This window comes from Bufo bufo, chromosome 2 (genome assembly GCF_905171765.1).
Source record: "Bufo bufo chromosome 2, aBufBuf1.1, whole genome shotgun sequence".
Classification (NCBI taxonomy): Eukaryota; Metazoa; Chordata; class Amphibia; order Anura; family Bufonidae; genus Bufo; species Bufo bufo.
Window position 1 is genome coordinate 474,450,287 of NC_053390.1, and position 1,153,433 is coordinate 475,603,719.

At 44.5% G+C, this 1,153,433-nt stretch overlaps 5 protein-coding genes across 8 annotated transcripts; 4 read left to right on the forward strand and 1 right to left on the reverse strand.

Moving 5' to 3' along the window:
• The first annotated feature begins 1,185 nt into the window (after positions 1-1,185).
• LOC120989557 (chromatin assembly factor 1 subunit A-B-like) lies at positions 1,186-149,881 on the forward strand. The gene is made up of 10 exons (XM_040417744.1): positions 1,186-1,233; positions 5,091-5,159; positions 7,607-7,827; positions 13,616-13,823; positions 14,403-14,483; positions 54,043-54,144; positions 73,627-73,876; positions 93,300-93,772; positions 131,716-131,803; positions 149,641-149,881. Exons 1-10 carry the CDS (start codon positions 1,222-1,224, stop codon positions 149,709-149,711), a joined length of 1,575 nt encoding a protein of 524 aa, XP_040273678.1. The 5' UTR covers positions 1,186-1,221; the 3' UTR covers positions 149,712-149,881.
• Positions 149,882-325,727: 175,846 nt separating this feature from the next.
• HDGFL2 (HDGF like 2) lies at positions 325,728-596,166 on the reverse strand. Of its 4 annotated transcripts, XM_040417747.1 has the most exons (16): positions 596,045-596,166; positions 595,788-595,864; positions 548,693-548,834; positions 531,439-531,570; positions 530,597-530,674; positions 520,465-520,533; positions 519,756-519,867; positions 519,608-519,677; positions 469,852-470,203; positions 468,141-468,226; positions 467,983-468,050; positions 467,824-467,894; positions 466,442-466,543; positions 446,060-446,222; positions 417,555-417,653; positions 325,728-326,111 (listed from the first exon to the last, which is right to left on the reverse strand). In XM_040417747.1, exons 1-16 carry the CDS (start codon positions 596,114-596,116, stop codon positions 326,107-326,109), a joined length of 1,698 nt encoding a protein of 565 aa, XP_040273681.1. In that variant the 5' UTR covers positions 596,117-596,166; the 3' UTR covers positions 325,728-326,106. The 4 variants fall into 4 exon arrangements, with proteins under 4 accessions (XP_040273681.1, XP_040273683.1, XP_040273680.1 ...); XM_040417749.1 differs by lacking the exon at positions 417,555-417,653; XM_040417746.1 differs by lacking the exon at positions 325,728-326,111 and having other exon boundaries at positions 417,195-417,653.
• LOC120989560 (60S ribosomal protein L36-like) lies at positions 414,586-414,938 on the forward strand. The gene has a single exon (XM_040417751.1). It carries the CDS (start codon positions 414,617-414,619, stop codon positions 414,926-414,928), a length of 312 nt encoding a protein of 103 aa, XP_040273685.1. The 5' UTR covers positions 414,586-414,616; the 3' UTR covers positions 414,929-414,938.
• A 117-nt stretch (positions 596,167-596,283) lies between the features above and the next one.
• UBXN6 (UBX domain protein 6) lies at positions 596,284-875,280 on the forward strand. Its single transcript, XM_040417750.1, has 11 exons — positions 596,284-596,388; positions 662,904-663,058; positions 684,476-684,525; positions 704,662-704,775; positions 715,362-715,459; positions 716,702-716,777; positions 716,981-717,065; positions 790,525-790,744; positions 800,393-800,523; positions 835,967-836,112; positions 874,842-875,280. Exons 1-11 carry the CDS (start codon positions 596,306-596,308, stop codon positions 874,968-874,970), a joined length of 1,287 nt encoding a protein of 428 aa, XP_040273684.1. The 5' UTR covers positions 596,284-596,305; the 3' UTR covers positions 874,971-875,280.
• An 87,716-nt stretch (positions 875,281-962,996) lies between these two features.
• On the forward strand, positions 962,997-1,010,666 carry DOHH (deoxyhypusine hydroxylase). Its single transcript, XM_040417752.1, has 4 exons — positions 962,997-963,296; positions 982,157-982,233; positions 988,078-988,315; positions 1,010,033-1,010,666. Exons 1-4 carry the CDS (start codon positions 963,017-963,019, stop codon positions 1,010,350-1,010,352), a joined length of 915 nt encoding a protein of 304 aa, XP_040273686.1. The 5' UTR covers positions 962,997-963,016; the 3' UTR covers positions 1,010,353-1,010,666.
• The last annotated feature ends 142,767 nt before the right edge of the window (positions 1,010,667-1,153,433 follow it).

Genomic DNA, 1,153,433 nt, shown 5'->3' on the forward strand with positions numbered 1-1,153,433 from the left:
TTCCGTCTTCAAATGCTTTCAGTACACTTGCGTTTTTCTGGATCCGGCGTGTAATTCCGGCAAGTGGAGTACACGCCGGATCCGGACAACGCAAGTGTGAAAGAGGCCTAACTTGGAGTTTTCCCATCATTGTCGGTTAGGCATTTGCCTATGATAAGGACTGTGATGTCACTATCACCCAGAATGCATTTAGACTGCGCAATGTTACCTATTCATACCTAAGTGGCACTATTGCATAAGCTACTAGCATCATCACTAGTAAGGGTTAAATGTCCAGGAATGAATTGTCTTACATTCCATACCCATGACATCTGGAATCCTAAATCAAAGCTAAGGGATTATCTTTGACACATATACCAATTAAAGCATAGACATTTGGGTACCATTTGAGACGTTTCCCAAGCTATCAAATTTATGGTATTGATAAGAATATAATGGACCTTGTACTATCCCAGACATGTGTCTCCTCTGTCACTTCAACGGGTGATTGATTGTTAGTTAAAATAACCCTGTCTCGCTAACAAAGCCTACTTTTAAAATTCTAATCATCATGCTTTCGGAGTGTATTCGTTCTTAGTGACAAATATATAAGATGCATTGACATCCTTCAGAATATCCAATAATATAGTACAATTCAGGTGTCCTATTGATTATCTTATACTAAAAACAAAACTAAGGTTCATTATACTTGTATACAGATGTCACAGATTTTCTGCTTCATCAATAGATCTTAAACTGTAGGGATAATTAGCACCAGATGTGTCTAGAGAATATTCTTATCTCAGTCATAAACCTATAAGTAGACAAGAATGACTTCTCAGACTGGTACATCTACAGAGATGAAATTATATGAACTGTCCTCTCCATGAACCTATTTCGGCCTAATTTAAAATACATACAAAATGATGAATCTCACAATATGGCCTCTTATATATAATCAAATCCACTATGATTTAGCATTTTAGATATAAATGTTATATACCTATGAAAAAGCACAACACTCCTAACACAGGTTTCTGCTTTGATTGTGAAGGCACAGTTTCCATGCACATGTAGTCTCTATGATAAACCTCTTTGTTATGGAGCTTTCATGTAAGACTAACCATTATGTATTGGTGTTACAGGCTTAAACTTTTTTTTTTTACACATTTTTTGTCTATTTTGTCTCAAAGAGCCAAACAAGAAGAAAAACGTAAAAAAGAAGAAGAAAAGCGAATTAAAATGGAAGAAAAGGTAAAACACTTAAGTATTTGATTTGGAAGCATGCAATATTCATAGCAGAGATATGCGTATTTCCTTTTTTTTAATACAATTTTTTTTTAATACTATTAAGACAGTTTAGAATGAGCAAATGCAGTAAGTTACAAGTTTTCCAAATTTTTTTCAAATAATGGAAAGGCTAACAGCCTAGTACTTACTCCACTTGGAGGAGGGTCGATCAGCTTATGTACTTGTTCCTCTTGCACGAAGTCCGCCTGTCAGTTGACTTTCCGGCAGTCACCCAGGATGGAGAAAAAGATGCCACTTCCTGGAGAATTATTTATTAAGACTCAACACATTTCAGTGACACATTTTCCCTTCATCAGAACTGGAAAAACATAACATAAAAGTGCATCTTATACAAACTGGTTTAAATACGTATTCCTGAAATATCTGTAATCCACAGACTTCCATACCAGAAGTGATATCATTTCCTGAGTTGTATTCATAAAAAATTGGTAAAACTACCAAAAATTTTATTTATTTATTTTTTTGAGTATGTGTGCTATTTTTGCAATGCATGACAGATTCCGGGGGATCTATACTAACACATGGGTAGAGATCTACAATAAAATCTCTTATGTAGTATCAATAGCAAATTGATGCAGAGTCGAAGTGACGCATGCGTACCAAACTAGAATGCATTAACACTTGTGTAATGGCCACATAGGAGTCAGAGCGGAAGTGACCTGTGCGTTCCATAATGGAGCGCATAACAAAAAGAGGTTGAAAGAAATCCAGCTCCACTTGGATAAAGGAATGTGCGTTTATTCAGCTTGCGGTTAAAAACTCATCCATGAATTACAAAAATTGCAGTCTTGTCTGCGCGTTTCGGGCTACCAGAGACAATTCCAGCCCTTCATGACACAGAAAGACATTAAAAGTGAGACCTTTTAAAGGGGACGGTGCACCTGTGTTCACTGATTGTCTCCACAGGCCTGTAACCGCCCCCAAGAAAAGGTGCCACACCTAAGTTAACTCTTCTCATGAAAATTAAATAAAAAGAAAAAACAAAAATATAACCATACACATGCATAGAAAAAAAAAAAAATTTTTTATATATATATAATATATATATTTTTTTTTTTCTATGCATGTGTATGGTTATATTTTTGTTTTTTCTTTTTATTTAATTTTCATGAGAAGAGTTAACTTAGGTGTGGCACCTTTTGTTGGGGGCGGTTACAGGCCTGTGGAGACAATCGGTGAACACAGGTGCACCCTCCTCTTTAAAAGGTCTCACTTTTAATGTATTTCTGTGTCATGAAGAAGGGCTGGAATTGTCTCTGGTAGCCCGAAACGCGTAGACAAGACTGCAATTTTTGTAATTCATGGATGAGTTTTTAACCGCAAGCTGAATAAACGCACATTCCTTTATCCAAGTGGAGCTGGATTTCTTTCAACCTCTTTTTGTATTGCTGCCCGTACCTGACACGGGTTATCCGTGCTCACAACCAAAGGAAGGGCAGGTGAGAGCTGCTAAACTTCTCTTTTCTTCATAATGGAGCGCATGCACGAGTGCATAGCTTACGTAGCTAGGATAACGAGAACTGCCTAGGAAATGTGTGTTCACAAAATATGATATATCGGTAATAAATTAAAAGGTACATTAAGAAGCCTCAGAAGGTATTCATCAAAAATACAAAAATTTGTATATTCTTTCAAAACCGAACATTGACCTACATAGTTATTATAATAGAAGTGGGAAGGATGTCCATTACATATTTTGCGTTCAAAGCTGGAGTGTATGAAGTATGGAATATACAGTCAGGTCCATAAATATTGGGACATCAACACAATTCTAACATTTTTGGCTCTAGACCCCACCACAATGGATTTGAAATGAAACGAACAAGATGTGCTTTAACTGCAGACTGTCAGCTTTAATTTGAGGGTATTTACATCCAAATCAGGTGAATGGTGTAGGAATTACAACAGTTTGCATATGTGCCTCCCACTTGTTAAGGAACCAAAAGTAATGGGACAAATGGCTTCTCAGCTGTTCCATGGCCAGGTGTGTGTTATTCCCTTATTATCCCAATTACAATGAGCAGATAAAAAGGTCCAGAGTTCATTTCAAGTGTGCTATTTGCATTTGGAATCTGTTGCTGTCAACTCTCAAGATAAGACCCAAAGAGCTATCACTATCAGTGAAGCAAGCCATCATTAGGCTGAAAAAAACCCAAAACTAAACAAACCATTAGAGAGATAGCAAAAACATTAGGCGTGGCCAAAACAACTGTTTGGAACATTCTTAAAAAGAAGGAACGAAACGGTGAGCTCGGCAACACCAAAAGACCCGGAAGACCACGGAAAACAACTGTGGTGGATGAGCAAATAATTCTTTCCCTGGTGAAGAAAACACCCTTCACAACAGTTGGCCAGATCAAGAACACTCTCCAGGAGGTAAGTGTATGTGTGTTAAAGTCAACAATCAAGAGAATACTTCACCAGAGTCAATACAGAGGGTTCACCACAAGATGTAAACCATTGGTGAGCCTCAAAAACAGGAATGCCAGATTAGAGTTTGCCAAACGACATCTAAAAAAAGCCTTCACAATTCTGGAACAACATCCTATGGACAGATGAGACCAAGATCAACTTGTACCACAGTGATGGGAAGAGTAGAGTATGGAGAAGGAAAGGAACTGCTCATGATCCTAAGCATACCACCTCATCAGTGAAGCATGGTGGTGGTGGTAGTGTCATGGCGTGGGCATGTATGTCTGCCAATGAAATTGGTTCTCTTGTATTTATTGATGTCACTGCTGACAAAAGCAGCAGGATGAATTCTGAAGTATTTCGGGCAATATTATCTGCTCTTATTCAACCAAATGCTTCAGAACTCATTGGACGGCGCTTCACAGTGCAGATGGACAATGACCCAAAACATACTGCAAAAGCAACCAAAGAGTTTTTAAGAGAAAGAAGTGGAATGTTATGCAATGGCGAAGTCAATCACCTGACCTGAATCTGATTGAGCATGCATTTCACTTGCTGAAGACAAAACTGAAGGGAAAATGCCCCAAGAACAAGCAGAAACTGAAGACAGTTGCAGTAGAGGCCTGGCAGAGCATCACCACGGATGAAAAATTGCATCTGGTGATGTCTATGCGTTCCAGAGTTCAGGCTGTAATTGACTGCAAAGGATTTGCAACCAAGTATTAAAAAGGTGAAAGTTTGATTTATAATTATTATTCTGTCCCATTACTTTTGGTCCCTTAACAAGTGGGAGGCACATATGCAAACTGTTGTAATTCCTACACCGTTCACCTGATTTGGATGTAAATACCCTCAAATTAAAGCTGACAGTCTGCAGTTAAAGCACATCTTGTTAGTTTTATTTCAAATCCATTGTGGTGGTGTATAGAGCCAAAAATGTTAGAATTGTGTCGATGTCCCAATATTTATGGACCTGGCTGTATAGTGTAATAAAAATGCCTGAACAATCCTAAGAAACATTAGGGTATATTTGTATCATGTTGTTCTGGCATGGTGTTATAATAAAAATTACATGTGGCATAGTGATGTAACTCAAGATTTTTCGTGCTGTGATCTTGGTTTTGGTGCTCTTGGTGCTGTCATCCGTCCGTCAATGAAACTGCAATTATCTGGTTGGCAGCTTTCAGGAAATATATAGGATTGGGGGTGCGCTACCATAGGTACAAAAATCTCCAAATACCTCTGGCAGTGAAAGGGATTAATGCTATATGGTGATGTGAGGGTCCTTCTATGCTAAACATCACCAGCCTTTAAATCCTCAAAGGAATAGGTGCTATACTATGGTGTTAATCAAACTAAGTCCTAAAAACCTCAATTTCTATTTCTAGCGCATGAAAGCTGAGAAAGCAGAGATTACAAGATTTTTACAGAAACAAAAAACATCTCAAACTCCTAAGGTAAGATATTGGATCTTTTTTACCACTATTTTTAGGCTAGGCCAATCCCTCAGTGCTCCTTCCTAATTTGTGTAAAATAAAAGTAATTATGCTGCAATGGTACATTCATTTGCAGCAATTAGAGGGCTCATTCTATTAACTGATCAACCCTAACAGGCTGTATGCCTGGTTTAATAGGGTTGATCATAGCCAATAGATCTGTGTGTGGGCAGTACATGATTCACTGATGTGTAAATAAGCCCTTAGCTACCTTATGAATAAAGGGGGTTCAATAAAATTACACTTGTCCTTGCAGCAGCTCACAGGAATAGGCATGCAGTGGCTTTGATAACCAGCTGTAGGCATTGTAGGAGGATTTTAACAGTTGGCATTAGATGAGCTTACACTTGGCGTTCGGATTTATGTTTTGTAAATCCAGTAGTCTGTTCTGGCAGAGGAACAGATTACTGGATATACCATATCAGGCATAGCCAGGCACCACCAGATGCCTATTCACTGTAATAGGATCTGGAGAGTTTCTGTCATAAATGCCACCTTTCTGCCGGAGAAATACTGCTGCATGCAGTGAAAAGGAAGCCAGGGTCTGGCTACTCCAGATCCGGTAACTTCAGCAATTTATTCCTTTGCCAGAACAGACTACCGGTTTTACAAAATGTAGATGTGAACCTACCTAATCGTGGAACTCCATTTTTAGGCTACATATTAACTATTCCTAATAATCTAATACAGCATTTTTTTATATAACCTATTAAAAGATGATCTCAAGCCAGCAATTCTGCTTTCTATTCTCACTGCTTGCAGTGCTGCCGTCTGATCCTCTTATCAAGCCTTGTTTGGCTGCAGTGTTGACATGCCACATTTTCTTATTTTAGTTTATGCCTTAAAGCACTGACGCATTAGATTAATGTCTACTGAATCAACTAAATTCAGCAAGGTTAATCAACCTAATGCTTATGGTGGTATCCTGATTCCCCTAACAGCAGATGTCTTGCTCGACAGGGCGACAGGCTTTCATTATACTTTTGTACTTATTGGAGATGAGCCACGAGAATTAGTTTTTGGCCATAAATTTCACATTTAGAGTTTCAGGATTATTAATAGAGAAGGCTGTGTCCGGCCTTTTGATCAGGATTGTTTTTTTCTAAGGCAAACCTGATTTGCTTACTGAATTAGGGTACTTTCATACTAGCGTTTTTCTTTTCTGGCACGGAGTTCCGTTATAGGGGCTCAATACCGGAAAATAACTGATTAGTTTCATCCCCATGCATTCTGAATGGAGAGAAATCCGTTCAGGATGCATCAGGATGTCTTCAGTTCAGTCACTGAACGGCGTTTTGGACAGAGGAAATACTGCAGCTTGCTGCGGTATTATCTCCGTCCAAAATTACCGATCAGTTGCCGGATCCGGCATTAATTTATATTGAAATGTCTTAGTGCCGGATCCGCATGCCGCATCCGTCCTTCTGGTCTGCGCATGCGCAAAACAAGTAAAAATGTGAAAAAAATATGACGGATCCGTTCTTGCAATGCATTTTGTAAGGGCTCTTTCACACTTGCGTTATTGTCTTCCGGCATAGAGTTCCGTCGTCGGGACTCTATGCCGGAAGAATACTGATCAGGATTATCCTAATGCATTCTGAATGGAGAGTAATCCGTTCAGGATGCATCAGGATGTCTTCAGTTCCGGTACGGAACGTTTTTTGGCCGGAGAAAATACCGCAGCATGCTGCGCTTTTTGCTCCGGCCAAAAATCCTGAAGACTTGCCGCAAGGCCGGATCCGGGATCAATGCCCATTGAAAGGCATTGATCCGGATCCGGCCTTAAGCTAAACGTCGTTTCGGCGCATTGCCGGACCCGACGTTTAGCTTTTTCTGAATAGTTACCATGGCTGCCGGGACGCTAAAGTCCTGACAGCCATGGTAAGTGTAGCGGGGAGCAGGGGAGCAGCATACTTACCGTCCGTGCGGCTCCCCGGGCGCTCCAGAGTGACGTCAGGGCGCCCCAAGCGCATGGATCACGTGATCACATGGATCACGTCATCCATGCGCATGGGGCGCTCTGACGTCATTCTGGAGCGCCCGGGGAGCCGCACGGACTGTAAGTATACCGCTCCCCCGCTCCCCGCTCCTACTATGGCAACCAGGACTTTAATAGCGTCCTGGGTGCCATAGTAACACTGAAAGCATTTGGAAGACGGTTCCGTCTTCAAATGCTTTCAGTACACTTGCGTTGTTACGGATCCGGCAGGCACCTCCGGCAACGGAAGTGCATGCCGGATCCCAACAACGCAAGTGTGAAAGAGGCCTAAGACTGATCCAGGTCCATTTGCATGCAGGTTGCCGGATCCGGCAGGCAGTTCCAGCGACAGTAAGTGTGAAAGTAGCCTTACTGTATGATGTCTGTCCATTTCCCTTTCATTGTAATTATTTTTTCCCCTGATTTTTAGACCTTTGCCCAGTCATGTGGGAAATTTGCACCATTTGAAATAAAGAAGAACATGGCCGTTGCACCTTTGTGTCGTATTGAAATTGAACAGGAAAGTTTGGAGCGATTGGATACGCTTTTAGTAGAGCAAAACACAGAATCTTTATTTTTGTTAGAAATAAAAATCAGGAAACCACGAAGTATGGGACGGACTATGATGCCTCAACTGCCAATTGTAACCAGGTGATTTGTTATATAGATGTACCAGGACATCATGACGTACCGGTACGTCATGTGTCCCCAACAGGTTAATTCCTGTGGAACACCTTAAGTTTTAATGTTTCTAAAAATCTGTTTTGAATCGTTTGAGGGTTTCTAAAATTTATGGGTAGTTTCTATTAAGTAAGCCCCCTCAAAATGACTTTAGAAGTAAACTAGTTCCTAGTTGGTTTGTGAATTTTCTTGAAAATTTTTCAAATGGCTTAATATAAAATATATTTACAAAATGATGGCAGCAAATTAGCCATATGGGAAATGCCAACATAAAGTAGACATGGGAAATGTTAGAGGACCTTTCACCTCTCCTGACTTGCCTATTTTAGTAGCTACATGCATTCCCCATGTTATAACAGCCCTTGAGCATCTATTCTTATGGCTCTGTTTACCATTCTTTTGTTATTTCCTTCAGTAAGGGTACAAAGGGGTGGTAACAAGTTGGGAGGTGTCCCTGTACATTCTGAAAATAGCAGCACTGGTTGGATAGAGTAAGTCTGTGCAGGTTCACGCCACCAACTTGTTACCACCCCTCTGGACCCTTACTGCAGACTGGTAGCAATTAATTTGTAAATTCTAGTACAAATAATAAAGGAATGGAAAAAAAACATACAGACATAAGAATAGATTCTCCAGAATTATTACGTGGGGAATGCATGAAGCTATTACAGCAGACATGTCAGGAGTGGTGACAGGTCCTCTTTAAGGAATTATTTTGAGGTACTGCAATCAGTGCAAAGAAAGTTAGTAGATGTAAAATTTTCCATACATTTTTTATTTTTTTTATAAAGGTAAAACGTCGACTCAAATTGATCACTAACATGTAGTACAATGAGGGTAATTTACTAAGGGTATTATGCCTCTTTTGTGCTGTAAAAGTCACACATTATGACGCACACCTTGCGCCTTAATTTGTGACTTTAAAGAGGACCTTTCACTAGAATAAAACATCTAAACTAACTATACAGACACGGAGAGCGGCGCCCAGGGATCCCCCTGCACTTACTGTTATCCCCGGGCGCCGCTCCGTTCTCCCGTTATAGCCTCCGGTATCTTCATAGTTAGGCTCCACCCAGGGGAACCTGCCGGCGTGTCATTCTCCCATGCTGTAGCGCTGGCCAATCGCAGCGCTCAGTTCAAAGTGCCAAGGATGGGGAGGTGTTTCACCCTGCCTGCTGGATTTACTAGAACTTTCACCAGGAAGTAGCGCAAGTTATAGCTGAAGTCTATGCCAGCCGGTCCCGAGTTTTACTTTTTCTTAATATGGAATTTTTTTTTGATCAAATCTTTTTATTTGAAGACAAAAATCTCCATATTTTTATGTTTTACAACACAAACAATAAGAACATCACAGAAAACCCCCCCCTCCCCGAAGTCCAGGTGCAGTTCATCTTGGAATCATCTTGCAGCAAAGTTCAGTATCAAACCCGCTCTCACACTTCATGCCATCCTGCTCATATACGCTCCATTCATTTACCCGACTAGACCCAAATTATGTGCGATCTATCGCCTTCTCCTCTCACTCTACCTTCACACTACACCCCTAAATAACCAAATGAAAATGGTCGATCCATGCATACCAAATTTTGTTAAACTTTTTGTTATCTTAATATGGAAATTAGGTTTTCTCGCCCATTCCATTGGGGGACACAGACCATGGGTATAGCTTAAGCCACCACTAGGAGGAGACACTATGCAAATAAGAAAAAACAGCTCCTCCTCCACTGGCTATACCCCCATGATCCAACAGGAGGACCTCGGAGGACCTCAGTTTTAACTTGGTGTTGGATAAGGAGGTGACACTCCTGCTCCTGCAGGGTTGTCCCTGTAGTTTTTTTCTTCTCCTGTTTGTTTTCTTCTAAACAGAGGACGCAGGGTCGTATGGCGCGTCCCTGGTCTCTCAGCGGAGCGAGCATCGGGGTCGAATGACCATCCCCGGCTACCTCCTTTTCCCCCCAGAAGATAAGTCGAACCGGGCTCGAACTGCAGCTCCGGTGGCCTACCAGATCCGGGGTCACCTAGTCCTGCCCTCTATCCAGTGCACTGCCATTCCTTGTGCCAGATAACTGAAGAGGTGACCCCATGCTGGTCCGGTACAGAGGGTGAAGACTGCAGGACTCAGATAAGTACACCGGCTCTCCTGCAGCTTCCCCCCCCCCCGTGTTCACACTGTGACACGGTTCTTCAGGGCTTACCTGTGGATCTGAGAGAGCCTGCTGGCTGAGGGGGAGGAGGGATTCCTTCTTGGGGCAGTGGCTATTCGCAGCGCCATGCTGCTGCGCCTTTTCCCGTTTTGTTCGGAGGACTCGTTATACAAGGCAAGCTGGTAGCTCTGTTGTAATGCTGTTGCCCCATGTCCAGGCTTTCAGTGTTCAAAGCCCCTTTCAGCCTCTAAAATATTTTCCCCCTGCATCCTGACGGCGGGCGCTATTTTCGGACCCGGGGTCTACCTTTTTTCATTCTGCGTGATTTTTTACCGTGAATTTTTCGGGCGATCTGTGACGCGACTTGGTCTCTTCCGCTTTGCCTCAGCGCTTCTCCACGCTTGGATGCTACTCCAGCTCCTCACAGGTCACAGTAGGACAGATAGTGTTCCGCAAAACTGTAGGAGACCCTGACTCCGGGATTGCCGCCGTCACTCCAAGTCCGGGGGCCCCCCAAAAATCTAAAGCGACACCTCAGGTCCCACTGGGATCCTGTAAGTTATGCTGCTTGCCACTATCGTTTACAGGCTCCTGTGACTCTTGCCCTGCCTCGGGACAGGATCATCCACCTCCTCCTCCCCCTCCATCAAACCAGCTTAGTCCTTCCTCCGACCCTTTAAAGCCCTCCTGGGCCTCTGCCGTAGCTAGGGCGGCCGCGGACTTGTCCCAAGTCTCGCGCGCGGCCATGGCCTTTATGGAACGCATGGCGGCCTTTGTGGTTAGCACCGCTCCACCTACCGGTGCCCCCCACAGAGGACGCTCGACCGTTAAGAGGCAGCGTGCGTAGCGGCATCCCTCCTCGGATGACTCTGCTTCTCCCCCTCGCCTGGAGGCATGTTCAGCCTCTCCCCTTCGCAGGGACTGCAGGTCTGAAGGGGAAAGGTCCACGGAACCGGAACCCTCTCCTAAGCTCTCCACCATGGGGGCAGACTTGGTCACGGCGGTCCGTGACACCTTTGACATACAGGGGGAACCTCCTTCTAGTAGCCAGGAATTCCCCCTTTTCCACTCCAGAAGGGGTGACGCACCAGAGGCAGTGACATTCCCCATTCATGGGAGTCGCCAAGGTCCTTTCTGAGGCTTGGGAGCGCCCTAATCAGTTTTTTTCAGCCACAAGGCGCTTGGATACTCTGTATCCTTTCCCGGCAGATAATGCGCAGAAGTGGTCTTCTCCTCCTATGGTCGACCCGCTCGTGGCCAGATTGGCTAAGAATTCGGCAATACCAGTCCTGGACGGGTTCTCCCTACAGGACTCCGTTGATAGGCGTTTGTACTTTCCAAAGCCATCTTCACTCTGGCAGGCACTGGTCTGCGGCCTGCTTTCGGTGTGGTTGCAGCGCCCTCATCAGGGCCTTGCAGTACAGGATACCTCTGCGGACACCCTGAGCTTTGCCCTCCAGATGTCCCAAGCGACAACATTCCTCTGTGAGGCCTCATTGGACTTCAGCACTCTCTTTGCGCGGATTTCGGCCCTCTCGGTCACGCAGCGTAGGGAGGTCTGGTTGAAGGTCTGGGGCGCCGACGCTTCCTCCAAGCGCTCCCTCACGAACCTCCCCTTTGCGGGCTCCAGGCCCTTCGGTGCTACGCTGGAAAAGATTATCTCTGACGCTACGGGGGGCAAGAGCACACACCTGCCCCAATCTAGATCCAAGCGCGCCTTCAGAGCTCGCCCCTTTGGCTCTAGAAACCAGTCCTTTCGAGACAGCCCCCTCCTCCGGTGGCTCTCAGGACTCACGCAAGAAGCCTTCCTTTACACCTCAGCCTCCCTGGCGTCCGCGGGCACAATTCCAGGGGAGTTCTGCCCGCCCCGCGGCTCCCTTTCAGCAGGTCTGGAGAGCTCACGTTCGAGACGCCTGGACCCTGAAAATTGTAACTTCTGGTTACAAGATAGAATTCGCTTCCAGGCCTCCGGAACGTTTCTTCCCTTCTCGGGTTCCGGGTGATCCAGCCCGAGCCTCAGCCCTTTTACAAGTGGTCTCTTCCCTTCTGGTCTGGGGAGTAGTTGCTCCAGTTCTACATCACAACTTTGTAAGGCGGCCGCCTGGTCGTCCTTACATACATTTACAAAGTTCTACCAGCTGCACTCTCTGGCGTCGGCTGATGCTGCCCTAGGGCGCAAGGTATTGCAGGCTGTGGTTCCTGGACGTTCCGTTGGACGTTTCCCTCTGGAGGTGTTGGTCTTCCCACTCCATGGACTGCTGTAGGACGTCCCATGGTCTGTGTCCCCCAATGGAATGGGCGAGAAAAGGAGATTTTTTGTGACACATCTGTAAAATATTTTTCTAGTCTTTTCCATTGGGGGACACAGCCCCCACCCATTCTTGTCTGTTACAGGAGGGGTTGGTTCTATTCTATTGGGACCTTACGGTTTACGGCCTGATGGCGGTATTCCTCGGTTCTGTTTTCTTTATTAATATTTGGTTTTTGTCTCCTTCTCCTACTGCTTTTGCACGCACTGAGGTCCTCCTGTTGGAGCATGGGGGTATAGTGGAGGAGGAGCTGTTTTTTCTTATTTGCATAGTGTCTCCTCCTAGTGGTGGCTTAAGCTATACCCATGGTCTGTGTCCCCCAATGGAAAAGACGAGAAAAAGATTTTACAGGTGAGTTTCACAAAAAATCTCCTTTTTGGTGCAAGAGGGCATCCCCAAATTACCCTAGTTAAACCCAAAATCCACTCTTTTCTGTATCCAGACCCTCAATGGCTGCTTTGATTGACAGGGCCAGCCAGTGGCAAAGCAGCCACAAGGCTCCAGATGACAACCAAAATGGTTGCAATGCGACTTAGAATTTGTAGATGGCAACAAGACTGCCACCGTGCTGCAGCTGAATACTGCGGTGGGGCACGGGAGGAATCAAAATGCCAGATTAATTTTATTTGTCACTCACTTCACATTCCAAAGAAATTGAATAAAAAGTGATCAAAATGTCTTACACACTTCAAAATGGTGTCAATAAAAACTAGATTGTCCTGCAAAAATTGAGCCCTCACATAGATCAGTAGATGTAAATTTTAAAAAAGTTGTGGGATTCAAAATGTCGTTGAAAATATTATATATTTTTTTCAAATATTTTTTCCCCCGTATCAAAACTATAAATGTGGTATCGTTATCATACTGACCCAGCGAAGCACACAATTTTACTGCATAAGGGAACACTGTAAAAACAATTAATAAAATCCAGATTTTTTTTATTTTTTTCAATTCCACCTCATTTGGAATTTTTTTCCCCAGCTTTCAGCGTCATCTTATGACATTTTATATGGTGCCATAGCAAAAAAAAAAACAACTCGTATGGCTATGTGAATGGAAAAATGAGTTATGGCTCTAAAGTGGGGAGTAAAAAAAAGGAAAAACGGAAAGTTGCAGGGTCCTGAAGGGGTTAAGTAATGTTTAGGCTGTTATTTATAATAGACTTTGCACATAGTGTTTAGCATATATTGTTCCCAAATACACTACATGTCGCCAGGGCAAGACTACAAAATTTTTCTTTTTCTTTGTGTTTTGATACAAATTAAGAAAATGTGACGGTGTTTACTTTTCTTTGTGATTTAACAGTGAAAATGAAGATGTGCAGATTCTAGAGAATACAGATGAATCCTTACAGGAAAATGTCATTGTTGAGAAACACAATGTGATGGAGCATAGAAATCTTAAAAAAATGAAATTGTTGCAGTTCTGTGAGAATTATCGTCCTGCTTACTGGGGCACATGGAACAGATCAAGCACAATAATTAATCCACGGAAGCCATGGGCACAAGACACTGTAAGTACTGATGCTCATTTGTTTGCCCAACATCATTTTTAACCAAGATGTATAGTGACGAAACTGGCCTTGTCCTAGGTTTGCTTACATTCCTGGGGAAACAAAATCTGCACTGTGGTTGTTATGGACAGTAATGCCGTTTTGGTAATGACTGTTTTGCACAAATGAAGACTAATCCATTTCTGGCATACAATGTATGCATTGTATCCTACATAAATGATGACTGGTGGTCAAATACTACTGGCCAAATTCTGATGGAAAGACTCTAGATTCCAATTATAGTTTGAGAATTTGGTGATGTATGGCGGTATCTATGTGGGATAAGGTAACTCCGGAAGTCTGTTCCTCTGCTGGAACATACTTCCAAATTATCTTTAGCATATCTGATTTAATTTGAAGTTTAAAATATTTCTGTTGCTTAAAGAGAGTCTGTCACCTCAATTTTGGCACCCAAACCACTCACAGGTAGGTGCGTTAAAATTTGTAAATGTTGGGCCACTGTTTAGGAGGTTAAATGTTGTCTGGTTCCCTTAATTAAAAAGTGTTTTGATCTATAAATTATATTGACATCATTTACAGAAACTGTTGGACTATGAAGTAGACAGTGATGAGGAATGGGAAGAGGAGGAGCCTGGAGAATCACTGTCACATAGTGAGGGGGTAAGTTGAAGCAAATAATTTTCAATCAAATTATAATATTTTTAGATCATTTTAGGACATTCTTTATATGTGGTTATTACTAAATATTGAAAGTGCTTGAAAAAATAAAAATGGTGTGTGACAAGAATTGCATAGTACCGTGCCAACCACAAAAAAACGATGTTACCTTTACATTAATAAATACAAAAGTAAGATTGATCCTCCTTCAGAAAGGAGCCTTTTCTCTGAAAGCTAGCAATGTTTTTTTTTCTGGTTAACCGATAAAGATATATATTTATATTCTCCCTTATACTTTTGTATTTATTAACGCAAAAGTCTTCATTACATGGAAAAGTATAAAAAATAAAAAAAGACATGACCTCGTAGGTATAAATGTATAAAATGTGATGGGGAAAACAAACAGTGCAGATGTATTTACTGTATTTTTTGCCCGACACACCTAGGTTTTAGAGGAAAAAAATTTAAATATTTTTCATCAGACCTCAGCTCAGACCCCCCAGTGTTCATCAATCCTCAGCTCAGACCTCAGAACAGATCCAATGTTAACATTGGCCCCTAATCAGACCTCTAAGTTCAGCCCCCCCCCCCCCCCCCAAAAAAAAAAAAAAAGTTTGATACCCCCTATCAGACATCAGATCTCCATGTTAATAAGTCTCCCATGTGAATCAGACCAGAGCAGAGAAAAATAAATTAACTTGCCTCTCCTGCGCTCCTAAGACGCATCTCTCTTCCTGCCGTGCTGCCAGAGTCTGCCGATGTCCTCAAGCTGTGCGCAGGACACAAAACAGAGACCACGAAGTAATAAATTCAGAGCCCGCACCGGGAGCGCTGCAATCACCCAACCCCAGTCCTCCTGTACTAAGGAGCGCTTCCATAATAGGCGCAAAAATATTTGTGGCTGTTTAAAGCAGCACAGCTTCCTTTTAAGCACCTTACTGCTGCCAACAATCCATCCAGGGACCAAGCGAAAGGTCCAGGTAAGTATGTGTTGAAAAAGGGTGACTGCAAATGGATGTTTTTCGTTAGAAATAACCTTTGTAGCAGCTTTTAACACGGAAGTGTAGATAAAATAAATGATATACAGACTACACAGGGTTGAATGGGAGAGGAGGTTTGATTCTTAGTAATATAACCAAAAACATTGCTATTCTACCTGTATACAAAAATCACATATTACTTAGGCTTCTTTCACACTGGCATTTTGCTTGTCGGTTCTCCCCCCCCCCCCCCCCCCCCCCCCCGCCGGATCTGTACTAACGTTTGCAGTTGTACTTTCTAATGGCACCATTTACTATTGTATACAATGGCCCTTATTTATCATGCCTTCTGTTAAAGTAATTCTGGCTTTAAAAAGTTGTAAAACCAGGCTATTGCGATGTCTTGCACACGTACAAAAATCTTGAAACTTTTAGCATTTTTACATGACTCCAGTTTTGAAATGTGGCTGGGAAAGTGGGTGTGGTTATCTATGTTAATGAGCTTCACTCAAGATTTATCATTGATCGCTGCCGCAAACCGCAGGTAAAAGCTGCAAACCGCAGGTCTATATTTAGCCAAGGTGCCTGCTCAATCGGAAATACACATGACGTACCGGTATGTCATGTGTCCTGAAGAGGTTAAAGGAAATCTGTCACCAGGATAATCGCTATTGGAGAAAAGCCATGGCCTGATAGCACTTAGTACCTTATTTCAATATGTGCCTTTGTTCCAGCAATAGATGTTTTTATCCTCTGAAATTTCAGTTTATTTAATATGCAAATGAGCCGGTAAGGTGCCCAGAGGGGCATCACTCTTGCAGGAAGGGGCCCAAACACGCCCCCTGCCACAATGTGTTAATATCTTTTAACGACACACAAACATTAAATTAATTATATTAAATATACCCGAGCGAAGCCGGGTCCTTCAGCTAGTCTAATATATAAAGCTGAGTTTGTGTGTGTGTGTGTGTCCGTCAGCTAAAGGAATACACACCGTCACATCTACAATCACGAAATTTGGCACACAGGTAAATCGGGTGTCCGGGAAGGTTTTAGAACAGGTCTCAGCTCTCTAGGACGTACCGTTCCTGAGATATTCCCAAAAAAATGCATTAGCCAATAGAAGCTTAGTCATATGACCCTTATCAGCCAATTGAAGCTCACAGGTCCTCCAGCCTCCACATACAGTATTACTCCAGGTTTCCATAACAACCCAGCCATTTATTTTTACTGCTGAGGAAATCAGTCACAAGGATAATCGCTATTGAAGTAAAGCCTTAGCCTAATAGCACTTAGTACCTTATTTCAAGACGTACCTTTGTTCCAGCAATAGATGGTTTTATCCTCTGAAAATCCAGTTTATCTGGTATGCAAATAACCCAGTAAGAAGGAGCCCAGACACTCCCCCTGCCACAATGTGTCCACCCTCAAAAGACTAACTTAAAACACCACCCCCCAGGTCCGCTAAGCCACGCCCCCCAGTTTAGTTAGGTTATGCCCCCTCTTATTAGCCGATAGGGATTGAAAAAATGACGTTAAAAATTAACTTCTGTAAGTTGCAGAGGTGGGAGGGAGGGTGACTTTCTTCCTGCAGCCCACACTCAGACAGCACAGTGCTGCTGTCTTAGACTGAGCTGTTCAAAAGGACACGCCCCTGATCCAGTTAGGCCATGCCCCCTCCCACTCAGCTGACAGGGATTGAAAAAATGAAGGTAAAAATCAACTTCTAGGTCCCGCTAAGCCACACCCTGATCTGGTTAGGCTACGCCCATCCCACTCAGCTGACAGGGATTGAGAAAATTAGGTTAAAAATCAACTTCTGTCAGCTGCAGGAGTGGGAGGGACGGTGACTTTCTTCCCGCAGCTCACACTCAGACAGCACAGTGCTCCTTTATGAGAGTGAGCTGTTCAAAAGGACATCCTTGTGTCCATCCAGGCCCTACGCCAGATGGAGGACAGGGAGTCTGAAAGTCGGACTGTCTGGCCTAAAACTGGACCTATAGCCACCCTAGGGGCAGACTGCTGTGGAGGTCACAGTTAAGGGGATGGTCTGCTATGGGGGTCAGTGTTAAGGGGCAGATCGCTCTAGAGGCTCTAGAAATACATCCAGGCCCCTCTTGAACTCTTTTATCGAACTCACCATCACCACCTCCTCAGGCAGAGAGTTCCATACTCTCACTGCTCTTACTGTAAAGAATCCTCTTCTATCGTTGTGTACAAACCTTCTTTCCTCCAGATGCAGAGTATGTCCCCTCGTCACAGTCCTGGGGATAAATACTGTAGATGATGGGAGCGATCTCTGTACTGACCCCTTATTATATTTATTCGTAGTTATTAGATCTCCCCTGAGTCATTTCTTTTCTAACATCTAATAACCCTAATTTTGATCATCTCAGAGTACTGTAGTCCACCCATTCCAGTTATTACTTTAGTTGCCCTCCTCTGAACCCTCTCCAGCTCTGTCTGCCTTGTTCACAGGAGCCCAGAACTGTACACAGTACTCCACGTATGGTCTGACTAGTGATTTGTAAAGTGGCAGGACTATGTTCTCATCACGGGCATCTATTCCTCTTTTGATGCAACCCATTATCTTTTTGGCCTTGGCAGCAGCTGCCTGGCACTGGTTTTTCCGCTTAGTTTACTATTCACTTCCTAGGTCTTTTTCCATGTCAGTGTTACCCAGTGTTTTACCATTTAGTATGTACGGGTGACTTGCATTATTCCTTGCCATGTGCATAATCTTACATTTGTCAGTGTTAAACCTCATCTGCCACTTCTCTGCCCAAGCCTCCAATCTATCCAGATCCATCTGTAGCAGTATTTCTCGTACTACGCTACGTTTTTTCTCCTGCTTCCTGAGAAGCTTCTGAGCTGCTCTCTGCTCCTCCGGTGGATGTCGCTGCTATTGCATGAATGGTAGGACCTGTTAGCTCTTGAAGCTTCTAGGGACATTGTTTTTGTGGTCATCATGCCTAAGCCTGGGCCCCCACTTAAATCCGCAAGTCCTCTTCTCAATCGGCCAAGACCTCTTCTCAGATCCAGTGGGGTCCTGTATGAGGTGTCTTCTGCGCCTTCTGTCTCTGGTATTTGTGCCGCCCACCCTGCTCCTGCCCTGCCCCATGTGGACAGGTTCATCCTTCTCCTCCTTCTCTCGGCAGCCCCCCCCCCGTCTCTGCAGAGCCTGCGGTTCCCGCTTGGGCATCTGCCATGTCCAGCGTGGCCGCTGATTTGGTCTTAGTCGCAAAGGCAGCCATGTCCTTTAATCTGTGGCTCCAACCACTCCATATCCTCTCAGTGGTTCCCACAGTGGACGCCTGACCACGAAGAGGCAGTGTGAGCTGCAGCATCCCACCTCAGATGACTCGGTCTCCTCCCACTCGCCTAGAGGCGTGTTCTGACGACTCTCCCCCCTCCCTAGGGAGCGCAAGTCTGAAGGGGAATTAACCGGCTCGGACGAGCCATGTTCCTTTTGGAATATAGGGCATTTTCAAATCCTGTGGTGCCAACCACCTCAGTGGTTTTCCACAGAGGACGCCCGACTACTAAGAGGAACAAGATGCGTCTTCTGACACACTGGATTTGGTTCTCCAGCTGTCTCAGGCTTCTAAGTTTCTTTGCGAAGCTTCTAGGGACATTGCTTCCCTCTTTGCCCGCATGTTGGCCATCTCGGTCATTCAGCGCAGAGGTCTGGTTAAAAGTGTGGGACGCCGACGCCTTATCCAAACGTTCCCTCGCTAATCTCCCCTTTGGGGGTTCCAGACTTTCTGGGGCTCAGCTAGGCGAGTTCATCTCTGCCGCCACTGGGGGCAAGGGCACTTATCTTCCCCAACCAAGGTCCAAGCGCACTTTTCGGATCGGGTCATCCGGCTCCGGTACTAGTCCTTTCGTCGCTTTTCATCTGGTCGGACGTCGCCTGCTTCCTCCACTGGGAGTTTCAGGACGCCCGCAAAAGGCCCTCCTTCAAACACCAGCCTTCCTGGCGCTAGGGGGCCCAGTCAGCCCGCCCTGCTACTCCTAAGCAGTCCTCCGCATGAAGGGGACTTCTTGATGACCGTTTATTCCCTTCTGGACTGGGGGGTTATTACCCCAGTTTCCCCAGAGGAACAGGGCACAGGTTCCGGTCTAACCTGTTTGTGGTCCCAAAGAGGAAAGGGTCGGTGCGTCCGATCCTGGATCTAAAACTGTTCAACACAGGACGCCTATCTGCATGTCCCGATCGCAGAATCTCAACAGTGATCAGTCGTCGCCCTTCCTTTCGTGTTAACAACCGCCCTTCGGGTCTTTACAAGATCCTAGAGTCGATCATGGCGCTTCTTCATACCAGGGGCTTTCCTTGCTGCCATACCTGGATGACATTCTGATCCAGTCTCCAAGTCGTTCCAGTTCCAGAACGCAGTGTCACATCTACTGCCCTCCCCGTGTCTCTCCATCCGGGAGTAAATGCGGGTCCTGGGTCTTATGGTAGCCTCCTTCGAGGCCATTCCATATGCCCAGTTTTCACACTCGTTTGCTGCAACAGGAGATCCTCTCCCTCTGGGACAAGACCTCTCGGGGTCTGGACGATCTCATCCGCCTGTCTCAGCGGGTTCAGACAGCTCTCTCTTGGTGGCTGTTTCCGTTGAACCTGAGGTCGGGAAGGTCCTTCCTCCCGTTCTCCTGGACGGTCGTCTCCACCGATGCCAGCCTTCTGAGTTGGGGCGGCGTTCTCCAAGCACGCACGGGTCAGGGGGGTTTGGTCGACGGCTGAATCCGCCTCCCGATCAACATTCTGGAGCTGAGGGCGATTTTCCACTCCCTCCCCCAATGGACCCGCAGCCGGATGGTGATGCAGGAGGTGACGAGAATTCTGCTGTAGGCAGAGTCGCACGTTCAGATATTGTCGGCAGTGTTCATTCCAGGGATAGACAACTGGACAGTGGACTTTTTAAGCCGTAACTGGGTGGATTCAGGCGAGTGGTCTCGGCATCTGGATGTCTTCTAAGACGTCTGCCACAGATGGGGCGGTCCGGACGCGGACTGGATGACGTCCAGGCTCAACAGCAAGCTCCTGGTGTTCCTGACTCGCGCACGAGATCCGAAGCCGTCTACGCAAGGTCGCGGCAGAAGGGATTCCGACCGCTCTCATCGTCCCAGATTGGCCTCGCCACGCATGGTTCTCGAACGTGGCTCGGATGCTGGCGGTCGCCCCATGGCCTCTTCCCGACAGAAAGGACCTACTGTCGCAGAGCCCGCTCTTTCACCGGAATTTACGGTCTCTTCGTTTAACGGCGTGGCTGTTGAAACCGCCATCCTGGAGAAGAGGGGGTTCTCGAATTCAGTTATTAGAACCATGATCAGTGCGAGCAAGCCGGCTTCCTCCCGGATTTACTATCGTACCTGGAAGGCCTTCCTGTTTTTTTATGAGAACTCAGGGTTCCTCCCCTTCGCTTTTCTATCCCGATGGTGCTGTCGTTTCTTCAGTCCGGGCTTGAGATGGGACTGTTGCAGAGTTCCCTGAAAGGTCAGGTTTCGGCGCTGGCCGTCTTTTTCCAGAGGTCCCTTGCTCTTATAGGTCCTGTGCAGACTTTTCTTCAGCGGGTGGTACATTCGGCTTTCCCGTATGTTCCTCTTTTGCCTCCTTGGGATCTCAATTTGGTCCTGCGCGCACCGCAGATGGCCCCCTTCGAACCTCTGAGAGGTCTCCTGCCTTTTCTCACCTGGAAAGTGGTCTTCCTTGTGGCCATATCTTCCATCAACGGGTGTCTGAGCTGGCCGCTCTTTCCTGCCAGGAGCCTTTTCTGTTTTTTTTTTCACCAGGATAAGGTTGTGCTCAGTCCTGTTTCCACCTTTTAACAAGGATCTTGTCCTGCGCTCCTTTTACCCTTCTCCGGCAATCCCCAAGGAACGCGCTATGCATTCCCTGGATGTCGTCCGGGCCTTGAAGGTGTATCTCACGGCTACCGCTTCCGTTCGTATTCCCTCTTTGTATTTCCTGAGGGACCTCGTAGGGGTCTGGCGGCCTCCGAGGTCTCTGTGGCGCGATGGATCTGTTCGGCTATTCCCGTGGCTGATCGCGCTCGTGGTAGGGTTTCCACGGCTCGGATACCGCTCACTCCACTAGAGCGGTGGGGGCTTCCTGAGCAAGGCGCAATTGTGCCTCCGCGTCTCAGCTGTGTAAGGCGGCCACCTGGCCGTCCTTACATTCCTTTACGAAGTTTTATCAGCAAAATTCCGTGGCTTTGGCTGATGCGGTCTTTGGCCGCAGGGTTTTACAGGCGGTGGTTCCCGTTTATCCGTTGGACGTTCCTCCTGGCGGTGCTGATATTGTTCCCACCCCATGGACTGCTTTAGGACGTCCCATGGTCTGTGTCCCCCAATGGAAAAAAGTGCGAGAAAAGGAGATTTTTTTTGTGAAACACCTGTAAAATCTTTTTCTCGACTTTTCCATTGGGGGACACAGCTTCCACCCATTCTGCCTGTTGCAGGAGGGGTTTTCAGTTTCGGTTGGGGAAGGGGCGGGGGTATAGCCCGAGGAGGAGGAGCTCTTTTGTATTTGCATAGTGTCCCTCCTACTAATACCTCTAAGCTATACCCATGGTCTGTGTCCCCCAATGGAAGTCGAAAAAAAGATTTTACAGGTGAGTTTCACAAAAAAGCTCCTTATTGTCCTCTTCTGTGTTAATTACTTTACACAGTTTAGTGTCATCTGCAAAAATAGATATTTTACTGTGCAAGCCTTCTACAAGATCATTAATAAATATATTGAAGCGAATAGGGCTCAATACTGACCCCTTTGGTACCCCAGTAGTGACAGTGACCCAGTCTGAGTGTGTACCATTAACAACCACCCTCTGTTTTCGATCATTGAGCCCGTTACTTACCCACATACAGACATTTTCCCCCGGTCCAAGCATTCTCATTTTATATATTAACCTTTTATGTGATAGTGTCAAATGCTTTGGAGAAGTCCAGATATACGACATCCATTCATTCGCCGTGGTAAAGACTAGAACTTACCTTTTTAATAGAAATTGATTAAATTAGTTTGACATGACCGATCCCTCATTAAGCCATGCAGATTTTTCATTGATGCAGTAATTCATGCAAACAGAGCCTCGACCAAGTATTGAGTGAGTGTACTATACATACTTCACAGTAGGCCAAAGTTTCAACATAACAGGTTCACATTAAGGCTACTTTCACACTGGCGTTTTGGCTTTTCGTTTGTGAGATCTGTTCAGGGTTTTCACAAGCGGTCCAAAACAGATCAGTTTTGCCCTAATGCATTCTGAATAGAAAAGGACCCGCTCTGAATGCATCAGTTTGCCTCTGTTCAGTCTCCATTCGCTTTGGAGGCGGACACCAAAACGCTGCTTGCAGCGTTTTGGTGTCCGTCTGATGAAACTGAGCCTAACTGATCCGTTCTGACATGCAATGTAAGTCTATGGGGACGGATCTGTTTTCTATGACACAATCTGGCACAATAGAGAGCGGATGTGTCCTCCATTGACTTTCAATGGTGTTCAAGACTGATCAGTCATGGCTATAGAAGACATAATACAGCCAGATCCGTCTTGGCGATGTTAGAGATAATACAAACTGATCCGTTCAGAACGGATGCAGACGGTTGTATTATCTGAACGGATTAGTCTGTGCCGATCCATGACGGATCCGCACCAAACGCGAGTGTGAAGGTAGCCTAAGCCGTAATCATCAACGTTAAAAAAAAAAAAAAAAAACTCTTGAAATAGTTTGCTCTGTGTAATAAATCTGAGTTTCACTTTTTCTCAATTTTTTCCCCCTCTAATTTGAGGTGTGTATGTGTGTATAAAATATAAATAGATAGATAGAGATATATCTATCTATCTATCTCTATATATCTATCTCTATATATCTATCCATAGAAAGAAAAAAAAAAAAACGGTGGCAGCACTCTCTTTAAAGCTGTATGAGATGTAGGGTGCCCGCGGTAGTCCCTCGATTCAGGACGGAAGACAGCAAAGAAAGTTCGCAGCACTCCTTGAAAGATAAAATGTACTCTTTTATTCACACATCAAGTGACAACGTTTCGGTTCTCTTACAGAACCTTTCTCAACCTTTCTGAGTCACCTGACTTGAGAGAGGTTTTGTGAGAGAACCGAAACGTTGTCACTTGATATGTGTGAATAAAAGAGCACATTTTATCTTTCAAGGAGTGCTGCGAACTTTCTTTGCTATATATATATATATATATATATATATATATATATATATATATATATATATATATATATGTATATATGTATATATGTGTGTGTGTGTGTGTAAAATATACACTCACCTAAAGAATTATTAGGAACACCTGTTCTATTTCTCATTAATGCAATTATCTAGTCAACCAATCACATGGCAGTTGCTTCAATGCATTTAGGGGTGTGGTCCTGGTCAAGACAATCTCCTGAACTCCAAACTGAATGTCAGAATGGGAAAGAAAGGTGATTTAAGCAATTTTGAGCGTGGCATGGTTGTTGGTGCCAGACGGGCCGGTCTGAGTATTTCACAATCTGCTCAGTTACTGGGATTTTCACGCACAACCATTTCTAGGGTTTACAAAGAATGGTGTGAAAAGGGAAAAACATCCAGTATGCGGCAGTCCTGTGGGCAAAAATGCCTTGTGGATGCTAGAGGTCAGAGGAGAATGGGCCGACTGATTCAAGCTGATAGAAGAGCAACGTTGACTGAAATAACCACTTGTTACAACCGAGGTATGCAGCAAAGCATTTGTGAAGCCACAACATGCACAACCTTGAGGCGGATGGGCTACAACAGCAGAAGACCCCACCGGGTACCACTCATCTCCACTACAAATAGGAAAAAGAGGCTACAATTTGCACGAGCTCACCAAAATTGGACTGTTGAAGACTGGAAAAAAGTTGCCTGGTCTGATGAGTCTCGATTTCTGTTGAGACATTCAAATGGTAGAGTCCGAATTTGGCGTCAACAGAATGAGAACATGTATCCATCCTCTGAGCATCCCTCAAATCTCCAACTGCAAGATGCTATCCTATCAATATGGGCCAACATTTCTAAAGAATGCTATCAGCACCTTGTTGAATCAATGCCACCTAGAATTAAGGCAGTTCTGAAGGCAAAAGGGGGTCCAACACCGTATTAGTATGGTGTTCCTAATAATTCTTTAGGTGAGTGTATATATTTGTTAGGGATGTCCCGATACCATTTTTTTAAGACTGAGTACGAGTACCGATACTTTTATTTAAGTACTCACCGATACCAATTACCGATACTAATTTTAACAATAAAATACACACACATGTATTTTCTGACCACTGACCAACCAAAAGGCCCAAAAACAGAACTATAACATTCCAAGGAGACATTATACTGTATGGGGGCAGCCACAAAGACATTATACTGTATGGGGGCAGCCACAAGGAGACGTTATACTGTATGGGGGCAGCCACAAGGAGACGTTATATACTGTATGGGGGCAGCCACAAGGAGACGTTACACTGTGTGGGGGCAGCCACAAGGAGACGTTACACTGTATGGGGCGGCCACAAGGAGACGTTATACTGTATGGGGGCAGCCACAAGGAGACGTTATACTGTATGGGGCGGCCACAAGGAGACGTTACACTGTGTGGGGGCAGCCACAAGGAGACGTTACACTGTATGGGGCGGCCACAAGGAGACGTTATACTGTATGGGGGCAGCCACAAGGAGACGTTATACTGTATGGGGCGGCCACAAGGAGACGTTACACTGTATGGGGCGGCCACAAGGAGACGTTACACTGTATGGGGCGGCCACAAGGAGACATTATACTGTATGGGGGCAGCCACAAGGAGACATTATACTGTATGGGGGCAGCCACAAGGAGACGTTATACTGTATGGGGCGGCCACAAGGAGAGGTTATACTGTATGGGGGCGGCCACAAGGAGACGTTACACTGTATGGGGCGGCCACAAGGAGACGTTACACTGTATGGGGCGGCCACAAGGAGACGTTACACTGTATGGGGCGGCCACAAAGAGACGTTATACTGTATGGGGCGGCCACAAGGAGATGTTATACTGTATGGGGGCGGCCACAAGGAGACGTTATACTGTATGGGGCGGCCACAAAGACGTTATACTGTATGGGGCGGCCACAAGGAGATGTTATACTGTATGGGGCAGCCACAAGGAGACGTTATACTGTATGGGGCGGCCACAAAGACGTTATACTGTATGGGGGCCACAAGGAGACGCTACTGTAAGGAGTCAGGAAAACAATTTTTGAAGCCCCCCTCCTCAGTATAATAGTCTTGTGGCCATCATACAGTAATGTATATTTCTTCTTGCCCTAATGCCTGCTTTTAGAGATCAATGTGCAGCTTGCAGGCAGGAAGGGAAGGACCAGGGCCATAGAAGACAGACACTATCACCTTTGGAGGGACTCGCTCCTGGCAAACACAGCTCTGCTGCAGTGAATGCAGTGGAGCAGACTGATGTAATTACAATGTATAGTTATTGCAGGGACTCAGAGAATCGTCTGAGAGTTTATTAGTTAAAAGAATCTAATGAGTCAGAGACTGTGTCACCGAGTCCCTGCCAGACTTCCTGCTCTGCTACATGCACCCTGTACACACCCAGCTCCACTACATGCTATGCTAATAATGCCCCCCCCCCTTCCCCCGGACGGACTTACAGGGAGCCGCAGAGCAGGAGGCCTGGCAGGGACTCGGTGACACAGTCTGTGACTCATTAGATTCTTTTAACTAATAAACTGTCAGACGATTCTCCGAGTCCCTGCACTACGCTCCCTGTGCTGTGAGTCTCTGATTGGTTGGAGGGCGGGGAGGGGGGGGCGGAGCTAGCTTCCACTGTCGGCTCCTATTACACAGTGCCTGCTGCTGCCCTCTGAAGCTGTTAGCTGTGCGAGGTGCAGGGGCAGGCTGCGGACGGACACAGACACACAGAAGCGCCGCACAGGTATTGGCAGTGGTATCGGGGACATTTGCACGAGTACATGTACTCGTGCAAATGCCCGGTATCGGTCCCGGTACCGATACTGGTATCGGTATCGGGACATCCCTAATATTTATAAATTTTTCACACTACTCAAAAAAAGTTAGGGATGGGGGGCATGGCTTGCTGCGGACAGGGAAGGACGTGTTGAGCGAGCTCTGGCTGCTTACATTAAATCAAACGCCATCCTTCCTAAAATCCGCCTTATAGATCCCCAAACCTCTCATATTTGAAGGCTGTGACTCACCAGCTTCAGATGGAACCCTCTTGAAGCTCCCTAGGTGCCGGCAGACCGGAGATCCGACTGCGGCCTAGTCGACCAGACAGCCTCCGGCTACGTTTCAACCAGCGGGAAACCGATCTACCGGACCTTCCATCTGATGTCCGTAGAGAGACACAGTGACCGGAGACTACCCGAGATGTGGACCGCTATAGGAGAGGAGGCTGAGGAACCTGCTGAGTGAGGCCCGCTTCGTCCGTTACTCCAGACGCGCTAGCGAATCCCCTGAAGTGAGGGCGCCTTCTTGAGAAATTTCACCTCGCACTGCAGACTCCAGAAGCTGCATCCGGAGGCCACCGTACAGCTATCGGAACCCTGTATCTTCTGGACTGGACTGTAGTGCAGTTTCCCTGCTGCATACGGAGTCCTGCCACTCCACAACCCCGCTCTTCAAGTTGAGGTACTGTTAACCTTCATCCCCTCTTAAAGAACTGGCGTCAATACAGGGTGCTCTGCGCCCCCCAGCTTAATTCTCAAATCAGAAGGAAGAAGTATTAACATTATACATCACAGATGGGCATAATACATGTCTCTGACCTATTGTCCTTTTGAGGACTAAGTCCTAATGTTTTAAACGTTCCTCATTTTTACCTCTAAAAGGGGGTCCATCTACTACACTTATTAGAGCCACAGGCTCAATGTTTCCAGATCTTTAAATAAGATCTAACCTGACTGGGCACCTTAATAACCTCTCTGAGGATATTCTGCTCACAAGGGCATAGCACTCTTGAATCGTGATATACTCTTCAATTGGGGAACATAAACCACCTACCTTGCAATGGTTAAATACGGTCAGCCTGCAGCGAAAGATCCTAATAATCCTCATGTCACAGGCAATATGGAGAAATTTGTCACAAAAACGCCTGCATGTGCAGACCCCTCCATCCATGTGAATATGCCTCTAACTTTGAATGATACAACGCAAGACTAAACACAAGCTGCAGCACTGACGGATCTTCCTTTATCAAGGGACTTTTTTCAACAAACCCTTACCACCCCTAGCACAGAACTTGCAGGAAATTAAACAAGATCTACGCCATATTAGGCATCGTGTTGATGGCTTAGAGGATACCACAGCAGAACTACACTCGCCTAACGAATTATTAGGAACACCATACTAATACGGTGTTGGACCTCCTTTTGCCTTCAGAACTGCCTTAATTCTACGTGGCATTGATTCAACAAGGTGCTGATCGCATTCTTTTGAAATGTTGGTCCATATTAATAGGATAGCATCTTGCAGTTGATGGAGATTTGAGGGATGCACATCCAGGGCACGAAGCTCCTGTTCTACCACATCCCAAAGATGCTCTATTGGGTTGAGATCTGGTGACTGTGGGGGCCATTTTAGTACAGTGAACTCATTGTCATGTTCAAGAAACCAATTTGAAATGATTCGAGCTTTGTGACATGGTGCATTATCCTGCTGGAACCATGCCACGCTCAAAATTGCTTAAATCACCTTTCTTTCCCATTCTGACATTCAGTTTGGAGTTCAGGAGATTCTTGACCAGGAGCACACCCCTAAATGCATTGAAGCAACTGCCATGTGATTGGTTGACTAGATAATTGCATTAATGAGAAATAGAACAGGTGTTCCTAATAATTCTTTAGGTGAGTGTATGTATGTGTGTGTGTGTGTGTGTGTGTGTGTGTGAGACACATAAAGACACTAAAGACTATGAAGGAGATAAAAAAAAACCTGTGTAATTTGGCGCACAGTAGGAAAAAATCTCCTGCATAGTGAAAAAAAAAGTAAGAAAAAACAACACAGGCATGCAAGCTCTACACATAGATAGGATGTTCGGGTTAGACCTTTTACTGGGCTAACCCCGCCCTCCATGGCACATGGCTGCCCAGTAATATTACAGATAGACAGGTACAATCCACCTCATGCCTTGACCAATAGAAATACTTTTTAGAACTGGAAGGTACACATTCGCACATTTCCTGAGTGCCGGTGGGTGGAGCTCAAACATGCTCACCATCCACTACCACACCCAGAACATGCACAAATGCTGCCAAATGAATCGGCCCCTTTTTTTTTTTTTTAAACAAATGTGGCCCTAATCGGACAACATCCATTTAATCTGGTACAAATATGCTACTGACCCACAGTGAACCTCTGTTAGACATGGTTCCGAAAGGGGGGATCAGTCCCTGAGGAAGGTCTTTTAAAACAGGGTCGACCAAGAAAGGTGATATAGCATTCACTTGGACACTAGTCCCACCAACCAATGTTTCATGTTGGGGCGCCCATGGTTCAGTGAGACCGGCATCAGTGTGCCATACCCCACCATTGCTGATGAGGTCCCGCTGGTAGCTTTCACTAAGAACATTGCTCTGAGCCAGCAGCCATTAGATCCCCCTCAAACCAATGGTGGCAGCTTTCACATGGGAAATAGGGACCAGAGTGCTGATCTATAGAATTTCCCTTGCAACGACCTGACCCGATCACGCTCTCATAACCGTAATCAGGTCAGATCTTACACAGGGAGGCATATACAAAATAAAACCTACATAGCATTCCTAAGCTAAAAAGAAAGTCCACTATAGTCATCCTATGTTTAATAAAACTTTCGACGACAGTTCCCTCCTCTCTGTAATATGTCCCCTGTGTTCGAAGATTCAGCAAGAGATTCAAAGGTTTCCTCAGCTTGCCCTCGTCGATTGTGGTGCTCCTTGGGTGTCATTGCCTCCATGATGATGCTCCATCCTTCGGGGAGTTGACTCTGAGGGAGGTCCTGATGTGGTAAGGTGTGGCGTGGCGATGAACGTTTAGTTGGACATCCTTTCCATCAAAGACATGGGTTGATCCGTGGTATATCTGGGAGCTGCGATTAGGATGTGATTATCTGCACGTGACTGGGCGATCCAATCGATCACACAGCAGGAGCATCTCACCAGGATATATATGATAAAGAGAAAAACAACAACATGAGGATATATTCTCCTATTTTCTTCAACCAGTTACCTATGGAAAACAGGGAATCTCCAAAAAAAACACCCAAAGCTGTGAAAGGATTCTATCCCTCATTAGTAATAGCCCTAGCTCAGCCCTGATTTACAATGACCTTATCCATATGGGCCTGGACATTGTCACTGGTATCTGCGATTGAAGTACAGCAGTCCTCTCCTATAAACTCACAGAACCCCCCCCCCCCCCCAGAAGCTAAAAGATAATCCAGCGCCATCTTTTCCTGTAAGACAATTGTTGGGTTGGTGCACCTGTTGGCAAGGGAAACGAGAGCGAAATATCATCATAATCAATGTTTAATTTCTCAATCAGTTTTGCCACATATTCCTCTTGTATCTGCTGCAAGACTCTAGGCATCAGAATTAATGGACTCATTCTCCATGGGGATGGGAAGGGTCTCCCCATCCAAATACTACTCCTCCCTTTGACCATAGATCGTTAGCGTCTTTGGTCAACACTTGAATCTTTGCTGCCCTTGCATATATTGTTCTACTGGGCTGTGCAGACTGTACAATAGGCTGATTAGCATGCTCAGACAAAACCTGTTCCTCAGGTTCTGTAAAGCCAGGAACCTGTGGTAGTCAAGTGTGCGCATACCTCATCATCTGATTCTGTTGTTAATTTAGTTACTACAGGGTACAATGGCACATATGGGGTTGGGACAGGAGTTGGAGTCCAAGTTTTCATAAACACTTTTTTTTCCAGTTGACTGTCTCCTTTGTACCATGAAAAAGTGTCTGTCATTCAGACATAGGCCCTTGATCATGGCCATATGAAAGTCTCTGAAAAAGACCCTTATTTTGGGAACGGGTCAGTACATTTCATTCCTTCTGTCCACTTACACATATCAACCCCAAGGATCAGTATAAAATGGACCTAAACACCTCTGGACAAACATTTTTGGACTTTCTCCCAAATTTTTTTTTTTTTTTTTTTTTTTTTATAGAGTTTTACCATAGTGATTTGCTGCAGATTTAGGGTACATAATTTTCAGTTCTAAATTTAAAATTCAGTTTCTTTTTGGGATTCTTCCTACCATAAGAATTGCCCATCTTAATTGGCTAAAATATACAGTGAGATCAGCTGAATTTTAAGGTTTATCAAAGGATGATTGTGTTTAGTGCAAAAATACGTACTGACATTATCCAGGTTCATAACTACTCCTGAATTTATGGCAGATTTTAAACTATTCTGGATGGTATTACTTCTAATTCAGGCTCATATTACTCCTGAATTTATGGCAGATTTTAAACTATTGATGGCCAATTTTATACCTTCAATTTCAGCATGAACTCACATTCAATCTAGACATAATCTATACACAGTCTATACAGTAAAATTCAAATATATATATATATATACACATAGATATATATATATATATATATATATATATATATATCTATCTATCTATCTATCTATCTCTATCTCGACTAAAAATGCTTAAGCAATTTACAGGTTTAGCAAAGATATTCGTTGCACACAATACTGTTTTTCAGATTAGGGGACTCCAGACCCCATTTTTTCTTCAGGAATATCTGATTCCTGCGGGACTTCAGATCCCTCTATTTCTTTAGGAATATCAGATTCCTCGGGGAGACGCTTATCAGAAGCGCTTACCGGGTTCAAATAATCCACTCTTACAGTATAGGGCAGTAATAATATATAAAAAATATAGAATCACTTACCCGATACTGTTTTTTTTGGTGGATCCCACCTTCTGACACCAAACCGGTTTTTCTCAGGCAGGTTTATGATGGTATATGATGAGGCATCAGACCTCCAACCCGTGAATATTTCCCTGTGCAACGAATATCCCATTTGCTCTGATCAGGAGATAAATATCAGCCCAGACTTAACATAGGTTGCTAAATATCTGAAATCTTTATTTCCCAGAACATACTTATAGGGCTTTTCGGGGGTGGGCGCATATCGTCTCAAGATCCAATTGGAACAATCCTGGTATTTCTTAGGAGGCTTTGGGAAACATGTTTGTCAAGATACAGTCTAAACTTTGTTAAACAATACTGGTATCTGCTATATACAATACATGAAAAGGGTTATTTTACATTGAACAGGTTTTTCTCTACATGCTAAAAGGTTAAATAGGTTATCATAGTTTTCTGTCATTGTATGTGAGGTGAGATGTTAAATAGCCTTTCTCGTACTTTTTTCCATTGGGGGACACAGACCATGGGTATAGCTTAGAGGTATTAGTAGGAGGGACACTATGCAAATACAAAAGAGCTCCTCCTCCTCCTCAGGCTATACCCCCCGACTCCACCAGGAGGAACTCAGTCTTTGCTTATTGTCTGGTGAAGGAGGTTGACACTTTTTCATTCGTCCCCCATGGAGTGCCGCCGCCGTTTGTTGGACGTTGCCAGGCTGCCTCCATTATCCCTCCCAAGAAGACAAGTGGATCCGGGCTCGACCTGTCAGCTCCGGCATCCCACCAGCTCCTGGGTCACCTGCTGCCACCCTCCTCCAGAGCACTGCACTCCTGGGCAAGGAGTCGGATGTCTGAAGAGGTGCATCCCTGCTGGTCCTGGAGTCGAAGGAGAAGATCTGCAGGAGCAGATAAGTATGAAGCTGCACCTCTGTGTGTCCCCCCCCTCCCTCCCTACCTCTCTGCTGAGACCTATGGGCCTCCTGGGTGAATGGGGATCTAGGTGGCATTGTTGTTCTGTCTGGGGCGCAAGGGTCATGGAGGCACTTAACTGGGCAGGCGTCTCTGGACGTCCCTGCTCCTTCTCTGGCTGCATATCATTTCTCTGAGCGGCGCCGCTTTATCTCACAAGCGGAGCACTTCCCCCTACGGTCTCCGCTTCTCTGGGCTTGCCATCCCCCTTGCTGGGGACGCCTTACTTTAGTTTTTTCCACGCTGAGCGCCGCTGGGGGCCATTTTATTTCCCTTCTTTAAACAGAGAGCTCTTTTTGCGCTCCTATGACACGGCCGGGGGGCGGAGCCTAATCGCGGCCGGGGGGCGGAGCCTAATCGGAACTCCGGCTCCTTCCTGCTGCCGCTGAGAAGCTTCTCACACTGAACGGCTGCTCCTCCGCTCCTCTCTGGATTGGTGCTCTTGCCTGAGCGGTAGGATTTTTTTTCTCTCTGTACTGATTCCAGTCACTTTTGTGAAGAGACCATCATGCCTAAGACTAAGTCCGGTAAGACCTCTTCTCAGACCCCAATCGGGTCCTGTTGGAGTGTCTGCTCCCACTTTCGGTCACTGGTGCCTTTGCCTCCTGCCCTGCCTCTGGACAGAATCACCTTTCTCACCCTTCTCTTGCCCAGTCCGGACGCTGTGGACAGGCACCTAGATTCTAAGGCAAAATCCATATTCTCACTGGCGGGCACGTCCCTGCGACCTGCCTTTGCCTCGGCATGGGTGGCCAGAGCTCTCTCAATGTGGCTGCAGCGCCATCACCAGGACCTGGCGGACACGCTGGATTTGGTTCTCCAGATGTCTCAGGCCTCCAAATTCCTCTGTGAGGCTTCCATGGACATCGGTCCCCTTTTTGCCTGCATTTCGGCCCTCTCGGTCATTCAACGCAGGGAAGTCTGGTTGAAAGTATGGGATGCTGACGCTTCCTCCAAGCGTTCCCTTGCGTACCTCCCCTTTGAGGGGTTCCAGACTTTTTGGGGCTTAACAGGATGAGTTCATCTCTGCTGCTACTGGGGGCAAGAGCACTCGCCTTCCCCAGGCTAGGGCTAAGCGCCCCTTTCGGGCGAGGACTTCCGGTTCTCGGTACCAGTCCTTTCGCCGCTTCTCTGCGAACAAGTCGTCGCCTGCTTCCTCTGCAGGAGGGTCACAGGACTCCCGCAAGCAGCCCTCTTTCAAACCCCAGCCTACCTGGCGCCTGAGGACACAGTCGACCCGTCCTGCCGCTCCCAAGCAATCTTCTGCATGAAGGGGCGCCCACACCCCTCGTGGTGGGGGGGCCGCCTGCTTTCTTATAAGCAGGTTTGGACTCGTGTTCAGAACGCATGGGCTCTAGAGATTGTAACGTCTGGTTACAAGATAGAGTTCGCGTCCAGACCACCGGAACGTTTTTTCTCCTCTCTCGTTCCGGGGGATCCGATCAGAGCCTCAGACCTCTTACGGGCAGTTTCTACCCTTCTGGACCGGGGGGTTATTACCCCCGTTCCTCCAGAGGAACAGGGCACAGGTTTTTATTCAAACCTGTTCGTGGTCCCAACGAAAGAGGGGTCAGTGCGTCCGATCCTGGACCTAAAACTGCTCAACAAATCTCTACGGGTGCAGAGATTTCGAATGGAATCCCTCCGCTCCGTTATTGTTTATTTTCTTCCAGGGGAGTTTCTCACGTCCGTGGACATCCAGGACGCTTACCTGCATGTTCCGATCGCAGAATCTCACCAACGATTCCTGCGCTTCGCCATTGGGGCTCGGCACTATCGGTTTGTCGCCCTTCCTTTCGGGTTGGCAACCGCCCCTCGGGTCTTTACCAAGATCCTGGCACCGATCATGGTGCTTCTTCGTACCAGGGGCATTCCTTTGCTGCCCTATCTGGACGATATCCTGATAAAAGCCCCCTCGCTTCCGCAGGCCGAGGACCGCGTCCGGATCACGGTTCAGACTCTAGAACAGTTCGGCTGGATAATCAATTTTCCAAAGTCCTCTCTGCTCCCATCCCAGAAGCTCCCCTTCCTGGGAATGATTTTGGACACCTTGTCCGCCAGAGTGTTCCTGCCACCCTCCAAGTCCTCCCAGATCCAGGGGGCAGTGTCGAATCTACTGCGATCCCAGTTTCTCTCCATACGGGAATGCATGCGGGTCCTGGGTCTTATGGTGGCCTCTTTCGAAGCCGTTCCATATGCCCAGTTTCACACTCGCTTGTTACAACAGGAGATCCTTTCCCTCTGGGACAAAACCTCTCTGGGTCTAGACGATCGCATCCGCTTGTCTCAGCGGGTTCGGGCAGCTCTCCGTTGGTGGCTATCCCCTTTGAACCTGAGGTCGGGGAGATCCTTTCTCCTGGACGGTCGTCACCACCGATGCCAGCCTCCTGGGTTTGGGCGGCGTTCTCCAGTCTCGCACGGTTCAAGGGATTTGGTCGGCGGCAGAGTCTCGCCTTCCAATCAACATTCTGGAACTGAGGGCGATTCTCCGCTCTCTCTCTTCCATTGGACCCCTCTCCTTGCGGCCCTCCCAGTGAGGATTCAATCGGACAATGCCACGGCCGTGGCCTACATCAACCATCAGGGCGGGACCCGCAGCCGGATGGTGATGCAGGAGGTGACTATAATTCTGACGTGGGCGGAGACGCATGTTTCGGTGTTGTCAGCAGCTTACATTCCAGGAGTGGACAACTGGACAGCGGACTTTCTAAGCCGCAACAAGGTGGATCCAGGCGAGTGGTCTCTGCATCCAGAAGTGTTCGAAGAAATCTGCCACAGATGGGGCCGTCCGGATGTGGACTTAATGGCGTCCAGGTTCAACAACAAGCTCCCGGTGTTCCTGGCTCGCGCCCGAGAGCTGAAGGTGTACGGATGGACGCGCTGGTGTCTCCGTGGCAGGACTTCAGCCTCCTCTGTGTTTTCCTCTCCTACAAAGGTTCTACGCAAGATCGAGGCGAAACCGATCCCGACCGTTCTCATCGCCCAAGAGTGGCTTCGCCGTGGTTTTCGGACGTGGCTCGGATGCTGGCGGACGCCCCATGGCCTCTTCCCGACAGACTGGACCTACTGTCTCAGGGCCTGCTCTTCCACCAGAATTTACGGTCTCTTTGTTTAACGGCGTGGCTGTTGAAACCGCCATCCTGAAGAAGAGGGGGTTCTCGGATTCAGGTATTAGGACCATGATCAGAGCGAGGAAGTCTTCTTCCTCCCGGATTTACTATCGTACCTGGAAGGCCTTCCTGTCCTTTTGTGAGAGTTCGGGGTTCCCTCCCCTTCGCTTTTCCATCCCGATGGTACTGTCTTTTCTTCAGTCCGGGCTTGAGAAGAGACTGTCGCTTAGTTCCCTGAAAGGTCAGGTTTCGGCGCCAGCTGTCTTTTTTTCAGAGGTCCCTTGCTCTTATGGGTCCTGTGAAGACCTTTTTTCAGGGTGTGGCATATTCTGTTTCCCCGTATGTTCCCTCTTTGTCTCCTTGGGATCTCAATTTGGTCCTGCGCGCTCTGCAGTCGGCCCCCTTCGAGCCTTTGAGGGAGGTCTCTCTGACTGTTCTCACCTGGAAAGTGGTCTTCCTTGTGGCCATAACTTCTAATACAGCTACATAGCGTAGTGATTAAAGTTCTGGGCTATTATGCAGAAGCTGTGAGTTCAAATCCCATCACAAGCTTTTAACTGGTGTCGGAGCTGGCCGCTCTTTCCTGTCAGGAGCCTATTCTGGTTTTCCACCAGGATAAGGTTGTGCTCCGTCCGGTCCCCTCCTTTTTGCCCAAGGTGGTCTCTCCCTTCCACCTTAATGAGGATCTTGTCCTGCCTTCCTTTTGCCCTTCTCCGGCTAACCCCAAGGAACGCACTCTGCATTCCCTGGATGTCGTACAGGCCGTGTATCTCGCGGCTACTGCTTCCGTCCGCCGTTCATGGCGAGCTGGATCCGCTCTGCTATTTCCGCGGCTTATCGCGCTTGTGGTAGAGTTCCCCCGGCTAGGATTACCGCTCACTCCACTAGGGCGGTGGGGGCTTCCTGGGCAAGGCGCAATCGTGCCTCTGCGTCTCAGCTGTGTAAGGCGGCCACCTGGTCGTCCTTACATACCTTTTACAAAGTTTTATCAGTTGCATTCACTGGCTTCGGCTGATGCGGTCTTTGGCCGCAGGGTTTTGCAGGCTGTGGTTCCTGTTTGACCGTTGGACGTTCCTCCTGGCGGTGCTGATATTTTTTCCCGCCCCATGGACTGCTTTAGGACGTCCCATGGTCTGTGTCCCCCAATTGAAAAAAGTACGAGAAAAGGAGATTTTTTTGTGAAACTCACCTGTAAAATCTTTTTCTCGTCTTTTCTATTGGGGGACACAGCTCCCACCCATTCTGCCTGTTGCAGGAGGGGTCTTCAATTCAGTTTCTGTTTATGGTTGGACCTTATGGCTTGGTCCGATGGTTTCCATAATTTTTTTTCTTGCTCCTTCTCCTACTGCTTGTGCAACGCCTGAGTTCCTCCTGGTGGAGTCGGGGGGGTATAGCCCGAGGAGGAGGAGCTCTTTTGTATTTGCATAGTGTCCCTCCTACTAATACCTCTAAGCTATACCCATGGTCTGTGTCCCCCAATGGAAAAGACGAGAAAGATTTTACAGGTGAGTTTCACAAAAAATCTCCTTTTTGTTAAGGGAGGCTGCTATTGTGTCCAGCAACTGGCAAAGTTGTGAGATGTGCTAATTCGGGGTACTGCATTCCACAAGAGATGAAGCTTCTATAATCTATGTCTAATCTGTGATGTATCAAAAGTAAGATTATGAAAAATCCCTTTCAGGCGGACTTCAGGTCATTTTTGTTTCTGGGGTACAGAGTTACAAGCCTCTACACGGCAACTCATCTGATCCCATAGGTTTTCAATGGGATTCAGGTCTGGAGAAAATGCAGGCCACTCCATTTGAAGTACCCCAGTCTTCATCAGCCGTTCCCTAACGATGCGACCTCAATGAGCTGCCGCATTGTCGTCCATGAAGATGAAATAAGGCCTGTGTTCATGCAGAGTTACAATGACGAGATTAATGTTAAAGTAGTATGGGCTTGTCACTGTACCATTCACAAAGTGTAGGGCACTTCTGTATCAACTAGACACACCTGCCCGCCCTCTTACACCACCACCAAAGCCTCGTCTGGTGACATCAGTGGCTAATGCATAGCGCTATACCTGACTTCTCCAACTACATTGGCGGCCATCATTCCTGCTCAGCTTGAATCAACTTTCATCAGTGAGCAGCAGCGTAGATGCTCCCTGGCCCATGCAAGACGATGACGCCTGTGCCTGGGGGTGAGGTCAAGTCCCCTTGCAGGTAGTCTAGCACGCAGACCACACTGATGTAAACAGCTTCTAGTGGTTTGACTTGACACTTGGGTGCCTTTCACCTCCATTGAATGTGCCTGAAGTTGTGTGGCATTCATCATCGGGTTTTTCAGGGCATTGTTCACAATGAAGCGGTTATCAGTGTGGGATGTGGCCAAAGGACGTCCACTTTTATGCCTTTCTGTGACTCTTCCAGTCTCTCTGTATCGCTTTTGTAGCCTGCTGATGACACACTATGACACTCTAAGCTCAGTGACCGCTTCGGTCTGAGAAAATCCTGCTTGAAGCTTCGCAATTGCGAGGTTCTGTTCAATTATTGTTAAAAGGTGTCGTCTTGGTCTCATGATGTCAAAATGTAAACGGCATGATGACTGCTTAAATACCAATTCTAATTGAACCAAGATATTTATTTGTTTCATGGATCAAACCTGTTGTGAATTTTTTGTCGCTAAGCTGCTTATTATCCTTATCACTTCGCAATGGTGCAGTTTGTTCATTGTACACTTTCACCACAGCAGCACACGAACAGTTCACAAACTGTGCAGTTTCAGAAATACCGCCACCATTGGCCCGAAAGCCAAGAATCATCCCTTTTTGCAACTCTGTTAAATAACACTTTTTACCCATGACCGCAGTGAAGGATATTTGTGCAGATAACCCAGGGCTCAACAAATCCCAGGTCGCCATGGTGACTAGGAATTTTGTCCTGGCGCCTGGGTATTTGCCCCTGCTTGAAAATAGGCCCAGCACACCAGCAGTCGGGCGCAGCCACTGGAGGGTTAGGACTGCAAGCAAAATAAAACTTTTTATTTTATTTTTTTATAATCACTTGCGCCCATGCTCGGACTGCCACCCTGCCCGGACCCCTCAGCTCTCGGCTCCATCGTGGTTTGGCCACTCTCTCTCGCCGGCTTATCGGTCGCAGCGTGCTGATGTCGCCGTGCGTCATCTACAGGGCAGTTAAAAATGGCGAAGCCTTTACCGGAGCCCGGCCGATACTTATGTGATAACTGTCCGGCAGACATCAGAGCCCGTGTCTCGGTGAGTGAGGCTCGGTGGGGGAAGAGGAGTTAGTGCAGGGGAGGCAGAGCGGGAGCACAGGTAGCGGCGCTGCACTTGTTGACAAGTGGAGGGAAGACAATCAGCCCATCATCATTCCTCCTGCTGTATACAGCAGGGGACATGATCGGGCAGCGCAACATCCCGGGGCACCAAGTGCTGCCAGGTCCCTGCACGGCCGGCTCTGCGGCGGTAAATTATGCGCTCTGCACTTATCCGCCAGGCTCAAAGTTTGTAATGGCTGCCTGCTACAGCCAAGTTGGCCTCGAGCACGGCCATGAACCCAGCGGGGAGCTGCATACCTGCTGCCGTCATTAGGCCGGAGCTCCTGCTAGCCACAACTGGTGGCCATTCCTGCACCGTGCTCGATCCCTGCAGTTACCATTCGGCCATTTCTTAGTTCTTTCCCTTTCTAGGAAAGCTGGGTGACAGCCTGTATACCACACAGAAAGCCGGGTGGCAGCTCCTAGGAGAGCTGTGTGGTATACAGGCTGTCTGTCACCCAGCTTTCATGGTCTGCTGAGGAGAATATATCTCAGTATAGGAACATTTAGATACGTTATCATATGATTTACCCATTCAGGAGTCTTGGAAAGCCGGGTTGCAGCTCCTATGAGAACTAAGACTACTGAATGGGCAAATCATCTGATGACTTCTCTATATGTTCCCATACTGAGATATATTCTCCTCAGGAAAGCTGGGTGACAGGCTGTATACCACACAGTTCTCCTAGGAGCTGCCATAAGACTCCTGAATGGGTAAATCATCTGATAACTTCTCTATATGTTCCCGTACTGAGATATGTTCTCCTCAGGACTAGAAGACCATCTATGAGAGAGCTGGTTGACCATCTATGAGAGAGCTGGAAGGCCCCCTCAGTATTCCTAGGGTAATTCCAATGGAAATATTTTCCACAGAGGATTACCTGTTGTGGATTTTTATCAAACTCTACATGTAGCGTGTGGATTTGCTGTGAAATTCAGCCACGATCAGTTACACATGGTGAAATCATATATTACCACGGTGCGGATTTGAAATGTGCACAGTAGGTTCATTTCCGTGTGGATTTTATAAAGTGTGAGGATTTTTGGTAAAATCTTATCCATTTTGCTGGTATTTGCTGCAATACGCTGTGGATTTCATAGCTGCAGTTCTATGAGATGAATGAGCCCGGACAAAACATCCTGGGGGAAGGGATCTCAGTTCTGTCAGCTGCAGCGCAGGGATTATACACACAGTGACGTCACAGCGCAGGGATTATACACCCAGTGATGTCACAGCGCAGGGATTATACACCCAGTGATGTCACAGCGCAGGGATTATACACACAGTGATGTCACAGCGCAGGGATTATACACACAGTGACGTCACAGCGCATGGATTATAGACTTATTTATATGTTAATTTAAGAGGTGTTCTTTTTGTCGCTGAAAATAAGGCTTTATAAGATAAAAAAAAAAAAAAAGGCTCCTAACCTTTTTAGCTGGCTCCTAGATTCCAAGGAAATTTGTCAAGCCCTGAGAACCTATCATACATCATGCCAGCTCATGATCATGTTAAGGATATGCAAATGATGGAAGAAAAACTGAAAAAAAAAATATAAGCATCTTTTATTCAGTATAATATTCATTTATCTTATGACAACGAGGGATATGTGCGGACAGCCAATTGCACACTTTGTATATCCACCAAGCCAGCTTAAGACGTGACTTCCTTCATGAGCTGTGCACTACCGACGTTGAAAGTAGGAAGTGGTCATCATAATGTGACTCAACTTTGTAAATCTACTTAAATCTTTGTTTCTTCACATTATCCCATACAGACTCGATGAAGAGATCAGGACTCTGTGGGTCCATGTTATTACTTTCCAGGACTCCTTGTTCTTCTTAATGCTGAACATGATTCTTTGGCATTGGTTTTATTTTCGGTATCTTGCCTGCTGCAGAATAAATTTGGAGCCAATCAGGTGACTCCCTAATGGTGTTGCATGATGGATAAGCATCTTCCAGAGGCACCTTCTCCCACGGAGTTAAAGCTGCTCCCACGGAGTAGGGATTAAATTAATATCACAATTTTCATGTGAATAGTTGATTATTTTATTGCCCAGTCCTACCTCCCCCCCCCCCCTTTCTCTTAAACTATACATACCTAAACCTGATGTAACATGTTAGAGTAACTTACTAAACAAAACTTTTGAATAATGTTCCTAATGCTGTAGTAAAACTTTTTCTAATATACTTTTTTGCATTTTTATTCCACTTTTGCCCCCTCCCCCCTAAAGTGCACCATTCCCTGTGCTCTTAAAATTCACTTCTCTGTACACCACTGAATGCTCAGTGGTGTATTGACATGACATGTTATGAATGGGGCCACAGGAACATTGAGTACAGGCAGAATCATATATTGCTGCTCCTGCTCGTGCCCCCCGGAGACTTACTAACTGCTGGCATAGCACATGGGTACAGGGGGGGTAAAAGTGTAATACAAATAGAAAATGCATTAATAAAGTATATTGGAAAAAGTTTTACTATGGCAGTAGGAACGTCTTATTAAAAGTTTATTGAAAAGTTTACTCTAAAGTGTAACTGCAGTTTCATTTTTTTGTATACCCTTTTGTACACCCTGCTGTATAAATGCTTTTGTGCTTTATAGTTTTAATCTTTTTCAGTTTACCCTCATAATAACACCCAGAAATGCGTGTCACTTTCACATTGAGCAGGCTTCTTCTCAAAGCATTGTCATGTGCAGGCCGTCTCCTTTCTGTTATAAAGAAGAGACTGGGAGAGCACTGAGAGGAGGAGCACAGCCCTGAGTGCCTTAGAGCTGGGTTCGGGCAGAAAGTGGAGGGGGGAGGGCTGCTTTAGAAGCTGCTTTCTCCTGAATGGTAGCAGCTAGAAACATGTAATTTGGTCTTGTTTGAAAGCTGACATTTTAGGCCATACAAGACCAGAATGACCGCTGAAGTCCAAGCAGCAGAGGAGAAATCACTGCGAGTCGGGAATAATTGCAGGTAAAACCTGCTTTTACTTTAACTTTCAGCTGCATTCACTGCATCCCAATTTCGATCAGTGATATTTTCCCCTGTACTGAACCTATTCTGTTATTGTCTGAAAGCTTGGGATGTCAGCTTTCAAACAGTGCATAGCCCATATAGCTAGCTGGTACCAAACCAGAGATATGAGCAGCTAAAGCAGCCCCTCCCTGTCAGTGTGGAGGAGAGAGAGCAGCTGGAGAGCTGACATGAAGGAGAGAAAAATAGTAAAACAAATATATAGAAATGTGACATTATGGGGGCATGGCCTGACTAGCAATGGAGTAGAATTCAGTGCCTGGAGCGCCTGCATATGATCCTGAACTTATCCTGATGTGCTGCACGCACGCACCTGTAACAATCGCAGAAAAGAGAGCCCAAACAGGTACTACAACCCGGCAGTACCTCAGTGACTGCAGACGCTCTGTCCACATGCTGAAAAAAGGAAGACCTCTCTTCGGCCTGAAAGGGAGGCCAACCTCCTAAGATGGAACCGGTGAAAAGGGAGCTATGGAAAGCGCATTGCGCTACATCACAGTGTGGCTGGAGAAGGCTGGCAGGAAGGCCGAGGAACCAAGCGCCATTTACACTGAGGAGGACCGCGATCAGGGAGGCGGCAGTGTGGACCCTAACAGGGACTCATCTGAGGAGGAGGCTATACCCTCCCAAAACAGATCCTCGCCACGGTGTTCTCGGCGCTATGTTTCTGTTGAAAGATCTGGTAAGGAGCCCACGCTTAAAGGGAACCTATCACCGGGATTTTGGGTATAGAGTTGAGGACATGGGTTGCTAGATGGCCGCTAGCACATCTGCAATACCCAGTCCCAATAGCTCTGTGTGCTTTTATTGTGTATAAAAACCGATTTGATACATATGCAAATTAACCTGAGATGAGTCAGAGCTTGAAAATATGACTCTTCTCTGGTCACACAAGATATGACTCTTATGTTAATTTGCATATGTATCAAATCTGTTTTTATACACAATAAAAGCACACAGAGCTATGGGGACTGGGTATTGCAGATGTGCTAATGGCCATCTAGCAACCCATGTCCTCAGCTCTATACCCAAAATCCCGGTGACAGGTTCCCTTTAAAGATGTAATTGTGGCGCTGACAACTTGTAATTCCTCCTTGTCACTACTCACTACACAGATGGGGGTGGGGGGCACTGCTAAATGCGGACTTGTCTCTTATCCGACAGGATCTGCACAAGGTGGCAGAGCGCACCAAGGAGGTGGAGAAAAGGGTCTCTGACATGGACGATGCCATTGCCCCCCTAACTAATACAACAAAGAGAGTAGAGCAGGATGTAGAGGCCTTATTCCTTAAAGTAGATGATTTGGAGAACCTATCCCGCCGCAACAATGTGCATCTGGTGGGGTTACCAAAACAGACAGAGGGTAATAATCCCACAGAGTTTGTGGTAAAGTGGATGGCGCAAAAGTTTGACTGCGGCCTATCTGTCTTGTATGCAGTAGAAAGAGCCAATCGCGTGCCTATGTGCCCCCTAACACAGAGGTGCGCCTGGAAGGCCACCACGGCCTATACTGGCCAAGATTATACTTTAAGGGATGGGGACACTATCCTGCAGAAAGCCTGTGATGACCTTGATCTCACGATCAATGGCAGTAAAATATCTGTGTATCGTGACTACTCCACGGAGGTGCAAAAGCGACGGGCGAAATTTCTTGACATCAAGAAGCGGTTGTTGGTCTTACAGATACAGTATGCCATGCTTTTTCCCACCAAGCTGAAGATGGTGGCGTTGAGAAGAGCACATTTTCTTAGAGGATCCAGTGTCAGCGCTGCAATGGTTGGATCAGCATGAGATGCAGATTAGACACAGAGTGGACTCTACCTGAAAGGACAGAGCATATCTTTTTGTTACTTTTGATGTTTTGCACTACTGCTGGGGAGGTGTGCAGCACTACAACACCTATCGTGCTAGCCCTTTTTAGTTTTGGTAGTGGATAGCATGGAAAGGAGCGGGGGTGTGACAGTGCCTTTTATATAGTTAATTCTGCTGCCTCTTTTTTACTTTATAGGTTCCAGTTTATGGACTTTTGTTTTGCTAAGAGTTGGGTATTTAGCACTTGTCCTTTGGTGAATGGCGCATACCTAATTTTGTATGTTTTGTGGGCTGTTGGGGTGAGGGGGAGTGGGTGGGATTCTCATTCTGGTCTCAGGTTGTTGCGATGGCTATGGGGAGGTGAAGGGTTAGGGCGGAACACTACATGGTACTGTTACTATACTTTAGGACACTCTTGTGCCACCAGTGTCTATTGTTAGTTGGAATGTCCAAGGGATGGCTGACCCAAATCAGCGGATGGGGATTTTTCAATTCCTGCTGCGCTGTGCTCCTGCGAGATGTTGTCTTCAGGAAACTCGTATGGCAACAGATGGGATACATTTCATGCTCAAACTGGCAGCTCTTCTCCCTTCATGCTATGCACACTAGTCATTCTAGAGTAGTCAGCATGCTGGTACAGAATATATTGTTTAAATGCTTGAGGGCAGAGGTGGTTACAGATAGTGAGTTTATATGTATATAATGTACTGCACAAGGCGTGCAGATACTAGCTAACGTGTATATTCCCCTACCGTATACTAGTGTGCCTCTCAATAAGGTGCTGGTATTCATTACTTAATATTCGGAGGTACCCTGTCTGATTGTGGGAAACTTTAATAATGTGTTAGTACCACTTTGGACAGAAATGGGGTAGCAGCAGTGGGGTTGGCTCCAGGGATCACCTCATTTGGACGCTTGGTAGCTGAAATAGGTTTAATAGATGTCTGGAGGGCTATGCATGGTGACAAACGCCAGTACTCCTGTTGTTCCTCTACATATTCTTCCTTGCCTTGTCCCTGTCAGATCACACTCCTATGAGCTTGAGATTGTCGGTGGGAGAGCAGGGCCCCCTTGGTCTGTCAGTATGGCAGCTACATTCTCTTTGTATAGGGGTGGTGCGGTGCGAGGATCCAATTAGGTAGGGCCTGGTGGAATTTTTCCAAACCAACAAGGGAACTGCCTCACCCCATATAGTGTGGGATTTCATGAAGGCATATCTGAGGGCTGTATATAGGTGCCATACATAAGGTAAGGTCCAGAGAGCGAGACGGGGCACTACAGTAGTCATTGTGTGAGGCAGAAGAGGCTTTTGTTCAGCTCCCCGACGTCTGATAATGGCGGTAGGTTAAAGGTGGCTCAAGTTGACTGGAATGCTCACTTACTTGAAATGGCAAATGGGTTCTATAGGCACTAACACTTTGAAGAGGGAGAACGGGTGGGACATATGCTTGCTATGGTGGTAAGGGCGCAGCAGGAATCAAGCTATAAAGCCTCACTCCGGACAATCCGGAATGGTGGTATATAATCAGGAGGGTGTCTTGACAGTACTGGCAGATATTTACTCCTCTCTATATACCTCTAAAGTTTTCCCCTCTGATGTAGAAAGAACAGTTTTTTTTTTTTTTTGTTTTGTTTTTGGCTAAGGTGCAACTCCCCACTCTATCAATGGAAAGCAGAGATGTGCTGGATGCCCCTATTACTATTGAAGAGGTAGAACTGGCAATACAAGGGATGCTAATGATAAGGTTCCTGGGTTAGATGGGTTGCCCATAGAGATCTACAAAACATATTGGGATTCTCTATCCACACATCCCCTGGATGTGTTTAACTATTCTCTGGAGGTGAACTCTGCAGGAGGCGCTGATAGTGGTCCTCTCTAAGCCAGGGAAAGACCCTCAGTTAGCAGACTCTTATAGGCCTATCTCTCTTCTAACAACTGATAAAGGTCCTGGCCAAAATACTTGCCAATAGATTGGCTAGAGTGATCCTGTCCATTATCCATCAAGACCAAACGGGCTTCATGCCTGGCAAATCTACCTTCATAAATGTTAGGCGGGTATTTGAGTTTGCAAGTACAGTCGGACAATGTGGGGAACGGGGCAATCCTATCACTAGACACCGCCAAGCCGTTTGATTGTGGGGCGTGTAAGTACTTGTGGCATGTGATGGGGTCCTTTGACTTTGGAGACCGCTTTGTATCTTGGGTTAAAGTTCTTTATTCTAGACCCTCGGCCTGAGTGAGAGCCAATGGGGGGATTTCAAGTTTTTTTTTATGGAAAGGGAACGAGACAAAGATGCCCCCGGTCTCCCCTGTTTGTCATAGCCATAGAGCCTTTGGGTGCGTATATCAGGTGCTCTAAGTGTACAGGGGTTTAAATATGGATGGCTGGAGAATAAAACCGCGCTGTATGCAGATTATATCTTTGTTGTTTTTGGGGGTTACGCTGACTTCCTTGAGAGCGGCAATGGATATAATGGAATTTTGTAACCTGTCTGGCCTTACCGTTAACTGGAGTAAGTCTGCCTTGATGCTGATACATGGGCAGTCCACTGTCTCCACTCCTCGGGAAGTGTTCGTTCCCCAATTAATGTTAGTCTTTGTCCGACGGGGAATGTTGAAAGTAACCCCATCTGGGGTAAACGAAAAGGCGTCATGGTCCAATGCGTGAACATCCGAGACTCTCTTTTGCAAGAAATTAAGCAAAACAATGTTACTAACTTTGCCGACAGTTGGCGAAGTGAAAACTCCGAATTTGTCGGCCTGGCGGTTAGAAAATTGAGGACAGACAATAAATCCCATGACGTGGAAAACCGAGACCTTGGCGTTCGGGAAAGCCGAACGCCCCTGTGTAAGCGACACACGAGAAGATGTCGGGCAGCCGTCAAATCCACAATGCCTGGAAGATATTGCCGATCTGTATAGATTTATAGTGCGATAAACCTTGCCCTCCTCGAACAGGGATTCAAGGAATTGCAACACGGAGGTCACAGGTGCCTCAACGGGATCCAGATTCTGAACGAAGCACCAACGAGACAAAGTCTCCCAGGCTGCCCGATAGACCTGTCTGGTACCGGGGGCCCATGCACTCTCCAAAAGGAATCTAGTCGTCTCCCGCGATGTCCCAGGGACCCCTGACACCCTACATGCCAGGAGTCGCAAGGATCCCTGACACCCTGCATGCCAGGAGTCGCAAGGATCCGTCCTGAAGCAAAGGATGATGGTCGGTCGGACCTATCAGGAGTTCCGGATAAGTGGGCAGAAGGAAGGGCTCTTCTACGAGCAATTCTAACAATTGGGGAAACCAGGACTGAGTTCCCCAAAAGGGCAGCATCAGAACAAGTTCAGATAGTTGACGGCAAATTTGGGCTAAGACCCGAGGAATTAACGCGAAAGGTGGAAACGCATACATGAGGGACCCTGTCCACTGTTGGAGGAAAGCGTCCACCGCTTCCGGATCTGGCCGCCAACTGAAGAATCTGGGTAGTTGAGCGTTCAACCGTGAGGCGAATAGGTCGATGGAGAACGGCCCCCAAAGAGACGAGATGGTAGAGAACATCGTCACGTCTAACTTCCAATCGCTGGAATCCGAGATATATCGTGAATTCCAGTCGGCGAGGGTATTGTGCAGACCTGGTATGTATTCTGCCACCACCGTGATGTCCCTGTCCAAGCAAAAGGCCCAGAAGTCTTTTGACAGATGTGTCAATACGGCGGAATGAGTGCCGCCCATGGAATTGACATCCCGGACCGCTGATACGTTGTCCATACGGAGTCTGATGCAAGCCCTGGCTGTGCTGTTGACAAAACTCTGAATCGTCAAGGACCCTGCCAGAGGTTCCAAGGCGTTGATATAGAGGTGCGATTCGTCTGCCGACCATGGACCTCCAGTGGAGATCCCATTGCAATGAGCACCCCAGCCGTGGAGGCTGGCGTCCGACTCCACGATCAAGTCCGGTTGAGGGCCAAAGATCGCTTTGCCGTTCCACACTGAAAGATTGTGGGTCCACCATGTCAATTCGTGTCGGTCTCTAGGTCCAAGGTGATCAAATCTGCATAAGACGCCCCGCCTGGAGATGAGCAATCTTGAGGCGTTGCAAAGCTTGGTAATGCAGAGCTGTCTGGAAAATCGCCTGAATAGAAGAAGCTAACAGACCTATTACTCGCGCCAGGTGCCGCAGGGATATCTGAGGAAGGGCAAGGGTGTGGCGTATCTCCTTGCGAATAGCACGAACTTTCGTCTGAGGAAGACTGAGTCTGCATGGTTGAATCTATGGTAAACCCCAGGAACTCTATGGATGTGTAAGGACTTGGACAGGATTTCTCTCGGATTATGAACCCGAGGCTGGAAAGGAGCGTCATGGACATTTCTAAATGCTCCTGAAGGTCGGAAGGATTTTGGGCCATGAAGAAGATGTCATCCAGGTAAATGATTAATCTCACTCCCCGGCTGCGAAACAACGCCACTACTGGGCGCATCAGCTTGGTGAAACACCACTGGGCGGAAGAGAGACCGAAAGGCAGGCATGTGAAGCGCCAGACATGACCACCGGAATCTGAGTAAATCTCTGGAGGCGGGTGCTCCGGGACCGTCAGGTACGCATCCTTGAGATCCAGCTTTACCATCCAGTCTCCTGGGAGAAGCAGGTCTCTGAGGAGATGGATACCTTACATTTTGATAATAATGATAATAAAAGAAAAGACCAGTCAAATGGATGAAAAAGGCTATACAGTATATATGTAATAGGTACTTGGCTGAGGTGGCAGCAGCAAAGAAAGAGGAAGGTCCCAGTTGGAAGGGTCCATATATACAGAGACTGTGGGGAGGAGTTATTGCCATGGTTACGGTTTGTACTTCATTTTTTCATTGCTGCTATGGTGGTTCAGTAAAGAAAGGGTTAAGCAATAGGAGCCTCCGTGTCTTGAGATAAAGTCATAGTTTTGTTCTGCTGACATTAGCACATAGCTAATGTCAGTCAGCTACATAATGTTATTTCTTTTGACAGAAACCCTTTAACCCCTTAGGGTCCCATGACGTACCACTACGGCATGGTTCCCGAGTCCTTAAGGACCCATGACGTACCGGTACGTCATGTATAGTTCCGATCGCCGCCGCCCAGTGGGCTGTGATCGGAACCTGGTGCCTGCTCAAATCATTGGGCAGGTACCTTGGCTAAATGCGTGGGGGGGGGGGGGGGGGGGCGGTGGTGCCATTGGGTCCCCATGGGGCTGTAGGGGGGACCAAATGGCATGGAAGGCAGCGCAATGCCTTCCTTAGGCATCAGCGCTGCCTTCCGGTGACGAGCCTGTGAGATCCAGCCCCCTGGATCTCACAGGCCAGAAGCTGTATGAGTAATACACACTGTATTACTCATGCAGCCAATGCATTCCAATACAGAAGTATTGGAATGCATTGTAAAGTATTAGACCCCCAAAGTGGGACAAAAAATAGTTAAAAAATAGTTCGTTCCCCCCCCCCCCCCCCAAAAAAAAATTCAAGTAAAAAATAAACAAAAATGTAATTTTCCCCAAATAAAGTAAAAAAAATAAATAAATAGGGGGGGGGGGGGGGAGAAAGTATACATATTGGGTATCGCCGCGTCCGTATCGACCGGCTCTATAAACATATCATATGACCTAACCCCTCAGATGAACACCGTAAAAAATAAAAACTGTGCTAAATAAACCTTTTTTTTTTGTCACCTTTCATCACAAAAAGTACAACAGCAAGCGATCAAAAAGGCGTTTGCCCACCAAAATAGTACCAATCTAACAGTCACCTCATCCCGCAAAAAATGAGCCCCTACCTGAGACAGTTGCCCAAAAAATAACAAAAACTATGGCTCAGCATATGGAGACACTAAAACTTTTTTTGTTTAAAAAAAGCTGTTATTGTGTAAGACTTGCATAAATAAAAAAAAAGTATACATATTTGGTATCGCCGCGTTTGTATCGACCGGCTCTATAAAAATATCACATGACCTAACCCCTCAGATGAACACCGTAAAAAATAAAAACTGTGCTAAATAAACCATTTTTTGTCACCTTACATCACAAAAAGTGTAATAGCAAGCGATCAAAGTCATATGCACCCCAAAATAGTGCCAATCAAACAGTTATCTCATCCTGCAAAAAATTAGACCCTACCTAAGATAATCGCCGAAAAACTGAGAAAATTATCGTTCTATGGAAACACTAAAACATGATTTTTATTTTATTTTTTTACTTCAAAAAAGATCATTGTGTAAAACTTACATAAATAAAATACATATTAAGTATCGCCGCATCCGTGACAACCTGGTCTATAAAAATATCACATGATCTAACCTGTCAAATGAATGTTGTAAATAACAAAAAATTTAAACGGTGCCAAAAAAGCTATTTCTTGTTATCTTGCCTCACAAAAAGTGTAATATAGAGCAACCAAAAATCATATGTACCCTAAACTAGTACCAACAATACTTCCACCCTATCCCGTAGTTTCTAAAATGGGGTCACTTTTTTTGGAGTTTCTACTCTAGGGGTGCATCAAATGGGACATGGTGTCAAAAAAACCAGTCCAGCAAAATCTGCCTTCCAAAAACCGTATTTCATTCCTTTCCTTCTGCGCCCTGCCGTGTGCCCGTATAGCTGTTTACGACCACATATGGGGTGTTTCTGTAAACTACAGGATCAGGGCCATAAATATTGAGTTTTGTTTGGCTGTTAACCCTTGCTTTGTAAAAGTAAAAAAAAATATTAAAATGGAAAATCGGCCAAAAAAGTGAAATTAATTTAATTGTATATCTATTTTCCATTAATTCTTGTGGAACACCTAAAGGTTAACAAAGTTTGTAAAATCAGTTTTGAATACATTGAGGGGTGTAGTTTCTAGAATGGGGTCATTTTTGGGTGGTTTCTATTATGTAAGCCTCGCAAAGTGACTTAAGACCTGAACTGGTCCCTAAAAATTGGGTTTTTGAAAATTTCTGAAAAATTTCAAAATTTGCTTCTAAACTTCTAAGCCTTGTAACGTCCCCAAAAAATTTAAATATCATTCCCAAAATGATCCAAACATGAAGTAGACATATGGGGAATGTAAAGTAATAACTATTTTTGGAGGTATTACTATGTATTATAGAAGTAGAGGAATTGAAACTTGAAAATTTGTAATTTTTTACAAATTTTTGGCAAATTTGCTATTTTTTTTTTATAAATAAAAATGATTTTTTTTTTACTTCATTTTACCAGCGTCATGAAGTACAATATGTGCCGAAAAAACAATCTCAGAATGGCCTGGATAAGTAAAAGCGTTTTAAAGTTATCAGCACTTAAAGTGACACTGGTCAGATTTGCAAAAAATGGCCAAGTCCTTAAGGTGAAATAGGGCCAAGTCCTTAAGGGGTTAAGAGGCTAAAACAAATGCTTACTGATTTCATGTAATTGCAGGCCTTGTCTGTGGTTAGCTGTGTGTGAGAGGATACACACTGCTCTGGGGTAGTGGTGGAGGTTTATCTGCATTCTGATTGGTTCTGCTAGTTCATGTGAGAGCAAGGGCTTATGGGAAGTGAGGAAATAGAGGATGGCCTCAAGTACATGGCAAAGATTACAGGAAGTGCAGCAGAGGCCATCTTAGGAAGATGCTGAAATAGAGGCACAGAGAAATGGGGTAGCTAAGGCCTGAATACAGACATCAGAAAAATCTAATTAAGTGAAAGATAAAGTTTCTTAAATAGCTTCCCTTCAGCATCACATATGTTAGGAATTTCATTTTTGGCAGTGAAATGGCAGTTACACTTTAACCACCTCAGCCCCCAGTGCTTAAACACCCTGAAAGACCAGGCCACTTTTTAAACTTCTGACCTACATTACTTTCACCGTTTATTGCTCGGTCATGCAACTTACCACCCAAATGAATTTTACCTCCTTTTCTTCTCACTAATAGAGCTTTCATTTGGTGGTATTTCATTGCTGCTGACATTTTTACTTTTTTTGTTATTAATCGAAATTTAACGATTTTTTTGCAAAAAAATGACATTTTTCACTTTCAGTTGTAAAATTTTGCAAAAAAAAACGAGATCCATATATAAATTTTGCTATAAATTTATTGTTCTACATGTCTTTGATAAAAAAAAGTTTGGGTAAAAAAAAAATGGTTTGGGTAAAAGTTATAGCGTTTACAAACTATGGTACAAAAATGTGAATTTCCGCTTTTTGAAGCAGCTCTGACTTTCTGAGCACCTGTCATGTTTCCTGAGGTTCTACAATGGCCAGACAGTACAAACACCCCACAAATGACCCCATTTCGGAAAGTACACACCCTAAGGTATTCGCTGATGGGCATAGTGAGTTCATAGAACTTTTTATTTTTTGTCACAAGTTAGCGGAAAATGATTATTTATATTTTTTTTTTTACTTACAAAGTCTCATATTCCACTAACTTGTGACAAAAAATAAAAAGTTCTATGAACTCACTATGCCCATCACGAAATACCTTGGGGTCTCTTCTTTCCAAAATGGGGTCACTTGTGGGGTAGTTATACTGCCCTGGCATTCTAGGGGCCCAAATGTGTGGTAAGGAGTTTGAAATCAAATTCTGTAAAAAATGACCAGTGAAATCCGAAAGGTGCTCTTTGGAATATGGGCCCCTTTGCCCACCTAGGCTGCAAAAAAGTGTCACACATCTGGTATCTCTGTATTCAGGAGAAGTTGAGGAATGTGTTTTGGGGTGTCTTTTTACATATACCCATGCTGGATGAGAGAAATATCTTGGTCAAATGCCAACTTTGTATAAAAAAATGGGAAAAGTTTTCTTTTGCCAAGATATTTCTCTCACCCAACATGGGTATATGTAAAATGACACCCCAAAACACATTCCCCAACTTCTCCTGAGTACGGAGATACCAGATGTGTGACACTTTTTTGCAGCCTAGGTGTGCAAAGGGGCCCATATTCCAAAGAGCACCTTTCGGATTTCACAGGTCATTTACCTACTTACCACACATTAGGGCCCCTGGAATGCCAGGGCAGTATAACTACCCCACAAGTGACCCCATTTTGGAAAGAAGACACCCCAAGGTATTCCGTGAGGGGCATGGCGAGTTCCTAGAATTTTTTATTTTTTGTCACAAGTTAGTGGAAAATGATGATTTTTTTTTTATTTTTTTTTTTTTCATACAAAGTCTCATATTCCACTAACTTGTGACAAAAAATAAAAACTTCCATGAACTCACTATGCCCATCAGCGAATACCTTGGGGTCTCTTCTTTCCAAAATGGGGTCACTTGTGGGGTAGTTATACTGCCCTGGCATTCTAGGGGCCCAAATGTGTGGTAAGGAGTTTGAAATCAAATTCTGTAAAAAATGACCAGTGAAATCCGAAAGGTGCTCTTTGGAATATGGGCCCCTTTGCCCACCTAGGCTGCAAAAAAGTGTCACATGTGGTATTTCCGTATTCAGGAGAAGTTGAGGAATGTGTTTTGGGTTGTCTTTTTACATATACCCATGCTGGGTGAGATAAATATCTTGGTCAAATGCCAACTTTGTATAAAAAAATGGGAAAAGTTGTCTTTTGCCAAGATATTTCTCTCACCCAGCATGGGTATATGTAAAATGACACCCCAAAACACATTCCCCAACTTCTCCCGATTACGGAGATACCAGATGTGTGACACTTTTTTGCAGCCTAGGTGGGCAAAGGGGTCCATATTCCAAAGAGCAGGATGAATCTAAATCTACCAACATTACTACATACCCATTGACTGTGTGATACCACAGATGCATGACCCATTTGTCTGTTATTACGGATCCCTAACGCCCATTATATTCTATGGCTCCTTGAAAAGCACAGCTACAACTCTGATACCATACGTTTGCATGCTTTTCACAGATTGTTGTAAGTACATGCTTTGGAAATTAATATGAATGACACTGTGAAAAACATTAAGGTACACATGGACCATCGTCTTATGGTTGACATCATGAACACGGAAGTGTTTTTAAGCTAAGAATCTAATCAGATAGAACGGATATATGCAGCTTCCACTTAACCTTAGTCTATTTACTGCTAGTTCGCGGCTAGAACAGTGATCACCAGGGATGAGCGAACTTCATATTCTGAAGTTGGAGTATATGCTGAATTGCGTTATGGATTCTGTTGCCACGGACCATAATGCAATTTCATGACGTAAATGTTAATGTGTATTACTGGATTAGCTCTAGAAGTGTACCTCAGGTAAGGAGGCTGAACTTGATAGTCCACAATTAGCAATCAGTGGGGTCGGTCAGGCACAAACTTGGTCCATACGGAGACTGATCGCCAGTTTTGTCTTAGTTCATGAATAGCGTGTATGTGATTAGCTTTTAGTGTGTAATGTTTGTTTAGTGTCAAAAAAACTGTGTAACTGTTTTGTAAAGGGTCAACATTTATTCATTGTGTGTTTTTTTTTTTAGGATGATGATGATGATGATACTAAGGAAGATGAAGAAGATGATGATGGATTCTTTGTACCTCATGGTTATTTATCAGAGGATGAAGTTGGAGTTTCTGACGAGGTGAGTTTTTCTTTTATTTTTTTATTTTGCTATTGGTTTGTCTGTATTTGTATGTGTTATTTGGGAACAAGTAGAGGTGGGCACGAAGGAGGCTATCCTAGGGTTACAGCGACATACAGACTTTACACCTCCAGCAAACACTATAAAAGGCTAGAGCCTTAAATAAAAATTTGTCTCTTTCCACCTCCCAAAAAATTTAATAAAAGATCAAAAATGAATATGTATCCCAATATGATACCAATAAAACCTGCAGCCCTCAGTTACATTGGTGAAAAAATAAAATTTTTATCAATGTTCGTATATGGCGAGGCAAAATAGAATACATTTTTTAGTACAAGTGATTTTATGCTGAAAAAGTAGTAAAACATATAAGACTATGTACATTTGGTATCTCCATAACAATATTAACCCACAGAATACAATTATCATACAGTCCTGCTCATCGTTATTGGCGGCCATGAAGTACATAATGTGGAATATCTCCTGAAAAAATTGAATCAAGTCAAACAGCTTTTTTTGTATAGAGCACTCATGTTAACCCATAGAGGATCAGCGGGGTATGCCGCGGTCAAAGCTGACTGCAGCATGCAGAGGGTTTGCGGAGGTTATGGGTTCCCTCCGCTTCCCCATCGGGTCCCTGTCACTTGGGCTTCTATGGAAGCCTGTGAGATCCAGCCCCTTAGGGTGAGTTTCACAGGCAGGCTTCCCAGTGCTTCTGGGAAAATGTTCTGTGGGCAGATGAAACAAAAATCAAGCTTTTTGGCAATGCAAAGCAACAGTTTGTTTACAGAGGGTGCAAAGAATCTTATTAGGAAAAGAACACCCTACCTACGGTTAACACCTTAAAGGGGTTGTCCGAGTTATTTTTTTGTTCTTTCTATGTTCCTAACTAAGCAAATGTAACAGCTTTCCAATTCACTCACTTTATCTGCAGTGGCTGGTTTCTCAGATTTTACTGAGGGTCACATGACCTGTGATGTCAGCTTCTCTCCCTGCTCTGATAAAGGTCGTTTACAAGCCTGTAAACAAGACGTCACTGTGCTGGCCCCCCCCCCCCCCCCCCCGCCCCCTTCACTGCAGTCTACTCTCTGCTAGGATTCTTAACCCCTTCCGCTGCACAGCTCTGCAGGCAGTGAGGAGACTATTCTGGGCACTGGAGTTGACCTACTAGAGAGAGCATTGCACAAGAAGGTAGGGGGAAGATCCTGTGTGTATTAGCAGTGTCATTATACAGGTGGGACATGTAGTTCTAAACTTACAAGTTGCTGTTTTCTCCCAGCACTCAGGGCAGCTCTTGTATGCACTCCCTTAGCAGTGTCATTATACAGCTTGGACTTGTAGTCCTACACATACAACATGCTGCAGAGTCTCCCAGCAGGCAGACATGTCACTCAGGGCAGCTCTTGTATTCACTCCCTCAGCAGTGCAGGGGGAGGCGCAGAGATTTTTTTTATTGCATGTAAACAAAGGGCCAGAAAAGAACCAAGGAAATGAGGAAATATATATATATATTTTTTTGCATAAAACTTGCTTAGCTCAGTTATATATCAGATTTTCAGTGCTATATTATTTTTTTTCATAACTCGGACAACCCCTTTAAGGACCAGGCCATTTTTAGCAAATCTGACATGTTATGTGGTGATAACTAGGGGTGCACTGAAATTCCGGCAGCCGAAAATATCGGCCGAAAATGTACCTAATCCATTTCGGCCGATATTGTTACATATCGGCCGAAAATATGGGGTGTGGGATTTGTCACCCACCATCTGCGGGCGGGCGCCGGGCGGGCGGTTTACTGCATCTTTATTTTACCTTACAATCGTGACGCTCCAGTAAGAACTCTGCAGGCAGAGCGGAGGGCGGCGTAACGTCACTTACTCACGTGACGCGCCTGCTCCGCCTCCTTCATTCATAAAGTGGGCGGAGCAGGTGCGTCACGTGAGTAAGTGACGTTACGCCGCCCTCCGCTCTGCCTGCAGAGTTCTTACTGGAGCGTCACGATTGTAAGGTAAAATAAAGATGCAGTGAGTGATGCTGTGAGCAGCAGGGCCGGGGCTGTTATGGGTAGGGGGATCGGTCTATGGCACTGCTATGGGGAGGGGGGATCTGTGCACTGTTATGGGGAAAGGGATCTGTGCACTGTTATAGGGAAAGGGATCTGTGCACTGTTATGCCCATAACAGTGCACATATCCCCTTTCCATAACAGTGCACATATCCCCCCCCCTCCATAACAGCGCCACCCACAGATCCCCCTCTCCATAACAGCGCCACTCACAGATCCCCCTCTCCATAACAGCGCCACCCACAGATCCCCCTCTCCATAACAGCGCCACCCACAGATCCCCCTCTCCATAACAGCGCCACCCACAGATCCCCCTCTCCATAACAGAGCCACCCACAGATCCCCCTCTCCATAACAGCGCCACCCACAGATCCCACTCTCCATAACAGCGCCACCCACAGATCCCACTCTCCATAACAGCGCCACCCACAGATCCCCCTCTCCATAACAGCGCCACCCACAGATCCCCCTCTCCATAACAGCGCCACCCACAGATCCCCCTCTCCATAACAGCGCCACCCACAGATCCACCTCTCCATAACAGCGCCATCCACAGATCCCCCTCTCCATTACAGTGCCAATCATTAAAAAAAAGTATTTTAAAAGTATTTGGGCAAAAAGGCGGTTTTGGTTTTCGGTCAAGGGCATCCTAAATTTTCGGTTTCGGACCAGAATTTTCATTTCGGTGCACCCCTAGTGATAACTTTAAAATGCTTTTACTTATCCAGGCCATTCTGAGATTTTCTCGTCACATACAGGGAGTGCAGAATTATTAGGCAAGTTGTATTTTTGAGGATTAATTTTATTATTGAACAACAACCATGTTCTCAATGAACCCAAAAAACTCATTAATATCAAAGCTGAATATTTTTGGAAGTAGTTTTTAGTTTGTTTTTAGTTTTAGCTATTTTAGGGGGATATCTGTGTGTGCAGGTGACTTACTGTGCATAATTATTAGGCAACTTAACAAATATATACCCATTTCAATTATTTATTTTTACCAGTGAAACCAATATAACATCTCAACATTCACAAATATACATTTCTGACATTCAAAAATAAAACAAAAACAAATCAGTGACCAATATAGCCACCTTTCTTTGCAAGGACACTCAAAAGCCTGCCATCCATGGATTCTGTCAGTGTTTTGATCTGTTCACCATCAACATTGCGTGCAGCAGCAACCACAGCCTCCCAGACACTGTTCAGAGAGGTGTACTGTTTTCCCTCCTTGTAAATCTCACATTTGATGATGGACCACAGGTTCTCAATGGGGTTCAGATCAGGTGAACAAGGAGGCCATGTCATTAGATTTTCTTATTTTATACCCTTTCTTGCCAGCCACGCTGTGGAGTACTTGGACGCGTGTGATGGAGCATTGTCCTGCATGAAAATCATGTTTTTCTTGAAGGATGCAGACTTCTTCCTGTACCACTGCTTGAAGAAGGTGTCTTCCAGAAACTGGCAGTAGGACTGGGAGTTGAGCTTGACTCCATCCTCAACCCGAAAAGGCCCCACAAGCTCATCTTTGATGATACCAGCCCAAACCAGTACTCCACCTCCACCTTGCTGGCGTCTGAGTCGGACTGGAGCTCTCTGCCCTTTACCAATCCAGCCACGGGCCCATCCATCTGGCCCATCAAGACTCACTCTCATTTCATCAGTCCATAAAACCTTAGAAAAATCAGTCTTGAGATATTTCTTGGCCCAGTCTTGACGTTTCAGCTTGTGTGTCTTGTTCAGTGGTGGTCGTCTTTCAGCCTTTCTTACCTTGGCCATGTCTCTGAGTATTGCACACCTTGTGCTTTTGGGCACTCCAGTGATGTTGCAGCTCTGAAATATGGCCAAACTGGTGGCAAGTGGCATCTTGGCAGCTGCACGCTTGACTTTTCTCAGTTCATGGGCAGTTATTTTGCGCCTTGGTTTTTCCACGCGCTTCTTGCGACCCTGTTGACTATTTTGAATAAAACGCTTGATCGTTCGATGATCACGCTTCAGAAGCTTTGCAATTTTAAGAGTGCTGCATCCCTCTGCAAGATATCTCACTGTTTTTGACTTTTCTGAGCCTGTCAAGTCCTTCTTTTGACCCATTTTGCCAAAGGAAAGGAAGTTGCCTAATAATTATGCACACCTAATATAGGGTGTTGATGTCATTAGACCACACCCCTTCTCATTACAGAGATGCACATCACCTAATATGCTTAATTGGTAGTAGGCTTTCGAGCCTATACAGCTTGGAGTAAGACAACATGCATAAAGAGGATGATGTGGTCAAAATACTCATTTGCCTAATAATTCTGCACGCAGTGTATTGTACTTCATGACAGTGGTAAAATGGAGTCAAAAAATTTTATTTAAATTTTTTTTTCTTTAAATACCAAATTTGCCCAGAATTTAGAATTTCCAAATTTTAATTTCTCTACTTATATAATAGTGATAACTCCAAAAATAGTCATTACTTTACATTTCCCATATGTCTACTTCATGTTTGGATAATTTTGTGAATGTCATTTTATTTTTTGGGGACGTTAGAAGTTTAGAAGCAAATCTTGAAATTTTTCAAATAATTCCACCCACTTTTTAAGGACCAGTTCAGATCTGAAGTCACTTTGTGAGGCTTACAGAATAGAAACGACGCAAAATGACCCTATTTTGGAAACTACACCCTCAAGGTTTTCAAAACTGATTTTACAAACTTTAACAGTTTAGGTGTTCTTTAAGAATGGAAAATGGAGATGAAATTTCAGAATTTCAATTTTTTGGCAGATTTTCCATTTTAATAAAAAAATGTTTCTTCTAACAAAGCAAGGGTTAGTGGAAACAAAACTCAATATTTATTGCCCTGATTCTGTAGTTTACAGAAACGCCCCATATGTGGTCGTAAACTGCTGTACGGGCACACGGCATTGCGCAGAAGGAAAGGAACTCCATATGGTTTTTGGAAAGCAGATTTCACTGGGATAATTTTAAGCTGCCATGTCACATTTGAAGACCCCCTGAAGCACCCCTAGAGTAGAAACTCAAAAAAAAAAATGACCCCCATTTTGGAAACTACGGGATAAGGTGGCAGGGTACATATGATTTTTGGTTGCTCTAGATTTACTCTTTTTGTGAGGCAAGGTAACAAAAAATAGCTTTTTGGCACTGTTTTTTTATTTTGTTATTTACAATGTTCATCTGACAGGTTAAATAATGTGCTATTTTTATAGAGCAGGTTGTTACAGATGCGATCAAATATTAAACAAATAATTTTATTAGTGTCTCCATAGTCTGAAAGCCTTTTTTTTTATTTTTTCCTCTCTCTCTCTTTGGTATGAGATGACTGGTACTATTTTAAGGTGCATATGACTTTTTGATCGCTTGGTGTTACACTTTTTGTAATGTAAGGTTTTTTGTTTGTTTTTTACACTGTTCACCAGAGGGGTTAGTTTATGTGATATTTTTATACAGCAGGTTCTTACGGACACAGCGATACCTAATATGTATATTTTATTTGTTTTACACAATAACAGCTTTTTTTTAAATAAAAAATCATGTTTCAGTGTCTTCATATTTTGAGAGCCCTAGTTTTATTTTTTGGGCGATTGTCTTAAGTAGGGTCATTTTTTTTGTGTGCTCAGATGACTGGTACTATTTTGGGATGCGTATGACTTTTTGATCGCTTGGTATTACACATTTTGTGATGTAAGTTGACAAAAAAAATTGCTGCTTTTTTTTTTTTTTTTTACAGTGTTTATCTGAGGGGTTAGGTCATGTGATATTATTATAGAGCAGGTTGTTACAGACATGGCAATACCTAATATGTATGATTTATTTTATTTAAAGGGCTTCTGTCACCCCACTAAACTCTTTTTTTTTTTTTTTTTGTGTACTTATAATCCCTATCCTGCGATATATCTATACATTGTTATTAATCATTTTTGTTCAGTAGACATGTAAAAAAACGTACTTTTATAATATGCTAATTACCTGTCTACCAGCAAGTAGGGCGTCTACTTGCTGGTAGCAGCCGCAAACCCCCCCCCCCCCCCCTGTTGATTGACAAAGCCAGCCGCGATCTCCTCCTTCGACTGGCCCTGTCAGCATTTCAAAAATAGCGCACCTGTGTTGATTCGGCGCAGGCGCTCTGAGATAAGGAGGCTCGCCTCCTCAGCACTCCCTCAGTGCGCCTGCGCCGATGAAGTCACCGAAAGAGAAGACGTCATCGGTGCAGGCGCACTGAGGGAGTGCTGAGGAGGCGAGCCTCCTTCTCTCAGAGCGCCTGCGCCGAATCAACACAGGCGCGCGATTTTTTTAAATGGTTAAAGGGCCATTCGGAGGAGGAGATCGCGGCTGGCCCTGTCAATCAACAGGAGGAGGGGGCGGTTTTTTGCGGCTGCTACCAGCAAGTAGACTCCCTACTTGCTGGTAGACAGGTAATTAGCATATTATAAAAGTGTGTTTTTTGACATATCTACTGAACGAAAATGATTAATAACATAATGTATAGATATATCGCAGTATAGGGATTATAAGTACACAAAAAAAAAGTTTAGTGGGGTGACAGAAGCCCTTTAAGTTTTACACAATAATATATTTGAAACAAAATATGTTTTAGTGTCTCCATAGTCTGAGAGCCATAGTTTTATTTTTTGGGCGATTGTCTTAGGGTAGGGTATCATTTTTGCGGGATGAGATGAGTTTGATATTTTGGGGTGCATATAACTTTTTGATTGCTATTACACTTTTTGTGATGTAAGGTGACAAAAAATAGCTTTTTGACACACAATTTTTTATAGTATTCACCGGAGGGGTTATATAATGTGGTATTTTTATAGAGCAGGTTGTTATCGACGCAGCGATACCTAATATGTCTATACTTTTTTTAAAAAAAAATTAACATTTAACAGAATAAAAGCATTTTTTGGCCGATTCTTAGGTAGGGGCTAATTTTTTGCGGGATGAGATGACTGTTAGATTGGTACTATTTTGGGGGGCATACGCCTTTTTGATCGTTTAGTGGTGTAAGGTGACAACATTTTTTTTTATTTTTAGCACAGTTTTTCTTTTATTTTTTTGACTGTTCATCTGAGGGGTTAGGTCATGTGATCTTTTTATAGAGCTGGTCGATAAGGACGCGGCGATACTTAATATGACTACTTTTATTTTCCCTATTTTTAATTTATTTATTTTTATATATTTTTTTTTACTTTATTTTGGGAAAAGGACGCTTTTTTTGTTACTTGAAACTTAATTTTTTTTTTTATTATTATAAACAATTTTTTGCACTTATTTTTTTTCCCCCTTTTTATATTTGTCCCACTGTGGGACCTCACCTTTTCAGGGTTTGATCCCTGTTTCAATTCAGTACAATACATTCTGTATTGTACTGAATTGAACTGTCAGCGTCTTACACAGTAACACGCTGACAGTTGCCTAGGAGACCCAGCCCTCAGGCTGGATCTCCTGGACTTCCGTAGCTGGCAACCATCGGGTCCCTGCCACCGTGGGGACCCGATGGCAAGGGAGAGGGTGCTCAAACCTCCCATATGCCGCCTTCATATGAGGGGTTAACCACCTCAGCCCCCAGTGCTTAAACACCCTGAAAGACCAGGCCACTTTTTACACTTCTGACCTACACTACTTTCACCGTTTATTGCTCGGTCATGCAACTTACCACCCAAATGAATTTTACCTCCTTTTCTTCTCACTAATAGAGCTTTCATTTGGTGGTATTTCATTGCTGCTGACATTTTTACTTTTTTTGTTATTAATCGAAATTTAACGTTTTTTTTGCAAAAAAATGACATTTTTCACTTTCAGTTGTAAAATTTTGCAAAAAAAACGACATCCATATAGAAATTTTGCTCTAAATTTATAGTTCTACATGTCTTTGATAAAAAAAAAATGTTTGGGTAAAAAAAAAATGGTTTGGGTAAAAGTTATAGCGTTTACAAACTATGGTACAAAAATGTGAATTTCCGCTTTTTGAAGCAGCTCTGACTTTCTGAGCACCTGTCATGTTTCCTGAGGTTCTACAATGCCCAGACAGTACAAACACCCCACAAATGACCCCATTTCTGAAAGTACACACCCTAAGGTATTCGCTGATGGGCATAGTGAGTTCATAGAACTTTTTATTTTTTGTCACAAGTTAGCGGAAAATGATGATTTTTTTTTTTTTTTTTTTTTTCCTTACAAAGTCTCATATTCCACTAACTTGTGACAAAAAATAAAAACTTCTATGAACTCACTATGCCCATCAGCGAATACCTTGGGGTCTCTTCTTTCCAAAATGGGGTCACTTGTGGGGTAGTTATACTGCCCTGGCATTCTAGGGGCCCAAATGTGTGGTAAGGAGTTTGAAATCAAATTCTGTAAAAAATGACCTGTGAAATCCGAAAGGTGCTCTTTGGAATATGGGCCCCTTTGCCCACCTAGGCTGCAAAAAAGTGTCACACATCTGGTATCTCCGTACTCAGGAGAAGGTGGGGAATGTGTTTTGGGGTGTCATTTTATATATACCCATGCTGGGTGAGAGAAATATCTTGGCAAAAGACAACTTTTCCCATTTTTTTATACAAAGTTGTCATTTGACCAAGATATTTATCTCACCCAGCATGGGTATATGTAAAAAGACACCCCAAAACACATTCCTCAACTTCTCCTGAGTACGGGGATACCAGATGTGTGACACTTTTTTGCAGCCTAGGTGGGCAAAGGGGCCCATATTCCAAAGAGCACCTTTCGGATTTCACTCCTCATTTTTTCCTGAATTTGATTTCAAACTCCTTACCACACATTTGGGCCCCTAGAATACCAGGGCAGTATAACTACCCCACAAGTGACCCCATTTTGGAAAGAAGACACCCCAAGGTATTCCGTGAGGGGCATGGCGAGTTCCTAGAATTTTTTATTTTTTGTCACAAGTTAGTGGAAAATGATGATTTTTTTTTTTTTTTTTTTTTTTCATACAAAGTCTCATATTCCACAAACTTGTGACAAAAAATAAAAACTTCCATGAACTCACTATGCCCATCAGCGAATACCTTGGGGTCTCTTCTTTCCAAAATGGGGTCACTTGTGGGGTAGTTATACTGCCCTGGCATTCTAGGGGCCCAAATGTGTGGTAAGTAGGTAAATGACCTGTGAAATCCGAAAGGTGCTCTTTGGAATGTGGGCCCCTTTGCCCACCTAGGCTGCAAAAAAGTGTCACACATCTGGTATCTCTGTATTCAGGAGAAGTTGAGGAATGTGTTTTGGGGTGTCTTTTTACATATACCCATGCTGGGTGAGATAAATATCTTGGTCAAATGCCAACTTTGTATAAAAAAATGGGAAAAGTTGTCTTTTGCCAAGATATTTCTCTTACCCAGCATGGGTATATGTAAAATGACACCCCAAAACACATTCCCCAACTTCTCCCGATTACGGAGATACCAGATGTGTGACACTTTTTTGCAGCCGAGGTGGGCAAAGGGGCCCATATTCAAAAGAGCACCTTTCGGATTTCACAGGTCATTTTTTACAGAATTTGATTTCAAACTCCTTACCACACATTTGGGCCCCTAGAATGCCAGGGCAGTATAACTACCCCACAAGTGACCCCATTTTGGAAAGAAGAGACCCCAAGGTATTCGCTGATGGGCAAAGTGAGTTCATGGAAGTTTTTATTTTTTGTCACAAGTTAGTGGAATATGAGACTTTGTATGAAAAAAAAAAAAAAAAAAAAAATAAGCATTTTCCACTAACTTGTGACAAAAAATAAAAAATTCTAGGAACTCGCCATGCCCCTCACGGAATACCTTGGGGTGTCTTCTTTCCAAAATGGGGTCACTTGTGGGGTAGTTATACTGCCCTGGCATTTTCCAGGGGCCCTAATGTGTGGTAAGTAGGTAAATGACCTGTGAAATCCTAAAGGTGCTCTTTGGAATATGGGCCCCTTTGCCCACCTAGGCTGCAAAAAAGTGTCACACATGTGGTATCGCCGTATTCAGGAGAAGTTGGGGAATGTGTTTTGGGGTGTCATTTTACATATACCCATGCTGGGTGAGAGAAATATCTTGGCAAAAGACAACTTTTCCCATTTTTTTATACAAAGTTGGCATTTGACCAAGATATTTCTCTCACCCAGCATGGGTATATGTAAAATGACACCCCAAAACACATTCCCCAACTTCTCCTGAGTACGGCGATACCAGATGTGTGACACTTTTTTGCAGCCTAGATGCGCAAAGGTGCCCAAATTCCTTTTAGGAGGGCATTTTTAGACATTTGGATACCAGACTTCTTCTCACGCTTTGGGGCCCCTAGAATGCCAGGGCAGTATAAATACCCCACATGTGACCCCATTTTGGAAAGAAGACACCCCAAGGTATTCAATGAGGGGCATGGCGAGTTCATAGAAATTTTTTTTTTTTGGCACAAGTTAGCGGAAATTGATATTTTTAATTTTTTTCTCACAAAGTCTCCCGTTCCGCTAACTTGGGACAAAAATTTCAATCTTTCATGGACTCAATATGCCCCTCACGGAATACCTGGGGGTGTCTTCTTTCCGAAATGGGGTCACATGTGGGGTATTTATACTGCCCTGGCATTCTAGGGGCCCTAAAGCGTGAGAAGAAGTCTGGAATATAAATGTCTAAAAAATTTTACGCATTTGGATTCCGTGAGGGGTATGGTGAGTTCATGTGAGATTTTATTTTTTGACACAAGTTAGTGGAATATGAGACTTTGTAAGAAAAAAAAAAAAAAAATTCTGCTAACTTGGGCCAAAAAAATATCTGAATGGAGCCTTACAGAGGGGTGATCAATGACAGGGGGGGTGATCAATGACAGGGGGGGTGATCAATGACAGGGGGGTGATCAATGACAGGGGGGTGATCAGGGAGTCTATATGGGGTGATAACCACAGTCATTGATCACGCCCGTGTAAGGCTTCATTCAGACGTCCGGATGCGTTTTGCGGATCCGATCCATCTATCAGTGCATCCGTAAAAATCATGCGGACATCTGAATGGAGCTTTACAGGGGGGTAATCAATGACAGGGGGGTGATCAATGACAGGGGGGTGATCAGGGAGTCTATATGGGGTGATCACCACAGTCATTGATCATGCCCCTGTAAGGCTTCATTCAGACGTCCGGATGCGTTTTGCGGATCGGATCCATCTATCAGTGCATCCGTAAAAATCATGCGGACATCTGAATGGAGCTTTACAGGGGGGTAATCAATGACAGGGGGGTGATCAATGACAGGGGGGTGATCAGGGAGTCTATATGGGGTGATCACCACAGTCATTGATCATGCCCCTGTAAGGCTTCATTCAGACGTCCGGATGCGTTTTGCGGATCGGATCCATCTATCAGTGCATCCGTAAAAATCATGCGGACATCTGAATGGAGCTTTACAGGGGGGTAATCAATGACAGGGGGGTGATCACCACAGTCATTGATCATGCCCCTGTAAGGCTTCATTCAGACGACCGGATGCGTTTTGCGGATCCGATCCATGTATCAGTGCATCCGTAAAAATCATGCGGACATCTGAATGGAGCTTTACAGGGGGGTGATCAGGGAGTCTATATGGGGTGATAACCACAGTCATTGATCATGCCCCTGTAAGGCTTCATTCAGACGTCCGGATGCGTTTTGCGGATCCGATCCATCTATCAGTGCATCCGTAAAAATCATGCGGACATCTGAATGGAGCTTTACAGGGGGGTAATCAATGACAGGGGGGTAATCAATGACAGGGGGGTGATCAGGGAGTCTATATGGGGTGATCACCACAGTCATTGATCATGCCCCTGTAAGGCTTCATTCAGACGTCCGGATGCGTTTTGCGGATCCGATCCATCTATCAGTGCATCCGTAAAAATCATGCGGACATCTGAATGGAGCTTTACAGGGGGGTGATCAATGACAGGGGGGTGATCACCACAGTCATTGATCATGCCCCTGTAAGGCTTCATTCAGACGACCGGATGCGTTTTGCGGATCCGATCCATGTATCAGTGCATCCGTAAAAATCATGCGGACATCTGAATGGAGCTTTACAGGGGGGTAATCAATGACAGGGGGGTAATCAATGACAGGGGGGTGATCAGGGAGTCTATATGGGGTGATCACCACAGTCATTGATCATGCCCCTGTAAGGCTTCATTCAGACGTCCGGATGCGTTTTGCGGATCCGATCCATCTATCAGTGGATCCGTAAAAATCATGCGGACGTCTGAATGGAGCTTTACAGGGGGTTGATCAATGACAGGGGGGTAATCAATGACAGGGGGGTGATCAGGGAGTCTATATGGGGTGATCAGGGGTGATTAGGGGTGATCAGGGGCTAATAAGGGGTTAATAAGTGATGGGGGGGGGGGTGTAGTGTAGTGTAGTGGTGCTTGGTGCTACTTTACTGAGCTACCTGTGTCCTCTGGTGGTCGATCCAAACAAATGGGACCACCAGAGGACCAGGTAGCAGGTATATTAGACGCTGTTATCAAAACAGCGTCTAATATACCTGTTAGGGGTTAAAAAAAACACATCTCCAGCCTGCCAGCGAACGATCGCCGCTGGCAGGCTGGAGATCAACTCTCTTACCTTCCGTTCCTGTGAGCGCGCGCGCCTGTGTGCGCGCGTTCACAGGAAATCTCGCGTCTCGCGAGATGACGCGTATATGCGTGACTGTGCGCAGCGCTGCCACCTCCGGAACGCGATCCTGCGTTAGGCGGTCCGGAGGTGGTTAATGTATCAGCGTTATCACCGATGCTGGTAGATGCAGCGCGCATCCGGCTGTCAGAAACAGCCGGATCCGTGCTGCTGATCGCAGCAGCGCACTTGGCGGGGAGGAAGGAGAGCAGGACAAAAATGCTTGTTCTGGGGCGCAAAGTACTGGCCATTTAGGACGAGCATTCTCGTCCTGGGTCGTTAAGGAGTTGAGCATGGTGGAGAATCCATAATGCTGTGGGATTGCTTTACTGCGTCTGGTACTGGAGACCATGACCGTATCACAGGAATCATGAAATCAGAGAATTATCAAGAGATTTTAGCGTGAAATGTCCTACCCAGTGTAAGAAAACTTTGAGTCGAAGATCATGGGTCCTCTAGGCAAGACAAGGACCCAAAGCACACATCCAAAAGTTACACAGGAATGGTTAAAAAAAGAGAAAATGACTGTTTTTAAAATGGCTAGCAATGAGTCCTGACCTCAATCCCATTGAAAATATTTGGGGTGAGCTGAAATCTGCCATTGGGAAAAAGAACCTTGCACACATTCATGAGCTTGAACAAACCAACAGAAGAGTGGGAGAAAATCCCAGATGAGAAATGCAAGAAGCTTATAGATGGCTATAAGAAACAATATTTTATTGTTGCATTACTTTGGACCAATAACAGGGCTCCAGACTAAAAAAATATCAAGGAGCCATTGGCTCCTAACCTGAAAAATTTAGTCGCCAAATTTAAAATGCATATAATTACGGTATAATAATAAATTTTTTTAAAAAAACAGGTCTTACCTAGGGTTGTCACGATACCAAAATTTTGACTCTATTTTGATACCATAAAAAAGTATCGCGATACTTGATACCACGTTAAAAAAAAAATAAACACCAAAAAAAGCTGCATGCATTCCAGATTTTATGGAATGTCTGGACCATAATAGAACAGTCCTAACCTAATTTTTGTCGGGACAAGGTAACAAAAAAAAGGCAAATTGCAATTTTTTTTCTTATTTTTTTTTCCTGTTACGGTGTTCACCGCATAGGAGATATTTTTAAATATTTTAATAGTTCGCCCTTTTTTCGGGCGTGGCGATATGTAATTTTTGTGATTTAAACTTAATATTTTTTTTTTTTTTTAGTTTTTTTTTTTTAACCTTTTCATTTAATAACCATTTCCCCCCTTAGGGGCTAGAACCTGGGATCTTTCATCCCTTGTCCTATTCACCCTAATTGAGCTCTAGAAGGGTGAATAGGACTTTACACTCTCCCTGCTGCTCTGTGCATAGTACACACGGCACAGTAGGGGCCATCCCTTGCGGCTCTTCAGCGTACGGGGCCCACGTGAACACTGAACAGATGCGTCCACTCTGGGGTTCACCTGAACCCCTACTTCTTTGGTGTAAGAGTGGCTCAGTCAGCCCCAACTCCGGCCCCAGCTGGCTGAGCAAGGCCTACAGCTGAGCCCAACGGTAGTTATCCAGGCAGTCAAAGGGAAGGGCAGACTTCATGGGCCCTGGGGCCCCCTTGTAGGGAGGCTTCCAGTAGGGCCCCTTGGGTTTGTAGTAGGTGGGCTGTAGCCGGTAAGTGGGCCCATAGTTTGGGAAGGGCGGATAGGCAGGGTGCATGATCAGAGTCCTGCAAGGAGTAGGTGGGCTGCGCGGCTGCTCCTTATATCAGCCTGTTATACCAGGCTTGTTACTTTAACTACTGGCAGCCCTGCGGCCTTAACACCTTCACTGCCAGCCACACTTGAGCCTCCCCAGCGTGGTGGCCGCATCGTAGGCTGTACAAATGGCAGAGTGCTCCCTCATACCGCCGCACTTGCGCCAACCGATGGAACTGGTCACAATCGCACTTATCGGGCTCACACCAGAAAAGCCCCCCCACACACACACTTCAGCATAAAATAGGAAACGCGCAGAGAGAGTTAGGTAGGCGGGGGATACTGGGCAGCAGCAGCCATTAGCAAGTGGTGAGGTGATCATCAGTTTTCTCGCCACTTGCTAATGTTAAGTATGTAAAGGGTTAAGATGAGCCCCGCGCTGGTCAAGACACTAAAAAGCCAGTGAACCATATATCTCTTTCAATAGTCCGTGCTTCGTAGGAGGGGAGGTTATTGAAAGAGATATGGTTCACTGTCTTTTTAGTGTCTTGACCAGCGCAGGGCTCCTATTAACCCTTTTCTTCCCTTATTAAGAATGTTTGTGAGCCCAGGCAGGGAGCTCACACGGAGCACCAGCAGCGGCCCCCTGAGTGTTATCAGGGTCGTAAAGACATAAGGATTAGCCTTTTAGCAGCGCAGGGGTGACTGTTTGTGGAATGTTAAGTATGCGCTGAAAAACTTCTCAAGCTAACCTGTTCTATGGAGCAGCTCCCTGTCTTCATGACTGAAGAGCAAGCTGCTACTGTGTTAAGCGCGGGAGAATGGGGGTGTGAGAGGAGCAGCCAATGGCAGGGCAGCCCGGCGATACTATGACCAATCAGCAGCCTCCTCACTAATAACAGAGCTCTGTACTGTGCGGACCTCTGTTATTGGATTGCCGTCTGCCTGCTGTATGAAATCCCGTTCTTAAAGCGGCAGAGCAGCGGAGGGTCTAGGCGCAGATTGCGACAAAACTACAAAGTCTTGTCGCCATTTTGCAATTCTAGGTCGCATTTGTGACCATTTTGGTCGCCATCTGGAGACCTGAATAGTGAAAAAATGCTGAGGATATAACTTTGGTACATTTCCATTTATTTCTGAAGATATTGTAGAGTCTATAAAAAAAAATGAATGCTGCTGTGCCCCCAAACAGCAGTTTACGATGACATATTGGGTGTTGTAAAATTAGGTCTTCGGAATTTGGTCCAAAATGGCTTTTGCAGAAAGGGGTTTAAAAAAGACAGTTTTACAGGAATTAAGACTATAGGTCAGAAGGGGTTTAAAGTAGAAAAGAATCCTTGCCTCCACCTATCTGTTTCGGCTATTTTGCCCCTAGATTTTCAAGCATCTTTTGGTGCATGCAGTTTTGAACGGGATTCATTGAGCACTATGGATACAGTGCACAGAAGGCAGGGACCGTATTAAACAGTCTCTTCCTTCTGTTTTGGAAGTCCAGCTGTGGTACAACCAGAGGTCGCAATAACGCCTGTACAAGCGTCATAGACGCCTGTTCAGGCCATTTTACTCCCTGGAAAAAGTCTGAGGCGTACCGATACGCCTTAGACTTTTCCCTGCCATTCATAAGTGTAGTGAATGCTGTGAACGGCGCAGGCAGCGATGCTGCTGCCTGAGACAACCAATAACAAGGCTCCTTATAGTAAGGAGCTTTGTTATTGGTCAGTTTGAGCGAGCTGCCGGAGCTTAGGACACACCGCTCTGAAGAGGGAGGCGCGCGATCCTTACTGGCAGGGTAAGTGGTGGTCTGAGCGCCTTGTTTTTACCCTATAGTGATGAGTCTGAAGCGCTCTGCCGAGCGCTCCTCCCTGCTGAGCGCGGTAGTGAAGACTGCCTCAATAGAAGGGGGGACCGTCTTCACTACCGCAGTCAGCAGTGAGGAAAAGTGGCTGAGCGCTTCAGACTCCTGCTTATAGAAGTCAGCGGGGGTCCCAGCGCTGGACACGCCAACAGGAGACCTCCATAACGACAGACCTGTCACCCGTAGACCTCTGTCACCTGTCGGCTTTCTTATGAATCCATCAAGGATTCATTGCAGCATGTTCCATCAGATGCTTATAAGGATTTCTTCTGTAATGCGGTGCCGCATGTGGCCATTTACAGCCTCCAGGACATAGTCCCTCTGCCAAGCACATGAAGTACTTCACTGTAAAACTGTATAATCCAATAACCACAGCGGTGGTGGCTTTTTTGTGGAATGAGATGGGGCAATGGGTCATGGAAGACAAACTCCCCTTTATAGCAAGATCAAGCGTAACACAAAATGACAGCCTCTAGATCAGGGATAAGCAACCTCCGGCACTCCAGCTGTGCTGAAACTACAACTCCCAGTATCCTCCTTTCACTTCTTTGGGAGTTACAAGAACAGATGAGCAAGTGTGCATGCTGGGAGTTGTAGTTTCACAGCAGCGCTGGAGTGCCGAAGGTTGCTGCTCCCTAGATCAGTGGTTATCACTGCGTGATGTCATCATCCAGATCCACAACATGTGACTGTGGCCCTGCAAGGTATGTGCCCGGGGATTTCGCTTGTGCCCTTGGCACCAGCATGCACCACCATCCATTGTACCTGTGTCCTGCTCCGCCAGTGCCTCAGGTCTCTTCAGAGTCTACCAACAGCCCCGGTGGCACGACATACTCACCTGAGAGCTCATTTACAAGGACGTAACTTTGGTGGGCAGCAATGGCCACGTGATGGATGGCAAACCCCAGTGACTAGCAGCACAGAAACAGCAGCAAAAATTAAAGGGATTGTCCCAAGATCAACACTATTTACCTATCCATACTTCACCCAGAGAACACTAGAACATGGTAACCAAGGTGGGACCCCCAGCGATCATGTACTTGAAGGGGACATGTCTGTTTTAGTAACGACTTGCATTTCCCATGCAATAACAATTCTGGGGAGTCAATTCTTGTGACTCTATATTGTACCATTACTCTATTATTCCTACTAGAACTTATGAACTAATTGCTAGTAGTCTGCAATAAAGGTCCAGCTGGATGTTACCAGTTGACAGCACTGATTGAATAATATCAGGCTGTGCGGTGACACCCCCATCTGGACCTTCACTGCAAACTACCAGCAAGTCATTCATAACTAATAACAGGAATAACAGAGGAATAGTGCAACATAAAGTCATAAGAATAGATCCTCCAGGATTGTTATTACATGTGGGGGTGCAAGTAGTTACCAAAACAGACAAATCAGGAGAGGTGAGGGGTCCTTTTTTAACGACAGGTGATTAATATCGATCTTAGGAAAAACCCTTTAAACCTCATAAAATCACTGCAACAGTGACCTCAGCGGTGCCGACCCCCTCAGAGCAACAGGGACCTCAGCTACATGTATAATGGTCTAAATTTTCCATTTATGCATGGAAGACAGTTCTAGAGTACTAGTAATGGTTTTCATGCATAAATAGCAACCCCTTAATGTTATGTAGGCCTTCGTATTAACCATTTGAATTACTGTAACTTTCGTACTCCTCATCGGCTGAAAATACTCCTCAAAAATGGTAAGAGGAGTGTTTTTACTCTTCCAGAAAAAATGTAGCGCGACCTCTGGGTACAACCCACTCTTGCAGCTGAACAATCTACATGCCTTGCTCAGTCATCATGATGGAAGGTAGCACACAGCTGTGAAGTCTGGGTTGAAGCAGTTTAGAAATGTTAATCATAAATATATTTTATATTCTATCGATCTAAGGCCCTTATTTATCAAAACCAGTGATAAACAGGGTGTTCTAGACAGGGCATTAGTTCTCGCGTCTCCGGTCTTACTCCCCTGTCATTTGGGCCTCATGCACACAACATATTTTGTGTGTCCAATATGCATTTTTTGTGGCTTGTGCATGGACCAATACATTTCTATTCTGCAATAAAATAACAAACACAGCACACTGGTTTCATCCATGTGTCCATTCCACAAATTATGAAACATGCCCTTTTCTTGTCCATGTTGCCTACAAGAATAGTCATATCTAGTGATGGTAATGGGAGTGAGTAAAATGCATATTGCACAAGGAAAGTATGCATATTTTGCAGATCCATGGTTTGCGGACCGTAGTACGGACATAACGTGCATGAGACCTTTATACTAGGTATCATCAGGCTGCTTCAACGCACATGCTCAGTTGTAAGTTCCTCCTCTGAAGACCAGAGGTGGAAGTTCTCTACTGGGCATGTCTGCAGTCATCTCAGAACTTCTAGACAGAAGAGTAAGACAATGAAAAAAGTGATTAAGGATGCCACAGTAGGAAGCACGGACTGCGGCTGGAAATTCAGCTCCAATAACAATTGAGGGTCCAGCGTCTCCAAAAAGTGACAGTCTTTATTTTCTTAGTGCAGGTTTATGAATAAGGACCTAACCACAGAGGTCTGAAACGGGTAGACAGTTAACCCATTAGTGACGACCCATATGCCTTTCTGTTTTTGTGTGTTTTTTTTTCCCGCTTTGACAGCGGTCACCAAGTTCCCTTAGGCTGGACCACCACCTTTTTTTTACGGTGGCCCAGACCAAGTGCTGCACAGGGGTTTGGCTCTCACATGAGGTGTCTCTGTTGCAGCCTGCATTAAAATGCATCGCACTAGAAGAATATTCCAACGTATTTTATAAGAGCTCAAAATTTCATCTCTTATAAATAAAACAAAGTATAAAAGTAAAAAAAAACAAAAAACTATTAAATATGCTTTTTCCCATTTAAAAAAACCTCTTCAATGGAAAAAATCTCCACATATTTGGTATCGTCACATCCATAACAACCCACACTATGCAAATATGTAAATTTTCTGGTGCAGTGAATGCCGTTAAAAAAATATAAATTTTTTGCTTAGTCGCCACAAAATAAACCTGAATAAAAGCGATCAAAATGTGTTATGTACTCCAAAATGATACCGATAAACTACGTCGCCCTACAAAAAACAAGCCCTCAGCTCCACAGCTTAGTAAACTGAAAAGTAAAAACGTTATGGTTCTTGTGATGTGGAGATTTGTTTCTTTATGTGCTGTGAAGAAGAGGTTGATATTCTTTCTCTCACTTCCTGCTGCTTTCCTATTTTGTAGGAGTGCAAAAACCCAGAAAATCAGAAGGTCCGACAAAGACTGAAAGCAAAGGAGTGGGACGAGCTACAGTCTAAAGGAAAGAAAATTCATATTTTAAAGCCATTAGTGATTGGATGTGTTTGGTTTGGCAGTGGTTCAACAGAGATTCATTTCCTTCAGAAATTTGCTGCATGTATAATAGATCCTGCTGGTGGTGAGGACAACATGGTCCAGGAACTTAATTCCAGTAAGAGTTTACAAGACAGAGAAAGTAAGGAGTAGCTTTTTTTTTATTACCTTAAATAATTTTGATAAATGTAAGTCTTTATATTTGCAGTGATCCATTAAATTTATGTAATTGGACATAAAAAAAAAAGTTGAGGTAAACTAAAGAAAAAAAAGTGCATTGTAAAGGGGGAATGCACACATGCCATACAAGTCATTAAAGGAGTTGTATGGTCCAATAAAAATTAAAATAAAATGGCTGGTAGGACTTTGTTTAAAAAAGTGACCTTTCAAGGAGCCCTCCGTTCCCCCACTGCAGCTTCCAATAGGATCATTTTATACATGTCAATGCAAGTCTATGGAAAGGGGAGGGGGAAGAATGACAGTGAGCGATCAGACAAGCAAAATGCTGGGGCTACATGAGCTGAGATATAAATTTCCTAATAACTATATTTACAACCATACAGGTCAGTACCTCTCAATAATGTCCTCCATGATCTGGTGCCTGCTTCGGAGTGCATAAGAGAAGGTTCCGAAGCAGATTTTTCTCTACTTTCTGTGAGCAGTGGAGGGCAGCTAATCTCAACCCATCATGTCTGACTGAACTGCAAACTAGATATTTACTATGCACAGAGGAAAACTGCTAAAATGACAGATAATGGCCATAAACTGATAAAATAGCCATAAAGTGTTATTCCTAGTTTACACACACTGTACTATTGATTAATGCAAAGTTTGTTGAAAGGTTCATGACTTTCAAACAACCTACTGGTTCAAGAAAATAACAAGTTGTCATATATCTTCTATATAAAATGAATCTTCATATAAAAGAGGATAAAAAACATACACGCCTCTAAGTTCTTTTTATCAAGTATCTTAATTTGATTTGTGCAAGCAGTGAAACAAAGGGACAATTGTATATGCAAAAATATATAATCGTTTATTATAAAACAAAATATAAAAATCAATACAATTGCAAAACAAATGATGACGTTACAAAATAATACGCAAAATGTACCACACGGTGGTGTTAACACACCCCTATCTGATCAGCACAGTATGAGTTAGTGATTTATGACAATCAGTGTCATACTTTTAACACACTCATATACTAAGAGAAACTTAGGATCTTCTGTTTATCAAACAGGCTATAGCAATAAAACACGGATTAATACAGGAAAATAACTGTTATCCCTTGACTGTTTTCCTATGACCAATCAAAAATATGATATTAATATGATAAAATATTCAGCTCGGCAATCAGACTATGGAAAATAACTTCCCAAGGGTTTTAGTCCTCTTTTCAAATAATGTCAGATCTTCCATTAACAATATGCATTTTTGCTAAGAGAATAATCAGCATTATGGAGGCGCCTAACACTATATATTCACTCAGTATGGGAACTCTTGGCTATATACCGAGAGAAATATCTTATTAATATCACGAGTAGTAAACAAAATATACGTTACCGGGTCAAAGGTAGACAGAGTTCAGATGGGACCAGTTCTGAAGAACTTTCCTAGTAATCCAAAAAAAATTCAAGTTTCTTCTGGTCAAGTTTTCTTTTTGATTGGATGGATGGATCTATGGCTTAATATAGATCTCTATAGATTCCCTTGCTGCTCCGCACACAAGTAATTATTCCCCCCCTTTAGATTAGGGATTCCCAATCAGGTAAGGTGGGTGTATTCGCATGCTAATAACACCATGATGTCATATTAACTCCTAATATGGTATAGAACAAAATAATGAAATAATATAATATTGTCCATCTGCCTCCAGATAGCACTGTGGTACTGCAGATGCACATCACAACTTTAAACTAAATACCTAATAATATGTTCACATGACCTCCTTGACCTTCTCAATAGACATCATTGAGGAAGGTCTTTTACTGACACTTTTAATTACCTATATCCTGGACTTGTTGGAGTTGGCTGTCTTCTCATATCTTTTTGAAATATAGGTTGACTTGATGAAAATTTTATATAACTGCTTTGATGCTTGGCATCGGAACTTGTACATTTCACTTATCTACATCCATGAATAACTATTGTTTTGAAATAACATTTACTTTTCTCAGAAATCCAATTAACATAAACTTCAATGTTTCTGTAACTTTTACAATACCTTCTAAATGATAAATACATGGTAGAATATCTATATAAATCAATACATTGTTACACATAGATAACACATTATATGAATTATTGATTAACATATGTTGTAAACTAAATATACCATACAGATATATATATGTGTATATATATATATATATATATATATATGAAAAATGGCGGCACTGGCACAAAAGAGAGAATGCGGGTGCACGTCTCAAGGGGATTAGACTTAAAGCCCCAATTAATGGATCCAGAAAAAAGAGCGGCACTCCGGTAGATAAAAGCAAAGTGAACCCTTTATTCACACAGGTGGTGCAACGTTTCGGCTCCAGGCTTGAAGAAGGCTCATGCTTGGAGCCGAAACGTTGCACCACCTGTGTGAATAAAGGGTTCACTTTGCTTTTATCTACCGGAGTGCCGCTCTTTTTTCTGGATCTATATATATAAATATATAAATTGAACCTCTTACAGCAGGTGTGCCTCAAGGATATGAACCCTTATCACGTCATGGCTTATCCATGAAACAACCTTGTTCCCTCCAGACAGACATGTCTTAGGAAGTTGGTATACTCCCCGTAGATAAACCCATATCCTTAGCAATAACTTTTAAATACAATGTCCGTTTATGTTCACAATTATTTTTATATAAACTGAACTTGCCATGAACTCATCTTGGCTTCCTCAGCCACATAATAGAACTATGGTTCAATCTGATTTTATTCTTAAAGGCAATGAGATGAGCATTCGTTTTGATTATAATGTCATTAGATAATATTGTATACGTATGCAAATGCACAACAAACTAACCGGAGAACATGTAACTGGTGACCTCTTTCATTTATTTTAGCTGCAGGTCCACTAATTCCTGGGCTCCACTTCTGCCATCCAAGATTCTCAGACTACCTTATGCGCACTGGCCATTTAGCAGTCTACAACCATATCTACTGCACTCAAATTGCAGTAGATAGTCCAGGAGACGGTCAAGCTGGAAGTGTCTTGATTACCAAATGCACAGTGCTCATCAGGTATTCTGAGAATTGGTGTGGCAATTTTGAATGACAGCCCTGCCTGGCGCGCTTCTCCACACATGCTTGAAGTCCTTGCTTCAAGTCACAGTAACCACGCCCCCTTCGCTGTGACTGACAGCTGGCGGTTCGGCTGGCTTTGCCAAACACTCTGCATAAGCGCTGTCAGTCACAGCGAAGGGGGCGTGGTTACCGTGACTTGAAGCAAAAAGTCCGCTGCCTTCTTGACTTCAAGCATGTGTGGAGATGCGTGCCGGGCAGGGGATAAAACATTTTCAGTACTTTTTCTGCATCTGCTTTCAGTAAGAAAGGCATCATCAGAAACACACTGGCGGCTTGGAATGGTTTTAGGAGGTGACCGGTTCCCTTTAATGGGACAAAATGTCTTACAGAATCCAAACGACCCTTACTGATATTTCCCCGAGAGATTAGGGCAGTCAACAAACCATGTAATGAGTTTGCGAGCAGGTGCCTTTCTTCCGCCTTGTTTAGTGCTGGGACAGAAGGGGTTTTAATTTTATTATGCTTGGAAATTTTCTTTCCTTTTTTTAATAGTGCACTGGATTATATTAGGTGATGGGAACAGGGAGCCCCTGCATCCTAGGTGGTTTTACACCGTCGTCAGCTGATTCCACATAGAGGTCTACAGAACCTGTTCTATGAAATGCTTATACAAGTAGAGCCCCCCTGAGTGTTGACGTCACTCATTATTTTGCCCTTCCTCTGATCCGTTAAAACAATAATCGCCCAAAAAACAGATCCTGTCTGTTGAGCATCTGCCTTTACTCAGTCAGCATTTGGTCAGTAATCCATCAGTATTGCTAAAGCTGAAAAAAAGTGTATCTAAATCAGAGATGACACTTGAATGGAATATTTGCATGTCTTTTGTGTTTTGTACCCACTCCTGCTTTTGGCTACCAAATCATAAGCCAATTCTGATGGGACCATACAGGCCTTACAGCTGCTACACAGACAGGATCCGTTGTGCGTCTTATTTTTCCTTCCTTCTGACACATCAGATGACGGGTCAAATAAATATTTTGCCAAAAAGGCAAAATAGTGGCCCAGTCATGGAGTGGGGACGGTGGGAAAACAGCTTGAGAAGTCCACAGAGTGCCCAATGACAGTGTCGAGGTAGCTGCAGCATGAGGAGACTACAGAGTGGCCCAGAGACATAGTGGGGAGGTGGCGGCAGCAGCATGAGAAGACCACAGAGTGGCAAGGTTACATAGTGTGGAGGTAGGGGCAGCATGAGGAGGCTACAGACTGGCAAGGTGACAGTGTGGAGGTAGCAGCAGCATCAGGAGACCACAGAGTGACCCAGTGACAGTGGGTAGGTGGGTGACAATAACAGTACCCGCTGACGATGGTGGGTGTAAAAAGGAGCACTCTGCATCAGATGTGTGGCATCAGGCGGGTGACAGCATAAGAATAGTAGCTGAGGCAGGTAGCCTGAAGAGACCGGTCTCTTTATCAAGGTTTGGGTGAGGTAGCATGGATGATCTAATCTGATCCATCAGGCATTGGTGGGTGAAAATCCTGGCTGATCCATGCTTGATTCATTTTGACAAAGGTCAGTCTCTCCACATTTTGGGTGGACAGGTGAGTTCTCCTTGAGGTAACTATGGCCCCCACCGCACTAAACACCTGCTCTGATGCCACACTACTGGCCGGGCAGGACAGCTTTTCCAGGGCAAACTCGGCCAGTTGTGGCCACAAATCCAGTTTTGCTGCCCAGTAGTCCAGCGGATCTTCAATGTGGGGTGGCAGGGTGCTGTCCAAGTATGCCACCACCTGCTGGTTCAGGTTCTGCTCCAGGTCTAGCTGCTGGTGAGTAGTTTCTTCACTAGGCGTGTTAAGAAAGCTGCTCATAATCGACTCTAGACTCAAGCTGCTGCTGATGGAGCTGGTACTGCTCCTACCGCCACAGCAGCCATGGCAGTGGAGCAAGAGCGCAGAGGGCGGCCCCAGTCAGACCTGTGAGAGGATGGACAATGGCGCAGATAGGCAGCGGCCAGCTGACTACATAGGATGTCTCTATAGTAGTTCAGTTTGTTCTCCCTCTCAGCGGGTGCTAAAACTAAAAAATAATTTTTTTAATATTTTGTTTTGATTATTGTTTTTTTAACCGCCTCCGCAGGATTGCGTTCCAGAGGCGGTCGATTCATTCCTCCTGGACGCGTCATCTCGCGAGACGCGAGATAACACTCACAGCTGGCCCGCACATGCGCATCGCGGGCCGGCAAAAGTTAGAGTACTACATCACCAGCCTGCCAGCCAATGATCGTCGCTGGCAGGCTGGTGATTTTCAGAAAATCTAATCACAAGCCAGTTAACACATTATATTTATAAATATAATGTGTTAAATGGCTTCTGTGCTCCTCTGCTGGTCCTTTTCGTCGGTTGGTCCCAGCAGAGGAGCACACATCACTGTGAGTACACACCAACACTACACTTAGCCCCAGATCACCCCAATTAACCCCTTGATCACCCCTGTCAATCACCTAGTGAAAGGGAAAAAAGTGATCAGTGTAAACGGTCACTTTTTTTCCCTCTAGTATTGACTGTTAGGTTTAGGATAGTTTAGGCCCCTTTGTTAGGTAGTTAGCGTCGGTTAGCGCCCAGCCCACCGCACCGCAGTCACTGATTCGCTGATTAGCGTATCGCTAATCAGCATTGGTACTTTTATAGTAAGTGATCAGAACTGATCACAGTCAGATCTATAATAGTATTAGTGTCACCTTAGTTCGCCCCCCACCCAAAACGCAGTGTTTGCCCGATCAGGCCTGATCGGTTGCCCACACGTGCGTTCACCCATGTTCGTCCCGCCGCAGTTGAAGCTGGTACGGTGGCACGTGCATTAGTTCCCCCGTCGCAGCCACCGCACAGACAGGCCCGTAGAGTCCCTGAGGGGCTGGCAAACCCTGATTGGCAGCCCCCAACTTCAGCCGCACCTGTAGTTCCCCCTTTCACCGCCCAGTCTGGAGTTCGGGTTGAGACAGCTCAGATCGGATCGGCACTGTTTTTTTTTTTTTTTTTTTTTTTTTTTAGCTGTTCTTGACTGCGGAGCTCTTGGACTTAGTCGTGGCAGAAACAAATCGGTATGCCACTCAATTTATAGCCGCCAACTCGCGGAAGCTTTTATGCCCAGTCTTTCCGGTGGAAACCCGTCCAAGTTTCCGAATTTAAAACTTTTCTGGGCCTTCTCCTCAACATGGGCCTGACAAAAAACATGAATTGTAGTCATATTGGTCCACGAACCCAATTCATCACATGCCCATGTTCTCTGCTGCCATGTCCAGGACACGATTTGAGACCATCCTGCGTTTCCTGCCCTTTAGCGACAACAGCACCTCTCGTCCCAGAGGCCACCCAGCTTTTGACCGGCTCCACAAAATTTGGCCCCTCATAGACCACCTTAACACCAAATTGCAGATTTGTATACCCCTGAGCAAAACATCTGCATAGACGAGTCCCTTATACATTTTACCGGGCGCCTTGGCTTCAAACAATACATCCCAAGCAAGCGCGCCTGGTATGGGGTCAAATTGTATAAGCTCTGTGAAAGGGCCACAGGCTATACGCACAAATGTCTGAGGGTAAAGATCAGACCCTGGAGCCGGTCCGTTGCCCTGACTACCTGGGGAGCAGTGGGAAGACAGTCTGGGACTTGGTGTCGCCCTTATTTGGCAAGGGGTACCATCTTTATGTGGACAATTTTTACACAAGTGTGCCCCTCTTCAGGCATTTGTTCCTAGAACAGATTGGCTGCTGTGGCGCCGCCCGACCTAGTCGCCGGGGCTTCCCCCAACGGCTCGTTATCACCCGTCTTGCAAGGGGGGAGAGGGCTGCCTTGTGTAACGAAGAACTGCTCGCGGTGAAATGGAGAGACAAGCGTGACGTTTACATGCTCTCCTCCATTCACTTAGACACGACAATACAAATAGAACGGGCAACCAGTGTCATTGAAAAGCCCCTCTCAGTCCACGACTATAATTTGCTCATGGGAGGGGTGGATTTCAATGACCAGATGTTGGCTCCTTATTTAGTTTCCCGACGCACCAGACGCTGGTATAAGAAGGTGTCTGTATATTTGATTCAATTGGCTGCATATAATAGTTTTGTTCTCTACAGTAAGGCTGGGAGAACAGGATCCTTCCTCAAATTTCAGGAAGAGATCATCGAGAACCTCCTGTATCCAGGAGGTTCCGTGGCCCCAACCACCAGTGTAGTGAGCCGTCTACACGAGCGACATTTCCCCAGTGTCGTTTCTGGTACCTCAACCCAAGCGCCACCCCGAAAAAGATGTCGTGTCTGTAGCAGGAGTGGAATAAGGCGTGACACCCGCTATTTCTGTTCTGACTGCCCTGACCACCCTGCCCTATGCTTAAAGGAGTGTTTCCGGAAGTACCACACACAGGTACACTTAGCATAGGGATTTTGTTACACAGGACAGGCACACAGGGCTGTTAGGGCCCTTTCACTCACAGCTGCTGCAAACTTCTTTCACCTGGGACAAAGTGCATAATGTACTTCGCCACATCTCTGGGCGATTTGCGCTTTGCACATTGTCCCATGGGGAAGGAGAGGTTTGTCCTATAAAGGTAAAAAAATCAAATAAAAAAATCACCGGTAAGCAAAAAAGTTCATGTTCTGTTCCAAAAGTGCAATAAAGTTTATAATTTGTTCTGTTCAAATGTTATATAAAGCTAATGTTAATAAATTTATTGCGTTGCGGCCTTTTTTTTTTTACCTTCTAGGTGGACCAACCAATGAACGAGCTGCAGCACTGATGTGCATTCTGACAGAAGCATTGCGCTGCTGTCAGATTACACAAAAGTCGGTGTATGCGGTGCTGCAAGACGAGATTTCTCCTCTGCAGTAAAAAAGATACGTTTGCCGAGGCATATGAGCTGAGTGGCGGTGTTCATATGCTTTGGCAAACACTTTGTATATAAAAAATAATAATAATAATAATAATCTCGGCAATGATTTAATTCATCCATATCGATTGATGTGAATGGAGAAATCGGGTTTGCCAGGGCATACGAGCTAAGTGGGTTTCGATGTTGGGCGGAGCTCCTATGTCCTGGCAGACGCCTTTCCCCTCCTATTTTTTTTTGGCAGCGATTTTTTTATCCTCATTGATCGATGCGAATGAAGAAATCTGTGCCGTTCATTTTTTCTTTCAGCCCAGAGGCTGAACGGAAAAAAAATATCTCATTACCCGTATGCTCAATATAAGGAGAATAGCAGAAACCCCTGATGCTGGCCATACATGTAATGATTGTGGAGACCCTCAAATGCCAGGGCAGTACAAACACCCCACAAATGACCCCATTTTGGAAAGAAGACACCCCAAGGTATTCGCTGAGGGGCATATTGAGTCCATGAAAGATTGAAAATTTTGTCCCAAGTTAGCGGAAAGGGAGACTTTGTGAGAAAAAAAACCAAAAAAAAATAATTTCCGCTAACTTGTGCCAAAAAAAAAAAAAATCTTCTATGAACTCGCCATGCCCCTCATGGAATACCTTGGGGGTGTCTTCTTTCCAAAATGGGGTCACATGTGGGGTATTTATTCTGCCCTGGCATTTTAGGGGCCCTAAAGCATGAGAAGTCGTCTAGAATCCAAATGTCTAAAAATGCCCTCCTAAAAGGAATTTGGGCCCCTTTGCCCTCCTAGGCTGCAAAAAAGTGTCACACATGCGGTATCGCTGTACTCAGGAGAAGTTGGGCAATGTGTTTTGGGGTGTCTTTTTACATATACCCATGCTCGGTGAGAGAAATATCTCTCTAAAAGACATATCTCACCCAGCATGGGTATATGTAAAAAGACACCCCAAAACACATTGCCCTACTTCTCCTGAGTACGGCAATACCACATGTGTGACTCTTTTTTGCAGCCTAGGTGCGCAAAGGGGCCCAAATTCTAAAGAGCACCTTTAGGATTTCACAGGGCATTTTTTGACACGTATGGATTTCAAAATACTTCTCACGCATTAGGGCCCCTAAAATGCCAGGGCAGTATAACTACCCTACAAGTGACCCCATTTTGGAAAGAAGACACCCCAAGGTATTTCGTGATGGGCATAGTGAGTTCATGGAAGTTTTTATTTTTTGAAACAAGTTAGTGGAATATGAGACTTTGTAAGAAAAAAAAAAAAAAACATCATTTTCCGCTAACTTGTGACAAAAAATAAGTTCTATGAACTCACTATGCCCATCAGCGAATACCTTAGGGTGTCTACTTTCCGAAATGGGGTCATTTGTGGGGTGTTTTTACTGTCTGGCCATTGTAGAACCTCAGGAAACATGACAGGTGCTCAGAAAGTCAGAGCTGCTTCAAAATTTGGAAATTCACATTTTTGTACCATAGTTTGTAAACGCTATAACTTTTGCGCAAACCATAAATATACACTTATTGCATTTTTTTTTTATAAAAGACATGTAAAACAATAAATTGAGAAAAATTTATATAGAAATGTAGTTTTATTAGAAAAATTTTACAACTGAAAGTCAATTTCGATTAATAACAAAAAAAGTAAAAATGTCAGCAGCAATGAAATACCACCAAATGAAAGCTCTATTAGTGAGAAGAAAAGGAGGTAAAATTCATTTGGGTGGTAAGTTGTATGACTGAGCAATAAACCGTGAAAGTAGTGTAGTGCAGAATTGTAAAAAGTGGTCTGGTCATTAACCACTTCCCATCTGGGCCCTTTGCCCCCTTCCTGACCAGGCCAAATTTTGCAAAACGGACATATCTCACTTTATGTGGTAATAACTTTGGAACGCCTTTATTTATCCAAGTCATTCAGAGATTGTTTTCTCGTGACACATTGTACTTCATGATAGTCATAAATTTGAGTCAAAATATTTCACCTTTATTTATGAAAAAATCCCAAATTTACCCAAAAATTTAAAAAAAAATCGCAATTTTCTAAATTTCAATTTCTCTGCTTTTAAAACAGAAAGTGATACCTCATAAAATATTTATTATTTAACATTCCCCATATGTCTACTTTATGTTGGCATCATTTTGGAAATGTCATTTTATTTTTTTAGGACGTTAGAAGGCTTAGAAGTTTAGAAGCAATTCTTCAAATTTTTAAGAAAATTGCCAAAACCCACTTTATAAGGACCAGTTCAGGTCTGAAGTCACTTTGTGGGGCCTACATAGTGGATACCCCCATAAATGACCCCATTGTAGAAACTACACCCCTCAAGGTATTCAAAACCGATTTTACAAACTTTGTTAAACCTTTAGGCGTTCCACAAGAATTAAAGGAAAATGGAGATCAAATTTTTAAATTTCACTTTTTTGGCAGATTTTCCATTTTAATCAATTTTTTTCTCTAACACATCGATGGTTAACAGCCAAACAAAACTCAATATTTATTACCCAGATTCTGCGGTTTACAGAAACACCCCACATGTGGTCGTAAACTGCTGTATGGGCACACGGCAGGGCGCAGAAGGAAAGGAACTCCACATGGTTTTTAGATGCCATGTCCCATTTGAAGCCCCCTGATGCACCCTTACAGTAGAAACTCCCAAGAAGTGACCCCATTTTGGAAACTAGGGGATAAGGTGCCAGTTTTATTAGTACTATTTTTGGGTACATATGATTTTTTGATCATTCAATATAACACTTTATGGGGCAAGGTGACCAAAAAATTGGTTGTTTTAGCACAGTTTCTATTTATTTATTTTTACAGCGTTCACCTTAGGGGTTCAGTCAAGTGACATTTTTATAGAGCAGATTGTTACGGACGTGGCGATACCTAATATGTATACTTTTTCTCATTTATTAAAGTTTTACACAATAATAGCATTTTTGAAACCAAAAAATTATGTTTTAATGTGTCCATGTTCTGAGAGCTATAGTTTTTTTATTTTTTGAGAGATTTTCTTATGTAGGGGCTCATTTTTTGCGGGATGAGGTGACTGTTTTATTGGTACCATTTTGTGGGACATACGCGTTTTTGATCACTTGGTGTTGCACCTTTTGTGATGCAACGTGACAAAAATTGCTTGTTTTGACAGTTTTTTTTTTTTTTTTTTTTTTTTTACGGTGTTCACCCGAGGGGTTAGGTCATGTGATATTTTTATAGAGCTGGTTTTTACGGACGCGGCAATACCTAATATGTATACTTTTTTTTATTTGTTTCACTTTAACACAATAATAGCGTTTTTGAAACCAAAAAAATTATGTTTTAGTGTCTCCATGTTCTAAGAGCTATAGTTTTTTTATTTTTTGAGAGATTTTCTTATGTAGGCGCTCATTTTTTGCGGGATGAGGTGACGGTTTTATTGGTACCATTTTGTGGGACATACGCGTTTTTGATCACTTGGTGTTGCACCTTTTGTGATGCAAGGTGACAAAAATTGCTTGTTTTGACACCGTTTTTTTTTTTTTTTTTTTACGGTGTTCACCCGAGGGGTTAGGTCATGTGATATTTTTATAGAGCTGGTTTTTACGGACGCGGCAATACTAAATATGTCTATTTTACTTTATTTTTTCTATTTTAATTTTTTTTTTTTTATTCCTAACTTGGGAACTTTTTTTTTTTTTACATGTGAAACTTTATTTTATTTTATTTTTTCAACCCTTTATTTTTTTTATTTTTTTTTACACTTTTCGTCCCCCATAAGGTCATACAAGACCTCTGGGGGACATTTGCTTCACTTTTTCTTTTTTTTTTCACAGTTGATTTCTCCTGTAACTGGGGCTGAGATAGTAGCCCCAGTTACAGGACAAATGCACCCCTATAGAGGCTGTACAGCAGCAATCCTGCGCTGTACAGCCTCACAGCAGGGCTGATCGAGGTCTCTGAGAGACCTCACACAGCCCCTGCACTCTCCGGTCACGGCGGTCACATGACCGCCGGGCCGGAACAGGAAGCGCACAGCGCTTCCTTCTCTGCAGACACAGCGCTCGGTGAGCGCTGTGTCTGCAGCGATCGTGAAGGCAGGGACACCTGGGAACTGTCCCTGCCTTGTCTTAGGGTTGCCCTGCTGTCACTGACAGCGGGCAACCCGATCAGCAGCTGCACGATTAGCGTGCAGCTGCTATTTCTGACAGGACGTTTTAAAACGTGCTGTCAGAAATAGACGTCCACCCATAGGACGTTTATATCCTATGGGCGGACGTGAGGCGGTTAAGGGTGTTTAAGCTAGGGGAGCGGAGGTGGTTAAAAAAGCCCCCTATTTTGGACATTTAGCGAGGGTCCAACAAGATGGAGAGCCAGAAGTCCTCCTTCTGCCGAATGGTGACAATTCAGCTGTCGCTACCCAAGCAAGTGAGCATGCAGCGGGCCATTTACGCAAGTGACTCAGAGGGACTCACTGCCTCCCATCTCCAATGCATACTGCCACGGTGTCTGGGTCCTCTGTCTAGTCTTCCTCCTCGCCCTGTAGCTCCTCTGGTTGCTCCTCCTCTCCTGTCACCTGTGTAGAAAAAACACCCATTTCGCTACACATGGCTTGTGCTCCAATGTCGTTGTCCTCCAGTTCAGCCCCCAAAGGGCTCATGTGGCCGTGAGATGTAGGTGCCACTACTCCAGTCCCCTGACCAGCCAGATGTGCCAGCATCTGTTCCAGGATATGAAGCAGTGGAATGACGTTGTTCATCTCGTCGTGGCAACTGACAAATAACGTGGCATCCTCAAAGGGCCTGAGCAAATAGCAGGTGTCGCGCATGAGCTGCCACTGGCGGACATCGAAGTTACACATGGGAGTACTCCTTTCTGCTTGGATCATCAAGAAATAGTTTATGTCCTTTATCTGTTCATATATATAGTCGGTCCAACATATGGAGGGTGGAAATGTCGCATATCGGCCTATGTTGGATATCCTGTTCTGCCGCTGCAGCTCAAGGAGTGTGCTTGGCAGTGTACGAGTAGATGAAGTGCATGCAAAGTTTCCTGGCCGTTTTTAGGATATCTTGCAGATGGGTGGGAGACTTCAGGGAACCACTTGAGAGCTAGATTGAACACGTGCACCATGCAGGGTGCATGGCTCAGTCCTCCTTGATGCAGCGGCGACACAATGTTCTTCCCGTTGTCGGCCACCATGGCTCAGATTATGAGTTGTCACAGAGAAAGCCATTCGATTTCTTGATGGACATTAAGCAGTTACTCCCCTGTGTGACAACGTTCGCCCAGGCAAACGAGGTGTAGAACAGCTTGACACTTCCGTGCCCTGCATATGTGGTTTGCTGGAGTAGCACTGTGAATTGTCCCTGCAATGGAGGCTGAGGACACGGAGGCAAAGGCGGACATTGTTGCAGGACCAAAGGCGTGAGAATGTAGAGGCAGAAGCGGAGTCACCTGGCCAAGTTGCTGGTTTGGCTGGGCAGGAACCACATTCACCCAGTGAGCCGTAAAGGACATATATTGTCCTTGACCGTAGTTGCAGCTGAATCCGTCGGCGCTGCCGTGCACTTTGGCAGACACAGACAGGCTCAAGGACTGGCCCACCTTCTGTTCTACATATTTGTGTAGGGCTGGTACTGCCTTTTTGGCAAAGAAATGACGACTTGGGACTCCACCATGGCACAAGCCATCAGTTCTCTGAAAGGTGTAGAGTCCACCACTTGGAAAGGGAGGGACTGCAGCACCAGCAACTTGGCCAGGAGCATGTTCAGCTTTTGCGCCGTTGGATGAGTGCACACATTCTTTTGTCTCTTGTCAATCGCTTCGGTGATCGATTGCTGCCGGAATTACTGACGAGGAGCAGGAGCATCCTGATCGATAGATGATGGGAAGGACAGACAGCTACATTCGGCTGAGGTGGCGGAGCCTTGACTGCCTGAAATTGGGTGCGTGCCACTGTGTGATGCAGCGGTTGCTGTGGCATTCTGGACTACCACATTGGAGCCACGGTTCTCCCAGGCCACTTTATGGTGACGCTGCATATGTTGATGCAGGGCCATGGTCACCTTCTGCCCACAGATTCGGCAAATTGTCAAATTCACTTCCGGCGGCTTAACAAAAAATGCCACACAACAGAGTAGGTGATTTTACCGGACCCCCCCAACACTCCGCACTGACTGCTACGGCCGCTGCCTCCGTGAACCCCTGCACCACTACTTTCTGGGCAGGTAGGCTCCTGCGAAGCGGGTGGTCTACCCCAGCACACCATTTGGCTGCTGACTCCCGGCCACGCTACTGACTTGCTTGCTCTGCCGCTGCCTCACGCACAAGCTGCCACCTTCTTTTCCCGATGATTATTAAGCACCTTCGTCACCTGGCTCCCAATTGCAATCAGCTACATCATCATAGAGTACTGTCTGCACGTCTCTGATATCCTCAACGGTCTGAGTCAGAAGCATGACCGCTCGCAACACCAGCTCCTACACCACTCTCCTAATCACTACTTGCCCGCCTACCGGAGGAAGCGGCGGATGTCTCCTCCAATTCTAGGTTGGGTAGTAGCTGCTGTCTGTCCTCTAGTAGCTGGTCCTCGCTGTATAGTGGAGCTGAGCCCACAGCATATAATACTTATATGGTTGAGGGAACAGAAAAGGACAGGCAGTTTGAGGACAGATGAAGGCACAGGGCCTTCTCTCGGGCCATGCCAACTAAAGGTTGTCTGACAAACCCACCGACTCTTGGCTGGGGGTGTCTGATGTCAGTTGGGACAAAGTGGATGGCAGAGCCAACCATTCAAGAACCGCTGGCTTGCTGGTCAAGACACAAAAGCTAGCTGACACTGGGAGCTCAGGCCTCTGGAAGTGACCCCTGCTGCCACACCCCCTTACACTGCTACCTGTGCCAGAAACATTTAGGACTCTGCCCCTCCCCTGTGCAGGGCCTTTCACTTCTGTTTGACATACTGTTAGATCAAATAAGTAAATAAATAAAAAATGTATGCACCCCAAAAAAGGCTGAAATTTTGTCACTTTACCACACAACGGCAAATACTTTTTTTTTTTTGTTGCCATTAATACACGCCAAAAAAAGGCTTTAGAACATATAACTGCACCGCTGACCGGCAAATATTTGTTTTTTGCCTCTAATACAAGCCAAAAAAGGCCGTAATTTTCTCACTTCATCACACAATGGCTAATAAGCCCTTTTTCCCCCACTTCTAAATCCTTTTTGGCATGTATTAGTGGCAAAAATCACTGCATAAAACTGCACCGCACAAGGGCTAATAAGACTTAGAAATATTTCCTAGTAATACTCCCTGTTAATGGATTTATCACACAGCACTTGTACCCCAATAAAAGGAACGGTTTGCTAGAATTAGAGGTATCCTCTATTGCAAACCTGAAAGCAGTAGTATAATGGCAATTTGGATCCCCAGTCAGTGCAGCAAGGTGTATTAGGATTGTTCCTATTACCCAGGCTGTAAACTCTTCTATTGAACCCTGTTCTGCTTCAATACTACGGAATAATTCCTCCCTATCCTTTCCCTACACTTCTAATGCTCTTTCCCTGAACCATCTATTCAGCAAAATAAGTTTTCAAGTCTTAGCACTTTCCCTAGCTCCTGCTGACGTCTCTCCCTGCACTAAGTACAATGGAAAATGGCTGAGGCTATTTAAAGGGCTGTGACATCACAGGGATTGGCTGCATCCAAGGCATTGTGGGTAATCCCTTGTTCCCAAAGTTCTTTGCTCCATGTCCTAACATGTGCACCAGCCATTTTAGGAAAAAATGTGATTCGTTATCACAAAGCGTGAGGAAATTTGGATTTAGTGCAAATCCAATTTTTCCTGAAATTCAAATCTAATTTCACTTCTTAGACTTCGATTCGCTCATCTCTAGTGACAAACACAAACTGATAATGTGGGCTTAGATACCAATCGTATATCCCAGTTCTGGGACGCCACCTTTTTTCCAACTAGGAAGAGATATATAGATAGACTGAGAGATAGGCTGAAGAAATTCCACGGCTCATCCAAGGCGTAAAAATAAATCTAAAGGCTTTATTCACCAGACACGCAACGTTTCGATCCGCTTCCTGGGATCTTTCTCAAGCAGTGACTGAAAGATCCCAGGAAGCGGATCGAAACGTTGCGTGTCTGGTTAATAAAGCCTTTATTTTTATGCCTTGGATGTGCAGTGGAATTTCTTCAGCCTATTTGTTTGGAGGGGAATCGCCTCCTCAGCCGCTGGCACTCCGCCTATACCTAAGAGATTGCTGTGCTGTCAAACTTTTTTTTTTTTTTTTTTCTTGTCTAGACTGAGAGATATATCTATCTAACGCTCTTACAGGTACTGTAGTCAGGCATCGGCTGGACTATTGTCCCTATATGTCCCTAAGTACAAGGGAGGGCAGCTAGGATTGCCCTACCTATCTATACATAGCACTCGCCCCGAAAGACGCACCTATTTTTGAGGAGAATATGAAAAAAAAAAAAATTGTATTAAAATGTGTGCTTTTGGTGGGATTTGGACTAATGGTGGTCTGTGGATGACAGACTGTTATGAGGAGATCTATGGATGACCTTTATGGGGGGGATCTGTTGATGACACACATGGCACCGTAGAGTGGGTTCACAATAGCGTTATGGAGTCTGTTATGACTTTCCGTTATAACAGGATTATAACGGAATCCATAAGACGGAAGGGCGGATCCGTTTTGATGCTAATAGACTTGCATTATGACGGAATGCAAAACGGACGCCTTTAAAATGCATTCTGTATGCTCTCCATCCTAATAGAAGTCTATGGGACTCAAAACGGATCCGTCTGGTTCCCGTTAGGCAAGACTGAAAACAAAGTCCTGTCGATAGGACTTTGTTTTCAGTCTTGCATAATGGGAACCAGACAGATCCGCTATGTATTCCCATAGACTTCTATTAGGACGGATCAAAACGGAATGACTCTTAAAGGCTTCCGTTTTGCATTCCATCCTATGGATTCTGTTTATGTTCCTTTATAATAACCCTGTGATAACAGAAAGCCATAACGGACTACATAACGCTAGTGTGAACCCACCCTTATGCTGGTCCCCTCATGGCCATGTGTTAGTGAATAGTGACCCCATTACACCGGGCCCCAGTCATAGCAGTCTTCACATGTGACGTCCATTGATTTAGATCCTGAAGTGGTTCTGCTAGGGTTGCCACGATACAAAAATTTTGTTTCGATACCATTAAAAGGTATTGCGATTTTGGAACGCTCAGACCATAATAGAACTGTCCTATCCTATTTTGTGGGGAACAAGGTGACAAAAAAATTGCTAATTATTTTCCGTTAGTGTTCACCTGTAGAGATGAGCAAATTTCATATTTTTAAATTCGTTCACACTTTTTTTGGTGGTAAAAGGTGAATTGCGTTGGTGAAAGGTGAATGGATTCCATTACCACGGACCATAACTCAATTCTATGACCGAATGCATAACAGAATACCTTTTAGAGTCATTCCGTTATTCATTCCGTCATAATAGAAGTCTATGGGCTGCAAAACAGATCCGTTCCGTTATGCAGGGGAGTCTATCCAATTTCATATAGACAATCGTAAAAAAAATAAAAAATCTCAACATACAAAATAAATTTTTTAAACAAAATGGTGGTTTCCTGTCAAATCTAGTGTTGGTTGATAGCATCTAGTGTTGGTTGAGAGGACAGGGACCCACAACATCAGATGAACATCCTATTAAGGTAGTTAAGCTTTTTACAATCCTGTTGACCGGCCAACATATGTACCAAAAAGTCGCACACAAAAAAATGCTTTGTTTTCCCGTTCTCCACAGTGTGAATAGCAGCTGATATAGGGAGTCCATTACATCAAATATCCGTGTTGGTATCAAATCCAGAAAATATAGTGTAATATTTTATATTCAGAAAAATATGATCAATATTATAAAACAGTGTAAAATGTATACTTCATAGTCCCTTTTGTACCTGTAATCCCTAAACGCGATAGTCCCAATAATTCATATCTCTATATACATGATTATTAATGTGAGAATCAATGTCCATGATTACAGATGTAGCATAGCTAGCGATCAGTTTTCACATAGCATTACTAACCAATCACAACTTCTCCGCCTTCACTCCGAAATGTAACAGCAATACACAACAAAGCCAATAGATGGCAGTGTTAACCTAAAGTACCTATTTACACTACACTAAACTCGATCTTCCTTTGTTCCATGACTAGTATACACAAATAAAAATTAAAACATAACTTTATTCTGTAACAAATAAAATATTTATCTGGAACATTTTAAACTTTTTTCTTAACATTATTGTACTATCTATCATCCATAATATTTTTTTAACCTTTATTATGCAATCTACCATCCATAATTTCTTTTATAAATAATTTATCTATAATTGAATTTCTATTATGAATTTTTTTTTACCTATCATTTTTTTTATGGATACTATATTATTTTTAAAGTAAATAATTATCTATTATCTACAATAGACGACATATAATCTCACAAAAGGATATATGCCAAAAGCCAGGTATGTGCAAGCCAACAACCTATCCAGGAGACGGGTACAGTCAGCATACCTTACAATGGCAGTCTTATGTGCAATGAGACATTCAAGCCAATCTCTCATCTGAGCTGGTAAGCCTCAAAGTTGCTTGAATCCTGCTGGATGGCTTGGGGGACCTGCGCACCTAGATCATTATCATTAGGGTGACAAAAATGGTAACAAAAAAAAAATTGTATGCCAGCTAACTCTTCTCTCACTCTGGACCCAATCTAACGACGTGTGAATGGACCTTTATGTTCAGGATATATTGCTGCATGTTCTATAGTGTGTATTTTTCCACGCATCTATGGTTCCATAGAAGTGAAAGGAGCTTGCGTGAAAAACAGAAGGCATCTGGTGAAATGTGTTTTTCACTGATGGTTGCTAGATGTTCTTCAGTTTTTCTACACGTGCTTTAAAAACACATGCAATCTGGATGAACAAAAAACTTGAAACATTGTATACAATCGCAGACAAAACTGTGAAATTTCCATCAGTTTTTGCCTGAACAGGTCCTGCCTCATTCCATATCACTTGTGTGAAAGACTCTTTACTTCTCAGATGCTGCAGTTATTATTGAGGCCGACATCTGAAGCTGTTAAACAGTGAGGATCTGAGTTTTCTCTCCACCCTGGTAACTGCAGGCAGGTTTCAGCTTTGTAATGCAGCTGACACATGCGGTTTATGGAGCGCGTATATGGTGCGCGCATGTGTATGTGTCTGTGTATCTAGATGGATAGATGTGTATTTAAATAGGTGTGTGTGTATGTATATATGTATTTGTGTGTGTGTATGTATATATATATATATATATATATATATATATATATATATTCGTATATAAAAGTTGAGCAAATGCTAAATCTCTTTTTCCTCTGCAGTACTTATGCATCTCCTTCCATTGCTACACGGAAATGTTCATGGAAGCAAAACCATAATTAAGGAGTTTCAAGAGTGCTGTCAACGTGCCATGTTCTCATTCAGTGATGCAGGCAACCCATCAGTTTGTGACTCTGTAAGCCCAAACTCTCGAAATCAAACCAACATTAATATACCATCAAAAGCTCGATTGAAACGCATCATCTCTGAGAATTCTGTGTATGAGAAGCGTCCAGATCATCGTCTGTGTTGGTATGTGCACTCTGATGTGTTGAAAAGCTTCCAGCAGGAAAGCCTACCTGTGCCGTGTCAGTGGACTTATATCACGCAGGTGAATTTGTATAGCAAAGATGAAATTGGAAACGGTGGCTGCCAAATGCAGACAACGTACACATCCAACAAGAGAAAAGCTGCTGGTAGTATGCCGATCACAAAATTTATGAAGAAGGCTAAGGCTTTAGTAACAGTCAGTGATGTAAGTATTTTTTAAGAACATGTTAACAGTTTTCATTTAAGAACCTCTAAACACTTGGCTAAATGTACTATTGGCCATATTGCCTCCTTTGCTGTCTTGATTCATTTTTGCATTATACACTGCTTGTTTCCATGGTTACGACCTCCTGCAATCCAGCAGCGGTGGCCGTGCGTGCACATTAGGAAAAAAGCACTAACCTCTGGTGGGCAGGATCTCGGAAGTGTACATAGGCTGATGCTTTTTACTATAGTGTGCAAACATGACCAATGCTACTGGATTGCAGTGGTCATAACCATGGAAATGAGAAAAATATAATGCGATGAAAAAATGAATCAAGAAGCAATATGAATAATTAAAATATATTAAGTGCCTTGTATTAAAGGGGTTCTCCAGATATTAAGAAAATTAAAATATGTAAATATTACTTTATTTTAAATATATTCCCAAATACCTTTCATTAGTTATAATGGCTTGTTTTGTCTAGGCAGCAATCATTAGGAGAAATTAAATGGCCAACGTCCTATTGGTGCATGCAAAGCCTGTCCTAATCACGTAGAAGGACAAGTTACTTCACAACACTGAGGTAATGAGCTGCCTTATCCTCTCTGCTCTACTTGTCAGAAATTATGATCCTGAATACAGTTTAATATGATCTTCAGCTGAATCTCTGTAGGATTGAAGTTCATGCGGAGACCTGAAGTACAGAGAGGATGTGGGGATGTGGCCGTGTGATATAAGAAAGGTTTTGTGTACTAGAACGGCTGCCATTTTATTTCTCCTAATGATTGCTCCCCAGACTAAACGAGGCATTATGACTAATGAAAGATATTCGGGAATGTGTTTATAGTAAAGTAATATTTAGGTATTTTCATTTTCTTAATTCCCAGAGAACCCTTTTAACTTTGTGTACATGATAACCCCTTTAATAATTCTTGTTAACAAAATAAGGCTCTTCTTACTCTGCTGTCAGAGACTCTGTTAAGAACCTGTCTGCAGCTTAATTAGAATTGACTGAAAGAATAGCACAGTATGCAGTGTTAATCTTGTCAAAATGAGACAACTCTTTTGGATCCTTGATGAATGGCTATTATTTTTTAGATTGTACTCTGTGCTACCACACATACAGGAGAATACAGCACTACATACCTATTAAATTTAGGGATTTCTAATATAATGTAGACATAATTTCCTCTTCTTGATTCAGCCCACGAGACTTCCATGACAACTTGTTCCAGCTACATCTGGTCTCTGCAGTGTTTGCCACACAGGCATCTTGGGTTCCTTTGTCATCATCTTCCCCACTATTTCAGTGTAAACTCCCCATCCTTGTTCCCCCACAGTATCATCCACCACCAATGATGTGCTCGCTGTACCCACCAAAACCACCACAGACTATACTTCAGAAACAATCAGCGTTAATAATAAAAATAAAGTTACACACATAGCGGTTCCTTCAGTACTTGTCACTATGCCCAGAAAATAGTGTCCCTCACAGGGTGTTTTCAAACGTTGCATATTTTGTGGCAGAATTTTATTGCAACTGAAAATTAGTTCAATTGATTTGGATGGGACAGCAAGCACATGATTTCTGCAAGCCGCATTCATGTAAGGCTACATGCGCACAAACGTTGTTTGTTTCCATGTCCGTTCTGTTTTTTTGTTTTAAAAAATGTGGACCCAGCAAAAAATGCGGACAGCACACCGTGGGCTGTTGGCATCTGTATGTCCGTTCCGTAGCCCCGCAAAAAAATAGAACATGTCCTGTCCTTGTCCAATCTAGGCATTGTTAAAATGGATCCGCAAAAAATAAAAATAAATGATTTCATCCGTTTTATTTATTTTTTGTGGACAGCAAAACACTGTCCCGTACATGTAGCCTAAATGGAACTGATTTTCATTACCGTAAAATTCTGCCACTAAATCTGCAGTGTAAGAAGACACTCTTATAGTGCAACAGTGTTCCCCAAAAATAGTGCTAAGCTGCCAGTGCCCCCTCCACACACACACACACACACACACACACACACACACACACACACAGTGCTCTCAAAAGTGCCAGCAATAGTAATTCGCTCCCAATGTGCCCTCACTAGTAAGTGCACCCTTCAGTATTTTTCCCAATGGTAATAATGCTCCCATAGTGCATCCATTAGCATTGTGCCCTATATAGTGTGCCCAAAAATGATGCCTGTGTCTCAGTTGTAATAATGCCCATCGTAGTAAAAACATTTCCCATAATTCTCAGTATTCAAGCTATTATACCCTCAGTATAAAAAAGCCAATCATTTTGCTCCCAGTGTTAATTATTCCTCCATAGTATGTAAAGTAGCAAAATCCGCCTATAATGCCTTTCTACAGTGTCCCCAATAGTAGTAAAGCCCATCATAGTGCACGCCAGTAGTAATTCCTAACTGTATTGCTCCCAGTAGCAATAATGCCCCCTATCCCAAGTATTAGTAATGCCTTCCTGTAGTTCCCCCATTAGTAGTAGTTTTGTTGCCTCTTCTTAGGAAAGCCCACCACAGTTTGGCCAGTAATAAAGTCCCTATAGTGGATAGTGGACCTTATGTTGTCATAGATTTTACAGCTATTAAAAGGCTTATAGCTTTATAAGCTAACAAAGCTAACATACATAGAGACACACACAGGATACAAAAAGTCTGCACACCCCTGTTAAAATGTCAGGTTTCTGTAAATCGTTTCAGAACTTTCTCCACCTTTTTAATGTGACCTATAAACTGTACAACTCAATTGAAAAACAAACTGAAATCTTTTGGGCAGAGGGAAGAAAAAATATAAATAAAATAATATAATATGGTTGCATAAGTGTGCACACCCTTAACCCCTTAGGGACCGGGCTCATTTTCACCTTGAGAACCATGCCATTTTTTGCAAATCTGACCAGTGTCACTTTATGTGGTGATAACTTTAAAACGTCCCAGGGGCCAACCGGTACTTCATGTGTCCCCAACAGGTTAAACTAATACTTTGTTGAAGCACTTTTTGATTTTATTACAGCACTCAGTCTTTTTTAGTATGAGTCTATCAGCATGGCGCATTTTAACTTGGCAAGATTTGCCCACTCTTCCTTGCAAAAACACTCCATATCTGTCAGATTGCAACGGCATCTCCTGTGCACAGCCCTCTTCAGATCACCCCACAGATTTTCAATCTGATTCAGGTCTGGGCTCTGGCTGGGCCATTCCAAAACTTTAATCTTCTTGTGAAGCCATTCCTTTGTTGATTTGGATGTATGCTTTGGGCCGTTGTCATGCTGAAAGATTAAATTCCTCTTCATATTAAGCTTTCTAGCAGAAGCCTGAAGGTTTTGTGCCAATATTGACTGGTATTTGGAACTGTTCATAATTCCATCTAGCTTCACTAAGGCCCCAATTCCAACTGAAGAAAAACAGCCCCAAAGCATGATGCCACTACCACCATGCTTCACTGGGGGTATGGTGTACTTTTGGTGATGTGCAGTGTTTTTGCGCCAAACATATCTTTTGGAATTATGGCCAAGAAGTTCAACCTTGGTTTCATCAGACCATAACACCTTTTCCCACATGCTTTTGGGAGACTTCTGATGTGTTTTTGCAAAATGTAGCCTGGCTTAGATGTTTTTCTTCGTAAGAAAAGGCTTTAGTCTTGCATCTCTACCCCATAGCCCAGACATATGAAGAATACGGGAGATTGTTGTCACATGTACCACACAGCCAGTACTTGCCAGATGTTCCTGCAGCTCCTTTAATGTTGTTGTAGGCCTTTTGGTAGCCTCCCAGACCAGTTTTATTCTAGTCTTTTCATCAATTTTTGGAGGGATGTCCAGTTCTTGGTAATGTCACTGTTGTGCCATATTTTCTCCACTTGATGATGACTGTCTTCACTGTCTTCCATGGTATATCTAATGCCTTGGAAATTCTTTTGTACCCTTCTCCTGACTGATACCTTTTAACACTGAGATCCCTCTGATGCTTTGGAAGCTCTCTGTTGACCATGGCTTTTGCTGTGGGATGCGACTAAGAGGTACTTTAGCCTGTTGGGGACACATGACGTACCGGTACGTCATGTGCATTTCCGAACACCGCTGCGCGGAGGGTGTTGATCGGAACTGGGTGCCTGCTGAAATCAATCAGCAGGCACCCCCCCGTATCTGTGATCGCGGCAAACCGCAGGTCAATTCAGACCTGCGTTTCCGGGTTATTCGGGTCTCTGGTGACCCGATAACCCGGAACAGGATGGTGATCGGTGGGGTGATAATACACCACCAATCACCATCCTGAGAGGTGATGGTGACATCACCTCTCAGGATCGCTTCTGATTGGCTGCAGGGTGGGTGGGAGTTTTAAGTTACTACAGCTCTCCTCCTCCTCCTTTTCTGTGAGCGAGGAGAGAGGAGCCTGCATTGGATCTCCTGACCCAGCACCCCCCTTCTGACCCTCCACAAAAGGTACATAGAGATAGTTTTTTTTAGTTATTCCCTGTGAGACCCTAGACCCCCCAGAGGCGCAGTAACTTCACGTCCGCTTGTGGGACCGTGCAGAAAAATCAACTCAGATTCCCGTATTCAACCCTCCAGAATGTCCCCCCACTATGGGTGTTAGCGGGAAACTTGTGTGGGACCGTGCGGAAAAATCAACGTGGCCGCCCTACCCACCTCCTCCAGGTACCTATCCCCAGGGGTGAGACCCGTGCCCTTACCAGGGGAAACCTGTTGCTGATCAGATATAAGGACAAGAGGGATGTCCTTGTACTGTCCATAATTCACGGTAACTGCATCACCCCTGTCCCTGTGCGAGGTACCGCGGCAACAGTCCTCAAGCCCGATTGTATCGTCAACTACAATCTGTATATGGGAGGAGTTGATCTCTCTGATCAAGTCCTCAAGCCATATAACGCCATGCGCAGAACCCGGGCATGGTACAAAAAGTTGCGGTCTACTTGGTACAGGTTGCCTTGTACAACTCTTTTGTGCTGTCCTGGAGCTCTGGCAACACAGGGACATTCCTCCAGTTCTATGAGGCAGTTCTCTCAAGGACCTGCAGGAAAGAGCAGGCCGGAGTACCTCGGGAACTGGAGGCACCCGGATCGTCCCTGGCCAACACTTTCCAGGTGTGGTCCCCCATACTGCAAAGAAGGGATGGACCCAAAAAAGGTGCAGAGTGTGTCACAGGAGGGGGATACGGAAGGACACCACCACTCTGTGTGACACGTGCCCCGATCATCCGGGCCTCTGCATTATTGGTTGCTTCAGGGAGTACCACACTTCCATGGAGTACTAAATTTATAATCCCCTTCCCCAATTTTAATTCCATTTAGCCACTAATGATCGGAAAAAAAACTATGGTTCTCAGACTTGAGACACTAAAACAAAAACATTTTTTTTTAAAATATTTTGTAAAACAAAAAAAAGTAGACATATTAGGTATCGACGCGTCCGTAAGAATCTGCTCTATAAAAATACCCCATGACCTAACCCCTCAGATAAACACGGTCAAAAAAATATAATAAAACTGTGCCAAAACAGCTATTTTTTTGGGCAAATTTTCCATTTTAATCCGTTTTTTTCCAGTAACAAAGCAAGAGTTAACAGCCAAACAAAACTTAATATTTATTACCCTGATTCAGCAGTTTACAGAAACACCCCATATGTGATCGCAAACAGCAGGGCGCAGAAGGAAAGGAACGCCATATGGTTTCTGGAAGGCAGATTTTGATGGCCTTCTTTTTTTTGTCACAATGTCCCATTTGAAGAACCCCTGATGCACCCCTAAAGTAGAAACTCCATAAAAGAAACTACACCCCCTAAGGTATTCAAAATAGATTTTACAAACTTTATTAACCCTTTAGGTGTTCCTCAACATTTTATGGCAAATGAAGATGACCTTTCAGAATTTCTATTTTTGTTAACCTTGCCTCACAAAAATGTAATATAGAGCAACCAAAAATCATATGTACCCTAAAAATAGTCCCAACAAAACTGCCACCTTATCCTTTAGTTTCCAAAATGGGGGGCTACATCCCACACTTATGCAACCACATTATTATTATTTTTTTTCTTCCCTCCACCTAAAAGATTTGTTTTTCAATTGAGTGGTACAGTTTATAGGTCACATTAAAGGTGTAAAAAGTTCTGAAATGATTTCTTTCTCTTTTTTTTTTTTCACATCACAGAAACCTGACATTTTAACAGGGGTGTGTAGACTTTTTATATCCACTATATATGTATATGTGTATGTATGTGTGTGTGTGTGTGTATATATATATATATATATATATATATATATGAAGACGCAGCACACTTGTCAATTGGGTGCAAAATCAGGCCAATATGAACCAGCACCAAGGTCCCATTCAATAAAAAGGAAGAAGCCAGCAGCACACCATTAAGATCAAAAAAACACCTGAGGTTTATTTACCCAGTGTCATGTAGCGACGTTTCAACCGCTTGTTGCCATCTTTCTCAAGCTAAGAAAGACCGCAACAAGCGGTTGAAACGTCGCTACATGACACTGGGTGAATAAACCACAGGTGTTTTTCTGATCTTAATGGTGTGCTGCTGGCTACTTCCTTCATATATATTATATTAGAAAAAAAGGCAGCACTCCGGCAGAACATGAAAAAAGTGGATGGGTTAATAACCCATCTAGCAGCAACGTTTCAGCTCTACTCAATGGAGCCTTTGTCAAGCTGTGTTAACATGTGCCATACATGATATATAAATACTAGTGCCAATCAGGTGTAACATAATTACATAGTTATCAATAAAAAAATCAAAATGTGATCAGTTTGAAATTCCTCCAAAAAAATACATGATTATACAGTGCTTATTCAATTTGTGACATGATTACATAGAACCATACTTTTCTAAAAATCATCTAGTGCATACAGTCCATAACGTGACATGATCCCTGTTGATAAATTGATCAGGTGTATAGAATAAATCAATTGTGCATAATAAAATCAATTAAGTCTCTTTTTAGTCCATAGTCCAAATGTGACCATGGCATCTGATCAGTCCGGAAGCGGAAGCTGCGGGCTTCTGCTCCGATAACAGCGTTCCCCGGCTGAGTTCGGGGAACCTGTTACATTGATCTAATAGACCAAAGCCTCATACAGGCCACTAGGTGGCAACACTGTATTGTTATATTGGAAATTAAGTGTTCAATGATGGCTATATAGCCATCAATGAACACAATGGGCAATCTAACGATTGCCAGTTATGGTCACCCAGGATGACTTAGTTACGTTTTTTAGAAATATAAAAAAAATAAAACAGAAATTCAAATCGCCCCACTTTCCTTAAAATAAAAATACTTAACTAATAAAAAAATAATGCGCGTCGCCGCGTGTGAAAATGCCCATACAATTAAAATATAACAATATTAATGGCATATGGCGTAACGGGAAAAAAAATAAAAACTGCCAATTTGCCATTTTTTGGTCACTTCAACTCCCCAAAAAGTGATTAAAGTCGCACACACACACTGCAAATTGGTATCACTAAAGCGTACCGATCGCCCTGCAAAAAATGAGCCCTCACACATCCCCGTACACATAACTACAATAAAGTTATAAGGAGTCAGAATATGGTGATAAAAAAATATATAATAATTCTCCATGGATTTATTTTTTTCAGTATTAAAACGCAAGAAAAATTATAGAAGTGTGGTATTGTAACAGTACTGTACTGGAGAATGAAAATAACAGGTCAATTTTACCACATAAGGTACATTGTAAAAAAATAAAAATAAAACCTTTTGTCAGAATTGTGTTTTTTTCCCCCCAATTCTACCTAGTTTTGGAAAAAAAATCGGCTTCCCACTACATGGTATGCAACCGTAAATGGCGCCATTAGAAAGTACAACTTTGCCCTCAAAAAATAAGCCCCCATAAGGCTATGTGAACAGAAAAATAAAAAAAAATAGGACTATGGGAAGGCTGGGAGTGAAAAACAAAAATGGAAAATCTCAGGGTCCTCTAAGGGTTGTTGTCTCGAGCATTGGTGGTATATCTCTGTCTCTAGAATGGAGCCCACAAAGTGAAGTAAAGTGGAGCACGCGTGTGTGCCCGCCCTCCATTCATTTCTGTAGGACTGAATGATTTCCGCCGTGGTGGCCGTGCTTGTGCAGTACGCTTCCCATTCATTTCTGAGAATTCTGAAAATAGCCTAACCAATTTTCCAGCCCCCCCATAGAAATGAATGGAGGGCGACCGTGCATGCCTGTGCCTGCTATGTTAACCCCTTCCCGACTGCAATCCGTCTATATACGTGCTATTTACACGTGTATAGACGCCAGGCAGCTCTTCAGAGTGGTCCCTTGCCGGTAATCGATCCGATTGGTTAGTCTGCACAGACTAACCAAATCTGATTGCGGCAGTGAAAAAAATGCCTGTTCCAGGCTCCGATCTGCGCTCTGCAGATCAGAGCCTGAAATCAGGTAGTGTATGCTCGTGCCCATTTGTGCCCCCTCAATGCTTGCCGTACCTTCCCCCTTTCCAGCGCTGCCCCCGATGCAGTCCCACTGCTGTGTTTGATGGCGGCGGCTCCATTCCTGAGCCGCCGCCATCAGCAGTGAGTGTCAGCTGTATGCTGACACTCTGCTGTAACCCCTTAGATGCCGCGCATCCACGGGTGTAATAGAGGGAGGGGGCTCTTTCTCTAATCCATCGGGGCTGCTGCGATTGTAGCGGCCGATGGTTGCCATGGCAACCGGGAAGCTTTGCAAAGGTGTCCGGTGTTGCCACCTACAGGAAATATGATAGTACTATACTTTGAAATGCAATAGCATTGCAAAGTATAGTACAGCCATCAGCCCCACTGGATCTTCAAGATCCAAGAGGGACTTGACAAAAAAAGTGAAAATAATAAAAGTAAATATAAATAAATTAAAATGTAAATTAAAAAAATAAATGGCCTTTTCCTATAAAAAATGAAAAAAAAAAAATACACATATTAGGTATCACCGCGTCCGTAACGACCGTCTCTATAAATATATCACTTGATAGTCCCCGTCCGATAAACACCATAAAAAAATAATTATAAAAACTGTGTAAAAAAGCCATTATTCACCTTACATCACAAAAACTCCAAGCGATCAAAAAGGTGTAGATCAAACAAAATGGTACCAATAAGTCACCTCATCCCGCCAAAAAAGAGCCCCTACATAAGAAAATCGCTCAAAAAATAAAAAAATATATAGTTCTTAGAACATTGAGACACTAAAACATTATTTTTTTATTTCAAATATGCTATTGTGTTAAAGTGAAATAAAAAAGTGTACATATTAGGTATCGCCGCATCCGTAACAACCTGCTCAATAAAAATATCAATGAACACCGTAAAAAAAAAAATATAAAAACAGTGCCAAAAAAGCCAGTTTTGTCACCTTACATCACAAAGTGCAACACCAAGCGATCAAAAAGGTTTATGACCACCCAAAATAGTACCAATCAAACAGTCACCTCATCCCGCAAAAAATTATACCCTATTTAAGACAATAGCCCAAAAAATTAAAAAGCTATGGCTCTCTGACTATGGAGACACTAAAACATAATTTTTTTTTGTTTCAGAAATTCTATTATTGTGTAAAACTTAAATAAGAAAAAGTATACGTATTAGGTATTGCCACGTCCGTAATGATCTGGTCTATAAAACTGTCACATGACCTAACCCCTCAGATGAACGCTGTAAAAATAAATAAAAACTGTTCCAAAACAGCCAATTTTTTGGTCACCTTGCCCCATAAAGTGTAATAATGAATGATCAAAAAATCCTATGTACCCAAAAATGGTACCAATAAAAACCAACTCTTCCTGCAAAAAAATGAGCCCCTGCACAAGACGATAGGCAGAAAAATAAAAAAACATATGGCGTTCAGAAAATGGAGACACAAAATCATAATTTCTTTTTCAAAAATGCTTTATTATGTAAAACTGAAACAAAGTAGACATATTTGATATTATTGCGTCCGTAACAACCTTCTCTATAAAAAATAGCACATGATCTACCCTGTCAGATGAATCTTCTAAAAAAAAAAAGTGCCAAAGCAGCCATTTTTTGGTTACCTTGCCTCACAAAAAATGTAATATAGAGCAATTTAAAATCGTATATACCCCAAAATAGTACCAATAAAACTGGCACCTTATCCCCTAGTTTCCAAAATAGGGTCACTTTTTGGGAGTTTCTACTGTAAGGGTGCATGAGGAGGGCTTTAAATGGGACATGGCATCTAAAACCAATCCAGCAAAATCTGCCTTTCAAAAACCATATGGCGTTCCTTTCCTTCTGCTCCCTGCCGTGCGCCCTTACATCAGTTTACGACCACATGTGGGGTGTTTCTGTAAACCGCAGAATCGGGGTAATAAATATTGTTTTGTTTTGGCTGTTAACCCTCAATGTGTTAAAGAAAAAAATGTAATAAAATGAAAAATCTGCCAAAAAAGTGAAATTTTGAAATGTCATCTCCATTTTCCTTTAATTCTTGTGGAACACCTAAAGGGTTAACAAAGTTTGTAAAATCAGTTTTGAGTAACTTGAGGGGTGTAGTTTCTACAATGGGGTCATTTATGGGGGTATCCACTATGTAAGCCCCACAAAGTGACTACAGACCTGAACTGGTCCTTAAAAAGTGGGTTTTGGAAATTCTCTTAAAAATGTTAATTGCTTCTAAACTTCTAAGCTTTCTAACGTCCTAAAAAAATAAAATGACATTTCCAAAATGATGCCAACATGAAGTATACATTTGGGGAATGTTAAGTAATAAATATTTTATTAGGTATGACTTTTTGTTTTAGAAGCAGAAAAATCTAAATTTGGAAAATTGTGAATTTTTAAAAATTTGGGGTAAATTTGGGATTTTTTCATAAATAAAGGTGAAATATGTTGACTAAAATTTATGACTATCATGAAGTACAATGTCACGAGAAAACAATCTCAGAATGGCTTGGATAAATAAGTGTTCCAAAGCTATTACCACATAAAGTGACTCGTGTCAGATTTATAAATTTTGACCTGGACACTGGGGCATCAAAGACCCTTGGTCATGAAAGGGTTAAAGCCTATCATAGATATGCTATGTAAGGTTGTAGCAGAGCAGCGCTTTTACAGGGCTCTGTGGCACACTGCCCGATCCCCTGAAAGCGCCAGGTTGGCTGGCGAAACATGTCGGGGGGCAGTGCATGAGGTGATTTTAATAATGAGGTGCAACCTAACATAGTGCTGTACAATAAAACAATAGATACATCCGCTAAGGGAAAAATCTGGAACCAGCGCGCGGCTACCAGTCTAAGGTGTCCTATCCAATATAAGCACTACAATTAGGAAATCGCCTAATAGTTTTTAACCCTTTATGGTCAGCTAGGAATATTTAAATTAATAATAATAAAAGCTAAGTTTTAATTAGTAAGATAAACACATGGCAAGATGAGGCAACTAGTAGTCAGACTAAATGTAAATATATAAATTAAAGCCTTTACGTGTGTAGGGTTCATATGTAAAAGAACTGCATAAAAAGACACACTTGTGACACAGCTTGTGACTTTTTAAAGCCACTTTTATAGCGTGAGGGAGATGATAAATCTCCCCCTGTATCATATTTTTTGGGATGTGAGATGAACAAAACGCTACTCTGACACTTTTTATTTTTTATTTTTATTATATATAAGGTGTTCACTGTGCGGCATAAGTAATGTGATCCTTTAATAGATTAGGTTGTTATGGATGTGGCAATATCACTTAAGTTTACATATTCCAGTTTTTACCAATAATAAAGAATTGAATAAGGGGAAAACAGCAATTTCCCCACTAGTGGGCTTAAACTTAAAATGGTTTAATTGCTGGTATAACACAGTGCAATAACTTTCTATTGCATTTTTATATGCCTGACCATGGGACTCCTTGTTCTAGAAAGTGTGATGGATGTTTTTTTATTTTTATTAATAGGCTTTATTTTCAAAGTTTTAAAGACAAAAGAAAAACAAAAGTAACAAAGTAATTGACAATCAAATGTAGGGTTACATATCCATTGCATATCAATTCGAACCAATATATCTCAAATTTTTGTCCATAACCCTAACGTTTCTGATTATGAAGACATTGGTCTGCGATTGTCTAACATTCACACACGGTACACATACCGGCAGCGACCCACAGAAGTCTGAGTCAGTATCATTAATTACCCAGACATTGAGTTGGCACTCAACCAGAGCCCCCAAATCATGTCAAAGCGATCTGGTGTACCCCTGGCAGCAAAGGTTAGCTTGTACATAGGCAATGCCACATTAATAAGCTGAATCCAGGGGGATAGGGAAGGACTCTTCAGCTGTTTCCAATTTAGAAGACTGGATTTTCTGGTGTAAACTCTCCCCGACCCAGAACTCCACCCCATGCCCTTCTATAGAGAGAGATCTATCTGGACTCAAAGGCAGGGGATTCTTTTTGGCCAACCATGGATAAGGAACTACCGTCCCCAAATCATGGAGACGAAGAATACCAGAAAACCTACCGATCTGGAGTGCGTTTCTGTGAATTATTAGAAGAATGGGCTAGGACTAGACTGGCAGATCAGGCAATTCAGGACATGAAGCAGGACAAGGGAGAGTCAGTGAAGAAATTTGCAAACCGAATGGAGCAAATGTTTAAGGACCTAGGGTTCCCTAAGCAAGACCCAGTACAGACCAGAATGCTGTCTAGTGCTTTTTCTAAAGACTGAAATCCCATATTCAGAAAGCATAAAAAAAACTGCCTGGCCAGAGTATCATTCTGTCCCTATTGAGACGATAACTTTGGTGGCTAAAGGCATAGAGGCAGCTCCCAGAACTAACATAATGCTCGTGACAGAGGAGAACTCCTCCCACCCTAGGGGATATGGACCTGCTTGTCTCTGCTATGGGTGTGGCCAGCGCGTGCATTTCAAAAGGGAGTGCACACATCGCCCCCGCAGCAATAATTCAAATACCTGTATTCTGTAATATTTACCCAGAATACCCATGTACCCCTTGAGGTGTCTGAGGCCCAGTATGAGCATTGGGCCCTATGTGCTCCCACAAGACCCACACACCCTCCCAACAGAAAGACCAAAAAGGTTATCATTTTTAACAGGTCTCCGTTTGGAGGGCTGGAACCTTCTTGCAATGTGAAGCGTGTGTCCAGGTCGTCTTGCCCTCGAGTTTCACTGACGTGGGAGTGCTTAGCAGGACCTGGAATGGGCCATCAAATCTGGGCTCTAGAGTCTTTTTGACGTGCCTCTTCACTAGAACCCAATCTCCTGGTTGAAGGGTATGGCTTCCAGGGATCTGGAAGTGAAGAAAATACTCAGAAATGTAGGTCAGTCAGATTTTTACACAGAGCAGATACATAGGCAGACAAGCAATCATATTGCAGAGCAAGTTCTTGGCGATAATACCATCCTAACTTGGGGGCACTACCAAACAAAATCTCAAAAAGGGGACAGCTTCTCCTTCCCCCTGGGGGTTTATATCTGACACTGAATAGGGCAATAGGAAGAGTCTCTGGCCATGGCCTTCCAGTCTCCTGGGCCACTTTCAACATTTGTAGTTTGTGTGCCGTTCATTCTTTCCACTTTACCGCTGCTTTGTGGTCTGTATGGGGTATGAAAAGCAAGATGAATCCCCACTATGGCCCATATGTCCTGAGCAACGTCTGCTGTGAAGGCAGTTCTTTGGTCACTCTCTAATCACTTCAGGTACCCCAAATCTATACACAATTTCATTTAGCAGCTTTTTCACTGTTGTCTTCGCTGTCTGATTATTCACGGGGTAGGCTTCAGGCCATCCAGAGAACATCTCTATGACCACCAGAGCATACTGAAATCTCTGTGCAGGGGGCATCTGTATGTGGTCAATCTGGATCCTTTGAAATGGGTAAAGAGGTTTTGGTAGGCACTTGACAAACTTTTTCAATTTTTCCTGGATTGCATTTGGTACAGACCATGCAGCTATTAACATGTCGGGCGGTGAACGTAGAGATGGCCGGGGCAAGCCATATAGAAGAGATGAGGTTATTCATTGCAGATTTTCTTAAGTGTGTAGGCCCAGGAGACTACCACAGAAACTTTGAGGCAAACAGAGGAGATACTCTTTCCTCCAAATCCTCTCCATCAGGGCCTCCTCCTTTTTCGATCCACACTACTTTCTCCTCTTCTGATGCTGCTTCCTGTATATCTTCCAGTGTTTTCTTGGTCAGGAGGAGTCCACGTGGTATACCTGCCTCGTTCCTTGTGACCTTAGATAGCATCTGGGCTATCATCTTTACCTCCTCCTCTTTTTCTCATTGCAGCCTCCTTTGCCGCTCTGTCGGCTTTGGGATTTCTTTGGGTCTCTGGAGTATCCGCTTTTGAATGTGCCTTGACTTTGAGTATAGCTACCCGCTTGGGGAGTGTCAGGGCCTCCATTAACGCTTGCACAGCTTCAGCATTTTTTTTACAGGAGTTCTATTTGCCGCAATGAAATTGCGGCTCTTCCAGATGGGGTCGAAGTCATGAGCTACTCCAAAGACGTATCTAGAGTCTGTGTATATATTAGCAGTCTTCCCTTCAGCCATCCTGCAGGCTTCGGTGAGGGGTATCAGTTCAGCCTCTTGGGCAGACTTGTCAGGAGAAAGAGCGTGGGCTTTGTAGCACATCATGTGAGGAGGTGACCACATATCCAGGATATCTGCCTTGATCATCTCCGTATCGAGATCCATCTGCAGTAATAACCTATAGAGAATTCTCTTGTACTTCGTAGGAATCATTACATTAACGAGGCCCAGCAGACTAACTTCTGGGGATACAACTGCCAGGAGACCCAGTCTAGAATTTAGATAGTTATGGACTTCCGTCCAGAAGTCTGCAATAACCGGACATTCCCAAATCGTGTGTATCAAAGTCCCCCTTCCCCTGCCACATCTGGTAAATTTGTTTAACAGCTTACGTATGCGTGCCAGAAGCACAGGGGTTAAATACACTGTGTATACACTTAGCCTTAACCAGTTGATCTCATGCACAAATCACCGTGGACCTCCAAGAGGAAGCCAGTTCTTTTTCATGGTCCCTTGATATCACATTTCCACTTATTAAAAGCCTTGGCTACGGGCGAAGGTTGGTAGGATAATAACGTCCCATAGAAGGAGACCTTTCTACTAGGTTCGGTAATTTATTTATTTATTTTTCTTCTTTTTCCCCCCACTTCCCCAAATTGCAGAGGACCTGCCCCAAATTGTTACACATGTATGCCTCAATTGGAAAAACCTCGAGAGGGATGAGCGTGGTAGTTTATATTCAGTTTGCAGCGTGGAGAAGGTCTTAAAAGTCCCCTCCTTATACAATTGGGTGAGCTATTTAAAGGGGTTGTCTCATCATAGATAATGAGGGCATATTGCTAGGATATGCCCCCATTGTCTTATTGGTGCGGGTCCCACCGCTGGCACCTGCACCTATATAGAGAACGGAGCCCCGAAAGTGGAGGGCGCACTGTGATGGCTCGGCTATTTCCGTCGAGCCCATAGAAGTGGATATGAGCGGTGGCCGGTCATTCGCGGTGCACTCTTATTCACTTCTATGGAGAGCCGGCTTGGTAGTGGCCCGACCGGAGTCCTCCAGCCACCACCTTGCGGGGCTCGTTCCCGATATAGGTGTGGGTCCTAGCGATATGCCCCCATTGTCTATTGTTTCAAGAAGGGTAAAATCTTTGATTATAGTATCAAACACTCTGATGCCCTTGAGCTAGACACAGAGGTTTCGTCTTCAGAGGGTGAACTAGAGTCGGAGACTGCTGGTGTGAAGCGAACAGGGCCCCAGTCCACTAGAAGACCGTATGGTGGCAGAAATAGGGGTCAGGGGAGAAGGGGATGAGGGGGTAGAGGTTATAGTAGCGGGGGGGGGGGGGGGGGGTTTAGACAATACTCCTCCGGTATCTCAATACCTGCTACGGAACAAGCAATGATATCCCCCAAACTTTCCCGAATGACATCTAACATCTCAGCCATTGCTAAGAAGGATGAGTTACAAATTATTAACTTATCCTCCTGTGTTCTCACCACTATGGAAACCCAAGTTTTACAGAAGGGCCTTTCGTTTGTCCCCATGCGAAGGTTTCGGGTGGGTGAAAAGATCTAAATTTGTTTGCGCACAAACTAAAATGGTGCAAGTTTTTTGTCACCCATGACCGTAGGAAATGTGAAGAACTAGGAATTGAGATATCGGACTTGCCGGATGTCCAAATTTTGGCTGATCTGTTTGCTGAGGGACAACGGGTTCCAGGGGATGGTCCCTTTACAAACCTTAGATTACCAACTACCAAAATGCCTCCCATTAGTGATTGTACCCCCATTGAGACATTTGTGTCTGTGGTTTCCAGCAAGCTAAATCCGATTGATTCCCATGTATTCAGCATGGGCAACCTGAATGAACAGGAGAGAGGTGCTCTCTGGACGCTCCAACAGGACAAGGAGCTGGTGATCAAACCCTCAGACAAGGGCGGGAATATTGTGATCCTGGGGCATGAGCAATACCGCAATATGTGTATGAGAGTGCTCAAGGATAAGCTTACATATGAACAACTCCCGTCTGATCCTACACCAGCTTATAGGATGGAACTGTCCTGTATCCTGAATAGAGCTCTAGAGCAGAAACTTATTGACAGAACTGAATTGGCTTTCCTCCTACCTGTGCACCCAGTCACAGCCGCCTTTTATTGCCTCCCCAAAGTCCACAAGGGGTATGAGCCTCTAAAGGGTAGGCCTATAGTGTCTGGGACTAACTGTTTGACGGCCAATATCAGTACATATGTGGACACTGTTTTACGCCCATTTGTCAACAGTTTACCCTCACATGTCAGGGACACCATGGAGGTACTGGGACGTTTAAATGGTGTCCATTGTGACAAGGATACTTGTTTGGCTAGTCTGGATGTGGAGGCGCTCTACAGCTCAATTCCCCATGATTTGGGTTGTGGAGCGGTCCTCACGTTCCTCCAACAAAGAGGTGAGCAGTGCAGGAACCACCACACCTTCGTTATGGAACTCTTGAGTTTCATTCTCAAGCATAATGTGTTTGTGTTTGATGGGCGGATTTTCCACCAGCTCAGGGGGGTCGCAATGGGCAGTCCCTGTGCCCCGACTTTTGCGAACTTCTACCTGGGCGTAGAGCTTTGACCACCAAGGAAAGTTCAAACACATACTCAAAGAATTTGCAAAGCCTTAGACTAACGTCTTCCAACTAAAGTGTACCACTCGACCAGAAAGCCATCTGGGCCAGGGGTCTTCCCCTTCGCCATTGATCGAATGGCAGTTTGGATTTCAAGTGGAGTAATGGAGGCATTCAACACCCGACCCTCTGAGTGAGTTAGAGGGAAGGGAAATATTCTCGAAGAAGTTCCGTAGTTCCCCTGACGGTCGTGATACCTTAGAGGAGTAGTGAAGGCCGCTTCCGCAATTACCAGCCTCTCTTCCAGATTTTGACTTGTGGAAAGTAGTTCAGCCCTATGTGTAGCTAATGCTATTAGAACTCCCCTTACAACTGCCTTGCACGTGTCTCATTCTATCAACGGATTAGAAGAGCCTGTGTTCATTTCCCAAAATTCCGACAACCCATCTTTGCATTTCTGCTCCACTGGAAGTACCATTAACTAAATAGGGTTTAGATGCCAGTTAGTAAGTGGACGGCCTGGTGGTTGCGTAAGAATAATCTGTAGTGGGGCATGGTCAGAGGTAAGTATTCTGCAGCCTTCACTAATGCTAGTCCAGCCTTGTTAACAAATGCTAGATCTATACGAGATAATGAATGAACAGAGGATGAGTGACACGAGAATTGTTGACTATCCGGGTGTAGCCTTCTCCATATTACCGTGAGTTGATGGGCCTGGGCCTAGTGAAGTAATGCTAAATTATGTCTAGGTGACAGGTGTAACCGGTTTAGTTGTTTGTCCAGTATAGCATTGAAGTCCCCCAGCAGAAGGAGTGTAGAAGGCTGGAGTAGTGCTACCCGGGCCATAATCTGGTCTAAAACCTCCCTATCAAATGGTGGGGGCACATATATCCCTGCGACCAGTATAGAGCAACCTCTAATACCGTGTTTCCCCGAAAATAAGACATCCCCCGAAAATAAGACCTACCTCTAGTTTTGCCTATCGCTGTAATATAAGGCCTCCCTGATAATAAAACATCCCCCAAAAATAAGGCCTCCCCGATTTATAAAGCATCGGCCGAACATACTGTAATGCCTCCCCGATTATAAAGCATCCGCCGAACATAATGACTCCCCGATTATAAAGCAAGCCACCCCAGAATGTAAGGAGCTCACTGATTGGCCGCAGCCGCCGCCAGGACAAGCTGCCGCCTTCTTCCGCCCGCTGCTCGCTCTGCCCTGATGGAGTCTCACAACTTGGCTGGCACGGACACACAGGGGACGGGGTGACAGGTAGGGGGGGCAAATATCTGATGGGAGGTGGGGGATGTCTGGTGAAGATGGGGGGGGGGGGAGACTAAAAACAGTAATTAAAATGACACAGGGTGATCAGAGGGGGGGAATCAAAATGACACAGGGTGGGGAGGGGGATCATTTAAATGACACAGGGGGATCAGAGGGGGGAATCAAAATGACACAGGAGGATCAGAAGGGGGTACTAAAATGCTATAGTAACCCCCCCCCCCCTCTGATACTCCTGTACCATTTTGATTCCCCCTTCTGATCCCCCTGTGTCATTTTAAGTGATCCCCCTCACCACCCTGATACCCCTGTCATTTTGCTTCCCTTCTCTGATCACCCTGTGCCATTTTAAGTGATCCCCCCTCCCCACCCCGATTTCCTTTTTTTTTTTTTTTTTTTTTTTTTTTTTTTTTTTTTTTTTTTTTTTACAATAAATGTGTACCGTATTTTTCTTCATGGAAAAATAAGACATCCCCTGAAAATAAGACCTAGCACATCTTTTGGAGCAAAAATTAATATAAGACACTGTCTTATTTTCGGGGAAACAGGGTAGTAGCCTGCAGCAGTACTTATTTTTTTAAACGGGTCAATATGCACAGAGATGAACTGAAACGGCAACGACTTACTGACCAGTACAGACACCCCTCTGGCATAGTTGGAATAGATTGTGTGGTACACGTATCCTATCCATGGTTTAAGTGCTAATACCTTTTGACCGCGAAGGTGGGTTTTCTGGAAAATAAGAACATCTGGGTTATATTTCTTTATATAATTGAAGACTAGGGACCTCTTTTCCTTATCATTTAGCCCCCTGACATTCCAAGAGATTAGCTTACACGTCGCCATGGGTACCTGAGGAGGGTGCCACCACACCCAGCGTCCGTCAGAATCCACGCCCCATTCTCACACACACATGCACACCAAAGTAGGAGAGCACTACAAACCCCTAACCCAATCCCATCCCGCCCAAACATCCCCAACTCGTCTGAGCCTAGTTATCCCTAACCTAAGTAGTAAGAACTATTGAGAGCTAAGGTGCTCTCTGCCTAACTAGGTGATTGAAACATACAGGCAGGTCAAAGGGGTTATCCAATTTCTCAAACAGCCCCCTCCTGTGCCGGGACTCTCACAGGTAATATACTTGCCCCACTCCCAGCGCCGCTCCTGGTCCCCGCACCGCTGCTGCTCCTGCTCCCTTTAAACACTACCCTCAGGGATAATTTAACTAGTGACTGAATAAGGTTGGAGCTCTACCCCTAACGGTGACTATAATGCAAAATGGTTAGAGGTTATCCTACATCCAACAGGAGGGTGCCACAACTGCCTAATGAAAACATAAAAAATAAAAAAAGAGAAACCTTAAGGGGCAGTGGCATTCCCTCAGACCCAGAGAAAAATGAGTAGAGTAAGTTCACTTTAAACAGGACCATAGCTTGCCCCTCATCTCGGATGCTATCAATCTCCAGTCCGATAGCTTCTTCCGGGCTCTGGATAAATCTCTCTCGATCACCATCTTGGATCCACAATTTAGACTGGTATAGCATTGGATACCCAACTCGCGCAGGCGAGCTCGGACCTTCCTAAATTGCCTGCATTGTTTCTGAACTTCGGATGTGAAATCTGGATAGGAGATTTTTGCGTTCTCATACTGAATGTATTTTTCCTGGCTGCTGTAAGGATGGTGTCCTGGTCTCTAATTCAAAATCTTGATGAAGGGTCTTAGTCCAGAGTCTGGGGGGCAAAGGTCTAGTAGGGACCCTGTTGGCTCTCTCCACAACAAAACTGGGGGATAGCTCTATAGGGCCAAGGAGAGTCCGGATCAGCTGTTCTGCAAAGGTCTCTGGGGCGGAACCCTCCACCCTTTCAGGTAGACCCAGAATTCTAACATTACGGGTTAATATAGTATATGTGGTGGCTCACCTGTCTTGATGTCTAGATTTAAGGTGCTATGTTATATAAAAGCTTTGATTGTATATATTTGTAATTAGTTGGTTAACATGCACTCAGAGCCGCATTAAAAAACTTAATATTTTAATCAAGTATAAATAATAAAAACTTGGATACAATTAAAAATAAACTATAAAATGAATACCAACAATAGATCACTCCCAATTCATAATAATAGCATCACTGTCAATACATACATGATTTCATATAAAACTTGTATGCTGAGGTATTCTCTCCGTCCAAAATTCCGGATCAGTTGCTGGAATGACGAATCCGGCATTACTTTACATTGAAATGTATTGGAGCCGGATCCGCATTAAAAATACCGGAATGCCAGATCGGTCCTTCCGGTCTGCGCATGTGCAAACCGGTAATAGTGTGAAAAAAAATTAGACACTGATCCGTTTGTCCATATGACAAACGGAGAGACTGATCCGTTCTTGCAATGCATTTGTGAGATGCATCTGGATCAGTCTACAAATGCTGTCAGTTTGCATGCAGATTGCCTGACCCGGCAGGCAGTTCCGGCGACGGAACTGCTTGCCGGATCACTCTGCCGCAAGTGTGAAAGTAGCCTTAGTAGGCAAGATACTATGTTTATGTATTCACATAATCAGACATGAAAATAATGATCCACCTCAGATTTTTCTTTTTTTTTTTCTGACGCTCAAGTGATTCTATATATGAATATGCATTATTGGATTGAGACGTATATTGATATGTTGGACAAGTTATAAGAGGAAATTTATTATGTGATACTTATCGTTTGTATCCATTTTATTTATTTTTTACACATTTTTATTGCCTAAAGTGAGAACAGATTATAAACAAAATGAGGTTGTGGATTGATATATGCAAAAACAAAAGGAACAGTCCTGTTCAGGTTTTCTAATCATTCCTCTGTCATGGAACAAAGGTTTAAAAGGATTCCACAGATTGCATTTCTTCATACCACTGATGGAGTGCGCAAGTTTCGAAACGTGTTTGGGAACGAATGAGATACAATCGAGGAAGATCTTCTATTAAAATATATTGAGACACAAACAGTTGCAAGAAAAAGTATGTGAACCCTTTGGAATGATATGGATTTCTGCACAAATTGGTCATAAAATGTGATCTGATCTTTATCCAAGTCACAACAATAGACAATCACAGTCTGCTTAAACTAATAACACACAAAGAATTAAATGTTACCATGTTTTTATTGAACACACCATGTAAACAATCACAGTGCAGGTGGAAGAAGGATGTGAACCCTTGGATTTAATAACTGGTTGAACCACCTTTGGCAGCAATCACTTCAACCAAACGTTTCCTATAGTTGCAGATCAGACGTGCACAACGGTCAGGACGAGTAAGGGTCCATTCACACATCCGCAATTCTGCTCCACATTTTGCGGAACGAAATTGCAGACCCATTCATTTCTATGGGGCCGCACGATTTGCGGCCTGGATCCTCACTTCCGGTCTGCAATTAGGATCCTGAAAAAAATAGAACATGTCCTATTCTTGTCCGCAATAGCGGACAAGAATAGGCATATTCTATTAGTGCCAGCAAAATGCGGAACGTTTACATTTTTTCCGGATCCGCAAAACACGCTGATGTGTGAATGGACTCTAATTCTTGACCATTCTTCTTTACAGAACGGTTTCAATTCAGCAATAGTCTTGGGATGTCTGGTGTGAATCGCTTTCTTGAGGTCATGCCACAGCATCTTAATCGGGTTGAGGTCTGGACTCGTACTGGGCAACTCCAGAAGGTGTATTTTGTTCTGTTTAAGCCATTCTGTTAATTTACTTCTATGCTTTGGGTCGTTGTCCTCTTGCAACACCCATCTTCTGTTGAGCTTCAGCTGGTGGACAGATGGCCTTAAGTTCTCCTGCAAAATGTCTTGATAAACTTTGGAATTCATTTTTCCTTCAATGATTGCAATCCGTCCAGGCCCTGACACAGAAAAACAGCCCCAAACCATGATGCCCCCACCACCATACTTCACAGTTGGGATAAGGTTTTGATGTTGGTGTGCTGTGCCTCTTTCTCCACACAGTGTTCTGTGTTTTTTCCAAACAACTCAACTTTGGTTTCATCTGTCCACAGAATTTTTTGCCAGTACTGCTGTGGAACATCCAGGTGCTCTTGTGCAAATTGTAAAAGTGCAGCAATGTTTTTTTTGGACAGCATTGGCTTCCTCTGTGGTATCCTCCCATGAAATACATTCTTGTTTAGTGTTTTACGTATCGTAGATTCGTTAACAGGGATGTTAGCATATGCCAGAGACTTTTGTAAGTCTTTAGCTGACACTCTAGGATTCTTCTTCACCTCATTGAGCAGTCTGCGCTGTGCTCTTGCAGTCATCTTTACAGGACGGCCACTCCCAGGGAGAGTAGCAGCAGTGCTGAACTTTCTCCATTTATAGACCATTTGTCTTACTGTGGACTGATGAACAGCAAGGCTTTTGGAGATACTTTTATAACCCTTTCCAGCTTTATGCAAGTCAACAATTCTTAATCGTAGGTCTTCTGAGAGCTCTTTTGTGCGAGGCATCGTTCACATCAGGCAATGCTCTTGTGAAAAGCAAACCCAGAACTGGTGTGTTTTTTTTATAGGGCAAGACAGCTGTAACCAACACCTCAAATCTCTTCTCATTGATTGGACTCCAGTTGGCTGACACCTCACTCCAATTAGCTCTTGTAGATGTCATTAGTCTAGGGGTTCACATACTTTTTCCACCTGCATTGTGAATGTTTACATGGTGTGTTCAATAAAAACATGGTAACATTTAATTCTTTGTGTGTTATTAGTTTAAGCACACTGTGACTGTCTATTGCCGTGACTTAGATGAAGATCCGATCACATTTTATGACCAATTTGTGCAGAAATCCATATCATTCCAAAGGGTTCACATACTTTTTCTTGCAACTGTAGCTGTAAAAGAGGAGACTGCAAAACTAAAGTGAAACCTAAAATAGCGATAGCATTCGCTTGGAATGAAAGATCAGAAACTGAAGAAATAGCAGTGACCCGGCAGCCGAGGAGAAAAGCGAAATCCAGCAACACGTGGGATGCCAAGTCTGGGAATAACCTCAGCAGCTACAGCGCTCAGATACAGAGAAGCGGCTCTGATTGTTAAAGCAGCCCTAAATTAGGGCATTTTAGATACTCTGGTGTTCCAGATCAATGTACCCCCCCCCCCCCGGGTTAATATCCACGCGTGGCTGAGAGACTAGACGCTGACACATAGATGGTCAATGCAATCTCTAACTTTTATTACATGGGGTATGGCGTATATACATCTTCAGAAGAGGGCAGTCCTCACTGAGGCTAAAACATTGTTTCATTGGTCAAAAAGGAAGAAGAGATGAGAGAGAGGAGATAATACACCTGCATCTGCGCACTGGGCCCTACTTTAGAATGTGAACTAATGTAAACATCTGGTTACCATCGCCATTTTGTAATGGCTTCTATTCTAACAATAATACTGCATACGTCATATGCGACACTTCAAAGAGGTGCTTCTCTATAGGCAGTGGATAATATATACATATCATCAAGTTATATGATTGGTTTACGCATCTCCACCACACTCTATGGGACACCTGTAGAAAGATGAGAAATCGGACACCTCTCACAGCACAGCTCTTTGCCCCCCTCTCTTCTACAGTCTTGAAACAAAGAGAGGGGTGGGAGAAAGGCACTCGGAAAAGAAAGTTAACTCATTACAGTCCTAGAGATACAAAATATAGAATAAAATTCACACATCTTTAACAGTCCCCCCTTGAATTTCATTCTCTCCCTAAACCTAAACATCTGTCCCAATGCTCCGCCTCCTCTTCACCAGCTTCCACGACAAGCCATTCCTAGCGAACAGCCTCCAGTGACACTGGATTTGAGCACAGGGAAGTCAGATGATCTTTCCTTAACTGGCGTTGACATTATATGGGGGGACTGGAGGTCATCAGTGCTCCTGATTTTCTGGATCGAAGTTTTCATACAATTTTCCATATTCTTTTGAGTCATGATCAACAGTCACACAAGGGAAAACCAGTCTCAACACTTCCTTGAAATCAATCCAATTATGCTTTCCTTTGAGCTTCACTGTGCATGTGGTCAACAACACTCGGAATGGACCATCAAACCAGGGTTTTAGGACTTTTCTAACGTGTCTTTTCCTACCACCCAATCTCCAGACACAAGTGGGTGGGTTCCTGGTACTTTATCAAAACCTGGAAGTGAAGCAAAAACTCGAAAATGTACTTTAGTCAAATGCTTGTACAAACTGATCACATAATCTGCCAGACAACCATGTTGCATCTGAAGCTGCTGTGGGAAATAAAATCCTATCCTAGGGCCTGACCCAAAAAGGACCTTTATAGGGACAAAGGCCTGTCTCACGGTTAGGCGTATACCTTACTAAAAGAGGGCTACCAGCAGGCACTCTAAGGCTTTTTGAATCTTTAACTTAGTGTCCCGTTCAGTTCCTTTTCCCTACTCTACTGCTGCTTTGTGGATGGTACGAAGCATGTAAGGCCTGCCCTACACCCAAAACCTTAATCATCTCCTGCATCACTTCACCTGTGAAGTAAACACCTGTGTCACTTTCAATGATCTAAGGTACCCCATACCTGCACACAACTTCGGCCATAATCTTCTTTACTTCTTTGGGTACGGTTTTGGCCATCCTGAAAACAAGTCACATATCAATACATACTCATACATGCCCACCTTGGGTAGTTGAAGGTAGTCTGTAAATGTTGAAACAGATACAAAAAGCAAGACGTGTTTCTTGGGTACCTTAACCACCTTGCCCACGTTGTTCTGGACACGAACCATTTATCCTTAAGTATGTCTGACTGTTACAGTGCTGAACCCTGGGGCGTACCATATGCTACGTCCTAAATCACACATAGCAGTTTCTGTCTGGTGCATCACTACATGGGTTGCCTGTGCCATCGTGGAGTAGAGGGACCTGGGAAGGTAAAGTTTTCCCTTCTTATTTGTAGTCCCCCCTTTCCTCCTTCCCCATCTGGTTCTGTAAGGTCTTAAGAACTTTCGGGAGACAGGAGGAGTTATTTCAGGGACCTGAACTGTGGCCACTTAAGACAGGGGTCTGCTTAGGTAATTTGGCAGCCATTTTTGCCACCTGATCTGCTGTGGCTTTCCCCTTTGCCTCCTCTGCATCTGTTTACAGTGGCCTTTCGTTGCTATTATCACCTCTCATGTTAGTGACAAGAGGGCTTCCATCAGAGACCTCACTGCTTCCCCATTTTCAATGGGTTTACCTGAAGCGATCAAGGAGTCTCTGGCTTTCCATATGGGCCCATAGTCATGGGCTATCCCAAAAGCACACCTGGAATCAGTGTAAATGTACTACTTTCCCATCCACTTCTACCCAAAGACTGGTGTCCTTGGAGAGTAAATCAGGGGAGGCCATGTTTGCTGTGCACAACTGTCTTGGCTGCTCCAGTATCAATCAAAAACGGGACTACTTCTTTATCACCCAGAGTGAAGGATATCATTGCGCCAGACTGAATCTGCTGAAAATGTTTAAAAGTAGAGCCGATACTGGAGTTCCTGTTTCCTAATCTTGATCTAACTCCCCTCACCTGTCTTTGTGTTCTCCTTATGACAAAAAAACATGGGTGTCTGTGGGGACAGACAGTGATCCGGGCATGGTCAACATAGAATACAATCCTCTCGTGTGGTGTGGACGAGGAATACCACACACAGCACAACACTCTCTTCTGGGATCTGGGTCCCACAGACTCTGCAGGCCCATCATAGGGTGGCAGACTTACTTTTTCCTCACTTCAACGAGGCGTTTGACATCAGGGCTGAAGCAATGCCAAAGGAACACTACCTATGGTTGGCACCACTGAACCACCCAATGCTGCTTGATGTTACTTTACATTTTGGCTTACAGAAGTATCCAACTTTTCCTATCGCGGAATTAGTAGACTGGAAAACAAAACAGGACTTCTCATCTTCCATGGGAGTGTATTTTAACTAGGGGATGGTCACAAGGGCTGTCGTTGTCTGTAACGTCCACCCCTATCCTCCTCCCTCCGCTCTGAGTCAGCTAACTCCACCCCCTTCAGTCGGACGCTGTGGTCCTCCTTTTGTCTGTCAGTATGCCAGCTGTCCATTAGAACAGAGCTCTGATGTGAAGCACAACACTTAACATGTGACATGTAGCTTCAAACATTGAAACAAACAGATCTGACAATAGACATGAACACACAAAGGGCCCATAAAAACTTTTCATTGACTTCGATATAAAAAAATGTAGTAATAGAGTAATGAGCGAGCACTCATACACTTGGCAACCAAATTGACATGTGCAGAAAATATTTATTATATCCCCATAAAATACAAGTAATAAAATTTATAAGAACAATGTAGCAATAATATACAACATTAGTCACATATATTGTGGTAGATATGATCAACACTATATTCATATGACTCAATAGTGTCGATAAATTCAATAATATATATCACACCAAGAAACTTCAAGTATATGCTGTTATTTGGGAAAGAGGGGGTATTATCTTCTAGCGCTCTATCCCAATTTGGGAAACTGAATGTCACTGAAAATGCTGTAGGTGTATTCACTGGGAGTGCAATATGTTCATAAAGTGTCCACAGGAATCCTGATAATGTGAAAAGTCTCTTATAGCATATCCTTTTATGGTCGATATGAGCTTTGGATTGAAGAAAACTTTAAATCGATATTTGGCTTACCGTCTAGCGTCTGCTTTCTCCCTATTGCTTCAATGGAGCTTTAAATATTTGCCGGCTTATTCAGTCGCTCCATACAGCAAGCTGGTTTAAATTTCGCGGGAGTTCCAAAGATCGCGGGAGTTGCCACTCTGTTCCGCAATTTCCTTTGGTGCAGCTTTCGACGATAAAAATAGTTAATCCTTTACTGTAGAGATTTTCTTCTGTATGGCCATACAGTATTATCGGAGGCTTTTCAATGCAGGTACATCACTTGTTTCACCATACGCGTTACGGGTAGATTCACTCTCCCTTCCTCAGTGGTCAAGTGTCTGCCTGCTCTGCCTCCATTTTCATCCATTCCTTTGATTGCTTCCCAAATCTCGGACACCTGTTGTTCATGCTACTCCCAGTTTGCAAGGGAATCCTCCCACATAATCAAGGGATAATTCTATACAGCCTTGATTTAACCTCCTCAGGACCGCCGTACGCAGGATTGCGTCTTTGCGGCGGTCCTGTTGTTCTGGGTGGACGCGCCGGTGCGTCCTCTCGCGAGACGCGAGATTTCCTGTGAACGCGCGCACACAGGCGCGCGCGTTCACAGGATCGGAAGGTAAGCGAGTGGATCTCCAGCCTGCCAGCGGCGATCGTTCGCTGGCAGGCTGGAGATGTGATTTTTTTAACCCCTAACAGGTATATTAGACGCTGTTTTGATAACAGCGTCTAATATACCTGCTACCTGGTCCTCTGGTGGTCCCCTTTGTTTGGATCGACCACCAGAGGACACAGGCAGCTCAGTAATATGTTGCACCAAGCACCACTACACTACACCCCCCCCCCCCCCCCCCCCCGTCACTTATTAACCCCTTATTAGCCCTTGATCACCCCTGATCACCCCATATAGACTCCCTGATCACCCCCCTGTCATTGATTACCCCCCTGTCATTGATCACCCCCCTGTAAAGCTCCATTCAGATGTCCGCATGATTTTTACGGATCCACTGATAGACTGATCGGATCCGTAAAAATCATACGGACGTCTGAATGCAGCCTTACAGGGGAGTGATCAATGACGGAGGTGATCACCCCATATAGACTCCCTGATCACCCCCCTGTCATTGATCACCCCCCTGTAAAGCTCCATTCAGATGTCCGCATGATTTTTACGGATCCACTGATAGACTGATCGGATCCGTAAAAATCATACGGACGTCTGAATGCAGCCTTACAGGGGAGTGATCAATGACGGAGGTGATCACCCCATATAGACTCCCTGATCACCCCCCTGTCATTGATTACCCCCCTGTCATTGATCACCCCCCTGTAAAGCTCCATTCAGATGTCCGCATGATTTTTACGGATCCACTGATAGACTGATCGGATCCGTAAAAATCATACGGACGTCTGAATGCAGCCTTACAGGGGAGTGATCAATGACGGAGGTGATCACCCCATATAGACTCCCTGATCACCCCCCTGTCATTGATCACCCCCCTGTAAAGCTCCATTCAGATGTCCGCATGATTTTTACGGATCCACTGATAGACTGATCGGATCCGTAAAAATCATACGGACGTCTGAATGCAGCCTTACAGGGGAGTGATCAATGACGGAGGTGATCACCCCATATAGACTCCCTGATCACCCCCCTGTCATTGATTACCCCCCTGTCATTGATCACCCCCCTGTAAAGCTCCATTCAGATGTCCGCATGATTTTTACGGATCCACTGATAGACTGATCGGATCCGTAAAAATCATACGGACGTCTGAATGCAGCCTTGCAGGGGCGTGATCAATGACTGTGGTGATCACCCCATATAGACTCCCTGATCACCCCCCTGTCATTGATTACCCCTCTGTCATTGATCACCCCCCTGTAAAGCTCCATTCAGATGTCCGCATGATTTTTACGGATCCACTGATAGACTGATCGGATCCGTAAAAATCATACGGACGTCTGAATGCAGCCTTACAGGGGAGTGATCAATGACTGTGGTGATCACCCCATATAGACTCCCTGATCACCCCCCTGTCATTGATTACCCCTCTGTCATTGATCACCCCCCTGTAAAGCTCCATTCAGATGTCCGCATGATTTTTACGGATCCACTGATAGACTGATCGGATCCGTAAAAATCATACGGACGTCTGAATGCAGCCTTACAGGGGGGTGATCAATGACAGTTGGGTGATCACCCCATATAGACTCCCTGATCACCCCCCTGTCATTGATCCATCCCCCCCCCCCCCCCCCCCTGTAAGGCTGCATTCAGTCTTTTTTTTGGCCCAAGTTAGCGGAATTTTTTTTTTTTTCTTACAAAGTCACATATTCCACTAACTTGTGACAAAAAATAAAATCTCACATGAACTCACCATACCCCTCACGGAATCCAAATGCGTAAAATTTTTTAGACATTTATATTCCAGACTTCTTCTCACGCTTTAGGGCCCCTAGAATGCCAGGGCAGTATAAATACCCCACATGTGACCCCATTTCGGAAAGAAGACACCCCCAGGTATTCCGTGAGGGGCATATTGAGTCCATGAAAGATTGAAATTTTTGTCCCAAGTTAGCGGAACGGGAGACTTTGTGAGAAAAAAATTAAAAATATCAATTTCCGCTAACTTGTGCCAAAAAAAAAAAATTTCTATGAACTCGCCATGCCCCTCATTGAATACCTTGGGGTGTCTTCTTTCCAAAATGGGGTCACATGTGGGGTATTTATACTGCCCTGGCATTCTAGGGCCCCAAAGCGTGAGAAGAAGTCTGGTATCCAAATGTCTAAAAATGCCCTCCTAAAAGGAATTTGGGCCCCTTTGCGCATCTAGGCTGCAAAAAAGTGTCACACATCTGGTATCGCCGTACTCAGGAGAAGTTGGGCAATGTGTTTTGGGGTGTCATTTTACATATACTCATGCTGGGTGAGATAAATATCTTGGACAAATGCCAACTTTGTATAAAAAAATGGAAAAAGTTGTCTTTTGCCAAGATATTTCTCTCACCCAGCATGGGTATATGTAAAAAGACACCCCAAAACACATTCCCCAACGTCTCCTGAATACGGCGATACCAGATGTGTGACACTTTTTTGCAGCCTAGGTGGGCAAAGGGGCCCACATTCGAAAGAGCACCTTTCGGATTTCACTGGTCATTTACCTACTTACCACACATTAGGGCCCCTGGAAAATGCCAGGGCAGTATAACTACCCCACAAGTGACCCCATTTTGGAAAGAAGACACCCCAAGGTATTCCGTGAGGGGCATGGCGAGTTCCTAGAATTTTTTATTTTTTGTCACAAGTTAGTGGAAAATTATGATTTTTTTTTATTTTTATTTTTTTCATACAAAGTCTCATATTCCACTAACTTGTGACAAAAAATAAAAACTTCCATGAACTCACTATGCCCATCAGCGAATACCTTGGGGTCTCTTCTTTCCAAAATGGGGTCACTTGTGGGGTAGTTATACTGCCCTGGCATTCTAGGGGCCCAAATGTGTGGTAAGGAGTTTGAAATCAAATTCTGTAAAAAATGACGAGTGAAATCCGAAAGGTGCTCTTTGGAATATGGGCCCCTTTGCCCACCTAGGCTGCAAAAAAGTGTCACACATCTGGTATCTCCGTACTCAGGAGAAGGTGGGGAATGTGTTTTGGGGTGTCATTTTACATATACCCATGCTGGGTGAGAGAAATATCTTGGCAAAAGACAACTTTTCCCATTTTTTTATACAAAGTTGGCATTTGACCAAGATATTTATCTCACCCAGCATGGGTATATGTAAAAAGACACCCCAAAACACATTCCCCAACTTCTACTGAATACGGAGATACCAGATGTGTGACACTTTTTTGCAGCCTAGGTGGGCAAAGGGGCCCACATTCCAAAGAGCACCTTTCGGATTTCATTCGTCATTTTTTACAGAATTTGATTTCAAACTCCTTACCACACATTTGGGCCCCTAGAATGCCAGGGCAGTATAACTACCCCACAAGTGACCCCATTTTGGAAAGAAGAGACCCCAAGGTATTCGCTGATGGGCATAGTGAGTTCATGGAAGTTTTTATTTTTTGTCATAAGTTAGTGGAATATGAGACTTTGTATGAAAAAAAAAAAAAAATCAGCATTTTCCACTAACTTGCGACAAAAAATAAAAAATTCTAGGAACTCGCCATGCCCCTCACGAAATACCTTGGGGTGTCTTCTTTCCAAAATGGGGTCACTTGTGGGGTAGTTATACTGCCCTGGCATTCTAGGGGCCCAAATGTGTGGTAAGGAGTTTGAAATCAAATTCTGTAAAAAATGACCTGTGAAATCCGAAAGGTGCTGTTTGGAATATGGGCCCCTTTGCCCACCTAGGCTGCAAAAAAGTGTCACACATCTGGTATCTCTGTATTCAGGAGAAGTTGAGGAATGTGTTTTGGGGTGTCTTTTTACATATACCCATGCTGGGTGAGATAAATATCTTGGTCAAATGCCAACTTTGTATAAAAAAATGGGAAAAGTTGTATTTTGCCAAGATATTTCTCTCACCCAGCATGGGTATATGTAAAATGACACCCCAAAACACATTCCCCACCTTCTCCTGAGTACAGAGATACCAGATGTGTGACACTTTTTTGCAGCCTAGGTGGGCAAAGGGGCCCATATTCCAAAGAGCACCTTTCGGATTTCACAGGTCATTTTTTACAGAATTTGATTTCAAACTCCTTACCACACATTTGGGCCCCTAGAATGCCAGGGCAGTATAACTACCCCACAAGTGACCCCATTTTGGAAAGAAGAGACCCCAAGGTATTTCGTGATGGGCATAGTGAGTTCATGGAAGTTTTTATTTTTTGTCACAAGTTAGTGGAATATGAGACTTTGTAAGAAAAAAAAAAAAAAAATCATCATTTTCCGCTAACTTGTGACAAAAAATAAAAAGTTCTATGAACTCACTATGCCCATCAGCGAATACCTTAGGGTGTGTACTTTCCGAAATGGGGTCATTTGTGGGGTGTTTGTACTGTCTGGCCATTGTAGAACCTCAGGAAACATGACAGGTGCTCAGAAAGTCAGAGCTGCTTCAAAAAGCGGAAATTCACATTTTTGTACCATAGTTTGTAAACGCTATAACTTTTACCCAAACCATTTTTTTTTTACCCAAACATTTTTTTTTTATCAAAGACATGTAGAACAATAAATTTAGAGCAAAATTTATATATGGATGTCTTTTTTTTGCAAAATTTTACAACTGAAAGTGAAAAATGTCATTTTTTTGCAAAAAAATCGTTAAATTTCGATTAATAACAAAAAAACTAAAAATGTCAGCAGCAATGAAATACCACCAAATGAAAGCTCTATTAGTGAGAAGAAAAGGAGGTAAAATTCATTTGGGTGGTAAGTTGCATGACCGAGCAATAAACGGTGAAAGTAGTGTAGGTCAGAAGTGTAAAAAGTGGCCTGGTCTTTCAGGGTGTTTAAGCACTGGGGGCTGAGGTGGTTAAAAAAAAAAATAATAATTTTTTTTTTTTTTTTTTTTTTCCTCTTGCAGTTTCCATGCGTTTTTTTGGGGACACATGCGTTTTTTGGCCCAGATGTCCCAATTGGTGTGATATATCATTATGTGAAATATAAACTTGATATCTGATTGCCAACACTTATAAAATGACTTTTTATAATAAAATATTATTAAACAAATTTTCAAGATTAAAATATCAATATAAGAATATAAAACAATAAATGTGAGGAATCTTGAAAGTTTCATAGGAATCCTAGAGTTTGATACAATTATTCGGATTTGATATAAAAAAAATGTACAGCTTGATCAATGCTGTTGGCACCAATAAAAACCAAAAAACTTCCAAGAAAAAGAAAATAAAATCCTCAATGCGCATATTATTTAAAAAACAAATACCGTACTCCATACGCATTCATATACATTTTCATGTACTCATTTTCATTAACAGCTCATAACCACCCCCTTACACATAAAATATGAATTGCATTCACAGCTCTGCTAAAAACATCCATCAGTCACAAAGCCACACCCATTCACATTCCACTGAATCATTTATGTCTTCCAACCTAGCCACACTGTTTTCATCCCAAAAACTTGTAGCACAGACAAACACAGCTTTCCTGGAAACAGCCACACCACACCCAGAATTGCTGATGGTCTGTCGCTGTAAGACAATATACATGTTATAATCATACAGTCATTTTGTTAAAAGCTGGATTCCCACAGTACACTGCTTGGGAAAGAAGAAAGAAGATTATTGAACAATTCTTTGTCTTCTATAATATTACACATATAACATCACTTACTCTGCATGATTCCCTGCCCCCATGATTCCCTCCCCCCTTTCCCTGCTCCTCTTATCTCAGGAATGTTTCTGTGTGAAGGTGGGGGGGGGGAATGAATTTCTCTATTTCACAGTTCCTGACCATCTTTTTTTGGATCTTCCCTATTTAACCAGTTCATTTCTGAACATTTAACACAAGCGCATTTCTGATTGCAGACACTGGGGCACTTTCTTTCTTGCTAATGCCATCAATTATCATCCTGACACTGCTCTGTTTTCTCACTCGTTAAAACTCCCCTTTCAACATCACCGGAGTTCTGATGCCCTCAGTCTGTAAGCTCTAACTTCACAGTTTCTTACAGGTTTTCATCCCTGTTGCCAGCTGGGCGACCTTCTGTCCGGGGCCACACTTTTTCTCTAACATTCTTTGTCACATTTTAACTTTCAATTCTCCATATCATATAATCTCCCTCTTTCCTCGCTACTAGCTAGGGCCTGTATTTTCTCCTTCTTTATAATACTGGGACTGACCCATCTTAACAGTATTTCAAACTGACACACACACACACAAAACAGGAGTGATCAGCACCTTTAGCCCTTTCTTCCGCAGACAAAGGATTCACCCTCCCCATTGGTTTGCTCAAGTCTGACTATCACGTCTGACTAGTCAGCTGGGACTCCCCGCACGTCTTCCCCAAAACCAGGGGTCAGGCGGGCTCCGTCGCGTCTTCCTGGGGTTAGGTAGAGAATATCACCGCAGTCTTCCCCTAGATCAAAAGGTCATGAGGTTCTACCGTCTTCCTAGGGTCAGGTCAGGTAGTCTCCGCAGTCTTCCCTTAGATCAAAAGGTCATACGGCTCTACGCGTCTCCCTGGTCAGGTCAGCCGGAGTTTCTTTGTCCCACACCTCGGCGCTACAGCGCCTCCTTCCAAACCAGGAGGTTACTGTCCCCTCCCTTTGTGGTTTTACCGTCTGTGCTCAACTCACTCCTCACATAAATCGCAGACACACACAAAACATATACACGCCAGAGTGATCTATAATTTCAGACTATGGTTCTATGGACCCCAGGCTTTCAGCATTACAGCCGACTACTATACTTACATGGGTACCACCTCACAGCAGACTAAGCCAACATGAAGTGACGAACTAAATGGCAGAAAGGCAGGTAAGAGTATTCTTACCGTTCTATGAAAGCCGGCCATCTCCTCTCTGCCGTTCGTCAAGTCCTGGGGCCTCTTGTGTGTCGGCTGTTGATGCTCCCTTCGCCTTGGGGCCCCACGTTGGGGGGCGCCATTTGTTAAAGCAGCCCTAAATTAGGGCATTTTATATACACTCTGGTGTTCCAGATCAATGTACCCCCCCCCCCCCCCCCCCCCCCCCCAAGGGGTTAATATCCACGCGTGGCTGAGAGACTAGACGCTGACACATAGATGGTCAATGCAATCTCTAACTTTTATTACATGGGGTATGGCGTATATACATCTTCAGAAGAGGGCAGTCCTCACTGAGGCTAAAACATTGTTTCATTGGTCAAAAAGGAAGAAGAGATGAGAGAGATGAGATAATACACCTGCATCTGCGCACTGGGCCCTACTTTAGAATGTGAACTAATGTAAACATCTGGTTACCATCGCCATTTTGTAATGGCTTCTATTCTAACAATAATACTGCATACGTCATATGTGACACTTCAAAGAGGTGCTTCTCTATAGGCAGTGGATAATATATACATATCATCAAGTTATATGATTGGTTTACGCATCTCCACCACACTCTATGGGACACCTGTAGAAAGATGAGAAATCGGACACCTCTCACAGCACAGCTCTTTGCCCCCCTCTCTTCTACAGTCTTGAAACAAAGAGAGGGGTGGGAGGAAGGCACTCGGAAAAGAAAAAGTTAACTCATTACAGTCCTAGAGTTACAAAATATAGAATAAAATTCACACATCTTTAACAATACAAACTGCTCCCACTTCAATCAACAGGGCGGTAATGTAGCCAAATAGTAGCAATACAAACCTTTTTAATTCTGAAGCTAAAGTGATTATTTGATAAATAAGAGGTGAAAGCACTAAACCCAAGACACTTTATTAGTTTAAAGGCACGTTTTACTAATAGAAATCACACAGTCAAGGACACTATATGAAAGATACAACTGCACAAATTATGAATTACCAAGGATGAATTGTAATCACTATTAAAGGGTTTCTGTCACCCTGCAAAACTAATTTTTTTGTTTTTGGATAGTTAGATTGCTCATAGTGCGATATAGCAGAATATAATGCTCTTACTTACTTTCATGCGGCCGATTCTTTATAAAACGAACTTTTATAATATGTAAATGAGGGCTCTACCAGCAAGTAGGGCGTCTACTTGCTGGTAGCTGCTGCAGAAATCCGCCCCCTCGCCGTGTTGATTGACAGGGCCAGCCGTGATCTCCTCCTCCGGCTGGCCCTGTCAGTAATTCAAAAATCGCGCGCCTCGCGTCATTCGGCGCAGGCGCTCTGAGATGAGGAGGCTCGTATCCTCAGCACTCCCTCAGTGCGCCTGCGCCGATGACATCACCGAAAGAGAAAACGTCATCGGCGCAGGCGCACTGAGGGAGTGCTGAGGAGACGAGCCTCCTCATCTCAGAGCGCCTGCGCCGAATGACGCGAGGCGCGCGATTTTTGAATTACTGACAGGGCCGGCCGGAGGAGGAGATCACGGCTGGCCCTGTCAATCAACACTGCGAGGGGGCGGATTTCTGCAGCAGCTACCAGCAAGTAGACGCCCTACTTGCTGGTAGAGCCCTCATTTACATATTATAAAAGTTCGTTTTATAAAGAATCGGCCGCATGAAAGTAAGTAAGAGCATTATATTCTGCTATATCGCACTATGAGCAATCTAACTATCCAAAAACAAAAAAATTAGTTTTGCAGGGTGACAGAAACCCTTTAAGTCACATTTTAGAATTTATCATTTTTTTCAACCTCATATATTCTTATAATTTTTTTCTGAACCAATTTGGGACATAATAAATATATATATATATATATATATATATATATATATATATATATATATATATAATTTTTTTTATTCTTCTGGATCACTTATATTTTTTTTCTGGACTATTTTGGGACTTCTTTTTGGGTTTTTGATAAATATTGACTAGTCATGTGATATATGAACTTTAGCTTCAGATAAAATCATGGGACAATAGAAACAAACCTCAATCAGAATCTAATTGCTATACTTTAATGTTTATTTTCATTAGTTTTTATACAAGTTTTATATGAAATCATGTATGTATTGACAGTGATGCCATTTTCATGAATTATTGGGAGTGATCTATTGTTGGTATAAATTTTCTTGTTTAGTTTAATTTTAATTGAAAGTTTTTATATTTATACTTGATTAAAATATTTAGTTTTTTAATGCGGCTCTGAATTCTTGGAGGGCATGTTAACCGACTAATTACAAGGATTCTAACATTATTTATTCTATTGTGGTTTTCCGCGTTTTCCACTCTGGCCTGTAAGGTTTTCAGTAGTAGCAGATGCTGAATCCTCCACCACCAACAACAGTAGATGTGCCGGCAGCCCAGGGTGGGAGGGCAATTACTGCTGGGAGTGGAGGATACCAACAGCAGAGAGGGAAGACCACCAGGGCTGCCCAACCAAGCACTGACCCCACTCCAGCTTCTTAGAGGCCCTAGAAGATGGATTACAGGCCTCCTTCACAATCCTGGTCAGAGCTCGTCTCCTAAGGTCCTGCATGCAGGCGCGCCAGACCTCCAGCCAGGGTCCCACTGCAGCACTGTCCCGGGCCAGTCCCACAATCGGTGGGGGTGGGGGGGCTACAGTCGTCTAAACGCCCGACCGGGAGCGTATCACCCCGACTACTCGCAGATAAGATAGCCGCCCACCATGGAGAAAAACATAGGGCGGCTCACCAGGGCTGCAAACGGAAGAGATGCGCCGATGGCAGCGTCCCACAGGTCTGAGGGTAGAGCAAGGGTCCTCTGCCTTGCAGTGTGGAGTTTAGTGGCGCTGGGTCCTCATTTAATAGCTGAATATTGGGAGAGCTCCAATGTGCAGCATCTATACTGCATGCCTGGCAAACCCCCAATACACTTGGATTTCTCACTAAGAGGAGGACGTAATCAGAAGAACCTAGGGTGGGCCAGAGGGGTGAGAGGGGAGGGGTTTCTTATGAAAAGCACCGAGGGGCCTGGGTACCATCTGAAGCTAACATATTAAGTGTTTTTCTGAGAAAATCGGCGATGGTCAGCAATATGGAAGATAGCATTCTAATATGGGGAATGTAATGGAGATCCTGATGTTAGTGTTCTATAATGGTGATTTTAGGTGAAGGACTCCCTTTAATTCCTTTGGCTGCAGTGCTGTGCACTACCTGTGGACAGGTGTGGTGTTTCTGAAATACAGCATACAAAGATAAGTTAAAATGCTAGTTTATATGTAAGCTCTTATGTGGGCTAATCAGTGGGGGAAAGTTTAAAAACTTGCTCTAGTGTAAATGGTTATAAATTATTTAAACTATTGTCTGTATGGTACAGGTGATAACAGAGTCGGATGGCTTTCAGGCAGACACTGAAGAGGATGAAGATGACGATGACTGTTTAGTTGTGGAACAAATTGGAAAAGGTATGTTTTTAGGAATTTAAAGAATCAGTAAATATTGTGCAAAAGACATTAGAAACACAGTAATGGAAAGTTTCTAGTATGGCTCATGGCTGCAAAAGTATTTGCCAGAGCGGTCTACAGTATTTTCAGGCACAGTAGACCCGAAGTCTCCTGTATTTTGCTTTTTTCTTTTATATTTGCATATTTTGGGTGCTGAAAAGAACTACTCAGTTTATTGGAGGTTTCTTCACTCAAAATATAAATTGTAGCCATCCTTGATGTCCTAGTTCTGGTATTTACTGTACGTTGTACTGTACAAAGCTATTGTAGGTTTACACATTTTGACTTCTCAACACCAAAAGTTTAATTCTGAACTAAGTAAATTCCCCCAAAACATGATGCTTTGGAAGCGCTCTGTGGACCATGGCTTTTGCTGTGGGTTGCGACTAAGAAAATTTCAGGAAAGACCAACGTGAGCAGCTAAACTTTATTTGGGGTTAATTAGAGGCACTTTAAATGATGGCATGTGTATGCTGACTCCTATTTAACATGATTTTGAATGTGATTGCTTAATTCTGAACACAGCTACATCCCCAGTTATAAGAGGGTGTGCACACTTATGCAACCACATTATAGTGGTACAGTTTATAGGTCACATTAAAGGTGGAAAAAGTTCTGAAATGATTCTGAAAATATTTTTTTTACAGCACAGACACCTGACATTTTAACAGGGGTGTGTAGACTTTTTATATCCACTGTAGAGGGGGATGGGGATGGATCCACTTAAAAGAACAGCAAATCCTACAAACCATCCCCTACACCTGAATGAGCAGGAAATAAAAAAAAAACAAAGGGTGTCTGCATAATCTGCATGAAATCCATACACAACACACACACACGCACACACATCTGCGCTATTTATCGTGTCTTTGGTGCGTGTTTATCTGGTTTTTGTGTGGATTTCCTGTTTACTGAAATCTATGGGGGAATCCACTCTACAGAAGGTGCCAAATCACACAATCAACATTCTGTCGGTTCACATAACATTTTTGTCTTGCATATACCAAATCGTATCCATTAAATGGATGCCTTACAGCAGTGGCATGTTGCCATAGCATTTTATTGTAATATATAATTTTTATATATTTTTTTTAATGGACTTGAGGGTAGACAGAGTTTTTGATGAGAGCCTGACTTACCCCTACAGTGGAAACCCTCAAAAAGTTACCCCATTTTGGAAACTACACCCCTCAAATAATATATTGGGGATTGTAACTGAGCACATTGACCCCAAAAGCGTTTTATGGAATTTGGAATTACTTGGCTGTGAAAATGAAAAGTTTCATTTCTTCCAATAAATGTTGCTTTAGCCCCAAATTTTTCCTTTTTTACAAGGGTTAACAGGAGAAAAAGTACCACCTAATTTGTTACCCATTTTCTCTTGAATACAGAGAGTGAGTGATTGTCTTTATGTGGGGTTTCATTTTTTTGCAGGATGAGATGATGTTTTCATTGTTACCATTTTGGGGTACATTTTTGATCACCTGGTATTACACTTTTTGTGAGGCAAGGTGACCAAGGCTTTTTGGCACTGTTAATTTTTCTTTTTAACCTTCTTCACCTGACAGAGTGGATCATCTGATATTTTTATAGAGCCAGTTGATATGGACATGGCAATACCTCATGTCTACTTTTTGCTTTTTTCCCCCCTAGTTTTTACATTTTTATATATCTTAAATTTGGCCCACTGTGGGACTTCAACTTTTTGGAGTCTAATTCCCTCGGAAATACATTACAATACATGTGTATTGTAATGCATTGGCTTTCCTTCCCTGCACAATGACCGTATCAAGGCAAGGGTTAATGCGTCAGTGACTGTTGGACCCCTTCTGCTTATTGAGCGGGCACAGCTCCTACAGCCGCCCAGTCAACCCGCCATACCTGTGCTGCGTTGTGGTTTGTCGATGCTTTTTGGAAGCCACGCCCCCTTCCGTCCTTCTCACAACAGCCTCTCTCATCCATTACTGCACGTGCCATGGAGGAGCTACAGCGTCCATGCCTGAAGGAGTGTGCATGTGCTGCTGTCTGGGTCTTACAAGCATATTGTGCTTGTATCAGAGGTCCCTTCCTTCTCTAACTGGCACTCCTGGTTGTGCAGGACTGGCAGGGTCTTAGTGGGAACGCTTGTTAAAAGCAGGAGGAAAGAAGATTGTAAGGAGAAGCTCTGATGACCTGCCCCCTCTGTCTCTCCTGTACAGAGAGCATCCTGCTGGCATGTAAGGACACAGCAAAGCTAGGTAATTGCTGAGGACCACAAACTGTGAGCAATCCAAGTGTCTGTCCTGTTTATGGCCCGTCTGCACAGTGACCTTATCACAGACATTCCAGCCATACCAAAGGGTCAGGAGTGGAGATGAGCGAATCGAAGTTGATTTGCATAAAAAGTTTTCAATACTGTACGGAGCTAGCTCTCCGTACAGTATTAGAATGTATGGGCTTCGATGAGCCGAAGTTATTACTTAAAGTCTCGCGAGACTTCGCATAATAACTTCTGAAGTTCATTTATACTGTAAAAAAAACAATTCCCGAACCCTGGTTCGATTCCAAGGTACCACTTGAAACCGAACCCGTGTGAAAACAGAAATTGAAGTAAGGAATAAAAAACAAGAAATTTGCAAAGGTTAGTGAGGACTATGATGGCAATAAGGTTTATAAATGGAGGAATAAAACAGGAAGAAATGTCCAGTCCGAAGGAATGTCAAGTAATAACTATACAGGTCCTTCTCAAAAAATTAGCATATTGTGATAAAGTTCATTATTTTCTGTAATGTACTGATAAACATTAGACTTTCATATATTTTAGATTCATTACACACAACTGAAGTAGTTCAAGCCTTTTCTTGTTTTAATATTGATGATTTTGGCATACAGCTCATGAAAACCCAAAATTCCTATCTCCAAAAATTAGCATATTTCATCCGACCAATAAAAGAAAAGTGTTTTTAATACAATAAAAGTCAACCTTCAAATAATTAAGTTCAGTTATGCACTCAATACTTGGTCGGGAATCCTTTTGCAGAAATGACTGCTTCAATGCGGCGTGGCATGGAGGCAATCAGCCTGTGGCACTGCTGAGGTGTTATGGAGGCCCAGGATGCTTCGATAGCGGCCTTAAGCTCATCCAGAGTGTTGGGTCTTACGTCTCTCAACTTTCTCTTCCCAATATCCCACAGATTCTCTATGGGGTTCAGGTCAGAAGAGTTGACAGGCCAATTGAGCACAGTAATACCATGGTCAGTAAACCATTTACCAGTGGTTTTGGCACTGTGAGCAGGTGCCAGGTCGTGCTGAAAAATGAAATCTTCATCTCCATAAAGCTTTTCAGCAGATGGAAGCATGAAGTGCTCCAAAATCTCCTGATAGCTAGCTGCATTGACCCTGCCCTTGATAAAACACAGTGGACCAACACCAGCAGCTGACATGGCACCCCAGACCATCACTGACTGTGGGTACTTGACACTGGACTTCAGGCATTTTGGCAGTTCCCTCTCCACAGTCTTCCTCCAGACTCTAGCACCTTGATTTCCGAATGACATGCAAAATTTGCTTTCATCCGAAAAAAGCTTCTCTGTAGCCCAGGTCAGGCGCTTCTGCCGCTGTTTCTGGTTCAAAAGTGGCTTGACCTGGGGAATGCGGCACCTGTAGCCCATTTCCTGCACACGCCTGTACACGTGGCTCTGGATGTTTCTACCCTAGACTCAGTCCACTGCTTCCGCAGGTCCCCCAAGGTCTGGAATCGGTCCTTCTCCACAATCTTCCTCAGGGTCCGGTCACCTCTTCTCGTTGTGCAGCGTTTTCTGCCACACTTTTTCCTTCCCACAGACTTCCCACTGAGGTGCCTTGATACAGCACTCTGGGAACAGCCTATTCGTTCAGAAATTTCTTTCTGTGTCTTACCCTCTTGCTTGAGGGTGTCAATGATGGCCTTCTGGACAGCAGTCAGGTCGGCAGTCTTACCCATGATTGCGGTTTTGAGTAATGAACCAGGCTGGGAGTTTTTAAAAGCCTCAGGAATCTTTTGCAGGTGTTTAGAGTTAATTAATTGATTCAGATGATTAGGTTAATAGCTCGTTTAGAGAACCTTTTCATGATATGCTAATTTTTTGAGATAGGAATTTTGGGTTTTTCATGAGCTGTATGCCAAAATCATCAATATTAAAACAAGAAAACTACTTTAACTACTTCAGTTGTGTGTAATGAATCTAAAATATATGAAAGTCTAATGTTTATCAGTACATTACAGAAAATAATGAACTTTATCACAATATGCAAATTTTTTGAGAAGGACCTGTATAAGCTTACCCACGCAAGGTATTTACATAGAGAACAGAGGTTATACGCAAAACTATACCACTAATCAGAGAGTTAATGAAAACTTTAAAGGTTTTCTACCATCAAAATTTCTGTTATGTAGCTGACTGACATTAGCGATGTGCTAATGTCAGCACTACATAAGTGTGTTTTTTACATTTGTCCCTGCAGCCGTTCTGCTGAAACGTTTACAATATGCTAAGGAGCATAGCTAGATGCTATGTGGGAGTAGATTCAGCACCTAGAGGCTCGAAAAAATTAACTATGTATACCGCCCAGGTCCTCAGTTCCCTGCCCCGCTCCTCTTGATTGATGTCCAAGTTCCATGCATCGTTGAGGAATTCCTGCGCCGTTCACTTCTGTATTCGGCACAGTGAGTGAAGGGCGCGCTCCTGGTGCCGGCTTCCTCACTGCGCCGACTACGTCACAGTGAGAAAGCCGGCAACAGGAGCGCGGCCTTCACTCGCTGCGCCTGCGCTGAATACAGAAGGGGATTTCATCAAAGATGCATGGAACATTGACATCAATCAAGAGGAGCTGGGCGGGCAGAACGGAGGACCTGGGTGGGATACATGGTTAGTTTTTCGAGCCTCTAGGTGCTGAATCTACGCCCACATAGCACCTAGAGGCTCATTAGCATATTGCAAAGGTGTGTATTTTAGCAGAACGGCTGCAGAGACGAATGTAAAAAACACACTCTTATGTACTGCTGACATTAGCACATCGCTAATGTCAGTCAGCTACATAACAGAAATTCTGGTGGTAGAAACCCTTTAATAATAGTAGAGATGAATATAGGTATCCACATAGAAACTAGAAGTACTTCAGGGTAAGAAAGAAAAAGGAAAAAACGCATTACACCAAACAGGGCTTAAGATCAAATTTTATAAGTCCTTGTGGCTGCAGGTTTTCAAGCCTATAGATCCATATAGATCCTATAGACCTCACAGCAGTTTATTTCCATTAGTGGATCCCCTCCCCACCACTTCTGGTTAACCTTTTCGATTCCAGTGAACAATAGTCCACTGTGATCTTTACCATGAGCTTTTTTTAAATGTATGGCAACACTATGTTTCTCTAAACCTTTGTTAATGTTCCTAATGTGCTCCTGTATTCTCATTTTAAGTTTTCTCATAGTACGTCCAACATATTGGAGGCCACCAGGACACTCCAATAGATAGACAAACCCCTGTGTGTTCGCATGTAATTTCACCCTTGATTTTGAAACCAGAATCTTTCTTTATGGATCGGTCTGTCTGAACACTTATTTTTCTATTTTATTTTCTTCCGGTTTTTGCATGGATGTTAAAAACCACACCATGTAAATTTGCTCCTCTTTGCGCTGCCATTATTTGTAGCGCTATAGCTATGGACTAAACGGTTTGTAGATTGGGGGCCTTCTTATATGTAATGTCTGGTTGTTTTGGGATCGCGGTCCCCAATATGTGATTTTTTAATACTGCCCAATTTTTCTTCACAGCATTTTTTTTTTTTTTATAAGACCCGCATGTACATTATATTGGGTAAAAAATGTGAACCTAAAATCTTTTAACTTTTGCTGTTCCTCGGTCTTTACTGTACTACATTCTTCTATATTTTTACTTTTTACTAGCTATTGCTAGTTGTTCCTTTTGAATATCCTTACTCAATAAAGCGATCCTTAATTACCTTCCTTTGTCTTCAATAGTCTACGTCAGTACAATTACAATGGATCCTTTTTAGTTGTCCTTTAGGGATATTTTCCAACCATGGACTATAGTGGCAGCTTTTCATATCAATATATGCATTGACATCTGTCTCTTTAAAGAAAGTTCTGGTCTTGAAAGAATAAAAAGTCAAATGTAAAAAATTTATAGAAGTGGAAGTTATAGTGCTTGTGAAAGTTAAATTCCAGTCGTTCCTGTTGATGTCAGTAGTCAAATCTTCTAGACCATGACTCTCTTCTACCCATATCAGCAAGCAGTCGTCTATACAGCGTTTCCACAACATTAGTGTGCCTTTTGGTTGTTTTTAACCACCTCAGCCCCCATAGCTTAAACACCCTTAATGACCAGGCCACTTTTTACACTTCTGACCTACAGTACTTTCACCGTTTATTGCTCGGTCATGCAACTTACCACCCAAATGAATTTTGCCTCCTTTTCTTCTCACTAATAGAGCTTTCATTTGGTGGTATTTCATTGCTGCTGACATTTTTACTTTTTTTGTTATTAATCGAAATTTAACGATTTTTTTGCAAAAAAATGACATTTTTCACTTTCAGTTGTAAAATTTTGCCAAAAAAACGACATCCATATATAAATTTTTCTCTAAATTTATTGTTCTACATGTCTTTGATAAAAAAAAAATGTTTGGGTAAAATAAATGGTTTGGGTAAAAGTTATAGCGTTTACAAACTATGGTACAAAAATTTGAATTTCCGCTTTTTGAAGCAGCTCTGACTTTCTGAGCACCTGTCATGTTTCCTGAGGTTCTACAATGGCCAGACAGTACAAACACCCCACAAATGACCTCATTTCGGAAAGTAGACACCCTAAGGTATTCGCTGATGGGCATAGTGAGTTCATAGAACTTTTTATTTTTTGTCACAAGTTAGCGGAAAATGATGATTTTTTTCTTTTTATTTTTTTTCTTACAAAGTCTCATATTCCACTAACTTGTGACAAAAAATAAAAACTTCCATGAACTCACTATGCCCATCATGACAACCTTGGGGTGTCTTCTTTCCAAAATGGGGTCACTTGTGGGGTAGTTATACTGCCCTGGCATTCTAGGGGCCCAAATGTGTGCTAAGTAGTTTGAAATCAAAATCTGTAAAAAATTGCTGGTGAAATTCGAAAGGTGCTCTTTGGAATGTGGGCCCCTTTGCCCACCTATGCTGCAAAAAAGTGTCACAAATGTGGTATCTCCGTACTCAGAAGAAGTTGGGCAATGTGTTTTGGGGTGTCATTTTACATATACCCATGCTGGGTGAGATAAATATCTTGGTCAAATGCCAACTTTGTATAAAAAAATGGGAAAAGTTGTCTTTTGCCAAGATATTTCTCTCACCTTTATAGAACAAACCTCTCCTTCCCCATGGGACAATGTGCAAAGCGCAAATCGCCCAAAGATGTGGCGAAGTACATTATGCACTTTATCCTAGGTGAAAGGAGAGGTTTGCAGCAGCTGTGAGAGAAAGGGCCCTAATAGCCCTGTGTGCCTGTCCTGTGAGATGCAGTCCCTATGCTAAGTGTACCTGTGGTACTTCCGGAAACACTCCCCTAAGCATAGGTCAGGGCAGTCAGGACAGAAATAGCGGGTGTCACGCCTTATTCCACTCCTGCTACAGACACAACATTTTTTTCAGGGTGACGGTTGGGTTGAGGTACCAGGAACGACACTGGGGAAATGTCGCTCGTGTAGACTGCTCACTACACTGGTGGTTGGGGCCACGGAACCTCCTGGATACAGAAGGTTCTCGATGATCTCTTCCTGAAATTTGAGGAAGGATCGTGTTCTCCCAGCCTTACTGTAGAGAACAAAACTATTATAGGCAGCCAATCGAATTAAATATACAGACACCTTCTTATACCAGCGTCTGGTGCGTCGGGAAACTAAATAGGGAGCCAACATCTGGTCATTGAAGTCCACCCCTCCCATGAGCAAATTATAGTCGTGGACACAGAGGGGCTTTTCAATGACACGGGTTGCCCTTTCAATTTGGATTGTCGTGTCTGCGTGAATGGAGGAGAGCATGTAAACGTCACGCTTGTCTCTCCATTTCACCGCAAGCAGTTCTTCGTTACACAAGGCAGCCCTCTCCCCCCTTGCAAGACGGGTGGTAACGAGCCGTTGGGGGAAGCCCACGCGACTAGGTCGCACGGTGCCACAGCAGCCAATCTGTTCTAGGAACAAATGCCTGAAGAGGGGCACACTTGTGTAAAAATTGTCCACATAAAGATGGTACCCCTTGCCAAATAAGGGTGACACCAAGTCCCAGACTGTCTTCCCACTGCTCCCCAGGTAGTCAGGGCAACCGACCGGCTCCAGGGTCTGATCTTTTCCCTCATAGATCCGAAATTTGTGGGTATAGCCTGTGGCCCTTTCACAGAGCTTATACAATTTGACCCCATACCGGGCGCGCTTGCTTGGGATGTATTGTTTGAAGCCAAGGCGCCCGGTAAAATGTATTAGGGACTCGTCTATGCAGATGTTTTGCTCGGGGGTATGCAAATCTGCAAATTTCTGGTTGAAGTGGTCTATGAGGGGCCGAATTTTGTGGAGCTGGTCAAAAGCTGGGTGGCCTCTGGGACGAGAGGTGCTGTTGTCGCTAAAGTGCAGGAAACGCAGTATGGTCTCAAAACGTGTCCTGGACATAGCAGCAGAGAACATGGGCATGTGATGATTTGTGAAAAGTATGTGGATAGCTCACCACCCTCCTCAATAAGGTAGGGGTGCTCTAACCGAAAGACTGTACACTCAATCAGTCCAGGGAAGATATGTAAAAAAATAGAAAAAAACGGCTGGCACTCACTATGTGGTTTCACATCAAACAACAATTTATTAACCGCTAATTCAACAATGGAATAATAGCAGCAATGCATACAATATTACAGTAAAAACATAGATATTAAAAAAAAAAACTAAAAAATAAATAATATAAAATACAATGTACTGATGGTAGCAATGTTTGCAAAAAAACGCACTAGAGTGTAATCTCCTGAAGATGTATTGAACAACAGTGATCCTTTGCCTGATGGCAGTGTGTATCCAAATTAATTGTATCAGGGATACTGTCTCTTTAAATAGAGAATATAGCCAAATCCACAGGCTGTATTGGCTGCTGCTGGGGGATATCGTCTCTCTCAATAAGTTTATCTTCAGCAGTTCCTTTGTTAGTTAATATTATAGCCTTCAATAGTTAGGTATGTTGTGGGTTGTTGGGAAGTATTGCTTACCCACATTGGACGAGTCTCCGGCAGTCTGGTTCCACCGCTCGTTGTACCGTTCACTCTCGGCGTCCCCGCACTCTGGTGTTGGTCACGTGGTATGCCAGAGATATCGCGGGACTTGAAGACTCCAGTCCGATGTTCCTATGCAGGGTGCAGGTCAGATGAAAGAATGGAGCGCTCCACTTGTGCAAGATGGTTTAGATTTCATCGATCATATCCAAGAACTTGATATCAGCAGGGATATAACGCTAAACGTGTTTCGAGGACTTCAATCCTCTTCCTCAGTAGCTATATCCCTGTTGCTAAATCCCCTCCTTTTATATCTTCATAAACAATCCACAAAATCTGGGCTGGAATCACTTATTCCTATAGTGCGATTTTTGGTGCGTTTCTGGTGCGGTTTTAAAATCGCATATGCGTTTTTTATGGCATTAGAACCGCAACCTCTTAATCAGTATTAGTCTGTCCAAACGCAATAATAATCCAATATAAAATACAGAAATATTGTACAATATATAAAATTGTATAAAAAACATTATAAAATCATGCCTTAGGAGATCTGTGTTCATTTATAAATAGATAAGAACTGAATGATAATTTTATAAAAAACAGTAATTCATACAAAAACTATCGGGCATCAAAGGGCCTCATCCTATACCTCTATATTCTCATATTTCTTCTAATACTGATATTTGCAGTAGAGGATGATGTAAGGGGAGGCGTGCCCATCAGCAAGAGGGGATCACAGCACCGGTAAACGGCCAAGCATGTGATCCCCAATTGAATGAGGGGCACACCGCCTGATCTACAAGAAGCCGAAAATTTCCAGTTCGGCATTTAAGCCAACTGGCATCAGGCTTCCAAAGTTATAGATTTGCTTGGATTCCGCCCTAGACATCCGCTCGATATGGTTTCCACCCCTCCAATGTCTATCAATTTTTTCTAGGGCCACAAAGGACAAACCTGTAGGGTCTTGTCCGTGGGCTTCTTTAAAGTGCCTTGAGAGTGAGTGTTTGTCATATCCCATGTGATGATTTGGGTTCGTGGACCAATATGACCGCAATTCATGCTTTTTTGTCAGGCCCATGTTGAGGAGAAGGCCCAGAAAAATTTTAATTTCGGAAACTTGGACTGGTTTCCACTGGAAAGGCTGGGCATAAAAGCTTCCCGGGTTGGCGGATATAAATTGAGTGGCATACCGATTTGTTTCTGCCACGACTAAGTCCAAGAGCTCCGCAGTCAAGAACAGCTCAAAAAATCCCAGGGCCGAATCGATCTGAGCTGTCTCAACCCGAACTCCAGACTGGGCGGTGAAAGGGGGAACTAATGGTGCGGCTGAAGTTGGTGACTGCCAATCAGGGTTTGCCAGCACCTCAGGGACTCTAGGGGCTCTACGGGCCTGTCTTTGCGGTGGCTGTGACGGAGTAACTATTGCACGTGCCACCTTACCAGCTTCAACTGCCCTTCTGGTGCTCACCACTTCACCATGTTGTACGGCAGTGCTGGTACTAGGTCCAGGATCGGCTGCGCTGCTGGTGTATGCCTCACCACGTAATCCGACAGCGCCAGCCCCACTCTGCTGCTCTTGAAACGGATCCTGCACAACCTGTGGTCTAGCGACACGGGGCCTGGTGGTATCGGGGACCTCAACCTCCTCGTCCGAACTTTGGGTCAGACTGCCACTGCTTTCTACAGGTTCATATTCTGACCCGCTAGATTCGTCAGATGAGGGTTCCCATTCCTCATCCGACTGGGTCAGAATCCTGTAGGCCTCTTCAGAAGAATACCCCCTGTTTGACATTTGGACTACTAAATTTAGGGGTATTCCCTGAGACTACCCAAGAAAAAAAGCAAGCCTGTCTTACAAATGGGAGGCTAGCTAAGTACCGGAGGCCGCTGCGGTTGATAAAAAATATCAAAACTGATTTTTTTTTTTATCGCCGCAGTGCTTGTAAAGTGATTGTGCAGTGATCAAAAAAAAAAAACGCACGTGTGGGCGACCGATCAGGCCTGATCGGGCAAACACTGCGTTTTGGGTGGAGGGCGAGCTAAGGTGACACTAATACAATTATAGATCTGACTGTGATCAGTTTTGATCACTTACAGATACTATAAAAGTACAAATGCTGATTAGCGATACGCTAATCAGCGAATAAGTGACTGCGGTGGGCTGGGCGCTAACTGACGCTAACTACCTAACCAAGGGACCTAAACTATCCTAAAACTGTAAGTCAATACCAGTGGAAAAAAAAGTGACAGTTTACACTGATCACTAGGTGATTGACAGGGGGCGATCAAGGGGTTAATTTGAATGATGGGGGTGATGGAGGGTGATCTGGGGCTAAGTGTAGTGTTTGGTGGGTACTCAGTTTTGTCTGCTGCTCTGCTGGAACCAACCGACGAAAAGGACCAGCAGAGGAGCAGACAAGCCATTTAACACCTTATATTTATAAATATAAGGTGTTAGATGGCTTCTGATTTGATTTTTTTAAAAATCAGCAACCTGCCAGCAACTATCATTGGCTGGCAGGTTGCTGATGAAATACTACTCTAACTTTTGCCGGCCCGCGATGCGCATGCGCGGGCCGGCTGTGACCGAAATCTCGCGAGAGGACGCGTATATGCGTCCAGGAGGAATCAATCAACTACCTCCAGGACGTGTCGCTGCGTTCGGCGGTCCGGAGGTGGTTAAACAGTTCACTAACAACTGGAGAAATCTGAGTGATTAGTGCCTTATAATACTCCCCGGTAAATCCGTCTGGCCCTGGTGCTTTAGAGTTACCTAACTGTTTAATAGCCCCCTGCAATTCCTGTAAGGATATTTCTGAGTTTAATTTCTGGAGTTGTTCGTCTGTGAGTCTAGGAAGTTTAGCTTTGGTAAGGAGAGATCCCGACATATCGCAATGGGTCTCGTCTTGATATAATGCTTCGTAGTACCTTCCCAGCATAGAGTTAATTTTTGCCGGGTCACAGGTTATACCACCCCTAGGATCCCTCAAACTCGCTATATGTTGGGAAGGTCTCATCCCTTTCGCTAAATTAGCCAGAAGCTTCCCTGACTTATTTCCGTATTTGTACATTTTGGTTTCCATTTCAGTAAGCCGCAGAGCCTCTCTGTCCTTCAAGGGTCATTGATGCCCCAGTGTCCAGGTCAAAATTAAAAAATCTGACATGCGTCACTTTGTGGTAATAACTTTGGAACACTTTTACTTATCCAAGCCATTCTGAGATTGTTTTCTCGTGACACATTGTACTTCATGATAGTCATAAATTTGAGTCAATATATTTCACCTTTATTTATGAAAAAATCCCAAATTTACCCAAAATTTTGAAAAATTCACAATTTTCCAAATTTCTATTTCTCTGCTTCTAAAACAAAGTAATACCTAATAAAATATTTATTACTTAACATTCCCCATATGTCTACTTTATGTTGGCATCATTTTGGAAATGTCATTTTATTTTTTTAGGACGTTAGAAGGCTTAGAAGTTTAGAAGCAATTCTTAAAATCTTTAAGAAAATTTCCAAAACCCACTTTTTAAGGACCAGTTCAGGTCTGAAGTCACTTTGTGGGGCCTACATATTTGATACCCCAATAAATGACCCCATTGTAGAAACTACACTCCAAGTTACTCAAAACTGATTTTACAAACTGTTAACCCTTTAGGTGTTCCACAAGAATTAAAGGAAAATGGAGATGAAATTTAAAAATTTCACTTTTTTGGCGGATTTTCCATTTTATAAAAAGAATTTCTTTAACACATTGAGGGTTAACAGCCAAACAATACTCAATATTTATTACCCTGATTCCGCGGTTTACAGAAACACCCCACATGTGGTCGTAAACTGATGTAAGGGCACACGGCAGGACGCAGAAGAAAAGGAATGCCATACGGTTTTTGGGAGGCAGATTATGCTGGACTGGTTTTAGATGCTATGTCCCATTTAAAGCCCCCCTGATGCACCCATCCTGTAGAAACTCCCAAAAAGTGACCCTATTTTGGAAACTAGGGGATAAGGTGCCAGTTTTATTGGTACTATTTTGGGGTACATATGATTTTTATTTGCTCTATTACGTTTTTTGTTAGGCAAGGTAACCAAAAAATGGCTGTTTTGGCACCGTTTAGTTTTTTTACAAGATTTATCTGACAGGGTAAATCATGTGCTATTTTTATAGAGCAGGTTGTTCCGAACGTAATGATATCAAATATGTCTACTTTCTTTGTTTTCACTTAGACATAATAAAGCATTTTTGAAAAATAAAATAAATTTGTTTCTGTGTACATTTTCTGAACGCCATGTTTTTTATTTTTCTGCCGATCGTCTTGTGCAGGGGCTCGTTTTTTGCAGAAAGTGTTGAGGTTTTTATTGGTACCATTTTTGGGTACATAGGATTTTTTGGATCATTTATTACACTTTATGGGGCAAGGTGACCAAAATATTGGCTGTTTTGGAACAGTTTTCATTTATTTATTATTACAGCGTTCATCTGAGGAGTTAGGTCATGTGACCGTTTTATAGAGCAGATCGTTACGGACATGGCAATACCTAATATGTATACTTTTTCTTATTTAAGTTTTACACAATAATAGCATTTCTGAAACCAAAAAAATAATGTTTTAGTGTCTCCATAGACTGAGAGCCATAGCTTTTTCTATTTTTTGGGCGATTGTCTTAAAAAGGGTATAATTTTTTTGTGGGATGAGGTGACGGTTTGGTACTATTTTGGGGGTCATAAGCCTTTTTGATCGCTTGCTGTTGCACTTTGTGATGTAAGGTGACAAAAATGGCTTTTTTTTTTTTTTTTACGGTGTTCACCTGAGGGGTTAGGTCATGTGATATTTTTATCGAGTAGGTTATTACTGATGCGGCGATACCTAATATGTATACTTTTTTTTTTTTATTTCACTTTAACAAAATAGCATATTTGAAATAAAAAAAATTGATTGTGTCTCAATGTTCTAAGAACTATAGTTTTTTTTTGGTTTTTTGTTTTTGAACGATTTTCTTATGTAGGGTCTCATTTTTTGCGGGATAAGGTGACTGTTTAATTGGTACCATTTTGTTTGATATACACCTTCAGGGCTCCAGATGGCGACCAAAATGGTCGCCAATGCGACTTAGGATTTACAAATGGCGACAAGACTTTTTAGTCTTGTCGCCATTTGCGACTAGATCCGCAGCTCTGCAGTTGAATACAGAGGCGGGGCACAGGAGCTGATAGTTCTCTGCCCCACCGCCGATGTTCTTCTCAGCAGCACAGAGCGCAGTGGAGAAGGAGTCTCTCCCTCCCCCCTGTGCTGCTGCCGCCGCCAATAAGAAGGAAGGAGGAGGAGGGGCTGTGGCCACTGCGCCACCAATGAAGATAACTGGCCTGTTAATACAAATACAGGAGGTGGGTGCCGGAATCAAATAGCCGGCACCCGACCTCTATGACAGGGAGCTGTGATCAGCGGCAGTTAACCCTTAAGGTACCGCACCCCTGTCATAGAGGTCGGGTGCCGGCTATTTGATTCCGGCACCCGCCTCCTGTATTTGTATTAACAGGCCAGTTATCTTTATTGGTGGCGCAGTGCGCCCCCCCAACACCCCAGTATAATAAACATTGGTGACGCAGTGGGAAGTGCCAATGAGGGTTAAAAAAAAAATAACTCACCTCCTCCAATTGATCGCGTATCTGCCGGTCTCCTGTTCTTTCTTCAGGACCTGTGGTGACGTCACTGAGCTAATCACATGGTCCATTACCATGGGGATGTACCATGTGATGAGCACAGTGATGTCACCACAGGTCCTTTGACAGGTCCTGAAGAAAGAACAGGAGACCGGCTGCTACGCGATCAATTGGAGGTGGTGAGTTTTATTTTTTTGCGCCACCAATGTTTATTATACTGGGGGGGGGGCACTGTGCCACCAATGTTTATTCTGGGGGTGGGGGGGGGGCGCACCGTAGTATACGGTAATCATATCTAACTTGTGGGTATTGTTAAAGTATTCCAATCATCTTAAATCTAGCGCTGTACTACTAACTTCTTTGCAGTCAGGAGGCCGGGTGGGCGCTCGTAGCGTAGCTCACTTCGTCACGCGCCTGCTCCGCCCACTTTATGAATGAAGCAGGCATCGGGCCCCGCTGCCATTACAGAAACAGATGCAGGCCCCTATTCACTATACAGGGACACTATCATGTGATATATTTATAGAGACGGTCGTTACGGACGCGGTGACACCTAATAGTGTATTTTATTTTTTCATTTTTTATAGGAAAAGGCAATTTATTTTTTTAATTTACATTTTTATTTATTTTTTTATTTTAACTTTTATTATTTTCACTTTCTTTTTTTATCAAGTCCCTCTTGGATCTTGAAGATCCAGTGGGGCTGATGGCTGTACTATACTTTGCAATGCTCTTGCATTGCAAAGTATAATACTATCAGATGTCCTGTAGGTGGCAACAGCAGACGCTTTTGCAAAGCGTCCGGTTGCCATGACAACTATTGGGCGCTGCCATCACAGCGCGGCAGCCCCGATTGGTTGAGAGAGGGAGCCCCCTCCCTCTATTAATCCCATGGATGCTGCTGCTGCGGCATCTTGGGGGTTACAGCAGAGTGTCAGCATAGAGCTGACACTCTCTGCTGATGGCGGTGGCTCAGGAATGGAGCTGCCGCCATCAAACACAGCAGGGGGACCGGACCGCATCGGGGGCAGCGCTTGAAAGGGGGAGGGGGAAGGTATAGCCAGCATTGAGGGAGGCAGCACAAATGGGGGCAGGAGAAATGTATGGGGCGGACCGCATCAGGGCAGGCTGCATGAATGTGGATGGGAGTGGGGGGAAATGCATAAGGGGACAAGGGGGGGCTTGGAGGCGCACAGATCGGGGGGCATGAGGACACTACCTGATTTCAGGCTCTGATCTGCAGAGCGTAGATCAGAGCCTGGAACAGGCATTTTTTCACTGCCGCAATCCGATTGGTTAGTCTGCACAGACTAACCAATCGGATCGATTGTCGGCAAGGGACCACTCTGATTGGTCCCTTGCCGACATTACTGCACTGTAAGCTGTCCGTGACAGCAGCAGTGCCTGGGGCAGAAGCTTTAATCCAAGCGTTTTGCAGCGCTTGGATTAAAGAGCTGGCTTGACGTTTATACACGTGGTAGCTGCACGGGGCATGTGCAAATATCACGTATATAAACGTATTGCAGTTGTGAAGGGGTTAACATACATAAATGGCAAACAATTGTAAAATAAAAAGGAGAAAACATTGAAAGTTCTGATACTTAGCAGTTACGTGGTAAAAGTCCTTTCCTCCCAGGAGATTCTGGCAGAGTAATGGTGCACAAACCAATTCGATTGGATCTCCCACTTTGTGACGCCAAATATCCCAGGGATTAAATTTTTTGTTTTTCCTCAAAGGGCAGGCCTGAGGGGGATTCTCCCTCACACCCCTGACTCAGCCCCTGAGCTGAGCTTAATTACACATGCAGCTTGCCCCCCTGGCCATCTAGGGAACATGTGTGAAAATATCCAAAATATATTTTCCCAGTTGCCCTGGTGAAGATATAGGCCCCTGCCCTTCTTCATAATTCATCTCTCACCGTTCCAAGTCCTAGCATATCAAACGATACAAGTAAGTCAAGACCTGAGGATCCTCTGGTGGGCCACTCCAAAACTGCTAATCTCAGGTGGTGGTATGGTGTGGGTGCTTGATAAATGTCATGCTATACCTTTACAGCATGGTAAGAGAAGGAGTTAAATATGTGAGTTATCTCATATATCACATTATTCCACAAACCTTTCTTTGCTGCTGAATTTCGAAAAATTACATCCAAGAAACTTTATTTTCCATTGAAGAAGTGCCTCTAAATCCAACGGAGAACAGGCATCTTGCACAAGGCTTTGCCTAGTTCGTGAGCCCTAAGAAGAGTTTGTTTTATTGTCGGAGATGAGCGAATTTCCGCTTATGAAATTCATTTGGTGGTAAAAGGTGAATTGCGTTATGGATTCCGTTACGACGGACCATAACGCAATTCTATGACTGAATGAATGCCTCTAAAGGCATTCCGTCCTAAAATTGCATTATGGGCCGTGGTAACAGAATCCATAACGCAATTCACCTTTTAACACCAAGCGAAGTGTGAATTTCAAATTATGAAATTCGCTCATCTCTAGTTATTCCATTGCTTCCCAGCAATGAAGCATGTTATTGGGAGATGCCCTATATACACAAACAACTGTTTTCTGTTGAACTAAGAATTTCTCTAGTTCTGAGTGTCTTTTTGTTATAAACTCCAGAACAGTACACCGATAAGGAGAAGAGAGCAGTGTAATAAGGTTTTTATAACATTTTAATGCTATGTAAAAATTGAAACTAAACAATTTACTTGTGTAACCTAATTATCTCTAAGACCTTTACAGCCATTTGCTCTGGCTGCAAATTAACTATTGTCTGAATTATGTTAAAATGTGTCTGAGTCAATTTTGAGTTTTTCACCTGACACTAATATTCTGTTTCCATTTAATGAATGTTTTAACTTTCTTATTAATGTTTTCCAAACAGAGAAAAGCTCTCCAGGATCCCCATGCAGAATGCAGATAACTCTGAAAGAAACAGCGACTCATGCTACGTAACAAGATTGAATATGTAATGTAAATATCTTGCCATATATATAGGGATTAACATCTATAAACAAGTTTTAAAACTTTTTGTTAAAGATTCATACAGATCTGATTAAAATAGAAAAACTTCAGCGCATTTTTAATGTTTTTTTTGTCTCTAATAAAGCAGAATTTAAAATACATTGGTTTTCTTTGTATTGTTAAATATAAAGACAATTTCATATTTGCATTGTCATTGGTTCTTTTTAAGGATTTCTTTTGCAATAATTATCTTTATGGTAAACGTTTAATATTCTAAGCCTTAACTCCACACATGAATGTAACTGATGTGATTGGCTGCTGTGGGCAGCAAAGACATTGATTATCTAAGGCTACTTTCACACTAGCGTTCGGGGCTCCGCTTGTGAGTTCCGTTTGAAGGCTCTCACAAGCGGCCCCGAACGGATCCGTCCAGCCCTAATGCATTCTGAGTGGATGCGGATCTGCTCAGAATGCATCAGTTTGGCACCGTTTGTCCTCCGTTCCGCTCAGCAGGCGGACCCCTGAACGCAGCTTGCAGCATTCGGCTGTCCGCCTGGCCGTGCGGAGGCAAACGGATCCGTCCAGACTTACAATGTAGTCAATGGGGACGGATCCGTTTGAAGTTGACACAATATGGCTCAATTTTCAAACTGATTCGTCCCCCATTGACTTTCAATGTAAAGTCAAAACGGATCCGTTTGCATTATCATGAACAATGGTAATGCAAACGGATCCGTTCTGAACGGATCTAAGCGTTTGCATTATAGGTGCAGATCCGTCTGTGCAGATACCAGACGGATCCGCACCAAACGCAGGTCTGAAAGTAGCCTTAGTTTTTGTATAATGTTTCTTCCTCTGTAGAGCAGTGTGCAAAAAAACAATGGATGTCCATGGGACAAAAATGCCAGTCAATGAGGGGTAAAAAAACACATCCAGAGGATGCTGTGATCCCAAGAAAAATCTAAAAAGACCCAAAAAACTTGTTAAAGCCACTTCAGAAAAAAACTGCGGTGAACTGATGCAAATCTTAGGCTACTTTCACACTAGCGTTCAGAGCGGATCCGTCTGGGGTCTGCCCAGACGGATCCGCTCATATAATGCAGACTTTGTATCCGTTCAGAACTGATCCGTCTGCATTATATTGTAGAAAAAATTCTAAGTGTGAAAGTAGCTTCAGACTTTACATTGAAAGTCAATGGGGGACGGATCTGTTTGAAAATTGAGCCATATGGTGTCATCTTCAAACGGATCCGTCCCCATTGACTTACATTGTAAGTCTGGACGGATCCGTTTGCCTCCGCACGGCCAGGCGGACACCCGAACGCTGCAAGCAGTGTTCAGGTGTCCGCGAGCGGAGGCTGAACGCTGCCAGACTGATGCATTCTGAGCGGATCTGCATCCACTCAGAATGCATTAGGGCAGTACGGATGCGTTCGGGGCCGCTTGTGAGCCCCTTCAAACGGAGCTCACAAGCGGAGCCCCGAACGCTAGTGTGAAAATAGCCTTAGTCGTGTTTCATGTGGCCACCTACCAAGTTTTAAAACCTCATGTGATTTTACCTTGAATTGTGAAATCTTTTGCCTTTTATCACCTTTTTGAAGCTGTGCAACAAAACCCTCATTGAACAGACTGGTTAAAACTAGGTATTTGGCATAAAATATGGTGCCATTCTGCAAGTGTGATTGCACCGTAATCCTGAAAAACACCATTTATTTTAAATCGCCAACCCTAATAAAATCTGATCAACATGGTAATATTTGTGCCATAAGCCACCCATTATTTGACTGAAACATTATATAGTAGAAGAAACCAACTGATCGCAAAACCTCACTGCCAATCCAGGGCATATCTTCCCCTGGCATCACCGCTATTCCACAGCCAAAACTGTCTGCCCACCTTTGTAGCTAGCTGTATCTCTCTGCAACCAGCTAACCCTGCAGATAGTTGGCAATAATACTGACCAAGTTTTGTGACTGCTTTGTTTGATCCAAATGGGGACGTACCGCACATGTCATGTTTGCGGACAAGCCATTCTGCTGATAAGTTAGTGATGAGCTCTCTGTGGCCCAGGATCCATACTTAACTATACTTATACTAATCAAAGGGAGCACCAGTTAGGACCATTTAACCCCTCAGGTTCTGCAGTCAATAGTGACTGCAGCATCGGAGAAGTTAGAGAGGGAGTAGTATCTGTTCAGTCCTGTAGTGAACATCCCCAGACTTGCCCCTGGTCTCTTCACCTTTCCAAAAATATTGATCAAAACTTGTCAGAAATCTGTATGTGACCCCCAAAATCATACCATTAAAAACTACTGCTCATCCCGCAAAGAAAAACAAGCCCACACACAGCTCAGATGACAGAAAAACATGTCACTTTCAAAGCAGACTTCTGCAGCTAAGAGGTTTACCTATGGAGGGGTCTCCCTTTCACCCAATTGGCTCCCTGCAATCAGCCTGAGGCCTTACACAGGGCTCAGAGCCTTTCAGCTAGCAAAGCCTATAAGGTTCCCATCATCTATTTATCCACAGGACTGTGACAAGGGGACATCCTCTGCGTCTGGATGAAAGATTTGTACACAAACATAGAAGAGGATTCTTTACGTTAAGAGCAGTGAGACTATGGAACTCTGCCTGAGTAGGTGGTGATGGTGAATTCACTAAAGGAGTTCTAGAGGGGCCTGGATGTATTTTCAGCTTTTTTTTTTTGCCTTCCTCTGGATCAACTTGCAGGATAACAGGCCGAACTGAATGGACAGATGTCTTTTTTTTTTGGCCTTATAAACTGTTAACTGGTCCTTAAAGTTTGTTTTGGAAATCTTCATTTACATTACATCTTCAGAGGAAATTAGAATTTTACTCATTTTTGGCTAACAATCATATTTTTAATTGGCCTTTATTAAAAATATTGAGCTATTCTGGCAAAAAAGGTAAACTTTTGTTCTCGTACTTTTTTCCATTGGGGGAGACAGACCATGGGTATAGCTTAGAGGTATTAGTAGGAGGGACACTATGCAAATACAAAAGAGCTCCTCCTCCTCGGGCTATACCCCCCGACTCCACCAGGAGGAACTCAGTCTTTGCTTAGTGTCTGATGAAGGAGGATGACACTTAGTTTTTTCTACTCCCTTTTGTTATTTTCTTCTAGATGGGGACACAGGTCGGCATAGCGCCTTCCTGGTCCCACATGGAGTGCCCGCCGCTGTCTTTGGGACATTGCCCGGCTGCCTCTATTTTCCCCCAAGAAGGCAAGTGGATCCGGGCTCGACCTGTTAGCTCTGGCATCCCACCAGCCCCTGGGTCACCTGCTGCTGCCCTCCATCCAGAGCACTGAACTCAGGTGAGTCAGATGTCTGAAGAGTTGAGCCCTGCTGGTACAGGACAGAGGGAGAAGACTTCAGGAGCAGATAAGTATAAGGCTGCATCCTTTGTGTCTCCCCCTCCCTCTGCACTAAGACCTATGGGCCGCCTGGGTGAATGGGGAATTGGGTGTAATTCCTTCTGTCTGGGGCGCAGGGATTTATGGAGGCAATTATTAGGGCAGGCGTCACCACTGCGGACGCTCCATGCTCTTTCTGGCGGCATGACTGATCTTAGAGCGGCGCCGCTTTTTTCTGCAATCGCAGCGCACAGCCCCCCTCCGGTCTCCGCTTTATTGAGGCCCTCCGGCACCCCTGCTAGGGGTGCCATGCCTTTCATTAACCCGAGCGGCGCCGGGGGCCATTTTTCTTTAAACCTGCGAGTGGAGCGCACGCTCTTTTCGCGCTTCTATGACGAGTCTTGGGGGCAGAGTCTAGCACTTCACTCTGGCTCCTTCCTCCGTCGGCTGAGAAACTCCTCACGCGTGTGGCTGCTCCCCTGCTCCTCTCGTGTTTGTCTCCTGTGCTGTTGCCTGGGTGGTAGGATTTTTTCATCTCCCAACTGCATCTAGACCTTTTTTTGTGGGGCCATCATGCCTAAGTCTGTTAAGACCTCTTCTCAGACCCCAATAGGGTCCTGTATGGAGTGTCTTCTTCCACTTTCGGTCACTTGTACCTGTGCCTCCAGCCCTGCCCCTGGACAGAACACCCTTCTCCCCCTTCTCTTGCCCAGCCCCCCTACGGTCACTGTGGAGTCTGCGGCTCCCGCTTGGGCATCCGCCATGTCCAGTGCGGCCGCTGATTTGGCCTTATTCGCCAAGGCAGCCATGTCCTTTATGGAACGTATGGCAGTTTCCAATCCTGTGGCGCCAACCACTCCGTCTCCTCGCAGTGGTTCCCGCAGAGGACGCCTGACTACTAAGAGGGAGGAGTGTTCGGACGACTCTTCCCCCCCCCCCCCCCCCCTCCTAAGCTCTCCACCATGGTGGCTGACTTGGTAGCGGCTGTCCGCAAGACCTTTAATCTCCAGGGGGATTCTCCTCCTTGCACTAGGAGGGAGTTCGCCCTTTTTCCTCCCAAAAAAACGGAGGCTGCCGCCTTTCCGGTACATGAGAAATTTTCCGCGGTCATATCTAGGGCCTGGGACCGTCCTAACCAAAAGTTTTCTGCCACCAAACGCATGTATATTCTTTATCCTTTTCCGGCGGACAGTGTGAAGTGGTTTTCTCCCCCTAGGGTGGATCCCCCGGTGGCCAGGTTAGCCAAAAACACGGCCCTCCCTGTCCTGGACGGCTCCTCTTTGCAGGATGCTGTGGACAGGCGCCTAGATTCTCTGTCCAAATCCATTTTCTCAATGGCGGGCATGTCCCTGCGACCTGCCTTCGCCTCGGCATGGGTGGCCAGAGCTCTCTCGGTGTGGTTGCAGCGCCATCACCAAGACCTGGCGGAACAAGATGCCTCTGCTGACACACTGGATTTGGTTCTCCAGATGTCGCAAGCTTCCAAGTTCCTCTGTGAGGCTTCCATGGACATTGGTTCCCTCTTTGCCCGCATTTCAGCCCTCTCGGTCATTCAGCGCAGGGAGGTCTGGTTGAAGGTATGGGACGCTGATGCTTCCTTCAAGCGTTCCCTGGCTAACCTCCCCTTTGAGGGTTCCAGACTTTTTGGGGCTCAACTGGTTGAGTTCATCTATGCCGCTACTGGGGGCAAGAGCACTCATCTTCCCCAGCCTAGGTCTTAGCGCCCCTTTCGGACTAGGTCTTCTGGTTCCCGGTACCAGTCCTTTCGCCGCTTCTCTTCTAACAGGACATCGCCTGCCTCCTCCGCTGGGGGGTCACAGGACTCCCGCAAGAAGCCCTCCTTCAAGCCCCAGCCTTCCTGGCACCCGAGGGCACAGTCAGCCCGCCCCGCTGCTCCCAAGCAGTCTTCCGCATGAAGGGGCGCCCCCACCCCTCGTGGTGGGGGGCCACCTGCTCTCTTATCAGCGGGTTTGGAGGGCTCATGTTCAGGACGCATGGGCTCTAGAGATTGTAACGTCAGGTTGCAAGATAGAATTCACGGCCAGACCGCCGGAACGTTTTTTCCCTTCTCGAGTTCCGGGGGATCCGGCCTGAGCCTCGGATCTCTTGATGGCAGTTTCTTCCCTTCTGGACCGGGGGGTTATTACCCCAGTTCCCCCAGAGGAACAGAGCACAGCTTTCTATTCAAATCTGTTTGTGGTCCCAAAGAAGGAGGGGTCAGTGCGTCCGATCCTGGATCTGAAGCTGCTCAAAAGTTTCTGCGGGTTCGGAGGTTTCGTATGGAATCCCTCCGTTATTGTTTCTCTTCTTCCAGGGGAGTTCCTCGTGTCCGTGGACATCCAGGACGCCTATCTGCATGTCCCAATCGCAGAATCTCACCAGCGATTCCTGCGCTTCACCATTGGTGGTCGACACTATCAGTTTGTCGCCCTTCCTTTCGGGTTGGCGACCGCCCCTAGCGTCTTTACCAAGATTCTGGCACCGCTCATGGCTCTTCTTCGTACCAGGGGCATTCCTTTGCTGCCCTACCTGGACGATATCCTGATAAAGGCCCCCTCGCTTCCGCAGGCCGAGGACAGCGTCCAGATCACTGTTTAGACTCTGGAACAGTTCGGTTGGCTGATCGATTTCCCAAAATCCCCTCTCCTCCCATCCCAGAAGCTCTCCTTCCTGGGGATGATTTTGGACACTTCGACCGCCAGAGTATTCCTGCCAGTCTCCAAGTCCTCCCAGATCCAGGGGGCAGTGTCACATCTACTGCGCTCCCCGAGCCTCTCCATACGGAAATGCATGCGGGTTCTGGGTCTTATGGTAGCCTCTTTCGAGGCCATTCCATATTCCCAGTTTCACACTCGCTTGTTGCAACAGGAGATCCTTTCCCTCTGGGACAAGACCTCTCGGGGTCTGGACTATCGCGTCCGCTTGTCTCAGCGGGTTCGGGCAGCTCTCCCTTGGTGGCTGTCCCCGATGAACCTGAGGTCGGGCAAGTCCTTCCTCCCGTTCTCCTGGACGATCGTCGCCACTGATGCCAGCCTCCTGGGTTGGGGCGGCGTTCTCCAGTCTCGCACGGTTCAAGGGGTTTGGTCGGCGGCGGAATCTTGCCTTCCGATCAATATTCTGGAGCTGAGGGCGATTTTTCTCTCCCTCTCCCATTTGACTCCTCTCCTTGCGGGCCTCCCGGTGAGGATTCAATCGGACAATGCCACGGCCGTGGCCTACATCAACCATCAGGGCGGGACCCGCAGCCGGATGGTGATGCAGGAGGTGACGAGAATTCTGACGTGGGCGGAGTCACATGTTCCGGTGTTGTCAGCAGTTTACAATCCAGGAGTGGACAACTGGACAGCGGATTTTCTAAGCTGCAACAAGTTGGATCCAGGCGAGTGGTCTCTGCATCCAGATTTATTCGAAGAAATCTGCCACAGATGGGGCCGTCCGGATGTGGACCTGATGGCGTCCAGGCTCAACAACAAGCTCCCGGTGTTCCTGGCTCACGTCCGGGATCTGAAGGCGTACGGGGTGGACGCGCTGGTGTCTCCATGGTAGGATTTCAGCCTCCTCTGTCTTCCCTTCGCTTCCTCTACTATCGAAGGTTCTACGCAAGATCGAGGCGGAAGGGATTCCGACCGTTCTCATCGCCCCATAGTGGCCTTCGCTGCGCGTGGTTCTCAGACGTGGCTCGGATGCTGGCGGACGCCCCATGGCCTCTTCCCGACATAAAGGATTTACTGTCTCAGGGCCCGCTCTTCCACCGGAATTTACGGTCTCTTCGCTTAACAGCGTGGCTGTTGAAACCGCCATCCTGAAGAAGAGGGGGTTCTCTGATTCAGTGATTAGAACCATGATCCGTGCGAGGAAGCCGGCTTCTTCCCGGATTTACTATCGTACCTGGAAGGCCTTCCTGGCTTTTTGTGAGAACTCGGGGTTCCCTCCCCTTCGTTTTTCCATCCCGAGGGTGCTGTCGTTTCTTCAGTCCGGGCTTAAGATGGGACTGTCGCTGAGTTCCCTGAAAGGTCAGGTTTCGGCGCTGACCGTCTTTTTTTCAGAAGTCCCTTGCTCTTATGTGTCCTGTGAAGACTTTTCTTCAGGGGGTGGCACATTCGGTTCCCCCGTATGTTCCCCCGTATGTTCCCCCTTTGCCTCCTTGGGGTCTCAATTTGGTCCTGCGTGCTCTGCAGACGGCCCCCTTCGAGCCTCAGAGAGGTCTCCCTGACTTTTCTCACCTGGAAAGTGGTCTTCCTCGTGGCCATAACTTCCATCAGACAGGTGTCGGAGCTGGCCGCTCTTTCCTGCCAGAGCCTTTTCTGGTTTTTCACCAGGATAAGGTTGTGCTCCGTCCGGTTCCCTCCTTTTTGCCCAAGGTAGTCTCTCCCTTCCACCTTAACGAGGATCTTGTCCTGCCCTCCTTTTGCCCTTCTCCGTCAAACCCCAAGGAACGCGCTCTACATTCCCTGGATGTCGTCCGGGCCCTGAAGGTGTATCTCACGGCTACAGTTTCTGTCCGCTGTTCAGACTCCCTCTTTGTAATTCCTGAGGGACCTCGTAAGGGTCTGGCGGCCTCCAAGGTCACTGTTGCGCGATGGATCCGCTCGGCAATTTCCGTGGCTTATCGCGCTCGTGGTAGGGTTCCCCCGGCTCAGATTACCGCTCACTCCACTAGGGCGGTGGGGGCTTCCTGGGCAAGGCGCAATCGTGCCTCTGCGTCTCAGCTGTGTAAGGCGGCCACCTGGTCGTCCTTACATACCTTTACAAAGTTTTATCAGTTGCATTCTCTGGCTTCGGCTGATGCGGTCTTTGGCCGCAGGGTTTTGCAGGCTGTGATTCCTGTTTGACTGTTGGACGTTCCTCCTGGCGGTGCTGATATTTTTTCCCACCCCATGGACTGCTTTAGGATGTCCCATGGTCTGTGTCCCCCAATGGAAAAAAGTACGAGAAAAGGAGATTTTTTGTGAAACTCACCTGTAAAATCTTTTTCTCGTCTTTTCCATTGGGGGACACAGCTCCCACCCATTCTGCCTGTTGCAGGAGGCATTTTCAGTTCAGTTTGTTTGTGGTTGGACCTTATGGACTTGGTCCGATGGCTTCCATTATTTTTTCTTGTCTCCTTCTCCTACTTCTTTTGCAACGCCTGAGTTCCTCCTGGTGGAGTCGGGGGGTATAGCCCGAGGAGGAGGCGCTCTTTTGTATTTGCATAGTGTCCCTCCTACTAATACCTCTAAGCTATACCCATGGTCTGTCTCCCCCAATGGAAAAGACGAGAAAAAGATTTTACAGGTGAGTTTCACAAAAAAATCTCCCTTTTTTTTTATAGCGGTGACTAGTACTTTCACTTTGTGCTGGTCATTTCATTTAATAAACCTTATCTCTAAGCTACTAAGAGGTCATAAACACTTACAGGACCTTTAATGGGTTTGTTAGAAACTAGTATGCTAACCAGACAGATGCAAGCACTTTTTTTTTTGTTTCTAAAATACCCCTCTGTTCCGGCACTGTGTTCCCTGCTGTTTTTGGTGCCTGATATGTTAATTTAGACCATCAGTCCAGGGAGGAGGAGATTGCCAGGCTGTAGCGTTGTCCAATCACAGCGGAGCGCGTCACAGCAAGGGAGAAAAAACAGCTCCCCACTGTCAGGGAGAAGGAGACACACATTGAGAAACCCAGCCGTCTCCTCCCTGTACCAATAGTCTAAATTAACATATCGGGTGCCAAAAACGGCGAGGGACACAGCGCCGGAATGGAGGGGTATTTTTGGGGGGAAAAAGTGCAAGCATACCAGTTTCAAACACATGAAAGGTCATCTTTAACCCCTTAAGGACTCAGGGCGTACCGGTACGTCCTAAGTTACAATTGCGGCGCGGCGGGGGTTAATCGCAACAGGATGTCTGCTGAAATCATTCAGCGGGCATCCTGTCACAACGCCCGGGGTGGACCCGTGATCCCCACCCCACCCTGTGTCAGCGATCGCCGCAAACCACAGGTCAATTCAGACCTGCGGTTTGCGGCTTTTACCTTATCTGGCGGTTGCGGGTGGCGGTGCCATTGGGTCCCCATGCGGCTGTAGGGGGGGACCCGATGGCATAGAAGGCAGCGCGATGTCTAAGGAAGGCATCGCGCTGCCTTCCGGTGACGAGCCTGTGAGATCCAGCCCCCTGGATCTCACAGGCCGGAAGCTGTATGAGTAATACACACAGTATTACTCATACAGCGAATGCATTCCAATACAGAAGTATTGGAATGCATTGTAAAAGGGATTAGACCCCCAAAAGTTGAAGTCCTAAAGTGGGACAAAAAATAAAGTTTTCCCCCAAAAAAAAATTAAGTTTCAAGTAAAAATAAACAAAAACTTCATTTTCCCCAAATAAAGTTAAATAAAATTGGTACAAAATAGGGGTGGGGGGATTTTACATATTGGGTATCGCCGCGTCCGTATCGACCGGCTCTATAAACATATCACATGACCTAACCCCTCAGATGAACACTGTAAAAAATAAAAACTGCTAAATAAACAATTTTTTTGTCACCTTACATCACAAAAAGTACAACAGCAAGCGATCAAAAAGGCGTTTGCCCACCAAAATAGTACCAATCTAACAGTCACCTCATCCCGCAAAAAATTTGCCCCTACCTGAGACAATCGCCCAAAAAATAAACTATGGTTCAGAATATGGAGACACTATAACATCTTTTTTTTTTTGTTTCAAAAATATTATTGTGTAAAACTTACATAAATAAAAAAAAGTATACATATTAGGTATTGCAGCGCCCGTAATAACTTGCTCTATAAAAATATCATGTGACCTAACCCTTCAGGTAAATACCGTAAAAAAATAAAAACTGTGTAAAAAAAGCCATTTTTTGTCACCTTACATCACAAAAAGTGTAATAGAAAGCGATCAAAAAGTCACACGCACCCCAAAATAGTGCCAATAAAACCGTCATCTCATCCCGCAAAAATCATACCCTACCCAAGGTAATCGCCCAAAAACTGAAAAAATTATGGCTCTCAGACTATGGAAACACTAAAACATGATTTTTTTTTTTTTTGTTCAAAAAAAAAGAAATCATTGTGTAAAACTTACATAAATAAATAAAAAGTATACATATTTGGTATCGCCGCATCCGTGACAACCTGGTCTATAAAAAATATCACATGATCTAACCTGTCAGATGAATGTTGTAAATAACAAAAAATAAAAACTGTGCCAAAACAGCTATTTCTTGTTATCTTGCCTCACAAAAAGGGTAATATAGAGCAACCAAAAATCCTATGTACCCTAAACTAGTACCAACAAAAGTCCACCCTATCCCGTAGTTTCTAAAATGGGGTCACTTTTTTGGAGTTTCTACTCTAGGGGTGCATCAGGGAGGCTTCAAATGGGACATGGTGTCAAAAAACCAGTCCAGCAAAATCTGCCTTCCAAAAACCGTATGGCATTCCTTTCCTTCTGCGCCCTGCCGTGTGCCCGTACAGCTGTTTACAGAAACACCCCATATGTGGTCGTAAACTACAGAATCAGGGCTATAAATATTGAGTTTGTTTTGGCTGTTAACCCTTGCTTTGTTACTGGGAAAAATGGATTAAAATGGAAAATTTGCCAAAATATTTAAATTCTGAAATTTCATCTCGATTTGCCAATAACTCTTGTGGAACACCTAAAGGGTTAATGACGTTTGTAAAAATCTGTTTTGAATACCTTGAGGGGTGTAGTTTCTTAGATGGGGTCACTTTTTTGGAGTTTCCACTCTAGGGGTCCATCAGGGGGTCTTCAAATGGGACATGGTGTAAAAAAAAAAGTCCAGCAAAACCTGCCTTCCAAAAACCGTATGGCATTCCTTTCCTTCTGCGCCCTGCCGTGTGCCTGTTCAGCGGTTTACGACCACATATGGGGTGTTTCTGTAAACTACAGAATCGGGGCCATAAATATTGTTTGGTTTGGCTGTTAACCCTTGCTTTGTAACTTGAAAAAAATTATTAAAATGGAAAATCTGCCAAAAAAGTGAAATTTTGAAATTGTCTCTTTTCCATTAATTCTTGTGGAACACCTAAAGGGTTAACAACGTTTGTAAAATCAGTTTTTTGAATACCTTGAGGGGTGTAGTTTCTAGAATGGGGTCATTTCTGGGTGGTTTCGATTATGTAAGCCTCGCAAAGTGACTTCAGACCTGAACTGGTCCCTAAAAATTGGGTTTTTGAAAATTTCTGAAAAATTTCAAGATTTGCTTCTAAACTTCTAAGCCTTGTAACATCCCCAAAAAATAAAATATCATTCCCAATATGATCCAAACATGAAGTAGACATATGGGGAATGTAAAGTAATAATTTTTGGAGGTATTACTATGTATTATAAAAGTAGAGAAATTGAAACTTGGAAATTTGCAATTTTATACAAATTTTTGGCAAATTTGGTATTTTTTTTTATAAATAAAAATGAATTTTTTTTTACTTCATTTTACCAGTGTGATGAAGTACAATATGTGACGAAAAAACAATCTCAGAATGGCCTGGATAAGTCAAAGCGTTTTAAAGTTATCAGCAATTAAAGCGACACTGGTCACATTTGCAAAAAATGGCCAAGTCCTTAAGGTGAAATAGGGCTGAGTCCTTAAGGGGTTAAAAGATTTCTACCATCAGAATTACTGTTATGTAGCTGACTGACATTAGTGATGTGCTAATGTCAGCACTACATAAGTGTTTTTTACATTTCTCCCTGCTGCAGTTTTGCTAAAATACACACTTGTATAATATGCTAATGAGCCTCTAGGTGCTATGTGGGTGTAGATTCGGCGCCTAGAAGCTCAGTCTACTCACCCTTTACCCCCGCCCAGGTCCTCCGTTCTGCCCACCCCGCTCCTCTTGATTGATGTCCAAGTTCCATACATCGTTTAGGAAATCCAGCGCCTGCGCCGTTAACTTCTGTATTCGGCTCAGTGAGTGAAGGCTGCGCTCCTGGTGCCGGCTTCCTCACTGCGTCTGCGCCGACTACATCACAGTGAGGAAGCCGGCACCAGGAGCGCAGCCTTCACTCACTGCGCCAAGTACAGAAGTGAACGGCGCAGGTGTGGGATTTCCTAAACGATGCATGGAACTTGGACATCAATCAAGAGGACCTGGGCAGGCAGAACGGAGAACCTGAGCGGTATAAAGGGCGAGTAGACGGAGCCTCTAGGTGCTGAATCTACGCCCACATAGCACCTAGAGGCTCATTAGCATATTATAAAAGTGTATTTTTGCAAAACTGCTGCAGGGAGAAATGTAAAAAAACATACTGTTATGTAGTGCTGACATTAGCACATCGCTAATGTCAGTCAGCTACATAACAGTAATTCTGATGGTAGAAACCCTTTAAGCAACATTGTTATCAGTAATATAAGAACTGAGCTATAATGAGTTTTATGTCAGAGAGCAGAGCTAAGGAGCCCATCAGCTCCCCAACTGACAGAAAATAAAGAGAAAATGCCCAGGCTGCTACTACAGCATCTCACCTATTATCCAAAAAAGGATTCCATATTTTTTTTAATAAAGACCAATTGAAACAAATTTTTAGCTCAAACTAAGTACAATGCAATAATTTGACATTTTCCCTAAAGGTGTACATAGCCTTTAAAGTAGACATATGGAAAATGTAAATAACTATTTGAGATATCACTGTCTTAAAAACAGAAATTCAAATTTAGAAAGTTGCAAATTTTTTCAAACTTTGTTTTACCTTTTATTAATATAAAAAAAATCAACTCAAATTTACCACTGAAACGAAGTACGATGTTTCACAAGAAAACTCATTCCAAACTTACCACATAAAGGGACACATCAGATTTGCAAAAACAAGCCTGGTCAGGAAGGTAAAAACTGGCTCGGTCTTGAAGGGGTTAAAACTTGGCTATTTTGAAAACAGAAGGAGCATCATACCATCAGTACTGTTCACGTGTGCCATAAGGGGAGTAGAACCTTAGACATGGCTTGCAGGACTTGTCCCAGCATCCACAGAATGAGAAGTATCTAATTAGTGGGTGTCTGACAACTGGGACCCCACAGATCACAAGAATGAAGATCCAGAGTGAATTGGTGGTAACTCATGCACACCACATTGGCTCCATTTAGCTCTGTTAGACTGCCAAAAGAGAAGCTAAGTGCAGCACTTGGCTTTCTGCTGCAGTCTTGGGGCTATTTCACATAAGCGTGTCCCTGGCAGGAATCGCGCTGCATGTGAGAGCTCATGCGGTCTGGACTTCAGAAGTGAACTGAGTTATTATGATTGATAGCTGTCTGTATGATTCCGTTACAGAAAGGTCATGCAGAGACGCACAGAATAATCATAATGTGTGCTTCTGTATTCCAGACCGCACAATCTCTCTCACATGGAGTGTGATTCCTGCAAGCGACACACTCGTGTGAAAGAGCCCTCATTGAGTTGAATGGAGTGTCAGCGCACATGTTACCACCCCACTGTTCAATTCAGGGACTCTTGGCAGCTCATCCTTTGCCTGGGGTCCTATCAGTCAGACACACACCAATCTGCTGCTCATCTCCTATCCTGTAGATAAGGGGATGAGGTTTTTATAGTGGGACCACATCTTTAACCCTTTTCCAGATGGGCTGTGTCAGGAAGATAAAAACTAAGGGCTCATGCACACTACTGTTTTGCGGTCCGTTTTTCAATGATCTGTTCCGTATCTGAGTTTTTTTTTCTCTGATTTATGTCCTCTTCTGTTCCGTTATTGCACAAAACATATCCGTATGGTCTCCGTATTTGATCCGTTTTTTTGCGGATCGTATACAGTAACTTATTAATCACCAAACACATGAGCAATATGGGCTGGGCATAGCATTTCTACAGTATGGATCCGCAAAATACGGATGACATACGGATGTGTTCCGTGTGCATTCCGTATTTTTTGCGGACCCATTGACCTGAATGGGGCCTAGGACCGTGATTTGTGGACAATAGGACATGCACTACTCTTTTGCGGAACAGCCATACAGGGAAACGAAATGCACACAAAGTAACTTCTGTATTTTCTACAGCATACGGTCCACAAAAAGAACGGAAGCGGAAAGAGAATACGTTTGTGTGCATGAGCCCTAATTTTGTAAATCTATTGTGTTCATTTTATGTGGTAACTGGAATTCCTTTACATATCCAAGCCATTATGAGAATGTGTTTTGTGACGCATTGTACTTAATGTAAGTGATACATTTGGGTTGTTATATTTTACGTTTGTTCCAAAAATCCTAAATTTATAAAAAGGTATCCCTAGGTGGGTAATAGAGGAGGAAGCCCATGCAAAATTGGTACTGGACTTCCGTCTGGATAGCAGCGGTTGGGGGACTGATATGTTCAGTATTTCTGACTTAGTAGAATTGACCTTGAAGTTTGACATGACACAGAATTCCTGCAATAATTGGGAGATAGAAGGAAGACTGACCATTGGGTTTGTTAGGAAGAGTAAGTCATCCGCAAAAGCTAGGAACTTCAGCTGCCCTTCTCCCAGTGTCAATCCTTGAATGTGCTCCTGTTCTCCGACTGCCTGAAGCAAGGTTTCCATTACTAGTACAAAGAGGGTAGGAGATAATGGGCATCCCTGTCTCGTTCCATTTGTTATTTCAAAGCAGGGTGGATAAAAATCAATGATTTTTTTTTTAAAAATCAGATTTATTTTTTTATTTAACCACCTCCGGACCGCTGTACGCACAGACGCGTCCTGGAGGTGGTTGATTCATTCCTCCTGGACGCGCCGGCGCGTCCTCTCGCGAGACGCGAGATTTCCTGTGAACGCGCGCACACAGGCGCGCGCGCTCACAGGAACGGAAGGTAAGAGAGTTGATCTCCAGCCTGCCAGCGGCGATCGTTCGCTGGCAGGCTGGAGATGTGTTTTTTTTTAACCCCTAACAGGTATATTAGACGCTGTTTGATAACAGCGTCTAATATACCTGCTACCTGGTCCTCTGGTGGTCCCATTTGTTTGGATCGACCACCAGAGGACACAGGTAGCTCAGTAAAGTCCCACCAAGCACCACTACACTACACTACACCCCCCCCCCCCCCCGTCACTTATTAACCCCTTATTAGCCCCTGATCACCCCTAATCACCCCTGATCACCCCATATAGACTCCCTGATCACCCCCCTGTCATTGATTACCCCCCTGTCATTGATCAACCCCCTGTAAAGCTCCATTCAGATGTCCGCATGATTTTTACGGATCCACTGATAGATGGATCGGATCCGCAAAACGCATCCGGACGTCTAAATGAAGCCTTACAGGGGCATGATCAATGACTGTGGTTATCACCCCATATAGACTCCCTGATCACCCCCCTGTCATTGATTACCCCCCTGTAAAGCTCCATTCAGACGTCCGCATGATTTTTACGGATCCACTGATAGATGGATCGGATCCGCAAAACGCATCCGGACGTCTGAATGAAGCCTTACAGGGGCATGATCAATGACTGTGGTGATCACCCCATATAGACTCCCTGATCACCCCCCTGTAAAGCTCCATTCAGATGTCCGCATGATTTTTACGGATCCACTGATAGATGGATCGGATCCGCAAAACGCATCCGGACGTCTGAATGAAGCCTTACAGGGGCATGATCAATGACTGTGGTTATCACCCCATATAGACTCCCTGATCACCCCCCTGTCATTGATCACCCCCCTGTCATTGATTACCCCCCTGTAAAGCTCCATTCAGACGTCCGCATGATTTTTACGGATCCACTGATAGATGGATCGGATCCGCAAAACGCATCCGGACGTCTGAATGAAGCCTTACAGGGGCATGATCAATGACTGTGGTTATCACCCCATATAGACTCCCTGATCACCCCCCTGTCATTGATTACCCCCCTGTAAAGCTCCATTCAGACGTCCGCATGATTTTTACGGATCCACTGATAGATGGATCGGATCCGCAAAACGCATCCGGACGTCTGAATGAAGCCTTACAGGGGCATGATCAATGACTGTGGTGATCACCCCATATAGACTCCCTGATCACCCCCCTGTCATTGATCACCCCCCTGTAAAGCTCCATTCAGACGTCCGCATGATTTTTACGGATCCACTGATAGATGGATCGGATCCGCAAAACGCATCCGGACGTCTGAATGAAGCCTTACAGGGCATGATCAATGACTGTGGTTATCACCCCATATAGACTCCCTGATCACCCCCCTGTCATTGATTACCCCCCTGTAAAGCTCCATTCAGACGTCCGCATGATTTTTACGGATCCACTGATAGATGGATCGGATCCGCAAAACGCATCCGGACGTCTGAATGAAGCCTTACAGGGGCATGATCAATGACTGTGGTGATCACCCCATATAGACTCCCTGATCACCCCCCTGTCATTGATTACCCCCCCTGTCATTGATTACCCCCCTGTCATTGATTACCCCCCTGTCATTGATCACCCCCCTGTAAAGCTCCATTCAGACGTCCGCATGATTTTTACGGATCCACTGATAGATGGATCGGATCCGCAAAACGCATCCGGACGTCTGAATGAAGCCTTACACGGGCGTGATAAATGACTGTGGTTATCACCCCATATAGACTCCCTGATCACCCCCCTGTCATTGATCACCACCCCTGTCATTGATCACCCCCCCTGTCATTGATCACCCCCCTGTCATTGATCACCCCCCTGTCATTGATCAACCCCCCCTGTCATTGATCACCCCCCTGTCATTGATCACCCCCTGTAAGGCTCCATTCAGACATTTTTTTGGCCCAAGTTAGCGGAATTATTATTTTTTTTTCTTACAAAGTCTCATATTCCACTAACTTGTGACAAAAAATTAAATCTCACATGAACTCACCATACCCCTCACGGAATCCAAATGCGTAAAATTTTTTAGACATTTATATTCCAGACTTCTTCTCACGCTTTAGGGCCCCTAGAATGCCAGGGCAGTATAAATACCCCACATGTGACCCCATTTCGGAAAGAAGACACCCCCAGGTATTCCGTGAGGGGCATATTGAGTCCATGAAAGATTGAAATTTTTGTCCCAAGTTAGCGGAACGGGAGACTTTGTGAGAAAAAAATAAAAAATATCAATTTCCGCTAACTTGTGCCAAAAAAAAAAAATTTCTATGAACTCGCCATGCCCCTCATTGAATACCTTGGGGTGTCTTCTTTCCAAAATGGGGTCACATGTGGGGTATTTATACTGCCCCTGGCATTCTAGGGGCCCCAAAGCGTGAGAAGAAGTCTGGTATCCAAATGTCTAAAAATGCCCTCCTAAAAGGAATTTGGGCCCTTTGCGCATCTAGGCTGCAAAAAAGTGTCACACATCTGGTATCGCCGTACTCAGGAGAAGTTGGGGAATGTGTTTTGGGGTGTCATTTTACATATACCCATGCTGGGTGAGATAAATATCTTGGTCAAATGCCAACTTTGTATAAAAAAATGGGAAAAGTTGTCTTTTGCCAAGATATTTCTCTCACCCAGCATGGGTATATGTAAAAAGACACCCCAAAACACATTCCCCAACTTCTCCCGAGTACGGAGATACCAGATGTGTGACACTTTTTTGCAGCATAGGTGGGCAAAGGGGCCCATATTCCAAAGAGCACCTTTCGGATTTCACTGGTCATTTACCTACTTACCACACATTAGGGCCCCTGGAAAATGCCAGGGCAGTATAACTACCCCACAAGTGACCCCATTTTGGAAAGAAGACACCCCAAGGTATTCCGTGAGGGGCATGGCGAGTTCCTAGAATTTTTTATTTTTTGTCACAAGTTAGTGGAAAATGATGATTTTTTTTTTTTTTTTCATACAAAGTCTCATATTCCACTAACTTGTGACAAAAAATAAAAACTTCCATGAACTCACTATGCCCATCAGCGAATACCTTGGGGTCTATTCTTTCCAAAATGGGGTCACTTGTGGGGTAGGTATAATGCCCTGGTATTTTAGGGGCCCAAATGTGTGGTAAGGAGTTTGAAATCAAATTCTGTAAAAAATGACGAGTGAAATCCGAAAGGTGCTCTTTGGAATATGGGCCCCTTTGCCCACCTAGGCTGCAAAAAAGTGTCACACATCTGGTATCTCGTACTCAGGAGAAGGTGGGGAATGTGTTTTGGGGTGTCATTTTACATATACCCATGCTGGGTGAGATAAATATCTTGGTCAAATGCCAACTTTGTATAAAAAAATGGGAAAAGTTGTCTTTTGCCAAGATATTTCTCTCACCCAGCATGGGTATATGTAAAAAGACACCCCAAAACACATTCCCCAACTTCTCCTGAGTACGGAGATACCACATGTGTGGCACTTTTTTGCAGCCTAGGTGGGCAAAGGGGGCCCATATTCCAAAGAGCACCTTTTGGATTTCACTGGTCATTTACCTACTTACCACACATTAGGGCCCCTGGAAAATGCCAGGGCAGTATAACTACCCCACAAGTGACCCCATTTTGGAAAGAAGACACCCCAAGGTATTCCGTGAGGGGCATGGCGAGTTCCTAGAATTTTTTATTTTTTGTCACAAGTTAGTGGAAAATGATGATTTTTTTTATATTTTTTTTTTTTTTCATACAAAGTCTCATATTCCACTAACTTGTGACAAAAAATAAAAACTTCCATGAACTCACTATGCCCATCAGCGAATACCTTGGGGTCTCTTCTTTCCAAAATGGGGTCACTTGTGGGGTAGTTATACTGCCCTGGCATTCTAGGGGCCCAAATGTGTGGTAAGGAGTTTGAAATCAAATTCTGTAAAAATGACGAGTGAAAATCCGAAAGGTGCTCTTTGGAATATGGGCCCCTTTGCCCACCTAGGCTGCAAAAAAGTGTCACACATCTGGTATCTCCGTATTCAGGAGAAGTTGGGGAATGTGTTTTGGGGTGTCTTTTTACATATACCCATGCTGGGTGAGAGAAATATCTTGGCAAAAGACAACTTTTCCCATTTTTTTATACAAAGTTGGCATTTGACCAAGATATTTATCTCACCCAGCATGGGTATATGTAAAATGACACCCCAAAACACATTCCCCAACTTCTACTGAATACGGAGATACCAGATGTGTGACACTTTTTTGCAGCCTAGGTGGGCAAAGGGGCCCACATTCCAAAGAGCACCTCTCGGATTTCACTGGTCAGTTTTTACAGAATTTGATTTCAAACTCCTTACCACACATTTGGGCCCCTAGAATGCCAGGGCAGTATAACTACCCCACAAGTGACCCCATTTTGGAAAGAAGAGACCCCAAGGTATTTCGTGATGGGCATAGTGAGTTCATGGAAGTTTTATTTTTTGTCACAAGTTAGTGGAATATGAGACTTTGTAAGAAAAAAAAAAAAAAAAAAAATCATCATTTTCCGCTAACTTGTGACAAAAAATAAAAAGTTCTATGAACTCACTATGCCCATCAGCGAATACCTTAGGGTGTGTACTTTCCGAAATGGGGTCATTTGTGGGGTGTTTGTACTGTCTGGGCATTGTAGAACCTCAGGAAACATGACAGGTGCTCAGAAAGTCAGAGCTGCTTCAAAAAGCGGAAATTCACATTTTTGTACCATAGTTTGTAAACGCTATAACTTTTACCCAAACCATTTTTTTTTTACCCAAACATTTTTTTTTTATCAAAGACATGTAGAACAATAAATTTAGAGCAAAATTTATATATGGATGTCATTTTTTTTGCAAAATTTTACAACTGAAAGTGAAAATGTCATTTTTTTGCAAAAAAATCGTTAAATTTCGATTAATAACAAAAAAAGTAAAAATGTCAGCAGCAATGAAATACACCAAATGAAAGCTCTATTAGTGAGAAGAAAAGGAGGTAAAATTCATTTGGGTGGTAAGTTGCATGACCGAGCAATAAACTGTGAAAGTAGTGTAGGTCAGAAGTGTAAAAAGTGGCCTGGTCCTTTCAGGGTGTTTAAGCACTGGGGGCTGAGGTGGTTAAATCAGATTTTTTTTAATATAAAATGCTTTTGAGGAAAATATATTACCATCCAAAGGTTATTCCATCATGAAATAAAGATTAGTTTTTTTTAATTATGTAGAATAAGGCTGTACGTAGACTCCCATATTGTTGAATGGATTAGGCAGTGGCTGAGGGACAGACAACAGAGGGTTGTAGTCAATGGAGTATATTCAGACCAAGGTCTTGTTACCAGTGGGGTACCTCGGGGATCTGTTCTGGGACCCATATTGTTTAATATATATTGCAGAAGGCCTCGATGGTAAGGTGTCTTTTTGCTGATGACAAAAAGATTTGTAACAGGGTTGATGTTCCTGGAGGGATACACCAAATGGAAAAGGATTTAGGAAAACTAGAGGAATGGTCAAAAATCTGGCAACTAAAATTTAATGTTGATAAGTGCAAGATAATGCACCTGGGGCATAAAAACCCAAGAACAGAATATACAATCAGTGATACAGTCCTAACCTCAGTATCTGAGGAAAAGGATTTAGGGCTCATTATTTCAGAAGACTTAAAGGTAGGCAGACAATGTCATAGAGCAGCAGGATATGCTAGCAGAATGCTTGGGTGTATAGGGAGAGGCATTACCAGTAGAAAGAGGGAGGTGCTCATGCCGCTCTACAGAGCACTAGTGAGACCTCATTTGGAGTATTGTGCTCAGTACTGAGACCATATCTCCAGAAGGATATTGATACTTTGGAGAGAGTTCAGAGAAGAGCTCCTAAACTAGTACATGGATTGCAGGACAAAACTTACCAGGACCTTAACATGTATAGCTTGGAAGAAAGACGAGACAGAGGGGATATGATAGAAACTTTTAAATACATAAAGGGAATCAACAAGGTAAAAGAGGAGAGACTATTTAAAAGAAGAAAAACTGCTACAAGAGGACATAGTTTTAAATTAGAGGGGCAAAGGTTTAAAACTAATATCAGGAAGTATTACTTTACTGAGAGAGTAGTGGATGCATGGAATAGCCTTCCTGCAGAAGTGGTAGCTGCAAATATAGTGAAGGAGTTTAAGCATGCATGGGATAGGCATAAGGCCATCCTTCATATAAGATAGGGCCATAGTATTCAGTATATTGGGCAGACTAGATGGGCCGAATGGTTCTTATCTGCCGACACATTCTATGTTTCTATATGTGTAATTTTTTTGGTAAATAAATTCCATTAATCTATTCACAATGTCATGCTCTTCCAGAGGTTTTTGTAAGATTATTGGGCAGTTTCTCTGCCTACAAGATATTATCACAGATGCTTGGTTTACTTTTGCAGTTCTCAAAACTGAATTTGACTCAGCAGAGATCACATGCCTCTTCTTCACAGCAAAAATTTTATAACATGAACAGAGTTGAGAAAAATACCTTAATCCTAACTTCTACAAACCTATGAATGCAGAATCAACCTAATCAAACTAATATGAAAAGTTGTTTAAATCTTCATCTACTTGCATATTATAAGTTATACCAGCAAGAATTAGTCTTTATGTAGAAAACTATGATTTAAATCAAACCTTACTGACTAGTGATTTAAATCGTGATTTAAATCATTTTGATTTAAATCAAATCCACCCTGTTTCAAAGGTAGGCGACAACGTGCCGTTGATGTTAAGATGAGCATGGGGAGTCTGGTATAGTGAAAAAATTGCGTGCATCAGTGGTTGCGGGAGAGCAAATTTACAGAGGACAGCTTCCAAATAAGCCCATTTGACCCTATCAAAAGCCTTCTCGGCATCAATGCTGAGAAGAACTAGGAAAATTTTAGAATGCTGAGCCGTGTGAATGGCGTGAAACAATCAGGTTGCGTTTGTCTTTTCCCTCCCTTCCCTGGATACATCCAACTTGTTCCGGACCTACCAAAGAGGGGATAATAGGTCTGAGTCTGTTAGCTGTTTGGCCCATATTTTCAAATCTTGATTTAACAGAGAAATTGACCTGTAACTACCGCAATCTGAGGGGTCTTTTCCTTCTTTGGGAATTAAGGTGATAAAAGCCTTCTTGAGCTTGCCTGGGGAAGGGAGCTCCAGTAGAAGGGCATTACAGACCCTTGTGAGATGGGGGGGTACTAGGATATCCTGGAAAGTCTTGAAGTAATGGAGGGGAAACCATCTGGGCCGGGACTCTTTTTGGGACAGAAACTACAGGAGAACAGCTTTAGGCTACATGCGCACGAACATTGTTTGTGTGCTGTCCGCATCAGTATGTCCGTTCCGTAGCCCCGCAAAAAAAAATTAACATGTCCTTTTCTTGTCCGTTTTAGGCATTGTTGCAATGGATCTGCAAAAAAAAAAAAAAACGGATGGCATACAGATGTTCATCCGTTTTTTTTTTGTTCGTTTTTTTTGCTGATCCACAATTTGCAAACTGCAAAACACATATGGTCGTGTGCATGTAGCTTTAAGTTCTTCTTCGGAGATTGGCCGGACAAGGTTCGAAGCCATTGAGGGGGTTATGGTGGAAGCTTTAGAGAATGTGAAAACTTCCAGGTTTCTTCCGTAGAGGTCAGCTCAGAATCTGTCATCTAGTCCCTTAAGGTTATAGAGGCTACAGTAAAGAGGTGGAAAGCCCTAGCGATTTCATCTGTCGAGGAGACTAGTTTGCCGGATTCTGTTTTGATGGTGTGTATAAAGGACCTTAGCTCTAGCTTTCTTGAGGAGGAAGGACATTAGTCGTGCATATAGGAGATGTTTAAAATTATAGGTATTATTTTGCCAGTTGAGTCGAGAGAGAGGTTTTGAGTTTAGCCCTCAAGACCACTAGCTCCTCTTGAAGAGGGATAGCTTTGGACCTCTTCTGAATTCTCTTGACAGCTGCAATCTGCTGAAGGATGCTATCCACCTCCTTTTGCTTGGCCCTTTTTAGTTTGGAGTCAAGAGCTATGAAGATTCCTCTATTATAGGCTTTATGTGCCTCCCAGACAATATGTGCTTCTTCATTACCTACTGCATTTAGTGTGAAATAATCTTATAGGTCTTTGCTTACTTCCTGGTGCATGTTATCATTATTAAGAAGGGACTTATTTAATCTCCCCGATTATTCTCCCTTAGGCAACTGTCTCATAGATAATGTGAGGGTAACATGGCGCCATGGTCAGAGATGGTGATATTCCCAATGGAGGCTGTGTAGGTGGCCAGCTAACGCCTGTTCTAGGTTGCTAGTATAGCCCCTATATGTGTATACAGCTAAACCTGCTAATAACCTTAATACAGTTCCTACACTGTATGTTTATTTGTAAAGACGAAAGCAGAGTTATTTACTGTGACCTCATGTTTTGGATGTCATATAAACCATTATATTTTGTGTTCACAGAAGCAGAAAAAGAGACTATGCCTTTTAAGATTGATTTTGTTATGTAAGGTAAGATCAGTGACAGCAGAAAACAGTTAGGCCAAATGCACGTGGTAACAGAGCGGTCCGTGGTAACACGGTCTGGATTCCTGCTGAGAGCAGGAGCGCACGGCGTCATTGGTTGCTATGACGCCGTGCGCTTCATGCCGCCGCTGCACTACAGTAATACACTTGTGTATTATTGTAGTGCAGCGGCGGCATAAAGAGCACGGCGTCATAGCAACCAATGACGCCGTGCGCTCCAGCTCTCAGCAGGAATCCAGACAGTGTTACCACGGACCGCTCACGGCCGTGTGCATTTGGCCTAACTGTTTCTGATGTCACTGATCTTACCTTGCATAACAAAATGAATCTTAAAGGCATAGTCTCTTTTTCTGCTTCTGTGAACACAAAATATAACCGTTATATGACATCTAAACATGATGTCACAGTAAATAACTACAGTAATACACTCGTATGATCTATAAGAGATTATTACTGTACAGCAGCGGCGGCATGAAGCGCACGGCGTCATAGCAACCAATGACGCCGTGCGCTCCTGCTCTGAACAGTAATCCAGCCCGGCATACCACGGACCGCTCTCAGCCGCGGAACGCAGCCGCGTGCATTCGACCTTAGTCTGTTGTTGCTGGGCAGAAGTCTAGACCAATCACAGCAGCTTCTCACACAGCAAGAGTTTTCACCAATTATAGCTAGCCTCACACAGCCTGTCTGGGAATTCCCCCAGCTCCTGCTGCTAGAATCATTCACCAGAGACAGGAGCTGAAGAGACATTCACTCCACTGAGAGCTGTGTTTTTATGGGAACAAGAGGCCAAAATAGTTATTTAGAACAGTTATATAATGTTCTATTGTTAGTATTGTGTTTAGAGCTGTATACGAACTAGATATGTGTTTACTTAGTTTCACACCAAATTCAATAGCAATCCATACAATTGCAAATACAAATTGCAAGCATTCAGATTCCAAATTGCATACAACCATACCAGATCATACTCAACCAATCTGCAAATAGTCACTGCTAACTGCATACTGCAAGTAGAACTATTAGTTAGACCTCGGATATACTTCTCAGAGAGATCATAAAGTGCTTAAATAACTTAGTGACAGTACAGATACTGAATAGAGAAATATATCCACCATTTTATGTTGAATGACAAGATTGTACAGTTGAACCACCATCTTATTCATACCGCCTTTTTGTGATATATTTTCAATACGTGTTTTGTACATGGACTATCTGCTGCTGAGGCTGGCAGTGTTATATGAGAAAAGTTGAAGTTATTTCAAGCTATTTTGGGTGTGCTCTTTAAACCTACTGTTTCCATAGAACAGCGCTAGAGGAATTACAGAGTAATTGACAGTCTGGTTAGACTAAAAGTCAGAGATAACAAAATTCTTCTAATGCCACAGCGCAAAAGTCACTTCATAGAGCTGCGCCCTGTCTTAGGGTTCATTCACGAGCTGTCCGATTTTTTTTTCAGGCCCCATTGAAAATGAATGGTCCAGATCTGGTCCGCAAAAAAAGCGAACAGATCAGGAAAGAAACAACGGACGGTGTGAATGGACCCTTAGGCTGCACATACTTGTAGCAGTACTGACTTGGACACTAATGTCTGGTCTAATCTCTGGAAAGAACCATGTTGTGTAGCTGACTTAACCTCTTTAGGACACAGGGCGTACCAGTACGACCTGATGTCCTGGCAAGTGATCGGAACCCGGTGCCTGTTCAAATCATTGAGCAGGCACCTTGGCTAATGCGCGGGGGTGGGTACTGTGACCCCTTCCGTGTCGACTATCGCCGCAAACCGCAGGTCAATTCAGATTTAATTCGATTTTACCTGTGGTTTGCGGCGGCGATCGGCGGGACCATCGGGTCCCCGTGCGGCTGTAGGGGGGACCCGATGGCATGGAAAGCAGCGCGATGCCTTCCGGTGATGAGCCTGTGAGATCCAGCCCCCTGGATCTCACAGGCCGGAAACTGTATGAGTAATACTCACTGTATTACTCATACAGCCAATGCATTCCAATACAGAAGTATTGGAATGCATTGTAAAGGATTAGACCCCCAAAGTGGGACAAAAATAAAGTGAAAAAATATAGTTTTCCCCCCAAAAAATTAAGTTTCAAGTAACAAATAAACAAAAACTTAATTTTCCCCAAATAAAGTTAAAAAAATAGGGGGGGGGGGGGAAGTATACATATTGGGTATCGCCTCATCCGTATCGACGGCTCTATAAACCTATCACATGACCTAACCCCTCAGATGAACACCGTAAAAAAAAAAAAAATGCAAAATAAAAATTTTTTTGTCACTTTTACATCACAAAAAGTACAACAGCAAGCAATTAAAAAGGCGTTTGCCCTCCAAAATAGTTACCAATAAACCATTTCATCCTGCAAAAATCATACCCTACCAAGGTAAACGCCCCCAATAAACTGAAAAATGATGGCTCTCAGACTATGGAACTACTCATCCCGCAAAAAAATGAGCCCCTACCTGAGGACAATCGTCCAAAAAAATATGGAGACACTAAAACATCATTTTTTTTGTTTTTAAAAAAGCTGTTATTGTGTAAACTTACATAAATAAAACAAAAGTATACATTCGTATCGACCTGCTCCATAAAAATATCACATGACCTAACCCCTCAGATGAACACGTAAAAATTTTTAAATAAAAAACTGCTAAATAAACTATTTTTTTGTCACCTTAAATCACAAAAAGTGTAATAGCAAAGCGATCAAAAAGTCATACGCACCCCAAATAGTGCCAATAAAACCGTCATCTCTCATCCGCAAAAATCATATCCTACCCAAGGTAATCGCCCCCATAAAACTGAAAAAATTATGGCTTTCAGACTATGGAAACACTAAAACATCTGTGTAAAACTTACCATAATATGTATACTTTTTTTTATTTATGTATCGCCGCATTCGTGCCAACCTGGTCTATAAAAATATTACATGATCTAACCTGTCAGATGAATGTTGTAAATAACTACAACTGTGCCAAAACAGCTAATTTCTTTTACCTTGCCCCACAAACAAGTGTAATATAGAGGCAACCAAAAATCATATGTACCCTAAAACTAGTACCAACAATACTGCCATCCTATTCTGTAGTTCTAAAATGGGGTCACTTTTTTGGATTTTCTACTCTAGGGGTGCATCAGGGGGGCTTCAAATGGTACATAGTGTCAAAAAACATAGTCCAGCAAAATCTGCCTTCCAAAAACCGTATGGCATTCCTTTCCTTCTGCGCCCTGCCGAGTGCCCGTACCAGCAGTTTACGACCACATATGGGTTGTTTCTGTAAACTACAGAATCAGGGCCATAAATATTGAGTTTTGTTTGGCTGTTAACCCCTTGCCTTTGTTACTGGGAAAAAACTGATTAAAATGGAAAATCTGCCAAAAAAGTGAAATTTTGAAATTGTATCCTCTATTTTCCATTCATTCTTGTGGAACACCCTAAAGGGTTAACGACGTTTGTAAAAATCAGTTTTAAATACCTTGAGGGGTGTAGTTTCTAGAATGGGGTAATTTTTGGGTGGTTTCTATTATGTAAGGCTTATTGCACACGACAGTATATTTTCACGGTCCGCCCAAACGGAGGTCCAGTTTTTCCGTGATCCGTGACCGTTTTTTCGTCCATGGGTCTTCCTTGATTTTTGGAGGATCCTCAGACATGAAAAAAAAAGTCGTTTTGGTGTCCCGCCGCCTGGCCGTGCGGAGCCAAACGGATCCGTCCTGAATTACAATGCAAGTCAATGGGGACGGATCCGTTTGACGTTGACACAATATGGTGCCATTTCAAACGGATCCGTCCCCATTGACTTTCAATGTAAAGTCTGGAGTCCCTTTTATACCATCGGAGTTTTCTCCAATCCGATGGTATATTTTAACTTGAAGCGTCCCCATCACCATGGGAACGCCTCTATGTTAGAATATACTGTCGGATATGAGTTAGATCGTGAAACCTCATTTCCGACAGTATATTCTAACACAGAGGCGTTCCCATGGTGATGGGGACGCTTCTAGTTAGAATATACTACAAACTGTGTACATGACTGCCCCTGCTGCCTAGCAGTATCCGATCTCTTACAGGGGGCCGTGATCAGCACAATTAACCCCTCAGGTGCCGCACCTGAAGGGGTTAATTGTACTATCATATCCCCCTGTAAGAGATCAGGGCTGCCAGGCAGCAGGGGGCAGACCCCCCCCCCCTCCCCAGTTTGAATATCATTGGTGGCCAGTGCGGCCCCCCCTTCCTCCCTCTATTGTAATAATTTGTTGGTGGCACAGTGTGCGCCCCCCCTTCCTCCCTCTATTGTAATAAATCGTTGGTGGCACAGTGTGCGCCCCCCCCCTTCCTCCCTCTCTTGTAATAAATCGTTGGTGGCACAGTGTGCGCCCCCCCCCTTCCTCCCTCTATTGTAATAAATCGTTGGTGGCACAGTGTGCGCCCCCCATCGGCCCCCCCTCCCTCTATAGCATTAACAACATTGGTGGCCAGTGTGCGGCCTCCCATCTCCCCCCCCCCCCCCCTCCGATCATTGGTGGCAGCGGGTTACTAGCAATAGTACAATAGTAAAAGATTCATACTTACCTGGGAGCTGCGATGTTCGTGTCCGGCCGGGAGCTCCTCCTACTGGTAAGTGACAGTTCATTTAGCAATGCGCCGCACAGACCCTGTCACTTACCAGTAGGTGGAGCTCCCGGCCGGACACGAACATCGCAGCAGCCACCAGCAGGTAAGTATGAATCTTCTACTATTGTACTATTGCTAAGTAACCATGGCAACCAGGACTGTAGTAGCGTCCTGGTTGCCATGGTTACCGATCGGAGCCCCAGCGATTAAACTGGGACTCCGATCGGAACTCCGCTGCCACCAATGATGGGGGGGGGGGAGATGGGAGGCCGCACACTGGCCACCAATGTTGTTAATGCTATAGAGGGAGGGGGGGCCGATGGGGGGCGCACACTGTGCCACCAACAAATTATTACAATAGAGGGAGGGAGGGGAGGGGCGCACACTGTGCCACCAACAAATAATTACAATAGAGGGAGGGGGGGGGGAGCGCACTGGCCACCAACCTATTATTACAATAGAGGGGGGGGGGGGACCGCACTGGCCACCAATGATATTCAAACTGGGGCGGGGGGGAGGGTCTGCCCCCTGCTGCCTGGCAGCCCTGATCTCTTACAGGGGGATATGATAGTACAAATAACCCATTCAGGTGCCGCACCTGAAGGGGTTAATTGTGCTGATCACGGCCCCCTGTAAGAGATCGGGTGCTGCCAGGCAGCAGGGGGCAGTCTTGTACACAGTTTGTAGTGTATTCTAACTAAAAGCGTCCCCATCACCATGGGAACGCTTCTGTGTTAGAATATACTGTCGGTTCTGAGTTTTCACAAAGTGAAAACTCAGCTATGAAAAAGCTTTTATGCAGACTGATCTTCGGATCCGTCTGTATAAAAAGTAACCTACGGATCACGGACACGGATGCCAATCTTGTGTGCATCCGTGTTCTTTCACGGACCCATTGACTTGAATGGGTCCGTGAACCGTTGGCCGTGAAAAAAATAGGACAGGTCTTATTTTTTTCACGGCCAGGAAACACGGATCTCGGATGCGGCTGCAAAACGGTGCATTTTCCGTTTTTTCCACGGACCCATTGAAAGTCATGGGGTCCGCGAAAAAAAACTGAAAACGGCACAACGGCCACGGGTGCACACAACGGTCGTGTGAAAGAGGCCTTAAGCCTCACAAAGTGACTTCAGACCTGAATGTCCTTAAAAAGTTGGTTTTTGAAAATTTTTGAGGAAATGTCAATATTTACTTCTAAACTTCTAAGCCTTGTCAACGTCCCCCAAAAAAAATTGTCATGTCCAAAATGATCCTAACATGAAGTCGACATATGGGAAATGTAAAGTAATAACTATTTTTGTAGGTATTACTATGTATTATAGAAGTAGACTATTGAAACTTGGAAATTCTGCCAATTTTTGGCAAATTGGTATTTTTTTTTAAAGTGAATTTTTTTTACTCCATTTTACCAGTGTCATGAAGTACAATATGTGACAAAAAAACATCTCAGAATGGCCTGGCTACGTAAAAAGCGTTTTAAAGTTATCACCACTTATAAGTGACATGGTCAGATTATGCAAAAATGGCCCTGGTCCTTAAGGTGAAATACAGGCTGTGTCCTGAAGGGGTTAAATGTATAATACCACTTGTCTAGGGGTGTAGCTGTCTCCAGATGTCTACTAGCCCTAGCTCTTATAAAAACCTTTAGAAGAGATTGGCACTCTACCTCCAGAATCACTATGAGAAATAATTTATTAACATATATGTAAACTACAAATAAAATACCATAAAAATAAAATAGAAGGTAAAAATAGTGGAGTTAAGAATACAAATATGTCCCTTGTGGTAGGGATTCTGGTCCGGAAATCTAATCGCATATAGTGAACCAATTATAACAGGTTAAGAAGTGCCTACCCAATTCACTCAATTTGTCGCTGAATGCTATATCAATATTGTCTCTACAGTTGTACTGTCTCAATAGTTGTATCAATGATAACTCTGCAGCTATATTTTTGCACATGCAGGCTGTTGCATCACAATACAATGTTAGTCTACATCCGTTCGTTGTACAGGCTCATTCTAACCCACCATTAGGGCATTTGGTGAGTATATAGGGATAATGTCCAATATGCATTTATAAGAATAAGAGTCCGTATATCAAGTGTTGAGAGATATACCACTTATGTCTATTAGGTGCTTTAGTAATGCGATCGCTATCTGTTTATATTCAAGTCCCCCATGAAGGTCCATGCAAGGGTTAAGATGTCAATATTCAATGTTCTCCAATAGTGTGCACACGGACTAGAGCAGTATTGTTACTCACAGTTCTCATAGGAGCCGGGGTCTAATGCCTGCCGTGGCGCCCCACGTGGTATTGGGCACAGAGAGATCTTACCTCCGGGTGTTTCCTCCTATTAGTGAGTCCAAATGCGATATGCTTGTCTCGTGTACTGGAGAGGGCCGCAGTCTGCGTGCCACGTGGTAAGTGCAAACAAGCCAGTCCGCCTCTTAACTTCCAAAGGAGATAATTCTGGAGCTGTCCATATATTATTCATAGACGGGGATACATGTCAGGACATCTGTACATAGGGGTTATCCAGAAACCAAACGAGTTTCGGAACATTTAACTTGTTCCTTCTTCAGTGGTAAAGCCCCTATGTGGTCCGTCACTCTTAAATACTCTATAACCCCATATGTAATAGGGATGACTCCAAAAAATGAAGTAGAATCCAGTGTATTAGTTGTCTTTGCTTATGTAGTTTTACTGGCCATTATATGACCTAATACATTGTGCCCATACTTGATATCATTCATAATCATTACATACACTAATCCTTGAAAACTACTAAATATTCAAATATAATGTGGTTTTTATACAGATATGCACTCGATCCCAAGTTACTTTGTAGTCCACATAGGGATTCTTATCTGTCCCAACATTAGTGGAACAATAAATGTTTTTCATTAATACGTGGTACAGAATACTTTGTCGCTTACTGTTTAACATGTGCTGTGAATAGTGTTCCCTGCCCCGTATCGATTAATATTGTAAATCACAGCCAATAGAGTGTAGTTGAATGCAAATCTCGTTTATTCAAATGCAAGTAAAGTGCGACTTTTAGAGCGAACGTCTTCGGCTGATATGATCAGCCTTCAGGCACTAAAGTGTAAAACAAGGGGTGATCATTAATTTATACATAGTTATAGGTGGTTATATAGCTGAAGTCATCAGTATACAATAGTGGTAAGACCGACACCTCAGTACTTCAAAATTGGTGTCCAGAACAAAAATAATAAATTAAAAAATCTCAAAATACATTGACCTATATCTGATATCACATCGTTAAGGTAACATATAGGTCTTCACAATCCAGGTACTATTTCTTATAATCATTGTTGTTATCTGATTGAATATTCAATATGCATGACATTCTTATTACTGCATTTCACCACTAGTCAGCAAGTTTCTCTGGTTCCATGACATTGGTACAAATCTATGCAAGTCAAATTTGGTAATAGTCACATTAGTGTGGTTTGTGGCTTACCTGTGCCGCTTGTGGGTAAAGAGTCCAAAGTTGATACACCATGAGAGGAGAGAGTGGGGCGCTACTGGCCGCCTACAAGAAATGAGGTGTGAGGAGTTGTGAAAAGAGCACTCTGATGAGTAGAAGAACCGGAGGAGTGTTTCTGGTGGCGTGCGTTCAAAAAGACAGTAAGGAGAGTTCCGATGGTGGAACACAGAATCTGGCGGAAGTGCATTCCAAACACCGGAAGTGACATTCCGTGGTTGCCGGGCGTCAAGAATAGAAACAGAATAGGAGAATGAAATAAAGAGCAATTGATGCTGTAGTTGATTATCTAAAGACAGGGAAGGGATTGGCTAGATAAAAGGATACCCCATGCGGCACCAGATTCTAACTACAACGTCATGGAGCCTGTAAGAGATAAAGAATGTATAAAGTTATATGTTTAGTTAGACATTATTAGTTAGTATACTCATATGTATATAGTTACGGGAAAAAAATTGTTCAAACAATGTTGTATTTCATGACCCCATGGTTATGTACCTTTATATCTAGGATCTCGATCTAAGTGAAATTATGTATTTCATATTCCCTGTTTAGTGCTGTTAGCATACAAGGTTTGTATTGTATAAGCAACAACCACTGTATGTCATTGCTATATGCCTAGTATATTGTATGGTCACTAGATGGCAGTGTTGCATTTGTGTAACTTCCTGTTTTTCTATCCTTCAGAGGTCAGTTAAACATGAAAGACTATCTGCCTGTTCTTTGTTTAGCCTCAGAAAGTATTTCTAACAGGTTATGGGCCCAGGACATGCTACAGAAGCCCTGTGTATAACACAGATTACCTCTGGATAAAACCAGATACAGTGAGCTAAAGCAATTGAGTGCAGTAGACATCAACAGAAAGGCAAACAGCAGAAATGGCTGCCACCATCCCCTCAGCAAAGTTTTCCATCGCAAATCTGACAAATCAGAACTACCAATCCTGGAAATTTAAGATGAAAATGCTGCTTATAAGAGAAGGTATGTGGAAATGTATAAATGAACCCAGACCTGTACAGCCCACAGAAGAGTGGTTAGACAGAGATCAGAAAGCCCAGAACACAATCTCTCTGTGCATAGATGATCAAATCATACATATATGTAACTGTCAAACTGCCAAACCAAGGTGGCGGGAATGATTACAAAAAGTGCATGAAAGAGTTAATCTCAGCAATAAACTGTATTTAATCAGAAAGCTGTATCAGACTAAGCTACAGAAAGACCTGGACATGCAGGACTATATAAGACAGACCTTAGAAATGGTGGAGAGACTGAGAGGGATTGGAGAAGATATAAAAGATTTACATATTGCAGCGTTATTGTTAAGTGGACTTCCTGAAAGTTATGAGACACTTGTCACAGCACTAGATGCACGCCCAGATGATGAACTGACACTGGAATATGTTAAAGGCAAGCTTGTGGATGAATACAAGCTCAAGACAGAAAGCATGAGTAATGCAAGTGTGTGTTCAGAGACTGCTTTAACCCCTTAAGGACGCAGGGCGTACCGGTATGCCCTATTTCCCGAGTCCTTAAGGACTCAGGGTGTACCGGTATGTCCTAACTTTAAATCGGGATTCCGGCGCCGCGGGGGTTAATCGCAACGGGATGCCGGCTGAAATCATTCAGCCGGCATCCTGTAACAACGCAGGGGGGGTCATTTGACCCCCCCGTATCGGCGATCGCAGAAAACCGCAGGTCAATTCAGACCTGCGGTTTTCTGCGTTTCCGGTCCATTCGGGTGTCCTGTGACCCGATGAACCGAAAAAAGACTGCGATCGGTGGCGTAATTATACACCACCAATCGCAGTCCGAATATTTGGAGAGGCGGTGCTGAACACTGCTGTCCAGGGTGCTGATTGGTGCAGGGGAGAGAGGCGCTAGATTCAAACTTCCTGCGCTCCTCTCTACCCTCCTCTTCCTGTTCTGCACGAGCACCCGGCAGCATCGTCCAGCACCAGCTCCTGAGTCCCCCCTAATCGCCATCCATCACCCTCCTGCACCCATCGCCACCCAGGTAGGTTAGGACCAGTGAGGGAGAGGCACCGTTAGGCAGGGAAAGAAGGGAAAAGTTAGGGAAAAAAAAAAAAGCACTTTTATTCAAAACTTTCTTTGATCCATCTATCAGACCCCCTTACCGCCACTTTTTTTTTTCTGCGTGTGCTGACTGGCCGGCACTTTTTAGCGCCCGTCCACTGTTAGTGCATCGCCCACCCCACCGCTGATCAGCAAGTTTGAACTTTTTTTTTTCCTAACACTTGCCCTTTTTTTTTTTGCCTTTTTTAGTACGCGAACACCCGTTGCCCCCACACACACGTACATATAATAAAGTTTTCCATACACGCACATGGCCTGCCGGGTGTTCTCGGCCGAGGAGGCATACGCCTAGATTGCCTCCGACTCTGAGAGCCCCAGTGAGGATGACCCCACGTTCCTTTTATCATCTGATGACGATGAGCCACCAAGGTGGCGGAGCCAGGAGCCCCACATGCTAGGGATCCTGTGGCCCACCCTAGTATGAGCGGCCCTGGTGCTCGTACTGGTTTCCCGGCCCACCAAATAAGCCCACCGGAGCCCCCTGCTGATGAACTTAGTTGGTGTCCCCCAGTGGACTTTGAGCCTGAGATTCCGGATTTTGCTGGCAATCCTGGAATCCAGATTCCCACAGTGGGGTTTACTGAAATTGACTATTTTAGTTTTTTTTTCAGTAACCCACTGGTGAATCTGATGGTGGAGCAGATGTATCTGTACGCCCAACAGTTCGTCGCTCAAAACCCAGGCTCATTTTCGGCTAGACCCGGTGGCTGGACGCCGGTCAGTGCAGCCGAGATGAGGACATTTTGGGGCCTCGTACTGCATATGGGTCTAGTCCAAAAACCCAGTGTCAGGCAATACTGGAGTGGGGACGTCCTATACCAGACCCCACTGTACAGTATGGTCATGACACGTCCCCGATTTGAGGCCATCCGGAAATGTCTGCATTATTCTGATAATGCAGCATGTCCACCCCGAGGTGATCCTGCCTATGACCGGCTGTATAAGATACGGCCGGTCATCGATCACTTTGGGGCCACATTTCAGCAGGCCTACGTACCTAGAAGGGAGGTCGCGGTTGATGAGTCTCTCGTTGCGTTCAAGGGGAGACTCAGTTTCCGCCAATATATTCCCACAAAGCGGGCGAGGTATGGCGTGAAGCTATACAAAATTTGTGAGAGTATCTCAGGGTACACTTACAAATTTCGTGTGTACGAGGGGCGAGATTCCCGGATTCAACCCCCAGAATGTCCCCCCACTGCTGGATAACAGTTACCACTTGTACGTGGATAACTTTTATACCAGCATTCCCTTGTTCAGGTCCCTTGCCGCCAGATCCACGTTCGCTTGTGGGACCGTGCGGAAAAATCAACGCGGCCTCCCTGCCTACCCCCTCCAGGTACCTATCCACAGGGGTGAGACCCGTGCACTTACCCGTGGAAACCTGTTGCTGGTCAGGTATAAGGACAAGAGGGATGTCCTTATGCTGTCCACAAGCCACGGTAACAGCACCACCCCCGTCTCTGTGCGAGATACCACGGCAACGGTCCTCAAGCCCGATTGTATCGTCGACTACAATCGGTATCTGGGAGGAGTTGATCTCTCTGATCAAGTCCTCAAGCCATATAACGCCATGCGCAAAACCCGGGCATGGTACAAAAAAGTTGCGGTCTACTTGGTGCAGGTTGCCATGTACAACTCTTTTGTACTATCCCGAAGCGCTGGCAGCACAGGGACATTCCTCCAGTTCTATGAGGCAGTCCTCAAGGCCCTGATCTTTTCGGACCGGGAAAGAGCAGGCCGGAGTACTTTGGGAATTGGAGGCGCCCGGATCGTCCCTGGCCAACACTTTCCAGGTGTGGTCCCCCATACTGGAAAGAAGGGACGAACCCAAAAAAAGTGCAGAGTGTGTCGCAGGAGGGGGATACGGAAGGACACCACCACTCAGTGCGACACGTGCCCCGATCATCCGGGCCTCTGCGTTATCGATTGCTTCAGGGAGTATCACACTTCCATGGAGTACTAAATTTTTATAATCCCCAACAGTCCACTAGAGAACATAAAAGACTATGGCTCTCAGACTTTGGAGACACAGAAACAATTTTTTTTTCCCAAAAAAATATTAGTTTTAGTGCAGGCATCCTCAAACTGCGGCCCTCCAGATGTTGTAACTCCCAGCATGCGCAGACAACCTACAGCCATCAGCAGGGCATGGTGGGAATTGTAGTTTTACAACATCTGGAGGGCCGCAGTTTTAGGATGCCTGCTTAGTGTCTCCAAAGTCTGAGAGCCATACATATTGGGCATCGTCGCGTGCGTAAAAGTCGTCGCTATAAAAATAACTTTTGACCAAATGCCTCGGATGAACGGTGTTAAAAATATAAAATAAAAACGATGCCAAAACAACCATTTTTGGGCAAAATTTCCATTTGAATCCTTTTTGCCGGTAATAAAGCAAGGGTTAACAGCCAAACAAAACTATTTATTGCCCCGATTCTGTAGTTTGCAGAAACACCCCATATGTGGTCGTAAATGGCTATATAGCCGCACGGCAGGGCATAGAACGAAGGGAACGCCATATGGTTTCTGGAAGGCAGATTTTGATGGACAGTTTTTTTTTTGACACCATGTCCCATTAGAAGCCCCCCCTGATGTAGCCTAGACTAGAAACTCAAAAAAAGTGACCCCATCTAAGAAACTACACCCCTCAAGGTATTCAAAAGTTACTTTACAAACTATGTTAACCCTTTAGGTGTTCCACAAAACTAAATAGCGAATGTAGAAACAATTTTAGAATTTTATTTTTTTGTTACATTGCCTCAAAGAAGAGTAATATAGAGCAACCAAAAATCATATTTACCCCTAAAATAGTCCCAAAACAACCACCTTATCACGTAGTTTCCTAGATGGGGTCACTTTTATGGAGTTTCTACTCTAGGGGTGCATCAGGGGGCTTGAAAGGGTACATGGTGTAAATAAACCAGTCCAGCAAAATCTGCCTTCCAAAAACCATATGACGTTCCCCTTCTTCTATATCCTGCCGTTTAGCCAAATAGTAGTTTACGACCACATATGGGGTGTTTCTGCAAACTACAGAATCAGGGCAACCATTTTGAGTTTTGTTTGGTTGTTAACCCATTTTTTCCAGTAATAAAGTAAGGGTTAAAATGGGAAATTTTCCAAAAAATTGAAATTTCTAAATTGTTTCTCCCTCTGCCATTAACTCTTGTGGAACACCTAAAGGGTTAACAAAGTTTGTAAACCCAGTTTTGAATACCTTAAGGGGTGTACTTTCTTAGATGGAGTCACTTTTTTGAAATTTCTATTCTAGGGGTGCAACAGGGGGCTTCAAATGGGACATGGTATAATCAAAACCAGTCCAGCAAAATCTGCCTTCCAAAACCCATATGGTGTTCCCCTCCTTCTATGTGCTCCCGTTCGGCCAAACAGTAGTTTACGACCACATATGGGGTGTTTCTGCAAACTACAGAATCAGGGCAACCCATTTTGAGTTTTGTTTGGCAGTTAACCCTTGTTTTACTCCTGAAAAAAATTGATTATATTGGAAAATTTTCCAAAAAATAGAAATTTCGAAATTGTTTCTAATCTGCCATTAACTCTTGTGGAAGACCTAAAGGGTTAATGAAGTTTGAAAAAACTGTTTTGAATACCTTGAGTGGTGTAGTTTCTAGAATGGGGTCATTTATTGGGAGTTTTCTATTATCTAAGGCCTCTTTCACACTTGCGTTGTCCAGATCCGGCGTGTACTCCACTTGCCGAAATTACACGCCGGATCTGGAAAAACGCAAGTGTACTGAAAGCATTTGAAGACGGAGCCGTCTTCAAAATGCGTTCAGTGTTACTATGGCAGCCAGGACGCTATTAAAGTCCTGGCTGCCATAGTAGGAGCGGGGAGCGGTATACTTACAGTCCGTGCGGCTCCCGGGGCGCTCCAGAATAACATCAGAGCGCCCCATGCGCATGGATGACGTGATCCATGCGCTTGGGGCGCCCTGACGTCACTCTGGAGCGCCCCGGGAGCCGCACGGACGGTAAGTATGCTGCTCCCCGCTACACTTTACCATGGCTGCCAGGACTTTAGCGTCCCGGCAGCCATGGTAACCATCCAGAAAAAGCTAAACGTCGGGTCCGGCAATGCGCCGAAACGACGTTTAGCTTAAGGCAGGATCCGGATCAATGCCTTTCAATGGGCATTAATTCTGGATCCGGCCTTGCGGCAAGTCTTCAGGATTTTTGGCCGGAGCAAAAAGCGCAGCATTCTGCGGTATTTTCTCCGGCCAAAAAACTTTCCGTTCCGGAACTGAAGACATCCTGATGCATCCTGAACGGATTTCTCTCCATTCAGAATGCATTAGGATAAAACTGATCAGGATTCTTCCGGCATAGAGCCCCGACGACGGAACTCTATGCCGGAAGAAAAGAACGCAAGTGTGAAAGAGCCCTAAGCCTCACAATATGACTTCAAACCTGAACTGGTCCATAAAAAGTGGGATTTTGAAGATTTCTGAAAAATTTCAAAATTTGCTTCTAAGCCTTGTAACATCCCCAAAAAATAAAATATCATTCCCAAAATGCTACAAACATGAAGTAGACATATGGGGAATGTAAAGTCATCACAATTTTTGGGGGTATTACTATGTATTACAGAAGTAAAGAAACTGAAACTTAGAAATTTGCTAATTTTTCTAAATTTTTGGTAAAAATTTTATTTTTTTATGCAAAAAAATTTACTTTTTTTACCCAATTTTAGCAGTGTCATGAAGTACAATATGTGACGAAAAAACTATCTCAGAACGGCCTGGGTAAGTCAAAGCGTTTTAAAGTTATAAGCACTTAAAGTGACACTGGTCAGATTTGCAAAAAATGGGCAAGTCCTTAAGGTGAAATAGGGCTGAGTCCTTAAGGGGTTAAAGATGAAATACAAAAATAAAAGCAGTAATGTGCAGCTAGAAAAGCGGGAATGCTTTGTGTGCAAAAAACCAGGACACCTAAAGGCAGATTGTAGAATCTGGAAAGCTAGAATGCAAAAACAAAGTGGATTGCAACAAGCTAAGAATGTCATAGAAACAAAGGAGTATGCATTCGGATCCAAAAATGGTGTCACCTCTGTGCAAGTGTGGTGTGTGGACTCAGGTGCTACAAGCCACATGACAAATGACCGACATTTCTTCACTCAGCTTGATGAAAGCAGAACAGAAAGGATAACTACAGCTAATGGACAACTCATGAAATCAGTGGGAATAGGAGATGGTTTTCTATACTGTCCTATCTCTCCAGATATCACTAGAAAGATCCATATGAGAATGTTCTGTATGTGCCAGATCTTGACAGCAACCTTTTGTCAGTAAAGAAACTCACTAACCAAGGCAATGTAGTCACATTTCAGGGTGACAGTTGTATCATCACAAAGGGGATTGCTTGCTTGCAAAGGCTAAAATCAGAGATGAACTATATCAGCTGAACTGCAGTGAAATGGTTAAAACAGCCAAAGAGGATAAACATTCAAACTGCATCCACACTTGGCACAGACGGTTCGGGCACAGAAATTCTAATACAATAAAGAAAATAGTTGAGAATAACTATGCAAATGGTATTAAGATTAATCCATGTGATCAAATAATGATCTGCACCAGCTGTATTAAAGGAAAAATGACTAGGACATCTTTTCCCAAGCAGACCAGCAGCAAAACTCAAAAACCTCTGGACTTAATACATTCAGATCTTTGTGGTCCAATGAAAACTATAACTCGAGGAAAGAAAAAGTACTTCCTGACCTTTATTGATGATTACTCCAGATATACCACAGTATTTCTACTTCACAATAAGGATGAAGTGCCAGAGAAATTAGAAGAGTATCTCGCCCAAGTAAGTAATACATTTGGCAGGATGCCCAGAGTACTACGAACAGATAATGGCTCAGAATATACAAGTGGTAAAACACAAGTCATCCTCAGGAAACATGGAATAATGTTCCAAACAACTGTTCCATATAACCCAGAGCAAAATGGAGTTGCAGAGAGAATGAACCGCACACTGTGTGAAGTGGGGAGCATGCTATTTGATGCTGATATGCCAACTACATACTGGGGAGAAGCTATCATGACTGCATGTTATCTTCAAAATCGTTTGCCAGGAAAAACAACAACAAAAACTCCATATGAACTGTGGAACAAAAAGAAACCACATTTAAGACACATCAGAATTTTTGGAAGTAAAGCCTATGTACACATTCCAAAAGAAAAACGTACAAAATGGGATGCATGTGCAAAAGAAGGAGTACTTGTGGGTTACAGTGAATCTCAAAAAGGATACAGGATTTTACATCGAGACACAAACAAGGTAACAGTCAGCAAAAGTGTGATTATTGATGAAAGTTCTGTGTGTTTAAAGTTTGAACAACTGACACAAACTATTCAAACTGAAAAAGAATCAACATCAGTCACTCAAGAGGATAAGGAAAGTGACACAGAAATAGAAATTACTGAAGAAAAATCAAAAGCTGAAACTGAACCAGAGATACCTTCAGTCAGAAGATCAACCAGAACCAATAAAGGTGTTCCAGCTGAACGTTTATCTTACATAGCTCGCAGAGCCATTCAAACTGAACCAGGTTCATGGAAAGAGATGCAGAAACTGCCAATGCATAAGAAACAAATGTGGAATAAAGCCGCTGATGAAGAAATGACATCACTAATGATCTCCAGACATGGACACTTTTAGAGCTCCCTCACGGTAAACATGCCATAGGATGTAAATGGTTTTTAAAACCAAATGTAACTCTGAAGGGAAAGTCTGTCGGTACAAGGCAAGGCTGGTTGCTAAAGGTTACTCACAGAAGTTCGGTGAGGACTATGATGCTACTTTTGCTCCAGTTGCTAAACAAAGTACTTTCAGAACACTTATGACAGTGGCTGCCATGCGTACAATGATTGTGAAACATCACGATATTGAGACAGCTTTTCTTAATGGTGATATTGAAGAAGAAATTTACATGTCTCAGCCAGAAGGATATGTGAAAAAGGGACAAGAGCACCTTGTCTGCAAGTGGAAAAATCCCTTTACGGCCTTAAACAATCAGCTCGAGCATGGAACTTGAAAATAATCAAGTTTTACTAAATGAAGGATTTACAAGAAGCAAAGCTGATCCGTGCCTATACACTAAACAAGTAGACGCTGAATGGATGTACCTGCTAATTTATGTGGATGACCTGATCATTGCTCACAAAAACAGCGATGAAATTGCAAAGTTAACAGGAATACTCAATAAGCACTTTGAAACTAAAGACCTAGGTGAAGTGACATATTATCTTGGAATTGACATCCAGCGTGAGAAAGATGGAAGTTTCCTGTTCAACCAGAGTGCAAAAATTTAATCTATTCTTCAGCAATTTAACATGACAGAGGCCAAGGGAACAAGCACACCTATGGATACAGCCTATCCAAAGTTAGAAGGAGAAGATGATCTTCTCACATCTAATGAACAGTACAGACAAGCAGTGGAGGCACTTCTTTACATTGCAACCACTACACGTCCAGATATTGCAGCTGCCATGTCTCTTCTATGCAGGCGAGTTGATAAACCACGTCAAAGAGATTGGAATGCAATTAAGAGTTATGAGATATCTGAAACAGACAAAAGACTTAAGTTTGAAACTGTCAGCAAGTGGTGACTTAAACCTCATGGGATATGTGGACTCCGATTGGGCAGGTGACCACAGCACACGCAAATCCACAAGTGGTTACTTATTAAAATTAGGAAACAGTCCTATATCTTGGTCCAGCAAGAAACAGATGTCAGTGGCATTGTCTTCTACAGAAGCAGAATACATATCTGCAGCTTATGCCAGTCAAGAAATTGTGTGGTTACAGCAATTACTCAAGGATCTTGGGGAAGCAACATCAGAACCTACCGTCTTATTTGAGGAAAATCAGGCTTGCATTAAGCTTACAACAAGTGAAAAGATTAGTGCAAGAACTAAGCACATCGACGTCAGACATCATTACATTCATGACTTCGTTGATCAGAAAGTGATTGTACTTGTGTATTGTGAGTCTGAAAAAATGATTGCTGATGCTCTGACAAAGCCACTCGCTAGAAACAGATTTGAGGATCTTAGATCAGAAATGGGATTGACATAGATAGTAGTTGTTGAGTGGGGGTGTTAGCATACAAGGTTTGTATTGTATAAGCAACAACCAATGTATGTCATTGCTATATGCCTAGTATATTGTATGGTCACTAGATGGCAGTGTTGCATTTGTGTAACTTCCTGTTTTTCTATCCTTCAATAAAACTGTTAAGTGCTCGTGCAGTTACCGGGCAGAGGTCAGTTAAACATGAGACTGTCTGCCTGTTCTTTGTTTAGCCTCAGAAAGTATTTCTAACAAGTCCTCTAGGAGTAAGTGTCTGTAGGGTATGGATCCAGAATGCTTCCCTGTATTTAAGTATCTTGGATCGATCTCCGCATCTTCGGGGGAGTTTTATCTGTTCGATGAGATGTTATGTTGGGCTTCTTAAAAATTGTGAGGAAGTGGTAATAGTAGATTCTGTCGTCGGATTGTCGATTTTATGTTGACAGATTCTGTCCCTTATTGTCTGTGTTGTTTCCCCTACGTACATGAGGCCACATGGACATTTGATGGCATATATTACATAGTCTGAATCACATGTATATAAACCCCGAATGTTAATGGGTGTGAAATTGTGGGTCCTTTTTTCCTTGTTTTATGCTTTACAGCCTGAAGAAGACTGATCATATCAGCCGAAAATGTTCGCACAAAAAAACGCACATTACTTGCATTTGAATAAACGAGATTTGCATTCAACTACACTCTATTGGCTGTGATTTACAATATTCATCGATACGGGGCTGGGAACCCTATTCACATCACATCTTAAGCAGGAAGCGACAAAGTATTTCATACCACGTGTTAATCCCGAATTTGGATCTGCTCCTGCGAAATACAATGACAGATAACATCCTGTCGTACACGGACGAAGATGTCTCCACAATACTATCTCAAGTGACATTATCCAGTGAATTTCTCCAGACTCCTGTAGCCGATCTAAAAGGGAGGGACCTGGAAAGAGGAGCAAGACGACTTCAAAGCTATGAATTACAAAGCGTGACATTCGCAGAATGTGTCAAAACTATACGCATTCCAAGAGGTCTAAGAATGCAAATTAAAGGATAACTGTCACATTTAGACCCTAATTTCAATTTTCATATATGTAGTTACTAATAACATGATATTCCAGAATCAGTTACTATTAGACTGACTTACCCCATATTTAATAAGATTCAGCCCTTAGCAACCAGTCTGCATAAAACTGCAATTTCACTATTCAGTTAAGATGGCCGCCACTGCCCTCACCCTGAGGCTAATCCCGCCTGCCCTCACTACCCACAATGCATTGAGCTCCTCACATGCACTAGCCAGTAACAATAGCCCCCCAAATGTGTCAGTAACCAGAGCCCTCCCTCCTAAGGGGTTAATCTCCTGCAGCAACTGCTCCAACTCTGCATTCTCCAGTGTATTAACTTTGGACTCTTTACCCACAAGCGGCACAGGTAAGCCACAAACCACACTAATGTGACTATTACCAGATTTGACTTGCATAGATAACGATTTGTACCAATGTCATGAAACCAGAGAAACTTGCTGACTAGTGGTGAAATGCAGTAATAAGAATGTCATGCATATTGAATACTCAATCAAAGAACAACAATGATTATAAGAAATAGTACCTGGATTGTGAAGACCTATGTTACCTTAACGATGTGATATCAGATATAGGTCATTGTATTTTGAGATTTTTTTCATTTATTATTTTTGTTCTGGACACTCATTTTGAAGTACTGAGGTGTCGGTCGTATCACTATTGTATACTGATGACTTCAGCTATATAACCACCTATAACTATGTATAAATTAATGATCACCCCTTGTTTTACGCTTTAGTGCCTGAAGAAGGCTGATCATATCAGCCGAAAAACGTTTGCACAAAAAGCAGCACTTTACTTGCATTCGAATAAACGAGATTTGCATTCAACTACACTCTATTGGCTGTGATTTACAATATTCATATTCATCAGTATAATTTTTCTTTTTCTCTTTATTTTAAATTTTTTACTTTTAGATTCGGAGATCTATATCGATCAATACGTGTGTCTAAAGGGGGCTTTATCCAGCCCAAGTGCGGTACCGGTGCGGTTCTCATGCGGTATTTGTGTATATATATGTATTCAGATCTGAAATTGCTGTATACTCATATGGATGATATACCCTTATATTAGTAATAATCCAGTAGATGCCACGATGGATTTCACATTTTATTTTACCTTTTATTTTTCTGTTGTGATTATTTTTGCTAATTCTTTCCTTCCCGTCTAGATATATACATCGACAGACAAGCTGGAACCTCCTGTCAAGGGGAGACCAAGGTTCAGGTGGAATTCTCATGCGATTGTGTGAACCGGAGATTGATATACATTCAAAAGATGTTATACCCTTATATATGTTCAAATAAATGCTAAGGTAAATTCCACGTTTTATTTATGTTTTTGTTACTTTCCGTCTAGATGTATATGTCGGGTTGAGTCACAGAGATTAGTGCACCTTTTCCTTGCAGTGTGCAGGAGAGCCAACTGATCTCTATATAATTTATTTGATTCTCTTCACCCACTTAGGCCTCTTTCACATGAGTGTGGCGGATTGGCTCCAGATGCGTTCAGTTTTGTCTGCGATTGCGTTCAGTTGTTCAGTTTTTTTCTGTGCGAGTGCAATGTGTTTTGATGTGTTTTTCACGTGATAAAAAACTGAAGGTTTACAAACAACATCTCCTAGCAACCATCAGTGAAAAATACATTGCATCCGCACCTGCTGGCAGATGCAATACGTTTTTCACTGAAGTTCCATTCAATTCTATGGGGCCAGGGCTACATGAAAAATGCAGAATATAGAACATGCTGCGTTTTTCACGCAACGCAGAACTAATGCGTGAAAAAAACGCTCATGTACACAGACCCATTGAAATTAATAGGTCAGGATTCAGTGCGGGTGCTATGCGTTCACATCACGTATTGCACGCGTGTGGAAAACTCGCTCATGTGAAAGGGGCCTTAAGGTACAGCTCCCTGCCCACTGAGAATGGACATCTGGAATCACATTGAGAATAAACGCCTTAAGGTAGAAACGTTTATATTTGATGCAGATATGCACGATGACCAGTTAGAAGAGAGATCTATGTCAGATATATTCAGAGGACTGGAATCCCTCCTGATCGAACAATTGACACAGCGATGGGAGATACAATCACAACAGTATATAGAATGTGGAAAAATACCGGCACAGGATTTGTGCAACATTGAATTTAACAAAGAATGGGATGCCCTTCTACAAACACAATCTATAGCATTTAATACAATTATTCATAAAAAGAAGGTCTCAAATATTAGAAAAAGTGACTATTTAAATAAACCATATGAAGGATACGTTAGAAAAACTACCTAAAAATGAGGACTATGACGTCTGGCAACAAAGAATTTGCAAAAGCCCAGTTAAAGTTGAACAGGAGATTATTAATAAGAAAATGAAGAAATTTAAAAATAATTCAAAAGAAAATGAAAGAGATGAGGAACAGACAAATCAGCAATCAATTCAACATAAAAAAGAAAGAACAGGAGTCAAATACACAGAATAAATATTCAGTACCAGTCACTAATAGATTTGAAATTTTAGCTGACCAGCATTTTTTAGAGAACCACACCACAAAACACTTAATTTGTCAGAGATCACCCCAATTACCAGCACGGATACACCGACTAGGTTCACCAACAACTCATAACTACAATTTGAGACCCAGACATATTACTCAGGAGCAAGAACCCAGAACACAAACGACACGAGACATCACACTCACGGGGAACACCTTATCAAACAGTGAACAACTATACACAGAGACACCAGCACATATAACACGCATACGAAAGGGGAAGAAGAAATTACGGAGGGGAGGGAGAAAGTATAAGGTACAACAGACCATGATTGAGAAATATGGAGATAATTCAATAGTTAATCTAAGCTCCATTACACTCACTGAGACACAAACCAGTTTGCTCAATAAGGGTCTAAAATTTGCACCAACAAATAAATTAAACAAATTTGATATGTATATAGGTGTGGAAAAATTTGTAAGGAAGCTCTGTCTCAAAAAATATTTTATAAAAAAATCCAATAACAGGAGAACAAATGACGAGGCCAGATACGTTTCAGCACACATAATTAAAAATTAAATCGAAAAAATATCAAAGACAGGAAATTAGCCAGGAATTAGCTACTTTCCGTCAGTGCTAAATACAACATTCGAAAAATGAGTGATAAATCTAAAAACAACCTCACAAAGGCAGAAATAGAAGCAATTATACAACTTCAGACACAGGAAGGAATAACCATTTGTCCGGCCGACAAAGTAGGAGCTATCTGTAACGGGGTGCCGAAGGCACACTCTGTCTCCCATCAGCCGCAGACCTGCTGCTTAGCTTCGGGAGCGAGGATCTGTGTTTGACCTCGTTCCCAGGGCTGCTTTGCTAGCTGGGAGGCTCCCTGCTCCTAGGTCTGCCTTGAGCGCCAAGCTGATCACTCGGTGCTCGACTGGTCGGTCTGTCGGTCATGTGACGCTGGCCACATCACATGACCCTCACTCCCCACTATAAATACAGGCAGCCTGCTGGCCACAGGTTGCCTGTTAATTTAGGTTCCTGGCAGTTGTTGGATACCTGTGTACTTACCTGATCCTGTTCCCTGACGATCCTTTGCCTGCTCCTCCTGTACTGCGCATCCTTCCTGGTTTATTGACCTCGGCTTCCACCTGACTATTCTTCGCGGACTCCTTTGGTACTTCTCGACTATCCTGGAATTTATGACCCCGGCTTCTCCTGACCTTTCTTTGCTTATCCCTCTGTACTGCGTTGTCCTCTTGTTTTTGACCCGGTCCGTTCACTATCCGTTATTTGTCTTGTCTGTCCTTCCTGCACGTATACTAAGTTAGGGACTGCCGTCCAGTTGTCCCCTGTCATCAGGACTCGTGAGGCAAGTAGGCAGGGCCAGGGGTGGGGGTGGAGCGCAGTGGTCACTATCCTCCCCCCTGTGTGTGTGTGTGTGTACGTGACCGTTACAGATTAACAGGCCCAATAACCACTGTATAATGAATCCTCTGGTGACCCTGACTGACCATGTCTCTAATCTGACGCAGATGGTGCAGGAGCTAGGGGGAAAACTCTGTTCTTTTGAGTTAGGGCAAGGTTCGTCCACTCCTCAGGCCTCCAGTCCGCATTTTGAGCCCCAGATTAAGCTCCCAGAACCCTTTTCTGGAGACCGGAAGAAGTTTCTCTCTTTTAAAGAGAGTTGCAGACTTTACTTCCGTTTGCGCCCCGTGTCCTCTGGCCCCGAGAGTCAACGCGTGGGCATTATCATTTCCCGACTACAGGGTGATCCCCAGGACTGGGCGTTCTCTTTACCTGCTGGCTCCAGTTGTTTAACTTCTGTGGATGGGTTCTTTCAGGCCCTGGGTACCCTCTATGATGAACCAGACAGGGCTCTAGTAGCAGAGACGGCTCTAAAGGCACTGGTTCAGGGCAATCTACCTGCGGAGGATTATTGCACCCAATTCAGAAGGTTGTGTGTCCCCTCAGGATGGAACGAACCAGCCCTGAAGAGTCAGTTCAGGTCAGGTCTGTCTGATAATTTAAAGGATCTTCTGGTCAGTTATCAACTTCCAGAGACCTCAGAGGAGATGATGACCCTTGTTGTCCGACTTTACCGACGGGTTAGAGAGAGACGACAGGAACAACAGTTCTCTTCCCAGATGGTGGTCCAGCCAGAGGCCTATCCCAGAGACAATGCTGAGGTCTCCACCGAGGAACCCATGCAGGTTGCCATGACCCGAGGGAATCTTCGCCGCAGACGTGGAGAATGCTTTTACTGTGGAGATCCTGACCATTGGATCAACCAGTGTCCTAAGAAGGTCCTCTCTGTGAAGTCTTCTAAGGCAAGGCAACCTAAAGACCAGGTACACCCTGATTTTTCTAAATGTAAGCTTTTGGTACCCATTACGATTTCTCTGGGGATAAATAAATGGCCGGGTAAGGCCTTTATTGATTCTGGCTCAGCGGCCAGCTTTATTGACTCTGAGTACGCTGTAAGATCGGGTATTCCAATGTTTGCTTTACAAACTCCTATCCATGTCATGGCTATTGATGCTACTCCTCTTATTGGTGGTACGGTGAGCTCATGTACCTCAGAGATTTCTCTAACCGTGAGTGTGTGCCACTCAGAGAGATGTTCCCTTTTAGTCCTGGAGAACCTACCGGCTGAGGTGGTACTAGGGTTGCCTTGGCTCCGACTACATAACCCCACTATAGATTGGTCCAAGGGGGAGTTGGTGAGATGGGGACCTAAGTGTGACTCGTGCTTGTCCGTGGTACAGGCTGGGGTCTCAGTAAAGTCTGATACTTTACCCACTGTTGTTAGGGAATATTCTGATGTATTCTCATCACCAACCCCGGAGGTTCTACCCCCCCATAGACCTTATGATTGTACTATAGAGCTAGTAGAGGGGGCCAAGTTTCCTAAGGGGCGAATATATAATCTTTCTAAGCCCGAACGCAAGGCTATGGAAGATTATATTAAGGAGAGCCTTGGTAAAGGGCATATTAGACCTTCTGTCTATCCTATGGGGGCAGGGTTTTTCTTCGTTAAGAAAATAGATGGTGGTCTTAGGTCATGTATCGATTACCAGAGATTTAAAAAAATCACTGTCCAGAATAGATACTCTCTCCCATTGATTACGGATTTATTTAACCAGGTTCTGGGGGCAACCTGGTTTTCCAAGATTGACCTGAAAGGGGCATACATTCTAATCCGAATCAAGGAGGGAGACAAATGGAAGACGGCGTTCAATACTCCGGCAGGACACTTTGAATATCAGGTGATGCCTTTTGGACTCAGCAATGCCCCAGCTGTGTTCCAAAACTTCATGAATGATATTCTTAGGGAGTTCTTAGGTAAATTTGTTATTGTCTATCTTGACAACATTTTGATATTCTCTCCTGACTTCGAATCCCTGTGTCTCATGTTAAACAAGTATTAGAGGTGATGAGGGAGAATCAGCTATCCGCTAAGCAAGAGAAATGTGTCTTTGGTGTACAGGAGATTCTGTTTCTAGGGCATGTTCTGACTTCTCATGCCTTCAAGATGGATCCTGGTAATTTACTAGCAATTAAGAAATGGGCAAGACCTTCATCCTTAAAGGCCTTACAACGGTTCTTAGGTTTCGCCAATTACTATCGTAAATTTATAATGAATTTTTCCGTAATTGCTAAACCGTTGACCGACCTTACTAAGAAAGGGGCGGATTTTGAGAATTGGTCTACTGAGGCCATTTCTTCATTTGAAAAATTAAAAAAGGCATTCAGTAGCGCTCCCATTCTGATCCAGCCTGATCAGGAGAGACCTTTTATTGTGGAGGTGGATGCGTCCGAGGACGGCGCAGGAGCAGTCATTTCACAAGGTCCTGCTAGCCTCACTAACCTGAGACCATGTGCCTTCTTCTCCAGGAAATTATCTCCCACGGAGAGAAACTACGACATAGGGAATAGGGAGCTGCTGGCCATTAAATGGGCATTTGAGGAGTGGAGGCATTTTCTGGAGGGGGCAAGGCATTGTGTAACTGTTGACACTGACCATAAAAACCTTATGTTTCTCGAGTCTACTAAGAGGATGAATCCCCGTCAAGCCAGATGGGCTCTGTTTTTTACTCGTTTTGATTTTTCCATTACGTTCAGGCCGTGAAGTAAAAATGTGAAGGCGGACGCATTATCTTGGAGCTTCCATGCTTTTCAACCTACTGAGGTACCACCTGAATCCATCCTACCAGCAAAAATCTTCATAGCAGCTCTAACCCAGGATATTTTGGCTCGCATTAGGTCTGAACAACATCTGGCACCGGTATCCACCCCAACAGATAAGTTGTTTGTTCCCGTACAATTTCGTCTCCAGCTGCTGGGTGAATGTCACGATTCTGCCTTTTGTGGATATCCGGGTGTTGAGGGCACTAAGGATCTGGTTTCTAGATCTTATTGGTGTCATGCCCCACTCTGACTATGTGCGGAGGTCAGCCAGGATTGCAGCACAAGTCTAGTATTTGTTTTGATGCTGTGCTGGATCCGCCTCGCATCAGGTGCACTGGGTGGAGTCATTAGTTTAAATAGTCTCCAGATAAGGTGCTCTGAGCGGATAATACTCTTCATTGTGGTCTTGGAAGCTAGAAAGGAAGGTTGGCTGTTTGTTCCTGCTCTCAGCAGATAAGTGTCTTTGGTTGTTTATGTCATCTATCCCATCCAGGTTCTGTGCGAGCTGGCAGCTCCTTTCTCCCCACTTCACCATCTCAGGGAGTTCAGGGTTCTGTTAGCATAGGCTGGTGGACACGGCAAATCTACCATCAAGATTTGATCTGTGGGCTGAGCATTGTAGGGAAAGAGGTCAGGGATTAATTAGGAGGTGACCCTTTCCCCGTCTCTCGTCCAGAGCCTGGTTGGTGTGTTATCTGTTTAACTGTGCACGTCCGCCGTGACAATTGGTGGCCCACTCTAACTAGGGATGTCAAGTCCTACGTGTCAGCCTGTGAGGTTTGTGCCAGGTCCAAGACACCTAGGACTCGCCCTGCTGGTAACCTACGACCCCTACCCATTCCCAGTAGACCCTGGTCCCATATCTTGATGGACTTTATAACTGACCTACCGCCGGCGGAGTGTAAGACAGTAGTTAGGGTAGTGGTCGATAGGTTTAGCAAGATGGTCCATTTCATTCCGCTGTCTAAACTCCCGAATGCCAAAACCCTGGCGTTTTGTGAAAGAAATTGTTCGATTGCATGGTATCCCGGAAAATATTGCTTCTTACAGGGGTGTGCAGTTTGTGTCCAAATTCTGGAGGCCCTTCTGTCAAAAATTTCAAATTTCATTGTCTTTTTCCTCTGCCTACCACCCTGAGAGTAATGGGCAGACTGAACGCCTTAATCAGTCTGTGGAACAATTCTTGAGGTTGTATGTTGCTGATGACCAGCAATTATGGGTGAAATTTCTTCCATTGGCTGAATTTGCTTTGAATAACCGTGTCAATTCTTCTGCTGGGGTTTAACCTTTCTTTTGTAACCATGGTTTCCATCCCCGTTTTCATTCTGGGTCATCCGTCTCCTCCTCTAACCCTGAGGCGGATAGGCTCTCCTCTGAACTGTGCACAGTTTGGGCCCGGGTTCAATCGAACTTAGAAAAGGCTCAAAGTTCTCAGAAACTCAAAGTCGATAGGAGACGTTCAAGGGGGGTGAATTTTCAGGTTGGGGATAAGGTATGTGCTGTTCCTTTCATATTGAATTTCTGCACTGTATTATTTCTTGTTTTACCTATGTTGTTTAAGTCTATTGTTCTCTGCTGCCATCTGCTGGCCGGAATTCATATGCTGCACGCCTTCGTTCTTGTTAAATAAAGTTTTTTCTCTGGGCGTGGTTTTAGCAGCCTTGGGCCTGGTCACTTCCTGTAGCCTTTTTCAGTGCTGCATCCTTTGTGACTGGAGACACACACCTCGGCTTGTGAAGGCATCAGTTTTTGACCAGCAGTTGCCTCAGCAGTTAGCCTCAGAAAAGACATCCACATGACAGCATCTACTGCATTCCTGTATTGCATCACTGTATGTCACTGCTCTGGATCAAATAAACCCACGTTTGATTGCATCCTCATGTCTACGTCTGGATCCATCTAACCTGAGCATCTGCCGGTCCGGTCTGCTCCACTGCTTGGATACGAAGGTAGGCCAGTCACAAAGCCATTATCAGTTACACCTTCATTCGCCTTCATGTGGGGACAGAACAGTCAAAAACTGCCTTAAAGCCTTATACCCAGTCAATATCCGTCTGAATGTCCAATGCCCGGCTACAGGTTCCCTCAGAGCCCAGTGCCACACTCAGGAACCTCCCCTGCAACAGGCCCACTCCCAGCAAATCTGCCCGGCAACAGTGCACGTCCCATAAGCCTAAGGGGAAGCACGGCGTGTCTGCAGTAGATATACTCTCGCCTGGAAGTCCTCCACTACTCGCCAAGCCACTTTCTACATCCTATATTAACCCTTGCTCGCATGATATAAGAACTGTTCACGCACGCGGGGCCTCCCTTGAACCAAAACCCCGCAATTCACTAAAAGGACTTTGGGAAACTCATCGGGGTGCCTCATCTGAGCCGCACTGCAATTTTCAGCCCCCAATTCAAAAGTTCGATTTCTTAAAGAGACAGCGCACCTTAAATCAAAATGGCCGAAAAGGACCTCGTACAGTTCCCCAGTGATGAAACAAAGCAAATGCTACCTGATACCGATCATTATGAAGAGCTGGAGGTAGAACCCACACTTCCAGCAGACCAAGTCACGCGACCAAGGCGCTCTCTCAAACCAACAATAAAGATAACAGAAAATTATCACACCAGGAAAGATGAGCTATGTGATAACCTGGAAGAGCTATGGGAACGAGTTTCCTCCCTCATATCAGGACTTAAGTCCTCCTCAGGCGATACCACCAGTTTACAAGTTGCCGTCGGGCGGCTGAACGCAGCCCATGAAAGATACAAGAGACTGTCCACAAGGTATATAACCTTTCTAAAAGACTCTAATATTGAAGAAGCCCCATCAGAATTGTGCAAGGCAGAATCAATAGACAGACAAAGAGACGCCATGGTGCTGGATGCTAAAGATAAAGTGGAACTCCGTATCTCTCATTTGCAAGAAACTAGATCACACAGATCGCATTCATCCAAACATTCCTCGCGGTCCTACAGATCATCATGCTCTAGAAGCTCCACCCTGAGCAACAGATTACTAGAGGCCCGCATAAATGCAGAGCAATCCAAAGTGAGGCGTTCCTTCACCGAAAAAGAAGTCCTTGCGAGGGCTGAAGCAGAAGCCAAAAGATCAGAAGCGGAGGCAGAAGCCAAGAGGGCAGAAGCGGAGGTAGAAGCCAAGAGGGCAGAAGCGGAGGCAGAAGCCAAGAGGGCAGAAGCGGAGGCAAAAGCCAAGAGGGCAGAAGCAGAAGCAGAGGCTCGAATAAAGATCCTTGAATCAGAGAGGGAAGAGGAAATCGCATTCGCAAGAGTAAGACTACTTGAGCAAGCATTGAGCCAAGGCCCTGATTCAGTCTGCTTACCACCAGAGGAGATAGACGATCCAGCTGATCGCAACAGCGACTACGTACTGAAACAGTTATCTGCACCACCCCAAGTGTGCAGTACTGTCCAAGCCAACAACACTGAAACCTCCAAGTCAGCTCTACCTGCAGTGGCAGCGATACCCACAGCACCTGAGCAATCCAATAACAGTCGCCCAGACGCACCCTCTCAAGGACAGTTATTACAGCAAGATGGCTACCAGGTGTTTCCTGGCCTACCTCCACAGCTCAAGCAGCAGTCATCAGAATCTACAGAGGCTAGACCACAGCTCAACCCTGCAGCAACATCATTCTACCCGGAAGCATCTCACCCTTTCACGCCACGCAACCTATACGCCCCAGGGGCATCACAAGTTGTCATGGCAACAAGCAGTGAGAAATCAGATATGTCTGAGTTTGCCAGGTTTATGGTGAGCAGAGAGCTAATTAACACCAGTCTCTCAAAATTTGATGACCGTGCGGAGAGCTACAGAGCCTGGAAGGCAACCTTCAAAGCTGCCATCGCCAACCTCAACCTAACCGCAGAGCAGGAGCTCGACCTCTTGATCAACTGGCTGGGCCCAGGCTCCACAAATCGGATCAAGAGCCTTAGAACTGTCTATGTGGGACAAGCAGAAGCAGGTCTCGCTGCAGCCTGGCAGAGACTCGAACGCACCTTTGGCAGTGCAGAAGCAATAGAGAAGGCACTATTCAGGAGACTGCAGAACGTCCACAAGATCAGTCTCAAGGATGTCCATAAGCTTCAGGATTTAAGTGATTTGCTCATGGAACTGGAGCTTGCCAAAAGAGACCCTCGTCTGTCCGGGTTGTGCTACCTGGATACAGCCCATGGGGTGAACCCAATCGTCGTGAAGTTACCATACAGCCTGCAAGAGAAGTGGGCGGCATCAGTCTCAAGGTACAAAAGAGTGCATGACGTCACTTTTCCCCCATTTATTCATTTCTGCAGATTCATCGATGAACAGTCCCAGATGAGGAATGACCCCAGCCTCGACTTCCTGGAGTTCAATACTACAGCCTCAGTGACACCATCATCAAGGTATGAAAGTATTGTACATAAACACAGAGACTTTAAGAGCAGCGTGAATGTTAGAAAGACTAACCTACCATCATCCGCAGTACCCACTGGTAGACAGTACACTACCTCATCAGGAGACAAGGCCTTCAATCGTGAATGTCCCATTCATAAAAAACCACACTCGCTGAACAAATGCAGAGGGTTTAGATCCAAAACCATACAGGAGCGCAAGAAAGTCCTCACCGAGCTTGGGGTATGCTTCAGGTGCTGCGCTTCATTGGAGCACATGGCTAAGGACTGTAAATCCATTATCAAGTGTGAGGAGTGTCATAGTGAAAGACATGCCTCAGCTATGCACCCAACTCCACTCACAAGGGATTCACCGGCTGCTGTCACCACCAGTCCTGCTCCGAGTCATGGCGGGGAGCCCCAGAACTACGCTAACGCAGCCACTGCTGTTTCCTGCTCATGCTTGGACGTATGTGGGGAGGGCCAGAGTGAGAAATGTTGTGCCCGCATATGCCTAATTAAGGTCTACCCGGAGGGGCTACCAGAAAAGGCAGTAAAAATGTATGCCATCATTGATGACCAAAGCAACCGCTCCCTAGCAGGACCTAAATTCTTTGAAGCCTTTGGAATAAAGGGACCATCAGAACCCTACATCTTAAACACCTGCTCAGGTCGCATAGAGTCTAGCGGCAGGAGGGCACAAGGATTCATCGCTTGTTCAGTCAGTGGAAATACGGAGATACCTCTACTGACGCTGATCGAATGCGATCAAATACCCAACCATAGGGATGAAATTCCTACCCCGGAAGCTGCATTTCACCATCCACACCTAAGGCACCTGGCCAACGTTATCCCACCTATGGACAACAACGCCGAGATTCTACTCCTGCTTGGCAGAGACAATCTAAGGGTACACAAGGTGTGTCAACAGTGTAATGGTCCCGACTATGCACCATACGCCCAGAGACTGGACTTGGGATGGGTGGTCATAGGAAATGTATGCTTGGATCAACCAAGAATCCGCTCTTTCAAAACGTACGTGCGTGGAGATGGACGCACAACTTGCATTAAGCCTTGCCCTCATCACTATGAGGTGAAAGAGAAGCCTCCAGACCTCATACAACCACCTGACGACATTCCCTACTTTGCTGACAACTTGGGAAGATTAGTCTTTCACACAAGCAAGGACGATGATAAAGTAGCTTTGTCAGTAGAGGACAGAGAATTTATCAAGATAATGGACAATGAGTTCCTTAAAGACGAAACCAATCACTGGGTTTCTCCATTACCCTTCCGAGCTACCAGGGTGAGACTCCCGAACAATAGGGAACAAGCTCTGTCTAGATTTAACTCTCTTCAGCGTACCATGAACAGTAAGCCTGAGATGAGAGAACACATCGTTGCCTTTATCGACAAAATATTCCGCAACAACCATGCAGAACCAGCTCCATCCTTAGGGAAGAACGACGAGTGCTGGTACTTGCCTTCATTTGGAGTGTATCACCCACGGAAACCTAATCAAATTAGGGTTGTTTTCGACTCAAGTGCCAAACATCAAGGTGTATCTCTTAATGATGTCCTTCTCACAGGTCCTAATCTGACGAATAACCTAGTTGGAGTGCTGATGAGGTTCAGAAAGGAGCTCGTTGCCATCACCGCCGACATTGAACAGATGTTCCACTGTTTCGTAGTCAGAGAGGACCACCAGAATTTCCTCAGGTTTCTGTGGTACAAGAATAACGACACCAACGCAGAGATGGCAGAATATCGAATGAGGGTACACGTATTTGGAAACAGCCCTTCACCTGCCGTGGCAACTTACGGCCTTCGGCGAACTGCATTACAGGGAGAATCCAAGTACGGTAAAGACGCCAGAGACTTTGTAGAAAAGGACTTCTACGTAGACGATGGACTCAAATCACTACCGACTGAAGAAGCGGCTATCGATCTGCTTAAAAGGACTCAAAGTATGTTGTACCAAGCTAAACTTAGACTACACAAAATTGCTTCAAACAGCCTGGCCGTTATGAGGGCCTTCGAATCAGGCGATCACGCACCAGGATTCAAGGACATTAACTTGGGACTGGACAGTCCACCTGTGCAGAGGAGCTTGGGCCTCAGATGGGATCTCTCGGCTGACTCCTTCGGTTTTCAGATAAGTTGTGCAGACAAGCCATTCACAAAACGAGGCATCCTATCAGTGGTAAACAGCCTATTTGATCCGCTGGGATTTGTAGCGCCCATCACCATACAAGGTAAATCTCTACTGAGACAGTTTTCTGAAACAGTCAAGGATTGGGATACCCCACTTCCCTCCGAGAAAGAGCAAAAATGGGAAGCCTGGAAGCGATCCTTGTGTGCCTTGGATGAGATCCACATCCCGAGATCCACATCCCGAGATGCTATATTAAAACTTCACTTTCCTCTAGCATAAGGAAAGAACTCCACGTGTTCTCGGACGCCTCCACGGAGGCCATCGCAGCGGTTGCCTATCTGAAGGTGACAGAACCCAACAACCAAAATCACGTTGGATTCGTCTTTGGTAAGGCTAAGTTAGCCCCCAAGCCCGATCATACTATTCCCAGACTGGAACTTTGTGGGACTGTGTTGGCAGTGGAGATTGCGGATTTCATACAACAAGAACTGGGTGTCGACATAGCTGAAGTCCAGTATTACACCGACAGTAAGGTCGTTTTAGGTTACATCCACAATCGGACCAAGCGATTTTATGTGTACGTTAGTAACCGCATAGAGAGAATCAGGAGGTCCTCCAAACCTGAACAATGGCACTACGTACCATCCGAACTTAATCCGGCAGATCATGCCACTAGGCCTATGTCTATAGGTTCCTTTATTAACTCTACTTGGCTTACAGGTCCAGAGTTTCTGCTTGAAGAGGCGGACGAATGTGTACAGGAAGTTTTCAGCATCCAGGATCCGGATAATGATCCAGAAATCCGCGCTGAAGTTAGTGCATTAGTCACTGGAACAAAGCAAACCGCCAGCTTCGGTTGTCAGCGCTTTGAACGTTTCTCCAGCTGGATGAGACTCGTCAGAACTATTGCAAGGTTAGTGCACATTGCAAGATGTTATCATAATACTCACCAAGATAAAGATTGTCATGGTTGGCATGCCTGTCATAAACCCTTCTCTGCTGAAAACATCTCTCATAGTGAGTACCTCATAATACGTCACGTCCAGCAGGAAAATTTCAACATAGAATGGAAGTGCTTGCACAACAAACAGCAGATTCCTTTAAAAAGTCCTCTTGCCAACTTAAATCCAGTTATCGACAGTTTTGGCCTGCTGAGAGTTGGTGGTCGTTTGAATCAAGCCCACCTGGGAATTGCAGAACAAAATCCTCTCATCATTCCCAGCAAACATCATATCACCGTCTTGCTAATCCGACACTACCACGAAAGGGCCGAACACCAAGGCAGGCAAATTACTGAGGGCAAATTACGGTCTGCAGGCCTTTGGATTATAGGTATGAAAAAACGTGTGGCCCAAGTACTGCATGAATGTGTGCACTGTCGTAAAGCAAGAGGAAAACAACTACACCAACAAATGGCCGACTTGCCTGCGGATAGACTATGTACAGAGCCGCCTTTCACCTATGTTGGCCTAGATGTCTTTGGGCCATGGATGGTGTCCACACGCAGGACCCGCGGCGGTCACGCAAACAGTAAGCGTTGGGCTGTACTATTTACTTGCATGAGCGTGCGAGCAGTTCACATAGAGGTGATAGAATCTATGGACACATCCAGCCTTATCAATGCCTTAAGACGGTTCTTCGCAATCAGAGGACCAGTTAAACAATTGAGGTCTGACCAGGGAAGCAACTTCATCGGAGCTTGTAGAGAACTTAACATCGACACCAAGTCCATTCAAGATCAGTTGGCGGAAAAAGGTTGCACCTGGATTTTCAATCCTCCTCATAGTTCCCACATGGGAGGCTCCTGGGAGAGAATGATCGGCATCTCATGCAACATCTTAAATTCTATGCTGATGGATGTAAACTCGTCAAGACTCACACATGAGACTCTAGTCACCCTTCTTGCCGAAGTTTCGGCCATTATCAATTCAAGACCCCTTGTGCCAGTGTCTATGGATCCTGAAACACCAGTCATACTGACTCCGGCTATTCTACTTACCCAAAAAACTGAGAGTACGCTAATACCTAGTGGAGAATTTACTCATGCCAACATCTATCAAAAACACTGGAAACGTGTACAATACCTAGCAGATTACTTCTGGAACAGGTGGCGAAAGGAGTACCTCAGTATTCTTCAAGGAAGAAGAAAATGGCAACACAACAAACCAAACTTGAAGGAAGGAGACCTTGTATTGATGAAAGAGCAACAAACCGAAAGGATTGACTGGCCTATCGGACTAATTTCAAAGGTTTTCCCTAGCAAGGATGGCAAGGTCCGGAAGGTGGAGTTGAAGATCTTCAGAAAAGGCGAGCTTAAAACGTTCTCAAGACCAATCAACGAACTCATTTTAATATTGCCCATCGAGAACGTCCCTGCAGGGTGAACAGGACTGTATCTAGCTTCGCAGATCTTCTCCATTCCAAGTTGGAACACAGGACTAATCTATGTTTGCATTCTAACATGTTTTTCTTTTATAGGTTGTTTATATTTTATGGACATTCGTCATAGTGAAATCCCCAAAGTGAATTTCAGACGGGGAGTGTGCTGTTCCTTTCATATTGAATTTCTGCACTGTATTATTTCTTGTTTTACCTATGTTGTTTAAGTCTATTGTTCTCTGCTGCCATCTGCTGGCCGGAATTCATATGCTTCACGCCTTCGTTCTTGTTAAATAAAGTTTTTTCTCTGGGCGTGGTTTTAGCAGCCTTGGGCCTGGTCACTTCCTGTAGCCTTTTTCAGTGCTGCATCCTTTGTGACTGGAGACACACACCTCGGCTTGTGAAGGCATCAGTTTTTGACCAGCAGTTGCCTCAGCAGTTAGCCTCAGAAAAGACATCCACATGACAGCATCTACTGCATTCCTGTATTGCATCACTGTATGTCACTGCTCTGGATCAAATAAACCCACGTTTGATTGCATCCTCATGTCTACGTCTGGATCCATCTAACCTGAGCATCTGCCGGTCCGGTCTGCTCCACTGCTTGGATACGAAGGTAGGCCAGTCACAAAGCCATTATCAGTTACACCTTCATTCGCCTTCATGTGGGGACAGAACAAGGTATGGTTGTCCTCCAAGTATCTCTCTCTTAAGGTAGATTCTAAAAAGTTTGCTCCTCGTTTTATTGGACCATATAAGATCACAGAGGTGATTAACCCGGTATCATTTAGGTTGGAGCTGCCCAAGTCATTCCACATTCATGATGTGTTCCATAAATCTCTACTTAAAAAATATTTTGAACCGGTAGTACCATCGAAAGCCTCGCCTCTGCCGGTTCTTGTTATTGATGCTGTCGAGTATGTGGTGTCTAAAATAGTGGATGTCAGGAAGGTGCATAATTCCTTGCAGTACCTGATTCACTGGAAGGGGTATGGACCTGAAGAGAGATCTTGGGTACCTGCCAGGGAGGTTCATACTCCTAGACTTGTTCGAAAATTTCATTTAGAACACCCTGAAAGGCCATCGCCTGAAGTCTTGGGTCCGTTGGCCCCTCGTAAAAGGGGGGGTACCGTAACGGGGTGCCGAAGGCACACTCGGTCTCCCATCAGCCGCAGACTTGCTGCTTAGCTTCGGGAGCGAGGATCTGTGTTTGACCTCATTCCTAGGGCGGCTTTGTGCTCGACTGGTCGGTCATGTGACACTGGCCACGTCACATGACCCTCACTCCCCACTATAAATACAGGCAGCCTGCTGGCCACAGGTTGCCTGTTAATTTAGGTTCCTGGCAGTTGTTGGATACCTGTGTACTTACCTGATCCTGTTCCCTGACGATCCTTTGCCTGCTCCTCCTGTACTGCGCATCCTTCATGGTATATTGACCTCGGCTTCCACCTGACTATTCTTCGCGGACTCCTTTGGTACTTCTCGACTATCCTGGAATTTATGACCCCGGCTTCTCCTGACCTTTCTTTGCTTATCCCCTCTGTACTGCGTTGTCCTCTTGGTTTTGACCCGGTCCGTTCACTATCCGTTATTTGTCTTGTCTGTCCTTCCTCCACGTATAGTAAGTTAGGACTGCCGTCCAGTTGTCCCCTGTCATCAGGACTCGTGAGGCAAGTAGGCAGGGCCAGGGGTGAGGGTGGAGCGCAGTGGTCACTATCCTCCCCGCTGTGTGTGTGTGTACGTGACCATTACACTATCGTTCTTGAAACTGAGAAGTACAATATGGAATGTAAAAGACAGTTAATGAACACAACCACTTATACAAAATTACTAAATGACCCTAACAAAAAATATTATTCATAATTGGTTTAATATTGTAATAAAGGTTTGGAGAAGGGAATTCTATCAGAGCAAGAACTCAAATTTATACTTGATACACAACAAAGACTACCTGTATTTTACTGTCTGCCTAAATTACATAAAAATCCACTAAATCCACCGGGACGCCCAATTATCTCTGGAATCAGTTCCCTCACTTCAAATTTGTCCCTATATATTGACAAACTACTACAACCTACAGTAAAAGACAATGTCCTATATCAAAGATACTACACAGATAATTCAAACAGTTGAAAACCTAAAAGTTGAACCACACTGGATAATAGGAACATTGGCTGTTCATTCATTTATATACTATAATTGGACTATCAAAATGGAGTGGAAGCTATGAGGAAACAACTATTAAAAGACAATCAGAACAAATAGAATACTTAGTGGAAGTTGTCCAGTTCATTCTAACTCATAATTATTTTTATTTTGAGGCTGACTTTTACATACAAATCAAGGTCTGCCATGGGCACCAGGTTTGCCCCTAGCTACGCCAACTTATTTATGGCGGAATGGAACACGAGACCTTAATTCCAAGCTGGGACAGACCTGGTGCTCTGGCAGAGATACATTGACGATATAATTTTCATATGGCAGAAAAGTGAAAAAACGGCAAACCTTCTTAAAAGATATTAATATGAATATATACAACCTACAATTCACGTCAAATATAATCAATTCATCTATAGAATTACACTTCATTTGGTAATACATATCAGAAATCTGTTAGTAAAAAACAACTATATTTTATACACCAGCTGCCACCTGCCAAGATTGCTTTTAATAACTTCCATCAGGACAATTTTGGCGTATTAACCACCTCCCGTCCACCCATAGACTAAAAACATCCAGGAGGTGGTTCTATATCGCTGAATGGTTGTTACTGAACGTCCATTCAGAGACTGCAGCTGCACGCTAATCGTGCAGCTGCAGATCAGGTTGCCCGCTGTCAGTGACAGCAGAGCAACCCTTAGAGAAGGCAGGGACAGTGCCCAGGTGTCCCTGCCTTCTAGATCGCTGTATACACAGCGCTCACCGAATGCTGTGTATACAGAGCAGGAAGCACTATGCGCTTCCTGTTCCGGCCCGGCGGTCATGTGATCGCCGGTGTCGGGAGAGTGCAGGAGCTGTGAGGTCTTTCAGAAACCTCTATCGGCCCTGCACTGAGGCTGAACAGCGCTGTATTCTGCTGTACAGCCTCTCTGGGGGGTGTATTTCTCCTGTTACTGGGGCACGTAAAATTCTTTCCCCCCCAGAGGTCTTGTATGACCTTATGGGGGACGAAAAGTGTAAATAAAAAATAAATAGTGTTGAAAAAAAAGTTTTCACATGTAAAAAATAAAATTCCCCAAGTAAGGAATTAAAAAAAAATGTTAATAGAAAAAAATTCATAAAATAGACATATTTGGTATTGCCCGCGTCCGTGATGGTCGGCTCTATAAATATATCACCTAATCGACCCGTCGGATAAACACCATAAAAAAAATATAAAAACTATCAAAAAAAGAATTTTTTGTCACCTTACATCACAAAAAGTGCAACACCAAGTGATCAAAAAGGCGTATGTCCCACAAAATGGTACCAATAAAACCGTCACCTCATCCCGTAAAAAATTAGCCCCTACATAAGAAAATCGCAAAAAAAATTAAAATATAGCTCTCAGAACATGGACACATTAAAACATAATTTTTTTGTTTTAAAAATGCTATTATTGCGTAAAACTTAAATAAATAAGAAAAATTATACATATTAGGTATCGCACGTCCGTGACGATCTGCTCTATAAAAATGTCACTTGACCGAACCCCTCAGGTGAACGCTGTAAAAATAAATAAATAAAAACTGCTAAAACAACCAGTTTTTTGGTCACCTTGCCCCATAAAGTGTTATAATGAATGATCAAAAAATCATATGTACCCAAAAATAGTACCAATAAAACTGGCACCTTATCCCCTAGTTTCCAAAATGGGGTCACTTCTTGTGAGTTTCTACTGTAAGGGTGCATCAGGGGGGCTTCAAATGGGATATGGCATCTAAAAACCATGTGGCGCTCCTTTTCTTCTGCGTCCTGCCGTGTGCACATACAGCAGTTTATGACCACATGTGGGGTGCTTCTGTAAACCACAGAATCTGGGTAATAAATATTGAGTTTTGTTTGGCTGTTAACCTTCGATGTGTTAAAGTAAAAATTGGATTAAAATGGAAAATCTGCCAAAAAAATTAAAGATTTGATCTCTATTTTCCTTTAATTCTTGTGTAACGCCTAAAGGTTAACAAGTTTATAAATCGGTTTTAAGTAACTTGAGGAGAGTAGTTTCTACAATGGGTCATTTTATGGGGGTATCCACTATGTTGGCCCACAAAGTCACTTCAGACCTTGAACTGGTCCTTAAATAGTAGTATTTATATATATAAGGTGTTAAATGGCTCTGTGCTCCTCTGCTGTCCTTTTCGTCGGTTGGTCCCAGCAGAGGAGCACACATCACAGTGAGTAGCCACCAAACACTTCACTTAGCCCCAGATCACCCGCCCATCACCCCAATTAACCCCTTGATCGCCCCTGTCATCACCTAGTGAAAGGGAAAAAAGTGATCAGTGTAAACTGTCACTTTTTTTCCCCACTGGTATTGACTGATAGTTTTAGGATAGTTTAGGCCCCTTGGTTAGGTAGTTAGCGATCGTTTAGCGCCCAGCCCACCGCACCGCAGTCACTGATTCGCTGATTAGCGAATCGCTAATCAGCTTTTGTACTTTTATAGTATCTGTAAGTGATCAGAACTGATCACAGTCAGATCTATAATAGTATAGTGTCACCTTAGTTCGCCTCCACCCAAAACGCAGTGTTTGCCCGATCAGGCCTGATCGGTCGCCCACACGTGCGTTCACACCACGCCCGCCCCCCCCGCAGTGACAAAAAATTATTATTTTTTAATCACTGCACAATCACTTTACAAGCGCTGCGGCGATAAAAAAAAAAATCAGTTTTGAGATTTTTTATCAATCGCAGCGGCCTCCGGTACTTCGCTAGCCTCCCATTTGTAAGACAGGCTTGCTTTTTTTTCTTGGGTATCTGATGGAATACCCCTATATTTAGTTGACCAAATGGCAAACAAGGGGTATTCTTCTGAAGAGGCCTACAAGATTCTGACCCAGTCGGATGAGGAATGGAACCCTCATCTGACGAATCTAGCGGGTCAGAATATGAACCTGTAGAAAGCAGTGGCAGTCTGACCCAAAGTTCGGACGAGGAGGTTGAGGTCCCTGATAGCACCAGGTGTACCCGGCCCCGTGTTGCTAGACCACAGGTAGCGCAGGATCCGCTTCAAGGGCAGCAGAGTGGGGCTGGCGCTGTCGGATTACGTGGTGAGGCATACACCAGCAGCGCAGCCCATCCTGGACCTAGTACCAGCACTGCCGTACAACATGGTGAAGTGGCGAGCACCAGAAGGGCAGTTGAAAGCTGGTACGGTTGGCACGTGCATTAGTTCCCCCCCGCGCAGCCACCGCACAGACAGGCCCGTAGAGTCCCTGAGGTGCTGGCAAACCCTGATTGGCAGCCCCAACTTCAGCCGCACCAGTAGTTCCCCCCTTTCACTGCCCAGTCTGGAGTTAAGGGCCTGAGACAGCTAAGATCGGTTCGGCACTAGGATTTTTTGAGCTGGTTCTTGAATGCGGAGCTCTTGGACTTAGTCGTGGCAAAAAACAAATCGGTAGCCACTCAATTTATAGCCGCCAACCCGGGAAGCTTTTATGCCCAGTCTTTCCGGTGGAAACCCGTCCAAGTTTCCGAAATTAAAAATTTTCTGGGCTTTCTCCTCAACATGGGTCTAACCAAAAAGCATGAATTGCGGTCGTATTGGTCCACGAACCCAATTCATCACATGCCATGTTCTCTGCTGCTATGTCCAGGACACGATTTGAGACCATCCTGCGTTTCCTGCAATTTAGCGACAACAGCACCTCTCGTCCCAGAGGCCACCCAACTTTTGACCGGCTCCACAAAATTCGGCCCCTCATAGACCACTTCAACACCAAATTTGCAGATTTGTATACCCCTGAGCAAAACATCTGCGTAGACGAGTCCCTTATACATTTTACCGGGCGCCTTGGCTTCAAAACAATAATCCCAAGCAAGCGCGGCCCGGTATGAGTCAAATTGTATAAGCTCTGTGAAAGGGCCACAGGCTATACCCACAAATTTCGGATCTATGAGGGTAAAGATCAGACCTGTGAGCCGGTCGGTTGCCCTGACTACCTGGGGAGCAGTGGGAAGACAGTCTGGGACTTGGTGTCACCCTTATTTGGCAAGGGGTACCATCTTTATGTGGACAATTTCTACACAAGTGTGCCCCTCTTCAGGCATTTGTTCCTAGAACAGATTGGCTGCTGTGGCACCGCGCGACCTAGTCGCCGGGGCTTCCCCCAATGGCTCGTTATCACCCGTCTTGCAAGGGGGGAGAGGGCTGCCTTGTGTAACGAAGAACTGCTCGCGGTGAAATGGAGAGACAAGCGTGACGTTTACATGCTCTCCTCCATTCCCGCAGACACGACAATACAAATAGAACGGGCAACCAGTTTCATTGAAAAGCACCTCTCAGTCCACGACTATAACCTTCACATGGGAGGGGTGGACTTCAATGACCAGATGTTGGCTCATTTAGTTTCCCGACGCACCAGACGCTGGTATAAGAAGGTGTCTGTATATTTGATTCAATTGGCTGCATATAATAGTTTTGTTCTCTACAGTAAGGCTGGGAGAACAGGATCCTTCCTCAAATTTCAGGAAGAGATCATCGAGAACCTCCTGTATCCAGGAGGTTCCATGGCCTCATCCACCAGTGTAGTGAGCCGTCTACATTTCCCAGTGTCGTTGCTGGTACCTCAACCAACCTCACCACCGAAAAAGATGTTGTGTCTGTAGCAGGAGTGGAATAAGGCGTGACACCCGCTATTTCTTTCCTGACTGCCCTGACCACCCTGCCCTATGCTTAGGGGAGTGTTTCTGGAAGTACCACACACAGGTACACTTAGCATTGGGATTGCATCTCACAGGACAGGCACACAGGGCTATTAGGGCCCTTTCACTCACAGCTGCTGCAAACCTCTCCTTTCACCTGGGACAAAGTGCATAATGTACTTCGCCACATCTTTGGGCGATTTGCGCTTTGCACATTGTCCCATGGGGAAGGAGAGGTTTGTCCTATAAAGGTAAAAAAAAAAAATCACCGGTAAGCAAAAAAGTTAACGTTCTGTTCAAAAGGTTTAATAAAGTTTATATGTTCCGTTCAAATGTTATTATAAAGTTAATAAATTTATTGCGTTGCGGCCTGGTTTTTTCTTTTTTGTTTTGTTTTTTTTACCTTCCAGGTGGACCAACCGATCGACTAGCTGCAGCACTGATGTGCATTCTGACAGAAGCATTGCGCTGCTGTCAGATTACACAAAAGTCGGTGTATGCGGCGCTGCAAGACTAGATTTCTCCTCTGCAGTAAAAGATACGTTTGCCGAGGCATATGAGCTGAGGGGGCGGCGGTATTCATATGCTTTGGCAAACACTTTTGTATATAAAAAATAATAATAAAATCCCGGCAATGATTTATTCATCCACATCGATTGATGTGAATGGAGAAATCGGGTTTGCCAGGGCATACGGGCTAAGTGGGTTTGGATGTTGGGCGGAGCTCCTATGTCCTGGCAGACGCCTTTCCCCTCTTTTTTTTTTTTTTTTGGCAGAGATTTTTTCATCCACATTGATCAATGCAAATGAAGAAATCTGTGCTGCTCATTTTTTCTTTCAGCCCAGAGGCTGAACGGAAAAAAAAATATACACTGCTCAAAAAAATAAAGGGAACACAAAAATAACACATCCTAGATCTGAATTAATTAAATATTCTTCTGAAATACTTTGTTCTTTACATAGTTGAATGTGCTGACAACAAAATCACACAAAAATTAAAAATGGAAATCAAATTTTTCAACCCATGGAGGTCTGGATTTGGAGTCACACTCAAAATTAAAGTGGAAAAAGACACGACAGGCTGATCCAACTATGATGTAATGTCCTTAAAACAAGTCAAAATGAGGCTCAGTAGTGTGTGTGGCCTCCACTTGCCTGTATGACCTCCCTACAACGCCTGTGCATGCTCCTGATGAGGTGGCGGACGGTCTCCTGAGGGATCTCCTCCCAGACCTGGACTAAAGCATCTGCCAACTCCTGGACAGTCTGTGGTGCAACGTGACGTTGGTGGATAGAGAGAGACATGATGTCCCAGATGTGCTCAATTGGATTCAGGTCTGGGGAACGGGCAGGCCAGTCCATAGCATCAATGCCTTCGTCTTGCAGGAACTGCTGACACACTTCAGCCACATGAGGTCTAGCATTGTCTTGCATTAGGAGGAACCCAGGGCCAACCGCACCAGCATATGGTCTCACAAGGGGTCTGAGGATCTCATCTCAGTACCTAATGGCAGTCAGGCTACCTCTGGCGAGCACATGGAGGGCTGTGCGGCCCTCCAAAGAAATGCCACCCCACACCATTACTGACCCAATGCCAAACCGGTCATGCTGGAGGATGTTGCAGGCAGCAGAACGTTCTCCACGGCGTCTCCAGACTCTGTCACGTGCTCAGTGTGAACCTGCTTTCATCTGTGAAGAGCACAGGGCGCCAGTGGCGAATTTGCGAATCTTGGTGTTCTCTAGCAAATGCCAAACGTCCTGCACGGTGTTGGGCTGTAAGCACAACCCCCACCTGTGGACGTCGGGCCCTCATATCACCCTCATGGAGTCTGTTTCTGACCGTTTGAGCAGATACATGCACATTTGTGGCCTGCTGGAGGTCATTTTTCAGGGCTCTGGCAGTGCTCCTCCTGTTCCTCCTTGCACAAAGGCAGAGGTAGCGGTCCTGCTGCTGGGTTGTTGCCCTCCTACGGCCTCCTTCACGTCTCCTGATGTACTGGCCTGTCTCCTGGTAGCGCCTCCATGCTCTGGACACTACGCTGACAGACACAGCAAACCTTCTTGCCACAGCTCGCATTGATGTGCCATCCTGGATAAGCTGCACTACCTGAGCCACTTGTGTGGGTTGTAGACTCCGTCTTATGCTACCACTAGAGTGAAAGCACCGCCAGCATTCAAAAGTGACCAAAACATCAGCCAGGAAGCATAGGAACTGAGAGGTGGTCTGTGATCACCACCTGCAGAACCACTTCTTTATTGGGGGTGTCTTGCTAATTGCCTATAATTTCCACCTGTTGTCTATCCCATTTTCACAACAGCATGTGAAATTGATTGTCACTCAGTGTTGCTTCCTAAGTGGACAGTTTGATTTCACAGAAGTGTGATTGACTTGGAGTTACATTGTGTTGTTTAAGTGTTCCCTTTATTTTTTTGAGCAGTGTATCATTACCCGTATGCTCAATATAAGGAGAATAGCAGAAACTCCTAATGCTGGCCATACATGTAATGATTGCGGAGACCCTCAAATGCCAGGGCAGTACAAACACCCCACAAATGACCACATTTTGGAAAGAAGACACCCCAAGGTATTCGCTGAGGGGCATATTGAGTCCATGAAAGATTGAATTTTTTGTCCCAAGTTAGCGGAATGGGAGACTTTGTGAGAAAAAACTAAAAAAAATCAATTTCCGCTAACTTGTGCCAAATATTTTTTTTTTCTATGAACTCGCCATGCCCCTCATTGAATACCTTGGGGTGTCTTCTTTCCAAAATGGGGTCACATGTGGGGTATTTATACTGCCCTGGCATTTTAGGGGCCCTAAAGCGTGAGAAGTCTGGAATCCAAATGTCTAAAAATGCCCTCCTAAAAGGAATTTGGGCCCTTTTGCGCATCTAGGCTGCAAAAAAGTGTCACACATGTGGTATCGCCGTACTCAGGAGAAGTTGGGGAATGTGTTTTGGGGTGTAATTTTACATATACCCATGCTGGGTGAGATAAATATCTTGGTCAAATGCCAACGTTGTATAAAGAAAATGGGAAAAGTTGTCTTTTGCCGAGATATTTTTTACACATTTTGATTTCAAACTACTTCTCACACATTAGGGCCCCTAAAATGCCAGGGCAGTATAACTACCCCACAAGTGACCCCATTTTGGAAAGTAGACACCCCAAGGTATTCAGTGATGGGCATAGTGAGTTCATGGAAGTTTTAATTTTTTGTCACAAGTTAGTGGAATAGGAGACTTTGTAAGGAAAAAAATAATAATGATCATTTTCCACTAACTTGTGACAAAAAATAAAAAGTTCTATGAACTCACTATCCCCATCAGCGAATACCTTAGGGTGTCTACTTTCCGAAATGGGGTTATTTGTGGGGTTTTTCTACTGTCTGGCCATTGTAGAACCTCAGGAAACATGACAGGTGCTCAGAAAGTCAGAGCTGCTTCAAAAAGCGGAAATTCACATTTTTGTACCATAGTTTGTAAACGCTATAACTTTTACCCAAACCATTTTTTTTTACCAAAGACATGTAGAACAATACATTTAGAGAAAAATTTATATATAGATGTCGTTTTTTTTTAAAAAAAAAATTACAACTGAAAGTGAAAAATTTCATTTTTTTGCAAAAATTTCGTTTAATAACAAATAAAGTAAAAATGTCAGCAGCAATGAAATACCACCAAATGAAAGCTCTATTAGTGAGAAGAAAAGGAGGTAAAATTAATTTGGGTGGTAAGTTGCATGACCGAGCAATAAACGGTGAAAGTAGTGTAGTGCAGAATTGTAAAAAGTGGTCTGGTCATTAAGGGTGTTTAAGCTAGGGGAGCTGAGGTGGTTAAAGAAGCCCACAATAAAGATCCAACAGGTATAAGATATGCAGCTTTAGAAATGGTGGAAAGACATTGGAAGGGTGGTGATCATGTTAGCAGAATGTCAAGATTACAGATGATCATCATCTTGTCAGCCGACATGTACATCTAGACGGGAAGAAAGAAAAACATAAATAAAAATAAAATGTGGAATTTACCTTAGCATTTATTTAAACATATATATAACATAAGGGTATAACATCTTTTGAATGTATATCAATCTCCGGTTCACTCAAACAATCGCATGAAAATCACACCTGAACCTTGGTCTCCCCTTGACAAGAGGTTCCAGCCCGTCTGTCGATGTATATATCTAGACGGGAAGGAACGAATTAGCAAAAATAATCACAACACAAAAATAAAGGTAAAAACAATAACTAAAATAAAAATTAAAATCCATCTGGGCATCTATTGGATTATTATTAATATAAGGGTATATCATCCATTTGGGTATACACCAATTTCAGATCTGAATACATATATATACACAAATACCGATGAGAACCGCACCGGTACCGCACTTGGGCTGGATAAAGTCCCCTTTAGACGCATGTGTTGACGATGTACCGTATTTTCTGGCGTATAAGACGACTTTTTAACACATGAAAATCTTCTCAAATGTTGGGGGTCGTCTTATATGCCAGGTGTCGCCTTATAAGCCTGTATACCGCGTGCTGAAACTTGCTTCCGAGCCGGACTGGAGAAGCTGTCCTTCTCCAGCTTCAGGGACAGGCGCCCTCTAGCTGAGTCACCGTGCGCTGCATCCCGGCCAGCCGCTCCTGAAGCAGCCCCCTTTCCCTGCTCTCAGTGGTTTTCTCATGCCGGCAGTATCACATTGCGTACTTCCGCTCGAATCGTCTTGGAGACAGGGAGGGCTGGGCAGGCAGGGAGAGCTGACCCACCCAATCCAAGCAGTCTTTGTATGCAGAAAATACTGGTCCATCACTTGCTGTGATTGGCTGGTTGTTGTATACTGGGTTGGATTGGCGATTCTGAGGGAAGGCAGGGGGAAGGAGGAGCATCTTCACTTCAGCCATTCTTCAGACACTTTAGACATTTTTCTGGCATTTGCTGCCCTCTAGCCCTTTCTATAACATTTTTAGAGCCATTTTAGTGCTCAAAAGTTCGGGTCCCCATTGACTTCAATGGGGTTCGGGGTCTAGTTTGGGTCCCGAACTCGAACTTTTTTGTGAAGTTCGGCCAAACACGTCGAACCCGAACATCCAGTTGTCCGCTTAACTCTAGACATAAGTGGTATATCTCTCAACACTTGATATGGACTCCTATTCTTATAAATGCATATTGGACATTATCTCTATATACTCACCAAATGCCCTAATGGTGGGTTAGAATGAGCTTGTACAACGAACGGATGTAGAATAACATTGTATTGTAATGTCTTGTATTGTAATGTAACAGGCTGCTTTTGCAGCAATATACAGTCAGGTCCATAAATATTGGGACATTGACACAATTCTAAAATTTTTGGCTCTATACACCACCACAATGGATATAAAATGAAACGAACAAGATGTGCTTTAACTGCAGACTGTCAGCTTTAATTTGAGGCTATTTACATCCAAATCAGGTGAATGGTGTAGGAATTTCAACAGTTTGCATATGTGCCTCACACTTGTTAAGGGACCAAAAGTAATGGGACAGAATAATAATCATAAATCAAACTTTCACTTTTTAATACTTGGTTGCAAATCCTTTGCAGTCAATTACAGCCTGAAGTCTGGAACGCATGGACATCACCAGACGCTGGGTTTCATCCCTGGTAGTGCTCTGCCAGGCCTCTACTGCAACTGTCTTCAGTTTCTGCTTGTTCTTGGGGCATTTTCCCTATAGTTTTGTCTTTAGCAAGTGAAATGCATGCTCAATCAGATTCAGGTCAGGAGATTGACTTGGCCATTGCATAACATTCCACTTCTTTCTCTTAAAAAACTCTTTGGTTGCTTTTGCAGTATGCTTTGGGTCATTGTCCATCTGCACTGTGAAGCGCCATCTAATGAGTTCTGAAGCATTTGGCTAAATATGAGCAGATAATATTGCCAGAAACACTTCAGAATTCATCCTGCTGCTTTTGTCAGCACTCACATCATCAATAAATACAAGAGAACCAGTTCCATTGGCAGACATACATGCCCACGCCATGACACTACCACCACCATGCTTCACTGAGGAGGTGGCATGCTTAGGATCATGAGCAGTTCCTTTCCTTCTCCATACTCTTCTCTTCCCATCACTCTGCTACAAGTTGATCTTGGTCTCACCTGTCCATAGGATGTTGTTCCAGAACTGTGAAGGCTTTTTTAGATGTCGTTTGACAAACTTTAATCTGGCCTTTCTGTTTTTGAGGCTCACCAATGGTTTACATCTTGTGGTGAACCCTCTGTATTCGCTCTGGTGAAGTCTTCTCTTGATTGTTGACTTTGACACACATACACCTACCTCCTGGAGAGTGTTCTTGACCTAGCCAACTGTTGTGAAGGGTGTTTTCTTCACCAGGGAAAGAATTCTTTGGTCATCCACCACAGCTGTTTTCTGTGGTCTTCCAGGTCTTTTGGTGTTGCTGAGCTCACCGGTGCGTTCCTTCTTTTTAAGAATGTTCCAAACAGTTGTTTTGGCCACGCCTAATGTTTTTGCTATCTCTCTGATGGGTTTGTTTTTGTTTTTTTATCCTAATGATGGCTTGCTTCACTGATAGTGACAGCTCTTTGGATCTCATCTTGAGAGTTGACAGCAACAGATTCCAAATGCAAATAGCACACTTGAAATGAACTCTGGACCTTTTTATCTGCTCATTGTAATTGGGATAATGAGGGAATAAAACACACCTGGCCATGGAACAGCTGAGAAGCCAATTGTCCCATTACTTTTACTTCCTTAACAAGTGGGAGGCACATATGCAAACTGTTGTAATTCCTACACCGTTCACCTGATTTGGATGTAAATACCCTAAAATTAAAGCTGACAGTCTGCAGTTAAAGCACATCATCTTCGTTTCATTTCAAATCCATTGTGGTGGTGTATAGAGCCAAAAATGTTAAAATTGTGTTGATGTCCCAATATTTATGGACCTGACTGTAGCTGCAGTGTTATCGTTGATACAGCTATTGCGACAGAACTGTAGAGACAATATTGATATAGCATTCAGTGACAAATTGAGAATTGGTAAAAAACTTTCAAGAATACAGCAGCTCACCCCCTCACCGTATGGATAAGGTGCTCACCCTCAGGTCCCACCCTCAGGACCTTAAAGAACAAGAGGAGGTGTAAGCAATATGAAGGGGCACACTCAGAAGGGAAACACACTGGTAGTAAAGAATACTGGACTTTATTAGTCTAAAAACATACCCCTAAAAAATATATATATAAAAACATACATATAAGCACACATATACAGATGAATACCAATATTGTAAGACTGTAATGAAATCTAAATCGCTGTGGGCGTATTACTGTCCCATAAAAATATATGGCAGCGTGCCGGCAATATCCCGATATGCCCTATTGGTATAGATGCTGTTGGTATGGCCGAAACCACACTGCACAATGATTATGCTGCACTAGATTCAGTAACGTGCAGGAGACACAACTGCTGCCGAATATCAACTGAATCCAAAATGTTCACTTCACAGTGCAAATAATAGTATAGCTTATACTTGCTTCGTATGTCCTATAATGCTCATAAATGAGCCCGGTCTTACCCCTCTTCACTGCTGTCCGCAGCGTTGTATCCAGGCGGCCGTGCACTCACAGCGTCCCATGTGATGTGCTGGCCGTACGTGGCGTCCCACGTGACCTGGTTGTCCAGGGGACCGGGTAGACGCTTTGATGACGTCACTGTTTGGCGACTGCTCTTCCAGCTCTTGGATTCAAGCAGGTTTTCTTGCTTAATTTTTTGTATCCTTTGGTTCCAGGCTTCCTTTTTCTTTGTTTGTAATAATCCCACGCTCACTCTGTAATGCCAGACGCGTTTCAGGGTCTAACGCCCCTTCCTCAGTGGCCAACTGAGTGAGCGGATCCTCACTCCTTATAACTGGGATGTCATTACCCACAATCCCACATTGTTTTGTGCATTAAGTAATCTCTGGATTGGATTCCAATAATCATGCATGTATCTTCATAGGATAAAACAATAAATAATCCCATACATTTAAATACACATGTTAAAAACACTTAAAAATGATTAGAAATAAATATAAGAGAAGACTGCAAGGTCCAGCGATCTTTTTCAGTAAAAACGCATCAGAACCGCATCAAAAACGCATAAGTGTGAATTAGGTCAAATATGCGTTTTTGGCCTAAAAGTGTGCAATTTATCCTCAGGAGTTGAAACCTACCCCACATCTTTTAATATTGTATTGTTTAGCTATATTATTCTTCTTCAAAGAGTAGGTAAAGTGTAGTGTTGTAGCGTTGGGGAGCCGTCCGTCAGGGAGGGGAGATCACAGTGCCGATATGTCCCATCCCCGATGGACAGCACCCCCTCACAGAAACCCAAAGACCTCCATCTCGGCGTTCAGGCCTCTGGGGATAATTGTCATATTCAAAAATTCTACGAGATTCCTGCCTCGACATATGTGCGATATGGTTTCCCCCTCTCCACACTTTTTTTACCCTCTCAATGCCTGTAAATTTCAGACCAGTTGGGTCACAATTGTGTTTGATTTTAAAATGTTTGGATAATGAATGGATCTCTAAACCTTTCTTAATATTTGCCACATGTTCCGCTACTCTCTTTTTAAGCGTTCTTTTTGTTAAAAAGAGAGTAGCGGAACATGTGGCAAATATTAAGAAAGGTTTAGAGACCCATTCATTATCCAAACATTTTAAAATCAAACACAATTGTGACCCAACTGGTCTGAAATTTACAGCCATTGAGAGGGTAAAAAAAGTGTGGAGAGGGGGAAACCATATCGCACATATGTCGAGGCAGGAATCTCGTAGAATTTTTGAATATGACACAATTATCCCCAGAGGCCTGAACGCGGGGATGGAGGTCTTTGGGTTTCTGTGAGGGGGTGCTGTCCATCGGGGATGGGACATCGCGGTTTGGCCGACTATCGGCACCGTGATCTCCCCTCCCTGACGGACGGCTCCCCAATGCTACAACACTACACTTTACCTGCTCTTTGAAGAAGAAGAATATAGCTAAACAATACAATATTAAAAGATGTGGGGTAGGTTTCGACTCCTGAGGATAAATTGCACACTTTTAGGCCAAAAACACATATTTGACCTAATTCACACTTATGCGTTTTTGATGCAGTTCTGATGCGTTTTTTTCTGAAAAAGATCGCTGGACCTTGCAGTCTTCTCTTATATTTATTTCTAATCATTTTTAAGTGTTTTTAACATGTGTATTTAAATGTATGGGATTATTTATTGTTTTATCCTATGAAGATTACATGCATGATTATTGGAATCCAATCCAGAGATTACTTAATGCACAAAACAATGTGGGATTGTGGGTAATGACATCCCAGTTATAAGGAGTGAGGATCCGCTCACTCAGTTGGCCACTGAGGAAGGGGCGTTAGACCCTGAAACGCGTCTGGCATTACAGAGTGAGCGTGGGATTATTACAAAGAAAAAGGAAGCCTGGAACCAAAGGATACAAGAAATTAAGCAAGAAAACCTGCTTGAATCCAAGAGCTGGAAGAGCAGTCGCCAAACAGTGACGTCATCAAAGCGTCTACCCGGTCCCCTGGACAACCAGGTCACGTGGGACGCCACGTACGGCCAGCACATCACGTGGGACGCTGTGAGTGCACGGCCGCCTGGATACAACGCTGCGGACAGCAGTGAAGAGGGAAAAGACTGGGCTTATTTATGAGCATTATAGGACATACGAAGCAAGTATAAGCTATACTATTAATTGCACTGTGAAGTGAACATTTTGGATTCAGTTGATATTCGGCAGCAGTTGTGTCTCCTGCACGTTACTGAATCTAGTGCAGCATAATCATTGTGCAGTGTGGTTTCGGCCATACCAACAGCATCTATACCAATAGGACATATCGGGATATTGCCGGCACGCTGCCATATATTTTTATGGGACAGTAATACGCCTACAGCGATTTCCTCCTCATTACAGTCTTACAATATTGGTATTCATCTGTATATGTGTGCTTATATGTATGTTTTTATATATATTTTTTTTAGGGGTATGTTTTTAGACTAATAAAGTCCAGTATTCTTTACTACCAGTGTGTTTCCCTTCTGAGTGTGCCCCTTCATATTGCTTACACCTCCTCAAATTGAGAATTGGGTAGGCACTTCTGAAGCTGGTATAATCGGCACACTATATGTGATTAGATTAGCAGACCAGAATCCCTACAACAAGGGACGTATTTGTATTCTTAACTGCACTATGTTTACCTTCTATTTTATTTTGTTTTTATGGTATTTTATTTGTAGTTTACATATATGTGAATAATTATTTCTCAGTGATTCTGAAGGTAGAGTGCCAATCTCTTCTAACAGTTTTTATTTGAATTATTTTATCAGTGACGCGGTGAGTCTCAGAGATTAGTGCACCTTTTCCTTGCAGTGTGCAGGGGAGCCACCTGATCTCTATATAATTTATTAGCCCTAGCTCTTGCAGTTTAGCATGAAGCTTTCCAAGTGCCCTTTTCGTTATATGGGAACGTTGTGAGGCTGAATCTAACTATGGATTTAGTACTAGGTTTAGGTCCGCTCCCAAGATAATTTGACCCTTGGCGAACAGTTTCAGGTTCTCTAAAACTTGCAGTAACTAGGGTACCTGTTTTGTATTTGGGACAAAAACATCTGCTAAGGTGTATCTGGAGGCAATAGAGCCTTTGAGAAAAAGAACCCTACCTTCAGCGTCAGAGTATTGTTGTGTGACCTGGAATGGTATGGATTTATGAATGCAATTGTCACGCCCTTCATACTTGAGGTCTCCTGGCAGCTGTGGAACCACTGATTTTAGTAATGGTTAGGAAGTTTCCGAATTTTATCTTTTCCGAAGTGGGTTTCTTGTGGGAAGGCAATACTGGTCTTGAGCTTGCATAATAGAAAAATGGTATGGTGCCTCTTATCAGGTGAATTAAAACCCTTTATGTTAAAAGTGGTGGCAACTATGTCTGCCATAACACACTATGTCAAGCTGGTGCCAATAACTAGTTACTCTAGAGAGAAAAAAAAAAGAGAGAGGGCTTACTGATTCAAATACGTAATAAGCAAGAGTGAGATGGAAATGGGGGGGGGGGTGGGGGCGGAAGACAGACAGACCTGGGGTGAGACGTTGGACAAGACAGACAAGAGGCTGTCGAAAAAAGCTTTCAACAGAAGCACAATTACTACGATGCACCATACACCTCAAAATGATGGAATAAGGCCTACTACCGTAAACTGTGTGCCATGCCTGCTGTGACACACCAAACTAAATAAACTAACTCTACCTCCCGACTCCAAAAGAAGTGGGTGAGGTGGGGGGGGAGGGGTTAAGTACACCTAGACATGTTGTGCACCCCAACACCACCTGATAATGTATAATTGGTTATACTCAATCCAACTGTGTTCAGTCCACAGCAATTGAAAATAAGAATAAATGTATGTATAGCTTGATGTTGTTCAATATCCAATAGGTAACTCTGCTATATCTGGCAAATAAATAACTGTTATGTCCAGCAAACAGTTTGTATTTGCATCTTTCCACGTGCAGTGAGCAATATAGGTGTCTTGCTGTGTATATTCCACTTACTTGATTTCAAGTGGTTGACTCTCAGCACAGAGTTGTATGGGGTTGTGCATTCCTTCTTCTGCTCAGTCACAAAGTGGTCTTCTCTTCAGAGGCGATTACTGCACCGGACTTAGCTTTCTCCCCTCCTCCTCCTGTTACTTCCCAGGTGGGTTTGTTTCTCTGCCACAGTGCTCCGCTCCCTCCTTCAATCTGTGGAATCAATTGTACCCTTAAACCAAGGTTTGAAGAAGAAGCTGAACAGATGACTAGGAAATTTATAATCAAGGATTATCCACAAGGATTATCCACAGAACATAATACAATCCTCTTTGGAAAAGGTGAGGAAAATGGATAGAAGTGATTTTTTAATCAAAAAAAGGGTACTGAGAAACAGACAGAGGATGTAGTAAGAATGATTCTTCTGTTTAATTCCCAATATAAATTGATAGAAAAAATAGTAAAAAAAAAACACTTGCAACATTTAATCAGAAACAAAGTAATTGGTTCCTCACTGCCAACACCAAAAATCACATATACCATAGTATTTTCACAAGGTTTAAAAGTAGCTCCAACAACCAGATATTCAGCAAAAATCAACTTAGTATCAGAATGGGTAGACCTGAAAGGTTTCTATAGATGTGGCAGGTGTGGGAATTGTACTACGGTCACTATGGTTACTAAGAAAGTGGATTTGGTATGTTCTACACAAAATACATATAAGTCTGAAATCAATTTTTTTTTCACATACTTTATAATACAACTAAAGTTATCTATATAATTCAATGTCATTGTAACAAACAGGACATAGGAAGAACAAAACGTACAATGAAAAAAAGGATATCAGAACATATAACCAACATTCAGAATAGTTTTGAAAAACATACAATATCGAAACATCTTAAAGAATGCCACAATAAGGACCCCAAAGTATTAACATTTGTTGCAATAGATAGAATTAAACAACATTGGAGAGGTGGCAATCATGTTGCAAACATGTCCCATGCCGAATCAAGAATAATTTTTGACTTTAATACACTGACACCACAGGGTCTGATTGCAGACATGGAACTGTTTGGTTTTCTTTGATGAGGAGAGAGGGCCCAGGGTTGACAGGACATCAAGGTCCGGCAGTTTTTTTTTTTTACCAGCACCTCGATCGCCTCTCGGCGTTAGGCCACTCTCCTATACACCTTCAAGGAATACTCAAACTGACAATGCATAAAGGAAGGAAATAAGTGAATAATTAGTGAAGAGAGAGAGGTGGTGAATCTCTTCCACCGCGCCCTGACGCTCGTTTCGCCAACTGCTTTTTCCAGCATTTTTGTAGGTCCATCTGGGCAGCAATCGGTTTTTGGGGTGTTTTTTTTTTTTAAACTCGTTTTATTAAAAGAGAATAACACAAGTATGGCATACATGTAGCAATGTGATGGCCCACGCAGGGGCGCCTCAAAAATACCAGGAAAACAGTGATACATAAAGACATTGGCATTTATCAGGACTCTAGCATGTAAAAGGACATGATCCTAACCCTGACGGCATACGTTATTCCCAGACTAGACTAATCACACACATAAATGCTCCAACATTAACATCAGTGATAACAGTGCTGTAAAGTATCTAAATATTGGTTCAAAGATCAATGTGACCCGTCAGCCGTCGAGTGCAGATGCGGTGAGTGTAGGGTGAGAGGAGAGGCACACCAATCGCCCCAGACTTTATCAAATTTTTGTGGCCAGCCCCTATGCTTATACACGATGTTCTCCATGGAGACTGCATGATTCACAAGAGTGAGCCATTGTCCCTTCGAGGGGGGGGGAATCTCCCATCCATCTTATGGCAATTGCCTTTCTAGCCAGAAATAGTGTTTCCGCTAAGAAGATTCTGTGGTAATGTGACCACGACTCTTCATCAATGACTCCCAGAATGCACATCTTGGGGCATAGCGGCAATGTCACAGGAACCATAGTTGCGAGGACCTCCAGAACTGAAATCCAGAACTCACGGATGTACTCACAATCCTACATCATGTGCCAAAAATTGGCTCCAACGGCATCGCATCTATGGCACCTGGAGTGGTTAATACTGCCCATCTTTTGAAGTCTGGTGGGCGTGAGATAACTACAATGAAGGATAAAAAGCTGGATCATCCTATTGTTTATAGAGGGTGATACCTTAGTCGGAGCCATTAATGCCTCCTCCCAATCCTCAGAAGACAAAGAGGGTATTAGCAACTTCCATCTGTCCTCGACAGCCAACGGGGCCACGAGCAAGCGACTGTCCAACAAATGTGTGTATAGCGCTGAGACTATGCCTCTCGGGCCTTGCGATTTTAAAACTCCTATAATAGGGTATTTAGAAATACTCCTGTTGTCACCCCTGAACTGGGCCTGCAGTGCATGTCTCAATTGGAGGTACCTGAAGAAAAGAGTGCGGGACACCTGGAATTTATCCTGAATCTGGGAGAATGATCTAAGCTGCCCACTCTCATATAGATCGCCCAAAGTGAATATACCATGCCTCTTCCAGTCAGATACACCTTCCAGCTTTGCCAGATGTGGGAACATACAGTTATCCCATACGGGAACTTCACTTGGCAAATCCTTGTAGGAATTTAACTTAGATGCCTGCCATATCTGATGGGCTAGCTTATGTACTGGGAGAAGACCCTTTTGAATATGGCGAGAACCCTCCAGAACAGGCCAAAGTGTGGGAACTTGCAAATATTCGTGCAGGTAGCATTCTGCGTTTGGTCTTGAGACATCGGTGACCCAATATCTCAGAAATCTAAGTTGACTTGCTATATAATAAAGAAAGAAGTCTGGAAGGGAAGCTCCTCCCTGTAACCTTGGCCTCTGTAAAACTGACAATGAGAGTTTCCTCCTAGATTTACCCCATACAAAGGAAGCTATAATAGCATGTATACGTTTGAAAAATCCCCTGGGAACTGGCGTACAGGCGTGGGACAGCAAATATAGACCTTTGGGCAAGAATACCATCTTTACCAGGTTCAGTCTGCCCATAACCGACAGAGGGAGGGTCTCCCATGTTTTAACCTTTTAGGGTCTCTAAGGGTTCAATATTCAGGACATGGGAGAGTTGGGGCTCTTTAGTGATTATTACCCCTAAGTATTTAAACCTATCAACTACAGGCAGGTTGTTCTAGCAACTAGGCCAATCGTGGTTCCAGAGTGGCATGATGGCAGACTTGCCCCAGTTTATGTGCAGCCCGGAGTATTGCCCAAAGCGCTCTATGATTTCAATAGCTCTTAGTAGAGACACTTCCGGTTCCGACATAAAGAGGATCAAGTCGTCTGCATACAGTCCAATCCTGTCTTCCCTATCTCCCTCACAGACACCTACATAAACCTGGTCCTGTCTAAATCTAATGGCTAGATGCTCTATGGCAATTGCAAACAGCAAAGGCGAGAGCGGGCATCCCTGCCTCGTACCCCTGAGTAAGGGGAACCTATCAGAGTGGGAACCGTTCAGTTGGATGCTAGCAGTGGGTTTTTTATATAATATTTCTATCCATTTAATGAATTTAGGACTGAAGCCAAAGCTACCCAGTACTGCTGTCAAAAAGGGCCATTCCAACGAATCGAAAGCCTTGGCCGTGTCCAATGAGGCCAGAGCCCATCTCTCCTTCTTAGCTACCCCCAACTGCGCTATTACCTGAGCCCTCCTAATGTTGTCTGATGTGGACCTTCCAGGCATGAAGCCCGACTGATCAGAGTGAATTATTGACGTGATAACCTTATTCAATCTATTGGTTATAATTCTGGTGAGGATTTTATAGTCCAAGTTTAAAAGTGAAATTGGACGATAAGATCCACATTCCAATGGGTCCTTGCCAGGCTTCAAGATCACAACAATGGAAGCATCATACATGGAATCTGACAAGGAGCCACGGGAGTGCGCCGCTCGATACAGGTTCAGTAGCTGAGGGTTTAGGTTTTCCCCATACTTAGAATATACCTCAACCGGGATGCCATCTGGGCCGGGGGCTTTCCCTGTCGGTAGTTCCTTAATGGCCCTCTCCACTTCCTCTAGTGTGATATCCTCCTCCATAAGACCCTTATCTAGGTCCCCTAGCCGAGGATGAGACACTTCAGCGAGGTAGGGCTCTAAATCTTGCCCTGAATAAGTGGCTGCTGATTTGTATAGGTCTCTGTAAAAATTATGAAAACCTTTCAATATGTCTTGTACTGATTCCATTATGCGGCCATCAGCCTCCTGTATCCTGAGTACCGGGGGAGATATATTGTTAGTACGTGCTATATGCGCAAGTAACTTCCCTGTCTGATTGCCTGTTTCAAACGCCTGTTGCTTAAGGAAGAAGAGCTTCCTTTTGCTCTTTTCCTCCAAATGCAGCATGTACATTCTCCCTCTGGATAACCACTCTAATCTGCGCTCTTCAGAGGGGGACTCAGTGAATGCCCTCTCGGCTTCCTTACAGCTGGCGTGTAAATCATTTTCCTTACGTTGCGAATCTCTTTTAACGTATGAGATGGAGGATTTGATGCATCCTCTAAGGTACGCTTTCATTGTCTCCAAAGGAATAGAGCGTCTGTGGACTCGCCCTGTACCTCAAAAAACATCCTTAATTGGTCTGGGATTCTGTCATTTAAACCAAACAAGGACAGCCAGAAGGGGTGTATACGCATCTTACTGCCGGCGCCGGCCTGATCAGTCATGGCTAACTCCGCCAACAATGGGGCATGATCGGATGGACCCTGTGGTCCGTGTTTAATATTCACCAGGCCAGTGTATACTATGGCATTGCCAAACAAGTAGTCAATTCTGGACAGGGCTCCCCTGGCAGGGGTAAAGCAAGAGTATTCCTTTGTTAGTGGATTCCTGGCTCTCCATCCTCCATGTCTACCCATCCCATCTCCTGCGATATTCTGGCAAGAACCGTACTGTTCCCTCCCGTCCCTCCTCTATCTGCCCTACAGCTGAATCTGTCTAAATCCTCGCTAACTACTTGATTAAAGTCTCCCATACATATGAAACGGGCATTGGGATAGTTAGCCACAAAACCCGTGACTGCTTGTAGAAGGGATAAAGATGCAGGAGGGGAATTATACAGATTAACAATCACATATGGGACACGGTTAATATGAGCATGTATGAAGATGTACTGCCCTCCCTGATCTACAGCTGAGTAGTGAATCTCGCATCTGAGGCTTCTATGGAACAGAAGGGCCACACCTCTGGAGTGAGAACTCCCATATGAGTTAAATAAGTGTTGCGCCCAGGGCTTCCTCAATCTGTTCCCTGTTTCCGGGGTGAGGTGGGTTTCCTGAAGGCCCAGAATATGAGGATTAAAGGTGCGGATTTGAAAAAAAAAATCGCAATCCTCTTATTAGGGTCTCCCAGTCCCCTCACATTCCAGGACATCACTCTTATGGAGGCCATGGAGCCACTAGATTTGAATCAAGGACAAATATCCACATTGCATACACTGACAGATAAGGAATTTGATCAACATAAGGCAGAGACTCCCCTGTTGCTATCATGAAGAGAGATGGCCATACTTGAGACATATAAGCTTGAGCATACAAAAACATAGTACAGAACAATAACATTATAAACATGAAGGTGTCGAATCCTGATCCGACTAACTTGGTGGCCCTTAACTCGGGGACCTGTATAGTGCAAATAGGTGTTATAACCATACAGGTATTGCTCCTACCCCCCATTCAGCAGATAAATGCAAAACTGCAAGCCTTAAAACATGACAATAGAACATGTTGACAAAGTGTCTGGTGCTGTGTACAGGGAGACGCCCTGTATTTAAGTGAGATCTCACATAAGACTATCAAATGCAGTCCAGAACATGAAAAAGTGACCAATATCAGCTGTGCTGCATCTTAAATAATATCATGCTCAGGGGAAACAAGAACAAGTCTCCCTAGAATCAGACAAATGGGGATGTTTTAATACTTGCTGTGAACAGACAGCGAAGAGTTCAGCGCGGTCCGTGACGCGCAGCCTTTCTTGAGGCCCAGTCCTCTGCTTCACGAGGATCGTTGAAAAACACGGTTTTATGGCCGTCTATGACTCTAAGGCGGGCCGGATAAGCCTTCGAATATTGAAGATTTAGATCCCGAAGGCGACGTTTAACTGCGACAAATGTGTCTCTCCTCTTCTGGAGATCTGCAGAGAAATCCGGAAAAAGGGAGATCCTTGCATTTTCATGCCCAATATCTTGCTTGCTTCTGGCCTGGCTGAGGATAAGATCCCGGTCTCTCCAGTTCAGCAGACGTGCCAAAAGGGGTCTAGGAGGAGCCCCTGGTGGGGGGTATCTGGCTGGGACACGGTGTGTCCTCTCTACGGTATATGCAGGAGAGAAGGGTGCCTCAGGGAACTGCTCTTTAAACCAGGCCTCTAGGAAGGCCGCAGGGTCTCTGCCTTCAGCTTTCTCTGGTAGGCCCAAGATCCTCACATTGTTGCGCCGCGATCTATTTTCCAGGTAGTCACATTTCTGGTGCCACTGACCTATGGATCGCTCCAGGTCTTGCATCTTCCCTGCCATGGGTCTGGTCAGGTCTTCCAGCGCAGACACGCGATCTTCTGTGTTTTTGACCCAATCTCTGAGCTGCTGCATGTCATGGCGGAGCAAGCCCACATCCACTCTCACCTCCTCCAGCTTCCCGGTGAGTGAGGTTTGGCATGATGATATTGCCACTAGTAACTGCTCATAAGCTGCCTTGAGGGAAAACTCCTGCTCAGCGCCTTTCTCTGCATCCGCCTGTTGGGCAGCCTGCCCGCGGGTAACAGCCGCACGTGTAGGAGTCGCGGTCGCGGCTCCGCTTTGGGCCTCAGACCTGGCGAACTCTTTAAGCTTCTCCGCAGCCATTTGCGCTTTGCTGGGCCCCATAGTCGGTGTGCGGGGTCTCCTCCGTCTCCTAGACACCGTCCACTCTGTGCCAGGAGTCGGCAGTTTGTCAGGATGGTGAAGGATTATCGAGGGTAAGTGGAGCTACTCACAGAAGCGTGCTGACATGCCGGCTGCTGGCCACGCCCCGGTTTTTGGGGTGTTTGGTGGCTCCCCAGGATGCTCCCTGTTCATCTTCACCATTTTGAAAAGCTTTCGGCGTGCTATTAAGGCTGGTCTGAGATGCACTCGTGAGGGAGCTGCAGGCTCACGCGTCCATCACATACAGCGGCTAGGCTCCACCCTCCTGACATGAATGTTTAAACAACTACTTGCTTTCCGCATGTAACAATTCTGGAGCATCTATTCTTGTGACTGTGGTGCCATTCCTCTATTATTTCTATTAGAAGCTTACAAATTTAATTTCCAGCAGTCTGCAGTAAGGGTACAGACGGGTGTTAGCGGTGTGTCCCCAACTGGTGATAGCCATCTTACATGTACTGCAGAAATCCATAAATATCTAGTAGAAATAACAGAGGAATGGCACAACATAGTCATAAGAATAGATGCTCCAGAATTATTACATGGGGAAAGCAAGTAGTTACTAAAACAGACATGTCTGTTTTAGTGACAGGTCCACTTTAAGGCAGATAGTGATACTTCACAAAATACACTCCTCAACATTGAAATTGCAACACAAAGAAAGACAAACCATAAGGTTATGCAAATTGAGGAAGTAGCAAGTGTCCCTAATATCTGCAAATGAATTAAAAGACGGATTGAAAGCAAATGGTGTCCACACAAACTATCAGAAGGTGTTTGCATGACGTTTGGCAGTCAACAGAAGGCCCCAATGAAAAGGAGCCTCTCTAGCATCGCAGGCTCGTTCCCGTCACGGCCTGCTATGAGATGCAGCTGCGGATGTGCCCGCATCAGAAGCGGGTGTCGGGGAGCGAGGGAAGTACAATCTGTGTGAGGGGCCCGGGCATTTTTGGGATTGGATAACCCCTTTAATGCAAAATGAAGGTGAAATTTAACATTAAATTTTTATAGATTTAGCATTTTAATCCATCTCCCCTGTAACACAGCAAGGGTTAACAGCAAAATAAACATTAAAATGTATTAACATCTTAAGGACCTTGCTATTTTTCACCTTCAGGACCAGGCCGTTTTTTTGGAAATTTGACATGTCACTTTATGTGGTAATAGCTTTGAAATACTTTCACTTATCCAAACCATTCTGAGATTTTCTCGCGATACACTGTACTTCATGATAGTAGAACATTTTAGTTGATATAATTAGTGATGCATCATAAAAGAGTAATTAATTTACATTTCCCAAGTGTTTGCATCATTTTGAGCAAGGGGGGAACTAACTCTCCTTAGGGAGAGAGCACCTTAACCACTTCAGCCCCCAGTGCTTAAACACCCTGAAAGACCAGGCCACTTTTTACACTTCTGACCTACACTACTTTCACCGTTTATTGCTCGGTCATGCAACTTACCACCCAAATGAATTTTACCTCCTTTTCTTCTCACTAATAGAGCTTTCATTTGGTGGTATTTCATTGCTGCTGACATTTTTACTTTTTTTGAAATTTTGCTCTAAATTTATAGTTCTACATGTCTTTGATAAAAAAAAAATGTTTGGGTAAAAAAAAATGGTTTGGGTAAAAGTTATAGCGTTTACAAACTATGGTACAAAAATGTGAATTTCCGCTTTTTGAAGCAGCTCTGACTTTCTGAGCACCTGTCATGTTTCCTGAGGTTCTACAATGCCCAGACAGTACAAACACCCCACAAATGACCCCATTTCTGAAAGTACACACCCTAAGGTATTCGCTGATGGGCATAGTGAGTTCATAGAACTTTTTATTTTTTGTCACAAGTTAGCGGAAAATTATGATTTTATTTTTTTTTTTTTTTCTTACAAAGTCTCATATTCCACTAACTTGTGACAAAAAATAAAAAGTTCTATGAACTCACTATGCCCATCAGCGAGTACCTTGGGGTCTCTTCTTTCCAAAATGGGGTCACTTGTGGGGTAGTTATACTGCCCTGGCATTCTAGGGGCCCAAATGTGTGGTAAGGAGTTTGAAATCAAATTCTGTAAAAAATGACCAGTGAAATCCGAAAGGTGCTCTTTGGAATATGGGCCCCTGTGCCCACCTAGGCTGCAAAAAAGTGTCACACATCTGGTATCTCCGTACTCAGGAGAAGGTGGGGAATGTGTTTTGGGGTGTCATTTTATATATACCCATGCTGGGTGAGAGAAATATCTTGGCAAAAGACAACTTTTCCCATTTTTTTATACAAAGTTGTCATTTGACCAAGATATTTATCTCACCCAGCATGGGTATATGTAAAAAGACACCCCAAAACACATTCCTCAACTTCTCCTGAGTACGGGGATACCAGATGTGTGACACTTTTTTGCAGCCTAGGTGGGCAAAGGGGCCCATATTCCAAAGAGCACCTTTCGGATTTCACTCCTCATTTTTTCCTGAATTTGATTTCAAACTCCTTACCACACATTTGGGCCCCTAGAATACCAGGGCAGTATAACTACCCCACAAGTGACCCCATTTTGGAAAGAAGACACCCCAAGGTATTCCGTGAGGGGCATGGCGAGTTCCTAGAATTTTTTATTTTTTCACAAGTTAGTGGAAAATTATGATTTTTTTTTTTTTTTTTTTTTCATACAAAGTCTCATATTCCACAAACTTGTGACAAAAAATAAAAACTTCCATGAACTCACTATGCCCATCAGCGAATACCTTGGGGTCTCTTCTTTCCAAAATGGGGTCACTTGTGGGGTAGTTATACTGCCCTGGCAATCTAGGGGCCCAAATGTGTGGTAAGTAGGTAAATGACCTGTGAAATCCGAAAGGTGCTCTTTGGAATGTGGGCCCCTTTGCCCACCTAGGCTGCAAAAAAGTGTCACACATCTGGTATCTCTGTATTCAGGAGAAGTTGAGGAATGTGTTTTGGGGTGTCTTTTTACATATACCCATGCTGGGTGAGATAAATATCTTGGTCAAATGCCAACTTTGTATAAAAAAATGGGAAAAGTTGTCTTTTGCCAAGATATTTCTCTCACCCAGCATGGGTATATGTAAAATGACACCCCAAAACACATTCCCCAACTTCTCCCGATTACGGAGATACCAGATGTGTGACACTTTTTTGCAGCCTAGGTGGGCAAAGGGGCCCATATTCAAAAGAGCACCTTTCGGATTTCACAGGTCATTTTTTACAGAATTTGATTTCAAACTCCTTACCACACATTTGGGCCCCTAGAATGCCAGGGCAGTATAACTACCCCACAAGTGACCCCATTTTGGAAAGAAGAGACCCCAAGGTATTCGCTGATGGGCATAGTGAGTTCATGGAACTTTTTATTTTTTGTCACAAGTTAGTGGAATATGAGACTTTGTATGAAAAAAAAAATCAAAAAAAAAATCATCATTTTCCACTAACTTGTGACAAAAAATAAAAAATTCTAGGAACTCGCCATGCCCCTCACGGAATACCTTGGGGTGTCTTCTTTCCAAAATGGGGTCACTTGTGGGGTAGTTATACTGCCCTGGCATTTTCCAGGGGCCCTAATGTGTGGTAAGTAGGTAAATGACCTGTGAAATCCTAAAGGTGCTCTTTGGAATATGGGCCCCTTTGCCCACCTAGGCTGCAAAAAAGTGTCACACATGTGGTATCGCCGTATTCAGGAGAAGTTGGGGAATGTGTTTTGGGGTGTCATTTTACATATACCCATGCTGGGTGAGAGAAATATCTTGGCAAAAGACAACTTTTCCCATTTTTTTATACAAAGTTGGCATTTGACCAAGATATTTCTCTCACCCAGCATGGGTATATGTAAAATGACACCCCAAAACACATTCCCCAACTTCTCCTGAGTACGGCGATACCAGATGTGTGACACTTTTTTGCAGCCTAGATGCGCAAAGGTGCCCAAATTCCTTTTAGGAGGGCATTTTTAGACATTTGGATACCAGACTTCTTCTCACGCTTTGGGGCCCCTAGAATGCCAGAGCAGTATAAATACCCCACATGTGACCCCATTTTGGAAAGAAGACACCCCAAGGTATTCAATGAGGGGCATGGCGAGTTCATAGAAATTTTTTTTTTTTGGCACAAGTTAGCGGAAATTGATATTTTTAATTTTTTTCTCACAAAGTCTCCCGTTCCGCTAACTTGGGACAAAAATTTCAATCTTTCATGGACTCAATATGCCCCTCACGGAATACCTGGGGGTGTCTTCTTTCCGAAATGGGGTCACATGTGGGGTATTTATACTGCCCTGGCATTCTAGGGGCCCTAAAGCGTGAGAAGAAGTCTGGAATATAAATGACTAAAAAATTTTACGCATTTGGATTCCGTGAGGGGTAGGGTGAGTTCATGTGAGATTTTATTTTTTGACACAAGTTAGTGGAATATGAGACTTTGTAAGAAAAAAAAAAAATAATTCTGCTAACTTGGGCCAAAAAAATATCTGAATGGAGCCTTACAGAGGGGTGATCAATGACAGGGGGCTGATCAATGACAGGGGGGTGATCAATGACAGGGGGGTTGATCAATGACAGGGGGGTTGATCAATGACAGGGGGGTTGATCAATGACAGGGGGGTTGATCAATGACAGGGGGGTTGATCAGGGAGTCTATATGGGGTGATCACCACAGTCATTGATCACGCCCCTGTAAGGCTTCATTCAGACGTCCGGATGCGTTTTGCGGATCCGATCCATCTATCAGTGCATCCGTAAAAATCATGCGGACATCTGAATGGAGCTTTACAGGGGGGTAATCAATGACAGGGGGGTAATCAATGACAGGGGGGTGATCAGGGAGTCTATATGGGGTAATCACCACAGTCATTGATCACTCCCCTGTAAGGCTTCATTCAGACGTCCGGATGCGTTTTGCGGATCCGATCCATCTATCAGTGGATCCGTAAAAATCATGCGGACATCTGAATGGAGCTTTACAGGGGGGTGATCAATGACAGGGGGGTGATCAGGGAGTCTATATGGGGTGATCACCACAGTCATTGATCATGCCCCTGTAAGGCTTCATTCAGACGTCCGGATGCGTTTTGCGGATCCGATCCATCTATCAGTGCATCCGTAAAAATCATGCGGACATCTGAATGGAGCTTTACAGGGGGGTAATCAATGACAGGGGGGTGATCAGGGAGTCTATATGGGGTGATCACCACAGTCATTGATCACTCCCCTGTAAGGCTTCATTCAGACGTCCGGATGCGTTTTGCGGATCCGATCCATCTATCAGTGGATCCGTAAAAATCATGCGGACATCTGAATGGAGCTTTACAGGGGGGTGATCAATGACAGGGGGGTGATCAGGGAGTCTATATGGGGTGATCACCACAGTCATTGATCATGCCCCTGTAAGGCTTCATTCAGACGTCCGGATGCGTTTTGCGGATCGGATCCATCTATCAGTGCATCCGTAAAAATCATGCGGACATCTGAATGGAACTTTACAGGGGGGTGATCAGGGAGTCTATATGGGGTGATCACCACAGTCATTGATCACGCCCCTGTAAGGCTTCATTCAGACGTCCGGATGCGTTTTGCGGATCCGATCTATCTATCAGTGGATCCGTAAAAATCATGCGGACGTCTGAATGGAGCTTTACAGGGGGTTGATCAATGACAGGGGTGTAATCAATGACAGGGGGGGTGATCAGGGAGTCTATATGGGGTGATAACCACAGTCATTGATCACGCCCCTGTAAGGCTTCATTCAGACGTCCGGATGCGTTTTGCGGATCCGATCCATCTATCAGTGGATCCGTAAAAATCATGCGGACATCTGAATGGAGCTTTACAGGGGGGTAATCAATGACAGGGGGGTGATCAATGACAGGGGGGTGATCAGGGAGTCTATATGGGGTGATCAGGGGCTAATAAGGGGTTAATAAGTGACGGGGGGGGGGGGTGTAGTGTAGTGTAGTGGTGCTTGGTGGGACTTTACTGAGCTACCTGTGTCCTCTGGTGGTCGATCCAAACAAATGGGACCACCAGAGGACCAGGTAGCAGGTATATTAGACGCTGTTATCAAAACAGCGTCTAATATACCTGTTAGGGGTTAAAAAAAACACATCTCCAGCCTGCCAGCGAACGATCGCCGCTGGCAGGCTGGAGATCAACTCTCTTACCTTCCGTTCCTGTGAGCGCGCGCGCCTGTGTGCGCGCGTTCACAGGAAATCTCGCCCATCGCGAGATGACGCATATATGCGTGACTCTGCGCAGGGCTGCCACCTCCGGAACGCGATCCTGCGTTAGGCGGTCCGGAGGTGGTTAATCAGAGTGAGGAGACTTATAGGCCATACATGCTCCGCTGGAATTCTGGGAGGGAAGAAATGCAAATGAGCTCTTAACAAGCTTTGCCTCTAATGCCACCAGATGTAAGGCAGCTATCCTATAAGTCAATATTCAGCTCTTAAAATAAGCCTTGAGATATGACTTGGATATTAAATAAGCCAGCACCTCATCTGCAGACAGCTGTTTCGGGGTGATTGCCCCTCATCAGTGCAGAGCAGAGAGTACTGGCTTAACTGGGTAGGAGGCCTGTGTCCGAGCAAGGGGGGAACTAACTCTCCTTAGGGAGAGAGCACCTTAATCAGTGTGAGGAGACTTATAGGCCATACATGCTCCTCTGGAATTCTGCCTGCCTTACATCTGGTGGCATTAGAGGCAAAGCTTGTTAAGAGCTCATTTGCATTTCTTCCCTCCCAGAATTCCAGAGGAGCATGTATGGCCTCTGTAAGTCTCCTCACACTGATTAAGGTGCTCTCTCCCTAAGGAGGCCTCCTACCCAGTACTCTCTGCTCTGCACTGATGAGGGGCAATCACCCCGAAACAGCTGTCTGCAGATGAGGTGCTGGCTTATTTAATATCCAAGTCATATCTCAAGGCTTATTTTAAGAGCTGAATATTGATTTATAGGATAGCTGCCTTACATCTGGTGGCATTAGCTGCATCATTTTGTAAATGTAATTTTATTTTTTAAGATCTTTATAAGGGTTAGAATTTTAGAAGCAAATTTTTAAGAAACTTTTTTAAGGACCAATTCAATTCTGAAGTCTCTTTGTAGGGTTTAGGGTACTTTCACACTGGCGTTATTCTTTTCCGGCATTGAGTTCCGTCCTTGGGGCTCAATACCTGAAAAGAACTGATCAGTTTTATCCTAATGCATTCTGAATGGAGAGGATGCATCAGTATGTCTTCAGTTCAGTCTTTTAGACTTTTCAGAATGGAGATAATACCACAGCATGCTGCGGTATTATCTCCGTCCAAAATTTCGGAACACTTGCTGGAATGCCGGATCCCGAGTGTTCTGGCAAAACTAATCCGGCATTGCAGTCTGTGCATGCTCAGACCGCAAAAAATGAGAAAAAAATAAATGCCACCAGAGAGACGGATGTGGCATTTAAATGCATTTGTCATACGGATCATACATCTGATAAAAGCCATCGGTTTGCATGCGTTTTGACGGATCCGGCACAGAACTGCCTGCCTGGAATCCTCTGCCGCAAGTGTGAAAGTACCCTTACATAGTGGAAACCGCCCATAAATAACCTCATTGTAGAAACCACACCCCTCAAGTTATTCGAAACTGAGTTTACAAACTTTGTTAACCCTTTCGGTGTTCCACAAGAATTAAAGAAAAAATAGAATACATTTTACATTTTTTCCGTTTTCACCTGACAAGTTAAATGATGTGATATTTGTAAAGAGCAGGTTGTTACGGATGCGACGATTATTTTGGTTTTACACTAAAAGCATTTTTGAAAGAAAAATAATCAATGAATCATGTTTTTATGTCTTCTTTCTGAAAGCCATATATTTTTTATATTTTGAGCGATTGTCTTAGTTAGGGTCTCATTTTTTTGTGGGATGAGATCACTGTTTGATTCGTACTATTTTGGAGCATATATGACTTTTTGATCGCTTGGTATTACACGTTTTGGGATGTAAGGTGAGAAAAAATTGCTTTTTTGGCACAGTTTTTATTTGTATTTTTTTCTCAGCGTTCACCAGACGGATTGGATCATGTGATATTATTATAGAGCAGGTTGTGACGGACTTGGCGATACCTAATATGTCTGTTTTTTCTTTTTAATAAATTATGGTTTTACATATTTACATTTTTATGTCTCCGCTTTCTGAAAGCCATATCTTTTTTATTTTTTGGGGGCGATTTTCTTATGTAGGGTCTCATTTTTTTGCGGGATGACTATTTTGGGGTACTTTTTTTACGGTGTTGATCAGACGGGGTGGATCATGTGATAATTTTATAAATCTTATCGTTACGTATGCGGTGATATCTAATATGTCTGTTTTTTCGGGCGGGGGGTTCTATTTTTTACAACTTTGTCTTTTTTTATGGGAAAAAGGTTGTTTTTTTTTATCATTAATTGCTAGTGTAAGAAACCAAGGATCTAGGTTGTAGTACATCCCCAGGTTCAATCATGTCACCAGGAATGGACTCTAGTGTCTGACCTTTAAATCTATTCCAAACTGACAAAGGGCTCCGGACCTCTGGGCGCAAAAGAGCTGGCATGAGAGGAGAGAGTACACCAAGGAGACCATGGTCACCAATAATGGTCCGAATCACGGACACAGTTCCCCAGAGAAAAGGATTACTTATGGAGGCAGGCCTTCCTAAATTCCAAAGACCCGCAAATTGTTCTAGTGGTATACATGCCAATTCAACTTGTTACCCAATATGTGATAGTTTGGAACATTTAATTGGAGCCAACGCTTTAGATGCACAGCTCTATAATAAGGGGGTCGGGGAGTCCGAAACCTCCCTGTTCCTTCCGCAGCGCAAGTCTATAATATGTCGAAGCCTTATCTGTCGGAAGAAGTAGGAAGGAACGTGTATCCTGAGCATCTGCAATAGGCCTCATGCACATGACCGTTGTGTGCATCCGCGGCCGTTGTTCCGTCTTCCGTGTTTTTCTGCGGACCCATTGACTTTCAATGGGTCCGTGGAAAAATCGGAAAATGCACCGTTTTCATCCGCGTCCGTGATCCGTGTTTCCTGTCCGTGAAAAAAATATGACCTGTCCTATTTTTTTCACGGACAACGGTTCGCGGACCCATTCAAGTCAATGGGTCCGTGAAAAACCACGGATGCACACAAGATTGTCATCCGCGTCCGTGATCCGTGTCCGTTTTTTTCCAATCATTTTAAAGGCAAACTTGACTTAGAATTTTTTTTCACTTTTCATGTCCGTGGATCCTCCAAAAATCAAGGAAGACCCACGGAAGAAAAAACGGATCACGGAACTACGGAACCCGTTTTTGCGGACCGCAAAAAAAACGGTCGTGTGCATGAGGCCATACATAAAGCAATTTTGGCATTATAAAAGTCTTGAGCAAGTTCTTGCGGCCTATCCAAGAAACATATGAAATTTTAAGGGACTGCTGATACATCCGGATCTCTCATCAAAGGGAGATAATTAATATAAAAAATGTGTGATAAATTAGCTGTAATCTTAACGCCCAGGTAGGTGAGGTGTGATGTTTGCAACCTAAAGGGGGTAGAGGATTTAAGCTTAGCAACGACTGATACGATTTAGTCTACTTTCACACTCGCGTTTTGACTTTCCGTTTGTGAGATCCATTCAGGGCTCTCACGAGCGGTCCAAAAAGGATCAATTTGCATTCTAATGCATTCTGAATGGAAAAGGATCCGCTCAGAATGCATCAGTTCAGTCTCCATTCCGCTTTGGAGACGGAGTTTTGGTGTCGGTCTGATGAAACTGAGCCAAACGGATCCGTCCTGGCACACAATGTAAGTCAATGGGGATGGATCTGTTTTCACTGACACAATCTGGCACAATAGAAAACGGATCCGTCCTCCATTGACTTTCAATGGTGTTCAAGACGGATCCATCTTGGCTATGTTAAAAGATAATACAAACTGATCCGTTCTGAACAGATGCAGACGGTTGTATTATCTGAACAGATCCGTCCATGACGGATCCGCACAAAACGCGAGTGTGAAAGTAGCCTTAGTGTGATTTATTTATTTTCATAAATCTCTTTTTATTGAAAATAACACAATAAGTGCACAAAGAGCCGCACGCAGGCGACTGTAGACTTTCAAGTTGTAAATCACCCTCAGTCCCAGCAGTGTAAAATAGTCTCTTCAGACGACACCTTGTCCAATTGATCGTAATATCACATGTTGATGACTAGGACATTCTAATCTAAGAGGAGATCTCTACACATTGCGGGTATAAGGGCAATCAGGTAGAACTAATTAGCGTGTTATGCTCGCTGCATTATAAACCAGAACATCGGCCAGTGTGATTTTATTTATTTATTTTAAAATGTTTACATTTTTCAAAGGGGTCTAACAGAGGAGGGAAAGTTTGAGAAGGGTTGATAATAAAGATAAGCAAATCATCTGCAATGACATTCCGTTAGGTAAAAGGAGTCCTTGTATTTGTGGATATTCTCTAATGGTCTGTAACTGTGTCTCCATTACTAAAACGAAGAGGGAGCGGGGGCAACGGGCATCCCTGCATGGTGCCATTGCTGATAGAAAATGGGGAAAATAAATTGCCATTTACCCTGACCTGTGCACTAGGAGTCCTATATAACGTCATGATAGCATTGACAAAGGCAGCAGGAATGCCAAATCTCAAGAGAGCTCTCTGCATAAAGGCCCAGCTGACTCAGCCACTGGTCCTTCTAGATGTAAATACTGAGAAGGCCTTTGAAAGTTTTGAAGCTTTTGCATAGGAAATGGCATTGAGAATCCTGCAGAAGTTGTGGTTCCCTTCCCTTCTGGTCTAATAATTTTGGAGAAATGAGAGCTCAACCTAGAAGCCAAAAGCTTCGCCAAGATTTTGACATTTACATTCAAAAGCGATATGGGTCAATAACTCCCACACTGCTCCAGGTCTTTCCCGTCTTTAGGGAATATGGTAACCACAGCCCCCAAGGCCTGAGGATGTAGAGCGGTGCCCGACATAAAAGACCTGCATCAGCTTGTGAGTTGAGGGAGAAAGGTGGACTGAAACTTTCTGTAATAGCCTACCAGGATGCCAACAGGACTTCTTACCCAATGGCATTGATTTAATAACCTTTGCCACCTCATCCTCCGTGAGCGGTTGGAGGAGTGTGCAATCGTCTGGGGATATCGTTGAGAGATGCAGGGTGTCTCGTGGAGGTCTTTCTCTGGCATCAATAGTCTTGTGGAAGACTTTCTCCCCTCTCAGGCCATAGAGCTGAGCATAACATCGCTGAAAGGCAGCAGCAATGTCTGTTTTTCGTTAAGCCCTAATGCCCTGGGCTTCTTCAGTGGATTGTATGAAGGTGGCATCCCTATGCTGTTTCAGAAGACGACACATAAGTTTTGTGCCCTTATCCCCGTGTGCATAGAATTGGAACTTAGAGTATTCATAGGAACTGGCAGATTGAACATTAAGAAGGTCTGTCGCAACTGAACTAGCTCGATTACAGCTATTTGAGAGAGCAGTGAATGTAGTAGCTTCTGCCGCTCCTTTTTCAGTTTACTACCCAGGGAAATCAGTTCCCCTCTCATAACACCCTTATGCGCCTTAAGTGCCATGTCCAAAATTTGGGGACAAGTTTTTGAGGCATAGAGAAATTGTCTCTGGTGCATTATCCATAATTGGCTCAATACTGTGTAATAAGTCAATATGTTGCTCCGAAACAAAGACCTAGTCTAGTCTCTGGAAAGTGGTATAGACTGTAGAGAAAAATTTATAATCCTGTGTGGAAGGATATAATAGTTGTCATGAGTCAATTAGGCACCCTTTAGCAACCTGTGTATATGTCCTAAAGATGCCTGAGAGTGTGAGGAGTCACCTGTGGAAGTATCTAGAGTAGGAGAGAAAGCAACATAAGTGTCTCCACCCACTATGCGGGCACCTTCAGCAAACTGATGCAGTTTGACCAATGGGAGTTTGAACCAAAGCCTCTATTAGGTGCATATAAACTTGCAAGCGTGACAACATTAACGCCTATTTTTTCCTTTAAAAAAAAATATAAAACCCTTCAGGGTCGGTCTGTGTAAGGATATAAGTGAAAGGCACATATTTAAAGATAGCAAAACTCAGCCCTCTGGAGGCACTGACATGAGAGCTATGAAAACACATCTTAAGGTATGATGTTGACAAGGAGAAAAGGAGTAAGCAGCAAAACAAAAATGAAAACACAAATACATTAAACAAAACATGTAAACATACAATACTGTAAGCATCATGTACAATACAGATTTCAATGAAACAGGAGCCACTATTAAGCGCATAATACCGTATAGCGACAAGAGTACCCATCTGGTGTGTGTGTGTGTGTGTGTAGAGACAACAATAGGTGACTATAAACACGATCAAATGTAAGTTCTGACATGTGAACATAGTACCTGTGTAACTATGACATAACTAAAAACAAAATAGTGGATCAACCTGGTATAAAAAAATCTAGTGCACAAAACAAGCAACCAGAAACTGATAGCTAGCTAAAAAAAAAACATAACCTGAGTAGTGTCATTGAATGAAACCTTAGGAGGACCAAATGTAATTAGAGAGGCATGACATGCACACCATCTTACAAAGGATAGAGCATCTGAGTTCAAGTACTGTATATCAAAGAGCCAAGATGGCGGCGTACATTACCCACTATATGAGAGCTAGTGTAGGCTAGCTAGTGTCCACTTCAAGCAGTCAAGTGCCATGTTTCTTCAGGACTAGATTACTTCATTTTTTTTTGTCCAACTGTCATGACCGGCGTCACGCAAAGGGAGGGAAATGGGAAGGCCCTGTCCAAGGGAGAAGGAAAGGTGGTGACCCCTGACTCACCTTGAGGCTGGCACCTGACTGCCCTGACGTCCCTAGATGGGTTCCTCACCCGTACGCCGATCACGTGCCTAAACCCTGGCTTTCCCTAAGATGAGCCCTACGTAGTGAACAGGGCGGTGGGATCACTAGTCCGCACCACTGACACTAAAGTAAAACACCAAGGAGAGGACAGACAATACAGACAAAACATATAATCCCAGGTGGGTGACAACAGCAGACAACAACAGCCCAACAGGGATCCTGAGGGTAACGCTCTGGAACAACAACCAGGGATCACAGCTACTCAGCTCCAGTGGGTCAGTATAGAAGTCCAGGCAGGAAGCTCTATATCTGGCAACCAGAGAAGTGGGAGAGGGGAATATAAGGAGGTTGGGAGTGCTAGACAAGAAACAGCTGAGGAGAAGAAGCTACGGATCCCTGAGTGAGCCAAAAAGGGTTGCAAGGCAAACCCAGAAAGCTACCATTAAGAAACAGCACTATCTTTATACATAGAGCGCCAGCCACCCGCGATCTCCTTTGAGTCATGCACACCTGACCAGTCAATCTGTCCTGGAGGCTGGTTTTAAAGTCAGTATAAAACTGAGTCTGCTTATATAGAACCTACCAGTAGCCATTTGGCTCCAGGAGAAGTATATGGTGGGCTCAGCATGCATGTTGGTACTTGCATCCCTGGAACAGATGAAAGCTGTAATGGCACCGGACGGGGTTAAAAGCAGAGTGTGCTTGGCTTGCATGCTGACCTGCATTCCCTGGACTTTGTGTGGCTGTCATGGCCCATAAACAGGTAGGAACTAGCGTTAGGGACCACTCAAATGGAGGCAACCTTGACGCGGTGAGTGGCTTATTACGCTTTGGCCAAAATGTACACCAATGTCTCATCCAGCATGGAGGCAGGGCAGAATGCTGGATGTAGTGTGCGATCACATTTGCATTTTCCGTTTGTATATGTATTTCGCCATAGTGATTTACACCTACAGACAGGTTGTGCGGACTCAACCCCCCACATTTTTTATTTATGCATTTATATTTACGGCAACAAAAAATGTCTAATAGGACAGCACCACTTACTTGAAAACATTCAAGAGACTCTGCGGCGGTGCTCGTGGCGTCAGGTCTCGGCCTCAGAGACCCCCAATATACCAGCAAAGATGAAGAAGGTCACGGCACTCCAAAAGCAAATTCAATGTGTTTTAATCCACCAAATGTACAGCAGCAACGTTTCGACAACAGTCTTTTTCAAGCTACATACAAGTTTATAAGTGACTCATATTACATATATATAAGGGTACTAATTCATACCAATTAATCAGTGGGTGTGCTACCACCAATAGATCCGCCTCCTCTCAGGTACAAATAATGATACAATTAATTCAATATAACCACCACAGTGTAAATTAATATAAGGCTTACCAGGAGTTCATACTTGGGCCATTGATCCATGGTGTGTCCATGATGAGCGGCGTCTTCCGCATATGACTGCGGCTGCGCAAGCGTTAGTACGAAATTCTCATACATCACATGTCCAACTATACGATCATGTGTTCAATGACGCTACTTCCGGTCACCTGACAAATGACGCGCCTAAGCGTCTAATCATTGTCATGGTAACCCCATGACCTCCATAATGAATATGTCTTTTCCTGCAATTCTCTTTATCCAGCACTATGTCCAGTCTATATAACTATATGGCTAGATGCCGGTCACCACGGGCACACCAAACAAAGGATCATTTTGTTTAAGGAAAATATAATTTCGTTCCACAGTGACGCTACTCCCGGTCACCTGACAGATGACGCGCCTAAGCGTCTAATCACTGTCATGGTAACCCCAGGTCCTGCAGAAAGAGTATGTCTATTCCCGCAATTCTCCATATCCAGCATTATCTCCAGTCTGTGTAACTGCTTGCTTAGATGCCAATCACCATAGGCACACAAACCGAAGAATGCCATTGTTTAAGGAAGATATAATTTCGTTCCACAATGACACAGGAGCCAATCCTGAGCAGGATGTATGACAGCTCGATCATATCAACAACACGGTTCAGTATTTAACTGGATATGTGAAAGACGAACTGATATAATGTCACATGTAGACATAAAGGGAGGCCCTTCCATGAATATTCGGAGCTGATCCGTAGATAAGTCCACAGATGAGCTCAAAGGATGGCATATGGGGGAAATCCCGTGTATCACACGGTATAGAGTAAACAAACCCCTACATCCCATGGAGTGAATTTCCAGGATCTATTGGTGTGTTATACTCTAGAGACTCCTATAAATTTTTGCATTCTATGTAGACATCACCCCACGCCTCCAAGGCTCCACTTAGTCCACATATACAGATCAACCCCCCAGCTAAAAAACCACCCATCATGCATGTTAGTCACTAACGTCCCGCATATCCAGTAAATTGAATCAGAACCTGCCACACAATTCGTGTGATGGTAAAGCTGAACCTGCTAGGACGGCTCCCAGGTCACTGCTCCCAAAACACCTTAGTCCATCCCTCGCCCGTTTCCCGCATGGCAGCCTTATCTAAAAGTGATAAACAAAGAGAAAAGGAAAAAAAGAAGGAAGAATGCAATCTGTTAATAATCTCGATGTAATATCGGGTACTAGTACTTAATATATAAAAAGACCCTTATTATCACATCCTGAATAATGATTCAAAAGAGGGAGCCCACCTTGAACTCCCGATTGAGTCCCTTGGGCTCAATGGTGTCCAATTCAAAGATCCATCTGAGTTCCAGGCGTTTTAATACTCGTTCCCGATCACCACCTCTCCGTGGTGCGGGAACGCCATCGATGATCCTAAACCTCAATTGTGCAACGCTATGTTTACATCTATAGAAATGTTCCGGGACCGGAAGTTCACCTTCCAAATTTTCAGATGCATTCTCCATCCTCGTGAACAATTTTCGGATGGAGTATCTATGCTGGTTGATCCTCAATTTACAGGCCTGTGTGGTCTCACCCACATAGATGAGACCACACGGGCACTGCAATGTATAGATCACAAACTCAGAGGAACATGTGAAAAAACCTTTTATGTCATACTTCTTCCCACTATGTGGATGGAAAAAGGTTTGTCCCTTCAGTATATTATTGCAGTTGCAACAATTGAGGCAAGGATAGCATCCCTTTCTGGAGATGCATGACTTGACAGGCCTCTGCAGAAAAGAATGTACTAACTGATCGCCCAGATTCTTGGATCTCCTATAGGACATGAGCGGTGGTGTCTGGAACTCCACAATGTCTGGGAAAGAGCGTGTCAGGATTTGCCAATTTCGTCTGAGTGTTCCCGTTATTTGCTTACTCAGAACCGAATGTGTGGACACAAAAGGTAATCTCTTGTTCTCCACTTTCGTTCTGGTCATAGTCAACAAATCAGTCCGTGTGTGCTGCCTGACTTTGTCTAGATGTCTTCTGACCAGTTTTTTGGGATATTTTCTGGCTATGAACTTAGAGCTCATTGCCTGCAATCTGTCATCTACATTTTTATCATCTGAGATGATACGCCTAACCCTAAGAAGTTGGCTATATGGCAGAGAACTCAGCATGTTTTTTGGATGGGCACTATCAAAGCGCAACATATTATTTCTGTCCGTTGGTTTAACAAAAATATCTGTTTGGAGACCCCTCTCAGTCACATACACTAATGTGTCTAGAAATTGCATAGAGTGTGGCGAGTCCACTCTAGTAAACTTCAGTTGCGTATGGACGCTATTGATATAATCATGAAACTCCCCTAATTGCCTGTCCGTCCCCGTCCATATGAGGAAGATGTCGTCTATATACCTCATCCACCCGGACACAAATTGGAACAGGGTGGATGGGTAAATAGACGACTCCTCCACATATGTCATATAGATATTGGCATATGTCGGGGCCATGTTAGACCCCATAGCGGTCCCACGATTTTGAATGTAGAACCTGTCGTCAAAACTGAAATAGTTGTTACTCAGCAGGATCTCCAACAGTGAGCTAACAAATTCACATAATTCTGCGGGGTAGTCAGTGTGTCGCAAGGCCCACTGGACAGCCTCCAGGCCCTTTTCATGTTCAATGCAAGTGTATAGACTGGTGACGTCAAAAGACACCAGTCTATCACCCGCACCGAATTCTAACTGTTGGACCCTGCTGAGAAATTCAGTCGTATCCCTGACATATGACTTTGCCCCTGTGGCTGAAGTCCTCAACAATTTGTCGATGAACACAGCCGCAGGGGCAAAGACCGAATCTATGCCCGCCACTATGGGACGTCCAGGCGGGTTACAAAGATCCTTGTGGATCTTTGGTAAGATATATAGGGTTGGTGTAACTGGATGTTTCTCTATCAAATAATTGTGCAATTTTGCATCAATGATGTTATTGGCATAGGCATTATCTACCAGTATTTTTATTTTCTTCATTATTCCGAATTTCGGATCACCATTGACCTGTCTATACACCTCTGTGTCTTGCAGTTGTTTCTCTATTTCAGCAACGTACTTAGTAGTATTCATCCAAGAATCTGGGCGATCAGTTAGTACATTCTTTTCTGCAGAGGCCTGTCAAGTCATGCATCTCCAGAAAGGGATGCTATCCTTGCCTCAATTGTTGCAACTGCAATAATATACTGAAGGGACAAACCTTTTTCCATCCACATAGTGGGAAGAAGTATGACATAAAAGGTTTTTTCACATGTTCCTCTGAGTTTGTGATCTATACATTGCAGTGCCCGTGTGGTCTCATCTATGTGGGTGAGACCACACAGGCCTGTAAATTGAGGATCAACCAGCATAGATACTCCATCCGAAAATTGTTCACGAGGATGGAGAATGCATCTGAAAATTTGGAAGGTGAACTTCCGGTCCCGGAACATTTCTATAGATGTAAACATAGCGTTGCACAATTGAGGTTTAGGATCATCGATGGCGTTCCCGCACCACGGAGAGGTGGTGATCGGGAACGAGTATTAAAACGCCTGGAACTCAGATGGATCTTTGAATTGGACACCATTGAGCCCAAGGGACTCAATCGGGAGTTCAAGGTGGGCTCCCTCTTATGAATCATTATTCAGGATGTGATAATAAGGGTCTTTTTATATATTAAGTACTAGTACCCGATATTACATCGAGATTATTAACAGATTGCATTCTTCCTTCTTTTTTTCCTTTCCTCTTTGTTTATCACTTTTAGATAAGGCTGCCATGCGGGAAACGGGCGAGGGATGGACTAAGGTGTTTTGGGAGCAGTGACCTGGGAGCCGTCCTAGCAGGTTCAGCTTTACCATCACACGAATTGTGTGGCAGGTTCTGATTCAATTTACTGGATATGCGGGACGTTAGTGACTAACATGCATGATGGGTGGTTTTTTAGCTGGGGGGTTGATCTGTATATGTGGACTAAGTGGAGCCTTGGAGGCGTGGGGTGATGTCTACATAGAATGCAAAAATTTATAGGAGTCTCTAGAGTATAACACACCAATAGATCCTGGAAATTCACTCCATGGGATGTAGGGGTTTGTTTACTCTATACCGTGTGATACACGGGATTTCCCCCATATGCCATCCTTTGAGCTCATCTGTGGACTTATCTACGGATCAGCTCCGAATATTCATGGAAGGGCCTCCCTTTATGTCTACATGTGACATTATATCAGTTCGTCTTTCACATATCCAGTTAAATACTGAACCGTGTTGTTGATATGATCGAGCTGTCATACATCCTGCTCAGGATTGGCTCCTGTGTCATTGTGGAACGAAATTATATCTTCCTTAAACAATGGCATTCTTCGGTTTGTGTGCCTATGGTGATTGGCATCTAAGCAAGCAGTTACACAGACTGGAGATAATGCTGGATATGGAGAATTGCGGGAATAGACATACTCTTTCTGCAGGACCTGGGGTTACCATGACAGTGATTAGACGCTTAGGCGCGTCATCTGTCAGGTGACCGGGAGTAGCGTCACTGTGGAACGAAATTATATTTTCCTTAAACAAAATGATCCTTTGTTTGGTGTGCCCGTGGTGACCGGCATCTAGCCATATAGTTATATAGACTGGACATAGTGCTGGATAAAGAGAATTGCAGGAAAAGACATATTCATTATGGAGGTCATGGGGTTACCATGACAATGATTAGACGCTTAGGCGCGTCATTTGTCAGGTGACCGGAAGTAGCGTCATTGAACACATGATCGTATAGTTGGACATGTGATGTATGAGAATTTCGTACTAACGCTTGCGCAGCCGCAGTCATATGCGGAAGACGCCGCTCATCATGGACACACCATGGATCAATGGCCCAAGTATGAACTCCTGGTAAGCCTTATATTAATTTACACTGTGGTGGTTATATTGAATTAATTGTATCATTATTTGTACCTGAGAGGAGGCGGATCTATTGGTGGTAGCACACCCACTGATTAATTGGTATGAATTAGTACCCTTATATATATGTAATATGAGTCACTTATAAACTTGTATGTAGCTTGAAAAAGACTGTTGTCGAAACGTTGCTGCTGTACATTTGGTGGATTAAAACACATTGAATTTGCTTTTGGAGTGCCGTGACCTTCTTCATCTTTGCCTGCATTTATATTTACCTCACATATTTTTCAAATTAGCTTGCACTTTCTGTCATACAGATGAAAGATGACGAAAAACGTTCCTCATCGGGAACCCCAGAAGACCCCCCCTCTTTGAAAGTACAGAATTGGGGATGAAAACCATATGCACCAAGAAATGGTGACTTGCCAGTGGATTCCTGACGGCGATTATTTATGGCAAACTCGGCTAACGGTAAATATGATGACCAGACCTCTTGGTTTTCAGACACAAAACACCTTAGATATGTCTCAAGGTTTTGGTTGGTACGTTCAGTCTGTCCATTCGACTGAGGGTGGAAAGCTGAGGAAAAGGACAAGTGTACCCCCAAACGGGAACAAAAAGCTTTCCAAAACTTAGAAATAAACTGGGTTCCCTGATCCGAAACAACATCGGAAGGGACCCCGTGAAGCTTCACGATTTCACTGATGAATACCTGAGCAAGAGTCTTAGCATTAGGTAGTGCGGGTAACGCAATGAAGTGTACCATCTTGCTAAACCTGTCTACTACTACCAAGATAACTGTTTTACCCGCAGACAAAGGTAAGTCAGTAATAAAATCCATTGACAGATGTGTCCATGGCCTATTGGGAATGACAAGTGGCAATAAAGACCCTGCAGGACGTGTATGAGAGACTTTCGCGCGCGAACAAGTAGACACAAAATCCATTACATCCTGATGCAACCTTGGCCACCAAAAACGACGAGACAATAGTTCCAAGGTTGCTTTACTACCCGGGTGCCCAGCAAGTGCCGAATTATGATGTTCCTTTAATAATTCGAGACGCAGGTTTAACGGTACAAACAATTTCTCTGAGGGGCAAGAGACCGGGGCGTCCCCCTGGGCCTCTAACACCTTCCCCTCCAGAACAGAGTGTACCGCAGAGACAACCACTCCTCTTTGTAGAATGGGTACCGGATCACTCACATTACCCCCTCCAGGGAAACAACGAGATAAGGCATCTGCCTTGGTATTTTTTGCCCCAGGACGATAGGTAATAAAAAAGTTAAACCTGGTAAAAAATAGCAACCACCTAGCTTGTCTAGGGATGAGACGCTTAGCTGATTCGAGGTACAGAAGGTTTTTGTCGTCTGTAATCACCGTAACGGGGTGGATTGCCCCCTCTAAAAAGTGACGCCATTCTTCAAACGCTAGTTTAATAGCTAATAGTTCCCTATTGCCAATATCATAGTTCTTCTCCGCTGCAGATAGTTTTTTAGAAAAGAAAGCACAAGGACGCCATTTGCCAGAAGACGGACTCTGAGACAGTACAGCCCCCACTCCCACCTCTGACGCATCTACTTCAACAATAAAAGGCTGGGAGACATCAGGTTGGATTAGTACAGGTGCCGAGGTAAACCTCTCTTTTAGAGAGGAAAAAGCAATTTTAGCGGCGTCAGACCATTTAGAAAAATCAGTCCCCTTCCTAGTCATGTCAGTAAGGGGTTTGACAATCACCGAATAATTTTTTATGAACTTTCTGTAGAAATTTGCGAAGCCCAAGAACCGTTGCAGTGCTTTGAGGTTCTCAAGAAGATCCCAATCTAAAATTGCCTGGACCTTCCTAGGATCCATACGGAAACCTGAAGCAGATAATAAATAACCTAGGAACTGTATTTCCTGAACGGCGAAGACACACTTTTCAATTTTCGCATATAATTTATTCGTACGTAGGACCTGCAGTACCTGTCTGACATGCACCTCATGTGTTTTCAGATCAGACGAATAAATTAAAATATCATCTAGGTATATCACCACAAACCTGCCGATAAGATGACTAAAAATGTAATTACCGAAATGTTGGAAGACAGCAGGAGCATTGGTCAGACCGAAAGGCATGACTAGATTTTCATAATGCCCCTCAGGGGTGTTAAAAGCTGTCTTCCACTCATCCCCTTCCTTGATACGAATCAGATTGTAGGCCCCCTAAGATCAAGTTTGGAGAACCACCTAGCACCCGCAATCTGATTAAACAGGTCAGGAATGAGAGGAAGAGGGTAAGGGTCTCGGATGGTTATCCAGTTTAGTTCGTGGAAATCTAGGCAAGGACGCAGGCCCCCATCTTTCTTTTTAACAAAGAAGAACCCTGCAGCCACGGGTGAAGAAGAGGGTCTTAGCCAAGCTCTCGGAGATACACTGCTCAAAAAAATAAAGGGAACACTTAAACAACACAATGTAACTCCAAGTCAATCACACTTCTGTGAAATCAAACTGTCCACTTAGGAAGCAACACTGAGTGACAATCAATTTCACATGCTGTTGTGCAAATGGGATAGACAACAGGTGGAAATTATAGGCAATTAGCAAGACACCCCCAATAAAGGAGTGGTTCTGCAGGTGGTGACCACAGACTACTTCTCAGTTCCTATGCTTCCTGGCTGATGTTTTGGTCACTTTTGAATGCTGGCGGTGCTTTCACTCTAGTGGTAGTATGAGACGGAGTCTACAACCCACACAAGTGGCTCAGGTAGTGCAGCTTATCCAGGATGGCACATCAATGCGAGCTGTGGCAAGAAGATTTGCTGTGTCTGTCAGCGTAGTGTCCAGAGCATGGAGGCGCTACCAGGAGACAGGCCAGTACATCAGGAGACATGGAGGAGGCCGTAGGAGGGCAACAACCCAGCAGCAGGACCGCTACCTCCGCCTTTGTGCAAGGAGGAACAGGAGGAGCACTGCCAGAGCCCTGCAAAATTACCTCCAGCAAGCCACAAATGTGCATGTGTCTGCTCAAACGGTCAGAAACAGACTCCATGAGGGTGATATGAGGGACGGCCGTCCACAGGTGGGGGTTGTGCTTACAGCCCAACATCGTGCAGGACGTTTGGCATTTTCCAGAGAACACCAATATTGGCAAATTCGCCACTGGCGCCCTGTGCTCTTCACAGATGAAAGCAGGTTCACACTGAGCACATGTGACAGACATGACAGAGTCTTGAGACGCAGTGGAGAACTTTCTGCTGCCTGCAACATCCTCCAGCATGACCGGTTTGGCATTGGGTCAGTAATGGTGTGGGGTGGCATTTCTTTGGAGGGCCGCACAGCCCTCCATGTGCTCGCCAGAGGTAGCCTGACATCTGGGACATCATGTCTCGCTCTATCCACCAACGTCACGTTGTACCACAGACTGTCCAGGAGTTGGCAGATGCTTTAGTCCAGGTCTGGGAGGAGATCCCTCAGGAGACCGTCCGCCACCTCATCAGGAGCATGCACAGGCATTGTAGGGAGGTCATACAGGTACGTGGAGGCCACACACACTACTGAGCCTCATTTTGACTTGTTTTAAGGACATTACATCAAAGTTGGATCAGCCTGTAGTGTGTTTTTCCACTTTAATTTTGAGGGTGACTCCAAATCCAGACCTCCATGGGTTGAAAAATTTGATTTCCATTTTTTTTAATTTTTGTGTGATTTTGTTGTCAGCACATTCAACTATGTAAAGAACAAAGTATTTCAGAAGAATATTTAATTAATTCAGATCTAGGATGTGTTATTTTTGTGTTCCCTTTATTTTTTTGAGCAGTGTATAATCTTTCATGGCTTGGCTCTCCGGACCCGAAAGATTATATAACCTGGTCTTGGGTAATTTTGCACCGGGAATCAGATTAACCGGGCAATCATAAGGACGGTGAGGTGGTAACTTCTGGCAACCCTTTTCAGAAAAAACGTCCTCAAAGTCCGAAACAAATTTAGGTAGAGTAGCTATGGAGGCGGCTAAGCAATTGCTATTTAAGCAATTTTCTCTGCAATGCTCACTCCACTCCAATATCTCCCTGGCCTGCCAATCCACCACTGGGTTGTGCGCTACCAACCAGGGAAGACCCAATACCACAGGAGTGGGAAGCCCCTCCAGAACATAACATGAAAGACACTCGTTATGGTGGTCCCCTACCCGAAGGTGTAAGTTATGGACAATGTGAGTGAGGTTTCTCTGAGACAGAGGAGCAGAATCAATAGCGAATATGGGAATAGGTCTCTGTAGCGTACAGAGAGACAAACCCATAGTGTGGGCAAAATGGGCATCTATCAAATTTACTCCTGCTCCACTGTCTAGAAAGAAAGAAATAGTCTCCGTCTTAACACCAAAAACAACAACCGCTGGCAACACAAATTGAGATGTTCGTATGGAGGAAACGTATACCCCCCGGCTGACATCCTCCACACAGCCTGGGGTTAGTAGTTTTCCGACGGTCTCTTGTTTTTGAGAAAGGAAGGACAGACATTAATGAAATGACCCCTACCCCCACAGAAAAAACAAACCCCACGCCTACGGCGAGCCTCAGGAGGACGGACCTGACGAGTAGTTCCTCCTAGCTGCATAGGCTCGTCTAAGTCCGTACAGACTAACTGCTGCTTGGGAGGGGTTACCAATTGCTCAGGATTTTTCAATCTGTCCCTCAGACGTCTATCTATTCTGATAGAAAGGGACATAACAGCATCAAGGGAAAAGGGAGTCTCATACAGCGCAAGCGCATCCTTAATCCTTTCGGATAACCATGCTTGCAATGGGAGGAGAGAGGAGTCTGCGAGTCCCACTCAAGACTGGCTGGTATGGCCCAGGCCTCACAGGTGCACCTAAATGTAGCCTGTAGATGGAAAACAGGCACATTTAAATTGGAGTTTATACACCTCCAGGCATCTCTATAAATATAAACTGAAAGAATGGCGTGGCATTAACCAAGCAGGAAATGCTCAAACCCACATGCGGTTGTGCATATATATAGGGGAGCAAATCCTGCACTTGTGGCCCGTTGCTAATGACGATCCCCAGCAAAAATGCATACAGTGGAGGATGCCCGCAGCGAACCACAAGTACCACAATAGACATCCTACACAAGATAGCAATTATGTAGATGTAGTAATATAGCAATATAACAAAATAGCAAAGACAGGTGCACTCTGCGGTCTTACTAAACCCTCAAACTGATGTGGGTTTGAGCATTTCCTGTTTGGTTAATGCCACGCCATTCTTTTCAGTTTATATTTATAGAGATGCCTGGAGGTGTATAAACTCTAATTTAAATGTGCCTGTTTTCCATCTACAGGCTACATTTAGGTGCACCTGTGAGGCCTGGGCCATACCAGCCAGTCTTGAGTGGGACTCGCAAACTCCTCCCTCCTCCCATTGCAAGCATGGCTACATGCTGGAGGTAACTGGTGAGTTGTTTGTGAGTCGGCCTCATGCTCCTGTAATTTGCCCACTGGCTCCTGTTAGTGCCCATACGGCGCAGGTAGCTGAGTGTTAGGTTCCCGAGCTACTTGAGAAACCTTGGCGCGGTGCTCGGGCTCAGACATATCCTACACCGTAGGATATGTTGGCTAATCTCTCAATTTTAACATCAGTTTGAGGGTTTAGTAAGACCGCAGAGTGCACCTGTCTTTGCTATTTTGTTATATTGCTATAATGAGATATATATCAGCAAGTTTTCAGTTGATTCAACTCGAGATCTGCCTCTTTTCCCTTGGAAACGAATAAAACTTTCTCAGCCCCTTATCTTGTAAAGCAGATCACATGACCGCAGTTGTAGTCACGTGACTGCTCAAAGACATTAGAAGCTTTGGTCCTGCTAGAAAACATTAGAAAGATCGGTCCTACAGCGAGGAGCATTGCTGGTGTAGAAGTCACAGGATCGGACCTCAAACACATGACTCGGGCTGAAAACATCAGGAAACAGGTGTGTACCAATGGGATGGGAAACACATGAAAGTAACCCCAATCATGTGATCAAGAAAATCACACACATAGACCACATGTTTAGAGTCAATTGAAAGTAATTACCACAGGGACAATACTCTGGCACTGACCAACTGCAGCATAAATAATAAATTAATAAGAAATAATTAAAATGAAATAAAAATGTGTGCATATAAATATAGACTGGGAAATTTAAACCTGTACATCTCATAAAGGAAACAAATTCTTGGCAATAAGCAAAGACAATTAACTTTCCCAACTGGTTCAGGAAACGACTAGAGGGACGGCCACACTGGACATAGTATTAACCAATAGACCTGACAGAACAACAGATGTGCAGGTTGGGGGACACCTAGGAAATAGTGACCATAAAGTAATAACCTTCCAATTGTCATTCAAAAGGGTGTTTCTTCCTTATGAAATGTAGGTGCCAACATGTCTGGGAGGTATAATTGATCTTGGACAAGAGCTGAGACCCCCTGGTGTGGGTTTTCCTACAGATTTGGTTGCCTCTAAACTGGCCGGTTGAGGTGTGACATTATCCACCTGGGGCCTCCTTGAAGCCTGGACCCCTGGGGCTTTCTCCCTTGCTAGCTGACAATCAGATGGCTGGGGGTGGGAACATATTTTGCATGTACACTGACTGTGTACAAGCCAAAAGGTGAATCAACTGACAATCAGGGCTGCCAGTAAATAATAATCCATATTCCTCACACCCCCCATAACAGTGTCCCTGTGTAAATAGTGAATGATTCCCAATACAGGGGGCGGGGGACGGCAACTGATATTGGAATGGCAGCGGGGCCCGATGCAGTCAGTGTATTCTATTACACTGGGCCCCGCTACACGCTACATCACGCGCCTGCTCCTCCCACTTTATTAATGAAGCAGGCGGAGCAGGCGCGTGATGTAGTGAGTGACGTTACGCTGCCGCCTGATACTGGAGTTTCGAGTGAGTACTATGTGGATTGTGATACTGCTTCAGAGGATTTCTATAGTTATAACAAAGCTCCCATGCCTACAGGTTACATATGAATACTACAGTGAGGGGGGCCCAGTGTAATAGAATACAGTGACTGCACCGGGCCCCGCTGCCATTCGAATATCCATTGCCGACCCCGCCCCCTGTATTGGGAGTCATCCACTATTTACACAGGGACACTGTTATGGGGGGTGTGAGGAATATAGATTATTATTTACTGGCAGCCCTGATTGTCAGTTGATTCACCTTTTGGCTTGTACACAGTCAGTGTACATGCAAAATATGTTCCCAGCCATCTGATTGTCAGCTAGCAAGGGAGAAAGCACCAGGGGTCCAGGCTTCAAGGAGGCCCCAGGTGGATAATGTCACACCTCAACCGGCCAGTTTGGAGGCAACCAAATCTGCAGGAAAACCCACAGCAGGGGGTCTCAGCTCTTGCCCAAGATCAATGATACTTTCCAGACATGTTGGCACCTACATTTCATAAGGAATAATGAATCGCCCGGCCATCACAGGCGCAAATCGGATACATATTTGTGTCCTGGTGGCCACGAGGAACGTGCCCATGTTTTTGGTTTGATAGCGGGATGCCAGGGAAGGGAGATATACATATCACCCCACGGAAACCAACTAATGGTACCATGTTTGGACTCTAGTTGTAGCCGGAACAGAGGCGGATCCGTTGGTCCCAGAACCATCTCCCTGTGACCTTCTGGACTGGAGCTATGAACCCTAAAGTGTTTTGTGGGTCATTTGCAGCCAGTCCAGCAGGGGGGGGGAGTGGACCCCTCCCAAAGCCGGGAGGGGAGGGGCCGGCTACAGGTAAAAGGCTTGTGCCAGCAAGGGGGCATGTCTTTCACTGAAGAAGGGTCACATCGTGTAATGTGTTTAGGAGGACCCAGGAACTAGCTGAGATCACTGCCTTTCATGTGATTACAGCAAAGAACACACCACAACCGAAAGGAACTTTCATCTTACCTGGTAACTGACTTTTGCTCTGCTTAACGCTGTTGTACCCATATAAACTGTATCTGTAACCTCAGACCACTGTATATATTCTCTGTGTGTATTGTGTTATATCTAGTGTGCCCTAACGGCGATTAAATATACAGTCAGGTCCATAAATATTGGCACATCGACACAATTGTAACATTGTTGGCTCTATACACCACCACAATGGATTTACATAGAAACATAGAATGTGTCGGCAGATAAGAACCATTTGGCCCATCTAGTCTGCCCAATATACTGAATACTATGGATAGCCCCCGGCCCTATCTTATATGAAGGATGGCCTTATGCCTATCCCATGCATGCTTAAACCCCTTCACTGTATTTGCAGCTACCACTTCTGCAGGAAGGCTATTCCATGCATCCACTACTCTCTCAGTAAAGTAATACTTCCTTATATTACTTTTAAACCTTTGCCCCTCTAATTTAAAACTGTGTCCTCTTGTGGTAGTTTTTCTTCTTTTAAATATGCTCTCTTCCTTTACCGAGTTGATTCCCTTTATGTATTTAAAAGTTTCTATCATATCCCCTCTGTCTCTTCTTTCTTCCAAGCTATACATATTAAGGTCCTTTAACCTTTCCTGGTAAGTTTTATCCTGCAATCCATGTACTAGTTTAGTAGCTCTTCTCTGAACTCTCTCTAGAGTATCTATATCCTTCTGGAGATATGGCCTCCAGTACTGCGCACAATACTCCAAGTGAGGTCTCACCAGTGTTCTGTACAGCGGCATAAGCACTTCACTCTTTCTACTGCTTATACCTCTCCCTATACATCCAAGCATTCTGCTGGCATTTCGTGCTGCTCTATTACATTGTCTTCCCACCTTTAAGTCTTCTGAAATAATTACTCCTAAATCCCTTTCCTCAGATACTGAGGTCAGGACTGTGTCAAATATTCTATATTCTGCCCTTGGGTTTTTACGCCCCAGGTGCATTATCTTGCACTTATCCACATTAAATTTCAGTTTCCAGAGTTCTGACCATTCTTCTAGTTTTCCTAAATCCTTTTCCATTTGGCGTTTCCCTCCAGGAACATCAACCCTGTTACATATCTTTGTGTCATCAGCAAAAAGACAAACCTTACCAGCGAGGCCTTTTGCAATATCACTTATGAAGATATTAAACAAAATCGGTCCCAGTACAGATCCCTGTGGAACCCCACTGGTAACATTACCTTGTTTTGAATGTTCTCCATTGACTACAACCCTCTGTTGTCTGTCACTCAGCCACTGCCTAATCCACTCAACAATATGGGAGTCCATGCTCAATGACTGCAGTTTATTGATAAGTCTTCTATGTGGGACAGTGTCAAAAGCCTTACTAAAATCTAGATATGCGATGTCTACTGCACCTCCACCGTCTATTATTTTATTCACCCAGTCAAAAAAATCTATAAGATTTGTTTGACATGATCTCCCTGAAGTAAACCCATGTTGTTTTTCATCTTGCAATCCATGGGATTTTAGATGTTCCACAATCCTATCCTTTAATAGGGTTTCCATTAATTTGCCTACTATTGATGTCAGACTCACTGGTCTATAGTGGCTCGATTCCTCCCTACTACCTTTCTTGTGAATGGGCACGACATTTGCCAATTTCCAATCTTCCGGGACGACTCCTGTTACTAATGATTGGTTAAATAAATCTGTTAACGGTTTTGCCAGCTCACCACTAAGCTCTTTTAATAATTTTGGGTGTATCTCATCAGGCCCCTGTGACTTATCTGTCTTCACCTTAGACAGCAAACTTAGAACATCTTCCTCTGTAAAGATACATGCATCAAACGATTTAATAGGCATTCTTTCTAGTGGAGGTCCTTCTCCTTTTTCTTTTGTAAAAACTGAACAGAAGTATTCATTAAGGCAGTCGGCTAGCCCTTTATTCTCTTCTACATACCTTCCGTCCTTTGTTTTTAATTTAGTTATTCCTTGTTTTAATTTCCTTTTTTCATTTATATATCTAAAGAATGTCTTATCCCCTTTTTTCATAGACTGAGCTAGTTTTTCTTCTGCCTGCGCTTTAGAAGTTCTTATAACTTGCTTGGCCTCTCTCTGCCTAATCTTGTAGATTTCCTTATCTTCATTGCTCTGGTTTTTTTTATAATTACAAAATGCTAGCTTTTTATTTTTAATGATTTGGGCCACTTCTGCTGAGTACCACATTGGTCTCCTCCTTTTTTTGCTTTTACTGACAAGTCTAATGCAATTTTCTGTTGCCTTCAATAATGCACCTTTTAAGTAGTCCCATTTCTCCTGGACTCCATGTAATCCGTTCCAGTCTGATAAGGACTCATTTATGACTAATTTCATTTTTGAAAAGTCTGTTTTTCTAAAATCTAAAACTTTTGTTTTTGTGTGGTGGGACTCTTTCACAGTTCTTATATTAAACCACACTGACTGGTGATCACTAGATCCCAAGGTTTCGCCTACAATGACATCATATACCGAATCCCCGTTTGTGAATACCAAATCCAAAATGGCCTCCCTCCGGGTTGGCTCCTCAACCACTTGTTGTAGAGATAACCCCAGTAGGGAATTTAGAATATCTGTACTCCTGGTAGAACTTGCTATTTTGGTTTTCCAGTTTATATCTGGAAGATTGAAATCTCCCATAATGATAACTTCTCCTTTCATTGTCATTTTAGCTATTTCTTCAACTAGTAGATCATCTAGTTCTTTAACTTGACCAGGTGGTCTATATATCACACCTACACAAGTTACTGCATGGTTAGCAAACTGCAACGTAACCCAAACTGACTCTATGTTGGCCTCACCAACTTGTATTAGGTTAGATTTAATGCTATCTTTCACATACAGGGCCACTCCTCCTCCTTTCTTGCCTTCTCTGTCTCTTCTGTATAAAGAGTATCCTGGTATGGTTATGTCCCAGTCATTTCTTTCATTAAACCATGTCTCCGAACCATGAAACGAACAAGATGTGCTTTGACTGCAGACTGTCAGCTTTAATTTGAGGGGATTTACATCCAAATCAGGTGAACGGTGTAGGAATTACAACAGTTTGCATATGTGTCTCACACTTGTTAAGGGACCAAAAGTAATGGAACAATTGGGTTCTCAGCTGTTCCATGGCCAGGTGTGTGTTATTCCCTCATTATCCCAATTACAATGAGCAGATAAAAGGTCCAGAGTTTATTTCAAATGTGCTATTTGCATTTGGAATCTGTTGCTGTCAACTCTCAAGATGAGATCCAAAGAGCTGTCACTATCAGTGAAGCAAGCCATCATTAGGCTGAAAAAACAAAACAAACCCATCATAGAGATAGCAAAAACATTAGGCGTGGCCAAAACAACTGTTTGGAACATTCTTAAAAAGAAGGAACGCATCGGTGAGCTCAGCAACACCAAAAGAGCTGGAAGACCACGGATGGTGGATGGTGGATGACCGAAGAATTCTTTCCCTGGTGAAGAAAACAGCCTTAACAACAGTTGGCCAGATCAAGAACACTCTCCAGGAGGTAGGTGTATGTGTGTAAAAGTCAACAATCAAGAGAAGACTTCACCAGAGTGAATACAGAGGGTTCACCACAAGATGTAAACCATTGGTGAGCTTCAAAAACAGTAGGCCATATTATAGTTTGCCAAACGACATCTAAAAAAGCCTTCACAGTTCTGGAACAACATCCTATGGACAGATGAGACCAAGATCAACTTGTACCAGAGGGATGGGAAGAGAAGAGTATGGAGAAGGAAAGGAACTGCTCATGATCCTAAGCATACCACCTCCTCAGTGAAGCATGGTGGTGGTAGTGTCATGGTGTGGGCATGTATGGCTACCAATGGAACTGGTTCTCTTGTATTTATTGATGATGTGACTGCTGACAAAAGCAGCAGGATGAGATCTGAAGTGTTTCGGGCAATATCTGCTCATATAACACACTGGTGGGCTAGCACTCAAAACATCATGGCGCTAACAATGTGGATGAAGCTATCAATATTTAATGCTGCAACAATGGATAAAATTATACACACAATAAAATACAATGCAATACCAAAAATCGCGATTAACATGGCACAATAGCAATAAAATCGTATTAAAATAATCGTTAAAAAAAATCGTAGAAATAATCGCATTGAGGTTTCGGAAGCAAGAAAATCGAGGTATTGTCCTTATTTGTGCATTTGATGGTTCCACTGATTTTGTAGCAACCTATATGTAGCAGCTGATTCGATAACAGCCTATATGTTACGATTTTTGTTTGAATTATCTCAGAACCGTAGGCTAGAAGAATTCATAGCCGCCATAAAGTGTCAACGTGCGGGTAATAAAATCTTGCTCACTGAGCACTCACTCCACCTAACATGCGGTCTTCACGCTGGCTGGTGTGCGTTCGATGTGCACAAACTTGGAGCAGGTCAATGACCTGTGATAAGATCCGGCTGGCGTGTAGTTGTTCAAACCGCTCTGTGTGTGGCTCCGTATGGAATTCCCGCGGGAACTTAAATGTGAAATCACGGGCCGAATTTCTTCTCACGTAATATTCGAGTATAGCTGAAAGATCGTTTCATAAATCGTTGCACTCATTCAAACAGTTTCTCAATTGCATGGCCATGCTTAATGGAGTCTTTCAAAGCATCAGTATATCGCCAGACGCGTTTCGAGGTCTTGCTGACCTCTTCCTCCTTTATTTATACCCTGTTCAGTAACAAATCCTGGATAAACAGATCTCAAAGCAAAACGATGGTGGAAGATAAATCCTGAAGAAGCGGATTTCAAAGGGATAAAATCGACCCAATACAATTTTAATGCGATTTTTTTGGATGCGGTTTTCTATGCGATTTTTTTCACAGATGCGTTTTTATGGTTAAAACTGCCAGATTAAAAAACAATTTCAATGTTCTAAAAGTTCATTCTCATTCCTTGATCATTCCAAAATCGATAAACATTACGATTTTAAATGAACGACACAGTGTAAAAAATATCTGAATGAATAAATTAAAACATGTGGACATAAATGTGGGGATATAAGATCTCTGTAGCACCGACAACAAATAGACAAAATACACTTCTTTCTAAGATGTCTTCCAGGTGTATTAGGATTTCTTGCAGGTGTATTAGGATGGAGGCCCGCCTCCAAAAGGTGGGTTTTTAGCACCTATCCAGAGGCACAGGGGGTGAGCCACTCTATTAGTCTAATTTATTATCAATATATGCTCATATTCAGCCAAATGCTTCAGAACTCATTGGAAGGCGCTTCACAGTGCAGATGGACAATGACCCAAAGCATACTGCAAAAGCAACCAAAGAGTTTTTTAAGAGAAAGAAGTGGAATGTTATGCAATGGCCAAGTGTAAAGGGGGAATATTAATCACCAATATTTATGCAAATATCGATAATTAATATTCATAAATGGGAGGAGCCATCTAGTGATAACTCCGCCCATTTATGCCTTTATAAAATAATAACAATACCTTCGCTATGCTTCACACTGATCACTATGCTAGCTGCATGCGCCTTACTAAACTAACTATCGCCACACAGATAGTTATAAACCAAACACAGTATTTATTACTAACAATACACTACGCACGCAATACTAACAATACAGCACTAAATATACAATCCTAAACTACACTACACATTCCCAATTCCACCCATCAACTAACTACACAGTTCACACATACAAGTAATATGAACCCACCCCACCTGACTATTCACTGTCCCTACGGGGTATGACGAAGGGTTAAAAGGATTTGTTTGCAGAGCAGAAGCATGCTCTACAGGACCAGGGTAACCAAGGCAGGGAACCAGGGCCACCAGGGTACAGGGGTCTATGGGGGGGGGGGTGTACCAGGGGAGAGCAGGCACACAGGGAACCAGGGGTTAATCAGGGTTAACCAGGGGTGTGGAGTTCCAGGGGTCAATAGGGGATCAGGGGATTTAGGGTTAGGTTTACAGGGAACAAGGGGTGTATAGGGTCAAGGGTATCAGGGACCAGGACTCACAGGGACCATGGTCCATAATAGGATAGAGATGGGGATCAATGTAAGGGTAATAGGTAGGGTTGCACAGTGGGGTATGGAAGGGTTAGGGATCAGGGTGTCAGGAAATAAGGGGGTGATACTTATGTCCAGGGAGGGGTCCCGATCCTCACTGCGGCCTCGAGCGCCGATCGCGCTCTCCTAGATGAAGGGGGGGTCCGGTCGGGCGCTCTGCTCTGAGCGCAGGGCGCGCTCTCCTCCACGTGGGGGGCGGCAGGGGGGGGGTCCCGCACCGCTTCGTCCGGAGCGCAGGACGCACTCCTCTTCAATGGTGGGGGCCCAGAACCTAACTGCCCGAGTGCCGGGGCCGCCGGATATTTATCACCCGGCAGCCCGCACTCCCGCGCCACCAGGGGGCGCGCGCGCGCACGCACTACACAGTGCAGGACACGTGGGCCGGCGCGGTGAGATGACATCACCGCGCCTGCCCGCGCATCCCTGCACGCGCGCCGCAGGGCCGCGTGCACTTGCTGACAGGCGGGAGATCCTTTGATCTCCCGACTGTAGCTCCGAGCATTCCGGACATCGCAATGGTAATTGCGATGCCAGAATGCACATAATAGAGTGAGCGGAGGTATCTCCTCTCTCTCTATTATGCTTAATTATCTCCAGCAGGACTGCAGATAATTAGAACAAAAGGATTCAAATTCTATTGAATTTGAATCCTTTTGAGGTCACCAGAATGACCGGACCTTGTCCGGTCATCCTGGCGCCTTCACCCAGATTACATCAATGTAAATGCTTGGGGCACATTTACATTGATGCATCTGTGTCCATGTAAGGGGGGGGGGGGGATTTATATGGTATGGGGATATGACAAGGGGGCATAATATGAATATACATGTGTATCGATGCTTGGGGCACATCCATACACATGTATACATTAATCATACTTCTAAGGGGGATTATATAAGGGGCCACATATTATCAGGGGCACATCACAAGCCCCTACATTATCAGGGGCACATCACAAGCCCCTACATTATCAGGGGCACAAGCCCCTACATTATCAGGGGGGCACAAGCCCCTACATTATCAGGGGGGCACAAGCCCCTACATTATCAGGGGACACATATTTCCCACAGGGGCCAGCATGAGCCCCTGGGGATCACCATGGGCAGACGTGCGCAGATGCTGGGCACATCTGCGCACATCGTCCCATGCTGCTATGTCTAATATATGCACATATATATACCATACATGCCCGCACGTGTTTGCAGGCATGCATGGATATATATGCATATGTCTCAACCGTTCCTCAACAATCCCCCTGTTGTCGGAATATAATACGACAATATAATGGGGGAACGGGTTGAGATATATTTGCCCCCTTCAACCCCATCTTTGGTGGAAGTTCAGGAAGAACTGTAGTGCACACTGATCTTTAGGTACTTAGACATCCCCCATCCAGCCTCTGACCTGCCCTTCACCGTAACCTCCTCCTCCGTCCACAGGATACACCGTCTTCTTCTTGACCACACACCCACAGTCTCTCGGTTATTCTGCCGATCTTCAGGTATCTTCGTCCCCCCCCCAATTCTGGAGCGGGTTCACCCTTACAGTCTTTACCTTTCTATAACAGTCTCTTGGTGTTGGCCACCCCCACTTTGGAGTGGCCACACCCCCACAGTCTCTCGGTAATTCTGCCGATCTTCAGGTATCTTCGCCCCCCCCAATTCTGGAGCGGGTTCACCCTTACAGTCTTTGTCCCAACTTTCTTCTATCCAACGTCTGTTTCCATCTTGATGGGTGCGGTTCTCCCGTGGACAGATTAATAGGTCTTTACAAGGCAGGTCAGACTCTTAAGCGGTGATGTCATAGTACCTAAATTCTACTGCGGAGAACACCTCCGCCACACTACACCTCCAGCCCTTCCCTTAAGAACCTCACCGTTCCAGGGTTCAAGGTGGCAAATGAATGATGCCTGTCCCTATCGTGACCTAACCTTATCCCCATTCACACAAAACACATGTCACATCCCTCCCAACACCACCAAAATCATTAAATGTATGTGTACCCATAGAGACTCATGCAACCTGGCATATCTCTACACCTCCAAAGACACAGGTAGGTCGCAGACCCCTGTGTCAATGGGAAACGACTATAGGATGCAAATGTGTACAGCCGAATATAGGCTGTCACACATTTGTACCTAGAGTGTCTATGGGTACACCATCGAACAACAAACACAATCAATAAATACAATGTGCTATGGGGTTTCGGGGTAGTACAAGTTATACGTCCCGAACCCTCATAGGAAACAAAGTGTGTCCATACAATATTTGGCTACAGGAACAATGTTTGAGTTATGTCCTGAGCCTCCTCCTCCGGATAGTTCTGTAAAGTTCTGTCTGGTTCTGGTGTATTTGGTCAGTAAGTCCCTTGACCCTCCGATATGACCAGAACCAGAAGAAGTTTCACTGGGTGAAACAATTGAATAAGTTCTTCCACCCGAACATCTCCCAAGTCTTCCTCCAGAGCCTTAAATAATGCTCCCGCTGGATTGTGGCACAGTCTTCTCTAGAACACCTCTAGGCAGAGGTCGCTTAGTTGCCAAAATCCAGTGGGATCCTCTGGAGCTTCACAACAGTGTCAGGGGGAATAGCTGGCCTCTTCTGTGGCATCTCCTAGGTTTTTCTTCCGCTCCATATAAAATCACACCTATGGCAGAAGAAAACACCAGGCGCTCCCAGGGGAATTTCTCCCCTAACAGTGCAATTAATGTGAAAATTCTCAGCCCCAATACCTTTGACCCATGGGTAGAGAAAGGTATTGGGCTGCCCTTTATCTCACAGGACCCCTCGTTATCCCAACACTGGTGTCTGAACACCCTACCTTCAGAGGATTGAGTCCTCTGCTGCACATCCCTCTGCACCAACAGATAAGGATGGCCACCCTACTAGGTTAGGATAACTGGAGTTCTGTGGACAAAGCACCATCTTGTTATTGATGGCACCGCATCCCTGTCCACTTATGTGTACCCAGGCTGATTTCCCCCTGTGATCCCGTCTTGTGGAGGCCCGCAGAACCAATGGCATAGTCATGCCCTGGTTCCCCAGGACCCCACAACACAAGAACACGGTCCACACTCTGCTGCCAAACACTCTGCGTCCAATCCCTATCAGAGCTGTGCTGCCTGACCGGACTAGAATTAAGTGCGCAGCACAACATTACACCAATGTTGTCTGTCCGCCCCAGTCCCCAGCGCAACACAGCCCTACCGAAAACCTGGAGCACAACAGCGCCATCTGTATCGATCTGAGACCCTGGTTGCCCAGAATAATATCACATCATCCTTTGTGTGCTGCATGGAGAAGGTCCTTATGCCTTCTCCCGACCAGCAGGATTTCCCGTGTGATATTATCTGCTCGCAAACCTATACGTTCTCGATCCACAGTATAACACTGTTCCACTCCAAGGGGACACAGAATGAAACAAAGACAGCAGACGGGACTTACAACACTACATAAATCAGCATGGTGGAACACATCCGTAGACAAGGACTACCACCATCAACATCAAGAAGAACATACAAACAGATAACAAAAACACACAACATGGACATACACAGGGAACAAACTGTGTAACAAATAGTACAGGGGTGTCAAATGTTGCCAAGCCTAGCTTGGCCACTCTGACCTCTCAGCAGCTGGTGATGCTGCCGAGAGGTAACCCCGTTATGGCCAGGCTGACTAGACCCCACTGCACAATTTGTTACCTGGCTGATACTGTTGGACACATTGCAATTACTTGCACAAGGGCAATTCCTTGCAATGTGTCCTTTGTTCCCACACCTGAAACACGTGCCTGTCCTGTGTGTTTTGCAGTGTCTCGCTATGTGACCTAGGCCACCACATGCAAAACATCTGATGTTTGCTCTGCATGGCCCAGGTCCATCTACACTGCAGCCGTGCTCCCTTCTCCTGAATTGTACCATCCTCAGGGACGCACTCTTCAACACAGTTCTTTTTCCCAAAGTCAGGGACAAATCTCTGTTAGTCTGGACCGGCTTGACCTGATGATCAGACCGGTCACAGACTACTCTCCCCCCTTGTGGCCCTGCACAGGGCAACGTTTTGGGAGATTCCGACCCTGGCTTTACGGAAAAAGAAAGGGCCGGCACCAACTTGGTGATAACCTGTTGCATGCCAGACATTAGCTGGGACCTTACAGCAACCTGAGCCTTCAATTTGGCTACCGTCACGTCAGTAGAGGCAGTCCGCTCCTTGAAGGCATTGACTTCAGTATAAGACTGAGTCAACTTAGCCTCAATTTCCTCCTTCTGCCTCTGCAGCTCTACCAACTGTGACTCTATCCTAGCCACCTGCGCATCTCGGTCAACAGTAGACTGCACATTCTCTGCCAGCTGCGCCTGCAATGTCGAAACCTGGTCCGAATTACTGGCACAGCACTGGCAGTGAATGGCCGGAGGAATTGTCTCCGTTGACCGAGACACCAGCGCAACTTCCTTTGGCTTACAGATGCTAGCCTCAAACGTATGAACGAGTTTGGCCAGCATCCGAAGCCGTTTGGTGGCCTTGTTCAAAACCGTCCGTTTGTTAACACAAAGCTTGTCGTAACTACAAGCCTGTGCTAACAAATCGGACCACAGCATTTCTGCTGACTTGTATGTAGTGGGGAGGATGGGGTTAAATGTGCTGTGTCTGCTCAAGTGTTGCAGTGTGGGGAAGTCCATACTCACCGTTTGATGAGTGTCCATCTTCTCCTTGGTGCCGTACCTCGCAGCTGCTTGGAAGAAGTCCATTTTCCCGGATCGCCTCTTCCCGACCAGCCTGACTTGTACGCCGCTCCCACGAAGATGGATCTCCTCCAGTGACGTGTGCTCTTCTCCCTTGCAATCACTTGAGCGATTCTTGTTGGTGCTGTACTTTTCCGTGTCTTCTTCTCTTACCCCAGCGACGGTGACCGTGTAAAGCAAAAAAATATTAGTACACAGAACAATTATAGATTCTCTGCAAAAGATTTTGTTTTATTTCTGGTGCTCTAAGGGAAGTATCGCTTCTCCTGTACGAATTATCGGGTCCTAGACGCACAGACACTCCGCTGACCGCGTCTCTCCTGCCCGCTAATTCACAGTACTAGCGACCTTCAGCCTTAAGACCAAAAACAAACGCAAAATCCACGCAGTGGGACTGGCTCGCCAATGTAAAGGGGGAATATTAATCACCAATATTTATGCAAATATCGATAATTAATATTCATAAATGGGAGGAGCCATCTAGTGATAACTCCGCCCATTTATGCCTTTATAAAATAATAACAATACCTTCGCTATGCTTCACACTGATCACTATGCTAGCTGCATGCGCCTTACTAAACTAACTATCGCCAATAACCACACGCCACACAGATAGTTATAAACCAAACACAGTATTTATTACTAACAATACACTACGCACGCAATACTAACAATACAGCACTAAATATACAATCCTAAACTACACTACACATTCCCAATTCCACCCATCAACTAACTACACAGTTCACACATACAAGTAATATGAACCCACCCCACCTGACTATTCACTGTCCCTACGGGGTATGACGAAGGGTTAAAAGGATTTGTTTGCAGAGCAGAAGCATGCTCTACAGGACCAGGGTAACCAAGGCAGGGAACCAGGGCCACCAGGGTACAGGGGTCTATGGGGGGGGGTGTACCAGGGGAGAGCAGGCACACAGGGAACCAGGGGTTAATCAGGGGTAACCAGGGGTGTGGAGTTCCAGGGGTCAATAGGGGATCAGGGGATTTAGGGTTAGGTTTACAGGGAACAAGGGGTGTATAGGGTCAAGGGTATCAGGGACCATGGTCCATAATAGGATAGAGATGGGGATCAATGTAGGGGTAATAGGTAGGGTTGCACAGTGGGGTATGGAAGGGTTAGGGATCAGGGTGTCAAGAAATAAGGGGGTGATACTTATGTCCAGGGAGGGGTCCCGATCCTCACTGCGGCCTCGAGCGCCGATCGCGCTCTCCTAGATGAAGGGGGGGTCCGGTCGGGCGCTCTGCTCTGAGCGCAGGGCGCGCTCTCCTCCACGTGGGGGGCGGCAGGGGGGGGGGGTCCCGCACCGCTTCGTCCGGAACGCAGGACGCACTCCTCTTCAATGGTGGGGGCCCAGAACCTAACTGCCCGAGTGCCGGGGCCGCCGGATATTTATCCCCCGGCGGCCCGCACTCCCGCGCCACCAGGGGGCGCGCGCGCACGCACTACACAGTGCAGGACACGTGGGCCGGCGCGGTGAGATGACGTCACCGCGCCTGCCCGCGCATCCCTGCACGCGCGCCGCAGGGCCGCGTGCACTTGCTGACAGGCGGGAGATCCTTTGATCTCCCGACTGTAGCTCCGAGCATTCCGGACATCGCAATGGTAATTGCGATGCCAGAATGCACATAATAGAGTGAGCGGAGGTATCTCCTCTCTCTCTATTATGCTTAATTATCTCCAGCAGGACTGCAGATAATTAGAACAAAAGGATTCAAATTCTATTGAATTTGAATCCTTTTGAGGTCACCAGAATGACCGGACCTTGTCCGGTCATCCTGGCGCCTTCACCCAGATTACATCAATGTAAATGCTTGGGGCACATTTACATTGATGCATCTGTGTCCATGTAAGGGGGGGGGGGATTTATATGGTATGGGGATATGACAAGGGGGCATAATATGAATATACATGTGTATCGATGCTTGGGGCACATCCATACACATGTATACATTAATCATACTTCTAAGGGGGATTATATAAGGGGCCACATATTATCAGGGGCACATCACAAGCCCCTACATTATCAGGGGCACATCACAAGCCCCTACATTATCAGGGGCACATCACAAGCCCCTACATTATCAGGGGCACATCACAAGCCCCTACATTATCAGGGGGGCACAAGCCCCTACATTATCAGGGGGGCACAAGCCCCTACATTATCAGGGGGGCACAAGCCCCTACATTATCAGGGGACACATATTTCCCACAGGGGCCAGCATGAGCCCCTGGGGATCACCATGGGCAGACGTGCGCAGATGCTGGGCACATCTGCGCACATCGTCCCATGCTGCTATGTCTAATATATGCACATATATACCATACATGCCCGCACGTGTTTGCAGGCATGCATGGATATATATGCATATGTCTCAACCGTTCCTCAACACCAAGTCAATCACCTGACCTGAATCCGATTGAGCATGTATTTCACTTGCTGAAGACAAAACTGAAGGGAAAATGCCCCAAGAACAAGCAGGAACTGAAGACAGTTGCAGTAGAGGCCTGGCAGAGCATCACCAGGGATGAAACCCAGCGTCTGGTGATGTCTATGTGTTCCAGACTTCAGGCTGTAATTGACTGCAAAGGATTTGCAACCAAGTATTAAAAAGTGAAAGTTTGATTTATGATTATTATTCTGTCCCATTACTTTTGGTCCCTTAACAAGTGGGAGGCACATATGCAAACTGTTGTAATTCCTACACCGTTCACCTGATTTGGATGTAAATCCCCTCAAATTAAAGCTGACAGTCTGCAGTCAAAGCACATCTTTTTCGATTCATTTCAAATCCAAAATGTTAGAATTGTGTCAATGTCCCACTATTTATGGACCTGACTGTACACTTTAATCTTGTTCTATCTTGTATCTCGATCACGAATCCCCACGTCCGTGTTTTGGCCTAGTTATAAGCTACCGTGGGTTGGTTTCTCACCCTATATAATCCTGTTAGCGGACCGGGCTTATATCAATCGAGAAGCTGGTGGCAGATACCCGGGCTGAGACAGCGCTGTTTTCACTGCGGCAGTGAAAAGGCTCTCTCAGCTTGTTGCCTCTCTGTGCCCGTGTGGACAGGAGGTGTCTGTGTAAACTGTTACCAAGCTGACCTTACCTGCTCCTCTGGAGGGCGCAATGTCACGTTTTTGATAACCTGTGACCATACCGCGTCTCGTGAGCTCGATGTAGGCGACGAGGTGTGGTATTCGTCACAGGGGGGATCTATGGATGACACATATATAGCATAAGATGCTATATATGTGTCATTCACAGCCCCCCCCCCCCCCATAGCAGTGTCATCCACAGATCCCCCCCATAACAGTCATCCACAGATCCCCACCCCATAAGTGTCATCCACAGATTCCCATAACAGTGCCATCCACAGATCCCCCATAACCGTGCGTATCCACAGATCTCCCATAACAGTGCCATCCACAGATGCCCACATAACAGTGTCATCCACAGATCCCCATAACCGTGTCATCCACAGATCCCCTCCATAACCGTGTCATCCACAGATCCCCATAACAGTGCCATCCACAGATCCCCCATAACCGTGCGTATCCACAGATCTCCCATAATAGTGCCATCCACAGATGCCCGCATAAGTGTCATCCACAGATCCCCATAACAGTGTCATCCACAGATCCCCTCCATAGCAGTGTCATCCACAGATCCCCTCCATAGCAGTGTGATCCACAGATCCCCCATAATAGTGTCTACCACAGACCACCATTAGTTCAAAACCCACCAAAAGCACACCTTTTGGTGCAAAATATATATTTTTTTATTTTCCTCCCCAAAAACTTGCGTCTCAAGGGCGAAAAATATGGTACCTTATGGGAATAAAAGGTTAAGGAACAAGAAAAAAAACTATGTGGATAAATATAAATGTAAAGTATGCAATAAATGACAAAAAGAAAGCATTTAAATCACTAAAACAGAAGGGTAGCGAGGAAGTATTGAAAATCTCTAAGGAAAAAAATAGAATATGTAAAAGACAAATAAAAGCAGCCAAACTAGTGACAGAGATTAATTGCCAAAGAGAGTAATACTAACCCTAAAATGTTCTTCAATTATATAAATGGTAAAAGTATAAATATGAAGGTGTCGGCTGTTTACAGAGTAATGAGGGGGGAGTTGCAGAGAGCGATGAGGAGAAAGCAAAGCTATTAAATATATTTTTTTCCACTGTATTCACTGAGAAAAAAAAACTGTCCGATAAAATGCAGAATGTAAAAGTAAATTCCCAATTTAAAGTTCCCTGTCTGACCCGGGAAGAAGTGGAGCTGCATCTTAAAAAAATAAAAATAGACAAATCGGGGGCGTGGCCTGAGCATGCAGCCGTGAAGACGCACATTTCAGAGCTCCCGGATCCCAGGCCCTTCTATACGCTATTAAAAACAGCAATTTGAATGACACCGACCTGAACAGGATGGTCAGACGTTCGGGCCACCGAGGGTCCACTTTTATGGCCTCAGAACCCCACATCGCAAGGTATTTCTCAGCCACGCCGGCTCCGGTTCTGGAACCCCTTAAAAATGGCGCCGATGGAGGATGTCGCGGCGCTGCAGGCTGCTTCTGCAGACCAAGTGAGTGACTGAAACCATTCAGTCAAGAGTGGTCTCCACTGGCAAGAATCAGAGCTAATGGGGGGCTGTCTGATAGCTTTTCTTTGGCCAGAGATACCAGACAGGGGTGCCCATTGTCACCCTTGTTGTTTGCTCTAGCTATTGAACCACTTGCGGCCCTTATCCGCCTGTCACCTCATATTGTGGGGTTTAGATATGGTGAGATGCAAAATAAAGTGGCGATGTATGCTGATGACACTGTTATTTCTGGGTGACACTAGGGGCTCTTTGGATGCAGCCATGGCTTTAATAGATAGATTCGGTGGCTTCTCTGGGCTCCGGATAAATTGGCAGAAATCTGCCTTGATGCCGGTAGACGGACAAGCACTCTCTGGAGCGCAGGCAGATAGTTTGGTAACTTGGGTGGGTAAGTTTAAATACTTGGGGCTATATATAACACCTAGATTACTGGACTTTGAAGAACTTAATTTAACTCCCTTGCTAAATGCTTTTAGGCTGAAGGTAAGGACATGGTGTAGACTTTTTGTCGGTGGTGGGTAGAGTGAATCTCTTAAAAATGGTAATGATGCCCCAGTTATTATACATATTGAATAATGCCCCTGTATGGATCCCTTTAGAGAGATTTAGGAAAATACATTCGATATTCAGAGATCTTATCTGGAAATACGGTCAAGCTAGGATTAAGCTGGAGACGCTGCAATATCCCAAGTCGGAAGGTGGTTTGGCAGTCCCTAATGCCTGGATTTATTTTTTAGCCTCCCAGTGTCAACATTTTAAGGGTTGGATGGAATTTCAGCTACCAGATGTGACGGGGAAGATACTACAACACTGGTTGGGAAGTAGGGACCTTATGGGTATTCTGGAGGGTGCAGGGATGCATGGAGGGAGAGAGAAAGCTACGCTTATAGAACTTATGAAAAAAGTGTGGGCAAAGGTGAAATTGATCAGGGGTGTTGGCGGGGTTAGTGAGCTTTCCCCAATATGGAATAATAACTTGATGCCAGAATTCGTTTCTCTATCAGGAGTCCGAAATTGGGAATCTTATGGAGTAATGAGGATAGGTCAATTGATCGAGACTAACGTATTCAAAACATTTCAAGGCCTACAGCAGGAATTTAACATTCCTAAAGTTTGGTTCTATCAATATTTGCAACTGAGACACGCCTATGATGTCACGATGAGGAAGGGTTGCATTATAGCAAAAATGGATGTGGTCCACAAACTGGTTTTACCTGCTGGAGGGAAGAGAGGTTTGATATCACAGGTGTATACAGGGCCGGCCTTAGGTGTCCAGGCGCCCTGTGCGAGCTAACCTTGTGGCGCGCCCCCCCCCCCCCCCAAAAAAAACCCCCAAAAAAAACACTGCTTGTTGCTGGCATCATGGCATAGGCTGGCTGACTATCCAACCAAGTAGTTACCAGCCCACACACCCCAAAGGCCGGTGTAATGTCATACTTCCCTACTTTGTGAGATTTCCCTACCTTCGTCACTTCCGGTCGCACCGGACATGACGTGAGGAGGTGTGCAGCGCCGCGCAGGCGCACAACGTCAGGTTAGGGAAGTTTCACAGCAGAGTGCGCATGCGCCAGGAGTCTCGCCGGCGGTTAGGGTAGGGAAAAACTATGGGCCAGTGCGCAGGCGCAGTGATCGGATGGATGTTCTCAGCTGAACACCGGCCGACACTGCGCATGCACCGGGAGCCTCACCAGCGGTTAGGGAAGGGAAAAATTACGTACGGGCCAGTGCTTTTTCCCTAACCGCTGGTGAGGCTCCCAGCGCATGCGCAGTGTTAGCCGGTGTCCTGCTGAGAACATCCATCCGATCACCGCACCTGTGCACTGGCCCATAATTTTTCCCTACCCTAACCGCCGGCGAGGCTCCCAGCGCATGCGCACTCTGCTGTGAAATTTCCCTAACCCATCGTTGTGCACAGTGCGCCCCCCCAATTTAATAAACATTGGTGGCACAGTGCGCCCCCCCAACACCCCAGTATAATAAACATTGGTGGCGCAGTGCGCCCCCCCAACACCCCAGTATAATAAACATTGGTGGCGCAGTGCGCCCCCCCAACATACCAGTATAATAAACATTGGTGGCGCAGTGCGCCCCCCCCCAACACCCCAGTATAATATACATTGGTGGCGCAGTGCGCCCCCCCAACACCCCAGCATAATAAACATTTGCGCAGTGCGCCCCCCCAATATAATAAACATTGGTGGCGCAGTGCGCCCCCCCAACACCCCAGTATAATAAACATTGGCGCAGTGCGCCCCCCCCCTCAATATAATAAACATTGGTGGCGCAGTGCGCCCCCCCTCAATATAATAAACATTGGTGGCGCAGTGCGCCCCCCCTCAATATAATAAACATTGGTGGCGCAGTGCGCCCCCCCTCAATATAATAAACATTGGTGCGCAGTGCGCCCCCCCTCAGTATAATAAACATTGGTGGCGCAGTGCGCCCCCCTCAATATAATAAACATTGGTGGCGCAGTGGGCAGTGCCAATGAGGGTTAAAAAATAATTAACTCACCTCCTCCAATTGATCGTCTTCTGTTCTTTCTTCATGACCTGTCAAAGGACCTGTGGTGACATCACTGTGCTCATCACATGATACATCACATGATCCATCACCATGGTAATGGGTCATGTGATGAGCTCAGTGACGTCACCACAGGTCCTGAAGAAAGAACAGGAGACCGGCAGCTACGCGATCAACTGGAGGAGGTGAGTTAATTTTTTTAAATTATTTTTTAACCCTCATTGGCACTTCCCACTGAGCCACCAATGTTTCTTATACTGGGAGGGGGGGCGCACTGTGCCACCAACGTTTCTTATACTAGGGGGGGGCGCACTGAGCCACCAATTATGTTTCTTATACTGGGGTGTTTGGGGGGGGGGGGCGCACTGTGCCACCAACGTTTCTTATACTAGGGGGGGGCGCACTGAGCCACCAATTATGTTTCTTATACTGGGGTGTTTGGGGGGGGGGGGGGCGCACTGTGCCACCAACGTTTCTTATACAAATACAGGAGGCGGGTGCCGGAATCAAATAGCCGGCACCCGACCTCTGTGACAGGGAGCTGCGATCAGCGGCAGTTAACCCCTCAGGTACCGCACCTGAAGGGTTAACTCAACTGCAGCTGATCGCAGCTCCCTGTCACAGAGGTCGGGTGCTGGCTATTTGATTCCGGCACCCGCCTCCTGTATTTGTATTTCAGGTCAGTTTTCTTCATTGGTGTCGCAGTGGCCACAGCCCCTCCCCTCCTCCTCCTGTCTCTCTTCTTATTGGCAGCGGCGGGGCAGCAGGCAGGTCAGACAGGGGAGGGGAGATGGAGGGGGCGCCCCGAGGGAGAACACAAGTACAGCCTCGCCTGCCGCAGAATACATTGCGAGCTGTCGGCCGCCCAGCGCCCCTGTTACTATGGCGCCCTGTGCGGCCGCACAGCCCGCACACCCCAAAGGCCGGCCCTGGGTGTATACTCTGCTTCTAGACAAATTTTTGACAGGATTCCCTCTTACAAGGATGAGAAAATGGGATAAGGATCTGGGGGACATCTCTAAGGATCAGTGGGAAGATATATTGGAGGCAGTCCCTAAAGTGTCTGTAAGTGAACAGGGCAAGCTGTCACAACTATTTATCATCCACAGAGTCTACAAAACTCCTGTATTTCTACGGAAAATCGGTGTTAGAACTGATGACAATTGTCCAAAGTGCATGGAGGAGGGTGCCGATTTGCTACATATGCTTTGGTCATGTCCAGTGCTAAGTAGTTTTTGGGATGAGGTGTTGACATTGATTAATTGTAACTTGGAGTTGAGGGTGCAGAAGGACCCAAAGATCTGTGTGCTGGGGTATGTGAAGGAGATTGGTGGGGGAAGAGTTTGTTAAAGTGGCAGTTGGGAGATTATTATATGTGGCCAGGAAGTTGATTGCTTTCAGGTGGATCCAGGGGAGCCCGCCAACGATGGAGGAATTTGTGAGAAAGGTGAATGATATGCTGACTTTAGAGAGAGGAGTGTTTGTTAGGAGAGGATGTCCTCAGAAGTTTGAGAAGTTGTGGAGTGAATGGTTGTCTCACACTCATGTCGTAATATGAATAGGTCTTGAGAATTCATGCTCTGATTTGTGGGGGGGTGGGGGGGAAGGGTAGTTGGTGGGGGGGAGGGGGTCGTTGGGTCTAAATAGTCAAATAATTCTGAAGTTGTCTTCCTATTTTCATTCTCTTTGGTATATATATTGTGTACAATAATTGTTGGAGATGTACCAGGCACTTGGATATGTGATAATGTTTTATATAATTTTTGTATATGGGAAGTGGAGGTGTGAAAAAGGAAAATGATGTCACAAAATGTCTTGTATTTTATATTCTTTATTTGAATAATAAAAACGATTTGATTGAAAAAAAAGAGTGGTCTCCACATCACCGATCTCCTTATCTTCGGACTGGCCCGAAGTATCGGCAGCCAACACGGGTCTCACATACTTATCGGGCAAGAAGTCCTATGTCCAGGCGGCCTCAGGGTCTAAGATAGCGGCTGAGGGTCCGCAAGGGATGGTTGCTACCCTCACTCCTGCCGTACCGGATGGTTCACGAGACTTTTCTAAGCAGGCCTCACAGCAGCCGGCCCCGATGCCTCTCAATCCTGCCTGCGGCGACCCGCTCCTGCAATCTCTTGCATCCGCTCCCGGGCCCATGAACTCCGGCGAGACTCCCAAGTTTACTCCGGTGAGTGAGACGGATGGTGACACTACGCCTATGCCAGTCGCCGACGGCCTGCCGGCTTTGTCTTAGCTGCCTTGCCGCTCTGAACCCTTTGCCACACAGCACGGGGGACGCAAATCCATACTGGAGTCCCAACCACACGCACCTAATCAGTGGGCCTAAAATGGATGTAATGAGGGATGTACAGCCATTACAAGCTCCGTCTATGGATCTCCCCTCCACTCTTGCTATTTTCCACCCCTCGGCCGCCTCAGATTTTTCTGAAGCATCATCATCTGCCTCCTCCTCTCATGGTAGAAGAGCTAAACGTCCTAAACTGAAGGACATTTGGTCTCTCCTCAGTATGATCCCAACTAAGTCAGACCTGGAGGTGATTATACAGAGGGTCGAAGCCAAACATGACCAGGCCATAGCTGAAGTCAAAGCTGACCTAACGGCTATTTCTACCAAAGTGACCTCGCAGAATCAAATCTCGGCCGAGCTAGACGCCCGCCTTACTACTGTAGAATCGACTGTCGCCTCCCAACAGGCATTAAACAGGCACCTACTGTTGCAGTTAGATGATCAGGAGAACAGGGGCCGACAAAATAATATCAAGATCCGCGGGATCCCTGAGGATATCAAAGCCACGGATTTAAGGAAAGCAGTGACCGCTATCTTCAACTCTCTCTTTGACAAGCCTGAGGAGTCTGAAATAGAGCTGGACAGAGTGCACAGGGTCCTGGGCCCCAGACGTTCGAAAATTCTGCTCCACGTGATGTTCTATGCAGGGTTCACTTCTTCAGGGAAAAGGAGGAACTTATACAAAGAGCCTGGAGACAGGGTCCAGTTTCCTTCTGCGGCTCACAGATTCAAATCTTACCTGACATGTCCAGGAGGACTCTGTTCATGAGGCTCACTTTGAAACCTCTTCTGCAAATTGTTACCAACTCTGGAGCCACTTACCGTTAGGGTCACCCGTTTTACCTGATAATCCGTAAAAATGGTTCCACTTTTGCTCTACACTACCCAGACCAGGCGGGTGAGCTTAGCCAGTTTCTGGACAGTCCGCCCATCTCTCTACCGGAATGGCTTGATGTTCCGGTTTTCTCAACCCCAACAACTGGCCCCCTGCCACGCCTGAATAGTGGTTCCCAAAGAGTCCGACCTCAGGTCCCGCACTCTCCAGGATAGGGGACTGTTTTTCTCGACGAATCGTTCCTGTTGTTAGGGGTGGAGTCATACCCTTATTATATGTCCCACAGTACTTGAAATTGTCCTAGACGGGGAGCAGACACAGAGGACAGAGTGTAGTTTTAGCCCACTCAACAAATGGGCTAGATCACTGGTAGCAATTTATTGCTGTTTTTTACTGTCCTTTTGTGTCTCCTTCCGATTCCATTATATTGCTGTTTTAAAAAAAAGGAAGAAAATGGAAGAAGAATTCTGGGCCTGGGGAAAGGGTAGCCTCATAGTCTGCTCTGCTTAACCCCTACTAGGTCCGTGAGTCTTGGCTCGCTCATTTTTGGGCTTGCCAAGAGTCGCATAGTGGATGCCACCTTCCACTGTTTTGTTCATATTAGTTTTGTCTGAACTGGACTAGCCAGTTCTGATTCTTAACCTTTCTTTTTCTGGCATATTTGTATCTGTTGATCTAATTCATTAGTGTTGTCTGTCCACCCTTTTGTTTCTCATTCCGTCCATTTCTCCCCCCCATCCCCCCCCCCCCCCCCGATTGTCTTCTCCTTTATTTCTTGTTTTCTACAGATCCTGAATATGTCTGAAATCACCTTTGCGTCCATCAATGCCAATGGACTGAATACTCCTGAGAAACATTCCTTCATTCTCCGGCTCCTATGGTGTAGGAAGGTACAGATTGCCCTCATTCAGGAGACCCACTTTCGCAAAGACACTATACCGAAATTTAGTTCTCCCAGATGCCTACCACAGCTGTTACGACTTATCCAAATCTAGGGGTGTGAGTATCCTTATTGCTAGATCTACCCCATGGGAATTCCTGGATTCAAGTTCGGATGATACCGGCAGGTTTATGTTTGTCAAAGGTAGATTAGGTGGCCAGGTGTATACTTTGGCTAACATATACCTTCCTAACACAAAGCAATTGAGAGCCTTGACAGGAATTCTATCCAAATTAGATGATTTTGCGGAAGGCACTCTATTGGTCGGAGGAGATCTGAATATCGCACTGGATCCACTTGTAGATGTTTCTAAAGTTTCCTCTCACCTAGCCTACTCCTATATCCGCCGCATCAGAAGTCTTCTCCATACTCATCAGTTGGTGGATGTATGGCGAACAGTTAATCCTGAAACTAGGGATTATACGTTTTACTCGGCCCCTAGAGATGTATACTCTAGATTGGATTATTTTCTGCTCAGACACTCGGCTGTTCCACTAATAGCTTCTTCCTCAATTGACCCTATCACTTTCTCTGACCACGCCATGCTGCATGTCTCCTTGAAATCCCCTCTTCCCATGGCTAGATCGTGGCAGTGGCGCCTTAATGAGTCGTTATTGCAGGATTTGGTAGTCTCACAAGACATTGGCCTGGCTCTCTCCCGCTATTTTGAGGAAAACCAGGTTAACGACACCTCACCTCTGACGGTGTGGGCCGCCCACAAGTGTGTGATAAGAGGGGAGTTCATTAGACATGGAGCCCGGCGTAAGAAGGAAAGGTCAATGGAAATTTCTCAAATCCTAAAGGAAATTTCGGAGCTGGAGCAGTTGCATAAACGCTCTCATGCGCAATCGGCTCGTTCAGCTATTTTACTAGCCAGATGTAAACTCAAGGATAAGTTGGACACCCGTACGAACTTTCTTCTATCCAAGGGTAGAAGACATTTCTTTGAGTATGGTAATAAATGTGGTAGATTACTAGCCAGATCATTGCGGGAACAGAGAGCTAGGAATTACGTTCCCCGCATCACTCCTCCACGAGGCCACGCCCTGAGTAATCCTAACTCCATAACGGAGGCTTTTGCCCACTTTTATCAGAATCTTTATAATCTCCCACAGTCTACCCAAGCTAGTTCGTCCCTGGATTCAGCCATGAGTACATACCTGTCTGCTTCAGGTTTACCTAAACTGCCGAGTGAGGCCCTTGAGGGTTTGAGTAGCCCGATTACTACTGAGGAGATAGGTGTAGCCCTAAAGTCAATGCAGCCTAGTAAGGCTCCGGGCCCTGATGGCCTTCCGGCCTCATATTATAAGAGATATCTTCCCCTTCTCCAAACGCCTCTTACTAATGCCCTGAACAAGGTGAGCTCTGGTACTCCCCTCCCCAGGGATATGTCGCACGCTCACATTACAGTGATCCACAAGGAAGGTAAGGACCCGACCGCCTGCGCTAGTTACCGCCGTATATCTCTGCTTAATGTGGACATCAAGCTATTTGCAAAAGTGTTGGCTACACGTTTGTCCCCTTACCTATCAGATCTCATACATACAGATCAGGTTGGATTTATCCCTTCAAGGGAGGCGAGAGACAATACCACGAAAGTGCTGAACTTGATCCATCATGCCAAGATACAACGCTCCCCCCTATGTCTCCTATCTACTGATGCCGAAAAGGCATTTGACAGGGTGGGATGGCCTTGGTTATATGCAGTACTTAACCATGTGGGAATCGAGGGTCCTCTGTTATCATGGATACGCTCTCTCTACTCCTCCCCCTCAGCGTCCACAAAGGTTAATGGAGTGCTCTCGCCTCCCTTTGAAATTAGGAATGGCACCCGCCAAGGTTGCCCCCTATCAACCTTAATTTTCATCCTTACCTTAGAACCCCTTCTGAGATCAATTAGGAAAAACCCTGACATCTCTGGTCTGGTAGTGGGGAGCCAGGAAATTAAAATAGCAGCTTATGCAGATGATCTGATGTTTATGATTACAAATCCCCGGATCACCTTCCCTAACCTTATTGCTGAATTTCAGGAGTTTCACAACTTGTCCAATTTCAAAATTAACTTACAAAAATCTGAGGCTCTTAATATATCCATACCAAACTCCCTAGAGGCGGAACTGGCGGGCTCCTTACTTTTCAGGTGGACGAAAGATGCCATTAAATACCTGGGCACGATGATCCCCAAGGATCTGAAGGAAGTGTTCTCTAGAAACTAGATTCCCCTATTGAGTCGGATCAGGGTGGATCTCAAGAGATGGTCCAAGGGCCTATATACTTGGTTTGGCAGGTGCGCTATATTTAAAATGAATGTCCTCCCGCGTCTGTTATACTTATTCCAAACCCTCCCTATCCACATACCAGCTAGTTTCTTCAATTCTGCTCACCGTGACCTCTTCAAATTTATATGGGCGGGAAGACATCCAAGAATATCTAGATCCTTGCTACATGTCCCGAGGGATAGGGGGGGTCTGGGGATACCTGACTTAAGGAAATATAATGCTGTCTCCATGTTTCAGCGTGTGTTAGACTGGTGCCGACACGTCCCATTTAAACAATGGATTTCTATTGAACAACTCTCTTCCCGCACCCCGTTGGCTTTACTACCGTGGGTTGATAGGAAGACTCCGACTGCAATCTCCTCACACCCTATCATAGGCCCTACTTTACTTCAATTTTGCAAATACCAACATATTCCCACAGTCTCACCTACACCATCCCCGATGTTCCCAATTTTGGGACACCCGGACTTCCCGGCGAGTAATTCGGGAGGCCCATTTGTGCAGTGGAGACGGAGTGGGAGGTGTCGTGCGCCTTTCTTTAGAACAGCGGGACGCTGGCTTACTCACGCTGAACTCCTGGGGCAGTCTGAGCCCTGTACTTTCGGCCCATGGAGAACTAGGCAACTGCACCACTTCCTTTCCTCTATTCCCTCTTCCCCGGACTTTGATAGAGCCCTCACTCCCTTTGAAAAAACATGCATAGGTTCAGGTGTATATCGCCACTCTCTCTCGGAGCTGTATAAAACATTGGTAACACCTGACAAAGATTTCTACCCTTCTTACGTAAACAAGTGGACTCAGGATCTGCAACTTGATATCTCCTCTGACCAATGATTCTAATTAGCTCATAAATCTTCCATTGCCAGTAAGTATCAAGAGGCTAGTTACAAAATATTGTCAAGGTGGTACTATGTTTCGACCCGTCTCCAGAGAATGTTTCCGACAGCGTCCCCTTTGTGCTGGCGCTGTGAATCGTCTCAGGGTTCGCTTCTCCATATTTTCTGGCAATGTGACAAAATCAGGCATTTTTGGGACTTAATTTATAGGGCTTTGTCGTCCATTTTCTCTTTCACCATTCCAAATTCGCCAGGTTTTTTCTTATTGTTTCACTCGGATTTGCCCATGAGCTTATTCCGACGCTCCTGTTTGCGCCATCTGGTCATTGCGGCTAGGTCTTGCATCCCGGTGAAGTGGAAATCCTCTGCTCCACCATCCACTGAATTGTGGATTCAAAAAGTGGAAGAGATCCGGAGAATGGAGGAACTAACGGCGTCCTTGAAGTGTAACAACAAAACTTTTGTTACGACTTGGACCCCTTGGATTACCTTCCAAGATTCAGCCGAGTATCAATCCTTGCTTACCTGATGATGTCCTTTACGCCTAACCCTCCTCTTAAGTCTTCTCCAACTGGATGTGTCCCCCCCCCCCCCTTCTGTAGGGTGTCTTGTCCCAGTTTTATTGATGCTATTGGTATTATGCTAAGAATACCTTGTGATGTGCCACTTTCAGAGAGTGGCTTTTCTTATTGTTTGTCATGGTCTCTTTTATTTTTATCATATATATATATATATTTTTTTTTTATATTATGTTGCTCAGTCACTATCATGGATATCATATGCTATATATATTCAGATTCTATTGTCAGAATATCAATATGTTACTCATGTCTGTTTGCCGGACTGGTTTCGGCTGTGCCATTTTGTTATATGTGATTTAACATATTACAAGCCTTGTCATATTCTTGAAACTTATAAATAAAGAATTAAAAAAAAAAATTGACAAATCGCTAGGACCAGATGGCATACACGCCCCATATCCTAAGAGAATTAAGTAATGTCATAGCCAGACCCTTATTTCTGATATTTAAGGACTCTATACTGACAGGGAGTGTTCCACAGGATAGGCGCATAGCAAATGTGGTGCAAATATTCAAAAAGGGTCTAAAAACTAAACAGTTTGAAGGTTTTCTAAGAGATGCTATCTTGGAGTACCTAAATGAAAATAAGCAAATAACGCCATATGAGATCGGTCATGTTAAACTAATTTAATCAGTTTCTATAAGGAGGTAAGTTCTAGACTTGACCGCGGCGAATCAATGAATGTCGTATATCTGGACATCTCCAAAGCATTTGACACTGTACCACATAAAAGGTTGGTATATAAAATTAGAATGCTTGGACTGGGGGAAAATGTCTGTATGTGGGTAAGTAACTGGCTCAGTGATAGAAAACAGAGGGTGATTATTAATGGTACACACTCAGATTGGGTCACTGTCACTAGTGCGGTACCACAGGGGTCAGTATTGGGCCCTATTCTCTTCAATATATTTATTAATGATCTTGTAGAAGGTTTGCTCAGTAAAATCAAAATTTTTGCAGATGACACTAAGGCCCCTTTCACACGGGCGAGGATTCCGCGCGGATGCGATGCGTGAGTTGAACGCATTGCACCCGCACTGAATCTTGACCCATTCATTTCTATGGGGCTGTGCACACGAGCGGTGATTTTCACGCATCACTTGCGCGTTGTGTGAAAATCGCAGCATGCTCCTCTTTGTACGTTTTTCACGTAACGCATGCCCTATAGAAATGAATGGTGTTGCGTGAAAATCGCAAGCAAGTGCGGATGCGGTGCGATTTTCACGCACGGTTGCTAGGTGACGATCGGGATGGGGACCCGATCATTATTATTTCCCCTTATAACATGGTTATAAGGGAAAATAATAGCATTCTGAATACAGAATGCATAGTACAATAGGACTGGAGGGGTTAAAAATAAATAAATAATAATTAAACTCACCTTAATCCACTTGCTCGCACAGCCCGGCTTCTCTTCTGTCTTTTTTGCTGTGTGCAGGAAAAGGACCTGTGGTGACGTCACTCCGGTCATCACATGGTCCGTCACATGATCTTTTACCATGGTGATGGTTCATGTGATGGATCATGTGATGGAACATGTGATGACCGGAGTGACGTCACCTCAGGTCCTTTTCCTGCACACAGCAAAAAAGAAGACAGAAGAGAAGCCGGGCTGTGCGAGCAAGTGGACTAAGGTGAGTTTAATTATTATTATTTTTTTTTTAACCCCGCAAGTGCTATTGTACTATACATTCTGAATTAAGAATGCTATTATTTTCACTTATAACCATGTTATAAGGGAAAATAATGGAATCTACCCAGCACCTAACCCAAACCCGAACTTCTGTGAAGAAGTTCGGGTTTGGGTACCAAACATGCCGATTTTTCTCACACGAGTGCAAAACGCATTACAATGTTTTGCACTCGCGCGGAAAAATCGCACATGTTCCCGCAACGCACCCGCACCTTTTCCCGCAACGCCCGTGTGAAAGAGGCCTAAGCTATGTAAAGTAATTAACATGGAAGAGGACAGTATACTGCTACAGATGGATCTGGATAGATTGAAGGCTTGGGCAGATAAGGTTTAACACTGACAAATGTAAGGTTATGCACATGGGGAGGAATAATTTAAGTCACCAGTGCATACTAAACGACATGGAAAAGGACCTAGGAATTTTTGTGAACAGCAAACTAAGCTGTAGAAACCAGTGTTAGGCAGCTGCCAAGGCCAATAAGATAATGGGTTGCATCAAAAGGGGCATAGATGCCTGAGATGAAAACATAGTCCCGACACTTTATAAATCACTAGTCAAACCACAAATGGAGTACTGTGTACAGTTCTGGGCTCCTGTGAACAAGGCAGAGATTGAGAGGGTTCAGAGAAAGGCAACTAAAGTAATAATTGGAATGGGTAGACCTACAGTACCCATAAAGAATATCAAAATTATTCACTAGAAAAGACGACTGAGGGGCGATCTAATAACTATAAATATATCAGTACAGTGATCTCTCCCATCATCTATTTATCCCCAGGACTGTGACGAGGGGACATACTCTGCGTCTGGAGGAAAGAAAGTTCGTACACAAACAGAGAAGAGGATTCTTTATGGTAAGAGCAGTGAGACTATGGAACTCTCTGCCTGATGAGGAGGTGATGGTGAATTCACAGGAGATCAAGAAGGACCTGGATGCATTTCTGGAGTGTAATATTGCATGTTAGAGTTACTAGAGAAGGGTTGTTGATCCACGGAATTAGGCCTCATGCACACGACAGTTTTTTTTTGCGGTCCGCAAAAACGGGTTCCGTAGTAACGTGATCCGTGTCCGTTTTTTCTTCCGTGGGTCTTCCTTGATTTTTGGAGGATCCACGGACATGAAGGAAAGTAAAAAAAAAAGTCGTTTTGGTGTCCGCCTGGCCGTGCGGAGCCAAACGGATCCGTCCTGACTTACAATGCAAGTCAATGGGGATGGATCCGGTTGACGTTGACACAATATGGTGCAATTGCAAACGGATCCGTCCCCCATTGACTTTCAATGTAAAGTCAGGAGTCCCTATTATACCATCTGATCGGAGTTTTCTCCAATTCGATTGTATATTTTAACTTGAAGCGTCCCCATCACCATGGGAACGCCTCTATGTTAAAATATACCATCGGATTTGAGTTATATCATGAAAACTCAGATCCGACAGTATATTCTAACACAGAGGCGTTCCCATAGTGATGGGGACGCTTCAAGTTAGAATATACTAAGAACTGTGTACATGACTGCCCCCTGCTGCCTGGCAGCACCTGATCTCTTACAGGGGGCTGTGATCCGCACAATTAACCCCTCAGGTGCCGCACCTGAGGGGTTAATTGTGCGGATCATAGCCCCCTGTAAGAGATCAGCAGACCCCCCTCCCTCCCCAGTTTTAAATTCATTGGTGGCCAGTGCGGCCCCCCTCCCTCCCCTGTATTACATTCATTGGTGGCCAGTGCGGCCCCCCCTCCCTCCCCAGTATTTAATTAATTGGTGGCCAGTGCGGCCTCCCCTCTCCCCCCTCCTAATTAAAATCCCCCCCCCCCCATCATTGGTGGCAGCGGAGAGTTCCGATCGGAGTCCCAGTTTAATCGCTGGGACTCTGATCGGTAACCATGGCAACCAGGACGCTACTGCAGTCCTGGCTGCCATGGTTACTTAGCAATTTTAGAAGCATTATACTTACTTGCGCTGTCTGTGACCGGCCGGGCGCTCCTCCTACTGGTAAGTGAAAGGTCTGTGCGGCGCATTGCTTATAGCACAGACCTGTCACTTACCAGTAGGAGGAGCGCCCGGCCGGTCACAGACAGCGCAGGTAAGTATAATGCTTCTAAAATTGCTAAGTAACCATGGCAGCCAGGACTGCAGTAGCGTCCTGGTTGCCATGGTTACTGATTGGAGTCCCAGCGATTAAACTGGGACTCCGATCGGAACTCTCCGCTGCCACCAATGATGGGGGGGGACTTTAATTAGGAGGGGGGAGAGGGGAGGCCGCACTGGCCACCAATGAATTAAATACTGGGGAGGGATGGAGGGGGGGCCGCACTGGACACCAATGAATGTAATACTGGGGAGGGACGGGGGGGCCGCACTGGCCACCTATGAATGTAATACAGGGGAGGGGGGGGCCGCACTGGCCACCAATGAATGTAATACAGGGGAGGGGGGGGCCGCACTGGCCACCAATGAATGTAATACAGGGGAGGGAGGGGGGGGGGCCGCACTGGCCACCAATGAATGTAATACAGGGGAGGGAGGGGGGGCCCGCACTGGCCACCAATGAATGTAATAAAGGGGAGGGAGGGCCACACTGGCCACCAATGAATTTAAAACTGGGGAGGGAGGGGGGTCTGCCCCCTCCTGCCTGGCAGCACCTGATCTCTTACAGGGGGCTATGATATGCACAATTAACCCCTCAGGTGCGGCACCTGAGGGGTTAATTGTGCTGATCACAGCCCCCTGTAAGAGATCAGGTGCTGTCAGGCAGCAGGGGGCAGTCATGTACACAGTTCTTAGTATTTTCTAACTTGAAGCGTCCCCATCACTATGGGGACGCCTCTGTGTTAGAATATACTGTCGGATCTGAGTTTTCACGAAGTGAAAACTCAGATCTGAAAAAGCTTTTATGCAGACGGATCTGCAGATCCGTCTGTGTGAAAGTAGCCTACGGATCACGGACGCAGATGACAATCTTGTGTGCATCCGTGTTTTTTCACGGACCCATTGACTTGAATGGGTCCGTGAACCGTTGTCCATGAAAATAATAGGACAAGTCATATTTTTTTGATGGACAGGAAACACGGACACAGATGAACAATGGTGCATTTTCCGAGTTTTCAACGGACCCATTGAAAGTCAATGGGTCCGCAGAAAATCATGGAAAACGGAACAACGGACACGGATGCACACAACGGTCGTGTGCATGAGGCCTTATACTGATTCCCTGATTGGAGTCGGGAAGGAATTTTTGTTCCCCTAATATGAGGAAAATTGGCTTCTACCTCACAGGATTTTTTTGGTTGCTTTCCTCTGGATCAATTTGCAGGATAACAGGCTGAACTGGATGGACAAATGTCTTTTTTCCGCCTTATAAACTACTAGCAGAGGGACCCGGCTTTGCACGGGTATATTTCATCTATTTGATTTAATGTTTGTATGTGTCGTTAAAAGATATTGACAGTATCTACTATAACAGTAACATCCACAGCGCCCTCCCCTTTATAAGTGACCTCCACAGTACCCCATCTAGTTAACAGTGATTTCCACAATAACCCACCCCCTTAACAGTGACCTCTACAGAGCTGTTCCCTTAAAATGTGGCCTTCACAACACCCTACCCCCTTAACAGTGACCTCTACGGCACCCCGCCCCTTAACACTGACCTCCATAGCGGATCGTCCACTTAACTGTGACCTCCACAGTTCCCTGTCCCCTAAGGATAGGTCTACACGACGACATTTGTCGCGCAACTTATTGTTGCACCAATGTCGCGCGACAATTTTTTTAATGGTAGTCTATGGTGTCGCACTGCGACATGCGACATGCTGCGACTGCGACGCAACAGTCGCAGAAAAATCCATCTCGAATGGATTTTCTGCGACTGTTGCGTCGCAGTTGCAGCATGTCGCAGTGTGACACCATAGACTGCCATTATAAAAATTGTCGCGCGACATTGGTGCGACAAATGTTGTTGTGTAGACCTAGCCTTAACAGAAACCTCCACAGAGCCCACCCCTTTATCAATGACCTCAACAGCATCTCGCCCCCTTAACCTGTTGAGGACACATGACGTACCGGTACGACATGATGCCCTAGTACTTAAGGACACATGATGTGCCGATACGTCATGTGTAACATAGTACATAAGGCCGAAAAAAGACATTTGTCCATCCAGTTCGGCCTGTTATCCTGCAAGTTGATCCAGAGGAAGGCAAAAAAAAACCCTGTGGGGTAGAAGCCAATTTTCCCCACTTTAGCCGAATAAGGACCTAGACAACTCAATGAATATTATTGTTAATATGAGCAACACGAGCCTAAATGAGACACAACAGAAACTACTCAGTAAGGGACTGAAATTTTCACCTACAGCCAAAATGGATAAGTTCAACGCCTATATAGGAATAGAGAAATTTGTAAGGAAACTCTGCCTGAAAAAATACTTTATTAAGAACCCAATATCCAGAGATAATCCCCGACCTTCCATATACAATCATACTGATCTGAAAATCAAATCGACAAAATACCCAAAACAAGAAATGGGAGACAATATATCTACATTCCGCAAATGTATAGAGTCCGACATCAGGAGAATGAATCTAAATAAAACACACTACAACCTAACCAAAAGAGAGATACATGGAATCAAACAGATACAATCGACCTTAAATTTAACCATAAGACCAGCTGATAAAGGTGGAGCAATCGTCCTACAAAACACAGAAGACTACATGTCAGAATGTAAAAGACAATTATCAGACTCGCACACATACACCACCCTTAAAAAAGATCCCACTGAAGACTTCTATAGAGAACTAGTGACTCTGACACAAACTGGTAGAGAAAAAGGTATCCAAAATGAACAGGAATTCACATTCATCACAAGTCCACAAAATAGAATTCCGGTATTTTACTGTCTACCAAAGATTCACAAAAATCTAACTAATCCACCAGGCAGAACAATTATTTCAGGAATCAGATCCCTCACCTCCAACCTCTCCCAGTACATAGATAGACTATTACAGCCCACTGTCAAACTAATACCATCATACGTGAAAGACACCACAGACATTGTAAGGACAATTGAGCAGATAGAATACGAAAACCATTGGCTACTATGTACGATGGATGTCAACTCACTTTACACTATTATCAATCACAACCACGGCACTGCCGCTTTAAGGGAACAACTGAACCACTACCAGACCCTACATATAGACCAAATAGATTTTTTAATAGAGGGAGTCACTTTTATTCTGACCCACAACTATTTCATATTCGATTCAACATTTTATCTACAACAACGCGGGACCGCCATGGGTACCAGGTTCGCCCCCAGTTATGCCAACATCTTCATGGCCCAGTGGGAACATGATTTTATCACCCCACTACTGGGGACGAGCCTGGTACTATGGCGGAGATACATAGATGATATTGTTTTTATCTGGAGCGACATGAGGGAGAATTTAGACATATTTTTAGAGAACATCAATACAAACGATAGAAACATAACACTCACAGCCAACATAAGCCAAACACAAGTGGAATTCCTAGACCTATTAATCAAAACAACAGAAAACAAACTACAATGCAGCACGTACAAAAGCCAGTGATGAAAAACTATTTTATTCTACAATCGAGCTGCCACCTACCTAGCTGGCTACTAAACATCCCGACTAGCCAGTTTAGACGTTTAAAAAGAAATTGCACACTGGACAGTCAGTTTAAAATAGAAGCGGAGAACCTGAAGAAACAATTTCTAGCCAAAGACTATCCGATGACAGTAATAGATAGATCTCTAGAGAAAGTAAGATCAATGGACAGAACAAAGTTCTTTGACAATAGTAACGAAACTACCACAACTACGATCAAAAAAGAAGCCCCCCGAATAATCCTACCTTACAACGTTCACTATAAAAAACTAGAGACGAGCATTCATAAACACTGGCATCACATCTTAAGTGACAAAATCATAGGCCAACTATTACCAGATAAACCTCAGATTACCTACACCAGAGCCCCCAATCTTGGCTTACGTTTAGCACCAACAACTAAAAGAAATATAACCAAACCAAACCAAAGTTGGCTATCATTACAGGGTTTCTTCAGGTGCGGTAAATGCAACAACTGCAAAGTCACTAACTTTCCAAAAAAGACGACAGACAATTCAACTAATAGTACATACAAGCATGAGATCCGAGAACATCTCTCTTGCCACTCCAATAATGTCATCTACATTCTACAATGCCCATGTCTTAAACAATACGTAGGACGTACAAAGAGATCACTCAAAACAAGAATATCTAAACACATCTCAAATATCAAAAAGGGCTACGAACTACATTCAGTCTCCAGACACCATAAAGAACACCACAACTGCGATCCATCATCACTCACCTATGTAGCTATAGAGAAAGTCACACGTCAATGGAGAGGCGGCAATCATATAGCCGCCATGTCTAGGTCCGAATCCAGGAAAATATTTTAATTTAACACAATGATTCCGAGAGGTCTCAATGCAGAGATGGAAATCTTTGGCTTTCTATAAAGAACGGAGAATATGCACCATATAGACCATCCCGTTGGGGTGCCCCCCTCGGTAATTGGGGTCGTAGTCAGGCTGTCTAAAAGCACTCCGACCCCTCCTCCCAGGTGGGCCCTTCTCCCTATTCACTATCAACAATTCTATCTCCATACCACCATCGTATTTGTAAGTTAGTAGGACGCAATCAGACAGACACACTATTTTTTGGCATCTAATCGATAACTACAGAGAGGATAGTATTATAGTATGAGTTATACACTCTATCCCCATTTATTTATTGTTCTTAGACCATTCTTTGCTCTACACTGCGTGCAGAATTATTAGGCAAATGAGTATTTTGACCACATCATCCTCTTTATGCATGTTGTCTTACTCCAAGCTGTATAGGCTCGAAAGCCTACTACCAATTAAGCATATTAGGTGATGTGCATCTCTGTAATGAGAAGGAGTGTGGTCTAATGACATCAACACCCTATATTAGGTGTGCATAATTATTAGGCAACTTCCTTTCCTTTGGCAAAATGGGTCAAAAGAAGGACTTGACAGGCTCAGAAAAGTCAAAAATAGTGAGATATCTTGCAGAGGGATGCAGCACTCTTAAAATTGCAAAGCTTCTGAAGCGTGATCATCGAACAATCAAGCGTTTCATTCAAAATAGTCAACAGGGTCGCAAGAAGCGTGTGGAAAAACCAAGGCGCAAAATAACTGCCCATGAACTGAGAAAAGTCAAGCGTGCAGCTGCCAAGATGCCACTTGCCACCAGTTTGGCCATATTTCAGAGCTGCAACATCACTGGAGTGCCCAAAAGCACAAGGTGTGCAATACTCAGAGACATGGCCAAGGTAAGAGGCTGAAAGACGACCACCACTGAACAAGACACACAAGCTGAAACGCCAAGACAGGGCCAAGAAATATCTCAAGACTGATTTTTCTAAGGTTTTATGGACTGACGAAATGAGAGTGAGTCTTGATGGGCCAGATGGATGGGCCCGTGGCTGGATTGGTAAAGGGCAGAGAGCTCCAGTCCGACTCAGACGCCAGCAAGGTGGAGGTGGAGTACTGGTTTGGGCTGGTATCATCAAAGATGAGCTTGTGGGGCCTTTTCGGGTTGAGGATGGAGTCAAGCTCAACTCCCAGTCCTACTGCCAGTTTCTGGAAGACACCTTCTTCAAGCAGTGGTACAGGAAGAAGTCTGCATCCTTCAAGAAAAACATGATTTTCATGCAGGACAATGCTCCAACACACGCGTCCAAGTACTCCACAGCGTGGCTGGCAAGAAAGGGTATAAAAGAAGAAAATCTAATGACATGGCCTCCTTGTTCACCTGATCTGAACCCCATTGAGAACCTGTGGTCCATCATCAAATGTAAGATTTACAAGGAGGGAAAACAGTACACCTCTCTGAACAGTGTCTGGGAGGCTGTGGTTGCTGCTGCACGCAATGTTGATGGTGAACAGATCAAAACACTGACAGAATCCATGGATGGCAGGCTTTTGAGTGTCCTTACAAAGAAAGGTGGCTATATTGGTCACTGATTTGTTTTTGTTTTGTTTTTGAATGTCAGAAATGTATATTTGTGAATGTTGAGATGTTATATTGGTTTCACTGGTAAAAATAAATAATTGAAATGGGTATATATTTGTTTTTTGTTAAGTTGCCTAATAATTATGCACAGTAATAGTCACCTGCACACACAGATATCCCCCTAAAATAGCTAAAACTAAAAACAAACTAAAAACTACTTCCAAAAATATTCAGCTTTGATATTAATGAGTTTTTTGGGTTCATTGAGAACATGGTTGTTGTTCAATAATAAAATTAATCCTCAAAAATACAACTTGCCTAATAATTCTGCACTCCCTGTATGATTGGGTATACATTCATCCATTCATACATTTTATTTTATAACCAGCCATTCCACTATACATCCATTTTACATATTTTTAATGTTCATGAATCTACATTGTTACTATTATTGACATATGTATTGTTATTTTATTTGTACTTCCATTTTAATTGTATCCTATGCAAAATGGGACAAGACATACTACTATATTATCCATCCATTGTGATATTTTATCCATCCCATTCCTGCTTCTGAAGGTCCAGTACACAATTTATCCAACTCCAAAGAAAAAAAAACTTGACCACTCCCATAATTACTAATTGGATCCAATTAGGCCCATATATATTCTCAAAAAGAAATAGGCTACTCATTCCCACTGATGAAGGAGCAGCACGCTCCGAAACGCGTATGGGTTTTGAAATATCACTTTGGGTTTTGAAATATCACTCCTTACAGAAAGTCATTAACTTTTGAGCTTATATCAGGACACTCCATTTTATCACCGGATACCATGGTATGAGCAGGGCCGATCCTACACGGGGTGCAGTGGGTGCCCCGCACCCCAGCGCTGTCACCCGAAAGGCGCCGAGCGCAGGGCCGGACTGGCCTGCCGGGATAGCGGGAAATTTCCCGGTGGGCCGGCAAGCCTGAGTGCCGCAAGGCCGCGGCCCTGGTGACCAGTGGGGGCGGCCGCGGCCGGCGGCAGGGCAGAGCAGGAGATGAGCGCCTCCATTGCGGAAGCGCTCATCTCCATAGTCATCTGTATTGCCGTCCTCAGGACGGCAATACAGATGCCTGTGCTGCGGCAGAGGAGGGAGAGGTGTGTCCCCTCCTGTTCCTCTGATAGGCTGCCGGCTTAGTGCTGGCAGCCTATCAGAGGCCGGTGCAGGCGGCGCGATGACGTCATCGCGTCGCCTGAGCCGTATAGCGAGGGACACAGACGGAAGAGGCGGCCTGCATCGCATTGCTGGAGGTAAGTATAAGTGTATTATTTTTTTTTATTTTTTTATATAGGTACAATACTGGGCTGGCACATGATAAGGGGGGCTACTGGGCTGGCACATAAGGGGGGCTACTGGGCTGGCACATAAGGGGGGACTACTGGGCTGGGCTGGCACATGATAAGGGGGACTACTGGGCTGGCACATGATAAGGGGGGCTACTGGGCTGGCACATGATAAGGGGGGACTACTGGGCTGGCACATGATAAGGGGGGCTACTGGGCTGGCACATAAGGGGGGCTACTGGGCTGGCACATAAGGGGGGACTACTGGGCTGGGCTGGCACATGATAAGGGGGGCTACTGGGCTGGCACATGATAAGGGGGGACTACTGGGCTGGCACATGATAAGGGGGGCTACTGGGCTGGCACATAAGGGGGGCTACTGGGCTGGCACATAAGGGGGGACTACTGGGCTGGGCTGGCACATAAGGGGGGCTACTGGGCTGGCACATGATAAGGGGGGACTACTGGGCTGGCACATGATAAGGGGGGACTACTGGGCTGGCACATGATAAGGGGGGCTACTGGGCTGGCACATAAGGGGGGCTACTGGGCTGGCACATAAGGGGGGACTACTGGGCTGGGCTGGCACATGATAAGGGGGGCTACTGGGCTGGCACATGATAAGGGGGGACTACTGGGCTGGCACATGATAAGGGGGGCTACTGGGCTGGCACATGATAAGGGGGGACTACTGGGCTGGCACATGATAAGGGGGGACTACTGGGCTGGCACATGATAAGGGGGGCTACTGGGCTGGCACATAAGGGGGGCTACTGGGCTGGCACATAAGGGGGGACTACTGGGCTGGGCTGGCACATGATAAGGGGGGCTACTGGGCTGGCACATGATAAGGGGGGACTACTGGGCTGGCACATGATAAGGGGGGACTACTGGGCTGGCACATGATAAGGGGGGACTACTGGGCTGGCACATGATAAGGGGGGCTACTGGCACATGATATGGGGGGCTACTGGCACATGATATGGGGGCACTCTGGCTACTGGCACATGATATGGGGGCACTCTGGCTACTGGCACATGATAATGGGGGGGATCTGGCTACTGGCACATGATATGGGGGGGGCTCTGGCTACTGGCACATGATAAGGGGGGGGGGCTCTGGCTACTGGCACATGATATGGGGGGCTACTGGCACATGATAAGGGGGGCTACTGGCACATGATAAGGGGGCTACTGGCACATGATAAGGGGGTCTACTGGCACATGATAAGGGGGGCTACTGGCACATAGGGGGGCTACTGGCACATAAGGGGGGCTACTGGCACATGATATGGGGGGCTCTGGCTACTGGCACATGATATGGGGGGGCTCTGGCTACTGGCACATGACATTTATTTTGACTTGTCAAAGCCGTTGACTAAGTTATTGTCAAAGCAAATTGGTGGCGCTGAAGTTGGGGGCTGAAGTTGTTGCCATAGAAACATTGTAAAGGGGAGGAGTTAGTAAGATAACCACGCCCATGTGGGGGCGCCAGAAATATTTCTGCACCCAGGCGCCTGTGACCCTAGGATCGGCCCTGGGTATGAGACTGGATTTTTTGTCAACAGGTTTACAAGACTTGCTTTCTTTTCTCCAGCAGGATTTTATACAACTGACTTTTATCAGGATACTTCATTTTATCACCGGATATCATAACATGAGACCGGACCTTTTTCCAATAGGTTTATAATACTTGCTCTCTTTTTCCAGCAGGATTTTACGAAATTGACATTTATTACAGCATCTTACCGTCATAGTATTTTATTATGTCTTTTTTATATTGATACTATTATGTCCTTTTACATCTGATATTTTTACTTATGTACTTTGATTATATACCATTTTTCTATACCATTTTTCTATACCTTTTAATATTTAACATAATATTTTAGACGAATAGGCCTACCAAGCCACCCCTTAATAAATATTTTTCCATACACCACAAACGATTTGAGTGCCATCCCTCTACTTTTATACATATAGTGTTAGACACAAGCTGAGTACACAAAGATATTTGATATGAGCTGAGTACAATAAGGTGCTAAATGCAGACTGAGTACATGAAAGTGCTATGTGCAAGCTGGGTAGACAGTCTTATATATTGGGGAGGCTGTCGTATAGACTTGGTTTAAAGTGCTATATGCAGACTGAATACAGGAAATTGCTAAGTACAAGCTGCGTATATATAGTGTTGCATGCAAGCTGAGTACACAAAGATACTTGGTATGAGCTGAGTACAATAAAGTGCTATATGCAGACTGAATACATGAAAGTGCTATGTGTGAGCTGAATACATGGAAGTGTTAAGTACAAGCTGGGTACACAAAGATAATTGATATGAACCAGGGGCGTCGTTAGGTCGAAACATTGTGTTTTGTACAGTGCCCCGAATGTTTATGCTGGCAGCTGGTGGTGGGCGGATGTTCTGTCAGGGCCGGGAAGAGCTATACTCACTGTGAAGGCTGCGCACAGTGTGAGGCCGCGCTGTGACCTCACACTGTGCGCGCCCACAAAGCAGACTATACAAGAGGATTAAAGAGTGGTGAAGAGCGGCAGCATCCCAAGCAGGAACTGTAAGTCTTTTTTTATTTTTATTTGGGGGCTGATATGAGGCACTGGGGGCTGAAAAGAGGCTGCTGTGAGGCTATGAGGCACTGGGGGGGGGCTGATATGGGGCATTGGGGGGCTGATATGGGGCACTGAGGGGCTGAAGAGAGGCTGCTGGGGGGCTGATATGGGGCACTGAGGGGCTGAAGAGAGGCTGCTGGGGGGCTGATATGGGGCACTGAGGGGCTGAAGAGAGGCTGCTGGGGGGCTGATATGGGGCACTGAGGGGCTGAAGAGAGGCTGCTGGGGGGCTGATATGGGGCACTGAGGGCTGAAGAGAGGCTGCTGGGGGGCTGATATGGGGCACTGAGGGGCTGATATGAGGCACTGGGGGGGATGAAGTGGGGCATTGGGGGGCTGAAGAGAGGCTGCTGGGGGGCTGATATGAGGCGCTGGGGGCTCAAGAGGGACACTGGGGGGCTGATATGAGGTACTGGGGCTCTTATCTGAGGTCTGATTGGGGGTCTGTTAAGGGAAATATGGCTTTCAGCCAGAACCTCATCCTGATGACCACACAAATATGCCTAATAATTGGACCCTGTGGTATTCACCCATTCAGTATGGCCAGTAGCATTGTGTCCCTTGTTAGCATATCCTAGGCAGTTGAACAACATCCTCTTGACCAAGAGATGGGGGGAGATATTTGGGTGGTCACAGGGTGGAGTCTATGGTGGGGGGCTGGGACATAACAAGATATAGGTGTAAGTTGGGAGTGAGGCGGGGGCTTCTCTTCCTGGACACCGATGGATGCAGGAGCAAGCTAAGTTATATGTGTGCGTATGTGGGTATGTATATAAGTATAATATCCCAGTAGACTTTATATGTGTACATATAGATATTAGCAGTCTGCAATTGTATTACCAGTTTGATTATATGCTGTTTATGCATGAGTCTCTATATGTACATGTACTAATGGTCAGGTACTGGAGGTGAGTTGGTTAGAAGAGACTGTATATTGGTGGACTCTGGATATACTGTATATACATACACATTATTAGCCACATTTGCTTAGCATCCAGGGTGGACAGGAACGGAGGTGGCTGTGTGTGGTGGTGTCCTCTATGTATTGTGTTATCTGTATCTCTATGTATAATGTCTATTGCTTTGTTATCTCCATGTTATCAGTAAACTATTTTTATATATAAGTATCTGCGAGGGTTGTGTGTTGTTCCTGAGATATATGAAGGACTGGAAGAGGTGTAATTATACACAGGATAATCGGGTTGTATGGGAAACAGGGCAATATACTAGGAATAGAATAGAAGGGATGGAAAACGGAGATATACATAAATCTCCATTTTCCAAGAGACAAAAATCCCCTCTTCAGGGTCATTCACATTGGGGTCTGATCTGAGGTCTTATTGGGGTCTTATTAACATTGGGGGTCTTATTGGGGCTGCATAAAAGGTATTATAAAAACAAATTCAATGTATGGGAACTGTTGGTTGCGATACACATAGATGTTCAGTGCAAGTGCACAAAAATGGAGTCCAGAGAATAAATGAAAAATGATGAGGAACGTAAATGTCACATAGATTGAACGTTTGCTGTCGATACCAGAATAGTTATGGTATATCAATTGAAAGGATTTCCAATCCTGAAAATTCTCACTTTGTAAGGAGGGAACAATTACTTGTGCTCTGCTGGTTCTGTTGTATGCAACATTTACATACCTATGTTATACGGTTTAATTGCTGGTAGGTAATTCAATATTTAGTTGCAGATATGCAGGGCTGTATCTGTTTCAAAACAATGGTCTGCAAAAAACAGATAGAGAAAAATTGGGTACGTTACCGCTCCACGCCGATTTGTGCTTTACCTTGTCCTGCAAGGATGTTACGCGGCGTCCCACGTGGTCTCTCGCTTTATCACGTGGCGTCCCACGTGACTCTGGCGGGGCGGTGAGTCATTCAATCCGGGATTCCTGATAGGTCTTCTTATAACTTCGAGGTTTAGAAGAAATGCGGTTGTTATTTTTTCGCTTGATGTAGTTGGTTGGGCGAATAACAGCGATGTTTTGTAGTTGTCCCGGCCTTTATAATCATCACTGTTTCTCTGTACCAAATGCGTTTCGGGGTGAATTCCTGCCCCTTCCTCAGTGGTTAATAGTTGTATACAGGGAAGTGAGGGTTTATAAATAGTTTTCTTCAAAAGGGGTGTTGCCCAAATTGTATTAGGTCATTTCTAAGTCCGACTTTTGGACATATGGGGGCCGATGATAATATTGTGGTTTTGGTCGTGGTTACCATCACTAAATAAATCATATAATATAGTATTGATACATAGTCGCAAATATTCGATTTGATACACAATTTAAGACAATCTGAAAAAAGTATTCAATTTAATAAACAATTTAAGAGTGTAAAAAAGGATAAAGGGGAAAATGTATATATGCATATTTGTAAATACGGTATATAAAAAATTGGACTTAAAAAAAGATAAAACAAAGTTTGTTCTGACCTGTAGATATGTTGTGTTAGAGAATTGTCTTACTCCAGAAAGTTGTTATATACTATGGACTGGAACCATAATCATTTATGATTTAAAACCGTAAAAAATTTCAAAGCGGTTGGTATGTGGTTTTTATGCGATTTAATTTTTTTAAATTAAGTTTGATTGTTGCATCACCCTGATCGGGTGTCTGGGGTCCACAGCACAGCTCTGTGACTCTAGACCCCCCCAGGGGTGTTGCAACTTGCCCCCCTGCACCCCCCACATGGATTTTTTTTGCATACGCTGACTGTGGCCAGGACTGTTAGCGAATCGCCCACCCCACCGCTGTTCAGCTTCGGACGGCTGATCAGCGAGTTTGAATCTTTTTTGCCTTTTTTTGGGTTTTCACTTTTCTATTTAGTTTTTTTTTTCTGTTAGGTTTAGGGCAAAGTCTGCGAACACCCGTGCCCCCACACACATGCACACTAAATAAAGTTTTCCACGCACACACACACACTCCCCTATGGCCCGCCGGATGTTCTCGGCCGAGGAGGCATAAGCCCAGCTAGCCTCCGACTCCGAGAGCCCCAGTGAGGACGAGGATGACCCCACTTTCCTCTTGTCATCCGCGTGCTCATCATCTAGCCATGATGAGCCCCCAAGGCGGCGGAGATACCGCCAGGCGGAGCAAGGGGACCGCCATGCCAGGGACCCTATGGCTTGTACTAGTTTTCCAGCCCACCAGATAAGTCCACCTGAGCCCCCTACCGGTGAACTTGCATGGTGTACCCCAGAGGATTTTGAGCCTGTGATTCCTGATTTTGTTGGCCAACCAGGAATCCAGATTCCCACAGTGGGCTTCACTGAATGACTATTTTAGTCTTTTTTTCAGTGACCGCTTTGTGAATCTGATGGTGGAGCAAACAAACTTATATGCCCAACAGTTCAATGCTCAACACCCGGGCTCCTTTTTGGCTAGGGCCGGTGGCTGGACTCCGGTCAGTGCAGCCGAGATGAGGACGTTTTGGGGCCTTGTGCTGCACATGGGCCTAGTCCAAAAAAAATGTGTCAGGCATTACTGGAGTGGGGACGTCCTCTACCAGACCCCACTTTACAGTACGGCCATGACACGCTCCCGTTTTGAGGCCATTCGGAAATGCCTGCATTATGCAGATAATGCAGCATGTCCCTCCCAAGGTGATCCTGCCTATGACCGCCTGTACAAAATCAGGCCGGTCATCGATCACTTCGGGGCCAAGTTTTTGGAGGCCTATGTACCTGGAAGAGAGGTCGCGGTTGAGTCTCTCATTGCTTTCAAGGGGAGACTCATTTTCCGCCAGTATGTTCCCTCTAAGCGGGCGAGGTATAGCGTGAAGCTGTACAAACTTTGTGAGAGTACCTCAGGGTACACTTACAAGTTTCGTGTGTACAAGGGGCGAGATTCCCGTATTCAACCCCCAGAATGTCCCCCCACTCTGGGTGTTAGCGGGAAACTTGTGTGGGACCTTATGCACCCACTGCTAGATAAGGGTTACCACCTGTACGTGGATAACTTTTATACTAGTATCCCCTTGTTCCAGTCCCTCGCCGCCAGATACACGTCCGCTTGTAGTCAGACCCGTGCCCTTACCAGTGAAAACCTGTTGCTGATCAGATATAAGGACAAGAGGGATACTGAATTGTGGACAGTCCTTGTACTGTCCACAATTCACGGTAACGGCATCACCCCTGACCCTGTGCGAGGTACCGCGGCAACGGTCCTAAAGCCCGATTGTATCGTCGACTACAATCGGTATATGGGAGGAGTTAATCTCTCTAATCAAGTCCTCAAGCCATATAACGCCATGCGCAAAACCCGGGCAAGGTGCAAAAAAGTAGCAGTCTACTTGGTACAGGTTGCCTTGTACAACTCTTGTGCTGTCCCAGAGCGCTGGCAACACAGGGAAATTCCTTCAGTTCTATAAGGCAGTCCTCAAGGACCTGATCTTTTCTGACCGGGAAAGAGCAGGCCGGAGTACCTCAGGCACTGGAGGCGCCCCGATGGTCCCATGCCAACACTTTCCAGGTGTGGTCCCCCATACTGGAAAGAAGGGACGGTACCAAAAAAAAGGTGCAGAGTGTGTCACAGGAGGGGAATAAGGAAGGACACCACCACTCAGTGGGACACGTGCCCCGATCATCTGGGCCTCTGCATTATTGGTTGCTTCAGGGAGTACCACACTTCCATGGAGTACTAAATTTATAATCCCCTTCCCCAATTTTAATTCCATTTAGCCACTGACAATCGAAAAAAAAACTATGGCTCTCAGACTTGAGATACCAATAAAAACTAAAATAAATAAAAAAGTAGACATATTAGGTATCGCCGTGTCCGTAAGAATCTGCTCTAAAAAATACCCCATGACCTAACCCCTCAGCTGAACACGGTCAAAACAATTAAATAAAAACGGTGCAAAAAGAGGTATTTTTTTGTCACCTTACATCACAAAAAGTGTAATAGCAAGCGATAAAAAAGTCATATGCCCCCCAAAATAGTGCCAATAAAACCGTCCTCTCATCCCGGAAAAAATGAGCCCCTACCTAAGACAATCAGCTAAAAAAAAAAAAAACTGACAGGCTATGGAGATACTAAAATGTTTTTTTTTGTTTTAAAAAGGATAATATAGTGTAAAACCTAAATAAATTTTAAAAAAAGTAGACATATTAGGTATCGTTGCGTCTGTAAGAATCTGCTCTATAAAAATACCTCATGACCTAACCCCTCAGATGAACACGGTAAAAAAAAAAAAGGTGCAAAAACAGCTATTTTTGGGCAAATTTTCAATTTTAATCCATTTTTTTCCAGTAACAAAGCAAGGATTAACAGGCAAACAAAACTTAATATTTATTACCCTGATTCTGCAGCTTACAGAAACACCCCATATGTGGTCGTAAACTGCTGTATGACCAAACGGCAGGGAGCAGAAGGAAAGGAACGCCATATGGATTCTGGAAGGCAGATTTTGATGGCCTTTTTTTTGGCACCATGTTCCATTTGAAGAACCCCTGATGCACCCCTAGAGTAGAAACTCCATAAAAGTGACGCAATCTAAGAAACCACACCCCTCAAGGTATTCAAAACTGATTTTACTAACTTTATTAACCCTTTAGGTGTTCCTCAACAGTTTATGGCAAATGGAGATGAAATTTCAGAATTTCTATTTTTGGTAACCTTGCCTCACAAAAATGTAATATAGAGCAACCAAAAATCATATGTAAAAAAAAAAAAAAAAAAAAAAACTCACTGAAAAAAGTGGCCTAAATGGGTGGAAATGCTCCAAATCCAGACACTGTAGCGTGTCTATCACCGGGGGAGCAATTTCTCTGCATGCGGTCCGCAGATTACAGCAATCCCCAGCAAAATATGCGTACAATTGAGGATGCCGGGGCGGACCGCATGCACCACAAGGACATCTTACACAAAATGATACATTGTGCAGATGAAAAAATATATATATACACAAATCACTGCAAAAAATGCACCAAAATGATACGCAACTGACAATACTAGCTAATTCCTCATGCCGATGTTAATAGCTCAGTACTTTGCCAATATCTTCCAGTCAGGAACATATCGGAGCCCCTCATGCACCACATCACTGTGTCTCAGCATGCATGGGGTCCTACCACTCAACTGCCTGTGGTGTGTGAACAGGGTCTGAACAGTGCTAGAAACCAACTCACAGCCAGGCTCTCACATGCCTCCATAGTGGTATCACCAATGCACTGTGAGTTAGAATAAAGCTGTGAGCCGCACCCACAACAGACCATGTGACACAGAAGCTACCAGGTGAAAAAGAACGTTACCAGCAAAATAAAGTGGCACATTCCATATACATAAAGACAAAAAACTCACTGAAAAAACGGGTGGAAATGCTCCAAACCCAGACACTGTAGCCTATAACCGGGGGAGCAATTCCTCTGCATGCTAATGTTCTTTTGCACTTGGTAGCTTCTGTGTCGCATGGTCTGTTGTCCCTAGAGTAGAAACTCCATAAAAATGACCCCATTTTGGAAACTACAGGATAAGGTGGCAGTTTGGGACTATTTTTAGGGTACATATGATTTTTACACCGTGTGCCCGTACAGTAGTTTACGACCACATATGCGGTGTTTATAAAAATTACATAATCAGGGCAATAAAATATTGAGTTTTATTTGGCTGTTAACCCTTGCTTTGTTACTGTAAAAAATTTATCAAAATGGAAAATTTGCCCAAAAATAATAAAAATCTAAATTCTGAAATTTTATCTCCATTTGCCATTAACTCTTGTGGAACACCTAAAGGGTAAGCGACGTTTGTAAAATCAGTTTTGAATACCTTGAGGGGTGTAGTTTCTAGAATGGGGTAATTTTTGGGTGGTTTCTATTATGTAAGCCTCACAAAGTGACTTCAGACCTGAACTGGTCCTTAAAAAGTGGGTTTTTGAAAATTTATGAAAAGTTTCAAAATTTGCTTCTAAGCCTTGTAACATCCCCAAAAAATAAAATGGCATTCCTAAAATGATCCGAACATGAAGTAGACATATGGGGAATGTAAAGTAATAACAATTTTAGGAGGTATTACTATGTATTATAGAAGTAGAGAAATTGAAACTTGGAAATTTACAAATTTTTCCAAATTTTGGGTAAATTTTGTATTTATTTAATAAATAAAAAAGATTTTTTGTTACTCCATTTTACCGGTGTCATGAAGTACAATATGTAAAAAAAAAAAACTGTCTCAGAATGACCTGGATAAGTAAAAGCGTTTTAGGCTACATTCACACGTCAGTATTTTTCTATAATCCGATTTTCTGTCCGTTTTTTGCGGATCCGTTGTTCCTGAAAATGTTTCCGTATGTCATCCGTTTTTTGCGGATCTGCAAAAAACGGAAAGATGTATAAATTTAAAGAAGCAGATAAAGTTGTTTGGATTTCTTGAAAAAATGTGAAAAAAAATAAGTGAATAAAAGACAAGATACTGTATGTGTTACCTCAGGTGCCATTTTCTTTGGTTCATCGTGAGGTAAAGAGCTCTGTGTGGAAATTTTGCTGTATAGCCATTTTTCCGTGCATACTCTACTGCGATAACATGCCGAAGGATATTTGTGGAGTTCTGTTCCATTGGGTCTTATTTCGCTTATTTGGACAACAAGCAGCAATGTTGGAAGAAGAACCGGAGAGGAGGAGGAGGAGACAGTGGATTCATCCCATTGTTGCGCAGAGACTTCAGAAGGGACAATTTCATACACTTTATAATGATCTGCGTCAAGACCCCTTCAAGTTTCAAAATTTTTGCCGTATGTCCATGGAGTCATTTGATCACCTTTTGTCGTCTCTCCACCCAGACCTTAACTTCATGGACACTAGCATGCGGCGCAGCATCTCTGCCGAACAAAGGCTTATTGTCACGTTGAGGTAAGTTTTTATCGGTAATGTGAATATTTTGTGTTTTTTAATTGAACTAAACTAAAAAAAATTTTTTCCCACAGATTCCTTGCAACTGGAAATTCGTTTGCATCGTTGCACTTTGAATTTTTGCTAGGGATCTCAACTATCTCTGGGATTGTCTGCCATACGTGTAAAGTCATATGGCAGCGACTCAGAGATGCGGTGATGCCCACCCCCAAGGCGGAAGATTGGCTTCGTATCGCCGAGGGATTTTACCAATCCGCGCAGTTTCCAAACTGCATTGGGGCACTGGACGGAAAGCACATCCGTTCGAAGAAACCGCCTCACTCAGGGTCCCGGTTCTTCAATTACAAGCAATATTTTTCTGTAGTGCTGATGGCCTTGGTTGACAGTAACTACAAGTTTGTAATTGTGGATATTGGGGCCTATGGGAGCACTTCAGACAGCCGCATCTTTAGTGTTTCCAGAATGGGTGAACGGCTTCGTGAAAACAAGCTTGCCCTGCCAGAGCCATAAAGACTACCCGGATCTGCAGGTCCGCCGGCTCCATTTGTGATCGTGGCAGACGAAGGATTCGCATTGTCACATCACCTGATGCGGCCCTTCCCTAGACGCGATCTGGATGACAGGAAGCGCATCTTCAATTATCGATTGACTCGCGCCCGTCGGTATGTGGAGTGCGCTTTTGGAATACTGTCCAGTAAGTGGAGAGTATTCATGTCATCCATACAAATGAATCCGGACAATGCCACCCTGGTGATACAGGCTTGTGTACTGCTGCACAACTTCACCAGGATACATGATGCCTCCGCTGATGCTGATATTGGTCAAAATGTGCCATCTTCTGTCAATTTTGATCTCAGTCGGACTGGACGACCGGGAACGGCTGGGCTAGCTGTTCGGGAATTCTATGCCGACTTTTTCAGCAGTCCAGAGGGCATTACCGTGACAATTGGAAGCCATCCGTGGAAGTCGTTGATTTCAGCTTGAATCTGGTTTCCAAATTACTATCTAAATTTTCAATTTATTAGTTTAGTTAGATCCCCTGTTGTTAGTTTAGTTTAGAGACTCGCAAGATAAAGAGGACCCTTGACGTGGGCTTGCGAGCTGAGGTATTTAATATTTGACAAATGACTATCATTCTCTCAAAATTTGGTGATAGTGTTTTAAACTTTTTTTTTTTTGGCTATTAAATACCTTCAAATACCTCTAAATAACATTAATCAAAAAATGTTCGAAATGTGTTTTTGAATTGTGCTTTTGTAACCCCAAAAGTTTTTTTTTTTAAACAAATCAAATTTTTAAAAATTTGTGTTTGCCGTAAATTTTATTACCTATATGTTATTAACGTTAATTCTATAAATAAAAATTAATAGACATATTTAAATGAAAAATGACATTTATTTCAGAAAACAATTTTTTAGTAAAGGATAAAATTATAGCTCAAAAAGATCCCTTGTAAAAGGGCCAGGGTTGGAACTGGGGAGACGAGTTCCCTGTGAAGACCTGGGGTGTCCAGCCTCGAATTGAAAACTCCCCTGGGTAGAGATTTCTCCATGATGGAAACGAGATGGGGGTGGATTATGGGAATACGTTGGAGCATATGGCCTCCAATTCAGCATAGCATCTCGGTCGCGCTCCAAATTGTGAACAGTTTCAATGGGCTCTTGTGGACCTGCAAATAGGTCCATTAAAAGTGCCACAGCAGATAGACACCGAGCTTTTCGTTCCTCTGGTATTTTTTTAAGTAAGGGCACCAAACTTTTAACCATGGTTTCGTCCGCACTCTCACCACGATTCTGGTTTAGATACTCCATAACCCTTGCTTCAACAATGGCTCGAGTATCTAAACCAGAATCGTGGGGAGGGGGACCCCTACGTCTACCAGAGGAACGAGGCTGGGTGCTTATCTGCTGTGGCACTGTGAGATTTTCAGGGACATCCTCCATGACCGCTTCTAATGGCGGAGTTTCATCCGTGGATGGAGGGGCCGATGGATTTTCTAGGGAAGATGGCCCAGATGGTGCTTGGACATCCTCCGGAGCGTTGCTGAGATTATCAACGGTCCTGTAAAATATTTTCATAAGTATTATTAAAGTTAATTATTCTAGAAAATCAAAAAAGTAAAAATGTAAAAAATTATTTGACAGACATGCAGATCTGGAAAACGTCAAGCAGTTTCAGAACTACATTTCCCATCATTTCCGAACGGCATACAGAAATCCTCTTAATAGGACCATTGTGGGAGTTGCTAGTTGACAACAGTTTTATGAATGACGCAGGGTCACTATCCAAGCTATTGGATATGAAAATACCATAGGCCCACTGCAGACGAGAATAACTGATTCTGTCTGGATAGATTGACTATCTAGTTCAACTAAACCCACAGGATTCCTCACTCAATGAGTGTTGTCCAACTAAAACTCCCACGTTGGCCTGCTGTAAGCTGATAGCTGTATGCTGTTCGGGCATGCTGGTAGTTGTAGTTTGGCAACAGCTGGAGGGCCGCAGGTTGAGCATGCCTGGTATTTTATAACATAGAGGCTTTCTCATGGTGATGGGGACGTTTCAAGATAAAAAATACCATTGGATAGGAGAAAAATCTGATCCAATGGAATATTAATAGGGACTCCTGACTTTACAATGAAAGGCGATGGGAAATGGATCCGTTTACAATTGCACCATATTGTGTAACTGCAAAAGGATCCGTTCACATTTACTTACATTGTACCTCAGGACGGATCCCTTTGGTTCGCCATTTCCTGGAGCACACCTAAATTCGTCATACATCATTTAGATGCCCGCCTCCTGAGTGTAAAAGAGGCATGATGCCGGTCAAATTTATGCATTCTAAATGGATCCATATCCAATCAGAATGCATTGGTCCATAACTGTTCATTTTTGGGCCGCTTGCGAGAGCCTGAAAACTGATTTTACAGGTCGACCGAGAAACGCCAGTCTGAAAGGAACCAAACTATACTCATCAAGATGACATTGAAATATAATATTAATAAAACATTACTTACGGTCTAGTTTCCATTATTGGCCTTAGAAATTGTAAATTCTCGGTATATAGGTATGGCTTTTTGGCCAACGATCCATCGCCACTTTTATGCCGCAGGTTCATTTCCCGCTTGAACTGGTCACGACATGAGTACCAGCGGTTTTTAATTTTGCTGACTAGGATAAAAAAAAAAAAAAGAATAAACAGACATATATTTTAACCACCTCCGGACCGCCTAACGCAGGATCGCGTTCCGGAGGTGGCAGCGCTGCGCACAGTCACGCATATATGCGTCATCTCGCGAGACGCGAGACTTCCTGTGAATGCGCGCACACAGGAACGGAAGGTAAGAGAGTTGATCTCCAGCCTGCCAGCGGCGATTGTTCGCTGGCAGGCTGGAGATGTGTTTTTTTTAACCCCTAACAGGTATATTAGACGCTGTTTTGATAACAGCGTCTAATATACCTGCTACCTGGTCCTCTGGTGGTCCCCTTTGTTTGGATCGACCACCAGAGGACACAGGTAGCTCAGTAAAGTAGCACCAAGCACAACTACACTACACTACACCCCCCCCGTCACTTATTAACCCCTTATTAGCCCCTGATCACCCCATATAGACTCCCTGATCACCCCCCTGTCATTGATTACCCCCCCTGTCATTGATCACCCCCCTGTAAAGCTCCATTCAGATGTCCGCATGATTTTTACGGATGCACTGATAGATGGATCGGATCCGCAAAACGCATCCGGACGTCTGAATGAAGCCTTACAGGGGCGTGATCAATGACTGTGGTTATCACCCCATATAGACTCCCTGATCACCCCCCTGTCATTAATTACCCCCCTGTAAAGCTCCATTCAGATGTCCGCATGATTTTTACGGATGCACTGATAGATGGATCGGATCCGCAAAACGCATCCGGACGTCTGAATTAAGCCTTACAGGGGCATGATCAATGACTGTGGTTATCACCCCATATAGACTCCCTGATCACCCCCCTGTCATTGATTACCCCCCCTGTCATTGATCACCCCCCTGTAAAGCTCCATTCAGATGTCCGCATGATTTTTACGGATGCACTGATAGATGGATCGGATCCGCAAAACGCATCCGGACGTCTGAATGAAGCCTTACAGGGGCGTGATCAATGACTGTGGTTATCACCCCATATAGACTCCCTGATCACCCCCCTGTCATTAATTACCCCCCTGTAAAGCTCCATTCAGATGTCCGCATGATTTTTACGGATGCACTGATAGATGGATCGGATCCGCAAAATGCATCCGGACGTCTGAATTAAGCCTTACAGGGGCATGATCAATGACTGTGGTTATCACCCCATATAGACTCCCTGATCACCCCCCTGTCATTGATTACACCCCTGTCATTGATCAACCCCCTGTAAAGCTCCATTCAGATGTCCGCATGATTTTTACGGATCCACTGATAGATGGATCGGATCCGCAAAACGCATCCGGACGTCTGAATGAAGCCTTACAGGGGTGTGATCAATGACTGTGGTGATCACCCCATATAGACTCCCTGATCACCCCCCTGTCATTGATTACCCCCCTGTCATTGATTACCCCCCTGTCATTGATCACCCCCCTGTAAAGCTCCATTCAGATGTTTGCATGATTTTTACGGATCCACTGATAGATGGATCGGATCCGCAAAACGCATACGGACGTCTGAATGAAGCCTTACAGGGGCGTGATACATGACTGTGGTTATCACCCCATATAGACTCCCTGATCACCCCCCTGTCATTGATTACCCCCCCTGTCATTGATCAACCCCCTGTAAAGCTCCATTCAGATGTCCGCATGATTTTTACGGATCCACTGATAGATGGATCGGATCCGCAAAATGCATACGGACGTCTGAATGAAGCCTTCCAGGGGGGGTGATCAATGACTGTGGTGATCACCCCATATAGACTCCCTGATCACCCCCCTGTCATTGATCACCCCCCTGTCATTGATCACCCTCTGTAAGGCTCCATTCAGACATTTTTTTGGCCCAAGTTAGCGGAATTATTATTATTTTTTCTTACAAAGTCTCATATTCCACTAACTTGTGTCAAAAAATAAAATCTCACATGAACTCACCATACCCCTCACGGAATCCAAATGCGTAAAATTTTTTAGACATTTATATTCTAGACTTCTTCTCACGCTTTAGGGCCCCTAGAATGCCAGGGCAGTATAAATACCCCACATGTGACCCCATTTCGGAAAGAAGACACCCCCAGGTATTCCGTGAGGGGCATATTGAGTCCATGAAAGATTGAAATTTTTGTCCCAAGTTAGCGGAACGGGAGACTTTATGAGAAAAAAATTAAAAATATCAATTTCCGCTAACTTGTGCCAAAAAAAAAAATTTTCTATGAACTCGCCATGCCCCTCATTGAATACCTTGGGGTGTCTTCTTTCCAAAATGGGGTCACATGTGGGGTATTTATACTGCCCTGGCATTCTAGGGGCCCCAAAGCGTGAGAAGAAGTCTGGTATCCAAATGTCTAAAAATGCCCTCCTAAAAGGAATTTGGGCACCTTTGCGCATCTAGGCTGCAAAAAAGTGTCACACATCTGGTATCGCCGTACTCAGGAGAAGTTGGGGGATGTGTTTTGGGGTGTCATTTTACATATACCCATGCTGGGTGAGAGAAATATCTTGGTCAAATGCCAACTTTGTATAAAAAAATGGGAAAAGTTGTCTTTTGCCAAGATATTTCTCTCACCCAGCAAGGGTATATGTAAAATCACACCCCAAAACACATTCCCCAACTTCTCCTGAATACGGCGATACCACATGTGTGACACTTTTTTGCAGCCTAGGTGGGCAAAGGGGCCCATATTCCAAAGAGCACCTTTAGGATTTTACAGGTCATTTACCTACTTACCACACATTAGGGCCCCTGGAAAATGCCAGGGCAGTATAACTACCCCACAAGTGACCCCATTTTGGAAAGAAGATACCCCAAGGTATTCCGTGGGGGGCATGGCGAGTTCCTAGAATTTTTTATTTTTTGTCACAAGTTAGTGGAAAATGCTGATTTATTTTTTTTTTTTTCATACAAAGTCTCATATTCCACTAACTTGTGACAAAAAATAAAAACTTCCATGAACTCACTATGCCCATCAGCGAATACCTTGGGGTCTCTTCTTTCCAAAATGGGGTCACTTGTGGGGTAGTTATACTGCCCTGGCATTCTAGGGGCCCAAATGTGTGGTAAGGAGTTTGAAATCAAATTCTGTAAAAAATGACCAGTGAAATCCGAAAGGTGCTCTTTGGAATATGGGCCCCTTTGCCCACCTAGGCTGCAAAAAAGTGTCACACATCTGTTATCTCCGTACTCAGGAGAAGTTGGGGAATGTGTTTTGGGGTGTCATTTTATATATACCCATGCTGGGTGAGAGAAATATCTTGGCAAAAGACAACTTTTCCAATTTTTTTATACAAAGTTGGCATTTGACCAAGATATTTCTCTCACCCAGCATGGGTATATGTAAAAAGACACCCCAAAACACATTCCTCAACTTCTCCTGAATACAGAGATACCAGATGTGTGACACTTTTTTGCAGCCTAGGTGGGCAAAGGGGCCCATATTCCAAAGAGCACCTTTCGGATTTCACTGGTCATTTTTTACAGAATTTGATTTCAAACTCCTTACCACACATTTGGGCCCCTAGAATGCCAGGGCAGTATAACTACCCCACAAGTGACCCCATTTTGGAAAGAAGAGACCCCAAGGTATTCGCTGATGGGCATAGTGAGTTCATGGAAGTTTTTATTTTTTGTCACAAGTTAGTGGAATATGAGACTTTGTATGAAAAAAATAAATAAAAAAAATCATCATTTTCCACTAACTTGTGACAAAAAATAAAAAATTCTAGGAACTTGCCATGCCCCTCACGGAATACCTTGGGGTGTCTTCTTTCCAAAATGGGGTCACTTGTGGGGTAGTTATACTGCCCTGGCATTCTAGGGGCCCAAATGTGTGGTAAGGAGTTTGAAATCAAATTCTGTAAAAAATGACCTGTGAAATCCGAAAGGTGCTCTTTGGAATGTGGGCCCCTTTGCCCACCTAGGCTGCAAAAAAGTGTCACACATCTGGTATCTCCGTACTCAGGAGAAGTTGGGGAATGTGTTTTGGGGTGTCATTTTACAGATACCCATGCTGGGTGAGAGAAATATCTTGGCAAAAGACAACTTTTCCCATTTTTTTATACAAAGTTGGCATTTGACCAAGATATTTATCTCACCCAGCATGGGTATATGTAAAATGACACCCCAAAACACATTCCTCAACTTCTCCTGAATACAGAGATACCAGATGTGTGACACTTTTTTGCAGCCTAGGTGGGCAAAGGGGCCCATATTCCAAAGAGCACCTTTCGGATTTCACAGGTCATTTTTTACAGAATTTGATTTCAAACTCCTTACCACACATTTAGGCCCCTAGAATGCCAGGGCAGTATAACTACCCCACAAGTGACCCCATTTTGGAAAGAAGAGACCCCAAGGTATTTCGTGATGGGCATAGTGAGTTCATAGAAGTTTTTATTTTTTGTCACAAGTTAGTGGAATATGAGACTTTGTAAGAAATTTTTTTTTTTTAAAAAAATCATCATTTTCCGCTAACTTGTGACAAAAAATAAAAAGTTCTATGAACTCACTATGCCCATCAGCGAATACCTTAGGGTGTGTACTTTCCGAAATGGGGTCATTTGTGGGGTGTTTGTACTGTCTGGCCATTGTAGAACCTCAGGAAACATGACAGGTGCTCAGAAAGTCAGAGCTGCTTCAAAAAGCGGAAATTCACATTTTTGTACCATAGTTTGTAAACGCTATAACTTTTACCCAAAGCATTTTTTTTTTACCCAAACATTTTTTTTTTATCAAAGACATGTAGAACAATAAATTTAGAGCAAAATTTATATATGGATCTCGTTTTTTTTGCAAAATTTTACATTTTTGCAAAAAAATCGTTAAATTTCGATTAATAACAAAAAAAGTAAAAATGTCAGCAGCAATGAAATACCACCAAATGAAAGCTCTATTAGTGAGAAGAAAAGGAGGCAAAATTAATTTGGGTGGTAAGTTGCATGACCGAGCAATAAACGGTGAAAGTAGTGTAGGTCAGAAGTGTAAAAAGTGGCCTGGTCTTTCAGGGTGTTTAAGCACTGGGGGCTGAGGTGGTTAAATTTGCAATCATTAAAAAAAAAAAAAACATATCTGAGATTTACACACTATCCAAACACTCTAATCTACTCAATTTAAAGTATTAGCTGTAAGGCTGGCATGCAGTACCTCAGGCCCTCATGCTTCCAAACTACAACTCCCATCATTTCTGCACAGGCTACAGCTATTAGCCTATAGCATGGCATGTTAGGTGTTGTAGATTGTCCAAAGTTGGATGGCCACAGCTTGAGCAGCCATGCTATAAGGAGTTAACATGTTTGCAAGGCCTAAAAAAAAAAGTAGCCATATGCAGCTGTATTAATAATGCCTTGCTATGCACAGGTTTGCAAAGAGAAAATCTGGGACTGGGGGGTTCAAATGTTTGCAAATCAGTTCCAAAAGCATGCATATGCAGATGTATATGAATGCCTTGCTATGCACAGGTTTGCAAAGTAAAAATCTTATACGTATGGATTTTAAAAGTTTGCAAAGCAAAAAAAAGCATGAATATGCAACTGGATCTTTATTCTATATGGAATGCATGGTCAGCCTGCTGCTCTCCAAATGCTGAAAAACTACTACTCTAGACAGCACGTCATAGGAGGAGTTGTAGTTAGGAGAGCCATAGTTTACACATTCCTGAATACATGCATTTCATACAAGAAATATGACCAGACATATATACATATATAAATTACTCACTGATGATCTGACGCTTCTTGGAGTCTGCTTTCGCAAAATCTGCCCCATCAATTTCCTTGGCAATCTCCTCCCAGGACCTTTCCTTCTGCACTCGGTCATGGTATGACTCCAGTCGTGTATCCCATAGATTGGGACGCTCTTCAATTAATGTAATCAATCGTTCCACATCATACAGTGGCATCCTGACAACTTATTCCAGTCTGATTACCAAAAAACAGGATCCAGCTCTGCCAAGCCCTTCCCCTTTGGTTTCTGTGGGCAGGATTTAATTTCCAGGAACGGATTCCGTATAAAACGGATGACATACGGAATGACATCCGTATGTCATCCGTTTTTTGCGGATCCATTGACTTTGTATTGTACCAGGATCCGATTTTTCAGGAAAAGAATAGGACATGTTTTATATTTAAACGGACATGCGGAACGGAACAACAGAAACGGACAGCACACATTGTGCTGTCCGATTTTTTCCAGGACCCATTGAAAATGAATGGGTCCAGATCTGGTCCTGATCTGTTCCGCAAAAAACGGAACAGATCAGGAAAGAAAAAACGGACGTGTGAATGGACCCTAAAAGCTATTCACACATTAAGTGACACTGGTCAGTTTTGCAAAAAATTACCTGGTCCTTAAGGTGAAATATGGCCGTGCCCTTAAGGAAAAAAACAAAAACCTGCTACCGGAAATTGACTTTTCCAGGATGATCTGGGTGTGATTCTACAAAAAGCAGTTGACATGGGAATAATCAATACAAAATAACAGACGTTTTATATGTTGCCTAAGATTCATAAAAATGCTAAAACTCCACAAGGACGCCCGATAGTCTCAGGTAACAACAACATGTGTGAAGCTGCCAGTAAGTTGATCGACCATATCCTTAGACCACTGGTTGAAAGCCTCTCTTCATATCTTAAGGATACAGGTGATCTTTTATGGAAAGAGGATGGATTACAACTAGATGAGGATATGCTTTTGGTCACGTGTGACGTTAAAGCACTTTATATATCCATCCGTCATGAGGATGGCATCTTGGCTGCAACACATTTCTTGATGACTTCTAACATACGAAGTGAGTATGCCTCGTTTATTCTTGATTTGCTTGAGTTTACGTTGCGGCATAATTTTTTCACCTTTAAGGGGTCGTTCTACCTACAGCTCCAGGGAACCGCAATGGGGGCGTCTTCTACGCCCTCTTATGCAAATATTTTCCTGGGGCTGTGGGAGAGGAACATATTTCTAACTGACCCGATTAAGCACATCGAGAAGGTCCACATGTGGTGTCGTTATATTGACGACGTGCTTATGATTTGGCAGGGCAGCGCTGAGGATCTGAAGGAGTTCATGTCATCTCTTAATGAGAATAACATAAATATCCATCTTACGTATAAGATGGGGAGAACCAAGATGGATTTTCTGGATGTGACTCTACATGTTGATAATGATGGCTTTATACACACAGACCTGTTTCGGAAGCCCACCGCTGTGAACAGCCTCCTCTGTGCCGACTCCTATCACTCCAAGAAACTGCTGAATGGTGTACCTATCGTACAGTTTTTAAGATAGAGAAGAATATGTTCCAGAGAGGATGATTTTGAGAAACGGGCTGATGATCTAACCAAGAGATTTAAAGACCGTGGATATAGTGATTGCTCGGTAAGGAAAGCATATATGCGTGCTAAACATTCTAAAAGAGAGAAACCGTTGGAAGATCAAGGTAGACACAAGGATGGGGGAAAAATATTGAGATTCATCACATCATATAACTCTGGTCATGAGGAGGTTGTTTCAATACTTGAGAAACATTGGAATATATTACGGATGGACCATACCCTGCGGGGCTATATACCTCAGCATCCCTCTCTCACCTTCAGACGGGAAAGGAACTTGAAAGATATGCTAGTTCATAGTCATTATGAAGGCAAAACTACAGAGAATTTGTTTGGCTTTAAGGGTCCGAAATGGGGCTGTCGCCCCTGTGGAAAATGTGTTGCATGTCCCAACATCTTACGAACAAACACCTTCACAGATTGCACTGGGCAGAAAATCTACAAAATCACGCACAACAATGGGGGTGATTTATGTAGCTACCTGCCCCTGTAATCTCCCTTATGTAGGGATGACTTCAAGACAACTGAGACAACGGACAAGAGAACATGTCCTCGGAAGTACGGGGGCAAAGGATGAAGAGGACCCCCAGAACCTGAAAACTATTCCCCGGCATTTCAAGATCCATCATAACAGTGACGCCTCTCTTCTTAAGGTAAGGGGGATTGATAGGGTTCTGATAGGGGGGGAGAGGAGGTAATTGGAAGAAGGTTCTGGCTCAGAAAGAAGTGAAGTGGATCTTCAAATTAAATACTGTTATGCCATCTGGTTAAATACTGTTATGCCATCTGGTTTTTCACCATACTTGGGGTAGTTCTCTAATCACATTTTTTTCTTGTGTTAATTATGTCCTCTGTTGGTCCAAGTGGTGTTGATCTTCTTGACCTTTTTAATGTATGATTTTATATTGTGATTTTAACATCATTTTCTGTATTATTAGGTTATTTCGGTTGCTAAATATGTATGGAGATATATATATATTTTGTACCATCCTAAAATATCTGGATCGATAAAAAGTTGGAGACGAAAGGGATGAAACCATATAGGACGGAGAATACAAGCAAGGAGGGGGTTAAATGGAGAATACATATATATTTTTACGGAAGTAACAAAAAAAAAAAAAGGCAGCATCTCTATTCGATGTTACACTGAATATACAGTACAGACCAAAAGTTTGGACACACCTCATTCAAAGAGTTTTCTTTATTTTCATGACTATGAAGGCATCAAAACTATGAATCTGGAATTATATACATAACAAACAAGTGTGAAACAACAGAAAATATGTCATATTCTAGGTTCTTCAAAGTAGCCACCTTGCTTGGATTACTGCTTTGCACACTCTTGGCATTCTCTTGATGAGCTTCAAGAGGTAGTCCCCTGAAATGGTCTTCCAACTGTCTTGAAGGAGTTCCCAGAGATGCTTAGCACTTGTTGGCCCTTTTACCTTCACTCTGCGGTCCAGCTCACCCTAAACCATCTCGATTGGGTTCAGGTCCGGTGACTGTGGAGGCCAGGTCATCTGGCGCAGCACCCCATCACTCTCCTTCATGGTCAAATAGCCCTTACTTTCAAAGTTTTCCCAATTTTTCGGCTGACTGACTGACCTTCATTTCTTAAAGTAATGATGGCAACTCGTTTTTCTTTACTTAGCTGCTTTTTTCTTGCCATAATACAAATTTTAACAGTCTATTCAGTAGGACTATCAACTGTGTATCCACCTGACTTCTCCTCAATGCAACTGATGGTCCCAACCCCATTTATAAGGCAAGAAATCCCACTGACAGGGCACACCTGTGAAGTGAAAACCATTTCAGGGGACTACCTCTTGAAGCTCATCAAGAGAATGCCAAGAGTGTGCAAAGCAGTAATCCAAGCAAAAGGCTTTTATCGACAATTACATGACATTTATGCAAAGAGTCAGTATTTGCAGTGTTTGCCCTTCTTTTCTGGACCTCTGCAATTCGACTGGGCATGCTCTCAATCAGCTTCTGGGCCAATTCCTGACTGATAGCAACCCATTCTTTCATAATCACTTCTTGGAGTTTGTCAGAATTAGTGGGTTTTTGTTTGTCCACCCACCTCTTGAGAATTGACCACAAGTTCTCAATGGGATTAAGATCTGGGGAGTTTCCAGGCCATGGACCCAAAATTTCAACGTTTCGGTCCCCAAGCCACTTAGTTATCACTTTTGCCTTATGGCACGGTGCTCCATCGTGCTGGAAAATGCATTGTTCTTCACCAAACTGTTGTTGGATTGTTGGAAGAAGTTGCTGTTGGAGGGTGTTTTGGTACAATTCTTTATTCATGGCTGTGCTTTTGGGCAAAATTGTGAGTGAGCCCACTCCCTTGGATGAGAAGCAACCTCACACATGAATGGTCTCAGGATGCTTTAGTGTTGGCATGACACAGGACTGATGGTAGCGCTCACCTTTTCTTCTCCGGACAAGCCTTTTTCCAGATGCCCCAAACAATCGGAAAGAGGCTTCATCGGAGAATATGACTTCGCCCCAGTCCTCAGCAGTCCATTCACCATACTTTCTGCAGAAGATCAATCTGTCCCTGATGTTTTTTTTTGGAGAGAAGTGGCTTCTTTGCTGCCTTCTTGACACCAGGCCATCTTCCAAAAGTCTTCGCCTCACTGTGCGTGCAGATGCGCTCACACCTGCCTGCTGCCATTTCTGAGCAAGCTCTGCACTGGTGGCACTCCGATCCCGCAGCTGAATCCTCTTTAGGAGACGATCATGGCGCTTGCTGGACTTTCTTAAACGCCCTGAAGCCTTCTTAACAAGAATTGAACCTCTTTCCTTGAAGTTCTTGATGATGCTATAAATTGTTGATTGAGGTGCAATCTTAGTAGCCACAATATCCTTGCCTGTGAAGCTATTTTTATGGAACGCAATGATGGCTGCACGCGTTTCTTTGCAGGTCACCATGGTTAACAATGGAAGAACAATGATTTCAAGCATCACCCTCCTTTTAACATGTCAAGTCTGCCATTTTAACCCAATCAGCCTGACATAATGATCTCCAGCCTTGTGCTCGTCAACATTCTCACCTGAGTTAACAAGACGATTACTGAAATGATCTCAGCAGGTCTTTTAATGACAGCAATGAAATGCAGTGGAAAGGTTTTTTTGGGATTAAGTTAATTTTCATGGCAAAGAAGGACTATGCAATTCATCTGATCACTCTTCATAACATTCTGGAGTATATGCAAATTGCTATTATAAAAACTTAAGCAGCAACTTTTCCAATTTCCAATATTTATGTAATTCTCAAAACTTTTGGCCATGACTCTACACACACCACTATTATCCCTTGAGAAAGCGACCGCGAAACACGTGTCTGGATCCAGGACTGTCTTGGTCTGTATATATTTTTACTGCACTTCTCTCCTATATGTGATTTGTACTTTGTTGCACTATGCACTTTATATACTGATTGAGGGCTGTGATTTATTTTTACCCATAGCCTGGGAGATGAACTGCTAGTTATATGTATTATAATGTGACAGATCTGTGGATATCAATCCTGTGTGACTAATGCTGCTAATATATATGGATTGCTATGTTTTAAACAAGTGTATGTCCAATAAAAATTTGTGATTCTATATTACATGCTGTTCTGAGTCTAGTTTCGGGTATTTAATTGTAGTTAGTAAGGACAGCTCCATACCGGGCGGTTTTTCGCTCTGTGATTTGGGTGCGTGTCCTTAAGGGGTTAACAGTGTCATGCACAGCGCCCTGCCCCTTTAAAGCGGACCTACAGCAGTGAATAAAAATGGCTTAGTTGTTATGGAAACCTGGTGTAAAACTGCGTGTATGTGGAGACTAAGGGTCTGTGAGCTTCTATTGGCTGATAAGGGCTAATGCATTTTTTGGGAATATCTCACGCAGGGATGTGCTTTTGAACACTGAGCTGTCTGAGCGTGAGCTGTAGGGAGAAAGTCACCGTCCCTCCCACCCCTGCAGCTGACAGAAGTTGATTTAAACCTTCATTTTTTCAATACCTGTTGGCTACGGAGTGGGAGGGACTGTGGCCTAACTGGATCAGAACGTGGCTTAGCGGGACCTGGGGGGCGGGGGTTTTAAGTTCATTCTTTGAGCGTGGCCTGAATAGCCACCCTACCTGCCCCCTGAACTGTGACCACAGCACTCCGCTCCCATACAGTGTCATCCACAGTGCCCTGCCCCTTTAAAGCTGACCTGCAGCAGTGAAGAAAAATGGCTGGGTTGTTATGGAAACCTGGTGTAAAACTGTATGTGGAGACTAAGGACCTGCGAGCTTCTATTGGCTGATAAGGGACAGGTGACCATGTGTATGGCAGTTGGGATATGAAGAGAAAGACCTGCAGGCTTCTATTAGCTAATGTAGGTCATGTGATGTGCTATATTTGCATTTTTTTTTTTATATATCTCAGGAACTGTACGTGCTAGAGAGCCGAGACCCGATCTAAAACCTTCCAGGACACCCGATTTACCTGTGTGCCAAATTTTATGATTGTAAATGTGACCTCATCTATGTTTTCCCTCCATTCTTTCTGATCCCAAGAACTCTAATGAAGATAAGGTTAGAGGGGGCACAAGTAATAATGAATGCCCCTTACTGGCCAAAAAGGTCTTGGTTTTGCCTACTCCAGAAGCTGTCAGCAGGGGAATACTGGATTTTGCCTTCAATTATGGACCTTCTCCATCAGGGTCCAGCCTTCCATCAGAACATCCCACAGCTTAATCTAATTGCCTGGAGGTTGAACGGCTCTTATTGAATCAAGGAGGTGTTTCTGAGGCTGTCATATAGACTTTACTTCACAGTAGAAAATAGATCACCTCCAAAATTTATGTGCTGTTTACAGCTAGGAGAGTGGGAGAAAGTCAAGCTCTCTCCTGTAAATCACCCTACCTTACTGTGTTAGACGATAGAGTGATTTTAAAACATTCACCAGCTTTCCTTCCCAAAGTCTTCTCCAGATTTAATTGTCAACAAGAGATACCACTATCATCATTCTGTGCCTCCCCAGCTTTGGATTAGGAGAGAGTATTCCATCATCTGGATGTAAGGAGATGTCTTCTGGGGTATCTTTAAGCAATTAAGGATATTAGGAAATTTGACCACCTTTTAATCCAGTTTCAAGGGAATCACAAAGGACTAGGAGTTTCTAAAGCTTCAATAGCTCATTGGATAAAATTGGCTATCATTCTATGCTACAAAGAAAAAAGATTTCCCCTCAGACTAGTTTAAAAGCCCATTTAACACAAGCCACGTCCACTTCTTAGGCTGAAAGAGATGCTGCTTCGGTGGATCAGATCTGAAAAGCTGCCACATGGTCTAATCCAATTAAATTTTTTAGGCACTACAAACTTGATGTCATGGCTAACCAAGATCTGGCATCTGGACAAAAGGTCAGTTTGGCCGTAGAACAGTGCTGGTTTGGAGGCATTAGAGTTGATAATTACTCTTACTGGTAATTTGATTTCCCCTTAGCCTACACAGCCTTCTTTCTGTTTGCAAAAAAAAAAAGTATGTATATATATATATTTATTTTTAGATAGTTTGGAAATGATATAATTTGTGAAGCATTTTCGGTTCCCTGTAATTAACTGAAGGGGAGGAGGTGTCTTTATGGGGCTTCCACTGTTTCCTGTCCTTGGGAGGCGGGATAATTCTCCTACTAGCAGCACCTTTGTGGAGGCTACAAGAAATCAATTTACCAATAAGAGTACGGTAATTATCTTTTTAACCCCTTAAGGACCTTGTAATTGTCTGTTTTCGTTTTTCACCGCTTGCCCCAGAGCCATAACTTTTTTATTTTTCCATTCACATAGCCATATGAGGGTTTGATATTTTGTAGTACAATTTATATATATATTTTATAGTGGGAAACTGGAAAAAAAAATTGAAATGGGAAAAATACTGAAAAACACTTTGGACATTTTTTTTTTCATTACCATATTCTGTTATGGTTATGTTTACGGAGCTGTGTGAGGGCGCATTTTTTTGCAGGACAATCTGTAATTTTTATTGATACAATTTTGGAGTGTGTACGACTTTTTGATCACTTCTCATTCAAATTTTTTGGGGAGGTAGTGACAATTCTCGTGAAAAGGGGGTTTACTTATATATTTTTTTCTCCCCCCCCCCCCCCTTTTTTTTGTCACCCTAGGTGACTATGACATGCAATTATTGAACTGCATCTTGTATTCTGTAATGCATGTCTATGCAATACTAAATTTAATATATTTCAATGCAGTGTTGCCACCTACAGGCCTGCATTGGAATATACTAGTAATTGGCCTGTAAGCCTTGAACAGACTTACGGTAGGTTCCATTCACATGGACCACAAAAATATGGATGATGTTCATGTTGCATTCGTTTTTTTTGTTTTGAGGAACCATTGTAAAAATGCCCATTGTTGTCCACAAAACGGACATGTTCTTTCTTTTTTGCTGAGATGCGGAACGGACATATAGATGCTGTCTGCATTTTTTGTGGACCCATTGAAATGAATGGGTTCACAAAAAAATGCGGATCAGATGCGGAGCAAAAATACGGTTGTGTGAATAGGGCCTTAGGTCTATTACTAGTACTGGATGAGATCAGGGAAGGCGGCCTGGGAAGCACACGGATCCTGGTTTTAGCGCTCCTAGTGGTCACATTTGATCACAGCATCTGAGGGGTTCAAAGTCTGCGATCTGCATTACTGTAGATCACAGACATTACTACCGAGCCTCTGCTGTGTAAAACAGCAAAAATCCTGTGGTTATGACACCGCCGAACGCCATCTTAAAAGGCCATACTTCTGCAGTACATGTACAGCGGAGGTCTGGAAAGGGTTAAATGCCATTTGGTCCTACATATCTTTTTGTTGGTGTTATGCATTTTGTATTTTTTTAATTTATACAGTATAGGCTCCCAAATTGGTGTTGGATAACTAAGCAAAGCAGACATGTAGAAGATGATGAGAAACAGAGTGTATTTAAAAAAATTGTTTAGCTTTTTAATAAACAATTAAGCTTTATTTATACAAACACCAGAACACCCTTTAAGAAAAGGTGAAAAATGGTATACCCTATATTATCAGCTTTTTAATATCTATAAAACTCATAATAACAAAACTTCCAGACAGGAGTATGTTTTACAGACAAGTGACCATACATCAATAATGTATGTAGGAATATATAGAAATGTTATTTGATTCAGCATATTTATAACCAACAAAATAGATTACAATAACACCTAAAAAATACTCATATACAGTATGTTATTAATAAAAAACATTTATGTTCATGTCAATTCACAGAAGCGCAAAAATATCTAAGCAAAACAAAAAAATAATCCAAATACAAGCTCCAAGGTACAATATCTTCATTTCAAAGGCAGTTTACAACAACAAGTAATTCATAGTGTTTGGCTCCTCAGCTTCTTAGGAACTCTGATTATTCAAAATGAAATGGACTCAGTCTTCAAACATGAAAAAAAAGAAAGAAATAGGAGTTACAAATAATAGCAACAATATACGTATATTACGGTACATAATTACACAAAATTATATTTTACATTTAGAGATTACAGGTATTTGTACAGTAAGCAACTTTAGTCATAAATTTAAAAAAGGATTCATTCAGATGCATATAATGAAGCCACATATGAAAGAGGTCTAAAAGAGGATATCCCACAAATTTAAAACTTTTTTTTTACTCACTTATTTGAAACTGTCTTTTTTGAGGGCGAGCAGCAGCTCACATGAGACAACTTAAGGCTGGGTTCACACTTGAGCGTTTTACAGCGCGTTCAAACGCGCTGTAAAACGCTCAACACATGAAAACCAATGCTTCCCTATGGCCCTGGTTCTCACTTGAGCGTTTTACAGCGCGTTTGAACGCGCTGAAAAACGCCCTACGCTCAAACAAGTTCTTGAGCTTCTTTGGGGCGTTTTGACGCGCGTTTGTGGCCATAGGACACTACAGTCAATCACACAAACGCGCGTCAAACGCGCGTTTACTATTGCTAAAAACGCGCGACAAAAACGCGCATATCAAATACGCTCAGGTCTGAACCCAGCCTAAAGGTGCTATCCAGCTTTGATGGACTACCAGACACCCAGCTGATGAGCTGTTCAGGTGTAGCTCTGTCATTGGAAGTCGGCGCTAAAACTAGACAGGACCATTATGGGCTCATTCACACGAACGTTTGTGCCTCCAGACCCACAATGCATAGGCACTGTTCATATACACAGCGTTTGCAGATGCGGACCCATTCACTTGAATGGGAAGCAATCTGCCAGAGATGGTCCACACTGCAAAAAAAATAAAAAATACAACATGTTCTATTTTTTTGTGGTGCGGAGGTACAGACTGAAATCCCACTGAAGCGTTTTGTAGTGCTTCAGTGGGTATCCGATTTGTGCCTCTTCTACACACAGCATCTTGCAGATCGATACAGAGTGCAAAGGGCCGTGCCAATATATTAAGGACATATCTACTTAAGGAGGGAGTGGTCGGTAACAAGTTTAAATGTTCTCCCTATGAAGATATACCCAAGCCCTTCTAGTGCCAATATGGCACTCTCTCAAGCTCATCAAGTTTCTTACTTGCGTAAGGCTGAATTCACATCACTATTTAGCTTTCCGTTCTTCTGACCAATCAGAAAAATATAAAAAAACACAAAAAAACATCCATGATTTTGAGCATCAGTTAGTGTCACTTCCATCAGAGATCAGTTATTTTTGATGGGAGAAAACATCCTGCATGTTAAAATAACTGATCTCTGACGGAAGTGACACAAACTTATCATAACTGATGTTCAAAATAACGCATTAACTTTTTTTTTTATCTGACAGATCAGAGGAACAGAAAGCTAAATAGTGATGTAAACTCTAAAGCATGTGATGTTTTTCTCCACCTATTTGCGACAATACAGCTCCTACGCCAACATCAGAGGTACCTGTTCGAAAAATAAACACAACGCTGGCAACATTTTCAGTAAAGCACCTATAGTAACCAGTTAAGTCTAGGAATGCATTTGCTTTTTGTTTACAGACCTGGGCCATTCCTGAAAGGCCTTAGCCCCTTCAGGACCAAGCCATTTTTTTTAAATTTAAATAGCTTATAAAATAGTTTTTAAATTAACATTCACCATATGTCTACTTTATGTTGGCATCATTTTGTAAATGTCATTTATTTATTTTTTAGGAGGCTTAGAGTTTCAAAAGCAATTTTTAAAATTTTCTATAAAATTTTCAAAACAGACTTTTTTTTTTAAAGGACTAATTTAGTTCTGAAGTCACTTTGAGAGCATTACATAATAGAAACCACTATAAATAACCATTTTAGAACTACACCCCTCAAATGATTCAAAACGGATTATACAAACTCTGCTTACCCTTTAGGCGTTCCACAAAAATTAAAGGAAAATGGGGGAGATACTTAAAATTTTCATTTTTTTTGCACAGAATTTTCATTTTAATCCATTTTTCATATAACACGGCAAGGGATAACAGCAAAAGGAAATTAATATTTATTACCCTGCTTATTCCGTTTACAGAAACACCCCATATGTTATTGTAATCATCTACATGTGCACATAGCAGGGTTTAGGGAAGGAGCACACTATACTCTTATAAGTTTCTTTCTTCGTTCTATGCGTTAAACCATGTCTTCTTCCATATTTTCACACACATCTCTTTTCCTTAGCTACATTTTGCTACTCTCATTGGGACACCTGGGGTGGGAAAGCGCCTCTCGCTTACCGTGGTGATACAGGTGTCACGGCAAGTGGGGATAAGGGAAACACCAAGTAAACAAACAGCAACAGGTAAACAGACTAGGCCCCGAAGCTAGGGAGAAGGGAATGGTAACCTCCTAACAATCCCTGAGCCTCTCCCTGACTGCTAACAGTATGAGCAAGTCCTGATGGTGAACGAACTCATACGCTGGAAACTAAGCCCTGCTGACACTGTAGCAAACCCTAACTTAGGGAGACGCTGGTCCCTTCAGGGTGGAAGGTACCGGCAGCCTCATTCCCCGCTCCCTGAGACCTAGAAGAAACACACCCACAAAGGAGAAAACAGGAGGACTTTGCTTGAGACGAACGGGAAGTAGAGAATCCACAAACAACCAGTATAGAACTCCAGAAGGAAAATATCAACCGCAAAATCAGCAGAACCTGTGGAGAGGTGGGATCCTGCCCACAACAACAAACAGAAAGGAAACACAGAAAGACTTGTCAGATAGACTCACGTGCTGCAAGTTTATCCGATCTTCTCAGATCTTTTACAGGGCAAGCAGTGACAGTATGGGTGACCTCCGGGCACCCAGGACCGACCTTATCCGGGTGCGCCCTGCGAAAAGCTTTCAGAAGGAGACTAGCACTGACATCAATGTACGAGGTACTGAAGGGAACCACGAAGAATACGCGAGTTAATTATTCTGGAGATCTGAAACTCCATATTACCATCTGCCAAAACAGGAGGAGGTGGCAAGGGAGATGGTTCAGCAGGTTCCACATAGTTTTTCAAGAAAGACCTGTGAAACACATTATGGATCTTCCAAGCGCCATTTTCTAACGCCTACGCTGTTGAGAGAGCACATCAAGTTCCCGACAGGCCTCTCCCTCAAGACCCCTGTTGGTGCGGATGCTTAATTGGAAGGATAGAGATCTTATCCTGAGTCAAGCAAGAAACAAGCGTGACATCAAACATGACAGTGTGAATATATCGCTTTTTCCAGATTTTTCAGCTGAGCTACAAAAGAAGAGGGCCACCTTCATATCAGTCAAGCGACTATTACGTGATTTAAACCTACAATACTCCATGGCTTATCCGGCGCGACTTCGGATGATTGATGGAGAAAAAATGTTTTTTTTTCGTTGATCCAAAGGATGCAGAGGAATGGATCTCCAAGAGACCAAGCCGCCCAAGACCTCACTGACGTTACTACCTTCGCAGAAGCCGCAAGTATCTTGTTCACACTGATACACCTATCCGCTAGATGTGTTCCGCTGACTTTTAACATCATTGTCCGGGACTAGGGAGAAATCCCCTTCATTCTGCACTAGTGAAGGGTCATGAGTCCATGATACTTCACTCTGGCATGGCGGCAGGTTGCTGCCTTCTCCCTTCCCTTCTCCTCCTTGCTTTGTTCCCCTCTTTTTCATTTCTCCTTCTTTAACTCTCTATATGTGCACGTATTATGCAATATTATTTTCTTGCCTGATACGGGGCCGAGCAGACACTATGCAGGTCTCCGGTAACTCAGCCACATCACAAGATGGCAGCGATGTCATCAGTTGCAGGTTCACTCAATTATCTGTTACACTACAGTTAAGTTATACACTGTTAATTCTGTTAAAGGCATGGTACACTATTCATACTAAGCTAGCGCAGAGGGCACATGAAGACAGATCCAAAGAAGAGGGTCCTGATCTCTCTGGTGTTGGGGTATTGTTCTATTTGAAGAATATGATGTCTGATTATAGATGGCAGATCTGAATGTTGTATCCTGGAATGTGAGAGGACTGGGCAGCCCTACAAAAAGGATTGCTGTATTCTCCCAGCTACGCCAGTACAGTCCCCATATACTGGGATTGCAGGTGTAACGGATCTCCTGGCACCCCGACCGGGTACCTCCGTTGATGGATGCTCCTAGCGCTTCCCGAGGACTCCAAGCACTCCACTTGACACCATAACCGCCACAGACCCCACGAACCGCCGAAGCTTGGTTGAGGTCTCGCCGTCTCCTACCCACCCTGGACCTACGACAAGGCTCCAGGCTGTGAACCTCTCCTAAATCCAGAGAGGGGGAACAGCTCTTACAAGAGCTAGTAGTTATGCCAGGGGAGTATAGCAAATCTTCAGCGTATAGCAATTGACTTATATACACATGACATACTGAGGACATGACATAGCAGCCAATCCTGTACAGTTTAAACACAAAACTAACCCTATTCAACAAACACAATGGCATTGTCCATGACGCAATTTACAAACACACTGGCATTGTCTTTGACGCAATCAACATGCAAACAGATATCTTCACCCCCTCCATAATGAATGAATGGGAAGAGGAGACACATGCGATGGGATTATCTCCTGAGTGTATCATAGGAGTCGGCTGCTATTATAATCAACCATCTTAATCCCATCACTAACACAATCAGTGGGAGTCTCAGTGCAGAGTTAACCCTGCCTTTTTAATGGGCAATAGGAAATATGTGGCATATAAATTACACACATAAATCAGGGTTCATAGTTCCTTGTAACCCCAAAAGATCTGAGGGGGTCTCCATAGTTCTCGGTCCATAGTCCGTAGGAAGGAGGCTGGCCCTCAGGCTCCTCCAGCAGCCCCAGTGATGGTTCAGTCCGTCACAGCAGGAGACTCACTTGACACCAGAAACAGGGAATAGAATCAAGAAGCCATGGGTTCAGTGGTCACTAAATGCGTTCGGGTCGACGCATTCCAGAGGAGTGGCTGTACTTCTTCATAAGAGCATTAGATGGGAGTTTCAGCAATCTGTGGTGGATCCAGAAGGGCAATATATCCTTGTATATGCATTCATTAATTGTGCTCCATATGTCGTATATACAACATATACAATCCCCCCCCTGCTACTATAACCATATTCTAGGTGGCGATGAGCTTTGCTGCGCAGTATCTCAATGCTAAACTACTCTGTGTGGGTGATTTTAATTTAGTGATGCATGAAGATATGGATAGATTCCACCTGAGAAGGGGATTGCACTCAACATGTCACCATCCTTTCTAAAATGATTAAGGAACTGGGATGGTTAGATATGTGGAGACTGAAACACCCGCTTCAGAGAGAGTATTCCTGTTTTACTCCTGCCAGGGGTGCCTTGTCCAGAATTAATCATCCTCTAGGCAATGCAACAATATACACAGATCTTGTGGATGTTGGATATGGACCACAGGGACCCTTGGATCATGCACCGGTCTTAATGCGCATTCATCCATTCTGGTTGTCCTTTATAACCGCGACTGATAGAATTCCTGACCAGCTGCAGTTATTTCTGGAAGTGCAGGATGAGATGACTGATGATTTGTTACTCTGGGAGACGATGAAAGCCTACTTGAGGGGATGCATCAAGTCGTCCATATCCTATATCAAAAGAGATTCTGCGCGCAAGGAACTGGAATTACATACTAATTGCATGGAGGCAGAGAACTTATTTAGGGCTAATCCTTCTGAAGTGAATAGACAAGAATGGATGCTTAAAGGTAGGCTTTATATGATGCACCTCAGGGAAAAGAGTGAGCGCAAGTTATTCTTTTTAAAGCAGGGTAATCAGGCAGGCAAACTACTTGCTCAAATTGTACGTAGTAACAGCATGTCCCCCCCGGTTATTAGAATAAAGAATCCTGAGGGCTTGGTGGTAGAATCAGTCGGGGATATACTGGAATGCTTCAAGGGGTTCTATAGAGACCTTTACAGGTCTGCAACACAAGAGTTGGGGAATTACTTAATGGAGGTAGCACATCCCCAGCTTAGCGAAGAGGACAGGAGTCTATTAGAAGCTGACATCTCGCTAGAAGAAATCCAAATATCAATAAAGGAGCTGGCGGCTGGCAAAGCGCCTGGCCCGGACGGAATCCTGGTAGAAGTGTACTCTAAATATGCGGATGTTTTAGGACCCCAACTTCTTAAATTGTCCCTGGCTGCTCGGCAACAGCTATCAGAGTCCATGTATGATGCTACTATAGTGGTGATCCTGAAACCAGACAAAGACCCTCTGGAGTGTGGGTCATATAGACCAATCTCGCTCCTAAACCTAGATTATAAAATACTTACTAGGCTTCTAGACTGAACGAGGTAATCGCCACTATAGTACATAAAGATCAGTCAGGTTTCATACCGGGCAGATCGACATCTGATAACATTAGGAGAGCGCAGGCCCTCGCGCAGATAGGAGCGGCAGGAGATAAGCACTGGGCCCTGGCATCGCTAGATACGGCTAAGGCCTTTGACTCAGTGGAGTGGTTGTACTTAATAGAAGTGTTACAGAGCTTTGGCCCTAAGTTTATCAAGTGGGTGGAGATACTATACCAACTTCCCAAAGCAAGCATATTAGTAAATGGGTCGCATTCAGAGTATTTTAAGCTCTATAGAGGCACTAGGCAAGGATGTCCCCTATCACCGCTACTGTTCGCCATAGCGATAGAACATCTCGCCCTCAGAATCAGGCAAGATCAGGTCTTCAGAGGTGTGAGCATGGGAGACAGGATTGATAAAGTGGGATTATATGCGGATGATCTCCTTTTTATGGACGAACCTGAGACTATGCTTCCTAGAGCGATTGAAATAATAGAAAAATTCGGGGTGTACTCGGGTTTGCACATAAATTGGATGAAATCCGCAGTTATGCCCCTATGGACACACACGTGGCCCTCACAATACTGTAATCTACTGGTGGTGGACCATTTCAAGTACCTGGGGATTGTGATCACCAGAGACCCCCAACTGTCATACACTTTAAATATAGCGCCCCTGGAACCTCTGTTTACTGATAAATTCAGAACGTGGAAGTCCCTACCGTTATCAATCATGGGGAGATTAAACTTGGTTAAGATGATTCTTTTGCCCAAGGGCCTGTATCTCCTGGCACATGCATGCACAATGGTACCGAAGGGATTCTTTGGTCGTATTCATTCACTGGTAGCTAATTTTATCTGGGGTGAGTCCAGACGGAAGCTATCCCTTAATGTTCTGCAGAGATCTAGGTTGGAGGGGTTAGCTTCCCTACCTGACTTTTTCCTATATTACCTGGCTGGTCAGTTGAAATTCTTAACTCCTTGGATCTCAGCTTCAGAATTACCAAACGCGGAATACTATCTTAAAGAATATTTACACAGGTCTTCCCTATGGCCTGTACTAGAAGAGCCACGTTCCGTCCCCACACGCCTGCTCCCTATACATAGATTGGCTCATCAAGTATGGAGCGCTGCTAAGATGCAGTCATTCAAAGACCTCCCAGAGGATATTCCAATATGGGATAACCCCATGTTTACTCATTTGAGAGAGTTAGAAGGGGTGAATCTGTGGAAATCCCATGGGGTCTTCATCCTGCGAGACTTATATGCTGAGGGCACTTTGCGCTCCTCCTTACAGATGCAGGAAAAATTTGAGTTGCCCCGGAATTTTTTCTTTAGATATCTGCAGCTGAGACACGCGCTAATGGCTCAATTTGGGGGAAAAGAACGAAACATTTCAAAATACCCTCTAATAGGAGTTCTAAGATCACAGGGTCCGAGGGGTATCCTTTCTGTGCTTTATACGCATCTGCTCAATAACCGAATGCTACTGAACTCCCTCGCTATAGAGGGGGAAGTGGAAAATCTCAATACCTTCTCTGACGGCTGATGACTGGAATGAAGCCTTGATGGCTCTGGTGAAGGTCTCCCCATCAATCAATAACAGGTTGATCCAGCTGTTTATTCTGCACAAAAGTTACCTCACGCCCACTAGACTGCACAAAATGGGCAGACTACCACACAATAGATGCCATAGATGCTTACAGGATGGTGCCGACTTCTGGCACCTCATGTGGGATTGTATGTACTTAAAAAGCTTTTGGAGAGCAGTGAGAGAGGTACTGACAACTATGGTCCCCTCTGCACTACCGCTTTGCCCTAAGATTTGTGTTCTGGGTATATTAGATGAGGAGATTTGGGGACACTACCACATAATATTCTTGATTGAGGCTCTGTTCTTCGCCAGAAAAGCTATAGCCTTGAGATGGATGGCTGATAGGGCACCCACACTTGGCCAATGGAAATCACTGGTCAACCACGCTGTGAGTATGGAAAAAATTGTATTTATTCACAGGAAATGCCCACAAAAGTTCAATAAGGTATGGGGAGAGTGGTGTTCATCTCCTTTAACTTTACACAATGCATGTATGTACTCAGTGGTTGATATGGTTCGCGCTCCTGCTGTATAATAATATGCGGATCTCGTGCTCTGGAATGCCGCTTCATTATATCTGCTGTTTACTTCTTCATGACCGAAACTGGATCTCTCTTCATGTTGGATGCAAAGTTGTAGAGATATTTCATGATGTCGATGTATGCCCTGCGTGGGATTTAAATCTTGGGCCCAACTTCCAAGAGGGTACCTTCAACTTAAGGTTCTTAGTGGACAACCCAGCCAAATCACCCACACACAAGTCCGACCCAGTCATACAGTCGTGGCCAAAAGTTTTGAGAATGACACAAATATTTAGTTTTCACAAAGTTTGCTGCCAAACTGCTTTTAGATCTTTGTTTCAGTTGTTTCTGTGATGTAGTGAAATATAATTACACGCACTTCATACGTTTCAAAGGCTTTTATCAACAATTACATGACATTTATGCAAAGAGTCAGTATTTGCAGTGTTGGCCCTTCTTTTTCAGGACCTCTGCAATTCGACTGGGCATGCTCTCAATCAACTTCTAGGCCAATTCCTGACTGATAGCAACCCATTCTTTCATAATCACTTCTTGGAGTTTGTCAGAATTAGTGGGTTTTTGTTTGTCCACCCGCCTCTTGAGGATTGACCACAAGTTCTCAATGGGATTAAGATCTGGGGAGTTTCCAGGCCATGGACCCAAAATGTCAACGTTTTGGTCCCCGAGCCACTTAGTTATCACTTTTGCCTTATGGCACAGTGCTCCATCGTGCTGGAAAATGCATTGTTCTTCACCAAACTGTTGTTGGAAGAAGTTGCTGTTGGAGGGTGTTTTGGTACCATTCTTTATTCATGGCTGTGTTTTTGGGCAAAATTGTGAGTGAGCCCACTCCCTTGGATGAGCCTTTTTCCAGATGCCCCAAACAATCGGAAAGAGGCTTCATCGGAGAATATGACTTTGCCCCAGTCCTCGGCAGTCCATTCACCATACTTTCTGCAGAAGATCAATCTGTCCCTGATGTTTTTTTTGGAGAGAAGTGGCTTCTTTGCTGCCCTTCTTGACACCAGGCTATCTTCCAAAAGTCTTCGCCTCACTGTGCGTGCAGATGCGCTCACACCTGCCTGCTGCCATTCCTGAGCAAGCTCTGCACTGGTGGCACTCCGATCTCCCAGCTGCATCCTCTTTAGGAGACGATCTTGGCGCTTGCTGGACTTTCTTGGACGCCCTGAAGCCTTCTTAACAAGAATTGAACCTCTTTCCTTGAAGTTCTTGATGATCCTATAAATTGTTGATTGAGGTGCAATCTTAGTAGCCACAATATCCTTGCCTGTGAAGCCATTTTTATGCAACGCAATGATGGCTGCACGCGTTTCTTTGCAGGTCACCATGGTTAACAATGGAAGAACAATGATTTCAAGCATCACCCTCCTTTTAACATGTCAAGTCTGCCATTTTAACCCAATCAGCCTGACATAATGATCTCCAGCCTTGTGCTCGTCAACATTCTCACCTGAGTTAACAAGACTATTACTGAAATGATCTCAGCAGGTCTTTTAATGACAGCAATGAAATGCAGTGGAAAGGTTTTTTGGGGATTAAGTTAATTTTCATGGCAAAGAAGGACTATGCAATTCATCTGATCACTCTTCATAACATTCTGGAGTATATGCAAATTGCTATTATAAAAACTTAAGCAGCAACTTTTCCAATATTTATGTCATTCTCAAAACTTTTGGCCATGACTGTACATCTCGTCAACCATACGTTTATATCTTTCGCCCATTTTTTTCAAATTGTTTTGAATCTTCCGCCAGATAGATGACAATGGGGGAAGAGAATCTTTCCTCTTCAGGTATACCAGAGCACTCAGTCCCAGAAAAGGTAAAACCCATGTGCATAAAAAACTGGTGACTTATCAGTGGACTCCTGTCTACGGTTATTTAAGGCAAAAATGAAGACCACTCTTCCTGATTCTCGGGGACAAAACACCTCAAATAAGTTTCCAGATTCTGGTTAGTGCGCTCAGTTTGTCCGTTCGACTGAGGGTGGAAAGCCGAAGAGAAGAACAACTGAACTCCCAGACGAGTACAGAATGCCCTCCAGAACCTGGAAACAAATTGCGTCCCCATATCAGACACCACATCAGAGGGAAGGCCGTGTAATTTCACGATGTTATCAATAAACACTTGAGTGAGAGTTTTGGCATTGGGCAAACCTGATAATGGTATACAGTGCGCTATCTTACTTAAGCTGTCCACCACCACCAAAACCACAGTCTTCCCAGAGGAACTAGGCAAATCAGTGATGAAGTCCATGGACATGGCGTTCAGAAACGGGATGGGATGGACAAAGGAAGAAGAGATCCTGAAGGCCGAGTATGAGTCACCTTGGCATGTGTACAGGTCTCACAGGCCACACCTTTACGTAAACCTGGCCACCAGAAACTCTGGGAAATAAGATCCACCGAGGATCTTCTTCCAGGGTGTCCCGCAAGGACAATATCATGATGTTCCTTGAAAACCTTGTGTCGAAGCCCAGAAGGAACAAACAACCTCCCTGGAGGACAGGAATCAGGTGCCTCACCTTGAGCTTCCAACACCTCCGCCTCAAGTTTGGGATAAAGGGCAGAAACCACCAAAAAGCTACGCGACAAAGCATCGGCCTTGACGTTTTTGACCGCAGGGCGATAAGTGACCACAAAATTAAATTTGGTAAAAAACAATGACCATCTGGCTGCCTTTGTTTCAGACACTTCGCCGATTGCAGGTAACCCAGATTCTTATGATCAGTAATTACAGTAATGGGATGAATCGCTCCTTCTAACCAATTACGCCATTCTTCAAAGGCCAATTTAATGGCCAGCAACTCTATTACCAACATCATAATTTATTTCGGCAGAAGAGAGTTTTTTGGAAAAACAAAAAGCACATGGGCGCCATTTGCCTGGAGAAGGACCCTGCGACAAACTGCTCTGACTCCCACTTCAGACGCATCAACCGCCACAATGAAAGGCTGAGAACACATCAGATTGCACCAGAATGGGAGCAGAAAAAGCATGTAATGCCTCTTCAGACCAGACTGAGAAATCCAAACCTTTCTTGGTCATATCGGTCAATGGCTTGACAACAGAAGAATAATTCAGGATAAATTTTCTGTAGTAATTAGTAAACCCCAAAAACCGCATCAGCGCTTTCTGATTCTCAGGTCGATCCCAGTCCAATACTGCAGAGACCTTTTCGGGATCCATACAAAAACCTGAGGAAGAAAGCATGTAACCCAGGAACTACAGCTCCTGAAGAGCAAACACACATTTTTCTAACTTGGCATATAACTTATTCTCCCGGAGGATCAGTAATACTTGTCTTAAATGATCCTGATGAGTTTCCATATCGGGCGAGTAAATTAGTATGTCATCGAGGTAAATAACAACAAACCGCCCCACCAAATGATGTCATTAAAAAAAGTGCTGAAAGACCGCTGGGGTATTAGTCAACCCAAAGGGCATGACAAAGTTCTCAAAGTGGCCCTCATGGGTATTAAAGGCCGTTTTCCATTCGTCCTCTTCCCTGATTTTTTTAAAATTATAAGCCGCTCCTAAATCCAACTTGGGAAAACACCTTGGCTCTGACAATCTGATCGATGTGATTAAGCTCCTGGAAGTCTAAACACGGTCTAATGGTCCTATTCTTTTTTTTTTTTTTTTAACAAAAAAGAAGTCGTCAGCCACTGGTGATGGTCTAATATGTCAGATTGCCAAGCTCTCAGTAATATACTCCCGCATAGCTACTCTTTCGGGTTGGGAAAGATTATATAACCGAGACTTTGGCAATTTAGCTCCGGGAATAAGGTTGACCGGACAGTTATACTCTCGGTGAGGGGGTAACTCCTGATCTCCACCCTCAGAGAATACGTCTGAAAAATCAGAAAGAAACGGGGGTAACACCTTAGTGGATACCACAGAAAGTGACGCGCCGAGACAGTTGTCTATACAGAAATCACGCCAATAACTGATCTGTCATGCTTGCCAATCTAAGTAGGATTATGTCTGGTCAACCATGGTAAACCTAGCACTAGAGAAGGCAAACCCTTCAGTATGAAACAAGAAATGGACACAACAAGGAAATCACCCACCCGCAAATGAATATCATGCAGCATATGGGTCAGACACTTTTGCGAGAGAGGGGCGGAATCAATAGCAAACACAGATATCCCCTTGTTTAATGCGCTTGTTTTAAAACCAGTACTCTGAAAGAACTTATACAGTCAGGTCCATAAATATTGGGACACCGACACAATTGTAAAAAGTTTGGCTCTATACACCACCACAATGGATTTAAAATGAAAAGAACAAGAAGTGCTTTAACTGCAGACTGTCAGCTTTAATTTGAGGGTATTTACATCCAAATCAGGTGAACGGTGTAGGAATTACAACAGTTTGCATATGTGCCTCCCACTTGTTAAGGGACCTAAAGTAATGGGACAATTGGCTTCTCAGCTGTTCCATGGCCAGGTGTGTGTTATTCCCTCATTATCCCAATTACAAAGGACAGATAAAAGGTCCAGAGTTAATTTCAAGTGTGCTATTTGCATTTGGAATCTGTTGCTGTCAACTCAAGATGAGATCCAAACAGCTGTCACTATCAGTGAAGCAAGCCATTATTAGGCTGAAAAAACACAACAAACCCATCAGAGAGATAGCAAAAACATTAGGCGAGGCCAAAACAACTGTTTGGAACATTCTTAAAAAGGAACGCACCGGTGAGCTCAGCAACACCAAAAGACATGGAAGACCACGGAAAACAACTGTGGTGGATGACCAAAGAATTCTTTCCCTGGTGAAGAAAACACCCTTCACAACAGTTGGCCATATCAAGAACACTCTCCAGGAGGTAGGTGTATGTGTGTCAAAGTCAACAATCAAGAGAAGACTTCACCAGAGTGAATACAGAGGGTTCACCACAAGATGTAAACCATTGGTGAGCCTCAAAAACAGGAAGGCCAGATTAGAGTTTGTCAAACGACATCTAAAAAAGCCTTCACAGTTCTGGAACAGCATCATATGGACAGACGAGACCAAGATCAACTTGTACCAGAGGGATGGGAAGAGAAGAGTATGGAGAAGGAAAGGAACTGCTCATGATCCTAAGCATACCACCTCATCAGTGAAGCATGGTGGTGGTAGTGTCATAGCGTGGGCATGTATAGCTGCCAATGGAACTGGTTCTCTTGTATTTATTGATGATGTGACCGCTGACAAAAGCAGCAGGATGAATTCTGAAGTGTTTCGGGCAATATTATCTGCTCCTATTCAGCCAAATGCTTCAGAACTCATTTAACGGCGCTTCACAGTGCAGATGGACAATGACCCAAAGCATACTGCAAAAGCAACCAAAGAGTTTTTTAAGGGAAAGAAGTGGAATGTTATGCAGTGGCCAAGTCAATCACCTGACCTGAATCCGATTGAGCATGCATTTCACTTGCTGAAGACAAAACTGAAGGGAAAATGCCCCAAGAACAAGCAGGAACTGTAGACAGTTGCAGTAGAGGCCTGGCAGAGCATCACCAGGGATGCAACCCAGCGTCTGGTGAGGTCTATGCGTTCCAGACTTCAGGCTGTAATTGACTGCAAAGGATTTGCAACCAAGTATTAAAAAGTGAAAGTTTGATTTATGATTATTATTCTGTCCCATTACTTTTGGTCCCTTAACAAGTGGGAGGCACATATGCAAACTGTTGTAATTCCTACACCGTTCACCTGATTTGGATGTAAATACCCTCAAATTAAAGCTGACAGTCTGCAGTTAAAGCACATCTTGTTATTTTCATTTCAAATGCATTGTGGTGGTGTATAGAGCCAAAAATTTTAGAATTGTGTCGATGTCCCAATATTTATGGACCTGACTGTAGTCCACAAGGTTAACCCTGCCCCACTGTCAACAATTACTTCCAATTCAATATTTTCGGAGTCTAGCGCCACCATGGCAGGCAGGAGAAATCGGGTACTACCGGTAAAAGACAAAAATACCTTCTCCGACTCCCCACCCACACTGCATAAAGTAAGAGGACCAGACCCATTTTTTTTCTTCACTTTTTCACCTTGAGGTTTAATATAAGGACATACGTTAATAAAATGTTCTTCTTTGCCACAGAAGAAACAAAGTCTTCTCTAAAGCCTGAAGTTCCTATTACCAGGGAATGAAGAGACCTGTCCCAATTGCATAGGCTCATCACCAGACACTAGCTCGACTGTCCCTGTACCCTGCGGGACAGAAGAGGCTGTTTCCCCATATGGTAGTGCATCCCGAGTGAGGGGAACCTTGCACCTCTCTCTCAGGCGTCTATCAATCCGTGCGGCCAGGGACATAGCCTACTCCAACGAATCAGGATTTTCGTGGAATGCTGGGAAGTCTTTTAGTCTCTCAGACAGCCCTTGACAGAATTTACTACGGAGTGCTGGGTCATTCCACTCCGAATCAGTTGCCCATCTCCTAAATTCAGAGCAATATGACTCTGCAGAACGTTCTCCCTGACTCAAACTACACAGCTTAGATTCGGCCAGAGAAACCCGGTCAGGGTCATCATAAATAAGGCCCAGGGCTCTGAAAAATTCATCCACCGATCGGAGGGATTGGGAACCGATCGGTAGAGAAAAAGCTCAGGACTGAGCATCAGCTTTCAGCAGAGAAATAATAATCCCCAATCTTTGATTTTCGTCCCCAGAGGAGAGCGGACGCAGTCAAAAATACAGTTTACAAGATTCTCTGAACCGAACATAATTATCACTCCCCCCAGAAAACCTATCTGGGAGGACGACTTTAGTCACTAACGGACAAAGTTAGCCGGCGCATGCGCATTAATTACTGTGATGCCGTACCAGGAATGGACGGACTCAGCGTGCAGGCGCGGGATCTCGGCAAGAGAAGTAAGAAGATGGGCGGGCAGAGGGAAAGGATGGGCGGGCAGAGGGAAAGACTGGGCAGGCAGAGGGAAAGACTGGGCGGGGGGAAGCGACGATAGGGCAGAGCTGCCTGGGCACCTAGGAGGTTGATGCCGCCCCTGGGCACTTGTGAGCCCTCATTTGCATATCCTACTAAGATGATTTTTTCCAGTTTTATAAGTCCACGATTGCTTATAAAAGGTAACGTTTTTATCAACTGTAATGCTGCTAGAAAGCTATGGTAAGGGTTAAAAAGGTGAAATTGTGATGACAGACTCCCTTTAAGGAGCGGGGAATGAGGCTGCCAGTACCTTCCACCGTGAAAGGACCAGCGTCTCTCTGAGACCTAGAAGCAACACACGCACAAAAGGAGAACACAGGAGGACTTCGCTTGAGACGAGCGGGAAGTAGAGGATCCACAAACAACCAGTATAGGTCAGGTCCATAAATATTGGGACATCAACACAATTCTAACATTTTTGGCTCTATACACCACCACAATGGATTTGAAATGAAACTAACAAGATGTGCTTTAGGCCTCATGCACACGACCGTATTTTTTTGCGGTCCGCAAAACGGGGTTCCGTTTTACCGTGATCCGTGACCGTTTTTTCGTCCGTGGGTCTTCCTTGATTTTTGGAGGATCCACGGACATGAAAAAAAAAAGTTGTTTTGGTGTCCGCCTGGCCGTGCGGAGCCAAACGGATCCGTCCTGAATTACAATGCAAGTCAATGGGGACGGATCCGTTTGACGTTGACACAATATGGTGCCATTTCAAACGGATCCATCCCCATTGACTTTCAATGTAAAGTCTGGAGTCCCTTTTATACCATCGGATCGGAGTTTTCTCCAATCCGATGGTATATTTTAACTTGAAGCGTCCCCATCACCATGGGAACGCCTCTATGTTAGAATATACTGTCGGATATGAGTTAGATCGTAAACCTCATTTCCGACAGTATATTCTAACACAGAGGCGTTCCCATGGTGATGGGGACGCTTCTAGTTAGAATATACTACAAACTGTGTATATGACTGCTCCCTGCTGCCTAGCAGCATCCGATCTCTTACAGGGGGCCGTGATCAGCACAATTAACCCCTCAGGTGCCGCACCTGAAGGGGTTAATTGTACTATCATATCCCCCTGTAAGAGATCAGGGCTGCCAGGCAGCAGGGGGCAGACCCTCCCCCCCCCCTTCCTCCCTCTATTGTAATAATTCATTGGTGGCACAGTGTGCCCCCCCCCCCGCACCCCCCCTTCCTCCCTCTATTGTAATAATTCGTTGGTGGCACAGTGTGCGCCCCCCCCCCCCCTTCCTCCCTCTATTGTAATAATTCATTGGTGGCACAGTGTGCCCCCCCCCCCGCACCCCCCCTTCCTCCCTCTATTGTAATAATTCGTTGGTGGCACAGTGTGCGCCCCCCCCCCTTCCTCCCTCTATTGTAATAAATCGTTGGTGGCACAGTGTGCGCCCCCCATTGGCCCCCCCTCCCTCTATAGCATTAACAACATTGGTGGCCAGTGTGCGGCCTCCCATCTCCCCCCCCCCCCCGATCATTGGTGGCAGCGGGTTACTAGCAATAGTACGATAGTAAAAGATTCATACTTACCTGGGAGCTGCGATGTTCGTGTCCGGGCGGGAGCTCCTCCTACTAGTAAGTGACAGTTCATTTAGCAATGCGCCGCACAGACCTGTCACTTACCAGTAGGTGGAGCTCCCGCCGGACACGAACATCGCAGCAGCAGCAGGTAAGTATGAATCTTCTACTATTGTACTATTGCTAAGTAACCATGGCAACCAGGACTGTAGTAGAGTCCCGGTTGCCATGGTTACCGATCGGAGCCCCAGCGATTAAACTGGGACTCCGATCGGAACTCCTCTGCCACCAATGATGGGGGGGGAAAGATGGGAGGCCGCACACTGGCCACCAATGTTGTTAATGCTATAGAGGGAGGGGGGGGCCGATGGGGGGCGCACACTGTGCCACCAACTAATTATTACAATAGAGGGAGGGAGGGGGGGGGGGGGGGGGGCGCACACTGTGCCACCAACGAATTATTACAATAGAGGGAGGGAGGGGGGGGGCGCACACTGTGCCACCAATGAATTATTACAATAGAGGGAGGGGGGGGGGGCCGCACTGGCCACCAATGATATTCAAACTGGGGAGGGGGGGAGGGTCTGCCCCCTGCTGCCTGGCAGCCCTGATCTCTTACAGGGGGCCGTGATCAGCACAATTAACCCCTTCAGGTGCCGCACCTGAAGGGGTTAATTGTGCTGATCACGGCCCCCTGTAAGAGATCGGATGCTGCCAGGCAGCAGGGGGCAGTCTTGTACACAGTTTGTAGTGTATTCTAACTAGAAGCGTCCCCATCACCATGGGAACGCTTCTGTGTTAGAATATACTGTCGGTTCTGAGTTTTCACGAAGTGAAAACTCAGCTTTGAAAAAGCTTTTATGCAGAAGGATCTTCGGATCCGTCTGTATAAAAACTAACCTACGGCCACGGATCACGGACACGGATGCCAATCTTGTGTGCATCCGTGTTCTTTCACGGACCCATTGACTTGAATGGGTCCGTGAACCGTTGGCCGTGAAAAAAATAGGACAGGTCATATTTTTTTCACGGCCAGGAAACACGGCTCACGGATGCGGCTGCCAAACGGTGCATTTTCCGTTTTTTCCACGGACCCATTGAAAGTCAATGGGTCCGCGAAAAAAAACGGAAAACGGCACAACGGCCACGGATGCACACAACGGTCGTGTGCATGAGGCCTTAACTGCAGACTGTCAGCTTTAATTTAAGGGTATTTACATCCAAATCAGGTGAACGGTGTAGGAATTACATCAGTTTGCATATGTGCCTCCCACTTGTTAAGGGACCAAAAGTAATGGGACAATTGGCTTCTCAGCTGTTCCATTGCCAGGTGTGTGTTATTCCCTCATTATCCCAATTACAATGAGCAGATAAAAGGTCCAGAGTTCATTTCAAGTGTGCTATTTGCATTTGGAATCTGTTGCTGTCAACTGTCAAGATGAGATCCAAAGAGCTGTCACTATCAGTGAAGCAAGCCATCATTAGGCTGAAAAAACAAAACAAACCCATCAGAGAGTTAGCAAAAACATTAGGCATGGCCAAAACAACTGTTTGGATCATTCGTAAAAAGAAGGAACGCACCGTTGAGCTCAGCAACACCAATCCACTTGTTCGCGCAGCCCGTCTTCTCTTCTGTCTTCTTCTGTTCACAGGAAAAGGACCTGTGGTGACATTACTATGCTCATCACATAATCCGTTACACGATCCATCGCCATGGTAAAAGATCATGTGATGGACCATGTGATGAGCACAGTGACATCATCAAAGGTCCTATTCCTCAAAGAAGACGACAGAAGAGAAGCCGGGCTTTGCGAACAAGTGGATTAAGGTGAGTTAAATTATTTTTTATTAATTTTTAACCCTTCCAGCCCTATTTTTAACCCCTCCAGCCCCTCCTCGCCCGTGTGAAAGGGGCCTTAGATCCTTTTGTAGCCATACTGAGAGTGGGGGGTAGGGTGTAAAGTAACACCATATACAGTAAATGTATACCACGGTCAATAGACCAAACCAAATCCCTTTAGGGGTCTCTATCTAATATTAAAATATATATCTTTATGTCATCATTCTTAAAACATAAGTGTAATAGAAAAAAATATGTTTAACCCCTTAAGGACCCATGACGTATCGGTACGGCATGGGTCCCGAGTCCGGTACGTCATGAGTTTAAAATAAGATTGCGGCGCCCCGGGGGTTAATCCGAACGGGATGCTGGCTGAAATCATTCAGCCGGCATCCTGTCACACAACGCCGGGGGGGGGGGGGGGGGGGGGGCGATCGCAGGTCAATTCAGACCTGCGGTTTGCTGCGCTTTTAGCCGATTCTGACCGCGGTGATCAAACTTTAAAATGTCCGAAATAAAGTTTTATTAACCCCTCCTGCACCCCTGAATGATATTATGTGGGCGGGTGGTGCGGCAGGCGGGATCGCGATCCCCCGCCCGCCTCCCCTTGAATAATCGTTGGTGTGCAGTGGTATACCAGGGTGTCAGCACATTGCTGACACCCTTGTATAAACGGCTGACATCGGTGATGCGATGTCAGCCGTTTAACCCTTTCCATACAGCGGTCCGTACGGACCGCTGTATGGAAAAGGTTAACAGCGCAGGGAGCTCCCTCCCTCTCCCATCGGGGGGCTGCTGTGCCTTTGCAGCCCCCCGATGGGAGAGGGAGAGAGCCCCCAGACAGCCCCGTCCTTACCCTTCCCAGTCTTCGCAGTTGTGGCTACAACGGGGAAGGTTCCCATGGCAACAGGACGCCTTCTCAGGCATCCTGCTGTCCATGGTGCTGAACAGATCTATGCTAAAGGCATAGATCTGTTCAGACAAAGTGTAAGTAAAATACAGTACAGTACCCTCTATAGTGTACTGTACTGTATTATACAGACATCAGACCCACTGGATCTTCAAGAACCAAGTGGGTCTGGGTCAAAAAAATGTAAAAAAAAGAGAAAAAAGTAAAAAAAAAACAAAAAAAAAAAAAACACATTTATCACTGAATAAAAATAAAAAAAACCACACTACACATATTAGGTATCGCCGCGTCCGTAACGACCTGATCTATAAAACGGTCATGTTACTTTCCCCGCACGGTGAACGCCATAAAAATAAAACAATTAAAACTATGAGAAAATTGAAATTTTGCCCACCTTACTTCCCAAAAAAGGTAATAAAAGTGATCAAAAAAGTCGCATGTACGCCAAAATAGTACCAATCAAACAGTCATCTCATCCCGCAAAAATCATACCCTACCCAAGATAATCGCCCAAAAACTGAAAAAACTATGGCTCTTAGACTATGGAAACACTAAAACATGATTTTTTTTGTTTCAAAAATGAAATCATTGTGTAAAACTTAAATAAATAAAAAAAAAAGTATACATATTAGGTATCGACACGTCCGTATCGTCCGGCTCTATAAAAATATCACATGACCTAACCCCTCAGGTGACCACCGTAAAAAAAAAAAAAACGGTGTAAAAAAAGCCATTTTTTGTCATCTTACGTCACAAAAAGTGTAATAGCAAGCGATCAAAAAGTCATATGCACCCCAAAATAGTGCCAATCAAACCATCATCTCATCCTGCAAAAACTGAGACCCTACTTAAGATAATCGCCCAAAAACTGAAGAAACTATGGCTCTTAGACTATGGAGACACTAAAACATTTTTTTTGAATAAAATCAGTGTAAAACTTACATAAATAAAAAAAATTGTATACATATTAGGTATCGCCACGTCCGTGACAACCTGCTCTATAAAATTACCACATGATCTAACCTGTCAGATGAATGTTGTAAATGACAAAAAATAAAAACGTGACAAAAAATCAATTTCTTGTTACCTTACCGCACAAAAAAGTGTAATATAGAGCAACCAAAAATCATATGTACCCTAAACTAGTACCAACAAAACTGCCACCCGATCCCGTAGTTTCTAAAATGGGGTCACTTTTTTGGAGTTTCTACTCTAGGGGTGCATCAGGGGGGCTTCAAATGGGACATGGTGTCAAAAAAAACAGTCCAGCAAAATCTGCCTTCCAAAAACCGTATGGCATTCCTTTCCTTCTGCGCCCTGCCGTGTGCCCGTACAGCGGTTTACGACCACATATGGGGTGTTTCTGTAAACTACAGAATCAGGGCCATAAATAATGAGTTTTGTTTGGCTGTTAACCCTTGCTTTGTAACTGGAAAAAAAATATTAAAATGGAAAATCTGCCAAAAAAGTGAGATTTTGAAATTGTATCTCTATTTTCCATTAAATCTTGTGCAACACCTAAAGGGTTAACAAAGTTTGTAAAATCAGTTTTGAATACCTTGAGGGGTGTAGTTTCTTAGATGGGGTCACTTTTATGGAGTTTCTACTCTAGGGGTGCATCAGGGGGGCTTCAAATGGGACATGGTGTCAAAAAACCAGTCCAGCAAAATCTGGCTTCCAAAAACCATACGGCGCACCTTTCCCTCTACGCCCTACTGTGTGCCCGTACAGTAGTTTACGGCCACATATGGGGTGTTTCTGTAAACGGCAGAGTCAGGGCAATAAAGATACAGTCTTGTTTGGCTGTTAACCCTTGCTTTGTTAGTGGAAAAAATGGGTTAAAATGGAAAATTAGGCAAAAAAATGAAATTCTCAAATTTCATCCCCATTTGCCAATAACTCTTGTGCAACACCTAAAGGGTTAACGAAGTTTGTTAAATCAGTTTTGAATACCTTGAGGGGTGTAGTTTATAGAATGGGGTCATTTTTGGGCGGTTTCTATTATGTAAGCCTCGCAAAGTGACTTCAGACCTGTAGTGGTCCCTAAAAATTGGGTTTTTGTAAATTTCTGAAAAATTTCAAGATTTTCTTCTAAACTTCTAAGCCTTGTAACATCCCCAAAAAATAAAATATCATTCCCAAAATGCTACAAACATGAAGTAGACATATGGGGAATGTAAAGTCATCACAATTTTTGGGGGCATTACTATGTGTTACAGAAGTAGAGAAACTGAAACTTTGAAATTTGCTAATTTTTCCAAATTTTTGAAATTATGCAAAAAAAAAAAAAGTACTTTTTTGACCCAATTTTAGCAGTGTCATGAAGTACAATATGTGACAAAAAACAATCTCAGAACGGCCTGGATAAGTCAAAGCGTTTTAAAGTCATCAGCACTTAAAGTGACCAAGTCCTTAAGGTGAAATAGGGCTGAGTCCTTAAGGGGTTAAAATTGTCAGTGTGCAGCGGGGTTTTATATCTACTGAATTTTTCAAAAACCCAGGTCTGAAGTCACTTTGCGAGGCTTACATAATAGAAACCACCCAAAAATGACCCCATTCTATAAGCTACACCCCTCAAGGTATTCAAAACAGATTTTACAAACTTTGTTAACCCTTTAGGTGTTCCACAAGAATTAATGGAAAATAGAGATACAATTTCAAAATTTCACTTTTTTGGCAGATTTTCTATTTTAATAATTTTTTTTCCAGTTACAAAGCAAGGGTTAACAGCCAAACCAAACTCAATATTTATGGCCCCGATTCTGTAGTTTACAGAAACACCCCATATGTGGTCGTAAACAGCTGTACGGGCACACGGCAGGGCGCAGAAGGAAAGGAATGCCATACGGTTTTTGGAAGGCAGGTTTTGCTGGACTGGTTTTTTGACACCATGTCCCATTTGAAGCCCCCTGATGCACCCCTAGAGTAGAAACTCTGTAAAATTGACCCCATTTAAGAAACTACACCCCTCAAGGTATTCAAAACTGATTTTACAAACGTCGTTAACCCTTTAGGTGTTCCACAAGAATTAATGGAAAATAGAGATACAATTTAAAAATTTCACTTTTTTGGCAAATTTTACATTCTTCCCAGTAACAAAGCAAGGGTTAACAGCCAAACCAAACTCGATATTTATGGCCCTGATTCTGTAGTTTACAGAAACACCCCATATGTGGTCGTAAACAGCTGTACGGGCACACGGCTGGGCGCAGAAGGAAAGGAATGCCATACGGTTTTTGGAAGGCAGATTTTGCTGGACAGTTTTTTTTTGACACCATGTCCCATTTGAAGCCCCCCTGATGCACCCCTAGAGTAGAAACTCCAAAAAAGTGGCCCCATTTTAGAAACTACGGGATAGGGTGGCAGCATTGTTGGTACTAGTTTAGGGTACATATGATTTTATTATACACTGCTCAAAAAAATAAAGGGAACACAAAAATAACACATCCTAGAACTGAATTAATTAAATATTCTTCTGAAATACTTTGTTCTTTACATAGTTGAATGTGCTGACAACAAATTCACACAAAAAGAAAAAAATGGAAATCAAATTTTTTAACCCATGGAGGTCTGGATTTGGAGTCACCCTCAAAATTAAAGTGGAAAAACACACTACAGGCTGATCCAACTTTGATGTAATGTCCTTAAAACAAGTCAAAATGAGGCTCAGTAGTGTGTGTGGCCTCCACGTGCCTGTATGACCTCCCTACAATGCCTGTGCATGCTCCTGATGAGGTGGCGGACTGTCTCCTGAGGGATCTCCTCCCAGACCTGGACTAAAGCATCTTCCAACTCCTGGACAGTCTGTGGTGCAACGTGACGTTGGTGGATAGAGCGAGACGTGATGTCCCAGATGTGCTCAATTGGATTCAGGTCTTGGGAACGGGCGGGCTAGTCCATAGCATCAATGCCTTCGTCTTGCAGGAACTGCTGACACACTCCAGCCACGTGAGGTCTAGCATTGTCTTGCATTAGGAGGAACCCAGGGCCAACCGCACCAGCATATGGTCTCACAAGGGGTCTGAGGATCTCATCTCGGTACCTAATGGCAGTCAGGCTACCTCTGGCGAGCACATCGAGGGCTGTGCGGCCCTCCAAAGAAATGCCACCCCACACCATTACTGACCCAATGCCAAACCGGTCATGCTGGAGGATGTTGCAGGCAGCAGAACGTTCTCCACGGCGTCTCCAGACTGTCACGTCTGTCACATGTGCTCAGTGTGAACCTGCTTTCATCTGTGAAGAGCACAGGGCGCCAGTGGCGAATTTGCCAATCTTAGTGTTTTCTGGCAAATGCCAAACGTCCTGCACGGTGTTGGGCTGTAAGCACAACCCCCACCTGTGGACGTCGGGCCCTCATATCACCCTCATGGAGTCTGTTTCTGACCGTTTGAGCAGACACATGCACATTTGTGGCCTGCTGGAGGTCATTTTGAAGGGCTCTGGCAGTGCTCCTCCTGTTCCTCTTTGCACAAAGGCGGAGGTAGCGGTCCTGCTGCTGGGTTGTTGCTCTCCTACGGCCTCCTCCACGTCTCCTGATGTACTGGCCTGTCTTCTGGTAGCGCCTCCATGCTCTGGACACTACGCTAACAGACACAGCAAACCTTCTTGCCACAGCTCGCATTGATGTGCCATCCTGGATAAGCTGCACTACCTGAGCCACTTGTGTGGGTTGTAGACTCCGTCTCATGCTACCACTAGAGTGAAAGCACCGGCAGCATTCAAAAGTGACCAAAACATCAGCCAGGAAGCATAGGAACTGAGAAGTGGTCAGGTCAACACCTGCAGAACCACTCCTTTATTGGGGGTGTCTTGCTAATTGCCTATAATTTCCACCTGTTGTCTATCCCATTTGCACAACAGCATGTGAAATTGATTGTCACTCAGTGTTGCTTCCTAAGTGGACAGTTTGATTTTACAGAAGTGTGATTGACTTGGAGTTACATTGTGTTGTTTAAGTGTTCCCTTTATTTTTTTGAGCAGTGTATTACACTTTTTGTGAGACAAGGTAACAAGAAATAGCTGTTTTGGCACAGTTTTTATTGGGTAGGGGCTCATTTTTTGCGGGATGAGGTGACTGTTAGAAAGGTACTATTTTGGTGGGCAAACGCCTTTTTGATCGCTTGCTGTTGTACTTTTTGTGATGTAAGGTGACAAAAATGGTTTATTTAGCACAGTTTTTATTTTTTTACGGTGTTCATCTGAGGGATTAGGTCATGTGATATGTTTATAGAGCCGGTCGATACGGACGCGGCGATACCCAATATGTATCCCCCCCCGCCCCCCTATTTTTAACCAATTTTTTTTAACTATTTGAGGAAAATGAAGTTTTGGTTTATTTTTACTTGAAACTAAGTGTTTTTTTCCACTTTTTTTTTTGTCCCACTTTGGGACTTGAACTTTGGGGGGTATATTCCTTTACAATGCATTCCAATACTTCTGTATTGGAATGCATTGGCTGTATGAGTAATACAGCTTCTGGGGCCTGCGAGATCCAGGGGGCTGGATCTCACAGGCTCTTCACCGGAAGGCAGCGCGATGCCTTCCTTAGACATCGCGCTGCCTTCATGCCATCGGGTCCCCCCTACAGCCGCATGGGGACCCGATGGCACCGCCCGATCGCCGCCGCAAACCGCAGGTCTGAATTGACCTAGGCCGATACAGCGTTGTGACAGGATGCCCGCTGAATGATTTCAGCGGGCATCCTGTTCCGATTAACCTCCGCCGCAATCGCGGTTTAAACCCATGACGTACCGGTACGTCATGGGTCCTTAAGGACTCGGAAACCATGCCGTACCGATACGTCATGGGTCCCTAAGGGGTTAATGTATCGCACTGACCACTGCGTGCTTCCACTCCATTAGCTGAGATTAGCTTATACTGTTATATCAACCCTATCTTCTGCCAGTAATTCCAGTCGCGGCTGTTTACTAATTCCCTATATACCTATCCACTATTCACACACCGATTCTAACTTGCCCTAAGCTGCTTCGTTAGCTATAATGAAACTCCTTGCTGCAAAACTGTCTAAAAGTTAAGCGCTACACTGTAACACCCCTCCCGACATGTTTCGCCACTGTGTGGCTTTGTCAGGGGAAGTGAGGTACTAGTAGGAGTGGAAGCACGCAGTGGTCAGTGCGATACATTAAGGTTGCAAGGACATACAAAAGGATCGACTAATGGTGTACATTGCAGTATTATACCTCAGTATCACTGACTACACTGCCTGCGCCTGACTCTGGTGAACAGCTGATATGTGTGTAGGGCTCGCTAAGCTGGCCACGCACAGATAGACTACTGGGTTGATCGAATATAGTAAAATACCCATATCCCTGCCAGACTCAATTTTGGCACAGTACGATAATGCAATATATCTATTCTCACTAACTATTGACATCAACCTGTCTGCCACAGAAATATAAATATAACACCTGAATAGGTGTCTATAATTACTGAATAAGGGGACAGGATCCCTTGGTTGCCGCTGGTAATTACTAGCAGCTACTCGTTCAGTAGATATAAAACCCGGCTGCACACTGACAATTTTAAACATATTTTTTTCTATTACACTTATGTTTTAAGAAAGAGATCCAACATTAAGAATAGCAAGAATAGGTGTGGGAATTGTCCCGGCAGAGGCGGGGGGTGGGGGTCGGTGCGGGTTGCAGTCAAGGAGGAAATGATCAAAAGGCTTTGCTAAATACAAATGTATCCATACTATACATGATGTTTTTCGATACTGTATTAACATTCAGCCACTATAGGAACATAGCTAATAAATACACTCTGTATCCACTACATTATATATCTGTATACTGTACACTGCTCCATTACATATCTGTATACAACACTTCATTATATATCTGTACACACCACTCTATTATATATCTGTATGCAGTAGACCGCAAAAAATCTGGTACAATGTATCACCAGGTGTTATCCAAATCTAATCCACTTGTATCACAGATCTAAAGACATAATGGAGCGGTGTATACAGATATATTATAGAGCTGCATATGGGGCCTTAGATCCTAATGTAGCCATATTGAGAGTGGGGGGTAGGGTGTAAAGTAACACCATATACTGTAATATATATTTGTACTGTAAGTATTTTTTTTTATTTAATTAGGCGATTAGGCTATCTTTCTATGCTTATTTTTTAATCATTAGGAGTATGTTATCTCACAGTGCTATTTGTTAAATAAACTTAGATGCAAGACCAGCAGAAGGTGTGCACACCAAAAAGTTTTACTTTTAGATCAATAAATAGATAGATAGCTTAGTAATATCATACTTGGTTTGGATTGCACCAGTATGAAATTAATAAGCGCTATAGCTGGGTTATATTACTGCCTGTGTAATTTTAACATATTCCTATATGTATTGATACATACAGTACAAATGTTTTCTATACCATAGATATCAATATCCTCTGTAGTAGCATGCCCTTTGTACAGGAGTCTCCTTGGTGAACAATGAATAGGAAATTTGGGGGATGGGTGCGCGCATTGTATGGCAACTGGGTTAATGGAAATTCAATGCCACAGTCTTTGTACTCCTTCCTCCTCTTTTCTACCTACCTATCCATCTATGTACATTATACTGTACAAAACATCTAATTCACACTTTTATTAGTCTTGTAATCTCCAGTGTACTGTATATACTATCTGATAAATAATGTTGATTTATTGATATCTATGGTATAGAAAACATTTGTACTGTATGTATTTTTTTTTATTTAAAAAATATGTTCAGTACATATAAGAATATGTTAAAATTACACAGGCAGTAATATAACCCAGCTATAGCGCTTATTAATATCATAATGGTGCAATCCAAACCAAGTATGATATTATTAAGCTATCTATTTATCGATCTAAAAGTAAAACTTTTTGGTGTGCACACCCTCTGCTGGTCTTGCATCTAAGTTTATTTAACAAATAGCACTGTGAGATAACATACTACTAATGATTAAAATTTTTAAAATAAAATAAAAAAATAAAAGCATAAAAAGATAGCCTAATCGCCTAATTAAATAAAAAAAATACACACAGTACAAATATGTTTTCTATACCATAGATATCAATAAATCAACATTATTTATCGCTATAATGGCAAATACATAAATGCAGTTCAGTACCTATCTCCCCACATCCTTGTTATTTATAAGTACATGTATTGCATGAGGATCACACGTAAAATAAGTGCTGTGAGTTCAGCAAGGATCCAAAGTCTCTATTAAGTTGAAATAAAGTGTATTCACAGTGTCCCACACTAACAAGCAGGTAGGCATCAGAAAACTGTGGGCTGGATCTGGTCATATCTCATGTCCATAGCAAAACCCATATATACGGGTCAATAAAAAACAAAAAGGACAGTATTTCGGCTTTAAACATAAAGGGGACTGCCATTTTCTTTTCTGGCTGGTCCTTATATACCCCGGAGGGGTGTTTTCATTGGCTGAAGGAGTCACATGCCCTCCTCTGGCCATTCACATTACTAAAAATAGGTTTCATTCATAGAATACTGAATAGGCAGCCAATAGGATACATTTTGAAACCAGTGTTTTGACAACCTGTCATCAGCAATTAACCTTAATTACCTGGGGACTGTCCCTGATTGGCTCTCGTGACCGTGGGAAAATGTATCCCATTGGCTGCAGTATTCTATGAATGAAACCTAGTGTTACTAATGTGAATGGCCATTAGGACTCCGCCTGGCATAGCATTACCACGGCAAAACTAAAATTAGCAAAATGTCAGAAATGAAGTGATTGATTCACCCAGACGCAATTATCATTTAAAAATGATTGATTGAGGTGCTGCAGTTGAGTGATTTATTTTGCATCCCATATACATAATTAAAGTAGTGGAGTGGAGTAATTTATCAATCTAGTTGAGGCTGGAGGTGAGGCGCTGAATAGGTTTGTTTTAATAAAAAGGCTCAGGCGGCTCCACTTCCAGGGACCTCCCCGGACTACGTGTCTATATCGCATAAGGCTTTTTTATTTTACGCTCACGCATTTCGTAGAAAAGTTTAACATGGGGGGGGGGGGGGGGGGGGGGGGGTGTTGCACTTTTGAACGCTTTGGGCTGCCGTTCTGCTTTTGAAAGTACCAAAGCTGGCAGAGATCACCGAGCTGAGTTTGCCCTTTACACTTTTACATAGTCACTCGATTCGCTGCAGCTCTGCTGCATCTGTGAGCAAGTATTACCCTCCTTCTTAATCTTAAAACACTGCCGATACTATATAATACATCATGATGATAGCGAAACGGGTAAGGGTTACAGTATATCCAGATTCAAATACTACTGCTTAATTTTGTACTTTGGCTCAACACTGCCATCTACTGGCCATGTTATGTATTGCTATTGTGAAGAAGCGAAAATTTCGTTTGTAACTATATGCAAAAAAGAGGAGCGCTAACGATGTTGCATCTGTACGTGTTCTAATGCAGTCCAGTGCGCATCTTGTCAAATGCATGCAGTCCTGGAACTGCCATTTCAGGGTGCATATCTTTTTTCAAAATGTGAGCAAATTGCTTGTTTGGAATCATGCATCTAAAAATGCGTTTCGACACTCAGAAGCGTTGGCAGTTTGGAAAAGAGTTTGCTGCTCACTGAGCAGGCACTCTATGGGGTAGATGTGGGGGAGGGTGGTAGCATGGGGGCTCAGGGAAGTGAGGTAGGTAGCTAGATAACATTCAGAAAGCAGGGTAGAGGGAAGAGTGCCAGGAAGTCTAGCCCTGATCTGACACCACAACAAGTTTTCAAGGTTGGCAGTTAAGGGAATCACTGCTGCAGCCAGCCACTTCCTCTGCCAGTCAGGGGAATGTCAGCTCCAGTAAGCAGGGGACTAGAAGAGCAGGGCAGGCCAGACAGGTGCTAGTAGTGGGAGACTATAAGGGGTACAGATAGGGCGATCTGCCTCAAAGACCGGGATCATTAAACGAGTTGATAGATTACTGGGAGGGGCTGGCAAAGATACAGCAGTCATGTTCCACATTGGAACCAATGACAAAGTTAGAGGTAGGTGCAACAGCCTTAAAAATGATTTTAGGGATTTAGGTTGCAACTTGCAAGCTCAGGACAAGCACCTCAAAAGTAATACTTTGGTCTTTCTGGTATGGCTCATTGTGCAGGTAGTATTTCACAATGGGAGATTAGGGAGATTAACAAGTAGCTCAAGAGCTGGTGTAGGAAGGAGGGGTTTGGGTTCCTGGAGAATTGGGCTGATTTCTCTGTCAGCTACAGGCTCTATCGTAGGGATGGGCTGCACCTCAATGAGGAAAGTAGAGCTGTTTTGGATGAGAAGATGGCTAGAAGCTTGGAGGCGTGTTTAAACTAGGGGCGGGGGGGGGGGTAATTACATTATAGGAGGGTTAGATAGTGCAGATAGAGACCTGGTGCAAGGTAATGAAACTAAGGGAGGAATGGAGAGAGGGACTAGAACAGTTCATAAGGAAAGGTGTAGGGTAAGGAATATACAAAAACCTCTAAATTGTATGTACACTAATGCCAGAAGCCTGACTAATAAAACTGGTGAACTGAAATTAGTAATGTGTGAGGAGGACTATGACATAGTGGGAATAACTGAGACATGGCTGGATGATAGCTATGACTGGGCAGTTAACATACAGGGTTACAATCTATTTAGAAAGGGTCATCAAAACCAGAGAGGGGGACGGGTTTGCCTTTATGTAAAGTCCTGTCTAAAGCCCATACTCCAGGAAGATATAAGTGAAGGACATGTCACTGTGGGTAGAAATACATGGTGGCAAAAATAATAATAAAATGCTGATAGGAGTTTATTATAAGTCACCTAATATAGTCACAGAATTCACAGAAAATCGACTACTAAACAAGATAGATAAGGCGGCAAATCATAATGAGGTCGTTATTATAGGGGACTTCAACTACCCAGATATAGACTGGAAAACTGAAACCTGTACATCTCATAAAGGAAACAGGTTCTTGGCAATAAAAGACAATTACCTTTACCAACTGGTTCAGGACCCGTCTAGAGGGAAGGCCATACTAGACTTAGTACTAACCAATAGACCTGACAGAACAATAGATGTGCAGGTTGGGGGACACCCGAGAAATAGTGACCTTAAAATAACCTTCCAATTGAAAAGTGTTTCTTCAGGGAGGCACAAAAATACCAAACTTCAAAAAAGCTAAATTTAGCCAAGAAGCCATTGGCCTAACTAACTGGGACAAAAACCTCAAAAATAAAAATACAGCCACAAAATGGGATATTTTTAAAAGCATTGTAAACTGTAAGTGTGAGAGGTACACACCTTATGGGAATAAAAGGGTAAGAAAAAACAAAAAAACAATGTGGATAAATATAATTGTAAAGAAAGCAATAAATGAGAAAAAGAAAGCATTTAAAATCACTAAAACAGGAGGGTAGCAAGAAAGCATTGAAAAACTAGAAGGAAAAAAATAGAATATGTAAAAGACAAATAAAAGCAGCCAAACTGGAGACAGAGAGATACATTGCCAAAGCGTAAAACTAACTACATTGCTAAAACGTACTAAACTCTGATAAGGTTCGGGAAAGAGGTTAGGGGCCTAAGTGATTGTAAACATTAGGTCATCCGCATATGCAGCAATCTTAAAATTCATGCGCAACCGCGGAGAGGCCTGTAATATTAGGATTCATCCGCACTGCACGGAGCAGGCGCTTTAAGGCAAGAACAAAAGTGGACGATAATACACCATTAACCTTTGTCAAGGCAGTAGGGGAGGTATAGAGGGAACGGATCCAGGCCATGGAGTCACATATGCCCACATGCTTCAAGACTGCGAAGAGCCACGGCCAACTCACTCTGTCAAATGCCTTTTCAGCATCCGTGGACAAGAGACAGAAAGAAGAGCGCTGTAGTTTAGCATGGTGAATCAGGTTCAGCACTTTAATAGTATTATAGCGACACTCTCTAGATGGAATGAAGCCCACTAGGTCTGTTTGGATAAGACTTGGTAAAAGAGGAACAAGGTGCGTGGCTAGAATTTTTGCAAACAACTTGCACAGGCACCTGGATCCTTTCCCTGTTTATGTATAACTGTGATATGTGCATGTCATGTCTCTAGGAAGTGAACTCCCTGTTGCTACCATGTTCAACGCCTTATTGAGTGGGGCCTTTAGAAGGGGTAGGAATTTCTTGTCCATCCGGACCAAGGGCTTTACTGGGTTGCATACATTTTAGTGCTTCAGTTAGTTCCTACTCCGATATAGGTCCATCTAAGTACGGGAGAGCCTCCCGCGGGATTTTCGGGATACCCGAGTCAGATAGGTATTTGCGCATGGCTAATGCTAGGGATGGGCTATTGGGGTTTGAGCAGGGTAGATTATATAAAGCCTGATAGTTTTGAACAAAGGCCTCTGCTATCCTCCTATTTGGGTCCTTTAGGTTGGGGACCTGGGGAGTGGCAATCAGTGGTACATAATTTCTCGCTCTCTATTCTCGTAAGGACCGAGCTAGTGTCCTGCTTCATTTGTTACCAAATTCAAAGAAGTGGTGTCTACCCCTGGTTAGCAGGGTTTTGGTGCGTATAGTTTCTCTTTTTTACGAGCCATTAGCAAGGCAGAACGAGAGACGACAGCATGAGAGTGTTTATACGAATGCTCCAGGCTGTAAACCTCAGCAAGGAGCTGTGAGATTTCTGCTACTTGCTCTTTCTAGAGTCTGGCTCCATGTTTAATGAGTGCCCCCCCTAACCACACACTTGTGAGCAGCCCAAACTGTAAGGGTAGAGGTATCCTCCACCTGGTTTTCTTAAAAATAATGTGAGAGAACCATATGGACATCTTGATCCTGTATCAGTGACTCATTCAGTCGCCACTGCCAGGACTTAAGAGTAGGAAGGGGGGATTTCAGAGGAACATGGAGCATTAGCATGATCTGAAAAAGTCATAGAATAGATAGTGGGGGAGGCGAGGAGGGGTACTGCCGAGTGCCGTATTAGGAAATAATCTAGTCAAGAGTACACATCTCTTTCTGGAGAATAATATGTATAATCTCCTTGGAACGAACCAGAGTTCGGGAAATGTTTTTTTTACAGTACAAATTAATTTATTAAGTTATTGCGCGAAGTCTCGCGAGACTTCACGAAGCAATAACTTTGGCTCGTCGAAGCAAATACATTCTAATACCGTACGGAGCTCCTACTCCGTACAGTATTAGAATAAAGTTTTATGCGAATCGAAATAATCCCAGCTGCCATACACACGGTCACATGTCCCTTATCAGCCAATAGAAGCACACAGGCCCTTAGTCTCCACATACACACAGTTTTACTCCAGGTTTCCATAACAACCCAGCCATTTTTCTTCACTGCTATAGGTCAGCTTTAGGCTAGGGCTACACGATGACAATAAATGGCACGACAACTACACTGCTACATGCATCCATGGATGGATGGATTTTTTGCGACTGTCGTGTCGTAGTCGCAGCATGTCGCAGTGCGACACCATAGCCCATCATTATAAAAATTGTTATGACAAAATGTTGCGTGACACGTCATGTAGTCCTAGCCTTAAATGGGCAGGGTGCTGTGGAGGTCACTGTTAAAGGGGAGGGCACTGTACAGGTCACTGTTAAGGGGACAGGGGACACTATTAAAGAGGTAGCTGCTGTGGAGGTCATAAAGTGGGGAGGGTGGGAACACCATGAGAAGTTCACAGAGTGACCCTATGACATAGTGATGAGGTGGAAGCAGCATGAGAAGACCACAGAGTGGCCCAATGACCGAGTCTGGAGGTGGCGGCAGCATGAGGAGGCCACAGAGTGGCAAGGTGACATATTGTGGAGGTAACAGCAGCATCAGGAGACCACAGAGTGGCAAGGTGATGTTGTGGAGGCAGCAGCAGAATTAGGAGACTACAGAGTGACCCAGTGACAGACTGTGGAGGTGGGTGGCAATAACAGTACCCGCTGACGATGGTGGGTGTAAAAAGGAGCACTTGGCATCAGATGTGTGGCAGCATCAGAACAGTAGCGGAGGCAGGTAGCCAGAAGAAATCGGTCTCTTTTGTCAAAGTGTTGGTTTGGTACCATGGATGATCTAGTCGGATGCATCAGGCATTGGTGGGTGGAAATCCTGGCTGATCCACGCCTGATTCATCTCAACAAAAAGGTCAGTCTTTCCACATTTAGGGTGGACATGCGAGTTCTCCTTGGGATAACTATGGCCCCCGCCGCACTAAACACCCGCTCTGATGCCACACTACTGGCTGGGCAGGACAGCTTTTCCAAGGCAAACTCAGCCAATTGCGGCCACAAATCCAGTTTGGCTGTCCAGTAATCCAGCGGATCTTCAATGACGGCTGGCAGGGTGCACTGCAGGTATGCCACCACCTGCTGGTTTAGGTTCTGCTCTATGTCTAGCTGCTGGTGAGTAGTTTCTTCAGTAGGCGGGTGAAGAAAGCTGCTCATCAGCTACTCTAGACTCAGGCTGCTGCTGACGGAGCTGGTACTGCTGGTCCTGCCACCCCACCAACCATGGTAGTGTAACCTGAGCGCAGAGGGCTCCCCCGGTCAGACCTGCGAGAGGATGGACGATGGCGCAGATAGGCAGCGTCCAACTCACTACATAGGTTGTCTCTATAGTAGTTCAGATTGTCCTTCTCAGCAGGTGTAAAAAAGGCCCCCATTTTGGACCAGTAGAGAGGCTCCAACAAGGTGGAGAGCCGGTAGTCAATCCTCTGCCGAATTGTGACAATTCAGCTGTCACTACGCAAGCAAGTGAGCATGCAGCGGGCCATTTGCGGAAGTGACTTGGAGGGACCCCCTGCCTCCATCTCCACTGCATACTGCTACGGCATGTCTGGGTCCTCTGCCTCGTCTTCCTCATCGTCCTGTAGCTCCTCCGGCTGCACGTGCTCCTCCTCTACTGTCACCTGTGTAGAAAAACCACCCATTTCACTACACATTGCTTGTGCTCCAATGTCCTCCTTCTCCTCCAGTTCAGCCCCCACAGGGCTCATGTGGCCGTGAGATGTAGGCGCTCCTGACCAGCCAGATTTACCATCATATGTTCCAGGACATGAAGCAGTGGAATGACGTTCATCCTGTAGTCCTGGCGACTGATAAATAACGTGGCCTCCTCAAAGGGCCTGAGCAAACGGCAGGTGTCACGCATGAGCTGCCACTGGCTGACATCAAAGTTACACGGGGAGTAGTCTTGTCCGCTTGGATCATCAAGAAATCGTTGATGGCCTTTCTCTGTTCGTATAGTCGGTCCAACATATGGAGGGTGGAAACGTCGCATATCAGCCTATGTTGGGGGATTCCGTTCTGCCGCTGAAGCTCAAGGAGGGTGTGCTTTGCGGTCTACGAGTGGCTGAAGTGCATGCAAAGTTTCCTGGCCATTTTTAGGATGTCTTGCAGATGGATGGAAGACTTCAGGAACCGCTTGACAACCAGATTTAACACATGTGCCATGCAGGGCGCATGGCTCAGCCCTCCTTGACGCAGCGCCGACACCATGTTCTTCCCGTTGTCGGTCACCATGGTTCCAATTTTGAGTTGTCGCGGAGAAAGACAGGATTTGATTTTTTGCTGCAGGACATGGACCACTTCCTCCCCTGTGTGAGGCAAACCAGGTGCAGAACAGCGTGAGAGTGATGAGAGGGGTCGCACATGGCTTGCATACACTACATGCCTCCAACATAATTCTTGGATCTCTACATGAAAATAATGTATTTGCTGTAAATCGCGATAGGGGCATAGTTAGAGACATTGACTTCACAAGAGATACAGAGCAGGGGAGTTCAGCCACCTATATTTGCTTCCAGCTGTTTACTGCGCCCGAATTAAAAATTGGGGCAACTAGCTTCAGCTTCCTCTGATGTGTATGCCTACGGAGTCCTTTTGTTATGGCTTTGCACAGGGAGCAATAATGTTACGCACAATTGTGATGGAACTCCTGATCTTAAGAAACTACTTGGACTCCAAAGCAGAAGCTCTCTTGTCATGTCTTGTGTGCTGTGGAGATCGAATGTAGACGGAGCAGATAAAAACACATTAATATTTTTTAACTTACTGAAGCTGCATGATTTAATTGTGAATAGATGGTAAAGGCAAAGTCTGCTGATGTGTTGTCATCAGCGTCTTCATTATGTTTACTGCAGGACCCACGACGACGTAATTCGGTCCAAACAGCAAAAGGAGGTCTACAATCACCCATCAATTTTCCCGAAAAAAAAAAACGTTTTAAATAAAAAATTTCACCAATGAAAAGGATAATGGAATTCAGTTCATACAGAAGAGTCTACAATCACCCATCAATTCCCCCCCCCCCCAAAAAAAGCCTGTGTCACATAAATTTTTTTTCACCACTACGTAATTCAGTTCATACCGCAAAAAGGGCTTTACCACATATAACTGCACCGCTGAACGGCAAATAGGCCCTTATTTTTTCCCCACTTTTACACTACACAAAAGGCTTTTCAACAGATAAATGCAACGCAGAACAGCGAATATACAAACCGGATTCCAAAAAAGTTGGGACACTAAACAAATTGTGAATAAAAATTGAATGCAATGATGTGGAGATGGCAAATGTCAATATTTTATTTGTAATAGAACGTAGATGACAGATCAAACGTTTAATCCGAGTAAATGTATCATTTTAAAGGAAAAATAAGTTGATTCAAAATTTCACGGTGTCAACAAATCCTAAAAAAGTTGGGACAAGTAGCAATAAGAGGCTGGAAAAAGTAAATTTGAGCATAACGAAGAGCTGGAAGACCAATTAACACTAATTAGGTCAATTGGCAACATGATTGGGTATAAAAAGAGCTTCTCAGAGTGGCAGTGTCTCTCAGAAGCCAAGATGGGTAGAAGATCACCAATTCCCACAATGTTGCGCAGAAAGATAGTGGAGCAATATCAGAAAGGTGTTACCCAGTGAAAAATTGCAAAGACTTTGCATCTATCATCAACTGTGCATAACATCATCCGAAGATTCAGAGAATCTGGAACAATCTCTGTGCGTAAGGGTCAAGGCCCTAAAACCATAATGGATGCCCGTGATCTCCGGGCCCTTAAACGACACTGCACCACAAACAGGAATGCTACTGTAAAGGAAATCACAGAATGGGCTCAGGAATACTTCCAGAAACCATTGTCAGTGAACACAATCCACAGTGCCATCCGCCGTTGCCAGCTGAAACTCTACAGTGCAAAGAAGAAGCCATTTCTAAGCAAGATCCACAACCTCAGGCCTTTTTTACTGGGCCAGGGATTTTTTAAAATGGAGTGTGGCAAAATGGAAGACTGTTCTGTGGTCAGACGAGTCACGATTCGAAGTTCTTTTTGGAAAACTAGGAAGCCATGTCATCCGGACCAAAGAGGACAAGGACAACCCAAGTTGTTATCAACGCTCAGTTCAGAAGCCTGCATCTCTGATGGTATGGGGTTGCATGAGTGCGTGTGGCATGGGCAGCTTGCATGTCTGGAAAGGCACAATTAATGCAGAAAAATATATTCAGGTTCTAGAACAACATATGCTCCCATCCATTTTTTTTCCACTACACAAAAGGCTTTTCAACAGAGAAGTGCAACGCAGAACGGCGAATATATTTTTATTTTGCCACTAATACTCGGCAAACAGGTCTTTAGAATATACACTCACCTAAAGAATTATTAGGAACACCTGTTCTATTTCTCATTAATGCAATTATCTAGTCAACCAATCACATGGCAGTTGCTTCAATGCATTTAGGGGTGTGCTCCTGGTCAAGACAATCTCCTGAACTCCAAACTGAATGTCAGAATGGGAAAGAAAGGTGATTTAAGCAATTTTGAGCGTGGCATGGTTGTGGGTGCCAGACGGGCCGGTCTGAATATTTCACAATCTGCTCAGTTACTGGGATTTTCACGCACAACCATTTCTAGGGTTTACAAAGAATGGTGTGAAAAGGGAAAAACCATCCAGTATGCGGCAGTCCTGTGGGCAAAAATGCCTTGTGGATGCTAGAGGTCAGAGGAGAATGGGCCGACTGATTCAAGCTGATAGTAGAGCAACGTTGACTGAAATAACCACTTGTTACAACCGAGGTATGCAGCAAAGCATTTGTGAAGCCACAACACGCACAACCTTGAGGTGGATGGGCTACAACAGCAGAAGACCCCACCGGGTACCACTCATCTCCACTACAAATAGGAAAAAGAGGCTACAATTTGCACGAGCTCACCAAAATTGGACTGTTGAAGACTGGAAAAATGTTGCCTGGTCTGATGAGTCTCGATTTCTGTTGAGACATTTAAATGGTAGAGTCCGAATTTGGCATAAACAGAATGAGAACATGTATCCATCATGCCTTGTTACCACTGTGCAGGCTGGTGGTGGTGGTGTAATGGTGTGGGGGATGTTTTCTGGGCACACTTTAGGCCCCTTAGTGCCAATTGGGCATCGTTTAAATGCTACGGGCTACCTGAGCATTGTTTCTGACCATGTCCATGCCTTCATGACCACCATGTACCCATCCTCTGATGGCTACTTCCAGCAGGATAATGCACCATGTCACAAAGCTCGAATCATTTCAAATTGGTTTCTTGAACATGACAATGAGTTCACTGTACTAAAATGTCCCCCACAGTCACCAGATCTCAACCCAATAAAGCATATTTGGGATGTGGTGGAATGGGAGCTTCGTGCCCTGGATGTGCATCCCTCAAATCTCCATCAACTGCAAGATGCTATCCTATCAATATGGGTCAACATTTCTAAAGAATGCTATCAGCACCTTGTTGAATCAATGCCACGTAGAATTAAGGCTACTTTCACACTTGCGTTCGGGTGTCCGCTCGTGAGCTCCGTTTGAAGGGGCTCACAAGCGGCCCCGAACGCATCCGCCTGGCCCTAATGCATTCTCAGTGGAGGCGGATCCACTGAGAATGCATCAGTCTGCCAGCGTTCAGCCTCCGCTCCGCTCAGTGAGCGGACACCTGAACGCTGCTTGCAGCGTTCGGGTGTCCGCCTGGCCGTGCGGATCCGTCCAGACTTACAATGGAAGTCAATGGGGACGGATCCGCTTGAAGATGACACCATATAGCTCAATCTTCAAGCGGATCCGTCCCCCATTGACTTTCAATGTAAAGTCTGGACGGATCCGTTCAGGCTACTTTCAGACTTAGTTTTTTTTTCAAACTATAATGCAGACGGATCCGTTCTGAACGGATGCGAACGTCTGCATTATAGGAGCGGATCCGTCTCATGAAACATCAGACGGACCCGCTCTGAACGCTAGTGTGAAAGTAGCCTAAGACAGTTCTGAAGGCAAAAGGGGGTCCAACATCGTATTAGTATGGTGTTCCTAATAATTCTTTAGGTGAGTGTATAACTGCACCGCACAAGGGAAAAATATATTTTTCTTTTGCCACTAATACACGGCATAAAGTACTTTACAAAATATAACTGCACCGCACAAGGGCAAATAAGACGTAATGTAGAAATATTTCCTTGTAATAAATCCTGTTAATGGCTGTATCAAACAGCACTTGCACCCCAATAACAAGAACGGTTTGCTGGAATGACAGAGCTGTATAATGGCAATTAGGAACATCAGTCAGTGCAGCAAGGAGTAATAGGATTGTTCCAATTATCCAGTCTGTAACCTCCCTTACTGGCCCCTGCCTATATAAATGCTGTGGAATGATTTCTCCCTATCCTTTTGCATTCAAGACTTTTGTCCAGGGTGGATTTGATTTAAAATCACGATTTAAATCACTAGTCAGTAAGGCTTGATTTAAATCATAGTTTTCTACATAAAGACTAATTCTTGCTGGTATAACTTATATTATGCAAGTAGATGAAGATTTTTAGAATAACAACTTTTCATATTAGTTTGATTAGGTTGATTCTGTATTTATAGGTTTGTGGAAGTTAGGATTAAAGGGGTATTATCATCACGCTGTTTCATACTTACCTGCTCCCGGCGCGCTGTCCACTTCCTGGTTTCGGCACTCGGCAGGGGGAGGGTTCCATCTTGATTGAGGTCTTCTCCCGGCCGGGTCGTACGTTGGACTGAACGCGCACGCCGAGGCTGCATATGCGCCCTGGTGACTTCTTCCTGGCAATTATACTATACTGGCCAGGAAGAAATTACCATAGCGCATGCGCGGCCTCGGCGTGCGCTTTCGGGACTGCGCGCGGCCGGGAGAAGAGAATTAGTCGACTGCGCAAGCGTGGCCACCGCTATTCCTGAGAAGAGCGGTGGCCGTACCCAGGGGAGATGGAAGATAACAGTCAGGTAAGTATGTGTTTATTTTCTTCTAAGGGGTGGGAATTAGTTAAATATATTTAGAAAAATTATCACTGTTAAATCATTAGCAGATTTAACAGTGATCATTAAGATGATAATACCCCTTTAAGGTATTTTTCTCAACTCTGTTCATGTTATAACATTGTTGCTGTGAAGAGGCATGTGATCTCTGCTGAGTCAAATTCAGTTTTGAGAACTGCAAAAGTAAACCAAGCATCTGTGATAATATCTTGTAGGCAGAGAAACTGCCCAATAATCTTAGGCTACTTTCACACTGGCGTTTCTGGGTCCGCTTGTGAGATCCGTTTCAGGGCTCTCACAAGCGGCCCAAAACGAATCAGTTTAGCCCCAATGCATTCTGAATGGATAAGGATCCGTTCAGAATGCATCAGTTTGCTTCTGTTCAGCCTCCATTCTGCCCTGGAGGTGGACACCAGACGGATCCGCACCTAACGCAGGTGTGAAAGTAGCCTTACAAAAACCTCTGGAAGAGCATGACATTGTGAATGGATTAATGGAATTTATTTGCCAAAAAAATTAAACGTATACAGCCTTATTCTACATAATTAAAAAACTAATCTTTATTTCATGATGGAATAACCTTGGGATGGTAATATATTTTCCTCAAAAAGCATTTTATATAAAAAAACGATTTAAATAAAAAAAAAATCTGATTTAAAAAATAAATAAAATCATTGATTTTTATCAAACCTGCTTTTGTTTCAGCTTCAAAAATCTTCCTCTGAGCGGAAACCTAACGGACCCCATCATAGTCTATGGGGCCCGTAGACTTCGTTTGGCTCAGTTATGGGTCAGATCCGTCCTTTCCGTTCTCCTGCTCCTATAACAGAGCAGAGTGGAAAGGCTGAACGCTGATGTGAACTCAGCCTTAAGTAACTGGCTCAGTGATGCAAAACAAAGGGTGGTTATTAATGGTACATACTCAGATTGGGTCACCATCACTAGTAGGGTACATCAGGGGGTCAGTAGTGGGCCCTATTCTCTTCAATATATTTATTAATGATCTTTTAGAAGCCTTGTACAGTAAAATATCAATTTTTGCAGATGACACTAAACTGTGTAAAGTAATTAACATAGAAGAGGACAGTATACTACTACAGAGGGATCTGGATGGATTGGAGGCTTGAGCAGATAAGTGGCAGATGAGGTTTAACACTGACAAATGTAAGGTTATGCACATGGGAAGTAGTAATGCTTACTAAAAATTGTAAAAAAAAAAAAAATGGGTAACACTGACATGGAAAAGGACTTCAGAATTTTAGTGAACAGCAAACTAAGCTGTAGAAACCAGTGTGAGGCAGCTGCTATCAAGGCCAATAAGATAATGGGTTGCATCAAAAGGGGCATAGATCTAATAACTATGTATAAATAGATGATGGGAAAGATCTCTGTACTGACTCCTGATATATTTATTCCCAGTAACGTCACAATGATGAGGGGACATCCTCTGCGTCTAGAGAAAAGAAGGTTTCTACACAAAACAGTCTTACTGCTCTTACAGTAAAGAATCGTCTTTTATGGAACTCGCTGCCTGAGATTGTAGTGATTGTTAATGGTGAGTTCAATAGGGGTCTGGATGTATTTCTGGAGTATAATAATATTACAGGTTATATTACTAGAGATTGGTTGTTGATCTAGGGAGTTATTCCGATTACCTGATTGGATTTGGGAAGGAATTTTTTCCCCCTAAATTGAGGAAATGTGGCTTTTACCTCACAGGTTTTTTTGCCTTCCCTTGGATCAACTTGCAGGCTAACAGGCTGAACTGGATGGACAGATGTCTTTTTTAAGCCTTATAAACGACGTTAATTACTGCAGCCTTATGTTAAGATATTGCCAAGTTACATCAAGGATACCACACTTTCATTTGGTAGAAAGACTAAAATGGCAACAACAATGGTTCCTTGTATCACTGGATGTAAGTTCTCTTAATACTTGCACTCAACATGAATTGGGTCTACAAGGTGTAAAACATTTTTTTTAGCCAAAGATGAAGGTCTTGAGGCAGGTCAAATACAGTCCATTCTAGATTGTATTCAATAATAATCTTACACAATTATTTTATGTTTGATTACCTCCAAACGAATGGGACTGCAATGAGATTTAGATGCCTGTTTGTGTTTCTTTATTTTTTGCACTTTCCAAGAAGTCTTGTAGGCGTTCCTTATGAGTTCCTTAGGGTATCCTTTATCTACAAACCTTTTCTGCATGACCTTGGCCTGTTGTCTAAAGTCCTCGTCATGAGTACAGTTACGGTGACCCATTTGTACTGGCTGTAAGGGATATTCTGAAGCCACTTTTTGTGATGGAATAATTTATATAATGTATGTAACTATTGGTATCAACTGGTTTAAAGTATATTTTTGTTGAGAGGAGATTGTTCTTACTAGTGATTGAGATGTCCAGAAATTCTATACCAGTTTTATTATAGTTTGGAGTGAAAGATTCCCCAATCTGTATTATTTAGTTCATTGCAGAATTCAAGTGCTGATCTCTTGTCTCCGTCCCAGATAATAAAGATTTCGTCTATATATATCTTTTGTAATAAATAATCTGTGTTTTTTTGGCAGGAGTGTGCTGGTAATGTATTTACTTTCAAATTGCCCCATGAATAGATTGGCGAAGGCCGGTGCTACTTTCGTACCCATGGCGGTCCCTCTGCACTGATGGTATGTAGTATTGTTGTATATGAAAAAAATATTTTCCAGGATAAAACGTAAACTTTCTAAGAGAAATTGAACTTGTAGTGGTTTCAGTGTAGTGTCGTTCAACAGGATGATCTTTACACATTGTATCCCTAGGTCATGTTGTATATTAGAGTATAGGGCTGTTACATCCATGGTGAGTAGAGCATATGTATCCTTACATGGAGGTAGCTCGGTAAATTACGGACATATGGTTGTAAGAAGAGATCAAGGTAATGTGACACGTTACTTGTTGCAGATTTTGTATTTGATACGATGGGCCTCCCTGGTGGGTTCTCAGTGTTTTTATGTATTTTTGGGAGATGGTAGAAATAAGGATTGCAGGGGGATTTTGGTAATAAGTTTGTTTCTTTTTTGTTTATGTATTTTTTTTCATATGCATTTTTTATGAAGCTAGTCTTTAATTCATATCTGGAAACGGGTTTTCCGAAACCTTACGGTAGTACATTGTGTCATTGAGAATGTTCAGAGCCTCTATTTTATAATCTTCAAAATTTTGTACAACTATCCCTCCTCCTTTGTCTGCTGGGTGTATTATCAGATCTTTGTTGTTTTTGAGTCTTTTCAGGGCGTTTATTTCTTGGTAGGTTAGATTTTCTTTATAGTAAGGGGTTGTAGGTTTTGGTTTAGATGTAATCTTTTTTAAATCTGCAGAAACAAGGTCAAAGAATGTTGGTATGAGATGGCCCTGGCTTTGGAGGGGAGAAAAAGGGGGGATATCCTGATGTTTGTATATAGGTATTTCATTTTTGTAGGTGTTTTTGGTATTTTAGTATTCGAAGTGCCTTTTGATAGTAAAATTTTTTTCTAAATTTATGCATGTCTAGATATAATTCAAATGGATTGATAATGTTGTATGGGCAGAAGGAAAGCCCTTTCTGTAATAGTTTGTTTTCGGATTTTGTTAGGTTGTGGGTGAAGAGGTTGAATATCTTTACTGTAGGTGTGGGATCTTGTTTTTTTTCTCTCGGGTGGGTGGTGGTTCTTCTTGTTGTCTAAATCGGTTTTCCTTTTTTTCCTGCCCTCCTCTGCACCCTCGTATTCTAGTTTTCTTTTTCCCGGGGTGGGTTTGAAAAATTGGTTTGTCCGTCAGATCCCTTTTTATCTGTGGTGATTTCCTGGCATGATCTAAAAAAGGAACCAGTGCTGTTGTCCCTGAGGCTGTGTTGTCAATAAAAACTACAGATCATATACTTTCTTTTTTACACAAATCAAGTGACCACTTAACCCTTTCACCCCCAAGGGTTTTTAATTTTTGCGTTTTGATTTTTTACTCTCTGCCTTTCTAGGCCATAACACTTTTTTATTTTTCAATGAAAATAAAAAATGAAAACGCAAAAATTAAAAACCCTTGGGGGTGAAAGGGTTAAGTGGTCACTTGGCTTGTGTAAAAAAGAAAGTATATGATCTGTAGTTTTAGCCACATGAGGTCTTGTTTTTTGTAGGACATGTTGTACTCTCTAATGGCACTATTTAATATTGCATACGATGTATTGGGGAGCTGGGAAAAAATTCAAAAAGGCGCGAAATTGAAAAAAAATAAATAAATAAAAAACGCAATTCTGGCAGTTTTATGGGTGTTTTTTATGGTATTGCCTATGCAATAAAACTGACCTGATGCTTTCATTATCTTTGTCAGTACAATTACGGTGAAACCTGAAACCAAAATTTATTTAGTTTTTCTTGCACTTTAATACTGAAAAAAACAAAACATTTTAAAAAAAAAGTCTCGTTTCATTGCCATAATGTTTTTCTTTATTTACAATTTTTTTTTTAAAAAGGGTTATCCCATGAATAATGTAAAAAATAGTACATGACAATACCTTTCTAACAAAGCTAGAACCAGCCTGGTATCGCACATGGGTTCAAAGATATCCCCATACATTGTTCTGCTAGATTTATATCAAGCCGACAGCTCGAGGGGAGTGTCTTTTCTGCTGCAGATCAAGTGGTGTGTCCATTCCACTGGAGCTCTCTCCCTATCACAGCTCAGGAGGCAGTTGAAAGATGAAATTGAGCACGTGTGGCCTTCTTAATGAGCCGGTCAAAGAAATAAGAAATTAAGTGGCACTATACAGATACATTTTATTGTAGTTGTGCAACTCAGTAGCTATACAACATTTTTTATTACATACAATTACAAAAGTATTCAGATTTAGGTATTGGTTTGAAAACTGTACAATATTTTTCGTGGGACAACCCATTTAACAACTTTTATAGTTCTCCTAGGGAACTTGAATGCTTAGGGCTCTTTCACATGAGAGTGTCCCTTGAGGAAATCACGCTTCGTGTGAGAGAGAGATCGTGCGATCTAAACTACAGAAGAGCACAGCATTATCATGAATGATAATGCTGTGTGCCTCTGTGTGACCTTTCTGTAACAGAATCATACTAACAAAGCTTTCAGTATGATCCCAGACTGCACAATCTCTCTCTCTCACACGCAGCGTGATTTCCCCAAGGGACACGCTCATGTGAAAGTGCCCTTAATCAGATTGCTTCTCTGAGACTCCAATGCATTAGCATTGGAGTCTGAGACTTACACTATGTTCCTATGGAGCCCTGCCACAGGCAGGATCTCCAAGTCGATCTATGTGCGGCAGCCTTAGATGCACACACCATCCAGCTCCCCTGATCCCTGCTAGATCATTTTTCTCCCCCATCTTCCTTGAGCAATCACTTTATTTTTTCCGTTCACATGAGGGCTTATTTTTTGAAGGACAAGTTGTACTTTCTAATGCCACCATTTAATACAATGTATTGGGAAGCAGGAAACAAATTCCAAATGAAGTGGAATTGGAAAAAAAAACAATTCCTCTACCGTTTTACAGGTTTTGTTCCCAAAGCGTTTCCATTTGCTGCAAAACTGACCCGTGTCAGTACGATTACAACAAAACCACATATACAGTATATAGGTTTTTTATGTCTAAATAGTGTCACCATAGAAACATAGTTTATAAGGCTGAAAAAATACATCTGTCCATCCAGTTCAGCCTGTTATCCTGCAAGTTGATCCAGAGGAAGGCAAAAAAAAAAAAACTGAGGTAGAAGGCAAATTTCCTCACTTTAGGGAAAAAAATTCCTTCCCGACGCCAATCAGAATAACTCACTAGATCAACAACCCATCTCTAGTAGCTATAGCCTGTAATATTATTACACTCCAGAAATACATCCAGGCCCCTCTTGAATTCCTTTATTGTACTCACCATCACCACCTCCTCAGGCAGAGAGTTCCATAGTCTCACTGCTCTTACCGTAAAGAATCCTCTTCAATGTTTGTGTACAAACCTTCTTTCCTTCAGACGCAGAGGATGTCCCCACGTCAGAGTCACGGGGATAAATAGATGATGGGAGCGATCTCTTTACTGACACCTGATATATTTATACAGTTATTAGATCTCTCAGTCGTCTTTTTTCTAAAGTGAATAACCCTAATTTTGATAATCTTTCAGGGTACTGTAGTCCACCCATTCCAGTTATTACTTTGGTTGCCCTCCTCTGAACCCTCTCCAGCTCTGCTGTGTCTGCCTTGTTCACAGGAACCCAGAACTGTACATAGTACTCCATGTGTGGTCTGACTAGTCATTTTTAAAGTGGCAGGACTATGTTGCAACGATTGCAAAATCGCAGGGTGTTCAAATACTTCTGTTCCTCACTGTATATATGATCAACTGCAGGTGTGGTAGATTTTATATAGGGAAGACAATTAGGAGTCTCTGTGATAGATTTAGGGAGCATTTCAATTCTATTAGTACAAAGAAAGGGTGTCCCTGTCTTATAGAACATTTGAGGTCTGAACATGCTGGTAACCCAAAAGTACTGAGTTTTTGTTGGATTAGAGACAGTCAGCCAGGCAACCACAAGGTTGTGAGACACTGAACCCTACTAAGGAGAGAGGCTAAGTGGGTTATGCACTTAAATGCTCTAGGTCCGTTGAGCCTAAATGATAAAAATGATCTGTGTGTGTTTTTTTTATAGAATATTGTTTGGTTTAGATATTTTTTTGATTAATGTTTATTTCTCTGTATGTTTTTATACCAGATTCACTTTTGAAGCCGGTTTGGGCTCTTTAAAAGGGGTTGTCCAGGTTCAGAGCGGAAACCGGACATACCCTTATTTTCACCCAGGCAGCACCCCTGAGGCTAGCATCGGAGCATCTCATGCTGCAATGCGCTCCCTTGCCCTGTGCTAGATTTTGTTTATCATAACACACTGCGGGGGCGGAGGCTTCCGCCCGGCAGTGTGTTCAGTGATGTCACCGACTGATTGGCGGGCTTTAGCGCTGCCCTAGCCGTTTTACTGGCTAGGGCAGCGCTAAAGCCCGCCCATCAGTGCCGGTGACGTCACCGGGCTTCCTGGCAGCCCCAATGGAGAGCCCGATTCGTCACTGGAACTCCTAAAAATGCCTTTGCCCTGCGCAATTTAGCGAAGGGCAAAGGAGAGCATCGGAGCATGAACTGCTCCATTGTTCAAGTCAGGGGGACTGCCTGGGTGAAAATGGGGATATGTCCGCGTTCAGCTCTGAACCGTGACCGCAGGGATCAGAAACCTCAAAGTGCCTGTATTTCAAAGTTAACCCCCCCTGCAGCCTTCTGTGGTTTTTGTGCCTGCGGGCGCAGCGGGGGGAGAGAGAGTATTGCGGGAGGCAGTGTGGGGGGTGGGCCCCTGTTTATTCTTTCGCCAGGCCCTTGTTTATTCTCAGGATGACAGAGCTCATTGCTGACACTCTGATTCAAAAAGCTGACATCTGTGCAGATGTCAGCCGTTTTAACCCCTTCCATGCCGCGGTCCGTAGGGACCGGTGTATGGAAGAGGTTAACAGGGAGGGAGCTCCCTCTCCCATCGGGGGGCTGCTGTGCCTTTGCAGCCCCAGGAGAGGATGGGGTTACAGAGGGAGGGAGCCCCCCTCTCTCCCCTTCCCAGTCTGCTCAGTTGTGGCAGACGGCGAAGGTTCCCATGGCAACAGGCATCCTGCTGTCCATGGTGCTGAATAGATCTGTGCTAAAGGCAGAGATCTGTTCAGACAAAGTGTGTGACATACAGTACAGTACACTATATAGTGTACTGTACTGTATTATATTATACAGACATCAGACCCACTGGATCTTCAAGAACCAAGTGGGTTTGGGTAAAATATAAAATTAAAAAAAGGTGAAAAAATGTAAAAATAAAAAAACACATTTATCACTGATAATTCCCTACACATGTTATATATCACCACGTCCATAACGACCTGATCTACACCACATCATGTTACATTCCCCGCACGGTGAACGCCATAAAAAAATAAATAAAAAACTATGATGAAATTTACATTTTGCCCACCTTACTTCACAAAAAAGGTCATAAAAGTGATCAAAAAAGTCGTATGTACGCCAAAATAATACCAATCAGTCGCCTCATCCCGCAAAAAATGAGCCCCTACATGAGACAATGGCCCAAAAAATAAAAAAAATTTGGCTCTCAGACTATGGAGACACTAAAACAAGTTTTTTTGGTTTCAAAAATGATAGTGTAAAACCTTAATAAATAAAAAAAAGGTATACATATTAGGTATTGCCGTGTCCGTAAGAACCTGCCCTATAAAAATATCACATAATCTAACCCCTCAGGTGAACAACGTAAAAATAAAAATGGTGTAAAAAAAATACATAATTTTGTCACCTTACACCACAAAAAGTGCAATAGCAAGACCCCAAAATCATACCATTAAAACAGTCATCTCATCCTGCAAAAAATTAGACCCTAACTAAGACAATCACCAAAAAAATAAAAAAACTATGGTTCTCAGACTATGGAGACACAAAAATTATTATTTTTTGTTTCAAAAATGATATTATTGTGTAAAACGTAAATATTTTTAAAAAAGTAAACATATTAGGTATCCCTGCGTCCGTAACAACCTGCTCTATAAAAATAGCACATGATCTAATCTGTCAGATGAACGTTGTAAATAAAAAATAAAAACTGTGCCAAAACAGGTATTTTTTGGCAAATTTTCCATTTTAATCCATTTTTTCCCATAACAAAGCAAGGGTTAACAGCCAAACAAAACTCAATATTTATTGCCCTGATTCTGTAGTTTACAGAAACACCCCATATGTGGTCGTAAACTGCTGTATGGCCACACGGCAGGGCGCAGAAGGAAAGGAATGCCATATGGATTTTGGAAGGCAGATTTTGCTGGACTTGTTTTTTGACACCATGTCCCATTTGAAGCCCCCCCCTGATGCACCCCTAGAGTAGAAACTCCAAAAAGTGACCCCATTTAAGAAACTACACCCCTCAAGGTATTCAAAACTGATTTTACTAACTTTTTTTTACCCTTTAAGTGTTCTACAAGAGTCAATGACAAATGGAGATGAATTTTCAGAATTTCTGTTTTTTGTTTGGACTTTGCTTCACAAAAAGTGTAATATAGAGCAACCAAAAATCATATGTACGCTAAAATAGTACAAAAAAAACTGCCACCTTATCCCGTAGTTTCCAAAATGGGGTAACTTTTTTGGAGTTTCTACTCTAGGTGTGCATCAGGGGGGCTTCAAAAGGGACATGGTGTAAATAAACCAGTCCAGCAAAATCTGCCTTCCAAAAACCACACGGCGCTCCTTTCCCTCTACGCCCTGACGTGGGGCCGTACAGTGGTGTACGACCACATATCGGGTGTTTCTGTAAAACGCTGAGGCAGGGCAATAAATATAGAGTTTTGTTTGGCTGTTAAACCTTGCTTTCTTACTGGAAAAAATGTATAAAAATGGAAAATTTGGCAAACAATTTTAATTCTGAAATTTCATCTCCATTTGCCATCAACTCTTGGGCAACACCTAGAGGGTTAATAATGTTTGTAAAATCAGTTTTGAATACCTTGAGGGGTGTATTTTCTAGAATGGGGTCAATTTTGGGTGGTTTCTATTAAGCCTCACAAAGTGACTTCAGACCTGAACTGGTCCCTGAAAAGTGGGTTTTTGAAAATTTCTGAAAATTTTCAAGATTTGCATCTAAACTTATAAGCCTTGTAATGTCCCCAAAAAATAAAATGGCATTCCCAAAATGATCCAAACATGAAGTAGACATATGGGGAATGTAAACTAATAACTATTTTTGGAGGTATTACTATGTATTATAGATGTAGAGAAATTGAAACTTGGAAATTTGCAAATTTTTCCAAAATTTGGTCTTTTTTTTATAAATAAAAATTAATTTTTTTAACTCCATTTTACCAGTGTTATGAAGTACAATATGTGACGAAAAAACAATCTTAGAATGGCCTGGATAAATAAAAGCGTTTTAAAGTTATCACCACATAAAGTGACACTGGTCAGATTTGCAAAAAATGGCCTGGTCCTTAAGGTGAAATAAGGCTGTGTCCTTAAGGGGTTAAGTGGACTGGTGGTATAAAGGGCAGGACGCATGTACGTCCTGACGTCAGTGGCCTGAGGAAGTGCAATCCTGCACGAAACGGCCGTCGCCACGAGTTCACTGTGGTGAGGTCCGCTAGTCCGCCCTTTCTGCTACATTTATATATGTTACCTATCTGGATGAATAAAAGAAGAGTCCACGAATGTGGTGAGTGCCATATCTGTCTGTCTTCTTGGTCGATTTGCTTATGGGAGTTCGTTCTAATTTCTGGCTGAGCACTGGCACTGTGGATTGTATGGACCTGGTCCTGTTGGCCAGGGCTATAGAGTCGGAGTCGGAGGCAATTTTGGGTACCTGGAGTCGGAGTTGGCAAAAATGAACCGACTCCTGCAAAATTTTAATTGGAATAAATAAAAAAATAAAAAAAATAAAAAAAGTTTAAATGTCCCAATTCACAAAAAGTTATAATTAATTACTTCTCTACTGTAAGAATAAAGGCCAATGCATGCAGTGAGTCACGTTACCACAAACCGAACACGTTACGTGACCGTGAAGAAGCATGCTTTTCATATGCTTCACTATATGGCACGCAACGCACAGTTAAGGAGCGGCAATACTTATACTTTCCATTGTGTTGTGTTCCGCTGTTACAGGGAACACAACGCCCATGGTTAACCTAGCCTCTCACTGATAACTGATTAAGTAAATATGTTTTTTAAAGTACGAAAAGAAGTTGAAAAGTATGATCGCTCATCAAAACTTACTATAGAAGAAGCCATCCTTGTTTATCCAGAGATCTTTAGTGATGTGGCCAGAATTGTTACTGCAATGCCACCCACCCAAGTCAGTGTTGAAAGATTATTTTCAGCTCTAAAAATAATAGTCTGATTTAAGAGCCTCTATGAAAGAGGATCTGGCAGAGGCAATTCTCTTCCTTAGAACTCTACATTGAATTGATTTTAAATTGCATTTGCTATAACTACATACCAAGATTGATATAAACCATTTCTAGGTTTTACAGATTTTGTTTTTGGTTCATATAGATAAGCTTTGTTTTTGTTCTAAAACAACCAAATAATGTGGTTTGCATTTTTGAACTGGTAAAGTTCCTGTTCCTGATGTTTATGCCTGCTGCTACGATCCAGCCACTTGATTAAAAAAATAAAATAAAAATAAAATGTTGTTTTCATTGTGTTTGTCTTTTGCTTAAACTGTTAAATACAGTAGACTGTTGGCTTCCTAGCCAGTAGTTCTATGGTAATGACATGTATGTTGCCTTTCTTTCCTTCAAGGAATGTATAAAATACATTTGCATATTAAATACAGAGGAGTCGGAAGTACCAAAAACTGAGGAGTCGGAGCATTTATCTACCGACTCCACAGCCCTGCTGTTGACGCACGAGTTCCTGAAAAGGAGTATGTAGTAGCCATCCTTTCTATCGCTATATGTTTGCATTGATCAGAAGCGTCTTACCTGGGCTTCCACAGTCAGTGAGGTCATCTGCTGGTGTTGGTCCACTGTGTTCTATCTAAAGTCAGCACAGCCGTCTACTAGGAAATTTTAGAGCACTTCATGCTTCCCTCTGCTGACAAGCTTTATGGAGATGCAGATTTTATTTTCCAGTAGGACTTAGCACCTACCGTCACTGCTAAAAGTACTAATACCTGGTTTAATAACCATGGTATCACTGTGCTTGACTGGCCAGCAAACTCGCCTGACTAATTATATTGGTTATATTGGGTATTGTCAAGAGGAAGATTAGAGAGACCAGACCCAACAAAGCAGACGAGCTGAAGGCCGCTTAAAGCAACCTGGGCTTCCTTAACCACCTCAGCAGTGCCACAGGCGGATGGTCTCCATGCCATGCCTCATTCATGAAATAATTCATGCAAAAGGAGCCCTGACCAAGTAATGAGTGCATATACTGTATATACTTTTCAGTAGGTCAGCATTTCTGCATTACGATTAATTTTTTATTGGTCTTATATAATATTCGAATTCTCTGAGATACTAACTTTTGGGTTTTCATTAGCTGTAAGCCATAATAAAATCAACATTAAAATAAATAAACTTCTGAAATCGATCAGTGTTGAATTGAATTACTGAAATAGATTAACTTTTCAATATTCTAATTTATTGAGATGCACCTGTATTCTTTACTACTTTGACTTCATGGGTTACTTTTCCACATGGACTTTCAAAAGACAATACAGTGATGGGTAATCTTTTTGTTTCCCTGTGTATGCAGACGGCTCTCATTAGATTATTTTGAAATTTTCTGTGGTCCATTAACCTGGCATGGACAACACTCAGCAGACTACCAGAGTCCAGAGCATTATCATCATCCCTCTACAAACAAATTGCAGGCAGCAGTTATTAACCCCTTAGTGACCAGCCTATTTTGGGCCTTACTGACTAAGCGTTTTTCTTCCTTTTTTCCTCGTTGCCTTCCAAGATCTATAACTTATTTTTTTTCCCCCCATCTATATAGAGGTCTTGTTTTTTTGCGGAACAATTGTAGTTTGTAATGGTGCCATTTTGGGGTATACATAACTTTCTGATTAACTTTTATTAACTTTCTAGGAGGCAGATGGGAAAACTAGGATTTAGTCTTACCGGTAAATGGTTTTCCAGGAGTCCGACATGACAGCACCCACTGGAGCATGTCCTATTGGATCTCTGTAGGGACAGGAAGAGTGAGAGGTTATTTTCTTTCTTCTCCCCTCTCTCCCTCCTATCCCTCATGCTGTTTCCTACCCTCCCGTCTTCTCTGTTTGAAAATTCCCCCCCTGCGTTGACCTTCTCTAGCTGGCACGCATCACACTTACGGACCGTCTTGGGTGCCGAACTAAACAGTGGTCTGCTCGCTGGGTCAGTCAACATTCAAAATCAGACAGGTTTGTTGGCAAGTAAGAGTCATCAGTCCCAAGTAGGGCTCGAAGCTTGGCACGGGCTCCGTCGTGGGGTGCGGGACAATGGACTCGGAGGGTTAGACCTCGCCAGGCCTTGATGATGGTTGCCTCTCTGGGATGATCTGCGATCCACTCTGCTGTCTCCCAACGCTTCCCTTGCGTCCGACGGCGTGAGGTAGGTGTCGATGGTTCCATCTTGTCTGAAGATTCTTAAAGTCGCCGGATATAACAGAGCAAACTTGATCTTCTCTTGGGCTAAATGGGAGCATATCTCAGAGAAGGCCCTTCTTTTTTTTGCTACGTCAGCAGAATAGTCACTGAACAGGAGGATTTTATGTCCCCGGATCTTTGTAGCATGTCCCATTTTTCTGTATTTAGCTATGAGGGATTCCTTTTCTGCATAATTTAAGAATCTAGCAATCGTAGCCCTCGGCTTCTGTTTGGGATCTGTCCCTGATGACTCTCTTGGCGGTCCAATACGGTGAGCTCTTTCCACCGTCATGGGGCCCGGCAGTCCAAGGGCTTGAGGGAGATCTACAGCACATATCTGTTTAAGTTGGCCCGGAGGGATCTCTTCAGGGAGGCCCACTATCCTGAGGTTGTTCCTTCTGGAACGGTTTTCCAAGTCATCCAACTTGTTCCTCAGGGATTGATTTGACTGGAGGGATTCTTTCAGCAAAGATTGTGCTCGTTCCAGCTCATCCTCTATTAATCCCACTCGCTGTTCGACCTCTTGTATTTGGAGGGTATGCTGGGCCACCTCGCCTTGGATCTGCTTCAGGCAAGATGCGACTGTGGCTTCTAAGGAGGCCTTTATATCTGGCGCCAAAAGTGTCGCTATCTCTATGGCTAATGCCTTGCAGGATATTTCTGCGCTCTGCGAGTGAGGAAGGGTCTGATGGAGGGGGATTGTGGATACCTCATTAACTGGCAAAGCATGAGGTTGCGATGAGGAGCGAGTGGGTCGCCTTTTCACGTCCGCCATATTTGGCTCCAGCCGTGCTGTATCTCTGTCACGCTGTGGGAGCGATGTATTAAGTGCTGGGGAACCGTTTCGCAACAGAAACTTCTCCATCCGTGATCTCCCGATCACGGGTTATTAGTCTAGAGCTTTGTTGTTCTGATTAAGCGGCGAAACCCCCTAGGGATTACAACAAGGGCACGGAGCTTCAGCTACCTCCGTCTTCACATCGGCGCGCCGGAACCGGAAGTTCTCGTGAGAGGTTAAAGGGACCCTCCCCACCCCTCCTACCAGTGTTTTTCCAAATTACTACACCAGATAGGATCCAAGACATTTATTTGAACTTCCATGTTATCATCACATTGGAAATTAGATATGGATCCAATCTTTTAAAGAAGAAATAACAGCCAAAGAAAATAAGGGGGGGTATTAACGGGTGCGGTCATGTCGGACTCCTGGAAAACCATTTACCGGTAAGACTAAATCCTAGTTTCCAGGACGTCCCTCCATGACAGCACCCACTGGAGAACTACCAGCTTAAGTACTTAGGGGGGGACCACTGCTTGGAGGACCTTACGACCAAACCCTAGGTCCTGGTTGGCAAGAGAATCTAGTCTGTAATGTCTAACAAAGGTAGAAAAACTGGACCATGTAGCGGCCCTGCATATTTGTTCAATTGAGGCCTCCGCTTTTTCTGCCCATGAAGTCGCCATGGCCCTGGTGGAATGGGCTTTTATGGATAAAGTTCCTTCAGCATATAAGACTGCTGAACAGTGTCCTTGATCCATCGAGCTAAAGTCTGTTTTGAGGCCTTGTAGCCTCTGTTCTTTCCTCCAAACAAAATAAAGAGGTTTGATGATCTTCTCCAAGAAGCTGTTCTTTGTAAGTAGGCTAAAACTGATCTTCTTACATCCAAACAGTGAAATTTTTCTTCCTGTACATTTTTGGGGGAGGCACAAAAAGGATGAAGAATTATTTCTTGATTTTTATGGAATGGAGAGAATACTTTAGGTAAAAAGGATGGATCCAACTTTAATACAACACGATCGTCCAAAATTTTCAGATATGGTTCCCTGATGGAAAGGGCCTGAATTTCTCCTATTCTGCATGCTGTGGTTATCGCTAGAAGAAAAATTGTCTTCAGAGAAAGCATCTTATCTGATAACTGTTCAACCGGTTCAAACGGGGGATTACATAGACCCTCTAGAACTATATTTAGGTCCCAAGGTGGTACTGTTTGTCTGATAGTGGGTCTCATTCTGGATACTCGATCTGTGGTCTGCTAAGGAAGTGTCCAAAAAGCAACTCAAGGCCAAAATTTGGACTTTAAGGGTACTGAGTTTTAGACCCAAATCGAACCCCATCTGTAAAAAATCCAGAATGCAGCCTATAGATGGGTCTAAGACCCCTGGATGTGAGTGTGACAGCCATGAAGTAAATCTTTTCCATATTTTCAAGTATATGGCCGAGGTTATAGGCTTGCGGCTTTGTTGTAAGGTTGATATTACCTTATCTGACAGACCCTTTCTTTTTAGGGTCTGCCTTTCAGGATCCAAGCTGTTAATCTCAACTTCTCGAGGTTCGGATGTTCTATGGGTCCCTGTAGGAGAAGGTCCTTCCTTCCCGGAAGGGTTATTGGATCCCTTATAGTCATTTCCGTCAACAGAGGAAACCAGGCTCTCTTCGGCCAGGCAGGAGCTATGAGAATTAGGGTCATTGTGCACGTTCTCAGCTTCTTGAAGACCGATGGGATCAGGGAAAATGGAGGAAAGGCATATCCCAGTTCCATGTCCCAATCCTGGGCCAAGGCGTCCACTCCTAGAGGGTTGTCTCTCGGATTTAGAGAGTAGAAACAGTCCAACTGGGTGTTTTCTCTTGACGCGAATAGGTCTATTTGTGGGCACCCCCAATGGCGGCAGATCTGCAGAAAGACTTCCCTGTTTAGAGTCCATTCGCCTGAGTTGAGACTGTGTCTGCTCAGGAAGTCTGCAGTGGAGTGGTCTACTCCTTTTAGGTGGACTGCTGATACTGAGAGGACTTTCTTCCCTGCCCAACAAAATATTTGGTCTGTCAATCTTTGTAGATAAGGGGTTTCTGGTTCCACCTTGACGTTTTAGGTAACAGATCGTAGTCACGTTGTCCGATAGAACCTTGATATGGTGGTTGGAGAGTATATGCTCTATCTTCCTCAGTGTCTCCCATACTGCCTTCAGTTCTCTGAAGTTGGAGGACCTGCGACTGTCCAGACTGGACCATCTCCCCTGAAAGTAGTGATCTCTCAGATGGGCTCCCCAACCCCTCTGGCTTGCGTCCGTGGTGATCACTATGGACGGTAATATATTCCAGGCGACTCCTTTCCTCAGGTTTTCTGGGTTGGTCCACCAGGATAGAGAATCTAAGACTTGTTTCGATAGAATTATCTTTGAGTTCAAGGATTGATTATCTCTGTCCCATGCTGACAGGACTGAGTTCTGTAGGATCCTGGAGTGGTACTGTGCCCAAGGTATGACTGAGATACAGGACGTCATTAGGCCTAGAACCTGCATAGCTTCTCTTAGTTTATGATTTCTTCTCTTTTGAAAGGTTTTTATCCTCTTTCTTATTCTTTCTTGTTTTATCTGTGGAAGAAAGGAATGTTGTTTTTCTGAATCTAAGAGGACTCCCAGGAATTGTTTCCTGGTACTTGGTTCTAGGTTTGATTTGGCGTAGTTTATGATCCAGCCCAAATCCTTTAAAAAGGGCGAGAGTTTGTTGGATATGGCTCTCTAGAGTCTGTTTGGTCTCTGCAATAAGAAGGAAATCGTCGAGGTATGGAATAATTTTTATCTGTTGTGGTCTTAGGTATGCCACCACTTCCGTGATTACCTTTGTGAAAATGTGAGGTGCCGAGGATATTCCAAAGGGCAGACACTGGAACTGGTAGTGAAGAATCGTCCCGCCTTGGTTGATCGCACACCTGAGATACTGTTGGTATTGTGGATGCATTGGGATGTGATAATAGGCATCTTTTAAGTCCATGGTACATAAGAGATCCCCTACTGATATTAGTGGGATTGAGGATTTTATGGATTCCATCTTGAATTTGTGGTATACTAACGATCTGTTTAGGGATTTCAAGTTGATAATCGTCCTGAAGGTTCCATCTGTTTTTTTTTTTTTAGCAGGAATAGCCTTGAATAATGGCCCAAGCCTTTCTGATCGTGTGGGACCTGGACTATTGCGTCTAGCTTTATCAGCTTCTGTAAATCCAAACTCAGTTGATTCTGTTGACCTGTTGAATGAAACTCTGTAACCAGGAATCTTTGTGGGGGGGGGACTGCGAAATTCTATTTTTACTCCTTCCACTGATTCCGAGTGACCCGGGTCCAAGATTCCCAGAATAAATTGAGTCTGCCCCTGACCGGCCTGATGTCATTGCTTGTTTGTGCTGGTGTTTGGGTTGAAGAGGAAGCCTCTTCCTCTTCCTCCTTTGGGGTAGCTCCATCTTCCCGTCTTACCCTTACCCCTCTGCGTTGAGCCTGAGAACTGTTTTGAGGTTTTACGAAAGGGTAAACTAGGTCTCTCAGGTTAGAATTGACGGGAAAGAGTCTCTTCTTTCTAGCTCTTAGACCGCCGAACATCTCGTCTTGTATGGTGCGAGTCTGTTCTTCTTCCACCGCCATTGTTTGCCTAACCGCTGTTAGAAGCGGACCCAGATTTTCTGCTGAGAACAAATATCTTCTTGGTTCCTCAGCTGAAGAGGGGGAACGGTCTTCCTCCAACTCGTCTGAATAGTACGCTGGCTCTTCCTCAGAATTCGAGTCAAACTGCACTCTGGGCCGTTTGGAAGGAGGGGAAGAAGGGACCGGGAGGGTAGGGGCCTGACTCATTCCTGCCGCCTGTACTTCTTCTCTCACTATAGCTCTGAGATCCGCCAGAAAGGAAGGTTTCTCCTCTTTTAGGATTTTTGCTAGACAATCCGTGCAAAGAGGTTTCTTGTATGACTCCATAAGTTTTCTAGTGCAGGTTCTGCACTTTTTAGTTTTTTTCCTGGAGTCTCCATGTGGCTTGTGTCCAGCTTCCTTCTCTACCTTAAGGAAAAGAAGGGGGAGAGGGACATATAGAGACAAGACACGCAGGTGCTAAACCTAACTGTATAGGGACATTACTTACATTACCCTGGACGAGGGGGTCTGTAGTAGCATCTTGCTTTACAGACATCTGGGCCTCCATGATGTACCACTGCCTGCAGTTAACATCACACTTTTAAATGGACTTACCGTCCTGGTCCTGCCCTCGTCCGGTTCCGCCTTCTCTTCCTGGGGGACTCATTCATTCAGAGAAGAGTCAACCCCTCATGCGAGGCCTTAGGATCCTGAGGCCTCCAGTATGCGATGCGCGCCGCCATTAACTTCAGCCTTCTCCACGTCACATGGGAAGTCACGAGGTCCACATCATCAGAGGAGCGCCGGAGCCGCCGCTGCGCCCAGAGCTCCATGCGCAGGAGAAGCAGCGTCAGCATCCCGATACCGCAGCTCCACTGGATACAGGTACCGGGGGGTGCTAGGGGACCCCTTCGCAGAGAGGTGCTAGCTTTAGGCCGCACTTGAGACTGAAGAGGAGAGGCATAACCCCCCGACCAGCCTCGGCCCCAGTGTTCCTTCCCACTTGTCAGAGCAGGGATACCTCTTGGCTCCCATCTCAGTAGGGACAGGAAGAACACTGGTAGGAGGGGTGGGGAGGGCCCTTTAACCTCTGACGCTTCCTGTCCCCACAGAGATCCAATAGGACATCCTCCAGTGGGTGCTGTCATGGAGGGACGTCCTGGAAAACAGCAATGCTGCCACTGAGTTTTCACGTTATAAATTTTACGGTGCTAATTTTTCGGTATAAATAACAATATCTTTCTTTTCTGGGTCAGTATGATTACAGCGATGCCAAATACATATAGTTTTTTCTGTTTTACTAGTTTTGTTCAATAAAATTAAATCTTTTTTGCATCGCCACTTCCCAAGACCCATAACTTTTTAAAATGTTTCTTTCTATTGAGTTGTGTGAGGGCTTGTAGTTTTCATTGGTATCCTTTTGGAGTAAATGATGCTTTCTGATCGCTTGTTATTAAGTTTTCAGCAATGGAAACTAAGTATAAATTAGCAATTCTGTCTTTTTTAAAATTATTTTTTACAGTGTTCACCGTAGGGGATAATTTACATGATACTTATGTAGTGCAGGTCATTATGGATGCAGCGATACCAAACATATGGGGGAGATTTTCAGTTAGCAATCCATCTTGCAATATTTTTTTTAACCACATGCAATTAATTGAACACTGGCCCTTTAGATCTTCATCTGATTGATACTAGTTCAGAGACCTTGGGGGTATCCTTATGTTGGCTGACAGCAACACATTCCTAGTGGTAGGATATAGACCTGTTTGAGCAGGGCTGGACTGGGGACAAAAACCAGCCCTGGAAAAAGTTGCATACCAGCCCCACAGCATTGCATCATTATTCACTTGTTTATAAAAGGGGAAAGCATTAATTTTAAAACAAGTGTGTAAACACGAATATGAACTTTGCCCCACAATAGCCCTTTTATAGAACCCCCATTGTTCATATTATCACAGTAGACCAGCTTTTCCCAACCAGGATGCCTCCAGCAGTTGAAAAAACTACAACTCTCAGCATGCCCAGACAGCGTTTGGCTGTCAGGGCATGCTGGGAGATGTAGTTTTGCAACAGCTGGAAGCATCTTGGTAGGGAAACACTACAGTAGACCATTATCCCATCCAATTGGGTCAGAACTAAGAATAATCAAAGAACTTTACTTTGAAGAATGGAAGACACAGTTTCAAACTCTTACTTTATATTAGTTACTCAACACACACAAAACCAGTAGTTGATGAACCTAGTGCAAAAAAAAAAAAAACCTTAAAAGGGGGGAAAAAAAAAAAGTGCAAATAAACCTTCTGGAGGTAAAAAAAAAAGTGCAAAATGTTATACTAAACCATGTGACCATGCTGGTATAACCTGGGCATCTCCTGTATATAATTATATATGTACAGCTGGTATAAGTTATACATCTTGTATACAGTGTATAACTTATACCGGCTCTACATATATAATTATATACAGGAGATACCCAGGTTATACCAACTGTACATATATCATTATATACAGGAGGTACCCAGGTTATACCAGCATGGTCTATTAAAGATTTATAATTTATAATGATATCCAGATGATGCCTAGGTTATTCCAACTTAGCACATATTTAATTTATACTCAGATATATAGTCCTCCTGTAAGTACCTGGGGCAGTGGGATCTGTGGTAACCTTGTGCCTAGTGGGCTGAGTGCTGATTCTGCTGGCTCTTCAAGCACTGGACGGCATGGACCAGGAGCGTGGAATCGTGGATAGCAGGCAGTGCTAGTGAGCATTGAACAATGGCACCCGAGCTCTGCAGCCGCTCCCGTCTGAACTAAAGGTACACGCCGTCGGATGTGCCACTCACGCAGCAGCACTGATGACGTGTGACGTCACATCATACAGCACACTGTGCGGTCCTGTGCTGATTATGGGTATGTCTGGATTCAGCTCTGAGCCCAGACAACCCCTTTAAGGAGTCACTGACCCTAAAATTACCCAGCTTATATATGTACAAGCAGCTAGATGTAGGTGCAAGGATCTCAGCACTGAACTAAAGTAAAGATGGAGGCATCCCAGATCAGTCGCTCCACAGCCTTCATATGGCCAGCAACACAAGAAATGCGACATTTAGATTTACTACCCCTTTAAGAAATTGGGCATTGCAAAATCATGTGTTTTTATGGATTCTTTGGTTTAGGCACTTTGGTAAACAGGACGATGCCTGGCAACCATGCCGGCTCAAGCTGCCAAGTTTTCCCTTCACAGAATTGTTTATACCCAGTATAAAAACTGTGCCAAGACAAAGAGTTAGGGCTGTATTACACCAACAGAATGATTTTCTCACCAATCATTGGTCAGATGGCTGTGTACACACATAGATCTTTTGTTATACTCACCAGCTATTGGTCTGATTGGACAGAAATCTACTGGTGTAATACAGCCGTTAGAAAACAGCCGCCAACATGATCTTAGGATTCACGTAAGGTCGGGCAGGTAACTAAAAACCCTGGTATCCATAAGACTGCTGCTGATTCATATGGAAACAAACTGTCATTCAGCAGCAGGTGGGCGGGCAGAGTCAGGAGCTCATGAATATTCATGACTCGTCATTATCAGCTGGAGCTTTTCAATACAAGATGTTGGCAGATTGACTGGGTCAATTAAAGAAAGTGACCCAGCATTGTGCTAAGAGAATCAGTCACTTATTTATGTTGCCCTTAGTTAGGACACCATAAACTGGTGACAGGTTCCCTTTAAGCAGTTCTGTGCCCCACTAAAGGTCACATGACAAGGCCAGCCTATACCCAGGCTATACAGAAGAGGCCGACCTGTGACACCGAGCCACAAGATAGGCTATAAGGAAAGATCTGCTCCTGGTCACCAGAAGTCCTCATGCATGGCACAGAGGAGGGGGCGGGGGATGCAGGAACCCAGCAGAGGGACTGATCTCCAAAATCTCAGAACATATGTAATGAACCCCCCCAAAGTGCAGCTACATGCCATTGTCATTCATTCATTCATGCCCAAGCAGCTAATCTGTGGAACTACAAGCAACAGCATGCTGCAGATGTCACATGCAGTATGACATGATGGTACTTGTAGTGCAGCAGCGGCTGCAGACCAGGATCTAGTGACACTCACCCAATCCCTCGTAGCCTTGACACAGTAAGAGGGGAACGTGCAGATACATAGCACACAGGCTGCACGGAGAGCCACCTCGTCGCTCTCCCGTTAAGTACATTAACCCCCTCCATCCCTGCTCTCGTTCTCATCTCCCTAGCCTCTGTCTCCACGCCGCCGGCGCACACTCGCTCCCAAGCCGCCGGGAAAGCGCATTAAACCTCTCGTGACATCATCAGGACACAAGCTGCGGCACACCAGACAGGCCATCCACTAACACTACGGCGTTTCAGATGTAGCTTGTACGAGGAACTAATCACGTGAATAGATGTGGGCAAGTCCTGCGGGCTGACTGTAGGGGGCCAAGGAGCCTCCTTGCTGTCGCCTGCCGGCCGACCATGCAGGGGTCAGGGCTACCAGCCTAACGGCGGGCCAGTCCGGCACTGTGGAATACTAAATGTAGATCAGTGTCCTTTATTCCTTTTTCAGCTGGCAGTTTTATCTCTAGATGCAGAGATCATTGGTCAGCTGTTACTTTGGCTTTAGTGGGAGAGTTGCTCTTTGCTCTATGTTTCACAAAAGAGACAAGCCTCCAATACAATTTTACTTTATCTCATATTTAGGGGTGCACCGAAATGAAAATTCTGGTCCGAAACCGAAAATTCTGGATGCCCTTGACCGAAACCGAAACTGCCTTTTTGCCCAAATACTTTTAAAATACTTTTTTTTTAAATGATTTTATTAATAATTATTTTTCATGAATTTAATAAATCATATTATATATGGAGAGGGGGATCTGTGGGTGGCTCTGTTATGGAGGGGGGGGATCTGTGGGTGGCGCTGTTATGGAGAGGGGGATCTGTGGGTGGCTCTGTTATGGAGAGGGGGATCTGTGGGTGGCGCTGTTATGGAGGGGGGGATATGTGCACTGTTATGGGCATAACAGTGCACAGATCCCCCCTCCCCATAGCAGTGCCATAGACCGATCCCCCTACCCATAACAGCCCCGGCCCTGCTGCTCACAGCATCACTCACTGCATCTTTATTTTACCTTACAATCGTGACGCTCCAGTAACAACTGTGCAGGCAGAGCGGAGGGCGGCGTAACGTCACTTACTCACGTGACGCACCTGCTCCGCCCACTTTATGAATGAAGGAGGCGGAGCAGGCGCGTCACGTGAGTAAGTGACGTTACGCCGCCCTCCGCTCTGCCTGCAGAGTTGTTACTGGAGCGTCACGATTGTAAGGTAAAATAAAGATGCAGTGACTTAAAGTAAACCGCCCGCCCGGCGCCCGCAGATGGTGAGCGACAAATCCCACACCCCATATTTTCGGCCGATATGTAACAATATCGGCCGAAATGGATTAGGTACATTTTCGGCCGATATTTTCGGCTGCCGGAATTTCGGTGCACCCCTACTCATATTTATTATTACATGTAATGCAGACAAAAATAGGACATGTTCTATCTCTTTGTGGAACAGACTTACGGACAAGGAATGCTCATGGAGTAACAGTTTTTTGGCGGGCACGTTGAAATGAATGGTTCTGCATATGGTCTGCAAAAAAAATGGACCGGACACGTAAAGAAAATATGTTTGTGTGCATGAACCCTAAGACCTACATGAGCCTATTCAGTCTAGGAAATACACTCCCCAGGTTTGTATTTCCTGAACTGAAAACTGCTCCTCTGATGTGAACTCCGTATATATATATATATATATATATATATATATATATATATATATATATATATGGATATGATCAGAAAAATGAGCGGCACTCCAAAAGTAAAAGCAGTGAACGGCTCGTGACCAGAGCCGAAACGTTGCACCACAGGTGTGAATAAAGGGTTCACTGCTTTTACTTTTGGAGTGCCGCTCATTTTTCTGATTATATATATATATATATATATATATATATATATATATATAAATAATGATTTATGATGCTGTGCTTTCCTGACTGACCAGGGGTCTGAAGGCATTTTTTTCTCCAACTAAAGTGAGGAAAATTGGCTTCTACCTCACAGTTTTTTTTTGCCTTCCTCTGGATCAACTTGCAAGATAACAGGCTGAACTGGATGGACAGATGTATTTTTTCAGCCGTATAAACTAGGTTACTATGTTACAAAAACATACTCCAATATCTTGTAGAAACCCTTCCAAGAGGGAAATCTGGTTCAGCTGCAAAGGGGCAGACCCACATTGGAACCCCCCCTCCCTCAAAAAAACCATCCAGTAGAATGGTAGAAGTGTGTTTTGGCAAACTTATCAGTAGCATTATGTACACTCTCTGGTTTGCACAAATCCTAGAGTAGGAAAAGGGAAGGGAAAAGTAAATTCAGAGTTCTTGACCAGATCGTGTAGTATACAGTTACATCTGGCAGGCCCACTCTATGCCTTGTCTTTTGGTCTGTAACAGAGCAGATACCAGTTTCGCTGCCCACAGAAAGGAGGGGATTGCTGTGGAAATATAGAACTGTCTAGGAAGTCAGATCCCCCCCCCCCAATATTGAATCTACTAAACCAGGTAAATCTATCAGCCGACCAATGTGCCAGGTCTATTTTGATGGAATATAACAGTGGTTGGAATTCAAAGGAAACCTTTCATCACTTTCTAAACCTAGTTATCCATTGACTTTTCTATAAATACTTTTTAATATATTAATAATGATATTAACCCCTTACCCTTAGTGATCACTAATACGCCTTTTTACTGACATAAATAACAGGGATTTTAGCTAAACAGCTGGCTTTAATCAATCATTACACGTTCCCAAAATAGTGCATTAAAAACTATAACTAAGGCTCCATTCAAAAGTCCGTAGTGCCCGGCCGACACCCCCATGGAAATGCCTATTCTTTTCCGCAATTGCGGACAAGAATAGGACATGTTCTATTTTTTTCCGGAGCCGCAGACTGGAAATTCGGGGGCGCGCTCCAGAAATGCGGATGCAGAGAGCACATAGTGAGCGCGCTCCGGAAGTGCGGATGCAGAGAGCACATAGTGTGCTCTCCCCATCCATTCCATCCCCATAGAGAATTAATGGCTCCGCACCCATTCCACGGACGTGTGAATGGAGCCTTATCCTGCAAAAATAAGACCTCATATAAGTACATTGATGAAAAAACAAAAAAGTTATAGCTCGTGGAATGCGATTTTAAAAAAATGTGCGTGGTCACTAAGGGGTTAAAATCAATTCTGAACAAACTATCAGTTCAGAGAAAAACCTAAAATAAATATTCCCGCCATATACACGTATGTAAATGCACCTTAGAGGAGTCCTGTCTCCTCCATGCTTCAGAGACGAGTCCAGCGTTCTCTGACTCTTAGAGTGCAGCCATGCCCACAAACAAATAAGACACACCCTCTAGGAGTGCTCATCTCCACCCCTTCTCTTCCAAGTCTCGCAGCAGCGCAGTATACATTATATGATCAGTGAGAGATGAGGAGTGAGGTGACTGGTTCTGCACATGCACGGGATTTAGGACGCGAGTTCGGGAGGATGGTAGGATCTTTAGATTCGGTCACTCATGTAGCGGGAGGTGGGGTTAGGAATGGGAAGGGATGAAGTAAGCATTTAATGTACATAACTTGAAAAAAGCGAAAAGTGGACTGTAAAAGTACTTGGAGGTGTTTAAAAAAAAATATATAGGATGATTAGGGTGGGGGAGAACTATCTCAGGATGCCAATGATTCTTATGGTTAAAAACCAGTGACAGGTTCCCCTTTAAATAGAAGTTAAAATTTGCACAATTTTGACATTAAAGGGTAACTGTCATATTTTTTTTATTTATTTGCTAGTTTATTAGAGCTAGGCATGTTTAACTAAGTTAGTCTGTCAATGATTGTCAAAAGATCTGTAAATACCTTATAACAACAGCTTTTATTAATGTCCCCTGTCCCTTAAAAGACCGTTGCTATGGCTCATCTGTCTCCGGCTAGGAAGACAGATGGGCGGTCCTTCACACTGCATGCTTGCATTAGGCTTCAGAGTGAGGAGGCGTGTCTCTCAGTAATCCAATCTGATTGGCTGGCAGGCTAGCAAGTTAGTATGTGACCTGAGGGAATGAAGTTTTGGCCTCAGAGAACAGGCAGAGGAGCCATCTTGAGAAGGTCCTTTTATTGTAAATGTTTAAACAGCCGTAACTAAGGGAAAAACTCAAGGAAAACAGTGGTAAGTGAAGAAACTAAAGATTGCTTTATGCATAATACTGCTGCTGCAGCAGTAACATATGCTGAAATTGATTTTTTTTATATAAAAACATGACAGTTACCCTTTAAAAGGAAATGGGTTCTCATAAAATGACCTATTGTTTGTTAAACAATTTTTTTTTTGAATTGTTGGCGAGTTCCGAAATTTTCATGTCACTATTAACCACCTCAGCTCCCCTAGCTTAAACACCCTTAATGACCAGGCCATTTTTTACACTTCTGCACTACACTACTTTCACGGTTTATTGCTCGGTCATGCAACTTACCACCCAAATGAATTTTACCTCCTTTTCTTCTCACTAATAGAGCTTTCATTTGGTGGTATTTCATTGCTGCTGACATTTTAACTTTTTTTGTTATTAATCGAAATTTAACAATTTTTTTGCAAAAAAATGACATTTTTCACTTTCAGTTGTAATTTTTTTTAAAAAAAACGACATCCATATATACATTTTTCTCTAAATTTATTGTTCTACATGTCTTTGATAAAAAAAAAGGTAATAGCGTTTACAAACTATGGTACAAAAATGTGAATTTCCGCTTTTTGAAGCAGCTCTGACTTTCTGAGCACCTGCCATGTTCCCTGAGGTTCTACAATGCCCAGACAGTAGAAAACCCCCACAAATGACCCCATTTCGGAAAGTAGACACCCTAAGGTATTCGCTGATGGGCATAGTGAGTTCATAGAACTTTTTATTTTTTGTCACAAGTTAGCAGAAAATGATGATTTTTTTTTTTCCTTACAAAGTCTCATATTCCACTAAGTTGTGACAAAAAATAAAAACTTCCATGAACTTACTATGCCCATCACGAAATACCTTGGGGTGTCTTTTTTCCAAAATGGGGTCACTTGTGGGGTAGTTATACTGCCCTGGCAATTTAGGGGCCCTAATGTGTGGGAAGTAGTTTGAAATCAAAATCTGTAAAAAATGACCTGTGAAATCCTAAAGGTGCTCTTTGGAATGTGGGCCCCTTTGCCCACCTAGGCTGCAAAAAAGTGTCACACATCTGGTATCGCCGTACTCAGGACAAGTTGGGCAATGTGTTTTGGGGTGTCATTTTACATATACCCATGCTGGGTGAGAGAAATATCTCGGCAAAAGACAAAACTTTTCCCATATTTATCTCACCCAGCATGGGTATATGTAAAATGACACCCCAAAAAACATTGCCCAACTTCTCCTGAGTACGGCGATACCACATGTGTGACACTTTTTTGCAGCCTAGATGCGCAAAGGGGCCCAAATTCCTTTTAGGAGGGCATTTTTAGACATTTGGATCCCAGACTTCTTCTCACGCTTTAGGGCCCCTAAAATGCCAAGGCAGTATAAATACCCCACATGTGACCCCATTTTGGAAAGAAGACACCCCAAGGTATTCAATGAGGGGCATGGCGAGTTCATAGAATTTTTTATTTTTTGGCACAAGTTAGCGGAAATTGTTTTTTTTTTTGTTTTTTTCTCACAAAGTCTCCCTTTCCGCTAACTTGGGACAAAAATTTCAATCTTTCATGGACTCAATATGCCCCTCACGGCATACCTTGGGGTGTCTTCTTTCCGAAATGGGGTCACATGTGGGGTATTTATACTGCCCTGGCATTTTAGGAGCCCTAAATGCGGATCCGCGGTGTCAGTGTTTTGCGGATCCACAAAACACATACGGACGTCTGAATGGAGCCTTACAGGGGGGTGATCACCCCATATAGACTCCCTGATCACCCCCCTGTCATTGATCACCCCCCCTGTAAGGCTCCATTCAGACGTCCGTATGTGTTTTGTGGATCCGAAAAAAACATATGGACGTCTGAATGGAGCCTTACAGGGGGGTGATCAATGACAGGGGGGTGATCAGGGAGTCTATATGGGGTGATCACCCCCCTGTATGGCTCCATTCAGACGTCCGTATGTGTTTTGCAGATCCGATTCATGTATCCGTGGATACGTAAAAAACATATGGACATCTGAATGGAGCCTTACAGGAGGGTGATCAATGACAGGGGGGTGATCAGGGAGTCTATTTGGGGTGATCAGGGGTTAATAAGGGGTTATTAAGTGACGGGGGGGGGGTGTAGTGTAGTGGTGTTTGGTGCTACTTATTACTGAGCTGCCTGTGTTCTCTGGTGGTCGATCCAAGCAAAAGGGACCACCAGAGGACCAGGTAGCAGGTATATTAGACGCTGTTATCAAAACAGCGTCTAATATACCTGTTAGGGGTTAAAAAAAAAAAATCGCATCTACAGCCCGCCAGCGAACGATCGCCGCTGGCAGGCTGTAGATCCACTCGCTCACCTTCCGATCCTGTGAACGCGCACGCCTGTGTGCGTGCGTTCACAGGAAATCTCGCGTCTCGCGAGATGACGCGTATATGCGTGACTCTGCCTGCAGCTGCCGCCTCCGGAACACGATCCTGCGTTAGGCGGTCCGGAGGCGGTTAATATAAAAAAAAATAAAAAAATGCTGCCACTTGGCCTTACCCTAAGTTCACACTTGCCCGTTCCTACGCGCTGTAAAACGCTCAACAAGGAGAAACCAATGCTTCCCTATGGGAATGGTTCTCACCTGGGCGTTTTACAGCGCGTACGATCACGCTGTAAAACGCCCGACGCTCAAAAAAGTTCTTTAGCTTCTTTGGGGCGTTTTGTCGCACGTTCCCGTACATAGACTTTCGGGAACGCGCGACAATGGACGTTCGCTTGTCTCTGTATGCGTGATTGTAAACACCGGTACAATCGCGCATACAGAGCGCTCCATCGCGAACGCTCAGGTCTGAACCCAGGGTAAATGTGTCACCGTCGACATTGCAGCAGCGAGAAGTGCAATTAGAGCTCTTCCATTCTACTCACTTCAATGGGACAATTTTGTCCAATTCACTTGAATATGAGGGAGTTGTCCAATTAAGGGCTCATGCACACAGCCGTTGCCTGGCCGTGCCCGTATTGTGGCCGGCAAACAGCGGGTCAGCAATACACGGGCATCGGCCGTGTGCACCCCACATCAAGCTCAGCGAAACTCGTGTTATTTTGCAAGCAAGTTTAGTCAGTCAGTTTGTCTGCAATTACGTTCAGTGTTTGTTTTTTCCGAGTGGGTGCAATCAGTTTTGATGCATTTTTGGACGCATATGAAAAAAACCCTGAAGGCTTACAAACAACATCTCCTAGCAACCATCAGCAAAAAACGCATCCGGATACAATGCGTTTTTCACTGAAGCCCTATTCTTTTTTTTAAATCAGATAATTTAAACATTTACAAAAATAGTATACACAAAGTATAAAAAATTGTTACTACCCACCACATCTATATCCTGTTGAGAAAAACCCAACAGCACAGAGCTTATGTTCTAGGGCTCAGAGTGTACCATGCCTCACTAAAACATCCCACTTAACTAATCTACCATACTCAGGACTTTTCCTGTACAACATAGTGAAAATCAGGTAGACCACACGTATACAATAAAAGGAGCATCACCTCAATCTACAGGATGAATCAGAGGAGCTGGGAAGGAGGGAACTCCCCGCTAGCAGAGAACCATTTGTCCCACAGGGCTGTGAATTTAGAAACATTTCCTTGTCATATAAACTCCTTTCTCCAGGCGAAGCACTTCATTTACCCTGTCAAGAAACTCATTAGTAGTGGGGGGATGTGGGCAAATCCAGTACCGTGGAATCATCTTTCGGGCCTGAAATAATAATCATTGCAGTACATTGTGATCTGGGGACTGAAGCACCTACATCTGACCTGGGACTGAAGCACCATTCACTTCTATGGGACCAGGGATGTGTAGAAAATGCAGAATATAGAACATGCAATTCTCACGCAATGCAGAACTGATGCATTAAAAAAAGTCTCATGTGCACAGACCTATTGAAATGAATGGGTTAGGATTCAGTGCGGGTGCTTATGCATTCACATCATGCATTGCACTCGCACTAAAAACTCGTTCGTGTGAAATGGGCCTAAGACTTTCTGTCCTTTGAAAGAAGATATATGGGTCATATGCACAAATGAACAGAAGCTGACCCCATTGATATATGGGAGTATATGAGTTCTCTTGGCATGCTCTATGACCTGTGCAGGAGTCAGGAGGGAGTTGATAAGCGGTGATTTCACCTTTTGCGTCATTGTAAGTCCAAGTTCGCACTTCAGTTATTTGGTTAATTATTTCCATCAGTTATTGTGAGCCAAAACCAGTAGTGAAGCCAACTACGAGATCCGGTGTAATGTAAAGATTTGCACCTATTCTGTGTTTTTGACCCACACCTGGTTTTGCCTCACAATAACTAATCAAAATAACTGACCAAAAAACTGAAGTGTGAATAGCTAATACTGCCTGTGGTGAAATACAGATTCATTACAGATTATGGGTCTGCAGAGGGTTTTGTGATCAAAAAGAGGGGGAATTGGAAATGCAAATTACATGTTAGAGAAGCTTTCTGGATATTGACACTTAAAGGGGTTATCCCACGAAAAATATTCTACAGTTTTCAAACCAGCACCTGGATCTAAATTCTTCTGTAATTGCATGTAATTAAAAACTTAGCAATTGAGTTATTCTGTATGGCGCCGCCTGCTTGTTTTTTTCCTTATTTCTTTGTCCTGCGCACTGAGATGGCCGCATATGCTCCGTTTTATCCTTCAACTACCTCCTGAGTTGCGATAGGGAGAGCCGAGATACACCCCCTTAGCTGCAGCAGAAAAAACACTCTCCTTGTGCTGCCAAGCTTGATATACATCTAGCAGAGCAATAAATGGGGAGCTCTCTGGATCCATGTGAGGTACAGGGCTGGTTCTAGCTTTGTTAGGCCTCTTTCACTCGACCATATGGCTTTTTCAGTATTTTGCGGTCCGTTTTCACGGATCCGTTGTTCCGTTTCCGTATGGCATATACAGTATACAGTAATTACATAGAATAAATTGGGCTGGGCATAAAATCTTCAATGGATGGTTCCCGGAAAAAACGGAACGGATACATTACCGTAGGTGTTCAGTTTTTTTTGCAGACCCATTGACTTGAATGGAGCCACGGAACGTGATTTGCGGTCAATAATAGGACATGTTCTATCTTTCAACGGAACGGAAAAGGAATGCACACGGAGTAAATTCTTTTTTTTTTTTTGTGGAACCATTGAAATGAATGGTTCCGTATACGGAACGCAAAAAACGTTCCGTAGGCGGAAAAAAAAAACGGTTGTGTGAAAGAGGCCTTATAAAGAGATTGTCGCGTCCTATATGATGTGCGATTTTCTTTTTTTTACATTAGTGATGGGATAAACCCCTTTAGGAAAAGGTTTATTAGGTATTTTTATTAGTAACAATTTGCAGTTTTTATTTATTTAATTATTGCATGGTATTGGCATTCAGGTCAAATCCATTGATGTGGTTATTCAGGAAATAATGTGAATATGCTTCAGTGGAGAGCTGTTAGTTCCCTATCTACTCAGGAGTCATAACTTTTTTATTTTTCTGTTCACATAGCCATATGAGGGTGTGTGTTTTGCAGTCATAGTTATACTTGAAGTTAGGAGATGTGTGAGGGCTCATTGTTTGAATGACGATCTACAGTTTTTGCCAATACCATTTTGGGGTGTGTATGAATTTTTGATCCGTTTTTATTCAATTTTTTGGGGAAGTTAATAGATTTTTATTTTCATTTTAACCCATCAGGACCTCCGCCGTACATGTACGGCGGAAGTCCAGTCTTTAACCATGGCGCCCGCTCGCACGTGCAGCGGGTGCCATAGCCTCTGAGTTTCTGCAGTTTTAAATATCAGAGACCCACGGCACATGCATGCGATCAGCCATAAGGCTGATCGCATACATTTTCCCCTTCAGATACCGTGGTTAAATGTGACCACGGCATCTGATCAGTCTGGAAGCGGAAGCCGTGTGCTTCCGCTCTGGTAACAGCGTACCCTGACTGAGATCGGGGAACCTGTTACATTGCCGAAATAGACTCCGAAGCCTGCTTTGGGCTATTTCAGGAATATACTAATACAAACTACTAGGTGGCAGCATTGTATTATTATATTGCAAATGAAGTGTTCAATGATGGCTATATAGCCATCACACCCCTTTCCTTAAAATATAAATAAAAATAAAGAAAAAAATAAAACATTATGGGCATCCCCGTGTGCGAAAATGCCCATACAATTAAAATATAACAATATTAATGGCATACGGCAAATGGCGTAACAGGATAAAATTATAAAAGTCGCACACACTTCAAATTGGTATCACTGAAAAGTACAGATCACCCCGCAAAAAAATTAGCCCTCTCACAGCCCCATACACATAACTACAAAAAAGTTATAGGGGTCCGAATATGGTTAAAAAAAAAAAAAAAAAAAAATTCTCAAAAGGTTTTATGAAGATAACAGGTCAATTTTACCGCAAAGTGTACGGTGTAAAAAAAACAAAAAAAATAACTTGTCAGAATTGTGTTTTTTCTCAATTCTACCCCATTTGGAATTTGGCTGCCTCCCTAAAAGGATTTTCCAATCGACTGCCTAACCAGAGGATAGGTTATCAATATCCGAGTAATAACCATTAATAACAGTTTGACCAGGGAGCCATCCTGTGGGTAATTCATCAATATAAAGATCCGGGAACATCCCTTTAAGGGACCTGTGGTTTTTTGCTGTGCAGCACAATATATATATTTTTGGCCGTGTGGTTTTTACAGGTGAAATATGCCCACCTTTGGCCTGAATTACACATTTTTGTCTGTGATGATGAGCATGACAAGAGGGTCAGAGTTTCATCTGTGAAAATGTCTGATCGGTCTGTTGTTCTATGTGCTCATTTTCTGCCCTTTGTGTGTCAATCCTTAGTTCATGTTCACTGCTAGGCTGAAAAAGTTAGGCTACTTTCACACTCGCGTTTTGTGTGGATTCGTCTTGTATCTGCACAGACGGATCCGCATGAATAAATCAAGTCAAAACGGATCCGTTGCAAGCTGCGTTTTAGTGACAGTCAAAAAAAACGCAACGGAGACCAAACGCAGCCAAATTTATGCATTGTGAACGGATCCTTATCCATTCCGAATGCATTGGGGCTGAACTGATCCGTTTTGGGCAGCTTGTGAGAGCCCTGAAATGGATCTCACAGGCGGACCCAGAAACGGCAGTGTGAAAGTAGCCTTATTTCCAAGGCAACTCTTACCAATGGTCAGTGAAAACCACTGACAGAACACGGATGCCATCTGTGTTCCATCAGTGGTTTTCATGAACCCATGTTTTGTCCAAACCATGAAACAAAGTAGTGCATGTCTCCACCCATGGTCAGTGGTAAAGAATAGGCTGTGTGAATAAACATATTAAAATCAATGGATAACTGAGCTGTCAGTAGATAACACGTCTGTGATTCACTGATGTGTAAATGAGGATTTAGGATGGGAATGGCAAAAAATAACATATTACCTTTTTTCTATGTGTCAATACCATTATGGCAATACCACAGTGATATTATTAAAAACACGTAGTAAACACTATTTTTTAATAAAGAAATAAAATTGTAATAATTTCTTTTTGTGTTGAGTTCACTGTGCAGTTTGACATACCCCCCTTTTTCACCCAGGCAGCCCCCATGCCCTGGATTGCTTCTTTGTTTATGTTTTTACACTGCTAGTCAGAGGCTTCCGCCCAGCATTGTATTTGGGTGTTGTCACCAGCTCTGATCGGCGGGCTGTAGCGCTGCCCTAGTTGTTTACAGGCTAGGGCAGGAGCCTCCGCCTAGCAGTCCCTATGGAGAGCCCGGTACGTCACTGGATCTCCATAAAAAGCCTTAAAATGCTCCGATGCTCATGCTAGGGGAGTTGCCTAGCTCTGAACCCAGACAACCCTTTAACATTATTCTATCAGTGCGATTTAAAACTTATATAGTTTTCCTGGGAAGACATGTAGTTTTTAGTGGTACATATCACCATTTTTTTTTTTTTTCTTTCAGCTCGTCCTCAGGAAAAAGTTGACAATACCAGATCAGTTGGGTCCGACAACCTCACCTGCACTGAAAACACAACAGAAAACAGTGCCAGAAGCAGGAACTTCTGTCCACTGTGTAGTGTTTGGGCCAGCATAAAGTGCCTCAGCTCTCATTCACTTGAATGGAAATCTATACACAGTACATTACACAAGAATTATTAATTAAAATTTGTACTTCTTATTTTGGAGAGTTAGTATGATAAACTCCCAACCTTCTCCTTTAAAAAATAATGTAAAAATGTGATAATGTAATTTGTACATGTAAGACATTATGTGTACTTTTTTTTTTATATAGTAATGCAATTAAGATTTATAATTATTTTACCTTCAAATGCAGTGTGTTATGTCTCAGTGTAAAATTGGTAGGCACCATATTAAAAAAGCTTTTGCAGCAAACACATCAACAGATTTACCATAAAAATTTCCCCATTTCAAACTTTAATAGAGAGTCCGCACTCAAAACAACTTTAAATACAAAAAAAAAATATATATATTTTTTTTTACCAGTACTCCAAATCAGCACAAAAACTGTAGGATGCAAAATTCACTAGTCCACAAATTCCCAAATCTTGGATCGTCATGCCAGAAAAAGACCCCCCACCCCAAAAAAAAAACACATCCAAAAGGTTATGAGAGCATCTTATTTACATGTGCCACACAAAAATACAGTTTATTTATACATAATAAAAGGTATCTAGGTGAGTTGAAATGATGCATTTTTGGGTGTGACATGTTTTTTCACATTAAATAAAAAAACAAAAAACCAATTATTATTATTGTACATTTGCAGTTTTCAGCTTTCTAGGAAGCCTCCATGACAACACCATTGAGATTTTCCAGTACCTATAGGGCACTGCAAACAAGCAAAAAGTTTAAAAGGCTCCCTATAGCCCCCCTTCAGTGATTTACCAAAAACCTCCGATGCTGACGTTATGCCAATAATAAACCAAAAATATGGGGAGGGAAATCACTGATAAGTGTAATTGCGTTTTCTCGACTCCACAACAGAACCAGAACTACATTTAGACATAGACCAAACTGAAAGGCATTTTAACGCTCAAAAAATGACCAGCTCAAGTATCAGACTCCAATTATACATATTTCTTATTTGCTAGACCAGATTTTTTGTTTTCAGAAATGTTCTCTTCTACAGGGTAAACACAGAAACCGTAGGCCCACCAGCAGACGTCACAGCTTGGCCAGAGCTCAGGGGCAATAGGCCGAGCCTAATTGTCACAGTTGCACAAGAGGCTGTTAGCCAACCAGGGGCCCAGCTGCGCAGTAACAGAAAATCTCAGAAGCCCAAAGCCAGATGTCTCAACATGAAGTCAGGCATCAACCAGAGGCACATCCATTAGACAACTCCAAATTGATTACCCGTACACTACTCAAGGAATAACGTGATCCTTTATTAAACAATAATCCAACCAAGTAATACAAGGCTTCCATAGCAGAGTTGACATAAGTTTCTTAGGAAGGTCTCAATGTCCTTTGAAGCCAGAGAAAAAAAAAAATCTGCAGACTGGTTTGCAGCCGATTTGGAATTGCAGCCTTATAAGCAGACTAAAGTGAGCGTATCTGTAACGTGTATATAGTCCGGATTTAATGTATCAGAATCCGCTGCTAATGTTAATGAATGGAGCTATTCATCAGGGCGTATCATTTCTGCTAGTATTTGAAAGCCACAGCATGTCCGGGTTTTGTGCAGATTTGTTTCCAAATACGCACATTACAGTCTGTGCAGTGCATAAATAATGAAGGGAGGAAGAAATATGCATTTAAACCCTGATGAAATCCTGTAGCAATCCTGATGACAATACTGATGGTATATCATCTGGATCCTGAGCCAGAATACTGAGATTTCAATACGCTCGTCTGAAAGTGGCCAAAGTGTGTTTTGTCTTAAAGAGGACCTTTCACCTGTTCTGATATTACAATATCAATACCTCGCATTGTAGGGCATGTTTACTAGATGCAATATCGATTTTCTTTCTGATCCGCTGTGCTGCCACCCCTTCCCCGTTCTGGCAACCTGTATGCTAATCAATAGCATCGGTACAGGGAGGAGGAGACGGCAGCTTTTGGGGGCGTCTCCTTCTCCCTGGTGGTGAGCTGTCCAATCACCACGAACTGTGTCACAGCTAGGGAGAAGGTGAGCTGTTTTTTTCTCAATGACGCTTTCCGCTGTGATTAGACAGCTCACAATCAGGGAGAAGAAGACGCCCCCTGATAAAATCTGCTGTCTCCTCCTCCCGGTACCAATGCTTTTGATTAGCATACAGGGCGCCAAAACAGAACGGGGGCACAGCGGTGCAACGAAGTAGCGGATCAGAAAATAATTAGCACATCACATCTAGTAAACATGCCCTACAGTGCGAAGTACTGATATCTGTGGCACTGGGGCTGTTAGTACATCCAGTAATATACTCAATTGGCTAACTGTAGATACGGTCCAAGATAAGTTAAATAAGGTAAAATGTGAACAAGGCTCCGGGTCCAGATGGATTACACCCAAGAGTACTTAAAGAGCTTAGTTCACTCATTGTTGTGCCCCTGTTTATAATTTTTTAAGATTCTCTAGGTACTGGTGCAGTGCCAAGTGATTGGCGCAAGGCAAACGTGGTGCCCATATTCAAAAAAGGATCTAGGTCCTCCACAGGTAATTATAGACCAGTTAGTTTAACTTCTGTTGTGGGAAAATTTTTTGAAGGACTCTTAAGGGACTATATACAGGAGTATGTGACTATAAATAATATTATAAGTGATAACCAGCATGGGTTTACCAATGACAGAAGTTGTCAGACTAACCTGATTTGTTTTTATCAGGTTGTGAGTAGTAGCCTGGACAGAGGGGCGGCTGTGGATGTAGTGTTTCTGGATTTTGCAAAGGCTTTTGATACTGTCCCTCATAGACGCTTAATAAGTAAAGTAAGGTCTATTGGCTTGGAAAGTATAATTTGTAATTGGATATAAAACTGGCTGAAGGACAGTGTCCAGAGAGTAGTGCACCCCAAGGTTCAGTGCTGGGCCCTTTATTATTTAATTTATTTATTAATGATATTGAGGACGGGGTTAGTAGCACCATATCTATTTTTGCAGACGACACCAAGCTGTGTAGAACTGTAAAGTCTATGGAAGATGTCCATAAACTACAAGCTGACTTGAACACTGAGTGATTGGGCATCAACTTGGGAAATGAGGTTCAATGTGGATAAATGTAAAGTTATTCATCTTGGTAGTAATAATCTCTGTGCTTCATATGTCCTAGGTGATGTAGCACTGGGAGAGTCACTGACAGAGAAGGATTTGGGTGCCTTTGTGGATGGTAGGGCTGTTACGGGTATCGAAATATCGATACCCAATCGATACTTTTGTCCCGGTATTGTATTTGACATTTATCGATAGTAGGCTGGTCCTACAGCGCAGCCTAGCATCACAGAACATGTTCTCTCAGCAGCACAGGGGAGAAGAATTCACTCTCTTCCTCCCCCCTGTGCAGCTGCTGCCAATAAGGAGAGGGGTGGAGGAGGGGCTGGCGCACTGCGCCATCAATGATAGTTAACCTTTAATACAGGAAGCAGGTGTTCTGTTAGATTTCCCTACCCTGTGAGATTTCCCTACCCTCGTCACTTCCGGCCGCACCGGACATGACGTGAGGAGGTGTGCCGTGCCGGCGCACAACGATGGGGTAGGGAGATTTCACAGCACAGTTAGCTGGAAAAATTACAGGCCAGTGCGCAGGCGCGGTGATCTGATGGATGTTCTCAGCTGGAGACCGGCCGACACCAGCGGTTAGGGTAGGGAAAAATTACGGGCCAGTGCTTTTTCCCTACCCTAACGGCTTGCGAGGCTCCCAGCGCATGTGCAGTGTCGGCCGGTGTCCAGCTAACTGCTGTGAAATTTCCCTACACAGTCGTTGTGCGCCTGCGCGGAACACCTCTTCACGTCATGTCCGGTGAGGCCGGACTAGGGAAATCTAACGGAACACCGGCAGCAGAATCACATAGCTGGCACCCTGCCTCTGACAGGGAGCTGTGATCAGCGGCAGTTAACCCCTCAGGTGCAGCACCTGAGGGGTTAACTGCCACTGATCTGCTGCCGGCACCCGGCTCCTTTATTAAAAGGTTGATTATCATTTGTGGAGCGGTGCGCCCTCCCCCCCAGGATTAAAATCATTGGTGGCAGTGGCCACAGGGTCCCCTCCCCTCCTCCTCATTGGTGGTCCAGTGGCAGCTTCTGATCGGAGCCCCAGCAATATAATCCTGGGGCTCCGATCGGTTACCATGGCAGCCAGGACGCTACTGAAGCCCTGGCTGCCATGGTAAGCTCCCTGCTGCTGTGTGTACTAGGCACAGGGCAGCAGGGAGAGTGTGAAGTCCTATTCACCATAATAGAGCTCTATTAGGGTGAATAGGACAAGGCACAAAAAAATACCAGGTTCTAGCCCCTAAGGGGGCTAATACTTATTAAATAAAAAGTAAAATAAATAAATAAAAATTACGTATAAATCGCCCCCTTTCACAATTTTACATATAAAATATATTAACAATAAATAAATAAAATTATCACATATTGCCACGTCCGAAAAGTCCAAACTATTAAAATTTTATTTTTTCGCGTTGTATTGAGTATCACAATACTTTTTTATGGTATCGAAATTGAATCAAAATTTTGGTATTGCAACAACCCTAGTGGATGGTAGACTAAATTACAGCATACAATGTCAATCAGCTGCTTCTAAGGCCACCAGGATATTGTCATGCATTAAACGAGGTATGGACTCGTGGGGCAGGGAAGTAACATTACTACTTTACAAAGCGTTGGTGCAGCCTCATCTGGAATATGCAGTTCTGGGCACCAGTACATAGAAAGGATGCACTGCAGCTAGAAAAGTACAGAGGAGAGTGACTAAACTGATAAGGGGAAGCCTCCAAGAAAGATTAAAAGAATTGAATTTATTTAGTCTTGAGAAGAGAATTCTAAGGGGGGGACATGGTTAACTCCTTAAGGACCCTGGGATTTTCCATTTTTTGCGTTTTCGTTTTTCACTCCCCGTCTTCCCATAGTCCTAATTTTTTTATTTTTCTATTCACATAGCCTTATGAGGGCTTACTTTTTGCGGGACAAGTTGAACTTTCTAATGGCACCATTTACGGTTGCATAAAAATTTCCAAATGGGGTAGAATTGGGAAAAAACGTAATTCTGATAAAAGGTTTTTATTTTTTTATTTTACACTGTACACTAATGCGGTAACATTGACCTGTTATCTTCATTCTCCAGGTCAGTACAGTTCCAACGATACCACACTTGTATAATTTTTCTTGCGTTTTAATACTGAAAAAAATAATGAAAACCTTTGAGGAAATTTTTTTTCATAGCCATATTCTGACCCTTATAACTTTTTTGTAGCTATGTGTACGGGGCTGTGTGAGGGCTCATTTTTTGCAGGACGATCAATATTAAGTGATACCAATTTTAAGTGTGTGCAACTTTTTGATCACTTTTTATTAAAAAAAATTATTGGGTAGTTGAAGTGCCATTAATATTGCTATACTTTAATCGTATGGGCATTTTCGCACACGGCGATGCCCATGTTTTTTTTTTTTTTAAGGAAAGGTGGGTTATTTGAAATTTTTTTTTTGTATTTGTAAAAACTTTTTTTTACTTTTTTTAAGTCACCTTGGGTGACAATAACTGGCAATCATTCGATTGCCCATAGTATTCAGTGATGGCTAAATAGCCATCATTGAAGACTTCATTTGCACTATATCAATACAAGGCTGCCACCTAGTGGCCTGTATTGATATATACATCTAATTGACTCGGAAGCCAGCTTGGGGCTTCGGTCAATTAGATCGAGATAACAGGTCCCCGATCTCAGCCGGGGAACGCTGTTACCGGACCGGAAGCGTGCTACTTCCGGTTCCGGTCTGCGCAGATGCCGTGGTCACATTTGACAACGGCATCTGAAAGGTAAGATGTATGCGATCAGCCTTACATGTGCCGCGGGTCTCTGCTATTTAAAATGGCCCCGCGGCAAAGGCTCCCACTGCACGCGCGAGCGGGCGCCATGTTTAGGGATGGGACCCATGACGTACAGCTACCATGAGAGATGACCCGCCTCCAACCAGGTAGGGACAGGAAGAATAAATTTGACCCTCCTCCGGATCCTCCTCAGTGTCTTTCTGGACTGACAGCCTAGAGAGTCTATTCCTCATATATGTACAGGGAGTGCAGAATTATTAGGCAAGTTGTATTTTTGAGGATTAATTTTATTATTGAACAACCACTATGTTCTCAATGAACCCAAAAAACTCATTAATATCAAAGCTGAATATTTTTGGAAGTAGTTTTTAGTTTGTTTTTAGTTTTAGCTATTTTAGGGGGATATCTGTGTGTGCAGGTGACTATTACTGTGCATAATTATTAGGCAACAAAAAACAAATATATACCCATTTCAATTATTTATTTTTACCAGTGAAACCAATATAACATCTCAACATTCACAAATATACATTTCTGACATTCAAAAACAAAACAAAAACAAATCAGTGACCAATATAGCCACCTTTCTTTGCAAGGACACTCAAAAGCCTGCCATCCATGGATTCTGTCAGTGTTTTGATCTGTTCACCATCAACATTGCGTGCAGCAGCAACCACAGCCTCCCAGACACTGTTCAGAGAGGTGTACTGTTTTCCCTCCTTGTAAATCTCACATTTGATGATGGACCACAGGTTCTCAATGGGGTTCAGATCAGGTGAACAAGGAGGCCATGTCATTAGATTTTCTTCTTTTATACCCTTTCTTGCCAGCCACGCTGTGGAGTACTTGGACGCGTGTGATGGAGCATTGTCCTGCATGAAAATCATGTTTTTCTTGAAGGATGCAGACTTCTTCCTGTACCACTGCTTGAAGAAGGTGTCTTCCAGAAACTGGCAGTAGGACTGGGAGTTGAGCTTGACTCCATCCTCAACCCGAAAAGGCCCCACAAGCTCATCTTTGATGATACCAGCCCAAACCAGTACTCCACCTCCACCTTGCTGGCGTCTGAGTCGGACTGGAGCTCTCTGCCCTTTACCAATCCAGCCACGGGCCCATCCATCTGGCCCATCAAGACTCACTCTCATTTCATCAGTCCATAAAACCTTAGAAAAATCAGTCTTGAGATATTTCTTGGCCCAGTCTTGACGTTTCAGCTTGTGTGTCTTGTTCAGTGGTGGTCGTCTTTCAGCCTCTCTTACCTTGGCCATGTCTCTGAGTATTGCACACCTAGTGCTTTTGGGCACTCCAGTGATGTTGCAGCTCTGAAATATGGCCAAACTGGTGGCAAGTGGCATCTTGGCAGCTGCACGCTTGACTTTTCTCAGTTCATGGGCAATTATTTTGCGCCTTGGTTTTTCCACACGCTTCTTGCGACCCTGTTGACTATTTTGAATGAAACGCTTGATTGTTCGATGATCACGCTTCAGAAGCTTTGCAATTTTAAGAGTGCTGCATCCCTCTGCAAGATATCTCACTATTTTTGACTTTTCTGAGCCTGTCAAGTCCTTCTTTTGACCCATTTTGCCAAAGGAAAGGAAGTTGCCTAATAATTATGCACACCTAATATAGGGTGTTGGTCATTAGACCACACCCCTTCTCATTACAGAGATGCACATCACCTAATATGCTTAATTGGTAGTAGGCTTTCGAGCCTATACAGCTTGGAGTAAGACAACATGCATAAAGAGGATGATGTGGTCAAAATACTCATTTGCCTAATAATTCTGCACGCAGTGTATATAAATTTTATTTTTTCATTCACACCGACACGCACCTCCACCCTATCTACAATCCCAGTTATTAAATCCAAGGGTTCACATACTTCTTCCACCTGCACCGAGAATGTTTACATGGTGTGTTCAATAAAAACATGGTAACATTTAATTCTTAGTGTGTTATTAGTTTGAGCAGACTGATTGTCTATTGTTGTGACTTAGATGAAGATCAGATGACATTTTATGACCAATTTGTGCAGAAATCCATATCATTCCAAAGGGTTCACATACTTTTTATTGCAACTGTATATATAATTATTTTTTTGGGGGGGGGGGGGGGGGGGGGGGGCGGAGGGAGGAGGAAACCTATGCTGTCATGGAGGATTCATGAAAAAGGATTTACCGGTAAGTAATTTGGTTTTTCCATTTCATCCTCCATGACTGCATAGCATAAGATATAACAGATTATTTTTTCTTGTTTGGGAAGGGACTATGGCCTGTAGCACCTTTCTACCAAAGGCGAGCTCCTGACTAGCCCTAGTATCCACCCTATAATGTTTACTAAATGTATGAGGGCTTGACCACGTTGCTGTCCTACAGATTTGTTCTAATGAAACGCTTGCTCTCTCAGCCAAGGGTGCTGAAACAGATCTTGTAGAGTGTGCTGTAAAAGATTTTGGTGGAGATTTTCCTAAGGACTTATAGGATTCTGAGATGGCCATTTTTATTCACCTAGACAATGAGTTCTTTGTGACCTTATGCCCCTTATGTGCTCCACTGAATAAACGAATAAGTAGTCAGTTTTTCAGAACTTTTTGTGATTTCTAGATAGAGCAAACAGCCCTACGCACGTCTAGCCTTTGGAACTTCGCTTCTCATTGTGTTTTTGGATGTGAACAAAATAATGGAACAATAATTTCCTCTTGTCTGTGGAAATTTTATACAACTTTAGGAAGAAATTAATTATCTAATCTGAAAACAATCCTGTCTGAAAACACAATACAGAAGGGTTCCACTATTTTTAGATCTTGAATTTCGCTTACTCTACGCGCTGAGGTAATTGCCACCAAAAATAAGGTCTTCAGTGACAAATACCTCAGAGAGGCTTCTGACAAGGATTCAAAGGGAGCATTTATCAGTCCTGATAGCACTAAATTGAGGTCCCAGGGGGGAAACAGTAGATCTTACGAATGGTCTTAACCTGTCTGCCCCTTTCAAAAAACAGATAACCCATGGGTGGTCTGCAATTTTTTCATTAAACACAGCACTTAATACTGATATGTGTACCCTTATGTATTCGGACGTAATCCCTTCTCAAATCCTGTTTGCAGGAATCCTAAAACTGCTTGAACAGAACATTTCTGAGAAGAGACCTTAGCTTGAACACACCAATTACAGAAACTCCTCCAAACTTTAGAGTAAATTTTGGAAGTTACTTCTTTCCTGCTTGGCCATCATGGTGTCAATAATGGCATCCGATAAACCCCTATATAACCCTTTCAGGTTCCATGCTGCCAGATGTAACCTTTCTACTTTGGGATGACAGATAGGACCCTGCGAAAACAGATCTTGTTTCGAGGGAAGAATCCAAGGGCTCTGAACTGACAGGTTCTTCAGCAAGGGGAACCATGGTTGTTTCGGCCACAGAGGAGCTACCAAATTAACATGGGCCCTGTCTAGCCGGATCTTTTTTAGTACCCTGGGAATAAGTTGAAGAGGGGGGAAGGCATATGCCAGTTGTAAGTCCCACTTCTGTCACAACACGTCTATACCTATGCTCCCTTCAAAGGGGTTCAGGGAAAATAACTTTTCTAATTTTGTTTGCTGCTGAGACAAATAGATCTACTTGTGGGGTCCCCTATAATTCTGTGATCTGAAGAAAAACCTGTTTTTCTAAGCTCCATTCTGTTGATATTAGTGAAGTTCTGTTTAAAAAGTTCGCCTTTGTGTTTAGGGATCCTTTTAGGTGTATAGCTGTGTATAGGGATCTTAAGTGAACGCCCAAGAACATTTTTTTTCTGTTAGGCTCAGAGCTAAGCTTCTTGTTCCTCCTTGATGATTTAGGTAGCCAACTACTTGAATGTCCTTTCCTTTTATGTAATGAGACAATGCCTTTATGGCTTCCCAAATAACTGCCAACTCTCTCTGATTTGAAGAGAGGGGTCTCTGACTGTCGGACCATTGTCCTTGGAAAGAAATGAGAGCAGTGCACTCCCCATCCCCAAAGGCTTGCATCTGTCGTAATAACTAGCAGATGTTCGGGATTCCAGGGAACCCTTCTCATCAGATGTTCAGGATTTTTCCACCACTGCAGGGACTGATTTACTAGTAAGGGAATTTGAACTACCCCCTCTAATGATTCCTGACTTCTGTTCTAACACCCTAATATTCACTGTTGTAGAATCCGAGTGTGGAACTGTGCCCATTTTATTGCCGGGATGCACAAAGTCAAAGAACCCAGTAGCTTCATAGCCTCCCTCATTGTGTATATTGATTGATTTTGAAATCGAGACCTTTTCGTTTATCCCCATCACCTTCTCAGTGGGAAGAAATGTTTCTTGAAGAGTATAATCTAGACGGACCCTTAAAAACATTAAATTCTGAGATTGGAAAAAATCAAATCCTTGCCAGTTTATTATCCAACCTGTCTGATAAAGGGTCTGACAAGTTATGAACAAATTGTTTTCCAGTGTTTGAGCCGCCTACAATTAACAGATCGTCCAAATAGGGAATGATTAGGATGTTCCACCTTCTTAAGTGAGCTAACACCTCTAGCATTACTTTGGTAAACACCCTCGGGGTGAAGGTGATTCCAAAGGGAAGTACTTGAAACTGGAAATGATGTAGTTTTCCCCCAAAAAAAACTGCTATGCAGAGAAATTTCTGAGCTTTCTCGCATACAGGAATATGGTAATATGCATCTTTTAGATCTATAGATGCCAAAAAAAATCTCCTTTTAACAGATTTATTGTGGATCTTATGGTCTCCATTTTGAATTTGTCATATTTTATGAACCTATTCAGGATTTTTAGGTTTGTTATTAGTTGGAACCCTCCATCAGTTTTTTTTAACCAGAAAGACTATTGAATAATAGCCCTTTTTTTGTTGTGAGACAGGAACCGGGATAATAGCTTTTTGAGCCAAGAGATTTCAAATCCCTTCCAATTTTTCTTGTAAAAAGGCCAATCTTTGAATTGGGTTTACCTTGAAGACGTTTAAGGGAGGAGGAAGACTAAAAGTAATATCGTAACCTTTTGCAATAATGTTTAGTACTCAAGGATTTACAGTGATCTCTTCCCATTCTTTTATGAAAAACTTTAGTCTTCCTCCAACCTGAAACCTGGTGTCATTGTTTGGAAGATTCTGTATTTTTGGGGGTAAACAAGAAGCCTCTGTTTCCAAACTTGATTTTTTTTACTTTGGACCAGTGTGTTTCCCTAGTAGATCTTTTTGCCTGAAAGGTACGCCCTTTTTTAACTCTTCTAAAAGGGAAATTTTCTTTTATTTGTATCCTTAGAAAAGAACTTTTTAGAGTCTGAAGTCTTTTCTAAAATGCTTTCTAAATCCTGGCCAAACATCAAGTTTCTATGAAAAGGTAAACTACATGAATTTAATCTTGGAATGGATATTACCTGTCCAAGATTTTAACCAAAGAGCTCTTCTAGCCACTACTGCTGGTCCAGTGGCTTTTGCTGCCATTCTGACAGACTCGGCTGTAGAATCAGACAAGAAATACACTGCTTTTAGGGGCAAAGGGAAGGAGCTCCTTCTTTTAGGAGAGCTTATAACTGCAATAACCACCTTTTCAAAAATCTAGATACGGACGTGGCGGCAAGATTAGGTTTGAATAGAGCAGTGCTAGCCTCCCAGGTCTTTTTAGAAGTCTGATCTGCTCTCTTATCCATGGGGTCTTTTAGGGTCCCCATGTCTTCAAATGGAAGTGCATTTGGCCCTTTGACCAATTTTGACAGACACACAGACTTTACGGCAGGATGTTAGCAAGGCCTCATCCTCTTCACTAAATGGGAGGCGACGTCTCATAGTTTTCGTGATAATTTTCTATCTGGAGTTTTCCATTTTCCTTTTATTAATTCTTTTGTATCTTCAGAAGAGAAGAGAAAGTTTTTGAATTCTGAATCAGACCCAGATGAATCCAAAGAGTCCAGATCCTCTGAATCTGTTTCCCGTTCAGAATCTGCAGATAACGAACTGGAGACACTCCTTTTGGGATCCCTATGTTCTGAGCTAGATGTCCCCGGCTAAGCTATAGGATTTTCAGCTAGGGCAGACCTAATTACATCCCTTAGTTCTGCCGTAATAGACGGAACTAGGTCTTTTGCCATATTAGCGGTATATTTTTTGCAGAGTTTTTTTTACTATATGTATTAGGCAATTTTATTGAACATAACACACACTTTTTAGTTTTCGTACTTGACTTCGCTTTCTGAGCCCCATCCTTATTACTCTGCATGCATACAGGAAGAGAGGGAGACAGAGGTACAAGGGGTTAGTATTAGTAACATAACCAGCATTCCCCCCAAAAAGGCTTCCTTACTTACAATAGTAGGGCCCTGTGAAGTCTCCATCTGACCAGTACCTAGCTCAGACATGTTTGTCTGCACTACCTCTGATCCCCTTTAAATACTCTTACCTGTAGATCAGCGGGCGATCTCAGCCATGATCTTGCACACCAATTGTAGCTCTGCCCCCTCTGTGTAAGTTCCACAGATCGGAAGTACCTCCTGGAACGCACGTGAACCGCATCAGACTTCTCGTGGAGTCATCGCGAGTGCAGAATGGATCGCGATGAGGAGCTTACAATACAACCGGAGGGACTCCCTGAGTGTCTGGTCACACATGGACCTCCACGCCAGACGTGCTGAGCGGGAGGTAAGGAGCAGTGATCTTGAAGGGCTCACCAGCACCTCAATACCTAACTAGGGCTCGGGTGCTGCCTGCTTCCCTCATGTGTATAAGGCATTCCATTTTCTTCTATCCACTGCCTCTGCCTGCCTTAGAACAGAAACGGGTTTATAGCAAGTGCCATGAGGATGATCCATCTCCCACCTGGAGGGACAGGAAGACACTGAGGAGGAGTCTGAGGGGGTCAAATTTATTCTTCCTGTCCCTATCTGGTTGGAGGCGAGTCATCTCTCATGGTATGCGGTCATGGAGGATGAAAGGGAAAAAAATATATATTTAAAATTATGGGGAGGGGTTCTGGGGGGTGAGGAGGAGAAAGAAAATTTATCAAAAGGTGTTATCCCATTATTAATCAAAAAAATTTAAATCATACGTAATCTAGTACATGACCATCTCTAACAAAGCTAGAACCAGTCCTGTAAATCACATGGATCCAGAGATCTCCCCAGTCACTATTCCAATTGCTCTGCAAGAATTATTTCAAACTGGCAGCTTAGGGGTCAGTGAGCAGGACAGAGAAATAAAAAAAATAAAAAAGCCATCAGCAGATGGTGCTATACAGTAGGGATCGACCGATATTGATTTTTTAGGGCCGATACCGATAATTTGTGAACTTTCAGGCCGATAGCCGATAATTTATACCGATATTCTGTGAAATTTCATAAAAAAATAAAAATCCTACACAAATCTGCTGAAAATTAATATTTTTATTGTTAATGTGTAGTTTTTTTTTCTTTTTTTTTGTAAATCTTTATTTTTTATTTATACTTAATATTTTGGTGTTTTTTTTTACTAACTTTTAGCCCCCTTAGGGACTAAAACCCTTGTCCTATTCACCCTGATAGAACTCTATTAGGGTGAATAGGACCTCACACTGTCCCTGCTGCTCTGTGCTTTGTGCACACAGCAGCATAGAGCTTACCATGGCAGTCAGGGGTAACCGATTGGAGCCCCAGGCTTACACTGCTGGGGCTCCGATCGGAGGAGGAGGGGACCCTGTGGCCACTGCCACCAATGATTAAAACTAGAGGGGGGGGGGGGGCGCACTGCGCCACCAATGTTTTTAATACGGGGGTGGGGGGCGCACTGCGCCACCAATGATTAATACTGGGGGACTTGGGGGGGGGGGGCGCACTGCGCCACCAGTGAACATAAATCTCTCATTTATTCATATACAGGAGGCGGGAGCTGGCTGCAGAATCACATAGCCGGCTCCCGACCTCTATGAGCGGTAGCTGCGATCCGCGTCACCTGAGGGGTTAACTACCGCGGATTGCAGCTACCTCTCATAGAGGTTGGGAGCCGGCTATGTGATTCTGCAGCCAGCTCCCGTCTCCTGTTCAATTTGAATGAATGAGTAAGTTAACATCATTGGTGGCGCAGTGGCCACAGCCCCTCCCCTCCTCTTGTCTTCTCTCCTCTCATTGGTGGCAGTGGCAGCAGCAGCACAGGGGGAGGGAGACACTGCTTCCTTCTCCTCTGTGCTGCTGAGGGAACACGGAGAGCGCTGACAGCAGCGCGATCCTTGTTCCCAATACGTTATCGGTATATCGGCAAAATAGATGCCGATACCGATAACTGTCAAAATCCTGAATATCGGCCGATAATATCGGTAAAACCGATAATCGGTCGATCCCTACTATACAGAAATATTTCATTGAATAACTCAGCAGCTGTAATTCATTTTTAATTACTTGCTATTACAAGTATTCAGATCCAGTTGCTGGTTTGAAAACTGTATTATTCGTGGGACAATCACTTTAAATATCTTTTTCTCAACTGTATTCACTGAGGAAAATGAAATGCAGAGTGTCAAAGTAAAAATGCGGCCTGTCTGACCCAGGAAGAAGTTCAGCAGGGTCTTAAAAAGATTAATATAGACCCTTCCGGTGTGTCTGCCATCAGATCTTACAGAATGGCTATCAGGTATCCTATGGCCGTGGGCCTAAATAAAGGCCATAAAGTGACCAAGAACGTCTCAAAGCCCAGACACTCACGTAGGAGAGGGCGCCTGACCAAGCACACCAAGTTTGTCCGTGACATGATCCGTGAAGTTTGTGGTTTTGCTCCTTATGAGAGACGTGCCATGGAGTTGCTGAAAGTGTCTAAGGACAAAAGAGCTCTTAAGTTCATCAAAAAGAGGATTGGAACTCACATCCGCGCCAAGAGAGAAGAACTCAGCAATGTACTAGCTGCCATGAGAAAAGCTGCGGCCAAGAAAGACTAAACTGTACAAGTTCTACTACAAATAAATGTTTCCAAAAAACAAAAAAAAACAAACAAAAAAAAAAAAAAAAAAAAAAAAAAAAAAAAGATTAATATAGACAAATCACCAGGTCTAGATGGCATACACTAGGCTTGAGCAAAATGAGCTTTGGATCATAGATCCGAAGTGGATTCAAACACTTTGTTTTAATGCTGTCCGGAGACCTGAGCATCTTTAAAGACATTTAAAATTCTGAATCCGAAGTAGAGTTTGCTACCGGCTGGTACCTCGCTACCAAACTGACTTCAGATTGCCATTTTAAAATGTTCTTAAAAGATGCAGAAATAATCACCGAATTCATTCAGCGAAGTCTCGTGAGACTTTAGTTTAACTTAATTTTGCCTCCACGGACAGCATAAAAAAAAAAAGAAAAAAAAAAAAGTGTTTGAACGAATCAACTTTGGATCTATGATCCGAAGCTTGATTCGATCAACACTAGCAAACACCCTTGTATTTTAAGAAAATTAAAGAGCCTCTGTCAGCACAATCAACGCCATCAAACCAGGTAGGGTTGATAATGCCGATTAAAAAGATACCTTTCTTTTTTTGTCTGTAGGTTTAACAGCTGCAGAGATAGCTGCGTTTTTAGTCATATAAAAAGGATCAAGTTGGAGCACCAGGGGTTGCTGAATTACACTGACAGCATTAAGTCAGTGTAATTCAGCAAATTCAAGGACTCCCAGAGTCACACAGCATTAAAAATCATTATAATGCTGTGCAATCCTGTCAGGAGAGAGGAGGTCAGAAGGGGAACTCACACTGACACACTCTGCAAGTATCGATTTCCATGAAGACTGCAGCGAGATGCTAGCTTCCCCCAGAATCTACAACTGGATCCATCTTCTTTTTATTAGGGCTAAGAAGCTCTGACCTCTTTGTAGGTTCATCTCTGTACAGGGTCTGCAAAAACATCACAGGACCTTTTAACCTATCTGCTTGTGTTTTTTTTGTCCTTACAGGATGGGGCAATATATAGCTGTTATAGAGAAATAAATCCATTTTTTCTTTGCATTGCCCAATTCTTACCACCATAACTTTTTTTTTTATATGTCTACATCTTCAGAGTTGTGCGAGGGCTCATTTTTTTGCAGGGTGATCTGTATTTATCATTTTGGGGTGTGTATGACATCTTGATCAAATCATATTATATTGTTTTTGAGGGGAGGTGAAAAGACTGCAGAAGTTTCGCTGTTCACCGTACAGGATAAATACTTTTATATTTTAATGCTTCGGGCAATACAGGTTATGGTTATTTTCACTGTTTCATTTTTAAAACGGGGAAAAGGGCCGATTATCATTTTTATATATTTGTATATTTTTTATTGCTCTTCTTAGACTGCAATAATTTACCATTGCCTAATAGGAACTTGATATGGCAGAGTTTGCAGGAGGCTACCATAGCAACAATCTCGCAACACATACAGAACGCTCCTGGTATTTGTGACCATGGCATCAGACCAGTAAATTGACCACAGCACGAGTGGTTCAAAGTTTGTGATCTGCATGATCATAAATGGGCACCATCTTTAAAATATCAAAATTGGTGAAAAAGACAACTGTCTTAGTTGCCCATGGCAACCAATCAAATTTCACCTTTCGTTTTTCAGAGCTACTTAGGAAAAGGTGGAATTTTATTGATTGCTATAGGCAACTAAGCTAGTTTTCCCTTACACCATTTTTTATAAATCTCCCTCCCCATTATGCATATTTGTTATGTATAAGAGACACAAAAAAGATCATTTAAAAGGGGTGATCCCATCAAAAATATTTAATCACTTATCCACAGGATTGGTAATACATACTGGACTGGGGGGAAGGGGGGGTCAAAATGCTGCACCCCCATGATTCAGAGAACAATTCTATGGGACTGAGGAAAGGGAAGGGAAAGGGGGGGGGGGGGGGGGGAACGGTGTGTAGACACAACTGGATCCCCTGTAGATAGGCAAGAAATAGGTGGGATAACCTTTTTAAGCCAATACCCACAAGGGAATACTGTATAAGGCATGCACATGAACATATGTATTTTGCGGTCTGCAGAAAACAGATCAGCAAAAAAAGTACGGATGTCATCTGTGTGCATTCTGTATTTTGCAGAATGGAACAGATGGTCCCTAATAGAACAGTCCTATCCTGGTCCGTAATGCGGACAATAATAGCACATGTTCTACTTTTTGGGGAAACAGAAATACGGACATACGGAAAAGGAATGCACACAGAGTAACTTCTGTTTTTTTTTTGCAAAACCATTGAAAGAGAAAAATGGAACGGACACGTTCGTGTGCATGAGGCCTTAAGGTGTATTTAGACTGTGCGGTTGGGTACTGTTTAAACCGTATGGGTTTTGCAGTGGTTTTTGATGTGGCTGCATTTTCTTTTTAAGCCGGAAAGCATAAATGCATACACATGGCAAAAATGCATACATTTTTTTCCCATGTGGTTTCAATGGCACCAAACTGCACCATCTAAATATGCCCATAGAAAATAAACAGGAAAGTAGTATACAATTATAACCCAGAGTTCTAAATAGATTTTAGTGGATATTAAAGCATTAGAACATAATATGTATAACCCTAGAAAGTACACTGACTGCATTCTTCCTCAGGAGATTTCTGGACAGGTATGGGATTCTGATCATCTCTCTTGTCTTCATTTTCAAGAGACACCAAATCTCCATTTAACGGAAAAGCTGAGAGGGAGAAAACAAACAAACAAAACATTAGGTTGGAGTCGCACATTTTTACTGGAGTTTTTAAATGGGCTTTTGTGGCTGCTATTTTTAAGCAAAAACTGCCAGCTTCACATGTTGCATAGACGTCTATATGAAATATTAAAATTAGGACAAATAGGCTTTTTTGGTCAATGGCTTTTAAAAAAATTGTATCGTGGCATTCTTTCAAGAGTTTTCCCATAAAATTCTCAATAGTTAAAAAACACCTGAACGAAATGGCAAGGAAAATAAATGGTAGCAACCTTAGGGACAACCTCATGATGCGGTCAGGATCCGCTGCATCTCATTTCCCTATAGAAGTTAGGGTGCATTCACATCACCGTTTAGCTTTCCGTTTTTCTGATCAGTCAGAAGAGAGAGAGAGAGAAAAAAGAGGTAGAAGCCAATTTTCCCCACTTAAGGGGTAAAAAATTTGTTCCCGACTCCAATCAGGCAATCAGAATAACTCTCTGGATCAACGACCCATCTCTAGTATCTATAGCCTGTAATATTATTACGCTCCAGAAACACATCCAGGCCCCTGTAGAACTCTTTTAGTGAACTCCCCATCACCACCTCCTCAGGCAGAGAGTTCCATAGTCTCACTGCTCTTACCGTAAAGAATCCTCTTCTATGTTTGTGTACAAACTTTCTTTCCTCCAAACGCAGAGGATGTCCCCTTGTCACAGTCACGGGGATAAACAGATGATGGGATAGATCTCTGTACTGACCCCTGATATATTTATACATAGTTATTAGATCGCCCCTCAGTCGTCTTTTTTCTAAAGTGAATAACCCTAATTTTGATAATCTTTAAGGGTACTGCAGTACACCCATTCCAGTTATTACTTTAGTTGCCCTCCTCTGAACCCACTCCAGCTCTGCTATGTCTGCCTTGTTCACAGGAGCTCAGAACTGAACACAGTACTCCATGTGAGGTCTGACTAGTGATTTGTAAAGTGGTAGGACTATGTTCTCATCACGGGCATCTATGTCCCGTTTGATGCAAACCATTGTCTTATTGGCCTTGGTAGCAGCTGCCCGACACTGGTTTCTACAGCTTAGTTTGGTGTTCACAAAAATTCCTAGGTCCTTTTCCATGTCAGTGTTACCCAGTGTTTTACGATTTAGTATGTACTGGTGACTTGCATTATTCCTTCCTATGTGCATAACCTTACATTTGTCAGTATCAAACCTTATCTGCCACTTATCTGCCCAAGCCTCCAATCTATCCAGATCCCTCTATAGAAATATACCGTCTTCTTCCGTGTCAATTACTTTACACAGTTTAGTGTCATCTACAAAAATTGATATTTTACTATGCAAGCCTTCTACAAGATCATTAATAAATATATCAGAGAATAGGGCCAAATACTGACCCCTGAGGTACTCCACTAGTGACCCAATCTGAGTGTGTTCAGTTAATAACCACCCTCTGTTTTCTATTACTGAGCCAGTTAATACCCACACAGGGGTGTGGAAATAAAAAAATAAAAAAAAAAAAAAAAAAAAAAAACACTTGTCGAAGGACTAAAGCGGGGGTTCGATCTACTTGTCCCTCATGACAATCTACTTGTCCTGATACAAAAAATAATTTTAAATCAAAACCATATTTCAATGCACCTCGTTCACACCAGATGATTCTGTCCAGAATGCACTACATCGCGGCCGGCTCACTATATTGTGGGGCAGGAGGGGGGCGTGACGATCCATTGAAGTGAATGGCAACGTAGCTACAGCCGCAGGTGATTGGATGCACGGGATTGCAAGGCACAAATATGCCTGAGGTTCGGTCAAAATGCTGCTTGCAGCATTTTGTTTGGACTGGACCGCAGGCATAATGTGCCTTGCGATCCTGTGCAGCAGATCACATTTCAGGCGTTGGGCATGTTTATGGTGCCAATCATTTCAACAAACCACTACGCCCCCTCCTGCCTCACAATATAGTTAGCCGGCCGCAATGCGGTGCTGTGCATTCTGGACAGAATCAGGCCGGAACGCACTGCCTGGTGTGAACGAGGCCTTAATGTGATCACAGCTCCCTGTCAGAGGTCAGGTGCTAGGAATGTTTCCACAACAATGTTTGCATTGGTGGGCAGTGCGCCCCAAACTTCCCCCCACACCCAGTATTAAAATCAATAAATCAATGGTGGGCAGTTGCACCCCAAACACCCCCCCCGACCCGGTATTAAAATCACTGGTGGGCAGTGCGCCCTCCCCTCCATCATTGGTGGCAGCGGCAGTTCAGATTGGAGTCCCAGCAGTGTAATGCTGGGGCTCAGATCGGTTACCATGGCAGCCAGGACGCTACTGAAGTCCTTCTGCCATGGTCAGTTACTTAGCAGCATTATACTTAAATGCGCTGTGGCCGCCCGGCTCTGCTACTTCTTATAACTCACAGGTCTGTGCGGCGCATTGCTTATGCTTATAGCAATGCGCCGCACAGACCTGTGAGTTACAAGAAGGAGGAGCGCTGGGCGGCCACAGTGCATGTAAGTATAATGTTGCAGAGTAACTGACCATGGCAGACAGGACTTCAGTAGCGTCCTGGCTGCCATAGTAACCAATCGAAGCCCCAGCATTACTGCCACTTTCCACCAATGATTTGGCAGCGCCCTGTCAGAGGTGCGTCCCCATCACCATGGGAACACCTCAGCTTTAGAATATACCATCGGATCAGAGTTTTCTCCAATCCGATGGTATATTTTAACTTGAAGCGTCCCCATCACCATGAGAATGCCTCTCCACGCCCAGCTCATCGCCGATCCACTGTGTGACGCTCCGGTAAACAAAGCCATCTCAGTCCTGCTACTTGCCCGCAGCAGGGCTAAGCTACTGAACAAAGTGCATGTCCCGGGCGTCGGGCGATGAGATTTCCACACCCCTGCCACATACAGACATTATCTCCCAGTCCAAGCATTCTCATTTTATATACCAACCTTTCATGCGGTACAGTGTCAAATGCTTTGGAGAAGTCCAGATATATGACATCCATTGATTCGCAGCTGTCAAGTCTAGAACTTACCTCCTCATAGAAACTGATTAAATTAGTTTGATATGACCGATCCCTTATGAAGCCATGCTGATATGGCATTATTTGCTTATTTTCAGATGGCATCTCTTAGAAAACCTTCAAACACTTTACCCATGACAGATGTTAAACCTACCGACCTATAGTTTCCGGGCTCTGTTTTTGGACCCTTCTTGAATATTGGCACCACATTTGCTATGTGCCAATCCTGTGGAACACAACCTGTCAGTATAGAGTCTGTAAATATCAGAAATAAGGGGTGTATTCCATCTGGTCCTGGCGATTTGTATATTTTAATCTTTTTAAGACACCGCTGTACTTCTTCCTGGTTCAGACAGGGCACTTTTAATGAGGAATTTACTTTTACATTCTGTATTTCATCTGACAGTTTATTTTCCTCAGTGAATACAGTGGAGAAATTTTTTTTTTATAGCTTTGCTTTCTCCTCATCGCTTTCTGCAACTCCCCCCTCATTAGGGTCCATTCACACGTCAGTTGTTTCTTTCCTGATCTGTTCCGTTTTTTGCGGAACAGATCTGGACCCATTCATTTTCAATGGGTCCTGAAAAAAATAAATAAAATCAGACATTAAGCTGTCCGATTTTTTTCAGGACCCATTGAAAATGAATGGGTCCAGATCTGTTCCGCAGAAAACGGAACAGATCAGGAAAGAAACAACGAACGTGTGAATAAGGCCTTACTCTGTAGAAGGCAGACACCTTCCGATTTATACTTTTTACCATTTATATAATTGAAGAACATTTTAGGGTTAGTTTTGCTCTCTTTGGCAATTAATCTCTCGGTCTCTAGTTTGGCTGCTTTTATTTGTTTCCTTATAGTTTTTCAGTGCTTCCTCGCTACCCTCCTGTTTTAGTGATTTAAATGCTTTCTTTTTGTCATTTATTGCTTTCTTTACAGTTCTATTTATCCGTATTGTTTTTCTTGTTCCTTAACCTTTTATTCCCATAAAAGGTATGTACCTCTCACAATTAGATTTTAGGATGGTTTTAAAAATATCCCATTTTGTGGCTGTATTTTTATTTTTTGAGGACTTTGACCCAGTAAGTTAGGCCTATGGCCTCTCTTAGTTAGCTAAATTTAGTTTTTTTTGAAGTTTGGTATTTTTGTTCCTCCCTGAAGAAACGCTCTTTTGAATGATAATTGGAAGGTTATTACTTTATGGTCACCATTTCCCAGGTGTTCCCCAACCTGCACATCTGTTGATCTGTCAGGTCTATTGGTTAATATTAAGTCCAGTGTGGCTGTCTCTCTAGTCGGGTCCTGAACCAGTTGGGAAAGGTAATTGTCTTTGGTTATTGCCAAGATGTCACGGCGGACAGGATATAAGATACACAGATAACTAAACAAACAAGTTTTCTAGGCGAGAAGCTGGGGATAAGGTCACCTCCTAGCATATCCCTAACAGCTCTCCCTATTCTGCTTTGCCAACATTCAGACCCTAATGGTGGGAATAATGTGTCCTCGTGCCTGGGCTGAGAATGCCCTAGAATCCCTGAGACGGTGAAAGGGGCAGCCTGCTCCCTCAGAACCAGGAGGGGACAGACGACACTCAAACAGCCTAGACAGAAAACCAAAGAAATCAGAAACCAACTTATCTTATCTGAGCAGGAAAAGCCAATCCTTCACTCCTTGCTTCCACAGCCTGACAGAAGCTATAACCCACACGGAACACTGGGAGGGGAGTAATTTAAACCAACGACCCCACCCAGTGCACCTGAAGGGAGGCGGATCTAGCACGACTGCAAAACAAAACAAATGACTAGACACGTGCTGCTAATCTGGCAGACCTCCGTACATAGTCTGAGCAGGGCATGACAGTACCCCCCCTTCTACGGGTGACCTCCGGACACCTCGGACCAACCTTATCCGGGTGGGATCTGTGAAAAGCCCTCACCAGTCGGCTGGCACTAACATCCAGCGCCGGAACCCACATCCTCTCCTCAGGGCCGTATCCCCTCCAGTGTACCAGGTACTGAAGGGAACCCCGAAGAACTCTAGAGTCAAGAACCCTGGAGATCTCGAACTCTAAATTTCCATCGACCAGAACCGGAGGAGGGGGCAATGGCGATGGTTTCACATATTTTTTCAGTAAAGACCTGTGGAACACATCATGGATCCTCCAAGTTTGCGCAAGATACAGCCGAAACGCTACTGGATTGATCACCGCAGATATTTTGTACGGACCAATAAATCTTAGACCCAGTTTCCAAGATGGCACTCTCAGTTTATTATTTTTAGTGGACAACCACACCAGATCACCCACACACAGGTCCGGACCAGTCACACGTCTCTTGTCAGCCATTCGCTTATACCTCTCGCCCATCTTCTCCAAATTCACTTAGATCCTCCGCCAGATAGAAGACAAGGCAGAAGAAAATCTCTCCTCTGGCATCCCAGAGGAACTAGTCCCAGAAAAGGTACCAAACTGAGGATGAAAACCGTATGCGCCACAAAATGGCGACTTACCCGTGGACTCCTGCCTACGGTTATTCAAGGCAAACTCTGCTAGGGACAAGAATGAGGACCAGTCCTCCTGATTCTCAGCCACAAAGCACCTCAAGTAGGTCTCCAGGTTTTGATTAGTACGCTCTGTCTGTCCATTCGACTGCGGAAGAAAAGCCGAAGAGAACGAAAGTTGAATGCCAAGCCGAGAGCAGAACGCCCTCCAAAACCTGGAGACTAACTGCGTGCCCCTATCAAAAACCACATCCGAAGGAATACCATGCAATTTCACGATATTATCAGCAAAAATCTGTGCAAAAGTCTTGGCATTAGGCAGACTAGTTAACGATATAAAGTGAGCCATTTTACTAAAAAGGTCAACTACCACCAAAATTACTGTTTTCCCGGAGGAACTCGGCAGATCCGTAATAAAGTCCATAGAGAAGTGCGTCCAAGGACGAGACGGAATCGACAAAGGAAGAAGTGAACCAGCCGGTCGAGTATGAACAACCTTTGACTGTGCACAGGTTTCACAATCTGCCACGTAATCCTCAATGCTCTTACGTAACCCGCGCCACCAGAACATCCGGGACACAAGGTCACAGGTGGACTTGCCACCAGGATGTCCAGCAAGGACAGTATCGTGATGTTCCTTGAATACCTTGTATCGCAGTCCTTCAGGAACAAACAACCTCCCTGGGGGACAAGAACCAGGAGCCCCCTCCTGGGCTCCCAACACCTCCATCTCCAATTCGGGGTACAGAGTGGAGACCACCACCCCATCAGCCAAAATCGGAGCAGGATCCTCTGAATCACATCCCCCAGGAAAACTGCGAGACAACGCATCTGCCTTGACGTTCTTAACCCCCGGGCGAAAAGGAACCACAAAATTGAACCTGGTAAAAAACAGTGACCATCTGGCCTGTCTAGGGTTCAGACGCTTGGCAGATTGCAGGTAAGCCAAATTCTTATGATCCGTATATACTGTAACGGGGTGAGACGCCCCCTCCAACCAGTGACGCCATTCCTCAAAGGCCAACTTGATGGCCAGCAACTCTCTATCTCCAACATCATAATTCTTCTCGGCGACCGAGAGCTTCTTGGAAAAAAAAAGCACATGGGACCCACTTGCCAGGAGATGAACCCTGCGACAGCACGGCTCCAACCCCCACTTCTGATGCATCAACCTCCACCACGAATGGCTGAGACACATCGGGCTGCACCAGAATGGGAGCAGACGCAAAACACTCCTTAATAGTCGAAAAGGCCTGCAATGCCTCGTCCGACCATACAGAGACGTCAGCGCCCTTCTTAGTCATATCAGTCAGAGGTCTTACAATGGTAGAATAATTCAAAATACATTTTCTATAGTAATTAGTAAACCCCAAAAACCGCATCAAAGCTTTCTGATTCTCTGGTCGGTCCCATTCCAGAACCGCCCGGACCTTTTCGGGGTCCATACGAAAACCAGAGTCAGAAAGCAGATATCCCAAAAACGGAAGCTCCTGCACAGAAAACACACATTTCTCCAATTTGGCATATAATTTATTCTCCCGAAGGATCGTCAAAACCTGTCTCACATGATCCTGATGGGTCTTCAGATCAGGAGAGTAAATTAAAATGTCATCCAAGTAAACTACCACGAACCTCCCCACCAAATGGTGGAAAATGTCATTGACGAAATCGCTGAAATACCGCTGACGCGTTCGTCAACCCAAAAGGCATAACCAGATTCTCAAAATGACCCTCGTGCGTATTGAAGGCCGATTTCCACTCATCCCCTTCCTTGATTTGGATCAGATTGTAGGCCCCTCTCAAATCCAACTTGGAGAACACCTTGGCACCAACAATCTGATCAAAAAGGTCGGAGATCAAAGGAAGGGGATACGGATCCCGGAACGTAATACAGTTCAATTCCCGGAAATCCAAACAAGGTCTCAGCGATCCATCCTTTTTCTTTACAAAGAATAAACCTACTGCCGCCGGAGACTTAGATGGCCTAATATGACCTTTTGCCAAACTCTCGGCGATATACTTCCGCATGACCTCTTTCGGGTTGAGAAAGATTGTAAAGCCGAGACTTTGGCAACTTAGCCCCTGGGATGAGATTAACTGGACAATCATAGTCACGATGAGGGGGCAATTCCTGAGCCCCACCCTCCGAAAAGACATCTGCAAAATCTGAGAGATACTGAGGTAGAGCCGTAGTGGACACACCAGATATAGATGTGCCAAGACAATTATCCGAACAAAATTCACTCCAACCAATGATTTGTCTTGCTTGCCAATCTATAAGTGGGTTATGTTTTGTCAACCACGGTAACCCTAAGACTATAGGAGCGGGCAAATCCTTCATGACAAAACAAAACATAATCTCAACATGTGAATCACCCACCCCTAACTGAATACCATGAGCAATATGAGCGAGACTCCTTTGAGAAAGAGGGGAAGAATCAATTGCAAAAACCGGAATCTCTCTTTCTAAAGTGCAAGTACTTAGACCCAGATTTTGAAGAAAAAGAAAGTCAATAAGGTTTAGCCCAGCACCACAGTCAATAAATACTTCAACAACAAAAAAATCTTGAGTCTAGCGCCACCATAGCTGGAAGGAGAAAACGAGTATTACAGGGAGCTTGCATACCTGCTTGCTCCACCACTCTATTCACGCTACCAAGAGTCAGGACGGTTTTTTTTTTTCTCTTTCTTATCATCATGCGGTTTAACAAAAGGACAAGCAAAAACAAAATGACCACCTTTCCCACAGTAGTAACATAGTTTATGCAATTTCCTAAAGGCTCTACTACCAGAACGGAAAGATACCTGACCCAGCTGCATGGGTTCCTTCCCTACCCCAGAGTTACCTATAACATCACCCTGGGAAGCAGTAGAGACGAAACCACTCACAGAAGGGATCCCTTGCGCGGAGGAAGCCTTACACCTCTCTCTAATACGTCTATCTAACCGTACTGCCAAAGACATAGCATTCTCCAAAGAATCTGGGTACTCCTGAAAAGCAAGGGCATCTTTCAATCTCTCAGATAACCCCTGACAAAACTGACTACATAACACGGGGTCATTCCACTCTGACTCTGTAGCCCATCTCCTAAACTCAACGCAGTAAACCTCTGCAGTATGTTCACCCTGTAATAAATTACGCAATTTAGATTCCGCCATCGAGACCTGATCTGGGTCATCGTAAATTAATCCCAGGGCTTTGAAAAATTCTTCCACCGACCGGAGGGCCAGAGAACCGGGCGGCAGAGAAAAGGCCCAGGATTGCGCGTCCCCTTTAAAGAGGACCCTTCACTAGATTAAAAAAATCTAAACTAAGTATACAGACATGTAGAGCGGCGCCCAGGGATCCCCCTGCACTTACTGTTATACCTGGGCGCCACTCCGTTCTCCCGGTATAGCCTCCGGTATCTTCACATGTTAGGCTCCACCCAGGGGAACCTGCCGGCGTCTCTTTCTCCCATGCTGTAAGTGTATTACATAGTATTACATAAGGCCGAAAAAAGACATCTGTCCATCCAGTTCGGCCTGCTATCCTGCAAGTTGATCCAGAGGAAGGCAAAAAAACCCTGTGAGGTAAAAGCCAATTTTCCTCACTCTAGGGGAATAAAAAATTCCTTCCCGACTCCAATCAGGCAATCAGAATAACTCCCCGGATCAACGACCCCTCTCCCATGCTGTAGCGCTGGCCAATCGCAGTGCTCAGCTCATAGCCTGAGAGAAAAAAAAACCTCTCAGGCTATGAGCTGAGCGCTGCAATTGCCCAGCGCTACAGCATGGGAGAAGGAGACGTCGGCAGGTTCCCCTGGGTGGAGCCTAACATGTGAAGATACAGGAGCCTAGACCGGGAGAACGGAGCGGCGCCCAGGTATAACAGTAAGTGCAGGGGGATCCCTGGGCGCCGCTCTCCATGTCTGTATGCTTAGTTTAGATTTTTTAATCTAGTGAAGGGTCCTCTTTAAGCAGAGAAATGATTATACCAACCCTCTGACTTTCATCACCTGACGAAGATGGACGCAGCCGAAAATACAACTTGCATGACTTAAAGCGGATAAAGTCATCCGCACCCCCTGCAAATCTCTCAGGAAGAGCGACTTTAGGCTCCCCACAAATTTGACCTGCACCTGATGCCAGAGTATTCTGACACCGTGTGACCGAACTACGCAGATCCGCAACCTCCAGAGATAATCCCTGCATGCGGTCAACTAGCGCATCAATTGACGCCATCACAAAACCGCTGAGTAATGGCAGTCAAAGTATGGCGGGTTATAATGTCACGGCGGACAGGATATAAGATACACAGATAACTAAACAAACAAGTTTTCTAGGCGAGAAGCTGGGGATAAGGTCACCTCCTCGCATATCCCTAACAGCTCTCCCTATTCTGCTTTGCCCACATTCAGACCCTAATGGTGGGAATAATGTGTACTCGTGCATGGGCTGAGAATACCCTAGAATCCCTGAGATGGTGAAAGGGGAAAAGGGGCAGCCTGCTCTCTCAGAACCAGGAGGAGACAGACGACACTCAAACAGCCTATACAGCAAATCAAAGAAATCAGAAACCAACTTATCTTATCTGAGCAGGAAAAGCCAATCCTTCACTCCTTGCTTCCACAGCCTGACAGAAGCAATAACCCGCACGGAACACTGGGAGGGGAGTAATTTAAACCAACGACCCCACCCAGTGCACCTGAAGGGAGGCGGATCTAGCAAGACTCCAAAATAAAACAAATGACTAGACACGTGTTGCTAATCTGCCAGACCTCCGTAAATAGTCTGAGCAGGGCAAGACACAAGAACCTGTTTCCTTTATGAAATATACAGGTTTCAGTTTCACAGTCTATATCTGGGTAGTTGAATTCCCCTATAATAACGACCTCATTATGATCTGCCGCCACATCTATTTAGTTTAGTAGTAAATTTTCTGTGGACTCTGGTATATTATTAGGTGGTTTATTAGTATTTTATTATTGTTTTTGCCTCCAAGTATTTCTACCCACAGTGGCTCCACATGTTCATGTCCCTCACTTAAATCTTCTCGGACTGTGGGCTTTAGACAGGACTTTACATAAAGGCAACCCCCCTCCGGTTTTTGTGATCCTTTCTAAACAGGCTGTAACCCTGTACATTAACTGCCCAATCATAGCCATCATCCAGCCATGTCTCAGTTATTCCCACTATGTCATAGTCCTCCTCACACATCACTAACTCCAGTTCACCAGTTTTATTAGTCAGGCTTCTGGCATTCGTATACATACAATTAAGAGGTTTATTTATATTTTGTACCCTACACCTTTCCTTCTGAACTGTTCTAGTCCCTCCTTCCATTCCTCCCCCAGTCCCATTACCTTGCCCCCAGTCTCTCCCCATCCTATAACGTAATTACCCCCCCCCCTATTTAAACACTCTTCCAACCTTCTAGCCATCTTCTCCCCCAACACAGCTGCCCCTTCCCCATTGAGGTGCAGCACATCCCTACGATAGAGCCTGTAGCTGACAGAGAAGTCGGTCCAATTCTCCAGGAACCCAAACCCCTCCTTCCTACACCAGTTCTTGAGACACTTTTTAACCTCCGTAATCTCCCGCTGCCTTTCTTGTATGGCTCGTGGTACAGGTAGTATTTTGGAAAACACTACCTTTGGAGGTCCTTGCCCTAAACTTATGACCCAAATCCCTACCTCTAACTTTGTCATCGGTTTCCAATATGCACCATGACTGATGGATCTTCTCCAGCCCCTCCCAGTAATCTGTCAAACCGATCCGCGATGTGTCGAACTCAAGTGCCAGGAAGACAACACACTGATCGACGATCCCAGTCTTTGTGACAGATTGCCCTATCTGTACCCCTAATAAATGAGTCTCCCACCACCAGCACCTGTCTGGCCTGCCCTGCTCTCCTGCTTACTGGAGCCGACATTTCCCTGACTGGCAGAGGAAGGGTCCGGCTGCTGCAGGGCTCTCCCTGAACCGACATCCCCCTCATCTGCCAACCTTGCAAACTTGTTGGGGTTTGTCAGATAAGGGATAGCCTCCCTGGCACTCTTCCCTCTACCCCGCTTTCTAACTATTATCCAGCTAGCTACCTCACCTTCCTGAGCCTCCTCGCTACCACCCTCCCCCACATCTACCCTATAGAGTGCTTGCTCAGTGAGCAGCAAACTCTTTTCCAAATTGTCAACGCTTCTCAGAGTTGAAACTCGCCCATTCGATACACGATGTGCGATTCCAAACGAGCAATTTGCTCACATTTTGAACAAATATATGCACCCTCAAACGGCTGTTCCAGGACTGCATACATTAGACAAGATGTGCACTGGACTGCGCTGTCAATAATGTACCACGTACTAAATGGGGATTATGCAAGAAATGAGAAAAACAAAAATTTAGGGCAGTGATAAGAATCTAACTTTCTGTAGTCCCCTCCTAAAGTCCCTGAATCTGAAAGTAACAATCTAAAAGGTCACACACTAAATACAAACACATACAGTGGGGGAAATAATTATTTGACCCCTCACTGATTTTGTAAGTTTGTCCAATGACAAAGAAATGAAAAGTCTCAGAACAGTATCATTTCAATGGTAGGTTTATTGTAACAGTGGCAGATAGCACATCAAAAGGAAAATCGAAAAAATAACTTTAAATAAAAGATAGCAACTGATTTGCATTTCATTGAGTGAAATAAGTATTTGAACCCCTACCAACCATTAAGAGTTCTGGCTCCCACAGAGTGGTTAGACACTTCTACTCAATTAGTCACCCTCATTAAGGACACCTGTCTTAACTAGTCACCTGTATAAAAGACACCTGTCCACAGAATCAATCAATCAAGCAGACTCCAAACTCTCCAACATGGGAAAGACCAAAGAGCTGTCCAAGGATGTCAGAGACAAAATTGTAGACCTGCACAAGGCTGGAATGGGCTACAAAACCATTAGCAAGAAGCTGGGAGAGAAGGTGACAACTGTTGGTGCGATTGTTCGAAAATGGAAGGAGCACAAAATGAACATCAATCGACCTCGCTCTGGGGCTCCACGCAAGATCTCACCTCGTGGGGTGTCAATGGTTCTGAGAAAGGTGAAAAAGCATCCTAGAACTACACGGGAGGAGTTAGTTAATGACCTCAAATTAGCAGGGACCACAGTCACCAAGAAAACCATTGGAAACACATTACACCGCAATGGATTAAAATCCTGCAGGGCTCGCAAGATCCCCCTGCTCAGGAAGGCACATGTGCAGGCCCGTCTGAAGTTTGCCAATGAACACCTGAATGATTCAGAGAGTGACTGGGAGAAGGTGCTGTGGTCTGATGAGACCAAAATAGAGCTCTTTGGCATTAACTCAACTCGCTGTGTTTGGAGGAAGAAAAATGCTGCCTATGACCCCCAAAACACCGTCCCCACCGTCAAGCATGGGGGTGGAAACATTTTGCTTTGGGGGTGTTTTTCTGCTAAGGGCACAGGACAACTTATTCGCATAAACGGGAAAATGGACGGAGCCATGTATCGTGAAATCCTGAGCGACAACCTCCTTCCCTCTGCCAGGAAACTGAAAATGGGTCGTGGATGGGTGTTCCAGCACGACAATGACCCAAAACATACAGCAAAGGCAACAAAGGAGTGGCTCAAGAAGAAGCACATTAAGGTCATGGAGTGGCCTAGTCAGTCTCCGGACCTTAATCCAATCGAAAACCTATGGAGGGAGCTCAAGCTCAGAGTTGCACAGAGACAGCCTCGAAACCTTAGGGATTTAGAGATGATCTGCAAAGAGGAGTGGACCAACATTCCTCCTAAAATGTGCGCAAACTTGGTCATCAATTACAAGAAACGTTTGACCTCTGTGCTTGCAAACAAGGGTTTTTCCACCAAGTATTAAGTCTTTTTTTGTTAGAGGGTTCAAATACTTATTTCACTCAATGAAATGCAAATCAGTTGCTATCTTTTATTTAAAGTTATTTTTTCGATTTTCCTTTTGATGTGCTATCTGCCACTGTTACAATAAACCTACCATTGAAATGATACTGTTCTGAGACTTTTCATTTCTTTGTCATTGGACAAACTTACAAAATCAGTGAGGGGTCAAATAATTATTTCCCCCACTGTAGTTGAACTCAAACACAAGAACGCTCGTGTTGTTTGTCTGCTTGTATAAGTGCAGCTCTTAAGGCTACTTTCACACTAGCGTTCGGGTGTCCGCTCGTGAGCTCCGTTTGAAGGGGCTCACGAGCGGCCCCGAACGCATCCGTCTGGCCCTAATGCATTCTCAATGGAGGCGGATCCACTGAGAATGCATCCGCCTGCCAGCGCTCAGCCTCCGCTCCGTGAGCGGACACCTGAACGCTGCTTGCAGCGTTCGGGTGTCCGCCTGGCCGCGCGGAGGCGAGCGGATCCGTCCAGACTTATAATGGAAGTCAATGGGGACGGATCCGCTTGAAGAGGACACTATATGGCTCAATCTTCAAGCGGATCCGTTCCCCATTGACTTTCAATGTAAAGTCTGAACGGATCCGCTCAGGCTACTTTCTGACTTAGAAAATTTTCTAAGTTATAATGCAGACGGATCCGTTCTGAACGGATGCAAACGTCTGCATTATCGGAGCGGATCCGTCTGATGAAACATCAGACGGATCCGCTCCGAACGCTAGTGTGAAAGTAGCCTAAACCCGACTGCTTTTTTTTCCTATGTAAAAAAAATAAAATACGGTAAAAAGGATCCTATTTTTTTTTACAGGATCCCGTTTTTTAGGAGAAACTAAATGGCCACTGTCCTATTAGTGCACACAAAATAAGTCCTAATCACACAGGAGGACAAGTTACTTCACAACACTGAGGAAAAGAGCTGCCCCATCCTCCTCTCCTGGTTGTCAGGGATTGTGATCCTGAACATAGATAAGAACTTTAGCTGAATCTCTGTAGGAATGGAGTTCATGAGCAGATGTGGCTAATGAGCAGCAGCACTCGTATGCAGTCTCCATTACCACAATCTGTCCTGTCCATTCTCTCTTTACTTCATGTCTCCTTATGAACTCAGAGATTCAGCTGAAGATCTTAGCTGTATATAGGATCAGTAGAGCAGAGAGGTTGATGAGGCAGCTCTTTAGCTCAGTGTTGTGAAGTAACTTGTCCTGCTGTGTAATTAGGATAGGCTTTGTGTGCACTAATAGGACAGCGGTCATTTTTATTTCGCCTGATGGTTGCTCCCCAGACAAAACAAGCCATTATAACTAATGAAAGGTATTTGGGAAAATATTTATAATAAAGTAACTAACGCAGGGCTCGACAAACCCCAGGCGCCAGGTCGCCATGGCGACCAGGAATTTAGTCCTGGCGCTTGGGTATTTGTCAAAGGTGCCCGGGCGATGGGTGCGGAGCTGCCGTTCTGTCCGGAGGCAGCACCGTTTGAAACAGCTCCGTCACAGCACACAATAGCAGAGACGCTGGCAGCAGGGAGGGGAGGGGCTCGGGAGGAGTGTAATCTGATCCTAGAGTGGAAGCTGCTTCTGCCAGCCCCTCCCACCAACCAATCAGAGCTGAGGCAATGCAAGGCAAGCACTAGCAGCTCCGAGTCACTGACACAAGTACAGGAGGGAGTCCTAAGTAAGAATCGAATGATCTAAAGATCCGATTAGTTAGTGACTCATTCGATTCTTTGAGTTAAAAGAACAGTCAGTCAGACTCTAGAACAGTTTACACTGAGGCTGTTGGCTGATGCTTTTGCAGCAGTGATAAGATTAAGGGACAGGAGCAGAGATGAGAGAAGTGACAGGACACAGTTTAGATTACAGTTTGAATTAACCCTTTAGGATCAAATTGGCTTCTCAAGGAGATCTATGTTAAAGGCATCCCTTCTTCTGTCTCATTCAGTAGCTATAGAACTAAGGCTACTTTCACACTTGCGGCAGGATGGATCTGGCAGGCTGTTCACCCTGTCGGATCCGTCCTTCCGCTGTTTCGCCGGACCACCGCTCCGTCCCCATTGACTATAATGGGGGTAGAGCTCTGGCGCAGTGCATGGTAAAAGTACTGCATGTCCAACTTTTTAGTCTGGCGGCCTCTCACCGCGAACTGCCATGCTGCGCCGGAGCTCCACCCCCGTCCCCATTATAGTCAATAGGGTCTGGGGACGGAGCGGCGGTATATGTAACATGGTATACAGCATTATTGGGGGGGGGGGGGGGGCTCTATGGAGAAGTGGGGGGGGGGGGGGGGGCACCTACTAGGGGCTTTATGACGCGGCTCCGCCTGGCTCCTAACTTTTTTAGCTGGCTCCTAGATTCCAAAGAACATTTGTCAAGCCCTGAACTAACGTATTTTTATTTTCTTAATTTCCGGAGACCCCCTTTAAGGGCACACTCAGTACCTAGTCACCAAAACATTATTTAAATGACACATATCAGTAGACAATATTGATGACGCCCAGCTTTCTGCTACCTGCATGTGACCTTTTGTTCCTGCAGGACAGTGCATGCCTGCGTAGTTGGAGCCTCAGGACGCTAGACATGGCTGTAGTCATGCTTGTTTACCATGCGATAACTCTGGATCCTCACATGGAGTCCCATTCACTGTAAGTACATCATTCACTATTCAATTGCAATAGATATGTGCATATGCTTTTGGGTTATTCTCTTTATGTATAGGAGGTGGTCATTTAGGTTTACACCCACATGTTAGAGGTCTATTTGAGGTTCACTGTGTTATATTTCTCTAAGACAGACCTGACACTTTCCAAGTTGTGATAACTGCACCTGTTGTATGTGTGGTCAACAACACGTAAACCATGCCTACTGACTTGCAGCTGCTGACCGCATTGGCTATAAAACTGGTCAGCCACATGCTTTATACATGTGGTAACCGCATGCATTCCCGAACTGCAGCATGACCACGCTGCATGGTCATACCCATACCCATTTTTACGTACCCCGTAAAAATCCTAAATTTACAAATTTGTTAAATATTACAAGTTTGTTGTCTGGGCTCTCTGGACAATATTTACAGTTCTGACATACAGAAATAAAACTGGAATAAAAAAATTATAATTCATTGCATAGTCCCCCCCAGCCCAATACCAGAGGTTAAACCAAATATTTTTCAGTAAACCTATTCCTCTAAGCATTGTTAAAGGGCATTTTAGTTAGATTATCTTAAATGGGGCGTCCAGGATTACAAAAATGTGGCTGTTCATTTTCAAAGAAAACACAACACAGCATAGGTATTGAGCGCAGTCCCATTTAGTCCCATATACCAGACAACCCATGGATAGATGTGGCATGACTTGTGTTAGAAATCAGCCATATTTTTGTAATCCTGTGCAACCCCTTTAATTAGCAAGAATACATTTTAAAAGTAAATAGGCTGCAAAATATTTTTGATGGGAGTACAGAGTGGGTATATTATATATAGTGTTAGCAAATATAATCTATGACACAAAGTATCTCTACACTGCGAATAGATAACAGTATTTACAGAGGATTGTGTTAACCCCTTAGTGACCAGCCTGTTTTGGGCCTTACTGACCAAATTTTTTCCTTTCTTTTTTCATCTTTGCCTTCCAAGACCTATAACTTTTTTATTTTTCCATCTATATAGCTGTAGGAGGGCTTGTTTTGTCGCGGGAAAAGTTGTAGTTTTTAATTGCGCCATTTTGGGGTATCCACATAATCCACTCAGTTGTATTAGTCTTGAATAAAAGATTATTTGTGAAGTATAAATAATACTCACTCTTTTGAAGCTTTGCTTGTATTTGTTCAGCCATTTTGGGGTACACATAACTCTCTGATGAACTTTTATTAACTCTTTCTGGGAGGGAGATGGGAAAAACAGCAATACTGCCACTGCGTTTTTACGTTATAATTAATTTTTTTTCGGTATAAATAAAATTTTTATTCTCTGGGTCAGTACAATTACAGCGATACCAAATACACTTTTTTAAACTTTACTGTTTAGAAAGGATAGTCAAAAGAGGGGGAGGGGTCTGGCTTTATGTAAAATCCTGTCTAAAGCACACACTCCGGGAAGATATAAGTAAGGGACATTAACATGTGGAGTCACTGTGGGTAGAAATACATGGAGGAATAATAAAATACTAATAGGAGTTTACTATAAGCCACCTAATACACCAGAGTCCACAGAAAATCTACTTAAAAACAAACTGGACGAGGCGGCAATACATAATGAGGTAGTTATTATGGGGGACTTCAACTACCCACATATAGACTGGAAAACTGAAAACTGTACATCTCAAAGGAAACAGGTTCTTGGTAAAAACCAAAAACAATTACCTTTCCCAACTGGTTTAGGACCCGACTAGGAGGGATGGCCCCACTGGACTTAGTATTAACAAATAGACTGACAGAATAACATCTGGGAAATAGTGATCATAAAGTAATAACCTTCTAATTGTCACTCAAAAGAGCGTTTCTTCAGGGAGGAACAAAAAACCTCAAAAAAGCTCAAATTTAGCCAACTAAGAGAGGCCATAGGCCTAACTAACTGGGACAAAGTCCTCAAAATGAAAATACAGCCAAAAAATTGGATATTTTTAAAACCATCCTAAAATCTAATTGTGAGAGGTACATACCTTATGGGAATAAAAGGTTAAAGGAACAAGAAACAAACCAATGTGGATAAATAAATAGAACATTAAATAAAGCAATAAATGACAAAAAGAAAGCATTTAAAATCGCTAAAACAGGAGGGCAGCGAGAAGCATTGAAAAACTATAAGGAAAAAAATGAATGCATATGTAAAAGACAAATAAAAGCAGCCAACCTAGAAACCGAGAGATTAATAGCCAAAGAAAGTAAAACTAACCCTAAAATATTCAATTATATACATGGTAAAAAGTATAAATCTGAAGGTGTCGGAACTTTACAGAGTAATGAGGAGGGAGTTGCAGACAACAATGAGGAGGCAATCACTTACTTTTAACTTTTAAATGACAAACCACTGAAATCAACTCACCTGTATCCACTTTAAGCTGCAGTTAGTATGGGCATCATAACGTTGATGACAGGTTTCCTTTTAGGCTACTTTCACACTAGCGTTCAGGTCTCCGCTTGTGAGCTCCGTTTGAAGGGGCTCACAAGCGGCCCCGAACGCATCCGTACTGCCCTAATGCATTCTGAGTGGACGCGGATCCGCTCAGAATGCATCAGTCTGGCAGCGTTCAGCCTCCGCTCCGCAAGCGGACACCTGAACGCTGCTTGCAGCATTCGGGTGTCCGCCTGGCCGTGCGGAGGCAAACGGATCCGTCCAGACTTACAATGTAAGTCAATGGGGACGGATCCGTTTGAATTTGACACTATATGGCTCAATTTTAAAACGGATCCGTCCCCCATTGACTTTCAATGTAAAGTCTGGACGGATCCGTCTGAAGCTACTTTCACACTTTGAAATTTTTTCTACAATATAAGGCCTTATGCACACGACCGTATTTTTTTGCGGTCCGCAAAACGGGGTTCCGTTTTTCCGTGATCCGTGACCGTTTTTTCGTCCGTGGGTCTTCCTTGATTTTTGGAGGATCCACGGATATAAAAAAAAAGTCGTTTTGGTGTCCGCCTGGCCGTGCGGAGCCAAACGGATCTGTCCTGAATTACAATGCAAGTCAATGGGGACGGATCCGTTTGATGTTGACACAATATGGTGCAATTTCAAACGGATCCGTCCCCCATTGACTTTCAATGTAAAGTCAGGAGTTAATATACCATCGGATCAGAGTTTTCTCCAATCCGATGGTATATTTTAACTTGAAGCATCCCCATCACCATGGGAACGCCTCTATGTTAGAATATACCGTCGGTTTTGAGTTACATTGTGAAACTCAAATCCGACAGTATATTCTAACACAGAGGCGTTCCCATGGTGATGGGGACGCTACAGGTTAGAATATACTAAAAGAACTGTGTACATGACTGCCCCCTGCTGCCTGGCAGGTGCTGCCAAGCAGCAGGGGGCAGCCCCCCCCTCCCTCCCCTGTAGTTAACTCATTGGTGGCCAGTGCGGCCGGCCCCCCTCCCTCCTCTGTAGTTAACTCATTGGTGGCCAGTGCGGCCGGCCCCCCTCCCTCCTCTGTAGTTAACTCGTTGGTGGCCAGTGGGCCCCCCCCTCCCTCCCCTGTAGTTAACTCGTTGGTGGCCAGTGGGCCTTCTCCCCTCCCTCCCCCTCCTAATTAAAATCTCCCCCCTATCATTGGTGGCAGCGGAGTGTACCGATCGGAGTCCCAGTTTAATCGCTGGGGCTCCGATCGGTAACCATGGCAACCAGGACGCTACTGCAGTCCCGGTTGCCATGGTTACTTAGCAATTTGTAGAACCATTATACTTACCAGTAGGAGGAGCTCCCGGCCGGACGCAGACATCGCAGCTCGCAGGTAAGTGACAGGGGGGGCCGGCCGCACTGGCCACCAATGTGTTAACTACGGAGGGGGGGGGAGGCAGCACCTGCCAGGCAGCAGGGGGCAGTCATGTACACAGTTCTTTTAGTATATTCTAACCTGAAGCGTCCCCATCACCATGGGAACGCCTCTGTGTTAGAATATACTGTCGGTTCTGAGTTTTCACGAAGTGAAAACTCAGCTATGAAAAAGCTTTTATGCAGACGGATCTTCGGATCCGTCTGTATAAAAACTAACCTACGGCCACGGATCACGGACACGGATGCCAATCTTGTGTGCATCCGTGTTCTTTCACGGACCCATTGACTTGAATAGGTCCGTGAACCGTTGTCCGTCAAAAAAATAGGACAGGTCCTATTTTTTTGACGGACAGGATACACGGATCACGGTCTCGGCTGCAAAACGGTGCATTTTCCGATTTTTCCACGGATCCATTGAAAGTCAATGGGTCCGCGAAAAAAAAAAAACGGAAAATGGCACAACGGCCACGGATGCACACAACGGTCGTGTGCATGAGGCCTAATGCAGACGGATCCGTTCTGAACGGATCCAAAGTCTGCATTATATGAGCGGATCCGTCTGGGCAGACCCCAGACGGATCCGCTCTGAACGCTAGTGTGAAAGTAGCCTAACACTGACAAATGTAAGGTTATGCACGTGGGAAGGAATAATGCAAGTCACCAGTACATACTAAATGGTAAAACACTGGGTAACACTGACATGGAAAAGGACCTAGGAATTTTTGTGGATAGCAAACTAAGCTGTAGAAACCTGTGTCAGGCAGCTGCTGCCAAGGCCAATAAGATAATGGGTTGCATCAAACGGGGCATAGATGCCCATGTTGAGAACATAGTCCTGCCACTTTACAGATCCCTAGTCAGACCACACATGGAGTACTGTGTACAGTTCTGAGCTCCTGTGAACAAGGCAGACATAGCAGAGCTGGAGAAGGTCCAGAGGAGGGCAACTAAAGTAATAACTGGAATGGGTGGACTACAGTACCCTGAAAGATTATCAAAATTAGGGTTATTCACTTTAGAAAAAAAATGACTGAGGGGAGATCTAATAACTATGTATAAATATATCAGGGGTCAGTACAGAGATCTCGCTCATCATCCATTTATCCCCAAGACTGTGACAAGGGGACATCCTCTGTGTCTGGAGGAAAGAAGGTTTGTACACAAACATAGAAGAGGATTCTTTACGGTAAGAGCAGTGAGACTATGAAACTCTCTGCCTGAGGAGGTGGTAATGGTGAGCTCACTAAAAGAGTTCAAGAGGGGCCTGAATGTCTTTCTGGAGTGTAATAATATTACAAGCTATAGCTACTAGAGATGGGTCGTTGATCCAGGGAGTTATTCTGACTGCCTGATTGGAGTCCGGAAGGAATTATTTCCCCTAAAGTGAGGGAAAATTGGCTTCTACCTCAGTTTTTTTTTTGGCTTTCCTCTGAATCAACTTGCAGGATAACAGGCTGAACTAGATGGACAGAAGTCTTTTTTCAGCCTTATAAACTAGGTTACAACTTTTTTGCCATAAATCACCTTTTTTTTTAAAGGAAAAAAATGTTTTTGCATTGATGCTTCCCAAGACCCATAACTTTTTTTTATTTTTGTTTCTATGGAGTTGTGTGAGGGCTTGATTTTTGCTGGACGACTTATATTTTTCATTGGTATCATTTTGGAGTAAATTACATTTTTGGTCGCTTGTTATTAAGTTTTTTCGGTAGCAAGAAAAAATTAGCAATTCTGGTCTTTTTTTTTTTTACAGCGTTCACCGTAGGGGATAATTTACATGATATTTCTGTAGTCCAGTACGTTACAGACGCGCCAATAGCAAACATGGGGAGAATTTTTTTTGCAATTTTGAAAAGCGTATTTCTAATGGTAAAGGGCATATTTTTTAATGGATTTTTTTTTATTTAATAAAAGTGTTTATTTTTATTTTTTTACCACTTAATAGTCCCACAAGGGGAATATAACAATATTCAGATTGATTTTAAAATGCAATGCATTATCCCAATAGTGCATTGCATTTTAATGGAAACTACTCTAGGCAGGCTTGGGGCCTTCATAAGATCCCAGCCTGCTTTACACACAGCGGCACCCCGCGATTGCATTTGCGGGGTGCCGATGGGAGACCGAGGGAGTCCGCTCCCTCTGTCAGCACTTTACATGTTGCGGGCACCATGTAAAGCATTAAACAGCTCGGATCAGCACTCCCACTAGTCTGGGCTGTTAGAGCAGGACCACAGCTCATGTGAGCGCTTAGACTGGGCCGGAGTAAAAAAAAAAAAAAGCGGCTGCCAAGTCTAAGGCCACTTAGTGACAGACGTAAAAAGGCGTATGGGTGGTCACTTAAAGGGCGGTTAAAGTGGGCCGTGGCTTGGACAGCAGATGATATATAGTTTATTAGCAAAAATAGCCAAAAGCTTGGACTTTTTAAAAGGTACTAGGCCTCAACCCTAAATCAAACCCTTTTTGAAGGAAATCTAGGATGTATGAAATGGTAGGTGAGGAACCGTCTGGGTGTTCCGTAGACAACCAGGAACCACATTTTTTCCAGATTTTCCCGTAAATGGCCGAAGTAACTGGCTTCCGACTATTTTGTAATGTTTAGATTACTTTTTCAAAAAGTCCTTGCCTTTTTAGCATTTCCCTTTCAGGATCCTGGCCGTCAAACTCAAGGTCTTCTGGATGCTTCAGAGGGCCCTGAATAAGAAGATCCTGTCTCCTGGAAAGGATGAATGGATCTTCTATGCACATAGCTCTGAGGAGCGAATACCAGCTCCTTTTGGGCCAGGCCGGAGTAATCCATAGCACCTTTGTTGTGCCCTCGCCGATCTTCCTCAATACTGCTGGAATAAGAGGAATTGGTGGGAAGGCATAGGCGAAGTCCAGATTTGTGACATTGCGTCCACTGCTAGAAGATTGTCCCTTGGATTTAGAGTAGAAACAGCTTGTCTGTGCGTTTACTCTGGTCGCAAATAGGTCTGAGGATGACCCCCACCTGTGACATAATTCCTGGAACACTTCTTTGTTTAGCATCCACTCTCCAGGATCGACTTTGTTCCTGCTCAGGGAATCTGCCGTAGGGTTTTCCTTGCCCTTTAGATGTAGGGCTGAAATTGATAATGCGTTGGACTGGGCCCAGTGAAAAATCTGATTTGACAACCTCTGCAGCAAGGGGTTTATGGTCCCCCCCCCCCTTGGTGTTTGAGGTAACACACTGTAGTGATGTTGTCTGAGAATATAATTAGGCGTTTCACTTTTACAATAATTTCGGCCTGTTTCAGAGTCTTCAGAACCGCCGTTAGTTCTTTTAAATTTGAAGATTCATAGTTCTCTAGAGGTGACCATTCTCCCTGAGGGATTGATCCTCCACCAGGGCTCTCCAGCCTAACTTGCTGGCATCTGTGGTCACTGTCACAATTTGATCCAGCTTCCAGGGAATTCCTTTCTGTAGGTTGTTCGGAGCTAGCCACCAGTTTAGGGATTTTTTTTTACCCCCGTGGAAAGGGATATCCTGTCTAGGGATTCCTGACTCTTGTCCCAACGAGATAGGATCAATTTCTGTAATGTCTTGAATGAAAATGGGCCCAGGGAATCATGGGTATGCAGGATGTCATAATGCCCAGAATTCTCATTGCCTCTCCGATTGTGCAATTTCTCTTCTTCTTGAAGAGTTGGAACTTTATCCACAAGGTCTTTTGTTTGGGTATAGGCAGAAAAGACATTTCTTCCACTGAATCTAGAAGGGTACCCAAGAATATCTTCCTGGTTTCCAACCATAGATCTGATTTGTCGTAGTTGATAATCCACCCCAATTTTGTTAGCACCTGCAAGGTTATCTGAAGATGATCCTTCAAAGTCTCATGAGATTGGGCTGTTTAAAAAATCGTCCAGATATGGGATTATAATTATTTTGTAGTGTCTTAGGTGAGCCATCACTTCTACCATCAGTTTGGTAAAAATCCTCAGAGCTGACAAAATTCCAAATAGCAAACATTAAAAACTGGAAATTACGTATGTGGCTGTTCACCTTTATGGCAAATCTCAGATACTTTTGATAATGAGGATGAATGGGGATATGATTATATGCATCCTTCATGTCTATTGTGCACACGAATGCTGCTGGGGCAATGAGTGGAGTGGCCAACCGAATAGATTCCATCTTGAACTTGCTATATGAGATCCACCTGTTCAGGCTTTTTTTATTAGGAATAGTGACCCTTGAACTGTTGATGAGAGGGCACTGGAACAATGGCCTTCGTCCTGCAAAGAGACTGAATATCCAGTAGAAGTTGAATCTGTAATGAGTGAGGATTGGTTATCTGAAATCTCTGGGGGAGGTGAAGGAGACTTGAATTCTAGTTTGTAACCATCCCAAATGGTTCGGATTACCCAGGGATTTTCTGAAAAAACGAAGTCTTCCCCCACAGGGATGGTGTCCTTGTTTACCAGGATTATTTGGTTAATTGGGGTTGAGAAGAAACCCTCTCCCTCTGCCCCCTTTCGGGTAGCTCCATCTACCAGATTTTCCCTTCCCTCTATTCGTCAAGTATTGGATTGTCTGTTTGTCTTCAGAAAGGGCTGACTTTTCTTGGGCTTGTCTTCCGGAAATCCCTTTTTCTCGTCAGTAGCTCCTTCTAAAATGGTGTCCATTACTGATCCAAATACACACGAACCGGAGAATGGTATTGCACACAACTTGTTCATAGACGCCATGTCGCCCGTCCAGGTCTTCAGCAATAAGGCCCTTCTAGCAGTATTTGTTAGTGTTCCACTTCTCGGTACAAAATGGATAGATTCCGCAGAGGCGTCCGCCATGAAAGCTGTAGCCATTTTTACAGGTAGAGATTCTAGAATTTCTTCTCTAGATGTTTTGAGCTCCAATTGATTGAACCATAATCCCATTGCTCTGGCTACAGACGTGGCAGCAATATTAGTATTAATTGTTGCTGATGAAGATTCCCAGACCCTTTTTAGGAGATCATCAGATTTTCGGTCCATGGGATCTTTCAATTGGGACGAGTCTTCAAATCGGATGGTCGTCTTTTTTGCAACTTTAGCTACCTGGACATCTATTTTTGGAACCTCTTCCCATAATTTAATGTCATCAAGATGAAATAGGAGACTACTTCTGAATTTCCAAGGAACAGAAAGTTTCTTTTCTGCATCTTCCCATTCCTCTAGTATCATCTCTCTCAAGTTGGAATTAACAGGAAACAGCTTCTTTTCTTTGCCCTTAATCCGCCAAACATCTCGTCCTGAGTTGTTTTAGGTTGCTGAAACTCCTCCACCTCCATGGTTTTTTCTTTGGTCTTCAGAAGAAACTGAAGGAATGACTAATGACTTTCACATGAAAATGTTTTCCGCGCTGGTGCAATGCATGACGTGAATGAATAGCACCCGCACTGATACCTGACCCATTCATTTCAATGGGTCTGTGTACATGAGTGTTTTTTTTTCACGCATCAGTTCTGCGTTGCAAGAAAAACGCAGCATGTTCTATATTCTGCGTTTTTCACACAGCCCTGGCCCTATAGAAGTGAATGGGGCTTCAGTGAAAAACGCATTGCATCCGCAAGCAAGTGCGGATGCAATGTGTTTTTCACGGATGATGAAAAACGCATTAAAACGCATTGCACCCGCGCGGAAACAACTGAACGCAATCACAGACAAAACTGACTGAACTTGCTTGTAAAATGGTGCGAGTTTCACTGAACGCACCCTGAATGCAGCTGGAGCCAATCCATCACGCTCGTGTGAAAGGGGCCTTAGGCCTCATGCACACGACCGTTGTGTGCATCCGTGAGGGGTTAATTGTGCATATCATAGCCCCCTATAAGAGATCAGGGGCTGCCAGGCAGCAGGGGGCAGACCCCCCTCCCTCCCCAGTTTGAATATCATTGGTGGCCAGTGTGCGGCCTCCCCCTCCCTCTTTTGTAATATCATTGGTGGCCAGTGTGCGCCCCCCCCCCCCCCCCTATTGTAATATCATTGGTGGCCAGTGTGCGGCCTCCCCCTCCCTCTATTGTAATATCATTGGTGGCCAGTGTGCGCCCCCCCCCCCCTATTGTAATATCATTGGTGGCCAGTGTGCGGCCTACCCCCGGCCACCCCCCCTCCCGCTATTGTAATATCATTGGTGGCCAGTGTGCGGCCTACCCCCGGCCACCCCCCCTCCCGCTATTGTAATATCATTGGTGGCCAGTGTGCGCCCCCCCTATCATTGGTGGCATTGGAGGCAATAGACGCTGTGGAAATTGTTCGTTCTGAGCCTTTAACCCTCATTGGGACATGTTGTCCTTTGGGGGTTTGAGGCACAGGGTGAACACATTGATTACTTGTTGAACTAAGTTTGTGGTGTATGTAATATCCTGTATATGCGGGAGATTCTATATCGGAAAAACCATGCGCAGTATGTTTGAGAGGTTCGGTGAACATTTAAATACCTTTAAAATACTGGCAGAGGGGTCCCCCGCCTCGTACAACATGTGAACGAGGACCACGATGGAGATTGTAGAGTCCTGAGGTTTGCAGGAGTGGAGGTAGTTCCACCACTACCACAAGGGGGCGACAGAGAGCGGGAACTACTGAGGAGAGAAGGAAAGTGGATACTCCGTTCCCGAGCGACGGGACCTCTGGGACTTAATGAAAAGTTGGATATGGGAGTGTTTTTGTAGATTGATTTGTTATGTTGTTTTTTGATATCAGGTTGACGTTGTCTTTTGTTAAAAGGTCTGTAGGTATATTTGGTGCAATTCAGTCTTTATCGTTAGTAACCTCCCATTATAGGAAGTGCTGATATCACCTGTGGGCGTGTCTAGCACCAGGTGTGGTATTAAGACCCGCATTGCACTCACATACAGACCAAGGCCAGAGGAAGCGCATACAAGAGCGAATGTTTTTTTACATCTGAAGGTGAGTGCCGCAATTTTATTTTTTCTTGTGCACTGGATTCTTGAAGATATTGCCTGTCAAAGCAGAGCACCACCGGATGATTCACTATATATGCTTTGGTTTGCATTTGTGACGCTATCAGTATAGGACTGTGATGACATTCACGTAGTGCCACTCAAGATTTTTCTACGGTATCATTTTTGTTTTTTGTAGGTTTCCTGTAGCTTTTTAGTACAGGAAACACATTTCCTTGTTTTTCTTTTAGGTTCCGTCTGGGATCTATGTTCCGGATCTTTTTCTCCCTAGGAGCAAACAAGAGGGAACTCTCCCTTAGTACTAGGCACACAAGTAAACCAAACAGATCAGGTTATGGGTAATTAACTTACATACCCCTGAGCAAGGGGATCACCAGCCACCTTAGTCTTAGTAGATAATTGGACCTCCATCTGGAAGAGCAAACAAGCTTGCTCGTTCCTTTATATAGGTCTTACCTTAAGGGTCCGCCCCTCCTGCTGTCGCTGTGCTCCTCCTTCCTCAGGGGGACTCAATCCCCTAGGGAAGAGTCAACCCCCCATGCAAGGCCCAACACCAGGCCTCCAGCATGGAAACGATGGGCGCTGCCATATTGGATCCTGGCAACACAACATCACTTCCTGCACTTCCGCCCCTGGAAGTGACGTCACCGCTCCCGCCTGCGATGTCGAGGAGGAGTGTGCGCTGCCGAGCCCAGAGCCCCCGGAGGGGAAGCGGCATCGGCCTCCAGATACCGCGGCTATGTAGGAAAGAGGTATACTGGGCAATGCTAGGGAACCTCACATAGAGGTACTAGCAGGGCCTTGAGGAACTGGGAGGAACGCTCATCTGCAAGGGGCCTAAAGAGGGCCTCTCTTGCCAACTCCCTGTAGGGACAGGAAGAACACTGGAGAGAGGGGTGGGGAGGGGCCTTTTAAACTCTCTTGCTTCCTGTCCCTACAAAGACCTACAAGTACAACCTCCCACACTGGGGGACGTCCTGGAAATAAATAGTCAAAAATTAGTCATTTACCAGGTGCCTGGTATAAAAACATTGAGAAATATGGTGTTGAGAAAGAGCACAATATTCATGAACACCTATTTCCCTTTTATTCGGCACAGAATTCAGGGGAAGTGAGTGGGACAAGTGGAAATTGGGCTCATTACGCATTGAGAAAGAAAATCTCTGGTCTGTTTGAGATTTCAAAAGAGAATTAGACGTCGCAGGTGAGGGGAAGAGACATAGTGATGTTGCAGGCTGAAAGGAGGTACTGGCAGCAATTTAAGAGGCGGGCTTGCGCTCTAAACGCTGGGAACTTTGGGCCTCTGTTGCATATTGTTCAACATTTATTTTCTGGAGGTTAGAAATAGCAATAAAAGCTAACAAAAGGTATGGTTTTAATACTGTTTGAGGGAAATACTGGTAGTTTAACCAGTTGAAGACTGGGCCATTTGCCCCTCTTCCTTACCAAGCAAAATCTTTTTTTTTTATTTTTTATGTACGTCTGTAAGCCACACTGCTGAAACCTCTTTAGCTTTCACTGTACACAAATAAGTAGTTTAGGATTAATTACCTTCCACTTGTTCCTTAGTAGTTTCTAACTGTTGACTACTGTTGTCCCCCACATTTATTTTCTGTTGGCTTCCCAGCTTTGAGCCGAGAATACTAGCTTTGATTCTGCTGTAAACTTCAGAAGCTTTGTCCATAACAGCCCGATTAGCTTTATATCGACGGATCTATTAACAGAAAGAATATTTTTTGGGTGAGACTCACAGGTGTAAAAATGGATAGATATGAAAGAGTCACAGAGGAATTTAAGGATTATAGCGCTCGGCTATCTCCGGAATTCCCATAGAAATGAACGGAGAGGCCATGCGCATGCATGACCGACCACTCCGTTCATTTCAAGGGGACTGCAGGGGGTTTGGGGCCCACTGTTTTATCTATATATATACACACACACACACACACACACACACACACACACACATATATACACTACTCACAAAAAGTTAGGGATATTTGGGTTGTGGGTGAAATTTGAGGATGAACCTAAAATGCATTCTAACCTTTACAGGCGAACCTAATGCGACCTTCTCTAAACTTTTGAATGCACGGTTCCAACTGTTCAATGTTTCAGTGCATTTTGCACAACTTGCTGTTCTCTAACAAGGAGCTTAACGGCAAAATTCACAACAGGTGTTTGATCCATGAATCACCCAATAAATTTCCTGGTTCAATTAGAATTGGTATTTAAACAGTCCTCATCATCATGCTGTTCACATTTTGACATCATAAGACCAAGATGTCACTTAACAATTGATGAACAGTACCTTGCCATTACGAGGCTTCAAGCAGGATGTTCTCAGACTGAAGTGGCCACGCCTAGAGTGTCATAGTGTCATCAGCATGTTGCAACAGAGATACCCAGGGTGCCAACGATGTTGGAGCAGTTAAGAGCACTATGCATCAGACACTGTTGTCACCAGACATCACTGTTACAGTGTGTGTCTAGTCAATACAGAACTGCCCTACACTTTGTGAATTCTACAGTGACAAGTCTATACTACTTGAACAACATAATTAACCCCTACAGCTACCATGTACGGCGCTGAAGCGATGGGCAAACATGGCGCCCGTTTCAAACAGCAGAGACCCATGGCTAATTACCACAATCGGCATTATTACCTTTAGTCGGTCATTAAAGCCTTTAGATGCTGTGATCAAGTGAGATCACGGCATCTAAACTGTGAAAAACCTTCTTACCAGCATCTTCTGCGGCAAATGAGGATGCTGGTAATTGAATTCAATGCCCTAGGTCTCGCTGAATAGACTAAGAGCATTGAAGCTTCAATTCTTATTTTGCCCAGCAGGTGGCAGGCCAACATAAGAAATTAGCAATTCTGAGCAATAAACAGATGTACAAAGTCCATGATTGTTCAGAATTAAAAATATAATAAATAAATAAATAATTTGATTTTGTAGGCTTAAATACGAGCTTCAAAATCATAACAAAAAAGTAAAAAACAAAAAACCTTAAAAATATAAAATAAAATTAAAAATATAAAAAAGTTTAAAATCACCCCCCTTTCTCTAGAATAAAAAATAAAATTAAAAATCTAAACATCATAGGTATCACCGCAACCAAAAATACCCGTATTATTAAAATATAAAAATATTTTTCCAATACGTCAAATGGCGCAATAGGAAAAAAGGGTCAAAATGGCCACTTTGCAATTTTTTCATCACTTCTCTTACCCCCAAAAAACTAGATTTTTGTGAAACTCACCTGTAAAATCTCTTTCTCGCGTAGTTCATTGGGGGACACAGGACCGTGGGTATAGCTTGCTGCGGCCACTAGGAGGCGACACTAGGCTGAAAAAAGACTTAGCTCCTCCCCTGCAGGCTATACCCCCTCCAACCTGGAGAGAGCATGTCAGTTTGTGCTCAAGCAGTAGAAAACATGTGCCAAGTAAAGGAGAAACACCCGACCGGCAACCAGACATCCCTATCAACACTAATAAATACTCGGTGGGTGCTGTGTCCCCCAATGAACTACGCGAGAAAGATTTTACAGGTGAGTTTCACAAAAATTTCGTTTTCTCGCTGGTATCATTGTGGGACACAGGACCGTGGGACATCCTAAAGCAGTCCACAGGGAGGTAAAAAAGTCCACGCCCATGGAGTAACACCCTCGAGAATGCTTAATGCACTACTGCCTGCGAGACCCGGCAGATGTCCCAAACTCCACCGGGCAGTGCCTTGCCCCGGGACCGGAATGCCTAAGCAGCCGCCAAAGGATCCACCTGGAACACACCTTGGAGACCATCAAGCCCTTCCAAGGACCTCCAGGAATGACCAGGTAAAAATCTGCACGGCGGAAAGAGCTAGTCATGGACAAGCAAACCTCCGAGCTCGAATACATCCTGATGGAGAGCACACACTCTCGAGTGCGAGGGAAAAGGAAAAAAAAAAGGGAAAACAAACAATGTCCTGTCGACATGGAAGGCAGCGACTACAGTCAGCAAAAAAGAAGGTAATGGGCGGAGCACTGCCTTATGCAAGTACCTGACAAGAAAAAAAATGTACGTACAAGAAAAGGCACTCCCAACTCCCAAATTCGTTGGATGGAAAAACCTGCCCCCAGGAATGCCACCTTCCCAGAAATAAAAAGAGGGGAAGAAGATTTACAGAGAGAGGTCATGTTCCTCACTGAAGGCCACCAAACGACCCATCGGTCGCCTGGACGAAACCAGGTAGCTGGCCCTAACCCAGATGCAGAACCAAAAACCCAGGCCACGGGATACACCCCTGCTAAAGAGAAATGCTCCACAGAAGCGGTCAATTGGCAGACCGATGCCCCAGAGCCAAAGTGGCTTGTGGGGAGACTGAAAAGCTGGTTGATACCCCACAGAGAAAAAAAACGCCTGAATCAGACACGGCCCACCGCGGGCCAAGGAACCAATACATGTGAGATAGGTAGAGTAAATCTGGTGCGAGAACCACCGTCGGCGAGGATCTCCGTCAGTGACCATATATTGACAGCGTGGCAACGCCGCTCGACAAATATTTCGACTAGACCAATATAAGAGAAATACCCCTGCTGGATAGAGTGCGATGACGACGTCCAACTCCCCACCCGTACCAGGGAACACTGGTCAGATAGGAAAAAAATTATGAGGGAGTCCAGAGCAGCGCCACGCATGACTACTGGTCAGGTAGATAAAGGGGAGAGACAAGCAACCAGCGGTTCGAGGAGGAAGAAGAAATAGAAGGCTCCCAGAACGAAAAGTCCATCAGTGGTGGTAACGCATGACAGGAGCCCCGGCTCCACCTGACGCGGTGAGTCTCATAGTCTACCCACGGAATGGGCAGAAAAAAGGTATGATCACCATCGGACTGATCTGACAGACATTACACATGTCGGAAAAGAGAATTGTAGCTACAGGTAGCACACCCAGGATCAATAGGAAGAATTCACCTGTAGAAGGAGGGTGTGAAGGTGTCACAGTCCACCAGCCGGGACCGGAAACAATACCCCGTGCAAATGCAGATGAGGGAAAAGTAGTAACGTAGGAGCCACCAAGGCTTGCAGGGTGGCCGTGAACCCGGAGCCAGAGAAGGAAAAAGATGGAAGGAGAGAAGCTCATTCCCCATCTGGGACTGGCACTATACAGAAGAAGCCACGGGATGATAGTGGCAGTGCCATACTCCGCCTAAGAAAGAACCCATACAAGGGGAACCCCAAGACTATGGCTAGCATCATATTCCAGCTGAGGAGGGGGCCACACGGCAGAGGCCACCGAATGCGGCGCTAGAAAAAACCGCCACCAAATGAAGGAGCTGTGGAGGAAGAACCCTAGTATGTCGAGACAACGCAACGACCCCCTCGTATCATTGTAGTCACAGTATATTCTGTCAATGCTGAGGGGAAGGTCTGAGGACTTGCAGTATAAGTCATGGAACCCTACTGCCCCAGGTAAGTAGAGCTAGCCTAAAACACCCCACCAGACAAGGGCGCCAAACAGGAGCAATCGCCAAGCTAGCGTCAGGGAAGAACCCCTACCTGAGGGGGGACGCCCACTGCAACGGCTACGACCCTTAGCGCCAGCGTGAAAGGTGCACATGCGGAGGAGAACACTGTAAAACTTAAACCAGAGTGTCAGCATAACCACTTTCCCAGATAAGGAGGAGTGGGGCTAGAGAATACAGAGTCAGTACGACCCTCGACTCGTCGAAGCGGAATCACAATATTATGTGCAAAGGCGTACGCCCTTTACATTGTAGAGGACAAATACCATGACCAAATGAGATGTGGTCTCTAGGATACGGACGTGTTGCCGGGTAACACCCTGAGAGGACAGAGGGTGATATATTCAAGCCCAAACCAGTATCGGCAAGAAAAAAGGCCACAACGGGAAAATAGCCACGGTATCCACTGTAGGTATCCATAGTTACCAGATGAAGAGTCCAGGGCACCAAAAGAAGCTAGAGCATCTAGAGCCCTGGCACAGTGGAGGTGCAGCATCTCAAGATGCTTAGTCATCCACCCGTTAGCGATCACTAACGAAAGGGTAAAATAACAGTAAGCATGGAGATGTCAATGTGACTAAAGAAACAACCACCAGTGGAAGTGCAACATCCCGCTCAAGGAAGGGGGGTAGCGCAACCGTCAGAACCGTATTCCACGGTACTGGAAGTACCCCATCAATGGAGTTTGACAATGCCTACGTCGAGCACTGCCTCAGTGGTAGTGCAACAATTCCGCCCAAAAGTGGGAACAACGCAAACTGCAAGAACTGTATCTCGAGGAAGTGTAAGCACCCCTCCTAAGGAAAGGGGTGAAGCATACTGCAGGAACTGAATCCAGTGGCAGAGAGATTATGCCACTTAAGGAAAAGGGTATGCATATCGCAAGTCTAGTACCCGGAGAGAGTGCAATTACTCCATCTAGAGAGGGGTAATGCATACGGGAACACTGTGCCCTAACGCCACCTATGGAAGAGGCTAATGCATACGGTAAGTATGGTACCCGTGGAACTGCAATTCCGCCACCTACAGAAGGGGGAACGCCTACCGCCGGCGCTGAAGTCAGTGCTAATGCCCTTAGTCCACCTATGGAAGGAGGTAATGTCTAAGGCAAGTACCGTATCCAGAAATAGTGCAAATACTGCTGCCTACCGTGAACGCAAACTGGGAAGATTGCGCTGGGTAATGACAGAGCCCGAATCAGTGATCCCCCCACCCCCTCGGACAGAACCTTCCCAGGGAGGAAGGGTGTGTCTGAGCGTGACCCTGGGGAGGAAGGTTGGGGGTGTGGGAGTGACCGAGGAGGAATACATCCTGCTCTGGTCCACTTGTGTGCAATCTTGACTCTCAGAGTCTTGTCCATGGCAGCCGCAGACTGTCCTGGTGGGATTTATCGACCAAACTACCCGGGGGGTGGAATGGGAACTTCCAGAGGATCACTTACCAAACTGCGTAGGTGGTGTCTTATCAACCAAACGACCCCGGAGGGTGGATTGGGAAAGTACGGAGATCCTCCATTGGACTGAGCAGGCGGTGCTTTATCAACCAAACGACCCCGGAGGGTGAGTGGGAAGGTCTGGAGATGCTCCACTGGAGTTTGCAGGCAGTGCTTATCAACCAAGCAACCCCGGAGGGTGATTGGGAAGGTTCAGTGGTCCTCCCTCGGATTGCGCAGGCAGTGCTTATCAACCAAGTGACCCCGGAGGGTGATTGGGAAGGTCTGGGGGTCCACCATTTGATTGCGCGGGCAGAGCTATCAACCAAGTGACCCAGGAGGGTGATTGGAAATGACCGGAGATGCTCCACTGGCGCAGACGGAGGTTATCAACCACACGACCACGGAGGGCGAGTGGGAGGGTCCTGCGCAGTTGGTGCTCATCAATCAAACAACTCATGATGGTGGATTGGGGAAACACAGAGGTCCTCCTCTATCCGGGATGCACTTTAGTTTTCATTATATTTACTTATTCATTGTAAAATGGATGCCCAGCCTCAAGGGGTCAAGAGGCAGGGAGGGGTTAAAATGCCCAGTAATAAAATCCCTTGCACTGCAGATAGTATAATCATGTGCCAGCCTCAATGCAGTGGCTGGTCATGAAGGGTTAACCTCCTGGAGGACCGGGGCGGGGCTCAGCGAGGTACTGGGGAAGGGGGGGGGGGGGGGCAGGCGGGAAGGATTTGTGCCAGACCATGCCCCCCTCCCCCCTCTTCACATAACCATACGAGGGCTGCGGCCTAGTAGGCTTTGAAGCCGGGGGCTAAAGTTGTGGAGCATGGAGCCGCTGAGACCGGAAACCGAAGGGAGGTAGGGCAAAGTGAAGCCAGGGTCAAGGTTGTCCTGTGCGGGCTTTAACCCTTCCGGAGCGGCGTGTGCGGCGCCTGCTGCCTAGAGGGGTGGATACTAGTGCTGGGGAGCTGGAAGCCTCCTCCACTCCCCTCCCTGCATAACGCTGGCCGTAAGGTCTGGGCCGCAGCAGCGCGGACGGCCGCCCGCCCGCTGTGTCCGGCAGTGTGGGACGTGGCCATTAACCCCTTATGCGCAGTGAGGGGTAGTGGAGGGATGCCCTCAGAAATCCTGAGCACAAAAGTTGGAGCCCGGCGTCTGCCAAAGAAAAAGTGGGAGTGGGGGTGAAGAGAGAGATGAGGGAGGCCGGTACTTGTCGAAAGAGGGAGGGAGGCAGGGAGAGGGTTAACCTACTTACCTAGTCCCGTGTACTCACCCCATCTTCCTCCTCTTCTCTTCACCCTCCCTAGTGGACCGGCAGGTCAGCTTTTCCAGCAGGGTCACCTCCTCAGCTGCTGGCACCGGCGTGGCAGGAGTCTGGCATGGCGGGAGGGTCTTCTTTGGTGAACCTAGGTGACCCCTTGGCTGGCGGGAAGCAGGGGAGCGAGGCTGCCCTGGTCCTCCTTTTTCTTCTGTGGGGAGGTAAGCGGTGGATTTTCTCACCGGTCTTGCTCCCAGGGATAACGGAGAGGCTGAGCAACTCTGTTTCCCAACCGAAAAGGAAAAATATAAAATAAAAAAAATAATCGAATAAGAAAGCCGCCCTGCATAAAGCAGGGAGGTCTGCCTCCTACGACACTTAGGTAAAAACTGACATGCTCTCTCCAGGCTAGAGGGGGTATAGCCTGCAGCCTAGTGTCGCCTCCTAGTGGCAGCAGCAAGCTATACCCATGGTCCTGTGTCCCCCAATGATACCAGCGAGAAAGTAATACATTGTGATCAAAGAGTCACACACACTCCAAAAATGGTATCAATAAAAACTACAGATTGTCCCGCAAAAAATGAGCTCCCCTACACCTCAGTAGATATAACTAGTTATGATGGTTGTCAGAATATGGTGATGTAAAACAAAAACAAAAAAAATTCTTAAAGTTTTAATTTATTTTTACACTATTTAGACATAAAAACCTATACATATGTGGTATCGTAATCCTACTGACGCAAAGAATGAAGGGCACAGGTCCGTTGTGCCCCAAATGGAACAAAACCCATAAAACGGTGGAGGAATTGCATTTTTGTCCAATTCCACCCCTTTTGGAATTTTTTCCCCCGTTTCCCACTACATTGTATGCCATATTAGAAAAATGAAAATGCAAAAAACGAAAAAAAAAACTCTGGTAATTTCCGCTTCATGGATGACAATGTACAAGCTCATCGAGGTTGCATCATTAGGTAATGGCTGCTGGAGACTGGGGAACCTCAAATATAGTAGTCTTTACTTTCTCCAGACCGGAATCCCATTGAAAAACCTATGGGTTCAGCTCAGTCGAAATGTAAAAGCTCGTAATTCTGTACCTCAGAACCTCAATGACCTGAGGGCCACCCTTCAAGAAGAGTGGGATGCCATGCCTCAGCAGACAATAAATCGAATTGTGAACAGCATGAGATGTCCTTGTTTAGCTGTAATTAATGCTCAAGGACACATGACCAGTTATTGAGACATTGACATTTTTTGTGAGGGTATACCCACCACTGTTGTAGGCTTTTGTTTCAATACACTCCGGTCCAGATATTAGAAAAAGGCATGAGCCAAAGGTAACACCACCCCTTTATGAAAGGGTATTTACAGAAGCCAGATCGAGTGGATAGTAACTTATAACCATTGAAGGAGCGAGTTAAGCTCCAAAACACGTTTGATGAAAGATATTCTGGCATCATAACATCTTCAATATAAGGATAAGTGCGGCTTTTTACCACTACCATTCACGTTATTTAAACTCCATCACTCCTGCTATAGAGGCATGCCATACCTCTTCACTGATTGAGAAAAGCAGTGCGAACTACGGTGGATCGAGAAACAACCCCCGACCACGTGGGATGCCAAGAGAAGTGAACCGGGGCAGGCAAGCGGCCACAGCAAGACGATACAGAAATGCTGATTTCAGCGGTGTGTCACTCATGAGCTAAGGGTAAGTGGTTGCTGAGAACAAGCATTATAATCATTGCAGCCCAGGCCTTGAAAAGAGTCAAATCTACCTGAGAAGAGTCATGGTTATTCATAATCTCCTTCATTCTCACCCATCTGCTGATGATTGGCAGTTCTCTCCTAGAGAGAAAGGGAGAAAACTAGGCAGAAGACTGTCAATCATCAGCAGGTGGGCAGGGAGAGCAGGAATTCATGAATAACCATGACTCTTCTCAGGTGGCTGTGACTCTTTTCCAGGCCAAGTCTGCAATGATTGTGATGTTTGTTCTCGGCAACTACTTACTTTCAACTTATAAATGATAAGACCGCTGAAATCAACTCACCTGTCTCTACTTTATGCTGCCGTTAGTATGGGCAGCATAAAGTTGATGACAGGTTCCCTTTAATAAGTACTATTTACAAATGGAAACATAATTGATACAGACAATGAGATGTTAGGCATTGCAAGAAAGACATCACTTTAATCAAATATTATATACAAGGAACTAAATATATGAGTGACTACTAATATACCAACATCTGAATGTGTTAGGCTTCGTTCACATCACCGCTAGGCTTTCCGTTATATTTGTAATCTGTTCAAAATGACGGAAAAAAAAAAAAAACGGAAAGCCAATAGACACCAACAGAAAGCATACTTTGTCTTTTTAATGGACTGACAAAATGGATCAGTTTAAAAAACTGACAAAGCATACGTTTGCTTTTTGTTATGTTCCGTAATTCATTGTTTTTAAACGGATCAGTTTTTGTATTGTTTTTTTCAAATTTCATTTGAGCATGCTCAGAAAAAAAAGCGGAACTGAAAAACATACTGCATTACGGATCACATACAAAGCAATCCGTTACTCATTGACTTTAATGCAAAACAAAAATGGATCCATCACAAATCCGTTATTTTAGACGGGAGCAAGTCCTGCATGTAGGATTTTTTATTCCCCCCCCGTCTAAAATTACGTGAAGCCAAAAACGGAGTGTAACTGACACTATTACCTCCACAGAAGTGAAAGGGATTTACAACGGATCCATTTATTTGCGCTTTTTTCATCCTCTGAAAGGATACATAGATCGGAAATCCAGACGGTGATGTGAACGAGCCCTTAAACAGATATACTTATTAACTCAACCATATGGAATCAAATCATTGATCAATTTCCTTAGCAGTCTTTAGGATATATTATGTATATACACTTTGTGACCATTATGATGCTGAAATCATGATTATGTATTGAGATGAATTGGATAGCTAGGGAATAGCAATATTTTATTGATATATATATACACACATATATACATACACACACACACACACACACACACATACATACATACATACACACACTGCTCAAAAAAATAAAGGGAACACAAAAATAACACATCCTAGGTCTGAATTAATTAAATATTCTTCTGAAATACTTTGTTCTTTACATAGTTGAATGTGTTGACAACAAAATCACACAAAAATAAAAAAATGGAAATCAAATTTTTCAACCCATGGAGGTCTGGATTTGGAGTCACACTCAAAATTAAAGTGGAAAAACACACTACAGGCTGATCCAAATTTGATGTAATGTCCTTAAAACAAGTCAAAATGAGGCTCAGTAGTGTGTGTGGCCTCCACGTGCCTGTAGGACATCCCTACAACGCCTGTGCATGCTCCTGATGAGGTGGCGGACGGTCTCCCGAGGGATCTCCTCCCAGAACTGGACTAAAGCATCTGCCAACTCCTGGACAGTCTGTGGTGCAACGTGACGTTGGTGGATAGAGCGAGACATGATGTCCCAGATGTGCTCAATTGGATTCAGGTCTGGGGAACGGGCGGGCCAGTCCATAGCATAAATGCCTTCGTCTTGCAGGAACTGCTGACACACTCCAGCCACATGAGGTCTAGCATTGTCTTGCATTAGGAGGAACCCAGGGCCAACCGCACCAGCATATGGTCTCACAAGGGGTCTGAGGATCTCATCTCGGTACCTAATGGCAGTCAGGCTACCGCTGGCGAGCACATGGAGGGCTGTGTGGCACTCCAAAGAAATGCCACCCCACACCATTACTGACCCAATGCCAAACCGGTCATGCTGGAGGATGTTGCAGGCAGCAGAACGTTCTCCACGGCGTCTCAAGACTCTGTCACGTCTGTCACATGTGCTCAGTGTGAACCTGCTTTCATCTGTGAAGAGCACAAGGCGCCAGTGGCAAATTTGCCAATCTTGGTGTTCTCTGGCAAATGCTAAACGTCCTGCACGGTGTTGGGCTGTAAGCACAACCCCCACCTGTGGACGCCGGGCCCTCATATCACCCTCATGGAGTCTGTTTGACCGTTTGAGCAGACACAAGAAAATTTGTGGCCTGCTGGAGGTCATTTTGCAGGGCTCTGGCAGTGCTCCTCCTGTTCCTCCTTGCACAAAGGCGGAGGTAGCGGTCCTGCTGCTGGGTTGTTGCCCTCCTACGGCCTCCTCCACGTCTCCTGATGTACTGGCCTGTCTCCTGGTAGCGCCTGCATGCTCTGGACACTACGCTGACAGACACAGCAAACCTTCTTGCCACAGCTCGCATTGATGTGCCATCCTGGATAAGCTGCACTACCTGAGCCACTTGTCTGGGTTGTAGACTCCGTGTCATGCTACCACTAGAGTGAAAGCACTGCCAGCATTCAAAAGTGACCAAAACATCAGCCAGGAAGCATAGGAACTGAGAAGTGGTCTGTTGTCACCACCTGCAGAACCACTCCTTTATTGGGGGTGTCTTGCTAATTGCCTATAATTTCCACCTGTTGTCTATCCCATTTGCACAACAGCATGTGAAATTGACTGTCACTCAGTGTTGCTTCCTAAGTGGACAGTTTGATTTCACAGAAGTGTGATTGACTTGGAGTTGCATTTGAGCAATATATATATATATATATATATATATATATATATATATATATATATATATATATATATATATATACACACACATATATACAAAAAAACGGAACAGCACCTCCTGAGACAAAATCGCAGGTGCAAGCTACCCGGCAATGATACAGCAAACAAAAAACAGTAGCAGCACACCAATAATATATATAAATTTTAATTCTTCAATTTTAATTTACAAGTGTTTATGAAATAAATAATATATACATGCTTGATAAAGACTGCATTGAGCTGTTGAAACGTTGCGGAGGTGTCAATAAAGGGGCCACCATCTTCACTTTATTTTTGGAGTGCTGCCTCGTTTTTGGATACTGACTGCTGAGCCCGCGGTTTTGAGGATTTGCACCCAAATTTTATTGGTCTTGTGCTGCTGTTTATATTTTTACATAATACACACACTGTACCTATCCAGTGAATCTATATTTCCATGCCACGCCTATAATAATGTGCCTCCACACAATTAATCTGTTTCAATAAATTGTCTGAGCTGAGAAAATCACCATTGCATGCTTCTACTTAAATGCCCTACTTTCAAGATATAACCCGAAAGCCAAATATCCCTAACTTTTTGTGAGTAGTATATTAAAATGTATTATACTACCAGGACTCGAAAGGTCTGTTAGTAGATGGGAGGTATTTTCCTGCCAGCATATGCTGCAGAGACTGATTGCAGCAAGGTGAGGTCAAGCATGGGCCGGATTTCACTTGCCGGTCTCCAGGCTTTGTGGACACCCAACTCTCATTAAAAAGGCAGCTAGAGTGTGGGTTAGAGCTGTCTGTGTTAAGGTATGAGGCTTGTGCCTGGATGAAGGTTTGTGACCTGTTTGGGGAAGATAATAGGACGACTAAATTTTTGACTTAACCTCTTTCGGACAAAGGGCGTCCTGGTACTTAAGGACACAGGGCGTATCTGTACGCCCTGTGTATTTCCGATCACCGCCGTGCGGCGGGTGGTGATCGGAACAAGGTGCCTGCTCAAATCATTGAGCAGGCACCTTGGCTAAATGTGCGGGAGCGTCCCGTGACCCCCCCCCCCCCCCCCCGTGTCGGCGATCACAGCAAACCGCAGGTCAATTCAGACCTGCGGTTTGCGGCTTTTCATATTGCAGACGGCGGCGCCATCGTGTCCCCATGGGGCTGTAGGGGGGACCCGATGCCATGGAAGGCAGCGCGATGCCTTCCTTAGGCATCGGCGCTGCCTTCCGGTGACGAGCCTGTGAGATCCAGCCCCCTGGATCTCACAGGCCGGAAGCTCTATGAGTAATACTCACTGTATTACTCATACAGCCAATGCATTCCAATACAGAAGTATTGGAATGCATTGTAAAGGATTAGACCCCCAAAGTGGGACAAAAAGAAAGTGACAAAAATAAAGTTTAAAAAATAACGTTTTCCCCCCCAGAAAATTAAAAGTTTCAAGTAAAAATAAACAAAAACGTCATTTTCCCCAAATAAAGTAAAAAAAAAGTTGTAAAAATACGGGGAAAAAAAAGTATACATATTAGGTATGGCCGCGTCCGTATCGACCGGCTCTATAAACATATCACATGACCTAACCCCTCAGATGAACACCGTAAAAAAAAAAAAAAAAAGCTAAATAAACCATTTTTTTATCTTACATCACAAAAAGCAATGGATCAAAAAGGCGTCCGCCCACCAAAATAGTACCAGTCTAACAGTCACCTCATGCCGCAAAAAATGAGCCCCTACCTTAAAAAAGCTGTTATTGTGTAAAACTTACATAAATAAAAAAAAAGTATACATTAGGTATCGCCGGGTCCGTATCGTCCGGCTCTAAAAAAAATATCACATGACCTAACCCCTCACAGGTGAACACCGTAAAAGAATAAAAAAAAAGCAATTTTTTGTCATCTTGCATCACAAAAAGTGTAATAGCAAGCGATCAAAAAGTCATATGCACCCCAAAATAGTGCCAAACAGTCATCTCATCCCGCAAAAAATGAGACCCTACCTAAGATAATCGCCCAAAAACTGAAAAAACTATAGCTCTCAGACTATGGAGACACTAAAACATGATTTTTTTTGTTTCAAAAATGAAATCATTGTGTAAAACTTACATTAATAAAAAAAATTGTATACATATTGGGTATCGCTGCGTCTGACAAGCTGCTCTATAAAAATACCACATGATCTAACCTGTCAGATGAATGTTGTAAAAAAAAAAAAAAAAAGGTGCCAAAACAGCTGTTTCTTGTTACCTTGCCTCACAAAAAGTGTAATATAGAGCAACCAAAAATCATATGTACCCTAAACTAGTACCAACAAAACTTCCACCCTATCCCGTAGTTTCTAAAATGGGGTCACTTTTTTGGAGTTTGGAGTCAAAAAAACAGTCCAGCAAAATCTGCCTTCCAAAAACCGTATGGCATTCCTTTCCTTCTGCGCCCTGCCGTGTTCCCGTACAGCAGTTTACGACCACATATGGGGTGTTTCTGTAAACTACAGAATCAGGGCCATAAATATTGAGTTTTGTTTGGCTGTTAACCTTTGCTTTGCAACTGGAAAAAAAAATATTAAAATGGAAAATCTGCCAAAAAAGTAAAATTTTGTAATTGTATCTCTATTTTCCATTAATTCTTGTGGATTGTAAAATCAGTTTTGAATACCTTGAGGGGTGTAGTTTCTAGAATGGTGTCATTTTTGGGTGGTTTCTATTATGTAAGCCTCACAAAGTGACTTCAGACCTGAACTGGTCCTTAAAAAGTTGGTTTATGGTTGGAGAAATTTCAAGATTTACTTCTAAACTTCTAAGCCTTGTAACGTCCCCCAAAAATAAAATGTCATTCCCAAAATGATCCTAACATGAAGTAGACATATGGGGAATGTAAAGTAATAACTATTTTTGTAGGTATTAATATGTATTCTAGAAGTAGAGAAAATTTTTGGCAAAGTTGAATTTTTTTTATAAATAAAAATGTTTTTTTTTACTTCATTTTACCAATGTCATGAAGTACAATATGTGACGAAAAAACTCAGAATGGCCTGGATAAGTCAAAGCGTTTTAAAGTTACCACTTAAAGGGACACTGGTCAGATTTGCAAAAAATGGCCTGGTCCTTAAGGTGAAATAAGGCTGTGTCCTTAAGGAGTTAAACTTTGGTGTGGACCTGTTTGCAAAGTGTGAACACACGCCCGGACTGGGACTCTTTATGCAAGAGCTGCAGAATGGTGCGAATGAAGACCAGGACTTTCAACTAAGGTGAAGTAGTTTGCTGAGCTGTTAAACCTGCTTGTGTTAATAACCGTTTTTGGTGCCTCTGTTATGCGTCTGCCCACCCTGCCTACCAGAGCGAATCCCCACTATTATATATACACAGGTGAAACTCGAAAAATTTGAATATCGTGCAAAGTTCATTTATTTCAGTAATGCAACTTAAAAGGTGAACCTAACATATGAGATACTCATTACATGCAAAGCGAGATATTTCAAGCCTTTATTTGCTATAATTTGGATGATTATGGCTTACAGTTTATGAAACCCCAAAGTCACAATTTTGAGGTACCCTTTGCTCAGGGGGTATGGATTAATTAGCCGACTAGAGTGTGACACTTTGGGCCTGGAATATTGAACCTTTTCACAAATTTCTAATTTTAAGCTGCATTAATGCAATTCCTTTTAATTTGCATTACTGAAATAAATGGACTTTTGCACGATATTCTAATTTTTCGAGTTTCACACTATATATAATTATATATATATATATATATATATATATACACACATACATACATATATATATATACACACACACACACACACACACACACACATACACATAGAGTATGACAAGATGAATAAATGAAGATAGTGTTTGTGATGTTTTCCTCATCCAGAGGATGTGGATTGTTAGTGGACACTTTTTGCATGTGGACAAGTCTGGGGAGTGTGGTGGCCATATCCCCTTGCTCTAGCTTGCTCCTCCGTAAAACAGTTGATAAACCCATGTCACCGAGTTCCGTGAGGTGTGGCTTATTGCCCCATCTTTTTGAAAAAAGCAAGACATTTTTCTTCTGGTGTTAGTTGGTTCTAAAACTGTTCAAAAATGTCCAGATAAATTGCGGTATTCGCAGTTGATTTGAAGAATATTGGGCCCACTATTCGTGTTCCTGACACTGCACACCAAGTGCCAATTTCCTGGTAATGAAGTGGCGTTTCGCGAGTCCAATGGGGATTTTCAGCCGACCAGTAACTCGTATTCTGGGAATTTATGTGACCTGATAAATGAAATCAAGCTTCATCCGTCATGAAGTACATCAATGGGTCCAAATGTCTGTCAGCAATTATAGTCAACAACCAAGTACAGTAATTTATGCGTTTAACTTTGTCAGACTCTTTGTCAAAACAGTACTGTTTCGGGTTCAGAGATTTCAGCACTCGCTGACACAACGTTCCTAATATACCAACTTTGCAAGACAGTCTACCAGTTGATTTTTGGGGGTACTTGCAATCTGCTGCTGAATTCCATGCACAACTTCAGCTGTCCTGATCGATGGAGGTCTCTGTTTCTTCATGTTTGCAACAGAGCCAGTGTCATGCCATTTCCGAACCAGACTCTGAATACAACATTTAGCTGGTGGTTTTGTTCCTTGGTCGGCAATAGTCTCTTGCATTTCCTTAGCCTTCAACAATAACTATTCGCTGTTCCAGGGAGAGCACTATCTTTCTATCACAATAGGCCACTTTTATCAAACTAAATCAGTCTTAAGCCTCATGCACATGACTGTTGTGTGTTTTGCGGTCCGCAAATCGCGAATCCGCAAAACACGGATGGCGTCCGTGTGCGTTTCGCAATTTGCGGAACGGCACGGACAGCCTTTAACCCCTTAAGGACACAGCCTTTTTACACCTTAGGACCAGGCCATTTTTTGAAAATCTGACCAGAGTCCCTTTAAGTGCTGATAACTTTAAAACGCTTTGACTTATCCAGGCCGTTCTGAGATTGTTTTTTCGTCACATATTGTACTTCATGACACTGGTAAAATGAAGTCAAAAAAATTATTTTTTTTGCACCAAAAAATACCTAATTTAATAAAAAATTTGGAAAAATTTGCAAATTTCAAAGTTTCAGTTTCTCTACTTCTGTAATACATAGTAATACCCCAAAAAATTGTGATGACTTTACATTCCCCATATGTCTACTTCTTGTTAGAATTGATTTGGGAATGATATTTTATTTTTTGGGGATGTTATAAGGCTTAGAAGTTTAGAAGCAAATCTTGAAATTTTTAAGAAATTTACAAAAACTCAATTTTTAGGGACCAGTTCAGGTCTCAAGTCACTTTGCGAGGCTTACATTATAGAAACCACCCAAAAATGACCCCATCTAAGAAACTACACCCCTCAAGGTATTCAAAACTGATTTTGCATACGTTGTTAACCCTTTAGGTGTTGCACAAGAGTTATTGGCAAATGGGGAGGAAATTTGAGAATTTCATTTTTTTGTCTAATTTTTCATTTTAACCCATTTTTTCCACTAACAAATCAAGGGTTAACAGCCAAACAAGACTGTATCTTTATTGCCCTGACTCTGCCGTTTACAGAAACACCCAATATGTGGCCGTAAACTACTGTACGGCCACACAGCGGGGCGTAGAGTGAAAGGTGCGCCGTATGGTTTTTGGAGGGCTGATTTTTATGGACTGGTTTATTTACACCATGTCCCATTTGAAGCCCCCTGATGCACCCCTAGAGGAGAAACTCCCTAAAAGTGACCCCATCTAAGAAACTACACCCCTCAAGCTATTCAAAACTGATTTTACATACATCGTTAACCCTTTAGGTGTTGCACAGGAGTTATTGGCAAATGGCGATGAAATTTGAGAATTTCATTTTTTTGCCTAATTTTCCATTTTAACCCATTTTTTCCACTAACAAAGCAAGGGTTAACAGCCAAACAAGACTGTATCTTTATTGCCCTGACTCTGCTGTTTACAGAAACACCCCATATGTGGCCGTAAACTACTGTACGGGCACACAGCGGGGCGTAGAGTGAAAGGTGCGCCGTTTGGTTTTTGGAGGGCTGATTTTGCTGGACTGTTTTTTTGGCACCATGTCCCATTTGAAGCCCCCCTGATGCACCCCTGGAGTAGAAACTCCATAAAAGTGACCCCATCTAAGAAACTACACCCCTCAAGGTATTCAAAACTGATTTTACAAACTTTGTTAACCCTTTAGGTGTTGCACAAGATTTAATGGAATATAGAGATACAATTTCAAAATTTCACTTTTTTGGCAGATTTTCCATTTTAATATTTTTTTTCCAGTTACAAAGCAAGGGTTAACAGCCAAACAAAACTCATTATTTATGGCCCTGATTCTGTAGTTTACAGAAACACCCCATATGTGGTCGTAAACTGCTGTACAGGCACACGGCAGGGCGCAGAAGGAAAGGAACGCCATACGGTTTTTGGAAGGCAGATTTTGCTGGACAGTTTTTTTTTACACCATGTCCCATTTGAAGCCCCCCTGATGCACCCCTAGAGTAGAAACTCCAAAAAAGTGACCCCATTTTAGAAACTACGGGATAGGGTGGCAGTTTTGTTGGTACTAGTTTAGGGTACATGATTTTTGGTTGCTCTATATTACACTTTTTGTGCGGCAAGGTAACAAGAAATAGATTTTTTGGCACGTTTTTATTTTTTGTTATTGACAACATTCATCTGACAGGTTAGATCATGTGGTAATTTTATAGAGCAGGTTGTCACGGACGCGGCGATACCTAATATGTATACTATTTTTTTTATTTATGTAGGTTTTACACAATGATTTCATTTTTAAAACAAAAAAAATGTTTTAGTGTCTCCATAGTCTAAGAGCCATAGTTTTTTCAGTTTTTGGGCGATTATCTTAAGTAGGGTCTCATTTTTTGCGGGATGAAATGACGGTTTGATTGGCATCTATTTTGGGGTGCATATGACTTTTTGATTGCTTGCTATTACACTTTTTGTGACGTAAGATGACAAAAAATGGCTTTTTTTACACCGTTTTTATTTTAATTTTTTTACGGTGGTCATCTGAGGGGTTAGATCATGTGATATTTTTATAGAGCCGGTCGATACGGACGCGGCGATACCTAATATGTATACTTTTTTTTTATTTATGTAAGTTTTACACAATGATTTCATTTTTGAAACAAAAAAAATCATGTTTTAGTGTTTCCATAGTCTAAGAGCCATAGTTTTTTCAGTTTTTGGGCGATTATCTTGGGTAGGGTATGATTTTTGCGGGATGAGATGACGGTTTGATTGGTACTATTTTGGCGTACATGCGACTTTTTTGATCACTTTTATTACCTTTTTTGGGAAGTAAGGTGGGCAAAATTTCAATTTCATCCTAGTTTTTTATTTTTTATTTTTATGGCGTTCACCGTTCGGGTAAAGTAACATAACCGTTTTATAGATCAGGTCGTTACGGACGCGGCGATACCAAACATGTGTAGGGAATTTTATTTTTTTCATTTTTAATCAGTGATAAATGTGTTTTTTGATTTTTCCTTTTTTTTCACTTTTTTTAACTTTTTTTTTGACCCAGACCCACTTGGTTCTTGAAGATCCAGTGGGTCTGATGTCTGTATAATACAGTACAGTACAATATATATTGTTCTGTACTGTATTTTACTTACACTGAACAGATCTATGCTTTTAGCACAGATCTGTTCAGCACCATGGACAGCAGGACGCCTGAGAGGCGTCCTGTTGCCATGGGAACCTTCCCCGTCTGCTCAGAACTGCGCAGACGGGGAAGGGTAAGCACAGGGCTGAGGGGGGCTCTCTGGGGGCTCTCTCACTCTCCCATCGGGGGGCTGCAAAGGCACAGCAGCCCCCCGATGGGAGAGGGAGGGAGCTCCCTGCGCTGTTAACCTTTTCCATACAGCGGTCCGTACGGACCGCTGTATGGAAAGGGTTAACGGCTGACATCGCATCGCAGATGTCAGCCGTTTATACCAGGGTGCCAGCAATGTGCTGGCACCCTGGTATACCCACTCTACACCAACGATTATACAAGGGGAGGCGGGCGGGGGATCGCGATCCCGCCTGCCGCACCGCCCGCCTCCCGCACCGCCCACACTGCCCGCAACCCTCCCCCTGCACCTCCCACCGGGCTAAAATCACTCGGGGGGTGCAGGGGGAGGGATACAGATCTATTTTAGGAATACTAAAGTTTCTGATCCCCGCGGTCAGGGACCGCAGGGATCAGAAACTGCAGAAATCGCACAAACCGCAGGTCTGAATTGACCTGCGGTTTGCCGCGATCGCCGACATGGGGGGGTCACGGGACCCCCCCGCGCATTTAGCCTAGGTGCCTGCTCGATGATTTGAGCAGGCACCGGGTTCCGATCACTGCCGGCCGGGCGGCAGTGATCGGAACAACACATGACGTACCGGTACGTCATGTGTCCTTAAGTACCAGGACATCATGACGTACCGGTACGTCATGTGTCCTTAAGAGGTTAATATAAAACGGTCTAATGTCCGCAAAGCGCACACAAGAATAGGACAGGTTATTTTATTTTGCGGGGCCATGGAACGGAGCAACGGATGCAGACAGCACACAGAGTGCTGTCCGCATCTTTTGCTGCCCTATTGAAGTGGATGGGTCCGCATGAGAGCCGCCAAAACCGCGGCTCGGGTGCGGACCAAAACAACGGCCGTGTGCATGAGGCCTTAGTTGCGCATAGCAATGAATTAGAGCTCAGCATTCAGTTCTTACAAGGCTCTGAAAAAAAATGAAAGCTGAGCTCTGATTGGTTGCTATGGACAACTAAGACTGATTTATTATTCTGTTTGATAAAAGTAGCCTATACTGTCAGAAAGATGGTGTTCTCCCCGGAACAGCGAATAGTGATTGGGGAAGGCTATGTGCGAAGCAGATCGATTAAGGAAATGCAAAAGACTTTTGCCGACCAAGGAACAATTAGGTAGTTTGAAACTGGAGGTAGGCCACTTTATGTATATGTATGTGTGTATTTATTTATTTTTACACATATACATACACACACTACCCAGTTAAAAAAAATTAAAAAAAAGGCATAAAAAGCCAAACGCTATCACAGTTTCTCACCTTTTTAAGTGTAGCCACCAGATCAGTGTTCTTTTGTAGTATGCAAGAGGTCACCTGAAGACTTCCCAACTTTTCAAGAGAATCTAAGCATTTCTGTACATCCTATGCAGTGAGAATAACAGAAGGAAGGTAAGAATGGTGGTTATCAATGTCATCTAAGGCTACTTTCACACTAGCGGCAGGACGGATCCGACAGGCTGTTCACCCTGTTGGATCCGTCCTGCCGTTAGTGTGAAAGTACCCTAATACAGATTCAGTGTTTAGCATTGTCAAATTATCAGGCAGAACAGCAATGACAAACCGCATGCTTAGGATACATTCACACGACCGTATTAAATGAGTCCGCATCCATTCCACAATTTTGCAGAACGGGTGCGGACCTATTCATTTCTATGGGGCCGCAAAAGATGCAGACAGCACACAGTGTGCTCTCCGCATCCGTTGCTGCATGCCGCGGCCCCGCCAAAAAATAGAACATTTTCTATGACAGCAAATTGCGGGACGCACATGGGCCGGGGTCTGTGTTTTTTGTGGATCCGCAAAACACCACGTTCATGTGAATGTAGCCTTAGAATACATGCAAACAACAGTTTAAATTTTTAGCACCAATCAAAGTCTATGGGGCTATTCACATGATTTTTTTATTTTATTTTTTAAACGGCCAGTGAATAGCGGCTGAAAAATAAATAGGACATCCAATTTTTGGCCGTTTTCATGGCAGACTGACCCCATTGAAATCAATGGGACAGTTTTTAATGGCTGCTTAGATGGCAGTGCACCTGTCTAATGGCTGTTAAAAAGGCATACACTAGAACAATAAGGGGTTTTAGGAGTTGAAAAAAAATAATCACCTCATCCACTTGCACATGCAGCGGCAGTCGATTCTCTCTTGATTGAAAAGGACCTGCACTCAGTGTGATGGCGTCATCAGGCGCTCATGTTGAGCGCAGGTCCTTCGGCAGGTCCTCTTCAATGAAGAGGGAAGCGATTGCCTCTGAATGCAAGTGCAGGAGGTATTTTATTTTTGCTAAAACAAAACATTACAGCTGGGCGCCAACAGTGTCAGGAACACATTAATAATTGTTGGAGACACTATTACAAATGGGGGCCACTACGGGGGACATTATTACGGTGGCATTGCGATCTTTACATAAAAATAAAAAAAAGAGGCCAATGAAATTCATCCATTTTTTATTGCCCTGAGAAACTGATGCAAAAGAGCCATTAAAAATGGACACACTGCCAGAAAATGGATGCACAAATGGTTGAAAAATTTCTTTTTTCCCCCCAAAGTCATGTGCATGTATATCCTTATAACGATTTCTTATAATGTCTTATGCCATATTCTACAATAACATTAGAATGAGCTCTCTGTAACTCACAGGACTGTCCACCTTCAGTGCAAATTTGATCTCGCTGTGCAACTTCTGGAGTTCCTCCTCAACATTGGGCTCTGCAGAGAGCACAAAAACCCTGTGTAATATATAACTGGCACACAGTACTAGCATTACTCACTAATTAATCGCAAACCTCAACCTCACCTTTCTTCTCAACTTTTCGATCACTTATGACCTCAAGTTTGTTTGTCGATTTTTCTTGCTTTGATGTTCTAAAAATAATTCTTATGGTGAGTACAAAATCAGCCACACAATAGCATTTTAAATATAAACCAAGTTTTTTTTTCACAAGTCTCTCTAACCTTCCCACTGGTCTGTCGCCACGTCTTTCTTTCCGATTAGGTTTCCTCCCGGCAGCTGACGCCTTTGGTTTTTTTATGGTCTTGACCTTTTAATAGAAGCACATATTTCACTATACATGTTTTTTTTTTCTTTTTAACTCTTTTTATTTCAACTTTACAAAAACATATACATTTATACCCAAAATACAACAATTCAACAGTATAAAAATCCATATTACTATTTGATAAATATCATAGTGACTTTCTTTTTCCCTTTTGTTCTACCCCAGATATCCCTATACATGATATCCCTACAATCGCTAATATAATATACATTAAAGCATTTTGAACAGAGAAAAAAAGTGTGCAGTTTTTGCAACACCATATCTGCATGTACTCTGCGTTTCCTTACAGCTGAATTACATCATTTACAAAACTGAACTGCATTAAAGGGGTTATTCCATGACTAAATGTAAATAATGAAAATTAGACATTATATACCATAGTACATGACAAAAGCTAGAACCTGCCCTGTACCTCACATGGAGCTAAAGATCTCCCTGTTCATTGCTGTGCTAGATTTATATCAAGCTGGCAGCTCAAGAAGAGCGCTTTTCTGCTGCAGCTTTCTCCCTATCACAGCTCAGGAGGCAGTTGAAAGATAAAACGGAGAATGTGCTGCCATCTCAGTGAGCCAAACAAAGAAATAAGAATAAAACAAAAAACAAAAACAGCAGGTGACGCTATACAAATAGATTGAATAACTCAGTGGCTAGGCTTAAAAAAAAAATATTACATGCATATTACAAAAGTATACAGATCTAGGTACCTGTTTGAAAACTGTAAAATATTTTTGTTGGTCAACCCCTTTAATGTAATTTGAGTCTGCACACTTTTTGATGTGTGTTGCAACAGGCAAAATTCACTACTGCTAAAAAGTGCGGCAGCACGCTAAAGGCGCCTATACATCTTCACTACCCATCCACGATCTCTCAGACTTTTCTATACTCAGACTCCCAGTTTGGGGATTATGTGTTTTCAAATTGGGAGAGAGGAGAAAGACACTACTTGACATGTCTGGCGGTGTCTAAAAGGTCAAAAGCACTGGATATTGAAATTCAATGCTCCAGTCAGGAGCTCCCTATACACACACACACACATTAGATTGTTGGCTGTCCCCCCAAAACGTGTGTTTGGAAGACAATTTAACGTCTGGGGCCTTTAGGCTACTTTCACACTCGCGTTTGGTGCGGATCCATCATGGATCTGCACAGACGGATCCGTTCAGATAATACAACCGTCTGCATTCGCTCAGAACGGATCCGTTTGTATTATCTTTTACATAGCCAAGACGGATCCGTCTTGAACAGCATTGAAAACGGATTGTGTCAGTGAAAACGGATTCGTCCCCATCGACTAAAATTGTGTGCCAGGACGATTTGGCTCAGTTTCATCAGACGGACACCAAAACGCTGCAAGCTGCGTTTTGGTGTCCACCTCGGAAGCGGAATGGAGATGGAACGGAGGCAAACTGATGCATTCTGAGCGGATCCTTTTCCATTCAGAATGCATTAGGGCAAAATTGATCAGTTTTGGACCGCTTGCGAGAGCCCTGAACGCCCTGACCGCTTGTGAGAGCCTTGTGAAAGTAGCCTTAGCCAAGCACTGCCAATTTTTTTCATAATACAATTCATGCAAATCTCTCAGCTCCAATAAATTGAAAAATGTTAACCTTTTTCACACTGTCAGAATCTGACTCTGTATGTCGTCGCTCTCGCTTAGCATTTCCAGATGAGAGACCTGTTTTTTTCCTCGGCTTTTCTTTTTCAGAATCAAAATGAGACTGCGGCCTCTTCACAGGTTTAGAAAGCTGTTCGTTATCACTACTACTGCTGCTATTATGGTCACCATCTGCTTTTCCCTTCTCAGTCTTTTCCATCTTTTTTCTCACTTCCTCTTCTTTTTCCTCCTCTCTTAGCCTACGCAATTGATCTTCCTGCTCCTTCCGGCGACGCTCTTCCAGAGCCCTCTGTCTTTCCTCATCTCTCTTCTTCCACTCACTGATCCGATCTGGTGAGCTGTCACTAACCAAAGAATACAGACACGGGCAACAGAATTATAAAAACTCAGACACAGTATAAAAAAAAAAAAATTCTTATGATGGCAAACGTTAGTAACAGCAAAAGTGAGGAGTGAAAACCACTGCTTATGTACACAGACCCATTTAAATGCATTACGCATTGCACCCACGCGAAATTCTCGCTCGTGTGAAAGGGGCCTAAGAGAAAGACAGCCCTAGTGGAATGGGCTCCAACATTTACAGGACAACCCCAACCCTGGACATTATAACAGTTATAAATAGTCTGTCTAATCCATCAGGAAATGGATGCCTTGGATATCATTTTACCTCTGTTTTTCCCTGCAAACTGGACTAAAGATTATCAACTAGTCTAAATTCTTTGGTAACCTTGAGAACTGTCCTCCTTGCATCTAAAGAATGGAACTCTTTTTCTCTAGGATTTTTAGGGTTATCATCTCTTGGTCTCTATGGAAATTTGTTACCACCTTGGGTAGGAACCAAGAGTCCAGTTTTAGAATTATCCTGTCATCTAGGACTGTGAGATTAGGTTCACGGATTGAGAGGGCCTGGATCTCCCCTAGTCTTCTTGGCGACAAGATGGCTATCAAGAAAGTAGTCTTGTAAGAAAGGGACCTAACCGAGCGGTTGTCTAATGGTTCAATGGGACTTTTTGTAAGACCTGTAAGGACAATGTTTAGATCCCAAAAAGGGACGTGTGGTCTAATGAAAGGCCTTAATCTAGAGGCTGCCCTGAAACCTTTTTATCCATCTATGGCCTGCTAGATCAATGTAAAAAAAGGCACTAAATGACAATATTTGTACTTCTAAAGGTGAAGACCCAAGTTTAGACGTTGTTGAAGAAACTTCAAACTTTTTTAGTTCTGGGTGGGGATGGACAATGGGAAAACAACGAAAAATGTCCAGCACTGAGATGAATAAAAAAAAAAAAAAAGTCTTAAATCTTTATTCCATAAATTTAAAAGAATACAATTCTTCACATGGACAGCAGTAACGCCACCAACGCGTTTCTCTCTATCAGATCTTAATCATGGTATGGGTTAAATGCAAGTATAGCACTCTTATATACCTGGAATAAAAATGGCTCCACCAACCAGGTTGGAATTGCCATTACCACACAGGTGGTTGTGATATCAGCCATTCCTTGCATTTAACCCCTGCTGCTCACAATTGCACATTAAAACAATGTCATATAAAATAAATGTGCAACAGAACATCTGACACCCAGTTGCATATGTTATTAAACTTTGATCAGGTAAATCCAAACATCCACAACTCCGTATAAAAAGGAAATTGCCCTTTATAAACGGATATTACATAAGCATATATAAACATGCATAGCTTTGGGAAATGACATTATTTCTCTGACTCGGCCAGGATCCACTGAGGCACATAAGCATATCAGGGCCACTATATTGAATTCCATGACATTGTACAGCAATTCATCTATGCCCCATACATTTTTCACAAGATACATTCCAAAATTAAATTGTGTGTCGTGTACAATGGCAAATAACCTCAAGAGTGTTTTAAATATATTTTATTTTTGTAGGCCAATCGGATTAGTAGTGATACATTATTTCACGCTTCTTATTTAGACCGTTAGGGGCTATTGTGTTGCTTTGAAATATCCAATATGCCTCCCTATTATGCAGTAGATCTTTGACATCGCCCCGCCCCCCCAAAAGTTTTTTTTTTTTTTTCCCTATACCAATCACTTGCAGCCCCATTAGTGAACCTTTGAGTGCCTGTAAAAAATGTTTTGGGGGATTAGTGATGTCATTAAGATGTTCTAAAATACGGGTTTTTAGTTTTTTTGATGTGCAACCTATAAATTTTTTATTGCAAAGAGAACACAGGATCATGTCAATGACAAATGTTAGTATTGTAATTGATAGAATTCCTAATTATGAAAGATGCAGTGTCATCTGCGTTTGAAAACTGTTTACTTAATACTTCATATCCGCATGTACGGCAAGGATGTGAACCACATCTATAAAAGCCAGTACTTTGTAGCCAAGTAACCTTGTGTGTTTTTGTGGACTGGAATAAGCTGGGTTATAAGATTTGTCCTATCGATGGGGGTCTCCTATAAATAACATCACATCCCTGTTGTATCAGTCCCTTTACCGTAGCATCATCTTCCAAGATGGGCAAGTATTTATGAACAATATGTTTAATCTGATTCAACTGATTGCTATATTGGAGAATAAGCAACAGTTTACTTTTAAATCTTGCTGTTTGCAACACTGCTTTTTTATTGATATTATTTATTGACAACACTGATACGATTTATTTTTATTTTTTTAGACTAACTGTCTGGCATGGCGTAGAGACCAATTTGTATAACCGTGCATTTTTAGCCGTTGGGTCAGTATTTCTACCTCCTCATATTCGGTAGGATCAGAGCAGTTTTGCTTAACGCTCGTTAATTCACCTAAGCGGATTACTTTGATGGTGTGTTTTGGCTGTGAACTGACAGCATGCAAGATTGTGTTGCCTGCTGTTGCTTTTCTATGAGTGGAAGTGACTATTAGTTCCTCCTCCATTCCACACAGTGTTAAATCCAGTAAGGAAACGGTGTGTGGATCTTGATGGTAAGTGAACCTCAGTGTCACACACACAGGGGGTGGGGTAGTGACCACTGAACTTCACCCGCACCCCTGTCCCTGCCTAATTGCCTCGCAAGTCCTAGCGACAAGGGACAACTGGTCGACAAACCCTTAGCTAGGATAGTGCAGGGAAGACAAAAAACACAAGTAACCGGGAGGGTCAAAAAAGCTGCGTCAAACACCAAGTGAGCAGAAAGGTACCGGAGGAGCAGGCAGAGAATCGTCAGGACAAGTCGAAGTCAAAACCAAGAGGGAACGCAAAGACCAAAGGATGAGACGGACGGGAAATCGGAAGCAGGAACAACAAACCAGGTGAGTATCTCGCAGGCAATCTGTGGCCAGCAGACTGCCTGTTTAAATAGGGCGCTGGTGGAGTCATGTGACGTGGCCAGCATCACATGACTCCTGAGTTCTACTGTGGCCAAGCACAGAGTGGGCTCGGTGCTAAGCCCTATTGTGGTTACCATGGGGTTGGGCGCGAGGTATTGATGTATAGAGTGATATGACATCACATGTCAACCAACAGAAGTCTCTGTTCCATTATAAAATCAGAAAAGCGGCACAGAACATCTCTGCTATCTTGTAGAAAGCCAGTTAATCCCTTCACTAATGGCTGAAGCAGCAAGTCTACCCATCCCCCCAACCTTTAACACACTGCTCCTATTCCCAAGACAAATCGGTCTCATACTGTAGGTAGATTTTGGGCACATTTGTGTACCTTGGGCAGTGCATAAAGTTTTGGTACGGTAGGGTATTCTACATCAATAACTTCTGTCTTTTTTCCAGAAATTACTCCTAGAGCTACGACTTCTGAAACAAAGTGACGAACCTTCTGCTGAATTTCAGCACGTCGGGTTATAATCAATCCTTCGGTATGTGATAGTGTAATTTAACATTATATTGATACTGAATTTGTAATGCTCAGAATCCACCACGACCACTGTTTCCCCCTTATCCGCCATTCTAATAGTAATACTGGATATTTCTTTAAGTTGCTGAAGTGCAACCCGTTTTTTTTTTAAAAAATTATTGGGCATAGTGGGGTTTGATCGTACCACATCCACTAAGGCCCCTTTCACACGGGCGAGTATTCCGCGCAGATGCGATGCGTGAGGTGAACGCATTGCACCCGCACTGAATACCGACCCATTCATTTCTATGGGGCTGTTCAGATGAGCGGTGATTTTCACGCATCACTTATGCTCTATATTCTGAGTTTTTTCACGCAACGCAGGCCCCATAGAAGTGAATGGGGTTGCGTGAAAATCGCAAGCATCCGCAAGCAAGTGCGGATGCGGTGCGATTTTCACGCATGGTTGCTAGGTGACAGTCTATTCACTGTATTATTTTCCCTTATAACATGGTTATAAGGGAAAATAATAGCATTCTGAATACAGAATGCTTAGTAGGTGATCAATTGAGGGTTAAAAAATAAATAAAAAAATTAACTCACCTTCTCCTCTTGTTCGCTTAGTTCCCGGTCTCTTCTTTCCTTCTTAAAAGATGAACTATCCGCTAGGACCTGTGGTGACGTCAGATCACATGCTCCAATCACATGGTCCATCACCACGGTGATGGACCATGTGATTGGAGCATGTGATCTGACGTCACCAAAGGTCCTTTAGCCCACAGCTCATCATTAAAGAAGTAAAGAAGAGACCGGGAACTACGCGAACAAGAGGAGAAGGTGAGTTATTTTTTTTATTTTTTTTTAACCCTCAATTGATCACCTACTAAGCATTCTGTATTCAGAATGCTATTATTTTCCCTTATAACCATGTTATAAGGGAAAATAATTACATCTACACAACACCTAACCCAAGCCCGAAATTCTGTGAAGAAGTTCGGGTACCAAACATGTGCGATTTTTCTCACGCGAGTGCAAAACGCATTACAATGTTTTGCACTCGCGCAGAAAAATCGCGGGTGTTCCCGCAACGCACCCGCACATTTTCCCGCAACGCCCGTGTGAAAGAGGCCTAAGGCCTTCAGGTCCCGAATGACCAAATCCTGGAACTTCTCCTTGAATCTGTTCTAGATTCATCTAGATAAAAAGGACGGATTTGATAATTTTAAGTTAGATGATTGATTAATAACCCGCGGCTGATTATGGAAGCATAAAAACTGTGCAAGTGTTATGCTGCCTTTTGTTCAGGAAAAGAAAAATTCATTGACAGGTACAGTAATATCACTGACAGGTATATCTATCATCATCAGTAAAAAAAGAAAGAAGTTTTTTTACAGTAATATCACAAATTAATTTTATACACTTGACTGTATCAAAACAAGTTAAAATTAGTAGAAGGCACAAAAGAAAACCCCAAAGAAAGAATATCCACTTGATCCTCATTTAAATTAATTTTTGACAAATTTAGCACGTTCAGACCCATAGATGTACAGTACATGATCCGGCATATCAACATGTCGGTCAATGTTGGTTATCTCCTGCTGCATAAAATTCCTGGTTTGAGATGCGCGAGAATCTTTTATGTTTTCTCCCACCCCGCCTGTGTATTTTGGGTGGTTCACATTATTCCTCTTTTTCGATTTGTGGTAGGAGGAGCCACCCATTGCAGGTATTTGGATATTGTCAGCATCAGATAAGAAGTCCTCAGTCCATTTCGGGCGAACTGAAGTTAACCTTATGTCCCGGAGTATAATTTGTTTTAGTATATTTCTTAATGTTTTTTTTTTATTTTTCAAAATAGATCTTGGAGTACTGTTCACATTGTCCCTACGTTTCCACTCATAGACCTGATTGTTTGTATAGTCATACAAGTCTCTCTGAAAGGTTAGTTTTTTTGACGGATACAACATAGTCCTTAGGCTACTTTCACACTGGCGTTTCTGGGTCCGCTTGTGAGATCCGTTTCAAGGCTCTCACAAGCGGCCCAAAACAGATCAGTCCAGCCCCAATGCATTGTGAATGGATAAGGATACGTTCAGAATGCATCAATTTGGCTGCGTTTGGTCTCCGTTGCGCCTGTATTCCGCTTTTGAGGCGGACACTAAAACGCAGCTTGCAGCGTTTTGGTGTCCGCCTGAAGATGCGGAGCCAAGCGGATTCGTCCTGACTTACAATGTAAGTCAATGGGGACAGATCAGTTTTCACTGACACAATATGGGGCAATTGAAAACTGATCCGTCCCCCATTGACTTTCAAAGTAAGTCAAGACGGATCCGTTTTGACTTAGACATTTTTTTGAATAAAAAATGCAAACGGATTCAGTTATGAACGGATACAAGCGTTTGCATTATCGGTGCGGATCAGTCTGTGCAGATACAAGACGCACCGAACGCAGGTGTGAAAGTAGTCTTAGATATACTCATTTGTATTTTATTTAAAGATTCATCATCATTAGTATTTTGTGCGAAAGCTGCCTATTGCAGCTCTACCATGTGTATGTCCTCCTTTACCTGCTGAAGTTTGATTGTCTCCTCAGAAATGATTAGATGTATCAGTTTGAGAGAGCAATCCGACAATGTATCATTCCATTGTTGCACAATAGTCTCTGAAAACACTGTAGTAGGAATTTTTTTGATCTTCAGTCCTCTGGGAATCATATCTTTCGACAAATATGTTTGCAATGTTTTTAGATTCCACCAGAGTCTGGTCTCTTGATCAAGTAATTTCTCCAACCCCTTCAGGGATATTTGCAAGGAAAGGCTACTTTCACACTAGCGTTCGGGGCTCCGCTTGTGAGCTCCGTTTGAAGGCTCTCACAAGCGGCCCCGAACGGATCCGTCCAGCCCTAATGCATTCTGAGTGGATGCGGATCCGCTCAGAATGCATCAGTCTGGCACCGTTTGTCCTCCGCTCAGCAGGCGGACACCTGAACGCAGCTTGCAGCGTTCGGTTGTCCGCCTGGCCGTGCGGAGGCAAACGGATCCGTCCAGACTTACAATGTAAGTCAATGGGGACGAATCAGTTTGAAGATGACACAGTATGGCTCAATTTTCAAATGGATCTGTCCCCCATTGACTTTCAATGTAAAGTCAAAACGGATCCGTTTGCATTATCATGAACAAAAATAAAAAAATTTTTTTTTTTTTTTGTTCATGGTAATGCAAACGGATCCGTTCTGAACGGATCTAAGCGTTTGCATTATAGGTGCGGATCCGTCTGTGCAGATACCAGACGGATCCGCACCTAACGCAGGTGTGAAAGTAGCCTTAGCTGTACTTGGATTGTAGATTCGTCCTCAGCAAAAACCGCAGCTGCTTTTTCTTGTCGCTGCAAATCATTGCTTGAGAGGGACATATTTGACAAATGTTTATGATATCCCAAGGGTAGAAAGTGAAAGAGATAAAAGTAAGAACATGGTTACCTTCATTCCTACACGACACACAATTTAATTTTGGAATGTATCTTGGAGCATATGGATGGAGCATAGATGAATTGCTGTACAATGTCATGGAATTCAATATAGTGGCCCTGATATGCTTATGTGCCTCAGTAGATCCTGGCCGAATCAGAGAAATAATGTCATTTCCCAAAGCTATGCATGTTTATATATGCTTATGAAATATCCCCGTTTATAAAGGGCAATTTCCTTTTTATACAGAGTTGTGGATGTTTGGATTTGACAAAGTTTAAAAACATATGCAACTGGGTGTCAGATGTTCTGTTGCACATTTATTTTATAGGACATTGTTTTTATGTGTAATTGTGAGCAGCAGGGGTTAAATGCAAGGATTGGCTGATATCACAACTTGCATTTGACCCATACCACGATTAGGATCGGATAGATCAAAACGCGTTGGTAGCGTTACCGCTGTCCATATGAAGAATTGTATTCTTTTAAATTTATGGAATAAAGATTGAAAACTTTTATTCATCTCAGTGCTGGACATTTTTCGTTATTTTCCTGGATTATACTACGGACTGGGTCCTTGCACGAGAGGTAATATGGGGAGTGCTGGCTTACCTTTTTGACCTTCATGGACAAAGACCCTGAACTAAAATGTCCTTCCTGTTCGGAAGGATCCAAGGTTCTTGTAAGGATGGTCTTTTGAGTAGGGAGAACCAACTCCTTTTTGGCCAAAATGGAGTTTTCCTGAAAGCCTTTTCCTGAAAGGCTTTTTAAATTACTCTCGTGATCAACTGGAACGGAGGAAAAGCATAAGCAAGATCCCAATTCCAGTTTAGGGAGAATGAGTCTACTGCCCAGGACCTGTCCCTGGGGTTTAGTGAACAGAACATCAGGGTCTTTGTATTGACTTTTGAGGCAAACAAGTCCATCGGCGAACTCCATCTGTTCTTTATCATTTTGAATACTTCCGTATAGGGCTGAAACGATCACTCGATTGAATCAAGTAATCCGACAAAAAAAATCCTCGATGCAAATTTTTCATGTGAACACGGAGCGGGAGTGAAGTGCTTGCTATTACTCTCTGCTCTGTGGTCACCCGCCGGCCCGTACCATGCTGCACTGTATCCTGACATCGTAAGGTCATTGTGCACGTGAGCGCATTATCACCCGATGCTGTCTGATGTCAGGACGACAGTGCATTGCGTGGAGAAGAAGATGGACGAGCTGTGGAGCGGCGCCCCTACAGGAGAGGCAAGTATTTTATTTCACTGGCGCTCGGGACATGGCTAGGAGGGGGAGATGGTGGAACTGGGGGGTAGTTGGTGGCACCTGATGGCACTGGGGGGGGGGGGGGGGGAGGAGGAGCCTGATGGCACTGATGAGTTTTTATAAATAAAAAAGAAAATATAAAAGTTTTGTTTGTAAATCGTTAGAATCAAGTAAATACTAGATTACTCCTTCATCTAGCTTCTTCCTGCTAAGAAAATATGCCACATAGTTTCGACTCCCCTTTTGATGTACAGCCGTTATGGAGCTCACTGTTCCTTCTGCCCTTTAGAATATTCTCTCCGAAAGACTTAAAGTTTTTTTTACTTCGTCCCTCCTTGAGGTACGACACGGGTACGTTGTCTGAGAGGATCTTTATAGGATGACCCTGCAAGATCTCTGATGCTGCTTTCAAAGTCTCCCATACCGCATGAAGTTCTCGGTAATTTGAGGATTGACTTGTCATTCTGGTTGGCCAAACGCCCTGATAGAATTTGTCCTCTACCCTTTGCTCCCCAACCTGTCCCGCTTACATCTGTTTGGATTCGGACAGATGGGTTCTTTTGCCATACCACTCCCTTCCTGAGTTTTCATGGTATCGTCTACCAGCAAAGAGATGTTTTTACATGTTCTGAAATAGGAATCTTCCGATCTAGAGTGGAGTCTGTCCCATTTCCTTAGAAGCCAAGATTGGAGAACTTGGATATGGATTTGGCATCAGGTTACAGAGGTTATGCATAATGTCAGTAACCCCAAGAGACTCATAGCTTCCCTGATGGAGCATGATCTTTTCTTTAAAAATATGCAAACTTTCTGTTGTAGAGATTCTATTTTCTCTTTTGGAAGAAAGGATGTTTGTTTCTCTGAGTCCAGAAGAATTCCCAAGAATTTTACCCTAGTCAGAGAATGAAGACAGGACTCTTCAGATTTATTATCCATCCTACATCTTTTAGCAGGTGTAAGAATCTGCTTAAGTCTAGTTTTATTTGAATCCACATGTCTGCTACTATCAGTCTCATAAATACCTAAGGTTTGCCCTAAAAAAATCCTACGGGAGGCATATATCATTTTCAGTTTGTCGCTCTCCCATTTGTCATATCATCGGCTCCCAGAGTTTTTACCAAACATGTTATAGAGATGGTGGCGTATCTAAGGAAGGAAGAGTTAAAGGGATTCTGTCACCTGGATTTTGCCTATAGAGCTGCGGACATGTGCTGCTAGATCGCTGCTAGCACATCTGCAATATACATTCCCCATAGCTCTGAGTGCTTTTATTTAGGCAAAAAAAGATATATATGTGTAAATGAGGCAAGTAAAGAGCCCAAGGGGCTGTTACTAATGTTTCTGGAGCCCAGCCAAGCCCACTGTGAAGGAGCCCAGCACCGCCCCGCATCCTCCAAATCTCCTCCTTGCTCCCCGAGGTCACCAAGTTAGAGCGCCATAATCTCATGCATGCACGAGTACACAGCATGTCAGTGCTGGCATAGGGTTCCTTCCCTGTGCTGGCATCAGCCTCAGGGAACAAACTGTGCATGTGCTAGCTGCGAGATTACGGCGCTCTAACTTTGTGACGTCCGGGAGCAAGGAGGAGATTCGGAGGATGCGGGCGGTGCTCGGCTCCTTCACAGTGGGCATGTCTGGGCTCCAGAAACATTAGTAACAGCCCCTTGGGACTCCTTACTTGCCTCATTTTAATATATATAAAATCTTTTTTTGACACAATAAAAGCACTGAGAGATATGGGGAATGTATATTGCGGACGTGCTAGCGGCGATCTAGCAGCGCATGTCCGCAGCTCTATAGGCAAAATCTAGGTGACAGAATCCCTTTAACTCTTCCATCCTTAAATACGCCACCATCTCTATAACAAGTTTGGTAAAAACTCTGGGAGCCGATGATATGCCAAATGGGAAAGCGACAAACTGAAAATTAGATATGCCTCCCGTAGGATTTTTTTTTTTTTTTAGGTATTTCTGAGACTGATCCAGGATCGGTATGTGGTAGTATGCGTCTTTTAGGTTGACACTACTCATTAATGCATTTCTCTTTATTAGTGGAATGGTAGAGTTTAAGGTTTCCATTTTGAATTTCCTGTATTATATGTATTTGTTACAAGAAAAATATTTGAGTAATAACCTTGTTTTTGTTGAGATTGTGGAACCTGAACTACTACTCCTAACCTTAGAAGATCCTGGATTCCTTCCGGAATTTTCCCTATGAGCAGTTTTGATTTGGGAGTTGTGATCTGAAATCGGCTTGGGGGAGAAGAAAACTATTTTGTACCCTTCTCTTACAATATTTAGAGACCAAGGATTTGTTGTCATAGTCTCCCATTGGGATAAAAAAAATCTTCAGTTTTTCATTTGGTCTATTTTGAGGATTGAAGAGAAATACTCTTCCTTGTCCACCCTTGTGGTAAATCCAACATCCAGTTTTTCCTTTCCCCCTGTATGCGCTCTCTTGGCTACTGAAGGGGAGAAAGGGCAGTTTCCTTCTAATGAGGTCTTTCTTTGGGAAACCCCTTATTTCTTGTCAGCCACTTTTTCAAGAATCTTGTCCAACATTGGACCAAAGACATATTCCCCGGAAAATGCTATAGTTTCATCTTGGAAGTTTTACCTCCATTCGAAGACTTCCTCCACAGCGCTCTTCTAGCCACATTAGATAGAGCCGCATCTTTTGCTGAAAATCTGACAGTTTCAGCTAAAGCGTCTGCTAGGAAAGCTGTTGCTGACTTTAGCAGGGGTATTGAATCTATTATCTCTTCTCTGGGTGTTTTATTTTTTTAGGTGATTTTCCAGTTCATTTAACAAAAGATACATAGATCTGGCTACTGATGTTGCTGCTACATTTGTCTTCAGACCAAACATAACTGCTTCCCAAGATTTGCGTAGGAGACTATCAGCCTTCCTTTCCATGGGATCTTTTAATCGAGATGAATCCTCAAAGGGTAATGAGGTCTCTATATTTACTTTAGCTACCTGGACAACAATTTTGGATATTTTTAATATTTTTGACTCACTCGGATCAAATAAAAGTCTGCTCTTAAAATTCTCTAGATATACCCAGCCTTTTTTCTGGGTCTAACCATTCGTCAAGCAACATATCTTTTATATTTAGATTAATGGGAAAGACACTGGAGCGTTTAGTTCTCAATCCCCCCAAACATTTCCTCTTGTATTGAATGGGGTTTTTGAATTTTTTCGATACCTATTGTAGCTCTAACCGCTTTTAATAGGTCATTCATCTCGTCCGTAGAGAACCAAGGGATAGGTCGGGACACGAATCCCAGCAGAAAGAGAGACTCTGATTTATTTCTACACATTTTCATAAGCATTAATGTCATTTACTTTTAAGAATTCATCTAAACCCTTTTTAAAACGGTCCACCGTTTCTGCCGTGACCACGTCCAGAGGAAGTCTATTCTACAGATTCACAGTTCTTACAGTAAAGAAGTTTTGACACTTCTGGAGACAACTTTTTCTTCTCCAGTTGGAAGCAGTGCCCCTTGTCATTTGAGGGCATTTGACATGGAACAGTTTTTCACCGTATTTTTTGCATGGCCCATTTATATATTTGCAAAGGTTAATCATGTCACCCTTAGACGTCTCTTCTCAAGACTAAATAAATGTAATTCGTTTTAATCTTTATTCATAACTAAGACCCTCCATGCTCCTCATCAGTTTAGTCGCTCTCCTCTGTACGTTTTCCAGCTGCAGTGAGTCCTTTCTATGTAATGGTGCCCAGAACTGCACTGCATATTCCAGATGAGGCCGCACCAAGGCTATGCTTTTATTCTACCATCTACAAGGACACCCAAATCCTTCTCTATAAGTGACTTTCCCAGTGTTACATCACCTAGGACATATGAAGCACAGAGATTATTACTACCAAGATGTATAACTTTACATTTATCCACATTGAACCTCATTTGCCAAGTTGATGCCCAATCACTCAGAGTGTTCAAGTCAGCTTGTAGTATATAGACATCTTCCATAGACTGTAGAGTACTACATAGCTTAGAGTCATAATAGAGGACTCAGCATTGAACCTTGGGGTACACCACTAATAACCCTCTGGACACGATGCTTCAACCAGTTTTCAATCCAATTTACAAACTATACTTTCCAAGCCTATAGACCTTACTTTACATATTAAACGTCTATAAGGGACAGTACCAAAAGCCTTTGCAAAATTTAGAAACACTACATCCACAGCCGCCCCTCTGTCCAGGCTTCTACTCACCTCCTCATAAAAACAAATCAGGTTAGTCTGACAACTTCTGTCATTGGTAAACCCATGTTGGTTATCACTTATAATATTATTTATAGTCACATACTCCTGTATATAGTCCCTAAAAGGGGTTATCCCATCTTAGACAATGGGGGCATATCGTGAGGCTATGCCCCATTGTCTGATGGGTGCGGGTCCCACCTCTGGGACCCGCACCCACAAGGAGAACGGAGCTGGGGAGAGTTTCCCGGGGTCCATCCACCAGGCGCAGCTCCCCGCCTCTCCCATTGAAGTGAATGGGAGCGCACCGCGCATGAGCAGCCACTGCTCCCATTCATTTCTATGGGTCAGGCAGAAATAGCCGAGCCAGTGCAGCGCAGTGCGCCCTCCTCAAGTTTCTCCGCTCCGTTCTCCTTGTAGGTGCGGGTCCCAGAGGGGACCCGCACCTATCAGACAATGGGGGCATATCCTAGCGCAGGGCTTGACAAATTTCTATGGAATCTAGGAGCCAGCTAAAAAAAAAGTTAGGAGCCGTTTTTTTATTTTACCTTATAAAGCCTTATTTTCAGCGACAAAAATAACACCTCTTAAATTAATATATAAAGAAGTCTAGAACCAAACAACATGCGCATTGTTTATTATCAGTGTACTGTGACGTCACTGTGTGTATAATGCCTGCGCTGTGACGTCACTGTGTGTATAATCCCTGCGCTGTGACGTCACTGTGTGTATAATCCCTGCGCTGTGACGTCACTGTGTGTATAATCCCTGCGCTGTGACGTCACTGTGTGTATAATCCCTGCGCTGTGACGTCACTGTGTGTATAATCCCTGCGCTGTGACATCACTGGGTGTATAATCCCTGCGCTGTGACATCACTGGGTGTATAATCCCTGCGCTGTGACATCACTGTGTGTATAATCCCTGCGCTGTGACGTCACTGTGTGTATAATCCCTGCGCTGTGACGTCACTGTGTGTATAATCCCTGTGCTGCAGCTGACAGAACTGAGATCCCTTCCCCAGGATGTTTGGTCCGGGCTCATTCATCTCATAGAACTGCAGCTATGAAATCCACAGCGTATTGCAGCAAATACCAGCAAAATGGATAAGATTTTACCAAAAATCCTCACACTTAATAAAATCCACACGGAAATGAACCTACTGTGCACATTTCAAATCCGCACCGTGGTAATATATATGCTTTCACCATGTGTAACTGATCGTGGCTGAATTCCACAGCAAATCCACACACTACATGTAGAGTTTGATAAAAATCCACAACAGGTAATCCTCTGTGGAAAATATTTCCATTGGAATTACCCTAGGAATACTGAGGGGGGCCTTCCAGCTCTCTCATGGATTGTCACCCAGCTTTCCTGGTCTCCTAGTCCTGAGGAGAACATATCTCAGTACGGGAACATATAGAGAAGTTATCAGATGATTTACCCATTCAGGAGTCTTATGGCAGCTCCTAGGAGAACTGTGTGGTATACAGCCTGTCACCCAGCTTTCCTGAGGAGAATATATCTCAGTATGGGAACATATAGAGAAGTCATCAGATGATTTGCCCATTCAGTAGTCTTAGTTCTCATAGGAGCTGCAACCCGGCTTTCCAAGACTCCTGAATGGGTAAATCATATGATAACGTATCTAAATGTTCCTATACTGAGATATATTCTCCTCAGCAGACCATGAAAGCTGGGTGACAGCCTGTATACCACACAGCTCTCCTAGGAGCTGCCACCCGGCTGTCTGTGTGGTATACAGGCTGTCACCCAGCTTTCCTAGAAAGGGAAAGAACTAAGAAATGGCCGAATGGTAACTGCAGGGATGGAGCACGGTGCAGGAATGGCCACCAGTTGTGGCTAGCAGGAGCTCCGGCCTAATGACGGCAGCAGGTATGCAGCTCCCCGCTGGGTTCATGGCCGTGCTCGAGGCCAACTTGGCTGCAGCAGGCAGACATTACAAACTTTGAGCCTACCGGATAAGTGCAGAGCGCATCATTTACCGCCGCAGAGCCGGCAGTGCAGGGACCTGGCAGCACTTGGTGCCCTGGGATGTTGCGCTGCCCGATCATGTCCCCTGCTTTATACAGCAGAAGGAATAATGATGGGCTGATTGTCTTTCCTCCACTTGTCAGCGAGTGCAGCGCCGCTACCTGTGCTCCTGCTCTGCCTCCCCTGCACTAACTCTTCTTCCCCCGCCAAGCCTCTCTCACCGGGACACGGGCTCTGATGTCTGCCGGACAGTTATCACATAAGTATCGGCCGGGCTCCGGTAAAGGCTTCGCCATTTTTAACTGCCCTGGAGATGACACGGTGACATCAGCATGCTGCGACCGATAGACGGCGAGAGAGTGGCCAAACCACAATGGAGCCGAAAGCTGAGGGGTCCGGGCAGGGTGGCAGTCCGAGCCTGGGCGCAAGTGATTATATAAAAAAAAAAAAAAAAAAAAAAAAAAAGGGTTTCATTTTGCCCGCGGTCCTAACCCTCCAGTGGCTGCGCCCGGCTGCTGGTGTGCTGGGCCTATTTTCAAGCAGGGGCAAATACCCAGGCGCCAGGACAAAATTCCTAGTCGCCATGGCGACCTGGGATTTGTCGAGCCCTGTCCTAGCGATATGCCCCCACTGTCTAAGATGGGATAACCCTTTAAGAGTCCTTCAAACATTTTTCCTACAACAGAAGTTAAACTAACTGGTCTATAATTACCTGTAGAGGACCTAAATCCTTTTTTGAATATGGGCACCACATTTGCCTTGCGCCACTCACCTGGCATTGTACCAGTACCTAGAGAATCTTTAAAAATTATAAACAGGGGCACATCAATGATTGAACTGAGCTCTTTAAGAACTCTTGGGTGTAATCCATCTGGACCTGGAGCCTTGTTCACATTTAACTTATTTAACTTATCTTGGACGAAATCTACAGTTAACCAATGGAATATGGTATATTACTGGATGTACTAAAAGCCCCAGCACAACAGATATCAGCTCCTTTCTCTTCTTTTGTATATACAGAGCTAAAACCACATTTAGTAACTCTGCCTTTTCCTTATTTTCAGTGACTAGCCCCCCCTTTACCATTATTTTAGGGGACTTACCTGCTCAGACCGGGATTTGTCTTGCTCTCATTTGCCACCTGCTGTTTGTTTTGTATTTTTGCTAATTTTATCTCCTTTTTACAGATTTTGTTAAGCCATTTGCAAACTTCAAAGGCTACATCTGACCCCTCAGAATTGTATTTTTTTTAAATGCTCTTTTTTGCCATTTATTGCCCTTTTTACAGTAGCTGTAAGCTAGGGGGGGGGGGGGTAAGTAATGTTAGCAGTTTATACTTGTTAACTAAAGGAATACATTTTTTGTGCAATTGCTCAATGTGGGTTTGAATCTCTACCACTTATCCTCAGTAGTATTATGTGACAGTTGCTGCTCCCAGTCTATGCCCTGAAATTCTGCCCTCAACCCAGGGAAATTTAGCATTTTTTTTATTTTTATTCAGGTGTTTTTGCTCTGCCTGACAGTCTGCTTCTTATAATGTAGGGGGAATATAATTATATTGTGGTCACTATTACCTAGTGTTTCTCGAACAGTAACATTTCAACAAGCGCTGCATCATTAAAAATTACCAGATCCAACAGAGCATTGCCCCTAGTGGGATCTTTTATCAACTGGCCCATAAAGTTGCCCTGCAGTAAAGTTGAGGAATTTTCTCCCCTTTGCGGTTGAGGCAGAACCATGACTCCAGTCAATGTCTGGGAAGTTTAAATCTCCCATTATGACCACTGTACCAGCCTGAGCAGCCCGCTCTATTTGGTTATACAGTTGAGCTTGAATCTCCTCTGTGATGTTAGGGGGTCTATAGATTACACCAAATATTATTTCCGTGTTTATATCCCTTTGAAGTTCCACCCATATTGTTTCAACATTCTTTACCCACAATTGCCTCTGTCACACTTGTCTTCAGATCACTCTTCACATACAGGCACATGACACCACCTTTTCTATTGACCCTGTCTTTCCTAAATAGTGTAAAACCCTTAATATTAACAGCCCTGTCATGCGAAAAGTCCAACCATGTCTCAGCCACACCAACTTTATCTATGTGTTCTTCTAGTATCATAGCCTCCAGCTCCCCTATTTTGGTAGCTAGACCTCTGGAATTGGTGAAAATACGTTTTAAATTACTATTACCTGTAAAGTGAATATCCAGGATTTTTTGGTTACTTTGGTTGATGTTTGTATGTAACAGGTTCTTGTTACCAGCAGCTCTATTTTTTATCGTTGTACAGATCTGCCCAGTCTTCTCTCAATTTTCCTCACTAACCCCAGCCCTCAGTGTTACCTCCTATATCCTACTCTCCATCTACCCTCTTATTAGAATGACCCCCCTTCCTCCCAGATCCTAGTTTAAAAGCTCCTCCAGCCATCTAACCATTTTTTCCCCCAGAGCAGTTGCAGAATTTTTAAAGTTTTTTTTCACATTTTTGGGCCTTTTTTCATTTAGTTTTTTTTTTTGTCTGTTAGGTTTAGGGTAAGTCCGCAAACACCCGTGCCCCCCCCCCCCCCACATGCACACCAAATAAAGTTTAACACGCACACACACTCCCCTATGGCCCGCCGGATGTTCTCGGCCGAGGAGGCATACGCACAGCTTGCCTCCGAGTCCGAAAGCCCCAGTGAGGACAAGGATGACCCCACTTTCCTTTTGTCATCCGCGTCCTCCTCATCATCTAGCGATGATGATGAGCCCCCAAGGCGGCGGAGCAAGAGGACCGCCATGCTAGGGACCACACTAGTACGAGCAGCTCTGTGGCTCGTACTAGTTTTCTGGCTCACCAGATCAGTCCACCTGAGCCCCCTGCCGGTGAACTTGTCTGGTGTACTCCAGAGCATTTTGAGCCCGCGATTCCCGATTTTGTAGGCCAACCAGGAATCCAGATTTCCACAGTAGGCTTCACTGAATACGACTACTTTAGTCTTTTTTTCAGTGACCACTTTGTAAATCTGATAGTGGAGCAAACGAACCTGTAAGCCCAACAGTTTGTTGCTCAACACCCGTGCTCCTTTTTGGCTAGGGCCAGTGGCTGGACTCCGGTCAGTGCAGCCGAGATGAGGATGTTTTGGGGCCTCGTGCTGCACATGGACTTAGTCAAAAAACCTAGTGTCAGGCATTACTGGAGTGGGGGCATCCTCTACCAGACCCCGCTTTACAGTACGGCCATGACACGCTCCCGGTTTGAGGCCATCCGGAAATGCAGCATGTCCCCCCCAAGGTGATCCTGCCTATGACCGCCTGTACAAAATCAGGCCGGTGATCGATCACTTTGGGGCATAATTTGTGCAGGCCTAATGTACCTGGAAGGGAGGTCGCGGTTAATGAGTCTCTCTTTGCTTTCAAGGGGAGACTCCTTTTCCGCCAGTATGTTCCCTCTAAGCGGGTGAGGTATGGCGTGAACTTAAAAGTTCCGTGTGTACGAGGGGCGAGATTCCCGTATTGAAACCACAGAATGTCCCCCCACTCTGGGTGTAAGCGGGAAACTTGTGTGGGACCTTATGCACCCACTGCTAGATAAGGGTTACTACCTGTACGTGGATAACTTTTATACTAGTATCCCCTTGTTCCAGTCCCTCGACGCCAGATCCAGGTCCGCTTGTGGGTACCTATCTCCAGGGGCTGAGCCCCTTGGTCTTACCAGTGGAAACCTGTTGCTGGTCAGATATAAGGACAAGAGGGATGTCCTTGTACTGTCCACAATTCACGGTAACGGCATCACCCCTGTCCCTGTACGAGGTACCGCGGCAATGGTCCTCAAGCCCGATTGTATCGTCGAATACAATAGGATATGGGAGGAGTTAATCTCTCTGATCAATTCCTCAAGCCATATAATGCCATGCGCAAAACCCGGGCATGGTACAAAAAAGACTGGAGGCAGTCTTCAAGGACCTGATCTTTTCTGACCGGGAAAGAGCAGGCCGAAGTACCTCGGGAACTGGAGGCGCCCGGATCCCTGGCCAACACTTTCCAGGAGTGGTCCCCCATACTGAAAAGAAGGGACGGACCCAAAAAAGGTGCAGAGTGCAGGAGGGGGATACGGAAGGACACCACTACTCAGTGTGACACGTGCCCCGATCATCCAGGCCTCTGCATTATTGGTTGCTTCAGAGAGTACCACACTTCCATGGAGTACTAAATTTATATTCCCCTTCCCCAATTTAGACGCTGACAATCGGGAAAAAAATAAATAAATATGGTTCTCAGACTTGAGACAAAATTTTTTTTTCCAAAAATATTATTTTGTAAAACCAATATAATTAAAAAAAAGGTAGACATTATGTATCGCCACTTCCGTAAGAGTCTGCTCTATAAAAATATCCCATGATCTAACCCCTCAGATGAACACGGTAAAAAAAAAAAAAAAAGTGCCAAAAATTTTCCCATTTTAAACAGTTTTTTCCAGTAACAAAGCAAGGGTTAACAGCCAAACAAAACTTAATATTTATTACCCCGATTCTGCAGTTTACAGAAACACCCCATATGTGGTCGTAAACTGCTGTATGACCAAACGGCAGGGCTCAGAAGGAAATGAACGCCGTATGGTTTCTGGAAGACAGATTTTGATGGCTTTTTTTTTTTTTAGCACCATGTCCTATATGAAGAACCCCTGATGCACCCCTAGAGTAGAAACTCCATAATAGTGACCCCATCTAGGAAACTACACCCCTCAAGGTATTCAAAACAGATTTTTCAAACTTTATTAACCCTTTAGGTGTTCCTTTATGGCAAATGGAGATAAAAAATTCTGAATTTCTATTTTTGGTAACCTTGCCTCACAAAAATGTAATCTAGAGCAACCAAAAATCATATGTACCCTAAAAATAGTCCCAACAAAACTGCCACCTTATCTCGTAGTTTCCAAAATGGGGTCACTTTTATGGAGTTTCTACTCTAGGGGTGCATCAGGGGGGCTTCAAATGGAGCCACATCTTTTTGCCCCCTGGAGCCCCTCAAGCCAGACACCCGAGGTCTGTGAGCAGGAGTTGGAAACTCTTCGCCAGATAAGTATCATACTGGTCTTCCTTTTAAGCCTATTGGCTACATATTGTGTTTCCCCTCGCTGACTAGTGCTGGCTTGGGGGTTCTCCAGTTTTTGTATCTGGTGTATATCTGTGACACACACTTATATACTTGTGTCCCCTGACGAACCTTTAGAATTATAAGGGGAAACGCGTCGGGACAAGTGATGTGATATCAAGTTTTGTATGTGTATTTAATTTAGTAATCAGTGTATACAAGGACCCAGGCATCCATATGGGTTAATATACCTTTAGCAAGGGCGTTATAAGGACAGGCAGTCGAGGCACGTGGACAGAGTGCTCCTACCATCCAGGTGTATCTCTGGGCTGAGGATAGTCTGAGGGACACCTTAGGGACAGACCCTAGAAACCAATACGTGTTGCCCCCATCTCCTTCCGTCAGCATCAGTCCTCTGCCTGGTCCTTAGTTGCTCTTTTATGTGTTTGTCCATGTCTATTTTGGTCCTCCCGTTAGGGACCTTTAATTTAGCAATTTTGAATAAAAGTTATATTTTAGGTAGTTGGTTTCAATGATAGCGGGCTTCAAATGGGACATGGTATAAATAAACTAGTCCAGCAAAATCTGCCTTCCAAAAACCACAAGGCACCACACCTTTCCCTCTACCCCCTACCGTGAGCCCGTACAGTAGTTTACGGGCACATATGGGGTGTTTCTGCAAACTACAGAATCAGGGCAATAAATATTGAGTTTTGTTTGGTTGTTAACCCTTGCTTTGTTACTGGAAAAAATGGATTAAAATCGAAAACTTGCCCAAAAAAATTGAAATTCTTACATTTCATTTCCATTTGCCAATAACTCTTGTGGAACACCTAAAGGGTTAACGACGTTTGTAAAATCAGTTTTGAATAAATTGAGGGGTGTAGTTTCTAGAATTTGTGGGTGGTTTCTATTATGTAAGCCTCACAAAGTGACTTCAGACCTGAACTGGTCCTTTAAAAGTGGGTTTGCTTCTAAACTTCTAAGCCTGGTCATTCCCAAAATGGTCCAAACATGAAGTAGACATATGGGGAATGTAAAATAATAAAAATTTTTGGAGGTATTACTATGTATTATAGACGTAGAGAAATTGAAACGTAAGAATTAGCAAATTTTTCAAAATTTTGGGTAAATTTGGTATTATTTTTATTTTTTTTTACTCTATTTTACCAGTGTCATGAAGTACAATATGTGACGAAAAAACTATCTCAAAATGGCCTGGATAAGTCAAAGCGTTTTAAAGTTATCACCACATAAAGTGACACTGGTCAGAATTGCAAAAAATGACCTGGTCCTTAAAGGTAAAAATGAGCCCGGTCCTTAAGGAGTTAATGAAGCAATGAAAAAAGTCAAATTAGCCAGTTTGATTTTTTTATTCAGTTATACCATCCACCCTATGGGATACATATTTCAAAAGTGATAGCTTTTTTTGTAAGTGGCGGTGCAAAAGAATTTATATTTTTCCTTTATATTTATTATATTTATCTTTATTTTGGAGAAAGAGGGATGATTTTAATTTTATTTTAAAAAGCCCTCTTAGGGGATCTGAACATGCAATCTTTAGATTGCTTCTCCAATAGACTGCTGTGAATTAGCATTTGCAGTCTTAAAGGCGCATACACACAAGTGTGTGTGCCCCGTTCCTGTATTGTACAGATAGCAAACATCCCATTGACTTGAATGGGTCTGAAATCTGCAAGATACAGAGTGGTATGGAGCGGAGGCATGGATCAGAAGCCCATCGAAGCACTACAAAGTGCTTCCAAAGGATTTCTCTCCGTGCTTCTGCACCGCAAAAAAAATAGAACGTGTTCTATCTTTTTGTGGTGCGGAACTTATCTTGCGGATCACAGACCCATCGAAGTGAATGGGTAAACATCTGTAAACTGCCTGCACTCAGGTGTTCCCTGTGCATTCCAGATCAGTATATGTGGTGCAACACTCTTGGGGAAAGCAACCTCAGATACTGTGGTTGCAAAAGACCATGGCATTTGTCTGCGATCGGCATTATTGTCAATCACAGACATTAGCCTTGGGTCTCTTTAAATCAGCAGAAACCCAAAAAAGAATCTACACAAACCTATCAAACTACACTTTGCTGAAACCACTGCAGCTTTCTCGATTTCAGTTATCTCACCCAGCTGAGTTATCGGGGTGAGATATACACGCCTCCCAGTACTTATACTGTACACATTACCACAGTAGATATAGATATGTAAATAGATACGGTAAATGATAAATAGATATCTCTTTATCTTCACACACATACATATAAAAAAAAAAGTCTACACACCCCTGTTAAAATATCAGGTATCCGATGTAAAAAAATGAAACAAAGATAAAATCATTTCGGAACTTTTTCCACCTTTAATGTGACCTATAAACTGTACCATTCAATTGAAAAACAAACTGAAATCTTTTAGGTGGAGGGAAGGAAACAAAAAAAAATAAAAAATAATGTGGTTGCATAAGTGTAAACACCCTCTTATAACTGGGGATGTAGCTGTGTTCAGAATGAAGCAATCACATTAAAAATCATGTTAAATAGGATTCAGCACCTGCCATCATTTAAAGTATAACTGTCGTATATCTTTTTTTTGGGAGTATTGGATTGTGGTGATTAATATCACCTTGGTGGCCCTATTTCAACTTTTCACTGTGTATTCAATTACCCCTTAATTCCACATTTTTGTTCCCTGTACTGCCTACTTTTACCTGTGCTTAAATTAGGGTTGCTAGGCATGGTTCGTCTATAGACGGAGCACGCTGCGTGCAAGGTCACATTACTGACAGCCAGGGACTTTAAGTAAATGATTAAAGCCAGGTCCTCCCCAGCAGCTGATAACAGTGCCTGGGCTGTGTGCACTTCTCCCTGTCCCTTCAGGCTTCTGCTAGAAAGCTGAACATAAAGAGGAACTTCATCTTTCAGCATGACAACGACCCAAAGCATACAGTACATCCAAATCAACAAAAGTAATGGCTTCACCAGAAGAAGATTAAAGTTTTGGAATGGCCCAGCCAGAGCCCAGACCTGAATCAGATTGAAAATCTGTGGGGTAATCTGAAGAGGGCTGTGCACAGGAGAGTATTTTTGCAAAGAGTGGGCAAATCTTGCCAAGTCAAAATGTGCCATGCTAACTCATACCCAAAAAGACTGAGTGCTGTAATAAAAACCAAAAGGTGCTTCAACAAAGTATTAGTTTAAGGGTGTGCACACTTATGCAACCATATTATTTTTATATTTTTTCTTCCCTCTACCTAAAAGATTTCAGTTTGCTATCCAATTGAGTTGTACAGTTTATAGGTCACATTAAAAGGTGGAAAAAGATCTGAAATGATTTACCTTTGTCTCATTATTTTTTTACATCACAGAAACCTGACATTTTAACAGGGGGTGTGTAGACTTTATATTGTGCGTATAATTATATTATATTATATTATATTATATATATATATATATATATATACATACATATACACACACACACACACATACACTGCTCCAAAAAATAAAGGGAACACTTAAACAACACAATGTAACTCCAAGTCAATCACACTTCTGTGAAATCAAACTGTCCACTTAGGAAGCAACACTGAGTGATAATCAATTTCACATGCTGTTGTGCAAATGGAATAGACAACAGGTGGAAATTATAGGCAATTAGCAAGACACCCCCAATAAAGGAGTGGTTCTACAGGTGGTGACCACAGACACTTCTCAGTTCCTATGCTTCCTGGCTGATGTTTTGGTCACTTTTGAATGCTGGCGGTGCTTTCACTCTAGTGGTAGCATGAGACGGAGTCTACAACCCACACAAGTGGCTCAGGTAGTGCAGCTTATCCAGGATGGCACATCAATGCGAGCTGTGGCAAGAAGGTTTGCTGTGTCTGTCAGCGTAGTGTCCAGAGCATGGAGGCGCTACCAGGAGACAGGCCAGTACATCAGGAGACGTGGAGGAGGCCAACAACCCAGCAGCAGGACCGCTACCTCCGCCTTTGTGCAAGGAGGAACAGGAGGAGCACTGCCAGAGCCCTGCAAAATGACCTCCAGCAGGCCACAAATGTGCATGTGTCTGCTCAAACGGTCAGAAACAGACTCCATGACGGTGATATGAGGGCCCGACGTCCACAGGTGGGGGTTGTGCTTACAGCCCAACACCGTGCAGGACATTTGGCATTTGCCAGAGAACACCAAGATTGGCAAATTCGCCACTGGGGCCCTGTGCTCTTTACAGATGAAAGCAGGTTCACACTGAGCACATATGACAGACATGACAGAGTCTGGAGACGCCGTGGAGAACGTTCTGCTGCCTGCAACATCCTCCAGCATGACCTGTTTGGCATTGGGTCAGTAATGGTGTGGGGTGGCATTTCTTTGGAGGGCCGCACAGCCCTCCATGTGCTCGCCAGAGGTAGCCTGACTGCCATTAGGTACCGAGATGAGATCCTCAGACCCCTTGTGAGACCATATGCTGGTGCGGTTGGCCCTGGGTTCCTCCTAATGCAAGACAATGCTAGACCTCATGTGGCTGGAGTGTGTCAGCAGTTCCTGCAAGACGAAGGCATTGATGCTATGGACTGGCCTGCCCGTTCCCCAGACCTGAATCCAATTGAGCGCATCTGGGACATCATGTCTCGCTCTATCCACCAACATCACGTTGCACCACAGACTGTCCAGGAGTTGGCAGATGCTTTAGTCCAGGTCTGGGAGGAGATCCCCCAGGAGACCGTCCGCCACCTCATCAGGAGCATGCACAGGCGTTGTAGGGAGGTCATACAGGCACGTGGAGGCCACACACACTACTGAGCCTCATTTTGACTTGTTTTAAGGACATTACATCAAAGTTGGATCAGCCTGTAGTGTGTTTTTCCACTTTAATTTTGAGTGTGACTCCAAATCCAGACCTCCATTGGTTGAAAAATTTGATTTCCATTTTTAATTTTTGTGTGATTTTGTTGTCAGCACATTCAACTATGTAAAGAACAAAGTATTTCAGAAGAATATTTAAATTAACTCAGATCTAGGATGTGTTATTTTTGTGTTCCCTTTATTTTTTTGAGCAGTATATATATATATATATATATATATATATATATATATATATATATACACACACACACATATACATACTGCTTAAAAAATTAAGGGAACACTTAAACAACACAATGTAACTCCAAGTCAATCACACTTCTGTGAAATCAAACTGTCCACTTAGGAAGCAACACTGAGTGACAATCAATTTCACATGCTGTTGTGCAAATGGGATAGACAACAGGTGGAAATTATAGGCAATTAGCAAGACACCCCCAATAAAGGAGTGGTTCTGCAGGTGGTGACCCCAGACCACTTCTCAGTTCCTATGCTTCCTGGCTTATGTTTTGGTCACTTTTGAATGCTGGCGGCGCTTTCACTCTAGTGGTAGCATGAGACGGAGTCTACAACCCACACAAGTGGCTCAGGTAGTGCAGCTTATCCAGGATGGCACATCAATGCGAGCTGTGGCAAGAAGGTTTGCTGTGTCTGTCAGCGTAGTGTCCAGAGCATGCAGGCGCTACCAGGAGACAGGCCAGTACATCAGGAGACGTGGAGGAGGCCGTAGGAGGTCAACAACCCAGCAGCAGGACCGCTACCTCCGCCTTTGTGCAAGGAGGAACAGGAGGAGCACGGCCAGAGCCCTGCAAAATGACCTCCAGCAGGCCACAAATGTGCATGTGTCTGCTCAAACAATCAGAAACAGACTCCATGAGGGTGATATGAGGTCCCGACGTCCACAGGTGGGGGTTGTGCTTACAGCCCAACACCGTGCAGGACATTTGCCAGAGAACACCAAGATTGGTAAATTCGCCACTGGCGCCCTGTGCTCTTCACAGATGAAAGCAGGTTCACACTGAGCACATGTGACAGACGTGACAGAGTCTGGAGACGCCGTGGAGAACGTTCTGCTGCCTGCAACATCCTCCAGCATGACCGGTTTGGCATTGGGTCAGTAATGGTGTGGGGTGGCATTTCTTTGGAGGTCCGCACAGCCCTCCATGTGCTCGCCAGAGGTAGCCCGTTAGGTACCGAGAGGAGATCCTCAGACCCCTTGTGAGACCATATGCTGGTGCGGTTGGCCCTGGGTTCCTCCTAATGCAAGACAATGCTAGACCTCATGTGGCTGGAGTGTGTCAGCAGTTCCTGCAAGACGAAGGCATTGATGCTATGGACTGGCCCGCCCGTTCCCCAGACCTGAATCCAATTGAGCACATCTGGGACATCATGTCTCGCTCTATCCACCAACGTCACGTTGCACCACAGACTGTCCAGGAGTTGGCAGATGCTTTAGTCCAGGTCTGGGAGGAGATCCCCCAGGAGACCGTCCGCCACCTCATAAGGAGCATGCACAGGCGTTGTAGGGAGGTCATACAGGCACGTGGAGGCCACACAAACTACTGAGCCTCATTTTGACTTGTTTTAAGGACATTACATCAAAGTTGGATCAGCCTGTAGTGTGTTTTTCCACTTTAATTTTGAGTGTGACTCCAAATCCAGACCTCCATGGGTTGAAAAATTTGATTTCCATTTTTTTCTTTTATGTGTGATTTTGTTGTCAGCACATTGAACTATGTAAAGAACAAAGTATTTCAGAAGAATATTTAATTAATTCAGATCTAGGATGTGTTATTTTTGTGTTCCCTTTATTATTTTGAGCAGTGTATATTAGTGGCAATGTGAACATTGAGGTGTTTCCCCAGGTGTCCTGGTGAGGCTCTGTGTAAGTGGTCTCAGCCGGGTGGGCTGAGGGGCCACGAAGCTAGGCGATAGCCTGAACTTTGGGGGACGCGGTGACGCCTGTGAAACAAGGATTACGAGGCCAGAGTCGGGAGTACTACTGGGCCACAATCCGCCAAAAGGTATTGAAGTGTCACAGCCTGGAGGTTGCTGGACTGAATGGCTGAGGAAAGCCGCATTTGTGTTCCATGTGTGAACAGGGCTCTCTAGGTGAGTCAGGGATACGTTTATGTGTTTAGTTACAGCCTAGCCGGGCAAGGGTTTGTTATTTTGTGTGGATGTCACACGTGATAAGTTGAAGCTGCAACTTCTTAACCTGTGTTTTGCTAGAGTGTCTGAAATAAAGCAAGAGTTTGGACATTATAATAGTGTCTGCGAAGATATCTGAGTGTGACCCCCTGAAAAGAGACGATCCCTTACAATATCCACACACAAACACCTATGTATATATCCACACACATGTATGTTAGAGATAGATATATTTGTGGTCAAGGCTCCGGGGGAGCGCTGAAACGAAGGCGGAGAAACTGGACACAGTAGGACCTAACTTGGCTAGTGGTGTGCCTTTAGCCATGTAACGCGGGTAAGCCAAAAAAGGGGGCTAACCCAGGGAGTCTGAGCTAGAAGTGAGACTGGAAATGAGGGAGGGTAGGGTGGGGCACCACGCGATGCCGACACCTTGGGGAGGCCGTGCGGCCGGCTAAATACCCTATGCCCCTCCCACAAATGCAGGCTGGAAATCCAGCCTGCTGTACATATCTATATCTATCACATTGTGGGAAAAGCAGTAACCTTTATTCAATGCTGGGAATGTAGGATTGCTATCATTATGTTGATTTCTCTATGTAGTTATTTGACTGGAGGATTGAGGAGATGACACCTGAGGTGCTGTTGTCACTATGGCATCACAAGTAGGCAGAGATGTCATGTGACTGCTCCTCTGAAGATGCTTGGTGTGATTTTTACTTTCACTTTGCAGCTGCTCCGTCCACACAGCCTCTCTCTGTGAGCATGCTATGCTGAATGCAGTAGAAAAATTATATATACACAGTATATCTGTCATGATAAAAATACTTCTCGGCATTAGTTCTTGTCTGGGTCACTTTATTGTTTTTTTTATACCTATGGTGGCCAACCCCTTTAATAAATGAATTTATATACATGTGCTCATACTCACTCACATATCAAGGCTAATTAGATTAAGGGATCCAATTTTAAGTAATTGCAAATGCCCAAAAACACACATCTATACATACATATATATATAATTTATACATACATACATACATACATACATACCTTTTCTGCCATATGTGGTTCCCCATATGAGGGACTTACAATTGGTGGCGCTGGAGCATCAAGCTTTCTAGGTGCCTGCATCTCAGCGCCAGAGATGGCACTCACCAGACCTCAGATCAGAAGCTCCGTGGCTTTCCCGCTGATCCTTTTTGTAGTGCGTCAGTCCTGTATTCAGAAGAACTTCCAGGTACGCGCGCGCCATCCCGAACCCGGAAGGGACATCAGACACCCGCGATAACCATGTGGAGCTTGCATCCTCACGCCAGCTTGTCCCGCCAGGGGAAAAGAGGCTTACGGCATTATGTGGACAGGCATCTGATTAATGGAATGCAAGGCCAATCCGTATCCCTGCCCAGCACTGGTAACTAACCGCCGGCAAGCAGGGGACCCCCAGGGGAATATAATAAACATACAAGGGAGGGCCTAAACCCCTGATGCAGTACCCTGGGATTGTAAAATAAAAAAGAAAAGATCCATCTTCACCTCCCTGACAGGCAGAGAAGCCTTTCTCTGTCCTGGCCACTGTAGGGGCAGGTAAACACTGTGGAATGGTGGTGGGACGGGGCAATTTAAACTCTGTTTCCTGCCCTTACCGTGATAAATAAAAATGGAAATAAAAATGCTTTAAAAATTGCGAGGAAAAGGGCTGAAATCTGTAACTAGAGAGCAATTTTATTCCACATTTACATTACTATTTCACGAGAAAGGCAAAATGTATATAGCTGCAAGATTATTTGTTCATGTGTTCAGATGATCCAAAGCACTGAAAAACAATGTTAAATGTTATATGTGATAAAGAAGAGTATTTAAAAGGGAGTCTGTCACCTGTTTTTCACCAATATAACTAAGAGCACTGCCCTATAGAAGATTGTATACACATCCCAAACATACCTGTGTGCACTTTGTGTCTGTATTCCATGTCCAGGAAAAGCACTTCTATTCTGCTGGAAAACAGCTCCCAAGTGCCCAGCTCTGCTGCTGCATGCAAACCAGGCTGAAGAGGGGAGGGCTGCTTTCGTTGCTCATATCTGGAGATTTAGAAATATAAAACTTGACCTATTTGGCATTCCACCCTTTCAAACGATACCAGAATCATAGCATTACATCCACTATATCAGAAGATATAGTCGTTAGAAATCCAGTCAGGAGTAAAAGCAGTTTTTACTTTCACTTTCAGCTGGGCACTTGGGAGCCGTTTTCCAGCAGAATAAAAGTGCTTTCCCTGGACACGGAATAAATAAATGCACAAATACACACAGGTATGTCTGGAATGTGTCTGCAATCTTGACGTGACAGACTCCCCAAAAAATAACCCACTTATATAAGTCACGCCACATACACGTCTTTAACCCCTTACAGAGACATGACGTACCGGTACGGCATGTTTCCAGGGTCCTTAAGGACACATGACGTACCGGTACGTCATGTGTTGTTCCGATCACTGCCGCCCGGCGGGCGGTGATCGGAACAAGGTGTCTGCTCAAATCATTAAGCAGGCACCTCGGCTAAATGCACGGGGGGGTCCTGTGAACCCTCCACCGTCGTCCATCACAGCAAACCGCAGGTCAATTCAGACCTGCGGTTTGCTGCATTTTCTGATCCCTGCGGTCCCTGACCGCGGGGATCAGAAACTTTAACATGCCGAAAATATAGATTTTACACCCCCCAGAATGATTTTATGCCGGCGGGTGGTGCAGGGGGGGTTGCAAGCGGTGTGGGAGTAGGGCGGTGCGGCAGGCAGGATCGCACATTGCTGACAGTCGGGTATAAAAACGGCTGACATCTGTGCTGTGATGTCAGCCGTTTAACCCTTTCCATACCGTGGTCCGTACGGACCGCTGTATGGAAAAGGTTAACAGTCAGGGAGCTCCCTCCCTCTCCCATCGGGGGGCTGCTGTGCCTTTGCAGCCCCCAGACAGGATGTGGTGACAGAGGGATGAAGCCCCCTCCTTACCCTTCCCCGTCTGCTCAGTTGTGGCCTTACCCTTCCCCGTCTTTTCAGGCATCCTGCTGTCGATGGTGCTAAAGGCATAGATCTGTTCAGACAAAGTGTAAGTAAAATACAGTACAATACACTATTTAGTGTACTTTACTGTATTATACAGACATCAGACACACTGGATCTTCAAGAACCAAGTGGGTCTGGGTCAAAAAAAAAGTTTAAAAAAAGTGAAAAAAGTAAAAGATAAAAAAAAAACAAAAAAAAAACACTTAATCACTGAATAAAAATTTAAAAAATTAAATACACTACACATATTAGGTATCGCCGTGTCCGTAACGACCTGATCTATAAAACGGTCATGTTACTTTCCCCGCACGGTGAACGCCATAAAAATAAAAAACTATGATATAATTGAAATTTTGCCCACCTTACTTCCCAAAAAAGGTAATAAAAGTGATCAAAAAAGTCGCATGTACACCAAAATAGTACCAATCAAACAGTCATCTCATCCCGCAAAAATCATACCCTACCCAAGATAATCGCCCAAAAACTATGGCTCTTTTTGTTTCAAAAATGAAATCATTGTGTAAAACTTACATAAATAAAAAAAAAAGTATACATATATTAGGTATCGCCGCATACGTATCGACTATATCACATGAACTAACCCCTCAGATGACCACCGTAAAAAAAGCAATTTTTTGTCATCTTACGTCACAAAAAGTGAAATAGCAAGCGATCAAAAAGTCACACGCACCCCAAAATAGTGCCAATCAAACCAGCATCTAATCCCACAAAGAATGAGACCCTACCTAAGATAATCGCCCAAAAACTGAAAAAACTATGGCGACACTAAAACATGATTTTTTTTAGTTTCAAAAATGAAATCATTGTGTAAAACTAACATAAATAAAAAAATGGTATACATATTAGGTATCGCCACGTCCGTGACAACCTGCTCTATAAAAATACCACATAATCTAACCTGTCAGATGAATGTTGTAAATAACAAAAAAAAAAAGTGCCAAAAAAGCTATTTCTTGTTACTTTGCCTCACAAAAAGTGTAATATAGAGCAACCAAAAATCATATGTACCCTAAACTAATACCAACAAAACTGCCACCCTATCCCGTAGTTTCTAAAATGGGGTCACTTTTTTGGAGTTTCTACTCTAGGGGTGCATCAGGGGGGCTTCAAATGGGACATGGTGTCAAAAAACCAGTCCAGCAAAATCTGCCTTCCAAAAACCGTATGGCATTCCTTTCCTTCTGTGCCCGTACAGCAGTTTACGACCACATATGGGGTGTTTCTGTAAACTACAGAATCAGGGCCATAAATAATGAGTTTTGTTTGGCTGTTAACCCTTGCTTTGTAACTGGAAAAAAAAATATTAAAATTAAAAATCTGCCAAAAAAGTGAAATTTTGAAATTGTATCTATTTTCCATTAAATCTTGTGCAACACCTAAAGGGTTAACAAAGTTTGTAAAATCAGTTTTGAATACCTTGAGGGGTGTAGTTTCTTAGATGGGGTCACTTTTATGGAGTTTCTACTCTAGGGGTGCATCGGGGGGCTTCAAATGGGACATGGTGTAAATAAACCAGTCCAGCAAAATCTGCATTCCAAAAACCATACGGCGCACCTTTCCCTCCATGCCCTCTGTGTGCCAGAACAGTAGTTTACGGCCACATATGGGGTGTTTTTGCAAACTACAGAATCGAGGCAATAAATATAGCATTTTGTTTGGCTGTTAACCCTTGCTTTGTTACTGGAAAAAATTAAAATGGAAAATTTGCCCAAAAAATATCTAAATTCTGAAATTTTATCACCATTTGCCATTAACTCTTCTGGAACACCTAAAGGGTTAACGACATTTGTAAAATCCGTTTTGAATACCTTGAGGGGTGTAGTTTCTAGAATGGGGTCATTTTTGGGTGGTTTCGATTATGTAAGCCTCGCTAAGGCTACTTTCACACTTGCGCTTGATCGGATCCGTTCTGAACGGATCCGATCATATTAATGCAGACGGAGGCTCCGTTCAGTACGGATCCGTCTGCATTAATAACTTAGAAAAATTTCTAAGTGCGAAAGTAGCCTGAGCGGATCCGTTCAGACTTTCAATGTAAAGTCAATGGGGGACCGATCCGCTTGAAGATTGAGCCATATGGTGTCATCTTCAAGCGGATCCGTTCCCATTGACTTACATTGTAAGTCTGGACGGATCCGCACGCCTCCGCACGGCCAGGCGGACACCCGAACGCTGCAAGCAGCGTTCAGCTGTCCGCCTGGCCGTGCGGAGGCGAGCGGAGGCTGAACGCCGCCAGACTGATGCAGTCTGAGCGGATCCGCATCCATTCAGACGGCATCAGGGCTGGACGGAAGCGTTCTGCTCCGCTCGTGAGCCCCTTCAAACGGAGCTCACGAGCGGACAGCAGAACGCTAGTGTGAAAGTAGCCTTAGTGACTTCAGATCTGAACTGGTCCCTAAAAAGTGGGTTTTTGATAATTTCTGAAAATTTTCAAGATTTGCTTCTAAACTTCTAGACCTTGTAACATCCCCCAAAAATAAAATATCATTCCCAAAATGATCCAAACATGAAGTAGACATATGGGGAATGTAAAGTAATAACTATTTTTGGAGGTATTTGCAAATTTGCAATTTTTTTTACAAATTTTTGGTAAATTTGGTATTTTCTTAATAAATAAAAATGATTTTTTTTTTTTTACTTCATTTTACCTGTGTCATGAAGTACAATATGTGACGAAAAAACAATCTCAGAATGGCCTGGATAAGTCAAAGTGTTTTAAAGTTATCACCACTAAAAGTGACACTGGTCAGATTTGCAAAAAATGGCCTGGTCCTTAAGGTGAAATAAGGCTGTGTCCTTAAGTGGTTAGCCGGTTTCCTATATTGATTACTTATACTCCCGATAGATCATCGATATCAGATCAGAGGTCCAACTCCCAGCCACCCCTGCAGATCAGCTGTTTGAAGTGAACACATACCCCTTTTTGATGAAAGTGTCAAATTAAGTTGTATTCTGTAGTAAATAGGCAACCACTACACAGGGTAGGGGCATCGAGGTAGCGAATACACACAAAGATTAGCCTGCCTGCAGCATTTAGGATAGATTGGATAGGGAAGAGTTAAGGGTATACCTCTTAGCTTATCTGTAATTGTTAATGTATAAAAATTCTGGGTAATCATCGCCTGTATTACTTACAAGTGCTCGGTAGCAGAGAGGAGGGAGGAGGCAGGCTGGGAGGACGGGCACTGGCAGCGGGAGTCACTACATCATGCGCCCACGCCGCTTGCTTCATTCACACTGCCAGCGCCCATTCTCCTGGCCTGCCTCCTCCCTCCTCTCTGCTACTGAGCGCTTGTAGGTAATACAGACACTGATTACCCTGAATTTTTATATATAAAAAATGCCTACAATTATAGATATTATATACAGTGAGCGGGGCCCGTGTAGTAGAATACAGTCACTGCATGGGACCTGCTGTCACTATAAAACCAGATGCGACCCCCACCCCCTGTATTGGGGGGTCATTCACACTACAGGGACACTTATGGAGGGGATCTGTGGATGACACATAGCATAAAATGCTATATACAGTGGCGGAAATAATTATTTGACCCCTCACTGATTTTGTAAGTTTGTCCAATGACAAAGAAATGAAAAGTCTCAGAACAGTATCATTTCAATGGTAGGTTTATTGTAACAGTGGCAGATAGCACATCAAAAGGAAAATCGAAAAAATAACTTTAAATAAAAGATAGCAACTGATTTGCATTTCATTGAGTGAAATAAGTATTTGAACCCCTACCAACCATTAAGAGTTCTGGCTCCCACAGAGTGGTTAGACACTTCTACTCAATTAGTCACCCTCATTAAGGACACCTGTCTTAACTAGTCACCTGTATAAAAGACACCTGTCCACAGAATCAATCAATCAAGCAGACTCCAAACTCTCCAACATGGGAAAGACCAAAGAGCTGTCCAAGGATGTCAGAGACAAAATTGTAGACCTGCACAAGGCTGGAATGGGCTACAAAACCATTAGCAAGAAGCTGGGAGAGAAGGTGACAACTGTTGGTGCGATTGTTCGAAAATGGAAGGAGCACAAAATGACCATCAATCGACCTCGCTCTGGGGCTCCACGCAAGATCTCACCTCGTGGGGTGTCAATGGTTCTGAGAAAGGTGAAAAAGCATCCTAGAACTACACGGGAGGAGTTAGTTAATGACCTCAAATTAGCAGGGACCACAGTCACCAAGAAAACCATTGGAAACACATTACACCGCAATGGATTAAAATCCTGCAGGGCTCGCAAGGTCCCCCTGCTCAGGAAGGCACATGTGCAGGCCCGTCTGAAGTTTGCCAATGAACACCTGAATGATTCAGAGAGTGACTGGGAGAAGGTGCTGTGGTCTGATGAGACCAAAATAGAGCTCTTTGGCATTAACTCAACTCGCTGTGTTTGGAGGAAGAAAAATGCTGCCTATGACCCCCAAAACACCGTCCCCACCGTCAAGCATGGGGGTGGAAACATTTTGCTTTGGGGGTGTTTTTCTGCTAAGGGCACAGGACAACTTATTCGCATAAACGGGAAAATGGACGGAGCCATGTATCGTGAAATCCTGAGCGACAACCTCCTTCCCTCTGCCAGGAAACTGAAAATGGGTCGTGGATGGGTGTTCCAGCACGACAATGACCCAAAACATACAGCAAAGGCAACAAAGGAGTGGCTCAAGAAGAAGCACATTAAGGTCATGGAGTGGCCTAGTCAGTCTCCGGACCTTAATCCAATCGAAAACCTATGGAGGGAGCTCAAGCTCAGAGTTGCACAGAGACAGCCTCGAAACCTTAGGGATTTAGAGATGATCTGCAAAGAGGAGTGGACCAACATTCCTCCTAAAATGTGCGCAAACTTGGTCATCAATTACAAGAAACGTTTGACCTCTGTGCTTGCAAACAAGGGTTTTTCCACCAAGTATTAAGTCTTTTTTTGTTAGAGGGTTCAAATACTTATTTCACTCAATGAAATGCAAATCAGTTGCTATCTTTTATTTAAAGTTATTTTTTCGATTTTCCTTTTGATGTGCTATCTGCCACTGTTACAATAAACCTACCATTGAAATGATACTGTTCTGAGACTTTTCATTTCTTTGTCATTGGACAAACTTACAAAATCAGTGAGGGGTCAAATAATTATTTCCGCCACTGTATGTGTCACCCACAGATCCCCCATAACAGTGTCACCCACAGATCCCCCATAACAGTGTCACCCACAGATCCCCCATAACAGTGTCCTCAACAGATCCCCCATAATAGTGTCCTCCACAGACCACCATTAGTTCAAAACCCACCAAAAGCACAACTTTTGGTTTGAAAATATTTATTTTCTTATTTTCCTCTTCAAAAATCTAGGTGCGTCTTATAGGGCGAAAAATACTTATTATAAAATAAGTCTATAAAATAAATCTGCAAATACTTGCCTATTATATCCCTGTGGTTTGCAGCGCCAATCTCTCTCATGGTAGTTATGTACAAGGCTGCAGCTACGACACAGAGAAAAATGGTCCCTTAGGCCAGTGTAGTATACCACTGACCTCAGCAGTGTACAGAAAAAGTTTCTGGAAGCCTTTGGGTGAGTAACAGGTGCATTAAGGCAGATTTATTTACCCCTTAACATGTTTCATTTTATGTGGTAATATCTCAGAATCACTTGGATAAGTAAAAGCATTCCAAAGAATGTTTTCTCATGACATATTGTACTTCTCGTTAAAGGTTGACTCAAATTTACCACTATATAAAAATAAAAAATTAAAAAAAATCTACAGAAAATGTGTGGAAAAAAAATGTATTTTCTAGAATTAAAGGAAAATGGAAGTTAAATTTAAAAATTTCACTTTTTGCAGATTTTACATTCTTAATTCATTTTTCCCTAAAACACAGCAAGGGGTAACAGCAAAACAAAACTATTTATTACCCTGATTCTGCAGTTTACAGAAAAACCCTGTATGTGGTCAAAGTACTGTATGGGCAGATTTCAATGGGATCATTTTAAGTTGCCATGTCGCATTTGAAAGACCCCCTAATGCATCTCTACAGTGGAAACCCCCAAAAAGTGATTCCATTTTTGAAAATACAGGATAAGGTGACAGTTTAATTGGTACTATTTTGGGGTACATATGATTTTTGATAGCTCAATATTAAGTTTTTTTTTAGGCAAGGTAACCATAAAATGGCTGTTGTGGCATGGTGTTTATTATTTACTGAGTTATCCTGTCAGGATAGATAATATATTTAGAGTTAAGCGGACACCTGGATGTTCGGGTTCGGCCAAACTTCACAAAAAAGTTTGAGTTCGGGAGCCGAACCCCATTGAAGTCAATGGGGTTCCAAACTTTTTTGCACTAAAATGGCTGTAAAAAAGTAATGGAAAGGGCTAGAGGGCTGCAAATGGCATACAAAATGTGGTTAAGAGCATGGCAAGTGCTCTGCAAACAAATGTGGATAGGGAAATGACTTTAAATAACAAAATACATAAAAATAAAAAATAATAATCTTGATCTTGGAGGACGAGGTCCATCTGGAATAAGAGGTGGAGGAGGCGGTGTAGTTGGAAGCGGCGGTGGAGGATGAGGAAGTAGCCTACACTACTTTTATTTATTTTTTTTTTTTGTTTACCCCCTTAGGGACACAGCCTTATTTCACCTTAAGGACTAGGCCATTTTTTGCAAATCTGACCAGTGTCACTTTAAGTGGTGATAACTTTAAAACACTTACTTATCCAGGCCATTCTGAGATAGATTTTTCTTCACATATTGTACTTCATGACACTGGTAAAATGAAGTCAAAAAAATTCATTTTTATTTATAAAAAAATACCAAATTTACAAAAAAAAAATTTTTTAAAAATTGCAAATTTCCAAATTTCAATTTCTCTACTTCTATAATACATAGTAATACCTACAAAAATAGTTATTACTTTACATTCCCCATATGTCTACTTCATGTTTGGATCAATTTGGGAATGATATTTTATTTTTGGGGGATGTTACAAGGCTTGAAGTTTAGAAGCAAATCTTGAAAGACCAGTTCAGGTTTGAAGTCACTTTGTGAGGCTCACATAATAGAAACCACCCAAAAATGACCCCATTCTAGAAACTACACCCCTCAAGTTATTCAAAACTGATTTTACAAACATCGTTAACCCTTTAGGTGTTCCACAAGAGTTAATAGCAAATGGTGATAAAATTTCAGAATTTAGATTTTTGGGCAAATTTTCCATTTTAATCCATTTTTTCCAGTAACAAAGCAAGGGTTAACAGCCAAACAAAATGCTATATTTATTGCCCCGATTCTGTAGTTTGCAGAAACACCCCATATGTGGCACACAGTAGGGCGTAGAGGGAAAGGTGCGCCGTATGGTTTTTTGAAGCCAGATTTTGCTGGACTGGTTTTAGAGTAGAAACTCCATAAAAGTGACCCCATCTAAGAAACTACACCCCTCAAGGTATTCAAAACCGATTTTACAAACTTTGTTAACCCTTTAGGTGTTGCACAAGTATAAATGGAAAATAGAGATACAATTTCAAAATTTCACTTTTTTGGCAGATTTTCCATTTTAATATTTTTTTTCCAGTTACAAAGCAAGGGTTAACAGCCAAACAAAACTCATTATTTATGGCCCCGATTCTGTAGTTTACAGAAACACCCCATATGTGGTCGTAAACTGCTGTACGAGCACACGACAGGGCGCAGAAGGAAAGGAATGCCATACGGTTTTTGGAAGGCAGATTTTGCTGGACTGTTTTTTTTTTATACCATGTCCCATTTGAAGCCCCCCTGATGCACCCCTAGAGTAGAAACTACGGGATAGGGTGGCAGTTTTGTTGGTACTAGTTTAGGGTACATATGCATATGATTTTTGGTTGCTCTACATTACACTTTTTGTGCGGCAAGGTAACAAGAAATAGCTTTTTTGGCATTTTTTTTTGTTATTTACAACATTCATCTGACAGGTTAGATCATGTGGTAATTTAATAGAGCAGGTTGTCACGGACGCGGCAATACCTAATATGTATACATTTTTATTTTTTTATGTAAGTTTTACACAATGATTTCATTTTTGAAACAAAAAAATGTTTTAGTGTCTCCATAGTCTAAGAGCCATAGTTTTTTCAGTTTTTGGGCGATTATCTTAAGTAGGGTCTCATTTTGAGATGACGGTTTGATTGGCACTATTTTGGGGTGCATATGACTTTTTGATCGCTTGCTATTACACTTTTTGTGACGCAAGATGATAAAAAATAGCTTTTTTGACACCGTTTTTATTTTAAAAAAAATACGGTGGTCACCTGAGGGGTTAGGTCATGTGATATTTTTATAGAGCCGGTCGGTACGGACGCGGCGATACCCAATATGTATACTTTTTTATTTTATTTATGTAAGTTTTACACAATGATTTCATTTTTTTAAACCCAAAAAATCATGTTTTAGTGTTTCCATAGTCTAAGAGCCATAGTTTTTCCAGTTTTTGGGCGATTATCTTGGGTAGGGTATGATTTTTGCGGGATGAGATGACGATTTGATTGGTACTATTTTGGCGTACATGCGACTTTTTTGATCACTTTTATTACCTTTTTTGGGAAGGTGAGCAAAATTTCAATTTCATCAGAGTTTTTATTTTTTTATTTTTATGGCGTTCACCGTTCGAGTAAAGTAACATGACCGTTTTATAGATCAGGTCGTTACGGACGCGGTGATATCAAACATGTGTAGGGAATTTTATTTTTTTCATTTTTAATCAGTGATAAGTGTTTTTTGATTTTTTACTTATTTTTTTACCCAGATCCACTTGGTTCTTGAAGATCCAGTGGGTCTGATGTCTGTATAATACAGTACAGTACAATATATAGTGTACTGTACTGTATTTTACTTACACTTTGTCTGAACAGATCTATGCCTTTAGCACAGATCTGTTCAGCACCATGGACAGCAGGATGCCTGAGAAGGCGTCCTGTTGCCATGGGAACCTTCCCCGTCTGCTCAGTTGTGGCCACAACTGCGCAGACGGGGAAGGGCAAGGTGGGGGGCTCCCTCCCTCTGTCACCCCATCCTGTCGGGGGGCTGCAAAGGCACAGCAGCCCCCCGATGGGAGAGGGAGCTCCCGACTGTTAACCTATGCTATTCCATACCGCGGTCCGTACGGACCGCGGTATGGAAAGGGTTAAACGGCTGACATCGCATCACAGATGTCAGCCGTCTATACCAGAGTGTCAGCAATGTGCTGACACTCTGGTATAACCACTGGCCACCAACAATTATTCAAGAGGAGGCAGGCGGGGGATTGCGATACCGCCTGCCTGCCGCCCGCAAACCCCCCCCCCCCCCCTGCACCTCCCGCTGCCATAAAATCATTCAGGGGTGCAAAGGGGGGGGGGGGAAAATCAATATTTTAGGCATGCTAAAGTTTCTGCAGAAAGCGCAGCAAACCGCAGGTCTGAATTGACCCCCCCGCGCATTTAGCCGAGGTGCCTGCTCAATGATTTGAGCAGGCACCTTGTTCCGATCACCGCCGGCCGGGCAGCAGTGATCGGAACACCACATGACGTACCTGTACGTCATGTGTCCTTAAGTACCAGGACATCATGACTTACCGGTACGTCATGTGTCCTGAAGAGGTTAAATTAGGGTACACCCCAAAACATTGGGAAATATAATATGTTATAACCCCCTCCAGCCGTGCTAAACAAACGTTCAGATAATACACTGGCTGCAGGGCAGGCCATCACCTCCAAGGCGTAAAGGGCATGCTCAGGCCATGTGCCCAATTTGGAGACCCAGAAATTGAAGGGGGCAGACCAGTCATTCAGTATGTGTAGGCGTGTGCACACATACTGCTCCACCATGTTGGTGAAATGCTGCCTCCTGCTAAGACGTTCCAAATCAGTTGGTGGTGCTGGTTGTTGTGGCGTGCTGACAAAGCTTTTCCACATTTCGGCCATGCTAACCCTGCCATCCAAGGTGCCCCAGCTGTGTTGGTGACCTCTTCCTCTGCCTTCGCCTTGTGCTTCCACTGTGGCCCCGCTGTCAGATGGGAATGCTACCAGCAGCGCATCTACCAGCGTGCGCTAGTACTCGCGCATCTTACGATCACGCTTCAGTGACTGATTTCAGGACAGTACGTTGTCCTTGTAACAGGGATTCAGCAGCGTGGCCACCGAGTAATCAGCACAAGTTAGAATGTGGGCAACTCGGCGGTCGTTGCGGAGACACTGCAGCATGTAATCGCTCATGTGTGCCAGGCTGCCCAGAGGCAATGACAATCCGTCCTCTGTGGGAGGTGTATCGTCTGTGTCCTCTGTATCCCCCCAGCCACGCACCAGTGATGGCCATGAGCTGGTTTGGGTGCCACCCTGCAGTATACACAGTTCCTCCTCCTCCAGAACTGTACCCATGCTGGACAATTGTGTATCTGGAGTTTGTGGGTGCAGGAACCCACCTTCAGAGCCACTTGTGAATGACTGGCCAAAAACCCTATGAAATGATCCCTCTTCCTCCTCCTCCTCCTCCTGTGCCACATCCTCTTCTATCATCCCCAGAAGGGGTTTTTCAAGGAGGCATAGAAGAGGGATAGTAACGCGGAGAACGGAGTTATCGGCACTGGCCATGTTGGTGGAGTACTCGAAACAGCGCAACAAGGAATACAGGTCTCGCATGGAGGCCCAGTCATTGGTGGTGAAGTCGTGCTGTTCCGCAGAGTGAATCTGCAAAAAAAGGGGGTTAGTCAGCACCTCCCAGTGTGCAGGTGCACGCTGCCATGGCAAAGACCCATAGGCTGATTTTAATTATTTACAGTATAAAGCTGTAGCCTGCTCTCACTACATTCATTGGAAGCTGTCTAGCACCAGGAAGGGTATAGAGTGGGCTCAGCATGCATGTTGGTACCTGCATCCTTTGTAATGGAGGCCATTTTGGCCCAAAAAATGGAAAAAGGCAGAGTGGATCCAACATGCATGTGGGTCCAACACTCCTTGAATTTTATGGCAGTCATTATGGCGCATAACAGATAGTATTTAGTGTTAGGACCTGTCTAACAGAGATCGCCTTGACGTTCGGCAGACGGGCTAAGATGGTTTTGTACAAAATGCATTGTCCAAGCATCTCGCTTTTATAAATAAGCGTAGTATTAGCACCATAATTTTTGTAAGCATTGTTGTACTTTGTCTGATTTGCAGAGTGCTGCTGCATTGTCTCTTTTGTTCCACAGAGTGACTCACCCGTGCGTCCTGCAGCTGAAACTCCACTATCGCCTGCTGCTGCTCGCACAGTCTGGTTAGCATGTGCAAGGAGGAGATCCATCTTGTGGGCACATCGCATATGAGGCGGTGAGCGGGAAGGCTGAAGTTACGCTGCAGCGCTGACAGGCGAGCAGCCGCAGGGTGTGAACGTCGAAAGCGCACACAGACGGCCCGCACTTTCTGCAGCAGCTCTGACATATCGGGATAATCTTTAAGGAACTTATGCACCACCAAATTCAGCACATGCGCCAGGCAAGGGATGTGCGTCAAACCGGCTAGTCCCAGAGCTTCTACGAAATTTCTCCCATTATGGCACACCAACAGGCCGGGCTTGAGGCTCACTGGAATCAACCACTCATCAGTCTGTTGTTCCATGCCAGTCCACAGCTCCTGCGCGGTGTGTCCCCTAAACAGATACGATTTAAAACTGCCTGCTGTCGTTTACCCCCGGCAGTGCTGAAGTTGGTAGTGAAGGTGTTACGCTGACCGGATGAGGAGGCGGTAGAGGATGAGGAAGTTGAGTAGGAGGAGGAAGCAACAGGAGGCAAACTGAAGCGCCCTGCAATCCTCGGTGGTGGAAGGCCTCAGACCCAGCCGCCACTACATTTACCCAGTGTGCTGTTAGGGAGATATAACGTCCCTGACCGTGCTAACTGGTCCAAGACCGTGCTATCTGGGACAGCCACTTTTAAAACTCTCCGTCTCCACCAAACAGAATGACTGCATTTCAAAGGCCAGTAATTTTGAAATGCTGACATTCAGGGCCAGGGATCGCAGGTGGGTACTTCCTCTTCTGCTCCAGTGTTTGGGAGATGGAGAGCTGAACGCTTCCGTGGGACATTGTGGAGATGCTTGGTGACCCAGGTGGTGGTGTTGCTGGCAGATCCTCTGTTTGCGGGGTGGCAGGTGCCACTGTCACTCCAGAGGTGGATGAAGAGGCTGAGACTGCAGCAGAAGAGGAAGCAGGAGGAGCCAGAGACCTTTCTTTGTTTTTGAGGTGTCTACTCCACTGCAGCTCATGCTTTGCACTTCGATGCCTGGTCATGCAGGTTGTGCTCAGGTTGAGAACGTTTATGCCTCGCCTCAGGCTCTGATTGCACAGCGTGCAAACCACTCGTGTCTTGTCGCCAGAACATTGTCTGAAGAACTGCCACGCCAGGGAACTCCTTGGAGCTGGCTTTAGTGTGCTCGCTCCCTTGCTGCGGTGGGCAGTAGCAGGCATACTGTCTAGGGGACAGCCGCTCTGCTTTTGCACCCTGCTCCCTCTTCTGCTGTGTTGGTGGCTCTGTGCGACCACTGCCTCTTCCTCCGAACTACACAGGTCACTTGCATGACCTTGATTCCATGTGGGGTCGAGGACCTCATCGTCCTCCACATCTTCCACCCAGTCTTCACTCTTGCCCTCCTTGTCTGCATACTGCAGAAAGCTACAGCAGTTGGCACCTGTGTTTCGTCATCATCCGAGACATGTTTCGGTGGTCCTCCCATGTACTTATCTTGAAACATAAGTGGCTGGGCATCGGTGCACTCAATCTCTTCCACTTATGGGGCAGGGCTATGTGTATGTCATCAAAAAGCAGAAGAGACTGCTGCATGACTTTGGGCTCAGACTGCTTGGCTGATTTGCAAGGGGGTGAGGTGAAAGACTGATGGACATCGGCTGCAGGTGCTAACTCTGATCCTTCAGCAGGAGACTGGGTGGGAGACAATGTGACTGTCAGCCACCCAATCTACTATCGCCTGTACTTGTTCTGGCCTCACCATTCGTAGAGCCGCATTAGGCCCGACTAAATAACGCTGAAGGTTCTGTCGCCTACTCGCACCTGAGGAAGGTGTTTCACTTGGGCGTGTAGCTGGCATAGATCGACCTCGACCTCGTCCTCTCCCTGCCACAGGAGCTCCACCAGCAGCACCACGACCAGCGCCATGTCCTTTATTCGACGCTCTCCTCATTCTTCGCAAATTTCGTATTTTTTCCAAAATGGGTGTTTATTTTAATAACAGAAGATAACAGCAGTATCTAACGCGTGTATTTCACACTGACAGATGCAGCAAAGGCTGCAAATTTAGTATTTGTCCAAAAATGGGTGTTTTTATTAACAGAAGATGACGGCAGTATCTAACGCTTGTATTTTACACTGACAGATGCAACAAGGGCTGTACAATTTAGTATTTTGCCAAGAAGGGCGTTTTTTTAAAACCCAGAAAATTATTGCAGTATTTCAAGCTTAAATTGCACACTGACAAATGCTGCATAGGCCCAGATGGAGGGTATTGCCAAAAATGGGTGCTTTTTAAAACACAGAAAATTTGTGCAGTATTTCAAGCTTGTATTTAACAATGACAAATGCTGCAAAGGCCGCAGATGTAGGGTCTTGCCAAAAATGGTGATTTCTTTTAAACCCAGAATATAATTGCAGTATTTCAAGCTTCTATTTGACTGTCACAAATGCATATATGCTGTGCTGGTGCACAGAACTTGCATAAAATGGCCACCGCCGCCCACCTAACTAACAGTCGGATAAAAGTTAATTTTCTGGGTCACGGGGCAGGGTAAAAAGATTGTGCACTACACCCACAAAACAAAATCTAGGTAGAGCGCTGAGTTAACAAGCACTTCAGATTAAAGATTCTGTCCTATTCTCTCCCTCACAGCAGCAGCATCCTATCCCTACACTAATAAGAGCAGAGTGAAGTGAAGCGCTACGTGACTCCAGCTTATATAGAGGCTGGATCACATGCTGCACTGGCCAATCGCAGCCATACCATTAGTAGGCATGGCTGTGATGGCTTCAAAGGGCACACAAGTTAAACGCTTGTTGATTGGCTGGTCTGCAGCCTTTCAAAAAGCGCCATTAAATTGCCGAACACCGAACCCGAACTTTTACTGAAAAGTTTGGGTTCCAAAAATCCTAAAGTTCGGGTTCGCTCAACATTAGGCCTTGTTCACATCAGCGTTCAGCCTTTCCGTTCTCCTGCTCAGTCATAGGAGCAGGAGAACGGAAAGGACGGATTCGGCACATAACTGAGCCGAGCGGAGGCTACGGACCTCATAGACTATAAAGGGGTCCGTTAGGTTTCCGCTCAGAAGATAATTTTGGAGCCAAAATCATCTTCTGAGCAGAAACCTAACGGACCCCATTATAGTCTATGGGGGTCTATGAGGTCCGTAGGCTCCGCTCGGCTCAGTTATGTTCCGAATCCGTCCTTTCCGTTTTCCTGCTCCTATAAAACGGAGCAGGAGAACGGAAAGGCTGAATGCTGATGTGAACATAGCCTTACATGTATTGTTTTTATAGAGCAGGTTGATACGGACGAGACAATATCAAATGTGTGTATATTTTTTTTTATTTTTATGCCGATCGTCTTGTATAGCTGCTTGTTTTTTCAGGTTAGAACAGACTTTTTTTTATTAATTAGTATCATTTTTGGTACATATGATTTTTGGATCATTCAATATTAAAATTTTTGGGGGCAATATGGCTATTTTGGCACAGTTTTATTTTAACAGTGTTCATCTGACTAGGTAGATTATGTGACATTTTTATAGAGCCAGTTATGGACATTGTGCTAATATGTCTTATTTTTATTTGGTGAAACTTTTACTTGAAACAAATTTTTTATTATTGTATCACTCTGGGACTTCCAATTTTCTGGGTTAGATACCCGTTTCAATGCAGTATTTTACAGTGTAAGACACCGACTATTGCCTATGAGAACCAGCCTGGTTGCAGGATCTCCTAGGTTTCTTGCTTGTAGCAATCATCGGCGCCCTGTCAACGCAGCGCAGGGGGGGTGGTGGATGGGCGATTGAGTCAGAGAGGGAGCCCCCTCTCACCGTAAACTCAGCATGTGCCACAGTCAGCAGTGACCGCAGCATGTGAAGGGTCAATTAACCAGCATCAGCTTTTTCATAGATGCCAGCGGATGCTTGTACATCGTCCCGTGTAAAGGGACTTTAAGTGTATGGTCACATGGAGTGGCGTTGCTGTGCTTGGGATGCAGCTGCCTGCAGATAAGTAGCGCATGGCCATCTGAATCTCAACTGCATCATACACCAGGGCTTGACAAATTTCCTTGGAATCTAGGAGCCAGCTAAAAAAGTTCGGAGCCAGGCGGAGCCGCGTCATAAAGCCCCCAGTAGATGCCCCATAGTGCTCCTTCCCAATTAAAGGGGTTATCTAGAAAATAATATTGATGACCCATCCACAGGATAGGTCATCAATATCACAATGGCAAGGGTCCGAGTCCCACCCCCCCGACTGCTCTTGTGAGCATGGCAGCCTTCCAGATTCTTACCAAGTACAGTGCTGGACATTGGATTGTATATTGGTATTGACTTGAATGGGGCTGAGCGGCAACTAGGCCAGGTGACCAATGTACGGTGACATCACATGACCTAGCAATTGGCCACAGCACTCACATAGAGCCTGGCCTCTTCTAACAGCTGATAGGATAGGTCATTAATATTAACTACTGGAAAACCCCTTAAAAAAATAAAAAAAATAAAAATAAATAAATATATAATAATAAAGAGTTGGCCAAGATCTAAACAATATAAGGGGTAGCCAGGTATGGGCTGAAAATTTCCAGCACTACACCTTCCAACCCCGCCAGACCGGAAGCGTGACATGCAATCACTGCTGCTGGCCAAACAATGGCTTCCGTGGTGATGGGTGGTGACACCACCACTGAGGCCACCGATAGGTATGTAAACAGTATGGTGAGGACCAAAAGCAATGACTGGGGCGCAGTGCTTGAACCAGAAAGCTCCAACCAAGTGAGATGTGTTTTTTATTTTTATTATTATTTTGAGTCCATGCCAGGACACCCCTCCCATTTTTTAGATCTTGAACAACCCCTTTAAAAGTCACTGAAACGGCCAGAATTTTAATATTCCTGTCAGTACAGCACTGGTCGGGATGGGAACAAGCAGGGTAAGCGCTGCCCGGGAGGCTGGAGACACCAAGCTGTCTTCATTGCTCCCATTCATTGCTATGGGAGTAGCACAGGCCGCTTGGAGAGTTCCATAACTCCACCTATCCGCTAACTGCGGCTATTCCCATCTCAGCCGTAAAATAACCAAAAACAGCTTGTCATAAAAAAAATAAAAAATCCAGATTTGGTACAACTGCAATCATAAGGACCCCTACAGGAGACTTGTTACTTTCTGTATTCTCCCCTACAAAATATGTACAGGTACCAATAACAATGACAACCCGTCCCCTAAACATCAGGCTCTCACTGTGACAGAACAAGGTCATGGCCATCACAGGACTTAACAGCGCCGGCCGCCACATGACACACACACGGCATGCTCCACGTTAGAGACCGGTTTACCGTTAGTCATGGTAATCAGCCTTCTCTTCCTGCTCCACTGCCACACAAACACACAGATGACGTCAGACAGACACGACAGCGGAGATTACATCAGCGCAGACTACGGGAAGTAACGGAGTACAAAGTTCCTTCCTTGTTCCTGCGCTTGCGTCTCTCGCGTTTTATTCTTACTGTTATAACGTTCCGTGTGTTGCCATACTGGTCTCTCTCCTCTCTGCCCAGCCGTACCGATTGTGTGTATTGTGTCCGATTGGAGCTGCACACAGTTCTTAGTTCAGTCAGTCCTGGGATGTGCTATTTATCTGACTATGCCTGTATGAAACTGATTGTAAATATAGAGACTATGCACTGTACGGCTCAGGCAGCGCGATGAAGTCATCGCGCCGCCTGCACCGGCCTCTGATAGGCTACAGGCCTTTTGCCTGTAGCCTATCAGAGGAACGGGCAAGGGAGACGCCTTTCCCCTGCCCCTCTGCACCGTTCATCTGTATCGCTGTCCTGAGGACGGCGATACAGATTAATATGGAGATGAGCGCTTCCACAATGGAGGCGCTCATCTCCACTCCTGCTGCCTCCACACCCGTCGCCCGTGCACCTTTGAAAACGGGCTGACAAATACCCAAGCGCCAGGACCAAATTCCTGGTCGCCATGGCGACCTGGGATTTGTCGAGCCCTGTCATACACGGTTGAGTCACACTATTATGGCCACTTACTACGATGTTGGCGGCTTAGCTAATGAAGGAAGCCAATTGTTGTGAGCTGGCGTGGTGGGTATGGTGCGAGATAGGCTGTCTGTCATGGGTAAAAGGGGCAATTTATCAGTTGCACAAAAGGAATGATTAGTTTTCGGGCCAAGCTTGGCAGTATTTTTGAAACTGTGAAGTTTGTGAACTGTCCGCGTGATGCTGTGGTGTAAATGTATTGCGAGGACAGAGAGATACACTACAGTGGTGTGCAGATCACTGCCAGAATGAACCACAAGGCTACCAGAAGTGTGTCTAAAATAAGACTGTGGTAAACCCTACTGCATATGGAGCTCTGAAGCAGATGGACGGTCACTACATCTCTGCTAATGAACTTGCATCAGCAGAAAAGGCTTCAATTTTTGTGACCGTATTAGAATTGGGCCTTCGCTGATTGGCAAAGGGTTGGTCTTTCTGAGGAGTCACGTTTTCTGCCTCAAACAGACAAGTGAGAAACCGAGAATAAACACTCTGCAACCATTGCTGGAGGAACACAAGCTGGTGGTGGTAGCGTTATGGTTCATGGAATGTTTTTGTGGCATTCTCTGGGCCCAATCATCCATGTGGAAGGCACGTAACAGATTTGGGTATGAATTCATCCTTGCAGACTGTAATACCTGGGGTGGATGGGATCTTCCAGCTAGATAAGGTGACAGGTCACATAGCTAGAAATGTCCGACACTGGGTGGAAGAGCATAACTAAGACTTCCAAGTACTACCCTGGCCTCCTAATTCCCCAGACCTGAACCTAATTGAGCATCTGTTGGACCTCAGATCATGCGCCCCCTCCCCACACCATCCAGCAGGCAGCACAGCGGGTGCTGCATTCTCTTCTTTGTTTACCTGATAACTGTCAGCATTGCAGTGGTGAACAGGTGTAAATTACATCTCCTCTGTCCCAATCACTTGAAATGGGAAGAAGGAGCTGTAATTACAACTGTTCACCACTGCAATGTTGACAGTGAGCAGGTAAACAGTGAAGAGAAGGCAATGCTCACTGGAGCACTGCATTCTCTTTAAACAGCTGAACGGCAGGGGATGCTGGAAGGCAGACATCAATATCAAAATCCTTTTTAATGTTTGCTTGGTTCCCACAAAATTGCACTGCCATTAACAATAATGACTGAACAATGGGTCCTAATTGGTAAACTTGTGGCGGTACTCTAAAGGTAGTTTTTTTGGAGGAGGTTGTCTGCAAAATTTTCCTGCAGGTTTTTCAGCCAAAGCCAAAAGTGGAAAAAAATAAAATAAAAATTCGGAAAATTCTGTGTGACCCTACCCTAAGGCCCCTTGCAGACGAGCGTGTCCGGATCATGGAAAATCGTGCGAGTAGGTACGCAATTGCAGTCAGTTTTGACTGCGATTGCGTTCCAATGTTTAGTTTTTATCGTGCGGGTGCAATGCGTCTTGCATGCGCGTGATAAAAAAAACTGACTATGGTACCCAGACCCGAACCCGGACTTATTCACTGAAATTCGGGTTTAGGATCGGTGTTCTGTATATTTTATTATTTTCAATTATAACAACATTGTTATAATGGAAAACAATAGCATTCTTTAATTCAGAAAGCTAAGTAAAAGGTCCATTTTGGGGTTAAAAATGAAAAAAAAATATTAATAAAATATGCAACTTACCTCATCCACTTGATGGCGCAGCCAGGCTGGTCTTCTTTCTTCTTCTTCCAGGACTTGGCTGGAAAAGGACCTTCGGTGAGGTCATTGTGCTCATCACGTCGTGAGTGTGATGACATTACCGAAGGTCCTTTTCCGGAAAGAAGAACAAAAAGAAGAAGAACAAGAACCAGAAGAACCAGCCCGGCTGCACGATCAAGTGGATGAGGTGAGTTACATTATTTATTTATTTTAACCCCACAATGGACCTTTTACTTAGAATTCTTAATTAAAGAACGCTATTATTTTCCATTATAACCATGTTAGAATGGAAAATAATAAAGTAAACGGGGTCCCGGGTAACTCATCCCTTGTCTCCTTAGCAACCATGCAAAAAAAAAAAGGCAGAATATAGAACATGCGGCGATTTTCACGCAACGCACAAGTGATGCGTGAAAATCACCGCTCATCTGAACAGCCCCATTGAAGTGAAAGGGTCCGGATTCAGTGCGGGTGCAATGCTTTCATCTCACGCACTACACCCGCACAGAATTCTTGCCTGTGTGAAAAGGGCCTAAGGGTTTTAGTTCTCTGCAAGTGATTGACGCAGATATTCCTTCACTCCCTATACTCAAACACCCTAGGTAGTGCCACACCAAAAAATGGAAAGATAGTGTTTAGTTAAGCTAGAAGATGCTACATACACAAGTTGCTCAGTTTTTGAAAAATTCTGTTTAGGATAGGAGACAAGGTGTTAAAGATAACCAACAGACAATAACTAGTGTATTGAAGTAAGGCAGGAAGATGTCAAGGGAATAGATGGTGCTCAATGCCAAATCTGCTGATAGTTAGTCCAGTACTTCATTTCACTTACCTATCACTGCTAGAACTTTCAGAAGATACAGCTTTGGACTTCAACGTTTGTGGTTTAGAACCTTTTCCTGCTGTAAAACAATAGATAATTACACTTTAGATTGAATCGGACATTGATCTTTACTTCTCTTTCAGTGGAGTTTACTAACATGCCCTGGGAGTTCTGCGAGCCTTCTTAACAGGTTTCTCAGAGGAGGATGACGAGGAGCATTTCACCACATCACTTTCAGAGCCAGACTTTGCATCAGAATCTGTTTTTATCTGAAAAAGAAATGCACGTGTGTATACCCAAAGAACGAATTAAAAGGGAGTCTGGCACCAGCGACCTCCCTATCCAACTGTTGAGGGGATGACCTCCGAAAGTAGCAGAGCTTGAGTGCAACAAGAGTAAACATGATCACCAAAGACCTAATTTGCATACTAAGAAAAGGTATCATACCTCGGGTCAACAAAAGAAAAACTATAGCCACGTGTCTATGCAAATAGTTGAATAGGCCTCATGCACACGGCCGTTGTTTGGGTCCACATCAGAGCTGCCGTTTTTGCGGCTCAGATGCGGACCCATTCACTTCAATGGGGCCGCAAAAGATGCGGACAGCACTCCGTGTGCTGTCCGCATCCGTTGCTCCGTTCCGTGGCCCCTCAAAAAAAAATAGAACATGTCCTATTCTTGTCCGTTTTGCAGACAAGAATAGGCATTTCTACAATAGGCTGCCCGTTCCGTTCCGCAAATTGCGGAAGGCACACGGACGGCTTCTGTTTTTTTGCGGACCCGCGGTTTGTGGACAGCAAAAAAACGGAGCGGTCGTATGCATGAGGCCTAACAGTGCTGTTCAGATGTGAATTGAGGATTTTCACCTGGGACTCTCGCCCTGAGTTTACGGTCTTCAATTTGGCACATGGAAGATTTTTTTCTGGGGTGAAATCCTGTGGGAAAAAAAATAAAAATATATAAAATATCTGAAAATAGAAATGTGTGCCTGTGCATCTTTCCAGCAGGAAACCATAAAACGTCTGCTCTGTGCAAGTCGCATCGCTATTTTAACCCCTTAAGGACCGGGCTCATTTTCACCTTAAGGACCAGGCCATTTTTTACAAATCTGACCAGTGTCACTTTACGTGGGGATAACTTTAAAACGCTGTGACTTATCCAGGCCATTCTGAGACTGTTTTTTGGTCACATATTGTACTTCATGACACTGGTAAAATGGAATAAAAAAAATTCATTTTTATTTATAAAAAAATACCAAGTTTACCAAATTTTTGCAAATTTCCAAGTTTCAATTTCTCTACTTCTATAATGCATAGTAATACCTCATAAAATAGTTATTAATTTACATTCCCCATATGTCTACTTCATGTTTGGATCATTTTGGGAATGATATTTTATATTTTGGGGATGTTACAAGGCTTAGAAGTTTGGAAGCAAATCTTGAAATTTTTCAGAAATTTTCAAAAGCCCAAGGGACCAGTTCAGGTCTGAAGTCACTTTGTGAGGCTTACATAATAGAATGACCCCATTCTAGAAACTACCCCCCTCAAGGTATTCAAAACTGATTTTACAAACTTTGTTAACCCTTTAGGTGTTCCACAAGTGTTATTGGCAAATGGCAAAATTTCCATTTTAATTGATTTTTTTCCAGTAACAAAGCAAGGGTTAACAGCCAAACAAAACTTAATGGCAAACAAAAAGCCATTTTTTTGTCACCTTACATCGTAAAAAGTGTAATAGCAAGCGATCAAAAAGTCATATGCACCACAAAATAGTGCCACTAAAACAGTCCTCTCATCCCACAAAAAATGAGCCCCTACCTAAGACAATCGGCTAAAAATAAAAAAAATTAACCGACTCTCATACTATGGAGATACTAAAATGTTATTTTTTGTTTAAAAAAAGGATATTATTGGGAGTGCTCAAAACTGGGAGAATTCTGGACAGGGATAAGACCGACTATAACCAAAATAACTCCAATTCAGGTTCCTAATGACCCTAGATTCTGTGTGTTGGGCATCTTGGATTCAACAGGTATAACTGACAAAAAGTCCCTGTGTGTCCAGAGGATGCTTTTTCAGGCAAGAGTCCTGATTGCTAAGCACTGGATACAAGCGTGCCCCCCCTCTGTAAGAGAATATATAAACAGGATGAATACTGTGATACAATTTGAAAAGGGAATTTATTTGAAAAGGAAATGTCTCACCAAATTTTTTACAATATGGCAGGACTGTCTGGCTACCCCTGGAATGGCGTCTGCAGCGCTACTGAGAGACTGTCTGAGAGACCGGTTGACGTCCCTACTATAGAAATTTTCTAAGACTAAACTGGTGACCTTACAAGACATTACCCTAATAACTTACGCAATTTCTGCTCTCATACGTGAAGAGCTCTATGTGGTATATAGATGGAGTATGTGAAGTGTCTCCCCCAAGGGATGCAGTTGGGATAAGGGTGGGGGTCTAAAATGTTATGTTAGGAGGTGACTGATGAGTGGATTCCAATTCACTGTTTTATTGACAAGTGATAAGACTATGTTTATGTAGTATAACCCGTTCACGGACTGACCACTACTGATTCAATCTATGTTAAATATTGTATGATACACGGGAACCTAAGGGTAAAATAAAGCACCTCTTATTGGTTATATTTGTTCAAAAATATTTTACAATAAAAATTATGTTTGATCAAAAAAAAAAAAAAGAAAAAAAAAAAAAGAAAACTTAGGTATTGCCGCATCCCTAAGAATCTGCTCTATAAAAATAACGCATGACCTAACCCCTCAGAAGCTGCAGCACCCCTGGGGGGTCTAGGGTCGCACAGCTGAGTGTGCTGTGGACGCCAGACACCCAATCAGGGTGAAGCTGAAAAATAAAACTTTTTTTTCCCCCCTAAAGTCTCCCTGCCTAATCTAATCTTTCCCTAAAACCTGTCTCTGCGAATTTTGGTGGCTCACGAAGGGGTGATGGGGGTGCTGGGCTCACTGATGGACGACTGGCTCCTCTCTCCACGGAAGAAGTGTGGAGGAGGAGAGCAGAGCTGGGGGAAGTTAACCCCTGCCCGCCCGATCAATATCCTATTCCAGGTTATCGGGTGACCGGAGACCCGAAAACGCAGCAAACCACAGGTCTGAATTGACCTATGGTTTGCTGAATGATTTCGATCACCACCCGCCACGCCCTGTGTTCGTACGAGGTTAATAATGGGAACCAGTCCCAACTGATACGGTGGCCACTATGCCACATTCAAGCAGAGAATGAAGGGAGAGGTGGCTGTAGCTCTCTCCATTCACTTCTATGAAAACAAATGAGTGCAAAGATCTCCATATGAAACACTGTAAGGCTACTTTCATATCTGCGCCGTGCATTCTGGCAGGCTGTTCCTGCAGAGAAAAGCCTGCTGGAATTCTCCTGATCTGGGACTGGCAGATGCAACTGGAATGCCCACCAGCCTCATTAAGTAGAATGGGGTGTGGTGGAGATCCGGCCACATTCTGGCAAAAAATGCTGAGAATCCGCCTAACACAAACTATTTGTCAAGGTTGTTGCAGCCTGTGATTGTGGGAGGGGCGTAGGCTTTATAAGGCCCCCTCCCACGGTCACCCGACTCTGGCGTCATTTCGTGCAACCTACTTTGTTTCGCCAGTCCCGCATGAACAAGGCTCCGGCCAGGTAAGTATGTATGGCCTCCTTCACGCGCCTGATCCTACAGGCCGTCCGGCCTCAAGTAATTCACGTCCCCAATGCGCTCACAACATTGCCGGCAGCTTCGGTTAACGCCGGCCACGGCACCCGCCGTTCAGGCTCGGCATCCCACCCCCAATGCCTTGTTCCCAGGCCCGTCCCGGTTGCCACGGTCGCTCCACTGTTGCCAAGGGGAGGGTGGTCCAGCACCAGCCTCCGCTTCCCGCCTTCCGCCCGCCCTCCATCTGCCAGCGCCTCCCGCCTTCACCGCTCGGTCACTGCTGCCAACACCTAAGTCCTTCCCAAGTCCGGCGCCCCTTGCTACTTTCAATTCTCACCTCGCCCGATGTGCTCCAGGGGCTGCCCGGTCGGCCCCTCCACCGTTCGGAGTCCATGCAAACCTGGTTGTGGAGGCGGGGCCGCGCCTCCTCGTGCACGCCCCCTTCTCTCCGGCACCTGCCTCAAACCAGGCGGTGCCACTCTGCGCATGCTCCCCGGCAGGCATTCAGGAGGAGGTCACAAGTATAGTTAATTCCACAGCACACACCCATTCACGTCAGGGGCCAGCATGATAATTAATATTAAAGAAACAACTCATATAATGTTGTTCTAAAAAAAAAAAAAAAAAAAAAAAAAAAAAAATAATTATGAAAAAAATAAACCCGCCACATGTCTCATAAAAAAAAACAAAAAAAAAACAACACGTTAAAAAAAAAAAAAGCAAAAAACATTATTTCATCTCATCATTGCATAAACGCCGCAATGTCCCCAGTTTACGTTCCAGAGCTACCTTTACGGTTCCTTCTGACAGAGCTATTGTACGCCAACCGTTTTATTACGGAATTTACCTGACCCTTTGTCCATCAAAATCTTCATCTGCAGGTTGGTATTTTTCACATTACTCTAAACAGTCTCCTGCGCGCTCTGGGTACGGTAGTCCAGATACGTCTGCTCGTCCACTTCCACGCCTGCTTCAATGTCACAGCATTCGCTTGTCAGTCGTCTCTCTCCATTTGTTTAGCCGGCCACGTTGGTCACGTTGTCATGCCACTTCACATTCCACTATTCATGTCTCCTGTGTCTCTTACGTCCCAGCCTGCCTTTTGTCATTCAGGCCACGTTTGTCTTCACGTCTCACGCCTGTTTTCGTTATTCAGGCCATGTCTAGTCTTTTCACGTCCCCCTTTGTTTTGTCTCCAGCCACATCTCGGCTCGTTGCATCCATGTATTTAATCCTCATTTGCGTCAGGCCACTCAGTTCCACGCTCGCCCTGGTTTCAATATTCTGGTCAATCTTGTTCACTGGCTATTGGCCCTCCGCTAAAACTGTTACTTTTATCTCAGAAAAAAAAAAAAAAAAAAAAAAAAGCCACGAATCATCAGGACCTGAGGCCTCGGTAGACCAGGTGGAATTTCAAGGTACTGATCCCCTCGTTATTTATATTTATCCGGTTACAAGAATCATCACGTTTTCTTCAGGACGCTACAGCGTCCAGCTGGGGGCAGCAAACGCAACGCACCTCCGGGCGTCAGGCCCTAACATTCAGAGACTACGTCTCGGCCAAAAAAATAAAAATAAATTATTTTTACCTTGTCCTCTCTTTCACAACATGTCACATCGTTCCGAATTAGACGACTCCGCATCCCTTCCGGATTCCCTGGCTTCCAGCCATGCCAGCGTGAGGTCACTCCGAAGCTGGACGATCCCCAAAATTATAGCCGAATTAACCAAACGAGGGATTAGTTACCCAGCTTCGGCCAGGAAGGCAGAGCTTTATCGACTCCTGGTGTCAGAGCCGTCCCACTCCGAAGACCGGGTACCAATCTCAACTATTCAGTTGTCATTGACCCAGCTGCACGCCACAATCAACACCCTAGCCACCTCCGTATCGGACATTCAGACCAGGCTATCGGCAGTAGAATCCAGAGACCCGTCTCCCAGCATCCCTGTCCCTCCTCTCCCGGTTGCTTCCACGTCCCAATCCACATCCTCAGGTAGGGTTCCCGCCTTGTCTGAGGTAGCCCCGTCCCATTTTGTGACAGACACCCTCAAACGAGACATCTTGGAAGGGAAGGACGTCAATTTAGCCGCCATCCTCATTGCCCCCCACGACACGGTTGAGAATAGGACCATAGCCTGCGAGAATGTGTCGATAGTTCTCAGGTCCAGGGATGCCCTATTGAACAGGAAACTGTCCATACCAGAATTTGTCCTGGCCTTCAGCCTGTTCAGGGACATAATCTGCTCCGCCTTCCCCGAAAGGCGCGAGGAGTTGGATTTGTACCTGTACAGGGTCACGGATCTGGGGCACAAGTACGGAGGGTACGCTTTTTACAACTACCACCGCTCCTTCTCGGCCAAAGCCGCGGCGGCCCTCGCCCAGTTCCAACGGGTCACCAATTGGGCATCCCTAGATGTGGAGCTGTTTTGCCGACATTTCGTCGGTCTCAAGGCTCCCGCTTGCGCGTCATGCCAGTCCATTCTGCATGCCTCAGACTGGTGTCCAAACCCCAGCCTTCCATCGTCCCTGCCCAGGTCTGTGGCAGGCTCCTCAGGGTCCCAGCCTAGACACAACTCTGGCACCGACAAGCTGAGTCGACCCATAGTCTTCCTAGGAAACAGTCAGGTATGCAACAACTACAATTTTGCAACCTGCAACTACAACCAATGTAGAGCACTCCACTTCTGCTCCACTTGTTTCAGGGCCCACCCCGTCAGTTTGCCCAAATAGATAGGCCAGGAACAAGTGAGTAGACGTGGTCAACATTGACCTACTAGCTGCACTTCTCCGTGACCATCACAATCCCCACCAGGTTCGCTTCCTCATCAACGGTTTCAAGGAAGGATTCCACACTGGTCTCGTGGCCCTTCCTCAGTCATCTTGGGAAGGCCCCAACTTCAGGTCCGCCATTTCTGATGCCGCTTCGGTGGGTCCTCTGGTCCGGGCGGAGCTGGAGAAGGGTTTTCTCATTGGCCCTTTCTCCAGCATTCCGTTTGATTACTGGAGGATAAACCCTATCGGCATCGTTACCAAAAAATTTTCAAATAAAAAAAAATTATTAATTTACGACCTCTCAGCTCCTCATGGGTCTCACATTCCCAGCCTCAACTCCCTGGTTCCGTCCGAAGAGTTCTCGATGAAGTACTCTTCTCTCAGTGAAGCCATCGCTCTCATCCTCCTGGCAGGCCAGGGGGCTTGGCTGTCCAAAGATGACCTGGCGGACGCTTTCAAGCTGCTGCCCATCAACCCACAACTCTGGAAATTCTATGGCATCAAATGGGACGACTTGTATTACTTCGCCAATCGCCTCACCTTCGGCTCCAAAAGTAGTCCGTGGTTGTTCGACCAGTTCGCCCAGGCCCTCCACTGGGTCCTGGTTAACCATTGCGGGTGCCCCATGGTCATCCACTACCTGGATGACTTTCTCTTAATAGAGCAACCAGACGTTTCACCCTGCAAACTTGATAGCCTACTCCAGGTTTTCGCCAACCTCAACATCCCTGTCGCCCCTACCAAGATCAAAGGACCCTCAACCACCATCACTTCCTCGGCATAGTCTTCGATACCCGCAAGATGGAAGCGAGGTTGCCTGAGGACAAGCTGTCAAAGATCAAGGAGGTAATTTCCAGATTTGTGGGTTGCAGGGTCATCTCAAAGCAGGAACTACAATCCCTGCTAGACATGCTGAACTTCGCCGCCAGGATCATGCCCCAGGGCAAGGCCTTCTTGTCCAGACTCCTGGATCTGCTACCAACTGCCGCAGAGCAGGACTCCCTGATAGTCCTGGACGCACACGCGATGGCGGATCTAGCCATGTGGAATTCCTTCCTGACCCGCTGGAACGGGATCTCCCTATTCGTCCCTCAATGGTGTCCCTCTTCTCCCATGATTTTTTCTGACGCCGCTGCCTCCAGGGGTTTCGCGGCCATCTACAACACCCAGTGGTTTGCGGGCCACTGGCCCCCCGAGATCTCTTCGCTCAGCCAGTACCTCAGATCCTCCCCCCTCCTAGAGATCTACCCAATCGTAGCGGCCGCAAAAGTTTGGGGCAGGCAGTGGGCAAACTCCCTGGTGACATTCATTACGGACAATCAGTCGGTAGTGGATATCATTACCAAAGGTATGTCCAAATCCCGCCACATCATGCCTTTTGTCCGCAAATTAGTTTGGTTCTCCCTACAGCACAACTTCCAAATTTCATGCAGACACATCCAGGGTGTCCAGAACTCCGCGGCTGATGCACTGTCACGCTTTCATTTCAACCATTTCTTCCAGGTCATGCCAGAGGCGGATCCAGCAGGATTGTCCCCTCCGGAGTTCAACACACTACGCATGGACTAGCACAAATCATTTCATCCGCCAAATCCCTTATGCAAAAATCATTATCAGCCAATACAACCAGAAACTACAAAACTGGTTGGAACAGCTTCCAAAAATTTTCACGTCTCGACCCTAGGAGCGGCACAGATAGGACCACCTATTTGATGGCCTTTTAGCTTATTGCCACTATCACCTCAAACTTGGCTACAACTCCATCAGATTGTACATGGCAGGGGTGCAATACTATTCCACCCTCAACCATCCCGGTAGTAAGGCAATATTAGCATCCCCCGCCATCAGGGCCGTCCTTAGGGGAATTCAAAAAACCAGTCTGCCATGCACTCCCACCAGGCAACCAGTCTCAGGGGATCTGTTCAGGAAACTTTCCAATTCCCTACACAGCAACCCTTTCGGGCTCCATCCCAGCACCATCATTAAAGCAGCCATGTATTAAGGTTTCTATGGGTTTTTGCGCCCAGGGGAATTCACAGGTTTCTCTCCAAAATCCAAGGGTCTGACCAAGAGCCAGTTAACTTGGAGACACGACCATTTCATCCTGCTATTACCTTCCACCAAAACGTCGCAAGCAGGGCCCCCAGTCCCAGTCAAGTACTTCAGGCCCTTCAACAAATGGTGCCCAGTCCAGGTGTTCAACCAATTAATCAGCTCCTCGAGTCATTCCTCCCCAGACAGTCCGCTGCTACCCTTCAAGTCCAAGCCCCTCACGACCGCGCAATTCATTTCCCACATTCGCCTTCTAGTCGCTGGCCTAGGTGTCGATCCCAAAACAATTTCAGGTCACTCGTTTCGGATCGGGGTGGCTTCCGCAGCCTCCAAGCATAACGTTCCCAGCCACATCATTCGGAAGATGGGACGTTGGGAATCATCTTGCTTCACCAGGTACATTCCCAATCCGCATCAGGAAATATCAGACGTTTTCCGCAAACTGTCATTGTAATTCACGTACCCTTCAATAAATACAAAATCTACCTTTTGCCTTGCTTTTTGGCCCCTTATAGGCTACCCACGTTTCACGGCTATGGGCACAATCCAGGCCTACTTAGTATATTATACGTTCAGGTTTCCTGGGTTCACTACGACAGCTCCAGTATCCGTAGCCATGACCATAATTGTCAAGGCTGTTGCAGCCTGTGATTGTGGGAGGGGCGTAGACTTTATAAGCCCCCTCCCACGGTCATCCGACGCTGACGTCATTTCATGCCCCACCCTCCCTCCCCTTTTCAAGGGCTTCCTCAGGGTATGCCCCCTTATAGTAGAGTTGTTGCGATACCAAATTTTTGATTCGGTTTCGATACCATGAAAAAGTATTGCGATACTCGATACCATTCGATACCACGCGAAAAAAATAAACAAAAAAAGCCGCGTGCATTCCTCATTTTTAAAAATGGCGAATCGCGCAGTTTTTATTTTATTTTTTCTGTTCCGGCATTCACCACCTAGATTTTTTTTTTATATTTTAATAGTTTGGACTTTTCTGACGTGGCGATGTAATATGTTTATTTATATATTTTATATGTGAAATTGGGAAAAGGGGGGTGATTTATACTTCATATTTTAGTGTTTTTTTTTTTTCACTTTTTATTTAATAACTATTTCCCCCCTTAGGGGCTAGAACCTGGGATCTTTCATCCCTTTTCCTATTCACCCTGATAGATCTCTATCAGGGTGAATAGGACTCCACACTGTCCCTGCTGCTCTGTGCTTTGTGCACACAGCATCAGGGATGTTACCATGGCAACCAGGGCTTCTGTAGCGTCCTGGCTGCCATGGTAACCGATCGGAGCCCCAGGCTTACACAGCTGGGGCTCCGATCAGAAGCTGCCACTGCACCACCAATGAGGGGGAGTGGAGAGGTCCCTGTGGCCACTGCCACCAATGATTTTAATACTGGAGGGTTGAGAGGGGCCGGCGCACTGTGCCACCAATGATTTTAATTGGATGGGGGGGATTGAGGGGGGGGGGCACACTGCACCACCAATGATTTTACCCCTTTATACAGGAGGCGGGTACTAGCAGATCAGCGGCAGTTAACTGCCGCTGATCGCAGCTCCCTGTCAGGGGCAGGGTGCCGGCAATGCGATTCTGCTGCCGGCACCCGCCTCCTGTATGTGTTAAAGACTGACTACTGTATATGAGTCCAGACTTTCACTATTAGGCCACACAGAGCGGCGCCCAGCGATGTCTCAGCACTCACCATTTAGTCCTGGGCGCCGCTCCGTTCGCCCGCAGTGCCCCATTACTGTCTCCTCTCCTGCTCCACATGCTGCTGATTACTATCGGAGCGATGGGAGGAGACATCAGCTTCACTAGTGGGCGTTCCTTCTCCCTGGCTGTAGCGCTGTCCAATCGCAGCGCAGGGAAAAGGAACGCCCACTAGTGAAGCTGATGTCTCCTCCCATCGCTCCGATAGTAATCCTATCATTGGTGGCGCAGTGCGCCCGCCCCTCCTCCGCCCCTCTCTTCTCATCGCCGCCCCTCCTCCACCCCCTCTCTTCTCATTGCCGCCCCTCCTCCGCCCCTCTCTTCTCATTGCCGCCCCTCCTCCGCCCCTCTCTTCTCATTGGTGGCAGCGGCAGCAGCACAGGGGGGAGGGAGGACAGCTTCCTTCTCCCCGTGCTGCTGAGAGAGAACATGAGCGCGCCGATAGCAGCGCGCTCATGTTCAGAGATACTAGACTGCGCAGAAGCGCAGCCCAGTATCGAAAAAACGGAAATCCCGGTATCGTATCGATACCGGGACAAAAGTATCGATTGGGTATCGAAATTTCGATACCCGCAACAACCCTACCTTATAGGCTACCCATGTTTCACGGCTATGGGCACAATCCAGGCCTACTTAGTATATGATACGTTCAGGTTTCCTGGGTTCACTACGACAGCTCCAGTATCCGAAGCCACGACCATAATTTATATTATCAGCAGATAGCATGGCATAATGTTTCCACAATTATATGTAAATTTTTGGTGTAGTACCTTGTCACTGTCAGAATTCTCTGCTTCAGAAGAAGAAACACTATCGGGATCCATTTCGCTGGATGAATGCGGGGGAGACTGTAAAATAAAGCAAACCAACTGTCATTTTCTTGTTTTGTTTTTTCACCTCTGACTTCAAAGAGCCATAACTATTTTTCTAGAGAAATTTCAGTATAAGGGCTTGTTTTTTTTTTCTACAGGACTTTTAAAAGCAACATTTAATGTATACATTATGTGGGAGGGTAATACAAAAAAGGCAATTCCTAAATTTTTTCTGGGTCACAGTATTAACGGTGTTGGAAAAATTACAAAAGTACCATATACTACATCACTTTGTATTGCAGTGTATTGTGCTTTTACCAATATCCTGTTACACTACCTTTGGCAAGTTTAATAGGGGTACAAAGAAAGCAGACCGGGGGGCTTTCACTGGGCCTCTGGCTGCCATGACCACCACTCAGCCAAGAAATTAAGTTATAGCAGATGGTTATAAGCTTCTAGGATTAGAAATTGGTCAATTTCATTGGTGCACTGATTAAAATTAGAAACCTGATTACCCCTAGGGGGGTATACAAAGCAAGTTCACAGACTTTCATGGACTGCATTAAAGTTCCCCTACTCCCAAACACTGCTTACACAAAGGTGTCAGTCACATGCAGCATTATTGTTTCCTGTTAAATATGGAATCTGCATAAGAAGGCTCAGAACGGTCAGGAGAACCTAATATATATTTTTTTATAAAAAAATTTTTTTTTTTCACATTTAAAGAAATACAGGAACAATAGAAGCTTTTGCCTCATACATCGTGTTTCTCAGAATCATACAGACCTGTAAAAACTTACCACTGCAGATTTAGGCTGTTGCTTTTCACCGCTTTCATCTGCACTTGATGAGGAGTCAGAATTAGTTACAGTCAGTTTTTCTACATCACAACCATTCTCATTTGGTGCTTCACTATCCGATGAATTGGTTGACTGAAAAAGAATATATTCTTTTCAATTGTACTATAATATATTCTATTGTATCATAGAACATAGTGCTTTACAGTGACATAACTTATAAACATTACAGCTGACCTATACATTTAAAGTGGTTGGCCCATCTCATACAATGGGGGCATGTCACTAGTATGTGCCTGCAATATCTTATAGCTGCGGGTCCCGCAAAGAGAAGGAGGATGGACCATGTATGTGCGGCCATCAGCTATTCTTTTCTATGGGAATGCTGATATTTACTAAGCGACACACTCAGCTATTGTGGAAAGTCCCCTAGAAACAAATGGGAAGTGCAACAGGCAAGCACGGCCACTGCTCTATTTCTTTCTATGGGGATAATAGAAATATCTGAGCCAGTGATCAGAAACTAATGTAAGGCGGCCGCGCATCTGTCGTCCGCTCTCCACTTTGCGGGCTCCGTTTTAGAGATATGTAGGGTCCGACACCTATCAGACACTGGGGGCATATCCTTACGATATTAACCCAATATATGAGATGACACAACCTCTAATCATTATATTTGCTTCTTAATAAATCCTGTCCCTTCTAAGGACACATCTCATATACCCTAATGCAATGGTGGCAAACCTATGGCACTGGTGCTAGAGGTGGCACTCAGAGCCCTCTATGTGGGCACCCATGCCCTGGAAAAAGTCTAAGGCGTACTAATATGCCTTAGACTTTTCTTGCCATTTATCAGTGCAGGGTGCGCTATGAATGGCACAGGCAGCGCACTGAATGTAGGCAGGCTATTATAGTTAAATGATAAAGTACATGAAAGATATACTCTGCCGGGTCCGCGCTCTCAGCTCGCATGTGCAGTAAAGGGCTGCTGTAGCGCGATCCCGGCTCGTACACTCAGCCGGCTTCAGTCTCACTACTGCGCATGCGCCCGCCAGCCTTACATACTCGCACTCTGTATGAGCAGGAAGAGAAGATGCCGGGCGCGGGCACGAGTATGTAAGGCTGGCGGGCGCATGCGCAGTAGTGAGACTGAAGCCGGCTGAGTGTACGAGCCGGGATCGCGTTACAGCAGCCCTTTACTGCGCATGCGGGCTGAGAGAGCGGTCCCGGCACTGAGATGCGGCGTGTAAATCAAGGCGGCGAGAGGCCGGAAAAGCAGGATTGGAGATGCCTAGGCCGCTGCCCCCTTGACTTCAAGACTGACTTGAAACACGGGGCAGCGGCTGATTAAAAAGGAGACTTTTGTATTACTTACCAGTAAAGTCTCTTTCTCGCTCTTCCTTGGGGGACACAGGAAACCATGGGTATAGCTCTGCTCCCTAGGAGGCGTGACACTAAGTGAAAGCTGTAAGCCCCTCCTCCATCAGCTATACCCTTCAGCCTGGAGAGAGAGACTACCAGTTGCGTGTCCAAGTAGTGAAAGATAACCACCAACCGGAAAAAAAGGAACTGTCAAGCCCCAACGGGGGCAACCAAGCCGGAACCACAACTGTAAACCCAAATGAAGGGCGGGTGCTGTGTCCCCCAAGGAAGAGCGAGAAAGAGACTTTACTGGTAAGTAATACAAAAGTCTCCTTTTCTCGCCCATATTCCTTGGGGGACACAGGAAACCATGGGACGTTCCAGAGCAGTCCCAGAAGGGAGGGACCAGAACAAATTAGACCAACACCGAAGGCATCAATCAACTGCCGCCTGCAACACCAGACGGCCTAAAGCAGCGTCAGCCGACGCATGAGTATGCACCCTGTAGAACTTGGTGAAGGTGTGCAAGGAGGACCAAGTGGCCGCCTTGCAAATCTGCTCCGTAGAAGCCCGATTCCTCTGAGCCCAGGAAGCCCCGACCGCTCTAGTGGAGTGAGCGGTAACACCGAGGGGCGGAACCTTGCCCTTGGCGAGGTAAGCCTCAGTAACAGCCATCTTGACAAAACGGGCGATAGCAACTTTGGATGCCGCCATCCCTCTGCGCGACCCCTCCGGAACCACAAAGAGCGAGTCAGTACGCCTGAAAGAGCTGGTTACCTCCAGGTAAACCTTGAGCGCCCTGACAACGTCCAGGCGATGAAGCTCCCTCTCCCGGGGGTGGGAAGGGGAAGGACACAAGGAGGGGAGAACGATGTCCTCGTTCAGATGAAAGGCGGAGACCACCTTAGGAAGGAAGGAAGGGACCGGACGAAGGACCACCTTGTCCTGGTGGAACACTAGGAAAGGTTCCAGACAGGAGAGTGCAGCCAATTCGGACACCCTCCGAAGAGAGGTGACGGCCACAAGGAAAATAACCTTGCAGGACAAAAGTCGCAAGGAAACCGTCCGCAGAGGCTCGAAAGGAGAAGCCTGGAGCGCTGAGAGAACCAGGTTCAGGTCCCAGGGCGGTACCGGAGGGCGGTACGGGGGAACCGCGTGAGCCACGCCCTGAAGGAAGGTCTTGACAGGACCAAGGGGGGCCAGTGGGCGCTGAAACAAAATGGACAGCGCAGACACCTGACCCTTCAAAGAACTAAGACCCAGACCCTGGGCGAGTCCGCCCTGCAGGAAGGACAAAACAGTGGGGAGAAAAAAGCGGAGCGGAGGAATCCCCAGATCGGCACAGAACCCCAAATAGGTCCTCCAGGTCCTATAATAGATCCTAGAAGAGGACGGCTTGCGGGCACGGATCATGGTGCGGACGACGTCCGCAGAAAAACCCCTACGTGTCAAGACGGTGGTCTCAACAACCACGCCGTCAAACGTAGGGACCTTAAACGCGGGTGGAAGATCGGTCCCTGAGAGAGAAGATCTTCCCTGGCGGGCAGCGGCCAGGGCGCGTCTGCCAGGAGCAGCATGAGGTCGGCATACCAAGACCGGCGGGGCCAGTCCGGAGCGACCAGAATCACCGAGACGCCCTCCGCCGCGATCTTCCGAAGGACCTTGGGCAGGAGTGGGATGGGAGGGAATATGTACGGACGCGCGAAGCCTCGCCAAGGACGAACGAGGGCGTCGGCTCCGCAAGCTCCCGGATCCCTGTCCCTGGACAGATAGGCGGGGACCTTGTGATTGAACTTGGAGGCCATGAGGTCCACGTCCGGCATGCCCCAACGAAGGCAAATGGCCTCGAATACCTCCGGGTGAAGAGACCACTCGCCGGGGTCGACAGTGGTGCGACTGAGGAAGTCCGCCGCCCAATTGTCCACCCCTGGAATAAAAATTGCCGATAGAGCCGGGACGTGGGTTTCCGCCCAACGGAGAATGCTGGTGACCTCCCGCATCGCTGCAGCGCTGCGAGTGCCCCCCTGGTGGTTTATGTATGCCACGGCCGTGGCGTTGTCCGATTGCACACGAACTGGATGACCCTTCAGCAGATGAGTCCAGTGTCGCAGAGACAGAAGGGCCGCTCTCAGCTCCAGGACATTGATCGAGAGTTTGGACTCCGATGGAGACCAAATGCCCTGGACGGATCGGGGAGGAAACACGCCTCCCCAGCCCAAGAGACTGGCATCGGTTGTAACCACCAACCAGTTGAGCGGCAGAAAAGACCTGCCCAGAAGAGGGGACTGTAACCACCAGCGGAGAGATGACCGCACCGGAGGCGATAGATGGAAGGGATGATCCAGAGACTGCGGCGATTTGTCCCAGGAGGAGAGGATCGCCCGTTGGAGAGGGCGGGAGTGAAACTGCGCAAATGGGATCGCCTCGAAGCAGGCAACCATCTGCCCCAAGACCCGCATGCAGAAGCGGAAGGACGGTCGACGGTGGAGAAGGAGACCCCGAATCGCCCGGCGGAGGGTCAATCGTTTTTCCGAGGGAAGACGTACCTCCGCCGCTCCCGTGTCTAAAAGCATTCCCAGGAAGACCAGTTGTCTGGAGGGGGGAAGGGAGGACTTGGGGAAGTTGATGACCCAACCGAACCTCGCCAGAGTCTCTAGAGTGAGATCCACGCTGGCAACCGCTTGAGAAAGGGACGGAGCCTTGATGAGGATATCGTCCAAGTACGGTAGCAGAAAAACACCCCTGGAACGGAGTAAGGCCAAAACCGGGGCCAGGACCTTGGTGAACACCCGGGGGGCTGTTGCCAGCCCAAAGGGAAGGGCGACAAATTGGAAGTGGAGGTCCCCCACGGCGAATCGGAGGAAGCGATGGTGACACCGGGCTACCGGAACATGGAGGTAGGCATCCTGTATATCGATGGAAGACATGAAGTCTCCCCGCTCCAGGGAAGCCACCGCGGAACGGAGGGACTCCATCCGAAACCGTCGAAGGAGGAGAAAACGGTTGAGCTTTTTGAGGTCCAAAATGGGCCGCACCGAACCTCCCTTCTTGGGAACTACAAAGAGGTTCGAATAGAACCCTTGGAACCTTTCCTCTAGAGGAACGGGGGTAATCACCCCTCTGTCCAGTAAGGCTTGAACGGCCGCGGAGAACGCAGCCGCGCTTTTCGGGTCCCGCGGCGGGCGGGAGCGAAAGAACCGATCTGGAGGGAAGGACGCGAATTCGATTTTGTATCCGGAGGACACAATTTCGAGAGCCCAGGCGTCGGAGACGTGAGCCATCCAGACGTCCCTGAAAAGGAGGAGCCGGCCCCCCACCCGGGTGGGTGGGGGCGCGCCTTCAGGCAGAGGACTGCTTTGCTGCGGGTGTGCGGGCAGCCTGCGACACCACGGAGGAGAAATCAGAGTGGATTGGAAAAACTTTTGAGGCCTGCCTGGGTCTGATAAAGGAGACGCTAGCTGCGTCAGAGCTAGGGGGGTCATCTTGCACCTTAAAGGTGTCACGAATATCAGAGATGAGCTGACCCATCGCTGAGGCTAGCTTGGACGGCAGGGCCGAGTCCATTTCCAAATCTGAAACCGCCAATTCACCTTCAGAGAGCGAATCCTTTGGAGAGGAGAGGCTCGTCTGAGTGCGCACGCGTGGCGGGGAGAGGGAGGCATCCGAGGAGGAGGCTCGCTCTACTCTAAAACGCTTCTGAGAGTGCCTAGCTCGGGAAGGGTCACTAAGAGAGGGTGAACCCGCCGCAGCGGCAGAAGCGATGGACCCGGAGGGCGCGACAGTAAGAATGGCGTCCTGCGGGGTAGGCGGCCTGTCTATTAGGCGGCCCACGACCTGAGTGAGGCTTTCCACGGCCTGGGACAGGGATCTAGCCCAGTCAGGCGGGTCAGAGGAAGCAGGGAGCGACACAGCGGGCGACTGAGGCTGCGGTGGAGCTCGGCATGCAGGACAGTGCGGATCAGACTGCCCCCGGGGAAAGGCTTCCCTACAAGCGGTACAGGCATGGTACCAAGGCTTGGCAGCTGCAGAAGGGTCTGACATGGTGGAAGAAAAGTTGCACTTAAAGTGGGAGACCCCAGGTGAAAAAAAAAAAAACGGGGATCACACCCAAGTAACAGTACTGGTGGCACGGATGGGGTTAACAGTCCTACCAGACCCAGATGATGCAAGCGGCAGACAGCAAGGGCAGCAGACTGAAGGGAGGCTGTGGAGGAGAGGCGGCAGGCACAGAGGTGAATAGCTTCAGGATCGGACGGCAGAGAGAGAGAGAGAGCTCCACGCAGCACCTGAGATGTGGAGCCCGACGAACCAGGAAGTAGCGGAGCGCATGTAGAAAGCTCCGCCCCCCCCCCTTGCCGCGCTGAAGGAGAAGCAGAGCCGCACGCGCGCGCGGCAAAATGATTTAACCCCCTAGGTAGATGAAGTGCCGGCCATGAAAAGGTGCCGTTCAAGTAAGCGGCCCTCGCCTGAATCTCCTCATACAGCCGTCCCCCTGACTGCCCTGCCGTTGAAGATGGTAGCCACCCCCCTAAGAACCAGCTTGTCCTGGGTCTGCAACACCAGAACGAAGTCCCCCCCCAAATGATGGCCGGTAAAGTTGCCGGCCCCGATATGCCCATGGGGGAGGGGAGGGAAGGGGGGGGGGGTAGATGGCACGGAGAGATGTAGCAGCGGTGGGAGGGAGGGAAGGGGAGGCTGGAGCAGCCACTCTCACCATACGCTGTCTTCGCCCTCAATCCATCCAGCAGGGTCGCCCCTTCAGCCACTGGCACCGCAGTGGCAGGAAGCCGGGGGAGGGACTTGGCGTGCGGGCGACCCTTGAGCTGGCGGGACGCAGGGGAGCGAGGCTGCCCTGGTCCACCTTGTCTTCTGTGGGGGAGGCGGCAGTGCGGTATTACCGGCACTGGCGCGACTCAACCCCGGGAGAAAACAGAGGGGTCTAGTGCGCCTCTGTTGTCCCTGTAAGTAGAAAAAAACCGAATTAAAAACAACAAATAACGCAAAAATAAAAAATTATAGGAAAACAACCCTGCCTAAGCAGGGAGTGTCTTGCCTCCTTGGACACTAAGCAAAAAACTGGTAGTCTCTCTCTCCAGGCTGAAGGGTATAGCTGATGGAGGAGGGGCTTACAGCTTTCACTTAGTGTCACGCCTCCTAGGGAGCAGAGCTATACCCATGGTTTCCTGTGTCCCCCAAGGAATATGGGCGAGAAACATCGATTTCTCAGTGACGATAAATGCAGGAAAAGGACGAAAAAGTGCTATAGGACACAACTATGTAGCACTATAAGGTACTCTTAACAGCTCAATAGGCGATTTTTTTTGTGACAGGTTCCCTTTAAATTGCTGTGTTGGCACTTTGCTATAAATATGTGGGTTTTGGGCACCCAGTCTGTAAAAGGTTAGCCATAACTGTCCTAATGCATCGGATAAGTTGTAGCTCAGGTTAGGTTATTAACAGATTATAAGGCTGAAAAAAATGGACATCCATCCATCCAGTTCAGCCTGTTATCCTGCAAGCCGATCCAGAGGAAGGCAAACAAAAAAAAAAACATGGGAGGTGGAAGTCTATTTTCTCCAATCAAAATAACCTCTTGGACCAACAATCGCTGCAGAAATCTTATTAGCTATAACCTGTAATATTATGCTCTAGAAATACATCCAGACCCCTCTTGAACTCTTTTAGCGAGTTCACTATCACCACCTCTTCTAGCAGAAAGCTCCATAGTCGCACTGCTCGAGTTACAAGAACCACGATCTTGGTCTTGTTTTAAAACTAGGATTCCCTTACCAGTCAGTCAAGGGGGTATGGGGGTACCGGACTTTAATGGATACTATTTAGCGGTTCATGGGATGAGATGTTTAGAGTGGCTACGCTACAAGGGAGATAGACTTGATATTCAATCTGAGTTGGCTACTAGTCACTCCACATTGCGACCATTACTACACGGAAAATATATCACCGGAGCATCTATTGGAAACCCCATTACTAAAACTACGATCCAAATATGGAAACAAAAACTGATTACTCCCCTACTCACTACTACAATCTCCCCTTTGACTCAACTCAGAGATATTCTACACAATGCACCCCTGCAATTTATACAAACACTCCCTGAGAGGGTGAATACATATACTTCACCAGTGGTGGACTTATTAGATACGTGGGGTACACTGAGCAGCAAGTGGGATAAAGGAGACAATATATCCGCTTTGTCATTTTTACAGAGGTCATAGATAAGGAACTATCTAAAACCGGTTATACCAATAAATAAAACAGACCCAACAAGGTTTGAAAAAAATGGTTCTCCAGAGGCAGGAACCTGTTAAAAAGATCTCTACACTTTACACTATGGAGTAAATCCTGATACTTACTCATTCGAGCCCGAAAATCAATCCGTATATAGAAAGATGGGAATCGGATCTACATTTAGATCTGAATCAAAACTCCATACATAAATGTCTCTCACTCACTCCGAAAATCTCGACTTGTGTGAGACTACAAGAAAATTACTTTAAAATACTAACCAGGTGGTATTACACGCCAGATGTTCTACATAAAATGTACCCTGAGGTCAGTGAAATAAGATGCAACAAGGAAATAGGCAGTTTCTTACACATCTGGTGGCAGTGTGATATAATTAAAAAATATTGGGAACAGATATGTTCAGATGTCACAGAGGTCTGCAAGAATAAGGTTCTGCCCTCTCCACAGATTTGTCTACTGAATTTACTAGACCAGATGAGGTGCTCAGTTTTCACCAAACGTCTCATTACACACCTTCTGGCAGCTGCACGTGTTTTAGTTGCTGTTAAGTGGCGGAAAAATACCCCTCCTTCAATGGAACAATGGGAACTCAGATGTGATGACATATATAGGATGGAGCAGATTGCAGGATGGGAGAATAGACCCCTGTGTTCCAAAAAGTATGGGGCCTTTGGGTGGCTCATAGAGGTTTTCATACCACACAGTGAATTTCTTTCTTTCTTCCTTCTCAGGACGTAAGAGGATGAATAGATTATACTTGTAAAATGTCGAAACATGTGTTGCAATATCCCCCCTCCCCCCTTCCCACCCTTATCTTCCCCATTACCCCCACTATTGTGTTATGATAACGCTTTTACATTTCTGTATGCAAGTGTGAAATCTAATGAAACAAAGATATACAAGATGTCATTAACATCTACATTGACAATTGCAAAAATTCTTTGTTACGTGCTTGCATTTATAAGCCATCTCTGAATAAAAATAGTTTGAACATAAAACTAGGATTCCAAAACTAGGGCAGGCTGTCACTCTATGGCTAAAGATTAATCAGTAAAGGGTTTAAAGGGAGTGTCACCTGTTTTTCACCAATATGACTAAGAGCACTGCCCTAGAAGGAAAAGCACTTCTATTCTGCTGGAAAACAGCTCCCAAGTGCCCAGCTCTGCTGCTGCATGCAAACCAGGCTGAAGAGGGGAGGGCTGCTTTAGTTGCTCATATCTTGGAATTGGTAGCCACTAGAAATCACAGCATTATATCCACTATATCAGAAGATATAGCCGTTAGAAATGGAGTCAGGAGTAAAAGCTGTTTTTACCTTCACTTTCAGCTGGGCACTTAGGAGCTGTTTTCCAGCAGAATAAAAGGGCTTTTCCTGGACATGGAATAAAGGCACAAAGTGCACAGAGGTATGCTTGGGATGTGTATGCAATCTTCTGTGGTACAGTGCTCTTAGTTATATTGATGAAAATTAGGTGGCAGGCTGTTCCGGCGGGTGAACAGCCGGTCGGACCCGTCCTGCCGCTAGTTCACGTGTGCCCCTGGACTGCCGCTCCGTCCCCGTGTGCCCCTGGACTGCCGCTCCGTCCCCATTGACTATAATGGGGGCGGGGGTTGAGTTCCAGCGGCGGGACGGCAGCGCACGGCGAGAGGCAGCCGGACTAAAAGTACTGGATGTGAACTAGCGGCAGGACAGGCTGTTCACTCGCCGGAACAGCCTGCCGGAGTCCCCTGCCGCTAATGTGAAAGTACCCCAAGATGAACTATCATTCAAGTCATCACGCCCACACTCCCTTGCACCTAACTATGCCATTTAATAGCATAACTACCCAAACTGTGTGGTTCCAAAAAGTGTAATGGTAGATTCAGACAAGTGGAAAACTGTGTGCTATGCCAGTCTTGATAGAGCCTGCAATATTGGAGGAGGCATTTAAGAGCCGCAGGACTGGTCATGGATTAAATGCCTCCTCCAGCAGTCTGTGCCACACTAAAATCTACGTAACTCGATGCCGCCATAGATTTCAGTCATTATTTACTCCAGTATTTGATGTAAATAATGATGAATGTACAGAGGCCGACGACCCCACCCTCATACACCCCCTTTTCGTAAACCTGGCAAGGGCAGTGTAAAAATGACAATTGCAACATAATTTTAAAAAACAATGTTTTGGGACTTTTCAAATGCCTGGCATGGGGGAAGGGGGATGGGGGGGGGATGACAAACAATTTACCAATTTTTAAAAATAGTGGGAATTTTTGTTTAAATGTCTGCTTTTACACAAGATCCATTCACACAGCAATATGTATTTTGCGGATCCACGTATCTGCAAAAACCAGCAATGTGCGTTCCGCATTTTGCGGACCGCACATAGCCGGCACTATAATAGAAAATACCTAATCTTGTCCGCAATTGCGGACAAGAATAGGACATGTTCTATTTTCTTCGGGAACGGAATTGCGGACCTGGACAGCACATCGTGTGGCCCCTTAGAAATTAATGGGTCTGCAATTCCGTTCCGCAAAATGAGTTACAGAATTGCGGACGTGTGAATGGAGCCTTTTTTTTAATAGCGTTTATTTAACACTTTTGCATTAAGTACAACAATCCCAAAGTGAAAAGGAACAATCTACATATCCACAATCACCAATATAAGTGAATTTGGTAATGATCAATTGTACAGGTACTTCCTGACAGCAGGAGAGATAAAAAGTAACTTTAATGAATGGATATCTCTGTCATAAGATTGACGCCGGAGCCCACTCACTCAAACGCTTGGGCAGTACAGTCCCCACTCCTAACCCTCCCTCAAGTCGTGCCCTCAGCCTGCACCCATTAGGACCCAAATTTTGTCGAATCGATCCGGTACCCCCCTTGCTGCATATGTCAACTTGTACATCTGAAGGTCCTTATTTATAAAGGTGCAACCACTGGTCCACGGTGGGGCATTTAGGTGGTTTCCAGTTCAAAAGTATGTTCTTTCTCCCATAGAACATTAATAGTCGCAGCAGTTTTCTACTATATTTAGACGGAGTCGCATCGGAAACTAGCCCCAACACACATACCATAGGATCACAAATCCCTGGGAGCCCCAACTTCGCGTTGATGAAATTGCATACCCCCTTCCAATAAACTTGCAATACCGGGCACAGCCAAACCATGTGGAAGAAGGATCCCCTAGCCTCCCCACACCTTCCACAAGCCGGATCCGATATTTGCCGCATATAATAAAGACACAACGGAGTCAAATATATCCTATGCATCCATTTGACTTGAATGAGCTGATCGCGGGCGCTTATAACAGACGTCCTCCACCCCAAGCGCCACTCCTCCAGATGAGAGTCTTCCAACTCAGGGATATCCGCCGACCATCTAATGAAGGATCGCCGAATAGGTGACTCCTGCATCCTTACAATTTCTACATAAAAGGAAGAGATTGGTTTATATGGATGCGCCCTCCTGGCTACCGATTCCAGAGGGCCACACTCCAAGTTCAAAGACAAGGATTTAAATTACGTTTTACAAGCATGTCTCAACTGGAGGTAGCGGTAAAAGCTTGCCCGGGGCAGCAGGAAGTCAGACCGCAAGCTCTCAAAGGAGCGAAACACCCCCTCATGATACAGTTGTGTCAGATACTTAATTCCTTTTCAAGGCCAGAAATCGAAGTCTGAAAGGTGCAAGAGTTCGGGAAGACTTGTATTGCGCCACAGGGGGGTGTATGGAGACCAGGTCTCCCCCGTAGGGTCTTCAATATGTGTCTCCACAAACCTTACCCACGCCTCAATAACCGTTACCATGGCTTCCGTATACTTCCTGGGTCCCAAAGCCCCACCTCCCCTATACACCAGGTTCGTCAGAGCTTCATAGGACCCCACTAGCGCCGCCTCGAGTACTACCGCCGGATTATTGGCATCCGCCCTGATCCACCAGGATGCATACATCAATCGGGTTGCTACATAATAAACGTACATGTCCAGTAGTTGCAATCCCCCTTGCGAATACAAAGCTTTCAGCGTTTTCCTTGCCAACCTTGGGGTTTGATGGTGCCATAGGAAACGGGACATACTTCTGTCCAAGGAGTCGAAATGTGACTTAGGGATCTTTACAGGGGCTGCTCTGTACACATACAATAGCTTGTGTAACAAAACAATCTTAATGATAGATTCTGCCTACAAGGGTTAAAGGGAGATTTTCCCAAGCTTCCAACTTGCGCGTAACGTATTCCATTGTAGGTCTCAAGTTCAATTGGCAAAACTGCCTCGGGTCCTTATGAATACAAATCCCTAGGTAAAGGAAACTGTCCACCACTCTCAGGGGAGACACCGGGGAAATATTTATGCCCTCATCTACATCTATCTTACCCGTAATCCTGAGTACATACCGTATCCATTTAAAATATCTAACAGGGCTTCTAAGGATGGACCAGCTTCAGCCAAGTACACTAACAGGCCATCCGCGTACAGTGACACTTTCTCCTGTACCCCGGCTATCGTCCACCCCTCTATCAGAGAGCTGTTATTGATCAGCTGGGTAAAGGGTTCCATTATAAGGGCAAATAATAACGGCGGGAGAGGACACCCCTGTCTAGTGCCCCTATACAGCCTAAAGGGACGGGAAAGAGATCCATTCACTCTGATACGTGCCGTAGGCGCCTGATATAACAATTGGATCCACTTGATAAAAGAATGAGGGAATCGAAGACAGTACATAGTTTCCCAAATGAAATGCCACTCTACAGAGTCAAAGGCCTTCTCATTATCAAGAGACGCCAGCGTTGTCACGTCTAACCTGCAAGTTTGTAAATAACCTCCTGAGGTTTATATCGGTTGTCTTCCCGGGCATAAAGCCTGATTGGTCCGGGTCAATAATGGATAAGACTACCCCACTCAGTCGCTTGGCTAGAACTTTGGCTAAGATTTTAGCGCCCGTATGCAGAAGGGATATTGGCCTGTACGACGCACACTGGTCCGGAGGCTTCCCAGCCTTGTGAATCACTACGATGGTGGCCTCTCCAAAGGATGATGGCAACCCACCGGATTCATAGGCATAGTTAAAAAGTTAAAGCAAACGTGCAGATTGAAGATCAATATCCAACCTGTACCACTCTACCGGGAAGCCGTCCGGACCGGGTGACTTCCCAGCCGACATATCCTCAATCGCGGCCTTGATCTCCCCTTCATCTATAGGCCTCTCTAAATACGTCTTATCTGTCCTGGCCAAAGGTGTCAGGGGGATAGATTGAAGGTATGATCGCATCTCCTCAGGGGACAAGCTAGTTTTAGAACTATACAAAATCAGTAAAGAATTGAGCAAATTGTTCACATATATCCCCCGGGCGAAATACCTTCAAGCCATCCCCACAAGTAATGTGAGGAACTACAGTCTGTGGCACTTCTGTTCTAGCAAGAAACGCCAGGGCACTTCCGTTTTTATCGCCATCTGAAAACACCAGGCGCCTTTGAAACAGAAGTCTCTTTTGGGTATATTCTGTCAAGTAAAATTCCTCTGTGCTTCATCCCATACTCTACGATTCTCTTCACTAGGATCCTGCGTGTAATTATATTCTTTCTCCACCACTTCCTTTTCCAGCTCAACTCTAGTGGCGCCTAACGCTTTCCTGTGCGAGGCTATCGCGTGGATCAAGGTGCCGCGCAATACCACTTTAAAAGCCTCCCACTCCACTAACGGATCGGCTGAACCCTCATTATTTTCCCAGTATTCTTTCATGCCTTGTTGTGCAGCCCAGGTCACTAGTAAAGCCTTTAGCCATTTGCTATTAAGTCTCCATATTCTTTCAGCAGGAGCAAGTGGCTGCCTTAGGGTTACCATTAAGGGGGCATGGTCAGAGATGCCTCTCGGTAAATATTCTGCCACCGCTAGACAGGATAGCAAGTCTTTACTAAGAAACACTAATTCAATCCGGGAGAGTGCAGCATAGGAGGCAGAGTAGCAGGAATACTGACGATCCCCAGGATGTAAATACCTCCAAACCTCCGTTAGAGCAAACACCTCCGCCCAGGAACTCAATGCGTCACTATGGGTTCCACTGGGGTGAAGCCGATACAGGATCCGGTCAAGGACAGCATTGTAGTCCCCGAACACAATCAGAGGCACGGGGGGCATCGTCTCGCTACTCGTTTCATAATCTCGTCCAATATCTCCCTCTGGAAGGGAAGGGGGGGGGGGGGGGGACGACGACACATAAACCCCTACTATGAGGTAGTCGATGCCTCAGATTGCAGCGTGGAGAATCACAAAACGCCCCAGCATATCAGTCTGGACCGAGTAAGACCGGAATGGAAGGGAGTTCGCCACCAGAATTGACACACCTCTTGCCCTGGTATTATACACAGCATGATATGCTGCTCCCACCCAGGGCCTCTTCAGCGCCAGACGTTTCTGCCCCTGCAGATGTGTCTCCTGCAATATCAGAACATCAGGATTATGGTTCTCTAGGTAAGTAAAGACAAGGGATTGTTTAATTTTGTCATTAAGTCCCCTGACATTCCAGGAGACAAACCGACAGAACGTCATCATGGCGGTAGGGCATTTCTATACCTCAGGAGGACACCGGACCACCCAAGCGATGCACACATACATTCATACCAAACATTCAGAAAAAAGGTGAGAACTTCCCAACATGCCTTAAATCACCAGGCGAAACCCCCCTCCCTGCCCAGATGACCCCAACATATCCGAGCCTAGATACCTAAACTGCAGTAGAACTACTAGTAAGTAGTAAGACGGGAGAGGCCCGTTCTAAACACTGCAGGCCTAGGTAAAAATTAAACTAAACCCAGGTAGCAGAACAATCATGTCAAACCCAGCTCCTCTCTATACCACGACCATCTTCAGCATAAAGCGAGATCCCCAACCCACAAGTCTCAATATACTCAGCCCCTCCGGTCGAGCCAATCAGATGCTTCCTCTCGAGTGGAGAAAAATTTCACTCAATCTCAGTCTTGCACTCTGAGCCGCGCTGGGTACATGATAGCGTAGGCGAATCCTTTCTCTCGCAGCCGGGCCCTCACTGCAGTGAACTGCCTTCGCTGTTTCTGGACCTCTGAAGAAAAGTCCAGGTAGAAGGATATCCAGGTATTATCAAAGTGAATGTCCTTCAAGCGGCGGGCCGCCGCCAACACTGCATCACGGTCCCTATAGTTCAGGACTTTGAAAATGAAAGGACGTGGCGGGGCCCCAGGAGACAAAAGGTCTGGTGGGTATCCTGTAGGCCCGTTCCACCGCAGAATTCACCGAAAGACTGATGGGATCAAGAGCTTGCTTGACAAGGCGCTCCGCAAATTCTTCAGGGGATTGGCCCTCCGCTTTTTCAGGTAGCCCCATAATGCGGATATTATTCCTTCTGTTACGGTTCTCGGCATCCTCCACTTTCGCCATCAGAATCTTGACTTGATTTTGGAGAGTATGCACCGCAGAATCTTCACGCTGTGCCCTATCCTCCACCTCTCCCAACCGCCTCTCCACCTCAGTTGTCCTTTCTCGTATCTTGTCGATGTCGTGTCTGAGGCGAGTAAGGTCTGCCTGGACATGATAAATTTTGACCGTAAGCGCCGTCTTGCAAGTTCTGATGGCCGCCATAATTGCAGAGAGATCCACCGCCGTTCGTTCAGAGGGGGCACCGTCCTCCCGATTCTCCGTCTGACTCAATTTAGACGGAATCGTAGGCCCAGGGGTGCCCGTTTTGCGGCCCATAAGATGTAACAGCCCCTCAGGGATCACTTGTGGTGATTCCACCCTACGAGCAGGCGCCGAATCAAAGAGAGACAAGGGATTTCAGCCGGGACTAGTACAGTGCCCTCCAGCATTCACCCTCTCTCTGGGGGAAGTCGTGCGCCACCAACCACGTCCCTTGCAGCCTATAACTGTTGAGTGCACTCCCCACCAAATCAGAAAACATTGCTGGATCTTAACAAGGTTCCAAGTAGAGCTTCAACATGCAACAAGAAGAAATGAGAGCGAGACCAAATATTTTTTGAGCATTCAATTTACTGAAAATAATGATTAAACTGAAACAGGCTGTTTTTCAGCTGATCAGTGGTTTAGGACCACATGCCTTTAAAAGGCCAAATCTGTGCAAAGATGTGGATTCATTGTCATTTTCTGTCAGGTAGTCACACGTTGTGATGGCAAAGGCAAAAAAGCTCTCCCTTTTTGAACGTGGTCGGGTTGTTGAACTGCATAAGCAGGGTCTCTCACAGCGCGCCATCGCTGCTGAGGTGGGACGCAGTAAGACATTTGGAATTTCTTAAATGATCCTGAGGCTTATGGAACAAAAAAGTCAAGTGGAAGACCCCAAAAAAATGTCATTTAGCACTGAGCCGGAGGATCCAATTGGCTGTCCGTCAAGACACTGGACGATCAGCGACCCAAATTAAGGCCCTTACTGGTGCTGACTGCAGCCCCATAACCATCAGACGGCATCTGAGACTAAAGGGCTTCAAAAACAAAAAACGTCTTCAAAGACCTCGTCTCCTTGAACACCACAGAACTGCTCGTTTGGACTTTGCAAGAGAGCACCAAACATGGGACATTAAAAAGGTGAAAGAGTTTTATTCTCTGATGAGATTTTTTTTTTTACCTTGACCTTGATGGTCCTGCCCTCTCAGATCCCACCTGAGATGTTTTCTACGCGCCACAGTGGAGGGGGCGCCATAATGGTCTGGGGTGCTTTTTCCTTCAGTATAACAATGGAGCTTCAGGAAGTGCAGGGGTGTCAAACGGCTGCTGCCTATGTCCAGATGTTGCAGAGAGCATTCCTCATGACTGAGGGCCCTCGTCTGTGTGGTAACGACTGGGTTTTTCAACAGGACAACGCTACAGTACACAATGCCCGCAGGACAAGGGACTTCTTCCAGGAGAAGAACATCACTCTTTTGGCCCATCCTGCGTGTTCCCCTGATCTAAATCCAATTGAGAACCTTTGGGGATGGATGGCAAGGGAAGTTTACAAAAATGGACAACAGTTCCAGACAGTAGATGGCCTTTATGCAGCTGTCTTCAACACTTGGAGAAATGTTCCCACTCACCTCATGGAAATGCTTGCATCAAGCACGCCGAAACGAATTTTGGAAGTGATGAACAAGAACGGCGGAGCTACTCATTACTGAGTTCATGATTGGAAGGTGGATTTCTGTTTTGAGGGGGGTGTTAGTTTTTTTTGGGAGGTGTGGTCCTAAACTTTTGATCAGCTGAAAAACAGCCTGTTTCAGTTTATTCGTTGTTTTCTTTAAATTTAATGCTCAAAAAATGCTTTGTCTCACTCCCATTTCTTCTGGTTGCATGTTGAAGATCTACTTGGAAACTTGTTAAGATCCAGCCATGCTAAATATGATTTTTTGCCATTTTTCAAGTGGTCTTAAACTTTTGATCAGGACTGTATCTATTTATCCATCTAGCTTCTTTTGCTCTACAACATGCTGCCTAAGGCAAGTCAATGATCCTATTTGGAAGCTTACAGTCCAATAACCATAAGATCACAGAAAGGAAACAAGGCGCTGGAAAGGTGTGGAAGGGAGCATGCAAGAATGCTTTTCTCAGATAGCCCCAGGAGCGTGTTGTAAGTAAAAATTACCATAATGCTGTAACACCCCTTTAAGAAGGATTCATACTTACTGGTGGAGGAAATTTGTAGTTGCCTTCTGGATTATTCTGAATTTCCCAAAGACCTTCATTAAACCCTTTTCTTTTATTGGGTTTGCCATATTTATCCTTGTACTTTTCAAATGGAAAAAGATCCTTTGCTCCCAAAAAAGCACTAGGAGAAAAAAAAAAAAAAGGATAAAACATATTCTGTATGGACACACTTATTACAGGGGTTGTCCAGGGTTTTGACATTCACTGCCTATCTTCAGGATTCCAACGGAGAGTGTCTGCTGGAACCACATAGTTCTGCAAACTGTACAGTGAACAGAGCAGTTTATTGCATCACTGCAATTACCAGCTCCCTCCACTGCACACCGGAAGGAACTGTGTAGTTCCGGTGTCAGAGATACAAGGTAATAGCTCATGAGTGAGGGAGTGGAGTGTATAAGACTCCCAATGGTCTATCCTGAGAACAGGCCATCAATATCAAAATCATGGACAGCCCCTTTGGCTTTATAGCTTTCCAACTAACAAAAGGGACCGAATAATACGTTCCTTTAAAAAGGAATGTATAATCCGAAAATTATATGATATCATTTAAAGGGGTTTTGCAGGGCGGCTGATACTGATGACCTATCCGGAGGCTAGGTCACCAATATCAGATCGACAGGGGTCCGAATTCAAGGTCCCCAGCTGATCGGCTATTTAAGGGTACTTTCACACTAGTGTTTTTGCTCAAGGGGCTCAATATCAAAAATTAAAAAAATATATATCAGTTTTAGGCTACATGCACACGATAGTGTTTTTTTGCGGATCGGATGGTTTCCCATTTATTTCTATGGATTCATTAAAAATGCTGTGGAATAATAATAATAAATAATATTATTATTATTAATATATAATTTATTTTTTCTTCTTCTTTGCAACCGCAAATTTTATATCCCAGCAACCATCCGGCAAAAAACAAACAAACACGATGCGGATGACATACGGATGGCTTCCGTTGGTCATCCGCATTTTTTGCGGACCCACTTAACTTCTATGGGTCCGCAAACCTTTTTTTGCATATATATATATATATATATATATATATATATATATATATTTTTTTTTTTTGTGGATGGTTGCTGGCAAACCTGTATATATAAAATTTGCGGATCGCAAAAAAAAAAATATAAAAAAAAACACACACACACACACACACACACACACACACACACGGATCCGCTATTTGCGGACCACAAAAAACAACTGTCGTGTGCATCTAGCCTTATCCTAATGCATTCTGAATGGAGAGCATTCCGTTCAGGATGCACAAGTTCAGTCCCCATTACGCTTTTTTGGACGGAGAAAATACCGCAGCATGCTGCAGTTTTCTCTCCGGCCAAAAATACTGATCACTTGCCGGCATTAATTTACATTGAAGTGTATTAGATCCGGCATTAAGTGTTCCCGGCAAAACAGATCCGGCTTGTTTGTTAACCTCCACAGCAGCACCGACAGAAGTTTGATCCACCTCAGAAGGGACATAAAACCAAGCCGACGCAGGTAAAAACAAAAACTTAATTAGAACAATTAGCAACGACAGACAAAAAGGTGAAAAAAAATAATAATAATAAAAAACACCCCAGAGCCCTGCGGCTGAAGCCACCTTTTCAATTGTATAGCTTTATAGTAGAGGCGCAAGTCAGGTAGTCCAAACCGCCTTGAGAGCGATCTTTTATCAGCTTGTCGAATACAATTAAGGTTTTTTTACTCTTCCAGGGAAAGGTTATGAAGGTAGTTCTAACTTGCACGAATGACTGCAAAAGGTGGATGGGAACCATTTGCATCAAATATAGGAGCTTTGGGACAATATACTGTATGTTTGTAGAAGGTTTTTACACCCTATCCAAGACACCCATGGCAGTGATAAAGATTGTAACTGAATTCCCAACAATGCTTCCCAGCTCTGGATTCCAAACACACCTCCTGGATTCCTCTGCAGGGCACCAAAGAATCACACCATAGTGAAGTATTTCAGATACAGGTAAAACAACTTGTGGTTTATTATACTCACAAACGAGCCAAAAATATATAGCATATATAAAATCCTGGTGGTAACACTCCGCTGCCCGACCCGGGTTTCGCACCCAAGCTTCGTCAGGGGCGAAAAAGAAATACTTTATAGTAACCTCTTCAGGACACGACATACCGGTACGTCATGTATAGTCCGGATCACCGCCGCCCGGTGATCGGAACCCAGTGCCTGTGACACCCCCCCCCCCCCCCCCCCGATGTCGGCGATCGCAGAAAAACACAGGTCAATTCAGAACTGCGGTTTGCTGCGTTTCCGGGTTATTCGGGTCTCTAGGGACCCGATAACCCGGAATAGGATGGTGATCGGTGGTGTGATAATACACCACCAATGACCATCCTGCAATCCTGAGAGGTGATAGTGACATCACCTCTCAGGATCGCCTCTGATTGAACCTCCCGCCGCCCACCCACCTACCAAATCCTAGCAGCGCTCCTTTCTTTCTCCTTTTTTGTCCGGGAGCAGAGGAGAGCTGCAGCTGCACGTGTCGGATCTCAGCCAGCACCCCCCATCTGTCCAGGCATCACCCCATCTGTGCCCAGCACCCAATCTGTGCCCCAGCACCCCCGCATCTGTTCAATCAGGTACTAGGGAAAGGTTGGGTTAGGCAGGGATAATAAAAAGGGAAAGCTAGTGGAAGTAAAAAATAAAAATAAATAATAATATTATAAAAAGTTTGATTGCATCATCCTAAATCTGGTGTCTGGGGTCCACAGCACAGCTGTGTGACCCTAGAGCCCCCCAGGGGTGTTGCAGCTAGCCCCCCCCCCACCCAAAAACTTTTTTTTGGCCGTAAGCAGTTTTTTTTTGTGTGCGTATGCCGACTGTGGCCGGCACTCTTAGCGTCCGGCCACTGTAGCGTCCTGGCTGCCATGGTAACCGATCTGAGCCCCAGACTTAAACTGCTGGGGCTCCGATCGGAGGAGGAGGGGAGAGGGGATCCTGTGGCCACTGCCACCAATGAGTAATACTGGGTGGGGGGGGGGGGGGGGGGCGCACTGCGCCACCAATGTTTTTACTATTGGCCGGGATTGGGATGGGGGGCGCACTGCGCCACCAATGATTAATACTGGGGGGCTTGGGGGGGGCGCGCTGCGCCACCAATGAAGATAAGTCTCTCAATCATTCATATACAGGAGGCGGGAGCTGGCTGCAGAATCACATAGCCGGCTCCCGACCTCTATGAGCGGTAGCTGCGGTCCGCAGCACCTGAGGAGTTAACTGCCGCGGATCGCAGCTATCGCTCATAGAGGTCGGGAGCCGGCTATGTGATTCTGCAGCCAGCTCCCGCCTCCTGTATATGAATAAATGGCTTATCTTCATTGGTGGCGCAGCGGCCACAGCCCACCCACTGCTAGATAAGGGGTACCACTTATACGTGGATAACTTTTATACTAGTATCCCCTTGTTCCAGTTCCTCGCCGCCAGATCCACGTCCGCTTGTGGGACAGTGCGGAAAAAAATAAATAAAATCAACACGGCCTCCCTGCCCACCCCCTTCTGGAAACCTGTTGCTGATCAGCTATAAGTACAAGAGGGATGTCCTTGTACTGTCCACAATTCATGGTAACGGCATCACCCCTGCCCCTGTGCGAGGTACCGTGGCAACGGTCCTCAAGCCCGATTGTATCGTCGACTACAATCGGTATATGGGAGGAGTTGATCTCTCTGATCAAGTCCTCAAGCCATATAATGCCATGCGCAAAACCCGGGCATGGTGCAAAAAAGTTGCGGTCTACTTGTTGCAGGTTGCCTTGTATAACTCTTTTGTGCGGTCCCGGAGCGCTGGCAACACAGGGACATTACTTCAGTTCTATGAGGCAGTCCTCAAGGCCCTGATCTTTTTGGACCGGGAAAGAGCAGGCCGGAGTACCTCGGGAACTGGAGGCACCCAGACCGTCCCTGGCCAACACATTCCAGGTGTGGTCCCCCATACAGGATAGAAGGGACGGACCCAAAAAAGGTGCAGAGTGTGTCACAGGAGGGGAATACGGAAGGACACCACTACTCAATGTGACACGTGCCCCGATCATCCGGGCCTCTGCATTATTGGTTGCTTCAGGGAGTACCACACTTCCATGGAGTACTAAATTTATATCCCAATTTAGCCACTGACAATCTGATAAAAAAAAAAAAAAACTGGTTCTCAGACTTGAGACACTAAAACAAAAAAAAAAAATCAAAAATATTTAGTAAAACTAAAATAAATAAAAAAGTTGACTTATTAGGTATCGCCGTGTCCGTAAGAATCTGCTCTATAAAAATACCCCCCCAACCCCTCAGATGAACACGGTAAAAAATAAAAACAGTGCCAAAAAAGCAATTTTTGGGTAAATTTTCCATGTTAAATCAGTTTTTTCCACTAACAAAGCAAGGGTTAAAAGCCAAACAAAACTTAATAATTATTACCCTCATACTGCAGTTTACAGAAACACCCCATATGTGGTCGTAAACTGCTGTATGACCAAACGGTAGGGCGCAGAAGGAAAGGAATGCCGTATGGTTTCTGGAAGGCAGATTTTGATGGCATGTTTTTTTGGGCACCATGTCCCGTTTGAAGCCCCCTTGATGCACCCCTAGAGTAAAAACTCCATAAAAAGCGACCCCATCTAAGAAACTACACCCCTCAAGGTATTCAAAACTGATTTTACAAACATCGTTAACCCTTTAGGTGTTCCACAAGAGTTATTGGCAAATAAAGATGAAATTTCAGAATTTCGATTTCTGGTAACCTTGCCTCACAAAAATGTAATATAGATAAACCAAAAATCATATGTACCCTAAAAATAGTCCCAACAAAAACTGCCACATTATCCCGTAGTTTCCAAAATGTGGTCACTTTTATGGAGTTTCTATTCTAGGGGTGCATCAGGGGGATTGAAATGGGACATTGTGTAAATAAACCAGTCCAGCAAAATCTGCCTTCCAAAAACTATATGGCACACCTTTCCCTCTACGCTCTACTGTGTGCCCGTACAGTAGTTTACGACCACATATGTGGTGTTTCTGCAAACTACAGAATCGGGGCAATAAATATTGCATTTTGTTTGGCTGTTAACCCTTGCTTTGTTACTGGAAAAAATTGATTAAAATGGAAAATTTGCCAAAAAAACATTACAAAAAATCATCAAAATTCTGAAATTTTTTCTCCATTTGCCATTAACTCCTAAAGTGTTAACAACGTTTGTAAAATCTGTTTTGAATACCTTGAGGGGTGTAGTTTCTAGAATGGGGTCATTTTTGGGTGGTTTCCATTATGTATGCCTCACAGAGTGACTTCAGACCTGAACTGGTCCCTAACAATTGGGTTTTTGAAAATTTCTGAAAAATTTCAAGATTTGCTTCTAAACTTCTAAGCCTTGTAACATCCCCAAAATATAAAATATCATTCCCAAAAGGATCCAAACATGAAGTAGAAATATGGGGAATGTAAAGTAATAACTATTTTTGGAGGTATTACTATGTATTATAGAAGTAGAGAAATTGAAACTTGGAAATTTGCAATTATTTTACAAATTTTTGCTAAATTTGGTATTTTTTTTTAAATAAATAAAATTATTTTTTTTACTCCATTTTACCAGTGTCATGAAGTACAATATGTGACGAAAAAACAATCTCAGATTGGCCTGGATAAGTCAAAGCATTTTAAAGTTATCACCACTTAAATTGACACTGGTCAGATTTGCAAAAAATGGCCTGGTCCTTAAGGTGAAATAAGGCTGTGTCCTAAAGGGGTTAAATTTTGATAATGAGCCAAATTTAAAGAGTCCTCTCTCCCTCATTAATATTGCTAAGCGCATCCTGAGGAGCAACCCAGGCGGCCCACACAGGCACCAGACATAGTGATCACAAGAAATAGGCTCAGGTCCAATCACTTCCACTACCACACCTCGCCAGTCTGAACGGGCAGGTGTGAGAAGATGGGGTCTTCAGTCACCGCAAAACTAATAATAGTACTGCCCCACAGTATAAATTAGGAATGGCGGCGCAGCTCCGCCTTTGGTCACTGCACAGGTCGCATGACACAGCTTCGCGGGCTAGATGCGACATCACTGGTCTTAAATCTTTTTAAACTCTTCCTCCGTAATGGGAGCCAGTAGGGGTGAGCATTCATCAGCGTTTAACCTAAGGTTAAGGTTGTTTAGGATTATATCTATATATTTTTTTCTTTTAGTTTCTGGTTGCCCTTCTGGTGAGATGGGGTGAGCGAGGTCTGCACAATTTGGTGCAATCAGAGCAAAACTCTTCTGCTATGTCTTTTGTGGATGAAACAATTAATCCCGTGTTTGTTTTAATGGGAGGAATGTATTGTGTTTCATTATGGTTTTTTAATGAGTTAAGTCATCAGTTTATTTCCTTTGCCTCCATGCATGTATTGCTTGAATTTGGTGTATTGATAAGCATTCGCACATTTTATGTTGAGAAGCTCCTTCAGTTGTTGCCTTAAAGAAAAAAGTTCTTCTTGGGCTAGTGTCACCTTAGATCTTTTCTGAATAGTTTCTATGGTTGCAATTTGACATAGCAGAGAATTAAGCTTATGTCTTTTTAAGTCTGGAACCTAGTGCTATGAATTCTCCACGTATGAATGCTTTGTGGGCTTCCAAAACTATGGTCTGGGAGGTATCAGATGGTTTATTGTCTTGTAAGTAATGGGATAATTTACAGGAAATATCTGAGAAGCGTTTATCTGTATCTAAAAGGGTCTCATTTAAACAGCACATCTATTCTCGAGTGGGAAGATTAGTGAAGGAAAGTGAGGTCGTTACTGGGGCGTGGTCCGAAACAGTAATAGGGCCGATAGTGGAGCGGCGCACCATTTCCATGTGTCTCTGATACGATATGTATATATGCAATATGTAATCTATCCTCTGGTATGATTGATGGACTGCTGAAAAGAATGTATAATCTCTGTCAGTAGTATTAAGTGTTCTTCAGGAATCAAGTAGGTAATTGTCACCAAGTACCTTTTGGATACCTCCTAGAGCAGGGATGCTCAACCTGCGGCCCTCCAGCTGCTGCAAAACTACAACTCCAGGCATGCCCGTAAAGCCTACAGAAAAGCATGATAGGAGTTGTAGTTTTACAACAGCTGGAGGGACAGAAGTTGAGCATCCAGTCCTAGAGTTTTCTGGGACTTAGTTGAAGTACCTGATGAGGAGTCTAACGCCTCATTTACACGTCCGTGCTCAAATTTGCTAGCAGGTGGTCAGTGATGCATCCGTGAAGTTGTCCGTGTGTCCGTTTTTTACTGTCCACGTTGCATCCGTGTTTCACTGACAATGAACAGCTGAAAATAATTTTCAAAGCATCTCTTAATGATCCGTGAAACACGGATGCAACACACATAGCATCCGTGTTGCATCCGTTGTTTTCACTGACCCATAGACTATAATGGACATGATGGATCCGTGAACACAGACAAAATAGAGCATGCATCCGTGCTGAAAACACAGACCCACGGACCGTGATAAAACACTGGTGTGGAATACACACATTAAAATGAATGGGGACGCGTGCTGTCCGTGGAGAACACGTACAGCACACGTCCGTCAAACAAAGACGTGTGAATGAGGCTTAATAAAGGGTTCAATGAAACACTAAGGTCTCCCCCTATTATCTTGATTCCCTCAGCAAAATCATGGGACCTAGAGAGTAGATTTAATCCCTCTAGGTTGATGAGTGTTCGGAGCATAAAGAACCGCCAGGGATATCAAGACTTGTCCAATTTTCCCTTTAATAAAGAGGAATCAGCCTTCTGGATCCTGTTGTACCACTATGGGGGTGAAAGGTACATGTTTTGCAATTGCAATACTAACACCTCTAGCGGCTGTTTGGTATGTACAATGGAACCACTGTAAGAAGTTTGTGTGAGGTATTTTGCATGTAATATGGGTCTCTTGCAGGGAACAGATATCAGTTTTGTTTCTCTTCAAGAGAGTAAGGATCTGTGACCTTTTTTGCAGGGTGTTGAGACCCCTGAAATCAAAGGCAGTTATGTTCATGGACGCCATAAGGAACCAACTGTAGTAGTCAGATCACGCTTCAGAGAGATCATCCAAGACAACACAAAAGATAAAACGGGAACAAAAGGACCATTTCAGAACAATCTGTAAAGTGTACATTTGTAGTTTGCTAATTGCGCCAGACTCCGCATCACATAGCAGAAGCCGCAGTGCAAGAAGCAGTAGCACCTGAGTGGCCTCTAAGCTAGGCCTCTTGCACACGGCCATTGTGCTCCCGTGGCCTTATACAGTGGTTCCGCAATACACGGGGCACCGCCTATGTGCATTCCGCATCACGGATGCACACCCATTCACTTGAATGGGTCCGGAAATCTGGAGATGCGGAACGGAACACCACGGAAGCACTATGGAGTGCTTCTGTGGGGTTCCAATCGGTGCTTCCGTTCCGCAAAAACAATAGAACTTGTTCTATCTTCTTGCGGAACGGATTGATCACGGACCCATTCAAGTTGAATGGGTCTGGATCCGTCCCAGCCGCCGCACGGACGTAGCCCGTGCATTGAGGACCGCAAATTGCGGTCCCCAATGCACGGAATGGAACCACAATGGCCATGTGCGAGAGGCCTTAGACCACTGTGCAGGGGGGTATGGGGGCAGGTGGTGATGGAAAGTCCTCCCAACCCGATCCCTCACCCAAGTGCTTTTAAAATAAATATACCTGTTTGATAAGAGATAGAGTTGACTCTGCCTTACCTCCTCACCCTAAGATACATCACCTCCCCTCGCCAACCAATCCAAACGGCACATAACAGGTGCTGATAATAGGAAAAAAAACAAGAACGCTGGAGAACTATACAATAAAATATTGATTGTTCAGTTCACAGATACCTGTGGTAAGACTTCTGCTGATGGTAGCAGATGATCTGTGTGTGACTCTGTAGCACATAGAGGAGTCTATACAAAGTCATTGGAGGTAGCTGTCCAAGTCCCAGACACCAGCATGGATGGATGAAGCACCTAAGGTTAGTCTCTGCTGGACATGGACACCACTAAGCTCCCTGTATATCCTTCAGACATTCCATTATGTATGTGGGTGACAAAGCTAGAAGATCTGGAGATGTATAGTAATTTTTCAGGGTCTGGTGTGCATGATTGGGCTCCATTACTCCCTATACCCAGTGCATGAGTTAACAGGAAGGGGTACAAGTGTTGCTTCAAACAATGTGAGGAGATCTACTAGTGTGAATAGTGTCAAAGAGGTGATACCTCCAACCTCTGCTGGCACTGTAACCATGTAGAGATGGGAGAGTGATTGTACAGGTAAGTTCACTCTAGACGTCTCTTGCTGTTGGAGGCTTTATGTTTGGAGACTACCTTCCAGGGCTCTAAGGCGGGTAGCAGTGGCAATTTGGACAAGGCAATGTCAACTGGGAGACAGTGCTCTATGGGCAGTGGTGGAATGTCCAGGATACTCCAAGCAGCTTCCAAATCCTGCGACATGCGGACAACACAGCGGCGTCCTTTTTTAGTAAAAGGTGAGCCTGAAGGGAAATAGCCACCGGTACAACAGCTTTTGGCTCCGTAGGTGGTCAGTAAGCGGCTTGAGGGAGCGGCACTTGGCTAATGTTGAAGGGGCCACATCCTGAAAAGAGAACTAGTGAGTCGCCATACCTTAGTTCTTTCTTTTCACAGGAAGCCTGCAAAATGGCTGAATCTCAGCAACCCACATGTAACATCTCTGGGTGGTTCTCCTTGTCTGGGCGTGGGACGGAGAGATCGGTGACCCAGCATTTTCCTATGTCACTATTTTATGTTAGCTTAAAGTTCCCTTTACACAGGACAGTATTACAGCAAGGAATTTTGGAAGGAAGCGTTCCTTCCTGACAATCTGCTGTTTGATGGTGGAGGAGACCTCTGCTATTACATGCAGCGATCTCCTAGGGAGGAGCCATCGCTAATGTCATCGGCTTCCCCACACTGTGTCATTGTTTGCCAGCACGAGATCATGATTACACAGCCACTAAAAACTGTGAATTGGCTATGTATTTAGGTTACTTTCACTAGAGATGAGCGAATTTCATATTTTGAAATTCGATCACGCTTCGTTTACTGGTAAAAGGTGAACTGCGTTATGGATTCCGCTACCATGGACCATAACGCAATTCTATGACGGAATGCTTTTAGAGGCAGTTATTTATTCCTTAATAATAGAAGTCTATGGTTTAAAAAACAGATCCGTCAGGCTTACGCTACGCTGGAGTCCTGTCCTGCATAACGGAAACAGGACGGATCCAAAATAGCAAATTAATTTCATAACCGGAAATTCGCTCATCTCTAACTTTCACATCAGTTTTTTTTCTGGATCAGCAAAAACGCTTCCATTATGGTAATACAACTGTCTGCATCTGTGGTATCTTTTTATTGGGGCTTTAGCTGTGGTTTCCGGTCCTCGTGAGGCAGGCTCATCCTTCTAGCAGTGCCAGTGTGGAGGCATTTAGGAAATTAAAAATAACGTAATCAAAAATGCTTTAATAAAATTAAACATGAAAACGTGATTTAAATAAAAAGGCGATTTTGATGATGACACATTTTCTTAAATCTCTTAAGGACACAGGGCAGCTGTGACCCCCCACCCCCGTATCGGCGATCGCAGCAAATCAATTTAGACCTGCGGTTTGCGGCTTTTACGGGAGTTGTGGCGGGCGGAGGTGCCATTGGGTCCCCGTGCGGCTGTAATAGGGACCCGATGGCATGGAAGTCAGAACGCTGCCTTCCGGTGAAGAGCCTGCGAGATCCAGCACCCTGGATCTCACAGAAGTATTGGAATGCATTGTAACGGGGATTAGACCCCCAAAAGTTGAAGTCCCAAAGTGGGACAAAAATAAAAATAAAAATGTTTTAACCCCTTAGGGACACAGCCTTATTTCACCTTAAGGACCAAGCCATTTTTTTGCAAATCTGACCAGTGTCACTTTAAGTGGTGATAACGTTTTGACTTATCCAAACCATTCTGAGATAGTTTTTTCGTCACATATTGTACTTCATGACACTGGTAAAATGACGTAAAAAAAAATTATTTTTTTTTGCATAAAAAAAAAAAAAAAACTAATTTACCAAAAATTTGGAAAAATTTGCAAATTTCAAAAGTTTGTTTCTCTACTTCTGTAATACCCCTAAAAATTGTGATGACTTTACATTCCCCATATGTCTACTTCTTGTTTGAATTATTTTGGGAATGATATTTTATTTTTTGGGGATGTTACAAGGCTTAGAAGTAAATCTTGAAATTTCAGAAATTTACAAAAACCCAATTTTTAGGGACCACTACAGCTCTGAAGTCACTTTGCGAGGCTTACATAATAGAAACCACCCAAAAATGACCCTATTCTAGAAACTACACCCCTCAAGGTATTCAAAACTGATTTTACAAACTTTGTTAACCCTTTAGGTGTAGCACAAGAGTTATTGGCAAATGGGGATGAAATTTGAGAATTTCATTTTTTTGCCTAATTTTCCATTTTAACCCATTTTTTCCACTAACAAAGCAAGGGTTAACAGCCCAACAGGGCTATCTTTATTGCCCTGACTCTGCCGTTTACAAAAACACCCCATATGTGGCCGTAAACTACTGTACGGCCACACAGCGGGGCGTAGAGTGAAAGGTGCGCCGTTTGGTTTTTGGAAGGCAGATTTTGCTGGACTGCTTTATTTACACCATGTCCCATTTGAAGCCCCCCTGATGCACCCCTAGAGTAGAAACTCCATAAAATATGACCCCATCTAAGAAACTACACCCCTCAAGGTATTCAAAACTGATTTTACAAACTTTGTTAACCCTTTAGGTGTTGCACAAGATTTAATGGAAAATAATATTTTTTTTCCAGTTACAAAGCAAGGGTTAACAGCCAAACAAAACTCATTTATGGCCCTGATTCTGTAGATTACAGAAACACCCCATGTGTGGTCGTAAACTGCTGTACGGGCACATGGCAGGGCGCAGAAGGAAAGGAATGCCATACGGTTTTTGGAAGGCAGATTTTGCTGGACTGCTTTATTTACACCATGTCCCATTTGAAGCCCCCCTGATGCACCCCTAGAGTAGAAACTCCCAAAAAAGTGACCCCATTTTAGAAACTACGGGATAGGGTGGCAGTTTTGTTTGTACTAGTTTAGGGTACATATGATTTTTGGTTGCTCTATATTACACTTTTTGTGCGGCAAGGTAACAAGAAATAGCTTTTTTGGCACAGTTTTTTTTTTTTGTTATTTACAACATTCATCTGACAGGTTAGATCATGTGGTAATTTTATAGAGCAGGTTGTCACTGATGCGGCGATACCTAATATGTATACAATTTTTTTTATTTATCCAAGTTTTACCACAATGATTTCATTTTTAAAACAAAAAAAAAAGTTTGTGTCTCCATAGTCTAAGAGCCATAGTTTTTTCAGTTTTTGGGCGATTATCTTAAGTAGGGTCTCATTTTTTGCAGGATCAGATGACGGTTTGATTGGCACTATTTTGGGGTGCATATGACTTTTTGATTGCTTGCTATTACACTTTTTGTGACGCAAGATGACAAAAAATGGCTTTTTTTTTTTACACAGTTTTTTTTTTTTTTTTTTTTTTTTTACGGTGGTCATCTGAGGGGTTAGGTCATGTGATATTTTTATAGAGCCGGTCGATATGGACGCGGCGATACATAAATATAAAAAAAGTATACATATGAGGTAAGTTTTACACAACGATTTCTTTTTTGAAACAAAAAAAAAAAAATCATGTTTTAGTGTTTCCATAGTCTAAGAGCCATAGTTTTTTCAGTTTTTGGGCGATTATCTTGGGTAGCGTATGATATTTGCAGGATGAGATGATGGTTTGACTGGTACTATTTTGGCGTACATGCGACTTTTTTGATCACTTTTATTACCTTTTTTGGGAAGTAAGGTGGGCAAAATTTCAATTTCATCATAGTTTTTTATTTTTTATTTTTATGACGTTCACCGTTCGGGTAAAGTAACATGACAGTTTTATAGATCAGGTCGTTACGGACACAGCGATACCAAAACATGTGTAGGGAATTTTATTTTTTTTCATTTTTAATCAGTGATAAATGTGTTTTTTGATTTTTACTTTTTTTTCGACCCAGACCCACTTGGTTCTTGAAGATCCAGTGGGTCTGATGTCTGTATATTACAGTACACTATATAGTGTTTTGTACTGTATTTTACTTACACTTTGAACAGATCTATGCCTTTAGCACAGATCTGTTCAGCACCATGGACAGCAGGATGCCTGAGAAGGAATCCAGTTGCCATGGGAACCTTCCCCGTCTGCTCAGTAGTGGCCAGAACTGCGCAGATGGGGAAGGGTAAGGAGGGGGGCTGTCTGGGGGCTCTCTCCATCGGGGGGCTGCAAAGGCACAGCAGTCCCCCGATGGGAGAAGGCAGGAGCTCCCTGAGCTGTTAACCTTTTCCATACAGCGGTCCGTACAGACCGCGGTATGGAAAGGGTTAAACGGCTGACATCGCATCACAGATGTCAGCCGTTTATACCAGGGTGTCAGCAATGTGCCGACACCCTGGTATACCCACTGGCTACCAACGATTATTCAAGAGGAGGCGGGCGGGGGATCGTGATCCCCCCTACACCACCCGCCGCCATATCATCATTCAGGGGGGGGGGGGGGGGGGGGGTGTGTGAAAACATATATATTTTAGGAATACTAAAGTTTCTGATCCCCGCGGATCAGAAGCTGCAGAAAAAGCAGCAAACCGCAGGTCTGAATTGAAGTTTCAAGTGAACAACACTGTGCCAAATATACCATTTTTTTTTCACCTTACATCACAAAAAGTACAACAGCAAGCGATCAAAAAGGTGTATGCCCACCAAAATAGTACCAATCTAACAGTCACCTCATCACGCAAAAAAAATTAAAACCCCTAAGACAATCCCCAAAAAAATAAAAAAAATTAACTATGGCTCAGAATATGGAGACACTAAAACATAATTTTTGTTTTAAAAAAAAGCTGTTACGGTGTAAAACTTACCTAATATGTATACTTTTGTTTATGTATCGCCGCGTCCATAATAACATGCTTTAAAAAAATATCACATGACCTAACCCCTCAAGTGAATACCGTAAAAAAAAAAAAAACATTTTTTGTCACCTTACATCACAAAAAGTGTAATAGCAAGCTATCAAAATGTCATACGCACCCCAAAATAGTGCCAATCAAACCGTCATTGAACCAGGGTTTGGTACTTTTGGCAGTGTGGGCAGGTGCCAAGTCCTGCTGGAAAATGAAGTCACCATCTCCATAAAGCTAGTTTGCGGAAGGAAGCATGAAGTGCTCCAAAATCCCGTTGACTCTGGACTTAATGAAGCACAGTGGACCAACATGGCTCCCCAAATCAACACAGACTGGAAACTTCACACTGGACTTCAAGCATCTTGCATTGTGTGCCTCTCCATTCTTCTTCCAGATTCTGGGTCCTTTGTTTCCAAATGAGATGCAAAAGTTGCTCTCATCAGAAAAGAGGACTTTGGACCACTGAGCAACAGACCAGTTCTTTTTTTCCTTTACCCCAGGTAAGATGCTTCTGACGTTGTTTGTTGTTCAGGAGCGGCTTGACAAAAGGAAAACTGCATTTGAAGCCCATGTCCAGGATCTGTGTGGTGGCTCTTTATGCATTAAAGGGGGTTGTCCGAGTTATTTGTTTTATTCTTACTAGGTTTCTAACTAGGCAAATGTAACAGCTTTCCAATTCACTCACTTTATCTCCAATGGCTGGTTTCTCAGATTTCACTGAGGGTCACATGACCTGTGATGTCAGCTTCTCTCCCTGCTCTGATAATGTTCGTGCACAAGCCTGAGAGATCTGTACACAAGACATCACTGTGCTGGCCATGCCCCCCTGCACTGCCAGCTGCTGCTTATTGCTCTCTCCTAGGATTCCTAACCTCTTTAACTGCACAGACTCAGGGCTGAAGTGTTTACTGTGTAGCTGCAGGCAGTGAGGAGACAGATTCTGGGCACAGGAGCTGAAAGGGAAGTTCTGCAGAACATTGCAGGTAGGGGGAAGATCCTGTGTGTATTAGCAGTGTCATTGTACAGCTAGGACTTATAGTTCTATACATACAACATGCTGCCGAGTCTCCCAGCAGGCAGACATGTCACTCAAGGCAGCACTTTTATTCACTCCCTTAGCAATGCAGGGGGAGGGGCAGAGATTGTTTTATTGCAAGTAAACAAAGGGCCAAAAGAGAAACGAGGAAATAGATATTTTTTTTGCCTGAAACTTGCTTAGCTATATATCGCTGACCATCAGATTTACAGTGCTATATCTTTTTTTTTTTTTTTTCATAACTCGGACAACCCCTTTAACTCCAGCCTCAGTCCACTCCTTGTGAAAGTCCAACACTTTTGAATGGCCTTTTCCTGACAATCCTTTCCAGGCTGCGGTCATCCCTGCTGCTTGTGCAACTTTCTTCCACACTTGTCCCTTCCACAAGATTTTCTATAATGTGCTTTGATACAGCACTTTGGGAACATCCAACTTCTTTTGCAATTACCTTTTGACGCTTTCCCTCTTTATGGAGGGTGTCAATGATGGTTTTCTGCACAACTGTCAGTTCAACAGTCTTTCCCATGATTGTGATTCCTACTGAACCAGAAAGACAATTTAAAGGCTCAGGAATCCTTTGCAGGCGTTATGGATTAATTAACTGACTAGAGTCTGACACTTTGAGCCGAGAATATTGAACCTTTTCACAATATTCTAATTTTCTGAGATTGTGAATTTTGGGTTTTCATAAGCTGCAAGCCATAATTATCCAAATTATAATATAAAGGCTTGAAATATCTCGCTTTGCATGTAATGCATATAGTAGTTTCACCTTTTAAGTTGCATTACTGAAATAAATTAACTTTTGCACAATATTGTAATTCTTCGAGTTCCATCTGTAGATATAAGCCAATTTTTGTGGTATACCGTATTTTTCGCCCCATAAGACGCACTTTTTCTCCCCCCAAAATGGGGGGGGGGGGGGAAATGCCCCTGCGTCTTATGGGGCGAATGCTGCCAGTTTTACATCGCAAGCTGCGATGTACGAGCGAGCGGGGAAGGGACTGGGAGGAGGAGCTGGGGGGCGGCAATAGCAGCGGGGCGGTGCAGTCAGTGTACTATAGCCGCTCCGGTATACTAATATAAAATGTCTTATTCAATTAATAGTTATTAAACATGTCCCCCCATTCCTAATAGTACTGTACATCCTAACCGCTTCAGTAGAATGCAGGCAGGCAGGGTGAGCGGCAGCGTAACTCCCTGATGTCACATGCCTGCGCCGCCTACTTTATGAATGAAGCAGGCGGCGCAGGCAAGAGACATCAGTGAGTGACACGCCGGCTGCTCGGCCTGCCTGCGTTGTACTGAAGCGGTTAGGATGTACGGTACTATTAGGAGTTGGGGGGCATGTTTAATAACTATTATTGAATAAGACATTTTATATTCGTATACTGAAGCGGCGGGGGGGAAATCGGATCTGTGGATGACATTTTTATGGGGGGGACATCTGTGGATGTCATCCACAGATCCCCCCATAACAGTGTCAGTCATCCACAGATCCCCCCATAACACTGTCCTTCACAGATCCCAGTAATAGTGCCATCCACAGACCACCATTAGTTCCAAACCCACCAAAAGCACACCTTTTGGTTAAAAATAATATTTTTTTTTCTTATTTTCCTCCCCAAAAACCTAGGTGCGTCTTATGGGCCGGTGCGTCTTACAGGGCGAAAAATACGGTATCTGTCGCAGATTTGGTTGCAAAAGGTACGCCAGTAAATAAAAGGAGATTTTTTGTGAAACTCACCTGTAAAATCTGGGTATAGCTTAGAGGTATTAGTAGGAGGGACACTATGCAAATTCAAAAGAGCTCCTCCTCCTCGGGCTATACCCCCAGGCTCCACCAGGAGGAACTCAGGCGTTGCAAAAGCAGTAGGAGAAGGAGAAAGAAAAAATAATGGAAGCCACCGGACCAAAACCCGTGAGGTCCCAACCACAAACAGAACTGAACTGAACCCCTCCTGCAACAGGCAGAATGGGTGGGAGCTGTGTCCCCCAATGGAAAAGACAAGAAAAAGATTTTACAGGCGAGTTTCACAAAAAAAAAAAAATCTCCTTTTCTCGTATATTTCATTGGGGGACACAGACCATGGGACGTCCCAAAGCAGTCCATGGGGTGGGAAAAAACATCAGCACCACCAGGAGGAACGTCCAACGGTCAAACAGGAACCACAGCCTGCAAAACCCTGCGGCCAAAGACAGCATCAGCCAAAGCCAGCGAATGCAACTGATAAAACTTTGTGAAAGTATGTAAGGGCGACCAGGTGGCCGCCTTACACAGCTGAGACGCAGAGGCACGATTACGCCTTGCCCAGGAAGCTCCCACTGCCCTAGTGGAGTGAGCGGTAATCCGAGTCGGGGGAACCCTACCATGAACGCGATAAGCCGCGGAGATAGTCGAGCGGATCCATCGCGCCACAGTGACTTTGGAGGCCACCAGACCCTTATGAGGTCCCTCGGGAATCACAAAGAGGGAGTCTAAACGGCGGACTGAGGCGGTAGGCGACAGATACAGGGCCCGGACGACATCCAGGGAATAGAGAGCGCGTTCTTTGGGGTTTGCCCGAGAGGGACAAAAAGGAAGGCAGGACAAGATCCTCATTAAGGTGGAAGGGAGAGACCACCTTGGGCAAAAAGGATGGAACCGGACAGAGCACCACCTTATCCTGGTGAAAAAACAGAAAAGGCTCCTGGCAGGAAATAGCGGCCAGCTCAGATACCCGCCTGATGGAAGTTATGGCCACAAGGAAGACTACTTTCCAGGAGAGAATGGTCAGGGAGACCTCCCTCAGAGGCTCGAAGGGGGCCGTCTGGAGGGCGCGCAGGACCAAATTGAGATCCCAAGGAGGTAAAGGGGGGACGTACGGAGGGACCGAATGCGCCACCCCCTGAAGAAAGGTCCTCACAGGACCCAGGAGTGCAAGGGACTTCTGAAAAAAGACATCCAGAGCCGAAACTTGACCCTTCAGGAAGCTCAGCGAGAGTCCCAGCTCGAGTCCAGACTGAAGAAACGAGAGCACCATCGGAATGGAAAAACGAAGGGGAGGGAAACCAGAGTTCTCACAAAAGGCAAGAAAGGCCTTCCAGGTACGATAGTAAATCGGGGAGGAAGCTGGCTTCCTCGCTCTGATCATGGTTCTAACCACTGAATCCGAGAACCCCCTCTTCTTCAGGATGTGCGGTTTCAACAGCCACGCCGTTAAACGAAGTGACTGTAAATTCCGGTGGAAGAGCGGACCCTGAGACAGCAGATCTCTGTCGGGAAGAGGCCATGGGGCGTCCGCCAGCATTCGAGCCACGTCCGAGAACCATGCGTGGCGAGGCCAATCGGTGGCGATGAGAACGGTCGGAATCCCTTCCGCCTCGATCTTGCGTAGAACCTTTGGCAGCAGAGGAAGTGAAGGGAAGACATAGAGGAGGCTGAAGTCCTGCCACGGAGACACCAGCACGTCCACCCCGTACGCCTTCGGATCCCGGGTGCGAGCCAAGAACACCGGGAGCTTGTTGTTGAGCCTGGATGCCATCAAGTCCACATCCGGATGGCCCCACCGGTGGCAGACGTCTTCGAATACATCCAGATGCAGAGACCACTCGCCTGGATCCACCTTGTTGCGGCTTAGAAAGTCTGCTGTCCAGTTGTCTACTCCTGGAATGTATACTGCTGACAACACCGGAACGTGCGACTCCGCCCACAGTAAAATTCTCCTCACCCCCTGCATCACCGCCCGGCTGTGGGTCCCGCCTTGATGGTTGATGTAAGCCACAGCCTTGGCATTGTCCGACTGAATCCTCACCGGGCGACCGGCAAGGAGAGGGATCCAATGGGAGAGGGAGTGGAAAATCGCTCTCAGCTCCAGGATGTTGATTGGGACCAAACCCCCTGAACCGTGCAGGACAGGAGAACTCCGCCCCAACCCAGGAGGCTGGCATCGGTGGTGACTATCATCCAGGAGAACGGTAGGAAAGATTTTCCCAATGTCAGGTTCATAGGGGACAGCCACCAAGGAAGAGCTGCCCGAACCCGCAGGGACAGGCGGATGCGAGCGTCCAGACCACGAGAGGTCTTGTCCCAGAGGGAAAGAATCTCCTGTGGCAGCAAACAAGTGTGAAACTGGGCATATGGTACGGCCTCGAAAGAGGCCACCATAAGACCCAGGACCCGCATGCACTCCCGGATGGAGAGACACGGGGAGCGCAGCAAGTGCGACACTGCCCCCAGGATCTGGTAGGACTTGGAGACTGGAAGAAACACTTTGTCGGCCAAGGTATCCAAAACCATCCCCAGGAAGGAGAGCTTCTGGGATGGGAGGAGAGAGGATTTTGGGAAGTTGATCAGCCAGCCGAACTGTTCCAGAGTTTGAACAGTGATCCGGACGCTGTCCTCGGCCTGCGGAAGCGAGGGGGCCTTTATCAGGATGTCGTCCAGGTAGGGCAGCAAAGGAATGCCCCTGGTGCGAAGAAGCGCCATGAGCGGCGCTAGGATCTTGGTAAAGACCCGAGGGGCGGTTGCTAACCCGAAAGGAAGGGCGACAAACTGACAGTGCCGGCCACCAATGGCGAAGCGCAGGAATAGTTGGTGAGGTTCTGCGATAGGAACATGCAGATAGGCGTCCTGGATGTCTACGGATGCGAGGAACTCTCCTGGAAGAAGAGAAACAATAACGAAGCGGAGGGATTCCATTCGAAACCTCCGCACCCGCAGAAACTTGTTGAGCAGCTTCAGATCCAGGATCGGACGCACCGACCCCTCTTTCTTTGGGACCACGAACAGGTTTGAATAGAAACCTATGCCCTGTTCCTCTGGGGTAATAACCCCCCGGTCCAGAAGGGAAGAAACTGCCATCAAGAAATCCGAGGCTCGGGCCGGATCCTCAGGAATGCGAGAAGGGAAAAACGTTTCCGGCGGTCTGGACGCGAATTCTATCTTGTAACCCGACGTTACAATTTCTAGAGCCCAGGCGTCCTGAACATAAGCCCTCCAAACTTGCTGATAAGAGAGCAGTCTGCCCCCCCACCACGAGGGGTGGGGGCGTCCCTTCATGCGGAAGACTGCTTGGGAGCAGCAGGGCGGGCCGACTGTGCCCTCGGGGCGCCATGAAGGCTGGGGCTTGAAGGAGGGCTTCTTGCGGGAGTCCTGTGACCCCCCCTGGGGAGGAAGCAGACGACGTCCTGCTAGAAGAGAAGCGGCGAAAGGACTGGTACCGGGAACCGGAAGACCTGGTCCGAAAGGGGCGCTTGGACCTGGGTTGGGGAAGAGGAGTGCTCTTGCCCCCAGTAGCGGCAGAGATGAACTCATCCAGCTGAGCCCCAAAAAGTCTGGAACCCTCAAAAGGGAAGGTTAGCAAGGGAACGCTTAGAAGAAGCGTCGGCATTCCCACACCTTCAACCAGACCTCTCTGCGCTAAATAACAGAGGGCTGAAATGCGGGCAAAGAGGGAACCAATGTCTATGGAAGCCTCGCAAAGGAACTTGGAAGCCTGAGACATCTGGAGAACCAAATCCAGTGTGTCAGCAGACGCATCTTGTTCCGCCAGGTCTCGGTGGTGGTGCTGCAACCACACCGAAAAGGCTCTGGCAACCCATGCCGAGGCAAAGGCAAGCCGCAGGGACGTGTCCGCCAGTGAGAAAATGGATTTGGAAAGAGAATCTAGGCGCCTGTCCACAGCATCCTGCAGAGAGGCTAACCTGGCCACCGGGGGATCCACCTTAGGGGAAGAAGACCACTTTTCCACACTGTCAGCCGGAAAAGGGTAAAGCGTATCCATGCGCTTGGTGGCAGAGAACTTTTGATTAGGATGGTCCCGGGCCCTGGATATGACCGCGGAAAATTCCTCATGGGCAGGAAACACGGCAGCCTCCGACTACTTGGGCGGGAAAAGGGCGAACGTCCGACTAGTGGGAGGAGATGGAGTGGTTGGCGCAACAGGATTGGAAACTGCCATACATTCCATAAAGGACATGGCTGCCTTGGCGACTAAGGCCAAATCAGCGGCCGCGCTGGACATGGCAGATGCCCAAGCGGGAAACCGCAGGGGGGGTGGGCTGGGCAAGCGAAGGAGGAGAAGAATGATCCTGTCCAGGGGCAGGGCAGGAGGCACAGACACCAGAGATCAAAAGTGGCAGAAGACACTCCTTGCAGGACCCAATTGTGGTCCTAGAAGAGGTCTTGGCAGACTTAAGGGGGCCCCAGGCTTAGGCATGGTGCCAACCAGAATTAAAAGCTAAAAAATAGTCCTACCATTTAGGCAACAGCACAGACCGGATGAGAGCAGGGAGCAGCCACACGAAAGAGGAGCCTCCTAGCAAGCTGCAGCAGACACCGGAGCAAAGCGCAGAGGCTCCGCCCCACGCACCGCCCCCTTAGAAGTGCGCGCTTTATGAAAAGAATGTCCCCCGGCGGCTTAGCGGGGGATAATGAAAGGAGACGCGGCCCCAGAAAGGAGCAGGAGGACCGCTGCCGGCAGGTGCTGCTGCGGAGTGGTAGGAACAAACCGTACCGGCGCCAGGCTGAGAAGCTGTGCCCCCTAGAAAAGTCTGACGGCTGAGACTTCCTGCAGGGAAGGAGTCTCAAAAGGTCCCAGAATAGTGCCTCCAGATACCCCCTCCTGACAGAAAAAACATCCATTCCCCATTCCCCCAGGCGGCCCAAAGATGGTAAACTCCGCCCCTGGCAGTGGGGGAAGGGGGGGGGGGAAAGCAGAGGGGATTGCAACCATACTTATCTGCTCCTGCAGTCTTCTCCCTCTGTTCCGTACCAGCAGTGCTCACCTCTTCAGACATCTGACTCCCGAGTACAGTGCTCTGGATGGAGGGCAGCATCAGGTGACCCAGGTGCTGGTGGGATGCCGGAGCTAACAGGTCGAGCCCGGATCCACTTGTCTTCTTGGGGGAAAAAAAAATGGAGGCAGCGTCCAAAGACGGCGGCGGGCACTCTACGGGGGACCAGGAAAGCGCTATGCTGACCTGTGTCCCCATCTAGAAAGAAAATAACAAACCGGAGTAGATTAATACAAGTGTCAGCCTCCTTCACCGGACACTAAGCAAAGACTGAGTTCCTCCTGGTGGAGCCTGGGGGTATAGCCCGAGGAGGAGGAGCTCTCTTTTGTATTTGCATAGTGTCCCTCCTACTAATACCTCTAAGCTATACCTATGGTCTATGTCTCCCAATGGAATGTATGAAAAAAGGGGTGTGACGTGGGCAGGCTGGTCCTTCTCATTTATCATTTTCTACCCGGGTGTCGGACCCCCGCTGATCATCTATCCAGAGGATAGATCATCAGTTAAATGAAAGTGCAGAACCCCTTTAAATATTGCTTTAGTATAATTATATTCCCAAATACATTTCATAAGTTATAATGGTTCATTTTGTCTGGGGAGCAATCAGGGGAAATAAAATGGCTGCCCACTTATTAGCACACACAAAACCTGTCCTAATCAGGACAAGTTACTTTACAAAACTGAGCTAAAGAGATGGCTCATCCTCCTCTTTGCTCTGCTTGTCAGGAATTATGATCCTGAATACAGATGATAAGATCTTCAGCTGAATCTCTGTAGAAATGGCGATTATGAGGAGACATGAAGTACAGAGAGGATAGGGACAGGACAGGTAATGTTGGGCTGTGGTAATGGATACTGCATACAAGGACTGCTGCTCATTATCTACACTCCCACCTCCTCTCTGTACTTCATGTCTACTCATGAACTCCATTCCTACAGAGATTCATCTCAAGATCATATTAAACTGTATTCAGGATCATAATCCCTGACAAGTAAGAGGAAGATGGTGTAGCTATTTAACTCCTCCTGTGTAATTAGGACAGGTTGTGTGTGGACTTGTAGAATGACATTTTATTTTTCCTAAGGATTGCTCCCCGGACAAAAACGAGCCATTATAACTAATGAAAAGTATTAGGTAATATATTTATAATGAATATTTAAGCATCTTAAATTTTCTTAATTCTAGTTGTTAATTCCCCTTTAACAACGAAGCCTACAATTAATTATCGGCAGCACATTACTGGTTATACAGGGAGATGTAACATACATAGTAACATAGTTTATAAGGCAGAAAAAATAAAAAATTACATCTTTCCATTCATTTAAGCCTGTTATCCTGCAAGCTGTAGCTTGTAATATTATTACACTCCAGAAATATATCCAGGCCCCTTATGAACTCTTTTAGTGTACTCACCATCACCACCTCCTCAGGCAGAGAGTTCCATAATCTCAATGCTCTTACAGTAAATAAGCCTCTTCTATGTTTGTGTACATTCTTTCCTCCAGACGCAGAGGAGGTCCCCTCGTCACAGTCACAGTCCTGGGGATAAATCGATGATTGGAGAGATCTCTGTACTGACCTGTCATGCCCTGCTCAGGTCATGTGCGGAGGTCTGCTAGGTTAGCAGCACATGTGTAGACTTTTGTTATTGTTTTGGAGTGGAGCTGTATCCGGCTCCCTTCAGGTGCACTGGGTGGGGTTATTGGTAAAAGTTTAAATTACGCCCACTCCCAGTGTCCTAAGCGGGTTATAGCTTCTGTCTGGTTCAGAGGAAGGAAGGATTGGCTGTTTCTGCTCAGCAAAAGATAAGTTAGTTTTGATTTATTGTGGTTGTCTGTCTGGGCTGTTAGAGAGAGGCCTGCCCCCTCCAGGTCTGAGGGAGCAGGCTGCCTCTTTCCCCCTTTCACCATCTTAGGGATTCTAGGGAATCTTCAGCCCAGGCACGAGGACACATTCATTCCCACCTTCAGGGTCTGAATGTGGGCATAGCAGTCTAGGGAGAGCTGGTAGGGATTTGTCAGAAGGTGACCCAATTCCCCAGCTTCTTGCCTAGACACTTGTTTGTTAGGTCCTGTGTATCTTGTTTCCTGTCTGCCGTGACATGACCCCTGATATATTTATACATTGTTATTAGATCTCCCCTGAGTCATCTTTTTTTTCTAAAGTGATTAACCCTAATTTTGATAATCTGTCAGGGTACTGTAGTCCCCCCACTCCAGTTATTACTTGAGTTGCCCCCTCTGAACCCTCTCCAGCTCTGCTATGTCTGCCTTGTTCACAGGAGCCCAGAACTGTACACAGTACTCCATGTGTGGTCTGACTAGTGATCTGTAAAGTGGCAGGACTATGTTCTCATCATGGGCATCTATGCCCAGTTTGATGCAACCCATTAACTTATTGGCCTTGGCAGCAGCTGCCTGACACTGGTTTCTACAGCTTAGTTTGCTATTCACTAAATTTCCTAGGTCCTTTCCGTGTCAGTGTTACCTAGTGTTTTACCATTTAGTATGTACTGGTGACTTACATTATTCCTTGCCATGTGCATAACCTTACATTTATCAGTGTCAAATCGTATCTGCCACTTCTCTGCCCAAGCCTCCAATCTATCCAGATCTGTAGCAGTATATTGTCCTCTTCCATGTTAATTACTTTACACAGTTTAGAATCATCAGCAAAAATTGTTATTTTACTGTGCAAGCCTTCTACAAGATCATTAATATATTGAAGAGAATCGGGCCCAATACTGACCCCTGTGGTACCCCACTAGTGACATTGACCCAACCTGAGTGTGTACTCTGTTTTCTAGTACAGAGCCAGTTACTTGCCCACATACAGACATTTTCTCCCAGTCCAAGCATTCTCATTTTATATACTAACCTTTTATGTGGTACACTGTCAAATGCTTTGGAGAAGTCCAGATATGCGACATCCATTGATTTGCCGCGGTAAAGTCTAGAACTTACCTCCTCATAGAAACTGATTAAATTAGTTTGACAAGACCAACCCCTCATGAAGCCATGCTGATATGGAGTTATTTGCTTATTTTCAATGAGGTACTCCAAGATAGCATCTCTTAGAAAACCTTCAAACTGTTCACCCCTTACCCACGACAGATTTTAAACTTACCGGCCTATAGTTTCCAGGCTCTGTTTTTGGACCCTTTTTGAATATTGGCACCAGATTTTGCAATGCGCCAAACCTCTTAACCACTTAAGGACCACAGGTTTATACCCCCCTAGTGACCAGGCCCTTTTTTACAAATCGGCACTCCACAACTTTAGCGGTTTATTGCTCGGTCATGTAACTTACCACCCAAATGAATTTTACCTCCTTTTCTTCTCACTAATAGAGCTTTCATTTGGTGGTATTTCATTGCTGCTGACATTTTTACTTTTTTTGTTATTAATTGAAATTTACCGATTTTATTTTGCAAAAAAATGACATTTTTCACTTTCAGTTGTAAAATTTAGCAAAAAAAAAAAAACATCATCCATATATACATTTTTCTCTAAATTTATTGTTCTACATGTCTTTGATAAAAATAAAAATAAATGGTTTGGGAAAAAGTTATAGCGTTTACAAACTAAGGTACAAAAATGTGAATTTCCGCTTTTTGAAGCAGCTCTGACTTTCTGAGCACCTGTCATGTTTCCTGAGGTTCTACAATGCCCAGACAGTACAAACACCCCACAAATGACCCCATTTCGGAAAGTAGACACCCTAAGGTATTCGCTGATGGGCATAGTGAGTTCATAGAACTTTTTATTTTTTGTCACAAGTTAGCGGAAACTGATGAATTTTTTATTTTTTTTTCTTACAAAGTCTCATATTCCACTAACTTGTGACAAAAAATAAAAACTTCCATGAACTCACTATGCCCATCACGAAATACCTGGGGGTGTCTTCTTTCCAAAATGGGGTCACTTGTGGGGTACTTATACTGCCCTGGCATTTTAGGGGCCCGAATGCATGAGAAGTAGTTTGAAATCAAAATCTGTAAAAAATGGCCGGTGAAATCCGAAAGGTGCTCTTTGGAATGTGGGCCCCTTTGCCCAACTAGGCTGCAAAAAAAGTGTCACACATGTGGTATTGCCGTACTCAGGAGAAGTTGGGCAATGTGTTTTGGGGTGTCATTTTACATATACCCATGCTGGGTGAGAGAAATATCTCGGCAAAAGACAACTTTTCCAATTTTTTTTTTATACAAAGTTGGCATTTGACCGAGATATTTCTCTCACCCAGCATGGGTATATGTAAAATGACACCCCAAAACACATTCCCCAACTTCTCCTGAGTACGGCGATACCAGATGTGTGACACTTTTTTGCAGCCTAGATGCGCAAAGGGGCCCACATTCCTTTTATGAGGGCATTTTTAGACATTTGAATCCCAGACTTCTTCTCACGCTTTAGGGCCCCTAAAATGCCAGGGCAGTATAAATACCCCACATGTGACCCCATTTTGGAAAGAAGACACCCCAAGGTATTCAATGAGGGGCATGGCGAGTTCATAGAAATTTTTTTTTTTTGCCACAAGTTAGTGGAATATGAGACTTTGTAAGAAAAAATAAAAATAAAAAATTTCCGCTAACTTGGGCCAAAAAAAAAAAAATGTCTGAATAGAGCCTTACAGGGGGGTGATCAATGACAGAGGGGTGATCAATGACAGGGGGGTCTATATGGGGTGATCACCCCCCTGTCATTTATCACCCCCCTGTAAGGCTCCATTCAGATGTCCGTATGTTTTTTACGGATACATGGATCGGATCCGCAAAACACATACGGACATCTGAATGGAGCCTTACAGGGGGGGTGATCAATGACAGGGGGGTGATCAGGGAGTCTATATGGGGTGATCACCCCCGTCATTGATCACCCCTCTGTAAGGCTCCATTCAGACGTCCGTATGTGTTTTGCGGATCCGATCCATGTATCAGTGGATCCGTAAAAAGCCTTACAAGGGGGTGATCAGGGAGTCTATGGGGTGATCAGGGGTTAATAAGTGACAGGGGGGGGGGTGTAGTGTAGTGGTGTTTGGTGCTACTTATTACTGAGCTGCCTGTGTCCTCTGGTGGTCGATCCAAGCAAAAGGGACCACCAGAGGACCAGGTAGCAGGTATATTAGACGCTGTTATCAAAACAGCGTCTAATATACCTGTTAGGGGTAAAAAATAAATAAATAAATTTAAAAAAAATAATAATAAAAAAAAAAATAATTATATTAGCATCTACAGCCTGCCAGCGAACGATCGCCGCTGGCAGGCTGTAGATCCACTAGCTTACCTTCCGATCTTGTGAACGCGCGCCTGTGTGCGCGCGTTCACAGGAAATCTCGGCTCTTGCGAGATGACGCCAATCTGCGTTAGTGTAGCCAGGGAGCGCCGCAGCAATGACGCCTTTCGGCGTTAGCGTAGCGGGAAGTGGTTAAATGTATGTATACTAATGTCAGAAGCCTGACTAATAAAACTGGTGAACTGGAATTAGTGATGTGCGAGGAGGACTATGACATTGTGGGAATAACTGAGATATGGCTGGATGATAGCTATGATTGGGCAGTTAATGTACAGGGTAACAGTCTGTTTAAAAAGGAGCCTCAAAACCGGAGAGGGGGACGGGTCTGCCTTTATGTAAAGTCCTGTCTAAAGCCCAAAGTCCGAGAAGATACAAGTGAGGGACATGAACATGTGGAGCCACTGTGGGTAGAAATACATTGAAGCAAAAACAATAATAAAATAATAGGAGTTTATTATAAAACCACCTAATATACCAGAGTCCAAAGAAAATCTACTACTAAACGAGATAGACAAAGCGGCAAACCATAATGAGGTGGTTATTATGGGGGACTTCAACTACCCAGTTATAGACTGGGAAACTGAAACTTGTATATCTCATAAAGGAAACAGGTTCTTGGCAATAACCAAAGACAATTACCTCTCCCAACTGGTTCAGGACCCGACTAGAGGGACGGCCATACTAGACTTAAAGAGGACCTTTCACCTGGAAAAACATTGTGAACTAAGTATCCTGACATCTACAGCGGGGCCCAGGGATCTCACTGCACTTACTATTATCCCTGGGCGCCGCTCTGTTCTCCCATTATGTCCTCCGGTATCTTCGCTCAGTAGGTTATAGTAGGCGGAGACTTAGGACTCTTGGTTATAGTAGGCGGAGTCTGCCTTAGTTCTGCTGGGCGTCTCCTCCTCGTAGGATGTAGCGCTGGCCAATCGCAGCGCAGAGCTCACAGCCTGGGAATTTTTTTTCTCCCAGGCTGTGAGCTGTGCGCTGCGATTGGCCAGCGCTACAGCCTACGAGGAGGAGATGCCCAGCAGAACAAGGGCAGTCTCCTCCTACTATAACCAAGTCCCCGAACATATTGGTGGGCATAACGGGAGAACGGAGCGGCGCCCAGGGATAATAGTAAGTGCAGCGAGATCCTTGGGCGCCGCTGTATATGTCAGGATACTTGGTTAATATTAAAGAGGACCTTTCACCTGGAAAAACATTGTGAACTAATAGACCTGACAGAACAACAGATGTGCAGGTTGGGGGACACCTGGGAAACAGTGACCATAAAGTAATAACCTTTCAAGTGTTTCTTCAGTGAGGAACAAAAAATACCAAAACTTCAAAAATGCTAAATTTAGGCCCCTTTAACACGGGTGAGTTTTCCGCGCGGGTGCAATGCGTGAGGTGAACGCATTGCACCCGCCCTGAAACCGGACCCATTCACTTCTATGGGGCTGTGCACATGAGCGGTGATTTTCACTCATTACTTGTGCGTTGTGTGAAAATCGCAGCAAGCTCTAAATTGTGTGGTTTTTTTAGAAGTGAATGGGGCTGCGTGAAAATTGCAAGCAAGTGCGGATGCAGTGTGATTTTCACGCACTGTTGCTAGGAGACGATCGGGATGGGGACCCGATCTTTATTTTCCCTTATAACCATGTTATAAGGGTAAATAATAACATTCTTAAAGGGCTTCTGTCACCCCCCAAAACTCTTTTTTCATTTTTGGGCATATTAAAATCCTTATTGGACGACCATTCCCTATATAGGGCTCTTACCTTGTGCTGTGGCTTAGTTTCATAAAAAAATAATAAATAAATAATAAAAAAAAAAAAAAAAATCAAGCTTTTAACCACCTCCGGACCGCCTAACGCAGATTCGCGTTCCGGAGGTGGCAGCGCTGCGCAGAGTCACGCATATACGCGTCATCTCGCGAGACGCGAGATTTCGATCAAAGCGATGCGCGGGCCGGCAAAAGTTAAAGAACAAGTTCGTCACCAGCCTGCCAGCAACGATTATTGGCTGGCAAAATGTCGATTTTCAAAAAATCCAATCACAAGCCATATAACAGATCATATTAGTAAATATGATCTGTTATATGGCTTCTCTGCTCCTCTGCTGGTCCTTTTCGTCGGTTGGATCCAGCAGAGGAGCAGATGGAACTGTGAGTAGCACCAAACACTTCACTGTAGCCCCAGATCACCCCCCTGCACCCCAATTAACCCTTTGATCACCCCTGTCAATCACTAGTGAAAGACAAAAAGTGATCAGTGTAAACTGTCACTTTTTTTTCCCACTAGTATTGGCTGTTAGGTTTTAGGGATAGTTTAGGCCCCTTGGTTAGGTAGTTAGCGTCAGTTAGCGCCCAGCCCACCGCACCGCAGTCACTTTTATTCGCTGATTAGCGTATCGCTAATCAGCATTTGTACTTTTATAGTATCTGTAAGTGATCAAAACTGATCACGGTCAGATCTATAATTGTATTAGTTAGGGATCGACCGATTATCGGTTTGGCCGATATTATCGGCCGATATTGAGGATTTTGAACGTTATCGGCATCTATTTTGCCGATATACCGATAACGTATTGGGAACACAGAACGCGCTGCTCTCAGCGCGTTCTGTGTTCCCTCCGCAGCACAGGGGAGAAGGAAGCAGTGTCTCCTCCCCCTGTGATGCTGCTGCCGCTGCCTCCAATGACAGGACGGAAGACAAGCGGAGGGGAGGGGCTGTGGCCGCTGCGCCACCAATGAAGATGAGTCTTTCATTAATTCAAATACAGGAGGCGGGAGCTGGCTGCAGAATCACATAGCCGGCTCCCGACCTCTATGAACGGCAGCTGCGGTCCGCGGTAGTTAACCTCTTAGGTGCCGCGGATCGCAGCTACCGCTCATAGAGGTCGGGAGCCGGCTATGTGATTCTGCAGCCAGCTCCCGCCTCCTGTATGTGAAAGAGAGGTATCTTCATTGGTGGCGCAGTGCGCCCCCCCCCTCAAGCAGTGCGCCCCCCACCCCAATAGTAAAAACATTGGTGGCGCAGTGCGCCCCCCCCTCAAGCCCCCTAGTATTAGTCATTGGTGGCGCAGTGCGCCCCCCCCCAGTTCTAATCATTGGTGGCAGTGGCCACAGGGTCCCCTCTCCCCTGCTCCTCCGATCGGAGCCCCAGCAGTGTAAGCCTGGGGCTCCGATCGGTTACCATGGCAGCCAGGACGCTATTGAAGCCCTGGCTGCCATAGTCAGCTCCATGCTGCTGTGTGCACAGAGCACAGGGCAGCAGGGAGAGTGCGAGATCCTATTCACTCTGATAGAGATCTATCAGGGTGAATGGGACAAGAATTCTAGTCCCTAAGGGGGCTAAAAGTTAGTAAAAAAATAAATAAAAATAAAAATATTAAGTATAAATGAAAAAGATTTACAAAAAAAATAAAATAATAATACACGTTAACAATAAACATTAATTTTCAGCAGATTTGTGTAGGAATTCATTTTTTTTCCTCAAAAATAAAAATACCCAGAATATCGGTATAAATTATCGGCTATCGGCCTGAAAGTTGACAAATTATCGGTATCGGCCCTAAAAAATCAATATCGGTCGATCCCTAGTATTAGTGTCACCTTAGCTCGCCCTCCACCCAAAACGCAGTGTTTGCCCGATCGGTCGCCCACAAGTGCGTTCACCCACGCCCGCCCCACCGCAGTGACAAAAAATTATTATTTTTTGATCACTGCACATTCACTTTACACGCACTGCGGCGATAAAAAAAATCAGTTTTGATATTTTTTATCAACCGCAGCGGCCTCCGGTACTTCGCTAGCCTCCCCTTTGTAAGACAGGCTTGCTTTTTTTCTTGGGTAGTCTCAGGGAATACCCCTAAATTTAGTAGTCCAAAATGTCAAACAGGGGGTATTCTTCTGAAGAGGCCTACAGGATTCTGACCCAGTCGGATGAGGAATGGGAACCCTCATCTGACGAATCTAGCGGGTCAGAATATGAACCTGTAGAAAGCAGTGGCTCTCTGACCCAAAGTTCGGACGAGGAGGTGGAGGTCCCTGATAGAACCAGGCGTACCCGGCCCCGTGTCGCTAGACCACAGGTTGCGCAGGATCCGCTTCAAGAGCAGCAGAGTGGGGCTGTCGCTGCCGGATCACGTGGTGAGGCATACACCAGCAGCGCAGCCCTTCCTGGACCTAGTACCAGCACTGCCGTACAACCTGGTGAAGTAGCGAGCACCAGAAGGGCAGTTGAAGCTGGTACGGTGGCACGTGCAGTAGTTACCCCGTCGCAGCCACCGCACAGACAGGCCTGTAGAGCCCCTAGAATCCCTGAGGTGCTGGCAAACCCTGATTGGCAGTCACCAACTTCAGCCGCACCAGTAGTTCCCCCTTTCACCGCCCAGTCTGGAGTTCGGGTTGAGACGGCTCAAATCGGTTCGGCCCTGGGATTTTTTGAGCTGTTCTTGACTGCGGAGCTCTTGGACTTAGTCGTGGCAGAGACAAACCGGTATGCCACACAATTTATAACCGCAAACCCGGGAAGCTATTATGCCCAGCCTTTCCGGTGGAAACCAGTCCAAGTTTCCGAACTTAAAATTTTTCTGGGCCTTCTCCTCAACATGGGTCTAACTAAAAAAGCATGAATTGCGGTCATACTGGTCCACGAACCCAATTCATCACATGCCCATGTTCTCTGCTGCTATGTCCAGGACACGATTTGAGACCATCCTGCGTTTTCTGCATTTTAGCGACAACACCACCTCCCGTCCCAGAGGCCACCCTGCTTTTGACCAGCTCCACAAAATTCGGCCCCTCATAGACCATTTCAACCAGAAATTTGCAGATTTGTATACCCCTGAGCAAAACATCTGCGTAGACGAGTCCCTAATACATTTTACCGGGCGCCTTGGCTTCAAACAATACATCCCAAGCAAGCGTGCCCGGTATGGGGTCAAATTGTATAAGCTCTGTGAAAGGGCCACAGGCTATACCACAAATTTCGGATCTATGAGGGAAAAGATCAGACCCTGGAGCCGGTCGGTTGCCCTGACTACCTGGGGGGCAGTGGGAAGACAGTCTGGGACTTGGTGTCACCCTTATTCGGCAAGGGGTACCATCTTTATGTGGACAATTTCTACACAAGTGTGGCCCTCTTTAGGCATTTGTTTCTAGAACGAATTTGCGCCTGTGGCACCGCGCGAACTAGTCGCGTGGGCTTCCCCCAACGGCTCGTTACCACCCGTCTTGCAAGGGGGGAGAGGGCTGCCTTGTGTAACAAAGAACTGCTCGCGGTGAAATGGAGAGACAAGCGTGACGTTTACATGCTCTCCTCCATTCACGCAGACACGACAATCCAAATTGAGCGAGCAACCCGTGTCATTGAAAAGCCCCTCTGTGTCCACGACTATAATGCGCTCATGGGAGGGGTGGACTTCAATGACCAGATGTTGTCTCCGTATTTAGTTTCCCGCAGAACCAGACGCTGGTATAAGAAGGTGTCTGTATATTTAATTCAATTGGCGCTGTATAATAGTTTTGTTCTCTACAGTAAGGCTGGGAGAACAGGATCCTTCCTCAAATTCCAGGAAGAGATCATTGAGAACCTCCTGTATCCAGGAGGTTCCGTGGCCCCATCCACCAGTGTAGTTAGCCGTCTACACGAGCGACATTTCCCCAGTGTCGTTCCTGGTACCTCAACCCAACCGTCACCCCAAAAAAGATGTGTCTGTAGCAGGAGTCGAATAAGGCGTGACACCCGCTATTTCTGTCCTGACTACCCTGCCCTATACTTTGGTGAGTGTTTCCGGAAGTACCACACACAGGTACACTTAGCATAGGGATTGCATCTCACAGGACAGGCACACAGGGCTATTAGGGCCCTTTTACTCACAGCTGCTGCAAACCTCTCCTTTCACCTGGGATAAAGTGCATAACGTACTTTGCCACATCTTTGGGCGATTTGCGCTTTACACATTGTCCCATGGGGAAGGAGAGGTTTGTTCTATAAAGGTAAAAAAAACTAAACAAAAAATACCGGTAAGTAAAAAAGTTAACTTTCAGTAAAAAAAAGTTTATATGTTCTGTTCAAAAGTTAATAAATTTATTGCGTTGCGGCCTGGTTTTTTCTTTTTTGTTTTGTTTTTTTTACCTTCCAGGTGGACCAACCGATCGACTAGCTGCAGCACTGATGTGCATTCGGACAGAAGCATTGCGCTGCTGTCAGATTACACGCAAGTCGGTGTATGCGGCGCTGCAAGACGAGATTTCTCCTCTGCAGTAAAAGATACGTTTGCCGAGGCATATGAGCTGAGGAGGTGGCGGTGTTCATATACTTTGGCAAACACTTTGTATATATAAAAAAAAAAATCCCGGCAATGATTTATTCATCCACATCGATTGATGTGAATGGAGAAATCTGGTTTGCCAGGGCATACGAGCTAAGTGGGTATGGATGTTGGGCGGAGCTCCTATGTCCTGGCAGACGCCTTTCCCCTCCTTTTTCTTTTTTTGGCAGAGATTTTTTCATCCACATTGATTGATGCGAATGAAGAAATCTGTGCCGTTCATTTTTTTCTTTCAGCCCAGAGGCTGAACGGAAAAAAAAAAAATCTCATTACCTGTATGCTCAATATAAGGAGAATAGCAGAAACTCCTAATGCTGGCCATACATGTAATGATTGCGGAGACCCTCAAATGCCAGGGCAGTACAAACACCCCACAAATAACACCATTTTGGAAAGAAGACACCCCAAGGTATTCGCTGAGGGGCATATTGAGTCCATGAAAGATTAAAATTTTTGTCCCAAGTTAGCGGAAAGGGAGACTTTGTGAGAAAAAAAATCAAAACAATCAATTTCCGCTAACTTGTGCCATGGCATTTTAGGGGCCCCAAAGCGTGAGAAGAAGTCTGGTATCCAAATGTCTAAAAATGCCCTCCTAAAAGGAATTTGGGCACCTTTGCCCACCTAGGCTGCAAAAAAGTGTCACACATCTGGTATCTCCGTATTCAGGAGAAGTTGGGGAATGTGTTTTGGGGTGTCATTTTACATATACCCATGCTGGGTGAGAGAAATATCTTGGTCAAATGCCAACTTTGTATAAAAAAAAAAAAAATGGGAAAAGTTGTCTTTTGCCAAGATATTTCTCTCACCCAGCATGGGTATATGTAAAATGACACCCCAAAACACATTCCCCAACTTCTCCTGAATAAGGAGATACCACATGTGTGACACTTTTTTGCAGCCTAGGTGGGCAAAGGGGCCCACATTCCAAAGAGCACCTTTCGGATTTCACAGGTCATTTACCTACTTACCACACATTAGGGCCCCTGGAAAATGCCAGGGCAGTATAACTACCCCACAAGTGACCCTATTTTGGAAAGAAGACACCCCAAGGTATTCCGTGAGGGGCATGGCGAGTTCCTAGAATTTTTTATTTTTTGTCACAAGTTAGTGGAAAATGATATATATATTTTTTTTCTTACAAAGTCTCATATTCCACTAACTTGTGACAAAAAATAAAAACTTCCATGAACTCACTATGCCCATCAGCGAATACCTTGGGGTGTCTTCTTTCCAAAATGGGGTCACTTGTGGGGTAGTTATACTGCCCTGGCATTCTAGGGGCCCAAATGTGTGGTAAGGAGTTTGAAATCAAATTCTGTAAAAAATGACCAGTGAAATCCGAAAGGTGCTCTTTGGAATATGGGCCCCTTTGCCCACCTAGGCTGCAAAAAAGTGTCACACATCTGGTATCTTCGTATTCAGGAGAAGTTGGGGAATGTGTTTTGGGGTGTCATTTTACATATACCCATGCTGGGTGAGATAAATATCTTGGTCAAATGCCAACTTTGTATAAAAAAAAATGGGAAAAGTTGTCTTTTGCCAAGATATTTCTCTCACCCAGCATGGGTATATGTAAAATGACACCCCAAAACACATTCCCCAACTTCTCCTGAATACGGAGATTCCAGATGTGCGACACTTTTTTTGCAGCCTAGGTGGGCAAAGGGGCCCATATTCCAAAGAGCACCTTTCGGATTTCACAGGTCATTTCTTTCAGGGTGTTTAAGCCATGGGGGCTGAGGTGGTTAAAATATGCAAATTACTTCACTACCAGCAAGTAGGGCGTCTACTTGTTGATAGCCGCCGCATCCTCCTTTTAAAAAAAAAAAAAAAAAGCCCCCTCCTCCTGTTGATTGACAGGGCCAGCGAGCGCTCTCCTACTCCGGCTGGCCCTGTCAGCATTTTAAATCCCGCGCCTGACGTGTCTTCATTCGGCGCAGGCGCTCTGAGAGAAGGACGCTCGCTTCCTCAGCACTCCCTCAGTGCGCCTACGCCGATGACTTCAACTCTAAACCCGAAAGAGAAGAAGTCATCGGCGCAGGCGCACTGAGGGAGTGCTGAGGAAGCGAGCGTCCTTCTCTCAGAGCGCCTGCGCCGAATGAAGACACGTAAGGCGCAGGATTTGAAATGCTGACAGGGCCAGCCGGAGGAGGAGAGCGCTCGCTGGCCCTGTCAATCAACAGGAGGAGGGGGCATTTTTTTTAAAAGGAGGATGCGCCTGCTACCAGCAAGTAGACTCCCTACTTGCTGGTAGTGAAGTCATTTGCATATTTTAAAAGCTTGATTTTTTATGAAACTAAGCCACAGAACAAGGTAAGAGCCCTATATAAGGAATAGACGTCCAATAAGGATTTTAATATGCCCAAAAATGAAAAATTAGTTTTGGGGGGTGACAGAAGCCCTTTAATACAGAATGCTTAGTAAAATAAGGATGGAGGGGTTAAATAAAATAAAAAAAATATAATAATTTAACTCACCTTAATCCACTTGTTCGCGCAGCCCGGCTTCTCTTCTGTCGTCTTCTTTGATGATCTGTGAGGAAAAGGACCTATGCTGACATCACATGATCCATCACCATGGTGATGGATCATGTGATGAGCGCAGTGACATCACTACAGGTCCTTTTCCTCACAGAAGACAGACAGAAGAGAAAACTAAAAAAGGAGGGTGCGAGGAAGAAAAAAACTTTAAGGAAAGAATTGACTATGTAAAAGACAAATAAAAGCAGCCAAACTAGAGACAAAGAGATTAAATTGCCAAAGAGAGCAAAACTAACCCTAAAATGTTCTTCAATTATATAAATGGTAAAAGTATAAATCTGAAGGTGTCGGCCCTTTACAGAGTAAAGAGGGGGGAGTTGCAGAAAGCGATGAAGCAAAAGCAAAAGCTATTAAATATTTTTTTCTCTACTGTATTCACTGAACAAATAAACTGTCAGATGAAATGCAGAATGTAAAAAGGGCCTTTTCTAACCCAGGAAGAAGTACAGCGGCGTTTCAAAAAGATTAAAATAGACAAATCGCCAGGACCAGATGGCATACACCCCCGTATTCTAAGAGAATTAAGTAATGTAATAGCCAGACCCTTATTTCTGATATTTAAGGACTTTATACTGACAGGGAGTGTTTCACAGAATTGGCGCATAGCGAATGTGGTGCTAATATTCAAAAAAGGTCCAAAAACTGAGGCTGGAAACTATAGGCTGGTAAGTTTAACATCTGTCGTGGGTAAGGGGTGAACTGTTTGAGTGTTTTCTAAGAGATGCTATCTTGAGTACCTCAATGAAAATAAGCAAATAATGCCATATCAGCATGGCTTCATGAGGGATCGGTCATGTCAAAAGGAGACTTTTGTATAACTTACCAGTAAAGTCTCTTTCTCGCTCTTCCTTGGGGGACACAGGAAACCATGGGTATAGCTCTGCTCCCTAGGAGGCGTGACACTAAGTGAAAGCTGTAAGCCCCTCCTCCATCAGCTATACCCTCAGCCTGGAGAGAGAGACTGCCAGTTGCGTGTCCAAGTAGTGAAAGATAACCACCAACCGGAAAAAAAGAACTGTCAAGCCCCAACGGGGGCAACCAAGCCGGAACCACAACTGTAAACCCAAATGAAGGGCGGGTGCTGTGTCCCCCAAGGAAGAGCGAGAAAGAGACTTTACTGGTAAGTTATACAAAAGTCTCCTTTTCTCGCCCATTTTCCTTGGGGGACACAGGAAACCATGGGACGTTCCAGAGCAGTCCCAGAAGGGAGGGACCAGAACAACCAGACCAACACCCAGAGGCATCAATCAACTGCCGCCTGCAACACCAGACGGCCTAAAGCAGCGTCAGCCGACGCATGAGTATGCACCCTGTAGAATTTGGTGAAGGTGTGCAAGGAGGACCAAGTGGCCGCCTTGCAAATCTGCTCCGTAGAAGCCCGATTCCTCTGAGCCCAGGAAGCCCCGACCGCTCTAGTGGAGTGAGCGGTAACACCAAGGGGCGGAACCTTGCCCTTGGCGAGATAAGCCTCAGTAACAGCCATCTTGACAGGAAAGTCTTGACAGGACCAAGGGGGGCCAGTGGGCGCTGAAACAAAATGGACAGCGCAGACACCTGACCCTTCAAAGAACTAAGACCCAGACCTTGGGCAAGGCCACTCTGAAGGAAAGACAAAACGGTGGGGAGAGAAAAGCGGAGCGGAGGAATCCCCAGATCGGCACAGAACCCCAAATAGGTCCTCCAGGTCCTATAATAGATCCTAGAAGAGGACGGCTTACGAGCGCGGATCATGGTGCGGACGACGTCCGCAGAAAAACCCCTACGCGTCAGGACGGTGGTCTCAACAGCCACGCCGTCAAACGTAGGGACCTTAAACGCGGGTGGAAGATCGGTCCCTGAGAGAGAAGATCTTCCCTGGCGGGCAGCGGCCAGGGCGCGTCCGCCAGGAGCAGCATGAGGTCGGCGTACCAAGACCGGCGGGGCCAGTCCGGAGCAACCAGAATCACCGAGACGCCTTCCGCCGCGATCTTCCGAAGGACCTTGGGCAGGAGTGGGATGGGGTGGAATATGTATGGACGCGCGAAGCCTCGCCAAGGAAGAACGAGGGCGTCGGCTCCGCAAGCTCCCGGATCCCTGGCCCTGGACAGATAGGCGGGGACCTTGTGATTGAACTTGGAGGCCATGAGGTCCACGTCCGGCATGCCCCAACGAAGGCAAATGGCCTCGAACACCTCCGGGTGAAGAGACCACTCGCCGGGGTCGACGGTGGTGCGACTGAGGAAGTCCGCCGCCCAATTGTCCACCCCTGGAATAAAAATTGCAGATAGAGCCGGGACGTGGGCTTCCGCCCAAAAGGAGAATGCTGGTGACCTCCCGCATCGCTGCTGCGCTGCGAGTGCCCCCTTGGTGGTTTATGTACGCCACGGCCGTGGCGTTGTCCGATTGCACACGAACTGGATGACCCCGCAGCAGATGAGTCCAGTGTCGCAGAGACAGAAGGGCCGCTCTCAGCTCCAGGACATTGATTGAGAGTTTGGACTCCGATGGAGACCAAATGCCCTGGACGGATCGGGGAGGAAACACGCCTCCCCAGCCTAAGAGACTGGCATCGGTTGTAACCACCAGCCAGTTGAGCGGCAGAAAGGACTGGCCCAGAAGAGGGGCCTGTAACCACCAGCGGAGAGATGACCGCACCGGAGGCGATAGACGGAAGGGATGGTCCAGAGACTCCGGCGATTTGTCCCAGGAGGAGAGGATCGCCCGTTGGAGAGGGCGGGAGTGAAACTGCGCAAATGGGATCGCCTCGAAGCAGGCAACCATCTGCCCCAAGACCCGCATGCAGAAGCGGAAGGACGGTCGACGGTGGAGAAGGAGACCCCGAATCGCCCGACAGAGGGTCAGACGTTTTTCCAAGGGAAGACGTACCTCCGCCGCTCCCGTGTCTAAAAGCATTCCCAGGAAGACCAGATGTCTGGAGGGGGGAAGGGAGGACTTGGGGAAGTTGATGACCCAACCGAACCTCGCCAGGGTCTCTAGAGTGAGATCCACGCTGGCAGCCGCTTGAGAAAGGGACGGAGCCTTGATGAGGATATCGTCCAAGTACGGCAGCAGAAAAACACCCCTGGAGCGGAGTAAGGCCAAAACCGGGGCCAGGACCTTGGTGAACACCCGGGGGGCTGTCGCCAGCCCAAAGGGAAGGGCGACAAATTGGAAGTGAAGGCCCCCCACGGCGAATCGGAGGAAGCGATGGTGACACCGGGCTACAGGAACATGGAGGTAGGCATCCTGTATATCGATGGAAGACATGAAATCTCCCCGCTCCAGGGAAGCCACCGCGGAACGGAGGGACTCCATCCGAAACCGTCGAAGGAGGAGAAAACGGTTGAGCCTTTTGAGGTCCAAAATGGGCCGCACCGAACCTCCCTTCTTGGGAACTACAAAGAGGTTCGAATAGAACCCTTGGAACCTTTCCTCTAGAGGAACGGGGGTAATCACCCCCCTGTCCAGTAAGGCTTGAACAGCCGCGGAGAACGCAGCCGCGCTTTTCGGGTCCCGCGGAGGGCGGGAGCGAAAGAACCGATCTGGAGCGAATTCGATTTTGTATCCGGAAGACACAATTTCGAGAGCCCAGGCGTCGGAGACGTGAGCCATCCAGACGTCCCTGAAAAGGAGGAGCCGGCAGAGGACTGCTTTGCTGCGGGTGTGCGGGCAGCTTGCGGCCTGCGCCAGGAGGGCTGCGCCCGAAAAAACGTCTTCCTACGCTTATCCTGGGGAGGGGCCGAAGCGGCAGCTGCGGGGCGAGCTCCAGAGGTCCTGCGGGAGGACCGAAAACGAGACGCACCAGGGCGTCCGCGGGGGGCGCCCCTGGCTTGGGGTTGAGGAAGATGGGTGCTTTTACCACCCGTGGCTTCCGAAATAAGCTCGTCTAGGCGGGCCCCGAAAAGGCGGGAACCCGCAAAAGGTAGCCCCGCCAAGGAACGTTTGGAGGCAGCGTCCGCTTTCCAAACCTTCAGCCAGAGTTCCCTCCTGACGGAAACGGCCAGGGCGGAGGAGCGTGCTATAAGGGCTCCCGCATCAAGGGAGGCCTCACAAACAAAATTCCCAGCCCGAACAATAAGCTGGGCCAAGGAACGTAGGTCCTGGATGGGGACGTCCGAGTCCAACTCCTGCTCCAGCTGCATACCCCAAGCAGAGATTGCTTTACCCGCCCAGGCAGAGGCAAAAACCGGTCTGAGGGCAGAACCGGAGGCAGCAAAAATGCCCTTGGAAAGGGTCTCCATACGACGGTCCTCCGCTGACTGAAGAGAGGACCCGTCGGGAACAGGAATGGCCGTGGTCTTTGACAGACGGGCCACAGGGGGGTCCACCTTGGGTGGGAACGACCAGGTGGCCACGACATCGGCTGGAAAAGGATAGCAAATATCCAGCTTCTTGGGATTGACAAAACGGGGGTCCGGGCGAGCCCAAGCCTTAGACACCACGGAAGAGAAATCAGAGTGGATTGGAAAGACTTTGGAGGCCTGCTTGGGTCTGATAAAGGAGACGCTAGCTGCGTCAGAGCTAGGGGGGTCATCTTGCACTTTAAAGGTGTCACGAATATCAGAGATGAGTTGACCCATCGCTGAGGCTAGCTTGGACGGCAGGGCCGAGTCCATTTCCAAATCCGAAGCCGCCAATTCACCTTCAGAGGGCGAATCCTTTGGAGAGGAGAGGCACGTCTGAGTGCGCACGCGTGGCAGAGAGAGAGGCATCAGAGGAGGAGGCGCGCTCTACTCTAAAACGCTTCTGAGAGAGTGCCTAGCTCGGGAAGGGTCACTAAGAGAGGGTGAACCTGCCGCAGCGGCAGAAGCAGTGGACCCGGAGGGTGCGACAGTAAGAGTGGCATCCTGCGGGGTAGGCGGCCTGTCTATTAGGCGGCCCACGACATGGGTGAGGCTTTCCACGGCCTGGGACAGGGATCTAGCCCAGTCAGGCGGGTCAGAGGAAGCGACACAGCAGGCGACTGAGGCTGCGGTGGAGCCCGGCATGCAGGACAGTGCGGATCAGACTGCCCCCGGGGAAAGGGTTCCCTACAAGCGGTACAGGCATGGTACCAAGGCTTGGCGGCTGCAGAAGGGTCTGACATGGTGAAAAAAAAATGTTGCACTTAAAGGGGGAGACCCCAGAGAAAAAACGGAACAGGGTTACACCCAGGCAGCTCTGGTGGCACGGAGGGGGTTAACAGTCCTACCAGACCCGCGGACAGCGCAAGCGGCAGTAGTAAGGGCAGCAGACTGAAGGAGGCTGTGGAGGAGTGGCAGCAGGCACGGAGGGTGACTCCTGAGGAAAGATGAAGAGCTTCAGGATCGGACGGCAGCAGAGGATTCCACGCAGCACTAGAGATGTGCTGCCCGACGAAGCAGGGGAGCGCATGTGGGGAAGCTCCGCCCCCCCGCCGCGCTGAAGGAGAAGGCAGAGCCGCGCGCGGCAAAATGATTTAACCCCCAAAAAAGATGAAGTGCCGGCCAAGCTAAAATGGCGCCGTTCGTGCCAAGTACGCGGCCCCCGCCGCGCCTGGATGAGGCAGACGGCCTCCTGCCCACAGCCGTCCCCCTGATGCCCTGCCGCTGGAGAAGACCGAAGTCCCCCCAAAGGATGCCCCGTAAGTTGCCGGCCCTGTTATGCCCATAAGAGCCCCCAAGCTGCGGGGAGGTGGTCTAACTGAAGTTCCCCCTCACCATTAAGGTGCCCACAATGGAAATGTGCCCCTGAAAGGGGCACCAAAAAACCTCCCTTGGGGGGGGGGGGGGGGGTTGATGATTGGAAAACGCTCGTGAGCCTTCAAGCGTAGTCGTAGCAGCGGTGGGAGGCTGGAGCAGCCACTCTCACCATCCGCTGTCTTCACCCTCAATCCATCCAGCAGGGTCGCCCCTTCAGCTACTGGCACCGCAGTGGCAGGAAGCCGGGGGAGGGACTTGGCGTGCGGGCGACCCTTGAGCTGGCGGGACGCAGGGGAGCGAGGCTGCCCTGGTTCACCTTGTCTTCTGTGGGGGAGGCGGCAGTGCGGAATTACCGGCACTGGCGCAACTCAACCCCAGGAGAAACAGAGGGGTCTAGTGCGCCTCTGTTGTCCCTGCAAGTAGAAAAAAACCGAATTAAAAACAACAAATAACGCAAAAAATAAAAAATTATAGGAAAGCGACCCTGCCTAAGCAGGGAGTGTCTTGCCTCCTTGGACACTAAGCATAAACTGGCAGTCTCTCTCTCCAGGCTGAGGGTATAGCTGATGGAGGAGGGGCTTACAGCTTTCACTTAGTGTCATGCCTCCTAGGGAGCAGAGCTATACCCATGGTTTCCTGTGTCCCCCAAGGAAAATGGGCGAGAAACTAATTTAATCAGTTTCTATGAGGAGGCAAGTTCTAGAATTGACCGTGGCGAATCAATGAACGTCGCATATCTGGTCTTCTTCAAAGCATTTTACACTGTACCACATAAAAGGTTAGTATATAAAATGAGAATGCTTGGACTGGGAGAAAATGTCTGTAAGTGGGTAAGTAACTGGCTCAATGATAGAAAACAGAGGGTGGTTATTAACGGTACATACTCAGATTGGGTCACTGTCACTAGTGGGGTACCTCAGGGGTCTGTATTGGACCCTATTCTCTTCAATATATTTATTAATGATTTTGTAGAAGGCTTGCACAGTAAAATAAAAAATTTTGCAGATGACACTAAACTGTGTAAAGTAATTAACACTGAAGAGGACAGTATACTACTACAGAGGGATCTGGATAGATTGGAGGCTTGGGCAGATAAGGTTTAACACTTTACGGTTATGCACATTGGAAGAAATAATGCAAGTACATACTAAATGACATGGAAAAGGACCTAGGAATTTTTGTGAACAACAAACTAAGATGTATAAAAAAAATCCTCGATGCAGTTTCCCTGCATCAACGATTTGTTTAAATCACATGACCACTGCTCCATGGCCTCCCATCCGCACCGCGCTGCAAGGGCCTTAGGGTACTTTCACACTTGCGTTGTTTGATTCCGGCAGGCAGTTCCGTTGCCTGAACTGACTGCCTGATCAGGCAAACTGTATGCAAACTGATGTCATTTTTTCAGACTGATCAGGCATTTTTCAGACTGATCAGGATCCTGATCAGTCTGAAAAATGCCTGATTAGTCAGAAAAATGCATTGCAATACCGGATCCGTTTTTCCGGTGTCATCAGGCAAAACGGATCCGGTATTTTTTTCCCCCTCATTGTTAAAGGTCTGCGCATGTGCAGACCGGAAGGACGGATCAGGCATTCCGGTATTTTGAATGCCGGATCCGGCACTACTACATTCCTATGGAAAAAAATGCCAGATCCAGCATTCAGGCAAGTCTTCAGTTTTTTTTCGCCGGAGATAAAACCGTAGCATGCTACGGTTTTCTCTTTTGCCTGATCAGTCAAAAGGACTGAACTGAAGACATCCTGAACGGATTGCTCTCCATTCAGAATGCATGGGGATATGCCTGATCACTTCTTTTCCGGTAGAGCCCCTGTGATGGAACTCAGTGCCGGAAAAGAAAAACACTAATGTGAAAGTAGCCTAAGGCTACTTTCACACTTGCGGCAGTGTGATCCGGCGGGCAGTTCCGTCGTCGGAACTGCCCGCCGGATCCGCCGCTGACTGAAAGCATTTGTGAGACGCATCCGGGTGCGGATCCGTCTCACAAATGCATTGCAAGGACGGATCCGTCTCTCCGCTTGTCATGCGGACCGACGGATCCGTCTTGTACATTTTTTCACATTTTTACCGATCTGCGCATGCCGGAGCGACGGATCCGGCATTCTGAATGCCGGATCCGGCGCTAATTCATTCCTATGGGAAAAAATGCCGGATACGGCGTTCAGGCAAGTCTTCAGTTTTTTTCGCCGAAGAGAAAACCGTAGCATGCTGCGGTTTTCTCTTTTGCCTGATCAGTCAAAACAACTGAACTGAAGACATCCTGATGCAAACTGAACAGATTGCTCTCCATTCAGAATGCATGGGGATAAAACTGATCAGTTCTTTTCCGGTATAGAGCCCCTGTGACGGAACTCTATGCCGGAAAAGAACAACGCAAGTGTGAAAGTAGCCTTACGTGCACACAGTCAGCGTGCTGGCCGACGCTGTGTGTGACATCAGGTCCCGCCCAGTGCATGGCGGGAAGAATATGCGGTCCATCTCCTGCGGTCTCCATGTCAGCGCACTGCCAGGAAAGGTAAGTATAAGTTAGCAGGAGCAGGACTATGCCAGGGGGAAGGGGGGCACCTGTGATTTGAAGGGGTTGATGGCGCTGGGGAACATGGATGGAAATGGCATAGAAGGGCTGATGGCATGGAGGCACTGGGGGAGGGGGACAGATGGCAATGGATGGCATGGAGGAGCAGATGGCACTGGAGGAGTGGGGGACATGGCATGGAGGGGCTGATCTGATGGCACTCGTGGAGTGGGGAACATGCTGGATGGCATGGAGGCAGTGGGGGAGCAGGACAGATGGCAATGGATGGCATGGAGGAGCAGATGGCACTGGAGGAGTGGGGGACATGGCATAGAGGGGCTGATCTGATGGCACTCGTGGAGTGGGGGACATGCTGGATGGCATGGAGGCAGTGGGGGAGCAGGACAGATGGCAATGAATGGCACGGAGGCAATGGGGGAGGGGGACAGGGCAATGGATGGCATGGAGGGGCAGATGGCACTGGGGGAATGGAGGACATGGAAGGGCTGATCTGATGGCACTGGGGGACATGGTGGATGGCATGAAGGCACTGGGGGAGGGGGACATGGCAATGGATGGCATGGAGGGGCTGATCTGAGGGACATGGTGGATGGCATTAAGGCACTGGGCTAGAGGGACATGGCAATGGATGGCATTAAGGGGCTGATGGCACTGGGGGAGTGGAGCTGAAGGCACTGGAGGAACTGCTGGCACTGGTGGATAGTTGAGCTGATGGCACTGGGGGGGTAACTAAGGGCTCTTTCACACTTGCGTTATTGTCTTCCGGCATAGAGTTCCGTCGTCGGGACTCTATGCCGGAAGAATACTGATCAGGATTATCCTAATGCATTCTGAATGGAGAGTAATCCGTTCAGGATGCATCAGGATGTCTTCAGTTCCGGTACGGAACGTTTTTTGGCCGGAGAAAATACCGCAGCATGCTGCGCTTTTTGCTCCGGCCAAAAATCCTGAAGACTTGCCGCAAGGCCGGATCCGGGATCAATGCCCATTGAAAGGCATTGATCCGGATCCGGCCTTAAGCTAAACGTCGTTTCGGCGCATTGCCGGACCCGACGTTTAGCTTTTTCTGAATAGTTACCATGGCTACCGGGACGCTAAAGTCCTGACAGCCATGGTAAGTGTAGCGGGGAGCAGGGGAGCAGCATACTTACCGTCCGTGCGGCTCCCCGGGCGCTCCAGAGTGACGTCAGGGCGCCCCAAGCGCATGGATCACGTGATCACATGGATCACGTCATCCATGCGCATGGGGCGCTCTGACGTCATTCTGGAGCGCCCGGGGAGCCGCACGGACTGTAAGTATACCGCTCCCCCGCTCCCCGCTACTACTATGGCAACCAGGACTTTAATAGCGTCCTGGGTGCCATAGTAACACTGAAAGCATTTGGAAGACGGTTCCGTCTTCAAATGCTTTCAGTACACTTGCGTTGTTACGGATCCGGCAGGCACCTCCGGCAACGGAAGTGCATGCCGGATCCCAACAACGCAAGTGTGAAAGAGGCCTAATGCACTTGAGCTGATCGCACAGGGGGACTGATGGCAGGGGGTCTGATGAGTTTTTATAAAGGAAAACAGTAAATGTTTTCTTATTATAGTACTCGATTAATTGTAAAAATAAATCGGTAGAATACTCAATTGCTAAAATAAGGGGCATAGAGAACATATTCCTACCACTTTACAAATCACTAGTCAGACCACAGATGGAGTACTGTGTACAGTTCTGGGCTCCTGTGAACAAGGCAGACATAGCAGAGCTGGAGAAGGTCCAGAGGAGGGCAACTAAAGTAATAACTGGAATGGGGCAACTACAGTACCCTGAAAGATTATCAAAATTAGGGTTATTCACGTTAGAAAAAAAGACGACTGAGGGGAGATCTAATTACTATGTATAAATATATCAGGGGTCAGTACAGAGATCTATCCCATCATCTATTTATCCCCAGGACTGTGACGAGGGGACATCCTCTACATCTGGAGGAAAGAAGGTTTGTACACAAACATAGAAAAGGATTCTTTATGGTAAGAGCAGTGAGACTATGGAACTCTCTGCCTGAGGAGGTGGTGATGGTGAGTTCACTAAAAGAATTCAAGAGGGGCCTGGATGTATTTCTGGAGTGTAATAATATTACAGGATATAGCTACTAGAGGGGTCGTTGATCCAGGCAGTTAGGGCTCATGCACAAGACCGTATGGCTTTTTCAGTGTTTTGCGGGCTGGTTTTTACTGATCCGTTGTTCCGTTTTGTTTCGCCATATACAGTAATTACATAGAATTTTTTTTTTTAAAAAGATGGTTCCACAAAAACGGAACGGAAGACATACAGATGCATTTCTGCAGGACTAGATGGACAGATGTCTTTTTTCAGCATTAGAAACTATGTAAAATAGTGCAAAATTATCTAAATATATAACATTTCTAAAACTCAAACCGCATAAAATAATGAAATAATAGACAAGGAGGTCTCTAACATGCATATGGAAACTAGCCAAACACACTTTGGATCAATATTATTAACGTAATAATGATGTATACCTGAGATCAAAAAGGAACATTTTCCTTTACTATATTGGAAAGCACACCACACAGTCATTGCGAGTCAATGGCTGGCAAGCTGAGAATCATATAGTTGCACACATCAATGCTGTATGCTGGGGAGTAGAAGGATCACCGTTTGTAGACTAGCTAGGACACATGGTGCCACAGAGAAACATGGCTGCCTAGGTGGCCATCACGACATGAGGGCAGGTTACACCGGGTAAACATTCGCAGTGGCGCGCGCAGGTCCGCAGCCACCAATCAGAGCGCTGCTTTCATTTTCCAGAGTCACTTACGTTTCATGGGTACCGTAGAAGAATATAGGGTACTTGCTGGGCGGGGGTTTCACGGCTCCATCCTTGACATCGTCAACCTAATCAAAGAGCAGATGAAACATTATTTACATGTGCGGGCACAGAGCAGGCGTGATTCCCAGCCCCCAACCTGGCGCCTAGAGGTGGGCACACAATCTAATTAGGACAAGGGGAGAGCAGCTACATAAGCTGAAGGCCCTGCACGTATAGACCTTGGCGTCCCTCCCCCATGTACTAACCCGGGCCGGCCAGTGCGGGTATCCCTTCATCTTGGCGAACACTAGGTCTCCCGGCTTAAACGTATGCGACATAGTTGGTAAGCAGGTCCCCGTCTCGTCGCTCCCCTCTTCAGCGGGTCGCCGGAAATAACGCCTCTCCTCCTCTGATTGGTACCGGGGCTGCCATTCGCCTGCACAGGCAGTCCTGAGGAGAAAGCACTTCCGGGTAGAGCTGTCATCCCTCGCCTGGCTGATCTCTGCTGGATCTTATTATTAGACGCCATGAAGAAACTCTTCGATGGGTTTAAAGCTGACGTAAAGTTCCGAGGCGCAGGACCCGGGCGCAGACTAAACGACGAGGCCAGGTACAGTCAGTGGGCTTGGGTGCTTTCACACTAGCGTTATTCTTTGCCGGGATTGACATCCGGTAAAGGGTCTCAATACTGGGGAAAAAACGCATCCGTTTTGTCCCAGTGCATTCATTTTTTTGATCAGATTTTTTTTTTTTTAAATGGACAATTTGCAAATTGTAAACATACAGTCAATTCCAAGATATAAACATGTTAACATAGTGGTAATCATCACTTTATATTAAGAATAGAGATATTCAATAAATGCAACCCCAAAACTTTTCCCCACCTTCCCCACTCGAGACGGACTAATAGTGTATATCTTGTAAACAATTATAGCAAAATGGCAGTAGTATAAATCAATCATATAAGAAGGGACATTGAGGCTTTTCCGAGGTGTCAACTGCACCCCCCCAGGACACCCACAAAACAAATATTCCTGCACTCTTACTGTATAACACTTCCCACACCTCTAGTAAGAGCAAGCCAAAGACTACATACTCCAGATCTATCGATCCACAAGCCCCAAATAGCCTTGAATTTCGAAATGCAATTTCGCTTAAAGGGATTCTGTCATGCCATTTTAGGCCGATAACCTAAACATATGGCCAGGTCCGTCCAAATAGCATGAATCTGAAACTGTCCTTATTAAATGTGCCTGTGGTTCTATTAGCACATAAAACAGGTTTTTATAAACTGTCATTCACCTACTTAAGGTGCCCAAGGGGACGTCGCTTCATACAGGGTGCCCGGCTGCAGCCATCTCCGTCTGGTGCCCAGCGCCGCCTTCCCACTAGAAATCGCCGCCCTCTCTGTCTATAGTGCCGCCTTCCTCCTCACCTCAGCACCGCCTCCACAATCGTCCGGTCCCTCTGCCAGATCCCGCGCGTGCGCACTAGGCATAACCTGAGGGACCGGACGGTTGCGGAGGCGGCGCTGAGGTGAGGAGGAAGGCGGCATAAAAACCTGTTTTATGTGCTAATAGAACCACAGGCACATTTAATAAGGACAGTTTCAGATTCATGCTATTTGGACGGACCTGGCCATATGTTTAGGTTATAGGCCTAAAATGTCATGACAGAATCCCTTTAAGATATATCCCCCTTTCCAGCCGTATTATACCATTCAGCCTAGCAATAAAGTCAGTTATGCTAGGAGGAAGCATTCTATTAATTCCGGTAATAATAGGGGTTTGTAAATGATCAGAATCAAAAATGCCAAGTAGGCACAATTTGGGGTTACTGTATTGAGTAGGTCTATAATGTCTCCCCAATATCTATTCAAGGCACTGCAGTTCCATAACATGTGGATTAAATCAGCCCCTTCTTCCCGACATTTGGGACAGGAGGAATCTCCCCTATAGCCAATCTTACATAGAAATAGTGGGGTCCTATAGACCCTGTGAATCATTAATAACTGCAACAATCTTGCTGCTTCACTGAGGGACAAGTTTGGGGTCATAGCTAGTGTCTCTTCCCATTGGGTATCCTCTATAGCTCCCAGATCTTTTTCACACTTTAATTTTACCGTAAGCAGGAATTCTCCATGTAACGACTGATAGACAGCTGAGATAGCACCCTTCACTAACCCCGTCCCAACAACCTTACTGAGCAGCTGATTAGAAGTAAATTGCAGGGAAGATTTTCTGGATTGTGAATCCAGAGCATGTCCAAGCTGCAAGTATTTGTAGAAATGAGTAGAGGGTAATCCAAACTCAGTGCAGAGGGGCTGAAACGGTTTCAGAATTCCATTGGAGTAAAGCTGACTAATATTTCAAATTAGCTTCTTTTCCCAAAGGGAAAAGCCCGTCAGACAAGAAAGTTCCGACAGGGCAGGGTTATTCCAAATGGGCAAAATATTCAGTAGTCCAGAAGAGACATTCAAAATTTCCCTAACCTTTCCCCATACCTTCTTCATAAACCCGATGATTGGGGAGGATTTTAATCTTGGCTCCACATACCTCTCCAAGAACGCAACAGGGGGAGAGCATCTGTAAGCCCCCCACACTTCCCAGCACCCCCAGTCACACTCCATCCCTTAAAATGCTGCATCTGAGCTGATAGGAAGTTTAAAAATGGGTTAGGCAAGGCCAAGCCTCCCCCCCCCCCGTCTCTTTACCCCTCTGCAAGGTTTCATAATTAATCCTTTGCTGTACCTTGTAAAAATAGTGCATGGGTATCCAGACAGGCAAGTTATGGAGCAGGCAGGGTGGATTTGATTTAAATCAAAATTATTTAAATCACTAGTCAGTAAGGCTTGATTTAAATCATAGTTTTCTACATAAAGACTAATTCTTGCTGGTATAACTTATAATATGCAAGTAGATGAAGATTTAAACAACTTTTCATATTAGGTTGATTCTGCATTCATAGGTTTGTAGAAGTTAGGATTAAGGTATTTTTCGCAACTCTGTTCATGTTATAAAATTTTTGCTGTGAAGAAGAGGCATGTGATCTCTGCTGAGTCAAATTCAGTTTTGAGAACTGCAAAAGTAAACCAAGCATCTGTGATAATATCTTGTAGGCAGAGAAACTGCCCAATAATCTTACAAAACCTCTGGAAGAGCATGACATTGTGAATGGAATAATGGAATTTATTTACCAAAAAAATTACACATATAGAAACATAGAATGTGTCCGCAGATAAGAACCATTTGGCCCATCCAGTCTGCCCAATATACTAAATACTATGGATAGCCCCTGGCCCTATCCTAAATGAAGGATGGCCTTATGCCTATCCCATGCATGCTTAACCACCTCCGGACCGCTGTACGCACAGACGCGTCCTGGAGGTGGTTGATTCATTCCTCCTGGACGCGCCGGCGCGTCCTCTCGCGAGACGCGAGATTTCCTGTGAACGCGCGCACACAGGCGCGCGCGCTCACAGGAACGGAAGGTAAGAGAGTTGATCTCCAGCCTGCCAGCGGCGATCGTTCGCTGGCAGGCTGGAGATGTGTTTTTTTTAACCCCTAACAGGTATATTAGACGCTGTTTTGATAACAGCGTCTAATATACCTGCTACCTGGTCCTCTGGTGGTCCCATTTGTTTGGATCGACCACCAGAGGACACAGGTAGCTCAGTAAAGTCCCACCAAGCACCACTACACTACACTACACCCCCCCCCGTCACTTATTAACCCCTTATTAGCCCCCGATCACCCCTAATCACCCCTGATCACCCCATATAGACTCCCTGATCACCCCCCTGTCATTGATTACCCCCCTGTCATTGATCAACCCCCTGTAAAGCTCCATTCAGATGTCCGCATGATTTTTACGGATCCACTGATAGATGGATCGGATCCGCAAAACGCATCCGGACGTCTGAATGAAGCCTTACAGGGGCATGATCAATGACTGTGGTTATCACCCCATATAGACTCCCTGATCACCCCCCTGTCATTGATCACCCCCCTGTCATTGATTACCCCCCTGTAAAGCTCCATTCAGACGTCCGCATGATTTTTACGGATCCACTGATAGATGGATCGGATCCGCAAAACGCATCCGGACGTCTGAATGAAGCCTTACAGGGGCATGATCAATGACTGTGGTGATCACCCCATATAGACTCCCTGATCACCCCCCTGTAAAGCTCCATTCAGATGTCCGCATGATTTTTACGGATCCACTGATAGATGGATCGGATCCGCAAAACGCATCCGGACGTCTGAATGAAGCCTTACAGGGGCATGATCAATGACTGTGGTGATCACCCCATATAGACTCCCTGATCACCCCCCTGTCATTGATTACCCCCCTGTCATTGATCACCCCCCTGTAAAGCTCCATTCAGACGTCCGCATGATTTTTACGGATCCACTGATAGATGGATCGGATCCGCAAAACGCATCCGGACGTCTGAATGAAGCCTTACAGGGGCATGATCAATGACTGTGGTTATCACCCCATATAGACTCCCTGATCACCCCCCTGTCATTGATTACCCCCCTGTAAAGCTCCATTCAGACGTCCGCATGATTTTTACGGATCCACTGATAGATGGATCGGATCCGCAAAACGCATCCGGACGTCTGAATGAAGCCTTACAGGGGCATGATCAATGACTGTGGTGATCACCCCATATAGACTCCCTGATCACCCCCCTGTCATTGATTACCCCCCTGTCATTGATCACCCCCCTGTAAAGCTCCATTCAGACGTCCGCATGATTTTTACGGATCCACTGATGGATGGATCGGATCCGCAAAACGCATCCGGACGTCTGAATGAAGCCTTACACGGGCGTGATAAATGACTGTGGTTATCACCCCATATAGACTCCCTGATCACCCCCCTGTCATTGATCACCACCCCTGTCATTGATCACCACCCCTGTCATTGATCACCCCCCTGTCATTGATCACCCCCCTGTCATTGATCACCCCCCCTGTCATTGATCACCCCCCCTGTCATTGATCACCCCCCCTGTCATTGATCACCCCCCCTGTCATTGATCACCCCCCCTGTCATTGATCACCCCCCTGTCATTGATCACCCCCCTGTCATTGATCACCCCCCTATCATTGATCACCCCCCTGTTATTGATCACCCCCCTGTTATTGATCAACCCCCTGTCATTGATCAACCCCCCTGTCATTGATCACCCCCCTGTCATTGATCACCCCCCTGTAAGGCTCCATTCAGACATTTTTTTTGGCCCAAGTTAGCGGAATTATTTTTTTTTTTTCTTACAAAGTCTCATATTCCACTAACTTGTGACAAAAAATTAAATCTCACATGAACTCACCATACCCCTCACGGAATCCAAATGCGTAAAATTTTTTAGACATTTATATTCCAGACTTCTTCTCACGCTTTAGGGCCCCTAGAATGCCAGGGCAGTATAAATACCCCACATGTGACCCCATTTCGGAAAGAAGACACCCCCAGGTATTCCGTGAGGGGCATATTGAGTCCATGAAAGATTGAAATTTTTGTCCCAAGTTAGCGGAACGGGAGACTTTGTGAGAAAAAAATAAAAAATATCAATTTCCGCTAACTTGTGCCAAAAAAAAAAAATTTCTATGAACTCGCCATGCCCCTCATTGAATACCTTGGGGTGTCTTCTTTCCAAAATGGGGTCACATGTGGGGTATTTATACTGCCCTGGCATTCTAGGGGCCCCAAAGCGTGAGAAGAAGTCTGGTATCCAAATGTCTAAAAATGCCCTCCTAAAAGGAATTTGGGCCCCTTTGCGCATCTAGGCTGCAAAAAAGTGTCACACATCTGGTATCGCCGTACTCAGGAGAAGTTGGGGAATGTGTTTTGGGGTGTCTTTTTACATATACCCATGCTGGGTGAGATAAATATCTTGGTCAAATGCCAACTTTGTATAAAAAAATGGGAAAAGTTGTCTTTTGCCAAGATATTTCTCTCACCCAGCATGGGTATATGTAAAAAGACACCCCAAAACACATTCCCCAACTTCTCCTGAGTACGGAGATACCACATGTGTGGCACTTTTTTGCAGCCTAGGTGGGCAAAGGGGCCCATATTCCAAAGAGCACCTTTTGGATTTCACTGGTCATTTACCTACTTACCACACATTAGGGCCCCTGGAAAATGCCAGGGCAGTATAACTACCCCACAAGTGACCCCATTTTGGAAAGAAGACACCCCAAGGTATTCCGTGAGGGGCATGGCGAGTTCCTAGAATTTTTTATTTTTTGTCACAAGTTAGTGGAAAATGATGATTTTTTTTATATATTTTTTTTTTTCATACAAAGTCTCATATTCCACTAACTTGTGACAAAAAATAAAAACTTCCATGAACTCACTATGCCCATCAGCGAATACCTTGGGGTCTCTTCTTTCCAAAATGGGGTCACTTGTGGGGTAGTTATACTGCCCTGGCATTCTAGGGGCCCAAATGTGTGGTAAGGAGTTTGAAATCAAATTCTGTAAAAAATGACGAGTGAAATCCGAAAGGTGCTCTTTGGAATATGGGCCCCTTTGCCCACCTAGGCTGCAAAAAAGTGTCACACATCTGGTATCTCCGTATTCAGGAGAAGTTGGGGAATGTGTTTTGGGGTGTCTTTTTACATATACCCATGCTGGGTGAGAGAAATATCTTGGCAAAAGACAACTTTTCCCATTTTTTTATACAAAGTTGGCATTTGACCAAGATATTTATCTCACCCAGCATGGGTATATGTAAAATGACACCCCAAAACACATTCCCCAACTTCTACTGAATACGGAGATACCAGATGTGTGACACTTTTTTGCAGCCTAGGTGGGCAAAGGGGCCCACATTCCAAAGAGCACCTTTCGGATTTCACTGGTCAGTTTTTACAGAATTTGATTTCAAACTCCTTACCACACATTTGGGCCCCTAGAATGCCAGGGCAGTATAACTACCCCACAAGTGACCCCATTTTGGAAAGAAGAGACCCCAAGGTATTTCGTGATGGGCATAGTGAGTTCATGGAAGTTTTTATTTTTTGTCACAAGTTAGTGGAATATGAGACTTTGTAAGAAAAAAAAAAAATCATCATTTTCCGCTAACTTGTGACAAAAAATAAAAAGTTCTATGAACTCACTATGCCCATCAGCGAATACCTTAGGGTGTGTACTTTCCGAAATGGGGTCATTTGTGGGGTGTTTGTACTGTCTGGGCATTGTAGAACCTCAGGAAACATGACAGGTGCTCAGAAAGTCAGAGCTGCTTCAAAAAGCGGAAATTCACATTTTTGTACCATAGTTTGTAAACGCTATAACTTTTACCCAAACCATTTTTTTTTTACCCAAACATTTTTTTTTTATCAAAGACATGTAGAACAATAAATTTAGAGCAAAATTTATATATGGATGTCATTTTTTTTGCAAAATTTTACAACTGAAAGTGAAAAATGTCATTTTTTTGCAAAAAAATCGTTAAATTTCGATTAATAACAAAAAAAGTAAAAATGTCAGCAGCAATGAAATACCACCAAATGAAAGCTCTATTAGTGAGAAGAAAAGGAGGTAAAATTCATTTGGGTGGTAAGTTGCATGACCGAGCAATAAATGGTGAAAGTAGGGTAGGTCAGAAGTGTAAAAAGTGGCCTGGTCTTTCAGGGTGTTTAAGCACTGGGGGCTGAGGTGGTTAAACTCCTTCACTGTATTTGCAGCTACCACTTCTGCAGGAAGGCTATTCCATGCATCCACTACTCTCTCAGTAAAGTAATACTTCCTGATATTACTTTTAAACCTTTGCCCCTCTAATTTAAAACTATGTCCTCTTGTAGCAGTTTTTCTTCTTTTAAATATTCTCTCCTCTTTTACCTTGTTGATTCCCTTTATGTATTTAAATGTTTCTATCATATCCCCTCTGTCTCTTCTTTCTTCCAAGCTATACATGTTAAGGTCCTTTAATCTTTCCTGGTAAGTTTTATCCTGCAATCCATGTACCAGTTTAGTAGCTCTTCTCTGAACTCTCTCCAAAGTATCAATATCCTTCTGGAGATATGGCCTCCAGTACTGAGCACAATGCTCCAAATGAGGTCTCACTAGTGCTCTGTAGAGCGGCATGAGCACCTCCCTCTTTCTACTGGTAATGCCTCTCCCTATACACCCAAGCATTCTGCTAGCATTTCCTGCTGCTCTATGACATTGTCTGCCAACCTTTAAGTCTTCTGAAATAATGACCCCTAAATCCCTTTCCTCAGATACTGAGGTTAGGACAGTATCACTGATTTTATATTCTGCTCTTGGGTTTTTACGCCCCAGGTGCATTATCTTGCACTTATCAACGTTAAATTTTAGTTGCCAGATTTTTGACCATTCCTCTAGTTTTCCTAAATCCTTTTCCATTTGGTGTATCCCTCCAGGAACATAAACCCTGTTACAAATCTTTGTGTCATCAGAAAAAAGACACACCTTACCATCGAGGCCTTCTGCAATATATATTAAACAATATATGTCCCAGAACCGATCCCTGAGGTACCCCACTGGTAACAAGACCATGGTCTGAATATACTCCATTGACTACAACCCTCTGTTGTCTGTCCCTCAGCCACTGCCTAATCCATTCAACAATATGGGAGTCTACGTCCAGCCTTATTCTACATAATTAAAAAACTACCGTATATACTCGAGTATAAGACAAGTTTTTTGGCACATATTTTTGTGCTCAAAAAGCCTCCTCGTCTTATACTCGAGTCTAGGTCTTAGCTCCGGTAATACAGGCAGTGCGGGGGGCGGCGCTCACTAACTGACGTCACGCGCCTGCGCCGCCTAGTGGGAGAAGGCGCGTGACGTCAGTGAGTGAGCGCCGCTCCCCGCACTGCCTGTATTACCGGAGCAAAGACAAAGTACAAAGTAAGATATCCACAATTAAAGGTTACTTATATATACTGCTGTGAGCGTCGGGGAGGGGGATCTGTGGATGGCACTGTAGGGGGATCTGTGGATGGCACTGTAGGGGGATCTGTGGATGGCACTGTAGGGGGATCTGTGGATGGCACTGTAGGGAGATCTGTGGATGGCACTGTAGGGGGATCTGTGGATGGCACTGTAGGGGGATCTGTGGATGGCACTGTAGGGGGATCTGTGGATGGCACTGTAGGGGGATCTGTGGATGGCACTGTAGGGGGATCTGTGGATGGCACTGTAGGGGGATCTGTGGATGGCACTGTAGGGGGATCTGTGGATGGCACTGTAGGGGGATCTGTGGATGGCACTGTAGGGGGATCTGTGGATGGCACTGTAGGGGGATCTGTGGATGGCACTGTAGGGGGATCTGTGGATGGCACTGTAGGGGGATCTGTGGATGGCACTGTAGGGGGATCTGTGGATGGCACTGTAGGGGGATCTGTGGATGGCACTGTAGGGGGATCTGTGGATGGCAGTGCCATCCACAGATCCCCCTACAGTGCCATCCACAGATACCCCCTCCCCTAAACAGTGCCATCATGGCACTGTTTAGGGGAGGGGGGATCTGTGGATGGCACTGTTTAGGGGGGATCTGTGGATGGCACTGTTTGTGGCACACACTCTGCATTAAATACAGGGAGTCACCCTCTTGCAGATGTGTGTATATAATGTAGAGTGTGTGCATTATATACACATACACTCTGCATTATAGCTGCATTTCCCACCCTAGTCTTATACTCGAGTCAATAATTTTTCCCATTTTTTTTTTGGGGGGTAAAATTAGGGGCTCGGCTTATACTCGGGTCGGCTTATACTCGAGTATATATAATCTTTATTTCATGATGGAATAACCTTTGGATGGTAATATATTTTCCTCAAAAAGCATTTTATTAAAAAAAAATCATTGATTTTTATCCCCCCTGGGAGCAGGTATAAAAGTTGTGGCATTAGCACCATTTTGATCAAGTTGCCCAATTAGGGACAAGGGGAGTTTATGCCAGGAAGCTACCTTGAGTTTAAACTTGGCCAATAGTGGTGTTATATTATCGGGAATATATTTATGGGGATTAGTTGAAATCTCAACCCCTAAATACTTGAAGGGTGACACTACCTGAAGGTTATTGTGGTCAAGACATAGTCTGTGGGAGCGGAGAAAGTGGGAGAATCACCGATTTAGTCCAGTTGATAGGCAAACCAGACTGTCTTCCGAAATCAGAGATAAGCTATATAATTGGGTCAATAGATGATGCCATATCTTCCACATATAGCAACATATCATCTGCATATAGCGATACTCGTTCCTCCAAATCTCCCCTCCCAAGGCCCCACATTAGTGGAGTAGATCTAAGGAGGCAGGCCAAGGGTTCTATTGTGATTGCAAATAAAAGGGGCGTCAAGGGACACCCCTGCCTCGTGCCCCTCTCAAGCTCCAACACTGGAGAGATTCCCCCTTTAATTCTTAGTCTAGCACGTGGTTGGCTATATAGTAGCTTCACTCAATTAATAAATGCAGGGCCAAATCCCATTTTAGTCATAACTGCCCAGAGGTAATCCCACTCCACACTGTCAAAGGCTTTGGCAGCGTCGAGCGAGACCACAGCCCGACAACCCTCCCCCCCCCCCTCTCTTTTTCCAACTGGAGATTTACGAACAACTGTCTTAAATTAAGGGATGTCGATTTTCCAGGCATAAAACCACACTGGTCTTCATGGACAATGGTGGATATAACACATAAAAGTCTTTTAGCTAGAACCTTAGCTAACATTTTAATATCGACTGTCAGAAGAGAAATAGGTCGATAGGAATCTACCAGAGTGAGATCCTTGCCCCGATTTTGGAAGCACTACCACTATCGCCTCTGTCATCGATTTTGGCAAAGTACTCGTATGATAGGCGTCTCTGAAAACCTCTAAGATGTGGGAGTAGCAACTCTTGATGTTTTTTGTAAAATTCTCCAGGTAGGCCATCTCCCCCGATCACCCTTTCATTAGGAAAAGAACGCAATGCCAGTTCAAGTTCCTCTAACTCAGGCATCCTCAAACTGCGGCCCTCCAGCTGTTGTAAAACTACAATTCCCACAATGCCCTGCTGTAGGCTGATACCTGTAGGCTGTTCGGGCATGCTGGGAGTTGTAGTTTTGCTGGAGGGCCGCAGTTTGAGGATGCCAGCTTTAACTGAATATCCCCATCCAGCATCTCCCGATGGTCCTCTGACAAGTTAGGCATCAAAATGCTATTTAAGTATTGCTCCCTATGTGACGAGGAGATCCCTAACTTAGATCGATAAACCTCCTCAAAATGGGCATGAAACACCCCCATAATATCCACATCTCCCGTTACTAGATTGCTCTGTGCATCCCTTATGGAGGTCACACAAGAGGGACCTGATTGTACTTGAATTATTGTGGCTAACAGGTGCCCGGCACGCTCGCCCTCCACAAAATAGTTCTGTGTCCTGAATAAACGTTTATCCCCAGCCCTATCCATAAGATGGTTTTTAAACAGTTCCTGGGCCTCTTTCCAATTATTAGCCGTTTCTGACAACGGGTTCGCAATATACAGAGCTTCAGTGTGCAATACAGTCGTGGCCAAAAGTTTTGAGAATTACATAAATATTGGAAAAGTTGCTGCTTAAAGAGGACCTTTCACCGATTATTACACTATGAACTAACTATACAGACATGTAGAGCAGCGCCCGGGGATCTCACTGCACTTACTATTATCCCTGGGCGCCGCTCTGTTCTCCCGCTATGCCCTACGGTATCTCCGTTCCCTAAGTTATGGTAGGCGGAGTCTGCCCTTGTTCTTTAGTGCTGGCCAATCGCATTGCAGAGCTCACAGCCTGGGAGAAAATAACCTCCCAGGCTGTGAGCTCTGCGCTGCGATTGGCCAGCGCTAGAGCAGAACAAGGGCAGACTCTGCCTACCATAACTTAGTGACTGGAATCTCCGCCTACTATAACTTAGTGAGCGGAGATACCAGAGGGCATAGCAGGAGAACGGAGCAGCGCCCGGGGATAATAGTAAGTGCAGTGAGATCCCCGGGCGCCGCTCTACATGTCTGTATAGTTAGTTCATAGTGTAATAATCGGTGAAAGGTCCTTTTTAAGTTTTTATAATAGCAATTTGCAGATACTCCAGAATGTTATGAAGAGTGATCAGATGAATTGCATAGTCCTTCTTTGCCATGAAAATTAACTTAATCCCAAAAAACCTTTCCACTGCATTTCATTGCTGTCATTAAAGGACCTGCTGAGATCATTTCAGTAATCGTCTTGTTAACTCAGGTGAGAATGTTGACGAGCACAAGGCTGGAGATCATTATGTCAGGCTGATTGGGTTAAAAGGAGGGTGATGCTTGAAATCATTGTTCTTCCATTGTTAACCATGGTGACCTGCAAAGAAACGCGTGCAGCCATCATTGCGTTGCATAAAAATGGCTTCACAGGCAAGGATATTGTGGCTACTAAGATTGCACCTCAATCAACAATTTATAGGATCATCAAGAACTTCAAGGAAAGAGGTTCAATTCTTGTTAAGAAGGCTTCAGGGCGTCCAAGAAAGTCCAGCAAGCGCCAGGATCGTCTCCTAAACAGGATTCAGCTGCGGGATCGGAGTGCCACCAGTGCAGAGCTTGCTCAGGAATGGCAGCAGGCAGGTGTGAGCGCATCTGCATGCACAGTGAGGCGAAGACTTTTGGAAGATGGCCTGGTGTCAAGAAGGGCAGCAAAGAAGCCACTTTTCTCCAAAAAAAAACATCAGGGACAGATTGATCTTCTGCAGAAAGTATGGTGAATGGACTGCTAAGGACTGGGGCAAAGTCATATTCTCCGATAAAGCCTCTTTCCGATTGTTTGGGGCATCTGGAAAAAAGGCTTGTCCGGAGAAGAAAAGGTGAGCGCTACCATCAGTCCTGTGTCATGCCAACAGTAAAGCATCCTGAGACCATTCATGTGTGGGGTTGCTTCTCATCCAAGGGAGAGGGCTCACTCACAATTTTGCCCAAAAACACAGCCATGAATAAAGAATGGTACCAAAACACCCTCCAACAGCAACTTCTTCCAACAATCCAACAACAGTTTGGTGAAGAACAATGCATTTTCCAGCACGATGGAGCACCGTGCCATAAGGAAAAAGTGATAACTAAGTGGCTCGGGGACCAAAACGTTGACATTTTGGGTCCATGGCCTGGAAACTCCCCAGATCTTAATCCCATTGAGAACTTGTGGTCAATCCTCAAGAGGCGGGTGGACAAACAAAAACCCACTAATTCTGACAAACTCCAAGAAGTGATTATGAAAGAATGGGTTGCTATCAGTCAGGAATTGGCCCAGAAGTTGATTGAGAGCATGCCGAGTCGAATTGCAGAGGTCCTGAAAAAGAAGGGCCAACACTGCAAATACTGACTCTTTGCATAAATGTCATGTAATTGTCGATAAAAGCCTTTGAAACGTATGAAGTCCGTGTAATTATATTTCACTACATCACAGAAACAACTGAAACAAAGATCTAAAAGCAGTTTAGCAGCAAACTTTGTGAAAACTAATATTTGTGTCATTCTCAAAACTTTTGGCCACAACTGTACTCTATCTGAGAGCTCTTCTGAGAAGGCCCTGCTTTTAGTCTTATGTGCGCTAATACTTTTAACATACAGTTCTTTAGCATATGCGTTCATTGTGTCCCATACTGTTGAAGATTTAGGCTACTTTCACACTTGCGTTCGGAGCGGATCCGTCTGGTGTCTACACAGACGGATCCGCTCCTATAATGCAAACGATGGGATCCGTTCAGAACGGATCCGTCTCCATTATCTTTCAGAAAAAATTCTAAGTCTGAAAGTTAGTCAGACGGATCCGTCCAGACTTTATGCCCATCTAGCCTGACGGGGATTCAACCTCTTAGCAGATTCGAGAAACATAATGTTCTTATGGTCAGTGACAACAGTTACACAATGCCTTGCCCCCTCCAGAAAATGCCTCCACTCCTCAAATGCCCACTTAATGGCCAGCAACTCCTGATTCCCTATGTCGTAGTTTCTCTCAGTTGAAGAAAAGTTTCTGGAAAAGAATGCACACGGTCTTAGGTTAGTTAGACTAGCAGGACCTTGTGAAAGGACTGCTCCTGCGCCGTCCTCAGACGCATCCACCTCCACAATAAAAGGTCTCTCCTGATCTGGCTGGATCAGAATAGGAGCGCCACCTAATGCCTTTTTTAGTGTTTCAAACGAAGTAATGGCCTCAGTAGACCAGTTCTCCAAATCCGCCCCTTTCTTAGTAAGGTCGGTCAACAATTTAGCAATTACTGAAAAATTCTTAATAAATTTAAGGTAGTAATTGGCAAAACCTAAGAACCGTTGTAAGGCCTTTAAGGATGAAGGCCTTACCCATTCCTTAATAGCTAGTACCTTACCAGGATCCATCTTGAAGGCGTGAGAGGTCAGGACATGCCCTAGAAACAGTATCTCCTGTACACCAAAGACACATTTCTCTTGTTTAGCGGACAACTGATTCTCCCTCAACACCTCTAATACTTGTCTAACATGAGACACATGAGATTTGAAATCAGGAGAAAATATCAAAATGTCGTCAAGTTAGACATTGACAAATTTACCTAAAAACTCTCTAAGAATATCATTCATAAAGTTTTGGAACACAGCTGGGGCATTGCTGAGTCCAAAAGGAATAACCTGATATTCAAAGTGCCCTGCCGGAGTATTGAACACCGTCTTCCATTCGTCTCCCTCCTTGATTCGGATTAGATTATATGCCCCTTTCAGGTCAATCTTAGAAAACCAAGTTGCCCCCAGAACCTGGTTAAATAAATCCGGAATCAATGGGAGAGAGTATCTATTCTGGATAGTGATCTTATTCAATTTCCGGTAATCGATACAAGGCCTAAGACCACCATCCTTCTTCTTAACGAAGAAAAACCCTGCTCCCATAGGAGAGACAGAAGGTCTAATGTGCCCCTTACCGAGGATTTCCTTAATATAATCCTCCATGGCCTTGCTTTCGGGCTGAGAGAGATTATAAATATGCGAAAGTCCAGCAAAGGATGATGTCGATATTATAAAGAATAAGGGTAAAAATAGAGAAAACAACAAGTCCAGCAATAGTACCCTAGTACATGATACAATAACTAAATTTAATGAGAACTAAACCTCTACATAGTCAATCGGGTGGGCCACAGACAGATATGGCATACTGGGTGAGTGGTGGGGAAGATGTCCCTGCCACTACTACCCTGAACTGGTCCTATGCCCAGGGACGTCTCCTAGTGGTGGGGACTCCCTGTCCTCGTACCTAGCCTCAATCTCCTGTCTGACCCTGATAAGATGGGTGACTAGCACAAAAACAAAAATAGAAACAAAGAGGTGTCCACTGTATACCTCCCTCGTGACCGATTGCCAGGAGGTACAGGGTCCACCTAGTGATTAAAAATACGCAGACAAAACACACTCACAAAAAACAGTGATAAGATGCTTATATGATGTACAAAAGATACGAAAACGATCCCGACGCGTTTCACCCACAGAATGGGATCATCAGGGGGTAATGCGAGGTAGATATACGGCATATAAGAAGCCCAACAATTAAATATAGTAGGCCCCGTACGACATATAGGAAGCCCAACAAATAAATATAGTAGGCCCCGTCTAATAGTAATGCGTAATTTAAACTTGCGTTAGGAAAATTATGTAAAGACACCAGACCCAGAAATAATATACATAAAAATAGAAATCGATAAATCGGAGCCAGATGGCTAAATACATACAGTCACTGGGTAGTGAGGTAGGCGATGGAGTAAGATCAGTAAATGCAAGATGCACGTCTCTACAGGGAATAAAGACATAGATGAAAAGATACATACATCTGAGAAATAGGCCATAAAAATGCAAATCCAGTTCTGAATAAACAAATGAATAAATAAATGAATACCTGGAGTCACAGAGAGCGCCACTGACACAAAAAGGTGAATTGTGAAGGTGCTCATAAAAGGACATCAAAGGTAGTGACCCCAAGCCATATTGGGTATAGCTGTAAGAGACGGGATAGTCACCATAATGATAATGTTAAGATAGCCCCTCAAAGCTAAGGAGTGAAAGTGGAGATAAACTACGATACCTGACATTCACTCCCAGTGTGGAACGATCTTGCAGGTTATAGCTCCTATGGTGCAGAGCTACCAACCTAACAAATACCTGGGAATACAATGAGGCTGTGGTGATGAACCTGTGGACGGACTGTCCAGAAAGCATGAAAGCAGTAAAGTAAGTACTTACATGATGCCGACACTAGTATGGGAAGAGGGTCTGGAGCAACGGTAATGAAAAACCCCACCCTTTAAATACTCAACCCACCGCAAGATGGAGGGGGGGGGGGGGCAAACCAACGCCAGGTGAAAAAGCCTCCATCTACAGCCGCTGCTGAATGATCGCCGTTGTAGGTGCGTTCCACAGTGGAACGCACGCCAGAGGAACACAGAACGCTGCCGGGCGGATATCCGGTATGTGAGCCGCAAATCCTATGTAGCCGGCGTTAGGCGTGCGTGCCAGCGTTGAACGCAGACCGGAAGAGTCACTTCCTGGTTAAAGCCAGACAGGGTATCCGGAGTAGGAAGCGCTGACAAAGGTGGTACCCACCGCTGTGTAGATATATAGCGACAATCAGCATATTGGTGATAAAGGTTAGGGCTAAAGGATGGAGAAACGGGGGAGGGGGGGGGGAGGGAGAGGAAAAATGTGCATAGAATAGAATATATAGAGATATGGAAAAAATGCTCAAATATAAAGAACTGGCTACCCCACTGATGACAAGGTGCCAGATAAAACAAATACAGGGCTACACCATGATAAATATTACGTTTGGGTACTTCATGTACCCAGGCTAAGTAACAGGGAATACTTAATATTTTTGCGGATGGCCACAATGGCGAGCGGGACATAACAGGGAGCATCCCCGTGCGAGGCCAGAGCTGAAGCAAAGCAGAATAAATGCAATATGATGGGAAAGTAAGAAATATATGAATAAATTATGAAATAAATCAGTATATGAATGATTGATTAACACCTGGGAGGTAAAGATAGAACTCAGACGTTCATTTAGACCACGAGGAGATTGTGAACGGAACCTGTGTATCCATTCGCTCTCCTTCTGTAAAATCCGCCTGTCCCAGTCACCTCCACGTGGAGAGGGGGGCACCAATTCAAGGACGGTGAACCGGAGAACTGAAGAATCTCCCCCGTGACAATCATTAACGTGGGTAGCCAAGGGTGTTGGCTCCTTCTTGATTACATCGTTAATGTGTTCAAGGATTCTTCTCCTGAACTCACGGATGGTCTTACCCACGTAGTCCATGGGACAAGGGCACTGGCAAAGATACACCAGACCCTTAGACACGCAGTTGATAAAATCGCGAACCTGATAGGGATGACCCGTGACCGAGCAGGTGATGGTCTTTGCAGTCGAGATGTATTTACAGGCCTTACATCTCCCGCATTTGAAGACGCCGATAGGTTTTCGATCTAACCAGCAGCCACCCTTAGTTGGTGGTGAAAAGTGGCTGCGGACAAGGCGATCCTTCAGGCTCCTACCCCGTCTGTAGGAAACCAGGGCTGTTGAGTCGGAGTCGAGGAGTCGGAGTCGGGGGAAATTTTGGGTACCTGGAGTCTGAGTCGGCAAACAATGCACCGACTCCGACTCCTACTCCTACTAAATTTAGATTGGAATAAAAAAAAAAAGCAAGTTTAAATGTCCCAATTCACAAAAAGTTATAATTAATGACTTCTCTACTGTAAGAATAAAGACCAATGCATGCAGTGCCTCACGTAACCGCAAAACGAACACGTTAAGTGACCGTGAAGAAGCATGCTTTTTATGTGCTTCACTATATGGCACGCAACGCACAATTAGGAGCTGCAATACTTATACTTTCCATAGTGTTGTGTTCTGCTTTTACAGGGAACGCAGCGTCCATGTGTAACCTAGCCTCTCACTGATAAGGGATTAAAAAAATATGTTTTTTGCAGGACTAGAGAGTGAGACACTTGTATAAGTGAAGGGAATGGAGGGCCAATAGTTCAAGACTGAAGCTGTAAACCATTGGAAAAACTGCTGTCATTTAGCTAAGGCTATAAAAACTTGTAAACTCTGATTGTTAGCTTAAACTTTAAACATGACTATGGGATTCTCCTAGGAAAATCATGTTTTAGAATAAATGCCCCTTCCTGGATCCTCCCACTGCCCTATCTTCAGCAGAAGATCAGCACACAAAGGAGAAAGCAGCTTCCCAGCCAGTAGTCCTGTGGTAGGATGCGTTTCTTTCTCTCAAGGAATGTATAAAATACATTTGCATATTAATACAGAGGAGTCGGGGAGTTGGAGTCGGAGTCGGAAGTACATAAAACTGAGGAGTCGGAGTCGGAACATTTATCTACCGACTCCACAGCCCTGTCGAGGGGTATTTACTCACAATGTCCGATAGGTCGGAGTCCATATGTAGTATAGGCCAATATTTAGTAAGGACTTCCCTAATTTCACGATTGGCAGTGTCAAAATTGGCAATGATCCGTGCTGGTTGGGGATCGTCAGTGGTTCGACATTTCGGAACCAAAAGTTCGGTTTGAGGTTTAGCTGCTGCGCATTGAAACGCCTCCCGAAGTACTCCTCTGGGATAACCCCTTGCCAGGAGTCTCTGCTGCAAACTCCCAGCCTCATTGAAAAATGATGTATTATTGGAGCAGTTCCTCCTTACCCTGAGGTATTGACCTCTGGGTATGCCCCGTGTTAGAGCAATAGGATGGTAACTGCTCCAATGAAGCAGGGAGTTTGTGTCAGTGTTCTTGCGGTAAATATTAGTGGATAAAGAGTCCCCTACCTTGGTTACCCTCACATCGAGGAAGGCAATAGACACAGGATCCATCTCATAGGTGAACCTGAGGCCCACCTGGTTCTGATTGAGGTCCAGTACAAACTGTTTAAAGCTACGAGGGTCACCCTTCCAGACAACAACCACGTCGTCTATGTAGCGTGTCCAGAATTGGATCTTATCCGCCCACCAGACGACGTGGTCCGGAAACACGTGAGTGTCCTCCCACCAGCCCAGGAAGAGATTGGCATAAGATGGGGCACAAGGGCTACCCATTGCCGTCCCCCTGAGCTGGTGGTAGAACCGTGCATTGAAAAGAAAGAAATTATGGTTAAGGGTGAACCTCAATAGCTCCAGAATGAACGCATTATGCGGAAAACAATGGATACCCCTGGTTCTCAGGTAGTGGTCGTCAGCCTTGAGACCCTGATCATGTGGTATGGAACTATACAAAGCCTCGACGTCAATGCTGCCCAGTAAACAGTCTGGATCGAGATTCAAGGAGTCCATCGTGTCCCTCGTGTAGGCCGGGAGGGACACAACGAACTCCCTCAGAATCTGGTCCAGATAGATACCACAGTTCTGGGTTAAGCAATTGACGCCTGAGACTATCGGGCGACCTTTAAGGGGAGATGTCCCCTTTTGTACCTTCGGAAGGCCATAGAATGTGGCTATCAGTGGATTCGCCGGCAGCAGAAAGTCATATTCAGCTGCACTTATGACCTTGTTCAACGCACCCTTACTCAGGATGTTCTTGAGTTCCACCAGATAGATTTGAGTCGGGTTAGTGGATAGAATCTCGTAACACCCTCTGTCCTTCAAAAGGTCCAGACACATGTTTTTATACCTATCACAATCAAGGATGACCAAGTTGCCACCCTTGTCGGATGGTTTAATGACAATAGTGTCATCCATCTCGAGTGACCTGAGTGCCTGCATTTCTGTGACAGAGAGGTTAAAAGTCCTGGGTCTCACCTGTTCCAACTGATCAAGGTCCCGTGTGACCAGCTGGAGAAATATATCAATGTGCTCAGAGCTCGAAGGAGGAGGCATTCGTCTGCTTCTGGATCGTAGTGTAGTGAATGGACCCATTCCAGGGATTTTATGCTCCTCACTACTGAGATCAATGAGATTTTGGAGATCATCGTAATCACCCTCTTCAAGCCCCAATCTATGGCAGGTATCACTATTGGCGTTCTTAAAGAACTTGTGCCATTTGAGCCTTCTACAGAAGAGGTGGAGGTCCTTGGTCCAGGCAAAGAGGCTGAAGTCCGTAGTAGGTACAAACGACAATCCCCGCCTAAGGACCCCCACCTCCTCCGGGCGAAGGATCCGGGCTGAGAGGTTGATAATTTGAAGGTCGTCCGATGGCCCCTGTCCTAGCGATTCCGATCTCGAAGCTGGTAAGGGATCCCCCCTTTGTCTAAAAAAGAGGAGGAAGAAGAAGCAGAGGCAGTAGGAAAAGGCGGCTGTTGTGGCACGGCGTTTAGGAGAGGTCCGGAGGATGAGGAAGGCGGATGAGCGGGGGACGGATTGTAATACCCAGGTCCTCGAGGGCCTCTGCCCTTGCCCCGATAACCGCCCTGTCTTGACCATCCTCGACCCCCCCCCCCCTGACGTCTGGAGTTAGGGCGACCACGATTAGATGATACGTATATTATTTCTGGGTCTGGTGTCTTTTAGGGTTGTTGCGGGTATCGAAATTTCGATACCCAATCGATACTTTTGTCCCGGTATCGATACGATACCGGGATTTCCGTTTTTTCGATACTGGGCTGCGCTTCTGCGCAGTCTAGTATCTCTGAACATGAGCGCGCTGCTATCGGCGCGCTCATGTTCTCTCTCAGCAGCACGGGGAGAAGGAAGCTGTCTTCCCTCCCCCTGTGCTGCTGCCGCTGCCACCAATGAGAAGAGAGGGGCGGAGGAGGGGCGGCAATGAGAAGAGAGGGGCGGAGGAGGGGCGGCAATGAGAAGAGAGGGGGTGGAGGAGGGGCGGCAATGAGAAGAGAGGGGCGGAGGAGGGGCGGGCGCACTGCGCCCCCAATGATAGGATTACTATCGGAGCGATGGGAGGAGACATCAGCTTCACTAGTGGGCGTTCCTTTTCCCTGCGCTGCGATTGGACAGCGCTACAGCCAGGGAGAAGGAACGCCCACTAGTGAAGCTGATGTCTCCTCCCATCGCTCCGATAGTAATCAGCAGCATGTGGAGCAGGAGAGGAGACAGTAATGGGGCACTGCGGGCGAACGGAGCGGCGCCCAGGACTAAATGGTGAGTGCTGAGACATCGCTGGGCGCCGCTCTGTGTGGCCTAATAGTGAAAGTCTGGACTCATATACAGTAGTCAGTCTAACACATACAGGAGGCGGGTGCCGGCAGCAGAATCGCATTGCCGGCACCCTGCCCCTGACAGGGAGCTGCGATCAGCGGCAGTTAACTGCCGCTGATCTGCTAGTACCCGCCTCCTGTATAAAGGGGTAAAATCATTGGTGGTGCAGTGTGCCCCCCCCCTCAATCCCCCCCATCCCATTAAAATCATTGGTGGCACAGTGCGCCGGCCCCTCTCAACCCTCCAGTATTAAAATCATTGGTGGCAGTGGCCACAGGGACCTCTCCACTCCCCCTCATTGGTGGTGCAGTGGCAGCTTCTGATCGGAGCCCCAGCTGTGTAAGCCTGGGGCTCCGATCGGTTACCATGGCAGCCAGGACGCTACAGAAGCCCTGGTTGCCATGGTAACATCCCTGATGCTGTGTGCACAAAGCACAGAGCAGCAGGGACAGTGTGGAGTCCTATTCACCCTGATAGAGATCTATCAGGGTGAATAGGAAAAGGGATGAAAGATCCCAGGTTCTAGCCCCTAAGGGGGGAAATAGTTATTAAATAAAAAGTGAAAAAAAAAAAAACACTAAAATATGAAGTATAAATCACCCCCCTTTTCCCAATTTCACATATAAAATATATAAATAAACATATTACATCGCCACGTCAGAAAAGTCCAAACTATTAAAATATAAAAAAAAAATCTAGGTGGTGAATGCCGGAACAGAAAAAATAAAATAAAAACTGCGCGATTCGCCATTTTTAAAAATGAGGAATGCACGTGGCTTTTTTTGTTTATTTTTTTCGCGTGGTATCGAATGGTATCGAGTATCGCAATACTTTTTCATGGTATCGAAACCGAATCAAAAATTTGGTATCGCAACAACTCTAGTGTCTTTACGTAATTTTCCTAACGCAAGTTTAAATTACGCATTACTATTAGACGGGGCCTACTATATTTATTTGTTGGGCTTCCTATATGTCGTACGGGGCCTACTATATTTAATTGTTGGGCTTCTTATATGCCGTATATCTACCTCGCATTACCCCCTGATGATCCCATTCTGTGGGTGAAACGCGTCGGGATCGTTTTCGTATCTTTTGTACATCATATAAGCATCTTATCACTGTTTTTTGTGCGTGTGTACCTCCTGGCAATCGGTCACGAGGGATGTATACAGTGGACACCTCTTTGTTTCTATTTTTGTTTTTGTGCTAGTCACCCATCGGGGGGCCACTTTGATACCAGTATCTTTCCACCTGTCACCTTATCAGGGTCAGACAGGAGATTGAGGCTAGGTACAAGGACAGGGAGTCCCCACCACTAGGAGACGTCCCTGGGCATAGGACCAGTTCAGGGTAGTAGTGGCAGGGACATCTTCCCCACCACTCACCCAGTATGCCATATCTGTCTGTCTGTGGCCCACCCGATTGACTATGTAGAGGTTTAGTTTTCTCATTAGATTATAAATATGCCCCTTAGGAAACCTGGCACCTTCTACTAACTCTATGGCGCAATCACAAGGTCTATGGGGTGGTAGAACCTCCAGGGTAGGTGATGAGAACACATCAGAATATTCCCTAATGACCGTGGGTAATATATCAGATTCTACTGAGACCCCAGCTTGTACCACCGACAAGCACGAGTCACACTTAGGTCCCCATTTCACCAACTCCCCCCTGGACCAATCAATAGTGGGGTTGTGTAATCGGAGCCAAGGCAACCCTAGTACCACCTCGACTGGTAAGTTCTTCAGGACTAAGAGGGAACATTTCTCAGAGTGGCACACCCCCACGGTTAAAGAAATCTCTGAGGTACATGACCTCACCATACCACCTACCAGGGGAGTGGCATCAATAGCCAAGACATGGATAGGTGTAGGAAGAGAAAAAATTGGAATACCTAGTCTAATGGCGTACTCAGAGTCAATAAAGCTGGCCGCTAAACCAGAGTCAATAAAGGCCTTACCCGGCCATTTAACCCCCAGAGATATTGTTATAGGTACCAAAAGCTTACATTTCGTAATATCAGGGTGTACCTGGTCTTTAGGTTGCCTTGCCTTGGGAGACTTAACGGAGAAGGCCTTCTTTGGACACTGGTTGATCCAATGGTCAGGATCTCCGCAGTAAAAACACACTCCACGTCTGCGGCGCAGATTCCCTTGAGTCATGCCGACCTGCATGGGTTCTTCGGTAGAGACCTCAGCGTTGTTTCTGGGATAGACCTCAGGCTGGACCACCATCTAAGAAGAGAACTGTCGTTCCTGTCGTCTCTCTCTAACCCGTCGGTCAAGTCGGACTACAAGGGTCATCATCTCCTCTAGAGTCTCTGGAAGCTGATAACTCACTAGAAGATCCTTTAAGTTATCAGACAGACCTGACCTGAACTGACTCTTAAGTGCTGGTTCATTCCATCCTGAGGGAACACACCACCTTCTGAATTGGGTGCAATACTCCTCCACAGGTAGATCGCCCTGAACCAGAACTTTTAGAGCAGTCTCGGCTACCAGTGTCCTGTCTGGTTCATCATACAGGGTACCCAGGGCCGGAAAAAAAACCTCCACTGATGTTAAACAACTGGCGTCAGCAGGTAAAGAAAATGCCCAGTCCTGGCTATCACCCTGTAACCGGAAATTGACAATGCCCACGCGTTGACTCTCGGGGCCAGAGGATACGGGGCGCAAACGGAAAAAAAGTTTACAATTTTCTTTAAAGGAAAGAAACTTCTTCCGATCTCCAGAAAAGGGCTCAGGAAGCTTAATCTGGGGCTCTAAATGTGGACTGGATGCCTGAGGGATGAAAGTACCTTGTCCTAGCTCAAAAGAACAGAGTTTCTCCCCTAGCTCCTGCACCATCTGCGTCAGGTTAGAGACATGGTCAGTCAGGGTCACCAGAGGATTCATGATACAGTGGTTAGGTTACGGCCTGTTAATCTGTGACGGTAACGTACACTACACACAGCGGGGAGGATAGTGACCACTGCGCTCCACCCTCACCCCTGGCCCTGCCTACTTGCCTCGCAAGTCCTAATGACCGGGGACAACTAGACTGCAGTCCCTAACTTAGGATACGTGCTGGGAAGACAGACAAGACAAATAAGGGACCGTGAACTGACCGGGTCAATACCTATAGAGCTACGCAGTACTAAGGAATGAGCAGTGAATAGTCAGGAAAAGCCGAGGTCAAATACCAGGAGAGAAACAAAGTACAACAGGAGTCCACAAAGAATCGTCAGGTGGAAGCCGGGGTCAGGATACCAGGAGAGATGCGCAGTACAGGAGGAGCAGGCAGAGAATCGTCAGGGAACACAGGATCAGGTAAGTATGCAGGAACAAAACAATCACCAGATACCTAAAATTAACAGGCAACCTGTGGCCAGCAGGCTGCCTGTATTTATAGTGGGGAGTGAGGGTCATGTGACGTGGCCAGCATCACATGACCGACCAGTCGAGCACCGAGTGATCAGCTCGGCGCTCAAGGCATACCTAGGAGCAGGGAGCCTCCCAGCTAGCAAAGCTGCCCTGGGAACAAGGTCAAACACAGATCCTCGCTCCCGAAGCTAAGCAGCAGGTCTGCGGCTGATGGGAGACCGAGTGCGCCTTTGGCACCCCGTTACACATGGGCCCTGAGAAGGTCCATGCTGTGTTTGATTGGGAGCTTCCTGAGAATCAGAAGGCGCTGATGCGGTTTTTGGGTTTTGCCAGTTATTATCAGGAAGTTTATTTTGAATTATTCCTCTGTTGTTAAGCCACTCACTGATATGACTAAAAAGGGGGTAGATTTTTCCTCCTGGTCGGTAGATGCGCTTAAGGCCTTTTCTAGTATCAAAGAGAGTTTTGCTTCTGCTCCCATCTTGGTACAACCTGATGTCTCTCTGCCTTTCATTGTTGAGGTGGACGCTTCTGAGGTGGGTGTGGGTGCGGTCTTGTCTCAGGGTCCCTCTCCTGCCAAATGGCGACCGTGTGCCTTTTTCTCAAGGAAACTCTCCTCCGCAGAGAGAAATTACGATGTGGGAGATAGGGAGTTGTTGGCCATCAAATTAGCTTTTGAGGAATGGCTCCATTGGCTAGAGGGAGCCAGACACCCTATTACCGTGTTTACCGACCATAAGAATCTGGCCTACTTGGAATCAGCCAAGCGTCTGAACCCGAGACAGGCCAGATGGTCTTTATTCTTTTCTAGGTTTAATTTTGTTGTCACGTTCCGCCCTGGGGTTAAAAATGTGAAGGCTGATCCCCTGTCATGTTGTTTTCCAGGAGGGGGGAACTTTAAAGACCCGGGTCCCATTTTGGCTGAAGGGGTGGTCGTCTCTGCTCTTTATCCTGATTTGGAGACAGAGGTTCAGGCAGCCCAGGCAGAGGCTCCTGATCTTTGTCCTCCTGGGAGGTTGTTTGTGCCTCTCGCTTTACGACACAAGGTTTTTAAGGAGCACCACGATACTGTCCTTGCTGGGCACCCGGGGAGTAGAGCCACAGTGGATCTCATTGCTCGGAGATTCTGGTGGCCGGCTCTTCGTCAGACGGTTGAGGGTTTTGTGGCAGCCTGCGAGACCTGCGCTCGTGCCAAGGTCCCTCATTCACGGCCATCGGGTTCTCTCCTCCCGTTACCCATTCCTTCCCGTCCTTCAACGCATCTGCCCATGGACTTAATTACCGACCTGCCTCGTTCCTCGGGGAAGACTGTGATTCTGGTAGTAGTGGACCGTTTTAGCAAAACGGTGCATTTCATTCCCTTTCCTGGGTTACCCAATGCTAAAACGCTGGCGCAAGCATTTGTTGATCACATTGTCAAATTGCATGGCATTCCTTCAGACATAGTTTCTGATAGGGGCACGCAGTTTGTTTCTAGATTCTGGAAGGCCTTCTGTTCTCGCTTGGGGGTTCGGTTGTCGTTCTCTTCTGCTTTTCACCCGTAGTCGAATGGCCAGACTGAACGCGTCAATCAGAATCTGGAGACATATCTGCGCTGTTTTGTGGCAGAGAATCACGAGGATTGGTGTTCTTTTTTGTCCCTTGCTGAGTTTGCTTTAAATAACCGTCGCCGGGAGTCCTCGGATAAGTCACAGTTTTTTGGTGCATATGGGTTTCATCCGCAGTTTGGGACATTCTCTGGAGAGGGGTCTTCTGGTTTACCTGATGAGGAGAGCTTTTCCTCGTCTTTGTCATTTATTTGGCAAAAGATTCAGGGTTATCTGAAGAGGATGAGTGAGAGATATAAGCGTGTGGCGGATAAGAGACGTGTGCCTGGTCCGGACCTGAATGTGGCTGATCAGGTGTGGTTGTCTACAAAGAATATCAAACTGAAGGTTCCCTCCTGGAAGTTGGGTCCTAAGTTTATTGGGCCTTACAAGATCTTGTCCGTCATCAATCCCGTTGCCTTCCGTCTTGATCTTCCTCAGACTTGGAAGATCCATAATGTTTTTCACAGGTCCCTATTATAACCGTATGTCCAACCCACTGTACCCTCCTCTTTGCCTCCTCCTCCGATTGTTGTTGATGGTAATCTTGAATTTCAGGTCTCTAGGATTGTGGATTCTCGCATTATCCGCATTTCTCTAGTACCTCATTCATTGGGAGGGTTATGGTCCTGAGCAGAGGATGTGGGTCCCAGTGGCGGACATTAAGGCCACTCGTCTTATATGGGCTTTCCATAGGTCCCATCCTGAGAAGGTGGGCTCTGAGTGTCCGGAGTCCACTCGTAGAGGGAGGGGTACTGTCACCGCCAGCTCTCTGAGGAGCTCTGCCAGACGTTCTTCTGTACCTCTTGCATGATGTTCTCTGTTTTGGTTTCACTTTGTCATCTCTTTTCCTTCTCCCAGCTGTCATCTATTTACACTGATTGCCTCCCTTTTATATTCCCTCACATACTGCCTCACTTTGCGGTTAATACTACTTCATGGATTGTGTTCACTGCTAGAGGCTACAACTGCTGGTTCCTCAGATAAGTCTTTTCCTTTATTTGTTTTTCCGTGCTGGCTTGATTGTAGGTGACCCTGACTCCCTCCGTATTAAGTGCAGGGAGCCGGTGGTCATGTTCCCTCACTATTATAGGGTTTTCAGGTGCCACACAGTCTAGGTACGAGGGCATGCAATTATCTATCATAAAGATCTTTGCATGGGCATAGCAGTCAGGGAGAGCTCTAGGGGTTTTATAGGGCTCACCCATATGTTCCTTAGTTTGGGATCAAGTCAGTCGGATGCTTATTTATTACTTCCAGTTTTCTGCAACACCATCCGTGACAGCAAGGGAGAGCATCGGAGCATGAAATGCTCCGATGCTAACATCAGGGGGGCTGCCTGAGTGAAATTATGGGTATGTCCTGTATGAACCCGGACAACCCATTTTAATATGGCTAGAGAGTTCTTGGCTACTACTAATGCAAGCTGTGTTTTTTCATATAGCACTAAAATACTACAATACTTGAAGGCTGTTTTTTAGAATCAGCGACTGCTAGATGAGTGCTTGCAGCTCCCAGCGTACTTTTGTTATTATAGGTAGCTACACTATTCCACGGCTGCTTCAAATTCAGCAGCCGCTGGATAAAGTTTTTCTATCCACTGAATAAATGTATCGGCTGAACTCTTTCCAGCATTCTCACACTTCGGGCACTCGCTCGCTGCCTGCAATAGCTGTCCCTATTCTTTGATTCTGCCAAAGGTTAGCGTCATATTGTCTTTATTTCCTATATGCCCGCATACAGACAGCTGTGCTGAAATAAAACACGTGCCCCTCCCGACATGTTTTGTCGTTGGTGCGGTTTCGTCAGGGGATAAGCCAAAAAAACCTTATTCTCTGACAAAGCCCCACCAATGGTGAAACATTTCTGGGCACATTTTTGCTTTTGTAATAAAATATGAAATAAAGGTTACATTTTAAATCTATTAGTGAGCAGATCTCTAGGGGGAATTTTTCTGGCCATTTTGACCATTGTGTATTTAAATCTCTAGGATAGATCATCAACTAGGAGAAGTCCAGTCAGTCACCAAACAGCCGAAAAATCGTTCCACCCCTAAAGTCTCGGAATTTACATTTCCAGGTGAAAGTCTTCAAGAAAAAGACTGTATCTTCCATAAGGGAATCCATGAAAATGCTAGGGAGTCGTTCATCATGTATCCTTGCTGAGGCCTGGGCTCAATTTCATCTGAGACCCCTACAACGGCTCATCCTTGCCAAATGGAACAGGTCACAAACAACACTAGACAATCCAATCTTCCCGAACCAGAAGGTAAAGGACCTAGAGAATGGCGTTTATTGGAAGGAAGAGAACATCCTCTCAATTACGGTAGGCGCCAGTGCTCAAGCCTGGGGGTCTTTGATGGAACAGAAATCGTACAAGGGCAGATGGCCCCTCAACGTTAAATAGCAGTCCTCGAATTTCAGAGAACTTCAAGCCATTTCGGAAGCCCTAAAAATAACGAAAATAGATAAAAGCCCGAAAATATTTTTGTGGGCGGAACAAAATATATCAATCTTTGCAGTACATCTGAAGGTTTCCTTGAATGTGACAGAGTTAACTGAGCCGTCACACTATAAATCTCAGGGAATAGTCCAGAAGTGTTCCAGATGATAATGAAACAATGGGGTATTCCAATAATAGATCTTTGTCTCTTGGAAAAACTGAAAAGTAGATATTTTCTTTTCTATCAATCCCAGGGACTCAAGCATAAGTGGATACCTTCAACCAGAATTGGACATCACCACTAGTCTATCCATACACTCTCATTCCACTGATTCCCAAGGTCCTGCAAAAGTTTCAGACAGAGAGATGCACATTAAAATTAATAGCTCCCTTCTGGCCCAGAAGGACCTGATTTGCCCTATTAAAATCTCTCAGCCTAGAGGATCCAATTCTCCCACTACTGAGGCCAGACCTTCTGTCCCAAGGACCCATTTGGCATCCCAATATCAAAATCCTGAGACTGTCAGCCTGGATACTGAGGAATCCATCCTGTTAAAATTGGGGTTGTCCAAAAGAGTGGTAAGCACCTTACTACTGAGTAGAAAATCAAACACCAGCAGGGCTTATTTTAAAGTCTGCAAAAAATTGGCCTCTTGGTGCTGGGATAAATTTGAAGAATGTAATCCTAACATTTCCCTGGGCTTAGATTTTCTCCAGGATGGGTTGGTTAGATTTGGGTCTTTCTTCCAATACCCTAAGGCTTAGTTCACATGGGCGTTGCGGGAAAAGGTGCGGGTGCGTTGCGGGAACATGCCGATTTTTCCACGCGAGTGCAAAACATTGTAATGCGTTTTGCACTCGCGTGAGAAAAATCGCGCATGTTTGGTACCCAAACCCGAACTTCTTCACAGAAGTTCGGGCTTGGTATCGGTGTTCTGTAGATTGTATTATTTTCCCTTATAACATGGTTATAAGGGAAAATAATAGCATTCTGAATACAGAATGCATAGTAAAATAGCGCTGGAGGGGTTAAAAAAAATAATATAATTTTACTCACCTTAGTCCACTTGATCGCGCTGCCTGGCTTCTCGTCTGTCTCCTTGTCTGTCTCCTGTGCATTCATTACAGGAACAGGACCTGTGGTGACGTCACTCCGGTGATCACATGATCCATCACATGTTCCATCACCATGGTAAAAGATCATGTGATGGATCATGTGATGACCGGAGTGACGTCACCACAGGTCCTGTTCAACAAAGGAGACAGACGAGAAGCCGGGCAGCGCGATCAAGTGGACTAAGGTGAGTTAAATCATTTTTATTTTTTTTTTAACCCCTCCAGCGCTATTTTACTATGCATTCTGTATTCAGAATGCTATTATTTTCCCTTATAACCATGTTATAAGGGAAAATAATAATGATCGGGTCTCCATCCCGATCGTCTCCTAGCAACCGTGCGTGAAAATCGCACCGCATCTGCACTTGCTTGCGGATTCTTGAGATTTTCACGCAACCCCATTCACTTCTATAGGGCCTGGGTTGCGTGAAAAACGCAGAATATACAGCATGCTGCGATTTTCACGCAATGCACAAGTGATGCGTGAAAATCACCGCTCATGTGAACAGCCCCATAGAAATGAATGGGTCCAGATTCAGTGCGGGTGCAATGCGTTCACCTACTGCATTGCACCCGCGCGGAAATCTCGCCCGTGTGAACGCAGCCTAAGAGTCCAGGTTTCCGCCTGAGGTGACTTGTATAACACCAGCCTGGGTGAAGTCTCTTGGGTAGCAGATTATTAAAGGCAGCAGACAGAATTAGGCCAAGCATTAAAAGCATGGTAGCTCCCTGGAATCTCAACATGGTACTAGCAGGGTTGACTTCTGGACCCTTTGAATCCCTAGATTTGATATCCATAAAATGGCTTACAATCAAGACTATTTTTTTAGTAGTAATATCATCAGCAAGGAGGGTATTCCAATTATAGGCATTATCCATTCATGAGCTGTTCCTTAGAACATTCAAAGATAATCTAGTCTTTAAATTAGATCCCAGTTTCTCACCTAAGGTAGTATCTTCCTTTCATAGGTCTGAAGATATCGTGGTAACATCATTTTTCGCCAATCCCAAAAATGAGCAGGAGTCCATCTTTCACAATTTAGATGTTAGGCGAGCTGTCATGACATACATGGAAGTAACTAGGAAGTGGAGAATTGATAAAAACCTCTTTATTAATTTTTCTGGTTCAAATAAGGGCAGGAAGTCTACGAAGAGTTCTGTCTTCCTTTGGATCAGAATGGCTATCTCTAAGGCCTACAGAGTTAAAGGCAAAGAAGCATCTTCTCTGAGGGCCCATTCAACAAGAGGCGTAGCACCTTCTTGGGCAGAAACATCCTCAGCCTCGCTGGAATAAATCTGCAGAGCGGCAACTTGCAAGAGAGTCCATACTTTCACCAAGCATTACACATTGGATGTTTTTTTCAAATGAAGATATGGCCTTTGGACGAAAAGTCCTTTGTGCTGTTGTCCCTCCCTAAGATAGTTCTTTGTTCATTCTCAGATATGGTATCATGGAGATGACTAGGGAAGTGAGTATTATACTCACTGGTAATCAGGTTTCCTGGAATTCTCCATGACACCACATACTTCCCACCCGTTCTGTATTTTATAATTTATTTATTTTCATCTCTGCTTTGATTATCTCTTTAACCCCTTAAGGACCCTGCTATTTTTCACCTTAAGGACCAGGCCATTTTTAGCAAATCTGACATATGTCGCTTTATGTTGTAATAATTTTAAAATGCTTTTACTTATCCAGGCCACTCTGAGATTGTTTTCTCATCACATATTGTACTTCATGACAGTGGTAAAATTGAGTCAAAAAATGTCATTTTTATTTGTAAAAAAATACAAAATTTACAAAAAAAAATAGAAGAATGTGCAAATTTACTAATTTCAATTTCTCTACTTTTATAATAGATAGTAATACCTCCAAAAATTGTTATTACTTTACATTACCCATATGTCTACTTCATGTTTGGATCATTTTGAAAATGACATTACATTTTTTTGGGACGTTAGAAGTATTAGAAATTTAGAAGCAAATCTTAAAATTTTTAAAAACTTTTCCAAAGCCCAATTTTTTCAGGACCAGTTCAGTTATGAAGTCCCTTTCTGGGGCTTACATATTAGAAACCACACCTCAAGCTATTCAAAACTGATTTTAAAAACTTTGTTAACCCTTTAGGTGCCCCACGAGAATAAAATGAAAATGGGAATGACATTTCAAAATTTCACTTTTTTTAGCAGATTTTAAATTTCAATCTATTTTTTCTGCAACACATCAAGGGTTAACAGTCAAACAAAACTAAAAATCTATTACTCTGAATCAGGAGTTTACAGAAACACCCCATGTGTGCTCAAAAACTGGTGTATGGGCGCACAGCATGCTTCAGAGTGGAAGGAGCACCATATGGCTTTTGGAGAGCGGATTTAGCTGGAATGGTAATTGGGAGCTATGTCTCTTATGAAGACACCCTAAGGTGGCCCTACAGTGGAAAAGCCCAAAAAGTGACCCCATTCCAGAAACTACACCCTTCAAGGAATATTTCAAGGTGTGTAGTGAGCACTTTGACCCATCAGGCGTTTCACAGAATTAGGAAACTCTTAGCTGTGAAAATGAAAAATGTAAATTTTTTCAAGAAAAATTTATTTTAGGCCCAAATTCTTTACTTTCACAAGGGGGGTCTGGAGAAAATACAGCCCCTAATTTATTGCCCATTTTCTCCTGATTATAGCAATACCCTATATGTGCTTGTATACTGCTATATGGGGGTACCACAGGGGTCAGAAGGAAAGGAGCTCCAAATGGCTTCTGGAAGGCAAATTTCACTGGAATAATTGACAGACGCCATCTTGCAATTGAACACACCCTGATGTACCCCTAGAGTGGAAACCCCCAAAAAATTACCCCATTCCGGAAAATACACCCCTCACGGGATATTTCAAGATGTGTAGTGAGAACTTTGTCCTCAAAAGTAATTCATGGAATTGGCTGTGAAAATGAAAAATTTTATATTTTTTTCCAGAAAAATTGACTTTAGGCCCACATTTTTCACTTTCACAAGGGTAACTGGAGAAATTGCACACCCTAATTTATTACCCATTTTCTTTTGATTACAGCAATACCCCATATGTGCTTGTATACTGATATATGCCATCTTGCAATTGAACACACCCTGAGGTACCCCTAGAGTGGAAACCCCCAAAAAGTGACCCCATACCGGAAACTACACCCCTCAAGGAATATTTCAAGGTGTGTAGTGAGCACTTTGACCTATCAGGAATTTCACAGAATTAGGAAACGCTTGGCTGTGAAAATGAAAAATTGAAATTTTTTCCAGAAAAAGTTGCTTTACACCCACATTTTTCACTTTTACAAGGGGTAACAGGACAAAATGCACACCACATTTTGTTCCACATTTCCCCCCGAATACGCCAACACCCCATATGTGCTCATAAACTGATGTGTGGGCGCACAGCAGGCTTCAGAGTGGAAGGACCACCATATGGCGTTAGGAGAGAGGATTTAGCTGGAATGGTATTTGGGAGCTATGTCGTATATGAAGACACCCTGAAGTGGCCCTGCAGTGGAAACCCCAAAAAAGTGACTCCATTCCGGAAACTACACCCCTGAAGGAACATTTCAAGGTGTGTAGTGAGCACTTTGACCCATCTGGCGTTTCACAGAAGTAGGAAACGCTTGGCTGTGAAAATGAAAAATTGCAATTTTTTCCAGAAAAAGTTGCTTTACACCCACATTTTTCACTTTCACAAGGGGAAACAGGACAAAATGCACACCACATTTTGTTCCCCATTTCCCCCCGAATACGCCAACACCCCATATGTGCTCAAAAAATTATGTATGGCCGCACATCAGGCTTCAGAGTGGAAGGAGATTTAGCTGGAATAGTAATTGGGAGCCATGTTGCATGTGAAGACACCCTGAGGTGGCCCTAAAGTGGAAACCCCCAAATAGTGACCCCACTACACCAACACCCCATATGTGCTCAAAAAATAATGTATGGGTGCATAGCAGAGCTCTAGAGTCAAACAGCTAAATATGGATTTTGCTGACCTGAATTGGCAGACATGTATTTTAGGTGCCATGTTGCATTAAGTAAATTCCTGAGTTCCCAGAAATGAAAAAGTGACCCCATTTCGGAAAGAACACCCCCGTACGAACATTTTAAGTGGTAGAAATGGTACTTTTCAGTAAACAGGTGTCTCACAAAAGACAGAAACACATTTGTAAAAATGAAAAATTACTAGCAAACCCACATTTTTCACTTTCACAAGGGGTTAAAGGAGAAAATGCAGCCCAGTATATGTCCCCCATTTTCTCCCCTTTTTGCAAACACCCCATATGTGCTTGTAGCCTGCTGTATGGGCGCACAACAGGGCTCTAGGGGCAAAGTGCAAAATATGTTTTTTGCATGCCTGAATAAATAGACATGGATTTGAGTCGCATAAAAAAAATCCTGTGGTCCCCAGAAATTAAAAACCCAAACAAGTGACCCCATTTCGGAAGTAGCACCCCCGTACGAACATTTGTCTCGCAGTAAAAAATATGTTGTGGTTGTTGGAAAGTGGATATGCAAGCGAGGTGGACTAAATCAGAGATATAAAGTGGAAATATTACAGGGAGAAAAAAGGATGAAATTAAATTAATTCTCCATGAATGTGTGGTAGATTCTGAAACTCTCCTACATGCACAGGCCAGGTTTTTCAGGGCAGGTTTCGCAGTGGTAATTGTCTTTCCTTATCCCCCTTTGGAAAACACCCTGCATCTTTTTTGGGTCCTTTCCTTCCGTGCTGTCTAGGGGACTTGACCTGGAAAATGTTGCCCTGGTAGAACACAGGCACCATGACTTTGAGAAGCACTAGGACCCTCCCTGGCCTGGGTTTAAAAAATTAGGGCCTTGATAACCACCTCTTGGAACCGAAGGAAAGTTCCTCTGTGGCCTGCAGAATGAAATAGCACGTACTCATTGCACATTGCCATATGTACAATGTGTACGGCCAGCTTTTTGTACCACACTTTTGCTTTTTGTGTGGCACTGTAGGGCTTCAGAAGTTGATCTGAAAGATCCACCCCTCTCATATGCCTATTGTAGTCCAGGATGCAAACTGGTTTGGGGACAGTGGTAGTTGTACCAAGTACAGGGGCAGGGGAGCTTGTGTTAGTGGGAATGTTGGTCAGTACAAGGAGGTCCCTCTTGTCCTTGTACTTAACCACCAGCATGTTATCATGTAGGAGAGACCTACTTTCACCCATTCTCAGTGGTTGCCTTACCAGGGATCTAGGGAGGCCTCTCAGATTTTTGCGCACTGTGCTGCAAGCCACAGTACCTCTGGCAGTTAGGGACCTGAATAGGGGTATGCTGGTATAATAGTTATCCACATAGAGGTGGTAACCCTTATCCAGCAGTGGGTGCAGTAAGTCCCACACGGTCTTCCCACTAACTCCTAGGATGGGGGGGCATTCTGGGGGTTCTATCCGGGAATCTTTCCCTTCATAAACACAGAACTTGTGGGTGTACCCGGAGCTACTCTCACAAAGTTTGTATAACTTTATGCCTTACCTTGCCCGTTTGCTAGGCAGGTACTGGCGGAATCTAATTCTCCCACGTCAAAGAGATGAAACATCAGAACAAATTCGCATCATTGGCAACTTTGAAGTGGTGAGGGGAATACTATCTAAATTCTGGGGCATTCTACGTGTTGACCCGGATGTTGGACATTTGGTTGGAGAGAGTCCAAGAATTACGTACAGACCTGGCCGTAACATCAGAGCCTGTCTGGTACATAGTTTCCACCAACCATCACCACAAAGTTCCCACTGGTTGCATAACCCCTTAAAGGGTACATTCAGATGTGGTAAATGCATCGCCTGTAGTTCAATCAAGAAGGGCAGTGTTTTTACCATTACCTTCACGAAGCGTTCCTACAACACTCTAACATTTATTAGCTGTAAGACCATGGGACTGGTATACCTTGCCACGTGCTCGTGTGGTATTCAATATGTAGGGAAAACCCTGAGAGAGTTCAGGCGACGAATTGTGGAGCATCTGTGGGATATACGCAAGAACGCCGATACCCCAATTGCGCGCCATATGACTGAAGTACATAAAGATAACACAGAGAGGATGAATTTCCAGGGCATAGAGTTGATTAGACCATCACCGAGAGGTGGGGACATGGATAAACACCTATTACAAAAAGAGACGCAATGGACCTTTTGCCTTGGAACGGTGCAACCAAACGGCTTGAATGACCATATATCCTATAGCTGCTTTCTCTGATAGGGATGAATTAGTATTAGCCCTAATGCATTAAGTGCATATGTATCCTCAAGAGGGCTTTCTCTTTGCATTGTTATACCGGATAATGAATGGGGGAGTAAGGAGATAAGAGATTGTTATGACAAGATATATCATATGTGACAGGATATGATAATGAGTTCTTCCACAATGTGAGTTATAGATCGGTGTCTGGTGCCTAGGTCTATTCCCACCAATGTTATAGTGATGGGATATAGGATAACAAGGGGGTTGTGGTGTATCCTATGTATGATGTTATGATACTAGGAGGATTTTACCACTTCATGAGTATTGAGACTAGGTCCTGATTTTATCGGCTGTCCACCTTATCTACTAGTGGTAATAGCGATACCATGTTATTTTGACAATACAATTGGAGGATACGCATAATGTTAATGTAATATGGAAAGGTCACAGATAGCCTCACTCATGTCACTAATGATAAGGTTAGATATGTGACAATTTTAGTCACATATTGTCAGGGATATAAAGCAAATGCTTTATATTTAAAAAAATTATCAACGGAAAAATTACAAAGGGAATTGATCCTAGAGGTGGACATATAAAACTCCTCAAAAATAGATCATCGTTAATTAAATTATATTCTGCAATCAGTGAAATAAGGTACAAGCGTCTATGCAAAAATACAAAATGATTTATTATACAATAACTTAAAATACAATCAAAGCTTAATCAATAGGAAAACTCAATAATATGCAATAACACACAATGATATGCAGTACCCTAAATTTGCCACTAGATGGCTCTAACACGAATACCAGCGTTCTCTATTATCTCTCAAGCATAAAAATGTAATACAAATATCCTGAGATATACAATCAGCATACAATCATGAGATATTTCACACAGAAATTCAATAGTGATAATGATAGATACGAAGCCTTGCTCTGCTCAAACTATGACCAATCTCGGATATCAGGTAGTATTGCTATACAGCTTATAAATTATCAAGCCCTTATATTAACTATGGAATATAATGTTCCAATCAGAGAGATTCTCCTGATATCAATATTAGATTTTTTATTCAGTAATCTGCATCTTTACTAAATAGTGATAATATTGATGTAGCACTAAAGCAGGATTTTCCTAAATATCAAGCCAATTAGTTCAATCAATACTACACATAATAAAGTTATACGTTACCCGAGAGTGCAGTTGATATGCAGAGTCTAAGGGAAGTCAGCTCTGAAGTACTTTCTGATAATTGGGATTTTTCTCCTGGGATCTCTCGCCTCTTTCTCTCCTCTTTCTGTCTTTTTCTCTGTGTTTCTGTTTCTCTGTTTTTCTCCTTCATGTGTGTGTGGTTTATGATCACAAACGTATCGGTTAGACACACCTTCCTAACTTGGATTTTTCCAATCATTGTCGGTTAGGTGTGTACATATGATAATGCCTGTGATGTCACTATATCACCCAGAATGCATTTTGGCTGTTGGTGCAATGTTACCTATTCATACCTTGGTGGCACTATTGCATAAGCTATTAGCATCATACTAGTAATCATACTAAGGGATTATCTTTGACATATAAACCAACTAAAACACAGATGTTTGGGTACCATTTGAGACACTTTCCTAAGCTACTAAATTTATGGTACCGATAATAATACAATAGATCTTGTACTCTCACAGACATGTGTGTCTCCGCTGTTACTCCAACGGTTGATTGATTGATTGTTAGTTAAAATAACACTATCTTACTAACAAAGTTTACACTTAAAATTATTTTATCATGCTTTTGAGTGTATGCGTTCCTAGTGAGAAATATATAAGATAATAGATGCATTGACGTCCTTCATAATATTTAACAACATACATAGTACAATACATATGTCCTATTGATTATCTTATACTAAAACTTAATGTTCATTATATACATATACATCACTGATTTTCTGCTTCATCAACAGACATTAAACGGTAGGGATAATTAGCACCAGATGCGTCTAGAAAATATCCTTATCTCAGTCATAACTCTATAAGGATACAAGAATGACTCTTCTCAGACTGGTACATCTACAGAGAAGAAATTATATGAATTGTGTCCTCTCCATGAACCTCTTTTGGCCTACTTTAAACTACATACACAATGGTGAATATAACACAATATGGCCTATTATATATCGAATCCACTATAATTCGGATATTTTGATATAAATGTTATACACCTATGAAAAGGCACAACAATATCTTAGTGATTGGTGACACTCCCGTATAATTAAAGCTTATGATTTCTCTACATAAGGACAAATCCTGACATTTATTCCTGTGATCCCTTATACCTTCATTTAATTTACACTTTATGATCTTTCAGTAAAGTATCTGGCATCTTATGTATCCTGTAGTAAGACCACCTGCAATGCATGTCCGCCGTCTAGATCCAGGGCCGTCTTTGCCGCAGGGGGCCCAAGGCAGCTCCGTTTCCCGACTCCCACATTCACTTGTTGTCTATGCGAGTGAGCAGCGTGTCTGTCAATTACAATTACTTACTGCCGAGTCTGCCGGCCAGTGCCATGCTAGCTCCTCCTCCCGACCCTGCCCTTGCGTCCCTACGGTATGTACGCTCAGTCATTTGTATTGCCGTCCTCAGGAGAGGGAGAGATGTGTCTGGGATTCGAACCCACAACCTTCTGTATCAGAGGCAAAGCACCTAACCACACAGCCATAAGAGCTGCATTACCACTGACTGAAAAAATATGAAACTTCTACTGTTATAGCTGGCTAAGTGTACATCTATGTACCCAGCTCTGCTACATTTATACACATGACAGCTGCCCAAACACACCCAGCTCTGCTACATCTAATACACATGACAGCTGCACCAGCACACTCAGCTCTACTATATCTCTATATCTGACAGCTGCCCCAGCAAACCCAGCTCTGCTACATCTATACACATGACAGCTGCCCAAACACACCCAGCTCTGCTACATCTATACACATGACAGCTGCCCAAACACACCCAGCTCTGCTACATCTAATACACATGACAGCTGCACCAGCACACTCAGCTCTACTATATCTCTATATCTGACAGCTGCCCCAGCAAACCCAGCTCTGCTACATCTATACACATGACAGCTGCCCAAACACACCCAGCTCTGCTACATCTATACACATGACAGCTGCCCAAACACACCCAGCTCTGCTACATCTATACACATGACAGCTGCCCCAGCACACTCAGCTCTGCTATATCTCTATATAGGACAGCTGCCCAAGCAAACCCAGCTCTGCTACATCTATACACATGACAGCTGCCCAAACACACCCAGCTCTGCTACATCTATACACATGACAGCTGCCCCAGCACACTCAGCTCTGCTATATCTCTATATATCTATCTACTTTATAGCAATACTTAGAGATATATCGATGTAGCAGAGCTGGGTGTGCTGGGGCAGCTGTCATATATAGAGATATAGTAGAGCTAAGTGTGCTGGTGCAGCTGTCATGTGTATTAGATGTAGCAGAGCTGGGTGTGCTGGGACAGCTGTCATATAGAGATATAGCAGTGCTGGGTGTGTTAGGGCAGCTGTCATGTGTATATATGTACACTTAGCCACCTATAACAGTAGAAGTCTCATATTTTTTCAGTCAGTGGCAATGCAGCTCTTATGGCTGTGTGGTTAGATGCTTTGCCTCTGATACAGAAGTTCGTGGGTTCGAATCCCAGCAGAAACTTTTCTGAAATACAGGCTAAATTAGAATACACAAGCACTGACTCCATATATGGACATACAGGGTGGGACACATGAAGAGGCTGCATCGCATCGCTGACATGGAGGTAAGTATAAGTTTTTTTTTTTGTTTTTTTTTAAATACCCGACTGTTACTGCCATGGGGGGAGCGGGAGGCACTTGATACTGGCACATGGGGGGAGGGGGGTTGGCACCTGATACTGGCACATGGGGGGGGGGGAGGGGGGTTGGCACTATGATACTGGCACATGGGGAGGCACCTGATACTGGCACATGTGGGGGGGAGGGGGGTTGGCACTATGATACTGGCACTTGGGGGGAAGGAGAGAGGCACTTGATACTGGCACTTTTTTTTGGGGGGGGGGAGATGGCACTATAGTATGATACTGGGACATGGGGGGGAGATAGGCACTTGATACTGGCACTTTTTTTGGGGGGGAGGAGATGGCACTATAGTATGATACTGGGACATGTGGGCGAGGAGAGAGGCACTTGATACTGGCACTTTGGGGGGGGGAGATGGCACTATGATACTGGGACATGGGGGGGAGGAGAGAGGCTCTTGATGCTGGCACTTTTTTTTGGGGAGGGGGGGTGAGATGGCACTATGATACTGGGACATGGGGGGGGGGAGGCACTTGATACTGGCACTTTTGGGGGGGGGGAGATGACACTATGATACTGGGACATGGGGGGGAGGAGAGAGGCACTTGATACTGGCACTTTGGGGGGGGGGGGAGATGGCACTATGATACTGGGACATGGGGGGGAGAGAGGCTCTTGATACTGGCACTTTTTTTTGGGGGGGGGGGGTGAGATGGCACTATGATACTGGGACATGGGGGGGGAGAGGCACTTGATACTGGCACTTTTGGGGGGGGGAGATGACACAATGATACTGGGACATGGGGGGGAGGAGAGAGGCACTTGATACTGGCACTCTTGGGGGGGGGAAGATGGCACTATGATACTGGGACATAGGGGGGAGAGAGGCTCTTGATACTGGCACTTTTGGGGGGGGGGAGATGGCAATATGATACTGGGACATGGGGGGGAGGAGAGAGGCACTTGATACTGGCACATAGGGGGGTGTAATGATCGACGTCACGCACAGGGAGGATAAAAGGGAAAGCCCTGCCCAAGGGAGAAAGAAAGGTGGTGACCCCTAACTCACCTTGCGGCTGGCACCTGACTGCCCTGACGTCCCTAGACGGGTTCCTCACCCGTGCGGCGATCACGTGCCTAAACCCTGGCTTTCCCTAAAATGAGCCCTAGATAGTGAACGGGCCGGTGGGATCGCTAGTCCGCACCACTATCACTAAGAGGGAAACACCAGGGAGAGGACAGACAAAACAGACAAACACATACACCCAGGTGGGCGATCACAATAGACCACAAAGGTCCAACAGGGATCCGAAGGGTAGCGTTCTGGACAAACTACCAGAGAACGCAGCAACACAGTTCCAGAAGGTCATAATAGATGTCCAGGCAGGAAGTTATATCTCTGGCAACCAGAGAAGTGTGAGAGAGGAATATAAGGAGGCTTGGGAGTGCTGGACAAGGAACAGCTGAGGAGAAAGAGCTACGGATCTCTGAGTGAGCCAAAAGGGTTTGCAAAGCAAACCCAGAAAGCTACCATAAGGAAAACGGCCCTATCTTAAATAGAGCGTGCAGCCAACCGCTGCGACTTCCTGACCCCGGGTATAACAGAGTCAGGCGTGGTTCTCGATACCCTCGTGACAGTACCCCCCTCTCTACGAGGGGCCTCCGGAAACTCAGGACCAGGTCTCTCAGGATGAGAGGCATGAAAAACCCGAACTAGCCTGTCGGCGTTTACCTCAGACGCAGGAACCCACATTCTTTCCTCGGGACCGTAACCTCTCCAATGCACCAGATATTGAAGAGAGCGGCGGACCCGACGAGAATTAACAATTTTGGATATCTGAAATTCTAGATTACCATCCACGACAACAGGAGGGGGTGGCAGCGGTGACGGTTCTAGAGGTGGAACATATTTTTGGAGTAACGACATTATGAATTTTAAATGTCTGAGGTAACTCCAGGCGAAAAGCCACGGGGTTGATGATGGCTACAATTTTGTAAGGGCCAATAAACCTAGGACCCAGTTTCCAAGAGGGAACCTTCAATTTAATATTCCTAGTAGACAACCACACATAGTCATTCACTCCTAGGTCCGGACCTGGCGACCGTCTCTTATCAGCCATGCATTTGTATTTACCTCCCATATTTTTCAAGTTAGCTTGCACCTTCTGCCATACCGATGAAAGAGATGACGAAAACCGTTCCTCTTCGGGAACCCCAGAAGACCCCCCCTCCTTGAAAGTACAGAATTGGGGATGAAAACCATATGCACCAAGAAATGGTGACTTGCCAGTGGATTCCTGACGACGATTATTTATGGCAAACTCAGCTAACGGTAAATATGATGACCACAACTCTTGGTTTTCAGACACAAAACATCTTAGATATGTCTCAAGGTTTTGGTTGGTACGCTCAGTCTGTCCATTCGACTGAGGATGGGAAGCTGAGGAAAAGGACAAGTGTACCCCCAAACGGGAACAAAAAGCTTTCCAAAATTTAGAAATAAACTGGGTACCCCGATCCGAAACAACATCGGAGGGGACCCCGTGAAGCTTCACGATTTCACTGACGAATACCTGAGCAAGAGTCTTAGCATTAGGTAGTGCGGGTAACGCAATGAAGTGTACCATTTTGCTAAACCTGTCCACTACTACCAAAATAACTGTTTTACCCGCAGACAAAGGTAAGTCAGTGATAAAATCCATTGACAGATGTGTCCACGGTCTATTGGGAATGACGAGTGGTAATAGAGACCCTGCAGGACGTGTATGTGAAACTTTTGCGCGTGCACAGGTAGAACAAGAAGACACAAAATCCAATACATCCTGACGCAACCTTGGCCACCAAAAACGACGAGACAATAGCTCCAAGGTTGCTTTACTACCCGGGTGCCCAGCAAGTGCCGAACTATGATGTTCCTTTAATAATTCGAAACTTAGGTTCAACGGTACAAACAATTTCTCTGAGGGGCAAGAGACCGGGGCGTCCCCCTGGGCCTCTAACACCTTCCCCTCCAAAACAGAGTGTACCGCAGAAACAACCACTCCTCTTTGAAGAATGGGCACCGGATCACTCACATTTCCCCCTCCAGGGAAACAACGAGATAGTGCATCAGCCTTGGTGTTCTTTGCCCCAGGACGATAGGTAATCACAAAGTTAAACCTGGTACAAAATAGCGACCACCTAGCCTGTCTAGGGGTGAGACGCTTAGCTGATTCGAGGTACAGAAGATTTTTGTGGTCCGTAATCACAGTGACGGGGTGGACTGCCCCCTCTAAGAAGTGACGCCACTCCTCAAACGCAAGTTTAATAGCTAATAGTTCCCTATTGCCAATATCGTAGTTCTTTTCTGCTGCAGATAGATTTTTAGAAAAGAAAGCACAAGGACGCCATTTGCCAGGAGACGGACCCTGAGACAGCACCGCCCCCACTCCCACCTCTGACGCATCGACTTCAACAATAAAAGGCTGAGAGACATCAGGTTGGACTAGTACAGGTGCTGAGGTAAACCTCTCTTTTAGAGAGGAAAAAGCAACTTTAGCGGCGTCAGACTATTTAGAAAAATCAGTCCCCTTCCTAGTCATGTCAGTAAGCGGTTTTACAATAAGTGAATAATTTTTAATGAATTTCCTATAGAAATTCGCGAAGCCCAAGAACCGTTGTAGTGCTTTGAGGTTCTCAGGAAGATCCCAATCTAAAATTGCCTGGACCTTCCTAGGATCCATACGGAAACCTGAAGCAGATAAAAAATAACCTAGGAATTGTATCTCCTGAACGGCGAAGACACATTTTTTAATTTTAGCATATAATTCATTCGTCCGTAGGACCTGCAGTACTTGTCTGACATGCACCTCATGTGTTTTCAGATCAGACGAATAAATTAAAATATCATCTAGGTATATTACCACAAACCTGCCGATTAGATGACTAAAAATTTCATTAACGAAATGTTGAAAGACGGCAGGAGCATTGGTCAGACCGAAAGGCATAACTAGATTTTCATAATGCCCCTCAGGGGTGTTAAACGCTGTCTTCTACTCATCCCCCTCCTTAATACGAATCAGATTGTAGGCCCCCCCTAAGATCAAGTTTGGAGAACCACCTAGCACCCGCAATCTGGTTAAACAGGTCAGGAATGAGAGGAAGAGGGTATGGGTCTCGGATGGTTATCCGATTTAATTCGCGAAAATCTAGGCAAGGACGCAAGAAAAACCCTGCAGCCACGGGTGAAGAAGAGGGTCTGATGTGTCCCTTAGCCAAGCTCTCGGAGATATAATCTTTCATGGCTTGTCTCTCTGGACCCGAAAGATTATATAACCTGGTCTTGGGTAATTTTGCGCCGGGAATAAGGTTAACCGGGCAATCATAAGGACGATGAGGTGGTAACTTCTGACAACCCTTTTCAGAAAAAACATCCTCAAAATCCGAAATAAATGTAGGTAGGGTAGTTATGGAGGCGACTAAGCAATTGCTATTTAAGCAATTTTCTCTGCACTGCTCACTCCACTCCAATATCTCCCTGGCCTGCCAATCCACTACTGGATTGTGCGCTACCAACCAGGGAAGACCCAGCACTACCGGAGTGGGAAGCCCCTCCAGAACATAACCTGAAAGCATCTCGTTATGGTGGTCCCCTACCCGAAGGTGTAAATTATGAACAATGTGGGTGAGGTTTCTCTGAGACAGGGGAGCAGAATCAATAGCGAATATGGGAATGGGTCTCTGTAACGTACAGAGAGACAAACCCATAGTGCGGGCAAAATGGGCATCTATCAAATTTACCCCTGCTCCACTGTCTAGAAAGAAAAAAAAGAAAGAAATAGTCTCCGTCTTATCACCAAAAATAATAACCGCTGGCAACACAAATTGCGATGTACGTATGGAGGAAACGTATACCCCCCGGCTGACATCCTCCACACAGCCTGGGGTTAGTAGTTTTTCCGACGGTCTTTTGTTTCTGAGGAAAGAAGGACAGACATTAATGAAATGACCCCTCTCCCCACAAAAAAAACAAACCCCACGCCTACGGCGAGCCTCAGGAGGACGGACCTGACGAGTAGTTCCTCCTAGCTGCATAGGCTCGTCTAAGTCCGTACAGACTAACTGCTGCTTGGGAGGGGTTACCAATTGCTCCGGTTTTTTCAACCTGTCCCTAAGGCGTCTCTCTATACGGATAGAAAGGGACATAACCGCATCAAGGGAAAAGGGGGTCTCATATAATGCAAGCGCATCCTTAACCCTTTCGGATAACCCAGAGCAGAACTGACTCCTGAGAGCCGGGTCGTTCCATTGGGTATCCGTAGCCCACCTACGGAATTCAGAGCAATACTCCTCTACCGGCCGCTCTCCTTGTAAGAGTCTCCATAATCTTGATTCAGCCAGTGCGACTCGGTCAGGGTCGTCATATATGAGACCCAAGGCCCCGAAAAACTCATCCACTGACCGGAGAGCCTGGGAATCAGTAGGTAAAGAGAACGCCCAGGACTGCGGGTCCCCCTGCAGCAGGGAAATAACAACCCCCACCCGCTGATCTTCATTACCAGAGGAGTAAGGGCGCAGTTTAAAATATAACTTACAGGCCTCACGGAATGTCAAAAACTTGTCCCTTCCCCCAGAAAATCTGTCAGGGAGAGGGACCTTGGGTTCCGCAACAACCTGGTTACCAGTAGCAACCGCTGGGCTTGCGGTCAGTTGTAATTGCTGCTGTTGCTGGAGGACCGACGCCTTCAATCCTGCCACCTCAAAACACAGGCCATGAAATTGTTTGGACAGAGCAGCAATTTGATCCATACTGGATTCTAAGTAGGTAAAATTTTAAATTTTTTTATATTTTTTTTTTTACCTACACAAAATGGTGGCCAGAGATAATGTAATGATCGACGTCACGCACAGGGAGGATAAAAGGGAAAGCCCTGCCCAAGGGAGAGGGAAAGGTGGTGACCCCTAACTCACCTTGCGGCTGGCACCTGACTGCCCTGACGTCCCTAGACGGGTTCCTCACCCGTGCGGCGATCACGTGCCTAAACCCTGGCTTTCCCTAAAATGAGCCCTAGATAGTGAACGGGCCGGTGGGATCGCTAGTCCGCACCACTATCACTAAGAGGGAAACACCAGGGAGAGGACAGACAAAACAGACAAACACATACACCCAGGTGGGCGATCACAATAGACCACAAAGGTCCAACAGGGATCCGGAGGGTAGCGTTCTGGACCAACTACCAGAGAACGCAGCAACACAGCTCCAGAAGGTCAGAATAGATGTCCAGGCAGGAAGTTCTATTTCTGGCAACCAGAGAAGTGTGAGAGAGGAATATAAGGAGGTTTGGGAGTGCTGGACAAGAGCTGAGGAGAAAGAGCTACGGATCCCTGAGTGAGCCAAAAGGGTTTGCAAAGCAAACCCAGAAAGCTACCATAAGGAAAACAGCCCTATCTTAAATAGAGCGTGCAGCCAACCGCTGCGACTTCCTGACCCCGGGTATAACTGAGTCAGGCGTGGTTCTCGATACCCTCGTGACTGGGGGGCATCTATGGGGACACTTACTTGCACATTATTGGGGGGCATTATGGGGCCGGACACTGAGGGCATCTACTGGGGCACTATATATAGGGCATTTTATACTGGTACATTATGGGGGGCACTAGCAGGAAGGGGGGAGAGGAGCACTATGGGGAAATTTACTGGGGGCACTATATAGGGGTATTTTATACTGGGACATTATGGGGGCACTATGGGGACATTAGCTCAACTGGGGGCATTACAAGGGGGTATTTTTTGCACTGTCACATTATAAGGAGAATTATTTCTACTGGGGGGGCATTATGGTGGGCTTTATTTCTCCCCCATGGTATGACCCCTAGTAGCAGCACCAGCCTCTCCCTGCTCTGCTGTCCCTCTGCCCCTTCTCCAAATCCTTATTATGAAATCGTTCTCATTAGGATAAAACACATCAACTCCGCCGAGCCCCCGGCCAAAGTGTGGAAGTGGCGTCCGAGATCCCCAAGGGCCAAGCCAAGTAACTGTAAGTTTTCATGTGAAATATGTTTGTTATACACATAGCCTACACTGTGCCACACAATATACAGTATACCTCTACACTGTGCCACACAATATACAGTATACCGCTACACTATGTAGTCTGTTCTATAAGCACCATTGTTTTGTGGCGGTGGACAGAAAATAATCTGGAAGTGCCCCTCCCGAGACCAGGTTCTGACTGCTAGCACCACCATAGCCCCCATATATGGCATTTTCTACCGCACCGGGTGACACCAGCCCTAGCAACGCCACAGGTACGCTGCCTGCCTCTGTGCCACATTCTGCTTCGGCCCTCAAGTTCCTCAACTTGCAAAGGCAGCTGTGTCACAGAGGAGACACCCAGTCCATCACCACCACCATCACTAGTCTACAGTCGTGGCCAAAAGTTTTGAGAATTACATAAATATTGGAAATTGGAAAAGTTGCTGCTTAAGTTTTTATAATAGCAATTTGCATATACTCCAGAATGTTATGAAGAGTGTTCAGATGAATTGCATAATCCTTCTTTGCCATGAAAATTAACTTAATCCCAAACAAAACTTTCCACTGCATTTCATTGCTGTCATTAAAGGACCTGCTGAGATCATTTCAGTAATCGTCTTGTTAACTCAGGTGAGAATGTTGACGAGCACAAGGCTGGAGATCATTATGTCAGGCTGATTGGGTTAAAATGGCAGACTTGACATGTTAAAAGGAGGGTGATGCTTGAAATCATTGTTCTTCCATTGTTAACCATGGTGACCTGCAAAGAAACACGTGCAGCCATCATTGCGTTGCATAAAAATGGCTTCACAGGCAAGGATATTGTGGCTACTAAGATTGCACCTCAATCAACAATTTATAGGATCATCAAGAACTTCAAGGAAAGAGGTTCAATTCTTGTTAAGAAGGCTTCAGGGCGTCCAACAAAGTCCAGCAAGCGCCCGGATCGTCTCCTAAAGAGGATTCAGCTGCGGGATCGGAGTGCCACCAGTGCAGAGCTTGCTCAGGAATGGCAGCAGGCAGGTGTGAGCGCATCTGCACGCACAGTGAGGCGAAGACTTTTAGAAGATGGCCTGGTGTCAAGAAGGGCAGCAAAGAAGCCACTTCTCTCCAAAAAAAAATCCTGACAGATTGATCTTCTGCAGAAAGTATGGTGAATGGACTGCTGAGGACTGGGGCAAAGTCATATTCTCCGATGAAGCCACTTTCCGATTGTTTGGGGCATCTGGAAAAAGGCTTGTCCGGAGAAGAAAAGGTGAGCGCTACCATCAGTCCTGTGTCATGCCAACAGTAAAGCATCCTGAGACCATTCATGTGTGGGGTTGCTTCTCATCCAAGGGAGTGGGCTCACTTACAATTTTGCCCAAAAACACAGCCACGAATAAAGAATGGTACCAAAACACTCTCCAACAGCAACTTCTTCCAACAATCCAACAACAGTTTGGTGAAGAACAATGCATTTTCCAGCACGATGGAGCACCGTGCCATAAGGCAAAAGTGATAACTAAGTGGCTCGGGGACCAAAACGTTGACATTTTGGGTCTATGGGCTGGAAACTCCCCAGATCTTAATTCCATTGAGAACTTGTGGTCAATCCTCAAGAGGCGGGTGGACAAACAAAAACCCACTAATTCTGACAAACTCCAAGAAGTGATTATGAAAGAATGGGTTGCTATCAGTCAGGAATTGGCCCAGAAGTTGATTGAGAGCATGCCCAGTCGAATTGCAGAGGTCCTGAAAAAGAAGGGCCAGCACTGCAAATACTGACTCTTTGCATAAATGTCATGTAATTGTCGATAAAAGCCTTTGAAACGTATGAAGTGCGTGTAATTATATTTCACTACATCACAGAAACAACTGAAACAAAGATCTAAAAGCAGTTTAGCAGCAAACTTTGTAAAAACTAATATTTTTGTCATTCTCAAAACTTCTGGCCACGAATGTAGACCCTCAGTAAAGGTTTGGTTACTCACCTGAGTCACGGTCACCTCTAGACTATCTGTAAGTAAGTCCCTTGTCGCTGGTGTGCACTGCAGGCTCGATTTTCTAAAGGAAGTGGAACTGTCTGAATGGCTGTACAGTACAGTCAGAGTGGCATGTGAGTCTGTGACACATGATGTGGCAATAATAATGTGTCTGCTGGCTTGTAGCCTGGACCAGTATCTGTACACGTATGTATAGCATGATTAATGGAATGACACATCACACATGACATGACATGAGTGACACAGGTCTTTACCAGGCAGCCTGGTAACTCATGTCATGTTATGTGTCATTCCATTAATTATGCCATACATACGTGTACAGTTATTGGTCCTGTACTCCTGTGAGGCTGCAAGGCAGGGGTGTGGTGTGGACCACTCCTGAGACTGCATGTGCTTACAGTCCCTAAATAAATAATACTGCAGTGATTAGCAACCGTATGACAGGCGTTTATCACCGATCCTCAGGACGACCGTTGCTTGGAGGAGCTTAAAGTGTAACTGCCATTTAATTTTTTTTTTTGCTAAAGTGTAGGGCAAGTGATAAGTAACATTTTTAGAATATAGTTTATTTAGCCAAAACGTTTAATTTTAGTAGAAAACTGTGGCTGAAATGGCCCTTAGCAGCGCTCTCTGAAATGAGCGTTGCTAAGGGCCACCCGTCTTCTATTTGAAAAGGGGAGACGGGCTGTGCGGGAGCTGTGCTTCTGCCTCCTGTGCCCCCCCAGTGGCCACAGTCGTCTTAAAATCGAATGCTCGGGTACACTAACTAACCTGCCTTCCCTGCCATAATCACTCATGAAGACGGATGGACCTTAGCATTTCAGGGGGCCCAAGGAAATTCTTGCCCAGGGTCCAATCAATATTAAAGACAGCCCTATCTAGATCCCTATAATATGATGAGACTCTTCTCGTCACGGCTGGCCATTGTGAATGATTGCTGAAGTCTGCCCCGGGGAGCTGCTTAGGTGGAGCGCTCGTATCTCCGGAGCAGAGCCAGCATATTGGCCAGGTCCACGCTAATGGGTGGAGGTAATGCTATTTAAATCAGTGTGTTCCGGCGGTCGCCCTATGCCGCACTAGTGACAATGGCACTGCCACATGCAGAGGTGTCGGGCGCGTCTATTTGTTTGTCTGTCTGTTACTTTGTAAATAATGATAGCTGGAAGAAGTGCAGGGCCCCTGATGAAGGCTGAGTTGTAACCAGAAACGCGTTGAGCCAGAGTTAGCAGTTACATCAGCTAGTTACAACAGACGAGAGCAGTATGAAGTAGGCAGCATTTATATTGTTTTAATATTTCTAGTAGTTAGGGACTTATAGGTGGACACTAGGGCACCTTCGAACGGGAGCAGTGGTGGAGGGTAGTGGTTGCGCTTCACAAAGTGTGAGGCAGCAAATGCCCCCACCTATACCCTCACTAGTGATACCAGTGGAATATAAGAGCAGCAGTGTGTGTATACTCACCTAGACACCTGTTGTGCATTTTCATAAGTGTACAATGTATCTGATGATACTATATTCAATATGGATGATAATTGCCTTTAACAGCATGTGATCAGCATGAACCTGGAAAAAACCAAGATGGGTTCATGGCAAGTTCAATGTGTTGAAAGTAAATATATAGAGAAGACTATACTCATATTATTGTTTAGAGACATGGATTTATCTACACTGGTTTCTCTAAACTTGTCTGTCTGAGGAACAATGGGTGTTTCATGGCTAAACCATGATCTGATAAGAGACGTCCATAAAACACATCTGGTGTGGAACAGATATCTATTCATATATTCACATATAGATATATATATTCCTGTGTGCATTTATTTAGCGTTTGAACTTGTTAATGATTCATATATACTATGTGATATTGATGTATTATAACCAAATATTATGAATGTATCTTTATATATCTGTATCTCACTGAGAGGATATATTCTAGTGGATATAAGGAATGTTAAGTTGAATTTTCTTAAATAGGGTTTATTTTAGAGGAGCTGATGTTATTTCAAACATCATCACTCAATCGCTGAGACAGTTAAGATACACAAACCAGAAGAACCCTTATCTGCCCCATAAATTCAGGGATTAGGGAAACTTCTGATACCGCCAGTCAGTCTGAGCAAAGTGTCAGAAAGAGTCTCTCATAATTGATTTAAGGTGTGAAAGGGCAAAGTTTAAGTGGTAATAAAACAATCTATATATGTGTTAATTCTTAAAATATTCAAAATTGTTATATGATACAACAGTGCCATCAAGTGGTAGATGGGCAGAAGTTTTTGAGGAATGTCAATTAAATGACATCATCCCTATGTTTAACATACGTCACACCCACCTTATCTAATTGGTAATCCCTAATCCAAGAGGGGATGGGCATAGATAAGGATTGGGATATCTGATCCAGTTTTGGGAGATCAGGACACTTAACAAACTACACTTCACAAACCTCTCAAAAAGAAAAACTTCACAAAGGAACACTTTACAAAGATTCATTCATCAGCATCACTATGATCATACATATCTAAATCTTGGAAAGCTGGGTCCATTCTAAAAGCTCTTTATCCCAAAGCCAGGGGTAATGTATAATCTATTTCATTTGCAGTAATTATAAATCGCTCCAATTGGCATATAGTTGAGACCCCATTATTAGTGGGTCAATAGTGTTAAAACAATAATTTTATGGGAAAATTTTAATGAACGTGCACATCATTAGAATTCCTGTAATATTGATATCAGAGTGGAATCTCTGATCGGATTTTATTATCCGTAGTTAGGCCAACGGGCGTATTTATAAGGTGTCTCTTACTGCCATATTCTTTGATTGAGCATAAGGGATTTTCCAGATTCATTTCTATTGTGTTGTTGTTGTTACATTATAATATTTTGATAATCAGTATACTAATTGATAATAATTTGATAATAATTTGAATAACATTATATTGTACTTGGTGTACTAAATTAAGTGAGCCCGGCGTAAACGGCGGAGCATCATCTTGTGGTCAATTTTGATATTATCCTTGTATTCATTTGTATGCCATTTTTACTGCATGTACACTGCTCAAAAAAATAAAGGGAACACAAAAATAACACATCCTAGATCTGAATTAATTAAATATTCTTCTGAAATACTTTGTTCTTTACATAGTTGAATGTGCTGACAACAAAATTACACAAAAATAAAAAAATGGAAATCAAATTTTTCAACCCATGGAGGTCTGGATTTGGAGTCACACTCAAAATTAAAGTGGAAAAACACACTACAGGCTGGTCCAACTTTGATGTAATGTCCTTAAAACAAGTCAAAATGAGGCTCAGTAGTGTGTGTGGCCTCCACGTGCCTGTATGACCTCCCTACAACGCCTGTGCATGCTCCTGATGAGGTGGCGGACGGTCTCCTGGGGGATCTCCTCCCAGACCTGGACTAAAGCATCTGCCAACTCCTGGACAGTCTGTGTGGTGCAACGTGACGTTGGTGGATAGAGCGAGACATGATGTCCCAGATGTGCTCAATTGGATTCAGGTCTGGGGAACGGACGGACCAGTCCATAGCATCAATGCCTTCATCTTGCAGGAACTGCTGACACACTCCAGCCACATGAGGTCTAGCATTGTCTTGCATTAGGAGGAACCCAGGGCCAACCGCACCAGCATATGGTCTCACAAGGGGTCTGAGGATCTCATCTCGGTACCTAATGGCAGTCAGGCTACCTCTGGTGAGCACATGGAGGGCCAAAGAAATGCCAACCCACACCATTACTGACCCAATGCCAAACCGGTCATGCTGGAGGATGTTGCAGGCAGCAGAACGTTCTGCACGACGTCTCAAGACTCTGTCACGTCTGTCACATGTGCTCAGTGGGAACCTGCTTTCATCTGTGAAGAGCACAGGGCGCCAGTGGCGAATTTGCCAATCTTGGTGTTCTCTGGCAAATGCCAAACGTCCTGCACTGTGTTGGGCTGTAAGCACAACCCCCACCTGTGGACGTCGGGCCCTCATATCACCCTCATGGAGTCTGTTTCTGACCGTTTGAGCAGACACATGCACATTTGTGGCCTGCTGGAGGTCATTTTGCAGGGCTCTGGCAGTGTTCCTCCTGTTCCTCCTTGCACAAAGGCGGAGGTAGCGGTCCTGCTGCTTGGTTGTTGCCCTCCTACGGCCTCCTCCACGTCTCCTGATGTACTGGCCTGTCTCCTGGTAGCACCTCCATGCTCTGGACACTACGCTGACAGACACAGCAAACCTTCTTGCCACAGCTCGCATTGATGTGCCATCCTGGATAAGCTGCACTACCTTAGCCACTTGGGTGGGTTGTAGACTCCGTCTCATGCTACCACTAGAGTGAAAGCACCGGCAGCATTCAAAAGTGACCAAAACATAAGCCAGGAAGCATAGGAACTGAGAAGTGGTCTGTGATCACCACTTGCAGAACCACTCCTTTATTGGGGGTGTCTTGCTAATTGCCTATAATTTCCACCTGTTGTCTATCCCATTTGAACAACAGCATGTGAAATTGATTGTCACTCAGTGTTGCTTCCTAAGTGGACAGTTTGATTTCACAGATGTGTGATTGACTTGGAGTTACATTGTGTTGTTTAAGTGTTCCCTTTATTTTTTTGAGCAGTGTATTTATTTGTAATAAATTATATTTTATATAATTAATTGCACCCTGTTTCATTATCTGCACAAATTAACTTTAGATCTCATCAATAAAAGAACTGGCGTTTATATGTCCGCCAATTTAATTTTTACTTTTTCATATTTCATAAAAATATGAAATCATAATTTTTATGATTTCATATCTTATTTGAAACAAATACCCGACACACCAAACTAATGAATTGGGATGCTTCACTGACTGCTCTTGTATATGGTATTGTATTCCTGCAAAGTATAAAGTAGCAAGAGTGTTGAATCCTCCAGTTTTTAAATTAATCATTTCAATAAAGTTTGTTATTGTCACAGCCACCATCTCTGGCTGTGACCTTCTGTTCTTGTTCGTTCGGCGCTCCTCGCTGAAGTTTTGTTTCTGTGTGTTATTTGTGGTTCTGTATGGGTTAACTCCCCTGTGTTCCTATTAGGAGTTAATCCTCTGTCTGCTCCATGGTTGTGGCCTCTCTGCTGCACCCATGGAACCTGTATATAAGGCTGAGGTTTCCTCAGTTCTGTGTCAGCTCTCCTGGTGTGTGTTGTCTTGTCCTGCTCCTGGTTTGTTCTCTCTCTCCATGCTGCTGACCCATGGGATCCGTGTCTGTCTGTCTGTGCTCTGTGGGTTTCCCTACTTGTTCATTGACGTCCTCTTTCCTGTCTTTCTGTTATCTGTTCTGCCAGTTATGTTTTAGTTACCTTGTGTGTATTCATATGTCTCTGTTCAGCAAGCCCTTGCTGCACCTTTCTTTGCAGCAGAGTGGTATGCGCAAGGCCATGCAGTTTACTACTGGTGGAGCAAGTCCTTCTCTGCTCATTGTCACTCCTGTTTCCTTGCTATGTACTCCTGCTTGTGTTATAAGTTGCCCTGTTTGTATTTGCCTGTCTGTTATGTATGCCTATGTGCCGTCGGTACCTTCTGGTACCTGTTGTCCATTCGTTCCTGCTGTCACTGTCTAGTTCACGCTCCAGAGTGGACCCTGGCAACTTCCTGCGGCAAAGCCTAACCCTACCTTCTGGGGCCCTAGTGAATACCAGGAGTTGCTTAGTCACGCCCCTCTGGAGTATTACTAGACAGTGGCGCAGTGGGGGTTTTCTCCCACTGTGCTGACGGTACATAGAGCTCATGTTTTGTCTGTGCTGCCTTCCCTGTTTTTTGTTTGTGCAATAAACTCTTGTGTGTCTGTACCTGATTTCCGTTTGTTTATTGCTTGACGACGCGGTAGTCTCTCCTGGGACCTCCAACTCGTGACAGTTATTTTATTTTAGTGTCCTTTCAAATAACTGAGCTCCATCCCCGGCCTGGGTTTGAAAAATTAGGGCCTTGATAACCACCTTTTGGAACTGAAGGAAAGTTCCTCTGTGGCCTGCACAATGAAATAGCACGTACAGTACAGACCAAAAGTTTGGACACACCTTCTCATTCAAAGAGTTTTCTTTATTTTCATGACTATGAAAGTTGTAGATTCACACTGAAGGCATCAAAACTATGAATTAACACATGTGGAATTATATACATAACAAACAAGTGTGAAACAACTGAAAATATGTCATATTCTAGGTTCTTCAAAGTAGCCACCTTTTGCTTTGATTACTGCTTTGCACACTCTTGGCATTCTCTTGATGAGCTTCAAAAGGTAGTCCCCTGAAATGGTTTTCACTTCACAGGTGTGCCCTGTCAGGTTTAATAAGTGGGATTTCTTGCCTTATAAATGGGGTTGGGACCATCAGTGGCGTTGAGGAGAAGTCAGGTGGATACACAGCTGATAGTCCTACTGAACAGACTGTTAGAATTTGTATCATGGCAAGAAAAAAGCAGCTAAGTAAAGAAAAACGAGTGGCCATCATTACTTTAAGAAATGAAGGTCAGTCAGTCAGCCGAAAAATTGGGAAAACTTTGAAAGTAAGGGCTATTTGACCATGAAGGAGAGTGATGGGGTGCTGCGCCAGATGACCTGGCCTCCACAGTCACCGGACCTGAACCCAATCGAGATGGTTTGGGGTGAGCTGGACCGCAGAGTGAAGGCAAAAGGGCCAACAAGTGCTAAGCATCTCTGGGAACTCCTTCAAGACTGTTGGAAGACCATTTCAGGGGACTACCTCTTGAAGCTCATCAAGAGAATGCCAAAAGTGTGCAAAGCAGTAATCAAAGCAAAAGGTGACTAATTTGAAGAACCTAGAATATGACATATTTTCAGTTGTTTCACACTTGTTTGTTATGTGTTAATTTATAGTTTTGATGCCTTCATAGTCATGAAAATAAAGAAAACTCTTTGAATGAGAAGGTGTGTCCAAACTTTTGGTCTGTACTGTACGCTTTGCACATTGCCATCTGTACGATGTGTACGGCCAGTTTTTTGTACCACACTTTCACTTTTCGTGTGGCATTGTAGGGCTTCAGAAGTTGATCTGAAAGATCCACCCCTCTCATGTGCCTATTATAGTCCAGGATGCAAACTGGTTTGGGGACAGTGGTAGTGGTACCACGTACAGGGCGCAGGGGAGCTGGCGTTAGTGGGAATGTTGGTCAGTACAAGGACGTACCTCTTGTACTTAACCACCAGCATGTTATCATGAAGGAGAGCCCTACTTTCACCCATTCTCAGTGGTTGCCCTATTAGGGATCTAAGGAGGCCTCTCTGATTTTTGCGCACTGTGCCACAAGCCACAGTACCTCTGGCAGTTAGGGACCTGAATAAGGGTATGCTGGTATAATAGTTATCCACATAGAGGTGGTAACCTTTATCCAGCAGTGGGTGCAGTAAGTCCCACACGATCTTCCCACTAACTTCTCAGATGGGAGAGGGGGCATTCTGGGGGTTCTATCCGGAATCTTTCCCTTCATAAACGCGGAACTTGTGGGTGTACCCGGAGCTACTCTCACAAAGTTTGTATAACTTAATGCCATACCTTGCCCATTTGCTAGGCAGGTACTGGCGGAAGCTAATCCTCCCTTTGAACAGTAATAGGGACTCCTCTACACATACCGTATTTTTCACCCCATAAGACGCACTCCCCCCCCCCCAAAGTCTTATGGGGTGAATACTAATGAAGCGCTTCCATTATGGAAGCGCTTTATTAGTACCGGAGGACCGGGAAGCGGTGAAGGCTCTGTACTCACCGATTCCTGGTCCTTGGCTCGGCTATCGGCTGTGCAGTGCTGCGCACAGAGTGAGGGCGCTCTGTGACCTCACACTGTGCGCCGCGATACACAGCCGACAGCAGGATGAAGAGGATCGTGATGGTTAGGAGTGGTGGCGTCCAGGAGAGGTGAATTTTTATATTTTATTTGCGCTGGGGGCTAGTGGCTGACATATTGGCGTTGATATATGGGGCTGATGGCTGACAAATAGGGGCTGAATATATGGAGCTGATGGCTGAATATATGGGGGCTGATGGCTGACATATGGGGGCTGCTGGCATAGGGGGGCTGATAGATGGCTAACATATGGGGGCTGATAGATGGCTAACATATGGGGGCTGAAGGTTGGGGGGTTGATCTGAGTCATTGGGGTTCTGATCTGAGGTCTGATTTACATTGGGGGTCTGATTGGGGCTGTAAGCTGAGGTCTGATTAACTTTGGGGGTCTGATTGCTGGTCTGACCTGAGGTGTAATGGAAAATATTTTTTTCTTATAGTTTTCTTCTAAAACCTAGGCGCGTCTTATGGGCCGGGACAGGGACGGAGGGTGGTTAAGGGATCTGGAACAACTGCAAATGAAAAAAAAAAAATCTGTGCAGCTATTCCAGATTTTCTTCTTCCTTCTTCTTTTCAGCAGGAAAGAGGTTAAATCGAAGTCGTGTGCACTACAAGTCCTTGCAAGCCACAAGCCGCACAGAAAGGCACAGAACCTCTCTTCATGTAGTCACCAGCTAGAATGGCTGCATGCAGGGAAGTTCTGCCTGTTTCTGTGCAGCTATAGCGCTGCTATTGGCTGGAGCGTTGTTCCAGCCAATCGCAGCACTGGCAGGGGACCCCAAACACTGTTATTCCCTGCCTTATCTTGGAGGTAACCGGTGCTGACTTGTTCAGCATCTGCCACCACCTCCTCCCGACCCTCCCCGATGCCTCTGACAGCTTCCTGCGCTGCGATGTGCCAGTCTCATTGATCGTCCAAACGCAGCGCTTAGAGCTGCAGGGGGGCGGTGCCGCACCATGCTGCCCTTACCCGCCATGGCTGCCTGCCAGTAAGAGCAGGCATGGTGCTGCGACTTCCCCCGATCGTTCCCCAGAGTGCCGTGAACCTTGCACCGTACATGTATGGCGCTGGGTGTTAAGACTTCCAGACTTTTTTTTACGCCGTTCACCTGATGGGGTAGATCATGTGATATTTTTATAGAGCCGGTTGTTACAGACGCGGCAATAACAAATATGTCTATTTTTTTTCTATTTTTTAAATATATATATATATTTTTTTTACTATTAATTTCTCTCGTAGCTAGGGCTGACATGGTAGCCCCAGTTACAGGGGAAATACAGCCCCCAGAGAGGCTGTACAACCTCTGTGCAGGTCTGATCGTGGCTGAACAGCTTGTCCCAGACCAATATCTACAGTGTGGATCAAATAAGAGGGGTCTAGGGTGGATACTTTGATGGCAGTGTTCCATCTCCTCTCTCTTAATGGGCACAGCCACTGGAGCACACACTGCCCTCACTCTTCCATACCTCAGGCTACTTGTGGCCTTCCCATCTGCTGCCTGGTACTCACTCTCTTTGGGCAAGGACCTGGGTCTTAAATCCCCCACAAGTGTCTTCCACAGATCCCCCACAAGTGTCATCCACCGATCCCCCACAAGTGTCATCCACCGATCCCCCACAAGTGTCATCCACCGATCCCCCACAAGTGTCATCCACAGATCCCCCACAAGTGTCATCCACAGATCCCCCACAAGTGTCATCCACAGACCCCCCACAAGTGTCGGCCACAGACCCCCCACAAGTGTCGGCCACAGACCCCCCACAAGTGTCGGCCACAGACCCCCCACAAGTGTCGGCCACAGACCCCCCACAAGTGTCGGCCACAGATCCCCCACAAGTTTCGCCGGCGCCCCCAGCAAGAATGCGCTCTACGCTGTGGCGTACTTTGCTTATGGGTGGCGCTGGCCCTGCTGCAAAGATATGTTATATGTTCTGACCTCTGCCTGATTACCATATTGACCCTGTACCTCCTGTCCTTAACCTTGTGCTACTTGCCCTTATCTATTGCCTGTTTAACTTATTGCACAAACTCTGCCTGTTCTGACATCAGCTTGCCCTCTGACCACACTTTTGCCTATCCCCTTGGTGCCACATACTGGTGTCCTCTTGACCTGCTTGAGTCAGCAGCCTTTGATCAGAGACTACTCCTAGAAGTAGCTACCTTGTGGTTCCTGAAGTAAAGTCCAGTAATAATGGACATAGTAGGACACATATTATCACAGGCAAAACATTAACTATACCTAAAATTACTGCAAAATCTGTGTGTAATGAGACAATACAACCCATTCTATGGATGGTCTAGCTGAGATAAGATCAAGCATATCTTTGTCAGCTCTGAGGCCCTCCCAGTGTTTTTTTGAAGATGTCAAACATTTTGGAGAAATGAACATTTTATGTGCCTAAGTCGCTAATTATGGTTTCACTTTGTTTTAGAGACCCAGTCTATAGTGCTGTTTAGGGCGGTTTTAAAGGGAAGGCACTCTCCTCTAAAACAGGGCTATAGACCGGCCACTTTAGCCTGTGATGTCACTATGCTTCCTGCTAGGCGAAAGTCTCTGCCTAGCATTGTGTTGTGAAGCCCCCCCCGCTATGTTACTCACGCAGTGCAAGGCATGGGGACCATCAGAGCAAGAAATGCTCAGATGCTCCACTTGTACATGGTAAACCAGTACAAAAGAGATTACAGTATATCTGGGTTCATCTCTAAACCTGGACAACCCCTTTAATGCAGTAGACTGTTCATTGACGTGGATTTCTACTACAAAGTACTTGGAATCATCGCCGAGGCATCCTCAGTGGGTTGATGATCTAGAAAAGTGATGTGTGGGGAATTTCATATTTGACCTCTAGGCCCACTTTATTGGTATTCATAGAGTCCACAAAGTCACAAAAATTCCAAGATCCAGACCGAAGTACCAATATATCATTGATGTAGCCAGATTACAATATGTGGTGACCAGGGAATGTCCTCAGGAGGGAAGACCACAGTGTTCTCCCATCATCCCAGGAGGAGATTAGCGTGTGTGGAAATGCAGGGACCTTCTATCACGGTTCTCTTGAGCTGGTGGTGTATTTGAGAGTCAAAAAGGAAAAAAATTGTCAACACAAACTTTGGTGGGATAAGGCTACTTTCACACCTGCGTTAGGTGCGGATCCGTCTGGTATCTGCACAGACGGATCCGCACCTATAATGCAAACGCTTAGATCCGTTCAGAACGGATCCGTTTGCATTACCATGAACAAAAAATAAAATAAAAAAAATTATTATTTTTTTGTTCATGATAATGCAAACGGATCCGTTTTGACTTTACATTGAAAGTCAATAGGGGACGGATCCGTTTGAAAATTGAGCCATATTGTGTCAACTTCAAACGGATCCGTCCCCATTGACTTACATTGTAAGTCTGGACGGATCCGTTTACCTCCGCACGGCCAGGCGGACACCCGAACGCTGCAAGCTGCGTTCAGGTGTCTGCCTGCTGAGCGGAGCGGAGGACAAACGGTGCCAGACTGAGGCATTCTGAGCGGATCCGCATCCACTGAGAATGCATTAGGGCTGGACGGATCCTTTCGGGGCCACTTGTGAGCCCCTTCAAACGGAACTCACAAGCGGAGCCCCGAACACTAGTGTGAAAGTAGCCTAATTATGTCTGCTCAGGTGTGTGCTATGCAACTTGAGATACAGTAGTATTCCGCAGCCTTTAAACCAGCATCATGTAGTAGTGAGCTACACTATATAGTGATTCCGTGTTTATGCTGGTAAGGCCTCATGCACACGACCGTATTTTATTTCTGTGTCCGATCAGTTTTTTTTGCGGATAGGATGCGGACCCATTAATTTCAATGGGTCCGCAAAAAACGCAGACAGCACACAGTGTGCTCTCCGCATCCGTATGTCCATTACGTTGGTCCGCAAAAAAAAAGTGCATGTCCTATTTTTTTTCTATTTTGAGGACAAGGATAGTCATTATTACAATGGATCCGCAAAAAAAACGGATGCCATACTGATCGTCATCCGTTTTTTTTGCGGACCGCAAAGCACATACGGTCGTGTGCATGTAGACTAAGGAGAACATCCTGTGCACCGTTAATGCCCTCCAGTTTCCTCCAACAAATGATCTCACCATGTGGTCAATATAAACCCACATTCTGGGTTAAAGATCCTACCAAAGAGACAGTATGTCTCCCATGCAGGAGGGTGACCCCACAAAGTATTTTGGGTAGCTCATAGAATGTGGATATCTGCACAGGATTACATGAAAATAAATTCATTCTTACTGATTAGCTGTAAGTCAAGGGACTTTTTTAAAGGCTGTATTACACCAGCAGATAGTCATGCAGATAATCGCTAACAAGTGTTTGTAGGATAATATTGTCGCCAATTACTGTACAATCGCATTCTGTAAGCATGTTTAAAAATCATTGTTTGCCTGTGGTAGATCGTGGTGTCTAATCACGGTCTGCTGCCGGCAGATAATTATTTTGTATGAGGATAAGCTAGGGCAATAGCGATCGCTCCTCCCCAGACTATGGAGGAGAGCGCTGCATGTAATAGCAGTGATCTCATCTACTGACGAGCAGGCAATTGTTGGGAAGGAACACTTATTTCCCGACAATCATCATCTGCATCTGCTGATGTAATAACATAACCCCAGTCTCCCTAAGGAATGGGATAGGGTTTCTTTCTGTAGTCCTCATAGTTGAATACTACTAGATTTTCCCCTTGTAGGATTGTTTAATAATAAATATGCAATTTTTCAAGACCACATAAAGATTGTAATTTACGGGACGTCAAATTGGATCCCAAATTGGAGTTTCTCGACTTCCTTGGCCACCAGTTCAAGGAAAATGTCCACACTGTTGGTACCCGAGAAAGGGGGCATCTTTATGCTCTTAGCCCCCGAATCGGTGAAAGGTCTGACTGTACATGTGAAGACTAACCTTACAGTAGCAATACAGTCATTAGCAACTGGAGAAGAGTTGGACAAAAACAGTTGCTGGGTCGCTGTGATGATGGTTAAATCAGAGAGGGAAGCTCTATGGTGACCACTGTGGATGTTGAAAGAGGAGAAAGCCTGCTATGACTATTGGCAAAAGGAGGGGAGAATCTGCTCTGACCAGTACAGGAGGTGGAAAGTCTTGCTTTTCTCACTGTAAGATAAAGGAAGCCCTGTTATTACCCCGTTGGAATGGAAAAAGGCCTGTTGGAATTACTTGGACAAAGGTCTTTGGTGATCACATGTAAGGTCCTTTGTTTAAAGTATGTGGATAAGGGATATATCAATATTTGTTTAGGTTCCCCTTATCCCTGTGAAACACTGCAGCACATTCCACAGATGCTTGATAAAATTTAAATCTAGGGCCAAGACAACACCTGGAACTCATGTTTCTCAAATCATTTCTGAACAATTTTTACAGTTTAACAGAATTCATGATCCTGTTCATGAGATCATGGCCTTTGAGGAATACCATTGCTATGAAGAAGTGTACTTGGTCTGGTGCAATGTTTAGGTAGGTGGTACAGGTCAAAGTGACATCCACATTTGAGGTGATATGAATTTCTGCCACCATAAGTATATAGTAGTTAGTGAATTTGGTTGAGATACTTTAGAGCAGGGATGTCAAACTTCTGGCCCTCTAACAGCTTCCATCATGCCTGGACAGCCTACAGCAGAGATAAGCAACCTTTGCCACTCCAGCTGCTGTGAAACTACAACTCCCAGCATGCACACTTTTTCGGCTGTCATTTGTAACTCCCATAGAAGTGAAAGCAGGATTCTGGGAGTTGTAGTTTCAGAACAAGCTGGAGTGCCAGAGGTTGCTGATCCCTCGCCTACAGCTATCAGGGTATGCTAGGAGTTGTAGTTTGGAAACAGATGGAGAGACCCGACTTTGACATCCCTAATTTAGAGGTTTGTTGCCAACAGGAGCATGGGTGTATTTGGGGAACAGAGATTGAGATCACACTAGCAATAAGTAGTGAAATGTGTGATCAGAAAAAATAATGTCCACTGTATGTGAACTATTTTTCCTAGGTTAGTGGAAAATCACCAAGGTGCAAATTAACACATTAAAGTTAATGGGTACATGTGCTGTGCGTGGAGAACATTTGCTTATGCAGTTTTTACAGGTGAAACACATTGGGGAAGATTTATCAAAAATGGGGTGAAGGAAAACTGACTTAGTTGCCCACAGCAACCAATTAGATTGATCCTTTCATTTTCCAAAGGAGCTGTGAAAAATGAAAGGTGGAATCTAAATGGTTGCTATGAGCAACTAAGGCTACTTTCACACTCGCGTTTTGGCTTTCCGTTTGTGAGATCCGTTCAGGGCTCTCAAAAAAAAACTGATCAGTTTTGCTCTAATGCATTCTGAAGGGAAAAGGATCCGCTCAGAATGCATCAGTTTTCCTCCTTTCAGTCACCACTTCGCTCTGGAGGCGGACACCAAAATGCTGCCTGCAGCGTTTTGCTGTCCGCCTGACAAAGCAGAGCCAAACGTCTTGAACACCATTGAAAATCCGTTGATGGATCCGTTTTCTATTGTGCCAGATTGTGTCAGAGAAAACGGATCCGTCCCCATTGACTTACATGGTGTGCCAGGACGAATCCATTTTCTCTGACACAATTTGGCACAATAGAAAACGGATCCGTCCCCCATTGACTTTCAATGGTGTTCAAGACGGATCCGTCATGGCTATAGAAGACATAATACACTGCTCAAAAAAATAAAGGGAACACAAAAATAACACATCCTAGATCTGAGTTAATTAAATATTCTTCTGAAATACTTTGTTCTTTACATAGTTGAATGTGCTGACAACAAAATCACACAAAAATTAAAAATGGAAATCAAATTTTTCAACCCATGGAGGTCTGGATTTGGAGTCACACTCAAAATTAAAGTGGAAAAACACACTACAGGCTGATCCAACTTTGATGTAATGTCCTTAAAACAAGTCAAAATGAGGCTCAGTAGTGTGTGTGGCCTCCACGTGCCAGTATGACCTCCCTACAACGCATGTGCATGCTCCTGATGAGGTGGCGGGCGGTCTCCTGAGGGATCTCCTCCCAGACCTGGTCTAAAGCATCTGCCAACTCCTGGACAGTCTGTGGTGCAACGTGACATTGGTGGATAGAGCGAGACATGATGTCCCAGATGTGCTCAATTGGATTCAGGTCTGGGGAACGGGCGGGCCAGTCCATAGCATCAATGCCTTCGTCTTGCAGGAACTGCTGACACACTCCAGCCACATAAGGTCTAGCATTGTCTTGCATTAGGAGGAACCCAGGGCCAACCGCACCAGCATATGGTCTCACAAGGGGTCTGAGGATCTCATCTCGGTACCTAATGGCAGTCAGGCTACCTCTGGCGAGCACATGGAGGGCTGTGCGGCCCTCCAAAGAAATGCCACCCCACACCATTACTGACCCAATGCCAAACCGGTCATGCTGGAGGATGTTGCAGGCAGCAGAACGTTCTCCACGGCGTCTCAAGACTGTCATGTCTGTCACATGTGCTCAGTGTGAACCTGCTTTCATCTGTGAAGAGCACAGGGCGCCAGTGGCGAATTTGCCAATCTTGGTGTTCTCTGGCAAATGCCAAACGTCCTGCACGGTGTTGGGCTGCAAGCACAACCCCCACCTGTGAACGTCGGGCCCTCATATCACCCTCATGGAGTCTGTTTCTGACCGTTTGAGCAGACACATGCACATATGTGGCCTGCTGGAGGTCATTTTGCAGGGCTCTGGCAGTGTTCCTCCTTGCACAAAGGCGGAGGTAGCGGTCCTGCTGCTGGGTTGTTGGCCTCCTCCACGTCTCCTGATGTACTGGCCTGTCTCCTGGTAGCGCCTCCATGCTCTGGACACTACGCTGACAGACACAGCAAATCTTCTTGCCACAGCTAGCATTGATGTGCCATCCTGGATAAGCTGCACTACCTGGGCCACTTGTGTGGGTTGTAGACTCTGTCTCATGCTACCACTAGAGTGAAAGCACCGCCAGCATTCAAAAGTGACCAAAACATCAGCCAGGAAGCATAGGAACTGAGAAGTGTCTGTGGTCACCACCTGCAGAACCACTCCTTTATTGGGGGTGTCTTGCTAATTGCCTATAATTTCCACCTGTTGTCTATCCCATTTGCACAACAGCATGTGAAATTGATTGTCACTCAGTGTTGCTTCCTAAGTGGACAGTTTGATTTCACAGAAGTTTGATTGACTTGGAGTTACATTGTGTTGTTTAAGTGTTCCCTTTATTTTTTTGAGCAGTGTATAACCGGATTCATTCATGATGGATGCATGCGGTTAAATTATTGTAACGGAAGCGTTTTGGCAGACCCATGATGGATCCGCAAAAAACGCTAGTGTGAAAGTAGCCTAAGACAGTTTTCCTATACACCAGTTTTGATAAATTTCCTCCATTGATTTACCCTGTTTACCCCTTAGATGGCAGTTGGGAAAAATGAAGAGCAGGGGAGGGGGACCCAGGAGCCCACCATGATATCTTATAGTCTGATAAAAGTGGCAGGGAGGGTGAGGATTTCGATGATGATTGTGTGCTGGAAAGGACCCGGGAGCCGGATCGGGGTTATGGGAAGGGGGCACCATCAGTGGAGAAGTGCGGTAGCAACAAAGAGCGACGTACAGTGTTTTTTTTTTGCCTTCCTCTGGATCAACTTGCAGAATACCAGGCCGAACTGGATGGACAAATGTCTTTTTTCGGCCTTATGTACTATGTTACTATGTTACGACATACCTCCCAAAGAATAGCCAGAGCCACGTCTGCTGCCTGTAACTCTGTGCGAGTAACTCCTGTATGGTGTTTTTTTTCTTTTTCCACAAGGTGCCCACACAAAACCACAGTTGTATGCAATACGTGCAGGTTTGAAATAAGTTGTGGCCATTCAAACACAATTGTATGTACCAGAGCTCTATTGCAGCACATGAGGCAGCTACACCGAATCCTTTGGGAAAATACAACAAATGTGTTCCCCTTCTCCTGGTCCTCTTTGTGGCAGCCAACCCGCATCCCCAAGTAACATTTTATCTTTGTCATCATCATCATCACCTTCTTCTCCTGCTAAGACTCCTTCCCTTCATCATGAGACATCTATAATGCTGCAAGGCTGGTGTCCTAGGTTTGAATCTGACCAAGGACAACATCTGCATGGAGTTTTCTCCCACACTCCAAAGACATACTGATAGGGAACTTAGATTGTGAGCCCCATTGGAATAGTAAGGTATGTCTTTTTGCTGATGACTCAAAGATTTGTAACAGGGTTGATGTTCCTGGAGGGATACACCAAATGGAAAAGGATTTAGGAAAACTAGAGGAATGGTCAAAAATCTGGCAACTAAAATGTAATGTTGATAAGTGCAAGATAATGCACCTGGAGCGTAAAAACCCAAGAGCAAAATATAAAATCAGTGATACAGTCCTAACCTCAGTATCTGAGGAAAGGGATTTAGAGGTCATTATTTCAGAAGACATAAAGGTAGGCAGACAATGTCATAGAGCAGCAGGAAATGCTAGCAGAATGCTTGGGTGTATAGGGAGAGGCATTACTAGTAGAAAGAGGGAGGTGCTCATGCCGCTCTACAGAGCACTAGTGAGACCTCATTTGGAGTATTGTGCTCAGTACTGGAGACCATATCTCCAGAAGGATATTGATACTTTGGAGAGAGTTCAGAGAAGAGCTACTAAACTAGTACATGGATTGCAGGATAAAACTTACCAGGAAAGATTAAAGGACCTTAACATGTATAGCTTGGAAGAAAGACGAGACAGAGGGGATATGATAGAAACTTTTAAATACATAAAGGGAATCAACAAGGTAAAAGAGGAGAGAATATTTAAAAGAAGAAAAACTGCTACAAGAGGACATAGATTTAAATTAGAGGGGCAAAGGTTTAAAAGTAATATCAGGAAGTATTACTTTACTGAGAGAGTAGTGGATGCATGGAATAGCCTTCCTGCAGAAGTGGTAGCTGCAAATACAGTGAAAGAGTTTAAGCATGCATGGGATAGGCATAAGGCCATCCTTCATATAAGATAGGGCCAGGGGCTATCCATAGTACTCAGTATATTGGGCAGACTAGATGGGCTGAATGGTTCTTATCTGCCGACACATTCTATGTTTCTGTCCATTGCATACAACGCCATACATTGTATTGCATCTCATTCACATACATTTGAATGGAAGTGAGGCATTGACCTAAGGATAGGTGATCAATATTTAAGTCCCAGAAAACCCCTTTAAAACCATAAACATCATATACTTAGCAGTGATGTCCAACACAGTCTTGAGATTACACACCTTGATAATTATACGCAAGGGAGCAAAAGGGGACCAAGGATGCCGGTGGCATGATGCAAATGAGAACTGACACAGTAAGCCTGTGACATAGTAGATTGTTTTTTTTACTTTTAGGCAATAGAAAGTTAATTTAAATTCACCAAAACATATTTTATGTCTGAATATATCTTACTAGTTATCATTTTACTATCCATACATAATTTGATAGTTGTTATTTTTTATTTAAAGAGGGGTACCTGACAGCACTGTTAAAGAACGTCCGGCACCACGAAAGGCACCAGCAGGAGAGGCTCAGATTGCGGCTGCTTCTGCAGCAATTGCAAGGTTGGACTCAAAGCAAGGAAAGGGAAAGACCCCACACAAAGATACTGTTCCTACCCCAGGTAAGACTGTGCATTTAATACGAAGAGTATGGTTTTGTCATGGATATTGTAAGGAGACATTTACAGTCTATTGTGTCTATCTATCAAGTCTATCTACTCATCCCGCAATTATTTTCCTCACTTCTCTAAACTTTCAAAGTTTATTTATTTATTCTATCAGTTTACAACAAAGAGAATAACATCCATGTAAGTAATGAACAAATTAAAAAAGCATGCCAGTATTTTTTTTCTTTCTTAACCCCTTCGTACACCAGGGCGTAAATATACGCCCAGGCGAGCAGTAACTTGGTGCACAAAGGCGTACTGTTACGTCCAAATCGTTCAGCGCTCCTGTGACTTGCAGAAGTGTCACAGAGCCACGTCGCCACTATCGCCAACAGCGGACATTCCGGTGATGCCAGCAAGGGACCAATCAGAGTGGTCCCTTGCCGGTGATCGTTTTGATTGGTTAGTCTGAGCAGCCAATCAGAGCGGTAAATAGTGAAAGGCCAGCAAAGAAGCCAGTTATAGGCTCCAATCGCCTTACAGCTTATCAAAGTAGTGAGGAGAGCAGAACCTGTGTAGCTTTGCTGCCCCCTCAAGTGAAATAAAAAAAGTTAACCCTTTATTAACTCCTCGATTTCCCTGTGATATCCCTCTATCACTCCCAGCTATAAAAATAAAAAAATATATATAAACTTAGTGATTTAGTTTAGCTAGTTTAGCAGCTTGTAGTTTTAGTGTCAGTCAGCATCAGTCACAGTTAATCCGTCAGCGTCAGAGCGCCATTATCAGTCACAGTTAATCCGTCAGCGTCATTGTCAGTCACAGTTAATCCGTCAGCGTGTCATTGTCAGAGTTATTCCTTCAGCGTCAGAGCTTCATTGTCAGTCACAGTTAATCCGTCAGCGTGTCATTGTCAGAGTTATTCCTTCAGCGTCAGAGCGTCATTGTCTGTCACAGTTAATCCATCAGTATCAGAGCGTCATTGTCAGAGGTAATCAGTCAGCGTCAGAGTATCATTGTCAGTCGCAGTTAATCAGTCAGCATCAGGGCGTCATTGTCAGTCAGAGTTAATCCTTCAGTGTTAGAGCTTCATTGTCAATCAGTATTAATATGTCCAGTGTCAGAGCGTTAGTGAAAGTCAGCGTTGGTCCATTACATTGTGTCATTGTGAGAGTTAATCTGTTAGCGTCAGAGCGTTATTGTCAGTCACAGTTAATCCCTCAGTGTCAGAGCGTCATTGTGAATCACAGTTAGGCCTCATGCACACGACCGTTGTTGTGTTCCGTTCCGCAAAATGGGGTTCTGTTGTTCCGTGATCCGTTTCCGTTTTTGTTTCCGTGTGCCTTCCTTTATTTTTGGAGGATCACCAGACATGAAGGAAAGTTAAAAAAAAGTCTAAGTCAAGTTTGCCATGCAAATGATAGGAAAAAGACGGACGCGGATGACAATCTTGTGTGCCTCCGTGTTTTTTCACGGTCCCATTGACTTGAATGGGTCCTTGAACCGTTTTCCGTGAAAAAAATAGGACAGGTTATATTTATTTGACGGACTGGAACCACGGATCACGGACGTGGATGACAAACGGTGCATTAGCCGAGTTTTCAACGGACCCATTGAAAGTCAATGGGTCCGCAGAAAATCACGAAAAACTAAACAACGGACACGGAATAAAATAACGGTTGTGTGCATGAGGCCTTAATCTGTCAGCGTCAGAGCATCATTGTCAGTCACAGTTAATCAATCATTGTCAGCGTTAATCCGTCAGCTTCAGAGCGTCATTGTCAGTCACAGTTTATCCGTCAGCGTCAGAATGTCATTGTCAGTCACAGTTAATCAATCATTGTCAGTGTCAATTCGTCAGCGTCAGAGCTCCATTGTCAGTCACAGTTAATCATTCAGCATCAGAGCGTCATTGTCAGTCACAAATATCTCGGCAAAAGACAACTTTTCCCATTTTTTTTATACAAAGTTGGCATTTGACCAAGATATTTATCTCACCCAGCATGGGTATATGTAAAATGACACCCCAAAACACATTCCCCAACTTCTCCTGAGTACGGCGATACCACATGTGTGACACTTTTTTGCAGCCTAGGTGGGCAAAGGGGCCCACATTCCAAAGAGCACCTTTAGGATTTCACCGGCCATTTTTTACACATTTTGATTTCAAACTACTTCGCACGCATTTGGGCCCCTAAAATGCCAGGGCAGTATAAATACCCCACAAGTGACCCCATTTTGGAAAGAAGACACCCCAAGGTATTCCGTGAGGGGCATGGCGAGTTCCTAGAATTTTTTGTCACAAGTTAGCGGAAAATGCTTATTTTTTTTTATTTTTTATTTTTTTCTTACTAACTTGGGACAAAAAATAAAAACTTCCACAGGGCTCCAGATGGCGACCAAAATGGTCGCCAATGCGCCTTGAAATTTTCAGATGCGACTGTACCGCCGCGATCCTGCGCAGCCTAAGTTCCCTTCAGTAGCACAGCACAGTGGAGAAGGAAGGAGTCCCTCCCTCTCCACTGTGACGCGGCCGCCACTACCACCAATGGGGAGATAGCAGGGGAGGAGGAGGGGAGGAGCTATCGCCACTGCGCCACCAATGAATGTAAAACATAAGTATAGGCAGCGGTATCACAGACCCGGCACCCGGCCTCAATAACAGGGCATGCGATACGTGGCAATTAACCCCTCAGGTGCCACAGATCGCATGCCCTGTTAATGAGGCCGGGTCTGTTATACCGCTGCAGACAATTGTTATACCGCTGCTGTCAGGGAGAAGGAGAGACACTGGCGTCTCCTCCTCCTTCCTCTAAATGCTGAAAATACCGGGGGCCACAGAGGACGAACGGAGCGGCGCCCAGGAATAATAGTAAGTGCACTTAGATACCTGGGCGCCGCTCTGTGCAGCCTGCTACTAAGTTCATATTCTTTGGACCCACGAAAGGTCCTCTTTTTAATTACATTCATTGGTGCTCCCCCCCAAAGCCTCTCCCCCCCCCCCATTATCACTTGCCACAAGTCGTCGCCCCCCCCCCCCCCCCTTCATTGTTATATGGTGGCCACAGGGTCCCATCCCCTTCATTGGTGGCAGTGGCAGATTACACTGCTGGGTCTCAGATCGTTACCATGGCAGCCAGGACGCTACTGAAGCCCTGGCTGCCATGTTCAGCTCCCTGCTGCTGTGTGCACAGAGCAGCAGGGAGAGTGTGAGCTCCTATTCACCCTAATAGAGCTCTATCAGGGTGAATAGCACAAGGGCTGAAAAGATCCAGGTTCTAGTCCCTAAGGGAAGAAATGGTTATTAAATAAAAAGTAAAAAAAACACCAAAATACTAAAAGTTTAAATGGCCCCCTTCCCAGTTTTACATATAAAATTTACAAACAATAAAGAATAAACATATTACATATCGCCATGTCCCAAAAAATGTGAGCTATTAAAATATTAAAAAATATTCCCGCTCGGTGAAGGCCGTAACAGAAAAAAAACCTCTAAACCACGCAATTCGCCATTTTTAGTCACCTTGTCGCGGTCACGCACAAGTTTAGCAAGAGCGGCACCTTCAGCTCTAGTCATATTAAGATGCAATAAATCCCTATCTGTATCCTTTTTTAAGGCATTAACACGTTAAGGACCCAGGACGAGAATGCTCGTCCTAAAGGGCTGGTACTTAGTGCCCCAGGACGAGTATTCTCGTCCTGCGGTCCTTCCCCCCCTCCCGCGTGCGGTGCCACGATCAGCGGCAGAGATCCGGCTGTTTCTGATCCCTGCTGCATCCACTAACATCGGTGATGATGCCGATGCCGTTTGGTCGTTCAGCAGTTTACGACCATATATGTGGTGCTTCTGTAAACTGCAGAATTAGGGTAATAAATATTAAGTTTTTTTGGGCTGTTAACCCTTGCTTTGTTACTGGAAAAAAACAGTTTAAAATCGGAAATTTGCCAAAAAATTGCTGTTTTGGCACCGTCTTTATTAAATTTTTTTGACCGTATTCATCTGAGGGGTTAGGTGATGGGGTATTTTTTATAGAGCAGATTCTTATGGACGCGGCAATACCTAATGGGCCAGATTTATCATTACTCTGACCGCTCACTCCACTTTCACATATGGCTAAAGTCAGTTTTAGCCAAGTCAGATTTATGATTGGCCCTTTAAGACAGTAATAAATGTGGTTTGACGGTAGCAGTTTATCTGTCAGTAAGCAGCTTTACAAAAGTCGCACATCTTTAGGAAAAAGTTGCATGTTTTACGAAAAAGTTGCATGTTCTATTAAAAAGTCTCATAAGATAAGCATGGTCCTCACGGGAGTGAAATTGCGCATTTTTTTGCGACTTTTTTGCGACTTTTTAAATAGTCCCAATAGTAAATCTGTCTAGAGATTTATTTACATAAGTAAACACGCCCACTTTCAGAAAACTGGCGAGCATAGTGCAGAGCAGTAAAAAGTCGCAAATTTGTGCGCAGTTTTAGCGTTTGCGCATTTTTTTGCAACTTTTTCACTCCATTATTCTGACTTGAGCTAATGATAAATCTGGCCCAATATGTCTACTTTTTAAAAATGTATTTGGGTTTTACACTATATCTCCATAGTCTAAGAGTCATTTTTTTTTTTAGTTTTTAGCCAATTATCTTAGGTAGGGGCTAATTTTTTGCGGGATGAGAGGACGGTTTTATTGGCACTATTTTGGGGGGGCATATGACTTTTTGATCGTTGCTATTACACTTTTTGTGATGTAATGTGACAAAAAAATACCTTTTTTTTGCACACTTTTATTATTTTATTTTTTTATTGTGTTCATCTCAGGGGTTAGGTCATAGGGTATTTTTATAGAGCAGATTCTTACGGACGCGGCGATACCTAATATGTCAGCTTTTTTTATTTATTATTATTTTTTAATAATATTTTTTTATTTTTTTTATTTTAGTTTTAGTGTCTCAACTCGGAGAACCATAGTTTTTTATCTGATTGTCAGTGGCTAAATTGGGATATAAATTTAGTACTCCATGGAAGTGTGGTACTCCCTGAAGCAACCGTCAATGCAGAGGCCCGGATGATCGGGGCACGTGTCACACTGAATAGTGGTGTCCGTCCGTATCCCCCTCCTGTGACACACTCTGCACTTTTTTTGGGTCCGTCCCTTCTTTCCAGTATGGGGGACCACACCTGGAAATTGTTGGCCAGGGACGATCCGGGTGCCTCCAGTTCCTGAGGTACTCCGGCTTGCACTTTCCCGGTCAGAAAAGATCAGGGCCTTGAGGACTGCCTCATAGAACTGAAGGAATGTCCCTGTGTTGCCAGCGCTCCGGGACCGCACAAAAGAGTTGTACAAGGCAAACTGTGCCAAGTAGACCGCAACTTTTTTGTACCATGCCCTGGTTGCTTGAGGACTTGATCAGAGAGATCAACTCCTCCCATATACCGATTGTAGTCGACGATACAATCGGGCTTGAGGACCATTGCCGCGGTACCTCGCACAGGGACAGGGGTGATGCCGTTACCGTGAATTTTGGACAGTACAAGGACATCCCTCTTGTCCTTATATCTGACCAGCAACAGGTTTCCACTGGTAAGGGCACGGTTCGCACCCCCGGGGATAAGTACCTGGAGGGCGTGGGTAGGGAGGCCTCGTTGATTTTTCCGCACGGTCCCACAAGCGGACGTGGATCTGGCGGCGAGGGACTGGAACAAGGGGATACTAGTATAAAAGTTATCCACGTACAGGTGGTAACCCTTATCTAGCAGTGGGTGCATAAGGTCCCACACAAGTTTCCCGCTAACACCCAGAATGGGGGGACATTCTGGGGGTTCAATACGGGAATTTCGCCCCTCGTACACACGAAACTTGTAAGTGTACCCTCAGGTACTCTCACAAAGTTTGTACAGCTTCACGCCATACCTCGCCTGCTGTGAGGGAACATACTGGCGGAAAATGAGTCTCCGCTTGAACGCAATGAGAGACTCATCATCCGCGACCTCCCTTCCAGCTACATAGCCCTGTTCAAATTTGGCCCCAAAGTGATTGATGACCGGTCTGATTTTGTACAGGCGGTCATAGGCAGGATCACCTTGGGGGGGGACATGCTGCATTATCTGCATAATGCAAGCATTTCCGGATGGCCTCAAACCGAGTACGTGTCATGGCCATACTGTAAAGTGGGGTCTGGTAGAGGACGTCCCCACTCCAGTAATGCCTGACAGTTTTTTTTGACTAGGCCCATGTGCAGCACGAGGCCTTAAAACGTCCTTATCTCGGCTGCACTGACCAGCGTCCAGCCACCGGGCCTAGCCCGGGTGTTGAGCAACGAACTGTTGGACGTACAGTCCACGCAATGCAGGCCCCATAGAAGTGAATGGGGCTGCGTGAAAATCGCAAGCATCGGCAAGCAAGTGCGGATGCGGTGCGATTTTCACGCACGGTTGCTAGGAGACTATCGGGATGGAGACCCAATCATTATTATTTTCCCTTATAACATGGTTATAAGGGAAAATAATAGCATTCTGAATACAGGGGGTTAAAAAATTTTTAACTCACCTTAATCCACTTGCTCGCGCAGCCCGGCATCTCTTCTGTCTTCATCTTAGCTGTGTGCAGAAAAAGGACCTGTGGTGACGTCACTCCAGTCATCACATAATCCATCACCATGGTAAAAGATCATGTGACGGACCATGTGATGACCGGAGTGACGTCACCACAGGTCCTTTTCCTGCACACAGCTAAGATGAAGACAGAAGAGATGCCGGGCTGCGCGAGCAAGTGGATTAAGGTGAGTTAAATTATTATTATTATTATTTAACCCCTCCAGCGCTATTGTACTATGCATTCTGTATTCAGAATGCTATTATTTCCCCTTATAACCATGTTATAAGGGAAAATAATACAATCTACAGAACACCGATCCCAAGCCCGAACTTCTGTGAAGAAGTTCGGGTTTGGGTACCAAACATAACGACTTTTCTCACGCGCGTGCAAAACGCATTACAATGTTTTGCACTCGCGCGGAAAAAATCGCGCATGTTCCCGCAACGCTCCCGCACCTTTTCCCGCAACGCTCGTTTGAACTCAGCCTTAAAGTATGTTTCCTATAACAGTGCAATAGACACTTTATGGGCTCTTAGGCCCCTTTCACACGAGCGAGTCTTCCGTGCGGGTGCAATGCGTGACGTGAACGCATAGCACCCACACTGAATCCTGACCCGTTCATTTCAATGGGGCTGTGTACATGAGCGTTGTTTTTTTACGCATCAGTTCTGCGTTGCGTGAAAATCACAGCATGTTCTATATTCTGCGTTTTTCACGCAGCCCTGGCTCCATAGAAGTAAATGGGGCTGCGTGAAAAACTCATTGCATCCGCAAGCAAGTGCGGGTGCGATGCGTTTTTCACTGATGGTTGCTAAGAGATGTTGTTTGTAAACCTTCCGATTTTTATCACGCGCGTGAACACATCAAAGCGCATTGCACTCGCGCAGACAAAACTGAATGCAATCGCAGATAAAACTGACTGAACTTGCTTGCAAAATAGTGCGAGTTTCACTGAACGTATCCGGACCTAATCCGTCACGCTCGTGTGAAAGAGGCCTTAGATAATGGAGGATTTGGCTTCTTTTTTGTGGTATATTAAGGCCCCTTTCACACGGACGAGTATTCCGCGCGGATGCGTGAGTTGAACGCATTGCACCCGCACTGAATCCTGACCCATTCATTTCTATGAGGCTGTGCACAAGAGCGGTGATTTTCACGCATCACTTGTGCGTTGCGTGAAAATCGCAGCATGCTCTATATTGTGCGTTTTCTACGCAACACAGGCCCCATAGAAGTAAATGGGGCTGCTTCAAAATCGCAAGAATCCGTAAGCAAGTGCGGATGCGGTGCGATTTTCACGCACGGTTGCTAGGTGACGATCGGGATGGGGACCCGATCTGTATTATTTCCCCTTATAACATGGTTATAAGGGGAAATAATAGCATTCTGAATACAGAATGCTAAGTTAAATAGGGCTGGAGGGGTTAAAAAAAAATAAAACATTTTTTAACTCTCCTTAATCCACTTGTTCGCGCAGCCGGCATCTCTTCTGTCTTTAACTGTCAGCAATAGGACCTTTGATGACGTCACTACGCTCATCACATGATCCATCACCATGGTGATGGACCATGTGATGGACCATGTGATGAACGCAGTGACGTCATCAAAGGTCCTATTGCTCACAGTTAAAGACAGAAGAGATGCCGGCTGCGCGAACAAGTGGATTAAGGTGAGTTAAAATGTAATTTTATTTTTTTTAACCCCTCCAGCCCTATTTTACTATGCATTCTGTATTCAGAATGCTATTATTTTCCCTTGTAACCATGTTATATAGACAAAAGACCGGCACTCACTGTTAGAAGGTATTGTTGGCTTTATTCAAAGCATGGATACAGCATTACTCTGAGTAATGCTGTATCCATGCTTTGAATAAAGCCAACAATACCTTCTAACAGTGAGTGCCGGTCTTTTGTCTATATATTGAAGCGGGTCTTCTCATACCCTGGACGCGAGCACCACGATACAAGAGAGGAGTGCCGACTGTTTCCCACTGTTTGTAACCATGTTATAAGGGAAAATAATACATACAATCTACAGAACCTTGAACCCAAACCTGAACTTCTGTGAAGAAGTTCGGGTCTGGGTACCACAGTCGGTTTTTTATCACGCGCGTGCAAAACACATTGACTGCAATTGCGTTCCTACTCGCGCGGGTTTGCCGCAATGCACCGGGACGCATCCGGACCTAATCCGGACATGCTCATGTGAAAGAGGCCTAAGTCCTTTAACATTAAAGGACATTACCTTAAATTCAGCCATAATGGGAGTAAGACACCCAACATTCTGTAAGGACCAGTGCAAAGTAATTGTATTGGTAAGTCGGTACGGGGGAGAGGGTTTGGAGAAGAAAAGGAAAGGGAGGGAAGTAGAATAAGAAAGAGCAGTAATACCAAGACATTGATGTCAATAGCAATATCAAGGTCAGTTGAGAGCCAATATCATGTAACAGGGCCCACATTGGAAAACGGTAGATGAAAAAAACATTATAGAGCAAAAACTGAAATGAAGTGAACATTATAATGGTCACTAGATAGGGCTATCCCTAACCAACTAGCAATTCTAAATGGTGAACCTAGAGAAGGTAGATAAATCTGTTACCAACATTCTATAAAACAAATCAGTAACTCTTAAAGAATAAACTAAGCCGCATATATATCCACAATGGGTGGAATAAAGACATATTACGGCTAATAGGATCCCTTTTTCAAAAAAAGAACAAGAAAAAGGATATCAAGATCGATGAGATGTTTCTTCAGGAGAGTTCAAGTGTTGTCCAGTGGCAAGTGTCTTGAGATGAATTTCCCAGCTTTCTTCCTCGATCTTGTGGAATGCATCAAAAGGGGCATAGATGCCCGTGATGAGAACATAGTCCTACCACTTTACAAATCACTAGTCAGACCACACATGGAGTATTGTGTACAGTTCTGGGCTCCTGTGAACAGGGCAGATATAGCAGAGCTGGATAGGGTTCAGAGGAGGGCAACTAAAGTAATAACTGGAATGGGGGGACTACAGTACCCTGAGAAATTATCAACATTAGGGTTATTCACTCTAGAAAAAAGACGACTGAGGGGAGATCTAATTACTATGTATAAATATATCAGAGGACAGTACAGAGATCTATCCCATCATCTATTTATCCCCGTGACTGTGACGAGGGGACATCCTCTGCGTCTGGTGGAAAGAAGGTTTGTATACAAACATAAAAAAGGATTCTTTACGGTAAGAGCAGTGAGACTATGGAACTCTCTGCCTGAGGAGGTGGTGATGGTGAGTACAATAAAGGAATTCAAGAGGGGCCTGGATGTATTTCTGGAGCATAATATTATTACAGGCTATAGCTACTAGAGAGGGGTCGTTGATCCAGGGAGTTAGTCTGATTGCCTGATTGGAGTCGGGAAGGAATTTTTTCCCCCTTAAGTAGGGAAAATTGGCTGGTACCTCACAGTTTTTTTTTTTGCCTTCCTCTGGATCAACTTGCAGGATAACAGGCCGAACTGGATGGACAAATGTCTTTATTCGGCCTATTATACTATGTTACTATGTATGTTACTTCCCATGGGGTGGGGGGAGCAACTGAAGTGATTGTGAGGAGATCCTGACCCATGGCCCAGTCCGTTATGCGGAGATGAGACACTTTCAAAGGCATTAAGAAGCGGTGTTAGTTCTGCATGTTCCCGGATAATAAATCTTTTACCATCTACAGACAGAGTGAGACAGGGAATAGCCACCTGTAAGGAATTCTTCTATCACATAGCAGGTCTGTCAATGGTTTGAGAGTCCTTCTTTTGTTGAGGGTGCTGGGAGCTAGATCTTGGAAAAGAGATATATCATTGCCTTCAATGGAGATCGCTCTACTGTCCCTTGCACATTGGAGAATAGCTTCTTTGACTCTAAAGTCCAGTAATGTACAGATGATGTCACGTGGGGGTTCAGTGGGTTTAGGCCTCACACGCAGAGACCTGTGGGCCCTTTCTATAATGATTTGTTCCGGGTAATCATCCCCTAGTAGAGAAGTTTCACAGTATCTGCTATTGATTCAGGTGGGATTGTTTCGGGTAGGCCTCGAACTCCCAAGTTGTTTCTGCGGCCTCTGTTCTCTTGGTCTTCTAAGTGATCAAATGCAACATTGAGGTATTTCTGGCAAGATTTAAAGTGGTTAGCGACTTCCTCTGTGTGCTCACAAATAGCTTTATGAGTGTTTTCCAAAGTGTCCACTCTAGCCCCAATCCGACTCATATCTTGTTTAATGTCACTGAGATCTTTGGCTACAGCTTTTTGCAGGAATGCACGAAAAATAGCTAAGTTGGAAGTTGTGGAAGTGTCATCCACTTCACTATGTTCCACTACTGAGTCTTCAAAAGGGCACTGTGTCTCCTGGGAGCTTGACTTTTTGGGGGTGGAGGGTGGCGCCGATCCTGGATGATTTTTCATGAACTTCTCAATGTCTCCTTTAACAGAGGTGGGTCTTTGCGGTTGACTACCCTCTTTTATCACATATTTTCCGTACTTGACCATCTTGTCAATTACTGTTGGTATTGATAGCTAGTTAGTTTTGTGCAGGAAGCTAGGGTCACATAGGTATTTATGTCATAATGAATACAGAAATATCAGGTTAATGAAGCACTGAGGTGTTAAAAGAGAGAGGGTGTTCTGGCAGCTTTTATTAAGGTTTGTAAAGAAATTTTTTATATTATATATATATATATATATATATATATATATATATATATATATAGCCACTAGATGGCGGTGTGGAACTACGGCCAGAGGGAGATGGTGTTTTATGAAGATCTCCAGCAATGCTTGAAATCCCAGAGTCTCCACAGGGTAAAACTTCAAGAGGGGTGAGTGGGATCGTCAGCTGGGTTTCTTTTTGCAATCGGCAGGGTGGGGGAGGGGAGGAGGAGCGTCAGAGTCCCCTTGTGGTGGAAGCTTACTAGCACTTTGCGACACTCACTCTCCCACCCGTAGGAACCCCCGTACCTCAGTTATATCAGCAGCAATTATCCTCTAGCTGAGTAATAGTGCCGGTTTGTGGACCCACTGGAGGCGAGCTTCGGCTGGGTAGTATAACCGGGGGTGGCCGCCAGGCTTTTGTAGAAAATGGCATCCCTCCTTGTTCGGACGGCTCCGACAGGGTCCTCTCTTTCTTGCCGCTCAAGTCAGCGGAGGAATCGGGGGAAGCGCAGGCTGCAAGATGGTGGATAGTAGCACGCCTCAGACCGCACACCGCGGGTCCTGGCCCGCAGGAGATAGCGAGGGAGAGTGCGGGGTTGATGTTGCCTCGAGAGAGCCCTCTTGGTGGATAGGGCATTGTATGTGTCGGGGTATGGTAGGGACCGAACTCTAGGCCACGGGCTGCCACGGGGTGTAGGCCTCAACTGTATCTCCTCCCCGGAGGGGTCTTTTTCCTCCAGAGTTGGAGCCAACTGGTTCCGGACCGGTTGTTTGGTGGAGCTGGGGTATTATGTGGCACTCAGCTCTTATAATAGGGGTGGATGTCACCGGATTTATCTGTTACCACCGGAGCTGTGCAGATGCACGTCTGCTCTCCGCAGCTTCCGGACAAGCCCCCGTATTTACATTATAGGAGGGGAAAATAGATCTTGGGCAAGGTAATGGGACTGGGGGTGGAATAGAGGGAGGGACTAGAACAGTTCATAAGGAAAGGTATAGAGTAAAAAATATATAAAAACATCTTAATTGTATGTATACTAATGACAGAAGCCTGACTAATAAAACTGGGGAACTGGAAGTATTAATGCCTGAGGAGGACTTATGATATAGTGGGAATAACTGAGACATGGCTGGATGATAGCTATTACTGGACAGTTACAGTTTAGAAAGAATCGTAGAAACCAGAGGGACGAGTTTTTCTTTATATGAAGTCCTGTCTAAAGCCCACACTCCGGGAATATATACAGTCAGGTCGAGGGGCGTCGCTAGGTTAAAACATTCGGGGCCTGGGCCCCGGATGTTTTGTCCCATGCCCCGAATGTCCTGCCTTCCTGCTAAATACAACTGTATTGCCGTACACAGAACGGCAATATAATTGAATTTAATACACTGGGAAGAGATGAAGGACCTGTGGTGACATCACAGGTCATGTGATCAGCAAAACAGGCTGTGGTAGGATGACCTGGATGATGTCACCATCATGTGACCAGTGCAGGATTGGACCGGAGTGAAGAGGAGAAGGAGCCCAATGGTGATGTCTGTACATGAGAAAAGGTAAGTGAAGGGAGAGGCAGAGCAATGCTGGGAGTTGTAGTTATTTAACTGGGATGTATGTTAGGGCTGAAGGGAGGGATGTTATTGACATGGAACTGTGTGCTTGAGGTGGCTGGGGGAGGGAGTGATGTTATTTACATGGGACTTTATGTTGAAAGTGGATGGTGGGGGGGAATGATGTTTATGTACATGGGACTTAATGTTTAGGCTACGTTCACACTTGCGTTTGGGGATCCGCTTGTGAGATCCATTTCAAGGCTCTCACAAGCAGCCCCAAATGCATCAGTTTAACCTTAATGCATTCTGAATGGATGCGGATCGTTTGGCTCAGTACGGCCCCCCGTTCTGTTTTGGAGGCGGACCCCAAAATACTGCAAGCAGCGTTTTTGTGTCCGCATGGCCTTGCGGAGCCAAACGGATCCGTACTGACTTACAATGTAAGTCAATGGGGACGGATTCCTTTGCATTGACACAAAATGGTGCAATTGTAAACGGATCCGTCCCCCATTGACTTTCAATGTAAGTCAGGACGGATCCGTATTGGGACTTAGAAATTCAAATCTAATACAAACGAATCGGTCCTGAACGGATGCATTCGTTTGTATTATCGGTGCGGATCCGTCCTGTACAAGTACTGGACAGATCCGCACGAACGCAAGTGTGAAAGTAGCCTTAGGGGTTGTGCGTTGGAGGTGGCTGGGGAGGAGGTGATGTTATTTACATGGGACTGTATGGTGGAGGGAGGATTATAACTGCAGGGGGCACTGCAGATCCAGGGGACATTATAGGCGGTCTTATTACTACTGGGGGCTCTATAGGAGGTGTGACGGTACCATCTGTGTCACCGTCTAGTATTCCCTTCTTCCCATGTAATAGCACAGCCAAATAATCCACAGAGCAATAAATCGCTATTATCGCTGGTATCGCCGGTATTGCTGGTATCGCCAGTATCGCCCTATAAGTCCATACATGAGCCAAAGCTGAATGCTGGAAAACGTTTACTGGAAGCACACCGGCACTCAAAACATACAATTTCTTTTATCCCCTGCTCCCAGGCAAGGGAGACACCCACAATAAACATACATTAACCCATAACACAAAGGTTACAACCCACATAACATCCTCCCCTCTGCCTGTGATATAATTATGGTACACAATGGTTAACACAATTATCCCAGGCAGGACAATACACAATGTCCTCTGTCCTGGAGACAACCGAGGTGTAATTCCATTATCTATCAGGACAAAGGGAAATCTCCAATAGACACGGGGAGACAATAGGACAGACATCACTTACTCAAATATACATTGTCCCACCCTTTACAATACACATAGACATTTAACACATCCCAAAATGGCACGAATTAGACCAGGAACTCAAAAGTTAGTAAAAGTCTCTTTGGCCTGGCTGTACTCGTGGCTTTTCTGTAGAAAAACCGGTTCTACACAGTCTTTTGTCCTGGAGACAATTGAGAAGTGATCCACTTATCTCCCAAGGACAGAGGCAAGACTCCATTAGCCACATGGTAGCAAAAGACAGCAAAATGCATGAACTTATATAACTATGCAGCTATTGCATAAAACCGGTGCATTCAACATGGGACCGTAATCACATGGTAAGAGGCTGGCAAGTAGTCCTCTCCAAGTACTCGTGGCAAACGCAAAAGAGGGGAGTTTGTCACAGGAGGGTCTTATAGATCCGACTTATTTCTACTAAGCGCACTATGGGGGCCTTATTACTACTGAGGGGTCTGTGGGGAGCTTTATTATCACTGGGGGAACAATAGGGGGCCTTATTTCTACTGGGGACTCTGTGAGGGTATTATTAATATGGGAGAGGTCTTCTAATAATAGGGGCATTGTTGAGGAGCATTATCATGGTTGGGACAGTGTTACTAATGAGGGCATTCTAGAAGGGAATTACTATTGGTGGGACTATGAGGAGCACTATTACTATGAGGGGCAGTAATGTTTCTTCCAGGATAGTCATTGGGGGGGGGGGGGGGCACAGCAAGCAGCAGGATAACACTGTGAGGACTCCAGTTGGGGGATAATGATAGAATGTGATGTCCAGACCGAGTGGAGAAGATGATGAGAGAGAAGATCTACAGAGAAGATGATGACAGAGAGGAGATGTCACCTGGAGCCCCTGGATGTGACAGGTAAGTGCTGATGTATAGCAAGTACAGCAAAGTGCGGGGGGGCAACACATTTATTGGGGCTTGTGCCCCGGATCTTTTGAGACCATAGCAACGCCCCTGGTCAGGTCCATAAATATTGGGACATCGACACAATTCTAACATTTTTGGCTCTATACACCACCACAATGGATTTGAAATAAAACAAACAAGATGTGCTTTAACTGCAGACTGTCAGCTTTAATTTGAGGGTATTTACATCCAAATCAGGTGAACGGTGTAGAAATTACAACAGTTTGCATATGTGCCTCCCACTTGTTAAGGGACCAAAAGTAATGTGACAATTGGCTTTTCAGCTGTTCCATGGCCAGGTGTGTGTTATTCCCTCATTATCCGAATTACAATGAGCAGATAAAAGGTTCAGAGTTAATTTCAAGTGTTCTATTTGCATTTGGAATCTGTTGCTGTCAACTCTCAAGATGAGATCCAAAGAGCTGTCACCATCAGTGAAGCAAGCCATCATTAGGCTGAAAAAACAAAACAAACCCATCAGTGAGATAGCAAAAACATTAGGCATGGCCAACTGTTTGGAACATTCTTACATTCTTAAAAAGAAGGAACACACCGGTGAGCTCAGCAACAGCAAAAGACCCGGAAGACTACTGAAAACAACTGTGGTGGATGACCGAAGAATTCTTTCCCTGATAAAGAAAACACCCTTCACAACAGTTGGCCAGATCAAGAACACTCTCCAGGAGGTAGGTATATGTGTGTCAAAGTCAACAATCAAGAGAAGACTTCACCAGTGTAATTACAGAGGGTTCACCACAAGATGTAAACCATTGGTGAGCCTCAAAAACAGGAATGCCAGATTAGAGTTTGCCAAACGACATCTAAAAAAGCCTTCATAGTTCTGGAACAACATCCTATGGACAGATGAGACCAAGATCAACTTGTACCGGAGTGATGGGAAGAGAAGAGTATGGTGAAGGAAAGGAACTGCTCATGATCCTAAGCATACCACCTCATCAGTGAAGCATGGTGGTGGAAGTGTCATGGCGTGGGCATGCATGGCTGCCAATGGAAGGTTCTCTTGTATTTATTGATGATGTGACTGCTGACAAAAGCAGCAGGATGAATTCTGAAGTGTTTCGGGCAATATTATCTGCTAATATTCAGCCGAATGCTTCAGAACTCATTGGACGGCGCTTCACAGTGCAGATGAACAATGACCCAAAACATACTGCTAAAGCAACCAAAGAGTTTTTTAAGGGAAAGAAGTGGAATGTTATGCAATGGCGAAGTCAATCACCTGACCTGAATTTGATTGAGCATGCATTTCACTTGCTGAAGACAAAACTGTAGGGAAAATGCCCCAAGAACAGTTGCAGTAGAGGCCTGGCAGAGCATTACAAGGGATGAAACCCAGCATCTGATGATGTCTATGCATTCCAGACTATAGGCTGTAATTGACTGCAAAGGATTTGCAACCAAGTATTAAAAAGTGAAAGTTTGATTTATGATTATTATTATTATGTCCAATTACTTTTGGCCCCTTAACAAGTGGGAGGCACATATACATATGCAAACTGTTGTAATTCCTACACTGTTCACCTGATTTGGATGTAAATACCCTCAAATTAAAGCTGACAGTCTGCAGTTAAAGCACATCTTGTTCGTTTCATTTCAAATCCATTGTGGTGATGTATAGAGCTAAAAATGTTAGAATTGTGTCAATGTCCCAATATTTATGGACCTGACTGTAAGTGAGGGAAATGAACATGTGGAGTCAATGTGGGTAGAAATACATGGAGGTAAAAACAATAATAAAATACTGATAGAGGTTTGTTATAAGACGCTTATATACCAGAGTCCACAGAAAATCTACCACTAAAGGAAATAGATTAGGTAGGAAATCATAATGATTATGGGCGACTTCAACTACCTAGATATAGACTGGGAAATTAAAACCTATAGATCTCATAAAGGAAACAGTTTCTTGGCAATAACCAAAGACAATTACTTTTCCCAACTGGTTCAGGATCCGACTAAAGGGACATCCATACTGGACTTAGTACTAACCAATAGACCTGACAGAGCAATAGATGTGTCGGTTGGTGGACACCTGGGAAAAAGTGACCATAATATAATAACCTTCCAATTCAAAAGTGTGTTTCTTCGGGGAGGCACAAAAACGGCAAACTTCCCAAAAAAAACAATTTGACCAGCTAAGAGAGGTCATTAGTAGTGATGAGCCATCATGCTTGGCTTAATACTTGTTTGGCTCGAGCATCGCTATGCTCGGCACATGGCGGTACTCGTACAAGTAAATGTGCAAGTAAGTACTGCCGTCACTGTAATGCCAGTAGCCATGTTGGCTGCTGACATTACAGTGATTGGCTGGCCGGAACGCGTTATCGGGTGCTATATAGCACCCGATGACGCGGGTTTGGCTCATTGCGAGTCAGGGAGAGCTGCGCTTAGGAAGGGACAGATAGTGTAGGGAGTCTGTGATCACAATTTATTTAATTTTAAAACGTTTCAAAGACCCAAAAGTCCTTTTAAGGACTTTTGTGTGTGGTGGCAGCAATTTAATTGTGCAAAGTTTTACTCAAATTATCATTTTTTTATAGTTTTCGAAATTGCTAATTTTTTGCTATATAGAAGGTGTCTGCAGTGACTTGTGATATCTGTGCAGCAATACCTTATGTGTGTCGGGGCAGAGATAGGAAGAATATTAGTGAAAATAATTTTTTTTTCCCCATAATCCACATTTTTGCTGTCAACTGTGTAATCCGTGAATTGTGTGATCTGCGCTTCAATACATTGTGTGCTTGTCAGGCCTAGATATAGTAAAAAAAAAATAATGAAAATACAGAAAAAAAAATTCTCCCATAATCTATACACATTTTTGCTGTCAACTGTGTAATCCGTGAATTGTGTGATCTGCGCTTCAATACATTGTGTGTTTGTCAGGCCTAGATATAGGGGAAAAAAATTTAAATACAAAAAGCAATTTTTCTCCCATAATCTATACACATTTTTGCTGTCAACGGTGTAATCCATGAATTGTGTGATCTGCGCTTTAATACATTGTGTGGTTGTCAGGCCTAGATATAGGGGGGGAAAAAATACATTTAAAAAAAAATTCTCCCATAATTTTGCCACATTTTTCCTGTCAACGGTGTAATTCGTGAATTGTATGATCTGCGCTTCAATACATTGTGTGGTTGTCAGGTCTAGATATAGGGAAAACATTTAAAATACAGAAAACAATTTTTCTCCCATAATCTGTCCACATTTTTGCAGTCAATAGTGTAATCCGTAAATTGTGTGATCTTTGCTTCAATACCGTGTGTGGTTGTCAGGCCTAGATATAGGGAAAAATATAAATATAAACTACATCAGAAAACAGTGTCTGTACCGCAGATTCCAATAATCTGGGCGTAAAATAGTGTCCATATTCTGTGTTGTTCTGTGACATATACAGTACGCCATCTGAAAACTGTTTATCTAGGGCAAATTCCAAAAATCTGGGCCTAATATAGTGTCCATATTCTGTGTGTTTCAATGACATATACTGTCCTGCAAAAAATCTGCGCCACATCTAGTGACAAAACCATTAATATAAAGAATGCGAGTACTAAGGGACAGGGAAGTGGGCATGATGCTGAAGGTGCACACAGAGGCCGTGGCCCTGGGCGCAATTAAACTGTGGCTGCTGCCAGTGCACCAGAAAAAAAAACACACGGTACCCAGCTTCATATCCAGCTTAGCTGGGCGGCGCAGGACAACACTGTCCAAGTGGGACCAGTGCGAACAGTTGGTCGGTTGGATTGCTGAAGATAATGCTTCCAGTCGGTTAAGCACCACCCTCTCTTCCACCAAGTCCAGGCTCTGTAGCCAAGAGTCTGGTCAACCGAATCCTCTCTCTGATCATCCTTCCTTCCACCAGAGGCTTGCCAAACGAGAGATCCCACACTCAGATATTCCAAGGAGCTCTTTCCAGCTCCACTATTACATTTGGCCCTCGTGCCCAGCAAGCTTGAAGAGAGACCTGAGATATTGTGCCCTGATTCCCAACCTCTTGAGCCTTCACAGTCTCAAGAAGATGATGGTGGTGAACGGCAATCATTCGTTCACGAGTTGGATGATGATGAGACACAGTTACCAATCACTGAGGTTGTGGTTAGGTCATGTCAGGAGGATGAGCAGAGTGAGGAAGTGGAAGAGGAGGTGGTTGACGATGAGGTCACTGACCCAACATGGGAAGGTGAAAAGCCGAGCGAGGACAGCAGTACAGAGGGGGAGTGATCCGCAGCACCGCAACAGGCTGGAAGAGGCAGTGGGGTTGCAAAAGGGAGAAGTCGGCCCTCACCAAACAGGCCCGCAACCGTTACACTGAGCACCCCCATGTGTAAATCTACCTTGCCAAGGGGTAGGTGTTCTGCAGTATGGCGCTTTTTTGAGGAAAGTGCAGACGACAAAAGAGTGGTAGTGCTCACCATCACCAGCATGATCCGCCGCATGGCATCCAAGCCCCCTAACAAGTGGGCCGAACGCCTGGGTCCACAATCTAGGTCTGCGGGTCACACCACTGCTTCCTCTTCCCCTGTGTTACGCACTGCTGGCCAATCCCTTGTCAAAGGCGCAGGCCCGGATGCCCCTCGCCCTGCACCTGGACCTTCGTATTATCCATCAGCAACAACATCCACTTCCTTATCCTAGCGCAGCATCCAAATGTCCATAACACAGTCATTTGTACGCAAATGCAAATACCCACCCACAGGCCATAGCACTAAATGCTCAACTTTCGCTTGTGGACACTGAGGCCTTACGCAGCCGGATGTCGGTGGCCTTTCCTCGGTACGCAGTCCCCAGCCACCACTTTTTTTCACGGTGTGCCGTGCCCGCCTTACACCAGCATGTGTCCCAGAACATCACCCATGCCCTGCCCAGTTACTGGGAAGGTCCACTTAACCACAGACACATGGATAAGTGCTGGTGGCCAGGGACGCTACATTTCCCTGACCGCACACTGGGTGAATGTTGTGGTGAGTAGTACCCTGGGATGGCACATTTGCTACCCACGCCCAGGATTGTGGGCCCTACGTCCATCAGGGTCTCCGCCAGCAGCTATATTACTGCCTCCAAACCCCACTTCTCCGCCTCCTCCTCCACTTTCATCTCCAGCAGCAGTCAGCCATCAGTCGCTAGTTGGAAGGGGTGTATCACTGCTGTGGGTAAGCGTCAACAGGCCGTGCTGAAGTTGATCTGTTTAAAGGACAAACAGCACACCACCGCAGAGCTGTGGCAGGGTATAAGGGAGCTTTTATTTATTCATATTTTCCACAGATTATGCATTTCTGAGCCAGAACGGTTCCTTCCTCAGATCAGGAAACATAATACAGAAAGGTACAAGTACACAGTTTAAATAGCCAGTTTTTGGAGGGAATCCCACCACTCAAGGCCAGGGAGGTAGAATATGTACGTATGTAAATAAGAGCAAGTGAATAAGTGAATAAACATTAGTATACAAAGATGCAGCAAATTAAAAAATGTATTCAAACTAAAATTGTTAAAATTATTGGGGTTAGTGAATTGTTAGTGCCTTATACTATGCAGTACTCACTAGAGATGTGTAGTATCTATAAAGGGCCCCTAGGTGTCAGTGGAATCGTCTGTGACTAAAAAATGATAAAAGATACAAAAAAAAGTAACACGAAAATAAGTAGAGATAAACAAATTTCATATTTTGAAATTCGTTCACACTTCGTTTGGTGGTAAAAGGTGAATTGCGTTATGGATTCCGTTGCCACGGACCATAACGCAATTCTATCACGGAATGCATGACTGAATGCATTAGAGGCTTTCAGTTATACATTCCGTCATAATAGAAGTCTATGGGCTGCAAAACAGATCCGTTCCGTTTCCATTATGCAGGGAAATCCTCTAAAGGCATTCCGTTATGCATTCCGTCATAGAATTGCGTTATGGTCCGTGGTAACGGAATCCATAACGCAGTTTACCTTTTACTACCAAACGAAGTGTGAACGAATCTCATAAGCGGAAATTCGCTCATCTCTAGTAATATGCAAAGTTATTATAAAATGGTTTCTGCAACCTCGTTAAGACCTTAAGGATTAATAGAACAATGTTTGCACATCCAGAATATGTCTCTACGTTTAATAAACTCCCCATTAAGTGGCCTTCCACTTTACAACCCACTAGTCAGACCACACATGGAGTATTGTGTACAATTTTGGGCTCAAGTGCAGAAGACTGACATAGCAGAGCTGGAGAGGGAATTTGTTTCCCCTAAAATGTGGAGAAATGGATAGACATATGTCTTTTTTCAGCCTTAAACTATGTTCCTATGTTACAAGTTTGTAACCGAATTGTTTAAATTACAATTTATTATTTTTTTTTTTGCTAGGTTATCTTTATTAACTTCCTGTCTTTTCATTTTGCATAGTAAAAGATGTTGCACATAAGCAAGAGTTGAAGGTCAAGCCAACTAGTAAGGTAAGTTACAGCTGTAGTTAAAAAAAATATATATATAAAGTTACTTTTGTTTCAATTTTATTCATAAATACTGTAGTAGAAGCAATACTAATAATCTTTGTAATATATCTTATTAGAGAAAAATGCCTCATTCTTTACTTATCAGGCTTCTCTCCTCCAACCCTTCTTCAGTAACTCTAAATTCACTGCTCAAATGTGTCCTCAATAAAGAAACATTTGTAGATCATCGATGCATCAGATTACATCTGCAGCCCATAGAAGTTTATGGAAAGGCATATGGGGGAGTAGGAGGAGCTCGTAGAGAGAGACGCAGAAACACACAGACACTGCTGCTGGCTAGTGTTTTCTGTTTCATCCCAGGGCCAGATTCACAGCTAAACTGCTTGTTTCTGCTGCAGAATGTCCTTCATGTTACTGGTGCTTATGAAGGTTTGCAAAAGATAGATAGGGTGCAGAATATCCTAATCTCTTTGTGCTGTGTATAGGAGACATCATAGCAGCTTATTATCTCAGGGCAAACTGACAACTCAAGAAAAGCCTGCAGGGGGAAGACCGGTGAAAAATGTTGAATACAGGAAAATGAATAAAGAACACCGGGAAGACACAGCTAAGGTGGTGCATTTGTAATTTAGAGTTCTACAGCAGGTTATATGTAGGGGCACGGTCTCATTTTTACTGGGTGGCATTTCCCCTTGCTATGATACAGTATACATGCGCCCTGTTTGCAGAGAGGACTGCAGGAGCAAGAGGGTCACTGTAGCCCCACCAAGCATTAGCAAGCCAAACACTACTCAAGTGCCTGTGCCCACTGGGAAGGAGCCCGATGATGTCAGCAGGTATAGACCACTGGAGAAACAAGATGGAGGGACAGGTCAACCTTACAACCACTATGACCGGGACAAAAACACAGAAATGAAGTGGCAATTCTGGAGGAGCTGCTCAGCCCCTGACACTGTGGCGTGTCTTTTTATTGGAGGAGCAGCCCGACCGCATGTGGACCGCAATAATCGACTAACCCCAGCAAAATATGCATACAATGGAGGATGTCGACGCAGTCCACATGCACCACAAGAAGCAAACTACACAGAATGTAGCAAATAAACATATGAAACACAGAGAGGAAATGCACCAACAAGAAATGCTACTGACTATACTGGGAAGTCATAAATGCAGGTATTAAAAGCTGAGACTTTCGCCAATATGTTCCAGTCAGGAAAATATCGGAGCCCATCATTGCACCACGTCACGGTCACTCAGCACAGCAGAGGGTCCTAGCCGCTGCTCTAACTATGGTGTGAACACGGTCTGGGGGTGATATAATTCAGCTCACAGCCAAGCTTCCACACAAAAGCCCAGCATGAATACTGTGGTAGTACAATGTGAATGAGGCCAGGCTGTGAGCCACACCTATGCCAGACCATGTGATGGAGGTTACCAGGTGCAACAGAGTGTATAAACACACCCAAATCTAACAAGACAAAAACACAGAAATGAAGTGGCAATTCTGGAGGAGCTGCTCAGCCCCTGACACTGTGGCGTGTCTTTTTATTGGAGGAGCAGCCCCACCGCATGTGGACCGCAATAATCGACTAACCCCAGCAAAATATGCATACAATGGAGGATGTCGACGCGGTCCACATGCACCACAAGAAGCAAACTACACAGAATGTAGCAAATAAACATATGAAACACAGAGAGGAAATGCACCAACAAGAAATGCTACTGACTATACTGGGAAGTCATACATGCAGGTATTAAAAGCTGAGACTTTTGCCAATATGTTCCAGTCAGGAAAATATCGGAGCCCTTCATGCACCACGTCACGCTCACTCAGCACGGCAGAGGGTCCTAGCCGCTGCTCTAACTATGGTGTGAACACGGGAGCGGGAGCAGATTAATGCTGGTGTGCACCTCATACACAGATGTGGGCACCTCCTGCAGATGGAATAGAAGAGAACTCTGACCCCAACTGTTCAACCTCTCAGATGCTGCCGTCGATAGTGACCATGGCATCTAAGTGTTTAGACCAGGGATCAGCAACCTTCGGCACTCCAGCTGCTGTGAAACTACAACTCCCAGCATGCAAACTTACTCAGCTGTTCTTGTAACTCCCACAGATGTGAAAGGAGGATTCTGGGAGTTGTAGTTTCAGAACAGCTGGAGTGCCGGAGGTTGCTGATCCCTGGTTTAGACAGAGAGAGCCTTTGTCCAGCCTTTTTAAGTTTTGGCCTAGCCTCAGAATAAGAAATCACTAACTGATCAGTGTGGGTCCAACACCCTGCATCCTGGTGCCGGAACTACACTGCACGTAAACATTGTAGTGGACATCACTTGTCACTGCATTGCTGCTCCCACTGCAGTTGATGGGAGCAGTACTCCCTGGGCCTCGCTATAGATTAAAAGCTTCACAGGGGATATCAAGACTTGACACACCACACATTGGTCTTGATAAATATCGCCCATTGTACTTTGGAATCCAAACTTTTACAGAAAACAGATGCAGAAGAAAATTGAGAATTTTGAACAAATATGACTTGAGGCTACTCCTAAAGCAGTTGGCCTACTAGTCTTCAGCAAAATTAGCACTTTTCAAAAATTCTGTATTTCTACTTGTCAGGACAGGTTGTCATACCATGCAAAATAGTTAAAGGGGTTGGCCACTTTCTGGCTAGTTTTGACCAATGTGTATGTAAGATGGCTATGTGGCACTTATAAATATAGCCATTGTTAATACTCTGTGTCGTTTACTATATTTCCTAAGCCATGCCCCTTGTTAGGCAAATCTTCTGTGCTGTCTGCAGAGGTCCTGTCCATAAGATGGCCACTGATGGAGGTTCATTTGACTAGGCAAAAATAACTCCAGACACGTCAGTCAGCCTTTACTTGCCATCTGTACTTACCCTGTTGGGAGTGATTTTTCTGGTCACATGACCCTCTATTAGCATCCATTTTATGGCAAGGACTGCTGTGTGGACAGCACAAAAGATTTGCCCACCAAGGGAGAATACCTTATGAAATATAGAAAATGGTGCAGAATATCAACAGAGACTATATTAGTAAGTGCCATATTATCATCATACAAATACATAGATCAGCAGTATCCAGAAAGTGGCCAACTGCTTTAAGAATTTACTTCATTACTTTAGGTTGGCATAATTTTCAAGCGTCCTTTTTTAGTATTTTAGGACAGTAAAAGGCTTATAAATTTTCAAACTTACCGTACATTTTTTAGGATCCAATTTACTTATGAAATGGCTTCTGAAATGTAGAGTATTTGAGGGTCTATATATTATAAAGAAGTGCCTTTAAAATGTAAGAATTACAATTTCTGTAGATAATCCAATATCCCTTTCCTTCATCCACATCCCCTATTAGTTGGTTGAACTTGATGGACATATGCAGAAAAACTGCTACAAGAGGACATAGTTTTAAATTAGAGGGGCAAAGGTTTAAAAGTAATATCAGGAAGTATTACTTTACTGAGAGAGTAGTGGATGCATGGAATAGCCTTCCTGCAGAATTGGTAGCTGCAAATACAGTGGAGGAGTTTAAGCATGCATGAGATAGGCATAAGGCCATCCTTCATATAAGATAGGGCCAGGGGCTATCCATAGTACTCAGTATATTGGGCAGACTAGATGGGCCAAAAGGTTCTTATCTGCCGACACATTCTATGTTTATAGTGTACTATTTACTATATACAGTATTGTTCCAACATACTCATATATTCTCTAAAAGTAGATACCTGGCACATTGTTAATAAATGTACTGAGCATACAAATATGGACACCTATGTTTTCTAAGAAATGCATAGAAATTTGTGTTTGTGACTCAAGCAGAGCATTAGACAAAACCTTCTAAATGTAACAGCGGCTGCTGTGCGCTGTTGTTCCCCTGCTTACTGTCGCAATCCCAGGCCCCGTGTTCAGCGGTGATCTGCTGGCAGTGCTTCCCATTCACCGCTGCAGTCCTGGGCTCTGTCTGTGAAGGTACTGTTATTCTGGGATCTGCTCCACAGTTTCCTCTCAGCCTTGGCCACAGCATGCTTGCTGCTTGTTTCCTGCAGCACTTCCTTAAGGGCTGGCGCGAGTCACTCCCTGTGCTTTATGGGTTAGGTCATGTGACCTCGCTGACCAATCCTAGCCCTTCTGCACATATATAAGTGGTTCAGCCCCCTTCCCAGATCCCTCAGTGTCAAGGTCCTTGTGTCCAGATAAGGTTCCTGATATCCACTTGTGTTCCTGTGTTCCTGACTCGTACTTGTATTCCTGGACTCTGCTACCTGCCTGCTTGCCTTAACTCTCCTGTTGCCGTTCCGGATAGCCTGACCTGTACCTGTGCTGCCTGCACTGACCTATTGCCTGTTTGACTTCGCCTCTGCCTCATCCTTCGGTCCTGCACTGTTGCTCCTGGTTACGACTCGGCTTGCTGACAACACCTGTACCTCTGGTTCGCCTGGACCAGCTGCCTCGTGTGCCTATCCTCCTCAAGAGGTAGCGACCTGGTGTTCCCCTCTGGAAAGTCCATCCCCACCATCAGGGGTACTATGAAGATCAAGGGGTTAACTTAGACAACGCCCTTAGAGGAGGTAGGACACGTGGCACTAAAAATAAAAGATTCAAGATGTGTAGAGTTAGATGCCACTTATGCCTATTGTCTTTGTACACATGCCTTTCCATTATCACCAAGACTAAATAGATTAATCATTTCTGAAATCCAGATGCAAGGTAAACATTTGAGTCAGAGTCTACATGTATGGACTTTAACCCCTTCCCGACATCTGCCACCCAGAGCTGTTTCATACAGCAGGCACCCGCAGCTAAGGTCAGCGATCGGTGGTAATGCCAATCACGGACATTTAACCTGTTCTGTACATAGGGCGTGACCCCCCCGTGTCGGCTATCGCCGCAAACCGCAGGTCAATTCAGACCTGCGGTTTGCGGCTTTTACTTTATGCGGCGGCAGCGATCGGCGGTGCCATCTGGTCCCCATGCGGCTGTAGGGGGGACCCGATTGCATGGAAGGCAGCGCAATGCCTTGCTTAGGCATCGTCGCTGCCTTCCGGTGACGAGCCTGTGAGATCCAGCCCCCTGGATCTCACAGGCCGGAAGCTATATGAGTAATACACACAGTATTACTCATACAGCCAATGCATTCCAATACAGAAGTATTGGAATGAATTATAAAAGGGATTAGACCCCCAAAATTGAAGTTCCAAAGTGGGGGGAAAAAATAAAGTAAAAAAAAAGTTGAAAAAATAAAGTTTCCCCCAAAAAAATTAAGTTAAGTAAAAATAAACAAAAACGTCATTTTCCCCAAATAAAGTTAAAATAAATTGGTAAAAAATAGGAAGAAAGTTGACATATTAAGTATCGCCGCGTCCGTATCGACCGTCTTTATAAACATATCACATGACCTAACCCCTTAGATGAACACAATAAAAAATAAAAACTGTGCTAAATAAACCATTTTCTGTCACCTTACATCACAAAAAGTACAACAGTAAGCGATCAAAAAGGCATATCCCCACCAAAATAGTACCAATCTAACCGTCACCTCATCCCGCAAAAAATGAGACCCTACCTAAGACAATCGCCCAAAAAAAACAAAAGAAAAACTATGGCTCAGAATATGGAGACACTAAAACATAATTTTTTTGGTTTAAAAAATACTATTGTGTAAAACTTACATAAATAAAAAAAACATACATATTAGGTTTCGCCGCGTCCGTAATAACCTGCTCTATAAACATATCACATGACCTAACCCTTCAGGTAAACACTGTAAAAAAAAAAAAAAACTGTGTAAAAAAAGCAATTTTTTGTCACCTTACATCACAAAAAGTGTAATAGCAATCGATCAAAAAGTCATAAGCACCCCAATCAAACCGTCATCTGATCCCGTAAAAAATGAGACCCTACCCAAGATAATCACCCAAAAACTGAAAAAACTAAGGCTCTCAGACTATGGAGACACTAAAACATGATTTTTTTTGTTTCAAAAATGAAATCATTGTGTAAAACTTACATAAATAAATAAAAATTATACATATTAGGTATTGCTGCGTCTGTATCGACCGTCTATAAAAATATCACATGACCTAACCCCTCAGGTGAACACAGTAAAAAAAAAAAAAAGAATGTGTAAAAAAAGCCATTTTTTGTCATCTTACATCACAAAAACTGTTATAGCAAGCGATCAAAGTCATATGCACCCCAAAGTAGTGCCAATCAAACCGTCATCTCATTCCGCAAAAAATGAGACCCTACCTAAGATAATCGCCTAAAGACTGAAAAAACTATGGCTCTCAGACTTTGGAGACACTAAAACATTATTTTTTTTTGTTTCAAAAATGAAATCAATGTGTAAAACTTACATAAATAAAAAAAATTGTATACATATTAGGTATCGCCTCGTCCATGACAACCTGCTTTATAAGAATACCACATGATCTAACCTGTCAGATGAATGTTGTAAATAACAAACAAAAAAACGGTGCCAAAACAGCTATTTCTTGTTAACTTGCCTCACAAAAAGTATAATATAGAGCAACTAAAAATCATATGTACCCTAAACTAGTAACAAAACTTCCACCCTATCCCCTGGTTGCTAAAATGGGGTCACTTTTTTGGGAGTTTCTACTCTAGGGGTGCATCAGGGGGGCTTCAAATGGGACATGTGTCACGGATGAAGTTAGCAGATAGCTGGAACATATAAATAAACGAGTGCCTGGCTTGATCCCAAACTAAGGAGCTTATAGCTGAGCCCTATAAAACACTAAGGCCCCTTGCAGATAAGCGTGTCCGGATTAGATCCTGATGCGTCCCGGTGCATTGCGGCAAACCCGCGCGAGTAGGTACGCAATTGTAGTCAGTTTTGACTGCGATTGCGTTCCGATGTTCAGTTTTTATCGCGCGGGTGCAATGTGTTTTGCACGCGTGATAAAAAACGGACTGTGGTACCCAGACTCGAACTTCTTCACAGAAGTTCTGGTTTGGGTTAGTTGTAGTGTAGATTGTATTATTTCCCCTTATAACATGGTTATAAGGGAAAATAATAGCATTCTGAATCCAGAATGCATAGTACAATAGGGCTGGAGAGGTTAAAAAAAAAAAAAACATAATAATTTAACTCACCTTAATCCACTTGTTCGCGCAGCCGGCATCTCTTCTGTCTTGTTCTGTGAGGAATAGGAACGTAGTGACGTCATCAAAGGTCCTATTCTTCACAAAAGAAGACAGAAGAGATGCCGGCTGCGCGAACAAGTGGATTAAGGTGAGTTAAATTATTATAATTTTTTTTTTTTAACCTCTTCAGGACACATGACGTACCGGTACGTCATGGTACTGATCAGAGGCTGTCCATGGTGCTGATTAGACTTCTGCTAAAGGCAGAAGTCTAATCAGACTTTGTAAAGTGAAAATACAGTACAGTACACTATATAGTGTACTGTACTGTATTATACAGACATCAGACCCACTGGATCTTCAAGAACCAAGTGGGTCTGAGTAAAAAAAAAGTAAAAATCAAAAAACACATTTATCTTTGATTAAAAATGAAAAAAATAAAATTCCCTACACATGTTTGATATCACCGCGTCCGTAACGACAGTAATAAAAGTGATCAAAAAAGTCGTATGTACGCCAAAATAGTACCAATCAAACCGTCACCTCATCCCGTAAAAAATGAGATCCTACCTAAGATAATCGCCCAAAAACTGAAAAAAATATGGCTCTCAGAAGATGGAGACACTAAAACTAGATTATTATTTTTTTGTTTCAAAAATGAAAGCATTGTGTAAAACTTACATAAATAAAAAAAAGTATACATATTGGGTATCGCCGCGTCCGTAATAACATACTCTATAAAAATATCACATGACCTAACCCCTCAGGTGAATACCGTTAAAAAAATAAAATAAAAACTGTCACCTTACATCACAAAAAGTGTAATAGTAAGCGATCAAAAAGTCACACGCACCCCAAAATAGTGCCAATAAAATAGTCACCTCATCCCGCAAAAATCATACCCCACCCAAGATATTTGCCCAAAAACTGAAAAAACTATGGCTCTCACACTATGGAGACACTAAAACATGATTTTTTTTGTTTAAAAAATGAAATCATTGTGTAAAACTTACCTAATATGTATACTATTTTTTTTAATGTAAGTTTTACACAATGATTTCATTTTTGAAACAAAAAAAATCATGTTTTAGTGTCTCCATAGTCTGAGAGCCATAGTTTTTTCAGTTTTTGGGCAAATATCTTTGGTAGTGTATGGTTTTTGCAGGATGAGATGACGGTTTGATTGGCACTAGTTTGGGGTGCGTGTGACTTTTTCATCGCTTGCTATTACACTTTTTGGGTTGTAAGGTGACAAAAAAAAGCTTTTTTTACACCGTTTTTTGTTTGTTTATTTTTACGGTGTTCACCTGAGGGGTTAGATCATGTAATATTTTTATAGAGCAGGTTGTCACGGACGCGGCGATACCTAATATGTATACTATTTTTTTTAATGTATCGCCGCGTCCGTGACAACCTGCTCTATAAAAATATTACATGATCTAACCCCTCAGGTGAATACCGTAAAAATAAACAAACAAAAAACGGTGTAAAAAAAGCTTTTTTTTGTCACCTTACATCACAAAAAGTGTAATCGCAAGCGATGAAAAAGTCACATGCACCCCAAACTAGTGCCAATCAAACCGTCATCTCATCCTGCAAAAATCATACCCTACCCAAGATATTTGCCCAAAAACTGAAAAAACTATGGCTCTCAGACTATGGAGACACTAAAACATGATTTTTTTTTGTTTCAAAAATGAAATCATTGTGTAAAACTTACATAAATCAAAAAAATGTTATACATATATTAGGTATCACCGCATCCGTGACAACGTGGTCTATAAAAATATCACATGATCTAACCTGGCAGATGAATGTTGTAAATAACAAAAAATAAAAACGGTGCCAAAATAGCTATTTCTTGTTACCTTGCCTCACAAAAAGTGTAATATAGAGCAACCAAAAATCATATGTACCCTAAACTAGTACCAACAATACTGCCACCCTATCCCGTAGTTTCTAAAATGGGGTCACTTTTTTGGAGTTTCTACTCTAGGGGTGCATCAGGGGAGCTTCAAATGGGACATGGTGTCAAAAAAACCGGTCCAGCAAAATCTGCCTTCCAAAACCGTATGGCATTCCTTTCCTTCTGCACCCTGCTGTGTGCCCGTACAGCGGTTTACGACCACATATGGGGTGTTTCTGTAAACTACAGAATCAGAGCCATAAATATTGAGTTTTGTTTGGCTGTTAACCCTTGCTTTGTTACAGGAAAAAATGGATTAAAATTGAAAATTTGCCCAAAAATAAAAATTCTGAAATTTTATCACCATTTGCCATTAACTCTTGTGCAACACCTAAAGGGTTAACAACATTTGTAAAATCAGTTTTGAATACCTTGAGGGGTGTAGTTTATAGAATGGGGTCATTTTTGGGTGGCTATTATGTAAGCCTCACAAAGTGACTTCAGAACTGAACTGGTCCCTAAAAAGTGGGTTTTTGAAAGTTTCTGAGAAATTTCAAGATTTGCTTCTAAACTTCTAAGCCTTGTAACATCCCCCAAAAATAAAATATCATTCCCAAATTGATCCAAACATGAAGTAGACATATGGGGAATGTAAATTAATAACTATTTTTTTAGGTATTACTATGTATTATAGGAGTAGAGAAATTGAAACTTGGAAATTTGCAATTTTTTACAAATTTTTGGTAAATTTGGTATTTTTTTTATAAAAAAAATGAATTTTTTGGACTTCATTTTACCAGTGTCATGAAGTACAATATGTGACGAAAAAACCTGGCCTGGATATGTCAAAGCGTTTTAAAGTTATCTCCACTTAAAGTGACACTGGTCAGATTTGCAAAAAATGGCCTGGTCCTTGAGGTGAAATAAGGCTGTGTCCCTAAGGGGTTAACCCCTCTAGCCCTATTGTACTATGCATTCTCTATTCAGAATGCTATTATTTTCCCTTATAACCATGTTATAAGGGAAAATAATAATGATCGGGTCCCCATCCCGATCGCCACCTAGCCACCGTGCGTGAAAATCGCACCGCATCCGCACTTGCTTGCGGATGCTTGCGATTTTCACGCAACCCCATTCATTTCTATGGGGCCTGCGTTACGTGAAAAACGCACAAAGAGGAGCATGCTGCGATTTTCACACAACGCACAAGTGATGCGTGAAAATCACCGCTCGTGTGCACAGCCCCATAGAAATGAATGGGTCAGGATTCCGTGCGGGTGCAATGCGTTCAATACACGCATTGCACCCGCGCGGAATACACGCCCATGTGAAAGGGGCCTTAGAGCTCTTCCTGACTGCTATGCACATGCAAGGGTCTGTATGGTAGACGATTGCATGCCCACGTACCTAATACTGTGTGACACCTGAATACCCTATAATAGTGAGGGGACACGACCACCGGCTCCCTGCACTTAATACGGACGGAGTCAGGGTCACCTAGAATCAAACCAGCAAGGAAACACAATAAAGTAAAAGACTTATCTGTACAAACAGCAGAAGCAGCCTCCAGCAGTGAACACCTCATCCAGGAAGTAGTATAATCCGCAAAGTGAGGCAGTATGGGAGGGATTATAAAGGAAGACGATTAGTCGAAATAAGTGACACCTGGCAGAAGGAAAGGAGATGAGAAAGTGAAACCAAAACAAAGAACATCATACAAGAGGTAGAGAAAAACGTCTGCCAGATCTTCTGACAGAACTGGCGGTGACAACATGGTGTAAAAAAAAAAACAGTCCAGCAAAATCTTCCTTCCAAAAACCATATGGCATTCCTTTCCTTCTGCGCCCTACCGTATGCCCGTACAGCAGTTTACGACCACATATGGGGTGTTTCTGCAAACTACAGAATCAGGGCCATAAATATTGAGTTTTGTTTGGCTGTTAACCCTTGCTTTGTAACTGGAAAAAAAATATAAAAATTGAAAATCTGCCAAAAAAGTGAAATTTTGAAATTGTATCTCTATTTTCCATTCATTCTTGTGGAAAACCTAAAGGGTTGACGTTTGTAAAATCAGTTTTGAATACCTTGAGGGGTGAAGTTTCTAGAATGGGGTCATTTTTGGGTGGTTTCTATTATGTAAGCCTCACAAAGTGACTTCAGACCTGAACTGGTCCTTAAAAAGTTGGTTTTTGAAAATTTCTGAGAAATTTCAAGATTTGCTTCTAAATTTCTAAGCCTTTTAACGTCCCCCAAAAATAAAATGTTGTTCCCAAAATGATCCAAACATGAAGTCGACTTATGGGTAATGTAAAGTAATAACTATTTTTGTAGGTATTACTATGTATTATAGAAGTAGAGAAATTGAAACTTGGAAATTTGCCAATTTTTGGCAAATTTGGTATTTTTTTATAAATAAAAATTAATTTTTTGGACTTCATTTTACCAGTGTCATGAAGTACAATATGTGACGAAAAAACAATCTCAGAATGGCCTGGATAAGTAAAAGCGTTTTAAAGTTATCACCACTTAAAGTGACACTGGTCAGATTTGCAAAAAATGGCCTGGTCCTTGAGGTGAAATAAGGCTGTGTCCTTAAGGAGTTAACCCCTCAAACGCCATGCTTAAATGTGACCATGATGTCCTAGAGGGCTAAAAGCTTCCAGGTCAGACTTGCTTTTCCCCGGTGGAGATCGGCGAAAGTGTCCTGTTCTAATAATGAGCCGGAGCCTTACTAGCCTTCCATGTTCATTATTAGTATATCCCAGGGATGCTCAACCTGCGGCCCTCCAGCTGTTGTAAAACTACAACTCCCAACATGCCCTGCTGTAGGCTGATAGCTGTAGGCTGTCTGGGCATGCTGGGAGTTGTAGTTTTGCAACAGCTGGAGGGCCTCAGGTTGGGCATCCCTGGTATATCCCAATTCAGGCCAGCAGATGGCAGCACTAAACTGGAACATAGCACTAAAATTATGGCCCATTCCTGTTTTTATCACTTTATCTCCCAAAAAAATTTAAGAAAATTATCAAAAAGTTATACACCCCCCAAAATGGTGGTATGCAAAACTACAGATTGTCCCGCAAAAAATTAGCCCCCACACATCTCCGTAGACAGTTTTTTTTTTTCAGTATTAAAAGACAAGAAAAACTATACATATGTGGTTTTTCCAAATTCCTCCCCATTTGGATTTTTTTTCCCACTTCCCACTACATCCTATGTTATATTAAATAGTGACATTAGAAAGTACAACTTGTCCTGCAAAAAACAAGCCCTGATATGGATATATGATTGGAAAAATAAAAAAAGATATGGCTCTGGGAAAGCAGGGAGCGAAAAACAAAAACGGAAAATCACTGCATCAGGAAATTAAATATTATACCAAGAGCTAAACTCTAGCCTGTATATTCTAACTGCTGCTGTTTAAATCAAACCTGTCAATTTTACAGGTAGCAAATAAAAGAGCAGGAGGAACTGAGCTTAGTAGCTCCGCTGGTCTACACACTTTAGCACTAATACAGGGATCTGGACTTCACTGAAAGGGAACCACCAGGCTCTTGGAGTAGTCACTTCTCAGTAGACTGCTGACCATTTGTGGTCTAGACTAGAAACTCTAGTATAAAATACCCAGGGGTCAGACAAAACCGTAGTCATGGACACGTTTGGGTCAGGGCAGGCAGAGCTTGTGAAATCCAGAGTCATTCCAAGGCTTAGAGCAGGCAGCTGATGGTCAATATACAGATCAGGCAGCAAAGGGTCAAATCCAGAGACAAAGCAGAAGTCGGTACATTGGAGAGCAAACAAGACAAATAGTGCTTCTTTGCAGGAAAAGACAATTATAAGCTAATGCTCAGGCATCTTCCCACAGGGGAAGGCACCTATAATACCCTTAGGTGGTTAGCCATTGGCTGGGGAACACTAGTGTCTCTGTGTGCTGACTGTTTATGAGCAAGAGGAAGGGCGTGTGCAGAGAAGCAGGCCTTAGCCTCCATGCAGGAAACCAGAGCAGCGCTACTATGGCAGCCTGTCGGGAAAAAGCAGCAGGAAGCCGGCAGGCACAAACCACTGGCAAAAAAACTGAAGAGGCCTATTGAGTGCTCCGATGGCAGTGCCCACTGGGTAACGTGAGACAATGGTGGGTGTAGACCGCACAAGATATAGTCAACTTTTCTAACAAAGCTATATATCTGTCACGGTAATTGGGGAAAGGAAGAACACCAAATAAACAAACTACAACAGTAACACAGACTAGGCCAAAAGCTAGGGAGGAAGGGAATGGCAACCTCCTAGTTATCCCTGAGGCTCTCCCTGACTGCTGACAGTATGAGCAAATCCTAATGGTGGAAGAACTTATACCCTGGAACCTAAGACCTGCTGAAACTGTCACAAGCCATAAATTAGGAAGCAGGGATGAGACTGCCGGGACCTTCCACCGTGAAGGGACCAGCAACTCCCTGAGACCTAGACACAACACACACAAAGTAGAAACAGGAGGACTTAGCTTGAGATGAGTAAGAAGCAGGAGAACCTCTTAGAACTCCAGAAGGAAATAACAACTGCAAGGTTTGCAGTGAGAGGCGGGCTAAAATAGAGCCACTAAACAGCAAATGAGCAGAACCTGTGGAGAGGTGAGATCCTGCCCACAACAGACAGCAAGGAAAAACAGAAAGACCTGTCAGATAGACTCACGTGCTGCAAGTCTATCTGATCTTCTCAGACCTCTCACAGGGCAGGCAGTGACAATATCAATCTGCTTATCCTTTCCTGCTCTATGACATGCTACTTACAGATTGCTACATTTTTATGGTGATAGGTTCTGTTTACAGTCATTGTGTATTACATTCTGCATGCCCTTGGCTGGAAAAATAAAATGCTATAAACTCATGTAAGGCTACTTTAACATTAGCGTTTTTTGTGGATCTGTCATAGATTTGCAAAAACGGTTCCATTACAATAATACAACCGCATGCATCCGCCATGAACGATTCCGGTTGTATTATGTCTTCTATAGCCATGATATGACTTTCAATGAACACCATTGAAAGTCAATAGGGGACGGATCAGTTTTCTATTGTGTCAGAGAAAAACGGATCTATCCCCATTGACTTACATTGTGTGTCAGGACTGATCCGTCTTGCTCCGCACCACATCGCGGACAGAAAAACGCTAGTTGCAGCGTTTTTCTGTCCGCGATGAGGACGCAACCAAATGGAACAGAATGCAGTTTGGTGCATTCCATATTGTTCAGTTCAGTTTTGTCCCCATTGACAATGAATGGGGACAAAACTGAAACGTTTTCTTCCACTATTGAGATCCTATGATGGATCTCAATAGCAGAATTGAAAACGCTAATGTGAAAGTAGCCTAAGAAATATATGCAGTTAATAAGAGTAAATTCCCATACAGTATACACTTTGGCCCCTAGACATTATTGTAAATTGCGCCAAAATTACATTTAATGAATTATGGCAGTGCATACTCCTGCAAAACTGGCTTTAAAAATCTCTCGGATGATAAATTCCCCCCATTAAAGTTTTTACAATATGCAGGGACAGATGGATGGTGACATTTTTGTATTCTCCAATTTAATTGGCATATGATTTGGTACCCATATAACTTACTTTGTCTGCATGCTGTAGGAAGATTATACAAAGTAAAGGCTTGTGTGTCAGTGCTGGCTGATTGTGTTGCATCAGTGTCACGGTCCCTCCTGTGACAGAGGTTAGAAGATCTGAGAGACTGGCTGCACATTAGGTTATCTGACAGCCTATCTGTTTTCACTTGTTGCATTGTTGTTGTTGGTAATGACCACACCTCTTGTCTCAGGTGTATCTTGTGGTCATTACTGCTCCTCTATTTAGTCTGGACTCACACTTCATACCATGCGGTTGATATTATCTGGAGTTGGAAGAGCTGGTGTGTGGTCCACATCTGAGTTCCTGCTCATCCATTTTCTATTGAAGATAAGTGTACTTCCCTTTTGTATTTTGTTGTTCCTATTTGCTCTTTGTTTACTAGGCCTCAATGAGACGCTGGTTCATTTATCTGGGAAGGAACCAGTGGTCTCAGACCCTGTCACTACTCCTAAGGCTATTCAGGGTTACTAGGGCCTAGGTTTACGGTGTATGTATATTCCAACCTTCAGGGTCTATTCATACTGACAGGAGTCAGGGCTAGGTTTAGGGTCTCCTAGGTGGTGACCTTTTCCCTTTCCCTAGCCGTGAGGCCTATTTTCTGGTCATTTTCCTTCTGTTGTTATTCTATGTACCTCCCCTTGCCCTACATATGTGACAATCAGAAAGGCATGCTGTGGTTGGCCCAGGACACCAGGGCCCCTTTCCCTAATTCTGACCTAAATGCAGACCACTTGTCTTATGTCTATATAGTAACTTTTCATGGAAAATCTTCACACAATTTTTTTTAATTTTAACCACCTCCCGACCGCCTAACGCAGGGATGCGTCCTTCGGGCGGCCGGCTTATTCCTCCTGGACACATCGGCGCGTCATCTCGCGAGACGCAAGATTTCCTGTAAACGCGCACACACAGGAGCGCGCGTTCACAGGATCGGAAGGTAAACGAGTTCATCTACAGTCTGCCAGCGGCGATCATTCTCTGGCAGGCTGTAGATGCGATTTTTTGTTAACAGCGTCTGATATACCTGCTACCTGGTCCTCTGGTGGTCCCTTTTGCTTGGATCGACCACCAGAGGACACAGGCAGCTCTGTAAGTAGCACCAAGCACCACACTACACTACACCCCCCCTGTCACTTATTAACCCCTGATCACCCCATATAGACTCCCTGATCACGCCCCTGTCATTGATCACCCTCCTGTAAGGCTCCATCCAGACGTCCGTATGTGTTTTGCGGATCCGCAAAACACGGACACCGCGAATCCGCAAAACACGGACATCGGCAATGTGCTTTGCGCATTTTGCGGATCCGCACATTGCCAGAACTATATAGAAAATGCCTTGCGGACAAGAATAGGACATGTTGTATAGGCTCTACAAAAAACGCAGTGTTTGCCCGATCAGGCCTGATCTTGTGCACACACTTGCGTTCAATCCGCCCCACCGCAGTGACAGAATGTTTTTTTTTCTGATCACTGCAAAAACACCGTAAAATCGCTGCGGCGCTATAAAGATCACTTTTGAGGGGCATGGCGAGTTCATAGAAGATTTTTTTTTTTTTGGCACAAGTTAGCGGAAATGGATTTTTTTTTTCTTACAAAGTCTCATATTCCACTAACTTGTGACAAAAAATTAAATCTCACATGAACTCACCATACACCTCACGAAATCCAAATGCGTTAAATTTTTTAGACATTTATATTCCAGACTTCTTCTCACGCTTTAGGGCCCTTAAAATGCCAAGGCAGTATAAATACCCCACATGTGACCCCATTTTGGAAAGAAGACACCCCAAGGTATTTCGTGAGGGGCATGGCGAGTTCATGTAAAATTTTATTTTTTGTCACAAGTTAGTGGAATATGAGACTTTGTAAGAGAGAGAAAAAAAAAAAATAATTTTCCACTAACTTGTGCCCAAAATAAAATATTCTAGGAACTCGCCATGCCCCTCACTGAATACCTTGGGGTGTCTTCTTTCCAAAATGGGGTCACTTGTGGGGTATTTTAGGGGCCCTAAAGTGTGAGAAGTAGTTTGGAATCCAAATACGTAAAAAATGCCCTGTGAAATCCTTAAAGTACTCATTGGAATTTGGGCCCCTTTGCGCACCTAGGCTGCAAAAAAGTGTCACACGTGGTATCGCCGTACTCAGGAGTAGGGCAATGTGTTTTGGGGTGTATTTTTACATATACCCATGCTGGGTGAGAGAAATATCTCAGTAAAATGACAACTTTGTATAAAAAAATGGGAAAAGTTGTCTTTTACAGAGATATTTATCTCACACAGTATGGGTATATGTAAAAATACACCCCAAAACACATTGCCCTACTTCTCCTGAGTACGGCGATACCACATGTGTGACACTTTTTTGCAGCCTAGGTGCGCAAAGGGGCCCAAATTCCAATGAGTACTTTTAGGATTTCACAGGGCATTTTTAGGCATTTGGATTCCAAACTACTTCTCACACTTTAGGGCCCCTAAAATGCAAGGGCAGTATAAATACCCCACAAGTTACCCCATTTTAGAAAGAAGACACCCCAAGGTATTCTGTGAGGGGTATGGTGAGTTCATGTAAAATGTTATTTTTTGTCACAAGTTAGTGGAATATGAGACTTTGTAAGAAAAAAAAATAATAATAATCATTTTCCGCTAACTTGTGACAAAAAATAAAAACTTCCATGAACTCACTATGCCCATCAGTGAATACCTTCGGGTGTCTACTTTCCGAAATGGGGTCATTTGTGGGGTGTTTCTACTGTCTGGGCATTGTAGAACCTCAGGAAACATGACAGGTGCTCAGAAAGTCAAAGTGCGTAAATTCACATTTTTGCACCATAGTTTGTAAACGCTATAACTTTTACCCAAACCAATAAGTATACACTTATTGCATTTCTTTTTTATCAGACATGTAGAACAATAAATTTTGAAAAAATTTATATAGAAATGTAGTTTTATTTGAAAAATTTTACAACAGAAAGTGAAAAATTACATTTTTTTGTAAAAATTTTGTTCAATTTTGATTAATATCAAAAAAAGTAAAAATGTCAGCAGCAATGAAATACCACCAAATGAAAGCTCTATTAGTCAGAAGAAAAGGAGGTAAAATTCATTTGGGTGGTAAGTTGTATGACCGTGCGCGCCGCCATGACACTTCCGGTGCCGCGTGTTCCGGTCACGTGGGAGCGCTCGGTAATCCACCTAGCGTGCGCAGGGGAGCGCAGGAGCCGGTGCCGAGCCCAGAGCTCCGGAAGGGAGAAGCGACTACGGCGTCCCCGATTCCTGCGGCCAAGCTCAAAAAGGGGTATCGGGGACTCAACCAGGGGACCACTTCCCAGAGGGATGCTGGTTAAGGGGCTGCAGGAGACTGAAGAGGAGAAATAAGCACCCCCCGACCAGACTCGCCCCATTCCCTACCTAACATGCTAGGAGAGAGCTGTCTCACTCCCCCTATCCCAGTAGAGACAGGAAGAACACTGGAGAGAGGGGGTGGGGAGGGGCCTTTCAAACTGTCTTTTTTCCTGTCCCTACAGAAGCCAATAAGGACATTCTCCATGGGTGCTGTCATGGAGGACGTCCTGGATAAAAACAATTTCTGCTAACTTGTGCCAAAAAAAAAAAACTTATATGAACTCGCCATGCGCCTCACGGAATACCTTGGGGTGTCTTCTTTCCAAAATAGGGTCACATGTGGGGTATTTATACTGCCCTGGCATTTTAGGGGCCCTAAAGCGTGAGAAGAAGTCTGGAATCCAAATGCCCTAAAAGATACTCATTGGAATTTGGGCCCCTTTGCGCACCTAGGCTGCAAAAAAGTGTCACACATGTGGTATCGCTGTACTCAGGAGAAGTTGGGCAATGTGTTTTGGGGTGTCATTTTACATATACCTATGCTGGGTGAGAGAAATATCTCTCTATAATGACAACTTTGAAAAAATGGGAAAAGTTGACTTTTAGAGAGATATATCTCTCACCCAGCATTTGTATATGTAAAATGACACCCCAAAACACATTGCCCTACTTCTCCTGAGTACGGCGATACCACATGTGTGACACTTTTTTGCAGCCTAGGTGGGCAAAGGGGCCCAAATTCCAATGAGTACTTTTAGGATTTTACAGGGCATTTTTTACACATTTGGATTCCAGACTTCTTCTCACGCATTAGGGCCCCTAAAATGCCAGGGCAGTATAACTACCCCACAAGTGACCCCATTTTGGAAAGAAGACACCCCAAGGTATTTCGTGAAGGGCATAGTGAGTTCATGGAAGTTTTAATTTTTTGTCACAAGTTAGTGGAATATGAGACTTTGTAAGAAAAAAATAAAAAGAAAAATCATCATTTTCCGCTAACTTGTGACAAAAAATAAAAAGTTCTATGAACTGACTATGCCCATCAGTGAATACCTTAGGGTGTCTACTTTCCGAAATGGGGTCATTTGTGGGGTCTTTGTACTGTCTGGCCATTGTAGAACCTCAGGAAACATGACAGGTGCTCAGAAAGTCAGTGTTGCTTCAAAATGCGGAAATTCACATTTTTGTACCATAGTTTGTAAACGCTATAACTTTTACCCAAACCATTTTTTTTTTTACCCAAACTTTTTTTTTATCAAAGACATGTAGAACAATAAATTTTGAGAAAAATTTATATAGAAATGTAGTTTTTTTTTTTTTTTAAATTTACAACTGAAAGTGAAAAATGTCATTTTTTTGCAAAAATTTCGATTAATAACAAAAAAAGTAAAAATGTCAGCAGCAATGAAATACCACCAAATGAAAGCTCTATTAGTGAGAAGAAAAGGAGGTAAAATTCATTTGGGTGGTAAGTTGTATGACCGAGCAATAAACCGTGAAAGTATTGTAGTGCAGAATTGTAAAAAGTGGTCTGGTCATTAAGGGGGTTTAAGCTAGGGGAGCTGAGGTGGTTAAAATTTCCCCTCCATTTTGCTTTAATTCTTGTGGAACACTTAAAGAGTTAACAAAGTTGGTAAAATCAGTCTTTAATAACTTGAGGGGTGTAGTTTCTAAAATGGGTCATCTATGGGTGGTTTCTTCTATGTAAGCCCCACAAAGTGACATCATAACTGAACTGGTCCTTATGGTGGGTTTTGGCAATTGTATTAAAATAAATTAAATTTGCTTCTAAACTTCTAAGCCTTTTAATTTCCTGAAAAAATAAAATAACATTTACAAAATGACGCAAATATAAATTATTGGGAATGAAGTAAAAGCATTCCAAAGTTAATACCCGATAAACTGACACATGTCAGATTTTAAAAAAGGGGCTCCAGTATTTGGTCCAAACTGGCTGTTGTATGAAGATCAAATTGATGTAACAATGTTGAATTTGTCGTCTTTAATATCTGATGTACTTATTTGAACATTGTATGTCTTTATGCGGAAAAATGTTATAAATAAAGATTTTCAAACTGGCTGTTGCTTCAAGATGTTAATGAAGATATTTTCACCAAATCTTTTGACAGGAAGCTGGAACTGAAAAGGATTCTATGTATAATATTATATTTCGTTGCCCATTAACTGGTGATATACTACAAATGGAGGAAATCGAATCACACTTAAAAAAAAGTATTGAAATGGTAAGTCATAACAACTAGTTCGTAGATTCTCTATATTTCCTCTTGTATCCCTTTTAATAAAATTGAAGGGGTTTTCCGCCAATCGGCTGTTTGAAGAGAGAGCGGCCTTCTCTTCTTTGTATACCTGCTCGCCGTCGACATTGCAGTAGTGAGCAGGTGTATATACAAGCCGTCCCATTTAATTCAATGGGATCGCTCGTTTCTAAGCCCTTGAATAGGGCCTGACCCCTGATATAGTTATTAGATCTCCCCTTAGTCGTCTTTTTTCTAAAGTGAATAACCCTAATTTTGATAATCTTTCAGGGTACTGTAGTACACCCATTCCAATTATTACTTTAGTTGCCCTCCTCTGAACCCTCTCTAGCTCTTCTATGTGTGCCTTGTTCACAGGAGCCCAGAACTGTACAAAGTACTCCATGTGTGGTCTGACTAGTGATTTGTAAAGTGGTAGGACTATGTTCTCATCACGGGCATCTATGCCCCTTTTGATGCAACCCATTATCTTATTGGCCTTGGCAGCAGCTGCCTGACACTGGTACTCATGTACCTTTTTTAGCAGGTCAGAGAATAATGTTTTTTGCGGAAGTTCTTCTTTATGGTTCAATCAGTTTTTATTGATTTATCCAAGCAGATTAGCAATAATAATTACCAAGCGTTGTAAGAGGTAATTGTGAAAAACACATGAAAAAAATGTAATCTATCCAAAGATAAAAGACACTAGTAATGCTGATTAGTATCCACTTATTATATTCATATCTTCAAATGTTTCATAAGGAGAATATGTCTGTGAAGGTTCTCATTTATCCAGGTCATGGTATATCTGTAAAGAATAAATCAAGGCAACTGGACTTACTGTAAGTCCAGTTGCCTTGATTTATTCTTTACAGATATAATAAGGAGAACTAAAAAAATAAAAATAAACAAATAACGAAAATGTAGAGGTAAGGAAACATGAAGAAGGATTGAAGGGGAGACAAGACAGAGACATTAGGTAAGGAACACGGATATCGGGAGAATACATGGAGACAAGATATACCATATCTAGGCTAATAATATCAGAAGAACTTAAAGGTCGTGAAAGAGAGCCATCACTCAACAAAGCCGAGAAGCGCGGGGAGGAACGGAACTGGAGCCAAGACTCCCAAGTTACTGTAATAGACTGGGCCGGATAAACTTGAATCAGCACTTAACTCCTCTAGGCGTGCCAGTGCATCCAGAGCAGTTGCCCAGGTAATCCTCTGCAGGCTCTCTGTTGACTTCCACCTACGGGGAATAATCTGCCTCATGGCAAGTACAAAAAAATCTTAAGATACCTTTCCTAACATGCTTTATTCGCCCTCGAAAAATAGACAGCAGTGCTATCAGAGGAGACGGCGATATAGTAGTCCGGTAAGGATGGTTATATAGAGAAAACATCTTTCCACAAAGGGGCTACTCCAGGGCAATCCCACCATATATGAGCCATTGTGCCAGTATCCGCTTGGCAACTCCAGCAGACATCTGCTACCGATGGATAGAATTTACATATGTAGTTTTACCGGAGTCCTATACCACCTGGTCCAGATTTTGTAATTAAGCTCTTGGAGGCCAATTGAAGTGGAGGACTTATGTGTGAATAGTAAAGATCTTTTCCATTGATCTGGGGAAATAATAACTCTCAACTCTTTTTCCCAAGCCCTAACCAATTTTATTCCCTGGGAATGTATCCCATGAGTTTTATTATCCGTCTCTCCATCATTAATCATACTGTAAATCAAGGAAACCGCATGACCTGGAGCTAACTCAGAGACACATAAGTTCTCAAATGAGGTCAGTCGTATATTAGACTGAGACCCAGGCGTCAAGGACCATATGAAATTTCTTAACTGAAAATAAATAAACCATCTACCTGGTGTATTCGGGAGGATGTGAGATAAATCATTCAGGGGAAGCAAGCCCTTATCACCTTGAAGATCTTTGACAGTAATCGAGTGCACAGCTGATGTGGGAGTTCTTCTTTAAACTCCCCCTCACTCATTTAGCCTGTATGAGTGGAGCATCGGAGCATTCCTTGCTCCGTTGCTCAATCCATTCCCTACACTGCATTGCGCAGGGCAAGGGCTTTTTCTTCACTACCGGTGACGTGCCGGGTTTCTCATAGGTATGCTATGCGGAGGCTTCTGTCCAGTTGTGAGCCCGGTGATGTCACCGGCGCAAAGGCGAGGGCAGCGATAAAGACCGCCCATTAGTGCCGATTACATCACCTCGATCACTGTAAGGCGGAAACCCCCGCCTAGCATACTGAGAAGAAGCCAGGTACGTCACCTCAGTAAACAAACAGCCCTTGTCCTGCAGGACAAGAGAAAGCATCAGAGCTAGAAATGCTCCACTCATACAGGCCAAATAAGTGAAGGGGAGCTTATGTCCAGGTTTAGCTCTGAACCTCGACAACATGAAAAACAGCCATTAAACTAGCATAAAACATTCTAACTAATCACTACTTTTTAACCACCCCCATAAGTATGCTATAAAAAGCAAACCGTGTGTTCATGTGAAGATTCATATGACATTAACATTTTACAAATGAGATTCGAAGCTTATAACAGCTTGTCACTTTAACGTTATATACATCTCAGTTTTAAGAACAAAGACGCTTGAGGGAAAGGGAAAATGCAGGAGACATCCCAATGTAGCCCAGCTGTTCACACATAATGTACACTATATGGACAAAAGTATTGGGACTCCTTTACATTACACCTACAGGAGATTTCATGACATTTCATTCCAAATACATAGGCATTAATATGGAGTTGGTTCCCCCTTTGTATCAGCTTCCACTCTTCTGGGAAGGCTTCCTACAAGACTTCGGAGTGTGTCTATAGGATTGTTTGCCCAATCATCCAGAACATTGTAGTTTATCCCAATAGTGTTAGATGAGGTTGAGGTCAGGGTTTTGTGTGGTCCAGTTAACTTCTTCCACCCCACACTCATTTAACCATGCCTTTATGGACCTTTGTTTGTGCAGTGGGGCAAAGTCACTCTGGAACAGAAAACCGCTTTCCCCAAAAAGTCCCCTGAAGAACAACCCCAATGCAAGATTACTTTTTCCTGGCATCTGCCAACCCCAGACTTTTTCATCAGCCTGACAAATATACTGTAGATGCATGATTCACTCCACAGAACACAATTCCACTTCTCAAGAGTCCAGTGGCACTATGCTTTACACCACTCCATCTATCATTTCACATTCTGCTTTGTGATGTAAGGCTTGCATGCAGTTACTTGGCCATGCAAACCTATGCCATTAAACTCCCAGTGCAGTTTATGTGCTGATGTAATACTGAGTCAGCAGCTCATTGAAGATTTTCATGCACTTTGCGCATCACCACAAGGCGACTTCACTCTGTCACCTTATGTCATCTGCTATTTCGTGGCTGAGTTGCCTAAACACTTCCACTTTGCAATAATACCACTGACAGCTAATTGTGCAATATCTAGGAGGGAAGAAATTTCACAAACTGACATGTTGCAGTAGTGGCATCCTTTTACAGTGCCACGCTTAAATTAGGTGAACTCTTTAGAGCAAGCCGTTCTTTGACAAACATTTGTAAAGGCAGACTGCAAGGCTAGGTGCTGGCTTTTATAAGGTTGTGGCAATGGGACTGAATGAAACACCGTAATGCACTGATTAAAAGATGTTCATAATACTGTACCTTCAGTAGATCCTATTTTGGCGCATCCTGACTTTTTGGTTTGGTATAATCAGTGTGAGGTCTGTAGTGGTCTTTCCAACTGGACATAATTAGCTCCTGAGCTGCCTGAGAGTATCCACTTAAAGGGAACCTGTCATTATCAGCATTGCAGCCCAGGAAAAGTCATGGCTGCCTAAGAAAAGTCACATTTATTCACAAGCTTTTGCTCTCCCCACCTATACGCAAAAGATTGACAGTTCTTTCCCAGGGTGAAAATTAAGTAAAAAAAGCTCAATTTATCAGCAAGAAAGTGGAGACATCAGGAGCACATGAATAGCCATGACTCTTACCAGGAAGTATAAAGTTGGTGACAGGTTCCTTTATTCAAGAACTATAAGGGGCAGTATACTAAGGTTAAAAGTACTGTTTAATGAAACTAGGAGATAAAATGACGGCCCCACAGACAAACTACACGTAAGACCAATGCATATACACCAAGTGCGCTGGGTAGTACCGCACCCGGCGAATAAGCAAAAAGTTAGAAAGAGACAAACACACACATATATATATAGGTGACGGACTCGACTGATGGTAACAGAAGGCGGGCAGAGCAGTATAGATACCAAATAAACTGGCCCTAATGCCTCCCTGCTTGTCCTGAGTCACCCTATAAACTGTGTCCTGAGGACGGGGTCCAAAAAGCCCCGCAAGGGGTGGCCCAGACAGGAACTCTCTCCCTGTTGATTGACCCTGATGAGTCCCTAACAGAGGGGAGAGTATCCGTCCAAAGGATTAGCATATAAAGCAAAATACAGCAAAAAAATGAGTAAAAATACCCCACTCAGTCACCCCAGGAAGGGTAAGGAGGGTGGGAAAATACTCATGTGTCCCGACGCGTTTCCTCACGGGATGCCCCAAGATTCATCAGGGGACACGGGGCAAGAATGGCAGTTATCCTATTCAGGCTGGATAGCCCAGGAGCAGGGGAATGGCCTGCATGGATACTTCAGTCCTGGTGTGGCTGAGTGTATATGGTTGGCAGCGGTTAGCATACAGCTGTGTGTCCACCTTCACAGCTAAGACCCAGGGTGGTGGTGTCCGCTGGTGTGGGGTGACCGGCCGTATTTTGCTGTATTTTGCTTTATATGCTAATCCTTTGGACGGATACTCTCCCCTCTGTTAGGGACTCATCAGGGTCAATCAACAGGGAGAGAGTTCCTGTCTGGGCCACCCCTTGCGGGGCTTTTTGGACCCCGTCCTCAGGACACAGTTTATAGGGTGACTCAGGACAAGCAGGGAGGCATTAGGGCCAGTTTATTTGGTATCTATACTGCTCTGCCCGCCTTCTGTTACCATCAGTCGAGTCTGTCACCTATATATATATGTGTGTGTTTGTCTCTTTCTAACTTTTTGCTTATTCGCCGGGTGCGGTACTACCCAGCGCACTTGGTGTATATGCATTGGTCTTACGTGTAGTTTGTCTGTGGGGCCGTCATTTTATCTCCGTTTCATTAAACAGTACTTTTAACCTTAGTATACTGCCCCTTATAGTTCTTGATTTTTGCCCTTTAGCAGTATTTAGGGGGTTATTCCCATATCCCCTTACTGACCACCTTTTTTCCCAGGTTCCTTTATTCCCCTTGGTGCCAGTAAGTAGACCTATTTAATCTTTCCAGTGCCACATAGACATAGGGTTGGGCGATATCAAAAATATTCCCACGATAACGATATTAATAAATTTATCACAATAACGATATATATCGCGATAAATACCCATTTAGAAGAAAAAACACTTGGGGCCACAAGGAAACGTTATTGTCACGGAAGGTGTTACAGAAAACTAGAAGACACAAATGAAGATCCGACTGACTTGATCCAAAACTAAGGAACCAAAGGGTAAGCCCTGCAACAGCCCTAGCTCTCTCCCTTACTGCTCAGCCTATGCAAAAATCTCTATGGTAGATAATTGCATACCCTTGTTCCTCGACTGTATGAAACCTGAACACCCTATAATAGTGAGGGGACACGACCACCGGCTCCCTACACTTAATACGGAGGGAGTCAGGGTCACCTAGGATCAAGCCCACAGGAAAACAGAAATAAAGAAACAGACTTATCTTGTGGATGCAGCAGTAACAGCTTCTAGCATCAGCACACTCCAGGAAGTTGTATAAACCGCAAAGTGATGCAGTATGGGAGGGGATTTAAAGGGATGCAATCAGTGCAACTAGATGACAGCTGAGAGAGGGAAATGAGATGACAAAACGAAAGCAAAACAAAAGAACCTTAAGCAGGAGGTTCTGAAGAACGTCTGTCAGAGCTTCTCAGATGTCTGGCGGTGACAGTACCCCTCCTTCTACGAGTGGACTCCGGACACTCAGAGCCCACCTTCTCAGGATGGGACCTATGGAAAGCCCTGATGAGACAAGTGGCCTTAATGTCCGTCACTGGGACCCACATCCTCTCCTCAGGACCATAACCCTCCCAATGAACGAGGTACTGGAGAGAACCGTGGACAACACGAGAATCCACAATCCTAGAGACCTGAAATTCAAGATTACCATCAACCACAATCGGAGGAGGAGGCAAAGAGGAGGGTACAATGGGTTGGACATAAGGTTTTAATAGGGACTTATGAAAAACATTATGGATCTTCCAAGTCTGAGGAAGATCAAGACGGTAGGCAACAGGATTGATGACGGACAAGATTTTGTAAGGCCCAATAACCTTAGGACCCAACTTCCAGGAGGGAACCTTCAGTTTGATATTCTTAGTAGACAACCACACCAGATCACCAACATTCAGGTCCGGACCAGGCACACGTCTCTTATCCGCCACCCGCTTATATCTCTCACTCATGCTCTTTAGATTATCCTGAATCTTTTGCCAAATAGATGACAAAGACGAGGAGAATCTCTCCTCATCAGGTAAACCAGAAGACCCCTCTCCAGAGAATGTCCCAAACTGCGGATGAAACCCATATGCACCAAAAAATTGTGACTTATCAGAGGACTCCTGACGACGGTTATTTAAAGCAAACTCAGCAAGGGAGAGAAAAGAACACCAATCCTCCTGATTCTCCGCCACAAAACAGCGCAGATATGTCTCCAGATTCTGATTGACGCGCTCCATCTGGCCATTCGACTGTGGGTGGAAAGCAGAAGAGAATGACAACCGAACTCCCAAGCGAGAACAGAAAGCCTTCCAGAATCTGGAAACAAACTGCGTGCCCCTATCAGAGACTATGTCTGAAGGAATACCATGCAATATGACAATGTGATCAATAAATGCCTGCGCCAGCGTCTTAGCATTGGGCAACCCAGGAAAAGGAATGAAATGCGCCATTTTGCTAAAACGGTCCACCACCACCAGAATCACAGTCTTCCCCGAGGAACGAGGCAGGTCCGTAATGAAGTCCATGGGCAGATGTGTCCAAGGACGGGAAGGAATGGGTAACGGGAGGAGAGGACCTGATGGCCGTGAATGAGGGACTTTGGCACGAGCGCAGGTCTCGCAGGCTGCCACAAAACCCTCAACCGACTTACGAAGCGCCGGCCACCACAATCTCCGAGTGATGAGATCCACTGTGGCTCTACCCCCCGGGTGCCCAGCAAGGACAGTATCGTGGTGCTCCTTAAAAACCTTGTGTCTTAAAGCGAGAGGCACAAACAACCTCCCAGGAGGACAAAGATCAGGAGCCTCTGCCTGGGCTGCCTGAACCTCTGCCTCCAATTCAGGATAAAGAGCAGAGACCACCACACCTTCAGCCAAAATGGGACCCGGGTCTTCAAAATTCCCACCTCCCGGAAAACAACGTGACAGGGCATCCGCCTTCACATTCTTAACCCCAGGGCGGAACGTGACAACAAAATTAAACCTTGAAAAGAACAAAGACCATCTGGCCTGTCTCGGGTTCAGACGCTTGGCTGACTCCAAGTAGGCCAGATTCTTATGGTCGGTAAACACGGTAATAGGGTGTCTGGCTCCCTCTAGCCAATGGCGCCATTCCTCAAAAGCTAACTTGATGGCCAACAACTCCCTATCTCCCACATCGTAATTTCTCTCTGCGGAGGAGAGTTTCTTCGAGAAAAAGGCACACGGTCGCCATTTGGCAGGAGAGGGACCCTGAGACAAGACCGCACCCACACCCACCTCAGAAGCGTCCACCTCAACTATGAAGGGCAGAGAGATATCAGGTTGTACCAAGATGGGAGCGGAAGCAAAACTCTCCTTGATACTAGAAAAGGCCTTACGCGCCTTTACCGACCAGGATGAAAAATCTACCCCCTTTCTAGTCATATCAGTGAGTGGTTTAACAACAGAGGAATAATTCAAAATAAACTTCCTGTAACAATTGGCAAAACCCAAAAAACGCATCAGCGCCTTCTGATTTTCAGGAAGCTCCCACTCAAGCACAGCGCGGACCTTCTCGGGGTCCATGCGAAAACCAGAAGCGGAGAGAAGAAACCCCAGAAATTGAATTTCTGGAACCGCAAACACACATTTTTCCAGTTTAGCGTACAATTTATTCTCCCGCAGGATGAGCAAGACCTGACCTAGGTGGTCCTTATGAGTTTTGAAATCAGGAGAAAAAAATCAAAATGTCATCTAGATACACTAGTACAAATTTCCGCATTAAATGATAAAAAATGCTGTTCACAAAATGCTGAAAGACGGCTGGAGCATTCATCAAACCAAAAGGCATAACCAAATTCTCAAAATGGCCCTCAGGGGTATTGAAGGCCGTCTTCCATTCATCTCCTTCTCTGACCCTGACCAGGTTGTATGCCCCTCTTAGATCCAACTTGGAAAAAACTTTAGCCCCAACAATCTGGTTAAACAGGTCCGGGATCAGAGGAAGCGGATAAGGGTAACGAATTGTGATACTGTTCAGCTCCCTGAAATCCAGACATGGGGCCAGATTTATCATTAGCTCAAGTCAGAATAATGGAGTGAAAAAGTCGCAAAAAAATGCGCAAACGCTAAAACTGCGACTTTTTTCTGCTCTGCACTATGCTCGCCAGTTTTCTGAAAGTGGGTGTGTTTTCTTATGTACATGAATCTCTAGACAGATTTACTATTGGGACTATTTAAAAAGTCGCTAAAAAGTCGCAAAAAAATGCACAATTTCACTCCAGTGAGGACCATGCTTATCTTATGAGACTTTTTAATAGAACATGCGACTTTTTCGTAAAGATGTGCGACTTTTGTAAAGCTGCTTACTGACGAATAAACTGCTACCGTCAAACCACATTTATTACAGTCTTAAAGGGCCGATCATAAATCTGACTTGGCTAAAACTGACTTTAGCCATATGTGAAAGTAGAGTGAGCTGTCAGAGTAATGATAAATCTGGCCCATGGTCTTAAAGAACCATCTTTTTTCTTAAAGAAAAAAACAGTGGCAACAGGTGACTTCGAGGGTCGTATGTGTCCCTTTCTCAGGCTCTCAGAGATATAAGCACGCATAGCGACCCTTTCAGGTTGGGAGAGATTGTATAAACGAGATTTAGGCAGCTTGGCGCCTGGGATGAGATTAATAGGGCAATCGTACTCCCTGTGAGGGGGCAGCTCCTGAACACCACTCTCAGAAAACACATCCAAAAATTCAGAGAGGAAAGGTGGTACAGTCTTAGTAGAAACCTCTGAAACAGATGTCATGAGGCAATTCTCTCTGCAAAGTCACTCCAACCATTTATTTGCCTCGCTTGCCAATCAATGGTGGGGTTATGTTTAGTGAGCCAGGGTAGCCCCAACACTAGAGGAGTAGGTAATCCGCTTAGGACGAAACATGACACCTTATCAACATGAATATCACTCACAATCAAACGGATATTGTGAACTATGCCCTTTAACGATTTCTGAGAAAGTGGAGCGGAATCAATAGCAAAAACAGGTATATCCTTTCCCAAAGTGCATACCTGCAAACCATGTGTTATAGCAAATTGATTATCAATGAGATTGACAGCTGCTCCACTATCTACAAAAATCTCACAAAAAAATGTTCTTGCTCTCTAGCGCCACCCTGGCAGGTAGGACAAAACGGGAACTACAAGAAAACGGAAAACCTTCAATTTCTGCATCAACCTTGCCAATAGTAACAGATGGAATGTTTTTAGAGGATTTTTTTCTTTTTGTTTCTTTATTACTCTCAAAAAACTGCCTGAATCTCCTAGAGGGACAAACATTTGCCAGTGGGCCACAAGAGTCACTATATTGCATGGGACCACCAGGAGACATTATACTGTCTGGACTTAAGAACTTTACTGTAAGGGGCCACAAGGTGACATTATACTGTATGGGAAAACAATTTGTAACCCCTCCACCATCAGTATAATAATGTCTTGTGTTCCCCCATACAGTAATGTCTTATTGCTCCTGTATTATATTTTATAGTTTATCAAGTGCCATCACTATGTGCAGTGCAGCTTGCAGGCAGAGCCAGGGCCGCAGAAGACATAGACAGTACAACCTTTATTTCTAACACCTGGGCCGTTAGGGTCTCTCAATCCTCTTCCTCCACCTTGGCTTGGACACAGACTGCTGACTGACTTTGCACGCCTCACTCCTGTACTCGGCCAGTGGGCGGAGACTTGAATATTTGAGCGAGGAGGAGCCGGGGGGCCTGCTGCAGGAAGTAATATGTACGGTACAAATATGCACGATGCTGGTGCGGGCTGACACAGATTTAGGTGCGGTCAGCACGCATATGATCGCTTCTATGACATCACCAAATACCGCGGTTATTTGGAAACAGCGATATCGCCATATCGATGTTTTTTAATACCGCGGTATATCGTTGACACCGGTTTACCGCTCAACCCTACATAGACATGCAGCTCGTGGTATTACATTTGACTGATCTATAGTTTATATAGTATTGATTGACATCTGTTGTGTTTTCCACTCATACTAGCTAACTGAGGCTGATCCTATTTCTGCATCCATCATGAAGATTTATACATTTAACAAACATCAAGATAAAGTGAAATTAGGAGTTGAAACTATGGCAAGGTAAGACTCTCCTACTATTTCCATTTTCTGATAGAAATTTAAATGTTTATTAACTTTTCTAACAACTTTAAAGAAACCTTGTCATGTTTCATATCAGAGAAATTTACCGTACTTCTTCTCCAGTCTCCCCATTTTCCTAAGCTAAAATTTTCTCTGAATTCTGTGATAAATCTATCTTGAGAGACAGGAGGGCTATCAGCTTACTAATGGATCAGATTACATTATCCCATAGAAGTCTATGGAGAGGCGGGGGGAGTGAGCTGCAGAGTAAGAAATTAGCTAAGAGACACAGACACTGTTGTGTAGCTAAGGCTACTTTCACACTTGCGGCAGAGTGATCCAGCAAGCAGTTCCGTCGCCGTAACTGCCTGCCGGATCTGGCAAAAAGTATGCCAATTGATGGCATTTGTAAGACTGATCAGTCTTAAAAATGCCTGATCAGTCAGAAAAATGCATTGAAATGCCGGATCTGTCTTTCCGGTGTCATCCGGCAAAACGGATCCAACATTTATATTTTTCACCTTTTTTTTCGGTCAGCGCATGCACAGATCGGAAGGACGGATCCGACATTCCAGTATTTTGAATGCCGGATTCGACATTCAGGCAAGTCTTCAGTTTTTTTGGCCGGAGATAAAAACGTAGCATGCTACGGTTTTCTCTTTTGCCTGATCGGTCAAAATGACTAAATGGAAGACATCCTGATGCATCCTGAACAAATTGCTCTCCATTCAGAATGCATGGGGATATGCTTGATCAGTTCTTTTCCAGCATTGAGCCCTTTTGACGGAACTCAGTGCCAGAAAAGTAAAACGCTAGTGTTATATTCCACCTAGGTGTGCTTTTTCACATCACTTTTTGCTCATTACTCCTCAATGATGTCCTGTATGGTACTTCTGAATGATTCTGAGTGAGAGAGCGTTAGGAAGCAGAATCTGCTTTCTCTATGTGTAGTCTATGGGAAGACATGATAACAACTAGTCTTTATCCACTGGTTCTGGGAGAACTAAACATTCAAAATATACCATGCAAAGGAGAAAAAGTGGCAAATAATGGCAGAAACAAGTAACATAGTGGTTAGATATTTAGATATAGGGCAGTCACTCATGTATGCAAACATGGTAGATTATTCTAAAAAAATTATCAGAAAGTGTACAAACGCTTTAAAATGTCATAAGTGGGTACAGCTGTATACAAAATAATGCATAGTAACAAAGAATTTATACCCATTCAACTTTTTTCCAGGTACCTTAAAAACATTATTGAAAATCCCAATGAGGAGAAATATAAAAAAATCAAGCTATCGAACAAAGTTTTTCAGGTGAGTCTTTCTTAGCTCTGCTGACACTCATTTCTATAAGTCAGCAGGTGTCACAGCGGTCACATTTCCCCCTACCACCTGGACATTCTGCCCATCCTACTGATGTTGTACTAAGGACTGCAATGAGCAGATCTCCTCAATATTTCAACTATATTATTGTTCAATCCTGGTGACACATTCTATGTACCGTATTTTTATTTTAGGAAAAAGTTATTTGTCTGGAAGGAGCACATGAATTTTTAGAAGCAGTTGGATTTGAGAAGAAGACACTGGCTTTGCAAGGACAAGGTATTATAACTATGCTTCAAAATAGTGAGTGTTGCAAACTCGTTAAAGGGGTACTCCAGGCTTTTCATAAAATCCTGGTGTCTTCTTTCCTGTGTAGGAAATATAGTTTGGTCAATACTTACCTGTCCGTCATGTTTCTGTTGTCTTCTTTGCGCTCAGCCTGGCCACGGGCTCTTCCACTCAGGTCCCAACCGGATGTGTTCCCAAACCTTTATGTTCAGCGGTATACTGTATATGCAGCTGAATGCAGAGACTGCTGAGAGAAGCAGAAAAGTGCAGTTGAATAGTAATGTTGCCCACACTTGTTTGACGCATGTGTTGACTTGGCTAGCACATCGGTCCATCAGAAGAGGAGTAAGGAATGGCCTGTTGTAAGCACTATGACAGAGTGCGGCTCATGCATCATGTTATGCAAATGTGAAGAAGAACTGCAAACCAAACAAGCCCTTGTTTGGGCTGTGGGAAAAGGAAAGGCCTACATTTTGAGACCTGAACAGCCATCACTGTGGCTGCAGTGACCTCAAAGGGTCCACAGACACCAAAGGTGACCTCCTGCATGCATAGGGGTAGATTTTTTTAATTTTAAGCCTCAGGATAGGTCATCAATACATGATCGGTGGGGGTCCAACACCTGTCACCCCTGCCGATTAGCTGCAGCCTGATTCCATTGGATAGAGGCTTGGTATTGCAGCTCAGCCCCGTTCACTTGAATAGGCCTGAGCTGTGCATATCATATCATGTGACCGATTAACATGACATCAGTGGCCTAGGAAGAGACCGTTGGCACTCTTGGAGCGCCACAGCCTCTTCAAACAGCTGGGAGTCAGACCCCCACTGATAATAGGGTTGCAATCGATACTTTTGTACCTGGATTGATCTAATAACAGGATTTACTATTTTACGATACTAGGCTGCACTACTGCACAGCCTAGTATTAGTTAGAGAACATGGTGTGCGCCACCCTTTGCACGCACCATGTTCTCATCAGTCACTATCTCCCCACTGTGACACTGCTGCTGCTGGCCACCAATGACAATAGCACTGAAGATTTGGGGAGGGGCTGTGGCCACTGCGCCTCCAGTGAATACAATTAACCTGTTAATACAAATGTGGGAGGCGGGTGCCGACCATATCACACAGCCGGCACCCGGCCTCAGTGACAGGGCACGGTGATCCCGCGAACCCCGTCAATTAACCCCTCGGGTGCGGAAGCTAAGGGGTTAATTGAAGCGGTTCAGCGGGATCCCTGTCATTTAAGCAGGGTGCCGCACACATTTATATTAACGGGTCAATTATATTTATTGGTGGCGCAATGGCCCCCCCCCCCCTCAGTATAATATTCATTGGTGGCAGTGGCCCTCGGGTCCCCTCCTCCTCAGTATCTTCATTGGTGGCAGTGGCAGCTTCAGATCGGAGCCCCAGCAGTGAAATTGCGGGGCTCCAATCGGTTACCATGGCATCCAGGACGCTGCTGAAGCCATCCATAGATGCCATGGTAAGCTCCCTGCTGCCGTGTACACGTAGCACAGGGCAGCAGGGACACTGTAAAATCCTATTCATCCTAATAGATCTCGATTAGGGTGAATAGGACAAGGGTTCTAATAGTCAGAGCTCCTGCTCTATCAGTCCAGATCAGCAGAAGTGCCGATCCGGACTTTACCACTTTACATGCCACGGGCAATGGCGCCCGCCGCATTTAAAGTGGTGGGTGACAGAGGGAGCGGACTCCCTCTGCATGGGTGTAGGAACCCCCAAAAATCTGGGGGGGGGGACAGCATTTTTGCTCGCTGGGTATATTCTTATTCAGTAAACTGCGAGTTGTTTATATCGTTAAATTTTAAGTGTGTGTGTGTGTGTGTGTGTGAAAAATCTCACAACAAAAAAATATGCAAAAGGAACAGTTCTTTGTTTATCAGGTCACAGAAATTAACCAAATGTTTGGCATATACACTCACCTAAAGAATTATTAGGAACACCATACAAATACGGTGTTGGACCCCCTTTTGCTTTCAGAACTGCCTTAATTCTACGTGGCATTGATTCAACAAGGTGCTGATAGCATTCTTTAGAAATGTTGTCCCATATTGATAGGATAGCATCTTGCAGTTGATGGAGATTTGAGGGATGCACATCCAGGGCACGAAGCTCCCGTTCCACCACATCCTAAAGATGCTCTATTGGGTTGAGATCTGGTGACTGTGGGGGCCATTTTAGTACAGTGAACTCATTGTCATGTTCAAGAAACCAATTTGAAATGATTCGAGCTTTGTGACATGGTGCATTATCCTGCTGGAAGTAGCCATCAGAGGATGGATACATGTTCGGACTCTACCATTTGAATGTCTCAACAGAAATCGAGACTCATCAAACCAGGCAACATTTTTCCAGTCTTCAACAGTCCAATTTTGGTGAGCTCGTGCAAATTGTAGCCTCTTTTTCCTATTTGTAGTGGAGATGAGTGGTACCCGGTGGGGTCTTCTGCTGTTGTAGCCCATCCCCCTCAATGTTGTGCGTGTTGTGGCTTCACAAATGCTTTGCTGCATACCTCGGTTGTAACGAGTGGTTATTTCAGTCAACGTTGCTCTTCTATCAGCTTGAATCAGTCGGCCCATTCTCCTCTGACCTCTAGCATCCACAAGGCATTTTTGCCCACAGGACTGCCGCATACTGGATGTTTATCCCTTCTCACACCATTCTTTGTAAACCCTAGAAATGGTTGTGTGTGAAAATCCCAGTAACTGAGCAGATTGTGAAATACTCAGACCGGCCCGTCTGGCACCAACAACCATGCCACGCTCAAAATTGCTTAAATCACCTTTCTTTCCCATTCTGACATTCAGTTTGGAGTTCAGGAGATTGTCTTGACCAGGACCACCCCCCTAAATGCATTGAAGCAACTGCCATGTGATTGGTTGACTAATAATTCTTTAGGTGAGTGTATGTCCCAGAACAGATCCCTAAGGTACCCCACTGGTAACAAGACCATGGTCTGAATATACTCCATTGACTACAATCCTCTGTTGTCTGTCCCTCAGCCACTGCCTAATCCATTCAACAATATGGGAGTCCACGTACAGCCTTAGTCTACATAATTAAAAAACTAATCTTTATTTCATGATGGAATAACCTTTGGATGGTAATATTTTTTCCTCAAAAAGCATTTTATATTAAAAAAAATTGACTTTTATCCACTCTGAATTCAGTTAAGGGCTTCCTCATTGGCCACAGAGGATGCCGGTTAGAAGACTGGAAGCACGAGCTGGAAGCTGTTTAAAACAGCGGAGACCCACTGGCCATGATGCCCGCTGCACGTGTGAGCTGGCGCCATGTTTGCACTTTGCTCCAGCACTGTACATTTATGGTGCTGGTAGTGAAGGGGTTAAAAATAACGCATGGGGGGAGATTTATCAAACTGGTGTGAAGTAGAACTGGCTTAGTTGCCCTTAGCAACTAATGAAATTTCACCTTTCATTTTTCACAGCTCCTTTAGAAAATTAAAGGTGGAATCTGATTGGTTGCTATCGGCAACTAACCCAGTTTTACTTTACACCAGTTTGATAAATATCCCCTATGATCTATCCTGTCAAGTGAATGCTGTAAAAAACTAAAAATTAAAAACGATGCCAGAAGAGCCATTTTTTGGTTACCTTGCCTCAGAAAAAGCAAATAAAAAAATCAGATGTATCCCAAAATAATACCAATAAAACTGTTACCCTCCTCCCAGACCATTTTTTACAAATACTACGTCACTTTATGTGGTAATAACTTTGGAACACTTTTACTTATATAAAATTATGTTTTAGTGTCTCCATTGTCTGAGAGCCATAGTTTTTTACATTTTGTGGGTGATTGTCTTAGCTAGGATCTCATTTTTTGCGGGATGAGGTGACAGTTTGGTACTATTTTGGGGGCATACGCCTTTTTGATTGCTTGGTGTTGCACCTTTTGTGATGTAAGGTGAGAAAAATGGCTTTCTTGGCATTGTTTTTATTTAATTTTTTTTACGCTATTTAGGGTTAGGTCATATGATATTTTTATAGAGCTGATTGTTATGGAGACAGCGATACCTAATATGTATACTTTTTTTTTTGTTTATTTCACTTTAACACAATGAAAGCATTTTGGAAACAAAGAAATTATGTTTTAGTGTCTCCATATTCTTAGAGCCATAGTTTCTTTTTATTTTTTGGGCGATTGTCCTATGTAGGGGCTCACTTTTTGTGGGATGGGTTGACGGTTTGATTGGTACTATTATGGGGTGCATATGACTTTTTGATCGCTTGGTGTTGCACTGATGGGTAGATTATGTGATACATTCATATGTAGCCGGTCATTACGGATGCGGCGATAACATATAAGTATGTTTTCCCCTTCTCCTATGACAGCACTCCTGGAGAGACCGCCTCCACCTCCTCAGGACAGGAAACGGGAACCAAAACTGCTTTAAATGAGGGTCCACCCCCTCTAATCCCAGTTCTGTTTCCTATCCTAAGGGTCAGGTGGGATTGGAACTGCTAGTAAAGAAGATCTGAGCTGCGGGAGCCACAACTTTAAGTATCAGGAGGGTTATCCCGGGCGGTGTAAGCCTCCTCTAGGAGCCGCTGCATTGAGACTTGGCTCCCTTCTCTTTCATACTCCACTCCGGTCTCCTTCCCGGCCTAGGGGGGTTTCGGCCTTTCTTGGCTTCTGCGGCCGTGTTCGCATGTCCAGCTGCCTGCAGGCGTGCGGGATACATCACTTCTGGGTTGCAGCAGAGGTAGGAAGCTGGTGCTGTAGACCGGAAGAGGGGGGAGCCGGCATGCGCGCGCCCACAGAAAAGCACAACCAGCTGTCACGGCGGACGTGCACTCAGACTAACAGATAAACCACCAACCAGGCTCTAGGCGAGAGGCAGGGGAAGGGTCACCTCCTAGCTAATCCCTGACCTCTCTCCCTGCACTGCTCAGCCCACATGCAGACCTTGGTGGTAGGTATGATGTGTCCCCGTGCCTGGGCTGAAACACCCTAAATTCCCTGAGATGGTGAAGAGGGGAAATAGGAGCAGCCTGCTCGCACAGAACCTGGATGGGAGAGATGACAAACAATCAAACTAGAAACAACACTTATCTTTCTGAGCTGGAACAGACAACCTTCCTTCCTAGCTTCCAAGACCAAAGTGATTCCTATAATCCGCTCAGAGCACTGGGCTGGAGTGCTATTTAAACTAATGACCCCACCCAGTGCACCTGATGGGAGCACTAAACTCGTGCTGCTATTCTGGCTGACCTCCGCACATAGTCAGGGCGGGGCATGACAGTACCCCCCATTCTACGGGTGACCTCCGGACACCCCGGACCAACCTTATCCGGATGGGACCTATGAAAAGCCCTCACCAGTCGGCTGGCGTTGACATCTAGAGCCGGAACCCACGTCCTCTCCTCAGGGCCGTATCCCCTCCAGTGCACCCGGTACTGAAGGGAACCCCGAAGAATTCTAGAGTCGAGAATCCTGGAGATCTCGAACTCCAAGTTTCCCTCGACTAGAAGAGAAGGAGGAGGCAATGGCGATGGTTCCACCGGTTTCACATATTTTTTTAATAACGACCTGTGGAACACATCATGGATCCTCCAAGTCTGCGGAAGACCCAGCCGAAACACTACAGGATTGATCACCGCAGAAATTTTATACGGACCAATAAATCTTGGACCCAGTTTCCAAGATGGCACTCTTAATTTGATATTTTTAGTGGACAACCACACCAGATCACCCACACACAGGTCCGGACCAGTCACACGTCTCCTGTAAGCCATTCGTTTATACCTCTCACCCATCCTCTCCAAATTCCCTTGAATCCTCCGCCAGATGGAGGATAAGGCAGAAGAGAATCTCTCCTCCTCTGGCATCCCAGAGGAACCAGTCCCAGAAAAGTTACCAAACTGAGGATGGAAACCGTATGCGCCAAAAAATGGCGACTTACCCGTGGACTCCTGCCTGCGGTTATTCAACGCAAATTCTGCTAAGGACAAGAATGAGGACCAGTCCTCCTGATTCTCAGCCACAAAGCACCTCAAGTAGGTCTCCAGGTTTTGATTAGTACGCTCCGTCTGACCATTCGACTGCGGATGAAAAGCCGAAGAGAATGAAAGTTGAATGCCAAGCCGAGAGCAGAACGCCCTCCAAAACCTGGAGACAAACTGCGTGCCCCTATCAGAGACCACATCCGAAGGAATACCATGCAATTTCACAATATTATCCACAAAAATCTGTGCAAGAGTCTTAGCGTTAGGCAGACTAATTAGCGATATAAAGTGAGCCATTTTACTGAAACGGTCAACTACCACCAAAATCACTGTTCTCCCGGAGGAACTCGGCAGATCCGTAATAAAGTCCATAGACAAATGCGTCCAAGGACGAGATGGAATAGACAATGGAAGAAGTGAACCAGCCGGTCGAGTAGGAGCAACCTTTGACCGAGTGCAGGTTTCACAGGCTGTCACGTAATTCTCAATGCTCTTACGTAACCCTGGCCACCAGAACCTCCGGGACACTAGATCACAGGTGGACTTACCACCAGGATGTCCAGCAAGGACAGTATCGTGATGTTCCTTGAACACCTTGTATCGCAGGCTCTCAGGAACAAACAACCTCCCTGGGGGACTAGAACCAGGAGCCCCCTCCTGGGCTCCCAACACCTCCATCTCCAATTCAGGGTATAGAGCGGAGACCACCACTCCATCTGCTAAAATCGTCGCAGGATCCTCTGAATCACCTCCAGCAGGAAAGCTGCGAGACAAGGCATCTGCCTTGACGTTCTTGACCCCTGGGCGAAAGGTAACCACAAAATTGAACCTGGTAAAAAAACAGTGACCATCTGGCCTGCCTAGGGTTCAGACGCTTGGCAGATTGCAAGTAAGCCAAATTCCTATGGTCTGTATATACCGTAACGGGGTGAGACGCCCCCTCCAACCAGTGACGCCATTCCTCAAAGGCCAACTTGATAGCCAACAACTCTCTATCTCCAACATCATAATTCCTCTCGGCGACCGAGAGCTTCTTGGAGAAAAAGGCACACGGGACCCACTTAACAGGGGATGAACCCTGTGACAACACCGCACCAACCCCCACCTCTGATGCATCAACCTCCACTACAAATGGCTGACACACATCCGGCTGCACCAGAATGGGAGCAGACGCAAAACGCTCCTTAATAGCCGAAAAGGCCTGCAATGCCTCATCCGACCAGACAGAGACGTCGGCGCCCTTCTTGGTCATATCAGTGAGAGGTTTTACTATGGTAGAGTAGTTCGAAATAAATTTTCTATAATAATTCGTAAACCCCAAGAACCGCATCAAGGCTTTCTGATTCTCTGGTCGGTCCCATTCCAGAACCACCCGGACCTTCTCGGGGTCCATACGAAAACCAGAATCAGAAAGCAAGTATCCCAAGAACGGAAGCTCTTGCACCGCAAACAAACATTTCTCCAATTTAGCATATAATTTATTCTCCCGAAGGATCGTCAAAACCTGTCTCACATTATCCTGATGGGTCTTCAGATCAGGAGAATAAATTAAAATATCATCCAGGTAAACTACTACAAACCTCCCCACCAAATGATGAAAAATTTCATTGACGAATCGCTGGAATACTGCTGGCGCGTTCGTCAACCCAAAAGGCATAACCAGGTTCTCAAAATGACCCTCATGCGTATTGAAGGCCGTTTTCCACTCATCCCCCTCCTTGATTCTGATCAGATTGTAGGCCCCTCTCAAATCCAACTTGGAGAACACCTTGGCTCCCACAATCTGATCAAAAAGATCAGAGATCAAGGGTAGGGGATATGGATCCCGGACTGTAATACGGTTCAATTCCCGTAAATCCAAACACAGTCTCAGTGATCCATCCTTTTTCTTCACAAAGAACAAACCCACTGCCACTGGAGACTTAGATGGTCTAATATGACCTTTTGCCAAACTCTCGGCGATATACTTTCGCATGACCTCTCTTTCGGGTTGAGAAAGGTTGTAAAGCCGAGACTTTGGCAACTTAGCCCCTGGGATGAGATTAACTGGACAATCATAGTCACGATGAGGGGGCAATTCCTGAGCCCCACCCTCTGAAAAGACATCCGCAAAATCTGAGAGATATTGAGGTAAAGTGGTAATGGACACACCAGAGATAGATGTGCCAAAACAATTATCCGAACAAAACTCACTCCAACCGATGATTTGTCTCGCTTGCCAGTCTATAATTGGATTATGTTTAGTCAACCATGGTAACCCCAAAACTATAGGAGCTGGCAAATCCTTCAAGAGAAAACAAGAAATAATTTCCACATGTGAATCACCCACCCTTAAGTGAATACCATGAACAATGTGAGTAAGGCTCCTTTGAGAAAGAGGGGAAGAATCAATTGCAAAAACACGAATCTCGTTCTCTAAAGTGCAAGTACTTAGTCCTAGATTTTGAAGAAAAAGAAAGTCAATTAGGTTTACCCCAGCACCACAATCAAGGAACACCTCAACAAAAACATTTCTTGACTCCTGCGCCACCATAGCTGGAAGGTGAAAACAGGAACTGCAGTGAGCTTGCATACCTGCCTGATCCACCACACCATTCATGCCACCAAGTGTCAGGGAAGTTTTTTTTTTCTTTTTCTCTACCACCTGCGGTTTAACATAAGGACAAGCAAAAGCAAAATGACCACTCTTTCCACAATAGTAACATAGTTTGTGCAATTTCCTAAAGTCTCTACTATCAGAATGGCATGAAATCTGACCCAATTGCATGGGTTCCTCCGCTACCCCCGTGTTACCTGTAACATCACCCGGGGAGGCAGTAGAGATGAAACCACTCACAGAAGGGATACCTTGCGTAGGGGGAGCCCTATACCTCTCTCTGATACGTCTGTCTAGCCGTACTGCTAAAGACATGGCGTTCTCCAAAGAGTCTGGGTATTCATGAAAAGCAAGGGCATCCTTCAATCTTTCAGATAACCCCTGACAAAGCTGGCTACGTAACGCGGGATCATTCCACTCTGATTCAGTAGCCCATCTCCTAAATTCAACACAGTAAACCTCTGCAGTATGTTCCCCCTGAAACAAATTACGTAATCGCGACTCTGCCATCGAGACCCGATCTGGGTCATCGTAGATTAATCCCAGAGCCTTAAAAAATTCCTCCACCGACCGGAGCGCCCGAGAACCAGGTGGCAGAGAAAAGGCCCAGGATTGCGCATCCCCTTTAAGCAGAGAAATAATTATACATATCCTCAGACTCTCATCACCTGACGACGATGGACGCAGCCGAAAGTACAATTTGCAGGACTCTCTAAAACAGACAAAGTAATCCGTACCCCCTGAAAATCGATCAGGAAGAGACACTTTAGGCTCCACACAAACTTGACCTCCTCCTGATGCCAGAGCACTCTGACACCGTGCGACCGAACCACGCAGCTCCGCAACCTCTAGGGATAGCCCCTGCATGCGGTCAACTAATGCTTCAATTGCCGTCATCACAAAACCGCTGAGTAATGACAGTCAAAGTTTTGGGCGGATTATAATGTCACGGCGGACGTGCACTCAGACTAACAGATAAACCACCAACCAGGCTCTAGACGAGGGGAAGGGTCACCTCCTAGCTAATCCCTGACCTCTCTCCCTGCACTGCTCAGCCCACATGCAGACCTTGGTGGTAGGTATGATGTGTCCCCGTGCCTGGGCTGAAACACCCTAAATTCCCTGAGATGGAGAAGAGGGGAAATAGGAGCAGCCTGCTCGCACAGAACCTGGATGGGAGAGATGACACAAACAATCAAACTAGAAACAACACTTATCTTTCTGAGCTGGAACAGACAACCTTCCTTCCTAGCTTCCAAGACCAAAGTGATTCCTATAATCCGCTCAGAGCACTGGGCTGGAGTGCTATTTAAACTAATGACCACACCCAGTGCACCTGATGGAAGGCGGATCCAGCACGGCTCCAAAACAAAACACTAAACTCGTGCTGCTATTCTGGCTGACCTCCGCACATAGTCAGGGCGGGGCATGACAACAGCTCACTGCCATGCCAGTGGATAAGAGGCTGGCAGTTCCTCCATTGTAGCTGTTTGCTGTATGATCATGGAGCAGGCTCAGTGCACTGAAAGCACCAACACCGGTACCAGGACGGGGTAATAGGGTTTATGCCCCACTATATTCCTATAGTGTAATGCTCATGGGGGATATGCTGTTTGTAAAAGGAAGTTACCCTCTGCCTGGGCTAAGCCCTTATGTCAATCATTTATAAGCAAGTTAATGGAGGAGGAATCTCCATCTCTGATGGCAGTATCAATCAGATGATCCGTGAGGAAGTTAAAGAATCTGTTAGCGTCTGCTTTAAAATAGCCCTAGTACCTCGGTAGCCGCATCTACTCCCCCCTCCAGTAACAGTGATGTATTATCAGGATTGGAGGAAGAAAAGGAATGGCTATCATCTAATGAGTCTTCTGAAGACGCGTCCGCTGGAAAACCACTCTTTCATGCTGAGAACACTAACTCCCTAGTTAAAGCAGAGGGGACGTGGCTAACTGACGACATGGCCGGACGTGTCTGAGAGCTGCTCCGGCTCCATAACTCCATCCTGAGTAATCCTGAGCTGGTAACACAGTTTTTTTCACCCAAACCTGAGCCAAAGAACCCCCAGAGACCGCACATCCTGGTCATGGGTCCCAGCAAGGCGCAACAAGCGGCGGATCGCCTGAAGGAGTTTGCTCGCCAGGAGTCACAACATGGCGCCGCCGCTACCTCCTCTCCTCGTGCACCGCTAACCAGGGGACAAGCTGGACAAGCCCCAGCGATGGAGACGGAGGGGGAACCCGAACTCACCCTGCAGACCTCCCTCAGCCAGCTGATGGCAGCCATCATGGGATGCCAGTCGTCACTTACAGGCAAGATAGAGGAGGTCAGAGTGGACCTAGGCCTCCTGCGCCATAACGTCCAGCAACTGAGGGAGCGGGTTCGGCTTACCAAGGAAAGGGTGTCAGAGCTGGAGGACTCGACCAGACCCTTGACAGCTAGGGTGTCTACTGTGGAGGGAGCGGTGGAAATGTGGCGTCAGAAATGTGACGACTTAGAAAACCGCTCGAGAAGAAACAACATACGCATATTGGGAATGCCTAAGAGGACCGAGGGATCCGACCCCGCTTCATTTTTAGAGGGATGGTTCAGATCAACGTTCCCGGACGCGTCCTTCTCGGCGGCCTTTGCAGTGGAGAGGGCTCACCGGGTCCCGGCTTTGATGCCCCCACCTGGGGCTCCTTCAAGACCGTTCCTCGCCCGCATGTTCAATTGGCGGGATTGCGACCTCATTCTTTCCAAGGCAAGAATCAAGCAAACCATCACCCTCGGATCTGCTAACATCTCCTTATACCCGGATTGCTCGGCAGAGCTACAGAAGAAGAGGGCTACGTTTACATCTATAAAGAAATGTTTGCGAGATCTCGATTTGCAATATTCTATGGCCTACCCGGCCCGTTTGAGAGTCCTAGATGGCGGGAAATCACATTTCTTTAACAACCCCAGGGAGGCCGAGGACTGGCTCCTAGTGAGGCCCCGGAATGCGCCCCAGAGATGAGGCGACACTTCTTTAGGGGCAATAACATCTGTTCTGGGTCCGGGACGGGACTTACATATCCTCTGTTTCTTTTCATTATGAGCGATAAGGGTTCTATTGGACTACCATGTGAACATTACGCCTGTCAGCAAACGGGTGTGAGAGACCCGTGGGTATGTCTGAAATACGTCTCAGGTTATGTTTAAGATGCAATAAGTTACTGGCCATGCTTATAACTAATATTGGGAGCCAGCTCTCTCACCTGCACTTGTTTACACCATCTCTACACTGTGCAGGTTCCCCATTATCATGGTCACTAATGTTCCATGCTTCAAATATGTTTATTACCCGGTAGCTGGGATCTACTGTTTAGTTATCAGTTTAACTGTTTGTATGTCAATTGGTGCATCATCTATTGCTATGGTATACACTGCTGTGGTAGGCTTAATGCATGTGAGTATGAGTTTCCTGGACCATTCTGTTTATTACTATCCATACAGTACACATGGCATCTGTAACATGTATGTCCTGGAATGTGCGTGGTCTGGGAGGTCCCTGGAAGCGTATGGCGGTATTCGCACAAGTTCGTATATACAATCCACACATACTATGCCTCCAGGAAACCCATATCACAGCCGAAACAGAGGGCAGATTGCATAAACCATGGGTGCAATGGGTAAGAAGTGCATACAGCACGTCCTATTCTAGGGGCGTGTCCTTACTGGTTCATCGATCGGTTAGGTGGGAGGTACATCAGGAGGTGACGGATCCTGAGGGCCAGTATGTCTTTGTATTTGCACATTTGAATGGCGTACCCTATGTTATACTTAATGTGTATATACCTCCTCCTGCCAACCTCTCTGTCCTACAGGCTGCAGCGGGCTTTGCGGCTCAGTTCCCATTCGCTAGGGTCTTGTGCATGGGGACCTTAATTTGGTGAGAGACGAGACATTAGATAGGTTTCAGGCCAATCCCCGCGCGGATGGCATACATGCGGGTGACTCGCGGCTTAGATGTTTCATCTCGGAGCTGGGGTGGCTAGACGTGTGGAGAGAAAGAAACCCTTCTAATAGGGAGTTCTCTTGTTTCATGCCCTCCAAGGGGGCCGCTATCCCGCATAGATTATCTGTTATGTGATGCGCAAGCTTATCTCACAATCTCTGATGTGAAGTATGTGCCTCAGGGACCGTCTGACCATGCGCCTATTGTGGGGACGCTGCTCTCGTCTGATGGGGAGTCACGTGGCCACAGTCTTCGCATTCACCCATTTTGGCTGTCCCTGATGAACATAAGTGACCGTATACCCGACCAGTTAAGAGTGTTCCTAGATCTTAACCACCTCAGCCCCCCTAGCTTAAACCCCCTTAATGACCAGACCACTTTTTACAATTCTGCACTACAATACTTTCACGGTTTATTGCTAGGTCATACAACTTACCACCCAAATGAATTTTACCTCCTTTTCTTCTCACTAATAGAGCTTTCATTTGGTGGTATTTCATTGCTGCTGACATTTTTACTTTTTTTGTTATTAATCGAAATTTTTGCAAAAAATGACATTTTTCACTTTCAGTTGTAAATTTTTTTTTTTTAAAAATACATTTCTATATAAATTTTTCTCAAAATTTATTGTTCTACATGTCTTTGATAAAAAAAAAGTTTGGGTAAAAAAAAAAATAGTTTGGGTAAAAGTTATAGCATTTACAAACTATGGTACAAAAATGTGAATTTCCGCATTTTTAAGCAACACTGACTTTCTGAGCACCTGTCATGTTTCCTGAGGTTCTACAATGGCCAGACAGTACAAAGACCCCACAAATGACCCCATTTCGGAAAGTAGACACCCTAAGGTATTCACTGATGGGCATAGTCAGTTCATGGAACTTTTTATTTTTTGTCACAAGTTAGCGGAAAATGATGATTTTTATTTTTATTTTTTTCTTACAAAGTCTCATATTCCACTAACTTGTGACAAAAAATTAAAACTTCCATGAACTCACTATGCCCTTCACGAAATACCTTGGGGTGTCTTCTTTCCAAAATGGGGTCACTTGTGGGGTAGTTATACTGCCCTGGCATTTTAGGGGCCCTAATGCGTGAGAAGAAGTCTGGAATCCAAATGTGTAAAAAATGCCCTGTAAAATCCTAAAAGTACTCATTGGAATTTGGGCCCCTTTGCCCACCTAGGCTGCAAAAAAGTGTCACACATGTGTTATCGCCGTACTCAGGAGAAGTAGGGCAATGTGTTTTGGGGTGTCATTTTACATATACAAATGCTGGGTGAGAGATATATCTCTCTAAAAGTCAACTTTTCCCATTTTTTTATACAAAGTTGTCATTATAGAGAGATATTTCTCTCACCCAGCATAGGTATATGTAAAATGACACCCCAAAACACATTGCCCAACTTCTCCTGAGTACAGCGATACCACATGTGTGACACTTTTTTGCAGCCTAGGTGCGCAAAGGGGCCCAAATTCCAATGAGTATCTTTTAGGAGGGCATTTGGATTCCAGACTTCTTCTCACGCTTTAGGGCCCCTAAAATGCCAGGGCAGTATAAATACCCCACATGTGACCCCATTTTGGAAAGAAGACACCCCAAGGTATTCCGTGAGGCGCATGGCGAGTTCATAGAAGTTTTTTTTTTTGGCACAAGTTAGCAGAAATTGATTTTTTCCAGGACGTCCTCCATGACAGCACCCATGGAGAATGTCCTTATTGGCTTCTGTAGGGACAGGAAGAAAGACAGTTTAAAAGGCCCCTCCCCACCCCCTCTCTCCAGTGTTCTTCCTGTCCCTACTGGGATAGGGGGAGTGAGACAGCTCCCTTTCTAGCATGTTAGGTAGGGAATGGGGCGAGTCTGGTCGGGGGGTGCTTATTTCTCCTCTTCAGTCTCCTGCAGCCCCTTAACCAGCATCCCTCTGGGAAGTGGTCCCCTGGTTGAGTCCCCGATACCCCTTTTTGAGCTTGGCCGCAGGAATCGGGGACGCCGTAGTCGCTTCTCCCTTCCGGAGCTCTGGGCTAGGCACCGGCTCCTGCGCTCCCCTGCGCACGCTAGGTGGATTACCGAGCGCTCCCACGTGACCGAAACACGCGGCACCGGATTTGTCATGGCGGCGCGCATCGGCATGCTGGAGACGTTCCGAATCAGGAGGTCTCGCATGTCTAGGGGGTTGACTCTTCCTTGGAATGAGTCCCCCCGTGAAAAGCAGGAGGAGGCGGAGCCAGACGGCGACGGGCTGACTGGTGAGTAAACGAAAACCTATTTACATGTCTGATGGCAGCCTGGGGAGGTTGCATCATGGAGGTCCAGGCGTCCAACAAGCAGGAGACTTGTTCAGACTGCCCCGTCTAGGCCCCTGTAAGTAGCCACGCTTTATGTGCTTTGACAGGGGTGTTTTTAGCAATCCCCTTTGCTAAATTAGTCTCTATTCCCTTTTCCCTTAGACTGCTAAGGAGTCAGGGCACAAGCCACATGGAGACCCTAAAAAGAAGGGAAAGAAGTGTGCAACCTGCCAAACAAGGCTTCTGGAGTCATATAAAAAACTGTTATGCCCAGAATACCTTTCTAAAATTCTTAAAGACGAACGGTCATCCCTTCTTTCAGACTTGAGGGATATCGTAAGACAAGAGGTGCAGGTGGCAACCTCGAGCCAGAACCCAGACCCAGTACCATCCCCCCTCCAAAAGAGCCAGGATCCAGTCAGGCTCTGATTCAGAGGGAGAAGGACTATGCGCTTCAGACGGAATTGACGATGACTCGGTGTCCTTTCCTCAGGATGAACAACGTAGATATTTATTTTCATCCGAGGATCTAGATCCTCTTCTCACCGCCATTAGACAGACCATGGCTATTGAGGAGGAGGAACAAACACGTTCAGTGGAAGATGAAATGTTCGGGGGTCTTAAAGTCAGGAAAATAAAGGTCTTCCCAGTAAATAAAAATCTAAAAGATCTTATTACAGAAGAATGGGCAGATGGAGAAAAGAAGCTCTTCATTCCCAGAGATTTCAAAAATCGACTGCGATTCGATCCGAAGGACACTAATCTCTGGGACGAGGTCCCAAAAGTAGATGTCCAGGTGGCCAAGGTTGTTAAAAAGACCTCAATACCGTTTGAGGATTCATCGCAGCTGAGGGATCCCATGGATAGGAAGTTGGATGGTCTGCTGAAAAAATCCTGGGAGTCAGGGGCAGCTACAATTAACACTAATATTGCTGCCACTTCAGCTTCCAGAGCCTTAGTCTTATGGATTAATCAACTGGAGAGTCACCTCAGGGCTAAGACATCCAGGGAAGAAATCTTAGAGTCACTCCCTCTGTTAAAGATGGCCTCAAGTTTCCTGGCGGACGCTTCAGCGGAAACTATTAGGTTTGCAGCCAAATCCCAGTCTCAGACTAAGGCCTCATGCACACGAACGTTTTTTTTCACGGTCCGCAAAAACAGGGTCCGTAGGTCCGTGATCCGTGACCGTTTTTTCGTCCGTGGGTCTTCCTTGATTTTTGGCGGATCCACGGACATGAAAAAAAAAGTCATTTTGGTGTCCGCCTGGCCGTGCGGAGCCAAACGGATCCGTCCTGAATTACAATGCAAGTCAATGGGGACGGATCCGTTTGACGTTGACACAATATGGTGCCATTTCAAACGGATCCGTCCCCATTGACTTTCAATGTAAAGTCCGGAGTCCCTTTTATACCATCAGATCGGAGTTTTCTCCAATCCGATGGTATATTTTAACTTGAAGCGTCCCCATCACCATGGGAACGCCTCTATGTTAGAATATACTGTCGGATATGAGTTAGATCGTGAAACCTCATTTCCGACAGTATATTCTAACACAGAGGCGTTCCCATGGTGATGGGGACGCTTCTAGTTAGAATATACTACAAACTGTGTACATGACTGCCCCCTGCTGCCTAGCAGCATCCGATCTCTTACAGGGGGCCGTGATCAGCACAATTAACCCCTCAGGTGCCGCACCTGAAGGGGTTAATTGTACTATCATATCTCCCTGTAAGAGATCAGGGCTGCCAGGCAGCAGGGGGCAGACCCCCCCCCCCCCCTCCCCAGTTTGAATATCATTGGTGGCCAGTGCGGCCCCCCCCCTTCCTCCATTGTAATAAATCGTTGGTGGCACAGTGTGCGCCCCCCCTTCCTCCCTCTATTGTAATAATTCGTTGGTGGCACAGTGTGCCCCCCCCCCCCGCCTCCCCCCCCCCCCCCTTCCTCCCTCTATTGTAATAATTCGTTGGTGGCACAGTGTGCGCCCCCCCCCCCCTTCCTCCCTCTATTGTAATAAATCGTTGGTGGCAATCATTGGCCCCCCTCCCTCTATAGCATTAACAACATTGGTGGCCAGTGTGCGGCCTCCCATCTTGCGCCCCCCCCCCTCTCTGATCATTGGTGGCAGCGGGTTACTAGCAATAGTACAAGATTCATACTTACCTGGGAGCTGTGATGTTCGTGTCCGGCCGGGAGCTCCTCCTACTGGTAAGTGACGGTTCATTTAGCGATGCGCCGCACAGACCTGTCACTGTCACTTACCAGTAGGTGGAGCTCCCGGCCGGACACGAACATCGCAGCAGCAGGTAAGTATTAATCTTCTACTATTGTACTATTGCTAAGTAACCATGGCAACGAGGACTGTAGTAGCGTCCTGGTTGCCATGGTTACCGATCGGAGCCCCAGCGATTAAACTGGGACTCCGATCGGAACTCCGCTGCCACCAATGATGATGGGGGGGAGGGGGGGGGAGATGGGAGGCTGCACACTGGCCACCAACGTTGTTAATGCTATAGAGGGGGGGGGGGGCAATGGGGGGCGCACACTGTGCCACCAACGATTTATTACAATAGAGGGAGGAAGGGGGGGGGGCGCACACTGTGCCACCAACGAATTATTACAATAGAGGGAGGGGGGGGGCCGCACTGGCCACCAATGATATTCAAACTGGGGAGGGGGGGGGGGTCTGCCCCCTGCTGCCTGGCAGCCCTGATCTCTTACAGGGGGATATGATAGTACAATTAACCCTTTCAGGTGCCGCACCTGAAGGGGTTAATTGTGCTGATCACGGCCCCCTGTAAGAGATCGGGTGCTGCCAGGCAGCAGGGGGCAGTCTTGTACACAGTTTGTAGTGTATTCTAACTAGAAGCGTCCCCATCACCATGGGAACGCTTCTGTGTTAGAATATACTGTCGGTTCTGAGTTTTCACGAAGTGAAAACTCAGCTATGAAAAAGCTTTTATGCAGACGGATCTTCGGATCCGTCTGTATAAAAAGTAACCTACGGCCACGGATCACGGACACGGATGCCAATCTTGTGTGCATCCGTGTTCTTTCACGGACCCATTGACTTGAATGGGTCCGTGAACCGTTGGCCGTGAAAAAAATAGGACAGGTCATATTTTTTTCACGGCCAGGAAACACGGATCACGGATGCGGCTGCAAAACGGTGCATTTTCCGATTTTTCCACGGACCCATTGAAAGTCAATGGGTCCGCGAAAAAAAACGGAAAACGGCACAACGGCCACGGGTGCACACAACGGTCGTGTGCATGAGGCCTAACGCTGCTAGACGTGCTGTAATGACCGGCGTCACGCACAGGGAGGAAAAAGGGAAAGCCCTGCCCAAGGGAGAGGGAAAGGTGGTGACCCCTAACTCACCTTGCGGCTGGCACCTGACTGCCCTGACGTCCCTAGACGGGTTCCTCACCCGTGCGGCGATCACGTGCCTAAACCCTGGCTTTCCCTAAAATGAGCCCTAGATAGTGAACGGGCCGGTGGGATCGCTAGTCCGCTCCACTGTCACTAAGAGGGAAACACCAGGGAGAGGACAGACAAAACAGACAAACACATACACCCAGGTGGGCGACCACAATAGACCACAAAGGTCCAACAGGGATCCGGAGGGTAGCGTTCTGGACCAACTACCAGAGAACGCAGCAACACAGCTCCAGAGGGTCAGAATAGATGTCCAGGCAGGAAGCTCTATATCTGGCAACCAGAGAAGTGTGAGAGGGGAATATAAGGAGGTTTGGGAGTGCTGGACAAGGAACAGCTGAGGAGAAGGAGCTACGGATCCCTGAGTGAGCCAAAAGGGTTTGCAAAGCAAACCCAGAAAGCTACCATAAGGAGCGTGCAGCCAACCGCTGCGACTTCCTGACCCCGGGTATAACGGAGTCAGGCGTGGTTCTTGACACCCTCGTGACACGTGCCCTCTGGCTCAAGTCCTGGTCTGGGGATGTAGCGTCTAAGAACAGACTCTGCTCCATACCATTCTCTGGTTCTTTTATGTTCGGCCCAGTCTTGGACTCTATCCTCCAGAACGCGGCGGATAACAAAAAAGGATTTCCTGAGGAGAAACCTAAAAAGCCGCAGCCCTTTCGTAGACCCTCTGGTCAAAGTCAGGCCAAGGCTTATAGAGGGAAAGGTAAATCGGGCCGTTGGAGCTACCCCAAAGGGGGCAGGGGAAGGGGTTTCCATTTCAACCCCAATACCAACACAGGAAAACCGTGACGCCAGACCGGTAGGAGGGAGACTTCGTCACTTTTGGGAAAGATGGAAGAGAGTTACTCACAACCAGTGGATCCTGGACTCCATCAGGGACGGCTTCAGGATAGATTTCAGAACTCCTCCTCCACAAACCTTCCAGGTGACTTACTTCGAATCTCCTCTCCTTTAGCAACAGCTGCTGTCAGATATACAAAAGCTTCTAGTTCTGGGAGCTATCACCCAGGTCCCTCCTCCCCAGCATTTCACAGGACACTATTCAAGACTATTCTTTGTGAAGAAGCCAGACGGGTCGGTAAGGACGATCATCAATTTAAAATTTCTAAACAGGTGGGTGACCTACTACAGGTTCAAGATGGAGTCAATAAGATCCACTACTCCTTTGATCCCACCAGGTGCTCACCTTTGCACACTGGACCTCAAGGATGCCTACTACCACATCCCCATACATCTTTAACATCAACAGTATCTAAGGTTTGCGGTCAAGTACAAGGAGGAGATCCTTCACTACCAATTTCAGTGCCTGCCGTTCGGGATCTCATCTGCCCCCCGTCTCTTCACAAAGATAGTATCAGTATCAGAAATGATGGCCTACCTTCGCCAGAATTCGATTACAATCGTGCCTTACTTGGACGATTTTCTGCTGATAGCAGATTCAGCCCAAAAGTTGGAGGGGGACATCCATCAGACTTTAGCCCTATTCAAAGATCTGGGGTGGATCGTGAACTATCCAAAATCGGACCTGGTACCAGACACGAGGAAAGAATTCCTGGGCACTCTCCTGGACACGAGGATACAACACTCCTTTCTACCAGATGGAGTCGTTCAAAAAGAAGAGAACCCACTCAATCAGAGAAGCCATGCAGATCCTGGGACTGATGACCTCCTGTATCTCAATTATACCTTGGGCCCAATTCCACTCCAGGACCCTCCAGGGGGCAGTGTTGACAGCCTGGAAAAGAGACCACCGCTCTCTGAACTCAAAGATAAAATTGTCAGACAGAGTTTTGAAATCCCTGTCCTGGTGGATAGATCCGGAGAATTTGGAGAAGGGGGTTCCGTGGAATATGTCTCCAGCCATAACAGTTACCACGGATGCAAGTCTGAATGGCTGGGGGGGGGGGCATGTGGACCAACATTTCTTCCAGGGTTCTTGGGTGCTTCAGGACAGAATAAGGTCCTCAAATTACCGGGAACTGAAGGCAATGCTGAAGACTCTGAGAGCAGCCAAGCATCTTCTCCAAGGTCAACACGTCAGGATCCTATCCGACAATATAACGTCAGTTTGTTATGTAAAGAGACAAGGCGGAACCAGATGCCCGCTCCTTCAGGATCTAGCAGATCAGATTTTTACATGGGCAGAGAGGGAAGTTCGGTCCATTTCAGCGACCCATTTAAAGGGGTCTCAGAACTTGAGAGCCGACTTCCTAAGTCGTCACAGGATCGACGCGGGAGAATGGAGTCTGAACAAACAGGTTTTCAAGCAGATCTGCCAGGTATGGGGCCAACCAGAGATAGATCTCTTCACATCCAGGGAAAATTCTCAGCTGGACTGTTTCTACTCTCTAAACCCCAGTGGAAACCCAGTGGCAGTAGATGCCATAGCCCAGAGTTGGGACATGAAACTGGCATACGCCTTTCCTCCTTTGCCCCTAATCCCGGCAATCTTAAAGAAGATGAGGACCAGCTCTACCACTCTGATCCTAATTGCACCAGACTGGCCCAAGAGAGCCTGGTACCCTATCTTGAAAGAGATGTCAGTCAAAGATCCGTACCCCCTTCCATGCAGGAAAGACCTGTTAACACAAGGGCCTCTGGAACATCCCAATCTCAACAAGCTGAGACTGACTGCCTGGATCCTGAGAGGCAGACCTTGAAGGAAAAGGGTCTCTCCGATCAGGTAATATCAACCCTGCAACAAGGCCGTAAACTTGTAACCTCGGCCATATATCTTAAAATATGGAAGAGATTCTCATCTTGGCTAGCTCAGAGTCATCCAGGGACTAGAAATCCGTCCATAGGCCACATACTAGATTTCCTCCAGAGAGGGTTTAATATGGATTTAAAACCTAGCACACTCAAGGTACAGATCTCAGCCTTAAGTAGCTGCTTAGACTTTCCATTAGCAGAACACAGGTGGGTCAAGAGATTTGTCAGGGCAGTTTCCAGAATGCGACCCACCTTAAGACAAACGGTTCCCACATGGGACTTAAATGTAGTACTGAACAGCTTATGTGATTCTCCTTTCGAACCCATTGAGGATATATCTGACAAGCTCCTATCCTTCAAGACAGTGTTTCTACTAGCCATCACTACTGCCCGTATCATAGGCGAGATTCAGGCCCTGTCAGTTAGGGAACCCTTTTTGAGGATCCTAGACGATAGGATAGTTCTTAAGTTGGATCATTCCTTTTTTCCCAAGGTTGTTTCAGTGTTTCACAGAGAACAGGAGATAATTCTCCCTTCATTTTGTACCGCTCCCAAAAACATACAGGAGGAACGGTTCCACTGTCTAGATGTGAGAAGAACAGTCCTCGCCTACATCAAGCGGACGAAACCTTGGAGAAAATCGCCAAACCTCTTCATCCAATTCGGAGATAGAAACAAGGGATGCAAAGCCTCTAAGACCTCTTTAGCCCGCTGGATCAAGGAGACCATCAGGGAATGTTATGGACTACAGAATCTGTCTTGCCCCATAGCTTTGAGGGCTCATTCTACCAGAGCCATGGCTACAACCTGGGCAGAGAAAGCAGGAGCTTCCATCGATCAAATCTGCAAGGCAGCAACCTGGTCTTCCTCCACTACCTTTGTCAGACACTACAGACTGGACTCAATGGCCAATCAGGACTTAGCCTTTGGCCGTAAGGTCCTACAGGCAGTGGTCCCCCCCTAAGATTACGTTCTAAGTTGTTAGTTCTCCATGGGTGCTGTCATGGAGGACATCCTGGAAACATATATTTAGTTTACCGGTAAATGGCTTTCCAGGAGTCCCGAATGACAGCACCCAATACTACCCCCCCCCCCCCCTTTTTGGTTTGTATGACTTATACTGTTACTGTATACAGTGTGAATTAACATTGTTCTCAAAATAAAGATGTAGCAGCCTATCCGGTGTATTACGTTATATCAACACTGGAGAGAGGGGGTGGGGAGGGGCCTTTTAAACTGTCTCTCTTCCTGTCCCTACAGAAGCCAATAAGGACATCCTCCATGGGTGTTGTCATTCCGGACTCCTGGAAAGCCATTTACCGGTAAACTAAATATATATGTTTTTTGTTTTTTCTCACAAAGTCTCCCTTTCCGCTAACTTGTGACAAAAAATAAAATTTTACATGAACTCACCATGCCCCTCACAAAATACCTTGAGGTGTCTTCTTTCCATTTCCGTATGCTGCCTCTCTGGACAGGGGCCATTTACCAGATTCACTATATGACGCTTCTATTGTAGTTCTCCTAAAGCCAGATAAAAATCCCTTAGAATGTGGATCCTATCGCCCAATATCACTATTGAACCTAGATTACAAAATCCTGACCAAGATGTTTGCGAATAGGTTAAATAGAGTGATTACCTCTATTGTTTATGAGGATTAATCTGGATTCATACCAGGCCGTTCTACCTCTAGCAATATCAGGAGAGCTCAAGTGGTGGCGCAGGTGGGATTTACGGACAGCAGACAGTGGGCCTTGACATCCCTAGATAAGGCCAAGGCATTTGATTCAATTGAGTGGGCGTTCCTGCTGCATGTCATGGAATGTTTCGGCTTTGGTCCCACTTTCATCAACTGGATTAGGGTGATCTATCACCGGCCTACAGCTAATATTATGGTCAACGGCTCCTTATCCCCTACCTTTCCTCTAAACAGGGGAACCCGGCAGGGATGCCCCCTATCTCCATTGCTCTTTGCAGTAGCAATTGAACATTTAGCCATTAGAATACGCCAGGACAACATCTTTAAGGGGGTGTCAGTGGGAGGCAGGGAGGATAGACTAGGGTTGTATGCAGACGACCTCATTTTGTTCATGGACTCAGTAGAGTTATCCCTACCAAGGGCAATTGAACTGATCGATCAATTTGGTAATTTTTCCGGCCTACGCATTAATTGGTCCAAATCGGCCCTTATGCCCTTATGGTCCCCGAGCTGGCCCCCTGTATATCACAATCTTATGGTGGTGGCACATTTTAAATATCTGGGTGTCCTTATCACCAAGGACCCAGCAATGTCGCATTAGCTTAACATTGTCCCTATTGAGTCTTATGCTGTAGACAAATTTAAGTCTTGGACCACATTGCCTTTATCCATAATGGGCAGATTGAATCTTATCAAGATGATTCTCCTACCCAAAGCACTATATCTACTAGGACATGCCTGCACCCCAGTTCCGAGGAGTTTCTTTGTACGGCTACACTCTGCTATAGCGAGATTTGTGTGGGGAAAAGAGAGAAGGAAACTGGCTTTTGATAACTTGCAGAGGGGTTGGCAGCAGGGAGGAGCGGCTATGCTAGATTTATTTCTTTATTTCCTAGCAGGACAGCTTAGATTTTTGACCCCTTGGGTTACGCAGACTTCCATACCGAATTCTGAATTTTATTTGAAATGTCATCTGGGTCTATCAACCTTGTGGCCGGTTCTAGAAAACTTACAGACAATAGAAGGCCGAACATTACCCATACACAGGTTAGCTCATCAGGTCTGGGGAGCTGCTAAGCTCCAACAATACCAAGACCTTCCTGAAGATATAGTATTATGGAACAATCCTATGTTCCCACACTTGCTGCACTGTGAAGGGAGAGCTATCTGGGAAAACTACGGTGTGCTCACATTGAGGGACCTGAATGAGAAAGGTGTTCTATACTCATTCTCTCAGCTTCAGGAGAAGTTTGGGGTTCTGCGGCCCCACTTCTACAGATTTCTACAGCTACGACATGCTCTTCAGTCTCAATTTCATGGGGTCACAAGAAGTATTTCCAAATACCCATTGATAGGCATACTCAGGACACAGGGGCCAAAGGGGATGATCTCGAATTTATACACGCACCTTCTTGATCTCAAAGTACGATCCTCTGTTGGTGGAGACTAGGTGGAAAGAGAGGCTGACACAGATCACTGACGAGGAATGGGCTGAGGCTTTGAGTGCACCATCAACTGTATCGCCTTCTCTCAACAACAGGCTTATTCAACTATTCATTCTTCACAGGAGTTATCTAACACCTACTAGGCTACACAAAATGGGCAGGATAGACCACACGAGATGCCACAGATGCGCTCAAAATAATGCGGATTTCTGGCATCTTATATGGGACTGTCAATAGTGATACCCGCCCCCTATTTTTGTACCTTTTTAAGAGAGACCCTATTCCTAGCCAGGAAAGCTATAGCTCTACGTTGGATGGCGGACAGACCGCCGACCATAGGTCAGTGGAAAGCACTGGTAAATCAGATTTTGCCCTATGAAAAAATAATGTATGGTAATAGGAAGTGCCCTCAGAAATTTGAAAAAATTTGGGGTTCTTGGTGTTCTTCACCAGTTACTGCAATGTCATCCCACATGCACTCAGTGCAAAACACATAACATTACCTATCTCAGTGTTTTTCATTGTTTATGCAGGGGGGGGAGGGGATGAGGAGGGATTGTACTCCATTAGGAGTTGCCACATGTTATCTTTCTCTTTTCTTTGATGCTTTTAATGTCCTAATTGCGGAAATGCATTTCATTTCGATTGTACCGTAAGACTCCACTGCGGAGTATGTATATTCACGTGTATGATATACGATATTGCCACATGTGTAAATGTACCAATTTTCACTTGTTATTCTCAATAAAACGAGTTTTTAAAAAAAAGCAGTAAGAGCTACTATGGGTTTAGATGATCAGGGGCTACCGCAATCTGTTCAGGACTCTATGTTTGAGGGTCTAGGCCCCAGAAAGAGGAAGTTTTTTGACTTACATAAAAATATTCAGGCTGTCATTGCAAAGGAGTGGAAGAAACCAGTTTTTTTATAACTCTGCCCATAGAGCAATTTGGTTGAAAAGCTGGAATGGGGATGCTAGTTCTAAGGCTAAACTTTGTGCCATTCCATGTCAGGGTGAATTCTTATTTTGGCCAGTCCTTGACGCTTTACTAGAAAAGGCCTCAGATAGAAAAAAAGGCTTTCCCTCTACCAGTCAGCAGTTCCCTAGGAGGTCCTTCCGTCCCAGATTTAATAGACAAGGCTTCAAGGGGAACAAAAGGGCAAAACAGTTTGTTGGTTCTTCTAGGAAGTCTAAGGGGTTTCTTTTTCCGGGTCAGATGTCTCTAAGAAACAGCCCCAATGACGCCAGGCCCCCAGTAGGAGGTCGTCTGTGTCTCTTTTCAGATCAGTGGTGGAAGATCTCCAACAGTCCTTAGATAAATTCCATTATAAAAGAGGGCCTAAAGCTAAGGTTTCAGAGTTTCCCAAAAGATTCATGATAACATATAACCCAAGAAAGTCGCCCATCACTACAGAAGTTTTCTCCCCATTAGAGAAAAAAGTTCTGGTAGAAGTTCCAAGACTGGAAGAGACAAGAGGTTTTTATCCTTTTTCTTGTCAAAAATCCGAATGGTTAGTTTCGAACAATAATAAACTTGAAATGTTTGAACCGTAATCTAGTGTACGAGAGATTTCGGATGGAGTCCATCAGGGCAGCTTTGAACAACCTCTTTCCAGACTGCTTTATGGCCATGATGGATCTGAGTCTTCGAGCCCTACCCTTTGGGCTGTCCCGGTCCCCGAGGGTCTTCACAAAGATTATAGCAGAGATGATGGTCCATGTGAGGGAGAAGGAGATAGTTATTATCCCCTACCTAGATGATTTTCTTCTTGTAGCCCGGTCAAGTCAGATCCTTCTAGGACAGATTGTCTGGTTAAGGGAGGTTCTGGAGAGGCTAGGGTGGGTTGTAAACCTGTAAAAGTCCAGTTTATGTCCAAGTCAGATATGCAACTTCTTGCAGATGATCCTAGATTCCAGATCTTAGAGATGCCTGTTATCCCTACAGAAAGGTTTTCTTATCAGGTCAAGGGTTCAGCTCATTTGCTTACACTGGTCGGTTTTCTTGAGGGAGGCCATGTCTGTGCTTGGTCTCATGACGGCCACTATTCCTGGAGTAGAGTGGGCCCAGTATCATTCAAGGCTTCTTCAGATTCTGGAGGATTGGGACAAATGTCTCCTCTCTCTGGATGCAGGGATCTCTCTATCACCCCAGACTCTGCGATCTTTGGGGTGGTGGATGGATCTACGGAATCTACAGAGAGGAGTACCTTGGCACAGGAAAGTGGTTCTCCCCTTGACCACAGATTACAGCCCATCCGGATGGGGAGCCCATGTGGGGTCTCTTCTGTTGTAAGGGAGCTGGGACAGCAGTTCCCTGTTTCAATGTTAATATTCACAAAGTTCACTCGTGCTGCCACAATAGGTTGCTGAAAAACATCTATACTTCCCCACCTAGATGGAGCAGCCGCTGCTGGGTTGCTAAATAGCTGAGTATTCTGCCACGACTCCGTAAATGATTAACACCGTTTGAAAGCACAAGAGCTTCCTGCGCTGGGCAGATGAAACAACAGTAATTTACATCTCAACAGTTCCCTGTTTCAGTCTCACAATTTCAAGGAATAAAAGCAATCTGGTTAGCCTTAGGACAGAGTCTCCCGATTATCACAGGCAGAAATGTAAGAATATACTCAGACAATATGACAGCTGTTGCCTATATCAACAGATAAGGAGGTACCAGGGCTCCAGGTCTTATGTCCCTCAGTCATCAAATATTCAGTCTGGCAGAAACTATTATAGCTTTCTGCAGTACACCAGAGATGAACAGACAGTGTGAAAGCAGATTTCCTCAGCTGTCATTGTTTGTGCCAGGGGGAATGGTCCCTAGACCAGGGGGTGTTCAATCAGATTGCAGCCTTATGGGGTGTCCCGGAGGTGGATCTTCTTGCCACCAGGTTGTCACGGGGAGGTAGGGAAGCATGCACCCCTGACTGCCACCTACACCTCTCTGCCTGCCTACTTGCACAATCCGTCCTAGGTAACAGTGCACAACTGGACGACAGTCCCTAACCTGGGTAAGTACAGGGTAGGGAAAGGGAGGAACAAAGACAAGCAACAGGACACACGGAACACAAAGCAAGGTGACGCAAACCGAGGTCAGTACCAGGAGAGGACGTCCGTACACAAGCAATAAGCAATAATATAATCAAACAACTCGCCGAGGTCAAATAGCCAGGAGGTCAAGTCAAAATCCAGGGGATAAACAGGAGCGAAGTCAGGAACGGAAACTTAGGTCAGAAGATCCAAATAACACAAATATAGCACATAGGTAATACAGACCCAATAACAGGCAACCTGTGGCCAGCAAGCTTCCTGTTAAATACCGGAGGTAATAGTGTCACATGACGTGGCCAGCGTCACGTGACCCGTCCCTCCAGGTCTACTGTAGCTGAGCGCCGAGTCATCAACCTCGGGGCTCAGTTTCCTTGCCTCCTGTCTCCTGGGGAACGGAGGACGCCGGCCACGCTGAGGTGGTGTGCGCGGCCGGGTCCCCCCCCCCCCTACCGTTGTCATGGGAACAAGGATACAGTTCGCGTCCTCGCTCCTCATCTTGGGAAGGGTGCCGGCGATGCTGCAAAGCAAGCGTGCATCGCAGGGCCCTAGTAACACAAGTCCGAAGGCAGTGAACTCATTGGCCCAATTCTGGGAGCGGGGCCTTCTATATGCCTTTCCCCCTTTAAAACTATTACCCAGGGAGGAAAGGGCCACGGTAATAGTAATAGCTCCCTTTTGATCAAGGAGGGTGTGGTTTTCCTGGGTCCGCAGAATGTCGATTGCCACCCCTTGGGTTGTACCCGAATCCCAGGAGCTTCTGGCTCAGGGGCCAATTTTTCACCCAGAAGTGAAATATCTTCACCTGACTGCCTGGCTGTTGAGAGGGATATTTTGAGAAAGAGAGGGTTTTCCCAGGATGTTATTACTACTCTGTTGGCCAGAGTTGTGCCGCTTTATATTCACGTGGGGGGCGACACTTTGCGATTGGGTGTCGCGGGGCACCTTTATTGGATGACCTGCGGCGTCCCTGGGGCACCGCATGTAAGTCCTGCCTTCATCCACCATATGTTTAATGGTATCCCTCAATGATTCCACTGATATTGCCTGTTTAAGTACTGTATTTACCCTTTGGATCGCAATAACTATGTGGTCACCTAGGTGACAGACATATCCCTTTTTTGATTCGCCGAGGCTGGGTCACGTGGTCCGCATTCGTACTCTGACGTGGGCGGCTTTTCCTCGTCAGCGCGCCCTAGGTCGATTGGAGGAGCGCCGCTGGCGTCCGTGGTGATGGGCTGTTTATCTGACTTCGCGCTTGCGCAGTGATCATAGGGGAACGCCGACTACACGCGGACACACTGAACCACCAATGGTACGCTGTTTTTGATATTTCCTACATTTAGTATAGGTCAGCTGTGGAAGATCAGCTTAGCTTTATTTCTTTTTTAACCCTTCACTTCATCGATGCACTGGCACTTTATTTTGTATGCTTATACAGATCGATATTATGTATTCACATTTTATTACTATTTTAATCATGGAGATATTTTGCTTATTTCATTTGCCTAATCATGTATTCACTGTATCATTTTGATAAGTTTGATTTTATAATTATATGTTGTAACCACTTGATGCACTGAATGGTTAAATTGTTCACCTTTATCACATGACTTGATTCGGGTATATATACCCATGTGTGACACTATGGTAATGCTTGACAAAGGCCCCATTGTGAGGGCTGAAACGTTGCCTGGAAATAAACTGGTCATCACCTTTTACCACAATTGGAGTGCTTCCTATTCTTTGGATATGCTAAATTGGAGGAAAGGTTGTCCACCTTTTCAGAGGACTTGCACCCTGACTACTCTTTTTTTCACTGTGCTGATGTTGCTTTTTTTAATTTTTTTACTCTGTTGGCCAGTCATAAGAAGGTCACTTCTAACATCTATCTGAGAGTTTGGAGGGCTTTTTACAGATTTGACTAGAGACCGGTGGATGTGCTAGATGTTCCAGACATTCCACTTGAATTAGATTTTTTAGGAGGATGGAGAAAAAAGTTTAGACTTAGCACTTTTCAGCATTTAGTGCTGTGAGGAATGTGGAGTAATGATCTAATTCCGGACATAATCTAATTCCAGCCATTTGCTGTCAGCTAGCAGAGGAAGCAGACTGTTCTCCAGGCCTGGATTCAAAACAGATCACATGTTTACAGTTCACACTCCACCAAGCCCCACTGCAACTCAAATTCTCTGGCAGGATCTCCGGGGGCTGAGTTGGTCATCAGAACAAAGGAATCCAACAGACATTATTGAACCGGGAGTTCATAAGAGATTATGAATTGCCCGTCCATCACAGGCATAAGTCAGTTACATACAGTGGGGCAAAAAAGTATTTAGTCAGCCACCAATTGTGCAAATTCTCCCACTTAAAAAGATGAGAGAGGCCTGTAATTTTCATCATAGGTATACCTCAACTTTGAGAGACTTAATGAGAAAAAAAAATCCAGAAAATCACATTGTCTGATTTTTAAAGAATGTATTTGCAAATTATGGTGGAAAATATAAGTATTTGCTCAATAACAAAATTTAATCTCAATACTTTGTTATATACCCTTTGTTGGCAATGACAGAGGTCAAACGTTTTCTGTAAGTCCTCACAAGGTTTTTACAACCTGTTGGTGGTATTTTGGCCCATTCCTCCATGAACATCTCCTCAAGAGCAGTTATGTTTTGGGGCTGTCACTGGGCAGCATGGACTTTCAACTCCCTCCAAAGGTTTTCTATGGGGTTGAGATCTGGAGACTGGCTAGGCCACTCCAGGACCTTGAAATGCTTCTGACGAAGCCACTCCTTCGTTGCCCAGGCGGTGTGTTTGGGATCATTGTCATGCTGAAAAACCCAGCCACGTTTCATCTTCAATGCCCTTGCTGATGGAAGGAGGTTTTCACTCAAAATCTCACGATACATGGCCCCATTCATTCTTTCCTTTACGTGGATCAGTCGTCCTGGTCCCTTTGCAGAAAAACAGCCCCAAAGCATGATGTTTCCACCCCCATACTTCACAGTAGGTATGGTGTTCTTTGGATGCAACTCAGCATTCTTTCTCCTCCAAACAAGACAAGTTGAGTTTTTACCAAAAAGTTCTACTTTGGTTTCATCTGACTGCATGACATTCTATCAATCCTCTTCTGGATCATCCAAATGCTCTCTAGCAAACTTGAGACGGGCCCGGACATGTACTGGCTTAAGCAGGAGGACATGTCTGGCACTGCAGGATTTGAGTCCCTGGCGGCGTAGTGTTACTGATGGTAGCCTTTATTACTTTGGACCAGCTCTCTGCAGATCATTCACTAGGTCCCCCCCGTGTGGTTCTGGGATTTTTGATCATCGTTCTTGTGATCATTTTGACCCCACGCGGTGAGATATTGCGTGGATCCCCAGATTTACGGAGGGAGATTATCAGTGGTCTTGTATGTACTCCATTTTCTAATAATTGCTCCCACAGTTGATTTCTTCACACCAAGCTGCTTGCCTATTGCAGATTTTGTCTTCCTAGCCTGGTGCAGGTCTACAATTTTGTTTCTGGTGTCCTTCGACAGCTCTTTAGTCTTGGCCATAGTGGAGTTTGGAGTGTGACTGAGGTTGTGGACAGGTGTCTTTTATACTGATAACAAGTTCAAACAGGTGCCATTAATACAGGTAACGAGTGGAGGACAGAGGAGCCTCTTAAAGAAGAAGTTACAGGTCTGTGAGAGCCAGAAATCTTGCTTGTTTGTAGGTGACCAAATACTTATTTTACTGAGGAATTTACCAATTAATTCATTAGAAGTCCTACAATGTGATTTCCTGTATTCTTTCCCCCCATTCTGTCTCTCATAGTTGAAGTGTACCTATGATTAAAATTACAGGCCTCTCTCATTTTTTTAAGTGGGAGAACTTGCACAATTGGTGGCTGACTAAATACTTTTTTGCCCCACTGTATCTGCGACCCTGAGACCAAGGCGGACGTGCCCCTGGTTGTCATTTGGGGGTCAGTTGCCAGGAAGGGGAGATACAGAGATCTCCCAGTAGGAACCAAATAAAGGCGCCATGTTTGGTCTTCGCTTATAGCTGGAACTGTCACGGACGTCCCGAGACATACGGACGTCCTGGTGACAGTGAGTGGCAGGAGATCTGTGAGACTGGCAACATGTTTTGATCTGACACGTTTTCCTTGTGGATCAATAGACGTCTGTGTTGTTTCTGGTATTAGCCGCACCCCTTGCCTCAAGGTGTTGCTAATGTGGTCATTTAACCTTCCTTATTTAGAGTTGGTTCTCCCACAATGCTGTGCGTTTTTTAGCTTCTGTGGACAGTTTGTGGTTGGTTCTCAGCTGAGTTCCTGGTGCTTCCATAGCCCCTTTGAAGTCTTTCCTTTCCCTTTTGTATTTTGTTTGGGTTCTGTGTGTTGCATTTCCCTATTGTTTGTATTACGCCTGTAGGAGACTCCTGTTCGTCCTTCCTTTTGGAACAAAAGGTAGTCTCATCCCTGCCATTAGTACCAGGGTCCTATAGGGCTAGATAGGACTCTAGATATTCCTGTGTTTGAACTCCCCTGCCTTTGGGGTCTGTTCATACTAGTAGTCAGTCAGGATTTTGGTTAGGATATTCACTAGGGGGTGTCCATTTTCCTTCCCTAGTTCTCAGGCCTGATTCCTTGTTCCCCCTTCTCTCCTATGCTTGGTGTGGTGTTACCCTCCCACACCGAAGTGTGACAGGAAGCCAGGTGGATCCATTGGTCCCAGAACCATCTCCCTGTCACCTTCCGGTATGTAGCTATGAGCCATAATGAGTTTTGTGAATCTTTGGCTACCAGGACCAGGAAGGGGGAGTGGACTTGACCAACTACAGATAAAAAGGCCCCCTTTCTTTGACGGGACACACACCGTGTAATGTGTTTGGGGAGACCTGGAACTGATGACATCACTGCCCCCAGGTGACTACAGCTAAGGACTATAGCAACCAATAATTCATCATCATAACCCAAAGGGCTACTCATCCACCTGGTAACTGACTTTTGCTCTGTTTAATCTTGTTTGTACCGCGTCATCTGTATTTGCACATCCGACCATTGTATATATTCTGTGTGTATATAGTGTTATGTCTAGTGCGCCCTTAAGGCAGTTAAATATATAATTTCATCTTGCGCAGTTCTTGTATTTCGATCACGAATCCCCACGTCCGTGTTTCGGCATAGTTATAAGCTACCTGGGGTTTGTTTCTGACCCAATATCCCGTTAGCGGACCGGGCTTGTATCTAACGAGGAACTTGTGGCACTCTACCTAGGATTGGGCTGGCAGGGAGCTGTTTCTGTCACACTTCGGTGTGGGAGGAAAACACCAGACCGAGCATAGGGGGGAACAGGGAATCAGGCCTGAAAACTAGGGAAGGAAGATAGACACCTCCTAGTCAAAACCCTAACCAACATCCTGACTGACTACCAGTATGAACAGACCCCAAAGGTAGGTGAGTTCATACGCAGGAATACCTAGAGTCCTATCTAGCCCTATAGGACCCCTGGTACTAATGGCAGGTACGAGACTACCTGTTCCTCCGAAGGGAAGGACAAACAGGAGTCTCCTTCAGGCCTAATACAAACAATAGGGAAATGCAACACACAGAACCCAAACAAAATACGAAAGGGAAAGGAAAGACTTAACTTCAAAGGGGCTATGGAAGCACCAGGAACTCAGCCGAGAACAAACCACAAACTGTCCACAGGCACAGAAGCTTTAAACCGCACAGCATTGTGGGAGAAGCAACTTTAAATAAGGAAGGTTAAATGACCACATTAGCAACACCTGGAGGCAAGGGGTGTGGCCATAACCAGAAATAACACAGACGCCTATTGATCCACAAGGAAAACGTGTCAGATCAAACCACGTGTTGCCAGTCTCACAGATCTCCTGCCACTCACTGTCGCCGGGACGTCCGTATGTCTCGGTGCGTCCGTGACAGTACCCCCCCCCCTTCTACGGGTGACTCCGGACAGCCAGGACCGACCTTATCTGGGTGAGCCCTGTGAAAAGCTTTCACCAAACGACTGGCATTCAATCAGATGCCGGTACCCACATCCTCTCCTCTGGTCCATAACCCTTCCAGTGAACAAGATACTGAAGAGGTCTGCAGAGCAATCGAGATTATCTTGGCCATCTGAAATTCCAAACTACCGTCCACCATGACAGGAGCGGGTGGCAAGGAAGACAGCTCCAAAGGTTCAACATATCTCTTCAACAAAGATTTATGAAACGCATTATGAATTTTCACGGCCTGAGGAAGTTCAAGACGAAAAGCTACAGGATTAATAATGGCAGTGATCTTATATGGACCAATAAACCTTGGACCCAACTTCTAAGAAGGTACCTTCAACTTAATGTTTCTTGTGGACAGCCACACAGAATCACCCACTCTTAGGTCCGTACCATTTATACGTTTCCTGTCAGCCACACGTTTATACTTGTTGCCCATATTCATCAAGTCATCTTGAATTTTCCACCATATAGATGACAATGATAACAAAAACATTCCTCCTCAGGGATACCAGAAGTATCTGAACCAGAAAATGTGCCAAACTGCGGGTGAAACCCATATGCCCCAAAAAACGGCGATTTCCCAGTGGATTCCTTTCTACGATTATTTATGGCAAACTCTGCCAAAGACAAAAACGAAGACCACTCCTTCTGGTTCTCAGAGACAAAACATCTCAAGTAAGTCTCCAGATTCTGATTAGTGCTCTCCGTCTGTCCGTTCAAATGAGGATGAAAAGCCGAAGAAAAGGACAGTTGTACCCCCAGTCGAGTACAAAACGCCTTCCAAAATCTGGAAATAACGATCCGAGACCACGTGAGAGGGAATGCCATGGAGTTTCACAATGTTGTCAATAAACACTTGTGCAAGTGTTTTAGCATTAGGTAGGCCCGGCAACACTATAAGGTACACCATTTTACTAAAGCGATCAACTACCGTACCACAAGAATAACTGTCTTTCCTGAAGAATTAGGTAGATCAGTAATAAAATCCATGGATAAGTGAGTCCATGGTCTGGACGGGATGGGCAACGGAAGTAGAGATCCGGAAGGCCAAGTATGTGTCACCTTAGCGCGTGCACAAGTACTAGAGGCTGACACATAGTCCTCAACACACTTAGGCAACCTTGGCCACCAGAATCTAAGAGAGATAAGGTCGGCAGTGGATCTGCTCCCAGGGTGTCCCGTAAGAACCGTACAGTGATGTTTCTAAAATACCTTGTGACGCAATTCCAATGGCACAAACAGTTTCCCAGAGGTACAAGAATCCGGTGCGTCTTTCTGGGCCTCTAACACCTTCATCTCTAGGTAAGGGTAAAGAGCGGATATCACCATCCCTTCTGACAGTATAGGACTCAGATTTTCAAAATCACCACCAGGAAAACTAAGTGACAAGGCATTTGCCTTGACGTTCTTAACCCCAGGACGATAGGTGACAGTGAAATTGAATCCGGTAAAAAACAGAGACCATCTGGCCTGCCTCGGGTTCAGCCATTTAGCCATCTCTTTTTGTGATCTGTGAACACAGTGATTGGATGAATCACGGGCAGCGGATGTGAACCCACTGTGCTACGGACTGGCTGTACCAAGAGGCATGACTCTGATGGTGAGGATAGACTTTGCCGTTAGGGAAGTTGCCAGGTACCACTCCAGGGCATCCCAGAGGCAGTAGCAGCTGGTCCAGGCGAACCAGGAGGTACTTACAAAGGTACCGACAGTACAGGCGTGGTTAGACAGGCTGGGTCGTTACCAGGAGCAACAAAGACAGGAACTGGAGGATGAGGCACAGATATAGTCGAGACAAGCAATGGATCAGGGCAGGCGCCACAGGAACGAAGTCAGACAATCCAGGTTGGCAACAGTAGGAGCGATGCAAGCAGGCAGGGATCAGACGAAGATCTTAGTCTAGGAACGAGGCACGCAGTCAGGAACACAAGTGGTAACAAGCTCAATTGCACAGGATAGGACCTTGACTCTGAGGCGCTTGAGTAGAGGGCTGAGCCACTAAAATGAGAGCCAGGGTAGGTCAATGGAATCACCTTACACAACACAGCTCCGTCCAAGGATTGATGCGTACAGCAGCCTAGCAGAAGCAGCGTTCAGGTAGACTGGAAGCTGCAGAGCGGAATCTCCAGAGTAGCAGCAGAGACAGGGAAGCACAGATCATGATCACAGGTGAGCACAGCGCCCGGAACCGTGGCAGCGAGCAGAGGGACAGCGTCGCACCGAGGACGCTGTTACACCAACAAATGACGCCATTCCTCAAAAGCCAACTTAATGGCCAGTAATTCTCTGTAACCCACATAATAATTTCTCTCTGTGGAAGAGAGGGTTTTTTAGAGAAAAAAGGCACATGGACACCATTTACCAGGTGACAGGCCCTGTGATAAAACTGCTCCTACCCCCACCTCAGACTCATCCACTTCCCCAATGAAAGGTTGTGATATATCCGGCTGCACCAATATAGGGGCAGAAGAGAAACATTTCTTAATTGCAGAAAAGGCTCACAACGCCGAATCAGACCACACTGAAACATCTTACCCTTTCTTAGTCATGTCAGTTAAGGGTTTTACTATTGTCGAATAGTTCTGAATTAATTTTCAGTAATAGTTGATGAACCCCAAAAACCGCATAAAGCCTTCAGTTCGATCCCAGTCCAATACAGCACAGACTTTCTCTGGATCCATTCAAAAACCTGAAGATGACCGCAGGTAGCCCAAAAACTGCACCTCGTGTACAGCAAAAACACACTTCTCTAATTTTGCGTACAATTTATTATATCTTAGGATCTGTAACCTGTCTAACGTGATCCTGATGTATCTCCATGTCTGGAGAATAAATTAGAATGTCATCCAAATACACGACTACAAACCTCCCCACAAGGTGATGAAAAATGTAATTCACAAAATGCTGGAAAACCGCAGGAGCATTGGTCAACCCAAAAGGCATGACCAGGTTCTCAAAGTGCGCCTCTGGAGTATTAAAAGCCGTCTTCCATTCATCCCCTTCCTAATCCTAACCAGATTATATGCCGCCCCTTAAGTCCAACTTGGAGAACACCTTGGCACCAACAATCTGGTTAAAGAAATCGGGAATCAAAGGAAGAGGGTAAGGAGTTCATGGAAATCCAGACATGGCCGAAGACATTCGTCCTTTTTTTTTAACAAAAAAGAACCCTGCTGCCACTGGAGACTTGGAAGGTCTTATGTGTTGTCCTTTAGCCAAACTCTCGGCAATATACTCTCTCATGGACAGTCTTTCAGGTCCAGGAAGGTTATACAATCTAGGTTTTGGCAACTTAGCTCCGGGAATAAGATTGATAGGACAATCATATTCCCGATGCGGAGATAAATCCTGGCATCCACTCTCAGAAAATACATCGGCAAAATCAGATATAAAAGAGGGTAATGTCTTAGTAGTTAAAACAGAAAAAGATGTATTCAGACAATTGTGAATGCAATAATCACCCCAATACAAAATCTGTCTAGCTTGCCAATCGATGGTTGGATTGTGATTGCTTAACCATGGTAAACCCAGAACCACCTGAGCAGGGGGACCCTCCAACACAAAACACGAGATAAATTCTTGATGAAAGTCTCGTGGGACTCTTAATCATGCTCCACTTGAGATAAACACTTCTGAGTTAGAGGTGCAGAATCAATAGCAAAAATGGAAATGTTTTTTTCTAATGCACTCGGTGACAACCCGTGCATACGGACAAACTGAGCATCAATCAGGTTCACCCCGGCCCCGCTGTCAATAAACACCTCAATCCCCACAGTTTTTGACTCTAGCGTCATCTCCGCAGTCAGGAGAAATCGGTTACTACCATTTAAAGACAAGTGCACATTTTCTGACTCTCCTGTCACCCTTTCAAGAGTCAGATGGGAATTAAATGTCCCTCTTTTTTCTTTTTGCCATTGAATGTATGGACATACTCTGATAAAACGTCCCTTCTGTCCGCAGAAAAAACACACTCTCCCTAATTGCGTGGGTTTGTCCCTAGACATAGACCCAGGAGTAGCATCACCCAATGTGTCAGAGGAGGACGATACTTCATGTGATAGTACGTCCTGAGAGTGGGGTTCCCTAGATCTCTCTCAGGCATCTATAAATGCGTATAGCAAGAGACATAGCAGCCTCCAGAGACACTGGGGTTTCATGAAAGGCCAAAGAGTCCTTCAGCCTCTCTGATAACCCTTGACAAAACTGGCTACAGAGAGCAGGATCATTCCACTCCGTATCCCTAGCCCACCTCCTAAACTCAGAGCAATAAATCTCAGTGGAACGATCACCCTGATGAAGGCCGCGCAGCTTAGTTTCGGCTAGAGAGGTCTGATCCGGATCATCATAGATAAGACCCAAAGGTTAGAAAAATTTATCTACCGTCTGGAGAGACTGCGATCCAGTCGGCAGAGAAAAAGTCCATGACTGCGCATTCCCCTTAAGCAAGGAAATAACCACACCGACTCGCTGTTTCTCATTCCCAAATGAGTGTGGATGTAGCCGAAAATATATTTTGCACTCCTCCCTAAACAAAATGAAATTATCACGTCCTCCAGAGAATCTGTCTGGGAGAGAAACTTTAAATAAGGAAGGTTAAATGACCACATTAGTAACACCTGGAAACAAGGAAGACCAGAAACAACACAGACGCCTATTGATCCACAAGGAAAACCTGTCAGATCAAACCAAGTGTTGCCACTCGCTGTCGCCGGGACGTCCGTATGTCTCGGTACGTCCGTGACCGTTTCACTGTACAGTAAAAAAGGCCCTTTCAGCTTGTCAGGGGTGTGAGCAAGTGTGGAGTCATTCCGGAGGTAGTGTGGAAAACTCTTACTCACTCCTCGTGCTTCCCTGTACCCGTGTGGACAGGAAGTGTCTGTGTCAACTGTGCCAAGGTGACGTTACGCACGACCAGGGAGGGCGTAGCGTCACATCTTGGTAACCAGTGACGAAACCGGACCTCGTGAGCTTGACGTAGTTGACGCGGGGCTCCGAGGTGCGGAATTCGTCACAAGTGCGTTATTTTAATTTCGGTTGGCAGAGCATCCTTTGGTTAAGAGATTTGTTACAGCAGTTTTTAGGTTATCCCCGATCTGTAAAAATAAGGTGCCTCCCTGGGATTTAAACTTGGTTCTTTCGGCCCTCGCGTCGGAACCTTTTGAGCCTATTGATACGAGCTCCCCAAGAAGGCTCTCTGTTAAGCTTGCTTTCCTCTTGGCCATTACCTCCGCTAGGAGAGTAAGCGAGATTGCTGCGCTCTCCGTTGACCAACCGTACTTGGTAATCTTGGTGGTGATATCTCCTGATCCTTCTTTTTTTACCAAAGGTCTCTTCCCAGTTTCACCTTTCCCAAGAAATAGTGTTACCATCATTCTGCTCTTCTCCAAAAAATGAAAGAGTCAGAATTCTATTGTTTGGATGTTAGGAGATGTATTATTCAATATTTGCATGTCACACAACCTTGGAGGTTCTCCTCCTGTCTATTGCTATTATTCCAGGGTACAAAGAAAGGTTCTGCTGCCTCTCTCCAGACCATTGCTAGGTGGATTAGGCAGGCTATTTCCTTAGCATACTCTTCTAAGGGAGCTTTCCAACCCTCTGGGTTTGGGGCCCACTCTACTAAGTCAGCCTCCACTTCTTGGGTAGAGAGAGCTTCTGCTTCCATAGAACAGATCTGTAGAGTAGCCACCTGGAGTTCCCCACATACTTTCTTTAGGCACTATGGACTTCAGCTTCCTTCTAATGAGGGCCTTACATTTGGTCGTAAGGTGCTTGAAGCTGTTGTGCCGCCCTAGATTGGATTCTTACCTATTCTCCAGGGGTGCTGTCATAGGCAAAGGGGAAAAATTGGATTACACTTACCAGTAATCGGTTTTCTTTGAGCCTATGACAGCACCCGATTAATTCCCTTCCCAAAGAAAAAAAGAGAGAAAAGAGCTTTGTCTATGATGTAGTAGATAAAAAAATTCTGGTTCCTGTCCTGAGGAGGTGGAGGCGGCCTCTCCAGGGGTGTGCTGTCATAGGCTCAAAGAAAACCGATTGCCGGAAAATGTAATCCAATGTTTTTTTTTTACTTTTTTTTTCTATTTTTTATTCTAAAATCGGGGGAAAAGGGCTTTTTTTTTTTTTTACTTGAAACTTTATATTTTATTATTAAAAACACTTCCCCCTTCCCCCCTGTTTTTTTTACACTTTATTTCTGTCCCACTCTGGGACTTCAACTTTTGGGGGACTGCATTTAGGATGGATTGAAGAGGGGAGAGTTTAGTGAGGGGAGACCAACCAGTAGTGCAGTTGAGAATGAATCAGGGCCACAGTTAGAGTTTTGGTTGTCTCCATAGTGAGAAAATGGCGGATTCTAAAGATGTTTTGAGGTGCAGATGGCAGGAAAGTGCAAGGGACGGAATATGCGGTGTGAAGAAAAGATCTGAGTCGAACACAACACAAAGACAGCGGGCATACTGCCTAGGAGTTATGGTCGTGCCACCCACTGAGATGGAGTAAAAAACTGAAATTTAGCTTTGAAATATTTAGTTTCAGAAATAGGGAGGACATGATGTTATAGGCAGCGTACAGACAGTCGCTGGTATTCTGTAGTAGTGTAGGGGTGATTTCAGGGGATGAGGTGCTTTAACCTAGTTTCATCGGTGTAGGGATGGTTTTCAAAGCCAAATGTGCTGATGATTTGTCCAGTTGAGGTAGTGTACAAAGAGAACAGAAGAAGATGAAGAACTGAACCATGAGGAACCCCAACTGCAAGGGGAAGGCGAGAAGGAGTAGAGATGGCAAATGAAATGCTGAGCGGTCAAAGAAAATCAGGACAGAGCAATGTTCTTGAGGCCGATAGAGTGCAGGATACCGATTAGAAGTTCGTGGTAGGGCTGAAACGATTACTCGATTGAATCGAGTAATTTGCCACAAAAAAATCCTCGATGCAAATTTTTTACATCGAGGATTCATTTGTGTCATGTGACCACGGAGCGGGAATGAAGCGCTCGCTATTACACACCGCTCCGTGGTCATCCGCCGGCCCGCACCGCTCTCCACTGTACTGTATCCAGACACATCTTCAGGTCATAGTGCGCGCTTACGTGCACTATGACCCGACGCTGTGTGACGTCAGGACGACAGTGCAGCGCGCGGAGAAGATGGAGGAGCTGTGGAGCGGCGTCCCTACAGGAAAGGTAAGTACTGGCGCTGGGGACATGGCTAGGAGGGGAAGATGGTGGCACTGGGGGGGCAAGCTGGTGGCACTGTGGGGCAGTTGGTGGCACTGGGGGGGCAAGCTGGTGGCACTGTGGGGCAGTTGGTGGCACTGGGGGGCAAGCTGGTGGCACCTGATGGCACTAGGGGGCACCTGGCGGCACTGTGTGGCAAGCTGGTGGCACGGGGCGGGGAGCTGGTGGCACTGGAGGGAAATCTGGGGGCAGCTTGTTGTGCCTTTTCATAGGTAAATACATTCATATCCAATTCATTATTGTCAAGATGGATATTCATTGCCTTTAAGAGCCATGCTCGACTATAGTTACAATTTTGTATGTCTTGAGTAGGCCAAATTAAGGTCACACAAAGGTTTCTACTTCAGTGTTATTTTTCTGGTGAATATACCAGTCTGAGAAGAGGCCTCCTTGTCTACTTTTAAATTTATGACGGGAGAAAAAGATAAGCTCTATGCAGCTGGTGATAATTACCTATACAATTAGGCATTTATAAATGAAGCAAAATATATAATATTCATGTATTCATTTAATGAGCCTTAGTCCTTAGCATAAGACAATCAATAGGATATATATATATTTGTTTATATTATATTGTTATATGTTACGAAGACAACATGTATCCAGTATATTGTATATATTTCTCATTAGAAGAGTCTCTGTGAAGATGTGTGTTTTGTAACCGTTAATCACATCTTTGGTATGACAGAGGAGGTACTGATATCTCTGTGAGAAAACAATGCCATTTACGATCCATAAATTAAGTGTGAGAAACGTTCAGAGAGACGCCTAGAGGTCGGTCTCTAATTGCTACAAGTGTCAGAATTAATCCCTATAGCTTTGAATTAAAGCTTCTAAGGTCAAAATGTATATTCAGACTTACATAAGTTAACCCTTTATACTACGATGCAGATAGCTTATACAGCAGTGCCACCTAGGTATGAGTAGGTGACATTACAACAGTAGCAAAAGTGCATTCTGGGTAAGGTTATGATGTCACATTTTTTATCAATGGTCACGCCCATCCGACAATGATTGGAAAGTTCCAAACTAGGAAGGTGTGTCTAACTGATAAGTTTGGGATCATAAGCCATACACAGGAGGTAGAGAAAGGAAAGTAGAGGAGAAAAAGAGTGGAGAAGAGAAGTAGAGGGGTCTATCAAGATGAAAGCCATGGTGAGATGCGCTATGATGGACCACCCAGCTTTCCTAGGAGCAGAAGTGAGATTCCTACTAGGACTTGGTAAGAGACACAGAAAATGATATTTCATTTTATTAAGACTAATTTGATAGTGTGGGTGAAATTATACCATCTAGATTGGCGAATAAATAAATAATTAAATTAATTGATCATCTCCATATTGAGATGTAGTCTTAGGATATTGTTAGGCTTCATTCTACCTGCAGAAGAATCTAGACTCATAATCTAGCAAAGCATTAAATGATTGCTTATATATATATATATATATATTATATATATATATATATAGTATCCAAAGAATGAGGCAGCACTCCAGGTAAATAGAAAAAAGTGGATCCTTTATTCCCCTCTGTGCAACGTTTCAACCGTCTCAATGCGGTCTTTCTCAAGCATATCACATGGTGTCAAACACGGGTATATATACCCACAATTCATAGCAAAAAATACAAGTGGCAATTATACAATATTGGATGTGATCCCATACAAATACAATGTATCAAGGTTATCATAATTCGTGTGTCCTGACACTTTACATGGTCCGGTATCATGCACAGTGCAATATAATATACATATACATACTGATCATAGTAACAACGTGACTGTAAGTTAATTGACCATAATCAACTTCATCAACATAATAGTATAACACCTGAGTGCATAAACCCAGTGAATAATTCAATGAAATTAAAAGCAACTCACACTGCTGCGCATGGACAAGCGCGCCAAAGTCTGCGTCCTCACTGCTGAACCACGCATGCCCAGAGTCCTCGTCACGTCACAGAGGCAACATCCCCAAGGAGGGGCCAAGCGCCGTCACCATGGGCACGCGTGAACACATGACCAGCGCGACCGTCACGTGACACCTCCAGAGGATATGCCGGGCGGGACCACGCCCACGAAGCCGGACTAGCGTCGCCAGGCAACAATGTACACACTGTTGACTGCGCAGACGCCAGCCCAGCAACGCGCGCAGAAGGCCGCCCTCAAACAAAGGACAGATCCGGACAATCGGCAGCAATGGTCAGCAAGCGGAGAGGAAAAATACCAATAATGGGAAACACAGAGGGCACTGTAACATGAGAATGACTAAATGAATAGATAAAGGGAACTAATAGGCTCCCCAAAGGGTTACTGTATCCATAGTATATTATAAAGGAGTGACCGTGGTTTATTAAAGTATATCAGCACTAGATAAATACCTTTATAATCCGTGCCATACTATTTTTGTAAGACAACAGGACGGGGGCCATAGGATCACGCCGCTCTCACGATAGAGATCCCAGGTCCATTGAGGGTATGGGGTCAGGGACACTTCCATGCCACAGGACCCCTAAACCCTACAGCCGACCATTCAGTCTATTATTCAAAATGAAAACAACCACCACTCCAAATGAACAGTATAATCACAGTTAACCCGCATATTTTATTGTATATTATAGTATAAACAATGTACATGCACCCCACAGTTCTCCCCCATCAGGCAAATTCCATCAATTAGACGTAGGGCAACAGGCACACAGCCCATGAACACCACCAGTGGAGTATCAAAGATCTAGAGAAAGAAAAGATAATATTAGCAAAGAAACAGTAAAAACTGTATACATATAGATAAAAGTAAAAGTAAATCACTCAATTGATGACACCAATAAATAATTTACACACACCAGGGCAGAACAGGGCGAGGAACACAGGAAAATAATAAGCAGCCACATCCTATACCACACTCCACTTGAAATCAACATTGAGACCATGAGGTCTCAGTTTGTTGAGACGGTGGATCCATCTTAGCTCACGTTGTTTGAGAGCCAATGTCCTGTCTCCACCTCTTCTAGACAGAGTGATATGGTCCACCAACATGAATTTTAAATCCTTCTCCTTATGGTTAGCCTCAACAAAATGTTTAGGAACAGGTAGATCTTTTATTTTTTGTCGTATGGAGAACCGGTGGTTATTTAAACGTGCCTTCATGTCACAAGTGGTCTCCCCAACATAAAGGAGGCCACAAGGACAGGAGAGCACGTAAATAACGAACGAACTGTTACATGTCAAAAAAGGACCAATCTCATACTGGATCCCCGTAGCCGGATGGGTAAACCTATCCCCCTTGGTCATATAGGCGCAATTAACGCAACCAAGACAGGGATAGGAACCCCTCCTACGCGGGCCAATATGAGACTGTACCAAAGTCCTAGCAGAAAGATCAGCCCGAACTAACTTATCTCGAAAATTAGCAGAACGCCTATATGAAAGCAAAGGTGGTGTAGTCAAAGCAGTAATGCCTGAGAAGTTACTCTTGAGTATTGACCAATGTTTACGGATAATATAGGCAATTTGAACACTTTGTTCCGAAAATGTTGATATAAACGGTATCCTCTCAACTTTTTTATGTGAATCAACTAGTGTTGCCTGATGTGAGTCAGTTACCCTGGTCAAGTGTTTTTCAATCACCCTAGCCGGATAGCCACGTTCCTTGAACTTATGTGCCATCTGTGAAAGACGAGTCGGGAGTAAATCTGGCTCCTGTACCACCCTTTTCACCCTAAGAAGTTGACTGTATGGCACAGAATTAATGATAGACCTCGGGTGACAACTGCTGTAGTGTAGCAACGTATTGCAATCAGTGGGCTTAGTATAAATATCCGTAGATAAATGATCACCCACTATTGTAACAGTGGTGTCAAGAAATTGGACCTGGGTGGTCGAGTGCACCAGGGTAAAACTGATGTCCGAGTCCATGTGATTCAAAAAATCATGAAAACTCTCCAAAGAAGTAGTATCACCATGCCAGATGAGGAAGACGTCGTCTATGTATCGCCACCACCCCAGAACTTTGCTGAAGTGGTGGGACACATAGACAAGGTCTTCCTCGAGGGCCGCCATGAAGACATTGGCATAAGTGGGTGCCACATTAGACCCCATGGCGGTCCCTCGTAGCTGGAGATAAAAACTATCCATAAACAAAAAATAGTTGTTTCTCAAAACCACTTCCAAAAGATGAATGATAAAATTCTGACAAGGTAAAGAATAAATGCTGCCAGATAGCTGTCTCCGGACAGCAGACACCCCCCTATCGTGATCAATGGAGGTGTACAGGCTCGTGACATCAAAGGATGCCAGGAGACAACCATCTGGCAGCACAATGTCAGAGATCCTATCCAAAAAGTCACCAGTGTCCCTGATATAGGACCTGGCGCTGACGAGGACTCTGGGCATGCGTGGTTCAGCAGTGGGGACGCGGACTTTGGCGCGCTTGTCCATGCGCAGCAGTGTGAGTTGCTTTTAATTTCATTGAATTATTCACTGGGTTTATGCACTCAGGTGTTATACTATTATGTTGATGAAGTTGATTATGGTCAATTAACTTACAGTCACGTTGTTACTATGATCAGTATGTATATGTATATTATATTGCACTGTGCATGATACCGGACCATGTAAAGTGTCAGGACACACGAATTATGATAACCTTGATACATTGTATATTGTATTTGTATGGGATCACATCCAATATTGTATAATTGCCACTTGTATTTTTTGCTATGAATTGTGGGTATATATACCCGTGCTTAATTGACACCATGTGATATGCTTGAGAAAGACCGCATTGAGACGGTTGAAACGTTGCACAGAGGGGAATAAAGGATCCACTTTTTTCTATTTACCTGGAGTGCTGCCTCATTCTTTGGATACTATACTCATCTATGGCCGTTTGAGCCTGCGGCTGAGAGGATTTGCACCCGTGGTCTCTGGACTTGTGCTGCTGTGACTTTTTTGGTTTTTGTCTATTTGGACTCACCCAGCTTGCACCGTATAATTACCTTTTTTCTGGACTTTTGTTATGGATCCTCTCGACGTTTTTACATACACCAGGGCGGATCAGGACAGGATTCTGCAGGGCTTGGTGAGTGAGCCTGCATTTTTATCTACACCCACTTTGATTGACTTAAAAAGAACCTTTGAGGCAGATGCCAAGAAAATTGTGTCCACTGATTTACATTTAATGACCCTTGGTCAATACTTTAAGGAGCATAGAATCCCCAGAGGGATCCGCTCACAACTAAAACCGAATCTTTTTCCCATTGAATCCATCTATGCGCAGAAATTTATCCAGATTTCAAATAAGTATGATATTATTCTCCTGAACCTGGAATACCTGCAACAGGAACTGGCGGATACTAGGTTGCGGCAAAATCTGACCAAAACCGCTTTGGAAACCATGTTGGGGCCGGATGACAGTTGCATGGAGTATCTGTCCAAATTTACTAAGGATCAAGAGTCCACTAAAAGAAAAAAATGGCAGCGGGACGCAGATGATTATGCCAAGGGTAGGATCTATACATGGCAATACGACACGTCTAAGCGACAGTTTCCTCCACAACGCCAGAAATATCATCAGTCGGGACAACCTGGGCCAGGGACCACCAATATTGTCAACAACCCTGTATCTACTAAGCCTTTTTTAGGGGTGGGCCCTGTGACAGCCAGAGAACCAGACGGGGTGGCAGAAGACACCACAGATGGCGGAAATTCCAAACTTCCAGAACTGACCAAACCCATGGCGTTGCACAGAAAGGCGAATCAGGCCCAATGATGAATAGCAATGTTTCCACTGTGGTAAATATTTCTTCTGTGCCCTTGTCTGATATACAAATTAATGTACTGTCTAAAGGCCTATCATTTTGTCCTTCTACCAAGGTTGACTGGTTCCATCTGGAGGTCGACCTGCAGCGCCTGTATAGGAATATTGAACTTAAGGTTTGGTTTGCAGGTCGCCCTCTAGTGGACCAGTCGACTGTAGGAATTGCTGGTACTGAACTGAGATTGAAATCCTTTGGGTTGTTCAATAAGAGCGATTTTTCACCACGTAGTAATTCACCTGCAGTGGAAACATTCAGGAGGGCTGTTTCTAATGATATAGCCTCCCTGCATGAAACGGTTACCAATATGTCTTTTAGACATCCTAATATGACTACTTCTGAGGTTGTCACTTTGGAGGGTTTGTGCCGTGACAGCAGCCTCACCATCAAACCAGCTGATAAGGGTGGTGCGGTTGTTGTCATGGACACCTCCAAATACATTCAGGAGATTATGAGACAACTGGGTGATCAGAGTGTTTACAGGGTATTAACTGGTGATCCGAGGTTCGACATAGTGAGAAGCATCAAGAAGGTCCTTGACACAGCATTGGGTCAGGACATTATTGATGGTGAGCTTCATTCCTTGTTAACTGTGTCACAGCCACGCACACCTGTTATATACGTACTCCCAAAAATCCATAAATCACTGATGGACCCGCCTGGTCGCCCCATTGTTGCGGGCACGGGATCCATCTTTTCTAATATTTCCATCTTCCTAGATCGACTACTTCGACACTATGCGATCAGCGCCAGGTCCTATATCAGGGACACTGGTGACTTTTTGGATAGGATCTCTGACATTGTGCTGCCAGATGGTTGTCTCCTGGCATCCTTTGATGTCACGAGCCTGTACACCTCCATTGATCACGATAGGGGGGTGTCTGCTGTCCGGAGACAGCTATCTGGCAGCATTTATTCTTTACCTTGTCAGAATTTTATCATTCATCTTTTGGAAGTGGTTTTGAGAAACAACTATTTTTTGTTTATGGATAGTTTTTATCTCCAGCTACGAGGGACCGCCATGGGGTCTAATGTGGCACCCACTTATGCCAATGTCTTCATGGCGGCCCTCGAGGAAGACCTTGTCTATGTGTCCCACCACTTCAGCAAAGTTCTGGGGTGGTGGCGATACATAGACGACGTCTTCCTCATCTGGCATGGTGATACTACTTCTTTGGAGAGTTTTCATGATTTTTTGAATCACATGGACCCGGACATCAGTTTTACCCTGGTGCACTCGACCACCCAGGTCCAATTTCTTGACACCACTGTTACAATAGTGGGTGATCATTTATCTACGGATATTTATACTAAGCCCACTGATTGCAATACGTTGCTACACTACAGCAGTTGTCACCCGAGGTCTATCATTAATTCTGTGCCATACAGTCAACTTCTTAGGGTGAAAAGGGTGGTACAGGAGCCAGATTTACTCCCGACTCGTCTTTCACAGATGGCACATAAGTTCAAGGAACGTGGCTATCCGGCTAGGGTGATTGAAAAACACTTGACCAGGGTAACTGACTCACATCAGGCAACACTAGTTGATACACATAAAAAAGTTGATAAAAAAGTTGAGAGGATACCGTTTATATCAACATTTTCGGAACAAAGTGTTCAAATTGCCTATATTATCCATAAACATTGGTCAATACTCAAGAGTAACTTCTCAGGCATTACTGCTTTGACTACGCCACCTTTGCTTTCATATAGGCGTTCTGCTAATTTTCGAGATAAGTTAGTTCGGGCTGATCTTTCTGCTAGGACTTTGGTACAGTCTCATATTGGCCCGCGTAGGAGGGGTTCCTATCCCTGTCTTGGTTGCGTTAATTGCGCCTATATGACCAAGGGGGATAGGTTTACCCATCCGGCTACGGGGATCCAGTATGAGATTGGTCCTTTTTTGACATGTAACAGTTCGTTCGTTATTTACGTGCTCTCCTGTCCTTGTGGCCTCCTTTATGTTGGGGAGACCACTTGTGACATGAAGGCACGTTTAAATAACCACCGGTTCTCCATACGACAAAAAATAAAAGATCTACCTGTTCCTAAACATTTTGTTAAGGCTAACCATAAGGAGAAGGATTTAAAATTCATGTTGGTGGACCATATCACTCTGTCTAGAAGAGGTGGAGACAGGACATTGGCTCTCAAACAACGTGAGCTAAGATGGATCCACCGTCTCAACACACTGAGACCTCATGGTCTCAATGTTGATTTCAAGTGGAGTGTGGTATAGGATGTGGCTGCTTATTATTCTCCTGTGCTCCTCGCCCTGTTCTGCCCTGGTGTGTGTAAATTATTTATTGGTGTCATCAATTGAGTGATTTACTTTTATCTATATGTATACAGTTTTTACTGTTTCTTTGCTAATATTATCTTTTCTTTCTCTAGATCTTTGATACTCCACTGGTGGTGTTCATGGGCTGTGTGCCTGTTGCCCTACGTCTAATTGATGGAATTTGCCTGATGGGGGAGAACTGTGGGGCGCATGTACATTGTTTATACTATAATATACAATAAAATATGCGGGTTAACTGTGATTATACTGTTCATTTGGAGTGGTGGTTGTTTTCATTTTGAATAATAGACTGAATGGTCGGCTGTAGGGTTTAGGGGTCCTGTGGCATGGAAGTGTCCCTGACCCCATACCCTCAATGGACCTGGGATCTCTATCGTGAGAGCGGCGTGATCCTATGGCCCCCGTCCTGTTGTCTTACAAAAATAGTATGGCACGGATTATAAAGGTATTTATCTAGTGCTGATATACTTTAATAAACCACGGTCACTCCTTTATAATATACTATGGATACAGTAACCCTTTGGGGAGCCTATTAGTTCCCTTTATCTATTCATTTAGTCATTCTCATGTTACAGTGCCCTCTGTGTTTCCCATTATTGGTATTTTTCCTCTCCGCTTGCTGACCATTGCTGCCGATTGTCCGGATCTGTCCTTTGTTTGAGGGCGGCCCTCTGCGCGCGTTGCTGGGCTGGCGTCTGCGCAGTCAACAGTGTGTACATTGTTGCCTGGCGACGCTAGTCCGGCTTCGTGGGCGTGGTCCCGCCCGGCATATCCTCTGGAGGTGTCACGTGACGGTCGCGCTGGTCATGTGTTCACGCGTGCCCATGGTGACGGCGCTTGGCCCCTCCTTGGGGATGTTGCCTCTGTGACGTGACGAGGACTCTGGGCATGCGTGGTTCAGCAGTGAGGACGCAGACTTTGGCGCGCTTGTCCATGCGCAGCAGTGTGAGTTGCTTTTAATTTCATTGAATTATTCACTGGGTTTATGCACTCAGGTGTTATACTATTATGTTGATGAAGTTGATTATGGTCAATTAACTTACAGTCACGTTGTTACTATGATCAGTATGTATATGTATATTATATTGCACTGTGCATGATACCGGACCATGTAAAGTGTCAGGACACACGAATTATGATAACCTTGATACATTGTATATTGTATTTGTATGGGATCACATCCAATATTGTATAATTGCCACTTGTATTTTTTGCTATGAATTGTGGGTATATATACCCGTGTTTGACACCATGTGATATGCTTGAGAAAGACCGCATTGAGACGGTTGAAACGTTGCACAGAGGGGAATAAAGGATCCACTTTTTTCTATTTACCTGGAGTGCTGCCTCATTCTTTGGATACTATACTCATCTATGGCCGTTTGAGCCTGCGGCTGGGAGGATTTGCACCCGTGATCTCTGGACTTGTGCTGCTGTGATTTTTTTTTTTTATATATATATATATATATTGTAACGGATCCCCTTCCGTTAATGGACACTTCCTAGCTTGCGCCGAGGATCACAAGCACCGCACCGGACACCACAAGCACCGCAGACTCCACAACCGCCGTAGCTTAACTGGAGCCGCGCCGTCTTCCTTCCACCCTGAATGAACCTCCAGCATTCAGGACCGTGTGGGAAAGATCTCTCCTCCAGGGAATATGCAGAGCATAGCAATCCCCAGCGTGACACAGCAATTCCCTCCAATAACGAGACGAGGCTGCGTTTTGAAGGGTTAGAAAAACAGGAACTGAACTAGAACTCTTTATTGAGGGCTACCCGCCCGTATTTATGCAGGTCCCCACAATGCATCATGGTCTCCTCCTCTCTGCCCTAGAGACACCCGAAGTGCAATTCAATTATCTCCTAGGACAAAGGGAGACCACCAATACACATGTGGGAACAATAGGAGAGGAATCCCCACCCAAATACACAAAATCCTCCCTTCTGTCTGGGATATAATTATGGATTAACATAACTATCACAAAAAATACAGTTTTTTAAACATACACTGTAACTTTAAAACCATACATTCCATCTCCATAAAAATTACATATTTAAACTCTGCATACATCAAACATAAACACTTCCAAAAATCACACAAATCCCTCCAGCGGATCAAAAGTTTAGTGGAAGTCCTTTATGACCGACCGCAAGCACAACTTCCTGCCCAAAACAGTTCCATAGATTCTTTAGTATACACCGCTGACCGCGTTCGGTCCTAAGAACAGTCCAGACATGCGGCATAGTTCTGTTCCTGAAGGTTAATATGTCCCGGGGCCATAGTCGTAGGGCAGGAGGCTAGCCATAAGTCCTCTACAATGCCCAGTGGCAAATGGCAGTTTGTCACATATATATATATATATATATATATATATATTGATAGAACATTCTTCGCCAAGCTAAGTGATGGATTCCCACAGGAAAGACGTCAAATCCTTTCCATTTAAGATCCTAGATCCCTGTTATTTGTCTTAATAGTCTTACCAAAGTTATATGTGTGAAAATAGTCCAGGATGGGGCTGAAGGATACAGTTATCTCTTCTAAGTTATATCCTTGAATGGATTTGCCCATCTTGAAGTCATGTGATGTGTAGTTGGTTAGGGGGGGCAGAATGTATTTAGCATTCTATAATGATGTCTAGGATTAGACATGCCCATCCTGATAGCATGAGGTTTTCTCTAAACAGAAGTAATGTATATAACTTATGTTCATATTTTGATATCCTAACCTAATAATAGCTTGGTTATAATGTGACAAGTTATTTCCACTCACATGTATTGTTAAGCTTGTAATGCTTTATAGTAACGCTATATATATTCATTTGCATGTATCATTGTGTTTATTTACTTTTATATGTTTATAATCTTGTAACCAATAAATCTGCATATTTTTATAATACCTGTGTATTATTGTATAATGCAGAACTACATTTTATCATTAACATCATCTCACGTCAAAAAGAACTTATTTATCTGAGGAAATAGTCGGACTCAGATGTGAATTGTATCAATTAGGTTGTCTGCAATTCACCAGGTCATGATTTTAAGAATTTATGACAAATTTTATAAATTTTATTTTTTTATGATTATTTTTATGACCATAATTATTAATTCTTAATTGAAGTATTACCACCCGACAAGCTGGTGGCACTGGGTGAAAGATGGTGGCACTGAGGGGCAGCTGGTGGCACTGGGGGGCAGCTGGTGGCACTGGGGGGCAGCTGGTGGCACTGGGGAGGAAGCTGATGGCACGGTGGGGCAGCTGGTGGTAATGGGAGGGCAACTGATGGCACTGGGGAGCAGCTGGTGGCACTGAGGGGGCAGCTGATGGCACTGGGGGGGAAGCTGATGGCACTGAGGGGAAGGTGATGGCACTGAGGGGGCAGCTGATGGCACTGGGGGGAAGCTGGTGGCACTGAGGGGGCAGCTGATGGCACTGGGGGGAAGCTGGTGGCACTAGGGGGCAATTGATGGCACTAGGGAGCAGCTGTGTGCACTGGGGCCAGCTGATGGCACCAAGGGGGAAGCTGATGGCACCGAGGGGGCAGTTGATGGCACTGAGGGGTCAGTTAATGGCACTAGGGGGAAGCTGATGGCACTGTAGGACAGCTGATGGCAATGAGGTGGCAGATGATGGCACTGGGGGAGCAGCTGGTGGCACTGGAGGGGCAGCTGGTGGCACTGGGGAGCATCTGATGGCACTGGGGGGGAAGATGGTGGCACTAAGGCGGCAGCTGATGGCACTGAGGGGGCAGCTGGTGGCACTGAGGTGGCAGCTGATGGCACTAGGGGGGAACCTGATGGCATGGGGAACAGCTGATGGCACAGGGGGGGCTGATGAGTTTTTATAAAGAAAAAGGTTCTTTTAATTAGTTTTTTGTTATTAGAGTACTCAATTAATTGTTGGATTAATCGATAGAATACTCAATTACAAAAATAGTCGATAGCTGCAGCCCTAGTTGGTGGTCTGCCATGTCAAGTGCTTCAGAGAGATCCAAGTGAATCAGTAGGGAACAGATAGCATTAGATTTAGCCATGAGGAGATCATTGGAGACTTTAGTGAGGGCAGTTTCTGTAGAGTGAAGAGTGCAGAAGTCAGATTGTAGCAGAGCAAAAGCAGATTAGATGATAATAGACCATATGTTTCATGAGTTTAGAAATGAAGCGGAGATTAGAGACAGGAGAGTAGTTGGTATAGCAGGGCAGGTCAAGAGACAACTTTTATAGTAATGGAGTTATGATTGAATATTGAAAAGAGGAGGAAAAGATAACACAAGAAAGTGAAAGGTTAAATATTTTGTGTTAGGCTAGTTTCACACTAGCGTTTTAGTTTTCCGGTATTAAGATCCGTCATAGGGGCTCAATGCCAGTAAAAAAAACTCTTCAGTTTTGTCCCCATTCATTGTCAATGGGGACAAAACTTAACTGAACAGAATGGAATATTCCAAAATGCATTCCGTTCCATTTAGTTTCTTTCCCATACCGGAGAGCAAACAGCAACATGTTGTAGTTTGCGTTCCATCCTGGGATGCGGAGCAAGACGGATCCAGCATGACTCCCAATGCAAGTCAATGGGGACAGATCCGTTTTCTCTGCCACAATCTGCCACAATAGAAAAAGGATCCGTCCTCCATTGAGTGTCAATGGATTTCATGATAGATCCGTCTTGGCAATGTAAAAAATAATACAACCGGATCTTTTCATAACGGATGCAGATGGTTGCATTATCAGTAACGAAAGCGGTTTTGCTGAACCCTGCCTGATCCAGTAAAAACTCTAGTGTGAAAGTAGCCTTAGTTGAATAGTGATAGCTGAGGAGAGGGCCTGGAAGAGGTGTGAGGGAATAGGGTCAGTGAGGCAGCTATTGGGACGAAAGGAATAAAAGAGCATGGAGAACTCTTTCTCTGTTACAGGGTCAAATGTTAAGAATCAATATTGTGCCAATGACCTAATGATCTCGCTATTGGTACACCATATGCAGGCAGGGTCATTGGTCTGTCTCTTCTTACCCTGTCTATGTATTAACCACAAAATGATTGATGTGAATTTCACTTGTGTATCTTAATGAAAATGGCTGCTCATATATATTCATATATATTTTTTAGGTCTCTTTAGAACACAATTTAGCAGCTTTGTCTGCATTCTGAAAGCTACCGTATTTTTTGCTTTATGTGGTTTACTGGTGTTTTACCGAAGTGGAGTGGAGAAGTCACGATCAATAACTTTAGGGTGTAACATGGGGGGGATTATTTGGTCAGCTCCTGTTACCCTTAGGGAGTCTTCCACTGACCATTGTACCAAATAGCAATGGTGCTGTCATGAGGGTGTCACGAACTATTGCTGACCCTGTGTCACGTAAGTGATGTGGGAGGGAACACCACACTGACAACATGATGGAAGGGAAAAGGAACTAGACTTCAAAGCTAGGGAAATAGAAACGGACACCACCTATACAAACCCTAATCCTAGCCCTGACTCCTATCCATATGAACGGACCTTGAGTGTAGGAATGTTCATACACTTGTCACGGATGATGTTGCAGATAGCTGGAAGTTATGGATAAACATCAGACTGGCTTGATCCCAAACTAAGGAGCATAAAGGTGACCCCTATAAAACCCTAAGAGCTCACCCTGACTGCTAAGCACATACAAGGGTCTCAGAGGTAGACGATTGCATGCCCTCGTACCTAGACTTTGTGACACCTGAAAACCCTATAATAGTGAGGGGACACGACCACCGGCTCCCTGCACTTAATACGGAGGGAGTCAGGGTCACCTAGAATCAAGCCAGCAGGAAAACACAATACATGAAAGGACTTATCTGAACAAGCAGTAACAGAAGTCTCCAGCAGTGAAACTTCAATCCAGGAAGTAGTATAAACCGCAAAAAGAGGCAGTATGGGAGGGAATATAATTGGAGGCAATTAGTGTAAATAGGTAACAGCTGGGAGAAGGAAAGCAGATGACAAAGTGAAACCAAAACAAAGAACATCATGCGAGAATCCACAATCATAGAGACCTGAAATTCAAGATTACCATCAACAACAATCGGAGGAGGAGGCAAAGAGGAGGGTACAGTGGGTTGGACATAAGGTTTTAATAGGGACCTGTGAAAAACATTATGGATCTTCCAAGTCTGAGGAAGATCAAGACGGAAGGCAACGGGATTGACGACGGACAAGATCTTGTAAGGCCCAATAAACTTAGGACCCAACTTCCAAGAGGGAACCTTCAGTTTGATATTCTTTGTAGACAACCACACCAGATCAAGAGAAGAGGGTCAGACAGGGAAGGCAATAGAGCACCCCTAATTACTGCTCAAAGATTGCAACAAGAAAAACTATAAGGGGCAGTATACTAAAATAAAACTTTACTTTTAATAATATATAGGAGATAAAAAGGCCCCTACAGACAAACAAACAAGACGTGCCCTCAGCTGTCTTCCATTCATCCCCTTCCTTGACCCTGACCAGATTATATGCCCCCCTTAAATCCAACTTGGAGAACACCTTGGCAACAACAATCTGATTAAACAAGTCAGGAATCAAAGGAAGGGGGTACGGATCACGGACCGTAATCCAATTGAGCTCACAGAATTCCAGACATGGCCTAAGAGTTCAGTTTTTCTTCTTTACAAAGAAAAACCCTGCTGCCAGTGGGGATTTGGAAGGTCTAATACTTCCCAAACTCTCGGCAACATACTCTCGCATGACCACTCTTTCAGGTTCAGAAAGCTTATATAACCTAGATTTGGGCAATTTCGCTCCGGGAATAAGATTGATAGGACAATCATATTACCGATGTGGGGGTAAATCCTGGTCAATCACTCTCAGAAAATGCATCAGAAAAATCTGAAATGAAAGTGGGTACAGCTTTAGTGGTTAAGACAGAACGAGATGTATTGAGGCAGTTGTCCATGCAATAGTCACTCCAACTGAGAATCTGCCTCGCTTGCCAGTCAATAGTAGGATTACAATAGGTTTGCTTAACCAAGGTAAACCCAGAACCAATGGAGCAGGCACAAAACACGAAATGGATTCCTGATGAAAATCACCCACTCTTAAACGGATGTCCTGCACCATCTGTGACAAACAGTGATTCGGTCGGTAGAGAAAAAGCCCAAGACTGAGCACCCCCTTTAAGCAACAAAATGATAATACCAACTCTTTGACTCTCATCCCCAGATGAGAGCGGATGTAACTTAAAGTACAATTTACACGACTCTCTGAACCGAATGAAATTATCGCTTCCTCCCGAAAATCTGTCCAGAAGTGCAACCTTAGGTTCAGGACAGTCCTGGTAACTACTACTGGCACCAGCAGCCTGTTATCCCTGGATCAGCAGCCTGTTATCCCTGGATCTGTGAGCGGAGGTCGGCTACCTCCAAAGACAGACCCTGCAATTGTCTAGCCAGTGCAGCGATAGAATCCATAGCATCACTGACACAAACCAAAATGGCGGTTTTTGGCAGTTGATAATGTCACATAAGTAATGTGGCAGGGAACACCAGACCGACAACAGGAGGGAAGGGAAAAAGCTAGGGAAAGGGAAATGGACACCACCTATGGAAAACCTAATCCTAGCCCTGACTCCTATCCGTATGAACGGACCTTGAGGGTAGGAATGTTCATACACTGGAACCTATGTGTCACGGATGGTGTACAGGAAACAAGACAATGCAATACAATAATGACTCACTGGATCCACAACTAAGGAACAAAAGGGAGACCCCTGCATGAGACCTGCCACTCTCCCTAAGGTGGATGGGCGCATATCCACGTACCTCGGCTATCTAATACCTGAAGACCCTACAATAGTGAGGGGACAAGACCACCGGCTCCCTACACTAGACACGGAGGGAGTCAGGGTCACCTGAAAATCCAGCAGACAGAAAATCACAAATAAAGGAACAGAACTTATCTTGCAGAGGACTGGGAAATAGAAACATCATGCACACACACTCCAGGAAGTTGTATAAGCCGCAACCTAATGCATCATGGGGAGGAACTTAAAGGGAAGCAATCAGTCCAACTGCATGACAGCTGAGATGAGGAACTTAACCAAAACAAAGAAACTCAAGGAGGAGGATCTGGAAAGCTCCTGTCAGAGCTTCTCAGCTGTCTGGTTGTGACAGTACCCCTCCCTCTACGAGTGGACTCCGGACACTCAGGGCCCACCTTCTCAGGATGGGACCTATGAAAAGCCCTGATGAGACGAGTGGCCTTAATGTCCGTCACTGGGACCCACATCCTCTCCTCAGGACCATAACCCTCCCAATGAACGAGGTAATGGAGGGAACCGCGGACAAGACGAGAATCCACAATCCTAGAGACCTGAAATTCAAAATTTCCATCAACCATAATCGGAGGAGGAGGCAAAGGCGAGGGTACAATAGGTTGAACATAAGGTTTCAATAAGGACTTATGAAAAACATTATGGATCTTCCAAGTCTGAGGAAGATCAAGACGGTAGGCAACAGGATTGATGACAGACAGGATCTTTTAAGGCCCAATAAACCTAGGACCCAACTTCCAGGAGGGAACCTTCAATTTGATATTTTTGGTAGACAACCACACCAGATCACCAACATTCAGGTCCGGACCAGGCACACGTCTCTTATCTGCCACACGCTTATATCTCTCACTCATGCTCTTTAGATTATCCTGAATCTTTTGCCAAATAGATGACAAAGACGAGGAGAATCTGTCCTCATCAGGTAAACCAGAAGACCCCTCCCCCGAGAAAGTCCCAAACTGCGGATGAAACCCATATGCACCAAAAAATGGTGACTTATCAGAGGACTCCTGACGACGGTTATCTAAAGCAAACTCAGCAAGGGACAAAAAAGAACACCAATCCTCCTGATTCTCCGCCACAAAACAGCGCAGATATGTCTCCAGATTCTGATTGACGCGCTCTGTCTGGCCATTCGACTGCGGGTGGAAAGCAGAAGAGAATGACAACCGAACCCCCAAGTGAGAACAGAAAGCCTTCCAGAATCTGGAAACAAACTGCGTGCCCCTATCAGAGACTATGTCTGAAGGAATACCATGCAATTTGACAATGTGGTCAATAAATGCCATTTGGCAGGAGAGGAACCCTGAGACAAGACCGCACCCACCCCTACCTCAGAAGCATCAACCTCAACTATGAAGGGTAACGAAATATCAGGTTGTACCAGGATGGGAGCGGAAGCAAAACTCTCCTTGATATTAGAAAAGGCCTTACGCGCCTCTACCGACCAGGAAGAAAAATCTACCCCCTTTCTGGTCATATCAGTGAGTAGTTTAACAACAGAGGAATAATTCAAAATAAATTTCCTGTAATAATTGGCAAAGCCCAAAAAACGCATCAGCGCCTTCTGATTCTCAGGAAGCTCCCACTCAAGGACAGCGCGGACCTTCTCGGGGTCCATGCGAAAACCAGAAGCGGAGAGAAGAAACCCCAGAAATTGAATTTCTGGAACCGCAAACACACATTTCTCCAGTTTCGCGTATAATTTATTCTCCCACAGGATGAGCAAGACCTGACGTAAGTGTTCCTTATGAGTCTTGAAATCAGGAGAAAAAATCAAGATGTCATCCAAATACACTAATACAAATTTTCCCATTAAATGATAAAAAAATGCTGTTCACGAAATGCTGAAAAACGGCTGGGGCATTCATCAAACCAAAAGGCATAACCAAATTCTCAAAATGGCCCTCAGGGGTATTGAAAGCCGTCTTCCATTCGTCTCCTTCTCTGACCCTGACCAGGTTGTATGCCCCTCTTAGATCTAATTTGGAAAAGACTTTAGCCCCAACAACCTGGTTAAACAGGTCCGGGATCAGAGGAAGCGGATAAGGGTCACGAATAGTGATACTGTTCAGCTCCCTGAAATCCAGACAAGGTCTTAAAGAGGACCTTTCACCGATTCTTACCCTATGAACTAAGTATACAGACATGTGGAGCGGCGCCCGGGGATCTCTCTGCACTTACTATTATCCCCGGGCGCCGCTCCATTCTCCTGCTATGCCCTCCGGTATCTCCGTTCCCTAAGTTATGGTAGGCGGAGTCTGGCCAATCGCATTGCAGAGCTCACAGCCTGGGAGAAAATAACCTCCCAGGCTGTGAGCTCTGCGCTGCGATTGGCCAGCGCTAGGGCAGACTCCGCCTACCATAACTTAGGGACTGGTATCTCCGCCTACTATAACTTAGTGAGCGGAGATACCGTAGGGCATAGCAGGAGAACGGAGCGGCGCCCGGGGATAATAGTAAGTGCAGTGAGATCCCCGGGCGCCGCTCTACATATCTGTATAGTTAGTTCATAGGGTAAGAATCGGTGAAAGGTCCTCTTTAAAGAACCATCTTTTTTCTTAACAAAGAAAAAACCAGCGGCAACAGGTGACTTCGAGGGTCGTATGTGTCCTTTTCTCAGACTCTCAGAGATATAAGTACGCATAGCGACCCTCTCAGGTTGGGAAAGATTGTATAAACGAGATTTAGGCAGCTTGGCGCCTGGGATGAGATTAATAGGGCAATCGTACTCCCTGTGCGGGGGCAAATCCTGAACTCCACTCTCAGAGAAGACATCCGAAAATTCAGAGAGGAAAGGTGGTACAGTCTTAGTAGAAACCTCAGAAACAGATGTCATGAGGCAATTCTCTCTGCAAAAGTCACTCCAACCATTTATTTGCCTCGCTTGCCAATCAATGGTGGGGTTATGTTTAGTGAGCCAGGGTAGCCCCAACACTAGAGGAGTAGGCAAACCGCTAAGGACGAAACATGACACATCCTCAACATGAGCATCACTCACAATTAAACGGATATTGTGAACTATGCCCTTTAATGATTTCTGAGAAAGTGGAGCGGAATCAATAGCAAAAACAGGAATATCCTTTCCCAAAGTGCATACCTGGAAACCAGGAGTTATTGCAAATTGATTATCAATGAGATTGACAGCTGCTCCACTATCCACAAAAATCTCACAAAAAATGCTCTTGCTCTCTAGCGCCACCCTAGCAGGCAGGACAAAACGGGAACTACAAGCAAACGGAAAACCTTCAATTTCCGCCTCAACCCTGCCAATAGTAACAGACGGAACATTTTTAAAAGATTTTTTCCTTTTTGTTTCTTTATTACTCCCAGAAGACTGCCTGAATCTCCTAGAGGGACAAACATTTGCCAAATGATTTATACCTCCACAACAAAAACAAACCCTCCCATGCATGGGCTCCTGCTCAGAAGGGGCTGACAGCGACTGAGACCGCTGCACTGTCCCGGGACTGAGTATGACAGGAAGGAGAGATCTCTCCTCTCTCTCTAAGACGCCTGTCAATACGAACGGCCTGAGACATAGCAGAATCCAAGGAGGTAGGTCTCTCATGAAAGGCAAATGCATCTTTCAATCCCTCTGAAAGACCATGGCAAAATTGACTTCGGAGTGCAGCATCATTCCAACCAGTATCAGCTGCCCATCTCCGAAATTCTGAGCAGTATATCTCTGCGGATTGTTTACCCTGGCATAACAGACGTAGTCTAGACTCAGCCAGAGCAATACGATCCGGATCATCATATATCTGACCCAGGGCTAAAAAGAATTTATCCACTGAACGGAGGGGCCGTGCCCCCTCCGGCAGCGAAAAGGCCCAGGATTGAGCGTTACCCCTGAGCAGCGATATAATGATCCCCACCCTCCGATCCTCATCACCAGAGGAATGGGGAAGAAGGCGAAAATGGAGTTTGCAAGCCTCTCTAAAACGCACAAAATACTCACTACCCCCGGAGAATGTATCCGGGAGCGAGATCTTAGGCTCAGAACAAACTCCATGAACGCAAGCTGAACCGGTCATTTGAAACTGAGAAAAAGTCTTACGGAGATCAGCTACCTCCAATGAAAGACCCTGGAAGCGCTCAGCCAAAAGTGAAACCGGATCCATGCTTGAGACGGTTTTGGCGGCTTATAATGTCACGGATGGTGTACAGGAAACAAGACAATGCAATACAATAATGACTCACTGGATCCACAACTAAGGAACAAAAGGGAGACCCCTGCATGAGACCTGCCACTCTCCCTAAGGTGGATGGGCGCATATCCACGTACCTCGGCTATCTAATACCTGAAGACCCTACAATAGTGAGGGGACACGACCACCGGCTCCCTACACTAGACACGGAGGGAGTCAGGGTCACCTGAAAATCCAGCAGACAGAAAATCACAAATAAAGGAACAGAACTTATCTTGCAGAGGACTGGGAAATAGAAACATCATGCACACACACTCCAGGAAGTTGTATAAGCCGCAACCTAATGCATCATGGGGAGGAACTTAAAGGGAAGCAATCAGTCCAACTGCATGACAGCTGAGATGAGGAACTTAACCAAAACAAAGAAACTCAAGGAGGAGGATCTGGAAAGCTCCTGTCAGAGCTTCTCAGCTGTCTGGTTGTGACAGTACCCCTCCCTCTACGAGTGGACTCCGGACACTCAGGGCCCACCTTCTCAGGATGGGACCTATGAAAAGCCCTGATGAGACGAGTGGCCTTAATGTCCGTCACTGGGACCCACATCCTCTCCTCAGGACCATAACCCTCCCAATGAACGAGGTAATGGAGGGAACCGCGGACAAGACGAGAATCCACAATCCTAGAGACCTGAAATTCAAAATTTCCATCAACCATAATCGGAGGAGGAGGCAAAGGCGAGGGTACAATAGGTTGAACATAAGGTTTCAATAAGGACTTATGAAAAACATTATGGATCTTCCAAGTCTGAGGAAGATCAAGACGGTAGGCAACAGGATTGATGACAGACAGGATCTTTTAAGGCCCAATAAACCTAGGACCCAACTTCCAGGAGGGAACCTTCAATTTGATATTTTTGGTAGACAACCACACCAGATCACCAACATTCAGGTCCGGACCAGGCACACGTCTCTTATCTGCCACACGCTTATATCTCTCACTCATGCTCTTTAGATTATCCTGAATCTTTTGCCAAATAGATGACAAAGACGAGGAGAATCTGTCCTCATCAGGTAAACCAGAAGACCCCTCCCCCGAGAAAGTCCCAAACTGCGGATGAAACCCATATGCACCAAAAAATGGTGACTTATCAGAGGACTCCTGACGACGGTTATTTAAAGCAAACTCAGCAAGGGACAAAAAAGAACACCAATCCTCCTGATTCTCCGCCACAAAACAGCGCAGATATGTCTCCAGATTCTGATTGACGCGCTCTGTCTGGCCATTCGACTGCGGGTGGAAAGCAGAAGAGAATGACAACCGAACCCCCAAGCGAGAACAGAAAGCCTTCCAGAATCTGGAAACAAACTGCGTGCCCCTATCAGAGACTATGTCTGAAGGAATACCATGCAATTTGACAATGTGGTCAATAAATGCCATTTGGCAGGAGAGGAACCCTGAGACAAGACCGCACCCACCCCTACCTCAGAAGCATCAACCTCAACTATGAAGGGTAACGAAATATCAGGTTGTACCAGGATGGGAGCGGAAGCAAAACTCTCCTTGATATTAGAAAAGGCCTTACGCGCCTCTACCGACCAGGAAGAAAAATCTACCCCCTTTCTGGTCATATCAGTGAGTAGTTTAACAACAGAGGAATAATTCAAAATAAATTTCCTGTAATAATTGGCAAAGCCCAAAAAACGCATCAGCGCCTTCTGATTCTCAGGAAGCTCCCACTCAAGGACAGCGCGGACCTTCTCGGGGTCCATGCGAAAACCAGAAGCGGAGAGAAGAAACCCCAGAAATTGAATTTCTGGAACCGCAAACACACATTTCTCCAGTTTCGCGTATAATTTATTCTCCCACAGGATGAGCAAGACCTGACGTAAGTGTTCCTTATGAGTCTTGAAATCAGGAGAAAAAATCAAGATGTCATCCAAATACACTAATACAAATTTTCCCATTAAATGATAAAAAAATGCTGTTCACGAAATGCTGAAAAACGGCTGGGGCATTCATCAAACCAAAAGGCATAACCAAATTCTCAAAATGGCCCTCAGGGGTATTGAAAGCCGTCTTCCATTCGTCTCCTTCTCTGACCCTGACCAGGTTGTATGCCCCTCTTAGATCTAATTTGGAAAAGACTTTAGCCCCAACAACCTGGTTAAACAGGTCCGGGATCAGAGGAAGCGGATAAGGGTCACGAATAGTGATACTGTTCAGCTCCCTGAAATCCAGACAAGGTCTTAAAGAGGACCTTTCACCGATTCTTACCCTATGAACTAAGTATACAGACATGTGGAGCGGCGCCCGGGGATCTCTCTGCACTTACTATTATCCCCGGGCGCCGCTCCATTCTCCTGCTATGCCCTCCGGTATCTCCGTTCCCTAAGTTATGGTAGGCGGAGTCTGCCCTAGCGCTGGCCAATCGCATTGCAGAGCTCACAGCCTGGGAGAAAATAACCTCCCAGGCTGTGAGCTCTGCGCTGCGATTGGCCAGCGCTAGGGCAGACTCCGCCTACCATAACTTAGGGACTGGTATCTCCGCCTACTATAACTTAGTGAGCGGAGATACCGTAGGGCATAGCAGGAGAACGGAGCGGCGCCCGGGGATAATAGTAAGTGCAGTGAGATCCCCTGGCGCCGCTCTACATATCTGTATAGTTAGTTCATAGGGTAAGAATCGGTGAAAGGTCCTCTTTAAAGAACCATCTTTTTTCTTAACAAAGAAAAAACCAGCGGCAACAGGTGACTTCGAGGGTCGTATGTGTCCTTTTCTCAGACTCTCAGAGATATAAGTACGCATAGCGACCCTCTCAGGTTGGGAAAGATTGTATAAACGAGATTTAGGCAGCTTGGCGCCTGGGATGAGATTAATAGGGCAATCGTACTCCCTGTGCGGGGGCAAATCCTGAACTCCACTCTCAGAGAAGACATCCGAAAATTCAGAGAGGAAAGGTGGTACAGTCTTAGTAGAAACCTCAGAAACAGATGTCATGAGGCAATTCTCTCTGCAAAAGTCACTCCAACCATTTATTTGCCTCGCTTGCCAATCAATGGTGGGGTTATGTTTAGTGAGCCAGGGTAGCCCCAACACTAGAGGAGTAGGCAAACCGCTAAGGACGAAACATGACACATCCTCAACATGAGCATCACTCACAATTAAACGGATATTGTGAACTATGCCCTTTAATGATTTCTGAGAAAGTGGAGCGGAATCAATAGCAAAAACAGGAATATCCTTTCCCAAAGTGCATACCTGGAAACCATGAGTTATTGCAAATTGATTATCAATGAGATTGACAGCTGCTCCACTATCCACAAAAATCTCACAAAAAATGCTCTTGCTCTCTAGCGCCACCCTAGCAGGCAGGACAAAACGGGAACTACAAGCAAACGGAAAACCTTCAATTTCCGCCTCAACCCTGCCAATAGTAACAGACGGAACATTTTTAAAAGATTTTTTCCTTTTTGTTTCTTTATTACTCCCAGAAGACTGCCTGAATCTCCTAGAGGGACAAACATTTGCCAAATGATTTATACCTCCACAACAAAAACAAACCCTCCCATGCATGGGCTCCTGCTCAGAAGGGGCTGACAGCGACTGAGACCGCTGCACTGTCCCGGGACTGAGTATGACAGGAAGGAGAGATCTCTCCTCTCTCTCTAAGACGCCTGTCAATACGAACGGCCTGAGACATAGCAGAATCCAAGGAGGTAGGTCTCTCATGAAAGGCAAATGCATCTTTCAATCCCTCTGAAAGACCATGGCAAAATTGACTTCGGAGTGCAGCATCATTCCAACCAGTATCAGCTGCCCATCTCCGAAATTCTGAGCAGTATATCTCTGCGGATTGTTTACCCTGGCATAACAGACGTAGTCTAGACTCAGCCAGAGCAATACGATCCGGATCATCATATATCTGACCCAGGGCTAAAAAGAATTTATCCACTGAACGGAGGGGCCGTGCCCCCTCCGGCAGCGAAAAGGCCCAGGATTGAGCTAGGCTCAGAACAAACTCCATGAACGCAAGCTGAACCGGTCATTTGAAACTGAGAAAAAGTCTTACGGAGATCAGCTACCTCCAATGAAAGACCCTGGAAGCGCTCAGCCAAAAGTGAAACCAGATCCATGCTTGAGACGGTTTTGGCGGCTTATAATGTCACGGATGGTGTACAGGAAACAAGACAATGCAATACAATAATGACTCACTGGATCCACAACTAAGGAACAAAAGGGAGACCCCTGCATGAGACCTGCCACTCTCCCTAATTGCTCAGCCTATGCGAGCACCCCAAAGGTGGATGGGCGCATATCCACGTACCTCGGCTATCTAATACCTGAAGACCCTACAATAGTGAGGGGACACGACCACCGGCTCCCTACACTAGACACGGAGGGAGTCAGGGTCACCTGAAAATCCAGCAGACAGAAAATCACAAATAAAGGAACAGAACTTATCTTGCAGAGGACTAGGAAATAGAAACAGCATGCACACACACTCCAGGAAGTTGTATAAGCCGCAACCTAATGCATCATGGGGAGGAACTTAAAAGGAAGCAATCAGTCCAACTGCATGACAGCTGAGATAGACTAACGAGATGAGGAACTTAACCAAAACAAAGAAACTCAAGGAGGAGGATCTGGAAAGCTCCTGTCAGAGCTTCTCAGCTGTCTGGTTGTGACACTATGACCCTGGAAACCCTGAATTGCCCTGGAATAGTGTCAAGGCTTGAGACGACCTGTTCCTTCCCGTATGAAAGAACCAGCATCTCCCTGAGGCCTAGTAACAAAAGACAGAGGGGAAACAACTAAATATAAAGGGAAAGTAACACTTAACTTCTGAAGTAAAGGAACTGAGAAGAGGACCACACACTAGCACTTCTAATACCAAATTGAAGCTATCAACCGCATAGCATGATGGGGGAAGTCAGACTCAATAGAAGAGTTGGAATGACCACTAAGCTACACCTGAGACAAGAGGTGTGGTCATTACCAGTGTGATGGACCACTTGGCACCCCAACTGGGTGCCTCCACCAATCGATGCTTCCTAGTGCTCACCAAGTACTTCCAAGCACTCCACCGAACACCATCAGCACTGTAGTCCCCACTTCCAGAGTTACTGCTTGGCTGGGGTCTCGCTGTCCTCCACCCACCCTGGGCCCAAGACTAGGATCCAGCTTCCAGTGGGTAGAACCGTGTTGTTTTCCCAGGGGAGTATAATGCCGATAGCGATCCCCAGAGTTAATATAGCTGTTCCCCCCCACACATGAGATGGGACTCTATGTTGAGGGTGAAACAAATCAAGAACTCCCTTTATTGAAGACCAACTCAGTATATATACAGTTCAAGAAGTCTAACAACATAACTTAATCAAACATGAACAGCGTGCAAACAGACATCCCCTCCCCAGTGTTTTAATGAAAGAATAGGGAGAGAGGAGACACATGTGATGGGATTATCTCCTGAGTGTATCATACGGTGATCTACTCCTCTACCCCGGAGTTAGCTATCTTAATCCTATCACTAACACAATAGAACAAAGGGAAAAATAAACTAACACATTCATTGGGAGTCTCAGTGCAGAGTTAACCCTTTTTGTGTTGCGGGATTCACACCCTGCACTTTTAATGGGCAATCGGAAAGATCTGGCCTATAACTCCACACATAAATCAGGGTTAATAGTTCCTTGTAACCCCAAGAGGTCTGAGGGGGTCTCCATAGTTCTGGGTCCATAGTCCGTAGGAAGGAGGCTAGCCCTCAGGCTTCTCCAACAGCCCCAGTGAAGATTCAGTCCATCACAACCAGCAACAACACTGAAACAAGAAACACCGAAGAGGCAGTCAGATCTCATCACATGCAGCCAGTCTCTGAGATCTTCTGACACCTGTCGCGTTAGAGACCTTGACACTCTGTTGTGCCTGGGGTCAGAAGTTCGCAGCGGGTGGCTATGAGCTCGGTTTCTCAAGGGATCGCTACATGACCTAATGGTGAGAATGGATTCCGGTCCAGGTTTTCCTGCTTAGGTATGCAATATTTTTTGTCCCATTTAGGAATCTGTAGCGTTTCCTTTCAGCTGTTCTGTCAGCCACTCCCAGCTACTATATATTCTCCCTTTCGGCTTCCCTTGTTGCCAGATATAGATCTTCCTTCCAGATCTTCTATTCTTACCTCAGGTGGACAACTGTTGCTGTGGAGCCGTTGGAACTAAAGCTGTTGGATCTCTGGTTCACTGTTGTTGTTGTTGTCTCCCTTAAGGGATTGTTGATTGTGTTTGTGTTGTTTGTCCTTTCCCTGTTGTTACCCTAGTGTCAGTGGTGGGGACTAGTGCTCCCACCGCCCTATTCTGTACCTAGGGCTTATTTCAGGGTAAGCCAGGGACGAGACATGATTGTTGTACGGGTTAGCAGCCTGTCTAGGGACGTCATGGCAGCCAGGTGCCAGTGCCAGGTGAGCTAAGAGTCACCACTCCTCCCTCTCCCTAGTGGAAGGGTACTCCTCTTCCCTCCCCTCTGTGCCGCACGTCTATTACCTGCCATATCAGACGTGATAGGTGCATGTTGTCACGTCATTACAAGTACCTATCCAAATAAATGTCTCCTATCATTGCTTTGTTGTTCCTGCCATGCTTCTTGTTCTGCTTTTTTTAAAGGGTTGGCCACTCGGTTAACACTTATTAAAACTGTAAAGAAATGTAGGAAATATTACACTTATTAATATATCTTAAGCAGATCTGCCTGGTTTCCTTGCTATTGTAAGCCACGCCTCCTCCTGACCTGCTCTCACAGCAGCCTGTCTTTTCCATCACTGCAGGTGCCATGGAGGAGCTACCTCCTTCATTTCTGAAGGAGTGCGCTGCTGTCTTAGTCCTAGTAGCTCCCTGTGCTGGTTTCAGAGGTGCCTTCTGATGTGACTGGCACTCTTGGCTGTGCAGGACTGGCAGTGGCTTAGCAGGAAGATTGTTAAAAGCAGAAATAAAAAACTTTTGCAGAAGGAAGGGAGACTGAGGAGAAGCTGTGATGCGGAGCTCACTGACTGCAGACTCCGTTCCCTCTGTCTCTCCTGTACTGAGAGGTTCCTGCCAGCATGTGAGGACCAAAATGTTAGGAGCTTTAACCCCTTCTGAGCTGTCAGTATGGCTGAAGTCAATGATATCAGCAGCAGTCACTAGTCTCACCATTTTTAAATATGTGCCTTCTCCTTCCTACACCACTGTATTATATAGTGATACAATATATGACGCCCCGCATACAGTGATATGTGATCCCCCCCACCACTGTACACTGTATATAGAGATGTGTGACCCCCTGTATACTGTATACATTGATATGTGGTAAGCCCCACCCCCTCAACCATACACTGTAAATTGAGATGTGTGACCCCTTGCACTGGAGGGTCACATTATTATCATTATACACAGTGTACAGGGAAGGGAAATGTCGCACATCTCTATATACAGTGTACAGGTAGGATACATACAACTATATACTGTTTATAAGGTCCCCTTGTACACAGTAATGTGTGATCCCCCCTCCCACCACTGTAGGAAATCCGTGACCACCCCCCACCACTGTATATAGAGATCCGTGAACCCCTGTACACTGTATATACAGTACTGATGTGTGATCCCCACCACTGTATATAGAGATCCGTGACCTCCTGTACACTGTATATAATGATTTGTGACCAACCAGCGCTGCATATAGAGATCCATGACCCCATGTACACGGTATATACTGATGTGTGACCCTCACCACTGCATATAGAGATCCGTGGCCCCCTGTACACCGTATACATATGTCTGACCCCCTGTATACAGAGATGTGAGACCCCCTTCATATTGTATATACAGGTGTGTGACCCCCCACCACTGTATATAGAGTTCCATTACCCCATGTACACTCTACATACAGATGTGTGACCCCTACTACTGCATGTAGAGATCCGTGACCCCCTGTACACCGTATACATTGATGTGTGACCCCCTGTATACAGAGATGTGAGACCCTCTTTATACTGTATATACAGATGTGTGACCCCATGTACATTGTATATAGAGATGTTTGACTACACTTGTTTCCCCCTTTTTCCCCAGGTGAAGGGTAGTCATATATTAATAGATGCAGAGATGATTTCTAGGCTGTCAGCTGGGAGCAAGTTTATTTATCAGTGTTCTTGTGCAACAAAGGTCTGTCCCCCGCTCAACAGGCCCTCCTCCCCCGGTAGTCCGTGCACCAAAACAGAAAACTGGCGAAAATGAACATAAAGTTGTTGGGGCAACAGGTCACGCCCCTTCCCTGCCACACATAGTTTGCAACTTTTTAACGCCACTTTTCAGGAACAAGGTGAAATGATAAATCTCCCCCTCTATTCATTCTGTTCATGGCTTATATCCAATGGCGCATCTAGAAATGACTGGGCCCCATCAGCAAATTTATTAACAAGGTACACGTCCCCCTCCCCAGCAACATATTTATGATACATTAGCATCATATTTCTGTGTGTGTTAGGTAGTGGCCTTTCTTACTGCTGGGACTAGGGCATTCTTTTTATTGCTATGTCTGTACAGCAGATATTTACTGATGAGTTATTGATAATGACTAAGGGGCTCTTGTCTCTATGGTAACACAGTTTTGCGGGTGTCATGGTCTCTAACTTGACAGGCGTCAGGAGATCTAAGAGACTGGCTGCATGTGATGTGATCTGACAGCCTCTTTGGTGTCTCTTGTTTCAATGTTGTTGCTGGTAATGACCACACCTCTTGTCTCGGGTGTAGCTTAGTGGTCATTCCAACTCTTCTATTTAGTCTGGCTTCGCCCATCATGCTATGCGGTTGATAGCTTCAGTTTGGTATTGGAAGTGCTGGTGTGTGGTCCTCTTCTGAGTTTCTGCTCGTCCATTTACTTCAGAAGTTAAGTGTTATTTCCCTTTTATATTTTGTTGTTTCCTCAGTGTCTTTTGTTACTAGGCCTCAGAGAGATGCTGGTTCTTTCATATTGGAAGTAACAGGTCGTCTCAAGCCCTGACACTATTCCAGGGCAATTCAGGGTTTCTAGTCATAGGTTCCAGTGTATGAACATTCCTACCTTCAAGGTCCGTTCATATGAATAGGAGTAAGGGCTAGGATTAGGGTTTCCATAGGTGGTGTCCATTTTCCTTTCCCTAGCTTTGAGGCCTAGTTCCTTTTTCCCTTCCCTCCTGTTGTCAGTGTGGTGTTCCCTCCCACATCACTTACATGACAGCGGGGATGTCATGTGACTGCTCCTCTGGAGATATTTGCCGCAATGCATACTGGGATTTTTACTTTTACTTTGCAGTTGCTCCTCCAGGGAAGCGTGTCTGAGGGAGCTCCTCCAGGGAAGCGTGTCATGTTGAACAGGTTAGAAAAATCATATCTAGCCAGTACATGTCACATGATATAAATAGTTCAGAATTTTGGCTATTGTCTGGGGCACTTTGGATTTTTGATACTTAGGGTGGCCAGCCCCTTTAAAGAGGACCTTTCATGGGTTTGTAGTAAGTGAGATAAATATCTGTACCTCCCGCTGTGCTGCCACCCTGCCTGTTTTTTTTTTTTTTTAAATAGTGCTCCTGCACCCCGTTATGGCCCCCCCCCCCGCATATTTCACGCTCAGTATGCTAATATTGAACATTGGAGCAATGGGGAGGAGACACAGTCTTTCTCTGTGGGTGTCTCCTCCCCTGGCTGTAGCGCTGTCCAATTGCAGCGCAGAGCGTCACACACAGTTCTGGTACACACACAGCACTGCCATATACACAAACAGCTTTGCTACACACACAGCTCTGTTACACATACAGCTCTGCTGCACACATACAGTTTTATTTTTGCACAAATGAGGACGTCATCAAAGGTCCTTAAAGTGTAACTGCCATTTCACTACCAAAAATGAAATTCCTAACATATGTGATGCTGAAGGGAAGCTATTCATTAAGCTTTATTTTTCAGTTAATTTTACCTTTCTGATGTCTGTATTCAGCCCTTAGCAACCCTATTTTTCTGTGCCTCTATTTAATATGGCCTCTGCTGCACTTCCTGTGATGATCTTTGCCATGTACTTGAGGCCATCCTATATTTTCCTCACTTCCCATAACCCCTTGCCCTCCATAAATGAACTAGTAGGACCAATCAGAATGCAGATAACCTCCCCCACTGCCCCAGAGCAGCGTGTATCCTCTCACATACAGCTAACTAGAGACAAGCCCTGCATTACATGAAATTTGTTTTGGCCTCTTAATAGTCACATTAAAAGGTTTTTTAGAAACCATTTTGGGGTATAGATAGTGTATTAAATAATTTTTGTTTTATTATTAGGGGAAAGGTAAACAGCAATTTTTACATTATTTAGTGGAATTTTCGTTCACTGTTAAAATAACTTAATTTTATTATGTGGGTCACTACACTGATTTTTTTTATTTTTATTTTTACTATGTTTCCTCCTGTCAGCTCTGCAGCTGCTCCTTCAGTCTACTCCACACTGACAGGGAGGGGCTGCTTTAGCTGCTCATATCTCTGGTTTGACACTAGCTAGCGATATGGGCTTTGTATTGTTTGAAAGCTGACATCCCAAGCTTTCAGACACAATACAATAGAATGACAGCAATACCTTCAGTACATAGGAAGATATCACTGATAAAAATCGGGATGCAGTGAATACAGCTGAAAGTGAAAGTAAAAGCATGTTTTACCCGCAATTATTCCTGACTCGTTTTCTAACAGTGATTTCTCCTCTGTTGCTTGGACTGTCACTCTGGTCTTATATGAAAGCCTGGAATGTCAGCTTTCAAACAAGACTAGTTGTATGTTTCTAACTGCTACCATTCAGGAGAAGGCAGCTTCTAAAGCAGCCCTCCCCCCTCCACTTTCTGCCCGAACCCAGCTCTAAGGCACTCAGGGCTGTGCTCCTCCTCTCAGTGCTCTCCCAGTCTCTTCTTTATAACAGAAAGGAGACGGCCTGCACATGACAATGCTTTGAGAAGAAGCCTGCTCAATGTGAAAGTGACACGCATTTCTGGGTGTTATTATGAGGTGAATCTGAAAAAGTTTAAATTATAAAGTACAGAAGCATTTATACCATTAGGGTATAAAAAATGAAACGGCAGTTACACTTTAATCTGTACTTGGAGTTTTAATTTCCTTTGAGTAAGGGCTCATTCAGACGGCCGTATGCTGTCCGCAAAAATACTGAATGCTATCCGTCTATGGGTCCGCAAAAATACTGAATGCTATCCGTTTTTTTGCAGATCCGTTTTTTTGCGGAACCGCAAAAAAACGGATAGCATTCAGTATTTTTGCGGACAGCATACGGCCGTCTGAATGAGCCCTAAAGCTGTAGGACCTTCCTCCCCAGGTGCTCTCCTGCTGCTGCTGATCACACAGATCGGTGTCGGCAGGGAGAGAAAAGTGTGTGCAGATGTACAGCTCTTTCATTTATTGGGTAAAACGCTGTATTTGTGCTCTGCCAGATCATTAAGAAAGCAGTCAGGGAGTCTGGCCATGCTGGATGTCCCTGACTGCCGTTTATAAAAAATCTTGCTAAAAAAGTGTGTGTCTTGTAAAGCGAAAGATACAGTAATTAGCCCATTATGTGGCTTCACATTCACTTCTCTTTAGCAGGGATTATGATTGGTCAAAGTCAGCATTGAAGTTCCAACCTTTATTCAGAGACAGGAAAAACCATTAGATTAATTCTTAAAGGGAATCTACATATCACCCCCTGTAACCCCATCAAACTGCCAGAATTATTGGATAATGTGACAGACCCTGATTCTAAATATATTTTCTTTTTAGTTGAACTTGTTTGCATGTTTCGCAGTTTGCTTGAAAAGGTTCTGAGTTGTGCATATCAATCATGAGTAAACTACGCCTTCCCTGCACTCTGCCCGACATCTTGAATATTGCTGCTAGGCTGGCTGGGATATCGGAGAGATGGGTGGGCCTCAGTACATCCTATTTACATGACAGGCCTTCTGAGTTCATACATATTATTAAGTGGATACTCTTTAGGGAGAATGATTGTAGGATCACAGCGAGAGTGAGAAAGTGAATTTTACAAAAGTCATTACATCTTCAAAATCTGGGCTTTCCCAGCTATACAACATTGGTATTAGCTGGAAGTGTCAAAATGCAGTGACAGATTCTCTTCAAATAAAATATCTTGAACCTCGGTTTCCTGGGCACATGAAAAAGAATCCTCTCATGAGAACATATTGTAATACAATAATAACTCAGAATAAGGCTCCATTCACACGTCCGCAAATGGGTCCGCATCCGTTCCGCAATTTTGCGGAATGGGTGCGGACCCATTAATTCTCTATGGGGACGGAATGGATGCAGACAGCACACAGTGTGCTGTCCGCATCCGCATTTGTGGAGCGCGGCCCCGATCTTCGGGTCCGCAGCTCCGCAAAAGATAGAACATGTCCTATTCTTGTCCGCAGCTGCGGACAAGAATAGGCATTTCTATAGGGGTGCCGGGCGGGTGTGTTGCAGACCCGCAAATTGCGGGTCCGCAACACACCACGGACATGTGAATGGAGCCTAACTGTGGCAGGTGTTTCTTTGGCCACTAGATGCCAGCAAATATGAAAATTCCCCCCAAATTTTTTTCAGACAATTAGTTCTGTAAAATAATTATTTATAAGGCCATATGAAGTTGCCTAATAAACTTAGTTATTTATCAACAGTATCTGGCCACTATGTTCCTCTTACCGATCGGCAAGTCCCCCTTCCCTAGCCTTTCTCCACTGTATCTCATTTACCTTACAAAAGTGCATTGTTTACCCAAGACTCAAAGATCTGAATACCTGCACAAAGTACTGTCCAGGATATTATTAATTCTTTATATTGATAGTTTTATCATTTTGGTACACTTTTGCTTGACTCACAGTATTTTTATTTTATACTTTAACTACTAGATCTCCAAGAAGAATTCTATATATTGGGCAGTGACACACTTTATAGGTTAAACGACTTGCAAAATTATCATGATTCATTGTTAAATGGTGAGCCCTTAATTGTCATTCTTGATCGGCAACCACAGATCTTTGTACCATCCCATCAAGCTGCAAAATTTAATCTGCCTGATGACTTCTACAATTTGACCGTAGACGAGATCAGATTGGAACAAAAACTAAGGTCAGTAGTAATGATTTGAAAGAAACGTTTGAAGAGTTTATGTTATTATTACTAATGCTAAGTAAAAGTTGTCTTTGCTTCTCAGTATAGAATTGCATTATAAGAATGCATTATATTCATTGAGGAATTTTTTTTAAAGGGAATGTGTCAGCAGAAAATAATTGTTTAAATTGAATTTGTATGTTAAAGAGTAACAATTTTTAGGTAAGAAGGGATTATGTCAGCTAGTTTTAATGTATAGAGCGCTTTACATGTGCTCTAGATCTCCATTTGCATGTCAGTAATATACATGTCCCATAGCTAGGGATGCTTTTGAGGCATCAGCCTCAAGCTGTCCTGTGCGAGATTATGGCACTTCAACTTTGTGATGTCAGGGGAGCAGAGAGGGGAGTTGGAGGATGCGTCCGGTGCTGGGCTCATTCACAATGGGCGGTGCTGGGCTCCTGAAACTCTGGTAACAGCGCCTTGGGCTCCCCAATGATCTAATTAGCATATTTATTAAATTGTTTTTCTAACTACACAAAAGCATCCCTAGCTGTGGCACATGTATATTACGGACATGCTAGTGGAGATCTAGCAGCACATGTAAAGGCTTTGTATGCCAAAACTAGTTGACAGAAGCCCTTTAAAAATGGTCCAAATGCCCTAAAAATTATTTGTGTAATATACCTTTAATTTATTAATGTATTTTACTGTTTTACTAAAGAAATATCTACTCAAAGTCCTGGGTGCCTATAGAGTTTTAGATTTAGTATATTCATACACACTAACTTGTCAGCGGTGTACAGATTCCACTGTACTTGAGCAATGGATACATCTCTGCTCCTGCCTTTGCCCCTTCAGTTTGGCATAATCTTGGCACAGCAATTACCAATGTACCATTCAGAAATTTCACCGGAGTGGACACATGCAGGAGCCCTCTCCACTCAGCTAAACCCTGGTATAGCACATCAGTAAGGGCTGTGCCACAATTTAGCCAAACTAAGGAGGCACAGGCAGATGCAGCCTCCATTGCCCCAGTACAGTGGAATCCATACACCGCCAACAGTCAGCAATGTACAAATATACTAAATCTAAAGTGCAATAGAGGCTGCCTATTCCTTTAGTAAAACCACAAAATACATTACTGAAGTATATTACGCAAATTATTTTAGGGCATTTGAAACATAAACAAAGAAAGTTGGCTAAAAGTTTATTTGCTCTTAAAACATATTTTTGAAGCATTTTGGTGATTATTATTTTTCATTTTCAATGGCACTGTATTTTAAAAACTAAAATCATGCAGTTTTTACACTGGCCACTAATTGTAATAATAAGCACCACTTCCAGGTCTGTACAGATCACTTTTTAGCAGTCATCTCATTATCATCACAGGTAGGATTGCAATGACATTTCACCACTGTATAGATATCACAGGAGCTACCATTCCCAATAAGTGATGGTTATAGCTTATTTAATCCCTCCTGACCTATGTACAGGTCACTTAACATGACCAAAAAACTCTCCCATAGAAGTCAATGATTCCCCACTAGTCTATTGTGTCTATGGCCCATGATGGATGTGTAAAGCATATATCTAAATGTTATTAACAACAGCTGAGAAAAGGTGGCTGCCCCTATAATCATGCTCAGGAAGTAGAATAAATAAATCTACAATTGCAAGTTTAAAAGGATATTTGTGACTATCTTGTTTTAATTGGCATACAAAATGTAGGTCACAGATTACCTAAAAGGCATTCTCCACTTTTGTTATATTGATGACCTATACTCAGAATAGCTCATCAATATCAGATTCCACCTCAATGAAACAGGTCTCTTCTATTCCTACTAACCATCTATGGAAGAGAATGGGGACGGCATTGTCGACCACAAGCAGGTAAGCAGTGACGAGAACACAGTGCTTCCAGCTCAGCGTCCATTCACTTCAGTGAGTGCTTGGCCTAGTAATGTTTTGGATGATGTGTGTCTTAGCCGTAGCCCCTCACCTCACAGCAGTCTTTTCAAATGCTGGATTTAGCTGTTCATTGGGTGATAGGCAGCACTTATACACAGTGAAATTGTTGGGAAACCTTAATAAGTTTACAGATGAGCAGTGTAAAAGTCTTATTGTCTCTAAATTGATCTTAGTTTAGAGACCTGGTGTTCCCACTATCTTTGGAGCAGATTCTTTAGATCTTGTAACAGCATAAATCATTGAGATATATTCAGTTCTGTGTTCACAGTATGAAAGAGTGTTGTAAATTTATAGTCCCAAATTTGTCTCTGGCCCCTTGGGATTTAAAATTGGCTTTAATATGGCCTCTTTAATATATTCTTCACTGTGTCATGGGCTACAAAAATGTGTGGCCACAAGAAAATGTATTTTCTTTCATTGTATGAGTTTCCGTCCTGTTTCTCCAACATTGTAATCTGCAATAGGACATTTAGTGCACAGAATCAGGTACACAACATCGGCTGTAGAACACGTGATCAGCGTTAGACTAAGGTGAAGCTTTAGACTTTAAGCCTGATCAAGAGACCCAAGTTATACAAAAAATATGGTGAAAAACTGTTCCATGTAAAATGCCCTCACTGCCTCCGACTGGAGAAGAAAAAGTTCAGTCTCCAGAAGCGTCAAAGCTTCTTTACTGTAAGAACTGTGAATCTGTGGATTAGACTTCCTCAGGATGTGGTCACAGCAGGAACAGTGGACAGTTTTAAAAAGGGTTTAGATGAATTCTTAAAAGTAAATGACATTAATGCTTATCAAAATGGGTAGAAATCTGAGTCTGGGGGGCGTGGCCTGAGAGCGCATGGAGTAGGTCGCACCGCACTGAGCTCCTGCAGACATCCTGATTTTAGAGTGGTAGCAACCCCCTATTTCGCAGATCCTTGCCTACCTGGTGGTTGAGAGGAGACAGGAGAGTGTGGTGCTGATCTTTTGAGTCCCGACATGCCTAGAAAGTCCGGTAAAGGGCCGCGCTGTGACAGGCCAGAGGAGAGTCGGCATGGCGCCGAGGAAGAAGAGGGGCCGGCCTTACAGCCCAAGACGAGACAGACGGCTGCCGCAAAGCTGAGCAGGTTTGCTCGCACGGAGAGTGCTGGGGGAGACTGGGCTGAGGAGAAGGAGATGGACGCTCAGGTTTCCTCTGGACAAGAGGATGAATCCACCGACGGGGAGACCCTGGACGCGGTAAATTGGCCGCCATTAACCCCTGCACGGCCGGCAAAAGACGCGGTAGGCCCTAAAGTTGTGGATGGAGCAGAGCCTACTCTAAAAGATATTATGGCCGCTGTGGCCAGTTGTAACAGCACACTGAAGGTGCTTACAGTACAGGTTGGCAGCCTGAGGTCGGATGTGTCTTTAATTAGGCATGACCTACACAAAATCACAGAACGCACCTCTGAATTGGAGAAGAGGGTGTCCACTATTGAGGACGTTATCCAGCCTATGCAAATGGCGGCAAAATCATCTGCTAAAGATATAGCGGCGTTATACGCCAAAACAGATGACCTGGAGAACAGGTCCAGAAGGAATAACCTGCGGATTGTGGGTGTGCCAGAGAAGACGGAGGGGGATAATGCCACCGAATTTGTGGAAAAATGGCTGCACCAATTATTTCATGAAAAAGGTCTATCCTCATTATATGCGGTGGAGCGGGCGCACAGAGTCCCCATGCGGCCGCTTCCGCCTGGCAGACCTCCCCGTCCCATACTGGCGAAGATACTCCATTTTAAAGACCGGGACACTATCCTGCGACAATCTAGGGACAATGAGGAGATGGTCCTGAATGGGGTGAAAGTATCCATATTTCCGGATTATTCCAACGAAGTGCAGCGGAGGAGAAGCAGATTTATGGATATAAAGAAAAGGCTGAGAGCTCTACAAGTCCAGTACGCTATGCTGTTTCCTGCTAAACTGCGTGTGGTGGCATTGGGATCCACCAGATTTTTTGAAGATCCGGAGGAGGCGACGCAGTGGCTGGACGTCCACGAGCGACAATTGAGAAGTGGGGCCCTGGACACTTGAAGGAGGCAGATATACGTTTCTTATGTTCAAGTTATATATGCATTTACACTCTAGGATTGCTTTAAATGTTGCACCAGTTAGGGAGTGTATTATGTAATGCTACCAAATGGTAGTTCCTGAGGAGGGAGCAGGCGGTAATGATAGTAAAATGTATTTCTCAGTTGTGGGGAGGATTCTCTACCTGAGGAAAAGTGTTATAAATTGTTATGCTTATTGTAGGTTGAAGGGCATGTTGCTCTCGGATTGCCTTGTTTTAATGTGGGAAGTGGATAAGAAAGGGAAAGGTTTCCCCAGCTACAGTAACCTGAGTATGAGAGGGAGGGAGGGGGGTGGGGGGGTAGGGAAAAGGTTGGGGGGGAAGGTTAGGGTCTTGAACGATGAGCGAGTGTTATCTGAATGGGGTGTGAGATTCAAATATGGTTTAAAATTTTACCATGTCACAGGCGATTAGAATCTTAAGCTGGAATGTGAGAGGGATGGCTGAAGCACGGAAAAGACAGTGTATTTTTCAGTATCTGGGGCGGTTTCAGCCGGCTATATGTTGTCTTCAGGAAACGCATTTGACAGGAGAAAATTTACACTGGATGAATAAAAATTGGGTGATCCATGCGTTACATTCAACTCATTCCTCTCATTCTAGAGGTGTAAGTATGATTGTGCATAGGAGTATCAGGTATGAACATATGCAGGAGTGTGTGGACGCTGAGGGCAGGTATGTGTGTGTGGTGTGTAAGGTAGATGGAATACAGCTGGTGCTGGTGTCTGTGTATGTGCCTCCACCGTTTGCTTCCCCATTAATAAGAGAGATCATGGGCTTTGTGGCGGACTTCCCTGGGCTGCCGTGGCTGTTGGTTGGGGACTTTAATTGCACGATGAATGACTCCCTAGATAGATGCCGGGTGGAGGGAGCAGGTGGTTCACCGGGGAGTGCGGCTCTCAGGAATATTTTGGGTGAGGTAGGAGTGCAAGATGTATGGAGACGGCGTAACCCGGATAAGCGTGAATATTCATGTAGATCCGCCACGCACCATTCACTATCGCGTATAGATCTGGCCCTTGTTAACGACATAATGCTACCACTAGTTAGGGATGTTGTTTATCATCCTCGGTCGTTGTCTGACCATTCTCTGGTGCAGATTGACTTGTGCCTGGGGGTGCTCAGACAGGGACCGAGGCTGTGGAAGTGTAATCCTCATTGGTTGAATGTGTTGGGTGACCTATCTGGGATTTCTATGGAAATTAAGGAATTTTTTGATATCAATACAGGGTCGGCTTCGATACCAGGTGTATGGGACGCCATGAAAGCATTTCTGAGGGGAGTTCTGATGAAAGAAATCAACAAACATAAATCCAGGACCAGAGAGGCGGATGTCAAGGCGCATGTACTAGTGTCCGAGGCTGAGAGAGAGTTTAGTAGATCCCCCACCATGGTTAGTAGTGAGGCGCTGGAGGTTGCTCAGGAGCAGCTGAGATGTCATCTGGTACAGGCCGCAGATAGAAAGAGAAGCTTTTACCGTCAGAGATCTTTTGAGGAAGGAGAGAAGGTGGGTCATTTGTTGTCAGTGGTCTCGCAGGCTCAGAGAGGCTCCTCTTGTATTCAGGAGTTGAGAGATGACAGGGGGAACAGTTGTCAGGACACAAAAGGAATATTAGGAATTTTAAAAAGCTTCTATGTATCTCTATATACTTCCACTGGATCTAGTTCTGATGAGGCCCTGAAGGATTTCCTAGAGGAGGCGCAGTTATCGGTGCTGTCAGAAGAAGATAGAGAGAGGCTAGAGGAGCCGATTACACTAGAGGAACTGGAAGCTGCACTTGGGGACATGGCAAGTGGTAAGGCCCCTGGAGCTGATGGTCTCCCAGTAGAGATATACAAAAAACTACAGGGGATATTACTCCCTGAATTACTTAAGGTGTTTGAGCACTCATTGGAGGCAGGTTCGTTACCACATTCGATGCAGGAAGCTATAATTGTGGTTTTGCCTAAGCCTGGGAAGGATCCTAAAATACCGGATTCCTACAGGCCAATTTCACTTCTCACGGCTGATGTTAAGCTACTGGCGAAGGTGTTGGCGAACAGGCTGTCCAAGGTAATTCTGACCATAGTACATCCGGATCAGACGGGATTTATGCCAGGAAAATCAACGGCTATTAACCTTCGTAGGCTGTACACTAGCTTAAATATTCCGGCGGATAATGGTGGTGACAGGGCCTTGCTTGCGCTTGACGCCGCTAAGGCGTTTGATAGTGTGGAATGGAGGTATTTGTGGGGGGTCCTGAGAATTATGGGCTTTGGTGAACGGTTCATTCAGTGGGTACAGGTTCTGTATTCTAGCCCTAAGGCGAGAATTAGAGCTAATGGAGGATTATCAGACTGTTTTCCCCTCGCCAGGGGTTCCAGACAGGGATGCCCACTGTCGCCCTTATTGTTTGCTCTTGCAATAGAGCCGTTGGCGGCGCATATTCGCTTATCTACAAGTATAGAGGGGTTTAGATATGGTGAACTGCATAATAAAGTGGCTATGTACGCTGATGATACCCTACTTTTCTTGGGCGATACTGGTGCGTCCCTGGATGCGGCCATGGCATTGATTGACAGATTTGGTAGCTTTTCCGGACTACGGATAAACTGGCAGAAATCCTCTTTGATGCCAATTGACGGGCAGGCCCTGGTAGGCAGACAAGTAGATAGTTTGGTGCCCTGGGTGGATAAATTTAAATATCTGGGATTACATATAACACCGAGACTAGCGGATTTTGAAGAACTAAATCTATCCCCTTTGCTAGCTACTTTTAGGCTTAAAGTGAGGTCATGGTGTAGGCTCTTTCTTTCGGTGGTAGGTAGAGTTAACCTTTTAAAAATGGTTATGATGCCCCAACTGTTATATATACTGAATAATGCTCCAGTTTGGATCCCTCTGGATAGATTTAAGAAAATTCACTCTATATTTAGAGATCTTACTTGGAAGTATGGACAGGCTAGGATCAAACTGGAGACATTGCAGTATTCTAAGTCGGAAGGGGGCTTAGCTGTCCCTAACGCATGGATTTATTTTTTGGCTTCCCAATGTCAGCATTTTAAGGGATGGATTGATCTACAAGCACCGGATATGACTGGGCAGATATTGCAGCATTGGCTGGGCAGTCGTGACCTCATGGGCATTCTGGAAGGTTTAGGAATGCATGCAGGGAGGGAAAAACTTCCTCTGATTGAACTCATGAAAAAAGTTTGGGCAAAAGTGAAGCTGCTAAGAGGAGTGGGAGGTATTAGTGAACTTTCACCTATTGGAAAGAACCACTTGTTGCCAGAACTATTGGCCATACCAGGACTTAGGAACTGGGAAACTTATGGAGTGACGAGAATTGGACAATTAATTAAGGACAAGACATGTAAGTCATTTCAAAGCCTGCAGCAGGAATTTAATATCCCCAAGGAGTGGTTTTATAAATATCTTCAAATAAGACATGCCCTTGGGGTCACGATGCGGAAGGGATGTGTGATAGCTCAAATGGAGGTGGTCCATAAGCTTGTTCTTCCGTCGGGAGGGGGAAAAAGAGGGTTAATATCACAGGTGTACGCTCTTCTAATGGAAAAATTCTTAGAGGGATATCCGCTTTCAAGAATGAAAAAGTGGGAGGCTGACGTGGGGGATATGTCTAAGGAAATGTGGGAAGATATTTTAGAAGCAGTCCCCAAGGTGTCTCTAAGTGAACAGGGCAAACTGTCCCAACTATTTATTATACACAGAGTGTACAAAACACCGGTGTTCCTGAAAAAGATAGGAGTAAGAGGTGATGACATGTGCCCAAAGTGTATGGAAGATGGTGCAGACTTATTACATATGTTGTGGTCTTGTCCAGTAGTTGCTAACTATTGGGAGGAAGTTGTAGAAATGATTAATAGTAAATTGACATTAAGAATTCAAAAAGATCCTAAGGTGTGTATTCTGGGGTATGTGTCTGAAATTGGAGGAAATGAACCGGTTAGGGTAGCTGCGGGGAGATTGCTATATGTGGCCAGGAAACTGATCGCTATGAGGTGGATCCAGGGGAGTCCGCCCACACTGAGTGAGTTTGAACGGAAGGTGCATGACATGCTGGTACTCGAAAAAGGGGTGTTTATGAAGAGAGGGTGCCCTCAGAAGTTTGAAAAAATGTGGACTGAATGGTTATCTCATACCCACGTGGTTATATAGTCATGTGATGGTCAAGACCAATGTTAGGGTTGGGGGGTTAGGGTAGGGTAAGGGGGGGAGGGAGTTTGGAAAGGTCAAGTTTCTGGTAATTTTTTTTTTGCCCATAATATGTTTTAGCAAAGGTATATGTAGTGTATGGATTCATGATAATACTGAGTGGTGATATACTTATGAGTATTGTTGTTCACTGAATCTGCATCGTGGATAATTTAAAGAAAGAAAAAGTCAACATATTGTATTATGTTATAATATGTATTTATTGTTTAATAAAAACGATTTGATTCAAAAAAGAAATCTGAGTCTGACTTCCTTCTGGGATTCGCTTCCCCACCTATCCCTTGGTTAAACTTGATGGACTTATGTAACTACGTAAGTAATCTCGCAAGCCTGCCATTTAACATCATTACTTTCATTTTTGTTAGTCATTAAAAGGTATGATACCTGCAAAACTCTTCTTTTGTTGCTTAATACCTTAAAAGTAATCTATCATCACGATTCTGGACTATTATCAGCAGTAGTACTGCACATAAGGAGTCTAGATCACTGTTATTATTTTCTTCCTGCCCCTGTTTACCCTGCTGTCAGCACTGAAGTGTACTGTCAGGGCTGCTGTGCTTTACTAACCGAATGGAGAGGACTCCTGTGTGCATGCACGTGGCAGTCCTGACAATGCACTAAGCGCTGACACATTGGGAATGAGACGCAGTAGGAAAAATAAAAAATAGCGACCTGGACTCCTTATCGGCAGTACAACTCCTATATTATCACAGTTAATAATACTCGAAAGTTGTGGTGACAGATTGCCTTTAATATACACTCCTCAATATTGAAATTGCCATACCAAGATGGAAAAGTCATGCTATCAATGAGGTTATTAATGGTTGTCTTAGGTATGTTGTACGCACTTGGTCATGCAAATTATCAAGATCCACCGCCAGCAGTTCCCTTTGCAACGACATCCCAGATGTGCGGAGAAGTCCGGAGAAACTGCAGGGCACGGTAGCACATTTAGGCCTCGCAGGCTGCTCACCGTAGCATGAGCAACATGCAGCCTAGCATTGTCTTGTTGAAAAACGGCTTCTGGGACACTTTGGAGAAATTACTGTACCACTGGTTCCACGACCAAATCAATGTAATGTTGAGCCGTTAGGGTACCTAAAGTAAAGACTAGATGGCTCCAGTTTCCGTACATTATGCTATTCCACACCATAATCCTGGGAATACAACTGGTTTGACTTTCCCTTGTAAAGGCCTCCTCGTGGCATTGCATCTCCAGCTATCATTGTGTCTGAGACAAAAGCAGGACTGATCGCTATAGAGAATACACCTTTATTCAGCATCAATTGCCTGCTTCTTTCCTGATTTGTATAACCTTGCAGCTGGTTCTTCTTGGTGTTGTTTTTTTTTCTTCAGTTTTTTTCCAATATTTTTTTCTTCATCATAGAACAGAGAAGTTAAAGCAAGATTCTATGCTCAGAACTAAAGCCACACGGGACAGAGATGAGAAACAACAAATAAAAAAGTATAAATATACTGTTCTCAGAATCAGATTTCCAGATGGCTATATGCTACAAGGTGAGATGAATCTTTTTCAGGTTGTACAATCTTAAATTGAAAATCTATGCATCTGTCACACGATGACATAGATGTATTAAGCATGGCATTTCATTAATCAGAAGTGTCATGTGAGCAGAAATGTAAACTAACTGAATTGCTTAACCACTTAAGGACCACAGGTTTATACCCCCCTAAAGACCAGGCCCTTTTTTACAAATCGGCACTCCACAACTTTAGCGGTTTATTGCTCGGTCATGCAACTTACCACCCAAATGAATTTTACCTCCTTTTCTTCTCACTAATAGAGCTTTCATTTGGTGGTATTTCATTGCTGCTGATATTTTTACTTTTTTTGTTATTAATCGAAATTTAACGATTTTTTTGCAAAAAAAATGAAATTTTTCACTTTCAGTTGTAAAATTTTGCAAAAAAAACGACATCCATATATAAATTTTGCTCTAAATTTATTGTTCTACATGTCTTTGATAAAAAAAAAAATGTTTGGGTAAAAAGAAAAATGGTTTGGGTAAAAGTTATAGCGTTTACAAACTATGGTACAAAAATGTGAATTTCCGCTTTTTGAAGCAGCTCTGACTTTCTGAGCACCTGTCATGTTTCCTGAGGTTCTACAATGCCCAGACAGTACAAACACCCCACAAATGACCCCATTTCGGAAAGTAGACACCCTAAGGTATTCGCTGATGGGCATAGTGAGTTCATAGAACTTTTTACTTTTTGTCACAAGTTAGCGGAAAATGATGATTTTTTTTATTTTTATTTTTTCTTACAAAGTCTCATATTCCACTAACTTGTGACAAAAAATAAAAGCTTCCATGAACTCACTATGCCCATCAGCGAATACCTTGGGATGTCTTCTTTCCAAAATGGGGTCACTTGTGGGGTAGTTATACTGCCCTGGCATTCTAGGGGCCCAAATGTGTGGTAAGGAGTTTGAAATCAAATTCTGTAAAAAATGACCAGTGAAATCCGAAAGGTGCTCTTTGGAATATGGGCCCCTTTGCCCACCTAGGCTGCAAAAAAGTGTCACACATGTGGTATCTCCGTATTCAGGAGAAGTTGGGGAATGTGTTTTGGGGTGTCATTTTACATATACCCATGCTGGGTGAGAGAAATATCTTGGCAAAAGACAACTTTGTATAAAAAAATGGTAAAAGTTGTCCTTTGCCAAGATATTTCTCTCACCCAGCATGGGAATATGTAAAATGACACCCCAAAACACATTCCCCAACTTCTCCTGAATACGGAGATACCACATGCGTGACACTTTTTTGCAGCCTAGGTGGGCAAAGGGGCCCATATTCCAAAGAGCACCATTCGGATTTCACTGGTAATTTTTTACAGAATTTGATTTCAAACTCCTTACCACACATTTGGGCCCCTAGAATGCCAGGGCAGTATAACTACCCCACAAGTGACCCCATTTTGGAAAGAAGACACCCCAAGGTATTCGCTGATGGGCATAGTGAGTTCATGGAAGTTTTTATTTTTTGTCACAAGTTAGTGGAATTTGAGACTTTGTAAGAAAAAAAAAAAAAAAATCATCATTTTCCACTAACTTGTGACAAAAAATAAAAACTTCCATGAACTCACTATGCCCATCAGCGAATACCTTGGGATGTCTTCTTTCCAAAATGGGGTCACTTGTGGGGTAGTTATACTGCCCTGGCATTCTAGGGGCCCAAATGTGTGGTAAGGAGTTTGAAATCAAATTCTGTAAAAAATGGCCAGTGAAATCCGAAAGGTGCTCTTTGGAATATGGGCCCCTTTGCCCACCTAGGCTGCAAAAAAGTGTCACACATCTGGTATCGCCGTACTCAGGAGAAGTTGGGGAATGTGTTTTGGGGTGTCATTTTACATCTACCCATGCTGGGTGAGAGAAATATCTTGGTCAAATGCCAACTTTGTATAAAAAAATGGGAAAAGTTGTCTTTTGCCAAGATATTTCTCTCACCCAGCATGGGTATATGTAAAATGACACCCCAAAACACATTCCCCAACTTCTCCTGAATACGGAGATACCACATGTGTGACACTTTTTTGCAGCCTAGGTGGGCAAAGGGGCCCATATTCCAAAGAGCACCTTTCGGATTTCACTGGTCATTTTTTACAGAATTTGATTTCAAACTCCTTACCACACATTTGGGCCCCTAGAATGCCAGGGCAGTATAACTACCCCACAAGTGACCCCATTTTGGAAAGAAGACACCCCAAGGTATTCGCTGATGGGCATAGTGAGTTCATGGAAGTTTTTATTTTTTGTCACAAGTTAATGGAATATGAGACTTTGTAAGAAAAAAAAATAAAAATCATCATTTTCCACTAACTTGTGACAAAAAATATAAAATTCTAGGAACTCGCCATGCCCCTCATGGAATACCTTGGGGTGTCTCCTTTCCAAAATGGGGTCACTTGTGGGGTAGTTATACTGCCCTGGCATTTTCCAGGGGCCCTAATGTGTGGTAAGTAGGTAAATGACCTGTGAAATCCGAAAGGTGCTCTTTGGAATATGGGCCCCTTTGCCCACCTAGGCTGCAAAAAAGTGTCACACATGTGGTATCGCCGTATTCAGGAGAAGTTGGGGAATGTGTTTTGGGGTGTCATTTTACATATACCCATGCTGGGTGAGAGAAATATCTTGGCAAAAGACAACTTTTCCCATTTTTTTATACAAAGTTGGCATTTGACCAAGATATTTATCTCACCCAGCATGGGTATATGTAAAATGACACCCCAAAACACATTCCCCAACTTCTCCTGAGTACGGCGATACCAGATGTGTGACACTTTTTTTGCAGCCTAGATGCGCAAAGTTGCCCAAATTCCTTTTAGGAGGGCATTTTTAGACATTTGGATACCAGACTTCTTCTCACGCTTTGGGGCCCCTAGAATGCCAGGGCAGTATAAATACCCCACATGTGACCCCATTTTGGAAAGAAAACACCCCAAGGTATTCAATGAGGGGCATGGCGAGTTCATAGAATTTTTTTTTTTTTTGGCACAAGTTAGCGGAAATTGATATTTTTTATTTTTTTCTCACAAAGTCTCCCTTTCCGCTAACTTGGGACAAAAATTTAAATCTTTCATGGACTCAATATGCCCCTCACGGAATACCTGGGGGTGTCTTCTTTCCGAAATGGGGTCACATGTGGGGTATTTATACTGCCCTGGCATTCTAGGGGCCCTAAAGCGTGAGAAGAAGTCTGGAATATAAATGTCTAAAAAATTTTACGCATTTGGATTCGTGAGGGGTATGGTGAGTTCATGTGAGATTTAATTTTTTGACACAAGTTAGTGGAATATGAGACTTTGTAAGAAAAAAATAATAATTTCCGCTAACTTGGGCCAAAAAAATGTCTGAATGCAGCCTTACAGAGGGGTGATCAATGACAGGGGGGTGATCAATGACAGGGGGGGTGATCAATGACAGGGGGGTGATCAGGGAGTCTATATGGGGTGATCACCCCCCTGTCATTGATCACCCCCCCTATAAGGCTCCATTCAGATGTCCGTATGTGTTTTGCGGATCCGATCCATGTATCCGTGGATCCGTAAAAATCATACGGACATCTGAATGCAGCCTGACAGGGGGGGGTGATCAATGACAGGGGCGGTGATCAATGACAGGGGGGTGATCAGGGAGTCTATATAGGGTGATCACCCCCCCCTGGAAGGCTCCAGGGAGACGCCTGTATGTGTTTTGCGGATCCGATCCATCTATCAGTGGATCCGTAAAAATCATGCGGACGTCTGAATGGAGCTTTACAGGGGTGTGATCAATGACAGGGGGGTGATGAGGGAGTCTATATGGGGTGATCACCACAGTCATTGATCACGCCCCTGTAAGGCTCCATTCAGACGTCCGTATGCGTTTTGCGGATCCGATCCATCTATCAGTGGATCTGTAAAAATCATGCGGACGTCTGAATGGAGCTTTACAGGGGGGTGATCAATGACAGGGGGGTAATCAATGACAGGGGGGTGATCAGGGAGTCTATATGGGGTGATCACCACAGTCATTGATCACGCCCCTGTAAGGCTCCATTCAGACGTCCGTGTGCGTTTTGCGGATCCGATCCATCTATCAGTGGATCCGTAAAAATCATGCGGACATCTGAATGGAGCTTTACAGGGGTGTGATCAATGACAGGGGGGTGATGAGGGAGTCTATATGGGGTGATCACCACAGTCATTGATCACGCCCCTGTAAGGCTCCATTCAGACGTCCGTGTGCGTTTTGCGGATCCGATCCATCTATCAGTGGATCCGTAAAAATCATGCGGACATCTGAATGGAGCTTTACAGGGGTGTGATCAATGACAGGGGGGTAATCAATGACAGGGGGGTGATCAGGGAGTCTATATGGGGTGATCACCACAGTCATTGATCACGCCCCTGTAAGGCTCCATTCAGACGTCCGTGTGCGTTTTGCGGATCCGATCCATCTATCAGTGGATCCGTAAAAATCATGCGGACGTCTGAATGGAGCTTTACAGGGGTGTGATCAATGACAGGGGGGTGATGAGGGAATCTATATGGGGTGATCAACACAGTCATTGATCACGCCCCTGTAAGGCTCCATTCAGACGTCCGTGTGCGTTTTGCGGATCCGATCCATCTATCAGTGGATCCGTAAAAATCATGCGGACGTCTGAATGGAGCTTTACAGGGGTGTGATCAATGACAGGGGGGTAATCAATGACAGGGGGGTGATCAGGGAGTCTATATGGGGTGATCAGGGGCTAATAAGGGGTTAATAAGTGACGGGGGGGGGGGTGTAGTGTAGTGTAGTGGTGCTTGGTGCTACTTTACTGAGCTACCTGTGTCCTCTGGTGGTCGATCCAAACAAAGGGGACCACCAGAGGACCAGGTAGCAGGTATATTAGACGCTGTAATCATAACAGCGTCTAATATACCTGTTAGGGGTTAAAAAAATCACATCTCCAGCCTGCCAGCGAACGATCGCCGCTGGCAGGCTGGAGATCAACTCTCTTACCTTCCGTTCCTGTGAGCGCGCGCGCCTGTGTGCGCGCGTTAACAGGAAATCTCGGCTCACGCGAGATGACGCCAATCGGCGTTAGTGTGACCTGGGAGCGCCGCAGAGATGACGCCTTTTGGCGTTAGTGTAACGGTAAGTGGTTAAGGAAGGACGTCCCTCCTGGTTGGAGGGTACGCCCCCCTAGAACTGTATGGGGTGGTCCAAGGTTGTATACATCGACCCCATAACAGGGGGAGACGTGTCATCATTGTGGTCATCACAATTGTTTGATGGGGGAGGGCGCTGGTCCACTCTAGAACAGAAGTGGTATTTACCTCTTTTGATCTGGACTGGATAGTGCCGCCCTATGTATATGAGTGTATGAGCCCCAAACCATCTATCATGAGGCTAAACTCAATTTAGTGACTGGGTACTCTAATCCTAAGATATGGACGAGTAGTGGACACCTAGTTCATTTAGCTATTTACGTTCTCCTTATTTAAAGATTTTTCAAGCGAACATCTATGTTCAACAAACCCTAGGTAACAATGAGTACGGACCGATTTGCCCCAGACTATGGGTAGAATATATATAATAATACAGAAGCCTTCATTATAGGCTTCGTTTAGAAGAGGACTATACACAAGGTTACCATGGCAGCGGCTGTAGGGGCATTACACGGTGACAGGAGGCCCGACGCTGGATCCTATCACTACGAAAGTTGGGCGCGCATGCGCGCTTTGCTCTAGTGGTGACGTGGATGGGAGGCGTCCGGTCTCCATGGCACCATCTGAGCGTCCTGCGGCTGACGTCATGGAGAAGACACGCAGGCGCATTTGATATGGAGGAACGCCGAAGGAAGCGATGCGATCGGCCGCACATGCCGTTGGAGTCTACCCCAGTGGCGATATCCCCAGGTTCACATTATGCATCGCAGTAAGTGGATAGAGTCGTGTATATATATATATATATATATTTTTTTTTTTTTATGTATGCACAGTATAGGATGTTTTGAGAATGACATGTTAAGTTAACCCTATTATAGGATAAACATGGAAAGGGGCGGTACTCACAGTTTTTTTCTAAATTATTTATTAACATAATTGATTGGGTCATGTGACCGGCTTAGTAGGGTATTTGTATCCGGTTTTTAGTTCACATTGTTAAATTGCTTGAGAAAGATCACACAGATCGAAACGTCGCATTTGTATTGGTGAATAAAAGTTTGTAAAGACCAAGGCTGGAGAGTGCTGCAGTTTTCTGTTACAATTGCATCTGGATCTGGGGAAGCACAAGACTGGCTTCTGACACAGCGGGCACCACCACAGTAAGGAATAACACCCATTTTTTGTAGTGCTGCTACATTTCTCTTTTTATTACCTCAGGGGTCAGTATTGGGCCCAATTCTCTTCAATATATTTATTAATGATCTTGTAGAAGGCTTGCATAGTAAAGTATCAATTTTTGCAGATGACCCTAAACTGTGTAAAGTAATTTACACTGATGAGGACAGTATACTACTACAGAGAGATCTGGATAGATTGAAGGCTTGGGCAGAGAAGTGGCAGATGAGGTTTAACACTGACAAATGTAAAGTTATGCACATGGGAAGGAATAATGCAAGTCACCCGTACATACTAAATGGTAAAACACTCGGTAACACTGACATGGAAAAGGATCTAGTAATTTTAATAAACAGCAAACTAAGCTGCAAAAACCAGTGTCAGGCAGCTGCTGCCAAGGCCAATAAGATAATGGGTTGCATCAAAAGGGGCATAGATGCCCGTGATAAGAACATAGTCGTGCCACTTTACAAATCACTAGTCAGACCACACATAGAGTACTGTGTACAGTTCTGGGCTCCTGTAAACAAGGCAGACATAGCAGAGCTGGAGAGGGTCCAGAGGAGGGCAACTAAAGTAATAACTGGAATGGGGAAACTACAGTACCCTGAAATATTATCAAAATTAGGGTTATTCACGTTAGAAAAAAGACGACTGAGGGGAGATCTAATTACTATGTATAAATATATCAGGGGTCAGTACAGAGATCTATCCCATCATCTATTTATCCCCAGGACTGTAACTGTGACGAGGGGACATCCTCTGCGTCTGGAGGAAAGAAGGTTTGTACACAAACATAGAAGAGGATTCTTTACGGTAAGAGCAGTGAGACTATGGAACTCTCTGCCTGAGGAGGTGGTGATGGTGAGTACAATAAAGGAATTCAAGAGGGGCCTGGATGTATTTCTGGAGCGTAATAATTTTACAGGATATAGCTACTAGAGAGGGGTCGTTGATCCAGGGAGATATTCTGATTGCCTGATTGGAGTCGGGAAGGAATTTTTTATTCCCCTAAAGTGAGGAAAATTGGCTTCTACCTCACAGTTTTTTTTTGCCTTCCTCTGGATCAACTTGCAGGATGACAGGCTGAACTGGATGGACAATTGTCTTTTTTCGGCCTTATGTACTATGTTACAACCACATCCTAACAGAACGGTTCCGTCACCCATTGACTCTCAATGCATTTAGTTTCGGATCCGTTTAATTCCGGTATTGAGATCCTCTGCTGGATCTCAACACCGGAATTACATACGTAAGTGTGAAAGTAGTGGGTTTTTTATGTTTTGGCAACTCAAGGCCTCTGCAAACCTGAAATGTTATCTAAAAAATATATGCCTCAATTTTCACAAGTTACTCCATTTATGAGGCCAGTATTTAAGTCAAATCGCACAAGACTAAATACAGTATATTTCTAAAAACTGCAGAAACAGGGTAATACATTTTGAGTTTTATTTGTTTATGTGGGGCAAGTTGTATTTTTTTAATATCTTCATTTAATATAACTCTAAGGAAATTCCATAATTGTTTTTATGGTTTCATTTTGAATCAAACTGATATTATGTTCCCGATATTTATTTCACTAAATTTCTTAACACCTGCCGATATTTTTTGTGATAATCAAAAAGCCTCTGTCAGCCTCATGTACCCAATTAAACCATACATATAGTCTGCTAGGGTTAATCTTGCTGAAAAATTTGTAGTTTGCATGGTTGTCGAGAAATTAACACTTTTATCTTTATGCAAATCAGCAGTTGGAGCACCAAGGGGAGTTATCTCCTATCCCATGAGTGAGCCAACACCTAACAAAATGTCCCTGGCCCAGTTCCTGAGCTCACGCTATCACCATCATATAATATTACAGCATACATTAACAAACTTCTTAAATGCTGTTTTTGCATACTTTGAGCGGTGCAGTTTTTAAAATGGGGTGGTTATGGGGGTCTCTAATATAAATACCCTTTAATTTATTTTTTTACATTTAAAAAATTGCTACTAAACCTATAAACTTTGTATCTCCAAAAATAAAAGTATGCTTGAACAATGTAGACAGCAAAGTGGAGATATGTTAAATGCTAATTATTAACTATTTTGTGAGGTATGACTTCAGGTGGGATTTATGAATTAATCTGCACTAAAAAAAAAAGTAGTGCAAAGTGCGCCAAAATTTCAAGCCATCTAGTTTGCACATACTATTTTCAGCATTCACTTTATAAAGAAGGATTCACGCCAAAACATCAGTCTGAAAACCAAAAAAGCAGAAAATGGGGATTCTATAAATCAATTAATCTTTATTCCATAATTGTAATAATCATGATAAAATCACATAATTAAAAAAGATTTGATCTGTGGTGGTACATAGAATACACAAGCCTATAGCCAAAGTAGGGGACATACACGGACGGATAAGTTAGTATCATTAACCCCTTAAGGACTCATGACTTATATGTACGTAATTTCTGTCCGGGACTTAAAGACCGGTGAAGTACATGTACTTCATGGTGATCGGGCGGTTGCAGGAGCTGCTGCATGCGCCAGCATCGGTGAAATCACCGATGCCGGCGCATTAACCCTTGATGTGCCACGGTCAGAAGTATTGGAATGGATTGTAAAGGGGATCAGACCCCCAAAAGTTGAAGTCCCAAAGTGGGACAAAAAATAAAGTTGAAAAAATAGTTTTCCCCCAAAAAAATTTAAAATTTCAAGTAAAAAAACACGTGATTTTCCCTATATAAAGTAAAACATAATTTTTTTTAAAATAGGGAAAAAAAAGAATAGTAGACATATTAGATATTGCCGTGTCCGTATCGACTGGCTCTATAAATATATCACATGACCTAACCCCTCAGATGAACACCGTCAAAAATATAAAATAAAAACTGTGCTAAATAAAACATGTTTTTGTCACTTTACATCACTAAAAGTACAACACCAAGCGATCAAAAAGGCGTATGCCCGCCAAAATAGTACCAATCCAACCGTCACCTCATCCCACAAAAAATTAGCCCCTACCTAAGACAATCACCAAAAAAAATATATATATAGCTCAAAATATGGAGACACTAAAACATCTTTTTTTTTTTTAACTAAAAATGCTGTTATTGTATAAAAGTATACATATTCTGTATTGCCGCATCCGTAAGAACCTTCTCTCCAAAAATATCACATGACCTAATCCCTCAGATGAACACCGTAATTTTTTTTACATAAAAACAGTGTAAAAAAGCCATTTAATTGTCACCTTATATCACAAAAAGTGTAATAGCAAGTGATCAAAAAGTCATATGCACCCCAAAATACTGCCAATCTCATCCCGCAAAAATGATACCCTACCTAAGACAATCGCCCAAAAAACAAAACTATGGCTCAGAATATGGAGACACTAAAACATGATTTTTTTATTTTTGTTTCAAAAATGATATTATTGTGTAAAATTTAAATAAATAAAAAAAGAAGGATACATATTAGGTATTTCCACGTCCATAACAACCAGCTCTATAAAAATACCACATGACCTAACCCCTCAGATGAACACCGTAAAAAAATTTTTAATAAAAACTGTGTAAAAATAGCCATTTTTTGTCACCTTACATCACAAAAAGTATCATAGCAAGCGATCAAAAAGTCATACGCACCCCAAAATTGTGCCAATCCAACCGTCATCTCATCCCGCAAAAATCATATTCTACCTAAGATAATCGCCCAAAAAGTGAAAAAACTATGGCTCTCAGACTATGGAGACTTTAAAACATGATTTTTTTGGTTTCAAAAATGAAATCCTTGTGTAAAACTTACATAAATAAATAAAAAGTCGACATATTAGGTATCACCGCATCCGTAATAACCTGCTCTATAAAAATTTCACTTGACCTAACCCCTCAGGTGAAAACCGTAAAAAAAAATCTAATAAAAACAGTGTAAAGAAAGTCATTTGCACCCTATAATAGTACCAATCAAACCGTCATCTCATCCCAAAATAAATTAGCCCCTACACAAGACAGTCGTCCAAAAAATTTATAAAACTACGGCTTTCAGAATGTGGAGACACAAAAAAATATAGTCATATTTGATATTGTCGCGTCCGGAAAAACCTATTCAATAAAAATACCACATGATCTAACCTGTCAGAGGAATGTTGTAAATAACAAAAAATAAAAACGGTGCCAAAACAGCTATTTCTTGTTATCTTGCCTCACAAAAAGTGTAATATAGAGCAACCAAAAATCATATGTACCCTAAAATAGTACCAACAAAACTGCCACCTTATCCCATAGAGTTTCTACTCTAGGGGTGCATCAGGGGGGCTTCAAATGGGACATGTTGTCAAGAAACCAGTCCAGCAAAATCTGCCTTCCAAAAACTGTATGGCGTTCCTTTCCTTATGCACAATGCCGTGTGCCCGTACAGCAGTTTACAACCACATATGGGGTGTTTCTGTAAACTACAGCAGCGGTCCCAAACCACTGGGCCCTGGAAGATTGTTTGCCGGGCCGCAGCAATCAGGGCCGTCTTTAACGCGGTACTAATGAAGTGCTTCCATTATGGAAGCACTTCATTAGTACAGGAGGACCAGGAAGAAGTGAAGGATCTGTACTCACCGCTTCCTGGTCCTCGGCTCGGCTATCGGCTGTGCAGGGCTGCGCACAGCGTGAGGGCGCACTTTGACATCACACTGTGCGGTACGATACACAGCCGACAGCAGGATGAAGAGGATAGCGATGGTGAGGAGCGGTGGCGTCCAGGAGCAGGAGAGGTAAGTGTTTTTTGGGGGTTTTTTTGCGCTGGGGCTGACATGAGGGCTGGGGGCTGACATGGGGGGCTTATGGCTGACATGAGGGCTGATAGCTGACATAAGGGCTGGGGGATGACATGGTGGGCTTATGACTGACATGGGTGGTGATGGCTGACATGGGGGTATGATGGCTGACATGAGGGAGTGATGGCTGGGCTGGGGGCTGACATGGGGGGCTGATGGCTGGCTGACATGGGGGGCTGATGGCTGGCTGACATGGGGGGCTGATGGCTGGCTGACATGGGGGCTGATGGCTGGCTGACATGGGGGCTGATGGCTGGCTGACATGAGGGCTGATGGCTGACATAAGGGCTGATGGCTGACATAAGGGCTGATGGCGGACATAAGGGCTGGGGGCTGATGGCTGACATGGGGGCTGATAAATGGCTAAAGGTTGGGGGGTTGATCTGAGGCATTGTGGGTCTGATCTGAGGTCTGATTGACATTGGGGTCTGATTAGGGCTGTCAGCAGAGGTCTGATTAACATTGGGGGTCTGATTGCTGGTCTGACCTGAGGTGTAATGGAAAATATTTTTTTCTTACTGTTCTCCTCTAAAACCTAGGTGCATCTTATAGGGCGAGAAATACGGTACAGTGCAGCAGAGACCCTAGACAGTTTATATAGTCGTTATATAGTGTTATATATTTTAATATGCACTTTGTGTTTTGTTATGCATGTGAATCAGTCAGCCCCGCCCACCCCCCTAAGCCCCGCTGCAGAACCCCCGCCCACTTCCCCACCCACTCGGTCCCTGGGAAAATTGTCTTGCATGAAACTGGTCCTTGGTGCAAAAAAGGTTGGGGACAACTGAACTGCAGAATCAGGGTCATAAATATTGAGTTTTGTTTGGCTGTTAACCCTTGCTTTGTAACTGGAAAAAATTGATTAAAATTGAAAATCTGCCAAAAAAGTGAAATTCTGAAATTTCATCTCTATTTTCCAATTATTCTTTTGGAACACCTAAAGGGTTGACAAAGTTTGTAAAATCAGTTTTGTATACCTTGAGAGGTGTAGTTTCTAAAATGGGGTCACTTTTTTGGAGTTTTTACTCTAGGGGTGCATCAGGCGGTCTTCAAATGTGGCATGGCAGCTTAAAATTATCCCAGTGAAATCTGATTTCCAAACACCATATGGCGTTCCTTTGCTTCTGCGCAATGCCGTGTGCCCGTTCAGCAGTTTATGACCACATATGGGGTGTTTCTGTAAACTACAGAATCAGGGCCATAAATATTGAGATTTGTTTGGCTGTTAACCCTTGCTTTGTAACTGGAAAAAATGGATTTAAATGGAAAATCTGCCAAAAAAGTGAAATCTCTATTTTCCATTAATTCTTGTGGAACACCTAAAGGGTTAAACAAAGTTTGTAAAATTAGTTTTGAATACCTTGAAGGGGTGTAGTTTGTTAAATGGCGTAATTTTTAGGTGGTTTCTATTATGTAAGCCTCACAAAGTGACTTCTGACCTGAACTGGTCCTGAAAAAGTGGGTTTTAGAAACTTTCTAAAAAATTTCAAGATTTGTTTCTAAGCCTTCTAACATCCCCAAAAAATTAAATGGCATTCACAAAATAATCCAAACATGAAGTAGACATATAGGGAATGTAAAGTAATAACTATTTTTGGAGGTATTACTATCTTTATAAAAGTAGAGAAATTGAAATTTGTTAATGTGCAAATTTTTTTAATAAAATTGGTAAATTTGGAATTTTTCTTTAAATAAAAATATATTTTTTTTACTCAATTACCACTGTCATGAAGTACAATATGTGACGAGAAAACAGTCTCAAAATGGCCTGGATAAGTAAAAGAATTTTAAAGTTATCACCACATAAAGTGACACATGTCAGATTTGCAAAAAATGACCTGGTCCTTAAGGTGAAAAATGTCAGGGTCCTGAAGGGGTTAATATTAATTAATATGTAATGCGTGTACCTGGCAGAATAATATAGAACTATAAACATAGCTATTAAAGTGCAAGTGCAATAAAACTAAACATATAGCCATGGGCTGAAAAAATGCCCATAATCAAGCCAAGTAAAAATAACATAAGTACAAATACCGTACCATACTGACCAGGAGACCCTGCGCCCCGACGCGCGTTTCGCTTAAAACTTCATCATAACTCTGCCAAGAAAAGTGGATGTGGTTAATAAAGTGGAAAAGTGGATGTGGTTAATAAAGTGGCATTAGATTCATGACATTTATGAATTGTGTATATAAAAAGAAAAATAGAGACAGGGGAAAATGTATTAGGAAGCCCAAGTTGCTTTGATAGCCGCCTTCAGCTTGACTGCACTGTTGGGTCTGGTGTATCTCATCTTCCTCTTGACAATACCCCATTCTTCATGGGGTTTGGGTCAGGCGAGTTTGCTGGCCAATAAAGCACAGTGGTTATGAGTGGCAGTGTGGGGTGGTGGAAAACGAAATCAGCATCTTCATAAAGCTTGTCAGCAGAGGGGAAAAAAGCATGCAGTGCTATAAAATTTCCTGGTAGACGGCTGTACTGACTTTGAAATTAATATAACACTGTGGATCAACACTAGCAGATGACGTGTCTCCCCAAACCATCACTGACTATGGACCTCAACCAACTTGGGGTTTGTATTTGGCGTTATCACTGATCACAAACATTAGTCCCGGGTGTTTGCTGTTTAAAACCGTTTCTGAGCAGGCACCGCAACTTACATTGTGTTCCTCTCCACTCTTCCTCCAGATTCTGGGACCTTGATTCCCAAATGAAATGCAAAATTTACTTTCATCTGAAAAAGTAAGGTGGATAATGGAGGTCCACCAATTTTGATACCTCCTGGCTCAAATACACGACCTCTGTAACATGGAAAATATTATTTTTTAATTAAAGGGTGACAATGCGTTTCGGAGCTGCGACGCTCCTTTTTCAAGTCTGTGTAGCGATATCTGTACCTCCTGGTTCAGAAGTGAATGGGGCCGAAGTGGACTTCCAGCGGCACTCGTGCACTAGCGGCAGCACGGATCCAGCAGGCTGTTCACCTGCTGGAACAGCCTGCCGGAGAAGGCTGCCACTAATGTGAAAGTAGCCTAACTTTGCTGTCCACTAAAATTTCTAAGTTCTTTTCCATTCCAAATGGAAGGCAGGAAGTATCTGTTTAGGTTATAACACAAATAAGCAGCACACCATAAGGTGAGTACGTCAGGACTATGTATCGTCAGACCCCCATAAATTGGAGGCTCACCTGTGTAGGTTGTGCTCGATTAGGCACAACTCTTAATGCATGTGTATCAGGATCACGGAAATTGTATGGGATGTAGCCTCAGTCACATGAACTTCAAGGACAGGTTTCCAGTCTTCCAAGGAGATAAGTAGAGTTGAGAATGGTGGACCGCCAGGTGCAAAAGGACCTCATCAACTGTCATGCGAAAAACGAATAAAAAGTATCCATTGATTGCATGACCGCTTACGTGGTCTTTTTTCGCCTGGCGGTCCACCATTTTCATCTCTAAGTCCTTTTCCATGTCAATGTTACCCAGTGTTTTACCAATTAGTATATATGGGTGAATTGCATTATTCCTTCCCATGTGCATAACCTTACATTTGTCAGTGTTAAACCTCATCTGCCCAATCCTCCAATCTATCCAGATCATTCTATAGCAGTATACTGTCCTCTTCCGTATTAATTACTTTACACAGTTTAATGTCATCTGCAAAAATATTTTACTGTGCAAGCCTTCAACAAGATCATTAATAAAAAATATTGAAGAGAATGGGGCCCAATACTGACCCCTGAGGTACCCCACTAGTGACGGTGACCCAGTCTCAGTATATACTAGTTACTATCAAGGGGAGAAAAACAGAACTGGATCGCACATCCACAATGCTATGCTTAGATCTAATTAAACTCGCTTCTGTTTTTCTCCCCTTGATATATACTAGTTACTTACCCAAATACACACATTTTCCCCCAGTCTAAGCATTCTCATTTGATATATTAACCTTTTATGTGGCACAGTATCAAATGCTTTGTAGTAGTCAAGATACAGTATATAAACCAGATAAAGGACGGCTCTGCCTCCTAATTTGGGATGGGCAGGTGCACCTATCTGATGTCGCACTCAAAGCACCGAATAATATTAAAAGAATAGAGATGGGCACTCTAATATCCGGAACCACCGGGTAATAAATCTAATATTTTAATGAAATTGATATCAATAACATAAATAATCACAATATCATAAAATACAGATAATAAGTTAAAATAGGACTAATAGCCGAATATATATTAAATGGTCACTAAAGACAAAATTGAGGTAGATAAGGTTAATGATAGGCTGCCTATAGGACAAACTCTGATTGCAATAGTTAAATACGTCGGGTAAGTGTTCAGTGAGTGTTCAGTGAGCACCTGCAGATGCTCATCACCATGTGAAGTGTTACATAAAAGGAAAATTTGTATACGTGACAAGTCTTTCAAAATAAAGTATAATCCAAACAGAAAAAAGTGGATATAAAATAAACGTTGGTGATCACTTGCAAATTGTGCAAAGAAAAAATATCAATGAATACTGTGAAGTGTTCCTTTGTTTCAAAATGGAAAATAATCAAGGTGTATATACTACCCGCATTCAAGAGGAGTTTTATAGTGGCAGTTCCACGACTCTAGCAGATGTCTCCTAATACAAATATTTGCTCCAGTAATATTCAATTTCCACGGATTTAGGCAAATAAAAGTTTTAGCAGTCGCTCCTGTTTAAAGTGGTACTCACGCTTAATACTGTGATTCAGTCTGTAGCGTGGCTGCAAGAAAGGCTTACCTCATGTATAGAGTAAAGAGGTACCTTGCTGGTATACCTGCTGATATACCTGGACTCTATGGTCCGCTTCCACTATTAATCGCAATTATCCAGAGCTGTCCGTAATCCACAGGTCTCGCTCTGTTGGACAGCCAGAGGTATAAAAGCCGGATATCCAGGTAGTTCTTGTCAAAGCCACTGAGGAAGAAGGTAGTAACCTTTGAAACGCGTCTGGCGTGGACGGATAAGAAATTAATCCTGGCAGAAAACCGGCAGAACGTGATTGTCAGCAAGGATAAGCGCTTCAACCGAATAAATACCAGATCTACTGGCCACAGTCTGGTAACTTAAGGACAGCAGAAAAAGCTGCTGGAATAATTAAACCAGCGGTCCGGAGCAGGACAAAACGCCCATTGTAGACTGACCGGAACTCTGTCTATGAATTAAACAGAGCGAGACCTGTGGATTACGGACAGCTCTGGATAATTGCGATTAATAGTGGAAGCGGACCATAGAGTCCAGGTATATCAGCAGGTATACCAGCAAGGTACCTCTTTACTCTATACATGAGGTAAGCCTTTCTTGCAGCCACGCTACAGACTGAATCACAGTATTAAGCGTGAGTACCACTTTAAACAGGAGCGACTGCTAAAACTTTTATTTGCCTAAATCCGTGGAAATTGAATATTACTGGAGCAAATATTTGTATTAGGAGACATCTGCTAGAGTCGTGGAACTGCCACTATAAAACTCCTCTTGAATGCGGGTAGTATATACACCTTGATTATTTTCCATTTTGAAACAAAGGAACACTTCACAGTATTCATTGATATTTTTTCTTTGCACAATTTGCAAGTGATCACCAACGTTTATTTTATATCCACTTTTTTCTGTTTGGATTATACTTTATTTTGAAAGACTTGTCACGTATACAAATTTTCCTTTTATGTAACACTTCACATGGTGATGAGCATCTGCTGGTGCTCACTGAACACTCACTGAACACTTACCCGACGTATTTAACTATTGCAATCGGAGTTTGTCCTATAGGCAGCCTATCATTAACCTTATCTACCTCAATTTTGTCTTTAGTGACCATTTAATATATATTCGGCTATTAGTCCTATTTTAACTTATTATCTGTATTTTATGATATTGTGTTTATGATATTGTGATTATTTATGTTATTGATATCAATTTCATTAAAATATTAGATTTATTACCCGGTGGTTCCGGATATTAGAGTGCCCATCTCTATTCTTTTAAGATCCATTGACTCACCCCGGTTATTGAGGTACCCCAAAGATAGCATCTCTTAGGAAACCTTCAAACAGTTTACCCACGGCGTGGCTAGCAGAGGATGTGAGCAGACGTGCTGAGTAAAGCTCCCGCTTCACCTCGTCTTTTATCCTGAAAAGAACCCTTAAAAAACCGACTTTAACCTGCCACAGTTGAAGCTCTGGTGCTGCTGTCACCCGTCCGCCCGAAACTGAAGTTTTTTTTTTGCTGATTTGTGGGCAAAATGGGACCAAAGAAAGATTCTAGAGGCCCGAGCAGGGAGCTGCAAGATGGCGCCGGGCCTGACACGCCACGGCGCAGTGACCGCGCGAAAGACATCCAGCGGGAAGCGGCTGCTAAGCTGGGGAAGTTTGCGCACTCACCGGAACGTGAAGACTTACCGGAGTCAAGCGGGAAGCAAGACAGATCTTTGTCTCGGCTCGGCCATAACCGTGAGGGTGAGGAGAATAGCGCACATGATATTCCCGCCAGCAGTTTCAACAGATATGAGGTGCTGCGAGGCTATACAGAGGCAGATAATACCAACGCAATGGAGCCTGATATAGAGGAACCCACCCTTAAGGATGTGCTGAAAGCTGTTACCGAATGTGGAAAATCACTAACGGCACTGAGAATGCAGGTGGGCTCCATAAAGGAAGATGTGTCCATAGTGCGCCATGATCTGAAGCGCCTGGCGGACCGCACAACTGCCCTGGAGGGGAGAATGGAGGAAATGGAGGATATCGTACCCTCTATAAAAAGAGCCTCTGCTGATCATACACAGAAAATAGCCCTTCTAATGGCCAAGCAGGACGACCTTGAGAATCGTTCACGGAGAAATAACGTGCGTATAGTGGGGGTACCGGAGAAGATTGAGGGCTCTAACCCATCAGATTATTTTGAAACATGGGCGAGAGATACCTTTGGAAGAGAGACTCTGACACCTCTTTTCGCTGTGGAAAGGGCCCACAGGGTGCCTACCAGACCGTTACCACCGGGGGCCCCGCCAAGACCGGTTCTCATGAAAATTCTGCACTATAAAGTTAGAGACATTCTCCTGCGTAAAGCCCGTGAACAGCCTGAAATAACCATTGGTGGCCAAAGGGTGTCGCTGTTTCCAGACTACTCGATGGAGGTCCAGAAGCGGAGATCACGATTTATAGATATAAAGAGGCGACTGCGCAGCCTGAACGTTCCTTACTCCATGATGTTTCCAGCGCGGCTGCGGATAGTTGCTCTGGGAAGAACCAATTTCTTCGAAGACCCCAAAGAGGCCCTCCGATGGGTGGACAGTCACGAAAGCCGTCTGAGAAATGCTGAACCACAGGCGGATGGCGACTGAAGGACGGCTGTAGCGGTTCGGTTTGTGTGACTGCATATATGCGAATGCGTGATAATGTGTCTGTGTGATTAGACAGTTTATACGTAGGGATAGCGGCTGCATTATCATCTACAGTTTATTGTTTTAATATGCCTTACACTGTTGAAAACTGTGTACTTTACTTACTTAATGGGTTCATATGTCATTAGGCGAATTATAGCAGAGAGGAAGTGGAGAGCGGAAATGTAAATGTACTGTGAATTCTTAGAAGCACTGTATAGTTTTAAGAATCAGGGTGCGTCACGCTTCTCCCGCTAAAGGTCTAACATGTAAGAGGAGCTGGTGGTTCTGACACGGTTGACTCTTTAAACCTGCAGTCCCCTTGGGAGCAATAGCAGGGACCTGTCGGACACACCGGTGTCCTTGTCTTAGACTACCTTAGGTAGGAGTGAAGGAGGGGTCTCTTCCTTTCTCTCCTGTCTTGTCTTTTTGTTGTTTGTTCTGTCTGTCCTGTTTTTATGTTTGGGGTTTGGGTTAAGTTAGAAACCAGGTTATGCAGGTATGTACTACTATTCTTAATGAGACCACAGTATAAACACGCTGTTGAGTCAGGTCAGACCAAGACCCGACTCATATATAGATGGAAGGTTCGTATTGATGGCTGGTAAGGTTACCTTTTTCAGCTGGAACGTCAGGGGAATTAAGGAAGCAAACAAAAGGAGGGCAGTTTTAGATGGTGTTGGGAAGTATCAGCCCGTGATTTGCTGTCTTCAGGAGACTCATTTACTGCCAGACCAAACCGACATTCTTACACCGAGATGGGCTGCTCACTGCTTTCATGCCACCTATTCTGCCTATGCAAGGGGGGTTAGCATTTTGATACACAGATCTATCGCGTTCTCCTGTTTCTCCCAAAAAATAGATAGAGAGGGTAGATATGTGTACATACATGGCTCCTTATACTCAGTTGAATGTGTAATTATTGGTGTCTACATCCCTCCACCGTATTCCCCACAAGTGATGAAGCAGCTAATTGCTTTGATAGCGGAAAGACCAAATGTACCTACCGTAATGATGGGAGATTTTAATAACATACCTTGTTTGGCAAAGGATAAATTTTGGGCTTCCCCACAGGTTGTCAGCAGCGATCTCACTCCCTTCGGCCGGTTACTACAGGAGGCAGCCATTCTGGATTTCTGGAGGTTAAGGTACCCTGACACTAGGCAATTCTCCTGTCGCTCCAGCACATTTGGCTCCTTGTCCAGAATCGATTTCATTCTGGGCAATGAGGAAATGGGTCACCTATTGCATGACATTAGATACTTACCAAGACAAATTTCTGACCACTCACCAATCGTGGCGACCTTCCAGATGGTGCCGTCCGTGTCGCGCAGAACTACTCAATGGAAGTTCAACCCCTTCTGGTTGAATATCCTAGCTGATCTGTCAGATGTAAAAGATGATTTAACTGAGTTTTTTGAACGAAATCTCCCCTCTGCCAGTAAGATAATAGTATGGGATACGATGAAGGCCTATCTGCGTGGGATACTGGCTGCTAAAATTAATGGGCGGAAAAAAGAGAATAGCGCTTTAACCAAACAGTTGCTCCTAGCGGTAGAGACAGCCGAGAACAAATATATAGCGGATCCAAAGCCAGAGCTTGAAACTCAATGGAAAGAGGCGCAGCAGCAGCTAGATGAGCGCCTTCTTAGAAATGCCCGTAATAAGCGGTTCTTCTTGAAACAAACGTATTATGAAGAGGGGGAGAAGGCAGGTAGGATGCTGGCTCTGATCACTAGGGCTCAGCAGAAGTCTAATTATGTGGCGGCGCTGCGTGACACGGACGGCACGGTGCAGGTTAATACAGGGAAAATATCCCAAGTATTGCTGGAGTTCTATAGGAATCTTTATACCTCTAAAACTGTAGCTACAGGAGCCGACATCCGGAATTTCCTCCGTCCCTTACGTTTACCCACTTTGGATCAGGACCAAAGGACACTTTTAGACAGCCCCTTCACTTTGAGAGAACTAGAGGTGGCATTGGGAGACATGGCTAACAATAAAGCTCCTGGGAGTGATGGCCTACCTGCCGAGATTTATAAACAATTTGCCCCAATTTTATTGCCTAAGTTATTGGAAGTACTTAATGAGGCCCAATTGGTAGGTAAATTGCCTGATACAATGAACGAGGCGATTATAGCTGTTATACCTAAGGCAGGTAAAGATCCAGTAGAGGCAGAGTCATATAGGCCCATTTCATTGCTGCAAGCTGATATCAAATTGGTGGCCAAAATGTTGGCTAACCGTCTTAACTCGGTTATTGCCACACTTATAAACAAGGATCAGGCAGGTTTTATGCCAAACATGTCAACTGCAATGAATATTCAGGTGGGCCAGGTCCACGCCTTGAATGCGGCGGTCGCGTCTTTGGACGCGGCCAAAGCATTCGACAGCGTGGAATGGCAATACCTATTCCTGGTATTGGAAAAGATGGGAGTAGGATCAGTATTTATTGATTGGGTTAAAATGCTGTATGCAGGTCCTACGGCTAGACTACAGGTAAATGGGGGCCTTTCAGACATATTCAACTTAGGGAGGGGTACCCGTCAGGGATGTCCGTTGTCGCCGCTACTGTTTGCGGTGGCAATTGAGCCCCTGGCGGAAGCTCTACGCTTATCAACGGAGGTTAAAGGACTTACATACGGGTCGGTAACTGAAAAAGTAGCATTATATGCGGATGATTTGCTCATGTTTCTAGATGAATGGGAAACGTCCTTGCCAGCTGCCATGGAAATTATTAATAGGTTTGGACAAATGTCAGGTCTAAGAATTAACTGGTCAAAATCGGTACTAATGCCATTTGCTGATGGCGTGGCGGTAGATTCTGTTTCGGCAGGGGGGCTGCAAGTAGTGTCGAACTTTAAATATTTAGGAATACAGGTATCCAGGAATAATAGGGATTTTATAGAGCTGAACATAATACCATTATTAGATAAATTCAGAAAGAAAGTACAGACATGGTCGAAATTACCTCTATCTATGGTTGGCAGAACAAACCTGCTTAAAATGATCCTTATGCCCCAACTCCTCTATGTACTACACAACGCCCCCGTGTGGATTCCATTAAGGATGTTTTATACTTTCAATGCCATCTTTAGAGATTTGATCTGGAAGAAGGGAACTCCTCGGATTAAATTGAGTACCATGTGTAGATCTAAGACCCAGGGAGGACTGAGTGTCCCTGACCCCCTGGCTTACTTTCTGGCGGCCCAAATGCAGCATTTGAGGGGCTGGGGTGAAGTAGAGAAGGTGAATAAGACAGGTACAATAGTAAAACACTTGCTTAACAGGAGATGCCTCCTATCAGCATTAGAGGAAGGTGCTTTTAAAGAAATAGGGAAGAAATATGGGGTACTAGATCTAATACATAGGGTATGGTGGAAAACCAGGAAAATGGCAGGAATCGAAGGATATACGAAGTATACTCCAATCTGGCCAAATATCATGTATACAGAACTTAATAAGGTTTCAAGCGTTAGGACATGGATGAAATTTGGTTTGGATAGGATATGGCAATTATTTGGAGACACGTCCCTTAAAGATTTCTCTACATTACAACAGGAGTTCAAATTGCCCAAATCCCTCTTCTATGTATACTTACAAGTGAGACACGCCATCCAAGTGCAGGAGCGGCAGGAGAAATTGGTGCCGGCCCAGAAGCATCTAATTATAGACCTCACGGCCACTGGTGGTGGCTCGGGGGGAGTGATATCGCTGCATTACCTTAGTTTGATGGAGGCCATACATAAAAGAAATCCGTTACAACTGTTTGAAAAATGGGAAAAAGATGTTCCAGGATTGAAGGAAGATAAATGGGAAAAGGTGCTGGCTGACTTTCCAAATATAGCGGTGAGTGAGGCCCATAGAGTCTCGCAATTGCTACTGCTTCATAGGGTATATAGGACCCCGAAAATGTTGTATAGAATAGGATTTCGTACTGATGATACATGCCCAAGGTGTGGTGCTTCGTCGGCGGACTTAATACACTTAATGTGGAACTGTCCACGTCTACGCAGATATTGGAAGGAGGTGGTAGACCTCATTATTAAGGTTTATAAGATTTCGATTGAATGTTCTCCTATTGCATGTATTTTGGGATGTGTTGGGGAAGTGTCAGGTTCCAGAGAGGCCAAGTTGGCAATCCAGCGCATTCTATATCAAGCTAGGAAGAGGATAGCATCCAGATGGATAGCTCAAGACCCACCGGAGCTAAGTGAATTGATAACAACGACACACACCTTGGTGCAACTCGAGAGCTATGTGTATCAAAAAAGAGGAAATAACAAAAAGTTTAACAAAATATGGTATGCATGGATTGAACACTTTCATCTTACTGTTTAGTACAAACGACTGGAAAGGGAAAGAGAAAGGGAAGTTACAGGTAGTAATAAAGGAAAATGAGTATAATACAACATAAGGTACCTTATAAAAGTAATAAGTAGGAGCTGCTGTGCGAATGGCGTGAATGTACATTGGATTGTAATCCGGAATACGCTGTGGACTCTTTTCTTTTTTCTCTTCTCAGGGACAAACTGCACCTGGACTTTGGGGATGGGGAAGGGGGTGGGGAGGTTGGGGTGGGTTTATGTGTATTATTGCTTTTGTTCACATGTAAAAAAAGAAAAATTGATCTTAAATAAAAAGATTTGATCAAAAACAGTTTACCCACGACAGATGCTAGACTTACTGGCCTATAGTTTCTGGGCTCTGTTTTTGACCCCTTTTTGATATTGGCCACATTTGGTAAGCGCCAATCTTGTGGAGCACTCCCTGTCAATATAGAGTCCTTAAATATCAGAAATAAGTGTCTGTCTATGACATTATTTAATTCTCTTAGGATACAGGGGTGTATGCCATCTGGTCCCAGCGATTTGTCTATTATGTTTTAAGTGATTAACCACTTAGTGACCACCCATATGCCTTTTTACAGCCGTCACTAAGGGGCGTTAGGCTGTAACTAAGCACTGCACGAGTCGTCCGTGCAGTGGGGAACGGGGACCCGGCTCTCACATGAGAGCTGTGCCATGCTCTAACAGCCCGGACTGGCAGGAATACCGATTCGGGCTGTTTAACACTTTACAATGGTGCCCGCCGCATGTAGAGTGCTGACAGAGGGAGCAGTCTCCCTCTGTCTCCCATTGACACCCCGCAAATGCGATCACGGGGTGCCGATGTGTGTGAAGGCTGGCTGGGGTCTATAAAGGCCCCAAGCCAGCCTTGATTAGTTTCCAGCAGGCTGCGCCTCTCTGAAGCAGCCTGCTGGTCAATTTCAGAATAGCATTGCCATTAAAATGCAATGCACTATAGCAGGGTTTCTCAACTCCGGTCCTCGGGACCCACCTACCCGTCAGGATTTGAGAATATCCCACAGAATGAATATCTGTGGTAAGTCCTGATGCATGGGCACTAATTATATTATCTGCTCTATACTAAGGAAATCCTGAAAACATGACTGGAAGGTGGGTCCGGAGGACTGGAGTTGAGAAACCCTGCACTAGTACATTACATTTTAAAATAAATTTAAAAAGCTGTCTGTCCCCTTGTGGGACTATTAAGTGGTAAAAAAATGTTTAAAAAAACAAAACATTTATTCAATAAAAAAATCCCATAAAAAAAAAATTACGCTTTCTTTTTTCCATTGAAAATATGCTTTTTCATTGAAAAAAATAGCAAAAAAAATCTCATCCATGTGTTTGGTATTGTCGCATCCGTATCAACCCGGGCTACATAAATATCACATTAATTATCCCCTACGATGAACACCGTAAAAAGAAGTAAAAAAAAAAAGTATATTTCTTAGTTGCCACCGAAAAAACGTAATAACAAGCGATCAAAAAGTGTTTACTCCAAAGCGACACCAATGAAAAATACAAGTCGTCTCGCAAAAATTAAGCTCTCACACAACTCCATAGAAATAAAAATAAAAAAGTTATGGGTCCTGCAAAAACATTTTTTTCCTAAAAAAAAAAAAAAGGGGGGGGTTTTATTGCAAAAAAGTAGTAAAACATAAAAAAAATATGTATTCGGTATCACTGTAATCGTACTGACCCAGAGAATAACGATATTATGTTATTTATACCAAATAGTGAACGCCGTAAAATTTATAACGTAAAAACTCAGTTGCAGTATTGCTGTTTTTCCCCATCTCCCTCCCAGAAAGAGTTATTACAAGTTAATCAGAAAGTTATGTGTACCCCACAATGGCGCCATTAAAAACTATAACTTGTCCTGCAAAAAACAAGCCCTCATAAAGGTATATAGACAGAAAAATGTAAAAGTTATAGCTCTTGGAACGCAACGAAGAAAAAAGGAAGAAAAACGCTTGGTCAGTTAAGGCTCAAACAGGCTGGTCACTAAGGGGTTAAATGCTTTCTTTTTGTCATTTATTGCTTCCTTTATATTTCTATTTATTCACACAGTTTTTTTTCTTGTTCCTTAATCTTTTATTGCCATAAGGTATGTACCACTCACAATTAAAGTTTAGGATGCTTTTAAAAATATCCTATTTTGTGGCCGGATTTTTATTTTTGAGGACATTGTCCCAGTTAGTGAGGCTAATGGCCTCTCTTAGTTGGCAAAATTTTGCGTTTTAAAAGTTAGGTATTTTTGTGCCTCCCTGACGAAACACTCTTTTGAATGACATTTGAAAGGTCATTTTATGGTGACTGTTTCCCAGATGTCCCCCAACCTTCTTGTCTGTTGATCGGTTAGGTCTATTGGTTTCCTTTTTTCCTTTATGAGATCTACAGGTTTCAGTTTTCCAGTTTATATACGGATAGTTGAAGTCCCCCCAAATAATAACCTCATTATGATTTGCCATCGCATCTGTTTCCCTTAGTAGTAGATTTTCTGTGGACTCTGTTATATTAGGTGGCTTATAATAAACTCCCATTAGTATTTTATTATTGTTTTTGCTTCCATTTATTTCTACCCATAGTGACTCCACATGTTCATATCCCCCACTTATTTCTTCCGAGAGCGTGGATTTTAGACAGGACCTTACATAAAGACAAACCCCTCTCCAATCTCCAGTTTTCTTGATCCTTTCTAAACAGACTGAACCCTGTACGTTAACTGGCCGGTCATAGTTGTCATCCAGCCATGTCGCCGTTATTCTCACTATATCATAAGTCCTCCTCGGACATTACTTATTCTAGTTCACCAGTTTTATTGGTCAGGCTTCTGCTTTTATTATATATATACAATTAAGAGGTTTTTGGATATTTTTTACCCTACACTTTTCCTTTTGAACTGCTTTAATCCCACTCCCCATTCCTTCCCCAGTTCTATCACATAGCTCCAGGTCACTATCTGCACTATCTTCCCCTCTTATAATGTAATTCCCCTTCCCGCTAGTCCCTAGTTTAAACACTACTACAACATTCTTCTCCCCCAAAACAGCTGCACCTTCCCCATTGAGGTGCAGCCCATCCCTACGATAGAGTCTGTAGCAGACAGAGAAGTCGAGCAATTTAGAACTGGCGCTGGATGCAACGAAGTTATGGAGAGCCTGCGCCTCTTCAAAACTTCGGCTGATCCACCGCCAGCGCAGGGTCTTTTCTAAGACCAACGTCTAAAACGTACCCGTATTAGCATCTGTGTAATTGTACTAACCAGCAGAATAAAGATAACATATCATTGTTCCTGTACAGTATACACCGCAATAATAAAACCCGAAAAGCAATGGCAGAGTTCCTGCCTTTTCTTTATCCTGCATCCTAAAAGGTAAATAAAATGTGATAAAAAATTTGTATGTACCCCAATAATGATGGCAACTCTTCCCCCAAAAAATAATCCCCCACTCAAATGTATGGTTGTCAGAAAATGGCTGTACTGGTACTCCACAGGCTGTTCAAAAGCAACATGGCACCCGTAAAACAAATCAATCAAAATCTGTGCTGCAAAAGCCAAAAGGTGGTGTTTCCCTTCTCAACCCAAACAGCAGCTTACATCCACATTTGTGGCATTTCAGAACCCAGTAACATAGTATATAAGGTCGAAAAAAGACATTTGTCCATCCAGTTCGTCGTGTTATGCTACAAGTTGATCCGTAGGAAGGCAAATAAAAACCCTGTGAGGTAGAAGCCAATTTTCACCACTTAAGGGGAAAAAAAATTCCTTCCCGACTCCAATCAGGCAATCCGAATAACTCCCTGGATCAACGACCCCTCTCTAGTAGCTATAGCCTGTGTAAGAAGGAACAAGGGGCCGTCATTGTCGGAAGATAAGTGTCACCGAGGTTCCTGGCCTCGGTGAGGTAAGAACCGGATTTTCCCTGAAGTGTCAGTTTTGCAGTTGCAGTCTGACACTTCATCTGTTAGTATGGCTGTAAAGCCGATCCGGCCGGTTCTTATTGGGAGCAGCCAAAGAGCAGGGTGGGTGGCTGTTCCCCACGGTTCAAGGCTGGGTTTTGGCTGGGATATAAAAACCCAACCAGCATGTTCAGCTGGTGTGGATTATCCTCTATGACAGAGAAGCTGTGGAGTCTGTGTCTTGGGACCTGTGAATCTGTGCCGTGCTAAATGGCTGAGAGACGCATACTGGGGAAACAGGCCTCTATAGCCTGCTGTGGACTGCGGGTGGAAATCTGCTGACCAGGTGAAGGCTTTTTGCACTGTGGACTGTGTGGTGTGAACAGGCACCAAAACTGAACACCTTTACTTTTGGCTTGTTTTTCCTTATGTGTGAATAAACACTGAACTTTGCTTTACAACCTTGTTTTTGCCTCTGTACTGTGTCCGCTTACCCTGCCTACCAGAGCGAATCCCCACACCTGTAATATTATTACACTTCAGAAATACATCCAGGCCCCTCCTGAACTCTTTTAGTGAACTCACCATCACCACCTCCTCAGACAGAGAGTTCCATAGTCTCACTGCTCTTACCGTAAAGAATCTTTTTCTATGTTTGTGTACAAACCTTCTTTCCTCCAGACGCAGAGGATGTCCCCTCGTCACAGTCACAGTCACAGTCCTGGGGATAAATAGATAATGGGATAGATCTCTGTACTGACCCCTGATATATTTATACATAGTTATTAGATCTCCCTTCACTCGTCTTTTTTCTAAAGTGAATAACCCTAATGTTGATAATCTTTCAGGGTACTGTAGTTGCCCCATTCCAGTTAATACTTTAGTTGCCCTCCTCTGTACTCTCTCCAGCTCTGCTATGTCTGCCTTGTTCACTGGAGCCCAGAACTGTACACAGTACTCCATGTATGATCTGACTAGTGATTTGTAAAGTGGTAGGAATATGTTCTCATCATGGGCATCTATGCCCCTTTCGATGCAACCCAAAGCTTAGTTTGCTGTTCACAAAAATTCCTAGGTCCTTTTCCATGTCAGTGTTACCGAGTGTTTTACCATTTAGTATGTACGGGTTACTTGCAGTATTCCTCATCTGCCACTTACTGTATCTGCCCAAGCCTCCAACCTATCCAGATCCCTCTGTAGTAGTATACTGTCCTCCTCCGTATCAATTACTTTACACAGTTTAGTGTAATCTGCAAAAATGTATATTTTACTGTGCAAGTCTTCTACAAGATCATTAATAAACATATTGAAGAGAATAGGGCCCAATACTGACCCCTGAGGTACCCCACTAGTGACAGTGACCCAATCTGAGTGTGTACCGTTAATAACCACCCTCTGTTTTCTATCATTGAGACAGTTATTTTCCCACATACAAACATTTTCTCCCAGTCCGAGCATTCTCATTTTATATACTAACCTTTTATGTGGTACACTGTCAAATGCTTTGGAGAAGTCCAGATACACGACATCCATTGATTCGCCGCTGTCAAGTCTAGAACTTACCTCCTCATAGAAACTGATTAAATTAGTTTGACATGACCGACCCCTAATGAAGCCATGCTGATATGGTGTTATTTGCTTATTTTTATTGAGGTACTCCAATATAGCATCTCTTACAAAACCTTCAAACAGTTTACCCACGACAGATGTTAAACCTACCGACCTATAGTTTCCGGGCTCTGTTTTTGAACACCTTGAATATTGGCACCACACTTGCTATGCGCCAATCCTGTGGGATATTCCCTGTCAGTATAGAGTCCGCAAATATCAGAAATAAGGGTCTAGTTATGACATTACTTAATTCTCTTAGGATACGGGGGTGTATGCCATCCAGTCCTGGCAATTTGTTTATTTTTATCTTTTTAAGACGCCGCTGTACTTCTTCCTGGTTCAGACAGGGCACTTTTAATGGGGAATTAACTTTTACATTCTGCATTTCATCTGACAGTTTATTTTCTTCAGTGAATACAGTGGAGAAAAAAATATTTAATAGCTTTGCTTTATCCTCAGCGCTCTCTGCAACTCCCCCCTCATTACTCTTTAGAGGGCCGACACCTTCAGATTTATACTTTTTACCATTTATATAATTGAAGAACATTTTAGGGTTAGTTTTGCTCTCTTTGGCAATTAATCTTTCGGTCTCTAGTTTGGCTGCTTTTATTTGCTTTTTACATATAATTTTTTTTTCCTTATAGTTTTTCAGTGCTTCCCCACTACCCTCCAGTAGAATCTAAAAATGTAACCCCTTAACACCCAGCACCGTACATGTGCGACGCAACCGGACGTGACTTAACGCACAGCGCCTGCCCAATCAGCAGCAGGGGTCCAGCAGTCACTGATAGCCGGACCCCTGCTGTATGCGCTGGAATCGGTGAAATCACCGATGCCGGGGCATTAACCCTTGATGTGCCGTGGTCAGCGCTGACCGCGGCACGTGCTATGTCCTTGCAGGGATCGGAGCAGCCATCGGGTCCCCGCGCTGCTGTGACAGGGACCTGATGGCAGGGAAGAAGCCCGATGCCTTCCTTAGGCATCGTGGCTGCCTTACATAACAGTCTGTGAGATCCAGCCCCCTGGATCTTACAGGCAAGCAGGCTGAAGTGTATTACATTCAGTAATACACTTACAGCCAATGCTTTACAATGCAGAAGTATTGTAAAGCATTGTAAAGGGGATCAGACCCCCAAAATTTGAAGTCCCAGAGTGGGACAAAAAATAAAGTGAAAATTTTTGTAAAAAATAGGAAAAAAAAGAAAAGTAGATATATTAGGTATCGCCGCGTTCGTATCGACTGGCTCTATAAAAATATCACATGACCTAACCCCTCAGGTGAACACCGTAAAAAATAAAAACTGTGCTAAAAAAAAATATTTTTTTTTGTCACCTTACATCACTAAGCAACACCAAGCGATCAAAAAGGCGTATTCCCCCCAAAATCATACCAGTCTAACCGTCACCTCATCCCGCAAAAAATGAGCCCCTACCTAAGACAATCACACAAAAATAAAAAATAACAAAATATGACTCTCAGACTATGGAGACACTAAAACATGATTTTTTTTTGTTTCAAAAATGCTTTTATTGTGTAAAACTTAACTAAAAAAAATTATACATATTAGGTATCGCCGCATGCGTAAGAACCTGCTCTATAAAAATATCACATGAACTAACCCCTCAGGTGAATACCATTTAAAAAAGGTGTAAAAAAAGCAATTTTTTGTTACCTTGCCTCACAAAAAGTGTAACATAGAGCAACCAAAAATCATATCTACCCTAAAATAGTACGAACAAAACTGCCACCTTTTCTGTAGTTTCAAAAATGGGGTATTTTTTGGGAGTTTCTACTCTAGGGGTGCATCAGGGGGTCTTCAAATGTGACATGGCAGCTTAGGGTACTTTCACACTAGCGTTTTTCTTTTCCGGCATAGAGTTCCGTCACAGGGGCTCTTTTCCGGAAAATAATTGATCTTGCATATCCCCATGCATTCTGAATGGAGAGTAATCCGTTCAGGATGCATCAGGATGCTACGGTTTTATATCCGGCGAAAAAAGCTTGCCTGAATGCCGGATCCAGCATTTTTCCCTATAGGAATGTATTAGTGCTGGATCCAGCATTCAAAATACTAGAATGCCGGATCCGTTCTTCCGGTCTGCGTATGCGCAATTTGAAAAAAATACAAGACGGATCCGTCTGTTTGCATGACAAGCGGAGAGACGGATCTGTTCTTGCAATGTTTTTGTGAGACGGATCCGCATCCAGATGCGTCTCACAAATGCTTTCAGTCACATTCAGATCGGCGGATCCGGCGGGCAGTTTCCACATTGGAACTGCTTGCCGGATCACACTGCCACAAGTATGAAAATAGCCTTAAAATGATCCCAGTAAAATCTTCCTTCCAAAAACCATATGGCGTTCCTTTCCTTCTGCGCAATACCGTGTGCCCGTACAGCAGTTTTCAACCACATATGGGGTGTTTCTGTAAACTACAGAATCAGGGCAATAAATATTGAGGGTTTTTTTGGCTGTTAACACTTGCTTTGTTACTGGAAAAGATAAATTAAAATGGAAAATCTGCCAAAAAAGTGAAATTCTGAAATTTAATCTCCATTTTCCATTAATTCTTGTGGAACACCTAAAGGGTTAACAAAGTTTGTAAAATCAGTTTTGAATACCTTGAGGGGTGTAGTTTCTAAAATTGGGTAATTTTTGGGTGGTTTCTATTATTTAAGCCTCACAAAGTGACTTCAGACCTGAAGTGGTCCTTAATAAGTGGGTTTTGGAAATTTTCTGAAATATTTCAAGATTTGCTTCTAAACTTCTAAGCCTTGTAACATCCCCAAAAGATAAAATGGCATGCACAAAATAATCCAAACATGAAGTAGACATATGGGGAATGTAAAGTAATAACTATTTTTGGAGTTCTTACTATCTATTATAAAAGTAGAGGAATTTAAATTTGCAAATTTTCCCAATTTATGGTAATTTTTTTATTTTTTATTTAATAAATAAAAATGAAATTTTTTGACTCAATTTTCAAATTTACCACTCTCATGAAGTACAATATGTGACAAGAAAACAATCTCAGAATGGCCTGGATAAGTAAGAGTTTAAAAGTTATTACGACATAAAGTGACACATGGTGTCACAGGGCAGAAAGGTGAAAAATGACTTGGTCCTGAAAGGGTTAAAGGGTGTGGTGTGTCTCAGATTGCACAAGCTGGGCACTAAAATGGCATTTTTAATTTCGCATCGTCCTCTGATCATTAATTTATGCTAAACACCTTTGGTGTCAATATGCTTACTCCACCCCTTCATAAAAGTAATTTCAGGTGTGTTGTTTCCAAAATGGGGTCACTTATAGGAGGATTACACTGTATGGGTACCTCAGGGGCTCTGCAAATGTGATGAGCACTGAAAAATCACTCCAGCAAAATCAGCACTCCAAAAGCTAAATGGTGCTCCTTCCCTTCTGAGACCACTTACCCATATGGCAGCTTACGTCCACAATTATGACATTTCCGTACCTAGTAGAACCTGCCCAATAAATTATTATTATTATTTTTTTTATTAACATTTTCAAAATACAATAGCATGCACGATAGCCAATCAAAGGTTTGTTGTAACAAGGCATGTGATCAGTATTTGGCGCAGAAATAAAGGATATTTTAGGTATCATTCAATAAACAAAAATATCACTGCACCCAAGGAATGGAATGGTGGTTTCCACAATAGGGGTCACATTTTGGGGGTATGTACTGTAGGGATACTTCAGGGTCTCTTCAAATGGGACATGGTGCCTGAAAATAATTCTAGCAAAATCTGCCCTCCAAAAGCATATGGAGCTCTTTCCCTTCTGAGTCCTGTGGCGTACCCACATAGCATTAGAAGAGACCCATATGAGGTGTTTCCATTTTCAGTAGACCTTGTGTAAATTGTGGGCTATTTTTTTCTCCTGTTAGCTCTTCTGACAATGTAAAATTGGGGCCTAAAACAACATTTTATTGGAAAAAATTTCATTTTTCATTTTCACAGCCAAGTTTCAAAATTTTATGAAATACCTGTGGGTTACAACACCCTTCAGTAAATTCTTTGAGCTGTATATTTTCCAAAATGGGGCCACCTTTTGGGTGTTTCTACTCTATGGGTACCTCAGGGCCTCTTCTAATTTGACATGGCACCAAAAAACTTTCTTCTCATCCCTGCAGTGTGCCCAAACAGCAGTTAACGACCACACATGGGGTGTTGCCATGTTCAGGAGAAAATTCTTTTTATCCTTTGTTAACCCCTCTGAAAATGAAAAATGGGGGAACTTATTTAACATTTTATTGGAATAGATAGCTTTTTTATGTTCACAGCCCAAGTGTTTCTTAATTCTATGAAATGCCTGTGGGGTTAAAACAGTCAGTACACCCCTCAATAAATTCCTTAAGGGCTCTAATTTTCTAAATGGGGTCACTTCTTGGGGGTTTTCATAGTAGGTGTACCCCAGGGTCTCTTCAAATGTGACATGGTGCCCAAAAAACGTCCTATTAAAATCTGTCCTCAAAATATATGCCAAAGCTGATACACAAAGATGGTGGTGTTATAGCAAATATTCCTCTAAACCAATTATTGTCTAAACTTCAAGAGGAAATTGAATAATTAAAACATAATTTTTACTGCTTCATCGTTAAAATATAGAGGTGTAATAATTTTACATAAATTGGTGAGAAAAATATAAAATAAAACAAAAATAACTCAGAGAAATACAAAGGCCTGATTGGCAATAAGGGTAGTTCTTACTAACTCATATAGAAATGGTGTATTTCTACTAGTTCCAATGTACTTTTCGTCCTTGTTTAAGTTGCATCATCCAAAGGGTAGGGGCGAGAACTCCACTGTTTACATGAATATTGGCGGGACATAAGCTAGTGCAATGAGCAGAACACTGGTACAGTGGGTCAGCTATGCAGTGGGTCAGGATATATGTGTAGTAGTTTGTGACGCCAATTGCAGCTTGCGCAGGTACTGTGGCAGGGCCCTTTAAGATGTTATAACTCACGTACCAGGTGAGGAATGCCAGACGGGGATAATGTCTCTGTGTAGTAGGTATTGTGTCAACGGTGTCTCCTACCTTGGTACGGCTGGACTCCTGGATCCTGGCTCACTTGCAATAAATTGAGTGTGGTCAGTAGGAGTAATTGAGGAATGAATGAGATCCAAACAGGGAATATATTCCAACTTGTCTTTACTTAATGATTGGCAGCTTTGATCCATACAAGTTACAGCATAAGTCTTGGTTCCCAGCAGGTATTGGAAATATGTGGCAGGAATCTATATATATTCTGCTTCTTAACATATGCCTAGTGAATCTGGCAGGTATCTGTCTTCTGCTCTGTCTGTAGTCTGCTTGGTATGGGCCTGACTAGCTAAGGAGGTATTTGGCTTCTCCTGGTCTTTGGATAAGTACTCACAGGACTGCTCGCAGGGTATGATGGCTTCCTGGAGATCTGTAGTCTTGGAGGTGCTGCTTGCTTGTCAACCAGCTGAGGTAGAGGACTCAGGCTGGGAAGAGTGATCTTGGCCTCAGCCGAGGCTCGATCCTGTCTTGGGATCCCTGTTTCAGGGAGCTCCTACTAACACAGCCTTCCCCAAAGAGGGGGCTGGTACACACTAGAACTTTCCTTCCTCCCCATGAGGTAGGATGTGGGAACCTTCCACTCCTCCTCAGAAAGGGGGGAGCTATACTGGCTATGGACTGCTAAACATATTGCTGGTGTACAAGGAAATTACACCAAATACATAATACAGGCCTGGAAATACATATAATGGAAATGCACAGTTAGATTACACAAGGTGACAATACACATATACACCTGACATTATTGTAGCGGGGAAACAGAAGTTTAGTGACATACTTCAGGATGTTACACTAGCTTGCCCTCAAAAGAACATAAATGGGATGGGGCTATAAATCCCTGCCTGTCAAATACAGAGCACCAGCCCTGATAGGGGCGACCCCATCAGGAACCTGTCCCTAGGGTGGCCGTGTCCCTACAAATGTCACTCACTTCTGTCCCAACATGACATGTTTCGTCTCAATCAAGGACTCATCGGGGGATTTATGAGTGAAAAAGAGAATATATAAGGAGGCCACCTTTTTGAGATAGGGGAACAGGGTTCTTTGGATATGTAGCCCTGTTTCTCCCTTCTTATAGAAAGCCTACACTGGCTAGCTTTTTTCTCAGTAGTGATCTATTCTCAGTCCCCCATTTTTGAGATTAATAGGGGGATTGTGTAGACTACATTGGGATAGATTATATTTATTTATTTTTGTCCTTACTGCCTTATATATTTGGTTGTTCACTCATATACCCCTTATGAGTCCTTGATTGATAAAATCTGCCCTCCCAAAACCATATGGCACTCCTTCCCTTCTGTTCCCTGCTGTGTGACCTTATAGCAACTTATGACCACATATTGAGTGTTTTTGTAAACTGCAGAATCAGAGTAATAAATATTGAGGTTTGTTTTGCTGTTAACCCTGCTTTTTCCGCAGTCTTATGGCATTTAACTCCTTCAGCCACTGTGAAGTGCTTGTTTGTCACAGTGGCTGAGGGAATGTATGGAGCAGGCCGCTGCACTGAGCCTGTTCCATACACAGTGGGTGCTGGCTGTATAATACGGACGTTCTATTATTATTTTTTTTGCGGAACAGAAATACGGAAATGGGATGCACACAGAGTAACTTCCTTTTTTTGGCGAACCCATTAGTTCCGCATACGGTACGCAATAAAAAACCGAACATAGATGGTAAGAAAATACGTTCATGTGCATAAGCCCTAAAGGGACGATATTACAGCAGCGTTCCTCCCTGACAATTTGGTGATTGCTAGCGGAGATACCACTGCATTTACATGCAGCGATCTTCTCCAGGGTATGTGGAGGAGCGATCGCTAATGCCATAGCTCTTCCCCATAGGGACTCGTTATTGATAATCTGTGCTTTTCTCGGTCCAAGGGACCTTTAGTGAATGTTTATGAGAGATTCAGAAGCAGCGAAAATGTCCATGTTACTAGTATTAAGCCTTTGCTTTGCTTTTTTCTGCAATTTTAGGCCTATTCTATGCTGAAGAGCAGTTGTCTGTTTTGGTTGATTTTATTCGCCAATATCTGCAGAATGACTGGCTTCCATTTGAACTTATTGGTTCCTGTGGCCAAAAGTTGAAAGATGAACAGGTTACATTTAATGAATGTGGTTTGGTGAGTAATAACATATTTCTGTTGCAAAATGTAATGTTTATTGTAGTGTGTAACATTTTTAGCAATTAAGTATTATTTGTTTGTGAAGCTGATACCTGTCAGATTGTAGTTACTGCTTTCAACAGCAGCTCATGCTTTCTATAATAAATATAATTTGCTCCTATAAGTAATATGGTGAGGGTATATCTCCCCTAAGTCTTTAGGCCTTTTTATGTTATCTGTGGGGACGGCTCAACAGAAAATGAACACTGCTAAAGCAGATGTCCGTCTGTAATGCAATGAGATAAAGGGAATATCTCCCCTAATATGCCTGGGGCCCTGTTATGCTTTGTGGAGATGTCCCCAGGGAAATAGGACGGTGCTACAAAGAATTGTCGCCAGAAAAAATTCTGACGGAAGTACTTCCATATGATGTCCCTTCAACATCAAGAGATCTTACTTTTTTCTGAGGGAGAGGCACCCTCCTGCACCTAACAGCTGATTCTACGTGGCTGCCTGACGAACAAATAGGAGCATATTTGGCCAAGACATCAGTGGAAGAGCATGCACCCAGTCAAGCAGTCATGTGAGCACAGCCTAGATTTCAGAATCGGTAGTTGAGAAACAATTTTCCTACCACAGGTTGTATGAAAGCTAGAATTTTGTCAAAGCCTAAGAGAACCCCTTTAAAGGGCATCTGTCAGCAGATTTGTACCTATGAAACTGGCTAACCTGTTACATGTGCGCTTGGCATCTGAAGACATCTGTGTTGGTCCCATATTGATAATGTGCCCCTGTTGCTGAGAAGAATTGTGTTTTAATATATGTAAGTAAGCCTCTAGGAGCAACGAGGGTGTTGCTGTTACACCTAGGGACTCTGCTCTCTCTGCAACTGCCAAGGCAACACAGATGCCTTCAGCTGCCAAGCGCATATGCAAAAGGTCAGCCAGTTTCATAAGTACAAATCTGCTGACAAATGTCCTTTAACCCCTTAAGGCCCTGCGCCGTACATGTACGGTGCAGATGTCCGTGACTTAAGGACCAGCGCCATACATGTACGGCGCTGTGATCGGGCAGGTGCAGGAGTTGCGCCCAACCGAGGGGTCCGGCAGGGGTCCGGCAGTCACTGATAGCCGGACCACTGCTGCATGCGCCGGCATCGGTGAAATCACCGATGCCGGGGCATTAACCTTTGATGGGCCGCGGTCAGCGCTGACCGCGGCACGTGCGATGTGTGGAGGGAGAGAGCAGTCATCGGGTTCCCACACTGCTGTGACGGAGACCCGATGGCAGGGAAGGCAGCCCGATGCCTTCCTTAGGCATCGTGGCTGCCTTCCAGGAGAGACTGTGAGATTTAGCCCCCTGGATCTCACTGGCAGGTAGGCTGTAAGTGTATTACAGTCTGTAATACACTTACAGACAACGCATAACAATACAGAAGTACAGATGTAGTAGAGTTAACACTCATGCTTTATGAGTTGTGTTATCTTAAATGCGTTAAGCAAACACCTTTAATTGCTTTTCAATGGCTTTTGTTTCAAGATAACACGATGAGTTAAGAAATTTGAGTTAAGAGTTTTAACCCTGCTACATTTGTATTGTGATGCATTGTAAAAGGGATCACACTCCCAAAAGTTGAAGTCCCAGAGTGGGATGCAAAATAAAGTGAAAAAAAAAAAAAAGTTTAATAATAAAGCTTTGCAAAAAAAAAAGTTTCAATAAAAAAAGCGTCCTTTTCCCAAAATAAAGTAAAAAAAGATCATTAAAAAATAGAGAAAAACAGAAAAGTAGACATTAAGTATCGCTGCGTCCGTATCGACCGGCTCTATAGAAATATTACATGACCTAACCCCTCAAGTGAACATCGTCAATTTTTTTAAATAAAAACTGTGCTAAAAAAATATCTTTTTTGTCACCTTACATCACTAAAAGTGCAACACCAAGCTATCAAAAAGGCATATGCCCACCAAAATAGTACCAATCGAACCGTCACCTCATCCCGTAAAAAATTAAATGATACCCTACCTAAGACAATCGCCCAAAAAATAAAAATAAAACTATGGCTCTCAGACTTTTTGGTTTAAAAAATGCTGTTATTGTGTAAAACTTAAAGGGAACCTGTCACTTGGAAAACACATATTAAACCAACCACAGTGCCTTAAAGTATCCCCCAGTGTGTTGCTAATCATGATTTTCTTTCCTCATTTTGTTTCCTCATATTTGTTAAAATCGCAGTTTTAATGTCTGTTGGCACCTTCTCCAAGTCAGGCTTAAAGTCAAGGGGGCAGCGGCCTCCTTGCTTCAAGGCACGATAAGCCCGCCCCTTACCCCTCCTCTCTACATTGTGATGGACATCTTGCCGTGATGCTGGGACCGCGCTGTAACAGGCAGCGCACGGAGCATGTGCGAGAAGAGCGCATCACGGCAAGATGTCCATCACAATGTAGAGAGGAGGGGTAAGGGGTGGGCTTATCGTGCCTTGAAGCAAGGAGGCCGCTGCCCCCTTGACTTCAAGCCTGACTTGGAGAAGGTGCCAGCAGACATTAAAACTGCGATTTTAACAAATATGAGGATCCCGGCTCCGAATCCCTCACTCACCGCCTTCATTTTGCAGACTGCGCATGCGCCGTTCAGTTCCATCGCGCTTGCGCCCGGCCCTCGCTTCTCGTCTTTAGCGTGAACGTGATCACTGGCTTGCGTTCTCCAGCGCCTGAACAAATATGAGGAGACAGAATGAGGAAAGAAAATCAAGATTAGCAACACACTGGGGGATACTTTAAGATACTGTGGTTGGTTTAATATGTGTTTTCCAGGTGACAGGCTCCCTTTAAGTTTTACACAATAACAGCATTTTTCAAACCAAAATTTTAATTTTTTTTTTATACATATTAGTTATTGCCGCGTCCGTAACAACCTGCTCTATAAAAATACCACACGACCTAACCCCTCAGGTGAACACCGTAAAAAATAAATTAAAAAAACGGTGTCAAAAAAGCCATTTACTGTCACCTTACATCACAAAAAGTGTAATAGCAAGCGATCAAAAAGTCATATGCACCCAAAAAAATTGCCAACATCCGTCATCTCATCCCGCAAAAATATCCTACCTAAGACAATCGCCCAAAAAATAAAAAACTATGGCTCTCAGACTATGGAGACACTAAAATTATAATTTTTTTGTTTCAAAAATTATATTATTGTGTAAAACAGGCATCCTCAAACTGCGGCCCTCCAGCTGTTGCAAAACTACAACTCCCAGCATGCCCGAACAGCCTACAGCTAACAGCCTATAGCAGTGCATTGTGGGAGTTGTAGTTTTACAACAGCTGGAGGGCCGCAGTTTGAGGATGCCTGGTGTAAAACTTAAATAAATAAATAAAAAGTTAACATATTAGGTATCCCCACGTCTGTAAGACCGTGCTGTATAAAAATATCACATGACCTAACCCCTCAGGTGAACACCGTAAAAAACATGAAATAAAATGTGTCAAAAGCAATTTTTTGTCACCTTACATCACAAAAAGTGCATTACCAAGCGATCAAAAAGTCATACACACCCCACAATAGTACCAATCAAACCGACATCTCGTACCCAAAAAATGAGCCCCTACATAAAACAGTCTCCCAAAACAATAAAATGTGGACACACTAAAAAAATATATTTTTTCAAAAGGTCATATTTGGTATTGTCGCGTCCATAACAACCTATTCTATGAAAATACCACATGATCTAACCTGTCGGATGAACGTTGTAATTAACAAAAAAAAATTAACGGTGCCAAAACTGCTATTTTTTGTTACCTTGCCTCACAAAAAGTGTAATATAGAGCAACCAAAAATCATATGTACCCTAAAATAGTACCAACAAAACTATTAACATAGTACATAAGGCCTAAAAAAGACATTTGTCCATCCAGTTCGGCCTGTCATCCTGCAAGTTGATCCAGAGGAAGGCAAAAAAATAACCTGTGAGGTAGAAGCCAATTTTCCCCACTTTAGGGGAATAAAGAATTCCTTCCCGACTCCAATCAGGCAATCAGACTAACTCCCTGGATCAACGACCCCTCTCTAGTAACTATAGCCTTTAATATTAATACGCTCCATAAATACATCCAGGCCCCTCTTGAATTCCTTTATTGTACTCACCATCACTACCTCCTCAGGCAGAGAGTTCCATAGTCTCACTGCTCTTACCGTAAAGAATCCTTTTCTATGTTTGTGTACAAACCTTCTTTCCTCCAGATGCAGAGAATGTCCCCTCGTCACAGTCACAGTCCTGGGGATAAACAGATGATGGGATAGATCTCTGTACTGACCCCTGATATATTTATGCATAGTAATTAGATCTCCCCTCAGTCGTCTTTTTTCTAAAGTGAATAACCCTAATTTTGATAATCTTTCAGGGTACTGTAGTTGCCCCATTCCAGTTATTACTTTAGTTGCCCTCCTCTGGACCCTCTCCAGCTCTGCTATGTCTGCCTTTTTCACAGGACAACTGCCACCTTATCCCGTAGTTTTCAAAATGGGGTCACATTTTTGGAGTTTCTACTCTAGGAGTGCATCAGGGGGTCTTCAAATGTAGCATGCCAGCTTAAAATTATCCCAGTGAAATCTGCCTTCCAAAAACCATATGGCGTTCCTTTCCTTCTGCGCCCTGCCGTGTGCCCGTACAGCAGTTTACGACCACATATGGGGTGTTTCTATAAACTACAGAATCAGGGCAATAAAAATTTTGTTTGGCTGTTAACCCTTGCCTTGTTACTGGAAAAAATGGATAAAAATGGAAAATCTGCCAAAAAGCATTTTCCATTAATTCTTGTAGAACACCTAAAGGGTTAACAAAGTTTGTCAAATCAGTTTTCAGTACTTTGAGGGGTCTAGTTTCTAAAATGGAGTCATTTCTGGGTGGTTTCTATTATGTAAGCCTCACAAAGTGACTTCAGACCTGAACTGGTCCTTAAAAAGTAGGTTTTGGAAATTTTCAGAAAAATTTCAAGATTTGCTTCTAAACTTCTAAGCCTTCTAGCGTCCCCAAAAAATACAATGGCATTTACAAAATGATCCAAACATGAAGTAGACATATGGGGAATGTAAAGTAGTAACTATTTTTGGAGGTATTACTATCTATTATAAAAGTAGAAAAATTGAAATGTGCTAATTTGGTAATTTTTAATAAATAAAAAAAAATATTTGATTCAATTTTACCACTGTCATGAAGTACAATATGTGACGAGAAAAAATAGTATTAAAGTGCCAACATATTCTTCAGCACAATATAATAGTTTACAGGGTACAATACAGCGTAATTACAATATAGAATGTAAAAGAGTGTGTCCTGTTCATCATCTTGCCCTACTTTCATCTGTGAAGCGCACTGACAGAATGATTCTTCTTGGTGAATTTAATGCGAGAGTGGGATCCGATCACTCCACCTGGCAAAAACGGAATCAGGCACATGTAACAGCAATGGTTTGTTGCTTTTGAAAACATGTGTTGCTCATGACTTGGTCAGTAATAATACCATCTTCCATCTACCTACTCACAAAAAGATGTCCTGGATGCACCCACGCTTCAAGCACTGGCATCTAATTGATTATATCATAGTGCGGAGGAAAGACATACAGGATGTATGAAGTGGGGGGAAAATAGCAGTGTGTCTTATGGGGCAAATGCTGCGGCCGTCGGATGTATTGGCTGAGAGGGAGGAGGGGCTGGGGGCCGGCATCTGGTTCTGTAATGGCAGCAGGGCCCGGTGCAGTCACTGTGTATTCTTCTACACCGGGCCCCGCTCACAGTAGTATCATCATATTTAACTTGTAGGTATTGTTAAACTATTCAAATATCATCTGAAATCCAGCGCTTTACTTACTACCAACTTCATAGCAGTTAGGAGGCCGGGCGCTCGCAGTGTGACTCACTACGTCACGCGCCTGCTCCGCCCATTTTATGAATGAAGCAGGTGACTACACCGGGCTCCGCTGCAATTACAAAACCAGATGCCGGCCCCCATTCCCTACACAGGGACACTGTTATGGGGGAATCTGTGGATGACACATTAGATAAGATGCTATATATCTATCATCCACAGATCCCCCATAGCAGTGTCATGCCATCCACAGATTCCCCCATAACAGTGCAATCCACAGATGCCCCCATAATGATCCCCCATAACAGTGCCATCCACATATGCCCCCATAGCAGTGCCATTCACATATGCCCCCATAGCAGTGCCATCCACAGATGCCCCCATAACAGTGCCATCCACAGATGCCCCCATAACAGTGCCATCCACAGATGCCCCCATAACAGTGCCATCCACAGATGCCCCCATGACAGTGCCATCCACAGATTCCCCATAATAGTGTCATCCACAGACCATTAGTTCAAAAGCACACCTTTTGGTTCCAATTTTTTTTTTCTTATTTTCCTCCTCAAAAACCTCTTATGGGCCGGTGCGTCTTATAGAGCGAAAAATACGGTAAGAATCTTGCAGCATTTTTTTCATCTCCCCAACTCCGACCCTTATTCTATGGGTCAGTATGATTATGACGATAATGTAAGTTTAACACTTTTTGTTCTACTACTTTCACACAATAAAAATAATATTGTGTAAGTATAAAATGGCAAGAAGTTTAAACTTAACTCCAGAGAAGAGAGGTAACTATAAAAGCTACAATTTCTCGGGAAATTGTGTGAAGTGTTCTTACCTTCAACAGTAGTCTACAACTGGAGTGGGCGGAGTAACTGGGTGGAGTGGCTTGAGTAACTTGTGTGGTTTGAGTGGCTGGAGTAACTGTGGAAAGGTTGGACTAGGCAGAGTAACTGTGTGGTGTTTGTTTGGAGTGAGTAAACATAGTAAACGTTACACTAACCAATTGATTGATCAGATTTAAAAAGTGTACATGGCCAGCTTGATAGAGTGAGAAATGCATTTCAAATTTTATTTATCTAAATAGCACATTTAATTGCAATGTTGTTGCCCAAAGTGCTTCACAGTTACATTCCATACATTTATAAAAACATTAGCAGCCGATTTGTGTAGGTGGGCTTGAAAATGAGGGAGTGGCAACTCACTCTACAGCAACTTGCAGTTGGAGCAGTTTGTTTTTGAACTTGCCCAGCCGCGCCCCAACTGTCGTTTCCAAGTGCCGCCCAGCTCATTAGTATTCACTGCACTGGGCGGCTTTTTTTTGTATTCACTGCACTGTGCGGCTTTAAAACGCTTTTACTTATCCAAGCCATTCTGAGACTGTTTTCTCATCACATATTGTACTCCATGACAGTGGTAAATTTGAGTCAAAATATTTCATTTTTATTTATAAAAAAAATACTAGGTTAACAAAAAAAATTGAAAAATTAGCAACTTTCCAAATTTCAATTTCTCTGCTTTTAAAATACAGTATTTTTTGCCCTATAAGATGCACCTAGGTTTTTGAGGAGGAAAATAAGAAAAAAAATATTTTGAACCAAAAGGTGTGCTTTTGTTGGGTTTTGAACTAATGGTGGTCTGTGAATGACACTATTATGGGGGATCTGTGGATGACACTGTTATGGAGGGGATCTGTGGATGGCACTGTTATGGGGGGGATCTGTGGATGGCACTGTTATGGGGGGAATCTGTGGATGGCACTGTTATGGGGGGATCTGTGGATGGCACTGTTATGGGGGGAATCTGTGGATGGCACTGTTATGGGGGGATCTGTGGATGGCACTGTTATGGGGGATCTGTGGATGGCACTGTTATGGGGGAGCTGTGGATGGCACTGTTAGGGGGATCTGTGGATGGCACTGTTATGGGGAGTAGGATCTGTGGATGGCACTGTTATGGGGCGGGGGATCTGTGAATGGCACTGTTATGGGGGCATCTGTGGATGACACTTATGGGGGGGATCTGTGGATGACACTGCTATATATGTGTCATCCACAGATCCCCCCCATAACAGTGTCCCCCAATACACAGGGCCCGCTCACAGCAGTCTTCATATCTAAACTGTAATCCTTAACCTCTTGGTAACGTTAGTTAAAGTAGCGCTATCCCGTGTACTGGTCCTTACTATCAAACTCCCATAGCATGCAGGGCGGCCGGCAGCGTAACGTCACTCACTTACGCCACGCGCCTGCTCCGCCTGCTTCAATAATAAAGTGGGAGGAGCAGGCGCGTGACGTGAGTGAGTGACGTTACGCAGCCGGCTGCCCTGCATGCTATGGGAGTTTGATAGTAAGTACTAGTACACGGGATAGCGCTACTTTAACTAATGCTACCAAGAGGGTAAGGATGATTACAGTTTAGATATGAAGACTGCTGTGAGTGGCGGGGCTCGGTGTAAGAGCACAGTGACTGCATCGGGCCCCGCCGCGATTCCAACAGCAGTTGCCAGCCTCCAGCCCCTCCTCCCTCCCTGCTGATACATCGCCGCGCTGTGCAGCATCGCAGCCGGCGATGTATCAGTGTTTTTAGCATAGTAAAAATGGCAGCATTCATCCCATAAGACTCACTGTCATTTCCCTCCCCACACACTTTTGGGAGGAAAAAGTGCATTTTATGCGGCGAAAAATACGGTAGATAGTAATACCTCCTAAAATAGTTATATTTTACTTTACATTTCCCATATTTCTACTTCATGTTTGGATCTTTTTATAAATGACATTTTCCTTTTTTGGGAAATTAGAAGGCAAAGGGTACTTTCACACTTGCGGCAGGACGGATCCGACAGGCTGTTCATCCTGTCGGATACGTCCTTCCGCTATTTCGCCTCCATCCTAATTGACTATAATCGGGGCGGAGCTCCGGCGCAGTACGGCAGTTCGCGTTGAGAGGCCGCCGGACTAAAAAGTCGGACATGCAGGACTTTTAGTCCAGCGGCATTTCGGCGTGCACTGCCGTGCTGCGCCGGAGCTCCGCCCCCATCCCCATTATAGAAAAATGGGGACGGAGCGGCGGCACGGCGAAATAGCGGAAGGACGGATCCGACAGGGTGAACAGCCTGTCGGATCCGTCCTGCCGCAAGTGTGAAAGTACCCTTAGAAAGTTTAGAGGCAAATCTTAAAATCTTTAAGAAAATTTCCAAAACCTAATTTTTTAAGGACCAGTTCAGTTATGAAGTCACTTTGTAGGGCTTACATATTAGAAACCACCCATAAATCATCCCATTTTAGAAACTACACCCCTCAAGCTATTCAATACTGATTTTGCAAACATAGTTAACCATTTAGGTGTTCCACAAGAATTAAAGGAAAATGGGGATGACATTTCAAAATATCACTTTTTTTTAGCAGATTTTCCATTTTAATAAATTTTTCCTGCAGCACATCAATGGTTAACAGCCAAACAAAACTCAATGTTTATTACTCTGATTCTGTAGTTTACAGAAAAACCCCACATGTGCTCAAAAACTGATGTATGGGAGCATTATATGGCTTTTGGAGAGCGGATTTAGCTGGAATGGTAATTAGGAGCTATGTCGCATATGAAGACACCCTGAGGTGGCCCTGCAGTGAAAACCCCCAAAAAGTGACCCCATTTTGGAAACTACACCCCTCAAGGAATCTTTCAAGGTGTGTAGTGAGCACTTTGACCTCAAAAGTGTTTCCTAGAATTAGGAAATGCTTGGCAGTGAAAATGAAAAATTGCATTTTTTTTCAAGAAAAAGTTGCTTTACACTCACATTTTTCACTTTCCCAAAGGGTAACATGACAAAATGCACCCCACATTTTGTTTCCCATTTCCCCCCAAATATGGAAACACCCCATATGTTCTCAAAAACTGATGTATGGGCGCACAGCAGGCAAACTGCAAAATATGGATTTTGCTGTCCTGAATTGGCAGACATGGATTTTAGGTGCCATGTCCTGAGGTCCCCAGACAGCATTTTGGAAATAGCACCCCTGTACAAACATTTTAACCACTTCCCATCTGGGCCATTTGCTCCCTTCCTGACCAGGCCTAATTTTGCAAATCTGACTTATCACTTTATGTGATAATAACTTTGGAACGCCTTTACTTATCCAAGTCATTCTGAGATTATTTTCTTGTGACACATTGTACTTCATGACAGTCATAAATTTGAGTTAATATATTTCACCTTTATTTATGAAAAAATCCCAAATTTACCAAGAATTTGGAAAAATTCACAATTTTCTAAATTTCAATTTCTCTGCTTTTAAAACAGAAAGTGATACCTCATAAAATATTTATTACTTAACATTCCCCATATGTCTACTTTATGTTGGCATCATTTTGGAAATGTAATTTAATTTTTTTAGGACGTTAGAAGTTTAGAAGCAATTTTTGAAATTTTTAAAAAAATTGCCAAAACCCACTTTTTAAGGACCAGTTCAGGTCTGAAGTCACTTTGTGGGGCCTACATAGTGGATACCCCCATAAATGACCCCATTGTAGAAACTACACTCCTCAAGTTACTTAAAAACGATTTTACAAACTTTGTTAACCCTTTATGCGTTCCACAAGAATTAAAGGAAAATAGAGATCAAATTTTTAAATTTCACTTTTTTGGCAGATTTTCCATTTTAATCCAATTTTTTTTTTAACACATCGACGGTTAACAGCCAAACAAAACTCAATATTTATTACCCAGATTCTGCGGTTTACAGAAACACCCCACATGTGGTCATAAACTGCTGTATGGGCACACGGCAGGGCGCAGAAGAAAAGTAACTCCACATGGTTTTTAGATGCCATGTCCCATTTGAAGCCCCCCTGATGCACCCTTACAGTAGAAACTCCCAAGAAGTGACCCCATTTTGGAAACTAGGGGATAAGGTGCGAGTTTTATTGGTATTATTTTTTGGTTCATATGATTTTTTAATCATTCATTATAACACTTTATGGGGCAAGGTGACCAAAAAATTGGTTGTTTTTATTTATTTATTTTTACAGCGTTTATCTGAGGGGTTCGGTAAAGTGAAATTTTTATAGAGCAGATCGTTACGGATGTGGCGATACCTAATATGTATACTTTTTCTTATTTATTTAAGTTTTACACAATAATAGCATTTTTGAAACAAAAAAAATATGTTTTAGTGTCTCCATGTTCTGAGAGCTCTAGTTTTTTATTTTTTTTAAGAGATTTTCTTATGTAGGGGCTCATTTTTTGCGGGATGAGGTGACGGTTTTATTGGTACCATTTTGTGGGACATACGCCTTTTTGATCACTTGGTGTTGCACTTTTTGTGATGTAAGGTGACAAAAATGGCTTTTTTGACAGTTATTTATTTATTTTTTAATGGTGTTAATCGGACTGGGTCGATCATGTGATATATTTATAGAGCCGACCGTCACGGACGCGGCAATACCAAATATGTCTATTTTATTTTTTCTATATTTTTTTTTATTCCCTACTTGGGGAATTTTTTTTTTTATTGTGAAACCTTTTTTTTATTTTATTTTTTTAACACTTTATTTTTTTATTTATTTTTTATTTTACACTTTTCGTCCCCCATAAGGTCATACAAGACCTCTGGGGGACATATTCTTCACTTTTTTTTTTTTTCTTTCACTGTTGATTTCTCCTGTAACTGGGGCTGACATAGTAGCCCCAGTTACAGGAGAAATACACCCCCCTTCCCCCAGAGATGCTGTACAGCGATTAGCGTGCAGCTGCAGTTTCTGAATGGACGTTCTGGAACATCCATTCAGATATAGAGAACCACCTCCCAGACATTTTTAGTCTATGGGCGGACGGGAGGTGGTTAAGGAGTGGAAAGGGCCATTTAGACCTAACAGGTGTTTCACAGAAGGCAGAAACACTTGTCAAAGGATTTAAAAGCACACGGCTGTGAAAATGAAAAAAGACTAGCAGACCCCTATTTTTCACTTTCACAAGGGTTAACAGGAGAAAATGCACCCCACATTTTGTTCCCCATTTTCTCCCCATTATGGAAACACCCCATATGTGCTTGTAGTCTGCTGTATGGGCATACAGCAGGCAAACAGCAAAATTTGGATTTTGCTGGCCTGAATTGGCAGACATGGATTTTAGGTGAAACACCAAAAAGAGAAAAAGCCAATGATAGATAAAGATATAAAAAATTATATGACAATATTTTTTATACAAAATATAAATATCTGATCAGTTGGCAGAAAGAGACCACTTACTAATTACTACTTTGCGAAGTCTCGCGAGAGTTCGGGTAATAACTTCAGAATTAATTTCTACCCCTTAAGATGTTCACACGGGGGTGCACTTTCCAAAATGGGGTCACTTCTTGTTTTTTTTTTTTATTTCTGGGGACCTCAGGAATTTTCTAAATGCAACATGGCACCTAAAATCCATCAAAACCTACAAAACACCTCCCTATCCTATATTAAATAAATCACACTCATGGATACCATACATCTAAGCTCAAACACCAAAAAGAGAAAAAGCCAATAGGACACATACATATAAAAAATTATATGACAATCTTTATTATGCAAAATATAAATATCTGATCAGTCGGTAGAAAGTGACTAGAGGGAAAAAGATGCTGGAAACATAGCAAAGGGCGGGTACACAGGTGTGATCTATATCTTGAACAGTAGATTTTAAAGGAACAGTAAATATTTAAAGGATACACTCCCTACAGATGTCTGTCCTCTTATGCATGTGTGTTATGTAAAGTAATAAACCACTTCATGTAAACATATACTTGCACATGCATGGAACGTATACCCTGAGTATGTGTATAATATTATAACGTAAAATCTCCAATGAACAAATAACGGCACATATGTAAACACAAAATGGTTCAACACTGAGTCAAACATGAACAGTTGTAACTCAAAGGTATTCATATGCAGTGGATATAAAAAGTCTACACACCCCTGTTAAAATGTCAGGTTTCTGTGATGTAAAAAAATGAGACAAAGATAAATCATTTCAGAACTTTTTCCACCTTTATTGTGACCTATAAACTGTACAACTCAATTGAAAAACAAACTGAAATCTTTTAGGTAGAGGGAAGAAAAAAAATTAAAAAAAAATTATATGGTAGCATAAGTGTGCACACCCTTAAACTAATACTTTGTTAAAGCACCTTTTGATTTTATTACAGCCCTCAGTCTTTTTGGGTATGAGTCTATCAACATGGCACATTTTGACTTTGCAAGATTTGCCCACTCTTCTTTGCAAAAACACTCCAAATCTGTCAGATGGGGAGGGCATCTCCTGTGCACAGCCCTCTTCAGATCACCCCGCAGATTTTCAATCAGATTCAGGTCTGGGTCCTGGCTGGGCCATTCCAAAACTTTAATCTTCTTCTGGTGAAGCCATTCCTTTGTTGGTTTGGATGTATGCTTTGGGTCGTTGTCATGCTGAAAGATGAAGTTCCTCTTCATGTTCAGCTTTCTAGCAGAAGCCTGAAGGTTTTGTGCCAATAGCCCAGGACATATGAAGAATACGGGAGATTGTTGTCACATGTACCACACAGCCAGTACTTGCCAGATGTTCCTGCAGCTCTTTTAACCCCTTAAGGACTCAGCCCTATTTCACCTTAAGGACTTGGCCATTTTTAGCAAATCTGACCAGTGTCACTTTAAGTGCTGATAACTTTAAAACGCTTTGACTTATCCAGGCCATTCTGAGATTGTTTTTTCGTCACATATTGTACTTCATGACACTGGTAAAATCATTTTTATTTATAAAAAAAATACAAAATTTACCAAAAATTTGTAAAATAAAATTGCAAATTTCCAAGTTTCAATTTCTCTACTTTTATAATACATAGTAATACCTCCAAAAATAGTTATTACTTTACATTCCCCATATGTCTACTTCATGTTTGGATCAATTTGGGAATGATATTTTATTTTTGGGGGATGTTACAAGGCTTAGAAGTTTAGAAGAAAATCTTGAAATTTTTCTGAAATTTTAAAAAACCTACTTTATAGGGACCAGTTCAGGTCTGAAGTCACTTTGTGAGGCTTACATAATAAAAACCACCCAAAAATGACCCCATTCTAGAAACTACACCCCTCAAGGTATTCAAAACTGATTTTACAAACTTTGATAACCCTTTAGGTGTTGCACAAGAGTTATTGGAAAATGGAGATGAAATTTGAGAATTTCAATTTTTTTGCAAATTTTCAATTTTAATCCATTTTTTCCAGTAACAAAGCAAGGGTTAACAACCAAACAAAATGCTATATTTATTGCCCCGATTCTGTAGTTTGCAGAAACACCCCATATGTGGCCATAAACTACTGTACGGGCACATAGTAGGGCGTAGAGGGAAAGGTGCGCCGTATGGTTTTTGGAAGGCAGATGTTGCTGGACTGTTTTTTTTTACACCATGTCCCATTTGAAGCCCCCCTGATGCACCCCTAGAGTAGAAACTCCATAAAAGTGACCCCATCTAAGAAACTACACCCCTCAAGGTATTCAAAACTAATTTTACAAACTTTGTTAACCCTTTAGGTGTTACACAAGATTTAATGGAAAATAGAGATACAATTTCAAAATTTCACTTTTTTGGCAGATTTTCCATTTTAATATTTTTTTTCCAGTTACAAAGCAAGGGTTATCAGCCAAACAAAATGCTATATTTATTGCCCCGATTCTGTAGTTTGCAGAAACACCCCATATGTGGCCGTAAACTACTGTACAGGCACATAGTAGGGCGTAGAGGGAAAGGTGCGCCGTATGGTTTTTGGAAGGCAGATGTTGCTGGACTGTTTTTTTTTTTACACCATGTCCCATTTGAAGCCCCCCTGATGCACCCCTAGAGTAGAAACTCCATAAAAGTGACCTCATCTAAAAAAACTACACCCCTCAAGGTATTCAAAACTGATTTTACAAACTTTGTTAACCCTTTAGGTGTTACACAAGATTTAATGGAAAATAGAGATACAATTTCAAAATTTCACTTTTTTGGCAGATTTTCCATTTTAATATTTTTTTTCCAGTTACAAAGCAAGGGTTAACAGCCAAACAAAACTCATTATTTATGGCCCTGATTCTGTCGTTTACAGAAACACCCCATATGTGGTCGTAAACTGCTGTACGGGCACACGGCAGGGCGCAGAAGGAAAGGAATGCCATACGGTTTTTGGAAGGCAGATTTTGCTAGACTGTTTTTTTGGACGCCATGTCCCATTTGAAGCCCCCCTGATGCACCCCTACAGTAGAAACTCCAAAAAAGTGACCCCATTTTAGAAACTACGGGATAGGGTGGAAGTTTTGTTGGTACTAGTTTAGGGTACATATGATTTTTGTTTGCTCTATATTATACTTTTTGTGAGGCAAGGTAACAAGAAATAGCTTTTTTGGCACCGTTTTTTATTTTTTATTTACAACATTCATCTGACAGGTTAGATCATGTGGTATTTTTATAGAGCAGGTTGTCACGGTCACATCAATACCTAATATGTATACAATTTTTTTATTTATGTAAGTTTTACACAATGATTTCATTTTTTAAACAAATAAAAATCATGTTTTAGTGTCTCCATAGTCTGAGAGCCATAGTTTTTTCAGTTTTTGGGCGATTGTCTTAGGTAGGGTTTTTTTTTTTTGTGGGATGAGATGACGGTTTGATTGGCACTATTTTGGGGTGCATATGACTTTTTGATCGCTTGCTATTACACTTTTTGTGACGTAAGATGACAAAAAATGGCTTTTTTTACACCGTTTTTTTTTTTTTTTACGGTGTTCATCTGAGGGGTTAGGTCATGTGATATTTTTATAGAGCTGGTCGATACGGACACGGAGATACCTAATATGTATACATTTTTTTATTTATGTAAGTTTTACTCAATGATTTCATTTTTGAATAAAAAAAAATCATGTTTTAGTGTTTCCATAGTCTAATAGCCAAAGTTTTTTCAGTTTTTGGGCGATTATCTTGGGTAGGGTATGATATTTGCAGGATGAGATGATGGTTTGACTGTTACTATTTTGGCGTACATGCGACTTTTTTGATCACTTTTATTACCTTTTTTGGGAAGTAAGGTGGGCAAAATTTCAATTTCCTCATAGTTTTAATTTTTTTATTTTTATGGCGTTCACCGTGTGGGGAAAGTAACATGACCATTTTATAGTTCAGGTCGTTACGGACGCGGCGATACCTAATATGTGTAGTGTATTTTATTTTTTTAATTTTTATTCAGTGATAAATGTTTTTTTTTAATCTTAACTTTTTTCACTTTTTTTTTGACCCAGACCCACTTGGTTCTTGAATATCCAGTGGGTCTGATGTCTGTATAATACAGTACAGTACACTATATAGGGTATTGTACTGTATTTTACTTACACTTTGTCTGAACAGATCTATGCCTTTAGCACAGATCTGTTCAGCACCATGGACAGCAGGATGCCTGAGAAGGCGTCCTGTTGCCATGGGAAACCTTCCCCGTCTGCTCAGTTGTGGCCACAACTGCGCATACGGAGAAGGGTAAGGAGGGGGGCTCCCTCCCTCTGTCACCCCATCCTGTCGGGGGGCTGCAAAGGCACAGCAGCCCCCCGATGGGAGAGGGAGGGAGCCCCATCTTACTGTTAACTTTTTCCATACAACGGTCCGTACGGACCGCGGTATGGAAAGGGATAAACGGCTGACATCGCATCACAGATGTCAGCCGTTTATACCAGAGTGTCAGCAATGTGCTGACACTCTGGTATACCCACTAAACACCAACGATTATTCAAGAGGAGGCGGGCGGAGGATCGCGATCCCGCCTGCCGCACTGCCCACCTCCCACACCGCCTGCAACACCCCCCCCTGCACCTCCCGCTGCCATAATATCATTCAGAGGTGCAGCGGGGGTGAAAAAAACTTTATATGGGGCATTTTAAAGTTTGATCTCCGCGGTCAGGGACCGCGGGGATCCGGATCGGCAGAAAGCGCAGCAAACCGCAGGTCTGAATTGACCTGCGGTTTGCTGCGATCGCCGATACGGGGGGGTCACATTAATACCCGCAGCGCCGCAATCTCATTTTAAACTCATGAGTCCTTAAGGACTCGGGAAACATGCCGTACCGGTACGTCATGCGTCCCTAAGGGGTTAATGTTGTTGTAGGCCTCTTGGTAGCCTCCCAGACCAGTTTTCTACTCGTCTTTTTATCAATTTTGGTAATATCACTGTTTTGCCATATTTTCTCCACTTGATGATGACTGTCTTCACTGTGTTCCATGGTATATATAATGCCTTGGAAATTCTTTTGTACCCTTCTCCTGACTGATACCTTTTAACAATGAGATCCCTCTGATGCTTTGGAAGCTCTCTGTGGACCATGGCTTTTGCTGTGGGATGCGACTAAGAAAATTTCAGGAAAGACCAACTAGAGCAGCTGAAAGTTATTTGTGGTTAATCAGAGGCACTTTAACCTGCTCAGGACCGCCTAACGCAGGATTGCGTCTTTGCGGCGGTCCTGTTACTCTGGGTGGACGCGCCGGTGCGTCCTCTCGCGAGACGCGAGATTTCGGGCAAAGCCGGCCCGCGCATGCGCATCGCGGGCCGGCAAAATTTAAAAGACAAGTTCGTCATCGACCTGCCAGCCAATGATCGTCGCTGACAGGTTGATGATTTTCAAAAAATCAAATCAGAAGCCATCTAACACATTATATTTATAAATATAATGTGTTAAATGGCTTGTCTGCTCCTCTGCTGGTCCTTTTCGTCGGTTGGTTCCAGCAGAGGAGCAGACATCACAGTGAGTAGCACCAAACACTACACCTTAGCCCCAGATCACCCCATCACCCGAATTAACCCCTTGATCACCCCTTGCTCGCCACCTGTCAATCACCTAGTGAAAGGAAAAAAGTGATCAGTGTAAACTGTCACATTTTTTTTTCACTGGTATTGACTGATAGGTTTTAGGATAGTTTAGGCCCCTTGGTTAGGTAGTTTAGCGTCAGTTAGCGCCCAGCCCACCGCACCGCAGTCACTGATTCGCTGATTAGCGTATCGCTAATCAGCATTTGTACTTTTATAGTATCTGTAAGTGATCAAAACTGATCACAGTCAGATCTATAATAGTATTAGTGTCACCTTAGCTCGCCCTCCACCCAAAACGCAGTGTTTGCCCGATCAGGCCTGATCGGTCGCCCACCCGTGCGTTCACCTACGCCCGCCCCGCCGCAGTGACAAAAATTTTTTTGTTTTTTGATCACTGCACAATCACTTTACAGGCGCTGCGGCGATAAAAAAATCAGTTTTGATATTTTTTATCAATTGCAGCGGCCTCCGGTACTTCGCTAGCCTCCCCTTTGTAAGACAGGCTTGCTTTTTTTCTTGGGTAGTCTCAGGGAATACCCCTAAATTTAGTAGTTCAAATGGCAAACAGGGGGTGTTTTTCTGAAGAGGCCTACAGGCTTCTGACCCAGTCGGATGAGGAATGGGAACCCTCATCTGACGAATCTAGCGGGTCAGAATATGAACCTGTAGAAAGGAGTGGCAGTCTGACCCAAAGTTCGGACGAGGAGGTTGAGGTCCCTGATAGCAGCAGGCGTACCCGGCCCCTTGTTGCTAGACCACAGGTTGCGCAGGATCCGTTTCAAGGGCAGCAGAGTGGGGCTGGCGCTGTCGGATTACGTGGTGAAGCATACACCAGCAGCGCAGCCCATCCTGGACCTAGTACCAGCACTGCCGTACAACATGGTGAAGTGGCGAGCACCAGAAGGGCAGTTGAAGCTGGTACGGTGGCACGTGCAGTAGTTACCCAGTCGCAGCCACCGCACAGACAGGCCCGTAGAGCCCCTAGAATCCCTGAGGTGCTGGCAAACCCTGATTGGCAGTCACCAACTTCAGCCGCACCATTAGTTCCCCCTTTCACCGCCCAGTCTGGAGTTCGGGTTGAGACAGCTCAGATCGGTTCGGCCCTGGGATTTTTTGAGCTGTTCTTTACTGCGGAGCTCTTGGACTTAGTCGTGGCAGAAACAAATCGGTTTGCCACTCAATTTATATCCGCCAACCCGGGAAGCTCTTATGCCCAGTCTTTCCGGTGGAAACCAGTCCAAGTTTCCGAAATTAAAATTTTTCTGGGCCTTCTCCTGAACATGGGTCTAACCAAAAAGCATGAATTGCGGTCATATTGGTCCACAAACCCGATTCATCACATGCCCATGTTCTCTGCTGCTATGTCCAGGACACGTTTTGAGACCATCCTGCGTTTCCTGCACTTTAGCGACAACACAACCTCCCGTCTCAGATGCCACCCAGCTTTTGACCGGCTCCACAAAATTCGGCCCCTCATAGACCACTTCAACCAGAAATTTGCAGATTTGTATACCCCTGAGCAAAACATCTGCGTAGACGAGTCCCTAATACATTTTACCGGGCGCCTTGGCTTCAAACAATACATCCCAAGCAAGCACGCCCGGTATGGGGTCAAATTGTATAAGCTCTGTGAAAGGGCCACAGGCTATACCACAAATTTCGGATCTATGAGGGAAAAGATCAGACCCTGGAGCCGGTCGGTTGCCCTGACTACCTGGGGAGCAGTGGGAAGACAGTCTGGGACTTGGTGTCACCCTTATTTGGCAAGGGGTACCATCTTTATGTGGACAATTTTTACACAAGTGTGCCCCTCTTCAGGCATTTGTTCCTAGAACAGATTGGCTGCTGTGGCACCGTGCGACCTAGTCGCCGGGGCTTCCCCCAACGGCTCGTTACCACCCGTCTTGCAAGGGGGGATAGGGCTGCCTTGTGTAACGAAGAACTGCTCGCGGTGAAATGGAGAGACAAGCGTGACGTTTACATGCTCTCCTCCATTCACGCAGACACGACAATCCAAATTGAACGGGCAACCAGTGTCATTGAAAAGCCCCTCGTGTCCACGACTATAATGCGCTCATGGGAGGGGTGGACTTCAATGACCAGATGTTGGCTCCCTATTTAGTTTCCCGACGCACCAGACGCTGGTATAAGAAGGTGTCTGTATATTTAATTCAATTGGCTGCATATAATAGTTTTGTTCTCTACAGTAAGGCTGGGAGAACACGATCCTTCCTCAAATTTCAGGAAGAGATCATCGCGAACCTCCTGTATCCAGAGAGGTTCCGTGGCCCCAACCACCAGTGTAGTGAGCCGTCTACACGAGCGACATTTCCCCAGTGTCGTTGCTGGTACCTCAAACCGACCGCCACCCCGAAAAAAATGTTGTGTCTGTTGCAGGAGTGGAATAAGGCGTGACACCCGCTATTTCTGTCCTGACTGCCCTGACCACCCTGCCCTATACTTTGGAGAGTGTTTCCAGAAGTACCACACACAGGTACACTTAGCATAGGGATTGCATCTCACAGGACAGGCACACAGGGCTATTGGGGCCCTTTCTCTCACAGCTGCTGCAAACCTCTCCTTTCACCTGGGATAAAGTGCATAATGTACTTCGCCACATCTTTGGGCGATTTGCGCTTTGCACATTGTCCCATGGGGAAGGAGAGGTTTGTCCTATAAAGGTAAAAAAAACAAAAAAAACACCAGTAAGCAAAAAAGTTAATTTTCAGTTAAAAAAGTTAAAAAAAGTTTATATGTTCTGTTCAAAAGTTATTATAAAGTTAATAAAATTTATTGCGTTGCGGCCTGGTTTTTTCTTTTTTGTTTTGTTTTTTTACCTTCCAGGTGGACCAACCGATCGACTAGCTGCAGCACTGATGTGCATTCTGACAGAAGCATTGCGCTGCTGTCAGATTACACACAAGTCGGTGTATGCGGCGCTGCAAGACGAGATTTCTCCTCTGCAGTAAAAGATACGTTTGCCGAGGCATATGAGCTGAGGAGGCGGCGGTGTTCATATGCTTTGGCAAACACTTTGTATATATAAAAAAATAAAAATAAATCCCGGCAATGATTTATTCATCCACATCGATTGATGTGAATGGAGAAATCTGGTTTGCCAGGGCATACGGGCTAAGTGGGTATGGATGTTGGGCGGAGCTCCTATGTCCTGGCAGACGCCTTTCCCCTCCTTTTTTTTTTTTGGCAGAGATTTTTTCATCCACATTGATCGATGCGAATGAAGAAATCTGTGCCGTTCATTTTTTGTTTCAGCCCAGAGGCTGAACAGAAAAAAAAAATCTCATTACCCGTATGCTCAATATAAGGAGAATAGCAGAAACTCCTAATGCTGGCCATACATGTAATGATTGCGGAGACCCTCAAATGCCAGGGCAGTACAAACACCCCACAAATAACCCCATTTTGGAAAGAAGACACCCCAAGGTATTCACTGAGGGGCATATTGAGTCCATGAAAGATTGAAATTTTTGTCCCAGGTTAGCGGAAAGGAAGACTTTGTGAGAAAAAAAAAAAAAGTTCCGCTAACTTGTGCCCAAAAAAAATAAATTCTATGAACTCGCCATGCCCCTCATTGAATACCTTGGGGTGTCTTCTTTCCAAAATGGGGTCACATGTGGGGTATTTATACTGCCCTGGCATTTTAGGGGCCCCAAAGCGTGAGAAGAAGTCTGGTATCCAAATGTCTAAAAATGCCCTCCTAAAAGGAATGTGGGCCCCTTTGCGCATCTAGGCTGCAAAAAAGTGTCACACATGTGGTATCTCCGTACTCAGGAGAAGTTGGGAAATGTGTTTTGGGGTGTCATTTTACATATACCCATGCTGGGTGAGATAAATATCTTGGTCAAATGCCAACTTTGTATAAAAAAATGGGAAAAGTTGTCTTTTCACATGGATCGGATCCGCAAAACACGTACGGAAATATCTCGGCAAAAGACAACTTTTCCCATTTTTTTTTATACAAAGTTGGTAATTGACCAAGATATTTCTCTCACCCAGCATGGGTATATGTAAAATGACACCCCAAAACACATTGCCCAACTTCTCCTGAGTTCGGCGATACCACATGTGTGACACTTTTTTGCAGCCTAGGTGGGCAAAGGGGCCCACATTCCAAAGAGCACCTTTAGGATTTCACCGGCCATTTTTTACAGATTCTGATTTCAAACTACTTACCACACATTAGGGCCCCTAGAATGCCAGGGCAGTATAACTACCCCACAAGTGACCCCATTTTGGAAAGAAGACACCCCAAGGTATTCCGTGAGGGGCATGGCGAGTTCCTAGAATTTTTTATTTTTTGTCACAAGTTAGCGAAAAATGCTGATTTTTTTTTTTTCTTACAAAGTCTCATATTCCACTAACTTGTGACAAAAAATAAAAACTTCCATGAACTCACTATGCCCATCACGAAATACCTTGGGGTGTCTTCTTTTCAAAATGGGGTCACTTGTGGGGTAGTTATACTGCCCTGGCATTCTAGGGGCCCTAATGCGTGGTAAGTAGTTTGAAATCAGAATCTGTAAAAAATGGCCGGTGAAATCCTAAAGGTGCTCTTTGGAATGTGGGCCCCTTTGCCCACCTAGGCTGCAAAAAAGTGTCACACATGTGGTATCGCCGTACTCAGGAGAAGTTGGGCAATGTGTTTTGGGGTGTCATTTTACATATACCCATGCTGGGTGAGAGAAATATCTTGGTCAATTGCCAACTTTGTATAAAAAAAATGGGAAAAGTTGTCTTTTGCCGAGATATTTCCGTACGTGTTTTGCGGATCCGATCCATGTGAAAAGACAACTTTTCCAATTTTTTTATACAAAGTTGGCATTTGACCAAGATATTTATCTCACCCAGCATGGGTATATGTAAAATGACACCCCAAAACACATTGCCCAACTTCTCCTGAGTACGGAGATACCACATGTGTGACACTTTTTTGCAGCCTAGATGCGCAAAGGGGCCCACATTCCTTTTAGGAGGGCATTTTTAGACATTTGGATACCAGACTTCTTCTCACGCTTTGGGGCCCCTAAAATGCCAGGGCAGTATAAATACCCCACATGTGACCCCATTTTGGAAAGAAGACAGCCCAAGGTATTCAATGAGGGGCATGGCGAGTTCATAGAATTTATTTTTTTTTGGCACAAGTTAGCGGAAATTGATTTTTATTTATTTTTTCTTACAAAGTCTTCCTTTCCGCTAACTTGGGACAAAAATTTCAATCTTTCATGGACTCAATATGCCCTTCAGTGAATACCTTGGGGTCTTCTTTCCAAAATGGGGTCATTTGTGGGGTGTTTGTACTGCCCTGGCATTTGAGGGTTTTTTACTTTTTTAACTGAAAGTTAACTTTTTTGCTTACTGGTGTCTTTTTTTTGTTTTTTGTTTCTTACCTTTTATAGGACAAACCTCTCCTTCCCCATGGGACAATGTGCAAAGGGCAAATCGCCCAAAGATGTGGCGTAGTACATTATGCACTTTATCCCAGGTGAAAGGAGAGGTTTGCAGCAGCTGTGAGAGAGAGGGCCCTAATAGCCCTGTGTGCCTGTCCTGTGAGATGCAATCCCTATGCTAAGTGTACCTGTGTGTGGTACTTCCGGAAACACTCTCCAAAGCATAGGGCAGGGTGGTCAGGGCAGTCTGGACAGAAATAGCGGGTGTCACGCCTTATTCCACTCCTGCTACAGACACGACATCTTTTTCGGGGTGACGGTTGGGTTGAGGTACCGGCAACGACACTGGGGAAATGTCGCTCGTGTAGACGGCTAACTACACTGGTGGATGGGGCCACGGAACCTCTCTGGATACAGGAGGTTCTCGATGATCTCTTCCTGAAATTTGAGGAAGGATCGTGTTCTCCCAGCCTTACTGTAGAGAACAAAACTATTATATGCAGCCAATTGAATCAAATATACAGACACCTTCTTATACCAGCGTCTGGTGCGTCGGGAAACTAAATACGGAGACAACATCTGGTCATTGAAGTCCACCCCTCCCATGAGCAAATTATAGTCGTGGACACAGAGGGGCTTTTCAATGACACAGGTTGCTCGCTCAATTTGTATTGTCGTGTCTGCGTGAATGGAGGAGAGCATGTAAACGTCACGCTTGTCTCTCCATTTCACCGCGAGCAGTTCTTCGTTACACAAGGCAGCCCTCTCCCCCCTTGCAAGACGGGTGGTAACGAGCCGTTGGGGGAAGCCCACACGACTAGTTCGCGCGGTGCCACAGCAGCCAATCTGTTCTAGGAACAAATGCCTGAAGAGGGGCACACTTGTGTAGAAATTGTCCACATAAAGATGGTACCCCTTGCCAAATAAGGGTGACACCAAGTCCCAGACTGTCTTCCCACTGCTCCCCAGGTAGTCAGGGCAACCGACCGGCTCCAGGGTCTGATCTTTTCCCTCATAGATCCGAAATTTGTGGTATAGCCTGTGGCCCTTTCACAGAGCTTATATAATTTGACCCCATACCGGGCGTGCTTGCTTGGGATGTATTGTTTGAAGCCAAGGCGCCCGGTAAAATGTATTAGGGACTCGTCTACGCAGATGTTTTGCCCTGGGGTATACAAATCTGCAAATTTCTGGTTGAAGTGGTCTATGAGGGGCCGAATTTTGTGGAGCCGGTCAAAAGCTGGGTGGCCTCTGGGACGGGAGGTGGTGTTGTCGCTAAAGTGCAGGAAACGCAGGATGGCCTCAAATCGTGCCCTGGACATAGCAGCAGAGAACATGGGCATGTGATGAATCGGGTTTGTGGACCAATATGACCGCAATTCATGCTTTTTGGTTAGACCCATGTTGAGGAGAAGGCCCAGAAATTTTTTTATTTCGGAAACTTGGACTGGTTTCCACCGGAAAGGCTGGGCATAAAAGCTTCCCGGGTTGGCGGATATAAATTGAGTGGCATACCGATTTGTTTCTACCACGACTAAGTCCAAGAGCTCCGCAGTCAAGAACAGCTCAAAAAATCCCAGGGCCGAACCGATCTGAGCTGTCTCAACCCGAACTCCAGACTGGGCGGTGAAAGGGGGAACTAATGGTGCGGCTGAAGTTGGTGACTGCCAATCAGGATTTGCCAGCACCTCAGGGACTCTAGGGGGTCTACGGGCCTGTCTGTGCGGTGGCTGCGACGGGGTAACTACTGCACGTGCCACCGTACCAGCTTCAACTGCCCTTCTGGTGCTCGCCACTTCACCATGTTGTACGGCAGTGCTGGTACTAGGTCCAGGGAGGGATGCGCTGCTGGTGTATGCCTCACCACGTGATCCGACAGCGCCAGCCCCACTCTGCTGCTCTTGAAGCGGATCCTGCGCAACCTGTGGTCTAGCGACACGGGGCCGGGTACGCCTTGTGCCATCAGGGACCTCAACCTCCTCGTCCGAACTTTGGGTCAGACTGCCACTGCTTTCTACAGGTTCATATTCTGACCCGCTAGATTCGTCAGATGAGGGTTCCCATTCCTCATCCGACTGGGTCAGAATCCTGTAGGCCTCTTCAGAAGAATACCCCCTGTTTGACATTTGGACTACTAAATTTAGGGGTATTCCCTGAGACTACCTAAGAAAAAAAGCAAGCCTGTCTTACAAATGGGAGGCTAGCGAAGTACCGGAGGCCGCTGCGATTGATAAAAAATATCAAAACTGATTTTTTTATCGCCGCAGCGCTTGGAAAGTGATTGTGCAGTGATCAAAAAATATATATTTTTTGTCACTGCGGAGGGGGCGGGTGTGGGTGAACGCACGTGTGGGCGACTGATCAGGCCTGATCGGGCAAACACTGCGTTTTGGGTGGAGGGCGAGCTAAGGTGACACTAATACAATTATAGATCTGACTGTGATCAGTTTTGATCACTTACAGATACTATAAAAGTACAAATGCTGATTAGCGATACGCTAATCAGCGAATCAGTGACTGCGGTGCGGTGGGCTGGGCGCTAACTGACGCTAAACTACCTAACCAAGGGGCCTAAACTATCCTAAAACCTATCAGTCAATACCAGTGGAAAAAAAAAGTGACAGTTTACACTGATCACTTTTTTCCTTTCACTAGGTGATTGACAGGGGCGATCAACGGGTGATCAAGGGGTTAATTGGGGTGATGGGGGGTGATCTGGGGCTAAGTGTAGTGTTTGGTGGCTACTCACTGTGATGTCTGCTCCTCTGCTGGAACCAACCGACAAAAAGGACCAGCAGAGGAGCAGACAAGCCATTTAACACATCATATTTACAAATATAATGTGTTATCTGGCTTGTGATTTGATTTTTTGAAAATCGCCAGCCTGCCAGCCACGATCATTGGCTGGCAGGCTGGTGACGAAATACTTCTTTAACTTTTGCCGGCCCGCGATGCGCATGCGCGGGCCGGCTTTGAGCGAAATCTCGCGTCTCGCGAGATGACGCATATATGCGTGACTGTGCCCAGGGCTGCCGCCTCCGGAACGCGATCATAACATAAAATAGGTAAAAAAACTAAAAATAAATCTTGATCTAGGAGGACGAGGTCCATATGGAGTAGGAGGTTGAGGAGGCAGTGGATGTGGCGGTGTAGGTGGAAGCGGCGGTGGAGGAGGAGGTAGCCTACACTGCTTTTTGGTTTTAAATTTTATTTTTAAAATTAGGTTACACCCCAAAACATTGGGAAATATAACCTGTGATAACCCCCTACAGTCATGCTAAACACACGTTCAGACAATACACTGGCTGCAGGGCAGGCCAGCACCTCCAAAGTGTAAAGGGCAAACTCAGGCCATGTGCCCAATTTGGAGACCCAGAAGTTGAAGGGGGCAGACCCGTCATTCAGTTCGTGTAGGCGTGTGCACACATACTGCTCCACCATGTTGGTGAAATGCTGCCTCCTGCTAAGACGTTCCATATCATCTGGTGGTGCTGGTTGTTGGGGCGTGCTGACAAAGCTTTTCCAGATTTCGGTCATGCTAACCCTGCCTTCTGAGGTGCTGGCGATGCCCCAGCTGCGTTGGCGACCTCTTCCTCGTCCTCTGCCTTCGCCTTGTGCTTCCACTGTGCCCCCGCTGTCAGGTGGCAATGCCACCAGCAGCACGTCTACCAGCATGCGCTTGTACTCGCGCATCTTACAATCACGCTCCAGTGACAGAATTAAGGACGGTACGTTGTCCTTGTAACGGGGATCCAGCAGCGTGGCCACCCAGTAATCAGCACAAGTTAGAATGTGGTCAACTCGGCAGTCGTTGCCGAGACACTGCAGCATGTAATCGCTCATGTGTGCCAGGCTGCCCAGAGGCAACGAAAAGCTGTCCTCTGTGGGAGGTGTATCGTCTGTGTCCTCTGTATCCCCCCATCCACGCACCAGTGATGGCTATGAGCTGGTCTGGGTGCCACCCTGCTGTGAACATGGTTCCTCCTCCTCCATCTCCTCATCCTCCACCTCCTCATCCTCCAGAACTTTGCCCTGGCTGGACAATTGTGTACCTTGGGTTTGTGGTTGCAGGAACCCACCCTCGGAGCCACTTGGGAATGACTGGCCAGAAACCCTACGAAATGATCCCTCTTCCTCCTCCTGTGCCACATCCTCTTCCATCATCACCAGGAGAGTTTTTTCAAGGAGGCATAGTAACGCTGAGAACGGCGTTATCGGCACTGGCCATGTTGGTGGATTACTCGAAACAGCGCAACAAAGAACACAGGTCTCGCATGGAGGCCCAGTCATTGGTGGTGAAGTGGTGCTGTTCCGCCGAGCGACTCACCGGTGCGTGCTGCAGCTGAAACTCCACTATCGCCTGCTGCTGCTCGCACAGTCTGGCCAGCATGTGCAAGGTGGAATTCCACCTTGTGGGCACGTCGCATATGAGGCGGTGAGCGGGAAGGCTGAAGTTACGCTGCAGCGCTGACAGGCGAGCAGCAGCAGGGTGAGGATGCCGAAAGCGCGCACAGACAGCCCGCACTTTATGCAGCAGCTCTGACATATCGGGGTAAGTTTTAAGGAATCTCTGCACCACCAAATTAAACACATGCGCCAGGCAAGGGATGTGCGTCAAACCGGCTAGTCCCAGAGCTGCTACGAGATTTCGCCCATTTTCGCACACCACTAGGCCGGGCTTGAGGCTGTCTGGCACAAATCACTCATCGGTTCAAGGCCCGTACACAGCTCCTGCGCGGTGTGGGGTTTGTCCCCCAAACAGATAAGTTTTAAAACTGCCTGCTGTCTTTTTCCCCTGGCTGTGCTCAAGTTGGTGGTGAAGGTGTTATTGTGACCGGATGAGGAGCTGGTAAAGGATGAGGAAGCAGAGTAAGAGGAGGAAGCAACAGGAGGCAAACTGAAGCGCCCTGCAATCCTCGGTGGTGGAAGGACATGCGCCAAACTGCTATCCGCCTCAGGCCCAGCCGCCACTGCATTTACACAGTGTGCTGTTATGGAGATATAACGGCCCTGACCGTGCTTACTGGTCCACGTATCCGTAGTCAGGTGCACCTTGCCACAGATGGCGTTGCGCAGTGCACACCTGATTTTGTCCCCTACTTGGTTGTGCAGAGAAGGGATGGCTCGCCTTGAAAAGTATTGGCGTCTGGGTACGACGTACTGTGGGACAGCCACCGCCATAAGGCCTTTAAAACTATCCGTCTCCACCAGACGGAATGACAGCATTTCAAAGGCCAGTAATTTAGAAATGCTGGCATTCAGGGCTAGGGATCACGGGTGGGTAGGGGGGATACTTCCTCTTCCTTTCCAGCAATTGGCAGATGGAGAGCTAAACGCTTCCGTGGGACATTATAGAGATGCTTGGTGACCCAGGTGTTGGTGTTGCTGGCAGATCCTCTGTTTGCGGGGTGGCAGGTGGCACTGTCACTCCAGAGGTGGATGAAGAGGCCGAGACTGCAGCAGAAGAGGAAGCAGGAGGAGCCAGAGACCTTTCTTGTTTTTTGAGGTGTATACTCCACTGCAGCTCGTGCTTTGCACTTAAATGCCTGGTCATGCAGGTTGTGCTCAGGTTGAGAACATTTATGCCTCACTTCAGGCTCTGATTGCACAGCGTGCAAACCACTCCTGTCTTGTCGTCAGCACATTGTCTGAAGAACTGCCACGCCAGGGAACTCCTTGGAGCTGGCTTTGGTGTGCTCGGTCCCTTGCTGCGGTGGTTAGTAGCAGGCGTACTGTCTAGAGGACGACCGCTCTGCTTTTGCACCCTGCTCCCTCTTCTGATATGCTGGTGGCTCTGTGCAACCACCGCCTCTTCCGAACTACATAGGTCACTCGCATGACCTTGATTCCATGTGGGGTCGAGGACCTCATCGTCCTCCACATCATCTTCCACCCAGTCTTCACCCCTGCCTTCCTTGTAGGTCTGCACACTTTCGAAAGCCTCGGCAGTTGGCACCTGTGTTTCGTCATCATCTGAGACGTGCTGCGATGGTCCTCCCATGTACTCATCTTGAAAGATAAGTGGGCATCGGTGCACTCAATCTCTTCCACTTCTGGGGCAGAGCTAGGTGGATGGCTCTGGGAAACCCTGCTAACAGAGTCATCAAAAAGCAGAAGAGACTGCTGCATGACTTGGGGCTCAGACTGCTTGGCTGATTTGCAAGGGGGTGAGGTGAAAGACTGATGGACATCGGCTGCAGGTGCCAACTGTGGTCTTTCAGCAGGAGACTGGGTGGGAGACAATGTGAAGGAACTGGATCCACTGTCAGCAACCCAATCTACTATCGCCTGTATTTGTTCAGGCCTCACCATTGGTAGAGCAGCATTAGGCCCGACCAAATACTGCTGCAGGTTTTGTCGCCTACTCGCACCTGAGGAAGGGGTTTCCCTTGTGCGTGTACCTGGCACAGATCGACCACGTCCTCTCCCTGCAACAGGAACTCCACCAGCAGCACCACGACCTGGGCCACGTCCCTTATTTGACGCTTTCCTCATATTTTTCTAATTTAGGATCTTGCCCTAAATGGGTGTTTAATTAATAGTAGAATAGAACGACAGTATGTAAAGGGTGTATCTCACACGGCCTGAACCAGACTAGGCCTCAATTAAAGATTATTTTTTGCCCAAAATGGCTGTATTTCAAATGGCTGAATCAAACCCCTGTATGTAGAGGGTGTATCTCACATGGCCTGAACCAGTGTAGGCCTGAATTCAATATTGGTGCACCAAATGGCTGTATTTCAAATGCCTGAATCAAACCCCTGTATGTAGAGGGGGTATCTCACAGGGCCTGAACCAGTGTAGGCCTGAATTCAATATTGGTGCACCAAATGGCTGTATTTCAAATGCCTGATTCAAACCCCTGTATGTAGAGGGGGTATCTAACACGGTCTGAACCAGTGTAGGCCTGAAGTAAATATTTATTTGCCCAAAATGGCTGTATTTCAAATGGCTGTATTTCAAATCCCTGAATCAAACCCCTGTATGTAACATAGTAACATAGTACATAAGGCCGAAAAAAGACATTTGTCCATCCAGTTCAGCCTGTTATCCTGCAAGTTGATCCAGAGGAAGGCAAAAAAAAAAAACTGTGAGGTAGAAGCCAATTTTCCCCACTTTAGGGGAATAAAAAATTCCTTCCCGACTCCAATCAGGCAATCAGAATAACTCCCTGGATCAACGACCCCTCTCTAGTAGCTATAGCCTGTAATATTATTACGCTCCAGAAATACATCCAGGCCCCTCTTGAATTCCTTTATTGTACTCACCATCACCACCTCCTCAGGCAGAGAGTTCCATAGTCTCACTGCTCTTACCATAAAGAATCCTTTTCTATGTTTGTGTACAAACCTTCTTTCCTCCAGACGCCAAGGATGTCCCCTCGTCACAGTCCTGGGGACTGTGACTGTAGAGGGGACATGTAGAGGGGGTATCTCACACGGTCTGAACCAGTGTAGGCCTGAAGTAAATATTTATTTGCCCAAAATGGCTGCATTTCAAATCCCTGAATCAAACCCCTGTATGTAGAGGGTGTATCTCGCACGGCCTGAACCAGTGTAGGCCTGAATTCAATATTGGTGCACCAAATGGCGGTATTTAAAATCTCTGAATGTAACCCAAATGTATTAAGGGTGTATCTCACAATGACATCTGCATCAAAGGCTGCCAACTAAATTTTTTGTGCCCAAACGAGTGTTTGTTTAACAACTGAATCTGACAGCAGTATATAAACCTGTAATTTCACACGTGCTGTTGCTGCAAGGCCTGAAAATAGTGTTTTTGGTCAAAAAGCGTGTTTTGAAAACCCCAGAAAATGATGGGTGTATTTCTAGCTTAAATTGCACACTGACTAATCCAGATGTTGTAGATTGCCAAAAAAGTGTTTTTTTGGTAACAGAATATGAAAGCTGTATATATTAAACTTGAATTTAACACTTGCAGATCTGGAAAATACAGTTTTTTGAAGAAAAAAAAAGTGTGTTTTTCAAAGCCCAGAAAATGATGCGTGTATTTCTAGCTTAAATTGCACACTGACTAATCCAGATGTTGTAGTTTGCCAAAGAAATGGTGATTTGCAATGTCCCAAAAGCTCAGATGCAGTGCTGGTGCACTGAGCTTGCATAAAATGGCCGCCGCCACTCACCTAACTAACAGAATTATAAAAGTTTTTGTTTTTTTTGGTCAATGGCCTTAGGGCAGGGTAAAACGATTGTGCCCTGCACCCACACAACTATTTCTCTGTAGATCGCTGAGTTAGATTCTCTCCTATTCTCTCCCTGAAATCCCAAGTCCAGCAGCATCCTCTCCCTACACTTGTAACAGCAGAGTGATGTGCAGCGCTACGTGACTCAAGCTTATATAAAGCCTGGGTCACATGCTGCTCTGGCCAATCACAGCCATGCCATTAGTAGGCATGGCTGTGATGGCTTCTAAGGTCAGACAGTTAACCGCTTGTTGATTGGCTGCTCTGCAGCCTTTCAAAAAGCGCCCAGAAAGCTCCGAACACCGAACCCGAACTTTTACGGAAATGTTCGGGTCTGCGGTCCAAAAATCCTAAAGTTCGGTACGAACCCTAGTAGGGTCTATTGGTATTCAGATTTTTGGGGTTTGGGTCTTTTGTTTAACAGTTTAACGTTTTTTCTTGATACTTGATACCGGAGTATAAAAATTAGTGATTTTTAGTGATCGAGAGGTGGACGGAGTGCTGAGATGAGATGGTTCTAATGGCTTGATAAGGGGACTGAGGGATAGGATACTGGTGAGAATCCTTCTTGATGGTGAGGTGGGATTGGGAGTCCGCACTGTATGGGAGACTGTCTAAAAAAGAGTCCTCTCAAATTAGGTGGAAGGGCCAAAAAGTGGTCTGAATCGATAGACGATGAATAAGTAGAGATATTAGGACCATCTACGTCTAGTATGATATTGGAATCAGCTTTATTGAGAGGTGGAGCTTGATGTACAGTACAGACCAAAAGTTTGGACACACCTTCTCATTCAAAGAGTTTTCTTTATTTTCATGACTATGAAGGCATCAAAACTATGAATTAACACTTGTGGAATTATATACATAACAAACAAGTGTGAAACAACTAAAAATATGTCATATTCTAGGTTCTTCAAAGTAGCCACCTTTTGCTTTGATTACTGCTTTGCACACTCTTGGCATTCTCTTGATGAGCTTCAAGAGGTAGTCCCCTGAAATGGTCTTCCAACAGTCTTGAAGGAGTTCCCAGAGATGCTTAGCACTTGTTGGCCCTTTTGCCTTCACTCTGCGGTCCAGCTCACCCCGAACCATCTCGATTGGGTTCAGGTCCAGTGACTGTGGAGGCCAGGTCATCTGGCGCAGCACCCCATCACTCTCCTTCATGGTCAAATAGCCCTTACTTTCAAAGTTTTCCCAATTTTTCGGCTGACTGACTGACCTTCATTTCTTAAAGTAATGATGGCCACTCGTTTTTCTTTACTTAGCTCCTTTTTTCTTGCCATAATACAAATTCTAACAGTCTATTTAGTAGGACTATTAGCTGTGTATCCACCTGACTTCTCCTCAACGCAACTGATGGTCCCAACCCCATTTATAAGGCAAGAAATCCCACTTATTAAACCTGACAGGGCACACCTGTGAAGTGAAAACCATTTCAGGGGACTACCTCTTGAAGCTCATCAAGAGAATGCCAAGTGTGTGCAAGGCAGTAATCAAAGCAAAAGGTGGCTACTTTGAAGAACCTAGAATATGACATATTTTCAGTTGTTTCACACTTGTTTGTTATGTATATAATTCCACATGTGTTAATTCATAGTTTTGATGCCTTCAGTGTGAGTCTGCAATTTTCATAGTCATGAAAATAAAGAAAACTCTTTGAATGAGAAGGTGTGTCCAAACTTTTGGTCTGTACTATATATTGACCAGTGATGTTTTATGGAGGTCTTCAGTAGTATGTGTCTCGAACTTTGGTGTTGTATCTATAACTAGGGAGATGGCCATGTTTCTGCTCAGACTGGATTCCTGTTCTCTTAGGATGACTGCGGGGGATGAGGGGGTCTTAGTTATTTCTGTCCTGGGGACGGGGGTTGAAATGGGAACAGAGGTGAGAAGTTTGTCCACAGTCTTAGAGGTGTGGGCATGGGTGGAAGCAGAAGGGGGGAGTACATTCGCAATGTGATTCACTGTGGCAGAAGATATAGTGGGCACAAGTGTACGAGTAGGATGTGTGGAGTGGAAAGCCTTAATATACTATTAGTTTTGTTGATGTATATTGGATGGGAAGAGACAGGGGCTTCATTATTTCTCTCATTATTTGTAGTGTTTTTACGTGTCCTACTATTGTGAAAGGTGAGTCCCCTTTTTGGTATGTTTACAATATCGGCATAAGTGTAAGAGCCAAATTCAGTGGTTATGCGGCTTCTCGCCAGTCTGAGGGAGTTATTAGAGCCAGGACGTGCCTGTTCCCAGGTTCTAATTTTAGTTTATTGCACTTATCCCTCACAATATTATATTCATAAATTCTGAGTTCTCTTCTTCTTCGTAATAGTGGGTGGGGGGAATGGTTAGTGTTAGATTCAGTATATAGTAGTCTTTTGAGTGTGATTACCAGTTCAGAGCATAGTCGTTTACGTATGGTAATCAGTATTTTCATAAGGCTAGAGGAATATTTATCACTAACTTTTACCCATTTTTCAGAGAAGAGGGGGTCATCCGGAAACAAGGGTTTTACGGATGATCTCAACCCTATCTGTATAATACCAAGGGATAAATATATGGAGAGAAAGAAACAGATAAGTAATGAGCGCCACTCCTAGAATTTTAGAAAAAAGTACTATAAGTTTCGGGGTGATAGAGGTAGAGGCTAATGGAGTATGTGAGGAGAATAATAGTCCAAGGTAGACACGTATAGAAGTGATAATATTAAGGTGAAAGGTTCAGATCACTCGATAGAAATATCGATCATACGAACCAGTAATAGGTTATTAAATAATCAATGGATAAAAGGATAACCAAAACCACTATTCATAAAAATCACTATCCCACCACTGTCGGCGTCCTTTTTACTTCCTTCCCTTTGGGATTTTTTGATCCCTAAAGGATTGGATTATCTTCCTTTTTTTCTGTTTTCACTGACTGTGGGGTGGATAGGTATCTTTAAAGAGTTCAGACAGATGCTACTAAGTTAGATTAATGAGTGGAGTAGAGGTGGACTTTTTAAAGGCACAGTAACAGGTTTTTGAGAGCCAGAATTCTTGCTGTTTCTCAGGTGTTTAAATACTTATGTTCTTGTAGTAGACTAGCACCCTTCTGGAAGTCCCTGAATGACCTCTATGACCAGGTCAGCGGTAGTACAACCAGGTGGACCCTGGAGGGAGCGTTGTTTTCTATGTTTCCTGGTTCTATCTCCACGTTCAGGGCCTCCTGAAATTCTTTGTGCAAGCCGCTCGCCTGGTCATACCTAGATATTGGAAATCCACTATTGCCCCTCACTTTAGGGACTGGCTCAACACCTTTGAGAAAATCCATAGAATGGAGGAGCTCTTAGCGGAAGATACAGGCAATACTAACAAATGCAAAAAAATTTGGACACCTTGGATTTTGTTCAAAGGTTGAGCAGGGTTGATGCCAGTTCTTAAGTGGACCATTTTTCTCTACATAATTTTTTAGGATTCCTGGGAGTTTGTGTGAGAGCTCCAGGGAATTCTAACCACGATTGAGCAGGATTGGAGTCAGTATTTATTGGTACCGTCTTTCACTACATTGCTTGTCAGGAATCATCCTTACCCCCCCCCCCCCCCCCCTTCCTCCTTCCGCCTTACGTGTCTACCATCTTGTATTTATGTTTTGTTGTTCCCTGTCGGGGTTTCATTGCACATATATACCTGATGCTGAATCTCTCCGCTTGTCATATAACTCGACAGTGTTCATCATCTCCCAAATATGTAGTCTTTTTGATTGTATGTTTATTTATGTACACAGCCTCGACCTGCAATCGAGGTTTGTTTATGTTGTATCACATCATTTCTCAGATCTTACTAATAAAAGTAATTGAACAACAAATACTTAAGTTCAGCAGTGCAAGACAAATAAATTCTTTAGTGCTTCTGATGATAACAAGAGTTACTGAGAAGTTACCTGTACAGAACAGGAAATCGTGACCTATTATTAGGCTTGTTCCATAGAGAATGAATGGAGCAACAGGTCACATTCTTGTCCTGCTGCTCCATCAGGACAGGAACATATGCATCGGGCATAGATGTGGGACAGCAGTCCCTTAAGGTGAAAGAGTTTTTGTTGTGATGCCAGTTGCATTTCAGCAACGAGGGACAGGGTCCCCCTAAGTAGATGGTGTTAGTGGTAGGTGGTACTCAGTGTAGGAATGCCAGAGTGGTGTAAGGGTAGCCTAGAGTGTCCCTTTGGTGTTGTGGCGGTGCACGTGTCACGGTGCTCCTACCTGGATATCCTGGAACCCCAGGGGTTATCGTCCACAGCAAAATAAAAGGGAGTTGTTGAAGGGTATGATTAAATAAAACGGAGTCCAGACGTGTGTGGTAGTTGTTAACAGCTTTACTTGAATAAACTTTCATCAGGGAACAATCTTCCAACTTGATCTTGGTTACCAGCAGGCTTTGGCATTAATTCTGGCAGGCAAACACATTCGGCTCTGATACATCTGTCACTCTTTAGCTCTGCTGTGCTATCAGGACTAAATAGAAACTTTTCCTTTCTGCTGAGCTTGGCTTGCTGTAGTCTGACTATCTGTATCTTTATCTTTATCCAGGGAACTTTCTTCCTGGCTTGGGAGTCATTCAGCTCTGGCCTCTGGGTCCAGCAGAGCAGAGAGGCTGGCTCACAGACTCTGATGGCTGGATCACAGCTGTCCCCTTGCAGGGGCTCCTCTATTCTCACTTCTGCAGGAATCCAGCAGGGACGAGCGCCTGCTGCCTTCCCCAAGCAAGGGGTAAACTAGACTGGCCTTCACTAACTAAAACTCCTCCCTCTCTAGTGAGGGCTAGAATGGATAGAAGGTTCCACTCTAGGCAAACCAGCTCTGCCAAGCTTGCTGCCACCTAGTCATTAAATCAGAAATACAAATATACATCATGCAGGACCTGGCAATAAATACACATGATGACACAGAATAAACTGTAGGAGATAGTAGAGGGTGCAAAAGGTGGTCATGCCACATCTGGGGTGTTACACATAGGACGCCCCCCCTTCATGGGATAGTGGTGGCCCAATTGGTCAGACCAGCACTGGTAAGTTAGTTATCCCCTATCTTGTGGCCCTGACCTCAGCCTGTTACTGGCTATGAGTTTTTCGTGATGCTTCTGTGCTCCATACCAGTGTCTCTGACCCCCCCTTCCCCTGGGGCCGCTGCCAACCGTATCGGGACATTGTATAAAGGGGCAGAGCACATATATGACCTCTGTCCTAAAATATATGCCAAAAATGAACCTCAGAATGGTGATGATAATACTAAATAAAAATAAAAACAAAGCCTCATACAGGTACATCAAATGGCAATATAAAAAAAAATATGGGTCTGCAACAATAGAAAAATTAGATAATTTTTTCCACAGAATAGGAAATGTGTTGTGAACTGGTTCTGGTTTGTTTTAGTAGTATACAGAAATGTACAAGTTGTTGTGCATGGTGTAATACATGACTCTCCATATTTTCTTAATTAGATTGTGTTTATGACACAGCTCTCTTGGGAATTTTGGTCATGTTTTTTTTCATTGTTTTGTTTTAAAATCTTTAACCTTTAATTTTTTTTTATTGATATGGCTGTATAAAGGCTTATGTTTCACAAGATGAGTTTGTATTTTTGAGTGGCACCATTTTGGGGTACATATAATTTAGATCAGTTTCACACTAGTGCTAGAAATCCAGCAGGCTGTTCTCTGCCAGATCTCATTGCATTGCAGCATTGCTGGAAACATACAAGTCTTCATCCAGCCTCCGAGAATCACCCAGAAGATAACCACTGCCAGAATGCAGAGAGATTCAGCAGGCTGTTCCCTGGAACAGCCAGGCGGTTCTCTAATGCTAGTGTAAAACTAGCCTTATTGATTAATTTTTATAAGAATCAATTTCAGGATTTTTTTGTTTTGTTTGCATTTTAAATGTCACACCATTCACCGTGCAGCGTAAATAATACATTACCTTTTATTCTGCAAGTCAGTATACTTACAACAGTGATAACAAATACCTTTTTAAACATAAAAATCTTCTGGTTTTGTGTCCCCATAAAGGTGTACAAAATATGGCAGACCTGGAGTCCTTATTATGCTCCTGACTGCCATGACAATCCTATCCCTCTGTCAAATCCCTTAGATGTTGTAGTTGTTATTGACCACAGGAGTTAAATACCTAGTATCAGAGTTATCTCTGATCCCTGGTTATTACAGTAGGGTTTCAGGTCTATTTTACAGCTGACAGATGCTGGTGATGACGGGAGCTCAGCCCCTGAACCTGTATAATCATTATTTTGCACTTATATACATTATGCTGTAAGTATATGGCAATTTGTGTTCAGGTTCACCCTCCATTGACATAAATGTATATCATGGAGCAGGAAAGGATTTAATAATAATAATACAATTTATTTATATAGTACCACCATATTCCGCAGCGCTTTACAAATTCATAGGGTTCGTGTACAAAACAAAAGTAACTGGCTAATGTGCAACTGAAACACTAGGAGTCAGGGCCCTGCTCACAAGAGCTTACAATCTATGAGGAATTGGGGGTGACACCTAAGGTAGTTGATTGCGATAAGTAGGATTTGAGTCATTATTGAACTGACTGGAGTGGTGCCGGCCGATCTGCTTCGGGTTTGGGACTACTAGAGGATCGAGTTTAGGCCAGAGGAGTTGGTGAGGGAAAGGTTTAGTCTGGCAAAAGTCATTTTAGGTAGCTTGATAAGCCTGCCTGAAAAGATGTGTTTTTAAGGCACGTTTGAAGGTGGAGAAGTTGTGAATTGACCTAGTATTCCGGGGCAGAGTATTCCAGAGAGTAGGTGCAGCTCGAGAAAAGTCTTGAAGACGGGAGTGAGAGGTACGAATTATGGAGGTTATTAATCTTAGGTCGCTAACAGAACGGAGAGCACGAGTAGGGTGGTAGATGGAGATAATGTTATAACGGAAAGCCATAATGGAATTCCTAACGCTAGTGTGAACCCATCCATATAATGTTATGGCATATCAATAGGAGGTGATCATATTTAGGTAAGTTCCACACCTGCAGTAAACGTATCTGGTAGGCTGCATGCACTGTTTTTTGTCAAACCGAAACCCGGCAGTCATGCTGGAAACCAGCCAAATCAAATTATAGTTAATGGGATCTGTCAATGAATGACAGTATCCGGCTTCTGGATAGGTTTACGGCAAGTGTGGAACTAGCCAAACCTGATCCCACCACTGGGTTCCGGTTCCATCGCTGCTCTGCTGGATCTGCAAGTCCCAGGTCTCCTCACGTCAACCCCTGCTTTCTTTCCTTTTATGATCCACTCCTTAATTTGGCTTCAAAAACTACATTAAAAGATATGCATGCATAGCCATAACTTTTCTGTAGCTAGATAATCAGACTAACGTGTTGATAGTTATATTTTATATATATTTATGAATATTAATATTTTCAGGTTCCATCTGCATTGTTAACGTTCCATTGGGATGAAGCAATCTTGGCTGATATGGAGGCTACTAATGGATATAAAACAGAGAGTGTACTGAAACAAGATTTGCTATCCAGTGCAAAAACTCTTACATAGATATGTGATCGACAACTGTTCTGAAAGCTTAAAATTGGCAAGAAGTTTTTCCATCTATTGTCCTGGCTAGTAAATAGATATGTATTTGTATGCTAAAGTTAATAAACTATTTCTTAGCTACTGGTGTACAAAACACTAAATATGTATATAAAGTGTATTGTTCTGCAAAACTTTAACGACTTTTATAGACCTCTCTAGACAATTTTGTGTCTTTCAAAAGTATAAAAATAGCTGGGGATGAACAAATCGACTTCGAATTAAACATTCGAATTAAACAGTCGATTCACATAAAACTTTGTTCTAATACTGTACGGAGCAGGATCTCCGTACAGTATTAGAATGTATTGGATCAGATGAGCCGAAGTTATTGCTTTGCGAAGTCTCACAAGACTTCGCACAATAACTTCATAAATTAATTTGTACTGTAAAAAAAACATTTCCCGAACTCGGGTTCAGTTCCAAGGTACCATTTGGAACTGAACCAGAGTTCGGGAAATGGTTTCTTACAGTACAAATTAATTGATGAAGTTATTGCGCGAAGTCTCGTGAGACTTCATGAAGCAATAACTTCGGCTCATCGGAGCTAATAAATTCTAATACTGTACGGAGATCCTGCTCCTTACAGTGTTAGAACTAAGTTTTATGCGAATCGACTTTGGATGTTTTATCCGAAGTTGATTCACTCATCCCTTAAAATAGCCACTACACTTAATTATCTTAATTACCTTGGTTGCCATTCTCTGCATCTGCTTTAGTTCAGCTATATACACAGTTGCCACAGAAACAAAATTTACAGTTATGTATTAAATAGTTAAACACTATGACAAGCTGCTGCTAGTGATCAATAATTGTCAGTCCTCACTTACTGGGAAACTATAGCTACTTTCACACTTGCGTTCAGAGCGGGTCCGTCTGATGTCTGCACAGACGGATCCGCTCCTATAATGCAGACGTTGGGATCCGTTCAGAACGGATCCGTCTGCATTATAGTTTAAAAAAAATTCTAAGTGTGAAAGTAGTTCAGACGGATCCGTCCAGACTTTACATTGAAAGTCAATGGGGGACGGATCCGTTTGAAAATTGAGCCATACTGTGTCAACTTCAAACGGATCCGTCCCCATTGACTTACATTGTAAGTCTGGACGGATCCGTTTGCCTCCGCACGGCCAGGCGGACACCCGAACGCTGCAAGCAGCGTTCAGGTGTCCGCTTGCTGAGCGAAGCGGAGGCTGAACGCTGCCAGACTGATGCATTCTGAGCGGATCCGCATCCACTCAGAATGCATTAGGGCAGTACGTATGCGTTCGGGGCCGCTTGTGAGACCCTTCAAACGGAGCTCACAAGCGGAGCCCTGAACGCTAGTGTGAAAGTAGCCTTAAAGAGGTACTAATGGATCTGGGCCTGCTCTGCCACGATGTCAAGTAGTTACGAGACAAGGTGTGGCAAACCAAGACTCGCATCTCAGACCTGGAGGATTTGTCATCCCCTCACTTTGGTGGAGAATGCAGTGAAGCTGTGGCGCCAAAAGTGTAACGATTTGGAGAATAGAGCACATGGGACAATGTGTGAATCCTGGGAATCCCGGAGAAAGCCAAAGGCACTGATACTGCTATTTTTCTTGAACTGTGGTTTAAGACTCCTTTTCTGTATGCTATATATTGAATGGTGTATATGATAGAGCGGGCATACAGAGTCCCAGCAAGACCACCACCACCAAGAGCCCCTTCTAGGGCATTACTGGCCTGGCTCCTTAATTGGAGTAATATAGATCTCATTGTTTAGCTAGCTATACCTCATTTTCTGCTACTGCCCCTGTGTTCAACAAGTTTGGGCAGATATTCAGCCTCGTTTTGCAATGACTCTGCTAGCTAGATGGATGTTAAGGCTTCTTCATGAAACAATTTGAGGTGATGCTATTTAAGCCTGTGTAATATTTGAGATTGTACATTATACAGATTCCCCATCTGATTATGCCATGAGATATTTCACAACCGTTCATATTTTCTTCAGTTATGTACGGTTTTGTGGTTTATTTGTTCTTTCTCTTATGGTATGGCAAGTAACAACAAGCAGAATGTGGAACAAACATCCTCTACCTGTACGGCTCTAACTATACAGCATTAAACCTCACTTAACCAGTGTCGGCCCTAATACCGGGCACCAAACAGTTTACTGTCATCTACCTGTAGTAGAGTCCATTTTAAGGTGTCTAATTTATAACACTAAGAATTGTGAACAATTTCTCGCTAAGAATATCACTCATTTGGAGTTGTATTTTATAGATACAGTCATGTGAAAAAATTAGGACACCCTTTGAAAGCATGTGGTTTTTTGTAACATTTTTAATAAATGGTTATTTCATCTCCGTTTCAACAATACAGAGAGATTAAAGTAATCCAACTAAACAAAGAAAACTGAAGAAAAGTCTTTTCAAGATCTTCTGTAAATGTCATTCTACAAAAATGCCTATTCTAACTGAGGAAAAAGATAGGACACCCTTGCCCCTAATAGCGAGTGTTACCTCCTTTGGCTGAAATAACTGCAGTGAGACGGTTCTTGTAGCCATCTACCAGTCTTCGACATCGGTCTGAGGAAATTTTACCCCACTCCTCAATGCAGAACTTTTTCAGCTGTGAGATGTTTGAGGGGTTTCTTGCACGTACAGCCCTTTTCAAGTCACCCCACAGCATCTCAATGGGATTCAAATCTGGACTTTGACTTGGCCATTCCAGGACTCTCCATTTCTTCTTTTTCAGCCAATCTTTGGTTGATTTACTAGTATGTTTTGGGTCATTGTCATGTTGCATGGTCCAGTTCCGCTTCAGCTTTAATTTTCTAACTGATGGTCTCACATGTTCTTCAAGCACCTTCTGATACACAGTAGAATTCATCGTGGATTCTATGATGGTGAGCTGACCAGGTCCTGCTGCAGCAAAGCAGCCCCAAACCATGACACTTCCACCTCCATGCTTCACAGTTGGTATGAGGTTCTTTTCTTGGAATGCTGTGTTTGGTTTACGCTAAACATGTCCTCTGCTGTTGTGTCCAAATAATTCAATTTTGGACTCATCTGTCCAAAGAACATTATTCCAGAAGTCCTGGTCTTTGTCAACTTTATCGCTGGCAAATGTCAGTCTGGCCTCGATGTTTCTCTTGGAAAGCAAAGGTTTCCTCCTTGCACACCTCCCATGCAAGTTAAACTTGTACAGTCTCTTTCTGATTGTAGAGGCATGTACTTCTACATCAACAGTAGCCAGAGCCTGCTGTAGTTCTCGAGATGACACTTTAGGGTTTTTGGATACCTCTTTTAGCATCTTGCGGTCTGCTCTTGGGGTGAACTTGCTGGGGCGACCAGTCCTGGGCATGTTGGCAGTTGTTTTGAAAGCCCTCCACTTGTAGACTATCTTCCGGACAGTGGAATGGCTGATTTCAAAATCTTTTGAGATCTTTTTAAATCCCTTCCCAGACTCATAGGCTGCTACAATCTTTTTTCTGAAGTCCTCTGACAGCTCTTTTGCTCTCACCATGGTGCTCACTCTCACTTCAACAGTCAGGAGCACACCAAACTAAATGTCTGAGGTTTAAATAGGGCAAGCCTCATTCAACATGCAGAGTAACGATCTACTAATTATGTGCACCTGGTGTGATATACCTGTGTGAGATCTGAGCCAATTTAAGAGGGAATACATGTGAGGGTGTCCTATCTTTTTCCTCAGTTAGAATAGGCATTTTTGTAGAATGACATTTACAGAAGATCTTGAAAAGACTTTTCTTCAGTTTTCTTTGTTTAGTTGGATTACTTTAATCTCTCTGTATTGTTGAAACGGAGATGAAATAACCATTTATTAAAAATGTTACAAAAAACCACATGCTTTCAAAGGGTGTCCTAATTTTTTCACATGACTGTAAATTCAAAGCATGTAGAATCCTTCTTCTATAAGGATGTGTCAATCTAATAAAAGTTATTTTACTACCTGCGGAACTTTTTTTGACTACGCTACATTGTCCCAAGGATAGGGGGAAGTTCTCTATCTTTACCTCTAGCAGGTCAGTTGAGATATTTGTCATCATGGGCTACTAATTCTGGTCTCCCTAACTCTGAATACTTGCTAAGACATCATTTGCAAATTGCTTCTCTCTGGCCTGTTTTGGAGGGGATTTCTAGGACCGATAATCCTTTACACTGTCTAGCTAACTAGGTTTAGAGGGCGCCGAAGGACCTGAGGCATTATCGGGACCTCCCTTCTGAGGCTCCCTTGGGGTATACTTAATTTTTTTCTTGTGTGCTAAACTTGGAGGGTAGTGAGTTCATGTTAAGGCTATGGGATACGGCCACTACGGGATATTATAGAGATGGAGCAATTCTATCATTTACACAATTGCAGGAGCTATATAGTGTACGTGTGAGCATTTTTATAGATTCTCGTAACTACACAATGCAATCCATATGCAATTATTGGAGGGCAATCTCAGTGTACTACCTAGGGAACGAGAGGTATTATTTCTATACTATAGACTTATTTCATTGACTCTAGATTGGCTCTTATATTATTACTCGTAGCTCTTAAAAGGGTTATCCTGGAAAAGGTAATGATGACTTAAAGGCTGTGTACACCTTTGGGGGCATTTTTTTTAATTATTATTCTCCTATATCGCACTATGAGGAATCTAACTATCCAAAAAAAAAAAAAAGAGTTTTGCGGGGTGACAGAAACCCTTTAAATAAGGGTTAATGACTTCTTAGTAATTTAGAGATAAGAGTTATTAGGTGGCCAGAACAAAGTGAAAGTAGGATTCACACAGCTAGAAAAACAGTTAAACCCTTTGTGACAGAAGAGCTCAATGTTTTTAATAAAGACCAATTGAAAAAAAGGATTTTAGCAAAAATTGCCCCTGAAGGTGTAAATAGCTTTTAAGCCTGTGTTTGACAGGCAGAACAACAAGCGATTGTCGGGAGGAAAGCATTCCCTCCCGGCAATCGCTTGCTATCTAGCGGAGGAGACCGATGCTTTTACATACAGTAATTTCCTCCGCAGCATCGCTATGCCATCACTCATCCCCATACTATGTAGGGATTTGCCGGCGGCAAATAGTTATTAGCACGATCTGCCGACGGCCAGTGCAGATCGCGCTAAGTGATCATGTGAACACTCGTTAGCGATTATCGGTTGAAATATCGTACTGAGTAATACAGCCTTTATCCTCACATGAGCCAGAGTCCAAGTTGCAGCACCCCTGCTGATCAGCTGTTTCAGGTGCTGCTCTTACCAAAGCTCTGCAGGCTCCTGGCAGCTTTGCAAGGATAGCTCCATACATCATATTGTGGCATTGCAGCTCAGCCCTATTGTCTTGAATGGGGATGAGCTGCAACTAGGCCATGTGACTAATGTACAGTGATGTCACTGGCCCAAGAAGAGGCACTCAAGGCCTCCTCTAACAGCTAATCGGTGGGGTTCCCAGGTGTTGCATCCCTGCAGATCTGATACTGATGACCTATCCTGAGGATATCATAAATATCTTTTCCTGGATAACCCATTTAAGTGGAAGGAACATATTCCTTTTTTAACTAGTGTGGACTGGATAACCGCAATGGAATCTCCACTGTTCCCGTCTGCCATAATAAACTAATACAACTGTTTATCATTCACCATTGTTATTTATCCCCAACCAGACTACAAATTGGGTTGCCTCCCACATTCTAATTGTCACAGATGTGATGCCTCGCAAGCGGATTTTTGTCATTTAATGATGGTATGTTGTAATATGAATTCGTTTTGGAGAGAGGTTATGGATGCCCTTTCTCTTGTGAACTTTGGGTCACTTTAGAATCTTTTTGAGGGAAGTATTGTTTATGGCTCGCAAGGTGATAGCTCTCCGATGGAAGAGAGATCGCCCTCCTAGCCTCATTTTGTATTTAAAAATAGAGGATGCCAGCTAAACTCCAGAAAGTTTAGGGTGTGTTGTGCGCATCCTTCTCTACAGTCCTCTCTCCTCATGACTTTAATATCCAACTTCTCCGCTATCAACCATGAAGCTTCTGTACTTGCTGTTTAAGGAATGTGATACCGCTCTGACCACTCCTTGCAATATATGTATCACTTTTATTTAGATTCTTGCTTGACAATATGTTGTTTATTTTACCCTTCATCTACTGTATATTCCGTACTGTGTTATCCACTACTCTCAAAAAGTTAGGGATATTTGGCTCTCGAGTGAAAACGTAAAGTTCACGCTACAGTGATATATCATGAAGGGCATTTAACCCCTTAGGGACCGGGCTCATTTTCACCTTAAGGACCAGGCAATTTTTTGCAAATCTGACCAGTGTCGCTTTATGTGGTGATAACTTTAAAACGCTTTGACTTATCCAGGACATTCTGAGATTGTTTTTTCGTCACATATTGTACTTCATGACACTGGTAAAATGGAGTAAAAAAAATAACATTTTTATTTATAAAAAAAATACAAAATTTACAAAAAATAAAATAAAAATTAGCAAATTTTTTAGTTTCAATTTCTCTACTTCTATAATACATAGTAATACCTACATAAATAGTTATTACTTTACATTCCCCATATGTCTAATTTATGTTTGGATCATTTTGGGAATGATATTTTATTTTTTGGGGATGTTACAAATTTTCAAAAACCCACTTTTTAAGGACCAGTTCAGGTCTGAAGTCACTTTGTGAGGCTTACATAATAGAAACCACCCAAAAATGACCCCATTCTATAAACTACACCCCTCAAGGTATTCAAAACTGATTTTACAAACGTCGTTAACCCTTTAGGTGTTCCACAAGAATTAATGGAAAATAGAGATACAATTTCAAAATTTCACTTTTTTGGCAGATTTTCCATTTTAATATTTTTTTCCAGTTACAAAGCAAGGGTTAACAGCCAAACAAAACTCAATATTTATGGCCCTGATTCTGTAGTTTACAGAAACACCCCATATGTGGTCGTAAACTGCTGTACGGGCACACGGCAGGGCGCAGAAGAAAATGTCATACGGTTTTTGGAAGGCAGATTTTGCTGGACTGGTTTTTTGACACCATGTCCCATTTGAAGCTCCCCTGATGCACCCCTAGAGTAGAAACTCCAAAAAAGTGACCCCATTTTAGAAACTACAGGATAGGGTGGCAGTTTTGTTGGTACTAGTTTAGGGTACATATGATTTTTGGTTGCTCTATATTACACTTGTTGTGAGGCAAGGTAACAAGAAATAGCTGTTTTGGCACCGCTTTTTTTTTAGTTAGTTACAACATTCATCTGACAGGTTAGATCAAGTGGTATTTTTATAGAGCAGGTTGTCACGGATGTGGCGATACCTAATATGTATAAAAAAAATTGAAACAAAAAAAAAATAATCATGTTTTAGTGTTTCCATAGTCTGAGAGACATAGTTTTTTCAGTTTTTGGGTGATTATCTTAGGTAGGGATGAGATAACGGTTTGATTGGCATTATTTTGGGGTGCATATGACTTTTTGATCGCTTGCTATTACACTTTTTGTGATGTAAGGTGACAAATTTTTTACACCGTTTTTATATTTTTATATTTACGGTATTCACCTGAGGGGTTAGGTCATGTGATATTTTTATAGAGCAGGTTATTACAGACGCGGCGATACCTAATATGTATACTTTTTTTAATTTACTTAAGTTTTACACAATAACAGCTTTTTAAAAACAAAAAAATTATGTTTTAGTGTCTCCATATTCTGAGCCATGTTTTTTTTATTTTTTGGGCGATTGTCTTAGATAGGGGCTCATTTTTTGCGGGATGAGGTGACGGTTAGATTGGTACTATTTTGGTGGGCATACGCCTTTTTGATCGCTTACTGTTGTACTTTTTGTGATGTAAAGTGACAAAAAAATGGTTTATTTAACAGTTTTTTTTAAGTTTTTTTTACGGTGTTCATCTGAGGGGTTAGGTCATGTGATATGTTTATAGAGCCGGTCGATACGGATGCGGCAATACCTAATATGTCAACTTTTATTTATTTTTTCCTATTTTTTACCTATTTTCTTTTAACTTTATTTGGGGGAAATAAAGTTTTTTTTTAGTTTTTTTTTTACTTGAAACTTAATTTTTGTGTGGGGAAAACTTTTTTTTCAACTTTTTTTGTTCACTTTATTTTTTGTCCCACTTTAGGACTTCAACTTTTGGTGGGACAATGCATTCTGTATTGGAATACATTGGCTGTATGAGTAATGCAGTGTGTATTACTCATACAGCTTCCGGCCTGTGAGATCCAGGGGGCTGGATCTCACAGGAAGGCCCCCCCCCCCCCCCGCGCATTGTCCCCGGGTGCCTGATCAATGATCCGTTATGCATGCCATAGACTTCTATTATGACAGAATGAATAATGGAATGCCTCTAAAGGCATTCCGTTATGCATTCCGTCATAGAATTGCGTTATGGTCCGTGGTAACGGAATTCATTACGCAATTCAGTAAATACCACAACACAAACCAAAAACGAATTACAAAATATGAAATTCGCTCATCCCTAGCTCCACTCATTGTTTCACAAACACTCTAGGGCAAGCTTTCCTCATCTAAAATATATTATTGAAACAAAAGCCAACAGTGGTGGATACATCCCCACAAAAATTTCAATGTCTCTATAACTTGTCTGTATTGACTAGACACAACTGCTCACACTGTAACAACATCACCACCACCAAAGGCTTGTCTGGTGACAACAGTGGCTGATGCATAGTATTCTCCTTGAAGTCTCCAACATCGTTGGCGTCCATCATTTCTGCTCAGAGTGAATTGACTTTAATCAGTGAACAGCATTGAGGCCCACTGGTCTAACGTGAATGAGTAAAGTACCTGGTGTCTAGTGGGTTACTCAGCTCCTCAGTCTCAAGTGCTGTCTTGAGCTCCAAGGACTCCAGCATAACGTAAACCGGACGGATCCGTTATGCATGCCATATCTTCTATTATGACAGAATGAATAACGGAATGCCTGTAAAGGCATTCCGTTATGCATTCCGTCATAGAATTGCGTTATGGTCCGTGGTAACGCAATTCATAACGCAATTCAGTAAATACCACAACACGAACCAAAAACGAATTACAAAATATGAAATTTGCTCATCCCTAGCTCCACTCATTGGTTCACAAACACTCAAGGGACAGTCAAGGACAGGCTTAGACTTTTAGCGAGCACACATACACACAGCATATAAGCACATATGTCATAAGTCACTATTTTTTGTTATATCAGAAATTTTTAACACATGCCACCTGAGACAGCTCAGGGTTCACTTAGCTCACTGGGATTGCTGTCTTTTGCGTAAAATAGTTGACACACCTAAAGAATTTACTTCAACACCATATATTCTGGGTACTACAGGCCACAACAAGCTTATTCGTATACATCCACCCAGACAACTGGTGGTCCAAAGACATCACCCAAGGGTGTGTTACCTGACCTGCACTCCCATTATCAGGTATAACAGAAGAAGAAATCACAGCCGTGTCTTGGACAGCTCATGCAGTCACAGTGCTAACACATAAAAACAAGCAAAAGAGTGCTTCATAGGGCAAAAACGTCTGAAAACTTAATTGGTGGCAGACACCAGAGAACTTTAGCTTAACTGCTTACCTTGCACAGTAGTGCTGAGACACAAATCTCGATAAGCATAAAAAAATTGGTGACATGCTGCAGAGCATGGGTATTGTTTAATACAATGTCAAGTGTAGATGCATCAGGTGTGCAATATATATACCTGTCCACCTTACAAGTGTTTGGTACCAAGTCACAGTGAAAGTGTGGAGATGGATTTCTTCTTCCATTGGCCTAGACTTGTTAATGTGTCTGTGCATAGAATCCATCTGAAAGTGGTTCAGATTGGTGCAATTTTGAAACTAGGGTTTCTACGCTTTATTACAATTTGCTAGAAAAAGGGATGGAGCTTAGGGGAAAGGAGTTGAGTTTGTAAGAAAGGGGTGCACTGTTTTGCACCAACATTGTGCTGCAATTCTCAAGTAAAATTGTGCCCCAAAGTAAGCCAACCAATATTTGGTATAGAGTTAGGCATAAGTGTCTGTCCCTGAACCACATTTATCATCCAGCCTGAGCCCTTGTGATAAATCTGGTGCATGTCAAGACAGCCTGTCCCTGTCTAAGATTACGCCATATAGCAGATTATTAAATCTGGGCGACTGTACTTGATTCTTACTTTCAGTACACACACACACGTCAAACATCACAGACTTGACACTCATAACCTCAGGTGCAACGTTTTTTACTGTAGCTACAGTACACCTCTGGTTGCCACTAGCAAATACATTCATTTCCCAACAAACTGGCATGGCCACCGCACACACATCACATATACTACTTTTGACATTGTCAACGATGACCTCTTAGAAGCACACTCAATCACTTTTTCTATTACTGCTTCTTCTAAGGAATAATAGAAATTATCCTGTATGAAGTAAAATCCAATTTGTGGATGACGAGTAGGACCTCCCTGCTGTGGAAACATGTTTTTTCCAGGAATCATACATGAGAAAATGTTTTAATATTTGTTTAAGAAATTGGATTTTACTTCACTCTGGATCAATTCTATTAATCTTCGTTATAAGTATCTGAGCAGAGAATTCCGTGCATGGCACCTTTAAAAGACACTGCTTTTACCCCTCCACTACATTGAAGTTGGTAATTTAGGACTTGTAAACCCTGCCCTGGGAATGCCCTCATACCCACCTGGGACCTTCCAATTATGGGTGGGGCTTACATAACCCCCTTCCCCCCCTATTTTTGACCCGACACTGTCTGAATTTGCTGAGACTGCTCCTGAAAATGAGTGACAGTCGCTTGTAAATTAGGGACTCTTGGCACAGGTCATGTAGCAGGAGCTCAGCAGGGCTACTACTGATCTCCTGCTATATAAAATGGTCTAAGCTGCTTCTTACCATGTACATAAAATAGGGGTGTATAAAACTTAACTTTTAATGAAAATTTGGTAAAAGATGCAATGTAATACAAAAAAAATTAAAAACAAAAAGAACATTCTGGGCTTGACAAAACAATGCAACAGTTTCCTAACCAACACTATACAAGGTCAGAAAAGCACTACACCCTTTTTATTTAATCCCTGATTGTGGTTTATATTGTGTCAAGTAATCTTGGAATATTATTTTAATTTATTTGTGTCGAAGGTCACCATCTTTAGGGTTGTTTTTCATCTAACTGCCATTAAGCCCCTTTCACTTTTGTAGTATACTAAGCACAGCAACATCAGACCTTATTGGTCATGTGCCATGACATCAGATGATGTGAGTGGGACACCCCGTCACTAAGGTGTGGAGAGCCTTTTTTTTTTTTTTATTCCTACCCGTAACTAGCAGTGGAGCCCTTGGCAACCTGGACGGTCTGTCACACTTTTGAGACACACTGATCCAGGGTCCTGGCAATCTGGGTCATACTGAATATAAAAAGGTAGAAAAGCCCTTTTGCCCCTTTACCTACTACTTACCTGCTGTTACTTTATTCCCTAGTTTGTAAGTCCCCTGAAGAGTTTTATACAGACAGGAACATGGCATTTCAGGCAGTACTAGGGATAAAGTAGGGTGTAAGTCAATAACAAGAATGAGGTTACAGATGGAGGTCACCCTTATCAGGGAGGGGGCTAGTCCCTTCCTCTGTTTAGTATGGAATTATTAGGGACAGTAACCAGCCTTTGTTACATGGGAGAGAGGAGATTACATCTTTTGTGAACCACTGCAAGTATCCATCAAACCATTTAAAACATTGGATTACTGTGAACATCACCTTTTCTGCTGCATTATCCGGGGTACCCTTGACCTCTACTTGTCACAGAGGAACCAGTATGATCACAACTGGCCATTGGTTTTTAAACAGTCAATGTGCTTTCACCCAATTTAATTTAATAGAGACTAGAGTATTTAGCAAATTTCTTGTAAAATTATTTTATTTAAGTTTTAAACAAACCAAAATAGAAAATAATATAGTAAATCACAGGATGAATACAGTATAAATGTATCGTCGTTAACCATCACCATTCTATTGTACATAAGAATAACAATGATAGAGGATTCTCAAAGGGAGCAAAGGATGCAATATTAAAGAAAACGGATGAGTACATATTTCGTTCATATGCAGTGTATAAAAAAGAAAATATATATTAACAAAAAATACAAGCATTCTTTGTAGAAGACATTGTGGGTATATAAACAAAAAAAACTAAACATAGCATCATATATAAGAAATTAATCAAAGTCATTTGGGAGTTAACTGTCCCAGCAAAACACGCAGTTGTACGAATTAGATGGAAGTAACCTTTGGAACTGCCAATTCGTTGAAAACAATCAAAAGGTCACAAATAAAACGTAATTGTACTATTTCCACCAGACCATTATAGATAAGGGTTAATAAACGTTTATTGAAAAAGTAGGGTCTGGATAGAAGTTTCTGAAGTATAATAAACCAAGTTTTGAGGAAATTTTAGTTAAGGGGTTTTGGACCCCCCCCCAATCATGTAACGTTTTTTTTATCTGTTTTCCAGTTCATATGGGCTAGATGGAAGCCCAGATATTCTTCTTCAATGTCCACCCAAAGTTTTCTTTTCGGGAATATGGATCACTCCAAAACTCTAGCTAAATGAGTCGTTGTAACAGCAACTGCTGTTAAGTCAAGGACATCCTGGACATCAAGAAATGTGTTAGGAAGACCTACTATCTTGAGGACTGGAAGGGATTTGGTCTGAGGAGAGATCTTGGGAGCTACAGGAGAACATTCATGCTCTGGATCTGATAAAGAGCTTTCGGTCTTGTTGAGGGCTTAAGAAGAGTGGGGGGGGTACTGTAACAGCGACTGCTGTGCGACGCTGTTCCTGTGCTTACCGTCACGGCCAGTGCTTCCCAGTTTCCGATGCAGTCCGGGACACTCTGTTTGTGTGAGTGATGTTGCTTCTGAGGATTCCACTCCACAGCTTCCGTTCAGCCCTGGACACAGCATGAGTTCGGCTGATTTCATGTGTCACGGCTCTAAGGGCGGTACACATCCCTGGGCTGGGTTGGGTCTGGTGACCTCGTTGACCAACACTGGCTCTCCTACACATACTTAAGGGACTCAGCCCTTTTCCCAGATGCCCGAGTGTCAAGGTCCTAGTCTTCTGCTAAAGAGCTTGACAAACACTTGTGTTCCTGATCTATACTTCGTCCCTGGACTCCGCTTATCGTCTGATCCCTGCCTGCTTGCTTTGTCTCTCCCGTTGCCGACCCGGATTGCCTGACCTGTACCTGTGCCACCTGCCCTGACCTTCTGCCTGTCTGACTACGCCTCTGCCTCATCCTCCAGGTCCTGCTTTGTTGCTCCTGGTAACGACCCTGCCTGTCTACCACGCCTGTACTGCTAGTACCTACCTATCTCAGGTATCTTCTGGTTCACCTGGACCAGCTGCTACTGATTCTGGGACTGCTTTGGAGTGGCACCTGGCAACTACCCTAATGGCCTTTCCTCACCATCAGAGGCTCTAGCGAAGACCAGGTAGTTGCTTAGTCATGCCCCTCCAGGGTACAGCCAGTCAGTGGGTTCACATCCGCTGATCCGTGACAGTCGCCTTGCAGGATGAGTCTAAATCAGGGAGGCCCAGACTCCAGTGTGTTTCAGCTTGATCAGAGTTTGGTAGGCCACTCTTTTGTCCCTTCTTCTAGATGAAATAGAGCAAAAATCTCAAACATTCTGAAGAAATCCAGCGGGATTTCAATAGGAAGACATTGAAGCAAAGAAAGAAATCTCGGTAATATAATCATTTTTATCACGTTAACCCTCCCATCCAAGACCGAAAAAGGTCATGCCACTCCTCGATCTCTTTTCTACATCTGCTTAAAAGGGGGGGGGATTCAATTTATATAGTTGGGAAAGGTCATTGCATATGTTGATGCCTAAGTATTTGTGTTGGGATGTTGGTTTGAAGGGAGTAGAGGATATCAATTTCTCCCAGAGAACTGAGGGAAGTGTGACATTATGAATAACTGATTTGTTTCAATTGATCTTGAAATTAGATACTAGACCGAAATGTGTGAGTTCCCAAATACGAAAAGTGGTGGAGCTTAAGGGGTCAGATAAAGAAAACAAAATGTCATCCGGGACCATTTATTTTATCCGACGCAGAAGGTATAGTATACAGAGCCATTATTTTCTTCACAAAATCGTCGGGAATGCCAAAATTTATAAAGAGGGGCTTCTAAAAATCTACAATTCAATCGATCAAAAGCTTTCTCTGTGTCAGTGGAGATCAAGACCAAGGGAATATTTCTGAGCTCTCTTAATAATATTAGGTTGAAGACTTTAATGACATTGTCTTTGGCCTCTCTATCTGGAGTGAATCCCACTTGTTCTCTGTAAATTAGATGTGGGAGGAGAACCTGTAATCTATTAGCTAGAGCCTTTGCATATACAGTGGGATGCGAAAGTTTGGGCAACCTTGTTAATCGTCATGATTTTCCTGTATAAATCGTTGGTTGTTACGATAAAACATTTCAGTTAATTATATCATATAGGAGACACACACAGTGATATTTGAGAAGTGAAATGAAGTTTATTGGATTTACAGAAAGTGTGCTATTATTGTTTAAACAAAATTAGGCAGGTGCATAAATTTGGGCACCACAAAAAAGAAATGAAATCAATATTTAGTAGATCCTTCTTTTGCAGAAATTACAGCCTCTAAACGCTTCCTGTAGGTTCCAATGAGAGTCTGGATTCTGGTTGAAGGTATTTTGGACCATTCCTCTTTACAAAACATCTTTAGTTCATTCAGGTTTGATGGCTTCCGAGCATGGACAGCTCTCTAGTCACACCACAGATTTTCAATTATATTCAGGTCTGGGGACTGAGATGGCCATTCCAGAACGTTGTACTAAGATTTCTTTTAATGGGACTCTTGTAAGAAAACTATGTCAATTTTGTTACTTTTTAAAAATTGTGTCAAGTAGGATTTCTTTCTCGCAAATTTTAAATCTGTGATGGTGTTGTATTAGAAGAAGTATGACTTGGAAAACATACAGTAGGAGGAACCAATGGTGTAGTTAAGTTGTGAGAAAACAATTAATTACCTGATTGTTTGGGGAGAGATGATAAGCCATCATTTTCAGGTTGGTGAAGAACAACCTAAACAGTATATGAAACAAATTAGTAAGTAAAATTGGACCAGCACTCAAAACACCCAGAGAAATGTGGATTCAAACTTATTTATTTAAGTACAATAAAATAAATCGAGTGTGTATATTGGCATCAAAAATAAAATTTTATCGATAGAATATCGATTATAAAAAATCGACTACAATGAATCGATCCAATAAAATCGAATAGGTTAAAATACATACATAAAAATACAAATAAAATGCAATATCCTTAATCGATAAATACTCGATTTTTCTGGAGACCTGAGTTTTTTTCAGTTGAAGTCCCAGTGCAATAAACCCATATATATGGGTGAGTCCCAATAGAAACAATTAAAGCTATGTCTCAGTGGAAGTAATCAAAGCTGTGTCCTCAAAACTTTATATAAAGAACATAATTTTGCATTTTCAGGCCTGCATGGTTAATAGATGCAACCAGCTTTCACGATTAAACGTATATCTTTAGTTACTGACAACCTTTGGTGCTGATCGAGAGGTTCTTTGGAATGGGAATTACACTGCTCAAAAAAATAAAGGGAACACAAAAATAACACATCCTAGATCTGAATTAATTAAATATTCTTCTGAAATATTTTGTTCTTTACATAGTTGAATGTGCTGACAACAAAATCACACAAAAAAAAAATATGGAAATCAAATTTTTTAACCCATGGAGGTCTGGATTTGGAGTCACCCTCAAAATTAAAGTGGAAAAACACACTACAGGCTGATCCAACTTTAATGTAATGTCCTTAAAACAAGTCAAAATGAGGCTCAGTAGTGTGTGTGGCCTCCACGTGCCTGTATGACCTCCCTACAATGCCTGTGCATGCTCCTGATAAGGTGGCGGACGGTCTCCTGAGGGATCTCCTCCCAGATCTGGACTAAAGCATCTGCCAACTCCTGGACAGTCTGTGGTGCAACGTGACGTTGGTGGATAGAGCGAGACGTGATGTCCCAGATGTGCTCAATTGGATTCAGGTCTGGGGAACGGGCAGGCCAGTCCATAGCATCAATGCCTTCGTCTTGTAGGAACTGCTGACACACTCCAGCCACATGAGGTCTAGCATTGTCTTGCATTAGGAGGAACCCAGGGCCAACCGCGCGAGCATATGGTCTCACAAGGGGTCTGAGGATCTCATCTCGGTACCTAATGGCAGTCAGGCTACCTCTGGCGAGCACATGGAGGGCTGTGCGCCCCTCCAAAGAAATGCCACCCCACACCATTACTGACCCAATGCCAAACCGGTCATGCTGGAGGATGTTGCAGGCAGCAGAACGTTCTCCACGGCGTCTCCAGACTCTCACGTCTGTCACGTGCTCAGTGTGAACCTGCTTTCATCTGTGAAGAGCACAGGGCGCCAGTGGCGAATTTGCCAATCTTGGTGTTTTCTTGCAAATGCCAAACGTCCTGCACGGTTTTGGGCTGTAAGCACAACCCCCACCTATGGATGTCGGGCCCTCATATCACCCTCATGGAGTCTGTTTCTGACCGTTTGAGCAGACACATGCACATTTGTGGCCTGCTGGAGGTCATTTTGCAGGGCTCTGGCAGTGCTCCTCCTGTTCCTCCTTGCACAAAGGCGGATGTAGCGGTCCTGCTGCTGGGTTGTTGCCCTCCTACAGCCTCCTCCACATCTCCTGATGTACTTGCCTGTCTCCTGGTAGCGCCTCCATGCTCTGGACACTACGCTGACAGACACAGCAAACCTTCTTGCCACAGCTCGCATTGATGTGCCATCCTGGATAAGCTGCACTACCTGAGCCACTTGTGTGGGTTGTAGACTCCATCTCATGCTACCACTAGAGTGAAAGCACCGCCAGCATTCAAAAGTGACCAAAACATCAGCCAGGAAGCATAGGAACTGAGAAGTGGTCTGTGGTAACCACCTGCAGAACCACTCCTTTATTGGGGGTGTCTTGCTAATTGCCTATAATTTCCACCTGTTGTCTATCCCATTTTCACAACAGCATGTGAAATTGATTGTCACTCAGTGTTGCTTCCTAAATGCACAGTTTGATTTCACAGAAGTGTGATTGACTTGGAGTTACATTGTGTTGTTTAAGTGTTCCCTTTATTTTTTTGAGCAGTGTATTTCAGGTGGCGTCCCACCATTCGCATCCCAGTCCAGCAGTGTTGATTTCCCTCTGCAGCAGCTCTCAGGATCTCGTCACAGAATATCACAGGACTTGATCTGTCTGTAGGTTTTCGTGAGTCAAACAAAAGCTTTTTCTTGTGTAGTTGGTTTCAATACATGGCCATGTAAAAATAGCAGTCGAGTTCATGCACAGGTACTCCGTCCAGACGCGTTTCGAGATAGCTTATCTCTTCCTCAGTGGGTGACCTGTGGTCTGAGAACCTCAACTTTTAAACTCTCCACATCATCCCTTAATTGTCCACAATGGATTTCAACAGGTGTTAGTGATTGGATTGGGTGGTTACAATACCTAGTTGTTTCAAAATGAGGGTCTCCGAATTTTCATGAAAAATCTGATCCATTCTTATAGATTTTTTTGTACTTACGAACATTTTGCCAAAATTGTCGAATATAGAGAAGGATATATCACACACAAGATACATTCATATATATATATATATATATATATATATCTTGAGGATTATAATCACACATTAACTGCTACAGCATCTAGCTCTTCATTACAATATTCTCTATTATATTTATTTCATTTACAAATCAGTCCCTACTTGATCGATGTGTCACTAATTCGAACCCAATCAATGTTTTTCTTGTTCGATTTTTCGATTTTATTTTATTTTTCCATTTTCTGACTCATTCAATTTTTTCATTTTCTGACTCATTTTATTTTTTATTTTTTCATTTTCTGACTCATAGTGGGTAGGTGCGTTTTTGGTGCGTTTTTCCAGGTATATGTGCGTTTTTTATATTATATGTGCAAAACACTTATGTTTACAGTTCTGTATGCGGGATTTTGTAAAAAAGGCTTTAAGTCCGTTTATCCCGTTTTAAGTGAAAAAATGTGCTCTTTTAAATTATAAACAAAAATGTATTATTCTATGTGCCTAACTGTGTGTCATGTGATACTGTGATTTGCCTTATCACTATTTTGTGAAAAATGATGAGTATTTTCTAAAGTATGGGTCAAATTTTTAGTTGAACCCAAAAATCTCTAGGTCAGAATTCAAGCCTGCTGGAAGGAGGCTACCAAAGTCATAAATTCTCCTAGACTCAGCCCGCGACATTTTCATGATGTGGTTACCTCCCCTCCAGTGTACATCCACCTTCTCCAGCGCCACATAGGAGATACCCCTGAAGTCGCTATTGTGTACGGTCTTAAAAAAACAGAAGGAGACATTAAAGACGAACTCTGACTCTATAGTCAACTTGAGTTCTACCCTATTGACAGGGGCCCAGACTAAACTCCTAGAGAGGGGACTGAAGTTTGCACCAACAATGAAACTAAATAAGTTCAACACATACATTGGGTTGCAAAAATTCATGAGAAAATTGTGTCTAAAAAAGTATCATGAAAAGAACCCCATAAAACTAGATCTAGAAAAAGAGCCAGACAACACAATAAAACACACAGGGCTGAGAAATAAATCAAAAAATTTCCTAAGAATGAGATCAGCCACGATATGGCCACGTTTCAGAGATCGGTGGAGAATGACCTTAGACGAATTAAAGATAAACAAAATCGAGGCAGTAATCTGATGGGGAGGGAGATCAAAGCCATAAAAGAACTACAAAAACAAGAAAATCTGACAATAAGACCCGCAGATAAGGGAGGGGCAATAGTGGTCCTAGACACTGCGCAATATAACGGCGAGTGTCTGAGACAGTTGATGGATACCACTACCTACCAACAATTGAAGGAAAATCCAGAACAGGTCTTTAGAAAAACTTTGACTAAGTACTGTGATGTGGGCTTGAGAGATGGGATCTTGTCGGAACAGGAACGCAACTTTATCTTGGGCACACAGGGAAGACTACCCGTCTTCTACTGCTTGCCCAAGATACATAAGAGCCTGGTAAGTGCACCAGGGTGACCAATAATATCTGGGATTGGATCACTTACATCAAATCTCTCCCAGTATATTGACACCCTATTACAACCTGTGGTGAAGAAAACTAGATCATATATTAAGGACACCACGGAGATTATAGGTGTCTTGGAGGGCCTGGACGTACAGACAAATTGGACCATGGGCACCCTGGACGTCCAGTCGCTCTATACTAGTATCAAACATGATCTGGGAATGTCGGCTGTAAGATCCCAGCTTGAGACAGATGGCACCATATGTATCCAGCAGGTGGACTTCTTGATGAAGGGGATATAATTCATACTCCACCACAATATTTTTTTCTTTGAGGACAGATATTTTTTGCAGTTGTGTGGGACGGCCATGGGGACCAGGTTCGCCCCCAGTTATGCCAATTTATTCTTGGCACAATGGGAACATGATGTCATCAGTCCCAGACTGGGGAAGGACCTGGTCTTCTGGCGTCGCTACATCGACGATGTCCTCTTCATATGGGGTGGAGATGCACAGCAGTTGCAGCCCTTTTTAGAAAGTCTAAATCTCAACAATATGAACCTAAGTTTTGTGCCCACAGTGGGACAAGAACACGTAGAGTTCTTAGACATAAAAATATCAAGGTATGAAAACAAATATATCTGCAATACCTATAACAAGCCGACTGCAAGAAACCGTTTTATACCCTTTACAAGTTGTCATCTACCGCAGTGGCTCCTGAATATTCCCTCGGGTCAGTTTCAACGGATCAAGCGAAACTGCACTGAGGTATTAAGCTTTGAGGAGGAAGCCATTAAAATGAAGGAGCAATTCAGAAGTAAGGATTATCCTGAAAACGTTATAGAGAGAGCCTTAGAAAAGATAAGGAGGACAGACAGGAAGACTTTTTTGAAGCCGAAAACACAAAAGGAAGAGAGGAAAGAAGGGGAAATAAGAGTTATTTTGCCATACAGCTCACAAGCCAAACAGGTGAGTTACATCATTAACCAACATTGGCACTTCTTGTTGAGGGACAAAACTATAGGCCCTATGTTACATACCTCCCCCTTGATTACATTCTCTAAGGTACCCAATTTAGGGCTAAAGATCGCACCCTCCATTAAAAATCACACAAAAAAAGATGGTACCACTCTTCAGAAATGGTTAAACATGAATGGCTTCTACAGGTGTGGGAAATGTCTGGGATGTAGGAGTACGACATTCCCGAGAAAAAAAATCAAGGTACAATCCACTCAGAACAGTTTTTCTCTAGACATCAAAGGCTGTCTAACATATGACTCCTCCAGTGTCGTGTACCTGATCCAGTGCCCCTGCCAAAAACAATACATTGGCAGAACCAAGAGACCCCTGAAGGTGAGGATCTCAGAGCACCTTAACAATATAAAAAAGGGCTTTGAGAACCATTCGCTATCAAAGCATTTTAAGACCGTACACAATAGCGACTTCAGGGGTATCTCCTATGAGGCGCTGGAGAAGGTGAATGTACACTGGAGGGGAGGTAACCACATCATGAAAATGTCGCGGGCTGAGTCTAGGAGAATTTATGACTTTGGTAGCCTCCTTCCAGCAGGCTTGAATTCTGACCTAGAGATTTTTGGGTTCAACTAAAAATTGGACCCATACTTTAGAAAATACTCATCATTTTTCACAAAATAGTGATAAGGCAAATCACAGTATCACATGACACACAGTTAGGCACATAGAATAATAAATTTTTGTTTATAATTTAAAAGAGCAAATTTTTTCACTTAAAACGGGATAAACGGACTTATAAAGCCTTTTTTACAAAATCCCGCATACAGAACTGTAAACATAAGTGTTTTGCACATATAATATAAAAAACGCACATATACCTGGAAAAACGCACCAAAAACGCACCTACCCACTATGAGTCAGAAAATGAAAAAATAAAAAATCAAATGAGTCAGAAAAAGAAAAAATCTAATGAGTCAGAAAATGAAAAAATCGGTGGGCGGAGCCTGCTGCTGAGCGGTGCAGACGTGTGGTGTGGAGCTCTGCAGGCTTTCAGATATAAAACCGCCATATCTTTGAAAATATTCATCCTTCTCCAGCGAAAATCACATTTTCCTAAACCGGAGCACACAAGGAAAACAGTGATATAGTTTTTATTAACCTGAGCGGACTTCAGAAATTGCGGCCTAAGAAGCAGCAGAGAAGCCGCGGACCGGAGTGCAGCCGGGACGCGGCACTTCCGGTACTGGTGTAGCCGGACAGAGAAGGAGGCTGAGTCTTTCATGGCCGGGCAACTACTGAGGAGCTACAGCCTACGTCTCTGGGAAATCCCTAAAGACCGGACGATCTTCTAGACACCAGATAAGTACTCACTGCCTCACCTAGTATACCGCTATCTAGATAAAATAGTACGCAAGCATATAAACAAGTTCGGACACTTCAAACTGAACGGTATTAGGTACAAATTTATCCGGAGGCTGATTGATTAAGACCGGGACTATATTAACCCTGGGAAAAAGCTTGTGATTATTTAAAGGGGCCGCGCTCAAATACCAGCAGTGACATCTCTGGTTGAAGCGCCATTTATTCAGCGCTCTTTCCCGCGATTTTTTTCCTGTAAGCTTGCGGCATAATTAACCGTTCTGACAAAAGTCTAGAGCACCTCCGAGTCATCCCTATATAAGATATGAATCATTTTGACTGCTATGCTCGGGTCCCGACCCAACTATATCAGCAACTCCTTCAGATAATGGGATAAAAATAAATTTCAGCTGGCTACACATCAGCTCCTTCTGAAATCACAGCTGGACTATCACCCCCATCTATTTATTTATAATTATGGGGATTTTGAATACTGAATATTAAAAGGGATTATGGGAAAATCCAGAAATCATATAACGGACGATAGGCCTTTAAAAACACCAAGGAAGTCCTCAGACTCATTCAAAAGTCTGCACGCCACACCTGCTGGTGCGGAACATAGTAGCAGCAAAATGAAAAATAAAAGCAAATTTTTCGCCAGGATCGGGGTCAGACTCTGAAGAAGAAGTCCCAGATCAGGACCAGAGTGACCAGGAAGATCTAAGGAAATATATTAAAACACTGCCAACTACAGAACACATGAGGGACTTGTTCAAAGAATTTACAAATACCCTTAAATCCGACCTGGCAGAAATAAAAGCTGACATAAAGCAAATCTATACTAGAGTTTCCACTCTTGAAGATGCGAATGAAAAGATTGTACAACATGCTTCCCAGCTTGAAAGCACTGCGCAGCAACAACAAAAGGAACTCTATGAGCTCAAATTACATATAGATGACCTGGAAAACAGGTCAAGACGAAATAATTTGCGTGTCAGAGGCCTTTCTGAACAGGTGGAGGACAAAGATATACATGATGTTCTTCAACAGATTTTTCTTGAGTTGCTAGGTAAAGAAGGAGAAGAAGATCTGGGGATTGAAAGAGCACATAGAGTGTTTCGGCCACGGAACGCCCCCAAGGACTCCCCAAGAGACGTGCTATGCTATATCTTAAGTTTTCGCCTTAAAGAGGACATTCTCAGAAAAGCTCGAATGGCCAAAAGCATCAACTATGAAGGTGAGGAAATCACTATTTTCCAAGATGTTTCTAAATACACCCTTGATAAACGCAGGCAACTGGCGACTTTCACCAGAGCTCTGAGAGACAATCGGATTAAATATAGGTGGCTGTATCCCTTTGGGATGTTGATAACACACAACAACAGACCTTTTACGGTTAAAACACCTGATGAGCTCGCAACAGTAATTCCCAAGCTCAATATTGGCCACTTTGAAATACCAGACTGGACTCAAGAAATCTCCACGGATCCATTCCCAGGCCTCCCAGCAACTGACCGGTGGGAAAGGCAATATATGCCCAAACAAAGAAGGATGGACGGATTCGAGACACCTCTCCCTAAAGCTCCTAGAAAAAACGCAAGGGGGTCCCCACCAGGCTGATGTTGGCCATATATCCTTTCATAGTGCTATAATCCACAACATTCTGAACACTGTGTTTATGATGTCAATATTCTCTCTGTTCTCTTATCTGAATCTTTATATACTTTTATAACTGTTGGGTCGGTGCCCTGAGTTTATATGTTATACTCTCTAAACTCAGGAACACTGAAACAGTTCAATAATAATTGGTGTCCTTTTTACTGAAAGGACACTAAAGATTATCTACCTACATTTGATTGCCTTTTTCTATTGAATTAGACAGTCACTTATTTACACCTAAAGTACCACTTGGTGATCCACAACTTATTTCTATCCCCCCCACCAGGTGGCCTTTCTAGTGTACTAAACTCTGACCCACTAGGTTTACGGCGCAGTTTCCTAGTGGCTCAGACACTGTTTTGGTTCCAGTTTCTCAGTACTATACTCAACGTTTGAGGTGTACTGATAATGTTGTTTTTCAGTTCTATGTATTTGTACCAGTCAACTAAACTACTGAGTATAACGCAAATGAAAATAGTGATATGACAGAACTTTCCTGTGTCTCATTTAATGCTAATGGCTTAAATATACCTGCAAAGAGAGCTCAAGTCTTAAAACTTTTTCATAAAAATAAAGTTGATGTCTTACTCCTACAGGAGACGCATTTTAAGAAATCATTTACCCCTATCACTAAACATTATTTCTACACGCAGTGGTTCAATGCGTGCTCCCCTACCCAAAAGAGGAAAGGCGTTTCGATAGTATTTAATAAGAAAGTACATTTCACCAAATCGGATTCTCTAGTAGACCCAGAAGGAAGGTTCATATTCATTAAAGGCAAGATAAATGAAAAAATATTTACCTTTGCTAGCATCTATGCCCCTAATGATAACTAAGCCCCTTTTTTTAAACAGCTATTTAGCAAACTAGATGGGTTTGCAGAAGGTTCTTTGGTAATAGAGGGAGACTTCAATCTTCCTTTGGAACCAAGCTTAGATACTTCCCAAGGCAAATCCCATGTTACTACTCGTAGAGTGAAAGCAATTAAAAAATTCCTTCACCAAGCACAGTTGGTGGACGCTTGGAGGGCAATGAATCCCTCGGTCAAAGATTATTCATATTTCTCCAAGGTTCATCAAACTTACACAAGAATCGATTATGTATTTGTTAATCAAAATGATTTGAGCCATATTAGGAAAATTTAATATGATCCAATTTTGCTTTCTGACCATGCACCCCTAAGAGTAACCTCTACATTTGGACCCAACCACAAAACTCCAGGCATGTGGAGACTAAATGAGAGCCTATTATCTAAAAAAGAACATATAGATTCCCTAACTAAGCATCTCAACAATTTCTTTGGAGAAAACCTGGGGGGTAGGAAGTGTGATGCTCTTATCTGGGAAGCCCACAAGGCTGTTTTAAGAGGTGCCTTAATACAAATTGGTGCCAGAGAGAAAAGAGCTAAGCAAAAGGAAATTGATGACATATTGGGCAAAATTAGACATTTAGAAACACTCCATAAAAGAATAATCAATAAAGAGGGTGAAATCGAACTCACACTACTAAGAAATCGACTGATGGAAATATTAAATACCCAAATGCAGAAATTTCTATTCATAGCCAAATATAGGCACTATATGCATGCAAATAAATGTGGCAAAGCCTTGGCGACACTGGTTCGTAAGACTAGGGCTGCCATGATCATTTCCAAAATTAAACCGGACCCCTCCTCTGATAAGATATTTTATGAATCCAAAAAGATTGTAGAGTGTTTTAAAAGTTACTATAGCAAGCTATATAATTTACGTGAAGCTGATAAAGACACTGATAACCTAAAAAATGCTATTAGCAAATATCTTGAAGATGTGAAATTCCCTGAATTATCCAAATCCCAATTGGAACAATTAGAGGACCCCTTTACACTAGACGAGATAAAACAAGTTATTAATTCACTAAAAATAGGGAAAAGCCCTGGGCCAGACGGCTTTTCGGCCGGCTACTATAAGAAATTTAAGGATGTATTAGCTCCACATTTAGAGCAATATCTTAATGGTGTCTCCTTGGCCTCTCCTATTAGAACAGAATCGACGTTGGCTCATATCTCAGTCATCCCGAAAGAGGGAAAAGATAACTCACTCTGTATGAATTACAGACCAATCTCTTTGCTTAATGTGGACATTAAGATCTACGCCAAATTGATAGCAGAGAGGCTGAAAAAACTGATGAACCTTTTGGTAGATCCAGACCAGGTGGGTTTCATTCCAGGTAGAGAGGCCAAGGACAATACCATCAGAGTGTTTCATTTGATCCAGCAAGCCAAGACCAACAGAGTGCCATTAGTCCTGGTTTCTACTGATGCAGAAAAGGCATTCGACCTCCTTAATTGGAGTTATCTCCAGGCGGTACTTCATAAGGGGAAACTTCCACAAACCTTGATTGACAAAATTATGTCCCTATATGTTTCTCCCTCGGCCTGTGTCAAGGCAAATGGAGTACTCTCTTCTCCTTTTACAATAGCAAATGGGACCAGGCAGGGGTGTCCTCTATCCCCGTTATTGTTTATCCTTTGCCTGGAGCCTTTTTTAGCTAAGATTAGAGCTAACCCACTCATTAGAGGTTTCCCTGCTCATTCCAGAGAGCATAAGATAGCGGCTTTTGCCGATGATATGCTTTTTGCTATTTCAGATCCACTTTACTCGATTCCAGAGCTACTCAGAGAGTTTAATTCCTTTAATGAAGTCTCTGACTTTAAAATCAATCTAAATAAATCCGAACTGTTTAATATTAATGTAGATGCCAAAACATGGAATAAAATTATTACAATGAGCCCCCTAAAAAATACGTCAACCTTTATCACATACTTGGGTATTAAAGTATATAGTGAACTTTCAGACACATATCACAAAAATTTCTTCCCCTTATTAAGTAATACTGAGACCTTACTGAAAGATTGGAGCACCCATTGGATTTCCTGGTTTGGCAGAGTCAATCTAATTAAGATGGAAATCTTACCTAGATTTTTATACTATTTCCAAACACTCCCAGTGGAAATACCATCTACTTTTTTTAGGAAGCTCAAGTTAGTGTTGACCAAGTTTATTTGGCAGAATAAACAAAATAGAATCAAATATTCAACGTTAACTAGACACAAAACCAATGGAGGTATTGGATTACCGGATTTTTAGCTTTATTATAAAGCGTCAATCCTAACTAGGATATTGGACTGGGTCTCTGATCCGGTTTCGAAAAGATGGGTAGAATTGGAGCAAGATTCTCAGAGGACTTCATTACTAGCCCTTCTTTGGGGAACTCCCCAGTATGCAAGGAATCTTGCCTTGGTTGATAACCAGATTACTAAAGCTACACTCAAGAAGTGGCATAATATAATCAGATCTCTTAAAATTTCATCTCAGAAAGATACTAAGGCTTCTCTATCTAGTTTTATACCCAATAATTGGTACGTACTCACTAAAATACTTAAAGAAAATAAGAATTTTGGAAAAATGCAGGTGAAATTTTTTTTTTAGAGGCGGCTCCTTGGTTCCTAGAGAGGAATTTAATAATAGCTTTGGAAAAGAAGCAATCACAGCTAGTCAACATATTTTGTTGTCCAATCAGCTGACAAAATGGTTTAAGGATCATGTTGACCCAATAGAAACTGACCCATTGATTCGGCTACTACAAAAAGACACAGCTGGAGATCACTTTCCAAGTGTTATAAAATATTAAACAGTTCGGACGAGCCCCCGTCTCACCTTGATAAATGGAACAGGGAACGTAATAAGGTTCTCAACAATACACAAACAGATTACTTGTTGAAAAAAGCACTCACTTTCTCACAATCCTTCACAGAGATGCATTATAAGTGCAGGTGAAAAATGCAGGTGAAATTTTTTTTTTAGAGGCGGCTCCTTGGTTCCTAGAGAGGAATTTAATAATAGCTTTGGAAAAGAAGCAATCACAGCTAGTCAACATATTTTGTTGTCCAATCAGCTGACAAAATGGTTTAAGGATCATGTTGACCCAATAGAAACTGACCCATTGATTCGGCTACTACAAAAAGACACAGCTGGAGATCACTTTCCAAGTGTTATAAAATATTAAACAGTTCGGACGAGCCCCCGTCTCACCTTGATAAATGGAACAGGGAACGTAATAAGGTTCTCAACAATACACAAACAGATTACTTGTTGAAAAATTCCCACACTGATGCACAGGATTAACCCAGAAATATCAAAACTATGTTGGAGATGTAATGTGGGAGTAGGAGACTACACTCATATATGGTTCACATGCCCAAAGATCATACCCTTCTGGAAAAATTTTAACTGTATCATTAATGAGGTATTTCAAACCAAGGTTAAGGTTTCTGAAGAATTAGTTATGTTTTATTTGTTTGATGTAAGTCAGATATCTATTAAATCAGAACTTTGCTTACAACTCCTCAATGCCGCTAAGATATTGGTTCCCAAAAAATAGCTTCAGCAAGATCCGCCGTCAATTGAGGAATGGCTAGCGGAAGTCCAAAAGATACAAGACTTCGAGAAACTTAAATGGACACTGGCACAGAACCTTTCGAAGTATAAGGACATATGGGGAGCGTGGGAAAATTATCTGACTCCAGAAAAATATTTACACTTGCTTACTAACCCAAGTTTATGATTTTGGACATGTAATAAAAGATAGAGAATCTTCAACATATGATACCTAATCACACTGTTATCATAGATGACTGGTACTGTCTTATATGTTATCCCTTGTTTTTCCTTTCTCCTCTTCTTTCTTTCCCCTTCTATTAAACCACAGCCCGTCTTTAGTTTGTATGTTATTGATTTTTCTTTTCAATATTCAAATCATTATAAGCTTTCTTATAAGCTATGGTCAATGATTTAAAGTGAATGTATCTTTTACTAGACATTCTGTATTAATGTATTGTTTGGAACAATCACATTTCTATTATGAAAACCTAATGAAAATGTTGAAAACTCTTTGATTCATATCAATATAGCAGTTTATGATATGCTATTGGATTTTTCTTAAAATAAAGAAAATTTACAAGAAAATGGAAAAATCGAATAAATCAAAAAATCGAACAAGAAAAACATCGATTGGGTTCGAATTAATGACACATCGATCAAGTAGGGACTGATTTGTAAATGAAATAAATATAATAGAGAATATTGTAATGAAGAGCTAGATGCTGTAGCAGTTAATGTGTGATTATAATCCTCAAGTTATATATATATATATATATATATATATATATATATCTTGTGTGTGATATATCCTTCTCTATATTCGACAATTTTGGCAAAATGTTCGTAAGTACAAAAAATCTATAAGAATGGATCCTATTTTTCATGAAAATTCGGAGACCCTCGTTTTGAAACAACTAGGTATTGTAACCACCCAATCCAATCACTAACACCTGTTAAAATCCATTGTGGACAATTAAGGGATGATGTGGAGAGTTTAAAAGTTGAGGTTCTCAGACCACAGGTCACCCACTGAGGAAGAGATAAGTTATCTCGAAACGCGTCTGGACGGAGTACCTGTGCGTGAACTCGACTGCTATTTCTACATGGACATGTATTGAAACCAACTACACAAGAAAAAGCTTTTGTTTGACTAACGAAAACCTACAGACAGACCAAGTCCTGTGATATTCTGTGACGAGATCCTGAGAGCTGCTGCAGAGGGAAATCAACACTGCTGGTCTGGGATGCGAATGGTGGGACGCCACCTGAAATAATTCCCATACCAAAGAACCTCTCGATCAGCACCAAAGGTTGTGAGTAACTAAAGATATACAGTTGCAAGAAAAAGTATGTGAACCCTTTGGAATGATATGGATTTCTGCACAAATTGGTCATAAAATGTGATCTGATCTTCATCTAAGTCACAACAATAGACAATCACAGTCTGCTTAAACTAATAACACACAAAGAATTAAATGTTACCATGTTTTTATTGAACACGTCATGTAAACATTCACAGTGCAGGTGGAAAAAGTATGTGAACCCTTGAATTTAATAACTGGTTGAACCACCTTTGGCAGCAATAACTTCAACCAAACGTTTCCTGTAGTTGCAGATCAGACGTGCACAACGGTCAGGAGTAATTCTTGACCATTCCTCTTTACAGAACTGTTTCAGTTCAGCAATATTCTTGGGATGTCTGGTGCAAATCGCTTTCTTGAGGTCATGCCACAGCTGTCACGGCTGAGGATGGGGAAAACCCTCAGCCGTGCGGTGCCAGAAAATGGAAAGGATGCTACTTGGCCAGAACCACAGAATTAGGGAGCAGGTCACCTCCTAGAGTTTCCCTAATCTGACCCTGACTCCTAGCTGCATGAGCCGCCCTTGAAGGTAGGAGGGCTCATGCTCAGGAACCTCGGATCCCTTCTGACCCTCCGCCGATCCCTGAACTAGGAGCTGGGTAGACAGCCCGTTCCTCCTGGACGCGGAGAAACAGGAGTCTAAAGTGGCCAAGCTACAAAGGGAACAGAAACAGCTAATGGCAATGGCAGGTAAATGTAACTAGTAACACCACCTACCTGCCACAGACGCACAGCCTGGAACCCATGTACAGGTGCTGCTGTCCACAACAATACTAACGGACATAGCACACACCACACATCACACAGGAAACCATAGCTGCAATAAACAGAAAGACCATGACCACATCATCTAACATCAGACAAAGTTTATGACCACAAGGGTGGCTCTCACTGGCAGATGGTATAAACCAGGAGGATGACATCAGCTAGCCATGGCTGAAGTACCCCTCAGAGTCTGGCATCCAGCAGGAGCTAAATAGCCCCAAGTGGCCACACCCACACACACACCCAGTGTTCACACACTAAGAAGGGAGTTAACCCTTCCAACACCAGGCAAGGGAAAAGCCACATAAAGGGGAGTGTACAAATAAACAATTACACTGCAACTGTTACCGCAGGCAACGACATGCATGGCAACCATGTCCTGGGAGTCAGCCAGAAGGCCGAGACACTGCCACCACATGTACACCATACCAAACGTTGCCACGGGCAGCCACAGTGAAGGGAAGTGTCACAGTGCACACCTACATAAACCTCGTGCACACCAGACATACAAAGTGCATACATACACACACACCCAACCAGGTGTAACCGCATGCACTTGACAGCAGGCTGCCTAGCAACAGCTCAGGCTGCTATACTGCCAAGTACCAATCATGTTGCCAGCGGCAACCACACATGAGGCAACATATTAACAGCACTCACCAGTGGTTGAACAATAAACCCAAACCGCAGGCAATTGCATGCGGATCCAGAGTCATGACCATGGTCGTGACACTAGCATCTCAATTGGGTTGAGGTTCAGGTTTCTGACTGGGCCAATCCAGAAAGTGTATTTTCTTCTGTTTAAGCCATTCTGTTGTTGATTTACTTCTATGCTTTGGGTCATTGTCCTGTTGCAACACCCATCTTCTGTTGAGCTTCACATGGTGGACAGATGGCCTTACATTCTCCTGCAAAATGTCTTGATAAACTTGGGAATTATTTTTTCCTTCGATAATATCAATCCGTCCAGGCCCTGACACAGCAAAGCAGCCCCAAACCATGATGCCCCTCCACCATACTTCACAGTTGGGATCAGGTTTTGATGTTGGTGTGCTGTGCCTCTTTTTCTCCACACATAGTGATGTGTGTTTCTTCCAAACAACTCAACTTTGGTTTCATCTGTCCACAGAATATTTTGCCAGTACTGCTGTGGAACATCCAGGTGCTCTTGTGCAAACTTTAAACATGCAGAAATGTTTTTTTTGGACAGCAGTGGCTTCCTCTGTGGTATCCTCCCATGGAATACATTCTTGTTTAGTGTTTTACGTATCGTAGATTCGCTAACAGGGATGTTAGCATATGCCAGAGACTTTTGTAAGTCTTTAGCTGACACTTTAGGATTCTTCTTCACCTCATTGAGCAGTCTGCGCTGTGCTCTTGCAGTCCTCTTTACAGGACGGCCACTCCTAGGGAGAGTAGCAGCAGTGCTGAACTTTCTTCATTCATAGACAATTTGTCTTACTGTGGACTGATGAACAGCAAGGCTTTTGGAGATACTTTTATAACCCTTTCCAGCTTTATGCAAGTCAACAATTCTTAATCGTAGGTCTTCTGAGAGCTCTTTTGTGCGAGGCATCATTCACATCAGGCAATGCTTCTTGTGAAAAGCAAACCCAGAACTGGTGTGTGTTTTTTTATAGGTTTGGGCAGCTGTAACCTCCAATCTCATCTCATTGATTGGACTCCAGTGGGCTGACACCTCACTCCAATTAGCTCTTGTAGATGTCATTAGTCTAGGGGTTCACATACCTTTTCCACCTGCACTGTGAATGTTTACATGATGTGTTCAATAAAAACATGCTAACATTTAATTCTTTGTGTGTTATTAGTTTAAGCAGACTGTGACTGTCTATTGTTGTGACTTAGATGAAGATCAGATCACATTTTATGACCAATTTGTGCAGAAATCCATATCATTCCAAAGGGTTCACATACTTTTTCTTGCAACTGTACGTTTAATCGTGAAAGCTGGTTGCATCTATTAACCATGCAGGCCTGAAAAGGCAAAATTATGTTCTTTATATAAAGTTCTGAGGACACAGCTTTGATTACTTCCACTGAGACATAGCTTCAATTGTTTCTATTGGGACTCACCCATATACACTCACCTAAAAAATTATTAGGAACACCATACTAATACGTTGTTGGACCCCCTTTTGCCTTCAGAACTGCCTTAATTCTACGTGGCATTGATTCAACAAGGTGCTGATAGCATTCTTTAGAAATGTTGGCCCATATTGATAGGATAGCATCTTGCAGTTGATGGAGATTTGAGGGATGCACATCCAGGGCACGAAGCTCCCGTTCCACCACATCCCAAAGATGCTCTATTGGGTTGAGATCTGGTGACTGTGGGGGCCATTTTAGTACAGTGAACTCATTGTCATGTTCAAGAAACCAATTTGAAATGATTCGAGCGTTGTGACATGGTGCATTATCCTGCTGGAAGTAGCCATCAGAGGATGGATACATGTTCTCATTCTGTTTACGCCAAATTCGGACTCTACCATTTGAATGTCTCAACAGAAATTGAGACTCATCAGACCAGGCAACATTTTTCCAGTCTTCAACAGTCCAATTTTGGTGAGCTCGTGCAAATTGTAGCCTCTTTTTCCTATTTGTAATGGAGATGAGTGGTACCCGGTGGGGTCTTCTGCTGTTGTAGCCGATCTGCCTCAAGGTTGTGCGTGTTGTGGCTTCACAAATGCTTTGCTGCATACCTCGGTTGTAACGAGTGGTTATTTCAGTCAACGTTGCTCTTCTATCAGCTTGAATCAGTCGGCCCATTCTCCTCTGACCTCTAGCATCCACAAGGCATTTTCGCCCACAGGTCTGCCGCATACTGGATGTTTTTCCCTTTTCACACCATTCTTTGTTAACCCTAGAAATGGTCGTGCGTGAAAATCCCAGTAACTGAGCAGATTGTGAAATACTCAGACCGGCCCGTCTGGCACCAACAACCATGCCACGCTCAAAATTGCTTAAATCACCTTTCTTTCCCATTCTGACATTCAGTTTGGAGTTCAGGAGATTGTTTTGACCAGGACCACAACCCTAAATGCATTGAAGCAACTGCCATGTGATTGGTTGACTAGATAATTGCATTAATGAGAAATAGAACAGGTGTTCCTAATAATTCTTTAGGTGAGTGTATATGGGTTTATTGCACTGGGACTTCAACTGAAAAAAACTCAGGTCTCCAGAAAAATCGAGTATTTATCGATTAAGGATATTGCATTTTATTTGTATTTTTATGTATGTATTTTAACCTATTGGATCGATTCATTGTAGTCAATTTTTTATAATCGATATTCTATCGATAAAATTGTATTTTTGATGCCAATATACACACTCGATTTATTTTATTGTACTTAAATAAATAAGTTTGAATCCACATTTCTCTGGGTGTTTTGAGTGCCGGTCCAATTTTACTTACTAATTTATCTTAACAAGAGCAAGGGGTGGCTCTTTTTGTCCAGAGCACCTAGCGTGATTACTCATAGTGAGCCATCTGTTTAATCTTTCCAAGTGAACATTTCTCTTGCCCCACTTATAACAGATAGAGCTCCTTTTGATTAATCATGGACATCTGGAGTTATGTGGAAACCAAACGAAAAATAGCTGAGGAGTATAATTTTGAAGAGACAATATATGACAGTGAAGCAAACAATAAGCCATCCATGTCTGATACATTTAGAGAATTGGAATATCTATTACAAAAACAACTAAGACAATATTGGGAGGTGCGATCACTAAAACAATGCATAGAACAAAAGAAAATCCCTAAAGGGTTAATGCTCTCTAAAATACCAGCACAAGATTTGTGCTGTGAAACATTTAATAAAGAATGGGAGGCCCTACTATTCTCACAGTCCATCGCACTTATAGAAGTCATTATTAAAAGAAGAAAAGAAATATTAGAACATTTGGCTAGTGAGATAGAAAAAATCAAAAAAGTAATAGATACACTTCCGAAAGATAGAGATTTTGATGAGTGGCAAGAAAAACTCTGTAAAGGTTTGGATAGGTTAGAATTGGAAATAATGAACAAAAAAAACAAAAAATATAAAAATCACCCTAAATTAGGGTCTAGCCAACCCAGACCAAACAGCGACCACCACTCATTGATAGGGAAGAACTCCCACAAAGGGAAATAGTAGGTATTAATGAAAGAAACGGGAATGAAAGCTACAGCATACCAATACAAAATAGATATGAAGCTTTACAGGAACAATATTTTTTAGACAGGCCCCCCCCCCCCCCATCACACACCACGGATACGACACAGATCACCCCCGTCAGCAAGACCGATACAACACATACAGAGTCCACAGAGAGATCACATATATCATACCCCCTCAACACATTCATACAATCTGAGGCAAAGGAACTTTTCCCCGACACATTATCACCAATCTCACAAACGAACACAACACAAGGGGGTCAATCGTATCAGTACCCAAATCAAGACAAAACCAGACAAGAAGAGGACAGAGGAAAAAGGGAAAGAAACAGAAGGAGACATTAAAGACAAACTCTGACTCTATAGTCAACTTGAGTTCTACCCTATTGACAGAGGCCCAGACTAAACTCCTAGAGAGGGGACTGAAGTTTGCACCAACAATGAAACTAAATAAGTTCGACACATACATTGGGTTGCAAAAATTCATGAGAAAATTGTGTCTAAAAAAGTATCATGAAAAGAACCCCATAAAACTAGATCTAGAAAAAGAGCCAGACAACACAATAAAACACACAGGGCTGAGAAATAAATCAAAAAATTTCCTAAGAATGAGATCAGCCACGATATGAGATCGGTGGAGAATGACCTTAGACGAATTAAAGATAAACAAAATCGAGGCAGTAATCTGACGGGGAGGGAGAGCAAAGCCATAATAGAACTACAAAAACAAGAAAATCTGACAATAAGACCCGCAGATAAGGGAGGGGCAATAGTGGTCCTAGACACTGCGCAATATAACGGCGAGTGTCTGAGACAGTTGATGGATACCACTACCTACCAACAATTGAAGGAAAATCCAGAACAGGTCTTTAGAAAAACTTTGACTAAGTACTGTGATGTGGGCTTGAGAGATGGGATCTTGTCGGAACAGGAACGCAACTTTATCTTGGGCACACAGGGAAGACTACCCGTCTTCTACTGCTTGCCCAAGATACATAAGAGCCTGGTAAGTGCACCAGGGTGACCGATAATATCTGGGATTGGATCACTTACATCAAATCTCTCCAAGTATATTGACACCCTATTACAACCTGTGGTGAAGAAAACTAGATCATATATTAAGGACACCACGGAGATTATAGGTGTCTTGGAGGGCCTGGACGTACAGACAAATTGGACCATGGGCACCCTGGACGTCCAGTCGCTCTATACTAGTATCAAACATGATCTGGGAATGTCGGCTGTAAGATCCCAGCTTAAGACAGATGGCACCATATGTATCCAGCAGGTGGACTTCTTGATGGAGGGGATAGAATTCATACTCCACCACAATAATTTTTTCTTTGAGGACAGATATTTTTTGCAGTTGTGTGGGACGGCCATGGGGACCAGGTTCGCCCCCAGTTATGCCAATTTATTCTTGGCACAATGGGAACATGATGTCATCAGTCCCAGAATGGGGACAAACCTGGTCCTCTGGCGTTGCTACATCGACGATGTCCTCTTCATATGGGGTGGAGATGCACGGAAGTTGCAGCCCTTTTTAGAAAGTCTAAATCTCAACAATATGAACCTAAGTTTTGTGCCCACAGTGGGACAAGAACACGTAGAGTTCTTAGACAGACATAAAAATATCAAAGTATGAAAGCAAATATATCTGCAATACCTATAACAAGCCGACTGCAAGAAACAGTTTTATACCCTTTACAAGTTGTCATCTACCACAGTGGCTCCTGAATATTCCCTCGGGTCAGTTTCGACGGATCAAGCGAAACTGCACCGAGGTATTAAGCTTTGAGGAGGAAGCCATTAAAATTAAGGAGCAATTCAGAAGTAAGGATTATCCTGAAAACGTTATAGAGAGAGCCTTAGAAAAGATAAGGAGGACAGACAGGAAGACTTTTTTGAAGCCGAAAACACAAAAGGAAGAGAGGAAAGAAGGGGAAATAAGAGTTATTTTGCCATACAGCTCACAAGCCAAACAGGTGCGTTACATCATTAACCAACATTGGCACTTCTTGTTGAGGGACAAAACTATAGGCCCTATGTTACATACCTTCCCCTTGATTACATTCTCTAAGGTACCCAATTTAGGGCTAAAGATCGCACCCTCCATTAAAAATCACACAAAAAAAGATGGTACCACTCTTCAGAAATGGTTAAACATGAATGGCTTCTAAAGGTGTGGGAAATGTCTGGGATGTAGGAGTACGACATTCCCGAGAAAAACAATCAAGGTACAATCCACTCAGAACAGTTTTTCTCTAGATATCAAAGGCTGTCTGACATGTGACTCCTCCAGTGCCTACCTGATCCAGTGCCCCTGCCAAAAACAATACATTGGCAGAACCAAGATACCCCTGAAGGTGAGGATCTCAGAGCACCTTAACAATATAAAAAAGGGCTTTGCGAACCATTCGCTATCAAAGCATTTTAAGACCGTACACAATAGCGACTTCAGGGGTATGTCCTATGTGGCGCTGGAGAAGGTGGATGTACACTGAAGGGGAGGTAACCACATCATGAAAATGTCGCGGGCTGAGTCTAGGAGAATTTATGACTTTGGTAGCCTCCTTCCAGCCGGCTTGAATTCTGACCTAGAGATTTTTGGGTTCAACTAAAAATTGGACCCATACTTTAGAAAATACTCATCATTTTTCACAAAATAGTGATAAGGCAAATCACAGTATCACATGACACACAGTTAGGCACATAGAATAATACATTTTTGTTTATAATTTAAAAGAGCACATTTTTTCACTTAAAACGGGATAAACGGACTTATAAAGCCTTTTTTACAAAATCCCGCATACAGAACTGTAAACATAAGTGTTTTGCACATATAATATAAAAAACGCACATATACCTGGAAAAACGCACCAAAAACACACCTACCCACTATGAGTCAGAAAATGAAAAAAGAAAAAATCGAATGAGTCAGAAAATGGAAAAATCAAAAAATTGAATAAATCGAAAAATCGAACAAGAAAAACATTGATTGGGTTCGAATTAATGACACATCGATCAAGTAGGGACTAAGTTGTAAATTAAATAAATATAATAGAGAATATTGTAATGAAGAGCTAGATGCTGTAGCAGTTAATGTGTGATTATAATCCTCAAGTTATACAGTCAGGTCCATAAATATTGGGACATCGACACAATTCTAACATTTTTGGCTCTATGCACCACCACAATGGATTTGAAATGAAACAAACACGATGTGCTTTAACTGCAGACTGTCCGCTTTAATTTGAGGGTATTTACATCCAAATCAGGTGAACGGTGTAGGAATTACAACAGTTTGCAAATGTGCCTCCCACTTGTTAAGGGACCAAATGTAATGGGACAATTGGCTTCTCAGCTGTTCCATGGCCAGGTGTGTGTTATTCCCTCATTATCCCAATTACAATGAGCAGATAAAAGGTCCAGAGTACATTTTAAGTCTATTTGCATTTGGAATCTGTTGCTGTCAACTCTCAAGATAAGATCCAAAGAGCTGTCACTATCAGTGAAGCAAGCAATCATTAGGCTGAAAAAAAAAAAAAAAACATCAGAGATAGCAAAAACATTAGGCATGGCCAAAACAACTGTTTGGAACATTCTTAAAAAGAAGGAACGCACCGGAGAGCTCAGCAACACCAAAAGACCCGGAAGACCACTGAAAACAACTGTGATGGATGACTGAAGAATTCTTTCCCTGGTGAAGAAAACACCCTTCACAACAGTTGGCCAGATCAAGAACACTCTCCAGGAGGTAGGTGTATGTGTGTCAAAGTCAACAATCAAGAGAAGACTTCAGCAGAGTGAATACAGAGGATTCACCACAAGATGTAAACCATTGGTGAGCCTCAAAAACAGGAAGGCCAGATTAGAGTTTGCCAAACGACATCTGAAAAAGCCTTCACAGTTCTGGAACAACATCCTATGGACAGATGAGACCAAGAACAACTTGTACCAGAGTGATGGGAAGAGAAGAGTATGGAGAAGGAAAGGAACTGCTCATGATCCTAAGCATACCACCTCATCAGTGAAGCATGGTGGTGGTAGTGTCATGGCGTGGGGATGTATGGCTGCCAATGGAACTGGTTGTCTTGTATTTATTGATGATGTGACTGCTGACAAAAGCAGCAGAATAAATTCTGAAGTGTTTCGGGCAATATTATCTGCTCATTTTCAGCCAAATGCTTCAGAACTCATTGGACGGCGCTTCACAGTGCAGATGGACAATGACCCAAAGCATACTGCAAAACCAACCAAAGAGTTTTTTAAGGGAAAGAAATGGAATGTTATGCAATGGCTAAGTCAATCACCTGACGTGAATCCGATTGAGCATGCATTTCACTTGCTGAAGACAAAACTGAAGGGAAAATGCCCCAAGAACAAGCAGGAACTGAAGACAGTTGCAGTAGAGGCCTGGCAGAGCATCACCAGGGAGGAAACCCAGCGTCTTGGGATGTCTATGCGTTACAGACTTCAGGCTGTAATTGACTGCAAAGGATTTGCAACCAAGTATTGGTTCCTCAACAAGTGGGAGGCACATATGCAAACTGTTGTAATTCCTCCACCGTTCACCTGATTTGGATGTAAATACCCTCAAATTAAAGCTGATAGTCTGCAGTTAAAGCACATCTTGTTCGTTTAATTTCAAATCCATTGTGGTGGTGTATAGAGCCAAAAATTTTGGAATTGTGTCAATGTCCCAATATTTCTGGACCTGACTGTATATACACTGCTCAAAAAAATAAAGGGAAGACAAAAATAACACATCCTAGATCTGAATTAATTAAATATTCTTCTGAAATACTTTGTACTTTGAATGTGCTGACAACAAAATCACACAAAAATAAAAAAAATGGAAATCAAATTTTTTAACCCATGGAGGTCTGGATTTGGAGTCACACTCAAAATTAAAGTGGAAAAACACACTACAGGCTGATCCAACTTTGATGTAATGTCCTTAAAACAAGTCAAAATGAGGCTCAGTAGTGTGTGTGGCCTCCACGTGCCTGTATGACCTCCCTACAATGCCTGTGCATGCTCCTGATGAGGTGGCGGACGGTCTCCTGAGGGATCTCCTCCCAGACCTGGACTAAAGCATCTGCCAACTCCTGGACAGTCTGTGGTGCAACGTGACGTTGGTGGATAGAGCGAGACATGATGTCCCAGATGTGCTCAATTGGATTCAGGTCTGGGGAACGGGCGGGCCAGTCCATAGCATCAATGCCTTCGTCTTGCGGGAACTGCTGACACACTCCAGCCACATGAGGTCTAGCATTGTCTTGCATTAGGAGGAACCCAGGGCCAACCGCACCAGCATATGGTCTCACAAGGGGTCTGAGGATCTCATCTCGGTACCTAATGGCAGTCAGGCTACCTCTGGTGAGCACATGGAGGGCTGTGCGGCCCTCCAAAGAAATGCCACCCCACACCATTACTGACCCAATGCCAAACCGGTCATGCTGGAGAATGTTGCAGGCAGCAGAACGTTCTCCACGGCGTCTCCAGACTCTGTCACGTCTGTCACATGTGCTCAGTGTGAACCTGCTTTCATCTGTGAAGAGCACAGGGCGCCAGTAGCGAATTTGCCAATCTTGGTGTTTTCTGGCAAATGCCAAACGTCCTGCACGGTGTTGGGCTGTAAGCACAACCCCCACCTGTGGACGTCGGGCCCTCATATCACCCTCATGGAGTCTGTTTCTGACCATTTGAGCAGACACATGCACATTTGTGGCCTGCTGGAGGTCATTTTGCAGGGCTCTGGCAGTGCTCCTCCTGTTCCTCCTTGCACAAAGGCGGAGGTAGCGGTACTGCTGCTGGGTTGTTGCCCTCCTACGGCCTCCTCCACGTCTCCTGATGTACTGGCCTGTCTCCTGGTAGCGCCTCCATGCTCTGGACACTACGCTGACAGACACAGCAAACCTTCTTGCCACTTCTCGCATTGATGTGCCATCCTGGATAAGCTGCACTACCTGAGCCACTTGTGTGGGTTGTAGACTCCGTCTCATGCTACCACTAGAGGAAGCCAGGAAGCATAGGAACTGAGAAGTGGTCTGTGGTCACCACCTGCAGAACCACTCCTTTATTGGGGGTGTCTTTCTAATTGCCTATAATTTCCACCTGTTGTCTATCCCATTTGCACAACAGCATGTGAAATTGATTGTAACTCAGTGTTGCTTCCTAAGTGGACAGTTTGATTTCACAGAAGTGTCATTGACTTGGAGTTACATTGTGTTGTTTAAGTGTTCCTTTTATTTTTTTGAGCAGTGTATATATATATATGAATGTATATTGTGTGTGATATATCCTCTATATTCGACAATTTTGGCAAAATGTTCGTAAGTACAAAAAAATCGATAAGAATGGATCAGATTTTTCATGACAATTCAGAGAACCTCGTTTTGAAACAACTAGGTATTGTAACCACCCAATCCAATCACTAACACCTGTTGAAATCCATTGTGGACAATTAAGGGATGATGTGGAGAGTTTAAAAGTTGAGGTTCTCAGACCACAGGTCACCCACTGAGGAAGAGATAAGCTATCTCGAAACGCGTCTGGCGGAGTACCTGTGCATGAACTCGACTGCAATTTCTACATGGCCATGTATTGAAACCAACTACACAAGAAAAAGCTTTTGTTTGACTCACGAAAACCTACAGACGGACCAAGTCCTGTGATATTCTGTGACGAGATCCTGAGAGCTGCTGCAGAGGGAAATCAACACTGCTGGACTGGGATGCGAATGGTGGGATGCCACCTGAAATAATTCCCATACCAAAGAACCTCTCGATCAGCACCAAAGGTTGTGAGTAACTAAAGATATACGTTTAATCGTGAAAGCTGGTTGCATCTATTAACCATGCAGGCCTGAAAAGGTAAAATTATGTTCTTTATATAAAGTTCTGAGGACACAGCTTTGATTACTTCCACTGAGACATAGCTTCAATTGTTTCTATTGGGACTCACCCATATATATGGGTTTATTGTACTGGGACTTCAACTGAAAAAAACTCAGGTCTCCAGAAAAATCGAGTATTTATCGATTAAGGATATTGCATTTTATTTGTATTTTTATGTATGTATTTTAACCTATTCGATTTTTTTGGATCGATTCATTGTAGTCGATTTTTTATAATCTATATTCTATCGATAAAATTGTATTTTTGATGCCAATATACACACTCGATTTATTTTATTGTACTTAAATAAATAAGTTTGAATCCACATTTCTCTGGGTGTTTTGAGTGCCGGTCCAATTTTACTTACTAATTTATCTTAACAAGAGCAAGGGGTGGCTCTTTTTGTCCAGAGCACCTAGCGTGATTACTCATAGTGAGCCATCTGTTTAATCTTTCCAAGTATATGAAACAAAGAAAAGAAACCAATAGTAAAACTTTTTTTTAAATTAATATTTCTTTATTCAAAAATATAAAACAAACCAATATCATACAATGGTAGTGGGAAGAAGAAAGGAAAAAAAAAAAAAGACAAAGTAATTTAAATATATCCATTACATTGGTGAATCTCTCCCATTTTCTCCACAATCAATCGTAAACATTTGCACAATTATTTTGCCTGATATAGCCCACTTTTTCAACGGACCTGTTTACAGTCATCACATTTATCCATTCCCTAGTCGTGGGCACAGCAGATCCCATCCAATTCCTAGCAATTAATAGACGAGCCATAAAAAAGAACTTAGTCAGGTCCATAAATATTGGGATATCGACACAACTCAAAAATGTTTGGCTCTATACACCACCACAATGGATTTGAAATTAAACTAAACGAGTCTGACTGCAGACTGTTAGCTTTAATTTGAGGGTATTTACATCCAAATCAGGTGCACGGTGTAGGAATTACAACAGTTTGCATATGTGGCTCCCACTTGTTAAGAGACCAAAAGTAATGGGACAGAATAATAATCATAAATGAGACTTTCACTTTTTAATACTTGGTTGCAAATCCTTTGCAGTCAATTACAGCCTGAAGTCTGGAACGCATAGACATCAGTAGACGCTGGATTTCATCCCTGGGGATGCTCTGCCAGGCCTCTACTGCAACTGTCTTCAGTTTGTGCTTGTTCTTGGGGCATTTTCCCTTCAGTTTTGTCTTCAGCAAGTGAAATGCATGCTCAATCGGATTCAGGTCAGGTGATTGACTTGGTCATTGCATAACATTCCACTTCTTTCCCTTAAAAAACTCTTTGCTTACTTTTGCAGTATGCTTTGGGTCATTCTCCATCTGCACTGTGAAGCGCCATCCAATGAGTTTTGAAGCATTTAGCTGAATATGAGCAGATAATATTGCCCGAAAAACTTCAGAATTCATCCTGCTGCTTTTGTCAGCAGTCACATCATCAATAAATACAAGAGAACCAGTTCCATTGGCAGCCACACATGCCTACGCCATGACACTACCACCACCATGCTTCACTGATGAGGTGGTATGCTTAGGATCATGAGCAGTTCCTTTACTTCTCCATACTCTTTTCTTCCCATCACTCTGGTACAAGTTGATCTTGGTCTTATCTGTCCATAGGATGTTGTTCCAGAACTGTGAAGGCTTTTTTAGATGTCGTTTGGCAAACTCTAATCTGGGCTTCCTGTTTTTGAGGCTCACCAATGGTTTGCATCTTGTGGTAAACCCTCTGTTGTGAAGGGCGTTTTCTTCACCAGGGAAAGAATTCTTCGGTCATCCACCACAGTTGTTTTCCGTGGTCTTCCGGGTCTTTTGGTGTTGCTGAGCTCACTGATGTGTTCCTTCTTTTTAAGAATGTTCAAAACAGTTGTTTTGGCCACGCCTAATGTTTTTGCTATCTCTCTGATGGGTTTGTTGTGTTTTTTCAGCCTAATGATGGCTTGCTTCACTGATAGTGACAGGTCTTGGGATCTCATCTTGAGAGTTGACAGCAACAGATTCCAAATGCAAATAGCACACTTGAAATAAACTCTGGACCTTTTATCTGCTCATTGTAATTGGGATAAAGAGGGAATAACACACACCTGGCCATGGAACAGCTGAAAAGCCAATTGTCCTATTACTTTTGGTCCCTTAACAAGTGGGAGGCACATGTGCAAACTGTTGTAATTCCAACACCGTTCACCTGATTTGGATGTAAATAGCCTCAAATTAAAGCGGACAGTCTGCAGTTAAAGCACATCTTGTTTGTTTCAATTAAAATCCATTGTGGTGGGTGTATAGAGCCAAAAATGTTAGAATTGTGTCAATGTCCCAATATTTATGGACCTGACTAACTGCATCAGACAAATTTGTATCAATAAGCTCATCTGTCTCCTTAAGTTAATTTGTCTCAAGAACGGTTGAACTGGTTTCACCATACTTGGGATGCTTTTCTTTCAGCCAACTCTGCAGACGTACTCTGATACCCTTATGGTCACAGTCAAGTCCACTATACAGGGACACTCTGCCCCCCAATAACTTTCTGTTTTTTCTTTGCAACTCCTGTGACTTTCTGATCAAAGGACAATAAGGTGCACCATTTTTTCACGTTGATGGCATGTCCAACATTACTCTTTCCACTAAGTGACAACTACCCATTGTCATGGTTGCTTGCTCCTAGCAATGGAATCTCTATACCTAAGCACCACACATAATTTCCTCTAGGACTTGGCACCTTGTGTCTCATGTGGCTCTGGTTGGTTGACCTTGGTAAATGCACACTTCACCTTTTCCTCTGAATCTCCACATCACAAGCACCTTGGATCTTAGGAAATCGAATAACTACACTGATGAGCAAAAGGGTAACAATGTTTTTAACTTTTGACTTTCAGGCTCCATATCTCACCATCCACTACTGTCATGCCCTGCTCTGACTATGTGCGGAGGTCGGCCAGAATAGCAGCACGTGTTTAGTTTTTTGTTTTGTTTTGGAGTCGTGCTGGATCCGCCTCCCTTCAGGTGCACTGGGTGGGGTCATTGGTTTAAATCTCACTCAATCCCAGTGTTCTGTGCGGGTTATAGAAATCAGTCTGGCCTTGGAAGCAAGGAAGGAAGGATTGTCTGTTCCAGCTCAGATAAGATAAGTTTGGTTTCTGTTTTGGTTGTTTGCTGTCTAGGTTGTTTGTGTGTCTTCTGTCCCCTCCAGGTTCTGAGGGAGCAGGCTGCTCCTATTCCCCTTTTCACCATCTCAGGGATTCTAGGGTATTTTAGCCCAGGCATGAGGACACATTATTCCTACCATTAAGGTCTGAATGTGGGCTTAGAGAGAAGTCAGGGATTTGCTAGGAGGTGACCCTTCCCCTGCTTCTCGCCTAGAAACTGGTTTGTTGGTTTATCTGTGTATCTGAGATCTCGTCCGTCGTGACATTATAACCCGCCAATACTTTGACTGTCATTGCTCAGCGGTTTTGTGATGGCGTCAATTGATGCGTTAGTTGACCGCATGCAGGGGCTATCCCTAGAGGTTGCGGAGCTACGTGGTTCGGTCACACGGTGTCAGAATGCTCTGGCATCAGGTGCAGGTCAAATTTGTGGGGAGCCTAACGTTGCTCTTCCTGATAGATTTGCAGGGGGTATGGATGACTTTATCCGTTTTAGAGAGTCTTGCAAATTGTATTTTCGGCTGCGTCCATCGTCGTCAGGTGATGAAAGTCAGAGGATAGGTATAATCATTTCTCTGCTTAAAGGGGACGCGCAATCCTGGGCCTTTTCTCTGCCGCCCGATTCTCGGGCCCTCCGGTCGGTGGAGGAATTTTTTAAGGCCCTGGGATTAATCTACGATGACCCAGATCGGGTCTCGATGGCGGAATCGAGATTACGTAATTTATTACAGGGTGAACATACTGCAGAGGCTTACTGTGTTGAGTTTAGGAGATGGGCTTCCGAATCAAAGTGGAATGATCCCGCGTTACGTAGTCAGTTTTGTCAGGGGTTATCTGAGAGATTGAAAGATGCCCTTGCTTTTCATGAGTACCCAGATGCTTTGGAGAATGCAATGTCTTTGGCAGTACGGTTAGATAGACAATTAGAGAAAGGTGTAGGGCTCCCTCCGCGCAAGGGATCCCTTCTGTGAGTGGTTTCGTCTCTACTGCTTCCCAGGGTGATGTTACAGGTAACTCTGGGGTAGGGGAGGAACCCATGCAGCTGGGTCAGGTTTCTTGCCGTTCTGGTAGTAGAGACTTTAGGAAATTGCACAAACTATGTTACTACTGTGGGAAAAGTGGTCATTTTATTTTTGCTTGTCCTTTTGTTAAACCGCAGGTGGAAAAGAAAAAGAAAAAAAAACTTTCCTGACTTGTAGCGTGAATGGTGTGGTGGAGCAGGCAGGTATGCAAGCTCCCTGTAATACCTGTTTTCTCCTTCCAGCTATGGTGGCGCTAGACTCAAGAATTTTTTTTGTTGAAGTATTCCTTGACTGTGGTGCTGGGGTAAACCTAATTGACTTTCTTTTTCTTCAAAATCTGGGTCTAAGTACTTGCACTTTAGAAAGAGAGATTCCGGTTTTTGCAATTGATTCTTCCCCTCTTTCTCAAAGGAGTCTCACTCATATTGCTCATGTTATTCACTTAAGGGTGGGTGATTCACATGTTGAGATTATGTCTTGTTTTGTCATGAAGGATTTGCCGGCTCCTATAGTTTTGGGGTTACCATGGTTGACTAAACATAACCCAATTATAGATTGGCAAGCGAGACAAATCATTGGTTGGAGTGAGTTTTGTTCGGATAATTGTCTTGGCACATCTATCTCTGGTGTGTCCACTACGGCTTTACCTCAGTATCTCTCAGATTTTGCGGATGTCTTTTCGGAGGGTGGGGCTCAGGAATTGCCCCCTCATCGTGACTATGATTGTCCAGTTAATCTCATCCCAGGGGCTAAGTTGCCAAATTCTCGGCTTTACAATCTTTCTCAACCCGAAAGAGAGGTCATGCAAAGGTATGTCGCCGAGAGTTTGGCAAAAGGTCATATTAGGCCATCTAAGTCTCCGGTGGCAGTAGGTTTGTTCTTTGTAAAAAAAAAAAAAGCCTGGATCGCTGAGACCTTGTTTGGATTTCCAGGAATTGAACCGTATTACGGTCCGGGATCCATATCCCCTGCCTTTGATCTCTGACCTTTTTGATCAGATTGTTGGAGCCAAGGTGTTCTCCAAGTTGGATTTGAGAGGGGCCTACAATCTGATCAGAATCAAGGAAGGGGATGAGTGGAAAACGGCCTTCAATACGCACAAGGGTCATTTTGAGAATCTGGTTATGCCTTTTGGGTTGACGATTGCACCAGCGGTATTTCAGCGATTCGTCAATGACATTTTCCATCATTTGGTGGGGAGCTCCGTGGTGGTTTACTTGGATGACATTTTAATTTACTCTCCTGATCTGAAGACCCATCAGGATCATGTGAGACAGGTTTTGACGATCCTTTGGGAGAATAAATTATATGCTAAATTGGAGAAATGTGTGTTCGGTGCAGGAGCTTCCGTTCTTGGGATATCTGCTTTCTGACTCTGGTTTTCGTATGGACCCCGAAAAGGTCCGGACGGTTCTGGAATGGGACCGACCAGAGAATCAGAAAGCTTTGATGCGGTTTTTGGGGTTTACTAATTATTATAGAAAATTTATTTCGAACTATTCTACCATTGTAAGACCTCTCACTGATATGACTAAGAAGGGCGCCGACGTCTCTGTCTGGTCGGATGAGGCATTGCAGGCCTTTTCGGCTATTAAGGAGTGTTTTGCGTCTGCTCCCATTCTGGTGCAGCCCGATGTGTCTCAGCCATTCGTGGAGGTTGATGCATCAGAAGTGGGGGTTGGAGCGGTGCTGTCGCAGGGTTCATCTCCTGGCAAATGGGTCCTGTGTTCTTTTTTCTCCAAGAAGCTCTCGGTCGCCGAGAAGAATTATGATGTTGGAGATAGAGAGTTGCTGGCTATCAAGTTGGCCTTTTAGGAATGGCTTCACTGGTTGGAGGGGGCGTCTCACCCCGTTACAGTATATACAGATCATAAGAATTTGGCTTACCTGCAATCTGCCAAGCGTCTGAACCCTAGACAGGCCAGATGGTCACTGTTTTTTACCAGGTTCAATTTTGTGGTTACCTTTCGCCCAGGGGTTAAGAACGTCAAGACAGATGCCTTGTCTCGCAGCTTTCCTGGGGGAGGTGATTCAGAGGATCCTGCTCTGATTTTGGCTGATGGGGTGGTGGTCTCCGCTCTGTACCCCGAATTGGAGATGGAGGTGTTGGGAGCCCAGGAGGGGGCTCCTGGTTCTTGTCCCCCAGGGAGGTTGTTTGTTTCTGAAGGTCTGCGATACAAGGTATTCAAGGAACATCACGATACTGTCCTTGCTGGACATCCTGGTGGTAAGTCCACCTGTGATCTGGTGTCCCGGAGGTTCTGGCGGCCAGGGTTACGTAAGAGCATTGAGGATTACGTGGCAGCTTGTGAAACCTGTGCTCGGTCAAAGGTTGCTCATACTCGACCGGCTGGTTCACTACTTCCATTGTCTATTCCGTCTCGTCCTTGGACACATTTGTCTATGGACTTTATTAGGGATCTGCCGAGTTACTCTGGGAGAACAGTAATTTTGGTGGTAGTTGACCGTTTCAGTAAAATGGCTCACTTTATATCATTAACTAGTCTGCCTAACGCCATGACTCTTGCGCAGATTTTTGTTGATAATATTGTGAAATTGCATGGTATTCCTTCGGATGTGGTCTCTGATAGGGGCACGCAGTTTGTCTCCAGGTTTTGGAGGGCGTTCTGTTCTCGGCTTGGCATTCAACTTTCGTTCTCTTCGGCTTTTCATCCGCAGTCGAATGGACAGACAGAGCGTACTAATCAAAACCTGGAGACCTACTTGAGGTCTGAGAATCAGGAGGACTGGTCCTCATTCTTGTCCCTAGCAGAATTTGCTTTGAATAACCGTAGGCAGGCGTTCACGGGTAAGTCGCCATTTTTTGGCGCATACGGTTTTCATCCTCAGTTTGGTACCTTTTCTGGGACTGGTTCCTCTGGGATGCCAGAGGAGGAGAAATTTTCTTCTGCCTTGTCATCTATCTGGCGGAGGATCCAAGGGAATTTGGAGAAGATGGGTGAGAGGTATAAGCGAATGGCTGACAAGAGACGTGTGACTGGTCCGGACCTGTGTGTGGGTGATCTGGGGTGGTTGTCCACTAAAAATATTAAATTGAGAGTGCCATCTTGGAAACTGGGTCCAAGATTTATTGGTCCATACAAAATATCTGCGGTGATCAATCCAGTAGCGTTTCGGCTGGATCTTCCGCAGACTTGGAGGATCCATGATGTGTTCCACAGGTCTTTACTGAAAAAATACGTGAAACCGGTGGAACCATCGCCATTGCCTCCGCCTCCTGTTCTGGTCGATGGAAATTTGGAGTTCGAGATCTCCAGGGTTCTCGACTCTAGAGTTCTTCGGGGTTCCCTTCAGTACCTGGTACACTGGAGGGGATACGGCCCTGAGGAGAGGATGTGGGTTCCGGCGCTGGATGTCAGTGCCAGCCGACTGGTGAGGGCTTTTCATAGATCCCATCCGGATAATGTTGGTCCGGGGTGTCCGGAGGTCACCCGTAGAAGGGGGGGTACTGTCATGCCCTGCTCTGACTATGTGCGGAGGTCGGCCAGAATAGCAGCACGTGTTTAGTTTTTTGTTTTGTTTTGGAGTCGTGCTGGATCCGCCTCCCTTCAGGTGCACTGTATGGGGTCATTGGTTTAAATCTCACTCAATCCCAGTGTTCTGTGCGGGTTATAGAAATCAGTCTGGCCTTGGAAGCAAGGAAGGAAGGATTGTCTGTTCCAGCTCAGATAAGATAAGTTTGGTTTCTGTTTTGGTTGTTTGCTGTCTAGGTTGTTTGTGTGTCTTCTGTCCCCTCCAGGTTCTGAGGGAGCAGGCTGCTCCTATTCCCCTTTTCACCATCTCAGGGATTCTAGGGTATTTTAGCCCAGGCACGAGGACACATTATTCCTGCCATCAAGGTCTGAATGTGGGCTTAGCAGTGTAGGGAGAGAAGTCAGGGATTTGCTAGGAGGTGACCCTTCCCCTGCTTCTCGCCTAGAAACTGGTTTGTTGGTTTATCTGTGTATCTGAGATCCCGTCCGTCGTGACAACTACAGCTTCTAACGCGAGACTACCATCGTTTTATAGACAATCATCTTGGCTATCTCATACATAAATTGCACTTGCAACTATTTAGCATATGATGAGTTATGCAGATTCTTGTCATGTAACTGCATTGTTACTGTTTTGCTCCTGGTGGTGGATCAATCTTTTTCTTCTTGTATACTACAAATTGCAACCTGTTCTCACATTCCCTAATAGTTCAGTGTATTATTAGGTTGATTCCCAAGAGAAAGGTCACTGGTTCAAATCCAGGAGCAGCCGTGAAGAATATTTCCCAAGAAAAGATAGACAGCATCATCTAACTCATCAATATCGGTATCCCTGCCAAGAAAATTGCCAAACTGCATCAAGTGAGTGCTGTGACAGCTGTTCCAAAGCCAAGAGGTGGACGCCCGGGCAAAATATTGGCGTCAACAAGTTGGCTCATTACAAGGTCTATCAGTTCTGGCGCGACGTTCACGGCAGTGAAGGTGGCTCATATGCTTTGTAGTAGTGAGATCACAAACGTCCATGCAAGCACTGTGCGATGCTCTTTACACAAGTCTGGAATGGTGAAAAAAAGGTGAAGAAGCCTTTACTTCAATATCGTCATAAGAAGCATTGGCTTGAGTTTGCAAAAAAGTATGAACAGTGGGGGGGTGGAGCCTGACTGTGCTCGATGGCGGCTGCATGAGCTAAGAGCTCCATCCCACAAACTCCTAAATAGCCCTTTCTCAGCACTACCTTTGCACGATGGTGAAGACACAAACCAAGAAGAGAGCTAACGCGCTATGCCCATCCCAAAGGAAGCTAAATGACCAGAGATAGATAAATTCCTGCACAAGCCATCTATGCAGTCAGCCGCTTGGACACCTACGATGGTGCCTGCCCGCCCGCTCCTGGAACAACTTAGTGAGGAGTCAGATGAAGACATCGCAATGGAACAAAGAGATGAGAGACTCACCGGTTCTAACCTGACTAGTCCTAGAACAAACACTACAAAAAGCACTCGCCCCTATAGCTGCGGATCTTGCTACCATTAAAGCAGACGTCCACCATATTGGTGAAAGGGTAGACGCCCTAGAGAGCGTCCAACAGGACTTGGTGGCTGTTAAAAGAGTCTTGGGCAATCACAGGGAGGCAGTGAATAACTCTTTATTACTCATGGAAGATCGGGAGAACAGGAATAGGAGAAAGAATATCATAAGAGGCCTTCCTGAAGCAGCAGATAAAGAGGACTTTCAGAAAGAAGTAAAGTAGTTGTTGAGAGAGTGCACAGGGCCCTGCGCCCCAAACCGTCCCTGACGGAAAATCCGAGGGACATTATATGTGGCTTATTAAGCGACAGAGACACAGCAGCGTTACTACAAAAATCAAGGGAGCTGGCGGAGGTGGCACTAGAGGGCACTACATTGCAGATCTTTCAAGATTTGGCGCCTTCTACTTTCAGAAACGACGACTCTTGAAGCCTCTCACTGATAAGCTACGTGCAGCCAAGATCCCCTACAAATGGCTTTTTCCCTTTGGGCTCCTGGTCACTGCAAGAAACAAAATAATAGCCATACGCTGCCCGGAAGATCTACATCATATATGGGACAATATACGACTGTCTCCAATGTCCATTCCATCATGGATGCCTCTCCCGAAGGAGGAAGACCTCCCGCCGCTTCCAGCGGTATTAGCCTGGTCATTGGTGAAAAAACATAAGTCTCCGAGACAAAAGAGAAGCTCTGGCGTAGATATGGTGAAGTGACTGTTGAACACAAATGTTTTATCTCACATGTTTACAGAAAGGGGTAGGCTAACCCTCTGCCCCTAGTATTTCTATGCTCCAGTTAGGTATTATCTCATTTAATATACCACAGATTTCATTGTATTAGAAGTTTGACCGATCAGGCAACCAAAGATTGGAAATATACCCCCACCCCACTTCTTAGGGAGTATGTTCTTATGCAACTTTTCCAGTTGATATTTCTTATGTTGGTTATAAGGTATAACTACTATTATTATGTTGGGTCACAGTGCAAACAGGGATTAAAGGCATCTTCTAATCTTCTAATGTCATATTATGCTAAAGGATGCATATTGCCTCAAATTTGCCTCTTTCAATGTAAATGGGTGTAATTCACCAGTAAAAAGAAGCCGCTTCTTTCAGTTGTTGAAACAGGCTGGTAAACGCACTTCAAAGCTGGTAAAGTCCCTAACTTGTCTAGGGCCTACTACCAACACTGGTATCATGCTGTGTACGATAAGTCTGCCTCTAGAGGCATCAGTATCGCTTTTCATAGAAGTGTAACATTTGTGAGGTGTGCAACTGATTAATCCAGAAGGGAGGTATCTGCTGCTAAGAGGTCTGATAGGAAGTGTGGAGGTTACTATATGCAACATATATGTGCCCAATGTGCGGACAGCTGCTTGGCTGAAAAGAACCCTGACCATTATTTCCACCTTTGCCTCTGGCATAGTAGTGATAGAGGGTGATTTAAACCTTGCTTTAAACCCTCTACTAGATACTTCTTCTAAGAAGTCAGCTATCTCATACAGAGCTTTAAAAGGTAGTGCATACGGCATTAAAAAAACGGAGTGTGAGCAATGTCTGGTGCACGTTACATGCCGATAGACGAGATTACACATTTTACTCGAATGCCCACAATTCTTATTAAAGATTGGATTATTTTCTACTGAGCAACAGGTGCCTCACAGGGGTGGTCGACGCCGATTTTTATTGCATCACCAATTCTGACCACGCACATGTAACTTTCACGATAGCCTTCACAGCTTCCAGCCGAGAGTGGACATGGCGGATCAACTCTGCCCTCCTAGATACAACACTAGAGGTTACTTCTATAGCCTGTAAAATAGATCAGTTCTTTACTAAAAATGATTCTCCAGAGGTATCACAAGCTTGTGTCTGGGAAGCACATAAGTCAGTGTTGGGAGGAGAATTAATTGCATTGGGCTCCTATCAAAAGAAGCAGAGAACCCTCCAAATAACAAATCTACTCTCCCAAATAACAACCCTAGAAAGCACACGCAAAATATCGCTGGCAGTGCCAACTCATTCTCAGCTAATTCAATTTGGATCCTCTCTTAAAGACGTACTTAATGCTAAGGCTGCAGGTGCATATTTAAAGGTGAAACATAAACACTATGCCCATGGAGAAAAAGGTAACAAGATCATGTCTGCCCTACTTAAGAAAAGACTTGATCAAACACGTTAGGCAACTTAAAGCTACCAATGGTATGCTACTTTCAGATACTAGGGAAATAGCCTCCGCTTTCTCAGCCTTTTACTCTGATCTCTATAATCTGAGACCCTTAGAAACAACAGAAGCCAAAAATTTTAGACTCTCACACATTAACTTTTTTTTTTTTTTTTCCAAAAACTTTTTATTTCTTTTCCACATATAGCGGACATACAAAATAAAATATTTCCATACAAGTATGTATACAAGAGAAAGATATACATATCACATGTTTCATTTACAGTGACAATATATACAGCATTAAATTGAGAAACAGGTAGTGCCTATGGAAATAATAATCGCTTTATAATCACAGAAACACATAAACCCCTCCCTCCCTCCCCCCAAACTTAACTCGTCCGGATGCATCTCTTCCTCACCTTAATACTACCTCCATTTTATGTCTATCAATATGTGACTTATATTTCATTTTGTATAATTATGAAACTTTCAATTTACCTAGAGTGCCTCTAATGTCTTTCTGTAGATACCACTCAGTGTGTTTAAAGTTACTCATGAGCGTTTGCGTTTCTTCCACTGACAAATGCTTTGCAATAAAATTTGACCATTTGTTTAAAAAGGACGTTGAGCTTTTGTTTTTATTTGATTCTGCATCTAGTTGATCCATTAACAGGAAATACCGCATTAAACTATAGAACTCCATACTTGTGGGAATGTGTGGTTCTAACCACTTTTGCAGTAAACATTTCAATGCTACCAGCAATACCCCATCTATTAGTTTAGGTACTTGAATTTTGTCTGGATATACATGAAATAAAACAACTTCTGGCTCACATGGCAGTTCAATATGCCAGATGTCTTTGATCCAAGACAACAGCCATTCCCAATATTGTCGTGTCTTGGGGCAAAGCCACATCCCATGATCCAAATCTGCTTTTTGGAGGTTACACTTTGGACACTTATTTATCCAGGATTCATTATTTCTTGTGTTATTTATGTTGAAAGCATATATTGCCCTATGTATTAGTTTCAGCTGGGTTTCCCTCCATCTCTCACATACTACTGCTTTCCTTGTCCTAATCCACCCTATCACTATTCTTTCTCTCCAACCTTGGTTTACTAATAATTTACCCCATCCTCCGCCAATTGTTGCAGCCGTTTTGTCATTTTCGCTGTCCCTAAGTTGTCTATATATGTCTGATAATGACCACTTATTTCCTATTTGTTTGAGTAGGGAGTCAAAGCCATTTATTTTACATTCCGGCGCCACCTGTTTTAATCTGGTCTTACAAAAGTGCATTATTTGGTAGAACTGTAATTCTTGTCTACCAAGGAGACCATATTTGTCACTTAGCTCAAGTAACGTGAGGTATCTTTGCTCCTGATCATGCAATAGATGCTGTAAAGTTGTAATCCCCTTTTGTTTCCATTGTTGAAATAACTTGTTAGTGTACCCTGCTTCAAATTCCGGATGGGACCATGAAGACATATATTTGGAAGTCCTAAAGGATAAGTTGTGTAATTTTCTCACTTCTTTCCAAGTAATAATAGTGTCCCTCAGTATTATTGAGCTTTTAATTTCAGCTGACCTTGAGGCTAGATGTGAGTGCATAAGTGCTCCCAAATTCCATCCCTGGGCTAATTCTTTTTCCAGTAATAGATTCGAGTAATAAGATGTCTTTGCCAACCAGTCCCTACAATGGCGGAAGAGACTTGCCAAATTATATTTTCTAAGATCTTGAAAACGGACTCCTCCCTTTTCTACTGGTAAATACAGCTTCCGTAGGGCTATCCTTGCTCTCTTTTTGGACCATATAAATTGTGCAAATGTTTTGTTTAACTCTTGTATGTCCCTGTGCCTGATTAAGATGGGCAATGTTTGCATTGGATAAAACAGTTTGGGGACACTAACCATTTTTATCAAGTGGCATCTACCTAGTAGCGTCAGAGGCAGTGACTGCCATCTCTCTAGCTCTTGTTTTATCTGCTTTATCAATGGTGTATAGTTGAGATTATATAAAGAATGGGGTGAGGGCCCAATTTTGATACCCAGGTATTTAATATGCTGTTTTGCAACAATAACCGGACTGTTTTGCATTGTTAGATAGTTCTTTGAGGTTGTGTTGCCTATATATAGGAGTTCACACTTATCTATGTTAGCTTTAAAACCTGAATTTTTCCCAAAATCCTCAATTACTTTAAATATTTGGTGAATATCTCTAGAGGGATTTGCCAAGAATAAGATTATGTCGTCAGCAAAAAGTGACATTTTTACCTCTCTCGATCCTATTTTAATACCCTCAAAAACCCCTGAGTTTTCTAAGTATCTGGCTAATGGCTCTATTGCTATGTTGAACAACAGTGGTGACAGGGGGCACCCCTGCCTTGTCCCCCTTAATAATGGAAAAGATTGAGAAAGGAAGCCTGGCAGAACTATTTGTGCCTTGGGATCTGTGTATAAAGCTGTTATATAAGTTCGGAATGTTCCTTTGACATTCATTGCATCCAATACCTGTGCCAACCATCCCCAGTTCACATTATCAAAAGCCTTTTCGGCATCTATTGTAAGGAGTGCAGGTGACTCACCCAGTTGCGGCTTTCTAGTAACATAATCCAGAACAGTCAGTACCCGTCTCATATTGAACACTGCAGATCTACCTTTTACAAACCCCACTTGAGATGGTCCAATTAGGTTTGGTAGTACATCAGCCAATCTATCAGCCATTATTTTAGAAAATAATTTGTGGTCTACATTAATTAAAGATATGGGCCTGTAGGAGGATGGCAGAAGCAAATCCTTTCCAGGTTTTGGCAACAAACGAATATATGCTGTATTATTAGTTAGTTTTGTGCTTTTACCCTCCAATACCCTATTAAAGCTATCTGTTAGCATTTTAGTTATATCGTCCTTTAATAATTTATAAAATTCACCAGTGTATCCATCCGGACCTGGTGCTTTTCCTAACGGCATATTTTTGATTGTTCTGGATACCTCATCTACTGAAATTGGCTTATTAAGTTCAAGGAGTTGACTGTCCTGGAGTTTTGGTACAGTCGCCTTATCTAGATAATGGACTAGGGATGGTTGAGCATCAGGCCTTGCCGAATATAATTTCATGTAATATTGCCTGAAGACTTTCTCAGGTTTATTCTGATTTTTGCCCTGATCATCTAGCAATGTCGGAGAGACTATATGACTTCTTGGCCCTTTAGACAATCTCGCTAGTAGCCTCCCAGATTTATTTCCAAATTTAAATAATTTAGCATCCTTCTGCGAGCTATACATCCCCTCCCATCTAGTGTACCACAACTCAAAGTTTTTTTTTGCTGTATACCACTTTAATTTAGATTGTTCAGATGGGCTTTGAAGAAATTCAGAATAAGTCTTCCTAAGGCTATTAGTCATTTCTCCTAGTTTTTTTTTGGTTTTTGCCTTTAATGCATGCACATATGTCATTATTTTACCCCTCAGTACTGCCTTCTCCGTATCCCATAATAGAGTGGGATCTTCACTATGTTGGGCATTGTCTCCCTGGAATTCCATGTGCCATCCCCGCAGTAGATCTTTGAAGTTATCACTCTCCCCTAAGAAGGCCGGGAACCTCCATATGTAATCAGATCCTTTTTGTGTTTGCTCTTTGAGATCCAGCTGTATTGGGGCATGATCTGATATGACCATGTCAAGAATCTTAGAGTTTTCAACAGTATAGAACATGGAAGTCGATACCAACAGATAATCGATACGAGACCATGAATCATTAGGAGCCGAGTAAAAAGTGTATTCCCTCCCTTCAGGGTTAGCCTCTCTCCAAGGATCCATGAGGCCATGATCTCGCATCAAGCAGTCTAACACTATCTCTCTTCCCACTGTCGTCTTTTTCTTTAACCTAACCGGTCTTCGATCTTCCCTACCTTCCATCACCGTATTCATGTCTCCCCCCACTATAACACTTCGTTGCTGCAAGGTGCTCAATCGTGTGCCTATCTCCTCAAAGAATTTCTTATTGTCTCCATTTGGGCCATATATATTAATTAACCCTATCTCTCCTATAGGTAATTTCATAGTTATAAATTGCCATCTGCCTTCCTCATCCGTCACATGTGTCAATATGTCAGCCTGCAACTTCTTATGAAACAGTACCAATGTCCCACCTTTACGGTTTACTGATTTGGATCCTATCGCTTTCCCTACCCACATCTTCTCCATGCGAAAAAAATCTTCTGCGCCCAAGTGGGTTTCCTGAAGTAAAGCAATGTCTGCTTTACATTTTTGCAGGTGCTTCAAAATCATGTTTCTTTTGGCAGGGGATCGAAGTCCCTTCACATTCCATGATATGATTCTCATTATATTATCCTCGCATGGAAAAGACGTGGCCTAAATATTTGAGTATGCATCCAGACAAACAAAAAAAACCTTCCCAACCCAAACAGTATCCATGACAACCTGCCTGGAATTACAATCCCACTAACTTTTATATCAATATATATTAACATATTCCTCCTCTTACTCTCTATTGACTTCACCTTTTTCCAACATGGTCAGTCAATCCCTCAGTATTACTTCAAATCTATATCTGCACACTTAATAATTTTGTGTGAACAATTAATCATTGAACTAAATGTTCTATCATAACATTTTGAACATAGCCTCTTCTTGTACAATTACCGCCTTCAGCGTTCCGGCCATTTTCGCGGTTCCCCGCTTATGTCCATACGTGACGCAGTTGCTTCTTCTCCATTCTCCGTGGACTTGGCGGTCTTCTCTGATGGTCGATATCTACCTGGAGGCCTTAGCGGTAGGTGTTGTAGGCCCAGTTGATTTCTTGCTTCTTCTGCTGACGTATAAGTAGACGATGAGCCATCTGAATGAAATATCTTGAGGAGTGCTGGGTATAAGAGTGCAAATCTAGTATGTCTCTCATAGAGTTCAGAGCAAATGCCCGAGAATTCTCTTCTTTTTTTTTGCACTTCCATGGAGTAGTCCCCAAATATCAGCACTTTCATGCCGCGCACTTCAAATGTAGATCCTTGCCGTTTGTATTGTCGCAATATGGCAGTCTTATCCGTAAAGTCGAGATACTTCACTATGACTGGTCTCGGTCTTTGCTGCATATTTGATATAGCTTTTAAATTGCGATCGGTACCTGATCTCAAATCTGGGCCTATACGGTGTGCTCTTTCCACCTTGCATGGATTTTCAAGACCCAGCGCCGATGGTATCTCTTGCTCACATATTGCAATCAAATCTTGGGCTGGTATATTCTCTTTTAACCCCACAATGCGGAGGTTGCTCCTCCGTGAGCGGTTTTCCAGGTCGTCCACTTTCATTTTAATGGACGCCGTTTCTTTTTCTGCCTTCTCCAGCAGCGTGCGTAGGTCGGAGCAAGATTCCTCTAAGATTTGTATGCGAGTCTCTGCATTATCTAGCCTTGACCCGTGTTCCGCTACGGTTGCTTGTAGGGACTGAAGTGTGTGCCCCACTGTGCTAGCAAGTGACTCCTGCAGGTCAGGTAGTATTCTGTTAGCCACTTCTATCGCCAGCTTTACATAATCAATACTTGCTTCATCTTCTTTGAGATCCACCTCATCTGGCTCTGAGCGGTCCGTCATTTTTTCCCGCTGTACAGGCATGGGCGCGTCCTCCTCCTCCACTTCACATTCCCGCGCTGCGGTTTTCAAAGGCTTTTTTATACCTTTAGATTTACTTTTCGCCCCCATATTTAGGATGTAGCGATCCATACACTCCCGCTGTTCTAGCGATGCCGATTATCCCGAACTTTGTCCGGTATGTATGGGGAATTTAGCTTCTTGAGGGTTTAACTGCACGGAGCCGAGGTTAGCTGCGTCTCACCATGCTGGCGCCGGAACCGGAAGTCCACACATTAACTTTTTAACAGCTACCTGCTCTCTCTTCCACAGACATATCCAACTTACATGCTCCTATCACACTACAGGAAATACAAGCTGCCCTAAACTCAACCCCTAATGGAAAAAGTCCAGGACCGGAACGGCTTTCCTGTCTTTTACTACAAATAGTTATTCTCTGTCCTTTTTCCTAGATTGGAGCAATTCTTCAATAGATTACTAGGAGGGAATGTCCCAGTGCCGCAAGCACTTGAGGCACATATAACAGTGCTACCCAAACCAGGGAAAGATCCAGAGGTCCCATCTAGCTACAGACCAATTTCATTACTGAACTCAGATCTGAAACTGTGGGTGAAGGTACTCGCATCAAGAATTCAAAAGCTAATTTCACCTGAGCAATCTGGATTCGTAAAGGGCAGAGAAAATAGAGATAGTACCTTTAGGGTAATACAAGCACTGGAATATGCAAAACACAAAGCCATCTCGATGGCTTTTCTCGGCACTGATGCAGAGAAAGCATTTGATAGAGTAGATTGGTTGTTTATGGAACGTGTGTTAGACAAGATTGGCTTTCAGACACAATTTGTCTCTGCAATAATGTCACTATACTCGGCTCCTCATGCCAGAGTCAGAGTAAATGGGATCCTTTTCCCAACCTTTGAAACAAAAAATGACACTAGACAAGGATGCCCCTTGTCCCCCCACTATTTATATTGCGCATTAAAACCCTGATACAAGCCATGAGACAGAACACGAACATCAAAGGCCTGGCGGTTAAATCAGTCACCCACCAAGTGGCTGCATTTGCCGATGACATGTTGCTATTCCTTAGAGATCCAGCTGAAGCCTTTCCAGCGTTATTTCAGATGTTTTACCTATTTGGTCGTCTATCTTATTTTAAAATAAATCTAGAAAAATGCCAGGCTATAGGAATAAAACACGTCCCACACTGCCATAGCAACACTGTCAAATACATTCCCCTTCAAATGGGTGACATCCTCTATGACCTACTTGGGAGTGAATATCGCTAAAGACCCATCACCACTATACCAATTAAACTACCCCCCACTATTAGCAGCCATTAAGGCACAATTACAAACATTAGACCCCTATATGACCTGGACGGGAAGGATAAACTTAATAAAAACATATATAGCTCCTAAACTCCTATACTTACTGCAAAATGCCCCTATTTATGTCCCAACAATCTTTTTTCTCTCATTTCTGAGACTTTTCTCACAATTCATATGGAAACACTCAAAGCCTCATTTGGCATATGAAATCCTGGTACTACCCAAAAAACTGTAGAGATTCGGATTATCAGATATATACACTTACTACAAAGCTGTCCAGCTTAGGCTACATTCAGAACTACTTAATGTGTCCTCCCCCAAGCTGGGCTGCCAGATAGCACTAGAATATCTAAAGAATGCAGAGTTAGCACAACTATGGCGAGTCCCTAAAACACGCCAAACTGCAGTAGGGCTGCCAGACTCTATTAGAGGAGCTATAACAACTTTGCATTCACTGGCTGCTTCTATGAAGCTATTACAATCAACTACAACTCTTTTCTTGCCAGCACATTTAATTCAATACGTGCTTGACAGGGAATATAAGGATGATTTGGGGATATGGCACAGGTTTAAAGGAATAGTCACTGGGGACCTACTATCTGGGAGGAAAGTTCCTGAGTTTGATGTACTGAAAGAGAGACACCGGATTGGGTGCTGGACAGAGAACCATTACTCACACTTTAGAAAAATTGGTCATCAGTTACTAAAGAAACTGGGGCCAAATTGCAAACCATCCTGGTATGAGATGTTTGTAGCCTCACCCATGGTAAATAGGGCTGTGAGATCCAATTTCTATACCAAAATATTAGAGCATAATGCACGTAAGAAACAGATATTTATTAAGCAGTGGGAAAAATAGCTCAATATCACCCTCACTAATGAAGAATTAGCTAAAGTTCTGTTGTGCACTCATGGGGTCTCTAGATGTATCAGGATACAAGAAAATTCATATAAGCTTATTACCCGCACCGCACCCAGGACTTTATACATAAAGTCTCTCCCACGCTGCCAGCAGACTGTTGGAGATGTTATAAATCAGTGGGAACCCCCCTACACATATGGTGGTCCTGTACAAATATAGTTCACTATTGGACCAACATTATAGAGACCATTAATCACATTTGCTCCATTAATATAAAACATTCACCCACTTTGGTCTTGCTCAACTTACCAAAATGCTTCTTGTCCCATTACAAAGGGTCATTTACCCTCTCTACTTATTATGGCTGCTAAACTCCTCATCTCCATTCACTGGCTAAGTGACAAAACTCCATCGTTGGAGGATCGGAAATTTACAGAATGGAAGAGCTCATCAGCTGGGAAACATATTCCCTTGATGGATTCAATAAGATGTGGAGCCCTTGAAAGACATGGATACAAATAACTAGCAAATGTTACACCCTGACTAAGGACACTCAAGACGAATAGTGATGATTAGACTTATATGTGATCAATGGGGGAAGGGTCACCAAAAAATGAAACTGACTTTCGTATATATGAAAATCCAAAAGACTTTATTGTAAATATATATGAACAATACATACATGTATAATAAAAGAGGCAGCACAAGGCGGGACACACAGATGAGGAGCAGGACCCAAGGAGAGGCCGGGAGATCAGTGCACTCAGGGTATGTCTAATCTTGTCCTTTTTATCTTAACCTCAATCTCTACAATCGCCTCCTTTGCACTTTGTTTGGGGCGTTGCTGCCATGAGGTTCTGAGGTATGCTCTTTCAGCTAGCATTCTTTTTCCCTGTTATTTCGTGCACTGATCTCCCGGCCTCTCCTTGGGTCCTGCTCCTCATCTGTGCGTCCCGCCTTGTGCTGCCTCTTTTATTATACATTGTTCATATATATTTACAATAAAGTCTTTTGGATTTACATAAATACGAAAGTTAGTTTCATTTTTTGGTGACTCTTATGACTCCTTGGGGGTCCGTTTTTTCGATATTATTCTGTCTGGTTAATATTGGTTGACCATTATATGTGATCAATGCTTAAGAAATGCCTTGTATAATATTAGTATTGTCTAATATGCATTGCGGACCCTATGTTCTCTGTTATATTGTGTGGATTATTGGAATTTACATGTACAACCCCTTTCATATTCTGTACAATGATTATGTTCTGTGCATGCTTTTAAAAATGAAAATAAAGATTCTAAAAAAAAAAAAAAAGTATGAACAGTGGACGGTAGGAAATTTAAAAGAAAGAAATGTCTCAAAATACGTTGCCTTCTTTCGGTGCGCTGCAGGTCCTATAGTGATAGGGGCAAGTTCACACAGCGATTTTTAATAAATGAGGGCCTACGCTGCTCCACTTTTCATCAAGGGACGATATCTCGCAGTCAGGATTCCTGTGCAGCTTACCAGAATCAGCCGGAATTGTACAGATGATGGGGTCTAAGAGGAACAGAGTAAAATGATTCAAGACCGCTTTGCTGAAAAGGGATATAATACTCAAGATCTAAATGAGTGCCTCATTATTCCAGCTGAGTTCAGAGGCTAGCGTACAGAACTGGACTGCATACCGGCCCACGGATTGTTCCCCTTGACGCAACCGCAGTAGGGAGGATGTGGCGGTGGAGGTGTGTCCGGGCTCATCGAACACCTTGCAGAAGCCTCTAGGAAAGCCTGTAGATTCATTATGACTGGGTCGTTCCTTTCCCAGAGGGGATTGATCCAGGCCAGTGCCTCCGCAATAAGGTGTAACATAAGAAAAGCCACTTTGGCTCGGTCCGAGGCAAATTGATGAGGCAAAAGTTCAAAATGAAGGGTGCATTGACTTATGAACCCCCGACACTGCTTAGGGTCACCGTTGAAACGTGGAGGGGCGGAAAGAAGAGGTCCAGATCCGGGTACGTAGGAAGAGGACGGAGCAGGAGCCGAATTAACCTGGGCAAAGAAGCTTGATGACTCTGGGTTAGCAGATGTCAGGTCATTTAGACGCATATTCACATTGCGTATATAGGACAATATTTGATCCTGACGATCATGCTGCTGGGCCAACTCCTGGTGTAACTGGATGTTACTGGGAGGGTTTGGATCAGCGGGGTCCATGGCCTGAGCAAACTGTTATGCAAGTGGGTGTGGCCCCCACTGAATGGGTATACTCCGGAGGGGCGTAACTAAGCAGCTACCTGGTATTCACTAGAGCCCCTGATGGTGGGGATAGGATTGGGCCATAGGGTAGCTGCCAGGTGCCCCTCCAGAGTAGTCCCCAAGTCAGTGGCAGCTGACCAGGGGGTCAGAGTGCTCGGTGCAAGCACCAAGGGGACTTACAAGGCCTGGAGGTACGGTCAGGACAGGCGGCAATCAAACTAAATCAGCAAACAAGATCCGAGGTCAGGGGCAGGCGGCAAACAGGCAAAGTCCATAAACGAAGTCCAAGGTCAGAGGTAGGTGGCAGAATGCAAAGTCCAGTACAATAGCAGGATTCGGTACACAGGAAGGCAGACAAGATAAACACCTTTGCACAGGAACTAGACAGGCTAGACACTGAGGTTGCTCAGGCAACTTTCTGTACTAGGAAGTGCCTTTAAATACCTGATGCAATCCGGCCATTGGCTGCTGAGACAGAGGGCGTGTAAGTGTTGCCACATAGGAAGGAGAGACACACCCACGCAAGCTTCAGCACCAGTGCAAGTCTCCAGCAGCAAGGAAACACTGGCATGGATCACATGTAGCAGAGTTAAGTTAGTTGCTGCCCGTGTTTGTCAGCTGGGCGGCAAAAGAGGGAGCCCGGCGCCCGTGCCTGCTGATAGGGGCAGCAGCGTGGACACAGGCCGCTGGGCTAACAACAAAGACATGCCAGACAATTATGTTTAGGGTCCATTAACACGTCTGTAGTGTATTGTGGATCCACAATACACCCGGCCAGCACCCCCATAGAACTGACTATTCTTGTCCATAATTGTGGACAAGAATAGAATATGTTCTATTTTTTTCGGGAGTCGCAGACTGGAAGATCGGGCTGCGCTCCGGAACTGCGGATGCGGACAGCACACTGTGTGCTGTCCACATCTCTTACGGCCCCATAGAGAATGAATGGGTCCAGATTCGTTCCCCAACATCGATGAACGGATCTAGACTCATTCTATGGACGTGTGAATGGACCTTTCATAACTAAGACTCTCCATGCCCCTTATCAGTTTAGTCACTCTTGTCTGTACTTTTTCCAGCTGCAGTGAGTCCTTTCTATGGACAGGTGCCCAGAACTGAACTGCATATTCCAGATGAGGCCGCACCAATGGTTTGTAAAGTGGTAGTATTACATCCCTGCTCCGAGAGTCCATGCTTCGTTTAATGCATGACAATATCACGGTGGCCTTAGAAGCAGCTGATTGACATTGTATTTAGAGTTGAGCAGACACCTGGATGTTCAGGTTCGATGGGTTCGGCCAAATTTCACAAAAAAGTTCGAGTTCAGGACCCGAACTTGACCCCGAACTCCATTGAAGTCAATGGGGACCCGAACATTGGAGCAATAAAATGGCTCTAAAAAAGTCATGGAAAGGGCTAGAGGGCTGCAAATGGCAGCAAAATGTGGTTAAGAGCATGGCAAGTGCTCTGCAAACAAATGTGGATAGGGAAATGACTTCAAATAACATAAAATACATAAAAATAAAAAATAATCTTGATTTAGGAGGAGGAGGTCCATATGGAGTAGGAGGTTGAGGAGGCTGTGGATGTGGAAGCGGCGGTGGAGGTAGCCAACACTGGTTTTTGGTTTTTATAAAAAAATTTTTTTTTTTTGTTTAAATTTGGGTAGACCCCAAAACATTGGGAAATATAAAAAATAAAACAAAGAGAAAGTGCGCTGGAGTACAACAATGGCTGGGTGAGCCAGTATACATGTCTATTCTACACAAGGTACGGACATGTCCTGTGGGATCCCTGCCTGGTTCATTTTAACGAAAGTGAGCTTGTCCACATTGGCTGTGGACAGGCGGCTGCGCTTCTCTTTTATAACCCCCTTCTGCCGTGCTAAACAAACGTTCAGACAATACACTGGCTGCAGGGCAGGCCAGCACCTCCAAGGCGTAAAGGGCAAGCTAAGGCCAGGTGCCCAATTTGGAGACCCAGAAGTTGAAGGGGGCAGACCCATCAGTCAGTACGTGTAGGAGTGTGCACACATACTGCTCCACCATGTCGCACGTCCCCGTGATGTCCACAATCCAATTGGATATCTTCTGTATCAACTTTCGATGTTCTTTTATGCGCCTACCATGGTGATCACAGTTAACGGGGAATCAGGGTTCAATGCCGGAGAGGGAGCATAAGAAAGGGATACCACATCCAAGGGAGGTCAATGGATGAAATTAAATGTGATTGAGCGGAAATGTGGTACAAATTATTGAAGCAGAAGCTTCCAAGTAAAGGAGGGGGCGCGCGGCAATTACCCACTCCCGACTCGGGGAGGTAGTGACGATAAATAACAATACAGGACTCTTAAGATGCCCTGTTATTGGAATGATTAATAAAATATTATAGGGAATGTCACTGGGGTATTTTGGATTTTGAAACGTTGGACAGGAGAGGCCCTGCTGCTGCTTTGTTGACTCTAGATAACTTCTGCCTGATCGCACATCCCAGTGATGTCCATGATCCAATTGGATATCTTCTCTATCAACTGTTCAATGTTCTTTTCTGCGCCTACCATGTTGATCACAGGTAGCAGCGAATCAGGGTTCCTCGCTGGAGAGGGAGCGTGAGAAAGAGCGACCACATCCAAGGGAGATCAATGTCTGCAATGTAATCGAGCTGAAATGTGGGACAAGTTATTAAAGTGGAAGGATCGAATGAAAGGAGGGGGCGCGCATCAATTAAAGACGAATTTTAGAAATTTAAGTTCCTGTCACCTATGCAGAGCAGGGGTTTTTAATCAGCAAAAATGGGTTAAAGGGCTTCTGTCACCCCAAAAAACTCATTTTTTTTTTTTTGGATAGTTATATTCCTTATAGCGCGATATAGGAGAATATAATAGTCTTACTTACTTTCATGCGGCCGATTCTTTAGAAAACGAAGTTTTATAATATGCAAATCAGGGCTCTACCAGCAAGTAGGGCGTCTACTTGCTGGTAGCCGCAGCAGAAATCCGCCCCCTCCTCTTGTTGATTGACAGGGCCAGCCGGGATCTCCTTCTCCGGCCGGCCCTGTCAGTATTTCAAAAATCGCGCGCCTCTGGTCATTCGGCGCAGGCGCTCTGAGATGAGGAGGCTCATCTCCTCAGCACTCCCTCAGTGCGCCTGCGCCGATGGCGTCTTCTCTTTCGGTGATGTCATCGGCGCAGGCGCACTGAGGGAGTGCTGAGGAGACGAGCCTCCTCATCTCAGAGCGCCTGCGCCGAATGACCAGAGGCGCGCAATTTTTGAAATACTGACAGGGCCGGCCGGAGGAGGAGATCACGGCTGGCCCTGTCAATCAACAAGAGGAGGGGGCGGATTTCTGCTGCGGCTACCAGCAAGTAGACGCCCTACTTGCTGGTAGAGCCCTGATTTGCATATTATAAAACTTCGTTTTCTAAAGAATCGGCCGCATGAAAGTAAGTAAGACTATTATATTCTCCTATATCGCGCTATAAGGAATATAACTATCCAAAAAAAATAAAAAGAGTTTTGTGGGGTGACATAAACCCTTTAATGTCACTCACCAATGGAACAGACAGTTTTTTAAAATTTCAGGCCCTGTCAACTATGCAGAGCAGGGGTTTATTACTGGCAAAACATGGTAAAATGTCACCCACCAATTGAACAGACGATTTTACAAAAATTAGGTCCCTGTCAGCTATGCAGAGCAGGGGTTTGTATACGGCAAAAAATTGTAAAATGTTACCTGAGAATGTAACAGGATTTTTTTAAATTTAGGTCCCCGTCACCTATGCAGAGCAGGGGTTTATTCACAGCAAAAATGGTAAAATGTCACCCAAGAATGTAACAAATGCTTTTGCACCCTGCTCCCTCTTTTGCTGTGCTGTTGCCTCTGTGCGACCACCGCCTCTTCCTCCGAACTAGACAGGTCACTCACATGACCTTGATTCCATGTGGGGTCTAATACCGCATCATCCTCCACATCATCTTTCCCCCACTCTTTACCCCTGCCCTTCTTGTCGGTCTGCAGACTGTAAAAAGCCGCAGCAGTTGCACCTGTGTTTCGTCATCATCAGAGATGTGCTGCGGTGGTCTTCCCATGTCCTCATCCTGAAACATAAGAGGTTGGGCATCAGTGCACTCAATCTATTCCACTTCTGAGGCAGGGCTATGTGGAAGGCCCTGGGAAACCCTGCTAGCAGAGTCATCAAAAAGCAGAAGAGACTGCTGCATGATTTGGGGCTCAGACTGCTTGGCTGATTTGCAAGTGGGTGAGGTGAAAGACTGATGGCCTTGGGCTGCAGGTGCCAACTCTGATCTTTCAGCAGGAGACTGGGTGGGAGACAATGTGAAGGAACTGGAGGCACTGTCAGCAACCCAATCTACTATTGCCTGTACTTGTTCTGGTCTCACCATTCGTAGAGCCGCATTAGGCCCAACCAAATAACGCTGAAGGTTCTGTCGCCTACTCACACCTGAGGAAGGTGTTTCACTTGTGCGTGTAGCTGGCACAGATCTACCACGTCCTCTCGCTGCAACAGGAGCTCCACAAACACCAGCAGCACCTCGACCGGGGCCACATCCCTTATTTGATGCTCTCCTCATTCTTTGCGTTCACCCACCAAACTAACAGATGGTTTATGTCAGGCAACTATGTAACTGCCAATAGTCAACAATTAAGTTCACTGACAGTAAGGCAGCGCCGGTGTCATAAAGAGGAAAAATTTCTTGAGGTCACACCACATTGTGACAGGCGAATTTTATACAATTACTTCACAGTCACAAATATATTTAATTTGTCAACCCACAAATATATAACTGCAGTATTTTAAGCTTGTATTTGACTCTCAGAAATGCAGCAAAGGCCGCAAATGAAGTGTCTTGCACAAAATGGGTGTATTTTTAAACCCAGAATATAACAGCAGTATTTAACGCTTGTATTGGACTCTCAGAAATGCAGCAAAGGCCGCAAATAAAGTGTCTTGCACAAAATGGGTGTTTTTTAAACCCAAATTATAGCAGCAGTATTTAACGCTTGTATTGGACTCTCAGAAATGCAGCAAAGGCCGAAAAATAAAGTGTCTTGCACAAAATGGGTGTTTTTTTCAAACCACAATATAACAGCAGTATTTAAAGCTTGTATTTGACTGTCACAAATTCAGCAAAGGCCCCGAATGTAGTATCTTGCACAAAATTGGTGTTTTTTTTTAACCCAGAATATAATTGCAGTATTTAAAGCTTGTATTTGACTGTCACAAATGCAACAAAGGCCCCAAATGTAGTATCTTGCACAAAATGGTTTTTTTTTTTTAACCCAGAATATAACTGCAGTATTTAAAGCTTGTATTTGACTGTCACAAATGCAGAAAAGGGCCAAAATGTAGGGTCTTGCACAAAATGGGTGTTTTTTTTAAACCCAGAATATAACTGCAGTATTTAAGTTATTCCCATCTTGCAAATTCATCCTCACCTGCTGCTAGCTCTGCTGTTCACTTCCTGGTTTTCTGCTGCTAAGGCTGGGCGGGCTTAGGCTGCTAGAGTGAAGGCCGGCCACACCCCCTTATGACATCACACTGAGAACTCAGTCCTTGCGTGCTAGTTCATGTGAAGAGTATTGCGGAACGGATAATTCCAAAATTGCGGAACGGATGTCGACCCATTTGCGGACGTGTGAATGGACCCTTACACACAAAATCTCTGTGATCTCTTACAAACCCATTTTGGGTCCGTCCAGAGATGGTGGACGAAAAGGACCTCATTCCAGGAAGAACCCTCTCGCTCACTGGCGTTGGAGGGCCGCTCCCCAAGGTACCCCTGGCTCGTGTTTATTTGGACTGGGGTGTCGGGAGTGGAATGAGGGAGGTGGGTGTCATGGCCGACATACCCACGAATGTCCTGCTCGGAACTGATCTGGGCAGGAGGCAGGCATGCTATGTGCTGCTTGGTACCACACAGGACTCCTTTGGACTTCCGGGACATTCCAGGGTACCTACCTGAAATGTGAGTGGGCGTCAGGTATCCTGGGGGAATGTACGGGCGGGGGAGGCTGACTTGTGTGGGAGGGAATCTCTGGAGGAGGGAGATTTGGGGACATTTGCAGGAGAGGGCCCACAGGTACTTGGGAAAGTATGTATTGATTCAGGGAACCAGGACACTGAATGGGGTAATACTTGCAATGTATCTGTGGGTAATGTTGGTGAACCTAATGCAAATGTTGTGTGTAATGATGGGTCTGTTTTGGCGGTCACCCGCAGCGCTTCGAAAGCGACGGCCGTCCGGGTCGGAGCAGGTAGGAGCCATTGCTCCGGCCTGTTCTGACCCCATGGACCTGGCAGCTGCAGGCCCCAGACCTCTGTCCACGTTTGCCACGGGACAGTTGTCTGCCTCCTGGGGAACCGCTTTTGAACAGGAGTTGCGGAGCGACCCCAGCCTGGTACAACTCAGAAGTGCCGCTGAGAGCCACCCTGCGGAGGGGGCTACGCACAGGGTCTTCTGGGAGAATGGTAGGTTGTACCATGAAAGCGGTACTCCCAGGTGGGGGTGGAAGTGATCTAGCCTACAGGCGGATGATTGTCCCTACTCAATACCGAGGACAATTGCTGCGTGTGTCGCACGAGATCCCTTTAGCTGGTCACCTGGGGGTTAAAAGGACCAGGTCCCGTTTGTTGTACAACTTCTACTGGCCTGGTATAAGCTCAGATGTAGCGCGGTACTGTCGGTCTTGTGACACCTGTCAGTGTGTCGGCAAGACGGGCGACGTGTCCCGTGCCCCGCTAAATCCTTTGCCCATAATTGAGGAACCTTTCCGGAGAGTGGCTGTGGACATCATTGGTCCCCTCGCTATCCCGAGTAATACGGTCAAACGATTTATATTGACAATGGTCGATTATGCCACTCGATACCCCGAGGCTGTGGCATTGTCCTCCACCCGGGCAGACAAAGTTGCGGATCCCCTGCTGGGGATATTCGCACGCGTCGGCTTCCCGGCCGAAATGCTGACCGACCAAGGCCCCCAGTTCATGGCTGAGATCACATCACACCTCGGACAGCTTCTAAGGACAAACCCCAGCCCATACGTCTCCTGCCCACCTTGAATTCATGAAAGTTAAACACATGCTAGTTGGCCCTTCCTTGCAGCCTGGTCAATTTACACATCAGAAGCAGAGATAGCTGGGAGGGGGGAGCGCATAGGAGAGACATGTGAACCGTGCTCTGAGAACCCCAAAAAGCATATTGGGGCTATATGGAATTATGACCCAAAAATGTAGGTACCCTCCAAATGCACCTCTCACCCAGAGGAACCAGGAGAGTCCAAAATTGGCAGCTCTGGGGTCTTCCCAGACTAGGAAATGGGTTGCTAGTCACCTGGAGGGGAGAGAAGTGGGGTGTCACCCATAGAATTGTCCATAAATTCATGGGGAACCCAGCACAAGTGCCCGGTTTTTCATATTTATTACGCCGGCAAAGTTATGGGCCATTTTTGTAAAATTAGGGAAAACTGGCCTGGCCAGCAGCAGGGAGGGGCGAACAAGCCCTCCTTCAGGAACACCCACCGTGCAGCCCTTGGCCAGCGATTGGACTACCCTCCCACAGAATGGGGCATAAAAGTCAGTGCGCAATGGGAGAGAAGAGCTTTTTGCCCTGTGGTCACATCGCCGATAGGCTGTCCGTTGGAATGTAAGTTTGTGCCTGGATTTTGCATAGGCAAAATCCAAGATAGTATTTCTCTTTTTATCCCTGTTTATTTTCCACATGCTTCCCAGCTTGCTATTGTAATCTTTTTCTGTAAATTTTTGTTTGTTTCACTTCTGTGTTACTTATAGTAAAAGATATTTTCATATCTTTTAAATTGTCTCTCTCTTATTGCTCTAAGCCCCACTACAACAAAGTACTCGTACGCCCTGAAGAGACCTACCTGTTTTATAGTAGACTGATATTAGAGACATAACTGTTTTAAAGGGATTCTGTCACCTGCTTTTACCATTTTAAGCTGGCACCATCGCTATGTTGACTAAAGTACCTTATTTCCAGAAGTCTTCTTTTTACTTATTTTCATTTTGTAGTTTTGATATAAAAGCGATTTTTATGTTATGCTAATTAGGGTCCAAGGTGCCCAGAGGGGCGTTTTTTTCACTCTCCGGAGCCCAGTGACGCCCCCCCTGCAATGCCCAAGAACGCCTCCTGATCATCAAATAACCTCCCACAGCCCGGCAAACGGTTCCGCCCCCTCCCCACGTCATAGTCTACCTTATAGAAATGCCCCGTCCTTCTTCCTGTCTGCGGCCAGAAAACTCGCACAGGCGCAGTACTGCCAGCGGCCTGCGCCTGCGCGATCATCAACCTCCTGAGGGCAACAGCCTCAAAAGTCTCACTGGGCATGCGCCGAGCCCAGTGATGTGACCTGAGAGCTGTTGCCCTCAGGACGTTGATGATCGCGCAGGCCGCAGGCGGTACTGCGCCTGCGCGGGTTTTCTGGCCGCAGACAGGAAGAAGGACGGGGCATTTCTATAAGGTAGACTATGACGTGGGGAGGGGGCGGAACCGTTTGCCGGGGCTGTGGGAGGTTATTTGATGATCAGGAGGCGTTCTTGGGCACTGCAGGGGGGCGTCACTGGGCTCCGGAGAGTGAAAAAAACGCCCCTCTGGGCACCTTGGACCCTAATTAGCATAACAGAAAAATCGCTTTTATATCAAAACTACAAAACGAAAATAAGTAAAAAGAAGACTGCTGGAAATAAGGTACTTTAGTCAACATTGCGATGGTGCCAGCTTAAAATGGTAAAAGCAGGTGACAGAATCCCTTTAAGACTCGATTAGTGTTAGCTTGTAGCGTGATAGTGGGGCTGATCTGTGAGTGGTCCGAACCCCTATCCCTACAATTATAGAGTCGTTCACTCACGAACGTGGTGGCAGCAGAAAATGAGGGGGGTCCAGGATTGACTGTTTGGGTAATTCTGAATCTCCCCCCTGTCACGGTCCACCCTCGGTTGGGCTTTTCTCTCCGCTGGGGTGTTCTGGCGGTCAGAAGTCTGATTTAAACGCGGGTGGTCGTGACACCACTCATTCCAGTTATTACTTTAGTTGCCCTCCTCTGAACCCTCTCCAGCTCTGCTATGTCTGCCTTGTTCACATGACGCAACATAAAATGTGAAAAAAGTCTGAAGATTTTCCAAATGCACTTTATATGTAGCAATTAATAGGAAATCGCCTCAACCTTGTTCGCACTGGTTACTCAAAGAGGAAATGCCCTTAAAGGGAATAAATACAATTCCCTACAGATGACACAGTAAAATATCCAATAATAAAACAAATTACCACACTGGATAATGGAACAAATAATTATAACAAATGAATGAGGAATCAGATCATTCAATACACTGATTTGAAGGCTACCAAGTTTATATATCCAAAAAACTCACGCTGTCTCAACCTTAACAAACGATTAGAGACATCCTGACAAGGCCTATTTTTGCTAATCTGACAGTCATTTTATGCGGAATGCCATAATCATCATTGCTTGGATCTGGAAAAGACTCACAGCTAGCGCTTATACTCACGACTAGAGTTGAGCGAACACCTGGATGTTCGGGTTCGAGAAGTTCGGCCGAACTTCCTGGAAATGTTCGGGTTCGGGATCCGAACCCGACCCGAACTTCGTCCCGAACCCCATTGAAGTCAATGGGGACCCAAACTTTTCGGCACTAAAAAGGCTGTAAAACAGCCCAGGAAAAAGCTAGAGGGCTGCAAAAGGCAGCAACATGTAAGTAAATCCCCTGCAAACAAATGTGGATAGGGAAATGAATTAAAATTAAAATAAAAGAAAAAAAAATTAACCAATATCAATTGGACAGAGGTCCCATAGCAGAGAATCGGGCTTCACGTCAGCAGAGAAACAGTCTCTTCATGCCATAGCAGAGAATCTGGCTTCATGTCAGCAGAGAATCAGTCTCTTCATGCCATAGCAGAGAATCTGGCTTCATGTCAGCAGAGAATCAGTCTTCATGTCATAGCAGAGAATCAGGCTTCACGTCACCCACCACTGGAACAGGCTACTATCACATATTTAGGCCCAGGCACCCAGGCAGAGGAGAGAGGTCCCATAACAGAGATTCAGGCTTCATGTCAGCAGAGAATCAGTCTTCATGTCATAGCAGAGAATCAGGCTTAACGTCACCCACCACTGGAACAGGCCACTGTCACATATTTAGGCCCATGTACCCAGGCAGAGGAGAGAGGTCCCATAACAGAGATTCAGGCTTCATGTCAGCAGAGAATCAGTCTTCATGTCATAGCAGAGAATCAGGCTTCACGTCACCCACCACTGGAACAGGCCACTGTCACATATTTATGCCCAGGCACCCAGGCAGAGGAGAGAGGTCCCATAACAGAGATTCAGGCTTCATATCAGCACAGAATCAGTCTTCATGTCATAGCAGAGAATCAGGCTTCACGTCACCCACCACTGGAACAGGCCACTGTCACATATTTAGGCCCAGGCACCCAGGCAGAGGAGAGAGGTCCCATAACAGAGATTCAGGCTTCATGTCAGCACAGAATCAGTCTTCATGTCATAGCAGAGAATCAGGCTTCACGTCACCCACCACTGGAACAGGCCACTGTCACATATTTAGGCCCATGTACCCAAGCAGAGGAGAGAGGTCCCATAACAGAGATTCAGGCTTCATGTCAGCAGAGAATCAGTCTTCATGTCATAGCAGAGAATCAGGCTTCACGTCACCCACCACTGGAACAGGCCACTGTCACATATTTAGGCCCCAGCACCCAGGCAGAGGAGAGAGGTCCCATAACAGAGATTCAGGCTTCATGTCAGCACAGAATCAGTCTTCATGTCATAGCAGAGAATCAGGCTTCACGTCACCCACCACTGGAACAGGCCACTGTCACATATTTAGGCCCATGTACCCAGGCAGAGGAGAGAGGTCCCAAAACAGAGATTCAGGCTTCATGTCAGCAGAGAATCAGTCTTCATGTCATAGCAGAGAATCAGGCTTCACGTCACCCACCACTGGAACAGGCCACTGTCACATATTTAGGCCCAGGCACCCAGGCAGAAAAGAGAGGTCCCATAACAGAGATTCAGGCTTCATGTCAGCAGAGAATCAGTCTTCATGTCATAGCAGAGAATCAGGCTTCACGTCACCCACCACTGGAACAGGCCACTGTCACATATTTAGGCCCCGGCACCCAGACAAAGGAGAGAGGTCCCGTAACAGAGAATCTGGCTTCATGTCAGCACAGAATCAGTCTTCATGTCATAACAAAGAATCAGGCTTCACGTCACCCACCACTGGAACAGGCCACTGTCACATATTTAGGCCCAGGCACCCAGGCAGAGGAGAGAGGTCCCATAACAGAGATTCAGGCTTCATGTCAGCAGAGAATCTGTCTTCATGTCATAGCAGAGAATCAGGCTTCACGTCACCCACCACTGGAACAGGCCACTGTCACATATTTAGGCCCAGGCACCCAGGCAGAGGAGAGAGGTCCCATAACAGAGATTCAGGCTTCATGTCAGCAGAGAATCAGTCTTCATGTCATAGCAGAGAATCAGGCTTCACGTCACCCACCACTGGAACAGGCCACTGTCACATATTTAGGCCCAGGCACCCAGGCAGAGGAGAGAGGTCCCATAACAGAGATTCAGGCTTAATGTCAGCAGAGAATTTGTCTTCATGTCATAGCAGAGAATCAGGCTTCACGTCACCCACCACTGGAACAGGCCACTGTCACATATTTAGGCCCCAGCACCCAGGCAGAGGAGAGAGGTCCCATAACAGAGATTCAGGCTTCATGTTAGCAGAGAATCAGTCTTCATGTCATAGCAAAGAATCAGGCTTCACGTCACCCACCACTGGAACAGGCCACTGTCACATATTTAGGCCCAGGCACCCAGGCAGAGGAGAGAGGTCCCATAACAGAGATTCAGGCTTCATGTCAGCACAGAATCAGTCTTCATGTCATAGCAGAGAATCTGGCTTCACGTCACCCACCACTGGAACAGGCCACTGTCACATATTTAGGCCCATGTACCCAGGCAGAGGAGAGAGGTCCCATAACAGAGATTCAGGCTTCATGTCAGCAGAGAATCAGTCTTCATGTCATAGCAGAGAATCAGGCTTCACGTCACCCACCACTGGAACAGGCCACTGTCACATATTTAGGCCCAGGCACCCAGGCAGAGGAGAGAGGTCCCATAACAGAGATTCAGGCTTCATGTCAGCACAGAATCAGTCTTCATGTCATAGCAGAGAATCAGGCTTCACGTCACCCACCACTGGAACAGGCCACTGTCACATATTTAGGCCCCGGCACCCAGACAGAGGAGAGAGGTCCCGTAACAGAGAATCTGGCTTCATGTCAGCACAGAATCAGTCTTCATGTTATAGCAAAGAATCAGGCTTCACGTCACCCACCACTGGAACAGGCCACTGTCACATATTTAGGCCCAGGCACCCAGGCAGAGGAGAGAGGTCCCATAACAGAGATTCAGGCTTCATGTCAGCAGAGAATCTGTCTTCATGTCATAGCAGAGAATCAGGCTTCACGTCACCCACCACTGGAACAGGCCACTGTCACATATTTAGGCCCAGGCACCCAGGCAGAGGAGAGAGGTCCCATAACAGAGATTCAGGCTTCATGTCAGCAGAGAATCAGTCTTCATGTCATAGCAGAGAATCAGGCTTCACGTCACCCACCACTGGAACAGGCCACTGTCACATATTTAGGCCCAGGCACCCAGGCAGAGGAGAGAGGTCCCATAACAGAGATTCAGGCTTCATGTCAGCAGAGAATCTGTCTTCATGTCATAGCAGAGAATCAGGCTTCACGTCACCCACCACTGGAACAGGCCACTGTCACATATTTAGGCCCAGGCACCCAGGCAGAGGAGAGAGGTCCCATAACAGAGATTCAGGCTTCATGTCAGCAGAGAATCAGTCTTCATGTCATAGCAGAGAATCAGGCTTCACGTCACCCACCACTGGAACAGGCCACTGTCACATATTTAGGCCCCGGCACCCAGGCAGAGGAGAGAGGTCCCATAACAGAGATTCAGGCTTCATGTCAGCACAGAATCAGTCTTCATGTCATAGCAGAGAATAAGGCTTCACGTCACCCACCACTGGAACAGGCCACTGTCACATATTTAGGCCCAGGCACCCAGGCAGAGGAGAGAGGTCGCGTAACAGAGAATCTGGCTTCATGTCAGCACAGAATCAGTCTTCATGTCATAGCAGAGAATCAGGCTTCACGTCACCCACCACTGGAACAGGCCACTGTCACACATTTAGGCCCCAGGACCCAGACAGAGGAGAGGTTCATTCAACTTTGGGTTGCCCCGCAATATAATGGTAAAATGAAAATAAAAATAGGATTGAATGAGGAAGTGCCCTGGAGTACAATAATATATTGTTAAGGGGAGGTAGTTAATGTCTAATCTGCACAAGGGATGGACAGGTCCTGTGGGATCCATGCCTGGTTCATTTTTATGAACGTCAGCTTGTCCACATTGGCTGTAGACAGGCAGCTGCGTTTGTCTGTAATGACGCCCCCTGCCGTGCTGAATACACGTTCAGACAAAACGCTGGCCGCCGGGCAGGCCAGCACCTCCAAGGCATAAAAGGCTAGCTCTGGCCACGTGGACAATTTGGAGACCCAGAAGTTGAATGGGGCCGAACCATTAGTCAGTACGTGGAGGGGTGTGCATAGGTACTGTTCCACCATGTTAGTGAAATGTTGCCTCCTGCTAACACGTTCCGTATCAGGTGGTGGTGCAGTTAGCTGTGGCGTGGTGACAAAACGTTTCCACATCTCTGCCATGCTAACCCTGCCCTCAGAGGAGCTGGCCGTGACACAGCTGCGTTGGCGACCTCTTGCTCCTCCTCTGCCTTCGCCTTGGGCTTCCACTGGTTCCCCTGTGACATTTGGGAATGCTCTCAGTAGCGCGTCTACCAACGTGTGCTTGTACTCGCGCATCTTCCTATCACGCTCCAGTGTAGGAAGTAAGGTGGGCACATTGTCTTTGTACCGGGGATCCAGCAGGGTGGCAACCCAGTAGTCCGCACACGTTTAAATGTGGGCAACTCTGCTGTCGTTGCGCAGGCACTGCAGCATGTAGTCGCTCATGTGTGCCAGGCTGCCCAGAGGTAAGGACAAGCTGTCCTCTGTGGGAGGCGTATCGTCATCGTCCTGTGTTTCCCCCCAGCCACGCACCAGTGATGGGCCCGAGCTGCTTTGGGTGCCACCCCGCTGTGAACATGCTTCATCCTCCTCCACCTCCTCCTCATCCTCGTCCTCCAGTAGTGGGCCCTGTCTGGCCACATTTGTACCTGGCCTCTGGTGTTGCAAAAAACCTCCCTCTGAGTCACTTCGAAGAGACTGGCCTGAAAGTGCTAAAAATGACCCCTCTTCCTCCTCGGCCACCTCCTCTTCCATCATCGCCCTAAGTGTTTTCTCAAGGAGACATAGAAGTGGTATTGTAACGCTGATAACGGCGTCATGGAGTACTCGAAACAGCGCAACAGGGCACACAGGTCTCGCATGGAGGCCCAGTCATTGGTGGTGAAGTGGTGCTGTTCCGCAGTGCGACTGACCCGTGCGTGCTGCAGCTGAAACTCCACTATGGCCTGCTGCTGCTCGCACAGTCTGTCCAGCATGTGCAAGGTGGAGTTCCACCTGGTGGGCACGTTGCATATGAGGCGGTGAGCGGGAAGGCCGAAGTTACGCTGTAGCGCAGACAGGCGTGCAGCGGCAGGGTGTGAACGCTGGAAGCGCGAACAGACGGCCCGCACTTTATGCAGCAGCTCTGACATGTCGGGGTAGTTGCGAATAAACTTCTGCACCACCAAATTCAGCACATGCGCCAGGCAAGGGATGTGCGTCAAACCGGCTAGTCCCAGAGCTGCAACGAGATTTCGCCCATTATCGCACACCACCAGGCCGGGCTTGAGGCTCATCGGCAGCAACCACTCGTCGGTCTGTTGTTCTATACCGCGCCACAACTCCTGTGCGGTGTGGGGCCTGTCCCCCAAACATATGAGTTTCAGAACGGCCTGCTGACGTTTACCCCGGGCTGTGCTGAAGTTGGTGGTGAAGGTGTGTGGCTGACTGGATGAGCAGGTGGAAGAAGAGGAGGAGGAAGCTGAGTAGGAGGAGGAGGAGACAGGAGGCAAAGAATGTTGCCCTGCGATCCTTGGCGGCGGAAGGACGTGCGCCAAACAGCTCTCTGCCTGGGGCCCAGCCGCCACTACATTTACCCAGTGTGCAGTTAGGGAGATATAGCGTCCCTGGCCGTGCTTACTGGTCCACGTATCTGTGGTTAGGTGGACCTTGCCACAGATGGCGTTGCGCAGTGCACACTTGATTTTATCGGACACTTGGTTGTGCAGGGAAGGCACGGCTCTCTTGGAGAAGTAGTGGCGGCTGGGAACAACATACTGTGGGACAGCAAGCGACATGAGCTGTTTGAAGCTGTCTGTGTCCACCAGCCTAAATGACAGCATTTCATAGGCCAGTAGTTTACAAATGCTGGCATTCAGGGCCAGGGATCGAGGGTGGCTAGGTGGGAATTTACGCTTTCTCTCAAATGTTTGTGAGATGGAGAGCTGAACGCTGCCGTGTGACATGGTTGAGATGCTTGGTGACGCAGGTGGTGGTGTTGGTGGTACATCCCATGTTTGCTGGGCGGCAGGTGCCAACGTTCCTCCAGAGGCGGAGGAAGAGGCCGAGGCTGCAGCAGCAGAAGAGGCCGAGGCGGCAGCAGCAGAAGAGGTAGCAGGGGGAGCCTGAGTGACTTCCTTGTTTTTAAGGTGTTTACTCCACTGCAGTTCATGCTTTGCATGCAGGTGCCTGGTCATGCAGGTTGTGCTAAGGTTCAGAACGTTAATGCCTCGCTTCAGGCTCTGATGGCACAACGTGCAAACCACTCGGGTCTTGTCGTCAGCACATTGTTTGAAGAAGTGCCATGCCAGGGAACTCCTTGAAGCTGCCTTTGGGGTGCTCGGTCCCAGATGGCGGCGGTCAGTAGCAGGCGGAGTCTCTTGGCGGCGGGTGTTCTGATTTTGCCCACTGCTCCCTCTTTTGCTACGCTGTTAGCTCGGTCTCACCACTGCCTCTTCCTCCGAACTCTGAAAGTCAGTGGCACGACCTTCATTCCATGTGGGGTCTAGGACCTCATCGTCCTCTGCATCGTCTTCCACCCAGTCTTCCTCCCTGACCTCCTGTTCAGTCTGCACACTGCAGAAAGACGCAGCAGTTGGCACCTGTGTTTCGTCATCATCAGAGACGTGCTGAGGTGGTATTCCCATGTCCTCATCATCAGGAAATATAAGTGGTTGTGCGTTAGTGCATTCTATCTCTTCCACCCCTGGGGAAGGGCTAGGTGGATGCCCTTGGGAAACCCTGGCAGCAGAGTCTTCAAACAGCATAAGAGACTGCTGCATAACTTGAGGCTCAGACAGTTTCCCTGATATGCATGGGGGTGATGTGACAGACTGATGGGCTTGGTTTTCATGCGCCATCTGTGCGCTTTCTGCAGAAGACTGGGTGGGAGATAATGTGAACGTGCTGGATGCACTGTCGGCCACCCAATTGACTAATGCCTGTACCTGCTCAGGCCTTACCATCCTTAGAACGGCATTGGGCCCCACCAAATATCGCTGTAAATTCTGCTGGCTACTGGGACCTGAGGTAGTTGGTTCACTAGGACGTGTGGCTGTGGCAGAACGGCCACGTCCTCTCCCAGCACCAGAGGGTCCACTAACACCACCACGACCATGTCCACGTCCCTTATTAGATGTTTTCCTCATTGTTCCCGTTCACCACAATTTTGAAAATGGCAAATTTGGGAATAGTTTTTCAACCCATAGACTTGTATCTGCACGGTAGCGTGTGTGTTAAGTTTTTCAGAATGACACTATCAGCACCTTGAATCTAAGATATCCTTTTTGGGATAGATTTAAAGTAGGCCTGATATAGCAGAAACTACTTATTTTGAGAATGGCAAATTTGGGAATAGTTTTTCAACCCAGAACAAAAACTGTGCTTTTACGGTCACTACAAATAATTTGACCAGCTAAAACAGTACAGATTTGGTTGAATAGAAATGTGAGGCCTATTTTTTACACGCTGTGTGACAGATATACCTTTAATCACAGAATTAGACTTGTATCTGCACGGTAGCGTGTGTGTTACGTTTTTCAGAATGACACTATCAGCACCTTGAATCTAAGATATCCTTTTTGGGATAGATTTAAAGTAGGCGTGATATAGCAGAAACTACTTATTTTGAGAATGGCAAATTTGGGAATAGTTTTTCAACCCAGAACAAAAACTGTGCTTTTACGGTCACTACAAATAATTTGACCAGCTAAAACAGTACAGATTTGGTTGAATAGAAATGTGAGGCCTATTTTTTTCGTGCTGTGTGACAGATATACCTTTAATCACAGAATTAGACTTGTATCTGCACGGTAGCGTGTGTGTTAAGTTTTTCAGAATGACACTATCAGCACCTTGAATCTAAGATATCCTTTTTGGGATAGATTTAAAGTAGGCCTGATATAGCAGAAACTACTTATTTTGAGAATGGCAAATTTGGGAATAGTTTTTCAACCCAGAACAAAAACTGTGCTTTTACGGTCACTACAAATAATTTGACCAGCTAAAACAGTACAGATTTGGTTGAATAGAAATGTGAGGCCTATTTTTTACGCGCTGTGTGACAGATATACCTTTAATCACAGAATTAGACTTGTATCTGCACGGTAGCGTGTGTGTTAAGTTTTTCAGAATGACACTATCAGCACCTTGAATCTAAGATATCCTTTTTGGGATAGATTTAAAGTAGGCCTGATATAGCAGAAACTACTTATTTTGAGAATGGCAAATCTGGGAATAGTTTTTCAACCCAGAACAAAAACTGTGCTTTTACGGTCACTACAAATAATTTGACCAGCTAAAACAGTACAGATTTGGTTGAATAGAAATGTGAGGCCTATTTTTTACGCGCTGTGTGACAGATATACCTTTAATCACAGAATTAGACTTGTATCTGCACGGTAGCGTGTGTGTTAAGTTTTTCAGAATGACACTATCAGCACCTTGAATCTAAGATATCCTTTTTGGGATAGATTTAAAGTAGGCCTGATATAGCAGAAACTACTAATTTTGAGAATGGCAAATTTGGGAATAGTTTTTCAACCCAGAACAAAAAGTGTGCTTTTACGGTCACTACAAATAATTTGACCAGCTAAAACAGTACAGATTTGGTTGAATAGAAATGTGAGGCCTATTTTTTACGCGCTGTGTGACAGATATACCTTTAATCACAGAATTAGACTTGTATCTGCACGGTAGCGTGTGTGTTACGTTTTTCAGAATGACACTATCAGCACCTTGAATCTAAGATATCCTATTTGGGATAGATTTAAAGTAGGCCTGATATAGCAGATACTACTAATTTTGAGAATGGCAAATTTGGGAATAGTTTTTCAACCCAGAACAAAAACTGTGCTTTTACGGTCACTACAAATAATTTGACCAGCTAAAACAGTACAGATTTGGTTGAATAGAAATGTGAGGCCTATTTTTTTCGCGCTGTGTGACAGATATACCTTTAATCACAGAATTAGACTTGTATCTGCACGGTAGCGTGTGTGTTACGTTTTTCAGAATGACACTATCAGCACCTTGAATCTAAGATATCCTTTTTGGGATAGATTTAAAGTAGGCCTGATATAGCAGAAACTACTAATTTTGAGAATGGCAAATTTGGGAATAGTTTTTCAACCCAGAACAAAAACTGTGCTTTTACGGTCACTACAAATAACTTGACCAGCTAAAACAGTACTGATTTGGAGGAATATAAATGTCAGGTCTATTTTTTAGGCGCTGGGTGACAGGCTCAACTTGCCCCTGATGTAGTATATGGCCAAAAAATAACCACACTATTGATGGTTAAATGCACTTGGGTGACACAGGCTCAGCCTACACCTGATGTAGTATATGGCCAAAAATTAACCACACTGTTGATGGTTAAATGCACTTGGGTGACACAGGCTCAGCCTGCACCTGATGTAGTATATGGCCAAAAAATAACCACACTGTTGATGGTTAAATGCACTTGGGTGACACAGGCTCAGCCTGCACCTGATGTAGTATATGGCCAAAAAATAACCACACTGTTGATGGTTAAATGCACTTCGGTGACACAGGCTCAGCCTGCAGCTGATGTAGGATATAGCAAAAAATAACCACACTATTGATGGTTAAATGCACTTGGTGGTAGCTTGTGCTGGCGCACCACAAGCCACAAAATGGCCGCCGATCACCCCAGAAAAAAGTGATATAAAAACGCTCTGGGCAGCCTAAAAAAAGTGAGCAATTCAATATTAGCACTTCAATGATCCACAGCTGGAGATCGATCACTGAATTAAGTCTTTTGGAGGAGTTAATCTGCCTAATCTCGCCCTAACGTCGCAGCAGCAACCTCTCCCTATGCTTGAATCAGCAGAGTGACGTGCAGCGCTACGTGACCCAAGCTTATATAGAGGCTGGGTCACATGCTGCACTGGCCAATCACAGCCATGCCAATAGTAGGCAAGGCTGTGATGGCCTCTTGGGGCAAGTAGTATGACGCTTGTTGATTGGCTGCTTTGCAGCCTTTCAAAAAGCGCCAAGAAAGCGCCGAACACCGAACCTGGACTTTTACGAAAATGTTCGGGTTCGGGTCCGTGTCACGGACACCCCAAAATTCGGTACGAACCCGAACTATACAGTTCGGGTTCGCTCATCCCTACTCACTGCCTGTTTTGCGGTCTGCCAATTGCGAATTCGCAAAACACAGATACCAGCCATGTGTGGCCATTTTGAAGAACAAAACACAGATACCAGCCATGTGTGGCCATTTTGAAGAACAAAACACAGATACCAGCCATGTGTGGCCATTTTGAAGAACAAAACACAGATACCAGCCATGTGTGGCCATTTTGTAGAACGAAATATCCTTGTTTGTAATGCGGGGACAAGAATAGGACATGTTCTATATTTTTGCGTATGCCATGGAACCTACATACACAATGTTCTGTCTGCATCTTTTGCGACCCCACTGAAGTGAACGGGTCCACATCCTACCCGCAAAAATTCAGATCAGATGCTGACAAAAAATACGTTCATGTGCATGCGCCCTTATTCATGATCTCCTTCTGCTATTCCAACCCGCTGATTGCCAGTTCTCTCCTAGGTAGAAAACTTAGGGGAAAGCTGTCAATCATCAGCATGTAGGTGTGAAGAGCAACTCTTTTTCAAGTCCCAGCTGTCATAATTAAAAGGGTTTCCTTGGAATAGGTCATCAGTATCTGATCCAGGAGGGGTCGCGACACTCAAAACCCCTGAGGATCAGCTGTTTGAGAAGGCAGCGGCGCTCACAGTAGTGCCACAGTCTTCTCTATGCTCACCAAGTACAGTGCTGTCCATTTGATAGCTGCCTTGCTTGGTATCGTGTTCAGACTCATTTACTTCAGTGGGGCTAAGCTGCACTTAGTCCAAATGACCGATGAACGTATCATCAATGGCCTAACAAAAGCTGCCAGAAGGCTACTATGCTACTGCAAGCAAGGATGCCTTCTCAAACAGCTGATTGGTGGGGGTCCAGAGAACAGGTCATTAGTAAAAACATCTCAGAAAACTCCTTTAACCACCTCAGCCCCCCTAGCTTAAACACCCTTAACCACTTCAGCCCCCCTAGCTTAAACACCCTTAATGACCAGACCACTTTTTACACTTCTGACCTACACTACTTTCACCGTTTATTGCTCGGTCATGCAACTTACCACCCAAATGAATTTTACCTCCTTTTCTTTTCACTAATAGAGCTTTCATTTGGTGGTATTTCATTGCTGCTGACATTTTTACTTTTTTTGTTATTAATCGAAATATAACGATTTTTCTTGCAAAAAAATGACATTTTTCACTTTCAGTTGTAAAATTTTGCAAAAAAAACGACATCCATATATAAATTTTTCTCTAAATTTATTGTTCTACATGTCTTTGATAAAAAAAAAATGTTTGGGTAAAAGTTATAGCGTTTACAAACTATGGTACAAAAATGTGAATTTCCGCTTTTTGAAGCAGCTCTGACTTTCTGAGCACCTGTCATGTTTTCTGAGGTTCTACAATGCCCAGACAGTACAAACACTCCACAAATGACCCCATTTCGGAAAGTAGACACCCTAAGGTATTTGCTGATGGGCATAGTGAGTTCATAGAACTTTTTATTTTTTGTCACAAGTTAGCGGAAAATGATGATTTTTTTATTTATTTATTTTTCTTACAAAGTCTCATATTCCACTAACTTGTGACAAAAAATAAAAACTTACATGAACTCACTATGCCCATCACAAAATACCTTGGGGTGTCTTCTTTCCAAAAATGGGGTCACTTGTGGAGTAGTTATACTGCCCTGGCATTCTAGGGGCCCTAATGTGTGGTAAGTAGTTTGAAATCAAAATCTGTAAAAAATGACCTGTGAAATCCTAAAGGTGCTCTTTGGAATGTGGGCCCCTTTGCCCACCTAGGCTGCAAAAAAGTGTCACACATGTGGTATTGCCGTACTCAGGAGAAGTTGGGCAATGTGTTTTGGGGTGTCATTTTACATATACCCATGCTGGGTGAGAGAAATATCTTGGTCAATTGCCAACTTTGTATAAAAAAATGGGAAAAGTTGTCTTTTGCCGAGATATTTCTCTCACCCAGCATGGGTATATGTAAAATGACACCCCAAAACACATTCCCCAACTTCTCCTGAGTACGGCAATACCAGATGTGTGACACTTTTCTTCAGCCTAGGTGGGCAAAGGGGCCCACATTCCAAAGAGCACCTTTCGGATTTCACCGGCCATTTTTTACAGATTTTGATTTCAAACTACTTCGCACGCATTTGGGCCCCTAAAATGCCAGGGCAGTATAACTACCCCACAAGTGACCCCATTTTGAAAAGAAGACACCCCAAGGTATTTCGTGATGGGCATAGTGAGTTCATGGAAGTTTTTATTTTTTGTCACAAGTTAGTGGAATATGAGACTTTGTAAGAAAAGAAAAAAATCATCATTTTCCGCTAACTTGTGACAAAAAATTAAAAATTCTAGGAACTCCCCATGCCCCTCACGGAATACCTTGGGGTGTTTTCTTTCCAAAATGGGGTCACTTGTGGGGTAGTTATACTGCCCTGGCATTCTAGGGGCCCTAATGTGTGGTAAGTAGTTTGAAATCAAAATATGTAAAAAATGACCTGTGAAATCCTAAAGGTGCTCTTTGGAATGTGGGCCCCTTTGCCCACCTAGGCTGCAAAAAAGTGTCACACATGTGGTATTGCCGTACTCAGGAGAAGTTGGGCAATGTGTTTTGGGGTGTCATTTTACATATACCCATGCTGGGTGAGATAAATATCTCGGCAAAAGACAACTTTTCCCATTTTTTTTATACAAAGTTGGCATTTGACTGAGATATTTCTCTCACCCAGCATGGGTATATGTAAAATGACACCCCAAAACACATTCCCCAACTTCTCCTGAGTACGGCAATACCACATGTGTGACACTTTTTTGCAGCCTAGATGCGCAAAGGGGCCCACATTCCTTTTAGGAGGGCATTTTTAGACATTTGGATCCCAGACTTCTTCTCACGCTTTAGGGCCCCTAAAATGCCAGGGCAGTATAAATACCCCACATGTGACCCCATTTTGGAAAGAAGACACCCCAAGGTATTCAATGAGGGGCATGGCGAGTTCATAGAATTTTTTTTTTTTGCCACAAGTTAGCGGAAATTGATTTTTTTTTGTTTTTTCTCACAAAGTCTCCCTTTCCGCTAACTTGGGACAAAAATTTAAATCTTTCATGGACTCAATATGCCCCTCAGCGAATACCTTGGGGTGTCTACTTTCCGAAATGGGGTCACATGTGGGGTATTTATACTGCCCTGGCATTTTAGGGGCCCTAAAGCGTGAGAAGAAGTCTGGAATATAAATGTCTAAAAAATTTAACGCATTTGGATTCCGTGAGGGGTATGGTGAGTTCATGTGAGATTTTATTTTTTGACACAAGTTAGTGGAATATGAGAGTTTGTAAGAAAAAAAAAATAATAATAATTTCCGCTAACTTGGGCCAAAAAAATGTCTGAATAGAGCCTTACAGGGGGTGATCAATGGCAGGATGGAGATGCGATTTTTTTAACCCCTAACAGGTATATTAGACACTGTTTTGATAACAGCGTCTAATATACCTGCTACCTGGTCCTCTGGTGGTCCCTTTTGTTTGGATCGACCACCAGAGGACACAGGCAGCTCAGTAATATGTAGCACCAAACACCACTACACTACACCCCCCCCTGTCACTTATTAACCCCTGATCACCCCATATAGACTCCCTGATCACCCCCCTGTCATTGATCACCCCCCTGTAAAGCTCCATTCAGATGTCCGTACGTGTTTTGCGGATCCGATCCATGTATCCGTGGATCCGTAAAAACATACGGATGTCTGAATGGAGCCTTACAGGGGGGTGATCAATGACAGGGGGGTGATCAATGACAGGGGGGTGATCAGGGAGTCTATATGGGGTGATCACCCCCCTGTAAGGCTCCATTCAGGCGTCCGTACGTGTTTTGCGGATCCAATCCATGTAGCCGTAAAAAACATACAGACGTCTGAATGGAGTCTTACAGGGGGGTGATCAGGGAGTCTATATAGGGTGATCACCCCCCTGTCATTGATCACCCCCCTGTAAGGCTCCATTCAGATGTCCGTACGTGTTTTGCGGATCCGATCCATGTATTCGTGGATCCGTAAAAAACATACGGACGTCTGAATGGAGCCTTACAGGGGGGTGATCAATGAATCTATATGGGGTGATCACCCCCCTGTCATTGATCACCCCCCTTTAAGGCTCCATTCAGACGTCCGTACGTGTTTTGCGGATCCGATCCATGTATCCGTAAAAAACATACGGACGTCTGAATGGAGCCTTACAGAGGGGTGATCAATGACAGGGGGGTGATCAGGGAGTCTATATGGGGTGATCACCCCCTGTCATTGATCACCCCCCTGTAAGGCTCCATCAGACGTCCGTACGTGTTTTGCGGATCCGATCCATGTATCCGTAAAAAACATACAGACGTCTGAATGGAGCCTTACAGGGGGGTGATTAATGACAGGGGGGGTGATCAATGACAGGGGGGTGATCAGGGAGTCTATATGGGGTGATCACCCCCCTGTCATTGATCACCCCCCTGTAAGGCTCCATTCAGATGTCCGTATGTGTTTTGCGGATCCGATCCATGTATCCGTAAAAAACATACGGACGTCTGAATGGAGCCTTACAGGGGGGTGATCAATGACAGGGGGGTGATCAGGGAGTCTATATGGGGCGATCACCCCCCTGTAAGGCTCTAGTCTGACGTCTGTATGTGTTTTGCGGATCCGATCCAGGTATCCGTGAAAAACATACGGACGTCTGAATGGAGCCTTACAGGGGGGTGATCAATGACAGGGGGGTGATCAGGGAGTCTATATGGGGTGATCACCCCCGTCATTGATCACCCCCCTGTAAGGCTCCATTCAGACGTCCGTATGTGTTTTGCGCATCCGATCCATGTATCAGTGGATCCGTAAAAAACATACGGACGTCTGAATGGAGCCTTACAAGGGGGTGATCAATGACAGGGGGGTGATCAATGACAGGGGGTGATCAGGGAGTCTATATGGGGTGATCAGGGGTTAAAAAGTGACAGGGGGGGGTGTAGTGTAGTGGTGTTTGGTGCTACATATTACTGAGCTACCTGTGTCCTCTGGTGGTCGATCCAAACAAAAGGGACCACCAGAGGACCAGGTAGCAGGTATATTAGACGCTGTTATCAAAACAGCGTCTAATATACCTGTTAGGGGTTAAAAAAATCGCATCTCCAGCCTGCCAGCGAACGATCGCCGCTGGCAGGCTGGAGATCCACTCGCTTACCTTCTGATCCTGTGAACGCACGCGCCTGTGTGCGCGCGTTCACAGGAAATCTTGCTTCTCGCGAGAGGACGCGTATATGCGTCCAGGAGGAATGAATTGACCGCCTCCAGGACGCGTCGCTGCGTTGGGCGGTTAAAAAGTTGGTTCTCAGGAACCACTAAGGTCTATTCACACGTCTGTAAGTGTTTTGCGGATCCACAAAACACGGACACCGGCAATGTGCGTTCCGCATTTTGCACTTATAGAATAGGACATGTTCTATTTTTTTCGGTAACGTGCGGCCCCATAGAAATGAATTGCAGACGTGTGAATGGAGCCTTAATTTTAGCTCATGAGTGACACTGCTGAAGTCAGCATCTGTCGCTATTTTATGCTGCCATCAGTGACGGGGCATAAAGTTGATGAAAGGTTCCCTTCAACAACAAAAGTGCTTCTGAACCGTCATCCCAGGAAGAGCTATATACTGTTAGAACTGGAGCAATTACACACTCGCATCTTTGCTATACCTTGCCCAGTATTAATCCAAACCCCCTGCAAATATCTAATTGCCTTTATTACTTCCCCTTACAACGCCTCCATTTTTCACTAGTTGGATCAGAAATTTTACGGAAATTTTTTGAGCCCCCTTCAGCAAAACGATCCGTGTGCTCGTTAAAACCCAGAACTGTTCAGCAGCGCTGAGCACTAGGGGAAGAAGTCCTGTGAAAGTGATGCGAGTGCGACGCTGCCACAGGCCGTACTGTTTCCGCCGTTCTGACGAGCCTCGTGACCCGCAGCACTTCCGCTAGTACTCCACTAAAGCAAAATGGCGGCGCCCAGCAGCAACCTGGTGACGAGTGTTGGACGGGTGTTGCTGGATACCAGTCTACCTTTACCAGCCCGATTCCGTGCCCTGTTCACTCTTCGCAACCTTGGCGGACACGAGGCTGTGGAATGGATAGGGCGAGGCTTTGTCGATAAGTCGGCGCTTCTAAAGCATGAACTGGCCTACTGCTTGGGGCAAATGGGAGATCGAAGTGCACTGCCCGTATTGAGCGCTGTGCTGATGGATGGTAGCCAGGAGCCCATGGTGCGGCATGAAGCAGGTAGTGGCACGTTTCTTAGGTCTGGAAGGAAGAGGTTGGATGACGCTAGCAATTCCACTCGTTTCGTAATGATGTTTCTAACCACTAGAGGGCGCCAAGTATTGCTTATATAACCTGCTCCATAGCACTATCTAGATTCCTCAATGAGGTCGCAATTTCATTTTTCTATCTACTTTCACACCAGTGGTTTTGCTGGATCCGTCCTGGATCAGCGAACATGCTTTAGCTCTGATAACACAACCTCCTGCATCCGTGAAGTGATCCGGTTGTATTATCTTTAACCACTTCAGCCCCCAGTGCTTAAACACCCTGAAAGACCAGGCCACTTTTTACACTTCTGACCTACACTACTTTCACCGTTTATTGCTCGGTCATGCAACTTACCATCCAAATGAATTTTACCTCCTTTTCTTCTCACTAATAGAGCTTTCATTTGGTGGTATTTCATTGCTGCTGACATTTTTACTTTTTTTGTTATTAATCGAAATTTAACGATTTTTTTGCAAAAAAAATGACATTTTTCACTTTCAGTTGTAAAATTTTGCAAAAAAAACGACATCCATATAGAAATTTTGCTCTAAATTTATAGTTCTACATGTCTTTGATAAAAAAAAAATGTTTGGGTAAAAAAAAAATGGTTTGGGTAAAAGTTATAGCGTTTACAAACTATGGTACAAAAATGTGAATTTCCGCTTTTTGAAGCAGCTCTGACTTTCTGAGCACCTGTCATGTTTCCTGAGGTTCTACAATGCCCAGACAGTACAAACACCCCACAAATGACCCCATTTCTGAAAGTACACACCCTAAGGTATTCGCTGATGGGCATAGTGAGTTCATAGAACTTTTTATTTTTTGTCACAAGTTAGCGGAAAATTATGATTTATTTTTTATTTATTTTTTTTCTTACAAAGTCTCATATTCCACTAACTTGTGACAAAAAATAAAAAGTTCTATGAACTCACTATGCCCATCAGCGAATACCTTGGGGTCTCTTCTTTCCAGAATGGGGTCACTTGTGGGGTAGTTATACTGCCCTGGCATTCTAGGGGCCCAAATGTGTGGTAAGGAGTTTGAAATCAAATTCTGTAAAAAATGACCTGTGAAATCCGAAAGGTGCTCTTTGGAATATGGGCCCCTTTGCCCACCTAGGCTGCAAAAAAGTGTCACACATCTGGTATCTCCGTACTCAGGAGAAGGTGGGGAATGTGTTTTGGGGTGTCATTTTATATATACCCATGCTGGGTGAGAGAAATATCTTGGCAAAAGACTTTTCCCATTTTTTTATACAAAGTTGTCATTTGACCAAGATATTCATCTCACCCAGCATGGGTATATGTAAAAAGACACCCCAAAACACATTCCTCAACTTCTCCTGAGTACGGGGATACCAGATGTGTGACACTTTTTTGCAGCCTAGGTGGGCAAAGGGGCCCATATTCCAAAGAGCACCTTTCGGATTTCACTCCTCATTTTTTCCTGAATTTGATTTCAAACTCCTTACCACACATTTGGGCCCCTAGAATACCAGGGCAGTATAACTACCCCACAAGTGACCCCATTTTGGAAAGAAGACACCCCAAGGTATTCCGTGAGGGGCATGGCGAGTTCCTAGAATTTTTTATTTTTTGTCACAAGTTAGTGGAAAATGATGATTTTTTTTTGATTTTTTTTTTATACAAAGTCTCATATTCCACAAACTTGTGACAAAAAATAAAAACTTCCATGAACTCACTATGCCCATCAGCGAATACCTTGGGGTCTCTTCTTTCCAAAATGGGGTCACTTGTGGGGTAGTTATACTGCCCTGGCATTTTCCAGGGGCCCTAATGTGTGGTAAGTAGGTAAATGACCTGTGAAATCCTAAAGGTGCTCTTTGGAATATGGGCCCCTTTGCCCACCTAGGCTGCAAAAAAGTGTCACACATGTGGTATCGCCGTATTCAGGAGAAGTTGGGGAATGTGTTTTGGGGTGTCATTTTACATATACCCATGCTGGGTGAGAGAAATATCTTGGCAAAAGACAACTTTTCCCATTTTTTTTATACAAAGTTGGCATTTGACCAAGATATTTCTCTCACCCAGCATGGGTATATGTAAAATGACACCCCAAAACACATTCCCCAACTTCTCCTGAGTACGGCGATACCAGATGTGTGACACTTTTTTGCAGCCTAGATGCGCAAAGGTGCCCAAATTCCTTTTAGGAGGGCATTTTTAGACATTTGGATACCAGACTTCTTCTCACGCTTTGGGGCCCCTAGAATGCCAGGGCAGTATAAATACCCCACATGTGACCCCATTTTGGAAAGAAGACACCCCAAGGTATTCAATGAGGGGCATGGCGAGTTCATAGAAATTTTTTTTTTTTGGCACAAGTTAGCGGAAATTGATATTTTTAATTTTTTTCTCACAAAGTCTCCCGTTCCGCTAACTTGGGACAAAAATTTCAATCTTTCATGGACTCAATATGCCCCTCACGGAATACCTGGGGGTGTCTTCTTTCCGAAATGGGGTCACATGTGGGGTATTTATACTGCCCTGGCATTCTAGGGGCCCTAAAGCGTGAGAAGAAGTCTGGAATATAAATGTCTAAAAAATTTTACACATTTGGATTCCGTGAGGGGTATGGTGAGTTCATGTGAGATTTTATTTTTTGACACAAGTTAGTGGAATATGAGACTTTGTAAGAAAAAAATAAATAAATTCCGCTAACTTGGGCCAAAAAAATATCTGAATGGAGCCTTACAGAGGGGTGATCAATGACAGGGGGGTTGATCAATGACAGGGGGGTTGATCAATGACAGGGGGGTTGATCAATGACAGGGGGGTGATCAGGGAGTCTATATGGGGTGATCACCACAGTCATTGATCACGCCACTGTAAGGCTTCATTCAGACGTCCGGATGCGTTTTGCGGATCCGATCCATCTATCAGTGGATCCGTAAAAATCATGCGGACATCTGAATGGAGCTTGACAGGGGGGTGATCAGGGAGTCTATATGGGGTGATCAGGGGCTAATAAGGGGTTAATAAGTGACGGGGGGGGGGGTGTAGTGTAGTGTAGTGGTGCTTGGTGGGACTTTACTGAGCTACCTGTGTCCTCTGGTGGTCGATCCAAACAAAGGGGACCACCAGAGGACCAGGTAGCAGGTATATTAGACGCTGTTATCAAAACAGCGTCTAATATACCTGTTAGGGGTTAAAAAAAACACATCTCCAGCCTGCCAGCGAACGATCGCTGCTGGCAGGCTGGAGATCAACTCTCTTACCTTCCGTTCCTGTGAGCGCACGCGCCTGTGTGCGCGCGTTCACAGGAAATCTCGGCCATCGCGAGATGACGCATATATGCGTGACTCTGCGCAGGGCTGCCACCTCCGGAACGCGATCCTGCGTTAGGCGGTCCGGAGGTGGTTAAAATAACCAAGACGGATCCGTCATGAACACCATTGAAAGTCAATGGGGGAGGGATCTGTTTTCTATTGTCAGAGAAAATGCATCCGTCCATCTTGCTCCGCACCACATCGCGGACAGAAAAACTCTGCTTGCAGCGTTATTCTGTCCGCGATGGGAGCGCAACCAAATGGGACAGTGCATTTCGTTCAGTTCAGTTTTGTCCCAATTGACAATGAATGGGGACAAAATTGAAGCGTTTTCTTCTGCCATTGAGATCTTATGACGGATCTTAATAGTGGAAAGGGAAAGCGCAGATGTGAAAGTAGCCTAAGGAGGCAGTTCAAGTTTAAGTATAAAAATAGCTTCAGGGTAGCTTCAGTTTTGTGCGTGGTGATGTTTTCCAACAAGTTTAAAATGGTGTACCAGTAGAAAAAAATGTTGGAAGGCCATGAAATTGTTACAAGAACAAAGTAACTTCTACTCACTAGGGATGAGCGAACTTGTTTCAAGTATTGTGTACAAGGTTCAGGTTATCTAAGAATTTAGTTCTGGATTCTGGTACCAGAGACCATAAGTTATGTCCCCTGGTAGCAGAACCCATAATGGAATTCTTAGATAACCTGAACCTTGTACACCATACTTGAAACAAGTTCGCTCATCCCTACTACTCGCCTCTCTGAATCCCTGGTTCTGAAAGTGCCTGGATCTGTCCAGACACAACAGGAGATGGCTGGAGATACCCTTCAACCAATCACTGGCTGCATCAATCATCTTCCTCAGTCAGTGATTGGCTGAGCAGAATTCCCAGCCATGTCTTGCTATGCTAGGACAGGAACAGCAAGTAGAGCGCTGCGGAGACCTCAACACTCTGGAAGTGGCAGCGACAGGGGATTGGCAGGGTGAGTATAAGCTAGTTTCCAAATAATTTCATGGCCTTTCAACACTTTTTTTTTTTGGTAATATTTATTTAGTATCGCCATGGAATTTTGCTTCTATAATGCTTTGGTATACTTAGTGGTCGGTCCCGACAATCTAGCCATCTAAAGGTGCAGGCGATTACCCGATGAATGAGCAAAACGCTCGTTAATCGGGTGATCCTGTTCATACAGGCAAGTAAATTATTGTTTCTGGGCAGCAGATCTTGCCGTCTAAACAGCGATCTGCTGCCCAGAAACATTGCAGCTGTATGAGGATAAGCAACCGCTCGTCCTCATACTGTGGAGGTGGTTTGCAGCACTTCACCCCCACTGAATGAGCAGCCAGTTAGTGGGAAGGAACACTTCCTTCCTGATAGTCGGGTGCTCCTCGCCCTGTGTAAATCCGCATTAAATGCCATAATCTCTGATTGTAACATCTAAGGAGTTAACTTGTCATACCATCCCATGGTCCAAATTGTATCCCATTTGTGGTATGGCGCAGCTAAAATAGTTGTACAGTCAGAGGTCACCCAAATTTTTTTTTGTAAGAGTAAAAATACCACTCTTGCCATTTTTGAGGCATATTTTTACCCAAGGTGGAGTGCGAAAGTTGCAGTAATTCAAATACATAATACGTAGGCCTACACTTGTTCACATCTGCCTTGGGGGCTCTGTTCGGGGTCACTGTCACAGATTCTGCCAAAAACACAGAACAATTTTTTGTATATGCAGGAGTTTTTTGTTTGGTAAAAAGTTTCTGTTCGGGATCCTGTCTAAACAGGCTCCATCATAGGGAAGTCTGTTCAGCTCCTGTCAGACAGGATTCACATCACGTTTTTGTCATACGTTTAACTCCTTCCTGACACATGACGTAATAGTACGTCATGGCAGCAAGTGACTTGACGCAATTTGACGTACTGTTACATCATTATGATCAGGCGGGCACCGGAGCGGTGCACGTCTGATCAATGCAGGGGCCCGGCTGTATCCACGGGCATCGCTGTAAAAAGCCGACGCCGGCGGATTAATCCCTTCTATGCCACGATCAGCGCTGACCACGGCATAGAAGGTGTTTGTGGTCAGTGAGTAATCCCATTGGGTCCTCACTCCGTGGTGACGAAAAGGCAGCCCGATGCCTTGCAGAGACATCGGTACCTGCCTTCTACAAAAGCCGAGGAGATCCAGCCCCAGGCTGGGTCTTCTAGGCAATCTGTTAGGCATCTTTCACACGGGCGTCCCGGATTTGCTCCGGATGCGTCTCGGGTGCATTGTGGGAAACCCGTTCGAGTGTGCACACAATTTCAGTCAGTTTTGATTGCGTTGTTTAGTTTTTATTGCGCAGGTGCAATGCGTTTTGCATGCGCGTGATAAAAAAAGTTTGGGTTTGGGTTCGGTGTTGTGTAGATGTTATTATTTTCCCTTATAACATGGTTATAAGCAAAAATAATAGCATTCTGAAAACAGAATGCTTAGTAAAATGTTGCTTGAGGGGTTAAAAAATTTAACTCGCCTCATCCACTTGATCGCGCAGCCGGCATAGTCTTCTTTCTTCTTCTTTAAGGATCTGCAAAAGGACCTTTGACGTAATCCTTCTATCTTCATTTAGCAGGACCTGCGCTGACGTCGCCGCACTCGCCACGCAGTGAGCGCGGTGACGTCAGCGCAGGTCCTGCTGAATGAAGATAGGATTACGTCATCAAAGGTCCTTTAAAGAAGAAAGACTATGCCGGCTGCGTGATCAAGTGGATGAGGGGAGTTAATTTTTTTTATTTTTTTAACCCCTCAAGCAACATTTTACTAAGCATTCTGTATTGGGCTACTTTCACACTTGCGTTCGGAGCTGATCTGTCTGGTGTCTGCACAGACGGATCCGCTCCTATAATGCAAACGATGGGATCCGTTCAGAACGGATCCGTCTGCATTATATTTCACAAAAAAATCTAAGTGCCCGGGGATCTCACTGCACTTACTATTATCCCCGGGCGCCGCTCCGTTCTCCCGTTATAGGCTCCGGTACCTTTTGCTTTTTAAGTTATAGTAGGCGGGTCTTCCCTTGTCCTGTGGGCGTCTCCTTCTCCTAGGCTGCAGCGCTGGCCAATCACAGCGCACAGCTCACAGCCTGGGAGAAAAAAACCTCCCAGGCTGTGAGCTGTGTGCTGCGATTGGCCAGCGCTGCAGCCTAGGAGAAGGAGACGCCCACAGGACAAGGGAAGACACCGCCTACTATAACTTAAAGAGCAAAGGTACCGGAGGGCATAACGGGAGAACGGAGCGGCGCCCAGGGATAATAGTAAGTGCAGTGAGATCCCCGGGCGCCGCGCTCCATGTCTGTATACTTAGTTCACATTGTTTTTACAAGTGAAAGGTCCTCTTTAATACATTACAAAAACAGGCGGCAGAAACACAGTGCCGGCACCCGACCTCCGACAGGGCGCGGCGCCTGTGGCAATTAACCGCTCAGGTCCTGTAAAAAAAAGTATACTATATATTTTTTTATTTTAACAAAGGAACTCTGAGACATCCGTTAATGTATACTTTTTTGAGTACTTTAAACGTATGACAAAAACCCAGCCTTATGTGTCCGATCCATCACTTCATTGTTCTGTTCATCTAACGGAGCAGAACAACCAAAATAAATAGTGGTGGTGTGAACGTGGCCTAATGAAGGAGAACCATTACTAGTCTAAATAACATCAGGCAATTATAGTCAAGTGATAAAGTAAAGTCCAATATAGCGGTCCTTCTACTGTATCACTTGGCTATAATATCCTGCTGTGCATTTACTACACACTGCACTGTATACATCACAGTGTCCGTTTTGATGCCAGGGCTGTAGTTTTCCACCACTGAGGAGTCCTCTTCAGCTTCACTGCTGCCATGTTTGCCGGGGTCCTCCGGGAGCTAGCCCCTCCTCATTACAGCTCCCACCAGCTTCCCCTGCTGCAGGACACTATCACTCTGGCAGCTTGCCCAAACCAACCAATAACAAAGCTCCTTTCTGTACAGAGCTTTATTGGTTTTCAGACACGGCCAGCATCGCCTAGTCTATGCCTTAGACTTTTTCCGGTAGTAAAATGGCCTGAACAATCTGACGCTTGTACAGGCGTCATTGCGACCTCTGTGTACTGTTATGTCCAAGTGAGAGAGGGGTTCACGATGCGTCCTTTTTTTGGACTTGAGGACTCATGAGTTTGTTTTGTTCATTTACATTTTGAAAGGCACCATTTTATTTTTATTTATTTTTTCTGGTTACGAGGGCTTGTTTTTTTCTGGGACAAGTTGTGTATTTTATTTTATTTTTAGTCTCAGAGGGACAGGAGAATCTGGGAATATAAGCTCTTGACGTTTGACATACTCAGATCAGGAATAAATGTGTATCAGGGCTTTGTCCTACATCTCTTAAGGAATGTTCCCCTCAGATCTCTTGGGTTCATTGTATTCATGGACTGGACATCAATTAGAGGACAATAAAACTTTCACACTTCTAATCCTCATGTATAATTGCTCCAACAAATTTACAGTTACAACTGTTTACTCCTCCCCTCATATTGATTTGCTTTACATCACTTATCTCATCTACTTCATTATTCCTATGTACTTTGGTATAGAAATATGTGACTCTTAAGATACTGTCTTAAGGCTGGGTTCACATCTGCGTTGTCAACTCTGGCAACGTAATCCGGTCACTGTATCCAGTGAACATGCAGCCTTTCAGCCGGACAGAAAATTCTACACGCAACACTTTTTTGTCCGGCTGAAAGTCAGCATATATGCTGGAAAGGCCGGATTACCACCAGATCCCATCACAGTGAATGTGGATTCAGTGGTGCATGGTGGTATCTAGCTATGCCGGATAAGGTGAACTCCGCCAGTCTGTTCCTCTGCTGGGACAGACTGTCGGCGTTCACAGCACAGATATGAACCCAGCCTAAGTAGTTTCAAAAGCTTATGATTTTGTCATCTTTTCAGTTGGCCATTAAAAGGTATCAACCACAGAGGAATGTAATTCCCTTATCTTCTATATACTGGCTAATACGGTACAAATAAAGATTTTTTTTTACTATATCAAAATGGCAATTTAAAGTATTTTAATAGCATTTCTTGCTATGAAAAAATTTAAGAAAAAAAAAAAAGGCAACCCCCCCCCCCCCCCAAAAAAAAATGGAAAAAATAAAGCCCAAGTTACCAAAAGAAGGCACAAAATTATTTATGGGACCAAACAGAAAAGGCTTTCAAATACACAAATATAATACAGAAAATGTGCCTGGTCTTTATCTGGTTAAAGTTGATTTTTTTTTTTTTTGTATCACTTTGTGTCTGCTCTGGAGTGAGATGCACTTAATTTAGGGGCAGTACCTCTTAATACATTAGGTGCATCTCTGGTAGTCTGTGCGTACAGGGGCGTACACTTCAGCTGTAACTTACACCAGCTTCTGGCGTAAGTTATAGTAAATCTAGTGGGCTGTGCTAAGTTCCGCCCCCTCTTGCTAAGCCCCTTTCCTTTTCTTACCACTTAACCACCTGCCATCTGGGCCATTTGCCCCCTTCCTGACCAGGCCTAATTTTGCAAAACTGACATATCTCACTTTATGTGGTAATAACTTTGGAACGCCTTTATTTATCCAAGTCATTCAGAGATTGTTTTCTCGTGACAGATTGTACTTCATGATAGTCATAAATTTGAGTCAAAATATTTCACCTTTATTTATGAAAAAATCCCAAATTTACCCAAAAAATTGAAAAATTCGCAATTTTCTAAATTTCTATTTCTCTGCTTTTAAAACAGAAAGTGATACCTCAGAAAATATTTATTACTTAACATTCCCCATATGTCTACTTTATGTTGGCATCATTTTGGAAATGTCATTTAATTTTTTTTAGGACGTTAGAAGGCTTAGAAGTTTAGAAGCAATTCTTCAAATTTTTTTGAAAATTGCCAAAACCCACTTTTTAAGGACCAGTTCAGGTCTGAAGTCACTTTGTGGGGCCTACATAGTGGATACCCCTATAAATGACCCCATTGTAGAAACTACACCCCTCAAGGTATTCAAAACCGATTTTACAAACTTTGTTAACCCTTTAGGCGTTCCACAAGAATTAACCACCTCAGCCCCCAGTGCTTAAACACCCTGAAAGACCAGGCCACTTTTTACACTTCTGACCTACACTACTTTCACCGTTTATTGCTCGGTCATGCAACTTACCACCCAAATGAATTTTACCTCCTTTTCTTCTCACTAATAGAGCTTTCATTTGGTGGTATTTCTTTGCTGCTGACATTTTTACTTTTTTTGTTATTAATCGAAATTTAACGATTTTTTTGCAAAAAAATGACATTTTTCACTTTCAGGTGTAAAATTTTGCAAAAAAAACGACATCCATATAGAAATTTTGCTCTAAATTTATAGTTCTACATGTCTTTGATAAAAAAAAAATGTTTGGGTAAAAAAAAAATGGTTTGGGTAAAAGTTATAGCGTTTACAAACTATGGGACAAAAATGTGAATTTCCGCTTTTTGAAGCAGCTCTGACTTTCTGAGCACCTGTCATGTTTCCTGAGGTTCTACAATGCCCAGACAGTACAAACACCCCACAAATGACCCCATTTCTGAAAGTAGACACCCTAAGGTATTCACTGATGGGCATAGTGAGTTCATAGAACTTTTTATTTTTTGTCACAAGTTAGCGGAAAATGATGTTTTTTTTTTTTTTTTTTTTTTTTTCTTACAAAGTCTCATATTCCACTAACTTGTGACAAAAAATAAAAAGTTCTATGAACTCACTATGCCCATCAGCGAATACCTTGGGGTCTCTTCTTTCCAAAATGGGGTCACTTGTGGGGTAGTTATACTGCCCTGGCATTCTAGGGGCCCAAATGTGTGGTAAGGAGTTTGAAATCAAATTCTGTAAAAATTGACCTGTGAAATCCGAAAGGTGCTCTTTGGAATATGGGCCCCTTTGCCCACCTAGGCTGCAAAAAAGTGTCACACATCTGGTATCTCCGTACTCAGGAGAAGGTGGGGAATGTGTTTTGGGGTGTCATTTTATATATACCCATGCTGGGTGAGAGAAATATCTTGGCAAAAGACAACTTTTCCCATTTTTTTATACAAAGTTGGCATTTGACCAAGATATTTATCTCACCCAGCATGGGTATATGTAAAAAGACACCCCAAAACACATTCCTCAACTTCTCCTGAGTACGGAGATACCAGATGTGTGACACTTTTTTGCAGCCTAGGTGGGCAAAGGGGCCCATATTCCAAAGAGCACCTTTCGGATTTCACAGGTCATTTTTTACTGAATTTGATTTCAAACTCCTTACCACACATTTGGGCCCCTAGAATGCCAGGGCAGTATAACTACCCCACAAGTGACCCCATTTTGGAAAGAAGAGACCCCAAGGTATTCGCTGATGGGCATAGTGAGTTCATGGAAGTTTTTATTTTTTGTCACAAGTTAGTGGAATATGAGACTTTGTATGAAAAAAAAAAAAAAAAAATCATCATTTTCCACTAACTTGTGACTAAAAATTAAAAATTCTAGGAACTTGCCATGCCCCTCACGGAATACCTTGGGGTGTCTTCTTTCCAAAATGGGGTCACTTGTGGGGTAGTTATACTGCCCTGGCATTTTACAGGGGCCCTAATGTGTGGTAAGTAGGTAAATGACCTGTGAAATCCGAAAGGTGCTCTTTGGAATGTGGGCCCCTTTGCCCACCTAGGCTGCAAAAAAGTGTCACACATCTGGTATCTCCGTACTCAGGAGAAGGTGGGGAATGTGTTTTGGGGTGTCATTTTACATATACCCATGCTGGGTGAGAGAAATATCTTGGCAAAGACAACTTTTCCCATTTTTTTTATACAAAGTTTGCATTTGACCAAGATATTTATCTCACCCAGCATGGGTATATGTAAAAAGACACCCCAAAACACATTCCTCAACTTCTCCTGAGTACGGAGATACCAGATGTGTGACACTTTTTTGCAGCCTAGGTGGGCAAAGGGGCCCAAATTCCTTTTAGCAGGGCATTTTTAGACATTTGGATACCAGACTTCTTCTCACGCTTTGGGGCCCCTAAAATGCCAGGGCAGTATAAATACCCCACATGTGACCCCATTTTGGAAAGAAGACACCCCAAGGTATTCAATGAGGGGCATGGCGAGTTCATTGAAAAAAAAAAATTTTGGCACAAGTTAGCGGAAATTGATTTTTTTGATTTTGTTCTCACAAAGTCTCCCTTTCCGCTAACTTGGGACAAAAATTTCAATCTTTCATGGACTCAATATGCCCCTCAGCGAATACCTTGGGGTGTCTTCTTTCCAAAATGGTGTTATTTGTGGGGTGTTTGTACTGCCCTGGCATTTGAGGGTCTCCGCAATCATTACATGTATGCCCAGCATTAGGAGTTTCTGCTATTCTCCTTATATTGAGCATACGGGTAATGAGATTTTTTTTTTCCGTTCAGCCTCTGGGCTGAAAGAAAAAAATGAACGGCACAGATTTCTTCATTCGCATCGATCAATGTGGATGAAAAAATCTCGGCCAAAAAAAGAAAAAAGGAGGGGAAAGGCGTCTGCCAGGACATAGGAGCTCCGCCCAACATCCATACCCACTTCAGCTCGTATGCCCTGGCAAACCAGATTTCTCCATTCACATCAATCGATGTGGATGAATAAATCATTGCCGGGATTTTTTTTTTTATATATACAAAGTGTTTGCCAAAGTATATGAACACCGCCACCTCCTCAGCTCATATGCCTTGGCAAACATATCTTTTACTGCAGAGGAGAAATCTCGTCTTGCAGCGCCGCATACACCGACTTGCGTGTAATCTGACAGCAGCGCAATGCTTCTGTCCGAATGCACATCAGTGCTGCAGCTGGTCGATCGGATGGTCCACCTGGAAGGTAAAAAAAACAAAACAAAAAAGAAAAAACCAGGCCGCAAAGCAATAACTTTATTAACTTTAGAACAGAACATATTAACTTTTTTAAACTTTTTTAACTTTTTTACTTACCGGTAATTTTTTTTTTGTTTTGTTTTTTTTACCTTTATAGAACAAACCTCTCCTTCCCCATGGGACAATGTGCAAAGCGCAAATCGCCCAAAGATGTGGCGAAGTACGTTATGCACTTTATCCCAGGTGAAAGGAGAGGTTTGCAGCAGCTGTGAGAGAAAGGGCCCTAATAGCCCTGTGTGCCTGTCCTGGTGAGATGTGATCCCTATGCTAGGTGTACCTGTGTGTGGTACTTCCGGAAACACTCTCCTAAGCATAGGGCAGGGTGGTCCGGACAGTCAGGACAGAAATAGCGGGTGTCACGCCTTATTCCACTCCTGCTACAGACACGACATTTTTTTCGGGGTGGCGGTTGGGTTGAGGTACCAGCAACGACACTGGGGAAATGTCGCTCGTGTAGACGGCTAACTACACTGGTGGATGGGGCCACGGAACCTCCTGGGTAAAGGAGGTTCTCGATGATCTCTTCCTGGAATTTGAGGAACGATCGTGTTCTCCCAGCCTTACTGTAGTGAACAAAACTATTGTAGAGCGCCAATTGAATTAAATATACAGACACCTTCTTATACCAGCGTCTGGTTCTGCGGGAAACTAAATAGGGAGCCAACATCTGGTCATTGAAGTCCACCCCTCCCATGAGCGCATTATAGTCGTGGACTGAGAGGGGCTTTTCAATGACACGGGTTGCCCTTTGAATTTGTATTGTCGTGTCTGCGTGAATGGAGGAGAGCATGTAAACGTCACGCTTGTCTCTCCATTTCACCGCGAGCAGTTCTTCGTTACACAAGGCAGCCCTCTCCCCCCTTGCAAGACGGGTGGTTACAAGCCGTTGGGGGAAGCCCACGCGACTAGTTCGCGCGGTGCCACAGGCGCAAATCCGTTCTAGAAACAAATGCCTAAAGAGGGCCACACTTGTGTAAAAATTGTCCACATAAAGATGGTACCCCTTGCCGAATAAGGGTGACACCAAGTCCCAGACTGTCTTCCCACTGCTCCCCAGGTAGTCAGGGCAACCGACCGGCTCCAGGGTCTGATCTTTTCCCTCATAGATCCGAAATTTGTGGGTATAGCCTGTGGCCCTTTCACAGAGCTTATACAATTTGACCCCATACCGGGCACGCTTGCTTGGGATGTACTGTTTGAAGCCAAGGCGCCCGGTAAAATGTATTAGGGACTCGTCTACGCAGATGTTTTGCTCAGGGGTATACAAATCTGCAAATTTCTGGTTGAAATGGTCTATGAGGGGCCGAATTTTGTGGAGCCGGTCAAAAGCTGGGTGGCCTCTGGGACGGGAGGTGGTGTTGTCGCTAAAGTGCAGGAAACGCAGGATGGCCTCAAATCGTGTCCTGGACATAGCAGCAGAGAACATGGGCATGTGATGAATTGGGTGCGTTGACCAATATGACCGCAATTCATGCTTTTTTGTCAGGCCCATGTTGAGGAGAAGGCCCAGAAAAATTTTAAGTTCGGAAACTTGGACTGGTTTCCACCGGAAAGGCTGGGCATAAAAGCTTCCCGGGTTTGCGGTTATAAATTGTGTGGCATATTGGTTGGTCTCTGCCACGACTAAGTCCAAGAGCTCCGCAGTCAAGAACAGCTCAAAAAATCCCAGGGCCGTACTGATCTGAGCCGTCTCAACCCGAACTCCAGACTGGGCGGTGAAAGGGGGAACTACTGGTGCGGCTGAAGTTGGTGACTGCCAATCAGGGTTTGCCAGCACCTCAGGGATTCTAGGGGCTCTACGGGCCTGTCTGTGCGGTGGCTGCGACGGGGTAACTAGTGCACGTGCCACCGTACCAGCTTCAACTGCCCTTCTGGTGCTCGCTACTTCACCATGTTGTACGGCAGTGCTGGTACTAGGTCCAGGAAGGGCTGCGCTGCTGGTGTATGCCTCACCACGTGATCCGGCAGCGACAGCCCCACTCTGCTGCTCTTGAAGCGGATCCTGCATAACCTGTGGTCTAGCGACACGGGGCCGGGTACGCCTGGTGCTGCCAGGGACCTCAACCTCCTCGTCCGAACTTTGGGTCAGAGAGCCACTGCTTTCTACAGGTTCATATTCTGACCCGCTAGATTCATCAGATGAGGGTTCCCACTCCTCATCCGACTGGGTCAGAATCCTGTAGGCCTCTTCAGAAGAATACCCCCTGTTTGACATTTGGACTACTAAATTTAGGGGTATTCCCTGAGACTACCCAAGAAAAAAAGCAAGCCTGTCTTACAAAGGGGAGGCTAGCGAAGTACCGGAGGCCGCTGCGGTTGATAAAAAATATCAAAACTGATTTTTTTATCGCCGCAGAGCGTGTAAAGTGAATGTGCAGTGATCAAAAAAAAAAATTTTTTTGTCACTGCGGTGGGGCGGGCGTGGGTGAACGCACGTGTGGGCGACCGATCAGGCCTGATCGGGCAAACACTGCGTTTTGGGTGGAGGGCGAACTAAAGTGACACTAATACTATTATAGATCTGACCGTGATCAGTTTTGATCACTTACAGATACTATAAAAGTACAAATGCTGATTAGCGATACGCTAAACAGCGAATAAAAGTGACTGCGGTGCGGTGGGGTGGGCGCTAACTGACGCTAACTACCTAACCAAGGGGCCTAAACTATCCCTAAAACCTAACAGCCAATACTAGTGAAAAAAAAAAGTGTCAGTTTACACTGATCACTTTTTGTCTTTCACTAAGTGATTGACAGGGGGCGATCAAGGGGTTAATTTGGATGATGGGGGTGATGGATGGTGATCAGGGGCTAAGGGCAGTGTTTGGTGTGTACTCACAGTGATGTCTGCTTCTCTGCTGGATCCAACCGACGAAAAGGACCAGCAGAGAAGCAGAGAAGCCATATAACAGATCATATTTACTAATATGATCTGTTATCTGGCTTGTGATTCGATTTTTTAAAAATCAGCAACCTGCCAGCGACGATCATTGGCTGGCAGGTTGCTGATGAAATACTCCTCTAACTTTTGCCGGCCCGCGATGCGCATGCGCGGGCCGGCTGTGACCGAAATCTCGCGTCTCGCGAGATGACGCGCCGGCGCGTCCAGGAGGAATGAATCAACCACCTCCAGGACGCGTCTGTGCGTACAGCGGTCCGGAGGTGGTTAAAGGAAAATGGAGATCAAATTTTTAAATTTCACTTTTTTGGCAGATTTTCCATTTTAATCAATTTTTTTCTTTAACACATCGATGGTTAACAGCCAAACAAAACTCAATATTTATTACCCAGATTCTGCGGTTTACGGAAACACCCCACATGTGGTCATAAACTGCTGTATGGGCACACGGCAGGGCGCAGAAGAAAAGGAACTCCACATGGTTTTTAGATGCCATGTCCCATTTGAAGCCCCCTGATTCACCCTTACAGTAGAAACTCCCAAGAAGTGACCCCATTTTGGAAACTAGGGGAAAAGGTGCCAGTTTTATTAGTACTATTTTTGGGTACATATGATTTTTTTGATCATTCATTATAACACTTTATGGGGCAAGGTGACCAAAAAATTGGTTGTTTTAGCACAGTTTCTATTTATTTATTTTTACAGCGTTCACCTGAGGGGTTCAGTCAAGTGACATTTTTATAGAGCAGATTGTTACGGACGTGGCGATACCTAATATGTATACTTTTTCTCATTTATTAAAGTTTTACACAATAATAGCATTTTTGAAACAAAAAAATTATGTTTTAATGTGTCCATGTTCTGAGAGCTATAGTTTTTTTTTATTTTTTCAGAGATTTTCTTATGTAGGGGCTCATTTTTTGCGGGATGAGGTGACTGTTTTATTGGTACCGTTTTGTGGGACATACGCGTTTTTGGTGTTGCACCTTTTGTGATGTAAGGTGACAAAAAGTGCTTGTTTTGACACTGTTTTTTTTTTTTTTTTTTTTTTAACGGTGTTCACCCGAGGGGTTAGGTCATGTATATTTTTATAGAGCTGGTTTTTACGGACGAGGCAATACCAAATATGTCTATTTTATTTTTTGTTTCTATTTTTAAAATTTTTTTTTTATTCCTTACTTGGGGACTTTTTTTTTTTTTTTTTACATGTGAAACTTTTTTTTATTTTTTTCAACCCTTTATTTTTTTTTTGGGGATTTTACACCACTTTTCGTCCCCCATAAGGTCATACAAGACCTCTGGGGGACATTTACATCACTTTTTTTTTTTCACTGTTGATTTCTCCTGTAACTGGGGCTGACATAGTAGCCCCAGTTACAGGACAAATACACCCCCCCAGAGAGGCTGTACAGCATAATTCTGCGCTGTACAGCCTCAGAGCAGGGCTGATCGAGGTCTGTGAAAAACCTCACACAGCTCCTGCACTCTCCGGTCCCGGCGGTCACATGACCGCCGGAACAGGAAGCGCATAGCACTTCCTGCTCTGCATACACAGCGCTCGGCGAGCGCTGTGTATGCAGCGATCCAGAAGGCAGGGACACCTGGGAACTGTCCCTGCCTTCTCTCTGGGTTGCCCTGCTGTCACTGACAGCGGGCAACCCGATCAACAGCTGCACGATTAGCGTGCAGCTGCACTTTCTGAACGGACGTTTTAAAACGTGCGTTCAGAAATAGAGATCCACCCATAGGACGTTTATATCCTATGGGCGGACGGAAAGTGGTTAAAAGGAGCTTCAAAGGTCTCAAATTATTTTGCACATATGGTGTGCACTAGGGTTGTCGCGATACCAAAATTTTTATTCGATACCATAAAAAAGTATTGCGATTCTCCTATACCATTTGATACCATGCGGAAAAAATAAAACGCCCAAAAAGCCACATGCATTCTTCATTTTTCCGGCACTGCAGTGGCCAGAGCCCCTCCCCCTCCTCTCCTCATTGGCGGCCAGCTGCGGCGAGACTCCCTCCTTCTCCACTGTGCTGCTGAAGAGAACATGGTGCGTGCTGAGAGCAGCATGCGCTATGTTCTGATACTAGGCTGCGCAGAATCGAACCGGGTACAAAAGTATCGATCATTCGATACCCGGTGCAACCCTAATGTGCACCATAATTTGTGACTTTTTTTACTCCATTATTTTGGCGTAAAGACATTAATAAAAGCCCCTCATAGTCTTTGTTAGGTCCCCTGCTGCCATGGCAGCCTACTGTCACCCTGAAGCACAGTTGTATGAGCGTCGATGGGGTGGCAGCAGAAGTCTTTTCCCTTCTAGTCACTTAAGTGGAAATGACCCAGGCATCTAAGGCGTTAAACAGCTAGGATCTATACTCCAATCTTCCCCATTGGTGTGGGTTTTGTCTGCCACCCCAAGTGACTGCAGCGGCACAGCCTCCAGTGCCATCACTGTGATGTATCATAAAGTCAGTTTGCGGGAACTTCATAGTCCCCATGATGTAACAGCACATCATATGGTGTTAAGGGCGCCTGTCACCTCATTTTCACCACTTAACTAACAGCATTGCCCCACAGAGGAGTTAGGGTAAATGCACACAAACAGGATTTATTTGTGGAGAAATATGTGCACACATCAATTGGTGTGGATTTTACTTTCCCCATTGAAGTGAAGCGAGAAAATCGGCATAAAAGCTGGTCAGGAAAAAAATAAAAATTGCCATGCTTGACTGCAGGTCAAAATCCGCACAGAAGGTCAGTATTGTGTACATGAGAATTTCAAATTCTTATAGAATACAATGTAAATTGGAGCTGAAAATCCACATGCAATCCTGATTGTGTGCATTTAGCCTGAAAACGCATTCCAAACATACCTATGTTTTTTTGTGTCTTTTTTTTTTTTTTTTTCCATGTCCAGGAAAATAATCTGGCAGGCTTTGCTGTTCCAAGTGGACGTGGGATAAAGACACACATACACACAGGTATGTCTGGAATGTGTTTGCGATCTTCTGTGGGGCAATGCTGTTAGTTATATTGGTGAAAATGAGGTGACACCCTTTAAGTGACTTCAGGAGACACTGCCTTCTATGTATAAACTTTATAACTCCAGAAGCCTCTTACACAGAGCAGTCAGAATTGAGCTAACCTTAACGATATTTGAAGCGCTGCCTTCAATACCATAATTTCCATAGTTGGCAAAGCAGGCCCCCCAACTTCCCCAGTAGTCACAGCAGACCTTTCCTGTTTTCAGTTGTACATTTCAGTTACGGTAGATGCCAGCTCCTGTATTTTCTTATCTGCCTTGGTCTGCTGTTGACAGAGCCTGATGCAGGAGGTGCTGGCAGCGCTGTCGTTTTATAACCACTCCTATGTGATTTCGTACGTCCATGACCACTTCTGCCAAAGTCTATCAACATTGAAAAAAATTATTGGTCTCCAGGGCTAATACTTTGCATCAGCCTATTGACCAGGTTACAGGGGTTTCTCTATCTCCAATATATACTGTCTGCTGTATGGGCATGTGGATGTAAGTAAACAGAATCTCCATTTAGTCTTAGTCCCCACAGTTCCAGAGTAGGTGCTACTTACAACAGGATTAGCATTGTTAGACAAGCAGCTGCATAATTCCAAAAGCAAATATAAGCATTAGAAAATGTAGTTTGCATTTTTATATTTAAACAGGTGAAGCTTTGGGGGCTATTGGAGATCCAGAAGTTCTAGAGCTGCTGAAAGAGTATAGCCGAGATTCCGTCATAGAGGTAATATTGAATATTTTCATTAGTGTGTTTATTCACTAGTTATTTGAATTTGTTTTATTTTTACTGACTGTTCTTAAAGGAAATTTGTCAGTTTTTATGCTGCCCTAAGGCCGCTTTCACACGAGCGAGTTCAACGCATTGAACTTGCAGCGCAATGTGTGTCTGCAGCAGTTCCCATACTGACCTCCCTAGCACTGACGTGATCCGATAGCATTATATTGATTTTTGATGCTATGAAGGCTTTAGAGTTCTGGAATGTATTGTATAACACTGACCTAATGCTGTCAGTTTTATTCAATACATTCCAGAACTGTAAGGGTTACACAGCATCATACATCAATATAATGCTAAGCACCCAGTCAGTGCAAGGGAGGTCAGTACGGGAGCTGTCGCAGACACACACTGCGTGTTCAGTGTGTTGAACTCGCTCATGTGAAAGCAACCAAATAGCTCCAGAACATGCCGGTGATTCCTGATAATCCTGAGTTCTTGGCTGTCACTGACTTCTGTTCCTGATTGAGTTTGTTAGCTCATGAACATCAGGACTCATTGGCATGTGCTGGAGCTGTGCAGTACAAGATTTTAGCAAATCTGGTTCAATTAAATACAGTGAAGAAGCATTTTGCTGAGGGGATTTATCACTTTTATGGTGCCATTAGTGAGGACACCATGAAACTGGTGACAGATTTAACTGTTGTCACACGTCTGTGTTTTGAATGGGATCAGCAATGGCAGATTTCACTGGATTCAGTATTTTAAAAAGTCCAATACCATTTATGTGCATTTTCCATCCAAGTTATACAGACACTTAAGTAAAACCAAGGCACATAAATAGAACACAAACAACAAAGGTCCTTGTCATTCTGGGCACTAACTAAACAGTGGGGTTATCTCACCAATATTCTCAGCATAAGTGCTCATGCCCACGAGCATAATGGCCCCGAGCCTGTGCTTCGGACCGCAAATTGTCGTCTGTAATGCATGGGCACTGACTTTGTGACCTCCGTTTGTGGGTGCGAACATTGACTTGAATGGGTCAGCGATCCTCAACATATGGCCAAAGTTAGAACATGTTCTATCTTTTTCTGGTGTGGAGGTACAGATGGGAAGCCCACTGAATTGCTTTGTTGTGCTTCCGCTCCGCAAAAGATGTGTAGTCCTGTCTTAGGTTGTATCTTGCTGATTTCGGACCCATTCAAGTCAACCACTGAGTGCACACGGCCAGTGCCCATATAGATTTGCAGACCTGCCATTTATGGTCCACTATACTGGCACTGAGTCATTACGCTTGTGTGCATGAGACCTAACACAGGAGGTTAGGTTTTACACAGCCAACAGATTAGGCAGCTTTCAGGCTTCTGACACTGACAATTTCAGCCCTATATTTCTCCCCACAGTAATTAGCCCAGCATCTACACCTGGGATAGGATTACTTTAGGCTAATTTATACTGGAGTGGTAAGGGAATGCCAAGCGCCACTATCAAAACCTGCATACCAGTCCTTAAAAATCCAGCTCACAAAACACTTTAAAGAAAAGTGACTCAGCTTTCTTAGATTCTTTTTACCTCACCCGATGAATATTGTGTATTCGGTGGCTCACCAGCTGGACACAATAAAATGGGTGCACACTTCAATAGACTCGCCCGTCCTTAAAAAAACTAAATAGAAAATGGATTGGAGAAGGGCAATCACTATATGGGAATACATGGAAATGTAATAAAACTCCACTTAGAAGCATACAGGAATTAAATCAATAAAATGACAAAATAATAAAACAATTATAATGGCACAGCAAAAAAAAAAAACTATTGAGATAAAACAGCAAATCGGCTAAATAAACTGCCTAGAATGGCTTGCATAGAATAGCAAACCTGCTGACTAGACTGTAATAACCATACATCCACATCTGGTATATAGCCCGTATGTTCACACTTGTAGGGTATCCGATATCACTCATACGTTGCACACGCCTACTACGTCCAAATGAACTCCAGGTTATTATAGGCAGACAACAGATGATTACGATCAGGGTTAGCATGGTATGTTAGGGATGAACTTCAATGCACAATGCCAGTTGTGTAAGGCCAGTAAGTCCACACTTATAAGGCCACGGATGGTGGGGTATCTCTCATAAGTTGCATACACCTGCTATGTCCCAACCGCTCCAAGTTGATATGGATACAAAACGCAAGTGGTTAGTAACAGAATTAGTTTGGTAAGTTGCGGATAAATTTCCCCTCAATGCACAGTATTAAAGGGAATCTGTCACCAGCATATTATAATTTTTTTTTTTTTCATGAATCCATGTGTAATAAAGTACCTTATATCCAGATGTCTTTGTTCTTTTTATTGCGAGTCTTGTCATTTCTTCATAAAAAGGCTTTTTATGATATGCAAATCAAGCTGTAAGGAGCCCAGAGGGGCGTTCTTCTTTCTCCACGATGCCCAGGAACGCCCCTCTGAAGTGCCGTGCCCGCCGAAATTTGAAAACGAATACCTCCTACAAGTTCAGCTAAATCGCCTCCCAGAGGCGCGGCTGAGTGCTCAAACCCCCTCCCCCCCAGCGCCGCGCTCTGCGGCAAACACCCCGAACCTCCTCTCGCCGCATCCTAAATCCCGCGCAGGCGCAGTGCCGGCAATTTCCTGCGCCTGCGCAATGATAAAAAGACTGAGGGCAACAGCGTCACTGGGACCGGCGTATGCCCAGTGACGCTGTTGAAGCTGTTGCCCTCAGTCTTTTTATCATTGCGCAGGAAATCGCCAGCACTGCGCCTGCGCGGGATTTAGGATGCGGCGAGAGGAGGTTCGGGGTGTTTGCCGCATAGCGCGGCGCTGGGGGGGAGGGGGTTTGAGCACTCAGCTGTGCCTCTGAGAGGCGATTTAGCTGAACTTGTAGGAGGTATTCGTTTTCAAATTTCGGCGGGCACGGCACTTCAGAGGGGCGTTCCTGGGCACCGTGGAGAAAGAAGAACGCCCTTCTGGGCTCCTTACAGCTTGATTTGCATATCATAAAAAGCCTTTTTATGAAGAAATGACAAGACTCGCAATAAAAAGAACAAGACATCTGGATATAAGGTACTTTATTACACATGGATTCATGAATTATTTTTTTTTGATAATATGCTGGTGACAGATTCCCTTTAAGTGTACTGGTATTGTACATTACCGCTCCTGGATTCTCCGGCTGTGTCCTGTGAGGGTTTCTTCTGTGGCTGTTACCTGACGCGGCGTCCCGCGTGGTATCAGTCGGACGTAGCGTCCAACGTGACTCTGTAGCCGCTTCCTGGAGAGCGTCTCCAGTCTCCTGGGTCCTACTTTCCCTCCGCCTCCACTCTCATTTGGTTTCAGAGATACAGGTATCTGTAGGGATGTAGCATCAGGTTTCCATAAGTAATTTATATTTCATTGATGAAAGTCCAGTACGGTACCAAACGCGTTTCAGGGTCTACACCCCTTCATCAGTGGTTATCGAACTGGGCTGCTTGTAAGGGCTTTATATATCCCGCCGTATCTGGAATAATGGGTTATCCAAAAATCCTGGATCTGGATTTGTTACCTTAACATAGTCATGCATTACTTTGCCATTTCTTGGAGAACATATATTTATCCCCATATAATAATATTCACATAATATACATAAAATCACTTTATTTGAAATAAAAATACGTATTAAATAAAACGATAAAATTCGTAAAAAATGCAAAAAACCGCATATACATATATATATTTACATATAGACCTCTGCATCTTCCAATATATTCATTGTCAATTCTGTAGACTAGGGGGGGGAGTTTACCTCACCCATTTGAGCATTCTTAGGCTACTTTCACACCTGCGTTCAGGTGTCCGCTCGTGAGCTCCGTTTGAAGGGGCTCACAAGCGGCCCTGAACGCAGCCGTCCGGCCCTAATGCATTCTCAGTGGAGGCGGATCCGCTGAGAATGCATCCGCCTGCCAGCGCTCAGCCTCCGCTCCGCTCAGTGAGCGGACACCTGAACGCTGCTTGCAGCGTTCGCGTGTCCGCCTGGCCGTGCGGAGGCGAGCGGATCCGTCCAGACTTATAATGGAAGTCAATGGGGACGGATCCGCTTCAAGATGACACCATATGGCTCAATCTTCTTCAAGCGGATCCCTCCCCCATTGACTTTCAATGTAAAGTCTGAACGGATCCGCTCAGGCTACTTTCACAAGTTATAATGCAGACGGATTCGTTCTGAACGGATGCAAACGTCTGCATTATAGGAGCGGATCCGTCTGATGAAACATCAGACGGATCCGCTCTAAACGCTAGTGTGAAAGTAGCCTTAGTGAGATATACACCCCATCCAGTACTTTACCAGCCACCATTTTACACTGTACTGTTATAAAAAAAAAAATAGAAACAAAAATTGTTTAATAGTGAAATTCCAACAAAAATATTTGTGGCATATTTAAAATATGTCTAGTTTGTGATGGTATAGCCAGAAGGGACTCCCACTGGTATGATAATTGGGTGCCACTTGGCTGCAATTGCAGATTTGGGGCCTAAAGGGGTATTCCAGGTTTTTACTGGTAATGCTTCTCATCAGGATAGGCCATTAAAATCAGATTATTGGGGTCTGACACCCTGCAATCAGCGGTTTCCAAGCAGCGCCGCAACTACATAACTCCATCCACTCTACAGTAGTTCCAGTACCCCTGCAGAACAACTGATCGGGAATACATATTAATTAAAGGGAATGTTTTTACATTAAACATTTTTTTAAAGAATTTTGGTGGTTATTTTTTAATTTGACATGTCAATATTTACATAAAAATGTAATCCTGCAGTTTTCACACTGTTACCTAGGGCTTATAATAGGTGCCATTTCTTGGTCTGTACTGATCATTGCAGTTATGTGCTCATTACAGGCAGGGTTTTCCTGACAGATATCACCTATATAAACATAAAACAGGATCTACCAAAACTGTCAAAATGTATCTACTCCTTCCTGACAGGTCACAGAGCATGCCTGAAAACATTCTCCTATAGAAGTCAATAAGATGTCCTCCAGTTTATTGTGTCTAGGGCCCATGTGTCTAAATGCTGTTAAGAACAGTACAGGCAAAATGTTAGCCCCCATAATTATGTTCAGAATATAGAATTAAAAAAATCTACAATCAAAAAATAAGAACAGATTAGAAAAAGGGATTTGTCTCTATATGGTTTTAACACGTTCTTTTAAGTTTTTGTTTTTATGACACGGTAAAGAGCAGGAAGTAGGGGCTAGAAACAATTAAAAATAGCCATAATATGGAAAAATTAAAAGCTATGGCTCTTGGAATGCAAGAGTGAAAAAAATGATTGGTGCTTAAAGGGGTTGTCTCACTTCCACAAATAGCATTTATCACATAAAGAAAGTTAATACAAGGCACTTAGAATGTATTGTGATTGTCCAAATTGACTCCTTTACTGGCTAGATTCATTTTTTCATCTCCATTATACACTTCTCGTTTCAATAGTTATGACCACCCTGAAATCCAGCAGTGGTGGCTGTGCTTGCACACTGTAGGAAAAAGACATCCTATGCGCACTCCCAAGGTCCAGGTCACCATAGAGGCTAGTGCTTTTTCCTATAGTGTGCAAGCACAGTCACTGCTGCTGGATTGCAGGCTGGTTGTAACCATGGAAACTAGCAGGGCATCTCTGGAAAGTTCAGGTGTTTTTATCTTCTGAAAATAGCAATGTGTACAGCGAATTAGATCGTGCCTTATATTAACTTTGTCTACATGATAAATGCCATTTGTTGAAGTGACACAACCCCTTTAATGTTGGGATGGAAGAAACACGAGATGAAAGTCTACTTTGCTTGTTTTGATCTTTAGGTTGCAGAAACATGTCAGCTTGCCATTCAAAGGATAGAATGGTTTCAGAGGAATCCGGATGCACCTGATGATAACCCTTTCTTGTCAGTGGACCCTGCTCCTCCTTCTGAGGAAAGAGATGTACCATCTCTGCGTGCTATTCTATTAAATGACAACTTGCCGCTATTTGAACGATATCGTGCCATGTTTGCTCTTCGAAATATTGGAGGAAATGAGGCAGTTCTGGCATTGACAGATGGTGAGCCACCTAAGATAAAACTGCATGTTTATATACCCAGATATAAAGATGATTTGAATGTTTATATTTGCTCTTTCCCACATTTTCTTGTGTAGAAAACTTGCAATTTTTGCCCGAGGTCCTGTTTTGCACCAAAATTTGCAACTTTTTACCATTTTTTTTAATACACTTGCAACTTATATAAAAACTGAGGCGTGGTGGACCACAGTTGGGACAACCACAGCTCAACATATTTAAAGGGAACCTGTCGCCAGGAAAATGCAATGCAAACTACAGGCACCATGTTATAGAGGAGGAGATGCTGAGCAGATTGATACACTGCTCAAAAAAATTAAGGGAACACTTAAACAACACAATGTAACTCCAAGTCAATCACACTTCTGTGAAATCAAACTGTCCACTTAGGAAGCTATTTCACATGCTGTTGTGCAAATGGGATAGACAACAGGTGGAAATTATAGGCAATTAGCAAGACACCCCCAATAAAGGAGTGGTTCTGCAGGTGGTGACCACAGACCACTTCTCAGTTCCTATGCTTCCTGGCTGATGTTTTTGTCACTTTTGAATGCTGGCGGTGCTTTCACTCTAGTGGTAGCATGAGACGGAGTCTACAACCCACACAAGTGTCTCAGGTAGTGCAGCTTATCCAGAATGGCACATCAATGCAAGCTGTGGCAAGAAGGTTTGCTGTGTCTGTCAGCGTAGTGTCCAGAGCATGGAGGCGCTACCAGGAGACAGGCCAGTACATCAGGAGACGTGGAGGAGGCCGTAGGAGGGCAACATCCCAGCAGCAGGACCGCTACCTCCGCCTTTGTGCAAGGAGGAACAGGAGGAGCACTGCCAGAGCTCTGCAAAATGACCTCCAACAGGCCACAAATGTGCATGTGTCTGCTCAAACGGTCAGAAACAGACTCCATGAGGGTGATATGAGGGCCCGACGTCCACAGGTGGGAGTTGTGCTTACAGCCCAACACCGTGCAGGACTTTTGGCATTTGCCAGAGAACACCAAGATTGGCAAATTCGCCACTGGCGCCCTGTGCTCTACACAGATGAAAGCAGGTTCATACTGAGCACATGTGACAGACGTGACAGAGTCTTGAGACGCCGTGGAGAACGTTCTGCTGCCTGCAACATCCTCCAGCATGACCAGTTTGGCATTGGGTGAGTAATGGTGGGGGGTGGCATTTCTTTGGAGGGCAGCACAGCCCTCCATGTGCTCGCCAGAGGTAGCCTGACTGCCATTAGGTACCAAGATGAGATCCTCAGACCCCTTGTGAGACCATAGGCTGGTGTGGTTGGCCCAGGGTTCCTCCTAATGCAAGACAATGCTAGACCTCATGTGGCTGGAGTGTGTCAGCAGTTCCTGCAAGACGAAGGCATTGATGCTATGGACTGGCCCGCCCGTTCCCCAGACCTGAATCCAATTGAGCACATCTGGGACATCATGTATCGCTCTATCCACCGTCACGTTGCACCACAGACTGTCCAGGAGTTGGCAGATGCTTTAGTCCAGGTCTGGGAGGAGATCCCTCAGGAGACCGTCCGCCACCTCATCAGGAGCATGCACAGGCGTTGTAGGGAGGTCATACAGGCACGTGGAGGCCACACATACTACTGAGCCTCATTTTGACTTGTTTTAAGGACATTACATCAAAGTTGGATCAGCCTGTAGTGTGTTTTTCCACTTTAATTTTGAGTGTGACTCCAAATCCAGACCTCCATGGGTTGAAAAATTTGATTTCCTTTTTTTTTTTTTTGTGTGATTTTGTTGTCAGCACATTCAACTATGTAAAGAACAAATTATTTCAGAAGAATATTTAATTCAGATCTAGGATGTGTTATTTTTGTGTTCCCTTTTATTTTTTTGAGCAGTGTATATCATTTTACGGGAAATTATTCAGTGTAATAACTAATTTATTCATTTAAAGGAAATCTGTCAGCTCTGAACCCCCCCCCCCCCCCCAAAGTAGAGTAAGCAGTGTCTAGAGTAATGCTGTGCTCCCACAAACCAGCAGTACAATGGCTTGAGGACTCCTGTGCTCATGCACCTAATGGAGAGAACTGAAGAGTCTCAATGCATTTTACAGCTGTTTTGTGGGAGCACAGTGTCAATGTATTGACACTGTACACCTTATAATCTTAAAGGGGTTATTCAGTACTATAAACTGCCCCCCCCCCCCCCCCCCCCCCCCATACGCCAGGCCACTCACAGGGAATATACTTGCGCCGCTCCTGGTCCCCGTGCGCTGATTAAGGCTAGGTCTACACAACGACATTTGTTGCGCGAAATTTTGTAGCACGACAATTTTTATAATGGTAGTCTATGGTGTCGCACTGCAACATGCGACATACTGCGACGCGAGAGTCGCAAAAAATCCAGCATTTATTTTTGGGAGACGTTACAAGGCTTAGAAGTAAATCTTGAAATTTCTCAATTTTCAAAAACCAACTTTTTAACTCCTTAAGGACACAGCTTTATGTCACCTTAAGGACCAAGCCATTTTTTGCAAATCTGACCAATGTCACTTTAAGTGGTGATAACTTTAAAACGCTTTGACTTATCCAGGCCATTCTGAGATTTATTTTTTTTTGGCACATATTGTACTTCATAACACTGGTAAAATGGAGTAAAAAAAAAAAATCATTTTTAATTATAGAAAAATACCAAATTTGCCCAAAATTTTGAAAAAATTAGCAAATTTCCAAGTTTCAATTTCTCTACTTCTAGAATACATAGTAATACCTACAAAAATAGTTATTACTTTACATTCCCCATATGTCTACTTCATGTTAGGATCATTTTGGGAATGACATTTTATTTTTGGGGGACGTTACAAGGCTTAGAAGTTTAGAAGTAAATCTTGAAATTTCTCAGAAATTTTCAAAAACCAACTTTTTAAGGACCAGTTCAGGTCTGAAGTCACTTTGTGAGGCTTACATAATAGAAACCACCCAAAAATTACCCCATTCTAGAAACTACACCCCTCAAGGTATTCAAACGTTGTTAACCCTTTAGGTGTTCCACAAGAATTAATGGAAAATAGAGATACAATTTCAAAATTTTACTTTTTTGGCAGATTTTCCATTAAATTTTTTTTTTTCCAGTTGCAAAGCAATGGTTAACAGCCAAATAAAACTCAATATTTATGGCTCTAATTCTGTAGTTTACAGAAACACCCCATATGTGGTCGTAAACTGCTGTACGGGCACATGGCAGGGCGCAGAAGGAAAGGAATGCCATACGGTTTTTGGAAGGCAGATTTTGCTGGACTGTTTTTTTTTTTTGACACCATGTCCCATTTGAAGCCCCGCTGATGCACCCCTAGAGTAGAAACTCTAAAAAAGTGACCCTATTTTAGAAACTATGGGATAGGGTGGAAGTTTTGTTGGTACTAGTTTAGGGTACATATGATTTTTGGTTTCTCTGTATTACACTTTTTGTGAGGCAAGGTAACAAGAAATAGCTGTTTTTGGCACGTGTCTTTTTTTGTTATTTACAACATTCATCTGACAGGTTAGATCATGTGGTATTTTTATAGAGCAGGTTGTCATGGACGCGGCGATGCCTAATATGTATACAATTTTTTTATTTATGTAAGTTTTACACAATGATTTCATTTTTGAAACAAAAAAAATCATGTTTTAGTGTCTCCATATTCTGAGATCCATCGTTTTTTCAGTTTTTGGGCGATTATCTTGGATAGGGTATGATTTTTGCGGGATGAGATGACTGGCACTATTTTGGGGTGCATGTGACTTTTTGATCGCTTGCTATTACACTTTTTGTGATGTAAGGTGACAAAAAATGGTTTATTTAGCACAGTTTTTATTTATTTTTTACGGCGTTCATCTGAGGGGTTAGGTCATGTGATATTTTTATAGAGCCGGTTGATACGGACGTGGCGATACCTAATATGTATACTTTTTTATTTTATTTATGTAAGTTGTACACTAAAGGCTATTTAAGGCTTGGTTCACATCAGCGTTCAGCCTTTCCGTTCTCCTGCTCCATTATAGGAGGAGGAGAACGGAAAGGACGTATTCGGCACATAACTGAGCCGAGCGGAGCCTAGGGACCCCATAGACTATATTGGGGTCCGTTAGGTTTCCGCTCAGAAGATGATTTTGGAGCGGAGACAAAAGTTGTGCATGCAGGACTTTTGTCTCCGCTCCAAAATGATCTTCTGAGCGGAAACCTAACGGACCCCATTATAGTCTATGGGGTCTGTAGGCTCCGTTCGGCTCAGTTATGAGCCGAATCCGTCCTTTCCGTTCTCCTATAACTGAGCAGGAGAACGGAAAGGCTGAACGCTGATGTGAACAAGGCCTTAGAACAAAAAAAATGATGTTTTAGTGTCTCCATATTCTGAGCCATATTTTTTTTATTTATTTTTTTGGCGATTGTCTCAGGTAGGGGCTCATTTTTTGCGGGATGAGGTGACTGTTAGATTGCTACTACGCCTTTTTGATCCCTTGCTGTTGTACTTTTTGTGATGTAAGGTGACCAAAAATGGTATATTTAGCAGTTTTTACTTTTTACGGTGTTCATCTGAGGGGTTAGGTCATGTGATATGCTTATAGAGCCGGTCGATACGCACGCGGCGATACCTAATTTTTTTTTAATTTTTTTTTTTCATATTCTTTGCCTTTTTTTTTTACTTTATTTGGGGAAAATTACGTTTTTGTTTTTTATTTGAAACTTTTAATTTTTTGGGGGGAAACTTATATTTTCAATTTTTTTTTTTTTTTTTTTTGTCCCACTTTGGGATTTGAACTTTTGGGGGTCTAATCCTTTACAATGCATTCCAATACTTCTGCATTGGAATGCTTTGGCTGTACTGTGTGTATTACTCATACAGCTTCTGGCCTGTGAGATCCAGGGGGCTGGATCTCACAGGCTCTTAACCGGAAGGCAGCGGCGATGCCTCAGGAAGGCATCGCGCTGCCTTCTATGCCTGTGTCCCCCCTACAGCTGCATGGGGACCCGATGGCACCGCCGCAGCATGAGGTCATAGTCTGAATTGACCTGCGGTTTGCCCCAATAGCCGACACGGGAAGAGGGGGGGGGGGGGGGGGAGACAGATCACAGGACCCCCCCCCTCGCATTTAGCCAAGGTGCCTGCTCAATGATTTGAGCAGGCACCGGGTTCCGATCATCGCCCGCTGAGCGGCGGTGATCGGAAATACATAGGACTTACCGGTACGCCCTATGTCCGGAACAGGTTAATATTCACCCCATTAGACGCACTGACATTCCCCCCCCCCCCACACACACACACACTTTGGGGGGGAATGTCGTTGAGACATTGTTCTTCCCTGGTGACAGGATAGGAAACTAGCTACCTTGATCCTAAATAGGAATCTTTCATATACAGGTTCTATCAGTTTCTAACAACCTATGATGGTTTTTTAACCCCTTAACGCCCAGCGCTGTACATGTACGGCGCAAGGTCCGTGGGGCTCTGGGGAAGGATTGGGGGGAATCACGGCACCATGCCTGCTCTTACCGGCAGGCAGCCATGCCGGGTAAGGGCAGCATGGTGCTGCACCACCCCCCTGCAGCTTCCAGCGCTGCGATTGGCTAATCAATGAGACTGGCACATCGCAGCGCAGGAAGCTGTCAGAGGCATCGGGAGGAGGTCAGGGGGAGGTGGCAGGTGCTGAACAAGCCAGCACTGGTCACCTCCGAGGTAAGGCAGGGGACACCAGTGTTTTGGGTCCCCTGGCAGCTCTGCTATTGGCTGGAATAACGCTCCAGCCAATGGCAGCGCTATAGCTGCACAGGAAGAGGCAGAACTTATCAGCTAGAATGGCTGCTTGCAGGGGACTGCATGCAGGGAGGTTCTGTGCTGCTTGTGGCTTTCTGGGACTTGTGGTGCAAACCACTGAGATTTAACTCCTTTCCTGCTGAAAAGAAGAAAGAACAACAATATCTGGAATAGCTGCACCGATTATATATTTTTTCATTTGCAGCTGTTCTAGATCCCTAAACCACCCTCCTTTTTTACCATTTTCCAGCTCTGCACCATTTTTTCTGCGTGCAAGCTGTGACAGCCAAGTGCTGTTGAGTGCATACCTGCCTGATGGGGATTATTTGTGCAGTTTTTTTGGCTAATTTTTCATTTATTTTTTTTTGGTTAAAAAAAAGTAGGGCATATATATTTCTATGTCTACAGTGGATATAAAAAGTCTACACACTCCTGTTAAAATGTCAGGTTTCTGTGATGTAATTTTTTTTTGACAAAGATGAATCCTTTTTAGAACTTTTTCCACCTTTTTATTCTTGCCTAGAAACTGTACAACTCAATTGAAAAACAAACTGAAATCTTTTAGTAGAGGGAAAATTTAAGATAAAATTAAAATAACATGGTTGCATAAGTGTGCACACCCTTAAACTAATACTTTATTGAAGCACTTTTTGATTTTATTACAGCACTGTCTTTTTGGGTATGAGTCTATCAGCATGGCACATTTTGACTTGGCAAGATTTGCCCACTCTTCTTGTGCCAATATTGACTGGTATTTGGAACTGTTCATAATTCCCACTAGCTTAGCTAAGGCCCCAGTTCCAGCTGAAGGAAAACAGGCCCAAAGCATGATGCTGCCACCACCATGCTTCACTGTGGGTATGGTGTTCTTTTGGTGACGTGCAGTGTTTTTGCACCAAACATATCTTTTGGAATTATGGCCAAAAAGTTAAACCTTGGTTTCATCAGACCATAACTCCTTTTCCCACATGCTTTTGGGAGACTTCAGATGTGTAGCTTGGATGTTTTTCTTAGTAAGAAAAGGCTTTTGTCTTGCCACTCTACCCCGTAGCCCAGACATATGAAGAATACGGGAGATTGTTGTCACATGTACCACACAGCCAGTACTTGCCAGATATTCCTGCAGCTCCTTTAATGTTGCTGTAGGCCTCTTGGTAGCCTCCCAGACCAGTTTTCTTCTCGTCTTTTCATAAATTTTGGAGGGACGTCCAATTCTTGGTAATACTATTGTTGTGCCATATTTTCTCTATTTGATGATGAATGTCTTCACTGTGTTCCATGGTATTTCTAATGCCTTGGGAAATAGTTTTGTACCCTTCTCCTGACTGATACCATTTAACAATGAGATCCCTCTGATGTTTTGAATCCCTCTCCCATGGCTTCTTCTCTGGGTGGCGACTAAGAAAATTTCAGGAATGACCAACTAGAGCAGCTGAACTTTATTTGGGGTTAATCAGAGGCACTTTAAATGATGGCAGGTGTATGCGGACTCCTATTTAACATGATTTTAAATGGTATTGCTTAATTCTTAACACCGCTATATCCCCAGTGCACACTTATGCAACCACTTACGATTTTTTTTAATGAGACATGGCAGCTAAAATCCATGTCTGTTTATTCAGGCCTGCAAAAAACATATTTTGCACTTTGCCTCTAGAGCCCTGCTGTGACCTGTACAGCAGGCTAAAAGCACATATGGGGTGTTTGCAAAAAGGGGAGACAATGAGGAACATATACTGGGCTGCGATTTCTCCTTTAACCCCTTGTGAAAGCAAAAAATTGGGGTCTGCTAGTAATTTTTTCATTTTTACAAATGTGTGATTTGAAAAGCTTTCACAAGTGTTTCTGTCTTATGTGAGACACCTGTTTGCTGAAAAGTACCCTTTCCACCATTTAAAATGTTCGTACGGGGGTGTTCTTTCTGAAATGGGGTCACTTCTTAGAATTTTTCATTTCTGGGGACCTCAGGAATTAATTTAATGTGACATGGCACCTAAAATACATGTCTGCCAATTCAGGCCAGCAAAATCCATATTTAGACGTTTGACTCTAGTGCCCTTCCATGCACCCATACATAATTTTTTTGAGCACATATGAGTTGTCAGTGTATGTAGGGGGAAATGGGTAACAATGTGGGGTGCATTTTGTCCTGTTACCCCTTGTGAAAGTGAAAAATGTGGGTGTAAGATCCGCAAACTCCAGACTCTTATAGACCGATATCCCTCTTAATGTCAGATGTTAAGAGTTTGCTGCTCACTGAGCAAGCACTCTATGGGGTAGTTAAGGGGGAGGGTGATAGCGAGGAGGCTGAGGAAAGTGAGGTAGCTAGCTGGGTAACAGTTAGAAAGCGGGGTAGAGGGAAGAGTGCCAGGGAGGCTAGCCCTGATCTGTCACACCCCAACAAGTTTGCACGGTTGGCAGATGAGGGAGATGTCTGTTCAGGGACAACACTGCTGCAGCCGGACACTTCCTCTGCCAGTCAGGGGAATTTCAGCTCCAGTAAGCAGGGCACCAGGAGAGCAGGGCAGGGCAGACAGGTGCTGGTAGTGGGAGACTCAATTATTAGGGCAATCTGTCACAAAGACCATGATCGCCGAACAGTGTGTTGTCTTCCTGGCACTAGAGTTCGACACATTGCAGAGGGGGTTAACAGATTGCTGGGAGGGGCTGGAGAAGATCCAGTGGTCATGGTCCATATTGGAACCAATGACAAAGTTAGAGGAAGGTGGAGAGTCCTTAAAAATGATTTTAGGGTAGTAGGTCAAAAGCTTAGGGCAAGGACCTCAAAGGTAGTGTTTTCCGAAATACTGTCTGTACCTCGAGCCACACAAGAAAGGCAGCGGGAGATAAGGGAGGTTAACAAGTGGCTCAAGAACTGATGTAGGAAGGAGGGGTTTGGGTTCCTGGAGAACAGGACTCTGTCAGCTACAGGCTCTATCGTAGGGATGGGCTGCACCTCAATTGGGAAGGGGCAGCTATGTTGAGAGGAAAGATGGCTAGAAGGTTGAAGTGTTTAAACTAGGGACTGGGGGGGAGGGGGGGTAATTACATTATAGGATGGGAAGATAGTGCAGATAGAGACCGGGGGCAAGGTAGTGGGACTGGGGGAGGAATGGAAGGAGTGACTAGAACAGTTCAGAAGGAAAGGTGTTGGGTAAAAAAAATGATATACATAAAAATTTAATGTATGTATACTAATGCCAGAAGCCTGACTAATAAAACTAGGGAACTGGAATTTGTGATGTGTGAGGAGGACTATGACATAGTGGGAATAACTGAGGCATGGCTGGATGATAGCTATGACTGGGCAGTTAATGTACAAGGTTAGTCTGTTTAGAAAGAATTGTCAAAACCGGAGAGGGGGAGGGGTTTGCCTTTATGTAAAGTCCTGTCTAAAGCCCACAGTCCGAGTAGATATAAGTGAGGGACATGAACATGTGAAGTCCCTGGGTAGAAATACATGGAGGCAAAAATAATTATAAATTACTAATAGTAGTTTACTATAAACCACCTAATATACCAGAGTCCACAGAAAATCTACTACTAAACGAGATAGATGAGGTGGCAAACCATAATGAGGTGGTTATTATGGGGGACTTAAACTACCCAGATATAGACTGGGAAACTGAAAGCTGTATATCTCATAAAGAAAACAGGTTTTTGGCAATAACCAAAGACAATTACCTTTCCCAACTGGTTCACAACCTGCCTAAAGGGACGGCCATACTGGACTTAGTATTAACCAATAGACCTGACAGAACAGATGTGCAGCTTGGGGGACACTTGGGAAATAGTGACCATAAAGTAATAACCTTCCCATTATCCTTCAAATGAGTTTCTACAGGTAGGAACAAAATTACCAAACTTCAAAAAGCTAAATTTAGCCAACTAAGAGAGGCCATAGGTGTAAATATTTGGGACAAAGTCCTCAAAAATAAAAATACCGCCAAAAAATGGGATATTTCTAAAAGCATCCTAAGATCTAATTGTGAGAGGTACATACTTTTTTTTTTTTTTTTTTTTTTATAGGAATAAAGGTTTAAGGAACAAGAAGAAACCAATGGGGATAAACAGAACTGTAAAGAAAGCAATAAAAGACAATAATAAAGCATTTAAATCACTAAAACAGGAGGGTAGCCAGGAAACACTGACAAACTATAAGGAAAAAAATAGAATATGTAAAAAACAAAAAAATGCCGACAAACTAGAGGCCGAGAGATTAATTGCCAAAGAAAGCAAAACTAACCCTAAAATGTTCTTCAATTATATAAATGGTAAAAAGTATAAATCTGAAGGTGTCGGCCCTCTACAGAGCAATGAAGGGGGGAGTTGCAGAGAGCGACTAGTAGAAAGCAAAGCTATTAAGTATTTTTTTTTCTCTCCACTGTGTTCACTGAGGAAAATAAACTGTTAGATGAAATGCAGAATGTAAAGGTAAATTCCCCATTTAAAGTTCCCTGTCTTACCCAGGAAGAAGTGGGGCTGAATTTTAAAAAGATGAAAATAGACAAATCGCCAGGACCAGATAGCATACAACCCCGTATTCTAAGAGAATTAAGTAATGTCCTAGCCAGACCCTTATTTCTGATATTTACAGACTATACTGACAGGGAGTGTTCCACAGGATTGACGCATGGCAAATGTGGTGCCAATATTCAAAAAGGGTGCAAAAACAGAGCCTGGAAACTATAGTAACATAGTACATAAGGCCGAAAAGACATTTATCCATCCAGTTCGGCCTGTCATCCTGCAAGTTGATCCAGAGGAAGGCAAAAAAAAACTGTGAGGTAGAAGCCAATTTTCCTCACTTTAGGGGAATAAAAAATTCCTTCCCGACTCCAATCAGGCAATCGGAATAACTCCCTGGATCAACGACCCCTCTCTAGTAGCTATAGCCTGTAATATTATTACGCTCCAGAAATACATCCAGGCCCCTCTATAGGCCGGTAAATTTTTAACATCTCTTGTGGGTAAACAGTTTGAAGGTTTTCTAAGAGATGCTATCTTGGAGGATCTCAATGAAAATAAGCAAGTAACACCATATCAGTATGGCTTCATGAGGGATCGGTCATGTCAAACTAATTTATTCAGTTTCTATGGGGAGGTAAGTTCTAGACTTGACAGTGGTGAATCAATGGATGTCGTATATCTGGACTTCTCCAAAGCATTTGACACTGTACCACATAAAAGATTAGTATATAAAATGAGAATGCTTGGACTGGGAGAAAATGTCTGTATGTGGGTAAGTACCTGGCTCAGTAATAGAAAACACAGGGTGGTTATTAATGGTACACACTCAGATTAGGTCACTATCACTAGTGGAGTACCTCAGGGGTCAGTATTGGGCCCTATTCTCTTCAAAATATTTATTAATTATCTTGTAGAAGGTTTTCACAGTAAAATCTAAATTTTTGCAGCTGACGCTAAACTGTGTAGAGTAATTAACACCGAAGAGGACAGTATACTGCTACAGATGGATCTGGATAGATTAGAGGCTTGGGCAGAGAAGTGGCAGATGATGTTTAACACTGACAAATGTAAGGTTATGCACATGGGAAGGAATAATGCAAATCACCCGTACATACTAAATGGTAAAACACTCTGTAACACTGACGTGGAAAAGGACCTAGGAATTTTAATAAACAGCAAACTAAGCAGTAAAAAACAGTGTCGGGCAGCTGCTGCCAAGGCCAATAAGATAATGGGTTGCATCAAAAGGGGCATAGATGCCCGTGATGAGAACATAGTCCTACCACTTTACAAATCACTAGTCAGACCACACATGGAGTACTGTGTACAGTTCTGGGCTCCTGTAAACAAGGCAGACATAGCAGAGCTGGAGAGGGTTCAGAGGTGGGCAACTTAAGTAATAACTGTAATGGGGAAACTACAGTACCCTGAAAGAATATCAACTTTAGGGTTATTCACTTTAGAAAAAAAGACTGAGGGGAGATCTAATTACTATGTATAAATATATCAGGGGACAGTACAGAGATCTCTCCCATCATCTATTTATCCCCAGGCATGTGACGAGGGGACACCCTCTGCGTCTGGTGGAAAGAATGTTTGTACACAAACATAGAAAAGGACTCTTTACCATAAGAGTAGTGAGACTATGGAACTCTCTGCTTGAGGGAGGCGGTGATGGTGAGTACACTAAAAGAATTCAAGAGGGGCTTGGATGAATTTCTGGAGTGTAATAATATCACAGGCTATAGCTACTATAGAGGGGTCGTTGATCCAGGGAGTTATTCTGATTGCCTGATTGGAGTCGGGAAGGATATTTTTTTTCCCCCCTTAAGTGGGGAAAATTGGCTTCTACCTACTTTTTTTTTTTTTTTGCCTTCCTCTGGATCAACTTGCAGGATAACAGGCTGAACTGGATGGACAAATGTATTTTTTTCGGCCATATAAACTGTTAATATGTCAGATGTTAAGCTTTTAGCATAGGTCTTGGCGAAGCGTCTATCCAGAGTGATTCTTAACATACCGTAATCTATCCAGATCAGACAGGATTTATGCCCCAGTAATCTACAGCTATCAATATAAGAAGAGTATATACCAGTTTACAAGTTCAGACGGATAATTGTGGAGTCATGAACCATGTTAACTGGGTTTAATTAAAACATAACTTTTACTTTGGTATTATTAAAAAAGACCTTAAATAAACCACATTGCTGTGAGAGGATAGACAAATAAGTAAACGCCACCTACTAATTCCACAGTGTAATAGAAGGAAAAAGGGTGGATCTTACCACTTTCAGTAGAAGGGAAATATGCACCAGATGGCGTGGATGTTCTAATGTTTGGTGGCAATAGAACACTTGTGACCGGCACTCTTGTCGTCCAAGGCAGTATATGATTCTCCTATTATGCCCTAGAGGTAAAACCCTACCTATCAGGAGGGTTAGAGGCTATAAAAGTCACCTACCTAACAGACACAGAGCACCCGCCCCGATAGGGGTGACCCCATACGGAATCTGTCCCTGTATTGGGGCCTAATCCCTATATGAACCCTAATTATAAAGCCCTACATGCCATGTTTCGTTCCAAATAACCGGAACTCATCAGGGGACTCAATGAACTGAAGGGAATACTGAAAAAGTAAAAGGAAAACAAAAAGTACATAAAACTATGGTCAATTCCGATCATATATGACAAACTACACATAGAAAGACCAAATTGGTCATCAGTGATAAGTTTCTACTTACAAGTTTCGACACAGGAAGATTTTTTGTATTGTACAATGTAGGGACTTCCAATGACTAACGTCCGTACCAGGGTGTGGGGAAGTGTCCCAAATCCACCTTCGTCTCACCGCAATTTGTGGATATTTGGGAGAGCACTGAGTAGCGCGCCATCTCCCATTTAAATAAGAAAGGTATCCAGCTTGATACACCCCCGTAAGCCCGCCTTACCTGGCTGTCATGACCCGCAAGTGGAACGCACTATGACCGTGTGCGTTCCACAGCATCGGAAGTAGGCATCACGTGATCTACGGGTTGCCGGAAGTAAAGTGAAAACTGTGTGAGCTAAGCAATCGGGTGACGCTCAAACACACAGTCCACCTATGCCATCAGTAATGTCATGTAATCTCATGTTAGCTCTCGTTAAAATGGAAAAGAACTGTACAAGAAAGATGATTTGCATCTTTCTCTCAAGGGAACGAATGTCCTCAGTGAACAGTTCCAAGTATTTGCTAAGGAGCATTTAAATTAGTAAAGGGGGGGCAAAAGAGTGATAATCCAGCACTCCGACTGCCCCCCGGAACAATGCCAGAAGATGCCAGTAGCACAAAGGTTAAGAAATGACAAGCTCAGATTCTTGTCTACAAATGCTCGCAGTTTAGGGAATAAGATCAATGAACTTGAGGCTATAATGGCATCTGAGAATATAGATATAGTGGCTGTTACTGAGACGTGGTTCAATGGGAGTAATGACTGTGATATAACAGTACCAGGGTTCTCTCTATACAGGAAAGACAGAAGGCAAGAAAGGGGGAGGGGTGGCCCTGTATGTGAAAGCATGAAATCTAATTTGATACAAGTTAGCGAGACCAATTTAGAGTCAGCTTGATAATCATAAGGTAACTCGTGTAGGAGTGATATATAGACCACCTAGCCAAGTCAAAGAATTAGATCTACTAGTTGAGGAAAAAGATAAAATGACATTGAAGGGGGAAGTTATCATTATGGGAGACTTTAATCTTCCTGACGTAAACTGGAAAACCAAAATAGCTAGTTCTGCCAGGAGTACAGATATTCTAAATTCCCTACTGGGATTATCTCTACAGCAAGTAGTTGAGGAGCCAACCTAGAAGGAGGCCATTTTAGATTTGGTATTCACAAATGGGAATTTGGTATCTGATATTACTGTAGGGGAAAGCTTGGGATCTAGTGATTACCAGTCAGTGTGGTTTACTATAAGTACAGTGACAGTCACACCACACAAAAACAAGAGTTTTAGATTTTAGAAAAACTGACTTTTCTAAAATTAGATTAGTGGTATACAAGTCCCTATCAGATTGGAACAGTTTCAATGGAGTCCAGGAGAAATGGGACTACTTAAAAGTGGCACTATTGAAGGCAACAGAAAATTGCATTAGGCTTGTCAGTAAAAGCAAAAAAGGGAAGAGACCCCTGTGGTACTCAGCAGAAGTGACCAAAATCATTAAAAACAAAAAGATAGCATTTAGTAATTTAGAAAAATAAAAAGAGTATGACAGGCAAATTTATAAGATTAGGCAGAGAGGCCAAACAAGTTATAAGAGCTTCTAAAGCACAGGCAGAAGAGAAATGAGCTCAGTCAGTCAGTGAAAAAAGGCGATAAGATATTCTTCAGATACATAAATGAAAAAAAGGGAACTAAAACAAGGAATTGCCAAATTAAAAACAAAAGGAAGGTATATGGAAGAAGATAAAGACCTAGCTGACTGCCTCAATGAATACTTCTGTTCAGTTTTTACAAAGGAAAATGAAGGAAAAGGACCTCAGTTAGGAAAGAAGACTAATGAATCTTATAATGCATGTGTCTTTACAGAGCAAGAGGTTCTAAGTCAGCTGTCTTAAATTTTATACAAATAAGTCACAGGGGCCTGATGGGATACACCCAAAGCTATTAAAAGAGCTCAGCGGCGAACTAGCAAAACCATTAACAGATTTATTTAACCAATCACTGGCAACAGGAGTCGTCCCAGAAGATTGGAAATTGGCAAATGTGCCCATTCACAAGAAAGGTAGTAGGGAGGAATCGGGCAACTATAGGCCAGTAAGCCTGACATCAATAGTGGGGAAATTAATGGAAACCATACTTAAGGAGAGGATTGTGGAACATCTAAAATCCCATGGATTGAAAGATGAAAAACAGAATGGGTTTACTTCAGGGAGATCATGTCAAGCTAATCTTTTATATTTTTTTGTTTGGTGACTAAAATAATAGATGGCGGTGGTGCAGTAGACATTGCTTATCTGGACTTTAGTAAGGCTTTCGATACTGTCCCACATAGAAGGCTTATCAATAAATTGCAGTCTTTGTGCGTGGACTCCCATATTGTCGAATAGATTAGGCAGTGGCTGAGGGACAGACAACAGAGGGTTGTAGTCAATGGAGTATATTCAGACAATGGTCTTGTTACCAGTGGAGTACCTCAGGGATCTGTTCTGGGACCCATATTGTTTAATATCTTTATCAGCGAAATTGCAGAAGGCCTCGATGGTAAGGTGTGTCTTTTTGCTGATGACACAAAGATTTGTAACAGGGTTGATGTTCCTGGAGGGATACACCAAATGGAAAAGGATTTAGGAAAACTAGAGGAATGGTCAAAAATCTGGCAACTAAAATTTTATGTTGAGAAGTGCAAGATAATGCACCTGGGGCGTAAAAACCCAAGAGCAGAATATTAAATCAGTGATACAGTCCTAACCTCAGTATCTGAGTAAAGGGATTTAGGGGTCATTATTTCAGAAGACTTAAAGGTAGGCAGACAATGTCATAGAGCAGCAGGAAATGCTAGCAGAATGCTTGGGTGTATAGGGAGAGGAATTACCAGTAGAAAGAGGGAGGTGCTCATGCATATCAGAATGATATTGATACTTTGCAGAGAGTTCAGAGAAGAGCTACTAAACTATGGATTGCAGGATAAAACTTACCAGGAAAGATTAAAGGACCTTAACATGTATAGCTTGGAAGAAAGACGAGACATTGGGGATATGATAGAAACTTTTAAATACATAAAGGGAATCAACAAGGTAAAAGAGGAGAGAATATTTAAAAGAAAAACTGCTACAAGAGGACATAGTTTTAAATTAGAGGGGCAAAGGTTTAAAAGTAATATAAGGAAGTATTACTTTACTGAGAGAGTAGTGGATGCATGGAATAGCCTTCCTGCAGAAGTGGTAGCTGCAAATACAGTGAAGGGGTTTAAGCATGCATGGGATAGGCATAAGGCCTTCCTTTATATAATATAGGGCCAAGGGCTATTCATAGTATTCAGTATATTGGACAGACTAGATGGGCCAAATGGTTCTTATCTGCCGACACATTCTATGTTTCTAATGTATGACCGCTGGTAAGTACGGCAGAATCGCATCACAGTGGATTTAGTAGGCAAGAGCCCTGAGTAAATTTTTGTTACAGATTATAGACACTGATAATACATCGGAGAAGACTATTACATATCCCTAATTTCATATGTGCTCTGGAATCTTAATAAGCACTAGAACAGGTGCATATACAATAAAATTATCTATCCTCATATGTGACATTTTAAATAAAGCTGCTAAAATTCAGCTGCTCATTAAGACTTAAGGGGTACGCGGTTTTGAGATGGAAGATACATTTAGCCCCACACTGGAGGATTCTCCTATCCCAATCGCCGTGTCTGTGACAGGTGCCGAGGAGGAGTATAAAACAACTGTGTCAAGTGACAGGTACCTGTTTTACAAAGGATCGTACAGAGATTCAAGTCCTTATACATGTATAGAAATACACCACTGACCTAGAGATTCATCAAGAGTCAAGAAAGTGACTATGTCCGCAGACATGCGCCGAGATGCCGACGACTCACAATAGACAACTAAGTACTTACACATGCGCAAACACAGGCCTTGATCAGAGAAATAGACTATGTCCGGTGAAATGCGCTGTGGCGCTGACTATCTACACAGGGAACTAAGTGTCTAGACATGCGCAGAAGTAGGATTCGATCATGGAAGTGTCGATAAGCAAGTCCTTGGACATGCGCAGTAGGACGGATCAGGTGAGAAACTCTAAGTTTACAAAACATGTGCGGCGCGGCCTGATGACAGGACGTGGGGACTGCCAACCAGATGGTGAGGTTTGAATGGGCGGCGACATGCGACGTATCATGTTTCGAAGTGAGGGCGAGATTACCCCTATTGGACAGCCCACTAATTATGACATCATAGACAGAGATCTTATAACCAAGCCGAGCAAGGACCCGCTCACACTCTGCCCTAACCCCTGAAGACGCCGGTCACAGCGAAACATGTCGGGGGGCAGCGTGGACCTAATGTTTTAACACAGTATAGTCTCCAGCAATAATCAATAGGAGAGACTCAATACATTGTACCTACAACTATGCTGGCAGCGCGCAGAAAGCAAGGCAACAATGTTGATTCCTAGATAGGTGATTACTAACAAGAAATATAGCAATTATACATAAATTGCTGAGACTACTGGAATTTTAAATATATGTATCCTTTAGTTAGGTATTAGAATATTGTAGAATAAAGTAAGTTTTAGGATTTAGAAGGTGTAGGATTAAAAGATGTAATTTAGTCCATGGGACATTAGTGAAATCATATAGGGATTAGGCCCCAATACAGGGACAGGTTCCGTATGGGGTCGCCCCTATCGGGTGCGGGTGCTCTGCGTCTGTTAGGCAGGTGACTTTTATAGCCCCTGACCCTCCTGATAGCTAGGGTTTTACCTCTAAAGCATAATAGGAGAATCATATACTGCCTTGGACTACAAGAGTGTCGGTCACAAGTGTTCTATTGCCACCAAACATTACAACATCCACGCCATCTGGTGCAGATTTCCCTTCTACTGAAAGTGGTAAGATCCACCCTTTTTCCTTCTATTACACTGTGGAATTAGTAGGTGGCGTTTACTTATTTGTCTATCCTCTCACAGCAATGTGGTTTATTTACAGTCTTTTTTTAATAATACCAAAGTAAAAGTTTTATGTTTTAATTATACCCAGTTCACATGGTTCATGACATATAATTTGGGGTGTGACCTCTGCATGTTCATCCTCAGTGCGGAAAGGGATCATTGATATTTTTGGATAATTGTGGAGATAGAATAGCTCTATCTCTTGACGCTGCTAAGGCTTTTGACAGTGTTGAATGGGAGTTTCTTTGGGCTACATTGGGGTATATGGGGTTTGGACAGAGATTCGTCAAATGGGTTCAGGTCCTGTATTCAAACCCGAAGGCACGGATTAGGGCTAATGGGGGAGTGTCTGACTACATTCAGTTGGCTAGGGGAACTAGATGGGGATGTCCTCTCTCGCCCCTGCTATTTGCTCTAACCATTGAACCTCTAGCAGCAACAGTACGTAAATCTCTGGATATTAAGGGCTTTCAATATGGACAGGTAAATACTCAAATAGCGCTATATGCAGACTATACTCTCTTATTCTTGGGAGATATGGCGTCCTCTTTTATTGGCCACTATGTCTCTTATAGACCGGTTTGGCAGACTTTCGGGCCTTACTATTAATTGGCAAAAATCAGCATTGATGCCTATTGATGGGCAGATAGTGTCTGAAAGTGCCATAGCTAATAATATCCCCTGTGTGAATAACATTAAATAGGAATTCAATCTCCTAGGGCGGCTAATGGATTTTGAGGACTTGAACCTATGTCCATTGCTGGGGAAATATAGAGTGAAGGGTAGAGCATGGTGTAAGCTATTCCTTTCAGTGGTGGGTAGAGTTAATCTCCTCAAGGTGGTAATAATGCCGCAACTGTTGTATATACTTCATAACGCACCGGTTTGGCTGCCCTTAGATAGATTTCATAGAATTAATGCTATATTCAGAGAATCTCTCCCAGAAATACAGGAATGGAAGAATAAGGGCATCATAAGGATAGGTAATCTTTTAAAAAAAATAGGGTATTTAGGTCCTTCACAGATACACAGGATAAATTCCAGATCCCTCGTACAAGATTCTTCAGTATCTTCAGCTGCGACATGCGTATGATGATACGATTTAAAAAAAGCACAAATATTAAGTTAGAAACGGCCCAAAAATGAATGCTCACTGGGGGTGAAAAGAGAAGCTTGATATCTGCGCTATACCTATTACTAGTGGACAAGTTTTTAGAGTCTCATCCGTTGACACGAATGAAGAGATAGGAGAGATATCACAGGATCAATGGGAAGATATTTTAGAAACATTCCCACTGATGTCCTTGAGTGAACAAGGAAAACTGTCCCAGCTTTTTATCATTCAGAGTATACAAAACGCCAATATTTATACATAAAATTGGAGTTAGAACTGATGCAAAATGTCAGAGATGCTTACTGGAGCTAGCTGACTTGTCACACATGATGTGGCAATGACAGAATCTGGACGACTACTAGTCAGATTGTATATAGATATGCTCAGAGGTGTAGAAACTCCAATTTAAATGTGCCTGTTTTCCATCCACAGGCTACATTTGGGTGCACCTGCGAGGCTGGGCTATATCAGCCAGTCTTGAGTGGGACTCGTAGACTCCTCCCTCCTCCCATTGCTAGCATGGTTACATGCTGGAGGTAACTGGTGAGTTGTCTGTGAGTCGGACTTCACGCTCCTGTAATTCGCCCACTGACCCCTGGTATTGCCCATGCGGCTCAGGTAGGTTCGTTTTAGGACCCGAGCTACTTGACAAACCTTGGCGCGGTGCTCAGGCTCAGACATGTCCTCAACAGTAGGATATGTTGGCTAATCTCTCAATTTTAACATCAGTTTGAGGGTTTAGTAAGACCGCAGAGTGCACCTGTCTTTTCTATTAATATATCGTTAATAAAAAAAAATATTTGATTGAAAAAAAAAAGAAAAATGTGGGTGTAAAGCAACTTTTTAAAAAAAATAAAATTGTAATTTTTCATTTTCACAGCCAAGCATTTCCTAATTCTGTTAAACGCCTGATGGGTCAAAGTGCTCACTACACACCTTGAAATATTCCTTGAGGGGTGTAGTTTCTGGAATGGGGTCACTTTTTGGGGGTTTCCACTGTACGACCACTTCAAGGTGTCTTCACATGCGACATAGGTCCCAATTACCATTCCAGCTAAATCCTCTCTAACGCAAAATGGTGCTCCTTCCACTCTGAAACCTGCTGTGCACCAATACATCATTTTTTGACCACATATGAGGTGTTGGTGTATTCGGGGGGAAATGGGGAACAAAATGTGGGGTGCCTTTTTGTTCTCTTACCCCTTGTTAAAGTGAAAAATGTGGGTGTAAAGCAACTTTTTCTGGAAAAAATGTTTACATTCTTAATTTTCACAGCCAGGCGTTTCCTAATTCTGTGAAACGCCTGATGGGTCAAAGTGCTCACTACACACCTTGAAATATTCCTTGAGGGGTGTAGTTTCCGGAATGGGGTCACTTTTTTGGGGTTTCCACTGTAGGGCCACCTCAGGGTGTCTTCACATGCGAAATAGGTCTGAACTTGCTTACAAAATCACGTGTTTTTAACTGAACGCATCCGGACCTAATCCATCGTGCTCGTGTGAAAGGGGCCTTATCTCCTATAAAAGTAGAGAAATTGAAATTTACTAATTTTTTTTCACTTTTTTTTTTTTTTTATAAATAAAAATGACTTTTTTTTTTTTACTCCATTTTACCACTGTCATGAAGTACAATATGTGATGAGAAAACAAACCCGTTAAACAGAACCAAGAGTGTTTTAGATGATGAACCAGAACTGGATCATTTGCCCTTTTCATTGTTTTGTTTATTGTACATTTGAGTGGTTCTCATATGGCTGAAATCTTGAATACTTTGGTTTAGATATCCTCTTCTGACATTGCAGACAGGGTGTTCTGCCTAGTTTAAACTTGCCTAGAACATATTGTCCTTTTGGTTTTGGCCCCTCTAAAGCTTTGTAATCTGGTATTGCTCCAGTGGTGCTGCCATGAGGGATGCATTTGAAATAGGGATTTGCACTTACTGGTAAGTTTCTACAAATCCCTCATGTCAGCACCCTTACATTCTCTCCCTTAGGCTCCATTCACACGTCTGCAATTTCGTTCTGCATTTTGCGGAACGGAATTACGGACCCGTTCAACACGGAATTGCGGACCCGCATTTCCGGGTCCGCACTTCTTTTCCGCCCAAAAATAGAACATGTCCTATTCTTGTTCGCAATTGCAGACAAGAACAGACATATTCTATTAGTGCGGAACGCACATTGCCGCTGTCCGTGTTTTGCGGATGTGTGAATGGAGCCTTTTAGCTTATGAAGAATTTATTTTGGTTTAATAAATCAGTTGCATCCATTCTAGTGTAGTAAGGCTATGTTCAGATATCTCTTTAAAAAATGTGGTATTCTGTTCCAGCAGAGAACAGACTACCAGAGTTTTACTGTATGCGGCATAGCTGGATACTGACGCATACAGCTGGATCCCCATTGACTATGAGATCCAGCAGACTCTGGCAAAAATGTTGGCTTTTAGCCAGACAAAAAATATTGCATGCAGATCTTTGTTTGGCTGAACGCAGACATTTATGCTGGAAAGTGGCTAGATCCTATTATAGTCGGTGTAAATTCGGTGGGGCACAGCAGTATCCCGGCTATGCCCAGTACGATAAATTCCGTTAGTCAAGAGGGTCAAGAGTGCAATTTCCAGTGGTGCTGTCATGAGTAACTCTTAGAAGTACAACTTACCAGTAAGTGTAATTTTAATTATTTTTTTTCAACTCTTAAGGTCTACAGTGTGGCAGCCCTCTTTTCCGCCATGAAATCGGATATGTCTTGGGCCAGATGCAGCATAAAGCTGCAGTTCCAGGGCTTGCAGCAGCATTGGATCGATTAGAAGAAAATCCAATGGTCCGGCATGAGTGTGCTGAAGCTTTAGGATCTATCGCGCTTGAAGACTGTTTAAAAGCACTTAGGACACACATTGGGGATCAAGAACAGGTGGTTAGAGAGAGCTGTGAGGTTGCATTGGATATGTACGAATATGAAAACAGTGGGGACTTTCAGTATGCAAATGGTCTCGGCCAAGTCCAGGAGATGGCCTCCTAATTTTCAATATTTATAGAGGATAGCTTTTGACTAGTCTTGCAGAATGGAAAAGAGAACTTGATTACAGTTTGCAGTTCAGAATTAGTTGATAAAATTGATCATATATTGTGCTTTTATTTTGGGGGGCAATAGTATACTGCAGCTATACAAATCTCTATTGTGCATAGAGATTAAACAGTGTGATGCAATAGGCATGGAAAGTAAAATAACTCCATAATAGGGAAAGGTCTATTTTTTTTCAGATCAGTTATGTTAAGAAATCTATAATGTCTGTAAAACATGTACATGCTTAAATACAAGACTGTCGTGTTTTACATGTTATTGATTCGTTTTCATACAAGTACCAAGAAATTCTACATGGTTTGTTGAAAATCAGAGACAACGACCACATACACATTCAAGGATTCAGGTCAGTGTGTTCCATACATTTCTTCCCAAAAATAAAAATTTATACCATTACAGGTAAACAATTTCTCACCTGGTTTTCTTCTGATATGATCAGTCTCAAACAAAGAAATATACTTAGAGCATGGCCTTCTTTGTGTCAATATATTTTGTTGGCTGAGCCATGTATAATGGGGTTGTCCCAACTGGGACCTTTATGGCATATCACAGCACTCTTTGTAGTATGTTGGAAAAGTTAAAATGGTTTTTAAAGATATTTATATTCATGACCTATAGGTCAGCAATATCAGATTGGCGGGGGTCCAACACTCGGCAAACCCCCCCCCACATTCCCCCGATTAGCTAGTTGGAGAAGGCTGTGTACCGTGCCAGCGCTGTCTTCCGTTCATTGTTTACCTGCCCAAAGTTGCAGCGGTAATGTAATGTGTAATTGCAAGAAGCTGTCCCATTCACTTCTATGGGACAACTCTGTAGCACTTGTATAGGAATGAGCCATCCCATTGAAGAAAATGAGACTACTTGTAATTACACCTGCTCACCGCTGTGCTGTCAACGGCAAGCACAGGGTGCAGCCTTCTCTTTCAACCAGATAATCCATGTGGGTGCCAGGACCCCCGCCAATCTGATATTGATATCCTATCCTGAGGATAGGTCATCAATAACTGTCTTTAACTGTCTGCTTTTATCCGGTTATTAAAAGTAGCAGCAATACTTGAAAAAGTCAGGCATTGGTGGCTCTCATCCACGCCAAAATGGTGGGTTAACATGGAGATAAACATACTTGGTCCTGTTAACCTATTATCCAACTTAAGGATTACCTTACAATAACCTTGGAGAATTGTACTTGGAGAGAAATAATGCGTGCTGACTTTCTTACCAATTCACCTCCATAATTTGCAGATCATGGTCCTCCAGACCCAAATTCCTGACTTGGATCTCTCCAAGTGAATGAAAGGGGGTATTATATGTTTGAAGGACCTTAACTTTGATGGCCCATATTGTTACAACACACAACATACTCCATAACGACTTTTATAAATACCTACAACTCAGGAATTTTCTCTGTCCACTATACCTCAATCTACATTTTTTTTATATTTTTTCTTCATAATCCCAAAAAGCTATTTAAAGGTCTATCAGAGTGTTTCACCACTACCGAATTCTTTACTACCCCTCTGATATTTTTATGTCCCGATTGGAATCAGATCTAAACAGCACATTCACTGATCCTCGGTGAGAATTCATCTTTACCCTAATCCATAAATCTTCTTGCTGCGCTAACCATCTTGAGTTTACTAGGAAACTTCTCTACAGGCGGTATGTGACTGTTTCACCTTTGGTAAAATATATTCTTCCTCTGCCACTTGTTTCTGTCAGTAACATATTGGTATGCTTTTCCACATCTGGTGGAGCTGCAACATCATACGTCCATTTTGGTTCTCCATCTACAAACTCCTTGAAAATGTCAGAGGCTATGGACTGGGCTGGTGCCTGCCATGGTACTGCTTTTTAGTATTGCACATTCTCACTGTCACTAGTTCTAACATTGCTAGACATTGGAAAATTTCTCATCTGTTCCCAAGATCTCCAGTTACATTCATTTTAACTGGAACATCTAGTAGCAGAGAGACTAGGCAATGGGAAGATTTATCAAACTGGTATAAAGTAGAACTGGCTTCGTTGCACATAGCAACCAATCAGATTCCTCCTTATATCTTTCACAGCTACTTTGGAACATGAAAGGTGAAATCTGATAGGTTGTTATGGGCAACTAAGCCAGTTCTACATAACACGAGTTTGATAAATCTCTCCCTTAGGCCTTTTTCACATGAACAATACGGATTGGCTCAGGGTACGTTCAGGGAAACTCGCACCATTTTGCAAGCAAGTTGTCAGTTTTGTTTGCTATTGTGTTCAGTTTTTTTTCACCCGGGTGCAATGCATTTTGATGCGTTTTTCACACGCGTGATAAAAAACTGAAGGCTTACAAACAACATTTCTTGGCAACCATCAGTGAAAAACGCATTGCATCCGGACTTGCTTCCGGATGCAATTTGTTTTTCACTGAAGCCCCACTTCTATGGGGCCAGGGCTGCGTGAAAAACGCAGAATATAGAGCATGCTGCGTTTTTCACGCAACGCAGAACTGATGCATAAAAAAAATGTACATAGACCCATTGAAATGAATAGATCAGTATTCAGTGCCGGCGCTATGCGTTCACGTCACGCATTGCACCCGGTCGGAAAACTCGCTCGTGTGAAAGAGGCCTTCGTGTCTTGGTACAAATGGGATCCTTCCGTGAATCTGTTGATCTTTGTTTTAATAACACTCCTTCTTATCTCTCACACATTGAGTTTAGAATGGCCATAACTAGAGATGAGCGAATTTCATGTTATGAAATTCATGCTTCGTTTGGTGGTAAAAGCAAAATTGAGTTATGGATTCCGTTACCACAGACCATAACGCAATTCTATGACGGAATTTAGAGGCATTCCGTCATTATAGAAGTCTATGGCCCGCATAACGGATCCGTCCCGTTTACTTTATGCAGTAGAGGACTCCCCTGCATAATGGAAACGGGACGGATCTGTTTTGCAGCCCATAGACTTCTATTATGATGGAATGCCTCTAAAGGCATTCCGTTATGCATTCCGTCATAGAATTGCATTATGGTCCGTAACTGAATCCATAACGCAATTCTGCTTTTACCACCAAATGTAGCGTGAACTAATTTCAAAATATGAAATTCACTCATCTCTAGCCATAACCACTGTTCTTATTATGGTTTAGATTTAAATCTGTTTTTACACTAACAAAAAATCTACACTTGTTCGTTTTGGAGGGACAAGTTAAGCATATACTCAGAGGCATTTATATCATTATAGGATTTATTATGTAATGGATTGTTATGTACCTATGCCCTTGTACTGTAACAAGGCAATTTCAACTTGTCTGTCTGTACACGTATATGTTGAAAATTCAATAAAAAAAAAAAAGCAGGTGTACTTCATTCTCAGTTCATGTTTAAAACTATGATAATCATATTTCAGACAATGGTAATCCAGATAAATTGGGGTTATACTATGTTTTGCTTCTCAACCAGACCTTTGTCAGTTTGTATCTGGAAAATGAATAATCAATAGCAAGACAGTATATCTGATCAATACATGTGTAGTTATTAACATCCAATACGACAAAAAATGATCCCAGTAAAAAATATGAAAAACAAGTATATTACACAAACTCCATCTAGGAAAAGTTACAATTCATATCACGGTGTGTATATATAAATATATACGGTATACAATTATCCACTGCTATCTCTCCTACATAAGCAGACTATTAGATAATCCATAAGAGAAGGGATACAAAAGATTATCAAAAGGATACCAGAAAAAATACCCAGAAGTGAAGTATAGGTAAAAGGCTATGTACACCTGGAGTGGAGAGGTTTGGGGGGGGGGGGGGGGGGGCGAGAGTAGCTGCTGTAGTAGTAGTAGTAGTAGCAGCAGCAGTCTGTCTTTTCCATCATTTGGGGATCTGACTGGCTGGTTCCTTATCTCTGCTCTCTTAACATTATAAACACTTATTATAGCTCAGTTCTTATCTTACTGATAAGAATGAGGCTTAAAGAGGACCTTTCACCAGGATAAAACCTCTAAACTAACTATACAGACATGTAGAGCGGCGCCAGGGATCCCCCTGCACTTACTGTTATACCTGGGCGCCGCTCCGTATAGCCTCCGGTATTTTCATAGTTAGGCTCCACCCAGGGGAACCTGACGGCGTCTTTCTCCTATGCTGTAGCGCCAAAAAAACCTCTCAGGCTATGAGCTGAGCGCTGCGATTGGCCAGCACTACAGCATAGGAGAATGAGACGCCGTCAGGTTCCCCTGGGTGGAGCCTAACATGTGAAGATACCGGAGGCTATACCGGGCGAACGGAGCGGCGCCCAGGGATCACAGTAAGTGCAGGGGGATCCCCGGGCGCCGCTCTACATGTCTGTATACTTAGTTTAGATGTTTTATTCTGGTGAAAGGTCCTCTTTAAATAAGTGTTTATGACCTCTTAGGCTACTTTCACACTGGCGTTTCTGGGTCTGCTTGTGAGATCCGTTTCAGGGCTCTCACAAGCGGCCCAAAACTGATCAGTTTAGCCCCAATGCATTCTGAATGGATAAGAATCCGTTCATAATGCTTCAGTTTGCCTTCGTTCAGCCTCCATTCCGCTCTGATGTCCGCCTGACGATGCAGAGCCAAATGAATCCGTCCTGACTTACAATGTAAGTCAATGGGGACTGATCCGTTTTCACTGACCCAATATGGTGCAATTAAAAAAGGATCCGCCTCCCATTGACTTTCAGTGTAAGTTAAAACGGATCCGTTTGCATTATCCTTTTATTTTTTTCATGGTAATGCAAACGGATCCGTTCTGAACGGGTACAAGCGTTTGCATTATAGGTGCGGATCTGTCTGTGCAGAAACCAGACGGATCCGCACCTAACGCACATGGTAAAGTAGCCTTAGTAGTTTAGAGCTAAGGTTTATTAGATGACCGGCTCAAAGTGAAAGTACCAGTCACACAGTTAAGGCTCATGCACACGATCTGCATGAGGCTGCCTCACGTTCCGCACCGCAAAAAAGTAGTGCATGCACTCCATAGTGCTTCCATGGGGTTCGGATCCTTGCTTCCACACCACATCTCCGGGTTTGTGGACCCATTTAAGTGAATGGATCCGCATCCGTGATGCGGGGTGCACACGGCCGGTGCTCTGTGTATTGCGGACCCGCCGTATGCGGGCCGCAATACAACCACGGCGGGGCAACTGGCGTGTACATGAGCCCTTAGAAAAGGCCAGGTGAAAATTTGATTTTTAGCCAAAAATGAATAAAATGCAATCATAAACAAAAATTGCCTCCGAAGGTGTACTTAGACTTTAAGCCGTTCTCTGCATTGATTGAAGCAACTGAGATTGATGTTCTAGCATCTAGTTGACTACAGTGCAAAAGGCAGAAAAGGCTGTGGCAAACTAGTTGCCCTAGACTTAGCTGGGTCGATAGCAAGATAGTGTTGTGCATGTGCCTACACCAGTATGGCTCTATGCATGCGCACAAGGGTAGAACAGAGCCAATTCTCTGCAGTGCAATGACATCAGTAAAAGGTTTGGTTGCTAAAGGCCCGTAGATGGTCCTAGCATAATATAATGCACATATAGGATGGTTGCCACTGGACTGTGTATTGAACAGAATATACTGTAGTTAAAGCGATCATGGGGCTAGATATAATGTGTGTGTATATATTTTGGCCAGGCTATAATGGTATAATTGTTATGAAAGTGGATTTGGGCACTGATCAATATGTTATTTTCCAGGTGTGTTATTTGTGCGTTCTAGGCTCTGGGATTTAGCTGTGGCTCTAGAGATTGGATAGTATGGCCTCTCCCATATTATACTTTTTTATTATATATTTATTATTTATGTTTGTTTTGTTATGCTGAGCTAATAGCTTAGGCTACTTTCACACTGGCGTTTCTGGGTCCGCTTGTGAGATCAGTTTCGGGGCTTTCACAAGCGGCCCAAAACGGATCAGTTAAGCCCCAATGATAAGGATCTGTTCAGAATGCATCAATTTGGCTGCATTTGGTGTCCATTACGTTTTTTTAGACTGTCACTAAAACGCAGCTTGCATCGTTTTGGTGACCATCTTACTATGCAGAGCCTAACGGATCAGTCTAGACTTACAATGTAAGTCAATGGGGACGGATCAGTTTTCACTGACACAATATGGTGCAATTGAAAACTGATCCGTCTCCCATTGACTTTCAATGTAAGTCAAGATGGATCCGTTTTGACTTCGATTTTTTTTAAAATGAATAATGCAAACGGATCCGTTATTAACGGATACAAGTGTTTGCATTATCGGTGCGGATCAGTTTGTGCAGATACAAGACGGATCCGCCTTAGCTGGGTTTCAAAAGGTAATTAACACCTTCTGGACATGCAGCATACATGTACAGTGCAGCTGTCAAGGAGATCTGGACAAGTGCCATACGTGTATGGCATGTGGATCGGCAAGGCATAGGAGCTGTGCTCGCTCGATCAGTGACAGGGCCCTGGCTGTATCCACCTGCATCACTGAAAATGCACATGCCGGCTGATTAACTCTTATGCTGCAGTCAACACGGAACGCCACATTTTTACAGAGGGAGACTGCTCGTTATCAGCTCCCCATGCTGCGATGGAAGGGGGCTGATAGATGCTAAGGCATTCCAATGCTTTTAGCTAATTCACACTTCTGTGTTTTGGTCAGTGATTTCCATCAGTGATTGTGAGCCAAAACCAGGATTGGAGCCTTCAGACATATGGGGCCAGATTTATCATTACTCTGACAGCTCACTCTACTTTCACATATGGCTAAAGTCAGTTTTAGCCAAGTCAGATTTATGATCGGCCCTTTAAGACTGTAATAAATGTGGTTTGACGGTAGCAGTTTATCTGTCAGTAAGCAGCTTTACAAAAGTCGCACATCTTTATGAAAAAGTCGCACTTTATGAAAAAGTCGCACATCTTTATGAAAAAGTCGCACCCTTGTCCGCAGGCTTGATGGTGAGATCGGGGTTACTGGACAAATCCTCCAGTGCAGACATTTCCTGTGTCGAAATATTTGGCCTCATATACATACAGGACTGGGCTCTCTTTCTCAACATAGCTACATCTCTCTTAACCGCCTCAGAAAAACATTCCAAGGCATGTGAGTTGACAAGTGGAACAAAATCACTTTTAAAAATGCAAATCAAACTGTTTCAAAGTGAGTTGACCATCAGAATTGCTGACTTCATTAATATTCATGGCACCAGTGGAACTGGAGTCGAACCACACCCTCAGTTTTAAATTCCTGAGGAGACGGTTCAAGTCCAGTTCCAACTGGAACCAATCAGGCTTAGCCTGTGGGCAAAAGGACAATCCCTTATTCAGGGCTTTCAATTCATACTCAGTCAATGTATAGGATGAGATGTTTACCACCACATTAGATTCTACTTTTTCTTGTTTATATTCATCTGTCTGGAGTTGTTGGTCCTCATCGATCTCTGTGCTCTGGTTTTTCCAGGCTCTTCTATGTCTGAGACCTCCTCGTCTCGTGGGGCGTCTCCCATAGCAACTCGTGGGCCTAAAAAAGTTCCAGGCTGGCTAGAGTTGGAGTCATCGTTAGCATCTTTATTTCTCACCCATTTGTTGATTTCTTTATTACGCTTAAATGTTTTTTTAGGTACAGGACCCCGTTCCATGTAATCACTCTGATCTCTGTGCCATTTTGATCTCTTTACCTCCTCCAGATCCTTCCGCATTTTCTCCAAAAAGCACTGCTGTTTCTCAAGAAATACATCCACCTCGTTACTGGACACAGTTGCCTTCAGCTGTTGTTCAGTGTCCTGCAATTTATTTTTTAGCACGACCATTTCCTTCTGGGAGAACTCAATATTGAGCAACATAATGTCCATCGCATATTTATTAGAAATGGCTTCAAAACGTGCTCTAAATTCACCATCTTGCGAAAACATGTTTGGCTTTAGGCGGGATCGCATCCCCCTTGGTATGCGTTTGCTTTTATAATACTGAGCCAACGTCAATGAGTGTAGCTCAGTAGATAGCAACTTTTTTGAAGTGCCTTCATACTCCCTCTTAATGTTAATGGCCGAGGGTACATTGAGGAAGGCAGCGTCCCCCTCTACATTTTCCATAATCATCTGTATGTCCACATCACTGTATGCAAAGACATGTATGTGACTGTCCCCTTGTTGGGACATACTACCTTGGATGTTGGTAGGGTCGGGTGCAGAGCCTTCGGTCGACGATAAATTCATGGAAAAGGTCAGGCAGCACTCCTTCAAACACAGCTGTAGTTGTATGGGTGCCCGCGGTGGTCCCTCGATGCAGGACGGAATCAGTAGAGAAAGAAAGTCCGCAGCACTCCTTCAAGTAAAAAATGTGCAATTTATTCACACATGTCAACAAAGACAACGTTTCGGTCCTCTCACAGGACCTTTCTCAAGTCAAGTGAACATAAAAGTGCATAGTGCGAAAATAAATACATCTCTACATCATGACCCATTCCACTATTGGCCAATAGGGTACTAGTTCACTCCCATTCGTGGGTGGGTTTCAATTCATATAATTAACTCCACATATATATATATATCACATCCTAGATCTGAGTTAATTAAATATTCTTCTGAAATACTTTGTTCTTTACATAGTTGAAGGTGTTGACAACAAAATCACACAAAAAAAAAAAAATGGAAATCAAATTTTTCAACCCATGGAGGTCTGGATTTGGAGTCACACTCAAAATTAAAGCTGAACAACACACTACAGTCTGATCCAACTTTGATGTAATGTCCTTAAAAAAAGTCAAAATGAGGCTCAGTAGTGTGTGTGGCCTCCACGTGCCTGTATGACCTCCCTACAACGCCTGTGCATGCTCCTGATGAGGTGGCGGATGGTCTCCTGAGGGATCTCCTCCCAGACCTGGACTAAAGCATCTGCCAACTCCTGGACAGTCTGTGGTGCAACGTGACGTTGGTGGATAGAGCGAGACATGATGTCCCAGATGTGCTCAATTGGATTCAGGTCTGGGGAACGGGCGGGCCAGTCCATAGCATCAATGCCTTCGTCTTGCAGGAACTGCTGACACACTCCAGCCACATGAGGTCTAGCATTGTCTTGCATTAGGAGGAACCCAGGGCCAACCGCACCAGCATATGGTCTCACAGGGGGTCTGAGGATCTCATCTCGGTACCTAATGGCAGGCAGGCTACCTCTGGCGAGCACATGGAGGGCTGTGCGGCCCTCCAAAGAAATACCACCCCACACCATTACTGACCCAATGCCAAACCGGTCATGCTGGAGGATGTTGCAGGCAGCAGAACGTTCTCCACAGCGTCTCCAGACTCTGTCACATGTGCTCAGTGTGAACCTGCTTTCATCTGTGAAGAGCACAGGGCGCCAGTGGCGAATTTGCCAATCTTGGTGTTGTCTGGCAAATGCCAAACGTCCTGCACGGTGTTGGGCTGTAAGCACAACCCCCACCTGTGGACATCGGGCCCTCATATCACCCTCATGGAGTCTGTTTCTAACTGTTTGAGCAGACACATGCACATTTGTGGCCTGCTGGAGGTCATTTTGCAGGGCTCTGGCAGTGCTCCTCCTGTTCCTCCTTGCACAAAGGCAGAGGTAGCAGTCCTGCTGCTGGGTTGTTGCCCTCCTACGGCCTCCTCCACGTCTCCTGATGTACTGGCCTGTCTCCTGGTAGCGCCTCCATGCTCTGGACACTACGCTGACAGACACAGCAAACCTTCTTGCCGCAGCTTGCATTGATGTGCAATCCTGGATAAGCTGCACTACCTGAGCCACTTGTGTGGGTTGTAGACTCCGTCTCATGCTACCACTAGAGTGAAAGCACTCCCAGCATTCAAAAGTGACCAAAACATCAGCCAGGAAGCATAGGAACTGAGAAGTGGTCTGTGGTTACCACCTGCAGAACCACTCCTTTATTGGGGGTGTCTTGCTAATTGCCTATAATTTCCACCTGTTGTCTATCCCATTTGCACAACAGCATGTGAAATTGATTGTCACTCAGTGTTGCTTCCTAAGTGGACAGTTTGATTTCACAGAAGTGTGATTGACTTGGAGTTACATTGTGTTGTTTAAGTGTTCCCTTTATTTTTTTTGAGCAGTGTATATATATAATTATTATTATTAATTTTTTTTTGGGGGGGGGGGGTAATAATAGCGGGTGCTGTCATGGGCTCATGGAAAAGTAATTACCTGTGAGTGTAATCTTGTATTTCCCTTATGCCCATGACAGCACCCTTGAGGGATGGCTAGAATAGAAACTAGACTTAGGGAGGGATGACAGCCTGCAAGACTTTTCTTCCAAAGGACAACTGATCCTTGCCACCTAGATCCAGTTTGTAATGATGGAAAAAGGTAGTAGGTGATTGCCAAGTCGCGGCCCTACAGATTTGCTCTAATGAACCTTCGGCTTTTTCGGCCCAGGAAGTGGAGACGGACCTAGTTGAATGTGCCCCAAACCCCAAAGGGCAGGGTTGTCCTACTGAGGAATAGGCCAAGAAAATAGCTGCCACAATCCACCTGGAAAGAGTTCTGGGAGTAAGCTTATCGCCTTTATTCTTCCCAGCAAACTGCACAAAGAGCCTAGAAGACTTTCTCCGGGGTTCAGTTAACGCCAAATATCTTAGGAGGCATCTCCTGACATCTAAACAGTGCAATTTCATTTCTTTCTCATTATTTGGCTTTTGGCATAAGGAGGGTAGGACTATGTCTTGTGATCTATGAAAAAAGGAGACTACTTTGGGAAGAAAAGAAGGGTCTGGTTTGAGAATTACTCTGTCGTCCAAGATTTTAGTGTAGGGAGGTAAAGCGGAAAGGGCAGATATTTTGCTTACTCGTCTGGCCGAGGTGATTGCCACCAGAAAAGCAGTTTTGAAGGATAATATTTTCGCTGGTAGGTCCAGCAGAGGCTCAAACGGTGGCTCCATCATACTGGACAAAACTAGGTTAAGGTCCCATGGAGGAGCAGATGTTCTAGGTATTTGCCTAGTACGATTGACTGCTTTAAAAAATCTTCTTACCCAAGCAGGATTGGCTAAGGGAGAGTCGAAATACGCACTAAGGGCTGACACGTGAACCTTAAGAGTAGTGATTCTCAGTTTTTTGTCTAGGCCGCTCTGCAAAAAATCGAGAACAACAGGCATTGGAGGGGGGTCCAAAGGGTCTATTGGGACACCAGCAAATTTTAAGACGTTCTTCCAGACCTTTAAGTAAATGGACGAAGTAGTGTCCTTTCTACACAACAGGAGAGTATTGATCACATCTCCGGACAGGCCTTTCTTTTCTAGTATGGCCCTCTCAGATACCAGGCAGCAAGGTGTAGGTTGTTTATTTCCGGATGGCACACTGGTCCCTGATGTAGCAAGTCCTGTGTGTCTGGCAGAATCCATGGTTCCATTATTGAAAGTTTGCGCAGCCAGGTGAACCATGATCTTCTGGGCCAGAAGGGGGTGATCAGGATTAGTCTCGTCCTGTGCCGCCTCAGTTTCTGTAGGACCCTCGGAATAAGCCTTATTGGTGGGAAGGCATATAGAAGGTTGTCTGGCCAGGCTTGGGAGAAGGCGTCTATGCCTGTGGGCGAATCCTCTGGATTTAGAGAAAAGAACAGATGACATTTGCGATTTTCTCTGTTTGCGAACATGTCTATCAAGGGTTTGCCCCAGAGATGTATTATCTGATTGAATACTGCCCGATTCAAACACCATTCTCCTTGATGTGGGCGATTTCGGCTTAGAAAGTCAACTTTTTCGTTTTTTGCACCTTTTAGGTGCACCGCTTTTATGAAGCTGACTGAAGGGATGATTAAAGAGAAGATTTCTTCTGTAATAGACATGAGGACTTTGGACCTTGTCCCGCCCTGCCTGTTTAAATAGGACACTACCGTGGTGTTGTCTGAGAAAATTTTTACCACTTTCCCTTTTAACTTGGGGAGAAAAGCTACCAGAGCCCGGTGTACCGCTCTTAATTCTCTTGCGTTTTGAGAGTCCCTTTTTTCTTGAGGAGACCACTCTCCCTGAGCAACTTCTACTTGGCAGTAGGCACCCCAACCCATGGGACTGGCATCTGTTGTAATTGAGATTTGTTCCTGCATATCCCAGAGGAGACTTTGAGAAAGGTTTGATGGATCTAACCACCACTGCAGGGATTGGATGACATGGGATGGAAGATGCAGTTGGGCCTCCAATGGGGATAGGGGCCCCTGCCATTCCTTCAGAATTTGCCATTGGAGTTTCCGGGAATGTAGTAATGCCCATTTGACTGCGGGGATTGTGGACGTCATCCTGCCCAACACCGCCATCCCTTGCCTTATTGTTCTGTGTCTTGATGTAATTAAAGATTGTACATCTTCTAAAATTTTGAAGATTTTCTTCTGGGGAAGTAGGCAGCGTTGGTTTACAGAGTCTAGAATTAGTCCTAGGAATACACAGCTTTTTGATGGGGTTAGGCTTGATTTTTCCCAATTTATCCGCCATCCTAAATTCCCTAATATTTTGATTATTTCTGAAAGGTGGGAGGATAGGATGCTTTCCGACTCTGATACTACCAATATATAGTCTAGGTAGGAAATTGCTAGGATATCCTTTTCTCTTATATGAGCCATTACTTCTGCCATTAATTTGGTGAATAGCCTGGGTGCCTGGGATACCCCGAAAGGAAGCGCTCTGTATTGATAATGGCGGATTTCTCTGTCCATGAGAATTGCTACCCTCAGGAACTTCTGGGAGTCCGAATGGATCTGGATGTGATAATCCGCATCCTTTCTCGAGAGTTGACATCACACAATTCGGAAAAAGTTGTTTTATTGTGGATTAAATCAATTCCATTCAGAACTTCTTGTACGTGAGAAACTGGTTTAAACTGTCTTAGGTTTATTATCATCCTGAGGGTTCCATCTGGTTTCGGAACCAGAAAAAGGGAGGAATAGAACCCCCTCCCTCTCTCTGATTCCGGAACTTCTATTAGGACTTTTTTGGTCAACAGGGAAAACACTTCTTGTTTTAATGCCTCGTTTCTTATAGAGTTGCTGTCGAGTTTCGTAACTTTGAATCTTTCCGGTGGGGAGGAGGCAAATTCTAGATAAAATCCATCTCCTATTACCCCTAGAATCCAAGGGCTTGCGGAAATACAGGGTGGGCCATTTATATGGATACACCTTAATAAAATGGGAATGGTTGGTGATATTAACTTCCTGTTTGTGGCACATTAGTATATGTGAGGGGGGAAACTTTTCAAGATGGGTGGTGACATGGCGGCCATTTTGAAGTCGGCCATTTTGAATCCAACTTTTGTTTTTTCAATAGGAAGAGGGTCATGTGACACATCAAACTTATTGGGAATTTCACACAAAAAACAATGGTGTGCTTGGTTTTAACGTAACTTTATTCTTTCATGAGTTATTTATGAGTCCACGGCCTTTAGGATTGTGGGGAAAACCTCTAGCAGCTGTTCCCTTGGGGTTTTGTTCTCTATATGTGCCTCCAGCCATATTTTAAGGGATCTTGCTGTGGAAGTAGCTGCGATGTTAGGTTTAAATGCCTGGATGGAGGCTTCCCAGGCGTTTTTAAGAAACAATTCCGCCCTTCTGTCCATAGGGTCCTTTAGGCCACCCAGGTCCTCAAAAGGTAACGCAGATTTTTTTGGACATCTTGGCTACCAGGGCATCTATTTTTGGTGGTCTATCCCAATTAGAACATTCCCCTTCATCAAACGGATATTTTCTTTTAACGTTTTTCGGGACAAAGAATTTTTTATCTGTTTTTTTTCCCATTCCTTTTGTATTAGAAGTTTTATATTCTCGTTAATTGGGAAAACTCTGGATCTCTTGTGACCCAAATCACTGAACATGATTGCTGAACAGACCTCTGCTCTTTGGGCTCCTCCACCTTCATTGTCGCCCTAATGGCTTTAAGTAAGGAGTCTGTATCTTCATGAGAATAAAGCGGTTTACCCGCTGACTCCTCTTTAGATGACGAATCCGAAGAATCTCGGATCTCTCCCTGTTCTGCTTCAACCTCAGAATAATCTGAGTCTGAGAAGCGACTGGTACGACTTTGCAGGGGAGTAGATGGAAGGAGTTTTTTAAACTCTTTTAAAGAATCCGCTATCTCGAATTTCACCATACTCTTGATGTTTTGCATGAAGGATGGAGATTCTTCTTCTAGCATCTTATCAATACAACACTGGCAGAGCAGTTTAGGCCAGGAAGGGGTTAACTTCTTTTTACAGGTAGCACACTCCTTCCCACGTGTTTTAGCGATAGCATTCCTGGGGCTCTTTTTTTTATATTCTGGGGACAAACAGAAAAAAAAGGACCCTCTTAGTACAAACCGGATTCCAAAAAAGTTGGGACACTAAACAAATTGTGAATAAAAACTGAATGCAATGATGTGGAGATGGCAAATGTCAATATTTTATTTGTAATAGAACGTAGATGACAGATCAAACGTTTAATCCGAGTAAATGTATCATTTTAAAGGAAAAATACGTTGATTCCAATTTTCACGGTGTCAACAAATCCCAAAAAAGTTGGAACAAGTAGCAATAAGAGGCTGGAAAAAGTAAATTTGAGCATAACGAAGAGCTGGAAGACCAATTAACATTAATTAGGTCAATTGGCAACATGATTGGATATAAAAAGAGCTTCTCAGAGTGGCAGTGTCTCTCAGAAGCCAAGATGGGTAGAGGATCACTAATTCCCACAATGTTGCGCAGAAAGATAGTGGAGCAATATCAGAAAGGTGCAAAGACTTTGCATCTATCATTATCAACTGTGTATAACATCATCCGAAGATTCAGAGAATCTGGAACAATCTCTGTGCGTAAGGGTCAAGGCCGTAAAACCATACTGGATGCCAGTGATCTCCGGGCCCTTAAATGACACTGCACCACAAACAGGAATGCTACTGTAAAGGAAATCACAGAATGGGCTCAGGAATACTTCCAGAAACCATTGTCAGTGAACACAATCCACCGTGCCATCCGCCGTTGCCAGCTGAAACTCTACAGTGCAAAGAAGAAGCCATTTCTAAGCAAGATCCACAAGCTCAGGCGTTTTCACTGGGCCAGGGATCATTTAAAATGGAGTGTGGCAAAATGGAAGACTGTTCTGTGGTCAGACGAGTCACGATTCAAAGTTTTTTTTGGAAATCTGGGACGCCATGTCATCCGGACCAAAGAGGACAAGGACAACCCAAGTTGTTATCAACGCTCAGTTCAGAAGCCTGCATCTCTGATGGTATGGGGTTGCATGAGTGCGTGTGGCATGGGCAGCTTGCATGTCTGGAAAGGCACCATCAATGCAGAAAAATATATTTAGGTTCTAGAACAACATATGCTCCCATCCAGACGTCATCTCTTTCAGGGAAGACCCTGCATTTTTCAACAAGATAATGCCAGACCACATTCTGCATCAATCACAACATCATGGCTGCGTAGGAGAAGGATCTGGGTACTGAAATGGCCAGTCTGCAGTCCAGATCTTTCAACTATAGAGAACATTTGGCGCATCATAAAGAGGAAGGTGCAACAAAGAAGGCCCAAGACGATTGAACAGTTAGAGGCCTGTATTAGACAAGAATGGGAGAGCATTCCTATTTGTAAACTTGAGAAACTGGTCTCCTCGGTCCCCAGACGTCTGTTGAGTGTTGTAAGAAGAAGGGGAGATGCCACACAGTGGTGAAAATGGCCTTGTCCCAACTTTTTTGGGATTTGTTGACACCATGAAATTCTGATTCAACATATTTTTCCCTTAAAATGGTACATTTTCTCAGTTTAAACTTTTGTTCCGTGATTTATGTTCTATTCTGAATAAAATATTAGAAGTTGGCACCTCCACATCATTGCATTCAGTTTTTATTCACGATTTGTATAGTGTCCCAACTTTTTTGGAATCCGGTTTGTACTTAGGGTGTGTGCGGGTGTGTCTCTCCTCCCTATGTGAGGCAGCATGAGCACACCTCCTATCTTCCCAGCCTATGGCTAGTCTGCAGGAGGCATTTAAAGGTGTCTCCTTGTACAGAAGGGGCCTGAGCAACTTAGGTTCCTAGCTAGTCTAGTTTCCTGTTTGAGCTAAGGTGTTCTGTTGGTTCTTGTCTTTCTGTGTACTGGACTTTGGATTACGCATTACGGACTTTGCCTGACTGCCGCCTGCCTACTGTCACATTCCGGAGGACCGGGCAGACCTCTGGAACGTGTTGCAAACAGGACAAGACGGGTAGATTACAGATCAGGAACCAACTGAATGCTTTATTACACACGTAATAAAAGAGCATGACAGTAAATGACAAGCAGGTTAGGCAGTAGTGGTAGCACTACCACTGAACCAAGTGCACCGGTAGACTAGAAGCAAACCCCAGAGGGCAAAGAACCAGTGTGCCCTGTTCTTCACAGAGCCCCTGGTGGTGGGGATGATCTTGGTTAAGGGCTTACTGGTTGCACCAGGATGGTCCCGGTACACTTGGCCACTACTTGCAAAGGACCATGCTGGTGCAAGCACCAGTGGAACAGGCAAAAACAGAAGTACTGGAACCCAAACAAAGTCAGGACAGGGATCAGACAAGACAAATGGGAACTAGCACACAAGCAGATGACAGGGTCCTATGAAGAACGGAAGCATGGCGGTCACAGACAAAGCTGCACACAGACTAAATCTCCTCCCTCCGGAGAACCCAAGAGCCCTCTCACAAAGGCAGGACATACACAGGACAGGAACAGAAGCTGAAAGCACTGCAAGGCTATACATGAAACAAACAGGATCAGAAGCAGTTAGGCACTGCCAGGCAGGGACGGATTAAGTGCATGATAGGCCTGGGGCTGTCTACCCAACTTGGGCCCCTCCCTCCATTTTAGTTTATTTTTTGTATGAAGAGGCTGCAGTGTTTCGTGAGCACCACAGTCTCTTCCTAGGCCATATGACATCACATCACATTCATCTAGGACACAGCAGCATACAATTGGCTCCTAGACTGAAAAAATTAGGAGCCAAATAAAATTTTTGGGCGCCAAATTTTAAATGCATATAATTATAATAAAAAAAAGACTTGAAGGAGAGTACAGCACCACATACCTCTTACATTCAGTGACATCCCCTGTCATGTAGGCCTTCTCTTTCCTCTTCTCCTCCTCTGTTTGACCCAGAGCGCCATGACAAATTATTTCAGCCCCATCTTGTCTCTATAGAGGTTGAAACATGTTAGATTTCTAAATTTTTCCATCAACCTCCCCATCCTGGTGTCCCGACAGTGTCATCCTGCTGCCACTCCCAATACTGTGCCCATTGTGCTCCCCAATGCCCCAGGTACTATACTGCTGAAAAAATAGTGACCCTAGTAGACATAATTGGGGTAATTTATCAAACTGGTGTAAATTAGAACTGGATTTCCAAAGGAGCTGCCAAAAATGAAAGGTGGAATCTGATTGCTATGGGCAACTAAGCCAGTTCTACTTTACAACAGTTTGATAAATTACCCCAAATGTCCCTATAGTGTCCACAGCAGTTATAATGTCCCCTAGAGTGCCCCAAGTAATAATAATAATAACAACCTATATTGTGCTCCAGGTAATAATCTCTGTATAGTGTCCCCAAAAATAATGTCCTCTAATATGTCCCTCTAAGGCCTCATGCACACGGCCGTTGTTTTGGTCCGCATCTGAGCCGCAGTTTTGGAGGCTCGGATGCGGACCCATTCACTTCAATGGGGCCGCAAAAGATGCGGACAGCACTTCCCCCATATAGTAATTTGCCCCCACACAGTAATTTCCCCCACACAGTAATCTCCCCATAGCAATTTGCCCCCACACAGCAATCCCTCCCATAATATTTTGCCCCACATAGTAATCCCCCCATAATAATTTTCCCCAGCACAGTAATCCCCCTATAATAATAATTTGCCCCCACACAGTAATCCCCCCATAGTAATTTCCCCCACACTGCTCCACATGGTAATTTCCCCCACACTGCTCCACATGGTAATTTCCCCCACACTGCCCCCACATAGTAATCCCTCCCATAATAATATCTCACCACACATCCAGCCCCGATATAGTTAATATGTCACCACACAGTCAGCCCCAATATAGTTAATTTGTCCCCACACAGCCAGCCCCAATATAGTAATATGTCCTCCTCCCCCCCCCCCCCCCCAGTAATGTCCCCCAAAGTTGGCACATAAAATAAAAAAACAAAAAAGAAACTAAAAGCTAAATACTCACCTATGTCCAGAAGCGCAATGGCAGGCACGCACACGTCACTGTGCTGCGTCCCGACACAGGTGCGCAATGACGGGATTCCACTATCGCATAGGCCTGAAGCCTATGGCGGTGATCAGCAGAGGAGCAGGGAACTATACTCTCCTGTGCCCCGCCGCAGTATGTGGGCGTTTGGGTCGTCGTTGGGCCTCCCAGTGATGTTGGGCCCAGGGCTGCTGACCCAAATGTCCCTATTATCCGCCATTGCTGCCAGGCTATACATGGAACAGACAGGATCAGAAGCAGTTACACTACCAGGCAAAACATGGAACAGACAGGATACAACATCAAAACACTTTACCTCGTGACACCACACAGAAGGGCAGATGGAGAAATCCCCGGTTCAGCAGCAAGGGGCTACACCAAGCAAGGCAAAAGACAGACTGACCACAAGCCCCACAGCTCACAGGTAGAAATAGCTGCATAACAGGGCACCAGATAAGCCACACCCAGGAACAGACCAGGGAATGTTAACCCCACCAAAACCAGGAGTAACAAGAAGCATAGAACAAATTATACAAGTGTCAGTTCACACAGTCACAGAATGCTGCAGCCAGCATGCCCCAAATGACAACCAGCATACACAGGATAACTGTGGCTAGTACAAGGTTACGGGCAGCCAGCCTACAAAATAAGGAGTGACAGAACCGCACACTGCATCCTTACTCAAACCCTGTTCACACACAAGTCCAGAGCCAGCACTCATCACAGAACCAGCATACATGGGAACACCCACAGCCAGTAGACAAAGTGCATGCAGCCAGCCTGCATGGCACTGGTGACAGGAACCACAGAGATATGGATATGGGTAGACACACACAGACAACCGTTCACACACAACACTGAAGCCAGCACACAACCCCAAGCAACCAGCATACACAGGTGTCAGCCTGCAGCCAGTATGCGAAAGAGCATGCAGCCAGCCTACACTTCACAACTGTCACAGTGAACCGCGCCGTGACAACTATGTCTCCGTCTGATCAGCCTCTGGCCTCCCAGCATCCCCTGAGTGTATTGTGTCACCTAGAGGTCAGTCCAGTAGGTTTACTTTCTAGTCCCGATTCCCTCGTGTTCCAATTCCCCTCGGGATAGTCTCTCCTCACCACCAGAGGTTTTGTGTGAAGAACGAGGGGTACGATCAGACATTTCCCTCAGTGGGAGTTGGTCATGTGGAACAGCGGGTACCCACCCCTGGTCATAACAGTTTGCTGAGGCCATGGACCCCGCTGATCAGAATGCTCCAAGCCTCAAAGAATTATACTAGGAGATGGCTCAACAGCGAGAACGTCAGGATCAGATTCTTGTCTATCTGCGTAGTTGTAAGCCGTGTACCGGGGTGGGTTACCCAGGATACAGCGAAGTCACAGACAAGGAAAGCGACACTGACACCAGCTTAATATGCAAGAAAAGAAACTTTACTTAGGCAGAAAGTAATATCACAAGCATAACTAAAACAATACAAACATGCATAGAAAACGCTATATCCTGGACCCACAGTAAATGTCCCTGCCCCTGGACAGAGCCTGCAAGTCGTGCTGTGCTGCTACAGAGGACACCCCTAGCCGGTGGCAGACACAGCAGAGCCTGCAAGTCAATAACTGCGCTGCAGTCCAGTACAGAAAAGCCTAGCAAAACGATTTAATCCTAACTAACTAACTAATGCGAGGCCTAGGCTAGTCTCTGTTACTTCAGTCGCCACACAATATATTACAATCCGTAACCTTGTGCACTGACCTGCGTCTGTTCTGGGCCCGAGGATACAGCTTACCAGGGATGACCATAGGGTGACCACATTTCCAAACTGCCATTCAGGGACACCCGCCCCGGCCCCCCCGCACCCATGTCCACTCCCCAAAAAATATGATTTTTGATACTTTTTTAAAAAAATTAAGTCACTTAGTGACAGCGGCGTACTTTGTACTTACGCTGGCAAGTTCATTGCATCGAAGTTATGCTTGAGATTGCTATAAACATAACTGCCTGTGCATTGTTCAGTAATTTGTGATTGTGCCCTGCACACAATCACTGGCTACCTAAAACAGGTCATATTTTTAATGTGTTAGACATCTCTTAATCCCCTTTTATAGAGAGGGGGATCTGTGGATGACACTGCTATGGGGGGGATCTGTGGATGCCACATACCGTATATAGCATCTTATGCTATATGTGTCATCCCCAGATCCACCCCATGACAGTGTCATCCCCATTTCCCCCTCCATAACAGTGTCATCCACAGATCTCCCTCCCTATAACAGTGTAATCCACAGATCTCCCTCCCTATAACAGTGTCATCCACAGATCTCCCTCCCTATAACAGTGTCATCCACAGATCTCCCTCCCCGCCTCTCACAGGAGTGTACATATATAAAAAAAAGCATATTTCACATGAACACTTACAGTTACTTGGCTTGGCCCTTGGGGATCTCGGACGCCACTTCAACACTTTGGCCGGGGGCTCGGCGGAGCTGATGTTGTGTTTTATCCTAATGAGAAAGATTTCATAATAAGGATTTGGAGAAGGGGCAGAGGGATAGCAGAGCAGGGAGAGGCTGGTGCTGCTACTAGGGGGTCATACCATGGGGGAGTAATAAAACCCACCATAATGCCCCCCAGTAGAAAGAATTCTCTTTATAATGTGCAAAACATACCCCCTTGTAATGCCCCCAGTTGAGCTAATGTCCCCCATAATGTGCCAGTATAAAATACCCCTATATAGTGCCCCAGTAAATGGCTCCATAGTGCTCCTCTCCCCCCTTCCTGCTAGTGCCCCCCATAATGTACCAGTATAAAATGCCCCATATATCGTGCCCCAGTAGATGCCCTCAGTGTCCCCCATAATTTGCAAGTATAAAATACCCCTTCTTAGTGCCCCCCGTAGATGACTCCATAGTACTCCTGTCTCCCCTTCTCCATAGTACCCACCATAATGTGTCCCAGTATAAAATGCTACTGTACAGAGCCCCCCATATAAAACACCCCTTCTTTGTGGCCTCAGTAGATGCCCCTATAGTGCCCACCAATAATGTGCCAGTAATAAGTGCCCTCAATAACGTGCCACTGCCAGTAACAAGAGCCCCCCAATGTGCCAGTAACAAGAGCCCCATCACGTGCCAGTAATAAGCCCCCCATCACGTGCCAGTAATAAGCCCCCCATCACGTGCCAGTAATAAGCCCCCCATCACGTGCCAGTAATAAGCCCCTCATCACGTGCCAGTAATAAGCCCCCCATCACGTGCCAGTAATAAGCCCCCCATCACGTGCCAGTAATAAGCCCCCCATCACGTGCCAGTAATAGGCCCCCCCATTACGTGCCAGTAATAAGCCCCCCCATTACGTGCCAGTAATAAGCCCCCCATTACGTGCCAGTAATAAGCCCCCCATTACGTGTCAGTAATAAGCCCCCCCATTACGTGCCAGCAATAAGCCCCCCATTACGTGCTTGTAATAAGCCCCCCATTACGTGCCAGTATTAAGCCCCCCCATCACTTGCCAGTATTAAGCCCCCCATGATGTGCCAGTATTAAGTCCCCCCATCATCATGTGCCAGTATTAAGCCCCCCCATCATCATGTGCCAGTATTAAGCCCCCCCATCATGTGCCAGTATTAAGCCCCCCCATTGTAATAAGCCCCCCCATTGTAATAAGCCCCCCCATTGTAATAAGTCCCCCCATTGTAATAAGCCCCCCCAATGCCAGTAACACTATTGTAAAAAAAAAAAACAACAAAAAAAAACACTTATACTTACCTCAGTGTCAGCGATGCGATGCAGACTCTTCCTGTGTCCCGCGCTGTAAGGCTCGGGCGGTGCGATGACGTCATCGCCCCGCCTTCGCCGGCCTCTGATAGGCTGCCGGCCTAGCGCCTGCAGCCTATCAGAGGAAGGGGAAGGGACACGCCTCTCCCTCCCCTGCACCTCCGCTGGCACAGGCAGATTACTAAGGAGATGAGCGCAATGGAAGCGCTCATCTCCCTGTGCCCGGCGGCGGCGGCTCACTTGGGGGGGCATTTTAGTTGGGGGGGCACATGGGGGGGCACAGCATGATGTAGGGGGGGCCGTGGCCCCCCCCTGGCGACGCCACTCAAATCCAGTCTGGCAGGCAGTTGATTCCGGGACTCTCTATTGTCCCGGTTTGAAGGCTCCCGGGACACGGGACAAAAACGTAAATTACGGGACGATCCCGGGCAAACCGGGACACGTGGTCACCCTAGATGACCACCAACCTCTCAGCAACCGTGCGGCCTTGCTTGATGATGAGGCCTTCTGTCCACACACTGAACTGGATTTAGTAAGGGTATAAAAGTTACTCTCCTTCTTTTGAGTGTCCATTAACTGCCAGCCATCTGCAAGCCAGGATGGAATCGGATTCAGTCTCTCACAGCACAATCCTTCCACCATGTCAGATCACCAGGTTTACTCACAAGCAGCAGCATGAGTCATCATCTGTTTTGCATATTCAAATCCCAGAGAGTGCTGGCTGTAGCTGCAAAACAGTGGCCTCTAGTGCACAGAATGCCAAATGACAGTTTCAGTACAAACATTATGCAGAAATAGCGGTTTCACAATCTCACATAGTGTGAATATGCGTCTTAATGACCTGACGTCCACCAATCCTGCACCACCAGCTCCCACTGCATTAGCTAACCCGGCTCCTGCTCCGCCATCCTCCTATGTACTCCTATGTACCCTTTCTGTTCCGCCTCGCTTTGATGGTGACCCCAAATAGTGCCGGGATTTTATTAATCAGTGGACATTGCATTTTGAACTTTTACCACATCAATTTACGTCAGATCGTGTCAAAGTGTTTTTCCTGATGGCGCACCTTACTGGAGAAGCCCTGCCCTGGCTTAACCCACTCTGGGAAAGGAGAGATCCTTTAATCTTGGATCTACAGGAATGATGAGGCACTAGTGGCTTCCTTCTGGGAGGGTCTCTCAGGGAAAATTAAAGATGAGCTGGCCGGTCAGGATATCCCCTCTACCTTGGATAAACTAATTTCCCTGGCCACCTGGATTTATCTGCACTTTCAGGAATGTGCTAAGGAGGTAGCATGTGAAAGAAGATCATATCATCCAGCATCTTCGGTCCCTAAGACTTCCATCTCTGCTGCTGCTTCTGAACCCATGCAGGTTGACCGTGTTGGGCTGATTGAACAAGATCATTGTCATACCAGTGGACTCTTCCTCTACTGTGGCGGTTCCGGACATCTCCTCCGTTCCTGTCCTCAGAAGCCGGGAAACTCCTGAGCCTTGGGTCTGTTGGAGAAGTGACCTTAGGAGAAGACAATTCCTCTCTCCCTCTGACTCTGCCGGTAACCTTGTTGTTGGGAGATGTTCGATTCACAGAGTTGACGCTCCTGGATTCTAGATTTGCAGGGAACTTCCTGCAACAAGGCCTTGTGGATCGTCATCAAATTCTTGTTTGATGCCTGTAGAGACCTTTGATGGTATCCTCCATTGATGGAAGGGCTCTATCTGAGTCTGTACAGTTTGTCTCATAATTTGTAAAACTACAGGTGGGAGCTCTTCATAACAAAGAGATTTTGTTCCTGATTCTCCCGAGTTTGTCCCATCCTCTCCTCCTGGGACTTCCGTGGCTTCAAACTCATGAACCTGTCCTTAACTGGAGGACCACAGAGGTTCTTTGTTGGGGACAGTCTTGCCTACGGAGATGTCTTTCTTCTGTTCAGCCAGTTCAGTCATCACAGGTACTACCTAATCTCCAGAGTCTGCCTGCAGCATATTATGCTTACGCAGATGTCTTCAACAAGAAAGAGGCTGAGACGTTACCACCACACAGGCCGTATGACTGCCCGATTGACTTCCTGGTTCCTTGCCTCCTCGTGGATGCATCTATCCCCTGTCACCAGCAGAGACTCAGGCAATGTCTTAAAATATCAAGGAAAATCTTCACGGGGGATTCATCCGCAAGTCTTCGTCTGCAGCTGGCACAGGGTTCTCTTTTGTGAAGAAAAAAGATGGCACCCTACATCCATGTATCGATTATAGGGGCTCAACAAGATTACCACAAAGAACAAATATCCTCTTCCTCTGATTCCTGAGTTTTTTGACCGCCTCAGGGGAGCAAAAGATCTTCTCCAAATTAGATCTATGAGGAGCCTATAACTTGATCAGGATCTATCAAGGGGATGAGTGGAAGACCAATTTTAACACCGAGATGGTCACTAAGAGTATTTGGTGATGCCCTTTGGGCTAAGCAATGCTCCAGCAGTCTTCCAAGAGTTTGTGAATTACATATTCAGAGCTCTATTCTTGCTTTGTGGTGTACCTTGACAACATTCTTGTTTTCTTTCCAGATTTGGCTTCCTACCGGAGACAGGTCCGTCAGGTCTTGCAAAGATTGCAAAGAGAGAATCGTCTGTATGCCGAGTTCTAAAAATTTATTTTTGAGCAGTCCTTCCTTCCATTTCTGGGGTACATAATTTCTGATACTGGTCTAAAGATGGACCCTGAGAAGCTATCAGTGATTTTAAAGTGGCCTTGTCCTTCTGGTTTGAAAGCAATCCAGAGTTTCCTGGAGTTTGACAACTACAGTCCTGATCAAGTTTAAGACCACTTGAAAAATGGCAAAAAATCATATTTAGCATGGCAGGATCTTAACAAGGTTCCAAGTAGAGCTTCAACATGCAACAAGAAGAAATGAGAGTGAGACAAAACATTTTTTGAGCATTCAATTTAATGAAAACAACGAATAAACTGAAACAGGCTGTTTTTCAGCTGATCAAAATTTTAGAACCACATGACTTTAAAAGGCCAAATCTGTGCAAAGATGTGGATTCATTGTCATTTTCTGTCAGATAGTCACACGTTGTGATGGCAAAGGCAAAAAAACTCTCCCTTTTTGAACGTGGTCGGGTTGTTGAACTGTATAAGCAGGGTCTCTTACAGCGCGCTATCGCTGCTGAGGTGGGACGCAATAAGACATTTGGAATTTCTTAAATTCTTAAATGATTCTGAGGGTTATGAAACAAAAAAGTCAAGTGGAAGACCCAAAAAAATTTCATCAGCACTGAGCCGGAGGATCCAATTGGCTGTCCGTCAAGACACTGAACGATCCTCGACCCAAATTAAGGCCCTTACTGGTGCTTACTGCAGCCCCATAACCATCAGACGGCATCTGAGACTGAAGGGCTTCAAAAACAAAAAAGTCTTCAAAGACCTCGTCTCCTTGAACGCCACAGAACTGCTCGTTTGGACTTTGAAAGAGAGCACGAAACATGGGACATTCAAAGGTGGAAGAAAGTTTTATTCTCTGATGAGAAAAAATGTAACCTTGATGGTCCTGATGGTTTCTAACGTTACTGGCATGACAAGCAGATCCCACCTGAGATGTTTTCTACGCGACACAGTGGAGGAGGCACCATAATGGTCTGGGGTGCTTTTTCCTTCAGTGGAACAATGGAGCTTCAGGAAGTGCAGGGGCGTCAAACGGCCGCTGACTATGTCCAGATGTTGCAGAGAGCATTCCTCATGACTGAGGGCCCTCGTCTGTGTGGTAACGACTGGGTTTTTCAACAGGACAAGGCTACAGTACACAATTCCCGCAGGACAAGGGACTTCTTCCAGGAGAATAACATCACTCTTTTGGCCCATCCTGCGTGTTCCCCTGATCTAAATCCAATTGAGAACCTTTGGGGATGGATGGCAAGGGAAGTTTACAAAAATGGACAACAGTTCCAGACAGTGGCGCATGTTGTGCATTTTCATAAGTGTACAATGTATCTGATGATATTATATTCAATATGGATGATCATTGCCTTTTACAGCATGTGATCAGCATGAACCTAAAAAAAAAAACAAGATGGGTTCATGGCAAGTTCAATGTGTTAAAAGTAAATATATAGAGAGCATTATACTTCATATTATTGTTTAGAGACATGGATTTAGGCCTCATGCACACGACCGTTGTGTGCATCCGTGGCCGTTGTGCCGTTTTCCGTTTTTTTTCGCGGACCCATTGACTTTCAATGGGTCCGTGGAAAAATCGGAAAATGCACCGTTTTGCAGCCGAGACCGTGATCCGTGTAACCTGTCCGTCAAAAAAATAGGACCTGTCCTATTTTTTGGACGGACAACGGTTCACGGACCCATTCAAGTCAATGGGTCCGTGAAAGAACACGGATGCACACAAGATTGGCATCCGTGTCCGTGATCTGTGGCCGTAGGTTACTTTTTATACAGACGGATCCGAAGATCCGTCTGCATAAAAGCTTTTTCATAGCTGAGTTTTCACTTCGTGAAAACTCAGAACCGACAGTATATTCTAACACAGAGGCGTGTTCCCATGGTGATGGGGACGCTTCAGGTTAGAATATACTAAAAGAACTGTGTACATGACTGCCCCCTGCTGCCTGGCAGGTGCTGCCAGGCAGCAGGGGGCAGCCCCCCCCTGTAGTTAACACATTGGTGGCCAGTGCGGCTGGCCCCCCCCTCCCTCCCCTGTAGTTAACTAATTGGTGGCCAGTGGGCCCCCCCCTCTGTAGTTAACACATTGGTGGCCAGTGCGGCCGGCCCCCCCTCCCTCCCCTGTAGTTAACTCATTGGTGGCCAGTGGGCCCCCCCCTGTAGTTAACACATTGGTGGCCAGTGCGGCTGACCCCCCCCCCCCCTGTAGTTAACTCGTTGGTGGCCAGTGGGCCCCCCCCTCCCTCCCCTGTAGTTAACTCGTTGGTGGCCAGTGGGCCCCCCCCTCCCTCCCCTGTACTTAACTCGTTGGTGGCCAGTGAGCCCTCTCCCCTCCCTCCCCCTCCTAATTAAAATCTCCCCCCTATCATTGGTGGCAGCGGAGAGTACCGATCGGAGTCCCAGTTTAATCGCTGGGGCTCCAATCGGTAACCATGGCAACCAGGACGCTACTGCTGTCCCGGTTGCCATGGTTACTTAGCAATTTGTAGCAGCATTATACTTACCTGCGAGCTGCGATGTCTGCGTCCGGCCGGGAGCTCCTCCTACTGGTAAGTGACAGATCATTAAGCAATGCGCCGCACATACCTGTCACTTACCAGTAGGAGGAGCTCCCGGCCGGACGCAGACATCGCAGCTCGCAGGTAAGTATAATGCTGCTACAAATTGCTAAGTAACCATGGCAACCGGGACAGCGGTAGCGTCCTGGTTGCCATAGTTACCGATCGGAGCCCCAGCGATTAAACTGGGACTCCGATTGGTACTCTCCGCTGCCACCAATGATAGGGGGGGAGATTTTAATTAGGAGGGGGAGGGAGGGGAGAGGGCCCACTGGCCACCAACGAGTTAACTACAGGGGAGGGAGGGGGGGCCCACTGGCCACCAACGAGTTAACTACAGGGGAGGGAGGGGGGCCGGCCGCACTGGCCACCAACGAGTTAACTACAGAGGAGGGAGGGGGGGCCCACTGGCCACCAACGAGTTAACTACAGGCGAGGGAGGGGGGCCCACTGGCCACCAATGAGTTAACTACAGGGGAGGGAGGGGGGAGCCCACTGGTCACCAATGAGTTAACTACAGGGGAGGGAGGCCCACTGGCCACCAATGAGTTAACTACAGGGGAGGGGGAGGCCGGCCGCACTGGCCACCAACGAGTTAACTACAGGGGGGGGGCTGCCCCCTGCTGCCTGGCAGCACCTGCCAGGCAGCAGGGGGCAGTCATGTACACAGTTCTTTTAGTATATTCTAACCTGAAGTGTCCCCATCACCATGGGAACGCCTCTGTGTTAGAATATTCTGTCGGATTTGAGTTTCAAAATGTAACTCAAATCCGACGGTATATTCTAACATAGAGGCGTTCCCATGGTGATGGGGACGCTTCAAGTTAAAATATACCATCGGATTGGAGAAAAGTTCGATCCTATGGTATATTAACTCCTGACTTTACATTGAAAGTCAATGGGGGACGGATCCGTTTGAAATTGCACCATATTGTGTCAACGTCAAACGGATCCGTCCCCATTGACTTGCATTGAAATTCAGGACGGATCCGTTTGGGTCCGCACGGCCAGACGGACACCAAAACGGATCACAGAAAAACGGAACCCGTTTTTGCGGACCGCTAAAAAATACAGTCATGTGCATGAGGCCTTATCTACACTGGTTTCTCTAAACTTGTCTGTCTGAGGAACAATGGGTGTTTCATGGCTAAACCATGATCTGATAAGAGACGTCCATAAAACACATCTGGTGTGGAACAGATATCTATTCATATATTCACATATATACACTCACCTAAAGAATTATTAGGGACACCATACTAATACAGTGTTGGACCCCCTTTTGCCTTCAGAACTGCCTTAATTCTACGTGGCATTGATTCAACAAGGTGCTGATAGCATTCTTTAGAAATGTTGGCCCATATTGATAGGATAGCATCTTGCAGTTGATGGAGATTTGAGGGATGCACATCCAGGGCACGAAGCTCCCGTTCCACCACATCCCAAAGAGGCTCTATTGGGTTGAGATCTGGTGACTGTGGGGGCAATTTTAGTACAGTGAACTCATTGTCATGTTCAAGAAACCAATTTGAAATGATTCGAGCTTTGTGACATGGTGCATTATCCTGCTGGAAGTAGCCATCAGAGGATGGATACATGCTCTCATTCTGTTTACGCCAAATTCGGACTCTACCATTTGAATGTCTCAACAGAAATCGAGACTCATCAGACCAGGCAACATTTTTCCAGTCTTAAACAGTCCAATTTTGGTGAGCTCGTGCAAATTGTAGCCTCTTTTTCCTATTTGTAGTGGAGATGAGTGGTACCCGGTGGGGTCTTCTGCGGTTGTAGCCCATCCGCCTCAAGGTTGTGCATGTTGTGGCTTCACAAATGCTTTGCTGCATACCTCGGTTGTAACGAGTGGTTATTTCAGTCAACGTTGCTCTTCTATCAGCTTGAATCAGTCGGCCCATTCTCCTCTGACCTCTAGCATCCACAAGGCATTTTTGCCCACAGGACTGCCGCATACTGGATGTTTTTCCCTTTTCACACCATTCTTTGTAAACCCTAGAAATGGTTGTGTGTGAAAATCCCAGTAACTGAGCAGATTGTGAAATACTCAGACCGGCCCGTCTGGCACCAACAACCATGCCACGCTCAAAATTGCTTAAATCACATTTCTTTCCCATTCTGACATTCAGTTTGGAGTTCAGGAGATTGTCTTGACCAGGACCACACCCCTAAATGCATTGAAGCAACTGCCATGTGATTCGTTGACTAGATAATTGCATTAATGAGAAATAGAACAGGTGTTCCTAATAATTCTTTAGGTGAGTGTATATATATATATACACTGCTCAAAAAAATAAAGGGAACACTTGAACAACACAATGTAAGTCAATCACACTTCTGTGAAATCAAACAGTCCACTTAGGAAGCAACACTGAGTGACAATCAATTTCACATGCTGTTGTGCAAATAGGATAGACAACAGGTGGAAATTATAGGCAATTGCAAGACACCCCCCAATAAAGGAGTGGTTCTGCAGGTGGTGACCGCAGAACAATTCTCAGTTCCTATGCTTCCTGGCTGATGTTTTGGTCACTTTTGAATGCTGGCGGTGCTTTCACTCTAGTGGTAGCATGAGACGGAGTCTACAACCCACACAAGTGGCTCAGGTAGTGCAGCTTATCCAGGATGGCACATCAATGCGAGCTGTGGCAAGAAGATTTGCTGTGTCTGTCAGCGTAGTGTCCAGAGCATGGAGGTGCTACTAGGAGACAGGCCAGTACATCAGGAGACGTGGAGGAGGCCGTAGGAGGGCAACAACCCAGCAGCAGGACCGCTACCTCCGCCTTTGTGCAAGGAGGAACAGGAGGAGCACTGCCAGAGCCCTGCAAAATGACCTCCAGCAGGCCACAAATGTGCATGTGTCTGCTCAAACGGTCAGAAACAGTCTCCATGAGGGTTATATGAGGGCCCGACGTCCACAGGTGGGGGTTGTGCTTACAGCTCAACACCGTGCAGGACGTTTGGCATTTGCCAGAGAACACCAAGATTGGCAAATTCGCCACTGGCGCCCTGTGCTCTTCACAGATGAAAGCAGGTTCACACTGAGCACATGTGACAGACGTGACAGAGTCTGGAGACGCCGTGGAGAACGTTCTGCTGCCTTCAACATCCTCCAGCATGACCGGTTTGGCAGTGGGTCAGTAATGGTGTGGGGTGGTATTTCTTTGGAGGGCCGCACAGCCCTCCATGTGCTCGCCAGAGGTTGCCTGCCTGCCATTAGGTACCGAGATGAGATCCTCAGACCCCTTGTGAGACCATATGCTGGTGCGGTTGGCCCTGGGTTCCTCCTAATGCAAGACAATGCTAGACCTCATGTGGCTGGAGTGTGTCAGCAGTTCCTGCAAGACGAAGGCATTGATGCTATGAACTGGCCCGCCCGTTCCCCAGACCTGAATCCAATTGAGCACATCTGGGACATCATGTCTCGCTCTATCCACCAACGTCACGTTGCACCACAGACTGTCCAGGAGTTGGCAGATGCTTTAGTCCAGGTCTGGGAGGAGATCCCTCAGGAGACCATCCGCCACCTCAACAGGAGCATGCACAGGCGTTGTAGGGAGGTCATACAGGCACGTGGAGGCCACACACACTACTGAGCCTCATTTTGACTTGTTTTAAGGACATTACATCAAAGTTGGATCAGACTGTAGTGTGTTGTTCCACTTTAATTTTGAGTGTGACTCCAAATCCAGACCTCCATGGGTTGAAAAATTTGATTTCCATTTTTTAATTTTTGTGTGATTTTGTTGTCAGCACATTCAACTATGTAAAGAACAAAGTATTTCAGAAGAATATTTAATTAACTCAGATCTAGGATGTGTTATTTTTGTGTTCCCTTTATTTTTTTGAGCAGTGTATATATATATTCCTGTGTGCATTTATTTAGCGTTTGATCTTGGTAACGATTCATATATATTATGTGATATTTATGTATTATAACCAAATATTATTAATGTATATTTTATAATGTGTGTATCTCACTGAGCAGGATATATAATTTTAAAGGATGTGGAGAGCGTTTAGGTTGAATTTTCCTAAATCTGATTCAGAGGAGCTGATGTTATTTCAAACATCATTACTCAATAGGATACACATCATTACTCAGTTAGGATACACAAACCAGGAGAAAGCTTTCTAAGGACCATTATACTCTTATCTGCCCCATAAATTCAGGGATTAGGGAAACTTCTAATACCGCCAGTCAGTCTGAGCAAAATGTCAGAAAGAGTCCCTCCTAATTGATTTAAGGTGGAAAAGTTTAAGTGGTGTAATAAAGCAATATATATGTGTTAATTCTTAAGATATTTAAAATCGTTATATGATACAACAGTGTCATCAAGTGGTAGATGGACAGAAGTTTTTAGGGAATGCCAATTAAATGACATCATCCCCATGTTTAACATACATCACACCCACCTTATCTAATTGGAAATCCCTAATCCAAGAGGGGATGGGCATAGATAAGGATTAGAATATCTGATCCAGTTTGGAAGATCAGGGATCACTTCACAAAGATTCATTCATCAGCATCACTTCACACGTCAGGATTGTACCACAGGACGGGACATATCTAAATCTTGGAAAGCTGGGTCCATTCTAAAAGCTCTTTATCCCAAAGCCAGGGGTAATGTATAATCTATTTCATTTGCAGTAATTATAAATCGCTCCAATTGGCATATAGTTGAGACCCCATTATTAGTGGGTTAATAGTGTTAAAACAATAATTTTATGGGAAATTTTTATGAACGTGCACATCATTAGAATTCCTGTAATATTGATATCAGAGTGGGATCTCTGATCGGATTTTATTATCCGTTGTTAGGCCAACGGGCGTATTTATAAGGTGTCTCTTACTGCCATATTCTTTGATTGAGCATAAGGGATTTTCCACAGATTCATTTCTATTGTTTTGTTGTTATTGTTACATTATAATATTTTGTTAACCAGTACACTAATCGGTAATAATTTGATAAAAGGAAAGAATAGTATTGTATTGAACTTTGTGTACTAAATTAAGTGAGCCTGGCGTAAATGGTGGAATACCATCTTGTGGTCAATTTTGATATTATTCCTTGTATTCATTTGTATGCCATTTTTACTGCATGTATTTCTAATAAATTATATTTTATATAATTAATTGCACCCTGTTTCATTAGCTATACAAATTAACTTTAGATCTCATCAATAAAAGAACTGGCGTTTATATGTCCGCCAATAAAATTTTTCATTTTTCATATTTCATAAAAATATGAAATCATAATTTTTATGATTTCATATCTTATATGAAATAAATATTCAACATATTTTGGAGGCACTGCTGAGATTGATTGAGATATTTCTATAACCAATTTGTGCAATTAGTGAAAATATTCCTTAATCCTTATTGGTAAGTCAAATTGTTGTTGTTATTGATTATTGATCAGAATCATGAGTGTAACAGGCAGCGACCCAGGTAATGGCCAGGTTTTAGCAGATAGTCCATCTGACCCAGGAAAGATAATCTCTAAGGTTATCAAATATGTTTATTCCCGTTTGAAGTTAGATAAAAATATAGATGAATGGACTAATGAGCTGCAGGCAAGAGCCTATGAAGAACGTGGAGATATATGGAAGATAGGTGGCATGGTTGATAGATACCTGACATATATGGATTTGGCAAATGATAATACCAAGAGGGACCAACACCTCAGTCCCCCGAATACAGAACACATGAAGAATCATACATCTGACATAAGCAGCAAAATAGGAGAAAAAATCCTCGTGGAACCCCACCCAAGACACAAACAAAAACTTGTCCATCCTTACAACTCACCATACCTCCATCATAGAAGATCAGATAGATATTACACCTCTTATTATCAACAACACTGCGGTAGGCACATCAGCCCTGGTTCCTTTTTTAGATTGTGCAAAACCCCCACAAGACAGATGTACCATACCGATTATACACAAGGATACCATCCCCAAAAAAAAGCCCAACCAGACAGTCACCCCACAGATAATGGAATTTTTCAAGCCCACTCCCGGAAAGAGAAAATTCGAACCCGAGGCTGCAGGGAAGGGCAACACCAGAAAAATAAAACCCATATAAAAAACAAAAAAAGAAACAGTGATGATATACCAACAATAAAAATTTTCAGTCTCTCATCCTACCAAACCACGAAACAAGAAGATAATCTGCTACAAAAAGGATTGTCTTTCTGCCCACTCCATAACATAGACCCCTTCCAATTATATCTAGACATACAGAAATTTAGAAAAAATCTGACCATAAAAAGATTTTTCGAACAAGAAAACAGTAAAAAAACAGAAAATATGACATCTGCGGAAGTAGAAGAGATAGAAATATATAAACACCAGGAAGTACATCCAAAATCAAGCTTTTTCCCGGTACACAGAGAAGGACATTTCATACCTACCTTTTTCGACCTAATAACAGCAGATTTGAAAAAAATCCCCCAAAACACCGAACAACAAAAAAGACCCCCCATTAGCGGAAACCTAACACACTGTGAGATACGCGCTATGAAAACCCTAAAAAATAATGAGAGTATAATAATACGGACGGCTGACAAGGGGGGGGGTATAGTGATTCAAAATATAGAAGACTATGAAGCAGAATCCCAGAATATCCTGAGCAACACTGATTATTACCGTGTGACACAAGATAACCCATTCCCAGACATCATCAAAAGGTAAAAAAAATCTAGTAAAACATGCTCATGACCAACAGTACATAAATAAAAAAGAAAAAAAATTTCTCATTCCAAAAGCTCCTTCTAACCCATATTTCTATCATCTACCAAAAATACACAAAAAACCAGAAAAACCACCAGGAAGACCGATAGTGTCAAATACAAACTCATCCACAAGCAATATATCCCACTACCTCGATATGTTCCTTCAACCGTATGTTCGCAATCTAACTAGCTACCTACACGACTCCAGGCATCTCATTCAAGAAATCGAAAAAATAAAGTGGAAAGACACATACGCCCTATTGACCATGGACGTAACGGCACTATATTCAAACATCCAACACGAACTAGGCATCAAATGTGTAGAAACCACTCTAAAAAATGATACCACCCTAAAACTACCACAAATTCAATTTCTACTAGACAGTCTACGCTTTGTCCTGGAAAATTTTTTTTTCATCTATAACAACACTACATACCACCAATGCCGGGGTACCGCGATGGGTACGAAGGTAGCACCGTCCTTCGCAAATATCTTCATGGGCCAATTCGAGGACACACATATTTACAAGAACACAGAGACACTCAAACACATTGTATATTATAAAAGATATATCGATGATATTTTTATCATCTGGGAAGGGGACGAACAATCTGCACTAAGTTTCTGCGATAATCTAAACAAGACAACCTGGGGTATAACCTTCACCCCTAACTACAATAAAAACACAATAGACTTTTTAGACATCTCCATCACTACCAAAAACAATATCCTTACAACTAAAACATATTTTAAACAAGTAGACACCAACAGTTACATCCATTACAAAAGTTTTCATCATAAAAAATGGCTTCACAACATCCCCTACAGCCAATACAAGCGGATAAGACAAAACTGCACAGAGGACACTGATTTTATCCAACAGGCAAAAATTATCCAGAAAAGATTCATCGACAAAGGCTACCCGAAAGAAATTATAAAAAATGCCTACCAAAAGAGCAAGAAAACAACAAAGAGGGAGTGCCTGAAAAATACCAAAAAAGAAGAAAAAAACACAAGAACAGAAAAATACCCCAAACACCTAAATTTGATCACGCAATACAATACCTTAAATAGAGCCGTCCAAGACATCTTGTCAAACCATTGGCATATTTTAAAAAGCGACCCCTACCTTGAAAAATACCTTTCAACAAAACCCGCTGTGATTTACAGGAGAGCACCGACCATAAAAAATACCCTAGCCCCCAGCAAAAAAAATATAAAAATACAAAAAGAACCTAAAAAAGAGCTGGTAGGCAGCTTCAAATGTGGGACAAAACGATGCCTCTGTTGTAACATAATCGCACATAACAGTAAGAACTTTAGCTCAACAAAAAATGGGGCCACCTTTTCAATAAAACATCACCTAAACTGTAAGAGTAGCTATGTAATATACCTTATAGAATGCAAATTTGGACTTCAGTATGTGGGGCGGACAACACAAGAATTACACTGTAGACTCAATCAACACAGACACAACATACAAAAACTCTGCCCTAAACACAGCATCTCACGACACTGCGCCACAACACCAGAGAAAAGCAAACATACACTGAAAATAACACCCATAGACTTCATCCCAGATAACCCTTACAATAGGTTCAGCAGCCTCCAGAGGAGAGAGATCTACTGGATCTACCAATTAGACACACAGACCCCATACGGTCTTAACGAGATAAGCGAGACTATCCTGTAATCCCCAACATACTTTATGACTATAAAACAGAAAGTACCATGTATTCACATGTTGATAATAAAACTATATCAGTAACAGTAACATTACTATAGTATAGAGATGGAGATGATTATACACAGATACACAGGGAGGAAACACCATTACATGGGGCTCCCATCCTTTTATATATATATATTTATATACATGTAAACCATAACTGACGCGTATGTATTTAAAATTTTAAAAATCTTACAAAGTTGCGGAGTATAGATATATGTGTGCTTTCTCACATATACATAGGCGGGTATATGTGTATAAGTATGCGTGTAGATATACATATATCAGCTTTTTTAGCTAATTGTCTAGTAATTTATTCTACTACATCTATTTATTTATTTATCTATTATCTATTTTTTAATTATGTTTTTATATATGTATTTAGTCACTAACCCACTAAAGCATATATATATGAAACACCCGGGCTGATAGCACACATACAACACACATATATATGTGTATATGGGTCTATTTTTAAAGATTCCCTACTTTTAATCCATTTCATCATCTAAAACAATATACTATAACGAGGCAGGTCTCTCATATTCATATACCTTCTGACAATTCCCCCCACTGCTATTTCCCCCACTCAAAATCTGCTATTTGAGTCTCGATATGACTCTACTACATGCAGCCCTTTTTAGGCACAAATAACCCCATAATGAATATGCTGCACAACCGTTCTTGTTTATCTCCGATGACAGTAGATGTAGGAGCACACAGCAGTCACCTGACTATAGGGGTGGATAAAAAATCACATGAGCGCATGCAAACACCACCCCCGATAGATCCAGATGCCTCATCGTAAGACCAGCCCACTGAGGTCATCAATTGGGCCCGGCCTGCTACAGCACTATCCAATAAGGATTAACCTTAGGAGCTATGACATCATCTAAAGACCGGCCCACCTGAACCAGCGATAAGCTGGAGACAATACGTCAGCCGAGCACCACTCCTCCCCGCATGTGATACAGATGCCGCACCAAAAGACCGGCCCACTGACATCATAGAGGGGCGTTCCCAGCCGCGTCATCCAGAGGCCGCCCCACAAAAGGCCATACAGATACCGGACAAATTAGCATAATCACCGCCCATATTACGCCCACAATATGTCATAAGCCAACCTGAAAGACAATATGATTGGCCACCTAACACTGGGGGAGTGTCCGGTATCCTAGCAACAGGAAAAACACTCACGCCCCCAGTCTCCTCTCCACCCATGTGATCTGCACACATTGCGCCCAAACTAAGTGCATAAAATGAACTGGAAACATTGTGTTTTTAATGTAATAAGTTTTATTGTCCTGAGGAAGGGGGATGTCTTGCCCCCGAAACGCGTAGACCTACTTTAATAAAAAGATTACCTTCATTGGTACCTTCTGAGCATCGAGTCCTTACTGCACCAGCGCCACCAAGAATGGTCTGATTTTTTCTTCACTTCTCTGCATACAATTTATCCTGACAACCGCAACCACGGCAAGGGATACAGACCAGGGGCAGCAGACGCAGTCTTCTCTTCTCCCGCAAACTGGACGGGTAAACATCCAGACAAGCGATTCGGAGGCATTGTGACCTTTCACAACCCCTTCTGGTAAGCATAATCAGTAGCTTCTGTGCTCATACACAGTGCTGTAAGGTTCTACACACGAGGCACTGCCTCCTCTCTTTTTTCTTTTTTCCTTTTATGTATTCCAAAATTAAACAGACAGATGGATCAGCCCATAATATAGTCAATGCTGAGAGGGATCCATTTAATGCTGTGGGATATCCTGACCCTCCATGTCTTACTCCCCACTATCCAGACATGCCATCACATGCTCTTAAAGCAGACCCCATCCAAGATACTCAGCGACCTGAAAGTGTTGGCATGATTACACAGGAGGCATTAACCCAATTGAGTCGGGCATTCCAAACTGCAACCGCCTTACTAGGTGCCAATAACATGGAAGCCCCTAGAAGTTCCTCTCCACATGTTCCCCTGAGAAGAGATGTTAGGGTTAAATCACCTGTGCCGTATAAGTCTCATGAAAGTTGTGAAAATGCATGTGAGTCTGACAGTGGTGTGGGGAAGCATGTGACTTATTCCTTGCCACAGGATCACAGGCGACCAACATATGCTGAGGTGGTTTCTAGGAATAAAAATTGCCAATATTCAGATAAGGATCAGAGCTCCTCCAGCATAATTAAGTTTTTGAATAATACAGTATCCAAATTTTCCAAGAAAGGTTCTTCTCAGATAGCCAATCACTTGGATACGAATCCACTGTGGATTCTTTAAAATTATACTCTGATGCTGACCGGATCAGATTCCTTCCATGGGCATTTGATGATAAGTATCGTCATTACTTTACTTCATTTGGGGAGAGAGGCATTCAAGATTGGCCGTGTGTTTTGCATGAGGTTAAATTGGAATTCGGACCGTACCGAACCACCACTCCTGCAAAACGGGACATATATAGCCTTACGTGTAGACCCAATCAGAGTCCCCGTGAATTCCTCTCTGTCCTCAAAAATGCCTATGGGTTTGCATATAGATCCCCAAATTGGGTATCTGAAGAATTCAAACAGTTATTCTATGACGCTATGCCAACCCAGATCAAATTTAACCCCTTAAGGACATAGGACGTACCGGTACGCCCTATTTCCCGAGTCCTTAAGGACCAAGGACGTACTGGTACGTCCTGACTTAAAATCTGTATTCCGGCGCCCCAGGGGTTAATCGGAACGGGATTTCGGCTGAAATCATTCAGCCGGCATCCCGTAACAATGCAGGGGGGGGTCATTTGACCCCCCGTATCGGCGATCGCAGCAAACCGCAGGTCAATTCAGACTTGCGGTTTGCTGCGCTTTTTGCAGTTTCTGATCCCCGCGGGCCCTGACCGCGGGGATCAGAAACTTTAGAGTGGCTAAAATCTATATTTTTCACCCCCCCCCTGCACCCCTGCACGATTTTATGCCGGCGGGTGGTGCGGGGGGGGGGGTCGCAGGCGGTGGGGGCGTTGCGGGAGGCGGGCGGTGCGGCAGGCAGGATCGCGATCCCCCGCCCGCCTCCCCATGAACGATCGTTGGCTTCTAGTGGGTTATACCAGGGTGCCAGCACATTGCTGGCACCCTGGTATAAACGGCTGACATCTGTGCAGATGTCAGCCGTTTAACCCTTTCCATACCGCAGTCCGTACGGACCGCTGTATGGAAAAAGTTAACTGTCATCGGTCAGGGAGCTCCCTCCCTCTCCATCGGGGGGCTGCTGTGCCTTTGCAGCCCCCCGATGGAGAGGGAGAGAGCCCCCCGACAGCCCCCAGAGAGCCCCCCTCAGCTCGTGCTTACCCTTCCCCGTCTGCGAAGTTCTGAGCAGACGGGGAAGGTTCCCATGGCAACAGGACGCCTGCTCAGGCGTCCTGCTGTCCATGGTGCTGAACAGATCTGTGCTAAAAGCATAGATCTGTTCAGTGTAAGTAAAATACAGTACAGAACAATATATATTGTACTGTATTGTATTATACAGACATCAGACCCACTGGATCTTCAAGAACCAAGTGGGTCTGGGTCACAAAAATGTAAAAAGAAGTGAAAAAAGTTAAGATAAAAAAAAAACATTTATCACTGAATAAAAATAAAAAAAATAAAATACACTACACATATTAGGTATCGCCGCGTCCGTAACGACCTGATCTATAAAACGGTCATGTTACTTTCCCCGCACGGTGAACGCCATAAAAATAAAAAAATAAAAACTATGAGAAAATTGAAATTTTGCCCACCTTACTTCCCAAAAAAGGTAATAAAAGTGATCAAAAAAGTTGCATGTACGCCAAAATAGTACCAATCAAACCGTCATCTCATCCCGCAAAAAATGAGACCCTACCCAAGATAATCGCCCAAAAACTGAAAAAACTATGGCTCTTAGACTATGGAAACACTAAAACATGATTTTTTTTGTTTCAAAAATGAAATCATTGTGTAAAACTTACATAAATAAAAAAAAGTATACATATTAGGTATCGCCGCGTCCGTATCGACCGGCTCTATAAAAATATCACATGACCTAACCCCTCAGGTGACCACCGTAAAAAAATAAAAACAAAAACGGTGTAAAAAAAGCCATTTTTTGCCATCTTACGTCACAAAAAGTGTAATAGCGAGCGATCAAAAAGTCATATGCACCCCAAAATAGTGCTAATCAAACCGTCATCTCATCCCGCAAAAAATGAGACCCTACTCAAGATAATCGCCCAAAAACTGAAAAAACTATGGCTCTTAGACTATGGAGACACTAAAACATTTTTTTGGTTTTAAAAATGAAGTTATTGTATAAAACTTACATAAATAATAAAAAAGTATACATATTAGGTATCGCCGCGTCCGTGACAACCTGCTCTATAAAATTACCACATGATAAAACCTGTCAGGTGAATGTTGTAAATAACAAAAAAAAAAAAACGGGCCAAAAAAGCTATTTCTTGTTACCTTGCTGCACAAAAAGTGTAATATAGAGCAACCAAAAATCATATGTACCCTAAACTAGTACCAACAAAACTGCCACCCTATCCCGTAGTTTCTAAAATGGAGTCACTTTTTTGGAGTTTCTACTCTAAGAGTGCATCAGGGGGGCTTCAAATGGGACATGGTGTCAAAAAACCAGTCCAGCAAAATCTGCCTTCCAAAAACCGTATGGCATTCCTTTCCTTCTGCGCCCTGCCGTGTGCCCGTACAGCGGTTTACGACCACATATGGGGTGTTTCTGTAGACTACAGAATAAGGGCCATAAATAATGAGTTTTGTTTGGCTGTTAACCCTTGCTTTGTAACTAGAAAAAAAATATTAAAATGGAAAATCTGCCAAAAATGTAAAATTTTGAAATTGTGTCTCTATTTTCCATTAAATCTTGTGCAACACCTAAAGGGTTAACAAAGTTTGTAAAATCAGTTTTGAATAGCTTGAGGGGTGTAGTTTCTTAGATGGGGTCACTTTTATGGAATTTCTAATCTAGGGGTGCATCAGGGGGGCTTCAAATGGGACAAGGTGTCAAAAAACCAGTCCAGCAAAACCTGCCTTCCAAAAACCAAACGGCGCACCTTTCACTCTACGCCCCGCTGTGTGGCCATACAGTAGTTTACGGCCACATATGGGGTGTTTCTGTAAACAGCAGAGTCAGGGCAATAAAGATACAGTCTTGTTTGGCTGTTAACCCTTGCTCTGTTAGTGGAAAAAATGGGTTAAAATTGAAAATTAGGCAAAAAAATGAAATTCTCAAATTTCATCCCCATTTGCCAATAACTCTTGTGCAACACCTAAAGGGTTAACGACGTATGTAAAATCAGTTTTGAATACCTTGAGGGGTGTAGTTTCTTAGATGGGGTCACTTTTAGGGAGTTTCTCCTCTAGGGGTGCATCAGGGGGCTTCAAATGGGACATGGTGTCAAAAAACCAGTCCATAAAAACCAGCCTTCCAAAAACCATACGGCGCACCTTTCACTCTACGCCCCGCTGTGTGGCCGTACAGTAGTTTACGGCCACATATTGGGTGTTTCTGTAAACGGCAGAGTCAGGGCAATAAAGATACAATCTTGTTTGGCTGTTAACCCTTGCTTTGTTAGTGGAAAAAATGGGTTAAAATTAAAAAGTAGACAAAAAAATGAAATTCTCAAATTTCCTCCCCATTTGCCAATAACTCTTGTGCAACACCTAAAGGGTTAACAATGTATGCAAAATCAGTTTTGAATACCTTGAGGGGTGTAGTTTCTTAGATGGGGTCATTTTTGGGTGGTTTCTATTATGTAAGCCTCGCAAAGTGACTTCAGACCTGAACTGGTCCCTAAAAATTGAGTTTTTGTAAATTTCTGAAAAATTTCAAGATTTGCTTCTAAATTTCTAAGCCTTGTAACGTCCCCAAAAAATAAAATATCATTCCCAAAACAATTCAAACATGAAGTAGACATATGGGGAATGTAAAGTCATCACAATTTTTGGGGGTATTACTATGTATTACAGAAGTAGAGGAAACTGAAACTATGACATTTGAAAAATTTTCCAAATTTTTGGTAAATTAGGTATTTTTTTGTGCAAAAAAAATAATTTTTTTGACTTCATTTTACCAGTGTCATGAAGTACAATATGTGACGAAAAAACAATCTCAGAACGGCCTGGATAAGTCAAAGCGTTTTAAAGTTATCAGCACTTAAAGTGACACTGGTCAGATTTGCAAAAAATGGCCTGGTCCTTAAGGTGAAAATGAGCCCGGTCCTTAAGGGGTTAACTTAGCCAGAGATCTGGATATTGATGCCCCCTTGGATTGGTTGGTGACAGCTGCCACCACGCTGCATAATATCAGTGAATGCCATGCAACAGAGGAGAGAAGGTTTAAAAAATCCCCAGAGCAAAAGGTAGCTGAAGCTAAGGTAAACCCTAGCTTGGGATTTGAAAGCCAGCCACGAAGGTTCCCTCAGTCTACAGGACCTGCTCAACAAGCCCAGCAACAACAGGTAGGACCGCCCAAACAGACCAAACCCCAAAATACTGATGGATCAGAGGGGAATAATTCAGGTAATAGGAAGTCTAACTACCGTCCCTATTACAATAGGGGCCCCCAGGGATACGGGCCCTATAACAATAGGGGTTACCAGGGTTACAGGCGCTGGGATAATAGACCCAGACAACAGAGGGAAGATAGGCAGGAATCCTCAAATTCACCCAGGAGTAGGTCACCTACCGATAACCAGGGTGCCCAGCAAAGCCAAAATGTGCCCAGACCAAACAGGTTTGATCAGCTGGCAGAACAAGTGGCCCCGTTGAGTGACATTGTGAGAAAGTTGTCCCAGGTATCTCCAGGAAAACAGCCTGAGCCTTTTTTAGGGGCAACTCCAGGTCCCAGCTCAACATCATAAAACAAATTGGGCGGGGTCAGAACCCAGGCCACTGTAAGGATATTAAGTTAATTGTGGTAGAATCTGATGTGACCCTGAAATTAGGGCCAGGGGGAAAATGTCTAATATGTCATTTGTCTTGCAGTCTAATGATGACAATTCATATGACCAGATGTCTGTTCCAGTGTGTAATCCCATCGTTCCAGCATCTAGCCGTGAGCCAGCTGTTACTTGTGGTATCACACAGCTTGTCCCAAAGGGGGGGGGGGGGCTGACGCTGCTCCTCCAGCTTGTCCTGGGAGACTCAGGAATGCAGAGGTCACGGAGCTGCAAAGAAGTCAACCTCTCAGACAACAGATGGGTAAACATCCTAACTTTCTCTGTGATTTGTTGCAGGTGGATGGCCGATACTTTGTGGAGATATATCTCCAGAATGAACTTATCGGACCAATCAAAGGATTAATAGACACTGGATCACAAGCCACCATTTTATCTAGCACTTATTTCCAACAGGTTTTGGATTTAACATCAAAGAAGCCACGATTAAGGTCATTTGATGGCTCTTTGATAAGTGTGGGTGGAGATGCCTTACAGGTAAAAGGAACATCCTGGTTGACATTTAAGATTGGCAAGAAGACAATTAGACATCCCACATTGATTGTGGATCTTCCATATGATCGGATGATCATGGGAATCGATTTATTAAAAAGATTGAGTCCCATAGTTGATTTCATTAATGAAGCAGTATGGACTCAGGTGAAGGCACCCATTGCCTATGAATACTCTTGCAACACACAAGCACAACGCAGTTGTCATGTGATTGAAGAGAAACCTAGCTCTATTGAAGTGCATTTCAGGAACAATCAAACACCGGAGGTCACAATCCTAAAGAATGGTAAGCCCGAGGAAGATGTCAATGGTGCCGCTCACATCATTACCATCCAGAGGGACAAAATCAAAAAGGTAACTCTGGATGATGATATATTAACCATTTCTCTTGAAAGGGGGAATCACGAAATCGTGGACCTGACCAGGCACATTCAATCGATGGTACGGATTGAAAAGGTCAATAACAATTTATTGATTCCCGTACAGGTAAACAATATAGCCCGGGTGAAATTTGCCAAGTTGGATTTGAAATCCGAAGCAAGTTACATAAGCCTAGGACTCTTGAAACAGATTACCAATCCTAAAATGATTAAAAATTTCTCTCCACAGGACCAATGGGTTCATGATCTGGATGGAGATTCCCAAAGTCATAATGTGGTTGCAAGATGCGTTTTGTCTATCTCCATAGAAAATAAAACTACGGAGCACGTTTTCATCGTGATAAATGAACCACGGTATCAAATGTATATAGGTAATGACCTTCTGCACCGATTTGCCGTACAGATTGACCTGGTGAATAACACCTTATGGTCCAGATTGCCGGGAAACCCAGAGGGATTCCAGGATGTAGAACAAGCCTTACGATGGGGACAACAGATGCCCTATGCCGTAAGTATCATGGTTGCTGAGAAAGTTGAAATTCCTGAAGGATGCACACCATTTCTTCTCCCCATTAAAGTAAAGAAGGGACAGAAGCTGAAGAACACAGACGCGTTGGTCTGTTTATCCAACAGAATACAGCAACTCGGCCTAAAGGTAAAGCCTACTCCCCTGATCAATATCCATCAGGATCCATTACATATGGTAATTCATAACATGGTTTCCCATAGCATATCCCTACAAAAGGACACCGTAATTGGTTTGGCTATGGATTCGGAATACTACACATTTGGATTCCAAAATGATGTTATTGGAATAATTCCTGATGAATACCTGACAGAGGAACAAACAGTGGAACAACATATTTCCTCAACCCCTGAGGGGTTATTTAACATCCACTCTGTTTATCCTTTCAGCTCTGAAGAAGGTACATGCCACATCGAAGAATCATCATTGGTTTTCAACCATGAGATCGATGAAAAAGAGTATGAATCGTACCAGCAAGGAAAGGATAAGGTATGCTACACCCAGAACGATTTAACTAGTGAGCTTGAAGAAGCTTACGAGTTAAGTCAGCCTGAGATTTTCCCAGAATTTCAGGAGCGGGTGGAAGAACAAATCTCCATGGCTGACGCATGCTCCGACGAGTCGAAGCGTCAACGGCTAAAGGAGCTCTTCACAGAGTTCCAGGAGATGTTCGCCAAGGATTCTTATGACTGTGGGGAAACAGACCTACACGTTACAAGAATCCAGACAGATCCTGATGCACCCCCTGTTTTTGTCAAACAATATCGACTTCCGCTGGCGGCTTACGAGTCACTATCGGAAATCGTCAAAAACTTGGAGAAGAAGGGTATCATCCGTCCTGTACACAGTTCATTCAATCATCCGATACTTGGAGTCCTCAAACCTAACGGTCAATTTAGTCTCTGCTCGGACCTAAGACAGTTAAACAAACGTGTTTACATGTTTGGATGGCCCATGCCATACATTGACCAGTGTTTGGCACAAATACAAGGATCCAAAATCTTCACTGCCCTTGACTGGCACAAGGTTATTGGACGATTAAGGTAGATGAAAGGGATCAGTACAAACTGGCCTTTACATTTGGCAAACGACAGTATGCGTGGACCCGACTGCCCTTCGGGTACATAAATGCAGGCCATGAGTTTGCAGTGTTCATGCATAAGGCAATGCCTGATGCCACTGAACGAGGTACCTTATCCTATGTGGATGACATCCTGATAAAAAGTACAACTTTTGAGGAACATATTCAGGAGTTGAGGCATGTACTAACCCAGCTGAGGAAAGCAGCTTTCTTTGCAGAAGGCTCAATGGTGCCGGACCAAGGTTAATTTCCTAGGTCATGAAGTCACTGCAGATGGAATTAACCCACAGAAAAGGAAGGTGGAAGCAGTGACCAAGACAAAATCTCCTACAAATCTCAAGGAGTTGAGATCATTCCTGGGCATGATGAACTACTCACGTAAGTTCATAGATAATTATGCCGAAATTACAAAACCTCTTTTGCAGTTGCTAAAGAAAGGAGTAAAATGGGAATGGAGTGAGCGTCATGAGCAAGCTGTAACCGAGCTCAAGGCCAAACTTATCCAGGCTCCAAGCCTTGCTTATCCAGAAGGGGGAAAACCTTTCTTTGTGGAAACAGGTTTCACCGATAAAAGCATAAGTGCAGTTCTTTTCCAAAAACAGGAAAACCGAAACAAGATCATCGCCTATGCCAGCAAGTCCTTGTCACCGGTTGAGGTAAAATTCAATGATTGTGAGAAAGCATTATTGTCAACTGTGTGGGCTTTGCAATATTTTAGGAGTTTTATCCAAGGCGAAAGAATCATTGTGGAGACCGCACATCAGCCACTGCAATACTTGCAGAGTGATCGTATAAGAGATGGAAACTTGTCAAATAGCAGGATAACCGCCTGGACAATGTCCTTAATGGGATGGCCTTGTCCTTGTGTACAAAGCCATACAAATGGCTATCGAATATGATGTTAAGGAATTTGTAATCATCACAGATTCTGACTATATTCGTAACAGCTTTGTGGAGTACTTTCCCGGATGGAAAAGGTCCGACATGACGAGAAGTAATAACAAGCCAGTAAAGCATGGTAAGATGTTTTGTAAAATTGATGAGATAGTTACCGCCCACAGTCTTACCATTTATTGAAAGAAGGTAAGAGGTCATTCAAAATATCCAGGCATGGATAAAGAGGGGAATGACCTAGCACAGTGGTGGGCAACCTTTTTTGTCAACTGAGCCAAATATCGCCAAAACCCCGATTGGAATTTCTTTCGAGAGCCACATTTTTAAAACCTAAAATATTGCATCAACAGTACCAGTGAGGACTATTATGCTCATGCACACGACCATGTGCTCGCAAAAAAGTAGCGCATGCTCAAGTGAATGGTTCCATGATGAGTGCTGCACACGGCCGTGTGCAGCCAGCATCAAGGACCCATTCACTTCAATGGGTCCAGGATCCGGGCGCATGCACTACTTTTTTGCGGTGCGGAGGCACAGCCAGAAGCACCACGGAAGCACACTGCAGCACTCATATCCCCGATCCTGGACCCATTGGAGTGAATGGGTCCATGATGCGGGCTGCACACGGCCGTGTGCAGCCCGCATCATGGACCCATTCTCTTCTGCATGTGCTACTTTTCGCGGTGCGGGCAGTCGGATGCGGATCGCGAACCCCATTCAAGTGAATGGGTCCGCGATCCTCATGCAGCTGCCCCATGGTCTGTGTCCGTGCATTACGGACCGCTATTTGCGGTCCGCAGCACAGGCACGGCGCCCTTACATTCGTGGGCATGAGCCCAGAGTGTGTTTTTGAATACTTTTATATGTACTTTCTTTTATTTGGATCTTGATTATTATTTCATTTTATCTTGATCATTTTTTACTTTTCTTAAACTTGTCTGGGGGATATCTGTGGATGACGCACTTATGGGGGATATCTGTGGATGACGCACTTATGGGGGATATCTGTGGATGACGCACTTATGGGTGATATCTGTGGATGACGCACTTATGGGGGATATCTGTGGATGACGCACTTATGGGGGATATCTGTGGATGACACATATATAGCATAAGATGCTATATATGTGTCATCCACAGATATCCCCCACAAGTGCCCTCCACAGATATCCCCCACAAGTGCCCTCCACAGATATCCCCCACAAGTGCCCTCCACAGATATCCCCCACAAGTGCCCTCCACAGATATCCCCCATAAGAGCCATCCACAGATATCCCCCATAAGTGCCTTCCAGTAAGTAATGTATTAGTGGGGGGAAGGAAGGGGGCAGGGACACTCGCGGCGGGGCCGGTGCAGTGCACACACCGGGGGCAGCTCCTACCTTTCTGCTGCAGGACATTTCGTTCCTCCTGAGCGGCGGCCTCTTCACCACTCCACCCCTCCTCACAGTGGGCAGCCGAACTAGAGCCGCGCTGCCCGCTCTTCTGCTGCTGTGCGCAGCGTGACATCTCTCCCTCCGTCATGCCTCCTGCCCCGCCTGCCTGCTTCATTCATAAAGTGGAAGGAGCAGACAGACGGGGCAGCAGGCGCATGATGGACAATTTACAAGCAGCTTGAGCGGCGCGATATGGCTGCGCGGCCGCCCACCCGCCAGCCCAGTGGCGTAGCGTAGGTTGCCAGCACCCGGGGCAAGCCAAGTATTGCACCCCCAAGCTGTGACCACACCCCTTTTTACAAATAATGCAGTAGATGTCATCTGCAGTCTTATGTAACACCACAGGTAACACAGGGATAACTCTGAGTACAGATGATGTAGTAGATGGGTGTGAGCCCCAGAATTCAGGACACGCACAGTGTGACCTGAAGTCTGGGGCCAGGCGTCGGCAGTGTGGCCCAAATTCTATATCCACCCCCCCCCTTCCCAAACAGATATTTGTATGGACATAACATACATTGCTATGAAAAATACAGGAGAAGACCGCACCATACCTCTTACATCCAGTGACCTCTCCTGTGATGTAGACTTTCCTCAGCATCTTCATTCGGAGATAGGACCGTCATGATAACTTCTTTCAGCCGCGTCTCATCTCTGTAGAGTTTCACAGAAAATTTTGGGGATTTCTCACTTTACTATCATCCTCAGATAACAGACCTCCCCTCCCCCGTAGTGCCCATAACTATAATGCCCTCTGTATAATTATAATATATACTATGCCCTCTGTATAATTATAATATATACTGGCCCCTCTATATTATTATTATTATTTCCTCCTCTGTATTAATATTATTAATATTAAAATGGCCCCCTCTGTAGTATTATAATAATAATTATGCCCCCCTTCAGCATACAGTCCCATGTAAGATACAACCTTCCCCCTGCCTTCAGCCTCTCCAGCATACAGTCCCATGTAAGACACATCACTCTCCTGCCTTCAGCCCCTCCAGCATACAGTCTCATGTAAGATAGATCACTCTCCTGCCTTCAGCCTCTCCAGCATACAGTCCCATGTAAGACACATCACTCTCCTGCCTTCAGCCCCTCCAGCATACAGTCTCATGTAAAATACATCACTCCCCGCCTTCAGCCCCTCCAACATACAGTCCTATGTAAATAATATCACACCCCTGCCTTCCAGCCCTCCTTGCACAGTCCCAGCTACTTTCACACTTGCGTTCGGGGCTCCGCTTGTTAATTCCGTTTGAAGGGGCTCACAAGCCCTAATGCATTCTGAGTGGACGCGGATCCGCTGAGAATGCATCAGTCTGGCAGCGTTCAGCCTCCGCTCCGCTCAGCAGGCGGACCCCTGAACGCTGCTTGCAGCGTTCGGGTGTCCGCCTGGCCGTGCGGAGGCAAACGGATCCGTCCAGACTTACAATGTAAGTCAATGGGGACGGATCCGCTTGAAGATGAGACTATATGGCTCAATTTTCAAACGGATCCGTCCCCCATTGACTTTCAATGTAAAGTCTGGACGGATCCGTCTGAAGCTACTTTCACACTTACAATTTTTTCTACAATATAATGCAGACGGATCCGTTCTGAACGGATCCCAAGTCTGCATTATAGGAGCGGATCCATCTGGGCAGACATCAGACGGACCCGCTCTGAACGCAAGTGTGAAAGTAGCCTAATAAAATGCATCACTCCCCCTGCCTTCAGCCCCTCCAGCATATAGTCCCATGTAAGATACAACCCCACCTCTGCCTTCAGCCCCTCCAGCATACAGTCCCATGTAAAACACATCACTTCCCACATCACTTGAACTGCTGATAAGAACCTCTAAGAATGGTATCACGCAATGGATAGTACCTGCAGCATACCGAGGTCTGATGTTACAACATGCACATGATGCCCCAACAGCTGGTCATCGAGGTTAGAAAATAACGCACGAGTTACTACGGGACTACGCTTACTGGCCACATATGCTGCAAGATGTGCGAACATATTGTCAGGGATGTCTAATCTGCCCTCAATTCCAGCCACAAGGACCCACTCATCGGGCACCATTGATGAAAAGGGGGATGTCCATGCCATGGTCAGACATCCAAATTGACTTCATTGGACCAGTAACGACCTCATCAAGAGGCAACAAGTATATGTTAACCGTAACTTGTCTGTTCACCAAATGGGTGGAATGTTTGCCGTGCAAAACATGCAGTTCAAACGCATGTGCATCTCTGCTCATTAACCATGTATTTTCTAGATTTGGTCTTCCCCAGCGCATCAAATCCGATCGTGGAAGTCACTTCACCAGTGAGGTGATGACAAAGATGTGGGAAATCCTGGGGATAAAGAGGAAGCTACACATAGCTTATCGACCAGCCTCTAGTGGTGGAGTAGAACGTTATAACCAGTCCATTGTAAACATCCTGAAGAAGTTTATCAATGAATCTGGTAAGGACTGGAATGTCAAGTTGCCTTTGGTGCTTATGGCCATCAGAGCCACCCCAAGCGCAGCAACTAAGCTTTCTCCCTTCGAGATGATCACGGGAAGTAAGATGGTGTTACCCCAGCATTTACTTTACAGGACAACAGACCATAACTTGATCAATGCTACAACATCGCATCAATATGTGGAAAATTTACGCAAGCACCTTCAGCATGCTTTTGCGTTCGCCCAGAAGAATATAGAGAAAGCCGCAGTGAGTGCTAAGACATACTATGATCTGAAGACTACACAGAAGAAGTATCAAATTTCTGATCAGGTGTATCTCTATAACTTCGCTCGGGATCAAGTGAAGGAGAGAAAATTCCTACCTTCCTGGAAAGGTCCCTATGTCATCACTGACAAATTATCTCCAGTGGTCTATAAGATCAAAATCCCTAAGGGGGATGAGTTTATTGAAAAATGGGTGCACATTAATCAGCTACGTGTTTGTCATCCTAGTGCACGACTTCGAGAGATTGAAGGAGTTGGATGAAAAGAGGTGAAAAGACTTTATGTTTCCAGCTAAAGACGGAAATAAGGATTGGTATCGTATGAACGGAAAAGCGTTATCTGTTATTCTACATCTTTAATGCATACTAACCCATCCTGATATACGTTTCCTCTGTAACAAAATGTCTCCTAACTCACCTCTGAAACCAGAGCTTACTATGTCCAAGAAAAGAACTTATGCCAATCAGAGGTATATGGTATTAGTAACTCTTTTCTTGCAGGATAAAGTAAAAAAAAAATGTATGAACTCATATGTGTCATACAATATTTTATAGGCGTAAGATGTCATCAAAGATGATTGCCATTATCTACGTCGTCCTGATCTTGGGGAAGGATTTCCATGCTGAGCCGATTGCTGTGCCAGGTCCTTCGTCGGGGATCATGCTACAAGATACAGCGGGGTTCATCTTGACGAACAAGAGGATATTATCCCAGAAGGTCTACATCAGCCTGGATCCACGCGTTTTCTTCGAAAGACAATTCAACGTATCCAAAATCCAGTCACCGGAAATCCAAGCCTGGTACCAGATGCACATCGGATATTCCCAAGAACGGATTACCCAGATCCTGGAGCAAGCAAGGGTAACCTTAACCAGAGAGCAATTCTCTACAAGCCAAAGACCAAAGCGATTTATTTCTGCAATCATAGCCGCCATAATCTTTGGCGTAGTGGGCATTGTTATTACTACCGGTATGACAGTTGCCGAATCCATCTCCATCAAGATATTGGAACTTGAAGTTGGTTCATTGAAAAGGAACCTATTAAACATTCATGTGGAGATGGAGAATCAAAACAAACCTTTATCGAACTTATATCCTGTTTTGCAGAATCTATGGGATGGTTGAGTTTGTTGACCATCCAAATCATACGTTGGATAAGATTTATAAAAAAAACTGTGGCCAAGCTATGGTTAAAACATCACAAACAAAGCTTACGCTCAGTGAATCACGAAGAAAATATATGAAAAGCCCTTTTAAAAATTTCAAATACATTCACGTTTTATGGAACATTTTGGAATGAAGGGGGATTTGTTGTGCATTTTCATAAGTGTACAATTTATCTGATGATATTATATTCAATATGGATGATCATTGCCTTTAACAGCATGTGATCAGCATGAACCTAAAAAAAAAACAAGATGGGTTCATGGCAAGTTCAATGTGTTAAAAGTAAATATATAGAGAGCATTATACTTCGTATTATTGTTTAGAGACATGGATTTATCTACACTGGTTTCTCTAAACTTGTCTGTCTGAGGAACAATGGGTGTTTCATGGCTAAACCATGATCTGATAAGAGACGTCCATAAAACACATCTGGTGTGGAACAGATATCTATTCATATATTCACACATATATATATATATTCCTGTGTGCATTTATTTAGCGTTTGAACTTGGTAACGATTCATATATACTATGTGATATTGTATTATAACCAAATATTATTAATGTATATTTTATAATGTGTGTATCTCACTGAGCAGGATATATAATTTTAAAGGATGTGGAGAGCGTTTAGGTTGAATTTTCCTAAATCTGATTCAGAGGAGCTGATGTTATTTCAAACATCATTACTCAATAGTTAAGACAGTTAGGATACACAAACCAGGAGAAAGCTTTCTAAGGACCATTATACTCTTATCTGCCCCATAAATTCAGGGATTAGGGAAACTTCTAATACCGCCAGTCAGTCTGAGCAAAATGTCAGAAAGATTAATTGATTTAAGGTGGAAAAGGTCAAAGTTTAATTCTTAAGATATTTAAAATCGTTATATGATACAACAGTGCCATCAAGTGGTAGATGGACAGAAGTTTTTAGAGAATGCCAATTAAATGACATCATCCCCATGTTTAACATACATCACACCCACCTTATCTAATTGGAAATCCCTAATCCAAGAGGGGATGGGCATAGATAAGGATTAGAATATCTGATCCAGTTTGGAAGATCAGGGATCACTTCACAAAGATTCATTCATCAGCATCACTTCACACGTCAGGATTGTACCACAGGACGGGACATATCTAAATCTTGGAAAGCTGGGTCCATTCTAAAAGCTCTTTATCCCAAAGCCAGGGGTAATGTATAATCTATTTCATTTGCAGTAATTATAAATCGCTCCAATTGGCATATAGTTGAGACCCCATTATTAGTGGGTTAATAGTGTTAAAACAATAATTTTATGGGAAATTTTAATGAACGTGCACATCATTAGAATTCCTGTAATATTGATATCAGAGTGGGATCTCTGATCGAATTTTATTATCTGTAGTTAGGCCAACGAGCGTATTTATAAGGTGTCTCTTACTGCCATATTCTTTGATTGAGCATAAGGGATTTTCCACAGATTCATTTCTATTGTTTTGTTGTTATTGCTACATTATAATATTTTGTTAACCAGTACACTAATCGGTAATTATTTGATAAAAAGAAAGAATAGTATTCTATTGTACTTGGTGTACTAAATTAAGTGAGCCCGGCGTAAATGGTGGAACACCATCTTGTGGTCAATTTTGATATTATTCCTTGTATTCATTTGTATGCCATTTTTACTGCATGTATTTATAATAAATTATATTTTATATAATTAATTGCACCCTGTTTCATTAGCTACACATATTAACTTTAGATCTCATCAATAAAAGAACTGGCGTTTATATGTCCGCCAATTAAATTTTTCATTTTTCATATTTCATAGATATATGAAATCATAATTTTTATGATTTCATATCTTATATGAAATAAATATTCGACACGTAGACACAATCCATGGGGCCCCGGTGCGAAATTGATCCATGGGCCCCCCCCCCATGCCGAACTGAGAACTTACGAATCTCTTTAAAATGGACGCTGCTGTGCTTTCATTTCAGCAAAGTTGTCCACAATGGCTTCAATGTTAAGTCTTCTAGCTCTCTGTTTATCAATACTTAACAGATCTAGGCCAGAAAGTCTCTGTTGGGACATGGTGCTTCTCAAGTAATTTTTTATAAACTTTAATTTTGAAAAGGACCTTTCTGCACTTGCAACTGTAACTGGAATGGTGAGGAACAGCAGCAACGCTATGCACACATCTTGTAGATTGGATGACAAGGCACAATTTTCAACAATTAGAAGGTGAGAAAGGTCCTTTACAGTGGAGCATCTACGAATCTCTTCCTGAAATGTTGATCGGAAGCTCAGAAGCTGTTCTGGGAAAGCTGGTGACATGTCCTCTGGGTAGCATTCCTGTAGCTGTGAAGCAGCTTTGAACAAATCATCATCGGTTTCAGAGGCAAGTACTGTTGGCTGTAGTATATTAAATCGCTGCATGACATTGCTCATTCCAGCAAATCTGTTAGACAGCTGGTTGGTCACAATGTCTAAACACCTATAAAACACATCGGTTTTAAAGCATTGTTCTGGATCCTGCAACCTTTCATCTTTTGAAAGTTCATCAAAGTGACGCTTCACTTTTCTTACTCTCTTGTTTTCAAACTGCGGCTGGATGTCCCACTTTTCTGCCAGTTCTACCGCTGTTTGTTTTGCTCCATCAAAATTATCCCTATATTTTGAAAGGACTTGAGCTGCCTTTTGTATAAGATGTGCTGCACTCGATAAATCCATATTTTTTGACTGCAGCAATTTAGAAACCACATTTATGGTGTCAAAAATCTTGCTTTGCAGGACAATGAGACAAACAAATTGAAAAGATAAAAAAAAAAATTCTAAGGTGAGCAGCATCATCCCTTTCTTTTGGCTTGGGTGACATCAAGTTTATTTTTGTTAAAACTTGCATAATGTCCACAAAACGAAAGCGTAGAGCAAGCAGTGAATTATGGCGAGATGACCATCGAGTGGGGCAAAGTTTTTTCAATGTAATTGAAGACTCTGTAGAGAATGATGAAAGAATGTTCCATCTGCGTATGCTTTCCCCCAAAAAAACATACAATTCCTGGACCACTTCAAAAAAACGAAGTACCAGGTTGAGATTGTGAGCTGCACAATGTACATACAAGGCATTTTTTTTCTCTCTGTGCAATTCGAGCCTGAACACCAGAATACACCCCACTCATTGTCGCTGCCCCATCATACCCCTGGCCACGACATTTTGTTATATTGAGGCCGTTGCTCTCTATGCACGAGACAATGTCATGTTCAAGGCCTGCAGCACTCTGGTCCTCAACGGCATGAAACCCTAGGAAAACCTCTTTGATCTCCACACTAGTTGCTCTCTGGCTTTCATCTCTTTCCACAGAAACATATCTTATTATTTGACTCATTTGGTCCACTTTTGATATATCCTGTGTAGTATCCATTATAATAGAAAAAAAAGGTGCCTGTTTTATTTCAGACACAATGATGTTCCGGACCTTATTTGAAAGTATGTCTATAATTTCATTTTGGATTCTAGGACTCAAGTATCTTACTGATTTTTGGGGTAACTGGAGTTGTTGCTTTAGAACAGGGTCATACTCCGCGAGCAGCTCTATAATAGAGAGAAAATTCCCATTGTTTACCTCGCCAAGTTTTTCTCTATGACCGCGGAAGGAAAGATTAGCCATTGACATTGTCAATGTTACATTGACAATCCTATGTAATACTTGTCTCCAATAGTTTTTTTCCTGTCTAATTTGCTTTTCATTTTCCTCATCTATTGTTTTGTTCTTCCTCCACTGTTCATACACTACACAGGCTTCTATATGAGTTTTGGAAGACTCATGAGCCTGAATTCTTGCAGAAAGCTTTTGCCATTTCTGTATTCCTTTTGCCCATGCAGGTTCAAATCCTGTCTTTTTACAGTCCCCAAACAGCCAGCATGGTTCACAGTAGGCTACGTTAAGTTTAGGTGAGTAGCATAGCCACATCACAGGGATCTTAAGGCCTGTTTTTGTAACTCGTTCATAATAGCTTTCAGAAAAGCACCTTCTCTCATCATCTCGTGGAAAAGGTCCTGGAGGTCGGCACGGGCCATGAGCTATTATAAATCTTTTGATATTTGAATCCATTATTGTAATAGGGTAATGTCCCCTATCAGTAACATGTTTCTCTCCCACAACAATACTTTCTATAGAAACCTCTGTAGATTTCAACAATTCAAAATCATCACCTGATTTGGTGCTTTCTGTTGACTGCACTATTTCTTTAGTTGGTAGACTTGTGCTACTGTCTTCATCGGGATTATCGTCACCTGCTACATCTAAAGAACTGGAGTAAGTGCACTCGCTGATTTCCACCTCTCTGACATCAACAGCACTTTCCACAGACATTTCACTTTCAGTGTTACTCTGTACAGGAGGAACACTAGCAGGTGTAGGAGTGGAAAAGTAGCTGCTTATTTTTGGAAGTTTGGAAGTTCTCAAACTGTCTTCCCTTTTCTGTTTACGTTTCTGAGCACCACTCTTATGTTGATAGGATGACATACTTTGAAAAATTAGTTTTCTGTAAATAAAGTAAAAAAAAAAACCTTAACCTAATTATTCTTATAATTCCACCATAAACTGCAGCCCTGAATATGCGTCCCCAACTCCTCCATGTGTCTCTCCAATATGGAGCATGCTGGTATAACCTGAGCATCTCCTGTATATAATTATATATGTACAGCTGGTATAACCTGGACATCTCCTGTTATGTATATAATTATATATGTACAGCTGGTATAACTTATTCATCTTCCTGTATATAGTGATATGGACCATGGTGGTATAACCTGGTATCTCCTTATATGATTATATATGTACAGCTGGGCAGCTGGTATAAGTTATACATGTTAATATACCAGAAGATGTATACCTTATACAAGGCCATCTCACATATAAAAATATACAGAACATACCAAGGCCAGATAAGAACTATTACCTGGGCTGGCTCCGGCTGAAAGCTGCTGAATCGACCTGCTGAAAGTCAGTGGCAACTGGCAAGGCTGAATGCTGGAGGCTGGCTGGGCTCAGTGTGGGCTCTGGCTGGCTGAATGAGTGCTGCTCCTGGGCCAGGTTCAGGCTGGCAGAAATGTCTGGCTGCTGGCAGAGAGAGAGAGAGAGAATGAGGTGGGGTGAGTGACTGTAGTATAGAGTCAGGCCAGGGGGCAGTGGCAGATGAGCAGTGACTATGCCTAAGCCGGACCCGCCGTCCCATCATCTTTAACAACAAAAAAGGGGGACTTATTATGGCCTTGCGTCGGACCAGGAGTCTAAAAACCAGACTGTCAGGCCTGAAACCGGACGTCTGGCCACCCTAAAAGCAGCAGTGGCAGAGAGACTGAATCCAGCAGCAGCCATTTCAGTCAGATTAGAGACAAAGCTGCAGAGTAGCTGTAATCTGACTAAAATGGCTGCTGCTGGCCTCAGTGAGTTTCTCTGCCACTGCAAAGAGACCTCATATCAGCTACCTCAATCCCCATCAGACCTCAGATCAGCCCAAAGACCCCCCCATCAGACCCCTAGATCAATGATCAGCCCAAAGACCCCCCCAGTCATCCCCCATGCCCATCATACCTCAGATCAGCCCAAAGACCCCCCCCCATGACACCCCCCACTCAGCCACCAGATCAATCATCAGCCCAAAGACCCCCGGCCCCCCAGTCATCCCCCATGCCCATCAGACCTCAGATCAGCCCAAAGACCCCCCCATGAGACCCCCCCGCTCAGCCACCAGATCAATCATCAGCCCAAAGACCCCCCAGTCATCCCCCATTCCCATCAGACCTCAGATCAGCCCAAAGACCCCCCCATCAGACCCCCCACTCAGCCACCAGATCAATCATCAGCCCAAAGACCCCCAGCCTCCCAGTCATCCCCCATGCCCATCAGACCTCAGATCAGCCCAAAGACCCCCCCCCATCAGCCACCAGATCAATCATTAGCCGAAAGCAAAGACCCCTCAGATGATCAGATCAGCCCAGGCCCCAAAGACCCCAATCCCATCAATAAATTCAGTCCCCCACACAACCGGGCTGGTCATTATTCTCAGGCCAGGGCCCCCACAAAGACCACTCAGATGATCAGATCAGCCCAGGCCCCAAAGACCCCAATCCCATCAATAAATTCAGCCCCCCACACAACCGGGCTGGTCATTATTCTCAGGCCAGGGTCCCCACAAAGTCCCCTCAGATGATCAGATCAGCCCAGGCCCCCAAAGACCCCAATCCCATCAATAAATTCAGCCCCCCACACAACCGGGCTGGTCATTATTCTCAGGCCAGGGCCCTCACAACTCGAGTCAGTGCCCTGAGGCGGGCTTTTCCTGCCAAAGTGCCAGTGCCAGTGCAAACCCCCCCCCCCGGTCATCTGCCAGGGGCCAGAGGGGGCCTGGGGGCCCTCACTACTCCAACTCCAGTGTCATAGTGAGTCACTCAGTGCACTGTGCCGCGGCTTTTCCTTACTTACCGAGTTACCGGCTGGCGGTAGGGGAACTGTCTTCACTCTTCTGGTCGGCGGTCCTCACTGTTCGTCCGTCCTCTCTCACGTCCGGATCCCGTCTGCTGCGTGAGTTCAGGCGCCCGCGCATGTTGCCGCGAGACCTGCCACAGGAGTTCACAGGTCTCGCGGGATTGACGCCATGCTCGCTCCTGCCCGGGCCCGGCACTGACCGCAAGGCAAGTGAGATGATAGAGTCAGTCTAGAGCACGCGCAGCTGCAGCAGCAGGGGCCAGGGGTCCGCAGGAGGCCGGGCCCAGTCGCAACTGCGACCCCTGCGACCCCTATATGTACGCCACTGGTTCCAGACAGTAGATGGCCTTCGTGCGGCCGTCTTCACCACTTGGAGAAATGTTCCCACTTACCTCATGGAAACGCTTGCATCAAGCATGCTGAAACAATTTTTTGAAGTGATAAACAATAACGGTGGAGCTACTCATTACTGAGTTCATGTTTGGAAGTTGGATTTCTGTTTTGGGGGGGTTTAGTTTTTTTTTGGAGGTGTGGACCTAAACTTTTGATCAGCTGAAAAACAGCCTGTTTCAGTTTATTCGTTGTTTTCATTAAATTGAATGCTCAAAAAATGTTTTGTCTCACTCCCATTTCTTCTTGTTGCATGTCGAAGCTCTACTTGGAACCTTGTTAAGATCCAGCCATGCTAAATATGATTTTTTGCCATTTTTCAAGTGGTCTTAAACTTTTGATCAGGACGGTATTACCGCCAGTTCGTGCCTAATTTCTCCTCCTTGACAGCTCCCATCTCAGCCTTGACCCGCAAAGTAACGAACCCCAATAATTGGACAGCTGAGGCTGAATTGGCTTTTCAAGCTTTAAAGAAGGCCTACTCTATGGCTCCTGTGCTCCATCATCCTGATGATACTAAGCAATTTTTTCTTGAAGTGGATGCATTGTCTATTGGAGCTGGGGAGGTGCTTTCACAAAGATCTTCCTCTGGCAAGATTACAACCTGTGGCTTCTTCTCCAGGGCCTTTTTTGCTCCTGAGTTCAACTACTCGATTGGGGACAGAGAGTTGTTGGCCATCAAGATGGCACTGGAAGAATGGTGTTACGTTCTGGAGGGAGCAGTTCATCCTGTGGTGATCTATACTGACCACAAGAATCTTACCTATTTGCAGTCTGCACAAAAACTTAATCCTCGTCAAGATAGATGGCCCTTGTTCTTTGCCCGCTTTCATTTCATTCTCCACTTCTGTGCAGTAGATAAAAACGTCAAAGCAGATGCTCTTTCCAGGTCTTTTGATTCTACTGATTAGGAAGAGGAGCCTCAACACATCATTGATCCTGCTAAGATTGCTGTGTGCCCTGTCAAGTTATCTGAGATCCCACCTGGAAAGACTTTTGTTTCTGAGTCTCTCAGGAGACAGGTCCTACACTGGGGTCACTCCTCTAAAGTCGCAGGTCATGCTGGTCAGCAAAAGACCTTCCAATTCATCGCTCAACAGTAGGATTTGCCTGTTTCTTCTGGCTGTTCTATCATTTGGGTAGTCATGGACCATTTTTCCAAAATGGTGCATTTTGTCCCTCTGCCAGGCCTTCCTTCGGCTCCTTAACTGGCAAAGAGACTCATCCAGCACATTTTCCATCTTCATGGTTTTCCTCAACATATTGTCTCTGTTAAAGGCATTTAATTCACTTCTAGGTTTTGGAGGGCTATTTGCAAGCTGTTGAACGTGTCTCTGGACTTCTCGTTGGCATATCATACTCAGTCTAATGGCCAAGTGAAGCGGGTCAACCAGATCTTTACAAATTTTCTGTGCCACTTTGTTAACCTTCATCATGACGACTGAGCTCTTGCCCTGGGCTGAATTTTCCTATAATAATCATATCGGTGAAGCCTCCCAGAAAATACCCTTCTTCATTGTTTATGGCCAGCAACCCAATATCCCACTTCCAGTACCATCTACTTCCGGTCTTCCTGCGGTTGATGAGATCACTGGAGATTTTTCAAAGATTTGGAAGGAAACCAAGACTACCTTGTAAGAATGGAGGACTTTGCAGATAGGAGGTGCAGGAGTCCTCAATTTGTCCCGGCAATAAGGTCTGTTTAAATTCTTTATTTATTCAAATTTTGCAAAGTTCAAAAAAGCAACAATTTTCTTTACAATGCAAGAAAAAGTAAATCAATGTCATATACAGAAAATAAGATCGTTATACAGTCAGGTCCATAAATATTGGGACACCGACACAATTCTAACATTTTTGGCTCTATATACCACCACAATGGATTTGAAATGAAACAAACAAGATGTGCTTTAACTGCAGACTGTCAGCTTTAATTTGAGGGTATTTACATTACAGGTGAACGGTGTAGGAATTACAACAGTTTGCATATGTGCCTCCTACTTGTTAAGGAACCAAAAGTAATGGGACAATTGGCTTCTCAGATGTTCCATGGCCAGGTGTGTGTTATTCCCTCATTATCCCAATTACAATGAGCAGATAAAAGGTCCAGAGTTCATTTAAAGTGTGCTATTTGCATTTGGAATCTGTTGCTGTCAACTCTCAAGATGAGATCCAAAGAGCTGTCACGATCAGTGAAGCAAGCCATCATTAGGCTGAAAAAACAAAACAAACCCATCAAAGAGATAGCAAAAACATTAGGCGTGGCCAAAACAACTGTTTGGAACATTCTTAAAAAGAAGGAATGCACCGGTGAGCTCAGCAACACCAAATGCCCGGAAGACCATGGAAAACAACTGTGGTGGATGACCGAAGAATTCTTTCCCTGGTGAAGAAAACAATCAAGAGAAAACTTCACCAGAGTGAATACAGAGGGTTTTCCACAAGATGTAAACCATTGGTGAGCCTCAAAAACAGGAAGGCCAGATTAGAGTTTGCCAAGTGACATCTAAAAAAGCCTTCACAGTTCTGGAACAACATCCTATGGACAGATGAGACCAAGATCAACTTGTACCAGACTGATGGTAAGAGAAGATTATGGAGAAGGAAATGAACTGCTCATGATCCTAAGCATATCACCTCATCAGTGAAGCATGGTGGTGGTAGTGTCATGGTGTGGGCTTGTATGTCTGCCAATGGAACTGGTTCTCTTGTATTTATTGATGATATGACTGCTGACAAAAGCAGCAGGATGACTTCTGAAGTGTTTCGGGCAATATTATTTGCTCATATTTAGCCAAATGCTTCAGAACTCATTGGACGGCGCTTCACAGTGCAGATGGACAATGACCCAAAGCCTACTGCAAAAGCAACCAAAGGGTTTTTTAAGGGAAAGAAGTGGAATGTTATGCAATGGCCAAGTCAATCACCTGACCTGAATCAGATTGAGCATACATTTCAATTGCTGAAGGGAAACTAAAGGGAAAATGCCCCAAGAACAAGCAGGAACTGAAGACAGTTGCAGTAGAGGCCTGGCAGAGCATCACCACGGATGAAACCCAGCGTCTGGTGATGTCTATGCGTTCCAGACTTCAGGCTGTAATTGACTGCAAAGGATTTGCAACCAAGAATAAAAAAGAGAAAGTTTGATTTATGATTATTATTCTGTCCCATTACTTTTGGTTCCTTAACAAGTGGGAGGCACATATGCAAATTGTTGTAATTCCTACACCGTTCACCTGATTTGGATGTAAATACCCTCAAATTAAAACTGGCAGTCTGCAGTTAAAGCACATCTTGTTTGTTTCACAAGAATAAAAAAGAGAAAGTTTGATTTATGATTATTATTCTGTCCCATTACTTTTGGTTCCTTAACAAGTGGGAGGCACATATGCAAATTGTTGTAATTCCTACTCCGTTCACCTGATTTGGATGTAAATACCCTCAAATTAAAGCTGACAGTCTGCAGTTAAAGCACATCTTGGTTGTTTCATTTTAAATCCATTGTGGTGGTGTATAGAGCCAAAAATGTTAGAATTGTGTCGATGTCCCAATATTTATGGACCTGACTGTACATAGCATTGAATGTCATGTCATGTATTATAATAATTTATAAAAACTGTTAAACTCTTAATAAGTTGTCGATCTTATGTTAGAACAATTATCGCTTAGAAAGACAAGTAATCATATGGAAATTAAGGACCATAGTCTTTGATAGCACAATAAAATGATTACTAACTGATTATGTAACTATTCCACTACAGTTTTTCTAATAGTTCGGAGTAAGTCAATTCTAAATTACTGAGTGCAATAGTCTAGCTGAGTCATTCCAGCTATACATCAGAAAGAACAATAACTAGGGGAAGAACAAGGTTAACAGGGAATAAGAAGGAAGAGTTGGGGGGAATCAGGTATTAATCTGACGGTATGACTTCAGGGTCAGTAGTATTAAAGCAGAGTAATTAGAGAAATTCAGTGATGGCATCACTATCTAAGAGCTTGATCCAATGATCCAATGTTTGATTGTATCGAAGTTTTCTTGTAACAATCTTTTTATTGATTTTACAGTTATATATGATACGAGTTACAAAAGATAAGGATTTTAACAATATTTGTATATAGTATACAATGAAAACGATGTTTTCTATCGTCTCTAATAAGTCTTAATTTCTCATAGTTATGCAGAGTATGCATCTCTTTTAACCATTCTAGGATAGAAGGGGGATCTTTTTCTTTCCATAATCTTGGGATCAATAACTTGGCTACGTTTAACATGTGTAAGGTTAACGGATGTCTAATAACAGAAGTGTGTATGTCAAATATACAAAATAAAATCAGGTCTGGCTGTCTTCTAAATACATCCGGCTTAAGGTACCCTCCTACAAATTAGGTCCACACTTTATTGGCCCATTTGAAGCTAGAGAAAATTAATGATGTGTCCTACAAGTTAAAGTTGCCTGCCTCTCTCGAGATACTGAATTCGTTCCATGTCTCTCTGCTGAAGTCGGTCATCCTCAATAGTTTTTTCAAAAAACCTGCCTCCACTCCTACTACAGTCAATGAGGAGAATGTCTATGAGTTCAAAAGTATTCTGGGCATGAAGAAGAGTAGAGGTAGAACATTGTTTCTTGTGGACTGGAAAGGATTTGGTCCTGAGGAAAGGTTTTGAGAACCAAGAGAGAACATCAATGCCCCTCTTCTTCTGAAATTATTTTTGTCCATGGTCAGGCCTGAGAAAAAGGGGCATAAAGGGGGTACTGTTAACCCAGCTCCCCGTACCTGCAATTCTGTCCCTGCACACAGGTATAGGCGCCGGGCTTCTTCACTGCTTCCCGCTGCTGCATGCCATGCTGACAGGCACGGGCAGCGGGGATTTTAGCTATGGTCTGCCCTCCTGCCACCAGAATCTCCGTCCTGGCTCTGAGCAGAGCTTCCTCTCTGGCTAAGAGTTTCTTGTATGTATTTAGGGTGTATGTTGGCCTGTCTCTCACCTCCTATCTTCCCCAGCCTATTGCTTGTCTGCAGGAGGTATTTAAAGGCATCTCCTTCTACAGGTACCTAGCTAGTCTAGTTTCCTGTTTGAGCTAAGATGCTCTGTTGGTTCTTGTATTTCTGTGTACCGGATTTTGGATTATGTATTACTGCCTGATAGCCGCCTGCCCTGACCCTGATCTAAGTTTACAGACTTTGCCTGAATGCCTCCTGCCCTGACTTCTGCCTTCGTACCCTGACTACATCTCCATCTGATCAGTCTCTGGCCTCCCAAGATCCACTGGGTGTATCGTCACCTGGAGGTCAGTCCAGTGGGTTCACACTCTGGTCCTGATTCCCTCGTGTTCCAATTTCTCTCTGAGGTTGCTCCTGGTACTCCCCTCAAGATAGTCTCTCCTCACCACCAGAGGTATTGTGTGAAGAACGAGGGGTGTGCTCAGACATTGCCCTCAGAGGGAGTTGGTCATGTGGAGCAGCGGGTACCCACCTGCTGGTCATGACAGTAGTTTCTGTTCCTAATTTTGTTCCAGGTGATCCAGTTCCAGAAAACCAGCAGATACAACCTGGAAGCTAGGTCCTAATCAAAGTGATAAAAAAAGAAATCTTGGTACCAACCCAGGTGGGAGGGACCTTACTAAGTTCTCCTCATGACCACTTTACTGCAGTTCAAATAGCTGAAAGAACTTCCTGGGTACACCTCACTCATTGCAAATTGGTCAAGCAGCTAGGGAGAGAATAGGATCCGGACCTATTGCTCTTAAAGTCCAGCTACAAAGGGAGATCTTTTACTAGAAAAGGTCTGTCTGAAACCCGGTGAAGACACCATTCCCCACTCCTTGAGAAATGGGACCAGATCTAGGAATGGGGATGCTAGCGTTTGTAGTAATGAGTAGTGATGATCGAGCATGCTCGGCCGAGTACCGTTCGGCTCAAGCATTGCTATGCTCGGCAGATCCGAGCGCTCTGCCGAGTACCACATGTGCTTGAGTGCCATGCTCGAGTCTCCTCCCCGGACGTTTGGCGCCTTCTAAGCAGCCAATAAACATGCTGGTAAGTATTGCCATCACTGTAATGCCATTAGACATGTTTTCTACTGGCATTACAGTGATTGGCTGGCCGGAACACGTCATCGGGTGCTATATAGCACCCAGTCATGCGGGTTCGGCTCATTGCAAGTCAGGGAGAGCTGCTGTTAGGAAGGGACAGAGCGAGTGTAGAGCGAATTTGATCTCAAACCTTTCAGAGACCCAAAAGTCCTTTTAAGGACTATTGTTAGAGGTGGCAGCAAAAATTATTTTGGGGGAATAATTTTTTTGTGTCAGGGCGACCGTTAGTGACATTCATTTTCTGCATTCTACAAACGCTGCTTGCTGTGACCAGTGAGAAGCAAATCAGCACTGATATCTAGGCCGTGTGTGACGCCTATATTTAATCCAAATTGCAGTTACAGTTAGTTTCTGTATTATACAAACTCTGCTTGCTGTGACCAGTGAGAAGCAAATCAGCACTGATATCTAGGCCATGTGTGACGCCTATATTTAATCCAAATTGCAGTTACAGTCAGTTTCTGTATTATACAAACTCTGCTTGCTGTGACCAGTGAGAAGCAAATCCACATTTATTTCTAAACAGTGTGTGAGACCTATATTTAATCCAAATTGCAGTTAGTCAGTTTCTGTATTATACAAACTCTGCTTGCTGTGACCAGTGAGAAGCAAATATACACTTATTTTCTAGACAGTGTGTGAGGCCTATATTTAATCCAAATATCAGTGACAGTGAGTTTCTGTCTTGTTCAAACTCTGCTTGCTGTGACCAGTGAGAAGCAAATCTACATTTATTTCACCTCCGAATTCTCCGTGTGCAGCACCGGTCAGCCATCAGCTGGTAGCTGGAAGTAGTGTAGCACTGCTGTGGGGATGCGTGAAGATGATATGCTTAGGGGATAAACAGCACACCGCCGCAGAGCTGTGGAAGGGAATAAGAGACCAGACTGAGCTGTGGCTCTCGCCACTGAACCTGCAACCAGGCATGGCTGTGTGTGATAATGGGCTTAACTTGGTGGCGGCTTTGGAGCTCAGCAAGCTCACACACATCCCATGCCTAGCCCACGTCTTTAACTTAGTGGTGTAGCCTAAAACCTACCCCAATTTGCCCGAGCTGCTGGCGAAGGTGCGCTGCGTGTGTGCACATTTCCGCAAGTCATCAACAGCTTCAGCCGGTCTGTTGACGCTGCAGCAGCGCTTGGAATTGCCAGCTCACCGGCTGTTGTGCGACGTGAGCATGCGCTGGAACTCCACATTACACATGTTGGCCAGGCTTTGTGAGCAGCAAAGGGCAGTAATGGAATACCAGCTGCAGCACGGTCGTCGCCTTTCAAGTCAGCTTCCGCTCTTCACAAGCGAGGAGTGGGCATGGATGTCTGACCTCTGTGAGGTGTTAAGAAACTTTGAGGAATCGACACAGATGGTGAGCGGCGATAACGCTATTGTCAGTGTAACCATCCCACTTCTGTGTCTACTCAAACGCTCGCTGCTCACAATTAAGGCCGATGCTGTTTGTGGGGAAGAGTTGGAAATGGGGGAAGAAGACATGACCCTGGGTGATAACCAGAACACCCTCAGTTTGTCTTCTCATCGCATATTGGAGGAGGAGGAGGAGGAGGAGGGAGAGCAGGGGACGGTTGCCTCAGCTACACAGGGTAGTAGCTATGGAACTTTAATTCCATCTGTTCAGCGTGGGTGGACAGAAGAGGAGGAAGAGGATGAGGAGATGGACGGTCATCCTTTTGATGACGACAGCGAAGTCTTGCCCACTGGTACTCTGGCACACATGGCTGACTTAATGTTAGGCTGCCTTTCCCGTGACCCCCGTGTTATACGCATTTTAGATAACAGGGATTACTGGGTGTTCACCCTTCTGGACCCCCGCTACAAAGAGAACTTCTCATCTCTCATTCCTCCGGTGGAGAGGACGAGCAAAATGGTGCTATACCAGAAGTTCCTTGTTGACAGATTGCTGCAAAAATTTCCATCTGACAGCGCTGGCAGCAGAGTCCGTACTTCCTTGGGCAACTGAGGTGGGGAGACAAGGGGAACACACAGCACTTCCAGCAAAGGCAGGGCAACACTCTCCAAGGCCTGGGACAGTTTTATTACACCCCACCAGCACCCTCAACATGATGCACTTTCTGGTGTCACAAGGAGGGAAAAGTTTTGGAAGATGGTAAAGGAGTACGTAGCAGACCGTGTCAGCGTCCTCAGTGATCCCTCAGTGCCTTACAACTACTGGGTGACCAAGCTGGACACGTGGCACGAACTAGCGCTCTACGCCTTGGAAGTGCTGGCCTGCCCTGCCGCCAGCGTTTTGTCTGAGCGGGTATTTAGTGCTGCTGGTGGCATTATAACAGATAAGCGTATCCGGCTGTCAACTGAAAATGTTGACAGGTTGACTCTTATAAAAATTAACAAGGCCTCGATTGCCCCTGACGTCTCCACTCCACCAGAGGAAAGCCACGACTGAACTAAAGGCACTTTAAATGTGTTGTTTAGAATGTAATGAATACTCTCTATTCCCATGCACCCCTTCCGCCACAAAAAAGGGTATATGGTTGAATCTTCCTTTTCTCATCCTCCTCCTCCTCGTCCATCACGTATATGCCTTCTCATATAATTTTTCGGATGGTCAGCTCACCAGCAGGCCCTCACCCATAATGTTTTAGATGGTCAGCTCACCAGCAGGCCCTCACCCATAATGTTTTAGATGGTCAGCTCACCAGCAGGCCCTCGCCCATAATGTTTTAGATGGTCAGCTCACCAGCAGGCCCTCACCCATAATGTTTTAGATGGTCAGCTCACCAGCAGGCCCTCACCCATAATGTTTTAGATGGTCAGCTCACCAGCAGGCCCTCACCCATAATGTTTTAGATGGTCAGCTCAGCTGAAGACCCTCACCCCTAATGTTTTAGTGGGTCACCAGCAGGCCATCAATCATACTTTACCTCTCCTGTATAACGTTTCCTCATCCTAAATACCTATGACATTCCCTGTAATTTTTTTGTACTCGTTCCAATGACAGGCTCTCTTAAGAGTCCTGTATTGTTATTTATCATCACTACCTCCCTGAGTCGGTACTGGGAAATTTGTGCGCCCCGTCTGCCTTTCTTGGAAGTGGTAGCCGTGGCCATCCCTCAGGCTCCCTCTCTGGAAGCGAACCCTGATTCCCCATTACCCGTGGTCACCATGGTAGGCGCAAAAAAGAACATCGAAAGTTGATAGAGCAGACATCCGAATAGATCGTCAACATCACGAAGACGTGAGATCAGCTTAGAAGTTATCTAGAGTTAACAAAGCGGCAGCAGGCCCTCACCTACAATTTTTTACACGGTCAGCTCAACGTTCGTTCCTCTTCCAAGTTCATTATGAGATGATAGTCTGGTCAACACAATCGTAATCACCGGGGGTCACGTAACTAATTAGCATGGAGGAGTGTCTTCGGTTATCGGAATGAACCACACAAATCGACTCGATCCACACGCTCAAGACGGCCATGCACCACCACCCACAGAATCGCAAAATACAGTGGGGGAAATAATTATTTGACCCCTCACTGATTTTGTAAGTTTGTCCAATGACAAAGAAATGAAAAGTCTCAGAACAGTATCATTTCAATGGTAGGTTTATTGTAACAGTGGCAGATAGCACATCAAAAGGAAAATCGAAAAAATAACTTTAAATAAAAGATAGCAACTGATTTGCATTTCATTGAGTGAAATAAGTATTTGAACCCTCTAACAAAAAAAGACTTAATACTTGGTGGAAAAACCCTTGTTTGCAAGCACAGAGGTCAAACGTTTCTTGTAATTGATGACCAAGTTTGCGCACATTTTAGGAGGAATGTTGGTCCACTCCTCTTTGCAGATCATCTCTAAATCCCTAAGGTTTCGAGGCTGTCTCTGTGCAACTCTGAGCTTGAGCTCCCTCCATAGGTTTTCGATTGGATTAAGGTCCGGAGACTGACTAGGCCACTCCATGACCTTAATGTGCTTCTTCTTGAGCCACTCCTTTGTTGCCTTTGCTGTATGTTTTGGGTCATTGTCGTGCTGGAACACCCATCCACGACCCATTTTCAGTTTCCTGGCAGAGGGAAGGAGGTTGTCGCTCAGGATTTCACGATACATGGCTCCGTCCATTTTCCCGTTTATGCAAATAAGTTGTCCTGTGCCCTTAGCAGAAAAACACCCCCAAAGCAAAATGTTTCCACCCCCATGCTTGACGGTGGGGACGGTGTTTTGGGGGTCATAGGCAGCATTTTTCTTCCTCCAAACACAGCGAGTTGAGTTAATGCCAAAGAGCTCTATTTTGGTCTCATCAGACCACAGCACCTTCTCCCAGTCACTCTCTGAATCATTCAGGTGTTCATTGGCAAACTTCAGACGGGCCTGCACATGTGCCTTCCTGAGCAGGGGGACCTTGCGAGCCCTGCAGGATTTTAATCCATTGCGGTGTAATGTGTTTCCAATGGTTTTCTTGGTGACTGTGGTCCCTGCTAATTTGAGGTCATTAACTAACTCCTCCCGTGTAGTTCTAGGATGCTTTTTCACCTTTCTCAGAACCATTGACACCCCACGAGGTGAGATCTTGCGTGGAGCCCCAGAGCGAGGTCGATTGATGGTCATTTTGTGCTCCTTCCATTTTCGAACAATCGCACCAACAGTTGTCACCTTCTCTCCCAGCTTCTTGCTAATGGTTTTGTAGCCCATTCCAGCCTTGTGCAGGTCTACAATTTTGTCTCTGACATCCTTGGACAGCTCTTTGGTCTTTCCCATGTTGGAGAGTTTGGAGTCTGCTTGATTGATTGATTCTGTGGACAGGTGTCTTTTATACAGGTGACTAGTTAAGACAGGTGTCCTTAATGAGGGTGACTAATTGAGTAGAAGTGTCTAACCACTCTGTGGGAGCCAGAACTCTTAATGGTTGGTAGGGGTTCAAATACTTATTTCACTCAATGAAATGCAAATCAGTTGCTATCTTTTATTTAAAGTTATTTTTTCGATTTTCCTTTTGATGTGCTATCTGCCACTGTTACAATAAACCTACCATTGAAATGATACTGTTCTGAGACTTTTCATTTCTTTGTCATTGGACAAACTTACAAAATCAGTGAGGGGTCAAATAATTATTTCCCCCACTGTAGGTATCAATCTGTCAATCCTTTCTGTGTCCGGGCCGGGTGAGGCTTCCCGTGCGTAGTCAAATTAAGCCGCAGGTTCCACTCCCGGTGGTGCCCTTCCATCGATTAGTTTAAGTTTCAGCTTTGCAACCATACTCCTCCCGGAACCCAAAGACTTTAGTTTCCCAGAAAATGCTCGGCGGGAAATTGGAATAACGCTGCCAGGGATCGTCTTCAAACCTCCAACTTAAGTTGTTGATTAATGAAAATGTTCGTGGCAACAAAGGTTTCGGCTGTGGTTCGGCTTGCACCGGTACAAGAATTTCACCTCTACAGGTACAATACGGATGCCACCGGCCGTTCAATTTGATCGTCCAAGAGTGCAGTCAACACAATCAAAACCACCGGCCGTCCCTCTTAGTCATGGCCCCAGTTCCGAAAATCATGAAAAAAAATTGTCTGAACTTGCTCTTTATATAAAAGTAAATATACAGGAAAGAATGTTTCCTAACAATTTTTCATCTAAAATTGCTTTTATCTTTGGTTTTGTGAGTTTTATGGTCAGTCTGCAAAAGTGGCGAACAACTCGGGCAACATCGTTACCAGCAGCGACATTGTAGTCCAAGATGCATCCAGACATCCTCCCCATGCTGTCCCCGACCCATTTCGGTGGTGTTTCCATCAATTTCTGACCTTTTCCTATGAACCAGGCACCCTCCCCTCTTCAGAGCAGGGGGTGCCTGGTTTAATGCTCGGGTCCTCCCATTGACTTCTATAGGTCTCGGGAGCTCGGTAGAGCACCCGAGCATCCCAGTGTGCTCGGGCAGAGCACCCGAGCATCGATGCTCGATCATCACTAGTAATGAGTTTGGTGGTTCAGGTGACAAGGGAGTTAACACAGACATGTTACTCATTTGATAGCAATAATACAGGTAGTATAAAACAGTGAAAATGGAAGGTGTTATATCTTAATTTTACAGAGGGTCGAACTGCTACGTACTGTACATGGTGAACTTTTGTACTATGGTATAGGGTCAGGGATGTGGGAATAAGATGACCGCTGAGAAACTGACGAGAGCAGATAAATATGTTTATTAGGTCACCTCAAACACTTATGCATCTAGAACATGTAGATCATGGCCATTGGTTATTTGGACAACTAGAGTCCAAACCTATGGGTACAAACTTTATCAGACTAGGGTCTACAACAGGAAACAGAGCAGTTCCCCTTGCACAGAAGCTACAAATTGCAACATGTTGCTGATTACATTAAAGGATCCTAGACTGAAGGACAGCAACTTGCATGTAATCGGAGCAGAGGTATCAGGTATTGGACACTTTTATATACAGGTGTATACAATTTAAATAGAGCCACAGTCTCAAATACAGATCTCAGGGGCAACAATGATTGAGACAATGGATCCTACAGTGAAGTTTTCTATCATGACATATGAGGATATTATTGTTTTGAAAACAGGCTATTTAGAGAAGAAATTAGTGGTTAGAATGGATGAGGTATACTATAAGGCCCTAGGCAAAGAAAATTGTATAGCCTGTGCGACAGCGAGGCCCCAATTGGGAACTGTTGCATTCTCATTGAATGACCAAAATCATCCAGAGTGACTCAAATGTTTATTTAAGTTGTATAATAAAAGTTAGGTTCCAGGGAAAAATGAAACTCAATACAAAACTCTTTTGTTCCCACCATTTAAAAGACCTGAGACACCACCAGGGGTAACCGCTTATCCCGGTAACTACACTTGTTTTAGTCTTCCAGTTAATGAACTCAGCTATGGGAAACTCCAAGACAATTTCTGTGGAGAAAGGATCAAAGTCTCTGAGAATGGGAACTACTTGAATATCTGGGTAAACCACACTGTGAAGAGAGCAGATATATGGTGGCAGGGATAGTAAACTATGGGCCACACTAGAAAACAGTTCCCAAGGGGATTGCACCCTAGTCCAGCTTGTGATGCCCTTCCACCTACTGCCCTCAGGAGACACAGGTAAGATGGGAAGAACCAAGAGACAGAAAAGAGGAGCACCTAAAGGCTCTTTTGACTCCACAGTATATATCGATGACATAGGAGTTCCCCGAGGTGTCCCTTATGCGTTTAAGGCATGTAATCAAGTAGCCATGGGATTTAAATATATCCTTTTCAGGTGGGCTACAACTAATAAGAATGTAGACTGGATAAATGACATTTATTACAACCAGCAAAGATTTGTGAATTATACCAGTGAAAGGTATAATTGAACAACTGAGTGCCACTTCTCTTATGACTTGGCAGACTAGGATTGCTGTAGATTTGCTGTTGGCAGAAAAAGGTGGGATCTGTAAGATGGTAGGCCAAACAATAAAGCTCCTGATGGAAGTATCACAATGGCCCTCAAAGGGTTGATCGCCCTATCCCAAGAACTTGTTGAGAATTCTGGTTATGATGATCCTTTTACCACATAAATGGAATAATAGTTTGGTAAATGGAATGGACAAATATCCTCAGTCTGTCAATGGCTGGTATACTGACTGTCTGTGTATGCTGTTGTATCCCTTGTATTTAGAGGACTGGTTCAAAGACTGATTCCACTATCACCAAATCCATGTATCAGGAAGTGGAGACAGAAAATCTGGATGATGAACTACTGGAACATAGTTATCAGGACTCAAATGTATGAAGGGTTTTGCGAAAGCCATGGGCAAGCAAAATGCTTAATGATACTTGTGATCCTCAGAGTAATGATATAAATTTACAACAGGGAAGAATGTTGGCAGGGGAGGATTGGGAACTTAACGTGGCCCTGGAAAAAGACTAAGTGGTCCCATGTTGTAGGTGGGTCCAAATTGACAGGAAGCAGTTCCAACACAAGTAGGCCATATTGCCGCACAAAATACCACCCCAGCAGAACCAAAGACTGCAGTGAAACACAACAAACTGTCCCAGCAGAATTAAAAACCACAGTGTAGCAACAAATAGCTCCTCAGAAGCTGCCCCTCTGTGGTGGCCCCATTCTGTCCTCCTACTCCAGTTGCCTTTAGGATGGCAAGAAAGTTGAATTCAGTCAGTAAACCACCTGTGGTCGCCAGCCAGGTACATAAAACTTGACGCCCCCAGAGTTATTTAACTCTGGGAGTGACAGATAATTACTTACCTGCCTGGTGCCCATGAGGAGGACTCAGGTGGCCCCTTGGGCATTGGCCCACTGGGTAATTTCCCTGTAAGGTCTATGGCTAATCCACCCTGAATGTTGAAAAAGTTTTTGAAATATATATTATATGTTAATCAAGAGTTAATAAAGTTAGAATATCTGGGTTAACAATCTATAGAACATCTTGTCTTAACTTCCTGTCATATTCTATAGAAACATCTTGTTGTATGCTTTATGCAACATGAAAACCGCATAGATATGCTGATGTAATGAGCCTTATATGCAGTCTGTCTTCTATGATTTAGACTGACAACTCCTTAGCACAGCTAGACATAATTATAACTGGACCTACAGTTCTGTTCAAAATAATAGCAGTCAGACATCACTAACCTGATCAATCACTGTTTTTGGTAGAAATGATATTTCTACATGGCAAATAATTTACTAGCAGGTGTAGTAGACTAATAGAAATCCAACAGACCCAACAGTCATGCAATGCATGCTGCTGATTCTCTGTAAATCAATCACTTATTGAAAGGGGGATTTTCAAAATAATAGCAGTGGGGAGTTCAATTAGTGAGGTCATTCATTCTTTGAAGAACAGGTGGCAATTATTGCCCTTATTTAAGGAAGGAAGTCAGCAAATGTTGTACTTGCTGGTGACAGTGCATTTCTCTCTGAAATTCTGAGGAAACTGGGTTGTTCCAGACATTGTTCAGAAGAACAGTGTACCTTGATTAAAAGGTTGATTGGAGAGGGGAAAACATATAAAGAAGTGCAGAAAATTATAGGCTGCTCATCTAAAATGATCGCAAATGCTTTAAAATGGCAACCAAAACCTGAAAGACGTGGAAGAAAGCAAAAAACTACCATTTGAATGGATAGAAGAATAGCCAAAATGGCAAGGACTCAGCGAACAATTAGCTCCAGGAAGATCAAAGAAGGTCTAAAGTTACATGTGAGTACAGTTACAATTAGAAGACACCTATGTGAAGCCAAGCTATCTGCAAAAAGCCCCCACAAAGTCCCATTGTTGAAAAAAGACATGTGCTGAAGAGGTTACAATTTGCCAAAGAGACATTTTGTGGACTGATGAAAGTAAGATTGTTCTTTTTGGGTCTAGTGGCGGGAGACAGTTTGTCAGACGACCCCCAAACACTGAATTCAAGCCACAGTACACTGTGAAGACAGTGAAGCATGGTGGCGCAAACATCATGATATGGGGATGTTTCTCATACTACAGTGTTGGGCCTATTTATCGCATTCTAGGGATCATGGATCAGTTTGAATACATCAGAATACTTGAAGAAGTCATGCTGCCTTATGCTGAAGAGGAAATGCCCTTGAAATGGGTGTTCCAACAAGACAACGACCCCAAACACACCAGTAAACGTGCAACATCTTGGTTCCAGACCAGCAAGATTGACGTTATGGAGTGGTCAGTCCAATCCCCGGATCTTAATCCAATAGAAAACTTGTGGGGTGAGGCAAAACCAAGAAATAGAAAAGAACTGTGGAATGTAGTCCAATCATCCTGGGCTGGAAGACCTGTTCACAGGTGCCAGAAGTTGGTTGACTCCATCCAACACAGATGTACAACAGAAACAGTGGTTATACAACTAAATATTAGTTAAGTGATTCAAAGGAAAGCAAACTCTTCAAACATTTTTCAGTTTATATAGTGAATGTTTGAGTTTGTAAAGAAGAATACAAGCACTGCTATTTTTTTGAACAGTCTAATATTCACTTTTCTTCAATTTTTTCGAGGAACATCACAAATATTATATATGTTTCTTCATGTTTTAATTTGGAATACAATGTGTAGTGTTCCCAATGCATTTGTGTGTATGGAAATAAAAGCTATTAGAAGGATTTTGAGCTTTATTCACTTTTTAAACACACCGTTATTATTTTGAACACAACTTGACGTTTTTAATTCAGATGACCATGTGCCTCAATTATTGATATTTGAAATTCTCCTAACAATGCACATCTAAAGTGTTGTCGCTCGAATGGTAACTACTAGAATAGTGACTCATTTGTTGCTTGATCAATATAATTATATACTTGTGTAAAGGGGCCTTAAGATTTCTTTCTTACAGTGGCAGAGGAAACTGTTAACAATTCAGCTTAATAATATTAATAGAGATGAGCGAATTTTTCAGAAATTTGATTTGCCAGTTCGCCAAATTTTTGGGGAAAAATTTGCTTCGATACGAATTAATTCGCGGAGCATTACGAAAAAAAAAAAAAAGGCTATTTCCGGGCTGCAGAGAGCGTTTATAGTGGCATAGAACACTGTGCCTTGCAGTTACACGCAAAGGGAGTCTGCTGTTGTTGTGAAATAATACTGTGAGTCAGTATGACATGCAGATGACAGGGGTCGCTCTTATAATCACTGCATACTTCCGAAACTGACTAAATAACTGATGTATCAACTCAGCCTTACAGGTCGATATTAGCGTCAAGAAAAAGCGCAGTCCTTTTACACCCTCGTCAGCTGATTCCACATAGATGTCTACAGAACCTGTTCTATTAAACACTTATACAAGTAGAGTCCCCCTGACAGAGTGGAGAGGGTTGTAAAAAATGATGTTACAGCAGCATCTCCAACGATCTCCTTTATTGTAGTATTTCAAAGCATATGTGCAAACAGATAATGCAACGTTTCGGCTGTCCTCAGCCTTTGTCAAGCATGCAATGTACAACCATTAATTCCACATATAAATAGTAAAACACTTATACCGCCCCCAACAATCCACTCCAATCAGCAGTGTGTGGGCAGATACCCATCCGCCAAACACAGACATCCCATTGGGCAGAAATCCCAATGCTTGTTTTGCATAGTAGATGATCGCACCTGAGTTCTTACCTCCAAGGAGTAATCATGTCACAATACATTCCAGCTGCATGTTTGCGTCCATCAAGCGCTAATGTCCATGTCTGACTGCAAAGCGTCCTGTGTGTATATGGCAACATCACGCGGGAATCAGCGGGATCTCGTTCGCACTCACATGTTCATATCTCCGCATCACCAGACGTCATCATGGTCACCTGACCTATGTGTTATGAACAGCTCGTTCCTCCCACTCGCCTGACGTCGCGCCGCATCATGCTGCCAAGGACACACACTCGTTGGTTACCAAGTGCAATCCAATCCCTCAAAAAGAGGGAGAAAGAAGGAACGCACAATCCATATGATAATAGCAGCTGGAGCGACCCTTGTGGTACACTATGGTGCGATCAGCCACCATGGACACAAAAATGTCATAGAGTACAATAAGCAAAAACCAGCACAATGTGAATCTCAGGGGGCAATTACAGTGATACACATTAAAATCATTTGTTGCATATACATACAAAATCGTATAAAATCTATACCTGTGTATAAAGGGGCGTACTCTAATCGATCCCTGCAACATTGAACTCCAAATTGAGTCCATAAGGCTGCATTGATCTCAGAGTATATATCCATTTAAGTTCTTTTTTCCTCAATATTTTATCCTCAGTACCCCATCTGTTGATCTATTGAAATGCAAATATGAACAGGAATCCAAGAGACTGACTACCATGGAGCTAAACCTCAGTACACTGAGAGAATACTATAAAAATCAGAGGCTACTGAGGGGATTAAGATCTCAGCACCGACGGATACAACCAGCAGATGCACGCTATCGGGTGAAGGAAGAGGGGTGAGTGTACTGACCCACGGTGGGACGCCACCACGGCCAGATTAAACAAGAACTGAGCAACCAGCAGTGAGTATCCATAACTAACTGCATGTATACACAATAACCCTCTATAAGGGCTAACACCCATAGCGATTGGAACTGGTATCCCAAATTTGTGATCCTATGATACTAGATAACATATGCTAAATAATGACAGTGTATAACTAAGACTAACAAACTACTCATCACTGAATGAATCACTGGCAATAAACAGAAAGGATTACCAGTGTATTGGAATTCAACAATAGGATCCTATCAAGCGCACCTTATCAAGTAATATTATAAGATATATCATCGATTAATCCTTTTTTTTTGCAAGATATGTCATTTATTGTTTAACCTTTTTATCATCTTTTTATACATAATAGTGTTTATTTTTAATCGTCTCTTATATATATATGTATATATATTTATATAGATTTTTTTATATGGATTTTTTAATGTGCACCTATACAAGATGAAGTATGTGAATGAATAAATATGTTGTATCCACTACATATGCCCAGATATTGAGTGCCCACTATATCTACAACTCTCTTTAAACCAATCTGTGATTAGGGTGAATCACAGAGAGAATCACTTACTAGTGAGAGCACCTATCTGTGTAAGCAGGAAGGGTGAGCCGCTATTTACTTACTAAGATCTCATCTCTGCCCCAATCTTTTCCCCAATGATGTTGAATTCTGCAAAAAAATTGAAATGGCCAGTAATAGGTACTCCTTTGAATTAATGCTGTTGAATATCGATTTCCTGCACAAAGAAGTGGATAATATCAAGAAGGCCTTGATTAGTCTTGATACACAGATCCAGAGTGTAATTAGTGTGGAAGATTTTACAGCACATAAAGAAAAGGTCACACAGTATATCCAGCGCCATAGATCCGAAACAGAAAGAACAAAACGGGATAAATGGCACAGAGACCTAGAGGATTACCAATCTGGCAAGGTCTATAATTGGCAGAATTCACAGGGACAAAATAAAGCAAGATGCAGAAGTGGTAGCAAATTTGAACAAGGACAAATTGGCTTCACTACTTGTGATTCAGAATCTACAAATGAATCCTCTACACCTGCTTTTTTAGGGTTCAAAAGATCAGGTGGCGAAGATGTAGGAGAGGCGGAAGGAAACATCACTGGCCCTGGAAGAAACATGCCACCCTTACATCTGGGCTCCAACAGGAATGTACAGATGAGATCCACGAGACGCAACCCAAAGAAATGACACAATTAGTTGTCAACATATCCTCAGTATAACTGAGTGCTGATCAGATCCATGTGTTAAGCTGGAGTCTTTCTTTCTCCCCGACAGGTGGACGTGATTGGTTTAACCTTGAATTAGACCTACAGAGGTTTTTTAGAAGGCTACGCTTGAAAAGTTATTTTTCGTTGAGACACACTGATGATACTTTGTCACATAATAGAGCCAGAAAAGAGGTTAAATTAAGTGTGAGTAGGTTTCAACTGTCGAAAAAAAGAAATTTTTCCCCACCACACAACAGTCACATTGTTGAATCATACATTGAAATTGTACATAAACAAATAGAGGCCTTGAAAAACAAGGAGGCCAGGAGTGTGAGGGGGAATCTCTCTGCACGGGAGAGACAAGCTGTCAAAACTCTCGAGCAAAATAGGTGCATTACCATCAAACCAGCTGACAAGGGAGAAGCCGTGGTCGTTATGGATACTGATAAGTACACAAAAGAAGTCATGAGACAATTACAGGATGTTGAGGTATATGAGACATTGAAGGGTGATCCTAAATGGGGGATTATGCGTGACATAGAAGTGATATTGGACAGGGCCTTGCAAGGTGATATAATTGATGATGATCTTTATGATTATCTGAAAGTGACTTTTTCGGTCACTCCTATGCTATACATACTCCCAAAAATACACAAACAGTTGGAGGATCCACCTGGCCGACCTATTGTGTCTCCTTTATATGTCAAAGACACGGGACATTTTCTCACTAAATTATGTCAGTTACAGTTACCTGCACAGTTTTTGCTCCTGAGTTTTGATGTTGTCTCTCTTTACACATCTATAGACCATACGAATGGATTAAATGTCGTCAATGTGGCCCTGGCCGACACGGGACTCTCCCCAGGGGCTGGTCGATTTGTCCTTCACCTTTTGGAGGTGGCCCTGAAGAGGAGTTATTTCCTCTTTGGGGACACCTTCTATTCTCAGAAGCAGGGTGTGGCCATGGGGTCCAATGTGGCCCCAACCTACACTAACATCTTCATGGCCGAGGTAGAGGACAGGTTGGTCTATCAATCCCCTTTTTTTGGGCGGGTCCTGTGCTGGTGGCGCTACATCGACGACTCAACGTCATTTTTATGGTCTGGAATGGTACTACAGATGAATTGGACAGTTTTCATACCCATTTAAATATGGGCATTCCTGGTTTGCAGTTCACTGTTACAGCATCAGAGAAGGAACTCCAATTCCTTGATGTACTGGTTCATGTGGTTGATGGGGAGATCAGGACTGATCTCTATCAGAAGCCTACGGACAGGAACAACTTACTTACTCATGACAGCTATCATCCTCGGCCAGGGGCGGGCTGGGCCAGGGGGCAGGGAGGCAATTGCCCCCCAGGCCGCCCTAAATAAACGGCCGCTGGGCCGCCCGTCTTTAAAAAAAATTATTTCTATTTTTTATTCTCCCCTGCCCCACAGCACACAGCACGGCCGCAATTACATCCAGGGCCGCGCCGCCTGTGGTGATCGGCGGTGCGGCCCTGGATGTAATTGCGGCCGTGCTGTGTGCTGTGGGGCAGGGGAGGGAGAGGCGTGTCCCTCCCCTGTTCTTCTGATAGGCCGCAGGCACTAATGCCTGCAGCCTATAAGAGGCCGGCTCAGGCAGCGCGATGACGTCATTATCATTGCGACGCCTGAGCTGGGCAGCACACAGCAGGGACACAGGCCGGGAGAGGCTTGCATCGCTGCTGATGGAGGTAAGTATTAGTGTTTTTTTTTTTTTTCTTCTTTGCGGGGGGCTGGCACTATGGGGGGGGGATCTGGCACTATGGGGGGGCTTGCACTATAGGGGGAGCTGGCACTATAGGGGGGGGCTGGCACTATGGGGCGGGATCTGGCAATATGGGGGGGATCTGGCACTATAGGGGGGCTTGCACTATAGGGGGGCTGGCACTATGGGGGGAACTGGCACTATGGGGGGATCTGGCACTATGGGGGGGATCTGGCACTATGGGGGAGCTAGCACTATGGGGGGGCACTATAGGGGGAGCTGGCACTATAGGGGGAGCTGGCACTATAGGGGGGGCTGGCACTATGGGGGAGCTGGCACTATAGGGGGGGCTGGCACTATGGGGGAGCTAGCACTATGGGGGGGCTTGCACTATAGGGGGAGCTGGCACTATAGGGGGGGCTGGCACTATAGGGGGGCTGGCACTATGGGGGAGCTAGCACTATGGGGGGCTTGCACTATAGGGGGAGCTGGCACTATAGGGGGAGCTGGCACTATGGGGGGAGCTAGCACTATGGGGGGGCTGGCACTATGGGGGAGCTGGCACTATGGGGGGAGGAGCTGGTACTATGGGGGGGAGCTGGCACTATGGGGGGCTGACACTATGGGGGGAGCTGGCACTATGGGGGGAGAGCTGGCACTATGAGGGGAGCTGGCACTATTGGAGGAGCTGGCACTATGGGGGCATTTCTTACTGGCACATTATGGGGGGGCACCATGGGGGAGAGGAGCACTATGGGGGTATCTGGGGGCTCTAAAGGGGCTTTTTTGAATTATTGGCACATTCTGGGGGCACTATAGGGGAGAGCAGCACTATGGGGCATCTGGTGTTACTATAGGGGCATTATTTGGGGGCACTATGGGGAAGTGGGGACTCTAAAGGGGTCTTTGTATTGGAACATTATGGGGGGCACTATGGCATTTGGTGGAACTAAGAGGGCATTTTTTACTGGCACATTATGGGAGGCACTATAGGAAAAAGCGGCACTATGGGGCATTATTTGGGGGCACTATGGGGGAGTGGAGCACTATTGGGGCATATGGTGGCACTAAGAAGGGGAATTTTTTTACTGGCACATTGTGGGGAGAGGAGCACTATAGGGGCATCTGCTGGGGGCACTAAGGGGCATTTTTTTACTGGCATATTATGGGGGACACTATGGGGAAGGGGGAGAGGAGCAGTATGAGGGCATTTACTGGGGCACTATATAGGGGTATTTTATACTGACATACATTATGGGGACATTAGCTCAACTGCGGGCACTAAGCGGGGGTATTTCATGTACTGTCATATTATAGGGAAAATTAGTACTACTAGGGGGTATTATAGGGAGCTTTACTACTACTGGGGGGCTATGAGGAACATGATTACTAGGGCACTATAGGGGCATTATTACTACTAAGTGTGCTCTGGCAGAGAATTATTTCTATTGGTGGGATTTTGGGGAGCACTGTTACTTTGGGGGCACCCTGGCATAGTATCAGCTTAGCACAATTATTTTTGGGGGACATTATCTTTATACTATTAGTGTCTGGGCGCAGTTATTTTTTAGAGCACTGTGTGCCAATAATTGTTTAAGGGGCACTATCTGTGTGGTAGTAGTATTCCCAGGGGTACTGTTTATGCAGTATAGTATTGGGGGCATAGCGGGTACAGTATTGGGGGCACTATATGTGTGGTAGTAGTATTTCTAGGGGGACTGTTTCTGCAGTATAGTATTGGGGGTGGCAGGAAACTAATGTCTGTTTCTCAATCTCTGCAGAGACGGGAGATGGCAGAAAAATCATCACGGCGGTCTGGTCAGAATGGAGAAGATGAGGAAAGAGAACGTCTACATCAAAGGTGACATCACTGGATGTAAGAGGTATGTGGTGCTATGTAGGAGAGGAGATGCTCCGGCTCCTCCTCCTGCCATTTGCAGAAGGAGGATTCAGAGCTGGGTGAGGATGACGAAAGGGGGCAGCAGGCCACGGGCGGGTGGCAGATGGTGGGGGGGAACCACAAGCCTTGAGCAGGATCAGGGGAGGGAGGAGAGCGGAGGAGCTTCCTGGCTGTAGTTTGTTGTATAAGCAGGCAGTGCAGCCAGGACAGGTCCCCCCTCTCCGTATGATGTGTAGACAGGCCTCAACTATAGAATGTCAGCTGTACAGTGTGTGTTGGGAGTGGCCTATTATATGTAGGAGGGGCTTTTAATAATGGGCGGGGCTAAAAATGGGCCACTTGACTGGATTTGCCCCCATGACTAAGGCTGCCAGCCCTCCCCACCTCGGCGCATGGTGGACTCCTTACCATGGAGCCAACTTTTGCGCGTGAGAAGAATTGTCTCAGATGATAATGACTTCTCTAAAAGAACTGATGAGATGTGTAGCAAATTTATAGAAAGAGGTTATCCTAGGAAACTTCTGAGGAGAACATGGGAGAAAGTTATGTTGGTTTATAGGGAGTCCACGCTCGACTAATCGTCTCGCAAGGAAACAGGGGAGAGAATACCATTTGTATCTGTATATAGACAGGACAGTGGAGATATTTCCAGAATTCTGTGGAAGGAGTGGCATATTTTGCAGACGGGATTGCCTGAAATTAAAGAATTTAAGGTTCCTCCAATGATGGCATACAAAAGAAACACTAATTTACATGATAAATTGGTTAAGACGGCTGTTGGAGAGCCATGTGAGAGTGGACAAATGTATTTGGCCCCTAGAAAGAATGGCAATTTTCCATGCCTGTCCTGTTGCAATTGCAGCAGTATCATGAAAGGTGATACGTTTTCACATCTATATAGTGGCAAAAAATTCTGAATTAATGGATTTTTCACTTGTAGATCAAAATACGTTATGTATATGATCCAGTGTCCCTGTAGTTTCCTATACGTGGGCGAGACCACGATGGAGATCAGGGAACGGATCAATAAACACAAGAGTACAATTAGGAAGAAGATGCTGGACAAACCAGTGGCGAGGCATCTCATCGAACGTGGACACTCTATCAATCAACTTCGAATGCAAGTAATAGACGCAGTGGGGACACTCACAAGAGGGGGTGATAAGGATAAAATATTGAGTAAAAAAGAACTTAAATGGATATATACTCTGATATCAATGCAGCCTTATGGACTCAATTTGGAGTTCAATGTTAAAGGGATCGATTAGAGTACTCCCCTTTATACACAGGTATAGATTTTATACGATTTTGTATGTACATGCAACAAATGATTTTAATGTGTATCACTGTAATTGCCCCCTGAGATTCACATTGTGCTGGTTTTTGCTTATTGTACTCTATGACATTTTTGTGTCCATGGTGGCTGATCGCACCATAGTGTACCACAAGGGTCGCTCCAGCTGCTATTATCATATGGATTATGCGTTCCTTCTTTCTCCCTCTTTTTGAGGGATTGGATTGCACTTGGTAACCAGCGAGTGTGTGTCCTTGGCAGCATGATGCGGCGCGACGTCAGGCGAGTGGGAGGAACGAGCTGTTCACAACACATAGGTCAGGTGACCATGATGACGTCTGGTGATGCGGAGGTATGAACATGTGAGTGCGAACGAGATCCCGCTGATTCCCGCAATGGTAGACGTGCGCGCGGTGTTGCCATATACACACAGGACGCTTTGCAGTCAGACATGGACATTATCGCTTGATGGACACCAACATGCAGCTGTAATGTATTGTGACATGATTACTCCTTGGAGGTAAGAACTCAGGTGCGATCATCTACTATGCAAAACAAGCATTGGGATTTCTGCCCAATGGGATGTCTGTGTTTGGGGGGTGGGTATCTGCCCACACACTGCTGATTGGAGTGGATTGTTGGGGGCGGTATAAGTGTTTTACTATTTATATGTGGAATTAATGGTTGTACATTGCATGCTTGACAAAGGCTGAGGACAGCCGAAACGTTGCATTATCTGTTTGCACATATGCTTTGAAATACTACAATAAAGGAGATCGTTGGAGATGCTGCTGTAACATAATTTTTAAAAAAATTTCTGTGTCCACGTGGGATCCATGGTATTGAATACAGCTGCTGCATTCCACATACAAGCTCTGGGATACCGTTGTGTGCTGCTTCTATTCACCTTTATTTACTATAGTGGAGAGGGTGTCAGCAGTAATTTTGTGTTGATGTCACTGATTAATTTGCCTTTTCTCTGATCCATCAGAACAATAACCCACAAAAAACAGATCCTGTCTGCGGAGCATACGCCTTCACTTGGTCAGCATTTGCTCAATAATCCATCAGTATTGCTAATGCCAAAAAAAAACAGGAGCGGATCTAAAACAGAGATGACACGTGAATGGAATATTTGCATGTCTTCTGTGTTTTGTACCCACTCCTGCTTTTGGCTACCAAATCATAAGCCAATTCTGATGGGACGATACAGGCCTTATAGCTATTGCACAGACAGGATCTGTTGTGCGTCTCATTTTTACTTTCTTCTGACAGATCAGATCAAAGATCAAATAAATCATTATGTCATCCAGGCGCGAAAGGCAAAATAGTGGCCCAGTCATGAAGTAAGGAGGGTGGTAACAGCATGAGAAGTCCACAGAGTGGACCTATGACATATTGATGAGGTGGAAGCAGCATGAGGAGACCACAGAGTGGCCCAATGACAGAGTGTGAAGGTGGCGGCAACAGCAGCAGCATCAGGAGGATACCACAGAGTGGGAAGGTGACATAGTGTGGAGATGGCAGCAGCAGCAGCATCATCAGGAGTCCGCATATTGGCAAGGTGACATAGTGTGGAGATGGCAGCAGCATCAGGAGACCACAGAGTGGCAAGGTGACATAGTGTGGAGATGGCAGCAGCATCAGGAGACCACAGAGTGGCAAGGTGACATAGTGCGGAGATGGCAGCAGCATCATCAGACCACAGAGTGGCAAGGTGACATAGTGTGGAGATGGCAGCAGCAGCATCAGGAGATCAGAGTGTGTCAAGGTGACATAGTGTGAAGATGGCAGCAGCAGCAGGAGGATACCACAGAGTGGCAAGGTGACATAGTTGTCATGATGGGGAGTGGGGGAAACTCCCCACCGTACAATGATGGGTAGGCAGGATAGCAACTAGGCCTGGATGCTGGGAAAAGGGAGCTGAACACCTCCTACTGCAACCCTCATCCTAGCCCTGACCTCCTAACCGCATGAGCGAACCCAGATGGTAGGACAATATTCCAATAGTCGACTGACTATAATTTCTTGTGTCTGGTCTTATAATTCAAATACAACCTTTATTTTCCTTTTATTAAACAATATATCCCACAAAAAACACAAAGTGAATTATTAAAAATACATATGGAGGGCTTGGACCTGTGGGTACAGTACTCTGCTATTGTGGTAGATCAGGGGAACACTATATCGCTGAAAACCCCATGCAGGCTATTGATATCTGACCTGTGTAATTACACTTTAGTGCCTATAGTGTCGGCCGACACCAGGCATTTAATCATCTAAGCCGCACTTTATTGGCTAAGCGCTCTGTCCAGGACGCCTGCCTTGGTTAATACTGTCCCTCACTGAAAATCTCTCAGTAGCTATACTACTTATGTACTTCTATCTAGACTGGCCCACATGGAGGTTCAGCGTCTGCAGATCGCCTTCCCCTAATCCATTCTTTGCCCTGCCATAATTTTTAAAAAGTTAAAGACACAGCTCCCCCGATTTTCAGTGAGGGACAGTATTAACCAAGGCAGGCGTCCTGGACAGAGCGCTTAGCCAATAAAGTGCGGCTTAGATGATTAAATGCCTGGTGTCGGCCGACACTATAGGCACTAAAGTGTAATTACACAGGTCAGATATAAATAGCCTGCATGGGGTTTTCAGCGATATACAGGGAGTGCAGAATTATTAGGCAAGTTGTATTTTTGAGGATTAATTTTATTATTGAACAACAACCATGTTCTCAATGAACCCAAAAAACTCATTAATATCAAAGCTAGTTTTTAGTTTGTTTTTAGTTTTAGCTATTTTAGGGGGATATCTGTGTGTGCAGGTGACTATTACTGTGCATAATTATTAGGCAACTTAACAAAAAACAAATATATACCCATTTCCATTATTTATTTTTACCAGTGAAACCAATATAACATCTCAACATTCACAAATATACATTTCTGACATTCAAAAACAAAACAAAAACAAATCAGTGACCAATATAGCCACCTTTCTTTGCAAGGACACTCAAAAGCCTGCCATCCATGGATTCTGTCAGTGTTTTGATTGGTTCACCATCAACATTGCGTGCAGCAGCAACCACAGCCTCCCAGACACTGTTCAGAGAGGTGTACTGTTTTCCCTCCTTGTAAATCTCACATTTGATGATGGACCACAGGTTCATCAGGTGAACAAGGAGGCCATGTCATTAGATTTTCTTCTTTTATACCCTTTCTTGCCAGCCACGCTGTGGAGTACTTGGACGCGTGTGATGGAGCATTGTCCTGCATGAAAATCATGTTTTTCTTGAAGGATGCAGACTTCTTCCTGTACCACTGCTTGAAGAAGGTGTCTTCCAGAAACTGGCAGTAGGACTGGGAGTTGAACTTGACTCCATCCTCAACCCACAAGCTCATCTTTGATGATACCAGCCCAAACCAGTACTCCACCTCCACCTTGCTGGCGTCTGAGTCGGACTGGAGCTCTCTGCCCTTTACCAATCCAGCCACGGGCCCATCCATCTGGCCCATCAAGACTCACTCTCATTTCATCAGTCCATAAAACCTTAGAAAAATAAGTCTTGAGATATTTCTTGGCCCAGTCTTGACGTTTCAGCTTGTGTGTCTTGTTCAGTGGTGGTCGTCTTTCAGCCTTTCTTACCTTGGCCATGTCTCTGAGTATTGCACACCTTGTGCTTTTGGGCACTCCAGTGATGTTGCAGCTCTGAAATATGGCCAAACTGGTGGCAAGTGGCATCTGCACGCTTGACTTTTCTCAGTTCATGGGCAGTTATTTTGCGCCTTGGTTTTTCCACACGCTTCTTGCGACCCTGTTGACTATTTTGAATGAAACGCTTGATTGTTCGATGATCACGCTTCAGAAGCTTTGCAATTTTGAGAGTGCTGCATCCCTCTGCAAGATATCTCACTATTTTTGACTTTTCTGAGCCTGTCAAGTCCTTCTTTTGACCCATTTTGCCAAAGGAAAGGAAGTTGCCTAATAATTATGCACACCTAATATAGGGTGTTGATGTCATTAGACCACACCCCTTCTCATTACAGAGATGCACATCACCTAATATGCTTAATTGGTAGTAGGCTTTCGAGCCTATACAGCTTGGAGTAAGACAACATGCATAAAGAGGATGATGTGGTCAAAATACTAATTTGCCTAATAATTCTGCACTCCCTGTAGTGTTCCCCTGATCTACCACAATAGCAGAGTACTGTACCCACAGGTCCAAGCCCTCCATATGTATTTTTAATAATTCACTTTGTGTTTTTTGTGGGATATATTGTTTAATAAAAGGAAAATAAAGGTTATATTTTAATTATAAGACCAGAAACAGGAAATTATAGTCAGTCGACTATTGGAATATTGAATTTGACCTCCTGGGTTAGCGGGTCATCTGAAATGTCAGATGGTAGGACGGCTCATGCACCGGAACCTCGGGCCCCAACTAGCCAAAATGATAAAGGTCAGGAAAAGGAGACGACCAGTTCATCCACAACACAGATAAACCGGAGTCTCCTGCAGGCCTAGAGACAACAGAAATAAGAAGACAACGGAACTTACTGTCATGTACAGTTGTGTTCAAAATAATAGCAGTCAGACATCACTAATGTGATCAATCACTGTTTTTTGTAAAAATTATATTTCTACATGGCAAATAATTTACTAGCAGGTGTAGTAGAGTAATAGAAACCGAACAGACCCAACAGTCATGACATGCATGCTGCTGATTCTGTGTAATTCAATCACTTATTGAAAGGGACATGTTCAAAATAATAGCAGTGTGGAGTTCAATGATTGAGGTCATTCATTCTTTGAAAAACAGGTGGCAATTATTGCCCTTATTTAAGAAAGGAAGGCAGCAAATGTTGCACATGCTGGTTACAGTGCATTTCTCTCTGAAATTCTGAGGAAAATAAGTTGTTCCAGACATTGTTCAGAAGAACAGCGTACCTTGATTAAAAAGTTGATTGGAGAGGGGAAAACATATAAAGAAGTACAGAAAATGATAGGCTACTCAGCTAAAATGATTGCAAATGCTTTAAAATGGCAACCAAAACCTGAAAGACGTGGAAGAAAGTGAAAAACTACCATTCGAATGGATAGAAGAATAGCCAAAATGGCAAGGACTCAGCCAACAATCAGCTCCAGGAAGATCAAAGAAGGTCTAAAGTTACCTGTGAGTACTGTTACATTTAGGCCTCCTGCACACGACAGTGTTTTTTAACGTTCCGCAAAACGTGGTTCCGTTGTACCGTGATCCGTGCCCGTTTTTTCTTCCGTGGGTCTTCCTTGATTTTTGGAGGATCCACAGACATGAAAAGTGAAAAAAAAAAGTCAAATTTGCATTGAAAATGATAGGAAAAACGGACACGGATCACGGACGCGGATGACTATCTTGTGTGCATCCGTGATTTTTCACGAACCCATTGACTTGAATAGGTCCGCGAACCGTTGACCGTGAAAAAAATAGGACAGCTTATATTTTTTTGACGGGCAGGAAACACGGGTCACGGGCGCGGGTGACAAAACGGTGCAGTAGCCGAGTTTTCAAAGGACCCATTGAAAGTCAATGGGACCGCAGAAAAACACGTTAAATGGGACAACGGCCACGGGTGCACAAAACGGTCGTGTGCAGGAGGCCTTAGAAGACGCCTATGTGAAGCCAAGCTATCTGCAAGAAGCCCCCGCAAAGTCCCACTGTTGAAATAAAGACATGTGCTGAAGAGGTTACAATTTGCCAAAGAGCACATTGACTGGCCTAAAGAGACATTCTTTTTGGGTCTAGTGGCCATGGACAGTTTGTCAGACGACCCCCAAACACTGAATTCAAGCCACAGTACACTGTGAAGACAGTGAACATGGTGGCGCAAGCATCATGATATGGGGATGTTTCTCATACTATGGTGCTTGGCCTATTTATCGCATTCTAGGGATCATGGATCAGTTTGATTACATCAGAATACTTGAAGAGGTCATGCTACCTTATGCTGAAGAGGAAATGCCCTTGAAATGGGTGTTCCAACGAGACAATGACCCCAAAAACACCAGTAAACGTGCAACATCTTGGTTCCAGACTAACAAGATTGAGGGTATGGAGTGGCCAGCCCAATCCCCGGATCTTAATATACCGTATATACTCGAGTATAAGACGAGTTTTTTGGCACATATTTTTGTGCTCAAAAACCCTCCTCGTCTTATACTCGAGTCTAGGTCTTAGCTCCGGTAATAGCAGGCAGTGTGGGGGGCGGCGCTCACTCACTGACGTCACGCGCCTGCGCCGCCTAGTGGGAGAAGGCGCGTGACGTCAGTGAGTGAGCGCCGCTCCCCGCACTGCCTGTATTACCGGAGCAAAGACAAAGTAAGTAAATATACTGCTGTGAGCGTCGGGGAGGGGGATCTGTGGATGGCACTGTAGGGGGATCTGTGGATGCACTGTAGGGGGATCTGTGGATGGCACTGTAGGGGGATCTGTGGATGGCACTGTAGGGGGATCTGTGGATGGCAGTGCCATCCACAGATCCCCCTACAGTGCCATCCACAGATCCCCCCTCCCCTAAACAGTGCCATCATGGCACTGTTTAGAGGAGGGGGGATCTGTGGATGGCACTGTTTAGGGGGGATCTGTGGATGGCACTGTTTAGGGGGGAGATCTGTGGATGGCTCCCTGTATTTAATGCAGAGTGTGTGTGTATATAATGCACACACTCTGCATTAAATACAGGGAGTCACCCTCTTGCAGATGTGTGTATATAATGTAGAGTGTTTGCATTATATACACATACACTCTGCATTATAGCTGCATTTCCCACCCTAGTCTTATACTCGAGTCAATAATTTTTCCCATTTTTTTGGGGTAAAATTAGGGGCTCGGCTTATACTCGGGTCGGCTTATACTCGAATATACGGTAATAGAAAACGTGTGGGGTGACATCAAAAATGCAGTTTTTGAGGCAAAACCAAGAAATAGAGAAGAACTGTGAAATGTAGTCCAATCATCCTGGGCTGGAATACCTGTTCACAGGTGCCAGAATTTGGTTGACTCCATGCAACACAGATGTACAGCAGTTCTCAGAAACAGTGGTTATACAACTAAATATTAGTTAATTGATTCAAAGGACAGCAAAATCTTCAAACATGTTTCAGTTTATATAGTGAATGTTTGAGTTTGTAAAGAAAAATACAAACACTGCTATTTTTTTGAACAGTCTAATTCTTCCATTTTTTTAGAGGAACAACACAAATTTGATATATTTTTCTTCATGTTTTGATTTGGAATAGAATGAGTAGTGTTCCCAATGCATTTGTGTGTATGGAAATAAAAGCTATTAGGCCCCTTTTCACACGGGCGAGATTTCCGCACGGGTGCAATGTGTGAGGTGAACGCATTGCTCCCGCACTGAATCTGGATCCATTCATTTCTATGGGGCTGTGCACATGAGCGGTGATTTTCTCGCATCACTTGTGCGTTGCGTGAAAATCGCAGCATGCTCCTCTTTGTGCGTTTTTCACGTAACGCAGGCCCGTTAGAAATGAATGGGGTTGCGTAAAAATCGCAAGCATCCGCAAACAAGTGCGGATACGGTGCGATTTTCACGCACGGTTGCTAGGTGATGATCGGGATCGCGATAAAAACTGAACAACGGAACGCAATCGCAGTCAAAACTGACTGCAATTGCGTACCTACTCGCGTGGGTTTGCTGCAATGCACTGGGAAGCATCTGGACCGAATCTGGACACGCTCGTGTGAAAGAGGCTTTAGAAGGATTTTGAGCTTTATTCACTTTTTTAACCCCTTCAACCCCGGGCCTGTTTTCACCTTCCTGCCCAGGCCATTTTTTGCAAATCTGACATGTATCACTTTATGTGGTGATAACTTTTAAACGCTTTTACATATACAGTCCATTCTGAGATTGTTTTCTCGGCACATATCGTACTTCATGACAGTGGTAAAAATAAGTTTAAAAAAATCTTTTTTATTCATAAAAAATACAGAATTTACCAAAAATGTTGAATAATTATCAAATTTCCAAATTTCAACTTCTCTACTTTTATAATAGATAGTAATACCTTCAAAAATAGTAATTACTTTACATTCCCCATATGTCTACTTCATGTTTGGATCATTTTGAAAATGACATTTTATTTTTTGGGAACGTTAGAAGGCTTAGAAGTTTGGAAGCAAATCTTGAAATGTTTCAGAAAATTTCCAAAACCCACTTTTTAAGGACCAGTCTGAAGTCACTTTATGAGGCTTACATAATAGAAACCACCCAAAAATGACCCCATTTTAGAAACTACACCCCTCAAGGTATATAAAACTGATTTTACAAACTTTGTTAACCCTTTAGGTGTTCCACAAGAATTAATGGAAAATGGAGATGAAATTTTAGAATTTCACTTTTTTGGCAGATTTTACATTTTAATCAATTCTTTTCCAGTAGCAAAGCAAGGGTTAACAGCCAAATAAAACTCAATATTTATTACCCTGATTCTGCGGTTTACAGAAACACCCCACATGTGATCGTAAACTGCTGTACGGGCACATGGCAGGGCGCAGTAGAAAAGGAATGCCATATGGTTTTTGGAAGGCTAATTTAGCTGAACTGGTTTTTAGATGCCATGTCCCATTTGAAGCCCCCCTGATGCACCCCTACAGTAGAAACTCAAAAAAGTGAACACATTTTGGAAACTACAGGATAAGGTGCCAGTTTTATTGGTACTATTTTGGGGTAGATATGATTTTTAATTGCTCTATATTATGTTTTTTGTGAGGCAAGGTAACCAAAAAATTGATGTTTTGGCACCATTTTAATTTTTTATATTTATAGCGTTTACCTGAGGGATTAGGTCATGTGACTTTTTTTATAGAGCAGATCGTTACGCACGTGGCAATACCTAATATGTCTACTTTTTCTTATTTATTTAAGTTTTACACAATAATAGCATTTTTGAAACCAAAATGATATTTTAGTGTCTCCATAGTCTGCTTTTTATTTTACACATTTTTTTTTTTACGGTGTTCACCTGAGTGGTTAGGTCATGTGATATTTTTATAGAACTGGTTGTTACAGATGTGGCGATACCTAATATGTATACTTTTTTTTTTTTTTTTCACTTTAGCACAATAATAGCAGTTTTGAAGCAAAAAATAATCATATTTTAGTGTCACCATAGTCTGAGAGCCATAGCTTTTTTATTTTTTAACCGATTCTCTTAGATAGGGTCTCATTTTTTGCAGGATGAGGTGACGTCTGATTGGTACTATGTTGGGGGGCATATGCCTTTTTGATCACTTGCTGTTGCAATTTTTATGATGTAATGTGACAAAAATTGCTTTTTTTTTTACAGTTTTATTTTTTATTTTTTACGGTGTTCATCTGAGGGGTTAGGTCATGTGATATTATTATAGAGCTGGTTGTTATGGACATGGCGATACCTAATATGTATATATTTTTTTATGTATTTCACTTTAGCACAATAATAGCAGTTTTAGTGTCTCCACGTTCTGAGAGCTATATTTTTTTTATTTTTTGGGTGATTGTCTTAGGTGGGGGCTCATTTTTTGCGGGATGAGGTGACGGTTTTATTGATACCATTTTGTGGGACATACACCTTTTCGATCGCTTGGTGTTGCACTTTTTGTGATGTAAGGTGACTAAAATGGCTTTTTTTACACAGTTTTTATTTTTATTTTTTTATGGTATTTATCGGGCAGGGTGGATCATGTGATATATTTATAGAGCCGGTCATTACGGATGCGGCGATACCTAATATGTGTGTTTATTTTCTTTTCTGTTTTTTATTATAAAATAAGGGGAAAGGGGCGTTTTTTTTCTTTTTTACTTTATTAATTTTATTACTTTATAAATTTTATTAAAAACACTTTTTTTTTACTTTTCTTTCTTTACTTTATTTATGACCTTCACTTTTAGGGGTCTGATCCCCTCTGCATTGCATTACAATACATCTGTATTGTAATGCATTGCCTGTTAGTGTATGACACTTAGTTATACACTAACAGGTTGCCTAGGAGACCCAGCCTGAGGCTAGATCTCCCCGTCACACGTAGAAGGCAGTTCCAGATGCCGTGCAAGGCATTGGGCAGCCTCTGCATGGCATCGGGTCCCCGCCACAGCAGCGCGATCACTAACCTGACACAAACCCCTTCTATGTCGCGGTCAGCGCAGACCTCGGCATAGAAGGGGTTAATCCGCCGGCACCGGTTTTTACAGTGATGCCGGCGGATACAGCAGGGGCCCGACTACCACGGACTGCCTGGCCCCTGCAGTGATCGCTCGCGCACCGCTCCAGTGCCCGCGTGATCACTATGACGTACTATTACGTCAAATTGTGGGAATGCAGTGGTTCCCATGACGTAGTAGTACAGGAAGGGGTTAAACACACTGCTATTATTTTGAACACAACTGTTCAAGATCGGGTCCACCTCACCCAAAGTACATGAAACAACAATAGTAAGACATAACATCACATACCACAGAGTGGCAAGGTGACATACTGTGGAGATGGCAGCATCAGCATAATGAAAAAATTAAAACTCCTGTACTCCACTAGATTGCTTCAAGTGTTGTATTTTATTTAACAAGCGGATTTCCAGTTCAAATGAAATGTACTGAACGTTTTCGGTATTTAGCCTTCTTCAGAACTCTGGATGAGCCTCACTGTGTAGAGAATTGAAAGTAGGGTAAAGTACCCACAGCCAGTAGCAGATAGGGTAGAGGAACCAAAATGGTCCTAGTGTGTTGGGCCTTGTGGCCCTGGTCGGTGCAGGGTTTAAATTGGGCAGCAACCCTATAGGAATGGGAAACTGAAACCTGTACATCCCATAAAGGAAACAGGTTCTTGGCAATAACCAAAGACAATTACCTTTCCCAACTGGTTCAGGACCCGACTAGAGAGATGGCCATACTAGACTTAGTATTAACCAAGAGACCTGACAGAAAAACAGATGTGCAGGTAACACTGACATGGAAAAGGACCTAGGAATTTTACTGAACAGCAAACTAAGCTGTAAAAACCAGTGTCGGGCAGCTGCTGCCAAGGCCAATAAGATAATGGGTTGCATCAAAAGGGGCATAGATGCCCGTGATGAGAACATAGTCCTACCACTTTACAAATCACTGGTCAGACCACTGATGGAGTACTGTGTACAGTTCTGGTCTCCTGTGAACAAGGCAAACATAGCAGAGCTGGAGAGGTTTCAGAGGAGGGCAACTAAAGTAATAACTGGAATGAGGGAACTACAGTACCCTGAAAGATTATCAAAATTAGGGTTATTCACTTTAGAAAAAAGACGACTGAGGGGAGATTGAATTACTATGTATAAATATATCAGGGGTCAGTACATAGATCTCTCCCATCATCTATTTATCCCCAGGACTGTGACTGTGACAAGAGGACATCATCTGTGCCTGGAGGAAAGAAGGTTTGTACACAAACATAGAAGAGGATTCTTTACAGTAAGAGCAGTGAGACTATGGAACTCTGCCTGAGGAGGAGGTGGTGATGGTGAGTTCATTAAAAGAGTTCAAGAGGGGCCTGGATGTACAGTCAGGTCCATAAATATTGGGACACCAATACAATTTTAACATTTTTGGCTCTATATACCACCACAATGGATTTGAAATGAAACAAATAAGATGTGCTTTAACTGCAGACTGTCAGCTTTAATTTGAGGGTATTTACATCCAAATCAGGTGAACGGTGTAGGAATTACAACAGTTTGCATATGTGCCTCCCACTTGTTAAGGGAACAAAATTAATGGGACAATTGGCTTCTCAGCTGTTCCACGGCCAGGTGTGTGATATTACCTCATTATCCCAATTACAATGAGCAGATAAAAGGTCCAGCGTTAATTTCAAGTGTGCTATTTGCATTTGGAATCTGTTGCTGTCAACTCTCAAGATGAGATCCAAAGAGCTGTCACTATCAGTGAAGCAAGCCATCATTAGGCTGAAAAAACAAAACAAACCCATCAGAGAGATAGCAAAAACATTAGGCGTGGCTAAAACAACTGTTTGGAACATTCTTAAAAAGAAGGAACGCACAGGTGAGCTCAGCAACACCAAAAGACCCGGAAGACCACGGAAAACAACTGTGGTGGATGACCGAAGAATTCTTTCCCTGGTAAGGAAAACACCCTTCATAACAGTTGGCCAGATCAAGAACACTCTCCAGGAGGTAGGTGTATGTGTGTCAAAGTTAACAATCAAGAGAAGACTTGACCAAAGTGAATACAGAGGGTGCAGGTAACACTGACATGGAACACTGAAAACAGATGTGCAGGTAACACTGACATGGAAAAGGACCAACACTGCTCCTTGCGCCGAACTGGATGGACAAATGTCTTTTTTCGGCCTTATATACTATGTTACTATGAGAACAGAGTGGGACGGTGGGTGGCAATACAAGTACCCGCTGACTATGGTGGGTGAAAGAAGGAGCACTTGGCATCAGATGTGTGGCATCGGGCATGTCCCGAACATAAAATTTTCTGTTCGCGAACAGCGAATTTCCGCAACTGTTCGCGAACGGGCGAACCGCCATAGACTTCAATAGGTAGGTGATTTTTAAAACCCACAGGGACTCTTTCTGGCCACAATAGTGATGGAAAAGTTGTTTCAAGGGGACTAACACCTGGACTGTGGCATGCCGGAGGGGGATCCATGGCAAAACTCCCATGGAAAATTACATAGTTGACGCAGAGTCTGGTTTTAATCTATAAAGGGCATAAATCACCTAACATTCCTAAATTGTTTGGAATAACGTGCTTTAAAACATCAGGCATGATGTTGTATCGATCAGGTAGTGTAAAGGTTACGCCCTCTTCACAGTGACAGACCAAACTCCCCGTTTAACGCACCGCAAACAACCGCAAACAGTCCATTTGCACAACCGCAAACTCCCCATTTGCACAAGGTTGGATACCAAGCTAGCCATGTCCCGTTCCTTGTCCTCACTGATGTCATTGAAGGTCTCTTCCTCCACCCAGCCACGTACAACACCAAGGGTCCCCGAAAGGTGACAACAAGCCCCCTGGGACGCCTGCTGTGTTTGGTCTTCCACCTCCTCAAAGCCACCTTCCTCCTCTGACTCCTCTTCTTCAGACTCCTCTCTCTGCGTTGCCTCTCTCTGCATTATTATAAGGTGTGTTAAGTAGTACTATTCCTATTAGTTTAATCCCTGTTACGTCCCCTATCAGGGGACGTGTATATGGCATAGATTTTAGGAACCGGGAGATGGAAAAAGATGCTTGGTCGGTCAAATTTGGGGCACTGCGCGTGCAATCTAATGTGCCACCAGATAGGAGTGGTGTGTTAAGTAGTTCTATTCTTATCAGTTTAATCCCTGTTACGTCCCCTATCAGGGGACGTGTATATGGCATAGATTTTAGGAACCGGGAGATGGAAAAAGATGCTTGGTCGGTCCTCCTACTTCTAATTTGGGGCACTGCGCGTGCAATCTAATGTGCCACCAGATAGGAGTGGTGTGTTAAGAAGTTCTATTCTTATCAGTTTAATCCCTGTTACGTCCCCTATCAGGGGACGTGTATGGAATAGATTTTAGACAACCGCAAAGAGTTGTCAATAGTTGACATACTCATGACATAAATTTTATACCTCTATGCGTCAATTTTGGTGTAGTTATGACTGTGCTCGTGCGCACGTTTGGGAGATTGCAGGCGATGGGGGTTTTTCAAAGCCTATGGTCGTGCTGAGGTAGTTCAGTGACAGTTAAGTGACCCAGAAAACAATGATTCTGCAGCGTGGGCCCATTGTTGGCCTAGTAGGCTTTAATGATCACCTTAGATGATCACAAAGAAAATTAATGTTTTTTCTATGCAAAATTATCCAGCCGATCGCTTTTTCATTGTTCACAATGAAGCAACGACCTTATCATCTGGGGTGTGCCAACATTGCCCTGTGATAAAGCCAGAGAGCGAAACGGTCGTCGGGCTGTTCCCCCTAGCCAGGTTGGTTATTTCATTGTTATGTACCTTATATGCCTATAATGCTGCTTGTGGGTTCACCGGTACCTTAACTGTGTTGCATACTATTATGCTCCAGGGTCTCCTCAGTTTCCCAGATTGTTAACCCTTACCTGGGTTGAGGTGGAGCCTCCCCTGAGGTGACCCATTTAGGAGTTCCTTGATATTTATTATTATCTTTTTTGAACTGACTTTTCTGACATTTCCAGTGTGCTTGTTACGGTTTCCGGTGTACCACATGGGCAGTGGCAACTTGTTACAATCATGCACTGATTTATATACCGGCTATGGGGGGTATTTTCATCCACACTTGTCTGTATTTCCCTTCTGGGTTTTAAATTTTGTACCTAATGTATTGTATTTTTTGCATATATGTTTAATAAATAATTTTGTATGAACATCACCGCTGGCGTGCTGTGCATCTATAGGAGTTTGTCAACATTGCTATTGCCAACACACTCATAGAAATGGTCGCTTCATTGTGATACGCAAGCCCCTTCACCACGACAAGGTAACGATCACGAAGGGGAATTGACACATTTTTGAAGCCACACGGTTTTTGAAGCCACAGTGCAGCACCAGAGGCCAGAAAAATTAGGCATGTACACATGCACACATGCCTGAAAAATTAGGTATTGTTGCAGCCACTGCTACAGCGGCCAGAAAAATTTATGTTTCTTTCCCAGGCAGAAAGTGCCCTAAAACATTGCGGCTTGAACCCTAGTTGGTGGCGGATAAGTCACGCAAGTCATCCGGCATTCAGAGATAAAATACAGCAGCGTGTGGACCATTTTTAGCCCAAGGCAGCTCATCTCATCAGGCCTTTTTTAGTCAAATGTATCGCCCACTGTCAGTCCCTTCGGGATCCATCCCTCATTCATCTTAATAAAGGTGAGGTAATCTAGACTTTTTTGACCTAGGCAACTTCTCTTCTCAGTGACAATACCTCCTGCTGCACTGAAGGTCCTTTCTGACAGGACACTTGAAGCGGGGCAGGCCAGAAGTTCTATCGCAAATTGGGATAGCTCAGGCCACAGGTCAAGCCTGCACACCCAGTAGTCAAGGGGTTCATCGCTCCTCAGAGTGTCAATATCTGCAGTTAAGGCGAGGTAGTCTGCTACCTGTCAGTCGAGTCGTTCTCTGAGGGTGGACCCCGAAGGGCTGTGGCGATGCGTAGGACTTAAAAAGCTCTGCATGTCCTCCATCAACAACACGTCTGTAAAGCGTCCTGTCCTTGCCGGCGTGGTCGTGGGAGGAGGAGGATTACTTTCACCTCTTCCCCTGTTAGATTCCCGTTGTTCTGTGACATCACCCTTATACGCTGTGTAAAGCATACTTTTTAAATTATTTTGGAACTGCTGCATCCTTTCCGACTTGCGGTAATTCGGTAACATTTCAGGCACTTTCTGCTTATAATTTAATTAAATCACTCAATAGTAATACACGTGTATATGCAGGTAAAATAATGATAAATGCTAAAAACCATTAAAATAAATAGATGGCCATATGTAGGGTATAAGCTTCGGAGTTATATAGTCCAGCAAAGTCCAAAATATAGTTCACAATACGTACAATATTGGTGTGCAATAGGTGGTATTGATTATAATCCCTTAGGGATAAGTCCATAGATGTATATATGGATCCGTATCCAATTGATTGCTATGCAGATATTAGAGGACTCAATTATTCCCGGAGTAGCTTAGGAAATCCACTTTGTAAATAAAATGTTCCGGGAATAATTGAGTCCTCTAATATCTGCATAGCAATCAATTGGATACGGATCCATATATACATCTATGGACTTATCCCTAAGGGATTATAATCAATACCACCTATTGCACACCAATATTGTACGTATTGTGAACTATATTTTGGACTTTGCTGGACTATATAACTCCGAAGCTTATACCCTACATATGGTCATCTATTTATTTTAATGGTTTTTAGCATTTATCATTATTTTACCTGCATATACACGTGTATTACTATTGAGTGATTTAATTAAATTTTATTCACATGCCAAATGAAGTGTGCTCGCCTATTACTATAATTTGCAATTCCTTGTTTTGAGAGGGTGGGTGTCCCTCTAACTAGGCTAGCAGCACCTGTTCCTATATTTCGTTTGGAGTGAGCCACCATCTTTGATTTTTACACTTTCTGCTTATAGTCTAGTAGCGTGGCCACCCAGTACAGGTCGTTCTCCTTCAGCATTTTTATACGAGGGTCCCTCAACAGGCACGACAGCATGAAAGACCCCATTTGCACAAGGTTGGATGCTGAGCTACTCATGTCCCGTTCCTCGTCCTCAGTGATCTCACTGAAGATATGTTCTTCCCCCCAGCCACGTACAACACCACGGGTACCAGATAGGTGACAACGAGCACCCTGGGATACCTGTTGTGGTTGGTCTTCCTCCTCCTCCTCAAAGCCACATTCCTCCTCTGACTCCTCTTCCTCACAATCCTCTTCCAGCGTTGCCGCAGGTCCAGCAAGCGATGCTGATAAGGCTGTTTCTGGTGGTGATGGTGACCACAACTTTTCCTCTTCACGCTCATCTACGGCCTGATCCAGCACTCTTCGCAGGGCACGCTCCAGGAAGAAAACAAATGGTATGATGTCGCTAATGGTGCCTTCGGTGCGACTAACTAGGTTTGTCACCTCCTCAAAAGGACGCATGAGCCTACAGGCATTGCGCATGAGCATCCAGTAACGTGGCAAAAAAATTCCTAGCTCCGCATAGGCTGTCCTAGCACCCCGGTCATACAAATACTCGTTAATGGCTTTTTCTTGTTGGAGCAGGCGGTCGAACATTAGGAGTGTTGAATTCCAACGTGCCGGGCTGTCGGAAATCAAGCGCCTCACTGGCATGTTGTTTCACCGCTGGATATCTGAAAAGTGCGCCATGGCCGTGTAGGAACGCCTGAAATGGCCACACACCTTCCTGGCCTGCTTCAGGACGTCCTGTAAGCCTGGGTACTTATGCACAAAGCGTTGTACGATCAGATTCAACACATGTGCCATGCACGGCACATGTGTCAACTTGCCCAAATTTAATGCCGCCAACAAATTGCTTCCGTTGTCACACACCACTTTGCCGATCTCCAGTTGGTTGCGAGTCAGCCACTGATCCACCTGTGCGTTCAGGGCGGATAGGAGTGCTGGTCCAGTGTGACTCTCTGCTTTCAGGCAAGTCAACCCCAAGACGGCGTGACACTGCCGTATCCGGGATGTGGAATAGCCCTGGGGAGCTGGGGGGTGCCGTTGATGTGGAGCAAGACGCAGCAGCAGAAGAGGACTCAGCCGAGGAGGTTATCGAAGAGGATGGAGTAGGAGGAGTAGAGGAGGTGGCAGCAGGCCTGCCTGCAAGTCGTGGCGGTGTCACCAACTCCTCTGCAGCCGTCAGCAGGTTTACCCAATGTGCAGTGTAGGTGATATACCTGCCCTGACTGTGCTTTGCAGACCAGGTATCAGTGGTCAGATGGACCCTTGCCCCAACACTGTGTGCCAGACATTACTTCCTTTTGCACAATCAAGTACAGGTTGGGGATTGCCTTTTGTGCAAAGAAATTTTGGCCGGGTACCTTCCACTGCGGTGTCCCAATAGCTACAAATTTTTGGAACGCCTCAGACTCCACCAGCTTGCATGGTAAAAGCTGGCGGGCTAAGAGTTCAGACAAGCCAGCTGTCAGACGCCGGGCAAGGGGGTGACTTTGTGACATTGGCTTCTTACGCTCAAACATGTCCTTGACAGACACCTGACTGTGGGCAGATGAGCAGGAACTGCTCAAGGCGAGAGACGAAGTGGCGGATGGTTGAGAGAGGGCAAGGAGGACAGCAGTGGTTGACGTGGCTGAAGATGCTGGACCAGGAGGAGGATGGCGGCTTTGAGTTTGTGTGCTGCTTGTACGCATGTGTTGATCCCATAGGCGTTTGTGATGTGCGATCATGTGCCTTCGCAAAGCAGTTGTACCTAGGTGGGTGTTGGACTTCCCATGACTCAGTTTCTTTTGGCACAGTTTGCAAATGGCATCGCTGTTGTCAGAGGCAGACACACAAAAAAAATGCCACACTACTGAGCTCTGCAATGACGGCATTCTGGTGGTGGCAACCGCATGCGTTGATTGGAGTGCTGTCTGGCTGACCCCGGGTGCCGATGCATGCTGTCTGACTGTGCCACTAGCTCCTTGCGACGACCTCCCCCTGCTTCCAACTCGTCTTCTCCTCCTCTCTGTCTCCCCATCTGAACTTTCCCCCTGTTCTTCTTCTCTTTTAGCGGGCACCCACGTGACATCCACGGACACATCGTCATCATCAACCGCTTTACTTGTATCTGACAACTCAGCAAAGGAAGCAGCAGCGGGTACAACATCATCATCATCATCACACCGTACGTCCATGTGTGTAATGCTGCCTGACTGAGACATATCCCTTCTATCTACATCCTCTGGCAATAATGGTTGCGCATCACTCATTTCTTCCAACTGATGTGTAAATAACTCCTCTGACAGATCAAGTGAAGCGGCTGTGGTGCTAGTGTTGGTGGTGACAGCAACACTAGCTTAGTGTTAGATTAGTGGTACTATGGGTGCAAGCTACTGTGACACCAGATATGAGTGGCACTGTGCACTGGCAGAAGTTGGCAGAGTAGACGCTGTAGGCCTGACACACACGCTTGCAGACAACTAACTGCTATTCAATCTATTACAGTCAAAATTGAATTTTTTTTTAAATGTACACTACTGTTACACCAGATATGAGTTGCACTGGTGTGACATTGTGCCCTGGCAGGCCCTGAAATGCACACGTGTGAAGGAAACTGACTGCTATTATTTCAGTCAAAATTCTATATTTTTTTTTTATGTACACTACTGTTACACCAGATATGAGTTGCACTGGTGTGACACTGTGCCCTGGCAGGCCCTGAAACGCACACGTGTGAAGGAAACTGACTGCTATTATTTCACAGTCAAAAAAGTTTTTTTTTTTTTAATTGTAGACTACTGTTACACCAGATATGAGTTGCACTGGTGTGACACTGTGCCCTCGCAGGCCCTGAAATGCACACGTGTGAAGGAAACTGACTGCTATTATTTCACAGTCAAAATAGTATTTTTTTTTTATTGTACACTACTGTTACACCAGATATGAGTTGCACTGGTGTGACACTGTGCCCTGGCAGGCCCTGAAACGCACACGTGTGAAGGAAACTGACTGCTATTATTTCACAGTCAAAAAAGTTTATTTATTTTTTAAATGCAAGCTATTGTGACACCAGATATGAGTGGTGGCACTGGGCAAGTGGGCACAGTATACGCTGTGAGCCTGACACACATGCTGGCAGGCAGGCAACTGCAATTAGATTACACAGAAAAAAAGAAAAGAAGAAAAAAGCAGACTGATGTTCTAGCCCTAAAAAGGGCTTTTTGGGGTGCTGTCCTTACAGCAGAGATCAGATGAGTCCTTCAAGACTGTAGTGGACACTGAATACACTAGCCTAGCTATCGATTTCCCTATTAAATCAGCAGCAGCCACACTGTCCCTCCTCTCACTAAGAATGCAGCTTCCGAATGAATCTAAAATGGATGCTGTCCAGGAGGTGGGAGGGTCTGGGAGGGAGGGTCTGCTGCTGATTGGCTGGAATGTGTCTGCTGACTGTGAGGCACAGGGTCAAAGTTTACTCAATGATGATGAATAGGGGGCGGACCGAACATTGCATATGTTCGCCCGCCGCGGCGAACGCGAACAAGCTATGTTCGCCGGGAACTATTCGCCGGCGAACTATTCAGGACTTCTCTAGTGGCAGCATCAGAGTAGTAGCTGAGGCAGATAGTAAGAAGAAACCGGTCTCTTTTATCAAAGTGTTGGTGTGGCATCAGAAATGATCTAGTCTGATGCATCAGGAATTGGTGGTTGGAAATCCTGGCTGATCCACGCCTGATTCATCTTGACAAAGGTCAGTCTCTCCACATTTTGGGTGGACAGGCGAGTTCTCCTTGGGGTAACTATGCCCCCCCGCCGCACTAAACACCCGCTATGATGCCACACTACTAGCTGGGCAAGACAGCTTTTCCAGGGAAAACACTGCTAGTTGCGGCCACAAATCCAGTTTGGCTACCCAGTAGTCCAGAGGATCTTCAATGTGGGGTGTCAGGGTGCTGTCCAAGTATGCCACCACCTGCTGGTTCAGGTCCTGCTCCAGGTCTTAACTGCTGCTGGTGGTGAGTAGTTTCTTCACTATGCGGGTGAAGAAAGCTACTCATCAGTGACTGTAGACTCAGGCTGCTGCTGATGCAGCTGGTACTGCTCCTGCCACCCCACCCCACCCCTCCCCAGCAGCCATGGCAGTGGAACGTGAGCACAGAGAGCCCCCCGGTCAGACCTGCGAGAGGATGGACGATGGCGCAGATAGGCAGCGGCCAACTGACTACATAGGATGTCTCTGTACTAGTTCAGTTTGTCGTCCCTCTTGGGGGGTGTAAAAAAGGCCCCCATTCTGGACCGGTAGTGAGGGTCCAACAAGGTGGAGAGCCAGAAGTTATCCCTCTGCCGAATGGTGACAATTCGGCTGTCACTACGCAAGCAAGTGAGCATGCATCGGGCCATTTGTGCAAGTTATTCGGAGGGACTCCCTGCCTCCATCTCCACTGCACACTGCCACAGTGTGTCCGGGTCCTCTGTCTCGTCTTCCTCATCGCCCTGTAGCTCCTCTGGCTGCTCCTGCTCCTCCTGTCCTGTCAGCTGAATAGAAAAACCACCCATTTCTCTACACATTGCCTGTGCTACAATGTCCTCCTCCTCTTCCAGTTCAGCCCCCACATGGCTCATGTGGCCATGAGATCTAGGCGCCATGTCTTCTGTCCCCTAACCAGCCATTGTTACCAACCATCTGTTCCAGGACATGAAGCAGTGGAATGACCTAGTTCATCCCGTAGTCCTGGCGACTGACAAATAAAGTGGCATCTTCAAAGGGCCTGAGCAAAACGGCAGGTGTCACGTATGAGCTGCCTTTGGCTGCCATCGGAGTTACACAGTGGAGTACTCCTATCCGCTTGCATCATCAAGAAATCATTGATGGTCTCTCTCTGTTCGTATGTTCTTATAGTCGTTCCAACATATGGAGGGTGAAATTCCAATGGGTGGAAACGTTGCATATCAGCCTATGTTGGGGGATGACATTCTGCCGCTGCAACTCAAGGAGGGTATGCTTTGCGGTGTACAAGTGGCTGAAGTGCATGCAAAATTTCCTGGCCATTTTTAGGATGGCTTGCAGATGGGTGGAAGACTTCAGGAACTGCTTGACAACCAGATTGAACACATATGCCATGCAGGGCGCATGGCTCAACCCTCCTTGACGCAGCGCCGACACCATGTTCTTCTCATTGTCGGTCACTATAGTTCCGATTTTCAGTTGTCGTGGAGAAAGCCAGGATTCGATTTCTTGCTAAAGGACTTGGAGCAGTTCCTCCCCTGTGTGACTCTTTGCCAAGGTAAACCAGGTGTAGAACAGCGTGACACCGCCGAGCCCTGCACATGTAGTATGCTGGAGAGGCACTGTGACTTGTCCCTGCAGTGGAAGCTGAGGACATGGTAGAGGATGAGGAGGCAGAGGTGGACATTGTCTCTGGATTAACGGCGTGAGAACGTGGAGGCGGAAGCGGCCTCACCTGGCCAAGTTGCTGGTGTGGCTGTGCAGGAACCACATTCACCCAGTGGGCCGTAAAGGACATGTATTGGCCCTGACCGTAGTTACAGCTCCACACGTCGGCGCTGCCATGCACTTTGGCAGACACCGACAGGGTCAAGGACTGGCCCACCTTCTGTTTTACATGTTTGTGCAGGGCTGCTACTGCCTTTTTTGCAAAGAAATGATGGCTTGGGACGCTCCACCTTGGCTTGGCACAAGCCATCAGTTCTCTGAAAGGTGCAGAGTCCACCACTTGGAAAGAGAACGACTGAAACACCAGCAACTTGAACAGGAGCAAGATCAGCTCCTTCGCCGTTGGATGCGTGCACGCATACTGTTGTCTCTTGGCAATCGCTTCGGTGATTGATTGCTGACGAAATGAGTGACAAGGAGTAGGAGCAGGAGCATTTGGACCAGCAGAAGATGGGAATGACAGACAGCTCCCTTCGGCTGAGGTTGCGGAGCCTTGACTTGCTGAAACCAGGTGCGTGCCACTGGGTGATGCAGCGGTAGCTGCGGCAGGCTGGACCTCCACATCGGAGCCACGGTTCTCCCAGGCCACTTTATGGTGATACTGCATATGTTGACACAGAGCCGTGGTGCCAACATTGGCACACTGGCCACGCTTCACCTTCTGCCCACATATTCTACATATGGCCATGTTGACCTCCCCTGACGGCTTCACAAAAAACGGACACACTGCCGAGTACCTGATTTTCCCCCAACACTACTCACTTGCTGACTGCTAGTGCCGCTGCTTCCGTGAACCCGTGCACCAGTCCTTTCCGGGCAGGTAGGCTGCTGCAAAGCGGGTGGTCTATCCCTTGCCCGTTTGGCTCCAAACCTCCCACTGCTGCTACCCTGCTGACTCCCGGCCACGCTAGCGACTTGCTGGCTCAGCAGCTGCCTGACGGGCAAGCTGCCACCCTCTTCTCCCGATGATGACAAAGCCCCTTCTTTACCCTGCTCCCAAGTGTGATCGGCTTCATCATCATCGAGTAGTGTCTGCACGTCACTTATGTCCTCCTCAACGGTCTCTGGGTCAGGAGCCTGACCACTCATAACACAAGCTCCAATGCCACTCTCATCACTACTTACCCGCCTAGCAGAGAAAGCGGCAGATGTCTCTTCCACATCTTGGCTGGGCAGTAGCTGATGACTGTCCTCTAGTAGCTCTTCCTTGCTGTATAGTGGAGCTGAGCACACAGCATATAGTACTTCTCGCGGTGAGGGAACAGAAAAGGACATAGGCAGGTTGAGGACAGGTGAGGGCACAGGGCCTGCTCCTGGGCCATGCCAACTAAGGGTTGTGTCTGACGAACCTACCGACTATTGGCTGGGGGTGTCTGATGTCATTTGGGATGACGTGGATGACCGAGACAACCAATCAAGAACCGATGGGTTGCTGGTCAAGACACGACCGCTAGATGACACCAAGAGCTCAGGCCTCTCGCTGCAACTCCTGCTGTCACGCCCCTTACTCTGCTGCGACATCTGCTTGCGCCAGAAACATTTAGGCCTCTGCCACTCCTCTGTGCATGGCCTGGCACTTCTCTGTCTGACATACTTTTACCTGAACTAAACAAATTATACAAAAATTAAAACACCCCTAAAAGCGACTAATATATTTTTCTTTTTGTACTGAAATAAGCCACCAAACGCTTTCACCACAAATAACTGCAGCAATAAACTGAGAATATATTTTTCTGGTTGGACTGAAATACGCCACTATACGCTTTGACCAGAAAAAAAGTAAAGAGTGAAGTGTGAATATATTTTTCTTGTAGTACTGAAATACGCCCCTATACGCTTTCACCAGAAATAACTGCAATAGTGCAGTGCGTATATATTTTTCTTTTTTTACTGAAATACGTCCCTATACGCTTTCAACAGAAATAACTGCAGAAGTGAACTGAGAATATATTTTTCTTGTTGGACTGAAATAGGCCACTATACGCTTTCACCAAAAAATAATAGCAGAAGTGAACTGAGAATATATTTTTCTTGTAGTACTAAAATACACCCCTATACACTTTCAACTGAAATAGCTGCAGAAGTGAACTGAAAATATATATTTTTTTGTTGGACTGAAACAGGTGAAATAGGCCACTATACGCTTTCACCAGAAATAACTGCAGAAGTGAACTAAGAATATATTTTTCCTGTTGGACTGAAATACGCCCCTATATGCTATCACCAGAAATAACTGCAACAGTGCAGTGCGTATTGTGGGGGTTTGCTCTGGTAGACAGGTTAGCGGACGCAGTATAGAGGCAAGGAACCAGGTTCTAAATTAAACTTCAGTGTTTTAGTCACATTTAGCAAAACATAACAGTCTTGGTGCTTTTTCACACACAGCAAAAACAAAACAATGTTCACACCTGGCTGAATGCTCAGCAACAGAATAGTTTACTGGCAGGCTTCCAGACGGCCTGCACGCCTGTTTGCAGTCTTCAGCCTAGAGGACTCCACAGCTTCACTGTCAGATGGAGGAAAATCCACACCACCTCATAGTGCTGACTGCTTTTATAAGCCTGCCATAACCCGGCCTGGAGCGTGGGGAGAGGCCACCCACCCAGCACTTTGGCTACTCCCAGTAAGAGCCGTCCCGGATCAGCTTTACAGCCATACTAAACATCTGAAGTGTCAGACTGCAATCTGCAATAATGACACTTCAGGGGAAAAAAAACGTCTCTTACCTCACCGAGGCCAGGAACCTCGGTGACATGTACCTTGTGATACGCAAGCCCCTTCACCACGACAAGGTAACGATCACGAAGGGGAATTGACACATTTTTGAAGCCACACGGTTTTTGAAGCCACAGTGCAGCACCAGAGGCCAGAAAAATTAGGCATGTACACATGCACACATGCCTGAAAAATTAGGTATTGTTGCAGCCACTGCTACAGCGGCCAGAAAAATTTATGTTTCTTTCCCAGGCAGAAAGTGCCCTAAAACATTGCGGCTTGAACCCTAGTTGGTGGCGGATAAGTCACGCAAGTCATCCGGCATTCAGAGATAAAATACAGCAGCGTGTGGACCATTTTTAGCCCAAGGCAGCTCATCTCATCAGGCCTTTTTTAGTCAAATGTATCGCCCACTGTCAGTCCCTTCGGGATCCATCCCTCATTCATCTTAATAAAGGTGAGGTAATCTAGACTTTTTTGACCTAGGCAACTTCTCTTCTCAGTGACAATACCTCCTGCTGCACTGAAGGTCCTTTCTGATAGGACACTTGAAGCGGGGCAGGCCAGAAGTTCTATCGCAAATTGGGATAGCTCAGGCCACAGGTCAAGCCTGCACACCCAGTAGTCAAGGGGTTCATCACTCCTCAGAGTGTCAATATCTGCAGTTAAGGCGAGGTAGTCTGCTACCTGTCAGTCGAGTCGTTCTCTGAGGGTGGACCCCGAAGGGCTGTGGCGATGCGTAGGACTTAAAAAGCTCTGCATGTCCTCCATCAACAACACGTCTGTAAAGCGTCCTGTCCTTGCCGGCGTGGTCGTGGGAGGAGGAGGATTACTTTCACCTCTTCCCCTGTTAGATTCCCGTTGTTCTGTGACATCACCCTTATACGCTGTGTAAAGCATACTTTTTAAATTATTTTGGAACTGCTGCATCCTTTCCGACTTGCGGTAATTCGGTAACATTTCAGGCACTTTCTGCTTATAGTCTAGTAGCGTGGCCACCCAGTACAGGTCGTTCTCCTTCAGCATTTTTATACGAGGGTCCCTCAACAGGCACGACAGCATGAAAGACCCCATTTGCACAAGGTTGGATGCTGAGCTACTCATGTCCCGTTCCTCGTCCTCAGTGATCTCACTGAAGATATGTTCTTCCCCCCAGCCACGTACAACACCACGGGTACCAGATAGGTGACAACGAGCACCCTGGGATACCTGTTGTGGTTGGTCTTCCTCCTCCTCCTCAAAGCCACATTCCTCCTCTGACTCCTCTTCCTCACAATCCTCTTCCAGCGTTGCCGCAGGTCCAGCAAGCGATGCTGATAAGGCTGTTTCTGGTGGTGATGGTGACCACAACTTTTCCTCTTCACGCTCATCTACGGCCTGATCCAGCACTCTTCGCAGGGCACGCTCCAGGAAGAAAACAAATGGTATGATGTCGCTAATGGTGCCTTCGGTGCGACTAACTAGGTTTGTCACCTCCTCAAAAGGACGCATGAGCCTACAGGCATTGCGCATGAGCGTCCAGTAACGTGGCAAAAAAATTCCCAGCTCCGCATAGGCTGTCCTAGCACCCCGGTCATACAAATACTCGTTAATGGCTTTTTCTTGTTGGAGCAGGCGGTCGAACATTAGGAGTGTTGAATTCCAACGTGCCGGGCTGTCGGAAATCAAGCGCCTCACTGGCATGTTGTTTCACCGCTGGATATCTAAAAAGTGCGCCATGGCCGTGTAGGAACGCCTGAAATGGCCACACACCTTCCTGGCCTGCTTCAGGACGTCCTGTAAGCCTGGGTACTTATGCACAAAGCGTTGTACGATCAGATTCAACACATGTGCCATGCACGGCACATGTGTCAACTTGCCCAAATTTAATGCCGCCAACAAATTGCTTCCGTTGTCACACACCACTTTGCCGATCTCCAGTTGGTTGCGAGTCAGCCACTGATCCACCTGTGCGTTCAGGGCGGATAGGAGTGCTGGTCCAGTGTGACTCTCTGCTTTCAGGCAAGTCAACCCCAAGACGGCGTGACACTGCCGTATCCGGGATGTGGAATAGCCCTGGGGAGCTGGGGGGTGCCGTTGATGTGGAGCAAGACGCAGCAGCAGAAGAGGACTCAGCCGAGGAGGTTATCGAAGAGGATGGAGTAGGAGGAGTAGAGGAGGTGGCAGCAGGCCTGCCTGCAAGTCGTGGCGGTGTCACCAACTCCTCTGCAGCCGTCAGCAGGTTTACCCAATGTGCAGTGTAGGTGATATACCTGCCCTGACTGTGCTTTGCAGACCCCAGGTATCAGTGGTCAGATGGACCCTTGCCCCAACACTGTGTGCCAGACATTACTTCCTTTTGCACAATCAAGTACAGGTTGGGGATTGCCTTTTGTGCAAAGAAATTTTGGCCGGGTACCTTCCACTGCGGTGTCCCAATAGCTACAAATTTTTGGAACGCCTCAGACTCCACCAGCTTGCATGGTAAAAGCTGGCGGGCTAAGAGTTCAGACAAGCCAGCTGTCAGACGCCGGGCAAGGGGGTGACTTTGTGACATTGGCTTCTTACGCTCAAACATGTCCTTGACAGACACCTGACTGTGGGCAGATGAGCAGGAACTGCTCAAGGCGAGAGACGAAGTGGCGGATGGTTGAGAGAGGGCAAGGAGGACAGCAGTGGTTGACGTGGCTGAAGATGCTGGACCAGGAGGAGGATGGCGGCTTTGAGTTTGTGTGCTGCTTGTACGCATGTGTTGATCCCATAGGCGTTTGTGATGTGCGATCATGTGCCTTCGCAAAGCAGTTGTACCTAGGTGGGTGTTGGACTTCCCATGACTCAGTTTCTTTTGGCACAGTTTGCAAATGGCATCGCTGTTGTCAGAGGCAGACACACAAAAAAAATGCCACACTACTGAGCTCTGCAATGACGGCATTCTGGTGGTGGCAACCGCATGCGTTGATTGGAGTGCTGTCTGGCTGACCCCGGGTGCCGATGCATGCTGTCTGACTGTGCCACTAGCTCCTTGCGACGACCTCCCCCTGCTTCCAACTCGTCTTCTCCTCCTCTCTGTCTCCCCATCTGAACTTTCCCCCTGTTCTTCTTCTCTTTTAGCGGGCACCCACGTGACATCCACGGACACATCGTCATCATCAACCGCTTTACTTGTATCTGACAACTCAGCAAAGGAAGCAGCAGCGGGTACAACATCATCATCATCATCACACCGTACGTCCATGTGTGTAATGCTGCCTGACTGAGACATATCCCTTCTATCTACATCCTCTGGCAATAATGGTTGCGCATCACTCATTTCTTCCAACTGATGTGTAAATAACTCCTCTGACAGATCAAGTGAAGCGGCTGTGGTGCTAGTGTTGGTGGTGACAGCAACACTAGCTTAGTGTTAGATTAGTGCTACTATGGGTGCAAGCTACTGTGACACCAGATATGAGTGGCACTGTGCACTGGCAGAAGTTGGCAGAGTAGACGCTGTAGGCCTGACACACACGCTTGCAGACAACTAACTGCTATTCAATCTATTACAGTCAAAATTGAATTTTTTTTTAAATGTACACTACTGTTACACCAGATATGAGTTGCACTGGTGTGACACTGTGCCCTGGCAGGCCCTGAAATGCACACGTGTGAAGGAAACTGACTGCTATTATTTCAGTCAAAATTCTATATTTTTTTTTTATGTACACTACTGTTACACCAGATATGAGTTGCACTGGTGTGACACTGTGCCCTGGCAGGCCCTGAAACGCACACGTGTGAAGGAAACTGACTGCTATTATTTCACAGTCAAAAAAGTTTTTTTTTTTTAATTGTAGACTACTGTTACACCAGATATGAGTTGCACTGGTGTGACACTGTGCCCTCGCAGGCCCTGAAATGCACACGTGTGAAGGAAACTGACTGCTATTATTTCACAGTCAAAATAGTATTTTTTTTTTATTGTACACTACTGTTACACCAGATATGAGTTGCACTGGTGTGACACTGTGCCCTGGCAGGCCCTGAAACGCACACGTGTGAAGGAAACTGACTGCTATTATTTCACAGTCAAAAAAGTTTATTTATTTTTTAAATGCAAGCTATTGTGACACCAGATATGAGTGGTGGCACTGGGCAAGTGGGCACAGTATACGCTGTGAGCCTGACACACATGCTGGCAGGCAGGCAACTGCAATTAGATTACACAGAAAAAAAGAAAAGAAGAAAAAAGCAGACTGATGTTCTAGCCCTAAAAAGGGCTTTTTGGGGTGCTGTCCTTACAGCAGAGATCAGATGAGTCCTTCAAGACTGTAGTGGACACTGAATACACTAGCCTAGCTATCGATTTCCCTATTAAATCAGCAGCAGCCACACTGTCCCTCCTCTCACTAAGAATGCAGCTTCCGAATGAATCTAAAATGGATGCTGTCCAGGAGGTGGGAGGGTCTGGGAGGGAGGGTCTGCTGCTGATTGGCTGGAATGTGTCTGCTGACTGTAAGGCACAGGGTCAAAGTTTACTCAATGATGATGAATAGGGGGCGGACCGAACATTGCATATGTTCGCCCGCCGCGGCGAACGCGAACAAGCTATGTTCGCCGGGAACTATTCGCCGGCGAACTATTCAGGACTTCTCTAGTGGCAGCATCAGAGTAGTAGCTGAGGCAGATAGTAAGAAGAAACCGGTCTCTTTTATCAAAGTGTTGGTGTGGCATCAGAAATGATCTAGTCTGATGCATCAGGAATTGGTGGTTGGAAATCCTGGCTGATCCACGCCTGATTCATCTTGACAAAGGTCAGTCTCTCCACATTTTGGGTGGACAGGCGAGTTCTCCTTGGGGTAACTATGCCCCCCCGCCGCACTAAACACCCGCTATGATGCCACACTACTAGCTGGGCAAGACAGCTTTTCCAGGGAAAACACTGCTAGTTGCGGCCACAAATCCAGTTTGGCTACCCAGTAGTCCAGAGGATCTTCAATGTGGGGTGTCAGGGTGCTGTCCAAGTATGCCACCACCTGCTGGTTCAGGTCCTGCTCCAGGTCTTAACTGCTGCTGGTGGTGAGTAGTTTCTTCACTATGCGGGTGAAGAAAGCTACTCATCAGTGACTGTAGACTCAGGCTGCTGCTGATGCAGCTGGTACTGCTCCTGCCACCCCACCCCACCCCTCCCCAGCAGCCATGGCAGTGGAACGTGAGCACAGAGAGCCCCCCGGTCAGACCTGCGAGAGGATGGACGATGGCGCAGATAGGCAGCGGCCAACTGACTACATAGGATGTCTCTGTACTAGTTCAGTTTGTCGTCCCTCTTGGGGGGTGTAAAAAAGGCCCCCATTCTGGACCGGTAGTGAGGGTCCAACAAGGTGGAGAGCCAGAAGTTATCCCTCTGCCGAATGGTGACAATTCGGCTGTCACTACGCAAGCAAGTGAGCATGCATCGGGCCATTTGTGCAAGTTATTCGGAGGGACTCCCTGCCTCCATCTCCACTGCACACTGCCACAGTGTGTCCGGGTCCTCTGTCTCGTCTTCCTCATCGCCCTGTAGCTCCTCTGGCTGCTCCTGCTCCTCCTGTCCTGTCAGCTGAATAGAAAAACCACCCATTTCTCTACACATTGCCTGTGCTACAATGTCCTCCTCCTCTTCCAGTTCAGCCCCCACATGGCTCATGTGGCCATGAGATCTAGGCGCCATGTCTTCTGTCCCCTAACCAGCCATTGTTACCAACCATCTGTTCCAGGACATGAAGCAGTGGAATGACCTAGTTCATCCCGTAGTCCTGGCGACTGACAAATAAAGTGGCATCTTCAAAGGGCCTGAGCAAAACGGCAGGTGTCACGTATGAGCTGCCTTTGGCTGCCATCGGAGTTACACAGTGGAGTACTCCTATCCGCTTGCATCATCAAGAAATCATTGATGGTCTCTCTCTGTTCGTATGTTCTTATAGTCGTTCCAACATATGGAGGGTGAAATTCCAATGGGTGGAAACGTTGCATATCAGCCTATGTTGGGGGATGACATTCTGCCGCTGCAACTCAAGGAGGGTATGCTTTGCGGTGTACAAGTGGCTGAAGTGCATGCAAAATTTCCTGGCCATTTTTAGGATGGCTTGCAGATGGGTGGAAGACTTCAGGAACTGCTTGACAACCAGATTGAACACATATGCCATGCAGGGCGCATGGCTCAGCCCTCCTTGACGCAGCGCCGACACCATGTTCTTCTCATTGTCGGTCACTATAGTTCCGATTTTCAGTTGTCGTGGAGAAAGCCAGGATTCGATTTCTTGCTAAAGGACTTGGAGCAGTTCCTCCCCTGTGTGACTCTTTGCCAAGGTAAACCAGGTGTAGAACAGCGTGACACCGCCGAGCCCTGCACATGTAGTATGCTGGAGAGGCACTGTGACTTGTCCCTGCAGTGGAAGCTGAGGACATGGTAGAGGATGAGGAGGCAGAGGTGGACATTGTCTCTGGATTAACGGCGTGAGAACGTGGAGGCGGAAGCGGCCTCACCTGGCCAAGTTGCTGGTGTGGCTGTGCAGGAACCACATTCACCCAGTGGGCCGTAAAGGACATGTATTGGCCCTGACCGTAGTTACAGCTCCACACGTCGGCGCTGCCATGCACTTTGGCAGACACCGACAGGGTCAAGGACTGGCCCACCTTCTGTTTTACATGTTTGTGCAGTGCTGCTACTGCCTTTTTTGCAAAGAAATGATGGCTTGGGACGCTCCACCTTGGCTTGGCACAAGCCATCAGTTCTCTGAAAGGTGCAGAGTCCACCACTTGGAAAGAGAACGACTGAAACACCAGCAACTTGAACAGGGACAAGATCAGCTCCTTCGCCGTTGGATGCGTGCACGCATACTGTTGTCTCTTGGCAATCGCTTCGGTGATTGATTGCTGACGAAATGAGTGACAAGGAGTAGGAGCAGGAGCATTTGGACCAGCAGAAGATGGGAATGACAGACAGCTCCCTTCGGCTGAGGTTGCGGAGCCTTGACTTGCTGAAACCAGGTGCGTGCCACTGGGTGATGCAGCGGTAGCTGCGGCAGGCTGGACCTCCACATCGGAGCCACGGTTCTCCCAGGCCACTTTATGGTGATACTGCATATGTTGACACAGAGCCGTGGTGCCAACATTGGCACACTGGCCACGCTTCACCTTCTGCCCACATATTCTACATATGGCCATGTTGACCTCCCCTGACGGCTTCACAAAAAACGGACACACTGCCGAGTACCTGATTTTCCCCCAACACTACTCACTTGCTGACTGCTAGTGCCGCTGCTTCCGTGAACCCGTGCACCAGTCCTTTCCGGGCAGGTAGGCTGCTGCAAAGCGGGTGGTCTATCCCTTGCCCGTTTGGCTCCAAACCTCCCACTGCTGCTACCCTGCTGACTCCCGGCCACGCTAGCGACTTGCTGGCTCAGCAGCTGCCTGACGGGCAAGCTGCCACCCTCTTCTCCCGATGATGACAAAGCCCCTTCTTTACCCTGCTCCCAAGTGTGATCGGCTTCATCATCATCGAGTAGTGTCTGCACGTCACTTATGTCCTCCTCAACGGTCTCTGGGTCAGGAGCCTGACCACTCATAACACAAGCTCCAATGCCACTCTCATCACTACTTACCCGCCTAGCAGAGAAAGCGGCAGATGTCTCTTCCACATCTTGGCTGGGCAGTAGCTGATGACTGTCCTCTAGTAGCTCTTCCTTGCTGTATAGTGGAGCTGAGCACACAGCATATAGTACTTCTCGCGGTGAGGGAACAGAAAAGGACATAGGCAGGTTGAGGACAGGTGAGGGCACAGGGCCTGCTCCTGGGCCATGCCAACTAAGGGTTGTGTCTGACGAACCTACCGACTATTGGCTGGGGGTGTCTGATGTCATTTGGGATGACGTGGATGACCGAGACAACCAATCAAGAACCGATGGGTTGCTGGTCAAGACACGACCGCTAGATGACACCAAGAGCTCAGGCCTCTCGCTGCAACTCCTGCTGTCACGCCCCTTACTCTGCTGCGACATCTGCTTGCGCCAGAAACATTTAGGCCTCTGCCACTCCTCTGTGCATGGCCTGGCACTTCTCTGTCTGACATACTTTTACCTGAACTAAACAAATTATACAAAAATTAAAACACCCCTAAAAGCGACTAATATATTTTTCTTTTTGTACTGAAATAAGCCACCAAACGCTTTCACCACAAATAACTGCAGCAATAAACTGAGAATATATTTTTCTGGTTGGACTGAAATACGCCACTATACGCTTTGACCAGAAAAAAAGTAAAGAGTGAAGTGTGAATATATTTTTCTTGTAGTACTGAAATACGCCCCTATACGCTTTCACCAGAAATAACTGCAATAGTGCAGTGCGTATATATTTTTCTTTTTTTACTGAAATACGTCCCTATACGCTTTCAACAGAAATAACTGCAGAAGTGAACTGAGAATATATTTTTCTTGTTGGACTGAAATAGGCCACTATACGCTTTCACCAAAAAATAATAGCAGAAGTGAACTGAGAATATATTTTTCTTGTAGTACTAAAATACACCCCTATACACTTTCAACTGAAATAGCTGCAGAAGTGAACTGAAAATATATATTTTTTTGTTGGACTGAAACAGGTGAAATAGGCCACTATACGCTTTCACCAGAAATAACTGCAGAAGTGAACTAAGAATATATTTTTCCTGTTGGACTGAAATACGCCCCTATATGCTATCACCAGAAATAACTGCAACAGTGCAGTGCGTATTGTGGGGGTTTGCTCTGGTAGACAGGTTAGCGGACGCAGTATAGAGGCAAGGAACCAGGTTCTAAATTAAACTTCAGTGTTTTAGTCACATTTAGCAAAACATAACAGTCTTGGTGCTTTTTCACACACAGCAAAAACAAAACAATGTTCACACCTGGCTGAATGCTCAGCAACAGAATAGTTTACTGGCAGGCTTCCAGACGGCCTGCACGCCTGTTTGCAGTCTTCAGCCTAGAGGACTCCACAGCTTCACTGTCAGATGGAGGAAAATCCACACCACCTCATAGTGCTGACTGCTTTTATAAGCCTGCCATGACCCGGCCTGGAGCGTGGGGAGAGGCCACCCACCCAGCACTTTGGCTACTCCCAGTAAGAGCCGTCCCGGATCAGCTTTACAGCCATACTAAACATCTGAAGTGTCAGACTGCAATCTGCAATAATGACACTTCAGGGGAAAAAAAACGTCTCTTACCTCACCGAGGCCAGGAACCTCGGTGACATGTACCTTGTGATACGCAAGCCCCTTCACCACGACAAGGTAACGATCACGAAGGGGAATTGACACATTTTTGAAGCCACACGGTTTTTGAAGCCACAGTGCAGCACCAGAGGCCAGAAAAATTAGGCATGTACACATGCACACATGCCTGAAAAATTAGGTATTGTTGCAGCCACTGCTACAGCGGCCAGAAAAATTTATGTTTCTTTCCCAGGCAGAAAGTGCCCTAAAACATTGCGGCTTGAACCCTAGTTGGTGGCGGATAAGTCACGCAAGTCATCCGGCATTCAGAGATAAAATACAGCAGCGTGTGGACCATTTTTAGCCCAAGGCAGCTCATCTCATCAGGCCTTTTTTAGTCAAATGTATCGCCCACTGTCAGTCCCTTCGGGATCCATCCCTCATTCATCTTAATAAAGGTGAGGTAATCTAGACTTTTTTGACCTAGGCAACTTCTCTTCTCAGTGACAATACCTCCTGCTGCACTGAAGGTCCTTTCTGATAGGACACTTGAAGCGGGGCAGGCCAGAAGTTCTATCGCAAATTGGGATAGCTCAGGCCACAGGTCAAGCCTGCACACCCAGTAGTCAAGGGGTTCATCGCTCCTCAGAGTGTCAATATCTGCAGTTAAGGCGAGGTAGTCTGCTACCTGTCAGTCGAGTCGTTCTCTGAGGGTGGACCCCGAAGGGCTGTGGCGATGCGTAGGACTTAAAAAGCTCTGCATGTCCTCCATCAACAACACGTCTGTAAAGCGTCCTGTCCTTGCCGGCGTGGTCGTGGGAGGAGGAGGATTACTTTCACCTCTTCCCCTGTTAGATTCCCGTTGTTCTGTGACATCACCCTTATACGCTGTGTAAAGCATACTTTTTAAATTATTTTGGAACTGCTGCATCCTTTCCGACTTGCGGTAATTCGGTAACATTTCAGGCACTTTCTGCTTATAGTCTAGTAGCGTGGCCACCCAGTACAGGTCGTTCTCCTTCAGCATTTTTATACGAGGGTCCCTCAACAGGCACGACAGCATGAAAGACCCCATTTGCACAAGGTTGGATGCTGAGCTACTCATGTCCCGTTCCTCGTCCTCAGTGATCTCACTGAAGATATGTTCTTCCCCCCAGCCACGTACAACACCACGGGTACCAGATAGGTGACAACGAGCACCCTGGGATACCTGTTGTGGTTGGTCTTCCTCCTCCTCCTCAAAGCCACATTCCTCCTCTGACTCCTCTTCCTCACAATCCTCTTCCAGCGTTGCCGCAGGTCCAGCAAGCGATGCTGATAAGGCTGTTTCTGGTGGTGATGGTGACCACAACTTTTCCTCTTCACGCTCATCTACGGCCTGATCCAGCACTCTTCGCAGGGCACGCTCCAGGAAGAAAACAAATGGTATGATGTCGCTAATGGTGCCTTCGGTGCGACTAACTAGGTTTGTCACCTCCTCAAAAGGACGCATGAGCCTACAGGCATTGCGCATGAGCGTCCAGTAACGTGGCAAAAAAATTCCCAGCTCCGCATAGGCTGTCCTAGCACCCCGGTCATACAAATACTCGTTAATGGCTTTTTCTTGTTGGAGCAGGCGGTCGAACATTAGGAGTGTTGAATTCCAACGTGCCGGGCTGTCGGAAATCAAGCGCCTCACTGGCATGTTGTTTCACCGCTGGATATCTGAAAAGTGCGCCATGGCCGTGTAGGAACGCCTGAAATGGCCACACACCTTCCTGGCCTGCTTCAGGACGTCCTGTAAGCCTGGGTACTTATGCACAAAGCGTTGTACGATCAGATTCAACACATGTGCCATGCACGGCACATGTGTCAACTTGCCCAAATTTAATGCCGCCAACAAATTGCTTCCGTTGTCACACACCACTTTGCCGATCTCCAGTTGGTTGCGAGTCAGCCACTGATCCACCTGTGCGTTCAGGGCGGATAGGAGTGCTGGTCCAGTGTGACTCTCTGCTTTCAGGCAAGTCAACCCCAAGACGGCGTGACACTGCCGTATCCGGGATGTGGAATAGCCCTGGGGAGCTGGGGGGTGCCGTTGATGTGGAGCAAGACGCAGCAGCAGAAGAGGACTCAGCCGAGGAGGTTATCGAAGAGGATGGAGTAGGAGGAGTAGAGGAGGTGGCAGCAGGCCTGCCTGCAAGTCGTGGCGGTGTCACCAACTCCTCTGCAGCCGTCAGCAGGTTTACCCAATGTGCAGTGTAGGTGATATACCTGCCCTGACTGTGCTTTGCAGACCCAGGTATCAGTGGTCAGATGGACCCTTGCCCCAACACTGTGTGCCAGACATTACTTCCTTTTGCACAATCAAGTACAGGTTGGGGATTGCCTTTTGTGCAAAGAAATTTTGGCCGGGTACCTTCCACTGCGGTGTCCCAATAGCTACAAATTTTTGGAACGCCTCAGACTCCACCAGCTTGCATGGTAAAAGCTGGCGGGCTAAGAGTTCAGACAAGCCAGCTGTCAGACGCCGGGCAAGGGGGTGACTTTGTGACATTGGCTTCTTACGCTCAAACATGTCCTTGACAGACACCTGACTGTGGGCAGATGAGCAGGAACTGCTCAAGGCGAGAGACGAAGTGGCGGATGGTTGAGAGAGGGCAAGGAGGACAGCAGTGGTTGACGTGGCTGAAGATGCTGGACCAGGAGGAGGATGGCGGCTTTGAGTTTGTGTGCTGCTTGTACGCATGTGTTGATCCCATAGGCGTTTGTGATGTGCGATCATGTGCCTTCGCAAAGCAGTTGTACCTAGGTGGGTGTTGGACTTCCCATGACTCAGTTTCTTTTGGCACAGTTTGCAAATGGCATCGCTGTTGTCAGAGGCAGACACACAAAAAAAATGCCACACTACTGAGCTCTGCAATGACGGCATTCTGGTGGTGGCAACCGCATGCGTTGATTGGAGTGCTGTCTGGCTGACCCCGGGTGCCGATGCATGCTGTCTGACTGTGCCACTAGCTCCTTGCGACGACCTCCCCCTGCTTCCAACTCGTCTTCTCCTCCTCTCTGTCTCCCCATCTGAACTTTCCCCCTGTTCTTCTTCTCTTTTAGCGGGCACCCACGTGACATCCACGGACACATCGTCATCATCAACCGCTTTACTTGTATCTGACAACTCAGCAAAGGAAGCAGCAGCGGGTACAACATCATCATCATCATCACACCGTACGTCCATGTGTGTAATGCTGCCTGACTGAGACATATCCCTTCTATCTACATCCTCTGGCAATAATGGTTGCGCATCACTCATTTCTTCCAACTGATGTGTAAATAACTCCTCTGACAGATCAAGTGAAGCGGCTGTGGTGCTAGTGTTGGTGGTGACAGCAACACTAGCTTAGTGTTAGATTAGTGGTACTATGGGTGCAAGCTACTGTGACACCAGATATGAGTGGCACTGTGCACTGGCAGAAGTTGGCAGAGTAGACGCTGTAGGCCTGACACACACGCTTGCAGACAACTAACTGCTATTCAATCTATTACAGTCAAAATTGAATTTTTTTTTAAATGTACACTACTGTTACACCAGATATGAGTTGCACTGGTGTGACACTGTGCCCTGGCAGGCCCTGAAATGCACACGTGTGAAGGAAACTGACTGCTATTATTTCAGTCAAAATTCTATATTTTTTTTTTATGTACACTACTGTTACACCAGATATGAGTTGCACTGGTGTGACACTGTGCCCTGGCAGGCCCTGAAACGCACACGTGTGAAGGAAACTGACTGCTATTATTTCACAGTCAAAAAAGTTTTTTTATTTTAATTGTAGACTACTGTTACACCAGATATGAGTTGCACTGGTGTGACACTGTGCCCTCGCAGGCCCTGAAATGCACACGTGTGAAGGAAACTGACTGCTATTATTTCACAGTCAAAATAGTATTTTTTTTTTATTGTACACTACTGTTACACCAGATATGAGTTGCACTGGTGTGACACTGTGCCCTGGCAGGCCCTGAAACGCACACGTGTGAAGGAAACTGACTGCTATTATTTCACAGTCAAAAAAGTTTATTTATTTTTTAAATGCAAGCTATTGTGACACCAGATATGAGTGGTGGCACTGGGCAAGTGGGCACAGTATACGCTGTGAGCCTGACACACATGCTGGCAGGCAGGCAACTGCAATTAGATTACACAGAAAAAAAGAAAAGAAGAAAAAAGCAGACTGATGTTCTAGCCCTAAAAAGGGCTTTTTGGGGTGCTGTCCTTACAGCAGAGATCAGATGAGTCCTTCAAGACTGTAGTGGACACTGAATACACTAGCCTAGCTATCGATTTCCCTATTAAATCAGCAGCAGCCACACTGTCCCTCCTCTCACTAAGAATGCAGCTTCCGAATGAATCTAAAATGGATGCTGTCCAGGAGGTGGGAGGGTCTGGGAGGGAGGGTCTGCTGCTGATTGGCTGGAATGTGTCTGCTGACTGTGAGGCACAGGGTCAAAGTTTACTCAATGATGATGAATAGGGGGCGGACCGAACATTGCATATGTTCGCCCGCCGCGGCGAACGCGAACAAGCTATGTTCGCCGGGAACTATTCGCCGGCGAACTATTCAGGACTTCTCTAGTGGCAGCATCAGAGTAGTAGCTGAGGCAGATAGTAAGAAGAAACCGGTCTCTTTTATCAAAGTGTTGGTGTGGCATCAGAAATGATCTAGTCTGATGCATCAGGAATTGGTGGTTGGAAATCCTGGCTGATCCACGCCTGATTCATCTTGACAAAGGTCAGTCTCTCCACATTTTGGGTGGACAGGCGAGTTCTCCTTGGGGTAACTATGCCCCCCCGCCGCACTAAACACCCGCTATGATGCCACACTACTAGCTGGGCAAGACAGCTTTTCCAGGGAAAACACTGCTAGTTGCGGCCACAAATCCAGTTTGGCTACCCAGTAGTCCAGAGGATCTTCAATGTGGGGTGTCAGGGTGCTGTCCAAGTATGCCACCACCTGCTGGTTCAGGTCCTGCTCCAGGTCTTAACTGCTGCTGGTGGTGAGTAGTTTCTTCACTATGCGGGTGAAGAAAGCTACTCATCAGTGACTGTAGACTCAGGCTGCTGCTGATGCAGCTGGTACTGCTCCTGCCACCCCACCCCACCCCTCCCCAGCAGCCATGGCAGTGGAACGTGAGCACAGAGAGCCCCCCGGTCAGACCTGCGAGAGGATGGACGATGGCGCAGATAGGCAGCGGCCAACTGACTACATAGGATGTCTCTGTACTAGTTCAGTTTGTCGTCCCTCTTGGGGGGTGTAAAAAAGGCCCCCATTCTGGACCGGTAGTGAGGGTCCAACAAGGTGGAGAGCCAGAAGTTATCCCTCTGCCGAATGGTGACAATTCGGCTGTCACTACGCAAGCAAGTGAGCATGCATCGGGCCATTTGTGCAAGTTATTCGGAGGGACTCCCTGCCTCCATCTCCACTGCACACTGCCACAGTGTGTCCGGGTCCTCTGTCTCGTCTTCCTCATCGCCCTGTAGCTCCTCTGGCTGCTCCTGCTCCTCCTGTCCTGTCAGCTGAATAGAAAAACCACCCATTTCTCTACACATTGCCTGTGCTACAATGTCCTCCTCCTCTTCCAGTTCAGCCCCCACATGGCTCATGTGGCCATGAGATCTAGGCGCCATGTCTTCTGTCCCCTAACCAGCCATTGTTACCAACCATCTGTTCCAGGACATGAAGCAGTGGAATGACCTAGTTCATCCCGTAGTCCTGGCGACTGACAAATAAAGTGGCATCTTCAAAGGGCCTGAGCAAAACGGCAGGTGTCACGTATGAGCTGCCTTTGGCTGCCATCGGAGTTACACAGTGGAGTACTCCTATCCGCTTGCATCATCAAGAAATCATTGATGGTCTCTCTCTGTTCGTATGTTCTTATAGTCGTTCCAACATATGGAGGGTGAAATTCCAATGGGTGGAAACGTTGCATATCAGCCTATGTTGGGGGATGACATTCTGCCGCTGCAACTCAAGGAGGGTATGCTTTGCGGTGTACAAGTGGCTGAAGTGCATGCAAAATTTCCTGGCCATTTTTAGGATGGCTTGCAGATGGGTGGAAGACTTCAGGAACTGCTTGACAACCAGATTGAACACATATGCCATGCAGGGCGCATGGCTCAGCCCTCCTTGACGCAGCGCCGACACCATGTTCTTCTCATTGTCGGTCACTATAGTTCCGATTTTCAGTTGTCGTGGAGAAAGCCAGGATTCGATTTCTTGCTAAAGGACTTGGAGCAGTTCCTCCCCTGTGTGACTCTTTGCCAAGGTAAACCAGGTGTAGAACAGCGTGACACCGCCGAGCCCTGCACATGTAGTATGCTGGAGAGGCACTGTGACTTGTCCCTGCAGTGGAAGCTGAGGACATGGTAGAGGATGAGGAGGCAGAGGTGGACATTGTCTCTGGATTAACGGCGTGAGAACGTGGAGGCGGAAGCGGCCTCACCTGGCCAAGTTGCTGGTGTGGCTGTGCAGGAACCACATTCACCCAGTGGGCCGTAAAGGACATGTATTGGCCCTGACCGTAGTTACAGCTCCACACGTCGGCGCTGCCATGCACTTTGGCAGACACCGACAGGGTCAAGGACTGGCCCACCTTCTGTTTTACATGTTTGTGCAGGGCTGCTACTGCCTTTTTTGCAAAGAAATGATGGCTTGGGACGCTCCACCTTGGCTTGGCACAAGCCATCAGTTCTCTGAAAGGTGCAGAGTCCACCACTTGGAAAGAGAACGACTGAAACACCAGCAACTTGAACAGGAGCAAGATCAGCTCCTTCGCCGTTGGATGCGTGCACGCATACTGTTGTCTCTTGGCAATCGCTTCGGTGATTGATTGCTGACGAAATGAGTGACAAGGAGTAGGAGCAGGAGCATTTGGACCAGCAGAAGATGGGAATGACAGACAGCTCCCTTCGGCTGAGGTTGCGGAGCCTTGACTTGCTGAAACCAGGTGCGTGCCACTGGGTGATGCAGCGGTAGCTGCGGCAGGCTGGACCTCCACATCGGAGCCACGGTTCTCCCAGGCCACTTTATGGTGATACTGCATATGTTGACACAGAGCCGTGGTGCCAACATTGGCACACTGGCCACGCTTCACCTTCTGCCCACATATTCTACATATGGCCATGTTGACCTCCCCTGACGGCTTCACAAAAAACGGACACACTGCCGAGTACCTGATTTTCCCCCAACACTACTCACTTGCTGACTGCTAGTGCCGCTGCTTCCGTGAACCCGTGCACCAGTCCTTTCCGGGCAGGTAGGCTGCTGCAAAGCGGGTGGTCTATCCCTTGCCCGTTTGGCTCCAAACCTCCCACTGCTGCTACCCTGCTGACTCCCGGCCACGCTAGCGACTTGCTGGCTCAGCAGCTGCCTGACGGGCAAGCTGCCACCCTCTTCTCCCGATGATGACAAAGCCCCTTCTTTACCCTGCTCCCAAGTGTGATCGGCTTCATCATCATCGAGTAGTGTCTGCACGTCACTTATGTCCTCCTCAACGGTCTCTGGGTCAGGAGCCTGACCACTCATAACACAAGCTCCAATGCCACTCTCATCACTACTTACCCGCCTAGCAGAGAAAGCGGCAGATGTCTCTTCCACATCTTGGCTGGGCAGTAGCTGATGACTGTCCTCTAGTAGCTCTTCCTTGCTGTATAGTGGAGCTGAGCACACAGCATATAGTACTTCTCGCGGTGAGGGAACAGAAAAGGACATAGGCAGGTTGAGGACAGGTGAGGGCACAGGGCCTGCTCCTGGGCCATGCCAACTAAGGGTTGTGTCTGACGAACCTACCGACTATTGGCTGGGGGTGTCTGATGTCATTTGGGATGACGTGGATGACCGAGACAACCAATCAAGAACCGATGGGTTGCTGGTCAAGACACGACCGCTAGATGACACCAAGAGCTCAGGCCTCTCGCTGCAACTCCTGCTGTCACGCCCCTTACTCTGCTGCGACATCTGCTTGCGCCAGAAACATTTAGGCCTCTGCCACTCCTCTGTGCATGGCCTGGCACTTCTCTGTCTGACATACTTTTACCTGAACTAAACAAATTATACAAAAATTAAAACACCCCTAAAAGCGACTAATATATTTTTCTTTTTGTACTGAAATAAGCCACCAAACGCTTTCACCACAAATAACTGCAGCAATAAACTGAGAATATATTTTTCTGGTTGGACTGAAATACGCCACTATACGCTTTGACCAGAAAAAAAGTAAAGAGTGAAGTGTGAATATATTTTTCTTGTAGTACTGAAATACGCCCCTATACGCTTTCACCAGAAATAACTGCAATAGTGCAGTGCGTATATATTTTTCTTTTTTTACTGAAATACGTCCCTATACGCTTTCAACAGAAATAACTGCAGAAGTGAACTGAGAATATATTTTTCTTGTTGGACTGAAATAGGCCACTATACGCTTTCACCAAAAAATAATAGCAGAAGTGAACTGAGAATATATTTTTCTTGTAGTACTAAAATACACCCCTATACACTTTCAACTGATATAGCTGCAGAAGTGAACTGAAAATATATATTTTTTTGTTGGACTGAAACAGGTGAAATAGGCCACTATACGCTTTCACCAGAAATAACTGCAGAAGTGAACTAAGAATATATTTTTCCTGTTGGACTGAAATACGCCCCTATATGCTATCACCAGAAATAACTGCAACAGTGCAGTGCGTATTGTGGGGGTTTGCTCTGGTAGACAGGTTAGCGGACGCAGTATAGAGGCAAGGAACCAGGTTCTAAATTAAACTTCAGTGTTTTAGTCACATTTAGCAAAACATAACAGTCTTGGTGCTTTTTCACACACAGCAAAAACAAAACAATGTTCACACCTGGCTGAATGCTCAGCAACAGAATAGTTTACTGGCAGGCTTCCAGACGGCCTGCACGCCTGTTTGCAGTCTTCAGCCTAGAGGACTCCACAGCTTCACTGTCAGATGGAGGAAAATCCACACCACCTCATAGTGCTGACTGCTTTTATAAGCCTGCCATGACCCGGCCTGGAGCGTGGGGAGAGGCCACCCACCCAGCACTTTGGCTACTCCCAGTAAGAGCCGTCCCGGATCAGCTTTACAGCCATACTAAACATCTGAAGTGTCAGACTGCAATCTGCAATAATGACACTTCAGGGGAAAAAAAACGTCTCTTACCTCACCGAGGCCAGGAACCTCGGTGACATGTACCTTGTGATACGCAAGCCCCTTCACCACGACAAGGTAACGATCACGAAGGGGAATTGACACATTTTTGAAGCCACACGGTTTTTGAAGCCACAGTGCAGCACCAGAGGCCAGAAAAATTAGGCATGTACACATGCACACATGCCTGAAAAATTAGGTATTGTTGCAGCCACTGCTACAGCGGCCAGAAAAATTTATGTTTCTTTCCCAGGCAGAAAGTGCCCTAAAACATTGCGGCTTGAACCCTAGTTGGTGGCGGATAAGTCACGCAAGTCATCCGGCATTCAGAGATAAAATACAGCAGCGTGTGGACCATTTTTAGCCCAAGGCAGCTCATCTCATCAGGCCTTTTTTAGTCAAATGTATCGCCCACTGTCAGTCCCTTCGGGATCCATCCCTCATTCATCTTAATAAAGGTGAGGTAATCTAGACTTTTTTGACCTAGGCAACTTCTCTTCTCAGTGACAATACCTCCTGCTGCACTGAAGGTCCTTTCTGATAGGACACTTGAAGCGGGGCAGGCCAGAAGTTCTATCGCAAATTGGGATAGCTCAGGCCACAGGTCAAGCCTGCACACCCAGTAGTCAAGGGGTTCATCGCTCCTCAGAGTGTCAATATCTGCAGTTAAGGCGAGGTAGTCTGCTACCTGTCAGTCGAGTCGTTCTCTGAGGGTGGACCCCGAAGGGCTGTGGCGATGCGTAGGACTTAAAAAGCTCTGCATGTCCTCCATCAACAACACGTCTGTAAAGCGTCCTGTCCTTGCCGGCGTGGTCGTGGGAGGAGGAGGATTACTTTCACCTCTTCCCCTGTTAGATTCCCGTTGTTCTGTGACATCACCCTTATACGCTGTGTAAAGCATACTTTTTAAATTATTTTGGAACTGCTGCATCCTTTCCGACTTGCGGTAATTCGGTAACATTTCAGGCACTTTCTGCTTATAGTCTAGTAGCGTGGCCACCCAGTACAGGTCGTTCTCCTTCAGCATTTTTATACGAGGGTCCCTCAACAGGCACGACAGCATGAAAGACCCCATTTGCACAAGGTTGGATGCTGAGCTACTCATGTCCCGTTCCTCGTCCTCAGTGATCTCACTGAAGATATGTTCTTCCCCCCAGCCACGTACAACACCACGGGTACCAGATAGGTGACAACGAGCACCCTGGGATACCTGTTGTGGTTGGTCTTCCTCCTCCTCCTCAAAGCCACATTCCTCCTCTGACTCCTCTTCCTCACAATCCTCTTCCAGCGTTGCCGCAGGTCCAGCAAGCGATGCTGATAAGGCTGTTTCTGGTGGTGATGGTGACCACAACTTTTCCTCTTCACGCTCATCTACGGCCTGATCCAGCACTCTTCGCAGGGCACGCTCCAGGAAGAAAACAAATGGTATGATGTCGCTAATGGTGCCTTCGGTGCGACTAACTAGGTTTGTCACCTCCTCAAAAGGACGCATGAGCCTACAGGCATTGCGCATGAGCGTCCAGTAACGTGGCAAAAAAATTCCCAGCTCCGCATAGGCTGTCCTAGCACCCCGGTCATACAAATACTCGTTAATGGCTTTTTCTTGTTGGAGCAGGCGGTCGAACATTAGGAGTGTTGAATTCCAACGTGCCGGGCTGTCGGAAATCAAGCGCCTCACTGGCATGTTGTTTCACCGCTGGATATCTGAAAAGTGCGCCATGGCCGTGTAGGAACGCCTGAAATGGCCACACACCTTCCTGGCCTGCTTCAGGACGTCCTGTAAGCCTGGGTACTTATGCACAAAGCGTTGTATGATCAGATTCAACACATGTGCCATGCACGGCACATGTGTCAACTTGCCCAAATTTAATGCCGCCAACAAATTGCTTCCGTTGTCACACACCACTTTGCCGATCTCCAGTTGGTTGCGAGTCAGCCACTGATCCACCTGTGCGTTCAGGGCGGATAGGAGTGCTGGTCCAGTGTGACTCTCTGCTTTCAGGCAAGTCAACCCCAAGACGGCGTGACACTGCCGTATCCGGGATGTGGAATAGCCCTGGGGAGCTGGGGGGTGCCGTTGATGTGGAGCAAGACGCAGCAGCAGAAGAGGACTCAGCCGAGGAGGTTATCGAAGAGGATGGAGTAGGAGGAGTAGAGGAGGTGGCAGCAGGCCTGCCTGCAAGTCGTGGCGGTGTCACCAACTCCTCTGCAGCCGTCAGCAGGTTTACCCAATGTGCAGTGTAGGTGATATACCTGCCCTGACTGTGCTTTGCAGACCAGGTATCAGTGGTCAGATGGACCCTTGCCCCAACACTGTGTGCCAGACATTACTTCCTTTTGCACAATCAAGTACAGGTTGGGGATTGCCTTTTGTGCAAAGAAATTTTGGCCGGGTACCTTCCACTGCGGTGTCCCAATAGCTACAAATTTTTGGAACGCCTCAGACTCCACCAGCTTGCATGGTAAAAGCTGGCGGGCTAAGAGTTCAGACAAGCCAGCTGTCAGACGCCGGGCAAGGGGGTGACTTTGTGACATTGGCTTCTTACGCTCAAACATGTCCTTGACAGACACCTGACTGTGGGCAGATGAGCAGGAACTGCTCAAGGCGAGAGACGAAGTGGCGGATGGTTGAGAGAGGGCAAGGAGGACAGCAGTGGTTGACGTGGCTGAAGATGCTGGACCAGGAGGAGGATGGCGGCTTTGAGTTTGTGTGCTGCTTGTACGCATGTGTTGATCCCATAGGCGTTTGTGATGTGCGATCATGTGCCTTCGCAAAGCAGTTGTACCTAGGTGGGTGTTGGACTTCCCATGACTCAGTTTCTTTTGGCACAGTTTGCAAATGGCATCGCTGTTGTCAGAGGCAGACACACAAAAAAAATGCCACACTACTGAGCTCTGCAATGACGGCATTCTGGTGGTGGCAACAGCATGCGTTGATTGGAGTGCTGTCTGGCTGACCCCGGGTGCCGATGCATGCTGTCTGACTGTGCCACTAGCTCCTTGCGACGACCTCCCCCTGCTTCCAACTCGTCTTCTCCTCCTCTCTGTCTCCCCATCTGAACTTTCCCCCTGTTCTTCTTCTCTTCTAGCGGGCACCCACGTGACATCCACGGACACATCGTCATCATCAACCGCTTTACTTGTATCTGACAACTCAGCAAAGGAAGCAGCAGCGGGTACAACATCATCATCATCATCACACCGTACGTCCATGTGTGTAATGCTGCCTGACTGAGACATATTCCTTCTATCTACATCCTCTGGCAATAATGGTTGCGCATCACTCATTTCTTCCAACTGATGTGTAAATAACTCCTCTGACAGATCAAGTGAAGCGGCTGTGGTGCTAGTGTTGGTGGTGACAGCAACACTAGCTTAGTGTTAGATTAGTGGTACTATGGGTGCAAGCTACTGTGACACCAGATATGAGTGGCACTGTGCACTGGCAGAAGTTGGCAGAGTAGACGCTGTAGGCCTGACACACACGCTTGCAGACAACTAACTGCTATTCAATCTATTACAGTCAAAATTGAATTTTTTTTTAAATGTACACTACTGTTACACCAGATATGAGTTGCACTGGTGTGACACTGTGCCCTGGCAGGCCCTGAAACGCACACCTGTGAAGGAAACTGACTGCTATTATTTCAGTCAAAATTCTATATTTTTTTTTTATGTACACTACTGTTACACCAGATATGAGTTGCACTGGTGTGACACTGTGCCCTGGCAGGCCCTGAAACGCACACGTGTGAAGGAAACTGACTGCTATTATTTCACAGTCAAAAAAGTTTTTTTTTTTTTAATTGTAGACTACTGTTACACCAGATATGAGTTGCACTGGTGTGACACTGTGCCCTCGCAGGCCCTGAAATGCACACGTGTGAAGGAAACTGACTGCTATTATTTCACAGTCAAAATAGTATTTTTTTTTTATTGTACACTACTGTTACACCAGATATGAGTTGCACTGGTGTGACACTGTGCCCTGGCAGGCCCTGAAACGCACACGTGTGAAGGAAACTGACTGCTATTATTTCACAGTCAAAAAAGTTTATTTATTTTTTAAATGCAAGCTATTGTGACACCAGATATGAGTGGTGGCACTGGGCAAGTGGGCACAGTATACGCTGTGAGCCTGACACACACGCTGGCAGGCAGGCAACTGCAATTAGATTACACAGAAAAAAAGAAAAGAAGAAAAAAGCAGACTGATGTTCTAGCCCTAAAAAGGGCTTTTTGGGGTGCTGTCCTTACAGCAGAGATCAGATGAGTCCTTCAAGACTGTAGTGGACACTGAATACACTAGCCTAGCTATCGATTTCCCTATTAAATCAGCAGCAGCCACACTGTCCCTCCTCTCACTAAGAATGCAGCTTCCGAATGAATCTAAAATGGATGCTGTCCAGGAGGTGGGAGGGTCTGGAGGGAGGGTCTGCTGCTGATTGGCTGGAATGTGTCTGCTGACTGTGAGGTACAGGGTCAAAGTTTACTCAATGATGATGAATAGGGGGCGGACCGAACATTGCATATGTTCGCCCGCCGCGGCGAACGCGAACAAGCTATGTTCGCCGGGAACTATTCGCCGGCGAACTATTCAGGACTTCTCTAGTGGCAGCATCAGAGTAGTAGCTGAGGCAGATAGTAAGAAGAAACCGGTCTCTTTTATCAAAGTGTTGGTGTGGCATCAGAAATGATCTAGTCTGATGCATCAGGAATTGGTGGTTGGAAATCCTGGCTGATCCACGCCTGATTCATCTTGACAAAGGTCAGTCTCTCCACATTTTGGGTGGACAGGCGAGTTCTCCTTGGGGTAACTATGCCCCCCCGCCGCACTAAACACCCGCTATGATGCCACACTACTAGCTGGGCAAGACAGCTTTTCCAGGGAAAACACTGCTAGTTGCGGCCACAAATCCAGTTTGGCTACCCAGTAGTCCAGAGGATCTTCAATGTGGGGTGTCAGGGTGCTGTCCAAGTATGCCACCACCTGCTGGTTCAGGTCCTGCTCCAGGTCTTAACTGCTGCTGGTGGTGAGTAGTTTCTTCACTATGCGGGTGAAGAAAGCTACTCATCAGTGACTGTAGACTCAGGCTGCTGCTGATGCAGCTGGTACTGCTCCTGCCACCCCACCCCACCCCTCCCCAGCAGCCATGGCAGTGGAACGTGAGCACAGAGAGCCCCCCGGTCAGACCTGCGAGAGGATGGACGATGGCGCAGATAGGCAGCGGCCAACTGACTACATAGGATGTCTCTGTACTAGTTCAGTTTGTCGTCCCTCTTGGGGGGTGTAAAAAAGGCCCCCATTCTGGACCGGTAGTGAGGGTCCAACAAGGTGGAGAGCCAGAAGTTATCCCTCTGCCGAATGGTGACAATTCGGCTGTCACTACGCAAGCAAGTGAGCATGCATCGGGCCATTTGTGCAAGTTATTCGGAGGGACTCCCTGCCTCCATCTCCACTGCACACTGCCACAGTGTGTCCGGGTCCTCTGTCTCGTCTTCCTCATCGCCCTGTAGCTCCTCTGGCTGCTCCTGCTCCTCCTGTCCTGTCAGCTGAATAGAAAAACCACCCATTTCTCTACACATTGCCTGTGCTACAATGTCCTCCTCCTCTTCCAGTTCAGCCCCCACATGGCTCATGTGGCCATGAGATCTAGGCGCCATGTCTTCTGTCCCCTAACCAGCCATTGTTACCAACCATCTGTTCCAGGACATGAAGCAGTGGAATGACCTAGTTCATCCCGTAGTCCTGGCGACTGACAAATAAAGTGGCATCTTCAAAGGGCCTGAGCAAAACGGCAGGTGTCACGTATGAGCTGCCTTTGGCTGCCATCGGAGTTACACAGTGGAGTACTCCTATCCGCTTGCATCATCAAGAAATCATTGATGGTCTCTCTCTGTTCGTATGTTCTTATAGTCGTTCCAACATATGGAGGGTGAAATTCCAATGGGTGGAAACGTTGCATATCAGCCTATGTTGGGGGATGACATTCTGCCGCTGCAACTCAGGGAGGGTATGCTTTGCGGTGTACAAGTGGCTGAAGTGCATGCAAAATTTCCTGGCCATTTTTAGGATGGCTTGCAGATGGGTGGAAGACTTCAGGAACTGCTTGACAACCAGATTGAACACATATGCCATGCAGGGCGCATGGCTCAGCCCTCCTTGACGCAGCGCCGACACCATGTTCTTCTCATTGTCGGTCACTATAGTTCCGATTTTCAGTTGTCGTGGAGAAAGCCAGGATTCGATTTTTTTGCTAAAGGACTTGGAGCAGTTCCTCCCCTGTGTGACTCTTTGCCAAGGTAAACCAGGTGTAGAACAGCGTGACACCGCCGAGCCCTGCACATGTAGTATGCTGGAGAGGCACTGTGACTTGTCCCTGCAGTGGAAGCTGAGGACATGGTAGAGGATGAGGAGGCAGAGGTGGACATTGTCTCTGGATTAACGGCGTGAGAACGTGGAGGCGGAAGCGGCCTCACCTGGCCAAGTTGCTGGTGTGGCTGTGCAGGAACCACATTCACTTAGTGGGCCGTAAAGGACATGTATTGGCCCTGACCGTAGTTACAGCTCCACACGTCGGCGCTGCCATGCACTTTGGCAGACACCGACAGGGTCAAGGACTGGCCCACCTTCTGTTTTACATGTTTGTGCAGGGCTGCTACTGCCTTTTTTGCAAAGAAATGATGGCTTGGGACGCTCCACCTTGGCTTGGCACAAGCCATCAGTTCTCTGAAAGGTGCAGAGTCCACCACTTGGAAAGAGAACGACTGAAACACCAGCAACTTGAACAGGAGCAAGATCAGCTACTTCGCCGTTGGATGCGTGCACGCATACTGTTGTCTCTTGGCAATCGCTTCGGTGATTGATTGCTGACGAAATGAGTGACAAGGAGTAGGAGCAGGAGCATTTGGACCAGCAGAAGATGGGAATGACAGACAGCTCCCTTCGGCTGAGGTTGCGGAGCCTTGACTTGCTGAAACCAGGTGCGTGCCACTGGGTGATGCAGCGGTAGCTGCGGCAGGCTGGACCTCCACATCGGAGCCACGGTTCTCCCAGGCCACTTTATGGTGATACTGCATATGTTGACACAGAGCCGTGGTGCCAACATTGGCACACTGGCCACGCTTCACCTTCTGCCCACATATTCTACATATGGCCATGTTGACCTCCCCTGACGGCTTCACAAAAAACGGACACACTGCCGAGTACCTGATTTTCCCCCAACACTACTTACTTGCTGACTGCTAGTGCCGCTGCTTCCGTGAACCCGTGCACCAGTCCTTTCCGGGCAGGTAGGCTGCTGCAAAGCGGGTGGTCTATCCCTTGCCCGTTTGGCTCCAAACCTCCCACTGCTGCTACCCTGCTGACTCCCGGCCACGCTAGCGACTTGCTGGCTCAGCAGCTGCCTGACGGGCAAGCTGCCACCCTCTTCTCCCGATGATGACAAAGCCCCTTCTTTACCCTGCTCCCAAGTGTGATCGGCTTCATCATCATCGAGTAGTGTCTGCACGTCACTTATGTCCTCCTCAATGGTCTCTGGGTCAGGAGCCTGACCACTCATAACACAAGCTCCAATGCCACTCTCATCACTACTTACCCGCCTAGCAGAGAAAGCGGCAGATGTCTCTTCCACATCTTGGCTGGGCAGTAGCTGATGACTGTCCTCTAGTAGCTCTTCCTTGCTGTATAGTGGAGCTGAGCACACAGCATATAGTACTTCTCGCGGTGAGGGAGCAGAAAAGGACATAGGCAGGTTGAGGACAGGTGAGGGCACAGGGCCTGCTCCTGGGCCATGCCAACTAAGGGTTGTGTCTGACGAACCTACCGACTATTGGCTGGGGGTGTCTGATGTCATTTGGGATGACGTGGATGACCGAGACAACCAATCAAGAACCGATGGGTTGCTGGTCAAGACACGACCGCTAGATGACACCAAGAGCTCAGGCCTCTCGCTGCAACTCCTGCTGTCACGCCCCTTACTCTGCTGCGACATCTGCTTGCGCCAGAAACATTTAGGCCTCTGCCACTCCTCTGTGCATGGCCTGGCACTTCTCTGTCTGACATACTTTTACCTGAACTAAACAAATTATACAAAAATTAAAACACCCCTAAAAGCGACTAATATATTTTTCTTTTTGTACTGAAATAAGCCACCAAACGCTTTCACCACAAATAACTGCAGCAATAAACTGAGAATATATTTTTCTGGTTGGACTGAAATACGCCACTATACGCTTTGACCAGAAAAAAAGTAAAGAGTGAAGTGTGAATATATTTTTCTTGTAGTACTGAAATACGCCCCTATACGCTTTCACCAGAAATAACTGCAATAGTGCAGTGCGTATATATTTTTCTTTTTTTACTGAAATACGTCCCTATACGCTTTCAACAGAAATAACTGCAGAAGTGAACTGAGAATATATTTTTCTTGTTGGACTGAAATAGGCCACTATACGCTTTCACCAAAAAATAATAGCAGAAGTGAACTGAGAATATATTTTTCTTGTAGTACTAAAATACACCCCTATACACTTTCAACTGAAATAGCTGCAGAAGTGAACTGAAAATATATATTTTTTTGTTGGACTGAAACAGGTGAAATAGGCCACTATACGCTTTCACCAGAAATAACTGCAGAAGTGAACTAAGAATATATTTTTCCTGTTGGACTGAAATACGCCCCTATATGCTATCACCAGAAATAACTGCAACAGTGCAGTGCGTATTGTGGGGGTTTGCTCTGGTAGACAGGTTAGCGGACGCAGTATAGAGGCAAGGAACCAGGTTCTAAATTAAACTTCAGTGTTTTAGTCACATTTAGCAAAACATAACAGTCTTGGTGCTTTTTCACACACAGCAAAAACAAAACAATGTTCACACCTGGCTGAATGCTCAGCAACAGAATAGTTTACTGGCAGGCTTCCAGACGGCCTGCACGCCTGTTTGCAGTCTTCAGCCTAGAGGACTCCACAGCTTCACTGTCAGATGGAGGAAAATCCACACCACCTCATAGTGCTGACTGCTTTTATAAGCCTGCCATGACCCGGCCTGGAGCGTGGGGAGAGGCCACCCACCCAGCACTTTGGCTACTCCCAGTAAGAGCCGTCCCGGATCAGCTTTACAGCCATACTAAACATCTGAAGTGTCAGACTGCAATCTGCAATAATGACACTTCAGGGGAAAAAAAACGTCTCTTACCTCACCGAGGCCAGGAACCTCGGTGACATGTACCGACCATCAATGATGCCCCTTGTTCCTTCCTACAGTATATATTTTTCTTTTTTCTACTGTAATACTCCCCTATATGCTTTCAACAGAAATAACTGCAGAAGTGAACTCAGAATATATTTTTCTTGTTGGACTGAAATAGTCCACTATACGCTTTGACCAGAAAAAACGTAAAGAGTGAGGTGCGTATATATTTTTCTTTCATTATTGAAATACGTAACGCCGCTATACGCTTCCACCAGAAATAACTGCAACAGTGCAGTGTGTATATATTTTTATTATTTAACTGAAATACCCCCCTATTAGAGATGGCCTTGCGGTTCGCCCGGCGGTCGATTCTCGGCGAACTTCGCTTGTTCGCGATTCGCCGAACATGCGAACATATGCCAATATTCGCGCCCGCCATATTTTTTTACCTTGTGAAGAAATTTAACCCATGACACATCCATCAGGTGGTACAGGACAGCCAATTGAAAAGTTTCAGCACATGAACATTCCTTCTACCTTATAAATAGACCCGATCTGGCCGCCATTTTACATTTTGTCAGTGTAGGGAGAGGTTGCTGTGTGAAGCAGAGACAGACTGTTAGGGACACAAATCGCTAGCTAATAGGACCACAAAAGTCCTTTTAAGGACTGGTATAGGTGTACTATTGATAGGTGTGCAGTACAGAGGGGTGTAATACACTTATAATATACTTTCTAACATAGAAAGCATATTATAGTGGATTTGTATTGTGCAGCAGTGTTGGTGACTGGTGAGCGGTTCTACAAAGAGTGACAAACACAATTACAAAAAATAATTATAACTGGTGTGATATACCAGTCGCCCCCCAAAACGACTGATTGAAGCGGGGTGTTATATACCAAGATACTTTCTTTATAGTGTATTTGGGTACTGCAGCATTTGTTTGCTGTTTTGTTGCGTTCCCTCTGCTACACACAGTGACAAACGGTACTGGAAAAAATAATTATAACTGGTGTGATATACCAGTCGCCCCTCAAAAGAGCTGATAGAAGCGTGGTATTATATACCAATATACTTTCTTTATAGTGTATTTGGGTACTTCAGCATTTGTTTGATGTTTTGCTGCGTTCCCTCTGCTACACACAGTGACAAACGGTATTGGAAAAAATAATTATAACTGGTGTGATATACCAGTCGCCCCCCAAAACGACTGATTGAAGTGGGGTGTTATATACCAAGATACTTTCTTTATAGTGTATTTGGGTACTGCAGCATTTTTATTTGCTGTTTTGCTGCGTCCCCTCTGCTACACACAGTGACAAACGGTACTGGAAAAAATAATTATAACTGGTGTGATATACCAGTCGCCCCCCAAAAGAGCTGATAGAAGCTGGGTGTTATATACCTTCTTCCACAAATACTGCGCTTTTGTCACAGGGTCATTTAAAAAATGACCGGCAGAGGAAGAGGCAGGCCCTTCCGCAGGGGTGGTAGGGGTCGGACAGGAGCACCAGGCCAGAGCCTAAGTGGGAAGTTGCCAAAAGGTGCGTGCGATTAAGTCAAAGGACGCACCAGACTTGGTTTAGTGGCTCACTCAGCCTTTCGCTATTGCACCCTCCTCATCCTCTCTATCTGCACCCTCTTCACTCTCTGCTGTGTACAACCCCAAAGACACCACCACCAGCACCACCACCACCATATTCCCTCCGCTCAAGTCACAGGAATTATTTTCCAATCCAATACAAGACATTTCCGATGCGCAGCCATTCTTGGCATCGGATCAGGAAGAGGAGGTAGCAACGGCCACCACTCAGCAGTCTGACGACAGTACCCAGGTTTGTCCCCGCTGTTGCTGCCTACTCCGAGATCTCTAACGTTAGTGGTGGGGAAGGTGACGTCGATGATGACGTGTCGATGGACGTCACGTGGGTGCCCACAAAAGAGGAAGAGGAGGGGAGTTTAGAGGGAGAGATGGAGCAGCAGATAGGGAGGAGAAGCAGGCAGAACTTACATTGCAAAGGAGGCAAAAAGAGGACTGCAAATGTATCAGGAGCGAGCCAACTACCATGCACGGTCACATCTGGCGCTCCCAGGATGCCGGCACATGGCTCCGCAGTGTGGGCTTTTTTTAACGTGTCCGCTGCTGACAATAGTGTTACCATCTGCAGCCTTTGCTGTCAACGCATAAGTCGCGGTAAGCCAAACACTCACCTAGGGATGACTGCCTTAAGAAAGCACCTGGCCTCCCATCACCGAGCCCAGTGGGAGCAACGCCGTCAGAACCCACAAAGCCACATGAAGAGGGCACTGGCTATTTGTTCAGTCCCACCAGCTCAACCATCATCCTACCCCCAACCCCACATCCTAAACCAAGAAATAAACACACCACACCACTGCTTGGATTTAATCGGCCACAGCAGCCGTTTATTGAATACATACAAAATAAATAACATAAGTTAACCCCTGACGAGGGAGGTCCTAGAAGCCCCAATAACTCCATAAACACTGGAACACCTGCGTCTCCATCTTGCCCCCAGCCGTTGAACCCAGCTCGGAGGCAGCAACTGATGGAACGCGTAATTAGTTCCTACCAGCTCCTCAATGAGAGTCCAGCCCCTCCCGCGGGGCCCTCCCATCCTCAGGTACCACCATATTCCTCCACTTCAAGGACCTCCCCCGCCTCCACGACTGCCGCGACATATAACACAACAACGCTCTCCTCATTCCACCTCCACTAGGGTCGGGTGGGTGGGTGTTTGTCTCCCCTGGCCGCACTGACCTCACTTCCGCCTCCTTCCTCAGTCACTGCTCCGGCCACGCCCCCCGCCGCCCTGGCAACTCCCGCCTTTCCTCTTACACCGCCCCCACAAACAACTAACCCTTTCCTCACCAGTCCTTCACCGCCCGGCCTCTTCATGCGCGTCCTCCCCCACCGCTGCGCTCCAGTCCGGCCTGACTTGAAGAGGGCACTGGCTATTTGTTCAGTCCCACCAGCTCAACCATCATCCTACCCCGAACCCCACATCCTAAACCAAGAAATAAACACACCACACCACTGCTTGGATTTAATCGGCCACAGCAGCCGTTTATTGAATACATACAAAATAAATAACATAAGTTAACCCCTGACGAGGGAGGTCCTAGAAGCCCCAATAACTCCATAAACACTGGAACACCTGCGTCTCCATCTTGCCCCCAGCCGTTGAACCCAGCTCGGAGGCAGCAACTGATGGAACGCGTAATTAGTTCCTACCAGCTCCTCAATGAGAGTCCAGCCCCTCCCGCGGGGCCCTCCCATCCTCAGGTACCACCATATTCCTCCACTTCAAGGACCTCCCCCGCCTCCAAGAACGCGCAGCTTGACAACCTCAACCCTGCGCGTCCCTCCACACACGCAAAGCAATTTCAACACCACTCTGGATCCCCAGAGCCCACAAATCCGTACCAACCGCATTCAGGTGCACTCCATCTGCTCTCCAAAATGCACCCTCACCTTTCTCCAACACCTCATGCCGCACCACCACACCGCCATTCCTTGCCATAAACCGGCCAACTGCTCTGTTCACCTTAATCCGCGCCTTATTAAGGCTCTCCACTGACCTCGCACCTCTCCACACCTTCCGCGGCACAATGTCTGACCAAACTGTTATGATCCCCGGAAACAACGCCCAAATCCTGAGCAAGTCAAACTTGACGTCACGGACCAATTCCCTAAAAGGACGCTTACCCAAATCATTCCCCCCTACATGTAAAACTAACACATCCGGAGGACGATCCAATCTCACAAAATGATGCACCTCCCGCAAAACACCACCCCACAACATACCTCTAACCCCTAACCACCTGACCGTAGCGCACTCCGGACTAAAACCCAACTGTCGCCCACTCGGCCTTACATCTGCTCTGATCGCACCCCAGAACACATAGGAGTGCCCCAGAATCCATACCAAAGCCGCCTCCGTCCGACCTGTGAACACACAAAAAAGAACAAATTAAAACCCACCTAACACCAACCGTACCACTACAATAACGCTGGCCTCACATATGATTTGAAACGCACCGAATCCCAACGCCCAATCCTCCTAATCACCTCCTCACTGGCGCCCCACCTGGCTGCCTCAGTTGCCGCGCCAATTCTGAACGAATGACCAGAATACTCCTTGACCGGCACGCCCAAAAGCTTCAAACATTTTTTAAAAAACCGCCAGGAACTGAAACCTGGACAAAAAGGAGCCATCCTCATGCCTAAGGAAAGGAACCTCATTACGCGGTAGCCCCGCACCGTAAGACCCTGCACACCGCACCGGACACATACTACAACCTGGTACCTGGAACAACGTAAAACGCTGCCCCCTGCCCTCCTGATCAGTTTTTGATCTCCGAATCCGGACATACACCCTATCCCCAGCGAACTCAACATCTTCACTCCTAAGTCCACCTGCTCTCCTCACACTGTCACACACCAACTCCCCCAAGCGAAAAGCACCGAAAAAAGCCAAAGCAAATGCAGCCCTGAACAGCACTAACTCCCAACCAGAACTACAAACACAACTCAACCTCTCACCCATTTTCACCAGCAACTCGAAGGACACCGGCCTCCGATAATCCGGCACCCTGCCTGCCCCCCTACGCCACCCTTTCAACACCTGCCTAACCAAAAAACCCTTAGTCAAATCCGGCAACCCCCGCAACTTAAAGCCAAACGCTACCCCCGCAATCAAGTGGTTCACCTTTGACACCGACCACCCTTCACCCTTCAACTGTCCTAACAACATCAACAACCTCACATCACCATCCCCTACACCAGCCCCCCAGGATCCGTTCCAAGATTCCCAAGTCGCCCACGCCTTACCATACTCCCTCCAGGTACCCGGGCTCAACGAATCCCTCAACATCCCCATCACTTCTCCTCCAGGATCTCCCACAGCCACGGCGGACACTCCAGACCTTCCGGTTCCGCCTCTGGCGCAAGAAGCCGAAACCGCTCCCACTGTAAACGAGAAAGAGAATCCGCCACTGAATTAGACACACCAGCCACATGTTCTGCCACCAACCACATGTTAATCGACAAACATCGTAATACCAGAAACTGTAACAGCCTAACCACCGGCGGGGAAGATGCGGACAAACTGTTGATAGCCTGAACCACCCCCAAATTGTCACAATGAAAACGCACCTTCCTGTTTTCAAATTTCTCACCCCACAATACCACCGCCATCACAATGGGAAAAAGTTCCAACAACGCCATGTTCCTCACCCAACCCCGACTTACCCACGAATCCGGCCATACCCCCGCACACCATTGTCCTTGGCAATAAGCCCCAAAACCCACTCCCCCCGACGCATCAGTGTACAACTCGAACTCCACACTATCACACAACTCCGCCATCACTAAAGACCTGCCATTGTACTGACCCAAAAACTCCGCCCACACCCTTAAATCCCCTTTCAACTCCTTGCGTAACCTGATAAAATGATACGGCGCTGACACCCCCGCCGTAGCCGCAGCCAGTCGTCTACAAAAAATTCTACCCATTGGCATAATTTGACAAGCGAAATTTAATTTACCCAACAATGACTGCAACTCCCTCAGCCTAATCTTCTCCCTGCCCAAGGCCCTATCAATCTCCAAACGCAAATCCACCAACTTATCCAGCGGAAGCCTGCACTCCATCCGCTCAGTATCTATGACAATCCCCAAAAAACACAACTCTGTCACCGGCCCAAACGTTTTCTCATGCGCCAATGGTACCCCAAAACGCGCAAAAACCGACTGCACCGTGTGCAGCAACAAAGAACACACCCGCGAATTCGCCGACCCTAAACACAAAAAATCGTCTAAATAATGGATAACGGATGAACAACCTGAAACTTCCACCACTACCCATTCCAAAAACGAGCTGAAGGTCTCAAAATATGCACATGACAGAGAGCACCCCATCGGCAAACACCTATCCACATAATATTCGCCATCCCAAAAACAACCCAACAAACCCATGCTCTCCACGTGTACCGGAAGCAACCGAAAGGCCGCCTCCACATCCACCTTAGCCATCAACGTCCCCTGCCCCAACCGCCTCACCCATCTTACAGCCGCATCAAAGGAGGTATATACCACCGAACAAAGTTCAGGATCTATACCATCATTGACCGACGCACCTTTTGGATAAGACAAATGATGAATGAGCCGAAACTTATTCGGCTCCTTCTTAGGCACCACACCTAACGGGGACACCCTCAATCCCAGAATCGGCGGCTCCTTGAAAGGACCCGCCATCCGCCCCAACTCCACTTCCTTCTTTAACTTTTCCGCCACAACCCCTGCGTGAACAAGCGCGGACCTAAGATTCTTAAGAACCGTAGGCCCCGCCGTAACCACTGATGGAATACGAAAGCCAAACCTAAAACCATCCCCCAACAACCCGGCCGCAACCCGATCCGGATATCTATCTAGGAACACCTGCATCTCTTCCACCCGCACCGGCGTCCGTCCCTTTTCCAGCACCATCACCCCCCCTATTCTTACCCCCTTTGAAGCAACGGTTAGCTCCATGGGCTCCCCCACACCCCGTGCACTCGTGCTTAAATTTGCACTTGGCACCAAATCTGCAACTTCCTTCATTAAAAAGGAAGCACAACCCTTTTGCCGATGCTGCTGCCAACGCCCCAGGGGATGACCCCCCGGACTCCCCCCGAAAGGACTGCCCAGCCCTAGGAGGCGCCGTCACCCTCAACCACAACCCAATATCCTTATGATCCCACCGGATATCAGGCCTCACCGCCTTACGCTGCCGGAACTGCTCGTCATAACGGAGCCAGCCCACACCCCCATACACCCTATAAGCCTCCCCTATAGCGTCCTGGTAGCAAAAAAGCGCCGAACAGCATTCCGGCGCCCGTTCACCAATGACACTTGCTAATATGGCAAACGCCTGTAGCCAATTAGCAAAAGTACGTGGAATCAATCGATGCCTACGCTTATCCTCTTCCTCCTTTTTCCCTTCATCCTTCTTACCCCTATCCAGGTTAAACCTTTCCAACGGGAGCAGCGAGAATATCTCCACATACTCCCCCTTCCAGATCTTTTCTCTCACTTCCTGCTTTAAATGAGCCCCCAGCGGCCCCTCAAAGCACACGTACACCTCACCCCGAGCCCTATCATCCAACCTTTGCCCCTCCTCCTCCCCCCCCGCTTGCGTCTCCACTGACACCGACCCTGCACCTGCCGTACCAACCTGCGTCCCTGACCCTAACCCCGGCACCACTCCCCACCCCGGCAAAGGAGACCCAGCGCCAGCACCCATACCTGACAACCAACCCGCCAATCCCCCCAAAAACTGCCCCAAACCTTTACCAAATTCACCCATGTTTCCACCCCCCCCCCCCCCACCCGGGAAACCCTGAGCTAAAACAGATCCCCAACCAATCTCACCAGGCACCACGGGCGCTGTGACTCCCGCTGCCGTAGATCCTGACTCCCGCCGTAATGCCACTTCACCATCAAAGCTCCTGGACGTCGACGGCTGCTCCTCCTGGACCATCTGCACGACCCTCTGCACCACGCTGGCTGGACGCCTGGACGAGACCGCAGCACCCACCACCGCAAGGGGATCTTCCTCCACACTGCTGGAATCTTCTCTGGGCCTGCCCTGGAACTCCTCTCCCCTCAGAGCAGCCCGAGGAACCCTGATGCTATCTGACTGCCGAGTGGACCGCCCGCTTAAGGAAGGCCTGGGCCGGTCCACCGTCCCTGGTCCCGCATCCGAGTCGACTGCTGCAGGGAATGGGGGAAGGGGCGTCCCGCTCCTACCAGGGCCCCGCCGAGAATCGGGATTCCTCCCACGGCGAGAGCGGCTCGCAGGAGGCTGAGCGGCCGCTCTCCGCCGCCGAGGGTCCACAGGGGGGCTCCCTATTCGGCGCCGGGCCCGGGGGGTGATTTCAGGGCTTAGGCGTGCCGGCGGTATACTCCGCTGCAGCCGGGCAGCCCTGGCAATGGGGGTAGCCACCGGAGCAGGCGATACAATGCAGGCGCCCACCTGCTCCTGTAGCCAGCCAGGCCCCCTCACCTCCGCTTCTCGCCTCAGCCTCTCCAGCATCTCCTCCACCGACATCCCTGGCGCCGACATCTTGAGGCCCGTCCCGTTTGTCTCCCCTGGCCGCACTGACCTCACTTCCGCCTCCTTCCTCAGTCACTGCTCCGGCCACGCCCCCCGCCGCCCTGGCAACTCCCGCCTTTCCCTTTTACACCGCCCCCACAAACAACTAACCCTTTCCTCACCAGTCCTTCACCGCCCGGCCTCTTCATGCGCGTCCTCCCCCACCGCTGCGCTCCAGTCCGGCCTGACTCTCCAGGTGCTCACCGTCCAGCCTCTTCTCTTTCTCCTCTCTCCTCCCAATTGTCCTCCACTTCTCCTTCCGTGCCGTCCTTGCATTTATCTGGCAAAAGGCAGGCTTCCGTGGCCCAAATGTTTGAGCGTAAAAACATGATGACACCGGATAACCCTCTTGCCCAACGGCTGACCGCCGGCTTGTCAGAACTGCTAGCCCGCCAACTACTGCCATATAAATTGGTGGACTTGGAGGCCTTTAGGAAATTTGTGGCCAATGGAACACCGCAATGGAAGGTCCCAGGAAGG

Excerpts from the sequence above, each read along its gene's own strand:
- DOHH (XM_040417752.1), top strand. The coding sequence starts at position 963,017 with ATGGCGGCGCCCAGCAGCAACCTGGTGACGAGTGTTGGACGGGTGTTG. Across the intron at positions 982,234-988,077 it reads GCCGAGATTCCGTCATAGAG|GTTGCAGAAACATGTCAGCT; the intron begins GTAATATTGAAT and ends TTTGATCTTTAG. Across the intron at positions 988,316-1,010,032 it reads AGTTCTGGCATTGACAGATG|GTCTACAGTGTGGCAGCCCT; the intron begins GTGAGCCACCTA and ends TCAACTCTTAAG.
- LOC120989560 (XM_040417751.1), top strand. The coding sequence starts at position 414,617 with ATGGCTATCAGGTATCCTATGGCCGTGGGCCTAAATAAAGGCCATAAA.
- UBXN6 (XM_040417750.1), top strand. The coding sequence starts at position 596,306 with ATGAAGAAACTCTTCGATGGGTTTAAAGCTGACGTAAAGTTCCGAGGC. Across the intron at positions 790,745-800,392 it reads AGATTGGAACAAAAACTAAG|AACAGAGAAGTTAAAGCAAG; the intron begins GTCAGTAGTAAT and ends TCTTCATCATAG. Across the intron at positions 800,524-835,966 it reads AGATGGCTATATGCTACAAG|GCCTATTCTATGCTGAAGAG; the intron begins GTGAGATGAATC and ends CTGCAATTTTAG.
- HDGFL2 (XM_040417746.1), bottom strand. The coding sequence starts at position 596,116 with ATGTCGCATACGTTTAAGCCGGGAGACCTAGTGTTCGCCAAGATGAAG. Across the intron at positions 595,865-596,044 it reads ACCCGCACTGGCCGGCCCGG|GTTGACGATGTCAAGGATGG; the intron begins GTTAGTACATGG and ends CTCTTTGATTAG. Across the intron at positions 466,544-467,823 it reads CACTGAAGGTGGACAGTCCT|GATGTACAGAAATGCTTAGA; the intron begins GTGAGTTACAGA and ends CTCACTGCATAG.
- LOC120989557 (XM_040417744.1), top strand. Across the intron at positions 7,828-13,615 it reads CAACTGCCAATTGTAACCAG|TGAAAATGAAGATGTGCAGA; the intron begins GTGATTTGTTAT and ends GTGATTTAACAG. Across the intron at positions 73,877-93,299 it reads GAGTTTACAAGACAGAGAAA|TACTTATGCATCTCCTTCCA; the intron begins GTAAGGAGTAGC and ends TTTCCTCTGCAG.